The sequence below is a fragment of the Ranitomeya variabilis genome, chromosome 6 (genome assembly GCF_051348905.1).
Source record: "Ranitomeya variabilis isolate aRanVar5 chromosome 6, aRanVar5.hap1, whole genome shotgun sequence".
NCBI classification, from domain to species: Eukaryota; Metazoa; Chordata; class Amphibia; order Anura; family Dendrobatidae; genus Ranitomeya; species Ranitomeya variabilis.
The window spans coordinates 556,268,279-557,421,711 of record NC_135237.1 but is presented as its reverse complement, the minus strand read 5'-3'; the positions used below and the strand labels follow the sequence as shown (position 1 = coordinate 557,421,711).

Below are 1,153,433 nucleotides of genomic sequence, written 5' to 3'. Positions count from 1 at the left end.
GCCTGAAGAGAACATGCAAATTTCCACAGTCATTGATGACATGGGGCTGCATGTCAGGTAAAGGCACTGGGGAGATGGCTGGCATTACATCTTCAATAAATGCACACTTTTCTTATCCCATCAATTGAAAGGATGTTTGGGGATGATGAAATCCTTTTCCAAGATGATAATGCATCCTGCCATAGAGCAAAAACTGTGCAAACATTCCTTGAAAAAAGGCACATAAGGTCAATGTCATGGCCTGAAAATAGTCCGGATCTCAATCCAATTGAAAATCTTTAGTGGAAGTTGAAGAAAATGGTCCATGACAAGGCTCCAACCTGCAAAGCTGATCTGGCAACAGCAATCAGAGAAAGCTGGAGGCAGATTGATGAAGAGTCCTGTGTGACACTCATTAAGTCCCGGCCTCAGAGACTGCAAGCTGTTATAAAAGCCAGAGGTGGTGCAACAACATACTAGTGATGTGTTGGAGGGTTTTTATGTTTGTTTGTTTTTCATGATTCCATAATTTTTCCCCTATGCTTGGTTAAAAAAAGTAACCATTACTGACTACCAATTTTTTTGTTCTTGATTTCTTTTAGTGTTTCTTAAAGCCAGAAAGTTGCCATTGGAATGACTTCAGTTTTGTGCCATGTCTGTGATCTGCTTTTTTCTACAAAATTAAACAACTGAATGAACATCCTCCAAGGCCGGTGATTCCATAATTTTTGCCAGGGGTTGTATAATATGTACTGGTGTTTTACATAATGTGTGACATTTTTACATGGCCAATAAAGGGTTATTCTCAAGTTTGGAGTTATTCCCTTTCTGTAAATAGGGGATAATTTCCTGATCACTGGGGGTTCGACCGCTGGGGTCCCCACTAATCCCAAAAACCAGGATTAGCAGTCGACATTGTGCAAATCCACTCCAATCATTCTTAAGGGGACTACAGGAAATACCTGATCACTGCGCTGGGCTGTTTTTCGGCACTCTTGTAAGAATGAATGGAGCGGCAGTGTGCATGATCGACCAAAAGCCAGCCCTGAGATCATTGGGGGCTCCAGCGTTTGGGCTCCCAGTAATCAGGAAGTTATCTCCTATCCCATAAATAAGGGATTACCGGTATTTCCAAACTTGAGAATACACGTTTAATATGTTTCTATCATGCTGCACAACTCGACCCAAAAACTTTCCCGAGATACCAATTTTGAAAAAAAAGGTAAAACAAAATCATAATCAGGATCTGCTGCTTTGCTGACTGGCAAAAGAAGCTACAAAGAATGATACAAGAAAGAGGTGCTGCATGTAAAATTTAGCTAAAGAGGACAAATAGAGAAAAAAAATAGTTTTGTAAGACTTTAAAAAGAAAAGTTGATTTGCCTGCATGGATATGCAGATTGCAGTCCTCAGGGGTGGATTAAGGGTAGCCAGGGCCCCGGGCTGTTCAGACACTGTGGGCCCCCCCGGTCATGTGACGGGGGTCATGTGACGGGGGTCATGTGACACCCGAACCAGATTATTCCGGAAAAATGGCCCTACTCTACTGTAACCTATTAAATATTTGTTGAAATCTGCAATACAATTTAGGTATATTTTGACCAATAATATCACATACAAGGAACAAATACCACCGCACCATGTCCAGACCACATATTACAACCAGTGCCCGAATAATATCACATACAAGGAACAAATACCACCGCGCCATGACCAGATCACAAATTACAACCACAGTGATCGAATAATATCACATACAAGGAACAAATACCACTGCACCATGTCAAGACCACATATTACCACCACTTGGTGACCAAATAGCACATACAAGGGACAAATACCGCAACACCATTTCCAGACCACATATTACCACCACATAGTGACTGAATACTACAATACTGATTAGTAGTGTTGAGCGATACTTTCCGATATCGGAAAGTATCGGAATCGGAAAGTATCGGCCGATACCGTCACAGTATCGGAATCCAATCCGATACCGATACCCGATCCCAATGCAAGTCAATGGGACGAAAATATCGGAATTAAAATAAACCCTTTATACACTTGTAGGTTCATTCTACATGAAGGAAAACAACTAAGAATAATGTAGGATGTATTGGGGGACGTGGCGGAGACATTAAAGGCACAGAGGTTTAGCCCAATCTAATAGAATAGCAGGATTTTTTTTTTTTTTTTATGACGTTCGGCGTTAGAAAGAATTTGACTATGTTATTTTTTTTTTTTATGTCAGATATTGATGTTTCACTACTTCCACGCCCTTCACCTTCTTTTTTACTTCTCCCACGCTTTCTTCTTCATTATCCTCATCATCAGCTTCTTTGACATCAACTTCTTCACCTTCTTCATCTTCTTCTTCATCTTCTACCTATTATTTTTTGGGTTACATTGTTCATATTCTTTTTATTTTACTATTATCTTCATCATATTCTACTTCTTCATCATATTCTTATTTGTGACAGGCATTCCCGTAGTTGTTATCTATAAAAGTTTGAAGATTACACCTTCCGTTCTGCCTGTCACAAAACAGTTACATTTGTCCGCGTTCAGTTTGGCCTGCAGCATCAGGCTTTATCCAGGGGCACCACGAGGAGGAACGGACTCACCCCCATACACTGCTTAGTCTTCTTCTGCTTATAATTTACATAATATTTTTTGCTCTGATATTTTGTGTTATGCTTAATGTCCTTCTGCTCTTTGTTCTGCAGCCTCTTGTTCTTCTGCTTCTCGGTCTTCCAGGTCGTCGTCGTCTCCAGGGTCGTCGTCTCCGGGGTCGTCGTCATCGGGGTCGTCTCCGGGGTCGTCGTCATCGGGGTGGTCTTCAGGGTCATCGTCTCCAGGGTCGTCGTCATCACGGTGGTTGTCGTCTCTGGTGTCGTCGTCATCTTAGGGGTGGTCTTCCGGGTCATCGTGTTTAGTCTCTTGAACTTGGAAATGCAGCAGAAGGTACAAGAAGGCTGAGAGAATGCCGAGAACCAGCTGATGGAACTGGAGCTCAGATGGCTACCCGAAGGTCCAAGAGCCAATGGAACGACCGAGGACCAGCTGACGTTACTGGAACCCGGTTACTAAGCAGGAGGTACCCGTGCTGAAAGCACTACCAAGGACCACCTGACGTTGGTGGAACTCAGATACCCAGAGGGAGGCACCTAAGCCAAAGGCTCTGCCCGGAACCAGCTGACGGTACTGGAACCAGGATGGGGAGCAGAAGGTACAAGAGCAAAAGACACTGCCGAGAACCAGCTGACGGTGCTGGAACCCGGATGGGTAGCCGAAGGTCCAAGAGCCAATGGAACTACCGAGGACCAGCTGACGTTACTGGAACCCGGTTACTAAGCAGGAGGTACCCGTGCCTGAAAGCACTACCAAGGACCACCTGACGTTGGTGGAACTCGGATACCAAAGGGAGGCACCTAAGCCAAAGGCTCTGCCCGGAACCAGCTGACGGTACTGGAACCAGGATGGGGAGCAGAAGGTACAAGAGCAAGTGTCTGCGTGGCTTTTGCAGGACACGATGCCGGCTGCACAGCAGGGGAACAGCTGGCGGTGCTGAACCCCACTGACACATTGGCTGGTGTTTTTCTCTGTGCAGCTAGCACATCTGGGCCCCAACTGGCGGTGTGTTAGAGCCCAGGGACAGCAGGAGAAGGAGGAGGAGCAGGAGCAGGGGGAGGGGAGTGTAGGCCGAAGCCTGCACTGGCGGCAGCTTTGGGTGTGTTGTGTCTGCGTGGCGGTCGCAGGACACGTTGCCGGCTACACAGCAGGGGAACAGCTGGCGGTGCTGGACCCCACTGACACATTGGCGAGGTGTTTGGCTCTGTGCAGCCAGCACTTCCGGACAGCAACGAGCGGTGTTGTAGCCCGGGCTCTGCAGGGGGAGCAGAGTGTAGGCCGAAGCCTACTTGAACCAATTTCAAAGGTAACCTTTAACCCCCCCTCAGGGGTTACAAAGTAGAAGAGCCACAGCTTATGCAGCAGTAGTGCTGCGCAAGTCAAAGGTTGCTCTTGTAATTTTTCTCCTTGCACACGCTGAATGGAACACGTATAACATTTAGCCCTTTATACAGTCAAACTGTGTAATGGAGGCGAGAGTTCCCTTTGTAATGAGACGCAGCACAGATGTCAAGAATCCCACCTTGGTGCTGGGTGCAGCCTCCTGAGCGTTGTTATTTGCTGTACAGGAGTCTGCGCTGTCGTGTTATCCCCTGGCCTAGCGCCGTTAGCGCTGCCCATCTTCTGACATCATTTAATGTCGGCCGTTGCGGTTCGCGATGACCATGAATCCCAGCCCCGCAGTGTCTTAACATTGTTAAAACACTGCGGGGCTGGGATTCAGGGCCTGGCGCAGCACATATGTTCGCCTCTCACACGCGGGTCCTTACACCCGCTTCAGACTGTGCGGCGTCATCTGATCCCTTATCGCATGCCACGGCCATGAAGCCGCACAGTCTGAAGAAGGCGGAAGGAGAGGAGGGACAGGCGAACTGATGCACTGATCCTGCCCATCAATCACACCCTCGCAGTCCCAATAAATAAGACACCGAGGGGCGTTGTGTGGGTCAGGGCGGCCGCAGAGGCGCAGCCAGCCAAACAATGATGCCAGAAGACGGGCAGCGCTACCAAGGGGGTTGCAGCGTGTCATTACAAAGGAAAGTCACACCCCCGGGACGGTTAAATGGTCACACAGAGGACACATTTCAGACGTGTTTTCAGTTCCACATGTGCGAGGAGAATACGTTTATGAGCCACCTTGCACACATGCAGCATTACCGCTGTACAAGGTGGCTGGATAACGTAAAAACGCCTGGGGGAGGGGGGACAGGTTCCCTTCAATTTCAGTTCTTGTGTCTGCGTGGCTTTTGCAGGACACGTTGCCGGCTGCACAGCAGGGGAACAGCTGGCGGTGCTGGACCCCACTGACACATTGGCTGGTGTTTTTCTCTGTGCAGCTAGCACATCTGGGCAAAAACTGGCGGTGTGTTAGAGCCCAGGGACAGCAGGAGGAGGAGCAGGAGGAGGAGGAGCAGGGGGAGGGGAGTGTAGGCCGAAGCCTGCACAGGCGGCAGCTTTGGGTGTGTTGTGTCTGCGTGGCTTTTGCAGGACACGTTGCCGGCTACACAGCAGGGGAACAGCTGGCGGTGCTGGACCCCACTGACACATTGGCGAGGTGTTTGGCTCTGTGCAGCCAGCACTTCCGGACAGCAACTAGCGTTGTTGGAGCCCGGGCTCTGCAGGGGGAGCAGAGTGTAGGCCGAAGCCTAATTGAACCGATTTCAAAAGTCACCTTTAACCCCCCCTCAGGGGTTACAAAGTAGAAGAGCCACAGCTTATGCAGCAGTAGTGCTGCGCAAGTCAAAGGTTGCTCTTGTAATTTTTCTCCTTGCACACGCTGAATGGAACACGTATAACATTTAGCCCTTTATACAGTCAAACTGTGTAATGGAGGCGAGAGTTCCCTTTGTAATGAGACGCAGCACAGATGTCAAGAATCCCACCTTGGTGCTGGGTGCAGCCTCCTGAGCGTTGTTATTTGCTGTACAGGAGTCTGCGCTGTCGTGTTATCCCCTGGCCTAGCGCCGTTAGCGCTGCCCATCTTCTGACATCATTTAATGTCGGCCGTTGCGGTTCGCGATGACCATGAATCCCAGCCCCGCAGTGTCTTAACATTGTTAAAACACTGCGGGGCTGGGATTCAGGGCCTGGCGCAGCACATATGTTCGCCTCTCACACGCGGGTCCTTACACCCGCTTCAGACTGTGCGGCGTCATCTGATCCCTTATCGCATGCCACGGCCATGAAGCCGCACAGTCTGAAGAAGGCGGAAGGAGAGGAGGGACAGGCGAACTGATGCACTGATCCTGCCCATCAATCACACCCTCGCAGTCCCAATAAATAAGACACCGAGGGGCGTTGTGTGGGTCAGGGCGGCCGCAGAGGCGCAGCCAGCCAAACAATGATGCCAGAAGACGGGCAGCGCTACCAAGGGGGTTGCAGCGTGTCATTACAAAGGAAAGTCACACCCCCGGGACGGTTAAATGGTCACACAGAGGACACATTTCAGACGTGTTTTCAGTTCCACATGTGCGAGGAGAATACGTTTATGAGCCACCTTGCACACATGCAGCATTACCGCTGTACAAGGTGGCTGGATAACGTAAAAACGCCTGGGGGAGGGGGGACAGGTTCCCTTCAATTTCAGTTCTTGTGTCTGCGTGGCTTTTGCAGGACACGTTGCCGGCTGCACAGCAGGGGAACAGCTGGCGGTGCTGGACCCCACTGACACATTGGCTGGTGTTTTTCTCTGTGCAGCTAGCACATCTGGGCAAAAACTGGCGGTGTGTTAGAGCCCAGGGACAGCAGGAGGAGGAGCAGGAGGAGGAGGAGCAGGGGGAGGGGAGTGTAGGCCGAAGCCTGCACAGGCGGCAGCTTTGGGTGTGTTGTGTCTGCGTGGCTTTTGCAGGACACGTTGCCGGCTACACAGCAGGGGAACAGCTGGCGGTGCTGGACCCCACTGACACATTGGCGAGGTGTTTGGCTCTGTGCAGCCAGCACTTCCGGACAGCAACTAGCGTTGTTGGAGCCCGGGCTCTGCAGGGGGAGCAGAGTGTAGGCCGAAGCCTAATTGAACCGATTTCAAAAGTCACCTTTAACCCCCCCTCAGGGGTTACAAAGTAGAAGAGCCACAGCTTATGCAGCAGTAGTGCTGCGCAAGTCAAAGGTTGCTCTTGTAATTTTTCTCCTTGCACACGCTGAATGGAACACGTATAACATTTAGCCCTTTATACAGTCAAACTGTGTAATGGAGGCGAGAGTTCCCTTTGTAATGAGACGCAGCACAGATGTCAAGAATCCCACCTTGGTGCTGGGTGCAGCCTCCTGAGCGTTGTTATTTGCTGTACAGGAGTCTGCGCTGTCGTGTTATCCCCTGGCCTAGCGCCGTTAGCGCTGCCCATCTTCTGACATCATTTAATGTCGGCCGTTGCGGTTCGCGATGACCATGAATCCCAGCCCCGCAGTGTCTTAACATTGTTAAAACACTGCGGGGCTGGGATTCAGGGCCTGGCGCAGCACATATGTTCGCCTCTCACACGCGGGTCCTTACACCCGCTTCAGACTGTGCGGCGTCATCTGATCCCTTATCGCATGCCACGGCCATGAAGCCGCACAGTCTGAAGAAGGCGGAAGGAGAGGAGGGACAGGCGAACTGATGCACTGATCCTGCCCATCAATCACACCCTCGCAGTCCCAATAAATAAGACACCGAGGGGCGTTGTGTGGGTCAGGGCGGCCGCAGAGGCGCAGCCAGCCAAACAATGATGCCAGAAGACGGGCAGCGCTACCAAGGGGGTTGCAGCGTGTCATTACAAAGGAAAGTCACACCCCCGGGACGGTTAAATGGTCACACAGAGGACACATTTCAGACGTGTTTTCAGTTCCACATGTGCGAGGAGAATACGTTTATGAGCCACCTTGCACACATGCAGCATTACCGCTGTACAAGGTGGCTGGATAACGTAAAAACGCCTGGGGGAGGGGGGACAGGTTCCCTTCAATTTCAGTTCTTGTGTCTGCGTGGCTTTTGCAGGACACGTTGCCGGCTGCACAGCAGGGGAACAGCTGGCGGTGCTGGACCCCACTGACACATTGGCTGGTGTTTTTCTCTGTGCAGCTAGCACATCTGGGCAAAAACTGGCGGTGTGTTAGAGCCCAGGGACAGCAGGAGGAGGAGCAGGAGGAGGAGGAGCAGGGGGAGGGGAGTGTAGGCCGAAGCCTGCACAGGCGGCAGCTTTGGGTGTGTTGTGTCTGCGTGGCTTTTGCAGGACACGTTGCCGGCTACACAGCAGGGGAACAGCTGGCGGTGCTGGACCCCACTGACACATTGGCGAGGTGTTTGGCTCTGTGCAGCCAGCACTTCCGGACAGCAACTAGCGTTGTTGGAGCCCGGGCTCTGCAGGGGGAGCAGAGTGTAGGCCGAAGCCTAATTGAACCGATTTCAAAAGTCACCTTTAACCCCCCCTCAGGGGTTACAAAGTAGAAGAGCCACAGCTTATGCAGCAGTAGTGCTGCGCAAGTCAAAGGTTGCTCTTGTAATTTTTCTCCTTGCACACGCTGAATGGAACACGTATAACATTTAGCCCTTTATACAGTCAAACTGTGTAATGGAGGCGAGAGTTCCCTTTGTAATGAGACGCAGCACAGATGTCAAGAATCCCACCTTGGTGCTGGGTGCAGCCTCCTGAGCGTTGTTATTTGCTGTACAGGAGTCTGCGCTGTCGTGTTATCCCCTGGCCTAGCGCCGTTAGCGCTGCCCATCTTCTGACATCATTTAATGTCGGCCGTTGCGGTTCGCGATGACCATGAATCCCAGCCCCGCAGTGTCTTAACATTGTTAAAACACTGCGGGGCTGGGATTCAGGGCCTGGCGCAGCACATATGTTCGCCTCTCACACGCGGGTCCTTACACCCGCTTCAGACTGTGCGGCGTCATCTGATCCCTTATCGCATGCCACGGCCATGAAGCCGCACAGTCTGAAGAAGGCGGAAGGAGAGGAGGGACAGGCGAACTGATGCACTGATCCTGCCCATCAATCACACCCTCGCAGTCCCAATAAATAAGACACCGAGGGGCGTTGTGTGGGTCAGGGCGGCCGCAGAGGCGCAGCCAGCCAAACAATGATGCCAGAAGACGGGCAGCGCTACCAAGGAGCTTGTTGCGTGTGTCAATACAAAGTCAAATCACACCTGAGGGACGTTTTAATGGTCACAGAGGACACATTTTAGACGTGTTCACTTCAACATGGGCAAGGAGAATAAGTTTCTGAGCCACCTTGAACACATGCAGCATTACTGCTGTTCAAGGTAGCTGTAAAACATAGAAACACCTGGGGGAGGGGGGACAGGTTCCCTTCAATTTCAGTTCTTGTGTCTGCGTGGCGGTCGCAGGACACGTTGCCGGCTACACAGCAGGGGAACAGCTGGCGGTGCTGAACCCCACTGACACATTGGCTGGTGTTTTTCTCTGTGCAGCTAGCACATCTGGGCAAAAACTGGCGGTGTTAGAGCCCAGGGTCAGCAGGAGGAGCAGGGGGAGCGGAGTGTAGGCCGAAGCCTGCACTCGAGCAAGTTGAAAGGAAACCTTTAACACCCCCCCCCCCAGGCGTTTGTAGCTGAAAGAGCCATTGTGTACAGCACTAATGCTGGAAAAGGTAAACTTAGCTCTTTTAATTATGGTCCTTGTACATGCGGAACCAAACATTTATGAAATGTGTCTCCTCACAGCGTTAAACCGTCCGGTAGGTGGAACTTTCCTTTGTCGTGTGACGCAGCACAGCCATCATTTTTACCCCCTTGGTGCCGTGCGCCCACTCCTCAGCGTTGTTTGAATCTGTCCCGGAGCCTGCGCTGTTAGGTTAGCCCTTGGCCATGCACACATGTTGCGCTGCCCGTCTTCTGACCTCATTTGGTGTCAGGCTGGCTGCGCCTGTGCGGGTGCGCTGGCCGAGATCCCGCCTCGCAGTGTCGTCTAATGTAATCCCACCGCGGGCCTGTGATCCGTGCCCGTGCGCAGTGCATATCCTGTCCTCTCACTCCCCTCCCTACGGCTTTTTCAGACTGTGCGTTGTCACGGCCGTGGCATGCTATTAGGGACCAGCTGACATCGCACAGTCTGAAGAAGCCGTAGGGAGGGGAGTGAGAGGAGAGGATATGCACTGCGCACGGGCACGGATCACAGGCCCGCGGTGGGATTACATTAGACGACATTGCGAGGCGGGATCTCGACCAGCGCACCCGCACAGGCGCAGCCAGCCTGACACCAAATGAGGTCAGAAGACGGGCAGCGCAACATGTGTGCATGGCCAAGGGCTAACCTAACAGCGCAGGCTCCGGGACAGATTCAAACAACGCTGAGGAGTGGGCGCACGGCGCCAAGGGGGTAAAAATGATGGCTGTGCTGCGTCACACGACAAAGGAAAGTTCCACCTACCGGACGGTTTAACGCTGTGTGGGGACACATTTCATAAGTGTTAGGTTCAGCATGTGCAAGGAGCATCACGAAAAGAGGCACTTTTTCCCTTTGCATTATTACTGCTGCACAAGGTGGCTCCTTCAGTAACAAACGCCTGGGGGGGGGGGGGGTCAGGTTCCCTTACATTTAACTTGTTGTGTCTGCGTGGCGGTCGCAGTACACGTTGCCGTATACACAGCAGGGGAACAGCTGGCGGTGCTGAACCCCACTAACACATTGGCGAGGTGTTTGGCTCTGTGCGTACAGCACTTCTGGACGGCAACTAGCGGTGTTGGAGCCCAGGGACAGGTGGAGGAGGAGGAGGTTGGAGGAGGTTGGAGGAGGTAGGAGGGATTGCCACACACACAGCAGGGGAACAGCTGACGTTACTGAACCCCAATAACAGAGGAGGGACTGTTGACTGTGCGTACAGCACTTCTGGACGGCAACTGGCGGTGTTGGAGCCCAGGGACAGGTGGAGGAGGTAGGAGGAGGTAGGAGGGATTGCCACACACACAGCAGGGGAACAGCTGACGTTACTGAACCCCAATAACAGAGGAGGGACTGTTGACTGTGCGTACAGCACTTCTGGACGGCAACTGGCGGTGTTGGAGCCCAGGGACAGGTGGAGGAGGAGGAGGTAGGAGGAGGTTGGAGGAGGTAGGAGGGATTGCCACACACACAGCAGGGGAACAGCTGACGTTACTGAACCCCAATAACAGAGGAGCGACTGTTGACTGTGCGTACAGCACTTCTGGACGGCAACTAGCGGTGTTGGAGCCCAGGGACAGGTGGAGGAGTAGGAGGAGGTTGGAGGAGGTTGGAGGAGGTAGGAGGGATTGCCACACACACAGCAGGGGAACAGCTGACGTTACTGAACCCCAATAACAGAGGAGGGACTGTTGACTGTGCGTACAGCACTTCTGGACGGCAACTGGCGGTGTTGGAGCCCAGGGACAGGTGGAGGAGGAAGGAGGAGGTAGGAGGGATTGCCACACACACAGCAGGGGAACAGCTGACGTTACTGAACCCCAATAACAGAGGAGGGACTGTTGACTGTGCGTACAGCACTTCTGGACGGCAACTGGCGGTGTTGGAGCCCAGGGACAGGTGGAGGAGGAGGAGGTAGGAGGAGGTTGGAGGAGGTTGGAGGGATTGCCACACACACAGCAGGGGAACAGCTGACGTTACTGAACCCCAATAACAGAGGAGGGACTGTTGACTGTGCGTACAGCACTTCTGGACGGCAACTGGCGGTGTTGGAGCCCAGGGACAGGTGGAGGAGGAGGTAGGAGGAGGTTGGAGGAGGTAGGAGGGATTGCCACACACACAGCAGGGGAACAGCTGACGTTACTGAACCCCAATAACAGAGGAGGGACTGTTGACTGTGCGTACAGCACTTCTGGACGGCAACTGGCGGTGTTGGAGCCCAGGGACAGGTGGAGGAGGAGGAGGAGGTTGGAGGAGGTTGGAGGAGGTAGGAGGGATTGCCACACACACAGCAGGGGAACAGCTGACGTTACTGAACCCCAATAACAGAGGAGGGACTGTTGACTGTGCGTACAGCACTTCTGGACGGCAACTGGCGGTGTTGGAGCCCAGGGACAGGTGGAGGAGGAAGGAGGAGGTAGGAGGGATTGCCACACACACAGCAGGGGAACAGCTGACGTTACTGAACCCCAATAACAGAGGAGGGACTGTTGACTGTGCGTACAGCACTTCTGGACGGCAACTGGCGGTGTTGGAGCCCAGGGACAGGTGGAGGAGGAAGGAGGAGGTAGGAGGGATTGCCACACACACAGCAGGGGAACAGCTGACGTTACTGAACCCCAATAACAGAGGAGGGACTGTTGACTGTGCGTACAGCACTTCTGGACGGCAACTAGCGGTGTTGGAGCCCAGGGACAGGTGGAGGAGGAGGAGGTTGGAGGAGGTTGGAGGAGGTAGGAGGGATTGCCACACACACAGCAGGGGAACAGCTGACGTTACTGAACCCCAATAACAGAGGAGGGACTGTTGACTGTGCGTACAGCACTTCTGGACGGCAACTGGCGGTGTTGGAGCCCAGGGACAGGTGGAGGAGGAGGAGGTAGGAGGAGGTTGGAGGAGGTAGGAGGGATTGCCACACACACAGCAGGGGAACAGCTGACGTTACTGAACCCCAATAACAGAGGAGCGACTGTTGACTGTGCGTACAGCACTTCTGGACGGCAACTGGCGGTGTTGGAGCCCAGGGACAGGTGGAGGAGGAAGGAGGAGGTAGGAGGGATTGCCACACACACAGCAGGGGAACAGCTGACGTTACTGAACCCCAATAACAGAGGAGGGACTGTTGACTGTGCGTACAGCACTTCTGGACGGCAACTGGCGGTGTTGGAGCCCAGGGACAGGTGGAGGAGGAGGAGGTAGGAGGAGGTAGGAGGGATTGCCACACACACAGCAGGGGAACAGCTGACGTTACTGAACCCCAATAACAGAGGAGGGACTGTTGACTGTGCGTACAGCACTTCTGGACGGCAACTGGCGGTGTTGGAGCCCAGGGACAGGTGGAGGAGGAGGTAGGAGGAGGTTGGAGGAGGTAGGAGGGATTGCCACACACACAGCAGGGGAACAGCTGACGTTACTGAACCCCAATAACAGAGGAGGGACTGTTGACTGTGCGTACAGCACTTCTGGACGGCAACTGGCGGTGTTGGAGCCCAGGGACAGGTGGAGGAGGAGGAGGTAGGAGGAGGTTGGAGGAGGTAGGAGGGATTGCCACACACACAGCAGGGGAACAGCTGACGTTACTGAACCCCAATAACAGAGGAGCGACTGTTGACTGTGCGTACAGCACTTCTGGACGGCAACTAGCGGTGTTGGAGCCCAGGGACAGGTGGAGGAGGAGGAGTTTGGATGAGGTTGGAGGAGGTTGGAGGGATTGCCACACACACAGCAGGGGAACAGCTGACGTTACTGAACCCCAATAACAGAGGAGGGACTGTTGACTGTGCGTACAGCACTTCTGGACGGCAACTGGCGGTGTTGGAGCCCAGGGACAGGTGGAGGAGGAGGTAGGAGGAGGTTGGAGGAGGTAGGAGGGATTGCCACACACACAGCAGGGGAACAGCTGACGTTACTGAACCCCAATAACAGAGGAGGGACTGTTGACTGTGCGTACAGCACTTCTGGACGGCAACTGGCGGTGTTGGAGCCCAGGGACAGGTGGAGGAGGAGGAGGTAGGAGGAGGTTGGAGGAGGTAGGAGGGATTGCCACACACACAGCAGGGGAACAGCTGACGTTACTGAACCCCAATAACAGAGGAGCGACTGTTGACTGTGCGTACAGCACTTCTGGACGGCAACTAGCGGTGTTGGAGCCCAGGGACAGGTGGAGGAGGAGGAGTTTGGATGAGGTTGGAGGAGGTTGGAGGGATTGCCACACACACAGCAGGGGAACAGCTGACGTTACTGAACCCCAATAACAGAGGAGCGACTGTTGACTGTGCGTACAGCACTACCAGGCAACAACTAGCGGTGTTGGAGCCCAGGGACAGCAGTAGAAGCAGAGGAACACAATGTAGGCCGAAGCCTGATTGGAGAAAGGGAACCTTTAACCCCCCCCCCCAAGGCATTTGTAGCTGAAAGAGCCAGCTTGTGCAGCTCAAAAGATGCAAAAGGAAAAGGTGGCTCTTTTAATTATGCTCCTTGCAAGCACAGAACTAAACACTTATAAAATGTGTCCCCTGAAACCGTGAAACTGTCCCGGAGGTGGGACTTTCCTTCGTAATATGACGCAGCACAGCTGTCATTCCTACCCCCTCGGCGCCGTGCCCCGGCTCCTCATCGTTGTTTGATTCCGTCCCGGAGCCTGCGCTGTTAGGTTATCCCTTGGCCAGGCACACTTAGCGCTGCCCATCTTCTGACATCATTTGGTGTCAGGCTGGCTGCGCTTGTGCGGCCGCGCTGTCCGAGAGCCCGCCTCGCAGTGTGGTCTAATGTAATCCCACCGCGGGCCTGGGATCAGTGGCCATGCGCAGTGCATATCCTCGCCTCTCGCTCCCCTCCCTACGGCTTTTTCAGACTGTGCGCTGCCACGGCCGTGGCATGCTATTACGGATCAGCTGGCACCGCACAGTCTGAAGAAGCCGTAGGGAGTGGAGCGAGAGGCGAGGATATGCACTGCGCATGGCCACTGATCCCAGGCCCGCGGTGGGATTACATTAGACCACACTGCGAGGCGGGCTCTCGGACAGCGCGGCCGCACAGGCGCAGCCAGCCTGACACCAAATGATGTCAGAAGATGGGCAGCGCTAAGTGTGCCTGGCCAAGGGATAACATAACAGCGCAGGCTCCGGGACGGAATCAAACAACGATGAGGAGCCGGGGCACGGCGCCGAGGGGGTAGGAATGACAGCTGTGCTGCGTCATATTACGAAGGAAAGTCCCACCTCCGGGACGGTTTTACGGTATCAGTGGACACATTTTATAAGTGTTAAGTTCTGCGTGTGCAAGGAGCATAATGAAAATAGCTACCTTTTCCTTGTGCAGCATTACTGCTGCACAAGGTGGCTCTTTCAGTAACAAACGCCTTGGGGGGGGGGGGGGACAGGTTCCCTTACATTTCAGTTGTGTCAGCGTGGCGGTCGCAGGACACATTGCCGGCTACACAGCTGGGGATCAGCTGACGTTACTGAAACCCAATAACACTGGGTCGTATGTTTTGACTGTGCAGATGGCACTTCTGAGCCTCAACTGGCGTTGTTGGAGCCCAGGAATGTAAGTTCAGGTGGTTGAAAGATGAACACAACAGGAGACCTGGATAACGTATACAGTGACCTAATTATTTAATCAGGAGGAGGAGTGGCAAATTCCTGCGAGATCCAGGCCTTGTTCATTTTCAGGAAAGTAAGCCGGTCAACGTTATCGGAGGATAGTCGCATGCGACGGTCAGTTAGTACACCACCTGCAGCACTAAAGACACGTTCCGATAATACACTGGCCGCAGGGCAAGACAGCACCTCCAATGCATACTGGCTTAGCTCTGGCCATGTATCCAGCTTTGAGACCCAAAACTTGAAAGGGGAAGAGCCGTCTGGGAGTACAGCAAGAGGGCAAGACATGTAGTCTGTCACCATCTGACGGAACCGTTGCCTCCTGCTGACTGGAGCCGTCTGTGATGGTGTAGACTTTTGTGGGGGGCACACAAAACTGTGCCACAGTTGGGCCATACTGGTCTTGCCTTGGGCAGAGGCACTGCTTCTGCTCCCTCTTTGTGCAGAGCCTCCACCACTGCCTGGACGCACTGAGCTGCTTTGGAATGCACTAGCAGCACTTCTCTCAGTTGGAATGGAGAAGATGATGGAACTGACCAGTGTGTCTTGGTACTCCCGCATTTTTCGCTCCCGGTTCAACGGTGTGATGAGGCTTTCTACGTTGTCCCGGTAGCGAGGATCGAGGAGGGTGAACACCCAGTAATCAGACATGTTGAGAATGTGGTCGATGCGGCGGTCGTTTCTCAGGCACTGCAGCATGTAATCCACCATGTGCTGCAGACTGCCAACTGCCCAAGAAACGCTGTCCCCAGCTGGAGGCGTGATCTCTGCCCGCTCGTCATCACCCCACCCTCGCTGTACACACTGAGTACTGGACAATTGTGTAACTCCCTCCTCTGGACGGATGTCTTCCTCCTCCATTGACTCCTCCTCATCCTCCTCACAAACTGTCCCCTGCCTACGCGTTTGTGAGGAACCACGTGGCGCTGACTGTCCAGAAGATGATGGAAGTGGTGAATCCTCATCCTCCACCTCTTCCACAACATCATCCCTTAGCGCTTGCAGTGATTTTTCAAGCAGGCAGATAAGGGGGACAGTCATGCTGACTAGTGCATCATCTGCACTCGCCATCCGCGTGGAATAATCGAAGGGACGCAAAACCTGGCAGACATCCTTCATAGTGGCCCACTCTGTGGTTGTGAAGTCTGTACGGCGCTGACTGCGACTTTTGTGCGCCTGATACAGCTGGTACTCCATTACAGCTTGCTGCTGCTCACACAACCGCTCCAACATATGTAACGTGGAATTCCACCTGGTAGGTAGGTCACATATGATGCGATGTTCCGGCAGGCGGTGTCGGCGCTGCAGAGCCGCAATGCGCGCTTTTGCCGTGCTGGAACGCCGCAAGTGAGCACACTCTAGGCGGACCTTGTGCAGCAGTGCATCAAGATCCGGATAGTCCCTCAAAAAACTCTGCACGACCAAATTGAGCACATGTGCCAGACATGGGATGTGAGTGAGGTTGCCGAGGCCCAGGGCTGCCACCAGATTTCGGCCATTATCACACACTACCATGCCTGGCTGGAGATTCGCTGGCTCAAACCACACATCGCTCTCCTGCTTGATGGCATTCCAGAGCTCCTGCGCTGTGTGGCTACGATTCCCCAAAAAAATTAATTTCAAGACGGCCTGTTGACGTTTGGCCACGGCTGTGCTCATGTCGGTCGTAACAGGTACACGTTCATCACGGGTCCATGTGGAGGTGGACTGTGACGGCTCCTGCAGCGATGATTCTGAGGAACTGGTGTAAGAGGAGGAGTCAATGCGTACAGAATGGATTCCTGCAATCCTTGGAGTGGGCAGGACACGTCCTGCGCCACTCGCACGGTCTGTACCCGGCTCAACTACATTAACCCAATGGGCAGTGAGGGAAAGGTATCGCCCCTGTCCATGTTGACTGGTCCACGCATCGGTGGTGAGGTGGACCTTGCTACTGACGGCGTTCAGTAGCGCGTGTTTTATGTGTCCCTCCACATGCTTGTGCAGGGCAGGGACGGCTTGCCTGCTGAAGTAAAAGCGGCTGGGCACACTGTACTGTGGGACTGCCAATGACATCAAGTCACGGAAGCTGTCAGTCTCCACCAGCCTGAATGACAGCATTTCCAGTGACAGAAGTTTGGCAATGCCTGCAGTCAGAGCCTGTGCTCGTGGGTGGTTTGACGAGAAAGGCCGCCTTTTCTCCCATGCCTGTACTACCGATGGCTGTAGACTGGGCTGGGAGTGTGTGGTTGACTGGGAAAGTGGTGCTGCGGGTGGAATTACAGCGGGTCTCTGGACAACAGGGCCAGAGGTTCTTCCACGGCGATCCTGGGAGGAAGCCGAACCAGCTGCGTGTGAGCTAGAGGAAGAGGCAACACGAGCTGAAGAGGTGGTAGCTGCCGCTGTTGGTTGGCCTAGCTCTTCAGTGTGTTTGTCTAACTCCGCCGGGTGCCTGTTGCGCACATGTTTCCACATGTTGGAGGTATTGAGGTTGGCGACTTTTTGACCTCTTTTGATTTTTTGATGACACACCTTGCATCTGACATAGCAAATGTCATCTGCAACTGTGTCAAAAAAGGACCAGGCACTGCAAGTCTTGGGAGCCCCCCTTTTGACTTTTGGAAGAGACATGCTCCTTACGGGTGCCAAAGCGGAGGCTGCAGGATCCGCAGTCTTCCCCCTCCCTCTCCCTCTTTGGACCGTACGGGGAATCTCTTCCTCAGAGCTGCTCCCACCACCTTCCTGTCCCTGACGCCAAGATGGGTCAAGGACCTCGTCATCCACACTACCCTCTGCCCCCAACTGCTCCTCCCGGGTAGTCTCAGCAGCAGAGCACGCACCAGTAAGTGGCACCTGAGTGTCATCATCAGCTGATGCGGCCTGCGATGTGGTGAACGGAGCCACTGGCCCACCCGCCTCTTCAGAGGAAGACAGAAAAAGCTGTTGGGCATCACTGCACCCTGCCTCTTCTTCCATTTCTCCAATGCTGCTTGGCTGGCCCCCTGTTTCCAAGCCAAGAGATTCAGAGAACAGAAGTAGAGACGGCTCCTGTCCTGGGCTCTCTGTCTGCCTGGGCAATTTGGCAGGTGGTGAAGAGACAGATGGCTGCTCTCCAGTGCTCTGTGTCTGAGAGGATGTGGCACTAATGGAAGTTGATGCATTAGCTGCCATCCATCCCACAACGGCTTCAATTTGGTCTTCACGCAGCAGCGGTGTACGGCGCTCGGCGACAAAGCTGCGCATGAACGACTGTTCCCTCGTGAAAGTGGGTGCTGATGAGTCACCGGTGCCCGCAGCGGGCACAGAATCCCCACGTCCCCTCCCTGCTCCGCGCCCACGCCCACGTGCCTTACTCACTGCCTTCTTCATCGTGGTTGACTGATAAAGAAAAGCAGAAAAGTACTAACGGCTTTGTGTGCTTATTCCTGAAAAACTCCTCCTAACAGGTATAAGAAACACTAATTAGCTAAAGTGTGGACTAGACTTTAATATGAGTTAATGTGGCCTACACAAATGTAAAGTGGTGTAACTGGTGTGTTTGGTGAACTTTATTATTTATTTCTTTTTTGGGGGCTGAACTGACAACGGATAGAGCTGCAGTCACACGGAGACCGTGCAGACAGACGTTAACGGCGCTGTAAGGCCCAAAAACCCTCCTCTACTTTATCCTATGTAGTGTTTTTCCACAAATTAGCTGGAGACGGGTGGAAAGACACTAATAGGATTTTTTTAAATTAATTAGCAGCAGACTACAGTACTTGAAAAAAAATTAAAATTGATTTGGCGGTATGACGCAGTTAACAACCCTGAGCTGGAGACAACCAAGCTACGGCTGCTCACAGACTACAGGGCGAGCTGCAGTCACACGGAGACCGTGCAGACAGCCGTAAACGGCGCTGCAAGGCCCAAAAACCCTCCTCTACTTTATCCTATGTAGTGTTTTTCCACAAATTAGCTGGAGACGGGTGGAAAGACACTAATAGGATTTTTTTAAATTAATTAGCAGCAGACTACAGTACTTGAAAAAAAATTAAAATTGATTTGGCGGTATGACGCAGTGAACAACCCTGAGCTGGAGACAACCAGGCTATAGCTGCTCACAGACTACAGGGCGAGCTGCAGTCACACGGAGACCGTGCAGACAGCCGTAAACGGCGCTGCAAGGCCCAAAAACCCTCCTCTACTTTATCCTATGTAGTGTTTTTCCACAAATTAGCTGGAGACGGGTGGAAAGACACTAATAGGATTTTTTTAAATTAATTAACAGCAGACTACAGTACTTGAAAAAAAATTAAAATTGATTTGGCGGTATGACGCAGTGAACAACCCTGAGCTGGAGACAACCAAGCTACGGCTGCTCACAGACTACAGGGCGAGCTGCAGTCACACGGAGACCGTGCAGACAGCCGTAAACGGCGCTGCAAGGCCCAAAAACCCTCCTCTACTTTATCCTATGTAGTGTTTTTCCACAAATTAGATGGAGACGGGTGGAAAGACACTAATAGGAATTATTTGAAAAAATGTGCAGCAGCCTGCACTACTTCAAAAAAAAAAAAAAAAAAGGACAGTATGAGGCAATGAACCACCCTCCCTGAACTGAATACAACCAGCTATGGATGGCCTATGTGGCTGCACTCAGACTAGAGAGTGGGCTGCACTCACACACACACACACAGAGAGACCTTGCAGATCGCTGTGAAAACAGCGCTACAAGGCAAAAGCAAGGTGAATAGTAGGTGAACACAGCGGTTGCTAAATTAGCCTTTGGAAAGCACAAAGAAGCAAATCGCTATCTCTAAACTGTCCCTCAGTCAGCAAACAGCGTCCTGTCACTAACTGAATTCACAGCAGAGTGATCGCAAAATGGCGCCAGCGACTTTTAAACTGCATCATGACATCATTTCAGCAGCCAATCACAGCCTTGCCAGTACTTTCATGCCCTCCATGCTAAACAGGATGTGCCCACACTTGGAATCTTTCTCATTGGCTGAATTTCTGAATTTTGAATCATGGAACTTCCGATTCCGGTATCCGATACGCGCCAAGTATCGGAATCCCGGTATCGGAATTCCGATACCGCTAGTATCGGCCGATACCCGATACTTGCGGTATCGGAATGCTCAACACTACTGATTAGTAATTAAAAAAAAAAAAAACCACAATACTATCACAAGTGCCAGTATTCACAGGAGATCTGTACTTAGTATGCAGTGTCTGTGTACAGGTAATACAGTGATCACTGGTGACATTGTACACAGGAGCTCTGTATATAGTATACAGTGTATAGTGTCAGTGTATAGGTAACACTGACTCACCAGTGACGTCTCTGGGTGAAGCCCTCCATCTTTCATCCAGCACAGACCGCCATCATTTCTTCCAGCTAGGACTCATTTCTGCAGGAAATAACATAGTTATCTAGAGCTCTGCTCGCAGAACACATTACTTAATTTTTCACAACTTCTACATTACACCACATGGAGAAAAAAAGGCGATATAGTGTCACTCTGCACAGTAACAGGACCGCCCCCCCTCCCATTTAAAACAGTATACTCAATAAATAAAATAAAAACATCACTGCAGTAATAATATCCCTTAATTAGCCCCTATGGTAATAATATTCCCCACCCTGGCCCCGTGTGTCTCATTCCTGGCTCCAGCCATATGTTCTCCCATCCTGCCCTCATGAGTGTCCATTCTACACCATATGATCTCCCCATCCTGCCCCATCTGTCTCCATCGTATCCATCCTGCCCCATGATCCAATCCTGCCCCATGTCTTTCATTCTGCCCCGTGTCTCCAATCATGCCGCGTGTCTACATTCTGCCCATGCCTCCAGTCCTGCCCCCAGTGTGTCCAGCAATCTGCCCCAGTGTGTCCAGCATATTACCCCCAGTGTGTCCAGCAATCTGCCCCAGTGTGTCCAGCATTGCCCCCAGTGTGTCCAGCAATCTGCCCCAGTGTGTCCAGCATATTACCACCAGTGTGTCCAGCAATCTGCCCCAGTGTGTCCAGCATTGCCCCAGTGTCTCCACACATTGCCCCAGTGTCTCCAGCATTGCCCCAGTGTCTCCAGCAATCTGCCCCAGTGTCTCCAGCAATCTGCCCCAGTGTCTCCAGCAATCTGCCCCAGTGTCTTCAGCATTGCCCCCAGTGTCCAGCAATCTGCCCCAGTGTCTCCAGCATTGCCCCAGAGTCTCCAGCATTGCCCCCAGTGTCCAGCAATCTGCCCCAGTGTCTCCAGCAATCTGCCCCAGTGTCTCCAGCAATCTGCCCCAGTGTCTCCAGCATTGCCCCAGTGTCTCCAGCAATCTGCCCCAGTGTCTCCAGCAATCTGCCCCAGTGTCTCCAGCAATCTGCCCCAGTGTCTCCAGCATTGCCCCAGTGTCTCCAGCAATCTGCCCCAGTGTCTCCAGCATTGCCCCCAGTGTCCAGCAATCTGCCCCAGCATCTCCAGCATTGCCCCAGTGTCTCCAGGATTGCCCCAGTGTCCAGCAATCTGCCCCAGTGTCTCCAGCAATCTGCCCCAGTGTCTCCAGCAATCTGCCCCAGTGTCTCCAGCAATCTGCCCCAGTGTCTCCAGGATTGCCCCAGTGTGTCCAGCAATCTGCCCCAGTGTCTCCAGCATTGCCCCAGTGTCTCCAGCAATCTGCCCCAGTGTCTCCAGCAATCTGCCCCAGTGTCTCCAGCAATCTGCCCCAGTGTCTCCAGCAATCTGCCCCAGTGTCTCCAGCATTGCCCCCAGTGTGCAGCAATCTGCCCCAGCATCTCCAGCATTGCCCCAGTGTCTCCAGGATTGCCCCAGTGTCCAGCAATCTGCCCCAGTGTCTCCAGCATTGCCCCAGTGTCTCCAGCAATCTGCCCCAGTGTCTCCAGCATTGCCCCCAGTGTCCAGCAATCTGCCCCAGTGTCTCCAGCATTGCCCCAGTGTCTCCAGCATTGCCCCAGTGTCTCCAGCATTGCCCCCAGTGTCTCCAGCATTGCCCCCAGTGTCCAGCAATCTGCCCCAGTGTCTCCAGCATTGCCCCCAGTGTCTCCAGCAATCTGCCCCAGTGTCTCCAGCATTGCCCCCAGTGTCTCCAGCAATCTGCCCCAGTGTCTCCAGCATTGCCCCCAGTGTCTCCAGCATTGCCCCCAGTGTCTCCAGCATTGCCCCCAGTGTCTCCAGCATTGCCCCCAGTGTCCAGCAATCTGCCCCAGTGTCTCCAGCATTACCCCCAGTATCCAGCAATCTGCCCCAGTGTCTCCAGCATTGCCCCAGTGCCTCCAGCATTGCCCCCAGTGCCTCCAGCATTGCCCCCAGTGCCTCCAGCATTGCCCCCAGTGTCTTCAGCATTGCCGTTCGCAAAAAAAAAAAAAAAAAAAAAGAGTTCTCCTCACCTGACCAGCGCTCCAGCTGCGAGCAGCTCCCTCCAGCAGCGCACACTCGCCGGCGACTGACAATGACGTCAGACGCCGGCGACGTGTGCGCTGCGGCCGACTTCAGCTGCCAGCCTCCAATTGGCTGGCGGCTGTTGTTAACCGCCGCAGCGCCGGAAGGGGCCTGGTGAGCAGATGAGAAGGGGCCTGATGCCGGCCCCCTCTCTCTGCCCACCGGGTCTGGGGGCACATAAATGCCGGCGGCGGCGGGCATTCACAGTACTCGGGCGGTCAATCTGTGCGGTAGCCCAGGGCCCCCCCACACCACTGGGCCCTGGGCTACCGCCCATATTGACCCTCTTATAATCCGCCCCTGGCAGTCCTTTTCCAGCCAGGAGTCTGTAGGTGAGAGTGCCGAGAACGATGATCTTTTATCCTGCACAACTGATCACTCCACTCCACGGAAGAGCATTTTCCTTGTTCGTCGGGTGATCAGAAGCCTGTTTAAGCAACAAGATAATCATGAAATGGGCGTTTTTAACAACACTCGTTCACAGTGTAAGTGCCCCCTTACTCACGACATGTTGCAGGCCACATCACAACCGCTGTCTGGCAACACATAGCCTAGGAACTACAAAAGAAGTGCTCACAAGACGGTCCATACCACCATGTGGGTCTTCATTTGTGAGCACCAGTCCTAACATGGTGAATGGATGAACGGTTCTGAAGAGATTTCCGAGAATCCTAAAATGTTAGAGTTGGATGTGATCTCCTGGGTTATCCTGTCCAACCCCCTGCTGAATGCAGGATTCACTAAACCATCCCAGACAGATGTCTCTCCAGCCTCTGTTTGAAGACTTACATCAAAGTAAAACTTGCCACCTCTGGTGGCCGCCTGTTTCACTCTTTGATCACCCTCAACTCCAAATTCCACTGGATTAAGCTGAAAAATTAAATTCTCAGTTCATTTATTGAATGCCCCTTGTTATGCTCTGAGGTCTGGACAGACCTCCAACAAAAAACAACCAATACTCATCTCACCGCTCACCTCTGCTGCTCACTGTCCTCCTTAGGTCCTCAGCATCTCTTCTTAATGGGCATGGAAACGTCAGGCATCTTAACGCTAAGCTGAGACTTCTGTCTGTGACTATGTCCAAGACATCTCTGCGGATGTGTAGGGACATTTCGGGCCTGCTCATAGCATGCGCAGGAACAATACAGGCCTATCGGTGGCCAGAAGTCCAGGGTCTAGGCAAACTTCTTGATCTCATGATGTCCCTCAGATCGTACAATACTCAAATCCTGACCTAGCGTGATGAGGTCTGGAATTTCAGCTCTAGGCGTTTAAAAAAAGAGGCGTCAAGGACAAGGTGCATCAAGTTAGGTCGTCAGGAGGTGAACAGTGAGACGGATATTAGTTTACTTAATTTTTCAAAATTGTGGCCAACCAGGTGCCTTCTTGCTGAATTAGCGCCAAGAAAATTACAAAAAAATCTACATTCCGGAGAAAACAGGTTTTTGGAAAATTTGAATAGAATTTATGTACACTTGACCAAATTACAATCTTACCATATTGACCTATGTGGACTTAGGACCCTGTAATCCCTGCAGGAAGAATACAATTCAGCACATTGCCCATAACCTCGGAACCCCGAGACTTAATGCAACCTTCCTGCAGGAAACAATGTAGCTTTCATCTTTCAAAATGATCGACTCCTACTGGAAAACCGAGCTTCTCCGCCTCAAACTCTACTTGTTTCTATGGAAACAGACAGAAATAGATACAAAAAAATAATATTTACTATATTTGGATCCTTAACTTGAGGTATTTATTGAAGATCTTAGAGATTCCTACTAAATTGCTTTTCTTTTTTCGAAAAGGCTGAGGAGATATGTATGAGATGGCAAGATTGAGCCGTGCCGTCGCCATGTATGGTTGACTGCTTATTAAGACACATAATGATACGGCGGGATTGCAACGTAGTAAGACCGGGTTAGAGAAGCATTAGGAATTACTCTTTAAAGGGATTTTTCAGGAGTGAGATGTTAATGATCTAACCTAAGGACAGCAATACAATAATAAGAGAGAAGAAATTGCAGATTGATTAAGGCCAGGTCATAAATATCAGATCAACAACCGGCCAACAACCGGCAACCCCGACGATCAGCTGATCTGAGGACAGGAAATATACAGTGCACTGAGACGGAATACAACAGCTCCGTACACAGTGTAGTGGTCATTCTGAGGTACTGCAGCATAGATTCACTTCACTTCAATAGGGGCAGCACTGCAGTACCTAGGAACGGCCACTACATAGTGGATGAAGCTGTGATATTCTGGTGATGTGAACTGTGTGCTTGCCATGGTCACAGCTGATAGGTCATCAAGGTGAGATCAGTCAGAATTTAATATCCTCCACGATCAGTAAGTATACAATGTATGTAGCTTCTCCAGCTCAGCTCCCATTGACTTCAATAGGAGCTTAGCTGCAGTACCCGAGAACCACCACTACACTGTGCACTTCCGATGCCTTCTGCTGCACCAATCAATATCTCAGTCCTCTTTAATATACACCTATAAGTTTGTTGGTCAAAATAGCAAAAACTTTCAAAAAAAGTTGAATAGTTTTCTTTGCTTTTTTTCTTTACACCCACAACATTTGGGAGCAGAGCGCAAGATTTATGATCATGTATCATCTGGAACAATTAATTAACCACCAGAAATCATTTGATTGAGTGGAATATTCATCTTCATAAAAAGCCATTTGTGACCTGACAACCGGATTAATTTTCCGCGTGCTCCACCCACGCTGAGTGCATTAACCCCTGATGGCGCTCTTTCTACTCTACCAGAAATGTTTTCTGCTTCATTTTTGTAAATGTATGTTTTAAAAGGCGTACCTTGAAGTTCTCAGACCTTATAAAGCCGGAGTTCAGAATGGTCTTCCACAGTCATTCCTATGAGGTTATCTTCTGCTCGACCTTATGGACTCTGTTGTGGTTGGACTTTTCTATTACTGCATGAGAACATGGACCCATAGTTGGATCCTTTAGAGTTCAGTGTGAATGAGGACCTTTCGCCAAATTTTTCAGTTTGAAGCCGATAGCTTTTTTTCTCTTTCTCCTCTGTGTTGCAGAGATATTAGCAATCAAATTATTGGCACAAAATGAGTTAACTTTAATTAAGTCTAAGTGGGTGTTACCAGATAGATTTCACTGGGGCGTGTCCTTCTCTCCTGTATGAGTTGCTCTCACTGGGGCGTGTCCTTCTTCTCCCCTGTATGAGTTGTTATCTCTGGGGGCATGTCCTTCTCCCCTGTATGAGTTGCTATCACTGGGGGCGTGTCCTTCTTCTCCCCTGTATGAGTTGTTATCTCTGGGGGCATGTCTTTCTCCCCTGTATGAGTTGCTATCACTGGGGCGTGTCCTTCTTCTCCCCTGTATGAGTTGCTATCACTGGGGCGTGTCCTTCTCCCCTGTATGAGTTGCTATCACTGGGGCGTGTCCTTCTTCTCTCCTGTATGAGTTGCTATCACTGGGGCGTGTCTTTTATCTCCCCTGTATAAGTTGCTATCAATGGGGCATGTCCTTCTTCTCCCCTGTATGAGTTGCTATTAATGGGGCATGTCCTTCTTCTCCCCTGTATGAGTTGCTATCACTGGGGTGTGTCCTTATTCTCCCCTGTATGAGTTGTTATCTCTGGGGGTATGTCTTTCTCCCCTGTATGAGTTGCTATCACTGGGGGCGTGTCCTTCGTCTCCCCTGTATGAGTTGTTATCTCTGGGGGCATGTTCTTCTCCCCTGTATGAGATGTTATCTCTGGGGGCATGTCTTTCTCCCCGGTATGAGTTGCTATCACTGGGGCGTGTCCTTCTCCCCTGTCTGGGGCGTGTCCTTCTTCTCCCCGGTATGAGTTGCTATCACTCGGGGCATGTCCTTCTTCTCCCCTGTATGAGTTGCTATCACTGGGGCGTGTCCTTCTTCTCTCCTGTATGAGTTGTTATCACTGGGGTGTGTCCTTCTTCTCTCCTGTATGAGTTGCTATCACTGGGGCATGTCCTTCTTCTCCCCCGTATGAGTTGCTATCACTGGGGCGTGTCCTTCTTCTCCCCTGTATGAGTTGCTATCTCTGAGGTGTGTCCTTCTTCTCCCCTGTATGAGTTGCTATCACTGGGGCGTGTCCTTCTCTCCAGTATGAGTTGCTATCAATGGGGCGTGTCCTTCTTCTCCCCTGTATGAGTTGCTATCACTGGGGCGTGTCCTTCTTCTCCCCTGTATGAGTTGCTATCACTGAGGTGTGTCCTTCTCCCCTGTATGAGTTGCTATCACTGGGGCGTGTCCTTCTTCTCCCCTGTATGAGTTGCTATCACTGAGGTGTGTCCGTCTCCCCTGTATGAGTTGCTATCACTGGGGCATGTCCTTCTTCTCCCCTGTATGAGTTGCTATCACTGGGACGTGTCCTTCTTCTCTCCTGTATGAGTTGCTATCACTGGGGCGTGTCCTTCTTCTCCCCGGTATGAGTTGCTATCACTGAGGTGTGTCCTTCTCCCCTGTATGAGTTGCTATCACTGGGGCGTGTCCTTCTTCTCCCCTGTATGAGTTGCTATCACTGAGGTGTGTCCGTCTCCCCTGTATGAGTTGCTATCACTGGGGCATGTCCTTCTTCTCCCCTGTATGAGTTGCTATCACTGGGACGTGTCCTTCTTCTCTCCTGTATGAGTTGCTATCACTGGGGCGTGTCCTTCTTCTCCCCGGTATGAGTTGCTATCACTGGGGGCATGTCCTTCTCCCCTGTATGAGTTGCTATCACTGGGAGCATGTCCTTCTGTTCCCCGGTATGAGTTGCTATCACTGGGGCATGTCCTTCTTCTCCCCGGTATGAGTTGCCATCACTGGGGCGTGTCCTCCTTCTCCCCTGTATGAGTTGCTATCACTGGGGCATGTCCTTCTTCTCCCCTGTATGAGTTGTTATCACTGGGGCGTGTCCTTCTTCTCCCCGGTATGAGTTGCTATCACTGAGGTGTGTCCTTCTCCCCTGTATGAGTTGCTATCACTGGGGCGTGTCCTTCTTCTCCCCTGTATGAGTTGCTATCACTGGGGCGTGTCCTTGTTCTCTCCTGTATGAGTTGCTATCAATGGGGCATGTCCTTCTTCTCCCCTGTATGAGTTGCTATCAATGGGGCGTGTCCTTCTTCTCCCCTGTATGAGTTGCTATCACTGGGGCGTGTCCTTCTTCTCCCCTGTATGAGTTGCTATCACTGGGGCGTGTCCTTCTTCTCCCCGGTATGAGTTGCTATCACTGGGGGCATGTCCTTCTTCTCCCCTGTATGAGTTGCTGTCACTGGGGCATGTTCTTCTTCTCCCCTGTATGAGTTGCTCTCACTGGGGCATGTCCTTCTTCTCCCCTGTATGAGTTGCTGTCACTGGGGCATGTCCTTCTTCTCCCCTGTATGAGTTGCTGTCACTGGGGCGTGTCCTTCTTCTCCCCTGTATGAGTTGCTGTCACTGGGGCATGTCCTTCTTCTCCCCTGTATGAGTTGCTGTCACTGGGGCGTGTCCTTCTTCTCCCCTGTATGAGTTGCTGTCACTGGGGCGTGTCCTTCTTCTCCCCTGTATGAGTTGCTCTCACTGGGGCATGTCCTTCTTCTCCCCTGTATGAGTTGCTATCACTGGGGCATGTCCTTCTTCTCCCCTGTATGAGTTGCTGTCACTGGGGCATGTCCTTCTTCTCCCCTGTATGAGTTGCTATCTGATAAAAACCACTTGGACTTTACAAAAATTATCTCATCAGGTGCCAATACTTTGCTAATATCTTTGCAATGGAAAGGCAAAATTAAAAGAAAAAAAACACTCATGTGTTCAGTTCAAGTTTCATCCAATATTTGGATCGCACTTATCCCTGCCAGTTAATGACTCCTTGGAAAACATCAGACTGCAGTTGGATGACATTAAAGTGCAGTCCGATTTTCATGGACTGACAGAATACAGAAGATAGAGAATTTTTTTTTCCATCCTTTCCTCATCTGAAAAAATTGGTTCGCCCTATGTTCACACTCAGTTCTGTCAGTCTGTGAACATTGGATTGCAATCAGATGTCATCCGAGTGCAGTACAATGTTTCCCATGACTCATTGAGTGAGTGCAATCTGATATACATGTGTGGGGTCGCACACATTCAGCAAAGCATCGCATTAGCTAAGCATCAAGCAAAAGGCAGTTACTCCATGGCAAGGAATTAACATCCATCTTCTCTTTTCACACAGGTAATCATTCCATTCAACCTCTGAACTGAACTACCTTGCGTGTCTTTTCACTCCATTCAATGTCACCAAGAAGCCTGAATGGTAATCATGTCATTCAACTCCTTTTCTAGAATTCATCAGTTACAATGGTTCCCAGTACTGACTGTTGTAGATCCGGGGGGGGGGGGCAGTACTTACTGTTGTAGATCCGGGGGGGGGGGCACGCATGTGTGGGGTTGCACGCATGCAGCAAAGCATCGCATTAGGCTACTTTCACATTAGCGTTTAAATCCGCAGCGTTTAATCCGCATTCCCAAGTGGTGGAAAAAACGCATATAAACGCGTACAAACGCAGCGTTTTTTAGACGCATGCGGTATCGCATGCGGTTAAAAAAACGCCGCGTTTGTACGCTTTTATATGCGTTTTTTCATGCGTTTGCGGTTTTGGTGCGCATGATGAGAAATTTCACAAGAGAAAAATCAAGATAACCAGCCACCGCCAATGGGACTACAGAGGCCGTGTATTATAGGATCTCTATATATAGACCCCTGAACAGCTGAAATCTTCAGATTTTGCTCCTGTATCCTGTGTCATGATGGATCTTCGCATGGAGAGCTTTTATTTCATCCTGGATTTAAGCATCAAGCTGTTTCTTGCCTGTGGTTTAGCTTGGGAGCAAGACAGAAATCGCCAAAGATGGAGAAGGAGACAACGTAGGCGTTTTTGGAGACACCCCATTATCGAACTACGTGAGAGCCGTGGAGCCTATCACACGCTCTATGCCGAGCTTAATGCCAACCCGGAGAAATTCCAGGAATACACAAGGATGTCACAAGACTCGTTCCGGGATTTGCTTTCTCGTGTCCAAGGAGCCATACGGAGACAGGACACCCAGCTCCGTAGAGCGATTCCACCAGAGGAACGTCTGCTGGTTACATTAAGGTACGTTCCAAATATAAACCAATGACAGTCCAAATTTTGTGTTTTATGACATGTATGTTTTGGGTATTTTCCTTTGTTTCTTTAGCGTAACCACTAGTGTTGAGCGATACCGTCCGATACTTGAAAGTATCGGTATCGGAAAGTATCGGCCGATACCGGCAAAGTATCGGATCCAATCCGATACCGATACCCGATACCAATACAAGTCAATGGGACTCAAGTATCGGACGGTATCCCTGATGGTTCCCAGGGTCTGAAGGAGAGGAAACTCTCCTTCAGGCCCTGGGAACCATATAAATGTGTAAAAGAAAGAATTAAAATAAAAAATATCGCTATACTCACCTGTCCGACGCAGCCGGGACCTCAGCGAGGGAACCGGCAGCGTTGTTTGTTTAAAATTCGCGCTTTTACTTGGTTACGTGAATTCCCGGCTTGTGATTGGTCAGGGCGGCCATGTTGCCGGGACGCGGACCAATCACAGCAAGCCGTGACGAAATTACGTCACGGCTTGCTGTGATTGGTCCGCGTCCCGGCAACATGGCCACCATTAACCAATCACAAGCCGTGACGTCACGGGAGGCTGGACTTGCGCACTTTTTAAAAAACGCGCGTGTCCAGCCTCCCGTGACGTCACGGCTTGTGATTGGTTAATGGCGGCCATGTTGCCGGGACGCGGACCAATCACAGCAAGCCGTGACGTAATTTCGTCACGGCTTGCTGTGATTGGTCCGCGTCCCGGCAACATGGCCGCCCTGACCAATCACAAGCCGGGAATTCACGTAACCAAGTAAAAGCGCGAATTTTAAACAAACAACGCTGCCGGTTCCTTCGCTGAGGTCCAGGCTGCGTCGGACAGGTGAGTATAGCGATATTTTTTATTTTAATTCTTTCTTTTACACATTTTTACATTAATGTTGTTTCGATACCGATACCCGATATCACAAAAATATCGGATCTCGGTATCGGAAATTCCGATACAGCAAGTATCGGCCGATACCCGATACTTGCAGCATCGGAATGCTCAACACTAGTAACCACACCATAAATAGAATAGTTTGTAATTTTTTGGGGGTTTCTTTTTCTTACAGATTTCTGGCAACCGGAGAGAGTTTATCATCCCTCCACTTCCAATACCGGCGTGGAATATCCACAGGTTATATCTATATCCAAGGTTATATCTATAACCTTGAGTCCGCTGCTCCTGCCCAGTTTGTGCCGCAGTTGAAGAAGAGCTCTAAAAAAATGAAAAATTCAAATTGTCACATGTGTCGATGTGACAGTGAATACTTTCCAATCTGACGAGGCAAGTACTCACCTCACTGATGTGCTCCACTTCCGACTGCCCAGGACGAAACTCCTCATCAGAAGAAGAAGCAGAAGATATTCTGATGCATGCAGAAAGAAAGAAATGCAAGAAATTAGGACATGTAGAGACAGAAAATAGAAAATAAAGGCATTGGCTAGGATATACTCACATTGTTCAGGGTCTTGTTTTCCTCCAAGGATGTAGCCTGTGTCTCGTCTGCTTCAGTGTCTGCTGAGTAGTGACCTGCAAATGTCCAATCCCTCCCTTTATCACCTTGTATGTGGGGGGTGGCTTATCAGTGTCTAGACATGTTTTTCTCTATTGAAACGCATGCGTTCACGAACGCAACCAAACGCATGTGCTTGTAAACGCATGCGTTCATATAGACAGCAATGCGTTTTTTTGACGCAATCCTTGTTCAATCAACCGCATGCGTTTCCAGGCGGCAAATTGACGCCTCTAAAAATTACTACATATTGCATTTCCGCGCCAAGTCGCAAACGACGAAACGACACATGCGTCGTCAAACGCGGCAAAACGCGAAAATTTAAAAACCCATGCGTCCCTAATGTTAAATATAGGAATACACAACGCATGCGGATATATGCGGTAGAAACGCTGCGGACACAACCGCAAATGTGAAACCAGCCTAACCCACACTCTGCTCTCCCTTCTATCCATGTGCTTTATTCCTATCCTCTTATGTTCCCTTGCCATCCACATTCACAGCACCATCCCCCCTCCATCACAACTCATACACATCAGCCCCTCTATACTTCCCTCTCCCATGTACAGCCCCCATGCACTTCTCACCTTCCTGAAAAACCTCAGTCCGTCTTGCCCAAATACACTGCACAAAAAAAACTTTGTTCAATTTCAGAATGCTGTAGATAAGCCCCTGATGGCGGTGGCCGCAGTTTATAGGGCCAAAATGAGGTGACAGATTCCCTTTAATCTCTCCCTCTCCTCAGGCATTTTCCTCTCCTCCTTCAAACACTCTATCATTACTCAATTATTAAAGAAACCTTCTCTCGATCCATCTGGCACAAATAACTACAGACCAGTCTCCAATCTCCCCTTCATCTCTAAACTCTTGGAGCGCCTGGTCTACTCCCGCCTTACCCGTTACCTCTCCACTCATTCCCTCCTAGACCCTTCACAGTCCGGGTTCCGCCCCCTTCATTCGACAGAAACTGCAAAAGTGACCGCTGACCTTCTGACAGCAAAATGTAACGGTGACCACTCTCTGCTCATTCTTCTCGACCTTTCTGCAGCTTTTGACACTGTTGACCACCATCTCCTACTCTCTAGGCTCCAGTCACTAGGCATTAAGGACACTGCTCTCTCCTGGTTCTCCTCCTATCTTTCTGACTGCTTCTTCAGTGTTCTGTTCTCTGGCTCCACTTCATCTCCTCTTCCTCTCGCTGTCGGGGTACCTCAGGGCTCAGTCCTTGGCCCCCTTCTCTTCTCCCTCTACACGGCCCCAATTGGACAGACTATCAGCAGATTTGGCTTTCAGTACCATCTTTATGCCAATGACACACAACTATACACGTCATCCCCTGACCTTACCCCCGCTGTACTACAGAACGCCACTGACTGTCTGTCCGCAGTCTCTGACATCATGTCCGCTCTCTATCTGAAACTCAACCTCTCCAAAACAACTTCTTCTGCTCCCACCATCTACTAACCTCCCTAAATCTGACATTTCCCTCTCCGTGGGTGGCACCATAATAACACCCCGGCAGCAGGCGCGCTGTCTGGGTGTTATGTTTGACTCTGATCTCTCCTTCACATCCCATATACAATCTCTTGCCCGCTTGTGCTGCTTACACCTAAAGAACATCTCTAGAATCCACTCTTTTCTCACCATGGAAACAACAAAAACCCTCACTGTTGCCCTGATGCACTCCCGCCTGGACTACTGCAATGCTCTATTAATTGGCCTCCCCCTCACTCGACTTTCCCCTCTCCAGTCTATCCAATTCAAAGTACTTGTTCTCACCCACACAGCTCTCCACAGTGCGGCACCCCCTTACATCTCCTCCCTCATTTCTGTCTATCGGCCTAGCCGACCGCTGCGCTCTGCACATGACTTCCGACTAACCTCTGCACTAATCCGCACCTCCCACTCCCGACTCCAAGACTTCTCCCTTGCTGCGCCAATCCTCTGGAATGCTCTACCCCAAGATATTAGAACCATCCACAACTTGCATAGTTTTAGGCGCTCGCTCAAAACACACTTGTTCAGAGCGGCCTATCACGTTCCCTAATCAAACTCATTTTATGTTTGTGTGTGTGTGTGTAGCCCTTTCACTATCTCCATCTACCCCCCACCCCCTGAAGATGGCTGGACCATCATTGTAAATACATCATTGTAAATACACACCTGTACTTTGTATCTCCCCACCTCATTGTAGATTTTAAGCTCTCACGAGCAGGGGCGGCTTATTTTGCTTTAATAATTGTATTGTTAACGTTGGTACTTATGACTTGCGCTTGAAACTGTTAAACTGTAAAGCGCTGCGGAATATGTTAGCGCTATATAAATAAAGATTATTATTATTATTAGGATATACGGATGTAAATCATGCATGTTGCAATTTTTTCCACACTCTGTCCAAGGAAAAATTAGACATGTGCATGGCCCGTATCTGTGCCTCCTCCTACCCCGGATTTCTTCCATGCAAATATTTTCTTTTTGATGTCACGTGACCTGCGAGCCCCTCCCTGAGCTCCGCCCCTGCTTAATTGTCTCCACGCCAGCTGACCCTCGTTGCTTGCCCCTCATCTGAGTCATTGCTGTGTCTGACACTCCACATTGGCCAAATGTCACCATTTCAATTATCGAGAAGAGGAAACTTTATGGACAGAGCTCAAAAATAAACTAACGGCATCAGAACAATTGAGTTTTCCGCTCGAACGGTTGGAGGGGCGCTCTCTGGTTTCACCACGTTGCAGCCCGCATTACTTTCGCCCGTGTTTTATGTCTGCGCTTTGTCTTTTTCACACTTACTGTCAGAAGAGCTATTAGAGAAAAGCAAAAAGTCTCGGAGAATATGAAAGCTATCAATAATCCAAATCTATCTTTTCTTCTAGGTTGACATTTATGGAAAACACAAAGCAAAACATAGAGTCAAAGTCGAGAAAATAGATTCCAAATTCGGAATAATTAACAGCAACATTGATAATAAAATGTCTTTTACTATGAACTCAGATTTTTGTTGGACACAATATTGCATGTAATATCTACATAACATAACAGTTACCACTTTCTTCAGCTGTCCAAGATTGTTTATCGGAGTTTCATACAGTCTGAAATCTTCTTACTTCTGCTACTTTTTTCCCCTAAATGCTTTACACTGCATCTCTGCTCCCTGAGGACACAGTTATAGTCAGTCAGTAATTCCAGATTTCCTGCAGTTTCTATTAGGATCTGAGGTAGTCTAAAAAACATCTATTGCATTGTACGTAGATTAGACTTTTCATCTGTTCTTCCTTCATCATTTACACTGTAGCTTTTCCCTGTTACGTTATGGATATAATAAGTGGCTTCTACTTATCTACATTGCCTTTAAGAGCCTGAATTAGTTGCATCTGGTTTCAACACAGTCTCTCATTGCTGCTGTGTTCTTCCTGCTTTACACTGCAGCTCCACTTCAAATAGTCATCGCTATGATCAATGGCTCTAGCTAAGGCCTCTTTCACACATCCGTGTCTCCGGGACACATACACACATAGACCCATTCAAATTAACGGGTCTGTGCACCCGACAGTGTGTTTCCACGGACCGTGTGTCCATGTGCCCCACACGTAGACATGTTCCTTTTTAACCATCAGCATGGACGGCAAAACATCCCGCACACGTGCACATGAAGAGCACACACTGATGTCCTCAGTGTGACATGCTTCAGCACCGGGGAAGAAGCGCTACAGTAAGCGCTGTTCCCCGGTGGCAAGTGCTGAAGACGGCTATCATCATTCTCCCCTGCTCTGCCGGCGATCGTTGTGAGCAGAGGAGAATGATGAGAGTCATATCCAAGTCAGAACAATGACAGCAGGTGGGGGCTTTTGGGCTATGACTCCCATAATCCGACACCTGCTCCCGCTATTAACAGTGACAGCAGGAGCAGATGATCGGGGTCTTCCTCACCCACCACCTGCTATTTAATGAAATAAATGGATGAAAACCCGACTTGGGTTCTCCCCTATTTTCTTGAACCAACCAATCAAAACTCACAGTTGGGGGCTGCAACCCTCAGCTGTCAGCTTCAGCAAGGTTGATTATCAAGAATAAAGGGGGCCCCACGCTGTTTTTTTAATTATTTAAATAAATACCGTATATACTCTAGTATAAGCTTAGATTTTCAGCCCAATTTTTTAGGCTGAAAGTGCCCCTCATGGCTTATACTCGAGTCATTGTCCCAGGGGGTCGGCAGGGGAGGGGGAGCGGTGGCTGTCACATACTCACCTGCTCCTGGTGCGGTTCCTGCATCTCGACGGTCTCCGGGCGCCTGCAGCTCTTCCTGTGTTCAGCGGTCACGTGGAACCGCTCATTAAAGTAATAAATATGGACTCCACTCCCATAGGGATGGAGCCACATATTCATTACTTTAATGAGCAGTACGATGTGACCGCTCACTACAGGAAGAAGCTGCCGGTGCCCGGAGACAATTTGTCAGTGAGAAGCAGGCACTGCTCCGGGAGCAGGTGAGTATAACTGGGGATGGCGAGCATTGCACGATATTCACCTGTCCCCGTTCCACCGCTGCGCGCCGCTCCGTCTTCCGCGTCCTCCACCTGTGACGTTCAGGTCAGAGGGCACCATGACATGTTTAGTGTGCGTGCCGCCCTCTGCCTGAACAGTCACTACCAGAGGACGCAGAAGACGGAGCGGCGCACAGCAGTGGAACGGTGACAGGTGAATATCGCAAGTGCCGGGGGCCTGAGCGACAATAGGTGAGTATGTGATTTTTTTTAATCACAGCAACAGCATACGGGGCATAAGCTATGGAGCATCTTATGAGGCCATCAACCTTTATACAGCATTGCATGGGGCATAATCTATGGAGCATCTTATGGGACCATCAACCTTTATGCCACATTGTATGGGGTATAATCTATGGAGCATCTTATGGGGCCATCAACCTTTACGCCACATTGTATGGGGCATAATCTATGGAGTATCTTATGGGGCCATCAACCTTTATACAGCATTGTATGGGGCATAATATATGGAGCATCTTATGGGGCCATCAACCTTTATACAGCATTGTATGGGGCATAATCTATGGAGCATCTTATGTGGCCATAATCAACCTTTATACAGCATTGTATGGGGCAAATGTTTCTATGGAGCATCTTATGGGGCCATTATTAACCTTTGTGCAGCATTATATGGGGCATATTTTAATATGGAGCATCTTATGGGGCCCATGATAAACTGTATGGAGCATTATATGGGGCTCCTGATACAATATAGTTATTCAAACACTTAACCTATTGATGTCTCAATTCATTTTACTTTTATTGGTATCTATTTTTATTTTTTAAATTTACCAGTAGATACTGCATTTCCCACCCTAGGCTTATAGTCGAGTCATTAAGTTTTCCCAGTTTTTTGTGGCAAAATTAGGGGTCTTGGCTTATACTTGGGTTGGCTTATACTCGAGTATATACTGTAATTAAAAAAACTACGTGGGTCCCCCCCATTTTTGACAAACAGCCTTGCTAAAGCTCACAGCTGAGGACTGGTATTCTCAGGCTGGTAAGGGGCCATGGATATTGCCCCCCTCAGCCTAAAAACAGCAGCCCACAGCTGCCCAGAAAAGGCGCATCTATTAGATGCGCCAATTCTAGCGCTTTGCCAGGCTCTTCCCACTTGCCCTGTAGCGGTGGCATGTGGGGTTCATATTTGTGGGGTTGATGTCACCTTTGTATTGTCAGGTGACATCAAGCCCACAGCTTAGTAATGGAGAGGCGTCTATAAGACACCTATCCATTACTAATCCTATAGTTATATATTAAATACACAGCCAGAATAAAATCCTTTATTTGAAAAATTAACACAGACTCCTTTAATATTCAAAATTAAACCATACTTACGACCTCGCCTAATTCCCCGATGTCCTCGATCTCCTGTAATAAAAATAAAATAAGAAAAACAACAATATACCCATACCTGTCCGTCGTTCTGTCCCACACCGTAATCCGTGTCTGGGGGCTAAATAGTTTTCAGCCTGGACGGTGCCAAGATGTGACCATCCCAGCTGAAAACCACTGGTAAATGAGCTGCTGAGAGCGCAGCATCATTCACCAGCAGTCCTAAGGTCACCGCAGTTCAGCCCAGCCTCGATGATGTCACCGCTGGTGAATGATGCTATGCTCTCAGCAGCTCATTCACCAATGGTTTTCAGCCGGAACGGTTTCATCTTCACCAACTCCAGATGATGACGCGTAAGTCTGTAATGTGGTAAGACCAGCCATGCAAAACATGACCCTGGGTGATGATGTGGAAACTTTTCTGACTGTTTTCAAGAGGGTGGCTGAATGGGAGAAGCTTCTGTCAGAGCAGTGGACAGAGGTGCTGGTGCCATATTTGATGAGCGAACCCCAAAAGGCATATTATGACTTAGTACTACAGGATGCCAACGAATACGATAAGTTAAAGACCAAAATTTTGGTAAGCCTGGCAGTAACTATGTCGGTTAGAGCCCAACGAGTTTACCGCTGGGGGTATGCTGGTGACAAACCCCCTCACTTGCAGATGTTTGACTTGTTGCATCTAGTCCAAAAGTGGTTGCAGCTAGAATCATCCACACTGGCCCAGATGGACGAGCACGTTGTGAAGGACAGATTCATCCACTCCCTTCACAGGCCAAGACAGACCTGGAATGCCCAAGGCGACCCTCTGAATGTGGCCTAGTGGAGAGATACCAGGTTGTCGAGAAATCCCTCAGGAAGCCATATATTGGCACTTCCCCACACTGAGAGACCCAAAGGGGGGCGGACTCACCACAGAGAGTGTCTAGACCCACAAATGGAGGGTGTCCCAATTCTGCTGAGGTGTCCCCTAAGGCAGTTGTTAAGGATGTGGTTTGTTGCCTATGTCACAATCCTGAACATGTAGCTGCCGGGTGTCATATGTCCCATGAACCAATGTACTGCAGCCTAGGCCAGCGTTGTTCATATTACGACTATCCGGCCTGCAGTGTAGACTGTTAACCCAACGTTTGCCATTTCAGTCAATGGAGTACTGGTTCTTGGACTTTTGGTTTCTGAAAGTCTAATGACCCTAATCAGAGCTACACTGCCCCATCAGTTGACCCCTGATAAGTTTGTGGGTGTCCACTGCATACACGAATATGCCAAGGACTACCCGGTGGCCAGAGTAACCATGGTAACAGACTGTGATACTAAGTTCCATGAGGTTGGGGTAGTAAAAGACTTGACACATCCTGTCATACTGGGACAGGATTTTTTCTTATTTTGGGACTTGTGGCAAAAGCTGTACAGAGTGTCTCGGACAAAAGCCCCATCCCTCGGGTAAAGACTCCATCAAAATCAAAGATGGGGGCACACATCTCCTGTACACACAGCCAATGTACTGCCAAGAACAATGATTTTTGTTACAGCATCCAATTAATAAATTAGCATTGTGATAGGATTGTCAATATGATTACAACTACGAACGTGTGTGTGAAATGTCGACATTCTTAAATGTGCATGTTACACATATACTCCATAGTACAAACACACACACTGTGCTGGATACACACTGTTCATGTTACGGTCACTGTATGCTGAACAAACTCTTCATGCTACACACACGTCCTGTATGTTACACACACACCATGCTACACACACATTGTATGTCATGCACACAATCCATGCTATACACTCAAACTCCATGTTACACACACTGTCATACACACATTGCATGTTATGTAAAGCAGGTAAATAGACGCAGTAACACAGACGTGCAGAGCAAGGGTTAACAGGGTTGTTATTTAATTAACCCTTACCCCTTGCAGGGAGTAAACAAGGGAAATATAGTTAAAGGGATGAGGGTTAAACAGAATAGCTACTTCAAAATTAACAGTCTATCACTTTCACTTCTTGTGACTCGATTGTCCGTTCCTCTCAGAGTCCAATAGCTGTCTGGCTGCCGGCTGTGGCCAATGCTGAGTCTTCCAGCCTCCCAGCCTGTGACAAATGGTCCTTCTTCTGGCGGCAGCAGGCGGTCACAGGTTTTGCCCGCTAAGCCCCTAGTCTATACAGCTACTCTGCAGCCGAGGGTCTTTTACCACAATCTCCCACTCGACGTGCTTTTCAATTGGGAGCTCTGTACAACACTCTTCCACTCGACGTGCTCAGCAATCGGGAGCTCTGTGCAACACTCTTCCACTCGACGTGCTTTGCAATCGGGAGCTCTGCACAACACTCTTCCACTCGACATGCTCAGCAATCGGGAGCTTTGCACAACACTCTTCCACTCGACATGCTCAGCAATTGGGAGCTCTGTACAACACTTCCACTCGACGTGCTCAGCAATCGGGAGCTCTGCACAACACTCTTCCACTCGACGTGCTCAGCAATCGGGACCTCTGCACTACACTCTTCCACTCGACGTGCTCAGCAATCGGGAGCTCTGTACAACACTCTTCCACTCGACGTGCTCAGCACTCGGGAGGTCTGTACAACACTCTTCCACTCGACGTGCTCAGCAATCGGGAGCTCTGCACAACACTCTTCCTCTCGACGTGCTCAGCAATCGGGAGCTCTGCACAACACTCTTCCACTCGACGTGCTCAGCAATCAGGAGCTCTGTACAACACTCTTCCACTCGACGTGCTCAGCAATCGGGAGCTCTGCACAACACTCTTCCACTTGACATGCTCAGCAATCGGGAGCTCTGTACAACACTCTTCCACTCGATGTGCTTTGCAATCGGGAGCTCTGCTCAACACTCTCCCGCGTGACTTGCGCTGCCTTCGTTCCCTCTCACTAGTGCGCAGACTAACTTTCCCTGCGGTGCGCTCCAGTTCCTTCCTCTCTTTCCTCTAGTGGGAACTCACTACCTGCTCCTGAGCAAAATAAGCCGTGTTCCTCTCGCTTACCACGCCCCCCCTCCCAGCAGGTCATCAGTTCTCTCTGTCTCTACTTTCCTTTTTCCCCAGTGCTCTGCCAGTACCCACAGCCCAGTCTTCTCCCTTACAGTTACACACACACACACACACGGTAGAGGACATACAAGACTCTCTCCACCTCGTTAGTTCCCTCATACTACTGCAGGGTGAGGTACCATAGCTCATGCATGACCATGTCATCAATGGTTAATTACTCTTCTAACCTTGGAAAGTGCACTGAAGATGCAGTACTGGCATTATCAGAATAGATGCAGGACTGGCATTATCAGCTGTAGTGGATTGGTAGCACGCTATGCAGTGATGAGGCAGTGACCCAGCAAAGTTCCAAACAAAAGTCTCTTTAATGTGATTACTTCACAGCATTAATGTCCTACTCACAACATTACACAGTACACAATATCTTCCAGATCGCAGCTGGAAATCATATCCTCCAGTTTGCAGCCGATAAACATGCCAGTCAACCTCTGAGACCAGTTGTCGTGGGCGACTACACTGCCGTGTACACTGTGAGTGCTATCATGGCTGTGTTGCCTCACTCAGGTGGAGCTCTGCAGAGCCGCTTGCTGTGCACTCCTGCAAACACCAGACTGACACTGAACTTGACACATCCAAACCCTTTACTGCAAGGCTTTTAACCAAACAACCTGTGGCCTCCGGACACATGAGAAACCAGGCCAGGAAGGAAACGGACTGCCACACTACCATCCTATAGTCCATTTCAAAACAAAAGCCCAGCAGGTTTTCTCAAATTCACCTTGGACAAATAGGTTGCCCAAGAATAACACTTACTTTTATTCTGCATTGCAATCACAGCTACGCCTGTGACTGCAGTGCACTCCCACTGCTTCAATAAGCCTCCGTGCACATCCTGGTGGACCATACAGTGACCCTCACATGCAACACTGGTCACTGCCTCACACAGCACAGAGGCAGGACTGGCATTATCAGCACAGATGCAGGACTGGCATGATCAGTACAGATGCAGGACTGGCATTATCAGTACAGATGCAGGACTGGCATTATCAGCACAGATCAGGACTGGCATTATCAGCACAGATTAGGACTGGCATTATCAGCACAGATCAGGACTGGCATGATCAGCACAGATGCAGGACTGACATGATCAGCACAGTTGCAGGACTGACATTATCAGCACAGATCAGGACTGACATTATCAGCACAGCTGCAGGACTGGCATTATCAGCACAGATCAGGACTGGCATTATCAGCATAGATGCAGGACTGGCATTATCAGCACAGATCAGGACTGGCATTATCAGCACATATCAGGACTGGCATTACCAGTACAGATCAGGACTGGCATTATCAGTACAGATTAGGACTGGCATTATCAGTACAGATCAGGACTGGCATTATCAGTACAGATCAGGACTGGCATTATCAGTAGAGATTAGGACTGGCATTATCAGTACAGATCAGGACTGGCATTATCAGCACAGATCAGGACTGACATTATCAGTACAGATTAGGACTGGCATTATCAGCACAGATCAGGACTGGCATTATCTGCACAGATCAGGACTGGCATTATCAGCACAGATCAGGACTGGCATTATCAGCACAGATGCAGGACTGGTATTATCAGCACAGATCAGGACTTGCATTATCAGTACAGATCAGGACTGGCATTATCAGTACAGATCAGGACTGGCATTATCAGCACAGATCAGGACTGGCATTATCAGTACAGATCAGGACTGGCATTATCAGCACAGACCAGGACTGGCATTATCAGCACAGATCAGGACTGGCATTATCAGCACAGATCAGGACTGGCATTATCAGCACAGATGCAGGACTGGTATTATCAGCACAGATCAGGACTGGCATTATCAGTACAGATCAGGACTGGCATTATCAGCACAGACCAGGACTGGCATTATCAGTACAGATCAGGACTGGCATTATCTGCACAGATCAGGACTGGCATTATCAGCACAGATCAGGACTGGCATTATCAGCACAGATGCAGGACTGGCATTATCAGCACAGATCAGGACTGGCATTATCAGCATAGATGCAGGACTGGCATTATCAGTACAGATCAGGACTGGCATTATCAGCACAGATCAGGACTGGCATTATCAGCACTGACGCAGGACTGGCATTATCTGCACAGATCAGGACTGGCATTATCAGCATAGATGCAGGACTGGCATTATCAGCATAGATGCAGGACTGGCATTATCAGTACAGATCAGGACTGGCATTATCAGCACAGATCAGGACTGGCATTATCAGCACTGACGCAGGACTGGCATTATCGGCACAGATCAGGACTGGCATTATCAGCACAGATGCAGGACTGGCATTATCAGCATAGATGCAGGACTGGCATTATCAGTACAGATCAGGACTGGCATTATCAGCACAGATCAGGACTGACATTATCAGCACAGATCAGGACTGACATTATCAGCACAGCTGCAGGACTGGCATTATCAGCACAGATCAGGACTGGCATTATCAGCATAGATGCAGGACTGGCATTATCAGCACAGATCAGGACTGGCATTATCAGCACATATCAGGACTGGCATTACCAGTACAGATCAGGACTGGCATTATCAGTACAGATTAGGACTGGCATTATCAGTACAGATCAGGACTGGCATTATCAGTACAGATCAGGACTGGCATTATCAGTAGAGATTAGGACTGGCATTATCAGTACAGATCAGGACTGGCATTATCAGCACAGATCAGGACTGACATTATCAGTACAGATTAGGACTGGCATTATCAGCACAGATCAGGACTGGCATTATCTGCACAGATCAGGACTGGCATTATCAGCACAGATCAGGACTGGCATTATCAGCACAGATGCAGGACTGGTATTATCAGCACAGATCAGGACTTGCATTATCAGTACAGATCAGGACTGGCATTATCAGTACAGATCAGGACTGGCATTATCAGCACAGATCAGGACTGGCATTATCAGTACAGATCAGGACTGGCATTATCAGCACAGACCAGGACTGGCATTATCAGCACAGATCAGGACTGGCATTATCAGCACAGATCAGGACTGGCATTATCAGCACAGATGCAGGACTGGTATTATCAGCACAGATCAGGACTGGCATTATCAGTACAGATCAGGACTGGCATTATCAGCACAGACCAGGACTGGCATTATCAGTACAGATCAGGACTGGCATTATCTGCACAGATCAGGACTGGCATTATCAGCACAGATCAGGACTGGCATTATCAGCACAGATGCAGGACTGGCATTATCAGCACAGATCAGGACTGGCATTATCAGCATAGATGCAGGACTGGCATTATCAGTACAGATCAGGACTGGCATTATCAGCACAGATCAGGACTGGCATTATCAGCACTGACGCAGGACTGGCATTATCTGCACAGATCAGGACTGGCATTATCAGCATAGATGCAGGACTGGCATTATCAGCATAGATGCAGGACTGGCATTATCAGTACAGATCAGGACTGGCATTATCAGCACAGATCAGGACTGGCATTATCAGCACTGACGCAGGACTGGCATTATCGGCACAGATCAGGACTGGCATTATCAGCACAGATGCAGGACTGGCATTATCAGCATAGATGCAGGACTGGCATTATCAGTACAGATCAGGACTGGCATTATCAGCACAGATCAGGACTGACATTATCAGCACAGATCAGGACTGACATTATCAGCACAGCTGCAGGACTGGCATTATCAGCACAGATCAGGACTGGCATTATCAGCACATATCAGGACTGGCATTACCAGTACAGATCAGGACTGGCATTATCAGTACAGATTAGGACTGGCATTATCAGTACAGATCAGGACTGGCATTATCAGTACAGATCAGGACTGGCATTATCAGTAGAGATTAGGACTGGCATTATCAGTACAGATCAGGACTGGCATTATCAGCACAGATCAGGACTGACATTATCAGTACAGATTAGGACTGGCATTATCAGCACAGATCAGGACTGGCATTATCTGCACAGATCAGGACTGGCATTATCAGCACAGATCAGGACTGGCATTATCAGCACAGATGCAGGACTGGTATTATCAGCACAGATCAGGACTTGCATTATCAGTACAGATCAGGACTGGCATTATCAGTACAGATCAGGACTGGCATTATCAGCACAGATCAGGACTGGCATTATCAGTACAGATCAGGACTGGCATTATCAGCACAGATCAGGACTGGCATTATCAGTACAGATCAGGACTGGCATTATCAGCACAGACCAGGACTGGCATTATCAGCACAGATCAGGACTGGCATTATCAGCACAGATCAGGACTGGCATTATCAGCACAGATGCAGGACTGGTATTATCAGCACAGATCAGGACTGGCATTATCAGTACAGATCAGGACTGGCATTATCAGCACAGACCAGGACTGGCATTATCAGTACAGATCAGGACTGGCATTATCTGCACAGATCAGGACTGGCATTATCAGCACAGATCAGGACTGGCATTATCAGCACAGATGCAGGACTGGCATTATCAGCACAGATCAGGACTGGCATTATCAGCATAGATGCAGGACTGGCATTATCAGTACAGATCAGGACTGGCATTATCAGCACAGATCAGGACTGGCATTATCAGCACTGACGCAGGACTGGCATTATCTGCACAGATCAGGACTGGCATTATCAGCATAGATGCAGGACTGGCATTATCAGCATAGATGCAGGACTGGCATTATCAGTACAGATCAGGACTGGCATTATCAGCACAGATCAGGACTGGCATTATCAGCACTGACGCAGGACTGGCATTATCGGCACAGATCAGGACTGGCATTATCAGCACAGATGCAGGACTGGCATTATCAGCATAGATGCAGGACTGGCATTATCAGTACAGATCAGGACTGGCATTATCAGCACAGATCAGGACTGGCATTATCAGCACTGACGCAGGACTGGCATTATCGGCACAGATCAGGACTGGCATTATCAGTACAGATCAGGACTGGCATTATCTGCACAGATCAGGACTGGCATTATCAGCACAGATCAGGACTGGCATTATCAGCACAGTTTCTAGTTTGTAAAGGTTGGGATTCCATCAAACCTACAGCTGTATGAGGTCTCGCTCTTGGCTGTTTTTGGGACTGGAGACCATTTTGCTTTCTTGCCCTAATGCCAATGCAACATGGGAGAGTTGACAAATTTTGGTTTAAGGGAATGAAGTCGGGAGTTGTTCGTTTGTGGTTTGGTCTGTTTTTATTTAGAGGGTCTGTCTGCATTTCAAACCCAAAGCAGGTCAGTGTGTGATCACAGTGAAACATATCCTGAATATGACCTTGTGGATGAGGCTTAAAACTGGCTGTTGGTGGAGTCACCATGTATCTGCAGGGACGGGCTGGGTCATGGCACATAGGCGCAATCACAGCTCGACCAGAATCATTAGAAGACTTGGCTGGCCAATAAACAAGGAGCTTCTCTCCTCCTATCTATTGGCCAGAAGAATCTGCTGACATATCTTGACACGGATTACAGGAGTAGGTGAACAGTGGGCAGGGGACATGGCTTCATGGCATTAGGCCATTTACAGTTGCTCTCAAAAGTTTACATACCCCGGCAGAATTTTTGCTTTCTAGGCCTTTTTTCAGAAAATATGAATGATAACACCAAAACTTTTTCTCCACTCATAGTTAGTGGTTGGATGAAGTCATTTATTGCCAATCTACTGTGTTTTTTCTTTATAAATCATTACAACCCAAAACATCCAAATGACCCTGATCAAAAGTTCACATACCCTGGTGATTTTGGCCTGATAACATGCACAGAAGTTCACACAAATGGGTGTGAATGACTACTAAAGGTAACATCCTCACCTGTGACTTGTTTGCTTATAATCAGTGTGTGCACAAAAACTGAGTGAGTTTCTGGGATCCAGACAGACTCTTGCATCTTTCATCCAGCCACTGACGTTTCTGGATTGTGAATCATGAGAAAAGCAAAAGAATTGTCAACAAATCTACGGGAAAAGGTAGTTAGACTGTATAAAACAGGAAAGGGATACAAAAAGATATCCAAGGAATAATACCAGTCCAAGGATAATGCCAGTCAGCAGCGTTCACACTGTGATTAACAAATTTAAAATCAGCGGCTCTGTAAAAACAAAACCACGGTCAGGTAGACCAACAAAAATGTCATTCACAACTGCCAGGAAAATTGTTTGGGATGCAAAGAAAAACCCACAAATAACATCAGATGAAATACAGGACTCTCTGAAAGCTAGCGGTGTGGCTGTTTCAAGATGCACAATAAGGAGGCACTTGAAGAAAAATGGGCTGCATGGTTGAGTCGCCAGAAGAAAGCCATTATTGCACAAATGTCACAAAGAGTCTCGCCTACAATACGCAAACCAGCACAGAGACAAGCCTCAAAACTTCTGGAACAAGGTAATTTGGAGTGATGAGACCAAAATTGAACTTTTTGGCCACAACCACAAATGTTACGTTTGGAGAGAGATCAAAAGGCCTATGATGAAAGGAACACCATTCCTACTGTAAAGCATGAAGGTGGATCCCTGATGTTTTGGGGATGTGTGAGCTACAAAGGCACAGGAAACTTGGTCAAAGTTGAAGGAAAGATGAATGCAACACGTTATCAGCAAATAATAGTAGCAAATTTGCAATCATCAACCCGGAAGCTGCGCATGGGATGTACTTGTACGTTCCAACATAACAAGGATCAAAAACACAAGGCCATGTCGACCTGTCATTGGATACAGCAGAACAAAGTGAAGGTTCTGGAGTGGCCATCTCAGTCTCCTGACCACAATATCATTGTGCCACTCTGGTGAGATCTCAGGCGCGGAGTTCATGCTAGACAACCCAGGAACTTACAGGAACTGGAGTTTTTTTGTCAAGAATGGAGGGCAGCTTTACTATCTGAGAAAACAGAGAACCTCATCCACAACTGCCACAAAAGACTTCAAGCTGTCATTGATGTTAGAGGGGGCAATACACGGTATTAACAAATGGGGTATGTGAACTTTTGATCAGGGTCATTTGGATGTTTTGGGTTGTCATTATGATTTAAAAAGAGAAAACACAGTAGTCTGACAATAAGTGGCTTCACCCAACCACTAACCATGAGTGGAGGAAAAGTTTTGATGTTACTGTATTATTCATCTTCTCAGAAAAAAGGCCAAGAAAGCTAAATTCTGCTGGGGTATGTAAACTTTTGAGCACAACTGTAACTCATGGGCCCCTTATCAGCTGTGTGGCCTTCCTCCATTGGAGCTATGGCAGTGGTTATTACGTACATTATGTTTTCAGCTGTGGGGGTGTTTGGTGCTCACTGGCAATGAAAAATGCAGAGCCCCCTCTGATAGGTGTAAACTGACTCATCAGTCAGCTGCCTTCTCCTCTTCACATCGTTGTTTGTCTTTCTTTCTGCACAGATCACAAGTGTTCAGGTTAACGGGAGAAGGTTTGTTATGTAAATTCATGTAGCATCTCGAGGATTTCCTTACAGTACGGATTCTACAGTAATAAATGCAAAGCAATGACAGTAGCTGCCCTTCGTTACAATATACTACTTAACGGCGGAACGTTCTATGACTGCTTGACTCTTTGACTAGTTAGTGTTATACGGAGCTAATTCTCACCATCGTGTAAATATCAATAATTGATCTCTAAAAAAAACTAAAGCACTGCTGATGATCGTAAAAGTTAGAAAGAGTCATCAATGGAACATAACTTCCAAATTTGGTAGTACGTTGCGACTGATCTAGCACCTTCATCAGAAGAGTTCCAATCAACCCGATGAAGGCACTAAATTTGTGCCAAAATGGGACCATCTCCATCTTCTTCGGCAATCTTTAACAAAAAGAAAGATTTTTGGCATCCTATATATTTTTATTTTATTTCTTGGTTTTGATGTTGTTCTTCATGCTAGTTGGAAGACTTGGTGGTGCAGATTTGTAGGCATCACCAGCACAAACAATTACAGATGATTATGGCTTGCACCATGCTGGATCTTAGTTCTTTTTTTGCGTGTTTTTGGGGTGCACGGTCAACAGAATGGTTGGATTTTGATTTAGGTTTCCATTATACATTTGTGGATCTCAGATACTTTGCATCTCTTGTTTTCTATTTCTTCATAGCCTTGATGATTTCTTGGGAAGAATATTAATACCACCCAGAAAAACATCAATCGTTCAGATTTCCTGTAGAGGTTTGAGCTGCTGCTGCCATAGATCTGTCTCTGCTCAGCGATGACCTGGATATGCATCGGATGGAAAATTGATGTAATTAATTACAAGTGTGAGTCAGGATGAGATTGCGGATGAGATTGTGACTAATAGAATTTCACAGATACGATGTTAGGACAGAATTGTCAATCTCTTTATTATATTTGTACAAGCGTTCATCAAATCGTAAATTAGAAGCAGTTGCTTCCGTCTCTTGCTCCGCAGATTCCAGATTGCACAATGTTACTGAGTTTCTTTGCAATTTTTTTGTCAGTGTTTTTTGTCAATCTGGTGTCGAATTGGTGGGATCTGATATAATGATCACCTTGATCATGGGCTGTAGAGTCTGGAACACTGGGAGAACGCAGAGCCCCTGAAGGATTCAGTACACTCTTTTCACCCTTTGATTACATGGGACCGGATGTAACAATCACCAAAAATAATCGAGACCCGGCAGACAGCGATGAAATATCTTGATAGTTTTTTTTCTGCCGTAGACAAAGTAGTCCACATGTACAAGGCAGTTAATGCCAGTTATCTATGAAAACAGCCCACAAAAGTCTCCTATAATGACATTTCAGCTGCAAAGTTGGAGACTTTTCTTGTTGCCAAATTAGATTCAAACAAATGGGAGATATCTCCAAATTTTTTAAAGGAAATGTGTTATCAGAAAACAACCTATTGTTTAAAAAACGGGTTTTATATATTTTTTTTATTATTTGTTGTGTATTATTTTTTATTTTCATTATCACTATATAGGCAAAGAAAAAATAATTATGGATTTTTAGTCTAATACTAGATTCATACTTCCTGGTCTCTGGCCCTAAGCAGCAATAGGAGGAGGAGGAGGTGAGCTGTGACATCATCTACTGTGAATTGTGGATCATGTGTTATCTACTGTATATAGAGGTGTTATCAGTCATTGTACAGGAGGAGGAGGTGAGCTGTGACATCACCTATTGTGAATGGTGGATCCTGTGTTATCTACTGTATATAGAGGTGTTATCAGTCATTGTACAGGTGGAGGAGGTGAGCTGTGACATCACCTATTGTGAATGGTGGATCCTGTGTTATCTACTGTATATAGAGGTGTTATCAGTCATTGTACAGGAGGAGGAGGTGAGCTGTGACATCACCTATTGTGAATGGTGGATCCTGTGTTATCTACTGTATTTAGAGGCGTTATCGGTCATTGTGTCATTGTACAGGAGGAGGAGGTGAGCTGTGATATCACCTATTGTGAATGGTGGATCCTGTGTTATCTACTGTATATAGAGGTGTTATCAGTCATTGTACAGGAGGAGGAGGAGGTGAGCTGTGACATCATCTATTGTGAATGGTGGATCCTGTGTTATCTACTGTATATAGAGGTGTTATCAGTCATTGTACAGGAGGACGTACGCTGTGACATCACCTATTGTGAATGGTGAATACTGTGATATCTACTGTACATAGAGGTGTTATCAGTCATTGTACAGGAGGAGGAGGTGGGCTGTGACATCATCTATTGTGAATGGTGAATCCTGTGTTATGTACTGTATATAGAGGTGGTATCAGTCATTGTACAGGAGGAGGAGGTGAGCTGTGACATCATCTATTGTGAATGGTGGATCCTGTGTTATCTACTGTATATAGAGGTGTTATCAGTCATTGTACAGGAGGAGGTGAGCTGTGACATCAACTATTGTGAATGGTGGATCCTGTGTTATCTACTGTATATAGAGGTGTTATCAGTCATTGTACAGGAGGAGGTGAGCTGTGACATCACCTATAGTGAATGGTGGATCCTGTGTTATCTACTGTATATAGAGGTGTTTTGAGTCATTGTACAGGAGGAGGAGGTGAGCTGTGACATCATCTATTGTGAATGGTGGATCCTGTGTTATCTACTGTATATAGAGGTGTTATCAGTCATTGTACAGGAGGAGGTGAGCTGTGACATCACCTATTGTGAATGGTGGATCCTGTGTTATCTACTGTATATAGAGGTGTTATCAGTCATTGTACAGGAGGAGGAGGTGAGCTGTGATATCACCTATTGTGAATGGTGGATCCTGTGTTATATACTGTATATAGAGGTGTTATCACTCATTGTACAGGAGGAGGAGGTGGTGAGTTGTGACATAATTTATTGTTAATTGTGGATCCTGTGTAATCTACTGTATATAGAGGTGTTATCAGTCATTGTACAGGAGGAGGAGGTGAGCTGTGACATCACCTATTGTAAATGGTGAATTCTTTGTTATCTACTGTATATAGAGGTGTTATCAGTCAGGAGAGGAGGTGTTACTGTAACACCTCAGGTAAACTGTTGTTACAGTGGCATTGCTTTCCTCATGGGGAGAGTGATGTCATGCTTGGAAGCAAAGAAGTATCCCTTTAACAGGTATTCAGCACATACAACACCATTCTGACTCCAGGCCAGAAGGGGGAACTTTACACCCGACTTCAGGGGAGCTGCTCTCTCTGGTCAGGAGGAGGAGTCAGATGCTAGGCAGTTGATAGGCAGTTGGAGTTAGAAAATCGGTGAGAGGAGAGCGAGGAGTGAGGAAGGAAAGCTGGGGCCATGCAGACGAGTGATTCTGCAGCTCCTGGGAAGGAAAAAGAGAGCAGAGCAACTTGTAAAAGACTGAAAGGAGAAAGGAGCAAAGGCGAAGTGAAGAGCTGGAGGGAGAAGTTGCGACTGAACTTCCTCCATGCTGAATGCAAATACAGGTAGCCGGAAGACCGAGGCTGTGGGGGTAACTTCATGCCCCACGGCAGAATCCGGCGGACAGCTAGATTTCAAGTTACCTGTCCACCATTAACACCCGAGGACACAGCAACAGATAGAGCCCGGGTCGTGATAGAGATCATGTAAAAAGGCTCAAGTTACCTTTCGTACAGGGTAGTGTCCTACCAACAAGGGAGATAGAGAGAATGTGAGGGCCTTGTGTGAGGCTTAAGGCAACAAGGGACTACACCACAGCGCTAGAGGGAAGGCTTCCAACCAGAGGCATAGCTAGGGTTTTGCTTCAGGGGGGCGAAGCTTCTGAGTGGGCCCCTAACCAGATAACCTTGATTACTACTGGATGACGCACCTTAATAGTGGAGGAGAACCTCAGCAGATGACAGCCATGCTGCTGAAAATAATCTCTATATAAAGACCAATATTTACATTTCCGCCATACGGTCAGTGGTAGATACCAGCCCTGCAAAACATATAAGAGATCACAGCACAGTTACAGATAATGACTTACCGCTGATGTTCTTTCTGATGGAATCGTTCACTTTTCCCATAATTTCCATCTGGCCCAGACCGACATGACAACTTCTTCCAGCCAGGACTCACCTGCAGAGAATACAACAAAGACACATTTCACTTCTCATATTCCAGCCCTATCACTATCTATTCCCAACCTGCACAACCTCCTCATCCTGCTGATACCCAATACTGAGCCGGTGCTGCCGAATGTGTCCCTATTACTGCCCCTGATACCCCAATACTGAGCCGCTGCTGCCGTATGTGTCCCTATTACTGCCCCTGATACCCCAATACTGAGCCGCTACTGCTATATGTGTCCCTATTACTGCCCCTGATACCCCAATACTGAGCCGCTGCTGCTATATGTGTCCCTATTACTGCCCCTGATACCCCAATACTGAGCCGCTGCTGCTATATGTGTCCCTATTACTGCCCCTGATACCCCAATACTGAGCCGCTGCTGCCGTATGTGTCCTTATTACTGCACCTGATACCCCAATACTGAGCCGCTGCTGCCATATGTGTCCCTATTACTGCACCTGATACCCCAATACTGAGCCGCTGCTGCTGTATGTGACCCTATTACTGCACCTGATACCCCAATACTGAGCCGCTGCTGCCGTATGTGTCCCTATTACTGCACCTGATACCCCAATACTGAGCCGCTGCTGCCATATGTGTCCCTATTACTGCCCCTGATACCCCAATACTGAGCCGCTGCTGCTGTATGTGACCCTATTACTGCACCTGATACCCCAATACTGAGCCCTTGCTGCCGTATGTGTCCCTATTACTGCATCTGATACCCCAATACTGAGCCGCTGCTGCCGTATGTGTCCCTATTACTGCACCTGATACCCCAATACTGAGCCGCTGCTGCCCTATGTGTCCCTATTACTGCCCCTGATACCCCAATACTGAGCCGCTGCTGCCATATGTGTCCCTATTACTGCCCCTGATACCCCAATACTGAGCCGCTACTACCGTATGTGTCCCTATTACTGCTCCTGCTGTGTGGTTCTCTGTGCCCTCTAAATTCTAAAGCACCCCTCTATAATATAGTAATGCCAGGTGCAAGTGCCCTAGAAAACAGTGCCCATATTTTGTCCTCTAGCAAGTAATAATGTCCTGTGTGTGCCCCTTTGATAGTAACAGTAAGCCGAGTTCCTTTATAACAATAAGTGCCCACTTTACATTTAATAATGTCCTGTCTCCCCCCTGTACAGTTCCCCTATACACAGTATGATGCTCTCTTATACACAGTATACTGACCCCTTAGTAGCCTCCAAACTGTTTGATGGCTCCAACACTGTATGATGGCTCTTCACTGTAATCCCCACACTGTACGATGGCCCCCTCACTGTAATCTCCATACTGTGTGATGGCCCACTAGTTAGCCTCCATATAGTATAATGCACCAGATAGTTCTAAATGTAGTATAATGCACTCCCCATAAGCCTCCATATAGTATAATACAATCTCCATAGGCCTACTATATACTGTATAATGCATCCCCCATAGGCAGACTCTATTGCACAAGGCAGCACCCATAGGCAGACTCTGTAGTATCAGACAGCACCCCATAGGCAGACCCTGTAGTATAAAGCAGCACCCCAATAGGCAGACCCTGTAGAATAAGACAGCACCCCCAAAGGAAGACCCTATAATATAAGGTAGCACCCCATATGCAGATCCTGTACTATAAGGCAGCACCCCTATAGGCAGACCCTGCAGTATAAGACAGCTCCCCCATAGGCAGATCCTGTAATCTAAGGCAGTACCCCCATAGGCAGACCCTGTAGTGTAAGGCAGCACCCCTATAGGCAGACCCTGTAGTATAAGGCAACCCCCATAGGCAGACCCTGTAGTATAAGGCAGCACCCCATAGGCAGACCCTTTAGTATAAGGCAGCACTCCTATAGGCAGACCCTGTAACATAAGACAGCCCCCATAGGCAGATCCTATAGTGTAAGACAGGGGCGCAATTGAGGGTCACTGTGTGGATGATGTAGGACACGTCATCTACGAGAAGCAGGGAAGGAGGACGCCGATTGAAAGCAGGGAGGAATCAAGACGAGAAATGCCAACCGGACTACGCCATCTGTGTGCATAACAAAAGGTATTTTTTTGGATCTGTAGAGCGGATTGGGGACTTTTTACAACATTCTAGAAATGTTGATGGTTGTACTTTTTTGTTAGAAGAACCTGGTGATAAATTCACTTTAAAATTAGTTTAAAAAACATACAAGTTCATTTTTAGACACGATTTGGCTCAGTAAATCCCTATGTAGTCATTAATTTGTTTTATTTTATTTTCTTTTTCAATGAACGCTAAGTATCCCGCTGCTACTAATAGAGAAAATGATGATTTAGACTCTGGCAGCTGGAGAACCCAGAAATGATTTTGCATTCATCAGTCGTTCATTTTTCTTTTCGAAATCTTCCATCTTAAATCCCATTAAGTGAGCAGAGTTATGATTTAATAAGAAAAGCTTTCTCTCTTTGGAAAATGATCGTCGCGGTTTGTGTCGCTATTTGTTACAGAAATTAACGGAAATAATAAAAATGTTCTTGGAAAATATAGATTCATCCAGACTAATTATCCTGAAGGTACACGAGCGAGCCCGGGGTGTAACTTTATACCAATGAATCTTTGCAGCTTAGTAATCGTTTATACAGGAAAACATCACTACGAATGGGCCATTAGGTAGGAAAAATGGCACCCACCTCTGCATGTTGCGGAGATAAAGAAGTCGTGTTTTTTCTCTGCACTTTATCTGACCCACGGAAAAGGATCAGCTATCATCAATCACTGTGTAACAGTGGATCTATTTTCTTCATACAAACGCCAAAGGTTATCAAAGGATTGGTGGAAACTTGTTGATCCTTGGGGGTTGGACTCCTCTCTAGGACCGGCCCAATTGGCAAAAAACTGGCCCACCACTCCATTTATTCCATATGGAGGTGCTGAGTGATGAACCCAGCTTATTTCCGCAGCTAATAAAATGGGAATGAATGGAGAGGTGGACGAGCGTCCAACCTGTCCCTCCGTTTTGCAACGGGAATAAAAGATCCTCGACAGGTAAGTTCTGCCGATTAGTGCGGATCCCGCAGATTGGCAGATTATCATCTATCCTGTGAATAGCTGATAACTTGTTTTATCTGAGCAACCACTTTAACTTATTTATTCTGCACATTGAAGTATAAAAATGCCCAAATTGCTGGTTTTTTTTGGTGCTTCATCGACAACAAAACCCAAAACAAATATAAAGTGATGAAAAAGTCATATATGCCCTGAAATTTTTTTTTTTTCATTTATTAAAAGTATTGACCCACAAAATTGATACAAATTTGATATGTCCACGATCATACTGACCTGCAGGACATCCTTTTTTATCGAGTGGTGAAAGTTATAAAAATAAATCCCAAAAATCAGTGGGCGACTTTTTCTTTTTTCCATTTCACCCCACAAACAATCTTATTCACTCTTTCATATACCGTACATTATATTGGAAATTAAAAGTTGCCAGTAAAAGAAAAAAAAATTTTGTTTGTTGGAAAATGGGAATAAAAACACCATAAATTAAAGCAAAATAATGAATAAAAGCTGTTGGGTAACAGTGATTATAGATTATTTTACATTAATTTTTAGCTTTTTTTATTCCCATTTTCCAACACTGTTTTGTGTAGGAATTCCCAAGTAACCTCAATGACACCCACTTTTTGGGCACATTTGCATATGTCTTGTCACTGTGGGAGGTAAGTTTAGCTCCAGTATCCCACAAAAAATGAGACATGTTGGATGTCAGCTATAACTCAGTCCTGCTCTAACAAGAATATAGTACATGATCCAATAAATCTGTAGGAGTTAATCTCTTGCTGCTCTAATCCCCCACAACAACTTAATGCTGCTTTTGATGGGCAAACCTAATATGCCCATGAACTGTCTTCATTCTCATCCTCTGTAACTGATTCTTTTGCATCAGAGTTCTGCCAGCACTATAGGTGCTGAAGCTTTCTTTTGCCACTTACCAGCATGCATTGTTCCTTTTATTGTTCAATGGCTTACATGCCCTTGAAATGAAAAGCGTTCTCTCTGTTATGCCTGCATACAGCTTATTAGACAGTAGAGGGAAAGCAGTTAAATAAAAACACACCCCCACTCTCTTTACTAGATACAGACCAGCCCTATTGTCTGTAAATAGACAAAAACCCACCTCCACTTTCTATAGATAGACAAAAGACCTGCCCCCATTGTCTGTAAATAGACAGAGACCCATCCCTATTAATCCTTATATAGACAAAGTTCAGTCCCTACCATCCTTATATAGAAATAGACCTGCCCCCATTGTCTGTAGATAGGTAAAAACTCACCACTACCATCCTTGTAGAGACAAAGATCCACCCCCATTGTCAATAGACACACAAAGACCCGTCCCCATTTTCAGTGAATAGAATAAGACCCACCCCTACTTTCTGTAGATAGACAAAGACCACCCACCATCCTTATGTAAGCAAAGACTCGCCTCTATTGTCTGCAGAAAAAGACTCAACCCCACTGTCATGATATAGACAAAGACTTGCCCCGCCATCATTATATAGACAAAAATTCATCCTATTCTCTGTAGATAGACAAAGACCCAGAGCCATCATCCTTATATAGACAAAGATCTGTAGATAGAAAAAGACCTGCCCCCACTGTCTTTATATAGACAGAGACCAGCCCCAATTGTCTGTAGAGAGACAAAGACCACCCATCACAGTCCATATATATACACAAAGACCCACCCATATTGTCCGTAGATAAAGACCCACCTGCACTTTCTGTAGAGACAAAGATCTGTCACCACCGTCCTTATGTAAAGAGGTGTAAGGTCCAATAAACGAGAATAAGAACCAATAGGTGAGTAAAGTACAAACATTTATTCAAGACAAAAAAGAGGGAAGCACAAGATGATAACAAGATAATAGCACCACAAGGTGTATATCTGTCCGTTACAAAGATGACCAAAAAAAAAGACCATACAATGCTGACATCAATAAACACATGGCATGGACAAACCACTGGATGTACTGATTATTAAAAAAAGACTAGATGTACACATGATTGAAAATAGACTAAATGAATATATTTATGTTTGTATATATGTATGTATCTGCACCAGTGTGTTTAGAGGTTGCCAAAGTATGCGTGCATAGATCAATGTATAATGTCACTGTGGATCTGCAACTTGCAAAAGATAAAATCAAGGGACCCCAGATAGGAATTATAAAGATTCATGTATGTCTATTTCGAGGTACATGTAGTAGGATGTCAGTGTGGCAAATACCACAAGTATTTTAGACAGGTAAAGGAGCCTTGCAACTCACATATATGCAGTAACTCCAGGTGCAAAAAAATGGTAATAAAGTGCATGTGCCAAAAAAATGGTAGAACCACAGTGAGTCACCAGGTTAGGAGAGATAGAATAATAGTCCCCATGATTCCAATAGGAGACCTAAGCACTGTTCGGGTAATAAATGTGGAGGAGTGCAAGGCAAAGACCAGATCACAAGTGTCTAGTAAACCTAGTCATTGCCATAAGCAATAATTACCTGTGTGGTCATAGCAGTATAGGCAGACACGTGCCCCGACACGCGTTGCGGATCAAGTCCTTCGTCATCTTGTGCTCCCCTCTTTTTTGTCTTGAATACATTTTTGTACTTTTCTCACCTATTGGTTCATCTTATTCTCATTTATTGGACCTTACAGTTAATTTTTTCTCCTTGTTTATAATTGAACCTTCCCAAATGGTCTGCCATTCACTCCATAATAAGCATCACATTATTATATACTAGACTGTGGCCCGATTCTAACGCATCGGGTATTCTAGAATATGCATGTCCCCGTAGTATATGGACAATGATGATTCCAGAATTCGCGGCAGACTGTGCCCGTCGCTGATTGGTCGAGGCAACCTTTATGACATCATCATCGCCATGGCAACCATTATGACATCTACGTCGATACTGTGCCCGTCGCTGATTGGTCGAGGCGAATTCGCGGCAGACTGTGCCCGTCGCTGATTGGTCGAGGCAACCTTTATGACATCATCGTCGCCATGCTGTGCCCGTAAGCCCCCGATGTAACTTGAAAGATGAGAAAAAGAGGTTATATTATACTCACCCAGGGGCGGTCCATGTGGTCTGGTCCGATGGGTGTCAAGGTCCGGTCCGGCACCTCCTATCTTCTTACGATGACGTCCTCTTCTTGTATTCACGCTGCGGCTCTGGCGCAGGCATACTTTGTCTGCCCTGTTGAGGTGCCGAGCTCCTCTGACCTTTACCGGCTCCTGCGCTTTGCAGTACTTTGCTCTGCCCTTAACAGGACCGACAAAGTACGCCTGCGCCGGAGCCGCAGCGTGAAGACTAGTGTTGAGCGATACTTTCCGATATCGGAAAGTATCGGTATCGGAAAGTATCGGCCGATACCGTCAAAATATCGGATCCAATCCGATACCGATACCCGATCCCAATGCAAGTCAATGGGACGAAAATATCGGAATTAAAATAAACCCTTTATACACTTGTAGGTTCATTCTACATGAAGGAAAACAACTAAGAATAATGTAGGATGTATTGGGGGACGTGGCGGAGACATTAAAGGCACAGAGGTTTAGCCCAATGTAATAGAATAGCAGGATTTTTTTTTTTTTTTATGACGTTCGGCGTTAGAAAGAATTTGACTATGTTTTTTTTTTTTTTTTTTATGTCAGATATTGATGTTTCACTATCACTACTTCAACGCCCTTCACCTTCTTTTTTACTTCTCCCACGCTTTCTTCTTCATTATCCTCATCATCAGCTTCTTTGACATCAACTTCTTCACCTTATTCATCTTCTTCTTCATCTTCTACCTATTATTTTTTGGGTTACATTGTTCATATTCTTTTTATTTTACTATTATCTTCATCATATTCAACTTCTTCATCATATTCTTATTTGTGACAGGCATTCCCGTAGTTGTTATCTATAAAAGTTTGAAGATTACACCTTCCGTTCTGCCTGTCACAAAAGAGTTACATTTGTCCGCGTTCAGTTTGGCCTGCAGCATCAGGCTTTATCCAGGGGCACCACGAGGAGGAACGGACTCACCCCCATACACTGCTTAGTCTTCTTCTGCTTATAATTTAGATAATATTTTTTGCTCTGATATTTAGTGTTATGCTTAATGTTCTTCTGCTCTTTGTTCTGCAGCCTCTTGTTCTTCTGCTTCTCGGTCTTCCAGGTCGTCGTCGTCTCCAGGGTTGTCGTCTCCGGGGTCGTCGTCATCGGGGTGGTCTTCAGGGTCATCGTCTCCGGGGTCGTCGTCATCACGGTGGTCTTCAGGGTCATCGTCTCCAGGGTCGTCGTCATCACGGTGGTTGTCGTCTCTGGTGTCGTCGTCATCTTAGGGGTGTTCTTCCGGGTCATCGTGTTTAGTCTCTTGAACTTGGAAATGTAGCAGAAGGTACAAGAAGGCTGAGAAAATGCCGAGAACCAGCTGATGGAACTGGAACTCGGATGGCTACCCGAAGGTCCAAGAGCCAATGGAACTACCGAGGACCAGCTGACGTTACTGGAACCCGGTTACTAAGCAGGAGGTACCCGTGCCTGAAAGCACTACCAAGGACCACCTGACGTTGGTGGAACTCGGATACCCAGAGGGAGGCACCTAAGCCAAAGGCTCTGCCCGGAACCAGCTGACGGTACTGGAACCAGGATGGGGAGCAGAAGGTACAAGAGCAAAAGACACTGCCGAGAACCAGCTGACGGTGCTGGAACCCGGATGGGTAGCCGAAGGTCCAAGAGCCAATGGAACTACCGAGGACCAGCTGACGTTACTGGAACCCGGTTACTAAGCAGGAGGTACCCGTGCCTGAAAGCACTACCAAGGACCACCTGACGTTGGTGGAACTCGGATACCCAGAGGGAGGCACCTAAGCCAAAGGCTCTGCCCGGAACCAGCTGACGGTACTGGAACCAGGATGGGGAGCAGAAGGTACAAGAGCAAGTGTCTGCATGGCTTTTGCAGGACACGATGCCGGCTGCACAGCAGGGGAACAGCTGGCGGTGCTGAACCCCACTGACACATTGGCTGGTGTTTTTCTCTGTGCAGCTAGCAGTACCGGGCCCCAACTGGCGGTGTTGGAGCCCGGGGTCAGCAGGAGGAGGAGATGGAGCAGAGTGTAGGCCGAAGCCTGCACTGGCGGCAGCTTTTGGGTCTGTTGTGCCTGCGTGGCAGTTGCAGGACACGTTGCCGGCTGCACAGCAGGGGAACAGCTGGCGGTGCTGAACCCCACTGACACATTGGCTGGTGTTTTTCTCTGTGCAGCTAGCAGTACCGGGCCCCAACTGGCGGTGTTGGAGCCCAGGGCTCTGCAGGGGGAGCAGAGTGTAGGCCGAAGCCTAATTGAACCAATTTCAAAGGTAACCTTTAACCCCCCCTCAGGGGTTACAAAGTAGAAGAGCCACAGCTTATGCAGCAGTAGTGCTGCACAAGTCAAAGGTTGCTCTTTTAATTTCGCTCCTTGCACACGCTGAAAGGAACACGTATAACATTTAGCCCTTTATACAGTCAAACTGTGTTGGAGGCGCGAGTTCCCTTTGTAATGAGACGCAGCACAGATGTCAAGAATCCCACCTTGGTGCTGGGTGCAGCCTCCTGAGCGTTGTTTTTTGCTGTACAGGAGTCTGCGCTGTCGTGTTATCCCCTGGCCTAGCGCTGTTAGCGCTGCCCATGTTCTGGCATCATTTAATGTCGGCCGGTGCGTTTCGCGATGACCATGAATCCCAGCCCCGCAGTGTCTTAACATTGTTAAAACACTGCGGGGCTGGGATTCAGGGCCTGGCGCAGCACATATGTTCGCCTCTCACACTCGGGTCCTTACACCCGCTTCAGACTGTGCGGCGTCATCTGATCCCTTATCGCATGCCACGGCCATGAAGCCGCACAGTCCGCAGAAGGCGGAAGGAGATGAGGGACAGGCGAAGATATGCACCGCTCCTGCCCATCAATCACACCCTCGCAGTCCCAAGAAATCAGACACCGAGGGGCGTTGTGTGGGTCAGGGCGGCCGCAGAGGCGCAGGCAGCCAAACAATGATGCCAGAAGACGGGCAGCGCTACCAAGGGGGTTGCAGCGTGTCATTACAAAGGAAAGTCACACCACCGGGACGGTTAAATGGTCACACAGAGGACACATTTTAGACGTGTTTTCAGTTCCACATGTGCGAGGAGAATACGTTTATGAGCCACCTTGCACACATGCAGCATTACCGCTGTACAAGGTGGCCTTTAAAACGTACAAACGCCTGGGGGAGGGGGGACAGGTTCCCTTCAATTTCAGTTCTTGTGTCTGCGTGGCTTTTGCAGGACACGATGCCGGCTGCACAGCAGGGGAACAGCTGGCGGTGCTGAACCCCACTGACACATTGGCTGGTGTTTTTCTCTGTGCAGCTAGCAGTACCGGGCCCCAACTGGCGGTGTTGGAGCCCGGGGTCAGCAGGAGGAGGAGAGGGAGCAGAGTGTAGGCCGAAGCCTGCACTGGCGGCAGCTTTTGGGTCTGTTGTGCCTGCGTGGCAGTTGCAGGACACGTTGCCGGCTGCACAGCAGGGGAACAGCTGGCGGTGCTGAACCCCACTGACACATTGGCTGGTGTTTTTCTCTGTGCAGCTAGCAGTACCGGGCCCCAACTGGCAGTGTTGGAGCCCAGGGCTCTGCAGGGGGAGCAGAGTGTAGGCCGAAGCCTAATTGAACCAATTTCAAAGGTAACCTTTAACCCCCCCTCAGGGGTTACAAAGTAGAAGAGCCACAGCTTATGCAGCAGTAGTGCTGCACAAGTCAAAGGTTGCTCTTTTAATTTCGCTCCTTGCACACGCTGAAAGGAACACGTATAACATTTAGCCCTTTATACAGTCAAACTGTGTTGGAGGCGCGAGTTCCCTTTGTAATGAGACGCAGCACAGATGTCAAGAATCCCACCTTGGTGCTGGGTGCAGCCTCCTGAGCGTTGTTATTTGCTGTACAGGAGTCTGCGCTGTCATGTTATCCCCTGGCCTAGCGCTGTTAGCGCTGCCCATGTTCTGGCATCATTTAATGTCGGCCGGTGCGTTTCGCGATGACCATGAATCCCAGCCCCGCAGTGTCTTAACATTGTTAAAACACTGCGGGGCTGGGATTCAGGGCCTGGCGCAGCACATATGTTCGCCTCTCACACTCGGGTCCTTACACCCGCTTCAGACTGTGCGGCGTCATCTGATCCCTTATCGCATGCCACGGCCATGAAGCCGCACAGTCCGCAGAAGGCGGAAGGAGATGAGGGACAGGCGAAGATATGCACCGCTCCTGCCCATCAATCACACCCTCGCAGTCCCAAGAAATCAGACACCGAGGGGCGTTGTGTGGGTCAGGGCGGCCGCAGAGGCGCAGGCAGCCAAACAATGATGCCAGAAGACGGGCAGCGCTACCAAGGGGGTTGCAGCGTGTCATTACAAAGGAAAGTCACACCACCGGGACGGTTAAATGGTCACACAGAGGACACATTTTAGACGTGTTTTCAGTTCCACATGTGCGAGGAGAATACGTTTATGAGCCACCTTGCACACATGCAGCATTACCGCTGTACAAGGTGGCCTTTAAAACGTACAAATGCCTGGGGGAGGGGGGACAGGTTCCCTTCAATTTCAGTTCTTGTGTCTGCGTGGCTTTTGCAGGACACGATGCCGGCTGCACAGCAGGGGAACAGCTGGCGGTGCTGAACCCCACTGACACATTGGCTGGTGTTTTTCTCTGTGCAGCTAGCAGTACCGGGCCCCAACTGGCGGTGTTGGAGCCCGGGGTCAGCAGGAGGAGGAGATGGAGCAGAGTGTAGGCCGAAGCCTGCACTGGCGGCAGCTTTTGGGTCTGTTGTGCCTGCGTGGCAGTTGCAGGACACGTTGCCGGCTGCACAGCAGGGGAACAGCTGGCGGTGCTGAACCCCACTGACACATTGGCTGGTGTTTTTCTCTGTGCAGCTAGCAGTACTGGGCCCCAACTGGCGGTGTTGGAGCCCAGGGCTCTGCAGGGGGAGCAGAGTGTAGGCCGAAGCCTAATTGAACCAATTTCAAAGGTAACCTTTAACCCCCCCCTCAGGGGTTACAAAGTAGAAGAGCCACAGCTTATGCAGCAGTAGTGCTGCACAAGTCAAAGGTTGCTCTTTTAATTTCGCTCCTTGCACACGCTGAAAGGAACACGTATAACATTTAGCCCTTTATACAGTCAAACTGTGTTGGAGGCGCGAGTTCCCTTCGTAAAGAGACGCAGTACAGCTGGCAAAAATGCCACCTTGGTGCTTGGCGCGGCCTCCTGAGCATCGTTATTTGTTGCACAGGAGTCTGCGCTGTCGTGTTATCCCTTGGCCTTGCGCTGTTAGCGCTGCCCATCCTCTGACATCATGTAATGTCGGCCGGTGCGGTTTGCGATGACCATGAATCCCAGCCCCGCAGTGTCTTAACATTGTTAAAACACTGCGGGGCTGGGATTCAGGGCCTGGTGCAGTACATATGTTCGCCTCTCGCTTGGTTTCTTACACCCGCTTCAGACTATGCGGCGTCAGCTGATCCCTTATCGCATGCCACGGCCATGAAGCCGCACAGTCCGAAGAAGGCGGAAGGAGATGAGGGACAGGCGAAGAAATGCACCGTTCATGCCCATCAATCACACCCTCGCAGTACAAATAAATAAGACACTGAGGGGCGTTGTGTGGGGCAAGGCGGCCGCAGAGGCGCAGGCAGCCAAACAATGATGCCAGAAGACGGGCAGCGCTACCAAGGAGCTTGTTGCGTGTCAATACAAAGGAAAATCACACCTGAGGGACGTTTTAATGGTCGCAGAGGACTCATTTTAGACGTGTTCAGTTCCCCATGGGCAAGGAGACTAAGTTTCTGAGCCACCTTGCACACATGCAGCATTACTGTCGTACAAGGTGGCTGTAAAACGTAGAAACACCTGGGGGAGGGGGGACAGGTTTCCTTCAATTTCAGTTCTTGTGTCTGCGTGGCTTTTGCAGGACACGATGCCGGCTACACAGCAGGGGAACAGCTGGCGGTGCTGAACCCCACTGACACATTGGCTGGTGTTTTTCTCTGTGCAGCTAGCAGTACCGGGCCCTAACTGGCGGTGTTGGAGCCCAGGGTCAGCAGGAGGAGGAGAGGGAGCAGAGTGTAGGCCGAAGCCTGCACTGGAGCAAGTTGAAAGGGAAACTTTAACCCCCCCCCAGGCGTTTGTAGCTGAAAGAGCCATCGTGTACAGCACTAATGCTGGAAAAGGTAAACTTAGCTCTTTTAATTATGGTCCTTGCACATGCTGAACCTAACACTTATGAAAAGTGTCCCCTCCTACCGTGATACCGTTCGGTAGGTGGAACTTTCCTTTGTGATGTGACGCAGCACAGCCGTCATTCTTACCCCCTTGGCGCCGTGCGCCGCCTCCTCAGCGTTGTTTGAATCAGTCCCGGAGCCTGCGCTGTTAGGTTAGCCCTTGGCCATGCACACATTTTGCGCTGCCCGTCTTCTGACATCATTTGGTGTCAGGCTGGCTGCGCCTGTGCGGCCGCGCTGGCCGAGATCCCGCCTCGTACAGTCTTCTGATTTCATCCCACTGGGGGCCTGAGATACGTGGCCATGCGCAGTGCATATCCTCGCCTCTCACTCCCCTCCCTACGGCTTCTTCAGACTGTGCGGTGTCACGGCCGTGGCATGCTATTAGGGACCAGCTGACACCGAACAGTCTGAAGAAGCCATAGGGAGATGAGTGAGAGGTGGAGGTTCAGATATGCACTGCGCATGTCCATGGATCTCAGGCCCCCAGTGGGATGAAATCAGAAGACAGTACGAGGCGGGATCTCGGCCAGCGCGGCCGCACAGGCGCAGCCAGCCTGACACCAAATGATGTCAGAAGACGGGCAGCGCAAAATGTGTGCATGGCCAAGGGCTAACCTAACAGCGCAGGCTCCGGGACTGATTCAAACAACGCTGAGGAGGCGGCGCACGGCGCCAAGGGGGTAAGAATGACGGCTGTGCTGCGTCACATCACAAAGGAAAGTTCCACCAACCGTACGGTATCACGGTAGGAGGGGGCACTTTTCATAAGTGTTAGGATCAGCATGTGCAAGGAGCACCACGAAAAGAGGCACTTTTTCCCTTTGCATCATTACTGCTGCACAAGGTGGCTCCTTCAGTAACAAACGCCTGGGGGGGGGGGGGCAGGTTCCCTTAAATTTAACTTGTTGTGCCTGCGTGGCGGTCGCAGTACACGCTGCCGGCTGCACAGCAGGGGAACAGCTGACGTTACTGAACCCCAATAACAGAGGAGGGACTGTCGGGACTGTGCGTACAGCACTTCTGGACGGCAACTGGCGGTGTTGGAGCCCAGGGACAGGTGGAGGAGGAGGAGGTTGGAGGAGGTTGGAGGAGGTAGGAGGGATTGCCACACACACAGCAGGGGAACAGCTGACGTTACTGAACCCCAATAACAGAGGAGGGACTGTCGGGACTGTGCGTACAGCACTTCTGGACGGCAACTGGCGGTGTTGGAGCCCAGGGACAGGTGGAGGAGGAGGAGGTTGGAGGAGGTAGGAGGGATTGCCACACACACAGCAGGGGAACAGCTGACGTTACTGAACCCCAATAACAGAGGAGGGACTGTCGGGACTGTGCGTACAGCACTTCTGGACGGCAACTGGCGGTGTTGGAGCCCAGGGACAGGTGGAGGAGGAGGAGGTTGGAGGAGGTTGGAGGAGGTAGGAGGGATTGCCACACACACAGCAGGGGAACAGCTGACGTTACTGAACCCCAATAACAGAGGAGGGACTGTCGGGACTGTGCGGACAGCACTTCTGGACGGCAACTGGCGGTGTTGGAGCCCAGGGACAGGTGGAGGAGGAGGAGGTTGGAGGAGGTAGGAGGAGGTAGGAGGGATTGCCACACACACAGCAGGGGAACAGCTGACGTTACTGAACCCCAATAACAGAGGAGGGACTGTCGGGACTGTGCGGACAGCACTTCTGGACGGCAACTGGCGGTTTTGGAGCCCAGGGACAGGTGGAGGAGGAGGAGGTTGGAGGAGGTAGGAGGAGGTAGGAGGGATTGCCACACACACAGCAGGGGAACAGCTGACGTTACTGAACCCCAATAACAGAGGAGGGACTGTCGGGACTGTGCGGACAGCACTTCTGGACGGCAACTGGCGGTGTTGGAGCCCAGGGACAGGTGGAGGAGGAGGAGGTTGGAGGAGGTAGGAGGAGGTAGGAGGGATTGCCACACACACAGCAGGGGAACAGCTGACGTTACTGAACCCCAATAACAGAGGAGGGACTGTCGGGACTGTGCGGACAGCACTTCTGGACGGCAACTGGCGGTGTTGGAGCCCAGGGACAGGTGGAGGAGGAGGAGGTTGGAGGAGGTTGGAGGAGGTAGGAGGGATTGCCACACACACAGCAGGGGAACAGCTGACGTTACTGAACCCCAATAACAGAGGAGGGACTGTCGGGACTGTGCGGACAGCACTTCTGGACGGCAACTGGCGGTGTTGGAGCCCAGGGACAGGTGGAGGAGGAGGAGGTTGGAGGAGGTTGGAGGAGGTAGGAGGGATTGCCACACACACAGCAGGGGAACAGCTGACGTTACTGAACCCCAATAACAGAGGAGGGACTGTCGGGACTGTGCGGACAGCACTTCTGGACGGCAACTGGCGGTGTTGGAGCCCAGGGACAGGTGGAGGAGGAGGAGGTTGGAGGAGGTAGGAGGAGGTAGGAGGGATTGCCACACACACAGCAGGGGAACAGCTGACGTTACTGAACCCCAATAACAGAGGAGGGACTGTCGGGACTGTGCGGACAGCACTTCTGGACGGCAACTGGCAGTGTTGGAGCCCAGGGACAGGTGGAGGAGGAGGAGGTTGGAGGAGGTTGGAGGAGGTAGGAGGGATTGCCACACACACAGCAGGGGAACAGCTGACGTTACTGAACCCCAATAACAGAGGAGGGACTGTCGGGACTGTGCGGACAGCACTTCTGGACGGCAACTGGCGGTGTTGGAGCCCAGGGACAGGTGGAGGAGGAGGAGGTTGGAGGAGGTAGGAGGAGGTAGGAGGGATTGCCACACACACAGCAGGGGAACAGCTGACGTTACTGAACCCCAATAACAGAGGAGGGACTGTCGGGACTGTGCGGACAGCACTTCTGGACGGCAACTGGCGGTGTTGGAGCCCAGGGACAGGTGGAGGAGGAGGAGGTTGGAGGAGGTTGGAGGAGGTAGGAGGGATTGCCACACACACAGCAGGGGAACAGCTGACGTTACTGAACCCCAATAACAGAGGAGGGACTGTCGGGACTGTGCGTACAGCACTTCTGGACGGCAACTGGCGGTGTTGGAGCCCAGGGACAGGTGGAGGAGGAGGAGGTTGGAGGAGGTTGGAGGAGGTAGGAGGGATTGCCACACACACAGCAGGGGAACAGCTGACGTTACTGAACCCCAATAACAGAGGAGGGACTGTCGGGACTGTGCGTACAGCACTTCTGGACGGCAACTGGCGGTGTTGGAGCCCAGGGACAGGTGGAGGAGGAGGAGGTTGGAGGAGGTTGGAGGAGGTAGGAGGGATTGCCACACACACAGCAGGGGAACAGCTGACGTTACTGAACCCCAATAACAGAGGAGGGACTGTCGGGACTGTGCGGACAGCACTTCTGGACGGCAACTGGCGGTGTTGGAGCCCAGGGACAGGTGGAGGAGGAGGAGGTTGGAGGAGGTTGGAGGAGGTAGGAGGGATTGCCACACACACAGCAGGGGAACAGCTGACGTTACTGAACCCCAATAACAGAGGAGGGACTGTCGGGACTGTGCGGACAGCACTTCTGGACGGCAACTGGCGGTGTTGGAGCCCAGGGACAGGTGGAGGAGGAGGAGGTTGGAGGAGGTAGGAGGAGGTAGGAGGGATTGCCACACACACAGCAGGGGAACAGCTGACGTTACTGAACCCCAATAACAGAGGAGGGACTGTCGGGACTGTGCGGACAGCACTTCTGGACGGCAACTGGCGGTGTTGGAGCCCAGGGACAGGTGGAGGAGGAGGAGGTTGGAGGAGGTAGGAGGAGGTAGGAGGGATTGCCACACACACAGCAGGGGAACAGCTGACGTTACTGAACCCCAATAACAGAGGAGGGACTGTCGGGACTGTGCGGACAGCACTTCTGTACGGCAACTGGCGGTGTTGGAGCCCAGGGACAGGTGGAGGAGGAGGAGGTTGGAGGAGGTTGGAGGAGGTAGGAGGGATTGCCACACACACAGCAGGGGAACAGCTGACGTTACTGAACCCCAATAACAGAGGAGGGACTGTCGGGACTGTGCGGACAGCACTTCTGGACGGCAACTGGCGGTGTTGGAGCCCAGGGACAGGTGGAGGAGGAGGAGGTTGGAGGAGGTTGGAGGAGGTAGGAGGGATTGCCACACACACAGCAGGGGAACAGCTGACGTTACTGAACCCCAATAACAGAGGAGGGACTGTCGGGACTGTGCGGACAGCACTTCTGGACGGCAACTGGCGGTGTTGGAGCCCAGGGACAGGTGGAGGAGGAGGAGGTTGGAGGAGGTAGGAGGGATTGCCACACACACAGCAGGGGAACAGCTGACGTTACTGAACCCCAATAACAGAGGAGGGACTGTCGGGACTGTGCGGACAGCACTTCTGGACGGCAACTGGCGGTGTTGGAGCCCAGGGACAGGTGGAAAAGCAGAGGAACACAATGTAGGCCGAAGCCTGAGAAAGTCGAAAGGGAACCTTTAACCCCCCCCCCCCAAGGTGTTTGTAGCTGAAAGAGCCAGCTTGTGCAGCACAAAAGATGCAAAAGGAAAAGGTGGCTCTTTTCATCATGCTCCTTGCAAACACAGAACTAAACACTTATAAAATGTGTCCCCTGCAACCGTAAAACCGTCCTGGAGGTGGGACTTTCCTTCGTAATGTGACGCAGCACAGCCGTCATTCCTACCCCCCCGGCGCCGCGCACCGGCTCCTCAGCGTTGTTTGATTCCGTCCCGGAGCCTGCGCTGTCATGTTATCCCGTGGCCAGGCACACTTAGCGCTGCCCGTCTTCTGGCATCATTTGGTGTCAGGATGGCTGCGCCTGTGCGGCCGCGCTGGCCGAGAGCCCGCCTCGCAGTGTCTTCTGATTTAATCCCACTGGGGGCCTGGGATCCATGGACATGCGCAGTGCATATCCTCGCCTCTCACTCCCCTCCCTACGGCTTCTTAAGACTGTGCGGTGTCACGGCCGTGGCATGCTATTAGGGACCAGCTGACACCGAACAGTCTGAAGAAGCCATAGGGAGATGAGTGAGAGGTGGAGGTTCAGATATGCACTGCGCATGTCCATGGATCCCAGGCCCCCAGTGGGATTAAATCAGAAGACACTGCGAGGCGGGCTCGCTGCCAGCGCGGCCGCACAGGCGCAGCCATCCTGACACCAAATGATGCCAGAAGACGGGCAGCGCTAAGTGTGCCTGGCCACGGGATAACATAACAGCGCAGGCTCCGGGACGGAATCAAACAACGCTGAGGAGCCGGTGCGCGGCGCCGGGGGGGTAGGAATGACGGCTGTGCTGCATCACATTACGAAGGAAAGTCCCACCTCCGGGACGGTGGTACGGTATCAGTGGACACATTTTATAAGTGTTAAGTTCTGCGTGTGCAAGGTGCTAAACAAAAATAGCTACCTTTTCCTTGTGCAGCATTACTGCTGCAAAAGGAGGCTCTTTCAGTAACAAACGCCTTGGGGGGGGGGGACAGATTCCCTTACATTTCAGTTGTTGTGTCAGCGTGGCGGTCGCATGACACATTGCCGGCTACACAGCTGGGGATCAGCTGACGTTACTGAAACCCAATAACACTGGGTCGTATGTTTTGACTGTGCAGACGGCACTTCTGAGCCTCAACTGGCGGTGTTGGAGCCCAGGAATTTAAATTCAGGTGGTAGAAAGATGAACACAACAGGAGACCTGGATAACGTATACAGTGACCTAATTATTTAATCAGGAGGAGGAGTGGCAAATTCCTGCGAGATCCAGGCCTTGTTCATTTTCAGGAAAGTAAGCCGGTCAACGTTATCGGAGGATAGTCGCATGCGACGGTCAGTTAGTACACCACCTGCAGCACTAAAGACACGTTCCGATAATACACTGGCCGCAGGGCAAGACAGCACCTCCAATGCATACTGGCTTAGCTCTGGCCATGTATCCAGCTTTGAGACCCAAAACTTGAAAGGGGAAGAGCCGTCTGGGAGTACAGCAAGAGGGCAAGACATGTAGTCTGTCACCATCTGACGGAACCGTTGCCTCCTGCTTAGGGTTGAGCGACTTTCATTTTTTTAAGATCGAGTAGGGTTTTGGGAAACCCGATTTTGTCCAGAGTCGAGTCGAGTGCAGTCGGCCGATTATCGCTAAAAATCGGGGATCGACCGAAACACGAAACCCAATGCAAGTCAATGGGGAAGCATAGTCGGCAGTGAGTGGAGGCCAGGAAAACACCTACAGTGCCCATTTTAATGCCAAAAACATCCATTCTTGTTTCTGAAGCTTGCCAATCTTAATTAACTGTATAATAATAGTTGGGCATAGGGAATTGGGGGAAAGTTGTGGGGGGAGTAGGGCTGGCTCAAGTTTTTCGTGGGCCCAGGAAATGCGGACTACGTCACGGCGGTGTTGCAGGGAAAGGTAAGTATTTAAAAGTTGCAAGTGCTGTGATCCTGAGCAAGCAGGGGGGGCCCACTCGTTCGCATTGCCACTGGCACAGGGCCCCTCAAAGTACGGCGGTGTGTTTGCATGGCGGGGGCGCCTCCCACCAGCAGCGACACTTTTGCGTACTCTGAGGGGCCCTGTGCCAGTGACGTCGCCAACGAGTATGCCCCCCCACCTGATGAAGGAACCTGCACTTTCATCTGCACCTTCCTCTTTGTCCCTGTGTAAGGTGGTATAACATGCGGGAAGGGGAACCTTACTTTCAGCAGGGACAGATTCTGGCTGTGTAGAGTACAAGGGGAATGTAGTGGTCTAGGTCAATGTACCAGCAGACTCATTTAGCAGTGGCTGGGCAATGGGCAGGATGAGGAGGAAACAGATATAGGGCCAAAGAATAAAGTAGGCTACATGCAGTTCAAAATTGGTAACAGGACTAAACAGGCGGCATTGCTTTGTTCAGTGGAGTAGCAAACCCAAGAGCAGCAGACACTGTTTCAAGGGCCTAACCACACTAGTAGGCCAAATGCAGTTTAATATCTGATAGTATAGGGCGAAAGCCAGAATGTGGAAGCTCAGCTTTGTTCAGTTGAGGACAACACCAGGGAGGGGCAGACACCTTTAGTAGGCCGGAAAAGCCTATTGCATTTTTTAAAATGGTAATTTGGAGCAGAAGGTTGAAGCTCAGCTTTATTTAGTTGAGGGCAACACCAGGGAGGGGCAGAAGCCGTTAGTAGGCCCTAACCACCATTTTTTTTTTTTTTAAAACCACTTAATGAGAGCCGGAAGGTTGAAGCTCAGCTTTATTTAGTTGAGGACAACACCAGGGAGGGGCAGAAGCCGTTAGTAGGCCCTAACCACCATTTTTTTTTTAAAACCACTTAATGAGAGCCGGAAGGTTGAAGCTCAGCTTTATTTAGTTGAGGACAACACCAGGGAGGGGCAGAAGCCGTTAGTAGGCCCTAACCACCATTTTTTTTTTTTAAACCACATAATGAGAGCCGGAAGGTTGAAGCTCAGCTTTATTTAGTTGAGGACAACACCAGGGAGGGGCAGAAGCCGTTAGTAGGCCCTAACCACCATTTTTTTTTTTTTTAAAACCACTTAATGAGAGCCGGAAGGTTGAAGCTCAGCTTTATTTAGTTGAGGACAACACCAGGGAGGGGCAGAAGCCGTTAGTAGGCCCTAACCACCATTTTTTTTTTTTTTAAAACCACTTAATGAGAGCCGGAAGGTTGAAGCTCAGCTTTATTTAGTTGAGGACAACACCAGGGAGGGGCAGAAGCCGTTAGTAGGCCCTAACCACCATTTTTTTTTTAAAACCACTTAATGAGAGCCGGAAGGTTGAAGCTCAGCTTTATTTAGTTGAGGACAACACCAGGGAGGGGCAGAAGCCGTTAGTAGGCCCTAACCACCATTTTTTTTTTTTAAACCACATAATGAGAGCCGGAAGGTTGAAGCTCAGCTTTATTTAGTTGAGGACAACACCAGGGAGGGGCAGAAGCCGTTAGTAGGCCCTAACCACCATTTTTTTTTTTTTTAAAACCACTTAATGAGAGCCGGAAGGTTGAAGCTCAGCTTTATTTAGTTGAGGACAACACCAGGGAGGGGCAGAAGCCGTTAGTAGGCCCTAACCACCATTTTTTTTTAAAAACCACTTAATGAGAGCCGGAAGGTTGAAGCTCAGCTTTATTTAGTTGAGGACAACACCAGGGAGGGGCAGAAGCCGTTAGTAGGCCCTAACCAAAGTTGAAGGCCAAATGCAGTTTAATTTCTGATACTATAGGCCGAAAGCCAGAAGGTGGAAGTTCCGATTTAGACAGTGGAGGACAATTTGAATTAGGGACTGCAGACAGACTTAGTAGGCTGTCCCCTGTGGACCATGCATCCACCACATTAACCCATTGCGCCGTAATGGACACGTAATCTTCCGTGGCCATGCCTACAGGTCCATGCGTCTGTTGTCAGGTGCACCTTTGTACTCACAGATTGCCAGAGTGCATGGACAATGCGGTCTTCTACATGCTGGTGGAGGGTTGGGATGGCTTTTCTCGCAAAAGAAGTGTCGACTGGTTAGCTTGTAGCGTGGTACAGCGTAGTCCATCATGGCCTTATTAATAGTAAATAAAATATATAACTAGGCTCTATGAACTTTTAAATAGGTTCCAGGGGTACACGGGCAGCATTGGTGTGGTCAGTGGAGGAGTATTGCAAGTAGGGGCTGCAGACAGGCTATCAAAGGCCTAAAATAACAAACAGTAGGCAGTCATGGCAGTTTTACATCGGTTACATGGATACACAGGCAGGCACTCCAGGCAGCATTGTGCTCAGTGGAGGAGTATTGCAAGTAGGGGCCGCAGACAGGCTATCAAAGGCCTAAAATAACAAACAGTAGGCAGTCATGGCAGTTTTACATCGGTTACATGGATACACAGGCAGGCACTCCAGGCAGCATTGTGGTCAGTGGAGGAGTATTGCAAGTAGGGGCCGCAGACAGGCTATCAAAGGCCTAAAATAACAAACAGTAGGCAGTCATGGCAGTTTTACATCGGTTACATGGATACACAGGCAGCTAGGTGGTGAGTGGAGGAGTATTTAAAGTAAGGACCGCAGACAGGCTATCAAAGGCCTAACATAACAAACAATAGGCTCATGGCAGTTTTACAGCGGTTACATGGATACACGGGCAGGCAGCTTGGTGGTGGTGAGTGGAGGAGTATTTAAAGTAGGGACCGCAGACAGGCTATCAAAGGCCTAACATAACAAACAATAGGCTCATGGCAGTTTTACAGCGGTTACATGGATACACGGGCAGGCAGCTTGGTGGTGAGTGGAGGAGTATTTAAAGTATGGACCGCAGACAGGCTTCGAAGGCCTAACACAATAAAATGGGCTGGCTGTAGGCACTTTAAAATTGGTTCCAGGGGTACACGGGCAGCAGTGGTCTGGTCAGTGGAGGCCTAGTGGAAGGAGGGACCGCAGACAGGCTTCGAAGGCCTAACACAATAAAATGGGCTGGCTGTAGGCACTTTAAAATTGGTTCCAGGGGTACACGGGCAGCAGTGGTCTGGTCAGTGGAGGCCTAGTGGAAGTATGGACCGCAGACAGGCTTCGAAGGCCTAACACAATAAAATGGGCTGGCTGTAGGCACTTTAAAATTGGTTCCAGGGGTACACGGGCAGCAGTGGTCTGGTCAGTGGAGGCCTAGTGGAAGTATGGACCGCAGACAGGCTTCGAAGGCCTAACACAATAAAATGGGCTGGCTGTAGGCACTTTAAAATTGGTTCCAGGGGTACACGGGCAGCAGTGGTCTGGTCAGTGGAGGACTAGTGGAAGGAGGGAGCGCAGAAAGGCTTCAAAGGCCTAAAATAACAAACAATAGGCTCATGGCAGTTTTACAGCGGTTACATGGATACACGGGCAGGCAGCTGGTGATGAGTGGAGGAGTATTTAAAGTAGGGACCGCAGACAGGCTATCAAAGGCCTAAAATAACAAACAATAGGCTCATGGCAGTTTTACAGCGGTTACATGGATACACAGGCAGCTTGGTGGTGAGTGGAGGAGTATTTAAAGTAGGGACCGCAGACAGGCTATCAAAGGCCTAAAATAACAAACAATAGGCTCATGGCAGTTTTACAGCGGTTACATGGATACACAGGCAGCTTGGTGGTGAGTGGAGGAGTATTTAAAGTAGGGACCGCAGACAGGCTATCAAAGGCCTAAAATAACAAACAATAGGCTCATGGCAGTTTTACAGCGGTTACATGGATACACAGGCAGCTTGGTGGTGAGTGGAGGAGTATTTAAAGTAGGGACCACAGACAGGCTATCAAAGGCCTAAAATAACAAACAATAGGCTCATGGCAGTTTTACAGCGGTTACATGGATACACGGGCAGGCAGCTGGTGATGAGTGGAGGAGTATTTAAAGTAGGGACCGCAGACAGGCTATCAAAGGCCTAAAATAACAAACAGTAGGCTCATGGCAGTTTTACAGCGGTTACATGGATACACAGGCAGCTTGGTGGTGAGTGGAGGAGTATTTAAAGTAGGGACCGCAGACAGGCTATCAAAGGCCTAAAATAACAAACAATAGGCTCATGGCAGTTTTACAGCGGTTACATGGATACACGGGCAGGCAGCTTGGTGGTGGTGAGTGGAGGAGTATTTAAAGTAGGGACCGCAGACAGGCTATCAAAGGCCTAACATAAAAAAACAATAGGCTCATGGCAGTTTCACAGCGGTTACATGGATACACGGGCAGGCAGCTTGGTGGTGGTGAGTGGAGGAGTATTTAAAGTAGGGACCGCAGACAGGCTATCAAAGGCCTAACATAACAAACAATAGGCTCATGGCAGTTTTACAGCGGTTACATGGATACACGGGCAGGCAGCTGGTGATGAGTGGAGGAGTATTTAAAGTAGGGACCGCAGACAGGCTATCAAAGGCCTAAAATAACAAACAATAGGCTCATGGCAGTTTTACAGCGGTTACATGGATACACAGGCAGCTTGGTGGTGAGTGGAGGAGTATTTAAAGTAGGGACCGCAGACAGGCTATCAAAGGCCTAAAATAACAAACAATAGGCTCATGGCAGTTTTACAGCGGTTACATGGATACACAGGCAGCTTGGTGGTGAGTGGAGGAGTATTTAAAGTAGGGACCGCAGACAGGCTATCAAAGGCCTAAAATAACAAACAATAGGCTCATGGCAGTTTTACAGCGGTTACATGGATACACAGGCAGCTTGGTGGTGAGTGGAGGAGTATTTAAAGTAGGGACCACAGACAGGCTATCAAAGGCCTAAAATAACAAACAATAGGCTCATGGCAGTTTTACAGCGGTTACATGGATACACGGGCAGGCAGCTGGTGATGAGTGGAGGAGTATTTAAAGTAGGGACCGCAGACAGGCTATCAAAGGCCTAAAATAACAAACAGTAGGCTCATGGCAGTTTTACAGCGGTTACATGGATACACAGGCAGCTTGGTGGTGAGTGGAGGAGTATTTAAAGTAGGGACCGCAGACAGGCTATCAAAGGCCTAAAATAACAAACAATAGGCTCATGGCAGTTTTACAGCGGTTACATGGATACACGGGCAGGCAGCTTGGTGGTGGTGAGTGGAGGAGTATTTAAAGTAGGGACCGCAGACAGGCTATCAAAGGCCTAACATAAAAAAACAATAGGCTCATGGCAGTTTCACAGCGGTTACATGGATACACGGGCAGGCAGCTTGGTGGTGGTGAGTGGAGGAGTATTTAAAGTAGGGACCGCAGACAGGCTATCAAAGGCCTAACATAACAAACAATAGGCTCATGGCAGTTTTACAGCGGTTACATGGATACACGGGCAGGCAGCTTGGTGGTGAGTGGAGGAGTATTTAAAGTATGGACCGCAGACAGGCTTCGAAGGCCTAACACAATAAAATGGGCTGGCTGTAGGCACTTTAAAATTGGTTCCAGGGGTACACGGGCAGCAGTGGTCTGGTCAGTGGAGGACTAGTGGAAGTATGGACCGCAGACAGGCTTCGAAGGCCTAACACAATAAAATGGGCTGGCTGTAGGCACTTTAAAATTGGTTCCAGGGGTACACGGGCAGCAGTGGTCTGGTCAGTGGAGGACTAGTGGAAGGAGGGAGCGCAGAAAGGCTTCAAAGGCCTAAAATAACAAACAATAGGCTCATGGCAGTTTTACAGCGGTTACATGGATACACGGGCAGGCAGCTTGGTGGTCAGTGGAGGAGTAGGGACCGCAGACAGGCTATCAAAGGCCTAAAATAACAAACAATAGGCTCATGGCAGTTTTACAGCGGTTACATGGATACACGGGCAGGCAGCTTGGTGCTGAGTGGAGGAGTAGTGCAAGGAGTGTCTGTCCCAGTACTCCCAAAATATAAATAGATGTTAATGTCTCGCAAAACAACCAAAACAAAAAAAAAGATGGCATACTTAGGTACAGGGGTGGGCTCATCTGCTGTGTTTCTGACATAGTAATTTGGCAGTAACTATTTAATGGTGCCAATATAGGACACAGACACAGACTACTTTAAGTTGCATCATAGATGTCTACAAATTTGTATTGTCAGTGCCAGACATTGAATGATGTCAGCGAATAGACTAAAGATTGGTGGAGCTGTGCGACATAATTTTGCACGTAGTAGAGCCCAGTTTGAGCTGGGGTAGGGGGGAACTCTCTTGAGGCCGGCGGGACCGCCCCAGGGCCACTCATGTTACAACGGTGTGTCTGACGTTGGGTGCGCACCACCACCGCCAGAGACACTACATTGTACTATGAGGGACCCAGTAGCAATGCCGTCAACCAAAAGCGAGCACACCCACCTCTTCAGACAAACAGCAGTCTCACGGGTGCTTGCGCCAAGTCGCGATACCACGGCCCCGTGTGGGGAGTTTGGCCATTTAGGGAGGTGTAAACATGTCGTATGCTGTACAATCTGCAGCAGCAAATTAGACATTAGAAAAGTAATTCACAGGCAAGAGCTTTTCATAGGAAAGCTAGGTGTCGGCCGGGCAAGGTGGGGCAAAAGATTTTGAAATCCAGTTGTGGTTCATTTTAATGAATGTTAGATCGTCAACATTTTGGGTAGCCAGACGAGTCCTTTTTTCGGTTAATATTGACCCTGCAGCACTGAATACTCTTTCTGATAGGACACTTGCTGCCGGGCAAGCAAGCTCCTGCAATGCATATTCTGCCAATTCTGGCCAGGTGTCTAATTTGGAGGCCCAGTAATCAAATGGGAATGACGGTTGAGGGAGAACATCGATAAGGGATGAAAAATAGTTAGTAACCATACTGGACAAATGTTGTCTCCTGTCACTTTCAATTGATGCAGCAGTACCTGTCCTGTCTGCGGTCATAGCAAAATCACTCCACAACCTGGTCAGAAAACCCCTCTGTCCAACGCCACTTCTGATGTGTGCACCCCTAACACTCCTAGTCTGCTGCCCCCTGGAGCTCGTGTGAGAACGATCACGTGCGCTGTGTGCTGGGAATGCCTGAAGCAAACGGTCAACAAGAGTTGATTGTTTGGTTGCTAATATTAGTTCCAAGTTCTCATGTGGCATAATATTTTGCAATTTGCCTTTATAGCGTGGATCAAGGAGGCAGGCCAACCAGTAATCGTCATCGTTCATCATTTTCGTAATGCGTGTGTCCCTTTTTAGGATACGTAAGGCATAATCCGCCATGTGGGCCAAAGTTCCAGTTGTCAAATCTCCGGTTGTGATTGGTTGAGGGGCAGTTGCAGGCAAATCTACGTCACTTGTGTCCCTCAAAAAACCAGAACCCGGCCGTGACACGCAACCAATTTCCTGTGCCCCCGTGAAAGTTTCCGCATTAAAAATATACTCATCCCCATCATCCTCCTCGTCCTCCACCTCCTCTTCGCCCGCTACCTCGTCCTGTACACTGCCCTGACCAGACAATGGCTGACTGTCATCAAGGCTTCCCTCTTCCTCTGGTGCAGACGCCTGCTCCTTTATGTGCGTCAAACTTTGCATCAGCAGACGCATTAGGGGGATGCTCATGCTTATTACGGCGTTGTCTGCACTAACCAGCCGTGTGCATTCCTCAAAACACTGAAGGACTTGACACATGTCTTGTATCTTCGACCACTGCACACCTGACAACTCCATGTCTGCCATCCTACTGCCTGCCCGTGTATCCTCCCACAAATAAATAACAGCACGCCTCTGTTCGCACAGTCTCTGAAGCATGTGCAGTGTTGAGTTCCACCTTGTTGCAACGTCTATGATTAGGCGATGCTGGGGAAGGTTCAAAGACCGCTGATAGGTTTGCATACGGCTGGCGTGTACAGGCGAACGTCGGATATGTGAGCAAAGTGCACGCACTTTGAGGAGCAGGTCGGAGAACCCAGGATAAGTTTTCAATAAGCACTGCACCACCAGGTTTAAGGTGTGAGCCAGGCAAGGAATGTGTTTCAGTTGGGAAAGGGAGATGGCAGCCATGAAATTCCTTCCGTTATCACTCACTACCTTGCCTGCCTCAAGATCTACTGTGCCCAGCCACGACTGCGTTTCTTGTTGCAAGAACTCGGACAGAACTTCCGCGGTGTGTCTGTTGTCGCCCAAACACTTCATAGCCAATACAGCCTGCTGACGCTTGGCAGTAGCTGGCCCATAATGGGACAACTGGTGTGCAACAGTGTCATCTGCCGATGGAGTGGTTGGCCGACTGCGTTCTGTGGAAGAGCTGTAGCTTCTGCAGGAGGACGAGGAGGAGGAGGAGGGGGTGCGAACGCCTACAGCCAACTGTTTCCTAGACCGTGGGCTAGGCACAACTGTCCCTAAATTGATGTCGCCTGTGGACCCTGCATCCACCACATTCACCCAGTGTGCCGTGATGGACACATAACGTCCCTGGCCATGCCTACTGGTCCATGCATCTGTAGTCAGGTGCACCTTTGTACTCACAGATTGCCTGAGTGCATGGACGATGCGCTGTTTAACATGCTGGTGCAGGGCTGGGATGGCTTTTCTGGAAAAAAAGTGTCGACTGGGTAGCTCGTATCGTGGTTCAGCGTACTCCATCAGGGCTTTGAAAGCTTCGCTTTCAACTAACCGGTAGGGCATCATCTCTAACGAGATTAGTCTAGCTATGTGGGCGTTAAAACCCTGTGTACGCGGATGCGAGGATAAGTACTTCCTTTTTCTAACCAGAGTCTCATGTAGGGTGAGCTGGACTGGAGAGCTGTAGATCGTGGAACTTTCGGGTGTGCCGGTGGACATGGCAGACTGAGAGACGGTTGGAGACGGTATTGTTTCCGCCGGTGCCCTACATGCAATATTTCCTCCTACAAAACTGGTGATTCCCTGACCCTGACTGCTTTTGGCTGGCAAAGAAACCTGCACAGATACTGCCGGTGGTGCGGAAAATGGTGGCCTTACAGTGACGGAAGGGATGTTGCGTTGCTGACTAGCTTCATTGGCCGAGGGTGCTACAACCTTGAGGGACGTTTGGTAGTTAGTCCAGGCTTGAGAATGCATGGTGGTTAAGTGTCTATGCATGCAACTAGTATTTAGACTTTTCAGATTCTGACCTCTGCTTAAGCTAGTTGAACATTTTTGACAGATGACTTTGCGCTGATCAGTTGGATGTTGTTTAAAAAAATGCCAGACTGCACTCTTCCTAGACTCTGATCCCTTTTCAGGGATTGCAGACTGAGCTTTAACCGGATGGCAACGCTGTGCTCCAACAGGTTTTGGCTTTGACACGCGTTTTGGTCCAGATACGGGCCCGGCAGATGGAACCTGTTGCGATGTTGATGCCTGCTGCGGCCCCTCCTCCACCTCCGCTTCTGAACTACTGCCGCCTGCACCCTGTTCCCCCAATGGCTGCCAATCGGGGTCAATAACTGGGTCATCTATTACCTCCTCTTCGAGCTCGTGTGCAACTTCGTCTGTGTCACTGTGTCGGTCGGTGGTATAGCGTTCGTGGCGGGGCAACATAGTCTCATCAGGGTCTGATTGTGGATCTGTACCCTGAGAGGGCAATGTGGTGGTCTGAGTCAAAGGAGCAGCATAGTACTCTGGCTGTGGCTGTGCATCAGTGCACTCCATGTCAGAATATACTTGTAATGGGCATGGCCTGTTAAATGTTTCACTTTCTAAGCCAGGGACGGTATGTGTAAAGAGCTCCATGGAGTGACCCGTTGTGTCGCCTGCTGCATCCTTCTCTCTTGTTGTAGTTTTTGCTGAGGAGGACAAGGAAGCGACTTGTCCCTGACCGTGAACATCCACAAGCGACGCGCTGCTTTTACATTTACCAGTTTCGGAAGAGGAGGCAAAAGAGCTAGAGGCTGAGTCTGCAATGTAAGCCAAAACTTGCTGTTGCTGCTCCGCCTTTAAAAGCGGTTTTCCTACTCCCAGAAAAGAGAGCGTTCGAGGCCTTGTGTAGCCTGACGACGAAACTGGCTCCACAGCTCCAGACTTAGGTGGAATATTTTTATCCCCACGACCACCTGATGCTCCACTACCACTACCATCATTACCAGCTGACAATGAACGCCCACGACGACCTCTTGCACCAGACTTCCTCATTGTTTTAAAATCTTAACCAAAGTAACTTTATTTGTTGCTATCAAACAACTTACACGGTGAGCTATAACTTCAGTATGATTTCAATATCCCTTAACAGGTTGGTGAGACCACAAGGAAAATCAGGCACAATGTTACACACTCTGTTTTCTGTGGCACAAAATCACAGAGATGACACACACGCAGGACTGTCACTCAAGCACTAATGTCAATATTAATCTCCCACCTAATTTATTTATTTTTTTTTCTCAGGGAGACTTTAGAAACCAAATAATATTAAAAAAAAAAAAAAAAAAAGGCTTTCTATGGCCCACAATTAGAGAGAGAGAGGTGGCACAACCAGGAGTCAAGACTGGCGCACAAGCTGAAAGGGCAATATTACTCTCCCACTGTTTTTTATGTTTTTTTTGTTTTTTTCAGGGAGACTTTAGAAACCAAATAATATTAAAAAAACCAAAAAAAAAAAAGGCTTTCTATGGCCCACTGAATGAGAGGGAGAGAGGTGGCACACCCAGGAGTCAAGACTGGCACACAAGCTGAAAGGGCAATATTACTCTCCCACTGTTTTTTTAGGTTTTTTTTTTTTTTTCAGGGAGAATTAGAAACCAAATAATATTAAAAAAAAAAAAAATAGGCTTTCTATGGCCCACTGAATGAAAGGGAGAGAGGTGGCACACCCAGGAGTCAAGACTGGCACACAAGCTGAAAGGGCAATATTACTCTCCCACTGTTTTTTTATGTTTTTTTTGTTTTTTTCAGGGAGACTTTAGAAACCAAATAATATTAAAAAAACCAAAAAAAAAAAAGGCTTTCTATGGCCCACTGAATGAGAGGGAGAGAGGTGGCACACCCAGGAGTCAAGACTGGCACACAAGCTGAAAGGGCAATATTACTCTCCCACTGTTTTTTTAGGTTTTTTTTTTTTTTTCAGGGAGAATTAGAAACCAAATAATATTAAAAAAAAAAAAAATAGGCTTTCTATGGCCCACTGAATGAAAGGGAGAGAGGTGGCACACCCAGGAGTCAAGACTGGCACACAAGCTGAAAGGGCAATATTACTCTCCCACTGTTTTTTTATGTATTTTTTGTTTTTTCAGGGAGACTTTAGAAACCCAATAATATTTAAAAAAAAAAATAAATAGGCTTTCTATGGCCCACTGAATGAGAGGGAGAGAGGTGGCACACCCAGGAGTCAAGACTGGCACACAAGCTGAAAGGGCAATATTACTCTCCCACTGTTTTTTTAGGTTTTTTTTTTTTTTTCAGGGAGAATTAGAAACCAAATAATATTAAAAAAAAAAAAAATAGGCTTTCTATGGCCCACTGAATGAAAGGGAGAGAGGTGGCACACCCAGGAGTCAAGACTGGCACACAAGCTGAAAGGGCAATATTACTCTCCCACTGTTTTTTTAGGTTTTTTTTTTTTTTTCAGGGAGAATTAGAAACCAAATAATATTAAAAAAAAAAAAAATAGGCTTTCTATGGCCCACTGAATGAAAGGGAGAGAGGTGGCACACCCAGGAGTCAAGACTGGCACACAAGCTGAAAGGGCAATATTACTCTCCCACTGTTTTTTTATGTATTTTTTGTTTTTTCAGGGAGACTTTAGAAACCCAATAATATTTAAAAAAAAAAATAAATAGGCTTTCTATGGCCCACTGAATGAGAGGGAGAGAGGTGGCACACCCAGGAGTCAAGACTGGCACACAAGCTGAAAGGGCAATATTACTCTCCCACTGTTTTTTTAGGTTTTTTTTTTTTTTTCAGGGAGAATTAGAAACCAAATAATATTAAAAAAAAAAAAAATAGGCTTTCTATGGCCCACTGAATGAAAGGGAGAGAGGTGGCACACCCAGGAGTCAAGACTGGCACACAAGCTGAAAGGGCAATATTACTCTCCCACTGTTTTTTTATGTATTTTTTGTTTTTTCAGGGAGACTTTAGAAACCCAATAATATTTAAAAAAAAAAATAAATAGGCTTTCTATGGCCCACTGAATGAGAGGGAGAGAGGTGGCACACCCAGGAGTCAAGACTGGCACACAAGCTGAAAGGGCAATATTACTCTCCCACTGTTTTTTTAGGTTTTTTTTTTTTTTCAGGGAGACTTTAGAAACCAAATAATATTAAAAAAAAAAAAAAAAAAAAAAAAATAGGCTTGCTATAGCCCACTGAATGAGAGATAGCACACACAGCAGTGGCACACAAGCCCTGACTGAGGCCAATATTTTTCTCCCACTGATTGATGTAGTGTTTTTGTGTTGAGGTAGAATTTAGAACACAAATCACGGAAAAAATAAATAGGCTTTCTATGGCCCACTGAATGAAAGGGAGAGAGGTGGCACACCCAGGAGTCAAGACTGGCACACAAGCTGAAAGGGCAATATTACTCTCCCACTGTTTTTTTATGTATTTTTTGTTTTTTTCAGGGAGACTTTAGAAACCCAATAATATTTAAAAAAAAAAATAAATAGGCTTTCTATGGCCCACTGAATGAGAGGGAGAGAGGTGGCACACCCAGGAGTCAAGACTGGCACACAAGCTGAAAGGGCAATATTACTCTCCCACTGTTTTTTTAGGTTTTTTTTTTTTTTCAGGGAGACTTTAGAAACCAAATAATATTAAAAAAAAAAAAAAAAAAAAAAAAATAGGCTTGCTATAGCCCACTGAATGAGAGATAGCACACACAGCAGTGGCACACAAGCCCTGACTGAGGCCAATATTTTTCTCCCACTGATTGATGTAGTGTTTTTGTGTTGAGGTAGAATTTAGAACACAAATCACGGAAAAAATAAATAGGCTTTCTATGGCCCACTGAATGAAAGGGAGAGAGGTGGCACACCCAGGAGTCAAGACTGGCACACAAGCTGAAAGGGCAATATTACTCTCCCACTGTTTTTTTATGTATTTTTTGTTTTTTTCAGGGAGACTTTAGAAACCCAATAATATTTAAAAAAAAAAATAAATAGGCTTTCTATGGCCCACTGAATGAGAGGGAGAGAGGTGGCACACCCAGGAGTCAAGACTGGCACACAAGCTGAAAGGGCAATATTACTCTCCCACTGTTTTTTTAGGTTTTTTTTTTTTTTCAGGGAGACTTTTGAAACCAAATAATATTAAAAAAAAAAAAAAAAAAAAAATATAGGCTTGCTATAGCCCACTGAATGAGAGATGGCGCACACACAGCAGTGGCACACAAGCCCTGACTGAGGCCAATATTTTTCTCCCACTGATTGATGTAGTGTTTCTGTGTTGAGGTAGATTTTAGAACACAAATCACGGAAAAAATAAATAGGCTTTCTATGGCCCACTCAGTGAGAGATGGCACACACAGGGATGGCACTGTAGCAGAAATGCCAATCTTAATCTCCCACAAAAAAAAAAAAAAAAACTGTCCTACAATTACTATCTCCCTGCAGTAATGTAAGCCAGGTATGGCAGGCAGCAATAGGAGTGGACTGATGCACAAATTAAATAAAAAGTGTGGACAAACAAAAAAGATAGCTGTGCAGAAAGGAAGGAACAAGAGGATATGTGCTTTGAAAAAAGCAGTTGGTTTCCACAGTGGCGTACACACAGCAATACAGCTATCACGGAGCCTTCTAGGGCAGCCCAATGAGCTACAGCGCTGAGGGGAAAAAAAAAAAAAAATAGCTTCCACTGTTCCTGCACACCGAAGGTGGTGTTGGACAGTGGAAATCGCTGCAGCACAAGCGGTTTGGTGGTTAGTGGACCCTGCCTAACGCTCTCCCTGCTTCTGATGAAGCGGCAGCAACCTGTCCCTAAGCTCAGATCAGCAGCAGTAAGATGGCGGTCGGCGGGAACGCCCCTTTATAGCCCCTGTGACGCCGCAGACAGCAAGCCAATCACTGCAATGCCCTTCTCTAAGATGGTGGGGACCAGGATCTATGTCATCACGCTGCCCACACTCTGCGTTCACCTTCATTGGCTGAGAAATGGCGCTTTTCGCGTCATTGAAACGCGACTTTGGCGCGAAAGTCGCGTACCGCATGGCCGACAAGCACAGGGGTCGGATCGGGTTTCATGAGACGCCGACTTAGCCAAAAGTCGGCGACTTTTGAAAATGATCGACCCGTTTCGCTCAACCCTACTCCTGCTGACTGGAGCCGTCTGTGATGGTGTAGACTTTTGTGGGGGGCACAGAAAACTGTGCCACAGTTGGGCCATACTGGTCTTGCCTTGGGCAGAGGCACTGCTTCTGCTCCCTCTTTGTGCAGAGCCTCCACCACTGCCTGGACGCACTGAGCTGCTTTGGAATGCACTAGCAGCACTTCTCTCAGTTGGAATGGAGAAGATGATGGAATTGACCAGTGTGTCTTGGTACTCCCGCATTTTTCGCTCCCGGTTCAACGGTGTGATGAGGCTTTCTACGTTGTCCCGGTAGCGAGGATCGAGGAGGGTGAACACCCAATAATCAGACATGTTGAGAATGTGGGCGATGCGGCGGTCGTTTCTCAGGCACTGCAGCATGTAATCCACCATGTGCTGCAGACTGCCAACTGCCCAAGAAACGCTGTCCCCTGCTGGAGGCGTGATCTCTGCCCGCTCGTCATCACCCCACCCTCGCTGTACACACTGAGTACTGGACAATTGTGTAACTCCCTCCTCTGGACGGATGTCTTCCTCCTCCATTGACTCCTCCTCATCCTCCTCACAAACTGTCCCCTGCCTACGCGTTTGTGAGGAACCACGTGGCGCTGACTGTCCAGAAGATGATGGAAATGCTGAATCCTCATCCTCCACCTCTTCCACAACATCATCCCTTAGCGCTTGCAGTGATTTTTCAAGCAGGCAGATAAGGGGGACAGTCATGCTGACTAGTGCATCATCTGCACTCGCCATCCGCGTGGAATAATCAAAGGGACGCAAAACCTGGCAGACGTCATTCATAGTGGCCCACTCTGTGGTTGTGAAGTCTGTACGGCGCTGACTGCGACTTTTTTGCGCCTGAAGCAGCTGGTACTCCATTACAGCTTGCTGCTGCTCACACAACTGCTCCAACATATGTAACGTGGAATTCCACCTGGTAGGTAGGTCACATATGATGCGATGTTCCGGCAGGCGGTGTCGGCGCTGCAGAGCCGCAATGCGCGCTTTTGCCGTGCTGGAACGCCGCAAGTGAGCACACTCTAGGCGGACCTTGTGCAGCAGTGCATCAAGATCCGGATAGTCCCTCAAAAAGCTCTGCACGACCAAATTGAGCACATGTGCCAGACATGGGATGTGAGTGAGGTTGCCGAGGCCCAGAGCTGCCACCAGATTTCGGCCATTATCACACACTACCATGCCTGGCTGGAGATTCGCTGGCACAAACCACACATCGCTCTCCTGCTTGATGGCATTCCAGAGCTCCTGCGCTGTGTGGCTACGATTCCCCAAAAAAATTAATTTCAACACGGCCTGTTGACGTTTGGCCACGGCTGTGCTCATGTCGGTCGTAACAGGTACACGTTCATCACGGGTCCATGTGGAGGTGGACTGTGACGGCTCCTGCAGCGATGATTCTGAGGAACTGGTGTAAGAGGAGGAGTCAATGCGTACAGAATGGATTCCTGCAATCCTTGGAGTGGGCAGGACACGTCCTGCGCCACTCGCACGGTCTGTACCCGGCTCAACGACATTAACCCAATGGGCAGTGAGGGAAAGGTATCGCCCCTGTCCATGTTGACTGGTCCACGCATCGGTGGTGAGGTGGACCTTGCTACTGACGGCGTTCAGTAGCGCGTGTTTTATGTGTCCCTCCACATGCTTGTGCAGGGCAGGGACGGCTTGCCTGCTGAAGTAAAAGCGGCTAGGCACATTGTACTGTGGGACTGCCAATGACATCAAGTCACGGAAGCTGTCAGTCTCCACCAGCCTGAATGACAGCATTTCCAGTGACAGAAGTTTGGCAATGCCTGCAGTCAGAGCCTGTGCTCGTGGGTGGTTTGACGAGAAAGGCCGCCTTTTCTCCCATGCCTGTACTACCGATGGCTGTAGACTGGGCTGGGAGTGTGTGGATGACTGGGAAAGTGGCGCTGCGGGTGGAATTACAGCGGGTCTCTGGACAACAGGGCCAGAGGTTCTTCCACGGCGATCCTGGGAGGAAGCCGAACCAGCTGCGTGTGAGCTAGAGGAAGAGGCAACACGAGCTGAAGAGGTGGTAGCTGCCGCTGTTGGTTGGCCTACCTCTTCAGTGTGTTTTTCTAACTCCGCCGGGTGCCTGTTGCGCACATGTTTCCACATGTTGGAGGTATTGAGGTTGCTGACATTTCGACCTCTTTTGACTTTTTGATGACACACGTTGCATCTGACATAGCAAATGTCATCTGCAACTGTGTCAAAAAAGGACCAGGCACTGCAAGTCTTGGGAGCGCCCTTTTTGGCTTTTGGAAGAGACATGCTCCTAACGGGTGCCAAAGCGGAGGCTGCAGGATCCGCAGTCTTCCCCCTCCCTCTCCCTCTTTGGGCCGTACGGGGAATCTCTTCCTCAGAGCTGCTCCCACCACCTTCCTGTCCCTCACGCCAAGATGGGTCGAGGACCTCATCATCTACACTACCCTCTGCCCCCAACTGCTCCTCCTGGGTAGTCTCAGCAGCAGAGCACGCACCAGTAAGTGGCACCTGAGTGTCATCATCAGCTGATGCGGCCTGCGATGTGGTGACCGGAGCCACTGGCCCACCCGCCTCTTCAGAGGAAGACAGAAAAAGCTGTTGGGCATCACTGCACCCTGCCTCTTCTTCCATTTCTCCAATGCTGCTTGGCTGGCCCCCTGTTTCCAAGCCAAGAGATTCAGAGAACAGAAGTAGAGACGGCTCCTGTCCTGGGCTCTCTGTCTGCCTGGGCAATTTGGCAGGTGGTGAAGAGACAGATGGCTGCTCTCCAGTGCTCTGTGTCTGAGAGGATGTGGCACTAATGGAAGTTGATGCATTAGCTGCCATCCATCCGACAACAGCTTCAATTTGGTCTTGACGCAGCAGCGGTGTACGGCGCTCTGACACAAAGCTGCGCATGAACGACTGTTGCCTGGTGAAAGTGGGTGCTGATGAGTCACCGGTGCCCGCAGCAGGCACAGAATCCCCACGTCCCCTCCCTGCTCCGCGCCCACGCCCACGCCCACGTGCCTTACTCACTGCCTTCTTCATCTTGGTTGACTGATAAAGATAAGCAGAAAAGTACTAACGGATTTGTGTGCTTATTCCTGAGCAACTCCTCCTAACAGGTATAAGAAACACTAATTTTCTAAAGTGTGGACTAGACTTTAATATGAGCTAATGTGGCCTACACAAATGTAAAGTGGTGTAACTGGTGTGTTTGGTGAACTTTATTATTTATTTCTTTTTGGGGGGCTGAACTGACAACAGATAGAGCTGCAGTCACACGGAGACCGTGCAGACAGACGTAAACGGCGCTGCAAGGCCCAAAAACCCTCCTCTACGTTATCCTATGTAGTGTTTTTCCACAAGTTAGCTGGAGACGGGTGGAAAGACACTAATAGGATTTTTTTAAATAAATTAGCAGCAACCTACACTACTTGAAAAAAAAGGAAAATTGATTTGGCGGTATGACGCAGTGAACAACCCTGAGCTGGAGACAACCAGGCTATGGCTGCTCACAGACTACAGGGCGAGCTGCAGTCACACGGAGACCGTGCAGACAGCCGTAAACGGCGCTGCAAGGCCCAAAAACCCTCCTCTACTTTATCCTATGTAGTGTTTTTCCACAAATTAGCTGGAGACGGGTGGAAAGACACTAATAGGATTTTTTTAAATAAATTAGCAGCAGACTACACTACTTGAAAAAAAATTAAAATTGATTTGGCGGTATTACGCAGTGAACAACCCTGAGCTGGAGACAACCAGGCTACGGCTGCTCACAGACTACAGGGCGAGCTGCAGTCACACGGAGACCGTGCAGACAGCCGTAAACGGCGCTGCAAGGCCCAAAAACCCTCCTCTACCTTATCCTATGTAGTGTTTTTCCACAAATTAGCTGGAGACGGGTGGAAAGACACTAATAGGATTTTTTTAAATAAATTAGCAGCAGACTACACTACTTGAAAAAAAATTAAAATTGATTTGGCGGTATGACGCAGTGAACAACCCTGAGCTGGAGACAACCAGGCTACAGCTGCTCACAGATTACAGGGCGAGCTGCAGTCACACGGAGACCGTGCAGACAGCCGTAAACGGCGCTGCAAGGCCCAAAAACCCTCCTCTACTTTATCCTATGTAGTGTTTTTCCACAAATTAGCTGGAGACGGGTGGAAAGACACTAATAGGATTTTTTAAAATAAATTAGCAGCAGACTACACTACTTGAAAAAAAATTAAAATTGATTTGGCGGTATGACGCAGTGAACAACCCTGAGCTGGAGACAACCAGGCTACGGCTGCTCACAGACTACAGGGCGAGCTGCAGTCACACGGAGACCGTGCAGACAGCCGTAAACGGCGCTGCAAGGCCCAAAAACCCTCCTCTACTTTATCCTATGTAGTGTTTTTCCACAAATTAGCTGGAGACGGGTGGAAAGACACTAATAGGATTTTTTTGAATAAATTAGCAGCAGACTACACTACTTGGAAAAAAAAAAAAAAAAAAAAGAACAGTATGAGGCAATGAACCACCCTCCCTGAACTGAATACAACCAGCTATGGATGGCCTATGTGGCTGCACTCAGACTAGAGAGTGGGCTGCACTCACACACACACACACACACAGACCTTGCAGATCGCTGTGAAAACAGCGCTACAAGGCAAAAGCAAGGTGAATAGTAGGTGAACACAGCGGTTGCTAAATTAGCCTTTGGAAAGCACAAAGAAGCAAATCGCTATCTCTAAACTGTCCCTCAGTCAGCAAACAGCGTCCTGTCACTAACTGAATTCACAGCAGAGTGATCGCAAAATGGCGCCAGCGACTTTTAAACTGCATCATGACATCATTTCAGCAGCCAATCACAGCCTTGCCAGTAGTTTCATGCCCTCCATGCTAAACAGGATGTGCCCACACTTGGAATCATTCTCATTGGCTGAATTTCTGCATTTTGAATCTTGGAACTTCCGATTCCGGTATCCGATACGCGGCAAGTATCGGAATCCCGGTATCGGAATTCCGATACCGCAAGTATCGGCCGATACCCGATACTTGCGGTATCGGAATGCTCAACACTAGTGAAGACTGTTATAGCAGGAAACATTTTATCTTGCTTGCCTCCATTTTGTGTAAGTGTTACTAAAGTTGAGAAAAACAAGTTGTTATTCACTATTCTTTATGCAGCTGTTATCGCTGATTGCTAAGAACTGATTGTAGCAGGGCATGGGGGATGAAATGTCCTTGGTAAATAACGAATAATGTTCTGTGTAAAAATATGATTGCGAAACCACAGGGAGACAAATGGTAAACTCTCCGACGCTTAGCCCATGTATGGTGAATCCGCTTCCGACATAAGTATGAATAAAAAGTCTGTGTAAGCCACACATTATTATATATATTTTTTTGGGGTCATCACTTGATGGGTACATCTATTCTCATTTAATTTTTGCTTTGCTCAGTGTGTAATTTTTTCAATTTGTTTTATGTAAGGAGGTGGCAGAGAACCTCATTGCTTCCCCTCTCTCCTAGGTGCTGATCCTGTGCACTTTATGTGGTACCCGGTTGGTGAACCCGCGTCTTAATGTTTTACTGTGAAATGTGTTGTACATTCTATGTATTACTGTTGTATCGCATTGCGCTGTGTTTGTTATGCACATGTTAGAGGCAGGGACAGAAGGGGTTAACCCAGGAGGTTGGGCTAATAGCTCCAAAAGGAGCAGGAAGTTCCTGCTCTTAGTTCAGTGCCCCAGGCAGGCTTGCCCGGGCAGGTGCTCAGCAGTGATTGGGAGCTTGCCAAACCCCAGGAGGAGGACAGAAACTGCTGCCCTGGACCCAAGGGCACTGAGGACTATAAGCGTCCAGAAATCGGCTTGAGGACTGTGACTATAGCTGTTGCTGCCACTGATACGGCAGTGAAGAATACCAAGGAAAGAGCAGGAAGTTTTTGTTCCATTTACTGCATCCACTTTTTCTACTTCTTTTATTTTACAATAAATTGGTTCCTTGTTGGATTACAACTGTGTTACTGGATCCCGATTGTCTGTGCTGCAGAGACTGTGGAGAAGAGGTAAATTGCCTGGGGTTGCATCCGTCCTGTCTGTTTATGTGTAAATGGCCGGGGTGCTTATGGACTGTTGCTTTAAGAGAACTCGGTCAGGACTACCACCCCGTGCCACCTTGTTACACTTATATAGACATAGACCCGTCCCCCTTATCTGTAGGTAGATGAAGACTCACCCCCAGTTTCTGCAGTCTGGCTCAGCATCTCTGGTGCCAGAGACAGATGACACTTTATAACAGGCAGTGGACAGTAAGTTAGATGGAAAAAAGAACTAGTGGTTAACACTTTATTGATATTTTTAAGGATAAGTCAACATTTTTTTTTAACAAAGTGATTTGCAGTTTGTCTATTTATCAAATCATCTATTTGTCCAACGAGTTTAAGTTGTCGGAGAGACCAGGAACCATTTAACTTGACATTTTCAATAATATACTGCATATTGCAGTAATGTCAAGTTGAAGTTGGCTATAGTTGTACATGCTCATTTCATTATATAAAGCAGCAACCCTTCTTTTCACAGATCTAATAAAGGGCAGTCCCATCAATGAATTTTCCTTTATAAAGTCTACATGGTGTCTAATACAGAATGTTGACAAGATGTTACAGTAACTTTTCCAACCAGAAGACTATTGCCTATATGGGTGATAGGTATATTGTTTTGGGTCCAGCAGACTTGGTGTATCCACCAGACTTCTGCACAACACAACTGATGGTCCCAACCCCATCTATAAGGCAAGAAATCCAACTTATTAAACCTGACAGGTCACACCTGTGACGTGAAAACCATTCCCGGTGACTACCTCTTGAAGCTCATCAAGAGAATGCCAAGAGTGTGCACAGCAGTCATCAAAGCAAAAGGTGGCTACTTTGAAGAACCTAGAATATAAGACATATTTTCAGTTGTTTCACACTTTTTTGTTAAGTATATAATTCCACATGTGTTAATTCATAGTTTTGATGCCTTCAGTGTGAATGTACAATTTTCATAGTTCTGAAAATACAGAAAAATCTTTAAATGAGAAGGTGTGTCCAAACTTTTGCTCTGTACTGTATATATAGCGGGTGAAATACGTAATGAACACATCCCCAATTTTCTAAGTAAATATATTTCTAAAGGTGCTATTGACATGAAATTCTCACCAGATGTCAGTAACAACCCATCCAATTCATACAGGCAAACAAATCAAACCATAAATGTCCATACATTAAGTTATGTCTATGGCCGGGATCACACATACGCGGAATACGGCCGAGTCTCGCAGGTGAAAACCCAGCTCTGGCACCGGCACTCCAGAGCAGAGCGTGCGGCTCCATGCATTGCTGTGCGGCTGCACTCTCCGCTCCGGAGTACCGGCGCCAGAGCTGGGTTTTCACCTGCTAGACTCGGCCGTATCTCGCGTATGTGTGATCCTGGCCTAATAATGAGAAATGATACGGAAAAAGTATTCTTGCTGAAATGTTCACCCTCATTTCATCTTCGTCATCCTGTTAGACGGCAGCAGATTTTTATTAACCCCTTCACCCCCAAGGGTTGTTTGCACGTTAATGACCGGGCCAATTTTTACAATTCTGACCACTGTCCATTTATGAGGTTATAACTCTGGAACACTTCAATGGATCCTGATGATTCTGACACTGTTTTCTCGTGACATATTGTACTTCATGATAGTGGTAAAATGTATTTGATATTACCTGTTTCCTTGTGAAAAAAATGGAAATTTGGCAAAAATTTTGAAAATTTCGCAATTTTCCAAATTTGAATTTTTATGCCCTTAAATTACAGAGATATATCACACAAAATACTTAATAAGTAACATTTCCCACATATCTACTTTACATCAGCACAATTTTGGAACCAACATTTTTTTTTGTTAGGGAGTTATAAGGGTTAAAATTTGACCATCAATTTCTCATTTTTACAACACCATTTTTTTTAGGGACCACATCACATTTGAAGTCACTTTGAGGGGTCTATATGATGGAAAATACCAAAGTGTGACACCATTCTAAAAACTGCACCCCTCAAGCTGCTCAAAACCACATTCAGGAAGTTTATTTACCCTTCAGGTGTTTCACAGGTATTTTTGGAATGTTTAAAAAAAAAATGAACATTTAACTTTTTTTCACAAAAAATTTAATTCAGCTCCAATTTGTTTTATTTTACCAAGGGTAACAGGAGAAAATGGACCCCAAAAGATGTTGTGGAATTTTTCCTGAGTACACTGATACCCCATATGTGGGGGTAAACCACTGTTTGGGCGCATGGCAGAGCTCAGAAGGGAAGGAGTGCCGTTTGACTTTTCAATACAATATTGGCTGGAATTGAGATGGGACGCCATGTCACGTTTGGAGAGCCCCTGACGTGCGTAAACAGTGGAAACCCCCAATTCTAACTGAAACCCTAACCCAAACACACCCCTAACCCTAACCCCAACCCTAACTTTAGCCCCTAACCCTAACTTTAGCCCTAACCACAACCCTAATGTGAAAATGGAAATAAATACATTTTTTTAATTTTATTATTTTTCCCTAACTAAGGGGGTGATAAAGGGGGTTTGATTTACTATTTATAGAATTTTTTTTAGCGGATTTTTATGATTGGCAGCCGTCACACACTAAAAGACTCTTTTTATTGCAAAAAATTGTTTTTGCGTCTCCACATTTTGAGAGCTATAATTTTTCCATTTTTTGGTCCGCAGAGTCATGTGAGGTCTTGTTTTTTGCGGGACGAGTTGACATTTTTATTGGTATCATTTTCGGGCATGTGACATTTTTTGATCGCTTTTTATTCTGATTTTTGTGTGGCAGAATGACCAAAAACCAGCTATTCATGAATTTCTTTTGGGGTGGGCGCTTATATTGTTCCATGTTTGGTAAAATTGATAAAGCAGTTTTATTCGTCGGGTCAGTACGATTACAGCGATATCTCATTTATATTTTTTTATGTTTTGGCGCTTTTATACGATAAAAACCATTTATATAAAAAATAATTAGTTTTGCATCGCTTTATTCTGAGGACTATAACTTTTTTATTTTTTCGCTGATGATGCTGTATCATGGCTCGTTTTTTGCGGGACAAGATGATGTTTTCAGCGGTACTATGTTTTTTATATCCCTCTTTTTGATCGCGTGTTATTCCACTTTTTATTCAGCGGTATGATAATAAAGCGTTGTTTTTTGCAACTTTTTTTACGGTGTTCACTGAAGGGGTTAACTAGTGGGACAGTTTTATAGGTCGGGTCGTTACGGACGCGGCAATACTAAATATATGTAATTTTATTGTTTTGTTTATTTATTTAGATGAAGAAATGTATTTATTGGAACAATATATTTTTTTTTCTTTATTTAGGATTTTTTTTTTTTACACATGTAAATATACATATTTTTACTTGTTTACTTTGTCTCAGGAGGGGACATGACTATATAGTGTCAGATCGCTGATCTGACACTTTGCAGTGCACTGTGTCAGATCAGCAATCTGAAAGGCACTGCAGGAGGCTTGCTGGGGCCTGCACTGAGCAGGCACTTGCAAGCTACCTCCCTGCAGGACCCGGAACGAGTCCCGCGGCCATTTTGGATCCGGGGCCTGCAGGGAGGAGGAGGTAGGAGACCCTCAGAGCAACGCAATCATATCGCGTTGCTCCGAGGGTCTCAGAGAAGTACGCAGGGAGCCTCCCTGTGCGATGCTTCCCTATGCCGCCGGAACGCTGTGGTCATGTTTGATCGCAGTGTTCCGGGGGTTAATGTGGCAGGAGCGGTCCGTGACCGCTCCTGGCACATAGTGCCAGATGTCAGCTGCGATAGTCAGCTGACATCCGGCCTCGATCAGCCGCATTCCCCCCGTGAGAGTGGCTGATCAGTGATGACGTACTATCCCATCAGTGGTCGTACGGGCCCCTACCACCTCGACGGGATAGTATGTCATATGTCAGAAAGGGGTTAAAAATGTCTCGGTACATTTCTCCTTTCATCCTTCTTTCAATTATATGAAGTTTGCCAGTGCCGTATGCTGAAAAACAGTGGTACACCATAATCTTCCCACCTCAAATCTTCACTGTTAGTATGGTGTTTTTGGGTGACATATAGTGCCTGTTGGCCTTCAAACATGGTGTTTATTATGGCATCCAAAGAGTTCAATTTTGGTCTCCTCTGACCAGACTATATTCTCCCAGTATTTCACAGGCTTGTCTAAATGTTGTTGAGCAAACTTTAGACACGCTTGAACATCCTTTTTTTGTTCAGAAATGGAGTCTTGCATGGTGAGCGTACATACAGGCCATGGAGGTTGCGTTGTGAGTGTGCATACAGGCCATGGAGGTTGAGTTGATTATTTATAATTTTCTTTGAAACAATTATACCTGCTGATTCCAGGTCTTTCTGTAGCTCTTCACTGGTGGTCCTTGGCTCTTGTACAACTTCTTCTTACAATTATTTTTACTCTTGTTTGAAATCTTACAGGGAACAACTGGTCATGGCTGGTTTGTGGTGAAATAATGTTCTTCCAGATTATGGTCCCAACACTGCTCACTTTAACCTTCAGTAGTTTAGAAATTCTTCTGTAATCAATGCCATCAGAATGTTTTGCAGCAATAAGGTTATGAAGGTCTTGAGAAAGCTCATTGCTTTTACCCATCATGAGATGTTTCTTGTGTGGGAACTAGGCGATGATACATCTTTTTATAGGCCATCAAGTGGCAGGATTGCTTTCCAATTACCAATAGATTTCAGCTGGAGTCATGTTTTTCTATGGCATTTTGCACCTCTCTTACTTCTTTTGTTCAATACCTTTTCCTGGTGCATTTTTCTCATTATTACACATACCTTAATTTATGGACATCTAAGGTTTGATTTCTTTGCCTGTGTGGATTGGATGGGTCGTTACTGACATCTGGTGAGAATTTCATGTCAATAGCACCTTTAGGACCAGATTTACTTGTGGAATTGGTGACGTGTTCAGTACTTACTGCACCTGCTGTATTTACAATATATGCCATATATTGTAGCATCTGGTGCCATATAATCAAAATTAGGCTTCTAGGAGAGAATATATCCTTACATGTGGCATCCTATGGACAGAAAACAGAAAACATCTACTGTTTGTGCCTCTATATGAAATCAGATACCTATAGAGGGTTCAAGGTTCTCAATGGCTCCAATATCTTGATGCCTAATTGAAGTTCATGGACATTGCTATCATAAATGACACATGGTAGGTAGGGATCCTATTACAAATATGAGACAAGGAATTGCCATATTATGCCCAGATTATTTTTCTAGGTCACGACATATAAAATGTAGCATATAAAATATATAAACTGGATTGTTATTCATAACACACAAAAGAAAAAGCATTCATGCCAACTGCTCATTGCTTGTTCTCGGCAGTAAACCCCAAAGAGGCGCTGTTTATATGAATGCATGAATAATCATTGCTCAGGTGACTGGAAGGTGCCTCTCCGTCTACTACGCAGAAATATTCAAGAGGCTTCTCCCGCTGCTCCTATCTGCGAAATGCAAACAGCGGCAGAATTCTAATGGAGATATGATATTACCGGGGATCTGAGGAGCAGCCGGTGATTCTTTATGCTGCTCACGTTTCTCGAAGAACATAATACTTCATTGAAAAGTTAATATTACTTACGTAAAGAAATGGCCATTCCTTGAAGACTATGTGACTGTATGCTGCATACAAAACAATCGGACAGCCACTGGCTGAAGGAAAATACTCCAAAAAGGCCAAGAAAAGATAATAGTCAGTTTGTCTTCTATAATTTACAGAGCCAAGCATACAAAGTCTGCAATATTTATATTTTTTTTCTAGGGACACTTCAGCTTTGACAAGGTGTAGTTTATTAGGTCATGGTCATGTGGTCCAGAAGGCAATGACTCTTCATGGGTGGGATTCAGAAGGGAATGACTCTTTATGGGTGGAGTTCACCAAGGAATGACTCCTCATGGGTGGGGTTCAGAAGTCAATGGCTCCTCATGGGTGGGGTTTAGCAGGGAATGGCTCTTCGTGTGTGGGTTATTAGGTCGTGGTTTGTCAGTGGGTTGATCTCTTTATAATAAATATTTTTTTCTAAGATATTCCCTGTATACTGTCCTTACTAGAAGAAATTTACAATGTAAATACAATAGACGGAGTGGATTCCCAGTAACAGCGATTCAGAAGCCATTAGCATTTTGTGCCTTTAAAAGTACATTTTATAAATTGTTATAATCCCTTTAATCGACTCTTGAACCCAATATTCAGACCCCTAGACACTTTTCTAAACTTAACACGCTTCAGGAAACATCAGTTTTTTTCCTGTACGCTTTTTTAGTATTCAGTCGCCCTCTTTTTAGGATTTTCGAGGCGCCTTTTTTTACTTCTTTTTCCCATGAGATTTTTTACACCTCAGTCAATAAAGAAAGAAACCCTTGTATTGTTTCAGGAGAAAAAAAGATTTCAGAAATCTCATGCACACATATTGGGTTTTTTCCTGACTGATTTGAAAAACTGCAGCATTTTTGAATACTGCAGCAAGTTGCTTTTTGCAGCATTTTTTCATCCATAGTAAGCAAAGAATAAGTGCAAAAACACAGCAAAAAAGCAGGTATTGCTGAATTTTGGTGCAAAAACATTAAGGGAGTTGCATCCTGATTTTTTGGGGGCCACTAAAAATCGCAATGCACACGAGATCACAAAAACTGAGAAAAAAAATGCAGCAAAAATGCAGCAAAAATGTAGTAAATATGCAGCAAAGCCTGCTGTTTGCAAGCAGCATCTTTACTGCCAAGAGAGCAGGTTTTGCCTGCAAAAAAACAAACAAAACGCAGCAAAAATGCAACATGTGAACATAGCCTAGTTATGCAAAATGTCATCAGTCATTATCTAGACACTAAGGCCGGCGTCACACTAGCGAGTTTTACGGACGTATGAGCGCAGAAAATATGTCCAGAAAATACGCATTGCACACGGCAATGATTCTCTATGGGGCAGCTCCTATCTGTGGTATATTACGCATCCGTAATATACGGTATGTTACGGCCGTAGAAAATCGCAGCATGCTGGGTTGGTCAGCGTATTGCGCAAAAATCCGCCAATGAAAGTCTATGGGGGCGAGAAAATTACGGATTACACACAGACCATGCGTGTGACTTGCGAGAAATATGCACCGATGTTATAGAGAAAAGCCGGCAATTCACTGCGGTGTACAGTAAAATCACACTGACAGAATAGAATACAATAGGTAGAATAAATGTCTACACATAGAATAGGTATATATATGTCAGTGAGACATATATATATATATATATATATATATATATATATATATATATATATATATATATAAATATATTTATATTTAATTCAGCGCTAGCATAAAAGCCAGTAATTCAATTGCCGGCTTTTCCTATCTCCTTTACAAACTCGACAGGATATGAGACATGGTTACATATGGTAAACCATCTCTTATCCCTTTTTTATTACATATTCCTGACTGCTAATGTTAGAAGTGCCTGTGTGCAAAATTTGGGGGCTCTAGCTGTTAAAATAAAGGGTTAAATCATGGAAAAAACTGGCGTGGGCTCCCGCGCAATTTTCTCCGCCAGAGTGGTAAAGCCAGTGACTGAGGGCAGATATTAATAGCCTAGAGAGGGGACATGGTTATTGGGCCCCCCCGGCTAAAAACATCTGAAGGGGTTAAATCATTTTACACCCAGGAGCTCTGCTAATGCAGCTGTGCTCCTGTCTGTAAAACTTGGTGAATGAATTGTATGCAGGGGAATGTACTGTAGTTACCTCGAGTCGCGGTGATGCGCCCTCTGCTGGATGAACTCATATAAACTCGAGCATGGGAAAATATTCTGAACAGTTCCCACGCTCAACATTAGGGGCGCAAAAGAAATCAGTGTGCAAAAAAAGTCACTGTGTAAAAAGAAGAAAAAAAACAAAAAAACGTATTAATGGTGGTAACTCCCTTAGTGGGGACTGCTAATATAGCAGTTTCAGCCTACCTGAAAACTTTTTGTTTGTTTTTTTCTGCTAGTTTGGGACTTTTTGGTAGAGCATTGAACAGCAAGGTGGATTGTTGCTGAAGGGAAAAAAAAATAAAATCTTTAAATCTTCAGCTTAGCGAGTGTGAACGAGCTGAGTGTGACCTGAGCGTAAGTGTGAACGGCGGTAAGTGTGACTTGTGATTCAGTGATTTTGGAATCAGGGAGTTTCCAAGGGAGGAATTGCTGTCTGTATTTTATTAATACTTTGTATTTATTTTTATTTAACGTTTCTGTCTGGTGCAATCCCCATTAGGAAATGTGCTCCACTATTGTTAATGCCATCCAGTGCACATCTTGCCACATGTATGCAATCCTTGATCAGCCGGTCGAGGGTGCATACTGCTGTGCGAGATGTGAGCACGTTGTGCATTTGGAAACCCAGATTCTGGATCTAAATGTGCAGCTGGCAACACTGAGATCCATAGACAACATGGAGAGGAGTCTTCTGCTCACTGAGCAGATGCTCAATGGGATAGATGAGGAGGGGGATGGTAGGATGGAGCTGCAGGACAGTGAAGTAGGTAGCTGGGTGACATTCAGAAAGCGGGGTAGAGGGAAGAGTGCCAGGGAGGCTAGTCCTGATCTGACACACCCCAATAAGTTTGCTAAGTTGGCGGATAAGGGGTGTGCCAGTACAGGGGTAGCACTGCTGCAGCCAGGCATGCCCTCTGAAAGCCGGAGGAGTGACTGCTCCAGTAAGGAGGGAAATAGGAGAGCAGGGCAGGCCAGACAGGTGCTGGTAGTGGGGGACTCAATTATTAGGGGAACAGATAGGGCAATCTGTCACAAAGACAGGGATCGTCGGACGGTGTGCTGCCTACATGGTGCTCGACCAAATATAAAAGAGGGACAGCACCACAGCAGTTGTGAAAAAAGAACCACGTATTTATTCCACCTCGCAGGAGGTGGAATAAATACGTGGTTCTTTTTTCACAACTGCTGTGGTGCTGTCCCTCTTTTATATTTGGACTTGGACTTAGAAACCGGGATGGATCCCCTGGTAAGGACGTGCACCCTATTATCCATAGAGATGCTACATATTTAGGGTGCGGCTTGACTACTTTTTTCTGTGAGTCTACATGGTACTCGAGTCCGACACATCGCTGATCGGGATGGCAGATTACTGGGAGGGGCTGGTGAGGACCCAGCGGTCATAGTGCACATTGGCACAAATGACAAAGTTAGAGGTAGGTGGAAGGTCCTTAAAGATGATTTCAGGGAATTAGGCTGCAAGCTGAAAGCAAGGACCTCCAAAGTGGTATTTTCCGAAATACTGCCTGTACCACGTGCCACGCCAGAGAGGCAACTGGAGATTAGGGAGGTTAATAAGTGGCTCAAGAATTGGTGTAGGAAGGAGGGGTTTGGGTTCCTGCAGAACTGGGCCGACTTCTCAGTGGGCTACAAGCTCTACGATAGGGATGGGCTGCACCTCAATGGGGAAGGTGCAGCTGTGCTGGGGGAGAAAATGGCTAGAAGGTTGGAGGAGTGTTTAAACTAGGGATGGGGGGAGGGTATTCAATTTATAGGAGGGGAAGATAGTGCAGATAGAGACCTGGGCACAAATAAGGAAGTTGGGGGTGGCGGTGGCATGGGGGGTGGGGTTAGAACAGTTAATAATTTAAGAAAGAATAGAGGTACAGAGAGGAACATCAAGTGCATGTATACTAATGCCAGAAGCCTCGCCAACAAAATGGACGAATTAGAATTAATGTTGTTGGAGCATAATTATGACATGGTGGGGATATCTGAGACGTGGCTGGATGAGAGCCATGACTGGGCTGTTAACTTGCAGGGCTATAGCCTTTTCAGAAATGACTGTACAGATAAACGAGGGGGTGGGGTGTGTCTGTATGTAAAATCGTCCTTAAAACCCAGCCGGCGTGATAATATAGGTGAATTTAATGAAAATGTAGAGTCCCTGTGGGTGGAGATAAGGGGAGGGGGAAAAAATAATAAATTACTGATAGGGGTTTGTTATAAATCTCCAAAAATAATGGAAGCAATGGAGAATATCCTCGTAAAGCAAATAGATGAAGCAGCGACTCAAGGAGAAGTCATTATTATGGGGGACTTCAACTACCCTGAAATAGATTGGGGAACAGAAACCTGCAGTTCCAGCAAAGGTAATCGGTTTTTGACAACCATGAGAGACAATTACCTTTCACAACTGGTTCAGGGCCCAACAAGAAGGGGGGCACTGCTAGACCTAATATTAACCAACAGGCCAGACCGCATAGCAAATATAAGGGTTGGGGGTCACTTGGGGAATAGTGATCACAAAATAATAAGTTTTCATGTGTCCTTTAATAAGAGGTGTAGTAGAGGGGTGACAAGGACACTAAACTTCAGGAGGGCAAATTTCCAACGGATGAGAGATGATCTTGGTGCAATTAACTGGGACGATATCCTGAGACATAAAAATACACAAAGAAAATGGGAGACGTTTATTAGCATCCTGGATAGGACCTGTGCACAGTATATACCGTATGGGAATAAACATACTAGAAATAGGAGGAAACCAATATGGCTAAATAGAGCTGTAATGGGCGCAATAAGTGACAAAAAGAAAGCATTTAGAGAATTAAAGGAAGTAGGTTGTGATGAGGCACTAAATAAATACAGAAAATTAAATAAATTCTGTAAAAAGCAAATCAAGGCAGCAAAAATTGAGACAGAGAGACTCATTGCCAGAGAGAGTAAAAATAATCCCAAAATATTCTTTAACTACATAAATAGTAAGAAACTAAAAAATGATAGTGTTGGCCCCCTTAAAATAGTCTGGGTGAAATGGTGGATGAGGATGAGGAAAAAGCCAATATGCTAAATGACTTTTTTTCATCAGTATTTACACAAGAAAATCCCATGGCGACAATATGATCAGTGATAACAAAAATTCCCCATTAAGTGTCACCTGCTTAACCCAGCAGGAAGTACGGCGGCGTCTAAAAATCACTAAAATTGACAAATTTCCGGGCCCGGATGGGATACACCCCCGAGTACTGCAGGAACTAAGTACAGTAATTGATAGACCATTATTTTTAATCTTTAAAGAGTCCATAGTAACAGGGTCTGTACCACAGGACTGGCGTATAGCAAATGTGGTGCCAATATTCAAAAAGGGGACAAAAACTGAACTCGGTAATTATAGGCCAGTAAGCTTAACCTCTACTGTGGGTAAAATCCTGGAGGGCATTCTAAGGGATGTTATACTGGAGTATCTGAAGAGGAATAACCTCATGACCCAGAATCAACACGGGTTTACTAGGGACCGATCATGTCAGACTAATTTGATCAGCTTCTATGAAGAGGTAAGTTCCGGACTGGACCAAGGGAACCCAGTAGATGTAGTGTATATGGACTTTTCAAAAGCTTTTGATATGGTGCCACACAAAAGGTTGATACATAAAATGAGAATAATGGGGATAGGGGAAAATATGTGCAAGTGGGTTGAGAGCTGGCTCAGGGATAGGAAACAAAGTGTGGTTATTAATGGAGCACACTCGGACTGGGTCGCGGTTAGCAGTGGGGCACCACAGGGGTCAGTATTGGGCCCTCTTCTTTTTAACATATTTATTAACCCCTTTCTGACATCAGACGTACTATCCCGTCGAGGTGGGGTGGGCCCGTATGACCACCGACGGGATAGTACGTCCAGCGCGATCGGCGGCGCTCACGGGGGGAGCGCGGCCGATCGCGGCCGGGTGTCAGCTGCCTATCGCAGCTGACATCCGGCACTATGTGCCAGGAGCGGTCACGGACCGCTCCCGGCACATTAACCCCCGGCACACCGCGATCAAACATGATCGCGATGTGCCGGCGGTGCAGGGAAGCATCGCGCAGGGAGGGGGCTCCCTGCAGGCTTCCCTGAGCCCCCCGCAGCAACGCGATGTGATCGCGTTGCTGCGAGGGTCTTACCTCCCTCCCTGCCTGCTCCAGACCTGGATCCAAGATGGCCGCAGATCCGGGTCCTGCAGGGAGGGAGGTGGCTTCACAGAAGCCTGCTCAGAGCAGGCACTGTGAAGCAGCCTGCACTTCTCTCAGATCGGTGATCTGTCAGAGTGCTATGCAAACTGGCAGATCACCGATCTGTATTGTCCCCCCCTGGGGCAAAGTAAAAAAGTAAAAAAAAATTTTTCCAAATGTGTAAAAAAAAATAAAAAAAAATATTCCAAAATAATGAAAAAAAATATATATATTATTCCCATAAATACATTTCTTTATCTAAATAAAAAAACCAAAACAATAAAAGTACACATATTTAGTATCGCCGCGTCCGTAACGACCCGACCTATAAAACTGGCCCACTAGTTAACCCCTTCAGTAAACACCGTAAGAAAAAAAAAAAAAAAAACGAGGCAAAAAACAACGCTTTATTATCATACCGCCGAACAAAAAGTGGAATAACACGCGATCAAAAAGACAGATATAAATAACCATGGTACCGCTGAAAGCGTCATCTTGTCCCGCAAATAACGAGCCGCCATACAGCATGATAAGCAAAAAGTAAAAAAGTTATAGTCCTGAGAATAAAGCGATGCAAAAATAATTATTTTTTCCATAAAATAGTTTTTATCGTATAAAAGCACCAAAACATAAAAAAATAATATAAATGAGGTATCGCTGTAATCGTACTGACCCGAAGAATAAAACTGCTTTATCAATTTTACCAAACGCGGAACAGTATAAATGCCTCTCCCAAAAGAAATTCATGAATAGCTGGTTTTTGGTCATTCTGCCTCACAAAAATCGGAATAAAAAGCGATCAAAAAATGTGACGTGCCCAAAAAGTTACCAATAAAAACGTCAACTCGTCCCGCAAAAAACAAGACCTCACATGACTCTGTGGACCAAAATATGGAAAATTTATAGCTCTCAAAATGTGGTAACGCAAAAAATATTTTTTGCAATAAAAAGCGTCTTTCAGTGTGTGACGGCTGCCAATCATAAAAATCCGCTAAAAAACTCGCTATAAAAGTAAATCAAACCCCCCTTCATCACCCCCTTAGTTAGGGAAAAAATGTATTTATTTACATTTTCCCATTAGGGTTAGGGTTAGGGCTAGGGTTGGGGCTAGGGTTAAGGCAACAGTTAGGGTTGGGGCTAAAGTTAGGGTTAGGGTTGGGGCTAAAGTTACGGTTAGAGTTTAGATTACATTTACGGTTGGGAATAGGGTTGGGATTAGGGTTAGGGGTGTGTCAGGGTTAGAGGTGTGGTTAGGGTTACTGTTGGGATTAGGGTTAGGGGTGTGTTTGGATTAGGGTTTCAGTTATAATTGGGGGGTTTCCACTGTTTCGGCACATCAGGGGCTCTCCAAACGTGACATGGCGTCCGATCTCAATTCCAGCCAATTCTGCGTTGAAAAAGTAAAACAGTGCTACTTCCCTTCCGAGCTCTCCCGTGTGCCCAAACAGGGGTTTACCCCAACATATGGGGTATCAGCGTACTCAGGACAAATAGGACAATAACCTTTGGGGTCCAATTTCTCCTGTTACCCCTGGGAAAATACAAAACTGGGGGCTAAAAAATAATTTTTGTGGGAAAAAAAAGGATTTTTTATTTTCACGGCTCTGCGTTATAAACTGTAGTGAAACACTTGGGGGTTCAAAGTTCTTACAACACATCTAGATAAGTTCCTTGGGGGGTCTAGTTTCCAAAATGGGGTCACTTGTGCGGGGCTTCTACTGTTTAGGTACATTAGGGGCTCTGCAAACGCAATGTGACGCCTGCAGACCATTCCATCTAAGTCTGCATTCCAAATGGCGCTCCTTCACTTCCGAGCCCTCCCATGCATCCAAACGGTGGTTCCCCCCACATATGGGGTATCAGCGCACTCAGGACAAATTGGACAACAACTTTTGGGGTCCAATTTCTCCTGTTACCCTCGGGAAAATACAAAACTGGGGGCTGAAAAATAATTTTTGTGGGAAAAAATTTTTGTTTTATTTTTACGGCTCTGCATTATAAACTTCTGTGAAGCCCTTGGTGGGTCAAAGCACTCACCACACATCTAGATAAGTTCCTTAGGGGGTCTACTTTCCAACATGGTGTCACTTGTGGGGGGGTTCCTACTGTTTAGGTACATTAGGGGCTCTGCAAACGCAATGTGACGCCTGCAGACCATTCCATCTAAGTCTGCATTCCAAATGGCACTCCTTCACTTCCGAGCCCTTCCATGCGTCCAAACGGTAGTTCCCCCCCACATATGGGGTATCAGCGCACTCAGGACAAATTGGACAACAAATTTTGGGGTCCAATTTCTCCTGCTACCCTCGGGAAAATACAAAACTGGGGGCTAAAAAAATAATTTTTGTGGGAAAAAATTTTTGTTTTATTTTTACGGCTCTGCATTATTGACTTCTGTGAAGCCCTTGGTGGGTCAAAGCGCTCAAAACACATCTAGATAAGTTCCTTAGGGGGTCTACTTTCCAAAATGGTGTCACTTGTGGGGGGTTTCAATGTTTAGGCACATCAGTGGCTCTCCAAACGCAACATGGCGTCCCATCTCAATTCCTGTCAATTTTGCATTGAAAAGTTAAACGGTGCTACTTCCCTTCCGAGCTCTCCCATGCGCCCAAACAGTGGTTTACCCCCACATATGGGGTATCAGCGTACTCAGGACAAATTGTACAACAACTTTTGGGGTCCAATTTCTTCTCTTACCCTTGGGAAAATATAAAATTGGGGGTGAAAAGATAATTTTTGTGAAAAAATATGATTTTTTATTTTTACGGTTCTGCATTATAAACTTCTGTGAAGCACTTGGTGGGTCAAAGTGCTCACCACACCTCTAGATAAGTTCCTTAGGGGGTCTACTTTCCAAAATGGTGTCACTTGTGGGGGGTTTCAATGCTTACGCACATCAGGGGCTCTCCAAACGCAACATGACGTCCCATCTCAATTCCTGTCAATTTTGCATTGAAGAGTCAAACGGCGCTCCTTCCCTTCCGAGGTCTCCCATGCGCCCAAACAGTGGTTTATCCCCACATATGGGGTATCAGCGTACTCAGGACAAATTGTACAACAACTTTTGGGGTCCAATTTCTTCTCTTACCCTTGGGAAAATAAAAAATTGGGGGCGAAAAATAATTTTTGTGAAAAAATATGATTTTTTATTTTTACGGTTCTGCATTATAAACTTCTGTGAAGCACTTGGTGGGTCAAAGTGCTCACCACACCTCTAGATAAGTTCCTTAGGGGTCTACTTTCCAAAATGGTGTCACTTGTGGGGGGTTTCAATGATTAGGCACATCAGGGGCTCCCCAAACGCAACATGGCGTCCCATCTCAATTCCAGTCAATTTTGCATTGAAAAGTCAAATGGCGCTCCTTCGCTTCCAAACTCTGTCATGTGCCCAAACAGTGGTTTACCCCCACATATGGGGTATCGGCGTACTCAGGACAAATTGTACAACAACTTTTGGGGTCCATTTTCTCCTGTTACCCTTGGTAAAATAAAACAAATTGGAGCTGAAGTAAATTTTTTGTGAAAAAAAGTTAAATGTTCATTTTTATTTAAACATTCCAAAAATTCCTGTGAAGCACCAGAAGGGTTAATAAACTTCTTGAATATGGTTTTGAGCACCTTGAGAGGTGCAGTTTTTAGAATGGTGTCACACTTGGGTATTTTCTATCATATAGACCCCTCAAAATGACTTCAAATGAGATGTGGTCCCTAAAAAAAAATGGTGTTGTAAAAATGAGAAATTGCTGGTCAACTTTTAACCCTTATAACTCCCTAACAAAAAAAAATTTTGGTTCCAAAATTGTGCTGATGTAAAGTAGACATGTGGGAAATGTTACTTATTAAGTATTTTGTGTGACATATCTCTGTGATTTAAGGGCATAAAAATTCAAAGTTGGAAAATTGCAAAATTTTCAAAATTTTTGCCAAATTTCCATTTTTTTTGCAAATAAACGCAGGTAATATCAAAGAAATTTTACCACTATCATGAAGTACAATATGTCACGAGAAAACAATGTCAGAATCGCCAAGATCCGTTGAAGCGTTCCAGAGTTATAACCTCATAAGGGGACAGTGGTCAGAATTGTAAGAATTGGCCCGGTCATTAACGTGCAAACCACCCTTGGGGCTGAAGGGGTTAAAGACCTTGTAGGGGGCATTCAGAGTAGAATTTCAATCTTTGCAGATGACACTAAACTCTGCAGGGTAATCAATACAGGGGAGGACAATTTTATATTACAGGATGATTTATGTAAACTAGAAGCTTTGGCTGATAAATGGCAAATGAGCTTTAATGGGGGTAAGTGTAAGGTCATGCACTTGGGTAGATGTTGTGCATTCTGTTGTGGGTTCTGCTCTTGGGCTCCCTCCGGTGGTTATAAGTGGTAGTGCTGCTGTTTGTCCTTCACAGCAGCCATCAGGTGCTTCCACTTTGGACGGGGCTATTTATTCTGGCTTCACCCTTTAGTGAGTGCCAGTTGTCCATTGTTTTTCTGGAGGATTCACATCTCTGCTTGGTTTCTCCTGCTGGATTGTCCAAATCATCAAAGATAAGTCCTGGCTTTGTTTTTGCAGTCCACATGCGGTGGACTTTATAGTTCAGTGAATTGCTATGTTTTTTCTTGTCCAGCTTTGTCTGTGTAAGGATTTATTCAGCCAAGTTGGAAGCTCTGGAGTCGCAGAGTTACCCTCCATGCCTTTAGTTAGGTGTGGAGATTTTTGTATTCTCTGTGGTGGATTTTTGTAGTAATTTAATACTGACCGCACAGTACTCTGTCCTGTCTTTTCTTTCTAGGTAGCATGGCCTCCTTTGCTAAATTCTGTTTTCAGTCTGCGTTTGTAATTTCCCTCTCCTCTCACAGTCAATATTTGTGGGGGGCTGTCTTTCCTTTGGGGATTTTCTCTGAGGCAAGATAGTTTTCCTGTTTCTTTCTTTAGGGGTAATTAGTCCTCTGGCTGTGACGAGGTGTCGAGGGAGTGACAGGAACATCCCACGGCTACTTATAGTTGCGGTGTTAAGTTCAGGGTCTGCGGTCAGTATAGAGGCCACCTACTCCAGAGCTCGTCCATGCTGCTCCTAGGCCACCAGATCATAGCAGTACAACTGGCCAACAATGAGTTAACTGCATCTCAAAAGAAGGGAAAGAAAGTGCTGAGCCATTTTTTTTTCTGTACTCTGTTGTGTTTTTTTTTCCCTCTTCACCTCTGGGTGGCTCAAGAGTTAGGCGCTGACATGGATGTTCAGGGACTTGCTTCTCGGGTGGATCAACTTGCTGCTAGAGTACAGGGTATTTCTGATTATATCGTGCAGACTCCTGTTTTAGAGCCTAGAATTCCTACCCCTGATCTGTTTTTTAGGGACAGGTCAAAATTTTTGAGCTTTAAAAATAACTGTAAACTGTTTTTTGCTCTGAAGCCCCGTTCCTCTGGTGATCCCATCCAGCAGGTAAAAATTGTCATTTCTCTGTTGCGTGGCGACCCGCAGGATTGGGCATTTTCCCTGGAATCTGGGAATCCGGCCTTGCTTAATGTAGACACCTTTTTTCAGGCGCTTGGGTTATTGTATGATGAACCTAATTCTGTGGATCATGCTGAGAAAACCTTGTTGGCCCTGTGTCAGGGTCAAGAAGCGGCAGAATCATATTGCCAGAAATTTAGAAAATGGTCTGTGCTTACTAAGTGGAATGAGGATGCTTTGGCGGCAATTTTCAGAAAGGGTCTTTCTGAATCTGTTAAAGATGTTATGGTGGGCTTCCCCACGCCTGCAGGTCTGAGTGATTCTATGTCTCTGGCCATTCAAATTGATCGGCGCTTGCGTGAGCGCAGGTTGTGCACACTATGACATTGTCTTCGGAGCGGAGTCCTGAGCCAATGCAGTGTGATAGGATTGTTTCTAGAGGTGAATGCCAAGGATTCAGACGTCAGAATAGGTTGTGCTTTTACTGCGGCGATTCTGCTCATGTTATTTCTGATTGCCCTAAGCGTGCCAAGAGAATCGCTAATTCTGTTACCATCAGTACTGTGCAACCTAAATTTCTGTTATCTGTGACCCTGATCTGCTCATTATTGTCATTCTCTGTCATGGCACTTGTGGATTCAGGCGCCGCTTTAAATTTGATGGACTTAGAATTTGCCAGACGTTGTGGTTTTCCCTTACAGCCTTCGCGGAGTCCTATCCCTTTGAGGGGTATTGATGCTACACCATTGGCTAAAAATAAACCTCAGTTTTGGACACAGTTAACCATGTGCATGGCGCCAGCCCATCAGGAAGATTGTCATTTCCTGGTGTTGCATAATTTGCATGATGCTATTGTGCTGGGGTTTCCATGGTTACAGGTACATAATCCGGTGTTGGATTGGAAATCTATGTCTGTGACTAGTTGGGGTTGTCAGGGGGTTCATGATGATGTTCCTCTGATGTCAATTTCCTCCCCCCCCTCTTCTGAAATTCCTGAGTTTCTGTCAGATTTCCAGGATGTTTTCGATGAGCCCAAGTCCAGTTCCCTTCCACCGCATAGGGACTGTGATTGTGCTATTGACTTGATTCCAGGCTGTAAGTTTCCTAAGGGCCGACTTTTCAACCTGTCTGTGCCTGAACATGCCGCCATGCGGAGCTATGTAAAGGAGTCTTTGGAGAAGGGGCATATTCGGCCATCTTCTTCTTCATTGGGAGCAGGTTTTTTTTTGTTGCCAAGAAGGATGGCTTCTTAAGAACCTGTATTGATTATCGCCTCTTGAATAAGATCACGGTCAAATTCCAATACCCTTTGCCTTTGCTTTCTGATTTGTTTGCCAGGATTAAGGGGGCTAGTTGGTTTACTAAGATTGACCTTCGAGGGGCATATAATCTTGTTTGTATTAAGCAGGGTGACGAATGGAAAACTGCGTTTAATACGCCCGAGGGCCATTTTGAATATCTTGTGATGCCATTCGGACTCTCTAATGCCCCATCTGTGTTTCAGTCCTTCATGCATGATATTTTTCGGAATTATCTTGATAAATTCATGATTGTATATTTGGATGATATTTTGATTTTTTCAGATGATTGGGAGTCTCATGTGAAACAAGTCAGGATGGTATTTCAGGTCCTTCGTGATAATGCCTTGTTTGTGAAGGGGTCTAAGTGCCTCTTTGGAGTACAGAAGATTTCTTTTTTGGGCTTCATTTTTTCTCCATCATCTATAGAAATGGATCCGGTTAAGGTTCAGGCCATTCATGATTGGATCCAGCCCACATCCGTGAAGAGCCTTCAGAAATTTTTGGGCTTTGCTAATTTTTATCGCCGTTTCATTGCCAACTTCTCCAGTGTGGTTAAACCCCTGACAGATTTGACGAGGAAGGGCGCTGATGTAGCTAATTGGTCCTCTGAGGCTGTTTCTGCCTTTCAGGAGCTTAAGCGCCGATTTACTTCTGCCCCTGTGTTGCGTCAGCCGGATGTTTCTCTTCCTTTTCAGGTTGAGGTTGACGCTTCTGAGATTAGGGCAGGGGCCATTTTGTCTCAGAGGAATTCTGATGGTTCCTTGATGAAACCGTGTGCCTTCTTTTCTCGAAAGTTTTCGCCTGCAGAACACAATTATGATGTTGGCAATCGTGAGTTGTTGGCTATGAAGTGGGCATTTGAGGAGTGGCGACATTGGCTTGAGGGGGCCAAGCACCATATTGTGGTCTTGACCGATCATAAGAATCTGATTTACCTCGAGTCTGCCAAACGGCTGAATCCTAGACAGGCCCGATGGTCCCTGTTTTTCTCCCGTTTTGATTTTGTTGTCTCGAATCTTCCGGGTTCTAAGAATGTTAAGGCTGATGCCCTCTCTAGGAGTTTTTTGCCTGATTCCCCTGGGATTCTTGAGCCGGTTGGTATTCTGAAGGAGGGGGTGATTCTTTCTGCCATCTCCCCTGATTTGCGATGGGTTCTTCAGGAGTTTCAGGCTGATAAACCTGATCGCTGTCCAGCGGGGAAACTGTTTGTTCCTGACAGATGGACTAGTAAAGTGATTTCTGAGGTTCACTGTTCTGTGTTGGCTGGCCATCCTGGGATTTTTGGTACCAGAGAGTTGGTTAGTAGGTCCTTTTGGTGGCCTTCTTTGTTACGGGATGTGCGTTCTTTTGTGCAGTCCTGTGGGACTTGTGCGCGGGCCAAACCTTGCTGCTCCCGCGCCAGTGGGTTGCTTTTGCCTTTGCCGGTCCCTGAGAGGCCTTGGACACATATTTCTATGGATTTTATTTCGGATCTTCCTGTTTCCCAGAGGATGTCTGTTATCTGGGTGGTCTGTGACCAGTTTTCTAAGATGGTTCATTTGGTACCTTTGCCTAAATTGCCTTCCTCTTCTGAGTTGGTTCCGTTGTTTTTTCAGCATGTGGTTCGTTTGCATGGCATTCCGGAGAATATTGTGTCCGATAGAGGTTCCCAGTTTGTTTCTAGGTTTTGGCGGTCCTTTTGTGCTAAGCTGCGCATTGATTTGTCTTTTTCTTCCGCATTTCATCCTCAGACAAACGGCCAAACCGAGCGAACTAACCAGACTTTGGAAACTTATTTGAGATGCTTTGTGTCTGCTGATCAGGATGATTGGGTGGCTTTCTTGCCATTGGCCGAGTTTGCCCTTAATAATTGGGCTAGTTCTGCTACCTTGGTTTCACCATTCTTTTGTAATTCTGGGTTTCATCCTCGTTTTTCTTCAGGGCAGGTTGAGTCTTCTGATTGTCCTGGGGTGGACTCTGTGGTTGACAGGTTGCAGCAGATTTGGGCTCATGTTGTGGACAATTTGGTGTTGTCTCAGGAGGAGGCTCAGCGTTTTGCCAACCGTCGTCGGCGTGTGGGTTCCCAGCTTCGGGTTGGGGATTTGGTCTAGTTGTCTTCTCGTCATGTTCCTATGAAGGTTTCTTCCCCGAAGTTCAAGCCTCGGTTTATTGGTCCTTATAGGATTTCTGAGATTATCAATCCAGTGTCTTTTCGTTTGGCCCTTCCAGCCTCTTTTTCCATCCATAATGTTTTTCATAGATCTTTGTTGCTGAAATATGTGGTGCCCGTGGTTCCCTCTGTTGATCCTCCTGCCCCGGTGTTGATTGATGGGTAGTTGGAGTATGTTGTGGAGAAGATCTTGGATTCTCGTTTTTCAAGACGGAGGCTTCAGTATCTTGTCAAGTGGAAGGGTTATGGCCAGGAGGATAATTCTTGGGTTGTTGCCTCCGATGTTCATGCTGATGATTTGGTTCATGCCTTCCATTTGGCTCGTCCGGATCGGCCTGGGGGCTCTGGTGAGGGTTCGGTGACCCCTCCTCAAGGGGGGGTACTGTTGTGAATTCTGTTGTGGGTTCTGCTCTTGGGCTCCCTCTGGTGGTTATAAGTAGGGTTGAGCGAAACGGGTCGACCATTTTCAGAAGTCGCCAACTTTTGGCAAAGTCGGGTTTCATGAAACCCGACCCCTGTGTGGGGTCGGCCATGAGGTCGGCGATCTTCTGAATCTGGTATCGGGATTCCGATACCGAGTTCCGATATGTTTGCGATATCGGAAATCGGTATCAGAATCCACATTTAAGTGTAAAATAAAGAATTAAAATAAAAAATATTGATATGCTCACCTCTCCGACGCAGCCTGGACATCGCCGCTGGTAACCGGCATCTTCCGTTCCTAAAAATGGCGCTTGAAAGACCTTTCGAATGCTTCACGGCTTGTGATTGGTCGCGGCGGCCCACGTGACCGCTGAGCGACCAATCACAAGCCGGTGACGTAATTCTCAGGTCCTGTTCTGGTCCTCAGGTACATGAGAATTACGTCACGGCTTGTGATTGGTCGCTGAGCGGTCATGTGGGCCGCCACGACCAATCACAAAGCCGTGACGTCATCGGAAGGTCCTTCACGCGTTCATTCTTAAGAAGGAAGGCTGCCGGAAAGAAGCCGAGGGTGAGTATATTCCTATTAGGTATATACTCACCCTCGTACGCGCCCTGCTTCTTTCCGGCAGCCTTCCTTCTTAAGAATGAACGCGTGAAGGACCTTCCGATGACGTCACGGCTTTGTGATTGGTCGCGGCGGCCCACGTGACCGCTCAGCGACCAATCACAAGCCGTGACGTAATTCTCATGTACCTGAGAACCAGAACAGGACCTGAGAATTACGTCACCGGCTTGTGATTGGTCGCTCAGCGGTCACGTGGGCCGCCGCGACCAATCACAAGCCGTGAAGCATTCGAAAGGTCTTTCAAGCGCCATTTTTAGGAATGGAAGATGCCGGTTACCAGCGGCGATGTCCAGGCTGCGTCGGAGAGGTGAGCATATCAATTTTTTTTATTTTAATTCTTTATTTTACACGTAAATATGGATCCCAGGGCCTGAAGGAGAGTTTCCTCTCCTTCAGACCCTGGGAACCATAGTATCCCATTGCACTGCATTGGGTTTCGCGTTTCGGCCGACCCCGACCCCGACTTTTTTATAGGATCGGCCGATTTCACTCGACCCGACTTTTCAGAAAGTCGGGTTTCGTGAAACCGGACCCGATCCTATAAAAATAAAAGTTGCTCAACCCTAGTTATAAGTGGTAGTGCTGCTGTTTGTCCTTCACAGCAGTCATCAGGTGCTTCCACTTTGGATGGGGCTATTTAGTCTGGCTTCACCCTTTAGTGAGTGCCAGTTGTCCATTGTTTTTCTGGAGGATTCACATCTCTGCTTGGTTTCTCCTGCTGGATTGTCCAAATCATCAAAGATAAGTCCTGGCTTTGTTTTTGCAGTCCACATGCGGTGGACTTTATAGTTCAGTGAATTGCTATGTTTTTTCTTGTCCAGCTTTGTCTGTGTAAGGATTTATTCAGCCAAGTTGGAAGCTCTGGAGTCGCAGAGTTACCCTCCATGCCTTTAGTTAGGTGTGGAGATTTTTGTATTCTCTGTGGTGGATTTTTGTAGTAATTTAATACTGACCGCACAGTACTCTGTCCTGTCTTTTCTTTCTAGGTAGCGTGGCCTCCTTTGCTAAATTCTGTTTTCAGTCTGCATTTGTAATTTCCCTCTCCTCTCACAGTCAATATTTGTGGGGGGCTGTCTTTCCTTTGGGGATTTTCTCTGAGGCAAGATAGTTTTCCTGTTTCTTTCTTTAGGGGTAATTAGTCCTCCGGCTGTGACGAGGTGTCGAGGGAGTGACAGGAACATCCCACGGCTACTTATAGTTGCGGTGTTAAGTTCAGGGTCTGCGGTCAGTATAGAGGCCACCTACTCCAGAGCTCATCCATGCTGCTCCTAGGCCACCAGATCATAACAGGTAGAAGTAATAAGATGTATAACTATGTGCTTAATTCTAAAACTCTGGGCAAAACCGTCAATGAAAAAGACCTGGGTGTATGGGTGGATGACAAACTCATATTCAGTGGCCAGTGTCAGGCATCTGTTACAAAGGCAAATAAAATAATGGGATGTATTAAAAGAGGCATAGATGCTCATGAGGAGAACATAATTTTACCTCTATACAAGTCACTAGTTCGACCACACTTAGAATACTGTGCACAGTTCTGGTCTCCGATGTATAAGAAAGACATAGCTGAACTAGAGCGGGTGCAGAGAAGAGCGACCAAGGTTATTAGAGGACTGGGGGGTCTGCAATACCAAGATAGGTTATCACACTTGGGGCTGTTTAGTTTGGAAAAAAGAAGACTAAGGGGTGATCTTATTTTAATGTATAAATATATGAGGGGACAGTACAAAGACCTTTCTGATGATCTTTTTAATCATAGACCTGAGACAGGGACAAGGGGGCATCCTCTACGTCTGGAGGAAAGAAGGTTTAAGCATAATAACAGACGCGGATTCTTTACTGTAAGAGCAGTGAGACTATGGAACTCTCTGCCGTATGATGTTGTAATGAGTGATTCGTTACTTAAATTTAAGAGGGGACTGGATGCCTTTCTAGTAAAGTATAATGTTACAGGGTATATATATTAGATTCCTTGATAAGGTGTTGATCCAGGGAACTAGTCTGATTGCCGTAGGTGGAGTCGGGAAGGAATTTTTTTCCCCAATGTGGAGCTTACTCTTTGCCACATGTTTTTTTTTTGCCTTCCTCTGGATCAACATGTTAGGGCATGTTAGGTTAGGCTATGGGTTGAACTAGATGGACTTAAAGTCTTCCTTCAACCTTAATAACTATGTAACTATGTAACTATGTGCCTTTCATGTGAATTCAATTCTTCTGCTGCAGGATTGCCCCCTTCAACTATTGGAGGCTTATACCCTGTCCTTTTAAATGGTTTTATATGTAAAATGTTATTAATAAAGATCATTTTTTATTGTATTCTTTTTTTGAATTGGCACTTCTTTTTCTGCATGGTGAATATCATGTGAAATATGTGGAATCAAAAATTTCTGAAGTGATTAATCGCCTATACAATTAAGGACTATGAATTAAATCCTTTAAATTGTTTCAGAAAATTAAGTATTTCTCCCAGAACATTATTGCATTTACACGTGTTTTGTTATACACATGTTTATTTCCTTTATGTGTATTGGGACAACACAAAAAAACAAAGAAAAAAGGACAAATTGGAAATAATTTTACACAAAACCCCAAAAATGGGACTGACAAAATTATTGGTGCATGCAACTTAATATTTGGTTGCACACCGTTTGGAATAAATAACTGAAAGCAATCGTTACCTGCAACCATCAACGAGCTTCTTACAACTCTCAACTGGAATTTTGGAGCACTCTTCTTTTGCAATCTGCTCCAGGTCTTTCATATCTGAAGGCACCTTCTCGAAACACCAATTTTAAGATCTCTCCATATGTGTTGAATGGGATTTAGATCTGGACTCATTGCTAGCCAGTTCAGAACTCTCCAGCGTTTTGTTTCCATTCATTTCTGGGGGCTTCTTGAAAAATGTTTGAGGTCATTGTCCTGCTGGAAGACCCAAGGATGAAAACTCAGCTTTCTGACACTGGGCACTGCAAAATCTTCAGATTACAGAGGCAGCAAAACAACTCCAAAACATCTTTGAACTTCCACCATATTTGACTGTAGGTACAGTGTTCTTTTTTGTAAGCCTCATTCTCTTTCTGTAAAAAGTGGAATGCTGTGCTTTACCAAAAAGCTCTCTCTTGGTCTCATCTGTCCATCTGTCCACAAGACGCTTTCCCAGAAGGATTTTGGCTACTGACGTATATTTTGGAATACTGTAGCCAGCTTTTTTTATGTCTCTGTGTCAGCAGTGAGGTCCTCCTAGTTCTCCTGCTATAGCGTTTCATTTCATTCAAATGTTGACGGATAGTTTGCGCTGACACTGACACCGCAGGACAGCCTGAATTTCTTTGGAACTTGATTGGAGCTGCTTATCCACCTTCTGCACTATCCTAATGTGCAACCTTTTGTCAATTTTTCTCTGCCCACCACGTCCAGGGAGATTAGCTACAGTGCCATGGGTTGTAAACTCTGGAGATGGATTTCTAACCTTGAGATTGTTGATTTTTTTCAACAACTTTTGGTTCTCGAGCTTTCAGAGTTCTCATCTCCTATTTCTGTTCTCCATGCCTGGTGTGACACACACAAACACACAATGCAAAGATTGAGTCAACTTCTTCCCGTTTTATCTGGTTTCAGGTGCGATTACATCTTTCCCACACCTGTTACTTGCCACATATGAGTTTGAATGAGCATTACTTGCTGGAAGCAAAGCTGTTTACCCACAATTTTGGAAAGGTGCCAACAATTTTGTCCAGCCAATTTTTGAGTTTTCGACATTTCCAGGGTTAGAAGTATATAACTGCGATGCACATTGTGTGCCTCACTGTGGTCTTGGGGAAAAGCCCTCTTAAGATTGTCTACAAGCATATTTCAATACTCCAGAATGAGTGCATCCCTATCCAGGGGAGAAAGCATTTACTTTTGTATCATGGCTCTAACAATGTGGCAACCCAGTAGTCAGAACTATTTTTAATCCTAACACAATACGGGCATCATGTTACAGATAGTCAGATAGTTACAGATAGGTCCAAGTCCATGGTGTCTTGGTGGTGGGGTAACACTCAAGCTTGCTTCCTTCATCACTTCCTGCCAAACAAGGACAACAGAAAAAGGTTACAGCGACAGTGTGGAGCCAGAAGAAGGCAGCTTATGATTGCTCCTATTACGGCGCTGATAAGGAGTACTTCTCCTTCATTTTAAATGTGTTTATTCCTTCTGGCAGATTAATGAGAGAAAAAGCATCACTCCAAATATGCACACCACATACACAAAAATAAGAGACATGATAATAAATCATATATGAAAAAACAAGATTTTTATTGACACACAACACACAATATAAAACATAATTAAAAACAGCAAAGAGCCTTGTCCATACACAATCATATAAATCTGAGTATAAGAGTGAATACCCAACAAAATAGTTTGATAAGGACTACCTGAATACAGGCCTGTGCAGCTATAGGCAAAAGGGGTTAATAGAAGCAAGCCAGAAAACAGTCCTTCAGGCTAGCAATATAAAGCCCCCTAGCAACCATGATAGTAACACACTGGGCAATATAACGAGCCAATACCTAGATGGCAAAAAACTGCACCTACGTGGCTCATGGGATAAAAATACACCAAACTATCTAGCAAATAACAGTGGCCAAATGGACTCCAACATAAGTCCCAAGGTCACCATGAATATGGTGAGGAGAAGCAGCAATACATAATGAAAGACCCTAGAAAATGCTGAGGCCAAGTTACCCAGTGTGAGGTAGCAACCCAAAAGCAGATCCACAGGAAAGCAGGTGGAGAGGACAAGGCCCAGTGCAGCCCCACGCGTATCGCCCTCACTGATAGGGCTTCATCAGGGGAGATGATAGTGTGTGCCCGGACTCTTGTTTAAATATACAACCATTAGTAACATGTTTGATGGCCCACCTGTGAAGCCGCAGTGGAGACACCTGGTGGATGACGACAGAGATGGGATCTTGACCAGACGGATCAACAGGTCATGCAGGATCTTTTACGGCTGCTCCAGGAGAACAAATCTGGTGGAGGTAGGATTCGTTTTCCACATCAAAATAGATCTTCTGTGCCCCTCCTTTTTCTTTAGTGCCATCTATCAGGGTCTTTTTTGAACTTACCAAAAAGGACATCATGTCCATGCCCGTACGACCACTGCTCCCTGCAAATTTGAGTAGGGAGAAAAAACGGGCCTTGTCTGGTCTTAGGAATAATGATACATTCCTGATTAAGGAGGAGGATAAAGGGGGCAATGTGGTCTTGTGGCCACATGCCCTCTACTTGGAGGAGGCACACCGACAATTGGGAAATCAGAAGTTCTACAGAAGGCTGCCCTCGGATCCTTCTGCTGTTTTTGGTGCCCGTTTCAGGGCCCTCTTGGAAAGAGCTAGGGACTTAGGCATCATAAATCATCAAGAATTTAGGTTCTTGTGGGTTGAATGCCCCATCACAGCCATGTTCTACATGTTGCCTAAGGTTCACAAGAGCCTCCACAGGCTGCCGGGCCGGCCGATTGTGGCCTGTATCGGCAGTCTGTGTGAGAAGGCCTGCATATATGTGGACCACTTTCTACAGCCCTTAGTGAGGAATCTACCGTCCTTAGTTAAGGACTCATCACACTTTATCAGCATTTGTCGTTCTTTGCATGTACCATCTGGTGCTTTGCTAGTCACGTGTGACATTGAGTCGCTATATTCCAACATTAGCCATGAGGACGGTATAACGGCGGTTCTGTATTTCTTGGATCTGGTGGAACATTCGGACCGCATGCACGACTCTCTGGTGGTGGACCTTCTTGACTTCATCCTAAGGCATAATTGCTTTCTGTTTGATAGAACATACTACTTACAGACATCGGGAGTGGCCATGGGTGCCAGATGTGCCCCTGCCCCAGCAAATCTCTTTTTAGGATGGTGGGAGGCCACTGTGGTCTATCCTTCATCGGCTTTCAAGAGCAAGATTGTCCATTGGTCACGATATATCGATGACCTGTTCTTCATCTGGGTGGGCACTATGGAGGAATGTGTTAGTTTTATTGAGTCTTTGAATGAGAATACACATAATATTCTACTCACCCACTCTATGACATCCTCCATAGCTACTTACCTTGATTTACAAGTGATGATTGAAGAGGGCGGTTGTTATGATCCGGTGACCCTGGAGCCGCATGTGACTATCTCTGGAGTAGGTGGTGCCTGTACTGACCGCAATCCTAATACTGACACCGCAACTAGAAGTAGCCGTGGGATGTACCTAACATGGCCTAGACACCTCGACACAGCCGGAGGACTAAATACCCTTAAAGATGGAAATGGGAAATCCTATCTTCCCTCAGAGCAGAGCCCCAAAGGATAGGCAGCCCCCCACAAATATTGACTGTGAGTTTAAGAGGAAATATGTACACAGGCAGAAAAGACAGAGTTTAGCAAAAGAGGCACTTCTAGCTAAAATAGAAAAGGATAGGACAGAGTACTAAGCGGTCAGTATTAAAACTCTAGAAAAATCCACAGCAGAATATACTATCTACTACATCTAACTAAAGACATAGGATGTATATCTGCATCTCCAAAGAATCCAGCATGACAGAAAAATCCAAACAAAGTCTAAGCTGGACAAAAACACAATAGATTGCACTGCACATAAAAGCACACTGCATGCGTGCTACAGAGAACAAAAACCAGACACTTATCTTAGCTGAAATGACAGCAGGGCAAGTGGAGCCAGACAGAGATGCAATCCCTCCAAGATACAATGGACAACTGGCAGGGATTGATGGATCCTACACACCTAAGTACCTAATAGAGCTGCAATGAGCAGAAACACCTGCCCTAGCTTACAATCCAGAGACCACTGCACTACCACTAACAACCACCGGAGGGAGCCCAAGAGCAGAATTCACAACAGTACCCCCCCTTGAAGAGGGGTCACCGAACCCTCACCAGAGCCCCCAGGCCGATCAGGACGAGCCAGATGAAAGGCCCGAACCAAATCAGCAGCATGGACATCAGAGGCAAAAACCCAAGAATTATCCTCCTGGCCGTAACCCTTCCATTTGACAAGGTACTGAAGCTTCCGTCTCGAAATACGAGAATCCAAAATCTTCTCAACCACATACTCCAACTCCCCATCAACCAACACAGGAGCCGGAGGATCAACAGAGGGAAGAACGGGCGTCACATATTTCCGCAATAAAGATCTATGGAAAACATTATGGATGGCAAAAGATGCCGGAAGGGCCAAACGAAAAGAAACCGGATTGATAATCTCAGAAATCCTATAAAGACCAATAAACCGAGGCTTAAACTTAGGGGAATGTTGTGAATTCCGTTCTTGGGCTCCCTCCTGTGGTAATGAATGGTACTTTTGTGAGTTCTGCCCTTGGGCTCCCTCTGGTGGTTTTGAGTGGAACTGCTGCTCCTTGAGGTTCTGCAGCAGCTGCTTTCACTAATCGGCTCCACTGGCCTTGCTATTTAACTTGGCTCTGGTCTGTAGTCCATGCCAGCTGTCAATGTTCTCTGGGTTGGATTCAGATCTCTACTTGGATTTCTCTGATGGCCTGTCCATTTCAGCATAAGATAAGTTCTTGCTAGTTCTTTGGTTGTCCATTTGCTTTGGACCTTACTGCTCAGTTAAGTTATGTTTCTTTTGTCCAGCTTGTCATTATGAAATATTCAGGCTAGCTGGAAGCTCTGGGAAAGCAGATTTGCCCCTCCACACCGTGAGTCGGTGTGGAGATCATTTTTGTAAACTCTGCGTGGGTTTTTAGTTCTTAATACTGACCGCACAGTATCCTTTTCTATTTTCTGTCTATCTAGATTAGAATTGGCCTCCTTTGCTAAAATCTGATTTCATTTCTGTGTATGTCATTTCCCTCTCTACTCACAGTTAATATTTGTGGGGGGCTGTCTTTCCTTTTGGGAATTTCTCTGAGGCGAGATAGTTTTCTGTTTCCTGTTGTGGTTCTGGTGGTTAGGAACACATAAACTGACCTGATAAGTAAACCAGAAATAAGGACAAGCTCTGGGAATGTGGGAACTCTACTGACCGCAATCCTGATCCTATCAAAACACACTATAGGCAGCCGTGGAGCGTTCCCGACTCAGCCTAGACGCCTCTTCACAGCCTGAGAAACTAGCTACCCCTAGAGAGAAACAAAGCCTCACTTGCCTCAGAGAAATTTTCCCCAAAGTGTAGGCAGCCCCCCACAAATAATAACGGTGAGTTAAGGGGAAAACACAAACATAGAAATGAAAACAGGTTTTAGCAAATGAGGCCCGCTAATAACTAAACAGTCAGAAGATAGCAAGGAATCTGTGCAGTCAGTATAAAATACTACAAAAATTATCCACGCAGAGAATACAAAAAGACCCCCACACCGACTCACGATGTGAGGGGCGCAACTCCGCACCCCAGAGCTTCCAGCTAGCAATCAAATAGCATATAAGCAAGCTGGACTGAACTCATCATATACTGAGAAACATTTTCAAAAAGCAATGAGCAAAAATGGACTAGCATGAACTTAGCTTCTCCACGAGGAGACAGGTCACAAGGGAAGTCCCAGAGAGATCTGAACCAGTACTGAATACAACGACAGCAGGCAACAAGTAAAGGTCCAGATGGAGTTAAAAAGGCAGCAAGCCTAGCAGGAAACGAGGCAGCTGGAGTCCAGCTACAGACCAGCCGTAACACTCAAAGCCACCAGAGGGAGCCCATGAACAGAACTCACAAAGTACCACTCATGACCACAGGAGGGAGCCTGAGAATGGAATTCACAACAGTATCCCCCCCTTGAGGAGGGGTCACCGAACACTCACCAGAGCCCCCATGCCGATCAGGACGAGCCAAATGAAAGGCACGAACCAAATCGGCAGCATGGACATCAGAGGCAACAAGCCAGGAATTATCCTCCTGACCATAGCCCTTCCATTTAACCAAGTACTGAAGCTTCCATCTCGAAATATGAGAATCCAAGATCTTCTCCACCACATACTCCAATTCTCCCTCGACCAACACCGGAGCAGGAGGATCAACAGAAGGAACCACAGGCACCACATACCTCCGCAACAATGACCTATGGAACACATTATGAATGGTAAAAGACGCTGGGAGGTCCAAACGAAATGACACAGGATTGAGGATTTCTGACATCTTATAAGGACCGATGAAACGAGGTTTGAACTTAGGAGAGGAAACCTTCATAGGAACATAAAGAGATGACAACTGTTATGACCCCAATGGCGAGGGTCTCAGAGGAACGTGGAAGTCTGCAGAATACAAAAATCCAGCTCATAGGGCAGTGGTAGCTGGGTTGACCATATATCTACTCCTAACGCCAACACTAGAAGTAGCCGGGGATCATTCCTACGTTGATTCTAGATGACACGCTCCAGCCGGAGAATCTAGCTACCCCTAGTAGAGGAAAACAAAAGACCTTTCTTGCCTCCAGAGAAGGGGACCCCAAAGCTGGATAGAAGCCCCCCACAAATAATAACGGTGAGGTAAGAGGAAATGACAAACACAGAAATGAACCAGGTTTAGCACAGAGAGGCCCGCTTACTGATAGCAGAATAAAGAAAGGTAACTTATATGGTCAACAAAAACCCTATCAAAATCCACACTGGAAATTCAAGAACCCCCGAACCGTCTAACGGTCCGGGGGGAGAACACCAGCCCCCTAGAGCTTCCAGCAAAGGTCAGGATATATATTTGGAACAAGCTGGACAAAAATACAAAACCAAAACAAAATAGCAAAAAGCAAAAAGCGGACTTAGCTGATATAACTGGAACCAGGATCAGTAGACAAGAGCACAGCAGACTAGCTCTGATAACTACGTTGCCAGGCATTGAACTGAAGGTCCAGGGAGCTTAAATAGCAACACCCTTAACTAACGACCCAGGTGCGGATAAAAGGAATGACAGAAAAACCAGAGTCAAAAAACTAGTAACCACTAGAGGGAGCAAAAAGTAAATTCACAACAGTACCCCCCCCTTAGTGAGGGGTCACCGAACCCTCACCACGACCACCAGGGCGATCAGGATGAGCGGCATGAAAGGCACGAACTAAATCGGCCGCATGAACATCAGAGGCGACCACCCAGGAATTATCCTCCTGACCATAGCCCTTCCACTTGACCAGGTACTGAAGCCTCCGCCTGGAGAGGCGAGAATCCAAGATCTTCTCCACCACGTACTCCAACTCGCCCTCAACCAACACCGGAGCAGGAGGCTCAGCAGAAGGAACTATAGGCACAATGTACCGCCGCAACAAGGACCTATGAAATACATTGTGAATAGCAAACGACACAGGAAGATCCAGACGAAAAGATACAGGATTATTTACAAAATTCCTAAACTTAAACCTGTCTCCGGAAAACAGTTCAGGAATCGGTATTTTAGGTTCTGACCTAGGATTACTGATAACATAGTCTTGTATGCCCTGCACACGAGTAGCCAGCTGGTCCACACTTGTAATCAAGGTCTGGACATTCATGTCTGCAGCAAGCATAGCCACTCTGAGGTAAAGGGGAAGAAGAAAAAAAAAAAAAAAAAACTCAGAATCTTCTTTCTTATAATCCCTCTTCTGCAATGCATTAAACATTTAATACTGGCCTGGCAAACTGTTATGACCCCAATGGCGAGGGTCTCAGAGGAACGTGGAAGTCTGCAGAATACAAAAATCCAGCTCATCGGGCAGTGGTAGCTGGGTTGACCATATATCTACTCCTAACGCCAACACTAGAAGTAGCCGGGGATCATTCCTACGTTGATTCTAGATGACACGCTCCAGCCGGAGAATCTAGCTACCCCTAGTAGAGGAAAACAAAAGACCTTTCTTGCCTCCAGAGAAGGGGACCCCAAAGCTGGATAGAAGCCCCCCACAAATAATAACGGTGAGGTAAGAGGAAATGACAAACACAGAAATGAACCAGGTTTAGCACAGAGAGGCCCGCTTACTGATAGCAGAATAAAGAAAGGTAACTTATATGGTCAACAAAAACCCTATCAAAATCCACACTGGAAATTCAAGAACCCCCGAACCGTCTAACGGTCCGGGGGGAGAACACCAGCCCCCTAGAGCTTCCAGCAAAGGTCAGGATATATATTTGGAACAAGCTGGACAAAAATACAAAACCAAAACAAAATAGCAAAAAGCAAAAAGCGGACTTAGCTGATATAACTGGAACCAGGATCAGTAGACAAGAGCACAGCAGACTAGCTCTGATAACTACGTTGCCAGGCATTGAACTGAAGGTCCAGGGAGCTTAAATAGCAACACCCTTAACTAACGACCCAGGTGCGGATAAAAGGAATGACAGAAAAACCAGAGTCAAAAAACTAGTAACCACTAGAGGGAGCAAAAAGTAAATTCACAACAGACAACCATACCAAATCCCCCACACGAAGTCGGGGACCCACACAGTGACGGCGATTAGCAAAGCGCTGAGCCTTCTCCTGTGACAACGTCAAATTGTCCACTACGTGGTTCCAAATCTGCTGCAACCTATCCACCACAGAATCCACCCCAGGACAGTCAGAAGGCTCAACCTGACCTGAGGAAAAACGAGGATGAAAACCAGAATTACAAAAAAAAGGCGAAACCAAAGTAGCGGAACTAGCCCGATTATTGAGGGCGAACTCAGCCAATGGCAAAAAAGTCACCCAATCATCCTGATCAGCAGAAACAAAACATCTCAGATAAGTTTTCAAGGTCTGATTAGTTCGTTCGGTTTGGCCATTCGTCTGAGGATGGAAGGCTGAAGAAAAAGACAAATCAATGCCCATCTTAGCACAAAAGGACCGCCAAAATCTGGACACAAACTGGGATCCTCTGTCAGACACAATGTTCTCCGGAATACCATGCAAAGGAACCACATTCTGAAAAAACAGCGGAACCAAATCAGAGGAGGAGGGCAACTTAGGCAAGGGCACCAAATGGAACATTTTAGAAAAACGATCACAAACCACCCAGATGACAGACATCCTCTGAGAGACTGGAAGATCCGAAATAAAATCCATGGAAATATGCGTCCAAGGCCTCTTCGGGACAGGCTAAGGCAAAAGCAATCCACTGGCACGAGAACAGCAAGGCTTGGCCCGAGCACAAATCCCACAGAACTGCACAAAGGAACGCACATCCCGCGACAAAGAAGGCCACCAAAAGGATCTAGCCACCAAATCCCTGGTACCAAAAATCCCAGGATGACCCGCTAACACCGAAGAATGAAGCTCGGAAATAACTCTACTGGTCCATCTATCCGGGACAAACAGTCTCTCCGGTGGACAATGGTCAGGTCTATCGGCCTGAAATTCCTGCAACACAAATCAGGGGAGATGGCAGACAGGATCACCCCCTCTCTGAGGATACCAGCCGGTTCAGAAACTCCCGGAGAGTCAGGCACAAAACTCCTAGAAAGGGCATCAGCCTTCACGTTCTTTGAGCCTGGAAGGTACGAAACCACGAAATCAAAACGGGAGAAAAACAGCGACCATCGAGCCTGTCTAGGATTTAACCGCTTGGCAGACTCGAGATAAATCAAATTCTTGTGATCCGTCAAGACCACCACGCGATGCTTGGTGTTGTGAACTATACTTCTTGGCTCCCTCTTGTGGTCACTAGTGGTACGGCACTGGGATTGTCTTTCCCCAGCTTGGTACCCACCTGGTTCGTTAGGCCAGGGGTGTTGCTATTTAAACTTCCTGGATTCTCAGTCTGGTGCCTGGCATCGTTGTAATCAGTTCATTTCTGTTTGCTCCTGTCTGCTGGTCCTGGTTCTTTGCAAGATAAGCTAAGTCCTGCTTCCTTATTTTTGGTTATTTGCATTGTCCTAATTTTTGTCCAGCTTGTACAAAATGTTATTCCTGATATTGCTGGAAGCTCTAGGGGGGCTGATATTCTCCCCCCACGCCGTTAGTCGGTTCGGGGGTTCTTGAATATTCAGCGTGGATATTTTGATAGGGTTTTTTGCTGACCGTATAAGTCATCTTCCTATATTTTGCTATTAGTCAGTGGGCCTCTCTTTGCTAAAACCTAGTTCATTCTTACGTTTGTCTTTTTTTCTTACCTCACCGTTATTATTTGTTGGGGGCTTGTATTTAACTTTAAGGTCTTTTCTCTGGAGGCAAGAAAGGTCTTATTTTCCCTTATAGGGTTAGTTAGTTCTCCGGCTGGCGCGAGACGTCTAGAATCAACGTAGGTACGTTCCCCGGCTGCTGCTAGTTGTTGTGCTAGGATCAGGTATACGGTCAGCCTAGTTACCACTTCCCTATGAGCTGGTATTTTGTGTTTGCAGACTTTGTTGTAACCTCTGAGATCCTCTGCCATTGGGGTCATAACAGTATGCCAGGCCAAAGTGAATAGTTAATGCATTGCAGAAGTGGGATTTAAAGAAAAGAAATTCTGAGTTGTTTTTTTTTGTTTTTTCTTCCTTCCCTTTTTCTCTGAGTGGCTTAAAGCTTTGCTGCAGACATGAATGTCCAGACTCTGATTACTAGTGTGGATCAGCTTGCTGCACGTGTGCAGGGCATTCAGGATTTTGTTACTAGTAGTCCTATGTCAGAACCTAAAATACCTATTCCTGAGCTGTTCTCTGGAGATCGATTTAAATTTAGGAATTTTAGGAATAATTGTAAATTGTTTCCATCTTTGAGACCTCGTTCGTCTGGAGACTCAGCTCAGCAAGTTAAAATTGTTATCTCCTTTTTGCGTGGCGACCCTCAGGATTGGGCTTTCTCGTTGGCGCCAGGAGATCCGGCATTGGCAAATATTGATGCGTTTTTTCTGGCGCTCGGATTGCTTTATGAGGAGCCCAATCTTGAAATTCAGGCAGAAAAAGCTTTGCTGGCTATCTCTCAGGGCCAGGATGAAGCTGAAGTGTATTGCCAAAAATTTCGGAAATGGTCCGTGCTTACTCAGTGGAATGAGTGTGCTCTGGCCGCAAATTTCAGAAATGGCCTTTCTGAAGCCATTAAGAATGTGATGGTGGGTTTCTCCATTCCTACAAGTCTGAATGATTCTATGGCGCTGGCCATTCAGATTGACCGGCGTTTGCGGGAGCGCAAAGCCGCTAATCCTCTGGTGGTGTTGTCTGAACAGACACCTGATTTAATGCAATGTGATAGAATTCAGACTAGAATCGAACGGAAAAATCATAGACGTCAGAATGGGTTGTGTTTTTACTGTGGTGATTCTACACATGTCATATCAGCATGCTCTAAACGCCTAACAAAGGTTGTTAGTCCTGTCGCCATTGGTAATTTGCAACCTAAATTTATTTTGTCTGTGACTTTAATTTGCTCATTGTCTTCCTACCCTGTTATGGCGTTTGTGGACTCAGGTGCTGCCCTGAGTCTTATGGACTTGTCATTTGCCAAGCGCTGTGGTTTTGTTTTGGAGCCTTTAGTAAATCCTATCCCTCTTAGAGGAATTGATGCTACGCCATTGGCGGAAAATAAGCCGCAGTTTTGGACACAAGTGACCATGTGCACGACTCCTGAACATCGGGAGGTGATTCGTTTTCTTGTTCTGCATAAAATGCATGATTTGGTCGTTTTAGGTCTGCCATGGTTACAGACCCATAATCCAGTTTTGGATTGGAGGGCTATGTCTGTGTCAAGTTGGGGCTGTCAGGGAATTCATTGCGATTCCCCGCCGGTGTCTATTGCTTCCTCTACTCCTTCAGAAGTTCCTGAGTATTTGTTTGACTATCAGGATGTATTCAGTGAGTCCAGGTCCAGTGTTCTTCCTCCTCATAGGGACTGTGACTGCGCTATAGATTTGATTCCGGGTAGTAAATTTCCTAAGGGAAGATTATTTAATCTGTCTGTACCCGAGCATGCCGCAATGCGTTCTTATATCAAGGAGTCTTTGGAGAAGGGGCATATTCGTCCATCCTCTTCCCCTCTTGGTGCGGGATTCTTTTTTGTGGCCAAGAAGGACGGATCTTTGAGACCTTGTATAGACTATCGGCTTCTGAATAAAATCACTGTTAAATTTCAGTATCCTTTGCCTCTATTGTCGGACTTGTTTGCCCGGATTAAGGGTGCCAGGTGGTTCACCAAGATAGATCTTCGTGGTGCGTACAACCTTGTGCGCATTAAGCAGGGAGATGAATGGAAAACTGCATTTAATACGCCCGAAGGTCATTTTGAGTACTTGGTGATGCCTTTTGGGCTCTCTAATGCTCCTTCAGTGTTTCAGTCCTTTATGCATGACATCTTCCGGAAGTATCTGGATAAATTTATGATTGTTTATCTGGATGATATTCTGGTTTTTTCTGATGATTGGGACTCTCATGTAAAGCAGGTCAGGATGGTGTTTCAGGTTTTGCGTGAGAATGCTTTGTTTGTGAAGGGCTCAAAGTGTCTCTTTGGAGTGCAGAAGGTTCCCTTTTTGGGTTTTATTTTCTCCCCTTCTGCTGTGGAGATGGACCCAGTCAAGGTCCGAGCTATTCATGATTGGACTCAACCCACGTCTGTTAAGAGTCTTCAGAAGTTCTTGGGTTTTGCTAACTTCTACCTTCGTTTTATCGCTAACTTTTCTAGCGTTGTTAAACCTTTGACGGATATGACCAAGAAAGGTTCTGATGTTGCTAACTGGGCTCCTGCAGCCGTGGAGGCCTTCCAAGAGCTGAAGAGCCGGTTTACTTCGGCGCCTGTTTTGTGTCAGCCTGATGTCTCACTTCCCTTTCAGGTTGAAGTGGATGCTTCTGAGATCGGTGCAGGGGCCGTTTTGTCGCAGAGAGGCTCTGGTTGCTCTGTAATGAGACCATGTGCTTCTTTTTCAAGGAAGTTTTCGCCTGCTGAGCGGAACTATGATGTTGGGAATCGGGAGTTGTTGGCCATGAAGTGGGCATTTGAGGAGTGGCGTCATTGGCTCGAGGGTGCTAAGCATCGTTCGGTGGTCTTGACTGATCACAAAAATCTGATGTATCTCGAGTATGCTAAGCGCCTGAATCCTAGACAGGCTCGTTGGTCATTGTTTTTCTCCTGTTTTGACTTTGTGGTCTCGTACCTGCCTGGTTCGAAGAACGTGAAGGCTGATGCTCTTTCTAGGAGCTTTGTGCCTGACTCTCCTGGAGTCTCAGAGCCAGCTGGTATTCTTAAAGAGGGAGTTATCTTGTCGGCCATTTCTCCTGATTTGCGACGTGTGTTGCAGAGATTTCAGGCTGGTAGACCTGACTCTTGTCCACCTGACAGACTGTTTGTTCCTGATAAATGGACCAGCAGAGTCATTTCCGAGGTTCATTCCTCGGTGTTGGCAGGGCATCCGGGGATTTTTGGCACCAGAGATTTGGTGGCTAGGTCCTTTTGGTGGCCTTCCTTGTCACGGGATGTGCGGTCATTTGTGCAGTCCTGTGGGACTTGTGCTCGGGCTAACCCTTGCTGTTCTCGTGCCAGCGGGTTGCTTTTGCCCTTGCCTGTCCCAAAGAGGCCTTGGACACACATTTCCATGGATTTCATTTCAGATCTTCCGGTGTCTCAAGGAATGTCTGTCATCTGGGTGGTGTGTGATCGTTTTTCCAAGATGGTCCATTTGGTGTCCTTGCCTAAGTTGCCTTCCTCTTCCGATCTGGTTCCTTTGTTCTTTCAGAATGTGGTTCGTTTGCACGGCATTCCTGAGAATATCGTGTCTGACAGAGGATCCCAGTTTGTGTCCAGGTTCTGGCGATCCTTTTGTGCTAAGATGGGCATTGATTTGTCGTTTTCGTCTGCCTTTCATCCTCAGACTAATGGCCAAACGGAGCGAACTAATCAGACACTGGAGGCTTATTTGAGGTGTTTTGTTTCTGCAGATCAGGATGATTGGGTGACCTTCTTGCCATTGGCTGAGTTTGCCCTTAATAATCGGGCTAGTTCCGCTACTTTGGTTTCGCCATTTTTCTGCAACTCTGGTTTTCATCCTCGTTTTTCCTCGGGACATGTGGAGCCTTCTGACTGTCCTGGGGTGGATTCCGTGGTGGATAAGTTGCAGCGGATTTGGAATCATGTGGTGGACAACTTAAAGTTGTCACAGGAGAAGGCTCAGCGTTTTGCCAACCGCCGCCGCGGTGTGAGTCCTCGACTTCGTGTTGGGGATTTGGTATGGCTGTCTTCTCGGTTTGTTCCTATGAAGGTCTCCTCTCCTAAATTCAAGCCTCGCTTCATCGGTCCTTATAAGATTTTGGAAATCCTTAATCCAGTGTCCTTTCGTTTGGATCTTCCGGTGTCATTTGCCATTCACAACGTGTTCCATAGGTCTTTGTTGCGGCGGTACGTTGTGCCTGTGGTTCCTTCTGTTGAGCCTCCTGCTCCGGTGTTGGTTGAGGGCGAGTTGGAGTACGTGGTGGAGAAGATCTTGGATTCTCGTCTCTCTAGACGGAGGCTTCAGTATCTGGTCAACTGGAAGGGCTATGGTCAGGAGGATAATTCCTGGGTGGTCGCCTCTGATGTTCATGCGGCCGATTTGGTTCGTGCCTTTCACGCTGCTCATCCTGATCGCCCTGGTGGTCTTGGTGAGGGTTCGGTGACCCCTCCTTAAAGGGGGGGTACTGTTGTGAACTATACTTCTTGGCTCCCTCTTGTGGTCACTAGTGGTACGGCACTGGGATTGTCTTTCCCCAGCTTGGTACCCACCTGGTTCGTTAGGCCAGGGGTGTTGCTATTTAAACTTCCTGGATTCTCAGTCTGGTGCCTGGCATCGTTGTAATCAGTTCATTTCTGTTTGCTCCTGTCTGCTGGTCCTGGTTCTTTGCAAGATAAGCTAAGTCCTGCTTCCTTATTTTTGGTTATTTGCATTGTCCTAATTTTTGTCCAGCTTGTACAAAATGTTATTCCTGATATTGCTGGAAGCTCTAGGGGGGCTGATATTCTCCCCCCATGCCGTTAGTCGGTTCGGGGGTTCTTGAATATTCAGCGTGGATATTTTGATAGGGTTTTTTGCTGACCGTATAAGTCATCTTCCTATATTCTGCTATTAGTCAGTGGGCCTCTCTTTGCTAAAACCTAGTTCATTCTTACGTTTGTCTTTTCTTCTTACCTCACCGTTATTATTTGTTGGGAGCTTGTATTTAACTTTGGGGTCTTTTCTCTGGAGGCAAGAAAGGTCTTATTTTCCCTTATAGGGTTAGGTAGTTCTCCGGCTGGCGCGAGACGTCTAGAATCAACAGAGGTACGTTCCCCGGCTGCTGCTAGTTGTTGTGCTAGGATCAGGTATACGGTCAGCCTAGTTACCACTTCCCTATGAGCTGGTATTTTGTGTTTGCAGACTTTGTTGTAACCTCTGAGATCCTCTGCCATTGGGGTCATAACAGCTTGGCTCCCTCAAGCCAATGTCGCCACTCCTCGAATGCCCACTTCATTGCCAACAACTCCCGATTACCAACATCATAATTCCGCTCGGCAGGTGAAAACTTTCTAGAAAAGAAAGCACATGGTCTCATCACCGAGCCATCAGAGCTTCTCTGTGACAAGACAGCCCCTGCTCCAATCTCAGAAGCATCAACCTCGACCTGAAAGGGAAGAGAGACATCAGGCTGACGTAAGACAGGAGCCGAAGAAAACCGACGTTTCAGCTCCTGAAAGGCCTCAACGGCCGCAGAAGACCAATTCGTCACATCAGCACCCTTTCTAATCAAATCCGTCAAAGGCTTAACCACACTAGAAAACTTAGTGAAGCGATGGTAAAAATTAGCAAAGCCCAAGAACTTCTGAAGACTCTTCACTGATGTAGGTTGAGTCCAGTCATAGATGGCCTGGACTTTAACTGGATCCATCTCGATAGTAGAAGGGGAAAAAATAAAGCCCAAAAAGGAAACCTTCTGGACTCCAAGGAGACATTTAGAGCCCTTCACAAACAAGGCATTGGCACGCAGGACCTGAAACACCATCCTGACCTGCTTCACATGAGACTCCCAATCATCAGAAAAGACCAAAATATCATCCAGGTACACAATCATAAATCTATCCAGATACTCTCGGAAGATGTCGTGCATGAAGGACTGAAACACGGAAGGGGCATTAGAAAGCCCAAAAGGCATCACCAAGTACTCAAAATGATCTTCGGGCGTATTAAATGCTGTTTTCCATTCATCGCACTGCTTTATACGCACAAGATTATAAGCTCCTCGAAGATCTATCTTGGTGAACCAACTAGCCCCCCTAATCTGAGCAAACAGATCGGACAGCAGAGGCAAAGGGTACTGAAATTTGACCGTGATTTTATTTAGAAGGCGATAATCTATACAGGGTCTCAGAGAACCATCCTTCTTGGCCACAAAAAAGAACCCTGCACCCAAAGGTGACGAGGACGGACAAATATGCCCTTTCTCCAAAGACTCCTTTATATAGCTCCGCATAGCGGTATGTTCTGTTACAGATAAATTAAAAAGTCGACCCTTAGGGAACTTACTACCAGGAATCAAATTTATAGCACAATCACAATCCCTATGAGGAGGTAGGGCACTGGATTTGGGCTCATCAAATACATCCTGGTAATCCGACAAAAATTCAGGGACTTCAGAAGGAGTAGAAGAAGCAATTGACACCAAAGGAACATCGCCATGTACCCCTTGACAACCCCAACTTGACACAGACATTGCTTTCCAATCCAGGACTGGATTATGAACCTGCAGCCATGGCAGACCCAACACGACAACATCATGCAAATTATGTAACACCAGAAAGCGAATAACCTCCTGATGTGCAGGAGTCATGCACATAGTCACTTGAGTCCAGTACTGAGGCTTATTCTTGGCCAATGGCGTAGCATCAATTCCCTTTAGTGGAATAGGGAATTGCAATGGCTCCAAGATAAAACCACAGTGCCTGGCAAATGACAAATCCATCAAATTCAGGGCAGCGCCTGAATCCACAAAAGCCATAACAGAGTAGGATGACAGAGAGCAAATCAAAGTAACAGACAAAATGAATTTAGGCTGTACTGTACCAATGGTGACAGACTTAGCGAACCTCTTTGTGCGCTTAGAACAATCAGAGATAACATGAGTGGAGTCACCACAGTAAAAGCACAACCCATTCTGACGTCTGTGATTTTGCCGTTCAATTCTGGTCAGAATCCTGTCACATTGCATAGACTCAGGCTTCTGTTCAGAAAACACCGCCAGATGGTGCACAGGTTTGCGCTCCCGCAAACGCCAATCAATCTGAATGGCCAAAGATATTGACTCATTCAGACCCGCAGGCGTGGGGAACCCCACCATAACATCCTTAAGGGCTTCAGAAAGACCCTTTCTGAAAATCGCTGCCAGGGCACACTCATTCCATTGAGTGAGCACAGACCACTTCCTAAACTTCTGACAATAAACCTCTGCTTCATCCTGACCCTGAGAGAGAGCCAGCAAAATCTTTTCTGCCTGGTCTACTAGATTAGGTTCCTCATAAAGCAATCCAAGCGCCAGAAAAAATGCATCCACATTTAGCAATGCAGGATCTCCTAGCGCCAGGGAGAATGCCCAATCTTGAGGGTCACCACGTAACAAAGAAATAATAATTTTAACTTGCTGAGCAGGGTCACCAGAGGAATGAGGTCTCAGAGAAAGAAACAATTTGCAATTATTTTTGAAATTCAAAAACCTAGATCTATCTCCAGAGAACAGCTCAGGAATTGGTATTTTAGGTTCTGACATAGGACTGTGAACTACATAATCCTGAATGCTTTGTATCCTTGTAGCGAGCTGATCCACACAAGAGGACAGACCTTGAATGTCCATATCTGCAGCTGAGTCCTGAACCACCCAGAGATTAAGGGGAGGAGAGAGGCTAAACACACTGCAAAGGAAAAAAAAAACCTCAAAGCTTCTCTTATCCCTCTTTTGCGATGCATTAACACTTTACTGGCCTGCTGTACTGTTATGGTTCTGGTAGTTAGGAACACATGAACTGACCTGATAAGTAAACCAAAAATAAGGACAAGCTCTGGGAATGTGGGAACTCTACTGACCGCAATCCTGATCCTATCAAAACACACTATAGGCAGCCGTGGAGCGTTCCCGACTCGGCCTAGACGCCTCTTCACAGCCTGAGAAACTAGCTACCCCTAGAGAGAAACAAAGCCTCAATTGCCTCAGAGAAATTTTCCCCAAAGTGTAGGCAGCCCCCCACAAATAATAACAGTGAGTTAAGGGGAAAACACAAACATAGAAATGAAAACAGGTTTTAGCAAATGAGGCCCGCTAATAACTAAACAGTCAGAAGATAGCAAGGAATCTGTGCGGTCAGTATAAAATACTACAAAAATTATCCATGCAGAGAATACAAAAAGACCCCCACACCGACTCACGATGTGAGGGGCGCAACTCCGCACCCCAGAGCTTCCAGATAGCAATCAAATAGCATATAAGCAAGCTGGACTGAACTCATCATATACTGAGAAACATTTTCAAAAAGCAATGAGCAAAAATGGACTAGCATGAACTTAGCTTCTCCACGAGGAGACAGGTCACAAGGGAAGTCCCAGAGAGATCTGAACCAGTACTGAATACAACGACAGCAGGCAACAAGTAAAGGTCCAGATGGAGTTAAATAGGCAGCAAGCCTAGCAGGAAACGAGGCGGCTGGAGTCCAGCTACAGACCAGCCGTAACACTCAAAGCCACCAGAGGGAGCCCATGAACAGAACTCACAAAGTACTACTCATGACCACAGGAGGGAGCCCGAGAACGGAATTCACAACAGTTTCCATCTTTAGGGGTAGCTAGTTCTTAGGCTGTGACGAGGCATCTAGGGAGTGACAGGAACGTCCCACGGCTATTTCTAGTGTTGGTGTTAGGATTAGGAACTGCGGTCAGTAAAGCTACCACCTCCCAGAGCTTGTCCCATGACTCATTTTACCCACCAGGTCATATCAGTGCTTCTCCGTAACCACCAGGTCATAACAGAGGAAGAAACCTTCATAGGAAAATGACGGGAAGACAACCAGACCAAGTCCCCAACCCGAAGCCGGGAACCAACACACCAACGACGATTAGCAAAACTTTGCGCCTCCTCCTGAGACAACACCAAATTGTCCACCACATGAGCCCAAATCTGCTGCAACCTGTCAACCACAGAATCCACACCAGGACAATCAGAAGGCTCAACCTGCCCTGAAGAAAAACGAGGATGAAACCAAAATTACAAAACCAAGGTAGCCGAACTAGCCCGATTATTAAGAGCAAACTCGGCCAATGGCAAGAAAGCCACCCAATCATCCTGATCAGCAGACACGAAGCATCTCAAATAAGTTTCCAAAGTCTGATTAGTTCGCTCAGTTTGGCCATTTGTCTGAGGATGAAATGCGGAAGAAAAAGACAAATCAATGCCCAGCCTAACACAAAAGGCTCGCCAAAACCTAGAAACAAACTGGGAACCTCTGTCGGACACAATATTCTCCGGAATACCATGCAAACGAACCACATGCTGAAAAAACAATGGAACCAAATCAGAAGAGGAAGGCAACTTAGGCAAAGGCACCAAATGAACCATCTTAGAAAACCGGTCACAAACCACCCAGATAACCGACATCCTCTGGGAAACCGGAAGGTCTGAAATAAAATCCATGGAAATATGCGTCCAAGGCCTCTCAGGGACCGGCAAAGGCAAAAGCAACCCACTAGCGCGGGAACAACAAGGCTTAGCCCGCGCACAAGTCCCACAGGACTGCACAAAAGAACGCACATCCCGCGACAAAGAAGGCCACCAAAAAGACCTACCAACCAAATCTCTGGTTCCAAAAATACCAGGATGACCAGCCAACACAGAACAATGAACCTCCGAAATCACTCTACTAGTCCATTTATCAGGAATGAACAGTTTCCCCACTGGACAGTGGTCAGGTTTGTCAGCCTGAAATTCCTGAAGAACCCGTCGCAAATGAGGGGAGATGGCAGAAAGGACCACCCCTTCCTTTAGAATGCCGACCGGTTCAAGGACCTCCGGAGAATCAGGCAAAAAGCTCCTAGAGAGGGCATCAGCCTTAATATTCTTAGAACCCGGAAGATACGAGACCACGAAATCAAAACGGGAGAAAAACAAAGACCATTGAGCCTGTCTAGGATTCAGCCGCTTGGCAGACTCGAAGTAAATCAGATTTTTATGATCGGTCAAGACCACAATACGGTGCTTGGCTCCCTCAAGCCAATGTCGCCATTCCTCGAACGCCCACTTCATAGCCAACAATTCCCGATTGCCGACATCATAATTACGTTCAGCAGGCGAAAACTTTCGGGAAAAGAAGGCACATGGCCTCATCAAGGAACCATCAGAATTCCTCTGAGACAAAACGGCCCCTGCCCCAATCTCAGAAGCGTCAACCTCAACCTGAAATGGAAGAGAAACATCTGGCTGACGCAACACCGGGGCAGAAGTAAATCGGCGTTTAAGCTCCTGAAAGGAAGAGACAGCCGCAGAGGACCAATTCATCACATCACCGCCCTTTTTCGTCAAATCGGTCAGGGGTTTAACCACACTGGAGAAGTTAGCAATGAAACGGCGATAGAAATTAGCAAAGCCCAAAAATTTCTGAAGACTCTTCACGGACATGGGCTGAATCCAATCATGAATGGCCTGAACCTTTACCGGATCCATCTCTATAGATGAGGGAGAAAAAATAAAGCCCAAAAAAGAAACCTTCTGCACTCCAAAGAGACACTTAGACCCCTTCACAAATAAAGCATTATCACGAAGGATTTGAAATACCATCCTGACCTGTTTCACATGATACTCCCAATCATCGGAAAAAATAAAAATGTCATCCAAATATACAATCATGAATTTATCAAGATAATTCCGGAAGATATCATGCATGAAGGACTGAAAGACAGGTGGAGCATTAGAGAGCCCGAAAGGCATTGCGAGGTATTCAAAATGGCCCTCGGGCGTATTAAACGAAGTTTTCCATTCGTCACCCTGCTTAATACGAACAAGATTATATGCTCCTCGAAAGTCAATCTTAGTAAACCAACTAGCCCCCTTAATCCTAGCAAACAAATCGGAAAGCAAAGGCAAAGGGTATTGAAATTTGACCGTAATCTTATTCAAGAGGCGATAATCAATACAGGGTCTCAAGGAGCCATCCTTCTTGGCAACAAAAAAAAATCCCGCTCCTAACGGTGAAGAAGATGGCCGAATATGCCCTTTCTCCAAAGATTCCTTAATATAACTCCGCATGGCAGTATGTTCAGGCACAGACAGGTTGAAAAGTCGGCCCTTAGGAAACTTGCAACCTGGAATCAAGTCAATAGCACAATCACAGTCCCTATGCGGTGGAAGGGAACTGGACTTGGGCTCATCGAACACATCCTGAAAATCAGACAAGAGCTCTGGAATTTCAGAAGAGGGGGAAGAGGAGATTGACATCAAAGGAACGTCACGATGAACTCCCTGACAACCCCAACTAGTCACAGACATAGATTTCCAATCCAACACCAGATTATGTACCTGCAACCATGGAAAACCCAGCACAATAGCATCATGCAAATTATGCAACACCAGAAAGCGACAATCCTCCTGATGGGCTGGCGCCATGCACATGGTCACCTGTGTCCAAAACTGGGGTTTATTTTTAGCCAAATGTGTAGCATCAATGCCCCTTAAAGGAATAGGGTTCTCCAAAGACTGCAAGGAGAAACAACAACGTCTAGCAAATTCAAAGTCCATTAAGTTTAAAGCGGCGCCAGAATCTACAAACGCCATGACAGAAAATGACGACAATGAGCAGATCAATGTCACAGATAACAGAAATTTAGGCTGTACGGTACCAATGGTAACTGAACTAGCGATCCTCTTAGTACGCTTAGGGCAGACCGAAATGACATGAGAAGCATCACCACAGTAAAAACACAACCTATTCTGACATCTGAATCCCCATTGTTCCGCTCCAGACAGAATCCTATCGCACTGCATAGGCTCAGGTGTCTGCTCTGAGGACAACGCCACAGCGCGCACAGCTCTGCGCTCGCACAGGCGCCGATCAATCTGAATGGCCAGAAACATAGAATCGCTCAGACCAATAGGCGTGGGGATCCCCACCATAACATCTTTAACAGATTCAGAAAGACCCTTTCTGAAAATTGCCGCCAAAGCATCCTCATTCCACTTAGTCAGCACAGACCATTTTCTAAATTTCTGACAATACAATTCTGCCGCTTCTTGACCCTGAAACAGGGTCAACAAGGTCTTCTCAGCATGATCCACAGAATTTGGTTCATCATACAATAACACTAGAGCCTGGAAAAAAGCTTCTACATTAAGCAAGGCAGGATTCCCAGATTCCAGGGAAAATGCCCAATCCTGAGGATCGCCACGCAGCAGGGAGATGACAATTTTTACCTGCTGAATGGGATCACCAGAAGAACGAGGTTTCAGAGCAAAAAACAGTATACAGTTATTTTTAAAACTCAAAAATTTAGACCTGTCCCCAAAAAATAAATCAGGAGTAGGAATCCTAGGCTCTAAAACTGGAGTCTGAACAATATAATCGGAAATACCCTGTACCCTAGCAGCCAGCTGGTCTACATGAGAAGCCAATCCCTGAACATCCATGCTAGCACACAGCTCTTCAGTCACCCAGAGGTAAAGAGGGAAGGAAAGACAAAACAGACTACAGAAAAAAAATGGCTCAGCACTTTTCTTCCCTTCTTCTGAGATGCCTTTAACTCATTGTTGGCCAGTTGTACTGTTATGATCCGGTGACCCTGGAGCCGCATGTGACTATCTCTGGAGTAGGTGGTACCTGTACTGACCGCAATCCTAATACTGACACCGCAACTAGAAGTAGCCGTGGGATGTACCTAACATGGCCTAGACACCTCGACACAGCCGGAGGACTAAATACCCCTAAAGATGGAAATGGGAAATCCTATCTTGCCTCAGAGCAGAGCCCCAAAGGATAGGCAGCCCCCCACAAATATTGACTGTGAGTTTAAGAGGAAATATGTACACAGGCAGAAAAGACAGAGTTTAGCAAAATAGGCACTTCTAGCTAAAATAGAAAAGGATAGGACAGAGTACTAAGCGGTCAGTATTAAAACTCTAGAAAAATCCACAGCAGAATATACTATACACTACATCTAACTAAAGACATAGGATGTATATCTGCATCTCCAAAGAATCCAGCATGACAGAAAAATCCAAACAAAGTCTAAGCTGGACAAAAACACAATAGATTGCACTGCACATAAAAGCACACTGCATGCGTGCTACAGAGAACAAAAACCAGACACTTATCTTAGCTGAAATGACAGCAGGGCAAGTGGAGCCAGACAGAGATGCAATCCCTCCAAGATACAATGGACAACTGGCAGGGATTGATGGATCTTACACACCTAAGTACCTAATAGAGCTGCAATAAGCAGAAACACCTGCCCTAGCTTACAATCCAGAGACCACTGCACTACCACTAACAACCACCGGAGGGAGCCCAAGAGCAGAATTCACAACAGGCGGTTCCATCTCCACAAAACTGTTCCGGAAGCCAACAGCTACTACTAGCTTGCTTGACTACAGGAGCTTCCACCCACAACATACCAGAGATGGTGTGCCCATCGGCCAATTCCTTAGGGTGAGGAGAAATTGCATGGCCGATGCGGATTTTTGAGTGGAGGCACAGAAACTAACGGACCGGTTCAGAGAGAGACATTATCCATGTAAAAGCATCTCCATGGCCTTCCAACAGGCTAGACTCCATACTCAGGATTCCCTACTGGAGACCCCCATTAAGGTATGTGATGACAAACCAAGGTTCATCACCAGTTTTAACAATGATTGGGGTAGTATTAAGGGTATTCTACGGAGGCACTGGGGTATCCTGACAATGGACCTTCACACTGCGGATGTAGTCGGTGAGCAACCCTTGTTGGTAGCCAGGAGAGCCCCCAATTTCAGGGATTTGTTGTCTAAGAGCCATTATAAGAGGCAGACCCTAAGTACTAACCGGGGTTTGAGACTCCGGGGCTCCTTTGCCTGTGGGGGCTGCAACATTTGCTCGCATATGGTGACCATGAGGGATGTTTTCGTTAACCCCCGGGATGGCAATAGGCACAGGCTCTCATCTTCCATCAATTGTAGAACCACGTGCGTCGTTTATGCCCTGATTTGTCCCTGCCAGCTTGTATATGTGGGTCAAACGTCACAGGAATTGCGACGGGGAGTGTAAAAACACTTTTCCACAATTAATCTGGCCTCTAGTGATCTCTCTAAAGGTAAAGTTCTTACCCCGGTGGCGGCGCATTTTTTAACGCACCACGCGGGTCGTGTGGCCAATACAAGGGTAGTGAGTTTGGAGTGTATCCAGGTTTCTAACAGGGGTGGTCCATTTAAACCCTCTTTACTATGCTCCGAATCCCGTTGGATCTTTAACCTTGGTCCTGTTGCCCCGGCAGGTCTCAACGAGGAGCTCCTGTTTACAGGCTTTTTGGGATAAGATTCAACTTGTCTCCTACTCTATCCTAAGGATGCTGTTGTGGAATGGACGAATTTTGGTATTGCTCGAACCATGACATCAAGGAAACTCTGGAAACCATGTTGGACCTCTTTTTGAACTGGACCCAGCGGACCTCGGGGAGAATGGCTTTCTACTGGACGATCTATTTGGAAGATGTGTGTGTTTATATTATTGGGAGTACACAGAGGTTATTTGGAACTATTGCTTTTCCTGGTCCAAATGGGATGGTTGTGGTCTTGTGGCCCAACAGGTGGTCACCTCTTTCATCTCTTTACTGCCCTATCTATGGATTTTTGCATGGCAAACTGAATGCACCTTATAATTGTCCATATTGGCTCATGGCAGGTTAGGACAGGGAGTAGGGGTTACTCTTTGTCCGGCACATTAATGACTACTCTGATATAATTTTTGGCTCATGGGATCTAGCCAGATTAGGATTTTTTTGTCCCTATTTCTAACCATCTATTCCCCCTCCCATTTGGACATGGTATCACCTTGGTTTCTACTCGTGGGGATCGTGGTCCCGCCTTTGGCGGTACAATCATTCCCTTTAACCTTTTGTGCTCCCCCATTTTAGCATCTCTTGGCATATTGGAGTCTTCCTTTTTACGAATGCATTTATAAACGGACCATCACGGTGCGAGGCACCTTGGCTTTACCTGGGGATTGTTTGTTAAGGATCTGCCTCAGTCTTCCCAGTCTTGGGCACGTGTATTTTACTCGTCCCCTTTTACATATAGATAATATACGCATGTGCATGTTTTTGATATGTTGTTTTTGAAATGCTGTATTTGATATTTAATAAAGATGGTTTTTTTCTACATCATACATTTATATTATATGATTATAATTTGCCTATTATGGCACTGCATGCATTTTGTGTATTTACTTATTTATTTATTCATTTAGCTGTAATTGCAGGGCTCCATAACTCCAATGACTGTGGTGACTGCTTGTACATGCGTGTTGGTTTGAGCCTGTGTGTACCCCCGGGGGTTTGAATGGGTTTGTATGTTCTTTGAGTGTCCATCATGTGTAATGGGAGAGGTTTTTTTTTTTCCCATCTCTGTCGTCATCCACCAGGTGTCTCCACTGCGGCTTCGCAGGTGGGCGATCAAACATGTTACTAATGGTTATATATTTAAACAAGAGTCCGGGCACACGCTATCATCTCCCTGATGAAGCCCTATCAGTGAGGGCGATACGCGTGGGGCTGCACTGGGCCTTGTCCTCTCCACCTGCTTTCCAGTGGATCTGCTTTTGGGTTGCTACCTCGCACTGGGTAACTTGGCCTCAGCATTTTCTGGGGTCTTTCATTATGTATTGCTGCTTCTCCTCACCATTTTCATGGTGACCTTGGGACTTATGTTGGAGTCCATTTGGCCACTGTTATTTGCTAGATAGTTTGGTGTATTTTTATCCCATGAGCCACGTAGGTGCAGTTTTTTTGCCATCTAGGTATTGGCTCGTTATTTTGCCCAGTGTGTTACTATCATGGTTGCTAGGGGGCTTTATATTGCTAGCCTGAAGGACTGTTTTCTGGCTTGCTTCTATTAACCCCTTTTGCCTATAGCTGCACAGGCCTGTATTCAGGTAGTCCTTATAACACTATTTTGTTGGGTATTCACTCTTATACTCAGATTTATATGATTGTGTATGGACAAGGCTCTTTGCTGTTTTTAATTATGTTTTATATTGTGTGTTGTGTGTCAATAAAAATCTTGTTTTTTCATGTATGATTTATTATCATGTCTCTTATTTTTGTGCATATTTAGAGTGATGCTTTTTCTCTCATTATTCATTTGATTTATCACTCACTTGCACCCCATACTATTTTGTGTACACCTTTGTAGTGCGCCTAGGGCTTTTTTGGTTATATTCCTTCTGGCAGAACAGGGGTTAATCGGCCATGTTGGAAATCCCTGTGCTCACAGCTGAGCTCAGTTAGCCACTCCTTTCCTCTTTATAATCTGGGCTCTGTTACAAATCCTTGTCAGAGCTAGCATTTGCTGCATAGCTAATGGAGGGAGATTAGTTCACATGGGAAGCAGAGTTGGAAGAGTTATCAGTGACTGTTGCTTGGTTTGTATGTGTGGTAATTCCTTATCCTTCTTTATTTTTGGTTTATTCCTCTACCACCAAGCTCCAGTGTATTTCTCTGTTATAGTGAGAACATAGCAACAGTGCTTTCTGCAGTAGTGCTTTCAGGCCGGGACAGTGGCGGAGAAATTATTGTACCACCAGGATGAGGACGTGCCATGCAAGGCACGTGTATGAGGTGTCCCCAGCGTAGTGCCGCCACCAGATTTGCACCATTATCGCACATGACCTTCCCTGGCTCCAGGTTCAGTGGAGACAGCCATTGCTCAAACTCAGCCTGGACAGTTGTGCGCACTCTTGAGCTGTGTAGCTGTGATCTCCACGATATATTAATTTAAAAACTGCCAGATTGCCGTGAGCCCTGTCTGCGCAGTATGGAGGTGGGGGGATTCTCTCTGCACTGTTGGAATGTGTGTCTCATAAAAGCTGAGGTTGAGGTTACAGATGGACGCCCTAGAGGAGGTGGAGAAGGCACAACAATATTAGCCCAAACAATTTGATTAGGAAATGGGGACTCTTGCCTACACCCCAATATTAACCCAAATGATTTTGAATAGGAAATGGGGTATAGTGCCAGCACAACAATATTAGGCCAAATGATTTTGATTAGGAAATGTGGATTCCTGCCTGCACAACACTATTAGGACTAACTAGTAAGATGCTGGAGGGTAGATTTCACACAGGATCCTATCAAACTATATGACAACTTGCAGTAGCAGGAGCAGCCTCTCTGAGCTGTTACACTGACAAAATGGCGCCAGAAAAGCAACATGTCCAGTTTTTATATGGAAAGGAACATGTGACTTCAGCAGCCAGTGACAGAAGCCCTTGTGTCTGGATATTACACTCTGCCGCTCCTCTGACCTTTACCTCTCCTCTCACAAAACACATCCCCCTGCTCAGCATACAGCTCCACAAAAGTATTAGTGGGCACGCGATTATTTACTGAACGGTGCCCCAATTTAGCCGACTTTGAGGAAAAATGCTGGGAAGCTAAACAAATATGAATCTGCTACGTACGTGCCGAATTTGAGATTGGCGAACGTTTTCCGAACAAGTTTACTCATCTCTTCTTTGCAGTTCATTATACACTAAAATGAATGGTGTCAAGTAAAATAACACATTGCCTATAAAAATACAAGCCCTCATGTAATGGAAAAATAAAAAGTTATAGCCCTTGCAGAAGAGGAAGGAAAAAATAAAAATGCAAAGATAAAAATAAACATGGTCAAGTAGAGGTTAAATATCAATTATTTTTAGACAACCATTTAATAAAGATGGGCTCAAAAGAAATGGCCTTTTTCCCAGGTGGACTCCTGTCAGGACTCCAAAACGTAAGCTGTAATTTTAAAGAAAGGACAAGCTAGTACCAGGGTGAACATTCCTTAATAACTTCCGATTTGAGATACTTGTAGTTATTACTGTGGATTATAACCAGGGGGTAATGGCAGACCTACTATTGGTTATGAACTTATGACACTTCCACAGGGTGTTGGCTGCCAATCACAGTTATCAGTTGCATTGGTGTAATGGCTCACCTGATAAGATGGATTTACTAAGCCATAGGTCGGGTTAAGCAGCACGGACAGGAGGCATTGATGCACAAGCACAATGGAACAGCAATGCTTGGATGGAAGATAAAGCCCTTGATGTAGTAAAGCTGAGTGTGCGGACAGCACCATGCAACAGTATAGCTGAGATGGAAGATGGGTATTTGGTTAAAGACAGCACTTGAGAACAGTAAAGCCGAGTTGGCAGAAGGTATCTTGAAGCAGCAGAGCCTAGTGATTACACGGGTGGGTTTGTTCTGTTCCTAGGTAAGGTGTAGGCAAATGGCATCAGGGTGTACTAACTAACTGAATACTCATGTGGTGACCAGCTGCCTGCAGAGGCCATAAGAGACTTAGGAAGATGATGTCAGAGGTGCGCGAAAGGTTAAAATAGTAACCTAACATACACGCGAGCAGAGAGGGATGGCCAGGGTGGAGGGGAGAAGCACAGATCGGCACTGGGGCCAGGAGAGGTGAATAACAGTTGTCCCAATCACAGTGTCATAACTCTGCGAGTTGTAATGTAAGAAAATGTTTTTCATTTCTTCATTTCAAAAAGTTTTATTGTTGGATGTCAAAAACTGGAAGTACCAGTCGAATAGAAAATATAAGTTTTGATTTTGTGATTTACTTCCATGGTTTCATATTGGGTGTTATTTTTTTATTGCACATTTTTTTTAAAATCACACTTTCTTAATTAAAAAACAAGCAAATAAAAATTAATCTAACTCACCAGGAGTGAAATTACGAATTGTGCAATTCGTGTCTTCTAGCCTGTTATCCCGTGTGACATAAAAGCCGCTCTCCACTTTGTCCGTAGCTCCTCCAGTATATACAAATGGACGGATTTCCATTACCAATTATCCATCAAGCGGAGACTGATGAAAGCGAGTTATGAGGAGCTCATCCATATGTAATAGAAGGCATGGCAATAACACTCACACAGCCAAATGTAATCAGGTCCTCGGCACAACCGGCAGGATATTTTCAAGGGTCTACTTCAGAGCTCGGTTCTTGGAATATATTACATTGATAATTGTAATAATTTCTATCCTAAGCATTGGACGGGTTATATTATGTTAATGATGACAATATCTCTTAGTTTCATAAGATTCATTGATGTGAATCCTATTAGGAAAGAAACTGGAGAAAAAGTTATTGGTACTTATTCCAAAAGCATTTTCACCGTGATCTCTAAAATCCTTTTGGGAATAGATTAAATGCATGCCTTTAAATTAACTTGTTGAGCCCAGATTACATTCTTGAATAGATGATGAAATACACAATTTCATAATTAAAGATTTCTGCACTTTTTGGCATACGAAACATATTTTGTCCATATTAGCGCAACATTTCTTTTTTATCTCAAGTTTTTGTGTTTTGGCAAAATAATGCACCGAGGGTCAATTTCTCCACCAATAGATTCTGTGAGAGATGTAAAGGTGCACAAGTCTAGGATTATTGCAGTGCTGGGTGTTACGCACCCATCACCGGTATCCCAGGCTCCACATAGTTCCCCTGGACCCACTGCCCTCTGTTGTGCTCCAAGGTAAAACTTTGAAAGTTATATAGAACCTTCATTCCAGCACTTTACCTGTGATTCCTCTGCCTCCCTTGACTGCTGCTCAAGATTTACCTGCGTCCTCTCTGTACCTGTCCTTCTGTGGTCTCCAACATGCAAAGCCCCTTTGCTGCCCTCTTGCCTTCCTGTCTGGTGCACCAATGCCCGTGGCCCCATGGGCCCACCTGAGGGTAAGTGGATCCACCTCATCAGGTGAGCCTAACATTGGGGGATAATTAACCAATTTTTTTTTTACCAAACTATCCCATTGGGTTTAGTCAAATAACCAAGTTGTTTTTCCTTTTTGAGAGACTATTTGCTATCATTGGTGAGATGAAAACGTACATTATTGCATGATTATAGATTAAGAAACTGAAAAGGAACAATTCTTAATAGCTAAATTAACCCGAACTTTGGAAGGTTATCTGAATATATGGGGAAAATTAACAAAAAAAATATTATTTCAAGAAAAATGATCTTTTCAACATTCCATTCGTTATCAATAGATGACTAGAGAGAGGTTAAGATACACCCTTGCACAAGTTAAAGAAGTCCTCCCTTCAAAATTTGTACCCTCTTAATATAGTGCAGTCATTATTTTACACTTACAAACAAAAGGGTAACAATGTTTTGAACTTTTGACTTTCAGGCTCCATATCTCACCATCCAATACTGCTTTAAATGCGAGACTACCATCATTTTATAGACTATCATCTTGGCTATCTCATACATAAATTTGACTTGTATCTAGTTAGTATATAATTAGTTATGCAGATTCTTGTCATGGCAGTGCATTGCATCTTTTTCTTCCTGTATACTACAAATTACAATTTCACATTCTGTAAAAACTCAGCGTGTTATTAGGTTGATTCCCAAGTGGAAGGTCAGTGGTTCGAATCGAGTAGCAGCCATGAAAAAGGTTTCCTAAGAAAAGAGAAATCGCATCATCCAGCTCATCGATAGCATTCTTTTGGCCAAGAAAACTGACAAACTCCATCATGTGAGCGCCATGACAGTTGGAAGAATATGAAATTAAGTCAGTCTATCCATTCAAAAGCCAAGAGGAGGACGACCAGGCAAAATAACGGAGTAAACAAGTTGGCTCATCACAAGGTCTATCAATTCTGGTGCAACAAATACGGCGCCCCAGGGTCCTGGTCGTCGCAGTGGAATTGCTTTCCTCCAGGGGAGAGTGATGTTATGTTTGGAGGCAAAGAAGGATAACTGCATCCAGGTATCACAAACATGCAACACATTCACACTCCAGGCCACCAGGGGGAGCTTCTGATCCTATTTATTAGGACACTCCCCATATATATATAACTGGTAGTCTGTAGGGAAAGTTAGAAACTTCCAGACAGGAGTTAGTTCCTGGCAGAGCTCCAGTCAGGAGTTCTGTTAGAAAGTTCCAGGCCAGAGTCTGAGGAGGATGGAAGGTTAAAGGAGCTGTGCATGCCCTCAGAGCTGTAGCTCCCAGAAAGAGACATTGAAAGGCAGAATTGTATTGCAGCGAGCGTGAAGGAAGTCGAAGAAAAGGAGAGGATACCAGAGGGGGACCAGCCCCGTACTGAGGGAGTAAGGACCTCTATGCCTTATTTCAGAGACCAGCAGGACAGCTAATTACAGGTTACCTGTTCGCACCTACACCAAGGAGGCATGGTGACACCTACAGAGCCGGGTTATCTAAGAGACCCTATAAACAGGCTCAAGTCACCAGTCATATGGGTTTTGTCCTATCCTATACGGGGGACAGAGAGAGCGAAACATCGCATCTGTGAGACCCTTATATAAAGCCATAGGTAGTAAGGGACTACACCACTGCAGCGCAAGGGAAGGCTACTGATTTCCACCTGGACAAGGGGACTCTGGACTTGCCTCCAAACCGGCCGGACTCTGCCTGCCCTGTGATCTGGTAGTTCGGACTGTGGATGCTGAAGTCTTCAGTAAAGGTAAAGAGACTGCAACCTTGTGTCATCGTTCTTCACTGCGCCATTCACTATAACACCATCTACACACTGGGAAGCCCTGGGGACACACTTCACCTGTGGGAATGTATACCATCTAGCTGACATAACATCACACCAGCGGACCCCTTAAAGCAGCGTCGGTCACCCTGACTGAATACCACATCACGAACATAAGCTTTATCCCTTTAAAGACCTTTCCCTTTTATACAGACGTCCCAGGGCCACGGACTGGGTCAGCCACCGTGACATCCCCCTGTGAACCGAAGGACCCGGTACCGAGTACATGGGGCTGTGGGGGCCCTTGGGGGGAAATCCACAAACATGGCAGTGGTGGTGGCTCATATGTTTCATAATAGTAAGATCACACACATCCATACAGGCACCGTGTGATGCATGTTACACAAGTCTGTAATGGTGGCCTGAAAAAAGCTGAAGAAGCCTCGACTTCAATATCGCCCAAAGAAGCGTTGGTTAGAGTTTGCAAAAAAGTACAGAAGGTGGACAGTAGAATATTGAAAATGGGTGATTTGGATCGATGAGGCAAAAGTAAATAGACTAGGCTCCAATGGATGGAAATGAGTCTAGAAGAAAAGAGCAAAAAAGGTGCTAACTGACCAAGAAATTTAAGGAACTGTCAAGTTTGGTGGAGCTGATTAATAGAAATTTACAGGGAGAACAATTCATAAAGTTCATTTCTATAGATATACAAGTCTTCCTTTTAATGGGCGAAACCTGTGATCAGCTAAGTCGTTCTCCTGATAATCCAACAAACAGCTGAATTTTCTGTTTCTTGCTACCTGGAAGATGACCAAATGAAATGCCAACCATGTAAAATAAGGACAGCTCGAGTTTGCCTGTACAGGAGCATATGGGGTGGCTTTCAATTCTAGCTCATAGTTTGGGACCAAAGCTGGGGACACCCTATATGATGCCTCTATACCCATCAGACAACCCCATGGACCCATGCATCGGGGCTTTCACAATGCAGACCAAGGTGACCTCCATCTTACCTGCCATTTGCTGTTCTCCTTGTGGGGTGCAGTACTACTAATTACCATTTTGCCATGCAGGACTTATTGGCACCAATTTTTTAACAAAACCTCGATCTGGAATAACGACATCAAAGATTCTACTAGCCTCAAAAAAAAATAATATTTCTGTAAACTAAATATTGTACAACAATTCTAAATTGAACTAAAAAATAAAATTGTTGCCTTCTTTTTTTTCTATTTTTTCAATTTATATAATTTTATTCGGCCCCAAATTATATTTTATTTGTATATATTTAAAATTCCATCTTGTAAGCATATGTTTCTATGGAAAGGCAAAGCACGATATTCTAGAACATAAGGAGTGTGGTGTAATATCTGCAACATATTGGATGAAATAGGAATTTACTTCTTAGCTGTTTTTGCATTTTAACCAGGCGACATTCAATTTCAATATTTTTTTTAATTTTTTTTGCTCTTGACTAATGGGAATCTCCATTCATTCTTTTTCAATATTTAGAGAACAATTTGCAGCGCTTCAGGCTTTCTTTCTTTTCCCTTTCATGAAAAATAATGTAAAAGTGAAATGATGAAAGATATTAAATTGGAAACAACAATAGTAAAGGTTGCCACAATGATTTTCTCATACATGAAAGCAAACTATCCTTATTTCCATGAATTTATGTAAATCGCAGTTACTTTGTACTCGGTGTAATTCCTGTGATCACTGGGCGCAAGGTAAATATTTTAGGCTATAGAATTTCTTTTTCTAAATGTGACATTTGGGTTTTCAGTTATAGGCTATGAAATTTTATTCATAAAGTGGATTTTTTTTTCAGTAGGAAGAAAATATTCACTAGATGATTTACAATTCTTGTACCATATAATTATTCTATGAATAAAATAAAAAAATAAATATAAATTAAAAAATATTCACAATTTAATTAGGAAATAAAATTGAAAGGCAATTAAAGTTTTGGTAAATTTAATAATGATTTTCCTTATGCATGGTGAAAGATGACCGAGAACTATCAATAAGATCTTAATGTCCTTGTTTCAAATCCCAGAGATGAAAAGATTCTCCCACTTCCTGTAGAGATATACAGATGTGTAGCACTTCCTGTAGACAGACAAAAGGCCTCTCCTACTTCCTGTAGAGATATACAGAGGTGCACTACTTACTGTAAACAGACAAAAAGCCACTCCTACTTCCAGTAGAGATAAACAGATGTGTGCCGCTTCCTGTAAAGAAACAAATAGCCGCTCGCACTTCCTTGTTATGTCCTGGTGGTTACGGAGCGGTACTGAGATGACCTGGTGGGTAAAACCAATCATGGACAAACTTAGAGGAGGTAGCAGCTCCACAGACAGTAATCACTGATATGACCTAGTGAATACAGAGCAGCACTGAAATGACCTGGTGGGTAAAACAAATAATGTACTAGCTCTGAGGAGGTGGTAACTCTACTGACCGCAATCCCTACTCCTAACACCAACACTAGAAATAGCCGTGGAGCGTACCTAACTCTGCCTAGATGCCTCTTCACAGCCTAAGAACTAGCTACCCCTGAAGATGGAAACGGAAAACTATCTCGCCTCAGAGAAACCCCCAAAGGAAGACAGCCCCCCACAAATATTGACGGTGAGTGGAGAGGGAAATGACAAACTCAGAAATGAAACTAGATTTTTTAGCAAAGGAGGCCAATACTATCTAAATAGACAGAGATAGGAAAGGCTACTGTGCGGTCAGTATAAAAACTAAAAAGTCCACGCAGAGTTTACAAAAAATAACCACCACACCGACTCACGGTGTGGAGGGGCAAATCTGCGACCCCAGAGCTTCCAACTAGCCGGAATATTTCATAATGACAAGCTGGACAAAAGAGACAAAATTAAACTGAACAGAAGGTCATAAGCAGGGAAACACCCAAAAACTAGCAGACTTATCTTAAGCTGAAAATGGACTGGCCAACAGAGAACTTCCAGGAAAGAACTGAATCCACAGGAAATACATTGACAGCTGGCACCACTACAGCCAAAAGCCCAGTTAAATAACAAAGGCCAGGGAACCGATTAGTGAACGCAGCTGCTAAGTTCCACTTGAAACCACCAGAGGGAGCCCAAGAGCAGAACTCCCAAAAATACCATTCGCAACCACAGGATGGAGCCCAAGAACGGAATTCACAACAGTACCCCCCCTTGAGGAGGGGTCACCGAACCCTCACCAGAGCCCCCAGGCCGATCGGGACGAGCCAAATGAAAAGCACGTACCAAATCAGCAGCATGGACATCGGAGGCAAAAACCCAAGAGTTATCCTCCTGGCCATAACCCTTCCACTTGACCAGATACTGAAGTTTCCGCCTTGAAAGACGAGAATCCAAAATCTTCTCCACCACATATTCCAGCTCCCCCTCAACCAACACCGGAGCAGGAGGGTCAACGGAGGGAACCATGGGCACCACATATCTCCGCAACAAAGATCTATGGAACACATTATGAATGGAAAACGAAGCTGGAAGGGCCAAACGAAAAGACACCGGATTGATAATTTCCGAAATCCTATAAGGACCAATAAAACGAGGTTTGAACTTAGGGGAAGAGACCTTCATAGGAACATGACGAGAAGACAACCAGACCAAATCCCCAACCCGAAGCCAGGGACCAACGCACCGACGGCGGTTAGCAAAACGTTGAGCCTTTTCCTGAGACAATGTTACATTATCCACCACATGAGTCCAAATCTGCTGCAACCTGTCCACCACAGAATCTACCCCAGGACAGTCCGAAGGCTCAACCTGCCCTGAAGAAAAACGAGGATGAAAACCGAAATTACAAAAAAAAGGCGAAACCAAAGTAGCCGAACTAGCCCGATTATTAAGGGCAAACTCGGCCAACGGCAAGAAGGTAACCCAATCATCCTGATCAGCAGACACAAAGCATCTCAAATAGGTTTCCAAGGTCTGATTGGTTCCCTCCGTCTGTCCATTTGTCTGAGGGTGAAACGCCGAAGAAAAAGACAAATTAATGCCCATTCTACCACAAAAGGACCGCCAAAACCTAGAAACAAACTGGGTACCTCTGTCAGACACAATATTCTCCGGAATACCATGCAAACGAACCACATGCTGGAAAAACAAAGGAACCAAATCAGAGGAGGAAGGCAACTTAGGCAAAGGTACCAAGTGGACCATTTTAGAAAACCGGTCACAAACCACCCAGATGACAGATATCTTCTGAGAAACAGGAAGATCAGAAATAAAATCCATGGAAATATGCGTCCAGGGCCTCTCAGGGATAGGCAAAGGCAAAAGCAACCCACTAGCACGAGAACAGCAGGGCTTAGCCCGGGCACAAATCCCACAGGACTGCATGAAGGAGCGCACATCCCGTGACAAAGAAGGCCACCAAAAGGACCTGGCAACCAAATCTCTGGTTCCAAAGATCCCAGGATGACCAGCCAACACCGAACAGTGAATCTCAGAAATCACCTTACTAGTCCATCTATCAGGAACAAACAATTTCCCCACAGGACAGCGGTCGGGTCTATCAGCCTGAAACTCCTGAAGCACCCGCCGCAAATCAAGGGAGATGGCAGAGAAAATCACCCCCTCCTTGAGAATACCAGCCGGCTCACGGACTCCAGGAGAATCAGGCAAAAAACTCATAGATAAGGCATCAGCCTTCACATTCTTAGATCCCGGAAGATACGAGACCACAAAATCAAAACGGGAGAAAAACAAAGACCACCGAGCCTGTCTAGGATTCAACCGCTTGGCCGACTCAAGGTAAATCAGATTCTTATGGTCGGTCAAGACCACAACACGATGCTTGGCTCCCTCAAGCCAATGTCGCCACTCCTCGAATGCCCACTTCATAGCCAACAACTCCCGATTGCCGACATCATAATTACACTCAGCAGGCGAAAACTTTCTGGAGAAGAAAGCACACGGCTTCAACACAGAGCCATCAGAACCTCTCTGAGACTGAACAGCTCCTGCCCCAATCTCAGAAGTGTCAACCTCAACCTGAAAAGGGAGAGAAACATCTGGCTGACGCAACACAGGGGCAGAAGTAAAAGGACGCTTAAGCTCCTGAAAGGCCTCTACAGCCGCAGAGGACCAATTCACCACATCTGCACCTTTCTTGGTCAAATCGGTCAAAGGTTTAACCACAGTAGAAAAATTAGCAATGAAGCGGCGATAAAAATTAGCAAAGCCCAAAAATTTCTGAAGGCTCTTCACAGATGTGGGCTGAGTCCAATCATAAATAGCCTGGACCTTAACAGGGTCCATTTCAATAGCCGAGGGAGAAAAAATGAACCCCAGAAAAGAAACCTTCTGAACTCCAAAAAGGCACTTAGACCCCTTCACAAACAGTGTATTAGCACGAAGAATCTGAAATACCATCCTGACCTGCTTCACATGAGACTCCCAATCATCGGAAAAAACCAAAATATCATCCAAATATACAATCATAAATTTATCCAAATACTCCCTTAAAATATCATGCATATAGGACTGAAACACAAATGGAGCATTAGAGAGCCCGAAAGGCATCACAAGATATTCAAAATGGCCTTCGGGCATATTAAATGCTGTTTTCCATTCATCACCCTGTTTGATGCGGACCAGATTATACGCCCCTCGAAGGTCAATCTTGGTAAACCAGCTAGCCCCTTTAATCCGAGCAAATAAATCAGAGAGCAAAGGCAAAGGGTACTGGAATTTGACCGTGATCTTATTGAGAAGGTGATAATCTATACAGGGCCACAAGGAGCCATCCTTCTTGGCAACAAAAAAGAACCCCGCTCCCAATGGTGACGAAGACGGGCGAATATGCCCCTTCTCCAAGGACTCCTTTACATAACTCCGCATAGCGGCATGCTCTGGCACAGACAAATTGAAAAGTCGACCCTTAGGGAACTTACAGCCAGGAATCAAATTAATAGCGCAATCACAGTCCCTATGAGGAGGCAGAGGACTGGATTTAGGCTCCTCAAATATATCCTGGAAATCCGACAAAAACTCAGGAACTTCAGAAGAAGGGGACGAGGAAATTGACATCAGAGGAATGTCACTATGTATCCCCTGACAACCCCAACTAGTCACGGACATAGATTTCCAATCCAGCACTGGATTATGTACCTGTAACCATGGAAACCCCAGCACAACCACATCATGCAAATTATGCAACACCAAAAAGCGAATATTTTCCTGATGTGCTGGAGCCATGTTCATGGCTAACTGTGTCCAGTACTGAGGTTTATTCTTGGCCAATGGTGTAGCGTCAATCCCCCTCAAGGGAATAGGACTCTGCAAAGGCTCCAAGGAAAAACCACAGCGCTTGGCAAATTCTAGGTCCATTAAGTTCAGGGCAGCGCCAGAATCCACAAATGCCATTACAGAAAAGGACGACAATGAGCAAATCAGGGTAATAGACAAGAGAAACTTAGGCTGTACAGTACTGATGGTAACTGACCTAGCAACCCTCTTAGTTCGCTTCGGGCAGTCAGAGATAGCATGAGTAGCGTCACCACAGTAAAAACACAGCCCATTCTGACGTCTGAACTCCTGCCGTTCTGCTCTCGTCAAAACTCTATCACATTGCATAGGCTCAGAACTCTGCCCAGAGGACACTGCCATATGGTGCATCACCTTACGTTCACGTAGGCGCCGATCAATCTGAATGGCCAAAGACATTGACTCATTCAGACCAGCAGGCGTGGGAAACCCCACCATAACATCTTTAAGAGCTTCAGAAAGACCCTTTCTGAAAATAGCCGCCAGGGCATCCTCATTCCATTTTGTAAGCACAGACCACTTTCTAAATTTCTGACAATATATCTCTGCCGCTTCCTGACCCTGACACAGAGCCAGCAAAATTTTTTCTGCCTGATCCACAGAATTGGGTTCGTCATAAAGCAGTCCAAGTGCTTGAAAAAATGAATCTACATTGAGCAATGCAGGATTCCCTGGCTCAAGGGAGAATGCCCAGTCCTGCAGGTCGCCACGCAGCAGAGAAATAACAATCTTCACCTGCTGAATGGGGTCACCAGAGGAACGGTGTCTCAGAGCAAAAAATAATCTGCAATTATTTTTGAAGTTCAAAAACCTAGATCTATCCCCAGAAAACAAATCAGGAATAGTTATTCTAGGCTCAGAAACAGGAGTTTGAACAACATAGTCTTGGATACTCTGTACCCTTGCAGCGAGATGATCAACACGCGCAGACAGACCCTGAACCTCCATATCAGTACCAAGCTCCTGCACCATCCAAAAATCAAGGGGAAAAGAAAGGACGAAACAAGCAACAAGAAAAAAAAAACAATGACTCAGAACTTTCTCTTCCCTCTTTTGAGATGCATTTAACACATTGTGGGCCAGCTGTACTGTTATGACCTGGTGGTTATGGAGCGGTACTGAGATGACCTGGTGGGTAAAACCAATCATGGACAAACTTAGAGGAGGTAGCAGCTCCACAGACAGTAATCACTGATATGACCTAGTGAATACGGAGCAGCACTGAAATGACCTGGTGGGTAAAACAAATAATGTACTAGCTCTGAGGAGGTGGTAACTCTACTAACCGCAATCCCTACTCCTAACACCAACACTAGAAATAGCCGTGGAGCGTACCTAACTCTGCCTAGACGCCTCTTCACAGCCTAAGAACTAGCTACCCCTGAAGATGGAAACGGAAAACTATCTTGCCTCAGAGAAACCCCCAAATGAAGACAGCCCCCCACAAATATTGACGGTGAGTGGAGAGGGAAATGACAAACTCAGAAATGAAACTAGATTTTTTAGCAAAGGAGGCCAATACTATCTAAATAGACAGAGATAGGAAAGGCTACTGTGCGGTCAGTATAAAAACTAAAAAGTCCATGCAGAGTTTACAAAAAATAACCACCACACCGACTCACGGTGTGGAGGGGCAAATCTGCGACCCCAGAGCTTCCAACTAGCCGGAATATTTCATAATGACAAGCTGGACAAAAGAGACAAAATTAAACTGAACAGAAGGTCATAAGCAGGGAAACACCCAAAAACTAGCAGACTTATCTTAAGCTGAAAATGGACTGGCCAACAGAGAACTTCCAGGAAAGAACTGAATCCACAGGAAATACATTGACAGCTGGCACCACTACAGCCAAAAGCCCATTTAAATAACAATGACCAGGGAACCGATTAGTGAACGCAGCTGCTAAGTTCCACTTGAAACCACCAGAGGGAGCCCAAGAGCAGAACTCCCAAAAATACCATTCGCAACCACAGGATGGAGCCCAAGAACGGAATTCACAACAGTACCCCCCCCTTGAGGAGGGGTCACCGAACCCTCACCAGAGCCCCCAGGCCGATCGGGACGAGCCAAATGAAAAGCACGTACCAAATCAGCAGCATGGACATCGGAGGCAAAAACCCAAGAGTTATCCTCCTGGCCATAACCCTTCCACTTGACCAGATACTGAAGTTTCCGCCTTGAAAGACGAGAATCCAAAATCTTCTCCACCACATATTCCAGCTCCCCCTCAACCAACACCGGAGCAGGAGGGTCAATGGAGGGAACCATGGGCACCACATATCTCCGCAACAAAGATCTATTGAACCTGCCCTGAAGAAAAGCGAGGATGAAAACCAAAATTACAAAAAAAAGCCCAAGAGCAGAACTCCCAAAAATACCATTCGCAACCACAGGATGGAGCCCAAGAACGGAATTCACAACACTTCCTGTAGAGATAAACAGATGTGTGCCACTTCCTGTAAAGAGACAAAGAGCCACTCCCGCTTCCTGTAGAGATATACAGATGTGTGCCACTTCCTGCAAAGAGTGAAAGAGCCACTCCCGCTTCCTGTAGAGATATACAGATGTGTGCCACTTCCTGCAGAGACAAAGAGCTACTCCCACTTTGTGTAGAAATCTACAGACATGCATGACTTCCCATAAAGAGACAAAGAGCTCCTCCCATTTCCTGTAGAGATAAACAGACATGCACCACTTCCTGTAGACAGACAAAAAGCCACTCCTACTTCCTGTAGAGATATACAGACGTGTACCACTTCCTGTAGCGAGACAAAGAGCCACTCCCACTTCCTCTAGAGAGACAAAGAGCTGACCCATGTCCACTAGAAAGAAAATGACCTACCTTCCTTATTGAAAGACTGTAGAAAGACTGTAAGTAGGTTCTTGCGATACAACAGCGCAGAAGATCAGGTCACAGCGGTAAGTTAACCAAGGATTATTTATTACTTTTAAACAATAATTTGAATGATTCAGAAACAATATTAAATGAGGTTAGCAGATTAGATGTAATTGCTTTAAATAAATACAATGGGGTAGTAATTTTATATGTATAATCATGTAATAACCTAAAATATAGATTTTATTAAATATGATTAAAATGCCAACAACCAATGGCACACCAAAAAAAAACAACACACCGTGAAAAAAACTAGAATGGGGATGAGGTCATACCCTAGTATATGTCTATGCTGTATACTGCCTATCTGCGGGGGTTGGCACCCTAGGGGAAACGTTTTGGCGCCCCCGCTCCGCGATGGCTGGCCCTGGGGTCCCTAGATTGACCCTGATTGGCCCAAACTAACCCACTGCCCACACAAAATAGGGCTAAAGGTACCCCTATTGGCTAGACATAGATAATACCTGTATCTAGGGAGACCTAGACCCCACACCGTGCAATATAAAAACAATAAGAGAACATGTTACTTAGGCGTTATGGTAGCAGAATAAGCAATCGTAGCCTTGATTATAAATGGTCTTTGGCACAAATGCCTAATGTGGATTATCACAATATGATTGGCCACAAATTCTATGCAATTATAGATATCACACCCGGATGGGTGGAATTATAAACCCATATGATAGTTAGTAGTAAACATTCCTGAGTATTTATATCAAACTCTGCTGTTGGGCCATGTGGATTACCTCAGTATCATAAGTCCCAACTACAGTGCGGCTGCCTAATGTTTCACCAGATAGGTGCAGTTATGAGCACATGCGATGAAAACAAAATACATTCCAGAGACATTGGATAAGACTCTGCTAGAAGGCCACTGCCTATTTTAAGTACACAGCATATTCCAAGAACTGGAACAAATAAATACGTATATGTTTGATACTCATCATTCAGGTGCTATGCCGCCCGCCTAGTCTATGTTTAGCCTCAACGCGTTTCGCCTCTCTGGCTCATCAGGAGGCCCGATTTCTTGTCATGTTTCTCGATAGGTTATGATAGGGTTGAAACGTGATGCTATTACCTCAGTTTTATAGCGCCAGGGCTCCGAGACTCCATGCTGGTGCTTCCTGTTTTCCAACAGGAAGTGCACCCAGGGTATGCTCCCTACCATCGGGGGAGAGAAAAAAGGTTCCGCCTTGTGCGCCCGATAGACTATCTGGCGTTTCCTCATATTGCGTACGTCCGGAAAATTAAACAGCGTGCCCGCTGTTTCCGGGAGTGTCTGATGTCTGTCAGCGCTACGCTCCGCCTATACCCGTTGCGCGTGCGCTGCGTGGAACGCTTGCAGATTACCTGCGTTCCATCGGCTAGCTAGCGTAGGATCTCAAGTGCGCCTGCGCGGGGTGTACCTCTTGCAGATTGCCTGCCTTCTGCACGATTCCTCATAGGGTCTCCAATGTCGATCGGTATCAGTGCGCAGGCGTATGGTGGAATGCTGTGTGCCTTGTTGCATGCCACAGCCTAGTCTAGAGCTGCAGTGACAGGATCCTTGTCCTTAACTGATATATCACCTGCAACTATGAACTCTGCTTTCACGGGATATGAGCCGTGCAGACGTATTGCATACAGTTTAGATAGACACAAACATTTATACCCTGGAAGAGAGGTGCCCCTTGAACTGAGGATTTTTATTGAATCTATTGTACACACGGATCTGTGTCCGAACCCTCCTCAAACAGGGGAGGGGGCAGTAACATAATAAAGTATGAACAAACTTCCTAAATATTACCAGATACAGGCCGTCCAAATAGACTTAAGATCCACAGCATTAGAAATTTTTAAGAGATTTGCACGGAAACTTGTTACAGAAAGCACGTAAATAGCATTTGTTCATTTAGTCCCCTCGGGGCGACAGTGTCCAACCTAAAGGTCCACTCACACTCTCTCTGTAGTATGGTCCTATCTAGGTCTCCGCCCCTCATGCCTGATTTTACCACTTCTATGACCATAAATTTGATGTTCAACATATCCGTGGAATGTTTAAGTCTCATGTGTCTAGCAAGGGTGGTATCTCTATTATTCTTTATGTCTCCTATATGTTCTCCTACCCTCCTACGACACTCTCTTTTAGTCTTCCCAATATAGTTTTTGGGGCAGGGGCATGTAGCCATGTAGACAACCCCTGTTGATTTGCAATTCGAGTAGTCTCGTTGGTAGAAAACCCTCCCCGTGGATGCACTCATAAAGGACTTCCCAGGTGTCATGAAACTGCAAAATTTACAGCCGCCACATCGATAGAAGCCACAGGGTCTCCTTTCCAGCCAGGTACCCTCTCCTTTTGGCTTCATGTAGTGGCTGTGTACCAGATGGTCTTTGAGGGACTTTCCTCTTCTAAATGTAATGTCAGGGTATTCCCCTAGTACGTCTCTAAGGTCCGGGTCCATCCTTAGGATGTCCAAGTGCTTTTTAAAGATATCCCTGACCTTCTGATGTTGCTGATCAAAAGTCCCTATCACTCTAACCACCCCCTCGTCTTGTAGAGTTTCTTTTTTCTGCAGTAGTTGTCTATTTGAATTCGCCGCATGTTTATATGCTGTATTCAACACAAATGGAGGGTAGTTTTTTTCTCTGAATCTGTTAAGCATGTCTCCTGCTTGGCTATGAAACATCCCAATATCTGAGCAGTTTCGCCTAAGTCTTAAAAATTGTCCCTTGGGGATTCCCTTTTTGAGGGGGGTAGGATGGTGACTATTCCAGTCTAAAAGGCTGTTTGTACTAGTTGGTTTACGATAAATGCTCGTTGTTAAATTGCCCCTTTCTGTCTTTTTAATTACCACATCCAAAAACGCCAGTTGCTCTCTCTGTATCTACCATGTGAAGTTTAGATTGATTTTATTGACATTAAGCTCTGCAATGAATGTAGTAAATTGTTCCTTTGTGCCCGTCCATATGACCAACACGTCATCTATGAATCTGAGCCTCAAAGTCCCTCAAAGACCATCTGGTACACAGCCACTACATGAAGCCAAAAGGAGAGGGTACCTGGCTGGAAAGGAGACCCTGTGGCTTCTATCGGTGTGGCGGCTGTAAATTTTGCAGTTTCATGACACCTGGGAAGTCCTTTATGAGTGCATCCACGGGGAGGGTTTGCTACCAACGAGACTACTCGAATTGCAAATCAACAGTGGTTGTCTACATGGCTACATGCCCCTGCCCCAAAAACTATATTGGGAAGACTAAAAGAGAGTGTCGTAGGAGGGTAGGAGAACATATAGGAGACATAAAGAATAATAGAGATACCACCCTTGCTAGACACATGAGACTTAAACATTCCACGGATATGTTGAACATCAAATTTATGGTCATAGAAGTGGTAAAATCAGGCATGAGGGGCGGAGACCTAGATAGGACCATACTACAGAGAGAGTGTGAGTGGACCTTTAGGCTGGACACTGTCGCCCCGAGGGGACTAAATGAACAAATGCTATTTACGTGCTTTCTGTAACAAGTTTCCGTGCAAATCTCTTAAAAATTTCTAATGCTGTGGATCTTAAGTCTATTTGGACGGCCTGTATCTGGTAATATTTAGGAAGTTTGTTCATACTTTATTATGTTACTGCCCCCTCCCCTGTTTGAGGAGGGTTCGGACACAGATCCGTGTGTACAATAGATTCAATAAAAATCCTCAGTTCAAGGGGCACCTCTCTTCCAGGGTATAAATGTTTGTGTCTATCTAAACTGTATGCAATACGTCTGCACGGCTCATATCCCGTGAAAGCAGAGTTTATAGTTGCAGGTGATATATCAGTTAAGGACAAGGATCCTGTCACTGCAGCTCTAGTCTAGGCTGTGGCATGCAACAAGGCGCACAGCGTTCCACCATACGCCTGCGCACTGATACCGATCGACATTGGAGACCCTATGAGGAATCGTGCAGAAGGCAGGCAATCTGCAAGAGGTATATCCCGCGCAGGCGCACTTGAGATCCTACGCTAGCTAGCCGATGGAACGCAGGTAATCTGCAAGCGTTCCATGCAGCGCACGCGCAACGGGTATAGGCGGAGCGTAGCGCTGACAGACATCAGACACTCCCGGAAACAGCGGGCACGCTGTTTAATTTTCCGGACGTACGCAATATGAGGAAACGCCAGATAGTCTATCGGGCGCACAAGGCGGAACCTTTTTTCTCTCCCCCGATGGTAGGGAGCATACCCTGGGTGCACTTCCTGTTGGAAAACAGGAAGCACCTGCATGGAGTCTCGGAGCCCTGGCGCTATAAAACTGAGGTAATAGCATTACGTTTCAACCCTATCATAACCTATCGAGAAACATGACAAGAAATCGGGCCTCCTGATGAGCCAGAGAGGCAAAACGCGTTGAGGCTAAACATAGACTAGGCGGGCGGCATAGCACCTGAATGATGAGTATCAAACATATACGTATTTATTTGTTCCAGTTCTTGGAATATGCTGTGTACTTAAAATAGGCAGTGGCCTTCTAGCAGAGTCTTATCCAATGTCTCTGGAATGTATTTTGTTTTCATCGCATGTGCTCATAACTGCACCTATCTGGTGAAACATTAGGCAGCCGCACTGTAGTTGGGACTTATGATACTGAGGTAATCCACATGGCCCAACAGCAGAGTTTGATATAAATACTCAGGAATGTTTACTACTAACTATCATATGGGTTTATAATTCCACCCATCCGGGTGTGATATCTATAATTGCATAGAATTTGTGGCCAATCATATTGTGATAATCCACATTAGGCATTTGTGCCAAAGACCATTTATAATCAAGGCTACGATTGCTAATTCTGCTACCATAACGCCTAAGTAACATGTTCTCTTATTGTTTTTATATTGCACGGTGTGGGGTCTAGGTCTCCCTAGATACAGGTATTATCTATGTCTAGCCAATAGGGGTACCTTTAGTCCTATTTTGTGTGGGCAGTGGGTTAGTTTGGGCCAATCAGGGTCAATCTAGGGATCCCAGGGCCAGCCATCGTGGAGCGGGGGCGCCAAAACGTTTCCCCTAGGGTGCCAACCCCCGCAGATAGGCAGTATACAGCATAGACATATACTAGGGTATGACCTCATCCCCATTCTAGTTTTTTTCACGGTGTGTTGTTTTTTTTTGGTGTGCCATTGGTTGTTGGCATTTTAATCATATTTAATAAAATCTATATTTTAGGGTATTACATGATTATACAGATTAGATGTAATAAAATATTTTACAATTTAAAAGTCAGTCTTTTCTTCAGATTGAAGCGGCAGTAACAGATATAACAATTAAATCTTATCATTTAAGGCACCAAATATTTACAATAGATACAAGCATCTTCATTCTCTTATTTTGTCCTATGGTGTGTCAGTCAGTCGTTTACCCATCACCATTGTTACTCTGTTACTCGGTAATGATGCATGACTCCTAATGAGGGTCTATGCTACTACACCGTTAGGCCGCCAGTCTCTTATTGGTGAGTCGCTTCTACCACACTTTGCTCTGGCCGCATCCATTCCCTGAGGCATGGCCCCAGTCTCCTGTGTACCGCACTTCTACATCTCATGAATATCCTTCTAACATGGTCCGTTGGCTTCTCGTGGCTCTGTTTAGTTATCTCTGTTCTCAGTCTCTCAGTTCTTTTCTCAGCTCTGGTTACTTGATCCTTCACTCAGGGCTAGTCACTTGATTCTTCACTCGGGTCTGATAACTCATAATGGCTGCTATAATCCAACCTACACCACAAGTCCGGACTGCTACAGGTTCAGGCGCTGACTTCTCCCATTCACTGCCCTCCTGGACATTTTAAAATTACTAACTGTGCCACAGATATCACCTATTCTAGTGTCTCCCCAATCTCATTCCTCAGGGAATATGCACTTCACTCTTCAGTTCCTGCTAAGGCCTCTTTCACACTAGCGTCATACGACGCACGTCGCAATGCGTCGTTTTGGAGAAAAAACGCATCCTGCAAAATTGCTTGCAGGATGCGTTTTTTCTCCATAGACTAACATTAGTGACGCATTGCCACACGACACAACCATCGTGCGACAGTTGCGTCGTGTTGCGTCGGACCGTCGGCACAAAAAAACGTTACATGTAACATTTTTTGGTACGTCGTGTCCAGCATTTCTGACCGCGCATGCGCGGCCAAAACTCCGCCCCCTCCTCCCCGGAGCTCACAATGGGGCAGCGGATGCGTTGAAAAACTGCATCCGCTGCCCCCGTTGTGCGGCGCCTTCACAGTATGCATCGGTATGTCGCCACGTCGCATTGCGACGTGCGTCATACGACGCTAGTGTGAAAGTAGCCTAATGCAATTCTCTGTGCTTTCCCTTTTTTCTATCATCTTTGACCAGCAGATGGCGGTCTTTTCTTGCAGACAGTTTGTTAGGCATTAACTGTGTGCGTCTTCTCATTTGCCTATCCCATACAAGACGAAGATCCAACCCGACTTTCTGTAGACAAATACATGCTCCACTTCCTGTACATTCAAAGATCTGCCCCTCCGATGTACTGTAAGGCTGTGTGCACATGTTCAGGATTTTTAGCGTTTTTTAGCATTTTTTCGGCCGTTTTCCACCGAAAAAACACTAAAAAAATGCTTACATAAGCATCCCATCATTTTTAACGCATTCTGCATTTTTTGTGCACATACTGCATTTTTTCCCGTGGCGGAATCGCGTTCCAGAAAAAAACGCAGCATGTTCATTCTTTGAGCGGAATCGCGGGGATTCCGCACACATAGGAATACATTGATTGATTGAGACTCTCCCCAGACCCTGGGAACTATATAATTGTTAAAAAACGAATTAAAATAAAAAATTGTGATATTCTCACCTTGCGGCGTCCCCACAGCCTTCCCGCTCCTCGCGATGCTCCCGTTCCCAGTAATGTCTCGCAGTAATGACCTGTGATGACGTAGCGGTCCCTCGAGACCACTACGTCATCTGGGTTCATTGCCGCGAGGCATTACTGGGAACAGAAGCTGCCGGGAGCATTGCAAGGAGTGGGAAGGCTGCGGGGGATGCAGGAAGGTGAGAATATCACGATTTTTCATTTTTTTAATTATTTTTAACATTATATCTTTTTACTATTGATGCTGCTGTCATGTCGGACGCTGTTCAGACCAGGTCATCCGACAGACAGCGGTAGTTCCGCTTTTGACCATTATTTGCTCATTGGCGTCGGCTAGATTTTGTCTAGCTGTTCCGGGGTTAATTTACCTGATCCTCGGATTGGAGGCTGGGCCATGCCCATTGCCTTTTTATAGTTCTCCTGATCATTGGGTGTCGCCGATTATAGCTTCTGTCTTGCGCATTTGTTATCTCGGTCTGGAGTGGAGAGCTGGTCGTTGGAGTATCGTTGCTGGTGGTGTATTTTCTCTTGTCTTATTTACTCCTTCCTATATTTGTGTTTATTTTGCCCTGCACATTTATAGTGTATTCCTGAGTGACTGCAGCGTGATGTATATTTTCCTTTATCCTTGTCTGTGCTAACTGTGGGAATTGGTGTATTGCATTCACTGGGTGGAGTGCGGAGGTTTCCAGCTCAGGGTTGTATCAGGAGGCAGGGTGAGGTTCGAGGCCTGAACATGCACACCATCAGTGTAAACTTCAGGTAGAGGGCCAGTCAGTATTTCCCTAGTCTTAGGGAAATTGCAGGGGCCCGGGTTATAAGCTCTCGCCCACCTAGTCTCTCCGTGACATTATAATCGGCCAACATTATTTCCATGGATCCCATGATTTCCATAAACCGCCAGTTGAGGGCGCTGTTCCTACAGGTCACTGAGTTGAGGGGGGCAGTGCAGCAACAGGGAATAGCAGTATCTAATGTGCAAGCCGTTGTTACAGATAAAGTTGCTGAACCTAAGTATCCATTGCCTGAAAAATTTGCTGGGGAACGCAGTAAATTTGTTACTTTTCGTGAGGCTTGCAAACTATATTTTCGGATGCGTCCGACTTCCTCCGGTAATGAGGCTCAGCGTGTGGACCTGGTGTTGTCATTATTAAGCGGGGATCCCCAAGCATGGGCGTTTTCTTTGCCATCTGATTCTGTTGCATTTGACTCTGTGGAGAGTTTTTTTTCTGCACTTGGAAACATCTACGACGAGCCTGACAGAATGGCTCTAGCAGAATCTAAGATACGCACTATTTGCCAGGGGGAGCGAGTAGCAGAGGATTACTGTTCTGAATTCCGCCGCTGGGCGGTCGACACTCAGTGGAATGATTCCCCGCTGCGGAGTCATTTTATTCATGGAGTTTCTGACAGGGTTAAAAAAGCCCTCCTGATGTACGAGACTCCTACTTCACTAGATTCCGCTATGAGTCTTGTTATCCGTATTGATCGCTGTTTGCGTCTGGGAGAGCATGTGACGTCATCTGTGGGAGGAGGTTTGGGTTTACGTGAGGTTGCTGCAGGTGAGCCCACGGAACCTATGCAAATCGCAGGGGTATCACATGTTAAGCATCAGGCTTCTGTACATGGGAGGCAGGGAGCCTGCTTTTTCTGCGGTAAATCTGGTCATTTTATTAATATCTGTCCTCTGCTGTCAAAGAAAAATGCAACGGCGGAAAGACTTCTAAACTCAGAGGGTGTGGAGGAGTCCAATCTGAGCTTGTGTATGTACTCCATGATGGTATCTCAGTGCATGCTCCCTGCCAAGGTTGTTGTTGCTGGCAGAGAGCTGCCAATCACTGTTTTTGTGGATAGTGGTTCTGCCACAAATCTCATTGATGAGGAGTTTGCGTGCAATGCTGGTTTTAGGATCGAAAAACTGCCTCATCCTATCCGCGTGGTCGCTATCAATTCTGCTCCTCTCCCACAGGGGGAGATTACTGAGTTTGTGTCTGAGATTAAACTCCACATTGGGGTTCTTCATTCTGAGCAGGTTACATGTAAGGTGCTCAAGAGTCTTCCGGCACCATTGGTTCTGGGTTTTCCATGGTTGTCTACACACAACCCGGTGATAGACTGGAAAACTCAGGACATAATTCAGTGGAGTGATTTCTGCCAGGAGAATTGCTTGGCCACATGTGTTGCTGCTGTGACTTCAAGTGTCCCTGAGTCACTTCTGGATTTTGTGGATGTGTTCTCTGAGAAGGGTTGTTCAGAGTTGCCACCACATCGCTCCTATGACTGTACTATCAGGTTTAAACCAGGGGCTAAATTGCCCAAAGCAAGGATGTTTAACATCTCCGGTCCGGAGAGACAAGCATTAAAGGATTACATTGCTGAAAGTTTGAGCAAAGGGCACATCAGGCCGTCATCCTCTCCGGTGGCAGCAGGGTTCTTCTTCGTTAAGAAGAAAGATGGTGGACTACGGCCGTGTCTGGATTTCCAGGAGTTAAACCAGATTACGGTTCATGATCCATACCCTATGCCATTGATACCGGATTTGTTCAACCAGGTGGCAGGTGCTAAGTGGTTTACCAAGCTTGACCTCAGGGGGGCGTACAACCTCATAAGAGTCCGTCAAGGTGATGAGTGGAAGACGGCTTTTAATACCCCTGAGGGTCATTTTGAAAATCTGGTGATGCCATTTGGGTTGACAAACGCACCTGCAGTGTTTCAGCATTTCATAAATGATGTGTTCTCGCATGTTTTAGGGAAATTCGTTATTGTGTACCTTGATGACATCCTCATATATTCTTGCGACCGTGACACTCATTTAGATCATGTCAGGCAGGTGTTACAGCTTCTCAGAGAGAATAAGCTGTATGCAAAACTGGAGAAATGTGTGTTTTCGGTACAGGAGTTGCCTTTCTTGGGCTATATCGTGTCTGCCTCTGATTTTAAAATGGACGCCGCTAAGGTGCAAGCGGTGTTGCATTGGGAATGGCCTAATAACCTGAAAGCACTTCAGCGGTTCCTTGGGTTTTCTAACTACTATAGGAAATTTATCAAGGATTTTTCCACCATTGCTAAACCGCTAACTGACATGACTAAAAAGGGTACCAATTTCTCCGTTTGGCCTGAGGCTGCTGTGTGCGCATTTGAATCTCTTAAAAACAGGTTTGTTTCGGCCCCCATTCTGGTGCAGCCAGATGTATCGAAACCTTTTGTGGTGGAAGTCGATGCATCTGAGGTCGGTGTGGGGGCGGTGCTGTCACAAGGCTCATCCTTGAGCGGTTTGCGTCCGTGCGCCTATTTTTCCAAGAAATTGTCGCCCACCGAACGTAACTACGATATCGGCAACAGAGAGTTGTTGGCAATCAAACTGGCCTTTGAGGAATGGCGACACTTCTTGGAGGGGTCGATTCATCAGGTCACTGTTGTTACCGACCATAAGAATTTGCTTTATTTGGAGTCTGCCAAGCGTCTGTCTTCCAGGCAGGCTCGCTGGGCATTGTTTTTCACGCAGTTCAATTTTGTTGTCACCTACAGACCGGGGTCTAAAAACACTAAGGCAGATGCTCTGTCCAGGTGTTTTTCGGGGGGAGAACCTCAGGTGGATCCAGTACCCATCCTCCAAAAGGGTGTTGTGGTTTCGGCTCTCACTACCGAGGTGGAGGCTGAGATTGCCGAGGCTCAGGAGGAGGTACCATCTGAGCTTCCTATCAACAAATCTTTTGTACCGCTTCATCTCCGCTTAAAGGTTTTGGCGGAGCATCATGATGCTGTCCTGGCTGGCCACCCAGGGGTTAGAGGTACCTTGGAGTTGGTGTCACGTCGGATTTGGTGGCCCAAGATTCGACAGGACGTGGTCTCATACGTGTCAGCTTGTACCACGTGTGCTAGGGCTAAGACGCCTCGCTCCCGTCCTGTTGGCACACTACTTCCTCTTGAGGTACCTAGTAAGCCATGGATGGAAATCTCCATGGATTTCATCACTGATTTGCCCTCATCAGCTGGGAACACGGTCATCTTGGTGATTGTTGATCGGTTCTCAAAAATGTCGCACTTTGTGTCTTTGCCTTCGTTGCCTAACGCTAAGACTCTGGCGCAGGTATTTGTGCAGGAGGTGGTCAGACTTCATGGGGTTCCGTCTGACATCATGTCTGATAGGGGGTCTCAGTTTGTGGCAAAATTTTGGAAAGCATTTTGCTCACGGCTGGGGATCAAGTTGTCTCATTCTTCGGCGTTTCATCCTCAGTCAAATGGTCAGACTGAGCGTATGAACCAAAATTTGGAACAGTACTTACGCTGCTTTGTCTCTGATAATCAGGAGGAGTGGTCTACCTTTCTTCCTTTGGCTGAGTTTGCCATCAATAATCATCGCCAGGAGTCATCTGGGGAGTCTCCTTTTTTTTGTGTTTACGGGCTACATCCTCAATTTTGTACTTTGAGTCAAAGGGGTTCTTCCGGCGTTCCAGAGGAGGACCGCTTAGGAGCACAATTGTCGTCAGTCTGGAGGAGAGTTAAACAGCGCCTGTTGAGTGTGGGTGCTAGGTACAAATGTGTGGCTGACAGTAGGCGTGTGCCAGGTCCGGACCTGAGTGCGGATGACTGGGTGTGGTTATCCACAAAAAACATAAGGCTCAAAATTCCATCCCTTAAATTGGGTCCACGGTTTATTGGTCCATTTAGGGTCACCGCCGTCATTAACCCAGTAGCGTACCGACTGGAGCTCCCTACGGTGTATAAGATACACAACGTGTTCCACAGGTCTCTTCTGAAGAGGGTGGTGGGTTCTGTGGACGCGGCGCCTATGCCATCTCCAGTCTTGGTGGATGGTAACCTGGAATTTGAAGTCTCCAAGGTGGTTGACTCTCATGTAGTGCGCCGCACTTTACAGTACTTGGTACACTGGCATGGTTATGGGCCTGAGGAGAGGTCCTGGGTACCAGCCTCGGACATTCATGTGGATCGGCTGATCAGGTTTTTTCATCGTCGTCATCCGGACAAGCCGGGTCCTATAAGCCGTGAGGGCCCTGGGGTCCCTCGTAGAAGGCGGGGTACTGTCATGTCGGACGCTGTTCAGACCAGGTCATCCGACAGACAGCGGTAGTTCCGCTTTTGACCACTATTTGCTCATTGGCGTCGGCTAGATTTTGTCTAGCTGTTCCGGGGTTAATTTACCTGATCCTCGGATTGGAGGCTGGGCCATGCCCAATGCCTTTTTATAGTTCTCCTGATCATTGGGTGTCATCAATTATAGCTTCTGTCTTGCGCATTTGTTATCTCGGTCTGGAGTGGAGAGTTGGTCGTTGGAGTATCGTTGCTGGTGGTGTATTTTCTCTTGTCTTATTTACTCCTTCCTATATTTGTGTTTATTTTGCCCTGCACATTTATAGTGTATTCCTGAGTGACTGCAGCGTGATGTATATTTTCCTTTATCCTTGTCTGTGCTAACTGTGGGTACTGGTGTATTGCATTCACTGGGTGGAGGGCGGAGGTTTCCAGCTCAGGGTTGTATCAGGAGGCAGGGTGAGGTTCGAGGCCTGAACATGCACACCATCAGTGTAAACTTCAGGTAGAGGGCCAGTCAGTATTTCCCTAGTCTTAGGAAAATTGCAGGGGCCCGGGTTATAAGCTCTCGCCCACCTAGTCTCTCCGTGACAGCTGCATAGGCAGCATCAATAGTAAAAAGTTGGTCACACTTGTCAAACACTATGTCTTGTCAAACACTATGTTTGACCAACCTGTCAATCAGTTTTTCAAGCAATGCTACAGATCGCTTGGAAAACACTAACATTCTGAAAGCTAATTACGCTTGCAAAACGCTAGTGTTTAGCAGAAATATGCATGCCAATTCTGCATGCATATTTCCTGTGGCAGGGAATTGCAGAATTGCCGCGGAAATTTCCACGGCAATTCTGCAACGTGTGCGCATAACCTTAAGAGACAAAGACCCACCGCTATTTACTGTAGAGAGATTCAGATCTGCCTCATGTCTTTTAGAAAGATAATGACCTGCCCAACTTCTTGTAACGAGAGAGAAAGAACCACCCAGGCTCAGACTGGCCCACCGGAGAACCGGAGGATTCTCCGGTGGGCCCAGGCACTGACACCTGCTGGCATACTTGCCAGCAGCTGCCTAGGGCCCCCACTGCTTCAAGGGCCCCCACTGCTCCAGGGGCCCCAAGCCAGTGGCTATGGGGCCCCTGAGTCAAGGGGGCCCGCCCTGTGCCAGCCTAGCAGCAGCTGGAGACAGGATCCTGTCCCCGCTGCTAAACCAAAATGAATATTCACGCTTCTCCACGCCCCTATGGGCGTGGAGAAGCGTGAATACCATTTTTTTTAATAGCGGGCAGCGTTAGCCGCAGGGTGAGGCTAACGCTGCCCCCATGTAAAGGCCCACCACCGCACCACACACATGCACCGTCCGCACCACATACACAGGCACACAGAGTCAGACACACAGCGCAGTTCACCTCCTTGCAGCAGCAGCAGCACATCCCGGCGTCCTGCTTCCTGTCTGAGACAGCCCAGCTGGATGACGTCATTATCCAGCACGCTGTCTCACACAGAAAGCTGCCGGCAAAGAAGAGGCTGCAGGGAGGGAGGTGAGCTGTGCTGTGTGAGTGTGCCTGTGTGAGTGTGCAGCAGCCTGTGTCTGTGTGTGAGTGTGCCTGTGTGTGAGTGTGTCTGTGTGAGTGTGCAGCAGCCTGTGTCTGTGTGTCTGTGTGAGTGTGCAGCAGCCTGTGTCTGTGTGTGAGTGTGCCTGCGTGTCTGTGTGTGAGTGTGTCTGTGTGTGAGTGTGCCTGTGTGTGTGTGCCTGTGTGTGAGTGTGTCTGTGTGTGAGTGTGCCTGTGTCTGTGTGTGAGTGTGCAGCAGCCTGTGTAGCAGCCTGTGTCTGTGTGTGAGTGTGCCTGCGTGTCTGTGTGTGAGTGTGTCTGTGTGTGAGTGTGCCTGTGTGTGTGTGCCTGTGTGTGAGTGTGTCTGTGTGCCTGTGTCTGTGTGTGAGTGTGCAGCAGCCTGTGTCTGTGTGTGAGTGTGCCTGCGTGTCTGTGTGTGAGTGTGCCTGTGTGAGTGTATGTGAGTGTGCAGCAGCCTGTGTCTGTGTGTGAGTGTGCCTGCGTGTCTGTGTGTGAGTGTGCCTGCGTGTGTGTGCATGCGTGAGTGTGCCTGTGTCTGTGTGTTGGTGGGGAAGCACAATGATATTGGTGGGGGACGCAATAGTGCAGGCGATGGGCAATGATGGAGGTGGGGGGAGACAGTGATGGAGGTGATGGGCAATGATGGTGGGGGGGCAATGATGGTGAGGGGAGGCAACAATGGAAGTGATGGGCATTGTTGGAGGTGATGGGCAATGAAGGTGAGAGGAGGCAATGATGGAGGCGATTGGGCAATGATGGTGGGGGAGGCAATGATGGAGGTGATGGGCAATGATGGTGGTGGGGGAGACAATGATGGAGGTGATGAGCAATTATGGAGGTGATTAGGCAATGATGGAGGTGATGGGCAATGATGGAGGTGATGGGCAATGATGGTGGTGGGGAGGCAATGATGGTGGGGGGAGGCAATGATGGTGGCGATAAGCAATGATGGTGGGGAGGCAATGATGGAGGTGATGGGCAATGATGGCGGTGGGGGCAGGCAACAATGGAGGTGATGGGCAATGATGGTGGTGGGGGAGGCAATGATGGAGGCAATAGGCAATGATGGTGGTGGTAAGCAATGATGGTGGGGGAGGCAATGATGGAGGTGATGGGCAATGATGGCGGTGGGGCAGGCAATGATGGAGGTGATGGGCAATGATAGTGGTGGGGGGAGGCAATGATGGAGGTGATGAAATGGGCAATTATGTGGGGGAGGAGGCAGTGATGGAGATAGTGGAATTGGCAGTGATGGGGTGGTGGGGGAGAAGAAGGCAATGATGGAGGTGGTGATGAGGACAATGATGGCGGTGGAGAGGGGCTGCATTATGCTTTGTGAGGGGGGCCTACATTATATTCTGTGGGGGGACTGCATTATTCTCAGGGGACTACATTATATTCTGAGGGCCTACATCATACTATATGAGGGGGCTACAGTATACTTTATGGGGGCTGCATTATATTCTGTGGTGGGGCTGCAGTATTCTCTCAGGAGACTACATTATATTCTGGGGGGGCTCCTGTTATGATCCTTAGTGGTTGAGGATCACAAATTACTGCAGCTAAGTAACATACATAGGACAAGCTCTAGGGAGGTGGCCAACTGGACTGACCTCAAATCTGAACCTATCCAAACACACTAGAAGTAGCCGGTGAACGTGCCTGAAAATCCTAGACGTCTCGAGCCAGCCTGAGGAACTAACTACCCCTAGAGAGAAAGAAAGACCTCTCTTGCCTCCAGAGAAATAATCCCCAAAGATATAGAAGCCCCCAACATATAATAACGGTGAGGTAAGAGGAAGGCACATACACAGGGTGAAAACAGATTCAGCAAATGAGGCCCACTAATACTAGATAGCAGAAAATAGTAAAGGGGTCTGTGCGGTCAGCAAAAAACCCTTACAAAATATCCACACTGAGGATTCAAGAACCCCCGCACCAACTAACGGTGTGGGGGGAGAAACTCAGTCCCCTAGAGCAACCAGCAAGCGAGAAAATCACATTTTAGCGAGCTGGACTAAAAACATAATGAATGCTGATAATCAAAAATGATCAAACAAAAACTTAGCTTGTCTTGGAGAGACTGGGAGCAAGGTAGTCACACGGAATCTGAAGAGCACTGAATACATTGAGAGCAGGCAAGGAACTGAGTATCCAGGTGAGCTAAATAGGAAACCAACCAAGGATAACGAACCAGCTGATGCTGCCAACCTGCAGAAAGACAACACTACACAGTACCGCTTGTGACCACTAGAGGGAGCCCAAAAACAGAGTTCACAACAGTACCCCCCCCTTGAGGAGGGGTCACCAAACCCTCATCAAGACCCCCAGGGCGATCAGGACGAGCCGCGTGGAAGGCATGAACCAAATCGGCCGCATGAACATCAGAGGCGACAACCCAGGAATTATCCTCCTGACCATAGCCCTTCCACTTCACCAAATACTGAAGCCTCCGTCTAGAGATACGAGAATCCAAAATCTTCTCCACCACAGAATCCACCCCAGGACAGTCAGAAGGCTCAACCTGACCCGAGGAAAAACGAGGATGGAAACCGGAATTGCAGAAAAAAGGCGAAACCAAAGTAGCAGAACTAGCCCGATTATTAAGGGCAAACTCGGCCAATGGCAAAAAAGTCACCCTATCATCCTGATCAGCAGAAACAAAACATCTCAAATAAGTTTCCAACGTCTGATTAGTTCGCTCGGTTTGGCCATTAGTCTGAGGATGGAAGGCAGACGAAAAAGACAAATCAATGCCTATCTTAGCACAAAAAGTCCGCCAAAACCTGGACACAAACTGGGATCCTCTATCAGACACAATATTTTCAGGGATGCCGTGCAAGCGAACCACATTCTGAAAAAATAGAGGAACCAAATCGGAGGAAGAAGGCAACTTAGGCAAGGGCACCAAATGGACCATCTTGGAAAAACGATCACACACCACCCAGATGACAGACATTTTCTGAGATACCGAAAGATCCGAAATAAAATCCATGGAAATGTGCGTCCAAGGCCTTTTGGGAATAGGCAAAGGCAAAAGCAAACCGCTGGCATGAGAACAGCAAGGCTTAGCCCGAGCACAAATCCCACAAGACTGCACAAAGGAACGCACATCCCGCGACAAGGAAGGCCACCAGAAGGACCTAGCCACCAAATCTCTGGTACCAAAAATCCCAGGATGACCCGCCAACACCGAAGAATGAACCTCGGAAATAACTCTGCTGGTCCATCTATCCGGGACAAACAGTGTCTCTAGTGGACAACGGTCAGGTCTATCCGCCTGAAATTTCTGCAGCACTCGTCGCAAATCTGAGGAAATGGCAGACAAAATCACTCCCTCTCTGAGAATACCAGCCGGCTCAGAAACTCCCGGAGAGTCAGGCACAAAACTCCTAGAAAGTGCATCAGCTTTCACGTTCTTAGAACCAGGCAGATATGAGACCACGAAGTTGAAACGGGAGAAAAACAACGACCAATGAGCCTGTCTAGGATTCAGGCGCTTGGCAGATTCAAGGTAAATCAGATTTTTGTGATCAGTCAAGACCACCACACGATGTTTAGCTCCCTCGAGCCAATGTCGCCACTCCTCAAATGCCCACTTCATAGCCAACAACTCCCGATTACCAACATCATAATTCCGCTCGGCAGGTGAAAACTTTCTTGAAAAGAAAGCACATGGCTTCATCACAGAGCCATCAGAGCCTCTCTGCGACAAAACAGCCCCTGCTCCAATCTCAGAAGCATCAACCTCGACCTGGAAGGGGAGAGAGACATCTGGCTGACATAAGACTGGAGCTGAAGAAAACCGATGCTTCAGCTCCCGAAAGGCCTCCACGGCCGCAGGAGACCAATTAGTCACATCAGAACCCTTCTTGGTCAAATCCGTCAAAGGTTTAACCACGCTAGAAAAATTAGCGATGAAACGACGGTAAAAATTAGCAAAACCCAAGAACTTCTGAAGACTCTTAACAGACGTGGGCTGAGTCCAGTCATGAATAGCCTGGACCTTGACTGGGTCCATCTCCACAGTAGAAGGAGAAAAAATAAAACCCAAAAAGGAGACCTTCTGTACTCCAAAGAGGCATTTTGAGCCCTTCACAAATAAAGCATTAGCACGCAGGACCTGAAACACCATCCTGACCTGCTTCACATGGGACTCCCAATCATCAGAAAAGACCAAAATGTCATCCAGATAAACAATCATAAATTTATCCAGATATTCTCGGAAGATGTCATGCATGAAGGACTGAAACACAGAAGGAGCATTAGAGAGTCCAAAAGGCATCACCAAGTACTCAAAATGGCCTTCAGGCGTATTAAATGCTGTTTTCCATTCATCTCCCTGCTTAATGCGCACAAGGTTATACGCACCACGGAGATCTATCTTGGTGAACCAACTGGCACCCTTAATCCGAGCAAACAAATCAGACAATAGTGGTAAAGGATACTGAAATTTGACTGTGATTTTATTCAGAAGACGATAATCTATACAAGGTCTCAAAGAACCGTCCTTCTTGGCCACAAAAAAAAATCCTGCACCAAGAGGGGAAGAGGATGGGCGAATATGTCCCTTCTCCAAAAACTCCTTTATATAACTCCGCATCGCGGCATGCTCTGGTACAGACAGATTAAAAAGTCGTCCCTTAGGAAATTTACTACCAGGAATTAAATTTATAGCACAGTCACAATCCCTATGAGGGGGCAGGGCACTGGACCTGGGTTCATCAAATACATCCTGGTAGTCAGACAAAAACTCAGGGACCTCAGAAGGAGTGGAAGAAGCAATAGACACCAACGGAGCATCGCCATGAATTCCCTGACAACCCCAACTTGACACAGACATAGCTTTCCAATCTAAAACTGGATTATGAGCCTGCAGCCATGGCAGACCCAAAACGACAACATCATGCAATTTATGCAGAACAAGAAAGCGAATCACCTCCTGATGTACGGGAGTCATGCACATGGTCATTTGCGTCCAATACTGAGGCTTATTCTCAGCCAATAGCGTAGCATCAATTCCCCTCAGAGGAATAGGAAATTCCAAAGGCTCCAGGACAAAACCACAGCGCCTGGCAAACGACAAATCCATCAGATTCAGGGCAGCACCCGAATCCACAAAAGCCATAACCGGGTAGGATGACAAAGAACAAATCAAAGTAACAGACAAAATAAATTTAGGCTGCATAGTACCAATGGTGACAGGTTTAGCGATTTTTTTTAAGCGTTTAGAGCATGCTGAGATAACATGAGTAGAATCACCACAGTAAAAGCACAACCCATTTTGACGTCTATGACTTTGTCGCTCAATTCTGGTCAGAGTTCGGTCACATTGCATAGACTCAGGTCTCTGTTCAGAAAATACCGCCAAAGGATGAGCAGATTTGCGCTCCCGCAAACGCCGATCCACCTGAATGGCTAAAGCCATAGAATCACTCAGACTTGTAGGGGTGGGAAACCCCACCATATCATTCTTAACGGCCTCAGAAAGACCTTCTCTGAAATTTGCAGCCAGGGCACACTCATTCCATTGAGTAAGCACCGACCATTTCCGAAATTTTTGACAATACACCTCTGCTTCATCCTGACCTTGAGAGATAGCCAGCAATGCTTTTTCTGCCTGATTCTCAAGATTAGGCTCCTCATAAAGCAGTCCAAGAGCCAGAAAAAATGCATCTACATTAAGCAATGCAGGATCTCCTGGCGCCAGAGAGAAAGCCCAATCTTGAGGGTCGCCACGCAACAAGGAGATAACAATTTTAACTTGCTGAGCGGAATCACCAGAGGAACGAGGTCTCAGAGATAGAAATAACTTACAATTATTCTTAAAGTTTAGAAACCTAAATCTATCACCAGAAAACAACTCAGGAATGGGTATCTTTGGTTCTGACATAGGGCTATGAATAACAAAATCCTGAATATTTTGCACCCGTGCAGTCAGATGATCCACACTAGAAGTCAGAGTCTGAACATTCATGTCTGCAGCTGAGCTCAAAACCACCCAGAGTTCAAGGGGATGAAAGAAGCTAAACAGACTGCAGCAAAGGAAAAGCGGGAGGAGGAAAAAAAAAAATGTACTCAGGTCTTCTTTTTATCCCACTTCTGCGATGCATTAAACACTTTTTGGCCTGCTCTACTGTTATGATCCTTAGTGGTTGAGGATCACAAATTACTCCAGCTAAGTAACATACATAGGACAAGCTCTAGGGAGGTGGCCAACTGTACTGACCGCAAATCTGAACCTATCCAAACACACTAGAAGTAGCCGGTGAACGTGCCTGAAAATCCTAGACTTCTCGAGCCAGCCTGAGGAACTAACTACCCCTAGAGAGAAAGAAAGACCTCTCTTGCCTCCAGAGAAATAATCCCCAAAGATATAGAAGCCCCCAACATATAATAACGGTGAGGTAAGAGGAAGGCACATACACAGGGTGAAAACAGATTCAGCAAATGAGGCCCACTAATACTAGATAGCAGAAAATAGTAAAGGGGTCTGTGCGGTCAGCAAAAAACCCTTACAAAATATCCACACTGAGATTTCAAGAACCCCCGCACCAACTAACGGTGTGGGGGGAGAAACTCAGTCCCCTAGAGCAACCAGCAAGCGAGAAAATCACATTTTAGCGAGCTGGACTAAAAACATAATGAATGCTGATAATCAAAAAATGATCAAACAAAAACTTAGCTTGTCTTGGAGAGACTGGGAGCAAGGTAGTCACACGGAATCTGAAGAGCACTGAATACATTGAGAGCAGGCAAGGAACTGAGTATCCAGGTGAACTAAATAGGAAACCAACCAAGGATAACGAACCAGCTGATGCTGCCAACCTGCAGAAAGACAACACTACACAGTACCGCTTGTGACCACTAGAGGGAGCCCAAAAACAGAGTTCACAACAGGCTCCATATTACTATATGAGGGGTCTACAGTGTACGCTATGGGGGGACTGCATTATATTCTGTGGTGGGGCTGCATTATTCTCTCAGGGGGTGACATTATATTCTATGAGGGGGCTACCCCTCTATGATTCTACCCCAACACCTGCTACATAATTAAGATGTGTACTACCTTATATTATACCCTGATATTAGCGTGTTTTACCACACAATTGGTGGTCTTGTATTTCTAGGGAGCTGCATAGTGGGCCCTGAGAATGATTTTCTCTGGTGGGCCCAAGGTGCTCCAGTCCGACGCTGGAACCACCCCTGCTTTCTGTAGAGAGAGAAAGATCCACCCCCACAGAGAAAAACACCTGCCCACACTTCCTGTAATCCATATCAGTGTCTTTGTTGCAAGAGACAGATTGCACTTTCCAACAAGCAGTGAAAAGCTAGTTACACAGAAGAGAGACACCTGCTGATTGTCTCATTGGAATAATTTTTGGGGTTTAAGACTATATAATTTTTAGTGATTTGCAGATTTTCTATTCCTCACATTATCTATCAAAGGAGATCAAGTTGTACGAAAGTGCAGTGGCCAATGAAACATTGCTCAGATATGTGAGTGGGGGCAGGTTCAAATCCCCTAAGGGTACTTAAAAATGTAGTAAAAAAATCAGAAACACCTCTGATTTCCCCATTAAAAATATAGAAATAAAATCATTTAAAAAAGCATATTTGGTATCATCGCATCCTTAAAAGTCCAATCTATAAAAGTATAAAATTAATTAACTGTATGGTAAACACCGTAAAGATAAAAACTCAAAATGCTATAATTGTAGTTCAACTGCCACTTCTCCCTAAAGAAAAGCTATAAAAATCAATCAATAACATATATAGGCTAAAATGGTGTCAATGGTGTCAGCACAGACACCACACCAAAAAACAAGCCTTCACACAACTCTGGAAAATGTAGGGCGTCTGCATTTGGGATACAAAGTACAGGAACAAGATATAGATTCTGAATGTAGGTTACATATTCAGTGCAGGACTCAGAATAAAGGCTCAGGTTTCAGGATAAAGCACAGTCTGTGACTCAGTATACAATCTCAGGTTTCGGGTTACAGGCAAAGTTCAGGTCCCCGAGTACATTCTTAGTTTTCTGATCATAAGACAAAGACACACTCCAGGACTCAGCATGTAGGCTCAGGTTTCACATCGGAGGATACAGGCACAGTCCATGACTCAGTGTGCAGGCTCAGGTTTCAGATCACAGGACACAGGCACAGTCCAGGACTCAACATGTAGGCTCAGGTTTCAGATCACAATACAAAGACACACTCCAGGACTCAGCATGCATGCTCAGGTTTCAGATCACAGGATGCAGGCACACTCCAGGACTCAGCATGCAGGCTCAGGTTTCAGATCACAGAATGCAGGCACACTCCAGGACTCAGCATGTAGGCTCAGATTTCAGATCACAGAATGCAGGCACACTCCAGGACTCAGAATGTAGGCTCAGATTTCAGATCACAGAATGCAGGCACACTCCAGGACTCAGCATGTAGGCTCAGATTTCAGATCACAGGATGCAGGCACACTCCAGGACTCAGCATGTAGGCTCAGGTTTCAGATCACAGGATACAGGCACACTCCAGGACTCAGCATGCAGGCTCAGATTTCAGATCACAGGATGCAGGCACACTCCAGGATTCAGCATGTAGGCTCAGGTTTCAGATCACAGGATACAGGCACACTCCAGGACTCAGCATGTAGGCTCAGGTTTCAGATCACAGAATGCAGGCACACTCCAGGACTCAGCATGTAGGCTCAGATTTCAGATCACAGAATGCAGGCACACTCCAGGACTCAGCATGCAGGCTCAGATTTCAGATCACAGGATGCAGGCACACTCCAGGACTGAGCATGCAGGCTCAGGTTTCAGATCACAGGATGCAGGCACACTCCAGGACTCAGCATGTAGGCTCAGGTTTCAGATCACAGGATACAGGCACACTCCAGGACTCAGCATGTAGGCTCAGGTTTCAGATCACAGGATACAGGCACACTCCAGGACTCAGTGTGCAGGCTCAGGTTTCAGATGACAGGACACAGGCACAGTCCAGGACTCAACATGTTGGCTCAGGTTTCAGATCACAGGATACAGGCACAGTCCAGGACTCAGTGTGCAGGCTCAGGTTTCAGATGACAGGACACAGGCACAGTCCAGGACTCAACATGTTGGCTCAGGTTTCAGATCACAATACAAAGACACACTCCAGGACTCAGCATGTAGGCTCAGATTTCAGATCACAGGATGCAGGCACACTCCAGGACTCAGCATGTAGGCTCAGGTTTCAGATCACAGGATGCAGGCACACTCCAGGACTCAGCATGTAGGCTCAGGTTTCAGATCACAGGATACAGGCACTGTCCAGGACTCAGCATGTAGGCTCAGGTTTCAGATCACAGGATACAGGCACTGTCCAGGACTCAGCATGTAGGCTCAGGTTTCAGATCACAGGATACAGGCAAAGTCCAGGACTCAGCCTGCAGGCTCAGGTTTCAGATCACAGGATACATGAACACTCCAGGACTCAGCATGTAGGCTCAGGTTTCAGATCACAGGATACAGACACAGTCCAGGACTCAGCCTGCAGGCTCAGGTTTCAGATCACAGGATACATGAACACTCCAGGACTCAGCAGGTAGGCTCAGGTTTCAGATCACAGGATACAGGCACAGTCCAGGACTCAGCCTGCAGGCTCAGGTTTCAGATCACAGGATACATGAACACTCCAGGACTCAGCATGTAGGCTCAGGTTTCAGATCACAATACAAAGACACACTCCAGGACTCAGCATGTAGGCTCAGGTTTCAGATCACAAGATAAGGCACAGTCCATCACTCAGTGTGCAGGCTCAGATTTCAGATCACAGGATACATGAACACTCCAGGACTCAGCATGCAGGCTCAGATTTCAGATCACAGGATACAGGCACACTCCAGGACTCAGCATGTAGGTTCAAATTTCAGATCAGAAGATAAGGCACAGTCCATGACTCAGTGTGTAGGCTCAGATTTCAGATCACAGGATACAGAAAAGTCCAGGACTCAGTGTACATCTCTCCTTTCAATAGAAATTGCCTTACTAGATGCTGAAGTTGAATTCTTATTCAATATATTATCTCTTTTTTTTTTTTACAGGATTAATACCAAAAAGAAAAAAATCACAATAATAAAATACAATGCAGTGTGGTACCTGGACATGAATACACCAAAAAGCAGCTATAAAAGTTGCACAAAATTGGGTATTAAAGTGGTCACTGAAGTGCATGATTGGAAGGATTAAATGACTTCGGGACACTAATCTCATATGACCAATAGACATACATCGATGCCCCACAACTAAGAAAGGTCTCTCCAGGCTGGCCCAAATAGGTTCTTAACTCCGGAGCTGACATCAAAGTGGGCAATTAGACAATTTTCACAGATTTGAAAAAGTATCTAGTGTTTTCAATGGGTTTAATGACTTTCAGCCACTGATCTCACACCATCGTTAGATAGGGATACCCTTCGTCAACCACAGGTCATTCCAGCCTGGCCCAAATGGGGTTATGACCCTACAAAAGATATACGGTCTAAATCATTGTTGCATTTGTTTCTTTTTTCACTTGTTTTTGGTATTTTTTGCCTCTTTTCATTTGTGCCATAGTCTTCTTTAATTTGCACTTTACTCAAAGTCTATTTTTTTTTTTATATCTGTCATTTTGGATTTCAATTTTGGGGTTTACAGATGTTTTCGACTGATTACTCAATTGTAACTCTTTAAAAAAAATGCACAATTTTTTCCTTCAGTTGTAATCCAGGTTCTTTCTTGAGTGATTTTATTCACGACTGTAAATTTTGCAATATTTTTTAGGTAATTTTCACTTTTTAGCCCCAATTTTTTTAATTTGATCAAAATTCATGAATCAAGTACACCAATGTGAAGAATTTGGCACAAAAAACATCAAAATATGTTGACCCAAAACATGAAAAGTTATGAATTAGGACCCTATGTGTTAAATGGTGAACATGGACATTGGGCCCTTGGGCAGGGCTGTCGCAGAGCTGCGTTCCTTCCATTGGCTGGTTTATAGCCCTTCTTTACTTTTCTTGCAGACTAATCTGAATTAGTCATCAAGTTGTTTCTGTTGAGCAGAAGACGGCACCACGCTGCTAGCGTTCATTAAGATAAATGTTATTATTCATCTTGTAAGGAGTCTTTTCTCTTTCCACGAGGGATCTAATGAGAAGAGCCATTCTCCTTGTACGGGGTAATTACATCTATAGAACACTATAGGTAATGAATGTTATATTTTGTATCACTCATCCAGCATATTAAATAGTCAGAGCGTTAATTATGCATGCGTGATATTTATCTGTCTTTTGTAACTATTAATAATACATAGAAACCGGCAGATGTGGATTCATACAAGAACAGAAGAAAAAAAAATAATAAAAAGGAGAAATTCATGAAATTAAATCTGATCATGATTAGTGTTGAGCGATACTTTCCGATATCGGAAAGTATCGGTATCGGAAAGTATCGGCCGATACCGTCACAGTATCGGAATCCAATCCGATACCGATACCCGATCCCAATGCAAGTCAATGGGACGAAAATATCGGAATTAAAATAAACCCTTTCTTTCCTTGTAGGTTAATTCTACATGAAGGAAAACAACTAAGAATAATGTAGGATGTATTGGGGGAGGTGGCGGAGACATTAAAGGCACAGGGGTTTATCCCAATCAAATAGAATAGCAGTATTTTTAATTTTTTTATGACGTTCGGCGTTAGAAAGAATTTGACTATGTTAATTTTTTATTTATTTTGTCAGATATTGATGTTTCACTACTTCCACGCCCTTCACCCTATTTTTTACTTCTCCCACACTTTCTTCTTCATTATCCTCATCATCAGCTTCTGTGACATCAACTTCTTCACCTTATTCATCTTCTTCTTTTCTACGTACATATATATATTTTTTTTTAAATTGTTCATATTCTTTTTATTTAACTATTATCTTTTTTATATTCAACTTCTTCATCATATTCTTATTTGTGACAGGCATTCCCGTAGTTGTTATCTATAAAAGTTTGAAGATTACATCTTCCGTTCTGCCTGTCACAAAACAGTTACATTTGTCCGCGTTCAGTTTGGCCTGCAGCATCAGGCTTTATCCAGGGGCACCACGAGGAGGAACGGACTCACCCCCATACACTGCTTAGTCTTCTTCTGCTTATAATTTAGATAATATCTTTTGCTCTGATATTTAGTCTTATGCTTAATGTTCTTCTGCTCTTTGTTCTGCAGCCTCTTGTTCTTCTGCTTCTCGGTCTTCCAGGTTGTCGTCGTCATCTCCAGGGTCGTCATCTCCAGGGTCGTCGTCATCGGGGTCGTCGTCATCGGGGTCGTCGTCATCGGGGTCGTCGTCATCGGGGTCGTCTTCAGGGTCATCGTCTCCAGGGTCGTCGTCATCTCGGTGGTTGTCGTCTCTGGTGTCGTCATCATCTTAGGGGTGGTCTTCCGGGTCATCGTCTTTCGGGTCTTGAACTTGGAAATGTAGCAGAAGGTACAAGAAGGCTGAGAAAATGCCGAGAAACAGCTGATGGAACTGGAACTCGGATGGCTACCCGAAGGTCCAAGAGCCAATGGAACTACCGAGGACCAGCTGACGTTACTGGAACCCGGTTACTAAGCAGGAGGTACCCGTGCCTGAAAGCACTACCAAGGACCACCTGACGTTGGTGGAACTCGGATACCCAGAGGGAGGCACCTAAGCCAAAGGCTCTGCCCGGAACCAGCTGACGGTACTGGAACCAGGATGGGGAGCAGAAGGTACAAGAGCAAAAGACACTGCCGAGAACCAGCTGACGGTACTGGAACCCGGATGGGTAGCCGAAGGTCCAAGAGCCAATGGAACTACCGAGGACCAGCTGACGTTACTGGAACCCGGTTACTAAGCAGGAGGTACCCGTGCCTGAAAGCACTACCAAGGACCACCTGACGTTGGTGGAACTCGGATACCCAGAGGGAGGCACCTAAGCCAAAGGCTCTGCCTGGAACCAGCTGACGGTACTGGAACCAGGATGGGGAGCAGAAGGTACAAGAGCAAAAGACACTGCCGAGAACCAGCTGACGGTACTGGAACCCGGATGGGGACCTATTCAAGCTTGTCTTCCTAGGGCCCCAACTGGCGGTGTGTTAGAGCCCAGGGACAGCAGGAGGAGGAGCAGGGGGAGGGGAGTGTAGGCCGAAGCCTGCACAGGCGGCAGCTTTGGGTGTGTTGTGTCTGCGTGGCTTTTGCAGGACACGTTGCCGGCTACACAGCAGGGGAACAGCTGGCGGTGCTGGACCCCACTGACACATTGGCGAGGTGTTTGGCTCTGTGCAGCCAGCACTTCCGGACAGCAACTAGCGTTGTTGGAGCCCGGGCTCTGCAGGTGGAGCAGAGTGTAGGCCGAAGCCTAATTGAACCGATTTCAAAAGTCACCTTTAACCCCCCCTCAGGGGTTACAAAGTAGAAGAGCCACAGCTTATGCAGCAGCAGTGCTGCGCAAGTCAAAGGTTGCTCTTGTAATTTTTCTCCTTGCACACGCTGAATGGAACACGTATAACATTTAGCCCTTTATACAGTCAAACTGTGTAATGGAGGCGAGAGTTCCCTTTGTAATGAGACGCAGCACAGGTGTCAAGAATCCCACCTTGGTGCTGGGTGCAGCCTCCCGAGCATTGTTATTTGCTGTACAGGAGTCTGCGCTGTCGTGTTATCCCCTGGCCTAGCGCCGTTAGCGCTGCCCATCTTCTGGCATCATGTAATGTCGGCCGGTGCGGTTCGCGATGCCCCTGAATCCCAGCCCCGCAGTGTCTTAACATTGGTAAAACACTGCGGGGCTGGGATTCAGGGCCTGGCGCAGCACATATGTTCGCCTCTCACACTCGGGTCCTTACACCCGCTTCAGACTGTGCGGCGTCATCTGATCCCTTATCGCATGCCACGGCCATGAAGCCGCACAGTCCGAAGAAGGCGGAAGGAGAGGAGGGACAGGCGAACTGATGCACTGATCCTGCCCATGAATCGCACCCTCGCAGTCCCAATAAATAAGACACCGAGGGGCGTTGTGTGGGTCAGGGCGGCCGCAGAGGCGCAGCCAGCCAAACAATGATGCCAGAAGACGGGCAGCGCTACCAAGGGGGTTGCAGCGTGTCATTACAAAGGAAAGTCACACCACCGGGACGGTTAAATGGTCACACAGAGGACACATTTCAGACGTGTTTTCAGTTCCACATGTGCGAGGAGAATACGTTTCTGAGCCACCTTGCACACATGCAGCATTACCGCTGTACAAGGTGGCTGGATAACGTAAAAACGCCTGGGGGAGGGGGGACAGGTTCCCTTCAATTTCAGTTCTTGTGTCTGCGTGGCTTTTGCAGGACACGTTGCCGGCTGCACAGCAGGTGAACAGCTGGCGGTGCTGGACCCCACTGACACATTGGCTGGTGTTTTTCTCTGTGCAGCTAGCACATCTGGGCCCCAACTGGCGGTGTGTTAGAGCCCAGGGACAGCAGGAGGAGGAGCAGGAGGAGGAGGAGCAGGGGGAGGGGAGTGTAGGCCGAAGCCTGCACAGGCGGCAGCTTTGGGTGTGTTGTGTCTGCGTGGCTTTTGCAGGACACGTTGCCGGCTACACAGCAGGGGAACAGCTGGCAGTGCTGGACCCCACTGACACATTGGCGAGGTGTTTGGCTCTGTGCAGCCAGCACTTCCGGACAGCAACTAGCGTTGTTGGAGCCCGGGCTCTGCAGGTGGAGCAGAGTGTAGGCCGAAGCCTAATTGAACCGATTTCAAAAGTCACCTTTAACCCCCCCTCAGGGGTTACAAAGTAGAAGAGCCACAGCTTATGCAGCAGCAGTGCTGCGCAAGTCAAAGGTTGCTCTTGTAATTTTTCTCCTTGCACACGCTGAATGGAACACGTATAACATTTAGCCCTTTATACAGTCAAACTGTGTAATGGAGGCGAGAGTTCCCTTTGTAATGAGACGCAGCACAGGTGTCAAGAATCCCACCTTGGTGCTGGGTGCAGCCTCCCGAGCGTTGTTATTTGCTGTACAGGAGTCTGCGCTGTCGTGTTATCCCCTGGCCTAGCGCCGTTAGCGCTGCCCATCTTCTGGCATCATGTAATGTCGGCCGGTGCGGTTCGCGATGCCCCTGAATCCCAGCCCCGCAGTGTCTTAACATTGGTAAAACACTGCGGGGCTGGGATTCAGGGCCTGGCGCAGCACATATGTTCGCCTCACACACTCGGGTCCTTACACCCGCTTCAGACTGTGCGGCGTCATCTGATCCCTTATCGCATGCCACGGCCATGAAGCCGCACAGTCCGAAGAAGGCGGAAGGAGAGGAGGGACAGGCGAACTGATGCACTGATCCTGCCCATGAATCGCACCCTCGCAGTCCCAATAAATAAGACACCGAGGGGCGTTGTGTGGGTCAGGGCGGCCGCAGAGGCGCAGCCAGCCAAACAATGATGCCAGAAGACGGGCAGCGCTACCAAGGGGGTTGCAGCGTGTCATTACAAAGGAAAGTCACACCACCGGGACGGTTAAATGGTCACACAGAGGACACATTTCAGACGTGTTTTCAGTTCCACATGTGCGAGGAGAATACGTTTCTGAGCCACCTTGCACACATGCAGCATTACCGCTGTACAAGGTGGCTGGATAACGTAAAAACGCCTGGGGGAGGGGGGACAGGTTCCCTTCAATTTCAGTTCTTGTGTCTGCGTGGCTTTTGCAGGACACGTTGCCGGCTGCACAGCAGGGGAACAGCTGGCGGTGCTGGACCCCACTGACACATTGGCTGGTGTTTTTCTCTGTGCAGCTAGCACATCTGGGCCCCAACTGGCGGTGTGTTAGAGCCCAGGGACAGCAGGAGGAGGAGCAGGAGGAGGAGGAGCAGGGGGAGGGGAGTGTAGGCCGAAGCCTGCACAGGCGGCAGCTTTGGGTGTGTTGTGTCTGCGTGGCTTTTGCAGGACACGTTGCCGGCTACACAGCAGGGGAACAGCTGGCGGTGCTGGACCCCACTGACACATTGGCGAGGTGTTTGGCTCTGTGCAGCCAGCACTTCCGGACAGCAACTAGCGTTGTTGGAGCCCGGGCTCTGCAGGTGGAGCAGAGTGTAGGCCGAAGCCTAATTGAACCGATTTCAAAAGTCACCTTTAACCCCCCCTCAGGGGTTACAAAGTAGAAGAGCCACAGCTTATGCAGCAGCAGTGCTGCGCAAGTCAAAGGTTGCTCTTGTAATTTTTCTCCTTGCACACGCTGAATGGAACACGTATAACATTTAGCCCTTTACACAGTCAAACTGTGTAATGGAGGCGAGAGTTCCCTTTGTAATGAGACGCAGCACAGGTGTCAAGAATCCCACCTTGGTGCTGGGTGCAGCCTCCCGAGCGTTGTTATTTGCTGTACAGGAGTCTGCGCTGTCGTGTTATCCCCTGGCCTAGCGCCGTTAGCGCTGCCCATCTTCTGGCATCATGTAATGTCGGCCGGTGCGGTTCGCGATGCTCCTGAATCCCAGCCCCGCAGTGTCTTAACATTGTTAAAACACTGCGGGGCTGGGATTCAGGGCCTGGCGCAGCACATATGTTCGCCTCTCACACTCGGGTCCTTACACCCGCTTCAGACTGTGCGGCGTCATCTGATCCCTTATCGCATGCCACGGCCATGAAGCCGCACAGTCCGAAGAAGGCGGAAGGAGAGGAGGGACAGGCGAACTGATGCACTGATCCTGCCCATGAATCGCACCCTCGCAGTCCCAATAAATAAGACACCGAGGGGCGTTGTGTGGGTCAGGGCGGCCGCAGAGGCGCAGCCAGCCAAACAATGATGCCAGAAGACGGGCAGCGCTACCAAGGGGGTTGCAGCGTGTCATTACAAAGGAAAGTCACACCACCGGGACGGTTAAATGGTCACACAGAGGACACATTTCAGACGTGTTTTCAGTTCCACATGTGCGAGGAGAATACGTTTCTGAGCCACCTTGCACACATGCAGCATTACCGCTGTACAAGGTGGCTGGATAACGTAAAAACGCCTGGGGGAGGGGGGACAGGTTCCCTTCAATTTCAGTTCTTGTGTCTGCGTGGCTTTTGCAGGACACGTTGCCGGCTGCACAGCAGGGGAACAGCTGGCGGTGCTGGACCCCACTGACACATTGGCTGGTGTTTTTCTCTGTGCAGCTAGCACATCTGGGCCCCAACTGGCGGTGTGTTAGAGCCCAGGGACAGCAGGAGGAGGAGCAGGAGGAGGAGGAGCAGGGGGAGGGGAGTGTAGGCCGAAGCCTGCACAGGCGGCAGCTTTGGGTGTGTTGTGTCTGCGTGGCTTTTGCAGGACACGTTGCCGGCTACACAGCAGGGGAACAGCTGGCGGTGCTGGACCCCACTGACACATTGGCGAGGTGTTTGGCTCTGTGCAGCCAGCACTTCCGGACAGCAACTAGCGTTGTTGGAGCCCGGGCTCTGCAGGTGGAGCAGAGTGTAGGCCGAAGCCTAATTGAACCGATTTCAAAAGTCACCTTTAACCCCCCCTCAGGGGTTACAAAGTAGAAGAGCCACAGCTTATGCAGCAGCAGTGCTGCGCAAGTCAAAGGTTGCTCTTGTAATTTTTCTCCTTGCACACGCTGAATGGAACACATATAACATTTAGCCCTTTATACAGTCAAACTGTGTAATGGAGGCGAGAGTTCCCTTTGTAATGAGACGCAGCACAGGTGTCAAGAATCCCACCTTGGTGCTGGGTGCAGCCTCCCGAGCGTTGATATTTGCTGTACAGGAGTCTGCGCTGTCGTGTTATCCCCTGGCCTAGCGCCGTTAGCGCTGCCCATCTTCTGGCATCATGTAATGTCGGCCGGTGCGGTTCGCGATGCCCCTGAATCCCAGCCCCGCAGTGTCTTAACATTGGTAAAACACTGCGGGGCTGGGATTCAGGGCCTGGCGCAGCACATATGTTCGCCTCTCACACTCGGGTCCTTACACCCGCTTCAGACTGTGCGGCGTCATCTGATCCCTTATCGCATGCCACGGCCATGAAGCCGCACAGTCCGAAGAAGGCGGAAGGAGAGGAGGGACAGGCGAACTGATGCACTGATCCTGCCCATGAATCGCACCCTCGCAGTCCCAATAAATAAGACACCGAGGGGCGTTGTGTGGGTCAGGGCGGCCGCAGAGGCGCAGCCAGCCAAACAATGATGCCAGAAGACGGGCAGCGCTACCAAGGGGGTTGCAGCGTGTCATTACAAAGGAAAGTCACACCACCGGGACGGTTAAATGGTCACACAGAGGACACATTTCAGACGTGTTTTCAGTTCCACATGTGCGAGGAGAATACGTTTCTGAGCCACCTTGAACACATGCAGCATTACTGCTGTTCAAGGTAGCTGTAAAACATAGAAACACCTGGGGGAGGGGGGACAGGTTCCCTTCAATTTCAGTTCTTGTGTCTGCGTGGCGGTCGCAGGACACGTTGCCGGCTACACAGCAGGGGAACAGCTGGCGGTGCTGAACCCCACTGACACATTGGCTGGTGTTTTTCTCTGTGCAGCTAGCACATCTGGGCAAAAACTGGCGGTGTTAGAGCCCAGGGTCAGCAGGAGGAGCAGGGGGAGCGGAGTGTAGGCCGAAGCCTGCACTCGAGCAAGTTGAAAGGAAACCTTTAACCCCCCCCCCCCCCAGGCGTTTGTAGCTGAAAGAGCCATTGTGTACAGCACTAATGCTGGAAAAGGTAAACTTAGCTCTTTTAATTATGGTCCTTGTACATGCGGAACCTAACATTTATGAAATGTGTCTCCTCACAGCGTTAAACCGTCCGGTAGGTGGAACTTTCCTTTGTCGTGTGACGCAGCACAGCCATCATTTTTACCCCCTTGGCGCCGTGCGCCGCCTCCTCAGCGTTGTTTGAATCTGTCCCGGAGCCTGCGCTGTTAGGTTAGCCCTTGGCCATGCACACATGTTGCGCTGCCCGTCTTCTGACCTCATTTGGTGTCAGGCTGGCTGCGCCTGTGCGGGTGCGCTGGCCGAGATCCCGCCTCGCAGTGTCGTCTAATGTAATCCCACCGCGGGCCTGTGATCCGTGCCCGTGCGCAGTGCATATCCTCTCCTCTCACTCCCCTCCCTACGGCTTTTTCAGACTGTGCGGTGTCACGGCCGTGGCATGCTATTAGGGACCAGCTGACATCGCACATGATGGCTGTGCTGCGTCACACGACAAAGGAAAGTTCCACCTACCGGACGGTTTAACGCTGTGTGGGGACACATTTCATAAGTGTTTGGTTCAGCATGTGCAAGGAGCATCACGAAAAGAGGCACTTTTTCCCTTTGCATCATTACTGCTGCACAAGGTGGCTCCTTCAGTAACAAACGCCTGGGGGGGGGGGGGGGGCAGGTTCCCTTACATTTAACTTGTTGTGTCTGCGTGGCGGTCGCAGTACACGTTGCCGTATACACAGCAGGGGAACAGCTGGCGGTGCTGAACCCCACTAACACATTGGCGAGGTGTTTGGCTCTGTGCGTACAGCACTTCTGGACGGCAACTAGCGGTGTTGGAGCCCAGGGACAGGTGGAGGAGGAGGAGGTTGGAGGAGGTTGGAGGAGGTAGGAGGGATTGCCACACACACAGCAGGGGAACAGCTGACGTTACTGAACCCCAATAACAGAGGAGGGACTGTTGACTGTGCGTACAGCACTTCTGGACGGCAACTGGCGGTGTTGGAGCCCAGGGACAGGTGGAGGAGGAGGAGGTTGGAGGAGGTAGGAGGAGGTAGGAGGGATTGCCACACACACAGCAGGGGAACAGCTGACGTTACTGAACCCCAATAACAGAGGAGGGACTGTTGACTGTGCGTACAGCACTTCTGGACGGCAACTGGCGGTGTTGGAGCCCAGGGACAGGTGGAGGAGGAGGAGGTTGGAGGAGGTAGGAGGGATTGCCACACACACAGCAGGGGAACAGCTGACGTTACTGAACCCCAATAACAGAGGAGGGACTGTTGACTGTGCGTACAGCACTTCTGGACGGCAACTGGCGGTGTTGGAGCCCAGGGACAGGTGGAGGAGGAGGAGGTTGGAGGAGGTTGGAGGAGGTAGGAGGGATTGCCACACACACAGCAGGGGAACAGCTGACGTTACTGAACCCCAATAACAGAGGAGGGACTGTTGACTGTGCGTACAGCACTTCTGGACGGCAACTGGCGGTGTTGGAGCCCAGGGACAGGTGGAGGAGGAGGAGGTTGGAGGAGGTAGGAGGAGGTAGGAGGGATTGCCACACACACAGCAGGGGAACAGCTGACGTTACTGAACCCCAATAACAGAGGAGGGACTGTTGACTGTGCGTACAGCACTTCTGGACGGCAACTGGCGGTGTTGGAGCCCAGGGACAGGTGGAGGAGGAGGAGGTTGGAGGAGGTTGGAGGAGGTAGGAGGGATTGCCACACACACAGCAGGGGAACAGCTGACGTTACTGAACCCCAATAACAGAGGAGGGACTGTTGACTGTGCGTACAGCACTTCTGGACGGCAACTGGCGGTGTTGGAGCCCAGGGACAGGTGGAGGAGGAGGAGGTTGGAGGAGGTTGGAGGAGGTAGGAGGGATTGCCACACACACAGCAGGGGAACAGCTGACGTTACTGAACCCCAATAACAGAGGAGGGACTGTTGACTGTGCGTACAGCACTTCTGGACGGCAACTGGCGGTGTTGGAGCCCAGGGACAGGTGGAGGAGGAGGAGGTTGGAGGAGGTAGGAGGAGGTAGGAGGGATTGCCACACACACAGCAGGGGAACAGCTGACGTTACTGAACCCCAATAACAGAGGAGGGACTGTTGACTGTGCGTACAGCACTTCTGGACGGCAACTGGCGGTGTTGTAGCCCAGGGACAGGTGGAGGAGGAGGAGGTTGGAGGAGGTAGGAGGAGGTAGGAGGGATTGCCACACACACAGCAGGGGAACAGCTGACGTTACTGAACCCCAATAACAGAGGAGGGACTGTTGACTGTGCGTACAGCACTTCTGGACGGCAACTGGCGGTGTTGGAGCCCAGGGACAGGTGGAGGAGGAGGAGGTTGGAGGAGGTTGGAGGAGGTAGGAGGGATTGCCACACACACAGCAGGGGAACAGCTGACGTTACTGAACCCCAATAACAGAGGAGGGACTGTTGACTGTGCGTACAGCACTTCTGGACGGCAACTGGCGGTGTTGGAGCCCAGGGACAGGTGGAGGAGGAGGAGGTTGGAGGAGGTTGGAGGAGGTAGGAGGGATTGCCACACACACAGCAGGGGAACAGCTGACGTTACTGAACCCCAATAACAGAGGAGGGACTGTTGACTGTGCGTACAGCACTTCTGGACGGCAACTGGCGGTGTTGGAGCCCAGGGACAGGTGGAGGAGGAGGAGGTTGGAGGAGGTAGGAGGAGGTAGGAGGGATTGCCACACACACAGCAGGGGAACAGCTGACGTTACTGAACCCCAATAACAGAGGAGGGACTGTTGACTGTGCGTACAGCACTTCTGGACGGCAACTGGCGGTGTTGGAGCCCAGGGACAGGTGGAGGAGGAGGAGGTTGGAGGAGGTAGGAGGGATTGCCACACACACAGCAGGGGAACAGCTGACGTTACTGAACCCCAATAACAGAGGAGGGACTGTTGACTGTGCGTACAGCACTTCTGGACGGCAACTGGCGGTGTTGGAGCCCAGGGACAGGTGGAGGAGGAGGAGGTTGGAGGAGGTAGGAGGAGGTAGGAGGGATTGCCACACACACAGCAGGGGAACAGCTGATGTTACTGAACCCCAATAACAGAGGAGCGACTGTTGACTGTGCGTACAGCACTTCTGGACGGCAACTAGCGGTGTTGGAGCCCAGGGGCAGGTGGAAAAGCAGAGGAACACAATGTAGGCCGAAGCCTGAGAAAGTCGAAAGGGAACCTTTAACCCCCCCCCCCAAGGCGTTTGTAGCTGAAAGAGCCAGCTTGTGCAGCACAAAAGATGCAAAAGGAAAAGGTGGCTCTTTTCATCATGCTCCTTGCAAACACAGAACTAAACACTTTTAAAATGTGTCCCCTGAAGCCGTGAAACCGTCCCGGAGGTGGGACTTTCCTTCATAATATGACGCAGCACAGCCATCATTACTACCCCCCCGCCGCCGTGCCCCGGCTCCTCAGCGTTGTTTGATTCCGTCCCGGAGCCTGCGCTGTTATGTTATCCCGTGGCCAGGCACACTTAGCGCTGCCCATCTTCTGACATCATTTGGTGTCAGGCTGGCTGCGCCTGTGCGGCCGCGCTGGCCGAGAGCCCGACTCGCAGTGTCTTCTGATGTAGTCCCACTGGGGGCCTGGGATCCATGGCCATGCGCAGTGCATATCCTCGCCTCTCACTCCCCTCCCTACGCCTTCTTTTTCAGACTGTGCGGTGTCACGGCCGTGGCATGCTATTAGGGACCAGCTGACACCGAACAGTCTGAAGAAGCCATAGGGAGATGAGTGAGAGGTGGAGGTTCAGATATGCACTGCGCATGTCCATAGATCCCAGGCCCCCAGTGGGATTAAATCAGAAGACACTGCGAGGCGGGCTCTCGGCCAGCGTGGCCGCACAGGCGCAGCCAGCCTGACACCAAATGATGCCAGAAGACGGGCAGCGCTAAGTGTGCCTGGCCACGGGATAACATAACAGCGCAGGCTCCGGGACGGAATCAAACAACGCTGAGGAGCCGGGGCGCGGCGCCGGGGGGGTAGGAATGACGGCTGTGCTGCGTCATATTACGAAGGAAAGTCCCACCTCCGGGACGGTTTTACGGTATCAGTGGACACATTTTATAAGTGTTAAGTTTTGCGTGTGCAAGGAGCAAAATCAAAATAGCTACCTTTTTCCTTCTGCAGCATTACTGCTGCACAAGGTGGCTCTTTCAGTAACAAACGCCTTGGGGGGGGGGGGACAGATTCCCTTACATTTCAGTTGTTGTGTCAGCGTGGCGGTCGCATGACACATTGCCGGCTACACAGCTGGGGATCAGCTGACGTTACTGAAACCCAATAACACTGGGTCGTATGTTTTGACTGTGCAGACGGCACATCTGAGCCTCAACTGGCGGTGTTGGAGCCCAGGAATTTAAGTTCAGGTGGTAGAAAGATGAACACAACAGGAGACCTGGATAACGTATACAGTGACCTAATTATTTAATCAGGAGGAGGAGTGGCAAATTCCTGCGAGATCCAGGCCTTGTTCATTTTCAGGAAAGTAAGCCGGTCAACGTTATCGGAGGATAGTCGCATGCGACGGTCAGTTAGTACACCACCTGCAGCACTAAAGACACGTTCCGATAATACACTGGCCGCAGGGCAAGACAGCACCTCCAATGCATACTGGCTTAGCTCTGGCCATGTATCCAGCTTTGAGACCCAAAACTTGAAAGGGGAAGAGCCGTCTGGGAGTACAGCAAGAGGGCAAGACATGTAGTCTGTCACCATCTGACGGAACCGTTGCCTCCTGCTGACTGGAGCCGTCTGTGATGGTGTAGACTTTTGTGGCGGGCACAGAAAACTGTGCCACAGTTCGGCCATACTGGTCTTGCCTTGGGCAGAGGCACTGCTTCTGCTCCCTCTTTGTGCAGAGCCTCCACCACTGCCTGGACGCACTGAGCTGCTTTGGAATGCACTAGCAGCACTTCTCTCAGTTGGAATGGAGAAGATGATGGAACTGACCAGTGTGTCTTGGTACTCCCGCATTTTTCGCTCCCGGTTCAACGGTGTGATGAGGCTTTCTACGTTGTCCCGGTAGCGAGGATCGAGGAGGGTGAACACCCAATAATCAGACATGTTGAGAATGTGGTCGATGCGGCGGTCGTTTCTCAGGCACTGCAGCATGTAATCCACCATGTGCTGCAGACTGCCAACTGCCCAAGAAACGCTGTCCCCAGCTGGAGGCGTGATCTCTGCCCGCTCGTCATCACCCCACCCTCGCTGTACACACTGAGTACTGGACAATTCGGGAACTCCCTCCTCTGGACGGATGTCTTCCTCCTCCATTGACTCCTCCTCATCCTCCTCACAAACTGTCCCCTGCCTACGCGTTTGTGAGGAACCACGTGGCGCTGACTGTCCAGAAGATGATGGAAGTGGTGAATCCTCATCCTCCACCTCTTCCACAACATCATCCCTTAGCGCTTGCAGTGATTTTTCAAGCAGGCAGATAAGGGGGACAGTCATGCTGACTAGTGCATCATCTGCACTCGCCATCCGCGTGGAATAATCAAAGGGACGCAAAACCTGGCAGACATCCTTCATAGTGGCCCACTCTGTGGTTGTGAAGTCTGTACGGCGCTGACTGCGACTTTTTTGCGCCTGATACAGCTGGTACTCCATTACAGCTTGCTGCTGCTCACACAACCGCTCCAACATATGTAACGTGGAATTCCACCTGGTAGGTAGGTCACATATGATGCGATGTTCCGGCAGGCGGTGTCGGCGCTGCAGAGCCGCAATGCGCGCTTTTGCCGTGCTGGAACGCCGCAAGTGAGCACACTCTAGGCGGACCTTGTGCAGCAGTGCATCAAGATCCGGATAGTCCCTCAAAAAACTCTGCACGACCAAATTGAGCACATGTGCCAGACATGGGATGTGAGTGAGGTTGCCGAGGCCCAGGGCTGCCACCAGATTTCGGCCATTATCACACACTACCATGCCTGGCTGGAGATTCGCTGGCTCAAACCACACATCGCTCTCCTGCTTGATGGCATTCCAGAGCTCCTGCGCTGTGTGGCTACGATTCCCCAAAAAAATTAATTTCAAGACGGCCTGTTGACGTTTGGCCACGGCTGTGCTCATGTCAGTCGTAACAGGTACACGTTCATCACGGGTCCATGTGGAGGTGGACTGTGACGGCTCCTGCAGCGATGATTCTGAGGAACTGGTGTAAGAGGAGGAGTCAATGCGTACAGAATGGATTCCTGCAATCCTTGGAGTGGGCAGGACACGTCCTGCGCCACTCGCACGGTCTGTACCCGGCTCAACGACATTAACCCAATGGGCAGTGAGGGAAAGGTATCGCCCCTGTCCATGTTGACTGGTCCACGCATCGGTGGTGAGGTGGACCTTGCTACTGACGGCGTTCAGTAGCGCGTGTTTTATGTGTCCCTCCACATGCTTGTGCAGGGCAGGGACGGCTTGCCTGCTGAAGTAAAAGCGGCTGGGCACACTGTACTGTGGGACTGCCAATGACATCAAGTCACGGAAGCTGTCAGTCTCCACCAGCCTGAATGACAGCATTTCCAGTGACAGAAGTTTGGCAATGCCTGCAGTCAGAGCCTGTGCTCGTGGGTGGTTTGACGAGAAAGGCCGCCTTTTCTCCCATGCCTGTACTACCGATGGCTGTAGACTGGGCTGGGAGTGTGTGGTTGACTGGGAAAGTGGTGCTGCGGGTGGAATGACAGCGGGTCTCTGGACAACAGGGCCAGAGGTTCTTCCACGGCGATCCTGGGAGGAAGCCGAACCAGCTGCGTGTGAGCTAGAGGAAGAGGCAACACGAGCTGAAGAGGTGGTAGCTGCCGCTGTTGGTTGGCCTAGCTCTTCAGTGTGTTTGTCTAACTCCGCCGGGTGCCTGTTGCGCACATGTTTCCACATGTTGGAGGTATTGAGGTTGGCGACTTTTTGACCTCTTTTGATTTTTTGATGACACACCTTGCATCTGACATAGCAAATGTCATCTGCAACTGTGTCAAAAAAGGACCAGGCACTGCAAGTCTTGGGAGCCCCCCTTTTGACTTTTGGAAGAGACATGCTCCTTACGGGTGCCAAAGCGGAGGCTGCAGGATCCGCAGTCTTCCCCCTCCCTCTCCCTCTTTGGGCCGTACGGGGAATCTCTTCCTCAGAGCTGCTCCCACCACCTTCCTGTCCCTGACGCCAAGATGGGTCAAGGACCTCATCATCTACACTACCCTCTGCCCCCAACTGCTCCTCCTGGGTAGTCTCAGCAGCAGAGCACGCACCAGTAAGTGGCACCTGAGTGTCATCATCAGCTGATGCGGCCTGCGAGGTAGTGACCGGAGCCACTGGCCCACCCGCCTCTTCAGAGGAAGACAGAAAAAGCTGTTGGGCATCACTGCACCCTGCCTCTTCTTCCATTTCTCCAATGCTGCTTGGCTGGCCCCCTGTTTCCAAGCCAAGAGATGATTCAGAGAACAGAAGTAGAGACTGCTCCTGTCCTGGGATCTCTGTCTGCCTGGGCAATTTTGCAGGTGGTGAAGAGACAGATGGCTGCTCTCCAGTGCTCTGTGTCTGAGAGGATGTGGCACTAATGGAAGTTGATGCATTAGCTGCCATCCATCCCACAACGGCTTCAATTTGGTCTTCACGCAGCAGCGGTGTACGGCGCTCGGCGACAAAGCTGCGCATGAACGACTGTTCCCTTGTGAAAGTGGGTGCTGATGACTCACCGGTGCCCGCAGCAGGCACAGAATCCCCACGTCCCCTCCCTGCTCCGCGCCCACGCCCACGTGCCTTACTCACTGCCTTCTTCATCTTGGTTGACTGATAAAGATAAGCAGAAAAGTACTAACGGCTTTGTGTGCTTATTCCTGAGCAACTCCTCCTAACAGGTATAAGACACACTAATTTTCTAAAGTGTGGACTAGACTTGAATATGAGCTAATGTGGCCTACACAAATGTAAAGTGGTGTGTAACTGGTGTGTTTGGTGAACTTTATTATTTATTTATTTTTTGGGGGCTGAACTGACAACGGATAGAGCTGCAATCACACGGAGACCGTGCAGACAGCCGTAAACGGCGCTGCAAGGCCCAAAAACCCTCCTCTACTTTATCCTATGTAGTGTTTTTCCACAAATTAGCTGGAGACGGGTGGAAAGACACTAATAGGATTTTTTAAAATAAATTAGCAGCAGACTACACTACTTTGAAAAAAAAGAAAATTGATTTGGCGGTATGACGCAGTGAAAAACCCTGAGCTGCAGACAACCAGGCTACGGCTGCTCACAGACTACAGGGCGAGCTGCAGTCACACGGAGACCGTGCAGACAGCCGTAAACGGCGCTGCAAGGCCCAAAAACCCTCCTCTACTTTATCCTATGTAGTGTTTTTCCACAAATTAGCTGGAGACGGGTGGAAAGACACTAATAGGATTTTTTAAAATAAATTAGCAGCAGACTACACTACTTTGAAAAAAAAGAAAATTGATTTGGCGGTATGACGCAGTGAAAAACCCTGAGCTGCAGACAACCAGGCTACGGCTGCTCACAGACTACAGGGCGAGCTGCAGTCACACGGAGACCGTGCAGACAGCCGTAAACGGCGCTGCAAGGCCCAAAAACCCTCCTCTACTTTATCCTATGTAGTGTTTTTCCACAAATTAGCTGGAGACGGGTGGAAAGACACTAATAGGAATTTTTGGAAAAAATGTGCAGCAGCCTGCACTACTTCAAAAAAAAAAAAAAAAAGGACAGTATGAGGCAATGAACCACCCTCCCTGAACTGAATACAACCAGCTATGGATGGTCTATGTGGCTGCACTCAGACTAGAGAGTGGGCTGCACTCACACACACACACACAGAGAGACCTTGCAGATCGCTGTGAAAACAGCGCTACAAGGCAAAAGGAAGGTGAATAGTAGGTGAACACAGCGGTTGCTAAATTAGCCTTTGGAAAGCACAAAGAAGCAAATCGCTATCTCTAAACTGTCCCTCAGTCAGCAAACAGCGTCCTGTCACTAACTGAATTCACAGCAGAGTGATCGCAAAATGGCGCCAGCGACTTTTAAACTGCATCATGACATCATTTCAGCAGCCAATCACAGCCTTGCCAGTAGTTTCATGCCCTCCATGCTAAACAGGATGTGCCCACACTTGGAATCTTTCTCATTGGCTGAATTTCTGAATTTTGAATCATTGAACTTCCGATTCCGGTATCCGATACGCGCCAAGTATCGGAATCCCGGTATCGGAATTCCGATACCGCTAGTATCGGCCGATACCCGATACTTGCGGTATCGGAATGCTCAACACTAATCATGATATTATTAAAGGACATCTGTCAGTAGGATCAATCCTCCTAATCCGTCTATATGGACATGTATGCTGCCCCTGAGGGTCCAGTCGCCACAGAGTATTGCACCTCGCTCAGAAGTGTGATATTTCGCTCTCAGGTAAGGAGGGGCATGGCACAGAACTCTACAGCTACACCCACCACAGGCAATTCAGTCAGGGCCTAGCTGGATAGGAAAGGGTGTTAGAGGAGTGGGTGGGGTAGGTAGAGTAGGGGAGGAGATAATTAGGAGGGAAAGTTAGTCAGATTGTGAGAGGACCAGGAAGCAGTAAGATGTGCTAAGAAGGAGTTCCCTGTCAGAGGGGGCTAGAGAGAGATTGTGAGAGGAGCTTGTCGAGGAACATTAGCTTAGGCGGAGTTGGTAAGAGGAGTGAAGCTGAGCAGACATGGGGGTCTGCAGCTCCAGTGAAGCGGGCAGAAAGAAGTTCCCAGAGAGAGGGAAGTGAAGGAAAGTGACGCAACAGAAAGAAATGAAAGAAAGGGTTTCAGGGGCACGGATAGTGAGAGATCCTTCTGTTTGGCCCGTATCCTTCGGCGTGGTCGGTGGAGGAACCAGGTCGCAGTGAGGGACCGGCCCTCAAGCTAGTGGAGAAACTAAGGACTCAGCTAGCTAACCAGAGGCTGTGGTATCTGTATGTGCTGCAGCCACATCCACACTCATTTGCTGAAAAGGCAGCCATATAGGAGCAAAAGGACTCAGAGGACGTCGCTCAACAAGGTCCGAGGCTGCTGGATTGGGACCCTGTGTGCGAAGTTGCCGGGCAGAGGGGTGGAAGCCAGCGTAGTGAGAACCAGAGAAAGGAACATAAGAAAGAGGGTGTTCTGGAAAGGGCTCCCAATTTGCTTGAGAGCTGGCTGGACCACAGACCTGAAGGACACAGCACCCCAGCTGGGGCAACTAAGAACTGTGAGTACAGCATTGGAAACTGCTCCACACTGTGTCCTCACATTTATTTACTGCGCCATCCACCATGCACCACGGCTACTACAACTACCACAAGCACCATCATCACCTTTAACACTACAGCTGCCCTGGGGTCTAGCTCTACCTGTGGAGAGCTGTACCAACACTGCTGCATCACCATCAGCCCCAGCAGACTCTGAAGCAGCATTGGCTAACACCTTTATTGCCAAGTACCACTGGGTGGCATGACGAACAAACTTTATAAACTTTATTCCCATTTACTTCAACCCCTTTTATTGGATGCCCAGTGCCATGGACCGGGCCACTGCTGCCGTGACAAATCTCCTTTAAGAACCAGCCCGGGATCCAAGTACCCTAAGGCCCTAGTGGGGTGCTCCACATGTAGGTCATTGAGGGTTGAATAAAATGATACCTTGATTTTTTTTTTTCGACCCAATGTCTTATTCCAGAGAAAACCACATTTTTATTAATATGTAAATGAGCTGTTAAGAACTATAGGCCGGACATAGATCTCCCCGAGAATCTGCCTCGAGAGCTTATTGTAAATAAAAGTGAGCATTACTAGTGTAGATCAGGAGAGAAGACTGTCAGTCATTAGATGTCTCAAACTGGTAATGCCCCTTTGTGAGATTCTCAGGGAGATCTATGTCCCACTCATAGATCTTAAGAGCTCATTTACATATTAAGAAAAATGTGGATTTCTCTGGAATAAGACATCAGATCTAAGAAATCAAGGTATCACTTTATTCCACTTTCCATGACATACACGCCACTACAGATGGCTTAAGGGGTTGATCCTGCTGTGATTCCTTTTAAAGGGGTCATCCATGAAAAACATCCTAGTTTGGGCTGATTTCTTGTACATCTGTCTACAGGTTGGGTTTAGGTATTGTAGTTCAGCTCCGTTCTGTTTACTAACGTAAAGCTGCAATATCAGACACTGCCATTGAACAAGTGAGGCACTGTTTCATGTAGGGGAAACAAAATCCCAACCGGAACTATTGGGAAGGTGCACACAAGGAAAACCTGAAAAACTTCTGATACTGAGGTGCAGTAGGAACTATATTTGACTTATAAATTTAATTACTTTATTCCTGGTACAAATTTGGGCATTTTTTTCTTCTGCTGCCACATTCAGAGGGATATAACTTTTTTCTGCCAACATATATTTCCAGGACGTGCCTCCTGACAGAAAAGCAGGGGGTAGTCTTTCTCATCCACCATTGGGACAGGAAACACATGAGTTATATAGTCCCTCCCACCCTTACCCACCAGTGTTTTTCCTTTCCCTAGGAGGACCGATGCTTGAGAGTTGTGCGGATGCACGAAGATCTTGCCATTGAAGACAGGCTCAGAAGGATCAGGGGGTTCATCCTTACCTTCATCTTGTCAATTGGTCCATAGCTGACACCTCTCTGGGCAGAGGTCCCTCTGCCTGACTAGTCAAGCTTGGATGAGGCTTGACTAGCAGCTTCCCTCCATGGAGGACTCTTGGCTCCCTGCATCTATCTCCTGGAGCGCACAGTACTCAGCTTCCGGTGACAAGCACATGTGGTTAAAGTGGCAGTGTTCACCTCTTAGGCTCCAGTAAGCTGTAATGCTCCACTAGATGGCAGTAGAGTGGAGGGAAGACTGCAACACTTGCCAGAGCAGACTTGCAGCGCTGCAGCAAGGCCACCATCAGGTGACAACAGGGTAGTCAAACAAGCCAGGTCAAAACCAGGAGAGTGACATAGTACAAAGGGGAAAATCAACTCAGAGTCAGAGACGCACCAGAGGGTCAATACCAGGCGGAAGCAGAAGTACCAGGAGCAAAAAACAGAATCAGGTCAGAGACAAAGCCAAGTCAAGTACCAGAGAGTCCAAACACAAAGGGAAAACACTGAGTCGGAATGGGGGAAGGGGAATGAACAGACACGGGAACAGTCAGGGATCGTAGCAGGACTAATCAGGATATAACCAAATTCAGCTACTCACGCCGTAGGCAGAAGCTATAACTGACACCACCTGCAGTATGCAGCTGAGATAAATAGCAAACCTGAGACCAGACTGAGGCTGAGAAAAGTTAACCGCTGACATGATCAGACCAGGAAAGGGAAGACAGGACTCAAAACCCGTTCTGAATCATGACACCTATCTTGTTTGTTGCAGGACAAAGGCCCCCTACAGGGCCCGTTTAATTGCCAAAAGAAGGCCAAAAGATGAACTACATGTAATATTGTAGCAAAGTAGCAGAATCATATAAGGAAATTATGTGCAGACTACAGTATATTGCAAAAATTGTCAGGTGTGAGCAATCCTCTTTCATTGCCGACATGACGTCAAAGTTAAGGAAAGAGGTGCAGAGAATGGTTTCCAATTGGGTTTTCTCTCAGCCAGCACACATTATGCCCTTTCAAAAAAGATCCAGATGGGAGATGGAATTGAGCTCTGATGAGAGTGAAGAGTCATACTATACTGACCAGGTCTTGGAATAGGGAGCAAAGGTAACTCCAATTCTTCCAGAGGAGAACAAAAAATGCTATTTCTTGTTGGAAACCATGGATGTGCTGCTGCAGGAGGTTAGAAGCACCATAAAAATTGAGGACAAATAAATGGTCCAGTATCTATTGGATGAAATGTTTGGGCCCCTAAGGACCCAAAGAAATTGGGTATTTCCTGTTAATAGATATGTTAGGGCTATGATACTAGAGGAGTGGGAGGAAGGAGAGAAAAGGCTGGTTATACAAAGAGACTTTAAAATCAATCTACCCTTCAAGCCTGAGGACGTTAGTGTTTGAGATGAAACAAAAAACTCGGCACTCAGACTTAACTTAATCAGATAAGTGATTTAATGGTGTCCACGTTTAGTGACAGAAGAAACGTTTCGGACCTTCATCAGTCACAATAGTAGATCATGAACGGGAGCTGGTGGACCCAAAAGATTGTGGGTTTTCATTGAAATCATAGGTATAGGTGGACACAGCCAGTGTCTCAGAGGAATGGCCGGATCCGGCGGTTTGCCTTCTGTGATCTAGAGCCTGCGTGTCCGGTCAGTGGAGGACACGGCATCCACGTATAACGTGGACACCATTATATCACTTATTTGATTAAGTTAAGTCTGAGTGCCGAGTTTTTTGCTACAACTTATGGTATTGGAACCTACTCTGGCACCTCTTAAACGGCTGTGCACGCGTTTATTCTTATACAGTGTTTGAGATGAAATCTCGAAAATTTATGTTCCAGTAGCTAGAATGGCGACAAAGACATGTATCCCATTTTAAAATTTCTCAAGCGTTAGAGACCCTAAGATGAGTTGTTAAAAAGAGCCTGGGAAGCCTCCGCTGCCATAATTAGGACAGCTTTAGCTGCCACCTCTGTGGCTAGGTCTATGCACATATGGATTGATGAGTTAGAGAATCACATAGCATCAAAAGATCAGGAAAGTCTATATTAGAATCTCTTACATTGCTAAAATTGGTGACAGGTTTCATGGCGGATGTGTCAGCAGAGTCATCCGAAAAAGTGCACTTTCAAATTTGGCTCAAGGACCTTGCTTAAAACCATTCTAAAAACAAGTTATAGTCAATTCCCTTCTTAGGTCTTAAGGTGTTTGGCCTGATCCTAGGTGAGATCTTTGGCACAGCCTCAGTCAACAAAAAAGGTTTTCTGGAAGAAAGACAAAAAAGATTTCTATCCTTTCATAGGTATCGTCCATTCCAAAGACTGGAATATAAAGGACAGAGGAAGACCAGCAGATAGAGCTACCCAAAAGGGGGTAGTGGTAGGGTGTCCCTATTCAATTCGGGCCCGAGCACAGGGAGACCATAATGCCAGAGGAGTAGGCGGGATGCTTTGCTATTTTGCAAATGGGTGGAAGAAAAGTACTCTATATTAGTGGGTACTTCAGACTGTATTGTGGGGCTGCAAAATAGAATTTACCCATTTTCCATCATAGAGGTTTCAGCTAACAACTTCTCAGTCCCCAAAAAACCTTCAACGACTCATTGAACACATAGGAAAACTATTAAAATCCCAAGCAGTTATTCCTGTTCCTCAAAAAAAAAAATGGATCCAGGGCCATTACTCGGGCCTCTTCTTCATAAATAAACCTTCAGGTGACTTTCCTGCTATAATAAAACTAAAACCTGTCAATCACTGGGTCACATACAAAAGATTTAGGATGGAATTAATAAGATTGATTGTGGCCTTGATAGGGAAAGATGCAGTAGTGTGTACTCTGGACTTAAAGGATGCCTACTGTCATGTAGCCATTTATCTCTCACAACAGAAGTTCCAGAAATTTGGGATAGAAAATCGAGGCATGGTTCAGCACTTCCAGTTCCACTGCCTCCCGTTTGTGTCTGTCCTCCACCCCACGTGTCTTCACAAAATTAATCATGGAGATCGTAGCCTTTCAACAGGAGAGGAGAATCATCATTATCCCATATCTAGAAGACTTCCTCTTAGTAGCAAGCCAAACTAAAAAGCCATCTCCACATTAAAGATTTAGGATGGTTAATCAACTGGAAGAAATTGTATTTAAGTCCAGGAAAGCAAAAGGTTTTTCCAGGGGTCTTCTTGGATTCTCACCACAGTTCATCTTTCCTTCCACAAATAAAGCAGGTAGAAATAGGAAACATAATTTGGTCCTTTTAATGGAGAAGACAAGAGTTCAGTCAGGTCTGCAATGAGTATTCTGGGCTTCATTACATCCTGTATATCCAGTGTGTGGTGGTGCCAGTTCCATTCAAGAGAACTTCAGAGGGCAATTCTATTCGATTGATACAGATGGCTGTTAGGCCTAGACAGGAAGATAAGTTTATCTGTAACAGTAAAAAATTACTTGAATTGGTGGATTTCCCTGATCCATAGGCTGAAGGCTACAATAAGGAAATCCATTCCCCCTTGGGATTTAAACTTAGTGTTGAACGCCCTTTATAAAGTCCCTTTTGAGCCTGGGGAGAAAGTAAGCCTTATGCACAGTGGATTGTGCACACTAATGTACAGACAGTGTCAGGTCGGTGCCGTTATACTGATTACAATGATACCTGGTGATGAAATCCATCTTGTGGTTGTTGTTTAACCTTTATTTTCAATTGAACGTGGAGCAAGGCTCTTGGTGATTTGTTACGCCAGCTTCTTCTTTCTCTATGCTCAGTTTTACGTTTCACCGAACATGTATATTCTTGCTACTTTGGCACTTTCCCCTTTTCCACTTTTTAGTGCCATTTCTCATATATTGTCTACAGCACCTCCTCAAAACAACATCACAGTGCAACACCGATGTGGCCACACGCTTAGTTGTCACACAGGATTTACCCAAAAGTGTCTCTGTTAGCAAGAACACTCTAGTGGACAATGGTTTTGTGAGAGCTACCCAAGGCTTCTCAGCCCACATGTTGGAAATCTTCTAACCACCACTCTCCAAAATGGCAGATATTCTTCATTAGCATCGTTATTAACGAAGGTCAAAATATCCTATTCCTAACTCATGTGGCAAGGCTCGTTAGAGGGTTTCTACCTATCTAGTAGCTCCCTCAAGTTGGAATTACTTTCTTCCTTCTGAATTAGAGAAAATACCATTGCCTGACCTATGAGTTTGATAAAGGTCTGCACAAAGAGAAACAGTACCACCAAGACCAACGCCAAAAGCCATATAGGATTAATATCTTAAGTCACATCCCACGGCTTGGTAAAGGGTAATACATTGACTAAGGATACCTACCACCAATAGTTGGTCCTAGAGTGCCCATTTTCTTCCTTGTGGAGGGGAGCTAATTTGTATGAAAGTCTGAAAATCCTTTGTGAATATTTCGATTATGAATTTTTTTGCATTTTTTAGGAAATGTAGTATGATATTTCAATAATGTAAAGAGTGGATGCTAGTTACAAAACAACTGAGTAGTCAACGTAAAACTTCAGACTTTCTGTTACTTTTGTCCAGATTTGGAAGAGCGAGAATCAAAATATATCAAACATTTGTGCCCTGCCTAATCTTCATGGGGCGGCTATCATGCTATATGTAGTTTCGGGTGAAGGTGTTATCATGTAGTCCACATGATCAAATATTCCCGACCCAGGATGAGGAGGTGGACCATGATATCTATTCAGATGAGTGATTCATTCTGCAAAGGTTATAAAAGCAGATTTTTGCTGAAATTGGAAACTTCACACCCCTTCTATCGTTCCTTGTCATTATTATGCATAGCAGGCGCCGAGATCTGCATCCCACACAGAAGAAACATTTCAATTTCTAGAGGCTGTAACTAGATTAAATATTCCAAAAATCTCAAAATAACCCATTGTGTTCATTCGGAGTATTTATAGCTGGATGCATAGGTGGCTTTCTATGTTAGTGTATGTGCGATGCTGTGTTTGGTGTGGAAGCCAATGTTTCTCGGAGCTCTTGTGTAAATAGAAGATGGAAAATATGAAATTAAATTAAAGGGATTGAACGGGATTTGAACAAAACATGGCTGCTTGCTTCATTGCAATCCTACATACAACCTGTAGACCGCTGAGTAGTGTTGAGCATTCCGATACCGCAAGTACCGGGTATCGGCCGATACTAGCGGTATCGGAATTCCGATACCGGGATTCCGATACTTGCCGCGTATCGGATACCGGAATCGGAAGTTCCAAGATTCAAAATGCAGAAATTCAGCCAATGAGAATGATTCCAAGTGTGGGCACATCCTGTTTAGCATGGAGGGCATGAAACTACTGGCAAGGCTGTGATTGGCTGCTGAAATGATGTCATGCTGCAGTTTAAAAGTCGCTGGCGCCATTTTGCGATCACTCTGCTGTGAATTCAGTTAGTGACAGGACGCTGTTTGCTGACTGAGGGACAGTTTAGAGATAGCAATTTGCTTCTTTGTGCTTTCCAAAGGCTAATTTAGCAACCGCTGTGTTCACCTACTATTCACCTTGCTTTTGCCTTGTAGCGCTGTTTTCACAGCGATCTGCAAGGTCTGTGTGTGTGTGTGTGTGTGAGTGCAGCCCACTCTCTAGTCTGAGTGCAGCCACATAGGCCATCCATAGTTGGTTGTATTCAGTTCAGGGAGGGTGGTTCATTGCCTCATACTGTTCTTTTTTTTTTTTTTTTTTTTCAAGTAGTGTAGTCTGCTGCTAATTTATTCAAAAAAATCCTATTAGTGTCTTTCCACCCGTCTCCAGCTAATTTGTGGAAAAACACTACATAGGATAAAGTAGAGGAGGGTTTTTGGGCCTTGCAGCGCCGTTTACGGCTGTCTGCACGGTCTCCGTGTGACTGCAGCTCGCCCTGTAGTCTGTGAGCAGCCATAGCCTGGTTGTCTCCAGCTCAGGGTTGTTCACTGCGTCATACCGCCAAATCAATTTTCTTTTTTTTTCAAGTAGTGTAGGTTGCTGCTAATTTATTTTAAAAAATCCTATTAGTGTCTTTCCACCCGTCTCCAGCTAACTTGTGGAAAAACACTACATAGGATAACGTAGAGGAGGGTTTTTGGGCCTTGCAGCGCCGTTTACGTCTGTCTGCACGGTCTCCGTGTGACTGCAGCTCTATCTGTTGTCAGTTCAGCCCCCAAAAAATAAATAAATAATAAAGTTCACCAAACACACCAGTTACACCACTTTACATTTGTGTAGGCCACATTAGCTCATATTAAAGTCTAGTCCACACTTTAGAAAATTAGTGTTTCTTATACCTGTTAGGAGGAGTTGCTCAGGAATAAGCACACAAATCCGTTAGTACTTTTCTGCTTATCTTTATCAGTCAACCAAGATGAAGAAGGCAGTGAGTAAGGCACGTGGGCGTGGGCGTGGGCGCGGAGCAGGGAGGGGACGTGGGGATTCTGTGCCTGCTGCGGGCACCGGTGACTCATCAGCACCCACTTTCACCAGGCAACAGTCGTTCATGCGCAGCTTTGTGTCAGAGCGCCGTACACCGCTGCTGCGTCAAGAACAAATTGAAGCTGTTGTCGGATGGATGGCAGCTAATGCATCAACTTCCATTAGTGCCACATCCTCTCAGACACAGAGCACTGGAGAGCAGCCATCTGTCTCTTCACCACCTGCCAAATTGCCCAGGCAGACAGAGAGCCCAGGACAGGAGCCGTCTCTACTTCTGTTCTCTGAATCTCTTGGCTTGGAAACAGGGGGCCAGCCAAGCAGCATTGGAGAAATGGAAGAAGAGGCAGGGTGCAGTGATGCCCAACAGCTTTTTCTGTCTTCCTCTGAAGAGGCGGGTGGGCCAGTGGCTCCGGTCACCACATCGCAGGCCGCATCAGCTGATGATGACACTCAGGTGCCACTTACTGGTGCGTGCTCTGCTGCTGAGACTACCCAGGAGGAGCAGTTGGGGGCAGAGGGTAGTGTAGATGATGAGGTCCTCGACCCATCTTGGCGTGAGGGACAGGAAGGTGGTGGGAGCAGCTCTGAGGAAGAGATTCCCCGTACGGCCCAAAGAGGGAGAGGGAGGGGGAAGACTGCGGATCCTGCAGCCTCCGCTTTGGCACCCGTTAGGAGCATGTCTCTTCCAAAAGCAAAAAAGGGCGCTCCCAAGACTTGCAGTGCCTGGTCCTTTTTTGACACAGTTGCAGATGACATTTGCTATGTCAGATGCAAGGTGTGTCATCAAAAAGTCAAAAGAGGGAAAAATGTCAGCAACCTCAATACCTCCAACATGTGGAAACATGTGCGCAACAGGCACCCGGCGGAGTTAGAAAAACACACTGAAGAGGTAGGCCAACCAACAGCGGCAGCTACCACCTCTTCAGCTCGTGTTGCCTCTTCCTCTAGCTCACACGCAGCTGGTTCGGCTTCCTCCCAGGATCGCCGTGGAAGAACCTCTGGCCCTGTTGTCCAGAGACCCGCTGTAATTCCACCCGCAGCACCACTTTCCCAGTCATCCACACACTCCCAGCCCAGTCTACAGCCATCGGTAGTACAGGCATGGGAGAAAAGGCGGCCTTTCTCGTCAAACCACCCACGAGCACAGGCTCTGACTGCAGGCATTGCCAAACTTCTGTCACTGGAAATGCTGTCATTCAGGCTGGTGGAGACTGACAGCTTCCGTGACTTGATGTCATTGGCAGTCCCACAGTACAATGTGCCCAGCCACTTTTACTTCAGCAGGCAAGCCGTCCCTGCCCTGCACAAGCATGTGGAGGGACACATAAAACACGCGCTACTGAACGCCGTCAGTAGCAAGGTCCACCTCACCACCGATGCGTGGACCAGTCAACATGGACAGGGGCGATACCTTTCCCTCACTGCCCATTGGGTTAATGTCGTTGAGCCGGGTACAGACCGTGCGAGTGGCGCAGGACGTGTCCTGCCCACTCCAAGGATTGCAGGAATGCATTCTGTACGCATTGACTCCTCCTCTTACACCAGTTCCTCAGAATCATCGCTGCAGGAGCCGTCACAGTCCACCTCCACATGGACCCGTGATGAACGTGTACCTGTTACGACCGACATGAGCACAGCCGTGGCCAAACGTCAACAGGCCATCTTGAAATTAATTTTTTTGGGGAATCGTAGCCACACAGCGCAGGAGCTCTGGAATGCCATCAAGCAGGAGAGCGATGTGTGGTTTGTGCCAGCGAATCTCCAGCCAGGCATGGTAGTGTGTGATAATGGCCGAAATCTGGTGGCAGCTCTGGGCCTCGGCAACCTCACTCACATCCCATGTCTGGCACATGTGCTCAATTTGGTCGTGCAGAGCTTTTTGAGGGACTATCCGGATCTTGATGCACTGCTGCACAAGGTCCGCCTAGAGTGTGCTCACTTGCGGCGTTCCAGCACGGCAAAAGCGCGCATTGCGGCTCTGCAGCGCCGACACCGCCTGCCGGAACATCGCATCATATGTGACCTACCTACCAGGTGGAATTCCACGTTACATATGTTGGAGCGGTTGTGTGAGCAGCAGCAAGCTGTAATGGAGTACCAGCTGCTTCAGGCGCAAAAAAGTCGCAGTCAGCGCCGTACAGACTTCACAACCACAGAGTGGGCCACTATGAATGACTAGTGTTGAGCATTCCGATGCTGCAAGTATCGGGTATCGGCCGATACTTGCTGTATCGGAATTTCCGATACCGAGATCCGATATTTTTGTGATATCGGGTATCGGTATCGAAACAACATTAATGTAAAAATGTGTAAAAGAAAGAATTAAAATAAAAAATATCGCTATACTCACCTGTCCGACGCAGCCTGGACCTCAGCGAAGGAACCGGCAGCGTTGTTTGTTTAAAATTCGCGCTTTTACTTGGTTACGTGAATTCCCGGCTTGTGATTGGTCAGGGCGGCCATGTTGCCGGGACGCGGACCAATCACAGCAAGCCGTGACGAAATTACGTCACGGCTTGCTGTGATTGGTCCGCGTCCCGGCAACATGGCCGCCATTAACCAATCACAAGCCGTGACGTCACGGGAGGCTGGACTTGCGCGTTTTTTTAAAAAGCGCGCGTGTCCAGCCTCCAGTGACGTCCCGGCTTATGATTGGTCACGGCGCCATGTTGCCGGGACGCGGACCAATCACAGCAAGCCGTGACGAAATTACGTCACGGCTTGCTGTGATTGGTCCGCGTCCCGGCAACATGGCCGCCATTAACCAATCACAAGCCGTGACGTCACGGGAGGCTGGACTTGCGCGTTTTTTTAAAAAGCGCGCGTGTCCAGCCTCCAGTGACGTCCCGGCTTATGATTGGTCACGGCGCCATGTTGCCGGGACGCGGACCAATCACAGCAAGCCGTGACGAAATTACGTCACGGCTTGCTGTGATTGGTCCGCGTCCCGGCAACATGGCCGCCATTAACCAATCACAAGCCGTGACGTCACGGGAGGCTGGACTTGCGCACTTTTTAAAAAACGCGCGTGTCCAGCCTCCAGTGACGTCCCGGCTTGTGATTGGTCAGGGCGGCCATGTTGCCGGGACGCGGACCAATCACAGCAAGCCGTGACGTAATTTCGTCACGGCTTGCTGTGATTGGTCCGCGTCCCGGCAACATGGCCGCCCTGACCAATCACAAGCCGGGAATTCACGTAACCAAGTAAAAGCGCGAATTTTAAACAAACAACGCTGCCGGTTCCCTCGCTGAGGTCCCGGCTGCGTCGGACAGGTGAGTATAGCGATATTTTTTATTTTAATTCTTTCTTTTACACATTTATATGGTTCCCAGGGCCTGAAGGAGAGTTTCCTCTCCTTCAGACCCTGGGAACCATCAGGAATACCGTCCGATACTTGAGTCCCATTGACTTGTATTGGTATCGGGTATCGGTATCGGATTGGATCCGATACTTTGCCGGTATCGGCCGATACTTTCCGATACCGATACTTTCAAGTATCGGACGGTATCGCTCAACACTATGAATGACGTCTGCCAGGTTTTGCGTCCCTTTGATTATTCCACGCGGATGGCGAGTGCAGATGATGCACTAGTCAGCATGACTGTCCCCCTTATCTGCCTGCTTGAAAAATCACTGCAAGCGCTAAGGGATGATGTTGTGGAAGAGGTGGAGGATGAGGATTCACCATTTCCATCATCTTCTGGACAGTCAGCGCCACGTGGTTCCTCACAAACGCGTAGGCAGGGGACAGTTTGTGAGGAGGATGAGGAGGAGTCAATGGAGGAGGAAGACGTCTGTCCAGAGGAGGGAGTTACCGAATTGTCCAGTACTCAGTGTGTACAGCGAGGGTGGGGTGATGACGAGCAGGCAGAGATCACGCCTCCAGCAGGGGACAGCGTTTCTTGGGCAGTTGGCAGTCTGCAGCACATGGTGGATTACATGCTGCAGTGCCTGAGAAACGACCGCCGCATCGCCCACATTCTCAACATGTCTGATTATTGGGTGTTCACCCTCCTCGATCCTCGCTACCGGGACAACGTAGAAAGCCTCATCACACCGTTGAACCGGGAGCGAAAAATGCGGGAGTACCAAGACACACTGGTCAATTCCATCATCTTCTCCATTCCAACTGAGAGAAGTTCTGCTAGTGCATTCCAAAGCAGCTCAGTGCGTCCAGGCAGTGGTGGAGGCTCTGCACAAAGAGGGAGCAGAAGCAGTGCCTCTGCCCAAGGCAAGACCAGTATGGCCCAACTGTGGCACAGTTTTCTGTGCCCCCCACAAAAGTCTACACCATCACAGACGGCTCCAGTCAGCAGGAGGCAACGGTTCCGTCAGATGGTGACAGACTACATGTCTTGCCCTCTTGCTGTACTCCCAGACGGCTCTTCCCCTTTCAAGTTTTGGGTCTCAAAGCTGGATACATGGCCAGAGCTAAGCCAGTATGCATTGGAGGTGCTGTCTTGCCCTGCGGCCAGTGTATTATCGGAACGTGTCTTTAGTGCTGCAGGTGGTGTACTAACTGACCGTCGCATGCGACTATCCTCCGATAACGTTGACCGGCTTACTTTCCTGAAAATGAACAAGGCCTGGATCTCGCAGGAATTTGCCACTCCTCCTCCTGATTAAATAATTAGGTCACTGTATACGTTATCCAGGTCTCCTGTTGTGTTCATCTTTCTACCACCTGAACTTAAATTCCTGGGCTCCAACACCGCCAGTTGAGGCTCAGAAGTGCCGTCTGCACAGTCAAAACATACGACCCAGTGTTATTGGGTTTCAGTGACGTCAGCTGATCCCCAGCTGTGTAGCCGGCAATGTGTCATGCGACCGCCACGCTGACACAACAACTGAAATGTAAGGGAATCTGTCCCCCCCCCCAAGGCGTTTGTTACTGAAAGAGCCACCTTGTGCAGCAGTAATGCTGCACAAGGAAAAGGTAGCTATATTTGTTTAGCACCTTGCACACGCAGAACTTAACACTTATAAAATGTGTCCACTGATACCGTAACACCGTCCCGGAGGTGGGACTTTCCTTCGTAATGTGACGCAGCACAGCCGTCATTCCTACCCCCCCCGACGCCGCGCACCCGCTCCTCAGCGTTGTTTGATTCCGTCCCGGAGCCTGCGCTGTTATGTTATCCCGTGGCCAGGCACACTTAGCGCTGCCCGTCTTCTGGCATCATTTGGTGTCAGGATGGCTGCGCCTGTGCGGCCGCGCTGGCAGAGAGCCCGCCTCGCAGTGTCTTCTGATTTAATCCCACTGGGGGCCTGGGATCCATGGACATGCGCAGAGCATATCTGAACCTCCACCTCTCACTCATCTCCCTATGGCTTCTTCAGACTGTTCGGTGTCAGCTGGTCCCTAATAGCATGCCACGGCCGTGACACCGCACAGTCTTAAGAAGCCGTAGGGAGGGGAGTGAGAGGCGAGGATATGCACTGCGCATGTCCATGGATCCCAGGCCCCCAGTGGGATTAAATCAGAAGACACTGCGAGGCGGGCTCTCGGCCAGCGCAGCCGCACAGGCGCAGCCATCCTGACACCAAATGATGCCAGAAGACGGGCAGCGCTAAGTGTGCCTGGCCACGGGATAACATAACAGCGCAGGCTCCGGGACGGAATCAAACAACGCTGAGGAGCCGGTGCGCGGCGCCGGGGGGGTAGGAATGACGGCTGTGCTGCGTCACATTACGAAGGAAAGTCCCACCTCCAGGACGGTTTTACGGTTGCAGGGGACACATTTTATAAGTGTTTAGTTCTGTGTTTGCAAGGAGCATGATGAAAAGAGCCACCTTTTCCTTTTGCATCTTTTGTGCTGCACAAGCTGGCTCTTTCAGCTACAAACGCCTTGGGGGGGGGGTTAAAGGTTCCCTTTCGACTTTCTCAGGCTTCGGCCTACATTGTGTTCCTCTGCTTTTCCACCTGTCCCTGGGCTCCAACACCGCCAGTTGCCGTCCAGAAGTGCTGTACGCACAGTCAACAGTCGCTCCTCTGTTATTGGGGTTCAGTAACGTCAGCTGTTCCCCTGCTGTGTGTGTGGCAATCCCTCCTACCTCCTCCAACCTCCTCCTCCTCCACCTGTCCCTGGGCTCCAACACCGCCAGTTGCCGTCCAGAAGTGCTGTACGCACAGTCAACAGTCGCTCCTCTGTTATTGGGGTTCAGTAACGTCAGCTGTTCCCCTGCTGTGTGTGTGGCAATCCCTCCTACCTCCTCCAACCTCCTCCTCCTCCACCTGTCCCTGGGCTCCAACACCGCCAGTTGCCGTCCAGAAGTGCTGTACGCACAGTCAACAGTCCCTCCTCTGTTATTGGGGTTCAGTAACGTCAGCTGTTCCCCTGCTGTGTGTGTGGCAATCCCTCCTACCTCCTCCAACCTCCTCCTCCTCCACCTGTCCCTGGGCTCCAACACCGTCAGTTGCCGTCCAGAAGTGCTGTACGCACAGTCAACAGTCGCTCCTCTGTTATTGGGGTTCAGTAACGTCAGCTGTTCCCCTGCTGTGTGTGTGGCAATCCCTCCTACCTCCTCCAACCTCCTCCTCCTCCACCTGTCCCTGGGCTCCAACACCGCCAGTTGCCGTCCAGAAGTGCTGTACGCACAGTCAACAGTCCCTCCTCTGTTATTGGGGTTCAGTAACGTCAGCTGTTCCCCTGCTGTGTGTGTGGCAATCCCTCCTACCTCCTCCAACCTCCTCCTCCTCCACCTGTCCCTGGGCTACAACACCGCCAGTTGCCGTCCAGAAGTGCTGTACGCACAGTCAACAGTCGCTCCTCTGTTATTGGGGTTCAGTAACGTCAGCTGTTCCCCTGCTGTGTGTGTGGCAATCCCTCCTACCTCCTCCAACCTCCTCCTCCTCCACCTGTCCCTGGGCTACAACACCGCCAGTTGCCGTCCAGAAGTGCTGTACGCACAGTCAACAGTCCCTCCTCTGTTATTGGGGTTCAGTAATGTCAGCTGTTCCCCTGCTGTGTGTGTGGCAATCCCTCCTACCTCCTCCAACCTCCTCCTCCTCCACCTGTCCCTGGGCTCCAACACCGCCAGTTGCCGTCCAGAAGTGCTGTACGCACAGTCAACAGTCGCTCCTCTGTTATTGGGGTTCAGTAACGTCAGCTGTTCCCCTGCTGTGTGTGTGGCAATCCCTCCTACCTCCTCCAACCTCCTCCTCCTCCACCTGTCCCTGGGCTCCAACACCGCCAGTTGCCGTCCAGAAGTGCTGTACGCACAGTCAACAGTCGCTCCTCTGTTATTGGGGTTCAGTAACGTCAGCTGTTCCCCTGCTGTGTGTGTGGCAATCCCTCCTACCTCCTCCAACCTCCTCCTCCACCTGTCCCTCGGCTCCAACACCGCCAGTTGCCGTCCAGAAGTGCTGTACGCACAGTCAACAGTCCCTCCTCTGTTATTGGGGTTCAGTAACGTCAGCTGTTCCCCTGCTGTGTGTGTGGCAATCCCTCCTACCTCCTCCAACCTCCTCCTCCTCCACCTGTCCCTGGGTTCCAACACCGCCAGTTGCCGTCCAGAAGTGCTGTACGCACAGTCAACAGTCCCTCCTCTGTTATTGGGGTTCAGTAACGTCAGCTGTTCCCCTGCTGTGTGTGTGGCAATCCCTCCTACCTCCTCCAACCTCCTCCTCCTCCACCTGTCCCTGGGCTACAACACCGCCAGTTGCCGTCCAGAAGTGCTGTACGCACAGTCAACAGTCGCTCCTCTGTTATTGGGGTTCAGTATCGTCAGCTGTTCCCCTGCTGTGTGTGTGGCAATCCCTCCTACCTCCTCCAACCTCCTCCTCCTCCACCTGTCCCTGGGCTACAACACCGCCAGTTGCCGTCCAGAAGTGCTGTACGCACAGTCAACAGTCCCTCCTCTGTTATTGGGGTTCAGTAACGTCAGCTGTTCCCCTGCTGTGTGTGTGGCAATCCCTCCTACCTCCTCCAACCTCCTCCTCCTCCACCTGTCCCTGGGCTCCAACACCGCCAGTTGCCGTCCAGAAGTGCTGTACGCACAGTCAACAGTCGCTCCTCTGTTATTGGGGTTCAGTAACGTCAGCTGTTCCCCTGCTGTGTGTGTGGCAATCCCTCCTACCTCCTCCAACCTCCTCCTCCTCCACCTGTCCCTGGGCTCCAACACCGCCAGTTGCCGTCCAGAAGTGCTGTACGCACAGTCAACAGTCCCTCCTCTGTTATTGGGGTTCAGTAACGTCAGCTGTTCCCCTGCTGTGTGTGTGGCAATCCCTCCTACCTCCTCCAACCTCCTCCTCCTCCACCTGTCCCTGGGCTCCAACACCGCCAGTTGCCATCCAGAAGTGCTGTACGCACAGTCAACAGTCGCTCCTCTGTTATTGGGGTTCAGTAACGTCAGCTGTTCCCCTGCTGTGTGTGTGGCAATCCCTCCTACCTCCTCCTCCTCCTCCTCCACCTGTCCCTGGGCTCCAACACCGCCAGTTGCCGTCCAGAAGTGCTGTACGCACAGTCAACAGTCCCTCCTCTGTTATTGGGGTTCAGTAACATCAGCTGTTCCCCTGCTGTGTGTGTGGCAATCCCTCCTACCTCCTCCAACCTCCTCCTCCTCCACCTGTCCCTGGGCTCCAACACCGCCAGTTGCCGTCCAGAAGTGCTGTACGCACAGTCAACAGTCGCTCCTCTGTTATTGGGGTTCAGTAACGTCAGCTGTTCCCCTGCTGTGTGTGTGGCAATCCCTCCTACCTCCTCCAACCTCCTCTTCCTCCACCTGTCCCTGGGCTCCAACACCGCCAGTTGCCGTCCAGAAGTGCTGTACGCACAGTCAACAGTCCCTCCTCTGTTATTGGGGTTCAGTAACGTCAGCTGTTCCCCTGCTGTGTGTGTGGCAATCCCTCCTACCTCCTCCAACCTCCTCCAACCTCCTCCTCCTCCACCTGTCCCTGGGCTCCAACACCGCCAGTTGCCGTCCAGAAGTGCTGTACGCACAGAGCCAAACACCTCGCAAATGTGTTAGTGGGGTTCAGCACCGCCAGCTGTTCCCCTGCTGTGTATACGGCAACGTGTACTGCGACCGCCACGCAGGCACAACAAGTTAAATTTAAGGGAACCTGTCCCCCCCTCCCAGGCGTTTGTTACTGAAGGAGCCACCTTGTGCAGCAGTAATGATGCAAAGGGAAAAAGTGCCTCTTTTCGTGGTGCTCCTTGCAGATGCTGAACCTAACACTTATGAAATGTGTCCCCTCACAGCGTTCAACCGTCCGGTAGGTGGAACTTTCCTTTGTCATGTGACGCAGCACAGCCGTCATTTTTACCCCCTTGGCGCCATGCGCCGCCTCCTCAGCGTTGTTTGAATCTGTCCCGGAGCCTGCGCTGTTAGGTTACCCCTTGGCCATGCACACATTTCGCGCTGCCCGTCTTCTGACATCATTTGCTGTCAGGCTGGCTGCGCCTGCGTGGGTGCACTGTCCGAGATTCAGCCTCGCAGTGTCGTGTAATGTAATCCCACCGCGGGCCTGGGATCCGTGGCCATGCGCAGTGCATATCCTCGCCTCTCACTCCCCTCCCTACGGCTTCTAAAGACTGTTCGGTGTCAGCTGATCCCTAATAGCATGCCACGGCCGTGACACCGCACAGTCTGAAGAAGCCGTAGGGAGGGGAGTGAGAGGTGAGGATATGCACTGCGCATGGCCACGGATCCCAGGCCCGCGGTGGGATTACATTACACGACACCGCGAGGCTGAATCTCGGACAGCGCACCCACACAGGCGCAGCCAGCCTGACAGCAAATGATGTCAGAAGACGGGCAGCGCGAAATGTGTGCATGGCCAAGGGGTAACCTAACAGCGCAGGCTCCGGGACAGATTCAAACAACGCTGAGGAGGCGGCGCACGGCGCCAAGGGGGTAAAAATGACGGCTGTGCTGCGTCACATGACAAAGGAAAGTTCCACCTACCGGACGGTTGAACGCTGTGAGGGGACACATTTCATAAGTGTTAGGTTCAGCATCTGCAAGGACCATAATTAAAAGAGCTAAGTTTACCTTTTCCAGCATTAGTGGTGTACACGATGGCTCTTCCAGCTACAAACGCCTGGGGGGGGGGGGGGGGTTAAAGGTTTCCTTTCAACTTGCTCCAGTGCAGGCTTCGGCCTACACTCCGCTCCCCCTGCTCCTCCTGCTGACCCTGGGCTCTAACACCGCCAGTTGGGGCCCAGATGTGCTAGCTGCACAGAGAAAAACACCAGCCAATGTGTCAGTGGGGTTCAGCACCGCCAGCTGTTCCCCTGCTGTGCAGCCGGCAACGTGTCCTGCAACTGCCACGCAGGCACAACAGACCCAAAAGCTGCCGCCAGTGCAGGCTTCGGCCTACACTCTGCTCCATCTCCTCCTCCTGCTGACCCCGGGCTCCAACACCACCAGTTGGGGCCCGGTACTGCTAGCTGCACAGAGAAAAACACCAGCCAATGTGTCAGTGGGGTTCAGCACCGCCAGCTGTTCCCCTGCTGTGCAGCCGGCATCGTGTCCTGCAAAAGCCACGCAGACACAAGAACTGAAATTGAAGGGAACCTGTCCCCCCTCCCCCAGGCGTTTGTACGTTTTAAAGGCCACCTTGTACAGCGGTAATGCTGCATGTGTGCAAGGTGGCTCATAAACGTATTCTCCTCGCACATGTGGAACTGAAAACACGTCTAAAATGTGTCCTCTGTGTGACCATTTAACCGTCCCGGTGGTGTGACTTTCCTTTGTAATGACACGCTGCAACCCCCTTGGTAGCGCTGCCCGTCTTCTGGCATCATTGTTTGGCTGCCTGCGCCTCTGCGGCCGCCCTGACCCACACAACGCCCCTCGTTGTCTTATTTATTGGGACTGCGAGGGTGTGATTGACGGGCATGATCAGTGCATCAGTTCGCCTGTCCCTCATCTCCTTCCGCCTTCTGCGGACTGTGCGGCTTCATGGCCGTGGCATGCGATAAGGGATCAGATGACGCCGCACAGTCTGAAGCGGGTGTAAGGACCCGAGTGTGAGAGGCGAACATATGTGCTGCGCCAGGCCCTGAATCCCAGCCCCGCAGTGTTTTAACAATGTTAAGACACTGCAGGGCTGGGATTCATGGTCATCGCGAACCGCACCGGCCGACATTAAATGATGCCAGAACATGGGCAGCGCTAACAGCGCTAGGCCAGGGGATCACACGACAGCGCAGACTCCTGTACAGCAAATAACAACGCTCAGGAGGCTGCACCCAGCACCAAGGTGGGATTCTTGACATCTGTGCTGCGTCTCATTACAAAGGGAACTCGCGCCTCCAACACAGTTTGACTGTTTAAAGGGCTAAATGTTATACGTGTTTCATTCAGCGTGTGCAAGGAGCGAAATTAAAAGAGCAACCTTTGACTTGTGCAGCACTACTGCTGCATAAGCTGTGGCTCTTCTACTTTGTAACCCCTGAGGGGGGGTTAAAGGTTACCTTTGAAATTGGTTCAATTAGGCTTCGGCCTACACTCTGCTCCCCCTGCAGAGCCCTGGGCTCCAACACCGCCAGTTGGGGCCCGGTACTGCTAGCTGCACAGAGAAAAACACCAGCCAATGTGTCAGTGGGGTTCAGCACCGCCAGCTGTTCCCCTGCTGTGCAGCCGGCAACGTGTCCTGCAACTGCCACGCAGGCACAACAGACCCAAAAGCTGCCGCCAGTGCAGGCTTCGGCCTACACTCTGCTCCATCTCCTCCTCCTGCTGACCCCGGGCTCCAACACCGCCAGTTGGGGCCCGGTACTGCTAGCTGCACAGAGAAAAACACCAGCCAATGTGTCAGTGGGGTTCAGCACCGCCAGCTGTTCCCCTGCTGTGCAGCCGGCAACGTGTCCTGCAAAAGCCACGCAGACACAAGAACTGAAATTGAAGGGAACCTGTCCCCCCTCCCCCAGGCGTTTGTACGTTTTAAAGGCCACCTTGTACAGCGGTAATGCTGCATGTGTGCAAGGTGGCTCATAAACGTATTCTCCTCGCACATGTGGAACTGAAAAGACGTCTAAAATGTGTCCTCTGTGTGACCATTTAACCGTCCCGGTGGTGTGACTTTCCTTTGTAATGATACGCTGCAACCCCGTTGGTAGCGCTGCCCGTCTTCTGGCATCATTGTTTGGCTGCCTGCGCCTCTGCGGCCGCCCTGACCCACACAACGCCCCTCGTTGTCTTATTTATTGGGACTGCGAGGGTGTGATTGACGGGCATGATCAGTGCATCAGTTCGCCTGTCCCTCATCTCCTTCCGCCTTCTGCGGACTGTGCGGCTTCATGGCCGTGGCATGCGATAAGGGATCAGATGACGCCGCACAGTCTGAAGCGGGTGTAAGGACCCGAGTGTGAGAGGCGAACATATGTGCTGCGCCAGGCCCTGAATCCCAGCCCCGCAGTGTTTTAACAATGTTAAGACACTGCGGGGCTGGGATTCATGGTCATCGCGAACCGCACCGGCCGACATTAAATGATGCCAGAACATGGGCAGCGCTAACAGCGCTAGGCCAGGGGATCACACGACAGCGCAGACTCCTGTACAGCAAATAACAACGCTCAGGAGGCTGCACCCAGCACCAAGGTGGGATTCTTGACATCTGTGCTGCGTCTCATTACAAAGGGAACTCGCGCCTCCAACACAGTTTGACTGTTTAAAGGGCTAAATGTTATACGTGTTTCATTCAGCGTGTGCAAGGAGCGAAATTAAAAGAGCAACCTTTGACTTGTGCAGCACTACTGCTGCATAAGCTGTGGCTCTTCTACTTTGTAACCCCTGAGGGGGGGTTAAAGGTTACCTTTGAAATTGGTTCAATTAGGCTTCGGCCTACACTCTGCTCCCCCTGCAGAGCCCTGGGCTCCAACACCGCCAGTTGGGGCCCGGTACTGCTAGCTGCACAGAGAAAAACACCAGCCAATGTGTCAGTGGGGTTCAGCACCGCCAGCTGTTCCCCTGCTGTGCAGCCGGCAACGTGTCCTGCAACTGCCACGCAGGCACAACAGACCCAAAAGCTGCCGCCAGTGCAGGCTTCGGCCTACACTCTGCTCCATCTCCTCCTCCTGCTGACCCCGGGCTCCAACACCGCCAGTTGGGGCCCGGTACTGCTAGCTGCACAGAGAAAAACACCAGCCAATGTGTCAGTGGGGTTCAGCACCGCCAGCTGTTCCCCTGCTGTGCAGCCGGCATCGTGTCCTGCAAAAGCCACGCAGACACTTGCTCTTGTACCTTCTGCTCCCCATCCTGGTTCCAGTACCGTCAGCTGGTTCCGGGCAGAGCCTTTGGCTTAGGTGCCTCCCTCTGGGTATCCGAGTTCCACCAACGTCAGGTGGTCCTTGGTAGTGCTTTCAGGCACGGGTACCTCCTGCTTAGTAACCGGGTTCCAGTAACGTCAGCTGGTCCTCGGTAGTTCCATTGGCTCTTGGACCTTCGGCTACCCATCCGGGTTCCAGCACCGTCAGCTGGTTCTCGGCAGTGTCTTTTGCTCTTGTACCTTCTGCTCCCCATCCTGGTTCCAGTACCGTCAGCTGGTTCCGGGCAGAGCCTTTGGCTTAGGTGCCTCCCTCTGGGTATCCGAGTTCCACCAACGTCAGGTGGTCCTTGGTAGTGCTTTCAGGCACGGGTACCTCCTGCTTAGTAACCGGGTTCCAGTAACGTCAGCTGGTCCTCGGTAGTTCCATTGGCTCTTGGACCTTCGGGTAGCCATCCGAGTTCCAGTTCCATCAGCTGGTTCTCGGCATTTTCTCAGCCTTCTTGTACCTTCTGCTACATTTCCAAGTTCAAGAGACTAAACATGATGACCCGGAAGACCACCCCTAAGATGACGACGACACCAGAGACGACAACCACCGTGATGACGACGACCCTGGAGACGATGACCCCGAAGACCACCCCGATGACGACGACCCCGGAGACGACGACCCTGAAGACCACCCCGATGACGACGACCCCGGAGACGACGACCCTGGAGACGACGACGACCTGGAAGACCGAGAAGCAGAAGAACAAGAGGCTGCAGAACAAAGAGCAGAAGAACATTAAGCATAACACTAAATATCAGAGCAAAAAATATTATCTAAATTATAAGCAGAAGAAGACTAAGCAGTGTATGGGGGTGAGTCCGTTCCTCCTCGTGGTGCCCCTGGATAAAGCCTGATGCTGCAGGCCAAACTGAACGCGGACAAATGTAACTGTTTTGTGACAGGCAGAACGGAAGGTGTAATCTTCAAACTTTTATAGATAACAACTACGGGAATGCCTGTCACAAATAAGAATATGATGAAGAAGTAGAATATGATGAAGATAATAGTAAAATAAAAAGAATATGAACAATGTAACCAAAAAAATAATAGGTAGAAGATGAAGAAGAAGATGAATAAGGTGAAGAAGTTGATGTCAAAGAAGCTGATGATGAGGATAATGAAGAAGAAAGTGTGGGAGAAGTAAAAAAGAAGGTGAAGGGCGTGGAAGTAGTGAAACATCAATATCTGACAAAATAAAATAAAAAATTAACATAGTCAAAATCTTTCTACCGCCGAACGTCATAAAAAAAACCCAAAATCCTGCTATTCTATTACATTGGGCTAAACCTCTGTGCCTTTAATGTCTCCGCCACGTCCCCCAATACATCCTACATTATTCTTAGTTGTTTTCCTTCATGTAGAATTAACCTACAAGTTTATAAAGGGTTTATTTTAATTCCGATATTTTCGTCCCATTGACTTGCATTGGGATCGGGTATCGGTATCGGATTGGATCCGATATTTTGACGGTATCGGCCGATACTTTCCGATACCGATACTTTCCGATATCGGAAAGTATCGCTCAACACTACCGCTGAGGCATTATTTTTAGAAGAATTGTTTCTCTATGGACAACTCTAATAATAGTAAATAGTCTTCAGATGTAGGCAGGGCCCATATCATTTGCTGTACTCAGTTTCCTTGACCAACCTCTGCATCTACGGTCCTCAACGTTGCCCATTTCTTGGTGTCCCTAATATTGAGGAATACAGGCAGATACTTATCAATCATGTAATACCATCAGGGAGGCGTCTGATTTGCTCCAAAGCAGCCAGACAAATGGAGCGCCCCCAGACGCAGGGCCACGGGGTACTCGGTACCGGGTCTCTCTGTCTCGGTCTTGGGGTGGTCACGGTGGCTCTACCCGGTCCGTGACCCTGCTAAAGGGGCGTCCAATGAAAGATGAGATGACGGTGCGTGGTGTAGGTCACGATGAATAACGAGGACACAGGGTTGCAGTCTCTTTACCTCTTTACTGAAGGTTTCAGGATCCTCAATCCAGAGTACTGCTAACAGGGCTGGCTGAGACTGGCCGGTCCGAAGGCACCTCCAGAGTTCCCTTTGCACGTGGAAATCTGTGCCTACCTTCTAGCACCTGTGTGTTGTAGTACTTCCCTGCTGAGCACCACAGGATAGTCCTCACAACTGTTGTGTCTGTTTCTGATGTTCTTTCCCACAAATTGTATCTGTTCTGATGTTCTTCTCCGTCCCCCAGATGATATGGCTAGGACGCACCCGTATGACGGGTAGGCCTGGAGTTCTTCCGGGACCCTAGTGTCGCCCCTCTCCCTATGTCTGCTTAGGTGATTTAGGTGAGACAGCCAACCTATAATTAACTGTCCTGCCATTGGTTTGAAGTAATGCTTGGAGCCCAATACTTCCTCGGCGTTCCGGCCACCGGCTACGCGCCTCAGTAGGATGTTGCCTCGATCTTACGGCACGACTCCTAATGGTGTTATCTTTTTGCTGTGATCTTGTTTCTCACTCTCCACAATAAACCTCGCTTCTTGTCCTTTCTTGAGATACCGCCGCGATGTAGTGCAGGCGCGGTTCCTTAACGCTCTGTCTTGTTCGCTAGGCCTCTGTCAGGATCCCACCCCTGACAGGGACCCCCCTGAATCTTTCCCCGCAACACCCTCTGCCACAGGATGTTGCCTGGTTCCAACCCAGTCAGCTTCTAACTAACTTCCTATCCAACCCCCAGTTTTACCAGATTGTGAGGAGTGGCCTAATACATAGTACCCTTTGCTCCCCCTGGAGGCCAGACTGTGAAGTGTATTGGTGTCTGTGATACCTGGTCAGGTGAACTCCTTAAGTGCCATCAGACGTACCATTACTCCCCTTAGCGGCGAAGCGTCAGTACTGCAACGACCAGGACTCTGGGGCGCTGCACAAAGACCCCCAACATTTAGTCAATGTCACTAAGAACTAAGTTCAGTGTAAAGAAAAACAAGGAGTCCTGGGGGTGATAACCCGACCCAACAGAACCCTGTTGTTACATCATCTAGTCTGTCTAGGATCAAATGAAGAGACAGAAGGATTTGTGGAAGCCAAAATTCATTGAAGATGTGTGACTGGTTCTCCAAGATGTTTGTCTGAGGAGTGTTCTACCACGCTGAATGCACTTTGGTAAATAATCAAGATCCGCTGCCGGCTGCTCCTTTTGCAATTGCTGACCAATGATGTCCCAGGTCTGCTTGATGGAAGACTAGGTTGGAGATTCTGCAGGTCAAAGTAACATATTTAGGCCACACAGGATGTTCTCAGTAGCACAAGCATCATGCAGATTGGTATTGTCGACACCTTGGAGAAATGGCTGGTTCCACCACCAAATCAATGTTAGCACACCCGGAATAAAGACTAGAGGAGTCCAGCTAAAGAGCATTATACCACCTTTTGCCATACTCCTCAGAGTAGGACTGGTGTGAAATTCCCTTGTGAAGGCATCTTCATGGCACTGCCTATGTGGTCTCGCCAGGTTCTAAAAATTGCATGTTGTGATTTGTTTTATACGGGAGCTAAAATTGGCCATCACATGCCAAGTCTAAGATCGAATAGTGTTTACACAAAACATCAGAAGAAGTTTCCAAGACATTGGGCTATGAGTCAGATGTGCAGTTCTTTTGACCTTCCGACACAAAGGCTATCATAGTGTAGACCAAGACGGCCACAGGATTGGGGACATTATTACAGGACAGGGGACATTATTACAGGCTTGGAACATTATTACAGGATTGGGGACATTATTACAGGATTGGGGACATTATTACAGGATTGGGGACATTATTACAGGATTGGAGACATTATTGTATGATGTGGGCCAGAATTACAATATGAAGCTAATTTTAAAAGTATATTACTGTATGGGTCTGATTTATAGTGAAAAAAAGAAAACATTTTAAATGTAATGTAAAATAAAGAATGAAAAAATTATGGAATAATATTTGGCCACTAAAAACACTGTTTTATGTAAAAATTGAAGTAAAAGAGAAGATCTGTATCAGAACTCATATGATAAAAACCATTAAAAAGAATAAAAAATACGCACAAAAAAAGATAATGATCAAAAAGTCAAATAAAAAAAATAATGGCATCGCTGAACATGTAATCTTCTCCCATAAAGAACGCGGCCCTTCATAATCAAATTTTTTCTATGTGCGGCCGATTTACTTGACTGGTCTTGAGACCCCTGCTTTAGAAGGTCAAATCTACTGAAAGTGCAGGTGAATATTTTCCTTTTTTTAAGTTGACAGTTCAAGCAAAATTGTAGCCCTGACATTAAACAGGTGCTGAAAATCATAAATGGGATGAGTTTGCCTTCTATCTACTGGATATTCTTATTTTCAATCTAAAATAAAAACCTTTGGCTTGAAAATCAGAATTTATTCATTTCATGTTCTGCTCAGAGATTGTACATTTCTAACATTTTTAAAGTTATAAAACAAACTTTATTTTTTATTTTATGTATTTTATTTTTGATACAAGTCTTAATAAAGAGTAACTTTTGGTATGACATGAGAAATCTGTAATTATTTTTAATAAGATTGGTGTTAGGTGATGATTAAAAATCAGTTGCTGAGCCCAATTAATCAAATTTGCATAACATAATAATAAAAAAAACAATCTGTAATGTTGCATGAGTCATTCTACTCCGGTAGCTTTCATAGAAGAAACAGGACTATATACTGCAGCTTTAATTGTTTTCTTGTGTTTTCTAAGCTCTAAATTCCTTACATTGATGGACAGTGCTGCTTAAGCCGGCTTGACACTAAACATATGGAAAATCAGTCCGAGTCTCCCTGCCGAGAGTCGCACAAGCGTTCTCCGTATGGTCATCCGTGTGCAATGCGTTTGCAATGCGATGATGTGATTTTCTCGCACCTATACATCCGTTTGACATCCGTATGACGTGCCTATGGCTATACATTTCCCACTGCTTTTCCCCATTGAATTTAATGGCTCAATGGGCTGAAATGAGGAAAATGTGTGCGTATCTGTTGCAAATCACATGGATGGTCCGTGTGGTGTCTGATTTTTTCACGCACCCATAGGCGTGCATTGGCGAGTCTCGGACGATACACGCATAAAATCGCAGCATGCTGCGATTTTACACGCACATCGAATACGCTTGAGAAAAAATACAGTGATCTGAGCTGCCCCATAGATTAACACTGGTCTGAGTGCTATGCAATGTTTTCTCACATAGCACTCTGCAACACTGAGGTCCTCTTACATCCTTTTGGCGGTTACGTCACATTAGAAGCCAAGGGAAATTCACCATTCACATTGCTAGAAAATGTTATTGGAGCATACTGGACCACCCATTCAAGCCAACATTGGCTCCCGATTTACTCCTAAGTCATTTTGTCTCTCTTTTATGACTACTTATGGTTATTCTCTCTCGTACCTCCTGATTCAGACCCTAGTCTGTCTTTGAACTCTGTTCCTATGTATTATCTCCTTCTTCCAGTTCCTGACCTTTTCTCCATGTTCCTGGTTCAAGCCTCTTGAATCTCCTGTGACAACATTGTTTGGTCCTATTTCTTGCTCTACATTCCTATATTGGTCAAATGGTCCTTTAATACTCTATACATGAGGTCTTGTTTTTGTCCTGTCATCACTGCTTCATGCTGATACCAAATGGTAAATCTTCTGAGACCGTAACCCTTAGACTCTATACTTCAGTGCAACCACTGTAAAATTGGTTGCAACAAAACATAGACAACCTCTTCAATTTCTTCGAGATTCAGCTATTTTGGCCAAAAGGTTTACATTCTTTTTTGTCACTATTGCCATATGGGTGCTTGTTTTTTCCACTTTCATTTTATGCTATTCTTTTTTTCAATGTTAACTGAATGGTATAAGTGATGTGTTACTCGATTTTGTGGTTTAGTGAGATTCCAGCAATACTAAAATTAGATTGTCGGAGGTGGTTAGATGAGTGACAGGAGACGCCTCCTCCCTTTGTCAAACCACTTAGATGCCACAGTCGTTCTTGACTGTAGCATCTAAGTAGTGAAACTATAAAGATCTGAGTTATCATCCATCCTTTTTTAATTAAGTATACATAAATATATATTTTTGTTAAATTTTATTTTTGCACCATTAGAACAATCTACCAGAGATGAGCGAATCTGCCGACATTAGACTTCGTCAGTTTGCTAAACTTTGGCAGAGAACTTCGATTTGCATTGAGTAACTTTGAAGCAAATCTCCAGACCAGAGAGTATAATATACAAAGGGTGAAAGAAAAAATACTGACCTTGAAGCTTACCAGTCGCGACCAACACAGCTCACATGTCAGCAGTCTTCACCTCCTCTCTTCTTCCACAATATTCACTTGGTGCCAAGCTTTTGGTGCTAAGTTGAAGTCCGATGTCACGATGGCAAGTCACTCGTCACATGAGACCTGGTCAGTAACTTCATAATTCACCTTGTAAAATGCTTATTACCATAAGCGCTGACTTGCATCAAGACTTATGATGTCTACTCCATGCCAGAAGCTCAGTGCTGAGTAAAGAAGAAGATTTCGGAAGAAGAAGAGGAGGTTTAAAACTCCAGATGGCGGGCTGTGGTGGCAAGAAAGGTAAGCAGTGAGCTGAATAGATATATCATTTTTACTATTTTGCACCCTACAATTTGGTTGCCATATTACTAAATTGGTGGAACGGAACTACGAATTTTTGGTGAATTAGAATTTTTGCAAAATTAGAGGCAAATTCAATTTGCTGCCAACAGAATCGATCATCTCTACAATCTATGTCTCATTGCATCAAATGACTCCAGAATTTTTCACAATACTAAAACTCTAAAGACAAAAGGCAGCTGAAATGTTAACCTTGAAGCCTCATCTTAAATCCAGGAATATTGAAGTCCATTGCATTGAATACATCAACCAGGACCAGAATATATGTATAATCTTTAATCAGACATAATAAATCATCTTCGCCACAAGGAAAATGACGATGAATTATAAAGGCAGCTATTCAAATAAGAGACAGAGTAACACACAGAGTTATATTATCACCTGGAAAATATCGCTGACTGCACTCCATTTCCTATGTAAATTTTTCATTTTTAAAGGTCATAAAAGAGTGTATTCTTCAGAATTTCTATAACTAGGAATAACTCAGCTATTTGAGGACCCTGCAAATCATCAAAGAGTTTGGTGGCCAGTGACACGTTTCTGGAGGAACATGACTTCCATTTGAAGATCAAATTAATAATGCAGGGGTTAAATGCTCTATGTGGCAAAAAGTATTTTACTCCCCATCTTAAAAATTCTTGGCTCCAGGTTTATTGGGTGAGAACACCAGAGGGCTCTTCCTTGCTTTCAAATTTTCTTCTTTGTTTTTCAAGAGTTTTTCCTCATTTAATTTTTCGGTCAATAGAGTTCAGTCAGGGCTTGTATCAGAGAGGATCCTGCTGATCACAAGAGTTTACACTCTACAGGAAAGAGAGAGCACCCTGCTGACATAAGAGCTTACACTCTACAGGAGAGAGAGAGGACCCCACTGACCATAAGAGATTACATTCTACAGGAGAGAGAGAGGACCCCACTGACCATAAGAGCTTACACTCTACAGGAGAGAGAGAGGACCCCACTGACCATAAGAGATTACACTCTACAGGAGAGAGAGAGGACCCCACCGACCATAAGAGCTTACACTCTACAGGGGAGAGAGAGAGGACACCACTGACCATAAGAGCTTACACTCTACAGGAGAGAGAGAGGACCCCACCGACCATAAGAGCTTACACTCTACAGGGGAGAGAGAGAGGACACCACTGACCATAAGAGCTTACACTCTACAGGAGAGAGAGGACCCCACTGACCATAAGAGCTTACACTCTACAGGAGCGAGAGAGGACCCCATTGACCATAAGAGCTTACACTCTACAGGGGAGAGAGAGAGGACACCACTGACCATAAGAGCTTACACTCTACAGGAGAGAGAGAGGACCCTGCTGACATAAGAGCTTACACTCTACAGGAGAGGACCCCACTGACCATAAGATCTTACATTCTACAGGAGAGAGAGAGGACCCTGCTGACATAAGAGCTTACACTCTACAGGAGAGAGAGAGGACCCCAACTGACCATAAGAGCTTACACTCTACAGGAGAGAGAGGACCCCGCTGACCATAAGAGCTTACACTCTACAGGAGAGAGAGGACCCCGCTGACCATAAGAGCTTACACTCTACAGGAGAGAGAGGACTCCGCTGACCATAAGAGCTTACACTCTACAGGAAAGAGAGGACCCCGCTGACCATAAGAGCTTACACTCTACAGGAGAGAGAGAGGACTCTGCTGACTATATGAGCACATACTTTATAGGAGAGAGAGGACTCCGCTGACCATAAGCGCATATACTCTACAGGAGAAAGGAGCCTGCAAACTATAAGATCTTAAACTCTACAGGAGAGATTTTACCAAAAGGTCCAACACATATCTAAGATAAAGGAACTTCATGAATCATAATTTTAACTTTTTCGATCCAATAAGGTTCGAAATACAGAAGAGATCCTATTAAAAAATTAAAATTTTATTTAAATAAGGTTTAAAATAGTACAAACAAAGCAGAGTATGTCACAGTAAGGGATATCTCCAGGAATCAGAATAATTACAGAGGATATAACCAAAAAGTGAATATAAATAGGCACTAAATATGTCTAAAAATACAACCAGTATAGCTACATTAGAGAAAATTCCAAAAATTATCAATTTATCAATTTGTTATAACAAGTGTTATCTCATAATGCTCTACATATTCAGTAGCTGGTCTAACACGTGCTAAGCAGAAAAAAATGGTTATTTATACAGATTTAGCACCCAATGTAACTGGATATTGTCTTTTTTATATAATTTCTATTGCACTTGATGTCCACAACGTAATAAACCATAACTAAATATGGTGATGCAAACAAAGGGGGGGCTATTGCAGTAGTTAATACACTGTGGTGATCTATATTCAACCTTATAACCAAATCTACCTCTTAATCGGGCTATGCATAAAGCTGGAAAATCAAGGGAGGAAAACAAGGAAGAGCTACTGCTCTATACGTTTATCTGTCCCGTATCGGCATATTGCCATGTTGATACCCCTGAAAACAATAACTAGATCACAGTACCCTCAGTTACAATTTAAAGTGCCGTGCAGAAATAAGGTGCTATACATAAACGCCAATACCTGTGGGCTCTGTATATCCTTACTGTCCCTGGTCCTGTTATGGCGATATCCCATCAGGGGTGAACTTAAAAATGTTAAGTGAACTTGAGGTGCGGGAAGGAAGGGAGTCCAGGCTCTGAGGGAAATGTGTGAAAATGTCCTGACAGATATGATTGATTTTTTTGTAGGAAATAATTGTCCAGATCATCAGCGCTAAGGTTGATGATGGGGGTCTGTACTGTAGGGCTCAGGAGCAAGTGGAAGTTTACAAAGAGTTGTTTTGGATTGTTTGCTTGAGATGTGATGAGTAGTGTTGAGCATTCCGATACCGCAAGTATCGGGTATCGGCCGATACTTGCGGTATCGGAATTCCGATACCGGGATTCCGATACTTGCCGCGTATCGGATACCGGAATCGGAAGTTCCAAGATTCAAAATGCAGAAATTCAGCCAATGAGAATGATTCCAAATGTGGGCACATCCTGTTTAGCATGGAGGGCATGAAACTACTGGAAAGGCTGTGATTGGCTGCTGAAATGATGTCATGATGCAGTTTAAAAGTCGCTGGCGCCATTTTGCGATCACTCTGCTGTGAATTCAGTTAGTGACAGGACGCTGTTTGCTGACTGAGGGACAGTTTAGAGATAGCGATTTGCTTCTTTGTGCTTTCCAAAGGCTAATTTAGCAACCGCTGTGTTCACCTACTATTCACCTTGCTTTTGCCTTGTAGCGCTGTTTTCACAGCGATCTGCAAGGTCTGTGTGTGTGTGTGTGTGAGTGCAGCCCACTCTCTAGTCTGAGTGCAGCCACATAGGCCATCCATAGCTGGTTGTATTCAGTTCAGGGAGGGTGGTTCATTGCCTCATACTGTTCTTTTTTTTTTTTTTTTCAAGTAGTGTAGTTTGCTGCTAATTTATTCAAAAAAATCCTATTAGTGTCTTTCCACCCGTCTCCAGCTAATTTGTGGAAAAACACTACATAGGATAACGTAGAAGAGGGTTTTTGGGCCTTGCAGCGCCGTTTACGGCTGTCTGCACGGTCTCCGTGTGATTGCAGCTCGCCCTGTAGTCTGTGAGCAGCCATAGCCTGGTTGTCTCCAGCTCAGGGTTGTTCACTGCGTCATACCGCCAAATCAATTTTCATTTTGTTTTAAGTAGTGCAGGCTGCTGCACATTTTTTCAAAAAATTCCTATTAGTGTCTTTCCACCCGTCTCCAGCTAATTTGTGGAAAAACACTACATAGGATAACGTAGAGGAGGGTTTTTGGGCCTTGCAGCGCCGTTTACGGCTGTCTGCACGGTCTCCGTGTGACTGCAGCTCGCCCTGTAGTCTGTGAGCAGCCATAGCCTGGTTGTCTCCAGCTCAGGGTTGTTCACTGCGTCATACCGCCAAATCAATTTTCATTTTGTTTTAAGTAGTGCAGGCTGCTGCACATTTTTTCAAAAAATTCCTATTAGTGTCTTTCCACCCGTCTCCAGCTAATTTGTGGAAAAACACTACATAGGATAACGTAGAGGAGGGTTTTTGGGCCTTGCAGCGCCGTTTACGTCTGTCTGCACGGTCTCCGTGTGACTGCAGCTCTATCCGTTGTCAGTTCAGCCCCCAAAAAATAAATAAATAATAAAGTTCACCAAACACACCAGTTACACCACTTTACATTTGTGTAGGCCACATTAGCTCATATTAAAGTCTAGTCCACACTTTAGAAAATTAGTGTTTCTTATACCTGTTAGGAGGAGTTGCTCAGGAATAAGCACACAAAGCCGTTAGTACTTTTCTGCTTATCTTTATCAGTCAACCAAGATGAAGAAGGCAGTGAGTAAGGCACGTGGGCGTGGGCGCGGAGCAGGGAGGGGACGTGGGGATTCTGTGCCTGCTGCGGGCACCGGTGACTCATCAGCACCCACTTTCACCAGGCAACAGTCATTCATGCGCAGCTTTGTGTCAGAGCGCCGTACACCGCTGCTGCGTGAAGACCAAATTGAAGCCGTTGTCGGATGGATGGCAGCTAATGCATCAACTTCAATTAGTGCCACATCCTCTCAGACACAGAGCACTGGAGAGCAGCCATCTGTCTCTTCACCACCTGCCAAATTGCCCAGGCAGACAGAGAGCCCAGGACAGGAGCCGTCTCTACTTCTGTTCTCTGAATCTCTTGGCTTGGAAACAGGGGGCCAGCCAAGCAGCATTGGAGAAATGGAAGAAGAGGCAGGGTGCAGTGATGCCCAACAGCTTTTTCTCTCTTCCTCTGAAGAGGCGGGTGGGCCAGTGGCTCCGGTCACCACATCGCAGGCCGCATCAGCTGATGATGACACTCAGGTGCCACTTACTGGTGCGTGCTCTGCTGCTGAGACTACCCAGGAGGAGCAGTTGGGGGCAGAGGGTAGTGTAGATGATGAGGTCCTTGACCCATCTTGGCGTGAGGGACAGGAAGGTGGTGGGAGCAGCTCTGAGGAAGAGATTCCCCGTACGGCCCAAAGAGGGAGAGGGAGGGGGAAGACTGCGGATCCTGCAGCCTCCGCTTTGGCACCCGTTAGGAGCATGTCTCTTCCAAAAGCCAAAAAGGGCGCTCCCAAGACTTGCAGTGCCTGGGCCTTTTTTGACACAGTTGCAGATGACATTTGCTATGTCAAATGCAAGGTGTGTCATCACAAAGTAAAAAGAGGTCGAAATGTCAGCAGCCTCAATACCTCCAACATGTGGAAACATGTGCGCACCAGGCACCCGGCGTTGTTAGAAAAACACACTGAAGAGCTAGGCCAACCAACAGCGGCAGCTACCACCTCTTCAGCTCGTGTTGCCTCTTCCTCCAGCTCACACGCAGCTGGTTCGGCTTCCTCCCAGGATCGCCGTGGAAGAACCTCTGGCCCTGTTGTCCAGAGACCCGCTGTAATTCCACCCGCAGCACCACTTTCCCAGTCATCCACACACTCCCAGCCCAGTCTACAGCCATCGGTAGTACAGGCATGGGAGAAAAGGCGGCCTTTCTCGTCAAACCACCCACGAGCACAGGCTCTGACTGCAGGCATTGCCAAACTTCTGTCACTGGAAATGCTGTCATTCAGGCTGGTGGAGACTGACAGCTTCCGTGACTTGATGTCATTGGCAGTCCCACAGTACAATGTGCCCAGCCGCTTTTACTTCAGCAGGCAAGCCGTCCCTGCCCTGCACAAGTGCAGCACCCCAGAGTCCTGGTTGTTGCAGTGCTGTGGCTCCGCCACTACGGGGAGCTATGGTGCGTCTGATTGCACTAGGGAGTTTCTCTGATCAGGTACACTCACACCACACTTCACACTCCGGCCACCAGGGGGGATGGTCCTATCTAGTAGGCCACTCCTCACAACTCTGGTAAAACTGGGGGTTGGACAGGAAGACAGGGAGAAGTAGCTGGGAAGAGCTAGTGAGAGGACCTGTCAGGGATGGGATCCTGGCAGACTCCTCAGAGCGGAACTAACCAGTAAACAACGGGAATACAGAAAAGGAGAAATACCAGAAGGGGTCTTGCTGTTAGACCAAGGCAACATCCTTCTGAGGCGCAAACAGTCGGTGGCCGGAACGCCGAGCAAGTAAGAGACTTTAAGTACATTGCAAACCACGGCAGGGCAGCTAACTACAGGTTGGCTGTCTCACTTAACACCTAAGCAGACAACGGAGGCAGCTGTGGGAGAGGGGCGACTCTAGGGTCCCGGAAGAACTCCAGGCCTACCCCGTCATACGGGTGCGTCCTACCATATCAACTGGAGGACGGAGAAGGAACAGTAGAGACAGAAAGAAACAGTTGTGAGGACTATCCCGGGAGCTCAGCAGGGAAGAACTACAACACACAGCGCTAGAAGGTAGATACTGATTCCCACCTGTAAAGAGAGCTCCTGATGTGTCGTTGGACCGGCCGGTCTCTAAAAACCCAGTTAACAGCGCTCTGGACTGAGGTCTCCCACATCTTCAGTAAAGAGGTAAAGAGACTGCAACCTGGTGTCCTCGTTATTTACCGCGACCTGCACCCCACAACTGCACCGCTATACCACCGTTAACAGCACCTATTTGCAACGGACGTCCCCCACTGACAGACAGGGCCACGGACCGGGTCTAGCCACCGTGACAACCCCAGGACTGAGATCCCCAGAGGCCCGGCTCCGGGTACCCCTCGGCCCTGCGGCGGTGTGGGGGCGCTCCAAATCTTGGCGTCACGAACAGGATCTACTTAAGCCTGAAGAATCAGGTCATGTGTGCCTAGAGACTGTGATTTGTCGTGCTTGAACTGTACTTTATTGAGAGAACTGTGTGCTACTGCTTGCCGCGGAAAGTTACCGCCAAAATTCGCCATTGCCGCGCGCGGAGGGAGGAGCCTTAGCTACGTGGGCGGGATCGGCCAAAAGAAGCGCGGAACGGAAAGCGCGGTGAGACGCCAATCCCGGAAGAGGAACTCCGACCTCCAGCAGGTTAGTGGGAGGAAGGGACGGCCATGTCCGAGTCGGGAGGAGAGGGGGTGGCGGTCGCAGCCGCGGACGCAGGGGCAGCTCCGGTCCCCGCAGCGGGCGAAGCCGCGGCCCTAATACCACCACTGGCTGCCGCAGAACCCGCTGCCCCCATCAGCCAGTCGGACACTGCCGCTAATGCGAAAGCCATAATGCCCTTCTCCATGCCCTACCTGCCCGGAGCGGCCTGGCTCCCACGATACTCTGGGGAGGCGCATACGTTCACTGACTTTAAAGAAGGGCTCTGCAGCCTGCTCGAGTTCTATCCCCTAACCGAGCCTCAGAAGGTCCATATGATAACCGGTCAACTCTTTGGGGCGGCTCTGAGAGAAGTGAAATCCTGGCCCGCTGAGGATAAAGGAACTGCACAACAGATTTTTGCCAAGCTTAAAGCCACCTTTGATACTCGCACTGCCACAGAGATTAAACTGACTTTCTATGGATGCAAACAGAGGTCGCAGGATAGCTTACGGGACTATGCCCTTAATCTCCAGGAAGCGATGCGGGCCATTAAGCAGAGTGACCCCGGCAGCATGTAGGATGAGGATAAAATCCTGAAGGAGCGGTTCATCGAGGGGCTCCTGTGCAGTCACCAGCGGGGCCAATTGCACTTCCTGGCCATGCAAAATCCAGACTTGACTTTTGCGCAGTTTAAAGATAAAGCTATCCAGGCATTGCAGGAGCGACAGCCCAGCCGCGCAGTACCACCCAGGCGCCCCGCTCTCACCTACCACCAGGAGGTGGCATCGGATACCCCAGTTGCCGCGGAGGCCGACGCCCAGAGCTTCGAGGACGACTCCCCTGCAGGACTCCGTCTCCAGATGCAAGAGCTAACCAAGAGCGTTGCTGCCCTGGCCCGGACGGTGCAGTCCCTACAGGAGGCCCCCAAAGAGAAGATCCAGTTGGCTTCCAGCCCGGAGGATGTCCCTTGGATGCGACGGAGGAGGACTCCGCCGACCAGGAGCCGGCCCGACGATCGCTTCCACCAGGATGGACGACCCATCTGCCGCCGCTGTCGTCAGGTGGGCTATCTTGCAAGGTACTGTCCTTTAAACGAGTAACCCCTGGGGCAAAGGGCCAACCCCCAGGAGTAGGACGGTCAGGCCCGCAGCATTGGAGAACCAAGTATATTGGAGGACGACCAGTTCTCCCTGTAGTGATTGATGGAATCCCCTTGAATGCTTTGCTGGACACCGGTTCTCAGGTGACGACTATACCTTACGTGCTCTACAAACGGTATTGGGAGGACGCTGATATTACTCGTGGCCCTGACGATGATTTCACCATAATCGCCAGTAATGGTCAGCCGTTGCCACAAGTGGGGTATAAGGAGGTCACCATCAAAGTGGGGCGGGTGGAATTGAAAGCCCAAGGGATTGTGATTGTAGATATTGATCGTCGAGAATGTAATCCCATGATGACTCTTGGTACTAATGTTATAGAAAATTGTCTTGCAGAAGTGATTGTTTTGTTGCAACAGGTGGCAGAAAACGCTGGCCACAGTGAGCAACGTGCCCTGCAGAAGGAAATCAGAGCTCTGATGCAGAGACAGCAGGTAGAGCTGACTGGTGGTGAGATTGGTCGTGTCACTGTAAGTGATTCAAACCCCATCGCGATACCTCCCAAGAGTGAAATGTTAATATGGTGTCGAGCAGCCATAGGCCTCAGGGGTAAGGACTACCAGGCCTTGGTGGAACCTGTATATTCAGACAATAGGCCTACTGTTCTGACAGCCCGGGGGGTGGTTGACGTCCGACAGGGGAGAGTGCCCGTACGTGTCCTCAATTGTGGGGAGGAAGAGGTCCACCTAACCAAGTATACCACGCTCGCCAAATTGTTCACTGTCAATAATAGTGTAATACAGACACCTGAACCCTTGGTCCCGTCAAACGTGGCGGAGAACAAAGGTTCTGCAGAGCACTCGAAAGACTGGTGTCGGGAACTGCATGTGGGCACTGACTCCACCCCGTCTCATCAAATACAGGGGGCTTACAGGGTGGTACACGAGTACGAGCAGGTATTCAGCAAACACCCCTCAGATTTTGGGCAGGTGAAAGGGATCCAACATCACATCCCCACGGGAGATCATCGACCCATAAAAGAGAGATATCGCCCTGTACCCCCAGCTCATTACCAGTGTGCCAAGGACATGTTGCGGGAAATGAAGGAGGCTGGGGTGGTGAGAGACAGCTGTAGCCCCTGGGCAGCTCCGTTAGTCCTCGTTAAAAAGAAAGATGGTACAATGAGGATGTGTGTTGATTACAGGCAGTTGAATCGCATTACACATAAGGACGCATACCCACTGCCCAGGATAGAGGAATCTCTGGCTGCTTTAAAATCTGCTAACTACTTCTCTACCTTAGATCTCACCAGTGGGTACTGGCAGGTTCCTGTAGCGGAGGCGGACAAGGAGAAGACGGCCTTCACGACACCAATGGGTCTCTGCGAGTTCAACTACATGCCCTTCGGACTGTGCAATGCTCCAGGAACGTTCCAGAGGATGATGGAGTGCTGCCTAGGACACATGAACTTTGAAACTGTGCTGCTGTATTTGGATGATGTCATTGTCTTCTCTAAGACCTACGAAGACCATCTGAAGCACCTGGCCGAGGTGTTCGAAGCCCTGTCCAAATTCGGCTTAAAGGTGAAACCGTCCAAGTGTCATCTGCTGAAACCTAAAGTGCAGTACCTGGGCCATGTGGTGAGCGCTGAAGGAGTGGCCCCAGACCCCGACAAGGTCACAGTGATCAAGGACTGGCCAAAGCCTAGTGACCTCCACGAAGTCCGGCAGTTCCTCGGGTTGGTAGGTTACTATCGGAGATTCATTAAGGATTTCACCAAGAAGGCCGCACCCTTGCAAAATCTGCTGGTGGGCCAACCAAAGAAGACCAAGGGGAGGAAAACCCCCTTTGATTGGAACGAAGAGCTGGAGGAATCCTTCACCTGTTTGAAGTCGGCACTGACGGGAGAAGAGATACTGGCTTACCCCGAATACGATCAACCGTTTGTGCTGTACACAGATGCCAGTAATGTGGGATTAGGAGCCATGCTGTCCCAGGTTCAGAACGGCAAAGAAAGGGTGATCGCTTACGCCAGCAGGAAACTCCGTCCCACGGAAAGGAACCCTGACAACTATAGTTCCTTTAAGCTGGAATTCCTGGCCCTCGTCTGGGCAGTGACAGAGAGGTTTAAGCACTACCTGGCCTCCGCGAAATTCACCGTCTTCACGGACAACAATCCGCTAACGCATCTGGGTACTGCCAAACTCGGGGCTTTGGAACAGCGGTGGATGGCCCGGCTGTCCAACTATGATTTCACCATCAAATATCGGGCAGGACACCAGAATTCCAATGCCGATGCTCTGTCCCGAATGCCCAATCTACCAGAAGTGGGAGAAGACCCGGAGGCACTTGAAGAGGTGGAGCTGCCTGCCTTCCATCGCCCCAAAGCCACTCAGAACTCTCACCATGTGAAGAACAGGCACAAGAACCAACCGGATGCCACGCTGAATCCCCTGCCCCACCACGGATGGGCAGAAACCCAGGATAGTGACCCCGCGGTCCGTCAGGTGAAGGAACTCTTGACGCAGGCTGGGTTGCACCCTGGCCCAGATGATCCACAAGAAACTCAACAGCTGTGGAAGGGGAGAAGCAAACTGTTTATCCATGATGGCAAGTTGTGCAGGAGGAGCATCGACCCACGTACTCATGAATTGGTGTGGCAGATAGTGGTGCCAAGGCGAGATGCGCCCATGGTTCTGGGAGCCTACCATGATGGAGCCGGACACTTCGGATGGAGGAAGCTGGAGAAGCTGCTCCGAGGGAGGTTCTATTGGATTGGCATGAAGAGAACCATTGAGAAGTGGTGTCGAGAGTGTGGTCCGTGTAGTCTGCGAAGGAAGGACCGTGACAGTCAACGGGCTCCCCTGCGGCCTATCATCACCAAACGGCCGCTCGAACTGGTCGCGCTGGATCATGTGAAGCTGACGCCTAGCCGGTCGGGCTATATCTACGCCCTTACCATCGTGGACCACTACTCCAGGTTTTTGGTGGTTGTGCCTGTCAAGGATCTAACAGCTAGGACTGCCGCCAGGGCCTTCCAGCAGCACTTTTGTAGACCCCATGGCTACCCAGAGAAAGTACTGACCGATCAGGGGCCTGCATTCGAAGCGGAAGTGTTCCAAGAATTCTGCCAGTTGTACGGGTGTAAGAAGATCAGAACTACACCGTACCACCCCCAAACCAACGGGATGTGCGAGAAGATGAACCAGGTAGTAATCGATTTATTGAAGACCTTGCCTGTGGAGGAACGGAACCTGTGGCCGACAAAGTTGCCTGACTTGGTGGATATGTACAACCACATCCCAGTAAGTTCCACCAACTGTACTCCAGCGTACCTGATGCGAGGAAGGTCTAGTCGGTTACCCGTTGATCTGGACATGGGGGTCCTAGTACCCGAAGATACCTCGCCGGAGGCAGATTGGGATACAGAAAGGCAGCGAAGATACCGCGAAGTACAGGAGTGTGTGGAGAGAAGTCTCGCCCAGGCTAGGCAGAAACAAGAAAAGGACTACAATCAACACGCTCCTGCGATTCCCCTGTCACCTGGTGAGCAAGTGCTTAAACGAAAGAGGAGGTTACACAAGCTTGATGACCAATGGGAAGCGGAACCGTATACCATCTTGCCATCCGACTTCGACAACACTAAGGTCTGTCTCATCAGCAAGGACAGAGGGGAGACCTCGACAGCGGTATCCAGGGATCACCTTAAGGTCTGCCCCGATAAGTTGAAAGAGAGGGGCCCGGCCCCAGAAATCTCCCCGCCGGTGGAAAAGGAGAAGATGTTCCATACTGTCCTTGGTGACTTTCCTCAGTCCTGGACTCAGATAAATCAGGCCATCGCGGTACCTGTTCTAACGTTTCCACAGCCGGACCCACCAGAAACAATGGTGGTACCAGATCATCCGGTCCCGCAACCTCAACAAGCCTTGCCTGAAGAAGCCATGCCAACCGTTGAACCGGCAAATCCTCCCTCTGTTATCAGTGAGCCTGCCGTACCCACTGTTGATAGCAGCAGCTCTGAGAGCCCCAACCTGCCAGTGCTACCCAGACTCACTAGAAGTGTAGTTAGAAAACAGCGCACTACACCAGCGGTAGCAAGCATAGCGGGCCCTGTTAGACCAATAGCAACCCCTGCGCTGCGAAGGTCCACACGCAGCACTCAAAATCAAACTCCCCTCCGCTACAAAACTTGGAGGTATTGATAGGGCTGCTATGTAATTGAAAATGTTTGTATGCATATCCTTTTGTTACAGGTTTTTAAATGGACACTAGAGTAATGGACGGTGAATTGCTCAAAAACTTCCACAAGGGGGGCCCCTTTGTTTACCCGGGGTCCCCGCTGTTTCAACCACTGAACTGAGAGTCATAAACTGTGCATGACCAAACTTTCGCAACATTCAAGAATCCTCACCTCCCGTAAAGGGAAGCTCTGTTATGTTCAATTGTTATGCTATTTCAAAAATTTGTGTGTTTTCTGTTAACATGTATTATTGTTCTTGTTTTCCCAGTCCCGGAGTACTGGATTTAACCGGGGGGGAGTGCAGCACCCCAGAGTCCTGGTTGTTGCAGTGCTGTGGCTCCGCCACTACGGGGAGCTATGGTGCGTCTGATTGCACTAGGGAGTTTCTCTGATCAGGTACACTCACACCACACTTCACACTCCGGCCACCAGGGGGGGTGGTCCTATCTAGTAGGCCACTCCTCACAACTCTGGTAAAACTGGGGGTTGGACAGGAAGACAGGGAGAAGTAGCTGGGAAGAGCTAGTGAGAGGACCTGTCAGGGATGGGATCCTGGCAGACTTCTCAGAGCGGAACTAACCAGTAAACAACGGGAATACAGAAAAGGAGAAATACCAGAAGGGGTCTTGCTGTTAGACCGAGGCAACATCCTTCTGAGGCGCAAACAGTCGGTGGCCGGAACGCCGAGCAAGTAAGAGACTTTAAGTACATTGCAAACCACGGCAGGGCAGCTAACTACAGGTTGGCTGTCTCACTTAACACCTAAGCAGACAACGGAGGCAGCTGTGGGAGAGGGGCGACTCTAGGGTCCCGGAAGAACTCCAGGCCTACCCCGTCATACGGGTGCGTCCTACCATATCAACTGGAGGACGGAGAAGGAACAGTAGAGACAGAAAGAAACAGTTGTGAGGACTATCCCGGGAGCTCAGCAGGGAAGAACTACAACACACAGCGCTAGAAGGTAGATACTGATTCCCACCTGTAAAGAGAGCTCCTGATGTGTCGTTGGACCGGCCGGTCTCTAAAAACCCAGTTAACAGCGCTCTGGACTGAGGTCTCCCACATCTTCAGTAAAGAGGTAAAGAGACTGCAACCTGGTGTCCTCGTTATTTACCGCGACCTGCACCCCACAACTGCACCGCTATACCACCGTTAACAGCACCTATTTGCAACGGACGTCCCCCACTGACAGACAGGGCCACGGACCGGGTCTAGCCACCGTGACAACCCCAGGACTGAGATCCCCAGAGGCCCGGCTCCGGGTACCCCTCGGCCCTGCGGCGGTGTGGGGGCGCTCCACAAGCATGTGGAGGGACACATAAAACACGCGCTACTGAACGCCGTCAGTAGCAAGGTCCACCTCACCACCGATGCGTGGACCAGTCAACATGGACAGGGGCGATACCTTTCCCTCACTGCCCATTGGGTTAATGTCGTTGAGCCGGGTACAGACCGTGCGAGTGGCGCAGGACGTGTCCTGCCCACTCCAAGGATTGCAGGAATCCATTCTGTACGCATTGACTCCTCCTCTTACACCAGTTCCTCAGAATCATCGCTGCAGGAGCCGTCACAGTCCACCTCCACATGGACCCGTGATGAACGTGTACCTGTTACGACCGACATGAGCACAGCCGTGGCCAAACGTCAACAGGCCGTGTTGAAATTAATTTTTTGGGGGAATCGTAGCCACACAGCGCAGGAGCTCTGGAATGCCATCAAGCAGGAGAGCGATGTGTGGTTTGTGCCAGCGAATCTCCAGCCAGGCATGGTAGTGTGTGATAATGGCCGAAATCTGGTGGCAGCTCTGGGCCTCGGCAACCTCACTCACATCCCATGTCTGGCACATGTGCTCAATTTGGTCGTGCAGAGCTTTTTGAGGGACTATCCGGATCTTGATGCACTGCTGCACAAGGTCCGCCTAGAGTGTGCTCACTTGCGGCGTTCCAGCACGGCAAAAGCGCGCATTGCGGCTCTGCAGCGCCGACACCGCCTGCCGGAACATCGCATCATATGTGACCTACCTACCAGGTGGAATTCCACGTTACATATGTTGGAGCGGTTGTGTGAGCAGCAGCAAGCTGTAATGGAGTACCAGCTGCTTCAGGCGCAAAGAAGTCGCACTCAGCGCCGTACAGACTTCACAACCACAGAGTGGGCCACTATGAATGACGTCTGCCAGGTTTTGCGTCCCTTTGATTATTCCACGCGGATGGCGAGTGCAGATGATGCACTAGTCAGCATGACTGTCCCCCTTATCTGCCTGCTTGAAAAATCACTGCAAGCGCTAAGGGATGATGTTGTGGAAGAGGTGGAGGATGAGGATTCACCATTTCCATCATCTTCTGGACAGTCAGCGCCACGTGGTTCCTCACAAACGCGTAGGCAGGGGACAGTTTGTGAGGAGGATGAGGAGGAGTCAATGGAGGAGGAAGACATCCGTCCAGAGGAGGGAGTTACCGAATTGTCCAGTACTCAGTGTGTACAGCGAGGGTGGGGTGATGACGAGCGGGCAGAGATCACGCCTCCAGCAGGGGACAGCGTTTCTTGGGCAGTTGGCAGTCTGCAGCACATGGTGGATTACATGCTGCAGTGCCTGAGAAACGACCGCCGCATCGCCCACATTCTCAACATGTCTGATTATTGGGTGTTCACCCTCCTCGATCCTCGCTACCGGGACAACGTAGAAAGCCTCATCACACCGTTGAACCGGGAGCGAAAAATGCGGGAGTACCAAGACACACTGGTCAATTCCATCATCTTCTCCATTCCAACTGAGAGAAGTGCTGCTAGTGCATTCCAAAGCAGCTCAGTGCGTCCAGGCAGTGGTGGAGGCTCTGCACAAAGAGGGAGCAGAAGCAGTGCCTCTGCCCAAGGCAAGACCAGTATGGCCCAACTGTGGCACAGTTTTCTGTGCCCCCCACAAAAGTCTACACCATCACAGACGGCTCCAGTCAGCAGGAGGCAACGGTTCCGTCAGATGGTGACAGACTACATGTCTTGCCCTCTTGCTGTACTCCCAGACGGCTCTTCCCCTTTCAAGTTTTGGGTCTCAAAGCTGGATACATGGCCAGAGCTAAGCCAGTATGCATTGGAGGTGCTGTCTTGCCCTGCGGCCAGTGTATTATCGGAACGTGTCTTTAGTGCTGCAGGTGGTGTACTAACTGACCGTCGCATGCGACTATCCTCCGATAACGTTGACCGGCTTACTTTCCTGAAAATGAACAAGGCCTGGATCTCGCAGGAATTTGCCACTCCTCCTCCTGATTAAATAATTAGGTCACTGTATACGTTATCCAGGTCTCCTGTTGTGTTCATCTTTCTACCACCTGAACTTAAATTCCTGGGCTCCAACACCGCCAGTTGAGGCTCAGAAGTGCCGTCTGCACAGTCAAAACATACGACCCAGTGTTCTTGGGTTTCAGTAACGTCAGCTGATCCCCAGCTGTGTAGCTGGCAATGTGTCATGCGACCGCCACGCTGACACAACAACTGAAATGTAAGGGAATCTGTCCCCCCCCCCAAGGCGTTTGTTACTGAAAGAGCCTCCTTGTGCAGCAGTAATGCTGCACAAGGAAAAGGTAGCTATTTTGGTTTAGCTCCTTGCACACGCAGAACTTTACACTTATAAAATGTGTCCACTGATACCGTAAAACCGTCCCGGAGGTGGGACTTTCCTTCGTAATATGACGCAGCACAGCCGTCATTCCTCCCCCTCCGGCGCCGCGCCCCGGCTCCTCAGCGTTGTTTGATTCCGTCCCGGAGCCTGCGCTGTTATGTTATCCCGTGGCCAGGCACACTTAGCGCTGCCCGTCTTCTGGCATCATTTGGTGTCAGGATGGCTGCGCCTGTGCGGCCGCGCTGGCCGAGGGCCCGCCTCGCAGTGTCTTCTGATTTAATCCCACTGGGGGCCTGGGATCCATGGACATGCGCAGTGCATATCTGAACCTCCACCTCTCACTCATCTCCCTACGGCTTCTTCAGACTGTTCGGTGTCAGCTGGTCCCTAATAGCATGCCACGGCCGTGACACCGCACAGTCTTAAGAAGCCGTAGGGAGGGGAGTGAGAGGCGAGGATATGCACTGCGCATGGCCATGGATCCCAGGCTCCCAGTGGGATAAAATCAGAAGACACTGCGAGGTGGGCTCTCGGCCAGCGCGGCCGCACAGGCGCAGCCAGCCTGACACCAAATGATGTCAGAAGATGGGCAGCGCTAAGTGTGCCTGGCCAAGGGATAACATAACAGCGCAGGCTCCGGGACGGAATCAAACTACGCTGAGGAGCCGGGGCGCGGCGCCCGGGGGGGAGGAATGACGGCTGTGCTGCGTCATATTACGAAGGAAAGTCCCACCTCCGGGACGGTTTCACGGTTTCAGGGGACACATTTTATAAGTGTTTAGTTCTGTGTTTGCAAGGAGCATGATGAAAAGAGCCACCTTTTCCTTTTGCATCTTTTGTGCTGCACAAGCTGGCTCTTTCAGCTACAAACGCCTTGGGGGGGGGTTAAAGGTTCCCTTTCGACTTTCTCAGGCTTCGGCCTACATTGTGTTCCTCTGCTTTTCCACCTGTCCCTGGGCTCCAACACCGCTAGTTGTTGCCTGGTAGTGCTGTACGCACAGTCAACAGTCCCTCCTCTGTTATTGGGGTTCAGTAACGTCAGCTGTTCCCCTGCTGTGTGTGTGGCAATCCCTCCTACCTCCTCCACCTCCTCCTCCTCCAACTGTCCCTGGGCTCCAACACCGCTAGTTGTTGCCTGGTAGTGCTGTACGCACAGTCAACAGTCCCTCCTCTGTTATTGGGGTTCAGTAACATCAGCTGTTCCCCTGCTGTGTGTGTGGCAATCCCTCCTACCTCCTCCACCTCCTCCTCCTCCACCTGTCCCTGGGCTCCAACACCGCTAGTTGTTGCCTGGTAGTGCTGTACGCACAGTCAACAGTCCCTCCTCTGTTATTGGGGTTCAGTAACGTCAGCTGTTCCCCTGCTGTGTGTGTGGCAATCCCTCCTACCTCCTCCACCTCCTCCTCCTCCACCTGTCCCTGGGCTCCAACACCGCTAGTTGTTGCCTGGTAGTGCTGTACGCACAGTCAACAGTCCCTCCTCTGTTATTGGGGTTCAGTAATGTCAGCTGTTCCCCTGCTGTGTGTGTGGCAATCCCTCCTACCTTCTCCACCTCCTCCTCCTCCACCTGTCCCTGGGCTCCAACACCGCTAGTTGTTGCCTGGTAGTGCTGTACGCACAGTCCCAACAGTCCCTCCTCTGTTATTGGGGTTCAGTAACGTCAGCTGTTCCCCTGCTGTGTGTGTGGCAATCCCTCCTACCTCCTCCACCTCCTCCTCCTCCACCTGTCCCTGGGCTCCAACACCGCTAGTTGTTGCCTGGTAGTGCTGTACGCACAGTCCCAACAGTCCCTCCTCTGTTATTGGGGTTCAGTAACGTCAGCTGTTCCCCTGCTGTGTGTGTGGCAATCCCTCCTATCTCCTCCACCTCCTCCTCCTCCACCTGTCCCTGGGCTCCAACACCGCTAGTTGTTGCCTGGTAGTGCTGTATGCACAGTCAACAGTCCCTCCTCTGTTATTGGGGTTCAGTAACGTCAGCTGTTCCCCTGCTGTGTGTGTGGCAATCCCTCCTACCTCCTCCACCTCCTCCTCCTCCACCTGTCCCTGGGCTCCAACACCGCTAGTTGTTGCCTGGTAGTGCTGTACGCACAGTCACAACAGTCCCTCCTCTGTTATTGGGGTTCAGTAACGTCAGCTGTTACCCTGCTGTGTGTGTGGCAATCCCTCCTACCTCCTCCACCTCCTCCTCCTCCACCTGTCCCTGGGCTCCAACACCGCTAGTTGTTGCCTGGTAGTGCTGTACGCACAGTCCCAACAGTCCCTCCTCTGTTATTGGGGTTCAGTAAAGTCAGCTGTTCCCCTGCTGTGTGTGTGGCAATCCCTCCTACCTCCTCCACCTCCTCCTCCTCCACCTGTCCCTGGGCTCCAACACCGCTAGTTGTTGCCTGGTAGTGCTGTATGCACAGTCCCAACAGTCCCTCCTCTGTTATTGGGGTTCAGTAACGTCAGCTGTTCCCCTGCTGTGTGTGTGGCAATCCCTCCTACCTCCTCCACCTCCTCCTCCTCCACCTGTCCCTGGGCTCCAACACCGCTAGTTGTTGCCTGGTAGTGCTGTACGCACAGTCAACAGTCCCTCCTCTGTTATTGGGGTTCAGTAACGTCAGCTGTTCCCCTGCTGTGTGTGTGGCAATCCCTCCTACCTCCTCCACCTCCTCCTCCTCCACCTGTCCCTGGGCTCCAACACCGCTAGTTGTTGCCTGGTAGTGCTGTACGCACAGTCCCAACAGTCCCTCCTCTGTTATTGGGGTTCAGTAACGTCAGCTGTTCCCCTGCTGTGTGTGTGGCAATCCCTCCTATCTCCTCCACCTCCTCCTCCTCCATCTGTCCCTGGGCTCCAACACCGCTAGTTGTTGCCTGGTAGTGCTGTACGCACAGTCAACAGTCCCTCCTCTGTTATTGGGGTTCAGTAACGTCAGCTGTTCCCCTGCTGTGTGTGTGGCAATCCCTCCTACCTCCTCCACCTCCTCCTCCTCCACCTGTCCCTGGGCTCCAACACCGCTAGTTGTTGCCTGGTAGTGCTGTACGCACAGTCCCAACAGTCCCTCCTCTGTTATTGGGGTTCAGTAACGTCAGCTGTTCCCCTGCTGTGTGTGTGGCAATCCCTCCTACCTCCTCCACCTCCTCCTCCTCCACCTGTCCCTGGGCTCCAACACCGCTAGTTGTTGCCTGGTAGTGCTGTACGCACAGTCCCAACAGTCCCTCCTCTGTTATTGGGGTTCAGTAACGTCAGCTGTTCCCCTGCTGTGTGTGTGGCAATCCCTCCTATCTCCTCCACCTCCTCCTCCTCCACCTGTCCCTGGGCTCCAACACCGCTAGTTGTTGCCTGGTAGTGCTGTACGCACAGTCAACAGTCCCTCCTCTGTTATTGGGGTTCAGTAACGTCAGCTGTTCCCCTGCTGTGTGTGTGGCAATCCCTCCTACCTCCTCCACCTCCTCCTCCTCCACCTGTCCCTGGGCTCCAACACCGCTAGTTGTTGCCTGGTAGTGCTGTACGCACAGTCCCAACAGTCCCTCCTCTGTTATTGGGGTTCAGTAACGTCAGCTGTTCCCCTGCTGTGTGTGTGGCAATCCCTCCTACCTCCTCCACCTCCTCCTCCTCCACCTGTCCCTGGGCTCCAACACCGCTAGTTGTTGCCTGGTAGTGCTGTACGCACAGTCCCAACAGTCCCTCCTCTGTTATTGGGGTTCAGTAACGTCAGCTGTTCCCCTGCTGTGTGTGTGGCAATCCCTCCTACCTCCTCCACCTCCTCCTCCTCCACCTGTCCCTGGGCTCCAACACCGCTAGTTGTTGCCTGGTAGTGCTGTACGCACAGTCCCAACAGTCCCTCCTCTGTTATTGGGGTTCAGTAACGTCAGCTGTTCCCCTGCTGTGTGTGTGGCAATCCCTCCTACCTCCTCCACCTCCTCCTCCTCCACCTGTCCCTGGGCTCCAACACCGCTAGTTCTTGCCTGGTAGTGCTGTACGCACAGTCCCAACAGTCCCTCCTCTGTTATTGGGGTTCAGTAATGTCAGCTGTTCCCCTGCTGTGTGTGTGGCAATCCCTCCTACCTCCTCCACCTCCTCCTCCTCCACCTGTCCCTGGGCTCCAACACCGCTAGTTGTTGCCTGGTAGTGCTGTACGCACAGTCCCAACAGTCCCTCCTCTGTTATTGGGGTTCAGTAACGTCAGCTGTTCCCCTGCTGTGTGTGTGGCAATCCCTCCTACCTCCTCCAACTCCTCCTCCTCCACCTGTCCCTGGGCTCCACCGCTAGTTGTTGCCTGGTAGTGCTGTACGCACAGTCCCAACAGTCCCTCCTCTGTTATTGGGGTTCAGTAACGTCAGCTGTTCCCCTGCTGTGTGTGTGGCAATCCCTCCTACCTCCTCCACCTCCTCCTCCTCCACCTGTCCCTGGGCTCCAACACCGCTAGTTGTTGCCTGGTAGTGCTGTACGCACAGTCCCAACAGTCCCTCCTCTGTTATTGGGGTTCAGTAACGTCAGCTGTTCCCCTGCTGTGTGTGTGGCAATCCCTCCTACCTCCTCCACCTCCTCCTCCTCCACCTGTCCCTGGGCTCCAACACCGCTAGTTGTTGCCTGGTAGTGCTGTACGCACAGTCCCAACAGTCCCTCCTCTGTTATTGGGGTTCAGTAACGTCAGCTGCTCCCCTGCTGTGTGTGTGGCAATCCCTCCTATCTCCTCCACCTCCTCCTCCTCCACCTGTCCCTGGGCTCCAACACTGCTAGTTGTTGCCTGGTAGTGCTGTACGCACAGTCAACAGTCCCTCCTCTGTTATTGGGGTTCAGTAACGTCAGCTGTTCCCCTGCTGTGTATACGGCAACGTGTACTGCGACCGCAACGCAGGCACAACAAGTTAAATTTAAGGGAACCTGTCCCCCCCCCCAGGCATTTGTTACTGAAGGAGCCACCTTGTGCAGCAGTAATGATGCAAAGGGAAAAAGTGCCTCTTTTCGTGGTGCTCCTTGCACATGCTGAACCTAACACTTATGAAAAGTGTCCCCTCCTACCGTGATACCGTCCGGTAGGTGGAACTTTCCTTTGTGATGTGACGCAGCACAGCCGTCATTCTTACCCCCTTGGTGCCGTGCGCCGCCTCCTCAGCGTTGTTTGAATCAGTCCCGGAGCCTGCGCTGTTAGGTTAGCCCTTGGCCATGCACACATTTTGCGCCGCCCGTCTTCTGACATCATTTGGTGTCAGGCTGGCTGCGCCTGTGCGGCCGCGCTGGCCGAGATCCCGCCTCGTACTGTCTTCTGATTTCATCCCACTGGGGGCCTGAGATCCATGGACATGCGCAGTGCATATCTGAACCTCCACCTCTCACTCATCTCCCTACGGCTTCTTCAAACTGTGCGGTGTCAGCTGGTCCCTAATAGCATGCCACGGCCGTGACACCGCACAGTCTGAAGAAGCCGTAGGGAGGGGAGTGAGAGGCGAGGATATGCACTGCGCATGGCCACGGATCTCAGGCCCCCAGTGGGATGAAATCAGAAGACAGTACGAGGCGGGATCTCGGCCAGCGCGGCCGCACAGGCGCAGCCAGCCTGACACCAAATGATGTCAGAAGACGGGCAGCGCAAAATTTGTGCATGGCCAAGGGCTAACCTAACAGCGCAGGCTCCGGGACTGATTCAAACAACGCTGAGGAGGCGGCGCACGGCGCCAAGGGGGTAAGAATGACGGCTGTGCTGCGTCACATCACAAAGGAAAGTTCCACCTACCGGACGGTATCACGGTAGGAGGGGACACTTTTCATAAGTGTTAGGTTCAGCATGTGCAAGGACCATAATTAAAAGAGCTAAGTTTACCTTTTCCAGCATTAGTGCTGTACACGATGGCTCTTTCAGCTACAAACGCCTGGGGGGGGGTTAAAGTTTCCCTTTCAACTTGCTCCAGTGCAGGCTTCGGCCTACACTCTGCTCCCTCTCCTCCTCCTGCTGACCCTGGGCTCCAACACAGCCAGTTAGGGCCCGGTACTGCTAGCTGCACAGAGAAAAACACCAGCCAATGTGTCAGTGGGGTTCAGCACCGCCAGCTGTTCCCCTGCTGTGTAGCCGGCATCGTGTCCTGCAAAAGCCACGCAGACACAAGAACTGAAATTGAAGGAAACCTGTCCCCCCTCCCCCAGGTGTTTCTACGTTTTACAGCCACCTTGTACGACAGTAATGCTGCATGTGTGCAAGGTGGCTCAGAAACTTAGTCTCCTTGCCCATGGGGAACTGAACACGTCTAAAATGAGTCCTCTGCGACCATTAAAACGTCCCTCAGGTGTGATTTTCCTTTGTATTGACACGCAACAAGCTCCTTGGTAGCGCTGCCCGTCTTCTGGCATCATTGTTTGGCTGCCTGCGCCTCTGCGGCCGCCTTGCCCCACACAACGCCCCTCGGAGTCTTATTAATTTGGACTGCGAGGGTGTGATTGATGGGCATGAACGGTGCATTTCTTCGCCTGTCCCTCATCTCCTTCCGCCTTCTTCGGACTGTGCGGCTTCATGGCCGTGGCATGCGATAAGGGATCAGCTGACGCCGCATAGTCTGAAGCGGGTGTAAGAAACCAAGCGAGAGGCGAACATATGTACTGCACCAGGCCATGAATCCCAGCCCCGCAGTGTTTTAACAATGTTAAGACACTGCGGGGCTGGGATTCATGGTCATCGCAAACCGCACCGGCCGACATTACATGATGTCAGAGGATGGGCAGCGCTAACAGCGCAAGGCCAAGGGATAACACGACAGCGCAGACTCCTGTGCAACAAATAACAATGCTCAGGAGGCCGCGCCAAGCACCAAGGTGGCATTTTTGCCAGCTGTACTGCGTCTCTTTACGAAGGGAACTCACGCCTCAAAATCAGTTTGACTGTGTAAGGGCCTAAATGTTATACGTGTTCCTTTCAGTGTGTGCAAGGAGCAAAATTAAAAGAGCAACCTTTGACTTGTGCAGCATTACTGCTGCATAAGCTGTGGCTCTTCTACTTTATAACACCTGAGTGGGGGTTAAAGGTTTACTTTAAAATTGGTTCAATTAGGCTTCGGCCTACACTCTGCTCCCCCTGCAGAGCCCTGGCTCCAACACCGCCAGTTGGGGCCCGGTACTGCTAGCTGCACAGAGAAAAACACCAGCCAATGTGTCAGTGGGGTTCAGCACCGCCAGCTGTTCCCCTGCTGTGTAGCCGGCAACGTGTCCTGCGACCGCCACGCAGGCACAACAGACCCAAAGCTGCCGCCACTGCAGGCTTCGGCCTACACTCCCCTCCCCCTTGCTCCTCCTCCTGCTCCTCCTCCTGCTGACCCCGGGCTCTAACACCGCCAGTTGGGGCCCGGTACTGCTAGCTGCACAGAGAAAAACACCAGCCAATGTGTCAGTGGGGTCCAGCACCGCCAGCTGTTCCCCTGCTGTGCAGCCGGCATCGTGTCCTGCAAAAGCCACGCAGACACAAGAACTGAAATTGAAGGGAACCTGTCCCCCCTCCCCCAGGCGTTTGTACGTTTTACAGCCACCTCGTACAGCGGTAATGCTGCATGTGTGCAAGGTGGCTCATAAACGTATTCTCCTCGCACATGTGGAACTGAAAACACGTCTAAAATGTGTCCTCTGTGTGACCATTTAACCGTCCCGGTGGTGTGACTTTCCTTTGTAATGACACGCTGCAACCCCCTTGGTAGCGCTGCCCGTCTTCTGGCATCATTCTTTGGCTGCCTGCGCCTCTGCGGCTGCCCTGACCCACACAACGCCCCTCGGTGTCTTATTTTATTGGGACTGCGAGGGTGTGATTGATGGGCATGAGCAGTGCATATCTTCGCCTGTTGTCACTCATCTCCTTCCGCCTTCTTCAGACTGTGTGGCTTCATGGCCGTGGCATGCGATAAGGGATCAGCTGACGCCGCACAGTCTGAAGCGGGTGTAAGGACCCGAGTGCGAGAGGCGAACATATGTGCTGCGCCAGGCCATGAATCCCAGCCCCGCAGTGTTTTAACAATGTTAAGACACTGCGGGGCTGGGATTCATGGTCATCGCGAACCGCACCGGCCGACATTAAATGAGGTCAGAAGATGGGCAGCGCTAACAGCGCTAGGCCGGGGGATAACACGACAGCGCAGACTCCTGTACAGCAAATAACAACGCTCAGGAGGCTGCACCCAGCACCAAGGTGGGATTCTTGACATCTGTGCTGCGTCTCATTACAAAGGGAACTCGCGCCTCCAACACAGTTTGACTGTATAAAGGGCTAAATGTTATACGTGTTTCATTCGGCGTGTGCAAGGAGCAAAATTAAAAGAGCAACCTTTGACTTGTGCGGCACTACTGCTGCATAAGCTGTGGCTCTTCTAGTTTGTAACCCCTGAGGGGGGGTTAAAGGTTACCTTTGAAATCGGTTCAATTAGGCTTCGGCCTACACTCTGCTCCACCGGCAGAGCCCGGGCTCCAACAACGCTAGTTGCTGTCCGGAAGTGCTGGCTGCACAGAGCCAAACACCTCGCCAATGTGTCAGTGGGGTTCAGCAACGCCAGCTGTTCCCCTGCTGTGTAGCCGGCAACGTGTCCTGCGACCGCCACGCAGGCACAACAGACCCAAAGCTGCCGCCACTGCAGGCTTCGGCCTACTCTCCCCTCCCCCTTGCTCCTCCTCCTGCTCCTCCTCCTGCTGACCCCGGGCTCTAACACCGCCAGTTGGGGCCCGGTACTGCTAGCTGCACAGAGAAAAACACCAGCCAATGTGTCAGTGGGGTTCAGCACCGCCAGCTGTTCCCCTGCTGTGCAGCCGGCATCGTGTCCTGCAAAAGCCACGCAGACACTTGCTCTTGTACCTTCTGCTCCCCATCCTGGTTCCAGTACTGTCAGCTGGTTCTGGGCAGAGCCTTTGGCTTAGGTGCCTCCCTCTGGGTATCCGAGTTCCACCAACGTCAGGTGGTCCTTGGTAGTGCTTTCAGGCACGGGTACCTCCTGCTTAGTAACCGGGTTCCAGTAACGTCAGCTGGTCCTCGGTAGTTCCATTGGCTCTTGGACCTTCGGCTACCCATCCGGGTTCCAGCACCGTCAGCTGGTTCTCGGCAGTGTCTTTTGCTCTTGTACCTTCTGCTCCCCATCCTGGTTCCAGTACCGTCAGCTGGTTCCGGGCAGAGCCTTTGGCTTAGGTGCCTCCCTCTGGGTATCCGAGTTCCACCAACGTCAGGTGGTCCTTGGTAGTGCTTTCAGGCACGGGTACCTCCTGCTTAGTAACCGGGTTCCAGTAATGTCAGCTGGTCCTCGGTAGTTCCATTGGCTCTTGGACCTTCGGGTAGCCATCCGAGTTCCAGTTCCATCAGCTGGTTCTCAGCATTTTCTCAGCCTTCTTGTACCTTCTGCTACATTTCCAAGTTCAAGAGACTAAACACGATGACCCGGAAGACCACCCCTAAGATGACGACGACACCAGAGACGACAACCACCGTGATGACGACGACCCTGGAGACGATGACCCTGAAGACCACCCCGATGACGACGACCCCGGAGACGACGACCCTGGAGACGACGACGACCTGGAAGACCGAGAAGCAGAAGAACAAGAGGCTGCAGAACAAAGAGCAGAAGAACATTAAGCATAACACTAAATATCAGAGCAAAAAATATTATCTAAATTATAAGCAGAAGAAGACTAAGCAGTGTATGGGGGTGAGTCCGTTCCTCCTCGTGGTGCCCCTGGATAAAGCCTGATGCTGCAGGCCAAACTGAACGCGGACAAATGTAACTGTTTTGTGACAGGCAGAACGGAAGGTGTAATCTTCAAACTTTTATAGATAACAACTACGGGAATGCCTGTCACAAATAAGAATATGATGAAGAAGTAGAATATGATGAAGATAATAGTAAAATAAAAAGAATATGAACAATGTAACCAAAAAAATAATAGGTAGAAGATGAAGAAGAAGATGAATAAGGTGAAGAAGTTGATGTCAAAGAAGCTGATGATGAGGATAATGAAGAAGAAAGTGTGGGAGAAGTAAAAAAGAAGGTGAAGGGCGTGGAAGTAGTGAAACATCAATATCTGACAAAATAAAAAAAAAATTAACATAGTCAAAATCTTTCTACCGCCGAACGTCATAAAAAAAAACAAAATCCTGCTATTCTATTACATTGGGCTAAACCTCTGTGCCTTTAATGTCTCCGCCACGTCCCCCAATACATCCTACATTATTCTTAGTTGTTTTCCTTTATGTAGAATGAACCTACAAGTTTATAAAGGGTTTATTTTAATTCCGATATTTTCGTCCCATTGACTTGCATTGGGATCGGGTATCGGTATCGGATTAGATCCGATATTTTGACGGTATCGGCCGATACTTTCCGATACCGATACTTTCCGATATCGGAAAGTATCGCTCAACACTAGTGATGAGGGTTGTAAAGAAGACTTGTTTAGCCAGATTGAGAGCAGAGTTATATGTTTTGAGCATGAACTTATAGTGGATGACATTTTCTCTTGAAAGTAATTTTCTCAACAGATGCTCCCCACACCTTGAGCAGTGCTTGAAGAAAACATGCTTGCAGTGTGTGCCAGGGCTGCCCTCTGTGCTGAGTTGTTCTGTGTGTAGAAGGTACTGCTTTATCCAGGACACTCTGCAATGTATTATTATACTGTGACAATACTAAGTCTGGACAGGACAGGGAGGAAAGATAACTGTAGATTGTTCAGAAGCTGCTGGGTATTGATGGCATGTAGATTTCTGTGTTTGTGGAAAGGGTGGGTGTTTTAAGTGTTGACGGTTCTTGACAGAGACGGAAAGAAGGAAGTGGTCAGAGAGTGTTGTTGTTAGCAGAGTCATGCAGTGAGCAGAGTCGTGAGAAGATCAGGTACAGAGTATTCCCATCTTCATGTGTAGGAGAGTTAGTAAGCTGTGAAAGGCCAAGGTAGGAAGTTAGAGAAAGAAGGTAAGAAGCAGATGGAGAGTGCGGCTCACCAATGGTTAACTTAAAATCCTCCATGATGAGAGTGGGAATATCACAGGATAGAAAGTGAGGAAGCCAGGTGGCAAAGTGATCAAAGAACTGAATGGTGGGAGCCCAGAGGGTGATACACAACCGCCGCTCGCTCCTAAGAAGAAGGGTTTGAAGAGGCTAATGGTGTGGACATCAAAGGAAGGAACAGATAAAGTCATGACAGGAAAAATGACCGTAATGTCTTTCGTCTGGGATCTTAAGGGGCAAGGATATCGTAAAAGCTGAGAATCTCATAATTTTTTAAGACTAATACACATCCAATAGTTCTCTGAAGTCCAGCCCTGTTATGAGTCAACAGAGGGGAGGAATGTCGGAGTAATCTGTGCTAATAAAAAGCCAATACTAATTATGATCTTCAATGCTAGGACGATACATTGCTGTGTAGGACTGACCCACGTTTTCACCAGAATTATTCCCTCCATAAATCTGAGACATAAGGTTTAGTGATTTTCTTTTGTTATTCCTTTTTATTTCATGTAAGTCTATATATTGTATTGTTTTGATCCTTTTCTAAAATGTTTTGTATATTTTTATAAACACGACCTATCTTTCTGGATTAAATATAAAGGTTAATAGCTGTGTTTCTCTTGCTCTGTAAACTTCACCACTTATACCATACGCTTCCAATACATACAGGTCCAATCTACCTGTAAGGCTACTTTCACATTTGCGTTAGAATCCGCAGCGTATCATCCGCAACCGCAAACGCATGCAAAAACGCATGCAAACGTCTGATAACGCAGCGTTTTTTATCTGCATCAGCTTACGCATGATGGTAAAAAAAAGGCAGCGTTTGCATGCGTTTTTACACGTGTTTGCTCTTTTTATGCGCATGCGTTTGATATTTCCAGGAGGGTGTGTCTTTAATGGGCATGCGCAGTCTGAAGTACGCAAGCGCATCAAACGCATGCGTACGCAAAGACATGTGTTAGCATGCGTTCCCATAGACAGTAATGCGTTTTTTTGCCGCATTCCTTGCGCTTACAACCGCATACGTTTCTAGGCGGCAAATTGACGCCTCTAAAATTACTACATGTTGCGTTTACCGCGCCAAACCGCAGACGACGAAACGGCGCATGCGTCGTCAAACGCGGCAAAATGCAACCGATCGCAGACACATGCGTCCCTAATGTTAAAGATAGGAAAACACAACGCATGCGGAAAATTGCGGAAGAAACGCTGCGGACACAACTGCAAATGTGAAACCGGCCTAAAACAATTGGTGTTGGCAGAGAGTAGTTTCCTTGATTATTGCAAGCTTGGTAATGACGGTACTGAGGTATGTATATATTCCATACATTGGAATCGGAGGTGTAAATACCTTATGTTCACTATGATCTCTTCAAGTAGAGGAAGCAAACACGGTCTCGTCGATCATTGCATAATTGTCGAGATGATTGGAGGCAGCGGAATGGCGTTCCCTAACAAAAAGATAACAACTGGTGAGATCTGCATTACCATCCAGGTGTGGATCTTTTGACATTTATCATCTACAAAAAAACGAGAGAGACGACCCTGAGGATCGTAAAAGCTTACATTCTACAGGAGACAGAGAAAGAGATAATGAGAGAACAAGAGAGAAAACACCGATGACAATACGAGTTTACACTCTACGGGAGAGAAGTAGGATTCCCCTGACCATAAAAGCTTAAGGCCCCGTCTCACATAGCGAGATCGCTAGCGAGATCGCTGCTGAGTCACAAGTTTTGTGACGCAACAGCGACCTCCATAGCGATCTCGCTATGTGTGACACGTACCAGCGATCAGGCCCCTGCTGCGAGATCGCTGGTCGTGTCAGAATGGCCTGGACCTTTTTTTGGTCGTTGAGGCCCCGCTGACATCGCTGAATCGATGTGTGTGACACCGATCCAGCGATGTCTTCACTGGTAACCAGGGTAAACATCGGGTTACTAAGCGCAGGGCCGCGCTTAGTAACCCGATGTTTACCCTGGTTACCAAAAAAAACAAACAGTACATACTCGCCTTTCAGTGTCCCTTGCCGTCTGCTTCCTGCTCTCACTGACTCCCGGCCGTACAGTGAGAAGTGAGAGCACAGCAGTGACGTCACCGCTGCGCTCTGCTCTCAGTGTACGGCGGCTCAGTCAGAGCAGGAAGCAGACGGCAAGGGACCTGGACACCGAAAGGCGAGTATGTACTGTTTGTTTTTTTTTGGTAACCAGGGTAAACATCGGGTTACTAAGCGCGGCCCTGCGCTTAGTAACCCGATGTTTACCCTGGTTACCCGGGTGCTGCAGGGGGACTTCGGCATCGTTGAAGACAGTTTCAACGATGCCGAAGTCGTTCCCCTGATCGTTGGTCGCTGGGGAGAGCGGTCTGTGTGACAGCTCCCCAGCGACCACACAGCGACTTACCAACGATCACGGCCAGGTCGTATCGCTGGTCGTGATCGTTGGTAAATCGCTTAGTGAGACGGGGCCTTTACACTCTGCAGCGATTCCACATTTCTGTGTGTCTGGATGCAGTGAGTTACTATCTGTCGTCCAATCTAGAGCTGGGGCATGCTGAGTTGTCAGTATCTGATGGACTTCTCAGCTGCCCAATAGGATGCTGGGGCGTGTTGACTCAGCTGTCAATTTCTTGATTGACAGTTTAGCTGTTTAATCAGTGTTTGGGTGTTGCTTGAGCTTCTTCCATGTGTCTCCTGTTCAGGTAATTATCTGGCTATTTAGCCAGCTCTCCGCTCTTGCCTCAATTTCCGTCAATTAAACAAGATTAAGGCTTAGAATACATACCCCCCCCCACTCATCCCCGATCTTTATAATTAGCTTACTGGGGCTAATTGTTTTTTTAAACTTGATCTTATAATTTGATACAGAAGGGTGATGAGTGGAAGATGGTGTATGAGGGTGTATTTGCGCATCTAGTCATTCCTTTTGGGTGAACCAATGCACCAGCTGTCTTTAAAAACATTATGAATGACATTTTTTTCTGATATAATTGGAAGGTTTATTGTGGTATACCTTGATGACATTCTTATTTTTTCACCTGATCTGGATTCGGACCATGGGTGTACAAAAACTCAGAGAAAATTCTTTGCTTACGAAATTCATAGTAACATAGTAACATAGTTAGTAAGGCCGAAAAAAGACATTTGTCCATCCAGTTCAGCCTATATTCCTATATTCCATCATAATAAATCCCCAGATCTACATCCTTCTACAGAACCTAATAATTGTATGATACAATATTGTTCTGCTCCAGGAAGACATCCAGGCCTCTCTTGAACCCCTCGACTGAGTTCGCCATCACCACCTCCTCAGGCAAGCAATTCCAGATTCTCACTGCCCTAACAGTAAAGAATCCTCTTCTATGTTGGTGGAAAAACCTTCTCTCCTCCAGACGCAAAGAATGCCCCCTTGTGCCCGTCACCTTCCTTGGTATAAACAGATCCTCAGCGAGATATTTGTATTGTCCCCTTATATACTTATACATGGTTATTAGATCGCCCCTCAGTCGTCTTTTTTCTAGACTAAATAATCCTAATTTTGCTAATCTATCTGGGTATTGTAGTTCTCCCATCCCCTTTATTAACTTTGTTGCCCTCCTTTGTACTCTCTCTAGTTCCATTATATCCTTCCTGAGCACCGGTGCCCAAAACTGGACACAGTACTCCATGTGCGGTCTAACTAGGGATTTGTACAGAGGCAGTATAATGCTCTCATCATGTGTATCCAGACCTCTTTTGATGCACCCCATGATCCTGTTTGCCTTGGCAGCTGCTGCCTGGCACTGGCTGCTCCAGGTAAGTTTATCATTAACTAGGATCCCCAAGTCCTTCTCCCTGTCAGATTTACCCAGTGGTTTCCCGTTCAGTGTGTAATGGTGATATTGATTCCTTCTTCCCATGTGTATAACCTTACATTTATCATTGTTAAACCTCATCTGCCACCTTTCAGCCCAAGTTTCCAACTTATCCAGATCCATCTGTAGCAGAATACTATCTTCTCTTGTATTAACTGCTTTACATAGTTTTGTATCATCTGCAAATATCAATATTTTACTGTGTAAACCTTCTACCAGATCATTAATGAATATGTTGAAGAGAACAGGTCCCAATACCGACCCCTGCGGTACCCCACTGGTCACAGTGACCCAGTTAGAGACTATACCATTTATAACCACCCTCTGCTTTCTATCACTAAGCCAGTTACTAACCCATTTACACACATTTTCCCCCAGACCAAGCATTCTCATTTTGTGTACCAACCTCTTGTGCGGCACGGTATCAAACGCTTTGGAAAAATCGAGATATACCACGTCCAATGACTCACCGTGGTCTAGCCTATAGCTTACCTCTTCATAAAAACTGATTAGATTGGTTTGACATGAGCGATTTCTCATAAACCCATGCTGATATGGAGTTAAACAGTTATTCTCATTGAGATAATCCAGAATAACATCCTTCAGAAACCCTTCAAATATTTTACCAACAATAGAGGTTAGACTTACTGGCCTATAATTTCCAGGTTCACTTTTAGAGCCCTTTTTGAATATTGGCACCACATTTGCTATGCGCCAGTCCTGCGGAACAGACCCCGTCGCTATAGAGTCCCTAAAAATAAGAAATAATGGCTTGTCTATTACATTACTTAGTTCTCTTAGTACTCGTGGGTGTATGCCATCCGGACCCGGAGTGCCATGATTCTCAATGGCGAGAGAACATAGCCCAGCATATATGAGAACTAGCTCTTGGAAGATGGAAACTATACTGACCATGAACTAAACCTGCCGCACAACTAGAAGTGGCCGGGTAGCATGCCTACGTTTTTTATCCCTAGATGCCCAGCGCCAGCCGGAGAACTACCTAATCCTAGCAGAGGAAAAGACAGTCCTGGCTCACCTCTAGAGAAATTTTCCCAAAAGGCAGACAGAGGCCCCCACATATATTGGCGGTGATTTTAGATGAAATGACAAACGTAGTATGAAAATAGGTTTAGCAAAAATCGAGGTCCGCTTACTAGATAGCAAGAAGACAGAAAGGGCACTTTCATGGTCAGCAGAAAACCCTATCAAAACACCATCCAGAAATTACTTTAAGACTCTAGCATTAACTCATAACACCAGAGTGGCAATTTCCGCTCACAAGAGCTTTCCAGACACAGTAACGAAACAGCAGCTGTGAACAGGAACAAAATGCAAAAACACACAAGGACAAAAGTCCAACTTAGCTGGGAGTTGTCTAGTAGCAGGAACATGCACAGAAAGGCTTCTGATTACATTGTTGACCGGCATGAAACTGACAGAGGAGCAAGGTTATATAGCGACTCCCACATCCTGATAGGAGCAGGTGAACAGAGGGGATGATGCACACAAGTACAATTCCACAAGTGGCCACCGGGGGAGCCCAGAATCCAATTTCACAACAGTACCCCCCCCTCAAGGAGGGGGCACCGAACCCTCACCAGAACCACCAGGGCGATCAGGATGAGCCCTATGAAAGGCACGGACAAGATCGGAGGCATGAACATCAGAGGCAGTGACCCAAGAATTATCCTCCTGACCGTATCCCTTCCATTTGACCAGATACTGGAGTTTCTGTCTGGAAACACGAGAGTCCAAGATCTTTTCCACAACGTACTCCAACTCACCCTCAACCAACACCGGAGCAGGAGGCTCAACGGAAGGCACAGCCGGTACCTCATACCTGCGCAACAATGACCGATGAAAAACATTATGAATCGAAAAGGATGCAGGGAGGTCCAAACGGAAGGACACAGGGTTAAGAATCTCCAATATCTTGTACGGGCCGATGAACCGAGGCTTAAACTTAGGAGAAGAAACCCTCATAGGGACAAAACGAGAAGACAACCACACCAAGTCCCCAACACAAAGCCGAGGACCAACACGACGACGGCGGTTGGCAAAAAGCTGAGTCTTCTCCTGGGACAACTTCAAATTGTCCACCACCTGCCCCCAAATCTGATGCAACCTCTCCACCACAGCATCCACTCCAGGACAATCCGAAGATTCCACTTGACCGGAGGAAAATCGAGGATGAAACCCCGAATTACAGAAAAACGGGGACACCAAGGTGGCAGAGCTGGCCCGATTATTGAGGGCGAACTCCGCCAAAGGCAAAAAAGCAACCCAATCATCCTGATCCGCAGACACAAAACACCTCAAATATGTCTCCAAGGTCTGATTAGTCCGCTCGGTCTGGCCATTAGTCTGAGGATGGAAAGCAGACGAAAAAGACAAATCTATGCCCATCCTAGCACAGAATGCCCGCCAAAATCTAGACACGAATTGGGTCCCTCTGTCAGAAACGATATTCTCCGGAATACCATGCAAACGAACAACATTTTGAAAAAACAGAGGAACCAACTCGGAAGAAGAAGGCAACTTAGGCAAGGGAACCAGATGGACCATCTTAGAGAAACGGTCACACACCACCCAGATGACAGACATCTTATGAGAAACAGGCAGATCCGAAATAAAATCCATCGAGATGTGCGTCCAAGGCCTCTTCGGGATAGGCAAGGGTAACAACAATCCACTAGCCCGAGAACAACAAGGCTTGGCCCGAGCACAAACGTCACAAGACTGCACAAAGCCTCGCACATCTCGTGACAGGGAAGGCCACCAGAAGGACCTTGCCACCAAATCCCTGGTACCAAAGATTCCAGGATGACCTGCCAACGCAGAAGAATGAACCTCAGAGATGACTCTACTGGTCCAATCATCAGGAACAAACAGTCTACCAGGTGGGCAACGATCAGGTCTATCCGCCTGAAACTCCTGCAAGGCCCGCCGCAGGTCTGGAGAAACGGCAGACAATATCACTCCATCTTTAAGGATACCTGTGGGCTCAGAATTACCAGGGGAGTCAGGCTCAAAACTCCTAGAAAGGGCATCCGCCTTAACATTCTTAGAACCCGGTAGGTAAGACACCACAAAATTAAACCGAGAGAAAAACAACGACCAGCGCGCCTGTCTAGGATTCAGGCGCCTGGCAGACTCAAGGTAAATTAAATTTTTGTGGTCAGTCAATACCACCACCTGATGTCTGGCCCCCTCAAGCCAGTGACGCCACTCCTCAAAAGCCCACTTCATGGCCAAAAGCTCCCGATTCCCAATATCATAATTCCGCTCGGCGGGCGAAAATTTACGGGAAAAAAAAGCACAAGGTCTCATCACGGAGCAGTCGGAACTTCTCTGCGACAACACCGCCCCAGCTCCGATTTCAGAAGCGTCGACCTCAACCTGAAAAGGAAGAGCAACATCAGGCTGACGCAACACTGGGGCGGAAGAAAAGCGGCGCTTGAGCTCCCGAAAGGCCTCCACAGCATCAGGGGACCAATCAGCAACATCAGCACCCTTCTTAGTCAAATCAGTCAATGGTTTTACAACATCAGAAAAACCAGCAATAAATCGACGATAAAAGTTAGCAAAGCCCAAAAATTTCTGAAGACTCTTAAGAGAAGAGGGTTGCGTCCAATCACCAATAGCCTGAACCTTGACAGGATCCATCTCGATGGAAGAGGGGGAAAAAATGTATCCCAAGAAGGAAATCTTTTGAACCCCAAAAACACACTTAGAACCCTTCACACACAAGGAATTAGACCGCAAAACCTGAAAAACCCTCCTGACCTGCTGGACATGAGAGTCCCAGTCATCCGAAAAAATCAGAATATCATCCAGATACACAATCATAAATTTGTCCAAATAATCGCGGAAAATGTCATGCATAAAGGACTGGAAGACTGAAGGGGCATTTGAAAGACCAAAAGGCATCACCAAATACTCAAAATGGCCCTCGGGCGTATTAAATGCGGTTTTCCACTCATCCCCCTGCTTGATTCGCACCAAATTATACGCCCCACGGAGATCAATCTTAGAGAACCACTTGGCCCCCTTTATACGAGCAAACAAATCAGTAAGCAGTGGTAACGGATATTGATATTTAACCGTGATTTTATTCAAAAGTCGATAATCAATACACGGCCTCAAAGAGCCGTCTTTCTTAGACACAAAGAAAAAACCGGCTCCTAAGGGAGATGACGAAGGACGAATATGTCCCTTTTCCAAGGACTCCTTTATATATTCTCGCATAGCCGCGTGTTCAGGCACAGACAGATTAAATAAACGACCCTTAGGGTATTTACTACCCGGGATCAAGTCTATGGCACAATCGCACTCCCGGTGCGGAGGTAGTGAACCAACCTTGGATTCTTCAAAAACGTCACGAAAGTCAGACAAGAATTCAGGAATCTCAGAGGGAATAGATGATGAAATGGAAACCAAAGGTACGTCCCCATGAGTTCCTTTACATCCCCAGCTTAACACAGACATAGCTCTCCAGTCGAGGACTGGGTTATGAGATTGCAGCCATGGCAATCCCAGCACCAAAACATCATGTAGATTATACAGCACCAGAAAGCGAATAACCTCCTGGTGATCCGGATTAACACGCATAGTCACTTGTGTCCAGTATTGTGGTTTATTACTAGCCAATGGGGTGGAGTCAATCCCTTTCAGAGGTATCGGAGCCTCCAATGGCTCCAAATCATACCCACAGCGTTTGGCAAAGGACCAATCCATAAGACTCAAAGCAGCGCCAGAGTCGACATAGGCGTCCGCGGTAATAGATGACAAAGAACAAATCAGGGTCACAGATAGAATAAACTTAGACTGTAAAGTGCTAATTGAAACAGACTTGTCAGGCTTCTTAGTACGCTTAAAGCATGCTGATATAACATGAGTTGAATCACCACAATAGAAGCACAACCCATTTTTTCGTCTAAAATTCTGCCGCTCGCTTCTGGACAGAATTCTATCACATTGCATATTTTCTGGCGTTTTCTCAGTAGACACCGCCAAATGGTGCACAGGTTTGCGCTCCCGCAGACGCCTATCGATCTGAATAGCCATCGTCATGGACTCATTCAGACTCGCAGGCACAGGGAACCCCACCATAACATCCTTAATGGCATCAGAGAGACCTTCTCTGAAAATCGCCGCCAGGGCGCACTCATTCCACTGAGTAAGCACAGACCATTTGCGGAATTTTTGGCAGTATATTTCAGCTTCATCTTGCCCCTGAGACAAGGACATCAAGGCCTTTTCCGCCTGAAGCTCTAAATGAGGTTCCTCATAAAGCAACCCCAAGGCCAGAAAAAACGCATCCACATTGAGCAACGCAGGATCCCCTGGTGCCAATGCAAAAGCCCAGTCTTGAGGGTCGCCCCGGAGCAAGGAAATTACAATCCTGACCTGCTGTGCAGGGTCTCCGGCAGAGCGAGACTTCAGGGACAAAAACAATTTGCAATTATTTTTAAAATTTTGAAAGTGAGATCTATTCCCCGAGAAGAATTCAGGCAAAGGAATTCTAGGCTCAGACATAGGTGCATGAACAACAAAATCTTGCAAATTTTGTACCTTTGTGGCGAGATTATTCAAACCTGTAGCTACACTCTGAAGATCCATTTGAAACAGGTGAACACAGAGCCATTCAAGGATAAGAAGGAGAGAAAGAGAGGAAGGCTGCAGTATAGGCAGACTAGCAAGTGATTCAATTAAGAGCACACTCAGAACTAGAGGGAAAAAAAAAAAAAAAAAAAAAATTGTAGCAGACTTCTTTTTTCTCTCCTTTCTCAGCCAGTAATTTAACCCTTTTTTTTGTGCCGGTCAAACTGTCATGATTCTCAATGGCGAGAGAACATAGCCCAGCATATATGAGAACTAGCTCTTGGAAGATGGAAACTATACTGACCATGAACTAAACCTGCCGCACAACTAGAAGTGGCCGGGTAGCATGCCTACGTTTTTTATCCCTAGATGCCCAGCGCCAGCCGGAGAACTACCTAATCCTAGCAGAGGAAAAGACAGTCCTGGCTCACCTCTAGAGAAATTTTCCCAAAAGGCAGACAGAGGCCCCCACATATATTGGCGGTGATTTTAGATGAAATGACAAACGTAGTATGAAAATAGGTTTAGCAAAAATCGAGGTCCGCTTACTAGATAGCAAGAAGACAGAAAGGGCACTTTCATGGTCAGCAGAAAACCCTATCAAAACACCATCCAGAAATTACTTTAAAGGGCCACTGTCACCCCCCCCCAGGCGTTATAAACTAAAAGAGCCACCTTGTGCAGCAGTAATGCTGCAGTCTAACAAGGTGGCTCTTTTAGTTTTTGATTAAGTTATTACCGCAATAAAACGTTTTAAAAATTGGCCAAACGTACCAGCGATTGTACCGGGAGGCGGTCCGAAGCGTCCTCTATGAATCTTCAAACTGCCGTCACTCTTCTCTTCAGGGCCGATGGTACCCGCCCCCTTCGCGTTGTTGCTTCAAATCCGGCGCCTGCGCTGTGCGTGCCTGCCTGGGGCCTGCGCAGTCTTCTTTGGCCGTCATCACTCACACGCAGGGTGCCTGACTGCGTCTGTGCAGGCAGTGCGGCCGCCCTGTTACTGAATCCCCGCCCCGCACTGTGTTATTCATTATGCACACTGCGGGGCTGGCATTCCTGGGCATGCGCACTGCACTGCGCTGTTCAGGCCCTCCCCCAGCTCGGACGTTCTCCCTTGTCTGATGTTGCCCCTGCTCCCCCGCCTTCCGGCATTATTTTCGGCTGCCAGATTCCAAAATCTGGTGAGGATTAGTGTATATGGCGGCAAGCTGCTGTGTGCTTTGTCTCTCTCTATGTGTTTGTATGTTTTAATGCAAATGCATATTTACACCAGCAGCAATGAAAATTTGGTACTTGTGTGGGTGGCCATAAATTACAAAGCACTGATGATCAATACTGTTTTTTGGGGAGCATTATAGGTTTACATTGCGTTCGGGCAATACGTTTTGCGAATATAGCTAGCGTATTGCACCAGCGCAATGTCTTTAGCGGGATTGCTTTTGCCGATCCCGCTATCGCAGATCCACAATCTGCGCTAGCGAGGAACGAAGCTGGGACGCTGAAAGCAGCATCTGAGGTCCGACTGAAAATAACGGCACATCGCAAGGGCGTGCCTAAAAAATGGCATGCGCTAGCGATGCGATCCAGATCCTAAACACATTGCCGTCAATGGGTGCGCTAACGGACCCGTTGCATGGCGTAACTTGCGACAATCACGCCATGCAGCGTACTCCTTTAGCGTTAACCCATTAACGCTTAGTGAACCTATTCGTAACGCATTGAACATCAGTAAAGGAGGAGGGGTCTGCATTATACCACATCAAAGAACAATAAACGTTGAGGGGTGACCATTATTACACCGTACTGCAGATCAATGCACGGTCAGGGGTCTGCATTATTATACCGCACTGATCATCAATAAACGGTGAGGGGGGATCATTATTATTCCGCACTATAGATCTATAAACGGTCATGGTGGAGCATTGAGTGGAGCACTTAAATACGTGGCACTGAAATATGTGACACGTGGCACTGAAATACGTGGCACTGAAATACGTGGCACTGAAATACGTGGTACGTGGCACTGAAATACGTGGCACTGAAATACGTGGCACGTGGCACTGAAATACGTGGCACTGAAATACGTGACACGTGGCACTGAAATACGTGGTACGTGGCACTGAAATACGTGGCACGTGGCACTGAAATACGTGGCACGTGGCACTGAAATACGTGGCACGTGGCACTGAAATACGTGGCACTGAAATACGTGACACGTGGCACTGAAATACGTGGCACTGAAATACGTGACACGTGGCACTGAAATACGTGGCACGTGGCACTGAAATACGTGGTACGTGGCACTGAAATACGTGGCACTGAAATACGTGGCACGTGGCACTGAAATACGTGGCACTGAAATACGTGACACGTGGCACTGAAATACGTGGTACGTGGCACTGAAATACGTGGCACGTGGCACTGAAATACGTGGCACGTGGCACTGAAATACGTGGCACGTGGCACTGAAATACGTGGCACTGACATACGTGACACGTGGCACTGAAATACGTGGCACTGAAATACGTGACACGTGGCACTGAAATACGTGGCACGTGGCACTGAAATACGTGGTACGTGGCACTGAAATACGTGGCACTGAAATACGTGGCACGTGGCACTGAAATACGTGGCACTGAAATACGTGACACGTGGCACTGAAATACGTGGTACGTGGCACTGAAATACGTGGCACGTGGCACTGAAATACGTGGCACGTGGCACTGAAATACGTGGCACTGAAATACGTGACACGTGGCACTGAAATACGTGGCACTGAAATACGTGACACGTGGCACTGAAATACGTGGCACGTGGCACTGAAATACGTGGTACGTGGCACTGAAATACGTGGCACGTGGCACTGAAATACGTGGCACGTGGCACTGAAATACGTGGCACTGAAATACGTGACACTGAAATACGTGGCACTGAGTGCCACGTGCCACGTCAGTGCCACGTGCCACGTATTTCAGTGCCACGTATTTCAGTGCCACGTGCCACGTATTTCAGTGCCACGTGCCACGTATTTCAGTGCCACGTATTTCAGTGCCACGTGCCACGTATTTCAGTGCCACGTATTTCAGTGCCACGTACCACGTATTTCAGTGCCACGTGCCACGTATTTCAGTGCCACGTGTCACGTATTTCAGTGCCACGTGCCACGTATTTCAGTGCCACGTGTCACGTATTTCAGTGCCACGTATTTCAGTGCCACGTGCCACGTATTTCAGTGCCACGTGCCACGTATTTCAGTGCCACGTGTCACGTATTTCAATGCCACGTATTTCAGTGCCACGTGCCACGTATTTCAGTGCCACGTGCCACGTATTTCAGTGCCACGTGCCACGTATTTCAGTGCCACGTATTTCAGTGCCACGTGCCACGTATTTCAGTGCCACGTATTTCAGTGCCACGTATTTCAGTGCCACGTGCCACGTATTTCAGTGCCACGTATTTCAGTGCCACGTATTTCAGTGCCACGTGCCACGTATTTCAGTGCCACGTGTCACGTATTTCAGTGCCACGTATTTCAGTGCCACGTATTTCAGTGCCACGTGTCACGTATTTCAGTGCCACGTATTTAAGTGCTCCACTCAATGCTCCACCATGACCGTTTATAGATCTATAGTGCGGAATAATAATGATCCCCCCTCACCGTTTATTGATGATCAGTGCAGTATAATAATGCAGACCCCTGACCGTGCATTGATCTGCAGTACGGTGTAATAATGGTCACCCCTCAATGTTTATTGTTCTTTGATGTGGTATAATGCAGACCCCTCCTCCTTTACTGATGTTCAATGCGTTACGAATAGGTTCACTAATCGTTAATGGGTTAACGCTAAAGGAGTACGCTGCATGGCGTGATTGTCGCAAGTTACGCCATGCAACGGGTCCGTTAGCGCACCCATTGACGGCAATGTGTTTAGGATCTGGATCGCATCGCTAGCGCATGCCATTTTTTAGGCACGCCCTTGCGATGTGCCGTTATTTTCAGTCGGACCTCAGATGCTGCTTTCAGCGTCCCAGCTCCGTTCCTCGCTAGCGCAGATTGTGGATCTGCGATAGCGGGATCGGCAAAAGCAATCCCGCTAAAGACATTGCGCTGGTGCAATACGCTAGCTATATTCGCAAAACGTATTGCCCGAACGCAATGTAAACCTATAATGCTCCCCAAAAAAACAGTATTGATCATCAGTGCTTTGTAATTTATGGCCACCCACACAAGTACCAAATTTTCATTGCTGCTGGTGTAAATATGCATTTGCATTAAAACATACAAACACATAGAGAGAGACAAAGCACACAGCAGCTTGCCGCCATATACACTAATCCTCACCAGATTTTGGAATCTGGCAGCCGAAAATAATGCCGGAAGGCGGGGGAGCAGGGGCAACATCAGACAAGGGAGAACGTCCGAGCTGGGGGAGGGCCTGAACAGCGCAGTGCAGTGCGCATGCCCAGGAATGCCAGCCCCGCAGTGTGCATAATGAATAACACAGTGCGGGGCGGGGATTCAGTAACAGGGCGGCCGCACTGCCCGCACAGACGCAGTCAGGCACCCTGCGTGTGAGTGATGACGGCCAAAGAAGACTGCGCAGGCCCCAGGCAGGCACGCACAGCGCAGGCGCCGGATTTGAAGCAACAACGCGAAGGGGGCGGGTACCATCGGCCCTGAAGAGAAGAGTGACGGCAGTTTGAAGATTCATAGAGGACGCTTCGGACCGCCTCCCGGTACAATCGCTGGTACGTTTGGCCAATTTTTAAAACGTTTTATTGCGGTAATAACTTAATCAAAAACTAAAAGAGCCACCTTGTTAGACTGCAGCATTACTGCTGCACAAGGTGGCTCTTTTAGTTTATAACGCCTGGGGGGGGGTGACAGTGGCCCTTTAAGACTCTAGCATTAACTCATAACACCAGAGTGGCAATTTCCGCTCACAAGAGCTTTCCAGACACAGTAACGAAACAGCAGCTGTGAACAGGAACAAAATGCAAAAACACACAAGGACAAAAGTCCAACTTAGCTGGGAGTTGTCTAGTAGCAGGAACATGCACAGAAAGGCTTCTGATTACATTGTTGACCGGCATGAAACTGACAGAGGAGCAAGGTTATATAGCGACTCCCACATCCTGATAGGAGCAGGTGAACAGAGGGGATGATGCACACAAGTACAATTCCACAAGTGGCCACCGGGGGAGCCCAGAATCCAATTTCACAACACCGGAGATTTATCTATTTTAATCTTATTTAGCCGGTTTCGCACCTCTTCTTGGGTTAGATTGGTGACCCTTAATATAGGGTTTTCATTGTTTCTTGGGATTTCACCTAGCATTTCATTTTCCACCGTGAATACCGTGGAGAAGAAGGTGTTTAATATGTTAGCCTTTTCCTCGTCATCTACAACCATTCTTTCCTCACTATTTTTTAAGGGGCCTACATTTTCAGTTTTTATTCTTTTACTATTGATATAGTTGAAGAACAGTTTGGGATTAGTTTTACTCTCCTTAGCAATGTGCTTCTCTGTTTCCTTTTTGGCAGCTTTAATTAGTTTTTTGTTGTGGATTCTGTTTGTGGGCTCCCTCTGGTGGTTACTGCTGGTACTGGGTGACTTTGGTGGGTTGCGGCCTTTGGTTTTCACCTGTCCATCAGAGGCTGGGTGTTTCCTATTTTACCTGGCCTTTCTGTCATTCCCTTGCCGGCTATCAATGTATTCAGATGTGCTCTGTTTGGTTCCTGCCTACCTGCTCCCAGATCTTTCAGGATAAGCTAAGTGCTGATTTTCAGTTGTTTGGTTTTTTTTGTCCAGCTTGCTTATTATGTCTCTATGCTAGCTGGTAGCTCTAGTGGACTGAGGTTCTCCCCATGTGCCATGAGTTGGCACATGGGTTCTTGTAATCTCAGGATGGTTTTTTTGATTAGGGTTTTTTGTTGACCGCTCAGTCCCCTTTTGTATCGTTCTGCTTTCTAGTTTACAGCGGGCCTCAATTTGCTAAAGCTATATATATCATCTCTATGTGTGTGCCTTCCTCTCATTTCACCGTCAATACATGTGGGGGGCAACTATATCTTTTGGGGTTCATTCCTCTGGAGGCAAGTGAGGTCTTTATTTTCTCTGCAGTGCTAGTTAGCTCTTAGGCTGGTGCGTGGCATCTAGAACCAACGTAGGCACGCTCCCTGGCTATCTCTAGTTGCGTTTGTCAGGCGTAGGGCAGCGGTCAGCCCAGGTTCCATCACCCTAGAGCTCGTCCGTTATTTATTTGTACTTTGCTTGTCCTGTGCTATCCCTAGCCATTGGGATTCATGACAGTATAGCCGGCCCACAAAGTGTTAATTGTTTGGGCTGAAGCAGGAGAAAAAGAAGTGTGTAAGGGACATTTTTTTTTTTTTTTTTTCCCTTCAGAGTTTTGCTGCCTAGCCCTTAATTGCTGTCTAGCTGCTTCTTACCTCCTCTTAACCCTTGAATGGCTCTGATCTTAGCTGTTTAACATGGATGTCCAGAGTTTGGCTTCCAGCCTGAGTAATCTCGCGGCAAAAGTTCAAAACATACAGGATTTTGTTGTTCACACTCCCATGTCTGAACCTAGAATTTCTGTTCCAGAGTTCTTTTCTGGAGATAGATCTACCTTCCTGAATTTCAGGAACAATTGTAAATTGTTTCTTTCTTTAAAATCTCGCTCCTCTGGAGACCCTGCTCAACAGGTCAAGATTGTAATATCTTTCCTGCGGGGCGACCCTCAGAATTGGGCATTTGCATTGGCACCAGGGGATCCTGCATTGCTCAGTGTGGATGCGTTTTTTCTGGCATTGGGATTGCTCTATGAGGAACCTAACCTGGAGATTCAGGCTGAAAAGGCTTTATTAGCCCTTTCTCAGGGGCATGATGAAGCGGAAATATATTGTCAAAAATTTCGGAAATGGTCGGTGCTTACTCAGTGGAATGAGTGCGCCCTGGCTGCAAACTTCAGAAATGGTCTTTCTGAGGCCATTAAGGATATTATGGTGGGGTTCCCTACGCCTACAGGTCTGAATGAAATCTATGGCTATGGCCATTCAGATTGATCGGCGTTTACGGGAGCGCAAACCCGTGCACCAGTTGGCGGTGTTGTCTGAACAGGCACCTGAGACTATGCAATGTGATAGAATTCAGTCCAGAAGTGAACGGCAAAATTATAGGCGGAAAAATGGATTGTGTTTTTATTGTGGTGATTCAGCTCATGTTATATCAGCATGCTCTAAACGCACAAAAAGGGTTGATAAATCTTTTGCCATTGGTACTCTGCAGCCCAAGTTCATTTTGTCTGTGACTCTGATTTTTTCACTGTCTTCCATTTCCGTTGATGCCTATGTGGATTCGGGCGCTGCCCTGAGTCTTATGGATTGGTCATTTGCTAAAAGCTGCGGTTTTAGTCTGGAGCCTCTGGAAGTTCCTATTCCTCTGAAGGGAATTGACTCTACACCATAGGCTATGAATAAACCGCAGTATTGGACACAAGTGACCATGCGCATGACTCCCGTTCATCAGGAGGTGATTCGCTTCCTTGTACTGTATAATTTACATGATGTACTAGTGCTTGGTCTGCCATGGTTACAAACTCATAATCCTGTCCTGGACTGGAAAACAATGTCTGTGTTAAGCTGGGGATGTCAGGGGGTTCATGATGATGCACCTCCGATTTCAATCGCTTCATCTACTCCTTCTGAGATCCCTGCGTTTTTGTCTGACTATAGGGATGATTTTGAGGAGCCTAAGCTCAATTCGCTCCCTCCTCATAGAGAGTGTGACTGTGCTATAGAATTGATTCCTGGCAGTAAGTTCCCTAAGGGTCGTTTATTTAATCTGTCACTGCCAGAGCATACTGCTATGCGGAATTATATTAAGGAGTCCTTGGAAAAGGGACATATTCGTCCATCTTCGTCCCCTCTGGGAGCAGGTTTTTTTTTCGTGGCAAAAAAAGATGGTTCCCTGAGGCCTTGTATAGATTATCGCCTTCTGAATAAGATTACAGTCAAATATCAGTATCCATTGCCATTATTGACTGATTTGTTTGCTCGCATTAAGGGGGCTAGGTGGTTCACTAAGATAGATCTTCGCGGTGCGTATAATCTGGTGCGGATAAAACAGGGTGATGAGTGGAAAACCGCATTTAATACGCCTGAGGGCCATTTTGAGTATTTGGTAATGCCTTTTGGACTCTCCAATGCTCCGTCATCAGTCTTTCAGTCTTTTATGCACAATATTTTCCGTGAATATCTGGATAAGTTTATGATTGTGTATTTGGATGATATTTTGGTGTTTTCTGATGACTGGGAGTCTCATGTTCTACAGGTCAGGAAGGTGTTTCAGGTTCTGCGGGCCAATTCTCTGTTTGTGAAGGGCTCAAAGTGTCTCTTCGGAGTCCAGAAGATTTCTTTTTTGGGGTACATTTTTTCTCCTTCTACTATTGAGATGGATCCCGTCAAGGTTCAGGCTATTTGTGACTGGACACAACCTACATCTGTTAAGAGCCTTCAGAAGTTCTTGGGGTTTGCTAATTTTTATCGTCGGTTCATTGCTAATTTTTCCAGTATTGTTAAACCTTTGACTGATTTGACTAAAAAGGGTGCTGATGTTGCTGATTGGTCTCCTGCGGCCGTGGAGGCCTTTCAGGAACTTAAGCGCCGGTTTTCTTCTGCTCCTGTGTTGTGTCAACCAGATGTTTCACTTCCTTTTCAGGTTGAGGTTGATGCTTCCGAGATTGGAGCGGGGGCGGTTTTGTCACAGAGAAGTTCTAATGGCTCGGTGATGAAGCCATGTGCATTCTTCTCTAGAAAATTCTCGCCCGCCGAGCGCAATTATGATGTGGGTAATCGGGAGCTTTTGGCCATGAAGTGGGCATTTGAGGAGTGGCGTCATTGGCTTGAGGGTGCTAAACATCGTGTGGTGGTCTTGACTGATCACAAGAATCTCATTTACCTTGAGTCTGCCAGGCGTTTGAATCCTAGACAGGCTCGTTGGTCGTTGTTTTTTTCTTGTTTCAATTTCGTGGTTTCATACCTGCCAGGTTCAAAGAATGTGAAGGCAGATGCTCTTTCCAGGAGTTTTGTGCCTGACTCTCCTGGAGACTCTGGGCCTACTGGTATCCTTAGGGATGGGGTAATAGTGTCCGCCGTATCCCCAGACTTGCGACGTGCATTGCAGGAGTTTCAGGTGGATAAACCGGATCGTTGTCCACCAGAAAGACTGTTTGTTCCGGATGATTGGACCAGTAGAGTCATCTCCGAGGTCCATTCTTCTGTGTTGGCTGGTCATCCTGGAATATTTGGTACTAGAGACTTGGTGGCCAGGTCTTTTTGGTGGCCTTCCTTGTCTAGGGATGTGCGTACCTTTGTGCAGTCTTGTGAAGTGTGTGCTCGAGCTAAGTCTTGCTGTTCTCGGGCCAGTGGGTTGTTGTTATCCTTGCCCATCCCGAAGAGGCCTTGGACGCACATTTCCATGGATTTTATTTCTGATCTCCCGGTTTCACAGAAAATGTCCGTTATCTGGGTTGTGTGTGACCGCTTTTCTAAGATGGTTCATTTGGTGCCCTTGCCTAAGTTGCCGTCCTCCTCTGAGTTGGTCCCTTTATTTTTTCAGAACGTGGTTCGTTTGCATGGGATTCCGGAGAATATCGTTTCTGACAGGGGATCCCAGTTTGTGTCTAGATTTTGGCGGACGTTTTGTGCCAGGATGGGCATTGATTTGTCTTTCTCGTCTGCATTCCATCCTCAGACGAATGGCCAGATGGAGCGAACTAATCAGACCTTGGAAACTTATTTGAGGTGTTTTGTTTCTGCTGATCAAGATGACTGGGTTGCTTTTTTGCCACTGGCCGAATTTGCTCTTAATAATCGGGCTAGTTCTGCCACGTTGGTCTCTCCTTTTTTTTGTAATTCGGGGTTTCATCCTCGGTTTTCCTCTGGTCAGGTGGAGTCTTCGGATTGTCCTGGAGTGGACGTGGTGGTGGACAGGCTACATCAGATTTGGAATCAGGTGGTGGACAATTTGAAGTTGTCTCAGGAGAAGACTCAACAGTTTGCTAATCGCCGTCGCCGCGTGGGTCCCCGACTTCTTGTTGGGGATTTGGTGTGGTTGTCTTCTCGTTTTGTCCCTATGAAGGTCTCTTCTCCTAAGTTCAAGCCTCGGTTCATCGGTCCTTATAGGATCTCGGAGATTCTTAACCCTGTATCTTTTCGTTTGGATCTCCCAGCATCGTTTGCTATTCATAATGTGTTCCATCGGTCGTTGTTGCGGAGGTATGAGGTGCCCGTTGTTCCTTCGGTTGAGCCTCCTGCTCCGGTGCTGGTGGAGGGAGAATTGGAGTACGTTGTTGAGAAGATCTTGGATTCTCGTGTTTCCAGACGCAAACTCCAGTATTTGGTTAAGTGGAAGGGTTATGGTCAGGAGGATAATTCCTGGGTGGTCGCCTCCGATGTTCATGCGACTGATTTGGTCCGCGCCTTCCATAGAGCTCACCCTGATCGCCCTGGGGGTTCTCGTGAGGGTTCGGTGACCCCTCCTCAAGGGGGGGGTACTGTTGTGGATTCTGTTTGTGGGCTCCCTCTGGTGGTTACTGCTGGTACTGGGTGACTTTGGTGGGTTGCGGCCTTTGGTTTCCACCTGTCCATCAGAGGCTGGGTGTTTCCTATTTTACCTGGCCTTTCTGTCATTGCCTTGCCGGCTATCAATGTATTCAGATGTGCTCTGTTTGGTTCCTGCCTACCTGCTCCCAGATCTTTCAGGATAAGCTCAGTGCTGATTTTCAGTTGTTTGGTTTTTTTTGTCCAGCTTGCTTATTATGTCTCTATGCTAGCTGGTAGCTCTAGTGGACTGAGGTTCTCCCCATGTGCCATGAGTTGGCACATGGGTTCTTGTAATCTCAGGATGGTTTTTTTGATTAGGGTTTTTTGCTGACCGCTCAGTCCCCTTTTGTATCGTTCTGCTTTCTAGTTTACAGCGGGCCTCAATTTGCTAAAGCTATATATATCATCTCTATGTGTGTGCCTTCCTCTCATTTCACCGTCAATACATGTGGGGGGCAACTATATCTTTTGGGGTTCATTCCTCTGGAGGCAAGTGAGGTCTTTATTTTCTCTGCAGTGCTAGTTAGCTCTTAGGCTGGTGCGTGGCGTCTAGAACCAACGTAGGCACGCTCCCTGGCTATCTCTAGTTGCGTTTGTCAGGCGTAGGGCAGCGGTCAGCCCAGGTTCCATCACCCTAGAGCTCGTCCGTTATTTATTTGTACTTTGCTTGTCCTGTGCTATCCCTAGCCATTGGGATTCATGACAGTTTTTTAGATAAAGTATTTTTCTCCCTATAGTTTTTTAGAGCTTCAATGGTGCCATCCTGCTTTAGTAGTGCAAATGCTTTCTTTTTCTGTCCAAGAAATATCATTCCTGGGGTTCATTGTATCTACTGATGGGTTTATGATGGATTTTCTGAATATTCAGGCTATAATTGATTGGGTTGAACCTCGTGACTGTAAAGCTTTGCAACGTTTTCTTGGATTCGCCAATTACTATAGAAAATGTATTAGGGGCTTTTCTCAGATTGTTAAACCCCTTACTGTCCACACGCGTAAAGGGGGCAGATGCTAGTGTTTGGTCGCCAGATGCTATTGGGGCCTTTAATAAATTAAAATAGTGCTTCATGTCTGCTCCAGTTTTGATCCAACCCAATCTCCAGAAACCATTCATCATAGATTTGTAGGCTTCAGAAATTTGGGTGGGGACAGTTGTCTCAAGGTCCCAAAACTCTGACCAACTTACGGCAATGTGCACTTTTTTTTCTAGAAAGTTTTCATTTTCTTATGGAAATTATGATGGGAGTTGGCTTTTGAAGCATGGAGGCAATTTTGGAGGGAGCTGTTCATCAGGTCACTGTTGTAACGGATCAAAAAAATGTACCTTATATTGAACCTACTAAACGTTTAACCCAAGGACAAGTCAGATGGTTGTTATATTTTTCTAGGTTCAATTTTTCCATCAGGTTCAGGGGTACAAGAATGTGAGGGCTGACGCTTTATCATGCAGCCTCAATTCAGTTTCTCCTCCAGACCCTCCATCCTCCATTCTTCCTCAGGATTTTGTGATTTCTGTTGTTTCTTTGAGAAATCTGTGAGGTTCAATCATTAGCTCCTTTTGCTACTCCAGGATCAAAATCAGTGTTTCTCAACTCCAGTCCTCAAGACCCCACAACAGGTCACGTTTTCAGGATATCCTTAGTATTGCACAGGTGATAATTTCATCACCTGCTCAAGCATTAATTTAATCGCCTATGCAATACTAAGGAAATCCTGAAAACATGACCTGTTGTGGGGTCTTGAGGACTGGAGTTGAGAAACACTGATCTAAATTATTTATGCCTGTATATCTAAGATTATGTCTGTTGCAGGAGTTTCATGATTTCGCCTTGAGTAGTCACCCTGGGTCACTGCTACGCAAAACGCTATTGCTAGACTCTTTTTGTGGCCATCCATGCCTAATGATATTAAAGATTTTTCATCCACTTGTGTGGTTTGCGCACGTGCTAAAGTCTGTCATAACTGTCGGTGAATTGGCACCAGAGCTTAAACTCTACAGGAGAGAGAGAGAGACCCCACTGACCATAAGAGCTTACACTCCACAGGAGAGAGAGGACCCCACTGACCGTAAGAGCTCACACTCTACATGAGAGAGAGGAACCCACTGACCATAAGCGCTTACACTCTACAGGAGAGAGAGAGGACCCTGCTGACCATAAGAGCTTACACTCTACAGGAGAGAGAGAGGACCCCACTGACCATAAGAGCTTACACGCTACAGGAGAGAGAGAGGATCCCACTGACCATAAGAGCTTACACTCTACATGAGAGAGAGGAACCCACTGACCATAAGTGCTTACACTCTACAGGAGAGAGTGAGGACCCTGCTGACCATAAGAGCTTACACTCTACAGGAGAGAGAGAGGACCCCACTGATCATAAGAGCTTACACTCTACAGGAGAGAGAGAGGACCCCACTGACCATAAGAGCTTACACTCTACAGGAGAGAGAGGACCCCACTGACCATAGGAGCTCACACTCTACAGGAGAGAGAGGACACCGCTGACCATAAGAGCTTACACTCTACAGAAGAGAGAGCAAATCAAGACATTACCCACTCTCTGATGCTTCAGCAGTTTGGGAAATGATGCTGGTGAAGTTTTTTTTTTGCGAGTTGCGATTGAAATCTCAAATTGTTAAAATTTTCGTGAAACTCCAAGTTTCAGGAAATTGGACTCAAACTCTATCGATTCACACATTTCTTGTTTCCTCCTCTCTGTATACTTCCAAATCCCTTTGAAGCAATCAGTTCTCTGATACAACTGTCTGCAGACAGGTATATTTTCCATTTAGAGAAGTCTCCTGTTTGTCTGGTGTGAGGAGGCTCATTAAAGGTTCAAATATTGACTAGAGACCCAGCTTTCTTCTACCTGGAGGAAATCTAATTTGTATACATTTTTCCCATGGGACATTGATTGACCTATAAGTCTTCCTAAACCAGCTGGCGACACAATATCCCCGAGATTATGTTTGCATTGGGAAGCACAGTATTGGTTTTTGGTATTTTTTTTGCACAAAATTTTTGAACCAGCTGTGTTTTGGTCCTCAGTTTGCCTTATGGCGCCCATCTGATATAATGCATCACAAAGGTCTTGCTTTCTGTAAAATGACTCTAATTACTCAAATTTATGTGTAAGTATAAAAAGCGGAACGTTTCTAAGGCCAATAAAAATAATAAGTGAAATAAAAGCAATGTTGGTAAAGAAATGGAAAGGTATAGGGCCTGACGGGGAGGAAGAAGGAGGAATTATCACCGCTGATTTGTTTCACTATGGCATTTTTGCAGCTGCATTTGCAAGCAAGTGTTTAGTGAGTGGGAGTATCAGAGCAAGCGCCTTTATCCATCACATTACCCTAATAATTAAACTGTCAGCTTTGGATGTCAGGGCTTCACTACTGGAAACGGAGTGTTGGGGGAGAAACTGCAAAGCAAACTATGTTAAAAGAACGATGACTATTCTAAGCCGTAAGCCTGTAATTTCTTCTTCGTGTGATCATTGTGTTTTCACATATCTCAATGCAAAGAACTTTTCATGTGCTTAAATAGGCTATAGTATTAGTATTATTATTTTTTACAGAGTAGGTTATTTAACCAGCCGGCAATGCAAATCATCCAGTGTGGATTTATGCCGTATTATCAACAATTTGACAAAAATGTTTTGGCAGGACCTGATAATCCTTATTAATTGTATCATCAGTGATGGGATGGGGGGTCAACTTTAACCCATTACTTGCCAAATTAGCAGTTTTCATTTTTTTTTTAAATGACAGATAATAAAATGATTTGGGTCCTAATGAATCAGAAACATAATTTGAAAAAAATTTTCAAGTACAAGTTTTTCAGAAAAGGGCATCCCAATATTCAATTAAAGAAAACAATGACATGATTTCCTATTTTGTAAACTTTCATTTTACAAACACAACGCAAAAAAATTGGACCTAATTATAAAAATTATAAAATCTTAGTTGCTAGAAGCTAAAGATTAGGCGTCCCAAAAAAAGGACATTGGTAGATAATGGGTTAAAAGGGATATTCCCCTCCTGGATATACATGGAATATCCACAGCATATAAATGTCTGATACATGCAGGTCTCAATACTAGAATTAAAAAAATGGGGTGCTATCATGCAACACCGGAAACGTAGAGGTGGCTGCGCATGCTCCGAACTCCTCATTCACTTCAATAGAGTTTGGCAATTTTGGTAACCTCTTAAATGTCAACAGAGAGATCTGTGCATGGACATTTACTGGCAACACAAGACAGGGTCTTGTTCTTGAGACAGGTGCAGTTTCCGAAGGTAGAACTCACATCCAGTAGATATTTATGACCCTTGGAAAACAAAAACATTCCAAAATATTTGCCCACCTCCATTTTGAGAATTTGGGTTCTCCAAACTCCAAATGGTTTCAGTAGTGGATAGCTCCATGATCATCTATTATTGAGGAGTGATGGGAGTCTACATTATAACTATTTATTTACTTGTAGAAATGAGGACCTTGGTTCAGTTACATAGAGTGGAAAAGGCAAGCATTTTCTCCCTTTCAACAGTCCAGCATTGAACCCCTTATTCACAAGTACATGTATTGTAATTCAACAAATGTGCAAGTTAAATATTAATTTACACTTTGATTTTCTATTTTTTTTCTGATTTTTGTTGAAATCAGACATAAAATTAAAAAAATAAAAAGTTATATATTGCTATATATTTTTTTAAACATTTTTTCTGTTTATCAATTTTATTTCCCTAGCCCTTTACCTAACCTTAGCCTAAATTCCTAGCAAAATTGTGATTCTGCTTAGACTTTGGCAACCACCCCTGCATGCTATTCCACTTCCTCCGTTCGCATTCGGTCAAGGATTTTCAAGTTCTCCTCATGTTTCATTGGTTTTCTTGGGTACTTTGTTTTTTTCCCGCTTCCCCAAAAAATATGCTAATAGATAAGGTCTACAGGTTGTGTAGCTCGGCCAACTCGCCTTCAAACAGAGCTACAATACCAGACACAACCAAACTCATGAGCTTTTTTTGCACTAATGCAGTCATGTTTGTTCTTTATAAATCCTTGACAAGCTCTTTAAAAGTGTTTCCTAAATGAATGAGATATCAAATGGATATGACAAATAGTTTTAGCATTGGGGTCTGGCTACTTGGACTCCACTAATCCGAAGAAGATCCATTCTTGGTGAAGTGGTGGTCATTCTTGCTTCATTCTTTCCATGTCTCTCATTCTTCTTAACGTAGTGGGAACTCGCATGGCCACCACTCCAGTGGTGTTGCACCTGGTAATGACCGTGGTATGAGATCCAGCTTTTGGACCTTTCCTGGAGAAGCCTATGAATTGAGTCCACCTTTAAGATCAAATATAGAGTCGAACTTAGGCAAACACTAAAATTAAGACTATGTTATCAGCTCTAGGACTTTTTTACATCCTTTACATAGAGCCAGAACTAGCATTTATGCCCTTAAGCTTAAAATTAAGAAGACAAATCTTTTTTCTAGTTCAGTTCTGTGTTTCTGTCCGGCACCTAATGAGTCATTTGAGCCCCCGCCTGACCCAGAATAGTTATGGAGGTCTTCAGCATGTCACTTATTTGGGAAATGGGACAACCCTGATGACATCACATTTTTTCTTTGCACTCATTGTGACCTTTTGTAATTGTTATAAATTACTAGTCAGCATTTCCAAATCGTGATCAGCAAATGCATTTCTTGGCTGCTGATGCCAAGGAGATAATGAAATGTTTGCTTTGTCTACAAAGTAGATTTTTTTTTACCCATTTATCCCAGCAATCTGCATTCTATTGTCACTGCAGCTTATAAATAAGTGTCTTTGTCTATGGTCGTCATCAATTAAGCACTGAATTATAGAGAAGACTGCAGGAGTCTTCAGAGGAATCTCCTAGACTTATTTGACTTTCTTGTTCTCCAAGACTCCATAATGTCAAACCTGAATATATTAGGTCTCCAGTAAAATCTCCAGCTGAATATTATCATAAATGTTTGAGATAACAACGATATTAATTTTGTTGGACATGGCACTTCTGGGAATCTTCAAAAGTGGTTCCACCTTTTCTTTTGATGGTAAAATCCATTGCTAGAAGTAAAGCAATCCCAGTGTTAGAAATATGAATAACACAATTGGTACCACTAATAATTGATCATTAATATAGCACAAAGTGGAAATATAAAACGTAACTTTTAATTGATCAAAAGTACTAAAAAAGACAATCACCCAAAAAAAACAAAAACAAAATAAAGGTCTCGTCTCTGCCATATAATAGGTATCAGAGACCAACAACCTATAGGATAAAAGATTCCGATGGCGTCTCTATTCACGGAATCCAAAAAACTATGGTGTAATATTAAATATTTAAACAAACGCTGTAAACAGTGACACATATAGATAGAACAGCGTCAGTTTTATACACTCATAGCCGCATGTAAAAAACAACAGTTAGGTTGGTTACTTTCAACCTTAGCAACAAATATGAGGCTGTTTATAATAAGACAAGTAAAAAAGATATGGAACAGTCTCACCAGATCTTGTGGGCAGAGGAGCACCGGATCTTTCCTGGTCAGGTAATGGTCCGGAGGGAAGAAGGGACAACAAACCCTATGTCCATCCCTATAGGGCTACCGTTAGGCTATCCCCAAAAGACTCCTGCCCTTACAAGGGCAGTCCACAGCTACCCCTGCATATATATGCCCTGCACTCTCCCTTGAGATATCGTCCCGACGCGTTTCCTCCAAGTTATTTCATCAGGGGACTTTGCTTGTATTCAGGAGAAGGTACTAAAGTGCTAAGTGCTAAATGAAAGAGGGACAAAAAGTCCTGCCACCCTCTATGCTGTCCTGCAGAGAGTGGTGGGGGCATAAGGATCATTTAAATAGAAATGCAGAGTGTAATAAGATACACCCACAAATCTTCATTAATTGATAGTCACATGACCAATATAACACCGCACACCGCATAATACAATGAGAAAGCCTAATCCTATAATAAATGACAGCAGAATGCAACTCACGTGTCAGAATGTTAGACGCCGAATACCATGCGGCGAGGATACTTCCGGACATGCGCATTCAAAACCGGAAAGCACCGCTGCTAGGCAACTGGACGTCAGGCTGTAAGCCTGGAATATATGAATTAAAACACAGATCCGTGCCGATGATAGGAGCGGTTGGCCTCATAAAGGAACAACAAGGCCATCTCTCCACTAAAAAGGGGATTATTTAATGTTTAGCCTATGTGTTACCCAGACGCAAACCGGAAATGAGCGTCTCTAGGATACCCGACGCTAACCAAAGAAGAAGATCCAGGATAACAACCTAACCCGGAAATAAGCGTATCCAGGGTACCTAGACGCTAATAGAGCGAGCAAGCCGACCCAAAGTCGCTGCTAGCCAACCACATAAAGGGGCGATGTTAACATAGAAAGTGACAGAAGTAAGTGTCTGTGATATCCAGACCACAGACTCAACTGTCACTATAGTAGTCATGTGAAAATAAATTAAACAACATTAGCATATATTAGATACTATTGTTTATGCGTATCCTATAATGCATGGGCGATATAAATGGAATTTTAGGCATAGATGACAGCTGTGTATTAACAGAGGATGGCTATATACTTAAGGTAAAGAGGATTGCTCAAATGAAACAGCTATAGTTTATTTGGTCATTGAGTCCATGTGGACTCACGGTATTAAGATAAAAGATCCATTTGGCCTCCCGTTGGAGGAGCAATTGATCCCAATTGCCTCCACGTATAGGTTTTATCACTTTCTCAATGGCCATAAATTTGATATGTTTCACTTGGCCATTATGTATGTTATTAATATGACGCGAAATAGAGGTGTCTCTGCCATGTTCAACATCGCCAACATGTTCTCCAACCCTACGTTTGAATTCACGTATGGTCTTTCCAATGTATTCAACGCCGCAAGAACATGACGCCTTATAAATGACTCCCTTGGTGCTGCAATTCATAAATTGCTTGATGTCATAGTTTCTTCCTGTGACGTTACTTACAAAACTACCGCCTGTCTCGATATATTGGCAGGCCGTACAATGACCACATTTGAAACAACCAGTTACATTACTTTTAAGCCACGTCTCCTTCATAGGATTCTTAAAGTGGCTGTGTACCAGTCTGTCATTCAATGAACGAGCCTTTCTGTAGGTAATTGCAGGACTATCACTCAGATGATCCGAGATGTCTGAGTCCATCCGTAAAACGGCCCAGTGTTTCTCAATTATTCGCCTTACCGAAGTGGCTCCATTATCAAATGTGGTTATAAAACGAACCACATCATTACCTTGTGTTTTGGTAGAAGGATTCAGTAAGGTGGTCCTGTCCCTACTTTTGGCTTCTTTATACGCCCTTGTCAACACCCTAGGGGGATATCCTCTGGCCAGGAAATTATTCCTCAATTCTTTTGCATGGAATTCAAAGGATACGTCATCAGAGCAGTTCCTCCGAATTCTGAAATATTGGCCCTTGGGTATCCCCCTTTTTAGATGTTCAGGGTGATGACTGCTCCAATGTAAAAGTGCATTGGTAGCTGTGGGCTTTTTGTAGTTAGACGTGACTAGGCCACCATTACTTCCCTTAGAGATCAGTATATCCAGAAAAGGTAATGAGGAGAACTCAATAACGGATGTAAAAAAAAGGCCAATATGGTTGTGATTAAGTTCATCCACAAACTTAGTAAAGTCACCAACCGCACCATTCCAAATCAAAAAGACGTCATCTATGTACCGTGTCCAAAATTCTGAGACACGGTACATAGAAAAACCTCCATATTCAGAGTCATCCCTCCAGACCACAGTCTCCTCCCACCAGCCGAGGAAGAGGTTGGCGTAGGCCGGGGCACACGGACTCCCCATGGCCGTCCCCCTCAGCTGGTGGTAGAGTCTGCGGTCGAAGGTAAAAACATTGTGGGTAAGGCAAAAACGGAGGAGCCTCAATATAAAGGAATTGTGTTCCTGGAATTGTCGCCCTCTTGTCTGAAGAAAAAAGTGAACGGCCTCCAAACCCTTGTCATGGGGGATGGATGAATAAAGGGCCTCTACATCAATGCTAGCAAGATATGCATCCTGATTAACAGTGAGGCCCTCAAGGCGACGTAAAAGATCTGGTGTGTCCTTGACAAATGATTGTAATGAAGACACAAAAGGATTCAATACTTTGTCAAGATATATTCCTGCATTCTGGCACAAACTGCCTACCCCAGAGACAATCGGCCTACCTTTTAGAGGGGTGAGGCCCTTGTGCACTTTGGGGAGGCAGTAAAATGTGGCTGTTATAGGATGACCAGGAAAAATAAACTCAAACTCGGTTTTGTTAATGACACCACTATCTAGACCATCCTGTAGTAAGGAACGAAGTTCATCACAGTAGTCTTTATGCGGGTCATGCGTCAGGATTTCGTATGTATCCCTATCAGCGAGTATCAATTCACATAGGTCCTTATAATGTGATACATCAAGAATGACAATATTGCCCCCCTTGTCGGAGGGCTTAATGACAATAGAGTCATCACGTTCAAGTCGGATAATCGCATTCATTTCCCTTTTAGAGCAGTTAAATTTGCAAGGTATATGTGATTTGGAAAGGCTCATGAGATCAGATGTTACAAGATTGGAGAAAACATCGATAGCTGAAAGATCACCAGTAGGTGGCGGCATCCTATGACTCTTGTGTTTTAGCTGAGTAAAGGGACCCAACCCAGATAAACTAGGGTCTGTCTCTCCAATGCTATTCAACAGTCTAACATCATCTAGCATGTCAATCGGGATACCCAATTCAGCACAAGTACGAGAGTCTTGTTTGTAAAAGTGTTTCTTCCATCTAATTTTACGTAAAAAAAGATTAAGGTCCTTAACTGTTCTGAACAAATCGAAATCACTGTTAGGGACAAAAGAAAGTCCTTTCTTTAAGACAAGCATTTCATCGGCATCAATGTCTCTAGCCGAGAGATTGATAACCTGAATGTCCTGCTTTATGATAACTCCAGAGGTATTAGACATACCCTCCCTGTGGGGGTCCATAGCTGATATTGTTGTGGACTGCTCTTTTTCCGCTACTTCCTTGCTTGAGGAGGTCTGTTTCTTAGAGCATAAACCTGGTCCAAAAAACCCCCCCCAGTGGTGTTATCTGGTCTATCAGAGGGGCCACGACCACCCCGACCTCTTCCCCTACCCCGATTTCTTCCTCTATTAGTTTTATTCCTACTTTCGGATTCCGAAAAATCCGTATCTGTGGAGGACAATTCAGTATCACGATCGGGGGCAATTGGTCGAGGGGTGAGAACAAGATAAGCCTTGTTGTCTTTAAAATCTTGTATATCCCGCATATACTGGCGGTGTTTCCTCTCTTTGAGGTGATATTGAAACCGCTCAATATGAGTCTGTAACTTTGTTTCCTTCAATCCAAAGTCAGACTCTGTGGAGAATTTTTTGGTGATTTCAATTTGTTCTTTCAATTTGTCATTCAATAAATTTAAAGAAGTTCGTTCCTCTTCAAGTAATAACTGCATGAAGCGGAGGGAACTCTCAGTGGCCTCCCTTTCCCACTTTTGTATGAAGGAAGAACTCTTGTGACGATTACCCGCTGAAAGGTTTATACGTAATCCCCGTGGAACAATTTTGGCCTTTAGGTAGCTCTCTAAACTTTGGACCTCCCACCACGAGGTGATTTGGTCACGATAAACTTGTTGAAGCTCCTTAAAGGCCACACTGTACGTGGGAAGGTACTTTTTTTGTACAAATAACTGTTCTGAGAACACCTCTTTAGCCTCTGATAGCCAACCCTCTGTATTCAGGCCCACAGACAAAAAACCGGCCATATCCCTTTGAATAAATTAGAAGTAAAGCAATCCCAGTGTTAGAAATATGAATAACACAATTGGTACCACTAATAATTGATCATTAATATAGCACAAAGTGGAAATATAAAACGTAACTTTTAATTGATCAAAAGTACTAAAAAAGACAATCACCCAAAAAAAACAAAAACAAAATAAAGGTCTCGTCTCTGCCATATAATAGGTATCAGAGACCAACAACCTATAGGATAAAAGATTCCGATGGCGTCTCTATTCACGGAATCCAAAAAACTATGGTGTAATATTAAATATTTAAACAAACGCTGTAAACAGTGACACATATAGATAGAACAGCGTCAGTTTTATACACTCATAGCCGCATGTAAAAAACAACAGTTAGGTTGGTTACTTTCAACCTTAGCAACAAATATGAGGCTGTTTATAATAAGACAAGTAAAAAAGATATGGAACAGTCTCACCAGATCTTGTGGGCAGAGGAGCACCGGATCTTTCCTGGTCAGGTAATGGTCCGGAGGGAAGAAGGGACAACAAACCCTATGTCCATCCCTATAGGGCTACCGTTAGGCTATCCCCAAAAGACTCCTGCCCTTACAAGGGCAGTCCACAGCTACCCCTGCATATATATGCCCTGCACTCTCCCTTGAGATATCGTCCCGACGCGTTTCCTCCAAGTTATTTCATCAGGGGACTTTGCTTGTATTCAGGAGAAGGTACTAAAGTGCTAAGTGCTAAATGAAAGAGGGACAAAAAGTCCTGCCACCCTCTATGCTGTCCTGCAGAGAGTGGTGGGGGCATAAGGATCATTTAAATAGAAATGCAGAGTGTAATAAGATACACCCACAAATCTTCATTAATTGATAGTCACATGACCAATATAACACCGCACACCGCATAATACAATGAGAAAGCCTAATCCTATAATAAATGACAGCAGAATGCAACTCACGTGTCAGAATGTTAGACGCCGAATACCATGCGGCGAGGATACTTCCGGACATGCGCATTCAAAACCGGAAAGCACCGCTGCTAGGCAACTGGACGTCAGGCTGTAAGCCTGGAATATATGAATTAAAACACAGATCCGTGCCGATGATAGGAGCGGTTGGCCTCATAAAGGAACAACAAGGCCATCTCTCCACTAAAAAGGGGATTATTTAATGTTTAGCCTATGTGTTACCCAGACGCAAACCGGAAATGAGCGTCTCTAGGATACCCGACGCTAACCAAAGAAGAAGATCCAGGATAACAACCTAACCCGGAAATAAGCGTATCCAGGGTACCTAGACGCTAATAGAGCGAGCAAGCCGACCCAAAGTCGCTGCTAGCCAACCACATAAAGGGGCGATGTTAACATAGAAAGTGACAGAAGTAAGTGTCTGTGATATCCAGACCACAGACTCAACTGTCACTATAGTAGTCATGTGAAAATAAATTAAACAACATTAGCATATATTAGATACTATTGTTTATGCGTATCCTATAATGCATGGGCGATATAAATGGAATTTTAGGCATAGATGACAGCTGTGTATTAACAGAGGATGGCTATATACTTAAGGTAAAGAGGATTGCTCAAATGAAACAGCTATAGTTTATTTGGTCATTGAGTCCATGTGGACTCACGGTATTAAGATAAAAGATCCATTTGGCCTCCCGTTGGAGGAGCAATTGATCCCAATTGCCTCCACGTATAGGTTTTATCACTTTCTCAATGGCCATAAATTTGATATGTTTCACTTGGCCATTATGTATGTTATTAATATGACGCGAAATAGAGGTGTCTCTGCCATGTTCAACATCGCCAACATGTTCTCCAACCCTACGTTTGAATTCACGTATGGTCTTTCCAATGTATTCAACGCCGCAAGAACATGACGCCTTATAAATGACTCCCTTGGTGCTGCAATTCATAAATTGCTTGATGTCATAGTTTCTTCCTGTGACGTTACTTACAAAACTACCGCCTGTCTCGATATATTGGCAGGCCGTACAATGACCACATTTGAAACAACCAGTTACATTACTTTTAAGCCACGTCTCCTTCATAGGATTCTTAAAGTGGCTGTGTACCAGTCTGTCATTCAATGAACGAGCCTTTCTGTAGGTAATTGCAGGACTATCACTCAGATGATCCGAGATGTCTGAGTCCATCCGTAAAACGGCCCAGTGTTTCTCAATTATTCGCCTTACCGAAGTGGCTCCATTATCAAATGTGGTTATAAAACGAACCACATCATTACCTTGTGTTTTGGTAGAAGGATTCAGTAAGGTGGTCCTGTCCCTACTTTTGGCTTCTTTATACGCCCTTGTCAACACCCTAGGGGGATATCCTCTGGCCAGGAAATTATTCCTCAATTCTTTTGCATGGAATTCAAAGGATACGTCATCAGAGCAGTTCCTCCGAATTCTGAAATATTGGCCCTTGGGTATCCCCCTTTTTAGATGTTCAGGGTGATGACTGCTCCAATGTAAAAGTGCATTGGTAGCTGTGGGCTTTTTGTAGTTAGACGTGACTAGGCCACCATTACTTCCCTTAGAGATCAGTATATCCAGAAAAGGTAATGAGGAGAACTCAATAACGGATGTAAAAAAAAGGCCAATATGGTTGTGATTAAGTTCATCCACAAACTTAGTAAAGTCACCAACCGCACCATTCCAAATCAAAAAGACGTCATCTATGTACCGTGTCCAAAATTCTGAGACACGGTACATAGAAAAACCTCCATATTCAGAGTCATCCCTCCAGACCACAGTCTCCTCCCACCAGCCGAGGAAGAGGTTGGCGTAGGCCGGGGCACACGGACTCCCCATGGCCGTCCCCCTCAGCTGGTGGTAGAGTCTGCGGTCGAAGGTAAAAACATTGTGGGTAAGGCAAAAACGGAGGAGCCTCAATATAAAGGAATTGTGTTCCTGGAATTGTCGCCCTCTTGTCTGAAGAAAAAAGTGAACGGCCTCCAAACCCTTGTCATGGGGGATGGATGAATAAAGGGCCTCTACATCAATGCTAGCAAGATATGCATCCTGATTAACAGTGAGGCCCTCAAGGCGACGTAAAAGATCTGGTGTGTCCTTGACAAATGATTGTAATGAAGACACAAAAGGATTCAATACTTTGTCAAGATATATTCCTGCATTCTGGCACAAACTGCCTACCCCAGAGACAATCGGCCTACCTTTTAGAGGGGTGAGGCCCTTGTGCACTTTGGGGAGGCAGTAAAATGTGGCTGTTATAGGATGACCAGGAAAAATAAACTCAAACTCGGTTTTGTTAATGACACCACTATCTAGACCATCACTATCTAGACCATCCTGTAGTAAGGAACGAAGTTCATCCTATAACAGCCACATTTTACTGCCTCCCCAAAGTGCACAAGGGCCTCACCCCTCTAAAAGGTAGGCCGATTGTCTCTGGGGTAGGCAGTTTGTGCCAGAATGCAGGAATATATCTTGACAAAGTATTGAATCCTTTTGTGTCTTCATTACAATCATTTGTCAAGGACACACCAGATCTTTTACGTCGCCTTGAGGGCCTCACTGTTAATCAGGATGCATATCTTGCTAGCATTGATGTAGAGGCCCTTTATTCATCCATCCCCCATGACAAGGGTTTGGAGGCCGTTCACTTTTTTCTTCAGACAAGAGGGCGACAATTCCAGGAACACAATTCCTTTATATTGAGGCTCCTCCGTTTTTGCCTTACCCACAATGTTTTTACCTTCGACCGCAGACTCTACCACCAGCTGAGGGGGACGGCCATGGGGAGTCCGTGTGCCCCGGCCTACGCCAACCTCTTCCTCGGCTGGTGGGAGGAGACTGTGGTCTGGAGGGATGACTCTGAATATGGAGGTTTTTCTATGTACCGTGTCTCAGAATTTTGGACACGGTACATAGATGACGTCTTTTTGATTTGGAATGGTGCGGTTGGTGACTTTACTAAGTTTGTGGATGAACTTAATCACAACCATATTGGCCTTTTTTTTACATCCGTTATTGAGTTCTCCTCATTACCTTTTCTGGATATACTGATCTCTAAGGGAAGTAATGGTGGCCTAGTCACGTCTAACTACAAAAAGCCCACAGCTACCAATGCACTTTTACATTGGAGCAGTCATCACCCTGAACATCTAAAAAGGGGGATACCCAAGGGCCAATATTTCAGAATTCGGAGGAACTGCTCTGATGACGTATCCTTTGAATTCCATGCAAAAGAATTGAGGAATAATTTCCTGGCCAGAGGATATCCCCCTAGGGTGTTGACAAGGGCGTATAAAGAAGCCAAAAGTAGGGACAGGACCACCTTACTGAATCCTTCTACCAAAACACAAGGTAATGATGTGGTTCGTTTTATAACCACATTTGATAATGGAGCCACTTCGGTAAGGCGAATAATTGAGAAACACTGGGCCGTTTTACGGATGGACTCAGACATCTCGGATCATCTGAGTGATAGTCCTGCAATTACCTACAGAAAGGCTCGTTCATTGAATGACAGACTGGTACACAGCCACTTTAAGAATCCTATGAAGGAGACGTGGCTTAAAAGTAATGTAACTGGTTGTTTCAAATGTGGTCATTGTACGGCCTGCCAATATATCGAGACAGGCGGTAGTTTTGTAAGTAACGTCACAGGAAGAAACTATGACATCAAGCAATTTATGAATTGCAGCACCAAGGGAGTCATTTATAAGGCGTCATGTTCTTGCGGCGTTGAATACATTGGAAAGACCATACGTGAATTCAAACGTAGGGTTGGAGAACATGTTGGCGATGTTGAACATGGCAGAGACACCTCTATTTCGCGTCATATTAATAACATACATAATGGCCAAGTGAAACATATCAAATTTATGGCCATTGAGAAAGTGATAAAACCTATACGTGGAGGCAATTGGGATCAATTGCTCCTCCAACGGGAGGCCAAATGGATCTTTTATCTTAATACCGTGAGTCCACATGGACTCAATGACCAAATAAACTATAGCTGTTTCATTTGAGCAATCCTCTTTACCTTAAGTATATAGCCATCCTCTGTTAATACACAGCTGTCATCTATGCCTAAAATTCCATTTATATCGCCCATGCATTATAGGATACGCATAAACAATAGTATCTAATATATGCTAATGTTGTTTAATTTATTTTCACATGACTACTATAGTGACAGTTGAGTCTGTGGTCTGGATATCACAGACACTTACTTCTGTCACTTTCTATGTTAACATCGCCCCTTTATGTGGTTGGCTAGCAGCGACTTTGGGTCGGCTTGCTCGCTCTATTAGCGTCTAGGTACCCTGGATACGCTTATTTCCGGGTTAGGTTGTTATCCTGGATCTTCTTCTTTGGTTAGCGTCGGGTATCCTAGAGACGCTCATTTCCGGTTTGCGTCTGGGTAACACATAGGCTAAACATTAAATAATCCCCTTTTTAGTGGAGAGATGGCCTTGTTGTTCCTTTATGAGGCCAACCGCTCCTATCATCGGCACGGATCTGTGTTTTAATTCATATATTCCAGGCTTACAGCCTGACGTCCAGTTGCCTAGCAGCGGTGCTTTCCGGTTTTGAATGCGCATGTCCGGAAGTATCCTCGCCGCATGGTATTCGGCGTCTAACATTCTGACACGTGAGTTGCATTCTGCTGTCATTTATTATAGGATTAGGCTTTCTCATTGTATTATGCGGTGTGCGGTGTTATATTGGTCATGTGACTATCAATTAATGAAGATTTGTGGGTGTATCTTATTACACTCTGCATTTCTATTTAAATGATCCTTATGCCCCCACCACTCTCTGCAGGACAGCATAGAGGGTGGCAGGACTTTTTGTCCCTCTTTCATTTAGCACTTAGCACTTTAGTACCTTCTCCTGAATACAAGCAAAGTCCCCTGATGAAATAACTTGGAGGAAACGCGTCGGGACGATATCTCAAGGGAGAGTGCAGGGCATATATATGCAGGGGTAGCTGTGGACTGCCCTTGTAAGGGCAGGAGTCTTTTGGGGATAGCCTAACGGTAGCCCTATAGGGATGGACATAGGGTTTGTTGTCCCTTCTTCCCTCCGGACCATTACCTGACCAGGAAAGATCCGGTGCTCCTCTGCCCACAAGATCTGGTGAGACTGTTCCATATCTTTTTTACTTGTCTTATTATAAACAGCCTCATATTTGTTGCTAAGGTTGAAAGTAACCAACCTAACTGTTGTTTTTTACATGCGGCTATGAGTGTATAAAACTGACGCTGTTCTATCTATATGTGTCACTGTTTACAGCGTTTGTTTAAATATTTAATATTACACCATAGTTTTTTGGATTCCGTGAATAGAGACGCCATCGGAATCTTTTATCCTATAGGTTGTTGGTCTCTGATACCTATTATATGGCAGAGACGAGACCTTTATTTTGTTTTTGTTTTTTTTGGGTGATTGTCTTTTTTAGTACTTTTGATCAATTAAAAGTTACGTTTTATATTTCCACTTTGTGCTATATTAATGATCAATTATTAGTGGTACCAATTGTGTTATTCATATTTCTAACACTGGGATTGCTTTACTTCTAATTTATTCAAAGGGATATGGCCGGTTTTTTGTCTGTGGGCCTGAATACAGAGGGTTGGCTATCAGAGGCTAAAGAGGTGTTCTCAGAACAGTTATTTGTACAAAAAAAGTACCTTCCCACGTACAGTGTGGCCTTTAAGGAGCTTCAACAAGTTTATCGTGACCAAATCACCTCGTGGTGGGAGGTCCAAAGTTTAGAGAGCTACCTAAAGGCCAAAATTGTTCCACGGGGATTACGTATAAACCTTTCAGCGGGTAATCGTCACAAGAGTTCTTCCTTCATACAAAAGTGGGAAAGGGAGGCCACTGAGAGTTCCCTCCGCTTCATGCAGTTATTACTTGAAGAGGAACGAACTTCTTTAAATTTATTGAATGACAAATTGAAAGAACAAATTGAAATCACCAAAAAATTCTCCACAGAGTCTGACTTTGGATTGAAGGAAACAAAGTTACAGACTCATATTGAGCGGTTTCAATATCACCTCAAAGAGAGGAAACACCGCCAGTATATGCGGGATATACAAGATTTTAAAGACAACAAGGCTTATCTTGTTCTCACCCCTCGACCAATTGCCCCCGATCGTGATACTGAATTGTCCTCCACAGATACGGATTTTTCGGAATCCGAAAGTAGGAATAAAACTAATAGAGGAAGAAATCGGGGTAGGGGAAGAGGTCGGGGTGGTCGTGGCCCCTCTGATAGACCAGATAACACCACTGGGGGGGGGTTTTTGGACCAGGTTTATGCTCTAAGAAACAGACCTCCTCAAGCAAGGAAGTAGCGGAAAAAGAGCAGTCCACAACAATATCAGCTATGGACCCCCACAGGGAGGGTATGTCTAATACCTCTGGAGTTATCATAAAGCAGGACATTCAGGTTATCAATCTCTCGGCTAGAGACATTGATGCCGATGAAATGCTTGTCTTAAAGAAAGGACTTTCTTTTGTCCCTAACAGTGATTTCGATTTGTTCAGAACAGTTAAGGACCTTAATCTTTTTTTACGTAAAATTAGATGGAAGAAACACTTTTACAAACAAGACTCTCGTACTTGTGCTGAATTGGGTATCCCGATTGACATGCTAGATGATGTTAGACTGTTGAATAGCATTGGAGAGACAGACCCTAGTTTATCTGGGTTGGGTCCCTTTACTCAGCTAAAACACAAGAGTCATAGGATGCCGCCACCTACTGGTGATCTTTCAGCTATCGATGTTTTCTCCAATCTTGTAACATCTGATCTCATGAGCCTTTCCAAATCACATATACCTTGCAAATTTAACTGCTCTAAAAGGGAAATGAATGCGATTATCCGACTTGAACGTGATGACTCTATTGTCATTAAGCCCTCCGACAAGGGGGGCAATATTGTCATTCTTGATGTATCACATTATAAGGACCTATGTGAATTGATACTCGCTGATAGGGATACATACGAAATCCTGACGCATGACCCGCATAAAGACTACTGTGATGAACTTCGTTCCTTACTACAGGATGGTCTAGATAGTGGTGTCATTAACAAAACCGAGTTTGAGTTTATTTTTCCTGGTCATCCTATAACAGCCACATTTTACTGCCTCCCCAAAGTGCACAAGGGCCTCACCCCTCTAAAAGGTAGGCCGATTGTCTCTGGGGTAGGCAGTTTGTGCCAGAATGCAGGAATATATCTTGACAAAGTATTGAATCCTTTTGTGTCTTCATTACAATCATTTGTCAAGGACACACCAGATCTTTTACGTCGCCTTGAGGGCCTCACTGTTAATCAGGATGCATATCTTGCTAGCATTGATGTAGAGGCCCTTTATTCATCCATCCCCCATGACAAGGGTTTGGAGGCCGTTCACTTTTTTCTTCAGACAAGAGGGCGACAATTCCAGGAACACAATTCCTTTATATTGAGGCTCCTCCGTTTTTGCCTTACCCACAATGTTTTTACCTTCGACCGCAGACTCTACCACCAGCTGAGGGGGACGGCCATGGGGAGTCCGTGTGCCCCGGCCTACGCCAACCTCTTCCTCGGCTGGTGGGAGGAGACTGTGGTCTGGAGGGATGACTCTGAATATGGAGGTTTTTCTATGTACCGTGTCTCAGAATTTTGGACACGGTACATAGATGACGTCTTTTTGATTTGGAATGGTGCGGTTGGTGACTTTACTAAGTTTGTGGATGAACTTAATCACAACCATATTGGCCTTTTTTTTACATCCGTTATTGAGTTCTCCTCATTACCTTTTCTGGATATACTGATCTCTAAGGGAAGTAATGGTGGCCTAGTCACGTCTAACTACAAAAAGCCCACAGCTACCAATGCACTTTTACATTGGAGCAGTCATCACCCTGAACATCTAAAAAGGGGGATACCCAAGGGCCAATATTTCAGAATTCGGAGGAACTGCTCTGATGACGTATCCTTTGAATTCCATGCAAAAGAATTGAGGAATAATTTCCTGGCCAGAGGATATCCCCCTAGGGTGTTGACAAGGGCGTATAAAGAAGCCAAAAGTAGGGACAGGACCACCTTACTGAATCCTTCTACCAAAACACAAGGTAATGATGTGGTTCGTTTTATAACCACATTTGATAATGGAGCCACTTCGGTAAGGCGAATAATTGAGAAACACTGGGCCGTTTTACGGATGGACTCAGACATCTCGGATCATCTGAGTGATAGTCCTGCAATTACCTACAGAAAGGCTCGTTCATTGAATGACAGACTGGTACACAGCCACTTTAAGAATCCTATGAAGGAGACGTGGCTTAAAAGTAATGTAACTGGTTGTTTCAAATGTGGTCATTGTACGGCCTGCCAATATATCGAGACAGGCGGTAGTTTTGTAAGTAACGTCACAGGAAGAAACTATGACATCAAGCAATTTATGAATTGCAGCACCAAGGGAGTCATTTATAAGGCGTCATGTTCTTGCGGCGTTGAATACATTGGAAAGACCATACGTGAATTCAAACGTAGGGTTGGAGAACATGTTGGCGATGTTGAACATGGCAGAGACACCTCTATTTCGCGTCATATTAATAACATACATAATGGCCAAGTGAAACATATCAAATTTATGGCCATTGAGAAAGTGATAAAACCTATACGTGGAGGCAATTGGGATCAATTGCTCCTCCAACGGGAGGCCAAATGGATCTTTTATCTTAATACCGTGAGTCCACATGGACTCAATGACCAAATAAACTATAGCTGTTTCATTTGAGCAATCCTCTTTACCTTAAGTATATAGCCATCCTCTGTTAATACACAGCTGTCATCTATGCCTAAAATTCCATTTATATCGCCCATGCATTATAGGATACGCATAAACAATAGTATCTAATATATGCTAATGTTGTTTAATTTATTTTCACATGACTACTATAGTGACAGTTGAGTCTGTGGTCTGGATATCACAGACACTTACTTCTGTCACTTTCTATGTTAACATCGCCCCTTTATGTGGTTGGCTAGCAGCGACTTTGGGTCGGCTTGCTCGCTCTATTAGCGTCTAGGTACCCTGGATACGCTTATTTCCGGGTTAGGTTGTTATCCTGGATCTTCTTCTTTGGTTAGCGTCGGGTATCCTAGAGACGCTCATTTCCGGTTTGCGTCTGGGTAACACATAGGCTAAACATTAAATAATCCCCTTTTTAGTGGAGAGATGGCCTTGTTGTTCCTTTATGAGGCCAACCGCTCCTATCATCGGCACGGATCTGTGTTTTAATTCATATATTCCAGGCTTACAGCCTGACGTCCAGTTGCCTAGCAGCGGTGCTTTCCGGTTTTGAATGCGCATGTCCGGAAGTATCCTCGCCGCATGGTATTCGGCGTCTAACATTCTGACACGTGAGTTGCATTCTGCTGTCATTTATTATAGGATTAGGCTTTCTCATTGTATTATGCGGTGTGCGGTGTTATATTGGTCATGTGACTATCAATTAATGAAGATTTGTGGGTGTATCTTATTACACTCTGCATTTCTATTTAAATGATCCTTATGCCCCCACCACTCTCTGCAGGACAGCATAGAGGGTGGCAGGACTTTTTGTCCCTCTTTCATTTAGCACTTAGCACTTTAGTACCTTCTCCTGAATACAAGCAAAGTCCCCTGATGAAATAACTTGGAGGAAACGCGTCGGGACGATATCTCAAGGGAGAGTGCAGGGCATATATATGCAGGGGTAGCTGTGGACTGCCCTTGTAAGGGCAGGAGTCTTTTGGGGATAGCCTAACGGTAGCCCTATAGGGATGGACATAGGGTTTGTTGTCCCTTCTTCCCTCCGGACCATTACCTGACCAGGAAAGATCCGGTGCTCCTCTGCCCACAAGATCTGGTGAGACTGTTCCATATCTTTTTTACTTGTCTTATTATAAACAGCCTCATATTTGTTGCTAAGGTTGAAAGTAACCAACCTAACTGTTGTTTTTTACATGCGGCTATGAGTGTATAAAACTGACGCTGTTCTATCTATATGTGTCACTGTTTACAGCGTTTGTTTAAATATTTAATATTACACCATAGTTTTTTGGATTCCGTGAATAGAGACGCCATCGGAATCTTTTATCCTATAGGTTGTTGGTCTCTGATACCTATTATATGGCAGAGACGAGACCTTTATTTTGTTTTTGTTTTTTTTGGGTGATTGTCTTTTTTAGTACTTTTGATCAATTAAAAGTTACGTTTTATATTTCCACTTTGTGCTATATTAATAAAATCCATTGCTCCCAAAAATTGGATTCTCGAAAATGTCTAAAAGCTTCTAGTAGATGGATGGTGAACGCAACACACCAGTGTAAGTCACACATGGAAGAATCTGCTTGGTTAATGCCATATCATCAAATGACAGAGTACACCCAGGGTCACTCCATTGTACTGACTGCTCATTTTATTCTCCTGCCCACCAGACCAGTCTCCAGTGCACTGGAAAAATATCAACCATTGAATCTTTTCATAAATGGTGGAAATTCTCACAAAATCTTTTAGTTTTAAAATCATTCCTGGCCAATGATGGAATTGGACCAAAGGCATATACTGTATACCATCTCTTTTGATTGATGAGAGCTATGCCAAGAACCCCCTCTTCCAATGAAATTCCATATTTTAGGTGGTAAAACCAAAAACAATGTTAGTGGTCCCATCTTAATCCACTTCTATTACTTGTGCACTGAATTTGCATATCCGCACAATGGCCCTTTTCTGTGGTACTTGGATGATGCTTTATTTTGAAGACATTTTCTGAGATTTGGCCAATCATTTGAAGGTTCATAAGATCATAAAGTTTGTATCATGGGCTCTGCTTCCTTGCCTTGAGGCTGCTGCCCTCTGTATTGCTCCTCATTTGGTTTTGTAAGTTGTCTGGCGTGATTCAATGAGCTCATCTTCAGTGGCGTAATGACCACGGTTGCAGCAGTTGCAGCAGCAACCGGGCCCTCTGGGTCAGGGCCAGCCGACACCAGCAGAAACTTCAACTGAATGTGCGTCCTCCAACTGAAATGTATTAAAACCAAGCACCCCATTGTTTTTCTTGTGAAATTCTCAATAAGTTTGATGTGTCACATAACCCTCTTCCCATTGGAAAAGATAAAGTTGGATCCAAAATGGCCGACTTCAAAATGGCCACCATGGACACCACCCATCTTGTAAAGTTTTCCCCCTCCCATATACTAATGTGCCACAAACAGGAAGTTGATATCACCAACCATTCCCACTTTATTTAGGTGTATCTATATACATGGCCCACCCTGTAGATATATATATACTAGATGGTAGCCCGACTCTAACAAATTGGGTATTCTAGAATATGTATGTAGTTTATTTATGAAGATTTTAGAATAATACATTGAATACACAGGATTCGGCCGGCCGCGACCAATTAGCGAAGCGTGGTTCAAATCCCACGCCAATTTGCGGCCGGACTGCGCCTGTCGCTGATTGTTTGCGGCCGGCCATGTAGTATATAATATCCCACGTAGTAAATAGCACAGCCACGTATTATATTGCACAGCCACATAGTATATTGCACAGCCACATAGTATATAGCACAGCCATGTAGTATATAGCACAGCCCGCGGAGTATATAGCACAGCCACGTAGTATATAGCACAGCCCACGGAGTGTATAACAGCCCACATAGCATATAACACAGCCACGTAGTTTATAACAGACCACGTAGCATATAACACAGCTCACGTAGTATATAACAGCCCACGCACGCAGTATATAACACAGCCCACGTAGTGTATAACACAGCCCACATAGTATATTGCACAGCCCACTAAGTACATTGCACAGCCCACGTAGTACCTTGCACAGCTCACGTAGTATATTGCACAGCCCATGTAGTATATTGCACAGCCCACGCAGCATATTGCACAGCCCATGTAGTAATTGCACAGCCACGTAGTATATTGCACAGCCCATGTAGTTTATTGCACAGCCCACGTATTATATAGCACAGCCAAGTAGTATATTGCACAGCCCACGTAGTACATTGCACAGCCCACGTAGTATATTGCACAGCCCACGTAGTATATTGCACAGCCCACGCAGTACATTGCACAGCCCATGTAGTACATTGCACAGCCCACATAGTATATTGCACAGCCCACGTAGTATATTGCACAGCCCACGCAGAACATTGCACAGCCCACATAGTACATTGCACAGCCCACGTAGTATATTGCACAGCCCACGCAGTATATAGCAATGTGGGCATCATATCCCTGTTAAAAAAAAGAATTAAAATAAAAAATAGTTATATACTCACCTTCCGTTGGCCTCCGCTTCGCACCGATGCTCCTCGTGCGCACCGGTCTCAAGAGTGCATTGCGGTCTCGCGAGATGATGACGTAGCAGTCTCACGAGACCGCTACGTCATCATCTCGCGAGACTGCAATACATGGAGTGGTCACCGGAGCGTCGCAAGGAGCGGGAAAGGCCGGTTCTGGATCCGAGGGCCCGACGGACGGTGAGTATATAACTATTTTTTATTTCTTTTTTATTATTTTTAACATTAGATCTTTTTACTATTGATGCCGCATAGGCAGCATCAATAGTAAAAAGTTGGTCACACAGGGTTAATAGCAGCGGTAACGGAGTGCATTACCCATGGCATAACGCGATCCGTTACCGCTGCCATTAACCCTGTGTGAGTGCTGAGTGGAGGGGAGTATGGAGCGGGCACTGACTGCGGGGAGTAAGAAGCGGCCATTTTGCGGCCGGACTGAGCCCGTCGCTGATTGGTCGTGGCCGTTTTGCCGCGACCAATCAGCGACTTGGATTTCCATGACAGACAGAGGCCGTGACCAATGAATATCCGTGACAGACAGACAGACAGAAGGTCAGACAGACAGATGGAAGTGACCCTTAGACAATTATATAGTAGATATATACACAATTTATTCAGGATGGGGGGCCCTGGTCCAACTCCTGCACCAGGGCCAATCAGACACTAGTTACACCACTGCTCATCTCCCTAGGCCTCTTAAGGTCCACTAAGATACACACCCGTGTGTTAGGATTAAGACTTTAGAGTCTTGTGCTTGGTGTGCTTTGCCATCTGTGCTTATTATGCTTTTACTTGTAAAACCCTCAGAAGTCTTGCATATCTCCAGTCTGGCCAGTTAACCCTCATATTTTCTTTCTCCTGAAATAAACCACTGGTTGCAGTAAACAAGAATACTAATACTGGGTTCTCTTCATACTCCATTCGTCTTTTCTGGGTTCCAGTTTATGGTTGCTTCCTGTGATTCCTGATTGTCCAAGTCCTCGCAGTTTCACATGCTCTCCAACCATCTGCATCAGCTCATGGGGTCCATGTACCCACCCGGACCTGAGGCTTCGGGGATCCAGGTTGTATTCATAGATTACATTCATCTGACGGTGAACAATAGAGTGCCCACTTGGCTTCTGTTGGGGCAGTATACATTGGCTAACCTCTTTGCAACAGTATAATAGAAACATGCAACAAACTGTTCTTTCCTACACAGAGGACCACCACAAATACCATATACCGTGCCATTTTCCTTTTTTTTTTTTTACTAAGGGGACATTATGGTTGACATATACCACTGAATAGCTATACTGGGGCATATTTCAGTACATTCAATCAACGGGATATGTTAAGAAATCTTGTTGTATACCACCAAACAAAAGCTCATTTGCAATGTCCAGAGTCTTCCACAGTTACCACAGTTCTACCTCTCCTCTCCACAGCCACCATTGATCCAACCTCTGCAGTATGGATATATGGTACATGATGACATATCATTTATCGTAACATCATATTGTGACATCTCATTTCATAGCAGCTAATGGTCACCATGATCCCTCAAAGATTATGTCATCCAGTCCCGAAGAACATTATTGGACTTGTTGAGAAAAATGGACACCAGTGGTGGACTATTGGACTGCAATTTCTATTTTTTTTAAGTGAAGAGCCTTCAAGGGGTTTATCATTCTCAGAAAACCACTTTAAATCCAGTCAGACATATAGGATAGCTGTCAACCAAATAATCATATTTCCTACCTCACCCATAAACATGGCCCTATCTGTCACAGATTATACAGCAAAGGAAATATATCTAAAAAGTGCAAGTCTTGCATATAGTACATGACATTTTACTACACTGTAAGAAGATGGATTCGCGCTCTTCACGTTGTTTCACTTGAACTCCCCCATTCATTGGTTGTCAGCTCAGATGAACTTTCTCACTAATTACTAGGAACCCCTGCTCATGAAACCATTCATCTCCTTAGTTTCACAAGCCATCTGATATAGTTTATTTTTTTTACTAAAATGTACTTCGATGAAAAATATGAATCATTTGCCAATAAATAATGACATATTTAACTTAGCAGAATTAATTGGCTTAAGTTAATTAACTAATGGATAGAAGGGAGCTGCAACAGAATGCATAAATAAAAGCGAGCTGCCAAAACATCAACATTGATATAATGCATAGCGAACAATGGTGTTAAGACGTCACGGGATTATACAGAGAATGCCCGCATTATCCACCATCTGAAGGAATAGTTGCAATTTTCTATTATTAATTGTCATGCACCTAGATTCGAAAGCTTGAGATTGTGTTCTGTGGTCGGCTTCTCTTTCTGCCGAACCACAGGACACAGTCTGTCTAGCTTATCGCAGGTGTTGTCATTTTACTGCCTATCACCTGTTGGGTGCAGCTTTATATTCTGTCCTCCTGCTGGCGTTTCCTGCTAATGAAAGATTCAATAGGATCATCTGACTTTCTACGGATGTTTAGATCCAGTCTGTCAGTTTCAGCAAATGGTTTTTGCTTTGCTATACTTTGCACCTATTTTCTGTTTATCATTAGGAAGTAGGCAGTATACTGTAGTTGTTAACACTACTTGCTTTATTATTTGTTTTGTGTTATGTTATTTACTTTATTCACTCTGGGAACTGTCCTTAGTTCAGCACACTTCTCCTGTTGTAGGTAATTCACACTCTTCTCTGCCCTCCAGTTCTTTAGAAGGAATGTGAAGCAACTCGCTGGCCTTTTACGCAGTGAGGTCCGAGTTGCCATCTTCTAGTCTGTGGATAGGGTTATCTCTGCATCCACAGGCACCATTAGGTACTGCTGATTCTGGATATCTAGTCTGCACAGGAATCAGCAGGGTTTTTAGTGTATAAGCTATTTTCCTGAGAGAGTTGCTACACAGTCATAGCATTAATAAAAGGATTGATATAATCACATAAGAACATTAACAGTAGCAATGTGTAATGAGTTTACATTATATTTTGCATCCAATTTTATCTATTTATGAAGCCAGAAACTGAGCTCAGCATCTCTGCGATATTGATAATTCAGACAGAGCTGCTGAGCTAAGTTATTGAGTGCATCGCTGTCAAAGTGACGTCAGTGCTGCAGACAATAAAAGACCAGAAGAACTGGTGGAAACTGAGAGCTGGACCAGGGGAGGGTGAGTAAAAGACAGTTGTTTTACTCTAAAGCATACTACAGCCGGGGAGCAGGAGATTTCTGAAACAGCAAAAGCCCTATAAGAGTTTGAGTAATGTGGTACTTGGATGTAAAGAAACAAGAAGTCCTGGAAGTATATTGAGGTCTGGTCTGAAGTCTGAGTTTTTTTTTTATCTGAGGGGTGATTTGGTCAGAAGCGTACATAGGAATCATGGGTTACCATAGCAAAAGTCCTATTTGGCCCCCTCCCACATTCCCCATAACATATTCTGTTTATTAGGTGGGGTCACAGTGCATAGGTACAGTCACAGAAGGGTGTATCCCTCAATGTTTAAGAGTGACAAGTATTGGGGACATACAAAATAATTTTTCCCCAGTTGATAATCTTTAGTGCTTTCACCCTATACGATAACCCTTTCATGGCCCCCATAAAGTATGATGCCAACAAAAATGCTCCGCAAGCACAGAGTGAATTCCTCCACATTGACATACACATGCACAGTACGATAAGCCCACGGTTTCCTCAACCTCAGTGTTGTTACCACAATTCCCCCACACACATTCAGGCCTCCACAGTACAGTATGATAGCTCCCATAGTACTAGAACATAGTACGATGGCCCCCACAGACCCCCTACAGAGTATAATGTTCATCCCACAGCCCTTCACATAGTATAATAGCTTCAGTATAGTAAAATGACTCCCCATATCCCTCCACACAAAATAATGCCCCTCACACAGTAAAATGGCCCTGCATATTGCCCTCTACACAGTTTAATTACCCCCTAAATAGCCCTTCACACAATATAATGTTCTCCACATACCGTTCACATAGTATAATAGCTTCTGTATGGTATAATGGCCCCCACAGTCCTCCACACAGTATAGTATTTGCACAGTCCTCCACACAGTATAATGACCCCCGAGAGTATAATGACCTCCACACAGACCTCCACACAGCATAATCACCTCCACACAGCTGTTAACAAAGAATAACCTGAAGTGTCTTTTTTAGCATTTTTTTCAACTTTTTATTCTGCCGGCCTTTTTTTTTTCAAAAATAATTTTTGGGGTGTCTTTGTTACCAGTGTTTTTTTTTAACAAACCATTAGATGTTGTAGAAAAAAAACATTTGTTTTTCAAGCAAAAATGCTGGAAAAACACTCAAAAAGATGTGGTGGCTCTCTTAGAAATTAATAGAAAGAGTTGCGAATGCCTAAAACCTTTCTTTTCTGTGTTACAAAATCAACTTTCATGATATGCAGCTCTCTTCATTTTTATGGGAGTTCCAAAAATTTCGGTGCCTCTCATCTGACAGTGGTGTGAAGGATAGCACCAGAGAGATCATGCACAATCCCACTGCCGCCACCAAATGTGAAGACCCCGCACCTCGCTACCCCTAGTGTTATTAGTATTACGTCTGAGGGATCACATGGTACGCTCTCCTCACTTGCACCAGCATGATGTTCCGCACCCCCTGGGGACACTTAAGGACAGCTTGGAACAGTTTTACAACAACACCACCTGTCCACACTGGCCCAGGGATGCATGAGGAGATATTAAGGAGGGTGGCCCATGCAGCTACTTACTTATGGCACCACACTTGCTCATAATCCTGACAGGCTGAGAGGCCCCTTTTCCTAGCCTCAGTGAAACAGAGCACAGCCAGCCCGGTAGGACTGCCACCAGTTTCTCGATAGAAATAAACCCGATTTGTTACCGGGAATGTATTGGGCCAAAAATTAGACTTGGTAGAATGGAAAGATATGTCAAGATCATGGACATGTGGATTCATGGATCAAGGTAAAAGAGCAGCCTAAGGTGAAATTATATATTTAATTACCTTAAGGGCACACTAGACAAAACACTGTATACACAATGGTTATAGATATACAATGGTCAGATATGCAAATACAATAGTGGTAGGACAAAGTATGCAGAATATAAGAGTCAGTTACCAGTCAGATAAAAGGCCTGGCTTGTGGGGGAGGAGCTGCCACTTAGGAGGCTGAAGGTCTCCTCTGTTCCTTGACTTCTCCCTACATGATATGTCCTGTCCTCACTAGCTCCCCTGAGAAAAAAACAATAGACTATGCTTTACACAAGCATTTAACCTCTTTGAGTCATTCCACTTCTGCTCCTGGGCTGGATATAAATCCCCTCTCCTTGCCTCTAGCAGCTAAAAGCTTAGTGGATGGTCATAGGGAAGTGGTTTTGGATATCGCCTGGCCCCTGCTGCACATTGAGACCAAACACAGCTTTGCTGCCTGGCTCCTACTAGCCAGTCTATGTATCTCCCCACCCTGGGGTGCTAGAATGGATTAAGACCCTAGAAGGTGCTTGGCCCATTCCAGAGATCTCGAAAATGTAACTGGTGTGTAACTAGGACATTCTGTATCATAAGTCTGACTGGCTGAACAAAGCAGTTACAGGGAATGGGGTCCGTATAGCAAACAGTCACTTTGTCCTGAGCTTAGCTGGCTAAAGGTGTAAGATCTGTCACTCACAGCCTTTTGAGGCATGACCACCTGCTAAGCTAGGTGCCAGCTTTCACCTTGCACAAAGAAAGGGGCTTTTATAATCATATTACAATTAAGATACAATGACTAACATGAAATTATATCTCCAAATATCCTTCACATCAGGGACCGGCAAATATCCTGTAAATTTGCAATGAACTTAAAATGTGGGAATAATCTCCCGGGTCACATGAAATCTTACAAGGCATCATTTATGATCATGGTGACTTCTTATGTTTCGAAAGTGTTTTCGGGGCATGATGGCATCTGCTTCTTTAGCTATGCCCCTGGAGTAATGATTGATTACATACTAAAACACTCACAATTTTCCTATCTTTTCTTTTTCAGATGGTCAATGCCCACCGTGAAATTGCGCCGATTCTCCTGAATATTGCAGTGTTTAAACTTGTTTGAATTTTAACAAATCCTCCCTGTTGTATTTGTGCTTCAATATCTCTTGGCACATTTAAAGTAACATCTGGAAGGTATTGGCCTTACAATCAGCGCAGGAGATTGGGCTTATGCTGCTACCTCTGCCAACCACAGTTATTTTAAGGTAAATTATAGCAGCTGAAATTCATCTACAAATAATCCCCGAGACGATTGAGGAGCATCTCCATAAGCCGAACTTTCGCTTAACTTCATTCTGAGGCCATCGCTGCTTAAGAGAAATAAGAATTTTGAGAATTGAAAATTGCGAAACTGGATCTCTTACCATGATGCCATTCTTTGCAAAACTTTGAGTACGTTTGGAAAGGAATTAAAGTTTTCATACCATTTTTTAATTGGCAATCACAAATTGTAGATGTGAAGTATGCCTGCGACTGGATTATTTTGGCCTTATTACCATGTGTTAAAAAATGCATGAGTGAACTTGATCAGAACTTGACGTAGCCAGGTAGGAGGAGGTTCGCAGGGCTCCTGTCCGTCGTCCATGGACTACTGACCTGAACACTGGAACAAGGTCCCTTAAAACGATTATTCATCTCTACTATATAGAGTAAAATATATATCTATTATCTATCTATTTGTATAAATAATATAAAAGAAAAAAGGAGGCAGCACTCCAATAAATGATGAAAAAGTGGACTTTATTAGACCATATGGCCAATTTTTTCATCATTTATTGGAGTGCTGCCTCCTTTTTTCTTTTTTGTTATTTATACAAATGACATGGCTACCAAAACCATCGTTGACTGTGGATACTTCACACCTGACCTTGGAAATCAAGGTCCCAGAGTCTAGAGGACAAGTGGAGAGACCACAATCCAAGCTGCTGGAGGTCTAGTGTGAAGTTTCCATGACCAGTGATGGTTTGGGGAGCTATGTCATCTGCTGGTGTAGGTCCACTGTGTTTTTTCAAGGCCAAAGTCAGCGCAGCTGTCTACCAGGAAATTTTAGAGCTCTTCATGCTTCTCTCTGCCAACAAGTGCATGGGGCTGATACCGGCGGGACCCCCTTCTCCCCTCTTCCCCCATGCACGGGTAAGCTTTTTTTGTCAATTGTTGCATTGTCGTATATGGGTTTACTTATGATAGTTAACGGCATGTACTTACTCCAGACCGCCTGTTATATATGCACAGAGTAATGATTGATTTTTTTTGGCTTCCCATGCTGTCACTAGCCCCTGTATTATGGGGGCTGTGGTGCCTATATATCAAGGATATTCTCTTCTGTTATATTTGCCAAAGGGCATGTACTAACTCTAATTAGCCATATTTGCACCGCTTCTATTACTGGGGGTTCTGGGGTCCAGGGGCTTTCTTTTTTCCCCCCATCCGTGTGGTGTTGTGGAACACCTGTTACGATTACGTATGTTCTGTTTTTAATATTGTTGAACTAATAAAGATTTTTATATGGTTATTTACTTCCGGCTCCTGGTTCTCCTGTTTCTAATATTTAGTAGTTGGAGCAATGGTTTAACAAATCCGGGTCACCATTACATGTACACTGGTACTTTTCCCTGGATTATTTAGAATGCATTCGGATCTCTGGTTATTATTAAGTGTCACGATGTGACTGACCCAGTATGAAACGACCCAACCGTAGGTCTGTCACAAACAGCACAACAAACAAGGGAACACCGAGGACACAATTACAATGGTGGGCCCTGTTGGTAGGGACTGAGGGAATGAGCACCTCCCGCACTGGCCTGCAGATGTGCCCTGATCTTGCTACCGTCCCTATACGGGTTCTTTCAACCCGTCGCTGACCAGGATACCTAGTCCCTCACTTGCCCTGCACCTATCCCTACGTAGGGAACTAGCAGGTGAGAGCACTGGTCCCACCGCTGCACTAATACCACAAGGTGTAAGGAAAGACAGACAAGGTATAGGAAAACAACACTTAGCTTAATGCTGCAAAGCACAGCACAGCGGGAAGAAACACCAGATTCACCAGACTCAGCAGTAAAACAACTGATCCCAGCAAGCTCCTTCTGCCAGCTAGGTCGCTGCAGAATGAACTAACACCGACAGTCAGCTGATGCATCAGGTGACCTCTTAAAGGATGGTGGGAGTGGTCACCACCAACGTCAGCTGACCCAGCAGCAATGCAATGCAATAACATCAGCGGCCACCGGGGGGGGGGGGGGAAACTGCATTAACCCCCGATGACCAGAAAGGAAAAGAGGTCTTAAACTGAGGGAAACCAGATCTGCCACAAATCCAAAATGGATCGTGACAACAAGCTTTTTGGAGGTGGAAATGTCATTCTCCAGCAGGACTTGGCACCTGTCCACACTGCCAAAAGTACCAATACCTGGTTTAAAAACAACACTATGGCTGTGCTTGATTGGCAGCAAACTCGCCTGACCTTAACCTCATAGAGAATCTATGGGATATTGCCAAGAAGAAGATGAGAGGCACCAGACCCAACAATGCAGACAAGCTGAAGGCTGCTATCAAAGCAACCTGGGCTTCCATAACCCCTCAGCAGTGCCACAGGCTGATCGCCTCAATGCCACGCCGCATTGATGCAGTAATTGATGCAAAAGGAGCCGCGACCAAGTATTGAGTGCATTTACAGAGCATACATTTCAGTAGGACAACATTTTGGATGTTCAAATAATTTTTTTCAAGCTGGCATTATAAAGTATTCTCATTTACTGAGATAATGAGTTTTGCGGTTTCATTGACTGTAAGCCATAATCATCAACATTAACAGAAATAAACACTTGAAATACATCACTCTGTGTGTAATTGCAGCGCCCCAGAGTCCTGGTCGTTGCAGTATTGTCGCTCTTCCACCAGGGGGAGTGATGGTACGTCTGATGGTACTAAAGGAGTTCACCTGACCAGGTATTACAGTCACACACTACACTTCACACTCCAGCCACCAGGGGGAGCAAAAGGTTATATCTATTAGGCCACTCCTCACATTCGGGTAAAACTGGGGGTTGGATAGGAAGTTAGAGGAGAACGCTACTAGGTGAGACCCAGGAAAGACCTGTCAGGCAGACAGGGAGAAAAGGAGGAACATCTGAGCTGCAGACAGAGGTCCCTGTCAGGGGTGGGATCCTGACAGAGACATAGCAAGGATAGAACGTTACGGAGCTGCGCCTGCACCTCATTGCGGCAGCATCCTAAGAAAGGACAAGAAGTGAAGTATATTGTGGAGAAGTGAGAAACGAGATCACAGCACAAGGAGATAATACCGGGAGGAGTTCTGCCTTAAGATCGGCAACATCCTTCTGAGGCGTGTAGCCGGTGGCCGGAACACAGAGGGAGTAATAGGCTCTACGCATTACCTCAAACAACGGCAGGACAGTTAATTCCAAGTTGGCTGCCCAACCTTTAACCTAATGAGGACAACGGAGGCAAATTGTGGGAGAGGGGCGTCTCTAGGGTCCCTATAAAATAGCTCCAGGCCTACCCCATCATACGGGTCGTCCTATCCATACCATCTGGGGGACGGAGAGAGAGAAATAGAAACATACACGACAGTTGAGAGGACTATCCCATGGTGCTCAGCAGGGAAGTACTACAACACACAGGCACTAGTAGGAAGGCTACTGATTTCCACCTGCAAAGGGAACTCTGGATGTGCCTTCGGACCGGCCGGATTCAGCCAGCCCTGTTAGCAGTGCTCTGGATTGTGGACGCTGAAGTCTACAGTAAAAGGTAAAGAGACTGCAACCCTGTGTCCTCGTTATTTACTGCAACCTACACCATCATCATTTACCTTACTGGGAAGCCCTGGGGATACACTTCACCTGTGGGAAGGTATACCATCTAGCTGCCATAACATCACCCCAGCGGACCCCAAGCAGCGTCGGTCACCCTGACCGAACACCACAGGTGGCGTCACGAACACTTGACAAACTACATCCTTTAATTGGGCGCCCCTTAGCAGGGCCACGGGCCAGGTCGGGCCACCGTGACATCCCCAGAACCGAGACAGAGGGACCCGGTACCGAGTACCCCACTGCCCTGCACCTGGGGGCGATCCATAATGACTCTATACATTATATGAGTTTCACTTTTTGTATTGAAGAACTGAAATAAATTAACTTTTTGATGATATTCTAGTTTTGTGAAATGCACCTGTACATGTCTACATATTGCACAAATAAGCAATACTGCCAAAAATATGTTTCTACTAAAAAACACCAAAACAACGCATGAGTCAACTCAAATGATGAGAAAGAAAGCTGATTGAAATGTAATCCTTTACTGATGGAAACTTTGGCGATGTACTTGTTCATACGGCCGGAAGGATGTTTCTGTTTTCAGTTTCCCATGATTGACAGCGATCCTATTTTGACATAAACTTTGCTTTGTGAATGGCTTGTTGTTTTGTGAAGGGAGCTGCATTTTTTGCCCATGCAACAAAATCTACGTGGGTCGCACCAAAAGATGTTTGAGGGTCCGCATTAAAGAACATTTAGACAATATCAGGAAAGGATTTAAAGGTCATTCTCTGTCGCGACATTTCCATGAAAACCATAACAACTCATGTTCAGGGATCATCTTTTATGGCATCCAACTAGTCCCTCAAAACTGCAGGGGGGGCGATTACATTAAACTAATGTCTAGGGCAGAATCCAAATGGATTTTCACGCTAGACACTCTGGCACCTAAAGAGTTAAATCAGGAAATAGAGCTCTACGCATTTTAAATAAAACTAATGCTAACGCAGCATCAGCGGATTAACTACCAACCTATCTACACCAATTCTTTATGGGGTCACACTGCCTCACGGCACTCCAGTAAGTACGATTACAGACATACCACCACTATTTACTGCATATTAAAAGTTTTATTGTTAATATCAAAAACTCCCATTGCTTATAGGGCACGCTAGACCCTACTCCACCAAATGCTGGGACCATCACCTTCTTAAACCCAGTACCTTTTCATCAGAACCGTTATTTTGACATAATCGCAGTAAGTTTCTTTTCCTTTACAAATTTTTCACCTTCACCATTACCCCCTTACTACCATTGTCCTGCACACATGTATGGAGTAGCGCGGTGATATATTGTCGATTTTCTTTTTTAGGCTTTGCTTTCCAGCAGGCACACACAGAACCTGCTCTACTCACCAGCAGCTCTCTATACTACTCTCACCCTTGGGCCAGTCCTTTGCAGAGCGAGAGTGTTTACATTTATACAGCTGTATTTTTTAGTCGCCATTTTGCCATCCCATATCTTGACGTTACATTTAGATTTTTAGGCAGAGAAAATTCTCTTGTACATATCAGTGTACTCTGTTCTTGCCGCATGAATCTGGTCACTGATTAACTCTTCTTTAACTACTTTAACATTCCTTTAACTCTTTTTTAATGCTCCACTTCGCTTTGTAACTTTGTATTATGTTTGTAGTGTTCCCTTGTGTTAGACATTCAGCAGGAGCAGCAGATCTCTGTGAGACAATTGATAATTTGTGGCCGGGAAGCAGCGTTCCTTCATCCAGCAGATGTATGACGCTCCGGCTAAGGACTACAAATGCCTCCTCGTCTGTGAAATTGTACATTTTTTATGACGCCACAGTGAAACATGTTCTGTCTGCATTTGGAAATAACTATGGAACAGATGGATAAGGTTTATCATAAACTAATGGTGTTCATTAAAACATAACTCTCTATTTACAAGTAAAGTAATTATCTGCTATAACAACAAAACATCCATTATACAAAGTGACGCACAGCTAAACGGGGTGAAGAATGAGTGAAAGATAGAAAAAGACCAGAAAGACAAGAAACATGACCCTGTACCTAATTCAATCTATCTATCTATCTATCTATCTATCTATCTATCTATCTATCTATCTATCTATCTATCTATCTATCTATCTCATATCAAATTCAAAGAAGTTTTATTGGCAGGACGAAATACACCTTTGTTTTGCCAAAGCAAGTGTACAGTAGGAAATAGGGATAGGGTCTGTGGGAAACATGCTGGTCTCATCTTGTCTTTCTCCTTTGGAACACCATGATGTTCATTTTATTTGGGTTGATGCATAATACCCAAGTAGAGCTGAATGTCTCCATAATTTGCAGGTCGCCTTGGAGGCCTTTCTCGCTTGGTGAAAGCAGCAGTAGGTCATCTGCATACAGCAGGAATTTCATTTCGGTGACATGCAGGGTAAGACTTTGTGGAGAATTTTGGGGCAGTGGTCAGCTCTTTGATGTAAATGTAGAAAAGCGTTGGACTTAGGCTGCAGCCCTGTCTGACTCCAGTTCTCCAGTTCACCCTCCCTTTGCAGCGATTCTTGGTGTAGGAGATTTTGATGACCTCATTAGGTCTTTCCTCCTATTCCACTCTCCAGCATTTTCAGGATTAGGCCCGGGTGCCACACTGAGTCAAAGACCTTTTTAAAGTCTACAAAACCGGTGCATAACTTCCAGTGCTTGGTGTTGTGAATGTGGCTTTTAATAAAGCTGTGTAGGGTGTAGATTTGATCGGTAATATGGTGGTTTGGCATGAAGCCTGCTTGGCTTTTGCTGAGGATGTTATGCTCGGTGAGGAAATTAAGGATCCTTTTGTTCAGGATGCTGTTGAACAGTTTTGCCAGATTGCTGCTGACACATATGCCTCTGTAGTTGGCAGGGTCATACTTGTCCCCATTCTTGTGGATGGGTGAGATGAGGCCTTGGTTCCAGGTATGAAGGAAGTAGCCAGCACTTAGCACAACATTGAACAGTTTAGCCATTGCTGAATGTATTTCTGCTGTGCTGTATTTCGGCATTTCTGGTGGGATTCTATCCAGGTCACTGGCTTTTCTACACCTTATGGAAGAGATTCTCTCTGTAACTTCCTGTAGTATAATTGGTGTATCCACAGGGTTTAGATTTTTTTTACTTTTTTCTCCATTGTTTTTAGTTTTGCCATTATGTTTTTCTGCTGTTGGCTTAGTTTTTACTTCAGTTGTCTTTGTTGAGGTCTCTCAAAGTACTGGAGTCAGATGTTGGGATTTTGGATATGGATGTTGCTTTTATGTCTTTTGTGCCCATCTGGTTCCATAGTTCCCAAAAGGAGTTGTCTTGGAGGGCTTCCTGGAGTTGATTAAGTATGGTGGAGATGTAACTTGCTTCTTCCTCCTGAGGATGGTGTTGTATTGCTTTTGTAATTTGTCGTAGGCATCCCTCAGACCCAGGTGGTTGAGGTCTCTTTTATTTTGTTTAGGTTTTTCTCAGGGTCATCCGTATGGCTTTACATACTCTGTCAAACCTATCGTTGATCTGTTTTTCTTTTGGCCTCTTGTAGTTGACTTTTTTATGGTTGGACAAGTCAGCAATGAGGCAGAATATATCATCGATTTTTTTGCAGCTTGACTCATTCCTTCTGGGTTTGATCTATACTCGTAGTTGTAGTTGTAGAAGAGGTGGAGCATTTCATGTATATCTGATCTTCTGGGAACCTCTTTATATTTTATTACCGACATCTTGGGCCATAAATAGGATGGAGGTGTGACATCTGCCTGAGGCCAGAGGTTCAAAAGGCTGAATCAGACAGACTTTGATACAAGCCACTCCTTATGGCAGATTCAAGAGAAGCCCACATACACCTTAACTCCTATAGAGGCATCTGGTTTTACTTCAGGACCCAGTGGATTGCTACCACAGAAGGGCATCTCTTCAGAGGTAGGAGGTAGGTCACCACACAAGGTCAAAGAACAGAAAAATAAGTGCTGAGAGAAGCCAGAAACTAAACTAACAAAATTACCCCCACAGCTTCTGAACTGGCCAGAGGCTCAAGTCCCAGGAATAAAACTGAATTGATGTTATCAAGCATCACCCGTAACAATGGTGCTACGCTGCCTAGCGGCCAAAACAGAAATCGGCACAGATGGCAGGTTAAAGAGTCCGCTCTGCTGAGTAAGTTCTGTGGATGATTTATTTCTAGTTTTCATGTACAGTAGAAGCTGGTTGAGATCTGACAGGTCTGTTTGTGGGGTGACTATGAAGACGACGATATTTGCCAAATCCATATCTGTAATGGTATAGCCTACCACACTCCTTCCTACATGGGAGTATGTATACCTTCCTAGAGAGTCTACCTTGGTGCAGCCATTAAGTATATGAAGTCCTATACTTCCAGATAAGTCCAGAAGCTTTGTGCCACTTTTGGAGCTGCTGATTCTGATCCAAATGTGGCTGTCTCCTCTCTTGATTTTCCGATGGAACTCCTCTTTATTCCAGACCAATATTTCTCATGAGCAGCAGCCCTATTTGATGTTTTTATTTTTCAGGGTGTTTATCTTTTCCGTATCTCTGTTCTGCAAGTCTTTGTTTTGCATGTCTCTGTGTGAGGCCGGTAGTATCCTCCATGGTGGTCTTCTCCTATACTATGATGGTCCAATTTTGTGTGAAAGGCTTTGTTTCCAGCTCTCTGTGATAAGATTGGCAATTTATGATAATATTGGTGATGGTGATTTATTGAGAAGTGTTGTGCCTGGGTCACGTCTGGCACAGACTTGCTTTTTTCACTCAGATCCATGTTGATGCTCTGGATGGTGTAGTTGGGCATACCCTTTCTTGGGAGCATAGATGACAGAATGATATTGCTGTCCGGGAATTTTAGTTTTTCAGCCCTTGTTAGTTGAGTCAGTACTCAACTGCTGCTGGTGTAATAGGTTGTTTGTACCTGTGTGTTTTGTTATGACTGCACAAGCACATGCGCACGGGTAATGTACAAACCAGGGGGAAAAATACTTGAACCTGACAGATTCCTGTTCAGACTAGTAAAACCCCTACTTTGACACTGGTCTGTCTCTACCTGACCGTGGAGTTTGGCACCCTATGATAACACAATAGCGCCCCCACTAGATGGTGGCTCACCATGATTGCTCCTAACAGGTCTTAGTATTGCTATGCATGTAGCAACTCATGGTAAATAGGTCATATGCTAAAAACTGGAACTGACCTTGCCAGTTCCTGTACAGACTAGATATTCTAACTCCACAGTCCCTAGTGTTACCTGTGGGTGCAGAGATAGACCTAACCACAGATTAGGAGATGGTGACTCTGGACTAAACTGCCTAAAAGGCTGGCGAGTTGCTTCACGTTCTGCCTAAAAAAACGGAGGGCAGAGCAGAGTGTGAATTACCTACAAGAGGAGAAGTGTGCTGAACAAAGGAAAGATTTCAAAGTGAGTAAAGAATGAAATACCAAACAAAGGATAAAGCAAGTGCTGTTAACAAATATACTGGTAACTTGCTATTTATAAGCAGAATATACAGTAGGTGCAAAACATAGCATAGAAACGGCAAAGCGAAAAACCCTTAGGTGGAATCTCACAGACTGACTGCAAACATCAATAGAATGGCAGAACATCCACGTTAATGTATCACAAACACCAGCAGGGGGACAGAATATAAAGCTGCACCCAAAAAGTGATAGGCAGACAAATGAAAACACCTGTGTTACTCAAGAAAAATTGCAGCCAGAAAAACAAAAACAAAACACCCTTGGCAGAAAGAGAACCCGACCACAAAACATAAGATCAAGGGAGCATGACAGGTTTAATAATATGATTTTGGCTTGCAAAACGTAGATTATTGATGACTACTCTCACCTGTTCAATAGTTACATTGTGGATTTTATTGACCCCTTTTCCTGGGAATAGCCACCAAGTATTCAGGCACTTCTCATTTGAGTTTATTCTTAGCACGATATTAGGACTTGGTAATGTCACAGGTGGGTTGTGAGTGCGGCGCCCCAGGGTCTCGGTCGTCGCAGTAGTGTCGCTTTCCTCTCGGGGAGAGTGATGCTATGTTTGGAGGCAAGGAGGGATAACTGCATCCAGGTATCACAAACATGCAACACATTTCACACTCCAGGCCACCAGGGGGAGATTCTGCTCCTATTTATTATTTATATTATATATATATAACTGGTAGTCTGTAGGGAAAGTTAGTCAGTTCCAGACAGGAGTCAGTTCCTGACAGAGCTCCAGTCAGGAGTTCTGTTAGGAGTTCCAGACAGTAGTCTGAGGAGGACAGAAGGTTAAAGGAGCTGTGCATGCCCTCAGAGCTGCAGCTCCCAGAAAGAGACATTGAAAGGGAGAATTGAATTGCAGCGAGCATGAAGGAAGTCGAAGCAAAGGAGAGGATACCAGAAGGGGACCAACCCCGCTCAGGCTGCCTCCTTCTGAGGCGCAAAATCCCGGTAGCCGGAACACCGAGGGAGTAAGGACCTCTATGCCTTATTTCAGAGACCGGCAGGACAGCTAATTGCAGGTTACCTGTCTGCACCTACACCCAGGAGGCACGGTGACACCTACAGAGCCGGGTTATCTAAGAGACCATATAAAGAGGCTCAAGACACCAGTCATACAGGTTTTGTCCTATCTTATAAGGGGGATAGAGAGAACGGAACATCACATCTGTGAGACCCTTATGTGAAGCCATAGGCAGTAAGGGACTACACCACCGCAGAGCAAGGGAAGGCTACTGATTTCCACCTGGACAAGGGAACTCTGGACTTGCCTCCAAACCGGCCGGACTCTGCCTTCCCTGTGATCTGGTGCCCTGGACTGTGGATGCTGAAGTCTTCAGTAAAGGTAAAGAGACTGCAATCTTGTGTCCTCGTTCTTCACCGCGCCATTCACCATAGCACCATCTACATACTGGGAAGCCCTGGGGACATACTTCACCTGTGGGAAGTTATACCATCTAGCTGCCATAACATCACCCCAGCGGACCCCTTAAAGCAGCGTCGGTCGCCCTGACCGAATACCAAAGTGGCGTCACGAACATAAACTTTATCCCTTTAAAGACCTTTCCCTTTTATACGGACGTCCCAGGGCCACGGACCGGGTCAGCTACCATGACATCCCCATGTGAACCGAAGGACCCGGTACCGAGTACCCCACGGCCCTTGGGGGGCGATCCATGTGGATAATGCTGGGGGTCTGTGATGGAGACTTTTCTGGTGGCAGGTTCTGTTTTCTGTCCTATCGATCTGATTTCTGGTTTCAGGTTCACTCATATTGTTGGGGTTATTTGGCATCTCAGCCTGCTGGCCAGTGGAGAGTCTTTAGCTCTCGTGCTTCAACCTGGCATTTTCTTGCTGCAGTTCACACACTCCTGCTCGTATTTCTTGCAGAGCTAACCTATATTCACATTTTAGTTTGTTTATCTAATTAATTACTTGTTCATTTGCATTTTTGTCTCCAAGGTTTCTTTGAAGCTGTTCTAAATTGTACAAAGTCTCTTTCTAACTGAAATAGACAGTCTCTGGAGGTTTCCGGTGAGGGGTGTGAAGCATTGGGGGCAGCAGTGCTGTCTCTGGAGGCCTCTGTAGAGGTGTGGACATCGGAGGTGGCTGGGGTTTGTTGTTCTTTGTGAGATTGGGCCTGGTCTCTGATATGAGAAAAACTATCTTCAAATTGCTATAGATTGTCCTCAGTCCCTTGTACCATGACGGTGCCATTGCTGTACAGGCTACTGGGTTTTTAATTCTGATCTGCCGCCGGTATTGATGTCACTCTTGGATATACACTCACTGGCCACTTTATTAGGTACACCTGTCCAACTTCTTCTTAACACTTAATTTCTAATCAGCCAATCACATGGCGGCAACTCAGTGCATTTAGGCATGTAGACATGGTCAAGACAATCTCCTGCAGTTCAAACCGAGCATCAGTATGGGGAAGAAAGGTGATTTGAGTGCCTTTGAACGTGGCATGGTTGTTGGTGCCAGAAGGGCTGGTCTGAGTATTTCAGAAACTGCTGATCTACTGGGATTTTCACGCACAACCATCTCTAGGGTTTACAGAGAATGGTCCGAAAAAGAAAAAAAATCCAGTGAGCGGCAGTTCTGTGGGCGGAAATGCCTTGTTGATGCCAGAGGTCAGAGGAGAATGGGCAGACTGGTTCGAGCTGATAGAAAGGCAACAGTGACTCAAATCGCCACCCGTTACAACCAAGGTAGGCCTAAGAGCATCTCTGAACGCACAGTGCGTCGAACTTTGAGGCAGATGGGCTACAGCAGCAGAAGACCACACCGGGTACCACTCCTTTCAGCTAAGAACAGGAAACTGAGGCTACAATTTGCACAAGCTCATCGAAATTGGACAGTAGAAGATTGGAAAAACGTTGCTTGGTCTGATGAGTCTCGATTTCTGCTGCGACATTCGGATGGTAGGGTCAGAATTTGGCGTAAACAACATGAAATCTTTGGGATGTGGTGGAATGGGAGATTCGCATCAGGGATGTGCAGCCGACAAATCTGCGGCAACTGTGTGATGCCATCATGTCAATATGGACCAAAATCTCTGAGGAATGCTTCCAGCACCTTGTTGAATCTATGCCACGAAGAATTGAGGCAGTTCTGAAGGCAAAAGGGGTCCAACCCGTTACTAGCATGGTGTACCTAATAAAGTGGCCAGTGAGTGTATATTTATATTACTTGCACAGGGCGTTGTGTCAGGCCAAGAGTTGGCCTGTGAAGAATAACACATTGGTTTTTCTTTTGTCTTCCTCTTTAGACGTAAAGTGAGACAAGGGGGTCTCTGGGTTATTTTTAATTCTGTCATGTTTTATGGCTTTCTTTGGGTAAATGGCTTACTTTGCTTCGGAGTATTTGATCTCCAAGGTGTCTGACCCCCTTGCTGTCCTGTGTCCTCAGCTTTGTGCTCCTCTCATTTACTTTGTTCTGTTTTTTTCCTAAATTTAGATTTTCTATTTTTGTAATAATCCTAATCTTTATTTCTGTGAGGTTTATATTCTAGGTAAACTATAGATGGTGGTGAGGCTGCAGAATGGTCCTACCTCTAGCTGCTCAGTTCTCCGGATGTCAGACTTGATGCTGCCTATTGTTAGCAGTCTGTCCCCCAAAAGATTCTTGTTTTCTTCTTTAAATCTTCTTAAAAAAAAACCCGCAAAACTTTAGTCCAGCTCAGTCTAGCTCACGTTTCATTTTTGCAGGGTTCAATTTTTACAGGTTACTGTATTTTTTGGACTATAAGACACACATTTTCCTCCAAACATTTGGAGGTCAATGGGGGTGTGTTGTATAGTCCGGATGTACCTGCTGTGGGTGGAGAGGTGGGAGAGTGGCAGCGGAGGACAACAACCATGCAATGTTTCCTATCTATGACAGGATAAAATCCTCACAAAAAATATGACGCCAATATTGAATGCCTGTCGTCAGGAGTGAAGATATTGTGAATGTTAGGAATCTCATAATTTTATGGAACTGAAGCCACATTCCATGACCAGCCCTGTTATCAGTCATCAAGGGGAGCAGTGTGGGGGTAATTTACGTGCTGATAAAATTATGCTGAATTATGATGTGTTCCATGCAGAGAGATATATATCAGTGTATGCATGATCCATGTTCTCTGGTCATTTCCAATCAAAGTGCTTTCCTTCACTAATCTTTGAGCCGTCTCTATGACCAGCATTTAGTAAGTTTCATTTGTCAATCCTGTTTATTTTATGTGACTGTATATGCTATATTGTTTGTCCCCTGTGTAAAATCTTTTGTATATTTTTTAAAAAAACACTGCCTATCATTCTGGATTAGATATCAAATTTAATAGTTCTTTTCCTTTTGTTCTGTAAACCACACTCTTGAAAGCCATACATGACAAGAAACCAGGAATCCAATTATTGGCATTATTGGCATGTATAAATGATTGGTGGTAGCAGCAAGTAGTTCTTTGGTTATTGTGGAGTTAGCAGTGACAGTATTGGGGTATATACATATTCAACGCATTGGAATCTGAGGTGTTTAAACCATATGCTCACCGGCCTATTAGTGGTAACAGCTACAACCTCATCCATTAATAGTTGGTCAATGTGTAATTATCCTGATAATAAGGAGCAGCAGATGGATATTTGTGACAACAAAATAACAGTGTGGTGGTTTCAGCCAGGGGGGCTGTGATCTTTGACAAACTGGAGAAGAGCTGACACTCCCACCTCCTTTGATGTAAGACTACACATTGAACATGTGTAACTAATTGAAAGTGAGAAACTAATTAAAATAGGGGAAATAGACAGATGACTCCTCAACCTTCTTTGAAACAGAACCCTCCTGCCGTGGACAGGTAACTACAACAGGAGTTTTTCCTTGGGGAAAGACAGTAAGCTTGAGATATGTTAAAGCAGAAGCGAAGAAGTGCAGAGGCTTCCTTTGTTCCAAGGAAGGAACATCCTCGGTTCAAATGATTTTTCTGAGAGTGTTCTAGACTTTTTGTCTCCATTATCCAGATGTGAATTTTGGGGTTTTACATTGATCTGATATTTATGGCAGATAGATTTTGGGCGTCATAGTAAATGGATGAACAGAACGCATTAACTCACATCACTGTAAGGCCAATAGAGCCCCTTCAACTTAATAACATTCTAGTAGATGATGCTATACAGGTCATGTTTGATCTGTATGTAAAGGTAAAATTATGATAAGAAATATGACGACAATATCTACTATCTGAAACCTCCAGAGATGCTGATATCCTGTAAATTGGGGATCTCATAAAAGTATAACAGGCCTAGCACATCCCATAATCAGCCACCACATGAGCTCATCAAGGGGAGGTATGTCGACGTAACCTTGAGCTAATAAAAAGCAATATTTTGGTTTGGGTCATCGTTTATTCTAGAAGACATACTTCACTGTTAGGGTGTCCCATTTTCCTTATCCGAATGCTTCCCTCTGCTAAGCTCTAAGCCATTTCCGTGACATTATTATTTATCAATTTTCTATTGTTATTCCTTTTCATGTCATGTAATTGTATATATCGTATTGTTTTGTTTCCATTTTGTATCATCTTTGTCTATTTTTAATAAACACTGCCTACCTTTCATGATTGCATATATAAAATGTAATAGCGTTGTTCCTCTTGCTCTGTAAACCGCACCCCTGAAGCCATACGCTACCTGTAACTGGTGTCCAATCGGCTTGTATCAACTATTGGTGGTGGCAGCTTGTAGTTCTTTTTTGTAATTTTCGAGCTGGTAGTGATCCACCCAGAGTATATACATATTTTCTATGCATTGAAATTGGAGGTGTATAGTTCCCCAATTACCGGCCTAGTAGTGGAAGCAGCCACGGCATTATCCATCGTAATTGTTCTGACGATTGAAGGCAGCAGAATTGCGTTTCCTTGACAATTGGAGGCAGCGGTGGTATCTGTGACAAAGGGGTAGGTTCTGCATGACTCCCCGTCCCCCGCTTTTATCAGTGACTAGAAACTTTGTAATTTATTTATTTGTCTATCCATGAAAACACTGATGACAAAAATGGACGCACGGATGACGCTGGTACAATTATTTTAAGTATGTATTAAATCAAGAAGTGTGAATGAGGCTTTAGCACTATTTCCCTGTACTGGGCTGTGGAAATTAAGCGGCTGGGAAGAAAAGGATTAGTAGCCGTCCAGCCCAGATGGTGGGATAATTTTCAAGGGAACAGGGGGAGGTAAGTTCCAGGTTTTTAGTTAGCAAGAGTTCAGCAGTGAAACGAGGTATCAACCACTGAGGACTCTCAATTCTACATAAACCTCTGGTTTTGGCATTCAAACACCGATGCAAAATGCTGACCAAATTCTGATGTTTGATTGAGGCTGTAAGGGCTCGCTCACACTGCCATATATTCCTTTGTGCGATTATGCTAATGACACCCGGCTCAAACTCTGTCAGAATTTGAGCCGAGTGTCATCTGATTGTGATCCCATTCTCTCATATCGCAGGTGCGGAGAAGACGGAGAACTTAATTTTTCCATCTGCTCATCTTCTCCATTGTCTCCGTGTGTGTACATGACATCCGAGTGCAGTCCATTGTTTCACACGCAGCCATAGACTTGTATGGGTATGCGTGATCCAATCATCGGAGGCACCAGCATCATGCCACGATTGTTGTTTCATGCTGAATCAGCATGAGAAAATAATTGCAGATCTGCACTGCCCAATAGTATAACAATGGGCCGAGTACTAATCAATGAACCATCAGAAATACACCAGAGAGCTTAGCTGCTAGGTACAGAGTCAGAGGTCTAGGAGGAAGCTGTGGGTTGTGGGGAGTCCTGAGACAGCAGTAGGCAAAGTGGGACTTAGGCTGACATGTAGGCTTGACTTCGAAGCATTGGTGATAGATACTGGGCTTGTCAGGCTGGGGCACTTGCACTATGAGGGAGCGAGCTAAGGAAGAGGAGAGTTGAAGATTGAAGCCTCCTTGAAGATGCTGCATTCCCATAACATTATTCACAATTTATGTGCCGCCACCTGTAACCATAAGGCATGAACCTCTGTATTGTACAGACAATGTAAATAATAAGTTTGATTCCTTCTACATGCTGTATATATGTTCCAATCATCCATTCAGTCAAAAAACATTCATTTTTGCTTCCCCGAGTGTTTTCTCCCTTAACTGGTTATTAAAAATAGGGGGTACTCAACAACATTTTTTTGGAAGTCCCCCAATTTTTAATAACCAATAAAAGCAAAGCAGACACCTGGGGGCTGATTTTAATAGGCTGGGAAGGTCCATGGATATTGGGTCCTTCCCAGCATAATAAGACTAGCTCACAGCTATCTGCTTTCTATTGGCCGGTTATTAATAATACGGGGGAACATCAGGCTCCTGGTCGATTGTTATTTTTTATTTTATGTTAAGTCATTTCTTTATCCACATTTGTTTACAGGGCAATTGTCCGGCTCTTACCCCCATTTTTCCTCCTTTTTCAGCTCCCTAGCCCTTACTGTGGCCATTTTACAGGCATGTTACGGCACCAAAATTAGGGTCCCCTTTGACTCATATGGGATTTGGGTGCGGGGTCAAGTTCTGGTACCCAAAATTAAATTTGGTCTAAAGTTCAGCCAAACCTGATGAACCTGAACTTCCACGGGTCCGTTCATCCCTACAAGTTGTCAGGTTCTTGATCTGTATGCCGGCCTTTATAAATGTGGGCTATGGATTTCAGGCCTGTCAATCTCAATATGGAGCCTTTGTGCCACCTTTACTGGCATTTGAACCTATGTTAAAAAAAAAAAAGTGGCGAATTTAAAACAAAACAAAACCTGGCGTCGTTGGGTGAGAATCTGGCGCGCGTTTTTATGCCAAGATTGATGAATTCCCATCTCATATTGTATTACAAGATTTTCCTTTGGAGTGAGTCCCTGGATAATGAGAAGTGTCTCTGTACAAATGAAAACCAAGAAGGGGAGGGGGGGGCACATAATTTCCTGTAATACGGTCATAGATTTGCGCTAATGGTGGCAATAACACCGACAACGTCTGTTATTCGATGTGTGATTTCTCACAGAACACAATGAGATCTCCCCATCCATTAGGCCCCGTTACACCTCTGGCGATATCGACACCGCAGACAGCTAAATGCATAACACTAAAGCTGCAAACGTTTAAACACTCAGAGCAGCGAGCACAAATCGCCGGTAACCGTGGAAACCAAACAAATTGAAAACATTCGTAAAGGAGCAAACTTAAATGTTAGGCTAAATGTACGATCAAGGTTTTGTAATAAACACATCTTGAGCTCTGCTTGGAGGATTCTACAGGAGGAAGAGTAAGAGTAATATTTTTATTATTAATATTATAGGGGACCTTTCGCTGGATTTCTTTAATTTCAACTGAGTGCCTCCTCTAATTGCCACTGATCTGCTGATTCTGGAACAGTTGTTTTTTTTAGTCTGTGCCCCTCCGTTCCCAATTTTCTCTACCCAGTAATAATGGTGCAATATATTCCCATCAACCAACTGGGCGTATATCACAGATCCTCTCTTTGGGTATTTGTTTTTCTTCTATGATTCTGACCAATGAAAAGACCACCACACCCACAGTGAAGTACTGTGGTAGATGCCCAGTTGGTTGATGGGAAAATTGACATCTCAGTTTCACAGGGGCATAACTTTGGAACAGAGGAGCATAGAAGAAAACGAAAAAGTGTTCCAGAATCAGTGGCGCCGGGCAATAAGATGAGGTATTCAATTTAAATTTTTCAAAAATCCTGTGAAAAGTCCTTTTAAATGGGGTTTTCCCAAAAAGTTGTCTGTTATCTATAAGATAGAGGATATAGCTTTGTAGAGGCCTTTCTTGAATAAAGCAGTGTTGCATGTGAAGACATGGATGGTTGACGGGCGCCTGAGTCCCCTAGCCGGAACCGCATGGACCATTGATTGTTCCGCTCTTCCTTTAACGTGGGCATAATGCTACTCAGACAACCCAGGGTGAGGGTAAAAGAGTGTGGCAATGCATTATTGAACCACAAAACAGGCAGATAACACATAGAAATGTCCCAGCAAATTCCCCAAGATGGTGCACATTACAGAGTCTCACCCTTCCGCTGACCCGCCAGTATAATGGCAGATGTTACGTCAGAACTCCCAGGGTCAACTACTCCACCTATGGTACACACACAGAGAGGAGGTAACTACAAGCGTAGGAAGATGACAGTCCATTGAGTCCATACAAGGGGCAAGGCCAGTTGACACGGCTTATCCGAACATCTCCATGGACCCAGGAGACCAGCGGGTACCAATCCTGGATTTCTCCAGATGTATCCATGGTCCAGCAATGATCCATGGAGCAGATCTGAATTCTTCCAACCGGAGCCGAAAACCCCTAGGTTGTTTCCAGTAGAATGATAGATCCAAGTATCTTGTGATGGTGCCATGATATTGGCTGCTGTCTTGTCTCTGGTTCTTTGGATGTATATGTCTTGGGAGAATCTCTGGCTGTCTCTCTCATCGTCTCTCTGTCTCTGAGTCTCTTTATACAGAGGCATGTAGGCTATTTTTAGACTTACTCAGTGTCCTTCAGTCCAGCATCAAGATAAAGGGATCAATGGGGATGAGATCAAGTAGTATTACTTGATTATTTATTTTTCCCTCTCTGCTTTCAAAGTCAACAAACTGGCTCCATAATACAATGCATAATTAGCATATCAGCAAACATCACTAGTCATCAAAGATAAGCGCACACTGTGTTATATGAAATATCAGCTTACAAGTAACTATTACAGGCTTACACAAGCAAAAGTACAGATAACAGCATATTCTTCTTGGTTTGCTAAAAATTGTCATCTCGGTAATTAATATATAATCCGGTTTTGCTCAACCTTTACTCTATTCATTCTGTATGGGACACTCAGAGAAAGTACCGTACTCCGCTATTTCTGGCAGTCCCATATACAATGAATAGAGCAGAGGCCCAGCGTGAGCACCTTCACTCCGTTCAAGATGTAGCTTTGCGAAGATTTGTTCTTGTGGTGTAAGACCCTCATTTTCAGGATTGCTGGACCCCCAGTGATTAGCAAGTTATCTTCTATGCTATGTATAGGGGATAATTTGAGATTCTGGGGAAACCCATCTCAGTAGATGATTCACTGAGGCCTTCAAAAAGCATCTTCTACTACACTGTTTGGATACAGGGATGGAAGCACGACAACCCCAATTAATAAAATGTTCTTACTTCATGGTTTCAATTGAAGGAATAGGATGAGCATGGTCTGTCCATCTCATTAGACTTCAAAGGGAAAAGAGGGGGAGCAAAAATAGCCAATTTTTTTAGATAACCACTGAAGTCTATGGGGAAGGACAGAGTATGTTCATCTTGATCTCTAGCCAGGAACATAAGCTAAAGGTCACCATACACATTAGATTAATGTTCACTGAACCTACCAATTTGAGTGGGACTGACAGGCCATATAATATATTTCAGATGCTTCCTGACTCTCCCCGATGATGTTGGGAGAGAGCAATCGGTCTATTTGAATGCACTGGCCTCATCCTTATGCTCTATAACTAGAGAAGCCATTTCCAAAAGTGTCTGCAAAGGACAGAAATATCTGCCAGTTGCTTACTTTACTCTCTCTTTAAAAAATGCTTGGACAACTCAAGTCTTCATGTTTGAGGGGAGTTAGAGTGATAGATGCTGCCAAACGAGCTTTAAGTTGACAGATATCTAAGATGGGACTGCCTTTTCTTCAGCAAATGTTGGTGAACCAATAGAATAAGGAATATCATGGGACAGTTTGTGTTGGGTTTTGGTTTAATGGCATTGTTGTAGTCCACTTTTGTAAATGTAATGTCCTCATTGGTTGCTATCATTCCAAAATTCTCTCCAGCTAGATGTCCATGGCGCTTACACTTGGATTGCCTTCCTTTTGATTTTCTCCATGTTCTTAACTATAGACTTGTCTTCTTCTAATTTCTTCATTTGCCTACTTTCTAAATTTGTTGTTCTGTTTTTTTTTATTTGTCATCTTTCTACTTTCACTATTTTTTCACTTTCACCTTTTTATGTCCCTTTATGTTTTGTACAACATGTATGTTTTGTACATTGCACTGCTGCAGATCCTACCTCCATGACCTTCACAGAAGTACATCCTTCCATAACTTGTCTTTAAACCTGACATAGAAGTATTATGCAGGGTGTTAAGTCATTATGAAAAAAAATGTATTCGCCCGACAAACACATTGATGGCTGCAAAGCATCACCATCCATCACCCATATGCTCCTAAGTTGAGAAATATATAAGTATGTTAACCTTTACATTTTTTGACTGATGTCAGCCATAGACATAGGCCGTCAACCTGCCTGGCATGTTGTTAGATGTCTCCTCCAGTCAGTTGCTCATCTCACTTTTTTTCAGTGGCTGGAGTCGGATCCTTGAGATGTTTCTACTCCTTTATTGGAATCCTGGCCATCAAGCCAGACTGAGCAATCATGGGAGAAGAACCTTGGTGAGAGAGGTAAAGAAGAACCCCAAGTTCACTGTGGCTGAGCTCCAGAGATGCAGTAGGGAGATGGGAGAAGTTCCACAAAGTCAACTATCACTGCAGCCCTCCACCGGTCGGGCCTTTACGGCAGAGTGGCCCAATGGAAGCCTCTCCTCAGTGCAAGTCATATGAAAGCCCGCATAGAGTTTGCTAAAAAAACACATGGAGGACTCCCAGACTATGAGAAATGAGATTCTCTGGTCTGATGAGACGAAGATCGAACTGTTTGGTGATAATTCTAAGTGGTATGTGTGGAGAAAACCAGGCACTGCTCATCACCTGCCCAATACAATCCCAACAATGAAACATGGTGGTGGCAGCATCATGCTATGGTAGTGTTTTTCAGATGCAGGCACAGGACGACTGGTTGCCATTGAAGGAAACACGAATGCGGCCAAGTACAGAGATATCCCGGATGAAAACATCTTCCAGAGTGCTCTGGACCTCAGACTTGGCCGAAGGTTCACCTTCCAACAAGACAATGACCCAAAGCACACAGCTAAAATAACAAAGGAGTGGCTTCAGAACAACTCTGGGACCATTCTTGACTGGCCCAGCCGGAACCCTGACCTAAACCCAATTGAGCATCTCTGGAGAGACCTGAAAATGGCGTCCACCAACGTTCACCATCCAACCTGACGGAACGGGAGAGGATCTGCTAGGAAGAATGGCAGAGGATCCCCAAATCCAGGTGCTTCTACTCAATACTGAGCAAAGGGTCTCAATGCTAATGACCATGTGATATTTCAGGTTTCCCTTTTTGATAAATTAGCAAAAATTACTACATTTCTGTTTTCTTTAGTCAATATGGGGTGCAGCGTGTACATCAATGAGAGAAAAATTAGCTTTTTTGAATTTACCAAATGACTGCAATGAAACAAAGAGTGAAAAATGTAAAGGGGTATGAATACTTTCCGTACCCACTGTATGTCTCAAATGGCTGTATATCCATTAATTAGGAAACCTATACACATGACATACAACCCAAAAATGTCCAATATAATAATTTTATTTATAGACCAGAAAACGTAATAAGAACAGTTTAGGGGAGAAGACCTAACACAAGTTAAAATTCAAATTGCGGGGTGTACCAAGAATGATTACAAATGATATCATGCTAGAATTACATTGACACCACATTTACATAAAAATATTCAATATAAAATCCTTTGGTAATCTTTAGATTTCATGATGCCTTGATGTAGTCAAGGCAGCCAGTGTCAGAGACAGCAAAACAGCCCCAAAACATCTTTAACCCTCCACCATATTTGACTGTAGGTGCTGTGTTCTTTTTTTTGTATGCCTCATTCCATTTTCGGTAAACAGTATAATTATGTACTTTACCGAAAAGCTCTATCTTAGTCACGTCTGTCCACAAGATGCTTTTCCAAAAGGATTTTGACTTAATAACATACATTTTAGCAAGTTGCAGTTTAGCTTTTTTATGTCTCTGGGATGCTCCTGGGTCTCCTGACATAGCTTTTCATTTCATTAGCGTTTCATTTCATTCAAATGTCAATGGATAGTTCCCGCTGACATTAATACACTCTGAGCCTGCAGGACAGTTTGAATTTCTTTGGAACTTGATTGGAGCTGCTTATCCATTATCCAGACTATCCTGCGTTGCAACATTTTATAAATTTTTATTTGCCATCCATGTCCATGGTAATTAGCTACAGTGCCAAGGGTTGTAAACTTCTTGATTATGTTGCGCACCGTGGACAAAGAAACATCGCAAGGTTTCTGGAGATGGACTTGTAACCTTGAGATTGTTGATATTTTTCAACAATTTTGGTTCTCAAGTCCTCAGACAGTTCTCTTCTCCTCTTTCCGTTCTCCTTGCTTAGTGTGGCACACACAGACACACAATGCAAAGATTGAGTCAACTTCTCCCCTTTTTATCTGGTTTTCATATTGCCCACACCGGTTACTTGCCACAGGTTAGTTTGAATGAGCATCGCATGCTTGAAACAAAGTTGTTTACCCACATTTTTGGGAAGGTGCAAACAATTGTGACCATCCAATTTGTATGGTTTTCCATGAAATTGTGTCCAATTTGCCTTTTTTCTATCTTTTTTTTGTGTTGTTCCAATACACACAAAATAAATAAATATGTGTATAACAAAACATGTGTATGTGCAGTAATCTTCTGGGAGAAATACTTCATTTTTCTGGAACAATTTCAAGGATGCCAACACTTTCAGTCATTACTGTATATATAAGTGTGCTAGGAACCAATTAAAAAGGTAGTCTCATTAAAACCCAGGCAAATCTTGTGTTGGGGCGTTCCTATCTCAGGGTCTGTACCTGCTATCATGCACTGATTCTATTTAAGATTCATTTACTTTTGATGCAACTATATATAACTTATTTGAATGTAAATAGTGATTTGCATCTATCAGTGTCATATGAATTCGCATCACTTTCAGCTTCTTAATTGATTCCTAGCACACTAAAATGGGGATTACTGGGAAGTTTTGCTTGTGTCACTGGAGAGATCAGGGCTGGGCATAATGATATGAAGTTGGCCTATTGAGGGACAATTTTAAGGGGTTTTGTATATTATTTTTGCTCCTGTTGGAGTTCCCCTTAAAATAAAAGTCTATATGTAGATCATCTCTCCCAAAGGTATCTAACGGTATCTCCAGGGAAAATGTGAAAGCAATTACAGTGTTTGAAGGATATGGACACTTTCTATATATAAAAAGAGTCTAAGGATAAAATATGACTAACGCTTTGTAATTAGATGGTAACATTTTCGGAAAGCAGCAGGCAATGACTTTATCCCATACTCTCATTTAGAGCGATGAGTAAATCGATTTGATGCAAATTGAATTCATGTTGAGTTTTTGTCCTGAAAACGTAAACAATTTGCGAATCGATTTGTGCGAATTGCTAAAAAAAAGTACTCTGCCATTTTACACTTTGCAGAACATTGCATCGGCCACAGAAGACTCACACATCCTCCTGAATGCCTGTTCTTGTTTCCCTATAATCCATTGAAGCTATAAAATCACATAGCATAGCGCAGGAAACCATAGCATAGCTTATCGAGAATTAGACGAACTGAGACATCATAGCCCCGCCGCGCCCCCGTCCCACCCCGGCTCTACCCACTTTGGCAGAGATGGAAGAAACTGGCATGAAATTGCCAAAAGGTGCAAAATGTTTGCACAGCTGCTAGATATGGTACTTTTCTAAGCAGTTTATGCCAAAATTCTGACAAACATGTATTGTGAATTGGTGCCATTGTGTTGTACAGTTGTATCAGTTTAGAAGATGAGCGTAATAATCTGCCAGCAGAGATTAATTTGATAAGGAGAGAGATATATGAGAGGTGCCACTGTGATTGATCAGAGATATATGGTGAATGTCATGCTGCTGCAATGCAGGTAGGTGCAGGCTTCACTAGATGGCAGTAGAGAGGAAGCAGGTCAGCACCTAAACAGAGCTGACCTGCAGTGCAGTAGTGAGGCTACCACAGGTGGCAGCAGAATAGTCAAACAAGCCGGGTCAAATCCTAGACTATAGCGCAGTACCAAAGGAATAAGCAAACTCGCGGTCAGAGACAAGCGAGGGGGTCAGTAACGATCAGGAGCGGATAAGCCAAAAGACAAAGGACAGAAACAGGTCAGGATAAGCCAAGTCAAAACCAGGGCATCTGCATACTAAAGGCAAACACTGAGTTAAGACAGGAATAGGGGCCCATCATATGCTGTATTGAACATTATGTGGGGCTCATTATTCTTTATGGAGCATTATATAGGGCTCATTATACTATATGGAGCAATATATGTGGCTTATTATACTGTATGGAGCATTATATGGGGCTCATTATTCTGTATTGAGCAATATATGGTGTCCATAATATTCTATGGAACAATATATGGGGCTCATTATTCTGTATGGAGCAATACAGTATATAGGGCTCATTATTTATGGAGCAATATATGTGACTCATTATTCTGAATGGAGCACTATGTGGTGCCCATAAAACTGTTTCGAGGATGATACCGTCTGGTTTTTGAGCTACTGGAAAATTTACAATAGATATCACTCATGTAATGTAACAAGTAAGTTAAATCTTTGGCATTGTGCTATACCAATATTTCTCTATCGCATCTGTGTATCGCGAACTGTGGTATGTGTTAAAGGGGTCCACTGAGACTCTTTGGCCCGGGGTCCACGAAAACCTGGAGCCGACCCTGTCCAGGGTCATTGTGTCTAACCCCCTGTTCAATGCAGGATTCACTAAACCATCTCAGACAGATATCTGTCCAGCCTCTGTGTGAAGACTTCCACTGAAGGAGAACTCACCACCTCTCTTGGCTGCCTGTTCCACTCATTGATCATCCTCACTATCAAAAAGTTTTTTCTAATAGCTAATCGGCATCTTCTCCCTTTCAGTTTCATTCCATTGCTTCTCGTGTTTCCTTGTACAAATGAGAATGACAATGATCCCTCTACACTGTGACATCCCTTCAGATATTTGTAGACAGCTATTACGTCTTCTCTCGGCCTTCTTTTTTGGAATCTAAACATTCCCAGATAATTTAACCGTTCCTCATAGGACACAGTTTGCTGTCTGCTCACCATCCTGGTAGCTCTTCTCTGAACTTGCTCTAATTTTTCATTGTGTTTTTTAAAATGTGGTGCCCAGAACTGAACACAGTATTCCAGATGAGGCCTGACCAAGGAGGAGTAGAGGGGGATAATTACTTTACGTGATCTAGACTCTCTGCGTCCCTTAATACATCCTTGAACTGTATTTGCCTTTTCTGCTGCTGCATCACACTGTTGACTCATGTGCAGTCTGTGATCTATTAGTATACCCAAGTCTTTTTCAAACGTGCTGTTGCTTAGTTCTATTGCACCCATTCTGTAGATATAATTTTTCATTTTGTCTGGCTATAAGAACATCAGAGTATGACATGTTTTCACAGAAGCGAGGCTTATTGAGTGAATCTTGTACTAAGAAACTCCACTCCCTTCTGCACATTTTGCCAACAGCCATACCCATCCCATCACTACTAGGCACACAGCAAGGGTCGAACAATGCCAGGTTGTGCTAAGAAAAAACACCACTGGGTGGAGATCAGTACTTGGAAGAGGACGTCAGAAACCACTACCATGCAACTAACAAAAATAGGTTACAGAAGTACATGGGGTGTCCATATTATACAGCCTCATCCGACATGAAAAATAGCCAACCAAACAGAACCTCCAGACAGCAGCGAAGATAAATCCTGCTGCTGCAAAGAGGTCCACCAGCACTGTGCAGGTGAAGCTACATTACTGAAAATTCACCCCCGGGTTTTATGTCTTACAGATTAATTCATACATTAATATTATGCTTGGAGATACATGGTTTATTTCAGTTTTTTTTTTACATTTTTTTGCTTTGCGTATCACTACTTTAAGTGAATCCATAAATTAGAAATGTTTACTAATGGATTGCATTACAAGTAGCACTTTCCATGGTGTCACTGTCATGAAGTGTGATTGATCCAAATGACAAGAATCACTACGCACATAAAATCTGTGCAGCAGCTGAATTTCCAGGACCATAAGACCTAGCGACTTGGTCATTACAAGTAGATTTCCAAACCTCCCTCTTACTGAGCTCATTCCCCCCAGTGCATACACTATATGGAGAAATGTATGTGCCCACTGCTTACTACACCTCTGGGAGCTTTTCTGACCTCCCATCCTACATCCATAGACATTGTAATGTAGAATAGTTGCCCCGCAGTTCTGAGAAGCTTTTCTACAAAATTTTCAGGGTGTCAATGAGAATTTTTGCCCCTTCATCCAATAGAACATTTATGAGGTCAGACCCTAATACTGAGGAGAAGTCGGGCTTACAGTCTCTGGTTTAGTTGTTGGATACGTTTGAGGTCCGGTCATGTTCTTCCACCAAACTCTCCCAAACCATGTCTGCATGGACCTTACGCACTGGGAGTAGTCATGCAGAAAAGGGTCTTCCCTAAACTGTTCCCACAGAGCTCGAAGCTACAATTTTCCACAATGTCTTGTGCTGAAGCTTTAAGATTTCCCTTTTCTGGAGCTGAGGGGCTGAGGCTGTGCCCTGATAACGGTGGACACAATGCAGTCAGGGGGAAATGTCCTCCTGGAATCACCAAACCAAGACTTGTGCTTCAGAGGTTAAGGAGAGAAGTGCGATCCGTCACTACACAGAACACGTCTCCTCCAGAGTCCAGTGGTGGTGGCTTTACACTACTCCATTCGACACTTGGAATTGTGTTTGGTGATGTACAGCTGCTGCTCAGCCATGAAGCTCCCGACAGGAGCGCTGATGTTATTACCAGAGGAGGTCTGGACTCTGCAGTTATGGGGTCAGCAGAGCGGTGGTGACTTTTCTGCCCTCTGCTCCTCACACTTGGCCCCCCACTCTGTAACACTACAGTGACTCCACTTCAAGGCTGATTTGTTGCGGCTCCTTCCACTTCTCAATAATATCAATCACAGATGATGGGGGAAGATCCAGGAGGAAGAAATGTCATGAAAGAACTTGTTACCCCGGTGGCTCCTATTACAGGATGGCGCTGGAATCAGTGAGCTCTGCACCACCGGCCGTTCTGTCACGTTAGTAAAGGCAGGTGAGGGTCATAGGTTATACACAGGGGGCGGGCAGCAGGAGCTCATACATCAGGAGCGAAGGGCCTGAGGTTATACACTGAGGGGGGGGGGCGAGGATCCTGAGGTTATACACTGAGGGTTGGAGATTATACACCGGGGGTGATGGGCCAGAGGTTATAAACAGGGGGCGTGGGGCCCAAGATCAAACACTGGGGCCAGAGGTTATACACTGGGGGTGAGTGGCTGGAGGTAATACACCGGGGGCTGGAGGTTATACACATGGGTTGGAGGTTATAGACGAGGGGCTGGAGGTTATGCATCGGAAGGGAGGGGCCAGAGTTTATACACCAGGGGCGAAGGGCTGCATGTTATATATTGTGGGCAGGGCGCCATATGTTATAAACCAAGGGCGAGAAGCTGCAGATTATACACTGAGGGCGGGGAACCGGATGTTATACACTGAGGGGGTGAGGGGACACATATTATTTACCTGGGACAAGGGGCCAGATGTTACACACTGAGGGTGAGGGCCTGGAGATTATACACTGAGGGTGAGGGAATAGATGTTATACACTGGGGGGGCAATGAGGACAGATGTTATAAACCAGGACCGGGAGGTCAGATGTTGCAATTTTATATACTGGGGGCAATGGGGCTAATAGAAAAAGCTGAATTCAGTGAGTCCGACATCCCAAGACGTGTCCCAATAACTGTCTCTATATACTGTATGTGTCAGCTATCAGATAACTTTGCAGTAATGGAAATTGTCACTCCTTGCACTGACTTTCTCCTGAGCTTTTAGTGGACTGAGGCTTATACACAGCAGCCAATCATTACAAGTAAAGGAAAGACCAACTGAAGTTCAGACTACCATAGACCCCAATATACAATGCAGCTGAGCTGGACTCTCTGATTATATCTGTGCCCAAAGGAAGAAGAACTAAAACCCTAAAATATGCAATAAATGCAGTAAAATACAAGATGGTTTCCATAATTCTATTCACCTAAAGTCCCACTTTAGGGAATAATCCTACTTTCTGTAGGCAATAGTTGGCGGTTTGCCCCGAGACCTCTTTTGTCTTGATAACTACACGTTTACTCTGTAGAACACCTGCTGCACTTTATATTCCAGTACTTCCACAATAACAGCTTATCCCTGACATCTACTCCTGTGTTTCGGAAGCCGCTCCCTACTTCAAATATATTCCTAGAACTCAACATTCATGGAACTTTGCAGCTCGAGCGAAGAAACAGCAGATGAAATAAATGTTGCTATATTGTAAACTATGAACAAAGGTAGAAATAAAAGAATCGCTGTTTGTTCATTACATGTAATCACACTGGAGATAAGACATCAGGGGAAGGATTTGGGTGCTGTGGTCACCGGTAAGCTGAGCAGCAGTACTCAATGCCAAGCAGCAGCCGCAAAAGCAAATACGATTTTAGGCTGTGTGACAAGAGAGATAAAATCCAGTAATCCAAATAAATCCCGTACCTCTCACTTTCAAGATTATAAAACGATCTAGAGAGTGACGCTGCACTTATAAAGGCTCGCTGGCATTTCAATAAAGTTAGGCTTACTTTGTGGTCAGTACAAAGTATTTTGTTTACTTAAAATTATATCTTCAACTTGAAAAATCCACCAAATTGTGACCAACTAATTGTCTCCCGACTGCTTTACTGCAATCTGTTGCTAGCAGCAGAGACACAAGAAGAGCAAGTATGGTGTGTTTGTCTATCTGTAGGAAGGGTGTGGGTCTATGTCTAGGGGCTAATTTGTCTCTTTATTATCAGGAATTGTACAGGAGGAGGAGGTGAGCTGTTATATCACCTACTGTGAATGGTGGATCCTGTGCTATCTACTGTATATAGAGGTGTTATCAGTCATTGTACAGGAGGAGGAGGTGAGCTGTGACATCACCTATTGTGAATGGTGGATCCTGTGTTATCTACTGTATATAGAGGTGTTATCAGTCATTGTACAGGAGGAGGAGGTGAGCTGTGACATCACCTATTGAGAATGGTGGATCCTGTGTTATCTACTGTATATAGAGGTGTTATCAGTCATTGTACAGGAGGAGGAGGAGGTGAGCTGTGACATCACCTATTGTGAATGGTGGATCCTGTGTTATTTCCTGTATATAGAGGTGCTATCAGTCATTGTACAGGAGGAGGAGGAGGTGAGCTGTGAGATCACCTATTGTGAATGGTGCATCCTGTGTTATCTACTGTATATAGAGATGTTATCAGTCATTTTACAGGAGGAGGAGGTGAGCTGTGACATCACCTATTGTGAATGGTGGATCCTGTATTATCTACTGTATATATAGAGGTGTTATCAGTCATTGTACAGGAGGAGGAGGAGAGCTGTGACATCACCTATTGTGAATGTTGGATCCTGTGTTATCTGCTGTATATAGAGGTGTTATCAGTCATTGTACAGGAGGAGGAGGAGGTGAGCTGTGACATCGCCTATTGTGAATGGTGGATCCTGTGTTATTTCCTGTATATAAAGGTGTTATCAGTAATTGTACAGGAGGAGAAGGTGAGCTGTGACATCACCTATTTTGAATGGTGGATCCTGTTATCTACTGTATATAGAGGTGTTATCAGTCATTGTACAGGAGGAGGAGGTGAGCTGTGACATCACCTATTGTGAATGGTGGATCCTGTGTTATCTACTGTATATAGAGGTGTTATCAGTCATTGTACAGGAGGAGGAGGTGAGCTGTGACATCACCTATTGTGAATGGTGGATCCTGTGTTATCTTCCGTATATAGAGGTGCTATCAGTCATTGTACAGGAGGAGGTAAGCGGAAAAAAACGCAACTTCTGAACAAAAATTGCGGAATGCATTCTAAATGATGGGATGCATATGTATGCGTATTTTAAGTGTTTTTATCGCGTTTTTATAGCAAAAAACGCAAAAAAATGTGAAAAATCCACAACGTGTGCACCCAGCCTTAAGGGAATTACAGCCTACCGGAATAATGCTGCTTCTCACGTGTAATATTGACATATGCAAAAATAATAATGTTCGGTGCACATTAAAGTTTGAAAATACAAAATCTATCAAGAGAAAAGATTACTGATCAAAGAGAAAAGAAGATATAAAAGATGTGGAGCTTTGAGACAAAAATCATGGAAAATTAAGCAATTCTCGATGCAGATATCCTTGAGAGTCGGTTTATTCCATTTCTAGCCAGATTTCGCAATTTATTTCTGAACCTCAAGTGCCATCAATGATCTCAAAAACAAAAAAAATCTTGCATTTACCCAACATAAAGGAAATTTTAATTGGGTGCCTTGTGGTGCAGACATTGACAGGTTTCTAGTTGATTGGTGATGTTAAGGACAGGCTGCTAATGACATCTCTAGCTGAAAAGTTCTCAAAACTCGAGAAATATAATTTAATGGTCCGAGGTAACAGAAGAGAAGATTTTCATGAGGAATGATTAGTTCCTCATTGTACAGGAGTCCGCAGAAGGCAGGAAAGTTAGAGGAGAAATATGTGATGTCTTGAGAAGAACCCGTCAGGCTGGTGGCAGGAGCTAAAGTAACGGCTCCCTCAGATGTTCCCGTAGTTATCGCTCTTTATCACATTTTTGTTTTTTACGTAACATTGATGTATTGTTGTCATGTTGCCTTGCACAGTAGAGATCAGAACATTTTCTTTTCCAAGATATTTTTCCGTAAATTATGAATCTTCTAGTCAACCATTTGAGATATCAAACTAAATAACTCACCCTATGATGTCTAATGATAGGACTATTGATTTTTTTTTAATGACGATACCAAGAAAGGTGCACCATATTTAGAGATTGGTTCATGAACATTTATATTACTTGGAATTTTAGGAAAACTCTAAGTATTACTGGGAATCCCATCTACCCCAAGACTTGGAATGCCAAGAAGCACACTTGGTTTGTCACTCTCCATCAAATGGGTTCTTCGTTTTGGATGATCCCTACTTAGAAGGATGCTTTAGCAATAAGATTATTACAGGGATCAGCTGTAAGCTCTAAAGAAACCAGAAGGTGTTAAACTTTACTGCAGCACCTCAACAGGAGACATGAAGCGTTAGACAATGTCCTTTCACATCGGTGGGATGTTGGTGTATGGCAGAAGAGCGCAGGTCCTCCAGAGGTGTAGCGAGACAGCAATGAATGTCTATTGCTTTGTGATAATCCCTCCATCATGGAGGCTGCTTTCTGTTTGTGGCCGCAGCTCTTCTGGTCTTGGCTGCCAGACGTGTCAGGCATAAATGAGGGAATCTCCCGAAAGTTGTTTCAGGTAGATTTTATTTGTGTTGGATAAATTTGGTTTTAATCATTTTTATAATTTGAGGTCTCCAGATCTAAAAATAATAAATGGAGGGGAAGGAAGAGGTAAAAAATTAAACTCATCTGTCCTAGATAGTCACTTTTCATATACTACTTCAACTACTGCAGCTTCCCAGTGGAGGGCGCAGGTCTTTGGTTCTTCTGCTTCCTCTCTGGAGCTAAGGTCAGTCATGGTCCTCAAACTACTGCAGCTTGCCAGTTGTGGGCACAGATCTTTGGTTCTTCTGCTTCCTCTCTGGAGCTAAGGTCAGTCATGGTCCTCAAACTACTGCAGCTTGCCAGTTGTGGGCACAGGTCTTTGGTTCTTCTGCTTCCTCTCTGGAGCTAAGGTCAGTCATGGTCCTCAAGCTACTGCAGCTTGCCAGTTGTGGGCACAGGTCTTTGGTTCTTCTGCTTCCTCTCTGGAGCTAAGGTCAGTCATGGTCCTCAAACTACTGCAGCTTGCCAGTTGTGGGCACAGGTCTTTGGTTCTTCTGCTTCCTCTCTGGAGCTAAGGTCAGTCATGGTCCTCAAACTACTGCAGCTTGCCAGTTGTGGGCACAGGTCTTTGGTTCTTCTGCTTTCTCTCTGGAGCTAAGGTAAGTCATGGTCCTCCAACTACTGCAGCTTCCCAGTGGTGGGTGCAGGTTTTTGGTTCTTCTGCTTCCGCTCTGGAGCTAAGGTCAGTCATGTTCCTCCAACTACTGCAGCTTCCCAGTTGTGGGCACGGGTCTTTGGTTCTTCTGCTTCTTCTCTGGAGCTAAGGTCAGTCATGGACCTCAAACTACTGCAGCTAACCAGTTGTGGGCACAGGTCTTTGGTTCTTCTGCTTCCTCTCTGGAGCTAAGGTCAGCCATTGTCCTCCAACTACTGCAGCTTCCCAGTCGTGGGCGCAGGTCTTTTTGGATCTTCTGCTTCCTCTCTAGAGCTACGGTCAGTCATGGTCCTCAGTTGGTCACTTGGGAGGTTGACGCACAATCTGACATATCTCATTCCCCCATTCCTACCACATTACTATGTGAGGTCAATCACTCACCCCTAAGGGCCAGAAGAACCGAAGATTGGCACAGAGGAGCAGGGAACTGCAATGGCGGAAATGGCATAGGACAGGTCAGTATAACGAATTTTAATATTTTAACCATTTTTCAGCTCACAATAGAAATAAGCAAAATGTTGGCATGACCAGCTGTCCACCATTATGCTGGGCTTGTTATCATTGTATCTAAAAAATGTTTAGACAAATTTTAAAAAATTCGTTTAAGGATTGATTCACTCATTTCTAGATTTAAGTAAAGTTGTCATGACACTCAGTTTCTCCTAAACAATATCCATCTGGCAACCTATTAAAAGGTGATTCCTTCCTCATTACCTTGATTCTGACCCTTGGTGCTCTCTATGACTTTTATATCCTGATTGCTTTCCGGATCATGTCCTTATACTTCAGTTTTCAGTTTTAACTTCATGCGAATAGGTAAGAAAAATGCCCACCACTATTTTACACAAAGCTGGAAATTACACGAGTCAGAGAAGGATCACATGACCTCATGTAACTTCCCCACAATGCCTTGCAGCTATCACATCACATGGTGTAGTGCAGTCTAGCAAAAGGGACTATTGTAGCCTCTATAAAAGCAGAGGCAGGGAATTCAGCAGCCATTTTGTAGTGAATTTGGAAAGCGAGAAAACGTGACAGCTCACAAATTAGTCATAGAGATAGGAAGAATTACCCATAAAACACTGAATAAACATTATGGATAGCATGTGACAGAACAAGAGTGATAACGCAGCTATCATCCGTTTACCCATAGCCATGTTTTTTAGGTCACTTAGACTGTGTCTGCGTTAAAAAACTTGAAAAGTATTCAATACAGTCCTAGGAGTCCTCAGAGTGTTACCCACATGTTTTGGGGTCAGTTCTAATTGATTTGCTGCAAATCAAATTTGGAGGAAAAAATTGACATAGCTGGCAAATTCGAATATAATTATAATGGATGAAATTTTAAGGAAAAATGTTATGTCTTTTTGATACTTTAAAAAGTTTCACGAGGGATCCTGTAAGCAGCAACTATTTCCAGTACATTGTCAATATGGCAAAGTCAATTGGTGCCTTCACGTTGCTAGGTTGCATTGCGTCTATTGGCAGCAAAACCAACAGTTGACATCCTCCCCTTACTAAAGATGCTTAAAATCAGTGGAAATTTCCATCCATATGAGAGACTGAAGAAGCCGAGACGGTATTTATGTCGTTTTCAAAGGATCTACATGGTAATTAAGTATAATGGTGCAGCTGGTCAGGAAGTCACTTAACATTGTGAAGTCACTGGACCATTATTACAGTCTTTAACACTTACGAAGCCAACGCAGGGTTGACGCTTCCTCCAGGATTACTGATCTGGGGCGCATCGGTCATGCAAATAGTTAATGGATACTGTACGTGTTAATAGTGCGAATCACGCTGCGCCAAGACAGATTTAATCCTGACCCATTGCCAGAGCTAAAAAAAGACAACAGGGCGTTAAATATAGAGACGACTGAGTTTGGTTCCTGTAAGATGTTGGGTTTGTAAAATATGGAAGTTAATGTAGAGAAGCAGCTTTATTTCTGATCTATAGCTCAAGGGTTCTTGCATGGAGCCCATTCATAGTTTGATGATACCCAATCGGCTCCACCATATAGCGCCTGCACTTATCCACCAAAAAAAACTTTTATATGTCTCCATAGAAATTGGGGGTGCACATGGAGGTACAACTGGGTCCAGTAGACTTATACAGGTAAAATGGCACAACTTGGAGCTTGTATGGTGCCGTAACAGTGTGTGGACATGTGTATGAGAAGCCTAAACGACTCCATACTATGACTGTCATATAGTTGTAGTCCACTCAACTCTACGCTACAGATCTGAAGCCTCCAGGAACCCCAGAAGACCCTGATTGTCTCTCCATAGGAAACATGACTCATATAAGGTACAGACACAATATGGCCCAGTAGGCTTCTTTAGGTATCGTACAACTTGGCCCTTTGAACACATCCATGAGAAGCCCATACGACTTCGTACTACTGAACTGTAGATGTGCCTCAAGGAACTCGAAAAAGCTGAAAGCATGTAAGCCCTCTTATACTTCCTTGGGCACAGACTGATGATGTTGTAAGTCTCAATTCTTGAACTTGTGGAGCTTGTATGGCACGTTGAGTTTCTTTGGCTGGTGGTGCTGTCTGGTGCATCCATGAATATGGCCAAAAAATATCCCTTTGATTTAGTCCCATGATGTGCTGCAAGATCTCAATGGTCTTCACAAAATAATGGTGCAATGTAGAGAAAAGCACATAACATGTACAAGTAGCCAGATGTGCAAAATGTATGCATGAGCTTAGACAAATATTTTTAATATTTCTAAATATAATATATTTCTAAAATGTAGAAATCTCAATGAGCTACAACCTAAGGTCTCTTCTAGTGTTCCGAATTTAGCAAATACTAATCATTTATAAGTAGTGTTGAGCATTCTGATACAGCAAGTATCGGGTATCGGCCGATACTTGCGGTATCGGAATTCCGATACCGGGATTCCGATACTTGCCGCGTATCGGATACCGGAATCGGAAGTTCCCAGATTCAAAATGCACAAATTCAGCCAATGAGAATGATTCCAAGTGTGGGCACATCCTGTTTAGCATGGAGGGCATGAAACTACTGGCAAGGCTGTGATTGGCTGCTGAAATGATGTCATGATGCAGTTTAAAAGTCGCTGGCGCCATTTTGCGATCACTCTGCTGTGAATTCAGTTAGTGACAGGACGCTGTTTGCTGACTGAGGGCCAGTTTAGAGATAGCGATTTGCTTCTTTGTGCTTTCCAAAGGCTAATTTAGCAACCGCTGTGTTCACCTACTATTCACCTTGCTTTTGCCTTGTAGCGCTGTTTTCACAGCAATCTGCAAGGTCTATGTGTGTGTGTGTGTGAGTGCAGCCCACTCTCTAGTCTGAGTGCAGCCACATAGGCCATCCATAGCTGGTTGTATTCAGTTCAGGGAGGGTGGTTCATTGCCTCATACTGTTCTTTTTTTTTTTTTTTTCCAAGTAGTGTAGTCTGCTGCTAATTTATTCAAAAAAATCCTATTAGTGTCTTTCCACCCGTCTCCAGCTAATTTGTGGAAAAACACTACATAGGATAACGTAGAGGAGGGTTTTTGGGCCTTGCAGCGCCGTTTACGGCTGTCTGCACGGTCTCCGTGTGACTGCAGCTCGCCCTGTAGTCTGTGAGCAGCCATAGCCTGGTTGTCTCCAGCTCAGGGTTGTTCACTGCGTCATACCGCCAAATCAATTTTCATTTTGTTTTAAGTAGTGCAGGCTGCTGCACATTTTTTTAAAAAATTCCTATTAGTGTCTTTCCACCCGTCTCCAGCTAACTTGTGGAAAAACACTACATAGGATAACGTAGAGGAGGGTTTTTGGGCCTTGCAGCGCCGTTTACGGCTGTCTGCACGGTCTCCGTGTGACTGCAGCTCTATCTGTTGTCAGTTCAGCCCCCCAAAAATAAATAAATAATAAAGTTCACCAAACACACCAGTTACACCACTTTACATTTGTGTAGGCCACATTAGCTCATATTAAAGTCTAGTCCACACTTTAGAAAATTAGTGTTTCTTATACCTGTTAGGAGGAGTTGTTCAGGAATAAGCACACAAAGCCGTTAGTACTTTTCTGCTTATCTTTATCAGTCAACCAAGATGAAGAAGGCAGTGAGTAAGGCACGTGGGCGTGGGCGTGGGCGCGGAGCATGGAGGGGACGTGGGGATTCTGTGCCTGCTGCGGGCACCGGTGAATCATCAGCACCCACTTTCACCAGGCAACAGTCATTCATGCGCAGCTTTGTGTCAGAGCGCCGTACACCGCTGCTGCGTGAAGAACAAATTGAAGCCGTTGTCGGATGCATGGCAGCTAATGCATCAACTTCAATTAGTGCCACATCCTCTCAGACACAGAGCACTGGAGAGCAGCCATCTGTCTCTTCACCACCTGCCAAATTGCCCAGGCAGACAGAGAGCCCAGGACAGGAGCCGTCTCTACTTCTGTTCTCTGAATCTCTTGGCTTGGAAACAGGGGGCCAGCCAAGCAGCATTGGAGAAATGGAAGAAGAGGCAGGGTGCAGTGATGCCCAACAGCTTTTTCTCTCTTCCTCTGAAGAGGCGGGTGGGCCAGTGGCTCCGGTCACCACATCGCAGGCCGCATCAGCTGATGATGACACTCAGGTGCCACTTACTGGTGCGTGCTCTGCTGCTGAGACTACCCAGGAGGAGCAGTTGGGGGCAGAGGGTAGTGTAGATGATGAGGTCCTTGACCCATCTTGGCGTGAGGGACAGGAAGGTGGTGGGAGCAGCTCTGAGGAAGAGATTCCCCGTACGGCCCAAAGAGGGAGAGGGAGGGGGAAGACTGCGGATCCTGCAGCCTCCGCTTTGGCACCCGTTAGGAGCATGTCTCTTCCAAAAGCCAAAAAGGGCGCTCCCAAGACTTGCAGTGCCTGGTCCTTTTTTGACACAGTTGCAGATGACATTTGCTATGTCAGATGCAAGGTGTGTCATCAAAAAGTCAAAAGAGGGAAAAATGTCAGCAACCTCAATACCTCCAACATGTGGAAACATGTGCGCACCAGGCACCCGGCGGAGTTAGAAAAACACACTGAAGAGCTAGGCCAACCAACAGCGGCAGCTACCACCTCTTCAGCTCGTGTTGCCTCTTCCTCCAGCTCACACGCAGCTGGTTCGGCTTCCTCCCAGGATCGCCGTGGAAGAACCTCTGGCCCTGTTGTCCAGAGACCCGCTGTAATTCCACCCGCAGCACCACTTTCCCAGTCATCCACACACTCCCAGCCCATTCTACAGCCATCGGTAGTACAGGCATGGGAGAAAAGGCGGCCTTTCTCGTCAAACCACCCACGAGCACAGGCTCTGACTGCAGGCATTGCCAAACTTCTGTCACTGGAAATGCTGTCATTCAGGCTGGTGGAGACTGACAGCTTCCGTGACTTGATGTCATTGGCAGTCCCACAGTACAATGTGCCCAGCCGCTTTTACTTCAGCAGGCAAGCCGTCCCTGCCCTGCACAAGCATGTGGAGGGACACATAAAACACGCGCTACTGAACGCCGTCAGTAGCAAGGTCCACCTCACCACCGATGCGTGGACCAGTCAACATGGACAGGGGCGATACCTTTCCCTCACTGCCCATTGGGTTAATGTCGTTGAGCCGGGTACAGACCGTGCGAGTGGCGCAGGACGTGTCCTGCCCACTCCAAGGATTGCAGGAATCCATTCTGTACGCATTGACTCCTCCTCTTACACCAGTTCCTCAGAATCATCGCTGCAGGAGCCGTCACAGTCCACCTCCACATGGACCCGTGATGAACGTGTACCTGTTACGACCGACATGAGCACAGCCGTGGCCAAACGTCAACAGGCCGTCTTGAAATTAATTTTTTGGGGGAATCGTAGCCACACAGCGCAGGAGCTCTGGAATGCCATCAAGCAGGAGAGCGATGTGTGGTTTGTGCCAGCGAATCTCCAGCCAGGCATGGTAGTGTGTGATAATGGCCGAAATCTGGTGGCAGCTCTGGGCCTCGGCAACCTCACTCACATCCCATGTCTGGCACATGTGCTCAATTTGGTCGTGCAGAGCTTTTTGAGGGACTATCCGGATCTTGATGCACTGCTGCACAAGGTCCGCCTAGAGTGTGCTCACTTGCGGCGTTCCAGCACGGCAAAAGCGCGCATTGCGGCTCTGCAGCGCCGACACCGCCTGCCGGAACATCGCATCATATGTGACCTACCTACCAGGTGGAATTCCACGTTACATATGTTGGAGCGGTTGTGTGAGCAGCAGCAAGCTGTAATGGAGTACCAGCTGCTTCAGGCGCAAAGAAGTCGCAGTCAGCGCCGTACAGACTTCACAACCACAGAGTGGGCCACTATGAATGACGTCTGCCAGGTTTTGCGTCCCTTTGATTATTTTACGCGGATGGCGAGTGCAGATGATGCACTAGTCAGCATGACTGTCCCCCTTATCTGCCTGCTTGAAAAATCACTGCAAGCGCTAAGGGATGATGTTGTGGAAGAGGTGGAGGATGAGGATTCACCATTTCCATCATCTTCTGGACAGTCAGCGCCACGTGGTTCCTCACAAACGCGTAGGCAGGGGACAGTTTGTGAGGAGGATGAGGAGGAGTCAATGGAGGAGGAAGACATCCGTCCAGAGGAGGGAGTTACACAATTGTCCAGTACTCAGTGTGTACAGCGAGGGTGGGGTGATGACGAGCGGGCAGAGATCACGCCTCCAGCAGGGGACAGCGTTTCTTGGGCAGTTGGCAGTCTGCAGCACATGGTGGATTACATGCTGCAGTGCCTGAGAAACGACCGCCGCATCGCCCACATTCTCAACATGTCTGATTATTGGGTGTTCACCCTCCTCGATCCTCGCTACCGGGACAACGTAGAAAGCCTCATCACACCGTTGAACCGGGAGCGAAAAATGCGGGAGTACCAAGACACACTGGTCAATTGCATCATCTTCTCCATTCCAACTGAGAGAAGTGCTGCTAGTGCATTCCAAAGCAGCTCAGTGCGTCCAGGCAGTGGTGGAGGCTCTGCACAAAGAGGGAGCAGAAGCAGTGCCTCTGCCCAAGGCAAGACCAGTATGGCCCAACTGTGGCACAGTTTTCTGTGCCCCCCACAAAAGTCTACACCATCACAGACGGCTCCAGTCAGCAGGAGGCAACGGTTCCGTCAGATGGTGACAGACTACATGTCTTGCCCTCTTGCTGTACTCCCAGACGGCTCTTCCCCTTTCAAGTTTTGGGTCTCAAAGCTGGATACATGGCCAGAGCTAAGCCAGTATGCATTGGAGGTGCTGTCTTGCCCTGCGGCCAGTGTATTATCGGAACGCGTCTTTAGTGCTGCAGGTGGTGTACTAACTGACCGTCGCATGCGACTATCCTCCGATAATGTTGACCGGCTTACTTTCCTGAAAATGAACAAGGCCTGGATCTCGCAGGAATTTGCCACTCCTCTTCCTGATTAAATAATTAGGTCACTGTATACGTTATCCAGGTCTCCTGTTGTGTTCATCTTTCTACCACCTGAACTTAAATTCCTGGGCTCCAACACCGCCAGTTGAGGCTCAGAAGTGCCGTCTGCACAGTCAAAACATACGACCCAGTGTTATTGGGTTTCAGTAACATCAGCTGATCCCCAGCTGTGTAGCCGGCAATGTGTCCTGCGACCGCCACGCTGACACAACAACTGAAATGTAAGGGAATCTGTCCCCCCCCCCCCAAGGCGTTTGTTACTGAAAGAGCTACCTTGTGCAGCAGTAATGCTGCACAAGGAAAAGGTAGCTATTTTTGTTTAGCTCCTTGCAGACGCAGAACTTAACACTTATAAAATGTGTCCACTGATACCGTAAAACCGTTCCGGAGGTGGTACTTTCCTTCGTAATATGATGCAGCACAGCCGTCATTCCTACCCCCCCGGCGCCGTGCCCCGGCTCCTCAGCGTTGTTTGATTCCGTCCCGGAGCCTGCGCTGTTATGTTATTCCGTGGCCAGGCACACTTAGCGCTGCCCGTCTTCTAGCATCATTTGGTGTCAGGCTGGCTGCACCTGTGCGGCCGCGCTGGCCGAGAGCCCGCCTCGCAGTGTCTTCTGATTTAATCCCACTGGGGGCCTGGGATCCATGGACATGCGCAGTGCATATCTGAACCTCCACCTCTCACTCATCTCCCTATGGCTTCTTCAGACTGTTCGGTGTCAGCTGGTCCCTAATAGCATGCCACGGCCGTGACACCGCACAGTCTTAAGAAGCCGTAGGGAGGGGAGTGAGAGGCGAGGATATGCACTGCGCATGGCCATGGATCCCAGGCCCCCAGTGGGATAAAATCAGAAGACACTGCGAGGCGGGCTCTCGGCCAGCGCGGCCGCACAGGCGCAGCCAGCCTGACACCAAATGATGTCAGAAGATGGGCAGCGCTAAGTGTGCCTGGCCACGGGATAACATAACAGCGCAGGCTCCGGGACGGAATCAAACAACGCTGAGGAGCCGGGGCACGGCGCCGGGGGGGTAGGAATGACGGCTGTGCTGCGTCATATTACGAAGGAAAGTCCCACCTCCGGGACGGTTTCACGGTTTCAGGGGACACATTTTATAAGTGTTTAGTTCTGTGTTTGCAAGGAGCATGATGAAAAGAGCCACCTTTTCCTTTTGCATCTTTTGTGCTGCACAAGCTGGCTCTTTCAGCTACAAACGCCTTGGGGGGGTTAAAGGTTCCCTTTCGACTTTCTCAGGCTTCGGCCTACATTGTGTTCCTCTGCTTTTCCACCTGTCCCTGGGCTCCAACACCGCTAGTTGCCATCCAGAAGTGCTGTCCGCACAGTCCCAACAGTCGCTCCTCTGTTATTGGGGTTCAGTAACGTCAGCTGTTCCCCAGCTGTGTGTGTGGCAATCCCTCCTACCTCCTCCACCTCCTCCTCCTCCACCTGTCCCTGGGCTCCAACACCGCTAGTTGCCGTCCAGAAGTGCTGTACGCACAGTCAACAGTCCCTCCTCTGTTATTGGGGTTCAGTAACGTCAGCTGTTCCCCTGCTGTGTGTGTGGCAATCCCTCCTACCTCCTCCACCTCCTCCTCCTCCACCTGTCCCTGGGCTCCAACACCGCTAGTTGCCGTTCAGTAGTGCTGTACGCACAGTCAACAGTCCCTCCTCTGTTATTGGGGTTCAGTAACGTCAGCTGTTCCCCTGCTGTGTGTGTGGCAATCCCTCCTACCTCCTCCACCTCCTCCTCCTCCACCAGTCCCTGGGCTCCAACACCGCTAGTTGCCATCCAGTAGTGCTGTACGCACAGTCAACAGTCCCTCCTCTGTTATTGGGGTTCAGTAACGTCAGCTGTTCCCCTGCTGTGTGTGTGGCAATCCCTCCTACCTCCTCCACCTCCTCCTCCTCCACCTGTCCCTGGGCTCCAACACCGCTAGTTGCCGTCCAGTAGTGCTGTACGCACAGTCAACAGTCCCTCCTCTGTTATTGGGGTTCAGTAACGTCAGCTGTTCCCCAGCTGTGTGTGTGGCAATCCCTCCTACCTCCTCCACCTCCTACTCCTCCACCTGTCCCTGGGCTCCAACACCGCTAGTTGCCGTCCAGAAGTGCTGTACGCACAGTCAACAGTCCCTCCTCTGTTATTGGGGTTCAGTAACGTCAGCTGTTCCCCTGCTGTGTGTGTGGCAATCCCTCCTACCTCCTCCACCTCCTCCTCCTCCACCTGTCCCTGGGCTCCAACACCGCTAGTTGCCGTCCAGTAGTGCTGTACGCACAGTCAACAGTCCCTCCTCTGTTATTGGGGTTCAGTAACGTCAGCTGTTCCCCAGCTGTGTGTGTGGCAATCCCTCCTACCTCCTCCACCTCCTCCTCCTCCACCTGTCCCTGGGCTCCAACACCGCTAGTTGCCGTCCAGAAGTGCTGTACGCACAGTCAACAGTCCCTCCTCTGTTATTGGGGTTCAGTAACGTCAGCTGTTCCCCTGCTGTGTGTGTGGCAATCCCTCCTACCTCCTCCACCTCCTCCTCCTCCACCTGTCCCTGGGCTCCAACACCGCTAGTTGCCGTCCAGTAGTGCTGTACGCACAGTCAACAGTCCCTCCTCTGTTATTGGGGTTCAGTAACGTCAGCTGTTCCCCTGCTGTGTGTGTGGCAATCCCTCCTACCTCCTCCACCTCCTCCTCCTCCACCTGTCCCTGGGCTCCAACACCGCTAGTTGCCGTCCAGTAGTGCTGTACGCACAGTCAACAGTCCCTCCTCTGTTATTGGGGTTCAGTAACGTCAGCTGTTCCCCAGCTGTGTGTGTGGCAATCCCTCCTACCTCCTCCACCTCCTCCTCCTCCACCTGTCCCTGGGCTCCAACACCGCTAGTTGCCGTCCAGAAGTGCTGTACGCACAGTCAACAGTCCCTCCTCTGTTATTGGGGTTCAGTAACGTCAGCTGTTCCCCTGCTGTGTGTGTGGCAATCCCTCCTACCTCCTCCACCTCCTCCTCCTCCACCTGTCCCTGGGCTCCAACACTGCTAGTTGCCGTCCAGTAGTGCTGTACGCACAGTCAACAGTCCCTCCTCTGTTATTGGGGTTCAGTAACGTCAGCTGTTCCCCTGCTGTGTGTGTGGCAATCCCTCCTACCTCCTCCACCTCCTCCTCCTCCACCTGTCCCTGGGCTCCAACACCGCTAGTTGCTGTCCAGAAGTGCTGTACGCACAGAGCCAAACACCTCGCCAATGTGTTAGTGTGGTTCAGCACCGCCAGCTTTTCCCCTGCTGTGTATACGGCAACGTGTACTGCGACCGCCACGCAGGCACAACAAGTTAAATTTAAGGGAACCTGTCCCCCCCCCCTCAGGCGTTTGTTACTGAAGGAGCCACCTTGTGCAGCAGTAATGATGCAAAGGGAAAAAGTGCCTCTTTTCGTGGTGCTCCTTGCACATGCTGAACCTAACACTTATGAAATGTGTCCCCACACACCGTTAAACCGTCCGGTAGGTGGAACTTTCCTTTGTCGTGTGACGCAGCACAGCCATCATTTTTACCCCCTTGGCGCCGTGCGCCGCCTCCTCAGCGTTGTTTGAATCTGTCCCGGAGCCTGCGCTGTTAGGTTAGCCCTTGGCCATGCACACATGTTGCGCTGTCCGTCTTCTGACATCATTTGGTGTCAGGCTGGCTGCGCCTGTGCGGGTGCGCTGGACGAGATCCCGCCTCGTAGTGTCTTCTGATTTAATCCCACTGGGGGTCTGAGATCCATGGACAAGCGCAGTGCATATCTGAACCTCCACCTCTCACTCATCTCCCTACGGCTTCTTCAGACTGTGCGGTGTCAGCTGATCCCTAATAGCATGCCACGGCCGTGACACCGCACAGTCTGAAGAAGCCGTAGGGAGGGGAGTGAGAGGCGAGGATATGCACTGCGCATGGCCACGGATCCCAGGCCCGCGGTGGGATTACATTAGACGACACTGAGAGGCGGGATCTCGGCCAGCGCACCCGCACAGGCGCAGCCAGCCTGACACCAAATGATGTCAGAAGACGGGCAGCGCAACATGTGTGCATGGCCAAGGGCTAACCTAACAGCGCAGGCTCCGGGACAGATTCAAACAACGCTGAGGAGGCGGCACACGGCGCCAAGGGGGTAAAAATGATGGCTGTGCTGAGTCACACGACAAAGGAAAGTTCCACCTACCGTACGGTTTAACGGTGTGTGGGGACACATTTCATAAGTGTTAGGTTCAGCATGTGCAAGGACCATAATTAAAAGAGCTAAGTTTACCTTTTCCAGCATTAGTGCTGTACACAATGGCTCTTTCAGCTACAAACGCCTGGGGGGGGGGGGGTTAAAGGTTTCCTTTCAACTTGCTCCAGTGCAGGCTTCGGCCTACACTCCGCTCCCCCTGCTCCTCCTGCTGACCCTGGGCTCTAACACCGCCAGTTTTGGCCCAGATGTGCTAGCTGCACAGAGAAAAACACCAGGCAATGTGTCAGTGGGGTTCAGCACCGCCAGCTGTTCCCCTGCTGTGTAGCCGGCAACGTGTCCTGCGACCGCCACGCAGACACAAGAACTGAAATTGAAGGGAACCTGTCCCCCCTCCCCCAGGTGTTTCTATGTTTTACAGCCACCTTATACAGCAGTAATGCTGCATGTGTGCAAGGTGGCTCAGAAACTTATTCTCCTTGCACTCGTGGAACTGAACACGTCTAAAATGTGTCCTCTGTGACCATTAAAACGTCCCTCAGGTGTGATTTTCCTTTGTATTGACACGCAACAAGCTCCTTGGTAATGCTGCCCGTCTTCTGGCATCATTGTTTGGCTGGGTGCGCCTCTGCGGCCGCCTTGCCCCACACAACGCCCCTCGGTGTCTTATTTATTTTGACTGCGAGGGTGTGATTGACGGGCATGAACGGTGCATTTCTTCGCCTGTCCCTCATCTCCTTCCGCCTTCTTCGGACTGTGCGGCTTCATGGCCGTGGCATGCGATAAGGGATCAGCTGACGCCGCATAGTCTGAAGCAGGTGTAAGGACCCGAGTGTGAGAGGCGAACATATGTGCTGCGCCAGGCCATGAATCCCAGCCCCGCAGTGTTTTAACTATGTCAAGACACTGCGGGGCTGGGATTCATGGGCATCGCGAACCGCACCGGCCGACATCAAATGATGTCAGAGGACGGGCAGCACTAACAGCGCAAGGCCAAGGGATAACACGACAGCGCAGACTCCTGTGCAACAAATAACGATGCTCAGGAGGCCGCGCCAAGCACCAAGGTGGCATTTTTGCAAGCTGTGCTGCGTCTCCTTACGAGGGGAACTCACGCCTCCAAAACAGTTTGACTGTGTAAGGGTCTAAATGTTGTACGTGTTCCTTTCAGCGTGTGCAAGGAGCAAAATTAAAAGAGCAACCTTTCACTTGTGCAGCATTACTGCTGCCCAAGCTGTGGCTCTTGTAGTTTTTCACCCCTGAGGGGGGGTTAAAGGTTACTTTTAAAATCGGTTCAATTAGGCTTCGGCCTACACTCTGCTCCGCCTGCAGAGCCCGGGCTCCAACACCGCCAGTTGCTGTCCGGAAGTGCTGGCTGCACAGAGCCAAACACCTCGCCAATGTGTCAGTGGGGTTCAGCACCGCCAGCTGTTCCCCTGCTGTGTAGCCGGCAACGTGTCCTGCAACTGCCACGCAGGCACAACAGACCCAAAGCTGCCGCCAGTGCAGGCTTCGGCCTACACTCTGCTCCCTCTCCTCCTCCTGCTGACCCCGGGCTCTAACACCGCCAGTTGGGGCCCGGTACTGCTAGCTGCACAGAGAAAAACACCAGCCAATGTGTCAGTGGGGTTCAGCACCGCCAGCTGTTCCCCTGCTGTGCAGCCGGCATCGTGTCCTGCAAAAGCCACGCAGACACCAGAACTGAAATTGAAGGGAACCTGTCCCCCCTCCCCCAGGCGTTTGTACGTTTTACAGCCACCTTGTACAGCGGTAATGCTGCATGTGTGCAAGGTGGCTCATAAACGTATTCTCCTCGCACATGTGGAACTGAAAACACGTCTAAAATGTGTCCTCTGTGTGACCATTTAACCGTCCCGGTGGTGTGACTTTCCTTTGTAATGACACGCTGCAACCCCCTTGGTAGCGCTGCCCATCTTCTGGCATCATTGTCTGGCTGCCTGCGCCTCTGCGGCCGCCCTGACCCACACAACGCCCCTCGGTGTCTTATTTATTGGGACTGCGAGGGTGTGATTGATGGGCATGATCAGTGCATCAGTTCGCCTGTCCCTCATCTCCTTCCGCCTTCTTCAGACTGTGCGGCTTCATGGCCGTGGCATGCGATAAGGGATCAGCTGACGCCGCACAGTCTGAAGCGGGTGTAAGGACCCGAGTGTGAGAGGCGAACATATGTACTGCGCCAGGCCATGAATCCCAGCCCCGCAGTGTTTTAACAATGTTAAGACACTGCGGGGCTGGGATTCATGGTCATCGCGAACCGCACCGGCCGACATTAAATGATGTCAGAAGATGGGCAGCGCTAACAGCGCTAGGCCAGGGGATAACACGACAGCGCAGACTCCTGTACAGCAAATAACAACGCTCAGGAGGCTGCGCCCAGCACCAAGGTGGGATTCTTGACATCTGTGCTGCGTCTCATTACAAAGGGAACTCGCGCCTCCAACACAGTTTGACTTTATAAAGGGCTAAATGTTATACGTGTTTCATTCAGCGTGTGCAAGGAGCAAAATTAAAAGAGCAACCTTTGACTTGTGCAGCACTACTGCTGCATAAGCTGTGGCTCTTCTACTTTGTAACCCCTGAGGGGGGGTTAAAGGTTACCTTTGAAATTGGTTCAATTAGGCTTCGGCCTACACTCTGCTCCCCCTGCAGAGCCCGGGCTCCAACACCGCCAGTTGGGGCCCGGTACTGCTAGCTGCACAGAGAAAAACACCAGCCAATGTGTCAGTGGGGTTCAGCACCGCCAGCTGTTCCCCTGCTGTGCAGCCGGCAACGTGTCCTGCAACTGCCACGCAGGCACAACAGACCCAAAGCTGCCGCCAGTGCAGGCTTCGGCCTACACTCTGCTCCCTCTCCTCCTCCTGCTGACCCCGGGCTCTAACACCGCCAGTTGGGGCCCGGTACTGCTAGCTGCACAGAGAAAAACACCAGCCAATGTGTCAGTGGGGTTCAGCACCGCCAGCTGTTCCCCTGCTGTGCAGCCGGCATCGTGTCCTGCAAAAGCCACGCAGACACCAGAACTGAAATTGAAGGGAACCTGTCCCCCCTCCCCCAGGCGTTTGTACGTTTTACAGCCACCTTGTACAGCGGTAATGCTGCATGTGTGCAAGGTGGCTCATAAACGTATTCTCCTCGCACATGTGGAACTGAAAACACGTCTAAAATGTGTCCTCTGTGTGACCATTTAACCGTCCAGGTGGTGTGACTTTCCTTTGTAATGACACGCTGCAACCCCCTTGGTAGCGCTGCCCGTCTTTTGGCATCATTGTCTGGCTGCCTGCGCCTCTGCGGCCGCCCTGACCCACACAACGCCCCTCGGTGTCTTATTTATTGGGACTGCGAGGGTGTGATTGATGGGCATGATCAGTGCATCAGTTCGCCTGTCCCTCATCTCCTTCCGCCTTCTTCAGACTGTGCGGCTTCATGGCCGTGGCATGCGATAAGGGATCAGCTGACGCCGCACAGTCTGAAGCGGGTGTAAGGACCCGAGTGTGAGAGGCGAACATATGTGCTGCGCCAGGCCATGAATCCCAGCCCCGCAGTGTTTTAACAATGTTAAGACACTGCGGGGCTGGGATTCATGGTCATCGCGAACCGCACCGGCCGACATTAAATGATGTCAGAAGATGGGCAGCGCTAACAGCGCTAGGCCAGGGGATAACACGACAGCGCAGACTCCTGTACAGCAAATAACAACGCTCAGGAGGTTGCACCCAGCACCAAGGTGGGATTCTTGACATCTGTGCTGCGTCTCATTACAAAGGGAACTCGCGCCTCCAACACAGTTTGACTGTATAAAGGGCTAAATGTTATACGTGTTTCATTCAGCGTGTGCAAGGAGCAAAATTAAAAGAGCAACCTTTGACTTGTGCAGCACTACTGCTGCATAAGCTGTGGCTCTTCTACTTTGTAACCCCTGAGGGGGGGTTAAAGGTTACCTTTGAAATTGGTTCAATTAGGCTTCGGCCTACACTCTGCTCCCCCTGCAGAGCCCGGGCTCCAACACCGCCAGTTGGGGTCCGGTACTGCTAGATGCACAGAGAAAAACACCAGCCAATGTGTCAGTGGGGTTCAGCACCGCCAGCTGTTCCCCTGCTGTGCAGCCGGCAATGTGTCCTGCAACTGCCACGCAGGCACAACAGACCCAAAGCTGCCGCAAGTGCAGGCTTCGGCCTACACTCTGCTCCCTCTCCTCCTCCTGCTGACCCCGGGCTCTAACACCGCCAGTTGGGGCCTGGTACTGCTAGCTGCACAGAGAAAAACACCAGCCAATGTGTCAGTGGGGTTCAGCACCGCCAGTTGTTCCCCTGCTGTGCAGCCGGCATCGTGTCCTGCAAAAGCCACGCAGACACTTGCTCTTGTACCTTCTGCTCCCCATCCTGGTTCCAGTACCGTCAGCTGGTTCCGGGCAGAGCCTTTGGCTTAGGTGCCTCCCTCTGGGTATCCGAGTTCCACCAACGTCAGGTGGTCCTTGGTAGTGCTTTCAGGCACGGGTACCTCCTGCTTAGTAACCGGGTTCCAGTAACGTCAGCTGGTCCTCGGTAGTTCCATTGGCTCTTGGACCTTCGGGTAGCCATCCGAGTTCCAGTTCCATCAGCTGGTTCTCGGCATTTTCTCAGCCTTCTTGTACCTTCTGCTACATTTCCAAGTTCAAGAGACTAAACACGATGACCCGGAAGACCACCCCTAAGATGACGACGACACCAGAGACGACAACCACCGTGATGACGACGACCCTGGAGACGATGACCCTGAAGACCACCCCGATGACGACGACCCCGGAGACGACGACCCTGAAGACCACCCCGATGACGACGACCACGGAGACGACGACCCTGGAGACGACGACGACCTGGAAGACCGAGAAGCAGAAGAACAAGAGGCTGCAGAACAAAGAGCAGAAGAACATTAAGCATAACACTAAATATCAGAGCAAAAAATATTATCTAAATTATAAGCAGAAGAAGACTAAGCATTGTATGGGGGTGAGTCCGTTCCTCCTCGTGGTGCCCCTGGATAAAGCCTGATGCTGCAGGCCAAACTGAACGCGGACAAATGTAACTGTTTTGTGACAGGCAGAACGGAAGGTGTAATCTTCAAACTTTTATAGATAACAACTATGGGAATGCCTGTCACAAATAAGAATATGATGAAGAAGTAGAATATGATGAAGATAATAGTAAAATAAAAAGAATATGAACAATGTAACCAAAAAAATAATAGGTAGAAGATGAAGAAGAAGATGAATAAGGTGAAGAAGTTGATGTCAAAGAAGCTGATGATGAGGATAATGAAGAAGAAAGTGTGGGAGAAGTAAAAAAGAAGGTGAAGGGCGTGAAAGTAGTGAAACATCAATATCTGACAAAATAAAAAAAAAATTAACATAGTCAAAATCTTTCTAACGCCGAACGTCATAAAAAAAACCCCAAAATCCTGCTATTCTATTACATTGGGCTAAACCTCTGTGCCTTTAATGTCTCCGCCACGTCCCCCAATACATCCTACATTATTCTTAGTTGTTTTCCTTCATGTAGAATTAACCTACAAGGAAAGAAAGGGTTTATTTTAATTCCGATATTTTCGTCCCATTGACTTGCATTGGGATCGGGTATCGGTATCGGATTAGATCCGATATTTTGACGGTATCGGCCGATACTTTCCGATACCGATACTTTCCGATATCGGAAGGTATCGCTCAACACTATTTATAAGGCTATGTTCACACGTTGTGGCTTTTACCCTAGTGTGCCGTTTGGTGTGTACGCTGTTTCCTTGCACAATCACTTAATCTTGCAGGGAAACGGCTGAGTTTTGCTTCTGCGGTATTCATTCTGTGGTAAATAAGATCTGCTACCACGATTCCTCACATCAACACGATTCCAGAGATACCAAACTTGTGTAGGTTTTATATATTTTGATGATTAAAAAAAATGTTCAACTTTGTGAAAAAGATTGATTTGCGGCTCCATTTTCTGAGATTTCTGAGACTCGTAAATGTTTTATGTTTTGCTTTATCGACCTGCATGAGGCTTTGTTTCTGTGAACTATGTTGTTGCTTTTGTTGATATGATTTTGAGGCATGTACAGCATTTGGACCGCTTTTGATTGCATTTTTTAGGGCGTTGCGGTGATCAAAAAAATGTAATTCTGACATTTTGATCTTTATTGTTTATTATGGTGTTTATGTTTATTTTAGATTTTATAGATCAGACTTTTTATTTCTTTAATATTACACTGGAAGATTCAAACTTTTATTTTTATTTTTTTACTTTTTTTTTACTTTAGATTTTTTAGCCCTCTTAAGAGACTTACGGTACGTAAACCTTCCTGTTCTATATACTTGAATCTTGTAATGCTGCAATACCTACTGAAAATCATAGACTCATATGAAGCTCAGCCCGTGGATGGGCTTCACAGAGTACTGAGATTGCAGCCATGGGGGGATACAGCAGGCCCCCATTACCATTGCAAACTCTCAGCGCCCTGTGAAACCATTGCGGGGGATGAGGGGGTCACATGGGCACCTGAGATGGTGCGCGACCCAATTAATGCGACTTAGAATCCACTGTCAGATATTCATAGCAGCATCTAAAGCGTTAACAGCAGCAATCGGAGCAAGCTGTTATTAGAGGCCCCCTGCCGTGCGTGAATCTCTATACACCTGCGCCTGGCTTGTGGTGGACATGATAAGGGGTTAAAAGGATTAGAAACCATGGCTGATTTCATGCAGAAATAGCGCCACACACCAGTTTATAGGTTGCATCTGGTATTACAGTTCTAGTTGAATGGTAATGATCTGTAATACGACACATAACCTGTGGACAGGGGGAGCCCTCTTTTGGAATTCAGGTCAACCTCTTAAAGTCTTTCACTTAAAGGGATGGTAGATACAAGCAGGGAATCGAATATATGGGAACCCATAGAAAGTCTAACTAATGAAATTCCATAAAGTAAGCCATTCGAGTGATTTAAATCAGGCCATTAAACTCCGGTACTTGAGTTATGGCAGTAATAACCATAATTTGTTCTTTAATAGTACCTTACATCCTATCATCTCTGTGCACTTCCAAGGCAAGCGGAATGCTATTATTACCTAATTGGTGCTCATTTAGCTCTCGTTTTATGCTAGTTCAGAAGTCGGAGGAGTGATTGATCGGGACAGAACACTACCCCTTGTGTCAGGTCTGTATGAACCGGGGCGACAGTGCTAAATATTCGCTTTAATCTATAGGTCCTAACGTTATGAAATAATGAAATGATCCATAGACGATGGCGGCTTCTGCGTTGTGTCAAAGCTCATTTAATTATCATGCTCAGAAATTACACTTTCAGGACTGAGGTGCATGCTGTTCCCTACTCCTTCCATATACTAATTAGAAACGTGTGGATATTAATTGTAGAATTTCTTTTTCTGCAGATATTGCATTAACCATTTCCTGGTGTTTATGCTCAGGTTGGGCTTTGTTCTTTTGGAAAACAGCTTGAGAAAAAACATAATAATAATAATTTTTTATTTATATAGCGCCAACATATTCCGCAGCACTTTACTAAGCGGGGACATGTACAGACAATAAATTCAGTAGAAGTTAAGACAATTTAAACAGTGACATTAGGGGTGAGGTCCCTGCTCGCAAGCTTACAATCTACAAGGAAATGGGGGGACACAATAGGTGAAAAGTGCTTGTTATTTCAGGACTGGCAATTATAATACATAGGGATTTTCATATAAAGCTGCATGATCCGGTCATCAGCCCGTGTGTTTAAGTGCAATAGTCAAGTATCAAGTGCAGTTATCATGTGCATGGAGGGTGTGGAGACAGATGAATAGTAGGGGGCAGATTCAGAGTAATATTTGGAAGGAGGGAACAGGGCAAAGTTAGTTTACTGAGTAGTTGAAGTGGTAGGCTTGTTTGAAGAGATGGGTTTTTAAAGCTCGCTTGAATAGGTCGGGGCTAGGTATCAGTCTGATTGTCTGGGGAAGTGCATTCCAGAGAGCTGGCGCAGCACGAGAGAAGTCTTGTAGACGGAGGTGCGAGGTTCGGATTACGGGGGATGTTAGCTTTAGGTCATTTGTAGAGCGGAGGGCACGTGTAGGGCGATAGACAGAAATGAGAGAGGAGACATAAGGCGGTGCAGAACTGTGGAGAGCTTTGTGGGTGAGAGAGATGAGTTTATACTGGACCCTGTAGCGAATGGGTAGCCAGTGTAATGACTGGCACAAGATGGAGGCATCGGTGAAGCGGCTGGACAGAAATATGACCCTGGCTGCCGCATTCAAGATGGATTGGAGAGGAGAAAGTTTGGTAAGAGGGAGACCGATCAGAAGAGAGTTGCAGTAGTCCAGGCGAGAATGAATAAGAGCGACAGTAAGAGTCTTAGCAGTTTCAAAGGTGAGAAAAGGTCGGATTCTGGAGATGTTTTTAAGATGCAGGTGACAAGAGCGAGTGAGTGATCAGATATAGAGAGTAAAGGAAAGTTCGGTGTCGAATATGACCCCAAGACAGCGGGCATGCTGCTTGGGAGTTATGGTTGAACCCTCCAGGGTAATTTCGATGTTGGGTAGAGTGAGGTTAGTAGAAGGGAGAAACACAAGAAGTTCCGTTTTGGAGAGATTTAGTTTCAGATAGAGGGAGGACATCATGTTAGAGACAGCAGACAGACAATCCTTGGTATTTTGAATTAGGGTAGGGGTGATGTCAGGGGAACAAGTGTATAATTGGGTGTCATCAGCATAGAGATGATACTGGAACCCAAATCTGCTGATTGTTTGTCCAATAGGGGCAGTATATAGAGAGAAGAGGAGGGGGCCTAGGACTGAGCCCTGCGGAACCCGATAGTAAGGGGACGAGGAGAGGAAGAGGAGCCGGCAAAAGATACAGTGAAGGAGTGGTCAGAGAGGTAGGAGGAGAACCAGGAGAGGGCTGTGTCCTTGAGGCCTATGGAGCAGAGCATAATGAGAAGGAGCTGGTGATCCATGACTGCCTTTGGGCTCTAGTTTGGGAATTGTTCCATTTTGTCCCCATAAAAGGGTCAACGACAAAGCTTTGACCCATTGTGTCAGCCCCAGTTGCCCCCAGTCATCAAAAGAATCAATGAATGAATCTTCTGAAATTTGAATTTGTTAGCTTTGCCAAACTTTTCCACAAAATTAGATTTGCAGCAATCCACAGGTGCTCCAAATACCCCCAAAACACATTTGTAGTGCTCCGAAATGTCCTAGGACAGAATCCAACACGGTCTTAGTAATGACCAAGTCTCCTCTACATATCTGTCTATGGGTTAATGCAGGGGTGGACATTTCATTTTCCTGAGGGGTCACATGAGAGATGTGACTGTTGTGGAGGCCGAACCAATAGGCTGAACTTAATTCTTCTCAATATTAAAGGAAACCCTGTCAGCAGGATTGTGCACAGTAGCTACAAACAGTTTGTAAGGATTCTGGGTTTTCCTTTGAGCCTGTTTGCCCTTGTCCAAGATGGAGTCTTGTGCTTCGCCCTGTCCTGGAACTTCCTGTCTGTCCTGCTATTTAAGTCCGGCTCAGAAGTTCCTCCTTGCCTGAGTATTTTGTTGCTGCTGGCTTGTAAGCTTCCTCCTGGTCTGCTTCTGGGGTTGCTGCTGCTGCTTCTGCTGCTCGTTTCTCTGTGCTCTGCCCCTCCACTGCCTTCAGCCTCCTGTGCAACTTTCTGATCTTGACCGGTTCTACTTATTGTGTGAACTTCTAGTGTGGAGCTACTCATCTCTAGAACTGCTGTGGTCAGTAAGAGATTCTGACATCGTTATCACCTCTTGGACTGTGTTCTGTGTGGGCTGCTGTGCTGGACTTGAGCGGGACTTTTCAGCCCTAAAGGTACACATAGTATCCTCCTGTATATGCTCCACCTGTGAATTGCTGGACTTATACGTTAAGTGCTTTGTGCACTCTTGCTCATATTATTGCTGGACTTCTACATTAAGTGCTGTGTCCACTCTTGCTCATATTATTGCTGGACTTCTACATTAAGTGCTGTGTGTGCACTCTTGCTCATATTATTGCTGGACTTCTACATTAAGTGCTGTGTGTGCACTCTTGCTCATATTATTGCTGGACTTCTACATTAAGTGCCGTACTTACTCTCGCTTCACTTTACTGCTGGACTTGTGCGTATTAGCGGTCACTTTGCTGTTCATTTCTATATTGTGCTGTGCACTTCGTTACTGTTGCAGGAAGTTCTCTGTTAGTTTTGGTTCCATTTCTTATTTTGTTAAATACACTTGTTTGCCTTCAGCTTTGGTCTCAGTTCCGTTTTATCCCACACAATTAGATTCCTTTGTACATAATTGTTACACAGTGTCTGGTCGGCGCCGTTATACTGATTACAATGATACCCAGTGATGAAATCTGTCTTGTGGTTGTTGTGTAATCTTTATTTTCAGTTTTGAGTTAATGATATGCTCGTGTCCTGGGGCGGCCTGTGGGGGGGTCTTCATATGGTGATCTGCTTAGATATTGCTTCTGACAGGTCACGGATCCATCAGTGACCTGCCCCCAAGTTTTACATAATGAATATTATAACAACAGTGAAGAACAGTTACTATCCATTAATCCAGACCTGGGGAAAGTGCCTCCCGCGGGCCACATCCGACCCTCTGGCTATTCCAGTTAGTATATGTATACAGTTTTTTTGTCTTTTCCTCCCTAACTGTAGGGCTAAGTTGTGAATTGTGATGTCATCTCACTATCTATGACGAAAGAAAAAGAAAAAAGAGAGACGGCACTACCTTCCACTTGGAGACCTTGAGTGCCCTCCTTCCTTTCTTATGCAATGCACTCATCTCACTATCTAGTTTCCGAAGGAAAAAGCTGCTGCATTCCCTGCTTCTGCTTTTACACAGGCTATGATAGTGTCTTCTGATTCACTGTGCTGTATTATGTAATGTGATAGCTACAAAGCATAATGGGGAAGCCCGGCCAGTCGCACTTCTCTGGCTGATGAAATCCTCTACATCATGTAAAATAGTGTTGGACATTCAATAACAAATTTTTCAAATTCACGGAGTCCACGGAATTTCCAAAAATTCAACTAATTAGATTTGCAATGTATTGATTTGCTTCTATCTAAAGATTTCCTGTGCTGAGATGCACCTCAAAATATCTTCCCAGATGAAGCAACCTACGATGGCAGATGTACTCTTATAGGACAGAGTTATATAATGTGACTATTCTACCAAACCAGGGGCAGAGGGGATGATTGTTGCACCTCAAGAATCATGGAAAATCACACCAGTGGGACCTACCGTTGAGATTGTTGTAATCAAGATTAGAGTTGCCCACAAACGTGCAGGAGGATTCTGGATAGTTAAGGGGGCATCGGGTGCTCGGTGACGGTGGATCTCAAGAAGCCATTTTGCCTTGGCTAGAGTATAGAGGTCAGACACAAATCTGAACCTTTGCTCTGGGTGAAGGAAAGCCCAGTCGCAAGACCCAGTAACACACTACCACTTGGACTTAACCTTGAATAAAAGGGTCAGAAATGTTTGGGAATAAAATCAAAACTTGAGAGCAGCCATCTACAATTGTCCTCTTCCATTGGAACAACAACTTGTAATGGAATTTCGGGCCAGTAAGAGCTCTTGGTCCTACAATATAGGCAATGAATAAGAGCTGTTCATACTTTGAAACGCTTCCGTTTCCTTTTGTTATGGATGATCGTGGTGTTGGAAGCTTCTAAGAATCCAAAAGAGTAAATACAATGATATACATATGTACTCAAGATCTGTAAAACTGGAGAGGAGCCCTCATTGATCATATCTGTTTGTACACGTATGGTGACCGTTGTTTTTGTTTTTTTAAACTTTGCATAAATCAATTGTAATGTACATACAGTCCTTCTTTTAACACTTATGAGCCACTTCTTAATTTCTCTCTTCATTCTCACTCTGAAAAACTGATGAACTGTCACCTCACTGAGGTGTCAGGTTATATCCGCCTATTGAAGTCTTGGGCAACTGTAATCTGACAACTCAGTGAGGTGACAGTTCATCAATTTTTAAGAGCAAAAATGAAGAGGGAAACTAAGAAGTGGCTCATATATGGAGAAAGAAGTATGTACATATGTATTGCACAAATAATTTATGTTTATTTAATTTTTTTTAACACAACTTTTACCATATCAGTACAAATATATAAGATTACAGCTGCAGATTGAAGTCTTGATAAGACAGAAGAAGGATCAACACCTTCGAAATGTGGTGCTGGAGAAGGATGTTTTCAATTCCATAGTTGCCAAGAAGAACAAACAAATCAATATTGGAACAAATCAAGCCAGACATGTCACTTGATGCAAGGATCACCAAGCTACGACTTGCCTACTTTGGACACATCATACGAAGAGAGCAATCATAGCAGAAGGACATCATGGTCGGAAACATAGAAAGAACAAGGAGAAGAGGAAGATCAGCAATCCGATGGCTTGATACAATCAGGATAAATAATAAAGAGCTATTTATATTTTTAGAGAAATTTGGGAAAAAAAGGAATGTCATATTTAGTATTTTTTATTATCTCCCTATGATACACTACTCTGGTGGACCTATCTAGACTTGCACAAAATCGATTTTCCTACAGAGCATTCATCCAACAAGTCACCATGGCTCGAGATTGGGCCGAAGGCAGTTTAATAATAGTAATTGAAGTCTTGAATGAGACAGATGAGTGCACACTCACAGACCTGTGTTACCACTTTCTAGTAAGTGCTGGATTCACAGTTACACAGCTCACTACTGCTCATACTTTTGAACATGTGCTATAAAAAGACAGGAGGGCAGGTATCCTTCATGTCCTCATGTCTGTGTGTCCCGTGAATGAGAGATATGTTATCAGCAAGTTTCCACATGTTAGCTCTGAGACAACTGATTAGAAATAGGCTCTTTAGAGTGGCAAACTGCTGAAAAAGAAAGGCTACGATCATATCACGGCCAGAACTAGTGTACACACACATAAAAGCTTAGTCCGAAAATCACTTCAATCAATAATAAAGTTATCCTGTAGTCCCTGAATACGCAGAAACTATTTGAAATGCACCCACCACATGACATCATCGCAAGTTTTCTTTGCAAAAATTTGCCTGGTCTGGTATATCAGCTCGGAAACTTAGAAGCGATGGAGTGGGGCATATTCATTAGTCATGATGAAGGCTTCTTCACAGATGGTAGCTGCACATTAACAGATGTTACAATTCGAACGAGACCTCTAAGTCTATAAACAATCCTTTATTTTGCTTTGTGGCCTCCGATACCACTGTGTTATTTTTTGGCCGCTCCAGAAAGACATATCATCAACCCAATATTAACGTAACATGTGCTAAGTAGAAGATTTAAGGGTTAAACATGCCATCTCCAAGGTCTAATTATCCTTGCATGGCTTGGACGTCAGCTAATAAAATTGGCAGATTTGCTTCCAATTTGCATGGCTCGAGGCTACCGAGAAGTTCCCTAGTTGGTTTCAAGTAAAATATTCAGCAGCGAACCAGATGGAAGATGAGGTGTTCGGATTTTATTTTTATCTCGATGCTGTTTAATCTATGAACAAGCTCATACATGTTCAGACTCAATGGGAAATGTCAGAGCTCGTGTCAAGCCATCAACCGCATGACAGGGAGTCTGATATATCCTCCAATGTTGGGAAATTTTTTGATTTGATACTTGCAAAAAATAGAAAAGCAAGAAACCTGGACAGTAATCAATCAAGCAGATTGTGGTGGTGAAATTTCAGGCCATCTGTTAAATGCTCTGTGCCAACATAACAGCGATTATGAATAAAAGCAAAAAGGTTCCACTTGTGGCTTTTATGTTTTTTTTTTTACAACATTCTGCTTTCATCCCGTAATGGATTGTTTCTCCAACAATGAGAAGGTGCCAACGGGAAATGAGGCTATGAAATGGAATACATGATATTCACTCAGGATCTAATGCCCATGACATGATGATCTAGGCGCACCTCCCATCATCGTTGACCCTTATGAAGAGGGAACTCTTCTAGCGCTTGATCTTGGTGATCCAGATAGTCAATGCATCATGTGGTCCAGAGGCAAAGCTGGAGGCATCTTCAGGGTATAAGCTGCCTGGGGTTGAAACTGATAAGCCAAAAACTATAAACTAAGGACAAGGGCAGCAAAATGAATATGATGTTAAGTATAGCTACACTAATATTGAATGGCCATCATTTAATTCAACATTTCGAATGGCAAAAAATTTTGGGCATCATCAATATCATCCTACCAGTAGGGTTTCCAGTTCCATAGGGAATCGGCTTCAATAACAAATTGGTTTACTAGAGACAGCTAGATCAACATGCATTTTTGGTGCTAACTTCCAAAGACTGTTATCGAGTTGACCCTCGCTATCCTCAGGTGTGGAGTCAAAGAATGCTAGTAAGTGATGTGGTCAAACAGATCTGGTTTAGTAACGTCTGGTTGGTATCAAGTCCAAGAATTTGTAACAAGAGGCATGGTTGGGGGCAAGACCAAAAAATAGCATTCAAATCAAACCATACGAAATCCACAAGAATAATTTGGAAAACTTTTGAAAATACTCTGGGCTGATAATTTCATCCAGAGACCTTGGTTGGTTATCAGACACATGTATGCAAAGGTGTATCTAGGGTTTTTGGTATGCAGGGCAAGAATTCAGTTTGGTGCTCCCCCACCCCCTCGCCCAAGCACATATGCGATTTGCACACTTAGTTACGTGTCGACGAGCTGCTTTCCCTAATTCAATGTTCAGAGAAAAACTGAGAGAAGCAGGATGCAGGAAGCTTCTGCAGTCACAAACTAAGACAACCCCTTAAATGCTCTTAACATAAATAAAAATATGAGAATTAGTCAGTATCACAAATAACATGTACATCCAGGTACCTTATAAATGATGTCATCTCTGGAGTAATTTGCTTTCTTTTCATCTTGTAAGTACGCCATGTGTTGTGAACTCTGTTTTCAGGCTCCCTCTTGTGGTCACTGGTAGTATGGTGTGACTTTTGCTTTGGGCTCCCCCTGGTGGCTTTGTTTGTTATCCTGCTGGTCTCTGGCTATCAGCTGGTTCATTATCCTCTGGGAGGTTCCTATATAGTTCTGTTTCACTTCCACTTGTTGCCGGCTGTCGATGTAATCAGTGCTACTCATATTCCTTCTGACTACCTCGCTCCCAGTCCATCCAGGACAAGCTAAGTTTTGTTTGCTCATTTTTTGATCAGCAGTGTTTATCATGTTTTCTTGTCCAGCTTGCTAAAATGTGATTCCCTCGCTTGCTGGATGCTCTAGTGGACTGAGTTTCTCCCCACACACCATTAGTTGGTGCGTGGGTTCTTGAAATCTCAGGATGGATATTTTGTAAGGGTTTTTTATTGATCGCATAGACCCCTGCTCTATTTTCTGCTTTCTAGTACTAGTGGGCCTCTTTTGCTGAATCTGATTTCATCCCTACGTATGTGCCTTCTTCTTACTTCACCGTTAATATTTGTTGGGGGCTTCTATATCTTTGGGGATTATTTCTCTGGAGGCAAGCGAGGTCTTTCTTTCTCTTTAGGGGTAGCTAGTTCCTCAGGCTGGCTCGAGACGTCTAGGAATTTTTTAGGCACGTTCACCGGCTACCTCTAGTTGTGTTGGATAGGTTCAGATTTGCGATCAGTCCAGTTACCATCTCCCTAGAGCTTGTCCTTAGTTTATTCACTTGCTGGTCTATTTGTGATCCTCAGCCACTAAGGATCATAACAGTACAGCCGGCCTCTAAAGTGTTAATTGCATGGCAGAAGCAGGAGAAAAGAAGCCTTGAGAATTTTTTTTTTGTTGTTGTTGTTGCCGTGTGTCTAGCTGCTGTGGCTAGCTTCTCTCCTCCTCCTAATCTTGGTGTGGCTCTGAGTTCAGCTGCTGACATGGATGTCCAGAGCTTGGCTTCCAGTCTGGATCATCTTGCTGCTAGGGTTCAAAGTATTCAGGATTTTGTTGTTCACAGTCCTATGTCAGAGCCTAGAATACCTATTCCGGAGTTGTTTTCTGGAGATAGATCTAGGTTCCTGAATTTTAGGAACAATTGTAAGTTGTTTCTTTGAAACCTCGTTCCTCTGGTGATGCCGCTCAGCAAGTTAAGATTATCATTTCCTTTTTGCGTGGTGACCCTCAAGATTGGGCCTTCGCATTGGCGCCAGGGGATCCTGCATTGCTTAGTGTAGATGCGTTTTTTCTAGCCCTTGGATTGCTCTATGAGGAACCTAATCTTGAGAACCAGGCTCAAAAAACGTTATTGGCCCTCTTGCAGGGGCAAGATGAAGCAGAGGTGTACTGCCAGAAATTTCGGAAATGGTCGGTGCTTACTCAGTGGAATGAGTGTGCCCTGGCTGCAAATTTCAGAGAAGGTCTTTCTGAAGCCATTAAGAATGTCATGGTGGGGTTCCCTACACCTGCAGGTCTGAATGAGTCAATGACTCTGGCCATTCAGATTGATCGGCGTTTGCGGGAGCGCAAACCTGTGCACCATTTGGCGGTGTCTTCTGAACAGACACCTGAATCTATGCAATGTGACAGAATTCTGACCAGAAGTGAACGGCAAAATTATAGACGGCAAAATGGGTTGTGCTTTTACTGTGGTGACTCAGCTCATGTTATCTCAGCATGCTCTAAGCGCAAAAAAAAGGTTGATAAATTTGTCACCATTGGTACTTTACAGCCTAAGTTCATTTTGTCTGTTACCCTGATTTGTTCCCTGTCATCTTACCCGGTTAATGCTTTTGTAGATTCAGGTGCTGCCCTGAGTCTGATCGATTGGTCATTTGCCAGGCGCTGTGGTTTTGATTTGGAGCCTTTAAAATTCCCTATTCCACTAAGGGGAATTGATTCTACACCATTGGCTACGAATAGACCTCAGTACTGGACACAAGTGACCATGTGCATGACTCCTGTTCATCAGGAGGTGATTCGCTTTCTTGTACTGCATAATTTGCATGATGTCGTCGTGTTGGGTCTACCATGGTTGCAGACTCATAATCCAGTCCTGGATTGGAAAGCTATGTCGGTGTCAAGTTGGGGTTGTCAGGGAATTCATGGTGACGCTCCTGTGGTGTCAATTGCTTCGTCCACTCCTTCTGAAGTCCCTACGTTTTTGTCAGACTACCAGGATGTATTTGAGGAGCCCAAACTCAATTCTCTACCTCCTCATAGGGACTGTGATTGTGCTATAAATTTGATTCCTGGTAGTAAGTTTCCTAAGGGACGACTTTTCAATTTATCTGTACCGGAGCATGCTGCCATGCGGAGTTATATAAAGGGGTCTTTAGAGAAGGGACATATTCTTCCGTCCTCATCCCCTCTTGGTGCAGGATTCTTTTTTGTGGCTAAAAAGGATGATTCCCTGAGACCCTGTATTGATTATCGCCTTTTGAATAAAATCACGGTCAAATTTCAGTATCCTTTGCCATTGTTAACTGATTTGTTTGCTTGCATTAGGGGGTCTAGTTGGTTCACCAAGATAGATCTTCGTGGTGCGTATAACCTTGTGCGTATAAAACAGGGTGATGAATGGAAAACTGCATTTAATACACCTGAAGGCCATTTTGAGTACTTGGTGATGCCTTTTGGACTTTCTAATGCTCCTTCAGTCTTTCAGTCCTTTATGCATGACATCTTCCGTGAATATCTGGATAAGTTTATGATTGTGTATCTGGATGATATTCTGTTTTTTTCGGGTGATTGGGAGTCTCATGTTAAGCAGGTCAGGATGGTCTTTCAGGTCCTGCGTGACAATGCTTTATTTGTGAAGGGCTCAAAATGTCTTTTTGGAGTCCAGAAGATTTCTTTTTTGGGCTTCATTTTTTCTCCTTCTACTATTGAGATGGACCCAGTCAAGGTTCAGGCTATTCATGACTGGACACAGCCTACATCTGTTAAGAGTCTTCAGAAGTTCTTGGGTTTTGCTAATTTTTACCGTCGCTTCATAGCTAATTTTTCTGGCGTTGTTAAGCCTTTGACGGATTTGACCAAGAAGGGTTCTGATGTGACTAATTGGTCTTCTGCGGCTGTGGAGGCCTTTCGGGAGCTGAAGCGTCGGTTTTCTTCGGCTCCGGTCTTATGTCAGCCAGATGTCTCACTTCCCTTCCAGGTGGAGGTTGATGCTTCCGAGATTGGAGCGGGGGCTGTTTTGTCGCAGAGAAGCCCCGATGGCTCTGTGATGAAGCCATGTGCTTTCTTCTCAAGAAAGTTTTCGCCTGCCGAGCGGAATTATGATGTCGGTAATCGGGAGCTGTTGGCTATGAAGTGGGCATTTGAGGAGTGGCGACATTGGCTCGAGGGAGCTAAACATCGTGTGGTGGTCTTGACTGATCACAAGAATTTGATTTATCTAGAGTCGGCCAAGCGGCTGAATCCCAGACAGGCTCGTTGGTCGTTGTTTTTCTCTCGTTTTGATTTCATGGTCTCGTACCTGCCGGGTTCGAAGAATGTGAAAGCTGATGCTCTTTCTAGGAGTTTTGTGCCTGACTCTCCTGGAGATTCAGAGCCGGCTGGTATCCTTAGAGAAGGGGTGATTTTGTCTGCCATCTCCCCAGATTTGCGACGTGTGCTGCAAGAGTTTCAGGCGGATAGACCTGACCGCTGTCCACTGGAGAGACTGTTTGTCCCGGATAGATGGACCAACAGAGTCATCTCCGAGGTTCATTCTTCGGTGTTGGCGGGCCATCCTGGAATATTTGGTACCAGAGACTTGGTGGCCAGGTCTTTTTGGTGGCCTTCCTTGTCGCGGGATGTGCGTTCCTTTGTGCAGTCTTGTGGAATTTGTGCTCGGGCTAAGCCTTGCTGTTCTCGTGCCAGTGGTTTGCTGTTACCTTTGCCTGTCCCGAAGAGGCCTTGGATGCACATTTCCATGGATTTTATTTCAGATCTCCCTGTCTCTCAGAGAATGTCTGTCATCTGGGTGGTGTGTGATTGTTTTTCTAAGATGGTCCATTTGGTGCCCTTGCCTAAGTTGCCTTCCTCCTCCGAGTTGGTTCCACTGTTTTTTCAAAATGTGGTTCGTTTGCACGGGATTCCTGAGAACATTGTTTCTGACAGAGGATCCCAGTTTGTGTCTAGATTTTGGCGGACCTTTTGTGCTAAGTTGGGCATTGAATTGTCTTTTTCGTCGTCCTTCCATCCTCAGACGAATGGCCAAACCGAGCGAACTAATCAGACCTTGGAGACTTATTTAAGATGTTTTGTTTCTGCTGACCAGGACGACTGGGTTACTTTTTTGCCGTTGGCCGAGTTTGCCCTTAATAATCGGGCTAGTTCTGCTACTTTGGTTTCTCCTTTTTTTTGTAATTCGGGGTTTCATCCTCATTTTTCCTCGGGTCAGGTGGAGCCTTCTGACTGTCCTGGAGTGGATGTTGTGGTGGATAGGTTGCATCAGATTTGGAATCATGTGGTGGACAATTTGAAGCTGTCACAAGAGAAGGCTCAGCTCTTTGCCAACCGCCGTCGCTGTGTGGGTCCCCGACTTCGCGTTGGGGACTTGGTGTGGTTGTCTTCTCGCTTCGTTCCTATGAAGGTCTCCTCTCCTAAGTTCAAGCCTCGGTTTATCGGTCCTTATAAGATTCTGGAAGTCCTTGGCCCTGTGTCATTCCGTCTGGACCTCCCGGCATCATTTGCTATTCATAATGTGTTCCATCGCTCGTTGTTGTGGAGGTATGTGGTACCTGTTGTTCCTCCGGTTGAGCCTCCTGCCGCGGTGCTGGTTGAGGGAGAATTGGAATACGTGGTGGAGAAGATCTTGGATTCTCATATTTCTAGACGGAGGCTCCTGTATTTGGTCAAGTGGAAGGGTTATGGTCAGGAGGATAATTCTTGGGTTGTCGCCTCTGATGTTCATGCGGCCGATTTGGTTCGTGCCTTCCATGTGGCTCATCCTGATCGCCCTGGGGGTTTTCATGAGGGTTCGGTGACCCCTCCTTAAGGGGGGGGGTACTGTTGTGAACTTCGTTTTCAGGCTCCCTCTTGTGGTCACTGGCAGTATGGTGTGACTTTTGCTTTGGGCTCCCCCTGGTGGCTTTGTTTGTTATCCTGCTGGTCTCTGGCTATCAGCTGGTTCGTTATCCTCTGGGAGGTTCCTATATAGTTCTGTTTCACTTCCACTTGTTGCCGGCTGTCGATGTAATCAGTGCTACTCATATTCCTTCTGAGTACCTCGCTCCCAGTCCATCCAGGACAAGCTAAGTTTTGTTTGCTCATTTTTTGATCAGCAGTGTTTATCATGTTTTCTTGTCCAGCTTGCTAAAATGTGATTCCCTCACTTGCTGGATGCTCTAGTGGACTGAGTTTCTCCCCACACACCATTAGTTGGTGTGTGGGTTCTTGAAATCTCAGGATGGATATTTTGTAAGGGTTTTTTATTGATCGCATAGACCCCTGCTCTATTTTCTGCTTTCTAGTACTAGTGGGCCTCTTTTGCTGAATCTGATTTCATCCCTACGTATGTGCCTTCTTCTTACTTCACCGTTAATATTTGTTGTGGGCTTCTATATCTTTGGGGATTATTTCTCTGGAGGCAAGCGAGGTCTTTCTTTCTCTTTAGGGGTAGCTAGTTCCTCAGGCTGGCTCGAGACGTCTAGGAATTTTTTAGGCACATTCACCGGCTACCTCTAGTTGTGTTGGATAGGTTCAGATTTGCGATCAGTCCAGTTACCATCTCCCTAGAGCTTGTCCTTAGTTTATTCACTTGCTGGTCTATTCGTGATCCTCAGCCACTAAGGATCATAACAGCCATGATGAGTTTTTTCATCCACAGCTCATCTCTATAGACTTCCATCTTCTCAGGTCTCCTGTAGCACATCACCACACAACGCCCTTAAAGATAGCAGTGTCATTATAATGCTCCCGAATAAAAATGTCTGCCCTGCGCTGTGCCCCTGAATAAATAATTGCCCCTCACTATATTTCTCACACAAAATATGACCCACATATGGCCCCTTGCTTTCCATACTGGGCCCCCTCTTCACGCTGGATCCCCCCTATAGGGCCCAGTTTCTATACTATGCCCCTCACAACACTCCTCTTCCTTGGTATACTGTCCCATTTTGGCTCTATCCTTACACTGTTCCCCCATGCCACCCCTTAAACTACTGAGTCTTTACTGTGTACCCACTCACACTTTTCTTCCCTCATACTGTCTCTTCACACGATTCCCCTCAATAGTCTCCTCACACGTTTCCCCCTTTCTCTTCAAACATTTACCAACTCACTTCCCCATACTGTGTCCCACCCATCCCATCACCCTCGCTCCCCATACTGTGTCCGCATACATTTTCCCCTCGTTCCTCATACTGTGTCCGCACCCATACTGCCACTCATCATACTATGTCTGTACCTATCCCCCATACATACTCCCCTTCTCATCCCTTCCTCATATTGTGTCTTCAAATTACTCCTGCTCCCCATATTGTGTCTGCACCTGTCCCTTCGTTTGCTCCCCAAACTTGTGTCCTCAAATTTTCGCTCTCTTACACTAACTACTCCCATGACACTAAATCTCCACCAGCTCGGTTACAGTAAATCTCTTCCCACACACAGTAAATAGCCCCCACATACAGTAATTATACCCCACACAGTAAATACCACCCCACCAACACAGTAAATACCCCAACACACAGCAAATACCCCCCACACAGTAAATACCTCCCACGCACACACAGTAAATACCCCCACACACATTAAATACCTCCCACACACAGTAAATCGACAATGCACATAGTAAATACCGAAACATACACACAGTACATGCCCCCACATAGTAAATACCCCCCACACAAAGTAAATACCCCCCACATACAGTAAATACACACCCCCATACACACAGTAAATACACCCCCACACAGTAAATACACTCCTCACACACACAGTAAATACCCCCATACACACTGTAAATACACCCCACACATACATAGTAAATCCCCCCACACAGCAAATACACCCCCACACAAGGTAACTAGCCCACACACAGTAAATACATCCCCACACATACTATATATACCCTCCACACTCAGTAATACCCACAGCACACAGTAAATACCACCCTGGGCTCTAACCCCCAAGCAGTAAATACCCCGGCCCTGTTACACTAAATTTCCCCACCATCTTCCGTGTCTTCAGCTCCATTAACCTGGAACACTTACCACCAATGCTCTTCGCGCTGGTGAATGACGTCAGCAGTGTGATCACATGAACTGATCACGCTGCTGACGTGTCTCTGACCCGGTGGTCAGAGCTTCAGTTGTACTCGCGTCTGAAAGACGAGAATACAATTGATCACTGGGTGCATGCGCGCTGCAGTTTCTCGAAGTTGGCTGTCAGCTTGACAGCCTGCTCGGAGAGCTGCCGACTCCCAATCTGGGGGACTGCAGAATCCAGCTGTCGGGGCAGACACTTCGGATCATCGCCTTAGGTGGCCCTACTGTGCCAACCTGCCTGGTGTGCCTGGGGAACATGCCCCGACTGCCCCCCTGATACACCTCTGCATGTCTGGGTTTCTGTGTTTCAGATGGAGCGAGGGTTCTCAAACTAAAAGATCCTTTAGTAGTTTCCGATATCTTGTAATTAAATGTTGCACATATTCTATTGAAGAAACTAGAGATAAGTTAATGAATTATTCAGAATCCAAATGTTTTCTTAAGTTTTCCTGAAAACCATAAAATTCAGGGTTTGCATTTGCAAATTTAGAATATTCTTTGCAGGACCAAGATGGCTTTTAAAAAAATAATAAGGGATAGTATTCTAAGACTTAACCCCCCCCCCCACCTGTCCTGTTACTGCAGCACCCTGCCAAGTTTTCTGCTCTTTTTGAGTTTTTGTTTTACTTCTCTTATCTCTTGTACTCTTTTGTTTTTTAGTACGACATGTGTCGTACCTTATGAGGAACCATCGTGAGGTCCCAAAGATCAAAGATGAGAAATGAGAAGACAGAAAGCCCAAAGTCAAATAGAGTAAAAGACTGAAGTTGAGTGGAACACTGAGGATGAGAATATCAAAGACCCAAAGAAAACAGAAGACCAGGCCTGATGAACATGCCCCTGCTGCCCCCCTGATGCACCTCTGCATGTCTGGGTTTCTGTGTTTCGGAAGGAGCAAGGGTTCTCAAACTAAAAGATCCCTTAGTATTTTCTGATATCATGTAATTAAATGTTGCACATATTCTATTGTAGAAACTAGAGATAAGTTAATGAATTATTCAGAATCCAAAAGTTTTCTTAAGTTCTCCTGAAAACCATAAAATTCAGGGTTTGCATTTGCAAATTTAGAATATTCTTTGCAGGACCAAGACGGCTTTTAAAAAAATAATAAAGGATAGTATTCTAGGACTCAACCCCCACCTGTCCTGTTACTGCAGCACCCTGCCCAGTCTTCTGCTCTTTTTGAGTTTTTGTTTTTCTTCTCTTATCTCTTGTACTCTTTTGATTTTTAGTACGACATGTGTTGTACCCTATGAGGAACCATCGTGAGGTCCCAAAGATCAAAGATGAGAAATGAGAAGACAGAAAGCCCAAAGTCGAATAGAGCAAAAGACTGAAGTTGAGTGGAACACTGAGGATGAGAATATCGAAGACCCAAAGAAAACAGAAGACCAGGCAAAGAGTATAATCGTTTAATATTTTATGCCCTACCACTATCTATATTTGCATATCTGACTATTGTATATGTTTAACCATCATGTGTATAGTGTATTGTGTAGAGTTCCCATTAAATACAGTATATAATTTAACCTTTGGCTTCTCTCTTATCTCGATCCATGAATCCACATTTCCATTTCTCGATTTAACTTCCTATGCTACCAGGGCTGGTTTCTGGCCTGATATAATCCCATTAACAAACTGGGCTTATATCTAACAAGGAACTGGTGGCAGTCCTATCGGGCTGACCAGGCGCTGTTTCACTAGTGCTAGTGAAAGGGGCCTGTCAGTGTTGTGAGCATGTGTGGTGCCACATCAGTGACTACGTGGACTACATCCTTTCACTCCCTGTGCATCCCTGGACCAGTGTGGACAAGGCGTGTAGGTAAAACTACGCCAAGCGGACCTTACTTGTCCCCGGGGGGTGCGGAATGTCACGTTGGTGTAAGATGAGAAGAGAGAAAACCCAAAGTTGAATAGAGTAAAAGACTGAAGTTGAGTTGAACACTGACGATGAGAATATCGAAGACCCAAAGAAATCAGAAGACCAGGCAGGGAGTATAACTGTTTAATATTTTATAACCATTTCCCGGCCCTCCATTTATGCTTTGGAGTCTGGAGAGTATAATAAGCAGCAATCTTTGCACTTCTGAGTCATTATGAATTTATGATGATTTCTGCCCAAAATGTAAATCAGTACATTTGCTTATCTCTAGTTGTACTATACAGTGCTATGAAAAAAAATACTGCAAAGTAAGAAGGTTTCAAAAGTAGAATTATTAATAGTTTAATTTATTCAATTAACAACATGCAAAGTGAATAAACAAAAGAGAAATCAATATCCCATCATTATTTAGTGACCGCACTACACCCATGGTTAATGTCCTTCAGAAGATGAGGAGAAAGGAGTGGGGAGAAGAAGTTCTTCTTCAAACACAGGATTTAGAACAAACATCATCCAAGTTCTCATATGCCGAACAACAGATAACCTTATAACTAATTAAAAAAGAAGAAAAATTAGGAACACACATAAAGCATGAATTAAAAAGCAGGTATTCACAAAAAAGGTACGAAGCTGACTTTTTCGCTCAATCCCTCAGGGGACATGGTCCCTAACTCTACTATCCACCTCGATTCAAGTTGTGCTAGGGTCTGTTTGGTATTCCCTCCCCTAATGCCACAATGGACCCTGTCAATTCCTCTGACTTTAAATCCTTTTGGGTCAGAATTATGATAAATCTTAAAGTGTTTGGGTATCGTTTTCAACAATGAGCAATGATATCTCTCACGTGTTCTCTGGTCCTGATGCGAAATTCCCTTGATGTTGGTCCTACATAGACTTTAGAGCAGGGACATACCGCATAATATATGATATAAGATGTACTACAAGATATGTAGTTGGTGACCGCAAATGAACGAGCCCCATTGGCCGATGAGAAAGAACTGGCTCTTATTATATTGCCCCTATTGCACGCAAGACAATCTCCACAGGGAAAACATCCCCACCTTTGTTTTCCAGCGCCAAAAGGATTCTTAATTTTTGCCGTGTAATGACTTCGGACCAAATGATCTTTCAGATTCTTACTTCGTCAAGCCGTCATCAAAGGGGCAGGAGAGATCTCTTTTTGAAGTACAGGGTCTGTCATCAATACTGGCCAATGTTCCATAAGAATTTGTCGAATTGAGTGCCATCGGCAATTAAAAGTTAAAATAAATCTAGTTTTTGAATCCTTCCCTTTAGTTTTTTGGACTGGAACTAAAAGTTTCTCTCTAGGGGTACCTTTTGCTCTACAATAGCCATGTTTAATCATTCTATGACAGTACCCCCTATCCAAAAATCTATTTTTCAAATCTAGGGCTTGTTCAAATTTACTTTCAGTGGAACATGTACGTTTTGCCCTTAAGTATTGACCGATAGGGATAGCTCTCTTTGTTGCATGTGTATGTGATGATGACGCACGTAATACTGAATTGACAGATGTCTCCTTGCGGAAAATATCTGCTTGTATGGTTCCATCTGGACTCACAGATATTGCAATATCTAAAAAGTCTATCGCACTCTTTTCAATCCTTTGTGTCAATTTGATGTTATATGGATTCTCATTGAGTCCAAACACAAAGTTTTCAAAGTCAATCTTGGATCCATTCCAAAAAATCAAGAGATCGTCAATATAGCGGAGCCAGCACTGCACATGGTCGGCGGCACATGCACCATCGCAATGGATAACCTCCCTCTCCCAGTACCCGAGAAAAAGGTTAGCATACGATTGCGCGCATGCCGCACCCATGGCAGTGCCACGCTCTTGCAAATAGAAACGATCCTTAAAAGTAAAAAAATTATGTTTCAAAACAAAATCCAACAACTCCAAAATCAAATCAATCAATAAATGATCAAGATTACTAATTTCAAGAAAAAAGCGAACAGCTCTTATCCCATCCTCATGGCTGATAGAGGTATATAGGGACTCAATGTCTGCAGTCACCAACCACACATCAGTCTCCAGAACAATACCAACAATCCTCACCAGGACATCCGAGGAGTCCCTGACATAGGAGGGCAGGGTCTCTACAAGTGGTTTTAGGTAATAATCAATAAATTTACAAACCGGGTCACATAGCCCTCCCATGCCAGAGACTATCGGACGTCCCAGTGGATCCACAGGATCCTTGTGAATTTTAGGGAGCAAGTATAATGTTGGAATTTTGGGATATTTTACAACTAATCCCTCAAAAACTTTTTGGGTGATTATACCCATTTCAAAGGCCTGTTGTAAGATACATTGCAAGGTACAGGAAAATTCCTGCAATGGATTGTTAGGGAGAATTGAATAACTGTCTCGATTTCTCAATTGTCTATATACCTCCCATTCATATTGATCAACAGGCCAGATCACGACATTCCCCCCCTTGTCGGCTGCTTTAATTACAACATCATCCATGGCCTTCAGCTCCTTAAGAGCTCGCCTTTGTAGAAAGTTCAAATTGTCATTTTGCGGTATCTCTTTTAAATCTTTCATCATGACTAATTTACAGAAAATCTCTACCTGTGGGCAAGTTGACAAGGGGGGAAGGTCAGTGATCTGGGCAAAATAGAGGTGGGAAATTTACCCACCATAATTGGTCCCTGTTCCCTTAAAAGCTTCTCCAAAATAGTGAGGGTCTCTTGTTCCGTAACAATAGTAACATCACTAGTCTGTTCATGTCGATGGTGTAATTTTTTCAGAACCAGTTTGCGGCAGAAGAGGTGGAGGTCCTTCACAGCTGAAAATTTTTTATACGTAGGTTGAAACACAGTCATTAACTGAAACAGAAACAGCTGTATAGGCTTAAAACTTGGTGAGGAACAGCCAAACTCTGCTACAAAGGTCAAGTTGTGGGAGACAGATTTATTTCACAGGTAATTCACCATGGTGAGACTGAGCACAGCAAGAAGACAAAGGTACTGTAGTTATACTGCATCAGCGAGGTCTCTCCCAGAAAAAGATGTCAAGGTAGATGTCAAGAGGTGCTGTATAAACTCTTTTTGAAGAAACACCAAAAATGGGCAACGTTGAGGCAACCGTAGATACAGAGGTTGGCCAAAGAAACTTAGTGCAGAAGATGAAAGACACATCATTATAACTCCCCTTTAAAATGTTGAGCAGTGCCATCAGATCAGAACTGGCAATAACCAGTGTGACATAACTACACCAATCTTTGGAGAAGTCTGGCCAGAAGTTGTCTTCATGGAAGAATTGCCGCCATAAAGCCATGTTATTGATATGGAAAAAGGGCTGTGTGACTATGAACACAAACATTGGAACTGTATGCAGAAAAATGACAGCAGCCGCTCTGGACTATGAATGACTATGTGAAATATATGGCTGTAACAAAAGACAGTTTGTTAATTGTGCTGCACAGCTGTGCCACATCCAATTCTCCACTTCTGCTGCACAGCCCTGCTTCATCCACATTCTCCATTTCTACAGTTCTGTTGCAAATCTCTGCCACACCCAATTGTCCACTTTTCCAGTTGTTTTGCACAGATCTGCTACAGTCAAGTCTACACTTCTCCAGTTCTGCTGCACATCTCTGCCACATCCAATTTTCCATTTCTCTAGTTCTGCTGCACAGCTCTGCCACATACAATTCTCCAGTTCTGCTGCATAGCTCTGCCACATCCAAGTCTACACTTCTTCAATTCTGATGCCAGCACTGCTACATCCATGTTTTCACTTCTCAAGTTCTGCTGCAGAGCCTTACTACATCCAAGTATCCAGTGCCAATGCACAGATCTGCTACATCCATGTTTCCATTTCTACAGTTCTGCTACTCTGCTCTGCTACTTTCAAGTCTCCACTTCTTCAGTTCTGTTGTTCAGCTCTGCTACTTCCGAGTCTCTACTTCTTCAGTTCTGCTGCTCAGCTCTGCCACATTCGATTCTACACTACTTTAGCTCTGCTTCACATCTCTGCTACATCCAAATTTCCAATTCTGCTGCACATCTCTGCAACATTCAAATCTCCACTTCTTAAGTTCTGCTGCACAACTCTCCTACATCCAAGTCTCCATCTCCACTTCTTCAGTTCTGATGCACAGCTCTACTACTTCCAAGTCTCCACATCTCCAGTTCTGCTGCACAGCTCTCCAGTATCCAAGTCTCCACATATCCAGTTCTATGTCGTCGGTGAGTGTAAGTTCCCAATATGCTTCCATGACCAGAATCAAGAGTGAATCTACCCATCATAGTCACGACCCCACTCAAATGGCGCATATTCGGGAAAAAATGGAAAAATCAGTGATTAACAGTTTCAGTGCCAAGACTAATGTTGACTAAGATCGCTACATTATTACACTGCAGCACAGTGCATATGAATGGGGTCACAATTTGACCCACAACTGTCCCCGAGAAGCAAATTGCAAAAAAGGCAGAGACCATTGGAATTTTTGCAAGTTGCTTGTCGTTGTCAAGATACCTTGAGGATCACAATGTGACCCCATTCAATTGCACTATACTGTGATGAAACGGAAGCATACAGTGCGCTTTGGCCGCAAAACCTGCGTTGTGGCCAAAGTCACCTTGTAGCCCATGCAAAGGGAATGAAGGATAAGGTGCACCTTTCTAAAAGTAATGGATACTCCCAGGGTCCATTCAAGGACTTTAGAACTTTTTAATTATTTTTGCTGGTTGCAAGAGAACATAGATGCCACAGCAGCTGCCTGTGTTTTAGAGGAGAACCTTTTCTAATATATTTATTTATTTATTTATTTAGAATAAAAAGAAACAAAGAAACACAATAACTGATAAAAACAAATGTTTTTGTTCTTATATTTCCTGTGAAAAATACTTAAAAAGTCTAAAAAAATGAACTAAAAAGCATCCATTGACATGATGTCGAAATATTTAGCATCCCCATTGCCAGAACGATCTATGCAGAAAAAAAATCATAACTGATAATTGCTAAATATCTTACAAAATAGAACGTATGGTAAGTAATTTTTTTTTCTTGAATTTTTCACATATTTTAAAGATGATAAAAATGATAATGTGCTATGACAAGAACTTTCCCAGGAATGTCACACGGTAAAAAATAAAACATTTTTACAGTAGAAAAAAAAATATTTTAAGAATTTCTTCTTCGCTTCATTTATCAAAGAGAAGAGTAAAGGTTAACTCCCATTATTATTGCAGATTGGTCTTTTTCATCATCTCCTGCTCTTTAATAAATCAGCCGCTGTCCAGAAAAATATGCTCCATTATTGATTGCGAATTATCTGCATTCCTGAGCATCACTTGTAAGAGACAAGAATCTCATGTAGATGCCCGCAGCTGGAGCGCAAGACGTGCGGATCAGGGGATAAGAGCCATCCAAGAGGCTGGAGGACGTCAGGAGGAGAATGCTGATTTATGGCAGACGCTGCGCCAACTTGTCCTCATCAGCTAAAGGGTTTCACAAATCGGAGCACGTCTGGAAAAAAGTCCACGGCGGACTTCTAGAGACACGACCTCACGTGTCAAAGTCAAACGCCAAGTCTTCGTGGACTTCTCATCGATAAGTAGTTTTGGCTTTTTAAAGTCACTTTTTGGAGTTTGGAAAGTTTTTTTTTTACTAGGCTGACGAACTTTTGGTCAAGTATGTAAATTTATGGTGAATTTGGTGAACTTACGTAACGTCAAACATAACTCGGTTGACAGTCAGACCTTCAGACAAAAAAAAGATTGTGGCCAAAGTGAAAGAAAGCCAACATTTAGTAATGTCAGAAAATAGAAGATTTTTATTTCCACACAAACTAATAAAATATCACTTTTTCTTTGCAATGCAAATAGTAAATTAAAGTAAAAAAGTAAAAAAAATAAAAACTAGAATTGTGGTTTGTATGTCACATCACTTTTTTTAAAAAATCTATAATGAGGGGATATACCAAGCTAAATGTGCCGTATTTACTAGGAGCTTTAAACACTTTAAGCTCCATTTATCATTTGCAGTATTTTTTTTAGTTATTTTTCATTTTTTGTCTTACTGACGTTGTTTTGTATTAAGTTCTTCAACATGACTAGTGCATGCATTTTTTCAAAAATCTAAAATTCTTTCTTATTTTTGTCTTTTGCCTTTTCTTGCACCTTTTTAGAGCAAAAAGTTGCACGATCCAATAGAATGTTGCAAAAGATTTGTGAAAAATTAAACGTGTGCAAGTTAAATCTCTCTAGGGGGAGGTGAAGTGATTTTTTTTGTCTTTAATAATATTTTTGCACTTTTTTTTTTTAGAGAAAAAAGTTGTAAGATCCCCTAAAATAAAGCAAAATTTGCTTTGAAAATCCATAAAAGATCACTGAAAGGGTGGGGAACTGGAAAGCATTTGTGCAGAAAATCAAAATAAATAAGCGAACACATAAAGTATCAGTAAAGATGCAAACTAAATGAAGAATTTGGCGTTCATCAACAACAGGCGAAAAACAGTAAAAAATAGTTTAAAAGAAGAGCACAAATTAAATAATAATTTGGTACCAAAATGTTGCATGTTACCCCTAAAAAATCTGATGAAATGTCTTTAATATTAAATGTCAAAATAGTAAAAAAATAAAATATAGATTTTCAAACCTAAGACAATTGTTACTACAGGAATCTTCAGCATCAAGGCAGTGGAGTAGAATTGCACAAAAATGTTGCTCCTTTTTATAAAGTCTTTAGTCGTAAACTTTCCTAAGAATGTCTGGATCACCCATTTATTAAAAAAAAAAACAACTGTGCAAAAAATGTATAAGTAACTCCATATAATTTGTGTAAGAAGTATAATCACTGGACCCCAATATCCTTTTGTGAGTGACATTTTTCAAACAAGTGGCAACAATAAGGCGGATTTACTAACCTCGTCCCATATTTAGACAGTGTAAACTTAGATTAGAGAGTGTTAAACTGCTGACGCTGATCATAAACTTGGCGCATCTTTTGACGCTTTTCTCGAAGTTTACACCACCTTTTTATTGACTTACTTTGGGGAACCTTTTGTGTTGAAATTTGATGCGTTTTTTCACATTTTAAGCCACACTGCTTCATCTATGCTACACCCCATTTTATATGGTGTCACCTAATGGGGAACTCGCGTGTCTTCGTACCAGGGCCAGGCTCTGCTCCCCCATCTCCCTCTCCTCTTTTGCATATCTGTTTACCATGGTAATGTCACTCTTCTATGCCTGCTCAGGTGGCTGCACTTCGCCTGAGTATTCAGGCAGTTCATCACATGCTGGCTACCGTATGTGTAGATTAAGTGCACCTCCTGACAAACTCTTCTGTGCTGTTTGCACAATCAGCTTTGCTGTATCAATGTGCCTGTTCACAAAAAACGTCTCTCCTATTCCAAGGTGCTGTCCAACATTTACAGCTCTACTCTTCCATGTGCACTCTAGCTTATTCAGCTCCACTGAATCTTACTTGTTGTATCTCAGTTTTCAGTTGCACAGTTTAGTAAATTTTTGGTGTTTTATCACATTTCTTTTCTTGAACCTCTTTTTGGAAAAGTGCCATGGCCGGTACAAAAGGGGACATAAATGTAAGGGGTTACAATGGACAGTATCGGCATCTAACTCCTTTTTAAAGCACGTCCCGGTACAATGTAAATATGGTTTGTTAGGATTTTATAATTCTCTTTGTCTAGTGCTGTATACATATTTATAATATTTTAGCTTCTGTAGCACAATGTTTAATGTGTGATTGTAGGGAAAGCACAGTTCTACGTTTAGCCACTAGATGGGGACACAGAGATCATAGAACTGTATACATTATAGTAGATAATTAACATAGGAGAGATCACGGTGGATAAGGCAGGAAGGACTTCCTGATAGAGTCAGTCGGGGCCAGGGTGCCCGTTCAGCTCGGGTGGGCTTTGGCTGATGCCCACAGGACTTGGCTGAGGGAGCACTCAAACAGAGTAAGCCTGCACAGGGAGGACGCTGAAGAACAGAAAGGTACGGTCCATCCCGGAAGCGAGCTTAGTGACAGAGAGAGGAGGACAGGGACAGAAGAAGAGTTGCATGATGTGAAAACTGATGCTGATGCTGGAATGAATATAGATGTGCTGTGTACGAAGATCAGTAAAGTTGTTTGTTTGAAAGTTAATTTGGACTGTGGCTCATTTTGTGAAAAGCTGGACCGAGGAAGCTTCCAGGAACGTGCAGAGGGTCCTGACGGTGCAGGTGAAGAAGCCTCAGGTATGCAGAGCTATGGACAGTGTGTTCATGTGATGGGAAGGCAGGGCACGCTAACGCAAATGCTTTCATTTGGTACAGGACTATTGTCCTGTACCTCCCTCACATAAAACTCAAGTTCCTACCAGTCCTTATGTTACGCATCTGCCTCACCTCGGCGAGGCTTCATATACTTCTCCTATGGCGGCTGCTTTCTGCTGTGCTCCATGTCAGATTTGGCAAGTGGCCCTTGTGCTCCCATGTGATAATCTGCCTAGGCCTTTATAAGGCTCACCAAGATACACAACTGTGCCTTGCTGTTAAAACTCTTGTTCTGTTTGTATAACTGTGCATCACTACCTGCTTCCCTGTGTCCTGTCTGCCTGAGGTCTCCAGTGCTCCATAACTGATTCCCTGCATCCTGTCTGTCACCAGACTAACTAACTCCTCCTCCAGACCAGAATGTATATCAAGGGAAGCTCCCTTAAAACCGGGTTCAGAGCTCCCCCTTCTGGCCTGGAGTCAGAATGTGTTGAATGTACAGCTTACCTGCCAAAGGGATTCTCCTCGTTTCCAGGCATGGCATCACCCTCCCCGAGAGGAAGGCAATATCACTGTGGTACCTGAACTCCTGGGGTGCCACACCTGTCTCCCTACACGACTCTACTGTTCCAAGTTGCTGTCTGCACAGTTGGCTATGCTACATTAAGGTAAATCTTTGGAAACACGGTGTCTCCAATTCTTAATTGCCTCCGCACCTGTTTTTTTCTAACTTTGTGAGCTTTGTGCCTTTTTTTATTTTATTTTCCCCTTTTTTTGTAGTTTATTTTTTATTTGCTTGTCTGTTTTTTGTTTTTTTCTTCCACTTTTCAGGATGGATTGTAATGATTCCAGATGTTTTCAGCTGATTCATTTTTTTTTATCAGATTTTGACTAGAGTTTGGTCAGAGTGCGGTCTGAGTATCATCAGATTCTGTCTTCCTCATAGAAAAAAAAAAGTTTCTCCACCGTTTCCTTCCTGACAGTCTATGCCTTCAAGATTTTATCAAGACCACTCTGTCCGCGAAAAATCACAGCCATGTGAATGGCACCATAGGCTATCACAGGTGCGCTCGTTATCTGTCAAAATCACGGATGTAACTCACACAAGAAAATTGGATGTCTGAATGAGCTCTTAGTGTGATACAAAAGAAAATCTTCTTTCTATCCTTTAATAATGTAATTTTTAATAACTGACTGGATTATGGATTTGGATAGCTGTGATTGTAAAATTTATTTGACATAATTTCTATTTTATTTTTTTTTCATTCATTTCTACATACAGTGGGAACTTTTGTCTTCCTAAACATCAGATAAGTCTTTCGGCGTACAATATCTACATATCATATCCCCAATGTAACTGAAATAGCCCCAGTTGTCCCATAGGATTTTGTTGGCAGCCATTATTAACCCCTTCATGACCCGAGCTTTTTTTCAGTTTTGCGTTTTCGTTTTTCGCTCCCCTTCTTTCCACAGCCCTAACTTTTTTATTTTTCCATCAATACGGCCATGTGAGGGCTTAGTTTTTTGCGGGACGAGTTGTACTTTTGAACGACATCATTGGATATATCATGTCGTGTACTCGAAAGCAGGAAAAAAATTCCAAGTGCGGTGAAATTGCAAAAAAAGTGCAATCCCACATTGGTTTTATGTTTGGCTTTTTTGCTAGGTTCACTAAATGCTAAGGGCTGTCCCACACGTCCAGATAATTCCGGTACCGGAATAAATCGGTACCGGAGTTATCCGTGTCCGTGTGCCTGGGAACTCACGGAGGCCATACGTGCGGCACACGTGTGCCGCCCGTATGGCGAGTGGGTACCACACGGAGCGTGTGGTACCCACTCTGCATGGTGCTGAAGCTGCGATTCATATCTTCCCTGCAGCAACGTTTGCTGTCGAGAAAATATGAAGAATAGTGTTTAAAATAAAGATCCATGTGTCCGGCGCCCCCCCACCCCCTGTGCGCCCCCCCCACTGGTCAGAAAATACTTACCCGCTCCCTCGCTGCTTCCTGGTCTGGCCGCGGCTTCTCCTGCATGCGGTCACGTGGGCCCGATCATTTACAGTCATGAATATGTGGCTCCACCCCCCATAGGGGCGGAGCCGACTATTCATGATTGTAAATGATCGGCCCCACGTGACCGCATACAGTAGGAGGCGCGGCCAGACCAGGAAGGAGCGAGGGAGCGGGTGAGTATTTTCTGACCAGCGGGGGGGGGCGCACAGGGGGTGGGAGGGCGGCGGACACATGGATCTTTATTTTTAACACTATTCTTCATATTTTCTCTATAGCAAACGCTGCTACAGGGAAGATATGAATACCGGCTTCAGCACCATGTGGGGGGGACAGCGCTTACTGTAGCGCTGTCTCCTGCACGCACACGGACCCCAGACGGAGAATGTCCGTGTGAGGTGCGTGTTTTACGCGGACCCATTGACTCTATTGGGTCCGTGTAAAACGTGCGCTCCCACAAACACTGACATGTCTCCGTGTTTGGCACACGGAGACACGGTCCGCAAAAAATCAATGACATCTGTACAGATGCATTGATTTTTATGGGTCTACGTGTGTCAGTGTCTCCGGTACGTGAGGAAACTGTCACCTCACGTACCAGAATCACTGACGTGTGAAACCGGCCTAAAACTTGAGATTATGATTCTCCAGGTCAGTACGAGTTCATAGACACTAAACATGTCTAGGTTTTTGTTTTTTTACCTAAGTCCCCTTTCACACATCAGTTTTTTGCCATCAGTCACAATCCGTTGACTCGACGGATAGACGGATCCATCACAGATTGTGAAAAACTGATGCGACGGATTCATTTTTTTAACGGATCTGATTAGTGGATCTGGCTAATTGGATCCTAAATAAATCAGAGCAAGCTCAGTTAAAAAACTGGAATCCGTCGCCGGATTCCGCCATTTGACAGATCCGGCGCCCATAGGTTTCCATTCGAGCAAATGACAGATCCGTTGCTGTCCGATTTTTCGATGTACACAAAAAATTTACTTTGTCTCCGGCTGCCGGACAAACAATTTTCGAACAATGGATGAAACGTGAGGCCATCCGTCGCAATCCGTCGCTAATTCAAATCTATGTGAAAAAAACGGATCCAGCGGCATCAGTGGCCGGATTTGTATTTTTCAAAATTCGACCCATTGTGACTGATGGCAAAAAAAACTGATGTGTGAAAGGGGCCTAAGTGGTGAAAAAAATTCCAAAGTTTGCTAGAGAATGCAATGTCGCGGCGACCAAAAAGACATAATTCTGTCGTTTTGATTTTTTTCTCACTACACCGTTTAGCGATCAGGTTAATCCTTTTTCTATTGATCGGGCGATTCTGAACACGGCGATACCAAATATGTGTAGGTTTCATTTTATTTTTATTGCTTTATTTTGAATGAGGCGAAAGGGGGTGATTTGAACTTTTTTCTGTTTTTTTTTCATATTTTAAACACTTTTTTTTAACTTTTGCCATGCTTCAATAGTCTCCATGGGAGGCTAGAAGCTGGCACAACTTGATCGCCTCTGCTACATAGGGGCAATGCTCAGATCGCCCCTATGTAGTAGAATGAGGGTATGTTTCCACGTTCAGGAAACGCTGTGTGTTTGACGCTGCATAGAGCCGCAGCGTCAAACACGCAGCGTCCAGATGTTACAGCATAGTGGAGGGGATTTCATGAAATCCCGTCTCCACTATGCATTAAAAGACGCATGCGGAAGACCCGCGGAAACGGACATGCGGTGCGTCTTTTAAAAACGCAGCATGTACTTACATTGCAGAAACAACACAAGGACAGCGCAGGTGATCTGCCGGTGACCTCAGGTGCAGATTTGGTCAGGATTTTACACATACCCTTACAGCATTGCTATGAGCGCCGACCACAGCCATAGCAATCTGGCATCAACAACCATAGAGGTCTCAAGGAGACCTCTGGTTGTCATGCCGATGCACCGCTGACCCCCAATCACGTGACGTGACGTGGTTAATAGGTGCGGGCGGATCGCGATTCCGCACGCGCCTATTGTGGGCATATGTCAGCTGTTGAAAACAGTTGACATATTGCAGCTTTGAGGTGGGCTCACTGCCGGAGCCCACCTCAAAGAGGGGCTTCTGATGTCGGACGTACTATCCCATCCGACGTCAGAAAGGGGTTGATATAATCTCTGTGCATTAACCCCTTCAAGACCTTGCCCTTTTCCGTTTTTGCGTTCTTGTTTTTTGCTCCTCTCCTTCCCAGAGCCATAACTTTTTTATTTTTCCTTCAATATGGCCATGTGAGGGCTTGTTTTTTGCTCTTTTGAACAACATCATTGGTTTTAGCATGTCGTATACTAGAAAACGGGAAAAAAATTCCAAGTGTGGTGAAATTGCAAAAAAAGTGCAATCCCACACTTGTTTTTTGTTTGGCTTTTTTGCTAGGTTCACTAAATGCTAAAACTGAGCTGCCATTATGATTCTCCAGGTCATTACGAGTTCATAGACACCAAACATGTCTAGGTTACGTTTTATCTAAGTGGTAAAAAAAAATTCCAAACTTTGCTAAAAAAAAAAATAAAATTGCGCGATTTTCCGATACCCGTAGCGTCTCCATTTTTCACGATCTGGGGTCGGTTGAGGGCTTATTTTTTGTGAGCTGAACTGACGTTTTTAATGATATGATTTTGGTGCAGATACGTTCTTTTGATCGCCCGTTATTGCATTTTAATGCAATGTCGCGGTGACCAAAAAAACTTAATTCTGGCGTTTCAAATTTTTTTTCTCGCTACACTGTTTAGCGATCAGGTTAATGCTTTTTTTATTGATAGATCGGGCGATTCTGAATACAGCGATACCAAATATGTGTAGGTATGATTTGTCTATTGTTTAATTTTGAATAGGGCGAAAGGGGGGTGATTTAAACTTTTATATTTTTTTTATTTTTTTCATATTTTTGTAAACTTTTTTTTTTACTTTTGCCATGCTTCAATAGCCTCCATGGGAGGCTAGAAGCTGGCATAGCTTTATCGGCTCTGCTACATAGCAGCGATCATCAGATCGCTCCTATGTAGCTGAATTACAGGCTTGCTATGAGCGCCGACCACAGGGTGGCGCTCTCAGCAAGCCGGCATCAGCAACCATAGAGGTCTCAAGGAGACCTCTGGTTGCTATGCCGACGCATCGCTGACCCCCGATCATGTGACGGGGTCGGCGATACGCTCATTTCCGGCCCGATGGCTGGAAGCACCGGTTAAATGCCGCTGTCAGCATTTGACAGTGGCATTTAACTAGTTAATGGCGGCAGGTGAATTGCCATTTCACCCGCCGCTATTGCGGGCACATGTCAGCTGTTCAAAACAGCTGACATGTCCCGGCTTTGATGCGGGCTCACCGTACTAGTATGGCGGAGGTTGGTAAGGGGTTAATAAGAATTATTATAGGTTTCGTCCATTGCTTAAAAGGGTTGTCCGGTCAGAATACATTGATGACCTTTCCTTAGGATATAGCTTGAAACCTTCAATATTAACTAGTCAACTCTAAGACTCATTTATTCTTATGAAAAATTCTAATGTTTCCATTATTTCGTATCGCACAATTAAAATTGTTCCCAATTTTTTTGTCTCAATCACCTAGTTTCCCAGTTGTTTGTATCCTTTTGTAGTCTTCTGACCGTCCACTGATTATGATGGACTGAGATAAACCTTGATTTATATCGGGACACCTCTGAGATCTAAGTTGCCCTTGGACAATAACATTCCGAGTATCGTTGATCTTTGACGAGATGGTCTTAGGTTTGGAATCACTGACACGTCTCCTCTCATCTTTGCTCAGGGTTAAGTTTAAGCCGCCCAATCTTCGAGGAAGCGAATGTGTCCTAACCGATGACTCTTTAACCAATACGTTGTCTTGTGTTGAATTAATATCTTCATGAAGTTTTGGAAGTTTGTTCTCCCTTATTTCGAACTTCTTTAATGGATCGCTCTTGGCGGAACATTGATATGGGGATATCAGATTGTGATGTGAGGGCTTGTGCTCATTTAGGTAAACACTTTCCGCCATTGTAGTGATTTTTTTCATCTGTGCCTCTTTAACTTTGGCTGGAAGGTCTAGTGGAGCCAATTTTATTGGTCGCTTTGGTTGGAAATTGTCAACGTTTTGGGAATCAATTGATGAATATTTTAAAGAATTGAGATTGTTAGAAAAACTCCCAACAGTTGTCACCTCATTTTTGATCGCAGCAGATTCTTGACTTGAGTTCACTATATTGCTCTTTGCAAACCTTCTCTCTTTTTTAATAGTAGATTTTAGCAAGCTGATTCTTGTATTTTTGGTCAAGGTTGGGTCATAACTGTCGATGACCGGAATTTTTTCATTGTTTACATCACTGGGCTCTAGGTCTTCCTTATTCAGTGATGGCTTCAAGAAAAGAAAAAAATTATTAAGATACCAACTAAATACAATAAAAATATAGAGAGATAGATACATAATAGATAAATAATAGCTAGAAAATAGATAGATAGATAGATAGATAGATAGATAGATAGATAGATTATAGATATATAGATAATATATAATAAATAGATGATAGATAGATAATAGATAGATAATAAATAGATAATAGATAGATAATAGATAGATGATAGATATATAGATAATATATAATAAATAGAAAATAGATAAATAATAGATAGATAATATATAGATAATAAATAGATAATAGACAGATAGGTTGATTGAAGATAATAGATAGATGATGATAGATAGATAATATATAATAGACAATAGATAGATAATATATAGATAGATAATAGATATAAGATAGATAGATAGATAACTAATAGATAGATAATAGATAGATAATATATAGATAGATAATAGATATAAGATAGATAGATTAGGGATAAAGCAGAGATACACTAGGGATACTTCAGGACTACATTAGGGATACACTAGGATACTTCAGGGATAAACCAGTGGTACACTAGGATACATCAGAGATGCAGCAGAGAGACACTAGGGATATATATTGTCACAAGTTCTAAGGGCTCACTGAGTGAGGTGGATTTTCTAAACCCAAGATGCATGTGAGCAAATAGGCCACAGGTGTCAATGCAGCAGGTTTGTGAGTAGAGGGACTGGAAACCATACGTAGACAGGTGAAATGCTGGAAACTGCAGAGAGACAGAGGGCATCAGAAAACCGCAGGCAAGCAAGTGGAGTGCAGGAAACTGCAGGCAGACTGAGGATGTCGGGAAACCGCAGGCAAGCAGAAGACGTGAGGAAACCACAGGCAGGTAGCAGATAACACTTCGGAGTAATGGGAAAGTCAGCAATCAAGAGAGTGGCGCACAGCCAGAAAAAGGTCCTGAAAATGCAAAGGCAGACACCGAGAAGTGGGCTGCCTGCTTCTTCCCTAAATAGTTCTTGCATAATTTGGAGGTGTGCTCTGGGTCATTGTCCTGTTGTAGGATGAAATTGGCTCCAATCAAGCGCTGTCCACAGTGTATGGCATGGCGTTGTAAAATGGAGTGATAGCCTTCCTTATTCAAAATCCCTTTTACCTTGTACAAATCTCCCACTTTACCAGCACCAAAGCAACCCCAGACCATCACATTACCTCCACCATGCTTGACAGATGGTGTCTTCCAGCATCTTTTCAGTTGTTCTGCGTCTCACAAATGTTCTTCTGTGTGATCCAAACACCTCAAACTTGGATTTGACTGTCCATAACACATTTTTCCAATCTTCCTCTGTCCAATGTCTGTGTTCTTTTGCCCATATTAATCTTTTCCTTTTATTAGCCAATCTCACATATGGCTTTTTCTTTGCCACTCTGCCCTGAAGGTCAGCATCCCGGAGTGGCCTCTTCACTGTAGACGATGACACTGGCGTTTTGCATGTACTATTTAATGAAGCTGCCAGTTGAGGACCTATGAGGCATTGATTTCTCAAACTACAGACTCTAATGTACTTGTCTTGTTGCTCAATTGTGCAGCGGGGCCTCCCACTTCTCTTTCTACTCTGGTTAGAGCCTGTTTGTGCTCTCCTCTGAAGGGAGTAGTACACACCATTGTAGGGAATCTTCAGTTTCTTGGCAATTTCTTGCATAGAATAGCCTTCATTTCTAAGAACAAGAATAGACTGTCGAGTTTCACATGAAAGTTCTTTTTTTCTGGCCATTTTGAGAGTTTAATGGAACCAACAAATCTAGAGCTCCAGATTCTCAACTAGCTCAAAGGAAGGTCGGGTTTATAGGTTCTCTAATCAGCCAAACTGTTTTCATCTGTGCTAACATATTTGCACAAGGGTTTTCAAGGGTATTCTAACCATCCATTAGCCTTCTTACACAGTTAGCAAACACAAAGTACCATAAGAACACTGGAGTGATGGTTGTTGGAAATGGGCCTCTATACACCTATGAAGATATTGCATTACAAACCAGACGTCTGCAACTAGAATAGTCATTTACCACATTAACAATGTATAGAGTGTATTTGTGAATCATTTAATGTTAGCTTCTTTGGAAAAAACTGTTTTTTCTTTAAAAAATAAGGAAATTTCTAAGCGACCGTAAACTTTTGAACGGTAGTGTACTAGAGACAGGGCTAGCTTCAGCAATTGGGCAAGTGCCTGGGTCCTGAGCAGGTGGGGGGCCCACTTACCATTGGGGACACCGGCGCCCTATGGGGGCCCAGTGCCAGCGCTCGTGAGTGCCCCCCCACTCGCTCAGGGACCCGGTACATGCAATACTTACTTCTCCCCGTTCCTCCGCTGCACGTCTCTTTACTCTGTGACATTTCAGGTCAGAGGGCGCGATGACATCACTAGTATGCTCCCTTTGTCCAAACAATCACAGTGCAGAGTGCCAGAAACCGGCGATGCTGAGGTTTTTGGAGCAGAGCAGCAGCCAGCAAGGAGAGGAGAGTATGTCATTTTTTTCTTTTAATGTTTGGAGCATTATATGGGGCCCATCATATACTGTAGCATTATCTGGGGCCCATCATATATGGAGCAATATATGGGGCCCTCCATATACTGTATGGAGCATTAAATAGGGCCCAATATATATGGAGCAATAAATGGAGCCCATCATATACTGTATGGAGAATTATTTGGGGCCCATCATATACTGTTTGGACCATTATAGGGGGCCCATTATGTATGGAGCAACATTTAGCGCTCATTATTCTGTATGAGCATTATACTGAATGGAGCAATATATGGGGTTCATTAAACTGTATGAAGCAATATATGGTGTCCATTATACTAAATGGAGCAATATATGGGGCTCACTATTCTGTATGGAACAATATTTGGGTCCATTTTTCTGTGGAGTAATATATAGTTTCCATTATACTGAATGGAACAATATATGATGCTCATTTTACCATATGGAGCAATATATGGGACTCATTATATTGTATGGATCATTATATGGGGCTCATTATTCTGTATAGAGCATTATGTGGTGCACATAATACTGTATGGAACATTATATGGGGCTCATTAATCTGTATGGAGCATTATATGGGGTCCATTATTCTGTATGAAGCAATATATTGTGTCCATTACACTGAATGGGGCAATATATGGGGCTCATTATTCTGTATGGAACAATGTATGGGTCCATTATTCTGTATAGAGTAATATATGGTGTCCATTATACTGAATGGATAAATATATGATGCTCATTATACTGTATCGAACAATATATGTGGCTCATTATATTGTATGGAGCATTATATGGGGCTCATTATTCTGTATGGAGATCAATGTGGTGTCCATAATACTGCATGGGGCATTATATGGGCCTCTCATTATTCAGCATTATGTGGTGCACTGTTGTGAACTCTGTTTTGGGGCTCCCTCTTGTGGTCACAAGTGGTACTGTGTGAGTGCTGTCTTTGGGCTCCCTCTGGTGGCTTTCTGTGTCATTCTGCAGGTCTGAGGCTGGATCAGCTGTCTCGTTATCTGTTAGCTGGTTTCCTATTTAGCTCACCTGGACTTTCAGTGTTTGCCTGCTGTCGATGTATTCAGTGCTATTTTGATCTCTCCTGAATTCCTTCGCTATCAGTCTCTCCAAGAGAAGCTAAGTTTTCTGTTTGGTTATTTTTTACTCATCAGTGTTCAATATGTTTTTTGGTTATTTACTTGTCCTTGTCCAGCTTGCTAATATGTGATTTCCTTGCTTGCTGGTAGCTCTAGGGGGCTGAGTTTCTCCCCTCACGCCGTTAGTTGGTGTGGGGGTTCTTGAATTCTCAGCGTGGATATTTTGTATAGGGTTTTTTACTGACCGCACAGTTCCCTGCCTGCTATCTAGTATTAGTGGGCCTCATTTGCTGAATCTGTTTTCATTTCTACATTTTGTATTTTCCCCTTACCTCACTGTTATTATTTGTTGGGGGCTTCCTATATCTTTGGGGTCATTTCTCTGAGGCAAGTGAGGTCTTATTTTCTCTATAGGGGTAGCAAGTTTCTCAGGCTGCGTCGAGACGTCCAGGAATTTAGGCACGTTCACCGGCTACCTTTAGTGTGTTTGTTAGGATCAGGTTGCGGTCAGTCCAGTTACCACCTCCCTAGAGCTCGTTCTATGTTCAGTAACTTAGCTAGTCCATTCTGTGATCCTCAGCCACTAAGGATCATAACAGTACAGCAGGCCAAAAAGTGTTTAATGCATCGCAGAAGTGGGATAAGAGAAGTCCTGAGTACAATTTTTTTTTTCCTCTCCCTTTGCTGCAGTCTGTCCAGCTTCTCTCATCCCCTTAATCTCTGGGTGGCTTTGAGTTCAGCTGCAGACATGGATATTCAGAGTCTGACTTCTAGTGTGGATCATCTTGCTGCAAGGGTGCAAAGCATTCAGGATTTTGTTGTTCACAGTCCTATGTCTGAGCCAAAAGTACCTATTCCTGAGTTGTTTTCTGGAGATAGATCTAGGTTTCTGAATTTTAAGAATAATTGTAAATTATTTCTTTCTTTGAGACCTCGTTCCTCTGGTGATTCCGCTCAGCAAGTTAGAATTGTTATCTCCCTGTTACGTGGCGACCCTCAAGATTGGGCTTTCTCCCTGGCACCAGGAGATCCTGCATTGCTGAATGTGGATGCGTTTTTTCTGGCGCTTGGATTGCTTTATGAGGAACCTAATCTTGAGAACCAGGCAGAAAAGGCCTTGCTGGCTCTCTCTCAGGGCCAGGATGAAGCTGAGGTGTATTGTCAAAAATTTCGGAAATGGTCGGTGCTTACTCAATGGAATGAGTGTGCCCTGGCTGCAAATTTCAGAGAAGGTCTTTCTGAAGCCATTAAGAATGTTATGGTGGGGTTCCCCACGCCTGCAAGTCTGAATGACTCAATGGCTTTGGCCATTCAGATTGATCGGCGTTTGCGGGAGCGCAAATCTGCGCACCATCTGGCGGTGTTTTCTGAACAGAGACCTGAGTCTATGCAATGTGACCAAATTCTTACCAGAATTGAGCGGCAAAATCATAGACGTCAAAATGGGTTGTGCTTTTACTGTGGTGATTCAACTCATGTTATCTCAGCATGCTCTAAGCGCGTAAAAAAAATCGCTAAATCTGTCACCGTTGGTACTATACAGCCTAAATTCATTTTGTCTGTTACTTTAATTTGTTCTTTGTCATCCTACTCGGTTATGGCTTTTGTGGATTCAGGTGCTGCCCTGAACCTGATGGATTTGTCATTTGCCAGGCGCTGTGGTTTTGTTCTGGAGCCTTTGGAATTCCCCATTCCACTGAGGGGAATTGATACTACACCATTGGCTGAGAATAAGCCTCAGTATTGGACTCAAGTGACCATGTGCATGACTCCTGTACATCAGGAGGTGATTCGCTTTCTTGTGCTGCATAATTTGCATGATGTTGTTGTTTTGGGTCTGCCATGGCTGCAGGCCCATAATCCAGTTCTGGATTGGAAAGCTATGTCTGTTTCAAGTTGGGGTTGCCAGGGGATTCATGGCGATGCTCCTTTGGTGTCAATTGCTTCTTCCACTCCTTCTGAGGTCCCTGAGTTTTTGTCGGACTACCAGGATGTATTTGATGAGCCCAGATCCGGTGCCCTGCCTCCTCACAGGGATTGTGATTGTGCTATAAATTTGATTCCTGGTAGTAAGTTCCCTAAGGGACGACTTTTTAATTTGTCTGTACCAGAACATGCCGCGATGCGGAGTTATATAAAGGAGTCTTTAGAGAAGGGACATATTCGCCCGTCCTCCTCCCCTCTTGGTGCAGGATTCTTTTTTGTGGCCAAAAAGGATGGTTCTCTGAGACCTTGTATAGATTATCGTCTTCTAAATAAAATCACGGTCAAATTTCAGTATCCTTTGCCATTATTATCTGATCTGTTTGCTCGGATTAAGGGGTCCAGTTGGTTCACCAAGATAGATCTTCGTGGTGGGTATAACCTTGTGCGTATTAAGCAGGGGGATGAATGGAAAACAGCATTTAATACGCCCGAAGGCCATTTTGAGTACTTGGTGATGCCTTTTGGACTCTCCAATGCTCCTTCTGTGTTCCAGTCCTTCATGCATGACATCTTCCGAGAATATCTGGATAAATTTATGATTGTGTATCTGGATGACATTTTGGTCTTTTCTGAGGACTGGGAGTCCCATGTGAAGCAGGTCAGGATGGTATTTCAGGTCCTGCGTGCTAATGCCTTATTTGTGAAGGGCTCAAAATGTCTCTTCGGAGTACAGAAGGTTTCCTTTTTGGGTTTTATTTTTTCTCCTTCTACTATTGAGATGGACCCAGTCAAGGTCCAGGCTATTCATGACTGGACTCAGCCTACATCTGTTAAGAGTCTTCAGAAGTTCTTGGGTTTTGCTAATTTATACCGTCGCTTCATTGCTAATTTTTCTGGCGTGGTTAAACCCTTGACGGATTTGACCAAGAAGGGTTCTGATGTGACTAATTGATCTCCTGCGGCCGCGGAAGCCTTTCGGGAGCTGAAGCGCCGGTTTTCTTCGGCTCCAGTTTTGTGTCAGCCTGATGTCTCTCTTCCTTTTCAGGTCGAGGTTGATGCTTCTGAGATTGGAGCAGGGGCTGTTTTGTCGCAGAGAAGCTCTGATTGCTCTGTGATGAAACCTTGTGCTTACTTTTCAAGAAAGTTCTCGTCTGCCGAGCGGAATTATGATGTTGGTAATCGGGAGTTGTTGGCTATGAAGTGGGCATTTGAGGAGTGGCGACATTGGCTCGAGGGAGCTAAGCATCGTGTGGTGGTCTTGACTGATCACAAAAATCTGATTTATCTCGAGTCTGCCAAGCGGCTGAATCCTAGACAGGCTCGTTGGTCGTTGTTTTTCTCCCGTTTCGATTTCGTGGTCTCGTACCTGCTTGGTTCGAAGAACGTGAAGGCTGATGCTCTTTCTAGGAGTTTTGTGCCTGACTCTCCGGGAGTTTCAGAGCCGGCTGGTATCCTCAGAGAGGGAGTGATTTTGTCTGCCATTTCCCCAGATTTGCGACGAGTGCTGCAGAAATTTCAGGCGGATAGACCTGACCGTTGCCCACCAGAGAGACTGTTTGTCCCAGATAGATGGACCAGCAGAGTTATTTCCGAGGTTCATTCTTCATTTCCATGGATTTTATTTTGGATCTTCCAGTCTCTCAGAGAATGTCTGTCATCTGGGTGGTGTGTGATCGTTTTTCCAAAATGGTCCATTTGGTGCCCTTGCCTAAGTTGCCTTCCTCCTCCGATTTGGTTCCTCTATTTTTTCAGAATGTGGTTCGCTTGCACGGCATCCCTGAAAATATTGTGTCTGACAGAGGATCCCAGTTTGTGTCCAGATTTTGGCGGATCTTTTGTGCTAAGATAGGCATTGATTTGTCTTTTTCGTCGGCCTTCCATCCTCAGACGAATGGCCAAACCGAGCGAACTAATCAGACCTTGGAAACTTATTTAAGATGTTTTGTTTCTGCTGATCAGGATGATTGGGTGACTTTTTTGCCATTGGCCGAGTTTGCCCTTAATAATCGGGCTAGTTCTGCTACTTTGGTTTCGCCGTTTGTCATGCAGCGCTCGCCCCCGGCTTCTGCAGCTCGCCGGGTGCGCGCGCACGGCGCATTCAGCTCTGCGCGTGCGCACATCTGATTCCTCTGTTGGCACTCCTTCCTGTCCTCTCCGTCATCCTGGAGGACTGTAACCCGGAAGTAGCTCTCATGCTGGTATATAAGCTGCTTCCTGCTGCTCCTCTGTGCCTGATGATCATTTGTGTTTACAAGTGCTTCTGGTCACCTGTGGTCTCTGTGCATTCCTAGCTTTCTGACCTTGGGACTCCTCCTTCCTCTGCAGTACCTGCCTGATTTTCCTGTGTTCCTGCTTTGTTCCTTCAGTTCCTGTTTCTGTGCGGTACCTGCCCGGCTCCTTTACCATTTCCTTGCTCCCGTCAGCCTCTGTGTCTCCATATTGTCTCGTCAGCCTCCGTGTCTCTGTAGTATTCCCATCTTCTCCCTCGTCTCAGTAGTTCCTTGCCATTCCCTCTGTTTCCTCCGCTCTTTCCTTCGGTCCCTGTGTTCCTGCAGTGTACCCTTCTTATCTCAGTCGACCCTCCAGCTTCCGTGGCGATAGTCCCTCACGGGCCTGCCCCTAACGCTCCCTGTATAGGGGGCGGTCCACCTGGTCAGCTCGTCCGAGAGGGGTTCGTCGTCACGGTCCAGTGGGTCCACTCTCCGTTGTCCCTGTTTGAATCCACTCTCTCAAATGGGACTGCACTCGGATGACATCTGAGTGCAGCCTGATTCTTACAGCATCACAGTATCATCAGGCCATGGACCCCGCTGGAGCTTCCGCTACTCAAAAAGACTTACTCTTTTTGCGTGAAAACCAAACTAGGATCATGTCGTTTTTAAAAAATATGGAGTCTCGCCTAGCGGCTTTACAGCCTTCTGATCCTGGTATTGCTCCGCAGTTGGTTGCCCTTCAGCTGGAGCTAGGTCTACAATGGGACACTCAGTCCCATATTTCGAATTTTTTGGCCTCTATTAATGATCGGCTTCTCGCCCTCCAGAATGTGGCCTCTGTCTCCACTCCTGTCTCAGCGCCACAACCCTCGCCCCGACTTGCTAGACCTCCTCGGTATGGTGGGGATCCTAAAGCATGCCGCGGCTTTCTTATTCAATGCCAGTTGCATTTTGAATTGTCTCCGCTACTTTATCCCACCGATCGAGCTAAGGTTGTTTTTATAGTATCCCATTTGGAGGGTGAGGCTTTGGCATGGGTTAATCCCCTCTGGGAGCGTAATGATCCTTTGGTCTCCCAACTCAATCCGTTCCTGGATACCTTCCGCAAGGTTTTTGATGAACCTGGACGTCTGGTCTCTACCACAGAGTCCCTCTTTAACCTTAGCCAGGCCACTCTCTCTGTAGCTCAGTACGCCATCCGTTTCCGGACTCTGTCTTCAGACCTTGGGTGGAATAATGAGGCTTTGGTTGGAGCGTTTTGGCGTGGTTTGTCTTCACGGATTAAGGATGAGCTGGCAGGACGGGACACTCCCACCTCTTTGGATGATCTTATCTCCTTGGCCATACGCATTGATCTGCGCTTTCAGGAGCGCACTCGCGAGCTTGCCAGAGAAAAGAGACCTCTTCGCCAGACCACTATTGCTCGAGGGACTTCTTTTTCTCAAACAGCCCCAGTGGTTTCTTCATCTTCTCCTGAACCCATGCAGGTCGATCGCTTTGAGTCTTCCGAGCAGCGCCGCAAGGAGAGACTCGCACAAGGTCTCTGTTTTTACTGCGGTAGTGCCTCTCATCTCTTACACGCCTGTCCTCAGAGGTCGGGAAACGCCTCCGCCTAGGACAGGTAAGAGAGGCCTTCCTAGGTGGTTATGACTCCTCTCCACCTCTGGTTTTGTCTGTTATTCTACATTTAGGTTCCCGTCACTTTTCTCTGGAGGCTTATGTTGATTCAGGAGCGGCTGGGAACTTTGTTCAGCTTGAGGTTGTAAACAGGCTTGGGATACCTGTTAGACCCTTGGAGACTCCTAGACAAATAGCTTCCGTCGATGGTCAGCCTTTGCGGGAGACCGTCAACTTAGTTACGGAGGAAGTTGAACTTCAGATTGGAGCTCTTCATCGTGAGAAACTGGCCTTTTATGTTTTACCTTCATTGTCTCATTCTTTCCTTTTGGGTCTTCCTTGGCTGAGAGATCACGAACCCACTCTGGACTGGCGCACTGGAGATGTTCTACGGTGGGGACAGTCTTGTCTGAACAGGTGCCTGCTTCCTGTCAAGCCTGCGTCCTCCTTTCGGTCTGCTTCGGAATCCACGGGAATTCCTCCAGCCTATTGCGCCTTCTCGGATGTCTTTAACAAGAAGGAGGCGGAGATCTTGCCGCCGCACCGCTCTTATGACTGCCCGATAGACCTTGTTCCTGGTTCTACTCCACCTCGAGGACGTATTTACCCATTGTCTCCTACCGAAACTCAAGCCATGTCCGAATATATCCAAGAGAATCTGGCCAGAGGCTTCATTCGAAAGTCCTCCTCACCTGCAGGAGCTGGGTTCTTCTTCGTCAAGAAGAAGGACGGTTCTCTTCGCCCATGTATAGACTATCGGGGTCTCAACACTATCACGATCAAGAACAAGTACCCATTTCCTCTCATACCTGAACTCTTTGATCGTCTACGTGGAGCACGAATCTTTACCAAATTGGATCTCAGAGGAGCTTATAATTTGGTCCGTATCCGTTCCGGTGACGAGTGGAAGACTGCGTTTAATACCAGAGATGGTCATTATGAATATTTGGTTATGCCATTCGGTTTATGCAACGCACCCGCAGTCTTCCAGGAGTTTGTAAATGATGTTTTTCGGGATCTACTTTACACCTGTGTTGTAGTGTACTTGGACGATATCCTTGTGTTCTCTCCAGATCTGTCTACTCACAGAAGAGATGTACGGCAAGTACTTCAGCGTTTGAGAGAGAATCGGCTGTACGCAAAACTGGAAAAATGTGTCTTCGAACAGTCATCTCTTCCCTTCTTGGGTTTCATCATTTCCGACGCTGGTTTGTGTATGGATCCAGGAAAAGTTTCTGCCGTGCTCAACTGGCCACGTCCTCTTGGAGTGAAAGCAATTCAGCGATTTCTTGGATTTGCTAACTACTATCGGCAGTTTATCCCTCACTTTTCCTCCCTTTCTGCTCCAATCTCCTCCATGATTCGGAAGGGTGCCAATCCTCATCTATGGTCGTCTGAGGCCGAAGAGGCTTTCCGGTCCATCAAGCAGGCCTTCGCCTCCGCTCCTATTCTTCATCGTCCTGTGGCCAATAAACCCTTCATCCTTGAAGTAGATGCTTCTGCAATTGGAGCTGGAGCTGTGCTCTCGCAGAAATCCTCTTCTGGTCGTCTTGTGCCCTGTGGTTTTTTCTCTAAGATCTTCTCCTCCTCTGAAAAGAATTATTCTATCGGTGATAAAGAACTTTTGGCAATCAGGTTGGCATTGGAGGAGTGGCGGTACCTCTTGGAGGGGGCTTTACATCGTTTTGTAATTTACACAGATCACAAGAATCTGGCATATATCCGCTCTGCGCAAAGACTAAATCCTCGGCAGGCCAGGTGGGCCTTGTTTTTCGCCAGGTTTGACTTTGAACTTCGTTTCCTGCCAGGAGATAAAAACTCCAGAGCCGATGCTCTGTCTAGGTCATTCCAGGCGGTGGATATGGAGGAAGAACCTGCGCACATCATCGATCCTGCAAGAGTCATCACAGTTGCTCCTCTCTCTCTTTCCTCGTTGCCTCCGGGTAAGACCTTAGTTGCTGAAGAGAACAGAGAACGCGTCTTACTTTGGGGTCATTGTTGTGAATTTGGATTTTGGGCTCCCCCGGTGGCTACTGGTGGAATTGAACTGGTGTCTTCATCTTCTCTGTTCACCTGTTCCCATCAAGATGTGGGAGTCGCTATATAACCTTGCTGCTCTGTTAGTTGCTTGCCGGTCAACAATGTTATCAGAAGCCTCTCTGTGCTTGTTCCTGCTCCTAGACAACTACTAGATAAGTTGGACTCTTGTCCATGTTTGTTTTTGCATTTTGTTCCAGTTCACAGCTGTAGTTTCGTTACTGTGTCTGGAAAGCTCTTGTGAACGGGAATTGCCACTCTGGTGTTATGAGTTAATGCCAGAGTTTTAAAGTAATTTCTGGATGGTGTTTTTGATAGGGTTTTCAGCTGACCATGAAAGTGTCCTTTCTGTCTTCTGCTATGTAGTAAGTGGACCTCAAATTTGCTAAACCTATTTTCATACTACGTTTGTTATTTCATCTCAACTCACCGCCAATACATGTGGGGGGCCTCTGTCTCCTTTCGGGGTATTTCTCTAGAGGTGAGCTAGGACTAATATTTTCCTCTGCTAGCTTTATTTAGTCCTCCGGCTGGGCTGGGCATCTAGAATCAACGTAGGCATGCTACCCGGCCACTGCTAGTTGTGCGTTAGGTTTAGTTCATGGTCAGCTCAGTTCCCATCTTCCAAGAGCTAGTTCCTATATATGCTTATGCTATGTTCTCTTGCCATTGAGATCATGACAGTTTGACCGGCCAGCAAAGTGTTAATTGTTTGGGCTGAAGCAGGAGAAAAAGAAGTGTTGAAGGGAAATTTTTTTTTTTTTTTTTTTCCCCCTCAGAGTTTTGCTGCCTAGCCCTTAATTGCTGTCTAGCTGCTTCTTACCTCCTCTTAACCCTTGAATGGCTCTGTGTCCACCTGTTTGTAATGGATCTTCAGAGTGTAACTGCAGGTTTGAATAATCTCGCCACGAAGGTACAAAATTTGCAAGATTTTGTTTGTCATGCACCTGTATCTGAGCCGAGAATTCCTTTGCCGGAATTTTTCTCGGGGAATAGATCCGGGTTTCAGAATTTTCGAAATAATTGCAAATTATTTTTGTCTCTGAAATCTCGCTCTGCCGGAGACCCTGCACAGCAGGTTAGGATTGTGATTTCCTTGCTCCGGGGCGACCCTCAAGACTGGGCTTTTTCATTGACACCAGGGGATCCTGCGTTGCTCAATGTGGATGCGTTTTTTCTGGCCTTGGGGTTGCTTTATGACGAACCTCATTTGGAGCTTCAGGCAGAAAAAACTTTGATGTCCCTATCTCAGGGGCAAGATGAAGCGGAAATTTACTGCCAAAGATTCCGTAAATGGTCTGTGCTTACTCAGTGGAATGAGTGCGCCCTGGCGGCGACTTTCAGAGAGGGTCTCTCTGATGCCATTAAGGATGTTATGGTGGGGTTCCCTGTGCCTGCGGGTCTGAATGAGTCCATGACAATGGCTATTCAGATCGATAGGCGTTTGCGGGAGCGCAAACCAGTGCACCATATGGCGGTGTCCACTGAGAAGTCGCCAGAGAGTATGCAGTGTGATAGAATTCTGTCCCGAAGCGAGCGGCAGAATTTTAGACGGAAAAATGGGTTGTGTTTCTATTGTGGTGATTCTACTCATGTTATATCAGCATGCTCTAAGCGCACTAAAAAGCTTGGTAAATCTGTTTCCATTTGCACCTTACCGTCTAAATTTATTCTATCTGTGACCCTGATTTGCTCTTTGTCATCTATTACCACGGACGCCTATGTCGACTCTGGCGCCGCTTTGAGTCTTATGGATTGGTCCTTTGCCAAACGCTGTGGGTATGATTTAGAGCCTTTGGAGACTCCTATTCCTCTGAAGGGGATTGACTCCACCCCATTGGCTAATAATAAACCACAATACTGGACACAAGTAACTATGCGTATTAATCCGGATCACCAGGAGATTATTCGCTTTCTGGTGCTGTATAATCTACATGATGATTTGGTGCTAGGATTGCCTTGGCTGCAATCTCACAACCCAGTCCTCGACTGGAGAGCTATGTCTGTGTTGAGCTGGGGATGTAAGGGGGCTCATGGGGATGTACCTGTGGTTTCCATTTCATCATCCATTCCCTCTGAAATTCCTGAGTTCCTGTCTGACTATCGTGACGTCTTTGAAGAATCCAAGCTTGGTTCGTTACCTCCGCACCGAGAGTGCGATTGTGCCATAGATTTAATCCCGGGTAGTAAATACCCAAAGGGTCGTTTATTTAATCTGTCTGTGCCTGAACATGCTGCTATGCGAGAATATATAAAGGAGTCCTTGGAAAAGGGACATATTCGTCCATCGTCATCTCCCTTAGGAGCCGGTTTTTTCTTTGTGTCAAAAAAAGACGGCTCTTTGAGACCATGTATTGATTATCGGCTTTTGAATAAAATCACTGTTAAATATCAATACCCATTGCCGTTGCTGACTGATTTGTTTGCTCGCATAAAGGGGGCCAAGTGGTTCTCTAAGATTGACCTTCGTGGGGCGTATAATTTGGTGCGAATCAGGCAGGGGGATGAGTGGAAAACCGCATTTAATACGCCCGAGGGCCACTTTGAGTATTTAGTGATGCCTTTTGGTCTTTCTAATGCTCCGTCAGTTTTCCAGTCCTTTATGCATGATATTTTTCGCGATTATTTGGATAAATTTATGATTGTGTATCTGGATGATATTCTGATTTTTTCGGATGACTGGGACTCTCATGTCCAGCAAGTCAGGAGGGTTTTTCAGGTTTTGCGGTCTAATTCTTTGTGTGTGAAGGGTTCTAAGTGTGTTTTTGGGGTACAGAGGATTTCCTTTTTGGGATATATTTTTTCCCCCTCTTCCATTGAAATGGATCCTGTCAAGGTTCAAGCTATTTGTGATTGGACGCAGCCCTCTTCTCTTAAGAGTCTTCAGAAATTTTTGGGCTTTGCTAACTTTTATCGTCGATTTATTGCTGGTTTTTCGGATATTGCTAAGCCTTTGACCGATTTGACTAAGAAGGGTGCTGATGTTGCTGATTGGTCCCCTGATGCTGTGGAGGCCTTTCGGGAGCTTAAGCGCCGTTTTTCCTCTGCCCCTGTGTTGCGTCAGCCTGATGTTGCTCTACCTTTTCAGGTTGAGGTCGACGCTTCTGAGATCGGAGCTGGGGCAGTGTTGTCGCAGAAAAGTTCTGACTGCTCCGTGATGAGGCCTTGTGCCTTCTTTTCCCGTAAATTTTCACCCGCTGAGCGGAATTATGATGTTGGGAATCGGGAGCTTTTGGCCATGAAGTGGGCTTTTGAGGAGTGGCGCCATTGGCTTGAGGGGGTCAGACATCAGGTGGTGGTATTGACTGACCACAAAAATTTGATTTATCTTGAGACCGCCAGGCGCCTGAATCCTAGACAGGCGCGCTGGTCATTATTTTTCTCTCGGTTTAATTTTGTGGTGTCATACCTACCGGGTTCTAAGAATGTTAAGGCGGATGCCCTTTCTAGGAGTTTTGAGCCTGACTCGCCTGGTAACTCTGAGCCCACAGGTATCCTTAAGGATGGAGTGGTATTGTCAGCCGTTTCTCCAGACCTGCGGCGGGCCTTGCAGGAGTTGCAGGCGGAGAGACCTGATCGTTGCCCACCTGATAAACTGTTTGTTCCTGATGATTGGACCAGTAGAGTCATCTCTGAGGTTCATTCTTCTGCGTTGGCAGGTCATCCTGGCATTTTTGGTACCAGGGATTTGGTGGCAAGGTCCTTCTGGTGGCCTTCCCTGTCACGAGATGTGCGAGGCTTTGTGCAGTCTTGTGACGTTTGTGCTCGGGCCAAGCCTTGTTGTTCTCGGGCTAGTGGATTATTGTTGCCCTTGCCTATTCCTAAGAGGCCTTGGATGCACATCTCGATGGATTTTATTTCAGATCTGCCTGTTTCTCAGAAGATGTCTGTCATCTGGGTGGTGTGTGACCGTTTTTCTAAGATGGTCCATTTGGTTCCTCTGCCCAAGTTGCCTTCTTCTTCCGAGTTGGTTCCTCTGTTTTTTCAAAATGTTGTTCGTTTGCATGGTATTCCTGAGAATATCGTTTCTGACAGAGGGACCCAATTCGTGTCTAGATTTTGGCGGGCATTCTGTGCTAGGATGGGCATAGATTTATCTTTTTCGTCCGCTTTCCATCCTCAGACGAATGGCCAGACCGAGCGGATTAATCAGACCCTGGAGACATATCTGAGGTGTTTTGTGTCTGCTGACCAGGATGATTGGGTTGCTTTTTTGCCATTGGCGGAGTTCGCTCTCAATAATCGGGCCAGCTCTGCCACTTTGGTGTCCCCGTTTTTCTGTAATTCGGGGTTTCATCCTCGATTTTCCTCTGGTCAGGTGGAATCTTCGGATTGTCCTGGAGTGGATGCTGTGGTGGAGAGATTGCATCGGATCTGGGGGCAGGTGGTGGACAATTTGAGGTTGTCCCAGGAGAAGACTCAGCTTTTTGCCAACCGCCACCGTCGTGTTGGTCCTCGGCTTTCTGTTGGGGATTTGGTGTGGTTGTCTTCTCGTTTTGTCCCTATGAGGGTCTCTTCTCCTAAGTTTAAGCCTCGGTTTATCGGCCCGTATAAGATATTGGAGATTCTTAACCCTGTTTCCTTCCGTTTGGACCTCCCTGCATCCTTTTCTATTCATAACGTTTTTCATCGGTCATTATTGCGCAGGTATGAGGTACCGGTTGTGCCTTCCGTTGAGCCTCCTGCTCCGGTGTTGGTTGAGGGTGAGTTGGAGTACGTTGTGGAGAAAATCTTGGACTCTCGTGTTTCCAGACGGAGACTCCAGTATCTGGTCAAGTGGAAGGGATACGGCCAGGAGGATAATTCTTGGGTGAATGCATCTGATGTTCATGCCTCCAATCTGGTTCGTGCCTTTCATAGGGCCCATCCTGATCGCCCTGGTGGTTCTGGTGAGGGTTCGGTGCCCCCTCCTTGAGGGGGGGGTACTGTTGTGAATTTGGATTTTGGGCTCCCCCGGTGGCTACTGGTGGAATTGAACTGGTGTCTTCATCTTCTCTGTTCACCTGTTCCCATCAAGATGTGGGAGTCGCTATATAACCTTGCTGCTCTGTTAGTTGCTTGCCGGTCAACAATGTTATCAGAAGCCTCTCTGTGCTTGTTCCTGCTCCTAGACAACTACTAGATAAGTTGGACTCTTGTCCATGTTTGTTTTTGCATTTTGTTCCAGTTCACAGCTGTAGTTTCGTTACTGTGTCTGGAAAGCTCTTGTGAACGGGAATTGCCACTCTGGTGTTATGAGTTAATGCCAGAGTTTTAAAGTAATTTCTGGATGGTGTTTTTGATAGGGTTTTCAGCTGACCATGAAAGTGTCCTTTCTGTCTTCTGCTATGTAGTAAGTGGACCTCAAATTTGCTAAACCTATTTTCATACTACGTTTGTTATTTCATCTCAACTCACCGCCAATACATGTGGGGGGCCTCTGTCTCCTTTCGGGGTATTTCTCTAGAGGTGAGCTAGGACTAATATTTTCCTCTGCTAGCTTTATTTAGTCCTCCGGCTGGGCTGGGCATCTAGAATCAACGTAGGCATGCTACCCGGCCACTGCTAGTTGTGCGTTAGGTTTAGTTCATGGTCAGCTCAGTTCCCATCTTCCAAGAGCTAGTTCCTATATATGCTTATGCTATGTTCTCTTGCCATTGAGATCATGACAGGTCATGCCTCCAAATTAGCTGGACATGTTGGTCTCAAAAAAACCCTCCGTCTGATCTCTCGCTATTACTGGTGGCCTACGTTGTCCAAGGACGTCCAAAGTTTTGTCGCCTCTTGTCCCTCCTGTGCCAAGAATAAAATTCCCAGGCAACTACCTTCCGGGCTTTTGCATCCTTTACCGGTACCCTCCACTCCGTGGCAACATTTATCGATGGACTTCATCACTGACCTGCCTTCTTCATCTGGTTGTACCGTCATCTTCGTGGTCATGGATCGTTTCTCCAAGATGGCTCATTTCATTGCACTACCTGGTTTGCCTTCTGCTCCCGAATTGGCAAAGATTTTTGTTCACCATATTTTTCGTCTTCATGGTCTTCCTTTACATATTGTTTCTGACCGAGGTGTTCAATTCACCGCCCGCTTCTGGAAATCCCTCTGCAAATCTATGAACATTTTGCTTGACTTTTCTTCAGCCTACCATCCGCAGTCCAATGGCCAGGTGGAACGTACTAATCAGACCTTGGTAACTTATCTCCGTCATTTTTCCAATTCCCATCAGAATGATTGGTCTGACTTGCTGCCATGGGCTGAGTTTTCTTACAATAACCATTCCAGCGAAGCTACTAACAAATCTCCATTTTTTATCGTCTACGGTCAACATCCTGGTCTTCCTCTTCCGGTTCCTCCTGTCTCTACTGTACCAGCGGCTGATCTTCTGTCTAGAGAGTTCTCCAGGGTCTGGCAGGAGACCAAGTCTGCCCTTGAGTTGGCTCAAGTCAGGATGAAGAGACATGCGGACAAAAGACGCCTCGATTCTCCTATATTCCATCCTGGGGACAAGGTTTGGGTTTCTTCTAAATTTATCCGTCTCAAAATTCCTCCACATAAGCTGGGTCCTCGCTATATCGGTCCATTCGAAGTTTTGTCTCGTATTAATGACGTTTCTTACAAACTTAAGTTGCCTGCCTCTCTGCGTATTTCTAATTCTTTTCATGTGTCTCTCCTTAAACCCGTAGTTTTTAATCAGTTTCATTCTTCTAACCTTTGTTCTCCTTCGCCTGTTTCCGAGGATGATGTCTTTGAAGTTAGGGACATTTTAGCCATGAAAAAACTTAGAGGGAGAACTTTGTTTTTGGTTGACTGGAAAGGTTTTGGTCCTGAGGAGAGGTCCTGGGAGCCTCGTGAGAACATTCAGGCCCCTCGCATTTTGTCCCGGTTTCTTTCAAGTCTTAAAAAGGAGGGGCGTAAAGACGGGGGTACTGTCATGCAGCGCTCGCCCCCGGCTTCTGCAGCTCGCCGGGTGCGCGCGCACGGCGCATTCAGCTCTGCGCGTGCGCACATCTGATTCCTCTGTTGGCACTCCTTCCTGTCCTCTCCGTCATCCTGGAGGACTGTAACCCGGAAGTAGCTCTCATGCTGGTATATAAGCTGCTTCCTGCTGCTCCTCTGTGCCTGATGATCATTTGTGTTTACAAGTGCTTCTGGTCACCTGTGGTCTCTGTGCATTCCTAGCTTTCTGACCTTGGGACTCCTCCTTCCTCTGCAGTACCTGCCTGATTTTCCTGTGTTCCTGCTTTGTTCCTTCAGTTCCTGTTTCTGTGCGGTACCTGCCCGGCTCCTTTACCATTTCCTTGCTCCCGTCAGCCTCTGTGTCTCCATATTGTCTCGTCAGCCTCCGTGTCTCTGTAGTATTCCCATCTTCTCCCTCGTCTCAGTAGTTCCTTGCCATTCCCTCTGTTTCCTCCGCTCTTTCCTTCGGTCCCTGTGTTCCTGCAGTGTACCCTTCTTATCTCAGTCGACCCTCCAGCTTCCGTGGCGATAGTCCCTCACGGGCCTGCCCCTAACGCTCCCTGTATAGGGGGCGGTCCACCTGGTCAGCTCGTCCGAGAGGGGTTCGTCGTCACGGTCCAGTGGGTCCACTCTCCGTTGTCCCTGTTTGAATCCACTCTCTCAAATGGGACTGCACTCGGATGACATCTGAGTGCAGCCTGATTCTTACAGCATCACACCGTTTTTCTGCAATTCTGGTTTTCATCCTCGTTTTTCCTCAGGTCAGGTTGAGCCTTCTGACTGTCCTGGGGTGGATTCTGTGGTGGATAGGTTGCAGCAGATTTGGAACCATGTGGTGGACAATTTGAAGTTGTCACAGGAGAAGGCTCAGCGCTTTGCCAACCGCCGTCGTGGTGTGGGTCCCCGACTTCGTGTTGGGGATTTGGTATGGCTGTCTTCTCGGTATGTTCCTATGAAGGTCTCCTCTCCTAAATTCAAGCCTCGCTTCATCGGTCCTTATAAGATTTTGGAAATCCTTAACCCGGTGTCATTTCGTTTGGACCTCCCAGCGTCGTTTGCCATTCATAACGTGTTCCATAGGTCTTTGTTGAGGAGGTATGTGGTGCCTGTGGTTCCTTCTGTTGAGCCCCCTGCCCCGGTGCTGGTTGAGGACAAATTGGAGTACGTGGTGGAGAAGATCTTGGATTCTCGTATTTCTAGATGGAGGCTTCAGTATTTGGTTAAGTGGAAGGGCTATGGTCAGGAGGATAATTCCTGGGTTGTCGCCTCTGATATTCATGCGGCCGATTTGGTTCATGCCTTCCATGTGGCTCATCCTGATCGCCCTGGGGGTTTTGATGAGGGTTCGGTGACCCCTCCTCAAGGGGGGGGTACTGTTGTGAACTCTGTTTTTGGGCTCTTCTGTTTGGTTATTTTTTATTCATCAGTGTTCAATATGTTTTTTGGTTATTTACTTGTCCTTGTCCAGCTTGCTAATATGTGATTTCCTTGCTTGCTGGTAGCTCTAGGGGGCTGAGTTTCTCCCCTCACGCCGTTAGTTGGTGTGGGGGTTCTTGAATTCTCAGCGTGGATATTTTGTATAGGGTTTGTTACTGACCGCACAGTTCCCTGCCTGTCTTCTGCTATCTAGTATTAGTGGGCCTCATTTGCTGAATCTGTTTTCATTTCTACGTTTTGTATTTTCCCCTTACCTCACCGTTATTATTTGTTGGGGGCTTCCTATATCTTTGGGGTCATTTCTCTGAGGCAAGTGAGGTCTTATTTTCTTTCTAGGGGTAGCAAGTTTCTCAGGCTGCATCGAGACATCCAGGAATTTAGGCACGTTCACCGGCTACCTTTAGTGTGTTTGTTAGGATCAGGTTGCGGTCAGTCCAGTTACCACCTCCCTAGAGCTTGTTCTATGTTCAGTAACTTAGCTAGTCCATTCTGTGATCCTCAGCCACTAAGGATCATAACAGTGCACATAATACTGTATGGAGCACTATATGGGGCTCATTAATCTGTATGGAGCATTATATGGGGTCCATTATTCTGTATGGAGCATTATATGGGACACATTTTTCTATATGGAGCAATATATAGGGCTCACTATTCTGCATGGAGCATTATGTGGTGCTCATAATACTGTATGGAGGACTATACTGTCCGTTTTCTCACCTTTTTGTAGAATAAGAAGTGAAATCTTTGGCATTGTACTAAACCTAAATTTCTCTGCAGTATCTGTGAATCATGAATTGTGGTATGTATTTCAGGGGCCCACAGAGACTCTTTCGCCCAGGGCCCATGAAAACCTGGAGCCGGTCCTGACTAAACATACATCAGGGATACAGCAGAGATACAATAGGAATACTGTCATGATCCAGGCCGGGTTTTGTATCCTGTCTCTCTTTCCCAGCTTGATCATGTCAAGAGTTAACTTTTCTCTGCCTCATTCTGGGTTCAGGTTTACTATTTAGCTCCACTGCATCCTGCAGGCGGTGTCAGTTATAGTTTCTGCCTACGGTGTATATAGCCGACACTGCATACCCTGATTCATCCTGCTGCTTTTGCTGACTGTACCCGTGTCTGTTTATTCCCCTCTTCCCGTCCCCACTCGGTGGTCCCCTTTCATGTTTGGATTCCCTGGTAGAAAAGGGATACATCCGGGATACAGCAGAGATGCACTTGGGATACACTAGGGATACATCAGGGATACAACAGAGATACAACAGGGATACAGCAGAGATACATTATGAATACAGCAGAGATACACTGGGGATACACTTGGGATACATCAGGGATACACTAGGGATACACTGAGGATTGATCAGGGATACAGCAAAGAAGCACTAGGGATACACTTGGGATACATCAGGGATACAGTAGAGTTGCGCTGGGGATACCCGAGCGATACATGAGGAATACAGCAGAGACTCATCAGGGATACACTAGGGATACCCGTGGGATACATTAGGGATACTGCAGAGATACATCAGGGACACAGCAGAGATATATTATGGATACAGCAGAGATATACTGGGGATACACTAGGGATACATTAGGAATATAGCAGAGATAAACTAGGTTTACACTGGGATACAGTAGAGATACAATAGGGATACATCAGAGATACAATAGAGATGCACTAGGGATACACTAGGGATACATCAGGGCTACAGCAGAGATGCACTATGGATACACAAGCGATACATCAGGAATACAGCAGAGATACATGAGGGATACAGCAGAGATACATCAGAGATACATTATGGATACAGCAGAGATACACTGGGGATACACAAGGAATGCATCAGGGATACAGCAGAGATAGAAAAGGGATACATCCGGGATACAGCAGAGATGCACTTGGGATACACTAGGGATACATCAGGGATACAACAGAGATACAACAGGGATACAGCAGAGATACATTATGAATACAGCAGAGATACACTGGGGATACACTTGGGATACATCAGGGATACACTAGGGATACACTGAGGATTGATCAGGGATACAGCAAAGAAGCACTAGGGATACACTTGGGATACATCAGGGATACAGTAGAGTTGCGCTGGGGATACCCGAGCGATACATGAGGAATACAGCAGAGACTCATCAGGGATACACTAGGGATACCCGTGGGATACATTAGGGATACTGCAGAGATACATCAGGGACACAGCAGAGATATATTATGGATACAGCAGAGATATACTGGGGATACACTAGGGATACATTAGGAATATAGCAGAGATAAACTAGGTTTACACTGGGATACAGTAGAGATACAATAGGGATACATTAGGGATACAGCGGAGAAACACTAGGGATACATTAGGGATATATCACGGATACAGCAGAGATACAGCTGAGATACCCTACGGATACACTAGGGAATTATCACGTATACAGCTGGGATACATTGGGGATACAACAGTGATACAGCAGGGATATACTAGGGATGCACTAAGGATACAGCAGAGATACACTGGGGATACACTAGTGATACAGCAGAGATACACTGGGGATACACTAGTGATAGAGCAGATATAGCCTGGAGATACTGTAGACATATATGGAGGATATAATGACAGACACCAGAGGTACATTGGTGATACATTAGAAGTATACCGGGGATACACCATGGATGCACTGGGAACACAGAGATATCTTGGTGTTGCACCAAATGTGAGAAGGAGGAGCAGCGGAGACGCCATGGGCACTTACAGAATGAGCTGCGGTGTCTCTGCTCGTCCTCCTGGATGTCAGAATTGCCGGGTCCATTGTTACCGGTGATTTGGGCTCATCTTCGTGCTAAATGTAAGACTCTTGCCTTGTTCCTTGTGAGCATGGAGGACGGCAGAGTCTCCTGTCTCAGGCAGATTAGCCACAGATTAAGGGCAGAAGTATTTATGGATCGGCTTAGTGAAAGGGAAGAAGACACAAAATCAAAGTGACAACTCAGTGACATGAGAACTAGAGATGAGCGGTGTTCGAGTCGAAATGTTCGCCAATTTCAAATTCGAGCTGTTTTGGGCGGTGTTCGAGTCGTTCGACGAACCCGAACAATTTGCTTAAAATTCGGCTGATCGAGTTTCTGTTCGATAACTGTTCGTTCACCAAAAGCCTAACTTGATTTTCACATTAAAACTGTTTATCATTGTTAATGGACTGTTTCAGTGAAAGTATAGTGGGGGGGCGGCGGGGGATAGATCTGTGCTGAAATAACGCAGATCTCCATTTTTTTCTTTCTTTCCCGCATTTACAGAGGGGCGGTGCAGTCTCTCAGCCTATCAGCAGTGCACACACACACAGCAATGTGCATGTGATGCACACAAGCAAGGGCATGTGTCATTGGCTGTGTATGTCACATGTCCTTGCCCTATAAGAACCAGCCATTTGCCCCGTCGCCACCATTTCCTCACTGCTGCAGCTTAGTGTTAGACGGCACCGCTGCTGCTGTGGGCGCTATACAGCCTAAGAGTGTTTTTTTGGAGCGAATTGTCAGAGAGATAGGTTTAGGGAGTCGGGAGGAGTCGGGACTAGTTGTAATATCAGCCCTTTTGAGGGTAGGTTACAGCAGTTCATAGCACTGTTTGCCAGGCAGGTCTGAGCCAGTGCTGTGCAAGTGTTAGGGTACTGTCACACAGTACAATTTTGATCGCTACGACGGTACGATTCGTGACGTTCTAGCGATATCGTTACGATATCGCAGTGTCTGACACGCAGCAGCGATCAGGGATCCTGCTGAGAATCGTACGTCGTAGCAGATCGTTTGGAACTTTCTTTCGTCGCTTGATCACCCGCTGACATCGCTGGATCGTTGTTTGTGACAGCGATCCAGCGATGCGTTCGCTTGTAACCAGGGTAAACATCGGGTAATTAAGCGCAGGGCCGCGCTTAGTAACCCGATGTTTACCCTGGTTACCAGCGTAAACGTAAAAAAAACAAACAGTACATACTTACATTCCGGTGTCTGTCCTCCGGCGTCTCAGCTTCTCTGCACTGTGAGCGCCGGCCAGCCAGAAAGCGAGCACAGCGGTGACGTCTGACGTCACCGCTCTGCTTTCCGGCTATGGCGCTTACACAGTGGAGAGAAGCAGAACGCCGGGGGACAGACACCGGAATGTGAGTATGTAGTGTTTGTTTTTTTTACGTTTACGCTGGTAACCAGGGTAAACATCGGGTTACTAAGCGCGGCCCTGCGCTTAGTAACCCGATGTTTACCCTGGTTACCCGGGGACTTCGGCATCGCTCCTGCACCGTGATTGCAACGTGTGACAGATCGTGCCGTCGTAGCGATCAAAATTGCTCTGTGTGACAGTACTGTTGTGAATTTGGTTTTTGGGCTCCCCCGGTGGTCACTGGTGGTACTGGACTTGTGTGCTTCACTTTCTCTGTTCACCTGTTTCCATCAGGATATGGGAGTATCCTATTTAGCCTTGCTGCTCAGTTATTCTAGTGCCGGCCATCAATGTAACCAGAGCCTTTCTGTTGCATGTTCCTGCTTCTAGACTACTATCAGCTAAGTTGGACTCTTAGTCCTAAGTTTGTTTTGCATTTTTGTTCCAGTTCACAGTTATGTTATTTTTCTGTAGCTGGAAGCTCTTGTGGGCCGAAATTGCCACTCCGGTGTCATGAGTTGACACATGAGTCTTAAAGTAATTTCGGGATGGTATTTTAATAGGGTTTTCAGTTGACCGTGAAGTTCCCTATTGTATCTTCTTGCTATCTAGTAAGCGGACCTCGCTTTGCTGAACCTACCTTCATACTGCGTATGTCTTTTCCTCTGAACTCACCGTCAATATATGTGGGGGGCTTCTATCTCCTTTTTGGGGGAATTTCCCTAGAGGTAAGCCAGGTCTGTCTTTTCCTCTATTAGGGTTAGTTAGTCCTCCGGCTGGCGCTAGGCGTCTAGGGATAAAACGTAGGTACGCCACCCGGCCACTGTTAGTTGTGTGGTAGGTTTAGCTCACGGTCAGCTCGAGATTCCATCACCCAAGAGCTAGTCTGTTGTTTAAGTTCTCTGACGTTCCCTTGCCATTGGGAACCATGACACAGTACCCTTAGTCACAGCATTTGGTGTAATCTAGCTCAGCCAATCCTTTTGGGTTAGTAGCATTGTCTGATAGTCATCTGAGTAGCCCGCCTGTGAAGCTAGCTACACCGCCTGTGTATCTCAATTTTTACTGCATCTAACCCAGTAAATTGTTTTGGGCCTAGGAGCAGTGTCTGAAAGCCTGTGTATCTAAATTGTTACTTGTTACTGCATCTAACACAGTAAATCTTTTTGGGCTTAGTAGCAGTGTCTGCACGTCAGCGGAGTAGCCTGCCTGTGAAGCTAACTACACCGCCTGTGTATCTAAATTTTTACTGCATCTAACCCAGTAAATCCTTTTGGGCCTAGTACCACAGTTTGGCCACTCGGTTCTGCTCGGTTTTCATCCATCGGTTTAATTTAATTTAATTAATTTTTAACAGCATCTAGCCCGGGAAATCCTTTTGGGCCTAGTAGAATTTTGTGCTACTCAGCAGCGTACCCCATACCTCCCAACTTTTGAAGATGGGAAAGAGGGACAAAGTTTGCGGCGCGCAACGCGCTCCATGGCAAATTTTAGGCCACACCCATTCATAATTAGCCACACCCATATCCACATCCCAACCACACCCATTCAGCACTGCTGATCACACTGTTTCATATACAATAATTATAAACAAAAAAACTATGGCCACACAGTGCTCCATACTGTATAATGGCCACATATGATGCTCCATACTGTATAATGGCCACATATGATGCTCCATACTGTATAATGACCACACATGACGCTCCATACTGTATACTGGCTGCACATGATGCTCCATACTGTACGATGACCACACATGATGCTCCATACTGTATACTGGCTGCACATGATGCTCCATACTGTATAATGACCGCACATGATGCTCCATACTGTATAATGACCGCACATGATGCTCCATACTGTATAATGGCCGCACATGATGCTCCATACTGTATATTGGCTGCACATGATGCTCCATACTGTATATTGGCTGCACATACTTCGTACCATATAATGGCCACACATAGCTACTCCTACACACGCGGCTGCGCTCCTTACACTTTGCACACATGGCTCCTCTCCATACACCTCGCACAGACACGGCTCCACTCCATACACCTCGCACACACACGGCTCCGCTAAATACACCTCACACACACACGGCTCCGCTCCATACACCTCACACACACACGGCTCCGCTCCATACACCTCGTACACACACGGCTCCGCTCCGTACACCTCATACACACACGGCTCTGCTCCGTACACCTCGTACACACATGGCTCCGCTCCGTACACCTCATACACACACGGCTCCGCTCCGTACACCTCATACACACACGGCTCCGCTCCGTACACCTCGCACACACACGGCTCCACTCCGTACACCTCGCACACACACGGCTCCTCTCCGTACACCTCACACAGACGGCTCGGCTCCGTACACCTCGCACACACATGGCTCCGCTTCGTACACCTCGTACACACACGGCTCCGCTCCGTACACCTCGTACACACACGGCTCCGCTCCGTACACCTCATACACACACGGCTCCGCTCCGTACACCTCGTACACACACGGCTCCGCTCCGTACACCTCGTACACATATGGCTCCTCTCCGTACACCTCGTACACACACGGCTCCGCTCCGTACACCTCGTACACACACGGCTCCGCTCCGTACACCTCGTACACACACGGCTCCGTTCCGTACACCTCGTACACACACGGCTCCGCTCCGTACACCTCGTACACACACGGCTCCGCTCCGTACACCTCATACACACACGGCTCCGCTTCGTACACCTCATACACACACGGCTCCGCTCCGTACACCTCGTACACACACGGCTCCGCTCCGTACACCTCGTACACACGGCTCCACTCCGTACACCTCGTACACACACGGCTCCGCTCCATACACCTCATACACATACGGCTCCGCTCCGTACACCTCGTACACACACGGCTCCGCTCCGTACACCTCGCACACACACGGCTCCTCTCCGTACACCTCACACACACACGGCTCTGCTCCGTACACCTCGCACACACACGGCTCTGCTCCGTACACCTCGTACACACATGGCTCCGCTCTGTACACCTCATACACACACGGCTCCACTCCGTACACCTCGTACACACACGGCTCCATTCTGTACACCTCACACGGCTCCGCTAAATACACCTCGCACACACACCTTAATTGTGCCATGATTTGCTGTCTCATTATAGCACATGATGATAGTGTCAGACTGTCACAGGGGCTTTGGCTTTGCCCTTTTTTGCGTGGGGAAAAAAAGCAGCCACAATAGCGTCGTCACCCTCTCCTCCTCTGAAATGCACTGACTGGAGTGTCAGTGAGTCATCGATCTGTGAGCACTGAGCAGCCGAGGCAAACAGGGAGGCTGTGAGTGTCCATCCCTCCCTGCTCAGCCCCAGACTCATTCCACGCACGATTTATACTAGCAGGCATTGTCAGCAGTCCACACTGGTCTGCTGGCAGCTGCTTACATTGCAGCCGGCACCCAGGCTCTGCTGTTACATACCTCAAACTAGAAGTGTCCCCTCTCTAACAGTGACGCTGGGAGACTCAGGAAGTTAGGAACATACAGGGGAAGGGGCGTGGCCTAACAAAAGGGGGCGTGGCGGAGTTTCTCCTGCTCTGTGTCCGGGACCACAGCGTCCTGCGCTGGACAGCGGGGCACAGCATGAAATCCGGGACAATCCCGCACAATGAGGGACGGTTGGGAGCTATGGCGTACCCCACCCATGAAGCAAGCTACACCGCCTGTTTATCTGAGTACTAATTTTTAACTGCATCTAGCCCAGGCAATACTTTGGGCCTAGTAGCAGTTTCTGCTACTCAGCAGAGTACCCCACCCATGAAGCAAGCTACACCGCCTGTTTATCTAAGTACTAATTTTTAACAGCATCTAGCCCGGGAAATCCTTTTGGGCCTAGTAGAATTTTGTGCTACTCAGCAGCGTACCCCACCCATGAAGCAAGCTACACTGCCTGTTTACCTAACTACTATTTTTTAACTGCATCTAGCCCAGGAAATCCTTTTGGGCCTAGTAGCATTTTGTGCTACTCAGCAGAGTACCCCACCCATGAAGCAAGCTACACCGCCTGTTTATCTAAGTACTATTTTTTAACGGCATCTAGCCCAGGAAATCCTTATGGGCCTAGTAGAATTTGGTGCTACTCAGCAGCATACCCCACCCATGAAGCAAGCTACACTGCCTGTTTATCTGAGTACTAATTTTTAACTGCATCTAGCCAAGGCAATACTTTGGACCTAGTAGCAATTTCTGCTACTCAGCAGAGTACCCCACCCATGAAGCAAGCTACACCGCCTTCTTCCTATCTCAATCTAACCCCTCAGCTCTGGGGTGTCCACTCTCCCTCCAGCTCTCTCCTTCTCACACATGGACTACCGCGTGTTTTCACACTGTGGTGAATCTTTTGGGCCCAGGCATAAGAAGTCGGCGAGGTAATGGATAATATGTGCCGCCTTAGAAACGTCTATGATGACCCATTCGAGGAAGCAACTAAACGCCTCAAATAGTGAGCAGGATGTGGAGCACCCCATGGGCAAACAGCGATCTATGTAGTATGCTCCTTCACAGAAGCAGCCCAATTGGAGGACACTATTCGGAGGAACAGGTAGTAACCGGAACGCCCCCTCAATGTCTGTTTTGGCCATTAGGGTGCCCCTTCCCAACTTCTTGACCCGCCTGATTGCCTCGTCAAAGGAGGTACAGTACATAGTACTGTACTTGGTTCCACGTCGATGTTGTTGTTTACTGACCTGCCCCTTGGATATGACAAATGGTGGATTAGTCTGAATGTATTGGGTTCATTTTTTGGCACAACTCCCAACGGGGATACCACTACGTCTTCTAAGGAAAGTGTTCTGAATGGACCCGCCGCCATTCTACCTAAAGATATTTCTTTTTTAATTTTTTTTGTCACGACGTCTGGGTGTTGGTAGAGTGAGTTTAGATTTTTACTCCAGCCTTTCTTGATTTTAGAAGGGCATGACATGCCTATGTAAGGAGGTTGCTTTCCCTGCTCCTTACCTGGAACCACTTAGTCAGACAGCTGGGTTGTCGGGGGGAAGACTTTCTGCCCTGGACAGAAGGGACCATGTGACTGCAGGGGGAGAGAGGAAGAGAGGGGGGCGTGGTAAGAAAAGTGCGGGAGAGCAGGGCGCGCCAGACAGAGGGGACAGCGTGCCAGGGAGAAAGCAGGCTGCAGCGCCGCGCTCCCCATGATAGAGTGCTCCCCGTGAGGGCACTAAGGCTGGAGTGAGAGTGGGGACTTGGAAGGCTCCATAATCAGAGACGACGTATCCCCTTACAGTGACCTGAGCGCGCAGCCCCGGTGACCGCACTGACAAGCCAGGACCCCTGAGTGTGACTAAGGAAACTGCTCAGTGTGTGTGTATTCTTGCTGCAGAAAGAGCGAGACTGTCAGCCTGGTGCACAGAGACTCGCAGCAAAGTGGCTGTGTGATTTCCTGCTTGCAGCTTCACTGGGAGAAAAGTCTTAACCCCGGAGTTTCCAGTTTCCAGGAAACAGAGAAGAGACTTCGATCCCCTGGTCCCCGCAGTATCAGTACAGAGACTGTGATTCTTGGTGAGAGACTTAACAGTGCGGAGCCCCTGATTCCTGGCTGTGCTGTAAAAGCTAAAGACTTCATCTTGTGAGTACATGAAAGCGGACTCTGCTGGTGACTAGGATTGAGCTTTCTCAAAAGTCGGGTCGAGTGAAATCGGCCGATCCTATAAAAAAGTCGGGGTCGGGGTCGGCCGAAACACGAAACCCAATGCGGTGCAATGGGATACTATGGTTCCCAGGGTCTGAAGGAGAGGAAACTCTCCTTCAGGCCCTGGGATCCATATTAATGTGTAAAATAAAGAATCAAAATAAAAAATATTGATATACTCACCCTCGGACGCGCCCTGGTACTAACCGGCAGCCTTCCTTCCTAAGAATGAGCGCGTGAATGACCTGCGGTGACGTCGCGGCTTGTGATTGGTCGCGTGAGCGGTCACATGGGCGGTCACGCGACCAATCACAAGCCGCGACTGTTGTGAATTTGGATTCTGGGCTCCCCCGGTGGCCGCTTGTGGAATTGGACTTGTCATCCTCTTTCCTGTTTCACCTGGTTCCATCAGTAGTGGGTGTCGCTATTTAAGCTCATTTCTCTGGTGGTTTCTTGCCGGTCAACAATGTTATCTGATGCCTCTCAGTGCTTGTTCCTGCTTCTAGACTACTACTAGATAAGTTGGACTTTTGTCCATGTTTTGTTTTGCCTATTTGTTCCAGTTCACAGCTGAGGTTTTGTTACTGTGTCTGGAAAGCTCTCGTTGATCAGGGATTGCTACTCTGGCGTTATGAGTTAATGCCAGAGTTTAAGGTAATCTCTGGATGGTGTTTTGTTAGTGTTTTTCTGCTGACCATGAAAGTATACTATCTGTCTTCTGCTATCTAGTAAGCGGACCTCAAATTTGCTAAGACTATTTTCCTGCTGCGTTTGTTGTTTCATCTGAACTCACCGTCATTATATGTGGGGGGCTACTGTCTTCTTTGGAATATTTCTCTAGAGGTGAGCCAGGTCTTATATTTCCCTCTGCTAGCTATTTAGGTCTTAGGCCAGAGCTGGGCATCTAGCGATAAATAGGAAATGCTACCTGGCTATTTCTAGTTGCGCGGCAGGCTTAGTTCATGGTCAGTATAGTTCCATCTTCCGAGAGCTTGTCCCTCTATAGGCTTGCTATGATCTCTGCCTGCAGAGATCATGACAGTTTGACCGGCCAATAAAGTGTTAAAAACCCAGGTTGAGAAAGGAGAGTTATAAGAAGTCTGCTGGAATTTTTTTTTTTTTTTTTTTTCCTCCAGTCTGCCTTGCTGCAGTCTTTTTTCTCTCTCTCCTCCTAATCTCTGTATGGCTCTGTGTGCACCTGACAATAATGGATCTCCAGAGTGTAACTGCGGGTTTGAATAATCTCATCACGAAAGTACAAAATTTACAAGATTTTGTGGTACATGCTCCGGTATCTGAGCCGAGAATTCCTTTGCCGGAGTTCTTCACAGGGAATAGAGCTAGCTTCCAGAATTTCCGAAATAATTGTAAGCTTTATTTGTCCCTGAAGTCTCGTTCAGCTGGAGACCCTGCTCAGCAGGTTAGGATTGTGATTTCCTTGCTCAGGGGTGACCCTCAAGATTGGGCCTTCTCATTGCCAGCAGGGGATCCTGCGTTACGCGATGTGGATGCGTTTTTTCTGGCCTTGGGCTTGCTTTATGAGGAACCTCATTTGGAACTTCAGGCAGAAAAAACTTTGATGGCACTATCTCAGGGGCAAGACGAAGCTGAAGTTTTCTGCCAAAAATTCCGTAAATGGTCTGTGCTTACTCAGTGGAATGAGTGCGCCTTGGCGGCAACTTTCAGAGAAGGTCTCTCTGATGCCGTTAAGGATGTTATGGTGGGGTTCCCTGTGCCTGCAGGTCTGAATGAGTCCATGACAATGGCTATTCAGATTGATAGGCGTCTGCGGGAGCGCAAACCGGTGCACCATCTGGCGGTGTCTATGGAAAAGACGCCAGAAAGTATGCAGTGTGATAGAATTCTGTCCAGGAGCGAGCGACAGAATTTTAGACGGAAGAATGGATTGTGTTTCTATTGTGGGGATTCTACTCATGTTATATCAGCATGCTCTAGGCGTACAAAGAAGCTTGATAAGTCTGTTTCCATTGGCACCATTCAGTCTAAGTTTATTTTGTCTGTAACCCTGATTTGCTCTTTGTCATCCATTGCCACGGACGCCTATGTTGACTCTGGCGCTGCTCTGAGTCTTATGGATTGGTCCTTTGCCACTCGTTGTGGTTTTGATTTAGAGCCTTTGGAGACTCTTATTCCTCTGAAGGGGATTGACTCCACCCCATTGGCTAATAATAAACCACAATACTGGACACAAGTAACCATGCGTATCAATCCGGATCACCAGGAGATTATTCGTTTCCTGGTGCTGTATAATTTACATGACGATTTGGTACTGGGATTGCCATGGTTGCAGTCTCACAACCCAGTCTTGGACTGGAGAGCAATGTCTGTGTTGAGCTGGGGATGTAAGGGTATTCATGGGGACTTACCTTTGGTTTCTATTTCGTCGTCCATTCCCTCTGAAGTCCCTGAGTTCCTCTCTGATTATCAAGATGTCTTTGACGAACCCAAGCTTGGGTCGTTACCTCCGCACCGTGAGTGCGATTGTGCCATAGATTTGATACCGGGTTGTAAATATCCCAAGGGTCGTTTGTTTAATCTGTCTGTGCCGGAACATGCTGCTATGCGGGAATATATAAAGGAGTCTTTGGAAAAGGGACATATTCGTCCATCTTCTTCTCCCTTGGGAGCTGGGTTTTTCTTTGTCTCAAAAAAAGACGGCTCTTTGAGACCATGTATTGATTATCGGCTTCTGAATAAGATCACTGTTAAGTATCAATACCCATTGCCATTGCTTACTGATTTGTTTGCTCGTATAGAGGGTGCTAAGTGGTTCTCTAAAATTGATCTTCGTGGGGCGTATAATTTGGTGCGGATCAGGCAGGGGGATGAGTGGAAGACCGCATTTAATACGCCCGAGGGCCACTTTGAGTATTTGGTCATGCCTTTCGGTCTTTCTAATGCCCCTTCAGTTTTCCAGTCTTTTATGCATGATATTTTCCGCGATTTTCTGGATAAATTTATGATAATATATCTGGATGATATTCTGATTTTTTCTGATGACTGGGACTCTCATGTCCAGCAGGTCAGGAGAGTTTTTCAGGTTCTGCGGTCTAATTCTTTATGTGTGAAGGGGTCTAAGTGCGTTTTTGGGGTCCAGAAAATTTCCTTTTTGGGGTATATTTTTTCTCCCTCTTCCATTGAGATGGATCCCGTCAAGGTGCAAGCTATTTGTGACTGGACTCAGCCCTCCTCTCTTAAGGGTCTTCAGAGATTTTTGGGCTTTGCCAACTTTTACCGCCGATTTATTGCTGGTTTTTCGGATGTCGTTAAACCACTGACTGATTTGACCAGACAAGGCGCTGATGTTGCTAATTGGTCCCCTCATGCTGTAGAGGCCTTTCAGGAGCTTAAGCGCCGTTTTGCCTCTGCCCCTGTGTTGCGTCAGCCTGATGTGAATCTGCCTTTTCAGGTTGAGGTTGACGCTTCGGAGATCGGAGCTGGGGCAGTGTTGTCGCAGAAAGGTTCCGACTGCTCCGTCATTAGGCCTTGTGCCTTCTTTTCTCGCAAATTTTCGCCCGCAGAGCGGAATTATGATGTTGGGAATCGGGAGCTTTTGGCCATGAAGTGGGCGTTTGAGGAGTGGCGCCATTGGCTCGAGGGGGCTAGGCATCAGGTGGTGGTATTGACTGACCACAAAAATTTGATTTATCTTGAGACTGCCAGACGCCTGAATCCTAGACAGGCGCGCTGGTCTTTATTTTTTTCTCGCTTTAATTTTGTGGTGTCATACCTACCGGGTTCTAAGAATGTTAAGGCAGATGCCCTTTCTAGGAGTTTTGACCCGGACTCTCCTGGTAATTCTGAACCCACAGGTATCCTTAGGGAGGGAGTAATTTTGTCGGCCGTTTCTCCTGATCTGCGGCGGTCCTTGCAAGAGTTTCAGGCGGATAGACCGGATTGTTGTCCGCCTGATAGACTGTTTGTTCCGGATGATTGGACCAGCAGAGTCATCTCTGAGGTACATTCTTCTGCATTGGCAGGTCATCCCGGAATTTTTGGTACCAGGGATTTGGTGGCAAGATCCTTCTGGTGGCCTTCCCTGTCACGAGATGTGCGAGTCTTTGTGCAGTCATGTGACGTTTGTGCTCGGGCCAAGTCTTGTAGTTCTCGGGCTAGCGGTCTGCTGTTGCCCTTGCCTATTCCTAAGAGGCCTTGGACACACATCTCGATGGATTTTATTTCAGATCTGCCTGTTTCCCAGAAGATGTCTGTCATCTGGGTGGTCTGTGACCGTTTCTCTAAAATGGTCCATTTGGTTCCTCTGCCCAAGTTGCCTTCTTCTTCTGAGTTGGTTCCTCTGTTTTTTCAGAATGTTGTCCGATTGCACGGTATTCCTGAGAATATTGTTTCTGACAGAGGTACCCAATTTGTGTCTAGATTTTGGCGGGCATTCTGTGCTAGGATGGGCATAGATTTGTCTTTTTCATCTGCTTTTCACCCTCAGACTAATGGCCAGACCGAGCGGACTAATCAGACCCTGGAGACATATCTGAGGTGTTTTGTCTCTGCTGACCAGGATGATTGGGTTGCTTTTTTGCCATTGGCAGAGTTCGCCCTCAATAATCGGGCCAGCTCTTCCACCTTGGTGTCCCCGTTTTTCTGTAATTCGGGGTTTCACCCTCGATTTTCCTCCGGTCAGGTGGAATCCTCGGATTGTCCTGGAGTGGATGCGGTGGTGGAGAGATTGCATCACATCTGGGGGCAGGTTATGGACAATTTGAAGTTGTCCCAGGAGAAGACTCAGCGTTTTGCCAACCGTCATCGTCGTGTTGGTTCTCGGCCTTGTGTTGGAGATTTGGTGTGGTTGTCTTCTCGTTTTGTCCCTATGAGGGTCTCTTCTCCTAAGTTTAAACCTCGGTTCATCGGCCCTTATAGAATATTGGAGATTCTTAATCCTGTTTCTTTCCGTTTGGACCTCCCTGCGTCCTTTTCCATTCATAACGTTTTTCATCGGTCGTTATTGCGCAGGTATGAGGTACCTGTGGTACCTTCAGTTGAGCCTCCTGCTCCGGTGTTGGTTGAGGGTGAGTTGGAGTACGTTGTGGAGAAAATTTTGGACTCTCGTGTTTCCAGACGGAGACTCCAGTATCTGGTCAACTGGAAGGGTTACGGCCAGGAGGATAATTCTTGGGTCAATGCATCTGATGTTCATGCTTCTGATCTTGTTCGTGCCTTCCATAGGGCTCATCCTGGTCGCCCTGGTGGATCTGGTGAGGGTTCGGTGCCCCCTCCTTGAGGGGGGGGTACTGTTGTGAATTTGGATTCTGGGCTCCCCCGGTGGCCGCTTGTGGAATTGGACTTGTCATCCTCTTTCCTGTTTCACCTGGTTCCATCAGTAGTGGGTGTCGCTATTTAAGCTCATTTCTCTGGTGGTTTCTTGCCGGTCAACAATGTTATCTGATGCCTCTCAGTGCTTGTTCCTGCTTCTAGACTACTACTAGATAAGTTGGACTTTTGTCCATGTTTTGTTTTGCCTATTTGTTCCAGTTCACAGCTGAGGTTTTGTTACTGTGTCTGGAAAGCTCTCGTTGATCAGGGATTGCTACTCTGGCGTTATGAGTTAATGCCAGAGTTTAAGGTAATCTCTGGATGGTGTTTTGTTAGTGTTTTTCTGCTGACCATGAAAGTATACTATCTGTCTTCTGCTATCTAGTAAGCGGACCTCAAATTTGCTAAGACTATTTTCCTGCTGCGTTTGTTGTTTCATCTGAACTCACCGTCATTATATGTGGGGGGCTACTGTCTTCTTTGGAATATTTCTCTAGAGGTGAGCCAGGTCTTATATTTCCCTCTGCTAGCTATTTAGGTCTTAGGCCAGAGCTGGGCATCTAGCGATAAATAGGAAATGCTACCTGGCTATTTCTAGTTGCGCGGCAGGCTTAGTTCATGGTCAGTATAGTTCCATCTTCCGAGAGCTTGTCCCTCTATAGGCTTGCTATGATCTCTGCCTGCAGAGATCATGACACGCGACGTCATCTAAGGTCCTTCACGCGCTCATTCTTAGGAAGGAAGGCTGCCGGAAAGAAGCAGGGCGCGTCCGAGGGTGAGTACATTCCTATTAGGTATATATATTCCTATTAGGTATATACTCACCCTCGGACGCGCCCTGCTTCTTTCCGGCAGCCTTCCTTCCTAAGAATGAGCGCGTGAAGGACCTTAGATGACGTCGCGGCTTGTGATTGGTCATGTGACCGCCCATGTGACCGCTCACGCGACCAATCACAAGCCGCGACATCACCGCAGGTCATTCACGCGCTCATTCTTAGGAAGAAAGGCTGCCGGTTAGTACCAGGGCGCGTCCGAGGGTGAGTATATCAATATTTTTTATTTTGATTCTTTATTTTACACTTAAATATGGATTCCGATACCGATTCCCGATATCGCAAACATATCGGAACTCGGTATCGGAATTCCGATACCAGATTCAGAAGATCGCCGACCTCATGGCCGACCCCACACAGGGATCGGGTCGGGTTTCATGAAGCCCGACTTTGCCAAAAGTCGGCGACTTCTGAAAATGGCCGACCCGTTTCACTCAACCCTACTGGTGACTGTACCCATGCTGGAATTAGGACCCTCCAGTCAGGGCCTCCCTGGTCTGATAAGTTACAAGAACACTTGTTAACCCTTTTGTTTTTGCTTAACTGTTTACTGTTTGATTTACCTTTATTAACCCCCTGTTTACTCCCTGCGAGGAGAATCTTACTCCTGTTAACCCCTTTCTGACCTCGGATGGGAAAGTACGTCCAAGGTCAGAAGCCCCGCTTTGATGCGGGCTCCGGCGGTGAGCCCGCATCAAAGCCGGGACATGTCAGCTGTTTTGAACAGCTGACATGTGCCCGTAATAGGCACGGGCAGAATCGCGATCTGCCCGCGCCTATTAACTAGTTAAATGCCGCTGTCAAACGCAGACAGCGGCATTTAACTACCGCATCCGGCCGGGCGGCCGGAAATGATCGCATCGCTGACCCCCGTCACATGATCGGAGGTCGGCGATGCTTCAGAATAGTAACCATAGAGGTCCTTGAGACCTCCATGGTTACTGATTCCCGGCAGCTGTGAGCGCCACTCTGTGGTCGGCGCTCACAGCACACCTGCAATTCTGCTACATAGCAGCGAACATCAGATCGCTGCTATGTAGCAGAGGCGATTGTGTTGTGCCAGCTTCTAGCCTCCTATGGAGGCTACAGAAGCATGGCAAAAGTAAAAAAAAAAAAGTAAAAAAAATGTGAAAAAAAAAAAAAAATATAAAAGTTTAAATCACCCCCTTTTCGCCCCAATCAAAATAAATCAATAAAAAAAAAATCAAATCTACACATATTTGGTATCGCCACGTTCAGAATCGCCCGATCTATCAATAAAAAAAGCATTAACCTGATCGCTAAACGGCGTAGGGAGAAAAAAATTCGAAACGCCAGAATTACGTTTTTTTGGTCACCGCGACATTGCATTAAAATGCAATAACGGGTGATCAAAAGAACGTATCTGCACCGAAATAGTATCACTAAAAATGCCAGCTCGGAACGCAAAAAATAAGCCCTCAACCGACCCCAGATCATGAAAAATGGAGACGCTATGAGTATCGGAAAATGGCGCAATTTTTTTTTTTTTTTTTTTTTTTTTCTAGCAAAGTTTGGATTTTTTTTTCACCACTTAGCTAAAAATAATGGAGCGCCCCCAGACGCAGGGCAATGGGGTACTCGGTACCGGGTCCCTCTGTCTCGGTTCTGGGGATGTCACGGTGGCCCGACCCGGTCCGTGGCCCTGCTAAGGGGAGTCCAATTAAAGGTGTTGGTGGTGGTGGTTTAGGTCGCAGTAAATAACGAGGACACAGGGTTGCAGTCTCTTTACCTTATACTGTAGACTTCGGCATCCACAATCCAGAGCACTGCTAACAGGGCTGGCTGAGACCGGCCGGTCCGAAGGCACATCCAGAGTTCCCTTCGCAGGTGGAAATCAGTAGCCTTCCTACTTGCGCCTGTGTGTTGTAGTACCTCCCTGCTGAGCACCACGGGATAGTCCTCACATCTCTTGTATCTGTTTCTGATGTTCTCTCTCTCCGTCCCCCAGTTTAGATAGGACGCACCCGTTTGACGGGGTAGGCCTGGAGCTATTTTATAGGGACCCTAGAGATGCCCCTCTCCCACAATTTGCCTCCGTTGTCTGCTTAGGTGAAAAGGTGAGACAGCCAACCTAAAGTCAACTGCCCTGCCGTGATTGAAGTAAAGCGTAGAGCCAGTACTCCCTCGGTGTTCCGGCCACCGGCTACGCGCCTCAGAAGGATGTTGCCACGATCTTAGGGCACGACTCCTCCCGGTATTATCTCCTTTGTTGCTGTGATCTCGTTTCTCACTTCTCCACAATATACTTCGCTTCTTGTCCTTTCTTAAGATACCGCCGCAATGAAGTGCAGGCGCGGCTCTGTAACGATCTGTCTCTTGCTAGGCCTCTGTCAGGATCCCACCCCTGACAGGGACCCCCCTGAATCTTTCCCCGCAACACCCTCTCTCACTGGATGTTGCCTGGGCAAAACCCAGTCAGCTTTCTCTCTAACTTCCTATCCAACCCCCAGTTGTACCAGAGTGTGAGGAGTGGCCTAATACATAGAACCTTTTGCTCCCCCTGGTGGCTGGAGTGTGAAGTGTAATGTGTGACTGTGATACCTGGTCAGGTGAACTCCTTTAGTACAATCAGACGTACCATCACTCCCCTTAGTGGCAGAGCAACAATACTGCACGACCAGGACTCTGGGGCGCTGCAATAACCTAGTCATGTTAGGTGTCTATGAACTCGCACTGACCTGGAGAATCATAATGGCAGGTCAGTTTTAGCATTTAGTGAACCTAGCAAAAAATCCAAACAAAAAACAAATGTGGGATTGCACTTTTTTTGCAATTTCACCGCACTTGGAATTTTTTTCCCGTTTTCTAGTACACGACATGGTAAAACAAATGATGTCGATCAAAAGTACAACTCGTCCCACAAAAAATAAGCCCTCACATGGCCAAATTGACAGAAAAGTAAAAAAGTTATAGCTCTGTGAAGGAGGGGAGCAAAAAACGAACACGGAAAAACGGAAAATCCCAAGGTCATGAAGGGGTTAATAAATTCCCCTCAACAGTTGGTCTGTCTGTTTCGTGGTGACATACTCAACCCTGCACTCTATAAAAGTTGGCGTAGTCGGCAGGATGTCACACGGTAGCGCGGAAGGGGCAGACCAAGCAGTTGAGGGAGGCCCCAGGTCTAGCATCTCCCTGGGAGCCATGTTAGTTAACCTGCCAAAATTCTCGGGGAGCGATGTCATGTTGTGGAGTTGGACGGAGCGCATCCGAGGGATGATGAGGATGCATCCTATGACATCGGCCCTGCAGGCGGAAATAGCGGTGATGGCCCTAGAGGGGGATGCAAGGGACTCTGGTATGCTCAGACCCCCCCAGGCGAGAGATACCCTGGACAAAGTATTAAGCAAACTTGAGGAGACGCATGGGGACCCCACTGACGTAGGGGAGCTGCGCATGCGACTGTTCCGCCGGGTACAAAGAGAGGGGGAGACTGTGACGCAATATATGAACGCACTGCAGGAGCTTCATACTGCCATTATACAGAAGGACGGCGTAGGTGTGGGGTCAATTGACGTTGTGCTGCGGGACCAACTGGGGACAGGCTTGCGAGATGTGTTGGTGAAACAGGCCCTGCGAGAGCGCATGCGCGTAAAGCTAGATATGACTTTCTCTGAGGTCGGGAGTGAGGCACGCACGCGCGAGCAAGAGCAAGGAGTGGTAGTGCCAGTGGGAAAGGTATGGAGCGGGGAGGTAACAGCCCCTCAGTGGGTAGAAGACTTGAAGAAGGAGGTTAAGCGAGTCCGTGAGGAGGTGGCAGAATATAAGAAGATCCCTGCTGCAGAGTACAGCCCTCCGGTGCGAGAAAGAGAGACCGCCCCCCAAAGTGAGACTAGTGCTGCTCGGCGAAGAAGACTGCCTACATGCTACAACTGCGGAGCACCTAGTCAGAATGAAGAGGAGATGACATGGACTCAGGATTCCCATTTGAAGATAAGAAGAATCTGGGAAGAGATTGAGAGTCTGGGGAATGCCCTGACTGCCGTTTTGGGGACCAACGGCATACCCCGAGGTAACGTGCGGAAGCCACCAGAAAGTGATAGAGGAGAGGTGCGCAGCATGAAGAAGGCTTTGGTGGTGGCCCCAGAGTGTAACTCCGTATCCTGGGGTGAAGAGCAACCGCAGATGAGAGATGTCCCCCGCCGAGGTCGACGATCCAGACTGAAGCGCCCTCCAGACAGACGCAGACGTGAGTGCTGGTCATGCAGAAAGGTGGGACACTGTTGTGAATTCTGTTTTCGAACTCCCTCTGGTGGTTATGAATGGTACTTCGGCGAGTTCTGTCCATGGACTCCCTCTGGTGGCTGTGAGTGGAGCTGCTGGTTCTGAGGTTCTTTCCTCAGCTGACCTCGTTTAGTCCTAGGCTGGCTGCTCTATTTAACTCCACTTAGATCGTTACTTGATGCCAGCTGTCAATGTCCTAGTACTGGTTCAGTTTGCTCTTGGATCTTTCAGATGACCTGTCTTCTCCAGCAAAAGCTAAGTCCCTGCTAGCTTATTTGTTTACCACTGTTTTTTTTTGTCCAGCTTGCTATCATGATTCTGCCTGGCTAGCTGGAAGCTCTGGGATGCAGAGTGGCACCTCCACACCGTGAGTCGGTGTGGGGTCTCTTTTGCACACTCTGCATGGTTTTTTAGTAGTTTTTTATGCTGACCGCAAAGATACCTTTTCTATCCTCAAGTCTGTTTAGGTAAGTCTGGCCTCCTTTGCTGAAACCTATTTCATTCCTGTGTTTGTGACTTCCATCTTAACTCACAGTCAATACGTGTGGGGGGCTGCCTATTTCTTTGGGGAATTTCTCTGAGGCAAGTTAGGCCTTATTTTCTATCTTTAGGGGTAGTTAGCTCTTAGGCTGTGAAGAGGCGTCTAGGCAGAGTCAGGTACGCTCCACGGCTATTTCTAGTTGTGATAGGTTTAGGGGTTGCGGTCAGCAGAGCTCCCACTTCCCAGAGCTTGTCCTGTATTACTAGTTTGCTCATCAGGTCATTCCTAGTGCTCCTAACCACCAGGTCATCATAACAGTACAGCTGGCCAGTAAAGTGTTAATGCATCTCAATAGAGGGATAAAGGAAGTTCTGAGACCATTTTTTTTTTTCCTCTGCAGCGTGTTTTGTTTTTCTTTTCCCCTAAATCTCTGGGTGGTTCAGGACACAGGTGTAGATATGGACATTCAAGGTCTGTCCTCTTGTGTGGATCAACTCACTGCAAGGGTACAAGGCATTCAAGATTATGTAGTTCAGAACCCGATGTTGGAACCCAGAATTCCAATTCCTGATTTGTTTTCTGGGGATAGATCTAAGTTCCTGAATTTCAAAAATAATTGTAGACTGTTTTTTGCTTTGAAACCCCGCTCCTCTGGTGACCCCATTCAGCAAGTAAAAATCATTATTTCTTTGCTACGTGGCGACCCTCAAGACTGGGCATTTTCCCTTGCGCCAGGAGATCCTGCATTGCGTAATGTAGATGCGTTTTTTCTGGCGCTTGGGTTGCTTTATGATGAACCAGATTCAGTGGATCAGGCAGAGAAAATCTTGCTGGCTTTGTGTCAGGGTCAGGATGAAGCGGAGGTATATTGTCAGAAGTTTAGAAAGTGGTCTGTGCTTACTCAGTGGAATGAGTGTGCCCTGGTGGCAATTTTCAGAAAGGGTCTTTCTGAAGCCCTTAAGGATGTTATGGTGGGATTCCCCACGCCTGCTGGTCTGAATGAGTCTATGTCCTTGGCCATTCAGATCGATCGACGCTTACGTGAGCGCAAAACTGTGCACCATTTGGCGGTATCTTCTGAGCAGAGGCCTGAGCCTATGCAACGTGATAGGACCTTGACCAGAGCTGAACGGCAAGAATACAGACGTCAGAATGGGCTGTGTTTTTACTGTGGTGACTCCACTCATGCTATCTCTGATTGTCCTAAACGCACTAAGCGGTTCGCTAGGTCTGCCACCATTGGTACGGTACAGCCAAAATTTCTTTTGTCCGTTACTCTGATTTGCTCTTTGTCATCCTATTCTGTTATGGCATTTGTGGATTCAGGCGCTGCCCTGAATTTGATGGACTTGGAGTTTGCCAGGCGCTGTGGTTTTTTCATGGAGCCTTTACAGTATCCTATTCCATTGAGAGGAATTGATGCTACGCCTTTGGCCAAGAATAAGCCTCACTACTGGACTCAATTGACCATGTGCATGGCTCCTGCACATCAGGAGGATGTTCGCTTTTTGGTGTTGCATAATCTGCATGATGTGGTCGTTTTGGGTTTGCCATGGCTACAGGTCCATAATCCAGTATTGGATTGGAAATCAATGTCTGTGTCCAGTTGGGGTTGTCAAGGGGTACATGGGGATGTCCCATTGTTGTCAATTTCGTCTTCCCATCCTTCTGAAGTCCCTGAGTTCTTGTCAGATTACCGGGATGTATTTGATGAGCCCAAATCCAGTGCCCTACCTCCTCATAGGGATTGTGATTGTGCTATTAATTTGATTCCTGGTAGTAAGTTTCCGAAGGGGCGACTGTTCAATTTGTCTGTGCCAGAACACGCCGCTATACGGAGTTATGTAAAAGAGTCCTTGGAGAAAGGGCATATTCGCCCGTTGTCATCACCGTTGGGAGCAGGGTTCTTTTTTGTGGCCAAGAAGGATGGTTCTCTGAGACCTTGTATAGATTACCGCCTTCTCAATAAAATTACCGTCAAATTTCAGTACCCTTTGCCGCTACTGTCTGATTTGTTTGCTCGGATTAAGGGGGCTAGTTGGTTCACCAAGATAGATCTTCGAGGGGCGTATAACCTTGTGCGTATTAAACAGGGCGATTAATGGAAAACAGCATTTAATACGCCCGAGGGCCATTTTGAGTACCTGGTGATGCCATTCGGGCTTTCTAATGCTCCATCTGTGTTTCAGTCCTTTATGCATGACATCTTCCGAAAGTACCTGGATCGATTCATGATTGTATATTTGGATGATATTTTGGTCTTTTCGGACGATTGAGAGTCTCATGTGAAGCAGGTCAGAATGGTGTTCCAGGTCCTTCGTGCTAATTCCTTGTTTGTGAAGGGGTCTAAATGTCTCTTTGGAGTTCAGAAGGTTTCATTTTTGGGCTTCATTTTTTCCCCTTCTACTATCGAGATGGATCCTGTTAAAGTTCAGGCCATTTATGAGTGGACTCAGCCTACTTCTGTGAAGAGCCTTCAGAAATTCCTGGGCTTTGCTAATTTTTACCGTCGCTTCATCGCTAATTTTTCTAGTGTTGTTAAACCATTGACTGATTTGACCAAGAAAGGTGCGGATGTGGTCAATTGGTCCTCTGCGGCCGTTGAGGCTTTTCAGGAGTTGAAGCGTCGTTTTTCTTCTGCCCCTGTGTTGTGTCAGCCAGATGTTTCGCTCCCATTTCAGGTCGAGGTGGATGCTTCTGAGATTGGAGCAGGGGCTGTTCTATCTCAAAGAAGTTCTGATGGCTCGGTGATGAAGCCATGTGCTTTCTTTTCTAGAAAGTTTTCGCCTGCTGAGTGCAATTATGATGTGGGCAATCGAGAGTTGTTGGCTAAAGTGGGCGTTTGAGGAGTGGCGACATTGGCTTGAAGGAGCCAAGCATCGCGTGGTGGTCTTGACGGATCACAAGAATTTGACTTATCTCGAGTCTGCCAAGCGGTTGAATCCTAGACAGGCTCGATGGTCGCTGTTTTTCTCCCGCTTCGATTTTGTGGTTTCGTACCTTCCGGGTTCTAAGAATGTGAAGGCTGATGCCCTTTCAAGGAGTTTTGTGCCTGATTCTCCGGGAGTTCCTGAGCCGGCTGGTATTCTCAAAGAGGGGGTAATTTTGTCTGCCATCTCCCCTGATTTGCGGCGGGTGCTGCAGGAGTTTCAGGCTGATAAACCTGACCGTTGCCCAGCGGAGAAACTGTTTGTCCCTGATAGATGGACTAGTAGAGTTATCTCTGAGGTTCATTGTTCGGTGTTGGCTGGTCATCCTGGAATCTTTGGTACCAGGGATTTGGTGGCTAGATCCTTTTGGTGGCCTTCCTTGTCATGGGATGTGCGTTCTTTTGTGCAGTCCTGTGGGACTTGTGCTCGGGCTAAGCCCTGCTGTTCTCGTGCCAGTGGGTTGCTTTTGCCCTTGCCGGTCCCGAAAAGGCCCTGGACGCATATTTCCATGGATTTTATTTCAGATCTCCCTGTCTCTCAAAGGATGTCGGTTATCTGGGTGGTTTGTGATCGCTTCTCTAAGATGGTCCATTTGGTACCTTTGCCTAAATTGCCTTCCTTGTTGTGAATTTGGTTTTTGGGCTCCCCCGGTGGTCACTGGTGGTACTGGACTTGTGTGCTTCACTTTCTCTGTTCACCTGTTTCCATCAGGATATGGGTGTATCCTATTTAGCCTTGCTGCTCAGTTATTCTAGTGCCGGCCATCAATGTAACCAGAGCCTTTCTGTTGCATGTTCCTGCTTCTAGACTACTATCAGCTAAGTTGGACTCTTAGTCCTAAGTTTGTTTTGCATTTTTGTTCCAGTTCACAGTTATGTTATTTTTCTGTAGCTGGAAGCTCTTGTGGGCCGAAATTGCCACTTCGGTGTCATGAGTTGACACATGAGTCTTAAAGTAATTTCGGGATGGTATTTTAATAGGGTTTTCAGCTGACCGTGAAGTTCCCTATTGTATCTTCTTGCTATCTAGTAAGCGGACCTCGCTTTGCTGAACCTACCTTCATACTGCGTATGTCTTTTCCTCTGAACTCACCGTCAATATATGTGGGGGGCTTCTGTCTCCTTTTTGGGGGAATTTCCCTAGAGGTAAGCCAGGTCTGTCTTTTCCTCTATTAGGGTTAGTCAGTCCTCCGGCTGGCGCTAGGCGTCTAGGGATAAAACGTAGGTACGCCACCCGGCCACTGTTAGTTGTGTGGTAGGTTTAGCTCACGGTCAGTTCGAGATTCCATCACCCAAGAGCTGTTCTGTTATTTATGTTCTCTGACGTTCCCTTGCCATTGGGAACCATGACAGTATGGCCGGACAAGGGTTAAAACCGTTGGCAGAAGAAAGGAGAGAAAAAGAAGTCTGCAGATTTTTTTTTTTTTCTTCTGAGCTTGCTTTTTAGTTGACTCAGTTGCATTTCTGCTCTAATTGCAGCCTTTGTCTCTCTCTCTCTCTCTCTCTCCTTCTAATCCTTGAATGGCTCTGATCTCACCTGATTAAAATGGATCCTCAGAGTTTGGCTACAGGTTTGAATAATCTTGCTACGAAGGTTCAAAATTTACAGGATTTTGTTATTCATGCTCCTATATCTGAACCTAGAATTCCTATACCAGAATTTTTCTCCGGGGATAGATCTCGTTTCCTGAATTTCAAAAATAATTGTAAATTATTTCTTTCCCTGAGATCTCGCTCCGCTGGAGATCCCGCACAGCAGGTTAAGATAGTAATTTCCTTGCTGCGGGGTGACTCTCAAAACTGGGCATTTGCATTGGCACCCGGGGATCCTGCGTTGCTCAATGTGGATGCGTTTTTTCTGGCTTTGGGGTTGCTTTATGAGGAACCTAACTTAGAGATTCAGGCTGAAAAAGCCTTGATGGCCCTATCTCAAGGGCAAGATGAAGCTGAAATATACTGCCAAAAATTTCGTAAATGGTCTGTGCTTACTCAGTGGAATGAGTGCGCCCTGGCGGCGAATTTCAGAGAGGGTCTCTCTGATGCCATTAAAGATGTTATGGTGGGGTTCCCTGCACCTACAGGTCTGAATGAGTCCATGACAATGGCTATTCAGATTGATCGGCGTTTGCGGGAGCGCAAACCTGTGCACCATTTGGCGGTGTCTTCTGAGAAGGCTCCAGAAAATATGCAATGTGATAGAATTCTGTCCAGAAGCGAACGGCAGAATTTTAGGCGAAAAAATGGGTTGTGCTTCTATTGTGGTGATTCAACTCATGTTATATCAGCATGCTCTAAACGTACAAAAAAGGTTGATAAGTCTATTTCAATTGGCACTTTACAGTCTAAGTTTATTCTGTCTGTGACCTTGATTTGTTCATTATCGTCAATTACCGCGGATGCCTATGTCGACTCTGGCGCCGCTTTGAGTCTAATGGATTGGTCCTTTGCCAGGCGCTGTGGGTTTGATCTAGAGCCTCTGGAAGTTCCTATACCTCTGAAGGGTATTGACTCTACACCATTGGCTAGTAATAAACCACAATACTGGACACAAGTGACTATGCGTATGAATCCAGACCATCAGGAGATGATTCGCTTCCTTGTGTTGTACAATCTACATGACGTTTTGGTGCTCGGATTACCATGGTTACAATCTCATAACCCAGTCCTTGACTGGAAAGCAATGTCTGTGTTAAGCTGGGGATGTCAGGGGGCTCATGGGGACGTACCTTTGGTTTCCATTTGGTCATCTATTCCCTCTGAGATTCCGGAATTTTTGTCTGATTATCGTGATGTTTTTGAGGAGCCTAAGCTTGGTTCACTACCTCCTCACAGAGATTGCGATTGTACCATAGATCTGATTCCGGGCAGTAAATTTCCAAAGGGTCGTTTATTTAATCTATCTGTACCTGAACATGCTGCTATGCGAGAATATATTAAGGAGTCCCTGGAAAAGGGACATATTCGTCCTTCTTCATCTCCCTTAGGAGCCGGTTTTTTCTTTGTATCTAAAAAAGATGGCTCTTTGAGGCCGTGTATTGATTATCGACTCTTGAATAAAATTACAGTCAAATATCAGTATCCTCTGCCACTGCTGACTGATTTGTTTGCTCGAATATAAGGGGCTAAGTGGTTCTCTAAGATTGATCTCCGTGGGGCGTATAATTTGGTGCGAATTAAGCAGGGGGATGAGTGGAAAACCGCATTTAATACGCCCGAGGGCCATTTTGAGTATTTAGTAATGCCTTTTGGTCTTTCAAATGCCCCTTCAGTCTTTCAGTCCTTTATGCATGACATTTTCCGTGAATATTTGGATAAATTTATGATCGTGTATCTGGATGATATTTTGATTTTTTCGGATGACTGGGATTCTCATGTCCAACAGGTCAGGAGGGTTTTTCAGGTTTTGCGGGCTAATTCCTTGTGTGTGAAGGGTTCTAAGTGTATTTTTGGGGTTCAAAAGATTTCTTTTTTGGGGTACATTTTTTCCCCCTCTTCCATTGAGATGGATCCTGTCAAGGTTCGGGCTATTTGTGATTGGACGCAACCTTCTTCTCTTAAGAGCCTTCAAAAATTTTTGGGATTTGCTAATTTTTATCGTCGATTTATAACTGGTTTTTCTGATGTTGCTAAACCTTTGACTGATTTGACCAAAAAGGGTGCTGATGTTGCTGATTGGTCCCCTGCTGCTGTGGAGGCCTTTCGGGAGCTTAAGCGCCGCTTTTCTTCCGCCCCTGTGTTGCGTCAGCCTGATGTTACTCTTCCTTTTCAGGTTGAGGTCGATGCTTCCGAGATCGGAGCTGGGGCGGTCTTGTCGCAGAAAAGTTCCGACTGCTCCGTGATGAGACCTTGTGCGTTCTTTTCTCGAAAATTTTCGCCCGCCGAGCGAAATTATGATATTGGTAATCGGGAGCTTTTGGCTATGAAGTGGGCTTTTGAGGAGTGGCGTCATTGGCTTGAGGGGGCTAGACATCAGGTGGTGGTATTGACCGATCACAAGAATTTGATTTATCTTGAGTCTGCCAGGCGCCTGAATCCTAGACAGGCGCGCTGGTCGTTGTTTTTCTCTCGGTTTAATTTTGTGGTCTCATACTTACCAGGTTCTAAAAATGTGAAGGCGGATGCCCTTTCTAGGAGTTTTGAGCCTGATTCCCCTGGTGATTCTGAACCTACAGGTATCCTTAAGGATGGGGTGATATTATCTGCTGTTTCCCCAGACCTGCGACGGGCTTTGCAGGAGTTTCAGGCGGATAGACCTGATCGTTGCCCGCCTGGTAGACTGTTTGTTCCTGATGATTGGACCAGTAGAGTCATCTCGGAGGTTCATTCTTCTGTGTTGGCAGGTCATCCCGGGATCTTTGGTACCAGGGATTTGGTGGCTAGGTCCTTCTGGTGGCCTTCCCTGTCTCGAGATGTACGAGTTTTTGTGCAGTCTTGTGATGTTTGTGCTCGGGCCAAACCTTGTTGTTCTCGGGCCAGCGGATTGTTGTTATCTTTGCCTATTCCGAAGAGGCCTTGGACTCACATCTCTATGGATTTTATTTCTGATCTTCCTGTTTCTCGGAAAATGTCTGTCATCTGGGTGGTGTGTGACCGTTTTTCAAAGATGGTTCATTTGGTGCCCTTGCCTAAGTTGCCTTCCTCATCCGAGTTGGTTCCTCTGTTTTTTCAAAATGTGGTTCGCTTGCATGGTATTTCGGAGAATATCGTTTCTGACAGGGGGACCCAGTTCGTGTCTAGATTTTGGCGGACGTTCTGTGCTAGGATGGGCATTGATTTGTCTTTTTCGTCTGCGTTCCATCCTCAGACTAATGGCCAGACTGAGCGAGCTAATCAGACCTTGGAGACTTATTTGAGGTCTTTTGTGTCTGCGGATCAGGATGACTGGGTTGCCTTTTTGCCGTTGGCGGAGTTTGCCCTCAATAATCGGGCTAGTTCTGCCAGTTTGGTTTCTCCTTTCTTTTGCAATTCGGGGTTTCATCCTCGTTTTTCTTCCGGTCAGGTGGAGTCTTCGGATTGTCCTGGAGTGGATACTGTGGTGGATAGGTTGCATCGGATTTGGGGACAGGTGGTGGACAATTTGGAGTTGTCCCAGGAGAAGACTCGGCATTTTGCTAACCGCCGTCGTCGTGTTGGTCCTCGTCTTCGTGTTGGGGACTTGGTGTGGTTGTCTTCTCGTTTTGTCCCTATGAGGGTTTCTTCTCCTAAGTTTAAGAAGCCTCGGTTCATCGGCCCGTATAAGATTTTGGAGATTCTTAACCCCGTGTCCTTTCGATTGGACCTCCCGGCATCTTTTTCTATCCATAATGTCTTCCATCGGTCATTATTGCGCAGGTATGAGGTACCGGTTGTGCCTTCCGTTGAGCCTCCCGCTCCGGTGTTGGTTGAGGGTGAATTGGAGTACGTTGTGGAGAAGATCTTGGACTCCCGTGTTTCCAGACGGAAACTTCAGTATCTGGTCAAGTGGAAGGGCTACGGTCAAGAGGATAATTCTTGGGTGACAGCCTCTGATGTTCATGCCTCTGATTTGGTCCGTGCCTTTCATAGGGCTCATCCTGATCGCCCTGGTGGTTCTTGTGAGGGTTCGGTGCCCCCTCCTTGAGGGGGGGGGTACTGTTGTGAATTTGGTTTTTGGGCTCCCCCGGTGGTCACTGGTGGTACTGGACTTGTGTGCTTCACTTTCTCTGTTCACCTGTTTCCATCAGGATATGGGTGTATCCTATTTAGCCTTGCTGCTCAGTTATTCTAGTGCCGGCCATCAATGTAACCAGAGCCTTTCTGTTGCATGTTCCTGCTTCTAGACTACTATCAGCTAAGTTGGACTCTTAGTCCTAAGTTTGTTTTGCATTTTTGTTCCAGTTCACAGTTATGTTATTTTTCTGTAGCTGGAAGCTCTTGTGGGCCGAAATTGCCACTCCGGTGTCATGAGTTGACACATGAGTCTTAAAGTAATTTCGGGATGGTATTTTAATAGGGTTTTCAGCTGACCGTGAAGTTCCCTATTGTATCTTCTTGCTATCTAGTAAGCGGACCTCGCTTTGCTGAACCTACCTTCATACTGCGTATGTCTTTTCCTCTGAACTCACCGTCAATATATGTGGGGGGCTTCTGTCTCCTTTTTGGGGGAATTTCCCTAGAGGTAAGCCAGGTCTGTCTTTTCCTCTATTAGGGTTAGTTAGTCCTCCGGCTGGCGCTAGGCGTCTAGGGATAAAACGTAGGTACGCCACCCGGCCACTGTTAGTTGTGTGGTAGGTTTAGCTCACGGTCAGTTCGAGATTCCATCACCCAAGAGCTGTTCTGTTATTTATGTTCTCTGACGTTCCCTTGCCATTGGGAACCATGACACTTCCTCCTCTGATTTGGTTCCATTGTTTTTCCAGCACATGGTTCGTTTGCATGGCATTCCGGAGAACATCGTGTCGGACAGAGGTTCCCAGTTTGTTTCGAGGTTTTGGCGGTCCTTTTGTGCTAAGATGGGCATTGATTTGTCTTTTTCTTCAGCTTTCCATCCTCAGACAAATGGCCAAACCGAACGAACCAATCAGACTTTGGAGACATATCTGAGATGCTTTGTTTCTGCTGATCAGGATGATTGGGTGTCCTTCTTGCCTTTGGCTGAGTTCGCCCTTAATAATCGGGCCAGCTCGGCCACTTTGGTTTCACCTTTTTTCTGTAATTCTGGTTTCCACCCTCGTTTTTCTTCCGGACAGGTTGAGCCTTCGGACTGTCCTGGTGTGGATTCTGTGGTGGACAGGTTGCAGCAGATTTGGACTCACGTGGTGGACAATTTGACATTGTCCCAGGAGAAGGCTCAACGTTTCGCTAACCGCCGTCGCTGTGTTGGTCCCCGACTTCGTGTTGGGGATTTGGTTTGGTTATCGTCTCGTTATGTTCCTATGAAGGTTTCGTCTCCTAAGTTTAAGCCTCGTTTCATTGGTCCTTATAAGATTTCTGAAATTCTTAATCCTGTGTCGTTTCGTTTGGACCTTTCAGCTTCTTTCGCCATCCATAATGTGTTCCATAGGTCGTTACTGCGGAGATATGTGGCTCCTATGGTTCCCTCCGTCGACCCTCCTGCCCCGGTGTTGGTTGAGGGGGAGTTGGAGTGTGTGGTGGAGAAGATTTTAGATTCTCGTATTTCGAGATGGAGACTTCAGTACCTAGTCAAGTGGAAAGGTTATGGTCAGGAGGATAATTCCTGGGTGGTTGCCTCTGATGTTCATGCTGCCGATCTTGTTCGTGCCTTTCATTTGGCTCGTCCTGATCGGCCTGGGGGCTCTGGTGAGGGTTCGGTGACCCCTCCTCAAGGGGGGGGTACTGTTGTGAATTCTGTTTTCGAACTCCCTCCGGTGGTTATGAATGGTACTTCGGCGAGTTCTGTCCATGGACTCCCTCTGGTGGCTGTGAGTGGAGCTGCTGGTTCTGAGGTTCTTTCCTCAGCTGACCTCGTTTAGTCCTAGGCTGGCTGCTCTATTTAACTCCACTTAGATCGTTACTTGATGCCAGCTGTCAATGTCCTAGTACTGGTTCAGTTTGCTCTTGGATCTTTCAGATGACCTGTCTTCTCCAGCAAAAGCTAAGTCCCTGCTAGCTTATTTGTTTACCACTGTTTTTTTTTGTCCAGCTTGCTATCATGATTCTGCCTGGCTAGCTGGAAGCTCTGGAATGCAGAGTGGCACCTCCACACCGTGAGTCGGTGTGGGGTCTCTTTTGCACACTCTGCGTGGTTTTTTAGTAGTTTTTTATGCTGACCGTAAAGATACCTTTTCTATCCTCAAGTCTGTTTAGTTAAGTCTGGCCTCCTTTGCTGAAACCTATTTCATTCCTGTGTTTGTGACTTCCATCTTAACTCACAGTCAATACGTGTGGGGGGCTGCCTATTTCTTTGGGGAATTTCTCTGAGGCAAGTTAGGCTTTATTTTCTATCTTTAGGGGTAGTTAGCTCTTAGGCTGTGAAGAGGCGTCTAGGCAGAGTCAGGTACGCTCCACGGCTATTTCTAGTTGTTGTGATAGGTTTAGGGGTTGCGGTCAGCAGAGCTCCCACTTCCCAGAGCTTGTCCTGTATTACTAGTTTGCTCATCAGGTCATTCCTAGTGCTCCTAACCACCAGGCCATCATAACAGAACACATGTCCAGAAATTGCCCTACCCGAGAAGAGCGGTGGCAGAGATCCGCTCACCCCTCTGAGGGTCCTGCTAACTGGAGGGAACGTCGCCCTTGGAGAGAATGGTACGGCAGGAAGAGAAGAGTTCCACCTAAGGCAAGACAGTACCACAACGTCGGATGCCAAGGAGAGGTGGAGAAGGTGTCAAGCATCTCTGGTGGAATGACTGCGCTGTCCCAATGCGTAAAAGCGAGCCTGGTGGATCTACAGCCTGGGTCTGAAGGTTTTGTTGGTGAGACTCAGCCCGGAGGAAAGAAAGTGACGTTCACTTGAGAAGACTACCGAAGTGCTTTACTACCTTGCCCAACACGAGTTCCCGAAGAAGGAGAGAAAGTGCAAAGTGTTCCTGCAACACTCGTTTTCAAGGTTCTAGCCGATGAGGAGGAACCACTGATGTTGTCCCCTGAGGTGAAGAATGTGCTGGCCGTCAGCTCACCAGTTCCTGATTGGACAGGGGAAATGGAACAGCTGTGTGAGACAGGGCGTGTGGCTGAGAAGCCCTGGGAAGTGATGCCCGCAGAGCCCGGCGCAGATGACAAAGAGTCCGGCCTGCATGGTCTTGATTCATCTGACTCAAGCTTCGACGAGAATGCTCCTGTCAAAGAGAGGGGGAGCTATGGAGAAGAATTGCTTGTACTAAGCCCCCAAACTGAGGAGCGCAAGCAAGAAATCCTTAAAGTTTCTGATAGCGACAAGGAAGAGGATGAATCATCTACGCAGATATCTGCTAGCGGCAAAGCTAAGAAGAAGAAGAAAAAGAAGAAGAGGCCAGCAGTTGTCGATGAATCGGAGAAGGCATATCTCAACCTGACCGATGAACAACTCCTGGACCATTTAGTTTGGCAGTATGTGAAAGAAGAAAGGCAGAAGGAGATGTGAGAATTGCAGTTATCTGACTCCCCTCAAAAGAACAAAGAGAAGCATGAAGAGTCCTCGCCCGTGGAATGGCGAGATTCAAGAGAAGGGGAATGTAAGGAGGTTGCTTTCCCTGCTCCTTACCTGGAACCACTTAGTCAGACAGCTGGGTTGTCAGGGGAAGACTTTCTGCCCTGGACAGAAGGGACCATGTGACTGCAGGGGAAGAGAGGAAGAGAGGGGGGCGTGGTAAGAAAAGTGCGGGAGAGCAGGGCGCGCCAGACAGAGGGGACAGCGTGCCAGGGAGAAAGCAGGCTGCAGCGCCGCGCTCCCCATGATAGAGTGCTCCCCGTGAGGGCACTAAGGCTGGAGTGAGAGTGGGGACTTGGAAGGCTCCATAATCAGAGACGACGTATCCACTTACAGTGACCTGAGCACGCAGCCCCGGTGACCGCACTGACCAGCCAGGACCCCTGAGTGTGACTAAGGAAACTGCTCAGTGTGTGTGTATTCTTGCTGCAGAAAGAGAGAGACTGTCAGCCTGGTGTACAGAGACTCGCAGCAAAGTGGCTGTGTGATTTCCTGCTTGCAGCTTCACTGGGAGAAAAGTCTTAACCCTGGAGTTTCCAGGAAACAGAGAAGAGACTTCGATCCCCTGGTCCCCGCAGTATCAGTACAGAGACTGTGATTCTTGGTGAGAGACTTAACAGTGCGGAGCCCCTGATTCCTGGCTGTGCTGTAAAAGCTAAAGACTTCATCTTGTGAGTACATGAAAGTGGACTCTGCTGGTGACTGTACCCATGCTGGAATTAGGACCCTCCAGTCAGGACCTCCCTGGACTGATAAGTTACAAGAATGTTAACCCTTTTGCTTTCGCTTAACTGTTTACTGTTTGATTTACCTTCATTAACCCCCTGTTTACTTCCTGCGAGGAGAATCTTACTCCTGTTAATAAATTCCCCTCAACAGTTGGTCTGTCTGTTCCGTGGTGACATACTCAACCCTGCACTCTATTACACTTATATCTGTGTCTCCTCCTCCTTTTACTCCTCCATCTCTTTTCTTTTCGCATGACTATATGTAGTTTTGACTTTTCCATGTGTTTGCTGTGTCTACTGAGCAGTTTGTCAGCTTTTGGACACCTTTTAAGGTGTTTTCTATGTGTTTTCTATGTGTCTGTATGTGTTTGTCTTTTCAAAAAATTTCAAAATGTATTTTGAAATGTATTCTTTAGCCTTCTGACCGAGCACTCCGCCTCCTAGCCACAGGTGTTTTAATCGCAACAGGTCCATTACCCCTCCACAGAGAGAGAGAATGTTAGTCTAAGAAGAGGTTTTCACAGGTACCCATTCAGATGGAGACGTTTATTCTCAGCGAGGAAAGGAAAGCGTAGGACCTGGCATACGAGAGATGCCCTAAAGTGGCTACCAGGTACACATAAAATTGGCCATTTTTATGCGCTAAACGCTCTCATTTTTTATATTTCTAGTGCAGTAATGCAGTTCAGTTTTCATGTTTCATGTTTGCATGTTTCAGCGCTGCAGTGTGCTGCCTTATTTACTTGACTGTATATGAGTTGGTGACTCTAGGTCCAGCACCTGTTCACACTTAGTCTATGTTTTAATGTGACGATCAGTTTTTTTAAATGTATTCTTTAGCCTTCTGACCGAGCACTCCGCCTCCTAGCCACAGATGTTTTAATCGCAACAGGTCCATTACCCCTCCACAGAGAGAGAGAATGTTAGTCTAAGAAAAGGTATTCACAGGTACCCATTCAGATGGAGACATTCATTCTCAGCGAGGAAACGAAAGCGTAGGACCTGGTATACGAGGGATGCCCTAAAGTGGCTACCAGGTACACATAAAATTGGCCATTTGTATGCGCTAAACGCTCTCATTTTTCATATTTCTAGTGCAGTAATGCAGTTTAGTTTTCATGTTTCATGTTTGCATGTTTCAGCGCTGCAGTGTGCTGCCTTATTTACTTGACTGTATATGAGTTGGTGACTCTAGGTTCAGCACCTGTTCACACTTAGTCTATGTTTGGATGTGACGGTCAGTTTTTTGAAATGTATTCTTTAGCCTTCTGACCGAGCACTCCGCCTCCTAGCCACAGATGTTTTAATCGCAACAGGTCCATTACCCCTCCACAGAGAGAGAGAATGTTAGTCTAAGAAGAGGTTTTCATAGGTACCCATTCAGATGGAGACGTTTATTCTCAGTGAGGAAAGGAAAGCGTAGTACCTGGTATACGAGAGATGCCCTAAAGTGGCTACCAGGTACACATAAAATTGGCCATTTTTATGCGCTAAACGCTCTCATTTTTCATACTTCTAATGCAGTAATGCAGTTCAGTTTTCATGTTTCATGTTTGCATGTTTCAGCGCTGCAGTGTGCTGCCTTATTTACTTGACTGTATGTGTTTGTCTGACATTGGTTTCAATGGGGTTCAACGGTGTTTGTCGAATGTTCGAAGAACATTCGTCGAACACGCCCCAGTTCGATGAACCGAACCGAACTCGAACACTAGGGGGTGGCTCAACACTAATGAGGACATCTGTGTCCGATCACCGTGGATGGGTCTGTGTGACCGTGTAATTACCTTACCATGGATTGTAGAAGGATTCCTGATCATACAGATGTGACCTCTCATCGTACAGATGTGGCCTCTGGTCGTACAGATGTGTCCTCCGATCGTACAGATGTGTCCTCCAATCGTACAGATGTGTCCTCTGATCGTACAGATCTGTCCTCCGATCGTACAGATGTGACCTCTCATCGTACAGATGTGGCCTCTGGTCGTACAGATGTGTCCCCTGATCGTACAGATGTGTCCACAGATCATACAGATGTGGCCTGTAATCGTACAGATGTGGCCTCTGGTCGTACAGATGTGTCCCCTGATCGTACAGATGTGGCCTCTAATCGTACAGATGTGGCCTCTAATCGTACAGATGTGGCCTCTGATCGTACAGATGTGGCCTCTGAACGTACAGATGTGGCCTCTGATCGTACAGATGTGGCCTCTGATCGTACAGATGTGGCCTCCGATCGTACAGATGTGGCCTCTGATCGTACAGATGTGGCCTCTGATCATACAGATGTCGCCTCTGATCGTACAGATGTCGCCTCTGATCGTACAGATGTGTCCTCCGATCGTACAGATGTGTCCTCCGATCGTACAGATGTGGCCTCCGATCGTACAGATGTGGCCTCCGATCGTACAGATGTGTTCCCTGATCATACAGATGAGTCTTCTGAACGTACAGGTGTGTCCCCTGATCGTACAGATGTGTCCTCTGATCGTACAGATGTAGCCTCTTATCGTACAGATGTGGCCTCTGATCGTACAGATGTGTCCTCTGATCGTACAGATGTGTCCTCCGATCGTACAGATGTGGCCTCCGATCGTACAGATGTGGCCTCCGATCGTACAGATGTGGCCTCTGATCGTACAGATGTGGCCTCTGATCGTACAGATGTGGCCTCTGATCGTACAGATGTGTTCCCTGATCATACAGATGAGTCCTCTGAACGTACAGGTGTGTCCCCTGATCGTACAGATGTAGCCTCTTATCGTACAGATGTGGCCTCCGATAGCACAGGTGTGGCCTCCGATCGTACAGATGTGTCCCCTGATCGTACAGATGTGTCCTCTGATCGTACAGATGAGTCCTCTGATCGTACAGATGTGGCCTCTGATCGTACAGATGTGGCCTCCGATCTTACAGATGTGGCCTCCGATCTTACAGATGTAGCCTCCGATCGTACAGATGTGGCCTCTGATCGTACAGATGTGTTCCCTGATCATACAGATGAGTCCTCTGAACGTACAGATGTGTCCCCTGATCATACAGATGTGTCCTCTGATCGTACAGATGTAGCCTCTTATCGTACAGATGTGGCCTCTAATCGTACAGATGTGTCCTTTGATCGTACAGATGTGGCCTCTGATCGTACAGATGTGTCCTCCGATCGTACAGATGTGGCCTCCGATCGTACAGATGTGTCCTCCGATCGTACAGATGTGGCCTCTGATTGTACAGATGTGGCCTCTGATCGTACAGATGTGGCCTCCGATCTTACAGATGTGGCCTCTAATCGTACAGATGTGTCCTCCGATCGTACAGATGTGACCTCTGATCGTACCGATGTGTCCTCCGATCTTACAGATGTGGCCTCCGATTGTACAGATGTGTCCTCTGACCGTACAGATGTAGCCTCTTATCGTACAGATTTGGCCTCTGATTGTACAGATGTGTCCTCCGATCGTACAGATGTGTCCTCTGATCGTACAGATGTGGCCTCCGATCGTACAGATGTGACCTCTGATCGTACCGATGTGTCCTCCGATCTTACAGATGTGGCCTCTGATCGTACAGATGTGGCCTCTTATTGTACATATGTGGCCTCTGATCGTACAGATGTGTCCTCCGATCGTACAGATGTGGCCTCTGATTGTACAGATGTGGCCTCCGATCGTACAGATGTGGCCTCTCATCGTACAGATGTGGCCTCTCATCGTTCAGATGTGACCTCCGATCGTACAGATGTGGCCTCTGATCGTACAGATGTGACCTTCGATCGTACAGATGTGGCCTCCGATAGCACAGATGTGGCCTCCGATCGTACAGATGTGTCCCCTGATCGTACAGATGTGTCCTCTGATCGTACAGATGTGGCCTCTGATCGTACAGATGTGACCTCTGATCGTACAGATGTGGCCTCCGATCTTACAGATGTAGCCTCCGATCGTACAGATGTGGCCTCTGATCGTACAGATGTGTTCCCTGATCATACAGATGAGTCCTCTGAACATACAGATGTGTCCCCTGATCGTACAGATGTGTCCTCTGATCGTACAGATGTAGCCTCTTATCGTACAGATGTGGCCTCTAATCGTACAGATGTGTCCTTTGATCGTACAGATGTGGCCTCTGATCGTACAGATGTGTCCTCCGATCGTACAGATGTGGCCTCCGATCGTACAGATGTGTCCTCCGATCGTACAGATGTGGCCTCCGATTGTACAGATGTGGCCTCTGATCGTACAGATGTGGCCTCCGATCTTACAGATGTGGCCTCTAATCGTACAGATGTGTCCTCCGATCGTACAGATGTGACCTCTGATCGTACCAATGTGTCCTCCGATCTTACAGATGTGGCCTCCGATTGTACAGATGTGTCCTCTGACCGTACAGATGTAGCCTCTTATCGTACAGATTTGGCCTCTGATCGTACAGATGTGTCCTCCGATCGTACAGATGTGGCCGCTGATCGTACAGATGTGGCCTCCGATCTTACAGATGTGGCCTCTAATCGTACAGATGTGTCCTCTGATCGTACAGATGTGGCCTCCGATCGTACAGATGTGTCCTCTGATCGTACAGATGTGGCCTCCGATCGTACAGATGTGACCTCTGATCGTACCGATGTGTCCTCCGATCTTACAGATGTGGCCTCTGATCGTACAGATGTGGCCTCTTATCGTACATATGTGGCCTCTGATCGTACAGATGTGTCCTCCGATCGTACAGATGTGGCCTCTGATTGTACAGATGTGGCCTCCGATCGTACAGATGTGGCCTCTCATCGTACAGATGTGGCCTCTCATCGTACAGATGTGACCTCTGATCGTACCGATGTGTCCTCCGATCTTACAGATGTGGCCTCCGATTGTACAGATGTGTCCTCTGACCGTACAGATGTAGCCTCTTATCGTACAGATTTGGCCTCTGATCGTACAGATGTGTCCTCCGATCGTACAGATGTGGCCGCTGATCGTACAGATGTGGCCTCCGATCTTACAGATGTGGCCTCTAATCGTACAGATGTGTCCTCTGATCGTACAGATGTGGCCTCCGATCGTACAGATGTGTCCTCTGATCGTACAGATGTGGCCTCCGATCGTACAGATGTGACCTCTGATCGTACCGATGTGTCCTCCGATCTTACAGATGTGGCCTCTGATCGTACAGATGTGGCCTCTTATCGTACATATGTGGCCTCTGATCGTACAGATGTGTCCTCCGATCGTACAGATGTGGCCTCTGATTGTACAGATGTGGCCTCCGATCGTACAGATGTGGCCTCTCATCGTACAGATGTGGCCTCTCATCGTTCAGATGTGACCTCCGATCGTACAGATGTGGCCTCTGATCGTACAGATGTGACCTTCGATCGTACAGATGTGGCCTCCGATAGCACAGATGTGGCCTCCGATCGTACAGATGTGTCCCCTGATCATACAGATGTGTCCTCTGATCGTACAGATGAGTCCTCTGATCGTACAGATGTGGCCTCTGATCGTACAGATGTGACCTCTGATCGTACAGATGTGGCCTCCGATCTTACAGATGTAGCCTCCGATCGTACAGATGTGGCCTCTGATCGTACAGATGTGTTCCCTGATCATACAGATGAGTCCTCTGAACGTACAGATGTGTCCCCTGATCGTACAGATGTGTCCTCTGATCGTACAGATGTAGCCTCTTATCGTACAGATGTGGCCTCTAATCCTACAGATGTGTCCTTTGATCGTACAGATGTGGCCTCTGATCGTACAGATGTGTCCTCCGATCGTACAGATGTGGCCTCCGATCGTACAGATGTGTCCTCCGATCGTACAGATGTGGCCTCTGATTGTACAGATGTGGCCTCTGATCGTACAGATGTGGCCTCTGATCTTACAGATGTGGCCTCTAATCGTACAGATGTGTCCTCCGATCGTACAGATGTGACCTCTGATCGTACAGATGTGACCTCTGATCGTACCGATGTGTCCTCCGATCTTACAGATGTGGCCTCCGATTGTACAGATGTGTCCTCTGACCGTACAGATGTAGCCTCTTATCGTACAGATTTGGCCTCTGATCGTACAGATGTGTCCTCCGATCGTACAGATGTGGCCGCTGATCGTACCGATGTGGCCTCCGATCTTACAGATGTGGCCTCTAATCGTACAGATGTGTCCTCTGATCGTACAGATGTGGCCTCCGATCGTACAGATGTGTCCTCTGATCGTACAGATGTGGCCTCCGATCGTACAGATGTGACCTCTGATCGTACCGATGTGTCCTCCGATCTTACAGATGTGGCCTCTGATCATACAGATGTGGCCTCTTATCGTACATATGTGGCCTCTGATCGTACAGATGTGTCCTCCGATCGTACAGATGTGGCCTCTGATTGTACAGATGTGGCCTCCGATCGTACAGATGTGGCCTCTCATCGTACAGATGTGGCCTCTCATCGTTCAGATGTGACCTCCGATCGTACAGATGTGTCCTCTGATCATACAGATGAGTCCTCTGATCGTACAGATGTGGCCTCTGATCGTACAGATGTGACCTCTGATCGTACAGATGTGGCCTCCGATCTTACAGATGTAGCCTCCGATCGTACAGATGTGGCCTCTGATCGTACAGATGTGTTCCCTGATCATACAGATGAGTCCTCTGAACGTACAGATGTGTCCCCTGATCGTACAGATGTGTCCTCTGATCGTACAGATGTAGCCTCTAATCGTACAGATGTGGCCTCTAATCGTACAGATGTGTCCTTTGATCGTACAGATGTGGCCTCTGATCGTACAGATGTGTCCTCCGATCGTACAGATGTGGCCTCCGATCGTACAGATGTGTCCTCCGATCGTACAGATGTGGCCTCTGATTGTACAGATGTGGCCTCTGATCGTACAGATGTGGCCTCCGATCTTACAGATGTGGCCTCTAATCGTACAGATGTGTCCTCCGATCGTACAGATGTGACCTCTGATCGTACCGATGTGTCCTCCGATCTTACAGATGTGGCCTCCGATTGTACAGATGTGTCCTCTGACCGTACAGATGTAGCCTCTTATCGTACAGATTTGGCCTCTGATCGTACAGATGTGTCCTCCGATCGTACAGATGTGGCCGCTGATCGTACAGATGTGGCCTCCGATCTTACAGATGTGGCCTCTAATCGTACAGATGTGTCCTCTGATCGTACAGATGTGGCCTCCGATCGTACAGATGTGTCCTCTGATCATACAGATGTGGCCTCCGATCGTACAGATGTGACCTCTGATCGTACCGATGTGTCCTCCGATCTTACAGATGTGGCCTCTGATCGTACAGATGTGGCCTCTTATCGTACATATGTGGCCTCTGATCGTACAGATGTGTCCTCCGATCGTACAGATGTGGCCTCTGATTGTACAGATGTGGCCTCCGATCGTACAGATGTGGCCTCTGATTGTACAGATGTGGCCTCCGATCGTACAGATGTGGCCTCTCATCGTACAGATGTGGCCTCTCATCGTTCAGATGTGGCCTCCGATCGTACAGATGTGGCCTCTGATCGTACAGATGTGTCCTCCGATCGTACAGATGTGTCCTCTGATCGTACAGATGTAGCCTCTTATCGTACAGATGTGGCCTCTGATTGTACAGATGTGTCCTCTGATCGTACAGATGTAGCCTCTTATCGTACAGATGTGGCCTCTGATTGTACAGATGTGGTCTCTGATCGTACAGATGTGGCCTCCGATCGTACAGATGTGGCCTCCGATTGTACAGATGTGTCCTCTGATCGTACATAGACTCTGCTGGGAGACGTTCATTCTTTGTGTGCTCATGTGGCCACCTAGTGGTGGTTGTGTGAATTGCAGCATAATCTGTTGGATTGATATAGTGAGAGATTTTGAGTTTGTAGTGAAATAATAATAATAATAATAATTTTTTATATATATAGCGCCAACATATTCCGCAGAACTTTACAATTAATGAAATCTGCCATCAGGGAGACTGGGTGACCGGACCCTCACTGAGATCAAGGACAGGTGGGTGGAAATGTTAATTAATAAGAGTTTTCCAATTTACTGACAACAATCAGAGATATTAAAAGGGTGAAGAATGAAAGCAGAAAATAGAATAGTGGTAACACTTTACAGTGATGGGAGCAGTTTTCATATGGAGCGAAGGGGATACAGGTAACACCCAAGTCTTGAAGATTGAGGGTCCGGGCAGGGGAGCGTGCATCCATCCCTGTGCGTGTCGCCGACACCCCTGAATTGTACTTAAACAGTTTTTTGCCAACCAGGATATTAGTTTCCCTTTAATTCAACTCCTTTAATTTTTAATTATATTTTGCAGCAAAATTCGATGTCAACTGCTAAACTATGTCTATGTAGCAGAGCTGAGAGTGCGGCACATACAGTGAGCGCTGTCATTACTGCCAGTGTCCACTAGATGTCTCACTCCTGTCATGTATGAAGACACTGGTGGAGTAATGATGTCCCTGTGCCCAGGCCTTGGGCCACTAAGAAACTATTCACACCACTATTTTTTGTGTATTTTTTCTTCTTTCTTTGCCATTTTGGTAAATTGATTTTGTATTTTGATTGTATGAAGTTTAGCAGTCACAGCGATATTTAATATATAGATTCTATTCACTGCCCGTTCAGTGCCCCCTCGGTTATCAGGAGTCATTGTGTGGTCCTCACAGTATCAGGTGCAGGATCGCAGTCTTGTTGTTTCTTGCAGTTTGGAGGGAGAAGAATTTTTGGAATTTTTTTTCTTTTTTCAGAGGGTTATCTCAAATAAAAATGATGGAATCTCAGGTATGAAAGGTCTGGAGGTAAAATCCATCCGGCAATGCTGTGATCAAAGGCGCAGAAAGGATGTATGGAAGGGATCAAAATCCCCATCGTGCTGTGTGGCTTCTTTCCATCTTTCTTTTCTCAATTTCTTTCTTCCCTTCTTTCTTTTTTGTCTTTCTGTCTTTCGTTCTCTTTTCCATCTTTATTTCTTTTTTCGAATTTTTCGTTCCACCTTTTTCCTTTCTTTTTCCTTCTTGTTCTTTCTTTATTTGTTTCTTTCAGTCTTTACTTCTTTTTATCTGTCTTTCCTTCTTTCTTTGTCTTTCCTTCTTTTTTTCTTTCTTTCATCCTTTTTCTTTCTGTTTTTCCTTCCTTCCTTTCTTCTTTCTTTCATTCTCTTTCTTTCTTTCGTTCTTTCCTTCTTTCCTTCTTTCTTTCCTTCTTTCCTTCTTTCCTTCTTTCTTTCTTTCTTTCTTTCCTTCTTTCTTTCTTTCTTTCTTTCCTTCTTTCTTTCTCCTTCCTTCCTTTTTTATTTCTTTCTTTATTTCTTTCTTTCGTTCTTTCCTTCTTTCCTTCTTTCTTTCCTTCTTTCTTTCCTTTCTTTCTTTCTTTCTTTCTTTCTCCTTCCTTCTTTATTTCTTTCTCTTTCTTTCTTTCCTTCTTTCTCTTTCTTTCTTTCTTTCTTTCTCTTTCTTTCTATCCTTCTTTCCTTCTTTCTTTCTATCCTTCTTTCTTTCCTTTTTCTTTCCTTCTTTCTTTCCTTCTTTCTTTCCTTCTTTCTCTTTCTTTCCTTCTCTTTCCTTTCCTTCTTTCTTTCCTTCTTTCTTTCTTTCTTTCTTTCTTTTGTTCTTTCCTTCTTTCTTTCTTTCTTTCTTTCTTTCTTTCTTTCCTTCTTTCGTTCTTTCTTTCCTTCCTTCTTTCTTTCTTTCCTTCCTTCTTTTTTTCTTTCTTTCTTTCCTTCTTTCTTTCTTTTTTTCTTTCTTTCTTTCCTTCTTTCTTTCTTTCTTTCTTTCCTTCTTTCGTTCTTTCTTTCCTTCCTTCCTTCTTTTTTTCTTTCTTTCCTTCCTTCTTTTTTCTTTCTTTCTTTCCTTCTTTCTTTCTTTCCTTCTTTCTTTCCTTCTTTCTTTCTTTACTTCTTTCCTTCTTTCTTTCTTTCTTTCTTTCTTTCTTTCTTTCTTTCTTTCTTTCTTTCTTTCTTTCTTTCTTTCCTTCTTTCTTTCCTTCGTTCTTTCTTTCTTTCTTTCTTTCTTTCTTTCTTTCTTTCTTTCTTTCTTTCTTTCTTTCTTTCTTTCTTCCCACAGATTGTATCCTGAAGAAGACATTGGATAACCTTGAAACGTGTAGATTTTGCACCACACAATAAAATTGTTGTTCTCCTACTGATCTCTCTAATCCATTCCTAGGATATTGCCAGCAGCGCAGGAAACTAAGATAATGTAAGAAAAGACACCAGGAAGAAGGGTCAGTCCGTGTGAGCAGTGCTGCAGTGTAAAGGATGGAGGGAGAGACAGCGGAAAAGTGTGAACCTCTCACAACAGGAAAAACATTTCAGGCAGAAGCGTAGCTACCGGGGAACAGATGGGGCAGTTACCAAAGGTCCCACGCTCTAAGGGCCCAGCGGAGCTACGCTGCTGTAGGGCTAAGTTCAAAATGGTGTCACTTATGGGGGTTTCCACTGTTTAAGCACATCAGGCTCTCTCCAAATGCGACATGGCGTTTGCTAATTATTTCAGCAAATGTATTCAAAAAGTCAAATGGCGCTCTTCCCCTTACAAGCCCTGCCATGCGCCTAAACAGTAGTTTTTCCCCACATATGGGGTATCGGCGTACTCTGGAAAAATTGCACAACAAATTGTATGGAGCAATTTCTCCAGTTACCCTTATGAAAATACAAAGTTTGGAGCTGAAAATCATTTTTTGTGGGTTAGATGTGATTTTTTTTATTTTTGCAACTCAACACTATAAACTTCTGTGAAGCACCTGTTGGCTTCAAGGTGTTCAATACACATCTAGATAAGTTCCTTGAGAGGGTCTAGTTTCCAAAATGGTGTCACTTGTGAGGGATTTCCACTTACTGTTTCGGCACATCAGGGGCTCTCCAAACGCGACATGGCGTCCGCTAATTATTCCAGCAAATTTTATATTTAAAAAAGCAATTGGTGCTCCTTCCCTTCCGAGCTCTGCTGTGCGCTCAAACCGTGGTTTTCATAAATGGGGTTGCAGAGGAGCCAGGGGCTGACACCACAAGGTTTCCCTATTTTATGATGAATGGGGAGTTGTTGTACAGGGTCACGAAAGTGAGGGAGGAGCTGGTGGAACAGTTAATAGTGGCGAGCTCCTATAGACGGAAGGTGTTGGACATGGCCCATTCACACATCTTGGGGGGACATCTGGGAGTGCAAAAAAACGCAGGAACGGATCATGCAGAGGTTCAATTGGCCCAGATGTCACCAGGAAATATTATACTATTGCCAGTTCTGCCCTTCGTGTCAGTTAACCACCCCCACATCTCACTTTTGAAGTCCCCTTGTGCCATTGCCATTATTGCAATTATTGAAGTGCCATTTAAAATAATTTTTATGGACTTGGTCGGGCCCCTGGTTAAATCTGATCATGGGCTTCAGTACATATTAGCCATCCTGGACTATGCCACATGCTATCCCGAAGCAATTTCCCTGAGAAACTCCTCCGCAAAGAGCATAGCCCGCAAATTGGTTCATGTTTTTTCCTGGACAGGTTTGCTGGAGGAGATCCTGACCAAGCAGTGGACACCTTTTATAAGTAAGTTGATGAGGGAGTCATGCAAGGTCCTGCAAATCTCCCAGTTGAGAACTTCAGTGTACCATTCTCAGACAGATGGCCTTGTCAAAAGGTTTAATAAAACTCTGAAGAGCATGCTGAGGAAATCCATAGAAAAAGATGGTAGAGACTGGAACTGTCTACAGTATCTGTTGTTCTCCATCCGGGAGGTTCCTCAGGCCTCTACGGGGTTCTCACCATTTGAATTGCTGTATGGCCGACATCCGTGAGGTCTCCTATATTTAGCCAAGGAGACCGGAGAAGGCAAAGTCACACCCCAAAGAAGCGTCATTGAGCACGTGGCACTGATGCAGCAGAGGATTGCGAAGGTGATGCCCATCGTAAAAGGACATTTCCTCCAGGCACAAAAAGCTCAGGTCAGGGTCTACAACCGGTCAGCCAGAGTGAGGCAGTTCAATCTGGGAGACCGAGTCCTTGAGATAATTCTACTGTGGAGAGCAAGTTCTTAGCCAAATGGCAAGGGCCGTTTGAGGTGGTAGAGAAGCTAGGTGATGTAAACTATAAGATTCATCAACCCGGAGGACGGAAACCAAATCAGATCTACCATGTCAACCTCATCATGCCATAGCAAGACAGAGAGCCGGTTTAAACTCTGTGCTTGCTGGGTAAGACAGAAGGCGAGGTTGGAGGTGTCGCCATAGCGGAGATGCTGTGGAACGCCCAAAAAACAGCAGTGCTGGGAGTTGCTCCAGAAGAACAGGAGCCTGTTCTCGGAATTGCCAGGGTGCACAAAGGTCATAGAACACGAAGTTCTGACAGAGCCCCATGTGCACATAAACGTGAAGCCCTATCGAATTCTGGAGGAACGTTGAGACATGATTGAGTCGCCCACCAGGGCAATGGGGATACTAGGTACCGGGTCCAGTCGCTCTTAAAGGGGATGTCACGGTGGCTGCGACGCAGTCCGTGGCCCTGGGCACTCAATAAAAGGGGAAAAGTCTTTAAAGGGAATTTGGTAATAAAGTCTATTCGTGATGCCACCTGTGGTGTTCGGTCAGTAGGGACCGACACTGCTTAAAGGGGTCCTCTGGAGTGGTGTTGCAGCAAGATGGTGACGCTTCCCAAGGTGTATGGCAAGGATGGTGGGTTGCCGGTAAAAAATGGATGACAGAGTTGCAGTCTTTACATGGTTTACTGATGGTAACACGCCTCAGTCCAGGGTACCGGCAACAGGTGCAGAAGGAGTCCAGGCAGCCTGAAAACAAGTAGCAATCTCCCTTGGCAGGTCAGGTTGGGAGCCTTCCTCTGTGCGCTGGTTTTCTCTTTTCTCTTCCCTTGCTAGCTGTAGTTCGCTGGCAAGGAACCCCTTTCTCTCTCCTGTCCTGGGACAGTACCTGCAAGGCAGGCAGCTTGAGCTGTTCTCTTGGGGGTCTCTGACAGGGTGACTCCAGGCTCTATCTGGTGCTGTACCTCAGGTATGGTATGGGCAATTAATATACAGTCCTATGCCCTCCGGTTCTACTGTGGACCTTGCAGTAATCCACAATCTCGGGCTCCCGGTGCCCGGTTTCTGCGCTCTGGCTCGCAGGAGGCCCAATTGCAGCCTCCCTGAGCTCCTAATCACTCCTCTCCTTTCACTGTCTGCTCCAGACTGAACTCCTCCTCCTCTAGACCAGGATGGAAATCAGGGAAGTTCCCCTAAAACACGTTTTTGAGCTCCCCCTTCTGGCCTGGAGTTAGAATATCTAAGATTTACCTGCCAAAGAGATTCCACTTGTCTCCAGGCATGGCACTACCCTCCCCGAGAGGAAGGCAGCATCACTGTGGTACCTGAACTTCTGGGTTGCCACATGATCTCCAAGGAGGTGGAGCGTATGTTGAAACTTGATGTCATTGATGAATCCAACAGTGTTTGGTCAAGCCTGATTGTTCTGGTCCCAAAGCCCAATGATGAATAGAAGTTCTGCAACGACTATCGGAAGTTGAATGAGGTCTCCAAGTTTGACACATATCCCATGCCATGCGTCGATGAGCTGATTGAGAGACTTGTCCCTGCAAGTTACATAACCACCTTGGATTTGACGAAGGGATATTGGCAGATCTCCATTGCACCGGGAGCCAAGGGGAAGACTGCGTTTTCTACACCGGACGGATGCTTCCAGTATGTTCGGATGCCTTTTAGACTGCAGGGAGGCCCCTGCGACCTTTCAGAGAGCTATGGATCAAACCCTTGCACCCCATAAGCAATACACCATGGCATACCTGGACGATATTGTTATCTTCAGCCCGGACTGAGAGAGTAATCTGGAAAAATTTTCTATTAACCCAAAGAAATGTGCTATGGGGAAAAAAGAGGCCAAATACCTGGGATATGCAGTGGGTACAGGTGAGATAAAACCCCAAATCAGTAAAGTGGAGGCAATTCAAACATGGCCGAGACTGCTGTCAAAAAACAAGTGAGAGCCTTCATGTGGATTGTGGGATACTACAGGAGGTAATGGTCAAATGGTCCGGAGAGGCAGAGACGGCCTTTAAAAAAAATGAAAGGGGCTCTGTGTAAACAGCCATTTCTGGTGGTCCCCGACTTTAAGAAAGAGATTATACTCCTAACAGATGTCAGTTTAGAAGCAGTCCTTTCCCAGGAAAAACATGGAGAAGAGCACCCTATTCTCTACCTGTGTATGAAGCTATCCTCGTGTGAGAGGAATGATTTGGTCATAGCGAAGGATTGCTTGGCCATAAAGTGGGCGGTGAACACAATACAGTACCATCTGGTAGGACGTAAGTTTAGATTGGTATCCGGCCATGCCCCACTCAGATGGATGAGGGAAACAAAGGGTAAAAATGCTAGGGTCACCCACTGGTTCTTAGCCCTGCAAGATTTCAACTTCCATGTAGAACACAGAGCAGGGAAGCTGCATGGTAATGCCGATCACCTCTCAAGGATCACTTGTCTGGTAGTAGAAAGGGCCAAGCCCCATGGCTTTAGGCAGAGGGAGAGGTAAGGTATGTAAGGAGGCTAATGATCGCGTAGTCGATGGGAGGTATGTGTCACAGAGATGGCTGGTCTCTATGATGTAAACCGCAGTATTTTCTCTAGTGCATGTAAACACTAAGAGGTTGGTTTGTTGCACCTGGGACCAGGTTATGGGCAGCTGTGAGAGATGGACGGCTCTAGCTACCCATATGCCTCACCTCTGGGTGTGGTTAACAGCCTATGTAATGGAGGCTGTTTTGCACATGGTCTGTATGTTGGGAGGGAGAAAGTCTCCTGTGTGTATTTGTCTCCAGACACAGCCTGAATCCTGGACACTACCCCAACCTGTTGCCACACAGGTCTGGCGGAGCAGAGACCTGCTAAAGACCTCTTTACTTTGTTTGCCTAATCTAAAGAGTGTTTGTTTTTCTGTTTGGCTCTATCTATTATCAATCTATCTATAATCTATTTATTATCTATTATCTATCTATTATCTATCTATCATCTATTTATTATCTATCTATTATCTATTATCTATCTAGAATATATCTATCTATCTATCTATCATCTATCTATTATCTATTATCTATCTATTATCTATCTATTATCTAGGAGAGAAAAAAAGAAGGAAGAAAGGAAAGAAGTAAGGAAGGAAGGAAAGAAAGGAAGGAAGGAATAAATCAGTGAAGGAAGGAAGGGAAAGTATTGGAAAAGAAGGATGGAAGGAAGAGAGACAAGGAAAGGAAAAGAAAGATGGAAGGTAGGTAGGAAGGAAGGAAGGAAGGAAGGAAGGGAAAGGAAGGATGGAAAAAAGTAAGAAAGAAGGAATGAAAGGAAGGATGAAAAGGAAAGATGAAAGGAAGAAAGGAAAGAATGAACAAAAAGAATGAAAGAAAAAAGGAAAGAAAGGATTCAAAGAAGGAAAATAAAGTAGAAAAGGAAGGAAGAAAGAGAAGAAACGGAGAATAAAAGAATGAAAATCTAGAGATAGCCAATGGAGATACAGGCAGATAGGAGATACTGTATTTCCTGTGTGGCTGATCCTTCTCATTGATCAGTAGCACACGGCTGTCCTTCCTTGGTGTGGTCGCAGTGGGCAGAGCCTTGAAGCTCCTGGGCCCTTTATCGTGCTGTTGCCTTCTTTTCTGCCAGAGGTCTTTGGCTACCTATGACCCCAGGGCCTATGTGCTTGGTAGCATTGCCCCTCCTGTGGTCGGCATAACCCCATAGGATATTGCTTGTAGTCATTAGATTTTAACAAGGGAAGTGAAGATGTGGAAGAATCTTGGAGTAAGACGCAGTAAGTATAGTCTGAACAGGTGCTCGGACAATAACCCGTCACTGAGCTTGTGGTCTCTATGGATGGAGAGGGTCTTGGTCTATAATTAGATGAAGGGGACGCCGACCTCCTTGGTACAAACACTTATAGTACTTGTCTGGGGAATTCACCACCACCATAAACATGATGTTCCCGGCTTATGTTCTCCTGCTCATACATGGTGCCTAGCCTCACGGACAGCATTTAATGCTTGTATAACCACAAACTCCTGACCACGGACTGGCATTTCTCATTTACTCAGAAAATAATATATAATTAAAGAAACCACAAGCCCAAAAAAGATTCGCTGCTAGATGGGGAATGTATATTAAAGGCTTATTTACCATTTGTTTGACCATTTTTTGAGAAAGTTAAAAAGAATTAAGTAAATAAGTTATAATTAAAATGGTTTGTATTTTTTTTTTCATTTTTATATTATATTTTCTGCCTATTTTTGGTTGTTTGTTACTGTGGATCAAAACATGGCTGTAAGCATGGCTTAATAGCAAAAGTTAAGAACCTCTTTAAAAAAAATGTAAAAAAAAAAATATTCGGCTGGGTGACAGCGCGTAGGTGCAGTCTCAGAAGAGCATACCTCCCAACTTGTAAAGATAGGGAGAGGTACATGTATTGCAGCACATACTCAGAATTACTTCCCTTACTGAAGCCTCTTAGTGTTCTCAGTAACTACATTTCTCCTTTCATGGCACACAGTGCCTCCCACCACAGTATAATGGCCTCACAGTGCCCCAACACAGTATGATGCCCCCACAGTGCCCCACTGTACAGTACATTGCATCTACAGCGCATCCCATCACAGTATAATGCCCTCACTGTGCCTCTTACACAGTATGATGCATCTACAGCCCCCCAACACAGTATGATGGCCCCACAGTGCCCCAACACAGTATGATGGCCCCACAGTGCCCCAACACAGTATGATGCATCTACAGCGCCCCAACACAGTATAATGGCCTCACGGTGCCCCAACACAGTATGATGCATCTACAGTGCCCCAACACAGTATGATGGCCCCACAGTGCCCCAACACAGTATGATGGCCCCACAGTGCCCCAACACAGTATGATGCATCTACAGTGCCCCAACACAGTATAATGGCCTCACGGTGCCCCAACACAGTATGATGCATCTACAGTGCCCCAACACAGTATAATGGCCTCACGGTGCCCCAACACAGTATGATGCATCTACAGTGCCCCAACACAGTATGATGGCCCCACAGTGCCCCAAAATAGTATGATGGCCCCACAGCGCCCCAACACAGTATAATGGCCTCACGGTGCCCCAACACAGTACGATGGCCCCACAGTGCCCCAACACAGTATGATGCATCTACAGTGCCCCAACACAGTATAATGGCCTCACAGTGCCCCAACATAGTATGATGCATCTACAGTGCCCCAAAACAGTATGATGGCCCCACAGCGCCCCAACACAGTATAATGGCCTCACAGTGCCCCAACACAGTATGATGCACCTACAGTGCCCCAACACAGTATAATGCAGCCATAATTCCTCCCACCACAGTATGATGCTATCACATTGAAATCAACACTGTATGATGTCTACACAGTATCCCCAACACCGTATGATGCCCCCACATCCTCAACGCAGTAGGATTCCACCTATACAGTATGATGCACCCACAGTGCCCTAGAACATTATCATGTCCCCACAGTGTCCCCAACACAGTATGATGCCCTTACTGTGCCCGAACACAGTATGTTATCTATACAGTCGCCCAGCACAGTATCATTCCATCAACACCTTATGATGTCCCAACAAGGGCCACAGCATAGTATTATGGCCCCACAGTGCCACCAACACAGTATGATGCATCCACAGTTCCTCCCACCACTTTGATGCCTCACAGTGACACCAACACAAGATGTCTCCACAGTGTCTCCAATACCATATGATGCTCCCACAGCGCTCCCCATACAGTAGGATTTCTCTAATACAGTATGATGGCCCTGTTGTGCCCCAAATCAGTACTATGCCCGTACCGCAGTATGATGCTTCACATTGCACCCCAAATACAATATGATGCCCCACATTTGCCCCAACATGCACAAAAACAAAGCATGCAAAAAAGAAAAGGATCACCTATAAATCATTTTATTGAAAACTTAAGCAAGCCAAAATATTAGAAATAACTAAAAAAGCCCAAAAGCTATCAATATGCTGGTCCATGGGTTTCTCTCCCCATCTTTCCCATTACCTTGTATATAGTTTTTTTTTCTAATTATGCCTATGCCTATGTAACTTCTATATAGGATTAGCGGCTGGATTGTGCCTGCAATGTATCATGTTTGGTAAGGATTTATATATGGTTATACATCGTTTTCATGCTGGGTTATTCCTTGTTATCATAGACCATGTTATCTATTGTTATATTTAGGTACTGTATGTCATTGCATATTGTCTTATGTGTGCAATATTTATTATTTGCTTTTATGTAATTGCAAACACACTATAGTGACTACTTTTTATGCTGTTTGTATAGATGGGGTAGGATACAGCCTTATTGTGGGCTGGAGGGCCAGCATATTGATAGCCTTTTGGCTTTTTAATTATTTGTAATATTTTTGTTTGCTTAAGTTTTCAATAAAATAAGTTATAGGTGATACATATCTCTTTTGTGTATACTTCTTTGTTTTTGTGCTACGGTTATTATTTTTGGTATGCTAGAGGCTGATCCCGGACATTAGGTTAGTGCCCACTTGGATCCTATTTACATTGCCCCCAACACATGATGTCTCCACAGTGTTCTCCACATCGTATCATGCCTTCACAGCGCTTCCAACACAGCATGATGCCCTTACAGTGGCCCCAAAACAGTATGAAGCCTCATAGTGCCCTGTTATGATCCTAGTGGCTTAGGATCACAAATCTAACCAGCTAAGTAGAAAATAATAGGACAAGCTCTGGGGATGTGGTAACTGGACTAACCGCAAACCTGATCCTAACCGCACACACTATAGGCAGCCGTGGAACGTTTCCTGAAATCCTAGACGTCTCTTCACGGCCTGAGAAACTGACTACCCCTAAAGAGAAAGTAAAGACCTCACTTGCCTCAGAGAAATCCCCCAGAGATATAGATGCCCCCCACAAATAATAACGGTGAGTTAAGAGGAAAAGACAAACGCAGAGATGAAACAGGTTAAGCAAATGAGGCCCGCTAACGCTAGATAGCAGAAAATAGCAAGGGATCTGTGCGGTCAGTAAAAAACCCTATGCAAAAATATCCACGCAGAGAATGCGAGAACCCCCACACCAACTAACGATGTGGGGGGAGCAACTCAGCACCCCAGAGCACCAGCAAGCAGGGAAATCACATATTAGCAAGCTGGACAAAAACTCATCATATACTAGGAAACATCTTGAACACAGATGAGCAAAAATAAGCAAACAGAACTTAGCTTCTCTTGGAGAGACTGATAACGGATGTAGACAGGAGCAATCAGAATAGCACTGAATACAACGGCAACAGGCAAGGAATGAAGGACCAGGTGGATTAAATAGGAAACCTAACTAGCAGATGACGAGACAGCTGATCCTGCCAGAAACCTGCAAAATAACAAAAAGAGCCACCAGGAGGAGCCCAAAGAGAACTCACACAGTACCACTCATGACCACAGGAGGGAGCCCGGAAACAGAGTTCACAACAGTGCCCCAGCCCAGTACGATGTCTCCACAGTGCCAGCACACAGTATGATATCCCCAACACAGAATGGGGCCCCCACATTAACCCAACACAGTAAGATGCCCCCACATTGTTTGCAACACATTATGAAGTATCCACAGTGCTTCCACCACAGTATGATGTCCCACAGTGCCCTCAACACAGTATGTTGTCCCACAATTCTCACAACAAAGTATGATGTCACACAGTGCTTCCACCACAATATGATGCATCCACAGTGCTTTCAACACAATATGCCCCACAGTGCCCCCAACACAGTATGATGCATCCACAGTGCCCCCAACACAGTATGATGCATCCACAGTGCCCCCAACACAGTATGATGTCCCACAATGCTTCCAACACAATATGCCCCACAGTGCCCCAACACAATATGATGCCCCACAGTGCTTCCAACACAATATGATGCCCAACAGTGACGTCAACAAAGTATGATACAATCACAGTTCCTCCCACCTTAATATGATGCCCACACAGTGTCCCCAACACAGTATGATCCCTCACAGTACCCAAACATAATATGATACATCCACAGCGCCTCCTAACACAGTATGATTCCCTCACAGTGGCTCCAAAACAATATGATGCCCCCAACACAGTATTATGCCTCCACAGGACTTCTAACATAGTATAATGTCCCCACATTGCCCCCAGAAAAGTGCTATGCATCCACTGTGCCTCCCACCACCAACCTTCCGACAAGCCTACAACCTGCAGTGACCACCAATCGACCAAACCACTGCATGACCAGCTCTATCCTCACCTACTGTATTCTCACCCATCCCTTATAGATTGTGAGCCTTCGCGGGCAGGGTCCTCTCTCCTCCTGTACCAGTCATGACTTGTATTGTTTAAGATTATTGTACTTGTTTTTATTATGTATACCGCTCCTCACATGTAAAGCGCCATGGAATAAATGGCGCTATAACAATAAATAATAATAATAATGCTCTTACTGAGCTCTCACAATAGTATAATGCCCCCACATTGCCTCCCTACACAGTACTGGCTGACAAAATAAAAAACAAACACCCAGCCTTGCTTCCGACATGGGCTGCTTGGGTCTGTGCGGTTTGTGGCTCCACAAAGCAGGCACAATCTAGTGACGCTATCGTTGTGTCAAGACTCAGATGCACAATCTGAATGATGGAGAAGGGATCTGACGGATCTTGCTCCACTATTGTACTCAACGGTGTCTTCATCCTGACTATGCTTTCATTGAGATGCTAGTGAATGGGATAGGGAGCTGTGCCATTTGGCACCGGGTACGTCCAATTTGCAAACCTTATGGCAATCTGCATGGTCTGCCACTGTCAGTGGTACGCAACTGGTTAAAAATGAGATTGGGGGTTGTCGGTGTGTTGTATGGATGCACAAATGTGATCACAAAGCCAGATGATGTAACCACGTAAAGCAAAAGTCAGAGAACCAGAGAATCACTGGTCTTTTCCAGTGCCGGAATGGTGGTGACCTCATTTAGCAATTTACTGACCATTTCACATTATTAAAAGCCTTTTCAGAGACAGAATCTGCAAGATTGGAGAACCATCAGTCAGAGACAGAAGGCAGAGATGGTTTATTACCACGTCTGCCATTCTAATTGCTGTAAATACTGATAATGAAGCAGAAGAATCACATTTTTCTCTTGTCCCTGTGATCATGAGACGAGATCACCAGGTTCCAGAAGGGAGAAGGGGTGCTTTCAAAAGACCTAGAACATCTGTGTAGTGCAATGAGGAGGGGAAGGAGAAGGGAAGATTAGGAAAGGACAAATCCCTGTTCCTTGCCCCGCACCAGTGACATAAAAAAAACATATGTTTGACAAATAAAAATAATTGTAACAGAAAGGACAACACCATGTAAAATGTCAGTCGTCCTCATGACAAACAGACATCTTTTTTACATTTACATTTCTCAACTCCACCCCCCACCCCCGATATCAGTAAAAAAAAAAGAAATCTAATATATAAAGCTGAATGTGTGTATGTATGTAAGTCCGGGATTGGCATCTGCACCGTCGCAGCTACAGCCACAACATTTTGCACAGTGACACGTCTCGACCCCGAGAGCGTCATAGGCTATGTTGTGAGGCGAAATTTTAACCCCGCGCTTTTCAATTCACCAACAATTTTGCCCCTATCTACGTAATGGGGAAAAAGTGAAAGTAAAAGTGTTGGGGGCTAATTGACAGCTGCCAGATGTGAACAAGGGGGACTTAAAGAGTGAGAGCGATGGCGCCAAAGAGTATATACCGTACAGTTGCTAAGGTGGGGCCCCGACATGGGATAATCACCACACACGGGAATATGAACACATATTCTGGCGTCATCCAGGATGTACTTCCTGCACGTGGCCTTTTTAAACCCCTTCTGTTCACTGTTCTATGTGCCCCCTGACGAAAGTTTCCCGAAACGCGCGTTGGGGCGGGCGCTGGGACCCCCTACCTGCCTGCACTTGCCTGTTTTCTCTGGGTGATGTATTACTGAATTTTTTTACCTGCATGATTTATGCTTACTCTGTCTTTGATGTGTTTGGGCTCCTTATTGGAGCTGGGACAGTATTCGTTCACATGTAACCTAAAACGATTTGTATATGGATGACATTTTTTCATGTGGTGTAATGCATTTTTGTACCCGGTAATGTGTACATTGTTTACACTGTATATATTTTTAAGGCACGTATGGGCTCTCAGTGCTCTTTCTTTTTCATGTCTGGTGACTATCCGTTGCTGTCACCATTTCCATGCCTTGCACAATAAAGTTTTCTGTTGGATTTATTCCTTCCCCCCTTTGTTCAGGTATATACTATATACAGGAGATGACATACAGGTATATACTATATACAGGAGATGACATACAGGTGTATACTATATATAGGGAAGATGACAAACATGTATATACTGAGGGGAAAATGAGAGGTATGAGATGAAAATGAGGGGTGTGAGGTGAAAATGAAAAGGTGTGAGTGCAAAATGAGAGGAGTGAGGGAAAATAGTGGAGTGATCGGAAAATGACAGATGTGAGGTCGAAATGACAAGTGTTAGGGGGGAATGAGAGGAGTGAGGGGGGAATGAGAGGAGTGAGGAGGAAAATAAGATGAGTGAGGGGGAAAATAAGATGAGTGAGGGGGAAAATGAGAGGTGTAAGGGAGAAAATGAGAGATGTGAGGGGGAAAATGAGAGGCGTGATGGGAAAATAAGAGAAGTGAGGTGCTATAACTAACCACAGATATTTACTATGCCCAGGCAACGCATGACAGCACATTTGACATTCAAACTACCACTTAACCTGTCTCATAGTGACAGCCCCATGTGTAATATTGCCAAGGGATCAGGACCGGCCAAATTGCTTAAAAAATGCAGTGCCATCATTTGGGATGAATGCACCATGTCACACAAAAGGGCTCTGGAAGCAGTGGACAGACTGCTGCAAGACCTGGGTAGCAACAAATATATCATGGGAGGAGTAGTTGTTGTTTTGGCAGGTGACTTCTGCCAAACACTACCTGTTATTCCAAGATCAACCCCTGCAGACAAACTCAATGCCTGTCTCAAAGCATCATACCTTTGGAGAAAAGTAAAGAAAATGTCACTGAACACAAACATGAGGGTCTACATGACAGGCGATGTTTCTGCTGGACTGTTTTTGAGCCAGCTGTTGACTATTAGAGATGGCAAGGTACCAGTAAACTCAACCACTGGACAGATCACCTTCCCAAGCAACTTTTGTTGCATTGTGACTTCCATTGAGGAGTTGAAAGCAAAGGTTTTTCCAAACATTCAACTACACTTTAAAAATTCTGGCTGGCTGTGTGAAAGGGCTATTCTAGCTCCCAAAAATGACAGCGTCAACAAGATCAATCTTCAAATTCTAAATCTCCTTCCAGGTGTGTGCACAACGTACAAGTCAGAAGATACAGTAATAGACCCTGCTCAAGCATTATTTTATCCAACTGAGTTCCTCAATTCCTTGGAGCCGCAAGGACTTCCTCCTCACAACCTCTTTCTAAAACCTGGAGCACCTATTCTGCTATTAAGAAATTTGGATCCACCAAAGCTGTGTAATGGAACAAGACTCTTGATTAAGAACCTGTTTCCACATGTAATTGAGGCAACCATTTTGACAGGATGTGCCACAGGAGAAGATGTTTTCATTCCAACAATTCCTCTCATTCCATCTGATTTGCCTTTTGATTTTAAACGCCTCCAGTTTCCTGTTCGACTGGCACTTGCTATGTCCATCAACAAGGCTCAGGGACAGTCCTTGAAAGTAGTTGGAATCAATTTACAATCTCCATGCTTTTCTCATGGTCAACTTTATGTGGCCTGTTCAAGAGTTGGAACAGCCAAAAATCTGTTTGTCTTTGCACCTGAAGGAAAAACTAAGAATGTCGTTTAACAAAAGGCTCTCGAATAAGTAGTAGAAGATTATTTCACATTACTTGGCCAATTTAGTTAAATCTGTGTGGAATATCTCTGGTGTTGAAATATATGTTGTAAAATGCTTCTATTAGCTTAGTTTTTGCCTTTTAATAATTACATTTCTATCTATTTGTTTTGTGGTTTTTGTGTGCAGAATAAATTGTTGTTAACACATTCTATTTTGCTAACAGCAGTTATTAACCCAGGTGAAGCCGGGTAGTACAGCTAGTGTGGATATAAAAATATGACATAAAAGTTAGATCCCACATAAAATGTAAAATAAGCAAAAATTATTTGAAAATCAGATCAAGAAAAAACATTCCAGCTCTTAAAACTGCATGTGGGACACTAAAAGAAAATGTGCCCAGACTAGAATTGGTTAAGGAAACTAAACAAAATACAAAAAATTTTGACATCTCGCAGTTTACAAACAGTAATGTAGTGATCTGAGTTTTTGGCGTGATGAATGTCTGCACACTGCTCCATTAATATACAGAGGCGCGCTGCATTTTGTTAAAAAATAATTTTCCCCTGAAGCCATTAGCCTCGTTTCAAGGATCTTATTACATGATTCATTTAAAAGATCGATTCTACTTTTTCATTTCATCTAAAGTTTTAGCCTCCATGTTTTTTGCAGAATTGCTTTATTTTGCATGAGGAATTTGGGTGTTTGCAAAGTGCAGTAAGTAAAATGTCTACGCATATACATACATCTTCGATGGTCCAAGTGGAAGGTCAAAGCCCATCAACCCCTTCCCGCATTTGGATGTAATACGACAGACAAAATGGTACGTCCAGATGATCAGGTGGAAAGATGATGGCTGGAATTAAGTCACTTGGATCATGCTTGTCAACCGTAATGCTGCTGCAGTGCAGTATAGCACAACCTTCACCAGGGGATGCTGGTGAGGGAAGAGAAGTTGCACACACAGTGCAGTATTACTGGGCAGCAGCACACGGTGCCACCAGGTGGCAAAAGAGTAGTCAGACGAGCCGAGTAAGCAACAGTGGGGAACAGAAGTACCAAAGGTCACAGCAATACACGTGGTCAAATACAAGCCAGAAGTCAGAGCCAAACGAGAGCAGAGATAACCGAGATGTGAGACAGTAAAACAGGTCAGAAGACAAGCCGGGTCACATACCAAGAGGTCCAAGCACAGGGAGTGAACACTAAGACAAGCAGGGTGGCAGGAAAGGGAAGTCACGGGAATAGGTCAAACGAGCAGAGGACAAAACATGGTATCAAGGGGTCAGCTGCTCTAGCCTGGGAGCATGAACTGACATTGGTCTGCAGGCCACAGCAGACAGAAATAGCCACATCAAACCCAGAACGAGGCAGAGAAGGTTAACACCTGCATGCCCAGACCGGGGAGAGAATAGCAAGAGACAAACTCCGGCCTGGATCATGACATGACTCTCCTGAAAAGTTCTGGGTGCACACTGTAGCCTTCTGAAATCATCCCGTATTTTTAGATAAGGTAACCTTGTTCAATATATAATGTAATAAATAGGAAATATCATGTGGTTCTCTGCCTGTTGTCAGGTCCAATCCATTTCCATTTGCTAATCATACACTAAACCCTCATTTTTAATTTGTTAATTTCTGAGTATAACAAGAATTGTACTAGAAGGCACCAAGGCACTATGTAAGCATGAATAGTTACAAAAGACTTTAAAATCATGTTCCTCATTAGACAGCCTGCCCAAATAATGGGTAGTGGCCAGTAAAGGTGAAACAGTAAACAGTGAAGCTATAGGATTAATCGAGTCATGAAGACAAGATAGATGGATAAAATGGTTCATCATTCATTGGAAGACAGTCATGGTTATGAGATAAGCTGGGCATGTATGTAAAAGTTGTGGACATACATGGTTTTGAGACAAGTTGGGTTATATAGAACAGGTGGAAAGATATGGTCACGAGACAAGCTTGATTATGTAGAACTGGTGTGTAGACATGGTGGTTATGTAGAATTGGTGAATAAAAGAGGTTCTTGGACAAGCTGGTGGTTAATAGTGGTCATAAGACCAGCTGGGTTATGTAAAAGTGGTGGACAGACAAGGTTGTGGGACAAACTAAAATATGTAGAATTGTTGGACTGATAGGGTTGTGAGACAAACTGGATTATGTACAAATGAAGGTCATAATCATGATCATGAGATAAGCTGAGATATTTAGAACTGTTCGAATGATGTAGTTATTATGAGACTAGCTGGGTACATAGAAACTTTGGACAGTTGTGATTGCGCGACAAGTTCGGTAATGTAAAGCTGAAGGTTAGATAGGGTCAGGAGACAACAGGGGTTATGTAGAACAATGGACACATGTGAACTTGAGACAAGCTGGGTTATGTAGAACTGGTGTGTAGGCATGTTGATTATGCAGAACTGGTGGATAAAAGTGGCCATGAAACAAGCTGGCGATTAGCAGAGGTCATAAGACATGCTGGGTTATGTTGAATTGGTGGACAAGTTGGAATATATAGCATTGTTGGAGAGATAGGACTGTGAGACAAACTAGATTATGTAGAACTGGAAGCCAGACATGGTCAAGAAGAAAATGGGCCATGTAGAACTGGTAGACAGAAGTCAAGAGACAAATTGGGTTATGTAGAAATGGTGGATAGACATGGTTGGGAGGCAAGATGGGTTATGTAGAACTGGTAGACAGATAGGGTTGTGAAAGAAAATTGAGTTATGTAGAACTGGTGGACAGACATGGTCATGGAGAACATTGGTTATGTAGGACTGGTGGACAGAAGTCAAGAGACATACTGGGCTATGTAGAGAGGGTGGCTAGACATGATCGAGGACAAGCTGCAATATGTATAATTGGAGGACAGATAAGGTTTTGGATTATGTAGAACTGATGGTCAGACATGGTCTGGAAGAAGATGAGTTATGTTGACCTGGTGGATAGAATTCCAGATACAAACTTGGTTATGTAGAACTGTTGGACAGACATGGTCAGGGAGAAGACTGGTGATGTAGGACTGGTGGCAGAAGTCAAGAGACAAACTGGGGTATATAGAAAGGGTGGCTAGACATTCGTGGGACAAGCTGCAATTAGAAAAATTGGTGGACAGATAAGGTTTTGGATTAAATAGAATTGACGGTCAGACATGGTCTGGAAGAAAAAGAGTTATGCTGTCCTGGTGGATAGAATTCCAGATACAAATTGGGTTATGTAGAATTGGTGGATAGACATGGTTAGTGGACAACTTGGGTTATTTAGAACTGGTGGACAGAATTGTTTGTGAGACAAACTGGAGTATGCTGCATTCTTGGAAAGATAGGGTTCTGAGACAAACTGGATAATGTAGAACTGAAGATCAGAATCAAGATCATGAGGTAAAATGGATTATGTAGAACTAGAGGTCAGAATCATGATCATGCGATAAACTGGGTTATGTAGAACTGCTGGACAGTTACGAGGCAAGCTGGTTCTATAAAACTGGTGTACGGTTGTGATTGTGAGGAAAGTTGGGCTATGTAGAACTAAAGGTCAGACGGGGTCATGAGACAACCTAGGTTATGTAGAACAATGGACACACATGATATTGAGACATGCTTGGTTATGAGAGACTTTACAACAAATGTTTAATGCATGAAATCTTCTCTCTGCAGTTTTAGATGTTTGTAATGGGTCACGCAGAAGAGGTCCAATTGCTGTGAGAAGGGTTCATTAATATTTTCTCGCTAACAACCAACAATGACGTCTATCAAGTTATCATATCCTTGGAGAACTTGTTTTAAATTTCTATGACTAGTGCATACACGGCTTTGCAAACCTCAGAAACACTGATTTAAAGGGTGGAATTTAATTAAGGTAACTGATGGAGCATGAAGTTGGGAATTTTAATATCACTTTGGAATTCATTTAGAAAACCGTTCCACATTGGGGTTTCTAGATCTATAAAGGTTGGCAGAAGCTTTTTAGCTTATGTATTATTGCATTGTATATACTAGTGCAGGGTCAGGGCAGGAGATGAAAGGATCTCTTATAACTTTTTATACCAGTAGCTAAGTTCACTATAAGTTCTTGTTCTCCATCCAATACTGTGCATCCACTTGCATTTGACCTGAAGTCATGACATTTTTCTTCCCATTATATTTAATGGGGAATTTGTCATCAGAAAGACAGATATGATATACATAAGGTCTTTGTTATAGGGTTTTTTCCCAAAATATTTTTATTTTTAATGTAAACTGACCAGTAGTGTTGAGCATTCCGATACCGCAAGTATCGGGTATCGGCCGATACTTGCGGTATCGGAATTCCGATACCGAGTTCCGATATTTTTGTGATATCGGAAATCGGAATCGGAAGTTCCCAGTGTATGGTTCCCAGGGTCTGGAGGAGAGGAGACTCTCCTTCAGGCCCTGGGATCCATATTCATGTAAAAAATAAAGAATTAAAATAAAAAATATGCGATGACGTCGCGGCTTGTGATTGGTCGCGTGAGCGGTCACATGAGCGGTCACGCGACCAATCACAAGCCGCGACGTCAGCCGCGACGTCATCTAAGGTCCTAAACTCCTCATTCTTAGGAATGGAGGCTGCCGGTTAACAGCGGTAAGGTCCACGGGCCGCCGGACGGGTGAGTATATCCATATTTTTTATTTCAATTCTTTATTTTTTACATGAATATGGATCCTAGGGCCTGAAGGAGAGTTTCCTCTCCTTCAGACCCTGGGAACCATCCAGGATACCTTCCGATACTTGAGTCCCATTGACTTGTATTGGTATCGGGTATCGGTATCGGCGATATCCGATATTTTTCGGGTATCGGCCGATACTATCCGATACCGATACTTTCAAGTATCGGAAGGTATCTCTCAACACTACTGACCAGCAAAAGGGTAACAAAGTTTTGAACTTTTGACTCTCAGGCTCCACATCTAACCATCCACTACTGCTTCGAACGTGAGACTACCATCATTTTATAGACTATCTCATACATAAATTTGACTTGCAGCTACTTAGCATATGATTAGTTTTGCAGATTCTTGTCATGTCACTGCATTGTTACTGTTTTGTTCCTAAAATTTTTTAATTTTAACCCTAGAACGCATACCCATAGAAATCTACACATTCACGCACCTGGGGCCTTTTAGGCCTGTTTACAATTATCATGGAATAACTCAAATAAAAATACTTTTCAAAGTTTATTGCAAAGTAAGAATGCATTCCAACTAGCGCTGGGGTCCGCCAGGAGGGGATCCGTAATGGTGACCCCAGCTAAGGCTGGCGGAATCCTGAAGTTACCAGGAGGTCAGATCCATTATGGATCTCCTTCTGGTGAACCCCAGCGCTACTGGGAACACAGCCTAAGATGTGTATATTTCAAAACATAATTATGTGCATAAAACAACAAAAAAGTAAGTAAACGGGCACGCCAAATATAGGCATTCTATATGCAATTTTTTTATGAAAACATTTTTTGGTTGTAGCAAACTTGGTGCAGGAATATTTATTTGTAACTTTACATATTCCCCCGACAATTCTCGCATATTATTTTTTCGGCTGAATGTTCCTTGCATACATTTTGTCCGCAAGTAGAACAGAAACGCTCCGATTTTCTTTCCTTCTTTGCTGGACAAATATAGCAGCGCTTTCTTTTTTTCTCTCTTTGCTCTGGATGTTCCAGAAAGCGTATTCCACGTCGGATCATTGCCTCCGTAATTTGCCTTGATAAGCACATCATGCTGCTTCTCTCCATCATAGTAGGCATCAAAAGTTCATAACAAAGTTCTGTCAAAAATAGACGTCTCTTGTCTTTCCTGTTGGCATGGAATTCTTGATTAGTTTGACAATAAACAATGTAGCTATTGAGGGCTGACACATCAAGGATATTGGAAAAAAGGGAATGCAGAATCCACACTCTTCCCAGCAATAGCAGAGTCATAAAAGTTCTTCCCCAGCAACAATACAGACAAAAAGACTGAGTATCACATGTAAACCTAGTACAGGCCTAAAAGGCCCCAGGTGCGTGAATATGGGGTAGTCCCAAAAAAAGGTTGTTATACCGAAATGTCTGTAACATAAAAATATATGAATAACTGGAAATTACTAACAACTATATACCTGAGGATTACCTAGATTTTCAAAATTCTAACTAAAGTACTTTTACAGAAAATAGAAAACAAGTAACCGGGCAGGCCTGCGAGGCCCCAGGTATGCGTTCTAGAGTTAATTGTATTATTTTGTTAGTATTTTGTAAACCCACCTTTGGCTTTCAACACTGCCTGACTCATAATGGGCTGCTCTCGATCAGATTCAAGCAGGTCTGGACCGAAATCTGATCCCAGGTTTCTTCTACATGTTCCTAAAGTCGGTGCATACTGGTCGCCTCACTTGGGTATGTATACAGTTTTTACTCAACTCTACGGGTTGAGGTCTCGAGAGTGTGGGGCCAGTCCAGGATCTCTACTTCATTGTCATTGAACAATTTCATCAACAATCTCGTATCCTTTGGGTTGTTGTTCTGCTGGAACACTATGTCATCCTTTTCACACCCATAGTACTCAAGTGTACAAAGTAACTCGTCTTGGAGGATACTCACATATAGCTCAGATTTGAGACCACCATTGATCCTGGTCAAGTATCCAATGCTTTTCTCTGTGAAACATCCCCGTATCATGAGGCTTCCTTCACCGAACTTGACAATTCCATGAATTTCTCGATCCTGTAGACCCTTTTTCACTTGTTTCTTCCAGACTCATTTGAACCCCTCAGAGCCTAGTCTATTGTCTTTCATCTCATTGACCAAATCATCATTGTCCAATCTTCTACTGTTCATTTTTTTTACTTTTTTGCAAACTCGAGCCAACTAGTTTTGATTGAGCACTAAAATGCTCGCGTGCTGGGTACTCAAATTGAGCAGGTCAGACACTTGGACGGGCTCGATTTGAGTAATGAGTATAATGACCCTAAAGACCCTAACAGGAGAGTTGGGGGAGGGCAGGAAAATTGCTGAAATAGATAAAAACAGGACTCAAATGGAATGGGAGCAGCATGGGAAAGATGCCTGGATGCATCTCTGACTCTCTGGTCCTTGCTGGGTACTGAATAAATAAATAATAAAAAAAATGATGTGGATGCCCCACATTTTTTAATAACCAGCCAAGGTAAAGCAGACAGTTAATGGCTTATATTCTCAATCTGGGAAGGTCCATGGTTATTGGGCCCTTCTCAGACTAAAAATACCAGCCCGCAGCTTCTCTGACGTAGTCCACATTCCCCTATGTCTTCGGTGTCTGTGAATAGCAGTAAAGTAGTGCCAGGTAGTGATGATAAATCTCATCAAACATATAAAAGTATTTTTATGTACCGCACATGCAATCTGAAGTCAAATGGCTTGTCTTATGGGAGGGATGTCATCACTGCATGATGGTGATGTCATGGCAGCGGGGTATGTGTGGAGTATATAAAGGGTAAGCACTTGGTTTATTTTGTACCATTCCTTATTTTATGGCCAATATTGTAAAAAATCTAAGAAAAGCCCTGTAAGTTTCATTATGTAGAAAAAAATTCTACACGCACAGTACGGCAGGGGATACAGCTCAGGATTAACTGCGTATCAAGGGGCATCTGAAGAGAGCACATTACAAGGAGTGCCAAAGAAAAAACCCAGACGAGGTGAGAGCTGCGTCCCTCTGTACTCAGTGACACCCATCCTCTCTCATTCCACAGCTCTACAAGTAAAAACTCGTTCCTGCTCAATGCATAATCTAACGCCATCCAGGAGGAATCCCTATCATCAGTACAGTCACACGACCATGTCCATAGGACGAGTCAATGAGCTGAGGGCTCCTCTCTGGCATCTGTAATCTCTGCTGTAAGCATGATCGATGAGAAAATATTTGGGTGTGCACCACATTGCTGAATACATTTGGAGCAACATTAAACATTGTGACAAGAAAAGAACAACTCCCTTGGAATGTAATAAAGACATAATAGACTCGGGAGTGGATCCAGACCCACCTGTAATGGAGCAGCTCAGTATCCTGGGGTCATGTTCTTGTGGTTGAACAATTGCCACCAAGGTGGTGGTAGAAAAACATTGTGTTCTCGTATTTGTGTAAAGTGTAGCTTGAATTTATATTTATTTGTATTTATACCTACTGTTATACTGTGTCAGGGCATAAAAGAGTCATCCAGACATTGATCCCTCATCAAGGTGATGGGAAGAGGGATTTTCCAGCTGTCAAATGTCGACTTAGATTTACCAAGGTTTTGTTGATCACTGCTGGAACCCTCATCAATCCCAAGAACCGGGATTTTAAATACTCATTGGGATGAAGCAAGGGCCACCTCATCTTCATTCATTGTCAGTTCCACTTGGAGCTTTCTCTATGCTTCCAAACTGCTATTGACTAATCAGCTTAGATACTTTCATGGTGGAAAATAGATTGGGAGAGGAACTTCTGTACACTGATGTCCCGGGAGGAACATGCAGATGTCACTTCACGTCCTTATGGATGACATTGATTCCTAGTAGGGCTCTAGTAGCACTCAATCAATGTTTCCTCAAGAACCCCACAAATGGTGATTGTTGACTCTTGTATTCTAATGCATAATTTGTACTAGAACCCCCAAATCAAGCGTCAATAATTGTTGTGATGTTGTTGCCTCTTTTTCTTTTTCCATCCCTCTCTTCTTTGTCCTGTACATTTGGGCAACTGTAAATCTTGTCTTAGATTCTAGATCTGTGAGGTCGCACATGAATGACAATGGATACCTAATGGCCGAAATGATGCACGTCATTCACACCACCTTGCCAACTTTGCCAAATTGAAAAAGAGACATCTGATTAGTTGCCACCTGGGATTCAGGTCCTAGCTGTGGTTCCTTAACCTGTGTTTTCACCCTGACCTTAGCCTTGCCTCTGGGTATTGCCTTTATCTTTATTCTTATATCTTACTTGGTACTTGTAATTTGACTCCTGGTTCTGACCCCTGACCTGCCTTCTGGTTACGTCTCTGTCTCTTTGTTTAGTTTGCCTCATCTCGACCACTATTCCAGTTTAGATTCCAGAACACTCCACTGATCCAGACAATCCAAAAAGTCATTCACTGCCAACTGTTGACCATTCCGAGGACCACAACCTAGGAACCCCACCAGCAAAGTCCATGACCCCTCAGGTGAAGAATGAGGGGCTTCCATAGACTTTGCACCCAAGTGTGGCCAGCATTGAACCAAGCGCAGATGTAGAACTTTCTCCTGTGAGAATAGTATCAGATCAGCACATGCTCAGAGAGATACTACTGGTGTGTCCGCGGAAAGGGTCCAAAGACGCAGACAGACCGCTTGGCCATGAATTCGTGGGACTGAAAATAACACATGTGACCCGGAACTGTTTAGTTTGTAAAAGTGATAAAATCTAGGAGTCCTCTAAAAATAGAGATTACTACAAAAACATTTAGGCAGTGGCAAACATAGACAACATGGGCACCTTGTGCGGGGACACCACATGCCGCATGCTACCAAAAATGATTTTTTTATGATTTTTTTATTGTATAATTAGCCACTTTTCCCAATTTCCAATTTTTCCAAGATTCCTATTTGGAAGACAATTGTGTTCATATTGCATTAGGACGCTGGTGTATATTTTATATGAAGTTGGATGATGTGTAATCCCGGACATGCGAATAAAAGAATGAAATTCTGCATAGAGGAAAATGCGGTAATGATCCGGTCCATTCTTCACCGGGTCTGTGCTTAGCACGAAACTCAGATCTACTCATCTGCTGACGACATTAGTCCTTCCCATGTAGAATGCTTGTACGTATCACTTGTACATGGGCTTCTGGTCGCCTGAGGTGAGACAAAGATAAATTATCAGATTTATTGGCAATGAAAAAGCTGCAAAAGCAGAAAGTGAAGCAGAAGTCTTGCATCTTTCCAGTAAAAATGTTCTGGAGGAAGAAAAGCCAGTAAAGCTTCTCGTTATCACAGAGCTGGAGGGGCCGTACAGTGACATCAATATGACTTACTATTTTTTGGGCCATATTAGGCATTTTGTATTGTATCAAAACCTTTTTTTTTAACCTAAGATATATTTTTACATTTTTTAATTGTTTTTTATAACACCTTAATTCATTTTGAGAAGCACTCACACCACTTAATGAATTCATCATTACACTAGTAAGAGACTGGAGTTACATTTCTGGAGTAACAAATGCCACCACTTTTTTTTTAATTTATTTGCTCCATTTTTGTTTGGAAAACAAGTGTGAAAATGCGAAAACACACAAAAATTTGGCGCAACTCCGCCTGGTGCAAAAGTTTTGTGACTATTAATTCTTGTACAACGGTTTTCTGGAGTAAACGCTTTGATGTATCGGCCCCCTAAGTCCATTCGAAAAGTTGTAAAAGTTTTTCGTTTATACAATTATTAAGTCTAAAAGGAAAACAAAATGCAAGTTTCCAATGACAATTTTCCAGTCTTTTAAGATCTCTGCTTGCAATCATTGGATGGTAACTTTTATCATTTAGTTCCCTTGGAATGATACACGGGGGCACGGGTCGTTACACGACACTTTAACCATCCATTCACCGATATGACCATCACACCGGTTCCTTTAGCATGACACAAAGCAGAGATCTTGAAAACCTATGAGAAATAAATAGATAAAGCATGGTGGAAAATTGCATGAATTCCCTAGAAGTCATAATTACTAGGATAGCACAAACGCTGCCATATATTACTCCCTACATGTGGAAAGTGAAGGTGACAGCTTGTAAAGTACAGCAGCTGGTTCTCTCTACGGACGCGCGCCGGGGATTTACAGAGGACGTTACCCCCAAGGCTCCATAGGATGAAATATGGATATAATGTATCTACGAGACAAGTGTCTGGCCCAGGCTGTCCAGTGTGTAACTATAAGTCAGCATCGGACCTTACGTTTAGGCTCCATTACTCTACAGTTGTTGGAGGTGAAGTTTGCATTATTGAGACTTGTGCAGGGATAGCGTCACGCACACGCCAGGCCGGGAGCACAAAACATGAGTGTAAGATGTCAGTGCTTGTCAGGACTCAACAAGCTTATAGTGTCTTCTAGTAATTATTGTTGCAGAACTGATCTCAAAAATTCCTTTTGCAATCTACTGTATATAATTGGATCTTCATCATAACAAAAACTATTTTGCAAGCGTTGCGCATGCGCCAGGCCGGGAGCACAGAACAGCAGCTGGAAATTTCAGTGCCAGTCAGGACTCTATACTTTTGACATAGTGGTGCCTAGTAATTGGTATGAAGCCACCAACATGAAGCATTGCAGCGAGGATCGCAATGCATCGTTTTCCAATCTATAGAATGAGGTCTTCATTGTAGCTAAACTCTTTTGTAAGCATGGAGCATGCGCAATGAGAACTGTTTCTTGACGGCAAGGATCTGCTTTGTAGTGTGCGTGCGAAAGGCAGGGGTTTTGGGGAGTGCGTACAAGAACATTCAGGATGGGAGCACAGCATTGAACAATTGGCAATGCGCATGCGCTGGATGGTGGATTTGGATAGAAAGTGACGGGAGCCGAACAGTTCTAAACAGTAGAAGATCGTCAAGACTGTTGATACATTTTTAGAATCAATTAAATCAATTAATATTACAGTGTATTTGTTATTTCAAAATAATCTACTGTGCGAATACTTGAGGAATAACATTATTTCCCTTTTTCTCTGATTTTCAGTTGCCCCTGAGCTAGTGTGGGGAGACTACCTGCTTTGATGTCTCTCATACACAGTACACACAGACATGAGGGATCCCTGCTCTCCTGTTTCTAAGTAGCACAAGCTCAGAAGCAGCAGCAGAAACATTATACAGAAGTACTGAGCAGTGTAGCTGTTAATCCAGTTCTGGGGGTAAGACAAAGCACCTTTGTTCTCTCATTCTACCTCTTCCTTCTTAATATGTAGCTGTAATCTGATCTCTCAGTGAGCTGACAGTCCATCAAGTTTGGACTAAGATGAATTGTAGTAGTTTTTCTGAGTGAATGATAAGTTCGGGAGGTGGGGGAGGAGAAAAAGTGGCTCATACGTGAAGAAAGAATATGATATGATGTTTCTTCTATTCACTTATGCCACTGATTTACGCAGTTTGTTGAAATGATAGCAACTACTTTAATACAACTAATGATTCCTCATTATGACCGGCCTGATTATTAGCTGATAATCCAAAATCCTTCCTAGACATCCAAGAAAATTAGAGACATACCCATAATCACTGTGGACCACATGAACATTTTTTATCCTTTCTCAGATCACGGCTTTGCGTACATTTAATTTATGTAATTTTCTATAAAAATAGCATCTGTAAGTTACTAAATATATAGACGATGCAACATTAAGGAATGTACTAATGCAGTGAACGTGACCACAAGCGTCTCATTGTGATGACAGAAAGCTTTAATTCAGATGAGAAATGTGGTGGAGCGAAGGGAGATAAACAGCGAGAAGAGAAAAGCCGAAAAATCACTTTTATCCTGTTGCCTTGATCATAGAATCCTAGAATGTTAGAGTTGGAAGGGACCTCCAAGGTCATCATGTCCAACCCCCTGCTCAATGCAGGATTCACTAAACCATCCCAGACAGATGTCTGCCCAGCCTCTGTGTGAAGACTTCCATTGAAGGAGAACTCACCACAGAATCATAGAATGTTAGAGTTGGAAGGGACCTCCAGGATCATCATGTCCAACCCCCTGCTCAATGCAGGATTCACTAAACCATCCCAGACAGATGTCAGTCCAGCCTCTGTGTGAAGACTTCCATTGAAGGAGAACTCACCACAGAATCATAGAATGTTAGAGTTGGAAGCAACCTCCAGGATCATCATGTCCAACCCTCTACTCAGTGCAGGAGTCACTAAACCAGCTCAGGCAGATGTCTGTCCAGCTTCTGTTTAAAGACTTCCATTGTAGGAGAACTCACCACCTCTCGTGGCAGCCTATTCCACTCATTGATCACCCTCACTGTCAAAAAGTTTGGAATCTTCAAAATCCTAAATAATTTAACTTATCACAACTTTAAACGGTTATTCCCCACTTAAAAAGACAAGTTAACACATATCCACAAGGGATTGCTGGTGGTCAGAACGCGACCGCAGGAGAACGAAGCTCTGACACTCAAGCTTGCATGGGCCTGAGGAGCGCCTGCTCGACCTCCACTCCATCCAAGCTCAGAAGAACTGCTGGAAATAGGGGACTACAGTATGGTGTCGAACCCTCTGCAGATATAACGGCTCTTCTCTTCTGCGAAGGATTTCTACAAGACTTTGGAGGCATCCGTGGGGAATTTTGGTCCTTCATCCAGAAGATCATATGTGGGGTCAGACCTTGATGTTGGGGGTGCGCTGGGCTCACAATCTCCAGTATAGGTATTGGATGAGGTCCGGACTCCCTCCATGCCTGTATTGATCTTGTGCACTGGGCACCGTCATGGGGATCAGAGAAGGGTCTTCCCCAAACCATTCACAAAGCTAAAGCTACAATTGTCCACAATGTCTTGTGATTAAGATAGCATCCCCTATAGCATTATCCTCCTCCATCATCTGTACAGGGGGCACAATGCAGTCAGGGGGTAACGTCCTCCTGGAATCACCAAACCCAGACTCCTCCATCAGACACAGATAGAGAAGTGCGATCCGTCACTGCACAGAACACGTCTCCTCCAGAGTCCAGTGGTGGCGGCTTTACACCACTCCGTCTGACGCTCAGCATTGTGCTTGGTGATGTAAAGCTGTAGGCAGCCGCTCGGCCATGAAGCTCCCAGCCGGGGCGCAGTATTCCTGGAGATACCAGAGGAGGTCTGAACTCTGCAGTTATGGGGTCATCAGAGCGGTGGTGACTTTTCTGCCCACTCGGTGACTCCACTCTAGTTGTTTCAGATAAGAAAAAAGCATTGGAACATTAAAGTCTGAAAGACCTAAACTTAGATAATCTCTTTAAGGATACATAAATGGAAACTTGTATTATCCATTATTCAGAGCATCTCTCTCTATCAGACTTGTACCTACCTGTCTCCAGTCTCCGTTCATCCATCCTACTCTCTAAATCATCTCTATTTTATATCTATATTTCTCACCTGTTGTTTTATACTTTACGTTCATAGGAAAATATTTAGCTCATAGTAATTTCTGTAATCCATCCTAACCCCCCAGACAAAACCAGCGGATCCCTTTAGAAAGATGGAATGATGTCAGCCGCCCCGACAGCAGATTAAGTTCTAGAAATTCTATTTAGAATGTTATTATTTTAAAACATCCAGATGAAAATAGTTACATTGAAATCCATGATACATCCTGTCTGCTCAGAAGTATTCACACCCCCTCCAAACGAGGATTATGGGCTGATCACATAAAGGGAGCAGTAACCAGGCATAGGATAAATTAGGGGTTGACTATATGACATTTATGTAGGGTGACGGATTAGTATAAAGCTGATATAAAAAACTAGAAATTCTGCAGAAAATAATAAATCTTCTATGTCGTCTTAAGAAGTAAATCATTAGTGTCGGTCACAATCCTGAGCTGAACTTGTGTAGTTCTATAGCCGAAGGCAAATTGTAGTGATACAAAGACTGCAAGAACCGGCATCAGATTACAAAGATTACAAGATGGATCACTGGGATGAAGAACAACATTTCTCAAGTATTTCTTAGGTAATCAAGCAAACACGTGAGATAGAGAGAACAGTAAACTTACAGAACGGCGAAAGATGTTGGTTATCATGATAGATATTCTTGTATATAGGGCAGTATTATAGTAGTTATATTCTTGTACATAGGGGCAGTATTATAGTAGTTATTTTCTTGTACATAGGAGCAGTATTATAGTAGTTATATTCTTGTACATAGGAGCAGTATTATAGTAGTTATATTCTTGTACATAGGGGACAGTATTATAGTAGTTATTTTCTTGTACATAGGAGCAGTATTATAGTAGTTATATTCTTGTACACAGGGGCAGTATTATAGTAGTTATATTCTTGTACATAGGAGCAGTATTATAGTAGTTATATTCTTGTACATAGGGGACAGTATTATAGTAGTTATTTTCTTGTACATAGGAGCAGTATTATAGTAGTTATATTCTTGTACATAGGGGACAGTATTATAGTAGTTATATTCTTGTACATAGGAGCAGTATTATAGTAGTTATAGTCTTGTACATAGGGACAGTATTATAGTAGTTACATTCTTGTACATAGGAGCAGTATTATAGTAGTTATATTCTTGTACATAGGAGCAGTATTATAGTAGTTATATTCTTGTACATAGGGACAGTATTATAGTAGTTATATTCTTGTACATAGGAGCTGTATTATAGTAGTTATATTCTTGTACATAGGGACAGTATTATAGTAGTTACATTCTTGTACATAGGAGCAGTATTATAGTAGTTATATTCTTGTACATAGGAGCAGTATTATAGTAGTTATATTCTTGTACATAGGAGCAGTATTATAGTAGTTATATTCTTGTACATAGGGGCAGTATTATAGTAGTTATATTCTTGTATATAGGAGCAGTATTATAGTAGTTATATTCTTGTACATAGGAGCAGTATTATAGTAGTTATATTCTTGTACATAGGAGCAGTATTATAGTAGTTATATTCTTGTACATAGGGGACAGTATTATAGTAGTTATATTCTTGTACATAGGAGCAGTATTATAGTAGTTATATTCTTGTACATAGGAGCAGTATTATAGTAGTTATATTCTTGTACATAGGGGCAGTATTATAGTAGTTATATTCTTGTATATAGGAGCAGTATTATAGTAGTTATATTCTTGTACATAGGAGCAGTATTATAGTAGTTATATTCTTGTACATAGGGGACAGTATTATAGTAGTTATATTCTTGTACATAGGAGCAGTATTATAGTAGTTATATTCTTGTACATAGGAGCAGTATTATAGTAGTTATATTCTTGTACATAGGAGCAGTATTATAGTAGTTATATTCTTGTACATAGGGGCAGTATTATAGTAGTTATATTCTTGTATATAGGAGCAGTATTATAGTAGTTATATTCTTGTACATAGGAGCAGTATTATAGTAGTTATATTCTTGTGCATAGGAGCAGTATTATAGTAGTTATATTCTTGTACATAGGGGGCAGTATTATAGTAGTTATATTCTTGTATATAGGAGCAGTATTATAGTAGTTATATTCTTGTACATAGGAGCAGTATTATAGTAGTTATATTCTTGTACATAGGAGCAGTATTATAGTAGTTATATTCTTGTACATAGGAGCAGTATTATAGTAGTTATATTCTTGTACATAGGAGCAGTATTATAGTAGTTATATTCTTGTACATAGGGGCAGTATTATAGTAGTTATATTCTTGTACATAGGAGCAGTATTATAGTATTTATATTCTTGTACATAGGAGCAGTATTATAGTAGTTATATTCTTGTACATAGGAGCAGTATTATAGTAGTTATATTCTTGTACATAGGAGCAGTATTATAGTAGTTATATTCTTGTACATAGGGGCAGTATTATAGTAGTTATATTCTTGTATATAGGAGCAGTATTATAGTAGTTATATTCTTGTACATAGGAGCAGTATTATAGTAGTTATATTCTTGTACATAGGGGCAGTATTATAGTAGTTATATTCTTGCACATAGGAGCAGTATTATAGTAGTTATATTTTTGTACATAGGGGCAGTATTATAGTAGTTATATTCTTGTACATAGGAGCAGTATTATAGTAGTTATATTCTTGTACATAGGGGCAGTATTATAGTAGTTATATTCTTGTATATAGGAGCAGTATTATAGTAATTATATTCCTGTACATAGGGGGCAGTATTATAGTAGTTATATTCTTGTACATAGGGGCAGTATTATAGTAGTTATATTCTTGTATATAGGAGCAGTATTATAGTAATTATATTCCTGTACATAGGGGGCAGTATTATAGTAGTTATATTCTTGTACATAGGGGCAGTATTATAGTAGTTATATTTTTGTACATAGGGAGCAGTATTATAGTAGTTATATTCTTGTACATAGGGAGCAGTATTATAGTAGTTATATTCTTGTACATAGGAGCAGTATTATAGTAGTTATATTCTTGTGCATAGGGAGCAGTATTATAGTAGTTATATTCTTGTACATAGGAGCAGTATTATAGTAGTTATATTCTTGTACATAGGGGCAGTATTATAGTAGTTATATTCTTGTACAATGGGGCAGTGTTATAGTAGTTATATTCTTGTACATACGGGGCAGTATTATAGTAGTTATATTCTTGTACATAGGAGCAGTATTATAGTAGTTACATTCTTGTACATAGGAGCAGTATTATAGTAGTTATATTCTTGTACATAGGAGCAGTATTATAGTAGTTATATTCTTGTACATAGGGGGCAGTATTATAGTAGTTACATTCTTGTACATAGGAGCAGTATTATAGTAGTTATATTCTTGTACATAGGGGGCAGTATAGTAGTTTATCTACCTATCTATCTATAGCATATACACTTCTATCTCTTTTCTATATATCAATCTACCTATGTTGCAATCCACCTGTATTGGCTTGAGAAAGCTGAATTGTCATATGGTCTGATTACAACCCGTTTTCTCACCATCTGACTTTGGAGTGCTGCTCTTAGTTTTTGGAATTGTATGCAATAGGTATTGTTGTTAACTTAGGTGGTCTTTGCACTTTTTTTGTTGAAAAAATGCTGCTTTTATTTATCTAATATCTGTCTTATCTATTATCTATCTATTACCTTTCTATTATCTATCTATCAATTATTTATCTTTTATATTTATCTCTCTATTATCTATCTATCTATCTATCTATCTATCTATCTATCTATCTATCTATCATCTATCAATTATTTATCTATCTATTTTCTATCTATTATCTATCTGTCATCTCTCTATTATCTATCTATTATCTATCTATTACCTTTCTATTATCTGTCTGTCTATCTCTCCATCTTTCTGTGTGTGAGCTTCCTACAAGAAGAAGGCTCACACACAGAGCTGAAACGTCGCACAATGGGCCATTAAAGCAGCTTTTTTGCACTAAAGAGATGGTGTTCTGCTTCCATTTTGTATATATGTATAAGGACTGGTATGTACCTGAGGAGTTTTGCACCCAAATATTTTACTAGGTTTTGTTCTTTTTCTCTTTTTTCTCTTTCCATCTTTCTGAAGGTTTTTCTTGTACCTTCCTATTAACAATCATCACTTTGCAGGCTTCGTGTTGCCTTGGCTCATGTATCTGCCTGTAATGACTGTACCCAAATTTACCCTCTGAGAATGCCCCTCGCCCCTTCCCCTGCGGCCTGGCCCTGTCACACTGTTAGGTTATTTCCGAGGCTGCAGTAAGGGACAGAAATACCCAGAAAAGTGGAGTTGCTCTATAATTGGAGAGCCTTGTCCCTGTGTCTTCCATGGTGGCTCCTGTAACTCTATATCCTCCCTCCGGCCGCCCCTCCTCTGTGCAGTCCCAGACAGCTCAGCCTCCCTGGTCTACCCCACACTTGTGCTCTCACATCCCCTCCCTGCACTCAGCTTCTGTCCCCTCTGCACCAGCTTTCCGATCATTGTCTTGGCAGCAACCACCAACCAACTCTGGAATTTCATTTATGTTTTGCGGATTCTCTGCCCACCTCGTCTTCTCGCCTCTTCTGGGATTTTGGGATGTAGTTTGGACAACTTTACTAACTTGTTGCTGAGACTGATCTCATCTGGGCGAGAGTTGGCATCACTACCGGGGACATTCCTACCCAGTGTCTGCCTCACACTGCTCCCCTTGGCTGCCTGGGATCTTGTACTAGGTAGGTAATGTTATTTATTACTTATACTGCAGAGGTGTACATAGAATGTCTTCACTCTCGAGCTTGTAATTTAATGTCCTGCTCAACTCCAGTTGGAACTGCACCTGGCCTAAACTTAATCTACGTGGTGGGCTAACAAAAGTGGGCATCTTAGATAATGAGCAGAAATGGCAAACCTGAATTTAGTAACAAGAAACAATAACACTTACACTTACCCAACCGTCACCTGTCCTGCTGCGCAATACCACTTCCATCGTCTTTTTTGGCTCCGTCTCTAATGGGTCTTGACTGGACCATATTAAACATCTTGAAACTTTGGCATTTTGCAGTGCCCGACATCTTGGGTGGCTAATGGCTTTAAGCATCTTTGGATTATTCTGGAGCCCAGCATTTGGTATGTGGTAAATTCACCGTCCTCTATTGCCTGGCCATTTTTGGTATCTTCTGGTGCCCACCATATTTTTCAGTGCTTGGTATCTTTGGCAACTTCCAATGCCGGAGATCTTTGCATCTCCACAGCGAGTCATCTTTTGCATCTTCCATCGCTCAGTATTTTAGGCATCTTCCAGTGCCTGGCATCTTCCATCACTCAGGATCGTGAATATCTTCCAGTGACTGGCATCTTCAATCACACAGGATCTTGAATATCTTCCAGTGCCTGGCATCATCCATCACTCAGGATCTTGAATATCTTCCAGTGCCCAGCATATTTCAGCACTCAGCATCTTGGACATCTTCCAGCACCTGGCATCTTCCATCACTCAGGATCTCAGACATATTCTGGTGCCCAGCATCTTCCATCACTTAGTGTCATGGACATCTTCCGGTGCCAGTCATCTTAGGCATCTTCTAATGCCCGGCATCTTCCAGCATTCAGCAACTTGGACATCTTCCAGTGCCCAACATCTTAGGTGTCTTCCAGTGCCCGGAATCTTACAGCAATTAGCATCTTGGACATCTTCCAGTGCTTGATATCTTCCATCACTCAGCATCGTGGATATTTTCCAGTGCTAGTCATCTTAGGCATCTTCTAGTGCCCAGCATCTTCCATCACTCAGCATCTTGGACATCTTCTGGTACCAGGCATCTTCCAGCATTCAGCATCTTGGACATCTTCTGGTGCCTGGCATCTTAGGCATCTTCCAGTGCCCGTCATCTTTCAGCACTCAGCATCTTGGACATCTTCCAGTACCCAACATCTTAGGTGTCTTCCCGAGCTTGACATTTGCCATCACTCAGCATCTTGGACATTTTCCAGTGCCTGTCATCTTCCTGTCACCAGCATCTTCCAGCACCTGACATTCAGGTTCCCAGCTTCTTCTGCATCTTTTAGTGCTCGGCACTAAATATGATGTTGAATAACACGTCATGATGTTGCATGCCGCCATGACATTGCAGTGCTGTCAGCGGAGAAGACACCAAAGTTGCCGGGCACTGGAAGTCAGTGAAGATGCCCAATGAGTACTCCACTGGTGACCAGACCAATGTAGACAGCATGTCTTCCCGGCCCTATTAAATCCTGTAAAATTCCAGCAGTTGACTGTCAACCATTTTGCTTGATTCCCACAATTTGAATATCACAAAATTTGAATTCCACAAAATCGTAGTATTTTTTGTTTGTAAAATTCAAGGCTAATTGGATTCGCTTTCCAAATGACATCTCGAGAATTTACCTTTCACCTCAAAAAGTGTTTTTTACACCAGACTGAAGATATTTTTGTGCATTTTTTAGACTGCTATGAGGAGCCACAAGCCAAGTTCACACGTTCAGTATTTTACATCAGTATTTAGAAACCAAAATCAGGAGTGGAACAATCAGAGGAAAAGAATCATAGAAACACGTCACCACTTCTGTATTGATCACCCGCTCCTGGTTTTGGCTTACAAATTGTAAAATACTGACCAAATACTGAACGTGTGAACATGGCCTTAGAAATAGTTCAGCTCTGTTACACAATAGCGATGATGGCGCTACTTGCAGCACTGCTATTAGAGTTTAGTAATCTTCCTCTATTCCCGCATTTATGTGTTTAACAATAATAGCAGAAAAGTTTAAAAAACTTTTATAAAAGTTTTTAAAAGTTTAAAAAAGTTTGAGGAGGAGGCTGGTTGACCAATTTATTTCCTCTCGTGTAATGGTAACTTTACCATTCTTTGTTAGGAGCAAGTGCTGAAATATTAGGCCACGTCCACACGATGCAATTGTCCTGCGATTTTTTTTTTCCCATGATTTTCCAAAATTTAGATAAAATTGTGGCAAAAAAAAGCAGCACAATCCCATTGTGTGAGCCTGGTGTCAGCTTTAGAAATAAAGTTCTCTCCTGTATAGGTTTACACCAGTACAACTAACACCCGCACACGTCACTATCTCCCCACCACAGATATAGCAGAGCTGAGTCAGTAACCGCTTCAGGCTACATAGTCTCTGCTTCTGATGACTCATGACACCTGCAGTCCTGTGTAATCGTATATATATATTAAATCATATCATCCCGGCGCCCTGTCACTGCTACATTTACTTCTTTATTACGTCTAGTTCTGGTATTAATAGGACAGAACTTCAGGACTAGTGACGATTGCAGGACTGAAGAATGAAAAAACTAATAGTTATTATCAGATAATGGCAGAAATGAGGCTTCTGCTGCCAGTGGCGTAACTACAAAGTTATGGGCCCCGGTGCGAACTTCCAAATGGGGCCCCCCCCGCCATAAAATTCAATGTAAGCCCCATAGAATACAATGCAGCCCCCCTCATAGTATAATGCAGCCCCTCCATACAGGGGCAGTGACAAAGACACGAGCAAATGGTGACGAGGGGGCAGAGGAGAGGGAACAAGGGGGCAAGGAAGACAGGCACTAGGGGACACATGGGGGCTAGGAGGCAGGGGAGAAGGATACAAGGGGTCTAGTGGGCAAGGGAGACTGACACAAGTGGGCAAGGGAGACTGACACAAAGGGCACACGGGGACTAGTGGACAAGAGAGACTGGCACACGGGGACACGGACTAGTGGGCAAGGGAGACTGACACACGGGGAATAGTGGGCAAGGGAGACTGATACAAGGGGACTAGTGGGCAATGGAGACTGACACACGGGGACAAGGGACAAGCACAAGGGGACAAGGGAGACAGGCACAAGGGGACACATAGGGACTAGTGAGCAAGAGACTGACACAAGGGGACAAGGGATACAAGCACAAGGGGACACACAGGGACAAGTGGGAAAGGGAGACTGACACACAGGGACTAGTGGGCAAAGGAGACTGACACAAGCACAAGGGGACAAAGGAGACTGACACAAGCACAAGGGGACATAGGAGACAGGCACATGGGGACACACAGGGACTAATGGGCAAGGGAGACTGGCACACGGGGACACAAGCATAAGGGAGACAGGCTCAAGGGGACACACAGGGACTAATGGGCAAGGGAGACTGGCACACGGGGACAAGGGACACAAGCATAAGGGGACAAGGGAGACAGGCACATGGGGACACACAGGGACTAATGGGCAAGGGAGACTGGCACATGGGGACACAAGCATAAGGGAGACAGGCTCAAGGGGACTCACGGCCCCCTGACCTGCCAGAGCCGCTTGCAGCTGCGACCGTAGTAGTTACGCCGCTGCCTCACACACACATACTACAGATATCACACACACACACTACAGATATCACACACACACATCATACTACAGATATCACACACACACACACACACACACACACACACATCAGTTATTACACACACTACAGATATCTCACACACATCATATTACAGATATCACACACATACTAGTTATCACACACACACACTACAGATATCACACACACACACACATCATACTACAGATATCACACACACACACATCATACTACAGATATCACACACACACACACTACAGATAACACACACACACACTACAGATATCACACACATACACACACTACAGATATCACACACACACACATACACACACTACAGATATCACACACACACACATCATACTACAGATATCACACACACACACACACACTACAGATATCACACACACACACACATCATACTACAGATATCACACACATACTACAGTTATCACACACACACTACAGATACCACACACACACACCAGAGATACCAGCTCATATACACAACTCACAATCTCCTCTCTGGTACAGGGGTGGCTGATGTAAACCGGCTGCAGCTCCTCAGCTTCTCCTGACTAAGGCTAGTTTCACACTAGTGACTAAGGCTAGTTTCACACTAGCGTCGGGAACAACCCGTCGCTGTGCGTCGGGCCGACGTTCCCGACGCTAGTGTGGTCTCCGCCGCACAACGGGGGCAGCGGATGCATTTTTCCCACGCATCCGCTGCCCCATTGTGAGGTGCGGGGAAGTGCGGGGAGGTGGGGGCGGAGTTCCGGCCGCGCATGCGCGGTCGGAAAAAGTGGACCGTCGGGAGCAAAAAACGTTACATGTAAGGTTTTTTTCTCCCGACGGTCCGCTACCACACGCCCAAGCGTCGCAAAACGGACGCGACGTTTGGCAATGCGTCGCAAATGCGTCGCTAATGTTAGTCTATGACGAAAAAACGTATCCAGCAAGAACTTTTGCTGGATGCGTATTTTCGGCAAAACGACGCATTTGCGACGTATTGCAGTTAACGCTAGTGTGAAACTAGCCTAAAGCGGCTCTGTCCCGCACCTCCCCCCTGCTCTCGCCTTCTGTCCCGGGGTTATTTTGGCTTTCTCTTAAAGGGAACCTGTCACCCCGTTTTTTCCGTATGAGATAAAAATACTGTTAAATAGGGCCTGAGCTGTGCATTGCAATAGTGTATTTTGTGGACCCCGATTCCCCACCTATGCTGCCGAAATACGTTACCAAAGTAGTCGTTTTCGCCTGTCAATCAGGCTGGTCTGGTCAGATGGGCGTGGTGTCTTCCCCCAGATCTTGCTTAGTTTTCCGTTGGTGGCGTAGTGGTGTGCGCATGCCCAAGGTCCCGAATCCACTGCACAGGGGAGTGAAAATAGCGTGATGTGCGACATTTCATTGGTGATCGGTGGGGCGGCCATCTTCCTTTGGCCGCGCGTGCGCAGAAGCGGCGCTCTGCTGGCCGCGGCTTCAGGAAAATGGCCGCAGGATGCCGCGCGTGCCCAGATGGAGATCGCGGCGGCCATTTTCCTGAAGCAGAGATGCGACACCTCGTACACACCTGACTCCGCTCCGTACACCCCCGACTCCGCTCCGTACACCTCGTACACACACGGCTCCGCTCCGTACACCTCGTACACACACGGCTCCGCTCCGTACACCTCGTACACACACGGCTCCGCTCCGTACACCTCGTACACACACGGCTCCGCTCCGTACACCTCGTACACACACGGCTCCGCTCCGTACACCTCGTACACACCCGGCTCTGCTCCGTACACCTCATACACACCCGGCTCCGCTCCGTACACCTCATACACACACGGCTCCGCTCTGTACACCTCATACACACACTGCTCTGCTACATCCACCCAAACCCCTCCTGACCTCACACAAAAGCTTACCCTCCTCCAGCAAGATGACAAACAGCACTGCACTACTGTCCTGCACTACACGGAAGCCCTTGATCATGTGACTCCAACTCCTCCCCTCCTGTGACCTCATCACAGGTCCTGTGCGCACAGAGCAGTGGCAGCTATTGTAGTGGTGTGCGGCTCTCTGCGGTGGAGGGGCTCTGCTGCGGGTCAAGTGCAGTCCCACCCGTGATCGCGAGTGCACGCGCAGCAGGGCCTGTAAGGAAGAATTATTTAAAGGGCCGGCGGCCCATTTTGTAGCTTAGAGTTCTTAGGAGCCCGCCCAGTCTGCTGGACTGGGTGGGCCCCTAAGCACTGCGGGCCCCGTCGCAATTGCGACCCCTGCGACCGCGGTAGTTACGCCCCTGTCTGCTGCTATCCAGAAGTAACGATTATACCCTCACTACAGATACTACTAATACTGATATTAAACTCCCTAATGACCCGGCCGGACAGAGAAGCTGTACGAAGAGAATGACCCATGCATTATATGCATTTTCTTAAAATTGTTGGTGATGTTTTGTTTTCATATAACAATATTTATTGATTAAAATGACTCCTTATCATCAGAGGCAGGAAAACAATGACAGATAACACCTCTATATCCTGCTGATGATACAGCAGTCACCAATCACAATAGGTGATGTCACAGCTCACCTCCTCCTCCTGTACAATGACTGATATCACCTCTATATACAGTAGACAACGCAGGATCCACCATTCACAATAGGTGATGTCACAGCTCACCTCCTCCTCCTCCTGTACAATGACTGATAACACCTCTATATACAGTAGATAACACAGGATCCACCATTCACAATAGATGATGTCACAGCTCACCTCCTCCTCCTGTACAATGACTGATAACACCTCTATATACAGTAGATAACACAGGATTCACCATTCACAATATGTGATGTCTCAGCTCACCTCCTCCTCCTCCTGTACAACGACTGATAACACCTCTATATACAGTAGATAACACAGGATCCACCATTCACAATAGGTGATGTCACAGCTCACCTCCTCCTCCTGTACAATGACTGATAACACCTCTATATACAGTAAATAACACAGGACCCATCATTTACAATAGGTGATGTCACAGCTCACCTCCTCCTCCTGTACAATGACTGATAACACCTCTATATACAGTAGATAACACAGGATCCACCATTCACAATAAGTGATATCACAGCTCACCTCCTCCTCCTGTACAATGACTGATAACACCTCTATATACAGTAGATAACACAGGATCCACCATTCACAATAGATGATGTCACAGCTCACCTCCTCCTCCTGTACAATGACTGATAACACCTCTATATACAGTAAATAACACAGGACCCATTATTTACAATAGGTGATGTCACAGCTCACCTCCTCCTCCTGTACAATGAATGATAACACCTCTTTTTTCACTGACTGGGCGGTGCGACGCTTTCTTTATGCAGGAAAAATTATATTATTCTTTTTAGCGCTTTCATAGAATTTTTATGCAATGGAAAATTGGATAGAAAGAGACAGTACTTTTATCCTGTTGTTTCTATTTTTGTGCTGTTTTTTTTACATGGAATAACTCTGCAGGTAAATGCAGTCTTACTGGAAGGAAAAAGTTACATTTCTCCCAGCAGCTGCCAGCTTTCAGTCATACAGGAGTGCATGACCCGACTGCAGTCACCGCTCGCTATACTGTAAGCACATTTCTTTTTGATTGTCAACCAGCTTACCAGGGTATCTGTGGACAGCAAGCTGTCAAACGTCATTGGGCAGAGCGTGCTGCTTTGTGCATGTCTGTATGACTGAAAGCCGGCGGCTCGTGGGAGGAAAATAGCTAATTTTCCCCCAGCAGCCACACTTTCTGCAAGACAGACTGGCAGCATTGGCAAGCTATTACTACTTTTACTTTTAATATAATTCTCATGAATGGCACTAGTTACAGCTATACCTATCACAGCACCAGTTGTCCGCTGCCGTATTCCCTGGTGGACAGGTGGATGGAGGATTTACGCTGTGCCTCCAGCTTTACCACCCTGCAGTAAGTGACGGCACTGGCAGTAATGTTCTCACCACCCAATAAGCTGCGGCAGCCCTGACTTTCTTGGCACAATGAGAGGTCTTTCCTGTAGACACTTGCAGACGAGCACTACGCCAGGAATTCGGCTTTGCATGTCTGCGCCCTGTCCGCACCTGCTGCACTTTCATGTGCGTCGCTCGGGGGCGCACTGATGTTAATTATGTTATTTTTCGATGTATTTTATGACTTCTGGCATTGTGTGTCCTCTGCTTGTAAGGTGCTAAATAAGTGTCATAGGACTGTGACTATAATCAGTGGTGATTAGGTCTATTTGCACCGACTTTATGAAACAGCAAAGCTGCAGTGAAAAGCATGGTAAATAGAGCAGTATTCCTAAACTCTGACAATTTAGGAGATTAATTTCAAAGAACTTCATAGTCCAATAGACAATGCAGCAGAGCTGTAGTCACTAACATACAGGCAATTTTTAAATAAGACTTGCTGCCACACCTACCGAAGGGACATTGCCCAACAGTGCTGTTCTGGCTATGATATTATTATATTATATTATATAGTGGCTACCTGCAGTCACCACTAGGGGGAGCTCATTTCATACAGCATTATACAGCCACCAATAGGAGGAGTTCATTACCTACAGATTTATACAGCCACCACTAGAGGGAGCTCACTACATAAAGATTTATACAGCCACCACTAGGGGGAGCTCACTACATACAGATTTATACAGCCACCACAAGGGGGAGCTCACTACATACAGATTTATACAGCCACCACTAGGGGGAGCTCACTACATACAGATTTATACAGACACCACTGGGGGAGCTCACTACATACAGATTTATACAGCCACCACTAGGGGGAGCTCACTACATACAGATTTATACAGCCACCACTAGGGGGAGCTCACTACATACAGATTTATACAGTCACCACTAGGAGGAGCTCACTACATACAGATTTATACAGCCACCACTAGGGGGAGCTCACTACATACAGATTTATACAGTCACCACTAGGGGGAGCTCACTACATACAGATTTATACAGCCACCACTAGGGGGAGCTCACTACATACAGACTATACAGCCACCACTAGGGGGAGCTCACTACATACAGATTATACAGCCACCACTAGGGGGAGCTCACTACATACAGATTTATACAGCCACCACTAGGGGGAGCTCACTACATACAGATTATACAGCCACCACTTGGGGGAGCTCTCTACATACAGATTTATACAGATGCCATGTGTTTAGGATTTTCTATATCCATGTATATAAAGTTCCCCCCTTACTTGATGCTGGCAAAATCTGTGCAGATATTTAAACCATAAGGGAACTCTAGGAGATTTCAGCTCTGAAGCCTGAGGACTTCATTTCTTTATCCAATTGCTCATTATTGTTTGTACCCATCACCCATTCCAGAGCTAATGTGCTCCAATGTGATTAGTGCTGAGTTATCATGATGAGCAAACTATGGAGAGTTCAATGACAAGTTGAGCTCTGCTACTCGGGTCCATATCTCGGTCTCTACACATTCCATAGGAAATCAATGACGTTCTACGCTGCTGCTTGTTTACATACAGACAGATATTTTCTGATGGAGTGGAGCACTGCAGGCGAGTTATGCTCTGATAGGGGAATAAATGTTTTTCTGCATGTAAATACCGTGTACATTCCAAGGCGCGGCTGTAAATATAGAGATTCATGTAATGATAGCGCCATCTACATGAGCACAAACGTGCCGAACTGGTACCATCCACCAGGGATGTCGGTAGGGGAAGCAAGAGCGATCCTGAGCGCTGGGTATAGTCAGTCCTGCAGGAGTCATCACTACTCAAGCATTGCTTATCTCTCTATATAGAGAAAAAACCTGACCAGCACCTCCCAAGTGTGAACAGGTGCATTATATAGAAAAAGAAAACGCAGCAGCATCTATAGGAGCCAAGATATATGCAAACACTGAAAACATTGAATCTAAACTGTTTTATTACTCAGTAAGATGAACTTACAAAAATGAAGGTTCTTAGCGCATAAATTTTCCAATTCATGTGTGCCCATCAACCACGGCAAGGTGACCTCCCTCTGATGGGTCCTATCCTACTGTACATGCCTCTCTTGAGCTGTTAACCTACAGGTAAATTGACAAACATGTCTCTATGTCTATCTATTATCTATCTATTATCTATGTCTCTATCTATCTATTCTCTATCTATCAATCTATCATCTATCGATTATCTATCATCTATCTATTATCTATCTATCTATCATCTATCTATTATCTATCTATTATCTATCATCTATCTATTATCTATCTATTATCTATCATCTATCTATTATCTATCATCTATTATCTATCTATTATCTATCATCTATCTTTCATATATCTATTATCTATCTATTATCTATTATCTATCATTTATCTATTATCTATCATCTATCTATCAGTTATCTATTATCTATCATCTATCTATTATCTATCATTTATTATCTATCATCTATCTATCATTTATCTATTATCTATCATTTATCTATTATCTATCTATCTATCTATCTATCTATCTATCTATCTATCTATTTTCTATCATATATCTATTATCTAGCCATCTATCTATCTGTCATCTATTGTTGTAACACTCTGAGGTCTACTAAGACTGTTTCCAACTAATTTCAAGTTATTTAATACTATCACAGTCCAAGTGACTCTTACATGTATGTCTGTAGGTAAAAGGATGGTAACTGTCCTTCACTGCTGAGCTGTCACACACTATCTGTAATGTGTATTCAGTGTTTTATGTTTTCTATCTCTGTGACTGAGCTGTGAGCTCTGACTTCTTCTCACTATTCAGATTCACCAAAAATGATCTGCTGCATTCCCTGCCTGGCTTTTATATAGGCTTCAATAGTTCCTCCTGATTGGATCTGCTACACCTTATGATGTGGTACCTGCAGGGCATTATAGGGGAGCCTGACCTGGCTTGTGAGCTTTCTCTGCAATCTCTGTAACTAGTAATTATGATATAACTAAGCCGTCTGTGGCTCTGCTTCCTCTTCCTTCAGTACCAGGAGGTCCGGGATGGAGCTGATTTAGCGTCTGACTCTGATCCATTGCCCCGTAGGGCGTCTCAGCAGTGTGGGGCCACACCATCTATCTCCGTGTTGACCCGCCATTGATTGTGTAACCACTACAATTAGTTACATTGTGGCAGAGCAGAACACACTGAGCATATCCCTATCACTACAGTGTGTAAATGCCGACACTCCATTGGCAGGAACCATTCACAATGTGGAGTTGCACAAAGCGGCTTTGATGTGGGGCTTATGTGCGGATTACGATGGGGGCAAAGTCCAATACTCAATGCACAACGTCGCACCGCGCATTCCAGCCGGTGAGATTATGCAGGGTCTGAAAGGAGATTACTAAGTATCCCTTTAAAAAAGCGTCAACAAGAACGAGTTCTCCCTGGAATAGGGATGAAACATGGACAGCGATTTTTGAGAATTCACTAATAAGTCTACATTTCTCAGTAACTCCCCTATAAATTGCGTCAGCTATTCCCAACTTCATAGATGGATACTGTCAGATAAAGCTTGTAAAGAAAAGTATATTTGCAATTTACTGCTTATGAAAATTTGCATCCGTTCTTGAGTTTTCACACTTTTCTTTTGTTTGCATCATGTTGCCTAGGAGACCGACCACTGATACTGTCTAGCTTGTAAACACTGCGCTAGAGCTGGTCGGGATTAGGAAGTAACAAGTTGTAAACCAAAGAGTTAATATCTCAAGAATGACTGCCAATTTTAACAAGCAGTAAACGAAAAAAAAAATGCTTGCATAGTTGGATAATGCTTGTAAATACAATCAATATTATAATTTGTTGCTTATTCAAATTTTCAGCCATTCTTGAGATATTAACACTTTTGTTTACAGCTCGTTGCCTTGGAGACCAACCAATGTTGCTAGACAGCGAGACATACGTAGTGATTAGAGCCTCTTTTCTATTGGGCTTGTAAGCACTAATTTGAAGCTGGCCGGGATCGCTCCTTAGTTGCAGTGAAGATTATTTTATTAAAATGTCTGCGTCTCATGTTCATGAATTCCACACTTTAAAAGATGGCCAACTGTGTTGAACCCGCACCTCACCCCCGTGCCCGACGTCACTATTACGTTAGATGGATTACACTCTCCCCACTTGCATCATCGTGAGGTTCTGCACACCCTGGGACACATAAGGTTATCTTGGCACAGTTTTCCACATGGGCCCAGGGAGGCATAGGGAGTGAAAGGCTGTAGACCACGCAGTCGCTGAGGTGGCACCACACTTGCTCACAACCCGGACAGGCTGAGAGGCCCCATTCACTAGCACCAGTGAAACAGCGCCTTGTTGCTTGATCAAGTGACAAGCGTACCCGAGCACCACGATGCTCGATCGAGTAACAAACTTATTTAAGCACCCAGATGCTCGATTGAGTAACAAGCATACCTGAGCACCCCGATGCGTGATCGAGTAACAAGAATACCTGAGCACTCTGATGCTTGATCGAGTAACAAGCGTACCTGAGCACCCCAATACTCAATCGAGTAACAAGCGTACTTGAGCACCCCGATGCTTGAACGAGTAACAAGCATACCTGAGCACCCCGATGCTCGATCAAGTAACAAGCGTACCTGAGCACCCCAATGCTCGATCGAGTAACAAGCGTACTTGAGCACCCCGATACTGGATTGAGTAACAAGCGTACCTGAGCACTCTGATGCTCGATCGAGTAACAAGCGTACCTGAGCACTCCGATGCTTGATCGAGTAACAAGCGTACCTGAGCACCCTGATGATCGAGTATCGAGCAGTGACGACGAGCACGCTTCCTCATCAATAGTCGCCACCAGGCGGAATTTTCTGTGGGACCCCAGAGGTGTAAGTTTAATTGCTCTTTACAGAACTCTTCTGATTATTAATGATAATTCAATTATGATCATTCCTCCATTGTCACTTGTGAGACATTTGTTACTCCGGATTATAACATTTATATCCGCTCTCGCTGCTAATGAGATGACGGATGTTTCTATTCCTTCTGTTGGGAGGATTTCTACGATGCAAATAATGAATGATGGTATTTTTTAATTAAAATTGCTGGAGAAGAAGAATTAAGCCTCTCGTATGTTCATCTTCATTACCGCTAGAACAATGGCGCGGTGCGGTATCAATTAGCAGGACTCAGGATCACCCCCATCATTCTACTCTCCATAATTGTATCAATAATTTAGGAGGATCAGCTAGAAAATAGCATGAGGCCTCTTTGTAAGGATGAAACATAGTTCCTACAGGGAAAGTTCTGCCCAGATATTGAAGTTAACCATTAATTGGGGTCACCAACTTTCATCCTTGCATATTATTTGCTATATAGTCATGGTTGAAAGGGTTGAATTGTTCCAGAAAATGAAGTATTTCTCCAAGAAAATTATTGCCATTACACACGTTTTGTTATAAACGTGCTTATTTCCTTTGTGTGTATTGGGACAACACAAAAAACACTGAGAAAAAAAATGGCAAATTGGACATAATTTCACACAAACTTCAAAAAAATGGGCAGGATAAAATTGATGGAACCTTCCCAAATTGTGGGTAAACAACTTGGTTTCAATTATGTGATGCTCGTTCACACTCACCTGTGGCAAGTAACAGGTGTGGGAAATCTGAAAATTATACCTGAAACCAGATAAAAAGGGGGGAAAATTGACTCAGTCTTTGCATTGGTTTCTGTACCAATTATTAAGTTCTGTTTTTCTGTTGTGTCGAACATTTATTTTATGCAATAAAATGCAAATTAATTATGCAAAAATCATGCAATGTGAATTTCTGGATTTTTTTTAAGATTCTGTATTTCACAGATGAAGTGTACCTACGATAAAAATTACAGACCTCTCCATTCTTTGTAGGTGGGAAATCTTGCAAAATCGGCAGCGTATCAAATACTTATTTTCCCCACTGAAGCAAAAACCTGCTGACAGATTCCCTTCATGAAAGGTTGGTAAGTTTACCAGCATTAGTAGGGTTAATACATTTAGGATCAGACAATGATCACAAGGACCCCTTAACAGTGATATCCATCAGGTGCAGGCTACACCTCGCCTAAAAGGTTGGAATTCCACCATGTGTCTGATGGATGTCTGAGCCGATGGATCATGTCTGTAAATGACGGCTGGAAGGAGATAAACTAAAGAAACACTGTAAAGGGAATAAAGTCTGGAAACTGAAATAATAATGCTGCGGATGGGTGGAGAGAATGGGAAAGACTGCAGCATGGTCGGGATCACATGAGATATTTGAATGGGATCTTATCTGGATGGTAAAGCCTACAGAAGATTTAACCACTTTACTGAGTAACCCCTTAGATGTTGAGGTCGCTGTTCACCAAAGCATCTAATGGGTGATTAGCTCCAATCACAGCGCTGTGACTCCATTCTATACAAATCCTCCCAACTTCTGCCGTAAGGATATGGCGTATGTCAGGAGAAGTAGGAGTCCTCCAAATCATGGGCGCTATAGTACCTGCGAGGTCCTAATGTACCAATAACTACTTTTCTGCCTAGCATCTAAGGAGCTAAACTGGTGCAATCAAAACCACGGTAGCCCCGATCTCGGCTCTTAAGCCTCCTCCATACCACTTCTTCTAACTCCATAACTCCATAGATATATGGATGATATCAGGAGAAGTGGGAGCCCCCGATCTCACAAGCTCCATAGTCGATAACTACTTTACTGTCTAACCACTTAGGTGCCGTGGTCACTGCTCACCAAAGCATCTAAGGGGGTAAAACTGCTGTAATCAGAGCTAATTCCAATAGCAGCACGTGAGTCCACTCCATATACAATGCGGGAAATAAGTATTTGATCCCCTGCTGATTTTGTACATTTGCCCACTGACAAAGGCATGAACAGTTTATAATTTTAAGGGTAGGATAATTTTAACATTGAGAGATAGGATATCAAAAATAAAATCCAGAAAATCACATTGTATAAATTATATAAATTTATTTGCATTTTGCAGTGAGAAATAAGTATTTGATCCCCTACCAACCAGTAAAATTTCTAGCTCCTACAGACCAGTTAGGCGCTCCTAATCAACTCATTACCTGCATTAAAGACAGCTGTCTTACATAGTCACCTTTATAAAAGACTGCTGTCCACATAATCATTCAGTCAGATTCTAACCTCTACAACATGGGCAAGACCAAAGAGCTTTCTATGGATGTCAGGGACAAGATCATAGACCTGCACAAAGCTGGAATGCGCTACAAACCCATAAGTAAGACGCTGGGTGAGAAAGAGGCAACTGTTGGTGCAATAGTAAGAAAATGGAAGAAATACAAAATGACTGTCAATCAACATCGATCTGGAGCACCATACAAAATCTCACCTTGTGGGGTATCCTTGATCATGAGGAAGATGAGAGATCAGCCTAAAACTACACGGGGGGAACTTGTTAATGATCTCAAGGCAGCTGGGACCACAGTCACCAAGAAAACCTTTGGTAGCACATTACGCCGTAAAGGTTTAAAATCCTGCAGTGCCCGCAAGGTCCCCCTGCTCAAGAAGGCACATGTGCGGCCCATCTGATGTTTGCCAATGAACACCTGGATGATTCTGTGAGTGATCGGGAGAAGGTGCTGTGGTCAGATGAGACAAAAATTTGGGTCTTTGGCATTAACTCAACTCGCCGTGTTTGGAGGAAGAGTAATGCTGCCTATGACCCAAAGAACACCATTCCCACTGTCAAGCATGGAGGTGGAAACATTATGTTTTGGGGGTGTTTCTCTGCTAAGGACACAGGACTACTTCACCGCATCAATGGGAGAAGGGATGGAGCCATGTACCGTAAAATCCTGAGTGAAAACCTCCTTCCCGCCTCCAGGACATTAAAAATGGGTTGTGGGTGAATTTTAGAGCTAAACAATGACCCAAAATATACAGCCAAGGCAACAAAGGAGTGGCTCAAGACGAAGCACAGTAAGATCATGGAGTGGTCTAGCCAGTCTCCAAACCTTGACCCCATAGAAAACTTATGGATGGAGTTGAAGCTCTGAGTTGCCAAGCGACAGCCTGAAAATCTTAATGATTTAGAGATGATCTGCAAAGAGGAGTGGACCAAAATTCCTCCTGACATGTGCGCAAACCTCATCATCAACTACAAAAAACATCTGACTGCTGTGCTTGCCAATAAGGGTTTTGCCACCAAGTATTAAGCCCACAGGAAAAAGCCCACAGGAAAAATGGCCACAGAAAAAAAGCCCACAGCCATGAATTCAAACATGAAAATTGCCCACAAGGAAAGTTGCATATGCAGAAAATTGCCAAAAATTGCAAAAGAACAACAGTTATCACCTCCCTCCTTGTAATATGTTTATTACTCTGAAGCCCATGTACAGTGTGACCCCAGATGTGCCCAATTGGCTGTATGTCAATACAGCTGTAACTCTCTTTAATAAAGCGTTTTAATAAACTGTTGTTATTTTGTCCTTGGGGCAATTTTCTGTGTGAGCAATTGTCCTTGTGTGCAATTTTCCTGGGCGGATTCATGGCTGTGGGTTTTTTTCTATGGCCATTTTTCCTATGGGCTTTTTCCTGTGGGCATTTTTTCTGTGGGCTTTTTCCTGTGGTTATTTTTCCTGTGGGCTTTTTCCTGTGGGCATTTTTCCTGTGGGCTTTTTCCTGCGGGCATTTTTCCTGTAGGCTTTTTCCTGTGGGTGTTTTTCCTGTGGGCATTTTTCCTGTGGGCTTTTTCCTGTGGGCATTTTTCCTGTGGGCTTTTTCCTGTGGGTGTTTTTCCTGTGGTTGTTTTTCCTGTGGGCATTTTTCCTGTGGGCTTTTTCCTGTGGGCATTTTTCCTGTGGCCTTTTTCCTGTGGGCATTTTTCCTGTAGGGTTTTTCCTGTGGGTGTTTTTCCTGTGGGTGTTTTTCCTGTGGGCATTTTTCCTGTGGGCTTTTTCCTGTGGGTGTTTTTTCTGTGGGCTTTTTCCTGTGGGCATTTTTACTGTGGGCTTTTCCTGCCAGCTCACTGACAGATCTGATTACAGCTAGCAATTGAGATCTATAGAAAGGGGTAGGGAAGTAGAGTAAATGATAGCAAGATACACACACAGACCCATGCTAATGTTTCTAGCAAGCGTTCTGTCTCACCGCAGAGATGGATTCCCAGGTGCATTGCTCAATACTATCGCATAATGTACTTCAAGCTGCTGCTTTAAGTAATTGTTTATTTCACCCTAGTGTTTGATTCACACATGTACTGCTGTATATATTGCTTCTTTCTATTAAGTGTTTTGTCTCATCCAAGAGCTGGATTCACAGCTACACAGCTAAGTACTACTGTATAATGGCCTTCATGCTGATGCTTTGTAGTTAGTGTTTTATCTCATCCAAGAGCTGGATTCACAGCTAAACAGCTAAGTAATGCTGTATATTGTCCTTCATGCTGATGCCTTGTAGTGAGTGTTTTATCTCATCCCAGACCTGGATTCGCAGCAACACTTCTCTGTACTGCTGTATAATGTTGTCCATGCTGCTGCTTTTTTGAATGTGCTTCCATTTTAATCTTTTTAGAAGGTGTTCTCAGTCCAACAAACCTTTGAAAAGGTTGTATGAAATCAGAAAAAAATTATGTTTTTACCCCAAAATAGCACCACTTTTATGTAAAGCCAGTGTCCGGTATTATAGTTTTTCCCTGTACAATTGGGAAGACTTAAGCAACAGTAGCACAAACACCCCAGAAACAAAATATCAGTGGATAATCAAATACAGATCTGCAATTTAATATGTTTCCAAATCACTGTCACCCTGCTGGATCAGTCAGATGTTTATCTGACGGTGAAGGCTGAAAAAATGAAGGGTTTTTTTCAGTTTATAAAAAAAAAAATGAAAAATTCATAAAAATTCCTTTAAGACCCTAAATGCTTACCCTTCTTAGGCTGAGTTCATACTAGGTGTTTTTTCGGCATTTTTTTCTGCTAATTTTCAGCTGCATTTTACAGTACCAGATTCAGAAACCTCATGCATACACATTGTTTCTTTTGTCATGAGTATTTTGTGCTTTGCATGGCTTTTCGTACATAGGGCATATCGCCTAATTCAGCGTTTTTTAAGCGTTATTCACCCATTGATTGAATGGGTGGTGAAAAAATGCTGAAAAAACGCAGGTATCATTTTTTGCAGTTTTTTTTTTTTTTTTTTGTGCCAAAACCTCATTCTTTGGAATAGGACTTTTTTTTTCCAATTCTAAACTTTATCAGCATGCACATGAGACAAATGTAGCATGCAAAAACCGCAGCAAAAAATACACAAAAAACGCATCAAAAACTCAAGAAAACATACCTTTTTTCTGCAGCTTCTCTCCTGCCATGAGATCTGATTTTACCGCAGAAAAAAAAATACGTTCCAAAAAACGCCTAGTGTGAACTGGCATAACTTTAATATAACGTTGCCCGCGTGCTTCTCTACTGGAAGATGGCGGGTAATATTGACATTATGAGCTGCCTGCTACAATTTAGGGGTCTGAGTTGCAGTACAGCTGCTGGTTATTGGAGCGAAAAAAAACCCCCTCACTGTGCAATGAAACATTTTAAAAACTTTCTCAGATCTCTGCTTTTATTTAGTGTTACTTACAACTGAAGACTGAAGATGAAATCTTCTAATCGGACCATATTCTATGCTTCACTGAGAGGAATCCCCTCCCCCACACCAGAAACCTATTTATTCATATTTTTATTCCCCTATGACCTTTTTTTATGTGTTTTGTTTTTGTTATTATTATTTTGGAAGACTCTAAGGGGCGAGAACAAAGGAAAAAAAACAAGTTTCCATTCCCTGCCTTGTATCGAGCCTTTGTTGTTAGAGGGTTCTTTATTTCGGCTCGGAGCGTTCTTAATAACAATCTATAGATGAGAGTCCTGCTGAGCTTCAGGGTCTCGTATTCTGTATTGATCCAGCGAGTCTTTTGCTCTGGAGTTTTATTCATCGCCTTGTTATGGAGCTGGAGGGAGGGAGTCGCTTTTATGCTCACTTTTGTATTGTGCTTTTTCGGTGATTGTTGGCGGGTTGGGGGAGGCACTTTACGGAGCAGCAGGCGCGGAGTCAGGGGGCACCGAGATTGTGCTCTTACATTTCTTCTTTCTTATTTCTTACACCTTTCTTGTGTATGTTGTTACATAAATATTAACCCCTTTTAAACCTTTAAAACGGAGGTTACACACTTCTCTTCAAAGGGAACCTATCAGGATGATGTTACTTTACTAATCAAATGGCTCAATAGGTCGTAGAGCGACAATAATCTTGATACCAGTGGCGTAAAAACCCGAGGTTCTCTGCTGCAGGGTCGGGGTCTTTTCTTCAACCTCACCCATTTTGGGCAGGCATCAGCCCTCCATCTTCGCACTCTCTTCCATTGGAAACGCCCACGATGGGCAATACTGCTCACAGTTTTCGCGCCATTGGCCACCTTGGTAGTGTTTGGCAAAGTCACTCTCAGCCTCCATCTTGATTTTCCTCACTTCTGTCTCTTTTAAGGCTCCTCTGCTTGCAATATTCAAGGCATCTGGATCCTGCCAACTACGCCAATCTGTAAGGGGACCAGGGACGTAGCTGTGGCAACAGGGGTTAGCATTTCCTCACCCCGGCGCCTTACAGGTGAAATATATAGTTCCTTTAGGTGCAAGCTTTGAAGATGCATACAAATTACTTGGAAGTGCATTAGGGGCGTGTCCTTGCACTTCCAACCTTCCATCTACGTATCCACAATGCACTTCGAGACTACTTTGCATAAAAAATGAAATCTGAGATCTGATTGGTTGCTTGACAACTTGACTTTTTAGACGGTTCTGATAAATAAGGCTCCGTGTGCCGGAATTCGGTCTCGTTTTTCAATATGTTTTATAAGTGGAGGATGGCTTATAATGTGCCAAATTGTGCCAAAATTGTGATACTTTCTAAGTTTAGGACAATAATGATACAACTTCAGGTTTTCTTTTTATCTGTTGTAACTCTTTTTTTTACAATTGTTTGCTAAACTTTCCCATGTTTGAGATTCACATTTTATTCCTGTAATGTCTGTAAAGACAGGAAAGCATGGTATATCGGGGTGTACATATCATTGGTGCAACCTGTGCAAACGTACAGGGGCCCAAGGGGTAAAAGGCCCATTTTGACCTCCAAAACAGGTGAAATTGAGCATTATGATGAGCTATAGGACTGCAAAGGGCGCATATATTGTTCTTGTTTTATCACTGCTATAATTATAAGGAGTCAAATGCTAGAAAAGCAAAAGAAAATGACAGACTCTTTGTATATAAGTATAGTCTCTCCTCCATGAGCCATTGGGGTGAGGGGAGCAGCAGGAAAATAGAGCAGTCATTAACTTTACCACCCGATAGTGATAATGAGAAAACTTTGCTCATTCTGTTCCAGTCTGTACAGCAAAGCTACTCAAGATGCCAATGGAGAATATTTCACAGAGTCACTTCTCACAGGCAAGTCGTGAGGTGGAGAAGTCAAGAGGTTCAATGTCAAAGCCAGGAGGGTACCTCAAAGACAAAAGAGATAAGGCAAACGGATAGTCAGAGGCAAAGTCCGGGGTCAGGTAGCTAAGGTATCAGGGGCTCATATTTGGAGAGCCCCTGATGTGCCTAATAAGTGGAAATCCCCAACAAGTGACCTTATTTTCAAAACTACACCCCTCACGGAATGCATCTAGAGGTGTGTTAACATTTTTCACCTACAGGTGCTTCACAGAAGATTATAACGTTGAACTGTGAAAGTGAAAAAAAAAAATTTCACGCAAGAATGTTGGTTTTGCCCCAAATTTTTCATTTTTGTGCACTTTTTCCAGGCATCTGCTAATTATTCCATCAAATTTTGAGTTCAAAAATTCAAATTGTGCACCTTTCCTTCTGAGCTCTGCCATACTCTCAGACAGTAGTTTTCCCTCACATATGGGGTATCAACGTATTCAGGAGAAATTGCACAAAAAATTGACTGGTCCAATTTATCCTGTTACTCTTGTGAAAATGCTAAATTTGGGGCTAAAATAACATTTTTTTGTGGGAAAAATGTATTTTTTTATTTTCAGGGCTCCACATTATAAACTTCTGTGAAGCACCTGGGTGTTCAAGGTGCTCACTACACATTTACATACATTCCTTGAGGGGTCTAATTTTAAAAATTGGATCAATTGGATCACTTGTTTGGGCTTTCCACTGTTTGCACTGTCCAGCTATTTTTGCATTCAAAAGTCAAAAGGTGTTCTTTCCCTTCTGAGCTCTGCCATGCGCCCAAACAGAGGTTTCCTCCCACATATGAGGTATCAGCATACTCAGGAGAAATTGCACAACGCATTTTGTGAAAATTTGTACCCTCGTGTAATTAAAAAATTTGGGGCTAAAACAACATTTGTGTTGGAAAAATGTGATTTTTTTTCATTATCACTGCTCAACGTTATAAACTTCTGTGAAGCACCTGTTGGTTATATGTGTTAACCCCACATTTAGATACATATCTTTAGGGGTCTAGTTTGCAAAATGGGTCACTTGTACGGGGTTCCCACTGTTTATGCACAACAGGGGCTCTCCAATAATGTGTCGGCTCTAAATAACAAGGAATATTAATGTGTTCAAAAGTCAGACAGTACTGCTTCCATTCCGAACCCTGCCGTGTGCCCAAATAGTAGTTTTCCCCCAGATATGGGGTATTGGTATACTCATTAGAAATTGCACACCAAATTTTGGGGGTCATTTTCTCCTCTTAATCTCGTGAAAATAAAAAAAATTGGGGCTAAAGTAAAAGTTTTCTGAAAAAAAAGAAAAATGTTCATTTTTTTCATTCCACATTCCATTGATTCCTGTGAACTGTTAAGCACCTGAAGGGTTAATAAACTTCTTGAATGTGGTTTTGAGGACTTTGAGGGGTGCAGTTTTTAGAATGATGTCACTTTTGGATATTTTCTATCATATAGGCCCCTCAAAGTCACTTCAAATGTGATGTGGTCCTTAAAAAGATGATTTTATAAATTTTGTTGGAAAAATCAGAATTCGCTGGTCAACTTTGAACTAGGGTTGAGCGAAACGGGTCGGCAATTTTCAGAAGTCGACGACTTTTGGCAAAGTCGGGTTTCATGAAACCCGACCCGACCCCTGTGTGGGGTCGGCCATGAAGTCGGCGATCTTCTGAATCTGGAATCGGAATTCCGATACCGATTCCCGATATGTTTAAGATATCGGGAATTGGTATCGGAATTCAGATTTAAGTGTAAAATAAAAAATTAAAATAAAAAATATCGCTATACTTACCATCTGATGCGCCCTGGTACTAAGCGGGAACCTTCCTTCCTTAGAATCAGCATTCCAGGACCTTGCGGTGACGTCGCGGTGACGTCGCGGATTGTGATTGGTCGCGCGGCCGCCCATGTGACCGCTCACGCGACCAATCACAAGCCGCGACGTCACCGTGACGTCACCGAAGGTCCTGGAAGGGCTGATTCTTAGGAAGGAAGGCTGCCGGAACGAAGCCGAGGGTGAGTATATTCCTATTAGGTATATACTCACCCTCGGACACGCCCTGCTTCTTTCCGGCAGCCTTCCTTCCTAAGAATCAGCCCTTCCAGGACCTTCGGTGACGTCACGGTGACGTCGCGGCTTGTGATTGGTCGCGCGAGCGGTCACATGGGCAGCCGCGCGACCAATCACAAGCCGTGACATCACCGCGACGTCACCGCAAGGTCCTGGAAGGCTGATTCTAAGGAAGGAAGGTTCCCGGTTAGTACCAGGGCCCGTCAGAGGGTAAGTATAGCGATATTTTTTATTTTAATTCTTTATTTTACACTTAAATATGGATCCCAGGGCCTGAAGGAGAGTTTCCGCTCCTTCAGACCCTGGGAACCATTGGAAACCCAATGCACTGCATTGGGTTTCGAGTTTCGGCCGACCCCGACCCCGACTTTTTTATAGGATCGGCCGATTTCACTCGACCCGACTTTTGAAAAAGTCGAGTTTCGTGAAACCCGACCCGATCCTATAAAAGTAAAGGTCGCTCAACCCTACTTTGAACCCTTCTAATTTTCGAACAAAAAAACCTGTATTTAAAAAAGTGACACAGATGTAAAGTAGGCACGTAAGAAATATTATTTTTGTATTATTTTATGTGATCTAACTATCTGATTTAAGAGCTTAAAATGTATAGTTTGAAAATTGGTACATTTTCACATTTTTTGATATTTTTATAAATATACACAAATAATATTGACCAAATTTTACGACTACCATGAAGTACACAAAGTGACACTGATTAGATTTTAAAAATTTGGCGTGGTCATTAAGGTCAAAATGTACACACCAGAAAGCTGTCGACCAAACCACTGTTTGACCGGCAGCGATCTTGTCTGTCCCATATATAGCATTGCTCGATCTGCCAAGTGCTGCTGTGTTCTTTATGCCGGACATCTTTAGTTATGACTTATCTCTAGAGAAAAGAAAAATCAGAAGTCTGAAATCAGACATGCAAGACATGCAATAAGACGCATCAGATGGACCTCTCGATTTGAGCGGCCTAGGCCCATGTCTATCATAATATCTGAGGATACTTTGAGTTTAGAGATAAACAAGTCAAATACAAAAACTAAACGGATAAAAGGAAACAGAAATTAAATTGTATTTATTTTGTACTTATACCTTCTTTATAAAATTAATCAAATTAAAACATGAGTTTATACACATCCAAAAATAAAAAAAATAGAAAATATTACTTATCCCACAAGAAAAGCTGTGGCACAAATATAAAACTATTTTATGATCCCGAATGACAGGATATAAAATATATTTAAATATTGCAGTTCTGTCCCATTTATCTCATCATCTACTATATAATTGTCTAAGGGTCACTTCCATCTGTCTGTCTTTCTGTCTGTCACGGATGTTCATTGGTCACGGCCTCTGACTGTCATGGAATCCAAGTCGCCGATTGGTCGTGGCAAAATGCCCACGACCATTGCCACGACCAATCAGCGACGTGCAAAATCCGGAAGAAAATGGCCGCTCCTTACTCCCCGCAATCAGTGCCCGGCGCCTGCATACTCCCCTCCGGTCACCGCTCACACAGGGTTAATGCCGGCGGTAATGGACCGCGTTATGCCGCGGGTAACTCACTCCGTTACCGCCGCTATTAACCCTGTGTGACCAAGTTTTTACTATTGACGCAGCCTATGCAGCATCAATAGTAAAAACATCTAATGTTAAAAATAATAAAAAAAATAAAAAATCATTAGATACTCACCTTCCGCCACCTTTCCCGCTCCTCGCGATGCTTCGGCCGGTCCATGCAAGCGGCACGTTCCGGTGGCAAGAATGGTCTGGGAAAAGGACCTGCCACGACGTCACGGTCATGTGACCGCGACGTCATCACAAGGCCTGCGCGAGAAGGACCTGCCGTGACGTCACGGTCATGTGACCGCGACACGGTCATGTGACCGCAACGTCATCACAGGTCCTGCGCGAAAAGGACCTGCCATAATGTCACGGTCACGTGACCGCAACGTCATCACACCCTGGGACCGGAAGCTGCCGCCTGCACCCCACACAGGCGACAGAACTACAACGCGCCTGCGGAAGGTGAGTATATGTTTATTTTTTATTTTTTTAACCTGTGACATACGTTGCTTGGCAATATACTATGTAGCTGGGCAATGTACTACGTGGCTGGGCAATATACTACGTGGCTCTGTGCTGTATACTACATGTCTGTGCAATATACTACGTCACTGGGCAATATACTATGTGGCTCTGTGCTGTATACTACGTCACTGAGCAATATACTACGTCACTGGGCAATATACTACGTCGCTGGGCAATATACTAAGTCACTGGGCAATATACTATGTCGCTGGGCAATATACTACATGGCTGGGCAATATACTACGTCGCTGGGCAATATACTACGTCACTGGGCAATATACTACGTCACTGGGCAATATACTACGTCACTGGGCAATATACTACGCCACTGGGCAATATACTACGTTACTGGGCAATATACTACGTCGCTGGGCAATATACTACGTCGCTGGGCAATATACTACGTGGCTGTGTGCTGTATACTACGTCACTGGGCAATATACTACGTCGCTGGGCAATAAACTACGTCGCTGGGCAATATACTATGTCGCTGGGCAATATACTACATGGCTGGGCAATATACTACGTCGCTGGGCAATATACTACGTGGCTGGGCAATATACTACATCGCTGGGCAATATACTATGACGCTGGGCAATATACTATGTCGCTGGGCAATATACTACATGGCTGGGCAATATACTACGTGACTGGGCAATATACTACGTGGCTGGGCAATATACTACGTCACTGGGCAATATACTACGCCACAGGGCAATATACTACGTGACTGGGCAATATACTACGTGGCTGGGCAATATACTACGTCACTGGGCAATATACTACGCCACAGGGCAATATACTACGTCACTGGGCAATATACTACGTCGCTGGGCAATATACTATGTCGCTGGGCAATATACTACATGGCTGGGCAATATACTACGTGGCTGGGCAATATACTACGTCGCTGGCAATATACTATGTCGCTGGGCAATATACTACGTGGACATACATATTCTAGAATACCCGATGCGTTATAATCGGGCCACCATCTAGTTATACTTATAATTGTTATTGTATTTGTGATTTTTATTACGCAAGGGTGTAAGGTGGCCCCTTTTTTTCCTATAATTGGTTTGGTTCCTGGGATCTCACATTCTTAACGTCTCCTGCCTGTCCCTTACTCCCTTCTCAAAGCAATAGTTTTTCATTATTGATTTCCAAGGTAACGACCATTGAGTTAGCCACCAATTGGTGGACAGAGAGCAAGACGTCATTGTGACCACAGACATCTAATTTCTTTGTACGAGATGTATCCATGAGATCACCATTGTACATTTTGCTTCACCCCTGTTATTGTGCTGTACAACAGATGTTCTTGGCTCATAAAAGCCCAGTCCTATATCATTATCTTGATTTCTAGTGGTCAACTTGCCTTGAATACTGAGCTTCTGCTGTTTGATCATTGTGGTTTGGTCCTGATGAAGACGTGTGAAAACCTTGAAATGTGTTGACAATAAACCACATTCCTGCTTCACCTTTGTGTGTCGTATCTTTGAACCTTGGGCAGCGCGGTCTCTGAACCATCATATTCCTCAATCATCGAACTAGGTTTACGACACAGTCTTCCACAATGTAATCATTGACCCTTGTCCTCAGACTTTTTGTTGACCATTGGTTTCTATATCAGGCATCGATAATCTGGGATAATCTTGTAATACAATCTACAGGCTTCCTGTTGATGACCACAACAGCACCAATTCTTCTTATCCAAACTTTCATAACTTGAGGTTGATTAGTTTGAAGACCACAAATTCATAATTCTTAGTAAAGGAGACCCTTATATATTAACAAGATGGGAGTATCTTCTACACTGGAGGACCCTGCATATCATTAAGTTAAATGAACAACCCTTTGAGTTCAATAATTAAATTGTAATGCAACATTTTTCCTGGGAAGGAACTGCAGGAAGATTGAACACTTTCTATCAGGCTTTCTTTCTTGAATTGAAAGTCCAAAACATGTTATTCGAAGGCCAGCATGCTAAAGTTGCCCCAGGATCTGTACCTTTTATGAGCATTAAGGTTTCCTAACCAAAATGAGCGCTCACTCTGGTGACTTATTAGTGGTCAGACTAAATTACTGTAGAAAAGATTCCTGATAATCTGACCTTGGATTGTGACCTGACTAGGATTTTTTTTTCTTGTGTCTATGTCACCGGACCTCTTGACTATGCTGCCTCCCGGCAAGTCCATGAGTAGGGACTAGCATCACATTGAGTAGTGAGTTGCTTCACAGCATCAAATCTAGTTGCCACAAATTGAAAGTATTTCAAAGCCTCTAATTGAACAGAAAAGACGTGTCACACTATAAGGTCTCCTAGCAGTGTATCCAACCTGTTTCAAGCTCTTTAATGCAAACTTAGATTTAGCAAAGTCAAAGCAATCTCAAAATATATGCTGTGTATAACTCAGTTCCTTAATCATTAAACTTATTCACTGCTGTACCTGCCTCAGCTTTTATACTGGCTATGATTGTCTTTTCTGGTTGAGTGTGCTGTACCATGTGATGTGATAGCAGCAAGCCATTTAGAGAAAGCCACCACCTGGTGCCCACATAGTCTTTTGAGCCTTCTCTGCCTCAGGGTCCCGGATGACAGCTCTGTCACCCTATAGGATGCAGGGGCATGATGGGCTGTCAGTATTGTTATTGGATTGCTCAGCATCTCAAAGAAGCTGGAGCCTGCTAGGTTTCCTACAGGTGCAACCCTTTCAAGGTGATTGCCTGGCTAGATAACTGTCTGAAAATGGTCAGAGCATTGCCAGTTCTAAATTTTGCTAGGTGGTGTGCGTGCCTTGTCCTCTATTGCTTTATTATTCTGAACTTTTGTTGACCTACGTTGGACCATTCCTTTTAACTATCTGTTGGCCTAGATCCTTTGTCTCGATCCACTACCCAACCAGAATTCTGACCTTGGACTGTGACCTGTTTATTCCTTTGTCTTGCCCCTATTTTTATGATGAACTCTCTTGGTATTTGACTCCGGACCTCTTGACTTTACTGCCTCATGCCTTGTCCATGAGAAGTGAGGTTTGCAAGCACCACAGCTAATTTGATTATATTAATATCGAGCCGCTCATCTCTAGCTTTTACTATTCCATACTGGCCTTTGATTTATCTTTAAATGTGTAGTTTCCTGAAGGCAACCTCTGTCTATACTATAATAGAGGGGATCTCTAGCTCTGAATGTTCCTTCAATGAGCCAGAATAGGAAACCACTAAGAAAGAGTAGTAAACAGTCTTACAGACTTTCCAAGTAACCTTCATAATTTTTCATTTTCTGCTGAAAAATTAAATGGCGGCCAAAACTTTTTCAGATGATAATGACCGACCACTGGGAGGGGGTACCAATAGCTAGATCCACAACAATCAGTGGCAAGAACTGCTGCAGCCTTTGAAAACAGAGTTGTTTTCATCAACCCTTTAGGAACTTAACTGTAGAGACTTGGGGTTGAAGCGGATGCTCTGGTCCGCTAGCCGAAACAGCATGGACCAGGGATCATTGCACTGAATGCGTGCTCTTCTTTTAACGTGGGCGCAACGCTATTCAGACAACAGAGGAAGAGTGTAAAACAATGTGGAAATGCTTGAGTCACCAAACAGGCAGATAACACATAGAACAGTCCCAGAAAAATTTTCAGGATCGTGCACATTGCAGAGTCTCACCCTTCCCCTGGCTTGTCGGGATAAGAGCAGCTGTTACTTCAGAGCTTCTAGGGCCGACTACCCCACCTGTGGCAGGCACAGAGAGGAGGTAATGACAAGCATAGGAAGATGACATTCCATTCAGGTACAAGGCCAGTTGAGCGGAGGATCACAATCTGGCTTCAGCTTCCAGAGCCGACTACCCCAGAAGTGGCACACATTGAGGGAAGAGAATGACAAGCTTAGAAAGATGACAGTCCATTCAGGTACAAGGCCAGTTGATCAGATGGTCACAACCTGACATCTCCATGGAGCCAGGCGACCAGTGGGTCTCATTCCTGCTTTCACAAACATATCTATAGGTCAGTGATGGTCAGTGGAGCAGATCTGCATTCTTTCAGCCAGGGTCATGGTCCTCTAACCTTGTATCCAGTGGAATGGCAAATCTTTGTTCCTTGTGATGAAGCCATGATGTTTTGGCTGCTGTCCTGTAGAAAGTCTCTGGTTCTTTCAATTTATGGATCTCTTGGATATCTGGAGGTCTCTCTATAATCTGTATATCTGGATGTATCTCTCCTTTTTATGCAGTGGGTATGGAAAGTTTCATTGCAGCCATTTGGTAAATTCCAAAAAGTTCATTTTTTTTCTCATTAATGTACACTCTGCACCACATCTTGACTGAAAAAAAAACTGAAATGTAGAAATTTGGGCAAATTTAGTAAAAAAGAAAAACTGAAATATTATATGGTCTAAATGGCGAATCCTAGAAAATATTTGCAACGCATTAAGGTCACGAGGTTGGACCCAATTAATTATGACCTGCACCTTTCCTAGGATCTATCTCAAATTCTTCAGCTGATAAAATAAACCTCAGAATTGATATTTCTTGAAAAGAAAAAGTACATTTCTCCAATTTGGCAACCAATTAATTTTCCATAAGATTTTAGAAGACAAAACGGACACGTTCGTATTGCAAATCCAGATCAGGCAAAAAACTAGAATATCACCAAGTTATACCACAATAAACCTTCCATCACAATCAGTCAATATATAATTCATAAAGTTTTGAAATACTGCTTGTGCATTATTTAACCCACAAGGTATGACAAGATTTTCAAATAGACCCTCACACGTAAAAAAACTCTATTTTCCACTCATCACCATTCCAGATGCGTATTAAATTATAAGCCCCTCCAAGATCAAGTTTAGAATACAATATGGCTCCAGTAAGCTGATTATATATACGGTAGTAGTAATTCAAAGAAATCGAGACAAGAAAGGAGACCCCTTCTTTTTCTCACAAATAAACCCCATCAGCTACAGGCGAGGAAGGAGGACAGTTATGACCCCTTCGTAAACATTTGTTTACATATTCTTTCATGGAGGTACAATCAAGTCCTGACAAATTGTAGAGGCGAGCTTTAGGCAATTTGGCATTAGGGATAAGATTAATAGCACGGTAATAAGGACGATGGGGAGGTAGTATCTCTGTCTCTTTTTCCGAGAACATCTTGGAAGTCTCTCTGGTGCCCTGGTTGACGCTTCAAACTAACAGAGCAAATTTGTACACAACCAAGACATTTCTTATGCCAATCTGCACTCCAATTGACAATATTCTTCTGACACCAACCAATAACAGGATTGTGAATATTTTCATATAATACCCTGAGGATACGGAATACAACAGCACACAGAGTCTAAATAAATATTAAAAATATCACAAAAAAGTGCAAAGCTAATGCACTCACTAGACTTAGGTTAAAACCCCTTCAAGACCTTGCCCTTTTCCATTTTTCCGTTCTCATTTTTCGCTCCCCTCCTTCTCAGAGCCATAACTTTTTTACTTTTCCGTCAATATGGCCATGTGAGGGCTTGTTTTTGTGGGACAAGTTGCACTTTTGAAAGTCATCATTTTTAGTATGTCATGTACTAGAAAACGGGAAAAAAATTCCAAGTGCGGTGAAATTGCTAAAAAGTGCAATCCCACACTTGTTTTTTGCTTGGTTTTTTTGCTAGGTTCACTAAATGCTTAAACTAACCTGCCATTTTGATTCTCCAGGTCATTACGAGTTCATAGACACCAAACATGTCTAGGTTACTTTTTATCTAAGTGGTAAAAAAAATTCCAAACTTTGCTAAAAAAAAAAAAAAATTGCGCAATTTTCCAATACCTGTAGCATCTCCATTTTTCATGATCTGGGGTCAGATGAGGGCTTATTTTTTGTGTGCCAAGCTGTCGGTTCCAATGATACCACTTTGGCGCAGATACGTTCCTTTGATCGCCCGTTATTGCATTTTAATTCAATGTCACGGAGACCAAAAAACCGTAATTCTGGCGTTTCAAATTTTTTTCTCGCTACGCTGTTTAGCGATCAGGTTAATGCTTTTTTTTATTGATAGATCGGGCGATTCTGAACCCGGCGATACCAAATATGTGTTGGGTTTTTTTATTATTGTTTTATTTTGAATGGGGCGAAAGGGGGGTGATTTAAACTTTTATATTTTTTTATTTTTTCATATTTTTTAACTATTTTTTTTACTTTTGCTATGCTTCAATAGCCTCCATGGGAGGCTAGAAGTTGGCATAGCCTGATTGGCTCTGCTGTATAGCAGCAATCATGAGATCGCTCCTATGTAGCTGAATTACAGGCTTGCTATGAGCGCCGACCACAGGGTGGCGCTCACAGCAAGCCGGCATCAGCAACCATAGAGGTCTCAAGGAGACCTCTGGTTGCTATGCCGATGCATCGCTGACCCCCGATCATGTGACGGGGGTCGGCGATGCGCTCATTTCCAGCTCGATGGCCGGTACGCCGGTTAAATGCCGCTGTCAGCGTTTGACAGCGGCATTTAACTAGTTAATAGCGGCGGGTGAATCGTGATTCCACCCATCACTATTGCGGGCACATGTCGGCTGTTCAAAACAGCTGACATATCCTGGTTTTGATGCGGGCTCACCACCACAGCCCGCATCAAAGCGGGGGTACCGACCTCCGCTGTAATAGTACGGCGGAGGTCGGTAAGGTGATAAATTCAACTGACTAGTCTTGGTCATGGCCACATCCAAGGAACAAGGTGCAGTATGAAGAACTAGAATGTCCTTGTGAGTATTTGAGATGCCTCTGCGGAATGGCATCTGAGTGCTGAATCATTCCACAGCACTTCCGTGGACCATTACAGTAACTCGAAACTTTGAAAAAGTTCAACAATGCAGAGATGATGCTATAAGAATTAAAGAGGTTGTCCACTACTTTAGCATTGATGACCTATCATTAGGTTACTACACATCCGGCTCCTATTGATTTAAATAGGAAGCAGATGTGTAGTACCCCGCGGTGGCCACAACCAGAAGATGGCCAGCTCTGTAAGTGAATATTTCCAACCGCAGCTGCCGCCCATGCCGATAAAAGCCAATAGATGGGGGTGTTGGGTGTCGGAACCCGACCAATCAGACATTGATGACTTCTCCAAAGGAGAGGTCATCAATACTAGAGTAGGGGCAACCTCTTTAATGTTTATTCCATCATGTTTTAAAATAGGGCATCAAAAAATACCGGAGGCAACAAACTGGTCCAAATGTTTCTTCAAGTTATGTCTTATTCATGGCCTACAGCCATGATTTCTCTGGTTGAGGAAGAGCTTGACAACAGGGCCATAACAAAGCAACTGAATTGTTTGTAGATGTTACTCATGTTGTCCACCATGATTTACAAGGTACTTGCCATTGACGTGGGTGATTAGGACACTGTGAAATGTGGCTACTATTTCTGGAGGTTACATGACACCAGTTACAGATATCTGTGTTGGTTCTACTTTCAATGGTAAAATAAAAGTAAGATCTTTTGAGGACATCCTTGGCTTTGAAGCTGAGCTCATACTCTTTATTTTGCCATTACCTAAATATACCGAGGGTGAGAAAACATGGGAATGTATGGACTGTGGCTTGGATATACCACTCGCCTTTTTTATCACAGTGACATTTAAGCCACTTGTGTGTTATCATATTTAGTATAGAACTTATGTGTTCTATACACAGATACCGATGTATCCATCTCAGCAAAGATTGGCTTAATCTTGCAATGGCATGACCACTGCCAACAATTTTTTATTGGCCTCTTTCATCAACCACCGTGATGACTAACCAAACCTCACCTCTGTGTTCTGTTTTTCAGGACAGTATGACCAACTGCAGATGACTAATTTAAATATCTGCCCATTCCCTGAGGCACCACCCATGAGGATCCCAGCCCAACCTGAATACCATAAATATAGTGAATTTCCTTCTTCTCACCAATTACTACAACAGCTGTAAGGTCTGGTAACTCATCAACATGTTGTTACGGCTAGCGGAACAATGCACCGAGTATAGATAGGTAGCTACAAGGTGCGTTTGCAGCCCGGGGTCCACCGTGCAGAGATATCTGCTGCAAAGTAATAACCTCTGAGTTCACACGTGGGTTAAGCTTCACCCCGTGGGAACTGGAAGTGATCTCTGTTGACTCCCAGAGTCGCGCTGTACACAAAGCTATGATCCTAACTAAGGGTTGTGCTTTCTCTGGAACTCTTCTGTGCTAACCGCACACATGAAGGAACCAGATGCTAAGCCAAGGCTAATGCCCCCACTGACGCTAGCTGCCTGCCTGAGTGTACAGTCCCAAAGCTACAGCCTCACACCACATATATATAGAGTGGTATAGTATCCACTGGCATAAGCCAATCACATTTGATACTAGCGCATGGCCGTGCGGCCATGCAAACCTTCTATAGGTGCAGCTCTACAGGACCTTCCTGGTGGACCTACAGGACCTTCCTGGTGGACCAACAGGAGCTGCAACAGGGCCTGAGCGTGTGACCCCCGACATCCAATGAGAGGTCCTCCCGTGGGCATGCTGAATGCGTGAAAAGCAGGACTTAGTCTCAGAAAAGCCTGCTCGCTGCTGATCAGTGCCGGCTACAAGGGCAGAGCCTGGAAAGCTAACAGTAACCATTCGCACAGTATCAGGCTGAGCCAGATGCTGGGACCGACATCTCTGCTGAGCAGGTTCCACTGCGGCTGGAGGAGAATGGGAGACCCCAGCGGAGATGGTTTGAGATTCCCCCTGTGCAGCGGTGGGAACTCGACATCTAACACAAGACAATTTCCCACAAGGACACACAGTTCAAAGACTGAGTCAACTTCTCCCCTTTTTACCTGGATTCAGGTGTGATTTTCATATTGCCCACACCAGTTACTTGCCACAGGTGAATTTTAACGAGCATCACATGCTTGAAACATAGCTGTTTACCAAGATGTCAACAATTTTGTCCATCCCATTTTATGGTTTTGTGTGAAATGATGTCCAATTTGTGTTGTTTCAATAAAACAAAGGAAATAAACATAAGCATTAGTAGTAGTAGTAGTACTTGCAATTCATTGCAAATCACTTTTTTTCTTAAAATTCTATGAAGCTAGGGAATCAAAAATATGCAAATTTCTAAAACATGACTTAAAAAGTAGAGAGACAGTTCTATGTCGTAAAGTATGAAATACATTTTTTAAGCTTCTCTTTGTTATCACTTGTGTAAGCTTTACATTTGTATAAAATTTTACTATATGTTAAATACATGGAAAACGTGTCTGCCATTTTTAATTTCACTATTAAATAATGGAGCTCCCGAAATATTGTGCCACTGTATTGTAGAGGTTGCCAAAACTGCAAGGAATCCAAAAAATGCTCAGAGTCGTGACATTTACTCCTTTGTTACTCTTACTTAAAAATATACTGTATATTACTAATATTCCAGTAGTGTAATTGTTTTTGCCTGTTTTAAAAACTTAATGAAAAAATCTCCGACTTTTACTTTACTGGCATTTAGAGAAATATTTGCATATACCAATGATTAGAAAGTCTTAGGAAGATTTAGTTTTTAGGCAGAGAAAATTCTCTTGTATACAACAGTTTATCCTATGGTTTGCTGTTAGGACTCATGACGATCCGTAGATTCGGTCCTAGTGTGATCTGTCAATAAATCAGATGGACCTCATACCAATGTTATTCAATAAGGCCATGCACATGTCCAAATGTTTTCCTCGGATCTTCATCACCCAACTGTTATATATTGGATTGATAACTTTCAAAAAGCGTAGCCTTCACGTGAGCCTTATAACAGACTAATTCCTAATGAGCTATAATTATTAAAGATAAGGGGAGAACTGATCATTAGGCTATGTGGACATGGCCAAGTGTGGAAGGATGAAGATGCAGAATTCACTAAACTAAGCATTCCAAAATAGCCAGGGGTCAATGCAACAATTAGTTCATCTCATCTTTTATTCTATGCCTCCTTTACTATCAGCGTAAAAATATTGAATAACAATTCTGGTTATTCCTGACATACTGTTTTCTTCTTCAATAGGTGACTATTTTAAATGAACCGATGCCACTATAAGGATTCTCTGCAAAAATGCGGATCAACATGGGGTGTCGAATATCTCCCTTACTGCTGCTAATCTTGGTCTTGATTTTTGGAGGAGGACACTCACAGGCACAGAGAGCTGGTAAGGCATTCTGCGGCATATGATAGGCAAGACTTTTGCACTGAGCTATGCCCGGTACATGGGTAAAAGCATGTCAGGAATAAAACACCAGAAAGAGACACCTTGTTTCAATACTGCCACTATGTATAATAATATAAATACTATAATAACTGTGTGCAAAATTACAGCTTTTTTAATACTGCCACTATGTACAAGAATATAACTACTATAATACTGCCCCATGAACAAGAATATAACTACTAGAATACTGCCCCTATGTACAAGAATATACCTACTATAATACTGCCGCTATGTACAAGAATATAACTACTATAATACTGCCTCTATGTACAAGAATATAACTACTATAATACTGCTCCTATGTACAAGAATATAACTACTGTAATACTGCCCCTATGTACAAGAATATAACTACTATAATACTGCACCTATGTACAAGAATATAACTACTATAATACTGCTCCTATGTACAAGAATATAACTACTATAATACTGCCCCTATGTACAAGAATATATACTCACCTTCCGGAGCCCCCGGATCCAAGCGAAGTGGTTCCTTACGCTGCTCGTGCGCTGCGGTCCAAAGACTGCATTGCGGTCTCGCGAGATGATGACGTAGCGGTCTAGCGAGACCGCTACGTCATCATCTAGCGAGATCGCAGCATGGACCGGTTAATGTAGCGTCGCAAGCGGGAAAGGCCTGTTGTCGATCCAGGGGCCGACGGACGGTGAGTATATAACGATTTTTAATTTTTTTAATTATTTTTAACATTAGATAGTTTTACTACTCATGCTGCATAGGCAGCATGAATAGTAAAAAGTTGGTCACACAGGGTTAATAGCGGCGATCACGAAGTGCATTACACCGTGGCATAACGCGGTCCATTACCGCTACCATTAACCCTGTGTGAGGGCAGACTGGAGGGGAGTACGGAATGGGCACTGACTGCGGGAGAAAGGAGCGGCCATTTTTCCGCCGGACTGTGCCCATCGCTGATTGGTCGTGGCTGTTTTGCCACGACCAATCAGCGCCTTGGGTTCCATGACAGACAGAGGCCGCGACCAATGATTATCCGTGACAGAAAGAAAGACAGACAGACAGAAAGACGGAAGTGACCCTTAGACAATTATATAGTAGATAATACTGCTCATATGTACAAGAATATAACTACTATAATACAGCTCCTATGTACAAGAATATAACTACTATAATACTGCTCCTATGTACAAGAATATAACTACTATAATACTGCTCCTATGTGCAAGAATATAACTACTATAATACTGCTCCTATGTATAAGAACATAACTGCGGTAATACTGCTCCTATATTCAAGAATATAACTACTATAATACTGCCCCTATGTACAAGAATATAACTACTATAATACTGCCTCCTATGTACAAGAATACAACTACTATAATACTGCTCCTATGTACAAGAATATAACTACTAAAATACTGCCCCTATGTACAAGAATATAACTACTATAATACTGCCCCTATGTACAAGAGTATAACTACTATAATACTGCTCCCTATGTACGAGAATATAACTACTATAATACTGCTCCTATGTACAAGAATATAACTACTGTAATACTGCCCCTATGTACAAGAATATAACTACTGTAATACTGTACCTATGTACAAGAATATAACGACTATAATACTGCTCCTATATAAAAGAATATATCAACTATAATATAATACTGCTCCTATGTACAAGAACATAACTGCTATAATACTGCTCCTATGTACCAGAATATAACTACTATAATACTGCCCCTATGTACAAGAATATAACTACTATAATACTGCTATGTACAAGAATATAACTACTATAATACTGCTCCTATATGCAAGAATATAACTACTATAATAGTGCTCCTATGTTTAAGAATATAACTACTATAATACTGCTCCTATGTTCAAGAATATAACTACTATAATACTGCTCCTCTATACAATAATATAACTACTATAATAGTGCTCCTATGTTCAGGAATATAACTACTATAATACTGCTCCTATGTACAAGAATATAACTACTATAATACTGCTCCTATGTACAAGAATATAACTACTATAATACTGCCCCTATGTACAAGAATATAACTACTATAATACTGTACCTATGTACAAGAATATAACGACTATAATACTTCTCCTATATAAAAGAATATATCAACTATAATATAATACTGCTCCTATGTACAAGAACATAACTGCTATAATACTGCTCCTATGTACCAGAATATAACTACTATAATACTGCCCCTATGTACAAGAATATAACTACTATAATACTGCTATGTACAAGAATATAACTACTATAATACTGCTCCTATATACAAGAATATAACTACTATAATACTGCTCCTATATGCAAGCATATAACTACTATAATAGTGCTCCTATGTTTAAGAATATAACTACTATAATACTGCCCCTATGTTCAAGAATATAACTACTATAATACTGCTCCTCTATACAATAATATAACTACTATAATAGTGCTCCTATGTTCAAGAATATAACTACTATAATACTGCTCCTATATGCAAGAATATTACTACTATAATAGTGCTCCTATGTTTAAGAATATAACTACTATAATACTGCTCCTATATGCAAGAATATAACTACTATATTAGTGCTCCTATGTACAAGACTATAACTACTATAATACTGCTCCTATTTACAGGAATATATCTACTATAATATAATACTGCTCCTATGTACAAGAATATAACTACTATAATACTGCCCCTATGTTTAAGAATATAACTACTATAATACTGCTCCTATATGCAAGAATATAACTACTATATTAGTGCTCCTATGTACAAGACTATAACTACTATAATACTGCTCCTATTTACAGGAATATATCTACTATAATATAATACTGCTCCTATATACAAGAATATAACTACTATAATACTGTCCCTATGTACAAGAATATAACCACTATAATACTGCTCCTATGTACAAGAATATAACTACTATAATACTGCTCCTATGTACAAGAATATAACTACTAAATTACTGCTCCTATGTACAAGAATATAACTACTATAATACTGTCCCTATGTACAAGAATATAACCACTATAATACTGCTCCTATGTACAAGAATATAACTACTATTATACTGCTCCTATGTACAAGAATATAACTGCTATATTACTGCTCCTATGTACAAGAATATAACTACTATAATACTGCTCCTATGTACAAGAATATAACTACTATAATACTGCTCCGATGTACAAGAATATAACTACTATAATACTCCCCCTATGTACAAGAATGTATCTACTATAATACTGCTCCTATGTACAAGAATATAACTACTATAATACTGTCCCTATGTACAAGAATATAACCACTATAATACTGCTCCAATGTACAAGAATGTAGCTACTATAATACTGCTCCTATGTACAAGAATATAACTACTATAATACTGCCCCTATGTACAAGAATATAACTACTATAATACTGCTCCTATGTACAAGAATATAACTACTATAATACTGCCCCTATGTACAAGAATATAACTACTATAATAATGCTCCGATGTACAAGAATATAACTACTATAATACTCCCCCTATGTACAAGAATATAACTACTATAATACTGCCCCTATGTACAAGAATATAACTAGTATAATAATGCTCCGATGTACAAGAATATAACTACTATAATACTCCCCCTATGTACAAGAATATAACTACTATATTACTGCTCCTATATACAAGAATATAACTACTTTAATACTGCCCCTATGTACAAGAATATAACTACTATAATAATGCTCCGATGTACAAGAATATAACTACTATAATACTCCCCCTATGTACAAGAATATATCTACTATAATACTGCTCCTATGTACAAGAATATAACTACTATAATACTGCTCCTATGTACAAGAATATAACTACTATAATACTGTCCCTATGTACAAGAATATAACCACTATAATACTGCTCCTATGTACAAGAATATAACTACTATAATACTACTCCTATGTACAAGAATATAACTACTATATTACTGCTCCTATGTACAAGAATATAACTACTATAATACTGCTCCTATGTACAAGAATATAACTACTATAATACTGCTCCTATGTACAAGAATATAACTACTATAATACTGCTCCTATGTACAAGAATATTACTACTATAATACTGCCCCTATGTACAAGAATATAACTACTATAATAATGCTCCGATGTACAAGAATATAACTACTATAATACTCCCCCTATGTACAAGAATATAACTACTATATTACTGCTCCTATATACAAGAATATAACTACTATAATACTGCCCCTATGTACAAGAATATAACTACTATAATAATGCTCCGATGTACAAGAATATAACTACTATAATACTCCCCCTATGTACAAGAATATATCTACTATAATACTGCTCCTATGTACAAGAATATAACTACTATAATACTGTCCCTATGTACAAGAATATAACCACTATAATACTGCTCCTATGTACAAGAATATAACTACTATAATACTGCTCCTATGTACAAGAATATAACTACTATATTACTGCTCCTATGTACAAGAATATAACTACTATAATACTGCTCCTATGTACAAGAATATATCTACTATAATACTGCTCCTATGTACAAGAATATAACTACTATAATACTGTCCCTATGTACAAGAATATAACCACTATAATACTGCTCCTATGTACAAGAATATAACTACTATAATACTGCTCCTATGTACAAGAATATAACTACTATAATACTGATCCTATGTACAAGAATATTACTACTATAATACTGCTCCTATGTACAAGAATGCATTTCATTACCTTTCAGGTTTTTATGGATTTGTGGATTTTTCAATAAATTTAAAGTTTTTATGGATCTCTACCTTTTTCTGAATTTTTTCTTCCTTTGCTGATTATTCCTTGGCGCCCTGCAAAGTTCCGTGCATGGAGGATCCTGCCCTGGGTGAGCTGAAGTTGCCTCTGTGTCTACTATAATACTGCTTCTATGTTCAATTATATAACTACTATAATACTGCCCCCTATGTACAAGAATATAACTACTATAATACTGCCCCTATGTACAAGAATATAACTACTATAATACTGCCTCCTATGTAGAAGAATATAACTACTATAATACTGCCCCCTATGTATAATATGTTCAATTATATAACTACTATAATACTGCCCCCTATGTACAAGAATATAACTACTATAATACTGCCCCTATGTACAAGAATATAACTACTATAATACTGCCTCCTATGTAGAAGAATATAACTACTATAATACTGCTCCTATGTACAAGAATATAACTACTATAATACTGCTCCTATTTACAAGATTATAACTACTATATTACTGCTCCTATGTACAAGATTATAACTACTATAATACTGCCCCTATGTACAAGAATATAACTACTATAATACTGCCCATATGTACATGAATATAACTACTATAATACTGCCTCCTATGTACAAGAATATAACTATTATAATACTGCCCCCTATGTACAAGAATTTAACTATTATAATACTGCCTCCTATGTACAAGAATATAACTACTATAATACTCCTCCTACGTACAAGCAAATGTGGCGCCCCTAGGGGTATTTGCCACAAAAATAGTTATTAACACCAAATACAAATACTAAAATAGCAAGACTGCACTACCATCTCCGGCCAGAAGGGGGAGCTCCAGAGACTCCCCTTGATCCATTCTGGTCTGAGAAAAGGACTGGCAGTTGGGTTGAGGAGCTGAAAGTGAGAGGTCGTATAACTGAACTCCTAACAGCCCTATGACGGATTATAGGCCCGTAATACCCATAGTAGGAAAAGAGGAATAGAGAAAAAGGACATTGTGAGAACCGGGTAGCAATAACCTCTACCCAGAATAGGCGCAGAGACGGATACCGGATCCGTGGCTATATTCATTATATATAATACAGCAACCGGAAGGAAGTGAGGTGATATCACCTTCACCAGGGTAAGACGCAGCAACAGACACAGAGTTCAGCGGTACTCCCAGAGGGGGTAAGCCGACAAAAAAGGACTCGGGTTGTCGTTCGAACCAGAGCACAGAAGAGACAGATTGGGTCGGCAGCCAGTTCACATACAGCAGCAGGGCCATACAGAAACTGCGCATAATAAGAGGTGGAAATCCTGACAGGGTCAAAGTAATTCAGAGTGCTCATACAGACTCCGGTGACAGTATTGGTTGCAAACCCCTCTTTGTAGAAGTAAACTGGTTAAACGTTTCAACGCCTCAGTCTTTCATTTGGACAATAGCCATCGATCCAGTATCGGGGTCATCGCAGCTGAGAGGACCTGCTGCTGATCAAGTAAGTGTCTGTTCCTTCATGATATCCCTTACATTGTGCATCGCCTGAGGCCACAGCACCGGGTCAAGCCACTAGTGACATCCCCCTCAAGAGACGGACCTCATTGATCTGGCGCTGGGTACCTCGGTCTCCCGGGCATCACACATATAACTACTATAATACTGCTCCTATGTACAAGAATATAACTACTATAATACTGCTCCTATGTACAAGAATATAACTACTATAATACTGCCCCCTATGTACAAGAATATAACTACTATAATACTGCTCCTATGTACAAGAATATAACTACTATAATACTGCCCCTATGTACAAGAATACAACTACTATAATACTGCCCCTATGTACAAGAATATAACTACTATAATACTGCTCCTATGTACAAGAATACAACTACTATAATACTGCCCCTATGTACAAGAATATAACTACTATAATACTGCTCCTATGTACAAGAATATAACTACTATAATACTGCCCCTATGTACAAGAATATAACTACTATAATACTGCTCCTATGTACAAGAATATAACTACTATAATACTGCCCCTATGTACAAGAATACAACTACTATAATACTACCCCTATGTACAAGAATATAACTACTATAATACTGCCCCTATGTACAAGAATATAACTACTATAATACTGCTGCTATGTACAAGAATATAACTACTATAATACTGCCCCTATGTACAAGAATATAACTACTATAATACTGCCTCTATGTACAATAATATAACTACTATAATACTGCCCCTATGTACAAGATTATAACTACTATAATACTGCCCCTATGTACAAGAATATAACTGCTATAATACTGCCACTATGTACAAGAATATAACTACTATAATACTGCTCCTATGTACAAGAATATAACTGCTATAATACTGCCACTGTGTGTAATAATTTACCTATTTTCCTAACTTCAATATACTTTTGATATGCTTCACTTCTTGTGCATAAACTGTAGGAAACTGACTCACTGAATTGATCTAGTCTACAAATATGTACATATATATTGTATTCAGCAGAACACTTCAGCTCCTGACCACTGTGAAAAGTATGAGAATAGAATAATGTAATTCCGGCCTTAAATGTCAGGGTCAACTTATAAATAATTAAAATATGTGTCCCAAAGAAGAAAAGTTTAAAATAGCGGACACCATCATGCACGTGACGCCATCGTTGCTGTAGCTTTTATACACACTGTACATATTAAGTAAAGCACTTCTTGCTTAAAAGCTGATCTGTATCTGATGAGGAATGAGATAAATAGTATACAACATATATATACTGTATATATACACACGTGGTCAAAATTGTTGGTAGCCCTCGTTTAATGACAGAAAAACCCACAATTGTCACAGAAATCTTGAATCTGACAAAAGTAATAATAAAAGATCCATGAAAATGAACAAATGAAAGTCAGACATTGCTTTTCATCCATGCATCCACAGAATTTTAAAATAAATAAAACTCATGAAATCGGCCTGGACAGAAATGATGGTTCTCTTAACTTAATATTTTGTAGCACAACCTTTGGAGGCAATCACTGCAATCAAAGGATTCCTGTAACTGTCAATGAGAATGCTGCACCTCTCAACAGGTATTTTGGCCCAGTCCTCAAGAGCAAACTGCTCCAGTTGTCTCGTGTGTGAAGGTTGCCTTTTCCAGACGGCATGTTTCAGCTCTTTCCAAAGATGCTCAATAGGATTTAGGTCACGGCTCATAGAAGGCCACTTCAGAATAGTCCAATGTTTTCCCCTTATCCATTCTTGGGTGTTTTTAGCTGTGTGTTTTGGGTCACTATCCTGTAGCAAGATCCATGACCTGCGACTGAGACCAAGCTTTCTGAATCTGGGCAGCACATTTCTCTAGAATCCCTTGATAGTCTTGAGATTTCATTGAACCCTGCAGAGATTCTGAACCCCCTGTGCCAGATGCAGCAAAGCAGCCCCAGAACATAACAGAGCCTCCTCCATGTTTCACAGTAGGGACTGTGTTCTTTTTTTTATATGCTTCATTTTTCCGTCTGTAAACTTAGAGCTGATGTGTCTTGCCAAAAAGTTCCATTTTTGTCTCATCTGTCCATAGGACATTCTCCCAGAAGCTTTGTGGCTTGTCAACATGTAGTTTGGCAAACTCCAGTCTGGCTTTTTTATGATTTTTTTCAATAATGGTGTCCTCCTTGGTCATCTCCCATGAAGTCCACTTTGGCTCATACAGGGATGGATGGTGCGATCTGACACTGATGTTCCTTGAGGTTGAAGTTCACCTTTAATCTGTTTAGACGTTTTTCTGGGCTCTTTTGTTACCATTCGTATTATCCGTCTCTCTGCTTTGTCATCAATGTTCCTCCTGCGGCGACGTCCAGGGAGGTCGGCTACAGTCCCATGGATCTTACATTTCTGAATAATATGTGCAGCTGTAGTCACAGGAACATCATGCTGCTTGGAGATGGTCTTATAACTTTTCCCTTTAACATGTTTGTCTATAATTTTCTTTCTAATCTGAGGCAACTCTTCCCTTCGCTTCCTCCGGTCCATATGTTGAGTGTGATACACACCATGTCACCACACAGCACAGTGAGGATTAGAGTTGAGCGACTTTCATTTTTTTAAGATCGAGTCGGGTTTTGTGAAACCCGATTTTGTCCAGAGTCGAGTCGAGTGCAGTCGGCCGATTATCGCTAAAAGTCGGGGATCGACCGAAACACGAAACCCAATGCAAGTCAATGGGGAAGCATAGTCGGCAGTGAGTGGAGGCCAGGAAAACACCTACAGTGCCCATTTTAATGCCAAAAACATCCATTCTTGTTTCTGAAGCTTGTCAATCTTAATTAACTTTATAATAATAGTTGGGCATAGGGAATTGGGGGTCATTTGGCAAAAGTTGTGGGGGGAGTAGGGCCGGCTCAAGTTTTTCATGGGCCCAGGAAATGCGGACTACGTCACGGCGGTGTTGCAGGGAAAGGTAAGTATTTCAACGTTGCAAGTGCTGTGATCCTGAGCAAGCAGGGGGGGCCCACTCGTTCGCATTGGCACTGGCACAGGGCCCCTCAAAGTACAGCGATGTGTGTTTGCATGGCGGGGGCGCCTCCCACCAGCAGCGACACTTTTGCGTACTCTGAGGGGCCCTGTGCCAGTGACGTCGCCAACGAGTATGCCCCCCACCTGATGAAGGAACCTGCACTTTCATCTGCACCTTCCTCTCTGTCCCTGTGTAAGGTGGTATAACATGCGGGAAGGGGAACCTTACTTTCAGCAGGGTCAGATTCTGGCTGTGTAGAGTATAAGGGGAATGTAGTGGTCTAGGTCAATGTACCAGCAGACTCATCTAGCAGTGGCTGGGCAATGGGCAGGATGAAGAGGAAACAGATATAGGGCCAAAGAATAAAGTAGGCTAAATGCAGTTCAAAATTGGTAACAGGACTAAACAGGCGGCATTGCTTTGTTCAGTGGAGTAGCAAACCCAAGAGCAGCAGACACTGTTTCAAGGGCCTAACCACACTAGTAGGCCAAATGCAGTTTAATATCTGATAGTATAGGGCGAAAGCCAGAATGTGGAAGCTCAGCTTTGTTCAGTTGAGGACAACACCAGGCAGGGGCAGACAGACACCTTTAGTAGGCCGGAACAGCCAATTGCATTTTTAAAAATGGTAATTTGGAACTGAAGGTTGAAGCTCAGCTTTATTCAGTTGAGGACAACACCAGGCAGGGGCAGACAGACACCTTTAGTAGGCCGGAACAGCCAATGGCATTTTTAAAAATGGTAATTTGGAACAGAAGGTAGAAGCTCAGCTTTATTCAGTTGAGGACAACACCAGGCAGGGGCAGACATTCACCTTTAGTAGGCCGGAACAGCCAATTGCATTTTTAAAAATGGTAATTTGGAACAGAAGGTAGAAGCTCAGCTTTATTCAGTTGAGGACAACACCAGGCAGGGGCAGACATTCACCTTTAGAAGGCCGGAACAGCCAATTGCATTTTTAAAAATGGTAATTTGGAACTGAAGGTTGAAGCTCAGCTTTATTCAGTTGAGGACAACACCAGGCAGGGGCAGACATTCACCTTTAGTAGGCCGGAACAGCCAATTTTTTAAAAAAACAGCAGTTAGTAAGAGGCAGAAGGTAGAAGCTCAGCTTTATTCAGTTGAGGACAACACCAGGCAGGGGCAGACAGACACCTTTAGTAGGCCGGAACAGCCAATTTTTTTAAAAAACAGCAGTTAGTAAGAGGCAGAAGGTAGAAGCTCAGCTTTATTCAGTTGAGGACAACACCAGGCAGGGGCAGACAGACACCTTTAGTAGGCCGGAACAGCCAATTGCATTTTTAAAAATGGTAATTTGGAACTGAAGGTTGAAGCTCAGCTTTATTCAGTTGAGGACAACACCAGGCAGGGGCAGACAGACATCTTTAGTAGGCCGGAACAGCCAATTTTTTAAAAAAACAGCAGTTAGTAAGAGGCAGAAGGTAGAAGCTCAGCTTTATTCAGTTGAGGACAACACCAGGCAGGGGCAGACATTCACCTTTAGTAGGCCGGAACAGCCAATTTTTAAAAAAAAACAGCAGTTAGTAAGAGGCAGAAGGTAGAAGCTCAGCTTTATTCAGTTGAGGACAACACCAGGCAGGGGCAGACAGACACCTTTAGTAGGCCGGAACAGCCAATTGCATTTTTAAAAATGGTAATTTGGAACTGAAGGTTGAAGCTCAGCTTTATTCAGTTGAGGACAACACCAGGCAGGGGCAGACATTCACCTTTAGTAGGCCGGAACAGCCAATTTTTTAAAAAAACAGCAGTTAGTAAGAGGCAGAAGGTAGAAGCTCAGCTTTATTCAGTTGAGGACAACACCAGGCAGGGGCAGACAGACACCTTTAGTAGGCCGGAACAGCCAATTGCATTTTTAAAAATGGTAATTTGGAACTGAAGGTTGAAGCTCAGCTTTATTCAGTTGAGGACAACACCAGGCAGGGGCAGACAGACACCTTTAGTAGGCCGGAACAGCCAATTTTTTAAAAAAACAGCAGTTAGTAAGAGGCAGAAGGTAGAAGCTCAGCTTTATTCAGTTGAGGACAACACCAGGCAGGGGCAGACATTCACCTTTAGTAGGCCGGAACAGCCAATTGCATTTTTAAAAATGGTAATTTGGAACAGAAGGTAGAAGCTCAGCTTTATTCAGTTGAGGACAACACCAGGCAGGGGCAGACATTCACCTTTAGTAGGCCGGAACAGCCAATTTTTTAAAAAAACAGCAGTTAGTAAGAGGCAGAAGGTAGAAGCTCAGCTTTATTCAGTTGAGGACAACACCAGGCAGGGGCAGACAGACACCTTTAGTAGGCCGGAACAGCCAATTGCATTTTTAAAAATGGTAATTTGGAACTGAAGGTTGAAGCTGAGCTTTATTCAGTTGAGGACAACACCAGGCAGGGGCAGACAGACACCTTTAGTAGGCCGGAACAGCCAATTTTTTAAAAAAACAGCAGTTAGTAAGAGGCAGAAGGTAGAAGCTCAGCTTTATTCAGTTGAGGACAACACCAGGCAGGGGCAGACATTCACCTTTAGTAGGCCGGAACAGCCAATTGCATTTTTAAAAATGGTAATTTGGAACAGAAGGTAGAAGCTCAGCTTTATTCAGTTGAGGACAACACCAGGCAGGGGCAGACATTCACCTTTAGTAGGCCGGAACAGCCAATTGCATTTTTAAAAATGGTAATTTGGAACTGAAGGTTGAAGCTCAGCTTTATTCAGTTGAGGACAACACCAGGCAGGGGCAGACATTCACCTTTAGTAGGCCGGAACAGCCAATTTTTTAAAAAAACAGCAGTTAGTAAGAGGCAGAAGGTAGAAGCTCAGCTTTATTCAGTTGAGGACAACACCAGGCAGGGGCAGACAGACACCTTTAGTAGGCCGGAACAGCCAATTGCATTTTTAAAAATGGTAATTTGGAACTGAAGGTTGAAGCTCAGCTTTATTCAGTTGAGGACAACACCAGGCAGGGGCAGACAGACACCTTTAGTAGGCCGGAACAGCCAATTTTTAAAAAAAACAGCAGTTAGTAAGAGGCAGAAGGTAGAAGCTCAGCTTTATTCAGTTGAGGACAACACCAGGCAGGGGCAGACATTCACCTTTAGTAGGCCGGAACAGCCAATTGCATTTTTAAAAATGGTAATTTGGAACAGAAGGTAGAAGCTCAGCTTTATTCAGTTGAGGACAACACCAGGCAGGGGCAGACATTCACCTTTAGTAGGCCGGAACAGCCAATTTTTTTAAAAAACAGCAGTTAGTAAGAGGCAGAAGGTAGAAGCTCAGCTTTATTCAGTTGAGGACAACACCAGGCTGGGGCAGACAGACACCTTTAGTAGGCCGGAACAGCCAATTGCATTTTTAAAAATGGTAATTTGGAACTGAAGGTAGAAGCTCAGCTTTATTCAGTTGAGGACAACACCAGGCAGGGGCAGACATTCACCTTTAGTAGGCCGGAACAGCCAATTGCATTTTTAAAAATGGTAATTTGGAACTGAAGGTTGAAGCTCAGCTTTATTCAGTTGAGGACAACACCAGGCAGGGGCAGACATTCACCTTTAGTAGGCCGGAACAGCCAATTTTTTAAAAAAACAGCAGTTAGTAAGAGGCAGAAGGTAGAAGCTCAGCTTTATTCAGTTGAGGACAACACCAGGCAGGGGCAGACATTCACCTTTAGTAGGCCGGAACAGCCAATTGCATTTTTAAAAATGGTAATTTGGAACAGAAGGTAGAAGCTCAGCTTTATTCAGTTGAGGACAACACCAGGCAGGGGCAGACATTCACCTTTAGTAGGCCGGAACAGCCAATTTTTTAAAAAAACAGCAGTTAGTAAGAGGCAGAAGGTAGAAGCTCAGCTTTATTCAGTTGAGGACAACACCAGGCAGGGGCAGACAGACACCTTTAGTAGGCCGGAACAGCCAATTGCATTTTTAAAAATGGTAATTTGGAACAGAAGGTAGAAGCTCAGCTTTATTCAGTTGAGGACAACACCAGGCAGGGGCAGACATTCACCTTTAGTAGGCCGGAACAGCCAATTGCATTTTTAAAAATGGTAATTTGGAACAGAAGGTAGAAGCTCAGCTTTATTCAGTTGAGGACAACACCAGGCAGGGGCAGACATTCACCTTTAGTAGGCCGGAACAGCCAATTTTTTAAAAAAACAGCAGTTAGTAAGAGGCAGAAGGTAGAAGCTCAGCTTTATTCAGTTGAGGACAACACCAGGCAGGGGCAGACAGACACCTTTAGTAGGCCGGAACAGCCAATTGCATTTTTAAAAATGGTAATTTGGAACTGAAGGTTGAAGCTCAGCTTTATTCAGTTGAGGACAACACCAGGCAGGGGCAGACAGACACCTTTAGTAGGCCGGAACAGCCAATTTTTTAAAAAAACAGCAGTTAATAAGAGGCAGAAGGTAGAAGCTCAGCTTTATTCAGTTGCAGCTTCTTGGCAATAATATAAAGAAGACGCGACAGGACAACACTCGGTGGATGCCATATCTGTGTTTTCAATGGAAAAAAACCTTTCAGTTAACTACTTGCAGGAGCAAGTTTTTGTAGCTGGTGGACAATTTTTTTTAAAAAAAGCAGTTAATAAGAGGCAGAAGGTAGAAGCTCAGCTTTATTCAGTTGCAGCTTCTTGGCAATAATATAAAGAAGACGTGACAGGACAACACTCGGTGGATGCCATATCTGTGTTTTCAATGGAAAAAAACCTTTCAGTTAACTACTTGCAGGAGCAAGTTTTTGTAGCTGGTGGACAATTTTTGTACTGTACCAGTTTTTTGTTGTATGTGTTTTTGTTTTTAATGTTAAAATGTCTGCATTTGATATCTCTCCAGTATTTTCTTTTTTATAAGCAAAATACTGCAGTTTTACATCGGTTACATGGATACACAGGCAGCTTGGTGGTGAGTGGAGGAGTATTTAAAGTAGGGACCGCAGACAGGCTATCAAAGGCCTAAAATAACAAACAATAGGCTCATGGCAGCTTTACAGCGGTTACATGGATACACGGGCAGGCAGCTTGGTGGTGAGTGGAGGAGTATTTAAAGTAGGGACCGCAGACAGGCTATCAAAGGCCTAAAATAACAAACAATAGGCTCATGGCAGCTTTACAGCGGTTACATGGATACACAGGCAGCTTGGTGGTGAGTGGAGGAGTATTTAAAGTAGGGACCGCAGACAGGCTATCAAAGGCCTAAAATAAACAATAGGCTCATGGCAGTTTTACAGCGGTTACATGGATACACGAGCAGGCAGCTGGTGATGAGTGGAGGAGTATTTAAAGTAGGGACCGCAGACAGGCTATCAAAGGCCTAAAATAACAAACAATAGGCTCATGGCAGCTTTACAGCGGTTACATGGATACACAGGCAGCTTGGTGGTGAGTGGAGGAGTAGTGCAAGGAGTGTCTGTCCCAGTACTCCCAAAATATAAATAGATGTTAATGTCTCGCAAAACAACCAAAACAAAAAAAAAGGTGGCATACTTAGGTACAGGGGTGGGCTCATCTACTGAGTTTCTGACATAGTAATTTGGCAGTAACTATTTAATGGTGCCAATATAGGACACAGACACAGACTACTTTAAGTTGCATCATAGATGTCTACAAATTTGTATTGTCAGTGCCAGACATTGAATGATGTAAGCGAATAGACTAAAGATTGGTGGAGCTGTGCGACATAATTTTGCACGTGGTAGAGCACATTTTGAGCTGGGGTAGGGGGGAACTCTCTTGAGGCCGGCGGGACCGCCCCAGGGCCCCTCATGTTACAACGGTGTGTCTGACGTTGGGTGCGCACCACCACCGCCAGAGACACTACATTGTACTATGAGGGACCCAGTAGCAATGCCGTCAACCAAAAGCGAGCACACCCACCTCTTCAGACAAACAGCAGTCTCACGGGTGCTTGCGCCAAGTCGCGATACCACGGCCCCGTGTGGGGAGTTTTGCCATTTAGGGAGGTGTAAACATGTCGTATGCTGTACAATCAGCTGCAGCAAATTAGACATTAGAAAAGTAATTCACAGGCAAGAGCTTTTCATAGGAAAGCTAGGTGTCGGCCGGGCAAGGTGGGGCAAAAGATTTCGAAATCCAGTTGTGGTTCATTTTAATGAATGTTAGATCGTCAACATTTTGGGTAGCCAGACGAGTCCTTTTTTCGGTTAATATTGAACCTGCAGCACTGAATACTCTTTCTGATAGGACACTTGCTGCCGGGCAAGCAAGCTCCTGCAATGCATATTCTGCCAATTCTGGCCAGGTGTCTAATTTGGAGGCCCAGTAATCAAATGGGAATGACGGTTGAGGGAGAACATCGATAAGGGATGAAAAATAGTTAGTAACCATACTGGACAAATGTTGTCTCCTGTCACTTTCAATTGATGCAGCAGTACCTGTCCTGTCTGCGGTCATAGCAAAATCACTCCACAACCTGGTCAGAAAACCCCTCTGTCCAACGCCACTTCTGATGTGTGCACCCCTAACACTCCTAGTCTGCTGCCCCCTGGAGCTCGTGTGAGAACGATCACGTGCGCTGTGTGCTGGGAATGCCTGAAGCAAACGGTCAACAAGAGTTGATTGTTTGGTTGCTAATATTAGTTCCAAGTTCTCATGTGGCATAATATTTTGCAATTTGCCTTTATAGCATGGATCAAGGAGGCAGGCCAACCAGTAATCGTCATCGTTCATCATTTTCGTAATGCGTGTGTCCCTTTTTAGGATACGTAAGGCATAATCCGCCATGTGGGCCAAAGTTCCAGTTGTCAAATCTCCGGTTGTGATTGGTTGAGGGGCAGTTGCAGGCAAATCTACGTCACTTGTGTCCCTCAAAAAACCAGAACCCGGCCGTGACACGCAACCAATTTCCTGTGCCCCCGGGAAAGGTTCGGCATTAAAAATATACTCATCCCCATCATCCTCCTCGTCCTCCACCTCCTCTTCGCCCGCTACCTCGTCCTGTACACTGCCCTGACCAGACAATGGCTGACTGTCATCAAGGCTTTCCTCTTCCTCTGGTGCAGACGCCTGCTCCTTTATGTGCGTCAAACTTTGCATCAGCAGACGCATTAGGGGGATGCTCATGCTTATTACGGCGTTGTCTGCACTAACCAGCCGTGTGCATTCCTCAAAACACTGAAGGACTTGACACATGTCTTGTATCTTAGACCACTGCACACCTGACAACTCCATGTCTGCCATCCTACTGCCTGCCCGTGTATCCTCCCACAAATAAATAACAGCACGCCTCTGTTCGCACAGTCTCTGAAGCATGTGCAGTGTTGAGTTCCACCTTGTTGCAACGTCTATGATTAGGCGATGCTGGGGAAGGTTCAAAGACCGCTGATAGGTCTGCATACGGCTGGCGTGTACAGGCGAACGTCGGATATGTGAGCAAAGTGCACGCACTTTGAGGAGCAGGTCGGAGAACCCAGGATAAGTTTTCAATAAGCACTGCACCACCAGGTTTAAGGTGTGAGCCAGGCAAGGAATGTGTTTCAGTTGGGAAAGGGAGATGGCAGCCATGAAATTCCTTCCGTTATCACTCACTACCTTGCCTGCCTCAAGATCTACTGTGCCCAGCCACGACTGCGTTTCTTGTTGCAAGAACTCGGATAGAACTTCCGCGGTGTGTCTGTTGTCGCCCAAACACTTCATAGCCAATACAGCCTGCTGACGCTTGGCAGTAGCTGGCCCATAATGGGACAACTGGTGTGCAACAGTGTCATCTGCCGATGGAGTGGTTGGCAGACTGCGTTCTGTGGAAGAGCTGTAGCTTCTGCAGGAGGACGAGGAGGAGGAGGAGGGGGTGCGAACGCCTACAGCCAACTGTTTCCTAGACCGTGGGCTAGGCACAACTGTCCCTAAATTGATGTCGCCTGTGGACCCTGCATCCACCACATTCACCCAGTGTGCCGTGATGGACACATAACGTCCCTGGCCATGCCTACTGGTCCATGCATCTGTAGTCAGGTGCACCTTTGTACTCACAGATTGCCTAAGTGCATGGACGATGCGCTGTTTAACATGCTGGTGCAGGGCTGGGATGGCTTTTCTGGAAAAAAAGTGTCGACTGGGTAGCTCGTATCGTGGTTCAGCGTACTCCATCAGGGCTTTGAAAGCTTCGCTTTCAACTAACCGGTAGGGCATCATCTCTAACGAGATTAGTCTAGCTATGTGGGCGTTAAAACCCTGTGTACGCGGATGCGAGGATAAGTACTTCCTTTTTCTAACCAGAGTCTCATGTAGGGTGAGCTGGACTGGAGAGCTGGAGATCGTGGAACTTTCGGGTGTGCCGGTGTACATGGCAGACTGAGAGACGGTTGGAGACGGTATTGTTTCCGCCGGTGCCCTAGATGCAATATTTCCTCCTACAAAACTGGTGGTTCCCTGACCCTGACTGCTTTTGGCTGGCAAAGAAACCTGCACAGATACTGCCGGTGGTGCGGAAAATGGTGGCCTTACAGTGACGGAAGGGATGTTGCGTTGCTGACTAGCTTCATTGGCCGAGGGTGCTACAACCTTAAGGGACGTTTGGTAGTTAGTCCAGGCTTGAAAATGCATGGTGGTTAAGTGTCTATGCATGCAACTAGTATTTAGACTTTTCAGATTCTGACCTCTGCTTAAGCTAGTTGAACATTTTTGACAGATGACTTTGCGCTGATCAGTTGGATGTTGTTTAAAAAAATGCCAGACTGCACTCTTCCTAGACTCGGATCCCTTTTCAGGGATTGCAGACTGAGCTTTAACCGGATGGCCACGCTGTCCTCCAACAGGTTTTGGCTTTGACACGCGTTTTGGGCCAGATACGGGCCCGGCAGATGGAACCTGTTGCGATGTTGATGCCTGCTGCGGCCCCTCCTCCACCTCCGCTTCTGAACTACTGCCGCCTGCACCCTGTTCCCCCAATGGCTGCCAATCGGGGTCAATAACTGGGTCATCTATTACCTCCTCTTCGAGCTCGTGTGCAACTTCGTCTGTGTCACTGTGTCGGTCGGTGGTATAGCGTTCGTGGCGGGGCAACATAGTCTCATCAGGGTCTGATTGTGGATCTGTACCCTGAGAGGGCAATGTGGTGGTCTGAGTCAAAGGAGCAGCATAGTACTCTGGCTGTGGCTGTGCATCAGTGCACTCCATGTCAGAATCTACTTGTAATGGGCATGGCCTGTTAAATGTTTCACTTTCTAAGCCAGGGACGGTATGTGTAAAGAGCTCCATGGAGTGACCCGTTGTGTCGCCTGCTGCATCCTTCTCTCTTGTTGTAGTTTTTGCTGAGGAGGACAAGGAAGCGACTTGTCCCTGACCGTGAACATCCACAAGCGACGCGCTGCTTTTACATTTACCAGTTTCGGAAGAGGAGGCAAAAGAGCTAGAGGCTGAGTCTGCAATGTAAGCCAAAACTTGCTGTTGCTGCTCCGCCTTTAAAAGCGGTTTTCCTACTCCCAGAAAAGAGAGCGTTCGAGGCCTTGTGTAGCCTGACGACGAAACTGGCTCCACAGCTCCAGACTTAGGTGGAATATTTTTATCCCCACGACCACCTGATGCTCCACTACCACTACCATCATTACCAGCTGACAATGAACGCCCACGACGACCTCTTGCACCAGACTTCCTCATTGTTTTAAAATCTTAACCAAAGTAACTTTATTTGTTGCTGTCAAACAACTTACACGGTGAGCTATAACTTCAGTATGATTTCAATATCCCTTAACAGGTTGGTGAGACCACAAGGAAAATCAGGCACAATGTTACACACTCTGTTTTCTGTGGCACAAAATCACAGAGATGACACACACGCAGGACTGTCACTCAAGCACTAATGTCAATATTAATCTCCCACCTAATTTATTTATTTTTTTTTCTCAGGGAGACTTTAGAAACCAAATAATATTAAAAAAACCAAAAAAATAAATAGGCTTTCTATGGCCCACTGAATGAGAGAGAGAGGTGGCACACCCAGGAGTCAAGACTGGCACACAAGCTGAAAGGGCAATATTACTCTCCCACTGTTTTTTTATTTATTTATTTTTTTTTCAGGGAGACTTTAGAAACCAAATAATAAGAAAAAAAAATAAATAAATAAATAGGCTTTCTATAGCCCACTGAATGAGAGATAGCACACACAGCAGTGGCACACAAGCCCTGACTGAGGCCAATATTTTTCTACCACTGATTGATGTAGTGTTTTTGTGTTGAGGTAGAATTTAGAACACAAATCACGGAAAAAATAAATAGGCTTTCTATGGCCCACTCAGTGAGAGATGGCACACACAGGGATGGCACTGTAGCAGAAATGCCAATCTTAATCTCCCACAAAAAAAAAAAAAAAAAAAAAAAAACAGGGACTGTCCTACAATTACTATCTCCCTGCAGTAATCTAAGCCAGGTATGGCAGGCAGCAATAGGAGTGGACTGATGCACAAATTAAATAAAAAGTGTGGACAAACAAAAAAGATGGCTGTGCAGAAAGGAACAAGAGGATATGTGCTTTGAAAAAAGCAGTTGGTTTCCACAGTGGCGTACACACAGCAATACAGCTATCACGGAGCCTTCTAGGGCAGCCCAATGAGCTACAGCGCTGAGGAAAAAAAAAAAAAAAATAGCTTCCACTGTTCCTGCACACCGAAGGTGGTGTTGGACAGTGGAAATCGCTACAGCACAAGCGGTTTGGTGGTTAGTGGACCCTGCCTAACGCTCTCCCTGCTTCTGACGAAGCGGCAGCAACCTCTCCCTAAGCTCAGATCAGCAGCAGTAAGATGGCGGTCGGCGGGAACGCCCCTTTATAGCCCCTGTGACGCCGCAGACAGCAAGCCAATCACTGCCATGCCCTTCTCTAAGATGGTGGGGACCAGGATCTATGTCATCACGCTGCCCACACTCTGCGTTCACCTTCATTGGCTGAGAAATGGCGCTTTTCGCGTCATTGAAACGCGACTTTGGCGCGAAAGTCGCGTACCGCATGGCCGACAAGCACAGGGGTCGGATCGGGTTTCATGAGACGCCGACTTAGCCAAAAGTCGGCGACTTTTGAAAATGATCGACCCGTTTCGCTCAACCCTAGTGAGGATCTCTAGCCCTATATACCGGCCACTCACTGATTCCAGGATTGTAGACACCTGTGATGCTAGCTAGTGAACACACCTTCAATTAAAATGTCCCTTTTGTCACATTATTTTCAGGGGTGCCATCATTTCTGTCCATGCTGATTTCATGAGTTTCATTTATTTATTTTTTTTAAATTCTGTGGAAGCATAGCTGAAAAGCAATGTCTGACTTTTATTTGTTCATTTTCATAGATCTTTATTTATTATTACTTTTGTCAGATTTAAATTATTTATGTGACCATTGTGGGTTTTTTCTGTCATTAAACGAGGGGTACCAACAATTTTGACCACTTGTGTATATATTTATGTCTTTACACATCGCTTCTTGATGTGAATCTCAAATATTCTCAATTGGATTCAGGTCTGGGGAACATGAGGGTAAGACAATGGCACTAACGTAAGCTCTGATATCAACTCTGATGATTTCATCCTGGCCAGTCAGTGACCATTGATATCAAATGGAGTGTTATACCTAATCCAAGGAAGCCTCGCTCTTCAGATCATCGCTGTCCCACCACCAAACTGTCCATGCTTGGATGATGGTGAAGGTAGCAAAAGGTTCAACATGGTGTCTCCAGACTTTGTCATATCCCGAGTCATTGCTTTTGTCTTTAAAGAGAATATGATACCAATGGTGGACCTGATCCAGCAGAGTGCACCATTGGTCTGCAAGATGTTAGGCTGTGAGATCAAGTCCTTCTCCATTGGACCTTCATGGAGTCTAGTTCTAACAGTTCAGTAAGAATCATGCACAGAAGTAGCCGTTTGAGGGCTGACATTGCTCCTTTCTTCCCACCTTGCACAAAGGAGCAGATCATGGTCCTGCTGTGGGGTTGATGCCCTTCTGCGGCCCTGTCCTGCTCTCCTTGTATAATGGCCTACGTCCTGGTATCTGCTCCATGCTCTGGAGACTGTCCGGGGAGGCATAATAAACCCTCCTATGGTGGCACCATGGACATGCCATCTAGAGGAACCGGATGGACTGCCTGCCCTACCTTAATGGCTGCAGGTACAGCCCTATCCTGCCAGTAGTTACAAGGACACTAGCTTAACTAGAGAAGATTCAATCAGGAAGGAGTAGAGAGGAATTGTCTGTGGCCACCATTCCCTTTTCGTTGATCTTCTTGCTGTTTCTCCTCAGTTGTCACTTTCACCAAACCCGGTGACGATTCACAATCTCTTCCTTATTACACAGACTGACATTACTGAAGAATTAGTAACTTGTGGTTATACTGAAACGTGCAAATGTTCAAAGAAGTTTCATTCAGACCTTGAGCTTTAGTCCCCAATCGGGAAGTAGGGGAGAAGGAACACCCAAGGAACTTTCCTATGTACACAAACGTCGTACTCCCCCATCCACTGCTAATCTAATAACGTGGGAGTCTTATAGGACGTTACCTCGTTTTCTCAGAGGTCAGTGGAGATCTGACATCCACCAGTCGCCTTTTCAATCATTTTTCTTTAAAGAGAAGGAAACAAAAGAGGCAGAAGAACAAAAACGTACTGAGATGGGGGGGACATGGGAGAGAGATTCCCTAAAGAGATGCAAAGTGGATGCATTGTATTGACTGCATAGCAAGGGGTTTGCTAGGGTAAAAATGTTATATAAATCATATCTTCTGTGATTTGGACAAATATTTACAATAGTACAACTGATAATAAATCCGGAATGGAAAAATAAAATTATAATTTTATATAATATAATAGTAATAATAATAATAATAATATTTGTTTCCCATTGCCCCTTTATTACTCTCATTTTTTAGTTCGATGCTATAATATACCATATTTTTAAACGTGCATAAATTAACAATAAGAAATTAAGAATAAAATAAAATCATTAATGATGATCAGAACATCTCAGGTGGAATCGCAATTTTTTTTTTTATTTCTTATATATAATTTATGCATTTTTTCAGTTTTTTTAGTGCTGAATGCTGTATATATTTTTCCTGAGACAGTTCCTTTCAAAGCTTTTCTATCTCACCCGGCTTTGATGAAGAAAAATAAAAAAAAATGCAGGAGGCCAAAAATGTTCTTGGTCAAAATTTTCTACATAATTGAGTTTTATTAAGTAGAGCTAGGTATCAACTTTATTTACTCAAGATATCAATTAATAAAGAAAAATAACATTTTCATAACTTTTTTTTTTTTCATTTATTTTTTATCTAACTGTTGGAGAGTTTAACAGCCCTTTCTTTTTTTTCTTATAATATCCAAATATTATTTTAAATTAGATCATAAAAAATATTTTTTTTATTCACTTTTCACTTTTTAAAAAAATAATTTTACAAATTCACATTGAAATAAAGTGTTTAGCTTTTTTTTCTTTCATAAAAAAGTTTCCCTTACAAAAAACAAAAAAAACATGGTACATCTTCTCCAATCCCCACCGATCCTGTTCCAGTGCTGCCCGAGCCCTCCGAGGTCTCTATTTCCTGCTGAGACAGGTCAGTTCTCCGGCCACTGATTGTCTTTGTGGGCATTTCCTAAGAAGATACAGGAATCAGCAAATAGTTGGTTTTTGAGGGTAAGCATTACTTTTTTTGTTTGTTTTTCGTTCCACTCAAATATTTTTTTTTAAAAAGCAATTGACTGGACATTCCCTTTAAGAATGGTTTTCCAAAGTCTTTCAATCTTTTTAGTATGTAATGTTCAGTGGTTCAGAGGTTTGGGGTTTTACATTCAGAATTTGTTAAAAACAAAATTTTATTTAGCATTCGGGTATATTTTATAATTATTTTTTCCCATTGATTTCATAGGTTGTAAGAATGTCCATTACGATTTGGTCTTCATCTTGGACACATCCTCCAGTGTAGGCAAGGAAGACTTTGAAAAAGTCCGTCAATGGGTCTCAAACTTGGTGGATACTTTTGAGATTGAACCAGATAAGACAAGAGTGGGGGTTGTAAGGTACAGTGGAAAAACATACACGGAATTCGACCTGGGGAGATTTCAGACTCGTGATGACGTAAAAGAAGCTGCCAGGAACATTAAGTACTACGGAGGAAACACCAATACGGGAGATGCTATTAGATTCATCACAACATACAGTTTTTCTGAGGAGGCTGGCGGAAGACCCAGAGAACGAGCCATTAAAAAAGTTGCCATCTTGTTGACCGATGGAAGAAGTCAAGACCTGGTATTGGAGCCAGCGACGGCCGCTCATAAAGCTGGAATTAGGATTTTTGCTGTAGGTGTTGGGGAAGCTCTCAGAGAAGAGCTAGAAGAGATTGCATCGGAACCCAAGTCAGCTCATGTCTTCCATGTCTCTGACTACAACGCCATCGACAAAATCCGAGGGATATTGAGAAGAAGACTTTGTGAAAGTAGGTGACTCATTTTTCATCCTTTCGTTTCCAACAGATGAAATGTTGTTTTATTGCAGTGTTATCTGATGCAACAATCGTGACATTTTTTGTTTTACATTTATTGTTTTTTTTTTATATGACCATTGATACAGCTCATTAATGAAAGGATTAAGCTTCTTTTAATAGGTGCACATGGGAGATTTATTGACTATAATTATCAGTGATCACATCTAATTATCCCCGAACAAATATTAACCAAGTCCAATTTGTCTTTGGCCACAAACACGTACATTATAAGGCTAATGGGACCATTAATGATCCCTCCAATCCTGAATTAAAGGCAACTATGATGTTCTCCTGATTTAACTCAAACAGATGATGACAAGGGAAAGAAGAATAAGGCATGTTGAATTCCAATATTTGAACTAAGTAGGAACATCAGCTCCTGAAGTGCTGCCTGGCAGTATCCTACTCCCTTTCCATTGCTAATACTTGTACATGCATGCTCGACTAGGCCAGGGGTGCATGCCTGTAGGGGTTTCAAAACAGATAACTGTCATCCAAATGAGCATTAGGCCGATTGTTATCTGAGCTGTTTAGGCACCTTTAGACAAGTAAAGGATTAAGTTATCAGTGACCACTAATGAGTCGCACCAAGTAAGTGATGCAATAGAGACTCATTGACAACCTCATCTTCTAAACCCTGCTCTATTGTGCCCCTAGATGCGAAGTTGTGATAGATGTAGATCATTATATGTTGATTCAGATTTTTTTTTAACGGCCTTCAACTCAATCTCGAGCCACGGTGCCTTGATGGATGAACAATGTACAGGAAGATCGATCTTGTGCAAGCCAACATAGGTCCACCAGGGTCTTCTCTGCATATGTCTAGATAGTATTGAGCCATGAGGTTGCAGGTGTTCCTCATCACCTTGTTCCTCCTTTTCTTCTAACCATGATGTTCTTCCCCAGTGATTGCTCTCTACACATGATGTGTCCAAAGTAGGCAAGGCTTAGTTTGGTGATCCTTGCTTCGAGTGACATGTCTGGCTTGACTTGTTCCAAAATTGATTTGCATGTTCTTCTTGCCATCCATGGTATTGATAACATCCTCCTCCAGATCCACATTTCAAAGGCGTCCATTCTGTTTATGTCTTGTCTCTTTATTGTCCAGATTTTGCATTTCTATGATTCATGACTGCAGTCTCCGATAAGTATTAGGAGAAAGTAATTGAAGCCTGCAGACCATCTTCTAATCAAGTTGGCCCCTCTGCCCTTCCAAGACAGATGACGTAGGGAGAGAAGAATAAAAATTTGTTGAATTTCAATGCCAATCTTTTTCTTGCAATGGACGAGCCACACTAGCACCAATCCGGTAGTTATCTGGGGACCTTATAAAGGGCTGACAGGACAACTGGTTGTCATCTCATGTTGGGTTCATTGTTGGTATCAGTATGGGGTAACAATGTCTATAGTTTGTCAAAGATTTTTGGAAATTTTTTAGATTTTAGCATTTCATTTTTCGCATTTCAAATCATTTAGGCAAATGTGGTTCTGTTAAATCAGTTTTGCTCGTGCTATGTATTGTACATTTATCAAGAACTCATAGGAACATGTGTGGTCATCTCAGCTGTTGAAAATGCATTTATCCTTAAAGGGTGTCAGATTGTTTGTTCCAACTTGACCCGACTAATCCTACTGGGATGGTCGGAGGTCAGAGCCTCATGGTCAGAGGTCGGAGGGTCATTGTGCATCAATATGACCTTCATTTATTGGAAATTCAAAAAGAAGGTCATAGAACATGACCTCTGCATGTAAAAGTAGATTCACTGACAATAAGAAAAAACAAAATGTATTATATTAGGTCAAATCAGTATTTTTTTATACTAATTACACAAATGATGTACTTATGAATATATCTACTGTATATGAATCAGATTAACCCTCTGAACATGAATATGGATCTCAGAACTTTTCTGTATGAGCCGAGTGGCTTTTTTAACACTACTCTATAAAATATAATAATGTATGCATGTGAAATAAAAATATATGTATATATTCTACAAACAATATTTCATTGCATCAATAATTAAGGAGACAAAATCTGATCTGAGCTTCTGAAGTTGGTGAAGCACCGAAGTGATTCTATTCCTCCAGCTTAGGACAATGAAGGAGCTTTTCAAGTATATAATTCAGAGAGGCCATCATGAGCGATCAAGGAAAACATCCACAGACTCGGCTGCGTCCTGGCATGTTTAGAAAAAATACAACCAGACAAATTATCGCGTTAGTGAGACACTTAGTAAAATCCCTCTGGTAACATTTACAATGTACAGTGACTGAACAACTTCTTTTTATTCAAAACTAATCATGTGGTTGGAGCTTTGAAAATTAAATACACTATATCAAATAAAACATCAAAGCTGCAAATTATTTATGAAAATATTATTTCTATAAAACTGCCTGCGATATAAAGTAATAGAATTACTATAATACTGCCCCAATATACAGGGATATAACTACTATAATATAATACAGTTAATATAACTACTATGATTCTGCCCCTATGTACAATAATATAACTACTATAATACTGCTCCTATGTACAAGAATATAACTACTATAATACTGTCCCTATGTACAAGAATATAACTACTATAATACTGCCCCCTATGTACAGGAATATAACTACTATAATACTGCTCCTATGTACAAGAATATAACTACTATAATACTGCCCCTATGTACAAGAATATAACTACTATAATACTGCTCCTATGTACAAGAATATAACTACTATAATACTGCTCCTATGTACAAGAATATAACTACTATAATACTGCTCCTATGTACAAGAATATAACTACTATAATACTGCCCCCTATGTACAAGAATATAACTACTATAATACTGCCCCATGTACAAGAATATAACTACTATAATACTGCCCCTATGTACAAGAATATAACTACTATAATACTGCCCCTATGTACAGGAATATAACTACTATAATACTGCTCCTATGTACAAGAATATAACTACTATAATACTGCTCCTATGTACAAGAATATAACTACTATAATACTGCTCCTATGTACAAGAATATAACTACTATAATACTGTCCCTATGTACAAGAATATAACTACTATAATACTGCCCCCTATGTACAGGAATATAACTACTATAATACTGCTCCTATGTACAAGAATATAACTACTATAATACTGTCCCTATGTACAAGAATATAACTACTATAATACTGCCCCCTATGTACAAGAATATAACTACTATAATACTGCCCCCTATATACAAGAATATAACTACTATAATACTGCCTCTATGTACAAGAATATAACTTCTATAATACTGCTCCTATGTACAAGAATATAACTACTATAATACTGCCCCTATGTACAAGAATATAACTACTATAATACTGCCCCTATGTACAATAATATAACTACTATAATACTGACCCGATGTACATGAATATAACTACTTTAATACTGCCCCTATGTGCAAGAATATAACTATTATAATACTGCTCCTATGTACAAGAATATAACTACTATAATACTGCCCCTATGTACAAGAATATAACTACTATAATACTGCCCCCTATGTACAAGAATATAACTACTATAATACTGTCCCCTATGTAGAAGAATATAACTACTATAATACTGCCCCCTATGTACAAGAATATAACTACTATAATACTGCCCCCTATGTAGAAGAATATAACTACTATAATACTGCCCCCTATGTACAAGAATATAACTACTATAATACTGCCCCTATGTACAAGAATATAACTACTATAATACTGCTCATATATACAAGAATATAACTACTATAATACTGCCCCTATGTACAAGAATATAACTACTATAATACTGCCCCTATGTACAAGAATATAACTACTATAATACTGCCCCTATATACAGAAAATAACTACTATAATACTGCCACTATGTACAAGAGTATAACTACTATAACACTATCAATTATTTCTAGTACAATACAAAGTTCACTTAGTTTTGATATATCGTCTCCTCATTATAAATAAATCTCTCTGTAGGATGTAATCTTTACTATTTCACTGCTCCTTGTATTAAATATCACTTAGTAATATTTCACACTTGCCTTCATGGCAGTTCAGTCATAAATCCTGTCAGGATTTGAGATAGGTAATGGTAATGGGTGCAAGCAGGTGAAGAACTCATTGGATTTTACACCCCCTCGACCTTTAGAAAATCCAACATTTTAGTAAGAGAAAATTGTTATGTATATTTGTTTTTAATCTCTTCTAGACTTTGCCATTGCAATGTCTGATGTATTGCTAACTGCTGTCTATTTCCCTTACAATAATTTGAGACACATTATATCTCCGAACTTTTTGGATAGTGAACGCCACATATAATAATTGCACATCTAGGCAGTGACACACTAAGAAATGTAGCTAGGTCTGGGTTATAATATGGATGATACGTCACGATAATGAGGATCTATATCAGTAAAGATGTTTGAACAACAAAACATGCTATACTAATCACTGACTGGGTGGATCAGGGAAATACAGTAAATATAGTATATCTCGACTTCACCAAAGCATTTTCTAAAGTATCTCATACTATATTGAAAAAATGACCAACTGTGGGTTTGACAAGGATTCGGTTAGGTGGATTCATAATGACTGGCTCAATGATATTACGCAAAGACTGGTAATAAATAGGTGCACATCCATTTGGAAGAGTGTTTCAAGTGTTGTACCACAAGGCTCTGTCCTGGCCCAATTGATCTTCGACATTTTTATAAATGACCTAGATAAGACGATGCAAAGCTAGGAGGGATAGCTAACACTAGAGAAGACAGAGAAAGGATTCAGAAGGATCTAGATAAGCTTTCTTTCTTTCTTTATTTTTTTTTTATATATAGCGCTAACATATTCCGCAGCGCTTTACAGTTTTTGCCCACATTATCATCTCTGTCCCCGATGGGGCTCACAACCTAAATTCCCTTTCGGTATAAATTCCCATTCAGTATGTCTTTGGAATGTGGGAGGAAACCGGAGAACCCGGAGGAAACCCACGCAAACACGGTGAGAACATACAAACTCCTTGGTGGGATTTGAACCCAGGACTCCAGTGCTGCAAGGCTGCAGTGCTAACCACTGAGCCACCGTGCTGCCTGATGAACAATGGGCAGCGACTAATAGAATTGTATTTAACAGGGAGAAATGCAAGATTCTACATCTAGGCAAGAAAAATGAAAATTACATCTATAGAATGGGAGGAATAGAACTAAGCAACAGCACATGTGAAAAAGACTTGGGTATACTAATAGATCACAGACTGAACATGAGTCAACAGTGTGATGCAGCAGCAAAAAAAGACAAACACAGTTCTAGAATGTATTAAGAGAAGCATAGAGTATAGATCACATGAAGTCATTATTCCCCTCTACTCCTCTTTGCTCACACCTCATCTGGAATACTGTGTCCAATTCTGGGCACCACATTTTAAAAAAGACATTGAAAAATTGGAGCAAGTTCAGAGAAAAGCTACCTACTAGGATAGTGAGTGGACTGCAAAGTATGTCCTACGAGGAACAATTAAAGGATCTGGGAATGTTTAGCTTGCAAAAGCGAAGGCTAAGAGGAGACTTAATAGTGGTCTACAAATATCTGAAGGGATGTCACATTGTAGAAGGATCATCATTTTTATCAATTGCACATGGAAACATGAGAAGCAATGGAATGAAACTGAAAGGGACAAGAAGATGCAGATTAGATATTAGAAAAAACTTTTTGGAAGTGATGGTGATCAATGAATGTAACAGGCTGCCACGAGAGATGGTGAGTTCTCCTTCAATGGAAGTCTTCAAACAGAGGCTGGACAGACATCTGTCTGAAATGGTTTAGTGAATCCTGCATTGAGCAGGGGGTTGGACACGATGACCCTGGAGGTCTCTTTCATTTCTAACATTCTATGATTCAGTGATTCTATCTGTTAGTTTTTGTGACGTGTCATTAGCATAAATTACCTGCCACTAGGCTTCTGGTCTGCCAGAGACCTCAAATGCCACCATCTCTCCTGTGCTAATTGTTGTCATTCTGGCTGTCCCCCCAGGAGCTTAATCACAAATCATTCATACTCCTCTTGGGGAAGGAGAGGGCTGGGGGATGAAGAAAGTTGATGTATTGGCAGTGTGGAAGGATAGAGGGAGAGGGCAAGAGAGGGAGACACTATATTTTACAGTTCTATGTAGAATATAAGTCTGGGGTAAATGGAATGTGGTGGGTGTGGGGAAAGCAGTGAATCTTACACAACATGACGTTGCATAGGTTTTGTGGAGGGGAAGGTTAGCAAGAGTGTAGTTAGGGTCTCCAAGAAGAATGCAAAGTCAGTAGGTGGTCACAGATGATGCTCTCAAAGAATATCGGAAGTTGATTGGACCTACCCACTCTGGTTTTCTTTTGGGGAACATCTCGTGCCCTCCAGTGACCTTCCTACATCTGATGTTATATTTATAACCCAAAATGCTTCTTTTGGTCACATCATGTGAAGCAAATATTTTACTCTTGATGTGGTATTCATTTTGGACCCAAGAAAGAATCTCTAAAATACTGAAGTGTATTTTGTGCCTATTGGTGTGCAGTTCCTCTAACTTTCTATAAATTCCAGATGGTTATATGAGCAATGTGCTATATATATAGATATATATATATACAGGGTGGGCCATTTATATGGATACACGGGGGTTGGCCATATATAAAGTTGGTTCCAAAATGGCCGACTACAAAATGGCCACCATGGTCACCACCCATCTTGAAAAGTTTTCCCCCTCCCACAAAACTATACTTAAGTGCCACAAACAGGAAGTTGATATGACCAACCATTCCCATTTTATTTAGGTGCATCCATCTACATGGCCCACCCAGGTTAATCCCCATATATGGCCCACCCTGTACATATAGCTCCACTGGAATGGGCAACCTGCCCATGGTCAGTGACTCTCTGGAGGGCAATGGGGAGAAAGCAGTAATTTGTCATGCAATGCTCCATTGGAAATTAAATCTGCAAATTGGGGCAGCCCGGTGGCTCGGTGGTTAGCACTGCAGCCTTGCAGCGCTAGAGTCCTGGGTTCAAACCCCACCAAGGACAACATCTGCAAAGAGTTTGTATGTTTTCTCCGTGTTTGCGTGGGTTTCCTCCGGGTTGTCCGGTTTCCTCCCACATTTCAAAGACATACTGATAGGGAATTTAGATTGTGAACCCCAATGGGGACAGCGACGATAATGTGTGCAACCTGTAAAGCGCTGCGGAATATGGTAGCGCTATATAAAAATAAAGATTATTTATTTATAAATTGTCTCTTCAGAGAGAAAAAGGGCTAGAACTCTACAGCGCCGCCTGTTGGAAGCAGCAATTCTACAAATCACTACAGACCCTTTGACGAGCCTTGACGAGGGGCAATACCCCAAAACACTGTGTTTGCACTTTGCACTGAAGAGGGGTAAATAACCAAAAACACCGCATCTGCAAATTGAGATTCTGATGTGGCTTGTATCCTAAGTCATAATACAAGACTTGTTAAAGGGCTGATAGTGACTTGTAGAATCGCGGCTTCCAACAGGCGGCTTTGTAAAGTTCTAGTCCTCTTCCTTTCTGACCAGGTAATTTGCATGGCGACTAAACCTCCTAACATTGGCATGCCAGGGCCGGTATGTCACACTCCAGAAAGAATCAATAAATGCTGCTGGAGAAAAGAGCGCAATAGGGTCTTATCCGAGATACAGTTGATTAGGAAGATCAGATTCTACTCACCAATTTGAGCCGAAAGACAGGCTCATAGATATATCCTGCTGCATCAGATCCACCGGTCTACTCGTGACCAACCAGAGATAAAAAACGGGGGTAAAACGTGGATTTAAACTGCGCTGCTGAATGATTCAAGGTCCAACTATGTAGCCATTAAATCGTGGATTTATTCAACGCATTTCAAAGTACAATACTTCTTCATCAAGTCTTGTGCTTTGGCCGGTGGCGCCATCTTGTTAGAAAAAAATTTCCACCTCCAAGATGGCGCTGCCGGCGCCTCCACAGTAGCATCTATTGGATCTACTATGAAAGTGTGGCTGGCGCCATTTTCAAACGGATTTTTTTTTTTAAATATTAGGAGAATGTCAAAGAAATTAATTCTACACACAGTACATATGCGATCATTCTGCAGTGCAGGAGCCATGGCTGCCATCTGCCTGCAGAAGGGGATTTTTTTCAAGGCCGCCCTGGAACGCGAGCATATCATTATCTCAAAAATGAAAATAAAGATTACACAACAACCACAAGACAGATTTCATCACCAGGTATCATTGTAATCAGTATAACGGCACCGACCTGACACTGTCTGTAGGTTACTGTGCACAATCCTGCTGACAGGCTCCCTTTAAATGATAACTCTGCGTTCATCACCTTTTCCTCTTTGCTATTAAATGATTTCAGTTTGCGGAGTCTTCCCCATACAGTATGGTCTCATCATGGAGCTTTGTTATCTACAACATACCATTAATATCCATAGCTATTAATGGTTTTACAAGTCGTCAGATCCAGACTGTAGATCTGTTCACTTTATTTTGGAAGGCACCGCCGTGTCCCGGCTCTTGGCTTCTATTCCTGCACACTCTATCGGGTTACCGGCGGCTCATTGGGGCGAGATGCCTGTTATTTCTGGCTGCAGAATACCAGCGATGTCTATCGAAGTATTATAGGGAACATTGCTGAGATGCAAACAGCTCTGTTTTACCTAGGAAATGCAAAGTCAAAAATAACTAAAGAGATTAAAATGGACATAAATTTGGGGGGCATCTAAGGGTACATATGGCTGTGTGATCAAAACTATTGGTGCTAGATTATAATAAATCTACAAGAGGTTTAGTTTTTCTTTTTAACGGCCTTTTAAGGGATCCTCTATTTTGGACAATCCATTTATTTTAAGTCACCATTGCTCCATTCACTTCCATGAAACAACTAGAGATAGCTACCCCAATGTGTAAAAATATTCCTGCAATAATATGAATTGGATCTAAAAGTTCATCTATAATGTCAAGACAATGTCATCATGTATCAGCATACATTACAGTCTTTTTCATACTTTACAGACTTTCAACATGTTACAAGTGCCGTTATAGCAACAAGCAATGCACGAGAAGTTTAGGGGGCCATTCCGCCTTTCTCACACTTAGAAGTGAAGGAATTCTTTCTTTAATTCTTTAATTTTCATCATGACCTGATTGATTTGTTCTTGATCCTTTTAGTATTTGTGTTGACACACACTTATTTTATTTTAAAAGTCTAGTGCTTTTTGCAACAAAGGGGTACCGCAATGGGGGCACCTTGCGCGCCCTCATATGCAAATTTCTTTCTATGTGTCCAATATATGCATTGGAATAAGTGTCCTGGGTGCTCCAGTTGCTTACATAGTGACAACATTACACAAACCCCTGTTCAGAATGTGGTTCAAAAGTTACAGATCTAGCAAAGGTTACCTTGACTGAGTTAATGCAACGCTTGTATTTTTCAGTATAAAAAGTGTAATTTCCCACCTAATTTAACATCAGTCAAGTTTAATTCATTTTGAGAGATTATGAATTCCTGGGCAATCCCTTATTAATGGTCCTTACTTCATGGACCACTCTGATTTCAGTGCCGTATAATTCGCTGATTACCTGAACAGTGTTGTGAGATTGGCTGCAGCCTTCACATTTCCATACACACTGTTTCTTTAGTCGATCACGTGACATTGCTCATGGGGAGACACAGGACTGGGATCAGAGGAGCAGAGAGAAGTAAGTACACATTTTCTTATGGGAGGTAAGTATACTTTTTTATATATTTTTGCTGCACCAGGGGGTTCATTAACACTTGAACAACACTTTTTAATCCTCTTTTGTGAAATAAGTGTCCGTGACAAATTATCAAGATGGTGCATTATGATGAGTCATTGTAACCTTTGAAACATCTGTAACTCACCTATTTCTCATTATGTTACATTGCTATTATGGTTTTGAAGTGTGAAACTAAACTATAGTATCTAGAGGAAGAAGGGAAAAAATACAAACTGCTTTCAGATGTGGCCCTATATAGGACTAATGGTCACTTTTGAAGGGTGAACAAATCGGAAGACCATGGCCACCGCACCACAACTCTACAAACCTCCTCCTACATGTTAACATCCATGGCTCCTTTTCTGAATAGTGGGCATATGCCAGAAGTCAATGATGTTGTTGTGCTGTGCCTACTAATCAGAATAGGCAGCTGAGATACCAGCATGTAAGAGAAGGTTCACAGAACTCTGGTCCATTGACCACAGACTACCAACATGGTCAGTTGACCAGCATCCTGCCCATCTTTTTGTTGATTTGGACCTCTATTGGTACTGGGCAACACTACCACAACCCTAACCATTTGCAGAAGAAGGAGTCTTGTGGGGTATGTACCCTATCTGCTGGGGTAAGCAAACCAAACACTCTTTCTGTATCAGGGAAAAAGGCAAATGTTTGCTTTGGGTGAAGAAAAGTCTAGGTAAGAGAAAACCTCTGAAGTCCTTACTTTCCAAAAACTGAAGAAGTGAGGTGTTTAACTCTACTAGCCACCTAATATAATTATACAGTATATAACATTTCCACCATGGCTTCAGCTTCTAGCTCCTGCCAACCCACAGCAAACCATTGTCCCGCACCTCCATTATCTCTACAACTGTTGTCAAATTCCCAAAACCCAGCGATTAAGAGTTTGACCCTCGAAAATCTCCTTCGCATCAGAGTCAGGCAGCTCCCGGCCCCACGCCAACTGTCCAATTACCAACACTTCATACTCCATTGATATTCAGTCTATAGTGCAGATTGGATAATCCGTAGATAAGTGTGTAAGTGCTCAGGCAGGTTATCAGTCCAGACACAGATTACACAGGGGGACAAGGCCAATATCAAAAAAATCCAAATAATAAGTGTCCAGATAATGGCTGAGAAATATGACGGTGTTTCCAGCCATCAGAGTTGAGTGGGTTTCAGAGACACTTAAGCTGGAGGGTTGGTGGAACCAGTGTTAAAACATTGAACTATATTAATGGTTTTGGAGCTTTGATTAATTAAAGGAAACTTGTCAAGCAATTAATGCTGCCCAATCTGTGGACAGCACAAATCAGATCCTGGATGCCCGATCGTAGCCAGATACATTATTCTCCGAAATGAGAACTTGGAGCCAGGTTAAAAGTGTCCAGTTTTACTCTTATTTTATTCCTGTTGCCTCCCTGAGTATTTTTCTTTTTTCTTTTTTACAATCCGTCATACGGTTCCAGAGAAGTGGGCCTTTGTTTTTAGCGAGAATTTTTAATGGTTTTTACTGGATACAGGATCCTCAGGGGCATGTCTTTAAGCTGCTCTGTATTATTACCCTGTAAGCCACACTCCCTTGTAAACACCATAAAAACTAGCCCTAAATAAAATGGCCCCTATCTCGGGAACTGTATGGAGGATTTTGTAAAAACAGCAGAATAATCAGAGGTGTAGTGGGAAAATAATAATAATTAAAAAGGGAATCTGTCACCAGGTTTTGCTATGTAATTTGACATTAACATGGTGCAGGGATAGAGACTCAGATTCCGGCAATGTGTCACTCAGTTTACGGGGTGCAGCAGTTGTGATAGAATCACAGTTTTCTCCGCTGTAGAACTAGCGGAGCTCGGAATGCTGAGCTGTGTATAACCACGCCCACACCAATGATTGGCAGGTTTCTGTGTATAACCCCGCCCACATCACTAATTGCCCGTTTCCTGTGTATAACCCCGCCCACATCACTAATTGACAGTTTCCTGTGTATAACCCCTCCCACATCACTAATTGTCAGTTTCCTGTGTACACTGTACATTGACAGAAAGCTGCCAATGAGTTTTGTTGGGGAGTGTTGGACCAGATGAGGCGGATTTCAATTAGATCAAATGAAGATTTACATGCACAGATTTTGGACAGATTGGACTGAAATTGGTCAAATATATGTATGTGTTAACGCACCATAACTGTGGCTAAAGACATAAAATGAAAGAGAAAGAAAGAAGGAAATAAAATAAAAAAAGAAAGAAAGAGCAAGAGACAGAAAAAAAGAAAAAGACAAAATAATTTATGAAATAGAGATGGAAAGAAAGAATGAAAATAGATGGATCATGCAGATAGATAGATAGATAGATAGATAGATAGATAGATAGATACTAGACAGATGCTAGATAGATAATAGATAGATAATAGATAGATAAATGATAGATAATAGATAATAGATAGATAGATAATAAATAGATAGATGATAGATAGATAGATAGATAGATAGATAGATAGATAGATAGATAGATAGATAATAGATATATAATAGATATATAATAAATATATAATATATAGATAATATATAGAAAGATAGATAATAGATATATAATAGATAGATAATAGATAGATAATAGATGATAGATAGATACTAGACAGATGATAGATAGATAGATAATAGATAGATAGATAAATAAATAAATAGAAATATAATAGATAGATATCGTTTTGTTCCTGTGTTGATTTGTCTGTGTTTTTCTATGGTACTGAATGTAAAAAAGAGAGCTGGATGACACGTCCGTCCCTGCTGGGCACATTACCTTTCCCTTATCCCTCAGTCCATGCCCTGCAGACCTGCTCTCGCCTTTCATTAACTCTTCATATAATCAGGACCTATCACATTTCATTCCCATTGAGCAACTAAAAATATTGTTTGTGGGAGTGAGCAGGAGACGGTGCGGTTTTCCATAGTTATTTTTATGTGAAATTACAGTTCTAGTGTTACACGGAGTCCTGCAGCGAGAGCATAGAGGAATCCTCTGGGCAGGGAAACCACAGATTTTGAATACCGAGAAGTAGAAAGAAATTGAAAAAAACTGCTGTTTCACTTCCAACAGCGAGACGTTACCTCCTGACCTCAGGGAGGGGTCCTTGAGGCTTCTGCATTAAAAGTTGAGGCTCTAATACAAGATTCTTCCTGCCATCCCTTTAGGACATATGAAGGCTAGTTCCTTTAATATAGTACCTGATAGTCCACTATTGACTTTTTATTAGACTCATCGGACAGTTCAGAATATTTCAAAATTAAAGAATTTACTGGACTGCACATGTATTGCGGAAACCTCCTACTTCTATCTGCCTTATCATCAGTCAGAACTTCACGACAGGTCAGTAAAGTGAGTTTTAGAACAATGTGATTGATTGGGTTAAGCCACAAAAGTTTAAACTGTGGGGCTTTGTGAGAGGATTGCCGTGGACCAAGGACCACTAATATTTCTGGACCTCAGAACCACCGGTATTACACCAGGCCTGCCAAGAATGAAAGCTCAATATATCCCAAGAGCTTATGAAGTAGAGATCTTGAAATATATTAAATACTCATTAATTTTGAGAACCGTCGATCCCTCAACAATTCTAAGAACCAATGAATCCCCACCAATCCTGAGAACCATTGAACACCAATGATTTTCAGAAACATCGAACCCCCAATGATCTTTAGAGCCATTAAATCCCCACCAATCCTGAGAACCATTGAACACCAATGATTTTCAGAAACATCGAACCCCCAATGATCTTTAGAGCTATTAAATCACCACCAATCCTGAGAACCATTGAACTGCAAATGATTTTTAGAATCATTGAATCCCCACAAATCCTGACATTCATTGAACCCCTAATGATCTTCAGAACCATTGAACCCCCAATAATCATTAAAACTCTTTTATTACGAGAACCAAAATAACCCCACCAGCACAATCAAATATCTATCAATCCTGAGGTTAGCTGCATCCTCACTAATCCTGGAGACCATTGAAGTCCCCACCATTTCTTAAAACATGAGAACATTTGACCTCCATCGATCCTGAGAATCATTTGACTTCCAGTAATCCTGAGAACCATTGGACCTCGAATGATCCTAAAAAGCACAGGATCTTGAACAATCATGAGAAGTTGTGGACACCATTCATCCTGAGAACCATCGGACCTCGAATGATCCTAAGAACCACTGGATTTTGAGCAATCCAGAGAAGCTGTTGACCTCCCCTAATCTTGAGAACCGTTGGACCTTGAATGAACCTAAGAACCACTGGATCTTGAACAATCATGAGAAGTTTTGGACACCACTCATCCTGAGAACCATCGGACCTCGATTGATCCTAAGAACCACTGGATTTTGAACAATCCAGAGAAGTTGTTGACCTTCACTAATCCTGAGAACCATTGGACCTCGAATGAACCTAAGAACCACTGGATCTTGAACAATCATGAGAAGTTTTGGACACCACTCATCCTGAAAACCATTGGACCTTAAACGATCCTAGGAACCACTGGATCTTGAACAATCTTGAAAAGTTTTGGACCTCTATAAATTCAGAGAACCATTGGATCTTCAACAATCTTGACAATCACTGGATCTCAAACAATCTGAAGAAGTTTTACAGAACATCAGGCACACAACGATCAGACTTTTAGTGTATTTTGGTCGAGGATCATTAAAGCCAAGATATTGATTGTGTCATTATCTCCCTGTGTAGAAGTTGTGAGCAGCAGGAATGTGCGGCATACACAGGATAGCGCCAGCCCTCTCATGTGTCAACTTATCTGTGTCTCCTTGCAGTAGTCCGCGCTGATCACTTGTTACAACCTGTTCAGGTCCTTATCACTTCTCATCCTTGTATTGTAAGGAGCTACGGGCGGCTGAGCAGAAGCAATTATATACATGAGTAACGAGTGATCCATTCAATGAGGTGGTAGAAACAACTAATACCACAAATTATAGTGCAAGGTGAACATATGTAAAGGATTGTTCATGCTTAGAATAACATGGCTGCTTTTTACCAGAAACAGCGCCACACTTAAGTGGTTACTTATATTGCACCCATGCTCCATTGGAGTTAATGAGAATAAATTGCAATACCACGCACGACCATTAAACATCTGTGGCGCTGGTTTTTTTTGTGCTTTTTTTTAAGAAAGCAGTTATCTTGTTCTAATCCTACACAATGCCTTTAAAGTGATTTTTTTTTCTATCTTCTATAAAGGAATATCACAAGAAAGAATAAGATATTTGCCCTATTAAAGAACATGGTTTGTGTGAAAAACAACATCGAGTGCCATAGAAAGAAACTGTAAAAAAGATGTCCTAAGGATGTATAAAAATGAAGAAAATGCTATATTTCTCCATGCATTTTCCCAGAAATCTGGTAACTTAAAGGGAAAATGTAATCGGGAAATAACCTCCTGTTTATATCACATGTTTATATTATTTTTCATTTTTGCAATTTTTCTATTTTTTGTATCATAGTTATAAACATATGGTAATTTACTTACTGATCAGAAGGGGTCTGATTGTCAGGACCTTGCAAAAGAACAGGGGCTGCAGCATTTTTTTCCCCTCCACAGCAGCACTGCCATCTATCTGCAGTGTAGGGAAGTGCAACACAGCCCTATGTATGTGAACGGAGCAGCTCCCTGTACAGCAGGGCCACTTTGAAAGTGAAAATGATGGAGAATTGACCCCATAACTGAGTGTATTTACACCATTGTATAATAATTGTGAATATCCCTTTAAAAAAAAAAGTAATATCTGCAGATTATTTTACCTTTTTTTTCCCCTACGATTGGATTTTTTTTTTCAATATTTGCAAGGTTGTTTCCACCAAACTCTCCCATCAGGAAACAATGTACAGTCTGAGTTATGTGAACGCTGCAGTTTTTTACTTGGAACCAGAGGTGACTCCAGGTCACCAATAAGCGGCATCCCTAGAAGGAAGATAGATTTTTCAATAAATGTCCAATAATACGGAAAATCTGATGGTTCAGAACCTGTCCGATCCTTTTTACGCTGCATTCATTTATATCTTCAGTTTTAAAACTGGAGTCTTAAACAGGTAAAGTTTTACTTTTATTCTACTTCCACATATGTAGCAAATATTTTATATGTACCTGCCTGAAATCGGCTGGGCAAGGAGTTCGGCAATCTGGAACGCCCCCAAGGCAAATGTTAGGATTTGTTTCAGCTTAGTGGTATTGTGCTTTGGGGTAGTGTGGTGCCACCTGCAGGTCATTTTTCCTCACTGCAGTTTTATGAAAATTAATGTTTAAAATGTATTTTGTGATCACATCGTGAATGTGTGGTTTGTTTGGCTATTTTCTTGCTGAAGGGGGGCACGTTTACCTTTCAAATGGTGTATCATTTGTGCATGGGTGTAGTATGAACGGAGATACAAAGGAATCACCGAAAAAGAGTGTTTTGAAATAATATAGAAGGATATTTGCAGCAAAACACTGAGACAGACACTGTTTGTTTGTAAAGAAGTTTAAACTGGGCATGCTCTAATTAGTGCAAAGGTCATTGTCAAATGTGGATCCTGTGCTATCTACAGTAAATAGAGGTGTTATCAGTCATTGTACAGGAGGAGGAGGTGAGGTGTGACATCATCTATTGTGAATGGTGGATCCTGTGTTATCAACTGTATATAGAAGTGTTATCAGTCATAGTACAGGAGGAGGAGGTGAGCTGTGACATCACCTATTGTGAATGGTGGATCCTGTGTTATCTACTGTATATACAGGTGTTATCAGTCATTGTACAGGAGGAGGTGAGCTGTGACATCACCTATTGTGAATGGTGGATCCTGTGTTATCTACTGTATATAGAGGTGTTATCAGTCATTGTACAGGAGGAGGAGGTGAGCTGTGACATCACCTATTGTGAATGGTGGATCCTGTGTTATTTACTGTATATAGAGGTGTTATCAGTCATTGTACAGGAGGAGGAGGTGAGCTGTGACATCACCTATTGTGAATGGTGGATCCTGTGTTATTTACTGTATATAGAGGTGTTATCAGTCATTGTACAGGAGGAGGAGGTGAGCTGTGACATCACCTATTGTGAATGGTGGATCCTGTGTTATCTACTGCATATAGAGGTGTTATCAGTCATTGTACAGGAGGAGGTGAGCTGTGACATCACCTATTGTGAATGGTGGATCCTGTGTTATCTACTGCATATAGAGGTGTTATCAGTCATTGTACAGGAGGAGGTGAGCTGTGACATCACCTATTGTGAATGGTGGATCCTGTGTTATCTACTGTACATAGAGGTGTTATCAGTCATTGTACAGGAGGAGGAGGTGAGCTGTGACATCACCTATTGTGAATGGTGGATCCTGTGTTATCTACTGTATATAAAGGTGTTATCAGTCATTGTACAGGAGGAGGTGAGCTGTGACATCACCTATTGTGAATGGTGGATCCTGTGTTATCTACTGCATATAGAGGTGTTATCAGTCATTGTACAGGAGGAGGTGAGCTGTGACATCACCTATTGTGAATGGTGGATCCTGTGTTATCTACTGTACATAGAGGTGTTATCAGTCATTGTACAGGAGGAGGAGGTGAGCTGTGACATCACCTATTGTGAATGGTGGATCCTGTGTTATCTACTGTATATAAAGGTGTTATCAGTCATTGTACAGGAGGAGGTGAGCTGTGACATCACCTATTGTGAATGGTGGATCCTGTGTTATCTACTGTATATAGAGGTGTTATCAGTCATTGTACAGGAGGAGGTGAGCTGTGACATCACCTATTGTGAATGGTGGATCCTGTGTTATCTACTGTATATAGAGGTGTTATCAGTCATTGTACAGGAGGAGGAGGTGAGCTGTGACATCACCTATTGTGAATGGTGGATCCTGTGTTATCTACTGTATATAAAGGTGTTTTCAGAGGTGAGCTGTGACATCACCTATTTTACCTTTCACTTTGTCAGTTTTGATGACTCCATTCCTTTATGTGCTATACATTCGTATATATACACTACAGGGAACATCTATCCATACTGTCACATCAGTCTTCATTTTTAGATATGTTACAAATGCCACCAAACCAAAATTATTAAAATATGACACATGGCATAATTAATTTCAGCACCGCATTGTCGATGTCCGGTGTTCTTATCCTATGAAGTGGATATGTGATGGCTTGTTGATGTTTGGGGATATCGATGCTGTGAATCCAACCGATCCCAAGGACAGGGCTGTGCAACGCCATCCTGCAGTGCTCACTTATAAGGATGCAGGAGAATTTCTGGAATAAACCACAAAATTGTAAGGAGTAGTAATTACTGTGTGCGATGAGCGGTTTGTGATGTTGGAGACACAATTACAGGTTTATGCTCCTTCTCGCCCTCCTCAAATGTTTTCTCTTTCTGACTACAAAGGCAGGAAATGTCTGAGGGAGCAATAACTACTGATTGTGTCAGCTGCGATTACTCCACGATGGTTTATGGGGCACAAGGAGGTGTCCGTAAATATGAATGCTTGCCTTCCTTGCAATGCTATTGTAAATAACACAGGTCTGCAAAAAACATTTTTCAAGAGCTGTTTTGGTTATTCCACGTAATCTTTATGTTTTTAAGTGCGCTGAATCCGAAAATGACCTCCGTTTTGTCATAGGACAACATCACGTTTTCTGACAATTTAAGTAACTATGTTAAATAAGACAATACCTCAAAATAAATGAAAATAGACTCATAAAATTATTTTTTTATTACAAATGTTTCATGAAAATCATTTTTTAACTGCAATGAGCTCACTAACACACACCAAAATCGATTCTTCTTCCCATGTAAACCACCCTTCTTTTTGAGGATATTCACCACAAATGCAACAGAAACTGTCAGGCGAATTAATACACTTCCGCAGAGCCATAATGCTAATTTTGGGAAACACGGTTGAATATGACGAGCTAACACGAACTGAGATGAAAAAGTGTGAACAGGCGAGAACCAAGATAAAACAATTGAATCAAGCCCGGGCATGTCAGAGCCTGCTCGTTCAGCTTGCAACATGTTGATGCTGGTTTCATTAGCTCACTCTGAAAGTTCTTTTCTTTGAAAGTTATATTTTTTGGCATTGTATATCTTCAATGCATTGATGTGAATTAATTAATAGTAATTTTGACTTTCAAAACCCTAAGATAAAAATACCAAAATTTTAGAAAAATATACTAAATTTGAAGAGAATTTTGCATTTTGTGGCAAATCCTGACGTCTAGGATTTTTTTCAATAATTTTTTTGCTTTCAGCACACCAAAATACATGGAAATTAGATGAAAATAATCAAACAGCTTTTTAGTCGCAGACCTGTGTCATGTTGTGCATATATATATGGTACCCGTTGTGTAAATGCTATGTATGATTACTGTTATAGTTGTAGGGAAAGCGTAGTACCTTAGTTTGGCCACTAGTTGGGGGTAGAGAGTATGCTTAACCTGTATTTAGTTAAAGTGGGAGGAGCTAATGGCCTTTAACCTGGGGAGCATCCGGGATTTGAATCAGCTGGGCAGGAGCGCCCTGACAGGGCTGTTAGCTCCGTACTGTTAAAGATAAGAGCCCAGTCATACAGTATTCGGGGTCAGAGTCTCCTCGGGGAGAAACACCAGGAGAAGTGCTGACGGTGCAGAATAGTGGGACTGCAGTTGCCAGAAGAAGACTAAGCAGTATGGGCAGGTCACTCAGAATGTGGTGGCTTCTTACGTGGGTGGATGTTCTTGAGACCAAGGCGAAACGGTTTAGAGGTGCCACTACTGGAGCATGACTGAGCAGAGATGATGCTGAGAGACTGGAGAGCATGGTCCATCCTGGAAGCGAGCTTAGCGACAGAGAAGGAAAGACAGGGACAGAGGAGAAATTGTCCAATGTTAACCCTCATGCTGATGCTGGAGCGAATACTGTACAGGTCCTTCTCAAAAAATTAGCTTATAGTGTTAAATTTCATTATTTACCATAATGTAATGATTACAATTAAACTTTCATATATTATAGATTCATTATCCACCAACTGAAATTTGTCAGGTCTTTTATTGTTTTAATACTGATGATTTTGGCATACAACTCCTGATAACCCAAAAAACCTGTCTCAATAAATTAGCATATCAAGAAAAGGTTCTCTAAACGACCTATTACCCTAATCTTCTGAATCAACTAATTAACGCTAAACACATGCAAAAGATACCTGAGGCTTTTAAAAACTCCCTGCCTGGTTCATTACTCAAAACCCCCATCATGGGTAAGACTAGCGACCTGACAGATGTCAAGAAGGCCATCATTGACACCCTCAAGCAAGAGGGTAAGACCCAGAAAGAAATTTCTCAACAAATAGGCTGTTCCCAGAGGGCTGTATCAAGGCACCTCAATGGTAAGTCTGTTGGAAGGCAAAAATGTGGCAGAAAACGCTGTACAACGAGAAGAGGTGACCGGACCCTGAGGAAGATTGTGGAGAAGGACCGATTCCAGACCTTGGGGAACCTGAGGAAGCAGTGGACTGAGTCTGGTGTGGAAACATCCAGAGCCACCGTGCACAGGTGTGTGCAGGAAATGGGCTACAGGTGCCGCATTCCCCAGGTAAAGCCACTTTTGAACCATAAACAGCAGCAGAAGCGCCTGACCTGGGCTACAGAGAAGCAGCACTGGACTGTTGCTAAGTGGTCCCAAGTAGGGTTGAGCGAAACGGGTCGATCATTTTCAAAAGTCGCCGACTTTTGGCTAAGTCGGCGTCTCATGAAACCCGATCCGACCCCTGTGCTTGTCGGCCATGCGGTACGCGACTTTCGCGCCAAAGTCGCGTTTCAATGACGCGAAAAGCGCCATTTCTCAGCCAATGAAGGTGAACGCAGAGTGTGGGCAGCGTGATGACATAGGTCCTGGTCCCCACCATCTTAGAGAAGGGCATTGCAGTGATTGGCTTGCTGTCTGCGGCGTCACAGGGGCTATAAAGGGGCGTTCCCGCCGACCGCCATCTCACTGCTGCTGATCTGAGCTTAGGGAGAGGTTGCTGCCGCTTCGTCAGAAGCAGGGAGAGCGTTAGGCAGGGTCCACTAACCACCAAACCGCTTGTGCTGTAGCGATTTCCACTGTCCAACACCACCTTCGGTGTGCAGGAACAGTGGAAGCTATTTTTTTTTTTTTTTCCTCAGCGCTGTAGCTCATTGGGCTGCCCTAGAAGGCTCCATGATAGCTGTATTGCTGTGTGTACGCCACTGTGGAAACCAACTGCTTTTTTCAAAGCACATATCCTCTTGTTCCTTTCTGCACAGCTATCTTTTTTGTTTGTCCACACTTTTTATTTAATTTGTGCATCAGTCCACTCCTATTGCTGCCTGCCATACCTGGCTTAGATTACTGCAGGGAGATAGTAATTGTAGGACAGTCCCTGTTTTTTTTTTTTTTTTTTTTTTTTGTGGGAGATTAAGATTGGCATTTCTGCTACAGTGCCATCCCTGTGTGTGCCATCTCTCACTGAGTGGGCCATAGAAAGCCTATTTATTTTTTCCGTGATTTGTGTTCTAAATTCTACCTCAACACAAAAACACTACATCAATCAGTGGTAGAAAAATATTGGCCTCAGTCAGGGCTTGTGTGCCACTGCTGTGTGTGCTATCTCTCATTCAGTGGGCTATAGAAAGCCTATTTATTTATTTATTTTTTTTTCTTATTATTTGGTTTCTAAAGTCTCCCTGAAAAAAAAAAAAAAAAAAAAAAACAGTGGGAGAGTAATATTGCCCTTTCAGCTTGTGCGCCAGTCTTGACTCCTGGGTGTGCCACCTCTCTCTCTCTAATTGTGGGCCATAGAAAGCCTTTTTTTTTTTGTTTTTTTTTTAATATTATTTGGTTTCTAAAGTCTCCCTTAAAAAACAAAAAATACATAAAAAAACAGTGGGAGAGTAATATTGCCCTTTCAGCTTGTGTGCCAGTCTTGACTCCTGGGTGTGCCACCTCTCTCTCTCATTCAGTGGGCCATAGAAAGCCTATTTATTTTTTTGGTTTTTTTAATATTATTTGGTTTCTAAAGTCTCCCTTAAAAAACAAAAAATACATAAAAAAACAGTGGGAGAGTAATATTGCCCTTTCAGCTTGTGTGCCAGTCTTGACTCCTGGGTGTGCCACCTCTCTCTCTCTCATTCAGTGGGCCATAGAAAGCCTATTTATTTATTTTTTTAAATATTATTGGGTTTCTAAAGTCTCCCTTAAAAAACAAAAAATACATAAAAAAACAGTGGGAGAGTAATATTGCCCTTTCAGCTTGTGTGCCAGTCTTGACTCCTGGGTGTGCCACCTCTCTCTCTCATTCAGTGGGCCATAGAAAGCCTATTTATTTTTTTTTTTAAATATTATTGGGTTTCTAAAGTCTCCCTTAAAAAACAAAAAATACATAAAAAAACAGTGGGAGAGTAATATTGCCCTTTCAGCTTGTGTGCCAGTCTTGACTCCTGGGTGTGCCACCTCTCTCTCTCATTCAGTGGGCCATAGAAAGGCTATTTATTTTTTTGGTTTTTTTAATATTATTTGGTTTCTAAAGTCTCCCTGAAAAAAAAAAAAACATAAAAAAACAGTGGGAGAGTAATATTGCCCTTTCAGCTTGTGTGCCAGTCTTGACTCCTGGGTGTGCCACCTCTCTCTCTCATTCAGTGGGCCATAGAAAGGCTATTTATTTTTTTGGTTTTTTTAATATTATTTGGTTTCTAAAGTCTCCCTTAAAAAACAAAAAATACATAAAAAAACAGTGGGAGAGTAATATTGCCCTTTCAGCTTGTGTGCCAGTCTTGACTCCTGGGTGTGCCACCTCTCTCTCTCTCATTCAGTGGGCCATAGAAAGCCTATTTATTTTTTTTTTTAAATATTATTGGGTTTCTAAAGTCTCCCTTAAAAAACAAAAAATACATAAAAAAACAGTGGGAGAGTAATATTGCCCTTTCAGCTTGTGTGCCAGTCTTGACTCCTGGGTGTGCCACCTCTCTCTCTCATTCAGTGGGCCATAGAAAGGCTATTTATTTTTTTGGTTTTTTTAATATTATTTGGTTTCTAAAGTCTCCCTTAAAAAACAAAAAATACATAAAAAAACAGTGGGAGAGTAATATTGCCCTTTCAGCTTGTGTGCCAGTCTTGACTCCTGGGTGTGCCACCTCTCTCTCTCTCATTCAGTGGGCCATAGAAAGCCTATTTATTTTTTTTTTTAAATATTATTGGGTTTCTAAAGTCTCCCTTAAAAAACAAAAAATACATAAAAAAACAGTGGGAGAGTAATATTGCCCTTTCAGCTTGTGTGCCAGTCTTGACTCCTGGGTGTGCCACCTCTCTCTCTCATTCAGTGGGCCATAGAAAGGCTATTTATTTTTTTGGTTTTTTTAATATTATTTGGTTTCTAAAGTCTCCCTGAAAAAAAAAAAAAACATAAAAAAACAGTGGGAGAGTAATATTGCCCTTTCAGCTTGTGTGCCAGTCTTGACTCCTGGGTGTGCCACCTCTCTCTCTCATTCAGTGGGCCATAGAAAGGCTATTTATTTTTTTGGTTTTTTTAATATTATTTGGTTTCTAAAGTCTCCCTTAAAAAACAAAAAATACATAAAAAAACAGTGGGAGAGTAATATTGCCCTTTCAGCTTGTGTGCCAGTCTTGACTCCTGGGTGTGCCACCTCTCTCTCTCTCATTCAGTGGGCCATAGAAAGCCTATTTATTTTTTTTTTTAAATATTATTGGGTTTCTAAAGTCTCCCTTAAAAAACAAAAAATACATAAAAAAACAGTGGGAGAGTAATATTGCCCTTTCAGCTTGTGTGCCAGTCTTGACTCCTGGGTGTGCCACCTCTCTCTCTCATTCAGTGGGCCATAGAAAGGCTATTTATTTTTTTGGTTTTTTTAATATTATTTGGTTTCTAAAGTCTCCCTTAAAAAACAAAAAATACATAAAAAAACAGTGGGAGAGTAATATTGCCCTTTCAGCTTGTGTGCCAGTCTTGACTCCTGGGTGTGCCACCTCTCTCATTCAGTGGGCCATAGAAAGCATTTTTTTTTTTTTCCTTGATTTGTGTTCTAAAATCTACCTCAACACAAAAACACTACATCAATCAGTGGGAGAAAAATATTGGCCTCAGTCAGGGCTTGTGTGCCACTGCTGTGTGTGCTATCTCTCATTCAGTGGGCTATAGAAAGCCTATTTATTTATTTATTTTTTTTCTTATTATTTGGTTTCTAAAGTCTCCCTGAAAAAAAATAAAAAAAATAAAAAAACAGTGGGAGAGTAATATTGCCCTTTCAGCTTGTGTGCCAGTCTTGACTCCTGGGTGTGCCACCTCTCTCTCTCATTCAGTGGGCCATAGAAAGCCTATTTATTTTTTTGGTTTTTTTAATATTATTTGGTTTCTAAAGTCTCCCTTAAAAAACAAAAAAAACATAAAAAAACAGTGGGAGAGTAATATTGCCCTTTCAGCTTGTGTGCCAGTCTTGACTCCTGGGTGTGCCACCTCTCTCATTCAGTGGGCCATAGAAAGCCTATTTATTTTTTTTAAAAAATATTATTGGGTTTCTAAAGTCTCCCTTAAAAAACAAAAAATACATAAAAAAACAGTGGGAGAGTAATATTGCCCTTTCAGCTTGTGTGCTAGTCTTGACTCCTGGGTGTGCCACCTCTCTCTCTCATTCAGTGGGCCATAGAAAGCCTATTTATTTTTTTGGTTTTTTTAATATTATTTGGTTTCTAAAGTCTCCCTTAAAAAACAAAAAATACATAAAAAAACAGTGGGAGAGTAATATTGCCCTTTCAGCTTGTGTGCCAGTCTTGACTCCTGGGTGTGCCACCTCTCTCTCTCATTCAGTGGGCCATAGAAAGCCTATTTATTTTTTTGGTTTTTTTAATATTATTTGGTTTCTAAAGTCTCCCTGAGAAAAAAAAATAAATAAATTAGGTGGGAGATTTATATTGACATTAGTGCTTGAGTGACAGTCCTGCGTGTGTGTCATCTCTGTGATTTTGTGCCACAGAAAACAGAGTGTGTAACATTGTGCCTGATTTTCCTTGTGGTCTCACCAACCTGTTAAGGGATATTGAAATCATACTGAAGTTATAGCTCACCGTGTAAGTTGTTTGACAGCAACAAATAAAGTTACTTTGGTTAAGATTTTAAAACAATGAGGAAGTCTGGTGCAAGAGGTCGTCGTGGGCGTTCATTGTCAGCTGGTAATGATGGTAGTGGTAGTGGAGCATCAGGTGGTCGTGGGGATAAAAATATTCCACCTAAGTCTGGAGCTGTGGAGCCAGTTTCGTCGTCAGGCTACACAAGGCCTCGAACGCTCTCTTTTCTGGGAGTAGGAAAACCGCTTTTAAAGCCGGAGCAGCAACAGCAAGTTTTGGCTTACATTGCAGACTCAGCCTCTAGCTCTTTTGCCTCCTCTTCCGAAACTGGTAAATGTAAAAGCAGCGCGTCGCTTGTGGATGTTCACGGTCAGGGACAAGTCGCTTCCTTGTCCTCCTCAGCAAAAACTACAACAAGAGAGAAGGATGCAGCAGGCGACACAACGGGTCACTCCATGGAGCTCTTTACACATACCGTCCCTGGCTTAGAAAGTGAAACATTTAACAGGCCATGCCCATTACAAGTAGATTCTGACATGGAGTGCACTGATGCACAGCCACAGCCAGAGTACTATGCTGCTCCTTTGACTCAGACCACCACATTGCCCTCTCAGGGTACAGATCCACAATCAGACCCTGATGAGACTATGTTGCCCCGCCACGAACGCTATACCACCGACCGACACAGTGACACAGACGAAGTTGCACACGAGCTCGAAGAGGAGGTAATAGATGACCCAGTTATTGACCCCGATTGGCAGCCATTGGGGGAACAGAGTGCAGGCGGCAGTAGTTCAGAAGCGGAGGTGGAGGAGGGGCCACAGCAGGCATCAACATCGCAACAGGTTCCATCTGCCGGGCCCGTATCTGGCCCAAAACGCGTGTCAAAGCCAAAACCTGTTGGAGGACAGCGTGGCCATCCGGTTAAAGCTCAGTCTGCAATCCCTGAAAAGGGATCCGAGTCTAGGAAGAGTGCAGTCTGGCATTTTTTTAAACAACATCCAACTGATCAGCGCAAAGTCATCTGTCAAAAATGTTCAACTAGCTTAAGCAGAGGTCAGAATCTGAAAAGTCTAAATACTAGTTGCATGCATAGACACTTAACCACCATGCATTTTCAAGCCTGGACTAACTACCAAACGTCCCTTAAGGTTGTAGCACCCTCGGCCAATGAAGCTAGTCAGCAACGCAACATCCCTTCCGTCACTGTAAGGCCACCATTTTCCGCACCACCGGCAGTATCTGTGCAGGTTTCTTTGCCAGCCAAAAGCAGTCAGGGTCAGGGAACCACCAGTTTTGTAGGAGGAAATATTGCATCTAGGGCACCGGCGGAAACAATACCGTCTCCAACCGTCTCTCAGTCTGCCATGTACACCGGCACACCCGAAAGTTCCACGATCTCCAGCTCTCCAGTCCAGCTCACCCTACATGAGACTCTGGTTAGAAAAAGGAAGTACTTATCCTCGCATCCGCGTACACAGGGTTTTAACGCCCACATAGCTAGACTAATCTCGTTAGAGATGATGCCCTACCGGTTAGTTGAAAGCGAAGCTTTCAAAGCCCTGATGGAGTACGCTGAACCACGATACGAGCTACCCAGTCGACACTTTTTTTCCAGAAAAGCCATCCCAGCCCTGCACCAGCATGTTAAACAGCGCATCGTCCATGCACTCAGGCAATCTGTGAGTACAAAGGTGCACCTGACTACAGATGCATGGACCAGTAGGCATGGCCAGGGACGTTATGTGTCCATCACGGCACACTGGGTGAATGTGGTGGATGCAGGGTCCACAGGCGACATCAATTTAGGGACAGTTGTGCCTAGCCCACGGTCTAGGAAACAGTTGGCTGTAGGCGTTCGCACCCCCTCCTCCTCCTCCTCCTCGTCCTCCTGCAGAAGCTACAGCTCTTCCACAGAACGCAGTCTGCCAACCACTCCATCGGCAGATGACACTGTTGCACACCAGTTGTCCCATTATGGGCCAGCTACTGCCAAGCGTCAGCAGGCTGTATTGGCTATGAAGTGTTTGGGCGACAACAGACACACCGCGGAAGTTCTATCCGAGTTCTTGCAACAAGAAACGCAGTCGTGGCTGGGCACAGTAGATCTTGAGGCAGGCAAGGTAGTGAGTGATAACGGAAGGAATTTCATGGCTGCCATCTCCCTTTCCCAACTGAAACACATTCCTTGCCTGGCTCACACCTTAAACCTGGTGGTGCAGTGCTTATTGAAAACTTATCCTGGGTTCTCCGACCTGCTCCTCAAAGTGCGTGGACTTTGCTCACATATCCGACGTTCGCCTGTACACGCCAGCCGTATGCAGACCTATCAGCGGTCTTTGAACCTTCCCCAGCATCGCCTAATCATAGACGTTGCAACAAGGTGGAACTCAACACTGCACATGCTTCAGAGACTGTGCGAACAGAGGCGTGCTGTTATTTATTTGTGGGAGGATACACGGGCAGGCAGTAGGATGGCAGACATGGAGTTGTCAGGTGTGCAGTGGTCTAAGATACAAGACATGTGTCAAGTCCTTCAGTGTTTTGAGGAATGCACACGGCTGGTTAGTGCAGACAACGCCGTAATAAGCATGAGCATCCCCCTAATGCGTCTGCTGATGCAAAGTTTGACGCACATAAAGGAGCAGGCGTCTGCACCAGAGGAAGAGGAAAGCCTTGATGACAGTCAGCCATTGTCTGGTCAGGGCAGTGTACAGGACGAGGTAGCGGGCGAAGAGGAGGTGGAGGACGAGGAGGATGATGGGGATGAGTATATTTTTAATGCCGAACCTTTCCCGGGGGCACAGGAAATTGGTTGCGTGTCACGGCCGGGTTCTGGTTTTTTGAGGGACACAAGTGACGTAGATTTGCCTGCAACTGCCCCTCAACCAATCACAACCGGAGATTTGACAACTGGAACTTTGGCCCACATGGCGGATTATGCCTTACGTATCCTAAAAAGGGACACACGCATTACGAAAATGATGAACGATGACGATTACTGGTTGGCCTGCCTCCTTGATCCACGCTATAAAGGCAAATTGCAAAATATTATGCCACATGAGAACTTGGAACTAATATTAGCAACCAAACAATCAACTCTTGTTGACCGTTTGCTTCAGGCATTCCCAGCACACAGCGCACGTGATCGTTCTCACACGAGCTCCAGGGGGCAGCAGACTAGGAGTGTTAGGGGTGCACACATCAGAAGTGGCGTTGGACAGAGGGGTTTTCTGACCAGGTTGTGGAGTGATTTCGCAATGACCGCAGACAGGACAGGTACTGCAGCATCTATTCAAAGTGACAGGAGACAACATTTGTCCAGTATGGTTACTAACTATTTTTCATCCCTTATCGATGTTCTCCCTCAACCGTCATTCCCATTTGATTACTGGGCCTCCAAATTAGACACCTGGCCAGAATTGGCAGAATATGCATTGCAGGAGCTTGCTTGCCCGGCAGCAAGTGTCCTATCAGAAAGAGTATTCAGTGCTGCAGGTTCAATATTAACCGAAAAAAGGACTCGTCTGGCTACCCAAAATGTTGACGATCTAACATTCATTAAAATGAACCACAACTGGATTTCGAAATCTTTTGCCCCACCTTGCCCGGCCGACACCTAGCTTTCCTATGAAAAGCTCTTGCCTGTGAATTACTTTTCTAATGTCTAATTTGCTGCAGCTGATTGTACAGCATACGACATGTTTACACCTCCCTAAATGGCAAAACTCCCCACACGGGGCCGTGGTATCGCGACTTGGCGCAAGCACCCGTGAGACTGCTGTTTGTCTGAAGAGGTGGGTGTGCTCGCTTTTGGTTGACGGCATTGCTACTGGGTCCCTCATAGTACAATGTAGTGTCTCTGGCGGTGGTGGTGCGCACCCAACGTCAGACACACCGTTGTAACATGAGGGGCCCTGGGGCGGTCCCGCCGGCCTCAAGAGAGTTCCCCCCTACCCCAGCTCAAAATGTGCTCTACCACGTGCAAAATTATGTCGCACAGCTCCACCAATCTTTAGTCTATTCGCTGACATCATTCAATGTCTGGCACTGACAATACAAATTTGTAGACATCTATGATGCAACTTAAAGTAGTCTGTGTCTGTGTCCTATATTGGCACCATTAAATAGTTACTGCCAAATTACTATGTCAGAAACTCAGTAGATGAGCCCACCCCTGTACCTAAGTATGCCACCTTTTTTTTTGTTTTGGTTGTTTTGCGAGACATTAACATCTATTTATATTTTGGGAGTACTGGGACAGACACTCCTTGCACTACTCCTCCACTCACCACCAAGCTGCCTGTGTATCCATGTAACCGCTGTAAAGCTGCCATGAGCCTATTGTTTGTTATTTTAGGCCTTTGATAGCCTGTCTGCGGTCCCTACTTTAAATACTCCTCCACTGACCACCAAGCTGCCTGTGTATCCATGTAACCGATGTAAAACTGCCATGAGCCTATTGTTTGTTATTTTAGGCCTTTGATAGCCTGTCTGCGGTCCCTACTTTAAATACTCCTCCACTCACCACCAAGCTGCCTGTGTATCCATATAACCGATGTAAAACAGCCATGAGCCTATTGTTTGTTATTTTAGGCCTTTGATAGCCTGTCTGCGGTCCCTACTTTAAATACTCCTCCACTCATCACCAGCTGCCTGCCCGTGTATCCATGTAACCGCTGTAAAACTGCCATGAGCCTATTGTTTGTTATTTTAGGCCTTTGATAGCCTGTCTGCGGTCCCTACTTTAAATACTCCTCCACTCACCACCAAGCTGCCTGCCCGTGTATCCATGTAACCGCTGTAAAGCTGCCATGAGCCTATTGTTTGTTATTTTAGGCCTTTGATAGCCTGTCTGCGGTCCCTACTTTAAATACTCCTCCACTCACCACCAAGCTGCCTGTGTATCCATGTAACCGATGTAAAACTGCAGTATTTTGCTTATAAAAAAGAAAATACTGGAGAGATATCAAATGCAGACATTTTAACATTAAAAACAAAAACACATACAACAAAAAACTGGTACAGTACAAAAATTGGCCACCAGCTACAAAAACTTGCTCCTGCAAGTAGTTAACTGAAAGGTTTTTTTCCATTGAAAACACAGATATGGCATCCACCGAGTGTTGTCCTGTCGCGTCTTCTTTATATTATTGCCAAGAAGCTGCAACTGAATAAAGCTGAGCTTCTACCTTCTGCCTCTTATTAACTGCTTTTTTTAAAAAAAATTGTCCACCAGCTACAAAAACTTGCTCCTGCAAGTAGTTAACTGAAAGGTTTTTTTCCATTGAAAACACAGATATGGCATCCACCGAGTGTTGTCCTGTCGCGTCTTCTTTATATTATTGCCAAGAAGCTGCAACTGAATAAAGCTGAGCTTCTACCTTCTGCCTCTTATTAACTGCTTTTTTTTAAAAAAATTGTCCACCAGCTACAAAAACTTGCTCCTGCAAGTAGTTAACTGAAAGGTTTTTTTCCATTGAAAACACAGATATGGCATCCACCGAGTGTTGTCCTGTCGTGTCTTCTTTATATTATTGCCAAGAAGCTGCAACTGAATAAAGCTGAGCTTCTACCTTCTGCCTCTTATTAACTGCTTTTTTTAAAAAAAATTGTCCACCAGCTACAAAAACTTGCTCCTGCAAGTAGTTAACTGAAAGGTTTTTTTCCATTGAAAACACAGATATGGCATCCACCGAGTGTTGTCCTGTCGCGTCTTCTTTATATTATTGCCAAGAAGCTGCAACTGAATAAAGCTGAGCTTCTACCTTCTGCCTCTTACTAACTGCTGTTTTTTTAAAAAATTGGCTGTTCCGGCCTACTAAAGGTGTCTGTCTGCCCCTGCCTGGTGTTGTCCTCAACTGAATAAAGCTGAGCTTCAACCTTCAGTTCCAAATTACCATTTTTAAAAATGCAATTGGCTGTTCCGGCCTACTAAAGGTGTCTGTCTGCCCCTGCCTGGTGTTGTCCTCAACTGAATAAAGCTGAGCTTCAACCTTCAGTTCCAAATTACCATTTTTAAAAATGCAATTGGCTGTTCCGGCCTACTAAAGGTGAATGTCTGCCCCTGCCTGGTGTTGTCCTCAACTGAATAAAGCTGAGCTTCTACCTTCTGTTCCAAATTACCATTTTTAAAAATGCAATTGGCTGTTCCGGCCTACTAAAGGTGAATGTCTGCCCCTGCCTGGTGTTGTCCTCAACTGAATAAAGCTGAGCTTCTACCTTCTGTTCCAAATTACCATTTTTAAAAATGCCATTGGCTGTTCCGGCCTACTAAAGGTGTCTGTCTGCCCCTGCCTGGTGTTGTCCTCAACTGAATAAAGCTGAGCTTCAACCTTCAGTTCCAAATTACCATTTTTAAAAATGCAATTGGCTGTTCCGGCCTACTAAAGGTGTCTGTCTGCCCCTGCCTGGTGTTGTCCTCAACTGAATAAAGCTGAGCTTCTACCTTCTGCCTCTTACTAACTGCTGTTTTTTTAAAAAATTGGCTGTTCCGGCCTACTAAAGGTGAATGTCTGCCCCTGCCTGGTGTTGTCCTCAACTGAATAAAGCTGAGCTTCTACCTTCTGCCTCTTACTAACTGCTGTTTTTTTTAAAAATTGGCTGTTCCGGCCTACTAAAGGTGTCTGTCTGCCCCTGCCTGGTGTTGTCCTCAACTGAATAAAGCTGAGCTTCTACCTTCTGCCTCTTACTAACTGCTGTTTTTTTTAAAAATTGGCTGTTCCGGCCTACTAAAGGTGAATGTCTGCCCCTGCCTGGTGTTGTCCTCAACTGAATAAAGCTGAGCTTCTACCTTCTGCCTCTTACTAACTGCTGTTTTTTAAAAAAATTGGCTGTTCCGGCCTACTAAAGGTGTCTGTCTGCCCCTGCCTGGTGTTGTCCTCAACTGAATAAAGCTGAGCTTCAACCTTCAGTTCCAAATTACCATTTTTAAAAATGCAATTGGCTGTTCCGGCCTACTAAAGGTGTCTGTCTGCCCCTGCCTGGTGTTGTCCTCAACTGAATAAAGCTGAGCTTCTACCTTCTGCCTCTTACTAACTGCTGTTTTTTTAAAAAATTGGCTGTTCCGGCCTACTAAAGGTGAATGTCTGCCCCTGCCTGGTGTTGTCCTCAACTGAATAAAGCTGAGCTTCAACCTTCAGTTCCAAATTACCATTTTTAAAAATGCAATTGGCTGTTCCGGCCTACTAAAGGTGTCTGTCTGCCCCTGCCTGGTGTTGTCCTCAACTGAATAAAGCTGAGCTTCAACCTTCAGTTCCAAATTACCATTTTTAAAAATGCAATTGGCTGTTCCGGCCTACTAAAGGTGTCTGTCTGCCCCTGCCTGGTGTTGTCCTCAACTGAATAAAGCTGAGCTTCTACCTTCTGCCTCTTACTAACTGCTGTTTTTTTAAAAAATTGGCTGTTCCGGCCTACTAAAGGTGAATGTCTGCCCCTGCCTGGTGTTGTCCTCAACTGAATAAAGCTGAGCTTCTACCTTCTGCCTCTTACTAACTGCTGTTGATTTAAAAAATTGGCTGTTCCGGCCTACTAAAGGTGAATGTCTGCCCCTGCCTGGTGTTGTCCTCAACTGAATAAAGCTGAGCTTCTACCTTCTGCCTCTTACTAACTGCTGTTTTTTTAAAAAATTGGCTGTTCCGGCCTACTAAAGGTGAATGTCTGCCCCTGCCTGGTGTTGTCCTCAACTGAATAAAGCTGAGCTTCTACCTTCTGCCTCTTACTAACTGCTGTTTTTTTAAAAAATTGGCTGTTCCGGCCTACTAAAGGTGTCTGTCTGCCCCTGCCTGGTGTTGTCCTCAACTGAATAAAGCTGAGCTTCTACCTTCTGCCTCTTACTAACTGCTGTTTTTTTAAAAAATTGGCTGTTCCGGCCTACTAAAGGTGTCTGTCTGCCCCTGCCTGGTGTTGTCCTCAACTGAATAAAGCTGAGCTTCAACCTTCAGTTCCAAATTACCATTTTTAAAAATGCAATTGGCTGTTCCGGCCTACTAAAGGTGTCTGTCTGCCCCTGCCTGGTGTTGTCCTCAACTGAATAAAGCTGAGCTTCTACCTTCTGCCTCTTACTAACTGCTGTTTTTTTTAAAAATTGGCTGTTCCGGCCTACTAAAGGTGAATGTCTGCCCCTGCCTGGTGTTGTCCTCAACTGAATAAAGCTGAGCTTCTACCTTCTGCCTCTTACTAACTGCTGTTTTTTTAAAAAATTGGCTGTTCCGGCCTACTAAAGGTGAATGTCTGCCCCTGCCTGGTGTTGTCCTCAACTGAATAAAGCTGAGCTTCAACCTTCAGTTCCAAATTACCATTTTTAAAAATGCAATTGGCTGTTCCGGCCTACTAAAGGTGTCTGTCTGCCCCTGCCTGGTGTTGTCCTCAACTGAATAAAGCTGAGCTTCTACCTTCTGCCTCTTACTAACTGCTGTTTTTTTTAAAAATTGGCTGTTCCGGCCTACTAAAGGTGTCTGTCTGCCCCTGCCTGGTGTTGTCCTCAACTGAATAAAGCTGAGCTTCAACCTTCAGTTCCAAATTACCATTTTTAAAAATGCAATTGGCTGTTCCGGCCTACTAAAGGTGTCTGTCTGCCCCTGCCTGGTGTTGTCCTCAACTGAATAAAGCTGAGCTTCAACCTTCAGTTCCAAATTACCATTTTTAAAAATGCAATTGGCTGTTCCGGCCTACTAAAGGTGAATGTCTGCCCCTGCCTGGTGTTGTCCTCAACTGAATAAAGCTGAGCTTCTACCTTCTGTTCCAAATTACCATTTTTAAAAATGCAATTGGCTGTTCCGGCCTACTAAAGGTGAATGTCTGCCCCTGCCTGGTGTTGTCCTCAACTGAATAAAGCTGAGCTTCTACCTTCTGTTCCAAATTACCATTTTTAAAAATGCCATTGGCTGTTCCGGCCTACTAAAGGTGTCTGTCTGCCCCTGCCTGGTGTTGTCCTCAACTGAATAAAGCTGAGCTTCAACCTTCAGTTCCAAATTACCATTTTTAAAAATGCAATTGGCTGTTCCGGCCTACTAAAGGTGTCTGTCTGCCCCTGCCTGGTGTTGTCCTCAACTGAATAAAGCTGAGCTTCTACCTTCTGCCTCTTACTAACTGCTGTTTTTTTAAAAAATTGGCTGTTCCGGCCTACTAAAGGTGAATGTCTGCCCCTGCCTGGTGTTGTCCTCAACTGAATAAAGCTGAGCTTCTACCTTCTTCCTCTTGCTAACTGCTGTTTTTAAAAAAAATTGGCTGTTCCGGCCTACTAAAGGTGTCTGTCTGCCCCTGCCTGGTGTTGTCCTCAACTGAATAAAGCTGAGCTTCTACCTTCTGCCTCTTACTAACTGCTGTTTTTTTAAAAAATTGGCTGTTCCGGCCTACTAAAGGTGAATGTCTGCCCCTGCCTGGTGTTGTCCTCAACTGAATAAAGCTGAGCTTCAACCTTCAGTTCCAAATTACCATTTTTAAAAATGCAATTGGCTGTTCCGGCCTACTAAAGGTGTCTGTCTGCCCCTGCCTGGTGTTGTCCTCAACTGAATAAAGCTGAGCTTCTACCTTCTGCCTCTTACTAACTGCTGTTTTTTTAAAAAATTGGCTGTTCCGGCCTACTAAAGGTGAATGTCTGCCCCTGCCTGGTGTTGTCCTCAACTGAATAAAGCTGAGCTTCAACCTTCAGTTCCAAATTACCATTTTTAAAAATGCAATTGGCTGTTCCGGCCTACTAAAGGTGTCTGTCTGCCCCTGCCTGGTGTTGTCCTCAACTGAATAAAGCTGAGCTTCTACCTTCTGCCTCTTACTAACTGCTGTTTTTTTTAAAAATTGGCTGTTCCGGCCTACTAAAGGTGAATGTCTGCCCCTGCCTGGTGTTGTCCTCAACTGAATAAAGCTGAGCTTCTACCTTCTGCCTCTTACTAACTGCTGTTTTTTTAAAAAATTGGCTGTTCCGGCCTACTAAAGGTGTCTGTCTGCCCCTGCCTGGTGTTGTCCTCAACTGAATAAAGCTGAGCTTCTACCTTCTGCCTCTTACTAACTGCTGTTTTTTTAAAAAATTGGCTGATCCGGCCTACTAAAGGTGAATGTCTGCCCCTGCCTGGTGTTGTCCTCAACTGAATAAAGCTGAGCTTCAACCTTCAGTTCCAAATTACCATTTTTAAAAATGCAATTGGCTGTTCCGGCCTACTAAAGGTGTCTGTCTGCCCCTGCCTGGTGTTGTCCTCAACTGAATAAAGCTGAGCTTCAACCTTCAGTTCCAAATTACCATTTTTAAAAATGCAATTGGCTGTTCCGGCCTACTAAAGGTGTCTGTCTGCCCCTGCCTGGTGTTGTCCTCAACTGAATAAAGCTGAGCTTCTACCTTCTGCCTCTTACTAACTGCTGTTTTTTTTAAAAAATTGGCTGTTCCGGCCTACTAAAGGTGAATGTCTGCCCCTGCCTGGTGTTGTCCTCAACTGAATAAAGCTGAGCTTCTACCTTCTGCCTCTTACTAACTGCTGTTTTTTTAAAAAATTGGCTGTTCCGGCCTACTAAAGGTGAATGTCTGCCCCTGCCTGGTGTTGTCCTCAACTGAATAAAGCTGAGCTTCTACCTTCTGCCTCTTACTAACTGCTGTTTTTTTAAAAAATTGGCTGTTCCGGCCTACTAAAGGTGAATGTCTGCCCCTGCCTGGTGTTGTCCTCAACTGAATAAAGCTGAGCTTCTACCTTCTGCCTCTTACTAACTGCTGTTTTTTTAAAAAATTGGCTGTTCCGGCCTACTAAAGGTGTCTGTCTGCCCCTGCCTGGTGTTGTCCTCAACTGAATAAAGCTGAGCTTCTACCTTCTGCCTCTTACTAACTGCTGTTTTTTTAAAAAATTGGCTGTTCCGGCCTACTAAAGGTGTCTGTCTGCCCCTGCCTGGTGTTGTCCTCAACTGAATAAAGCTGAGCTTCAACCTTCAGTTCCAAATTACCATTTTTAAAAATGCAATTGGCTGTTCCGGCCTACTAAAGGTGTCTGTCTGCCCCTGCCTGGTGTTGTCCTCAACTGAATAAAGCTGAGCTTCTACCTTCTGCCTCTTACTAACTGCTGTTTTTTTAAAAAATTGGCTGTTCCGGCCTACTAAAGGTGAATGTCTGCCCCTGCCTGGTGTTGTCCTCAACTGAATAAAGCTGAGCTTCTACCTTCTGCCTCTTACTAACTGCTGTTTTTTTAAAAAATTGGCTGTTCCGGCCTACTAAAGGTGAATGTCTGCCCCTGCCTGGTGTTGTCCTCAACTGAATAAAGCTGAGCTTCAACCTTCAGTTCCAAATTACCATTTTTAAAAATGCAATTGGCTGTTCCGGCCTACTAAAGGTGTCTGTCTGCCCCTGCCTGGTGTTGTCCTCAACTGAATAAAGCTGAGCTTCTACCTTCTGCCTCTTACTAACTGCTGTTTTTTTTAAAAATTGGCTGTTCCGGCCTACTAAAGGGGAATGTCTGCCCCTGCCTGGTGTTGTCCTCAACTGAATAAAGCTGAGCTTCAACCTTCAGTTCCAAATTACCATTTTTAAAAATGCAATTGGCTGTTCCGGCCTACTAAAGGTGTCTGTCTGCCCCTGCCTGGTGTTGTCCTCAACTGAATAAAGCTGAGCTTCAACCTTCAGTTCCAAATTACCATTTTTAAAAATGCAATTGGCTGTTCCGGCCTACTAAAGGTGTCTGTCTTCCCCTGCCTGGTGTTGTCCTCAACTGAATAAAGCTGAGCTTCTACCTTCTGCCTCTTACTAACTGCTGTTTTTTTAAAAAATTGGCTGTTCCGGCCTACTAAAGGTGAATGTCTGCCCCTGCCTGGTGTTGTCCTCAACTGAATAAAGCTGAGCTTCTACCTTCTGCCTCTTACTAACTGCTGTTTTTTTAAAAAATTGGCTGTTCCGGCCTACTAAAGGTGAATGTCTGCCCCTGCCTGGTGTTGTCCTCAACTGAATAAAGCTGAGCTTCTACCTTCTGCCTCTTACTAACTGCTGTTTTTTTAAAAAATTGGCTGTTCCGGCCTACTAAAGGTGAATGTCTGCCCCTGCCTGGTGTTGTCCTCAACTGAATAAAGCTGAGCTTCTACCTTCTGCCTCTTACTAACTGCTGTTTTTTTAAAAAATTGGCTGTTCCGGCCTACTAAAGGTGTCTGTCTGCCCCTGCCTGGTGTTGTCCTCAACTGAATAAAGCTGAGCTTCTACCTTCTGCCTCTTACTAACTGCTGTTTTTTTTAAAAATTGGCTGTTCCGGCCTACTAAAGGTGTCTGTCTGCCCCTGCCTGGTGTTGTCCTCAACTGAATAAAGCTGAGCTTCAACCTTCAGTTCCAAATTACCATTTTTAAAAATGCAATTGGCTGTTCCGGCCTACTAAAGGTGTCTGTCTGCCCCTGCCTGGTGTTGTCCTCAACTGAATAAAGCTGAGCTTCTACCTTCTGCCTCTTACTAACTGCTGTTTTTTTAAAAAATTGGCTGTTCCGGCCTACTAAAGGTGAATGTCTGCCCCTGCCTGGTGTTGTCCTCAACTGAATAAAGCTGAGCTTCTACCTTCTGCCTCTTACTAACTGCTGTTTTTTTAAAAAATTGGCTGTTCCGGCCTACTAAAGGTGAATGTCTGCCCCTGCCTGGTGTTGTCCTCAACTGAATAAAGCTGAGCTTCAACCTTCAGTTCCAAATTACCATTTTTAAAAATGCAATGGGCTGTTCCGGCCTACTAAAGGTGTCTGTCTGCCCCTGCCTGGTGTTGTCCTCAACTGAATAAAGCTGAGCTTCTACCTTCTGCCTCTTACTAACTGCTGTTTTTTTTAAAAATTAGCTGTTCCGGCCTACTAAAGGTGTCTGTCTGCCCCTGCCTGGTGTTGTCCTCAACTGAATAAAGCTGAGCTTCAACCTTCAGTTCCAAATTACCATTTTTAAAAATGCAATTGGCTGTTCCGGCCTACTAAAGGTGTCTGTCTGCCCCTGCCTGGTGTTGTCCTCAACTGAATAAAGCTGAGCTTCAACCTTCAGTTCCAAATTACCATTTTTAAAAATGCAATTGGCTGTTCCGGCCTACTAAAGGTGAATGTCTGCCCCTGCCTGGTGTTGTCCTCAACTGAATAAAGCTGAGCTTCTACCTTCTGTTCCAAATTACCATTTTTAAAAATGCAATTGGCTGTTCCGGCCTACTAAAGGTGAATGTCTGCCCCTGCCTGGTGTTGTCCTCAACTGAATAAAGCTGAGCTTCTACCTTCTGTTCCAAATTACCATTTTTAAAAATGCCATTGGCTGTTCCGGCCTACTAAAGGTGTCTGTCTGCCCCTGCCTGGTGTTGTCCTCAACTGAATAAAGCTGAGCTTCAACCTTCAGTTCCAAATTACCATTTTTAAAAATGCAATTGGCTGTTCCGGCCTACTAAAGGTGTCTGTCTGCCCCTGCCTGGTGTTGTCCTCAACTGAATAAAGCTGAGCTTCTACCTTCTGCCTCTTACTAACTGCTGTTTTTTTAAAAAATTGGCTGTTCCGGCCTACTAAAGGTGAATGTCTGCCCCTGCCTGGTGTTGTCCTCAACTGAATAAAGCTGAGCTTCTACCTTCTGCCTCTTACTAACTGCTGTTTTTTTAAAAAATTGGCTGTTCCGGCCTACTAAAGGTGAATGTCTGCCCCTGCCTGGTGTTGTCCTCAACTGAATAAAGCTGAGCTTCAACCTTCAGTTCCAAATTACCATTTTTAAAAATGCAATTGGCTGTTCCGGCCTACTAAAGGTGTCTGTCTGCCCCTGCCTGGTGTTGTCCTCAACTGAATAAAGCTGAGCTTCTACCTTCTGCCTCTTACTAACTGCTGTTTTTTTTAAAAATTGGCTGTTCCGGCCTACTAAAGGTGTCTGTCTGCCCCTGCCTGGTGTTGTCCTCAACTGAATAAAGCTGAGCTTCAACCTTCAGTTCCAAATTACCATTTTTAAAAATGCAATTGGCTGTTCCGGCCTACTAAAGGTGTCTGTCTGCCCCTGCCTGGTGTTGTCCTCAACTGAATAAAGCTGAGCTTCAACCTTCAGTTCCAAATTACCATTTTTAAAAATGCAATTGGCTGTTCCGGCCTACTAAAGGTGAATGTCTGCCCCTGCCTGGTGTTGTCCTCAACTGAATAAAGCTGAGCTTCTACCTTCTGTTCCAAATTACCATTTTTAAAAATGCAATTGGCTGTTCCGGCCTACTAAAGGTGAATGTCTGCCCCTGCCTGGTGTTGTCCTCAACTGAATAAAGCTGAGCTTCTACCTTCTGTTCCAAATTACCATTTTTAAAAATGCCATTGGCTGTTCCGGCCTACTAAAGGTGTCTGTCTGCCCCTGCCTGGTGTTGTCCTCAACTGAATAAAGCTGAGCTTCAACCTTCAGTTCCAAATTACCATTTTTAAAAATGCAATTGGCTGTTCCGGCCTACTAAAGGTGTCTGTCTGCCCCTGCCTGGTGTTGTCCTCAACTGAATAAAGCTGAGCTTCTACCTTCTGCCTCTTACTAACTGCTGTTTTTTTAAAAAATTGGCTGTTCCGGCCTACTAAAGGTGAATGTCTGCCCCTGCCTGGTGTTGTCCTCAACTGAATAAAGCTGAGCTTCTACCTTCTGCCTCTTACTAACTGCTGTTTTTTTAAAAAATTGGCTGTTCCGGCCTACTAAAGGTGAATGTCTGCCCCTGCCTGGTGTTGTCCTCAACTGAATAAAGCTGAGCTTCAACCTTCAGTTCCAAATTACCATTTTTAAAAATGCAATTGGCTGTTCCGGCCTACTAAAGGTGTCTGTCTGCCCCTGCCTGGTGTTGTCCTCAACTGAATAAAGCTGAGCTTCTACCTTCTGCCTCTTACTAACTGCTGTTTTTTTTAAAAATTGGCTGTTCCGGCCTACTAAAGGTGTCTGTCTGCCCCTGCCTGGTGTTGTCCTCAACTGAATAAAGCTGAGCTTCAACCTTCAGTTCCAAATTACCATTTTTAAAAATGCAATTGGCTGTTCCGGCCTACTAAAGGTGAATGTCTGCCCCTGCCTGGTGTTGTCCTCAACTGAATAAAGCTGAGCTTCTACCTTCTGTTCCAAATTACCATTTTTAAAAATGCAATTGGCTGTTCCGGCCTACTAAAGGTGAATGTCTGCCCCTGCCTGGTGTTGTCCTCAACTGAATAAAGCTGAGCTTCTACCTTCTGTTCCAAATTACCATTTTTAAAAATGCCATTGGCTGTTCCGGCCTACTAAAGGTGTCTGTCTGCCCCTGCCTGGTGTTGTCCTCAACTGAATAAAGCTGAGCTTCAACCTTCAGTTCCAAATTACCATTTTTAAAAATGCAATTGGCTGTTCCGGCCTACTAAAGGTGTCTGTCTGCCCCTGCCTGGTGTTGTCCTCAACTGAATAAAGCTGAGCTTCTACCTTCTGCCTCTTACTAACTGCTGTTTTTTTAAAAAATTGGCTGTTCCGGCCTACTAAAGGTGAATGTCTGCCCCTGCCTGGTGTTGTCCTCAACTGAATAAAGCTGAGCTTCTACCTTCTTCCTCTTACTAACTGCTGTTTTTAAAAAAAATTGGCTGTTCCGGCCTACTAAAGGTGTCTGTCTGCCCCTGCCTGGTGTTGTCCTCAACTGAATAAAGCTGAGCTTCTACCTTCTGCCTCTTACTAACTGCTGTTTTTTTAAAAAATTGGCTGTTCCGGCCTACTAAAGGTGAATGTCTGCCCCTGCCTGGTGTTGTCCTCAACTGAATAAAGCTGAGCTTCAACCTTCAGTTCCAAATTACCATTTTTAAAAATGCAATTGGCTGTTCCGGCCTACTAAAGGTGTCTGTCTGCCCCTGCCTGGTGTTGTCCTCAACTGAATAAAGCTGAGCTTCAACCTTCAGTTCCAAATTACCATTTTTAAAAATGCAATTGGCTGTTCCGGCCTACTAAAGGTGTCTGTCTGCCCCTGCCTGGTGTTGTCCTCAACTGAATAAAGCTGAGCTTCAACCTTCAGTTCCAAATTACCATTTTTAAAAATGCAATTGGCTGTTCCGGCCTACTAAAGGTGAATGTCTGCCCCTGCCTGGTGTTGTCCTCAACTGAATAAAGCTGAGCTTCTACCTTCTGTTCCAAATTACCATTTTTAAAAATGCAATTGGCTGTTCCGGCCTACTAAAGGTGAATGTCTGCCCCTGCCTGGTGTTGTCCTCAACTGAATAAAGCTGAGCTTCTACCTTCTGTTCCAAATTACCATTTTTAAAAATGCCATTGGCTGTTCCGGCCTACTAAAGGTGTCTGTCTGCCCCTGCCTGGTGTTGTCCTCAACTGAATAAAGCTGAGCTTCAACCTTCAGTTCCAAATTACCATTTTTAAAAATGCAATTGGCTGTTCCGGCCTACTAAAGGTGTCTGTCTGCCCCTGCCTGGTGTTGTCCTCAACTGAATAAAGCTGAGCTTCTACCTTCTGCCTCTTACTAACTGCTGTTTTTTTAAAAAATTGGCTGTTCCGGCCTACTAAAGGTGAATGTCTGCCCCTGCCTGGTGTTGTCCTCAACTGAATAAAGCTGAGCTTCTACCTTCTGCCTCTTACTAACTGCTGTTTTTTTTAAAAATTGGCTGTTCCGGCCTACTAAAGGTGAATGTCTGCCCCTGCCTGGTGTTGTCCTCAACTGAATAAAGCTGAGCTTCAACCTTCAGTTCCAAATTACCATTTTTAAAAATGCAATTGGCTGTTCCGGCCTACTAAAGGTGTCTGTCTGCCCCTGCCTGGTGTTGTCCTCAACTGAATAAAGCTGAGCTTCTACCTTCTGCCTCTTACTAACTGCTGTTTTTTTTAAAAATTGGCTGTTCCGGCCTACTAAAGGTGTCTGTCTGCCCCTGCCTGGTGTTGTCCTCAACTGAATAAAGCTGAGCTTCAACCTTCAGTTCCAAATTACCATTTTTAAAAATGCAATTGGCTGTTCCGGCCTACTAAAGGTGTCTGTCTGCCCCTGCCTGGTGTTGTCCTCAACTGAATAAAGCTGAGCTTCAACCTTCAGTTCCAAATTACCATTTTTAAAAATGCAATTGGCTGTTCCGGCCTACTAAAGGTGAATGTCTGCCCCTGCCTGGTGTTGTCCTCAACTGAATAAAGCTGAGCTTCTACCTTCTGTTCCAAATTACCATTTTTAAAAATGCAATTGGCTGTTCCGGCCTACTAAAGGTGAATGTCTGCCCCTGCCTGGTGTTGTCCTCAACTGAATAAAGCTGAGCTTCTACCTTCTGTTCCAAATTACCATTTTTAAAAATGCCATTGGCTGTTCCGGCCTACTAAAGGTGTCTGTCTGCCCCTGCCTGGTGTTGTCCTCAACTGAATAAAGCTGAGCTTCAACCTTCAGTTCCAAATTACCATTTTTAAAAATGCAATTGGCTGTTCCGGCCTACTAAAGGTGTCTGTCTGCCCCTGCCTGGTGTTGTCCTCAACTGAATAAAGCTGAGCTTCTACCTTCTGCCTCTTACTAACTGCTGTTTTTTTAAAAAATTGGCTGTTCCGGCCTACTAAAGGTGAATGTCTGCCCCTGCCTGGTGTTGTCCTCAACTGAATAAAGCTGAGCTTCTACCTTCTGCCTCTTACTAACTGCTGTTTTTTTTAAAAATTGGCTGTTCCGGCCTACTAAAGGTGAATGTCTGCCCCTGCCTGGTGTTGTCCTCAACTGAATAAAGCTGAGCTTCAACCTTCAGTTCCAAATTACCATTTTTAAAAATGCAATTGGCTGTTCCGGCCTACTAAAGGTGTCTGTCTGCCCCTGCCTGGTGTTGTCCTCAACTGAATAAAGCTGAGCTTCTACCTTCTGCCTCTTACTAACTGCTGGTTTTTTTAAAAATTGGCTGTTCCGGCCTACTAAAGGTGTCTGTCTGCCCCTGCCTGGTGTTGTCCTCAACTGAATAAAGCTGAGCTTCAACCTTCAGTTCCAAATTACCATTTTTAAAAATGCAATTGGCTGTTCCGGCCTACTAAAGGTGTCTGTCTGCCCCTGCCTGGTGTTGTCCTCAACTGAATAAAGCTGAGCTTCAACCTTCAGTTCCAAATTACCATTTTTAAAAATGCAATTGGCTGTTCCGGCCTACTAAAGGTGAATGTCTGCCCCTGCCTGGTGTTGTCCTCAACTGAATAAAGCTGAGCTTCTACCTTCTGTTCCAAATTACCATTTTTAAAAATGCAATTGGCTGTTCCGGCCTACTAAAGGTGAATGTCTGCCCCTGCCTGGTGTTGTCCTCAACTGAATAAAGCTGAGCTTCTACCTTCTGTTCCAAATTACCATTTTTAAAAATGCCATTGGCTGTTCCGGCCTACTAAAGGTGTCTGTCTGCCCCTGCCTGGTGTTGTCCTCAACTGAATAAAGCTGAGCTTCAACCTTCAGTTCCAAATTACCATTTTTAAAAATGCAATTGGCTGTTCCGGCCTACTAAAGGTGTCTGTCTGCCCCTGCCTGGTGTTGTCCTCAACTGAATAAAGCTGAGCTTCTACCTTCTGCCTCTTACTAACTGCTGTTTTTTTAAAAAATTGGCTGTTCCGGCCTACTAAAGGTGAATGTCTGCCCCTGCCTGGTGTTGTCCTCAACTGAATAAAGCTGAGCTTCTACCTTCTTCCTCTTACTAACTGCTGTTTTTAAAAAAAATTGGCTGTTCCGGCCTACTAAAGGTGTCTGTCTGCCCCTGCCTGGTGTTGTCCTCAACTGAATAAAGCTGAGCTTCTACCTTCTGCCTCTTACTAACTGCTGTTTTTTTAAAAAATTGGCTGTTCCGGCCTACTAAAGGTGAATGTCTGCCCCTGCCTGGTGTTGTCCTCAACTGAATAAAGCTGAGCTTCAACCTTCAGTTCCAAATTACCATTTTTAAAAATGCAATTGGCTGTTCCGGCCTACTAAAGGTGTCTGTCTGCCCCTGCCTGGTGTTGTCCTCAACTGAATAAAGCTGAGCTTCTACCTTCTGCCTCTTACTAACTGCTGTTTTTTTAAAAAATTGGCTGTTCCGGCCTACTAAAGGTGAATGTCTGCCCCTGCCTGGTGTTGTCCTCAACTGAATAAAGCTGAGCTTCAACCTTCAGTTCCAAATTACCATTTTTAAAAATGCAATTGGCTGTTCCGGCCTACTAAAGGTGTCTGTCTGCCCCTGCCTGGTGTTGTCCTCAACTGAATAAAGCTGAGCTTCTACCTTCTGCCTCTTACTAACTGCTGTTTTTTTTAAAAATTGGCTGTTCCGGCCTACTAAAGGTGAATGTCTGCCCCTGCCTGGTGTTGTCCTCAACTGAATAAAGCTGAGCTTCAACCTTCAGTTCCAAATTACCATTTTTAAAAATGCAATTGGCTGTTCCGGCCTACTAAAGGTGTCTGTCTGCCCCTGCCTGGTGTTGTCCTCAACTGAATAAAGCTGAGCTTCAACCTTCAGTTCCAAATTACCATTTTTAAAAATGCAATTGGCTGTTCCGGCCTACTAAAGGTGTCTGTCTGCCCCTGCCTGGTGTTGTCCTCAACTGAATAAAGCTGAGCTTCTACCTTCTGCCTCTTACTAACTGCTGTTTTTTTAAAAAATTGGCTGTTCCGGCCTACTAAAGGTGAATGTCTGCCCCTGCCTGGTGTTGTCCTCAACTGAATAAAGCTGAGCTTCTACCTTCTGCCTCTTACTAACTGCTGTTTTTTTAAAAAATTGGCTGTTCCGGCCTACTAAAGGTGAATGTCTGCCCCTGCCTGGTGTTGTCCTCAACTGAATAAAGCTGAGCTTCTACCTTCTGTCATGATTCTCAATGGCGAGAGAACATAGCCCAGCATATATGAGAACTAGCTCTTGGAAGATGGAAACTATACTGACCATGAACTAAACCTGCCGCACAACTAGAAGTGGCCGGGTAGCATGCCTACGTTTTTTTATCCCTAGATGCCCAGCGCCAGCCGGAGAACTACCTAATCCTAGCAGAGGAAAAGACAGTCCTGGCTCACCTCTAGAGAAATTTTCCCAAAAGGCAGACAGAGGCCCCCACATATATTGGCGGTGATTTTAGATGAAATGACAAACGTAGTATGAAAATAGGTTTAGCAAAAATCGAGGTTCGCTTACTAGATAGCAAGAAGACAGAAAGGGCACTTTCATGGTCAGCAGAAAACCCTATCAAAACACCATCCAGAAATTACTTTAAGACTCTAGCATTAACTCATAACACCAGAGTGGCAATTTCCGCTCACAAGAGCTTTCCAGACACAGTAACGAAACAGCAGCTGTGAACAGGAACAAAATGCAAAAACACACAAGGACAAAAGTCCAACTTAGCTGGGAGTTGTCTAGTAGCAGGAACATGCACAGAAAGGCTTCTGATTACATTGTTGACCGGCATGAAACTGACAGAGGAGCAAGGTTATATAGCGACTTCCACATCCTGATAGGAGCAGGTGAACAGAGGGGATGATGCACACAAGTACAATTCCACAAGTGGCCACCGGGGGAGCCCAGAATCCAATTTCACAACAGTACCCCCCCCTCAAGGAGGGGGCACCGAACCCTCACCAGAACCACCAGGGCGATCAGGATGAGCCCTATGAAAGGCACGGACAAGATCGGAGGCATGAACATCAGAGGCAGTGACCCAAGAATTATCCTCCTGACCGTATCCCTTCCATTTGACCAGATACTGGAGTTTCCGTCTGGAAACACGAGAGTCCAAGATCTTTTCCACAACGTACTCCAACTCACCCTCAACCAACACCGGAGCAGGAGGCTCAACGGAAGGCACAGCCGGTACCTCATACCTGCGCAACAATGACCGATGAAAAACATTATGAATCGAAAAGGATGCAGGGAGGTCCAAACGGAAGGACACAGGGTTAAGAATCTCCAATATCTTGTACGGGCCGATGAACCGAGGCTTAAACTTAGGAGAAGAAACCCTCATAGGGACAAAACGAGAAGACAACCACACCAAGTCCCCAACACAAAGCCGAGGACCAACACGACGACGGCGGTTGGCAAAAAGCTGAGTCTTCTTCTGGGACAACTTCAAATTGTCCACCACCTGCCCCCAAATCTGATGCAACCTCTCCACCACAGCATCCACTCCAGGACAATCCGAAGATTCCACTTGACCGGAGGAAAATCGAGGATGAAACCCCGAATTACAGAAAAACGGGGACACCAAGGTGGCAGAGCTGGCCCGATTATTGAGGGCGAACTCCGCCAAAGGCAAAAAAGCAACCCAATCATCCTGATCCGCAGACACAAAACACCTCAAATATGTCTCCAAGGTCTGATTAGTCCGCTCGGTCTGGCCATTAGTCTGAGGATGGAAAGCAGACGAAAAAGACAAATCTATGCCCATCCTAGCACAGAATGCCCGCCAAAATCTAGACACGAATTGGGTCCCTCTGTGAGAAACGATATTCTCCGGAATACCATGCAAACGAACAACATTTTGAAAAAACAGAGGAACCAACTCGGAAGAAGAAGGCAACTTAGGCAAGGGAACCAGATGGACCATCTTAGAGAAATGGTCACACACCACCCAGATGACAGACATCTTATGAGAAACAGGCAGATCCGAAATAAAATCCATCGAGATGTGCGTCCAAGGCCTCTTCGGGATAGGCAAGGGTAACAACAATCCACTAGCCCGAGAACAACAAGGCTTGGCCCGAGCACAAACGTCACAAGACTGCACAAAGCCTCGCACATCTCGTGACAGGGAAGGCCACCAAAAGGACCTTGCCACCAAACCCCTGGTACCAAAGATTCCAGGATGACCTGCCAACGCAGAAGAATGAACCTCAGAGATGACTCTACTGGTCCAATCATCAGGAACAAACAGTCTACCAGGTGGGCAACGATCAGGTCTATCCGCCTGAAACTCCTGCAAGGCCCGCCGCAGGTCTGGAGAAACGGCAGACAATATCACTCCATCTTTAAGGATACCTGTGGGCTCAGAATTACCAGGGGAGTCAGGCTCAAAACTCCTAGAAAGGGCATCCGCCTTAACATTCTTAGAACCCGGTAGGTAAGACACCACAAAATTAAACCGAGAGAAAAACAACGACCAGCGCGCCTGTCTAGGATTCAGGCGCCTGGCAGACTCAAGGTAAATTAAATTTTTGTGGTCAGTCAATACCACCACCTGATGTCTGGCCCCCTCAAGCCAGTGACGCCACTCCTCAAAAGCCCACTTCATGGCCAAAAGCTCCCGATTCCCAATATCATAATTCCGCTCGGCGGGCGAAAATTTACGGGAAAAAAAAGCACAAGGTCTCATCACGGAGCAGTCGGAACTTCTCTGCGACAACACCGCCCCAGCTCCGATTTCAGAAGCGTCGACCTCAACCTGAAAAGGAAGAGCAACATCAGGCTGACGCAACACTGGGGCGGAAGAAAAGCGGCGCTTGAGCTCCCGAAAGGCCTCCACAGCATCAGGGGACCAATCAGCAACATCAGCACCCTTCTTAGTCAAATCAGTCAATGGTTTTACAACATCAGAAAAAACAGCAATAAATCGACGATAAAAGTTAGCAAAGCCCAAAAATTTCTGAAGACTCTTAAGAGAAGAGGGTTGCGTCCAATCACCAATAGCCTGAACCTTGACAGGATCCATCTCGATGGAAGAGGGGGAAAAAATGTATCCCAAGAAGGAAATCTTTTGAACCCCAAAAACACACTTAGAACCCTTCACACACAAGGAATTAGACCGCAAAACCTGAAAAACCCTCCTGACCTGCTGGACATGAGAGTCCCAGTCATCCGAAAAAATCAGAATATCATCCAGATACACAATCATAAATTTGTCCAAATAATCGCGGAAAATGTCATGCATAAAGGACTGGAAGACTGAAGGGGCATTTGAAAGACCAAAAGGCATCACCAAATACTCAAAATGGCCCTCGGGCGTATTAAATGCGGTTTTCCACTCATCCCCCTGCTTGATTCGCACCAAATTATACGCCCCACGGAGATCAATCTTAGAGAACCACTTGGCCCCCTTTATACGAGCAAACAAATCAGTAAGCAGTGGTAACGGATATTGATATTTAACCGTGATTTTATTCAAAAGTCGATAATCAATACACGGCCTCAAAGAGCCGTCTTTCTTAGACACAAAGAAAAAACCGGCTCCTAAGGGAGATGACGAAGGACGAATATGTCCCTTTTCCAAGGACTCCTTTATATATTCTCGCATAGCCGCGTGTTCAGGCACAGACAGATTAAATAAACGACCCTTAGGGTATTTACTACCCGGGATCAAGTCTATGGCACAATCGCACTCCCGGTGCGGAGGTAGTGAACCAACCTTGGGTTCTTCAAAAACGTCACGAAAGTCAGACAAGAATTCAGGAATCTCAGAGGGAATAGATGATGAAATGGAAACCAAAGGTACGTCCCCATGAGTTCCTTTACATCCCCAGCTTAACACAGACATAGCTCTCCAGTCGAGGACTGGGTTATGAGATTGCAGCCATGGCAATCCCAGCACCAAAACATCATGTAGATTATACAGCACCAGAAAGCGAATAACCTCCTGGTGATCCGGATTAACACGCATAGTCACTTGTGTCCAGTATTGTGGTTTATTACTAGCCAATGGGGTGGAGTCAATCCCTTTCAGAGGTATCGGAGCCTCCAATGGCTCCAAATCATACCCACAGCGTTTGGCAAAGGACCAATCCATAAGACTCAAAGCAGCGCCAGAGTCGACATAGGCATCCGCGGTAATAGATGACAAAGAACAAATCAGGGTCACAGATAGAATAAACTTAGACTGTAAAGTGCTAATTGAAACAGACTTGTCAGGCTTCTTAGTACGCTTAAAGCATGCTGATATAACATGAGTTGAATCACCACAATAGAAGCACAACCCATTTTTTCGTCTAAAATTCTGCCGCTCGCTTCTGGACAGAATTCTATCACATTGCATATTTTCTGGCGTTTTCTCAGTAGACACCGCCAAATGGTGCACAGGTTTGCGCTCCCGCAGACGCCTATCGATCTGAATAGCCATCGTCATGGACTCATTCAGACTCGCAGGCACAGGGAACCCCACCATAACATCCTTAATGGCATCAGAGAGACCTTCTCTGAAAATCGCCGCCAGGGCGCACTCATTCCACTGAGTAAGCACAGACCATTTGCGGAATTTTTGGCAGTATATTTCAGCTTCATCTTGCCCCTGAGACAAGGACATCAAGGCCTTTTCCGCCTGAAGCTCTAAATGAGGTTCCTCATAAAGCAACCCCAAGGCCAGAAAAAACGCATCCACATTGAGCAACGCAGGATCCCCTGGTGCCAATGCAAAAGCCCAGTCTTGAGGGTCGCCCCGGAGCAAGGAAATTACAATCCTGACCTGCTGTGCAGGGTCTCCGGCAGAGCGAGACTTCAGGGACAAAAACAATTTGCAATTATTTTTAAAATTTTGAAAGTGAGATCTATTCCCCGAGAAGAATTCAGGCAAAGGAATTCTAGGCTCAGACATAGGTGCATGAACAACAAAATCTTGCAAATTTTGTACCTTTGTGGCGAGATTATTCAAACCTGTAGCTACACTCTGAAGATCCATTTGAAACAGGTGAACACAGAGCCATTCAAGGATAAGAAGGAGAGAAAGAGAGGAAGGCTGCAGTATAGGCAGACTAGCAAGTGATTCAATTAAGAGCACACTCAGAACTAGAGGAAAAAAAAAAAAAAAAATTGTAGCAGACTTCTTTTTTCTCTCCTTTCTCAGCCAGTAATTTAACCCTTTTTTTTGGGCCGGTCAAACTGTCATGATTCTCAATGGCGAGAGAACATAGCCCAGCATATATGAGAACTAGCTCTTGGAAGATGGAAACTATACTGACCATGAACTAAACCTGCCGCACAACTAGAAGTGGCCGGGTAGCATGCCTACGTTTTTTTATCCCTAGATGCCCAGCGCCAGCCGGAGAACTACCTAATCCTAGCAGAGGAAAAGACAGTCCTGGCTCACCTCTAGAGAAATTTTCCCAAAAGGCAGACAGAGGCCCCCACATATATTGGCGGTGATTTTAGATGAAATGACAAACGTAGTATGAAAATAGGTTTAGCAAAAATCGAGGTCCGCTTACTAGATAGCAAGAAGACAGAAAGGGCACTTTCATGGTCAGCAGAAAACCCTATCAAAACACCATCCAGAAATTACTTTAAGACTCTAGCATTAACTCATAACACCAGAGTGGCAATTTCCGCTCACAAGAGCTTTCCAGACACAGTAACGAAACAGCAGCTGTGAACAGGAACAAAATGCAAAAACACACAAGGACAAAAGTCCAACTTAGCTGGGAGTTGTCTAGTAGCAGGAACATGCACAGAAAGGCTTCTGATTACATTGTTGACCGGCATGAAACTGACAGAGGAGCAAGGTTATATAGCGACTCCCACATCCTGATAGGAGCAGGTGAACAGAGGGGATGATGCACACAAGTACAATTCCACAAGTGGCCACCGGGGGAGCCCAGAATCCAATTTCACAACAACCTTCTGCCTCTTACTAACTGCTGTTTTTTTAACAAAATTGGCTGTTCCGGCCTACTAAAGGTGAATGTCTGCCCCTGCCTGGTGTTGTCCTCAACTGAATAAAGCTGAGCTTCTACCTTCTGCCTCTTACTAACTGCTGTTTTTAAAAAAAATTGGCTGTTCCGGCCTACTAAAGGTGAATGTCTGCCCCTGCCTGGTGTTGTCCTCAACTGAATAAAGCTGAGCTTCAACCTTCAGTTCCAAATTACCATTTTTAAAAATGCCATTGGCTGTTCCGGCCTACTAAAGGTGTCTGTCTGCCCCTGCCTGGTGTTGTCCTCAACTGAATAAAGCTGAGCTTCAACCTTCAGTTCCAAATTACCATTTTTAAAAATGCAATTGGCTGTTCCGGCCTACTAAAGGTGTCTGTCTGCCCCTGCCTGGTGTTGTCCTCAACTGAATAAAGCTGAGCTTCTACCTTCTGCCTCTTACTAACTGCTGTTTTTTTAAAAAATTGGCTGTTCCGGCCTACTAAAGGTGTCTGTCTGCCCCTGCCTGGTGTTGTCCTCAACTGAACAAAGCTGAGCTTCCACATTCTGGCTTTCGCCTTATTCTATCAGATATTAAACTGCATTTGGCCTACTAGTGTGGTTAGGCCCTTGAAACAGTGTCTGCTGCTCTTGGGTTTGCTACTCCACTGAACAAAGCAATGCCGCCTGTTTAGTCCTGTTACCAATTTTGAACTGCATTTAGCCTACTTTATTCTTTGGCCCTATATCTGTTTCCTCCTCATCCTGCCCATTGCCCAGCCACTGCTAGATGAGTCTGCTGGTACATTGACCTAGACCACTACATTCCCCTTATACTCTACACAGCCAGAATCTGACCCTGCTGAAAGTAAGGTTCCCCTTCCCGCATGTTATACCACCTTACACAGGGACAGAGAGGAAGGTGCAGATGAAAGTGCAGGTTCCTTCATCAGGTGGGGGGGCATACTCGTTGGCGACGTCACTGGCACAGGGCCCCTCAGAGTACGCAAAAGTGTCGCTGCTGGTGGGAGGCGCCCCCGCCATGCAAACACACATCGCTGTACTTTGAGGGGCCCTGTGCCAGTGCCAATGCGAACGAGTGGGCCCCCCCTGCTTGCTCAGGATCACAGCACTTGCAACGTTGAAATACTTACCTTTCCCTGCAACACCGCCGTGACGTAGTCCGCATTTCCTGGGCCCACGAAAAACTTGAGCCGGCCCTACTCCCCCCACAACTTTTGCCAAATGACCCCCAATTCCCTATGCCCAACTATTATTATAAAGTTAATTAAGATTGACAAGCTTCAGAAACAAGAATGGATGTTTTTGGCATTAAAATGGGCACTGTAGGTGTTTTCCTGGCCTCCACTCACTGCCGACTATGCTTCCCCATTGACTTGCATTGGGTTTCGTGTTTCGGTCGATCCCCGACTTTTAGCGATAATCGGCCGACTGCACTCGACTCGACTCTGGACAAAATCGGGTTTCACAAAACCCGACTCGATCTTAAAAAAATGAAAGTCGCTCAACTCTAGTCCCAAGTACTTTTTTCTGATGAAAGCAAATTTTGCATGTCATTCGGAAATCAAGGTGCCAGAGTCTGGAGGAAGACTGGGGAGAAGGAAATGCCAAAATGCCTGAAGTCCAGTGTCAAGTACCCACAGTCAGTGATGGTGTGGGGTGCCATGTCAGCTGCTGGTGTTGGTCCACTGTGTTTCATCAAGGGCAGGGTCAATGCAGCTAGCTATCAGGAGATTTTGGAGCACTTCATGCTTCCATCGGCTGAAATGCTTTATGGAGATGAAGATTTCATTTTTCAGCACGACCTGGCACCTGCTCACAGTGCCAAAACCACTGGTAAATGGTTTACTGACCATGGTATTACTGTGCTCAATTGGCCTGCCAACTCTCCTGACCTGAACCCCATAGAGAATCTGTGGGATATTGTGAAGAGAAAGTTGAGAGACGCAAGACCCAACACTCTGGATGAGCTTAAGGCCGCTATTGAAGCATCCTGGGCCTCCATAACATCTCAGCAGTGTCACAGGCTGATTGCCTCCATGCCACGCCGCATTGAAGCAGTCATTTCTGCCAAAGGATTCCCGACCAAGTATTGAGTGCATAACTGAACATTATTATTTGATGGTTTTTTTGTTTGTTATTAAAAAACACTTTTATTTGATTGGACGGGTGAAATATGCTAATTTATTGAGACAGGTTTTTTTAGGTTATCAGGAGTTGTAGGCCAAAATCATCAGTATTAAAACAATAAAAGACCTGACAAATTTCAGTTGGTGGATAATGAATCTATAATATATGAAAGTTTAATTGTAATCATTACATTATGGTAAATAATGAAATTTAACACTATATGCTAATTTTTTGAGAAGGACCTGTATGTATGTGCTTTATACCAGAAGCAGTAAAGTTAATAGTTCAAGCGTTTAACTGGATTGTGACTCTGTTTATTCTTCATCCTCTGAGGAGTATGTGCAGCGCAGGGCAGGAAGTCTTGAGGGAAAGCTGGAGAACGTGACAGGTAACGGAATGGAGACCTGTGATTTGTATGTGAGAGGCGAGGATGTGCTAGAGACTTTTACCTCAGCCATGACTGCCGCCCTGGCCCTCCCTCACAATGGTGCAGAGTGCAGCGACTGGTGCGCTGCAGTCGGTGATACATACGGTATCCTGTTATCATACGGTCTATGTAGCAGGTTAGTCTGTGATTGGATGATGTCACAGCGAGTGCAGTGAGGTCACAGTCTATGTAGCCGGTCAGTCTGTAATTGGATGATATCACAGTGAAAGCAGTGAGGTCACGGTGTATGTAGCAGGTCAGTATGTGATTGGATGATATCACAGTGAGAGCAGTGAGGTCACGGTGTATGTAGCAGGTCAGTATGTGATTGGATTATGTCACAGTGAGAGCAGTGAGGTCACAATCTATGTAGCAGGTCAGTCTGTGATTGGATGATCTTTCTTTTCCCGTATTGCCTCAGACCAAATGTACCACCACTTTAAACTGCTAGCACGATGGCTAGCTGTGTCGGAACGGAGCAGATATTGCTTCTCGCTCCAAGACTGACTGGCACAGGAGAAACAGAGAGGTCTTTATCAGTGGCGTAAGGAACCTGCAGCGATGTGAGCAGTCAGCGATGAGGCGTGGCTGGATGACATCATTCAGCGCCGCGGGAGCGGAATCGTATGGCTGCTGTGAGGGAGCATGGTGCACGGTGAGAGGTGTGTGTGTGTAGGTGTGTGTGTGGTGAAGGAGAAGGCAATGATGGGGGTGAGGGAGAAGGCAATGATGGGGGTGTGAGGGCAAAGATAGGGGTGAGGTAACTATGTGTGGTCATTATACTGTATGCAGAATCATGTGGGGCCATTATACTGGACGAAGCATCATGTGGGGCTATTATGCTGTACACAGCATCATATGTGGCCATTATATAGTATGGAGCACTGTGTGGCCATTATACAGTATGCATCATCATGTCGGGCCATTATAGTGTATGCAGCATCATGTGGGGCCATTATACAGTATGGAGCACTGTGTGGCCATTATACAGTATGGAGCATCATGTGTGGCCATTATACAGTATGCAGAATCATGTGTGGCCATTATACTGTATGCATCATCATGTGGGGCCATTATACAGTATGGAGCACTGTGTGGCCATTATACAGTATGGAGCATCATGCGTGGCCATTATACAGTATGGAGCATCATGTGTGTACAGCAACATGTGGGGCCATTATACAGTATGGAGCATCATGTGAGGTCATTATACTGTATGGAGCATCATGTGAGGCCATTATACAGTATGGGGCACTGTGAGGCCATTATACAGTATAGAGCACTGTGTGGCCATATTTTTTTCTGTTTATAATTATTGTTTATGAAGCAGTGTGATCAGCAGTGCTAAATGGGTGTAGTTGGGGAGTGGATATGGGTGTAACTAGTTGTGAAATGGGTGTGGTCAGGGTGTGGTCTAAAATTCATCGCTGCGCACACCTTTGTCCCTCTTTGCCCTCTTCAAAAGTTGGGAGGTATGCAGTCTATGAAGCCGGTCAGTCTGTGATTGGATGATATCAGATTGAGTGAGGTGATATATTTGGTGTAGAAAGATGGCCTGTAATTGACCGATGTCATCATTACAGTGGTTTGGTGACAGTCAGATGAAGCAGTTAGGTCTGTGCAGATAAGTCATAGTGTGTAACAGACGGCGGTGCGTACAATGCTCTTGTGCAGACGGCAGCGATTGCCTACTGTTCTACAGAAGTGCTGACAACATGCAGGTCTCCACATGTCAATTTATACATTTTCAGAAAAAAGTAACAGAGAAATGTTACAACATAAAAATATGATGATATTATTTCCTTCAGTTCACAATGGTTTTCTAAGACAAGTAAGGAGGGTGACAGCGCCCCTTAAGGTTGGTATCCATAGGGTTTCTTTTAACTGTTTAGACACTGACTTGTCACGTCAGTCCATGCACTGGGTCTAATACTCATTTGAGTGGATAAACTGCCGTTCCCACTGTCCTTGAAAAGGCGTCTTTCTGTATTTTGGGGGAAAAAAAAACAAACAAAACAGATTAGTGCATCCAATCTCACAGTTGGTCGTTTTCCAGATGGAGAGTTTCCTGCCAGAGTAATATGCGATACTCTAGGACCTTGTCCTGAAGAACTTGTCCTATCAGTTTACATACAAAGTAATTAACTTTTCAATAGCTCTAAAGCCCGTTCAATGGCACTAAAGCCTGTTCTGTTCTATTGTCAATGCAGTGGGGTAAATATAAATATATACACTACTCAAAAAAATAAAAGAAACACTAAAATCCCACATCCTAGATATCACTGAATTAAATATTCCAGTTGTAAATCTTTATTCATTACATAGTGGAATGTGTTGAGAACAATAAAACCTAAAAATGATCAACGTAAATCACAACTAATATCTCAAGGAGGTCTGGAGTTGGAATGATGCTCAAAATCAAAGTGGAAAATGAAGTTACAGGCTGATCCAACTTCAGTGGAAATGCCTCAAGACAAGGAAATGATTCTCAATAGTGTGTGTGGCCTCCCCGTGCCTATAGGACCTCTGTTCAATGCCTGGGCATGCTCCTGATGAGGCGGCGGATGGTCTATTGAGGGATCTCCTCCCTGACCTGGACTATAGCATCCGCCAACTCCTGGACAGTCTGTGGTGCAATGTGATGTTGGTGGATGGTGCGAGAGATGATGTCCCAGATGTGTTCAATCGGATTCAAGTCTGGGAATTGGGCGGGCCAGTCCATTGCTTCAATGCCTTCATCTTGCAGAAACTGCTGACACACTCCTACCACATGAGGTCTGGCATTGTCCTGCATTAGGAAGAACCCAGGGCCAACCGCACCAGCATATGGTCTCACAAGGGGTCTGAGGATCTCATCTCGGTACCTAATAGCAGTCAGGCTACCTCTGGCGAGCACATGGAGGGGTTTGCGGCCCTCCAAAGAAATGCCACCCCACACCACTACTGACCCACTGCCAAACCGGTCATGCTGAAGGATGTTGCAGGCAGCAGATTGTTCTCCACAGCGTCTCCAGACTCTGTCACGTCTGTCACATGTGCTCAGTGTGAACCTGCTTTCATCTATGTAGAGCACAGTGCGCCAGTGGCAAATTTGCCAATCCTGGTGTTCTGTGGCAAATGCCAAGCTTCCTGCACGGTTTTGGGCTGTGAGCACAACCCCCATCTTTGGACATCGGGCACTCAGTCCATCCTCATAGTCGGTTTCTAACCGTTTGTGCAGACACATGCACATTTGTGGCCTGCTGGAGGTCATTTTGCAGGGTTCTAGCAGTGCTCCTCCTTTTTCTCCTTGCACAAAGGCTGAGGTAGTGGTCCTGCTGCTGGGTTGTTGCCCTCCTACTGCCGCCTCCACGTCTCCTGGTGTTCTGGCCTGTCTCCTGGTAGTGTCTCCAGCCTCTGGACACCACGCTGACAGACACAGCAAAGCTTCTTGCCACAGCTCACATTGATGTGCCATCCTGGATGAGCTGCACTAGCTGTGCCACTTGTGTGGGTTGTAGATTCCATCTCATGCTACCACGAGTGTGAAAGCGCAACCAACAGTCAAAAGTGACCAAAACATCAGCCAGAAAGCATTGGTACTGAGATGTGGTCTGTAGGGTTGAGCGAAACGGGTCGATCATTTTCAAAAGTCGCCGACTTTTGGCTAAGTCGGCGTCTCATGAAACCCGATCCAACCCCTGTGCTTGTCGGCCATGCGGTACGCGACTTTCGCGCCAAAGTCGCGTTTCAATGACGCGAAAAGCGCCATTTCTCAGCCAATGAAGGTGAACGCAGAGTGTGGGCAGCGTGATGACATAGATCCTGGTCCCCACCATCTTAGAGAAGGGCATTGCAGTGATTGGCTTGCTGTCTGCGGCGTCACAGGGGCTATAAAGGGGCGTTCCCGCCGACCGCCATCTTACTGCTGCTGATCTGAGCTTAGGGACAGGTTGCTGCCGCTTCGTCAGAAGCAGGGAGAGCGTTAGGCAGGGTCCACTAACCACCAAACCGCTTGTGCTGCAGCGATTTCCACTGTCCAACACCACCTTCGGTGTGCAGGGACTGTGGAAGCTATTTTTTTTTTTTTTTCCCCTCAGCGCTGTAGCTCATTGGGCTGCCCTAGAAGGCTCCGTGATAGCTGTATTGCTGTGTGTACGCCACTGTGGAAACCAACTGCTTTTTTCAAAGCACATATCCTCTTGTTCCTTCCTTTCTGCACAGCTATCTTTTTTGTTTGTCCACACTTTTTATTTAATTTGTGCATCAGTCCACTCCTATTGCTGCCTGCCATACCTGGCTTACATTACTGCAGGGAGATAGTAATTGTAGGACAGTCCCTGTTTTTTTTTTGTTTTTTTTGTGGGAGATTAAGATTGGCATTTCTGCTACAGTGCCATCCCTGTGTGTGCCATCTCTCACTGAGTGGGCCATAGAAAGCCTATTTATTTTTTCCGTGATTTGTGTTCTAAATTCTACCTCAACACAAAAACACTACATCAATCAGTGGGAGAAAAATATTGGCCTCAGTCAGGGCTTGTGTGCCACTGCTGTGTGTGCTATCTCTCATTCAGTGGGCTATAGCAAGCCTATTTTTTTTTTTTTTTTTTTTAATATTATTTGGTTTCTAAAGTCTCCCTGAAAAAAAAAAAAAAACCTAAAAAAACAGTGGGAGAGTAATATTGCCCTTTCAGCTTGTGTGCCAGTCTTGACTCCTGGGTGTGCCACCTCTCTCCCTCTCATTCAGTGGGCCATAGAAAGCCTATTTATTTTTTTTTTTAAATATTATTGGGTTTCTAAAGTCTCCCTGAAAAAAAAAAAATACATAAAAAAACAGTGGGAGAGTAATATTGCCCTTTCAGCTTGTGTGCCAGTCTTGACTCCTGGGTGTGCCACCTCTCTCCCTCTCATTCAGTGGGCCATAGAAAGCCTATTTATTTTTTTTTTTAAATATTATTGGGTTTCTAAAGTCTCCCTTAAAAAACAAAAAATACATAAAAAAACAGTGGGAGAGTAATATTGCCCTTTCAGCTTGTGTGCCAGTCTTGACTCCTGGGTGTGCCACCTCTCTCCCTCTCATTCAGTGGGCCATAGAAAGCCTATTTATTTTTTTTTTTAAATATTATTGGGTTTCTAAAGTCTCCCTTAAAAAACAAAAAATACATAAAAAAACAGTGGGAGAGTAATATTGCCCTTTCAGCTTGTGTGCCAGTCTTGACTCCTGGGTGTGCCACCTCTCTCCCTCTCATTCAGTGGGCCATAGAAAGCCTATTTATTTATTTTTTTAAATATTATTGGGTTTCTAAAGTCTCCCTTAAAAAACAAAAAATACATAAAAAAACAGTGGGAGAGTAATATTGCCCTTTCAGCTTGTGTGCCAGGCTTGACTCCTGGGTGTGCCACCTCTCTCCCTCTCATTCAGTGGGCTATAGAAAGCCTATTTATTTATTTTTTTTAATATTATTGGGTTTCTAAAGTCTCCCTTAAAAAACAAAAAATACATAAAAAAACAGTGGGAGAGTAATATTGCCCTTTCAGCTTGTGTGCCAGGCTTGACTCCTGGGTGTGCCACCTCTCTCCCTCTCATTCAGTGGGCCATAGAAAGCCTATTTATTATTTTTTTTAAATATTATTGGGTTTCTAAAGTCTCCCTTAAAAAACAAAAAATACATAAAAAAACAGTGGGAGAGTAATATTGCCCTTTCAGCTTGTGTGCCAGGCTTGACTCCTGGGTGTGCCACCTCTCTCCCTCTCATTCAGTGGGCCATAGAAAGCCTATTTATTTTATTTTTTTAATATTATTGGGTTTCTAAAGTCTCCCTGAAAAAAAAAAAAAAACATAAAAAAACAGTGGGAGAGTAATATTGCCCTTTCAGCTTGTGTGCCAGTCTTGACTCCTGGGTGTGCCACCTCTCTCCCTCTCATTCAGTGGGCCATAGAAAGCCTATTTATTTTTTTTTTAAAATATTATTGGGTTTCTAAAGTCTCCCTTAAAAAACAAAAAATACATAAAAAAACAGTGGGAGAGTAATATTGCCCTTTCAGCTTGTGTGCCAGTCTTGACTCCTGGGTGTGCCACCTCTCTCTCATTCAGTGGGCCATAGAAAGCATTTTTTTTTTTTCCTTGATTTGTGTTCTAAAATCTACCTCAACACAAAAACACTACATCAATCAGTGGGAGAAAAATATTGGCCTCAGTCAGGGCTTGTGTGCCACTGCTGTGTGTGCTATCTCTCATTCAGTGGGCTATAGAAAGCCTATTTATTTATTTATTTTTTTTCTTATTATTTGGTTTCTAAAGTCTCCCTGAAAAAAAAAAAAAAAAAAAAAAAAACAGTGGGAGAGTAATATTGCCCTTTCAGCTTGTGTGCCAGTCTTGACTCCTGGGTGTGCCACCTCTCTCCCTCTCATTCAGTGGGCCATAGAAAGCCTATTTATTTTTTTTTTTAAATATTATTGGGTTTCTAAAGTCTCCCTTAAAAAACAAAAAATACATAAAAAAACAGTGGGAGAGTAATATTGCCCTTTCAGCTTGTGTGCCAGTCTTGACTCCTGGGTGTGCCACCTCTGTCTCTCATTCAGTGGGCCATAGAAAGGCTATTTTTTTTTTTGGTTTTTTTAATATTATTTGGTTTCTAAAGTCTCCCTGAAATAAAAAAAAAACTTAAAAAAACAGTGGGAGAGTAATATTGCCCTTTCAGCTTGTGCGCCAGTCTTGACTCCTGGGTGTGCCACCTCTCTCCCTCTAATTGTGGGCCATAGAAAGCCTTTTTTTTTTTTTTTTTTTTTTAATATTATTTGGTTTCTAAAGTCTCCCTGAGAAAAAAAAATAAATAAATTAGGTGGGAGATTAATATTGACATTAGTGCTTGAGTGACAGTCCTGCGTGTGTGTCATCTCTGTGATTTTGTGCCACAGAAAACAGAGTGTGTAACATTGTGCCTGATTTTCCTTGTGGTCTCACCAACCTGTTAAGGGATATAGAAATCATACTGAAGTTATAGCTCACCGTGTAAGTTGTTTGACAGCAACAAATAAAGTTACTTTGGTTAAGATTTTAAAACAATGAGGAAGTCTGGTGCAAGAGGTCGTCGTGGGCGTTCATTGTCAGCTGGTAATGATGGTAGTGGTAGTGGAGCATCAGGTGGTCGTGGGGATAAAAATATTCCACCTAAGTCTGGAGCTGTGGAGCCAGTTTCGTCGTCAGGCTACACAAGGCCTCGAACGCTCTCTTTTCTGGGAGTAGGAAAACCGCTTTTAAAGGCGGAGCAGCAACAGCAAGTTTTGGTTTACATTGCAGACTCAGCCTCTAGCTCTTTTGCCTCCTCTTCCGAAACTGGTAAATGTAAAAGCAGCGCGTCGCTTGTGGATGTTCACGGTCAGGGACAAGTCGCTTCCTTGTCCTCCTCAGCAAAAACTACAACAAGAGAGAAGGATGCAGCAGGCGACACAACGGGTCACTCCATGGAGCTCTTTACACATACCGTCCCTGGCTTAGAAAGTGAAACATTTAACAGGCCATGCCCATTACAAGTATATTCTGACATGGAGTGCACTGATGCACAGCCACAGCCAGAGTACTATGCTGCTCCTTTGACTCAGACCACCACATTGCCCTCTCAGGGTACAGATCCACAATCAGACCCTGATGAGACTATGTTGCCCCGCCACGAACGCTATACCACCGACCGACACAGTGACACAGACGAAGTTGCAAACGAGCTCGAAGAGGAGGTAATAGATGACCCAGTTATTGACCCCGATTGGCAGCCATTGGGGGAACAGGGTGCAGGCGGCAGTAGTTCAGAAGCGGAGGTGGAGGAGGGGCCGCAGCAGGCATCAACATCGCAACAGGTTCCATCTGCCGGGCCCGTATCTGGCCCAAAACGCGTGTCAAAGCCAAAACCTGTTGGAGCACAGCGTTGCCATCCGGTTAAAGCTCAGTCTGCAATCCCTGAAAAGGGATCCGAGTCTAGGAAGAGTGCAGTCTGGCATTTTTTTAAACAACATCCAACTGATCAGCGCAAAGTCATCTGTCAAAAATGTTCAACTAGCTTAAGCAGAGGTCAGAATCTGAAAAGTCTAAATACTAGTTGCATGCATAGACACTTAACCACCATGCATTTTCAAGCCTGGACTAACTACCAAACGTCCCTCAAGGTTGTAGCACCCTCGGCCAATGAAGCTAGTCAGCAACGCAACATCCCTTCCGTCACTGTAAGGCCACCATTTTCCGCACCACCGGCAGTATCTGTGCAGGTTTCTTTGCCAGCCAAAAGCAGTCAGGGTCAGGGAATCACCAGTTTTGTAGGAGGAAATATTGCATCTAGGGCACCGGCGGAAACAATACCGTCTCCAACCGTCTCTCAGTCTGCCATGTACACCGGCACACCCGAAAGTTCCACGATCTCCAGCTCTCCAGTCCAGCTCACCCTACATGAGACTCTGGTTAGAAAAAGGAAGTACTTATCCTCGCATCCGCGTACACAGTGTTTTAACGCCCACATAGCTAGACTAATCTCGTTAGAGATGATGCCCTACCGGTTAGTTGAAAGCGAAGCTTTCAAAGCCCTGATGGAGTACGCTGAACCACGATACGAGCTACCCAGTCGACACTTTTTTTCCAGAAAAGCCATCCCAGCCCTGCACCAGCATGTTAAACAGCGCATCGTCCATGCACTCAGGCAATCTGTGAGTACAAAGGTGCACCTGACTACAGATGCATGGACCAGTAGGCATGGCCAGGGACGTTATGTGTCCATCACGGCACACTGGGTGAATGTGGTGGATGCAGGGTCCACAGGCGACATCAATTTAGGGACAGTTGTGCCTAGCCCACGGTCTAGGAAACAGTTGGCTGTAGGCGTTCGCACCCCCTCCTCCTCCTCCTCCTCGTCCTCCTGCAGAAGCTACAGCTCTTCCACAGAACGCAGTCTGCCAACCACTCCATCGGCAGATGACACTGTTGCACACCAGTTGTCCCATTATGGGCCAGCTACTGCCAAGCGTCAGCAGGCTGTATTGGCTATGAAGTGCTTGGGCGACAACAGACACACCGCGGAAGTTCTGTCCGAGTTCTTGCAACAAGAAACACAGTCGTGGCTGGGCACAGTAGATCTTGAGGCAGGCAAGGTAGTGAGTGATAACGGAAGGAATTTCATGGCTGCCATCTCCCTTTCCCAACTGAAACACATTCCTTGCCTGGCTCACACCTTAAACCTGGTGGTGCAGTGCTTATTGAAAACTTATCCTGGGTTCTCCGACCTGCTCCTCAAAGTGCGTGCACTTTGCTCACATATCCGACGTTCGCCTGTACACGCCAGCCGTATGCAGACCTATCAGCGGTCTTTGAACCTTCCCCAGCATCGCCTAATCATAGACGTTGCAACAAGGTGGAACTCAACACTGCACATGCTTCAGAGACTGTGCGAACAGAGGCGTGCTGTTATTTATTTGTGGGAGGATACACGGGCAGGCAGTAGGATGGCAGACATGGAGTTGTCAGGTGTGCAGTGGTCTAAGATACAAGACATGTGTCAAGTCCTTCAGTGTTTTGAGGAATGCACACGGCTGGTTAGTGCAGACAACGCCGTAATAAGCATGAGCATCCCCCTAATGCGTCTGCTAATGCAAAGTTTGACGCACATAAAGGAGCAGGCGTCTGCACCAGAGGAAGAGGAAAGCCTTGATGACAGTCAGCCATTGTCTGGTCAGGGCAGTGTACAGGACGAGGTAGCGGGCGAAGAGGAGGTGGAGGACGAGGAGGATGATGGGGATGAGTATATTTTTAATGCCGAACCTTTCCCGGGGGCACAGGAAATTGGTTGCGTGTCACGGCCGGGTTCTGGTTTTTTGAGGGACACAAGTGACGTAGATTTGCCTGCAACTGCCCCTCAACCAATCACAACCGGAGATTTGACAACTGGAACTTTGGCCCACATGGCGGATTATGCCTTACGTATCCTAAAAAGGGACACACGCATTACGAAAATGATGAACGATGACGATTACTGGTTGGCCTGCCTCCTTGATCCACGCTATAAAGGCAAATTGCAAAATATTATGCCACATGAGAACTTGGAACTAATATTAGCAACCAAACAATCAACTCTTGTTGACCGTTTGCTTCAGGCATTCCCAGCACACAGCGCACGTGATCGTTCTCACACGAGCTCCAGGGGGCAGCAGACTAGGAGTGTTAGGGGTGCACACATCAGAAGTGGCGTTGGACAGAGGGGTTTTCTGACCAGGTTGTGGAGTGATTTTGCTATGACCGCAGACAGGACAGGTACTGCTGCATCAATTGAAAGTGACAGGAGACAACATTTGTCCAGTATGGTTACTAACTATTTTTCATCCCTTATCGATGTTCTCCCTCAACCGTCATTCCCATTTGATTACTGGGCCTCCAAATTAGACACCTGGCCAGAATTGGCAGAATATGCATTGCAGGAGCTTGCTTGCCCGGCAGCAAGTGTCCTATCAGAAAGAGTATTCAGTGCTGCAGGTTCAATATTAACCGAAAAAAGGACTCGTCTGGCTACCCAAAATGTTGACGATCTAACATTCATTAAAATGAACCACAACTGGATTTCGAAATCTTTTGCCCCACCTTGCCCGGCCGACACCTAGCTTTCCTATGAAAGGCTCTTGCCTGTGAATTACTTTTCTAATGTCTAATTTGCTGCAGCTGATTGTACAGCATACGACATGTTTACACCTCCCTAAATGGCCAAACTCCCCACACGGGGCCGTGGTATCGCGACTTGGCGCAAGCACCCGTGAGACTGCTGTTTGTCTGAAGAGGTGGGTGTGCTCGCTTTTGGTTGACGGCATTGCTACTGGGTCCCTCATAGTACAATGTAGTGTCTCTGGCGGTGGTGGTGCACACCCAACGTCAGACACACCGTTGTAACATGAGGGGCCCTGGGGCGGTCCCGCCGGCCTCTAGAGAGTTCCCCCCTACCCCAGCTCAAAATGTGCTCTACCACATGCAAAATTATGTCGCACAGCTCCACCAATCTTTAGTCTATTCGCTGACATCATTCAATGTCTGGCACTGACAATACAAATTTGTAGACATCTACGATGCAACTTAAAGTAGTCTGTGTCTGTGTCCTATATTGGCACCATTAAATAGTTACTGCCAAATTACTATGTCAGAAACTCAGCAGATGAGCCCACCCCTGTACCTAAGTATGCCACCTTTTTTTTTGTTTTGGTTGTTTTGCGAGACATTAACATCTATTTATATTTTGGGAGTACTGGGACAGACACTCCTTGCACTACTCCTCCACTCACCACCAAGCTGCCCGTGTATCCATGTAACCGCTGTAAAACTGCCATGAGCCTATTGTTTGTTATTTTAGGCCTTTGAAGCCTGTCTGCGGTCCCTCCTTCCACTAGTCCTCCACTGACCAGACCACTGCTGCCCGTGTACCCCTGGAACCAATTATAAAGTGCCTACAGCCAGCCCATTTTTTTATGTTAGGCCTTTGAAGCCTGTCTGCGGTCCCTCCTTCCACTAGTCCTCCACTGGCCAGACCACTGCTGCCCGTGTACCCCTGGAACCAATTATAAAGTGCCTACAGCCAGCCCATTTTTTTATGTTAGGCCTTTGAAGCCTGTCTGCGGTCCCTCCTTCCACTAGTCCTCCACTGACCAGACCACTGCTGCCCGTGTACCCCTGGAACCAATTATAAAGTGCCTACAGCCAGCCCATTTTCTTATGTTAGGCCTTTGAAGCCTGTCTGCGGTCCCTACTTTAAATACTCCTCCACTGACCACCAAGCTGCCTGCCCGTGTATCCATGTAACCGCTGTAAAACTGCCATGAGCCTATTGTTTGTTATTTTAGGCCTTTGAAGCCTGTCTGCGGTCCCTCCTTCCACTAGTCCTCCACTGACCAGACCACTGCTGCCCGTGTACCCCTGGAACCAATTATAAAGTGCCTACAGCCAGCCCATTTTCTTATGTTAGGCCTTTGAAGCCTGTCTGCGGTCCCTACTTTAAATACTCCTCCACTGACCACCAAGCTGCCTGCCCGTGTATCCATGTAACCGCTGTAAAACTGCCATGAGCCTATTGTTTGTTATTTTAGGCCTTTGAAGCCTGTCTGCGGTCCCTCCTTCCACTATTCCTCCACTGACCAGACCACTGCTGCCCGTGTACCCCTGGAACCAATTATAAAGTGCCTACAGCCAGCCCATTTTTTTATGTTAGGCCTTTGAAGCCTGTCTGCGGTCCCTCCTTCCACTAGTCCTCCACTGGCCAGACCACTGCTGCCCGTGTACCCCTGGAACCAATTATAAAGTGCCTACAGCCAGCCCATTTTCTTATGTTAGGCCTTTGAAGCCTGTCTGCGGTCCCTACTTTAAATACTCCTCCACTGACCACCAAGCTGCCTGCCCGTGTATCCATGTAACCGCTGTAAAACTGCCATGAGCCTATTGTTTCTTATGTTAGGCCTTTGAAGCCTGTCTGCGGTCCCTACTTTAAATACTCCTCCACTGACCACCAAGCTGCCTGCCCGTGTATCCATGTAACCGCTGTAAAACTGCCATGAGCCTATTGTTTGTTATTTTAGGCCTTTGAAGCCTGTCTGCGGTCCCTCCTTCCACTAGTCCTCCACTGACCAGACCACTGCTGCCCGTGTACCCCTGGAACCAATTATAAAGTGCCTATAGCCAGCCCATTTTTTTATGTTAGGCCTTTGAAGCCTGTCTGCGGTCCCTCCTTCCACTAGTCCTCCACTGACCAGACCACTGCTGCCCGTGTACCCCTGGAACCAATTATAAAGTGCCTACAGCCAGCCCATTTTCTTATGTTAGGCCTTTGAAGCCTGTCTGCGGTCCCTACTTTAAATACTCCTCCACTGACCACCAAGCTGCCTGCCCGTGTATCCATGTAACCGCTGTAAAACTGCCATGAGCCTATTGTTTGTTATTTTAGGCCTTTGAAGCCTGTCTGCGGTCCCTCCTTCCACTAGTCCTCCACTGACCAGACCACTGCTGCCCGTGTACCCCTGGAACCAATTATAAAGTGCCTACAGCCAGCCCATTTTTTTATGTTAGGCCTTTGAAGCCTGTCTGCGGTCCCTCCTTCCACTAGTCCTCCACTGACCAGACCACTGCTGCCCGTGTACCCCTGGAACCAATTATAAAGTGCCTACAGCCAGCCCATTTTCTTATGTTAGGCCTTTGAAGCCTGTCTGCGGTCCCTACTTTAAATACTCCTCCACTGACCACCAAGCTGCCTGCCCGTGTATCCATGTAACCGCTGTAAAACTGCCATGAGCCTATTGTTTGTTATTTTAGGCCTTTGAAGCCTGTCTGCGGTCCCTCCTTCCACTAGTCCTCCACTGGCCAGACCACTGCTGCCCGTGTACCCCTGGAACCAATTATAAAGTGCCTACAGCCAGCCCATTTTCTTATGTTAGGCCTTTGAAGCCTGTCTGCGGTCCCTACTTTAAATACTCCTCCACTGACCACCAAGCTGCCTGCCCGTGTATCCATGTAACCGCTGTAAAACTGCCATGAGCCTATTGTTTGTTATGTTAGGCCTTTGATAGCCTGTCTGCGGTCCCTACTTTAAATACTCCTCCACTCACCACCAAGCTGCCTGCCCGTCTATCCATGTAACCGCTGTAAAACTGCAATGAGCCTATTGTTTGTTATTTTAGGCCTTTGATAGCCTGTCTGCGGCCCCTACTTGCAATACTCCTCCACTGACCACAATGCTGCCTGGAGTGCCTGCCTGTGTATCCATGTAACCGATGTAAAACTGCCATGACTGCCTACTGTTTGTTATTTTAGGCCTTTGATAGCCTGTCTGCAGCCCCTACTTGCAATACTCCTCCACTGACCACACCAATGCTGCCCGTGTACCCCTGGAACCTATTTAAAAGTTCATAGAGCCTAGTTATATATTTTATTTACTATTAATAAGGCCATGATGGACTACGCTGTACCACGCTACAAGCTAACCAGTCGACACTTCTTTTGCGAGAAAAGCCATCCCAACCCTCCACCAGCATGTAGAAGACCGCATTGTCCATGCACTCTGGCAATCTGTGAGTACAAAGGTGCACCTGACAACAGACGCATGGACCTGTAGGCATGGCCACGGAAGATTACGTGTCCATTACGGCGCAATGGGTTAATGTGGTGGATGCATGGTCCACAGGGGACAGCCTACTAAGTCTGTCTGCAGTCCCTAATTCAAATTGTCCTCCACTGTCTAAATCGGAGCTTCCACCTTCTGGCTTTCGGCCTATAGTATCAGAAATTAAACTGCATTTGGCCTTCAACTTTGGTTAGGGCCTACTAACGGCTTCTGCCCCTCCCTGGTGTTGCCCTCAACTAAATAAAGCTGAGCTTCAACCTTCCGGCTCTCATTAAGTGGTTTTAAAAAAAAAAAATGGTGGTTAGGGCCTACTAACGGCTTCTGCCCCTCCCTGGTGTTGCCCTCAACTAAATAAAGCTGAGCTTCAACCTTCTGCTCCAAATTACCATTTTAAAAAATGCAATAGGCTTTTCCGGCCTACTAAAGGTGTCTGTCTGTGTGCCCCTGCCTGGTGTTGTCCTCAACTAAATAAAGCTGAGCTTCAACCTTCCGGCTCTCATTAAGTGGTTTTAAAAAAAAAAAATGGTGGTTAGGGCCTACTAACGGCTTCTGCCCCTCCCTGGTGTTGCCCTCAACTAAATAAAGCTGAGCTTCAACCTTCTGCTCCAAATTACCATTTTAAAAAATGCAATAGGCTTTTCCGGCCTACTAAAGGTGTCTGTCTGTGTGCCCCTGCCTGGTGTTGTCCTCAACTAAATAAAGCTGAGCTTCAACCTTCCGGCTCTCATTAAGTGGTTTTAAAAAAAAAAAATGGTGGTTAGGGCCTACTAACGGCTTCTGCCCCTCCCTGGTGTTGCCCTCAACTAAATAAAGCTGAGTTTCAACCTTCTGCTCCAAATTACCATTTTAAAAAATGCAATAGGCTTTTCCGGCCTACTAAAGGTGTCTGTCTGTGTGCCCCTGCCTGGTGTTGTCCTCAACTAAATAAAGCTGAGCTTCAACCTTCCGGCTCTCATTAAGTGGTTTAAAAAAAAAAAAATGGTGGTTAGGGCCTACTAACGGCTTCTGCCCCTCCCTGGTGTTGCCCTCAACTAAATAAAGCTGAGCTTCAACCTTCTGCTCCAAATTACCATTTTAAAAAATGCAATAGGCTTTTCCGGCCTACTAAAGGTGTCTGTCTGTGTGCCCCTGCCTGGTGTTGTCCTCAACTAAATAAAGCTGAGCTTCAACCTTCCGGCTCTCATTAAGTGGTTTTAAAAAAAAAAAATGGTGGTTAGGGCCTACTAACGGCTTCTGCCCCTCCCTGGTGTTGCCCTCAACTAAATAAAGCTGAGCTTCAACCTTCTGCTCCAAATTACCATTTTAAAAAATGCAATAGGCTTTTCCGGCCTACTAAAGGTGTCTGTCTGTGTGCCCCTGCCTGGTGTTGTCCTCAACTAAATAAAGCTGAGCTTCAACCTTCCGGCTCTCATTAAGTGGTTTTAAAAAAAAAAAAGGGTGGTTAGGGCCTACTAACGGCTTCTGCCCCTCCCTGGTGTTGCCCTCAACTAAATAAAGCTGAGCTTCAACCTTCTGCTCCAAATTACCATTTTAAAAAATGCAATAGGCTTTTCCGGCCTACTAAAGGTGTCTGTCTGTGTGCCCCTGCCTGGTGTTGTCCTCAACTAAATAAAGCTGAGCTTCAACCTTCTGCTCCAAATTACCATTTTAAAAAATGCAATAGGCTTTTCCGGCCTACTAAAGGTGTCTGTCTGTGTGCCCCTGCCTGGTGTTGTCCTCAACTAAATAAAGCTGAGCTTCAACCTTCTGCTCCAAATTACCATTTTAAAAAATGCAATAGGCTTTTCCGGCCTACTAAAGGTGTCTGTCTGTGTGCCCCTGCCTGGTGTTGTCCTCAACTAAATAAAGCTGAGCTTCAACCTTCTGCTCCAAATTACCATTTTAAAAAATGCAATAGGCTTTTCCGGCCTACTAAAGGTGTCTGTCTGTGTGCCCCTGCCTGGTGTTGTCCTCAACTAAATAAAGCTGAGCTTCAACCTTCTGCTCCAAATTACCATTTTAAAAAATGCAATAGGCTTTTCCGGCCTACTAAAGGTGTCTGTCTGTGTGCCCCTGCCTGGTGTTGTCCTCAACTAAATAAAGCTGAGCTTCAACCTTCCGGCTCTCATTAAGTGGTTTTAAAAAAAAAAAATGGTGGTTAGGGCCTACTAACGGCTTCTGCCCCTCCCTGGTGTTGCCCTCAACTAAATAAAGCTGAGCTTCAACCTTCTGCTCCAAATTACTATTTTAAAAAATGCAATAGGCTTTTCCGGCCTACTAAAGGTGTCTGTCTGTGTGCCCCTGCCTGGTGTTGTCCTCAACTAAATAAAGCTGAGCTTCAACCTTCTGCTCCAAATTACCATTTTAAAAAATGCAATAGGCTTTTCCGGCCTACTAAAGGTGTCTGTCTGTGTGCCCCTGCCTGGTGTTGTCCTCAACTAAATAAAGCTGAGCTTCAACCTTCTGCTCCAAATTACCATTTTAAAAAATGCAATAGGCTTTTCCGGCCTACTAAAGGTGTCTGTCTGTGTGCCCCTGCCTGGTGTTGTCCTCAACTAAATAAAGCTGAGCTTCAACCTTCTGCTCCAAATTACCATTTTAAAAAATGCAATAGGCTTTTCCGGCCTACTAAAGGTGTCTGTCTGTGTGCCCCTGCCTGGTGTTGTCCTCAACTAAATAAAGCTGAGCTTCAACCTTCTGCTCCAAATTACCATTTTAAAAAATGCAATAGGCTTTTCCGGCCTACTAAAGGTGTCTGTCTGTGTGCCCCTGCCTGGTGTTGTCCTCAACTAAATAAAGCTGAGCTTCAACCTTCCGGCTCTCATTAAGTGGTTTTTAAAAAAAAAAAGGGTGGTTAGGGCCTACTAACGGCTTCTGCCCCTCCCTGGTGTTGCCCTAAACTAAATAAAGCTGAGCTTCAACCTTCTGCTCCAAATTACCATTTTAAAAAATGCAATAGGCTTTTCCGGCCTACTAAAGGTGTCTGTCTGTGTGCCCCTGCCTGGTGTTGTCCTCAACTAAATAAAGCTGAGCTTCAACCTTCCGGCTCTCATTAAGTGGTTTAAAAAAAAAAAAATGGTGGTTAGGGCCTACTAACGGCTTCTGCCCCTCCCTGGTGTTGCCCTCAACTAAATAAAGCTGAGCTTCAACCTTCTGCTCCAAATTACCATTTTAAAAAATGCAATAGGCTTTTCCGGCCTACTAAAGGTGTCTGTCTGTGTGCCCCTGCCTGGTGTTGTCCTCAACTAAATAAAGCTGAGCTTCAACCTTCTGCTCCAAATTACCATTTTAAAAAATGCAATAGGCTTTTCCGGCCTACTAAAGGTGTCTGTCTGTGTGCCCCTGCCTGGTGTTGTCCTCAACTAAATAAAGCTGAGCTTCAACCTTCTGCTCCAAATTACCATTTTAAAAAATGCAATAGGCTTTTCCGGCCTACTAAAGGTGTCTGTCTGTGTGCCCCTGCCTGGTGTTGTCCTCAACTAAATAAAGCTGAGCTTCAACCTTCCGGCTCTCATTAAGTGGTTTTTAAAAAAAAAAAGGGTGGTTAGGGCCTACTAACGGCTTCTGCCCCTCCCTGGTGTTGCCCTAAACTAAATAAAGCTGAGCTTCAACCTTCTGCTCCAAATTACCATTTTAAAAAATGCAATAGGCTTTTCCGGCCTACTAAAGGTGTCTGTCTGTGTGCCCCTGCCTGGTGTTGTCCTCAACTAAATAAAGCTGAGCTTCAACCTTCCGGCTCTCATTAAGTGGTTTTAAAAAAAAAAAAAGGTGGTTAGGGCCTACTAACGGCTTCTGCCCCTCCCTGGTGTTGCCCTCAACTAAATAAAGCTGAGCTTCAACCTTCTGCTCCAAATTACCATTTTAAAAAATGCAATAGGCTTTTCCGGCCTACTAAAGGTGTCTGTCTGTGTGCCCCTGCCTGGTGTTGTCCTCAACTAAATAAAGCTGAGCTTCAACCTTCCGGCTCTCATTAAGTGGTTTTAAAAAAAAAAAAGGGTGGTTAGGGCCTACTAACGGCTTCTGCCCCTCCCTGGTGTTGCCCTAAACTAAATAAAGCTGAGCTTCAACCTTCTGCTCCAAATTACCATTTTAAAAAATGCAATAGGCTTTTCCGGCCTACTAAAGGTGTCTGTCTGTGTGCCCCTGCCTGGTGTTGTCCTCAACTAAATAAAGCTGAGCTTCAACCTTCCGGCTCTCATTAAGTGGTTTTAAAAAAAAAAAATGGTGGTTAGGGCCTACTAACGGCTTCTGCCCCTCCCTGGTGTTGCCCTCAACTAAATAAAGCTGAGCTTCAACCTTCTGCTCCAAATTACCATTTTAAAAAATGCAATAGGCTTTTCCGGCCTACTAAAGGTGTCTGCCCCTCCCTGGTGTTGTCCTCAACTGAACAAAGCTGAGCTTCCACATTCTGGCTTTCGCCCTATACTATCAGATATTAAACTGCATTTGGCCTACTAGTGTGGTTAGGCCCTTGAAACAGTGTCTGCTGCTCTTGGGTTTGCTACTCCACTGAACAAAGCAATGCCGTCTGTTTAGTCCTGTTACCAATTTTGAACTGCATGTAGCCTACTTTATTCTTTGGCCCTATATCTGTTTCCTCCTCATCCTGCCCATTGCCCAGCCACTGCTAAATGAGTCTGCTGGTACATTGACCTAGACCACTACATTCCCCTTGTACTCTACACAGCCAGAATCTGACCCTGCTGAAAGTAAGGTTCCCCTTCCCGCATGTTATACCACCTTACACAGGGACAAAGAGGAAGGTGCAGATGAAAGTGCAGGTTCCTTCATCAGGTGGGGGGGCATACTCGTTGGCGACGTCACTGGCACAGGGCCCCTCAGAGTACGCAAAAGTGTCGCTGCTGGTGGGAGGCGCCCCCGCCATGCAAACACACCGCCGTACTTTGAGGGGCCCTGTGCCAGTGGCAATGCGAACGAGTGGGCCCCCCCCCTGCTTGCTCAGGATCACAGCACTTGCAACTTTTAAATACTTACCTTTCCCTGCAACACCGCCGTGACGTAGTCCGCATTTCCTGGGCCCACGAAAAACTTGAGCCAGCCCTACTCCCCCCACAACTTTCCCCCAATTCCCTATGCCCAACTATTATTATACAGTTAATTAAGATTGACAAGCTTCAGAAACAAGAATGGATGTTTTTGGCATTAAAATGGGCACTGTAGGTGTTTTCCTGGCCTCCACTCACTGCCGACTATGCTTCCCCATTGACTTGCATTGGGTTTCGTGTTTCGGTCGATCCCCGACTTTTAGCGATAATCGGCCGACTGCACTCGACTCGACTCTGGACAAAATCGGGTTTCCCAAAACCCTACTCGATCTTAAAAAAATGAAAGTCGCTCAACCCTAGTGGTCTGTGGTCCCCACCTGCAGAACCACTCCTTTATTGAGTGTGTCTTGATAATCGCCAATAATTTCCATCTGTTGTCTATTCCATTTGCACAACAGCATGTGAAATTGATTGTCAAATAGTGTTGCTTCCTAAGTGGACAGTCTGATTTACTTGTAGTTATATGCTGTTGTTTAAGTGTTCCCTTTATTTTTTTGAGCAGTGTATATACATATACAGTATATATATATTGAAGCCTATGAAACCTCTGACATGGAAAAATCGACTTTTATGCAAGGTAGTGATTACATTTTAGTTAATAAAATTGCACTGTTTCTACCTGCAATCTTCATTCGTTCCTCCACTTTCAGACCCCCTGATATACAGCTCTTGCAAAAATTAAGGGACCACTGAAAAATGTTGTTTGTCTGATTTTTCTCTTTATAGGTATATTTTTGAGCAAAATGTAAATTGTTCTTTTATTCTATAAACTACTGACAACATGTCTCCGAATTTCCAAGCAATACATTTTGCATTTATTTTCTGAAAATGAGAAATGGTCAAAATAACAAAAAAAAGCATTGCTTGCAGACCTCAAATAATGCAAAGAAAACAAGTTCATAATCATTTAGAAACAACAATACTAATGTTTTAATTCAGGAAGAGTTCAGAGATCAATATTTTGTGGAATAACCATGATTTTTAATCACAGCTTTCATGCGTCTTGGCATGCTTTCCACCAGTCTTTCACACTGCTCCTGGTACAATAATGTAAGCAGTTCTTCTTTGTTTGATGGCTTGTGGCTATCCATCTTCCACTTGATTACATTCCAGAGGTTTTCAATGGGGTTCAGGTCTGGAAATTGGGCGGCCATAACAAGAATTTGATGTAGTGGTCCTTCATCCACATCTTGATTGACCTAGCTGTGTGCCATGGCGCATTGTCCTGCTGGAAAAACCAGTCCTCAGAGTTGGGGAACATTGCCTGAGCAGAAGGAATCAACTGCTTTACCAGGATAACCCTGTATGCTGCTTGATTCATACGTCCTTCGCAAAGAACAACCTGCCCAATTCCAGCCTTGATGAAGCATCCCCAAATCATCACCGATCCTCCACCAAATTTCAAAGTGGGTGCAAGACACTGTGGCTTGTACGCCTCTCAGGTCTCCGTCTAACCATTAGACGACCAGGTGTTGGGCAAAGCTGAAAATTAGACTCATCAGAGAAGATTACCTTACTCCAGTCCTCTGTGGTCCAATCCTTATGGTCTTGGGCAAACTTCAGCCTGGCTCTCCTTTGCTTCTCACTGATGAAAGGCTTTTTTCTAGCTTTACAAGACTTGAGTCCTGCCTCTAGGAGCCTGTTACGAACTGTTCTTGCCATGCACTTCACCCCAGCTGCCATTTGCCATTCCTTTTGTAGGTCACTTGATGTCATCCTGCGGTTGCTGAGTGATATTTGAATAAGGTGACAGTCATTCCGGCCAGTGGAGAGTCGTTTTCACCCTCTAGCGGTCCTTAGCTTCGTTGTCCCCAATGTCTGCTGCTTGACCTTGTTGTAATGGACTGCAGTCTTAGAAATTTTAAGGATGGAGGCAACATGACACTCACTGTGTCCCTCTGCTAGTAAAGCCAGAATTGATTCCTTCTTTTCCTCACTCAAGACTTTTTTTTTCAACTCCTCTGGCATGGTTAAAAGTTATTTTTTCTTTCCTATTACTTTTGGGATATTCCTAGCACTTGTTTTGCCCTCCAGCTTGTCCTATTGCAAGAGGATTGTGAACACCACGGCAGGGTTTTTTTTTATACTTTCCTTCATTAAATAAGATTTGGTTCAGGTGATCACTTAATCAGAAGCACATTAAGTAGAATGAGGTGTCCTCTGGTTAGAATTCAACTGACACTGGAATGGAATGGCTGTCAGACATGTAGAGAAGCTGATTGTTATAAAACTGTGCAGTGGTCTTTTAATTTTTGCCAGAGCTGCATATAATTTGCAGTTGATCCTGCTTTCAGACTTTTTTCTTGTGGGATTGACTCTTCCAGTAATAAAGTCCAGATGGCAGCACATCTTCTATCCTGCACTTATTTCCTTATAATGTGCTTTCCTACTTATCTACTGTATATCTTGTTTCATCTGCCCTCCCTGAGACTTTAGATACTTTCTTCTCTTTTCACAATTCAGATCTCTATAAACTCTGCTCCCCATCCAAGCTACTATCTCTAAAGCCATGTTCACACATTCAGTATTTGGTCAGTATTTTACATCAGTATGTGTAAGCAAAAAGTGGTGATGTGTTTCTATAATATTTTCCTCTCGTTGTTCCGCTCCTGTTTTAGCTTACAAATACTGATGTAAAATACTGACCAAATACTGAATGTGTGAACGTGGCTTAATACTGAGAAAAGAGAGGAAGCAGGAATAGGAGCTCTGATATATTCACAACATTTCTGAAGATCACCCAGCTAGATTGATTTATTGCGTCGGGACACAGCTCTGACCTTCTAGGACAGCAGGACAGCTCCACCCCATCAGGACAGTCCCACTGGATCTGGGCCAGTTAGGAGCTATGTCATGGCATACATATTAAGGATTATATTGCTGAATTTAAGATTGCATGTTTATGTAGTGACTTTACTTATATAGCGGTTCTGCTCCATACCCACCAGTGGATAGAGTTGCGTATATTTGTTTCATGTGGGGAAATATCCCTTTGCCATTATTTTCTCCTGTGGACACCTCTGTACTTTTTTTTTTAATCACCTGGTTAGTCCGTTATAGACAAATGGCGGTCTACATGCCAGTCAGAACAACACCGCGACCACAGCCAATCCAAGACGCTGGGATAGGGATATTTCCCAGTTCCACTAACATTTTCTTCTAGAAATTGTCACCCTCTACAATGGTTGTGATACCAGTAGAGATGAATGAAATGAACCAAATCAATGTGAATCAAATTTGAGCCAAAGTTCATGAAATTCACAGATCCCAGCTAATTCAAAAATTGTGTTACTCAATTTGCATGAATTGCCAAAAGATGCTCACTGCCCTTTTATGCATCAGCAAAAATAGGCTCATATCATCTCATGTGTAACTGTGACTTCCACATAATACCATGCAGCTATCCCATCACATGATACAATACAGTCAATCAGGAGGAACTTTTATGACAGCGACACCACTCAATGTTCTGCACAGAAAGGTGTATCTGATCACAGATGTCTAAAAGTGATAATTTTTGGACTGTTTGGTCTGTCTAATCACAGATGACTAAGAGCGATATTCTTTGGACTGTTTGGTCTGTCTGATCACAGATGACTAAGAGCGATAATTTTTGGACTGTTTGGTCTGTCTGATCACAGATGACAAAGAGCGATAATTTTTGGACTGTTTGGTCTGTCTGATCACAGATGACTAAGAGCGATAATTTTTGGACTGTTTTTCTTTTTGTAATTTTTAAAAACATGCTATGATGGTCAATTTGTTATTACTAAGGCTGTGTTTGAGTTCAAGAGATTGAAAGGGGGTTGCATACAATCCTTGGATACCATGGAGTGTTACACATGTCTTTTTAGGGCAATTTGCCACAAATTTGCCTCAAATTGACCTTTTGGGACAAATTTTCTGAACCAAAAAATTTGATTTGATCATCTTTGAACTACCAACAATCAAACATTGGTAGCTTACTCTGTTTATATAGCCCCAGAAAACAAATTTCATTACCTTGTCTGTTGTGAACTATACTTCTTGGCTCCCTCTTGTGGTCACTAGTGATTTGGCACTTGGATTGTCTTTTACCAGGTTGGTACTCACCTGCTTCGTTAGGCCTGGGGTGTTGCTATTTAAACTTCCTGGATTCTCAGTCCAGTGCCTGGCATCGTTGTAATCAGATCATTTCTGTTTGCTCCTGTCTTCAGGTCCTGGTTCCTTGCAAGATAAGCTAAGTCCTGCTTTCTTATTTTTGTTATTTTGCTTTGTTCATATTTTTGTCCAGCTTGTATAAAATGTGATTCCTGATATTGCTGGAAGCTCTAGGGGGCTGATATTCTCCTCCCTCACCGTTAGTCGGTTTGGGGGTTCTTGGATATTCAGTGTGGATATTTTGCAGGGTTTTTTGCTGACCATATAAGTCATCTTACTATTTTCTGCTATTAGTCAGTGGGCCTCTCTTTGCTAAAATCTAGTTCATTCTTACGTTTGTCTTTTCTTCTTACCTCACCGTTATTATTTGTTGGGGGCTTGTATTACTTTGGGGTCTTTTCTCTGGAGGCAAGAGAGGTCTTATTTTCCCTGATAGGGTTAGTTAGTTCTCCGGCTGGCGCGAGACGTCTAGGATCAACGTAGGCACGTTCCCCGGCTACTGTTAGTGTTTGTGCTAGGATCAGGTATATGGTCAGCCTAGTTACCACGTCCCTATGAGCTGGTATTTATGTTTGCAGACTTTGCTGTAATCTCTGAGATCCTCTGCCATTGGGATCATAACAGTATGCCAGGCCAATGAATAGTTAATGCATTGCAGAAGTGGGATTAAAAGAAAAGGAGTTCTGAGTTGTTTTTTTTGTTTGTTTTTTTTTCCTCTCCTCTTTCTTCCTTCCCCTTTTTCTCAGAGTGGCTGTAAGCTTTGCTGCAGACATGAATGTTCAGACCTTGATTACTAGTGTGGATCAGCTTGCTGCACGAGTGCAGAGCATTCAGGATTTTGTTGTTAGCAGTCCTATGTCTGAGCCTAAGATACCTATTCCTGAGCTGTTCTCTGGAGATGGATTTAAATTTAGGAATTTTAGGAATAATTGTAGATTGTTTCTATCTTTGAAACCTCGTTCGTCTGGAGATTCAGCTCAGCAAGTTAAAATTGTTATCTCCTTTTTGCGTGGCGACCCTCAGGATTGGGCTTTCTCGTTAGCGCCAGGAGATCCGGCATTGGCGGATGTTGATGCGTTTTTTCTGGCGCTCGGATTGCTTTATGAGGAGCCTAATCTTGAAATTCAGGCAGAAAAAGCTCTACTGGCTATCTCTCAGGGCCAGGATGAAGCCGAAGTGTATTGCCAAAAATTTCGGAAATGGTCCGTGCTTACTCAATGGAATAAATGTGCTCTGGCCGCAAATTTCAGAAATGGCCTTTCTGAAGCCATTAAGAATGTGATGGTGGGTTTCACAATTCCTACAAGTCTGAATGATTCTATGGCGCTGGCTATTCAGATTGATCGGCGTTTGCGCGAGCGCAAATCCGCTAATCCTCTGGTGGTGTTGTCTGAACAGACACCTGTCTCAATGCAATGTGATAGAATCCTGACTAGAACTGAACGACAAAATCATAGATGACAGAATGGGCTGTGTTTTTACTGTGGTGATTCTACACATGTTATATCAGCATGCTCTAAACGCCTAACCAAGGTTGTCAGTCCTGTCACTATTGGTAATTTGCAGCCTAAATTTATTTTGTCTGTGACTCTAATTTGTTCATTGTCTTCCTACCCTGTTATGGCGTTTGTGGATTCAGGTGCTGCCCTGAGTCTTATGGACTTGTCGTTTGCCAAGCGCTGTGGTTTTGTCCTGGAGCCTTTAAAAGTTCCTATTCCTCTCAGAGGAATTGATGCTACGCCACTGGCGGAAAATAAACCGCAGTATTGGACACAAGTGACCATGTGCATGACTCCTGAACATCGGGAGGTGATTCGTTTTCTTGTTCTGCATAAAATGAATGATTTGGTCGTGTTAGGTCTGCCATGGTTACAGACCCATAATCCTGTTTTGGATTGGAAGGCTATGTCTGTGTCGAGTTGGGGTTGTCAGGGAATTCATTGCGATTCTCCGCCGGTGTCTATTGCTACTTCTACTCCTTCAGAGGTTCCTGAGTATTTGTGTGACTATCAGGATGTATTCAGTGAGTCCAGGTCCAGTGCTCTTCCTCCTCATAGGGACTGTGACTGCGCTATAGATTTGATTCCTGGCAGTAAATTTCCTAAGGGACGATTATTTAATTTGTCTGTACCCGAGCATGCCGCGATGCGTTCTTATGTCAAGGAGTCTTTGGAGAAGGGTCATATTCGTCCATCCTCTTCCCCTCTTGGTGCGGGATTCTTTTTTGTGGCCAAGAAGGATGGGTCTTTGAGACCTTGTATAGACTATCGGCTTCTGAATAAAATCACTGTTAAGTTTCAGTATCCTTTGCCACTATTGTCAGACTTGTTTGCTCGGATTAAGGGTGCCAAGTGGTTCACCAAGATAGATCTTCGTGGTGCGTACAACCTTGTGCGTATTAGGCAGGTAGATGAATGGAAAACTGCATTCAATACGCCCGAAGGTCATTTTGAATACTTGGTGATGCCCTTTGGGCTCTCTAATGCTCCTTCAGTGTTTCAGTCCTTTATGCATGATATCTTCTGGAAGTATCTGGATAAATTTATGATTGTTTATCTGGATGATATTCTGGTTTTCTCGGATGATTGGGATTCTCATGTAAAGCAGGTCAGGATGGTGTTTCAGGTTTTGCGTGATAATGCTTTGTTTGTGAAGGGCTCAAAGTGTCTCTTTGGAGTGCAGAAGGTTTCCTTTTTGGGTTTTATTTTCTCCCCTTCTGCTGTGGAGATGGACCCAGTCAAGGTCCGAGCTATTCATGATTGGACTCAGCCCACGTCTGTTAAGAGTCTTCAGAAGTTCTTGGGGTTTGCTAATTTCTACCGTCGCTTTATCGCTAACTTTTCTAGCGTTGTTAAACCTTTGACGGATATGACCAAGAAAGGTTCTGATGTGGCTAATTGGGCCCCTGCAGCCGTGGAGGCCTTCCAGGAGCTGAAGCGCCGGTTTACTTCGGCGCCTGTTTTGTGCCAGCCTGATGTCTCACTTCCCTTTCAGGTTGAAGTGGATGCTTCTGAGATCGGTGCTGGGGCTGTTTTGTCGCAGAGAGGCTCTGGTTGCTCTGTGATGAGACCATGTGCTTTTTTCTCTAGGAAGTTTTCGCCTGCTGAGCGGAACTATGATGTTGGTAATCGGGAGTTGTTGGCCATGAAGTGGGCATTTGAGGAGTGGCGTCATTGGCTCGAGGGTGCTAAGCATCGTGTGGTGGTCTTGACTGATCACAAGAATCTGATGTATCTCGAGTCTGCTAAGCGCCTGAATCCTAGACAGGCTCGTTGGTCATTGTTTTTCTCTCGTTTTGACTTTGTGGTCTCGTACCTGCCTGGTTCGAAGAATGTTAAGGCTGATGCTCTTTCTAGGAGCTTTGTGCCTGACTCTCCTGGAGTCTCGGAGCCAGCTGGTATTCTTAAAGAGGGAGTTATCGTGTCGGCTATATCTCCTGATTTGCGACGTGTGTTGCAGAGATTTCAGGCTGGTAGACCTGACTCTTGTCCACCCGACAGACTGTTTGTTCCTGATAAATGGACCAGCAAAGTCATTTCCGAGGTTCATTCCTCGGTGTTGGCAGGGCATCCGGGAATTCTTGGTACCCGAGATTTGGTGGCTAGGTCCTTTTGGTGGCCTTCCTTGTCACGGGATGTGCGGTCATTTGTGCAGTCCTGTGGGACTTGTGCTCGGGCTAAGCCTTGTTGTTCTCGTGCTAGCGGGTTGCTTCTGCCCTTGCCCGTCCCGAAGAGGCCTTGGACACACATTTCCATGGATTTCATTTCTGATCTTCCGGTGTCTCAAGGAATGTCTGTCATCTGGGTGGTGTGTGATCGTTTTTCCAAGATGGTCCATTTGGTACCCTTGCCTAAGTTGCCTTCCTCTTCCGATCTGGTTCCTTTGTTTTTTCAGAATGTGGTTCGTTTACACGGCATTCCGGAGAATATCGTGTCCGACAGAGGATCCCAGTTTGTGTCCAGATTCTGGCGATCTTTTTGTGCTAAAATGGGCATTGATTTGTCGTTTTCATCTGCCTTCCATCCTCAAACTAATGGTCAAACGGAGCGAACTAATCAGACACTGGAGGCTTATTTGAGATGTTTTGTTTCTGCAGACCAGGATGATTGGGTGACCTTCTTGCCATTGGCGGAGTTTGCCCTTAATAATCGGGCTAGTTCCGCTACTTTGGTTTTGCCATTCTTCTGCAACTCTGGTTTTCATCCTCGTTTCTCCTCGGGTCATGTTGAGTCTTCTGACTGTCCTGGGGTGGATTCCGTAGTGGATAGGTTGCAGCGGATTTGGAATCATGTGGTGGACAACTTGAAGTTGTCACAGGAGAAGGCTCAGCGTTTTGCCAACCGCCGCCGCGGTGTGGGCCCCCGACTTCGTGTTGGGGATTTGGTTTGGTTGTCTTCTCGGTATGTCCCTCTGAAGGTTTCCTCTCCTAAGTTTAAGCCTCGCTTTATTGGTCCTTATAAAATTTTGGAAGTTCTTAACCCGGTTTCTTTTCGTTTGGATCTTCTGGTGTCATTTGCCATTCACAACGTGTTCCATAGGTCTTTGTTGCGGCGGTACGTTGTGCCTGTGGTTCCTGCTGTTGAGCCTCCTGCTCCGGTGTTGGTTGAGGGCGAGTTGGAGTAAGTGGTGGAGAAGATCTTGGATTCTCGTCTCTCTAGACGGAGGCTTCAGTATTTGGTCAAATGGAAGGGCTATGGTCAGGAGGATAATTCCTGGGTGGCCGCCTCTGATGTTCATGCGGCCGATTTGGTTCGTGCCTTCCACGCTGTTCATCCTGGTCGCCCTGGTGGTCTTGGTGAGGGTTCGGTGACCCCTCCTTAATGGGGGGGGTACTGTTGTGAACTATACTTCTTGGCTCCCTCTTGTGGTTACTAGTGATTTGGCACTTGGATTGTCTTTTACCAGGTTGGTACTCACCTGCTTCGTTAGGCCTGGGGTGTTGCTATTTAAACTTCCTGGATTCTCAGTCCAGTGCCTGGCATCGTTGTAATCAGATCATTTCTGTTTGCTCCTGTCTTCAGGTCCTGGTTCCTTGCAAGATAAGCTAAGTCCTGCTTTCTTATTTTTGTTATTTTGCTTTGTTCATATTTTTGTCCAGCTTGTATAAAATGTGATTCCTGATATTGCTGGAAGCTCTAGGGGGCTGATATTCTCCTCCCTCACCGTTAGTCGGTTTGGGGGTTCTTGGATATTCAGTGTGGATATTTTGCAGGGTTTTTTGCTGACCATATAAGTCATCTTACTATTTTCTGCTATTAGTCAGTGGGCCTCTCTTTGCTAAAATCTAGTTCATTCTTACATTTGTCTTTTCTTCTTACCTCACCGTTATTATTTGTTGGGGGCTTGTATTACTTTGGGGTCTTTTCTCTGGAGGCAAGAGAGGTCTTATTTTCCCTGATAGGGTTAGTTAGTTCTCCGGCTGGCGCGAGACGTCTAGGATCAACGTAGGAACGTTCCCCGGCTACTGTTAGTGTTTGTGCTAGGATCAGGTATATGGTCAGCCTAGTTACCATGTCCCTATGAGCTGGTATTTATGTTTGCAGACTTTGCTGTAATCTCTGAGATCCTCTGCCATTGGGATCATAACACTTGTCCCTTTCAGGATTTATGTTAACTACTGAGAGTTGCGAATATTTCTCGCAGTCCTCTATCTAATACAGATATTCTATAAATCCCAGACCTTCACTTTCAGTTCCACCAACACAATCAGCAAAGTAAACTTTCCCTATGCTCTATACGATATCTGAAAACTTCCTGAAAAGAAATAATTACAAGTAAATGTGAGTCAGTCAAGCTGTTCAATGGAATTAGAAAACAGATGTCCAAATCCCCGGCCCGCGTGCAAGTGGTAGATACATGGCTTTCTGCGGCGCTCTTAGGAGAGAGCACAAATTAAAGATGAGGTTTAACACAGTGCAATGCAATGGAGATTTCCTGGCGGTTGCCTGTCGAGTTGTTGGCGTCATATCTGCCGTCATCCGGGGCTTGGCATCACTGATGCATCCCTAATGTTAACACAGGAGCTGAACATCCCCTGAAGAACATCTCCCGGGGGGTTAGTCTGAAACTTACGTTTTGCTCTATTAGACATCTAATAAAGACCCAGGAGTCGGGCAGATTATTTCTGCTAACTATTTGCTAAAGGTCACGCTTTTGTTGCGTACATCTTCCTCTGATGATAATCAATAAAGCTCTTGGCAGCCAGCAGTCAGTTGTGTACAGACGCGGGTCCCACGCCTCATTACTTATGCTGGACTGGGAGTAAAGTTCTGCTCTATCAGCCTGCAATGAGAAATTCATTAAGTGAACTTGAAGAAGAAGCTGGAAATAAGAAGAGAGGAAATTAAATACTTCCCTTGCTCCAAATTTAGATGACCTCGGGTATGGAGAAGATTTCAGCAGAACCGCGTTCAGTGTTACGGAACTTGGATGAAATTTCCAGGGCCAAGTAGATACAAGCATTTTTCTTTTCATTTTTTAATCATAATTTTTTATTTTTCATTATGTTTTTCTTTTCATTCAGTTTTTTTTTCAAATTTCCTCATCCTTTAGGTTTATTTCTCCTCTATCCTCTCACTCTTCGCTGTTTGCCTGACAACCTCCTCTTCCTAAATCTTCTTTTTCCTCTCTTCTCCTTTCTTCCCTTACAACTTTGTTCTTCACTGCTTTCACCTTTTTTTCATCACCACATCCTCCATCTCCCCCTTCTTCTTTACCTCCTTCTTCACCTACAACTTTGCTTCCTTCTTCACTACCCTTCTTCTTTGTTTCCCATCCTCTTACTCCATCTCATCTTCTTTCTTGTCTCTTCTTTCCTCCCACTTTACTCTTCTACTTCTCTTCTTTCCGCCTAACCACTGATTTCATGCTCAACGTGACTTTTTAGTATTCATTGTTTCCTTATGTTCTCCTTCTTCTTATCATTTTCTCCCTTTTCTCCTACTCCTTTACTACCTATTTATCCATCTTACACCCCCTTTTTCATCTATCATCTTTTTCTCGTTACCTTGTACTTACTCTCCATCTCTCTCCCTCCTTTTCTTCTGTCTCCTTCTCCCTCTCTGAGTTGTCCATCTACTTCACTCCTCTAATTCTTCTCTACTTTTTCTGTTTCTATACCTTGCCCTTCTCTTGCCCCTCTTTTTCATTTGTTCATCCTTCATCAACCTGTACTTATCCTCCAATCCCCCATTCTCCTTATCTTCTCTCTTTTTCCTTCTAGGTGTCCATCTTCTACGTGTCCATCTTCTACTTTCCTTCACCAATTCTCTTTTATTCTTTTTTCTCTACCTTGTTCTTCTCTTGTTCCCCTTTTACCCTCTTTCTTTCTTTCTTTCTTTCTTTCTTTCTTTCTTTCTTTCTTTCTTTCTTTCGTACTTATTTTCTATCTCTTTAACTTCTCCTTATCTTTTGTCTTCTCTCCTCTTTCCTCACTGTGTCGCTATACTTCACTGCTCCTTCAATTCTTCTAATCCTTTTATTTCTTAACCTTGCCTTTATTTTGCTCCTTTTTCTATCCTTTTCTCCTCCTACTGCTTGTAATTTACTCCATCATCATCCTTATCTTCTGTAAACATCTTTCCTCTTCCTTCTCTGTAACAAACAGGCAATCCCTGCATGTGTTCATGCTGTCTAGCAGCCGCAAATCATGCAGCTGCGGTGACAAAAACTAAATCTCCGAGCACATCCAAATACTCGGAGACCACCGGAGCCTGCTCGGAAATCTCCAGTAACGAGTACACCCGCTCATCACTACTCCTTTTCCTATTTTTCTTACTTTTTTCTCCTTTGTCACCTTGATCTTCTACTCCATTCTTTTCATTCATCTTTCCTCCACCTCATCCATTATCGTCTTCTGTTCTTTTTCTTCTTGTCTTCTATTCCTTCTTCATCTTCTCTTCCTTCTCCTACAACCCCTGGCAAAAAATTATGAAATCACCGGCCTTGGAGGATGTTCATTCAGTTGTTTAATTTTGTAGAAGAAAAGAAGATCACAGACATGGCACAAAACTAAAGTCTAAAGCAACTTTCTGGCTTTAAGAAACACTAAAAGAAATCAAGAGCAAAAAATGTGGTAGTCAGTAACGGTTACTTTTTTTAACCAAGCATGGGGGAAAACTATGGAATCACTCAATTCTGAGGAAAAAATTATGGAATAATGAAAAACAAACAAAAAAACCTCCAACACATCGCTAGTTTTTTGTTGCACCACCTTTGGCTTTTATAACAGCTTGCAGTCTCTGAGGCCTGGACCTAATGAGTGTCACACAGGACTCTTCATCAATCTGGCTCCATCTTTCTCTGATTGCTGTTGCCTGATCAGCTTTGCAGGTTGGAGCCTTGTCATGGACCATTTTCTTCAACTTCCACCAAAGATTTCCAATTGGATTGAGATCCGGACTACTTGCAGGCCATGACATTGACCTTATGTGTCTTTTTTCAAGGAATGTTTGCACAGTTTTTGCTCTATGGCAGGATGCATTATCATCGTGAAAAATGATTTCATCATCCCCAAACATCCTTTCAATTGATGGGATAAGAAAAGTGTCCAAAATATCAATATAAACTTGTGCATTTATTGAAGATGTAATGACAGCCATCGCCCCAGTGCCTTTACCTGACATGCAGCCCCATATCATCAATGATTGTGGAAATTTGCATGTTCTCTTCAGGCAGTCATCTTTATAAATCTCATTGGAATGGCCCCAAACAAAAGTTCCAGCATCATCAACTTGCCCAATGCAGATTCACTATTCATCACTGAATATGACTTTCATCCAGTCATCCACAGTCCACGATTGCTTTTCCTTAGCCCATTGTAACCTTGTTTTTTTCTGTTAGGTGTTAATGATGGCTTTCGTTTAGCTTTTCTGTATGTAAATCCCATTTCCTTTAGGTGGTTTCTTACAGCTCGGTCACAGATGTTGACTCCAGTTTCCACCCATTCATTCCTCATTTGTTTTGTTGTACATTTCCTGATTTGGAGACATATTGCTTTAAGTTTCCGGTCTTGGCGCTTTGATGTCCTCATTGGTCTACCAGTATGTTTGCCTTTAACAACCTTCCCATGTTGTTTGTATTTGGTCCAGATTTTAGACACAGCTCACTGTGAACGACCAACATCTTTTGCAACATTGCATTATGATTTACCCTCTTTTAAGAGTTTGATAATCCTCTCCTTTGTTTCAATTGACATCTCTTGTGTTGGGCCATGATTCATATGGAGAAAACACCGTGTGCACTGCTATAATAGGTGCAGAGACTAGGTACCCAAATCCTTTTATAGATAGAAAAAGAAGTCTTGCACTCAACTTAAGTATATTTGTAGATTTTATTAGGTGCTGATGTAGCACTGGATCCCCAGTGCTACATCAGCACCTAATAAAATCTGCAAATGGGCCATGATTCATGTCAGTCCACTTGGTGCAACAGCTCTCCAAGGTGTGATCACTCCTTTTTAGATGCAGACTAACGAGCAGATCAAATTTGATGCAGGTGTTATTTTTGGGTATGAAAATTTACAAGGTGATTCCATAATTTTTTCCTCACAATTGAGTGATTCCATAATTTTTCCCCTATGCTTGGTTACAAAAAGTAACCATTACTGACTACCACATTTTTTGTTCTTGATTTCTTTTAGTGTTTCTTAAAGCCAGAAAGTTGCCATTTGAAATGACTGTAGTTTTGTGCCATGTCTGTGATCTGCTTTTTTTCTACAAAATTAAGCAACTGAATGAACATCCTCCTAGGCCGGTGATTCCATAATTTTTTCATTAAAACCCTAATTTTTCACAATTTAATTATCTTAAACTACTTTGTTTAAGAAAACCAATATATTAACCTCGCCCCTCACATGTCCTGGATCCGCAGCTCCATGGCTGGTCTTCTGGCTCGTTTTCTCCCTCTGCATTCTTTCTTCTTCCTTGCTTGCCTTCACTCTTCTGCTGACAACCATGACATTGTGTGAGGCCTCGAAAGTGGAAGGGGCATTGAAAAATGAGAAAAGCTAAAGAGAGAAGACAAGATGGGTGCTGGTGGGAGGACCCGAACCTGAGGAGGACCGGGCAAGGAGATGCGGCTCCAGGACAGGTGAAAACATTTTTTAATCCCTTCATTTATACTTTGGGGTATAATAATCGGTTTTTACCATCAATTTAATCTGAGCCAAAAAATATTTGATCATATCAGATTTTCCATCCAAATTCGAGGAGATGTGGCCAATAGAATTTTGACGTTTTTGCTGATCTCTAATCATTTACTTTTCACATTTGACCACATGTGGAAGCAAAACATAGACATGATAAGGAGATGTAATAGGTAAAAAGAGAAGGTGCCAAGTCTTCTCTTGGACTTTTAAAATAAACAGAATTTTTCTTCTTCTCTTCTTGATGAGATAATTATTTCCCTTTCATGATTTTATCTGAAAAAAACAAAATATTGTTCACTAAAACTTAGTAAAAGTTATGTAAAACTTTCACATGATGGCTGCATAAACACACATTCCTGCGACAGACTGGCTCTTATCTTTCCGTGTCCGTGACGGGTGCAGGATTTGTTACCAGAAAATATCAAATCCAGAAAAAATTGCTCTGAAAAGGTTGTTACAGGAAAGACGTTACATCATACACTGCAGGACTTTCCGTCACATCAATGGAGCCTATCCGAGATAATTCCATAATCCGAGAGAGAAAGAAATGAAGAACAATCTGCCATACAGAAACCACACAGGTCATCCATAATAATCCATAATATCAGTGACAACACCCAATGTTGTGCTCATAAAATAGCTCGTCCTTTGGTAGGATTCTGATTTTATGCACAAAACATTTCTGCAGCTTCTCTAATGTACAGGTGCTTCTCACCAAATTAGAATATCATCAAAAAGTTAATTAATTTCAGTTCCTCTACACAAAAAGTGAAACTCATATATTACTGTATATAGAGTCATTACACACAGAATGATCTATTTCACGTGTTTATTTCTCTCCATGTTGACGATTATGGCTTACAGCCAATGAAAACCCAAAAGTCATTATCTCAGTAAGTTAGAATAATTAACAAAAACACCTGCAAAGGCTTCCTAAACATTTATTAAGGTCCCTTAGTCTGTTTCAGTAGGCTCCACAATCATGGAGAAGACTGCAGACTGCAGATGTCCAGAAGGCGTCACTGACACACTCCACAAGGAGGGGAAGCCACAAAAGGTCATTGCTAAAGAAGCCGGCTGTTCACAGAGTGCTGTATCCAAGCATATTAATGGAAAGATTAGTGGAAGGAAAAAGTGTGGTAGAAAAAGGTGCACAAGTAACCGGGATAACCGCGGCCTGGAAAGGATTGTTAAACAAAGGCCACTCAAAAATTTGGGGGAGATTTACAAGGAGCGGACTGCTGCTGGAGTCATTGCTCCAAGAGCCACCACACACAGACGTCTCCAGGACATGGACTACAAGTGTCACATTTCTTGTGTCAGGCCACTCATGACCAATAGACAACGCCAGAAGCATCTTACCTGGGCCAAGGAGAATAAGAACTGGACTGTTGTCAGTGGTCCAAGGTGTCGTGTTCAGATGAAAGTAAATTTTACATTTCATTAGGAAATCAAGGTCCCGGAGTCTGGAGGAAGAGTGGAGAGGCCACAATCCAAGCTGCTGGAGGTCTAGTGTGAAATCTCCACATTCAGTGATGGTTTGCGGAGCCATCTCATCTGCTAGTGTAGGTCCACTGTGTTTTAACAAGACTAGTGATGAGCGAGTATGCTCGTTCCTAGAGATTTCCGAGTATGATTGGATATTCTCCGAGTAATTTGGGCATGCTCAGAGATTTAGTTTGTGTTGCCGAAGCTGCATAATTTGCGGCTGCTAGACATCCTGAATAATGTGGGGATTCCCTAACAAACAGGCAATCCCTGTATGTGTTCAGGTTGTCTAGTATACTTTATCAAGGACTATGTGATGCAATATACTGTATAAAGGACAATGGAGAGTGAAGTATACTGTATGGAGGACTATGGGGTGCATTATACTATATGAAGGACTATGGGGAGTGCATTTTACGATATGGATGACTATTGGGAGGGCATTATATTGTATTATGGAGGACTATTGGAAGCGTAATGTACTATATGGAGGACTATGTGGTGCATTATACTATACGGAGGACTACTACGTGCATTATACTATATGGATGATTATGTGGTGCATTATACCATATGGAAGACTGCGGGGTGCATTATACTATATGGAGGACTTTGAAATGCATAATACTATATGGAAGGCAATGTGGGGCCCAGTATACTATATGGAGGGGTATATGAGGCCCATTATACTGTATGGAAGGGTATGTAAGTCCTATTATACTATATGGAAGGCTATGTGGGGGCCATTATAATATTTAGAGGGCTATGAGAGGGGCCATTAAAATATTTGAAGGGTTATGTGGGGTCATTATAATGTTTGGAGGGCTACATAGAAGGTTTTAGACTTGATGGAGGGCTATGTGGGCACCATTATACTGTGTGGAGCACTAGTGGGGGCCATTATACTGTGTGGAGAGCTCAAGGGCACCATTATACTCTATGTAGGCCTGTGTCTGTGGACTTTTCCAGGGGAGTTGAGGGGTGGAGTGCAGTGAGGTTATCATACCATGTGTGCGGAGGGTACTGTGGAGGAATTCATTGCGTGGGTATCATACTTTGTTTGGGGGGCACTTCTGTCATAATACTTTATGGGCGCAATGAAAGAGGAATCTAGAGGTCCAGTGTGAGGAAAATTGCTTTGTAAAGGCTGCAAAGTTGTGAGATATGCTCTTCTGTGACCCCATAGAATATAAATTATTTGTTTTTTTGGGAGGTGGGGGTAGTTAGAATTTCTGCTATGGTTCTCCATGATTTCTAAGTACACTGCTGGTCTGGAGAATAATACAGGATGTAACTTATGATCAGCATAATAAGTAATGTAAAGTATTTGCAGTAACAAAGCTTTTTATTGAAGGGTAAAACTCCCGGATATTGCTCCTGGAAGGATTCAGGTTCTTATATTTTCAGTGCCATTTTCTATGAATACAGCTGGAAGTACAGTGAAGGTTTTGACCCTTGTTCAGGTAGCAATCACATTTTGGCAGCTGCTTTTATAAATATCCCTGAAAGGCAAATTCTCAGTTTAGGACCCAGCAGTATAAATATCCCCCTCTGTGGGTGAAGGCCAACTCTATGCCTCCAGCTGTTCACACTTTAGATATTTGCTGGGAAAGGTGGGAACTCCTTGATCTTCCTTCACAAGCAACAATCATCCAGAGAGCCCTGAGGTCCTGCATCCATTCTGGTGTTAGGAGGTGACACAAGTCCTACTGGGAGTTTGCCTGCCACCATTTGTAATGGACAGATACTAGTGATGAGTGAATCTGCTAAAATTCAACCTTGGAAGTTCTCTCAAATTTCTCCAGATGTCGCGTACAGTGAAGAAGTAGAGTCTGGAGGTAGCTATGCCAAGGAACTGATGGCTGCAGCGACAGTAAAGAAGGACAGGACAGATATAATACAAGAATTCTAATAATCTGAGTACGATTTGCTCATTTCTAATAAATACATATATACTGTACACGATGTGCAGAAGCCTCATGACTCCTCTAGGTGGGCCGGGCCAAGGGGCTCATGGGTTGAAAGTCCAGGTGCCTGGAAAAAAAATCACTGGGTGTGGAAACCCCACTAATTTTGACATATATTAAGGCTATCAGGTTCATCTGTGTCCTGTACTCTTCTTGCTCACCTCCTTTGGAGGATGGACAGGCTTTGACTTTGGCAATCCAAGTGGAAGTCAGGAGAAAAAACTGATTCCTCCTCCAGCTGTGGCAAGGGAAGCCCACCCATCGCTAATTCTTCTGGTCCAGCGGGATAAATAAAGCTTTGGGCCATTTTTGTTTAGTAGGGAGTTTGCTAGAGAAGACATCTTGTTGGTGTGGTTCCAAGTTGACGAAAGTGACGGCCTTAGGAGGTATGCTCATGTTGGTGGTGTACTTGCTGTACATGCGTAGTGGAGGTGATCAGCAAATCGGTGGAGGTCAGTTCTGAGAAAGACAGTGACCTAACCATGGCCAGGTCCATCATACAAATGAATCGTGCATCTCGTCCAATAACTCCTAGGTAGGACATGCGGGCTTAAGTGGTGGCCTATGATGCACAGTGGTGGCACATTTATGATGGGGCGCACACTCTTCCAGGCCCAAACAAAGAGACAATGGCAACTGATCAAGGACAAGTTTTCTAGGACAGTATTCCACAATATTACACAGTATACACTTAGGCTATGCAAATGTAAGAAATCCTACAATACAATGACATGCCATGTGCTACATGTTGAAGGTGTTGTCGTGGACTTTACCATTGATGGCCTACACTTCTGATAGATTATCAATGTCTTATCGAAGAGGGTGCAACACCCAACATCCCGTCAATCAGCTGTTCCCAGTGTCTTCAGCGGCTGAAACTACACAGCACAGTTACATCAACTATATAGTGTCCGCTGCCAGGTACTGTATATCTGCCCCCTATTCAAATCAACAGTCAGTGGAGGTGCAGTACCCGGCCGCGGCCACTATTCCATCAATGGAGCTGTGCTGCTCCACAACTGAGCAGTGTCAGTCATCTCTGGGAGTAGCTGATCGTGAGGGGTACCGCACCCCAACTGAATAGACATTGATAACCTATACTAAGAATAGGCCATCAATGTTAAAGTCCTGGAAAACCCCTTTAAGTTAAAGATTGCTACTAGTGATGAGGAAGCGTGCTCGGATAAGCTGTTATCTGTATAAATTAGAGAAGGTATGGAGTTAAATAAAAAAAAAGTAAAATGTGCTCTTTAAACAAAAATAAAATAGCATGAGGCATTAACAGGTCGGATGAACACCGCACTTGGCACATGTTTCGCAGGATGCTTTGTCAAGGGAGTCAATTGAAAGGCACAAGTTACCGATTTTAATAGGTTTCAGCTAATAAATGTCATCAATGCTTCGGAGTAAATAACCAGATGATTAAATAAATGTAATAATCTCAATATCATTCTTTAGGTGACTACATGTCTATAGGACATGAAGGGAGAAGGAAGTGAAAATACACACCAATAATCACAGATAGAAGAACTAGGTAGTCGGAGATCCATACGAGATCCACAAAGGGCCACATTATGAAAGAGACATTTTGTAGCGAATCTTAAAGTTGGAGCTGCCCCCAAATGCAGGGCAGCGGGGTACTCGGTACCGGGTCTCTTGGTTCTGGGGATGTCACGGTGGCCTGACCCGGTCCGTGGCCCTGCTAAGGGGCGCCCAATTAAAGATGTAGGTGACGGTGTAGGTCGCAGTAAATAACGAGGACACAGGGTTGCAGTCTCTTTACCTCTTTACTGAAGGCTTCGGCATCCACAATCCAGAGCACTGCTAACAGGGCTGGCTGAGACCGGCCGGTCCGAAGGCACATCCAGAGTTCCCTTTGCAGGTGGAAATCAGTAGCCTTCCTACTAGCGCCTGGGTGTTGTAGTACCTCCCTGCTGAGCACCACGGGATAGTCCTCACAACTGTCGTGTATGTTTCTGTTCTTTCTCTCTCTGTCCCCCAGATGATATGGATAGGACGCACCCGTATGACGGGGTAGGCCTGGAGTTATTTTATAGGGACCCTAGAGATGCCCCTCTCCCACAATTGCCTCCGTTGTCTTCATTAGGTGTATAGGTGAGACAGCCAACCTAAAGTTAACTGCCCTGCCGTAGTTCAAAGTAATGCGTAGAGTCTATTACTTCCTCGGCGTTCCGGCCGCCGGCTACGCGCCTCAGTAGGATGTTGCTGATCTCGGGGCACGACTCCTAATGGTTCTATCGCCTTTGTGCTGTGATCTCGTTTCTCACTTCTCCACAATATACTTCGCTTCGTGTCCTTTCTTAAGATGCCGCCGCAATGAGGTGCAGGCACGGCTCAATAACGATCTGTCTCATGCTAGGCCACTGCCAGGATCCCACCCCTGACAGGGACCCCCCTGAATTTTCCCAAGTAACGCTCTCCTCTCACTAGATGTTACCTGGGCAAAACCCAGTCAGCTTCTCCCTAACTTCCTATCCGACCCCCAGTTTTACCAGAGTGTGAGGAGTGGCCTAATACATAGAACCCTTTGCTCCCCCTAGTGGCTGGAGTGTGAAGTGTAATGTGTGACTGTGATACCTGGTCAGGTGAACTCTTTTAGTGCAATCAGATGTACCATCACTCCCCTTAGTGGCGGAGCGACGTTACTGCAACGACCAGGTCTCTGGGGCGCTGCACAGGCACCAATTATGTAGAATCAGGACTGACGGCAGTTACAAGTGAGGACAAAAAACCCAAACAAACACCATGGAGCTTATGCCTTACATGGAATGGAATATATAGACTTGTAAATGAATAAAAGAAATAATATTCTGTAAATTAGATGAGGGTAATAATAATGTGAGGGGGAGTAATATAGGAGATCAGTATAATAAAATCATTAATATAAAAGGATTGGGGAATAATTAGATAAAATCATAAAAATTCAATAAATAAGAGTGATGAAGAATAATTAAGCAAAACAACATCAATTCATATTTGGAGTGAAACATTAGAGCGGAGGATTAATCTAATTAATGAAGATAAACATTGATTGCCTGAAATGTGAAATCAAGTGGAGGAAAAATAAAACTAACGCTCTTACAATATCTTACACTGTATTTTCGTACTTTTAGAGACGAGTGAATTACATTTTTGGTGTTTCCTGAAAATTCTGAATTATGGCGAATCTGAACATTTTTGAGGTCCAAGAATGGATACAAATTCAAATAAAAAAAATTGCACATTATTAGGCTGGAGTCACACTACCGTATAACACAGACGAGTGCTATGTGATAAAAAAATCGCATAGCACTCGGACCAATATTAATCAATGGGGCAGCTCCTATCATCCGTTGTTTTCTCGGCCGTATTATACATGCGAGTGAAATCCCAGCATGCTGAGACTGTACGTGTATAACGGCCCAGACTTGCCAATGAAAGTCTATGGGTGCGGGAAAAACTCGCACACCACACAGACCATCAGTGTGACCTGCGAGAAATACTCACCGGTGTCCTATAGAAAGGCCGGCAATTCAGTGTGGTGTACAGTAACATCACACTGACAGGTTAGAATAGAATAGTTTAGAAATATACACATAATATAGGTAGATATATATACATATATATATATATGTATATATATATATATATATATATATATATATATATATATATATATATATATGTCATTGACACACATATATGTATATATATTTATACAGAGCTAGATAGCCGAATAGGCGATAAATCAATTGTCGGGTTCTATACAATCATTGCAGAACAGTTATATTTTTATATATCCCTCGTTAATAATGTTTGGAGGGTGTGTGTAAAATTTGGGAGCTCTAGGTGTTAAATTAAAGGGTTAATTCACGGAAAAAAAATGGCTTGGGCTCCCGCGCAATTTTCTCCGCCAGAGTGGTAAAGCCAGTGACTGAGGGCAGATATTAATAGCCTAGAGAGGGTCCATGGTTATTGCCCCCCCCCCCCCCCGGTAAAGACATCTGCCCCCAGCCACCCCAGAAAAGGTACGACTGGAATATGCGCCTATTCTGGCACTTAGCCTCTCTCTTCCCACTGTCCTGTAGCATTGGCATATGGGGTAATAAGGGGTTAATGTCACCTTGCTATTGTAAGGTGACATTAAGCCTGGTTAATAATGGAGAGATGTCAATAAAACAGCTATCCATTATTAGGCCACTAGTCTGAAAGGGTTAAATATGCACACACACATTAAGAATAAAGTATTTTAATGAAAGAATGAAACACACAGGTTAATATCTCTATTGCACGCTCAATTCAAGCGAAGCCCTCGTTCTTCTGTAAAAAAAATGCAAAATAAAAAAGCAACAATATCCCATACCTGTCCACCGTGCAGTCATGTCCCACGCTGTAAATCCATCTCAAGGGGTTAAATACTTTACAATCGGGATCGCTGCTAATGCGGCCTCTCCCGGCTGTAAAAGACTGGGGAATGAATGAAATGCAGGGAGCGGAGCTTCGGTGACTAGCGATGCCATCACCGAAGCTGCACCCCCTGGCGGCATGAACTTATATGAACTCTGTAGCGTGGGAAAGATTCTGAATATTTTCCCACGCTACAGAGTTCATATGAGTTCATGCCGCCAGGGGGCGCAGCTTCGGTGACCCCTTTTCTGGGGTGGCTGGGGGCAGATGTTTTTAGCCAGGGGGGGCCAATAACCATGGACCCTCTCTAGGTTATTATTAACCCCTTTCTGACCTCGGACGGGATAGTACGTCCAAGGTCAGAAGCCCCGCTTTGATGCGGGCTCCGGCGGTGAGCCCGCATCAAAGCCGGGACATGTCAGCTGTTTTGAACCCGTAATAGGCACGGGCAGAATCGCGATCTGCCCGCATCTATTAACTAATTAAATGCCGCTGTCAAACGCAGACAGCGGCATTTAACCGGCGCTTCCAGCCGGGCAGCCGGAAATGATGGCATCGCCGACCCCCGTCACATGAGCAGAGGTCGGCGATGCTTCAGCATTGTAACCATAGAGGTCCTTGAGACCTCTATGGTTACTGATCCCCGGCAGCTGTGAGCGCCACCCTGTGGTCGGCGCTCACAGCACACCTGCATTTCTGCTACATAGCAGCGAACATCAGATCGCTGCTATGTAGCAGAGGCGATCGTGCTGTGCCTGCTTCTAGCCTCCCATGGAGGCTATTGAAGTATGGCAAAAGTAAAAAAAAAAGTGAAAAAAATAAAAAAAATAAAAGTTTAAATCACCCCCCTTTCGCCTCAATCAAAATAAAGCAATAAAAAAAAATCAAACCTACACATATTTGGTATCGCCGCATTCAGAATCGCCCGATCTATCAATAAAAAAAAATGATTAACTTGATCGCTAAACGGCGTAGCGAGAAAAAAATTTGAAACGCCAGAATTACGGTTTTTTTGGTCGCTGCAACATTGCATTAAAATGCAATAACGGGCGATCAAAAGAACGTATCTGCACCGAAATGGTATCATAAAAAACGCCAGCTCGGCACGCAAAAAATAAGCCCTCACCTGACCTCAGGTCACGAAAAATGGAGACGCTACGAGTGTCGGAATATGGCGCAATTTATTTTTATTTTTTTTTTTTCTTAGCAAAGTTTGGAATTTTTTTCACCACTTAGATAAAAAATAACCTAGTCATGTTAGGTGTCTATGAACTCGTACTGACCTGGAGAATCATAATGGCAGGTCAGTTTTAGCATTTAGTGAACCTAGCAAAAAAGCCAAACAAAAAACAAGTGTGGGACTGCACTTTTTTTTGCAATTTCACCGCACTTGGAATTTTTTTCCCGTTTTCTAGTACACGACATGGCAAAACCAATGATGTCGTTCAAAAGTACAACTCGTCCCGCAAAAAATAAGCCCTCACGTGGCCATATTGATGGAAAAATAAAAAAGTTATGGCTCTGGGAAGGAGGGGAGCGAAAAACGAACACGGAAAAACTGAAAATCCCAAGGTCATGAAGGGGTTAATATCTGCCCTCAGTCACTGGCTTTCCCTCTCTGGTGGAGAAAATTTCGCCGGAGCCCACGCCAGTTTTTTCCATGGATTAACCCTTTAATTTAACCCCTACAGTTCTCAAATTTTGCACACAGACTCTACTAACATTATTAGTGAGGAATTTGTAAAAATATAACGGATATGCAATGGTTTACTGTATGTAACCCATGTCTCATATCCTGTCGGGTTCTGCGATGATTTTACAGAACCCGACAATTGAATTGCCGGCTTTTCTGCTATCTAGCTCTGTATGAAATATATATATATATACTGTATATATATAAATATATATGGAGCGCCCCCACTGCCGCAGGGCCGAGGGGTACCCGGTACCGGGGTCTCTTTGTCTCGGTTCTGGGATTGTCACGGTGGCTAGACCCGGTCCGTGACCCTGCGGGCGTCCAATGAAAGTGGAGAGTGAGGATGGTGTGGTGCAGGTCGCGATGAATAACGAGGACACCAGGTTGCAGTCTCTTTACCTCTTTACTGAAGGCTTCAGGATCCTCAATCCGAAGTACGGTTAACAGGGCTGGCTGAGACCGGCCTGTCCGATGGCACCTCCAGAGTTCCCTTTGCAGGTGGAAATCTGTGCCTACCTTCTAGCGCTTGTGTGTTGTAGTCCTTCCCTGCTTAGCACCACGGGATAGTCCTCACAACTGTTGTGTCTGTTTCTGAAGTTCCCTCACAACTGATTCTGATGTTCTTCTCCGTCCCCCAGATGATATGGCTAGGACGCACCCGTATGACGGGTAGGCCTGGATGTCTTCCTGGACCCTAGAGTCACCCCTCTCCAACTGTTGCCCCCTATGTCTGCTTAGGTGATTTGGGTGAGACAGCCCACCTATAACTGACTGTCCTGCCGTAGGTTTGAAGTAAGGCCTGGAGCTCAATACTTCCTCGGCGTTTCCGGCCACCGGCTACGCGCCTCAGTAGGATGTTGCCTCGATCTTACAGCACGACTCCTACTGGTGTTTTCTCCTTGTTGCGTTGATCTCGTTTCTCACTCTTCACAATAAACCTCGCTTCTTGTCCTTTCTTGGGGTACCGCCGCAATGAAGTGCAGGCACGGTCCCGTAACGTTCTTTCTGTTCGCTAGGCCTCTGTCAGGATCCCACCCCTGACAGGGACCCCGCTGAATCTTCCCCTGCAACACCCTCTGCCACAGGATGTTGCCTGGTTCCAACCCAGTAAGCTTCTGTCTAACTTCCTATCTAACCCCCAGTTTTACCATATTGTGAGGAGTGGCCTAAGACATAGCACCCTTAGCTCCCCCTGGAGGCCAGACTGTGAAGTGTATTGGTGTCTGTGATACCTGGTCAGGTGAACTCCTTCAGTGCCACCAGACGTACCAACACCCCCCTTAGCGGCGGAGCATCAGTACTGCAACGACCAGGACTCTGGGGCGTTGCACTCCCCCCCGGTTAAATCCAGTACTCCTGGACTGGGAAGAAAACAACAATACATGTCAGCAAAAAGACATACAATTTTTGAAACACAATAACAAGTAAATTTTGAACAGAGCTTCCCTTCATGGGAGGTGAGGACACTTGAACGTTACAAACATGGTTAAATATTTTAAATAACATACTATAAATAACTTCTGTTACCCAACCGGGTATTCTACTTAGTGCAATCACTGAACAATAATTTAACTTTGCCTCTAAGGACGTATAAGCTGAATCCACTAAAGGCTTACTATAAAACACTATAAGGCTAATCAACTTTTCTTCATTTTCCAACATTACATCTGCAGGACCGCCTGTCTATCTGCCCCAGGCCTACTGCCTCTCGCTCCGTTGCAGGACCGCCCCATTCCTCATCCGGGCATACTGCCTTTCTGCTACTATACACAGTATAGAACTTATCTTCCTTCTCTCAGTTCAAGATCACCGAGCCATCTCTGTATGGCTCCCAGGAGGACTCGCCGACTAACCCCATACGGGTTCACTTCCTGTCCTCATTCTCTAACACATTACTAAACATTTATTACAATCAACTGACTGACTACATATAACTTGTACATGTAAGCATTACTACTACTTCTTTTTAAGGCATTATTATACTTTAAGTGCTATTGGTGAACGTTCCCTTTAAGAGAGAACCAAGTCTCTTGGAGGTAGTGCAACTTCTCAAGCTGCAAGTTCGTGCAAAGCAGGGACTCCTGTAATGTTTCCAGGAACAGTTTCTTCACAAAGAGTCCTTTTCCTTGTAAAACCAGTAGGGAGCACCTTTAAGAAGGTGCAAACTATTTACAATAAGTTTGTAATCATGCAGTGTTCATGATCCAGCAGTTCTTTTCAACAGTGATGAACAGGAAACAAAACCAAAAAGGAAAAATAGGGATCCCGGGTAAACTAAGGGATCCCTTTAAGAATTAACCCAGTCGGGTTGTAGCAGCAGAATAACAGCAGAAAAGTAAACAATTAACTATTTACATTTTCGTGGCATCGAGGTTTATCCCTCTAAGTCTGGGGGCGGCTTCCGTGGGTACTGCCCATCCCCTATTACCACATAGAGCGCGTCCGCACCCCGGATAGGGGTCTGCGTACTCACAGTTCTCCTCGGGGTGATGGTCTGCAGGCATTTGGCACACAGGGAGATCGGAGCAATGTCCGCTGGTCCCGGAGAATCGCCGGATGGTGGCACAGTCACTTCTGGCTTGTATTTGCGCACGTGCAAAGTATACCACCCCTTGTTTCCCCAGTGGCGGGTGTACCGAATGCGGTCCCCCGGTTAAAGATCCCGGCCTGGGTGTCCCTCGATGAGGTGCGCCTCCACATCCGGCCGGTTCACGAATACCTCCAAGGCGAGACCGGGCTCTTTGATGAAGCCCCAACCTCTCTGCATCCGGAAGGTGCTGATGACTCCATGGCGCTGCGAGCCCCAGTCCTCCTCAGCCGTCTGTCTAACCTGCATCTTGGCCTGGAGTTCTTTTTCCCGTTCGGCCCGCCGGCGGAGTTCCTTCTTACGGGCCCACTCCTCCTCCCGTCGGCGCAGCTGTTGGCGATACTCCCGCTGGCGGATGACCTCGATGCTTTCCCCCTCCGGTTGAGCCTCTCCGGGGAACCCGATCAGGTTGGTGGTAGCGCGGGTCCACTTAAAGGTCATCCACTCACCCTGGAGGTTCAGGGCTGCGCAATGGGCCGCAAGGGGACATCAGCGGTTTCTAGCGTCTCCCATGGCCTCTCGCATTCAATGCGGCTACACACCCGTCCGGGTGGTCGTGGTGGAGGGGAGTCTATGTCGGCAAGCAGGAGTTCCTCGGCCGCCCAGGTCGGGTCAATGGCGCCGTCCGCCTCCACGGTATCTCCGGCGTTAGCCTCCTTCTCCACAGATCGCGGTACCAGCGCCTGGGGATGACGTGGCCCCTCACTGGCAGCGGCTTTACGCCGACACAGACTCCGAAGTTGGCGGCATAGCTCTTCCACTTCCGCCCAGAGGATTTCTTGGTCCTCGCAACCTCGTGAGAGTTGGCTCGGCTCCCATTGGCTGGGACTGGTGCGGGTCTTCTCCCCCTCTTCTGGGCGACCTCCGCTCGCCATGTCGTCCAGAGCTTCTCGCTTCCTCCCGTCCGGAGGGCGGTTCCTTTTCCCGCCACCGTCCCAGACTAGGAGGCGGGCCTTCCTCGTTGATGGGCATATCTCCCGAACATAGTAGTACCTGTGAGAGGCGGGCTCAACCGTCGCGCCATTCTTCCAAGCTACTCCCACGACGACACGCCCCGCTCTTCCTGCACGCCACATAGTGCCACAATGGCGGCGGTTTTGGCGGGAACTGTTGGGGGCAAGTGGCAATACACAGTCTTTGCAATAAGTCACAGTCCAAGCACAATAAATCACAGTTCCAAGGCACACATGACCTGATTCTTCAGGCTTAAGTAGATCCTGTTCGTGACTAGTGTTGAGCGATACCGTCCGATACTTGAAAGTATCGGTATCGGAAAGTATCGGCCGATACCGGCAAAGTATCGGATCCAATCCGATACCGATACCCGATACCAATACAAGTCAATGGGACTCAAGTATCGGACGGTATCCCTGATGGTTCCCAGGGTCTGAAGGAGAGGAAACTCTCCTTCAGGCCCTGGGAACCATATTAATGTGTAAAATAAAGAATTAAAATAAAAAATATTGCTATACTCACCTCTCCGACGCAGCCTGCACCTTACCGAGGGAACCGGCAGCGTTGTTTGCTTAAAATGCGCGCTTTTCCTTCCTTCCGTGACGTCACGGCTTCTGATTGGTCGCGTGCCGCCCATGTGGCCGCGACGCGACCAATCACAGCAAGCCGTGACGTAATTTTCAGGTCCTTCTAGGCATTCAGTATTTTAAAATTACGTTCCGGCTTTGTGATTGGTCGCGTCGCGGTCATATGGGCGACGCGACCAATCACAAGCCGTGACGTCACGGGAGGCAGGAGACGCGCGCATTTTAAAATGCGCGCGTGTCCAGCCTCCCGTGACGTCACGGCTTGTGATTGGTCGCGTCGCCCATGTGGCCGCGACGCAACCAATCACAGCAAGCCGTGACGTAATTTCAGGTCCTTCAGGATTTTAAAATTACGTTCTGGCTTGTGATTGGTCGCGTCGCGGCCACATGGGCGACGCGACCAATCACAAGCCGTGACGTCACGGGAGGCTGGACACGCGCGCATTTTAAAATGCGTGCGTCTCCTGCCTCCCGTGACGTCACGGCTTGTGATTGGTCGCGTCGCCCATGTGACCGCGACGCGACCAATCACAAAGCCGGAACGTAATTTTAAAATACAGAATGCCTAGAAGGACCTGAAATTACGTCACGGCTTGCTGTGATTGGTCGCGTCGCGGCCACATGGGCGGCACGCGACCAATCAGAAGCCGTGACGTCACGGAAGGAAGGAAAAGCGCGCATTTTAAGCAAAGAAGGCTCCCGGTTCCCTCGGTGAGGTCCAGGCTGCGTCGGAGAGGTGAGTATAGCAATATTTTTTATTTTAATTCTTTATTTTACACATTAATGTTGTATTTTATACATTAATGTTGTTTCGATACCGATACCCGATACCACAAAAGTATCGGATCTCGGTATCGGAATTCCGATACCCGCAAGTATCGGCCGATACCCGATACTTGCGGTATCGGAATGCTCAACACTATTCGTAACACCAAATTGGAGTGCCCCCACTGCCGCAGGGCCGAGGGGTACCCGGTACCGGGGCCTCTCTGTCTCGGTTCTGGGATTGTCACGGTGGCTAGACCCGGTCCGTGACCCTGCGGAGGGGCGTCCAATGAAAGTGGAGAGTGAGGATGGTGTGGTGCAGGTCGCGATGAATAACGAGGACACCAGGTTGCAGTCTCTTTACCTCTTTACTGAAGGCTTCAGGATCCTCAATCCGAAGTACGGTTAACAGGGCTGGCTGAGACCGGCCGGTCCGATGGCACCTCCAGAGTTCCCTTTGCAGGTGGAAATCTGTGCCTACCTTCTAGCGCTTGTGTGTTGTAGTCCTTCCCCGCTTAGCACCACGGGATAGTCCTCACAACTGTTGTTTCTGTTTCTGAAGTTCCCTCACAACTGATTCTGATGTTCTTCTCCGTCCCCCAGATGATATGGCTAGGATGCACCCGTATGACGGGTAGGCCTGGAGGTCTTCCGGGACCCTAGAGTCGCCCCTCTCCAACTGTTGCCCCCTATGTCTGCTTAGGTGATTTGGGTGAGACAGCTCACCTATAACTGACTGTCCTGCCGTAGGTTTGAAGTAAGGCCTGGAGCTCAATACTTCCTCGGCGTTTCCGGCCACCGGCTACGCACCTCAGTAGGATGTTGCCTCGATCTTACAGCACGACTCCTACTGGTGTTTTCTCCTTGTTGCGTTGATCTCGTTTCTCACTCTTCACAATAAACCTCGCTTCTTGTCCTATCTTGGGGTACCGCCGCAATGAAGTGCAGGCGCGGTCCCGTAATGTTCTTTCTGTTCGCTAGGCCTCTGTCAGGATCCCACCCCTGACAGGGACCCCCCTGAATCTTCCCCTGCAACACCCTCTGCCACAGGATGTTGCCTGGTTCCAACCCAGTCAGCTTCTGTCTAACTTCCTATCTAACCCCCAGTTTTACCATATTGTGAGGAGTGGCCTAATACATAGCACCCTTAGCTCCCCCTGGAGGCCAGACTGTGAAGTGTATTGGTGTCTGTGAAACCTGGTCAGGTGAACTCCTTCAGTGCCATCAGACGTACCATAGCCCCCCTTAGTGGCGGAGCAACAGTACTGCAACGACCAGGACTCTGGGGCGCTGCATATATATATATATATATATATATATACTAGCTGTACTACCCGGCTTCACCCGGGTTAATGACTGCTGTTAGCAAAATAGAATGTGTTAACAAAAATTTATTCTGCACACAAAAACCACAAAACAAATAGATAGAAATGTAATTATTAAAAGGCAAAAACTAAGCAAATAGAAGCATTTCACAACATATATTAGCTTTGTTATACTGAGAATGTCTTTGTTGCCTATATTAACCAATCAGAGCTCAGGTTAATTAACTGTAGCAAAATAGAAGCTGAGCTGTGATTGGTTGCTATTGGCAGCCTGATAAATCCCCAGCCAACAGGAAGCCCTCCCCCCTGGCAGTATATATTAGCTCACACATACACATAATAGACAGGTCATGTGACTGACAGCTGCCGTATTTCCTATATGGTACATTTGTTGCTCTTGTAGTTTGCTTATTAATCAGATTTTTATTTTTGAAGGACAATACCAGACTTGTGTGTGTTTTAGGGCGAGTTTTATGTGTCAAGTTGTGTGTGTTGAGTTGCGTGTGGCGACATGCATGTAGCGACTTTTGTGAGATGAGTTTTGTGTGGCGACATGCGTGTAGCAACATTTTGTGTGTTGAGTTGCATGTGACAGGTTAGTGTAGCAAGTTGTGTGCAGCAAGATTTGTGCATGGCGAGTTTTGCGCGTGGCGAGTTTTATGTGTGGTGCATTTTGAGTATGTGCAAGTTTTGTGTGAGGCAACTTTTGCATGTGGTGCAACTTTTGTACATGTGGCAATTTTTCTGTGTGTGCAAGTTTTGCATGAGGTGAGTTTTCCATGAGGTGAGTTTTGCACGTGTGGCGAGTTTTGCGTGAGCCTAGTTTTGCATATGGCGAGTTTTGCATGTAGCGAGTTTTGAGTGGTGACTTTTGTGTTTCGACTTTTATGTGGCGAGGTTGGTGTGTGTGTGTGGTGAAATGTGTGCTGAGGGTGGTATATGTGTTCAAGCACGTGGTAGTGTGTGGCGCATTTTGTGTTTGTGTTCATATCCCCGTGTGTGGTGAGTATCCCATGTCGGGGCCCCACCTTAGCAACTGTACGGTATATACTCTTTGTCGCCATCGCTCTCATTCTTTAAGTCCTCATTGTTCACATCTGGCAGCTGTCAATTTTCCTCCAACACTTTTCCCTTCACTTTTTCCCCATTATGTAGATAGGAGCAAAATTGTTTGGTGAATTGGAACGCGCGGGGTTAAAATTTCACCTCACAACATAGCCTATGACGCTCTCGGGGTCCAGACGTGTGACTGTGCAAAATTTTGTGGCTGTAGCTGCGACGGTACAGATGCCAATCCCGGACATACACACATACATACATACACACATTCAGCTTTATATATTAGATATACCTGTATGTAATCTCCTGTATATAGTATATACCTGTGTGTCATCTCACCTATATATAGTATATATCTGTGTGTCATCTCCTGTATATAGTATATACCTGTATGTCATCTCCTCCTATACATAGCATATACCTGTGTCATCTCCTCCTGTATATACTATATACCTGTAGGTAATCTGCTCCTGTATATAGTATATACCTGTGTGTCATCTCCTCCTGTATATAGTATATACCTGTATGTCATCTCCTCCTGTATGTAGTATGTACCTGTATGTCATCTCCTCCTCTATATAGTATATACCTGTGTGTCATCTCTCCTGTATATAGTATATATCTGTGTGTCATCTCCTCCTGTATATAGTATATACCTGTGTGTCATCTCCCCTGTAAATAGTATATACCTGTGTGTCATCTCCTGTATATAGTATATAGCTGTATGCCATCTCCTCCTGTATTAGCCCTCGTTCACACGTTATTTGGTCAGTATTTTTACCTCAGTATTTGTAAGCTAAAATGGCAGCCTGATAAATCCCCAGCCAACAGTAAGCCCACCCCCTGGCAGTATATATTAGCTCACACATACACATAATAGACTGGTCATGTGACTGACAGCTGCCGGATTCCTATATGGTACATTTGTTGCTCTTGTAGTTTGTCTGCTTATTAATCAGATTTTTATTTTTGAAGGATACCAGACTTGTGTGTGTTTTAGGGCGAGTTTCGTGTGTCAAGTTGTGTGTGTTGAGTTGCGTGTGGCGACATGCATGTAGGGACTTTTGTGAGATGAGTTTTGTGTGGCGACATGCGTGTAGCAACTTTTTGTGTGTCGAGTTGCATGTGACAGGTTAGTGTAGCAAGTTGTGTGCAGCAAGTTTTGCGCATGGCGAGTTTTGCGCGTGGCGAGTTTTATGTGTGGTGCCTTTTGAGTATGTGCAAGTTTTGTGTGAGGCAACTTTTGCATGTGTTGCAACTTTTGTGCATGTGGCAATTTTTCTGCGTGTGGCAATTTTTCTGCGTGTGCAAGTTTTGCGTGTGGCGAGTTTTGCACGTGTGGCGAGTTTTGCATGTGGAGAGTTTTGCGCGTGGCGAGTTTTGAGCGGCGACTTTTGTGTTTCTACTTTTATGTGGCGAGGTTGGTGTATGTGTGGTGAAATGTGCACTGAGGGTGGTATATGTGTTCGAGCACGTGGTAGTGTGTGGCGCATTTTGTGTGTGTGTTCATATCCCCGTGGTGGTGTGATTATCCCATGTTGGGGCCCCACCTTAGCAACTGTACAGTATATACTCTTTGGTGCCATCGCTGTCATTCTTTAAGTCCCCCTTGTTCACATCTGGCAGCTGTTAATTTGCCTCCAACACTTTTCCTTTCATTTTTTCCCCATTATGTAGATAGGGGCAAAATTGTTTGGTGACTTGGAAAGCGCGGGGTTAAAATTTCACCTCACAATATAGCTTTGACGCTCTCAGGGTCCAGACGTGTGACTGTGCAAAATTTTGTGCCTGTAGCTGCGACGCCTCCAACACTTTTCCTTTCACTTTTTCCCCATTATGTAGATAGGGGCAAAATTGTTTGGTGAATTGGAAAGCGCGGGGTTAAAATTTCACCTCACAACATAGCCTATGACGCTCTCGGGGTCCAGACGTGTGACTGTGCAAAATTTTGTGGCTGTAGCTGCTACGGTTCAGATGCCAATCCCGGACATACATACATACATACATACATACACACACACACACATTCAGCTTTATATATTAGATATATATATATATATATATATATATATATATACAGTATATATATATATATATATATATATATATATGTAGCGCCCCCACTGCCGTGGATAGTGGTGGTGAGGCTGTAGTAGTGCGGTGCAGTAAATAACGAGGACACCAGGTTGCAGTCTCTTTACCTCTTTACTGAAGATCTCTGGGTCCTCAGTCCGGAATCCGGATAACCAGGCTGCGCAAGTCCGGCCGGTCCAATGGCACCTCCAGAGTTCTCTTTACAAATCTGTGCCTTCCCCCTAGCGCTAGGTGTTGCGGTCCTTCCCTGCTGTGCTTACGGAAAGTTCCCACAACTGTTGTGTCCGTTTCTTAAGATCCCTCACAACTCGATTAGATGATGTTCTGCTAATTCTCCGTCCCTCCCTGATGTTACGGTTGGAACGGCACCCGTATGACGGGTAGGCTCGGAGCTCTTCCGGGACCCTAGAGTCGCCCCTCTCCACAAGTTGCCCCCCAAGACTGCATAGGTGATTTAGGTGAGACAGCCCGCCTTAGACTGACTGTCCTGCCGCTGTTTAGAGTATTGCTTGAAGCTGAATATTGTAATACTCCCTCGGCGTTCCGGCCACCGGTAGTGCGCCTCAGTAAGATGTTGCCTCGGTCTTACAGCACGACTCCTACTGGTATTCTCCTTGTTGCTTTGATCTCGTTTCTCACTCAGCACAATCTATCTCATTTCCAATCCCTCCTTGGGCACCGCCACTATACTGAGCAGGCACGGTCCCGTTACGTTCGCTCAAGTTGCCAAGTCTCTGTCAGGATCCCACCCCTGACAGAGACCCTACCGAATCTTCGCCCGCAACACCCTCTGCCACAAGGTGTTGCCTGGCTCCAACCCAGTCAGCTTTCTGACCTAACTTCCTACCTGACCCCCAGTTTTACCAGTGTGTGAGGAGTGGCCAATGAATAGAACCCTTAGCTCCCCCTGGAGGCCCGGCGGTGAAATGTATTGGTGTCTGTGATACCTGATCAGATGAACCCCTTCAGTGCCATCAGACGTACCATAGCTCCCCTTAGTGGCGGAGCCACAGTACTGCAACGACCAGGACTCTGGGGCGCTGCACTTATATATAGTACATATGTATAATATATATATATAGACTGTATATATGTTTTCACTAATATTTGAGCCCATGAATCCATTTTATGTCCATTTTGCGGATAAGGGATAACGTACTTAACCGAGGGGGTCCATCTGCTGGGAAAAACGGAATTTGCATCCCAGACAGAGCAGATTTATCCTCATAAAAGACAATGGCTCGACCGATGCCTCCATTCATTCTCTATGGGGCTGACAGTAAATGTGGCGTTCGCACCACTCAGCACTACCATAGAGAATAAATGGAGCATGCGCTCGGCCGCTACATTCTAGAAGTGTCCTGTTCTGCCGCGCAGGTCCCAGCGGGTGGTAGATGATAACTAGAGGACCCCTTTAAGAAGATTCACTCATTTCCAGTTAATGAGTGTATTCTACATATGTACTGTGCATTATAGAATAAGACCACCCAGGGATCGTCCAATCCAATAATGGACGGAGACCACGGCGGCTCCTGGGTGAAAATGACCAGATAAAAGGCAGGAAGACTTCCAGGAACTGAAATCGAAAGGACCATAAAAACATTATTAAAAATAATATTAAAAAACAAATGTGTTCATATTTTTATTATTTTTATTTATTTTTTCCTTTTGATATTTCAATACTAATTAATAAATCTTGTTTTTATATTCCTTTCCATTGCGGTTGCTGGATGTCTTCCTGATACATTATATCGGACTCTTTAGTGTTAGATCAGATACTATACAGTCAGTTACATGATTGAGTTATCATTCATACATTATTATAATCTATCACATTACTGCTTTATTTTAAAGTGAGAAATCCTTCCAGACTGATACTATGGAACACAAAGTGACACATCTGTGACAGTGCGAGAGTTCAGGACCTGAGTGTAAAGCGTATGAGGGAAAGTTTCTCCAAACTTTGTAGCAATATAACTTTTATTACCTGCAGTACCACTAATCACCACTTCCACTGGTCATATTCTTCATAGGCACGCATGCAACAGCGCCCCCATTTAATATTTCTTTGCCAAAACAATGCTATGTGAAATAATAGAATTTTTTTTCCAAAAAGCGACTTATAAGGAAGCAGACTTATGAGCTGTATTTTTTTTAAGCGTTTTTGCCATTGGAAACAGCAAAATTCTTAAATTAAAGGGCAGTAATTAGGTTTTACCCCTTTTCTGTGCTGAATGGTGCAAACTACTTCTGTGTGACTTGTGTCCATAGTGTGATCTCATCCTTTGCCATTGTTGCAGTGACACCTGCTGGTCAGATGAAGTAATGCAATCTAAAAGATGAGTAAAACTTTGAAAGTTCCCTTCATCAGTATCTCAGGAAATTCTTGTGTTTGCTTATGCTTCTGAAAAAAAAAAATTAAAACACATTATTTATGGTTTAGCGATGGCGCCACTTACAGGTTGTGTCTAGAATTGCAGAATAATGCTTAGGTGTAATACCGGAAATGGCCACTGGGCAAAGGTGGCGCTGTTTCTGGATATCAGTTGATTTTAATGCAGTTTTTTACCATTGCGATCAAAGAATTTCGGGGTAAGTTTAAAGAATGTTGGATTTTTTTTCTCAAAATTTTCCGAAACATGCCATAATAATCCAGCGATTGTTCAGTGATTTTGCAAAATTGCTGCAAAGAAAAACATTGAGATTGCTTTGTGTGAACACGCCCTAAACCGCATAAAACTACTAAAATAATTTACATATTGCACTTAAAAAAAATGCACCGCAAGTTATAAAAAAACACAAGAAAAAACAACTCGGCGTCAATTAAATGTTAAAAAATGGCGTTGCTTTTGCTGTTATACCCTGGTGGTATATTCTCCACATACTGCAGTACAGAAGTGTGGCAGCAGATAATACGAGTGTTCAAACAATTGCAGGTTCAAGTCCCCTAAGAGGATTAAAAAGTAATAAAAAAAAAGTTTTAAAAAATATTAAAGATCAAAAAATAAAAATTTGAATCGCCATTCTTGTAATAGCTGCAACTGCAAAAGACCAAACTATCAAAATTAAAGTTAGTTTAACCCATGAGATAAAAAACATCAACAGGCCAAAATTGCCATTTACGAAAAAAAATCAATAAAAAGAAGTCAAAACATAATAAGTATTTGAAGGCGGTATAAATAAAATCTATGGTTTGATGCTTTTGCGTATGTGGATAATGGATGGGTTGTTATCGGTGAGAATTTCATGTCAATAGCACCTTTAGAAATAGATTTTCTTAGGAAATTGGTGACGTGTTCAATACTTATTTCGCCCACTGTATATATATATATATATTGATATTTTTGCTATTTTTTGATATGTTGATAATAAAATATTCTATTTTGACCTAATTACTCCGTTTCTTCTCCTATTTTATATATATATATATATATATATATATATATATATATATATATATATATATATATATATATATATATATATATATATATATATAATATATAATTGCCTAGAATACTACTTCCTGCAATTTGTGCCAACTTCCGTGGCTTTGTCCGGAGCTAATGTCCGGAGCTAATGTCCGGAGCTAATGTCCGGAAATAAGTGACGTCACCAGTGTCCTACACCCACGCAGAGCACAGGGGCCCCAGGCAGCATATGGGGCCCCAGGCAGAGCACAGTGGCCCCAGGCAGAGCACAGGGGCCCCAGGCAGCATATGGGGCCCCAGGCAGAGCACAGTGGTCCCAGGCAGAGCACAGGGGCCCCAGGCAGCCTATGGGGCCCCAGGCAGAGCACAGTGGCCCCAGGCAGAGCACAGGGGCCCCAGGCAGAGCACAGGGGCCCCAGGCAGAACATGGGGCCCCAGGCAGAGCACAGGGGCCCCAGGCAGAGCACAGAGGCCCCAGGCAGCATATGGGGCCCCAGGCAGAGCACAGGGGCCCCAGGCAGAGCACAGGGGCCCCAGGCAGCATATGGGGCCCCAGGCAGAGCACAGGGGCCCCAGGCAGCATATGGGGCCCCAGGCAGAGCACAGTGGCCCCAGGCAGAGCACAGGGGCCCCAGGCAGCATATGGGGCCCCAGGCAGAGCACAGTGGTCCCAGGCAGAGCACAGGGGCCCCAGGCAGCTTATGGGGCCCCAGGCAGAGCACAGTGGCCCCAGGCAGAACATGGGGCCCCAGGCAGAGCACAGTGGCCCCAGGCAGAGCACAGGGGCCCCAGGCAGAACATGGGGCCCCAGGAAGAGCACAGGGGACCCAGGCAGAGCACAGGGGCCCCAGGCAGCATATGGGGCCCCAGGCAGAGCACAGGGGCCCCAGGCAGCATATGGGGCCCCAGGCAGAGCACAGGGGCCCCAGGCAGCATATGGGGCCCCAGGCAGAGCACAGTGGCCCCAGGCAGAGCACACACCAAATCGGAGGCCGAGGGGCCCCGCCAACCAAATCGGAGGCCGAGGGGCCCCGCCAACCAAATCGGAGGCCGAGGAGCCCCGCCCACCAAATCGAAGGCCGAGCGGTCCCACCCACCAAAGCGGAGGCCGAGGGGCCTGGCCCCGCCCACCAAAGCGGAGGCCGAGGGGCCCCGCCCACCAAATCGGAGGCCGAGGGGCCCCGCCCACCAAATCGGAGTCCGAGGGGCCCCGCCAACCAAATCGGAGGCCGAGGAGCCCCGCCCACCAAATCGAAGGCCGAGCGGTCCCGCCCACCAAAGCGGAGGCCGAGGGGCCTGGCCCCGCCCACCAAAGCGGAGGCCGAGGGGCCCCGCCCACCAAATCGGAGGCCGAGGGGCCCCGCCCACCAAATCGGAGTCCGAGGGTCCCCGCCCACCAAATCGGAGGCCGAGGATCCCCGCCCACCAAATCGGAGGCCGAGGGTCCCCGCCCACCAAATTGGAGGCCGAGGGTCGCCGCCCACCAAATCGGAGGCCGAGGGGCCCCGCCTACCAAATCGGAGGCCGTGGTCCCCGCCCACCAAATCGGAGGCCGAGGGTCCCCGCCCACCAAATCGGAGGCCGAGGGTCCCCGCCCACCAAATCGGAGGCCGAGGGTCCCCGCCCACCAAATCGGAGGCCGGGGGTCCCCGCCCACCAAATCGGAGGCCGAGGGTCCCCGCCCACCAAATCGGAGGCCGAGAGTCCTCGCCCACCAAATTGGAGGCCGAGGGGACCCACCATCCAAATCGGAGGCCGAGGGGCTTCGCCCAACAAATCGAAGGCCGAGCGGCCCCGCCCACCAAAGCGGAGGCCGAGGGGCCCGGCCCCGCCCACCAAAGCGGAGGCCGAGGGGCCCCGCCAACCAAATCGGAGGCCGAGGAGCCCCGCCCACCAAATCGAAGGCCGAGCGGTCCCGCCCACCAAAGCGGAGGCCGAGGGGCCTGGCCCCGCCCACCAAAGCGGAGGCCGAGGGGCCCCGCCCACCAAATCGGAGGCCGAGGGGCCCCGCCCACCAAATCGGAGTCCGAGGGTCCCCGCCCACCAAATCGGAGGCCGAGGATCCCCGCCCACCAAATCGGAGGCCGAGGGTCCCCGCCCACCAAATTGGAGGCCGAGGGTCGCCGCCCACCAAATCGGAGGCCGAGGGACCCGCCTACCAAATCGGAGGCCGTGGTCCCTGCCCACCAAATCGGAGGCCGAGGGTCCCCGCCCACCAAATCGGAGGCCGAGGGTCCCCGCCCACCAAATCGGAGGCCGAGGGTCCCCGCCCACCAAATCGGAGGCCGGGGGTCCCCGCCCTCCAAATCGGAGGCCGAGGGGCCCCGCCCACCACATCGGAGGCCGAGGGGCCCCGCCCACCAAATCGGAGGCCGAGGGTCCCCGCCCACCAAATCGGAGGCCGAGGGTCCCCGCCCACCAAATCGGAGGCCGAGGGTCCACACCATCCAAATCGGAGGCCGACAGGCCCCACCCACCAAAGCGGAGGCCGAGGGTCCCCGCCCACCAAATCGGAGGCCGAGGGTCCCCGCCCACCAAATCGGAGGCCGAGAGTCCTCGCCCACCAAATTGGAGGCCGAGGGGACCCACCATCCAAATCGGAGGCCGAGGGGCTTCGCCCAACAAATCGAAGGCCGAGCGGCCCCGCCCACCAAAGCGGAGGCCGAGGGGCCCGGCCCCGCCCACCAAAGCGGAGGCCGAGGGGCCCCGACCACCACATCGGAGGCCGAGGGGCCCCGCCCACCAAATCGGAGGCCGAGGGTCCCCGCCCACCAAATCGGAGGCCGAGGGTCCCCGCCCACCAAATTGGAGGCCGAGGGTCCCCGCCCACCAAATCGGAGGCCGAGGGGCCCCGCCTACCAAATCGGAGGCCGAGGGTCCCCGCCCACCAAATCGAAGGCCGAGCGGTCCCGCCCACCAAAGCGGAGGCCGAGGGGCCTGGCCCCGCCCACCAAATCGGAGGCCGATGGGCCCCGCCCACCAAATCGGAGGCCGAGGGGCCCCGCCCACCAAATCGGAGTCCGAGGGTCCCCGCCCACCAAATCGGAGGCCGAGGATCCCCGCCCACCAAATCGGAGGCCGAGGGTCCCCACCCACCAAATTGGAGGCCGAGGGTCGCCGCCCACCAAATCGGAGGCCGAGGGGCCCCGCCTACCAAATCGGAGGCCGTGGTCCCCGCCCACCAAATCGGAGGCCGAGGGTCCCCGCCCACCAAATCGGAGGCCGAGGGTCCCCGCCCACCAAATCGGAGGCCGAGGGTCCCCGCCCACCAAATCGGAGGCCGGGGGTCCCCGCCCTCCAAATCGGAGGCCGAGGGGCCCCGCCCACCACATCGGAGGCCGAGGGGCCCCGCCCACCAAATCGGAGGCCGAGGGTCCCCGCCCACCAAATCGGAGGCCGAGGGTCCCCGCCCACCAAATCGGAGGCCGAGGGTCCACACCATCCAAATCGGAGGCCGACAGGCCCCACCCACCAAAGCGGAGGCCGAGGGTCCCCGCCCACCAAATCGGAGGCCGAGGGTCCCCGCCCACCAAATCGGAGGCCGAGAGTCCTCGCCCACCAAATTGGAGGCCGAGGGGACCCACCAACCAAATCGGAGGCCGAGGGGCTTCGCCCAACAAATCGAAGGCCGAGCGGCCCCGCCCACCAAAGCGGAGGCCGAGGGGCCCGGCCCCGCCCACCAAAGCGGAGGCCGAGGGGCCCCGACCACCACATCGGAGGCCGAGGGGCCCCGCCCACCAAATCGGAGGCCGAGGGGCCCCGCCCACCAAATCGGAGGCCGAGGGTCCCCGCCCACCAAATCGGAGGCCGAGGGTCCCCGCCCACCAAATTGGAGGCCGAGGGTCCCCGCCCACCAAATCGGAGGCCGAGGGGCCCCGCCTACCAAATCAGAGGCCGAGGGTCCCCGCCCACCAAATCGGAGGCCGAGGGTCCCCGCCCACCAAATCTTAGGCCGAGGGGCCCCGCCCACCAAATCGGAGGCCGGGGGTCCCCGCCCACCAAATCGGAGGCCGAGGGTCCACACCAACCAAATCGGAGGCCGAGGGGCCCCGCCCACCAAATCGAAGGCCGAGGGGCCCCGCCCACCAAAGCGGAGGCCGAGGGTCCCCGCACACCAAATCGGAGGCAGAGGGACCCCGCCCACCAAATCGAAGGCCGAGGGGCCCTGCCCACCAAAGTGGAGGCCGAGGGTCCCCGACCACCAAATCGGAGGCCGAGGGTCCCCGCCCACCAAATCGGAGGCCGAGGGTCCCCGCCCACCAAATCGGAGGCCGAGGGTCCCCGCCCACCAAATCGGAGGCCGAGGGGCCCCGCCAACCAAATCGGAGGCCGAGGGGCCCCGCCAACCAAATCGGAGGCCGAGGAGCCCCGCCCACCAAATCGAAGGCCGAGCGGCCCCGCCCACCAAAGCGGAGGCCGAGGGGCCTGGCCCCGCCCACCAAAGCGGAGGCCGAGGGGCCCCGCCCACCACATCGGAGGCCGAGGGGCCCCGCCCACCAAATCGGAGGCCGAGGGTCCCCACCCACCAAATCGGAGGCCGAGGGTCCCCGCCCACCAAATCAGAGGCCGAGGGTCCCCGCCCACCGAATTGGAGGCCGAGGGTCCCCGCCCACCAAATCGGAGGCCGAGGGTCCCCGCCCACCAAATCGGAGGCCGAGGGGCCCCACCAACCAAATCGGAGGCCGAGGGTCCCCGCCCACCAAATCGGAGGCCGAGGGTCCCCGCCCACCAAATTGGAGGCCGAGGGTCCCCGCCCACCAAATCGGAGGCCGAGGGGCCCCGCCTACCAAATCGGAGGCCGAGGGTCCCCGCCCACCAAATCGGAGGCCGAGGGTCCCCGCCCACCAAATCTTAGGCCGAGGGGCCCCGCCCACCAAATCGGAGGCCGGGGGTCCCCGCCCACCAAATCGGAGGCCGAGGGTCCACACCAACCAAATCGGAGGCCGAGGGGCCCCGCCCACCAAATCGAAGGCCGAGGGGCCCCGCCCACCAAAGCGGAGGCCGAGGGTCCCCGCACACCAAATCGGAGGCAGAGGGACCCCGCCCACCAAATCGAAGGCCGAGGGGCCCTGCCCACCAAAGCGGAGGCCGAGGGTCCCCGACCACCAAATCGGAGGCCGAGGGTCCCCGCCCACCAAATCGGAGGCCGAGGGTCCCCGCCCACCAAATCGGAGGCCGAGGGTCCCCGCCCACCAAATCGGAGGCCGAGGGGCCCCGCCAACCAAATCGGAGGCCGAGGGGCCCCGCCAACCAAATCGGAGGCCGAGGAGCCCCGCCCACCAAATCGAAGGCCGAGCGGCCCCGCCCACCAAAGCGGAGGCCGAGGGGCCTGGCCCCGCCCACCAAAGCGGAGGCCGAGGGGCCCCGCCCACCACATCGGAGGCCGAGGGGCCCCGCCCACCAAATCGGAGGCCGAGGGTCCCCACCCACCAAATCGGAGGCCGAGGGTCCCCGCCCACCAAATCAGAGGCCGAGGGTCCCCGCCCACCAAATTGGAGGCCGAGGGTCCCCGCCCACCAAATCGGAGGCCGAGGGTCCCCGCCCACCAAATCGGAGGCCGAGGGGCCCCACCAACCAAATCGGAGGCCGAGGGGCCCCTCCCACCAAATCGGAGGCCGAGGGTCCCCGCCCACCAAATCGGAGGCTGAGGGGCCCTGCCCACCAAATCGGAGGCCGAGGGGCCCCGCCCACCAAATCGGAGGCCGAGGGGCCCCGCCCACCAAATCGAAGGCCGAGGGGCCCCGCCCACCAAATCGGAGGCCGAGGGTCCCTGCCCACCAAATTGGAGGCCGATGGGCCCCGCCAACCAAATCGGAGGCCGAGGGGCCCCGCCAACCAAATCGGAGGTCGAGGAGCCCCGCCCACCAAATCGAAGGCCGAGCGGCCCCGCCCACCAAAGCGGAGGCCGAGGGGCCTGGCCCCGCCCACCAAAGCGGAGGCCGAGAGGCCCCGCCCACCACATCGGAGGCCGAGGGGCCCCGCCCACCAAATCGGAGGCCGAGGGTCCCCGCCCACCAAATCGGAGGCCGAGGGTCCCCGCCAACCAAATCGGAGGCCGAGGGTCCCCGCCCACCAAATAGGAGGCCGAGGGTCCCCGCCCACCAAATCGGAGGCCGAGGGTCCCCGCCCACCAAATCGGAGGCCGAGGGGCCCCACCAACCAAATCGGAGGCCGAGGGGCCCCGCCCACCAAATCGGAGGCCGAGGGTCCCTGCCCACCAAATCGGAGGCCGAGGGGCCCCGCCAACCAAATCGGAGGCCGAGGGGCCCCGCCCACCAAATCGGAGGCCGAGGGGCCCCGCCAACCAAATCGGAGGCCGAGGGGCCCCACCCACCAAATCGGAGGCCGAGGGTCCCCGCCCACCAAATCGGAGGCCGAGGGTCCCCGCCCACCAAATCGGAGGCCGAGGGTCCCCGCCCACCAAATCGGAGGCCGAGGGGCCCCACCAACCAAATCGGAGGCCGAGGGGCCCCGCCCACCAAATCGGAGGCCGAGGGTCCCCGCCCACCAAATCGGAGACCGAGGGGCCCCGCCCACCAAATCGGAGGCCGAGGGTCCTCGCCCACTAAATCGGAGGCCGAGGGGCCCCACCAACCAAATCGGAGGCCGAGGGGCCCCGCCCACCAAATCGGAGGCCGAGGGTCCCTGCCCACCAAATCGGAGGCCGAGGGGCCCAGCCAACCAAATCGGAGGCCGAGGGGCCCCACCAACCAAATCGGAGGCCGAGGGGCCCCGCCCACCAAATCGGAGGCCGAGGGTCCCTGCCCACCAAATCAGAGGCCGAGGGGCCCCGCCCACCAAATCGGAGGCCGAGGGGCCCCGCCCACCAAATCGGAGGCCGAGGGGCCCCGCCCACCAAATCGGAGGCCGAGGGTCCCCGCCCACCAAATCGGAGGCCGAGGGGCCCCACCAACCAAATCGGAGGCCGAGGGGCCCCGCCCACCAAATCGGAGGCCGAGGGTCCCCGCCCACCAAATCGGAGGCCGAGGGGCCCCGCCCACCAAATCGGAGGCCGAGGGGCCCCGCCCACCAAATCGGAGGCCGAGGGTCCCCGTCCACCAAATCGGAGGCCGACGGTCCCCGCCCACCAAATCGGAGGATTAGGGGCCCCGCCAACCAAATCGGAGGCCAAGGGGCCCCGCCAACCAAATCGGAGGCCGAGGAGCCCCGCCCAACAAATCGAAGGCCGAGCGGCCCCGCCCACCAAAGCGGAGGCCGAGGGGCCTGGCCCCGCCCACCAAATCGGAGGCCGAGGGTCCCCGCCCACCAAATCGGAGGCCGAGGGTCCCCGCCCACCAAATTGGAGGCCGAGGGTCCCCACCCACCAAATCGGAGGCCGAGGGGCCCCGCCTACCAAATCGGAGGCCGATGGCCCCCGCCCACCAAATCGGAGGCCGAGGGTCCCCGCCCACCAAATTGGAGGCCGAGGGGCCCCGCCCACCAAATCGGAGGCCGGGGGTCCCCGCCCACCAAATCGGAGGCCGAGGGGCCCGGCCCCGCCCACCAAAGCGGAGGCCGAGGGGCCCCGACCACCAAATCGGAGGCCGAGGGGCCCCGCCCACCAAATCGGAGACCGAGGGTCCCCGCCCACCAAATCGGAGGCCGAGGATCCCCGCCCACCAAATCGGAGGCCGAGGGTCCCCGCCCACCAAATCGGAGACCGAGGGTCCCCGCCCACCAAATCGGAGGCCGAGGGGCCCCGCCTACCAAATCGGAGGCCGTGGTCCCCGCCCACCAAATCGGAGGCCGAGGGTCGCCGCCCACCAAATCGGAGGCCGAGGGGCCCCGCCTACCAAATCGGAGGCCGTGGTCCCCGCCCACCAAATCGGAGGCCGAGGGTCCCCGCCCACCAAATCGGATGCCGAGGGTCCCCGCCCACCAAATCGGAGGCCGGGGGTCCCCGCCCTCCAAATCGGAGGCCGAGGGGCCCCGCCCACCACATCGGAGGCCGAGGGGCCCCGCCCACCAAATCGGAGGCCGAGGGTCCCGCCCACCAAATCGGAGGCCGAGGGTCCCCGCCCACCAAATCGGAGGCCGAGGGTCCACACCATCCAAATCGGAGGCCGAGGGGCCCCGCCCACCAAATCGGAGGCCGACGGGCCCCACCCACCAAATCGGAGGCCGAGGGTCCCTGCCCACCAAATCGGAGGCCGAGGGTCCCTGCCCACCAAATCGGAGGCCGAGGGGCCCCGCCAACCAAATCGGAGGCCGAGGGGCCCCGCCCACCAAATCGGAGGCCGAGGGGCCCCGCCCACCAAATCGGAGGCCGAGGGTCTCCGCCCACCAAATCGGAGGATAAGGGGCCCCGCCCACCAAATCGGAGGCCGAGGGGCTTTGCCAACCAAATCGGAGGCCGAGGAGCGCCGCCCACCAAATCGAAGGCCGAGCGGCCCCGCCCACCAAAGCGGAGGCCGAGGGGCCTGGCCCCGCCCACCAAAGCGGAGGCCGAGGGGCCTGGCTCCGCCCACCAAAGCGGAGGCCGAGGGGCCCCGCCCAACACATCGGAGGCCGAGGGGCCCCGCCCACCAAATCGGAGGCCAAGGGTCCCCGCCCACCAAATCGGAGGCCGAGGGTCCCCGCCCACCAAATCGGAGGCCGAGGGTCCCCGCCCACCAAATTGGAGGCTGAGTCCCCGCCCACCAAATTGGAGGCCGAGGGTCCCCGCCCACCAAATCGGAGGCCGAGGGTCCCCGCCCACCAAATCGGAGGCCGAGGGGCCCCACCAACCAAATCGGAGGCCGAGGGGCCCCGCCCACCAAATCGGAGGCCGAGGGTCCCCGCCCACCAAATCGGAGGCCGAGGGGCCCCGCCCACCAAATCGGAGGCCGAGGGGCCCCGCCCACCAAATCGGAGGCCGAGGGTCCCCGCCCACCAAATTGGAGGCCGAGAGTCCCCGCCCACCAAATCGGAGGATAAGGGGCCCCGCCAACCAAATCGGAGGCCGAGGGGCCCCGCCAACCAAATCGGAGGCCGAGGAGCCCAGCCCAACAAATCGAAGGCCGAGCGGCCCCGCCCACCAAAGCGGAGGCCGAGGGGTCCGGCCCCGCCCACCAAAGCGGAGGCCGAGGGGCCCCGACCATCACATCGGAGGCCGAGGGGCCCCGCCCACCAAATCGGAGGCCGAGGGGCCCCACCCACCAAATCGGAGGCCGAGGGTCCCCGCCCACCAAATCGGAGGCCGAGGGTCCCCGCCCACCAAATTGGAGGCCGAGGGTCCCCGCCCACCAAATCGGAGGCCGAGGGGCCCCGCCTACCAAATCGGAGGCCGAGGGTCCCCGCCCACCAAATCAGAGGCCGAGGGTCCCCGCCCACCAAATTGGAGGCTGAGGGTCGCCGCCCACCAAATCGGAGGCCGGGGGTCCCCGCCCACCAAATCGGAGGCCGAGGGGCCCCGCCCACCACATCGGAGGCCGATGGGCCCCGCCCACCAAATCGGAGGCCGAGGGTCCCCGCCCACCAAATCGGAGGCCGAGGGTCCCCGCCCACCAAATCGGAGGCCGAGGGTCCCCGCCAACCAAATCGGAGGCCGAGGGGCCCCGCCAACCAAATCGGAGGTCGAGGAGCCCCGCCCACCAAATCGAAGGCCGAGCGGCCCCGCCCACCAAAGCGGAGGCCGAGGGGCCTGGCCCCGCCCACCAAAGCGGAGGCCGAGGGGCCCCGCCCACCACATCGGAGGCCGAGGGGCCCCGCCCACCAAATCGGAGGCCGAGGGTCCCCGCCCACCAAATCGGAGGCCGAGGGTCCCCGCCCACCAAATTGGAGGCCGAGGGTCCCCGCCCACCAAATCGGAGGCCGAGGGTCCCCGCCCACCAAATCGGAGGCCGAGGGTCCCCGCCCACCAAATCGGAGGCCGAGGGGCCCCACCAACCAAATCGGAGGCCGAGGGGCCCCGCCCACCAAATCGGAGGCCGAGGGTCCCTAACCACCAAATCGGAGGCCGAGGGGCCCCGCCAACCAAATCGGAGGCCGAGGGGCCCCACCCACCAAATCGGAGGCCGAGGGTCCCCGCCCACCAAATCGGAGGCCGAGGGTCCCCGCCCACCAAATTGGAGGCCGAGGGTCCAGGCCACCAAATCGGAGGCCGAGGGGCCCCGCCTACCAAATCGGAGGCCGATGGTCCCCGCCCACCAAATCGGAGGCCGAGGGTCCCCGCCCACCAAATTGGAGGCCAAGGGGCCCCGCCCACCAAATCGGAGGCCGGGGTTCCCCGCCCACCAAATCGGAGGCCGAGGGGCCCGGCCCCGCCCACCAAAGCTGAGGCCGAGGGGCCCCGACCACCAAATCGGAGGCCGAGGGGCCCCGCCCACCAAATCGGAGACCGAGGGTCCCCGCTTACTAAATCGGAGGCCGAGGATCCCCGCCCACCAAATCGGAGGCCGAGGGTCCCCGCCCACCAAATTGGAGGCCGAGGGTCGCCGCCCACCAAATCGGAGGCCGAGGGGCCCCGCCTACCAAATCGGAGGCCGTGGTCCCCGCCCACCAAATCGGAGGCCGAGGGTCCCCGCCCACCAAATCGGAGGCCGAGGGTCCCCGCCCACCAAATCGGAGGCCGGGGGTCCCCGCCCTCCAAATCGGAGGCCGAGGGGCCCCGCCCACCACATTGGAGGCCGAGGGGCCCCGCCCACCAAATCGGAGGCCGAGGGTCCCCGCCCACCAAATCGGAGGCCGAGGGTCCCCGCCCACCAAATCGGAGGCCGAGGGTCCACACCATCCAAATCGGAGGCCGAGGGGCCCCGCCCACCAAATCGGAGGCCGAGGGTCCCCGCCCACCAAATCGGAGGCCGACGGTCCCCGCCCACCAAATCGGAGGATAAGGGGCCCCGCCAACCAAATCGGAGGCCGAGGGGCCCCGCCAACCAAATCGGAGGCCGAGGAGCCCCGCCCAACAAATCGAAGGCCGAGCGGCCCCGCCCACCAAAGCGGAGGCCGAGGGGCCCGGCCCCGCCCACCAAAGCGGAGGCCGAGGGGCCCCGACCACCACATCGGAGGCCGAGGGGCCCCGCCCACCAAATCGGAGGCCGAGGGGCCCCACCCACCAAATCGGAGGCCGAGGGTCCCCGCCCACCAAATCGGAGGCCGAGGGTCCCCGCCCACCAAATTGGAGGCCGAGGGTCCCCGCCCACCAAATCGGAGGCCGAGGGGCCCCGCCTACCAAATCGGAGGCCGATGGTCCCCGCCCACCAAATCGGAGGCCGAGGGTCCCCGCCCACCAAATTGGAGGATGAGGGGCCCCGCCCACCAAATCGGAGGCCGGGGGTTCCCGCCCACCAAATCGGAGGCCGAGGGGCCCGGCCCCGCCCACCAAAGCGGAGGCCGAGGGGCCTCGACCACCAAATCGGAGGCCGAGGGGCCCCGCCCACCAAATCGGAGACCGAGGGTCCCCGCCCACCAAATCGGAGGCTGAGGATCCCCGCCCACCAAATCGGAGGCCGAGGGTCCCCGCCCACCAAATTGGAGGCCGAGGGTCGCCGCCCACCAAATCGGAGGCCGAGGGGCCCCGCCTACCAAATCGGAGGCCGTGGTCCCCGCCCACCAAATCGGAGGCCGAGGGTCCCCGCCCACCAAATCGGAGGCCGAGGGTCCCCGCCCACCAAATCGGAGGCCGGGGGTCCCCGCCCTCCAAATCGGAGGCCGAGGGGCCCCGCCCACCACATCGGAGGCCGAGGGGCCCCGCCCACCAAATCGGAGGCCGAGGGTCCCCGCCCACCAAATCGGAGGCTGAGGGTCCCCGCCCACCAAATCGGAGGCCGAGGGTCCACACCATCCAAATCGGAGGCCGAGGGGCCCCGCCCACCAAATCGGAGGCCGACGGGCCCCACCCACCAAATCGGAGGCCGAGGGTCCCTGCCCACCAAATCGGAGGCCGAGGGGCCCCGCCAACCAAATCGGAGGCCGAGGGGCCGCGCCCACCAAATCGGAGGCCGAGGGGCCCCGCCCACCAAATCGGAGGCCGAGGGGCCCCGCCAACCAAATCGGAGGCCGAGGGGCCCCGCCAACCAAATCGGAGGTCGAGGAGCCCCGCCCACCAAATCGAAGGCCGAGCGGCCCCGCCCACCAAAGCGGAGGCCGAGGGGCCTGGCCCCGCCCACCAAAGCGGAGGCCGAGGGGCCCCGCCCACCACATCGGAGGCCGAGGGGCCCCCGCCCACCAAATCGGAGGCCGAGGGTCCCCGCCCACCAAATCGGAGGCCGAGGGTCACCGCCCACCAAATTGGAGGCCGAGGGTCCCCGCCCACCAAATTGGAGGCCGAGGGTCCCCGCCCACCAAATCGGAGGCCGAGGGTCCACGCCCACCAAATCGGAGGCCGAGGGGCCCCACCAACCAAATCGGAGGCCGAGGGGCCCCGCCCACCAAATCGGAGGCCGAGGGTCCCCGCCCACCAAATCGGAGGCCGAGGGGCCCCGCCCACCAAATCGGAGGCCGAGGGGCCCCGCCCACCAAATCGGAGGCCGAGGGTCCCTGCCCACCAAATCGGAGGCCGACGGTCCCCGCCCACCAAATCGGAGGATAAGGGGCCCCGCCAACCAAATCGGAGGCCGAGGGGCCCCGCCAACCAAATCGGAGGCCGAGGAGCCCCGCCCAACAAATCGAAGGCCGAGCGGCCCCGCCCACCAAAGCGGAGGCCGAGGGGCCCGGCCCACCAAATCGGAGGCCGAGGGTCCCCGCCCACCAAATCGGAGGCCGAGAGTCCCCGCCCACCAAATTGGAGGCCGAGGGGCCCCACCAACCAAATCGGAGGCCGAGGGTCCCCGCCCACCAAATCGGAGGCCGAGGGGCCCGGCCCCACCCACCAAAGCGGAGGCCGAGGGGCCCCGACCACCACATCGGAGGCCGAGGGTCCCCGCCCACCAATCGGAGGCCGAGGGTCCCCGCCCACCAAATCGGAGGCCGAGGGTCCCCGCCCACCAAATTGGAGGCCGAGGGTCCCCGCCCACCAAATCGGAGGCCGAGGGGCTCCGCCTACCAAATCGGAGGCCGAGGGTCCCCGCCCACCAAATCGGAGGCCGAGGGTCCCCGCCCACCAAATCTTAGGCCGAGGGGCCCCGCCCACCAAATCGGAGGATAAGGGGCCCCGCCAACCAAATCGGAGGCCGAGGGGCCCCGCCAACCAAATCGGAGGCCGAGGAGCCCCGCCCAACAAATCGAAGGCCGAGCGGCCCCGCCCAACAAATCGAAGGCCGAGTGGCCCCGCCCACCAAAGCGGAGGCCGAGGGGCCCGGCCCCGCCCACCAAAGCGGAGGGCGAGAGGCCCCGACCACCACATCGGAGGCCGAGGGGCCCCGCCCACCAAATCGGAGGCCGAGGGGCCCCACCCACCAAATCGGAGGCCGAGGGTCCCCGCCCACCAAATCGGAGGCCGAGGGTCCCCGCCCACCAAATTGGAGGCCGAGGGTCCCCGCCCACCAAATCGGAGGCCGAGGGGCCCCGCCTACCAAATCGGAGGCCGATGGTCCCCGCCCACCAAATCGGAGGCCGAGGGTCCCCGCCCACCAAATTGGAGGCCGAGGGGCCCCACCCACCAAATCGGAGGCCGGGGGTCCCCGCCCACCAAATCGGAGGCCGAGGGGCCCGGCCCCGCCCACCAAAGCGGAGGCCGAGGGGCCCCGACCACCAAATCGGAGGCCGAGGGGCCCCGCCCACCAAATCGGAGACCGAGGGTCCCCGCCCACCAAATCGGAGGCCGAGGATCCCCGCCCACCAAATCGGAGGCCGAGGGTCCCCGCCCACCAAATTGGAGGCCGAGATTCCCCGCCCACCAAATCGGAGGCCGAGGGGCCCCGCCAACCAAATCGGAGGCCGAGGGGCCCCGCCAACCAAATCGGAGGCCGAGGAGCCCCGCCCACCAAATCGAAGGCCGAGCGGCCCCTCCCACCAAAGCGGAGGCCGAGGGGCCTGGCCCCGCCCACCAAAGCGGAGGCCGAGGGGCCCCGCCCACCACATCGGAGGCCGAGGGGCCCCGCCCACCAAATCGGAGGCCGAGGGTCCCCACCCACCAAATCGGAGGCCGAGGGTCCCCGCCCACCAAATCGGAGGCCGAGGGTCCCCGCCCACCAAATCGGAGGCCGAGGGGCCCCACCAACCAAATCGGAGGCCGAGGGGCCCCGCCCACCAAATCGGAGGCCGAGGGTCCCTGCCCACCAAATCGGAGGCCGAGGGGCCCCGCCAACCAAATCGGAGGCCGAGGGGCCCCGCCCACCAAATCGGAGGCCGAGGGGCCCCGCCCACCAAATCGGAGGCCGAGGGGCCCCGCCCACCAAATCGGAGGCCGAGGGTCCCCGCCCACCAAATCGGAGGATAAGGGGCCCCGCCCACCAAATCGGAGGCCGAGGGGCTTCGCCAACCAAATCGGAGGCCGAGGAGCCCCGCCCACCAAATCGAAGGCCGAGCGGCCCCGCCTACCAAAGCGGAGGCCGAGGGGCCTGGCCCCGCCCACCAAAGCTGAGGCCGAGGGGCCTGGCTCCGCCCACCAAAGCGGAGGCCGAGGGGCCCCGCCCAACACATCGGAGGCCGAGGGGCCCCGCCCACCAAATCGGAGGCCAAGGGTCCCCGCCCACCAAATCGGAGGCTGAGGGTCCCCGCCCACCAAATCGGAGGCCGAGGGTCCCCGCCCAACAAATTGGAGGCTGAGGGTCCCCGCCCACCAAATTGGAGGCCGAGGGTCCCTGCCCACCAAATCGGAGGCCGAGTGTCCCCGCCCACCAAATCGGAGGCCGAGGGGCCCCACCAACCAAATCGGAGGCCGAGGGGCCCCGCCCACCAAATCGGAGGCCGAGGGTCCCCGCCCACCAAATCGGAGGCCGAGGGGCCCCGCCCACCAAATCGGAGGCCGAGGGGCCCCGCCCACCAAATCGGAGGCCGAGGGTCCCCGCCCACCAAATCGGAGGCCGCGAGTCCCCGCCCACCAAATCGGAGGATAAGGGGCCCCGCCAACCAAATCGGAGGCCGAGGGGCCCCGCCAACCAAATCGGAGGCCGAGGAGCCCCGCCCACCAAATCGAAGGCCGAGCGGCCCCGCCCACCAAAGCGGAGGCCGAGGGTCCTGGCCCCGCCCACCAAAGCGGAGGCCGAGGGGCCTGGCCCCGCCCACCAAAGCGGAGGCCGAGGGGCCCCGCCCAACACATCGGAGGCCGAGGGGCCCCGCCCACCAAATCGGAGGCCGAGGGTCCCCGCCCACCAAATCGGAGGCCGAGGGTCCCCGCCCACCAAATCGGAGGCCGAGGGTCCCCGCCCACCAAATTGGAGGCCGAGGGTCCCCGCCCACCAAATTGGAGGCCGAGGGTCCCCGCCCACCAAATCGGAGGCCGAGGGTCCCCGCCCACCAAATCGGAGGCCGAGGGTCCCCGCCAACCAAATCGGAGGCCGAGGGGCCCCGCCAACCAAATCGGAGGCCGAAGGGCCCCGCCCACCAAATCGGAGGTCGAGGGTCCCCGCCCACCAAATCGGAGGCCGAGGGTCCCCGCCCACCAAATCAGAGGCTGAGGGTCCCCGCCCACCAAATCGGAGGCCGAGGGTCCACACCAACCAAATCGGAGGCCGAGGGGCCCCGCCCACCAAATCGAAGGCAGAGGGGCCCCGCCCACCAAAGCGGAGGCCGAGGGTCCCCGCACACCAAATCGGAGGCAGAGGGACCCCGCCCACCAAATCGGAGGCCGAGGGGCCCCGCCCACCAAAGCGGAGGCCGAGGGTCCCCGACCACCAAATCGGAGGCCGAGGGTCCCTGCCCAATGAATGAATGAAGTAGTTAAAAGCTACAATTTGTCGTGAAAGAAAAACAAAAACCTTCCTACGGGAGGGGAAGAAACCCACGATGGCTCTTGAAGGACAGAAAAGCAAGAGAAAAACCAGGAAAAACTGTCTAAATGAAAAAGTTTGAAAACAGTTGAAAAGTTCGTAAATAACAAAAGAAAATAAATAAGAAAAAAATGCAGAAAATAGACAAATAAATAATAAAATAATGAAGAAAATAAACAAATTAATAATAAAATAATGAAGAAAATAAACAAATAAATAATAAAAAATTCAGAAAATAGACAAATAAATAAAAAAATAAATAATAAAATACTGATGAAAATAAACAAATAAGAAAAAATGCAGAAAATAGACAAATAAATAATAAAATAATGAAGAAAATAAACAAATAATAAAATAATGAAGAAAATAAACACATAAATAAGAAAATAACGAAGAAAATAAAGAAGAAAATAAACAAATAAATAAATAAGAAAATCATCAAGAAAATAAACAAATAAATAAGAAAAAATGCAGAAAATAGACAAATAAATAAATAAGAAAATAAACAAACAAATAAGAAAACAAATAAGAAAATAATCAAATAAATAAGAAAATAATTAAGAAAATAAACAAATAAATATGAAAATAATGAAGAAAATAAACAAACAAATAAATAAGAAAATAATGATGAAAATAAACAAATAAATAAACAAGAAAATAATGAAGAAAATTAACAAATGATGAAATTTTTTGGTGTTATTGAGAGGAGGGCAGAGCACGCTCGGGCTGCTTACAGACGGGGACAGCTGCGCTGCTGCCGCTCCTTTCATATGACCCTTGGAAATAGCTCCTGGGCCTGGTGTGTGCCAGCTGACAATATCGGCTCGGCTGCCAACCGGCTATTTAGTCCCTGGAACAGAAGTCGTCGGCTCATTATCTGAACTGATGTTAAACTTTCAATCAGAGTAATTTTCTCCCGTCTCTCGCAACTTGCAGCGAAGGGAGTCATTAAAGGCGTAAGTGGCGGTTATTTGAAGCGCTCGCTAATTGAGCCTTTGCGGAAAGTTTCCTTCGTGCGTCAGGTTGTCGTACTGTACGAATAATCCCCGAGCGGGAGAGGTTTAATGGAAAACTCTAAAAATACCCAATAATGAAGAGCGTCTCACTGGAAATATCTAAAGCGGTGAAGAGACGGAAAATTAAAGGGATTGTCCATCTCCGCCTTGTGACTTTTCTATCTAAAATATGTCGCTATTTTTCAAGGTTTCTGATTGCTTTCAGTGAATGGAAACATTGTGGGATCTAAAAAGACTCATCTCCATGTTCTTTCAGTGGGAAACATGATGGGGACACCATACAGTCCTACAAAGTTTAGTTAAGTTTTTATTTATTTTTATACACCTCTGGGCGTAAGAAATTCCAATCTGCCATGTCTTATGTGGCACGTGCCTGAATAGAAGACGTGCGGCGCGCGCTCTCCAGAGCAGGATGTCGCTCACTCCGCACCAGCGATTGTGTAAGTGAGAACTAATCGGGCTCAAGTAGCTGCCAGGAAGTGAGGAATTCCAGATACGCGTTATGTCAAACATTAGGTTTTGTAAAACAACCTAACATTGTGTATAAATGACCTTTATTTTATCTCATTTTTTTTTTACAGACGTCCTTTGTCCAAATGTGAAGGTCGAAGGCGATCGTTTCAGACACAAGAACGGAGAAAAAGATGAAATTCCAGGTAAACTTTTTTTATAGCATTTTCAAATTGGATGCGCGACTTTAGGCATCAATTGTTGAATTACTTTTTACCTCTCTAAAGGATTTTGACATTGTTTTTTTGTGACATATTGCACTTTATGTTAAATTTCAAAATGTTTTCAGTTCATTTATATATATATATATATATATATATATATATATATATATATATATATATATATATATATATATATATAAAGGAAATTTAAAAAAAATTTGGAAATTAAGAAAGCGGACTTGCCACCAGGTTTGAAGTGCCCAGTTTTTTTGTTTTATTTTATTCCAGCTATTTTTCAATTCCAGTTTGTTTCTTTGTGGCTTTTTTCAATCCGGTGATATAAGCCTTTTATTTAGAGCTCATTTTTATGGTCCTTATAAGGGGACGTACTTTACAGGATCCTCGGGGGCGTGTCTTTAGTTGTTCTGCAGTGTTACCAAGAGAGCAACGCCCCCAGTAAAAATTCAGCACTAAATAAAAGGGAACATATCTCTGAAACTGTATAGCAAATTTAAAAAAAAGTTCTGCAGTGGCAATAAAATCAAAGCAAAATGTGGCCATTTTTTTCATCTGCTGAAGGTTCTATTTAAAACAGAACCCGAGTAAAAAATAGGAATTAAGAATTCACAGATTTGCTCTAAGTTGGAATAGTTTTTTTAATTCCTTTTCGTTTGATTTTTTAAAAGTTAGAAAATTGATACACTTAGTTGAATTTTTTAAAAGGTTTCAAATTTTCAAAAATACACTTTTCCCCTTCACGACCTTTGACGTACTGGTACGTCATATGCCGCCTCCCTGACTTTGATGCAGGCTAAGAATGCATTTTTCCTCACACATGACAGCTGATTTAATCAGATAACTGCCTTTAACAGTTGTGGGTGAAGCGAAGCTCAGTCCGCATCAATTAGACAGGGGTCACACTAGAGAGAAATACGGACGCATGAGAGGCGCAAAAACTACGCATTGCACACGGACCAATGATTCTCTATGGGGCAGCTCCTATCTGTTGTATATTTCGCAGCCGTATTTTACAGGCTAAGAAAATCACAGCATGCTGCGTTTGTCAGCGTATTGCGCAAAAAATCCGCCAATGAAAGTCTATGGAGGAGAAAAATACGGATCACACACGGACCATGCGTGTGACTTGCGAGAAATACGCAGCGGTGTTATAGAGAAAAGCCGGTAATTCAGTGCGGTGTACAGTAAAATCACACTGACAGAATAGAATAGGTAGAATAAATGTCTACACATAGAATAGGTATATATATATATATATATATATATATATATATATGTGTCAGTGAGACACACACATATATATATACATATATTTATATTTCATACAGAGCTAGATAGCTTAAAAGCCGGTAATTCAATTGCCAGCTTTTGCTATCTCCTTACCAAACCCGACAGGATAAGAGACATGATTTACATATAGTAAACCATTTCATATGCGTTTTATTTTTACATATTCCTCAATAATAATGTTAGTAGTTTGTGTGTGCAAAATTTGGGAGCTCTAGGTGTTAAAATAAAGGGTTAAATCACGGAAAAATTGATGACCCACGTTCTCCTGTAAAGGAAAGGAAAATAATAAAGCAACAATATCCCATACCTGTCCACTGTACAGTCATATCCCACGCTGTAAATCCATCTCAAAGGGTTAAATACAGTTACAACCAGGAGCCTGCTAATGCGTGCGCTCCCCACTGTAAAACACTGGGGAATGAATGAAATGATGGTAACGTAGCTTCGGGGACTTGCGGTGCCATCACTGAAGCTGCGCCCCCTGGTGGCATAAACTCATATGAACTGTAGCATGGGAATTTTTCTGAATATTTTCTCATGTTACAGTTCATATGAGTTTATGACACCAGGGGGCACAGCTTCAGTGATGGCACCACTAGTTACCGAAGCTACGTTACCATCATTTCATTCATTCCCCAGTTTTTACAGCCAGGAGCAGTCGCATTAGCAGCGCTCCTGATTGTAAATGTATTTAACCCCTTGAGATGGATTTGCATCGTGGGACATGACTGTACGGCGGACAGGTATGGGATATTGTTGCTTTTTTATTTTTCTTTTTTTTTTTAGAAGAACGAGGGTCTTCAGGTGGATTGAGCGTACAATAAAGATATTAAAACACCATGTGTTTATTTATTTCATTAAAATACATTATTCATAATGTGTGTGTGTATTTTTAACCCTTTATTGCTATTGGATTAATAATGGATAGGTGTCTTATTGACATCTCTCCATTATTAACCAGGCTTAATGTCACCTTACAATAGCAAGGTGACATTAACCCCTTATTACCCCATATCCAACCGCTACTTGGGAGTGGGAAGAGAGAGGCTAAGTGCCAGAATAGGCGCATCTTACAGATGTGCCTTTTCTGGGGTGGCTGGGGGCAGATGTTTTTAGCCGGGGGGGGGGCAATAACCATGGTACCTCTCTAGGCTATTAATATCTGCCCTCAGTCACTGACTTTCCCACTCTGGAGATAAAATTGCGCGGGAGCCCACGCCAGTTTTTTCCGTGAATTAATCCTTTAGTTTAACCCCTACAGCTCCAAAATTTTGCACACACACACACTACTAACATTATTAGTGAGGGATATATAAAAATATAAGGGATATGAAATGGTTTACTGTATGTAAACCGTGTCTCATATCCTGTCGGGTTCGGTAATGATTTAGCAAAACCCGGCAATTGAATTACCGGCTTTTATGCTATCTAACTCTGTATGAAATATAAATATATGTATATGTGCCTCACTGACATATAAATATATATATATATATATATATATATATATATATATATATGTTTTCACGAATATTTGAGTATCCATTCTGTGTCCATTTTGCAAGCCGGCGAGAAAATCTCGCCATACGGAGGTTTACATGTGCAAAATACGCAGCCACACCCTGCCAACAAATGACATACGGATCACTGTTCAGGAACTTTTCTGCGTATCTCAGCCCTAAAAAACGGACCGTATTTTGATATGTTAGGTGTGACGCCGGCCTTACTCTGTTAAATCCCGCTGTCAATCTCTGACAGCTGCATTTTATTTTCTGTTGCAGGGACACTTCTTTCCACGCTCCCCATGTGATCGCAGGGCGCTGACAGGTTGTCATGACAGCCGGGCGTCCCTTGATGACCCTCTTGCCTGTCATTGTGATCCTCCTGTGAAAGGCGGCACATGGCCGGCAGTCATAGGGGATTGGGATTCTCACTATACATCACCGTGCTGATGACTGCCATGTACAGTACAAGCGACTGGACGATCTCACCTTCAAGTCCCCTAAGGGGACTATTAAATAAAGTAAAAAGTGAAAAAAAAAGTTTTAAAAATATTAATAAAATAAAAATAAACCGCAAAAGTTAAAATCTCCCCCATTTCATCCATTGAAGATAAAATAATTTTAAAAAAATACACATATTTGGTATCGCTGTGTTTGTAAAAGTCCAATTGATCACAATAGAAAGCAAAATTAATCCAATCAGATAACGGCGTAGTGAGAAAAAATATTGAAAAGCCAGAATTACATTTCTTTGACCGCAGCAACATTGCAAGGTGAAAGAAGCAGCCCCTTCCCACTCCCAGCAACTTAGATGCTGCAATCGCTATTAACTGTAGCATTTAAGGGATTACGTTTGACACTGATTGGGTGAAAGTGAGAGCGTCCTGCTTTTCTCGATCCCTTAAAAGCTTTTGAAAGAGACATCTAAGGGATTACTTTTGAGGCTGATGAGGTGAAAGAAGAAGTGTCTTCCCTCTCTCAACCACTTAGATGCTTCAATCGCTATTGACTATAGCATCTATAAGATTACTTTTGAGGCTGTTGAAATAAAAGAAGGAGGCTCCTTCCCTCTCTCAACCATTTAGATGCTGCAATTGCTATTAACTATAGAAACTAACGGATTAGTCCTGAGACTGATGAGGTGAAAGAAGCACTTTCCCTCTCTCAACCATTTAGATACTGCAATTGCTATTAATATTACATCTAAGGGATTAGTCCTGAGACTGATGAGGTGAAAAAAGCCCCTTCCTTTTCTCAACTACTTAGATGCTGCAATCGCTATTGACTACAGCATCTAAGGGATTACTACTGAGGCTGATGAGGTCAAAGAAGAAGCTGCTTCCCTCTCTCAACCATTTAGATGCTGCAATCGCTATTAACTATAAAATCTAAGGGATTAGCCCTGAGGCTGATGAGGTCAAAGAAGAAACTCCTTCCCTCTTTCAACGTTTTAGATGCTGCAATCGCTATTGACTAAAGCATTTTAGGGACTACTTTTGTGGCTGTTGGAAAAAAAGGAGACCTCTTCCCCCTCTCAACCCCTTAGATGCTGCAATCGCTGGTAACTATAGCATCTAAGAGATTACTTTTGAGGCCGCTGGAATAAAAGGAGGAGATCTCTTCATCTCTCAACCACTAAGATGCCATGACCGCTGTTGACCACAGTATCTCAGGAATTAATTTTGAGATGGATTGTGATACAGGGAGCCTCCTAATTCTGTCAATTTAGATGCCGAGATTGCTATTGACAGTGAACCATGTATGAATGAAGGAACCTTTCATCATGAGAGTTCCCTTTTAAGAATGGTAATGTGTTGTAAGTAATTAATCACTGGATTACAAATTACACTAATGATAGTGGTGTAACGTAGGTGATATATTACGTATTACCTCTAATCTGTCCGCAGATACACCACTGACGTGAGTCACGGCCATCTCACTCCTTCATTCCAGTCAATATTACAAAGCGGAGAATATAATAGGACTCCGGGGCCCCTGATCGTGACTTCTTACAAATCTGTCTAAATGTTTCTCAGCTGTGGTTGTGATGTGAAATGTGCGATGTGGATTATTTCCAGAATCATCAAACAGCAGGAACAAAAATCATCTTTTTTTCTCCTATTCAGAGACTATAAATAGTAAATAAACCATCTGGACCGTAGTAAATCGCTGTCTGCTGTGTGATAGGGTGAATGTAACAGCGAAAATGTGGAGTCTGGTCCAGAATTCCTGCAGAGAGGAGGCAGTCATACGGATACACCGTACATCTCTGCAGATAGGAGATGATGAGATGTTCTTCACATGTCCTGATATCTGTACCCCAGCGCCCATGACATGATTTGTGGGGGCTGGGGGAAAAAACATGGAATCTGCCTAATTTGTATGGAAAGTGCAAAATGGACAGGGATACTATTATGAAATCGCTTAACTAAAAGCAGCACTTTCACCATATCACCATACAGTGCTAATACTGACATACAGTGAGCTTCCATAATTATGCCATACAGTGAACTTGCTTAATACTGCCATATAGTGAGCTTACATAATGCCATATAGTGAACTTACATATTACGGCCATATATTGAACTTACATAATGCTGCCATATAGTGAACTTACATAATGCCATATAGTGAACTTACATAATGCCATATAGTGAACTTACATATTACGGCGATATAGTGAACTTACATAATGCTGCCATATAGTGAACTTACATAATGCTGCCATATAGTGAGCTTACATAATGCCATATAGTGAACTTACATATTACGGCCATACAGTGAACTTACATAATGCTGCCATATAGTGAACTTACATAATGCTGCCATATAGTGAACTTACATAATGCTGACATATAGTGAATTTACATATTACTGCCATATAGTGAGCTTACATAATGCTGCCATATAGTGAATTTACATATTACTGCCATATAGGGAACTTGCATAATACTGCCATATAGTGAACTTACATAATACTGACAAATAGTGAGCTTACATAATACTGACATATCGTGAACTTACATAATACTGCCATATAGTGAACTTACACAATACTGCCATATAGTGAACTTACATAATAAACATAGTGAACTTACATAATACTGCCATATAGTGAATTTACATATTACGGCCATATAGTGAACTTACATAATGCTGCCATATAGTGAACTTACATAATGCTGCCATATAGTGAATTTACATATTACTGCCATATAGTGAACTTGCATAATACTGCCATATAGTGAACTTACATAATACTGCCATATAGTGAACTTACACAATACTGCCATATAGTGAACTTACATAATAAATATAGTGAACTTACATAATACTGCCATATAGTGAACTTACATAATACTGCCATATAGTGAACTCACATAATACTGCCATATAGTGAACTTACATAATAAATATAGTGAACTTACATAATACTGACATATAGTGAACTTACGTAATACTGACACATAGTAAATACATATTAGGAAAGTACAGCGCTCATATAATAATGTAATGCTGCCATATAGCACTCACATATAATGCTGCCTTATAATACATATTTATACAATGTAATAAAAGCACCATACAGAGCTAATAAAATACTGCCATATAAGTGCTTCAATGACATTTCATATAGAGAGGATAGTGAAGTATCACAGAACACCTGCATATAATAAAGGTATAAAAGCACTATATAGTGGCCACATAATACTTCCATGTAGTTCTTATAGAATGATGCCATTTAATGAAGAAACAATATTACCTTAAGATATCCATTTAATGCTGCCCCATAGTACAAACTTAAACTGTCATGTAGTGAGGACATTAAAGTATTTTAAAGCATTTATATAATACTGCCATAAAGTGAAGATATAGCAGTAAAATATAGTGCCTATATAATGCTGCCTTATAGCAATCATATATAAATTCCATGTAATAAAGACGTAATAGTATAATACAGAGCACATACAGCACCATACAGTGCTAACCACTGAGCCACCATACAGTGCTAACCACTGAGCCACCATACAGTGCTAACCACTGAGCCACCATACAGTGCTAACCACTGAGCCACCATACAGTGCTAACCACTGAGCCACCGTACAGTGCTAACCACTGAGCCACCGTACAGTGCTAACCACTGAGCCACCATACAGTGCTAACCACTGAGCCACTGTGCTGCGCAAGCCATCTAGCCTTATAATGACGATGTAGCAATACCATAATATGCCCATTTCATTCTGCCATATAGTGCTCATGTAAAATGGTGAGGAAGTATTACACAGTACTTACATAATAAAGCCATATAGTGAAAACATAATAGTATTATATAGTACTCATTTAATACTGCCATATAGTACATACATAATATTACTGCCACATAATAAAGGCGTAACAATAACACATAGAGCTCATATCATACTCATGTAGTAAGGCTACGTAATAAAAAGCCGCCAGATGTAAACACTGTACGAAGCGTAGCAGCACAGTTAGTTAGTTGCAGCTGCCGGGTACTGCAGATCTGCTTTTATTCATGGCCATAAAATTTGTATGCAACTCCTAAAATGTATAATTTTTTTTTTTACAGATACTCAAAAATATCCTTGGCACTAGTAAATACAGACCTTTTGCAAAATTCACAAAAACTAACATTTTTTTTTTCCCTAAAATTAAGTTCTGCTTGTAATACCCTGTCTGACCATGTGGTGTGCTGTTAAGCATCTTTTATGGGTGCAAAGACATACAGAACACAAAACATGACAGCACCACCTAGTGGTAGGAATAATTAGTACAAACTTCTCTACTATTTGTACCATGCAGTACTGTGAATTATTTAGTATGAACCAGATAAATGTTCCCGTCCATTATTCCAGCCATTCTATGAGCACTGAGGAATGGAAATGGATAAATGGCATTTAGGAAGCTTTGCTTTAAAGATATATTTTAATTATCCAGACATTTAATTCAGTTTTGCATAAGCCACAAAATATAAATGAAAAAGATCCTCTGCCTTCAATGCTGGAACCGGAGAGTCCCATGAGTTATGGTGGAACCCATTCCTTGCATATTACATCCGCTAATAGGACATAATTTTGGGAAATGAGTAATATCCATATACATTGTGGTAAGTGACCTTCTCAGGAGTGCAGAGGTCGTGACCTCTAATTCATTAGTAAGAGAAAGAAATGTTGCCCTGGAGCGAATCCCCGAGGATCAGACAATAGATAATTGTTGTGTTCTGGATAGATTGGAAAACGTGGTTATATGCTAAGTATAATGGAGGAAGGATAGATAGATAATAGATAGATAGATAGATAGATAGATAGATAGATAGATAGATAGATAGATAGATAATATATGATAGATAGATAGATAGATAGATAGATAATATATGATAGATAGATAGATAGATAGATAGATAGATAGATAGATAGATAGATAGATAGATAGATAGATAGATAGATAGATAGATAACACAGGTCAACAAAAAAAATTTTTTTTTCTGGTGTCCAAAATATTTTAATGAATTTGGGGTATTTTTGGGGTGCTGATTCTGAATATGCTATCAGTTTTGCCAGATTGGCTCAAGTTTTTGACATTTTTGGTATCTTATTTATAGCACTTGTTGGTAAATGCGACGCATCATCTCATTAATTTCTTTGGATTAGTACTTGAACTGAGCAGTTCTCAATATAGTTTTGTGTTAATTAGTGTTCTAAAAGTTTGTTCATAGCTTGATTTTTGCACTAACTTTATGTTGTTGTCTGTTTTCCAGTGAAAAGCATGAACTCATCAAGAAGAAGTTGTCTTAACGATCCAGACTCATTCTGTTACATTTGTGGTGAATACACACTGCCAAAACATAGAAGAAACATAACAGACTTCGTAAAAAAAGTGTATTTTGCCTATTTTGGGGTTATGCTTGGGGACCAAGACAAGTTTTGGGCACCACACATAGTGTGCAAAGCATGTATCGAATTATTACGAAAATGGAGCAAAGGACAAAGAAAAAGCTTCAAATTTGGTGTTCCAATGGTGTGGAGAGAGCCAAAAAATCATCATGATGACTGTTGTTTCTGTGCAGTGCAAGTGCAAGGATTCAATAAGCATAAGAAACGAAAATGGGAGTAACATGGAATCTGCAAGAAGGCCTGTCCCTCATTGTGAAGATGTGCCTGTACCTGTGTTTACCAGAAATAACAGTCATCATGATGATTTTTTGGCTCTCTCCACACCATTGGAACACCAAATTTGAAGCTTTTTCTTTGTCCTTTGCTCCATTTTCGTAATAATTCGATACATGCTTTGCACACTATGTGTGGTGCCCAAAACTTGTCTTGGTCCCCAAGCATAACCCCAAAATAGGCAAAATACACTTTTTTTACGAAGTCTGTTATGTTTCTTCTATGTTTTGGCAGTGAGTATTCACCACAAATGTAACAGAATGAGTCTGGATCGTTAAGACAACTTCTTCTTGATGAGTTCATGCTTTTCACTGGAAAACAGACAACAACATAAAGTTAGTGCAAAAATCAAGCTATGAACAAACTTTTAGAAACACTAATTAACACAAAACTATATTGAGAACTGCTCAGTTCAAGTACTAATCCAAAGAAATTAATGAGATGATGCGTCGCATTTACCAACAAGTGCTATAAATAAGATACCAAAAATCTCAAAAACTTGAGCCAATCTGGCAAAACTGATGACATGAGAATCAGCACCCCAAAAATACCCTAAATTCGATGAAATATCTTTGGCACCAAAAATGCTGTTGACCAGTGTAATAGATAGATAGATAGATAGATAGATAATAGATAGATAAATAGATAGATAATAGATAGATAGATAATAGATAGATAGATGATAGATAGATAATAGATGGATAGAGAATATATGGATAGATAGATAGATAGATAGATAGATAGATAGATAGATAGATAGATAGATAATAGGTAGATGATAGATAGATAATAAATAGATAATATATGATAGATAATAAATAGATAATATATGATATATAGATGATAGATAAATAGATAATAGATAGATAGATAGATAGATAGATAGATAGATAGATAGATAGATGATAGATAGATAATAGATAGATAGATAGATAATAAATAGATAATAGATAGATAGATAGATAGATAATAGATAGATAGATAGATAGATAGATAGATAGATAGATAGATAGATAGATAGATAGATAGATAGATTTAATGCAGACACATTGACAGGTGAAACATTGAAAATGCAAACAAAGAAGAAGTCATGGAATGATGGAAATCACAGGATGGATAGACGTCTTACTGATCTGCAATCAATCAAAAAAGGAAACACATTTTTCAAAACAACTTGATCTATTCAGTCTGGAGTATGAGCCACTTGCAGAAATCCCGGCACTTCCAGCCTCGGCTGCTATCAGTGAGGTCATTAATGGTCGTCTGATGAAGGTTCTGTGCTCATTGCACTTGGACAAATCATCAATATCCACTGCTATGTAAACACCGACCAATGATGTCCAGATGTGCTCAATGGGAGACTAGTCTGGAGAAGCTGCAGGCTATGGTGGCACGTTTAGGCCATGCAGGTTGCTCACAGCAGCACAAACAACATGTGGCATGGTCTTATCTCTAAAAAGGCTCCTGGGACACTTTCACATTCCAAAGAGAAGGCCTCTTTATGGCATTGCCCCTGTGATCTACAGAACAATCTCTGGCTATCTTGGAATTTAAGACAGAAGTGGAATTGACCTCCATTTCAGCCTTCATTGCCTCCAGTCTTTCTCTGCACAATGATAGTCTTTGAGAATGGAGGTGTGAGGTCCAGGCAACAGTTGTAGCCGGACTTCTGGCTCTTGGTCAATGTCGTGCAAATGCTTTCTGGTGACTTGGGTGGCATAATATATGGTAGCCGGACCCCTCTGTCCTTCATTCCATGTGCACTAGCAGCTCAGTGTTACATTGATTTAGTAGTCGAACCAGTGGTGCGGCCATTTTTCCAATGTCCTAGGAGATGTCTTTCAACACTATAAAGCCAGGCTACATTCAGTGGCAGAGCATTCCTCAGAGGACCATTAATAACCTCAATGATTGCAACCGAGGCAGTACGTGCAGAGAATTGTTGGTGTGGCCCTCAAATTTGATAGTGAATAAATTGAGATAATTTGAAATTTCTATTTTTCCATCATTTACATATCATTTCTCCTTATGGAGAGTGATAAGCCAGCGTAAGGAGACCTATAGGCCATGCAGTGATCCTCTGGGAAATTGAATTTGCAAATATCCTCTTAAAATTGGAAAAAGAGGACAATAATCTGGTGTAAGGAGACTTGTAGGCAATGTATTGCTCCTCTGGGAAATGAAATTTACAAATATCATCTTCAGATTGGAAACAGGGAACTTTTCTCTAGTGCCACCTACTAATGCATAGAGTAGTCTGAAAAATCTATGTTGACCTTTTAACTAGATTTGCCATGACACTTAGCATAAGAACCCAAACCAGAGACTTAATTTACAAACACGTGTTTTGAGGTACTTGCCCCTCATCAGTTCTAAGCATTGCTCAGTGCACCATTGCTTTGCCTGTAAGTCCTCAAATGCAAGTTTGGCATTCTCCAGAAAGAGAACCTCTTAGACCCTCATCAAAGAATTTTCATCCAGCTGAATCAGACCTTTTGCTTTGCACTGATGTGGAGCAAACGCCCTGAAACATGAATCTGCAAAAGGAATGTCTGGTTTGGCTTCTTATCGTGAGTTATGTGAACAAATGATGACAAACATGGCTTGTCTCTTCCTTCAACAACTCCGTTACGTTTATGTAAGTTAGTCTGATTCGCTTTTACAGACCACAAACAGGAATAGAGCCAGTTCTAGAAGGAAGAAACCATATTGGGCAACATCACCCTCCTTGTTATATTGAGCCATGAATGGTCTCCGGCAGGCACTGATCCACCTCGCAGAGATCCAGCACCACCACTGTGGCAGTACACAGACAGTCATCTTCTTCTTGTTGGAGTGTTGGAGTGTGAAATAATCTATTTTCCTCTATCTTGTGACAGGTTTTGACCTCATGGAGTTATTCAACATAAAAGACGTCATCGGGGGGAGAGAGCCTGGGGTTCAGAGCTCCTACGTGCGCCTAGGGACGTTCCCCATCGTCCAGAGAACAGAGTGAGTCCGCCATCCAGAAACTTATGGCTATTAGAGATTTATATGGCAGCTGAGGATCACATCTGGTTACTCAGGTGTTCAACTCAATGTCAGTTAGGCGCCATAGCAACCAGCTCACATCTGGTTACTCAGATCCTCAGCACAATGTCAGTTGGTTAGGCGCCATAGCAACCAGCTCACATCTGGTTACTCAGATCTTCAGCTCAATGTCAGTTGGTTAGGCGCCATAGCAACCAGTTCAAATCTGGTTACTCAGATCTTCAGCTCAATGTCAGTTGGTTAGGCGCCATAGCAACCAGTTCAAATCTGGTTACTCAGCTCAATGTCAGTTGGTTAGGCGCCATAGCAACTAGTTTTTATCAGGTTACTGAAGTCTTCAGCTCAATATCAGTTAGGTGCCATAGCAACCAGCTCACATCTTGCTACTCAGATCTTCAAGCTCATTGTTAGTCCAGCTATTGTCAGTTGTGAGCCTATCTGGTTACTCGATCTTTCAGCTCATAGTCATTAGGCACCATAGTGACGACTAGCTCGTATCTGACTGCACAAGGTTTTCAGAAACATGTAAGTTAGGAATCATACTAAAGGCAGAAAGGAGCAAAAAGGGATAGAACTAAGGTCAGTTATCTCTGAACACCCCCATCGCTGCCACCTTGGTGCCGCTGTGAAGCCCATAGGAGACCATGGCGTTTACTGCATTATGCATCAAAATATCATATGTACTCCAACATTTGCTTGTCCTGCAAAAAAAACAAGCCCTCACACAGCTCCATCGATGGGAAAATTAAAAATTAAAAAAAGCCACAGTTTAATTTTTATCTTCTTTAAGGCACTAACATGATAATTTGGTATCGTCATATTTGTAAAAACCTGGAGAATCATGCTGCCAAGTTATAAAAGCAAAATAAAAAAAAACTACGGAATAGTGTTTTTTGCCCCTTTTCGAATTTTTCTCCCCGATTTTCTGTACTTTATCTGTTAAAATGAATGGTTTTATTGAAAGCTACAAATTGTAGTTGATACATCTTAATAATCCTATGAAGCTCAGCTACATGCGATTTTTACTATGTTATTGCAGTATATAGTAAAAGCGATCAGGTGCCTAAGGGGACAAATAGTAAAAAAAAAAAAAGTTTTTAATGATATAAAAACAATTAAAAACTATAAACATTCTAATTGCACCTCTTTAGAACTAAAAATGGAACATATTTGGTATCGCCTCTTCCGTGAAGTCCAATTTAAAAAAAATATAAAATTAATTAACCTGATCGGTAAACACCATGTCGAGAAAAAAAAAATCTAAATTCCACATTGCAGATTTTCAATACCTTGCCAAAAAAAAATATATTAAAAAACAATCAAAATGATATCAAAGAAGACGTCGGTCCTCAGCCGCCTCTGTTGAAAGAAAAATAAAATCATTATGGGTCTAGGATAAAAAATAGCGAAGCTAATCCATATTTATTTTTTTTTTTTACAAATTTCCAATTTATTTTTAACTATTAATATAAAAATAAACATGGACGTTTGGGATCCCTGTAATTGTAATGACCTGGATGATTAGCATTTTTTTTGGTTCATTTTTTAAAATACAATAAATACTGTCAAAACCCCAAATAACCGTAATAAAATTACATATTTTTCACCACTTAGAATTTTTTTTTTTTTATATATGATAAAATAAACAGTGTCATTCAAAATCTTGCTCCACAAAAAAAAAAAAAAAAATCCTCGAATGGGCTATGGTGATGGGAAAATTAAAAAAAAAAATGTTATGGCTTTTGGAAGAAGGGGAGAAAAGAAAAATGAAAGCGGAAAAAAAAAATAAAAATTGGCCAGCAGTGAAGGAGTTAAACTTGACCCATGCTCTCCTTCCCCCACTAACACAGTATCTCCATTCAGAAAACTTCCCAAAAGAGTTATTGGGAAAGTTTTCTACTTTTTGACTTTTAGATCCCGGAGCGACGATCCCCAATTCATATCACAAATAATAGAGAAGCCAAAAATGAGATTCCTTCACTCCCACCGAATTCCCCTTCACGAAATACTGATCTATTGTGTCCCCGACGGAAGGAAGGAACTCAGAAGACGAGAGTCAAATGTTAATATATTCATAGACTGAGAGGAGAAGAAAGTCAACAGCAAACAAAAAATTCTATAGGAGCCCATCATTCTCAAGATTTTTGTTTTCCCGAAGAAAAAGTCTTGTATTTTCTTGACCTTGACCTTTCTGTTTGTAATATGGATTCAATAAAAACGGATGGGAAATGTAAAGCAAAGTAAAAAAAAAACGTGAAGGAACAACATAGTGATCAAAATAAATAGAAAATAACTAATAAACATGTAAATATGCATTCAATAGATAAAGTATATGTGTGCGGGAATTGTAATGTGAATGTAAAAGATGAATACGTAAAATGAAACACAAATGAAAAAATATATGTATAAGTGAACAAGTAAATAAAAAAATAAAGTAATTATGAATGAAGAATAGAAAAAAATCTAAAATAGATATATAGATAATAATAAAAATACATTTCTGTAAACAATGATCACATGTACGCACAAATTATATATACATATACTGTATATTGTTTAATATGACATTTTATATACATTATTATTTCTATTATTATTTATTTAAAATGTAGATAGGGTTATTATTTACTCTTTTTTCTCATTTTAGTTTCTTTATTTTCTTTATTTTATTGTTCATTCATGATGATTTGGAATTTTCTTTTATGTTTGTGTTTCATTTTATTTTGCTTGATTTTTTTTATACCGATGCTGATCAGGGTGATCCGCACCTTTGGCATGGCCTAGAGCAGGGGTGGGGAACCTCAGGCCTCAGGGCCATTTATGGCCCTCGATGATCTTTTATCAGGCCCCCGAGCACATTCTCAGGGACCACATTCTTGTGCAGGGAGGTATATTTTGATTACCACCAGCTCATTGATTTCTTCTTGCTCTGTTAGCACACACGCAGTGTTCACTACTGAACACTGAAGGGCATGCAATGAAAGATTACGTCCTGACACCAGTGCCAGAGTCAGGATGTAATTTGTGGGTGGAGCTTGTACGGCCCCCGAAGGATGGAATAAATATCCAAATGGCCCTTGGTAGAAAAAAAAATTCCCCACCCCTGGTCTAGAGGCTCAGTGCACCACCCCGCCCACTTGTCATTTATACCCCACCTCACACAGTGTTGATTGACAGCATTGACTTGCTTGAGCTTTCTCTACAGTTAGTGCTGTCTCCATAGACGGAGCTGTCAATCATCAGTGTGGAAGGTGGAGACATGTAAAACCAGCAGGGGGCAACAGTGCACTGAGCTGTTTAGCCACACCCAGGGTGCACCGAGGAAGCGATTAGATCACTAGAGGTGTGATTTTTTTTTTAGGGTCTATATTCCCTACCAGGATATGTGCTGAGCTCATACTGTCCGTTTCCCTTTAATTGATGATATGTCACATGCCGTAAATATAGAATTTATTACAGGGGTAAATGCTGTTGTTCTCCTGGATCTGGCCTCATTTTTCTTTTCTTCTCCTATTTACTTATTTCCTTTTGCTTGTATAGATGAATCATGTGACAAACCGCAGCTTCAAAACGAAAAAAAAGATCTTGAGTTACTATACTATTTATGCTATACGTTCTTATATACCTGTTACACCATAATAATCCAAAATCAAACACTTTATATAAGCAAATATATTATTAAGGTACATGCCAATACAATAAAAATAAAAATGAAAAGTAAATAATTAAAATTAAGAAGCAATGAAATCAAGGGGAGGCTGATGAGAGACACAAAATAATGAAGGGAAGACAATACAGAGGGTAGCCACTAGATGGCAGATTAATAAAAGAATGATAATCACATGTATGTATATGCATATAGAAGTTAATTAAAATGTAATTCTAAAGTTAGATCTATAGGAATTTGGTGCAATGTAATGCGCTCGAATAGTCCAATGTAATACACAAAATTAAATTAGTAGTAAAGAGATAAAGATGCATTACAGTCAGACATACCCAAAAATAAAAAATGAATGTGTCATCACATTGGCCACCACCTCAGACCCCGACGCGCGTTCTGACTCTGCTTCATCTGGAGTTCCTTCTCTCTTTTTGCTATATGTGTCTGCAAGAGACTGTATCAAATGTGTATCATAAGAAATAACTTTTTTTTTGTATTCTCCCTCTTCCCCCAGGGATATATTTCCACAAGGTTTGCCAGATGAATATGCTTTTGTTACCACATTCAGATTCAGAAAAGCCTCTAGGAGGGAAGATTGGTATATTTGGCAAATTATTGACAAGTATGGCATTCCACAGGTATTTAATAATATTGTGACTAACTAAATAAATCATTTTTTTTTTTTATCTCTGAAGCCCTAAATGCTATAGGAAGAGAAGAAAATATGTGATAAAATATCTTAAAACCATCGATTAAAAACAGAAAAAAACATGAAAATGATAAAATTGTGCCAGCTTACAGCTGCCACTAGAGGGAGCTCTTAGCACAGGGAGGTCCCATTGGTCTCAATAATAGATGAGTAAGTACTGAGCTCCCCCTAGTGGAGACAAAATTATCCTGACCTTCTCACAGGACGGAGGCTCTGGGGACAACGAATCCCCCAAGTTTATCCATGGGGTCAAGCATTGATACTGGCTAGAGACTGTTGAACAAAACCATTCAGGTGTGAGGTCCGGTTCAGGTCAAGGGTTGATGTATAAATTGAAGGGGCAAAATTGACTTTTTTGGCCACGCACAGCAACTTTGGCCACATGACTAAAACTTTTCTTCTGGTAAATGTCAATAAAAAGTTTTGCCCTTATGGGAAAAACTAAGCATAAGGAAGTCTCAAGTCAACAGATCTTTGATAAAGGTGCAGAACTCAAGGGTTTTCCAGGTTTATGATTCTGATGACCGATGCAGCAGAGAACAGTTGGGTAGGGATCTAACGTTTCCAGAAAGGTTCAGCTATTGGAGCTGTGACTAGCAGCAGCGGTCATTGCCCCTCGGTCCTCACCGTCCTTCTGTCTCCCGCTCACAGGTGTCGCTGAGATTAGACGGAGAGAACAAGGCCTTGGAGTACAGCTCGGTGGGAGTCACTAAGGACGCCGTCAGGGCCAGCTTCCGGAGCGCTAAAGTCATTGATCTGTTTGATCGTAACTGGCACAAGATTGCTCTGAGCGTGCAGGCGAAGACCGTGACCTTGTACATCGACTGCAAGCTGGTCATGACCGTGCCCATCGAGGAGCGAGAGAACATCGACATCCAGGGGAAGACCGTGATTGGCAAACGGCTGTACGACAGCGTCCCCGTCGATGTGAGTGAGGAGGAAACGCAAAAATATCACCGCACATTCATTTACTCATCTTAGTCATGTGAGAGGGAATATACAGATTTTCCTCCATATGATGTGACTTTATTCTGCTTGTTTTTCAGTTTGATCTTCAGCGCATCGTTATATACTGCGACTCGCGGCACGCTGATCTCGAGACCTGTTGTGATATCCCCAGCGGCCCTGTGAGACATTTTGATTTTGCTTCCTCAGATATTGATACTCCAAGAATAAAATAGCGACACCACAAAACGCTGCCACTAATCACGACCTCTATGGTGGCTCTTAATGTGACACTCTTAGTCTGTAGAGATGATTTAGCAGTCAGTCAGTTGTGTCCTTCTTTACTTTTCCTTCTGGTAGGACATATCCCAAGATGAATGGGGCTACATAACATCATTTTCCAGGTCAGGGTGATTACAGCAAGACTTTTATATTTCTTTTTTTATTACAATAGTAGAAACATTTTTTTTTGAACTTTGCAAAAACGATATCTGGGTTGTGTCCCATTTTCTGAGATCCACATTTTTTTAGATGTTTTTGTTATTTTTGGCAGCAGAAAAACTGCAATTTTGTCGTTTTAGTATTTTTTTTTCTTTTCAGGCTATTAGTGTATGGGTTAATTAACTTATATATTTCGTTAGATTGGACTTTTTTACGTGGTGATATCAATGATGCATCTTTTTAAAATTTCTTTATTTTTAAATTTTTTAAAATCCGTTTTTTAAACTTTGATATTGTTAAATATATTTTTTTAGATTTTTAAAACTTTCTTTTTATTTTTTATTTTGTCTTTATTTTAGTTCTATGATTACTTGTTCTACAGATTGCAATGCCACATTATTGCAGCATATAATGAAATTGAAGATTTTTTTATGAAGTCCTGCCATGGGCACCCTATTGGCCCCAAGAAAGGGTTTAGGGAGAAGGGCAATGGGAGCTTGTTCAGGCAAGCACCAGCAACCAGGCTATTTAATTTCCACTGTCAGTAGTTGGCAGCAGCATTTACATGTTTAAACAGCTGAGACTGGAGCCAGCTCTGGTCACTGCTGTTCCTGACCCTGCACACAATACTGTATATATATAACCAAATCAGAAATCAGGAAGGGATTAACTGATTTCAAGAAATGGTAACAATGGACATGACTTAAAGACAAAGATCTCTGCTGACCGTTTACACCATTAAGGGGCCATTCTGTAGATGTCCATATACAGCTGCTGCTCCCCTGTATTAGGGACTGTCAGTCAGCTATAATCTAAGGAACTTTCTTACCTCTACCATTAACCCATGAGGGTTTGTTTCATATCTCCCCAAACTACAGACATGTAATCAGAAGGCAAATCCAAAACTAATAGAGGAATGTTAATGTGAGTTTTAGGGGGCACTGAAACTGGTAGTGGACTACTGGAACATCAATAAACCAAAAAAAGTTAATTTTCCCATGATGAGAACAGGATAAGTAGCCGTCTCTAAGCCACTTATTTGTTCTGAAACACAATTGGATGGGTTAAAATCTATTGGGTTCACACTTGGAGGGGGGACCTATCCAGTTCTCATAAATGGCTGTTGTTGTTGAATGCCAACCCTTTCTCATTCTCCATTTCTGTTCTTTCCAGTGTGTGGTCACTGTAGTCACCGAGCCTCCACCTATAATAACGACCCCCACTGTGGCGGAGCAGAGGGGCACTGAAAAAACCCTTAACTGCTCTCACTGTCCGTTTGGAGAGAAGGTAAGTACAAGAAGTATATCCGACGTGTATCGTGCTCAGCGGAATCTGGACTGATACATTGTAGCACATGTAGCAGAGAGTATATGCACCCATTCAGTGGCCCCGACTGGGTTTATACATCCAAACCTCGCACAAAACAGGATCTGTCATTGTGCCGGCAGAGCGTACATGTGTTCCGACGTGCATCATTTTCGGGAGTGTACCCCTGTGAGGGTGATCTCTTAAAGTGAGATCAATACGATTGCTTATACCTGACTAAATATAAGCTGAGTGCTAGCTTAGAGGCCAAGAATGCATCAGATTCACACAGCCTCTCTCAGCGAAAGTTGTTGCCCAACTGAACTTTATTCTGAACAAAGGATGATACTAGAAACAGGAAATGGGGGAGGTCGCACAACTTCTGAATAGTTAGTGTCACTCTGATTGGTTCATTCCAACTTCATTTCCAACTTCACTTCCATATATGGTATTCAGTTGATTGTCCAATACCCAGCGACGTCTTCACATTCCAAAAGTTCCTTCCAGTGTGCTGCTGATCAGGAAATGGACTCCATCTTGCTACACCATATCTGAACTGACTTATATAAGGTTTAATAATTGATTTCATTAGCCATTTTCTCCTTCACACCCCTACTGGACACTCAGATACAGTTTAATAGGGGACCAAATTTGATTGGCATCCATTAAATCTGATGTAAATTGTACCGGCCACAAAAAATCTCATTCCTCCTATCCACAGCCATTTCTACAGCGGTCCCACTGTTCCTCCAGTTGTCTCCTCCATCTTCTGTCCTCCATCATAGAATCATAGAATGTTAGAGTTGGAAGGGACCTCCAGGGTTATCATGTCCAACCCCCTGCTCAATGCAGGATTCACTAAACCATCTAAGACAGATGTCTGTCCAGCCTTTGAAAACTTCCATTGAAGCAGAACTCACCACCTCTCGTGGCAGCCTGTTCCACTCATTGATCAACCTCACTGTCAAAAAGTTTTTTTTCTAATATCTAATCTGTATCTTCTCCCTTTCCTGTATCTTCTTTCTTCTATCTGCCGCCCGGTCGAGTCTTCTATTCTCTGGGCCTCACGCAATAACGTGATGGGGGCAATGAATATCATTGACATTTATTGCACCACACGTGGTCACGACGAGGGGGTTCAATGAGCCGCCCCATGTGATGGCAGGGACCTAGTCAATGGAAGACCCGACCAGAAGGAAGAAAAGGTAGAAGGACCGAAGGGAGGACCATTGGCGGTGGGACAGGTACGGGGAGAAGAGACAAAAGGGGATTATTTTTAACCCCTTCACGGTCCTTTATAATTTAGAAAAATGGTGTCCGGCTGCTGTTTTGCTGGATTTGTCCAAATCGAATAGGTAAAAAATGGATTCTGATTAATCCATTTTTTTATTAATTTGCCTTGAATCGATTCTCTTATCTCTAGTAGCTGATGATGTTCTGCTCACATAGATGTGAGCGGACAGATATTATTCAGCCATGTTTATGTTTGCCCTAAGAGATTATTAGGGTTATGAATGACTAGGGTATTAATATCATAGCATTGATTACCTCTACTAATTACTGTGCTCTTGTACTTAGGGGGATATCGGCCTTCCAGGACCTGCAGGTCCAATGGGTCCCAAGGTGAGTGCCACCGTTTGATGTGGAGAATTCCTTTATTCAAGTTGCCATTGGTCTAAAAAAGATTTGTGTCAAGTTTGAAAGGAGAAGTGATAACTTGCTGATCCCTCTGGGGTCTGACTTGGAAAGCCACCGCTCCTGAGAATATGGTTCCGCAAAGCCCCTCATGAATAGAGCAGTGGTTGACCGTGCGCACACCACACCTCCATTCATTGTCTATGGGACCACCATCATGGTTTGTGCAGGACTTGAAAAACATTTCTTTTTTTCCTCAAAACAGCACCACACCTGTCTACAGTTTATGCTCGGTATTACAGCTTAGCTCTATTCACTTTCATGACCCTGAGCAGCATTACCGGACCCAACAGTAGACAGACGTGGCGCTGTTTCTTATAGGAAGCAGCCATATTCTTCTATTCCGTTTTTTGACCAGTGGAACTTTGTAAAAAAAAAACAGCAGGTCAACTCTTTCAGCTTTTTGCTGCTCCCCTTCCTCCATTGTGATCAACATGGCCTAGATCACTATATATTCAGTATCTATACATGCGCATATAACTTTTTTTTAGATATATATTATACTTTTATATATATTTTAATATTTTATATACAGATTTTATATTTGTATATATATATATATATATATATATATATATATACTATACTTAAAGTTAATTATACAGTACCACTACTACTAATATATATATATATATATTCAATTTATTTATTTATACATATATATTATTGTAAAAAATATGTTATATATATACAGTATATATATTGTATATATACGGTATATATTCATTAGATTATTGTTATTATTATATTTTATGCCACAATATTGTCATTTTACTTGAGTTAGTCTAAACATATATTAATTTCAGAGCGACTTCACTGAAAATAAAATAATAAACGAGTAGATGAAGAAATATAAATAGTTAATTAATTGAAAACAAAAATAAATTATTTAAAAAAGCTATTAAAATAGTACAAAAATCCTTTCAGAAATACATTAAGAAATTACTATTTTTATTTTTTCTATATTTTAAAAGGGTGAAACTGGCAATCCCGGGCCAATTGGCCCTTCAGGGACAAAAGGAGAGAAAGGGGAACCTGTAAGTAACTTTTACGTCTACATGTTACACGGTGAGCCAAATCAATTGGACTGGAGAGCTCATTGTATTACTTTAACTGTTACCGTACAAAAACAGTAAATGATAAGAAAATCTCGGTCACTTTATTTTCTAGGGCAGAGTCCTGGCAGCTAAAGGGGAGAAAGGTGATCAGGTAAGAAAACTGTTCCAAACAAAATCTAATAATGCTGAATGTTGTGATTTTTTTATCTGAAGATTTGATTCTCGCCTACTCTATTCAATACACACGGAATGTGCTTTATTTTTAACATACTCACATTGCCGCTCACCTGTCCTGCCGTAACTCCCCGCCTAGTCCTCTGTTGGCTCCCGTCACTTCTGGTATCCATGGCAGCTCTCAAAGACCAAAAGTGACCGATGTTGTGGAAAGCCAGTGGAGGACAAGGCGAAAATGTGTAATGGCGAAACAGGTGAGCGGCAAGGTTGGTCAAACTTTTTTATTTTTAGCACCTCCTGTGCCGCTACAAGACAGCAAAATGACAGCTACCTTGCCGACAATTTTAATAGATTTTCATGAAGTGAATTACAAAAAATAATTGGATTTGGGCAAATTTAATTGGCTAGGAACCCATTTGCTTATACATATATAGACTGTATTTAGAAGTTTTTTGGCACAGACAATTCCCTTGTCCTTCCCGATTGATTCTTCCCTAGTTTTCTTCGAGTCTTTGTCACTTCTGGCACCATTGGACCATTCCATCAGCCCTTTCAGGATATGTAAGGTTCCCTTTCCCCAAGTGTTGTCTGAAACCTCTCCGACACCAGCTCCTACCTTCACCCTATCTCCGCTGCTCCTGTGGGCCAAGAAAGCAGGAGAGGCCATTATGGTTAAAAACAGGACTCCATAACGATGAAGAAAGTTATCGGACAGCAGGCACAAGGCTTGATATTCCTCACATCTGAGGTTTCAGTATAGTGGCTATATGTGACGGCACATTACATCGTTTCTTCAGGACAATTTCACAGAGATACACATCTCCCATCTATGTTTCTTACTACTCCCAGAAATTTGGGGCTTATACAAATTGTATAAGTGGCATTAGTAGAGAGAGGCTTCTCAAAAAACTAATAAACTGGCTGAAGTACAAGTGGCAAAAGGAGGTCCAAAGACCCTAATACACAAATGACCTGTCAACCAAAGGACAGGAAAATAAAAGTTAACAGGTCAAACCTATCACTCACCATGATCTTGGCCTGTGGACAGCCATGCCTTGCTGCAGAGGTTGGCACCCTAGCTTGAAACGCAAATTGGCGCCCCCGCTCAACGAAGGCTCGCACTGTGTGACCCTTGTGCTAGGGAGCTTACAAAAGGAATTGATCACAGTTAAAGGGGAGAGAACAAAACAGGAGGGCTACATACCCCCAGCACATATAAAACTGATTATCCAACTAGGCCACAACATGGAACTTAATCCAAAAAGTGTTAGGGGTAAGATCAGCGGGGCCCTTGGTCCTGTAAAAACAGGTTACTCAAGCTAATTCATAAGGATAGGAGTGTAATGTAGGAGACATCCTAATAAATAATCAAATACACCAGTATTCACTGCTATGTGGAAGACAGAACAACTTTTTAAGGAGGTGCCAAAGCGATAATATCCCAAAAATAAACCCGGACAATAAAAATTATTATTACTGTCACATTAAGATTGAAGTGTGTAAAAGGATAGGGGTCCTTACAAAAAAAAAGGCCCCAAAGGGGGCATCTTCCCTCTTATAGGAAAATGCCTGAAACATCACATATGTTTTTTCAGATATGGTAAGAGGTATTCTAGAATATTCTGACTGACTGAATGTGACTGAACTACGTGACGTTGTTACTGACAGAACTTAATCAGTAAAAGTGAGTGAACTACATCACACTGTGACTGACAGAACTTAGTCACAGTGCGACATAGTTCAGTCACGTTTACTGAATAAGTTCTGTCAGTCACAGTGCGACATAGTACAGTCACGTTTACTGAATGACAGAACTTATTCAGTAAACGTGACTGAACTATATTGCACTGTGACTGACAGAACTTGTTCAGTAAATGTAACTGAACTACGTGGCACTGTGACTGACAGAACTTGTTCAGTAAGCGTGACTGAACTACGTGGCACTGGGACTGACAGAACTTGTTCAGTAAATGTGACTGAACTATGTGGCACTGTGACTGACAGAACTTATTCCGTAAACGTGACTGAACTATGTCGCACTGTGACTGACAGAACTTGTTCAGTAAACGTGACTGAACTACGTCACACTGTGACTGACAGAACTTATTCAGTAAACGTGACTGAAATATGGCTGGACTGCGCTTTTCACTGACTGGTCGCAGGCGGCTGGCGCGACCAATAAGCGAAGCAGGATTTTCGTTACAGACAGACAGAATTAGATGATTATATATATATATATATATATATATATATATATATATATATACACTCACTGGCCACTTTATTAGGTACACCTGTCCAACTTCTTGTTAACACTTAATTTCTAATCAGCCAATCACATGGCGGCAACTCAGTGCATTTAGGCATGTAGACATGGTCAAGACAATCTCCTTCAGTTCAAACCGAGCATCAGTATGGGGAAGAAAGGTGATTTGAGTGCCTTTGAACGTGGCATGGTTGTTGGTGCCAGAAGGGCTGGTCTGAGTATTTCAGAAACTGCTGATCTACTGGGATTTTCACGCACAACCATCTCTAGGGTTTACAGAGAATGGTCCGAAAAAGAAAAAAAATCCAGTGAGCGGCAGTTCTGTGGGCGGAAATGCCTTGTTGATGCCAGAGGTCAGAGGAGAATGGGCAGACTGGTTCGAGCTGATAGAAAGGCAACAGTGACTCAAATCGCCACCCGTTACAACCAAGGTAGGCCTAAGAGCATCTCTGAACGCACAGTGCGTCGAACTTTGAGGCAGATGGGCTACAGCAGCAGAAGACCACACCGGGTACCACTCCTTTCAGCTAAGAACAGGAAACTGAGGCTACAATTTGTACAAGCTCATCGAAATTGGACAGTAGAAGATTGGAAAAACGTTGCTTGGTCTGATGAGTCTCTATTAGGGTTGAGCGACTTTCATTTTTTTAAGATCGAGTAGGGTTTTGGGAAACCCGATTTTGTCCAGAGTCGAGTCGAGTGCAGTCGGCCGATTATCGCTAAAAGTCGGGGATCGACCGAAACACGAAACCCAATGCAAGTCAATGGGGAAGCATAGTCGGCAGTGAGTGGAGGCCAGGAAAACACCTACAGTGCCCATTTTAATGCCAAAAACATCCATTCTTGTTTCTGAAGCTTGCCAATCTTAATTAACTGTATAATAATAGTTGGGCATAGGGAATTGGGGGAAAGTTGTGGGGGGAGTAGGGCTGGCTCAAGTTTTTCGTGGGCCCAGGAAATGCGGACTACGTCACGGCGGTGTTGCAGGGAAAGGTAAGTATTTAAACGTTGCAAGTGCTGTGATCCTGAGCAAGCAGGGGGGGGCCCACTCGTTCGCATTGGCACTGGCACAGGGCCCCTCAAAGTACGGCGGTGTGTTTGCATGGCGGGGGCGCCTCCCACCAGCAGCGACACTTTTGCGTACTCTGAGGGGCCCTGTGCCAGTGACGTCGCCAACGAGTATGCCCCCCCACCTGATGAAGGAACCTGCACTTTCATCTGCACCTTCCTCTTTGTCCCTGTGTAAGGTGGTATAACATGCGGGAAGGGGAACCTTACTTTCAGCAGGGTCAGATTCTGGCTGTGTAGAGTACAAGGGGAATGTAGTGGTCTAGGTCAATGTACCAGCAGACTCATTTAGCAGTGGCTGGGCAATGGGCAGGATGAGGAGGAAACAGATATAGGGCCAAAGAATAAAGTAGGCTAAATGCAGTTCAAAATTGGTAACAGGACTAAACAGGCGGCATTGCTTTGTTCAGTGGAGTAGCAAACCCAAGAGCAGCAGACACTGTTTCAAGGGCCTAACCACACTAGTAGGCCAAATGCAGTTTAATATCTGATAGTATAGGGCGAAAGCCAGAATGTGGAAGCTCAGCTTTGTTCAGTTGAGGACAACACCAGGGAGGGGCAGACACCTTTAGTAGGCCGGAAAAGCCTATTGCATTTTTTAAAATGGTAATTTGGAGCAGAAGGTTGAAGCTCAGCTTTATTTAGTTGAGGACAACACCAGGCAGGGGCACACAGACAGACACCTTTAGTAGGCCGGAAAAGCCTATTGCATTTTTTAAAATGGTAATTTGGAGCAGAAGGTTGAAGCTCAGCTTTATTTAGTTGAGGGCAACACCAGGGAGGGGCAGAAGCCGTTAGTAGGCCCTAACCACCATTTTGTTTTTTAAAAACCACTTAATGAGAGCCGGAAGGTTGAAGCTCAGCTTTATTCAGTTGAGGACAACACCAGGCAGGGGCACACAGACAGACACCTTTAGTAGGCCGGAAAAGCCTATTGCATTTTTTAAAATGGTAATTTGGAGCAGAAGGTTGAAGCTCAGCTTTATTTAGTTGAGGGCAACACCAGGGAGGGGCAGAAGCCGTTAGTAGGCCCTAACCACCATTTTGTTTTTTAAAAACCACTTAATGAGAGCCGGAAGGTTGAAGCTCAGCTTTATTCAGTTGAGGACAACACCAGGCAGGGGCACACAGACAGACACCTTTAGTAGGCCGGAAAAGCCTATTGCATTTTTTAAAATGGTAATTTGGAGCAGAAGGTTGAAGCTCAGCTTTATTTAGTTGAGGGCAACACCAGGGAGGGGCAGAAGCCGTTAGTAGGCCCTAACCACCATTTTGTTTTTTAAAAACCACTTAATGAGAGCCGGAAGGTTGAAGCTCAGATTTATTCAGTTGAGGACAACACCAGGCAGGGGCACACAGACAGACACCTTTAGTAGGCCGGAAAAGCCTATTGCATTTTTTAAAATGGTAATTTGGAGCAGAAGGTTGAAGCTCAGCTTTATTTAGTTGAGGACAACACCAGGCAGGGGCACACAGACAGACACCTTTAGTAGGCCGGAAAAGCCTATTGCATTTTTTAAAATGGTAATTTGGAGCAGAAGGTTGAAGCTCAGCTTTATTTAGTTGAGGGCAACACCAGGGAGGGGCAGAAGCCGTTAGTAGGCCCTAATCACCATTTTGTTTTTTAAAAACCACTTAATGAGAGCCGGAAGGTTGAAGCTCAGCTTTATTCAGTTGAGGACAACACCAGGCAGGGGCACACAGACAGACACCTTTAGTAGGCCGGAAAAGCCTATTGCATTTTTTAAAATGGTAATTTGGAGCAGAAGGTTGAAGCTCAGCTTTATTTAGTTGAGGGCAACACCAGGGAGGGGCAGAAGCCGTTAGTAGGCCCTAACCACCATTTTGTTTTTTAAAAACCACTTAATGAGAGCCGGAAGGTTGAAGCTCAGCTTTATTCAGTTGAGGACAACACCAGGCAGGGGCACACAGACAGACACCTTTAGTAGGCCGGAAAAGCCTATTGCATTTTTTAAAATGGTAATTTGGAGCAGAAGGTTGAAGCTCAGCTTTATTTAGTTGAGGGCAACACCAGGGAGGGGCAGAAGCCGTTAGTAGGCCCTAACCACCATTTTGTTTTTTAAAAACCACTTAATGAGAGCCGGAAGGTTGAAGCTCAGCTTTATTCAGTTGAGGACAACACCAGGCAGGGGCACACAGACAGACACCTTTAGTAGGCCGGAAAAGCCTATTGCATTTTTTAAAATGGTAATTTGGAGCAGAAGGTTGAAGCTCAGCTTTATTTAGTTGAGGACAACACCAGGCAGGGGCACACAGACAGACACCTTTAGTAGGCCGGAAAAGCCTATTGCATTTTTTAAAATGGTAATTTGGAGCAGAAGGTTGAAGCTCAGCTTTATTTAGTTGAGGGCAACACCAGGGAGGGGCAGAAGCCGTTAGTAGGCCCTAACCACCATTTTGTTTTTTAAAAACCACTTAATGAGAGCCGGAAGGTTGAAGCTCAGCTTTATTCAGTTGAGGACAACACCAGGCAGGGGCACACAGACAGACACCTTTAGTAGGCCGGAAAAGCCTATTGCATTTTTTAAAATGGTAATTTGGAGCAGAAGGTTGAAGCTCAGCTTTATTTAGTTGAGGGCAACACCAGGGAGGGGCAGAAGCCGTTAGTAGGCCCTAACCACCATTTTGTTTTTTAAAAACCACTTAATGAGAGCCGGAAGGTTGAAGCTCAGCTTTATTCAGTTGAGGACAACACCAGGCAGGGGCACACAGACAGACACCTTTAGTAGGCCGGAAAAGCCTATTGCATTTTTTAAAATGGTAATTTGGAGCAGAAGGTTGAAGCTCAGCTTTATTTAGTTGAGGGCAACACCAGGGAGGGGCAGAAGCCGTTAGTAGGCCCTAACCACCATTTTGTTTTTTAAAAACCACTTAATGAGAGCCGGAAGGTTGAAGCTCAGCTTTATTCAGTTGAGGACAACACCAGGCAGGGGCACACAGACAGACACCTTTAGTAGGCCGGAAAAGCCTATTGCATTTTTTAAAATGGTAATTTGGAGCAGAAGGTTGAAGCTCAGCTTTATTTAGTTGAGGGCAACACCAGGGAGGGGCAGAAGCCGTTAGTAGGCCCTAACCACCATTTTGTTTTTTAAAAACCACTTAATGAGAGCCGGAAGGTTGAAGCTCAGCTTTATTCAGTTGAGGACAACACCAGGCAGGGGCACACAGACAGACACCTTTAGTAGGCCGGAAAAGCCTATTGCATTTTTTAAAATGGTAATTTGGAGCAGAAGGTTGAAGCTCAGCTTTATTTAGTTGAGGACAACACCAGGCAGGGGCACACAGACAGACACCTTTAGTAGGCCGGAAAAGCCTATTGCATTTTTTAAAATGGTAATTTGGAGCAGAAGGTTGAAGCTCAGCTTTATTTAGTTGAGGACAACACCAGGCAGGGGCACACAGACAGACACCTTTAGTAGGCCGGAAAAGCCTATTGCATTTTTTAAAATGGTAATTTGGAGCAGAAGGTTGAAGCTCAGCTTTATTTAGTTGAGGGCAACACCAGGGAGGGGCAGAAGCCGTTAGTAGGCCCTAACCAAAGTTGAAGGCCAAATGCAGTTTAATTTCTGATACTATAGGCCGAAAGCCAGAAGGTGGAAGCTCCAATTTAGACAGTGGAGGACAATTTGAATTAGGGACTGCAGACAGACTTAGTAGGCTGTCCCCTGTGGACCATGCATCCAACACATTAACCCATTGCGCCGTAATGGACACGTAATCTTCCGTGGCCATGCCTACAGGTCCATGCGTCTGTTGTCAGGTGCACCTTTGTACTCACAGATTGCCAGAGTGCATGGACAATGCGGTCTTCTACATGCTGGTGGAGGGTTGGGATGGCTTTTCTCGCAAAAGAAGTGTCGACTGGTTAGCTTGTAGCGTGGTACAGCGTAGTCCATCATGGCCTTATTAATAGTAAATAAAATATATAACTAGGCTCTATGAACTTTTAAATAGGTTCCAGGGGTACACGGGCAGCATTGGTGTGGTCAGTGGAGGAGTATTGCAAGTAGGGGCTGCAGACAGGCTATCAAAGGCCTAAAATACCAAACAGTAGGCACTCATGGCAGTTTTACATCGGTTACATGGATACACAGGCAGGCACTCCAGGCAGCATTGTGGTCAGTGGAGGAGTATTGCAAGTAGGGGCCGCAGACAGGCTATCAAAGGCCTAAAATAACAAACAGTAGGCAGTCATGGCAGTTTTACATCGGTTACATGGATACACAGGCAGGCAATCCAGGCAGCATTGTGGTCAGTGGAGGAGTATTGCAAGTAGGGGCCGCAGACAGGCTATCAAAGGCCTAAAATAACAAACAGTAGGCAGTCATGGCAGTTTTACATCGGTTACATGGATACACAGGCAGGCACTCCAGGCAGCATTGTGGTCAGTGGAGGAGTATTGCAAGTAGGGGCCGCAGACAGGCTATCAAAGGCCTAAAATAACAAACAATAGGCTCATTGCAGTTTTACAGCGGTTACATGGATAGACGGGCAGGCAGCTTGGTGGTGAGTGGAGGAGTATTTAAAGTAGGGACCGCAGACAGGCTTCAAAGGCCTAACATAAGAAAATGGGCTGGCTGTAGGCACTTTATAATTGGTTCCAGGGGTACACGGGCAGCAGTGGTCTGGCCAGTGGAGGACTAGTGGAAGGAGGGACCGCAGACAGGCTTCAAAGGCCTAACATAAAAAAATGGGCTGGCTGTAGGCACTTTATAATTGGTTCCAGGGGTACACGGGCAGCAGTGGTCTGGTCAGTGGAGGACTAGTGGAAGGAGGGACCGCAGACAGGCTTCAAAGGCCTAACATAAAAAAATGGGCTGGCTGTAGGCACTTTATAATTGGTTCCAGGGGTACACGGGCAGCAGTGGTCTTGCCAGTGGAGGACTAGTGGAAGGAGGGACCGCAGACAGGCTTCAAAGGCCTAACATAAAAAAATGGGCTGGCTGTAGGCACTTTATAATTGGTTCCAGGGGTACACGGGCAGCAGTGGTCTGGCCAGTGGAGGACTAGTGGAAGGAGGGACCGCAGACAGGCTTCAAAGGCCTAACATAAAAAAATGGGCTGGCTGTAGGCACTTTATAATTGGTTCCAGGGGTACACGGGCAGCAGTGGTCTGGCCAGTGGAGGACTAGTGGAAGGAGGGACCGCAGACAGGCTTCAAAGGCCTAACATAAAAAAATGGGCTGGCTGTAGGCACTTTATAATTGGTTCCAGGGGTACACGGGCAGCAGTGGTCTGGTCAGTGGAGGACTAGTGGAAGGAGGGACCGCAGACAGGCTTCAAAGGCCTAACATAAAAAAATGGGCTGGCTGTAGGCACTTTATAATTGGTTCCAGGGGTACACGGGCAGCAGTGGTCTGGCCAGTGGAGGACTAGTGGAAGGAGGGACCGCAGACAGGCTTCAAAGGCCTAACATAAAAAAATGGGCTGGCTGTAGGCACTTTATAATTGGTTCCAGGGGTACACGGGCAGCAGTGGTCTGGTCAGTGGAGGACTAGTGGAAGGAGGGACCGCAGACAGGCTTCAAAGGCCTAACATAAAAAAATGGGCTGGCTGTAGGCACTTTATAATTGGTTCCAGGGGTACACGGGCAGCAGTGGTCTGGTCAGTGGAGGACTAGTGGAAGGAGGGACCGCAGACAGGCTTCAAAGGCCTAACATAAAAAAATGGGCTGGCTGTAGGCACTTTATAATTGGTTCCAGGGGTACACGGGCAGCAGTGGTCTGGTCAGTGGAGGACTAGTGGAAGGAGGGACCGCAGACAGGCTTCAAAGGCCTAACATAAAAAAATGGGCTGGCTGTAGGCACTTTATAATTGGTTCCAGGGGTACACGGGCAGCAGTGGTCTGGTCAGTGGAGGACTAGTGGAAGGAGGGACCGCAGACAGGCTTCAAAGGCCTAACATAAAAAAATGGGCTGGCTGTAGGCACTTTATAATTGGTTCCAGGGGTACACGGGCAGCAGTGGTCTGGTCAGTGGAGGACTAGTGGAAGGAGGGACCGCAGACAGGCTTCAAAGGCCTAACATAAAAAAATGGGCTGGCTGTAGGCACTTTATAATTGGTTCCAGGGGTACACGGGCAGCAGTGGTCTGGTCAGTGGAGGACTAGTGGAAGGAGGGACCGCAGACAGGCTTCAAAGGCCTAAAATAACAAACAATAGGCTCATGGCAGTTTTACAGCGGTTACATGGATACACGGGCAGCTTGGTGGTGAGTGGAGGAGTAGTGCAAGGAGTGTCTGTCCCAGTACTCCCAAAATATAAATAGATGTTAATGTCTCGCAAAACAACCAAAACAAAAAAAAAGGTGGCATACTTAGGTACAGGGGTGGGCTCATCTGCTGAGTTTCTGACATAGTAATTTGGCAGTAACTATTTAATGGTGCCAATATAGGACACAGACACAGACTACTTTAAGTTGCATCATAGATGTCTACAAATTTGTATTGTCAGTGCCAGACATTGAATGATGTCAGCGAATAGACTAAAGATTGGTGGAGCTGTGCGACATAATTTTGCATGTGGTAGAGCACATTTTGAGCTGGGGTAGGGGGGAACTCTCTAGAGGCCGGCGGGACCGCCCCAGGGCCCCTCATGTTACAACGGTGTGTCTGACGTTGGGTGCGCACCACCACCGCCAGAGACACTACATTGTACTATGAGGGACCCAGTAGCAATGCCGTCAACCAAAAGCGAGCACACCCACCTCTTCAGACAAACAGCAGTCTCACGGGTGCTTGCGCCAAGTCGCGATACCACGGCCCCGTGTGGGGAGTTTGGCCATTTAGGGAGGTGTAAACATGTCGTATGCTGTACAATCAGCTGCAGCAAATTAGACATTAGAAAAGTAATTCACAGGCAAGAGCCTTTCATAGGAAAGCTAGGTGTCGGCCGGGCAAGGTGGGGCAAAAGATTTCGAAATCCAGTTGTGGTTCATTTTAATGAATGTTAGATCGTCAACATTTTGGGTAGCCAGACGAGTCCTTTTTTCGGTTAATATTGAACCTGCAGCACTGAATACTCTTTCTGATAGGACACTTGCTGCCGGGCAAGCAAGCTCCTGCAATGCATATTCTGCCAATTCTGGCCAGGTGTCTAATTTGGAGGCCCAGTAATCAAATGGGAATGACGGTTGAGGGAGAACATCGATAAGGGATGAAAAATAGTTAGTAACCATACTGGACAAATGTTGTCTCCTGTCACTTTCAATTGATGCAGCAGTACCTGTCCTGTCTGTGGTCATAGCAAAATCACTCCACAACCTGGTCAGAAAACCCCTCTGTCCAACGCCACTTCTGATGTGTGCACCCCTAACACTCCTAGTCTGCTGCCCCCTGGAGCTCGTGTGAGAACGATCACGTGCGCTGTGTGCTGGGAATGCCTGAAGCAAACGGTCAACAAGAGTTGATTGTTTGGTTGCTAATATTAGTTCCAAGTTCTCATGTGGCATAATATTTTGCAATTTGCCTTTATAGCGTGGATCAAGGAGGCAGGCCAACCAGTAATCGTCATCGTTCATCATTTTCGTAATGCGTGTGTCCCTTTTTAGGATACGTAAGGCATAATCCGCCATGTGGGCCAAAGTTCCAGTTGTCAAATCTCCGGTTGTGATTGGTTGAGGGGCAGTTGCAGGCAAATCTACGTCACTTGTGTCCCTCAAAAAACCAGAACCCGGCCGTGACACGCAACCAATTTCCTGTGCCCCCGGGAAAGGTTCGGCATTAAAAATATACTCATCCCCATCATCCTCCTCGTCCTCCACCTCCTCTTCGCCCGCTACCTCGTCCTGTACACTGCCCTGACCAGACAATGGCTGACTGTCATCAAGGCTTTCCTCTTCCTCTGGTGCAGACGCCTGCTCCTTTATGTGCGTCAAACTTTGCATCAGCAGACGCATTAGGGGGATGCTCATGCTTATTACGGCGTTGTCTGCACTAACCAGCCGTGTGCATTCCTCAAAACACTGAAGGACTTGACACATGTCTTGTATCTTAGACCACTGCACACCTGACAACTCCATGTCTGCCATCCTACTGCCTGCCCGTGTATCCTCCCACAAATAAATAACAGCACGCCTCTGTTCGCACAGTCTCTGAAGCATGTGCAGTGTTGAGTTCCACCTTGTTGCAACGTCTATGATTAGGCGATGCTGGGGAAGGTTCAAAGACCGCTGATAGGTCTGCATACGGCTGGCGTGTACAGGCGAACGTCGGATATGTGAGCAAAGTGCACGCACTTTGAGGAGCAGGTCGGAGAACCCAGGATAAGTTTTCAATAAGCACTGCACCACCAGGTTTAAGGTGTGAGCCAGGCAAGGAATGTGTTTCAGTTGGGAAAGGGAGATGGCAGCCATGAAATTCCTTCCGTTATCACTCACTACCTTGCCTGCCTCAAGATCTACTGTGCCCAGCCACGACTGCGTTTCTTGTTGCAAGAACTCGGACAGAACTTCCGCGGTGTGTCTGTTGTCGCCCAAGCACTTCATAGCCAATACAGCCTGCTGACGCTTGGCAGTAGCTGGCCCATAATGGGACAACTGGTGTGCAACAGTGTCATCTGCCGATGGAGTGGTTGGCAGACTGCGTTCTGTGGAAGAGCTGTAGCTTCTGCAGGAGGACGAGGAGGAGGAGGAGGAGGGGGTGCGAACGCCTACAGCCAACTGTTTCCTAGACCGTGGGCTAGGCACAACTGTCCCTAAATTGATGTCGCCTGTGGACCCTGCATCCACCACATTCACCCAGTGTGCCGTGATGGACACATAACGTCCCTGGCCATGCCTACTGGTCCATGCATCTGTAGTCAGGTGCACCTTTGTACTCACAGATTGCCTGAGTGCATGGACGATGCGCTGTTTAACATGCTGGTGCAGGGCTGGGATGGCTTTTCTGGAAAAAAAGTGTCGACTGGGTAGCTCGTATCGTGGTTCAGCGTACTCCATCAGGGCTTTGAAAGCTTCGCTTTCAACTAACCGGTAGGGCATCATCTCTAACGAGATTAGTCTAGCTATGTGGGCGTTAAAACCCTGTGTACGCGGATGCGAGGATAAGTACTTCCTTTTTCTAACCAGAGTCTCATGTAGGGTGAGCTGGACTGGAGAGCTGGAGATCGTGGAACTTTCGGGTGTGCCGGTGTACATGGCAGACTGAGAGACGGTTGGAGACGGTATTGTTTCCGCCGGTGCCCTAGATGCAATATTTCCTCCTACAAAACTGGTGGTTCCCTGACCCTGACTGCTTTTGGCTGGCAAAGAAACCTGCACAGATACTGCCGGTGGTGCAGAAAATGGTGGCCTTACAGTGACGGAAGGGATGTTGCGTTGCTGACTAGCTTCATTGGCCGAGGGTGCTACAACCTTGAGGGACGTTTGGTAGTTAGTCCAGGCTTGAAAATGCATGGTGGTTAAGTGTCTATGCATGCAACTAGTATTTAGACTTTTCAGATTCTGACCTCTGCTTAAGCTAGTTGAACATTTTGACAGATGACTTTGCGCTGATCAGTTGGATGTTGTTTAAAAAAATGCCAGACTGCACTCTTCCTAGACTCGGATCCCTTTTCAGGGATTGCAGACTGAGCTTTAACCGGATGGCAACGCTGTGCTCCAACAGGTTTTGGCTTTGACATGCGTTTTGGGCCAGATACGGGCCCGGCAGATGGAACCTGTTGCGATGTTGATGCCTGCTGCGGCCCCTCCTCCACCTCCGCTTCTGAACTACTGCCGCCTGCACCCTGTTCCCCCAATGGCTGCCAATCGGGGTCAATAACTGGGTCATCTATTACCTCCTCTTCGAGCTCGTGTGCAACTTCGTCTGTGTCACTGTGTCGGTCGGTGGTATAGCGTTCGTGGCGGGGCAACATAGTCTCATCAGGGTCTGATTGTGGATCTGTACCCTGAGAGGGCAATGTGGTGGTCTGAGTCAAAGGAGCAGCATAGTACTCTGGCTGTGGCTGTGCATCAGTGCACTCCATGTCAGAATATACTTGTAATGGGCATGGCCTGTTAAATGTTTCACTTTCTAAGCCAGGGACGGTATGTGTAAAGAGCTCCATGGAGTGACCCGTTGTGTCGCCTGCTGCATCCTTCTCTCTTGTTGTAGTTTTTGCTGAGGAGGACAAGGAAGCGACTTGTCCCTGACCGTGAACATCCACAAGCGACGCGCTGCTTTTACATTTACCAGTTTCGGAAGAGGAGGCAAAAGAGCTAGAGGCTGAGTCTGCAATGTAAGCCAAAACTTGCTGTTGCTGCTCCGCCTTTAAAAGCGGTTTTCCTACTCCCAGAAAAGAGAGCGTTCGAGGCCTTGTGTAGCCTGACGACGAAACTGGCTCCACAGCTCCAGACTTAGGTGGAATATTTTTATCCCCACGACCACCTGATGCTCCACTACCACTACCATCATTACCAGCTGACAATGAACGCCCACGACGACCTCTTGCACCAGACTTCCTCATTGTTTTAAAATCTTAACCAAAGTAACTTTATTTGTTGCTGTCAAACAACTTACACGGTGAGCTATAACTTCAGTATGATTTCAATATCCCTTAACAGGTTGGTGAGACCACAAGGAAAATCAGGCACAATGTTACACACTCTGTTTTCTGTGGCACAAAATCACAGAGATGACACACACGCAGGACTGTCACTCAAGCACTAATGTCAATATTAATCTCCCACCTAATTTATTTATTTTTTTTTCTCAGGGAGACTTTAGAAACCAAATAATATTAAAAAAAAAAAAAAAAAAAAGGCTTTCTATGGCCCACAATTAGAGAGAGAGAGGTGGCACACCCAGGAGTCAAGACTGGCGCACAAGCTGAAAGGGCAATATTACTCTCCCACTGTTTTTTTATGTTTTTTTTTTTTTTTTCAGGGAGACTTTAGAAACCAAATAATATTAAAAAAACCAAAAAAAAAATAGCCTTTCTATGGCCCACTGAATGAGAGAGAGAGGTGGCACACCCAGGAGTCAAGACTGGCACACAAGCTGAAAGGGCAATATTACTCTCCCACTGTTTTTTTATGTTTTTTTTTTTTTTTTCAGGGAGACTTTAGAAACCAAATAATATTAAAAAAACCAAAAAAAAAAATAGCCTTTCTATGGCCCACTGAATGAGAGAGAGAGGTGGCACACCCAGGAGTCAAGACTGGCACACAAGCTGAAAGGGCAATATTACTCTCCCACTGTTTTTTTATGTATTTTTTGTTTTTTAAGGGAGACTTTAGAAACCCAATAATATTTAAAAAAAAAAAAAAAAAAAAAAAGGCTTTCTATGGCCCACTGAATGAGAGAGAGAGGTGGCACACCCAGGAGTCAAGACTGGCACACAAGCTGAAAGGGCAATATTACTCTCCCACTGTTTTTTTATGTATTTTTTGTTTTTTAAGGGAGACTTTAGAAACCCAATAATATTTTTAAAAAAAAATAAATAGGCTTTCTATGGCCCACTGAATGAGAGGGAGAGAGGTGGCACACCCAGGAGTCAAGACTGGCACACAAGCTGAAAGGGCAATATTACTCTCCCACTGTTTTTTTATTTATTTATTTTTTTTTTTCAGGGAGACTTTAGAAACCAAATAATAAGAAAAAAAATAAATAAATAAATAGGCTTTCTATAGCCCACTGAATGAGAGATAGCACACACAGCAGTGGCACACAAGCCCTGACTGAGGCCAATATTTTTCTCCCACTGATTGATGTAGTGTTTTTGTGTTGAGGTAGATTTTAGAACACAAATCAAGGAAAAAAAAAAAATAATGCTTTCTATGGCCCACTGAATGAGAGAGAGGTGGCACACCCAGGAGTCAAGACTGGCACACAAGCTGAAAGGGCAATATTACTCTCCCACTGTTTTTTTATGTATTTTTTGTTTTTTAAGGGAGACTTTAGAAACCCAATAATATTAAAAAAAATAAATAAATAGGCTTTCTATGGCCCACTGAATGAGAGGGAGAGAGGTGGCACACCCAGGAGTCAAGACTGGCACACAAGCTGAAAGGGCAATATTACTCTCCCACTGTTTTTTTATGTATTTTTTGTTTTTTAAGGGAGACTTTAGAAACCCAATAATATTTAAAAAATAAATAAATAGGCTTTCTATGGCCCACTGAATGAGAGGGAGAGAGGTGGCACACCCAGGAGTCAAGACTGGCACACAAGCTGAAAGGGCAATATTACTCTCCCACTGTTTTTTTATGTATTTTTTGTTTTTTAAGGGAGACTTTAGAAACCCAATAATATTTAAAAAAAAAAATAAATAGGCTTTCTATGGCCCACTGAATGAGAGGGAGAGAGGTGGCACACCCAGGAGTCAAGACTGGCACACAAGCTGAAAGGGCAATATTACTCTCCCACTGTTTTTTATGTATTTTTTGTTTTTTAAGGGAGACTTTAGAAACCCAATAATATTTAAAAAAATAAATAAATAGGCTTTCTATGGCCCACTGAATGAGAGGGAGAGAGGTGGCACACCCAGGAGTCAAGACTGGCACACAAGCTGAAAGGGCAATATTACTCTCCCACTGTTTTTTTATGTTTTTTTTTTTTTTTTTCAGGGAGACTTTAGAAACCAAATAATATTAAAAAAACCAAAAAAAAAAATAGCCTTTCTATGGCCCACTGAATGAGAGAGAGAGGTGGCACACCCAGGAGTCAAGACTGGCACACAAGCTGAAAGGGCAATATTACTCTCCCACTGTTTTTTTATGTATTTTTTGTTTTTTAAGGGAGACTTTAGAAACCCAATAATATTTAAAAAAAAAAAAAAAAAAAAAAAAAAGGCTTTCTATGGCCCACTGAATGAGAGAGAGAGGTGGCACACCCAGGAGTCAAGACTGGCACACAAGCTGAAAGGGCAATATTACTCTCCCACTGTTTTTTTATGTATTTTTTGTTTTTTAAGGGAGACTTTAGAAACCCAATAATATTTTAAAAAAAAAATAAATAGGCTTTCTATGGCCCACTGAATGAGAGGGAGAGAGGTGGCACACCCAGGAGTCAAGACTGGCACACAAGCTGAAAGGGCAATATTACTCTCCCACTGTTTTTTTAGGTTTTTTTTTTTTTTTCAGGGAGACTTTAGAAACCAAATAATATTAAAAAAATAAAAAAAATAAATAGGCTTTCTATAGCCCACTGAATGAGAGATAGCACACACAGCAGTGGCACACAAGCCCTGACTGAGGCCAATATTTTTCTCCCACTGATTGATGTAGTGTTTTTGTGTTGAGGTAGAATTTAGAACACAAATCATGGAAAAAATAAATAGGCTTTCTATGGCCCACTGAATGAGAGATGGCACACACAGGGATGGCACTGTAGCAGAAATGCCAATCTTAATCTCCCACAAAAAAAACAAAAAAAAAACAGGGACTGTCCTACAATTACTATCTCCCTGCAGTAATCTCAGCCAGGTATGGCAGGCAGCAATAGGAGTGGACTGATGCACAAATTAAATAAAAAGTGTGGACAAACAAAAAAGATAGCTGTGCAGAAAGGAAGGAACAAGAGGATATGTGCTTTGAAAAAAGCAGTTGGTTTCCACAGTGGCGTACACACAGCAATACAGCTATCACGGAGCCTTCTAGGGCAGCCCAATGAGCTACAGCGCTGAGGGGAAAAAAAAAAAAAAAATAGCTTCCACAGTCCCTGCACACCGAAGGTGGTGTTGGACAGTGGAAATCGCTGCAGCACAAGCGGTTTGGTGGTTAGTGGACCCTGCCTAACGCTCTCCCTGCTTCTGACGAAGCGGCAGCAACCTGTCCCTAAGCTCAGATCAGCAGCAGTAAGATGGCGGTCGGCGGGAACGCCCCTTTATAGCCCCTGTGACGCCGCAGACAGCAAGCCAATCACTGCAATGCCCTTCTCTAAGATGGTGGGGACCAGGATCTATGTCATCACGCTGCCCACACTCTGCGTTCACCTTCATTGGCTGAGAAATGGCGCTTTTCGCGTCATTGAAACGCGACTTTGGCGCGAAAGTCGCGTACCGCATGGCCGACAAGCACAGGGGTCGGATCGGGTTTCATGAGACGCCGACTTAGCCAAAAGTCGGCGACTTTTGAAAATGATCGACCCGTTTCGCTCAACCCTAGTCTCTATTTCTGCTGCGACATTCGGATGGTAGGGTCAGAATTTGGCGTAAACAACATGAAAGCATGGATCCATCCTGCCTTGTATGGAGCATCTTTGGGATGTGCAGCCGACAAATCTGCGGCAACTGTGTGATGCCATCATGTCAATATGGACCAAAATCTCTGAGGAATGCTTCCAGCACCTTGTTGAATCTATGCCACGAAGAATTGAGGCAGTTCTGAAGGCAAAAGGGGGTCCAACCCGTTACTAGCATGGTGTACCTAATAAAGTGGCCGGTGAGTGTATATATATATATATATATATATATATATATATATATATATATATATATATATATATATATATATATCGGGTGCGTTCAAGCAACCATGCACGCACTGATTAAATTTTTGCAGGGTGCAATCCGCTAAGAAAATGAGCAACCTCCACATCTGATTGTGGAGGAACAGACCTTCCTATCAAGTCAAGTCCCCTCTGGTTTTGACTTCATATAGTGACTATGTACAAGCAGATCTTTCAGAGATCATCCCTTCCAGAAGGTAACTTTTAGATCCCTTGGGATAATCTCCACAAGGTCCCCGTCTGCTTGTAAAATACCCCAGCATTTTTAAAGAATCTTAAATATCTGGTTGGCCTGGCTATCATGCACCCTAATGATTCTAAGTGTGTAGTTGCTCTCCTGCTCCTTTTGGGGTTGTTAAAGGGATTGTATATCCCTGCCAAGTGCATTTCTGTATGCAATGTCTCATTGGGGTAACCCCGCTCTCTAAAACTTTCCCTGAGATCAAAAGTTTGAGCGCTGAAGGTCTCCACCTCCGAGCAGTTCCTTCTAATTCTGAATTATTGGCCCTTGGGAATGCCCCTCTTCAATGGGACTGGATGGTGACTATACCATCGAAGGAAGTCATTGGTAGCTGATGGCTTGCTGAAGACTTTGGTACTAAGAAGGCCCTGGATATTTTTCATGATTTTTACATAGAGGAAAGCGAGTTTGTGCCGATTACACTCTGAGGTGAATCTCAAGCCTATGTTGTTTTAGTTAAGTTCCTGTAGGAACTTAGTAAACTCATCTTCTGACCTGATCCATATAACAAAAACATCCTCTATATACCGGTACCATGCCAAAACCTTCCTTGTCCACCACCTATCTTCCCCGGGAAAGACAACAGTTTCTTCCTAGTCCCAGCAATTCGGCCACAGCAGCTACCTCCTCAGCTGCTCTAATGAGGCAAGACTAGATTTCTCCAGATCTTCCACACTAGGTTGGCATCTTAACAGGTCACCACTATTACCAGGCAATACTCTCAACTCTCAGCAGTATCAGGACATCGAACAGCTCTGCTCCACCAATGCTCGCTCAGATATTTCTTTTGGGACCTCTCCCTACTTCCCAGCCGCTCTGTATCAGATCTTCTCCCACTATGCTTAACCTCCATAACTTGTGATGAAAGGGATTCCAATAAACCTACAATTACAGTACTCCGCATCAATATGAAGGTGATACATCCGAGTCATATAAGCTTATAAGAACATTGTATTAGATCAACAACAGGAGTGTCAGCCATCTTTGCCTCCTTTACAATTAGACAGTTATTCTAGCTCCTCTAGGGTGGCACAAATCAGTACCTGGCAGCAAGATGGCTCAGTGGTTAGCACTGCAGACTTGCAGCACTGGAGTCCTGGGTTCAAATCCCACCAAGGACAACATTTGCAAGGAGTTTGTATGTTCTCCTCATGTTTGCGTGGGTTTCCTCCCACATTCCTAAGACATGATGATAGAGAATTTATATTGTGAGCCCCATCGGGGACAGCGATGATAATGTGTGCAAACTGTAAAGCGCTGCGAATATGTTAGTGTTATATAAAGATTATTATTATTATTACCTGCCCCCCCTGTTTCTGTGTTTTTCACCAAGTAGCATCACACCTACAGTATATTTCAAGCAATGCAGGGTTACATGCTAGGTCTGCTTTATTCCCTGAAACTTGAGGTGCAACCCAATTATGGAGCTTGAATGGTTGATTCCTAGATGGTTTAGTATTGTCTACTTGTCCACGCCTGTGTGCACAGTATAACGAATCTGAGTCCTGTAGTGTTGATACTGGTGCTGAAGCTGAACAATCATACTAACAGTCGCTGTAAGGGCTAATTTTGTGCATTGCTGTTTGTATAAGACACACACATCCTACATTTATTCTTGGAGAGAGAGTTTCAGGAGCAGGAAGAGTGGCTGAATACAGTCTCTAGGCAGTGATTAGGGCTCTGCAATCCATTGCTAAATATATAGCTGAGGCAATTGACAACATTTTTTTTCAGTGAAAAAATTAATTATATTGTCATTCATAGAGTATTACGTGCTTTGTGGTACTTTTCTGTGTTATATAAGACTCAAAAAAAAGTGTTGAAACATTTTTCTGGATTCAGTTACTCACCCATAGAGTGTTATATGCTTTGCAAAACATTTTGGTGTTATTTAACACTCCCATAAAGCATTGAAACATTTTCTGGAATCGATTACTCATCCATATACTATTACGTGCTCTGTTGTACATTTCGACGGCGTATAACACTGCGAAAAAACATTGAAACATTTTTTCTGGATTCAATTACTCACCCATAAAGTATTACGTGCTTTGCAGTACATTTTGGTGTTATATATCACTTCCAAAAAGCATTGAAACATTTTTTGGGATTCAATTACTCATTCATAGATTATTGTGTGCCATGTGGTACATTTCAGTGTTATTATTATTATTTATTTATATAGCACCATTGATTCAATGGTGCTGCACATGAAAAGGGGTTACATACAAATTACAGGTATAACAGAGGGGCGAAGACCCTGCCCTTGCGGGCTTACATTCTACAGGATGGTGAGGAAGGAGACAGTAGGTTGAGGGTTGCAGGAGCTCCGGTGTTGGTGAGGCAGTAGCTTCGGTAGTGGTGAGGAGGCAGCGGGGCCAGTGCAGGTTGTAGGCTTTCCTGAAGAGGTGAGTTTTCAGGTTCCATCTGAAGGCTCCGAATGTGGTTGATAGTCAGACATGTTGGGGCAAAGAATTCCAGAAGATGGGGGATATTTGGGAGAAGTCAGTGTTATGTAATACTCCCAACAGGGCCAGCATCACCAGCAGGCGCACCCTGGCAAGTGCCCGGACCCTGGACAAATGGGTGGGCCTTCTCGCCATTGGGGACACTAGGACACTATGGAGCCCATGAGTTGGGGAAGCCTGGCACCGGACCTCCTCAAATGCTCATCTCTCCTAGTTCCCCTCAGCTCCAGTATCTTCAGTGTCTTCTGAGTCTCTGCGTTGTCTCAGGGCAGAGGGGCCATGGCGTCACTACTGCGCGCCCCCTGCCGAGCAGTACAGAGTGCCAGAAAACAGTGAGAACAGAGCTGTGGGAAACGAGGAGAAGTTAGTATTTGATTTTTTTTTTTTATGTATGTAGTACCATATGGAGCCCATTATACTGTATGGAGCACTATATGGGGCCATTATTATGTATGGCACATTATATGGGGCATTATACTATATAGAGCAATATATCGGGCCTTTATATACTATATGGAGCATTATATGGGGTCAACTCATTACACTGTATGTAGCATTATAAATATATTTGAATGAGGCCTGCCAGTTTTTGTTTTTCAGGGGACTATGGATGACTGGCTGACCATTCTTATAATTTTTGGCTGGCTTTGCACTTTCTGAAATCCTTTATGAGTATAGAAGTACATCAAGTACACTTCAAAATATTTACATTCCAAATTTTTTTCTGGATTCAATTAGTCATTCATACAGTTCAACACCGTTATTGTGACATTACGGTGGTATGTAAAACTCTAAAAAAGCATTGAAAAATATTTCTGGATTTAATTAATCATCCTTAAAATATTAGACCTAGAGTATTACGTGCTTTCTGTTACATTTCGGTGTTATATAACACTTCAATAGAGCATTGAAAACTATTTCTGGATTGTTTTTCATGCATACACTTTTATGTGCTTTGTGTTACATTACGGTCGTATTAAACTCCAAAAAAATGCTTTGACTGCTGCAGGTGACCAATTTATTTTTTTTTTAATTAAAAATAAACTTGGTTTCAAGAGGCCTAGCAATTAGAAAATGTGTTAAGGCATGCAGTAATGGACGGCGAAGTGGAAGTGCTGATGATAGTTCACACAGACACCGAGGACGTTGGGCAGGTGTGACTACACCTGATGCTGGAAAACAGGAAGCATGCCCATCCACAACACGTAGGTTCCAGACCCACTGTGCAGAGAGGCACAGTACACCACTTCTGAAACCAGAGAAGTACAAACAGGTGGTCGGTTGGATAGCAGATAATGCTTTCAACATGTTTGGCAGCGCCACCCAGTCTTCTGCACAGTCTAATCTCACCAGCCAAGAGACTGGACCACTTAATCCTTACCCTGGTCCTCCATCCTCTTGCCATGTTGAGTCCCAGGAGACTAGTGATCCCACACTAGGACACTCCGAGGAACTCTTTGCAACATCATTTCTTGATTGTGGCCTATTAACCTTCATGCTCCAAGAGGGACTGGGTGACATGATGTTTAGTGATGCACAAAACTTACAGCAGCCGCGGCCACATAAAGTTGTCAGTGGGGAATGGCAAATTTTGTTTAAGGAGGAAGATAATGATGAGACACAGTCTCACTGTCAAGAGAAAGTGCTCACTCTGACAACAATGAACAAAGCATGGATTAGACCCGACTTTTCCATACCAACAGTGAACCGCAGCACTAAAGTGTTTCTAACCTTCAATATTTGAATGAGGCCAGCAAGTTGTTGCCTTCTAGGGTCTATGGATGACCAAATGACCCTACATATAATTTTTTCATTGATTTGCACTTTATGCCTTTATGAGTATAGGAGTACCTCAACTACACTTTAATTTTTCATGAGGCACTCTAACTGATGCCTTCACGGGTGTATGGATGACCCTACTTGTAATTATCGGTAGGCTTTGCACTGTATGCAGAGCTTTTATGAATGTAGGAGTAACACAACTACACTTTGTTCATACTATTTGAATGAGGTATTACAGTTTGTGCCTTCAAGAGTGTATGGATGACCCTGCTTGTAATTTTTGGCAGGATTTGCACTTAATGCATAGCCTTTATGAGTCTAGGCATACCAATACATGACAATTTGAGCATAATGTGTATGAGGCCCTCTTTTGTGTCTATTTTGTGTAATAGAGGGTGTATCTGAGTCCCTCTGCATCCCTAATTTTTTCCACTTTTGCTTCCTTCATAAATTACACTGAAATTTCCAATTTTTTAATACAAAAATACATTTTGGTTAACTTAACCCATTCCTGACAGGCGCCATACGTATACTCCTTTGCGGGAGCTGCGTTCCTGCAAACCACAATATCGATACTGCGCATCGATCACACGGCCTTATGCTGAATGCCACAGCGATCGATTGTGGGTGTCAGCTCTGTGTGAGAGCTGACACCCCATAGCAATGCCCACGATCGCTGCTAGCACTGAATGCAGGCATTTAATCCCTCTGATGCCGTTGTCAGTAGTGACAGCAACTTAGAGGAGAATCAGGCAGTGAATGGGTTCCCTGCACTTTTCCATCAGGACAATGCGATGTGATCGCGTTGTCCTGATGGTCTCCTTGGAGACTCCCAAATGCAAGATGGCCATGGTGTCCTTCAGGGAAGGTGGCGTGTTAGTGCCTGCTCAGAGCAGGATCTGAGACGCCTCCTTCCCTGCTTGTCAGACGCTGCTCCGATGCTCTGCAGTGCAGATGCATTGCAGAACATCAGATCAGTGATCTACTCCTATACAGCAGTGTTCCCCAACTCCGGTCCTCGAGAGCCACCAACAGGTCATGGTTTCAGGATCTCCTTTGTATTGCACAGGTGATAATTGCATCACCTGGCCAGGCAAGCATTCAATCAACTGTGCAATACTAAGGAAATCCTGAAAACATGACCTTTTGGTGGCTCTCGAGGACCGGAGTTGGGGAACACTGCTATACAGTAATGTCCCATTTTGGGACAACGTAAAAAATGTTTTAAAAAAAATATTAAAATAGTGTAAAAAACTGTGTAAAAATATTTTTTTTTAAATCCCCAAATAAACAGCAAGAAAAACGAAACAAATATTTTTCCGATAAATATATCTATTTATACATATACAGTACAGACCAAAAGTTTGGACACACCTTCTCATTTAAATTTTTTTCTGTATTTTCATGACTATGAAAATTGTACATTCACACTGAAGGCATCAAAACTATGAATTAACACATGTGGAATTATATACTTAACAAAAAAGTGTGAAACAACTGAAATTATGTCTTATATTCTAGGTTCTTCAAAGTAGCCACCTTTTGCTTTGATGACTGCTTTGCACACTCTTGGCATTCTCTTGATGAGCTTCAAGAGGTAGTCACAGGGAATGGTCTTCCAACAATCTTGAAGGAGTTCCCAGAGATGCTTAGCACTTGTTGGCCCTTTTGCCTTCACTCTGCGGTCCAGCCCACCCCAAACCATCTCGATTGGGTTCAGGTCTGGTGACTGTGGAGGCCAGGTGATCTGGCGTAGCACCCCATCACTTTACTTCTTGGTCATATAGCCCTTACACAGCTTGGAGGTGTGTTTGGGGTCATTATCCTGTTGAAAAATAAATGATGGTCCATCTAAACGCAAACCGGATGGAATAGCATGCAGCTGCAAGATGCTGTGGAAGCCATGCTGGTTCAGTATGCCTTCAATTTTGAATAAATCCCCAACAGTGTCATGAGCAAAGCACCCCCACACCATCACACCACCTCCATGCTTCACGGTGGGAACCAGGCATGTAGAGTCCATCCGTTCACCTTTTCTGCGTCGCACAAAGACACGGTATTTGGAACTAAAGATCTCAAATTTGGACTCATCAGACCAAAGCACATATTTCCACTGGTCTAATGTCCATTCCTTGTGTTATTTAGCCCAAACAAGTCTCTTCTGCTTGTTGCCTGTCCTTAGCAGTGGTTTCCTAGCAGCTATTTTACCATGAAGGCCTGCTGCACAAAGTCTCCTCTTAACAGTTGTTGTAGAGATGTGTCTGCTGCTAGAACTCTGTGTGGCATTGACCTGATCTCTAATCTGAGCTGCTGTTAACCTGCAATTTCTGAGGCTGGTGACTCGGATAAACTTATCCTCAGAAGCAGAGGTGACTCTTGGTCTTCCTTTCCTGGGGCGGTCCTCATGTGAGCCAGTTTCTTTGTGGCACTTGATGTTTTTTGCCACTGCACTTGGGGACACTTTCAAAGTTTTCCCAATTTTTCGGACTGACTGACCTTCATTTCTTAAAGTAATGATGGCCACTCATTTTTCTTTACTTAGCTGCTTTTTTTCTTGCCATAATACAAATTCTAACAGTCTATTCAGTAGGACTATCAGCTGTGTATCCACCAGACGTCTGCACAACACAACTGATCGTCCCAACACCATTTATAAGGGAAGAAATCCCACTTATTAAACCTGACAGGGCACACCTGTGAAGTGAAAACCATTCCCGGTGACTACCTCTTGAAGCTCATCAAGAGAATGCCAAGAGTATGCAAAGCAGTCATCAAAGCAAAAGGTGGCTACTTTGAAGAACCCAGAATATAAGACATAATTTCAGTTGTTTCACACTTTTTTATTAAGTGTATAATTCCACATGTGTTAATTCATAGTTTTGATTCCTTCAGTGTGAATGTACAATTTTCATAGTCATGAAAATACAGAAAAATCTTTAAATGAGAAGGTGTGTCCAAACCTTTGGCCTGTACTGTATATATATATAAAAAAAATAATAAAAGTACACATATTTGGTATCCCCGCATTCGTAACGACCCGGGCTGTAAAACTGTCCCACTAGTTAACCCCTTAGGCTGGGGTCACACTTAACGTATGAAAAATCGGTCCGAGTCTCCCTGCCGAGAGTTTCACAAGTGTTCTCCGTATGGTCATCCATGTGTAATGCGTTTGCAATGCGATGATGCGATTTTCTCGCACCTATGTATCTATATGACATGCATATGGCTTTACATTTCTCACTGATTTTCCACATTGAATTAAATTGCTCAATGGGCTGAAATGAGGAAAATGTCTGCGCATTTTTCGCAAGCTACATAGATGGTCCGTGTGGTGTCCGAGTTTTTCTCGCACCCATAGGCTTGCATTGGCGAATCTCGGACGATATGCGCATGCAATCGCAGCATGCTGAATACACCTAAGAAAAAATATGGCGATGTGAGCTTCCCCATAGATTAACACTGGTACGAGTGCTATGCGATGTTTACTTGCATAGCACTCGTCCGTATTCTACGCTAGTGTGACCTCGGCCTTAAGTTCATACCGCTGAACAAAAAGTGCAAGAAAATGCAATCAAAAAGATGACTGTAAATAAAGATGGTACTGCTGGAAACATCATCTTGTCCTTTAAAAAACAAGCCACCATACAGCTCTACCAGCAGAAAAATAAAAAAAGTTGGAGCTCTCAGAATAAAGCGATGCAAAAATATTTTTTTCTATAAAATAGTTATTATTGTGTAAAAGCGCCAAAATATTAAAAAAATAAATGGGGTATCGCTGTACTCGTACTGTCCCAAAGAATAAAACTGCCTTTTCAATTATACCATACGTGAAACAACATAAAAAAACAAAATTCCTGAATTGCTGGTTTTTGTTCATTTTGCCTCCCAAAAATCACAATAGAAAGCGATCAAAAAATGTCATGTGCCCAAAAATGGTACCAATAAAAACATTAACTCGTCCCGGAAAAACAAGCCATAACATGACTCTGTCGGCCGAAATATTGAAAATTTATAGCTCTCAAAATATGGGGATGCGAAAACTAGTCTAAGGGTCTTTTAGTGTTTGACAGTAGCCAAACATAAAAACTCAATAAAAATCTGGTATCGCTGTAATCGCACCGACCCAAAGAATAAAGTCGCCTAATCACTTATACCGCATGAGGAACAGCGTAAAAAATAAATAAAAACAATTCTTCGCATGCTGTTGATTTTTTCATTCTGCCTCCCAAAGATCGCAGTAAGGCCGGCGTCACACTAGCGAGTTTTACGGATGTATGAGAGGTGCAGAAAATATGGATTGCATACGGTACAATGATTCTCTATGTCCTATCTGCCGTATTTTACTGATCCGTATTATACGGTCTTGTACGGCCATAGAAAATCGCAGCATGCTGCATTTGTCATATTATCATTATCATACGTATTGCGCAAAAAATCGCCAATGAAAGTCTATGGGGGCAAGAAAAATACGGATTACACATGGACCATGCGAGTGACTTGCAAGAAGTACGCAGCGGTGTCCTCATATGAACTCGAGCCTGGGAAAAATTGAAACATCCAGCAGGGGGAGCATCACCGCGACTCAAGGTAACTACAGGAGATTCCCCTGCATTACAATCATTCACAACATTTTACAGACAGGAGCGACTGCATTAGCAGAGCTCCTGGCTGTAAAATGATTTAACCCCTTCAGATGGATTTATATCGTGGGACTGACAGAACGACGGAAGGTATGGAATATCGTTGATTTTTTATTTTACCTTTTTTACAGGATGAGGGTCTTCAGCTGGATTACCAGTATAATAAAATATTACAACACCCTGTGTCTTTAATTCATTAAAATACTTTTAAATAATGTGTGTGTGTTTTATTAACCCTTTCCAACAATTGGATTAATAATGGATAGGTGACATAATTGACGCCTCTCCATTATTAATCTGGCTTAATGTCACCTTACAATAGCAAGGTGACATTAACCCTTCATTACCCCATATCCCACCGCTACACAGGAGTGGGAAGAGAGTGGCCAAGTGCCAGGATAGGCGCATCTTCCAGATGTGCCTTTTCTGGGGTGGCTGGGGGCAGATGTTTGTAGCTGGGGAGGCCAATAACCATGGACCCTCTCTAGGCTATTAATATCTGCCCTCAGTCACTGGCTTTACCACTCTGGCGGAGAAAATTGCGCGGGAGCCCACGCCAGTTTTTTCCGCGATTTAACCCTTAAATTTAATAGCTACAGCACCAAAATTTTGCACATACACACTACTATTAGTAGTGTGGAATATGCAAAAAAAGGGGGATATGAGATGGTTTACTATATGTAAACCATGTCTCATATCATGTCGGGTTTAGGCAGGAGAAATGAAAATACATATATACAGTATATATATATAAAAAACGAAACCCGACTTTGGAGCGAAGATCGCCGACCGCCGACCCGATCCCACAATGAGATTGGGTCGGGTTTCACACCGACTTTTGAAATTGGCCGATCTGTTTCGCTCAACCCTAGTTAGGATCCCTAGGGTTAGGGGTAGGGTTAGGGGTAGGGTTAGGGTTAGGGTTTGGATCCCTTTATCACCTTGATGGTGGGGGTGGCTTATGGGTTAGGGTTTGGATCCCTTTATCACCTTGATGGTGGGGGGTGGCTTATGGGTTAGGGTTAGCGTTTGGATACCTTAATCACCTTCATGGTGGGGGGTGGCTTATGGGTTAGGGTTTGGATCCCTTTATCACCTTGATGGTGGGGGGTGGCTTATGGGTTAGGGTTTGGATCCCTTTATCACCTGGATGGTGGGAGGTGGCTTATCAGTGTGTATTCTTGTTTTTTTCTATTAAAACGCAAGTAAACGCATGTGCTTAAAAACGCATGCGTTTACATAGACAGCAATACGTTTTTTTGCCGCAAAAAAACGCCTCTAGAAATTACTACATGTTGCATTTCTGCAACCAAACGCAAGCATAGAAACGACGCATGCATCATCAATCGCGGCAAAACGCATACAAAAAAAAACACATGCATTTTTAATGTTAAATATAGGAAAAAAAAACGCATACTTTTTTTGCGCTAAAACGCAGCGGCAAAAAACGCAAATGTGAAACCAGCCTTAACTCCAATTTCTCATTGATTTTGAATGTTTTATTTTCAGTCCTTAAAGTGTAGGTTTTCCCATTAATTTCCATTATACTCGTTGCTTGAAATGAGCATTCAAGCATTTCAGTGCTTGCTCGTCTCTAGTTGATCATTTTGATTTCCAGCATTGATCTATAATTTTGTTCTAAATGAATTACACAGTTTATATCAGTAAAGATTTTCCATTTTAATCATTTGTTCTTCAAGATCCGATGTGTGTTAGGTGTGCCCTTCATTTATTTTGAGCAGTGTCCATTGAAATATTCAGGTACCTGTGATATCTAGAGAAAGAATCGACTTGACACAACAGAAAAAAATTCATGTATTTCTTTTTTTTTTTCTAAAAGTAAAATAAAAAAAAAATTCAAACAAGCCAAAAAAAAGCAATGTTTTTAAAAAAATATATAAAAACACTATTGTATTAATGCAAAAAATATCTAATAAAAAGGTTACATGAAAGATGTGTGCATATTGCGGATTACTATTATTTGTTCCCCTTGAGATTTCAATTTTTGTTTCTGGATTCTTCTCCTTTTTATAGACCTGATTAGTCTCACAGAACAAATGTAAAATTTACACCTGTCAGATTAATTAGAAGGATATTTTTACTGAGATTCTACTTGCACCTGTGACCAATTAACAACGATTTAGAATGTTATTTTCATGATACATTTTACAAGTTGTTTTTTTTCCTAACACATTTGAATACATTACAATTTATTTATAAGGTAAAATTATAACAAATTGTTCTCAAAACTTTTTTTGGTAAACCGTTCTCCCTGTTATGTCCAACAACAAAAATAGCATAATAATTAAGTTAAAGAAATGGAAAAATACATTTTCTCTCCATTGAGTTAAAGAGACCTGAAAAAAGCATTGCAAAGTGGCTCACTATTCGATCTATTCGATCACTAACAAATTTGACTCAGGAGGAATCGATCAATGGGATTGTATGTTCCTCATGCTTAACTTCTGCCAGGGTATGTAAAATTTCTCACATGGAATCCCCAGTTTGAAATGCCCAATGCAGTCTTTATTAGCAACAGTTGTCACGTAGATAGTGAGTATGAAGCGATGGCCGGGGGACCACCATGGTGCAGGAAGACTACCGTACACAGGATGAGGTGCAAGCAACAAAGGGTAGATTTATTGGAAGGCAAGGAATGAAGTGGATGAGGAAGATGCAAACAGGGGTATGCAATGGCAAAACATAATTTACAAGAGTTATATTCTTTAGCTTGTCCGTAAAATAGCACGGTGCTCCAACTGTTACAGAATCAACATACGTCACACAAGTAAATGCAAACAATAAACAAATAATGAAGCTACTCTACATATAACCTCCTTGGTCTTTACTAAGCAGGCCTCACGGCTGCCGTATTCTGACTATTGAAGCCTACACTAGGCCCTGACGTGCACAAAACAGGAACAAACTCACGGTGATGTTGGGGACTCAGATCTAGTCCCCGGGGGCCCCCAACAGTTCAGTATGGTGGTGTGCACGGCTTCCTGCCAGCTCCATGAAACGTGGTCTTCTCCTTGCTTCTGGGTCCTGGAGGTGCTCCTGGAAACTGTAAATCCCTTTCTCGGTAACTTCGTGGCTTCTCAAACTCACACAAGGACAGCTACCCTCGCTGCACCCGTAAAAGTCTGTCAAATCTCATAAGTCCACTCCATCACAGGCTGGGGGTCCTCTCTTGCAGAAAACAGCACAAAGTTCTCTCTGCAGCAGCTTCAGCTCACACATGCCATTCAGGCTCCACCCCCACCCTCTGCACAGTCCAGCTCTTTCACACAGCCTCTTGAAGGGGAGAAGCAGAACATCCCATCACACCAGACAAGGGGGTGCAGTCTCTTAAAGCGACAGCGTGTTCCTTACTGTCCATAACAGCACCACCCTCTTACAAGTAGACACAAGGATCCGGTACCAAAGCGGCAGGAAATAATCAGATTGACAGAGAAAGATTCAAGACAGGTGAATGTCAGTCACAAGGGCTTGAGAGGCATAGATCAGGGCAGGTGACAGACAAATATACAAAGTTGATAAATTTATGACATGTTGGAATATCATTAGACAAATGCCACAGAACAACCTAATGGACCTTATTGCTCAGGCCAGTTGTGATAGTAAGGGTTTAAAGGGGATATCCAGGACTTTCTTTTTTTTTTAAAAAAAGGCATGTAGTTGCTAACAGATGCAACTACCTTTCAGTTGTACCTAGCGCCGATTATTGACCACTCCTGCCAGAGATTCAGCTGCTCCCTTTCAACAGACCAGAAGTTTCTCTTCCTATTGACAGAGCGGGACTACTGGTGTCATGCTGACTGACAGCCAGCTTCTTCCAATTAGGCAGTGGAGATGCAGCTGTCAATCAGCATGATACCAGTATTCCCACCCTGTCAACAGGAAGAGAAACTGCTGCTCTATTGACAGCGAGTTGCTGAATCTCTGGCAGGAGCGGTCAATGACTGGCTCCGAGTACCACAGACAGGTAATTGCCTCTGTTAGCAACTTCATCCCTTTTTTTAAAAAAATCCCGGATATCCCCTTTAAAATTAAACCCAGAGTATTAGGGCATTGCTGGTAGTGATGGCAGTGGTAATTGGTGCTCCTTAGGAGGCTAGGCACACTTGTACACAGCAGAACAGCATAACTCAAGAGGACTGCGATTGGCAAAGAGAGAAGACCAAGCATTGAGTAAAATAGATGTCACATCTCCACTAGGACCTGCTCCTGCAACATCTGCTTTTGTCACCAGGCCCCGCCGTATTCATTCTGCAGGCAGTGCCGATAATAGAAAAGACATTTGAACCAGGAGCTTTGGATGGTGCAAACTCTGTCCTGCCACTTAGATTTGTGTGTCTGGGACCTGTAGTGCCGTTTAGTCTGGCAATATGGGTGTGTGTACTGCCCAGCTGGAGTTATCAGCTCCCTGCTCCAGTCAATTGGAGAGCATCACATCCTACTTTAGCTTCCAGCTTGCTGCTGGAAACTGCCAGATATAGCCTTGTGCTTCTGTGGTTCAGTCCTGTCCTGTGTTAGTTGATGCTTCTTGTTTGGACCTTTGAGCATTCCTGGACACCACCAAATGGCAGCCCTGTCGTACATAGCAATGCACTGGACCCCATTGTAAGTCCAAATCCCTGTTTAGGGACAAAAAGATGTTAAGTTTCTCTGGAATCTGCCATTAGGATGGTTGTGCCAATTCTGTCCAAGGTAGCCTTTTTGAGCCTGTGGCCTTAGACTGACATTACAATAGGATGGTCCAGCATGACAGGCTCCTACTGTGACAAACGCAGACACAGAAAACCAGACAACTAGAAAAGTTAAGTTAAAAATCCTACTTCGGAGACCCATTGAATCCAAAGCTAAAATCATGACACCATGTGACAAATTTCTCTGTAATTATTCTTATGTAAATACCATTACGAAAGCTGTAAAGCCAAGTATATACATTAGATAGCTGTCGACTAGTGATGAGCAAGCATGCTTGCAACTGCTTGATTGAGCATCGGGGTGTTTGGGTACTCTCGCTACTCGATGGAGTATCACGGGTGCTTGATTGCAATGCTTGAAGCACCACCCTGCATACACGGTAATGCCATAGCCATTTTGGCTACTGGCAATACTGTGATTGGCAGGCCGCATTGAGTCTTATATGAGACCCGGTGACCCTATGCTTGGCACACTCTCCTCTGGAAGCAGTTCAGGAAGAGTTGATCTAAGAGGAAGAGCTAATATATAACCTAATAAATAGTACAAATAATTTTGATAACAAGCAAAGGTAAAGCAGACTGCTGTTGGCTTATGTTATCAGGCTGAGAAGTTCCCTGGTTATTGAGCCCTTCTCAACCTACGAATATCAGCTGGCAGACACCCCAGAAATGGTTCATCACATTAGATGTGCTAATTCTGGCACTTTGCCTTGTGTCTTCCAGATTTCTCTGGTGAGTTGGCAGTATGGATAATGGTTTATGGGGTTAATGTCAACTGTGTAATGTTAGCTGACATTAAACCCTGGTGTTAGAAATGTAGGGGTGTCTGTTGTGAACTCTATTTCTGGGCTCCCTCTTGTGGTCACAAGTGGTACTGTGTGAGTGCTGTCTTTCTGCAGGTTTGTGACTGGCATCAGCTGTCTCGTTATCTGTGGGTTGGTTTTCTATTTAAGCTCACTTGGACTCTCAGTCTATGCCTGCTGTCAATGTATTCAGTGCTATTCTGATTCCTTCTGACTACCTTGCTACCAGTCTCTTCAAGAGACGCTAAGTTTCCGTTTGTTCATTTTTTGATCATCAGTATTCTATGTTTCTTGTCCAGCTTGCTAATATGTGATTTCCTTGCTTGCTGGTAGCTCTAGGGGGATGAGTTTCTCCCCCCACACCGTTAGTTGGTGTGGGGGTTCTTGAATTCTCAGCGTGGATATTTTGTAGGGTTTTCTGCTGACCGCACAGTTCACTATCTGTCTTCTGCTATCTAGTATTAGCGGGCCTCATTTGCTAAATCTGTTTTCATTCTACGTATGTGTGTTCCCCTTACCTCACCGTTATTATTTGTTTGGGGCTTCCTATATCTTTGGGGTTATTTATCTTGAGGCAAGTGAGGTCTTGCTTTCTCTCTAGGGGTAGTTAGTTTCTCAGGCTGCGTCGAGACGTCCAGGATTTTAGGCACGTTCACCGGCTACCTTTAGTGTGTTTGGATAGGATCAGGATTGCGGTCAGTCCAGTTACCACCTCCCTAGAGCTTGTTCTATGTTCAGTAACTTAGCTAGTATTTCTAGTGATCCTCAGCCACTGGGATCATAACAGTACAGCAGGCCTAAAAAGTGTTTAATGCATCGCATGAAGTGGGATAAAAGAAGTCCTGAGTACAATTTTTTTTTTCTCTACCTTTGCTGCAGTCTGTTCAGCTTCTCTCATCCCCTTAATCTCTGGGTGGTTTTGAGCTCAGCTGCAGACATGGATATTCAGAGTCTGACTTCTAGTGTGGATCATCTTGCTGCAAGGGTGCAAAATATTCAGGATTTTGTTGTTCATAGCCCTATGTCTGAGCCAAAGATAACTATTCCTGAGTTGTTTTCTGGAGATAGATCTAGGTTTCTGAATTTTAGGAATAATTGTAAATTATTTCTATCTTTGAGACCTCGTTCCTCTGGTGATTCCGCTCAGCAAGTTAAAATTGTTATCTCCTTGTTACGCGGCGACCCTCAAGATTGGGCTTTCTCTCTGGCGCCAGGAGATCCTGCATTGCTGAATGTGGATGCGTTTTTTCTGGCGCTTGGACTGCTTTATGAGGAACCTAATCTTGAGAACCAGGCAGAAAAGGCTTTGCTGGCTATCTCTCAAGGTCAGGATGAAGCTGAGGTGTACTGTCAAAAATTTCGGAAATGGTCAGTGCTTACTCAATGGAATGAGTGTGCCCTGGCTGCAAATTTCAAAGAGGGTCTTTCTGAAGCCATTAAGAATGTTACGGTGGGGTTCCCCACGCCTGCAAGTCTGAGTGATTCAATGGCTTTGGCCATTCAGATTGATCGGCGTTTGCGGGAGCGCAAATCTGCGCATCCTCTGGCAGGGTTCTCTGAACAGAGACCTGAGTCAATGCAATGTGACAGAATTCTGACTAGAATTGAGCGGCAAAGTCATAGACGTCAAAATGGGTTGTGCTTTTACTGTGGTGATTCTACTCATGTTATCTCAGCATGCTCTAAGCGCTTAAAAAAAATCGCTAAACCTGTCACCATTGGTACTATACAGCCTAAGTTCATTTTGTCTGTTACTTTAATCTGTTCTTTGTCATCCTACTCGGTTATGGCTTTTGTGGATTCAGGTGCTGCCCTGAATCTTATGGATTTGTCGTTTGCCAAGCGCTGTGGTTTTGTTCTGGAGCCTTTGGCATTTCCTATTCCACTGAGGGGAATAGATGCTACGCCATTGGCTGAGAATAAGCCACAGTATTGGACTCAGGTGACCATGTTCATGACTCCTGTACATCAGGAGGTGATTCGCTTTCTTGTGCTGCATAATTTGCATGATGTTGTAGTTTTGGGTCTGCCATGGCTGCAGGCCCATAATCCAGTTTTGGATTGGAAAGCTATGTCTGTGTCAAGTTGGGGTTGTCAGGGGATTCATGGCGATGTCCCTTTGGTGTCAATTGCTTCGTCCACTCCTTCTGAGGTCCCTGAGTTTTTGTCGGACTACCAGGATGTATTTGATGAGCCCAGATCCGGTGCCCTGCCTCCTCATAGGGATTGTGATTGTGCTATAAATTTGATTCCTGGCACTTTTTAATTTGTCTATACCAGAACATGCTGCGATGCGGAGTTATATAAAGGAGTCTTTGGCGAAGGGACATATTCACCCATCCTCCTCCCCTCTTGGTGCAGGATTTTTTTTTGTGGCCAAGAAGGATGGTTCTCTGAGACCTTGTATAGATTATCGTCTTCTAAATAAAATCACGGTCAAATTTCAGTATCCTTTGCCATTATTGTCTGATCTGTTTGCTTGGATTAAGGGATCCAGTTGGTTCACCAAGATAGATCTTCGTGGTGCCTATAACCTTGTGCGTATCAAGCAGGGGGACGAATGGAAAACAGCATTTAATACGCCCGAAGGCCATTTTGAGTACTTGGTGATGCCTTTTGGACTCTCTAATGCTCCTTCTGTGTTTCAGTCCTTTATGCATGACATTTTCCGAGAATATCTGGATAAATTTATGATTGTGTATCTGGATGACATTTTGGTCTTTTCTAATGATTGGGAGTCCCATGTGAAGCAGGTCAGGATGGTGTTTCAGGTCCTGCGTGCTAATGCTTTATTTGTGAAGGGCTCAAAATGTCTCTTCGGAGTACAGAAGGTTTCCTTTTTGGGTTTTATTTTTTCTCCTTCTACTATTGAGATGGACCCAGTCAAGGTCCAGGCTATTCATGACTGGACTCAGCCTACATCTGTTAAGAGTCTTCAGAAGTTCTTGGGTTTTGCTAATTTTTACCGTTGCTTCATCGCTAATTTTTCTGGCGTGGTTAAGCCCTTGACGCATTTGACCAAGAAAGGTTCTGATGTGACTAATTGGTCTCCTGCGGCAGTGGAAGCCTTTCGGGAGCTGAAGCGCCGGTTTTCTTCAGCTCTAGTCTTATGTCAGCCTGATATCTCCCTTCCTTTCCAGGTCGAGGTGGATGCTTCTGAGATTGGAGCAGGGGCTGTTTTGTCGCAGAGAAGCTCTGATGGCTCTGTGATGAAGCCTTGCGCCTTCTTTTCAAGAAAGTTTTCGCCTGCCGAGCGGAATTATGATGTTGGTAATCGGGAGTTGTTGGCTATGAAGTGGGCATTTGAGGAGTGGCGACATTGGCTCGAGGGAGCTAGGCATCGTGTGGTGGTCTTGACTAGTGTTGAGCATTCCGATGCTGCAAGTATCGGGTATCGGCCGATACTTGCTGTATCGGAATTTCCGATACCGAGATCCGATATTTTTGTAATATCGGATATCGGTATCGAAACAACATTAATGTAAAAAGGTGTAAAAGAAAGAATTAAAATAAAAAAAATCGCTATACTCACCTGTCCGACGCAGCCGGGACCTCGGCGATTGTAAGCGGCAGCGTTGTTTCTTTAAAATTCGCGCTTTTACTTGCTTACGTGAATTCCCGGCTTCTGATTGGTCAGGGCGGCCATGTTGCCGGGACTCGGACCAATCACAGCAAGCCGTGACGAAATTACGTCACGGCTTGCTGTGATTGGTCCGCGTCCCGGCAACATGGCCGCCATTAACCAATCACAAGCCGTGACGTCACGGGAGGCTGGACACGCGCTTATTTTGAAAAGCGCGCGTGTCCAGCCTCCCGTGACGTCACGGCTTGTGATTGGTCACGGCGCCATATTGCCGGGATGCGGACCAATCACAGCAAGCCGTGACGAAATTACGTCACGGCTTGCTGTGATTGGTCCGCGTCCCAGGAACATGGCCGCCATTAACCAATCACAAGCCGTGACGTCACGGGAGGCTGGACACGCGCTTATTTTGAAAAGCGCGCGTGTCCAGCCTCCCGTGACGTCACGGCTTGTGATTGGTCACGGCGCCATATTGCCGGGACGCGGACCAATCACAGCAAGCCGTGACGTAATTTCGTCACGGCTTGCTGTGATTGGTCCGAGTCCCGGCAACATGGCCGCCCTGACCAATCAGAAGCCGGGAATTCACGTAAGCAAGTAAAAGCGCGAATTTTAAAGAAACAACGCTGCCGCTTACAATCGCCGAGGTCCCGGCTGCGTCGGACAGGTGAGTATAGCGATATTTTTTATTTTAATTCTTTATTTTACACATTTATATGGTTCCCAGGGCCTGAAGGAGAGTTTCCTCTCCTTCAGACCCTGGGAACCATCAGGAATACCGTCCGATACCTGAGTCCCATTGACTTGTATTGGTATCGGGTATCGGTATCGGATTGGATCCGATATTTTGCCGGTATCGGCCGATACTTTCCGATACCGATACTTTCAAGTATCGGACGGTATCGCTCAACACTAGTCTTGACTGATCACAAAAATCTGATTTATCTCGAGTCTGCCAAGCGCCTGAATCCTAGAGAGGCTTGTTGGTCGTTGTTTTTCTCCCGTTTCGATTTCGTGGTCTCGAACCTGCCTGGTTCGAAGAACGTGAAGGCTGATGCCCTTTCTAGGAGTTTTGTGCCTGACTCTCCGGGACTTTCAGAGCCGGCTGGTATCCTCAAAGAGGGAGTGATTTTGTCTGCCATTTCCCCAGATTTGCGACGAGTGCTGCAGAAATTTCAGGTTGATAGACCTGACCGTTGCCCACCAGAGAGACTGTTTGTCCTAGATAGATGGACCAGCAGAGTTATTTCCGAGGTTCATTCTTCGGTGTTGGCAGGTCATCCTGGGATTTTTGGTACCAGAGATTTGGTGGCTAGGTCCTTCTGGTGGCCTTCCTTGTCGCGGGATGTGCGTTCCTTTGTGCAGTCATGTGAGATTTGTGCTCGGGCTAAGCCTTGCTGTTCTCGTGCCAGCGGTTTGCTTTTGCCTTTGCCTGTCCCAAAGAGGCCTTGGATGCACATTTCCATGGATTTTATTTCAGATCTTCCAGTATCTCAGAGAATGTCTGTCATCTGGGTGGTGTATGTTCGTTTTTCCAAAATGGTTCATTTGGTGCCCTTGCCTAAGTTGCCTTCCATCTCCGATTTGGTTCCTTTATTTTTTCAGAATGTGGTTCGCTTGCACGGCATCCCTGAAAATATTGTGTCTGACAGAGGATCCCAGTTTGTGTCCAGATTTTGGCGGATTTTTTGTGCAAAGATGGGCATTGATTTGTCTTTTTCGTCGGACTTCCATCCTCAGACGAATGGCCAAGCCGAGCGAACTAATCAGACGTTGGAAACTTATTTAAGATGTTTTGTTTCTGCTGATCAGGATGATTGGGTGACTTTTTTGCCATTGGCCGAGTTTGCCCTTAATAATCGCCTTTTTTCTGCAATTCTGGTTTTCATCCTCATTTTTCCTCGGGTCAGGTTGAGCCTTCTGACTGTCCAGGGGGTGGATTCTGTGGTGGATAGGTTGCAGCAGATTTGGAACCATGTGGTGGACAATTTGAAGTTGTCACAGGAGAAGGCTCAGTGCTTTGCCAACCGCCGTCGTGGTGTTGGTCCCCGACTTCGTGTTGGGGATTTGGTATTTTGGAAATCCTTAACCCGGTGTCTTTTCGTTTGGACCTCCCAGCATCGTTTGCCATTCATAATGTGTTCCATAGGTCTTTGTTGCGGAGGTATGTGGTGCCTGTGGTTCCTTCTGTTGAGCCTCCTGCTCCGGTGCTGGTTGAGGGCGAATTGGAGTACGTGGTGGAGAAGATCTTGGATTCTCGTATTTCCAGACAGAGGCTTCAGTATTTAGTTAAGTGGAAGGGCTATGGTCAGGAGGATAATTCCTGGGTTGTCACCTCTTATGTTCATGCGGCCGATTTGGTTTGTGCCTTCCATGCGGCTCATCCTGATCGCCCTGGGGGTCTTGATGAGGGTTCGGTGACCCCTCCTCAAGGGGGGGTACTGTTGTGAACTCTATTTCTGGGCTCCCTCTTGTGGTCACAAGTGGTACTGTGTGAGTGCTGTCTTTCTGCAGGTTTGTGACTGGCATCAGCTTTCTCGTTATCTGTGGGCTGGTTTTCTATTTAAGCTCACTTGGACTCTCAGTCTATGCCTGCTGTCAATGTATTCAGTGCTATTCTGATTCCTTCTGACTACCTTGCTACCAGTCTCTTCAAGAGAAGCTAAGTTTCCGTTTGTTCATTTTTTGATTATCAGTATTCTATGTTTCTTGTCCAGCTTGCTAATATGTGATTTCCTTGCTTGCTGGTAGCTCTAGGGGGGCTGAGTTTCTCCCCCCACACCGTTAGTTGGTGTGGGGGTTCTTGAATTCTCAGCGTGGATATTTTGTAGGGTTTTCTGCTGACCGCACAGTTCACTATCTGTCTTCTGCTATCTAGTATTAGCGGGCCTCATTTGCTAAATCTGTTTTCATTCTACGTATGTGTTTTCCCCTTACCTCACCGTTATTATTTGTTGGGGGCTTCCTATATCTTTGGGGTTATTTCTCTTGAGGCAAGTGAGGTCTTGCTTTCTCTCTAGGGGTAGTTAGTTTCTCAGGCTGCGTCGAGATGTCCAGGATTTTAGGCACGTTCACCGGCTACCTTTAGTGTGTTTGGATAGGATCAGGATTGCGGTCAGTCCAGTTACCACCTCCCTAGAGCTTGTTCTATGTTCAGTAACTTAGCTAGTATTTCTAGTGATCCTCAGCCACTGGGATCATAACAGGTGTCTATCACCCATATTACTAACCCAGTAATAAAAAGAGAAAAAAACACCACAAAATATATTATTTTTAAAAAATACCTCCCATACTCTAGCCCTGGTTCACTAATTTATGCAAAGAAGGCATGCAGATCCACAGTAATGGAAGTCCTCCATAATCCTTGGAATGCACTGTAATCCACAAATTGATACATGAAAGACATAAAAAGATTAAATAAAGACAAGAATCTATCCCTCGTTCACCAATTTATCTAAAGAAATAAATCACATAGGACGTAAACCATGGCGTTCCCATAATGTTTACCAATTCTGAAGTGCAACCTACGGAGCCTCGTTCTGAGAACAATGATTCATCGGTCACTGTGGGTTGGACAGTGCTCTTCGATATCTGGCAACTGACAAGCAGTGATGATATCACGTTACTGACTTCACTGCTCTTGCCTGGTCACACAGAGGGCATCGTGAGATTTGGAATGTCAGCAACAAGTTAATAAAAAAATATGAAACTATTTTTGATAACTAGCCAAGGTAAAGCAGACAGTTGGGGGCTGATATTAGCAGACTGTGGAGGTCCATGGATATTGGCCCTTTCTCAGCCTAAATATACCAGTTCTCAGCTGCCCCAAAGTAGGCGCATTCATTAGATGCATCAATTCTTACAGCAAAAGGGAAAGGAAAAAGTTCCAGCATGAGTCGTCTCTTCATAAAATCTTCAGTACTTTATTCCCATGTCAAGAACAAAACATCATGTGGGGACAATTCTTCCACTTTGTGTGGCTCTTTCTGACTGCCCTCGAGTGGTGGCAAATGGGGTAATATTTTTTTGGGGGGAATGATGTCGGCTGTGTAATGTCAGCTGACATCAAGCCCATTGGTTAGTACTGGAGAGGGATCCATCAGACACCCCCGTTACTAACCCAGTAATAAAACAAACACAGAAAAAAACCTTTACTTGAATAAAGACTCGCCAACACTATTCCTCGTTCACCAACTTATTATTAAAAATGTTTCCACAAAGCTCCTCCAATATAGTCCACATTTCCCAAGTGTAGCTCTGGTGTAGTAAAGTACAGCAATTTATAGGCGCCGGGTGTTGACGACAACTCTCATCAGTTGTCGTCACTATCTGTCGCCTGTGAATAGCTGTACTTTACTGCTCCAGAGCTGCATTCAGGGAACGTGGACAACAACGGAACTTTGTGGGAAAATTTATGATAATAAATATTTGAACAAGAGATAGTGCGGAGGAGACTTTATTCAAATAAACTATTTTTTTCTGTGTGTGTTTTTTTGGGGGGGTTACTGGGTTAGCAATTGGGTGTCAGATAGACACATCTCCATTACTAACCCCTGGACTTGATGCCTGCTGACATTACACAGCTGACATCAACTCAAAAAAATACTACTTTGATTGCCAATGCTCCAGGACAATGTGATGTGCCAATTTTGGGGCGCCTATGGGCTGGTATTTTTAGGCTGGGATTTGTCAAATAATGATGGACTTTCCCAGCCTAATAATATAAGCCCTCAGCAGTCTGCTTTACCTTGGCTGGTTATGAAAAAGGAAAGGACCCCGTTTAATTTTTAAAAATTATTTATTTATGGTATTTAGTTCCAGCAGCGACCTTGGAGTCAGAGATGCATCTAGTCATCTTCCCTATGCTGCTTCCATTCCATTTGAGCACTGTGTCCATCCATTTTAGTGATTTTTCCTGCCCCCAAGCGCCCAAGTCATCTCAGCCTTCTCTGCAATTAACCGGAGGAGCGCTCTTGTGTTCTTTATGAGAAAGCAGCCCTCAGACATCTCTGCTGGCAGTTTATCTCTTGGAGAACAAAGGGATTACCAGTCTGCTATCGGACTTGAGCTTTCCACATCTCCCCAAAGATCACTTGGCTGCCGCCTCAATGCACATTAGAGTGTCGGCTGAACCCATCGATATCAACGGGTGCAACTGCTTTTAGTCTGTGTACACAAGACTTTAGTCATAACTTTATATCCTATGTTCTTGTCCATCTCTTTTTACTACATTTATACTTAACAATTCTGATACATACCATCCACTCATTTGTCAATTAAGCTGAAATTTTGGATCTATTCCCCCCAGCTCCGATGTTCTGGGTCCATTTATTAGATAATAGGCAAAATCGGTGTTTATGTGGTGCATTACATGATGTCTAAAGTTACAAAGCCATTTCTTTTCTAGGAGAAAAATGATGATTGATGTCTAGACAGCAGCGGCAGAAATAACCGCTAAATAATGTTGGCTCAGATTCTAAACAACATGAGTCATGTTTCAAAATTTCATTTACAAATAGGGCCCGGGGGAAATCTGGAAACCACCACACAATGAAGTGTACAATGAGATGACAACGAAGATTGTAAATATTCCATTTCAGAGGAAAATGTTATCACCTAAAAATGTTTCGAGCTTCAGTTCGGGTTTATTTAGATATTGACATTAATGGTTTAACTGGGCACAAAAAGTGAACCCCTGAACTAATCAGTGATCAGCTGTAGTCTATGGTGACATGTGGCAGTATGTTTTCAGTTTTCCTACAGCGCCTCCACAGGGAAAATGAAGCAGTACATATTAATGAGATGTCTGTGTAAGACAGGACAGGTCCACCAGAGGAAAGGTTTGTTTCTAACCGCACTCAATTCTGGCCAAGCGATGAAAATCCCGAACTAAGAAACACTAATCAATAAGTAAAGCGTTCTATACACAATAAGCAGCAGTTGACCATTCGTTCATTTGACACCTATCTCCCGTGACTCCTGCTGCGAGTGCTTGGCTTTCCTGTGTTCTCAATGAGAGAGCCACTGCCCGACAAAAGAATCGGCATTCCGATACTGGATTCTTATATTTCCCCCAACACCATCTTGCGAGTTGGGTGGTCACTAATCAACTTTGGATTGTGAGCTGATCCTGCCGTTATTAGCAAGTTAGGCCAATGTTATTGTAATGTGTATAGGGCGCTTAAGAAGTCCTATGTCTCCTATGTACTCAAGAACACAACTACTATAATACTGCCCCTAAGTACAAGAATATAACTCCTATAATACTGCGCCTAAGTACAAGAATATAACTACTATAATACTGCTCCTATGTACAAGAATGTAACTGCTATAATACTGCTCCTATGTACAAGAATATATCTACTATAATAATGCCCCTATGTACAAGAATATAACTACTGTAATACTGCTCCTATGTACAAGAATATAACTACTATAATACTGCTCCTATGTACAAGAATATAACTACTATAATACTGCCCCTATGTACAAGAATATAACTACTATAATACTGCCCCTATGTACAAGAATATAACTACTGTAATACTGCTCCTATGTACAAGAATATAACTCCTATAATACTGCTCCTATGTACAAGAATATAACTGCTATAATACTGCTCCTATGTACAAGAATATAACTGCTATAATACTGCCCCTATGTACAGGGATATAACTACTATAATACTGCTCCTATATACAAGAATATAACTACTATAATACTGCTCCTATATACAAGAATATAACTACTATAATACTGCCCCTATGTACAAGAATATAACTACTATAACACTGCTCCTATGTACAAGAATATAACTACTATAATACTGCTCCTATGTACAAGAATATAACTACTATAATGCTGCTCCTATGTACAAGAATATAACTACTATAATACTGCCCCCTATGTACAAGAATATAACTACAATAATGCTGCCCCTATGTACAAGAATATAACTACTATAATACTGCTCCTATGTACAAGAATATAACTACTATAATACTGCGTCCTATGTACAAGAATATAACTACTATAATACTGCGCCTAAGTACAAGAATATAACTACTATAATACTGCGCCTAAGTACAAGAATATAACTACTATAATACTGCATCCTATGTACAAGAATATAACTACTATAATACTGGTCCTATGTACAAGAATATAAGTACTATAATACTGCGCCTAAGTACAAGAATATAACTACTATAATACTGCGTCCTATGTACAAGAATATAACTACTATAAACTGCCCCTTTGTACAAGAATATAACTACTATAATACTGCTCCTATGTACAAGAATATAACTACTATAATACTGCTCCTATGTACAAGAATATAACTACTATAATACTGCCCCATGTACAAGAATATAACTACTATAATACTGCTCCTATGTACAAGAATATAACTACTATAATACTGCCTCATATGTACAAGAATATAACTACTATAATACTGCTCCTATGTACAAGAATGTAACTGCTATAATACTGCTCCTATGTACAAGAATATATCTACTATAATACTGCCCCTATGTACAAGAATATAACTACTATAATACTGCCCCTATGTACAAGAATATAACTACTATAATACTGCCCCTATGTACAAGAATATAACTACTGTAATACTGCTCCTATGTACAAGAATATAACTACTATAATACTGCTCCTATGTACAAGAATATAACTACTATAATACTGCCCCATGTACAAGAATATAACTACTATAATACTGCTCCTATGTACAAGAATATAACTACTATAATACTGCCTCATATGTACAAGAATATAACTACTATAATACTGCTCCTATGTACAAGAATGTAACTGCTATAATACTGCTCCTATGTACAAGAATATATCTACTATAATACTGCCCCTATGTACAAGAATATAACTACTATAATACTGCCCCTATGTACAAGAATATAACTACTATAATACTGCCCCTATGTACAAGAATATAACTGCTGTAATACTGCTCCTATGTACAAGAATATAACTACTATAACACTGCTCCTATGTACAAGAATATAACTGCTATAATACTGCCCCTATGTACAGGGATATAACTACTATAATACTGCTCCTATATACAAGAATATAACTACTATAATACTGCTCCTATATACAAGAATATAACTACTATAATACTGCCCCTATGTACAAGAATATAACTACTATAACACTGCTCCTATGTACAAGAATATAACTACTATAATACTGCTCCTATGTACAAGAATATAACTACTATAATGCTGCTCCTATGTACAAGAATATAACTACTATAATACTGCCCCCTATGTACAAGAATATAACTACTATAATACTGCTCCTATGTACAAGAATATAACTACTATAATACTGCCCCATGTACAAGAATATAACTACTATAATACTGCTCCTATGTACAAGAATATAACTACTATAATACTGCCTCATATGTACAAGAATATAACTACTATAATACTGCTCCTATGTACAAGAATATAACTACTATAATACTGCCCCCTATGTATAGGAATATAACTACTATAATACTGCCCCATGTACAAGAATATAACTACTATAATACTGCCCCTATGTACAAGAATATAACTACTATAATACTGCCCCTATGTACAAGAATATAACTACTTTAATACTGCCCCTATGTACAAGAATATAACTACTGTAATATAGCTCCTATGTACAAGAATATAACTACTATAATACTGCCCCTATGTACAAGAATATAACTACTATAATACTGCCCCTATGTACAAGAATATAAGTACTATAATACTGCCCCTATGTACAAAAATATAACTACTATAATACTGCTCCTATGTACAAGAATATATCTAATATAATACTGCTCCTATGTGCAAGGATATAAGTACTATAATACTGCTCCTATGTACAAGAATATATCTAATATAATACTGCCCCTATGTACAAGAATATAACTACTATAATACTGCCCCTATGTAGAAGAACATAACTACTATAATACTGCCCTTATGTACAAGAATATATCTAATATAATACTGCTCCTATGTACAAGAATATAAGTACTATAATACTGCCCCTATGTACAAGAATATAACTACTATAATACTGCCCCTATGTACAAGAATATAACTACTATAATGTAATACTGCTCCTATGTACAAGAAGATAACTACTATAATACTGCTCCTATATACAGGAATATAACTACTATAATGCTGCCCCCTATGTACAAGAATATTAGTACTATAATACTGCCCCTATGTACAAGAATATAACTACTATAATACTGCTCCTATGTACAAGAATATAACTACTATAATACTGCCCCTATGTACAAGAATATAAGTACTATAATACTGCCCCTATGTACAAAAATATAACTACTATAATACTGCTCCTATGTACAAGAATATATCTAATATAATACTGCTCCTATGTGCAAGAATATAAGTACTATAATACTGCTCCTATGTACAAGAATATATCTAATATAATACTGCCCCTATGTACAAGAATATAACTACTATAATACTGCCCCTATGTAGAAGAACATAACTACTATAATACTGCCCTTATGTACAAGAATATATCTAATATAATACTGCTCCTATGTACAAGAATATAAGTACTATAATACTGCCCCTATGTACAAGAATATAACTACTATAATACTGCCCCTATGTACAAGAATATAACTACTGTAATACTGCTCCTATGTACAAGAATATAACTACTATAATACTGCTCCTATGTACAAGAATATAACTACTATAATACTGCCCCATGTACAAGAATATAACTACTATAATACTGCTCCTATGTACAAGAATATAACTACTATAATACTGCCTCATATGTACAAGAATATAACTACTATAATACTGCTCCTATGTACAAGAATGTAACTGCTATAATACTGCTCCTATGTACAAGAATATATCTACTATAATACTGCCCCTATGTACAAGAATATAACTACTATAATACTGCCCCTATGTACAAGAATATAACTACTATAATACTGCCCCTATGTACAAGAATATAACTACTGTAATACTGCTCCTATGTACAAGAATATAACTACTATAATACTGCTCCTATGTACAAGAATATAACTGCTATAATACTGCCCCTATGTACAGGGATATAACTACTATAATACTGCTCCTATATACAAGAATATAACTACTATAATACTGCTTCTATATACAAGAATATAACTACTATAATACTGCCCCTATGTACAAGAATATAACTACTATAACACTGCTCCTATGTACAAGAATATAACTACTATAATACTGCTCCTATGTACAAGAATATAACTACTATAATGCTGCTCCTATGTACAAGAATATAACTACTATAATACTGCCCCCTATGTACAAGAATATAACTACTATAATACTGCTCCTATGTACAAGAATATAACTACTATAATACTGCCCCATGTACAAGAATATAACTACTATAATACTGCTCCTATGTACAAGAATATAACTACTATAATACTGCCTCATATGTACAAGAATATAACTACTATAATACTGCTCCTATGTACAAGAATATAACTACTATAATACTGCCCCCTATGTATAGGAATATAGCTACTATAATACTGCCCCCTATGTACAAGAATATAACTACTATAATACTGCCCCTATGTACAAGAATATAACTACTATAATACTGCCCCTATGTACAAGAATATAACTACTATAATGTAATACTGCTCCTATGTGCAAGAAGATAACTACTATAATACTGCCCCTATGTACAGGAATATTACTACTATAATGCTGCCCCCTATGTACAAGAATATTAGTACTATAATACTGCCCCTATGTACAAGAATATAACTACTATAATACTACTCCTATGTACAAGAATATAACTACTATAATACTGCCCCTATGTACAAGAATATAACTACTATAATACTGCCCCTATGTACAAGAATTTAACTACTATAATACTGCCCCCATGTACAAGAATATAAGTACGATAATACTGCCCCTATGTACAAGAATATATCTACTATAATAATGCGTCCTATGTACAAGAATATAACTACTATAATACTGCGCCTAAGTACAAGAATATAACTACTATAATACTGCGCCTAAGTACAAGAATATAACTACTATAATACTGCGTCCTATGTACAAGAATATAACTACTATAATACTGGTCCTATGTACAAGAATATAACTACTATAATACTGCGCCTAAGTACAAGAATATAACTACTATAATACTGCGTCCTATGTACAAGAATATAACTACTATAAACTGCCCCTTTGTACAAGAATATAACTACTATAATACTGCTCCTATGTACAAGAATATAACTACTATAATACTGCCCCATGTACAAGAATATAACTACTATAATACTGCTCCTATGTACAAGAATATAACTACTATAATACTGCCTCATATGTACAAGAATATAACTACTATAATACTGCTCCTATGTACAAGAATATAACTACTATAATACTGCCCCCTATGTATAGGAATATAACTACTATAATACTGCCCCATGTACAAGAATATAACTACTATAATACTGCCCCTATGTACAAGAATATAACTACTATAATACTGCCCCTATGTACAAGAATATAACTACTATAATACTGCCCCTATGTACAAGAATATAACTACTGTAATATTGCTCCTATGTACAAGAATATAACTACTATAATACTGCCCCTATGTACAAGAATATAACTACTATAATACTGCCCCTATGTACAAGAATATAAGTACTATAATACTGCCCCTATGTACAAAAATATAACTACTATAATACTGCTCCTATGTACAAGAATATATCTAATATAATACTGCTCCTATGTGCAAGAATATAAGTACTATAATACTACTCCTATGTACAAGAATATATCTAATATAATACTGCCCCTATGTACAAGAATATAACTACTATAATACTGCCCCTATGTAGAAGAACATAACTACTATAATACTGCCCTTATGTACAAGAATATATCTAATATAATACTGCTCCTATGTACAAGAATATAACTACTATAATACTGCCCCTATGTACAAGAATATAACTACTTTAATACTGCCCCTATGTACAAGAATTTAACTACTATAATACTGCCCCCATGTACAAGAATATTAGTACGATAATACTGCCCCTATGTACAAGAATATATCTACTATAATACTGCGTCCTATGTACAAGAATATAACTACTATAATACTGCGCCTAAGTACAAGAATATAACTACTATAATACTGCGCCTAAGTACAAGAATATAACTACTATAATACTGCGTCCTATGTACAAGAATATAACTATTATAATACTGGTCCTATGTACAAGAATATAACTACTATAATACTGCGCCTAAGTACAAGAATATAACTACTATAATACTGCGTCCTATGTACAAGAATATAACTACTATAAACTGCCCCTTTGTACAAGAATATAACTACTATAATACTGCTCCTATGTACAAGAATATAACTACTATAATACTGCTCCTATGTACAAGAATATAACTACTATAATACTGCCTCATATGTACAAGAATATAACTACTATAATACTGCTCCTATGTACAAGAATATAACTACTATAATACTGCCCCCTATGTATAGGAATATAACTACTATAATACTGCCCCATGTACAAGAATATAACTACTATAATACTGCCCCTATGTACAAGAATATAACTACTATAATACTGCCCCTATGTACAAGAATATAACTACTATAATACTGCCCCTATGTACAAGAATATAACTACTGTAATATTGCTCCTATGTACAAGAATATAACTACTATAATACTGCCCCTATGTACAAGAATATAACTACTATAATACTGCCCCTATGTACAAGAATATAAGTACTATAATACTGCCCCTATGTACAAAAATATAACTACTATAATACTGCTCCTATGTACAAGAATATATCTAATATAATACTGCTCCTATGTGCAAGAATATAAGTACTATAATACTACTCCTATGTACAAGAATATATCTAATATAATTCTGCCCCTATGTACAAGAATATAACTACTATAATACTGCCCCTATGTAGAAGAACATAACTACTATAATACTGCCCTTATGTACAAGAATATATCTAATATAATACTGCTCCTATGTACAAGAATATAAGTACTATAATTCTGCCCCTATGTACAAGAATATAACTACTGTAATACTGCCCCTATGTACAAGAATATAACTACTATAATGTAATACTGCTCCTATGTACAAGAAGATAACTACTATAATACTGCCCCTATGTACAGGAATATAACTACTATAATGCTGCCCCCTATGTACAAGAATATTAGTACTATAATACTGCCCCTATGTACAAGAATATATCTAATATAATACTGCTCCTATGTACAAGAATATAAGTACTATAATTCTGCCCCTATGTACAAGAATATAACTACTATAATACTGCTCCTGTGTACAAGAATATAACTACTATAATGTAATACTGCTCCTATGTACAAGAAGATAACTACTATAATACTGCCCCTATGTACAGGAATATAACTACTATAATACTGCCCCTATGTACAAGAATATAACTACTATAATGTAATACTGCTCCTATGTACAAGAAGATAACTACTATAATACTGCCCCTATGTACAGGAATATAACTACTATAATACTGCTCCTATGTACAAGAATATAACTACTATAATACTGCTCCTATGTACAAGAATATAATTACTATAATACTGCCCCCATGTACAAGAATATAAAGAATATAACTACTATAATACTGCTCCTATGTACAAGAATATAACTACTATAATACTGCTCCTATGTACAAGAATATAACTACTATAATACTGCTCCTATGTACAAGAATATAATTACTATAATACTGCCCCCATGTACAAGAATATAAAGAATATAACTACTATAATACTGCTCCTATGTATAAGAATATAACTACTATAATACTGCCCCTATGTACAAGAATATAACTACTATAATACTGCCCCGTATGTACAAGAATTTAACTACTATAATACTGCCCCTATGTACAAGAATATAAGTACTATAATACTGTACCTGGTGGACAGGCTTACTTATTGTGATTGAAATATTTTTAATACTGAATCCGTGTAAATATCTTGCCCGTTCTGGGTTATCACTGGCCATCTTATTCTCGTTTCTGGTTAGGACAATCTCATTTTGAGATGCATTTTGGTGTGAAATATATTATACTGTGTATAAGGAATATGTTGTACATTATCTACACGTTTTTTGCAATAATTGTATATTTTATATTTCAGGGTGAGGCTGGCATAGAAGGACTTCAGGGAAATAAAGGCGAAAGAGGAGACAAGGTAATGGCCACAATATCCTCGGTCTGTTTTTGTGTCTTTCTGTGACATTTTACTCTTTTCAGATATATTTGCTTTGATAGCTTTTTTCATTAGATTATAACATAATTATTTTGCTGTCTGTTATCAATGAGTGATGATTTCGAATTTTCATTTCTAAAGTCTAAAAAAAAAAATGGATACATTTAATTTTTTCACATTATTTATATGATTCTTGTTTATTGCCTGTTCACAGTGCTGCATTATGAGCTACAGTTGGCTTTTCCCTTTGTCTATAAGAAATTTTATACAGTTTAATTTTTTTTTACTTGAGTAACATTTTACCAGTTTATCTGCTTCTCTGAGCATATAACAGGATATTTAAAGGTTTTTAATCTGTGGGGAAAACACTAGTTTTCTTGTTCACTGACAGCAAACTATATTTTGAAAATGGCAAGAATTTGTAGCATACAATCTATTAAAACATTTTAATTCGCATTTTAAAAATTGCATTATTTATGTAGGACCTTTCTTATATTTCACTTTTAGGGCTTTTCCCCCACAATTAAAATCTATTTTGAAGTCATATCATAGGTGGTCATTCGCTGATCAATGGTTGTCCGACCCCTGAGACTCCATGAATCTTGGGAACCCAGCTTTGGAACCCAAGAATGGGACTCTGCAATGCAACAGAGATGCATATTCTCAACGTTTCTTCTAATCAATGTTTACCTGACTGTCAAAAATTCTGTGGCAGCCCGATAGAATATGCACCTCAACGCAAAGCCCTATTTCCGGATCACTGGGGGTCCCATCGGTCAGACCTCCAGAGATCTGTAAGTTGTCCTCTATCATGCGGTGGGATTACCTCTTTGAATAAATTGTGACCTAATATATGGCTATACTATATGCTAGCTTCCCTAAGAGTCTTACAGCATGTACTTTTTTATTTCTCAGGGATCTTTTGGGCCTCCTGGCCCATTCGGCAGGGATGGAGCTAAAGGAGAGAGGGTAATGTAATTATATTTGTCAAAAGTCAACCATTGCATGTTATCCATTGTTAGCGTAATGCCAAGTATGGAATCTGGTCCAAGAGTGAGACTTAATGCCAGTTCCTTTCTGGCAGCAGGTGAGATGGTTTTCCAGCTAGAGATACCAAAATGCATAGCCAAAAGCAAGATCTATCAGATTGGAATTAAGGGCAAAAAGCTTTTTCGAGTTGGAAGAAAACTCATCAAGAGAGAACATTTCCAGGAGACTGTTTATTGGTTGGTAAAGGCAAGTCTGAAGTGATGAGTAGAAGATATCTTCACCCCCAGCCCAAGTAAAGAAATGTAGACTTTACCAATTGGATTCCCAAGACAGTGCCCAATATATAATAGAAAAAGTTTAGTGGGCTAGGCGGAATCCAAGTCAGCTATAGGCAGGACCTAAATTTTCATCATAAGATAGGGTCAGAATGTGATGCCGGGGTCAGTATGTGAAATGTCCAAGAACAAGCAAACTGAAGCAAGATGAGTCACCAAAAAAAAAAAATGTCAAAAATGCAAATAGGAAAACTCAAAGACCTGAAATGCTCTGGAAAAGTGGAGCTCTTACTCTTGAATGTCCTAAGAGTGTGATATCTCAGATTGTTGATCCCACGAAGCAATCCTGTCATCATGGTGACACCATTGCTCTACAAAAGATGACACCTGATTTGGTCCACAATCACAGTCTGACCATAGTTGACCAACAAGAGAAAGACTTTAAAAATCAAGTTCTTGTCCACTTTTAATTATTGTCAAGTTGCACTCATCATGTACCGCTAACTGATCATTTCGGAAGTAATTTCAAAATGTAAGAAACCCTAAAGGCACGTAATCTGGACTTGTCTCCTTAAGAACATCATGGGTCCTGTTTGGGATGTCCATTACCTTTGGAACTAAATGTAAATTGGGAAAAATATGAGGTCTGAATAATATTAAGATGGCATGACTATCAGTGCATTTCTCGTAAGTCAAAATTCAAGGATTTTAGCCTCAAAACTACCGTCAATAGTTTGCTTCAAGGGGTATTAATGTCAAGTTTAGTAGAATGTCTTTTCCGATTCTGATTCAATCACATTCAATCAATCCTGATCTGGTTTGTCACCTTTTTGGCTGAATTATGCAGAGCTGCTCACATACTCAAACAAATGGACGATGGACAATCTCAAATTCTTCTCAAGTAATGGATCCAGGCACATGAATATTTCCTTCAACAGCCTGTCTTACTCCGAGATCTCACCTATGGAAAGTGTGGAATGGGTTTGGTGCCCCAGTGCCATTTGCCTTAGTTACTCATTATCCTTACTTTACTACGCTTTTTTGACCTTTTGTTGGGATAATGACTTTGGATTTTTGTGAACGTTTAGCCTTTTGGACCTCTACAAGGTTGGTTTACTAATACAACTGTTCTTCAAAGCTTCAGACAGAAAATGGTCACCTTCAATAGTTTGGCTTATACAAAAAAAAGTCACCGTTCCACCCCATGTTGAGCTCCATATTGAGCATTTCCCAATTACAAGATGATCTGGACAAAACGATTGTGGATTAACAATTACATGATCACATCATAAAGTGAAAGAAGCTACAAATGAATCTAACTCATGTTCACATTTCACTTTTCAGGGTGACCGAGGACAGCGGGGTGAAGCTGGGGTTGCGGGCCCTCCGGGACCTCAGGTAAATGTCTGATTATTTCTTTCTTTCTTGCTAATTCTTTCTTTATTACTTACTTTCTTACTACGTATAACATGAGGGTTGTGGATTATGACTCTAATTGTGAAGGAGACTGATCAGTAGAGCACAATCTTATCCTTTTCGATTGCCTTCATTTTGTTTCAAATTGGCAAAATTTCATAAACTCATCGTAACGTGTAGGAAGTCTATACTTTAGGTCTCGTATGTTGTACATTTTTGCACTACATGACTGGTGTTCTCAGTTACTATATGTTCTATATATGGCCAAGTTCATCTTCTCCTTCCAGATGTTCTTTGCCCTAAAGTTGCATGGTTTTTTGTACAACCTTCTGCCCTTGGACTTGAAGGCCATTGAAACCAGTCTATTATTTAATCCTACGATGTGCATATTGGTGTTTTTCTTCATGAGGACCACCACTCTAGAATAACATTTAAAGGCAATCGTTGCCATTTTAGGCCTATTTCACCTCTCGTTGCCTATCCCCTACCGAGATGAATGAAAAACCCTACTGGAATAGCTAGTTTTTGGAAGGTTCAAGACTGGTTTGGCAGGGTCCTGGAGATTTGCTGACTATTCTGAGAGTATGGGTGGTGTATCCTTATTCGAGGAGGTCCCAGGAGAGTTGACATATATGGGTTACTTATAGATCATGCACACAGTCATGAACTTGTGTCTTACCATACACTACTGTATGTATTATGTGGCACGACTACATGGGCAAATCTTTAAGATCAGTATATAATACTATACCACAACTTTTTTTTTACTATTAATTTCTCTGTAGAAACATTACTATCATTTTTGATTTCTTGCCATAAATATGTAATTTTTTTACCCTATCAAAAAGCCGTTATTCCCCCGAATTTGACGATATTTTTCTTTTGTCTCTGCGCCTCTCCGTTCCTGAAATATGGCCTCCTTTTCCTTGTATATAAATCCAGGTTTCTTAGCCAAGGAGGTGTGGTCATCAACTCCTCTCAGTGGATGCCTACTGGAGGACAGCGCCCACTTGGCTAAGAACACTAGATTTATACACAGAGTAGATAGGGCCATATCTCAGGAACCGAGAGGCGCAGGAAGAAAATAAAAACATCTCCGGAATCAGGAGAACAGTGGCATTTATACCAGGTAATACATATTACATAATTATGGGAAGTGTCAGGTCCATTTTAAAGTAGGTAAACAGAACACAATGGAGCATTAGACAAATAAAATGTAACAGAGTTTATAAGAACATAAAAGTAGAACCCACGGGACTTAATTTAGGAAGTTTTACACCAAACGTTAACCCCGCTGCTTTATATCTTTTCGTTTTTTTCTTTCTCTTTATGCTTCTGCTAATGAATGTACAATTGATTCAGACAATGGGAGCAGGAGAAAATGTGTTTAACTCTTGTGAATTGTCTGTATTCCTGCCTTAATTAGACTCCGGATTTGATTTTCCCTTCATCTGAGTCCAATCAATAACATAAAAAGAATCTGATTTACCAAACAGAAGGCGCAAGATTGGACTTATTCATTATTGAGTCGGTTGAGCAGTCGCTGCGTCTCTGTTGGAAAAACGACATAAAACTTTTGAGTAAATTATTAATCTGTGTGTTCGGAACAAGACAGTAATGGGAGTTTGATGGATGTAAGACACGGCGGTAGATTTGCTTCCACGGGCAGACTTAGGGCCCGATTCATTAAGCGGTTTAGAACAGTTTTCTGCTATAAAGCCGCTTTGAAATATATCCACATTTTTTTCATGACTCAAAAGTTTTGCAACTTTTTGATACTTTCACGGCAACTTTTTGAAAAGTGAGTTAAGTTTAGGAAAAAAGGGGGACGTATCAAAAAGTACTGCAAAAAAGGTAGTGTATGTTCCTACAGACATGTCCTCCAGACCATAGAGTACAGTTCCTATACTGAAACATGCGCCAAACTCTAAGAGGTGTCCGCCTTTGGCACTTCCTACGCCAGAGACATCCCATAAAAAAAAACACAAGTCTTGATGAAACCATGCCTAAGAGTTTGGAAAGTCGACGTAGTCCTCATATTACTAAAAGGGGTGAAAAGATGGATAAACAACAACAACAAACATACTGCCATGCGCAGTTCTGAAATAATAAATCTATAAAGTGCTCAAATATAATACCGCTAAACAGTGCCGATTCGTTTCATCAAATCAGCCCAAGAACTAGCGCTTTAAAGACTACAAATAATAATGCCATGTAATGGCCAAAGCTCAGGACACCGATGTAGCTGGGACTTGCAGTTAACTCTTTTCCTGAACTGTCGTGAGCGTTTGGTGGAGAATACACAGTGTTTGGTATTTTTTGCCATTTTTCTTACAATTTACTGTATAATTTTATAAAATCGCTCCTCTTTTTAATTTATAGGGGCTGGAAGGACCCAGAGGGCCTCCCGGAGGTCTTGGACAAGTAGGATCTCCTGTAAGTTGAAGTTATTGCTCAATATCAATACGTAGACTTTTCTTAGTGACCAGTGATATTTTAATATCTGTACCTTCAGGCGTATCCTGAATGCACCCAGTATCATTTTGCTTTTTTATTTCATTTTTTTTACATTTTTTAAAATTTATTTTAGGGTTTACAAGGGGAACGTGGTGAGAGAGGAACCCGCGGAGAAAAGGTAACAGTAGAGTTAACGTGTAGCAAAGTTTATTGATCCACTAATAAATTATTTAAAAGACATTCTAAAAATTCTTGGAACTTCAAAATTTACACAGAAATTTTAAAAATCTTGAACAAATCTTCCAAAATTCGATTTGGGCAGATTTGGCAGATCGGGAGGAGATTTGATTCATATAGAATAAATTTGGTGCAAATCAAATCTGCTGGGAAAAGTTTAATGAAATGATAATCTCTTATACTCCTCCCCATCCTGTCTCGCTAATACCTGGTCAACTTCTCATCGGCTTTTCTTCTCCACCCGATCACTTCTGGGTCTTCTGGCACTACTATTGACTAGACTTCATGGCACAATGCATGTCATTGACGTTGATGACGTATGCCATCTCCCATTTGACCGCTTAGGACCTTCTGAATGTTTGCACTAGAAAGCCCAGAAGGAAAAGAAGGCCAGTCGATAACGAGAGAGGTATGGAAAGGCCCAAGGAAAAGTTGGTATAAGAGTTTGTTTTTCAACCGCGCCGCGACCCTCTGATTCAAATCTTTGCTCAAATCAATTCTCCAAAAATACGAATTGTGGCAAATCGTAATTTTTCTTGAAATTTGTAATGAATTTGACTAGTTACGAAGCGTTTCGCTCATTTCTAGTCATGAAGCTACTGGAAATAACATGTTGATTACTGGACTACTGAAATGACAGCACCATAAAAAGAGATGAGGAAGCCTACAAAGAAAATAACAAAGTTCCTGTTACCTTGTGTAGATCCATGTATAGTATAGGCCGGCATGAGTTCCTGTTGACGGGTTTAATCAGCAGATAAGAGAAGAGTAGACTTTGGTCCATTTCCTTGCTCGGTAAATTGGAGACAGATCTGAAGATCTTTGAAGCTCACCCTACTATTATGGCATTTTCTTAAGAATTGGACTTGTATGCTATAGGCATCGAGGAACCGAAAGAGTCCACACCCTTATCCTTCGTTTTTGAGAATAAATCAGTTAAAGGGGTTGTCCACTCTCAAGATATTGTTGACTTTCTTCAGAAAGATCCACAGTATGAAATCTGTAAGGGTTCAACACTTGACACCCCCAAGTTGAAACCACCACTGGTGGTTGAAGGTGGCCAGTAAGCTGAGATGAAGCATCACAACTTGAAACACTGTTTAGTCTCCAACCCCAGGTACAGCATCTCAACTTCTATTTAAGTAAGCAGGACTCGAAAAATCTGATTTTGATTAATTATTGTAAGAATAGGTCATCAGTATCAAAGGAGGGAAAAACTTCTTTGAAGGGTTTCTCCCATAAAAAAACATATATGACCTGTTTAATAAATGAGTGATTGTTGGAGGTCAAAAAGTTGATAACACCCTCATTCCGGAGAGTAGGGAGCCCAAAGTTTCCTGTGCGAGTGGAGTGGTAGTGATCACCTGCGGCCATCAATACAATAAACAGTGAAGGGAGCAGTGGTTGCACATGCTCACTGCTGTTCCATTTACGCAGAGGACTTTTCCTCAAGATCAGTGATGGAAACAGTGTTCAGATCACCAGCGTTAATACATTTATCACCTCTGCTGTGGTTAGGTGGTAAATGTTGTTTATAGGATGTTGTTCCATGTTTGAATAAGGCCTTTAAAGGTGTTGTCCCACAAATAATATTTATCACCTATTAGCTAATAAATGTGTAAATGGCAGAAGTCTAGCTACTGAGACTACCACTGATCCTGAGATCAGGGAGTTCAAAGTTCCCTGTGGTAGACAGTGAAGGGAGCAGTACTGAGCATGTGCGACCACCACTCTTATAGGCAGTAAAGGGTGCAGTACAGATCATGAATGAAAATCACTCTTTTAGACAGTGAAGGGAGCGTTAGTGAGCATGTGCGACCACCACTGTTATAGGCAGTAAAGGGAGCGGCACTGACCAGTGGTGACCACCAGTAGTGAGGATGTGTGACCACAACTCTTATAGACAGTGAAGGGATTGGTACTGATCATGTGCCACCACCACTCTTATAGACAGTCAATGTAATGGAACTGAGGATGTGCGACCACTAGTGATGAGCGAGTGTGCTCGTTACTCAAGATTTCCGAGCATGCTCGGGTCATCTCCAAGTATCTTGGGCGTGCTCGTAGATTATGTTGTGTTTGTGCTGCATGATTTGCGGCTGCTAGACAGCCTGAACACATGCAGGGGTTGCCTGTTTGTTAGGGAATCTGTTATGGACCTGGTGGTTAGGAACACTTGAAATGACCTGATAGTTAAACCAAAAATATAGGACAAGTTCTGGGGATGTGGGAACTTTACTGACCGCAACCCTGATCCTATCACACACACTAGAAGCAGCCGCGGAGCGTTCCTATCTCTCCCTTGACGCCTCTTCACAGCCGGAGAGCTAGCTACCCCTAGAGAGAAACAAAGCCTCCCTTGCCTCAGAGAAATTTTCCCAAAGTAAGTAAGCCCCCCACAAATAATAACGGTGAGTTAAGAAGAAAAATACAAACATAGGAATGAAAACAGGTTTTAGCAAATGAGGCCCGCTAATCCTAAATAGTAAGAAGATAGCAAGGGAACTGTGCGGTCAGCATAAAATACTACAAAATATCCACGCAGAGAATACAAAAAGACCCTCACACCGACTCACGATGTGAGGGCGCAACTCTGCGCCCCAGAACTTCCAGCAAGCAAGAAAATAGCATATAAGCAAGCTGGACTGAACTAATCATGTACTGAGAAACATTTTCCAAAGCAATGAGCAAAAATGAACTCGCATGAACTTAGCTTCTCCTGAAGGAGACAGATCACCAGAGAAGTCCCAGAGAGATCAGAACCAGTACTGAAAACAACGACAGCTGGCAACAAGTAAAGATCTAGGTGGAGTTAAATAGGAAGCTAGCAAAGCAGAAAACGAGGCAGCTGGGAACCAGCTAAAGAGCAGCAGTATCACTCAAAGCCACCAGAGGGAGCCCACGAACAGAACTCAACAAAGTACCATTCATGACCACAGGAGGGAGCCTGAAAACGGAATTCACAACAGTACCCCCCCCCTTGAGGAGGGGTCACCGAACCCTCACCAGAGCCCCCAGGCCGATCAGGATGAGCCAAATGAAAGGCACGAACCAAATCGGCAGCATGGACATCAGAGGCAACAACCCAGGAATTATCCCCTTCCATTTAACCAAGTACTGAAGCTTCCGTCTCGAAACATGAGAATCCAAGATCTTCTCCACCACATACTCCAATTCTCCCTCGACCAACACCGAAGCAGGAGGATCAACAGAAGTAACCACAGGCACCACATACCTCCGCAACAATGACCGATGGAACACATTATAGATGGCAAAAGATGCTGGGAGGTCCAAACGAAATGACACAGGATTGAGGATTTCCGAAATCTTATAAGGACCGATGAAACGAGGCTTAAACTTAGGAGAGGAAACCTTCATAGGGACATAACGAGAAGACAACCAAACCAAATCCCCCACACGAAGTCGGGGACCAACACGGCGACGGCAGTTAGCAAAGCGTTGAGCCTTCTCCTGTGACAACGCCAAATTGTCCACTACATGGCTCCAAATCTGCTGCAACCTATCCACCACAGAATCCACCCCAGGACAGTCAGAAGACTCAACCTGCCCTGAGGAAAAACGAGGATGAAATCCAGAATTACAAAAAAAAGGCGAAACCAAAGTAGCCGAACTAGCCCGATTATTGAGGGCGAACTCAGCCAATGGCAAAAAAGTCACCCAATCATCCTGATCAGCAAAAACAAAACATCTCAGATAGGTTTCCAAGGTCTGATTAGTTCGTTCGGTTTGACCATTCGTCTGAGGGTGGAAAGCCGAAGAAAAAGACAAATCAATGCCCATCTTAACACAAAAGGACCGCCAAAATCTGGACACAAACTGGGACCCTCTGTCAGACACAATGTTCTCCGGAATACCATGCAAATGAACCACATTCTGAAAAAACAGCGGAACCAAATCAGAGGAGGAAGGCAATTTAGGCAAGGGCACCAAATGGACCATCTTAGAAAAACGATCACAAATCCCCCAGATGACAGACATCCTCTGAGAGACAGGAAGATCCGAAATAAAATCCATGGAGATATGCATCCACGGCCTCTTTGGGACAGGCAAAGGCAAAAGCAACCCACTGGCACGAGAACAGCAGGGCTTAGCCCGAGCACAAATCCCACAGGACTGCACAATGGAGCGCACATCCCGTGACAAGGAAGGCCACCAAAAGGACCTAGCCACCAAATCTCTGGTACCAAAAATCCCAGGATGACCTGCCAACACTGAACAATGAACCTCGGAAATAACTCTACTGGTCCATCTATCAGGGACAAACAGTCTCTCAGGTGGACAACAATCAGGTCTATCGGCCTGAAATTCCTGCAGCACCCGCCGCAAATCAGGGGAGATGGCGGACAGAATCACCCCCTCTCTGAGGATACCAGCCGGTTCAGGAACTCCCGGAGAGTCAGGCACAAAACTCCTAGAAAGGGCATCAGCCTTCACATTCTTAGAGCCCGGAAGGTACGAAACCACAAAATCGAAACGGGAGAAAAACAGCGACCATCGAGCCTGTCTAGGATTCAGCCGCTTGGCAGACTCGAGATAAATCAAATTCTTGTGATCCGTCAAGACCACCACACGATGTTTGGCTCCCTGAAGCCAATGTCGCCACTCCTCAAATGCCCACTCCATTGCCAATAACTCCCGATTCCCAACATCATAATTCCGCTCGGCAGGCGAAAACTTTCTAGAAAAGAAAGCACATGGCTTCATCACTGAGCCATCAGAGCTTCTCTGAGACAAGACAGTCCCTGCTCCAATCTCAGAAGCATCAACCTCGACCTGAAAAGGGAGAGAAACATCTGGCTGACGCAAAACAGGAGCCGAAGAAAACCGACGTTTCAGCTCCTGAAAGGCCTCCACGGCCGCAGAAGACCAATTCGTCACATCAGCACCCTTTTTGGTCAGATCAGTCAAAGGCTTAACCACACTAGAAAAATTAGTGATGAAGCGACGGTAAAAATTAGCAAAGCCCAGGAACTTCTGAAGACTCTTCACAGATGTAGGTTGAGTCCAATCATAAATGGCCTGGACCTTAACTGGGTCCATCTCGATAGTAGAAGGGAAAAAAATAAAGCCCAAAAAGGGAACCTTCTGGACTCCGAAGAGACATTTAGAGCCTTTCACAAACAAGGCATTGGCACGCAGGACCTGAAATACCATCCTGACCTGCTTCACATGAGATTCCCAATCATCAGAAAAGACCAAAATATCATCCAGGTATACAATCATGAATCTATCCAGATACTCCCGGAAGATGTCGTGCATAAAGGACTGAAATACAGAAGGAGCATTAGAAAGTCCAAATGGCATCACCAAGTACTCAAAATGGCCTTCGGGCATATTAAATGCTGTTTTCCATTCATCGCCCTGTTTTATACGCACAAGAGTATACGCTCCTCGAAGATCTATCTTGGTGAACCAACTAGCCCCCTTAATCCGAGCAAACAGATCAGACAGCAGAGGCAAAGGGTACTGAAATTTGACCGTGATTTTATTAAGAAGGCGATAATCTATACAGGGTCTCAGAGAACCATCCTTCTTGAACACAAAAAAGAACCCTGCTCCCAAGGGTGACAAGGACGGGCGAATATGCCCTTTCTCCAAAGACTCCTTTATATAACTCCGCATAGCGGCATGTTCCGGCACAGATAAATTGAAAAGTCGACCCTTAGGGAACATACTACCAGGAATCAAATTTATAGCACAATCACAATCCCTGTGAGGAGGTAGGGCACTGGATTTGGGCTCATCAAATACATCCTGGTAATCCGACAAAAATTCAGGAACTTCAGAAGGAGTAGAAGAAGCAATTGACACCAAAGGAACATCGCCATGTACCCTTGACAACCCCAACTACACACAGACATTGATTTCCAATCCAGGACTGGATTATGAACCTGCAGCCATGGCAAACCCAACACGACAACATCATGCAAATTATGTAACACCAGAAAGCGAATATCCTCCTGATGCGCAGGAGCCAAGCACATGGTCACTTGAGTCAAGTACTGAGGTTTATTCTTGGCCAATGGCGTAGCATCAATTCCCTTTAGTGGAATAGGGAATTGCAAAGGCTCCAAGATAAAACCACAGCGCCTGGCAAATGCCAAATCCATCAAATTCAGGGCAGAGCCTGAATCCACAAAAGCCATAACTGAGTAGGATGACAGAGAGCAAATCAAAGTAAGATACAAAATAAATTTAGGCTGTACAGTACCAATGGTGACAGAACTAGCGAATCTTTTAGTGCGCTTAGAATAATCAGAGATAACATGAGTGGAGTCACCACAGTAAAAACACAACCCATTCTGACGTCTGTGATTTTGCCGTTCAATTCTGGTCAGAATTCTATCACATTGCATAGACTCAGGCTTCTGCTCAGAGAACACCGCCAGATGGTGCACAGGTTTGCGCTCCAGCAAACGCCGATAAATCTGAATGGCCAAAGACATTGACTCATTCAGACCCGCAGGCGTGGGGAACCCCACCATAACATCCTTAAGGGCTTCAGAAAGACCTTTTCTGAAAATCGCTGCCAGGGCACACTCATTCCATTGAGTGAGCACAGACCACTTCCGAAACCTCTGGCAGTAAACCTCCGCTTCATCCTGACCCTGAGACAGAGTCAGCAAGATCTTTTCTGCCTGGTCTACTAGATTAGGTTCCTCATAAAGCAATCCAAGCGCCAGAAAAAACGCATCCACATTTAGCAATGCAGGATCTCCTGGCGCCAGGGAGAATGCCCAATCTTGAGGGTCACCACGTAACAAAGAAATAATAATTTTAACTTGCTGAGTAGGGTCATTGGAGGAGCAGGGTCTCAGAGCAAGAAACAATTTGCAATTATTTTTGAAATTCAAAAACTTAGATCTATCTCCAGAAAACAAATCAGGAATTGGTATTCTAGGATCTAACATAGGATTCCGAATCACATAATCCTGAATGCCTTGTACCCTTGCAGTGAGATGATCCACACTAGAGGACAGACTTTGAATGTCCATATCTGCAGCTGAGTCCTGAACCACCCAGAGATTAAGGGGAGGAGAGAGGCAAAACACACAGCAAAGAAAAAAAAAAGAGCTCAGAACTTCTCTTATCCCTCTTTTGCGATGCATTAACACTTTTGGGCCAGCTGTACTGTTATGGACCTGGTGGTTAGGAACACTTGAAATGACCTGATAGTTAAACCAAAAATATAGGACAAGTTCTGGGGATGTGGGAACTTTACTGACCGCAACCCTGATCCTATCACACACACTAGAAGCAGCCGTGGAGCGTTCCTATCTCTCCCTTGATGCCTCTTCACAGCCGGAGAGCTAGCTACCCCTAGAGAGAAACAAAGCCTCCCTTGCCTCAGAGAAATTTTCCCAAAGTAAGTAAGCCCCCCACAAATAATAACGGTGAGTTAAGAGGAAAAATACAAACATAGGAATGAAAACAGGTTTTAGCAAAAGAGGCCCGCTAATCCTAAATAGTAAGAAGATAGCAAGGGAACTGTGCGGTCAGCATAAAATACTACAAAATATCCACGCAGAGAATACAAAAAGACCCTCACACCGACTCACGATGTGAGGGCGCAACTCTGCGCCCCAGAACTTCCAGCAAGCAAGAAAATAGCATATAAGCAAGCTGGACTGAACTAATCATGTACTGAGAAACATTTTCCAAAGCAATGAGCAAAAATGAACTCGCATGAACTTAGCTTCTCCTGAAGGAGACAGATCACCAGAGAAGTCCCAGAGAGATCAGAACCAGTACTGAAAACAACGACAGCTGGCAACAAGTAAAGATCTAGGTGGAGTTAAATAGGAAGCCAGCAAAGCAGAAAACAAGGCAGCTGGGAACCAGCTAAAGAGCAGCAGTATCACTCACAGCCACCAGAGGGAGCCCACGAACAGAACTCAACAAAGTACCATTCATGACCACAGGAGGGAGCCCGAAAACGGAATTCACAACAGGAATCCCCACATATATTCAGGCTGTCTAGCAGTCGCAAATCATGCAGCTGCACCGACACAAACATAATCTACAAGTACACCCAAAATACTCGGAGAACACCAGTGCATGCTCGGAAAACTCGAGTAATGAGCACACTCGCTCATCACTAGTGACCACCACTCTTATAGACAGTGACGGGAATGGTAGTGAGGATGTGCGACCCCCCACTCTTATAAACAGTGAAGGGAGCGATACTGAGCATGAGCGACCCTCACTTTTATAAGCAATGTAGTGAGCAGTACTGAGCATGTGTACCGAGCATGTGTGACCACCATTCTTATAGACAGTGGAGGGAGCAGCACTGAGCATGTGCGACCACCACTACCATGGCGAACAGAGCAGTGGTCGCACATGCTCTCATTTGTTTTATTCACACAGAAAACTTTGATGTCACCTTTCTCCAGTTCAGTGGTCAGACCATACAGCGATCACACATGTATCACCTGTCCTGTGGATATGTTGTTTATGGGATGACCCCTTTATTAGACTGGTTCGTTAAAAAAAACAAACAAACAAGTATTTATTATGACTGGTCCATCTGAGGATCTCAATTCCTAGAGAATCCTGTCCGTTTCCCCTCTGTCTTATGTAACACATCACCAGGCTAATTACTTTTGATCACGACCACTTATCACCCGCGCTCTATTTTTAGAGCGTTCTATATACATATTTTTTTCGAAACCTTCGTTTCTCCAGACCTAATTACGCCGCAACACCGGCTTCACTCCCCAATAAACGATTGTGAATCTGCAGGGAGACCGTTAGGCGACACTGAAATATGTAATAAAGCAGTCAATCTGATTAGTCTTTATATGCATTACGCCGTCCCCGCCGCCGCAGCCGCCGCTTCGAATTTCGCTGATACATTTTCATTTCTCATTAAACAATATGAGCGGAAAACGGCCTAAAGTATGTGAACACCTCCATCCGTTATAATGGGACTACGGAAAGACCATTATCATCGGGAAGAATAGAAATGGAGATCTGGACGCGCCGGGGCCCCTGCAGGGTTATAGACACCTGGGAAATAACTCTCTGCAAATAGAATTATCCGCGGTCGGTGCATTAATACAATTTAATGCAGTATTATTGTCTTATACGTATTCATTAGGGAGGGCGATGGATTGACGGAGAAAGAGGAAACCTTAAATCCTGGATGGAAATTTTTATGTAAATGATCGCTGATTTATAGACATAATTTTATCCAATTTTACAAATTAGCTTGTGACCTTACGAGGTAAAAAGGGTGAATTATGTGCACAGATATAATTGGCCCCAATGGAAAGAACACAGTGCACCACACATGTTACATTCATAAGTCACATCCATTAGTATCATTTCTTTTTTTTTTCTGCACTAAGCAAAGCAGAAAAATGTCAAATGTTGCAATAAATATTTTTACAGTAACAATATAAGTGTTATGTTACATAACGATGTATAATCATTCATTGTTTTCCATTGTTCCTAACAGCGCACCAAGTGGTCTGGAGTGGTATTGCAACAATAATGTATTAACGCCTTCCTATTTTGAGCTTTAATTTTATTTCCTCCCCTTTCTTCCAAGAGGCATAACTTTTTTTTCATTTTTTAAGGTAGAAATCAGCTGAGAGAAGGTCCGAAAAAGACAGATAAAAAAAAGTTACAAGCTCTCCATCAGAACATCATTGCGTTCTGAATGATAAATTAACAGTTAACTCATTTTGCAGCCACCAATAGACAGTGCAACACTGGTGCAGGGTATAGAAGGGAAATGATGCAACATTTTTAATAAAACTCAAATGCAAAAATATTTTTTAGCCCCAATTACATGCATTGACGTTAAAAAAAATTGATCGTTCCGAAAATTGGACATCCCCTTTAAGTCGAATTTTGGGGGGAGACTTTTTTTAAGCTCCAACTAAGGTTTCTAACAAAGAACCTGACTGTCATGATCCAGGCCGGGTTTTGGTTTTGTCTTTCCTTTCCCGGTCTGATCATGTCAGGGGTTAACTTTCCCTGCCTCGTTCCTGTGTTCGGGCTGCTATATCTTGGTGCTGCAACCTGTTTGCAACCTTCCACCTACCCATTCCTGCTCCTTTTCCCTGGTGTGTTTGGATTCCCCGTTATTGACTTTAGCTTGGCTCTGACTTGATTCTGTCTCTCCCTTTTGGCATCTCTGCTACTGACCGGTACTGATCTTTTGCTCTCGTCTGACTCTGCTCCTAGGTTTTCCCTTTGATACTGCGTTAGCTCTTGGTATTGACTCGCTCTCTGACTACTCTGCTGCCACCTAGTGGTAGCTTCGCTGTATTACTGTGGGTCTGCTTCATAGCAGGATATTCAGCTCACTCTCCACTCTGTTGCCATCTAGTGGAGTCTGTGTTACTGTGCATTAACCCTCAGTACTACAGCGTGACAATGACAAAAGTCAAAAGGGGACATATTTCCCGCAGTATGTCTCAGTAGTGCAGCTCTGCCCCGTAGTTTTAATTTATGGTATCTCAGCAATTAGAATGAAGATACTGCAAAATGATTTTCAGATTTTCTCTCCGGCCATTTTTACTTTTTTTGTATATGTTGGCTTCTCTTTATATTTCCTGGTTACATTTGTAGCAGAGAGTAATGGTCCTCCAGTGTCAGCATAAATGATGGCTGCCTAGCGGATCATTAGCTATTGTGGTACAGGCCGTATTCCGGCGTCTCCTCCACTTTGCAGAACTCATTTAATCATATGATCTCATTGTCAGCGGCCTGCGGCAATGTTCCGCGTCTGAACTTGTACCGCCTCGGGCCGTGGATACATCACGACTACAAATGGATGAAGCTCCCTGCAGTTCTCCTTGCATACAGCATGGCTAATGAACCTCGGACACAACTGCATCGCATGGCTATGGAGTCCAAACTTTTCAGAATCTCCTTTCGGAAATGGATTTTTATGACGCTTTTCAGTATAACGACATGACTTTAAAGAGTTAACGGTGGAAGAACACAACTCCATGGTATTGCCCAAATGTTGGAGTTCATTAGTACATATAGTCTTATAATAGAGCGCCAGTAAGAAACGATCAATGGATTTCATAGATCACTACTGCCCTCTAGTGGACACAAGGGAAACTTGTAATTACAGCAAATAATCAAATATAAAAAGCTGCAAAGTGAATTAACCCAACTGTTATTATTATATTTTAGATTATTATAATTATCTCAATTATTACTTCGTTGATCACTTTCTTCTCTGAGTAATAGCTCCATTATGAAGCCCATTCACCCTAAATAAGGCATATAAGCAGGGGTCGTCTTCATGAGAAAATACTTTTAAAGTGGTGTTAATGTTATAATAGTTGATGACATACCTTCGATAGGTGGGATCTCACAATCCTAATTACTTTAACCAGTGGGAAAAAGCTTTTTCACTGCTATACAGTGGCACCGAGTTCTTGAGGGTGCCACAGCTCCCACATCCATGGGAAAGGTGATAATTGTTAGTTTAGTGTTAGTCCCAGAGGTTTTCAGAATCAAGAACTTGGCTCCCCTTTTTTTCCCCCTTCAGAGGCCTACCTAGGGGCTCAGCAAAACATCTGAGTGTAAAATACCCTCCAGATGGTAAAACTGCCCCCTAGAAATATTAATGCCCTGTGCAAGTGTCCACATTTATCCCCTAGAATATAATAATGCCCCATGTGCACCTGTTTGATGGTCACGGGACTCGGAGTGCCCCTATCGCAATGAGGCTTGAGTCCCCACTTAATATTTAAAGAGGTTTTACACTAATAATTTAACCCTCTTTCATTTGTCCTGACTCTTTCTAGCTAACACTTTCCCAATACACTTTTATTACCTGCTCTGCTCCGGTAAGTCTGATCGGAGCATGCTGCTGAGACCGCTATCACTCACCGAGGCGTAGCCCCCACCAGTGACGTGCCCTGCTCTGTTCGGCTGATTCCGGTCCACATATTGGAAGAGGCAGAGCTGGAATCAAAACAGAAGGATATGTGACCCACAGAGAGATGAGCTCACAGGAGCGGGGCAGGTACTAAAAGTGCAATAGAAAAGGGTTAGGAAGAGTCTAACGAAAGGGGCTGAAACAAGTAGTGGAAAATCTCTTTAGTAATGTCACCCACAATAGTCCCCACCCTTTACGACGGCCTTCACAGTAGTCCCCACATTGTATGACGGCCCTCACAGTAGTCCCCACACTTTATGATGGCTCTCACAGTAATCTCCACACTTTATGACGGCCCTCACAGTAGTCCCCACACTTTATGATGGCTCACACAGTAGTCCTCACTTTATGACGGCCCTCATAGTACCCCTCACACTTTATGATGGCTCTCACAGTAGTCCTCACTGTATGACAGCCCTCACAGTAGTCTCCACACTTTATGATGGCTCTCACAGTAATCTCCACACTTTATGATGGCTATCACAGTAGTTCCCACTCTTTGATGGCCCACACAGTAGTCCCCACACTTTATGACGATCTTCACAGTACTCCCACACTTTATGACAGCCCTCACAGAAGTCTCCACACTTTATGACAACCCTCACAGAAGTCTCCACACTTTATGAAGGCCCACACAGTAGTCTCCACACTTTGATAGCCCTCACAGTAGACCCCACACTTTATGATGGCTCTCACAGTAGTATCAACACTTTATGACGACCTTCACAGTACTCCCTACACTTTATGATGGCCCTCATAATAGTCCCCACATTGTATGACAGCCCTCACAGAAGTCTCCACACTTTATGACAACCCTCACAGAAGTCTCCACACTTTATGAAGGCCCACACAGTAGTCTCCACACTTTGATAGCCCTCACAGTAGACCCCACACTTTATGATGGCTCTCACAGTAGTATCAACACTTTATGAAATCATTTCCCAATCTCTTCATACCAAGCACTGTCCTCCCTCCCCCACTGCATCTAGTTCACTCTCTGACTTTGAACCAGTTACAGAAGAAGAAGTAAGCAGGCTCCTTGCATCTTCTCGCCCGACCACTTGCACCAGCGACCCCATTCCGTCGCATCTCCTCCAGTCCCTTTCCCCGGCTGTCACCTCTCACCTAACAAAAATATTCAACCTTTCCCTCACTTCCGGTATTTTTCCCTCCTCATTTAAGCATGCCATCATACATCCACTACTTAAAAAGCCCTCCCTCGATCAAAATTGTGCCGCTAATTATAGACCTGTCTCTAATCTTCCCTTCATCTCTAAACTCCTGGAACGCCTGGTCCACTCCCGTCTTACCCGCTATCTCTCAGATAATTCTCTTCTCGACCCTCTTCAATCTGGTTTCCGCTCTTTACACTCTACTGAAACTGCCCTCACTAAAGTCTCTAATGACCTACTAACAGCTAAATCTAATGGTCACTATTCCATGCTAATTCTCTTGGATCTCTCCGCAGCATTCGACACTGTGGATCATCAGCTCCTCCTCACTATGCTCCGCTCCATCGGCCTCAAGGACACCGTTCTCTCTTGGTTCTCCTCCTATCTCTCTGGCCGATCCTTCACTATTTGTTTTGCTGGTTCCTCCTCCTCTCACCTTCCCCTTACTGTTGGGGTTCCTCAAGGATCAGTCCTAGGCCCCCTCCTCTTCTCTTTGTATAACTGCCCCTATTGGACAAACAATCAGTAGATTTGGGTTCCAGTACCATCTCTATGCTGACGACACCCAATTATATACCTCTTCTCCTGTTATCACGCCGACCTTTTTAGAAAACACCAGTGATTGTCTTACCGCTGTCTCTAACATCATGTCCTCCCTCTATCTGAAACTGAACCTGTCAAAAACTGAACTCCTCGTGTTCTCTCCCTCTACAAACCTACCTTTGCCCGACATTGCCATCTCTGTGTGCGGTTCCATCATTACTCCAAAGCAACATGCCCGCTGCCTTGGGGTTATCCTTGATTCCGAGCTTTCATTCACCCCCCACATCCGATCACTGGCTCGCTCTTCTTATCTGCATCTCAAAAACATTTCCAGAATTCGCCCTTTTCTTACTTTCGACTCTGCAAAAACTCTTACTGTCTCACTTATTCATTCTCGTCTGGACTATTGTAACTCTCTACTAATTGGCCTACCTTTTACCAGACTCTCCCCGCTCCAATCTGTCCTGAATGCTGCTGCCAGGATCATATTCCTCGCCAACCGTTACACCGATGCCTCTACCTTGTGCCAGTCATTACACTGGCTACCCATCCAATCCAGAATCCAGTACAAAACTACTACCCTCATCCACAAAGCACTCCATGGCTCAGCACCACCCTACATCTCCTCTCTGGTCTCAGTCTACCACGCTACCCGTGCCCTCCGCTCTGCTAATGACCTCAGGTTAGCATCCTCAATAATCAGAACCTCCCACTCCCGTCTCCAAGACTTTACACGTGCTGCGCCGATTCTTTGGAATGCATTACCTAGGTTAATACAATTAATCCCCAATCCCCACAGTTTTAAGCGTGCACTAAAAACTCATTTGTTCAGATTGGCCTACCGCCTCAACGCATTAACCTAATTATCCCTGTGTGGCCTATTAATAAAAAACAACAACATAATCACGTTCCTCCATCATGTTCTCATACACTTTATGCAGTTAATAGCCTCTGTGTCTGTACTGTTACATACTTAGGCAGTTAACTGGTTCATGCAGCTTTACATGAACACCCGAGCCTTACACTATGGCTGGTCCAAATAACTAAAGCAATTGTTACCATCCACCTCTCGTGTCTCCCCTTTTCCTCATAGATTGTAGCTTGCGAGCAGCAGGGCCCTCATTCCTCCTGGTATCTGTTTTGAACTGTGATTTCTGTTATGCTGTAATGTCTGTTGTCTGTATAAGTCCCCTCTATAAGTTGTAAAGCGCTGCGGAATATGTTGGCGCTATATAAATAAAATTATTATTATTATTATTATTATTATTATTCACAGTACTCCCTACACTTTATGATGGCCCTCATAATAGTCCCCACATTGTATGACAGCCTTCACAGTAGTCCTCACACTTTATGACATCCCTCACAGCAGGGCCGGTTTTAGACAAAGTGGGGCCCTAGGCAAAAATTTAAAGTGGGGCCCCAAATGTTGACATTGTAAAATCACACAAACATTTAGGTTACAATACATGAGCAGGATGCGGATACAGTTGGTGGAGGGGCCTGGAGCCAGTGCTCACACTGTGGCCCCCATATTTAGGGGCCTTATATCGGTCAACAGGTCTGCCGCAATTAGCTGTATGCAGGGGCGTTGCTAGGGTCAGAAAAGATTGGGGGCCCAAGCCCCAAGACAAAGAGTTGCCCCCAACCCCCTCTTAATTTTTTGTTAACACCACAGATAACACAGTGATAACTCTCTGAGTACAGATAATTTAGTATATATCACATGCAGTCCTATGTAACACCACAGACATAGCGTTTCAGACTAAGACTATATTCACATGCAGCATTTTTTTCAGTAGCCAAAACCTTTTCTATTAGCAGTAAAAACGTTGCGTTCAAAACCCCTGTTTTTCAGCTTGTTTTGTGGTGTCCTTCACACTTTTTTCAGCTTTTTTTTGGAGTGAGGATGTTTGCTTTGTCTACAGTATGTTTAAGACCACATTCATACGATCAGTATTTGGTCAGTATTTCACATCAGTATGTGTAAGCCAAAACCAGGAGGGTGGTAAATACAGAAGTGGTGACGTGTTTCTCAGGGCATGTGCACACGCTGCGGATTTTGCTGTGAATTCACAGCAGTTTTCCATGCGTTGTACAGCACCATGTAAACGTATGGAAAACAAAATCCGCCGTACACATGCTGCGGAAAATACCACGTGGAAACGCTGCGTTGTATTTTCTGCAGCTCGTGAATTCTTTGTGCGGATTCCGCAGCGTTTTACACCTGCTCCATAATAGGAATCCGCAGGGGTAAAAACGTTGTTGAAAACCGCACAAAAAACGCGGTAATTCCGCCGTAAATCCGCTCTGTGTTTTACCTGCAGATTTTTAGGAATCTGCGTGGAAAAATCCACGGCAGATTCCGCAACATGTGCACATAGCCTCATTGCTCCACTGCTGTTTCTGCATTACAAATACTGACCTAATAGTTTAATTCACCAAAACCACTTAAAAAATTGCAGTGAAAAATGCTGTTGCAATATCTGCAGCTTTTTTATTCTTTCATTGCTTTCTATATGTGAAAACACTGAAAGAAGTGACCCGCTACAGATTTAAAAAGCGCTACAGTTCTGAAATCCAGTCAGAAAACAAACAAGCGCCTGCAGGAGATTTCGGAAATCTCATGTTTTGCCGGCACTTTGAAAAGCAACTTTTCACTATGTTCATATGCAGAATTTTTGCAGCTTTTTCTTCTGCAAATAAGAAGTTTACAGCATTTTAGAGCACAAGCAAAAACTGAGATTTCCAGAAATCTCCTGCAAACCCTTTCATTTTCCCCTGACCGAATTTCACAACTGCAGCGTTTTTTAAATCTGCAGCGTGTCGCTTTCAGCAATTTTTTTCACCCGTAGAAAGCAATGAAACAGTTAAAAAAATGCTACAAATGTTGCAACGTTGTTTTTCGCTGCGTTTTTTGTGAATAACACTAACTTTATTAAACATGTACTGTAACAAATGCATACTGTAAAAAACAAACAGCAAAAGCTCTAAGGGTGTGTGCCCACAATCAGTAAACGCTGCAGGTCGGCTGCTGTGTACTTGTGCAGCGTCCAACCCGCAGCGGCCAGATGTTACAGTGTAGTGGATGGGATTTCAAGAAATTCCATCTCTACTATGTGCGCACCGACACCCGCACCTCACCCGCAGAGACGGACATGGGGCGCGTCTGTCCAGGCTGCAGCATGTCAATTTATCTGGCGCAGACGCGAGTCTCCGGAAGAGAAATCTAACCCCTGCAATGTATAGGACGCGATGATTCTGCACAGATCAATGAACACACACGGAATCACCTGTGTTCAAAACATGGCAGCACATTGGACACCGCACATGTCCGCTGCATGTAAAGGGCTGCCATTTCCGGATCCTCTGCACATACCCTAAAAAATGGGTGCTTTGAAAGCAGTGTTATTATTGCCAAGAGAGCATGTTTTGGCTGCAAAAAAATGCACCAAAAACGCTGATTCCTATGCACACCTGTACTATATATGTGTATAGTTTACCCTTATTGTTTCATGTGGGAATTCATTTATTTCTATATAATAAATGCCCTGATTCAGCAGACAATATTCCTGCCTTGTGTCATCCAGACAGTATTGACAGCAGGTCGCCCTGTCAGGTTACAAGCAGTGATTTAGTGACTGGTCAGAGCCTATGCTGATCCCTGCTGTATGTGACTGTGAAACCTGATCCTACAGCAAACAGCACAGAGCTCCGAACCACATGAGTAAATCACTGCACTGAGGGGGTCTCCAGGGGGGTTTGGGAGACACGTTCTGTGACTACAGAGCAATGCACAGCATTATTCACTGCTGAAAACCCTCTGGGCACTTCATACAGGGGTTGGACATGCAGGGGGCCCCCTTGTAGGTGGGGGCCCCAGGCGTCTGCCTAGTCTGCCTGTGCCAAACGCCGACCCTGCCTCACAGTAGTCTCCACACCTTATTAAGGCCCTCACAGTAATCCCCACATTTTATGATGGCCCTCACAGTAGTCTCCACACTTTATGATGGCCCTCATAATAGTCCCTACATTGTATGACAGCCTTCACAGTAGTCTCCACACTTTATGAAGCCCTCACAGAAGTCTCCACACTTTATGAAGCCCTCACAGAAGTCTCCACACTTTATGATGGCCCTCACAGTACTCCTCACACTTTATGATGGCACTCACAGTAGGCCCAACGCTTTATGAAGGCCCTCACAGTAGTCTCCACATTTTATGACGTCCCTCACAGTAGACCCCACACTTTATGACAGCTCTCACAGTTGTCTCCACACTTTATGACAGCCCTCACACTAGTCCCCACTTTCAGGGCCCCCACATTAGCTCCCATACTGTGTGAAGTCCCCCATAGTAGCCTCCACATTATATAATGGCCCCCACATTAATCACAAAGTTGTATATTGGCCTCCACATTAGCAACCATACTGTTTCAGACCCCCAAAAATAGTCCCTACACTATATGATGGCTCCCACATTAGCTCCTACTCTGTATAATATCCCTCACACTTTGAGAGCCCCCCACAGTAGCCCCTAAAATGTTCAAGGGTCTAAGTCAATGTATGATGCACCCACAGTCAGAAAAAAAAAGTTTTAAGATACAAAAAAGGTCATATACTCACCTTTTCCTGGATCCTGACGAGTCCAGCGGGGAGGCAAATTAGTTGATCTGTCTGCACTACTGCTCTCAGCCACAGTAGGATAATGCAATAACTGAGGCACTGGTGCACATAGAGGACATCAGAGTCCCGACACAGTGCAATGACATCACCAAACCAGGACAGAGGAAAATGGAAATGTATCAAATTGTAGCAGTGTATCAAATACTAATATTCCCCATTGTATATAGTTAATGATCAGAGCAATGTGTGTTTGTCCTTTACAAAGCTCCAAATTCTCAGCGTATTTGCTATAGATAGAAATCTGACAACCTGCAGCCACCACTAGAGGAGCTCACTTCACACAGAATACAGCTTATAAGTCCTGAATATGCTCCCTCTAGTGGTGGCTGCAAAAAGACAGAATTGTATTATTTCCCTGAAATATCAACTTAGAACTAGATTTTTTTTTCTTAGCATTTAAACTCTTGTGATTAAACAATTATCACCCTGATATATACATAACAAGAATTTTTATTTTAATTGTCAATATATTGATTTAATTTATTTTTATTTCTTTTTAATTCTAATTGCAAAAGTTGTACAAATGGAGGGAATCTTAGGAAAAGGCAACAGTTATTGCTTTCATTTTCCAGAGCTAAAAATGGAATGTTCTGAGAATAGATAATTTGTGGTGAAGAAAAAGTCAGAATTACCAGCTCCCCTGCTTCTCTCCTGGGTAGGCGTGAATACGTTCCTCGTCAGCATACAGCTGTGCCCTGTCCATTATCGATGCCTCCTCCGGTGCAGAATCCACCGTCAGCGAGGTCTGAGTCATAGGATGAACCGTCCTTTATCTGCTGTATCGCTGCAGAATTACAGAAATGTATGCTTGAAGGGAAAGAGTCATCTGAACATGAACTATTGTTTCATTCAGGGTGTTATGCTTAGATTATCCCATAAAAACTTTTGATCTCCATCTATGATCGCGTCTTGCAATGTCCACACTGGTCCTAGGTCTAATAATATTGGACTCCTATATCCAGCTCTTCACATAGATGTTAGCAGCAATAGACTGATACAGACCATATTTGTTGGTAAAAATGCATCATCTAAGCATGCTCTAATCTGGGAAAGGTCAAGGCGAAGGGAGGAGGAGGTGAGCTGTGACATCATCTATTGTGAATGGTGGATCCTGTGTTATCTACTGTATATAGAGGTGTTATCGGTCATTGAACAGGAGGAGGAGGTGAGCTGTGACATCACCTATTGTGAATGGTGGATCCTGTGTTATCTGGAGTACATAGAGGTGTTATCAGTCACTGTACAGGAGGAGGTGAGCTGTGACATCACCTATTGTGAATGGTGGATCCTGTGTTATCTACTGTATAACAAACAAGCGCCTGCAGGAGATTTCGGAAATCTCATGTTTTGCCGGCACTTTGAAAAGCAGCTTTTCACCATGTTCATATGCAGAATTTTTGCAACTTTTTCTTCTGCAAATAAGAAGTTTACAGCATTTTACAGCACAAGCAAAAACTGAGATTTCCAGAAATCTCCTGCAAACCCTTTCATTTTCCCCGTTTTAGGCTTTTTCAGGTAAGTTTTGGCAAACTCCAGCCTTGCTTTTTTGCGTCTCGGGGTAAGAAGTGGGGTCTTCCTGGGTCTCCTACCACACAGTCCCTTTTCATTCAGACGCCGACGGATAGTAAGGGTTGACACTGTTGTACCCTCGGACTGCAGGGCAGCTTGAACTTGTTTGGATGTTAGTCGAGGTTCTTTATCCAACATCCGCACAATCTTGCGTTGAAATCTCTTGTCAATTTTTCTTTTCCTTCCACATCTAGGGAGGTTAGCCACAGTGCCATGGGCTTTAAACTTCTTGATGACACTGCGCACGGTGGACACAGGAACATTCAGGTCTTTGGAGATGGACTTGTAGCCTTGAGATTGCTCATGCTTCCTCACAATTTGGTTTCTCAAGTCCTCAGACAGTTCTTTGGTCTTCTTTCTTTTCTCCATGCTCAATGTGGTACACACAAGGACACAGGACAGAGGTCGAGTCAACTTTAATCCATGTCAACCGGCTGCAAGTGTGATTTAGTTATTGCCAACACCTGTTAGGTGCCACAGGTAATTTACAGGTGCTGTTAATTACACTAATTAGAGAAGCATCACATGATTTTTCCAACAGTGCCAATACTTTTGTCCACCCCCTTTTTTATGTTTGGTGTGGAATTATATCCAATTTGGCTTTAGGACAATTCTTTTGTGTTTTTTCATTTAAGACAAATTAAATGAAGATAATAATACCAGAGAATTTGTGTTTGCAATCATTTTCAGGAAGAAACTGAGTATTAACTGAGTATTATCTGACAGAATTGCAGGGGTGTCAATACTTTTGGCCACAACTGTAGAGGTGTTACCAGTCATTGTACAGGAGGAGGAGGAGGTGAGCTGTGACATCACCTATGGTGAATGATGGATCCTGTGTTATCTACTGTATATAGAGGTGTTATCAGTCATTGTACAGGAGGAGGAGGTGAGCTGTGACATCACCTATTGTGAATGGTGGATCCTGTGTTATCTACTGTATATAGAGGTGTTATCTGTCATTGTACAGGAGGAGGAAGTGAGCTGTGACATCACCTATTGTGAATGGTGGATCCTGTGTTATCTACTGTATAAAGAGGTGTGATCAGTCATTGTACAGGAGGAGGAGGTGAGCTGTTGCAGCGCCCCCACTGCCGCAGGGCCGAGGGGTACCCGGTACCGGGCCACTGAGTCTCTGTTCTGGGGTTGTCACGGTGGCTAGACCCGGTCCGTGACCCTGCTGAGGGGCGCACAATGAAAGGTGAGGATAAGGTGATGATCTTATGGTGCGGTGAAGTGCCGGTCGCAGTAAATAACGAGGACACCAGGTTGCAGTCTCTTTACCTCTTTACTGAAGGCTTCAGGGTCCTCAATCCGGAATACGGTTAACCGGGCTGCGCAAGCCTGGCCGGTCCGATGGCACCTCCAGAGTTCCCTTTGCAGGTGGAAATCTGTGCCTACCGTCTAGCGCTTGTGTGTTGTGGTCCTTCCCTGCTAAGCACCACGGGATAGTCCCCACAACTGTTGTGTCTGTTTCTCGTGTTCCCTCACAACTCAATTCTGATGTTCTTCCACGTCCCCCAGATCTTATGGTTAGGACGCACCCGTATGACGGGGAGGCTCGGAGCTCTTCCGGGACTCTAGCGTAGCCCCACTCCTGTTGTTACCCCCCTGTGTCTTCCTAGGTCAATTGGGTGAGACAGCCCACCTCTAACTGACTGTCCTGCCGTAGGTTTGAAGTTTGGCTTGGAGCTCTATACTTCCTCGGCGTTCCGGCCACCGGTTATGCGCCTCAGTAGGATGTTGCCTCGTCTTACAGCACGACTCCTACTGGTATTTCTCCTTGTTGCGTTGATCTCGTTTCTCACTCAGCACAATAAACCTCGCTTCTTGTCCTTTCTTGGGGTACCGCCGCTATATCGTGCAGGCGCGGTCCCGTAACGTTCTCTCTGGTTGCTAGGCCTCTGTCAGGATCCCACCCCTGACAGGGACCCCTCCGAATCTTCCCCTACAACACCCTCTGCCACAAGGTGTTGCCTGGTTCCAACCCAGTCAGCTTTCTGATCTAACTTCCTATCTAACCCCCAGTTTTACCAGTATGTGAGGAGTGGCCTAATGTATAGTACCCTTAGCTCCCCCTGGAGGCCAGACTGTGAAATGTATTGGTGACTGTGATACCTGGTCAGAAGAACTCCTTCAGTGCCATCAGACGTACCATTGCCCCCCTTAGCGGCGGAGCTCCAGTACTGCAACGACCAGGACTCTGGGGCGCTGCACTGTGACATCACCTATTGTGAATGGTGGATCCTGTGTTATATACTGTATATACAGGTGTTATCAGTCATTGTACAGGAGGAGGTGAGCTGTGTCATCATCTATTGTGAATGGTGGATCCTGTGTAATCTGCTGTATATAGAGGTGTTACCAGTCATTTTACAGGAGGAGGAGGTGAGCTGTGACATCACCTATTGTGAATGGTGGATCCTGTATTATCTACTATATATAGAGGTGTTATCAGTCATTGTACAGGAGGAGGAGGTGAGCTGTGATATCACCTATTGTGAATGCTGGATCCTGTGTTATCTACTGTATATAGAGGTGTTATCGGTCATTGTACAGGAGGAGGAGGTGAGCTGTGACATAACCTATTGTGAATGGTGGATCCTGTGTTATCTACTGTATATAGAGGTGTTTTCAGTCATTATACAGGAGGTGGAGGTGAGCTGTGACATCACCTATTGTGATTCGCGGATCTGATTTACACAATAGGTCATTACTCCATTACACCCAATAACTAGCATCTGAAATCTGCTTTGTGGCATGCATCCTATTATCTGGCCTTCATCTCGGGGTTGGGTCCACGGAGTAGCTGCTGACCAGCAAGTGACTTCATGGGATCCAGTCCTTGGGGTCTCATTGAAGATGGAGGGACCTGGGCAATTGCCAAGTTTTTTACCCCTCACCAGCCTTGTATAGGGACACAGATCACCATATTGCAATATCTGAACTAAGAGTTAAAAAAACAACACATGAGAATTTCATCCCCGCTCCATCTGTACGGTATAATTACGCTCACGAACGTCGATGAACTCGGAGCTTCCAATGAATTAACATAATCGCATCGCTGAGTTCATTTCACTTCGCCGATTTATCTTTTCCATTATTAAAAATACAATAATAGAATTAAAGGCTCCTTATGAAATATCAATAAGTCATTAACTCCTCGCGCCTTGGTCTTAGAACGCCGCTCAGTCCGCTGCTACAAACTCATTCGAAAAGTAACGTAAGAAATGGCGGAGATAGTCTTCCTGAAATCTGTGCTAATTCAGATGTCTGGAAGTCTCTGAGCTTCAATCACTGCTCCAGTGATCGGCGGACACCTCCGAGGACGAGTGTAGGAAGCGTCGTGCGGCTGGACGGCTCCGGCTACGAGGACTAGACAGTTCCTTTAATTGTGCGATCACACATCACTGAGGTTGGGAATTAGTTTTTGCCTTCGATATTCTGAGAATGGAGCCCTGACCTTCATGCATTTTACATTTGTCACTTTCTGACACTTTACCTGGCAGAGAGAATTCAGTTGTCAGTTAACTCCTTCCTGTGACTGACACTGAAAGTAGAGGTTGTACTGTGACTGGCACTGTATATAGAGGCTATACTGTGACTGGCAAAGTATATAGAGGCTATCTTGTGACTGGCACTATATCTAGAGGTTATACTGTGACTGGCACTGAATATAGAGGTGTGAAAGCCATCACACCAGCGTCAAGGTGAACCCAAATTCAGGATGGTCCTAACCTCTAGTATTAGAACCTGAGAGTAGGACGTGATGTGCTCTGCTGTATTTCCTGGACTACATGAGACACTATGCCAGCGATTCTCATTTATCACAACCACTGGTGGGTTATATGAAGAAAAGGACCACAGCTGGTGTCAGCTCCAGAACTCCACCTGCCTCTCAGCAGATTAAAACCATCAACAAACACTTCTTTGCAGTTACCCCAGGGCAATCCTGAACTCGCAGGCTGCTCCAGGTGCACACCGGACGTCTGATGTTTGTAGTCTCTCTTTCATTGACCCAGTTGTTCAGATTCTCGGTGAGACTCACTCTCGCTCCAGTTCACTGTGGCTCCTCGCTCTCATTGTCCTCCAGGCTCTTGTTCTCCTCCTAGGACAGTCACAGAGGTGATCTCCTTGCTCATTCCTGTTCGCTTTACATGCTCTCTGCAACTGACACAAAGTGGCTGGAAATCAGCTCATCCATAATCTTGGTTCTCTCCCCACCCAGACACACACAGTTAATATTACTGACATACTTACCCCTATCTATCGGGCGCTTCGCTGTCAATATGGGCCACTTCATCATTGGCAGGACTCAACAGTCTCAACACACAAAACAGCAATGAAATGAACACACAATAAAACCTCTCACCACATTTACCTAAAGATTCCTTGCATATCCCCTAAAACATCGTACACCATGTTGGTGCAATGGAAGAATAAAACAATATATTATATAGTATTGTTCATAGACAATGAGACCAACAAAAGAATAGCAAATAAATAAAATTTCCGAAGAGTGGAGAAGGTGATCTAGCCCAACATTATGGCAACATATTGGTAAGAGGGTGACTAGAGTCCACTTTCTCCCTCTTACCAGCACATTTCAGGAAGCCCGTGCCATCTTACCATACAGTAGATCCATGCTTGTTTATTGAGTTACACTTTCTTATAGTTCCTCTGCCTTTTTCATAAACCTTCTTCTCCAACTTGTCTTTGGCTATAAGACATCTGACTGCTCTCCCGCCATTTCTCTACTTCCAAAAGAGAACAAGCACAACACTCTCTTTACCCTCTTATTAAAGCCCCATCTCCTTGGTCACCTCTCTATCCAAATTGGAAGGAATATAGGAGAAAATAACCTTTGTTCTCTCTGTAAGATTTTTGCCGGATGGTTTATTCCGGAGCAGAAAATTCTACAGTCAAACTTTGTATCCCTAAGTAGTGGAATACGAATCTTTAGGCTTGTTTTTGTTGTCCAAAGTTGGTCCACAGTCATGTTTTAACTAGTACTATTGTCCCATCATAGCCACAAAATGTCCTTGTCCGTTGTTTTATAGGGTCATAAGAATAGTTTCCAATTTACGGGATGCAGCCATGTCTGTTTTTGGCTCTTCTATTGGAAAGATGTCCACTTGGAATAGCACAATGCTATTTCAGCATCCGGGAGGCTTAATTAATAATGAAGCTGATTGAATATATTTACAGGCTGCCCAGAAGTCATTCATTATAAATTCTGATTACAAACAACGCGCAAATGCAATTTCATGAGACCTAATTCAATTTCACGTAACTGGAAATGCTCAACCCTGGTGATCTGGCATCATGCTATGGTTACTATTTATCATTGGTGAGGCTTCCTTCAGATTAGGGATGGGACTAGTTTCTTGACAAAACTCAAAGAATAAGTCCCATTAGGGGACATGAAGAGGTGAACAGTGCTCCCTAGTTTCTTATAAGGAGGGATCAATGAGGCTTGGTTGCAAGGAAATGTCTCAATGATCACTTTCAGCTTCCTTAGGGAGGAAGGTCCCATGTTGGGGACACTTAGTGGTCACTCTCTACTTCAAATTAGAAGGTGCTCTTAAAATGAAGGGTTCATATTTCAGGTTCCCTTAAAATTTCACAATTGTATTCATGGGTACAAAGCATTTGTGTCTGGGTTAGGGGTGCCTGATGGGGTTGAAAAGAACCCACTCTCAAATTAAAAGGTCCCCACTTGTATAAATCGCACTGGGAGAGGTGGGTGGGCGTTGTTACAAATTTTACATTGGGCAAATTTGAAGAGGAAATTCATTTTATTAATATTTTTGATTGAGATCCTCACCAGTTACAAGAAATGGAGACATTTGTGTTTCATTATACCCTTGTTCTGAGCTGACCCTAAAGGTACCGTCACACTAAACGATATCGCTAGCGATCCGTGACGTTGCAGCGTCCTGGCTAGCGATATCGTTTCGTTTGACACGCAGCAGCGATCAGGATCCTGCTGTGATGTCGCTGGTCGCTGAATAAAGTCCAGAACTTTATTTGGTCGTCCGATCGCCGTGTATCGTTGTGTTTGACACCAAAAGCAACGATACCAGCGATGTTTTACACTGGTAACCAGGGTAAACATCGGGTTACCAAGCGCAGGGCCGCGCTTAGTAACCCAATGTTTACCCTGGTTACCAGCGTAAAAGTAAAAAAAACAAACAGTACATACTCACCCAGCGTCATACCTCCCCCAGCGTCTGCTTCCTGACACTGACTTGAGCGCCGGCCCTAAAGTGAAAGTGAAAGCCGCTGTGCTGTTAGGGCCGGAGCTCAGTCAGTGTCAGGAAGCAGAAGCTGGGGGACGCGCAGGTGAGCATGTACTGTTTGTTTTTTTAACTTTTACGCTGGTAACCAGGGTAAACATCGGGTTACTAAGCGCGGCCCTGCGCTTAGCAACCCGATGTTTACCCTGGTTACCCGGGGACCTCGGCATCGTTGGTCGCTGGAGAGCGGTCTGTGTGACAGCTCTCCAGCGATCAAACAGCGACGCTGCAGCGATCGGCATCGTTGTCGCTATCGCTGCAGCGTCGCTTAATGTGACGGTACCTTAAGAACACGAGCCAACTTCACAGCAGCCGGATGATTGCGCACCCTTCCATTCCTTTCATAATCTGATGAAGGAGGCAAAGCACAAGACAACAAGCTGTTCTTCACTACCTTCTAGGGAGAACGGGTGATATAACAGCCCTTTTCTGGTGATTTATAGGTGTCTCAATGTTTGGATTGGATCCACATCGATTTAATAATTACAACCTATTTTTGTTTTCTTATTTTCTATTTAACCTTTACATAATTTATGTTTTTTATTTTTCAGGGTGACAGAGGTATTGACGGGTTTCCTGGAAAGCCAGGTCCAGAAGGAAAGGAGGTGAGTGGTGATGTTATCCATTCTTATCAAATTAATGTGTTCACAAAATAATTATGCATTTTTTAATTTCAGATAAATACTCATAATCATGATTTTCTTGTATTTATGAAATATACGGACCAATGTTGATCACTAACTTATGATCATCTTGTATATTTCAGGGTATAAAAGGCACCATCGGATTACCAGGGCTAAAGGGGCTGAAAGGAGACAGGGTGAGTGTGAACCCCATGGCAGTGCCACTTTCATCTACGCATAAACATTTACTATATGGATAATGATATATACTGCACATATATGACTCAGTCCCTCCCTGCTGACGTCAGACGCCGGCGCCGCTCGGCGCCCCGCGTTGCCTGGGTGATGTACGCGTCATCAGGGGTGGACGCATCCTGGCGTTGGCAGTTGCAGCACATTGAGTGGTAAGGTCGGCGTTGTCCTACCTATGCAGACACGCTGTGTACTGTGGGCATTGCCGTTTTTTACCATGACAACACAGCGCATGCATGTAGTCATGATGTCACTCCTTTGGTTGATGGATTTGATTCAGCTGCGACATTTGGCAGTGATTGGTGGATGGTTCCTATTTTAAGAGCGTCATGTCCCTTCACTTGTTACCCCTTGAAAAAGGCGTATCTCGCCGAAACGTGCGTTGGGGTGGGTACACGCTGTGGACCTGGAGTGTTTCTCTGCCTGTGCAGGTAATTATGGTTTTCATTTACAGCATTAACCCTCTGGCTGAGGTTTTGGCTATAACTATATAATTGGGTAATGCTTCCTGCTATGGTGTCGATATAGTAGTCCCTAGGGTCCATAGATTTTTATAATTTCATTCCTTGGGTCCACATGCTTGTACCCCTGACCGTTTCCTAGTGCACATTATGTTCTGTGTTTGTTTTTTCATACTTCCCTCCCTGACCTGTAATACCATGTTTTATATGTGATTATAATAAAGTATTTATATTATCTTTCATTATACTTAGTTGGGAATTTTTGATCGCATTTTTTCTATGGTAGTGTAATATATGACGTACAGCAGGATTGAAATCACAGTTTATCATATGAATTGTTACTTGAAAAAAAAAATGGAAATAATTTATCATCAGATAGAAAGCAGGCAGCCTATGTAACGCTAAAGTTTTGGGATATATGAAAAAGTGCTGAAATCACTATGTATTATAGCAAATAAGGATAGAGTTGTTATAATGAGGGTGAGGGTAAAGGTGATGGGAATGTGTCAGGACTTCTCTTTAGGGGTAAAGTATACAGTAGGTGGGCTATGACATTTATCAGTGTTATAATCAAGTTAGCCAGGTTTGCATGTTTTGGATGCAGGACAGGGGCAGTCATTTGGCACACATCCCGAGGTAGGCAGCCATTAATCCCCAAAGGAGAAAAGTGTCCTATCTGTCCCTTATTACGGCACAACCATGTATAGGAGGGCACGGAGAGAGAGATGAATCCCTTTGGGACTGAATATTTGTCAGAACCAGGACAACATCTTGCTCTAATAACATCAAAGAAATCTCAAAGAAAATCCTCATTTTCCAGTTTTTAACACATAGGAGTCTTTCTATATGCCTCCATCAATCCCTCCGTGTCTTCTTCGAAGATTGAGAAGAACTAGCGTCAATGGCACATGTCTGGTGGTCCTTAGTGGTCATTGCATTCACATATCTCATATACTGTATGTTTTAAGTTACTGTCCAAGGGATCTGATTGGTTCCCTGAGTCGTAAAGTGACTGTAAGAGAGGCATGACCATTCTTTTGTTGGCTTTAATTTGGAAGTTGCTCGTTAGTCTGTAAAAACAATTTAAAAAAAGAGGCAAAGAGGCCACAACAATGAGCAAAAACTAAAAAAGAAGCCAAAAAAGGACTAAAAAGATGCCAACGTTTTCCTGAAATATTTTTTGCTTCAAAGACTTAGGAGATATGCCGGCGTATAAAACACACTTGCACTGGTAGACCACCATACCCCACCTAACCGTAATTGTTTCCATTGCATCTTCCATTGGGTTAGGCTGCCAGGATCTCTGAATGGCGGATCTATATTTATTAGTCTAGTATGGCGGCTGGTATCTCCGGGAAATCTCTCCTAAGAGTTTAAATAAGTAAATTCATAAATTATTAATTTTTCCATTTTTTTTTTAGTTGTGTGTATTATTTATTTCATTTTATAGATGAATAACGTTACCCTTTATGTAAGGATATACACCATCGATCTACCCTGTCATAACAGTAACATTTCTCTTTTTTTTTCTTTGTAGGGAGAAAAGGGTGAAGTCGGGTCCCCTGGATTGCCTGGAAGTGTTGTAAGGACATAAGAAATTTACATTTTCTGCCTTGTATAGAATATATAATATGTATTTTTTTAAGTTTAGAAATAAAAATTGCAATAAATAAAGGTAAAAAAAAAAAGTCTGGTCTAAAAATGGCCACATATTGTTCTTTCTAGGTCCAGATGGAAGGACTCAAAGGAGAACAGGTGAGAAAGCTGCTGGGTGTTTCATTATTCTATTTAATTACTTATTGTTATTACACTATTTATACCACTTGACACAAAGTTTGTATTAGATTTTTTTCTTTCTTTTTTTATGTTTTATTTCTTATTTATTTGTAAAAAATATATATATATATTGTATTTATTGGCAAAAAACAAAAACATCAGTCTTTGAACTGAGATCTTTAACCCATTACTTACCATATTAGCAATTTTAATTTTTTTTTTTTTTTAATGACAGATTTTTAATGATTTGGTTCCTAATGAATCAGAAACATAATTTTCAAAAATTTTTCAAGTATCAATTTTTCAGAAAAGGGCGTCCCAATATTCAATTAAAAATGACAATGACATGATTTCCTATTTTGAAAACATTCATTTTACAAACACAACACAAAAAATTGGACCTAATTATAAAAATTATAAAAGCTTAGTTGCTAGAAGCTAAAGATTAGGCGTCCCACAAAAGGACACTGGTAGATAATGGGTTAAAAGGGTTAGTCCCATCTTATAAAGTGGTGGTATATTGGTGGAGTACGCCATCACTTTGTATTTGGAGGGTCTTTGATCTTGCGGATCCTCAGACCCGAGTCTGGTTTTGAGTTGTGTTTGTGTTTTTCTGCACCTTTGCACCCCTGGAGACTCACTGTGACGGAAAACTCTATCACTGTGCCATTTTACAGTTCCCTTTAGAGAGTCTCTTATTTCTGGAGGACTTTCCCTGCCCATATTTTACAAGGGTTGTGCAATGCTTCATTTCTCCTGTGGAGGCACTGCAGGGAAATTGTACACTTGCTGCGAAGTTTGCTGGCAGATTGCAGCTGCTTGATGAAGGACTCAAAAGTAGGACATTCTGCTATCAGTCTATTGTGGGGTCAATGGTGTAGTAGAATGGGGGGTACAGCAGCGTCAATTACGGTACCTCTGATGCCACCTCTGATGCCAAATTCTTAGGGAGCACCAACTTTTGGGCTTCCCCAAGTGAATATGATCCAGAATTGCAGGATCAGCCCTCAGGGGATCTCCACTGAGCGTCCAGCTTCTCCCGGGAGCATAGAATATCCAGCACCCAGAAAGCACTAGCTGCCAACTCCAGTACCTATGCAGAGCACTGCAATAGAGATGACATTATAATCAGCTGCTGCACTGTTTATAGGCAGCAACCAAGATGCATAATGATTACACTGTGCTCTTTGTGATCTTGGTTGCTGCCTATGCAGAGGTCAGTAGCAAGGCAATGTCATCTCTACTGATGCGCTCTGCATAGGTAGAAAAAGAGATCCCGTATGAAAGTCTGTGCAGCTCTCAGCGAATAAAGACTAACACTTATGACTAGACAATATTGAATGGGGCAGATGGCACTATTATCAAGGGCAATTGTGGTTGGCGTAGATGCTGTCAGAGGGATGAGCTCAGGGGAACACTGGGGTAGGAATGCTACACTCAGTTGGTGGGGAATAAATTCAGGTAGCCCTAGTATTTATAGACAGAGCAGTCACTGATTTCTGTACTTTGTGCATCAATCTATGCAGGAGGCTGCTGGTCAGTAAATGACTACAAAGGTGGAGGTGGCAGGCCGAAGAAGGGGCCAATATCCTGACTAGTGGAACAGACAAATAGAATTTATGTGCCAATAGGATCTGTTGCATTAATGTTGCAAACAGAAGCTGAGGAGCTCCATTGATTATTTTGAGGTCTGTTCTGCGTGCAGAACATTATCTCTTTTCTAAAAACTGGCATAAAACAGACCCCAAAATAATCACTGGACCTCTCTGCTTCCAAATGCATTTGTTATGCACATGGATACTTTAGCACATGTGTAGGGACCGCAGGTAAAGAAGGATGCAGGGACAAATAGGAGCCAGAAAGCAAATAGCGTTTTTAACTTTCTTTTTAACTTCCAACCAAAAAGATGACAAACGTTTTTCCACGCAGGGAACTTATATACAAGAACACAATCTCGCAGTAAATCCTAATTACTATATGACCGCCCTGAACTATACCCGTAGAATGCGGCAGCGCCTCACTAGTGACTCCCTACTAAGATAAAGTCAACAACGGTCACTTATCAGTGCTGGTTCAGCGATGTAGTCCTGACGGTGAGGCTCCGACAACGCCGTAGTCCTGATGGCGGAGGAAGGAGGTGTCTTCTGGCGACGGGCCCAGGCGTAGAGTCGAGTCCAGAATGTCTTTTGCGGTGCTGCGTTCCCTCCTGCAGGCAGACGTTGATCCGAGGTAACAGCCTCCCAGTCCAGAGAAGAGTCTTTTTGAGGAGGATTAGGAGAATAATCAGTATCAGTCACAGCTGAGACGAAACCATGCGAGTCTGTAGCACTCTCTGGCAAGGTGCTCTCAGGGAGCGCGGTAATACTGTCCCTGAGCTGGTCAGCACTACCCCTCTGCCTGGGGGGTCGCTGACGACGAATGCGCCTCTTTTTGGGGGCTCTGGTAGTTGCCCGCAGTGTCTGTTGCACGTTTTCCCCCTGCTTCCAGCAAGTCTCACTGCGGCCTGCACACTCACAACAACTGCGCTGCAGTTTCCTCTCCTCAGAGATTTCCCGCGCTTCTCTGCCCCTGCTTTCGCGCGTTTTGCTTTTTATCCTCTCTTCTCCCTGCGTCACTCTTCCTCCTGTCACATGAGCCTGGCTTCCCATGCACCCCTCAAATCCGTCCCCCGGAACCCCGACTCCCGGCAACAATGGTTCCACCCGTCTGCACAGCTCACCAGGTCCCTGTCCCCTACATTCCCCCACCCTGTATGCTCGCCAGTCCCTGGGCGAGGCCTTCGCACTGACAGGTCGCCTACCTGACGGATTGTTCCACACTTGGGTCTGTCTGGTGTGTAAGTCAGGACTGTAGCGAGTTGGGGGTCGACCGGCAGTAGAACGTTCAGAACGTCGTGGCTCGGGTCCTTGTATAGGGGGTGTTGGGGAAATGTCGTCAGCGGAAGAGTGACTGGTCAGGGGTAGTGTAGTAGTCGAGATAGGGGGAGTATTTTGACGCCGTTCTTCTTCTTCATCATCTTCTTCATCCCACCAATGGTTGTTGGGGGATTCAGTCGTAGGTGGCTCTTCCCTGATTGCGGATTCCGGGGTGTCCGAGTCAACAGAGCGACACAACCGGAGCATGTTGCGATGAAGAATGCGAGTACCTGTACTTCCGAGGGCCTCAGACTGCACTTCATATACAGGTCCATGCGAGTCTATACGGCGAAGCACCCGATAGGGTGTTTTTTCCCAACGATGGTCTAACTTGTTTTGCGGTCTTTGCTCTCGAACGAGTACTCGATCACCTGGCCGGAACTCTGGGGGTTTTGCTGTAGGGGTGCTCCGATGCTCCACTTCCCGAATTCGAGTGTGTACCAGTCGGTGTAAGGTCTGCAGCCGATGCCGATGATCACGCACCCACGAAGCCATCCCTGTTCGGGGGCCTTCTTCCTCCGAAGACAGTTCCAGATCTGTCATGCCTTTTCCTGGGCGCCCAAAGACCACTTCATACGGGGTGCGTCCTGTGACTTGATGAACTCTATTGTTGTAGACCCACACTAGGTCCGACACATACTCCGGCCAGCGGGCCTTCTGATCTTGTTCTAGCGCACGCAGCATTTGAAGCAAAGTCCGGTTAAACCGCTCACAAGCCCCATTTCCCTGGGGATGATACGGTGTGGTGCGTGACTTATCAATGCCGTAGAGGCGATGCAGCTCTTCCATGACTTTGCCCAAGAAACAGGCACCTTGATCCGAATGTATTCGCCTCGGACAGCCGTAAACTTGAATAAAGTTCTTACAGATAGCGCTCGCCGCCGACTCAGCTGTCTGATCACGGGTAGGGGTGACTACCGCGAATTTTGAAAAATGATCTACCATAACGAGGCAGTGTTCGTAGCCTTGATGCGCTGCTCCAATGGTAATGTAGTCTATCATTAATACTTCAAAAGGGGCAGACGTCGTGATGCTCTGCACAGGCGCCCTTTCCTCCGGTGACTTGGTTAGCTCACATTGTCGACATTGTCTACAGGCAGTTTGTACTTCCGCAAGCAGCCGAGGATGATAGAACCGAGTTTGCAGCCACTTAAACGTCCTCTTCACTCCGAAGTGTGCCCCGGACTCATGAGCTTCTTTAGCAACTGCGGCCACCACGGGCCCTGGTAAGACCATCTGCCAGGTCGGCTCGGAATCTGCCTGAGCCATGGTTAAGTGGCATAAGAGCCCGTCCTGAAGAGTTAGGCGCTCCCACTGCCGCAGAAGAAGGTTCAGGTCTGACGGGAGAGTTTGTCCAGGGCTTCTCACGGGCAATAGACCATTCGTTATCCACTGTCGCAATGGAGCTAGTTCCTGGTCTTCCTGTTGCAGCCGTATCCATTCGTCCCGACTCTGAACCAACAGTCCTGTGGCCGTTCCGTTCCCGGTCTGTTCCCGGCTCACAGCCGTCCGAGTAGCGCCCCCGATGGCGTAGGGGATTTCTTCTCCCTCCAGCTCCTCATCTCGGTTAGTCCTTGGGGGATTCTTCCGCAGACGAGATAATGCGTCAGCATGAACATTCTCCGCTCCTCGCTTGTAAAGGATACGGTATCTGTACTTGGCCATCCGGGCTACCCAGCGCTGTTCTAGGGCACCCAATTTTGCATTTTCCAGATGTGCCAATGGGTTGTTATCCGTGCGTATCAGCACCTCGGAACCGGCCAGGTACTCAGCGAACCGCTCCGTCATAGCCCACACCACGGCCAGCAGCTCCACCTTGAAAGAACTGTAATTGTCTGGGTTCAACTCAGAGTCATGAAGAGACCGACTCGCATAGGCGATCACTCTCTCCCGCCCATCCTGAACCTGAGACAACACAGCCCCCAATCCCTGAGAGCTGCCGTCGGTGTGTAGGATGAACGGTTGCGAAAAGTCCGCATAAGCCAACACCGGCGGCTCCATGAGAGCTGTCTTCAAGTCCCGGAACGCTGCTTCTTGTGACTCCTGCCATTGTATCTTCTTTCCCCGTTCCTTGGGGGAGCTTCCTTTCAGCAGGACTTGTAGATTGTGAGAACGGCGAGCAAAATTCTTCACGAAGCGCCGGTAGTACCCAGCGAGGCCCAAGAACGCCCGTACATCCTTAGCGGTCTCCGGTGTGGGCCACTCCTGGATTGCAGCAATCTTCTCCTGCGATGGCCGGACTCCTTCGGCGGACACCACATGCCCCAGGTACTCGATCTGTTCCCGGAACAAGTGACACTTCTGGGGCTTCACCTTAAGCCCGTATTTCAGCAACCGGTCTAGTACCTGTTCCAGTCGGCACAGATGTTCCTCGAATGTTGGGGCGTAGATGATGATGTCATCCAGATAAATGAGAGTGGCCTCGAAGTTCAAATCCCCCAGACACCGCTCCATTAATCGTTGGAAGGTGCCTGGAGCGTTGGCCAGCCCAAACGGCATTCGATTGAACTCAAATAGTCCCATGGGAAGGATGAACGCTGTCTTAGGACGATCTGCTTCTGTCATCGGGACCTGCCAGTATCCGCTGGCTAGGTCTAAGGTGGAAAAATATTTGGCCCGACCCAGCACGGAGAGAGACTCCTCGATACGGGGAAGTGGATAAGAGTCTCGGACGGTGCATGCATTTAGCTTACGATAGTCCACACAGAACCGGAGCGTGCCGTCCTTTTTCCGCACCAGCACGATCGGGGCAGCCCACGGGCTCTGACTCTCGCGGATCACTCCCTTTTGTAGCATCTGGCCTAACAACGTCTTTACTTCCTGGTACATCTGCGGGGGAATCTGTCTGTACCGCTCCCTGATGGGCACTGTATCTCCGGTCGGAATTCCATGTTCGATGGCCGTGGTACAGCCAAAATCATCTTCATGTTGCGCAAACACTTCAGCATAGTGTCCAAGGAGCTGCTGCACTCGCGAGACTTGTGATGGATCCAGACCCGGTAATTCTGCTCGCATATGTTCCAGAATAGTTTGACCTTTTCGGAACGCTATCAGCTCAGGATCCTGTGTAGACCGGACACTGACCATCCAGGGATCAGGGGAATCCACCTTTAACTGTAAAGTATCTGGAGGAGGCATCACTTCTAACGGTCGTAACACTTTGGCCATCTCACTTCGGACCCGTAGCACGACATCGTGTTCGTCCACATTCACACATCGCACTGGTACGGCCCCATTTTTAACAGTAGCCAGAGATCGGGCCACCAGCAGTCCTGTGGGCAAAGGGGACGTAAAGGTGGGCTCAACCTGCACTTGCACTCCTTCCAGAGGGATGCGAGCTCGGATGGGCAGGGATATAACAGTCTGTCCTGGGGGAAACGTCACTTCTGCTGTCGGGGAGGTGATTACTTTCCCTAGTATGTCTCCCTCCTGAAAGGTCTCTTGCACACGGACTTCCCTCACTAACTGTCTGAACACGGAGCCTTGAGGTGTACTGGTCCCCCACTGATTGAGTGTCTCTTGTGTGGTCTCCCCTAACAGCAAACTGCCAAAGTCCTTCAATACATTCATCCCCAAAGTCACGATATGTTGTGGGCTGGGATCCCCCCGCGTCAACACAACCCCCCGGCGGCCCAGGTCTTTCCCACAAAAAGATATTTGCATCCAGGTGACCCCTTCCACTGGGATGGGCAGCTGATTGGCGGCCTGCAACCGGATTACGGGGCCCCATTGGGGTCTGACTGACACAGGGAAGTGTTTTCTAAAATAGGCCTCGGGCATCGTCGTGACTTGAGATCCGGTGTCCACCAGACAACGTACAGCCCGCCCTTCAAACTCTGCCCAAACCAGGGGGCAGCTGGCAACCAAATTTTCGGGACTTTCACCACCCATCCGCGGGGATTCTGACTCCGAGCGTCGCCCCCTTAGCTCGGAGTCCTCTAGTTTAACGGCCGCCGTGACGAGGCCCTCCCTCTCCGGGGGCACTCCCGTGCGAAATGTCCTGCCTCCCCGCAACCATAGCAAGCACCGGGGACCGGATAATATCCTGAACGAGCGCCACGAGCTGGACTCCCAGACCCTTGCCCCCGGGGTAGCTCCCTTGGGCTTCGCGCATTTTTTTTTTTAACTTCGGCCAGTTCCTCTCGGATTTGTTTGAGCTCCTGCCGCATCTCCTGAACCCACGACGGCTCACCCCCTCCTGGTGCAGCGGTCTGGATAACCCGAGCCTCTCCTGTCAGGACCGTCACCCCCCTCTCTTGCTCCCGGGTGCGGGCCTCATTGCCTATGTCGGAGAAAGTCAGGCGCGGGTCGACCCGCACTCGTTCACGTAGAGCCTGTTTGGTCAACTCATCCCGCAGTCCCGTCACCAGTTGGTCGCGCAGGGTCACGTCAACATGTCCCATCCCCATAACATCTTTCCGCACGATTGCAATGTTTAGCTCTTGCAGAGCATTCATGTACTGAGTGACAGTCTCGCCCTCTTTTTGTCGCCGTCCAAACAACCGGGCCCGCAGCTCTCCCACGTCGGTGGGATCCCCGTGCGTCCCCTCTAACACATGTAACACCCCGGTAAAAGTATTCCGCTCTGTGGGGGGTCTCAACATCACTGAATCCCGAGCCTCTCCATCTAAGGCCATAATGGCCACCTCTGCTTCCAGGGCTGGGGTCATAGGATGCATTCTCAACAGCCCCCTCATCCTTTCAGTCCAGCTCCACAACAACATGTTGCTCCCATTAAACTTGGGCAAATTGTTTAACATGGCCCCCAATGAGAGAGAAGCTCTAGGCCCAGCCCCATCCTCCGTATCTTCTGGCTCCTTCTTTGGATCCTGCATCCTGCCGACTACGCCAAATGTAGGGACCGCAGGTAAAGAAGGATGCAGGGACAAATAGGAGCCAGAAAGCAAATAGCGTTTTTAACTTTCTTTTTAACTTCCAACCAAAAAGATGACAAACGTTTTTCCACGCAGGGAACTTATATACAAGAACACAATCTCGCAGTAAATCCTAATTACTATATGACCGCCCTGAACTATACCCGTAGAATGCGGCAGCGCCTCACTAGTGACTCCCTACTAAGATAAAGTCAACAACGGTCACTTATCAGTGCTGGTTCAGCGATGTAGTCCTGACGGTGAGGCTCCGACAACGCCGTAGTCCTGATGGCGGAGGAAGGAGGTGTCTTCTGGCGACGGGCCCAGGCGTAGAGTCGAGTCCAGAATGTCTTTTGCGGTGCTGCGTTCCCTCCTGCAGGCAGACGTTGATCCGAGGTAACAGCCTCCCAGTCCAGAGAAGAGTCTTTTTGAGGAGGATTAGGAGAATAATCAGTATCAGTCACAGCTGAGACGAAACCATGCGAGTCTGTAGCACTCTCTGGCAAGGTGCTCTCAGGGAGCGCGGTAATACTGTCCCTGAGCTGGTCAGCACTACCCCTCTGCCTGGGGGGTCGCTGACGACGAATGCGCCTCTTTTTGGGGGCTCTGGTAGTTGCCCGCAGTGTCTGTTGCACGTTTTCCCCCTGCTTCCAGCAAGTCTCACTGCGGCCTGCACACTCACAACAACTGCGCTGCAGTTTCCTCTCCTCAGAGATTTCCCGCGCTTCTCTGCCCCTGCTTTCGCGCGTTTTGCTTTTTATCCTCTCTTCTCCCTGCGTCACTCTTCCTCCTGTCACATGAGCCTGGCTTCCCATGCACCCCTCAAATCCGTCCCCCGGAACCCCGACTCCCGGCAACAATGGTTCCACCCGTCTGCACAGCTCACCAGGTCCCTGTCCCCTACACATGATTCGGTTTGTTCCTCTAAAAGGAACAGACAATTGGAATTAACCGAAAGGCGAACTAAGCCTTACGGATGTTATTATATCAGCATTTTCTTAATGGGAATCTGTCCGTAGGATCCGCCCTCCGATACCTTCTACATGGGCATGTAGGTAGTAAAAAGATGGATAAAATGATACCTTGATATCTGTGATCCAATGTCTTATTCCAGAGAAATTCATGTTTTTCTTAATATGTAAATGAGCTGTTAAGATCTATGGGCCGGATGTAGATCTCCTTGAGACTCCGCCTCCAAAACTTATTGAAAAGGAGGCTTTACCAGTGTGAGACAGTTAGATCAGGAGAGCGGACTGTCAGTCAATACATGTCTCACACTGGTAACTTCCCCTTTCATTTAAAATAAGCTGTGGAGGCGGAGTCTCAGGGAAAGCTAGGCCCAGCCCATAGATCTTAACAGCTCATTTACATAAAATGTGGATTTCTCTGGATTAAAACATTTGATTTCTGATATCAATGTATCATTTTATTCAGCTGTCTACAGTCTACGTGCCAAAAAAATGCTTAGGAGGTTTGATCCTACTGACAGGATCCCTTTAAAATACAATACAGGGGCTTGAGGAATAATGGGATTGATACTAGACTGGTGGAAGGGACTTCGGGAGTATTATTGGTTCATGGATTTGGGGCGCAAAATATTTGACTTGCTCCAGGTGCTGACGACCCACTTTTTGCTCCTGTGTGGGGCGACCCTTCCCCTGATGTGAGATTCTGGAACCTCTCCATAACTTTGTGGCACTGTTAGACCGGATCTATTCAGTTTGTATCGACACTCATTTTTCGTCTGCAGGTTTTCAGCTTATTATGACGCCATTTTCATCTTTTGGTCTTTAACTATCTGGTCAGTGTAACGTTTATCACACCCGAGATGTTTCTTCTTGCAGGGATTACCTGGACCTCGCGGTCCCCAAGGCCTTGTGGGACAGTCGGGACCATCAGTGAGTAAGCCATAAAATAATATTACTACTACAGCTACTCATACTTTTATTGATGCTACAGCTGCCTCGACCACTAGAAGTACCGGTAAGGCTAGGTTCACACACATGCACTGCTCTCCGATGAGCCCTATGTTGGGGTAGTCGAAATTTTGGAAAAACAGGTCTACGACCAGAGGCCCCATGTCTTGTACATGTCTAAAAAAGACTACTATTGCCAAAACACCATCCAGTGTCGAAAGTGACTCCATTGGCCTCAACGAAATGAAGGGGTTCCCATTGGAATACTGTTTTTCAGGGACATAAACCCCTACATGGTGCTCAATAGGGGGCGCTGTATGTGTTTGACCCTAGACTAAAGCTTTAACGACTTTTACCACCATTGTACATTCTTACCCACAGCCCACAATTTAGAGGAACTTTCCATATTTGCAGTCTAAACTCTGCAAATACAGGGATGGCCCTAAATCCAAAATGGGGAGGAGTTTACACAAACCACATCCATAAATGGCTGTTTTGGGTGGGATCGGGCGTAAATATGGGCAGGGCTTAAACGTCACTTAATTGGCAACACTAATTTTGAGAATTATGCCACTACAACTCCTATTTTATTTAACACTGTTGCTAAAACAAATACTGTGCCGCTACTATATAACAGCTACTAATATAACTACCACGACTAGGAGCACTACAAATACTAAGACACCTACAGCTATTATTACAGAGACCACTAAAGTGACTTTTAAAGGGAATCTGTCAACAGGTCAAAAGTATCCAGTTTTTACTCCTATTTTATTCCCACTGCTCCTCCAAGTTTTCCATTTTTATTTTAAATCCATCATACTGTACCAAGTATAGAAGCCTTTTTATTTAGTGCTACTTTTTAATGACCTTTACTAAGGGGGTAAAGCAGAAGAAAATGGAGTAAAGCAGTCCAAAACAACATAATTAAGAAACAGGTACAAAGTTTATTAATCAATAACAACTAAATCACAAATACATATGTATATCTGCTATATGCAATATATACCGAACAGGAAAGTGAAATAAGGAGAACATGACGGTACGTCAGGTGGCATGTGGTTTAACAGGAAATCATCCCTAAAAGATGCACACAGTATAGATCTCTATCGATAGGTCAAGGGAATAGCAAACAGCTCAGTAGAGCGTCAATGACACATCAGACTATTCCCAAGATAGTGACCATACAGCGCAACTATGCAATTGTGCACACTTACCCATAAATCAAAGGGAAACCTGACCACACTTCACCTGATTGCCCCGGACGCGCGTTTCGCGTTTGAGCTTTTTCAAGAGGGGTTAGTATAGTGCCCGTCTATTGTGCTTATATATCAATGATACCGGAAGTATGGCCGGTAAACGGCACATGCGCAATTGCAGCCCGTGCGCACCCTCTCCGTGGCCGTCACAACAGAGCGTCCATGTGGGCGGAAACCCGCCTAGTGATGTCATCTTACATAGGCGCACTGTTCACATTAGATAGCCACTAGAGGGGGCGGGCGTCAGAGCCAACAAGCGCGCATACACTCCACCAGGCGCCATTTTGAAGAAGACCAAGGGCGCAGCCATATCTGAAAGGACAATATGTATGGCCGAAAATATTATGGTGATCAATGTGCCTAAAAGAGGGAGTAACCCACTAAGGCTGCTTTCACACTAGCGTCGTACGACGCACGTTGCAATTCGTCATTTTAGAGAAAAAACGCATCCTGAAAAATTGCCCGCAGGATGCGTTTTTTCTCCATAGACTTACATTAGCGACGCATTGCAACACGTCACATCCATCGTGCAATGGATGCGTCGTGTTGTGGCGGACCGTCGGCACAAAAAAGCGTTACATATAACGTTTTTTGTGCGTCGTGTCCGCCATTTCCGACCGCGCATGCGAGGCCGGAACTCCGCCCCCGCCTCCCCGGACATCACAAACTGCATCTGCTGCCCCCGTTGTGTTTTATTATCACAGAATGGGTCGGTACGTCGGCACGTCGCATTGCAACGTGCGTCCTACGACGCTACTGTGAAAGTAGCCTTAATTGACAAGAAATAACTAAAGAGCAGTGAGTATAAAACACTAAAAGAGCATATTCGCTCATAAATTATTGCAGAAAGATATCTAAACGATATGAATAATAAATATCCCACATAAACCTATTAAAGTGCTAAAAGTGCATAATGTCTACAGTACGACGAAAGGAAGAAATCTTCTTATTTTCTATGGTCCGTGTAGGTGAAGAAAGATCCGCCATATTTCATACGACCTCTGAGCTCATGGTCAATAAGCAAAATTAAGAACTAAAAAGACACAAAAAGACAAGAAGTAAACAAATACAATTAAAAATGAGTGGAAATTAGGGGATGTCCACAGAGAGAGGAAAACCACCCCATATACTCCTTACAAATTTGATAAGTCACACAGACAAGACGAAAAGGTGGAACATGTCAAAAATATTGTGACGGGGCAGGTCACAAAAAGGGGGCAAAGCTCAACTTTTCATTGAGTCCTTTGGGGGCCATGGTATCAAGGGTGACGATCCATCTGCACTCACATTGTGCCAGGATCTTGACCATATTGCCACCCCTGATACCTCCATGAACCCTGTCTATGCCCCTCACCTTTAAGCCACTGGGGTCGGACCCGTGATATGCCCAAAAATGTCTCAGCAAAGTTTTAAGACAAGATAAGTCTGTCGCTTCCTTGGCAGCTACAATATCGCGCACATGTTCTCTCGATGTGAGACCAATATAGATAAGGGAGCAGGGACATGTCGCGTAGTATACCACAAAAGTGGAATTACATGAAATAAAATCTCGGATCTTGAATTCCCTGCTCCCATCCGATGTTTTAAAGGTCCCACACCTCAAGATGTTAGGACACGCGAGGCATGCCCCACAATGGTAACAACCTTGTCTTGGGTTGTTTGTACCAAAAAAGTTTTTTGTTTTAGCCACATAGTGGCTTCTTACCAAACTATCCCTCAGATTCCTTCCTCTCCGTTGTGTCATCAAAGGGGATTTAGGAAGTTGTGATGCCAAAACACTATCGGTCAACAAAACGGACCAGTGCCTATTCAGACTCTCAAGGATCCGGCCCCAGTGGCAGTTAGAGGTGGAAATAAATCTAACCTCAAACTCACTGGGTGACTCAGTTCTTTTGGACTGTAGCAGTAAATCACCCCTGCGTGTGGACCTGGCCCGTCTATATCCTTTTACTAAGGGGGTGTGGCTCAAATGATCCTCTGGGGTGTGCCTTTAAGTTTAATTACTCTCAGAGCCACGCCCCTTTTTAAAGATTATAAAAATTAGCCACAAATTTAAAAAAAGCCAATAACTCTGGAACCGTAAGGCAGATTTAAAATAAAAAAAATACTGAAATACTCAGAGGATCAGCAAGAATGAAATAAGAGCAAAAACTGGAGATTAATGACCTGGTGACTTGTACCCTTTAAGACTGATACTATTACTTCTACCACTTCAAATATAAATGGCAAGACTACTTCTGCAAATACTTACAGCTAGGACTAAGATGGAAGCCACATTGGCCTTCAGTAGGTCACAGACTGCCAGAGGAACCAATTGACTGTCAGTGATCGCTGCAATCACAAAACAGAAGGGCCAATGGGAGCCAAATGCACCAGGGTTTACTAAATTGAAAAGCCTCTGCTGTTAGACAGACACCAGCTGGCATTTCCACATATGAAATAAACTCCTTACAGTCCTCATCGACCAGTAATGAAAATGTACGTCACATGTCGTTAAGGGTGTTAAAAGTATTCTTATAAAATACATTTGATCAAATATTTTATTTTCAAATTTCCATAAAATTAAATACAAAAATAAATTTTTCACACTGGACCCTAAGCCGAATGTAACACCTTTATATACAGTAGATCACACAGGATCCACCATTCACAATAGGTGATATCACAGCTCACCTCTTCCTCCTGTACAATGACTGATAACACCTCTATATACAGGAGATAACATAGGATCCACCATTCACAATAGGTGATGTCACAGCTCACCTCCTCCTCCTGTACAATGACAGATAACACCTCTATATACAGTAGGTAACACAGAACCCTCCATTCACAATAGGTGATGTCACAGCTCACCTCCTCCTCCTGTACAATGACTGATAACACCTCTATATACAGTAGATAACACAGGGTCCACCATTCACAATAGGTGATGTCACAGATCACCTTCTCCTCCAGTACAATGACTGATAACATCTCTATATAGAGTAGATAACACAGGATCCACCATTCACAATAGGTGATGTCACAGCTCACCTCCCCCTCCTGTACAATGACTGATAACACCTCTATATACAGTAGATAACACAGGATCCACCATTCACAATAGGTGATGTCACAGATCACCTTCTCCTCCAGTACAATGACTGATAACACCTCTATATACAGTAGATAACACAGGATTCACCATTCACAATAGGTGAAATTACAGCTCACCTCCTCCTCCTGTACAATGACTGATAACACCTCTATATACAGTAGATAACACAGGATCCACCATTCACAATAGGTGATATCACAGCTCACCTCCTCCTCCTGTACAATGACTGATAATACCTCTATGTACAGTAGGTAACACAGGATACACCATTCACAATAGGTGAAGTCACAGCTCACGTCCTCCTCCTGTACATTGACTGATAACACCTCTATATACAGTAGATCACACAGGATCCACCATTCACAATAGGTGAAGTCACAGCTCACCTCCTCCTCCTGTACAATGACTGATAACACCTCTATATACAGTAGAAAACACATGATCCACCATTCACAATAGGTGATGTCACAGCTCACCTCCTCCTCCTCCTGTACAATGACTGATAACACCTCTATATACAGTAGATCACACAGGATCCACCATTCACAATAGGTGATGTCACAGCTCACCTCCTCCTCCTGTACAATGACTGCCCTTCCTGATTCTACAACTTGTGCTTCTACTGTTATTACTACCATCGTAACTAAAACAATTATTTCTAGAAGGATAAAGTAAGAAATACAAAAAAACATGTTGCAGAACCCTAACTATTGAACACAATTCTTTTTTTTAGGGGCAAGAGGGACCCAAAGGCAGTCCTGGGCTTCCCGGACTTGAAGGACAGCGGGTAAGTACAGCTGATGGAGTTGTAGAAGGAAATAGAGAGTATTGTCCACAAGGGCTTACATTTTACCCCAGAAGGACTGATACAACTACTTTTTGTTCAGATCAAGTTGTATATATATAGTTATTAAATTTTTGCATTTTTGTCTATTTTTTCTTTACTATCTTACATGGGAAACCTTCTTATGTGAAGCCGCCTCAGGGCATCTCATTCTTCTTGTACTCCTTGGAACAAACTCAAAGAACAAATGCCGTCCCCACTTTTATCTTCTTTTCTGTGGTTTCATTTGCCCGGACAGCACGAGGAAGCTAGCCAGGCTGATTAGCTTGCTATCTGGATCAGTTAGCATCTAGAAAGCCTGATCATCGCCTAAGGCTCTGAGCGCCTCCGGGCAAGCAGAGAAGGCAGGCAAGAAGGCAAATTGTTTTGGGATATGTTGCTTGCATTGAACAAAAAGATGCAGTGACTGAACAGCTGCGGACTTTACTTGCTTATCATATAGGACAATGTCGTGGGTCAAAAAGATCCTAAATAAATATTTTCAAGAAGAAAATTGGCAAATTGGAAGAAAAAGGAAATAAAGAACTGAATGGACTGGGTTAATGAAAAGTTAGGATATGCCACAACATTCTGATCTATGGTGGTCTAACCACCAAGACCTCCATAATCCCTAAAACAAAAAAGGAAGTCCCTGAAGCTTCTACAGGAAGTAGGGGTGGGTCTTTATCTTTGTACAGGAAGTGAGAGCGCGTCTGTGTCTCTCTACAGGAAGTGAGGATGGATCTTTATTGCGCTACATGAAGCCTTTCTACACGAAGTGGGAGGTGGGTCTTTATCGCTCTACAAGAATTGAAGGCAGGAATTTATCTACAGAATAAATAAAAGATCTATGAAGATGAGCAAATGAAAGTCAGACATTGCTTTTCCACCATGCTTCCACAGAATTAAAAAAAAAATAAAACTCATGAAATCGGCCTGGACAGAAATGATGGCATCCATGAAAATAATGTGACAAAAGGGACATGTTAAATCGCGGTGTGTCCACTAACTAGCATTACAGGTGTCTACAATCTCGGAATCAGTGACTGGCCGGTATATAGGGCTACAGATACTCACTGTGGTGTGTATCACACTCAACATGGACCAGAGGAAGCGAAGGAAAGAGTCATCTCAGGAGATTAGAAAGAAAATTATAGACAAACATGTTAAAGGTAAAAGTTATAAGACCATCTCCAAGCAGCGTGATGTTCCTGTGACTACAGTTACACATATTATTCAGAAATGTAAGATCCATGGGACTGTAGCCGACCTCCCTGGACGTGGCCGCAGGAGGAAAATTTTCAAATCAAAGAGACGGATAATATGAATGGTAACAAAAGAGCCCAGAAAAACAGATTAAAGGTGAACTTCAAGCTCAAGGAACATCAGTGTCAGATCGCACCATCCATCGCTGTATGAGCCAAAGTGGACTTCATGGGAGACGACCAAGGAGGATACCATTGTTGAAAAAAAAATCATAAAGCCAGACTGGAATTTGCTAAACTACATGTTGACAAGTCACAAAACTTCTGGGAGAATGTCCTATGGACAGATGAGACAAAAATGGAACTTTTTGGCAAGGCACATTAGCTCTATGTTCACAGATGGAAAAATGAAGCATACCAAGAAAAGAACACTGTCCCTACTGTAAAACATGGTGGAGGCTCTGTTATGTTCTGGGGCTGCTTTGCTGCATCTGGCACAAGGTGTCTAGAATCTGTGCTGGGTACAATGAAATTTCAAGGCTATCAAGGGATTCTAGAGAGAAATGTGCTGCCCAGTGTCAGAAAGCTTGGTCTCAGTCACAGGTCATGGGTCTTACAACAGGATAATGACTCAAAACACACAGCTAAAAACACCAAGAATGGCTAAGAGGAAAACATTGGACTATTCTGAAGTGGCCTTCTATGAGCCCTGACCTAAATCCTATTTAGCATCTTTGGAAAGAGCTGAAACATGCCATCTGGAAAAGGCGACCTTCAAACAGGAGACAACTGGAGCAGTTTGCTCTTGAGGAGCGGCCAAAATACCTGTCGAGGGGAGGAGAAGTGTCATTGACAATTACAGGAATCGTGTGATTGCCTCAAAAAGTTGTGCAACAAAATATTAAGTTAAGGAACCATCATTCTGTCCAGGCCTATTTCATGAGTTTTATTTTTATTTTTTAATTCTGTGGAAGCATGGTTGACTAGCAATGTCTGACTTTCATTTATTCATTTTCATAGATATTTTATTTATTATTACTTTTGTCAGATTCAGGTTATTTCTGTGACCATTGTGGGTTTTTCTGTCATTAAACGAGTGGTGCCAATAATTTTGACCACGTGTGTCTGTAGACTATGGCTGTTACTACCGTATGCACGCTACTGTTGGCACTCTTAGTAGACACTCCTATATACTGTACACACTCTGGCGGCACTATAGTATTCACACCCCACTGTGTGCCCATGTGTGTATCCATCATCATCTAGCAGTGCCACGCAAGGATTCTATTTTTTCCATGTAATTCCCAGACAGTTACATTTTACACGTTCATTAACGTCTTGTATCACCTGAGCCGCAGTTAAAATATCTTTACTAATTAAGACTCGCGGTTCTTGTGTCAAGTCTTCTTCACGGCTCGTCCTGCGCGCAACAGATAAGACAAATGAATTTCAATACAGCTACTGAAGTGGAAAGTGGCTTCAGCCTCTCGTCTCGGAAATTGTCGTAGTCATTACTTTTCGCACAAGTTTCCTGCACATTGAATGATATTTCGCGGCGGCAGAGACAGGCGGATCTGACGGCTGGTAATGGGGCATACCACTTCATTCAGCCCTCAGCTGCTTTTTGGCACTGCAGTAATGAATGCCATTACGGGATGTATTACCGACCTGCTAACGAGTATTCTTAGCCCATAATTGCGCCCCATCTGTACGTTACAAGGAGATGGCGACGGTTTAAGAACCGCTGTTTGTATATAGGTTCTAATTGAGTTTTCATTACAGTAGAAACCGACAGATTAGAAGAATAAACCTAATGCTGAAATCCCGTTATCATTATCCCGGGCCCTCCAGACCATCCGTCATTTCTATTTTGTGAAAAATATGTTTATAGAAAGGTTTTCATGTATCTGAGGGTTTTAAATAAGAAACTGATAAACTGGATGAGGAGGACTCTCGGCAATCCTTCCAGACAAACCAGGACTGATCCAGGGACTGACATGACATTGGGACTCCCAGCTGTAAATGCCAGAAAAGAGGGACATGTAATGTGGCACCCACGCCGAAAGAGTGCCCCTAAAAAAAACCCATTAATATTTCCACACAGTATGATACCCCTCTCATAGCCTCCACATGGTATGGCACTCTCACAATTCCCCTCAACATAGTATAATGCCCATATAGTGCCCACAGCATAATCACCTCGAAATGCATCCCCCATACAGTACGTTATCCTCACAGTACATTCCCCCCCAAACACAGTATGATGTCCCCACAGTACATTCCCCCACACGCAGTATGATGTCCCCACAGTACATTACCCCACACACAGTATGATGTCCCCACAGTACATTCCCCTACACACAGCATGATGTCCCCAGAGTACATTCCCCCACACACAGTATGATGTCCCCACAGTACATTCCCCCACACACAGCATGATGTCCCCACAGTACATTACCCCACACACAGTATGTTGTCCCCACAGTACATTCCCCCCACACACAGTATGATGTCATCACAGTACATTCCCCCACACACAGCCTGATGTCCCCAGAGTACATTCCCCCACACACAGTATGATGTCCCCACAGTACATTACCCCACACGCAGTATGATGTCCCCACAGTACATTCCCCCACACGCAGTATGATGTCCCCACAGTACATTCCCCCACACACAGTATGATGTCCCCACAGTACATTACCCCACACACAGTATGTTGTCCCCACAGTACATTCCCCCCACACACAGTATGATGTCATCACAGTACATTCCCCCACACACAGCCTGATGTCCCCAGAGTACATTCCCCCACACACAGTATGATGTCCCGACAGTACATTCCCCCACACGCAGAATGATATCCCCACAGTAACATAGTAACATAGTAACATAGTAACATAGTTAGTAAGGCCGAAAAAAGACATTTGTCCATCCAGTTCAGCCTATATTCCATCATAATAAATCCCCAGATCTACGTCCTTCTACAGAACCTAATAATTGTATGATACAATATTGTTCTGCTCCAGGAAGACATCCAGGCCTCTCTTGAACCCCTCGACTGAGTTCGCCATCACCACCTCCTCAGGCAAGCAATTCCAGATTCTCACTGCCCTAACAGTAAAGAATCCTCTTCTATGTTGGTGGAAAAACCTTCTCTCCTCCAGACGCAAAGAATGCCCCCTTGTGCCCGTCACCTTCCTTGGTATAAACAGATCCTCAGCGAGATATTTGTATTGTCCCCTTATATACTTATACATGGTTATTAGATCGCCCCTCAGTCGTCTTTTTTCTAGACTAAATAATCCTAATTTCGCTAATCTATCTGGGTATTGTAGTTCTCCCATCCCCTTTATTAATTTTGTTGCCCTCCTTTGTACTCTCTCTAGTTCTATTATATCGTTCCTGAGCACCGGTGCCCAAAACTGGACACAGTACTCCATGTGCGGTCTAACTAGGGATTTGTACAGAGGCAGTATAATGCTCTCATCATGTGTATCCAGACCTCTTTTAATGCACCCCATGATCCTGTTTGCCTTGGCAGCTGCTGCCTGGCACTGGCTGCTCCAGGTAAGTTTATCATTAACTAGGATCCCCAAGTCCTTCTCCATGTGAGATTTACCCAGTGGTTTCCCGTTCAGTGTGTAATGGTGATATTTATTCCTTCTTCCCATGTGTATAACCTTACATTTATCATTGTTAAACCTCATCTGCCACCTTTCAGCCCAAGTTTCCAACTTATCCAGATCCATCTGTAGCAGAATACTATCTTCTCTTGTATTAACTGCTTTACATAGTTTTGTATCATCTGCAAATATCAATATTTTACTGTGTAAACCTTCTACCAGATCATTAATGAATATGTTGAAGAGAACAGGTCCCAATACCGACCCCTGCGGTACCCCACTGGTCACAGCGACCCAGTTAGAGACTATACCATTTATAACCACCCTCTGCTTTCTATCACTAAGCCAGTTACTAACCCATTTACACACATTTTCCCCACACACAGTATGTACATTACCCCACACACAGTATGTTGTCCCCACAGTACATTCCCCCCACACACAGTATGATGTCATCACAGTACACTCCCCCACACACAGCCTGATGTCCCCAGAGTACATTCCCCCACACACAGTATGATGTCCCCACAGTACATTCCCCCACACGCAGTATGATGTCCCCACAGTACATTACCCCACACACAGTATGATGTCCCCAGAGTACATTCCCCCACACACAGTATGATGTCCCCACAGTACATTCCCCCACACGCAGAATGATGTCCCCACAGTACATTACCCCACACACATTGTGTTGTCCCCGCAATACATTCCCCCCACACACAGTATGATGTCATCACAGTACCTTCCCCCACACACAGCCTGATGTTCCCAGAGTACATTCCCCCACACGCAGAATGATGTCCCCACAGTACATTCCCCCCACACACAGTATGATGTCCCCATAGTACATTCCCCCACACACAGTATGATGTCCCCACAGTACATTCCCCCACACACAGTATGATGTCCCCAGAGTACATTCCCCCACACACAGTATGATGTCCCCACAGTACATCAACCCACACGCAGTATGTTGACACCACAGTACATTCCCCCCACACACAGTATGATGCCCCCACAGTACATTCCCCCCACACACAGTATGATGTCCCCACATTACATTCCCCCACACACAGTATGATGACCTCACAGTACATTCCCCCACACACAGCATGATGTCCCCAGAGTACATTCCTCACACAGTATGATGTCCCCACAGTACATTCCCCCCACACACAGTATGATGTCCCCACAGTACATTCCTCCACACACAGTATCATGTCCCCACAGTACATTCCCCCACACACAATATGATGTCCTCACAGTACATTCCTCCACACACAGTATGATGTCTCCACAGTACATTCCCCCGCACACAGTATGATGTCCCCACAGTACATACCCCCACACACAGTATGATGTCCCCACAATATATTCCCCCACGCACAGTATGATGTCCCCACAGTACATTCCCCCACACACAGCATGATGTCCCCACAGTACATTACCCCACACACAGTATGTTGTCCCCACAGTACATTCCCCCCACACACAGTATGATGTCATCACAGTACATTCCCCAACACACAGCCTGATGTCCCCAGAGTACATTCCCCCACACACTGTATGATGTCCCGACAGTACATTCCCCACACGCAGAATGATGTCCCCACAGTATATTACCCCACACACAGTATGTTGTCCCCACAGTACATTCCCCCCACACACAGCCTGATGTCCCCAGAGTACATTCCCCCACACGCAGAATTATGTCCCCACAGTACATTCCCCCACACACAGTATGATGTCCCCATAGTACATTCCCCCACACACAGTATGATGTCCCCACAGTACATTCCCCCACACACAGTATGATGTCCCCAGAGTACATTCCCCCACGCACAATATGATGTCCTCACAGTACATTCCTCCACACACAGTATGATGTCCCCACAGTACATTCCCCCACACAGTATGATGTCCCCAGAGTACATTCCCCCACGCACAATATGATGTCCTCACAGTACATTCCCCCACACACAGCCTGATGTCCCCAGAGTACATTCCCCCACACGCAGAATTATGTCCCCACAGTACATTCCCCCACACACAGTATGATGTCCCCATAGTACATTCCGCCACACACAGTATGATGTCCCCACAGTACATTCCCCCACACACAGTATGATGTCCCCAGAGTACATTCCCCCACGCACAGTATGATGTCCCCACAGTACATCAACCCACACGCAGTATGTTGACCCCACAGTACATTCCCTCCACACACAGTATGATGCCCCCACAGTACATTCCCCCCACACACAGTATGATGTCCCCACATTACATTCCCCCACACACAGTATGATGACCTCACAGTACATTCCCCCACACACAGCATGATGTCCCCAGAGTACATTCCCCCACACACAGTATGATGTCCCCACAGTACATTCCCCCCACACACAGTATGATGTCCCCATAGTACATTCCCCCACACACAGTATGATGTCCCCACAGTACATTCCCCCTCACACAGTATGATGTCCCCACAGTACATTCCCCCACACACAGTATGATTTCCCCATAGTACATTCCCTCACACAGTATGATGTCCCCATAGTAAATTTCTACACACACAGTATGATGTCCCCACAGTACATTCCCCCACACACAGTATGATGTCCCCATAGTACACTCCCCCACATAGTATTATATCTCTACTGTATATTTCCCCACACACAGTATGATGTCCCCACAGTACATTCCCCCACACACAGTATGATGTCCCCACAGTACATTCCCCCACACACAGTATGATGTCTCCACAGTACATTCCCCCACAAACAGTATGATGTCCCCACAGTACATTCCCCCACACACAGTATGTTGTCCCCACAGAACATTCCCCCCACACACACAGTATGTTGTCCCCACAGTACATTCCCCCCACACACAGTATGATGTCATCACAGTACATTCCCCCACACACAGCCTGATGTCCCCAGAGTACATTCCCCCACACGCAGAATGATGTCCCCACAGTACATTACCCCACACACAGTATGATGTCCCCACAGTACATTCCCCCACACACAGTATGATGTCCCCACAGTACATTCCCCCACACACAGTATAATGTCTCCACAGTACATTCCCTTACACACAGTATGATGTCCCCACAGTACATTCCCCCACACACAGTATGATGTCTCCACAGTACATTCCCCCACACACAGTATGATGTCTCCACAGTACATTCCCCCAAACACAGTATAATGTCCCCACAGTACATTCCCCCACACACAGTATGATGTCACCACAGTACATTCCCTCACACACAGTATGATATCCCCATAGTACATTTCTACACACACAGTATGATGTCCCCACAGTACATTCCAACAACACACAGTATGATGTCCCCATAGTACATTCCCCCACACACAGTATCATGTCCCCACAGTTCATTCCCCCACACACAGCATGATGTCCCCATAGTACACTCCCCCACATAGTATTATATCTCTACTGTATATTTCCCCACACACAGTATGATGTCCCCACAGTACATTCCCCCACACACAGTATGATGTCCCCACAGTACATTCCCCACACACAGTATGATGTCTCCACAGTACATTCCCCCACACACAGTATGATGTCTCCACAGTACATTCCCCCACACACAGTATGATGTCCCCACAGTACATTCCCCCACACACAGTATGATGTCTCCACAGTACATTCCCCCACACACAGTATGATGTCCCCATAGTACATTCTCCCACACGCAGTATGATGTCCCCACAGTACATTCCCCCACACACCGTATGATGTCCCCACAGTACATTCCCCCACACACAGTATGACGTCCCCACAGTATATTCCCCCACATAGTATTATATCTCTACTGTATATTTCCCCACACACAGTATGATGTCCCCACAGTACATTCCCCCACACACAATATGATGTCCTCACAGTACATTCCTCCACACACAGCATGATGTCCCCACAGTACATTCCTCCACACACAGTATGATGTCTCCACAGTACATTCCCCCACACACAGTATAATGTCCCCACAGTACATTCCCCCACACAGTATGATGTCACCACAGTACATTCCCCCACACACAGTATGATATCCCCATAGTACATTTCTACACACACAGTATGATGTCCCCACAGTACATTCCAACAACACACAGTATGATGTCCCCACAGTACATTCCAACAACACAAAGTATGATGTCCCCATAGTACATTCCCCCACACACAGTATGATGTCCCCACAGTATATTCCCCCACATAGTATTATATCTCTACTGTATATTTCACCACACACCGTATGATGTCCCCACAGTACATTCCCCCCACACACAGTATGATGTCCCCACAGTACATTCCCCCACACACAGTATGATGTCTCCACAGTACATTCCCCCACACACAGTATGATGTCTCCACAGTACATTCACCCACACACAGTATGATGTCTCCACAGTACATTCCCCCACACACAGTATGATGTCTCCACAGTACATTCCCACACACACAGTATGATGTCCCCATAGTACACTCCCCCAGATAGTATTATATGTCTACTGTATATTTCCCCACACACAGTATGATGTCCCCACAGTACATTCCCCCACACACAGTATGATGTCCCCACAGTACATTCCCCCACACACAGTATGATGTCCCCACAGTGCATTCCAACCACACACAGTATGATGTCCCCATAGTACATTCCCCCACACGCAGTATGATGTCCCCACAGTACATTATCCCACACACAGTATGATGTCCCCACAGTACACTACCCCACACACAGTATGATATCCCCACAGTACATTCCCCCACACACAGGCTGATGTCCCCAGAGTACATTCCCCCACACACAGTATGATGTCCCCACAGTACATTCTCCCACACACAGTATGATGTCCCCACAGTACATTCTCCCACACACAGTATGATGTCCCCACAGTACCTTACCCCACACGCAGTATGATGTCCCCACAATACATTCCCCCCACACACAGTATGATGCCCCCACAGTACATTCCCCGCACACACAGTATGATGTCCCCAGAGTACATTCCCCCACACACAGTATGATGTCCCCACAGTACATTCCCCCACACACAGTATGATGTCCCCACAGTACATTCCTCCACACACAGTATGATGTCCCCACAGTACATTCCCCCACACACCGTATGATGTCCCCACAGTACATTCCCCCACACACAGTATGATGTCCCCATAGTACATTCCCCCACACACAGTATGATGTCCCCACAGTACATTCCCCCACACACAATATGACGTCCTCACCGTACATTCCTCCACACACAGTATGATGTCCCCACAGTACATTCCTCCACACACAGTATGATGTCCCCACAGTACATTCCCCCACACACAATATGATGTCCTCACAGTACATTCCTCCACACACAGTATGATGTCCCCACAGTATATTCCCCAACACACAGTATGATGTCCCCACAGTACATTCCCCCCACACACAGTATGATGTCCCCACAGTACATTCCCCCACACACAGTATGATGTCCCCACAGTATATTCCCCAACACACAGTATGATGTCCCCACAGTACATTCCTCCACACACAGTATGATGTCCCCACAGTACATTCCCCCACACACAGTATGATGTCCCCACAATATATTCCCCCACACACAGTATGATGTCCCCACAGTACATTCCCCCACACACAGTATGATGTCCCCACAGTACATTCCCCCACACACAGTATGATGTCCCCACAGTACATTCCCCCACACACAGTATGATGTCCATACAGTACATTCCTCCACACACAGTATGATGTCCCCACAGTACATTCCCCCACACACAGTATGATGTCCCCACAGTACATTCCCCCACACACAGTATGATGTCCCCACAGTACATTCCCCCACACACAGTATGATGTCCCCACAGTACATTCCCCCACACACAGTATGATGTCCCCACATTCTTAAATGTCCCATTATTTTCCGAATGATTGAAAGGTATATTTACTGTACATGAAACTGTAAACAGCAAAAGCACAAAAAGAGGATTCAAAGATCCTCCAAAAATAGAAAATACAGCAAAACAAGGCAGAGATGCTTACCTGCCTAGGCCACCAAACAAATGCACTCTCAGGATGCAGTGGACCCATGTGGTAGAAAAAACACAGGTGCAGCATAACCAATGAAGCAGCCAGTCACAACCTACCAAATTAATGGAGGGGGTGGCTGCTTGGCACATTGCTGCACATAAGACTTGTATGCGGCGCTGTTCACACAATGGAGATGCACAGCATCCAGGCAAGCCTAGTAGTGACACCCTTCTATTAGATCAGGCGGGCCTGCCCAGCGCTATCCAAATGCACCCCATGTGAACAGACACCACAGTTTACAAGACAAAAATGGGCCCAACTGCACCCTGGAAAAAAAGTGCAAAAAACACACATAAAAAAAAAAAAATTTCTATGTGAGGTATTGGTTAATATTTTGGCCAAAATACGGAAGCTCATGACCCGCGTCAAGGGTCCCCACGCTCATGAGTCCTAGCTCTAAACAGCAAAAGCACAAAAAGAGGATTCAAAGATCCTCCAAAAATAGAAATACCTCGCATAGAAATTTTTTTTTTTTTTTATGTGTTTTTTGTACTTTTTTCCAGGGTGCAGTTGGGCCCATTTTTCTCTTGTAAACTGCGGTGTCTGTTCACATGGGGTGCATTTGGATAGCGCTGGGCAGGCCCGCCTGATCTAATAGAAGGGTGTCACTACTAGGCTTGCCTGGATGCTGTGCATCTCCATTGTGTGAACAGCGCCACATACAAGTCTTATGTGCAGCAATGTGCCAAGCAGCCACCCCCTCCATTAATTTGGTAGGTTGTGACTGGCTGCTTCATCGGTTATGCTGCACCTGTGTTTTTTCTACCACATGGGTCCACTGCATCCTGAGACTGCATTTGTTTGGTGGCCTAGGCAGGTAAGCATCTCTGCCTTGTTTTGCTGTACATGAAACTGACAATAGAGAGGTCACTTATTTTTGTGCCAAATAATTTTTTTTTAGAGTTACAAATGTGTCTTCTCTTCCGTTTTATTACATTTTTTAAGGGTAAACACATTCTCACAACCTCCGCAAGTCTGCAGTTCACATTGTGACCACTGGGTGGACACAGACACATTTTATAACCATAAAATCTAATGTCCTCTAATGGCCAAGAGGCAGAGTAAGTGCAGATGTTCCCACCATCATCTCCTCTATTTAGGGTAACCTACCGACTTCTGCACCTAAATAAGGGTATTGTGACATGCATACTGGATCACCTTGAGAATTAGCGGCTCTGTCGGCCGTCACCTCCTGCCATGGACTCTTCTCAGAACCTATTTAGTAGGATTTCGTTGCTTACACGACAGTTTCACAGGTCATGCTCTATTTGTTTTTTACAGGGTGAAAAAGGAGAGGGCGGATTACCAGGTGTGGATGGCGATCAGGGGCCGGAGGTGAGTAAAAAGCCATGAGGATTATACACAGAAATATGCACATACAGTGGGGAAAATAAATATGTGATCCACGGCCAATTTTGCAAGTTTTCCCACCTACAGTGAATGGAGAGGTCTGTAATTTTTATCATAGGTACACTTTACCTGTGAGAGACAGAATCTAAAAATAAAAAAAAGAAAATCACATTGTAGGATTTTTACACAATTAATTAGCATTTTCTTGCATGAATTAAGTATTTGATCACCGACCAAACAGAAAAAAATTCTGTCTCTCAAAGAAATGTTAGTTTTTCTTTAAGAAGCCACCTACTCTGCACTAATTACCCGTATGAATCTGATACTGTATAAAAGACACCTGTCCACACACTCAATCAACCTCTCCACCATGGCCAAGACCAAAGAGCTGCCTAAGGACACCGAGGACAAAATTGTAGACCTGTACAAGGCTGGGATGGGCTATAGGACAATAGGCAAGCAGCTTGGGGAGAAGGAAATAACTGTTGGCACAATTATTAGAAAACAGAAGAAACAAGATGGCTGTCAATGCTTCTCGGTCTGGGATCCTATGCAAGATCTCGCCTCGTGGGGTAAGGATGATTGAGAAAGGTCAGGAATCAGCCCAGAACTACACGGGAGGACCTGGTCAATGACCTGAAGAGAGCTGGAACCACAGTCTAAAACGTTACCATTAGTAACACACTACGCCGTCATGGATTACAATCCTGCAGGGCACACAAGGTTCCCCTGCTCTCGCCAGCACATGTCCAGGCCTGTCTGAAGTCTGCCAATGGCCATCTGGATGATCCAGAGGAGAAATATGAGAAGGTCATGTGGTCAGATGAGACCAAAATAGAAGTTTTTGGTATCAACTTCACTCACCGTGTTTGGAAGAAGAAGGATGAGTACAACCCTAATAACACCACCCCTACCGTGAAGCATGGTGGGGGAAACATCACACTTTGTTGGGGTTTTTTTTGAAAGGGGGCAGGACAACTGTACCATATTGAAGGGAGGATGGATGGGGTCATGTATCGTGAGATTTTGGCCAACAACCTCCTTCCCTCAGTAAGAGCATTGAAGATGGGTCATGGCTGCATCTTCCAGAATAATAATTACCCTAAACACATTGCCCGGACAACAAAGGAGCGGCTCTGTAAGAAGCATTTCAAGGTCCTGAAGTGGCCTAGCCAGTCTCCAGACCTGAACCCAATAGAAAATCTTTGGTGGGAGACGACATTGTTGTTCAGCGACAGCCCCGAAACCTGAAAGATCTGGAGAAGATCTGTATGGAGGAGGGGGCCAATATCCCTGCTGCAGTGTGTGCAAACCTGGTCAATAACTATGGAAACGTCTGACTTCTGTAATTGCAAATAAAGGTTTCTGTACTAAATATTAAGTTCTGTTTTTCTATTGTATCAAATACTTATTTCATACAAATTAATTATGTAAAAATCATACAATGTGATTTCCTGTTTTTTTATTTTTGGATTCCGTCTCTCACAGTTGAAGTGTACCTACGATAAAAATTACAGACCTCTCCATTCTTTGTAGGTGGGAAAAACTTTCAAAATTGGCAGTGTATGAAATACTTATTTTCCCCACTGTAGATAGAAATCTTTGTATCTGTTGTAAAGTTTGCTGAAGAGAAGATGGGGAGAAGGAGAGGAGGGGTATGCAGCTGCAGTTTTGCTTTCCAACGAGTCTATAAGACTGCATGCCCAGAGAGGGAATGGAGCAAATCTGGATAGACGTCAGAAAGCTGAGCACAACATTATCATCTGACCAGTACGAGCCCATCCATTATTCAGACAGTATTGGAGAAAAAAAAGCATTTTCATAGGCAGCGAAGAGGGAGGGGAAAAGACTGGGAAAGTTTCAATGCTTTCTCGCAGAGCAACTCTTGTACTTGAGCTCCCTCTAGTGTTAGAACATGGCAATTACATTTTTTTACAATTTATCCAGAGAGACTGAAGAATAAAATAAAAAGTTCTAAATAAAAAGGTTTAATAAAAATGTTAAAAATATTTAACAAATGGAAAAAATTGTATGCCTCAATTTTACTCCATCCCATAATGAATAAATAAAAAATAAGCTCCGTATTATTCTGTAAAACCCCGAAGTGTGAAAACATGAAAATATTTAACCCATAATGTAAACACATTAAGAAAAAAAATAAATTCATATCAATTGCTGGTTTATTTTGTCTCCGCACCTTACCCCAAAAAGTGCACACGAAAAAAAACTGCACTCAGCTCTATTAATGGAAAAATAACAGGTTAACAGTTACAGGTCTCAGAAAATGGCAAAACAAGGTTTTTTTTTGCAAAGTCGAGAATTCATGAAGTCTCCTGGAGAGTAATGTTCACAGGACAGTATTGCTGCACAATAGATGTTGTAGAAAGTAAATCTACAGATGAGCTCGATTGAAGAAAACAGTACTAAGCTGCAATACCACAAAAGCCCTGTGGACAGGGGCGGTGCTGATTTTGTAAGGAAGTAGCCATATTTTTCTAACACTGTGCAGCACCTCAAATCCATTGCTAGTTGTGCAAACTTATATGCAGTGATGCTCCCCCATGTGGTGGGCTGCATGAAATTGATAATAAGCAAGTGTTTGCAGTTATGCTCCCTCTAATGGTGGGCTGCATCAAATTGATTATAAGCAAGTGTTTGCAGTTATGCTCCCTCTAATGGTGGGCTGCATTTAATTAATAATAAGCAAGTGTCTGCAGGGATGCTCCTCCATGTGGTGGGCTGCATGAAATTGATAATAAGCAAGTGTTTGCAGTTATGCTCCCTCTAATGGTGGGCTGCATCAAATTGATTATAAGCAAGTGTTTGCAGTTATGCTCCCTCTAATGGTGGGCTGCATTTAATTAATAATAAGCAAGTGTCTGCAGGGATGCTCCTCCATGTGGTGGGCTGCATGAAATTGATAATAAGCAAGTGTTTGCAGTTATGCTCCCTCTAATGGTGGGCTGCATCAAATTGATTATAAGCAAGTGTTTGCAGTTATGCTCCCTCTAATGGTGGGCTGCATTTAATTAATAATAAGCAAGTGTCTGCAGGGATGCTCCTCCATGTGGTGGGCTGCATAGAATTGATAATAAATTAGTGTTTGCAGTTATGCTCCCTCTAATGCTTGGCTGCACAGAATTGATAATAAGCAAGTTTCTGCAGTGATGTTCTGCCTTGTGGTGAGCTGCATAGAATTGATAATAAATAAGTGTCTGCAATGATGTTCTCTCTGGTGGTGGGCTGCATAGAATTGATAATAAGCAAGTGTCTGCAATGATGTTCTCTCTGGTGGTGGGCTGCACAGAATTGATAATAAGCAAGTGTCTGCAATGATGTTCTCTCTGGTGGTGGGCTGCATAGAATTGATAATAAGCAAGTTTCTGCAGTGATGCATCCTCATGTGGTGAGCTGCATAGAACTGATAATAAGCTATTGTCTGCAATGATGTTCTCCCTGGTGGTGGGCTGCATAGAAAGATAATAAGCAAGTTTCTGCAGTGATGTTCTCCCTGGTGGTGGGCAGCATAGAAAGAGAATAAGCAAGTTTCTGCAATGATGTTCTCCCTGGTGGTAGGCAGCATATAATTGATAATAAGCAAGTTTCTGCAATGATGTTCTCCCTGGTGGTAGGCAGCATATAATTGATAATAAGCAAGTTTCTGCAGTGATGCTCCCCCATGCGGTGGGCTGCATAGAATTGATAATAAGCAAGTTTCTGCCCTTAATATAACATAGGTTTAGTTTGTAATAGTATGACCTAACATCCAAGTTTTATTTTAGGGACCCCCTGGACCACCAGGACCTGCTGGACCTCTGGGACCTCCAGGCCTCCAGGTAAGTAGCTACTGAGCTTACATCTCACTGTAATGGAAGAAATCAGCAAATGGACCTCTCCATCGTGCATTAAGGGTCAACAATAAAAGTCATGTAAAGTAGACGTCCTACCATAGCCCCCCTCCGTTTGTCCCCAGTACTCAAGTTACATTTAATGATCATTTCATTGTAACTTCCTAAAATAAAACCACTATTAATATTAATATCTGCAGGAAGCAGAGATCTGGGGAGATGTTTGTTCGGGTTGTTACACTGCTAAGTTTTTTTAGGAGATTTTTGGAGAAGATCCACTTCAAAAAAACTTCTCAAAAACAGTTTTTGGATATAATCATACTGAGTTTTTTAAAGAGCAAACCTTCTCCAAAATCATCTTCGAAAACTGCTTGAGAAACTCTTGGAAAACTCCTACAATTCATATCTACAGGAAATCCACTTTGCTTCTCATATGAGGATTTTTTTTTTTCCTTTTTAGTTTTAAAAAAACTCCAGGTGGGAAAAGAAAGTGCACGTTACAACTTTGTAGCAGATACTGAAGGAAATCCCTCCGACTAGACGTTGTCCAATCAATGCCAAGATGGAGTGGAAAGGAAACGAAAAACTTAAGGAAATGAAAAACTTCCTCAAAGTAGGGATTTTCTGCTTGAAAAAGCTTAATGAACTCTTAAAAAAAAACAAAAAAAAACTGAGTGTGAACACAGGCATAAGAATGTAAGGAACGTGCTTTATATTTTTTTTAAGGGGAATTCCAATTCGCTTCTTGTGTCACAAGTTTTCTGAAAGTTTTGTTTTCCCTTCCGGAAGTAATTTAAAGAAGCCTGGTGTAAAAAAGTAAAAATGCAGGTCACTTTTTTGTAAGCAGATCTTAATAGAATCTACTTTAAATGGGATCTTGTCCAATGAAAAGGCGGCAAAAAAAACACTTCAGGAAAGAAAAAAAAAAGCTTTCCAAAATGTTTACAACTTCTTTAGGAAAAACTTTATAACAGCAACTCCTCTATAAACTCTCCAAAAAAAAAGGGGTGGGGGGTACAGGAGCATTTTCTGGTTAAAAAAAAAGATTAAAAAAAAATTAAAAATGAGCCAAATTTGGGGTATGTGCAAACAGAAGGGTTTTTTAAAATTTTTTGTAACAGAAACTGACCGAAAATTGGACAAAAACTCCCTAAATCCTACTGCAAATCTCAAAACTTTCATTTCCAAAAACTTCAGAAACTCTGCAAAAGTCTCTACGAGTCTTATTCAGCCATGCGCAGACTGTAATGTAAACTCCTCTGCTTGCTGAATACTTCCCTATAGATACCAGAAACTTTCCCGCTATCCTCTAGCACAATATAAGTGGAGAGACTAATGAAAAAGATAAAAAGAAGTGACATGGTGACATCATGATAACCTATGACATCACCACTGATGACATCACGGCAGATGAAATGCAGAATATACATTACACCACTGAAGATGTCTGCCACAGAAAGCGACGAGGAGGAAAACTCACTTTTCTTTTTTTAATTATCTTTCCAGCGTTTAAATGATAATGAGAATTACCTCTCTGATTGGTTAATTTGGCAAAAAAGCACATAACGGCCTGGACGAGATCCACCGAGCGATCGGCTGCAATTCAAAGTATTTACATTCATTTAGAAATCAATAACGCAATTATCTGAGCTCAAGTAAAAAGGCCGAAATCACCGAGCACCAAAAAAAGTCATCTGTGTTACATCTAACAATGGAAATAATACACGTTACATAAGATACAGAGTACATCATACTTTAAGGGACTTAATGCAGACTAATGTGCTCCTATCTATATAAAACCTATAATATATATTATATAACTACTATAATACTGCTCCTATGTACAAGAATATAACTACTATAATACTGCCCCTATGTACAAGAATATAACTACTATAATACTGCTCCTATGTACAAGAATATAACTACTATAATACTGCCCCTATGTACAAGAATATAGCTACTATAATACTGCTCCTATGTACAAGAATATAACTACTATAATACTGCCCCTATGTACATGAATATAACTACTATAATACTGCCCCTATGTACAAGAATATAGCTACTATAATACTGCTCCTATGTACAAGAATATAACTACTATAATACTGCTCCTATGTACAAGAGTATAACTACTATAATACTGCTCCTATGTACAAGAATATAACTACTATAATACTGCCCCTATGTACAAGAATATAACTACTATAATACTGCTCCTATGTACAAGAATATATCTACTATAATACTGCTCCTATGTACAAGAATATAACTACTATAATACTGCTCCTATGTACAAGAATATAACTACTATAATACTGCCCCCTATGTACAAGAATATAACTACTATAATACTGCCCCCTATGTACAAGAATATATCTACTATAATACTGCTCCTATGTACAAGAATATAACTACTATAATACTGCTCCTATGTACAAGAATATAACTACTATAATACTGCCCCTATGTACAAGAATATAACTACTATAATACTGCTCCTATGTACAAGAATATAACTACTATAATACTGCTCCTATGTACTAGAATATAACTACTATAATACTGCTCCTATGTACAAGAATATAACTACTATAATACTGCCCCTATATACAGGAATATAACTACTATAATAGTGCCCCAAGTACAAGAATATAACTACTATAATACTGCCCCTATATACAAGAATATAACTACTATAATACTGCCCCTATATACAAGAATATAACTACTATAATACTGCCCCTATGTACAAGAATATAACTACTATAATAGTGCCCCATGTACAAGAATATAACTACTATAATACTGCCCCTATATACAAGAATATAACTACTATAATACTGCTCCTATGTAGAAGAATATAACTACTATAATACTGCCCCTATATACAAGAATATAACTACTATAATACTGCTCCTATGTAGAAGAATATAACTACTATAATACTGCCCCTATGTACAAGAATATAACTACTATAATACTGCCTCTATGTACAAGAATATAACTACTATAATACTGCCCCTATGTACAAGAATATAACTACTATAATACTGCCCCTATATACAAGAATATAACTACTATAATACTGCTCCTATGTACAAGAATATAACTACTATAATACTGCCCTTATGTACAAGAATATAACTACTATAATACTGCCCCTATATACAAGAATATAACTACTATAATACTGCTCCTATGTAGAAGAATATAACTACTATAATACTGCCCTTATGTACAAGAATATAACTACTATAATACTGCCCCTATATACAAGAATATAACTACTATAATACTGCTCCTATGTAGAAGAATATAACTACTATAATACTGCCCCTATGTACAAGAATATAACTACTATAATACTGCCCCTATGTACAAGAATATAACTACTATAATACTGCCCCTATGTACAAGAATATAACTACTATAATACTGCTCCTATGTACAAGAATATAACTACTATAATACTGCCCCTATGTACAAGAATATAACTACTATAATACTGCCCCTATGTACAAGAATATAACTACTATAATACTGCTCCTTTGTACAAGAATATATCTACTATAATACTGCTCCTATGTACAAGAATATAACTACTATAATACTGCCCCTATGTACAAGAATATAACTACTATAATACTGCTCCTATGTACAAGAATATAACTACTATAATACTGCTCCTATGTACAAGAATATAACTACTATAATACAGCTCCAATGTATAAGAATATATTTACTAAAATACCGCTAATACAGCATGTGCAAGAATATATCTAACATAATACTGCCTCCTCTATACAATTATTTAACTGCTATAATACTGTACATGTTATGAACATGGGTGAAACTATGGTAACTCAATGTGAATTATCACTATTTCTCTTCTTGAACAATGTGTATGATATTTATAAGGGCTCATGCTCCTCTGCGTTTATATTGGACGAGTTCAATACAATACAAAATTGGATTGCACTCTGACTCATGTTATTCTATGATTCCCTGCTCTTCTGTGATTTTTTTCTCAGTTCAGATCGGACTGAGGAAAATATCGCAGCATGCTGCTAGTGGCTGCATGTAATGGACAAGACACGCCAATGCAAGTCAGTAGGTGCAAAAAAACAAATTGCACGGCACATGGACTATGAGCACCCATCTCATAGGAAACCTGCCATTTCATCATCCAAGTACAGTAGATTCACAACGAGAACCGTCAGAATAGAATAGATAAAATAGATTGAACATAAATAGATAGAAAGATGTAATTGTGATATATTATTAGAGTAGAGCATGTGTAGCTTACTGTACATGTATTTAGCTAATCTTTAGATATATAATAGAAAAAATGGCGTGGTGTCTTCCTTATTTTTATTAACATGCTGAGGGAAAGCAGACAGCTGAGTGCTGGTCTTAATCGTCTGGAAAGTTGGCCATAAACATGGAGTTTCACAGGCCAATGATATCAGCTCACAGCTGTCTACTTTACCTTTACTGGTTATTAAAAAGGAGAAACCCCCCAAACTTATATGGGTTCACCCCTATTTTTGTAGCCAGCAGAGACCTAGCAGACAGCTGCGGGTTGATAATAGCCTGGGAAGGGACCATGAATCTGGTCCCCTTCCAGATGAATAACACTAGCCTTCAGTTGCCCCACAAATGGCACATCTATTAGATATACCGATTCTGGCGCTCTAGCCTTAGCCTTCCCTTTTGCCCATGTTAATTGGTAAGCAGGGTAATGGTTTTGGAGTTGATGTCCGCTTTGAAATTTCTCATGCTGCGAGTGGTGGCATCAGTAATGTTACGGCAGTCCATCGGCTATAACTGCAATAAATTTAGGAATGTCACTGCTCGTCACTGCAGCCGGTCTCACACGCTTACTGTCGGTGTTTTGCAGCTGGCGTGCTGAGCGGTTGTGTGAACTCATGTCACTGCTCAACACACTATCTGGATGTAGCAGAGTTGGAGATAGTCTTTGGACATGGGATAGATTTAAGGCCAAACTCTGTGGAATATTTGATTTGTTAAAGGTAATAAATGGGTAAAAGAGGGTCGGGGAGTTCTTTGTACAAATAAAGGACTTTTCTCTGTGTATTTTTTACTTTAAACTTACAAGGTTAGCTATGGGGGTGTCTTATAGATGTCTCTCCATGACTAACCCCTGGGCTTGAAGTCAGCTGACATTAAAAGGCTGACGTCAACCCCAAAACCATTACTCCACTTGCCAACGTGCCTTGGAAAGTGGGAAAAGCCAAGGCTATATCCCAGATTTGGTGCATCCAATGGCTGCGCCATTTATGGGGCTGCTGCTATTAGTCTGAGAGTGGGCCAATATCAGTGGCCCCTTCCTAGCCCATTAATATCAGCTTGCAGCTGTCTGCTTAGCCTTTGCTGGTTATTAAAAATAGGGGGGACTCAGGTCATTTTTTGAGGGTCCCTGTTAAATAACCAGTAAAGGCTAAGTGTACATTTGTGAGTTGACATTAATAGACGGGAGGCTCCACATTTATTGCTCCCTTCTCACACTATTAAGACAAGCTCTCAGTTATATGCTTTCCTTCAGTGGGTTAATAAAAATAAGGGGGACCCCACACCATAACCAGCAAAGTCAAAGCAGACAGCTACTTGCTGATAATGGATATTGGCTCCCTCCCAGACTAATAACACCAGTCCTCCAGCCATGCAGAGGCATCTATAAGACACCCCTATTACTAACCCCATAAGTTTAAAGCAAAAAAATACACGCAAAGAAAAGTCCTTTATTTGTACAAAGCACTCCCCGACCCACTTTTACTCATTTACTACTTTTAACAAATCAAATATTCCAAAGCGGTCTGCCTTCAATCGATCCTACGACCCACGATGATCTCCAACTCTCCAACTACTCATCCAGCTACATTCGGATGGTATGTTGAGTGGTGACAAGAGTAAACGCAACCACTCAGCATGTCATCCGAAACACATTGATAGCTGATGAACAGCGGTAACATTACCGACATCACTGCTCGCAGTGTGAGACATTTTAAAGTTGACATCAGCCTCAAAACCATTATCCCACTTGTCAATGCTCCTGGGCAATCAGGAAGAGCGAAGGCTAAGCACTAGAATTGGCGCATCTAATGGATGCGCTGTTTCTAGGGTGGCTGAGGGCTGGTGTTATTAGTCTGGGAGAGGGCCAATATCCATCCATGGCCCCTTCCCAGGCTATTAATATAAGCCCTCAGTTGTCTGCTTAACCTTTACCAATTATTAAAAATAGGGGGGACCCTACAACATTGATTTGAGAGGTCCCCCTTTTTTAATAACCAGTAAAGGCTAAGTAGACAGCTATGAGCTGATATTAATCGCCTGCAAAGCTCAATGTTTCTTGCCCCCTTCCCAGACTATTCAGACTCTCAGCTGTCTGTATTCTCTTAGCTGGTTAATAAAAGTAATGGGGATCCCACAACATGTTTTTTTCTTTTATTTATTAGCTAAATACAAGTACAGAAAACTAGAAACGTAAAGCACTGATTATATATCTCACTGACATATTTCTAGCTCTCATTTGTTTATAAGATTGTTTTATTAGTTAGTAAACTGGCTTGAAATGACAGAGAATTGTAGTATATAAAATCTGATGTTAAAAACGCATTGCAAATGGATTGTGCTCGTCCTAGGAGTGATTTTATTTAGGCAGATGAGTGCGGCCCTAAGACTGATCATTGCGTTTGCTTATAATTCTCAGCAGGTAGCAATGTATATGATATAACAGATGATGATGTGGAGCAGGGGGGGTCCCTGTCCTGATATGCTGGATAGTCACCTGTGATCTCTCTGATCTGTAGGGGGGATGAATCCATTGCGCTGTCAGGACCCCTCCGCCCACACCAGTGACTCACACATCAGATTATACATTACAGCCGTTACCTGTGCAGACGTGGCCCCCGGAGTGTGTGGGATTTAATGAATCCCCTATTAATTTAGAACCGCTGCCTGCTTGCCCTTGACCTTTGAAATCATTGAAATAATATAAATGTTTTTTTCCTGGTCATTCTCGTTATCTGCGGTGATGTCTGTGCCACAGCAATATTTATTATTATATTTATTCCGCATCCCATTATATATATATTTTTTAGGGATTACCGGGTGAAATAGGATTTCCTGGAAAACCTGGGAAGATCGGCCCCCCAGTAAGTATATGACAAATGGATGGACAATGCATGGCTCTGGGATATTTTATTGTTCGGATATTTAACTAACTTTTTTGTCATGACTTTGTTTATAACTTTTTCAAAATCTATTTAAATAAAAAAGAAAATACAGAAAAAGCCACTAATATATATATATATATATGTACACTCACCGGCCACTTTATTAGGTACACCATGCTAGTAACGGGTTGGACCCCCTTTTGCCTTCAGAACTGCCTCAATTCTTCGTGGCATAGATTCAACAAGGTGCTGGAAGCATTCCTCAGAGATTTTGGTCCATATTGACATGATGGCATCACACAGTTGCCGCAGATTTGTCGGCTGCACATCCCAAAGATGCTCCATACAAGGCAGGATGGATCCATGCTTTCATGTTGTTTACGCCAAATTCTGACCCTACCATCCGAATGTCGCAGCAGAAATCGAGACTCATCAGACCAAGCAACGTTTTTCCAATCTTCTACTGTCCAATTTCGATGAGCTTGTGCAAATTGTAGCCTCAGTTTCCTGTTCTTAGCTGAAAGGAGTGGTACCCGGTGTGGTCTTCTGCTGCTGTAGCCCATCTGCCTCAAAGTTCGACGCACTGTGCGTTCAGAGATGCTCTTAGGCCTACCTTGGTTGTAACGGGTGGCGATTTGAGTCACTGTTGCCTTTCTATCAGCTCGAACCAGTCTGCCCATTCTCCTCTGACCTCTGGCATCAACAAGGCATTTCCGCCCACAGAACTGCCGCTCACTGGATTTTTTTTCTTTTTCGGACCATTCTCTGTAAACCCTAGAGATGGTTGTGCGTGAAAATCCCAGTAGATCAGCAGTTTCTGAAATACTCAGACCAGCCCTTCTGGCACCAACAACCATGCCACGTTCAAAGGCACTCAAATCACCTTTCTTCCCCATACTGATGCTCGGTTTGAACTGCAGGAGATTGTCTTGACCATGTCTACATGCCTAAATGCACTGAGTTGCCGCCATGTGATTGGCTGATTAGAAATTAAGTGTTAACAAGAAGATCGACAGGTGTACCTAATAAAGTGGCCAGTGAGTGTATATATATATATATATATATATATATATATATATATATATATATATATATGTGTCTAATATTTTATTTTGTATTATTATTTAATTCACATATTGTGCCCCAGAAAATGTAATTAAAGACATTTAGGAGTCATTTCACCATTTAAATACATATTTTTATTTTTAACTTTTCCTGTAACTGGGGCTGTATTATCCAAAGTTACAGGGTAAATTCAGTCTCCTGCCTGCACTGCAGAGCTAATCTGGATTTCTTATCACTCAGCAGCTCTTGTTCCATCCCAGCACCCACAATATTATTAGTGCTTCCTATTCTATATTCACAGCGCTACTTCAGCATTGTGCATACAGCGAGCAGGATGGCAGAGATGGTAATAAACCATCTCTGCCTTCTCCATATAGAATCTGTATCTTCCTTTGTAGCTGCACTCAGCTGCTGGCCCTGCAGTGGGACAGGAGTACAGTGCACAGGTCATTGTCTGCAGTGCACTCAGCTGCTGGCCCTGCAGTGGGACAGGAGTACAGTGCACAGGTCATTGTCTGCAGTGATTGTCTACATTAATATACCCCCAAAAGATACTATTTTAGTATTTGAAGGCCCCATAATAAATAGTCTCATATGACTAATGTACACTAGATGGTGGACTGATCGAATGAAGGAAAACTAGCGGTCATCGGAACCATTTTATAAACCCATTACATACAGTATTTATCTGCCTACCTTATCAATCAGTCTCTACAATAACTATATGTATTTATCAGGGATCACCTGGAAAAGATGGAACAGGTGGAGTGGACGGAAAACCTGGACCAAAGGTAAAATAGATCTGATGCTCTAAACTTAAAAACTTGACACAAAAACAAGAAATATCCCACATCTGAACATTCCAAAAGATTCCAGAAAAAGAATAGACAACAAATCTCCTCAGACGCTAAAAAGAAAATCCTAAATTCTGAAAAGTTTGGTAAGCTTTCATGAACCACAACTTAAGGACGTGAAGATGGAGGGAAAGGGAACGGCTGGGCAATAGGCTTAGCACCACAATTCACTTGTACTGGACCCCAACCATGAAAACTGAAAGTATGCCAAGATGTCTGCAGGAAAGGTGATGACACTGTGAGAGCTACATATACTGCTCTATGGAGGGGATAGATGTGACTCCTCTATATATACTGCTCTATGGAGGGGGTAGATGTGACTCCTCTATATATACTGCTCTATGGAGGGGATAGATGTGACTCCTCTATATATACTGCTCTATGGAGGGGATAGATGTGACTCCTCTATATATACTGCTCTATGGAGGGGGTAGATGTGACTCCTCTATATATACTGCTCTATGGAGGGGGTAGATGTGACTCCTCTATATATACTGCTCTATGGAGGGGATAGATGTGACTCCTCTATATATACTGCTCTATGGAGGGGGTAGATGTGACTCCTCTATATATACTGCTCTATGGAGGGGATAGATGTGACTCCTCTATATATACTGCTCTATGGAGGGGATAGATGTGACTCCTCTATATATACTGCTCTATGGAGGGGATAGATGTGACTCCTCTATATATACTGCTCTATGGAGGGGATAGATGTGACTCCTCTATATATACTGCTCTATGGAGGGGGTAGATGTGACTCCTCTATATATACTGCTCTATGGAGGGGATAGATGTGACTCCTCTATATATACTGCTCTATGGAGGGGATAGATGTGACTCCTCTATATATACTGCTCTATGGAGGGGATAGATGTGACTCCTCTATATATACTGCTCTATGGAGGGGATAGATGTGACTCCTCTATATATACTGCTCTATGGAGGGGATAGATGTGACTCCTCTATATATACTGCTCTATGGAGGGGAGAGATGTGACTCCTCTATACAGTTAGGTCCATATATATTTGGACAGAGACAATATTTTTTTAATTTTGGTTATAGACATTACCACAGTGAATTTTAAACAAAACAATTCAGATGCAGTTGAAGTTCAGACTTTCAGCTTTCATTTGAGGGTATCCACATCAAAATTGGATGAAGGGTTTAGGAGTTTCAGCTCCTTAACATGTGCCACCCTGTTTTTAAAGGGACCAAAAGTAATTGGACAGATTCAATAATTTTAAATGAAATGTTCATTTTTAATACTTGGTTGAAAACCCTTTGTTGGCAATGACTGCCTGAAGTCTTGAACTCATGGACATCACCAGACGCTGTGTTTCCTCCTTTTTGATGCTCCCCAGGCCTTCACTGCGGTGGTTTTCAGTTGCTGTTTGTTTGTGGCCTTTCTGTCTGAAGTTTAGTCTTTAACAAGTGAAATGCTGCTCAATTGGGTTGAGATCAGGGGACTGACTTGGCCATTCCAGAATATTCCACTTCTTTGCTTTAATAATCTCCTGGGTTGCTTTGGCTTTATGTTTTGGGTCATTGTCCATCTGTAGGATGAAACGACGATCAATCAGTTTTGCTGCATTTGGCTGGATCTGAGCACACAGTATGGCGGCTCTGAAGACCTCAGAATTCATTCCTGTGTCACATCATCAATAAACACTAGTGATCCAGTGCCACTGGCAGCCATGCATGCCCAAGCCATCGCACTGCCTCCGCCGTGTTTTACAGATGATGTGGTATGCTTTGGATCATGAGCTGTACCGCGCCTTCACCATACTTTTCTCTTTCCATCATTCTGGTAGAGGTTGATCTCGGTTTCATCTGTCCAAAGAATGTTCTTCCAGAACTGTGCTGGCTTTTTTAGATGTTTTTAGCCTTTTTCTTCTTGATGCTTATGAGTGGCTGCACCGTGCAGTGAACCCTCTGTAGTTACTTTCATGCAGTCTTCTCTTTATGGTAGATTTGGATATTGATACGCCGACCTCCTGGAGAGTGTTGGTCACTTGGTTGGCTGTTGTGAAGGGGTTTCTCTTCACCATGGAGATTATTCTGCGATCATCCACCACTGTTGTCTTCCGTGGGCGCTCAGGTCTTTTTGCATTGATGAGTTCACCAGTGCTTTCTTTCCTTCTCAGGATGTACCAAACTGTAGATTTTGCCACTCCTAATATTGTAGCAATATCTCGGATGGGTTTTTTTCTGTTTTTGCAGCTTAAGGATGGCTTGTTTCACCTGCATGGAGAGCTCCTTTGACCGCATGTTTACTTCACAGCAAAACCTTCCAAATGCAAGCACCCCACCTCAAATCAACTCCAGGCTCTTTATCTGCTTAATTGAGAATGACATAACGAAGGGATTGCCCACACCTGTCCATGAAATAGCCTTGGAGTCAATTGTCCAATTACTTTTGGTCCCTTTAAAAACAGGGTGGCACATGTTAAGGAGCTGAAACTCCTAAACCCTTCATCCAATTTTAATGTGGATACCCTCAAATGAAAGCTGAAAGTCTGAACTTCAACTGCATCTGAATTGTTTTGTTTAACATTCATTGTGGTAATCTCTATAACCAAAATTAGAAAAATGTTGTCTCTGTCCAAATATATATGGACCTAACTGTATATACTGCTTTATGGAGGGGATAGATGTGACTCCTCTATATATACAGCTCTATGGAGGGGACAGATGTGACCCCTCTTTACACTACTTTTTATGGTTGGTATAGCTATAATAGATTATTGTGACTTTTCTGTCATCACTTTCTCCATAATGAATATTTCTCCTTGTAGGGTGAACATGGAGAACGCGGCTTAGATGGATCTATAGGCCCAACCGGTCCAAGGGTAAGTGAGGAGCACCTATAACCTTCCAGATGACAGCAGCGGCAGTGGATGATATATTTAGTCGTCTCCATCTTGTGGCTCTTACGCTATCTTTAGCTGTCGTTTCTCTTTTATTTTGCTATCCCCAAATAATTTGCTCCATAATTAAAAATTGGCGCCATATATTTTTTCAACCTTAATGAAGCACTCATCCTCCTCCTCCTCCTCTTCCCTCTGACTCCTTCTTCTATCAAAGTTTGTATCTTCTTTATTTATTGCAATCATCATATTATATAGCACTGTGTACTTACAATTGCTCATTTTGCCTTTCTATCCAGCTAATTATTCTCTTTTCCATTAGGTCTCTGGCATCACGTGAAAAATAACTGATTAGCTGAATCTTTCTAAGCGCCATGTAGAAACAGGAGGTCAATTTTCCCTGTATGGTTCTTCAATCACTTCAAAAGTCTATGGCAGGGAGAGGAGTGGGCAGCTGGATTAGGAGGTGAAGAGGGGAATGACTCAGCAGGGACAAGAGACTTCTTGTTTCTACATAGAGCAGAGAAAAGAGAAGCATTATCTGGGTAGAAAGGCAAAATGAGCAATTGTAAGTGCACAGTGCTGTATAATATGAAGACTGCAATCTATTAAGAGGATAAAAACTTTGATGAGAGGAGGAGGAGGAACAGGAGGAGCAGGAACAGGAGGAGGAGGAGGAGGAGGAGGAGGAGTGCTTCTTTAAAGCCATGCCTTTAGCTGTAAATATATTTATGACCACCAGGTGGCAGTAGATGCTCATTTGTAATAATTGCTCGCCCTATGTACATATTATTATTATCATTGTTGTTGCTTTTGTAATATTATTATTATTTTTTATTATTATTCTTTTATATTTTAGTTTGTATTGATGGTATATTGTGATGTCCTTTGTTTCTCAGGGGCAGCCTGGTGATCGCGGTCTGTCCGGCCGCCCCGGAGACAAGGTAAAAAATAGATTTCTTCAAGGAATTACATGTATCATCATTTCTTTCACTATGTTATAATTAGCCCAGCTGATTACATATAGGAGGCTGTGATGGCCGGCATATTGAATGACGCCATAGTAGAAGATCAGTGCTGAGAGCAGACCACGGACGTATATTACCATTATACCTGTGGCCAATAAACTCGCTTATTCCTTTCAAATCAATATATTCTTATTAAAAGTGTCAGCCCTCATCAAAAAACTCATCCATTGATTGAAGGGTTAATGATCCTCTCGGGTCAGGGAGCAAATGGCGATGTCAGCAGCGGCCGCAAAAATCAATCTGTTAATGGCCCTTTCCTGAAAGATGGAGGCAGCCGGTGATGGCGACGGTAAATTATGTGTTATCCCCCAAATAAAAACATATAAAACTGGGGTCGTCCTCTTCTATCAGCGTCCGTCCAGCTGCTCGCCAGTTACATCATTAGTCATGATGTATCAGGCAATCTCACTCAATTGCCATCGGTACTGTATATTTCTAACAATTGTAATAATTATTATTATTTATGACTACTATTATTATGGCTATTATTTTTAGTATTGCTATTCGTATTTATTATTATTATTATTGTTATTATTATTATTATTATTATTATTATCATTACTTGTACTATTAATATTATTATTACTACTATTACTATTGTTATAATAATAATAATAATAATAATTATTACTATTACTATTATTATGTCTATTATTATTATTATTATTACTACAACTATTATTGTTATTATTATTATTACTATTACTACACTTATTATTACTTATACTATTATTATAATTATTATTACTATTATTATTATTATTATTATTAGTAGTAGTAGTAGTAGTAGTAGTATTTATACTATTATTAATGTTATTATTATTATTATTATTATTATTCTACTTTTATTATTATTATTACTACAACTATTATTATTGCTGCTGCTATTATTATTCATATTATTATTAATACTATTATTATTATTAGTAGTAGTAGTAGTATTTATACTATTTTTAATGTTATTATTATTATTAATATTATTATTATTATTACTGCTATTACTATAATTATTATTACTCTCATTATTATTATCCTTTTACTTTTTAAATATATATTAGTCCATGAAGTTCAAGCTATACCTTAACATGTTGATTTGCAGGAATGTAAAGTCCCATAAGGCACTAATGGTCCGATATTACAGGGAAAATTCCCTCCCGACTCCACATACGGCAATCAGACGAGTTTCCTGGATCAACGTGACAATGCGCCATTTCCAAAATATATATGATCATTATTGTTTATGGCGTTTATTAATATAATTTCTTAGGGTGAAGCTGGTCCTCCAGGATTGTCAGGGGCGGATGGAAAGAAGGGAGACAAAGGTGACCAGGTAACGCTCAAGGGGAAGAAGCGTGGCTCATTGTAGGCTTGTTATTCTTACTATTATTATCAATAGTACTGTTTGTATTAGTAGTAGTACTGATATTTATTAGCGGAGAGTTGTAGTACTGTTATTATTATTGTTACTATTAGTAGTAGAGCTAGTCTTATACAGTGGGTGCGGAAAGTATTCAGACCCATTTACATTTTTCACTCTTTGTTTCGTTGCAGCCATTTGGTAAATTCAAAAAAGTTCATTTTTTCTCATTAATGTACACTCTGCACCTCATCTTGACTGAAAAAAACAGAAATGTAGAATTTTTTGCAAATTTATTAAAAAAGAAAAACTGAAATATCCCATGGTCATAAGTATTCAGCCCCTTTGCTCAGTATTGAGTAAAAGCACCTTTTGAGCTAGTACAGCCATGAGTCTTCTTGGGAATGATGCAACAAGTTTTTCCCACCTGGATTTGGGGATCCTCGGCCATTCTTCCTTGCAGATCCTCTCCAGTTCCATCAGGTTGGATGGTGAACGTTGGTGGACGCCATTTCCAGGTCTCTCCAGAGATGCTCAATTGGGTTTAGGTCAGGGCTGTGGCCGGGCCAGTCAGGAATGGTCACAGAGTTGTTCTGAAGTCATTCCTTTGTTATTTTAGCTGTGTGCTTAGGGTCATTGTCTGGTTGGAAGGTGAACCTTCGGCCAAGTTTGAGGTCCAGAGCACTCTGGAAGAGGTTTTCATCCAGGATATCTCTGTACTTGGCCGCATTCCTGTTTCCTTCAATGACAACCAGTCGTCCTGTCCCTGCAGCTGAAAAACACCCCCATAACATGATGCTGCCTCCACCATGTTTCACTGTTGGGATTGTATTGGGCAGGTGATGAGCAGTGCCTGGTTTTCTCCACCCATACCGCTTAGAATTATCACCAGAAAGGTCTATCTTCATCTCATCACACCAGAGAATCTTATTTCCCATAGTCTGGGAGTCCTTCATTTGTTTCTTAGCAAACTCTATGTGGCTTTCATATGTCTTGCACTGAGGAGAGTCTTCCATCGGGCCACTCAGCCATAAAGGCCGGACTCGTGTCGGGCTGCAGTGTTAGTTGACTTTGTAGAACTTTCTTCAATCACCCTACTGTATCTCTGGAGCTCAACCACAGTGATCTTGGGGTTCTTCTTTACCTCTCTCACCAAGGCTCTTCTCCCACGATTGCTCAGTTTGGCTGGACGGCCAGGTCTAAGAACACTTCTGGTGGTCCCAATCTTCGTCCATTTAAGGATTATGGAGGCCACTGTGCTCTTAGGAACCTTGAGTACTGCAGAAATTCTGTTGTAACCTTGGCCAGATCTGTGCCTTACCACAATTCTGTCTCTGAGCTCCTTGGCCAGTTCCTTTGGCCTCATGATCCTCATTTGGTCTGACATGCACTGTGAGCTGTGAGGTCTTATATATACAGGTGTGCGCCTTTCCTAATCAAGTCCTATCAGTTTAATAAAACACAGCTGGACTCCAACGAAGGAGTAGAACCATCTCAAGGAGGATCACAAGGAAATGGACAGCATGTGACTTATATATGAGTGTCTGAGCAAAGGGCCTAAATACTTGTGACCATGTGATATTTAAGTTTTTCTTTATTAATAAATTTGCAAAGATTTCTACATTTCTGTTTTTTTCAGTCAAAATGGGGTGCAGAGTGATCATTAATGAGAAAAAAATAAACTTTCTTGAATTTACCAAATGGCTGCAATGAAACAAAGAGTGAAAATTTTAAAGGGGTCTGAATACTTTCCGTACCCACTGTATATTATATTTTATAGTAGTAGTTTTATTATCATTAGTAGGACAAGCTGTTATAGTGCTACTATTTCTATTAGTAGCATAAAAGTAATAACTGTGTATTTATATTTTATGACTATAATGTGGTTTGACATTTTCTATTAATATATTTATTTTTACTTCTGAATCTAGCTCTAGGTGAGATAAACCCTTACTAGAAAGTGGCAGCAGGCTAAACATTATGCATGAGTATTTAGTAGTGTAACTGTGAATACAGCTCTGGGCGAGATAAACGCTTCCCGAAAAACAGCATGGAGGACCCCATACATCAGTACTGAGAACTTCCATCAGATTTTTCTGCACTAAAAAATGCTCGTTGTGAATATCATACATGTTTTTTGGCACATTACAGATATCTTACGGATAAGTACGGATCCTTTTTTTTTTTTGGACGACTACATTTTTGATGCAGCGAAATGACCGGATCCGGAGCTGGAATGTTTTATTTATTAATTTAAGATCCCAACAACTGAGATAACGTCTGGACGTGTGAACAGATCCTAACGTTTCATGCATTTCCATTTTACTTTTATAGGGTGAGAGCGGTATTGCCGGACCGTTAGGACCTAAGGGGGATAAAGGAGATAAGGTATTTACATAGGACTGCATAGGTCGGTGTCAGACGCATGTTCTCACCACGTCGCTTTTATATTAATCTGACCATTAATCGAGGACCATTGTGATTCCAGACTGTTACAAGTACATTATTTGTAAATAAAATTCTGAACTCTTTTCTCCTGGTGCCGCTGCTCCCCACAATCTCTGCCAACTGCTCCCCTCCTGTACACGGTGCTGTGCCGCCAACATGATGGCAAGTGCCGCATACAAGAGGCAGCAATCAGAGATGAGAAGTGGCAAAGAGCAGCGGCACAAACGTCAAAAAAAGTATCCATGCGGAGAATAATAGAAAGCTTCTTGTTTTCCCAGTAATTGATATCTAAGGCTCATCATTATTGTTACATTTTGATACATTTACTGACCTCTTGTACGTTGCCCCTTAGGGTTCAGTTGGTCCTCCTGGTGTACCGGGGACGGCCGGGGCAGTAAGTTATGAATAAACCTTCTGTATAATACATCATTATAATGTATTACACATTGTCATCAATTTCCTTTCTTTGCCTTTAAGAGAATCCATCAGTATGACAGATCGACAAAAAGTGACAGTGCGCTCCTCTGATAATATGCACTAGCATAACTCTATGACACCCACTAAACAGATACACAGCACACACAGACATGAGGAAATCTTGCTCACCTGACTCTCTGGAACACATGTCCAGAAATAAAAGCAACATGGGGTCATTATCGTGCAGTACTGAGCAGATTAGTTGGGAATACAGCTCTGGGGTGAAATAATCCCTTACTATAAAGCAGAAGCATTGAGAACCTTATACAGCAGTGTAACTGTGAATCCAGCTCTGGGATGAAATAATCCATTATTATAAAGCAGCTGCATTGAGGACCATATACAGCAGAGTTGCTGTGTATGCAGCTCTGGGGTAAGATAAATTTGTACTAAACAGAAGCAGCATCAATGTCATTATAGAGTAATACTGCACAGTGTAGCTCTGAATTCAGCTCTGGGTTATGATAAATGCTTACTAAAAAGGACCTGCAAGGAGGATATTATACAGCAGTGTAGCTGCAAATCATGCTCTAGGATAAGATAAATGCTTACTAGAAAGCAGCTGCAGGGAGGACATTATTCAGCAGTGTAGCTGCAAATCCAGCTCTAGGATGAGATAAATGCTTACTAGAAAACAGTTTCATGAAGGTCATTATACATCAGTACTGTGTAGTGTAGATGTGAATCCAGCTCTAGATGAGATAACAGTTACAACTAGAAAGCAACATCAACTTCATACAGCAGGACCAAGCAATGTAGCTGTGAATCCAGCTCTAGCATGAGATAAACAGAAAGCTCAGGAGCACCTTGTTTGTGGTTATGGCTATCCCTGCTCACCAGTTCCTTCTCCACAGATTTTAATAGAAAACTGTAACGCGGTCACTCATTTTTTGATCAACACAACGTTGAGCTATTTATTTAATATAGAGAATGATAAGCACAAGAGGTGGGGAGGAAACAAAGTGGCTCATAATTGGAGAAAGAAGCAGGTCTCTCAGATTATACATGTTACTAGGTTTCTTATATTCACTTGTACAATTTACTTAACTTTTTTTTAAAGTGACAGAGACCATCTAAGAGATAACACTCCCCTTCCATCAGCCACCACTAGGGGGAGCTTAGGAGCCTAATACATATTGATATATTACTGACTTCAGTGTATAAACAGCATGCTGTTAGTTCCTGAGCTCCCCCTAGTGGTGACTGCTGGAAGACATCATTGTATCATTTAACTATGTCTCAAAATTCGCAAAATAAAACACCAAGATCCATATATATTGTTCAGACATCGGAATATGCGCAAATCGGCGCTGAGCGTATTCTGCAAAACTGCCGACAGAGGAAATATCTCCGCTCCCATCCATTCACCACAATTTACCAGACAATATGACATAAGATCGACCAAATCTGCGACATACAGACCCTAAACCAGAGGAAATGTGTAGAAGATGTGACCCCATATTATTAACCCCATGCCTCCCAGATCTCCTGTAAATATTGCTAGAAGCTAATATATAATATCTCTGTTTCCTTCCAGACAGAGACTGTGGTCGGCGAGCCCGGACTGCCCGTAAGTATCAGCAACGCCAGCGCTGGACCGTGCGATGTAGCAGAGCTCAGACCCATCCATAATGTGGCAGGGCGAAGAGACGTCCTATCAATCCCCGGATAAAAAGAGCGATCACAAGGCAGAAAGGGCCAAGTGGCAACCTCAGCTCTGCTACGTCTGTCCACAGGAAATGAAAGGGTTACTACAGTATATGTACCTGTGGGGGGGATAACCTGGGCAGCCACCAGTGTGCCACCTATACAAAGCCACCGCCACCACCAATAACAGATAAATGATAGATAGATAGATAGATAGATAGATAGATAGATAGATAAAAGATAGATGATAGATAGATAATAGATAGATAGACTATCTATCTATCTATCTATCTATCTATGTATCTATGTATCTATCATCTATCTATCTATTATCTATCTACTATCTATCTATCTATCTATCATTTATCTATCTGTTATCTGTATATTATCTATCTATCTATCTATCTATCTATCTATGTATCTATGTATCTATCATCTATCTATCTATTATCTATCTACTATCTATCTATCTATCTATCTATCTATCTATCTGTTATCTGTATATTATCTATCTATCTATCTATCTATCTATCTATCTATCTATCTATTATCTATCTATCTATCTATCTATTATCTATCTATCTATGTATCTATCTATCTATCTATCTATCTATCTATTATCTATCTATCTATCTATCTATTATCTATCTATCTATGTATCTATCTATCTATCTATCTATCTATCTATCTATTATCTATCTATCTATCTATTATCTATCTATCTATGTATCTATCTATCTATCTATCTATCTATCTATCTATCTATCTATTATCTTTCTGTCTATGGCCATTGTGCCCCGATAAAAGTTAGTAATCATACTTCCTATAACAATAATTTTCGGGTGCCCCCATAACAGTGATGGCCAGATCTTTGTAAGTTATTCCGTTTCCTTCCCGACTGTTGGGGGTCCGACCTCTGGGACTTTTTGATTCCAAGATAATCAGTCTGAGCCCCCAGGATGGAGACCCTGCAGTCCTGTGTATAATGGGGACAAGCTGCAGATGATCGGCCCCAGTCACTTCCTTTGGACGCTGCACTTTTCTATTTCAGGGATTCTCCTTTTACACGATTGGAGCAGACATTAACCCCGCGCGCCTCCACTGCGGCTAAACCCCCTTATTATGGTTGGGGTCACCGTCCTCATGATCTCTGAAGGGTCCAACTTCTCTACACGAGATACTTTAATAGTGCCTGTAATTCTTACTTCCCACCACATGATGGCGAGAGATGCACTGTCCTTATAATTTACCATAAAGGCGATGTGCAAATCATAGGGAAAAAATATAAGAGAGTGAAAAGATGAAAAAAAAAATTGAAAATCGGTGTCTGTCTTTCAATTCTTCACTTAGAGGGTTTCTTTAATGTCAGAAAACTTTCAAGTAGTTCTAATGAAAGAAGCCGGGTATTACTCACCCTCCCCGGGTCCGGCGCAGAGTCTCCTCTGTTGTTGGCAGCGCTGGAGCTCAGCCGCTTGTGTCTTTTACATGGGCAGAGCCGATGAGCTCAGTTATTAACCGCAGCACTGAAGACAAACAGCAAGAAACGGGGGCAACTGGACCAGGTGAGGGTGAGAAAATAACCTTTTTCATTATTTTAAAACTGGCAGAAAGTTTTGCTGAAAAGTTTTTTTTAATTAGACCACCCCTTTAAGAACTTGCAATAATGGAAAATTGTCCTTGCTCCTAGGGAATTCCTGGAGAAAAGGGGGAAAAAGGAGAAGAAGGAAATCCCGGAGAAGCGGTGAGCCACCCGTCTATATAATACGGTCATATCTTTTCCCAAATTTTAAGGGGTTTCCTTATCACCTTTATTGTGTAAAGTTACAAAGTCCTTGATAAGAAAAAGTAACTTAGTAACTTATCTCTTATTAAATATCCTCTCCTCTCCGCGATTTTCACTTCTATTGGTCACTGCACTTTTTTTTTTGTCAATTATACTTAGAACTTACTGAGAATCCATCAGTGAGCTCCATCCGACCGGGAGTTTTGTAACTGTTCTGTTATTTTCTCAGCTGATGTATGACCACATCAGAGTTCAGCTCAGCTTTGTTGTGGTCCGTGGTCAAAAATCAGCTAAAAGGAGATCAGACATTATTGAGTTATCAAATCTGTCATCAGAGCTCACTTACCGATACTTAGTCAACTCATTCTGCATCTAGCAATGGACAGCGCAGAGACTGTAAAAGCAACAATTTTTGTAAAATTGATTTTTTAGATACCCCAAATACCTGCATTTTAAACATAAAAAAAATAAAAAATTCCCCTCGTAGGCTTCCTGTAGCCGCCCTGTAATAATACTATATACTACAACTCCTATCATTCGTTACATTACATCTTCTTTATATTTTTTTTTTACAGGGACCACATGGACTGACTGGAGACGTGGGCCCCATTGGACCTATAGGGCCACAGGTATGTAAATAAAAAAGGTCATGGGCATGTATTGGCTTTCTTTACAGTATATGATTGGTCTGCTGCTGTGAACTACAACCCTCATCACCTGCTGAGCCATAAGTATCTGATGAATTATCAACGTATTCTACTTAGTTAAGGAACGTCACGGTCATATTAATCTATCCCTATAATGAGCTGCTCCTCCCCAAAAATGTAAAATTAGGCTAATCCAACCAGCCACCGCCTGCCATAAGCTAGCGGAACAACGAGGGCAGGGTATAGGACCGTGTGCAGACTGGGCGCCAACCAGCCACTGCCTGCCATAAGCTAGCGGCACAATGCGGGCAGGGTATAAAACCGTGTGCAGACTGGACGCCAACCAGCCACTGCCTGCCATAAGCTAGCGGCACAACGAGGGCAGGGTATAAAACCGTGTGCAGACTGGACGCCAACCAGCCACTGCCTGCCATAAGCTAGCGGCACAACGAGGGCAGGGTATAGGACCGTGTGCAGACTGGACGCCAACCAGCCACTGCCTGCCATAAGCTAGCGGCACAACGAGGGCAGGGAATAGGACCGTGTGCAGACTGGATGCCAACCAGCCACTGCCTGCCATAAGCTAGTAGCACAATAAGGGCAGGGTATAGGACCGTGTACAGACTGGACGCCAACCAGCCACTGCCTGCCATAAGCTAGCGGCACAATGAGAGCAGGGTATAGGACCATGTGCAGACTGGACGCCAACCAGCCACTGCCTGCCATAAGCTAGCGGCACAATGAGGGCAGGGTATAAAACCGTGTGCAGACTGGACGCCATCCAGCCACTGCCTGCCATAAGCTAGCGGCACAACGAGGGCAGGGTATAGGACCGTGTGCAGACTGGATGCCAACCAGCCACTGCCTGCCATAAGCTAGCGGCACAATGAGGGCAGGGTATAGGACAGTGTGCAGACTGGACGGCAACCAGCCACCGCCTGCCATATGCTAGCGGCACAATGAGGGCAGGGTATAGGACCGTGTGCAGACTGGATGCTAACCAGACACCACCTGCCATATGCTAGCAGCACAATGAGGGCAGGGTATAGGACCGTGTGCAGACTGGACACAAACCAGCCTCCGCCTGCCATATGCTAGCGGCACAACGAGGGCAGAGTATAGGACCGTGTGCAGACTGGACGCCAACCAGACACCGCCTGCCATAAGCTAGCAGCACAATGAGGGCAGGGTATAAGACTGTGTGCAGACTGGATGCCAACCAGACACCGCCTGCCATAAGCTAGCGGCACAATGAGGGCAGGGTATAGGACCATGTGCAGACTAGATGCCAATCAGCCACCGCCTGCCATAAGCTAGCGGCACAATGAGGGCAGGGTATAGGACCATGTGCAGACTGGACGCCAACCAGCTACCGCCTGCCATAAGCTAGCGACACAATGAGGACAGGGTATATGACCGTGTGCAGACTGGACGCCAACCAGCCACCGCCTGCCATAAGCTAGTGGTACAACGAGGGCAGGATATAGGACCGTGTGCAGACTGAACACCAACAAGCCACCGCCTACTATAAGCTGGCGGCACAATGACGGCAGGGTATAGGACCGTGTGCAGACTGGACGCCAACCAGACAACGCCTGCCATAAGCTAGCGGCACAATGAGGGCAGGGTATAGGACCGTGTGCAGACTGGACGCCAACCAGACACCGCCTGCCATAAGCTAGCAGCACAATGAGGGCAAGGTATAGGACCGTGTGCAGACTGGACGCCAACCAGACACCGCCTGCCATAAGCTAGTGGCACAATGAGGGTAGGGTATAGGACCATGTGCAGACTGGACGCCAACCAGACACCGCCTGCCATAAGCTAGTGGCACAACGAGGGCAGGGTATAGGACCGTGTGCAGACTGGATGCCAACAAACTACTACCGCCTACTATAAGCTAGCGGCACAATGAGGGCAGGGTATAGGACCGTGTGCAGACTGGACGCCAACCAGTCACCGCCTGCAATATGCTACCGGCACAATGAGGGCAGGGTATAGGACAGTGTGCAGACTGGACGCCAACCAGACACCGCCTGCCATAAGCTAGCGGCACAATGAGGGCAGGGTATAGGACCGTGTGCAGACTGGACGCCAACCAGACACCGCCTGCCATAAGCTAGCGGCACAATGAGGGTAGGGTATAGAACCGTGTGCAGACTGGACGCCAACCAGACACCGCCTGCCATATGCTAGCGGCACAATGAGGGCAGGGTATAGGACCGTGTGCAGACTGGATGCTAACCAGCCACCGCCTGCCATAAGCTAGCGGCACAATGAGAGCAGGGTATAGGACCGTGTGCAGACTGGACGCCAACCAGCCACCGCCTGCCATATGCTAGCGGCACAATGAGGGCAGGGTATAGGACCGTGTGCAGACTGGACGCCAACCAGACACCGCCTGCCATATGCTAGCGGCACAATGAGGGCAGGGTATAGGACCATGTGCAGACTGGATGCTAACCAGCCACCGCCTGCCATAAGCTAGCGGCACAATGAGGGCAGGGTATAGGACCGTGTGCAGACTGGACGCCAACCAGCCACCGCCTGCCATAAGCTAGCGGCACAACGAGGGCAGGGTATAGGACCGTGTGCAGACTGAACGCCAACCAGCCACCGCCTGCCATAAGCTAGCACCACAATGAGGGCAGGGTATAGGACCGTGTGCAGACTGAACGCCAACCAGCCACCGCCTGCCATAAGCTAGCGGCACAATGAGGGCAGGGTATAGGACTGTGTGCAGACTGGACGCCAACCAGACACTGCCTGCCATAAGCTAGCGGCACAATGAGGGCAGTGTATAGGACCGTGTGCAGACTGAACGCCAACCAGCCACCGCCTGCCATAAGCTAGCGGCACAATGAGGGCAGGGTATAGGACCGTGTGCAGACTGGACGCCAACCAGACACCGCCTGCCATAAGCTAGCAGCACAATGAGGGCAAGGTATAGGACCGTGTGCAGACTGGACGCCAACCAGACACCGCCTGCCATAAGCTAGTGGCACAATGAGGGCAGGGTATAGGACCATGTGCAGACTGGATGCCAACAAACTACCACCGCCTACTATAAGCTAGCGGCACAATGAGGGCAGGGTATAGGACCGTGTGCAGACTGGACGCCAACCATACACCGCCTGCAATATGCTACCGGCACAATGAGGGCAGGGTATAGGACAGTGTGCAGACTGGACGCCAACCAGACACCGCCTGCCATAAGCTAGCGGCACAATGAGGGCAGGGTATAGGACCGTGTGCAGACTGGATGCTAACCAGCCACCGCCTGCCATAAGCTAGCGGCACAATGAGAGCAGGGTATAGGACCGTGTGCAGACTGGACGCCAACCAGCCACCGCCTGCCATATGCTAGCGGCACAATGAGGGCAGGGTATAGGACCGTGTGCAGACTGGACGCCAACCAGACACTGCCTGCCATATGTTAGCGACACAATGAGGACAGGGTATAGGACCGTGTGCAGACTGGATGCCAACCAGCCTCAGCCTGCCATAAGCTAGCGGCACAATGATGGCAGGGTATAGGACCGTGTGCAGACTGGACGCCAACCAGCCACCGCCTGCCATAAGCTAGCGGCACAATGAGGGCAGTGTATAGGTACGTGTGCAGACTGAACGCCAACCAGCCACCGCCTGCCATAAGCTAGCGGCACAATGAGGGCAGTGTATAGGACCGTGTGCAGACTGGACGCCAACCAGACACTGCCTGCCATATGTTAGCGACACAATGAGGACAGGGTATAGGACCATGTGCAGACTGGACGCCAACCAGACACTGCCTGCCATAAGCTAGCGGCACAATGAGTGCAGGGTATAGGACTGTGTGCAGACTGGACGCCAACCAGCCACCGCCTGCCATATGTTAGCAACACAATGAGGACAGGGTATAGGACCGTGTGCAGACTGGACGCCAACCAGACACTGCCTGCCATAAGCTAGCGGCACAATGAGGGCAGGGTATAGGACTGTGTGCAGACTGGACGCCAACCAGCCACCGCCTGCCATATGTTAGCGACACAATGAGGACAGGGTATAGGACCGTGTGCAGACTGGACGCCAACCAGCCACCGCCTGCCATAAGCTAGCGGCACAATGAGGGCAGTGTATAGGTACGTGTGCAGACTGAACGCCAACCAGCCACCGCCTGCCATAAGCTAGCGGCACAATGAGGGCAGTGTATAGGACCGTGTGCAGACTGGACGCCAACCAGACACTGCCTGCCATATGTTAGCGACACAATGAGGACAGGGTATAGGACCGTGTGCAGACTGGACGCCAACCAGACACTGCCTGCCATAAGCTAGCGGCACAATGAGGGCAGGGTATAGGACTGTGTGCAGACTGGACGCCAACCAGCCACCGCCTGCCATATGTTAGCGACACAATGAGGACAGGGTATAGGACTGTGTGCAGACTGGACGCCAACCAGCCACCGCCTGCCATAAGCTAGCGGCACAATGAGGGCAGGGTATAGGACCGAGTGCAGACTGAACGCCAACCAGCCACCGCCTGCCATATGTTAGCGACACAATGAAGTCAGGGTATAGGACCGTGTGCAGACTGGACGCCAACCAGCCACCGCCTGCCGTATACTAGTACCTGTTAGACACCAAGCCGGGAAAAGAGTTTTTATACTAAAGGGCCACAAACCCCCAAATATCAGCTTATTCGAGGAGCATCTGATACCTGCGAGGCCATCTCAGCTCAGCCGCTACTATGACTACACACCGCAGTATACAGCATCGGACAACCACGGCTCTCAAAAAAGTATTTGAAAAGTGAAAAAAAAAAGTTTTCAAAGAGTAACCTCTGTTCATAAATCAATAGAACACATGAAATAAGAAAGTTTGTAATATATCTTATCAGAGAAATCTGCTGCTTTCTCCTCCTGGACAGATTCATTCTCAATATGTGTTCAGAGAAGACAAATATTCACATCATTGAAATCAAATTTTAAAATCCCCATCTGCGAATTCCTAAGGCGTGAAAGAGGAGAAGCTAGAGGCAGACACAGACATTCTGCTGCAAGATCTCCTGAAACAACAGCTACACTTCTCCATAGAACTTTATAAGCACCAAGTGTCATCTCCTATGAAAGAGGGAAGTGCTAGAGGCAGACACAGACATTCTGCTGCAAGTTCTCCTGAAATGACAGTTATACTTTTCCATAGAACTTTATAAGCACCAAGTGTCATCTCCTATGAAAGAGGGAAGTGCTAGAGGCAGACACAGACATTCTGCTGCAAGTTCTTCTCAAATGTCAGTTATACTTCCCCATAGAACTTTATCAGCACCAATTGTCATATCCTAGGAAGAAGGGAGGAGCTAGAGGAAGACTCATACATTTTTCTGCAAGTGCTCCTGAAAAGAGTTACACTTCTCCATAGAAATTTATGAGCACCAACTGTCATTTTCAGTGAAGGAGGAAGGAGCTATAGGCCGGCACAAATATTCTGCTGCAAGTTCTCCAGAAATGACAGTTATACTTCTCCATAGAATTTTATAAGCACCAACTGTCATTTCCCACGAAGGAGGGAGGAGCTGGAGGCAGGCACAGACATTTTTCTGCAAGTTCTCCTGAAATGACAGTTACCCTTCTCCATAGAACTTTATAACCACCAACTGTCATCTCCTATGAAAGAGGGAAGTGCTAGCGGCAGACACAGACACTCTGCTGCAAGTTCTCCTGAAATGACAGTTTTACTTCTCTATAGAACTTTATAAGCCCCAACTGCCATCTCCGGTCTCAGTAACGGGAGAATCTGTTTTCATTGAGTGCAGATTTTTACCTGTGAGTTGAGAACTTTAAATGAAAGGTAGAGAAATAAGTGATATATTCTGATAAGATATAAAGATTTTTATTTTCACAGGCACTATTGATTTATGAAAAAAACAACAATAAATAAATAAAGCTTTGGTAACTTTTTAAATGTGTATGAAAACTGTTAAAGAACCGTAAAAATTCATATCCCGATCCTTCCCCCATCTAAAAAAAAATATATATTTAAAAATATAAAAATATTTGGTATCGACACATCTGTAAATCTATCAAACTATTAAGATGTTTAACGCATTTGTTGAAGGTCGTAAAGCAGGAAAAAAAAATGAGATGCCAGAATTACCTTATTTTTTTTGTGTCCGCTCTTACCCCTGAAAAAATGCAATTAAAAGCAAGAAAAAAAAAGTGTACCCCAGATAATACAGTGATTTCACATGGCTAAGTTATGGGTCTCAGAGGATAACGACACAAACCAAATTTTAATTTTTTTTTGCAAATTTCTGAAAATGCTCTTACCACTTAAATATACATGTATATATATAAATATATTAATATATATGTGGTAAATAAAATATAAATATAAATGTAGTAAATATATATATATATATATATATATATATATATGTGTGTATATATATATATATATATATATATATATATATATATATATATATATATATATATATATATATATAGTAGAGCTGTTATACAAATCTGAAATAAAACAAGCCTTCTAACAGCGAAGTCGAGAAAAAAACAAAAAAGTTATGGCACTTGGAAAAAGTGAGGGGACAAAGATGAAGGGCCAAAAATTAAAATTCACCAGGATGGGACTAAAGAACTCAGCTCAAATACTGGATATGGGCAAAAAGTGGATTTGTAGATATAAAGCGTCTGGTGCGCGGCGGCCTCATATCTGTACATTACTGAGGCTTGTGATTTGGGATATAGATCAGGACTTCACATGTAGCTATTCCTCACATAGGAGATCCTGTTCCTACCAGGATAGAATCGAGGACTGGGACTTGCAGGCTTGTGAATTGCCGTCATGTCCTGCTAAGGCTACTTTCACACTAGCGTCGGGCTCGGCCCGTCGCAGTGCGTCAGGCCGAGGTTCCCGACGCTAGAGTTGTCTCCGCCGCACAACGGGGGCAGCGGATGCATTTTTCCAGCGCATCCGCTGCCCCATTGTGAGGTGCGGGGAAGTGCGGGGAGGTGGGGGCGGAGTTCCGGCCGTGCATGCGCGGTCGGAAAAAGCGGACCGTCGGGAGCAAAAAACGTTACATGTAACGTTTTTTGCTCCCGGCGGACCGCCACAACACGGCGCAACCGTCTCACGACGGTTGCGACGTGTGGCAATCCGTCACAATGTGTCGCTAATGTTAGTCAATGGAGAAAAAACGCATCCTGCAAGCACTTTTGCAGGATGCGTTTTTTCTGCAAAACGATGCATTGTGACAGATTGCAGTTAACGCTAGTGTGAAAGTAGCCTTAGTCTCGCTCCTAGACATAAGTAAATATGGGATTATGTGTCTGATCAGCATCTTAATGCATCTTCATAACAGCGAGGTCACCGATCTGCAGCCAGGAGCCGAGCTCACGGGGGTCACCATTATTAAGTGAAGTCTACTGCCACAACGACTCTATTACAATGCACTGCGCTCCTCGGTCAGGATCGGTGCTCGCTGAACATTTGGGTCAGTGTGTACGGTGAATTTAACTAAAATCACTTGACAAGCTGACACAGCAGAATACTGAATGAACCTTCTATAAAAAGGAACTTGTGCCAACCCCTGATCATTCCAAGTCACTGCACCTCCGCTCGGGGTGGAAGCCAAAGGATGAACTCTTATTACTTACAACAACATAGAAGTCAAAGTGGAAGGACAGTGCCCCCTTCAAAATAACAAGGTAGTCAAAGTGGAAGGACAGTGCTCCCTTCAATATAACAAGGTAGTCCAAATGGAAGGACAGTACCCCCTTCAAAATAACATGGTAGTTAAAGTGGAAGGACAGTGCCCCCTTCAAAATAACATGGTAGTTAAAGTGGAAGGACAGTGCCCCTTCAAAATAACATGGTAGTCAAAGTGGAAGGACAGTGCCCCCTTCAAAATAACATGGTAGTCAAAGTGGAAGGACAGTGCCCCCTACAAAATAACATAGTAGTCAAAGTGGAAGGACAGTGCCCCCTTCAAAATAACATGGTAGTTAAAGTGGAATGACAGTGCCCCTTCAAAATAACATGGTAGTCAAAGTGGAAAAGACAGTGCCCCCTTCAAAATAACAAGGTAGTCAAAGTGGAAGGACAGTGCTCCCTTCAAAATAACAAGGTAGTCAAAGTGGAAGGACAGTACCCCCTTCAAAATAACATGGTAGTTAAAGTGGAAGGACAGTGACCTCTTCAAAATAACAAGGTAGTCAAAGTGGAAGGACAGTGCTCCCTTCAAAATAACAAGGTAGTCCAAATGGAAGGACAGTACCCCCTTCAAAATAACATGGTAGTTAAAGTGGAAGGACAGTGCCCCCTTCAAAATAACAAGGTAGTTAAAGCAGAAGGACAGTGCCCCTTCAAAATAACATGGTAGTCAAAGTGGAAGGACAGTGCCCCCTTCAAAATAACATGGTAGTTAAAGTGGAATGACAGTGCCCCTTCAAAATAACATGGTAGTCAAAGTGGAAAAGACAGTGCCCCCTTCAAAATAACAAGGTAGTCAAAGTGGAAGGACAGTGCTCCCTTCAAAATAACAAGGTAGTCCAAATGGAAGGACAGTACCCCCTTCAAAATAACATGGTAGTTAAAGTGGAATGACAGTGCCCCTTCAAAATAACATGGTAGTCAAAGTGGAAAAGACAGTGCCCCCTTCAAAATAACAAGGTAGTCAAAGTGGAAGGACAGTGCTCCCTTCAAAATAACATGGTAGTCAAAGTGGAAAAGACAGTGCCCCCTTCAAAATAACATGGTAGTCAAAGTGGAAGGACAGTGCCCCCTACAAAATAACATGGTAGTCAAAGTGGAAGGACAGTGCCCCCTTCAAAATAACATGGTAGTTAAAGTGGAATGACAGTGCCCCTTCAAAATAACATGGTAGTCAAAGTGGAAAAGACAGTGCCCCCTTCAAAATAACATGGTAGTCAAAGTGGAAGGACAGTGCCCCCTACAAAATAACATGGTAGTCAAAGTGGAAGGACAGTGCCCCCTTCAAAATAACATGGTAGTTAAAGTGGAATGACAGTGCCCCTTCAAAATAACATGGTAGTCAAAGTGGAAAAGACAGTGCCCCCTTCAAAATAACAAGGTAGTCAAAGTGGAAGGACAGTGCTCCCTTCAAAATAACAAGGTAGTCCAAATGGAAGGACAGTACCCCCTTCAAAATAACATGGTAGTTAAAGTGGAATGACAGTGCCCCTTCAAAATAACATGGTAGTCAAAGTGGAAAAGACAGTGCCCCCTTCAAAATAACAAGGTAGTCAAAGTGGAAGGACAGTGCTCCCTTCAAAATAACAAGGTAGTCAAAGTGGAAGGACAGTACCCCCTTCAAAATAACATGGTAGTTAAAGTGGAAGGACAGTGACCTCTTCAAAATAACAAGGTAGTCAAAGTGGAAGGACAGTGCTCCCTTCAAAATAACAAGGTAGTCCAAATGGAAGGACAGTACCCCCTTCAAAATAACATGGTAGTTAAAGTGGAAGGACAGTGCCCCCTTCAAAATAACATGGTAGTCAAAGTGGAAGGACAGTGCCCCCTTCAAAATAACATGGTAGTTAAAGCGGAAGGACAGTGCCCCTTCAAAATAACATGGTAGTCAAAGTGGAAGGACAGTGCCCCCTTCAAAATAACATGGTAGTCAAAGTGGAAGGACAGTGCCCCCTACAAAATAACATGGTAGTCAAAGTGGAAGGACAGTGCCCCCTTCAAAATAACATGGTAGATAAAGTGGAATGACAGTGCCCCTTCAAAATAACATGGTAGTCAAAGTGGAAGGACAGTGCTCCCTTCAAAATAACAAGGTAGTCCAAATGGAAGGACAGTACCCCCTTCAAAATAACATGGTAGTTAAAGTGGAAGGACAGTGCCCCTTCAAAATAACATGGTAGTCAAAGTGGAAGGACAGTGCCCCCTTCAAAATAACAAGGTAGTCAAAGTGGAAGGACAGTGCCCCCTTCAAAATAACAAGGTAGTCAAAGTGGAGAGCCAGAGCTTGGTTTCCATATGCGAAACACGGACGTGTGCCTCGCAAGTGGAAACAAGCCCTTCGCCGAAGCTCTTGGGTATTTTTGCAATTTCTCTGAGCATGGTCTGGGGGAAACTTGCTGGGATTTCTACTTGTGGGAAGACTGTCAATGGTCTTGAATGTTTCCCAATTGTAAATAATCCTTCTCACTGCAAAATGATGGACTCAAAATTCTTTGGGAATAGCTTTATGACCTTTCCTCGATTGATGAACAGCAACAATTGTTTCTCTAAGATCATTGTTGATGTCTTTGTTCCATAGCTTTGCCCTAATTATGTTCTAAGGACCAGACGTCCTGGTAAAAAATAAAAGTTCTCCCTGTTCCTGGCATTTGTACACACCACCTCCAGGCTACATTTGAGAAGACAGGTCCTAGGCCTAAATTACCTTTGAGAAAACCAAGTAGAGAAGGCACCATGCTCAGGTACCTACATAAAGCCAACATAGGAGCCATATTGCCTGGCTTTATTATACTTTGTGGGATATGAGATGAAGAGTTTGCTTCCTTGCTTTAGTTTTATGGCATATTGGATTACTTTCAGTGATCCAAGACACGTAAAACCCAATCCTGAGATGTTAGAAGTGCCTTCATATTTGGTCTGGATAGAAGACACCATGATTGAGTCTCAGGTTCAACATTTGCCCAATTGACCTACATCATAATCCACCATCCTAACCATCAAGGCTTTTGATGATAGATCTTTGCAAACCTGACCACAATTTCTTTATGTATTCACTGCAGGGTCCAAAAGGTCAAGATGGAGACAAAGGAGAACGTGGACCAAAGGGAGATATTGTAAGCATACATGACATATCTTTATTTATTATGGTGTTTTCTAGTTAGTTTGAGCTTTGATTGCTAGCTAAAGTCCAGTGGTGGTCCTAAACATTTATTAAAGAAGTTTTTCAAGAGTAGACAAATCTTCAAAAACAGTTCCACAAGAGGTTTTGTATGGTATTACAGCTTAGCCCCAACATGAAGTTTGGGAGCAGGACAGGCAAACAGAATCAGATGGGTTGGGCTACTTCATGTAAGAGGTGATATCTTTGGGTGCCCAAAATACCCTCCATATTGTAGAAGAATGTGTATGATATACTGTAGAGTAGATAGATAAGGTTTTCCCACCTAGAATGGCTAGTTTAGGAAGTCAAATATTACAAGGTATTTACTGTGAACTTGTGGACACATGACTTACACACACCTAGGGACACCTGTAATCAAGGCACATGTTCACGGTGACCATTTTTGATCACCCGTTCCACCTCGAATCAACTGGAAGGTTAAGTCTAATTTAATCTTTATGTATGGGCTCATCTCTTAACTTTTCTTATCAACAGGGTCCACCAGGCCTCGCAGGTCAACCTGGAACCAGAGGACTACCAGGGAATGTGGTAAGTGCTGAGAGATACCTCTAGACTTACAGAACTTCATATGTAAGTATGATACATAGTAAGACATAAAAGTATTTAGACAGATGTAGTCCAGCTCAACCTTTTCAAGGCTTCTAAGAAATGTTGGCACTGAATTGCCACTCCTGCCCGGTGTGGCCAAAACTGAATAGCAATAGAGTAAATTATTTGAACAAAATAACTCAAAACCTTTATTTCAGAAAATACTAGATTGACTGTCTACGATAATGGTCATTATTGTGCTGCGTAGACACCTAATCTGATACCAAACAGATACATAGAGAAGATCATCAATAAAAGCCATTGGTAAACACTTCTTATGGTAGGTGTTTGTCTGCAGCGTGTCTGTCGTTTTTGCTTGGATGACTTGGTTGAATACTATGTAGCCTTGTGCTCTTATCTGTGCGACACTTGTACATTCATATGTGTATGTGTGTCCATGCAAAAAAGACAAAAATAAACAAAAACATGCTGCAGAAACCAGTGCAGAGTTAGCACAAATAAACATGGCCTTTCCAGCCTAAGTAAAAACAAAACATAATAAAACAGCACAGTCCTTGTTGTTTCAGGGGTCCGCCCGCTCAGGAGAACAACCACACACTCTTTCATATTTTCTTCTCAGGACACAAAGTGCTGGAGTTTCCTTTCTCCAGCCCTTCTGAACACTGAATGCCTCTGTAGGCCAACTATTTAAACCCTAGACCAGACCCTGGGGTGGAGATAAGGTGGAGAACCTCCCACCCGCTCTATGGTTGTCCACAAAAAACAGCCCTTAAAATGGCCGATTAACCCCTCTCAACATATAGTGTGCCAGAGGAAACTTGTGGGTTTCAAATCACTGAAGTCATTAGCCTCAGTGAAACATATTTCCCTTCCAACACTTTGCCAGTGACTTTGTCACAGTATTTAGATAAAAACTGGAATGACAAAAAATGCAAATGGTGACTTATCTGGATTACAAAGGAAGGAGTAAAACGGGATTGCTCACCCTGGGGTGAAAGTCACAACCCCTCTAATAGCTTTAAAGCAAAAGACATCTGCTACAGATCCACAAAACAGATAGTAAGCCAACTTGGAGATGAACGTGGATATAAAATCCGCGCTGGCGAGGATCCAGTATACGACAGGGAAACAGATACTGTATGGATGCGGTTTTATTTCTCCACACTTTTCAAGGTAATCATACCTCTTCATCAGGACAACACAATGATCTATCTATATAATTGTCTTAGGTCCTCTTCCGTCTGTCTGTCTCGGAAATCCCGCCTTGCTGATTGGTCGAGACCAGCCGGCCTCCTAGTGTATCATCACCCATCCCCTGCAGACTGTGAGCCCTCGCGGGCAGGGTCCTCCCTCCTTATGTATCCGTGTGCCTTGTTTTTGCTCATGTTTAATGTATTTGTCTATATTTGCCCGTATTTCACATGTAAAGCACCATGGAATAAATGGCGCTATAAAAATGAATAATAATAATAATAATAATTGGCCCCTCCCTACTACCCTCCTGTCAGTGCCTCCTCTATACTCCCCTCACCCCGGGGAGACCCTCAGCCTCCGAACCCATGTCCAGATGCGCAGTGTGCTCCGTGTGTGCCGGGGTCGTGCCAGCTGCAGGGCTCCTCCAATGCCGTGACTAACAAAGAGCTCGATGGTATTGCTAGGGCAGACCGTGTCCAGTGTACACAGCTCTCACCATCCTCCTCCTGACGTCTCCATAGCCCTGACTCTTCTCACTCCCTGTCCCCCATCTCTGGGCGCCCCCACCCCGCCTCTCTCCTTTCCTCGGAGCCTATCTGGAGAGAGTCTGTTCTGTTACCGTCCAGTCAGTGATGACTCCTTCTCATCATAAGTCAAATCAAGGGAGATAAAAGCCCCTCAGCTCCTGCCGCACATTGGGGGTCAAATGTCGCACGTTTCTCAGCTACGCATTTAATACAGAGATGCACACACACGGTATAGTGTATATACTGTACATATAGTTTTCATTGTGCATATATACAGATACAGTGCATATATGGACACATGTATACATAGATAAATACACATACAGTACATATATACACCTAGACATACAAGAATGCATTGCGGAAATGACCGCTGATGACGTAGCATCACGCGAGACCGCTACATTATCCCGTGTTATTGCCGCAATGCATTCTTGGGACTGGAGCATCGCTAAATACCTGGCCTGAATCTGGGGGCCGCCGGAAGGTGAGTATATAACTTTTTTATTTTAATTATTCTTTTTAACAGGAATATGGTGCCCACATTGCTACTACGTGGGCTGTGTTATATGCTTCGTGCGCTGTGTTATATACTGCGTGCGCTGTGTTATATACTGCGTGGATGTGTTATATACTACGTGAGCTGTGTTATATGCTTCGTGAGCTGTGTTATATACTGCGTGGATGTGTTATATACCATGTGGGCTGTGTTATATACTATGTGGCCGTGCTATATACTACGTGGCCATGCTATATATTATGCGGCTGTGCAATATACTATGTGGCTGTGTTATATACTACGTGGCTGTGCTATATACTACGCGGCTGTGCAATATACTACGCGGCTGGGCAAAATATACTACGTGGCTGTGCAATATACTACGTGGGCTATGTTATATACTACGTGGCTGTGCAATATACTACGTGACTGTGCAATATACTACGTGGGCTGTGTTATATACTGCATGGGCTGTGCTATATACTATGTGGGCTGTGTTATACACTATGTGGGATGTTATATACTATGTAGCTGTGTTATATGTTAGGTGGGCTGTGTTATATGCTATGTGGGCTGTGCTATATACTACGTGGGCTGTGCTATATACTATGTGGGCTGTGCTATATACTACGTGGGCTGTGCTATATATTACGTGGCTGTACTATATGCTACGTGGCTGTGCTATATACTATGTGGGCTGTTATATGCTACGTGGCTGTGTTATGTACTACGTGGGCTGTGTTATATGCTACGTGGTCTGTTATGTACTACCTGGCTGTGCTATATACTACGTGGGCTGTGTTATATACTACGTGTTCTCTGTTATATGCTACGTGGCTGTGCTATATGCTACGTGGGCTGTGCTATATACTACGTGGCTGTGGTATATGCTACGTGGCTGTGCTATATACTACGTGGCTGTACTATATGCTACGTGGCTGTGCTATATACTAGGTGGGCTGTTATATGCTACGTGGCTGTGTTATGTACTATGTGGGCTGTGTTATATGCTACGTGGTCTGTTATGTACTACCTGGCTGTGCTATATACTACGTGGGCTGTGCAATATACTACGTGGGCTGTGTTATATACTACGTGTTCTCTGTTATATGCTACATGGCTGTGCTATATGCTACGTGGGCTGTGTTATATGCTACGTGGCTGTGCTATATGCTACGTGGCTGTGCTATATTTCTCTGCTGTATCTGTGTATCATGAATTGTGGTATGTGTTAAAGAAGGAGGCTCACTGAGACTCTTTCGCCCGGGGCCCTGGCTTCACTGATCTGGCCGGCCACGACCAATCAGCGACAGGCGCAGTCCGGGTGCGATTTGGCGTAGGATTTGAACCACGCTTCGCTGATTGGTCGTACCCGGCCGGCTGAATCCTGTGTATTCATTGCATTATTCTTAAATCTTCATAAATAAACTACATACATATTCTAGAATACCCGGTGCGTTAGAATCGGGCCACCATCTAGTAAGCTTATAATTGTGGTTTGTGCTGATGAAGAGGTATGAGCACTTCAAAACGCATTGACAAAAAAAAATTGCATCCAAACAGCATGTGTTTCCCTTGAATATAAAAAAATATTAAAAAATTCAAATACATAACTATACAAGAAATTAAATACATAGCTACCTTATATAATAAATTAAATAAATCAGTGTAATAAATTAAATACATAATTGTATATTACTAAATTAAATTGATAACTATTTATTAAAAAAATAACTGTCTAATAGAAATATAAAGTATTATTGTTATTAATAATAATAAAAGCTTAAAATAAATGTATAACAAAAATAACTAATCATATAATAAATAAAATATGTAACTAGAATCAATAACTATATAATAACTGAAATAGATATACACCTATCCTAAAATAAATAAGGAGACAATAACTATATAATAAATAAAATAACCAAAAACAACTACCGCATGTAATAAATGAAATGCATAGCTATAAAATAATTGAAATTAATATCTAAACTTTAACTATAGTGAAATAAATAAGCATACAATTACTGTAGAATAATACAATATATAACTGTATTATAAATACAATACATAAATAAAATATATAAACTTTATAAGGTAAATAATATAAACTATATGACTATATAAATAGCTGACTATATTATAAATAATATAATAATATAATAATATATATATATATATATAAAATATATATGTTATATAATAAATTATATAGCTATATAATACATAAAATATGGCATTTTGACTTTTTAAAACAATGCATTTTACAATTAATGTAAAGTTATCAAAATTTAAATTAAAAAATACTTTAAAACATCTCACAGTAAATACCTTGTAATATTTGATGGTCCTATATACCGTGAGCCGTGATCAGCGTAATATAGTTACATAGATTAGAGTCTCACCGTGGAGTGTGTTGTGTTACATGACAGATCTGGAATGGAGGTCATGCTATGAAGCTGGGGCAGGTGTTAGATAAAGAGAAGCAGTATATATAGAACATAACAAGTATATTCTTACAGATTCCAATTGCTTTAACTTGACCTGTTTTTTTCTCTAGTCACAACAAAAGTTGCAATCCAAAATGTCTCTGTTACCAGAGAGCAGTGCATTTTGGGAGCCGAAAAGAGTCATGCTGTTTGGTCATACGACTGTAGACAGTACCCAAGTACAATGATCAGACTTTCCTGGATTCAGCTTTGGTTGTAACTGTTAGTGATGAACCCTCGCCTCACATAATGTGGTCTTCCCACTTCCGCCAACATAACGTTCCTCACACCTCTGGGGACACGTAAGGTCAACTTGGCACGATTTTACACAGATGCCCCTTGTTCATACAGGCCCAGGAAAGAACAGATAGTGAGATGATGTGGCCCATGTAATCAATGACGTGGCACCACGCTTGCTCACAACCTTGACAGGCCCCTTTCACTATCACCAGTAAAATAGAGCGCTGCCAGACCGGTAGGACTGCCACCAGTTCCTCATTGTCAGGACTCATTTTTTAATTTTTTACCTTTTGTGCATTACTGCCCTTTTCCAAGATGGCGTCTTTGGTCTCATGTGCACTGTGTCTTCCTGCTATAAAACTCCACCCCAGCGTTCAGTCTGTGCTAGAGTATTCTGCCTTGCATCCAGCTCCTGACCTTTGATTATTCCCTGGCTATATACCTGCTCCTGTGAACCTGTGTGGTGATCCTGCTACTCTGCTCTGAGTTCCTGCTGCATACACCAGTTTCCAGTAATCCTCCTTCATCTGCTGCTCGTGTTTACTTCCAACTGCATTTGCTGGACATGTAAGCTGTTTCTGCTCTGCAAAAACCTGAGACTAGTAACCAGGCTTCCCTGGTTGAGCTAAGAAATGATTTGAACTGCCTTATAAGCTTATCTATCTGTGTTTGGACTAAGACAAGGATTTATTCGTGTCAAGTATCCTCAAGAATAACTATGCTTCATAGACTTTCTGTTTGATTGCATTTTCCTCTGAAGTTTCCTATAGACTGCTAAGCTGCGTTTAATATTTACATCAAGTGTTGTGGACTTGAGTTTCTCTCTGCACCTGTTTGAATCACTGTGTGATAATATAGACTTTACCACTTATAAAACTGTGTCCTGTAGTTGTCTTGTTCCACGCAAAGAGTCTCCTGAGTTATCCCCTATAAGTATTACACTCATAAGCCCAGTCCGTTAATGATATTATATCGGGCCAGAAACCAGCCCTGGTGGCCTGAAAAGTTAAACAGAGAAAAGGACTTGTAGATTTATGGATCGAGATGAGAGAGTAGTCCAAGGTTATATATTTAACCACCTTAAGGGCATGGTCAGATATGCAAAAATGGGTGAAGTACAAAAGATATAAGTAGATGGATCATGTCAATTACCGGATGGATTTTTGACCATGTGTATGCTGGGCCGCAGGGGACATGGGCTGCCTGGCTCCTAGGTCCTTCACAGCACGTTACTCAACATGGCCCCCACTTTCGAAGTAAACCACAAGCATAACAGAGACAGAGAGACCATATGGCCTTACACTAGCCTTTATCCCCTTTGGGTCACTCCCCTCCTGCCCTCTTGGCTAAACCTAAATCCCCTCCTCTTGCCTCTAGCAATTAAAAACTACAACATTTAAGATGGGTCATAACTCCCTAATTGATGGTCCTAGGGAGATGGTTTGAAGCTGTTGGATTTGGCTGGGCCCCTGCTATACATTGAGACTAAACACATCTTTGCTATCTGGTTCCTACTAGCCATTTTACATATCTACCCTCCTTGGGGTGCTCGAACTGATTGAGACCCTGGAAAGAGTTTGGTCCTTTCCAGAGATTTCGAAAATATAACCTGTGTGTGGCCAGGACATACGATAAGTCCATATCCTCCTTATAAAATCATAGCTGACTCAACAAAGCAGTCTACATGGTATCTATTTTGCAAGAAAGCCTTGTGTTCTGAGCTTAGATGGATCAACGTGTGAGATCTGTCACTCACTGCCTTTTGAGGCTTGACCCCCTTGCTGAGCTAGGTCTCCTGTTACAGCTGCACATGGGAAGGGGGTTTTATAATCCTTTGCCAAATAGGATACAAATAATTGCCATAAACTTATATCTCAATATTCTTCACATGAAGTACAAAATAAAATATATTTTATAATTTAAATGAGCTTAGAAAAAACATAAATGCAGCATATTTTTAAACAAATTTTTGCATTTTATCCCATGATTTAATAAGTGTAACCTAATTTTTTTTTTTTTTTTTTTAAGGGAAATCCAGGAGATGCCGGTTTGCCAGGAAAAGACGGACAGAAGGGTGAAAAGGTGAACAAATCTAATTTTTTTTCAAGGAATGAAGCCCATTTGGGAAGTTTTCCATCTGTGCTCCGTTTCCTCTGTCTCCTGATATTTCTACTAAAATTGAAACCAAAAATATCATCAGATCTGATGCTGCCTGTCGAATTGCCCCATCTGTTTATCAGATGGTACGAGGGAGACTGGGAATGTAGCCGAATGTCAAGTGTATGTGTCAATAACAAGCCTAAGGGATCAACCACTAAAATAGTCTAATTCATTGGTACATGCAGTCAGTTTAATAGCAGATTAAAAAAATCCATCCCATAATCAACCAAAATGGCTGCTATTTTGGTCAATCCCTTTGTATTTGAAAAAAAAAAATGGTGCCTTGCTGTTTTGACCAGTAGTGATCAGATGTGGTCTATTGGTAACGAGTTTTCAATTTCCCTACACTGCCTCCACAGGAGAAATGAAGAATTACAGATCTCCCATTGAAATTATTGAGCTGTCTGTATAATGTATCAAGGCATCGTCTTGTCTGATTAATGGTTGAAGGTCCTAAATGTAAGCCATCAAATAACTAATTAGGGCTCTTGCATTTTTAAGTTTTTAATCAGACAAATCCTTTAAAAAAGCATTAAATGTTACATCTCACTGGCAGGTTATAATGGACATAGGAAATAAAATCAGGAGTCACTTCCCTAATAATATATTTCTAACTGATGAATATTCAATGTGATTTTTTTTAAGGGTGAACCAGGCAGAGAAGGGAAACTTGGCCCGCCGGGCCCATCTGGAGAGGCTGGCTTAGCTGGTTTGCCTGGACTACCAGGCCGAGGAAAGGATGGTGAAAGGGTAAGTTTAAAAAGCATTAATACATACAACAATGCAGTATTTTCCCCTCAACTCTAGACAATAGCTATCACTCTAGAAAAATGCAGGGAAGACAAGTATCACGTCTTCTCTGTCTACCGTAGTATCTCAAAAATAAGAAAATAATAAAAAAAATTCAATATTTTAATGTTAATATTTTTTGTAGGGTGAACGCGGATTTCCTGGCCCCCAAGGACAACCTGGATCTAAGGTAAGTACATAGATTTACAATCATAAAACAGCAGCAATCTTGGTGGTATATATTGCCAATGTATAGTATGGCTGATAGTTAGGGTTGAGCGAAACGGGTCGATCATTTTCAAAAGTCGCCGACTTTTGGCTAAGTCGGCGTCTCATGAAACCCGATCCGACCCCTGTGCTTGTCGGCCATGCGGTACGCGACTTTCGCGCCAAAGTCGCGTTTCAATGACGCGAAAAGCGCCATTTCTCAGCCAATGAAGGTGAACGCAGAGTGTGGGCAGCGTGATGACATAGATCCTGGTCCCCACCATCTTAGAGAAGGGCATTGCAGTGATTGGCTTGCTGTCTGCGGCGTCACAGGGGCTATAAAGGGGCGTTCCCGCCGACCGCCATCTTACTGCTGCTGATCTGAGCTTAGGGAGAGGTTGCTGCCGCTTCGTCAGAAGCAGGGAGAGCGTTAGGCAGGGTCCACTAACCACCAAACCGCTTGTGCTGTAGCGATTTCCACTGTCCAACACCACCTTCGGTGTGCAGGAACAGTGGAAGCTATTTTTTTTTTTTTTTCCCCTCAGCGCTGTAGCTCATTGGGCTGCCCTAGAAGGCTCCGTGATAGCTGTATTGCTGTGTGTACGCCACTGTGGAAACCAACTGCTTTTTTCAAAGCACATATCCTCTTGTTCCTTCCTTTCTGCACAGCTATCTTTTTTGTTTGTCCACACTTTTTATTTAATTTGTGCATCAGTCCACTCCTATTGCTGCCTGCCATACCTGGCTTACATTACTGCAGGGAGATAGTAATTGTAGGACAGTCCCTGTTTTTTTTTTGTTTTTTTTGTGGGAGATTAAGATTGCCATTTCTGCTACAGTGCCATCCCTGTGTGTGCCATCTCTCACTGAGTGGGCCATAGAAAGCCTATTTATTTTTTCCGTGATTTGTGTTCTAAATTCTACCTCAACACAAAAACACTACATCAATCAGTGGGAGAAAAATATTGGCCTCAGTCAGGGCTTGTGTGCCACTGCTGTGTGTGCTATCTCTCATTCAGTGGGCTATAGCAAGCCTATTTTTTTTTTTTTTTTTTTTAATATTATTTGGTTTCTAAAGTCTCCCTGAAAAAAAAAAAAATACATAAAAAAACAGTGGGAGAGTAATATTGCCCTTTCAGCTTGTGTGCCAGGCTTGACTCCTGGGTGTGCCACCTCTCTCCCTCTCATTCAGTGGGCCATAGAAAGCCTATTTATTTTTTTTTTAAAATATTATTGGGTTTCTAAAGTCTCCCTTAAAAAAAAAAAAAAACATAAAAAAACAGTGGGAGAGTAATATTGCCCTTTCAGCTTGTGTGCCAGTCTTGACTCCTGGGTGTGCCACCTCTCTCCCTCTCATTCAGTGGGCGATAGAAAGCCTATTTATTTATTTTTTTAAATATTATTGGGTTTCTAAAGTCTCCCTTAAAAAACAAAAAATACATAAAAAAACAGTGGGAGAGTAATATTGCCCTTTCAGCTTGTGTGCCAGGCTTGACTCCTGGGTGTGCCACCTCTCTCCCTCTCATTCAGTGGGCCATAGAAAGCCTATTTATTTTTTTTTTTAAAATATTATTGGGTTTCTAAAGTCTCCCTTAAAAAACAAAAAATACATAAAAAAACAGTGGGAGAGTAATATTGCCCTTTCAGCTTGTGTGCCAGTCTTGACTCCTGGGTGTGCCACCTCTCTCCCTCTCATTCAGTGGGCCATAGAAAGCCTATTTATTTTTTTTTTTAAATATTATTGGGTTTCTAAAGTCTCCCTTAAAAAACAAAAAATACATAAAAAAACAGTGGGAGAGTAATATTGCCCTTTCAGCTTGTGTGCCAGGCTTGACTCCTGGGTGTGCCACCTCTCTCCCTCTCATTCAGTGGGCCATAGAAAGCCTATTTATTTTTTTTAAAAAAATATTATTGGGTTTCTAAAGTCTCCCTTAAAAAAAAAAAAAAACATAAAAAAACAGTGGGAGAGTAATATTGCCCTTTCAGCTTGTGTGCCAGGCTTGACTCCTGGGTGTGCCACCTCTCTCCCTCTCATTCAGTGGGCCATAGAAAGCCTATTTATTTTTTTTTTTAAATATTATTGGGTTTCTAAAGTCTCCCTTAAAAAACAAAAAATACATAAAAAAACAGTGGGAGAGTAATATTGCCCTTTCAGCTTGTGTGCCAGTCTTGACTCCTGGGTGTGCCACCTCTCTCCCTCTCATTCAGTGGGCCATAGAAAGCCTATTTATTTTTTAAAAAAAATATTATTGGGTTTCTAAAGTCTCCCTTAAAAAACAAAAAATACATAAAAAAACAGTGGGAGAGTAATATTGCCCTTTCAGCTTGTGTGCCAGGCTTGACTCCTGGGTGTGCCACCTCTCTCCCTCTCATTCAGTGGGCCATAGAAAGCCTATTTATTTTTTTTTAAAAAATATTATTGGGTTTCTAAAGTCTCCCTTAAAAAAAAAAAAAAACATAAAAAAACAGTGGGAGAGTAATATTGCCCTTTCAGCTTGTGTGCCAGTCTTGACTCCTGGGTGTGCCACCTCTCTCTCATTCAGTGGGCCATAGAAAGCATTTTTTTTTTTTTTCCTTGATTTGTGTTCTAAAATCTACCTCAACACAAAAACACTACATCAATCAGTGGGAGAAAAATATTGGCCTCAGTCAGGGCTTGTGTGCCACTGCTGTGTGTGCTATCTCTCATTCAGTGGGCTATAGAAAGCCTATTTATTTATTTATTTTTTTTCTTATTATTTGGTTTCTAAAGTCTCCCTGAAAAAAAAAAAAAAAAACATAAAAAAACAGTGGGAGAGTAATATTGCCCTTTCAGCTTGTGTGCCAGTCTTGACTCCTGGGTGTGCCACCTCTCTCCCTCTCATTCAGTGGGCCATAGAAAGCCTATTTATTTATTTTTTTAAATATTATTGGGTTTCTAAAGTCTCCCTTAAAAAACAAAAAATACATAAAAAAACAGTGGGAGAGTAATATTGCCCTTTCAGCTTGTGTGCCAGGCTTGACTCCTGGGTGTGCCACCTCTCTCCCTCTCATTCAGTGGGCCATAGAAAGCCTATTTATTTTTTTTTTTAAATATTATTGGGTTTCTAAAGTCTCCCTTAAAAAACAAAAAATACATAAAAAAACAGTGGGAGAGTAATATTGCCCTTTCAGCTTGTGTGCCAGTCTTGACTCCTGGGTGTGCCACCTCTCTCTCATTCAGTGGGCCATAGAAAGCATTTTTTTTTTTTTTTCCTTGATTTGTGTTCTAAAATCTACCTCAACACAAAAACACTACATCAATCTGTGGGAGAAAAATATTGGCCTCAGTCAGGGCTTGTGTGCCACTGCTGTGTGTGCTATCTCTCATTCAGTGGGCTATAGAAAGCCTATTTATTTATTTTTTTTTTTTCTTATTATTTGGTTTCTAAAGTCTCCCTGAAAAAAAAAAAAAAACATAAAAAAACAGTGGGAGAGTAATATTGCCCTTTCAGCTTGTGTGCCAGTCTTGACTCCTGGGTGTGCCACCTCTCTCTCTCATTCAGTGGGCTATAGAAAGCCTATTTTTTTTTTTTTTATATTATTTGGTTTCTAAAGTCTCCCTGAAATAAAAAAAAAACTTAAAAAAACAGTGGGAGAGTAATATTGCCCTTTCAGCTTGTGCGCCAGTCTTGACTCCTGGGTGTGCCACCTCTCTCTCTCTAATTGTGGGCCATAGAAAGCCTTTTTTTTTTTTTTTTTTTAATATTATTTGGTTTCTAAAGTCTCCCTGAGAAAAAAAAATAAATAAATTAGGTGGGAGATTAATATTGACATTAGTGCTTGAGTGACAGTCCTGCGTGTGTGTCATCTCTGTGATTTTGTGCCACAGAAAACAGAGTGTGTAACATTGTGCCTGATTTTCCTTGTGGTCTCACCAACCTGTTAAGGGATATTGAAATCATACTGAAGTTATAGCTCACCGTGTAAGTTGTTTGACAGCAACAAATAAAGTTACTTTGGTTAAGATTTTAAAACAATGAGGAAGTCTGGTGCAAGAGGTCGTCGTGGGCGTTCATTGTCAGCTGGTAATGATGGTAGTGGTAGTGGAGCATCAGGTGGTCGTGGGGATAAAAATATTCCACCTAAGTCTGGAGCTGTGGAGCCAGTTTCGTCGTCAGGCTACACAAGGCCTCGAACGCTCTCTTTTCTGGGAGTAGGAAAACCGCTTTTAAAGGCGGAGCAGCAACAGCAAGTTTTGGCTTACATTGCAGACTCAGCCTCTAGCTCTTTTGCCTCCTCTTCCGAAACTGGTAAATGTAAAAGCAGCGCGTCGCTTGTGGATGTTCACGGTCAGGGACAAGTCGCTTCCTTGTCCTCCTCAGCAAAAACTACAACAAGAGAGAAGGATGCAGCAGGCGACACAACAGGTCACTCCATGGAGCTCTTTACACATACCGTCCCTGGCTTAGAAAGTGAAACATTTAACAGGCCATGCCCATTACAAGTATATTCTGACATGGAGTGCACTGATGCACAGCCACAGCCAGAGTACTATGCTGCTCCTTTGACTCAGACCACCACATTGCCCTCTCAGGGTACAGATCCACAATCAGACCCTGATGAGACTATGTTGCCCCGCCACGAACGCTATACCACCGACCGACACAGTGACACAGACGAAGTTGCACACGAGCTCGAAGAGGAGGTAATAGATGACCCAGTTATTGACCCCGATTGGCAGCCATTGGGGGAACAGGGTGCAGGCGGCAGTAGTTCAGAAGCGGAGGTGGAGGAGGGGCCGCAGCAGGCATCAACATCGCAACAGGTTCCATCTGCCGGGCCCGTATCTGGCCCAAAACGCGTGTCAAAGCCAAAACCTGTTGGAGCACAGCGTTGCCATCCGGTTAAAGCTCAGTCTGCAATCCCTGAAAAGGGATCCGAGTCTAGGAAGAGTGCAGTCTGGCATTTTTTTAAACAACATCCAACTGATCAGCGCAAAGTCATCTGTCAAAAATGTTCAACTAGCTTAAGCAGAGGTCAGAATCTGAAAAGTCTAAATACTAGTTGCATGCATAGACACTTAACCACCATGCATTTTCAAGCCTGGACTAACTACCAAACGTCCCTCAAGGTTGTAGCACCCTCGGCCAATGAAGCTAGTCAGCAACGCAACATCCCTTCCGTCACTGTAAGGCCACCATTTTCCGCACCACCGGCAGTATCTGTGCAGGTTTCTTTGCCAGCCAAAAGCAGTCAGGGTCAGGGAATCACCAGTTTTGTAGGAGGAAATATTGCATCTAGGGCACCGGCGGAAACAATACCGTCTCCAACCGTCTCTCAGTCTGCCATGTACACCGGCACACCCGAAAGTTCCACGATCTCCAGCTCTCCAGTCCAGCTCACCCTACATGAGACTCTGGTTAGAAAAAGGAAGTACTTATCCTCGCATCCGCGTACACAGTGTTTTAACGCCCACATAGCTAGACTAATCTCGTTAGAGATGATGCCCTACCGGTTAGTTGAAAGCGAAGCTTTCAAAGCCCTGATGGAGTACGCTGAACCACGATACGAGCTACCCAGTCGACACTTTTTTTCCAGAAAAGCCATCCCAGCCCTGCACCAGCATGTTAAACAGCGCATCGTCCATGCACTCAGGCAATCTGTGAGTACAAAGGTGCACCTGACTACAGATGCATGGACCAGTAGGCATGGCCAGGGACGTTATGTGTCCATCACGGCACACTGGGTGAATGTGGTGGATGCAGGGTCCACAGGCGACATCAATTTAGGGACAGTTGTGCCTAGCCCACGGTCTAGGAAACAGTTGGCTGTAGGCGTTCGCACCCCCTCCTCCTCCTCCTCCTCGTCCTCCTGCAGAAGCTACAGCTCTTCCACAGAACGCAGTCTGCCAACCACTCCATCGGCAGATGACACTGTTGCACACCAGTTGTCCCATTATGGGCCAGCTACTGCCAAGCGTCAGCAGGCTGTATTGGCTATGAAGTGCTTGGGCGACAACAGACACACCGCGGAAGTTCTGTCCGAGTTCTTGCAACAAGAAACACAGTCGTGGCTGGGCACAGTAGATCTTGAGGCAGGCAAGGTAGTGAGTGATAACGGAAGGAATTTCATGGCTGCCATCTCCCTTTCCCAACTGAAACACATTCCTTGCCTGGCTCACACCTTAAACCTGGTGGTGCAGTGCTTATTGAAAACTTATCCTGGGTTCTCCGACCTGCTCCTCAAAGTGCGTGCACTTTGCTCACATATCCGACGTTCGCCTGTACACGCCAGCCGTATGCAGACCTATCAGCGGTCTTTGAACCTTCCCCAGCATCGCCTAATCATAGACGTTGCAACAAGGTGGAACTCAACACTGCACATGCTTCAGAGACTGTGCGAACAGAGGCGTGCTGTTATTTATTTGTGGGAGGATACACGGGCAGGCAGTAGGATGGCAGACATGGAGTTGTCAGGTGTGCAGTGGTCTAAGATACAAGACATGTGTCAAGTCCTTCAGTGTTTTGAGGAATGCACACGGCTGGTTAGTGCAGACAACGCCGTAATAAGCATGAGCATCCCCCTAATGCGTCTGCTGATGCAAAGTTTGACGCACATAAAGGAGCAGGCGTCTGCACCAGAGGAAGAGGAAAGCCTTGATGACAGTCAGCCATTGTCTGGTCAGGGCAGTGTACAGGACGAGGTAGCGGGCGAAGAGGAGGTGGAGGACGAGGAGGATGATGGGGATGAGTATATTTTTAATGCCGAACCTTTCCCGGGGGCACAGGAAATTGGTTGCGTGTCACGGCCGGGTTCTGGTTTTTTGAGGGACACAAGTGACGTAGATTTGCCTGCAACTGCCCCTCAACCAATCACAACCGGAGATTTTACAACTGGAACTTTGGCCCACATGGCGGATTATGCCTTACGTATCCTAAAAAGGGACACACGCATTACGAAAATGATGAACGATGACGATTACTGGTTGGCCTGCCTCCTTGATCCACGCTATAAAGGCAAATTGCAAAATATTATGCCACATGAGAACTTGGAACTAATATTAGCAACCAAACAATCAACTCTTGTTGACCGTTTGCTTCAGGCATTCCCAGCACACAGCGCACGTGATCGTTCTCACACGAGCTCCAGGGGGCAGCAGACTAGGAGTGTTAGGGGTGCACACATCAGAAGTGGCGTTGGACAGAGGGGTTTTCTGACCAGGTTGTGGAGTGATTTTGCTATGACCGCAGACAGGACAGGTACTGCTGCATCAATTGAAAGTGACAGGAGACAACATTTGTCCAGTATGGTTACTAACTATTTTTCATCCCTTATCGATGTTCTCCCTCAACCGTCATTCCCATTTGATTACTGGGCCTCCAAATTAGACACCTGGCCAGAATTGGCAGAATATGCATTGCAGGAGCTTGCTTGCCCGGCAGCAAGTGTCCTATCAGAAAGAGTATTCAGTGCTGCAGGTTCAATATTAACCGAAAAAAGGACTCGTCTGGCTACCCAAAATGTTGACGATCTAACATTCATTAAAATGAACCACAACTGGATTTCGAAATCTTTTGCCCCACCTTGCCCGGCCGACACCTAGCTTTCCTATGAAAGGCTCTTGCCTGTGAATTACTTTTCTAATGTCTCATTTGCTGCAGCTGATTGTACAGCATACGACATGTTTACACCTCCCTAAATGGCCAAACTCCCCACACGGGGCCGTGGTATCGCGACTTGGCGCAAGCACCCGTGAGACTGCTGTTTGTCTGAAGAGGTGGGTGTGCTCGCTTTTGGTTGACGGCATTGCTACTGGGTCCCTCATAGTACAATGTAGTGTCTCTGGCGGTGGTGGTGCACACCCAACGTCAGACACACCGTTGTAACATGAGGGGCCCTGGGGCGGTCCCGCCGGCCTCTAGAGAGTTCCCCCCTACCCCAGCTCAAAATGTGCTCTACCACATGCAAAATTATGTCGCACAGCTCCACCAATCTTTAGTCTATTCGCTGACATCATTCAATGTCTGGCACTGACAATACAAATTTGTAGACATCTACGATGCAACTTAAAGTAGTCTGTGTCTGTGTCCTATATTGGCACCATTAAATAGTTACTGCCAAATTACTATGTCAGAAACTCAGCAGATGAGCCCACCCCTGTACCTAAGTATGCCACCTTTTTTTTTGTTTTGGTTGTTTTGCGAGACATTAACATCTATTTATATTTTGGGAGTACTGGGACAGACACTCCTTGCACTACTCCTCCACTCACCACCAAGCTGCCCGTGTATCCATGTAACCGCTGTAAAACTGCCATGAGCCTATTGTTTGTTATTTTAGGCCTTTGAAGCCTGTCTGCGGTCCCTCCTTCCACTAGTCCTCCACTGACCAGACCACTGCTGCCCGTGTACCCCTGGAACCAATTATAAAGTGCCTACAGCCAGCCCATTTTCTTATGTTAGGCCTTTGAAGCCTGTCTGCGGTCCCTCCTTCCACTAGTCCTCCACTGGCCAGACCACTGCTGCCCGTGTACCCCTGGAACCAATTATAAAGTGCCTACAGCCAGCCCATTTTCTTATGTTAGGCCTTTGAAGCCTGTCTGCGGTCCCTACTTTAAATACTCCTCCACTGACCACCAAGCTGCCTGCCCGTGTATCCATGTAACCGCTGTAAAACTGCCATGAGCCTATTGTTTGTTATGTTAGGCCTTTGATAGCCTGTCTGCGGTCCCTACTTTAAATACTCCTCCACTCACCACCAAGCTGCCTGCCCGTGTATCCATGTAACCGCTGTAAAACTGCCATGAGCCTATTGTTTGTTATTTTAGGCCTTTGAAGCCTGTCTGCGGTCCCTCCTTCCACTAGTCCTCCACTGACCAGACCACTGCTGCCCGTGTACCCCTGGAACCAATTATAAAGTGCCTACAGCCAGCCCATTTTCTTATGTTAGGCCTTTGAAGCCTGTCTGCGGTCCCTACTTTAAATACTCCTCCACTGACCACCAAGCTGCCTGCCCGTGTATCCATGTAACCGCTGTAAAACTGCCATGAGCCTATTGTTTATTTTAGGCCTTTGAAGCCTGTCTGCGGTCCCTCCTTCCACTAGTCCTCCACTGACCAGACCACTGCTGCCCATGTACCCCTGGAACCAATTATAAAGTGCCTACAGCCAGCCCATTTTTTTATGTTAGGCCTTTGAAGCCTGTCTGCGGTCCCTCCTTCCACTAGTCCTCCACTGGCCAGACCACTGCTGCCCGTGTACCCCTGGAACCAATTATAAAGTGCCTACAGCCAGCCCATTTTCTTATGTTAGGCCTTTGAAGCCTGTCTGCGGTCCCTACTTTAAATACTCCTCCACTGACCACCAAGCTGCCTGCCCGTGTATCCATGTAACCGCTGTAAAACTGCCATGAGCCTATTGTTTGTTATGTTAGGCCTTTGATAGCCTGTCTGCGGTCCCTACTTTAAATACTCCTCCACTCACCACCAAGCTGCCTGCCCGTCTATCCATGTAACCGCTGTAAAACTGCAATGAGCCTATTGTTTGTTATTTTAGGCCTTTGATAGCCTGTCTGCGGCCCCTACTTGCAATACTCCTCCACTGACCACAATGCTGCCTGGAGTGCCTGCCTGTGTATCCATGTAACCGATGTAAAACTGCCATGACTGCCTACTGTTTGTTATTTTAGGCCTTTGATAGCCTGTCTGCAGCCCCTACTTGCAATACTCCTCCACTGACCACACCAATGCTGCCCGTGTACCCCTGGAACCTATTTAAAAGTTCATAGAGCCTAGTTATATATTTTATTTACTATTAATAAGGCCATGATGGACTACGCTGTACCACGCCACAAGCTAACCAGTCGACACTTCTTTTGCGAGAAAAGCCATCCCAACCCTCCACCAGCATGTAGAAGACCGCATTGTCCATGCACTCTGGCAATCTGTGAGTACAAAGGTGCACCTGACAACAGACGCATGGACCTGTAGGCATGGCCACGGAAGATTACGTGTCCATTACGGCGCAATGGGTTAATGTGGTGGATGCATGGTCCACAGGGGACAGCCTACTAAGTCTGTCTGCAGTCCCTAATTCAAATTGTCCTCCACTGTCTAAATCGGAGCTTCCACCTTCTGGCTTTCGGCCTATAGTATCAGAAATTAAACTGCATTTGGCCTTCAACTTTGGTTAGGGCCTACTAACGGCTTCTGCCCCTCCCTGGTGTTGCCCTCAACTAAATAAAGCTGAGCTTCAACCTTCTGCTCCAAATTACCATTTTAAAAAATGCAATAGGCTTTTCCGGCCTACTAAAGGTGTCTGTCTGTGTGCCCCTGCCTGGTGTTGTCCTCAACTAAATAAAGCTGAGCTTCAACCTTCCGGCTCTCATTAAGTGGTTTTAAAAAAAAAAAATGGTGGTTAGGGCCTACTAACGGCTTCTGCCCCTCCCTGGTGTTGCCCTCAACTAAATAAAGCTGAGCTTCAACCTTCTGCTCCAAATTACCATTTTAAAAAATGCAATAGGCTTTTCCGGCCTACTAAAGGTGTCTGTCTGTGTGCCCCTGCCTGGTGTTGTCCTCAACTAAATAAAGCTGAGCTTCAACCTTCCGGCTCTCATTAAGTGGTTTTAAAAAAAAAAAATGGTGGTTAGGGCCTACTAACGGCTTCTGCCCCTCCCTGGTGTTGCCCTCAACTAAATAAAGCTGAGCTTCAACCTTCTGCTCCAAATTACCATTTTAAAAAATGCAATAGGCTTTTCCGGCCTACTAAAGGTGTCTGTCTGTGTGCCCCTGCCTGGTGTTGTCCTCAACTAAATAAAGCTGAGCTTCAACCTTCCGGCTCTCATTAAGTGGTTTTAAAAAAAAAAAATGGTGGTTAGGGCCTACTAACGGCTTCTGCCCCTCCCTGGTGTTGCCCTCAACTAAATAAAGCTGAGCTTCAACCTTCTGCTCCAAATTACCATTTTAAAAAATGCAATAGGCTTTTCCGGCCTACTAAAGGTGTCTGTCTGTGTGCCCCTGCCTGGTGTTGTCCTCAACTAAATAAAGCTGAGCTTCAACCTTCTGCTCCAAATTACCATTTTAAAAAATGCAATAGGCTTTTCCGGCCTACTAAAGGTGTCTGTCTGTGTGCCCCTGCCTGGTGTTGTCCTCAACTAAATAAAGCTGAGCTTCAACCTTCTGCTCCAAATTACCATTTTAAAAAATGCAATAGGCTTTTCCGGCCTACTAAAGGTGTCTGTCTGTGTGCCCCTGCCTGGTGTTGCCCTCAACTAAATAAAGCTGAGCTTCAACCTTCTGCTCCAAATTACCATTTTAAAAAATGCAATAGGCTTTTCCGGCCTACTAAAGGTGTCTGTCTGTGTGCCCCTGCCTGGTGTTGTCCTCAACTAAATAAAGCTGAGCTTCAACCTTCCGGCTCTCATTAAGTGGTTTTAAAAAAAAAAAATGGTGGTTAGGGCCTACTAATGGCTTCTGCCCCTCCCTGGTGTTGCCCTCAACTAAATAAAGCTGAGCTTCAACCTTCTGCTCCAAATTACCATTTTAAAAAATGCAATAGGCTTTTCCGGCCTACTAAAGGTGTCTGTCTGTGTGCCCCTGCCTGGTGTTGCCCTCAACTAAATAAAGCTGAGCTTCAACCTTCTGCTCCAAATTACCATTTTAAAAAATGCAATAGGCTTTTCCGGCCTACTAAAGGTGTCTGTCTGTGTGCCCCTGCCTGGTGTTGTCCTCAACTAAATAAAGCTGAGCTTCAACCTTCCGGCTCTCATTAAGTGGTTTTAAAAAAAAAAAATGGTGGTTAGGGCCTACTAACGGCTTCTGCCCCTCCCTGGTGTTGCCCTCAACTAAATAAAGCTGAGCTTCAACCTTCTGCTCCAAATTACCATTTTAAAAAATGCAATAGGCTTTTCCGGCCTACTAAAGGTGTCTGTCTGTGTGCCCCTGCCTGGTGTTGTCCTCAACTAAATAAAGCTGAGCTTCAACCTTCTGCTCCAAATTACCATTTTAAAAAATGCAATAGGCTTTTCCGGCCTACTAAAGGTGTCTGTCTGTGTGCCCCTGCCTGGTGTTGTCCTCAACTAAATAAAGCTGAGCTTCAACCTTCCGGCTCTCATTAAGTGGTTTTAAAAAAAAAAAATGGTGGTTAGGGCCTACTAACGGCTTCTGCCCCTCCCTGGTTTTGCCCTCAACTAAATAAAGCTGAGCTTCAACCTTCTGCTCCAAATTACCATTTTAAAAAATGCAATAGGCTTTTCCGGCCTACTAAAGGTGTCTGTCTGTGTGCCCCTGCCTGGTGTTGTCCTCAACTAAATAAAGCTGAGCTTCAACCTTCCGGCTCTCATTAAGTGGTTTTAAAAAAAAAAAATGGTGGTTAGGGCCTACTAACGGCTTCTGCCCCTCCCTGGTGTTGCCCTCAACTAAATAAAGCTGAGCTTCAACCTTCTGCTCCAAATTACCATTTTAAAAAATGCAATAGGCTTTTCCGGCCTACTAAAGGTGTCTGTCTGTGTGCCCCTGCCTGGTGTTGCCCTCAACTAAATAAAGCTGAGCTTCAACCTTCTGCTCCAAATTACCATTTTAAAAAATGCAATAGGCTTTTCCGGCCTACTAAAGGTGTCTGTCTGTGTGCCCCTGCCTGGTGTTGTCCTCAACTAAATAAAGCTGAGCTTCAACCTTCCGGCTCTCATTAAGTGGTTTTAAAAAAAAAAAATGGTGGTTAGGGCCTACTAACGGCTTCTGCCCCTCCCTGGTGTTGCCCTCAACTAAATAAAGCTGAGCTTCAACCTTCTGCTCCAAATTACCATTTTAAAAAATGCAATAGGCTTTTCCGGCCTACTAAAGGTGTCTGTCTGTGTGCCCCTGCCTGGTGTTGTCCTCAACTAAATAAAGCTGAGCTTCAACCTTCCGGCTCTCATTAAGTGGTTTTAAAAAAAAAAAATGGTGGTTAGGGCCTACTAACGGCTTCTGCCCCTCCCTGGTGTTGCCCTCAACTAAATAAAGCTGAGCTTCAACCTTCTGCTCCAAATTACCATTTTAAAAAATGCAATAGGCTTTTCCGGCCTACTAAAGGTGTCTGTCTGTGTGCCCCTGCCTGGTGTTGCCCTCAACTAAATAAAGCTGAGCTTCAACCTTCTGCTCCAAATTACCATTTTAAAAAATGCAATAGGCTTTTCCGGCCTACTAAAGGTGTCTGTCTGTGTGCCCCTGCCTGGTGTTGTCCTCAACTAAATAAAGCTGAGCTTCAACCTTCCGGCTCTCATTAAGTGGTTTTAAAAAAAAAAAATGGTGGTTAGGGCCTACTAACGGCTTCTGCCCCTCCCTGGTGTTGCCCTCAACTAAATAAAGCTGAGCTTCAACCTTCTGCTCCAAATTACCATTTTAAAAAATGCAATAGGCTTTTCCGGCCTACTAAAGGTGTCTGTCTGTGTGCCCCTGCCTGGTGTTGTCCTCAACTAAATAAAGCTGAGCTTCAACCTTCCGGGTCTCATTAAGTGGTTTTAAAAAAAAAAAATGGTGGTTAGGGCCTACTAACGGCTTCTGCCCCTCCCTGGTGTTGCCCTCAACTAAATAAAGCTGAGCTTCAACCTTCTGCTCCAAATTACCATTTTAAAAAATGCAATAGGCTTTTCCGGCCTACTAAAGGTGTCTGTCTGTGTGCCCCTGCCTGGTGTTGCCCTCAACTAAATAAAGCTGAGCTTCAACCTTCTGCTCCAAATTACCATTTTAAAAAATGCAATAGGCTTTTCCGGCCTACTAAAGGTGTCTGTCTGTGTGCCCCTGCCTGGTGTTGTCCTCAACTAAATAAAGCTGAGCTTCAACCTTCCGGCTCTCATTAAGTGGTTTTAAAAAAAAAAAATGGTGGTTAGGGCCTACTAACGGCTTCTGCCCCTCCCTGGTGTTGCCCTCAACTAAATAAAGCTGAGCTTCAACCTTCTGCTCCAAATTACCATTTTAAAAAATGCAATAGGCTTTTCCGGCCTACTAAAGGTGTCTGTCTGTGTGCCCCTGCCTGGTGTTGTCCTCAACTAAATAAAGCTGAGCTTCAACCTTCTGCTCCAAATTACCATTTTAAAAAATGCAATAGGCTTTTCCGGCCTACTAAAGGTGTCTGTCTGTGTGCCCCTGCCTGGTGTTGTCCTCAACTAAATAAAGCTGAGCTTCAACCTTCTGCTCCAAATTACCATTTTAAAAAATGCAATAGGCTTTTCCGGCCTACTAAAGGTGTCTGCCCCTCCCTGGTGTTGTCCTCAACTGAACAAAGCTGAGCTTCCACATTCTGGCTTTCGCCCTATACTATCAGATATTAAACTGCATTTGGCCTACTAGTGTGGTTAGGCCCTTGAAACAGTGTCTGCTGCTCTTGGGTTTGCTACTCCACTGAACAAAGCAATGCCGCCTGTTTAGTCCTGTTACCAATTTTGAACTGCATGTAGCCTACTTTATTCTTTGGCCCTATATCTGTTTCCTCCTCATCCTGCCCATTGCCCAGCCACTGCTAAATGAGTCTGCTGGTACATTGACCTAGACCACTACATTCCCCTTGTACTCTACACAGCCAGAATCTGAAACTGCTGAAAGTAAGGTTCCCCTTCCCGCATGTTATACCACCTTACACCTGGACTAAGAGGAAGGGGCAGATGAAAGTGCAGGTTCCTTCATCAGGTGGGGGGGCATACTCGTTGGCGACGTCACTGGCACAGGGCCCCTCAGAGTACGCAAAAGTGTCGCTGCTGGTGGGAGGCGCCCCCGCCATGCAAACACACCGCCGTACTTTGAGGGGCCCTGTGCCAGTGGCAATGCGAACGAGTGGGCCCCCCCCTGCTTGCTCAGGATCACAGCACTTGCAACTTTTAAATACTTACCTTTCCCTGCAACACCGCCGTGACGTAGTCCGCATTTCCTGGGCCCACGAAAAACTTGAGCCAGCCCTACTCCCCCCACAACTTTCCCCCAATTCCCTATGCCCAACTATTATTATACAGTTAATTAAGATTGGCAAGCTTCAGAAACAAGAATGGATGTTTTTGGCATTAAAATGGGCACTGTAGGTGTTTTCCTGGCCTCCACTCACTGCCGACTATGCTTCCCCATTGACTTGCATTGGGTTTCGTGTTTCGGTCGATCCCCGACTTTTAGCGATAATCGGCCGACTGCACTCGACTCGACTCTGGACAAAATCGGGTTTCCCAAAACCCTACTCGATCTTAAAAAAATGAAAGTCGCTCAACCCTACTGATAGTGAGTGAATCTTAGAATTAAAACTCAAAATATGTCATAGTGCTGGAGGGGGAGGAGGTGAGCTGTGACATCTCTTACTGTGCATAGTGAATCCTGTGTATCTAGTCTATACAAAGGTGTTTTCAGTCATTGTACAGGAGGAGGAGGTGAGCTGTGACATCACCTATTGTAACTGGTGGATCCTGTGTTATCTACTGTATATAGAGGTGTTATCAGTCATTGTACAGGAGGAGTAGGTGAGCTGTGACATCACCTATTGTAACTGGTGGATCCTGTGTTATCTACTGGATGTAGAGCTGTTGTCATTTTACAGGAGTGTTATGGCACTCTACACGAGGCTATTATGGCACTCTACACCAGGCTATTATGGCACTCTACACCAGGCTATTATAGCACTCTACACGGGGCTGTTATGGCACTCTACACCAGGCAATTATGGCACTCTACACCAGGCTATTATGGCACTCTACACCAGGCTGTTATGGCACTCTACACCAGGCTGTTATGGCACTCTACACCAGGCTATTATGGCACTCTACACCAGGCTGTTATGGCACTCTACACCAGGCTGTTATGGCACTCTACACCAGGCTATTATGGCACTCTACACCAGGCTATTATGGCACTCTACACCAGGCTATTAAGGCACTCTACACCAGGTTGTTATGGCACTCTACACCAGGCTATTATGGCACTCTACACCAGGCTATTATGGCACTCTACACCAGGCTATTATAGCACTCTACACGGGGCTGTTATGGCACTCTACACCAGGCTATTATGGCACTCTACACCAGGCTATTATAGCACTCTACATGGGGCTGTTATGGCACTCTACACCAGGCTATTATGGCACTCTACACCAGGCTGTTATGGCACTCTACACCAGGCTGTTATGGCACTCTACACCAGGCTATTATGGCACTCTACACCAGGCTGTTATGGCACTCTACACCAGGCTATTATGGCACTTTACACCAGGCTATTAAGGCACTCTACACCAGGTTGTTATGGCACTCTACACCAGGCTATTATGGCACTCTACACCAGGCTTTTATGGCACTCTACACCAGGCTAATATGGCACTCTACCCCAGGCTGGTATGTCAGTGTGCACCAGGCTGTTAGGACAGTGTGCACCAGGCTGTTAGGACAGTGTGCACCAGTCTATTATAGCACTCTACACAGGACTGTTATGGCACTGTGCACAGGCTGTTATGGCACTCTACACCAGGCTATTATGGCACTCTGCACCAGGCTTTTATGGCACTCTACCCCAGGCTGGTATGTCAGTGTGCACCAGGCTGTTAGGTCAGTGTACACCAGGCTGTTAGGACAGTGTGCACCAGGCTGTTATAGCACTCTACACAGGACTGTTATGGCACTGTGCACAGGCTGTTATGGCACTCTACACCAGGCTATTATGGCACTCTGCACCAGGCTTTTATGGCACTCTACCCCAGGCTGGTATGTCAGTGTGCACCAGGCTGTTAGGTCAGTGTACACCAGGCTGTTAGGACAGTGTGCACCAGGCTGTTATAGCACTCTACACAGGACTGTTATGGCACTGTGCACAGGCTGTTATGGCACTCTACACCAGGCTATTATGGCACTCTGCACCAGGCTTTTATGGCACTCTACACCAGGCTATTATGGCACTCTGCACCAGGCTTTTATGGCACTCTACACGGGGCTGTTATGGCACTCTACACCAGGCTATTATGGCACTCTGCACCAGGCTTTTATGGCACTCTACACGGGGCTGTTATGGCACTCTACACCAGGCTATTATGGCACTCTGCACCAGGCTTTTATGGCACTCTACCCCAGGCTGGTATGTCAGTGTGCACCAGGCTGTTAGGTCAGTGTATACCAGGCTGTTAGGACAGTGTGCACCAGTCTATTATAGCAGTCTACACAAGACTGTTATGGCACCCTGCACCAGGCAGTCAGATTTCACTTCACCATGCTGTTATAGCATTCTACACCAGGCTCAGAGTAAAATGGCAGGACAGCTCATGATCCGGCGTTTATACAGGCTGAGTCAAGTGTTAAAGCGGCCCATCACAACAATGCCAATACTTCTTTTGTCCCCGGTAGTGCCCACAGCCTAAAATCTTGTTGATTCGCTGCGCTGCAGCCTTTAAACAAACTTTATTCGGCACCGAACCCGAACAGTAAAACTGACTTACTGAAAAAGTCCTTGTTCGGAGTTCAGCTCCTGACACTGGGTGCCCGGTAGGAACCCAGAACTCATCCCTATCTGTGATACCAATGATTAAAAAGAACAGAATAAAGCCAAAGCTGAATGATGTGGTTTTGAGGATGTTGTCTTGTTCTTCAATCCATGCTCTACTAAATCTTCTGATTTTCCCGAGAGTATTTTCTCTTCAGAAACTTCTCTTACGTACTGGGAATTTTCATGATAGATAATACAGCTCCTTATATTCCATGCGAGGACAGAGACACCAGGCAGCTGCAGGAAAGACACGTGCTAAGTGCCTCCTGGGTCAAAGACTCTCAGGAGGATTTTATCCACTGGCTGCATTACAAAATACACAGTTCCCATGAGATAGAAAAAAAATACAATTTCAAGGAGAACGATACAGGCTGGAGTATTAATAGGTGTGATATATGCCGAAAGTCACCGAATGATTTATTCTTCTGACACCAGTAAGGAAAAGAAGAAGACATGAAGACTTGGCTAATTAGCGTTCAGTACAATACATTCATTTTCCTCGTTAATTGCTCCCCAGGGCTTTCATTAAAATGGTATTTAGTTACTTGGCCGTCAGAGGCAGCATGGGACTTCTTCTGACCTGTGCGTATAATCTTCTCGACTCTCAAGGAAAACTGCTGAATTTCTCAATGAGATGGAAAAGTCCAAAAAAAATCAACACTTGGTTAAACCTTTAGGTATTTCACATTTTTTTAGATTTTTTTTGGATATTTTATGCTTGAGCCGGGGCATGATGGGGATCGGACGGCAGGAGTATTTTTGTGGTAATATCAGCGGACTGGTGAGTATATGGAAGGATTTTGAAGCGCGGTAATGTCAGACCATGGCGTATCTGAAATTAGTAAAGGAGTCTAGATAGAAATTGTGTGCTGGTGAGACATATAAGACATATAGCAGCACCAACCACAGAACATCGACACCAGTGGTAATGCCCAATGAAAAATACAAGAAAGTGGAACATGAAAATGCCCCAAATTCTCCCCACAATGGCCACCGGAACAATGTCAAATGCAAAGCTTCTATTGACCAAAAAGTCCCCACAAAAATGTCCAACCAAAAAGGCTACCAATGCTGCGTACATGGTTTTGGTTAGGAACCCTATTTGTTTGCATACAGTTCTGGCAAAAATTAAGAGACCACCACATCAAAACACTGTCATGGGCAGCCCAATCTCCAGACCTGGAGGAGGAGGAGGTGAGCTGTAACATCATCTATTGTGAATGGTGGATCCTGTGTTATCTACTGTATATAGAGGTGTTATCAGTCATTGTACAGGAGGAGGTGAGCTGTGACATCACCTATTGTGAATGGTGGATCCTGTGTTATATACTGTATATAGAGGTGTTATCAGTCATTGTACAGGAGGAGGAGGTGAGCTGTGACATCACCTATTGTGAATGGTGGATCATGTGTTATCTACTGTATATAGAGATGTTATCAGTCATGAAAATTCTGCCTGTGAAGATAATGGTACTGCCAAAAAGTCTTCTGTACAGAACAGGAAATGAGAACTTAATGTTAAGGCTGGCGTCAAGAGAGAAGATTTCCGATATTTCAGTCTTGTTTTCCCCATTTTATTATGTAGTGATATGAAAAATAAAAAAACATTTCACATAAAAATCTGAGTGAAACAATGGGTCATTGCTAGTGTTGAGCGATACCTTCCGATATCGGAAAGTATCGGTATCGGAAAGTATCGGCCGATACCGTCAAAATATCGGATCCAATCCGATACCGATACCCGATCCCAATGCAAGTCAATGGGACGAAAATATCGGAATTAAAATAAACCCTTTATAAACTTGTAGGTTCATTCTACATGAAGGAAAACAACTAAGAATAATGTAGGATGTATTGGGGGACGTGGCGGAGATATTAAAGGCACAGAGGTTTAGCCCAATGTAATAGAATAGCAGGATTTTTTTTTTTTTTTATGACGTTCGGCGTTAGAAAGAATTTGACTATGTTAATTTTTTTTTTTTTTATGTCAGATATTGATGTTTCACTACTTCCACGCCCTTCACCTTCTTTTTTACTTCTCCCACGCTTTCTTCTTCATTATCCTCATCATCAGCTTCTTTGACATCAACTTCTTCACCTTATTCATCTTCTTCTTCATCTTCTACCTATTATTTTTTGGGTTACATTGTTCATATTCTTTTTATTTTACTATTATCTTCATCATATTCTACTTCTTCATCATATTCTTATTTGTGACAGGCATTCCCGTAGTTGTTATTTATAAAAGTTTGAAGATTACACCTTCCGTTCTGCCTGTCACAAAACAGTTACATTTGTCCGTGTTCAGTTTGGCCTGCAGCATCAGGCTTTATCCAGGGGCACCACGAGGAGGAACGGACTCACCCCCATACACTGCTTAGTCTTCTTCTGCTTATAATTTAGATAATATTTTTTGCTCTGATATTTAGTGTTATGCTTAATGTTCTTCTGCTCTTTGTTCTGCAGCCTCTTGTTCTTCTGCTTCTCGGTCTTCCAGGTCGTCGTCTCCAGGGTCGTCGTCTCCGGGGTCGTCGTCATCGGGGTGGTCTTCAGGGTCATCGTCTCCAGGGTCGTCGTCATCACGGTGGTTGTCGTCTCTGGTGTCGTCGTCATCTTAGGGGTGGTCTTCCGGGTCATCGTGTTTAGTCTCTTGAACTTGGCAATGTAGCAGAAGGTACAAGAAGGCTGAGAAAATGCCGAGAACCAGCTGATGGAACTGGAACTCGGATGGCTACCCGAAGGTCCAAGAGCCAATGGAACTACCGAGGACCAGCTGACGTTACTGGAACCCGGTTACTAAGCAGGAGGTACCCGTGCCTGAAAGCACTACCAAGGACCACCTGACGTTGGTGGAACTCGGATACCCAGAGGGAGGCACCTAAGCCAAAGGCTCTGCCCGGAACCAGCTGACGGTACTGGAACCAGGATGGGGAGCAGAAGGTACAAGAGCAAGTGTCTGCGTGGCTTTTGCAGGACACGATGCCGGCTGCACAGCAGGGGAACAGCTGGCGGTGCTGAACCCCACTGACACATTGGCTGGTGTTTTTCTCTGTGCAGCTAGCAGTACCGGGCCCCAACTGGCGGTGTTAGAGCCCGGGGTCAGCAGGAGGAGGAGATGGAGCAGAGTGTAGGCCGAAGCCTGCACTGGCGGCAGCTTTTGGGTCTGTTGTGCCTGCGTGGCAGTTGCAGGACACGTTGCCGGCTGCACAGCAGGGGAACAGCTGGCGGTGCTGAACCCCACTGACACATTGGCGAGGTGTTTTTCTCTGTGCAGCTATAGCAGTACCGGGCCCTAACTGGCGGTGTTGGAGCCCAGGGTCAGCAGGAGGAGGAGATGGAGCAGAGTGTAGGTCGAAGCCTGCACTGGCGGCAGCTTTTGGGTCTGTTGTGCCTGCGTGGCAGTTGCAGGACACGTTGCCGGCTGCACAGCAGGGGAACAGCTGGCGGTGCTGAACCCCACTGACACATTGGCGAGGTGTTTTTCTCTGTGCAGCTAGCAGTACCGGGCCCCAACTGGCGGTGTTGGAGCCCGGGCTCTGCAGGGGGAGCAGAGTGTAGGCCGAAGCCTAATTGAACCAATTTCAAAGGTAACCTTTAACCCCCCCTCAGGGGTTGCAAAGTAGAAGAGCCACAGCTTATGCAGCAGTAGTGCTGCACAAGTCAAAGGTTGCTCTTTTAATTTCGCTCCTTGCACACGCTGAATGAAACACGTCTAACATTTAGCCCTTTATACAGTCAAACTGTGTTGGAGGCGCGAGTTCCCTTTGTAATGAGACGCAGCACAGATGTCAAGAATCCCACCTTGGTGCTGGGTGCAGCCTCCTGAGCGTTGTTATTTGCTGTACAGGAGTCTGCGCTGTCGTGTTATCCCCTGGCCTAGCGCTGTTAGCGCTGCCCATCTTCTGACCTCATTTAATGTCGGCCGGTGCGGTTCGCGATGACCATGAATCCCAGCCCCGCAGTGTCTTAACATTGTTAAAACACTGCGGGGCTGGGATTCAGGGCCTGGCGCAGCACATATGTTCGCCTCTCACACTCGGGTCCTTACACCCGCTTCAGACTGTGCGGCGTCATCTGATCCCTTATCGCATGCCACGGCCATGAAGCCGCACAGTCCGAAGAAGGCGGAAGGAGAGGAGGGACAGGCGAACTGATGCACTGATCATGCCCATCAATCACACCCTCGCAGTCCCAATAAATAAGACACCGAGGGGCGTTGTGTGGGTCAGGGCGGCCGCAGAGGCGCAGCCAGCCAAACAATGATGCCAGAAGACGGGCAGCGCTACCAAGGGGGTTGCAGCGTGTCATTACAAAGGAAAGTCACACCACCGGGACGGTTAAATGGTCACACAGAGGACACATTTCAGACGTGTTTTCAGTTCCACATGTGCGAGGAGAATACGTTTATGAGCCACCTTGCACACATGCAGCATTACCGCTGTACAAGGTGGCTGGATAACGTAAAAACGCCTGGGGGAGGGGGGACAGGTTCCCTTCAATTTCAGTTCTGGTGTCTGCGTGGCTTTTGCAGGACACGATGCCGGCTGCACAGCAGGGGAACAGCTGGCGGTGCTGGACCCCACTGACACATTGGCTGGTGTTTTCCTCTGTGCAGCTAGCAGTACCGGGCCCCAACTGGCGGTGTTAGAGCCCGGGGCCAGCAGGAGGAGGAGCAGGAGGAGGAGCAAGGGGGAGGGGAGTGTAGGCCGAAGCCTGCACTTGCGGCAGCTTTGGGTCTGTTGTGCCTGCGTGGCGGTCGCAGGACACGTTGCCGGCTACACAGCAGGGGAACAGCTGGCGGTGCTGGACCCCACTGACACATTGGCGAGGTGTTTGGCTCTGTGCAGCCAGCACTTCCGGACAGCAACTAGCGTTGTTGGAGCCCGGGCTCTGCCGGTGGAGCAGAGTGTAGGCCGAAGCCTAATTGAACCGATTTCAAAGGTAACCTTTAACCCCCCCTCAGGGGTTACAAAGTAGAAGAGCCACAGCTTATGCAGCAGTAGTGCCGCACAAGTCAAAGGTTGCTCTTTTAATTTTGCTCCTTGCACACGCTGAATGAAACACGTATAACATTTAGCCCTTTATACAGTCAAACTGTGTTGGAGGCGCGAGTTCCCTTTGTAATGAGACGCAGCACAGATGTCAAGAATCCCACCTTGGTGCTGGGTGCAGCCTCCTGAGCGTTGTTATTTGCTGTACAGGAGTCTGCACTGTCATGTTATCCCCCGGCCTAGCGCTGTTAGCGCTGCCCATCTTCTGACCTCATTTAATGTCGGCCGGTGCGGTTCGCGATGACCATGAATCCCAGCCCCGCAGTGTCTTAACATTGTTAAAACACTGCGGGGCTGGGATTCATGGCCTGGCGCAGCACATATGTTCGCCTCTCGCACTCGGGTCCTTACACCCGCTTCAGACTGTGCGGCGTCAGCTGATCCCTTATCGCATGCCGCGGCCATGAAGCCGCACAGTCTGAAGAAGGCGGAAGGAGATGAGGGACAGGCGAAGTGATGCACCGCTCATGCCCATCAATCACACCCTCGCAGTCCCAAGAAATAAGACACCGAGGGGCGTTGTGTGGGTCAGGGCGGCCGCAGAGGCGCAGGCAGCCAAACAATGATGCCAGAAGACGGGCAGCGCTACCAAGGGGGTTGCAGCGTGTCATTACAAAGGAAAGTCACACCACCGGGACGGTTAAATGGTCACACAGAGGACACATTTTAGACGTGTTTTCAGTTCCACATGTGCGAGGAGAATACGTTTATGAGCCACCTTGCACACATGCAGCATTACCGCTGTACGAGGTGGCTGTAAAACGTACAAACGCCTGGGGGAGGGGGGACAGGTTCCCTTCAATTTCAGTTCTTGTGTCTGCGTGGCTTTTGCAGGACACGTTGCCGGCTACACAGCAGGGGAACAGCTGGCGGTGCTGGACCCCACTGACACATTGGCTGGTGTTTTTCTCTGTGCAGCTAGCAGTACCGGGCCCCAACTGGCGGTGTTAGAGCCCGGGGTCAGCAGGAGGAGGAGCAGGAGGAGGAGCAAGGGGGAGGGGAGTGTAGGCCGAAGCCTGCAGTGGTGGCAGCTTTGGGTCTGTTGTGCCTGCGTGGCGGTCGCAGGACACGTTGCCGGCTACACAGCAGGGGAACAGCTGGCGGTGCTGAACCCCACTGACACTTTGGCTGGTGTTTTTCTCTGTGCAGCTAGCAGTACCGGGCCCCAACTGGCGGTGTTGGAGCCCGGGCTCTGCAGGGGGAGCAGAGTGTAGGCCGAAGCCTAATTGAACCAATTTTAAAGTAAACCTTTAACCCCCACTCAGGTGTTACAAAGTAGAAGAGCCACAGCTTATGCAGCAGTAATGCTGCACAAGTCAAAGGTTGCTCTTTTAATTTTGCTCCTTGCACACGCTGAAAGGAACACGTATAACATTTAGGCCCTTACACTGTCAAACTGATTTTGAGGCGTGAGTTCCCTTCGTAAAGAGACGCAGTACAGCTGGCAAAAATGCCACCTTGGTGCTTGGTGCGGCCTCCTGAGCATCGTTATTTGTTGCACAGGAGTCTGCGCTGTCGTGTTATCCCTTGGCCTTGCGCTGTTAGCGCTGCCCATCCTCTGACATCATGTAATGTCGGCCGGTGCGGTTTGCGATGACCATGAATCCCAGCCCCGCAGTGTCTTAACATTGTTAAAACACTGCGGGGCTGGGATTCATGGCCTGGTGCAGTACATATGTTCGCCTCTCGCTTGGTTTCTTACACCCGCTTCAGACTATGCGGCGTCAGCTGATCCCTTATCGCATGCCACGGCCATGAAGCCGCACAGTCCGAAGAAGGCGGAGGGAGATGAGGGACAGGCGAAGAAATGCACCGTTCATGCCCATCAATCACACCCTCGCAGTCCAAATAAATAAGACACCGAGGGGCGTTGTGTGGGGCAAGGCGGCCACAGAGGCGCAGGCAGCCAAACAATGATGCCAGAAGACGGGCAGCGCTACCAAGGAGCTTGTTGCGTGTCAATACAAAGGAAAATCACACCTGAGGGACGTTTTAATGGTCGCAGAGGACTCATTTTAGACGTGTTCAGTTCCCCATGGGCAAGGAGAATAAGTTTCTGAGCCACCTTGCACACATGCAGCATTACTGTCGTACAAGGTGGCTGTAAAACGTAGAAACACCTGGGGGAGGGGGGACAGGTTTCCTTCAATTTCAGTTCTTGTGTCTGCGTGGCTTTTGCAGGACACGATGCCGGCTACACAGCAGGGGAACAGCTGGCGGTGCTGAACCCCACTGACACATTGGCTGGTGTTTTTCTCTGTGCAGCTAGCAGTACCGGGCCCTAACTGGCGGTGTTGGAGCCCAGGGTCGGCAGGAGGAGGAGAGGGAGCAGAGTGTAGGCCGAAGCCTGCACTGGAGCAAGTTGAAAGGGAAACTTTAACCCCCCCCCAGGCGTTTGTAGCTGAAAAAGCCATCGTGTACAGCACTAATGCTGGAAAAGGTAAACTTAGCTCTTTTAATTATGGTCCTTGCACATGCTGAACCTAACACTTATGAAAAGTGTCCCCTCCTACCGTGATACCGTCCGGTAGGTGGAACTTTCCTTTGTGATGTGACGCAGCACAGCCGTCATTCTTACCCCCTTGGCGCCGTGCGCCGCCTCCTCAGCGTTGTTTGAATCAGTCCCGGAGCCTGCGCTGTTAGGTTAGCCCTTGGCCATGCACACATTTTGCGCTGCCCGTCTTCTGACATCATTTGGTGTCAGGCTGGCTGCCTCGTGTCCCGCCTCGTACTGTCTTCTGATTTCATCCCACTGGGGGCCTGAGATCCGTGGCCATGTGCAGTGCATATCTGAACCTCTCACTCCCCTCCCTACGGCTTCTTCAGACTGTGCGGTGTCACGGCCGTGGCATGCTATTAGGGACCAGCTGACACCGCACAGTTTGAAGAAGCCGTAGGGAGATGAGTGAGAGGTGGAGGTTCAGATATGCACTGCGCATGTCCACGGATCTCAGGCCCCCAGTGGGATGAAATCAGAAGACAGTACGAGGCGGGATCTCGGCCAGCGCGGCCGCACAGGCGCAGCCAGCCTGACACCAAATGATGTCAGAAGACGGGCAGCGCAAAATGTGTGCATGGCCAAGGGCTAACCTAACAGCGCAGGCTCCGGGACTGATTCAAACAACGCTGAGGAGGCGGCGCACGGCGCCAAGGGGGTAAGAATGACGGCTGTGCTGCGTCACATCACAAAGGAAAGTTCCACCTACCGGACGGTATCACGGTAGGAGGGGACACTTTTCATAAGTGTTAGGTTCAGCATGTGCAAGGAGCACCACGAAAAGAGGCACTTTTTCCCTTTGCATCATTACTGCTGCACAAAGGTGGCTCCTTCAGTAACAAACGCCTGGGGGGGGGGACAGGTACCCTTAAATTTAACTTGTTGTGCCTGCGTGGCGGTCGCAGTACACGTTGCCGGCTACACAGCAGGGGAACAGCTGGCGGTGCTGAACCCCACTAACACATTGGCGAGGTGTTTGGCTCTGTGCGGACAGCACTTCTGGACGGCAACTAGCGGTGATGGAGCCCAGGGACAGGTGGAGGAGGAGGAGGTGGAGGAGATAGGAGGGATTGCCACACACACAGCAGGGGAACAGCTGACGTTACTGAACCCCAATAACAGAGGAGGGACTGTTGACTGTGCGTACAGCACTTCTGGACGGCAACTGGCGGTGTTGGAGCCCAGGGACAGGTGGAGGAGGAGGAGGTTGGAGGAGGTAGGAGGGATTGCCACACACACAGCAGGGGAACAGCTGACGTTACTGAACCCCAATAACAGAGGAGCGACTGTTGACTGTGCGTACAGCACTTCTGGATGGCAACTGGCGGTGTTGGAGCCCAGGGACAGGTGGAGGAGGAGGAGGTTGGAGGAGGTAGGAGGGATTGCCACACACACAGCAGGGGAACAGCTGACGTTACTGAACCCCAATAACAGAGGAGCGACTGTTGACTGTGCGTACAGCACTTCTGGACGGCAACTGGCGGTGTTGGAGCCCAGGGACAGGTGGAGGAGGAGGAGGTTGGAGGAGGTAGGAGGGATTGCCACACACACAGCAGGGGAACAGCTGACGTTACTGAACCCCAATAACAGAGGAGCGACTGTTGACTGTGCGTACAGCACTTCTGGACGGCAACTGGCGGTGTTGGAGCCCAGGGACAGGTGGAGGAGGAGGAGGTTGGAGGAGGTAGGAGGGATTGCCACACACACAGCAGGGGAACAGCTGACGTTACTGAACCCCAATAACAGAGGAGCGACTGTTGACTGTGCGTACAGCACTTCTGGACGGCAACTGGCGGTGTTGGAGCCCAGGGACAGGTGGAGGAGGAGGAGGTTGGAGGAGGTAGGAGGGATTGCCACACACACAGCAGGGGAACAGCTGACGTTACTGAACCCCAATAACAGAGGAGGGACTGTTGACTGTGCGTACAGCACTTCTGGACGGCAACTGGCGGTGTTGGAGCCCAGGGACAGGTGGAGGAGGAGGAGGTTGGAGGAGGTAGGAGGGATTGCCACACACACAGCAGGGGAACAGCTGACGTTACTGAACCCCAATAACAGAGGAGCGACTGTTGACTGTGCGTACAGCACTTCTGGACGGCAACTGGCGGTGTTGGAGCCCAGGGACAGGTGGAGGAGGAGGAGGTTGGAGGAGGTAGGAGGGATTGCCACACACACAGCAGGGGAACAGCTGACGTTACTGAACCCCAATAACAGAGGAGCGACTGTTGACTGTGCGTACAGCACTTCTGGACGGCAACTGGCGGTGTTGGAGCCCAGGGACAGGTGGAGGAGGAGGAGGTTGGAGGAGGTAGGAGGGATTGCCACACACACAGCAGGGGAACAGCTGACGTTACTGAACCCCAATAACAGAGGAGCGACTGTTGACTGTGCGTACAGCACTTCTGGACGGCAACTGGCGGTGTTGGAGCCCAGGGACAGGTGGAGGAGGAGGAGGTTGGAGGAGGTAGGAGGGATTGCCACACACACAGCAGGGGAACAGCTGACGTTACTGAACCCCAATAACAGAGGAGGGACTGTTGACTGTGCGTACAGCACTTCTGGACGGCAACTGGCGGTGTTGGAGCCCAGGGACAGGTGGAGGAGGAGGAGGTTGGAGGAGGTAGGAGGGATTGCCACACACACAGCAGGGGAACAGCTGACGTTACTGAACCCCAATAACAGAGGAGGGACTGTTGACTGTGCGTACAGCACTTCTGGACGGCAACTGGCGGTGTTGGAGCCCAGGGACAGGTGGAGGAGGAGGAGGTTGGAGGAGGTAGGAGGGATTGCCACACACACAGCAGGGGAACAGCTGACGTTACTGAACCCCAATAACAGAGGAGCGACTGTTGACTGTGCGTACAGCACTTCTGGACGGCAACTGGCGGTGTTGGAGCCCAGGGACAGGTGGAGGAGGAGGAGGTTGGAGGAGGTAGGAGGGATTGCCACACACACAGCAGGGGAACAGCTGACATTACTGAACCCCAATAACAGAGGAGCGACTGTTGACTGTGCGTACAGCACTTCTGGACGGCAACTGGCGGTGTTGGAGCCCAGGGGCAGGTGGAAAAGCAGAGGAACACAATGTAGGCCGAAGCCTGAGAAAGTCGAAAGGGAACCTTTAACCCCCCCCAAGGCGTTTGTAGCTGAAAGAGCCAGCTTGTGCAGCACAAAAGATGCAAAAGGAAAAGGTGGCTCTTTTCATCATGCTCCTTGCAAACACAGAACTAAACACTTATAAAATGTGTCCCCTGAAACCGTGAAACCGTCCCGGAGGTGGGACTTTCCTTCGTAATATGACGCAGCACAGCCGTCATTCCTCCCCCCCGGGCGCCGCGCCCCGGCTCCTCAGCGTAGTTTGATTCCGTCCCGGAGCCTGCGCTGTTATGTTATCCCTTGGCCAGGCACACTTTGCGCTGCCCATCTTCTGACATCATTTGGTGTCAGGCTGGCTGCGCCTGTGCGGCCGCACTGGCCGAGAGCCCGCCTCGCAGTGTCTTCTGATTTTATCCAACTGGGGGCCTGGGATTCATGGCCATGCGCAGTGCATATCCTCGCCTCTCACTCCCCTCCCTACGGCTTCTTAAGACTGTGCGGTGTCACGGCCGTGGCATGCTATTAGGGACCAGCTGACACCGAACAGTCTGAAGAAGCCGTAGGGAGATGAGTGAGAGGTGGAGGTTCAGATATGCACTGCGCATGTCCATGGATCCCAGGCCCCCAGTGGGATTAAATCAGAAGACACTGCGAGGCGGGCCCTCGGCCAGCGCGGCCGCACAGGCGCAGCCATCCTGACACCAAATGATGCCAGAAGACGGGCAGCGCTAAGTGTGCCTGGCCACGGGATAACATAACAGCGCAGGCTCCGAGACGGAATCAAACAACGCTGAGGAGCCGGGGCGCGGCGCCGGGGGGGGAGGAATGATGGCTGTGCTGCGTCATATTACGAAGGAAAGTCCCACCTCCGGGACGGTTTTACGGTATCAGTGGACACATTTTATAAGTGTTAAGTTCTGCATGTGCAAGGAGCTAAACCAAAATAGCTACCTTTTCCTTGTGCAGCATTACTGCTGCACAAGGAGGCTCTTTCAGTAACAAACGCCTTGGGGGGGGGACAGATTCCCTTACATTTCAGTTGTTGTGTCAGCGTGGCGGTCGCATGACACATTGCCGGCTACACAGCTGGGGATCAACTGACGTTACTGAAACCCAATAACACTGGGTCGTATGTTTTGACTGTGCAGACGGCACTTCTGAGCCTCAACTGGCGGTGTTGGAGCCCAGGAATTTAAGTTCGGGTGGTAGAAAGATGAACACAACAGGAGACCTGGATAACGTATACAGTGACCTAATTATTTAATCAGGAGGAGGAGTGGCAAATTCCTGCGAGATCCAGGCCTTGTTCATTTTCAGGAAAGTAAGCCGGTCAACGTTATCGGAGGATAGTCGCATGCGACGGTCAGTTAGTACACCACCTGCAGCACTAAAGACACGTTCCGATAATACACTGGCCGCAGGGCAAGACAGCACCTCCAATGCATACTGGCTTAGCTCTGGCCATGTATCCAGCTTTGAGACCCAAAACTTGAAAGGGGAAGAGCCGTCTGGGAGTACAGCAAGAGGGCAAGACATGTAGTCTGTCACCATCTGACGGAACCGTTGCCTCCTGCTGACTGGAGCCGTCTGTGATGGTGTAGACTTTTGTGGGGGGCACAGAAAACTGTGCCACAGTTGGGCCATACTGGTCTTGCCTTGGGCAGAGGCACTGCTTCTGCTCCCTCTTTGTGCAGAGCCTCCACCACTGGCTGGACGCACTGAGCTGCTTTGGAATGCACTAGCAGCACTTCTCTCAGTTGGAATGGAGAAGATGATGGAATTGACCAGTGTGTCTTGGTACTCCCGCATTTTTCGCTCCCGGTTCAATGGTGTGATGAGGCTTTCTACGTTGTCCCGGTAGCGAGGATCGAGGAGGGTGAACACCCAATAATCAGACATGTTGAGAATGTGGGCGATGCGGCGGTCGTTTCTCAGGCACTGCAGCATGTAATCCACCATGTGCTGCAGACTGCCAACTGCCCAAGAAACGCTGTCCCCTGCTGGAGGCGTGATATCTGCCCGCTCGTCATCACCCCACCCTCGCTGTACACACTGAGTACTGGACAATTCGGTAACTCCCTCCTCTGGACGGATATCTTCCTCCTCCATTGACTCCTCCTCATCCTCCTCACAAACTGTCCCCTGCCTACGCGTTTGTGAGGAACCACGTGGCGCTGACTGTCCAGAAGATGATGGAAATGGTGAATCCTCATCCTCCACCTCTTCCACAACATCATCCCTTAGCGCTTGCAGTGATTTTTCAAGCAGGCAGATAAGGGGGACAGTCATGCTGACTAGTGCATCATCTGCACTCGCCATCCGCGTGGAATAATCAAAGGGACGCAAAACCTGGCAGACGTCATTCATAGTGGCCCACTCTGTGGTTGTGAAGTCTGTACGGCGCTGACTGCGACTTTTTTGCGCCTGAAGCAGCTGGTACTCCATTACAGCTTGCTGCTGCTCACACAACCGCTCCAACATATGTAACGTGGAATTCCACCTGGTAGGTAGGTCACATATGATGCGATGTTCCGGCAGGCGGTGTCGGCGCTGCAGAGCCGCAATGCGCGCTTTTGCCGTGCTGGAACGCCGCAAGTGAGCACACTCTAGGCGGACCTTGTGCAGCAGTGCATCAAGATCCGGATAGTCCCTCAAAAAGCTCTGCACGACCAAATTGAGCACATGTGCCAGACATGGGATGTGAGTGAGGTTGCCGAGGCCCAGAGCTGCCACCAGATTTCGGCCATTATCACACACTACCATGCCTGGCTGGAGATTCGCTGGCACAAACCACACATCGCTCTCCTGCTTGATGGCATTCCAGAGCTCCTGCGCTGTGTGGCTACGATTCCCCAAAAAAATTAATTTCAAGACGGCCTGTTGACGTTTGGCCACGGCTGTGCTCATGTCGGTCGTAACAGGTACACGTTCATCACGGGTCCATGTGGAGGTGGACTGTGACGGCTCCTGCAGCGATGATTCTGAGGAACTGGTGTAAGAGGAGGAGTCAATGCGTACAGAATGGATTCCTGCAATCCTTGGAGTGGGCAGGACACGTCCTGCGCCACTCGCATGGTCTGTACCTGGCTCAACAACATTAACCCAATGGGCAGTGAGGGAAAGGTATCGCCCCTGTCCATGTTGACTGGTCCACGCATCGGTGGTGAGGTGGACCTTGCTACTGACGGCGTTCAGTAGCGCGTGTTTTATGTGTCCCTCCACATGCTTGTGCAGGGCAGGGACGGCTTGCCTGCTGAAGTAAAAGCGGCTGGGCACATTGTACTGTGGGACTGCCAATGACATCAAGTCACGGAAGCTGTCAGTCTCCACCAGCCTGAATGACAGCATTTCCAGTGACAGAAGTTTGGCAATGCCTGCAGTCAGAGCCTGTGCTCGTGGGTGGTTTGACGAGAAAGGCCGCCTTTTCTCCCATGCCTGTACTACCGATGGCTGTAGACTGGGCTGGGAGTGTGTGGATGACTGGGAAAGTGGCGCTGCGGGTGGAATTACAGCGGGTCTCTGGACAACAGGGCCAGAGGTTCTTCCACGGCAATCCTGGGAGGAAGCCGAACCAGCTGCGTGTGAGCTAGAGGAAGAGGCAACACGAGCTGAAGAGGTGGTAGCTACCGCTGTTGGTTGGCCTACCTCTTCAGTGTGTTTTTCTAACTCCGCCGGGTGCCTGTTGCGCACATGTTTCCACATGTTGGAGGTATTGAGGTTGCTGACATTTCGACCTCTTTTGACTTTTTGATGACACACGTTGCATCTGACATAGCAAATGTCATCTGCAACTGTGTCAAAAAAGGACCAGGCACTGCAAGTCTTGGGAGCGCCCTTTTTGGCTTTTGGAAGAGACATGCTCCTAACGGGTGCCAAAGCGGAGGCTGCAGGATCCGCAGTCTTCCCCCTCCCTCTCCCTCTTTGGGCCATACGGGGAATCTCTTCCTCAGAGCTGCTCCCACCACCTTCCTGTCCCTCACGCCAAGATGGGTCGAGGACCTCATCATCTACACTACCCTCTGCCCCCAACTGCTCCTCCTGGGTAGTCTCAGCAGCAGAGCACGCACCAGTAAGTGGCACCTGAGTGTCATCATCAGCTGATGCGGCCTGCGATGTGGTGACCGGAGCCACTGGCCCACCCGCCTCTTCAGAGGAAGACAGAAAAAGCTGTTGGGCATCACTGCACCCTGCCTCTTCTTCCATTTCTCCAATGCTGCTTGGCTGGCCCCCTGTTTCCAAGCCAAGAGATTCAGAGAACAGAAGTAGAGACGGCTCCTGTCCTGGGCTCTCTGTCTGCCTGGGCAATTTGGCAGGTGGTGAAGAGACAGATGGCTGCTCTCCAGTGCTCTGTGTCTGAGAGGATGTGGCACTAATGGAAGTTGATGCATTAGCTGCCATCCATCCGACAACAGCTTCAATTTGTTCTTCACGCAGCAGCGGTGTACGGCGCTCTGACACAAAGCTACGCATGAATGACTGTTGCCTGGTGAAAGTGGGTGCTGATGAGTCACCGGTGCCCGCAGCAGGCACAGAATCCCCACGTCCCCTCCCTGCTCCACGACGGCTCCCACGCCCACGTGCCTTACTCACTGCCTTCTTCATCTTGGTTGACTGATAAAGATAAGCAGAAAAGTACTAACGGATTTGTGTGCTTATTCCTGAGCAACTCCTCCTAACAGGTATAAGAAACACTAATTTTCTAAAGTGTGGACTAGACTTTAATATGAGCTAATGTGGCCTACACAAATGTAAAGTGGTGTAACTGGTGTGTTTGGTGAACTTTATTATTTATTTATTTTTTGGGGGCTGAACTGACAACAGATAGAGCTGCAGTCACACGGAGACCGTGCAGACAGACGTAAATGGCGCTACAAGGCCCAAAAACCCTCCTCTACGTTATCCTATGTAGTGTTTTTCCACAAATTAGCTGGAGACGGGTGGAAAGACACTAATAGGATTTTTTTGAATAAATTAGCAGCAGACTACACTACTTGAAAAAAAATGAAAATTGATTTGGCGGTATGACGCAGTGAACAACCCTGAGCTGGAGACAACCAGGCTACGGCTGCTCACAGACTACAGGGCGAGCTGCAGTCACACGGAGACCGTGCAGACAGCCGTAAACGGCGCTGCAAGGCCAAAAAACCCTCCTCTACGTTATCCTATGTAGTGTTTTTCCACAAATTAGCTGGAGACGGGTGGAAAGACACTAATAGGAATTTTTTGAAAAAATGTGCAGCAGCCTGCACTACTTAAAACAAAATGAAAATTGATTTGGCGGTATGACGCAGTGAACAACCCTGAGCTGGAGACAACCAGGCTATAGCTGCTCACAGACTACAGGGCGAGCTGCAGTCACACGGAGACCGTGCAGACAGCCGTAAACGGCGCTGCAAGGCCCAAAAACCCTCCTCTACTTTATCCTATGTAGTGTTTTTCCACAAATTAGCTGGAGACGGGTGGAAAGACACTAATAGGATTTTTTTGAATAAATTAGCAGCAGACTACACTACTTGAAAAAAAAAAAAAAAAAAAAAAAAGAACAGTATGAGGCAATGAACCACCCTCCCTGAACTGAATACAACCAGCTATGGATGGCCTATGTGGCTGCACTCAGACTAGAGAGTGGGCTGCACTCACACACACACACACACACACACAGACCTTGCAGATCGCTGTGAAAACAGCGCTACAAGGCAAAAGCAAGGTGAATAGTAGGTGAACACAGCGGTTGCTAAATTAGCCTTTGGAAAGCACAAAGAAGCAAATCGCTATCTCTAAACTGGCCCTCAGTCAGCAAACAGCGTCCTGTCACTAACTGAATTCACAGCAGAGTGATCGCAAAATGGCGCCAGCGACTTTTAAACTGCATCATGACATCATTTCAGCAGCCAATCACAGCCTTGCCAGTACTTTCATGCCCTCCATGCTAAACAGGATGTGCCCACACTTGGAATCATTCTCATTGGCTGAATTTCTGAATTTTGAATCTTGGAACTTCCGATTCCGGTATCCGATACGCGGCAAGTATCGGAATCCCGGTATCGGAATTCCGATACCGCAAGTATCGGCCGATACCCGATACTTGCGGTATCGGAATGCTCAACACTAGTCATTGCCTTATAAGACATTCGTTCACCTTAGAATCACTGCTAAACATAATGAGGATCATGGTTTATTTTCAAAGTTAGTAACTTCTCTGAGCTGACGATAATTTCTGCATTTTGTCATCTTGATTAATTTAAAATAAGTGGAAAAACTGCTGCTAATTAGCTAATGACTACACAGATCAAACACTAGAGTAAAAATAAAGAAACTACTGTATATACAGGAACAGCTCCGACCAAAGCCCCGTCCCCTCGGTGTGATTCCGTTCATTGCAATAGTAACGTTTTATACTTACCGTATCTGCTACTTTTACTTTTACCGCTCCTGTAAGAATTATTGTAACGCCGCCGTTCCTTAATCTACAAGGCTGCCAGTAATCGATATCAAGAGAAACTAATATGATGGATTAGAATTTTACTAAATCCCCATAGGAAGTCTCAACACACAATTTCCTTAACAGTTTAAATTAAAATTATTATTAGTTTTTTATCTGATGGATGTGAAACAGCGAAAAATCTTTTCTTGTGAAGTGTTCTTCAAGGTTTACTGATTTTGAAAGATTACTCAAAGGGGAACATGTTGCAGAGATTTACATAAAGCGACTTTGTGTTCATTATCCAAGAATAAGATAGAGGAGCGAATGCGCCGTCATTTCAGAGATTCAATTAGTCCTCGCGATTTTCTGCAGTTTCTTTCTAATTGTGTTAGACTTTTCAAAGTTCAGAACTTCAGGACAGAATAAAGGGCATTTAGCCCTTTTTCTTATTCTTTCTTTTCACTTTTGAAATAAAATTCTTTGTTCCTGGTGTGCACTACTTTACCATCGAACAAAGAACTCTGTTGGACCAGAGACATTATCAATCTACGCGTTTCAGGCCTGGACCATTCATCATACTTAGTACCAGGTGCCCAGACCGATAAATGGACCAGTTTGAGACGAAAGTCATAGCTTGATATCACCTCAATAAACTTTTAGGACTCCACTGTTTCCTTTATCCGGTTTAGCGCCAGTTCCCAAGTCTTTGGACCTGAAACGCATTTCTGGATAATGCCGCATTAAATATCAAAAATTTAAGCAAGTTCCCTTCTTCATCATTTCTGAACAGCGCAAAGCATAATCCGCTTTTCTGGTGTCTCTTAATTGGAATCTCTCCTTTTACAAATCACATCATGGATCTACAATTAAAATTAGTAAAAAACGGTAGTAAAAATAATATGAAACCCTAAATTGCATATTTTCTTAAGTTTGTGGGTAAAGAAACAGTGAATACCTGGTCCGCATTTTCTCATTCCATCAGACTACCCAGTCGTAGACTTTGGAGAAAGTGCAGTTTTCAGAAGCCTCCCACCTCTATTGACTATTTTGATGCACTCCGCGTTCATACTGTAGATGCCACCTGTCACTGTACGGCCGCATCCCCACGATCGGTAATATTAGCCTATTTTCACTGCGTCCAAAACAAGCACAGTGAGTGGGATTAATAGAAATCTCATGCCCACTGGGCTTCTTTTTACACTGTGTAAAATCACCTACTGTGTGGAATTCCGAGCCGCAGCATGTCAATCTCTTTTGCGAGAAACGCTCAGACTTCTGTACAGAATTTCATTCATTCCATAAGATGCCATGTATATCCACAGTAGGTGTTTTTAGCATGCTTTAAATAAATAATTTAAAACAAATTAACTATTTTTGATAACCAGCCAAGGTAAAGCAGACAGCTCCGAGCTTACGTTATCAGGCCAGTAAGGTCCCTTGTTATTGGACCCTTCCTAGTCTTAAAATGAAAGTGTAAGAGGAAGAACAAGATCGTGTATACCTTTCTCACACTGGTTCCAGAACTACCGGGACTGTCACCAATGTTGCAGGGGGAAAGATTTTCAGACAAGGACCGACCCTTGCATGTGATTGCGGTAGGCGGGACCGTGTTAAAAAGCACTGCGCACGGGAAAAGGGGCAGAGTCCAGGCTGGAAAGCTAAGCAGACAGTTGGATGCAGTGTTGGCTGTGAAAGTAGAGCATCCCTTGAGTGCAGGCCGACTTGACAGATCCCCTGTGTACAAGTCCACTGTAGGTGGACGACAGACTGCCAGTTCCCCGCTATCCTCCATGCCAGGAGGTGACTCACAGTTGAAACTGGAGACTGTAACGTGAACACAGCGCAGTGAGAAGCCTGAGCCTCTTAGCCAAGTACCTGTATACACCTTGGAGCAAAGCCTTTTTCCGGCGGTTCTTCGTACTGGACTGAGCACAGTGTTTCACATTCATGAGTGTGGGAACTCCCCGTGCCCTTCAAAGACTTTTCACCCGCTCCGTGGATTGGAACCCCGTCCTCTACAGACACCTCCGAGACGTCACGTGCCGCTGTTGTCGGTGCCACCGTTGGAGAACCGAGATGCTGCACTCAAGAAAACTACAGACTGCCTTTGCCTTTGTTTCTTCCTATCAAACTATCTTTCATTCCTGCCCTACCCTGTCCTAGCTCCCAGTTCTGCCCTTCTCCCTAACATACCTCCCGTGTCCTGCCACTCCCTGCGCGGAGTATACGTGTTTTTAATAAACCTGTTAACTCTTGATCTGCCTCCTGTCCTTGACTAAATCTCGCGTTCTTGCAATTTCTACACAAGCCTGCAACCACCCCAAATTTCTCGCATCACATGAGATGCGTCAATTCTGGCACTTTGCCTGCTCTTTCCAACTGCCCATGTGTGGTGAAAATTGGGATAATGGTAGTTGGGGTTGATGACCTCTGTGATTTGTCTAAAAACACAGCTGCCATCAACCCCTTGGGTTAGTAATGGAGAAGTGTATATCAGACTCCCCAATTATTAACACAGTAAGCAAAAATAAAAACATAAAAAAACACTTTACTTGAATAATGTCTTCCCCACACTTTCCCTCATTCACCAATTTATTGAGCATAAAAAAATCCCATACAGGTTCGAAGCAATCCAACAAATCCGAAGAAGTCTAGAAAAAGATGTCTGAAAAACAGAAAAAGACAAGTAAAAAAAAGTAAAACAAGAGAAAATCCCTCGTTCACCAATTTATTACCCAAAATGTTCCCACAAAGCTCCGATGTAGCCTATGTTCTTCGAATCTGTCTCTGGCATCTGTGAATAGCAATAAACGGCTATTCACAGGCACGGGGTAGTGACTACAACGAAGGCAGGTCTCGCTGAGCACAGCGGGAGCCAGCACCGCCATTATCCATCCATTTATTTATCCATCTATCTAATTATTTACACATCTAATGTAACATACCAAAGAGAGACAAAAACGCATGAAAAACTCAAGGAAAAACTAAAGTGAGCTGAGGTGCGGGATTCATGCGCAATGAGAACTATTACAGTGTAAGCTAACAATATATAGTTACTGTATAGGCCTTTGAAGAGAATTAAAAATTTAGGTGACAACAACCCCTTTAAAAGTAAGATTTGAGGTGATTCCGGTTGTCATAAACCCAAATCGGCTTATTACAATTTTTAAATTATGCGCAAACTGTTGTACAACCCCAATTCCCCAAACTTTGGTATGTTGTATAAAATGTAAAAAAAAGAATAATGCAATAATCTGGGAATCTCTTATCGCCATATCTTATTGACAGCAGAGCATAGAAAAGACCAGAAGTTTAATTTTGGACATTTTTCATTTCATTTGAAAAAAATTGCTAATTTAGAATATAATGGCAGCGACACATGTAGAAAAAAAATATGACCGGATCGTGTCCACCATTGTACCCGGGCTTGTCCACCATTGTGTAGCATCCTTTCTTCTTTTTACAATTCTGTAAACATCGGGGAGTTGAGGAGCCAATTTCAGGAGTTTTGGGAGAGGAACATTGTCCCAGTCTTGTCTGATGTATAGTAGGGTTCTAGTTACCACGTAGTTCTTAGTGTATGTCAGACTTTTCGTTTCATAATGCGCCAACTGTTTTCTATTGGTGAAAGGTCCAGACTGCAACCGCCCATCAATCATTCAAACTGTTCTTCTGTGCAATGTGATGGACGCAGTATGAGGTCTTGATATAATATGCTTGATCATCCCTGATGTAGATGCCGTGTGGATGCTTATGATTGGTAGCGCCTTCCATGTGTAAGCTGCTCTTACCATAGGCACTAATAGAGCTCAGAGATACATAACTCTGCACGGATAACATGCTGGATGGTCCCTCTCCTTGATAACAAGTTGGATGGTCTCTCCCCTTGATAACAAGCTGGATGATCCCTCTCCTTGATAACAAGCTGGATGGTCCTCCTCAATAACAAGCTGCATGGTCCCTCTCCTTAATAACTAGCTGGATGGTCCCTCTCCTCGATAACAAACTGTATGGTCCCTCTCATTAGTAACAAGCTGGATGGTCCCTCTCCTTGATAACAAGCTGGATGGTCCCTCTCCTTGATAACAAGCTGGATGGTCCTTCTCAATAACTAGCTGGATGGTCCCTCTCCTCGTTAATAAGCTGGATGGTCCCTTTCCTTGATAACAAGCTGAATTGTCCCACTTCTCCTAATTCCGCAGTACACTGTGTCCCTAATTTCCATGAAGAATTTCATATTTTGATTCATCTGACCAAAGAACAGTTTTCCCTATTTTTGTCTCGGTCCATAATAAATGAACTTTGACCAAGAAAAGACGGCAGTGTTTTTGGATTGTGCTGATATATGGCTTCTTCTTTGCATGATATAGCATTAACTTACATTTGAATATTTCATGATGACCTCTGATCACAGATAATGGTCTCTGAAAGTTTTCCTGAGCATATGCAGTGAACTGCACGACTGAAGTTAGTTGGGCACAGTTTTTTTAAAGGAGTATTCCAGGATACTAAAATCAACACTTATCTACTGGATATAGTATAATAATTAGATCAGTGTGGGTCTCACATCTGAAGTCCAAGTTGTTCCCTGGTTCTCAAAAGTGCGCAGTTCTGTTGATCCCTGAGGGATCTTGTGGTGGGATCCAAGTCAATCTAAAAATAATCACTTATTCTGTTGACAGGTGAACATTTTTGAAGACTGAAATACCCTTTCACAGGCTCTTGTTGCGTGCCCTTATCATAGGGAAAGCTGTCCTAATGACTGGCTCTGTATAACAATATTTTGTCCCATGTACAGTACATGGCTGCTATTGTTTTTGCAGTCCAGAATTCTGCATTTCTTGTTAATATTCTGGCTACATGTACGCCCATTGACTGAATATTATTTTATGGACCAAATCCAAGGGTTTTTGGCTGGTGTCTAATCTGAAGCCTGCCAGGCTTTCTACAGCTGCGGGAAGCATTGCTTTTTCATTATGCTGAGTGAAACAAAATGATATTAAATGAGTCACAACAGAGAACCAGAAATCTAATTAAAGTTTTTACGCAGAGTTTTTAGGTGCCAAAATTTCAATTTAAAAAATAAAATCATTTTGTTATGAGATGATGGCAATGGTGTACAATAGAAATCTGCAATATCCTAATAATGTAAATAATCCCTTCATGTCCAATTAAAAGTGAAAAATCAGGCCACTTGGGGCAAAAAAAAACACTACTCAAAATGGGCAAAACGCCACATGTCGTAATTTAAGACTGTTTTAAAGGGAATCTGTCAGCTGGATTTTACCCTCAAACTATTTATATACACATGACGCTCATGCAGAAATAAGTCCAGCCATACCTTTAGCTAGCCAGTCTGTTCATCTGTTATCGAGAAATCGGTGTTTGAATCAATATACAAATGAGGCTGAAGTGCTTTGAACACACGGAAGCACTTCCAAGCCTCTATCTCGCTTGCTCTAGTCTCTTCCCAGTGCCACCTTCTCCTACTTGACTGACAGCTCCCTTGCTGTGTCTTCAACTTCAAGAACTGTCAGTCAAGCGGGAGGAGCTGGTGCAGGTGGAGAATACAGCTAAAGAGATCTATTCCATGTTCTCCTTTCATAAATTTTCCTTAGAATCTCATCTTTTTTATCATCTTTTCCCACATCTTTCAAACACTCAGTATCAATTTGTATCCTGACATCCTTGTTTATTATAAAGATTAGATATGGGCGAACAATAAAGTTTGTGGTCTGTAATGGACACCACATGTCCATGCAGGGACCCTGAGCAAAGGCTTCTCACGGAAGTCCGTGTTACAGTTTGGGTTTAGCAGCCGAACAAAGCTTGCCAATCAACAATGTAAACCATTGGCCAGTAAACCATGTAAAAACAAGACGTGGAGCTCCTTTATTTTTTATAACAAGTACAGGTAAAACAGACAGCTGTGGGCTGCAGCCCACAGCTGCCTGGATTATCTTGGTTGGTTATGAAAAATACAGAGACCCCACAACAATTTTTAAAATGATTTCAATAAATAATTTAAAAAAATGGCATGGGGTTCCCCCCTATTTTTGATAACCAGACAAGCTTTAGCATACAACTGGGGGATGTTATTCCCCGGAAGGAAAACCCAATGATATCTGGCCTTTCTCAATCTAAAAATAGTAGCCCGCAGCCACCCCAGAAAAGGTACATCCATTAGAAGCGCCAAATCTGGCACTTAACCTCTATGATTCCCTCTTGCTCTGGTGCATTGGCAAGCGGGGTAATATTTTGTTGTTGATGTCAGCTTTGTAATGCCAACTGACATTAAGCCTGTAGGTCAGTAATGAATCAGCATCTATAGGACACCCCCATATAAAGTAAAAAAATACACACACAGGAAAAATTATTTTATTTGAATAAAAAATACCCCCCACTTTCCCTGGTTTACCCACTTATTAATAAAAAAAAAATTCTTAGCAGATCTGATGATATCCAACTAGGTCCCATGTCGTTCACCAATTTTCTCACAGGCGATCACATCAGTAACGTCATGACCACGAGAATGAAACTGCAGAAGTTATTCAAGGTGATTTCTCATGGGCAATGATGTTACACCTGTGAGAAATGCCCACAAGTAACCTCTGTAGTCTCGTTCTCACGGTCACGTCATTGCTGTGAGCCAGAACCCCAAAACCATTAACCCTCTTGCCAAAGCACCAGAGCAGGAGGGTTAAAAGCAAAGTCTAAGTTTCAGAATTGGTGTATCTATTGGATGTGACATTTTTTGGCTGGCAGAGGGCTGGTGGTGTTAGTCTGGGAGGGAACCGATATGCATGGCCCCTTTCCAGCCTATTAATATCAGCCAGCAGCTGTCTACTTAACCTTTGCTGGTTATTAAAAATAGGGGGGCCCCTTTTTAATAAACAGTAAAAGCTACACAAACAACTGTGAGCTGATATTAAAAATCTGGGAAGCTTCATGTTTATTGCCCCTTTCCCAGAATAATACCATCCTACATCTGTCTGCTTTCCCTCAGCTGGTTATTAAAAATATTGCGGATAACCCACTATTGTTTTATTTCTTTTCTTTATTTATTGGCTAAAAATATGTTATGTAAGCTACACAGGCACTGCACTAATTTATATCTCACTGTCATTTCTTACTATGCACAGGTGCCGGCTGGTGAATACTCTCATAAGCACCGCCTGCTCTCATTGCTATCAGCAAAACCAGGTGCACGATGATGAGTGTAGTAGTCATCAGCCGATTCCTGACCTGCGGTAACCTTTTCACTGCCATTCACAGTTGCTGGCTCACACCCTGTCCACTGTGTGACAGAGTGGGAACCACAACACCCAGCGGCTATGACCGGCGATGACTTCAGTAAAGTTACCGCCGGTCAGAGCCAGTATTTCCCATTCTGACATAGAGATGACAGTGTGGGAACTGCCAGATGTTCGGGCCCATAAATTCACCTGAATGAGGTCAGCGTTCAGGATTAAGTTTGTGTACTGTTCTGGTGCACGAACAGAAAGTTCGGCCAAACCCGACGGACCCAAACATCCATGAGTCTGCCTATCTCTAATAAAGATACATATATGACAATCACTATACCATGGCTGGACCATACATGACAAGCACTTTTGACCTTTTGTATCTCTCCTACTTTCCTATAGATTGTAAGCGCTTGTGAAAAGATCCCTCAGTCAGTTTTGCTTAAACTGTAAAATTATGTGTTACTCTGTCATGTCTGATACTGTCTGTACGAGTCCCCACTGAATTGTAAGGTGTTGCAGAATATGTTGGTGCCATAGATCTTAAATTATTATAATTAGGGTTCTTCTTATTGTATCTGCTCATTATGAATGGAAACCACCACTGAACTCTCTCAAAGAATGATGGTGAAAAAAATCATCATGTTCTTCGCGAGATCAACTGGTTAAATATCAATGAACATCTATCAAAATGTCTGATTTCCTAATAGGCTCCGTATGGAGTGGTGGTCTAGCCTGCACCTGGTCACTTTATTCCACATTTATTTTTGGTTTGTAATGTCCATGGATGACCCCTTGATATGTTTTGCTTTTCATAGATTACTGTAGCTAAATTGCCAAGCAAAACTAATTTCATGTGGCATTAATCTCAGCCGATGGCACCACACTATACTCTTACTGCTCCCGGCGATTTTGTGTTGCCTTGCTGGAACATTGGTACTAATGAATGACCAAATGTGAAGTTTTCATGTTTGAGCATAATGAAAAATTTTAAGCCAGTTCATCACTTGGGTGTTCATAAAAGAAAGTGTGATGCTTCTTTCCTTCTTTGCCTTCTTACTTTTCCTGTACGAAAAGAATTTGACCTTGTAAACCCAACACTCCCTACCTATTCTTCTCCATCGAAGGGTTGTGTGACCCACTGGTTAGCTTCTTCTTCTCTTTTCTGCCAGTAGAGGGAATCTCTAACTATGTAGTATTCCTATCTAAGACATTTATGGCATATATCAGCTCCTAAGGAAGTGGGCCCTGTCCCAGGAATAATGAATCATAGAATGATAGAGTTGGAAGGGACTTCCTGGGTCATCTGGTCCAACCCCCTGCGCAAAGCAGGATTCACTAAACCATCCCAGACAGATGTCTGTCCAGCCTCTGTTTGAAAACTTCCATGGAAGGAGAACTCGCCACCTCTCGTGGCAGCTTGTTCCACTCATGGGATAATCCCACACGCCTCGTTCTTGAGATGGGTGCAGATACCGCCTCCCATGTATTTGCCATAAATGCCCACGTTTGGCATAACCTTAGCACCCTAACTCCTTCAGCCCCAAGACATATACATTATAGTATTATCAAACAAACAACTAATGGATGACTTGTTTGTTTGCTCTTTATAGGGAGACAGAGGCTCTCCAGGCCTGCCCGGGCAACCAGGATCCCGTGGACCACCAGGTATAGGAATTGATGGTACTCCGGTAAGTAAGGCTTTAAAGATGATTTTGATAAAAATGTATTGTTTTTTTTGGTGGTCATAATTTTCAGAAAGTTTTTTGATATATAACTCTTGGGCTACTGGTTCACATTGAGAAGATTCATCTGGTTTATGGTATTTTACAAGCTGTGCTCAACTGAACCAAAAAGGTATGCAAAGCAGCTCACTCCCAGAAGGAAAGACTATGTCTAGTGCCACCTATAAGTAGCTTCCCCTCAAATCAATGTTTGATCTATAAAAAAAGGATTATTTATTTGTCACATATTGCATTTTAGACTTTTTCCCTACAGTGTTTCCTCAAAAATAAGATTGGGTCATATATTATTGTTTTGCTCCAAAAGATGGGTTAGGGCTTATTTTCAGGGGTCATCTTATTTATTTTCTATGAACAACAATCCAGAGTATTTCTCTTGTTTTCAACCTTTTGTGATTTTTGATGCAAGTAATAAAGATATACTTATATAATTAATTCATGGCTATACATCATTTGTGAATAATTTGATTTATAGCCACATTTATGGTTTTGTAAAAAGTTTCCAGGGTGCCATTATTTATACCACCTAGTACATTACCTATTCTGTAGTTACATGATACTTATGTACCGTATAGAAAACTGTAACTAGGGCATATTTTTGGAGTAGGGCTAACATTTCATGCATACTCCAAAAATCCTCAAAAAATTATACTTCGGGCTTTTTTTCAGGGTAGGCCCTATTTTGGGGGAAACACAGTAATATCTGTGTATGTAAAATAATAGAACATTGTGTATAGTTTCTACCAAAATACCATTTTTTATTGAGTAGATTTATTATACAGTAAGTAACATGTTTCATGTTTATTTCCTGCAAAATGGAGGATTCATCGTCCATCTTATCCGGTTGTTAAACGTCTGTAGACATTGTAGAAATAATGTTTTGCAATCTCTTATGCTTCTACCATTCTATCAGTTCAAAATTACAGTGCCAGAGCTGATTTCCATTATTGAAAATTTTGGTAAAATTTTTTTCATGGAACATTCAAATTTTTTAACAATATGTTCTAAACAGATGGAACATTGATGCAAGAATTCTTATGGGAATTTGATGGAACAATTCTTTTTTATTTTTTTGAGTCATGAAGAACTTTTTCCCAAAAACTATTACTCACTTGGGAGGTAAATCATAGTGTGTTTTTTTTGTCTACTTTTTGATTAACATTGTAGCAGTGATTGTCTTTTTTTGATCAAACGTAGACGTGGTCAAAAACTTTTTGAACCTTCCTGTGTTACGATGTAATTATTTATTTGCAGGGTTCCACAGGACCTTCTGGGGACAAAGGAGAACAGGTATTTGGATTTTGAGAGGGTGGTGGCTCTAGTGGGTACAGAGTTGGCTGTTGCACCCAGACGCTCCAGCTTGATCAGGTTACCAGCCACCTCTGCAGTTTATCAGCGAAGACTGATTTTCTAGGCAAGGAGTTCAGCGCTTGCAAGATCTTTGACATTGAGCGTTTACTTGCTGCCCTGAAGTTGCGAAGCTCTGAATCCTTCAATTCCCTCGAGCTCCTCCAATGCTTCAGAGATGCCTCAGCTGGAGCACAATTTGTGGCAATAGGTCAGCCATGTCTCTGGTTTGAACCGTCAATCATCAGGAGCATACCGCCCACCTGGAACGTAAGAAGACTGGAGAGTGGTGCACTCCTGAAGACAGAACATTGGGACAGCAACTGTCATAAAAAATGAGCTATTGTTCATGAAGGACATTAGAAAATTATATTGTGGCACCATGTTAGCCAGAAAAATAGATGTAAATACTTTTTATGCTGAAAAATAATAAAGTATTCGAAGAGTGATGCCTTCATTGCCTAAGCAGAAAAATAATATTTGCAGCTTTCAGAGCACAGAGGCGCCTTCTTCAGGCATGTTCATTCATTTAGAATCCTGCCTGAAGAAGGATCCTCTGTGCTCTACAAGCTGCCAATATTATTTTTACAGTTAGCCAATAAAGGTATCACTCCTAGAATACTTTTGTCATTTTTTGCACATAAAAGTATTTACAAAAATATTAATTCAACACAAAAAAATGTAAAAAATATTTTTTAATTATAGCTCTCCATTAAATAAAAGCTACTGATCTAATATACCATAATCAACCTGTTTGCGATGTGACAGATCACAACCATGTTTTTCCAAATCAACATTTTCTAATTTCTAAATAGATCATGATTTTTTCCTTAAAACTTATGCAAAAGTATATATAAAAATATTAAATCTACATGTCTAACATTGTGTTAAGATCAAATTGTGAAATAGTTAAAAAAAAAAAAAAAATTAAATAGATGAAATCTTGAAAAAGATTCACAAGAAATAATGTCCTGCAATAAATGTAAAACATCACAGAGTAGTAATTATATTTATAATCCGAGTGAGACAAGATTCCTTTATGGCCGCCCTTGAACAATGAGAAAATTGTCATTTTTATGAGCCTGTCGGATTATATTGAACAGTTATAAAGAGAAGCGACTTTCAGTTTTATTGCAAATCCAACTTATTTATTTTTTTCTTTTGTCACAATCTGCATTTTTTGGGGAAGTAATTTAAATATTTACTTTCACAAATTTTGCCAACATAAAATCATTCTGTAAAAATCCTCTAAATTACCATTAAACATAAGAAATACTATATTAAATTATAAAAATGTCATAATCTTAAAATATAATTTTACAAATTCAGAGGCGGATCTAGGTTTTCCAGCACCCGGGGGAACAATTCAATTTGACTCCCCCTATGCTATGTGCTGTCCTCTCTTTATACTGTGTCTTCTCACACTTTTCTTCCCCAATTCTGTTTCCTAACACTATTCCCCTCAATACTGTCTCCTCACACATTTCCCTCCCCGTACGGTGTCTCCACACATTACCTCAGCTCCCTATACTGTTTCCCCTGAACTCTTCATCCGCCCAAACTTGCTCCGAGTTGCCAATCGACAGCATCAAAATCTTAATGATTTAGAGATGATCTGCAAAGAGGAGTGGAGCAAAATTCCTCCTGACATTTGCGCAAACTTCATCATCAACTACAAAAAACGTCTGACTGCTGAGCTTGCCAACAAGGGTTTTACCACCAAGTATTAAGTCTTGTTTGCCAGAGGGATCAAATACTTATTTCTCACTGCAAAATGCAAATAAATTTATATAATTTATACAAAGTGATTTTCTGGATTTTATTTTTGATATTGTATCAATCAATTTTAAAATTAACCTACCCTTAAAATTATAGACTGTTCATATCTTTGTCAGTGGGCAAACTTACAAAATCAGCAAGGGATCAAATACTTATTTCCCCCATTGTATGTTATGTCTCAGTTAATTAGACTCCGGCGGCCCCATTCCGGTTGAATGAAAAGTTAAATATACAGATATAGGTAGAAACGTTTCAGTCATAGGTACTGAGGTGGGGAGAAGCCACCGGAGACCGCATTGACTAGTCAGTCTAGACACATAGTCCCCATCTGGATAGGTTTTCTCTGAAATGCCGCAGTGTTTTGGAGTAAAACATATCCGGCTGCAGTTGTGTGTGGTTCGGGCAGCATGAAACGGATGATAGTTTCCCTTTCCTTTTGGAAATTAAATTTGGAAATCATATTGGGTATGAAATTCAATGTAATTAACAACAAATATTTTGGCTTTCACAGGGTGTTAGAGGTCTCTTTGGCCCAGCTGGTCCCCAAGGTCCCCCAGGACAAGACGTAAGTAATGTCTGAACTGTCTGATATGAAGCATATTACAGTTGATAGGTGATAATTATTAGATCTGTATGGGTTTCATAATGTCCTCCAGAACAGGAGACTTACTATATGTCCTCTGTTCAGCCCAAAAATCTCCCCTGAAGTCAAGACGGCAATCAGGAGTTGAATAGAGCATCTGGTCACAGAAGCCTCTACAGAAACTGTGAATGAACCGATGAAAAGAATTAATAAAAAGTAAAAATTGAATAGCCAACAATTGATAGCCGGCCAGCTCTCGGATTATGGCTCCAGTGGGGCCACCTTTTCTGAGCTATTTAAGTACATTTTTTGGTCGATGAAGGGACAAGCTGTTTTTATCATTACTAATTTGGTGTCCATGCAACTTTTTGATCTTTTTTTTAAATTGTTTAGCAGGTGAAGTTCTAAAAAAATAGAGATTTTGCCATCTAAATTTCTTTTGGTTTTTCAACCAATGAGCTAAATATTATAATTAGTATAATTATTATTATATATTTAATTAGTTTGGAAAGTTACACTCTCAGCTATGCCAAATAAATGTTCTTTATATTTTTTTGTTTTAGGTTTTATGTATATACTGGGAAAAGAGGGTTGACTTTTTTGTAGTTTTTTTTACTTGTAAAAAGTGTTCTCAATTGTGTTTTTTTTCACATCCTCCTAGGGGACTTGAGCCTGCGATCACTTGATCCCTTGTACATTACACTAACATTGCACTGTATTATAAAATTACTAACCTCCTATGAAGCCTAACTACAGGCTTACAAATATGGCACATTCGAAAGTCTGCTATAATTTGCAATCTGCATTGACAACGCCATGGACATCTTCCAATCATATTGCAAGATGTGGATGGTTGGTCAATAAGCATTAAAAAGAACACCTTGGTACCTTCCTATCCCTTTACAATTAAATGCTTCTTTCACCTAGGAGGTTAATCATCAGCAGTTGGACTCGGGAGTAACAGTGGGTAAAATTGGGAGCAGCAGCAGTTAGGATCAGGAGCAGCAGCAGTTAGGCTCAGGAGCAGCGGCAGTTAGGCTTAGTAGCAGCGGCAGTTAGGCTCAGGAGCAGCATCAGTTAGGCTCAGGAGCAGCAGCGGTTAGGCTCAGGAGCAGCGGCAGTTAGGCAATGAAACAGTAGCAGTTAGATTCAGGCGCAGCAGTAGTTAGACTATGGAAAAGAAGCAGTTAGACTCAGGTGCAGCAGCAGTTAGACTACGGAACAGAAGCAGTTAGACTCAGGTGCAGCAGCAGTTAGACTTAGGAGCAGCGGCAGTTAGGCTCAGGAGCAGCAGCAGTTAGACAATGAAACAGTAGCAGTTAGATTCAGGTGCAGCAGTAGTTAGACTACGGAACAGAAGCAGTTAGATTCAGGTGCAGCAGCAGTTAGACTACGGAACAGAAGCAGTTAGACTAGGGAACAGAAGCAGTTAGACTCAGGTGCAGCAGCATTTAGACTACGGAACAGAAGCAGTTAGACTCAGGTGCAGCAGCAGTTAGACTTAGGAGCAGCGGCAGTTAGGCTCAGGAGCAGCAGCAGTTAGACAATGAAACAGTAGCAGTTAGATTCAGGTGCAGCAGTAGTTAGACTACGGAACAGAAGCAGTTAGATTCAGGTGCAGCAGCAGTTAGACTACGGAACAGAAGCAGTTAGATTCAGGTGCAGCAGCAGTTAGACTACGGAACAGAAGCAGTTAGACTACGGAACAGAAGCAATTAGACTCAGGTGCAGCAGCAGATAGACTTAGGAACAGCGTCACTTAGACCCAGAAGTAGCTTCAGGTAGACTTGGGAGCAGTGGCAGTTAGACTCAGGAGAAGCAGCAGTTAGGCCCAGGAGTAGCAGCAGCAGTTAGATTTGGGTGCAGCGGCAGTTAGACTTGGGAACAGCGGAGGTATATTCAGGAGGAACAGCAGGTAGACTCAGGAGCAGCAACACTTAGACTGGAGAGTAGCAACGGATAGATTTGGGAACAGCAGCAGTTAGACTCTGAAGGGAGCAGCTTTGGGCAGTTAGATCGGGGACCTGTGGTAGATCACAGCTGGCGCCTGCTCTGTATGGAGTAGGCTCTGATCCTGAGCCTGTTCCATACGTGCAGTACGCACATCTGCCATACATGTACAGCAGATGTCACCATTGGAAATCTGGGCAGAATGGGCCCCTCAGGAGAAGTGGACCCGACATTTGCCAGAGTTCGCCAGGTGTTGACATTGCCCTTAATATATAGTTAATACATTAATGCTAATTGCGTCATAAAGTAAAATACATTTGGTGGAGCTTCCTTAAACCCTCAGCGATCAGCTGATCAGCGCGGCTCTTGGTTCCGAAATGCCAATGATTGTTGGATCCCTGTACGGTAACCTGGAAGCGACCACACATCACACCTACTCAGCAAAACTTATAGTAATGTGTTATCAGAAAAAAACACATCACTTGTAGTTTTTAGTAATGACCCCGTCTAATAGAATGAATCGCGTGGGTGGGGACATCTGCCCACTAGAGGAGCCATGCTAAATGGCTCCCATAGAGAGGATTTAATTACCACGCCCACTTGGTAAAAAAAAAAGACTAAATCTGCCTAGAAGGAAGAGAGGCCATATCTCATGAACGGAAAGGCGTAGAAACAAAAGAAAAACATCGCCTGATTCAGGAGAACAGCGGCATTTACATCGGGAGGAAAAATTCATATATACATATTTATGGCAAGTGACACGCCCTACTTTCCGAGATTTCCGAATACCACTTTTCTGAGTGCATAATGTATATAACTATGACTTCTCAAAAGCAATGAATTTCCTTCCAGATCACACGAAAAATATAATTTCACTAATGAGCTCAGAGAATAAGTTTTGAATGTTAAAACCAGTCGCCTGCGGACCTTCCTACTTGGGTATCGACTTTCATCTTTAAAGCTGTAGTTCAGAGCAACAAAAAAAGACTTAACTAATTGGGTGGAAAAACAGCAGAGACATCTCCAGTTAGATCCATATTGCAGCATAACAATTCTGCCCATCGTTTACATATGGAAGCGGTATTTTCATTTAGTCCCTGGTGGGCTGGGGGGAAGGAGGGGGTCTTTAAACTGATCAGCATATCTTATGTTTACATATGGAAGAATCCATAAATAATGAATTAGCTGGGATGTGAAGCTCGTGGGTAATTCAATTATTCTTTATGTATTTCCAGGGTTTTCCAGGAAATCCAGGAGAGAGAGGGTCACCGGGGGAACCGGTATGTCAGCGAAAAAATGAGCTTGGATATTTTAGTATGGAAATATTCTATTGGTTCTTGCCAATGTATAATAATTTTTTACTATTTTTTTTGTGACATGACATGGAGATAGCCAGTGTCGAACAGGGTTGGCATAAGCCCACCAGAGACATTGATTTTTGGGGCTCCCATGCGAAAATAACCTGGTCCTAGTGCACAAGCTTACTTTTGCTTCTATGTTATATTAATTTGGCTAGCTCTTTTACTTAATTATTGGAATATACTTATTCAGAAAATTGTGAATCAAGTGTAAAATCACTGTTTATTACATTATCACTCCTTGAAAGCGGCCTACCGGAGGATTCTCCTCTTCCCCGACCGGCCAGTCCGGGCCTGGAGATAACAGGCACAGCTTTGTATTATTGAATGTGGTTAATTATGTTCTGTGCTGATACAGACAACTCAATAAAGGAAGAAGATCACTAGCTGGACAAAGCAATCTTGTTGTCAGAAGGATTCTAGGCAAGCAATGAGTACTGGAAGATTTCAGCTCTGCAGTGTAAATGAATCTCTGACCTAAAATAGTGCGTTGTTGGCTGGAAAACTTTTTTTTCCACAACTCAGACCATAAGGGAAGATGTAAATAAATCCTTCCGCTACATTATGTCACCTTGGAAGATAAAACTAACAGCCTCACACACCTAGACTAAAAAATAGAAGGCTAAGATTAATCCATTAACTCCCCTAGACCACCAGGGAAGCTGAAAAAAAAAATCCCTCTACTTTCATAGAATAAATCGTTCCATACTTTTGATTGTCATAGGCTATAAAAATAATTTCCTCATTAGACAATAAAAAAGGGATATCTTAATCCATATACTACCCTAGACCACCAGGGAGGCTAAAAAAAACCCAATTATTTTCTTACACAACAAGAAATCTGAAAATAAATAATTTCAATACTCTGGATTACAATAAAACTAATCTCCTCGTTACCCTAGAAAGAAAAGAAGGCAAAAGTTAATCAGTAAACATTAATTAACCCTAACTATCCAAGATCATCACTCCACTACTCTAGACCACCAGGGAAACTAAAAAAAAATTACTCCACTACCATTGACCATTGAAGAAAGCTGAAAATGAATCCATCCACTGCCCTAGATCACCAGTAAACCTGAAATAAATCCCAGTTATCATCTTTTCATTTTCCAACTCTAGACCACCTGCAAAAGCAAAAATGAATTTCTGTACTAAATAGGAAAACAGAAATTAGGCTACTAATCTACTACCCTAGACCACCAGGGAATTGTAAAATGATTCCTATCTTTTTTTTTTTCACCTGTTTTTTTTTTAAATTTAGGTATGTTTTTTAATCTGAAGGTGTGGAACTGGTATTCTAACGAGCTGGTTGATATAACCTATATTATAAGGTGTCTTCCCATACTTACATGTTCTGTTTTGCATTTCCCCCCCCCTTTTTTTAGGGTCCGGCCTCATTGATCAAAACCCCAGATTTGGAAGTCTACGTTAAGGTAAATTTTTTGTGTATTTCTTGGCTGGAATGTAAATTAGTTGTACACTAATCCATGTTCGTTAATGGTCTACTGATCTAGGTAGAGGTTCACTATTTTGGGGCGCCTTATAAGGGTGGTAGGAACTCAAATTTTCCTTTTCGAAATGTCACTCCAAAAATTGAAAATGAGGCATAGACATAACTCTGACCTTCCATAGGCATTGATAACTATAAAAATTTGTGTTTACTTTTGCAGGATTTATGCAGGGATTGTCCACCCGGTCCACCAGGCTTGCCGGGAATCCCAGGAGTTAAGGGCGACAAGGGTCTCCGTGGTCCTCCAGGACGGGATGGTATAGATGGCAAAAAGGTAATCCCCAATAGAGGCTTGAGGAAAAATGTTTAAGACAGTTCAAAATGTCCTCATGATATGGCGACCATGAAAAGGTAATATTTAGAGATAAGCGAATCTTGAAATTCAGATTTGTCAGATTCGCCATAATTCTTGCAGCTGATCGACTTACCGTGAATTGCAAGTATTTGCAAAGAAACCAACTGCCATGAAACGATGCGTATAAAGCTCCGAGTTCTCCTAGGACTGTATTGAAAACTTTTCAAGCTTTTTCTAATGCAAACCCAGTCGTAGTGATGTCGAAGTGACCTCAACATACATGACTATTGGTAAATGGATGATAGCAGTTAATCACTGTTGTGCTGTCACACACTATCTGTAATGTTTATTCAGTGTTTAGCGCCTTTCTCTTCCTGTCTCTATTGCTAAACTGTTGGCTCTAAAAAGTCTAACTATCCAGATTCACCATAAAATGGCTGCTGCCTTCCCTGCCTCTGCTGTAATGACACACGGTGTGTGTCACCAGGGAAGCCTAGGGGGCACTAGCAGGGAGCCCGGAACCGAGCGCAGGGAGTGTGAGAGCTAAAGCACACACTGTGCACAGGACCTGACACTAAACAGTCATGTGATCATGGGGGTGCGGAGCTACCACGTGTGAGGACAGGGAAGCAGCAGAGAGCAAAGAATACGGGGCACAAAACATAAACGTAGTCAAATGGAGAGCCAAGGGTCAAAGCCAAGCGAGAGCAAGGTACCTAGGGATGAGACAGTGAGAGAGCCGAGCCAAGGGGTCAGAGGACCAGGAAGAACAGGGCAGTACAGAGCAGAACACAGAAGCAGAAGTCAGGGGACATACCGGGTCATAGAAAAAAAAGGAACAGATGATTGGCCTCGGGGAGACCAAAACATCCAACACCGCGGAGACACCATCACGTGTTTCTCAACGCAGTGATCCAGAACACTGCCCCCATCCCTTATGGGAAATATGCAAATGCATGTAGGATAGCTGCGGAGATACCATCACGTGTTTCTCGACGCAAGCAGTGAATAGCCAGACCTTTCCCCGGGAGGGAACAACCACGGGAAGGGCAGCATCCAATAAAGGAAAACATCCAATACAGGAAAACCACCTATGCCAAGCATGGTATCCATCCACAGACAGCTGTTTCGGGGTGTTTGCCCCTCATCAGTGTGGAGTAGGAATCTGGCTATTAGGAGCAGTGCCTAGTAAAAGGCTGTGAAGGAACAGATGATTGGCCTCGGGGAGACCAAAACATCCAACACCGCGGAGACTCCATCACGTGTTTCTCAATGCAGTGATCCAGAACACTGCCCCCATCCCTTATGGGAAATATGCAAATGCATGTAGGATAGCTGCGGAGACACCATCACGTGTTTCTCGACGCAAGCAGTAAATAGCCAGACCTTTCCCCGGGAGGGAACAACCACGGGAAGGGCAGCATCCAATAAAGGAAAACATCCAATACAGGAAAACCACCTATGCCAATCATGGTATCCATCCACAGACAGCTGTTTCGGGGTGTTTGCCCCTCATCAGTGTGGAGTAGGAATCTGGCTATTAGGAGCAGTGCCTAGTAAAAGGCTGTGAAGGAACAGATGATTGGCATCGGGGAGACCAAAACATCCAACACCGCGGAGACACCATCACGTGTTTCTCAACGCAGTGATCCAGAACACTGCCCCCATCCCTTATGGGAAATATGCAAATGCATGTAGGATAGCTGCGGAGACACCATCACGTGTTTCTCGACGCAAGCAGTGAATAGCCAGACCTTTCCCCGGGAGGGAACAACCACGGGAAGGGCAGCATCCAATAAAGGAAAACATCCAATACAGGAAAACCACCTATGCCAAGCATGGTATATATATATATATATAGACAAAAAAGCTCACATGCACAGAGGCACAACGATTACAGACGAGTAACCTGGGTCAGCAATCCCTAGCCGAGTAAACGGAAGTATCACCGACACCGGACCCAGGAACTACAAACATTAAATAGCCGCCCCAGAACCAAAGAGAGGCGAACTGTCTTAACCCTGGCCTGACCAGGATGGAGCCAGAACCACCCCGTCCAGAGTCATGACACCTGCTTTTATACAGGCTATAATATTCCCTCAGTATTTACTGTGTTATATCTATGCTATATGTGATGTGATTGCTGAAAGGCATTATGTAGAAGGCCGAGGGAGTACATTTGAGCCTTCTCTGGCCGTTTCAGCACTGGGCATTTTTTGGGCCATATGAGTGAATCAAATTGAAAATTGTACAAATTCGATGGGTCCAACAAATTTTTTGAAAATTTCGACATGTATTCAAATCGATTGAATCATCCCTAATTAAGTTCGTTTGTCAAGTTAATTATGTCCATTCTTGTACATAATTATCCTATGTATATGATGTGGCTGACTATTAATTTTTCTTGTTACAGGGAGAACAAGGAGTCACGGGTCCTCCCGGGCCAACGGGCTTGGACGGTATGAAGGTGAGTTGGATTATTAATGACACAAAGTAATTATTCCAAATGACTGATTAATATTCATCACATGAATGACAAATGTCCTTAATTGCAAGAACCTCTTGATGAGATGGATCACGGAGAGCGGAATAGCGCACGTTTTTAGTGTCCTCACCTCAAGGACATTACAGTAGACAGTCCTATTTGTTTGCTCGACATCCAAGGTCAATGCCCATAAATGCATTATGGCTTTGATAACTTGAGTTGTACGTAGCCGCAATGGCCTGCCCAGACGAGGTCCAATCCTAAAAATCATCAATATGTTTCTCAATATTGTTAAAAAAGGAGATGTTCTCCAATTTTGGTGCAATTTGCATCAAAATTGTGCATTGCTAAACCAGACTTGATGACTTTGACACACAAAGTTTCCTTAGGGTATTAATTGGGCAGCATTAATTGGGTAATACATGATTGAAGTCAGTTCTTAGGGTCAGTAATGTGGCCATGTTGTTTGGTCCATGGATAGGCAAAGCAGCTAATGCCTTAAAGGGGTTGTCAGGCCTTAGCCTACAAGTCTGCAGTCACTCTTTGTGACTGTAGACTTGTGAATTTTAACAGCGCGCTCACTACGGACACCAGGAGAATGGATCTGCATAAATGCAGTCACATGCCAACTAGACATGCTCGGTCTCTCCCAATACAAGTGAATTCTGCAAGGCCGGACACAGTCTAGTTGGAATGTGGCTGGAAAAATGCAATTTGATTACTTGCAGACACATGACAAATCTGAATTCGCATAGAATGGCTTCAGACTTGTAACCCATGGCTGGACAACCGCTTTAATACTTATGAAGTGCTGGGATAAAATTATTTAATATATTCCATTGTATTGGTCAAGATAACTCTAGGAAAATAAATCAAGGAGACAGTTTTTATAAAAGATATAGACACTTTTTGGGGGGCTTTTTGTTACTTTGATGCATGTAGTTTTGGCTAAAAATATATATTTTTTAATGATGATTTCATTAACATTTTTTTTCTTTTCACATTCTACAGCCTCTATGCATCACTGTACATAACAGACTACAGAATGTTCTGAAGGCCAGGTCTCTTGACACATGAGCAAAAGAAAGTCAGAACTTTATCTGGTCATATATCAGCTTAAAAGCTTTCAGGAGAGGAGAGATAAGGTTACTACATCAGCATGAGCTCACTGTCTGCTTCACTGGTCCTGCAGCTCCTTCTGTAGTCATCTATGTATTATGACACATAGGGGATGTAGAAGCCAAACGATAGAATTTTCATACAGAAACCTGATTGGAAATATTAACTTTAGCCAAAAATACATACATTGAGTTAAAAAAATTAATGCCCCTGTATCTTTTTTGTTAGTGACCCTTTGCCCAATAATGTTAGTTTGTGTGAACTATGTGCACCAATGACTTGAAATGTCTCCTCCAAATAGAGATCATCATTATCATGGTGCAGGATGGACACTTTATTTCCTTATGTGCAATCTTTTGTGTTTCAGGGTAGTAAGGGGGAACGCGGAGCGGAAGGAGAACCCGGACAGAAAGGGGAAAAGGTAAAATAATTGGATTATGTTAGTTTCTTGAGGCTCGTGAACCTTTCAAAGAAATGTGATCTAATGTAAAGGTATTAATGTATTGTACCATGTTATGCCCTTTTAATGGAACCTCAGCTTCTTCCCTTATTGGGACCTGGGCACTAATTACTTAAAAAAGGGGTAAAGAAATGCTCTATTTCCTCTTTGGCTGTGGCTTCATCTGCCGATAAAAGCAGGTGCAAGTCCATGACGTATCTGTTGGTATTAGGTGACCTCACCATGGACTGTGTTATGTCCAATTTCAGGGTATTCCAGGAATGCCAGGCTTCACTGGACCACCGGGTACCACAGGACCTCCCGTAAGTTTCTCTTTTTTTCTTGTAATTGTTGCAGTTTGATTCAATTTTCACATTTTTTTTTATTTTAGGGTGCAACATGAAAACATTTTGTGCAAATTTTCTCTTTTGTTTATTAAAGCATAGTTAAACATGATAATAAGCCAATTGCATTACTGTCACTTGCTAATTATCTCTGTTTTAATCTTCTTGAACTGCGAAAACAGAAAACTGTACCTCTCGGTTATACTTATTGGTAAAGCATTGCTAAGTGGCGTAAATAAGTGGGTTGAATCCAACGATGGTTGCACATGTCCAACCTGACCCCACTGATATTTCCCCTGCTTAATGCCATAAAAAAAACTATAATTTTTTGTATTTGTGAGATCTACGACGCCCATCTTCTGGAACTTTCAGTGGACCACACCAATATCTAACACTGTAAGCACAATAGTTTCCATTCCCGATACTAATTTATGTACCTTATCATTTATGTAGGGGCCAGAAGGCTTATCTGGGATCATGGGCCCTCCTGGCCCCACAGGAGAATCCGTAAGTTTATTGTTTATTTACAGTATATCTACTGTATGTATATATGTATGTGCTACTGTGTGCATGCTTGGTCACTGAAGATCAGAGACTGATGCTGCCTATGAAATGAATATTATTTTATGGCTTTTGGCTCAAAAAAATGGTGACTTGATAGATGAACGATCTGTAGGAAGATTGATCTTGTGCAAGCCTAGATAGGTCCACCAGGGTCTTCTCTGCCATTATCTTGATTGTATCATGCCATCAGGTTGATGGTTTTCCTCTTTGCCTTGCTCCTTCTATTCTTCCTACCATGATGTCCTTCTCCAATGATTGCTCTCTTCGTATGATGTGTCCAAAGTAATTGACTTGATGGACGAACGATCTGTAGGAAGATCGATTTTGTGCAGCCTAGATAGGTCCACCAGGGTCTTCTCCGCTGTTATCTTGATAGTATCAAGCCATCATGTTGCAGGTCTTCCTCTTCGCCTTATTCCTTCTATTCTTCCAACCATGATGTCCTTCTCCAGTGATTGCTCTCTTCATATAATGTATCTACAGTAAGCAAGTCGTAGATTGGAGATCTTTGTTTCGAGTGACAGGTTTGGATTGATTTGCTCCAAGATTGCTTTGTTCGTTCTTTTTGCCATCCATGGAATTGATACCATCATTGTCCAACACCATATTTCGAAGGCTTTGATTGTTAGACTGCTCCAATTTTACAATTCTTGTTACAAGGAAAATATTGTTCCCTTTCATCTTCATATTTGGCTTTTTTTGAGTGCAGCCAGCATTGGATACAGCCAGAAGCAAAGCAAACCCTATAAGAAGCTTGACATTAACTCATCCATTGTAGTTGTAGATGTAGTGCATGGTCTTTTGCTATAGTATGTACACCCGGGGATATCATGCTTCTATTCTGCACATTTATTAAGTCTGCCACTGACAGATCAAATATCTAAACCGACAGAGCGTGAAGCAAACTCGCCCTCCTCGGGCAGATTTTGCTTGTTTGCAGCAGTACCATGCTTACAAATCCCACCGGGGCCCAGCGCTCTATTCACCTCCACCTGGATTCTCATGTTAGAAACACGTCCGGTGCCGAATGTCCTGGAGCCAGCTGCTGTCCTACACTATTAGATATAATGCAGCCTCAATTAAGGGTTAACCACACATTTAGAAAAGCTTCTCCTTAATAATGCTCACATATGCGCGCCACTATAGTTATTGGCCTCGGAGAAATAATGTGTGAATCTGTAAGATTGGCAATAGCTTGCATCGTATATAGGTGTGCAGAGGAGTAGCTAGGGTTTTGGTCCAGGGGGGGCGAAGCTTCTGAGTGGACCCCTAACCAGGTAACCTTGATTATAACTGGGTGACGCACCCTAATAGTGGAGGAGAACCTCAGCAGATGATCACGCTATTACTGAAGATAATCTCTATATAAAGACCAATATTGATATTACCGCCATATAGTGGTAGATACCAGTCCTACAGAACATATAAGAGATCACAGCACAGTTACAGATAATCTCTTACCGCTGATGTTCTTTCTGATGGAATCGTTCATTTTTCGCGTCTTTTCCATCTGGCCCAGACCGACATGACAACTTCTTCCAGCCACGACTCGGCTGCAGAGAATACAACAAAGACACATTTCACTTCTCATATTCCAGCCCTATCACCATCTATTCCCAACCTGCACAAACTCCTCATCCTGCTGATACCCCAAAACTGAGCCGCTGCTGCCGTATGTGTCCCTATTACTGCCCATGATACCCCAATACTGAGCCGCTGCTGCTGTATGTGTCCCTATTACTGCCCATGATACCCCAATACTGAGCCGCTGCTGCTGTATGTGTCCCTATTACTGCCCCTGATACCCCAATACTGAGCCGCTGCTGCCGTATGTGTCCCTATTACTGCCCCTGATACCCCAATACTGAGCCGCTGCTGCCGTATGTGTCCCTATTACTGCCCCTGATACCCCAATACTGAGCCGCTGCTGCCGTATGTGTCCTTATTACTGCACCTGATACCCCAATACTGAGCCACTGCTGCCGTATGTGTCCCTATTACTGCTCCTGATACCTCAATACTGAGCCGCTGCTGCCGTATGTGTCCCTATTACTGCACCTGATACCCCAATACTGAGCCGCTGCTGCCGTATGTGTCCCTATTACTGCACCTGATACCCCAATACTGAGCCGCTGCTGCCATATGTGTCCCTATTACTGCTCCTGATACCCCAATACTGAGCCTCTGCTGCCGTATATGTTCCTATTACTGCCCCTGATACCCCAATACTGAGCCGCTGCTGCCGTATGTGTTCCTATTACTGCCCCTGATACCCCAATACTGAGCCACTGCTGCCGTATGTGTTCCTATTACTGCCCCTGATACCCCAATACTGAGCCGCTGCTGCCGTATGTGTCCCTATTACTGCACCTGATATTCCAATACTGAGCCGCTACTGCCGTATGTGTCCCTATTACTGCACCTGATACCCCAATACTGAGCCGCTGCTGCCATATGTGTCCCTATTACTGCACCTGATACCCCAATACTGAGCCGCTGCTGCCGTATGTGTCCCTATTACTGCCCCTGATACCCCAATACTGAGCCTCTGCTGCCGTATGTGTCCCTATTACTGCCCCTGATACCCCAATACTGAGCCTCTGCTGCCGTATGTGTCCCTATTACTGCCCCTGATACCCCAATACTGAGCCGCTGCTGCCGTATGTGTCCCTATTACCGCCCCTGATACCCCAATACTGAGCCGCTGCTGCCCTATGTGTCCCTATTACTGCCCCTGATACCCCAATACTGAGCCGCTGCTGCCGTATGTGTCCCTATTACTGCACCTGATAGCCCAATACTGAGCCTCTGCTGCCGTATGTGTCCCTATTACTGCCCCTGATACCCCAATACTGAGCCGCTGCTGCCGTATGTGTCCCTATTACTGCCCCTGATACCCCAATACTGAGCCGCTGCTGCCGTATGTGTCCCTATTACTGCACCTGATAGCCCAATACTGAGCCTCTGCTGCCGTATGTGTCCCTATTACTGCCCCTGATACCCCAATACTGAGCCGCTGCTGCCGTATGTGTCCCTATTACTGCCCCTGATACCCCAATACTGAGCCTCTGCTGCCGTATGTGTCCCTATTACTGCCCCTGATACCCCAATACTGAGCCGCTGCTGCCGTATGTGTCCCTATTACTGCCCCTGATACCCCAATACTGAGCCGCTGCTGCCGTATGTGTCCCTATTACTGCACCTGCTGTCTGGTTCTCTGTGCCCTCTGAATTCTAAAGCACCCCTCTACATTATAGTAATGTCACATGCAAGTGCCCTAGAAAACAGTGCCCATATTTTGCCCCCTAGAATGTAATAATGTCCTGTGTGTGCCCCTTTGATAGCCACAGTAACCTGAGTTCCCCTATAACAATAAGTGCCCACGTTACATTTAATAAAATCCCGAGTCTCCCCCCTGTACAGCTCCGCTATACACAGTATGATGCTCTTTTATACACAGTATAATGCACCCACACAGTATACTGACTCCTTAGTAGCCCCCAAACTTTGATGGCTCCAACAATGTACAATGACCCCCACACTGTAATCTGCATACTGTATGTATGTATGATCGCCTCCTAGATAGCCTTCATATACAGTAGCATAATGCACCAAATAGTCCACAATATAGTATAATGCACTCTCCATAGGCAGATTTTATAGCATACGGCAGCCCCCATAGGCAGACCCCGTAATAAGACAATACCCCCATAGGCAGACTCTGTAGTATAAGGCAGCACTCCTATAGGCAGACCTTGTAATAAGGTGGCACCCCCATAGTCAGACTCTGTAATAAGGCAGCTCCCATAGTCAGATCCTGTAATAAGGCAGCACCCCTATAAGCAGACCCTGTAATAAAGCGGCAGACCCTGTAATAAGGCAGCACCCCCATAGTCAGACCCTGTAATAAGGCAGCACCCCCATAGTCAGACCCTGTAATAAGGCAGCCCCCATAGTCAGACTCTGTAATAAGGCAGCTCCCATAGTCAGACCCTGTAATAAGGCAGCACCCCTATAAGCAGACCCTGTAATAAAGCGGCAGACCCTGTAATAAGGCAGCACCCCCATAGTCAGACCCTGTAATAAGGCAGCACCCCCATAGTCAGACCCTGTAATAAGGCAGCCCCCATAGTCAGACCCTGCAATGAGGCAGCCCCAGCTAACATAGAAAAACTCAAAAAAACACAACATGAAGAGTAGACTCACCAAAACCATGTCAAATGCAAGCTACTGATGTGCTGCTTTAGCATTTATTATCGGAGGCCTGCGGCACCCTGCGAGTGCTTTTGTCATCTGACAAGGTTTTGGTGAGTCTGCTCTTCATGTTGTGTTTTTTTGAGTTTTTCTATGTTAGCTGTTTTTGATATTAGAGTAGGACTTGCAAGTTGATGAGGACCCTTGACGTTGGGTTGCAAGCGTATCCATTTTGGCAAAAAATTGTAACTAATACCTCATCTAATGTATTATATACATTATTTAATTTTTCATCTTTTTTGCACTTTTTATCATCTTTTTGCAGGGTGCAACAGGGCCCCTTTATGTTGTTTCTTGTGTGTTGCATGTATATATATAGTGCTGGACTGCCCTCCTGCTAATACTATGGGCGTGATCAATAGGTTGTCCAGACACTGTGCATCATATTTATCTGTGTGAGTAGTGTCTTATGCAAGCCATACCTGTGTGCATTTTTGCTACTAGGCAGCCAACCCCTCTAATGTTTGGGCAAGTGGGTGGTTGCTCTCATCAGTAGCTTGCACCTGTGCTGCTTTAGCACTTATTATCGGGGGCCTGCTGCACCCTGCGAGTGCATTTGTCATCTGACAAGGTTTTAATAAGGCAGCACCCCCATAGTCAGACCCTGTAATGAGGCAGCACCCCTATAGTCAGACCCTGTAATGAGGCAGCACCCCCATAGTCAGACCTTGTAATGAGGCAGCACCCCCATAGGCAGCCCCTGTAATAAGGCATCACCCCCATAGTCAGACCCTGTAATGAGGCAGCACCCCTATTATCAGACCCTGCAATGAGGCAGCCCCTGTAATAAGGCAGCACCCCCATAGTCAGACCCTGTAGTAATAATAATAATAATAATATTTATATAGCGCTAGCATATTCCGCAGGGCTTTACAGTTTGCACACATTATCACCACTGTCCCCGTTGGGGCTCACAATCTAAATTCCCTATCAGTATGTCTTTGGAATGTGGGAGGAAACTTGAGTACCCGGAGGAAACCCACGCAAACATGGAGATAACATACAAACTCTTTGCAGATGTTGTCCTTGGTGGGGTTTGAACTCAGGACTCCAGTGCTGCAAGGCTGCTATGCTAACCACTGCGCCACCATGCTGCCCTGGAATAAGGCAGCATCCCTATAGTCAGACCCTGTACCCCATACAGGCCGCCGACACTGATAGGAGGGATGATGGGAGAAGGAGTGCAGTGCTCGTTCCCTCATCATTGCGGTCAGCTGTATCGGCTAAATTCCTGTACAGTTGATCTTCCGATGACGCCGGGGGGCCCACTGCTGGCACTCTGTTTTATGTATAGCTTTTTTATTTCAGGACCAGCAAGGTTAATATCAGTTTTCCCCCGCTGGCAATGAGCTGTAACTGCAGTGTGGCTAGGTCAGCTGATGTGGGTGGTGATCACTCCCACCATCCTTTAAATGGTCACCTGATACATCAGCTGACTGTCAGTGATAGAACAATCTACAGTGACCAAGCCTGGAGGAAGGAGCTCGCTGGCTGCTGTGGTGTATCAGCTGGTTTCGTGAACTCATGATCCTGGTGCCTTTACTCTGCTGTGCGGTGCGCTGCAGCAGAGGTAGTTGAAGCTAAGTTGTGTTTTTCCCCCCGCCCCTTTCATGTTTGTCACTGCCCCCTGTGTGGTATTATCTGCAATGGTGAGGCTAGTGCCCCTTGCCGGCCAGTGCACTAGCCAGGGCAGTATAAGGTAACAGCGAGGGACGAGGTTCCAGACGGCGGTGGGGGGAAGCACCCACTTAGGGCATTAGCGGAGTGCAGGGATAGGCTCAGGTTTGAGCTCAGGTGGTGACCATCCCCCATTTCCCTATCAGTAGGGCCTTCCTCACCCCATCTCCATCCCGTTGTTAGTGTGTTGCACCATCCGCTGACCGAACCCCAGTTGGGTCGTGTCACATCCATGACAATCACTAAGTAAGAAGGGATACATATTAACTTTTTTACTGGTCAACCCCAATAAATACTGCTTTCCCCAGAATAATCTCCTATTATAATAATTGACTAAAATCAAACCCTGCCTGGGATTCCTCCTCTCCAAAACTAGCAGAAACCGAATAGTAGTTCCCTCAAGAGCATCAAAGTTTCTCTAAGCCAATATTGAGGTGCGGTGTCTAAGAAAGTCCAAGTATTCACCCTTGACTCCTCTAATATAGGTATTCATCTTTGTGGAGGGAACCCTTGGTTGAGGCACCCGGAGTAGTTTCCTGCAGAAACAAGTGACTAAACTGTGACATCTTGAGATGATCCAGCTGACAGGTCAAGGCCGAGTAATGAATGGGGAGGAGAATAATGGAGACGAAAATGAAGTCAAGTGGAAACGAGAAGTTTGAAAAATTTGCTCCCGGACAATAAGGAACTCAAATAATTAGAAAACCTCCATCATAAAGTAGCAGGTAGTTAGTAACAATGATCATAAAAATACAAAAAAAAATACAAGAAAAGGTCATGCCCACAAGGACCCTGAAGATTTAGTGAATAGGAAGATGGGGGGATTTTCAACAATGATGAGATGAGTGAAACAACCGACGTGTTGTCCAGTGTCTAACATCTCAGTCTGAAAAATTAAAGGAAAGTTTCTCCAATCCACAAATGACTTCTGGTGCTGAAGATCAGATTCCTAAAGTCACACAATTGGCTCCTATTATAAAATAAATTGAAATGCCGCGTCACATTCAGAGCGGTTCTTTGTGCGATTTTACAGAGAATAATTGCATTGACCCAAAGGTGAAAATACAAAGGCAAATCTAATTAGAACTTTACTTAGAAATTAGAGTCAGAATTGCTCTTTTTGTAAAGTTTTAGAGAAAAGTCATCAGAAGGGAAAAAAAATCTGTGACTATAGATACAGACATCTTCATGAGAAGCTTCAGGGACTGTTTTAAAGTTTTGAGGGATTGTTTCATGGAGCTTTTGGGACAGTGAAGTCTCAAGATAGAACATTAGTGGCCAAAAGATTCGAAACACACATCTTGGTTTTCACATTTTGCTGCTTCGGTGTTTTTAGATCTTTTACTTAAATGCTTCTAGGGTTACTGAAGTATAATTATCAGCGTTCCATAAGTTTTTAAACTTGTATGGACAAATACATGAAGTTTCTGTAAAGCCTCAATATTTCCACCACTGCCCCTTATTTCTCCAGATGTCTGCTCTTCGCCCTGGCAGCTGGATATCGGCTTCTAGGCCAAATCCTGACCGATAACCACCTATTGTTGTCTCGGCAGTGTTTGTAATTTATCACAATTTCTGTGGGGTTTTTTGTCCTTTCGTTTTTTTTTTTTTGAGAATCGACCAACGGTTCTAAATAGGATTGAGCTATGGATCCAAAATGTCAATGTTTTGTTCACCGAGCCACTTGGTTATCACTTTTGCCTTGTGACATTGTCTCCATCATGCTGGAAAAGGCATCATCACCAAATTTCTTCTTGATAGTTTCGAGAAGTTTAGATCCCATTACTTATTCCTGACAATGTTCTTAGGCAAAATTGTTAGTGTTCCCCCTCTAAGGATGTGAAGCCTCCACACATGAATAGTCTCAGAAGGCTGTACTGTTGGCAGACACAGGACTCATGGCAGGGCTCACGGTTCCTCTCCAGAGAACCATTCTTCTACAAGTACCAAACAGTCTAAATATAATAACTTTGTCCCAGTCCTCTGCAGTCCAATCGATGTACTTTCAGAAATGTCAGTCTGTCCTTCATGATTTTTTCAGAGAAAAGTGGCTTAGTTGCTGCCTTCTTGACACCAGGTAGCGTCCAAAAGTATTTGCCACAGATGTACTAGTGACACCTGTCTGCTGCCATTCTTGAGCAAGCTCTACAGTACACTGGTGTTGAACTGATCCCATAGATAAACCTTCTTTAGTAGACAGTCATTGAAGTTTCTGGACTTTCTTGGGTGCCATGAAGCCTTCCTCACAGGATTTTGATCTCTGTCTTTGAAGATCTTGATGATTTGACTTATGTCTGTGCAATCTTACAAGCAATGTCCTTGCCTGTAAACCTCTTTTGATGCAAAGCAATGATGGCTTCACTTGTTTCTTTGGATGTAACTATGGTTAGCAGAAGAAGACAAAGATTTGAAGCACCAGCTCTTTTTGAAAGAAACCGTTCAGCACTTACAACTCAATCAGCATGACAGTTATATAACATGCCTTGTCCTTGTTAAAATGATATTCTCAAATGTAGACGTTATCTTCAATCTATGAGACAGGGGATAACTTGCTGATCAGTGGTGGTTTGACAACTAGAACGCTCACCAATCTGAAAAACGAGAACTGAGGAGCCCCGTGTGAGTGGAGTGGTCGTCCATCATGCGCATTGCCTCTTCATTCATTCATTCATTCATTCATCCATCCATTCATTCATTCATTTATTCTCATGGGACCACTTGCACAGTGCTCGACTATCTCCAGGGGTTCCATTAATTATGAATCAAGCAACAGTGTACAGTGGCATGTAAAAGTTTGGGCACCCCTGGTCAAAATTACTGTTATTTTGAACGATTAAGCAAGTTGAAGATTAAATAATCTCCAAAAGGCCTAAAGTTAAAGCTGACACATTTCTTTTGAATTTGAGGCACAAAAAAAATAAATTTTTTTATGACTTTTACATTTTAAAATTTTCAAAACGCAAAATTGGTATCAGCAAATGTTTGGGCACCCTTGGAGATTTGTGTGCTCAGATAACTTTGACCAAAGTTTCAGAATTTAATTAGCCTGTTAGGGTTATGGCTTGCTCACTTTCATCATTGAAAAAGGCCAGGTGATGCAAATTTCCCAGCTTTATAAAAACCCAGCCTCCTCTAACCCTGTGCCAAAAAACAGCAGTCATGGGTTCTTCTAAGCAGCTGCATAGCACTCTGAAAATGAAAATTGTGGAGGTCCACAAAGTAGGAGAAAGTTATAGGAAGATATCCAAGCGTTTTTAATATGCCCTTTCCTCAGTTTAAAATGTAATTATGAAATGGCAGTTACCAGGAACTGTGGATGTCAAGCTAAGGTCTGGAAAACCAAGCAAAATTTCAGTGAGAGCTGTTAGTAAGATTGCTAGAGAAGCAAAACAGAACCTCCTCTTAATTGCAAAAGACCGTCAGAAAGAATTAGCAGACTCTGTAGTTGCGGTACATTGTTCTCCTGTTCAGAGAAAACTGCCCAAACATGGCCATCATGGACTAGTCATCAGAAGAAAACCCCTCCTGCATCCTCATGATAAAATTCACTGTCAGAAGTATGCAAAAGAACATCTAAACAAACCTCATGCATTTTGGAAACAAGTCCTGTGGACCAAGTAGGATAAAATAGAACTCTTTGGACACATTGATCAAAGGTATGTGTGAAGAATAAAGGGTACTGGAGTTCAGGAAAAGAACATCTCGACAACCATTAAGCATGGGGGTGGATAAATCATGCTTTGGGGTTGTGTTGCAGCCAATAGCATGGGGAAGAATAGACTCAATAAAGAAGAGGGAAGAATAGATTCAATGACATTTCAACAAATTCGTAATGCAAACATAACACCATCTGTAAAAAAGCTTCTACAAATGGATAATGATCCTAAACAAAGGTCAAAGTCCACAATAGATGACCTCAAAAAGCACAAGCTAAAGGTTTTACAGTGGCCCTCACAGTCCCCTGATCTGAACATCTTTGAAGCGGTTTTGATGCTGCGGATTCGCATCTGTTTTCCATGAGTTTACAGTACCATGTAAACCTATGGAAAACAGAATCCGCAGTGCATATGCTGCGGAAAAAAACTCGCTGAAATGCTGCGTTGATTATTCTGCAGCATGTTCATTCTTTGTGCGGATTCAGCAGCGGTTTACACCTGCTCTGCTCCATAATAGGTATCCACAGTTGTAAAACCGTAGGTGGAATCTGCATAAAATCCGCAGTGAATCAAAACAGGTGCGGAAAAATCCACAGAGCTTCCAACTATGTGTGCACATACCCTGATACAGGATGTAACTCAGGATCAGTAATGTAATATATGTGCACAGTGACTGCACCAGCAGAATAGTGAGTGCAGCTCTGGGGTATAATACAGGGTGTAACTCAGGATCAGTAATGTAATGTATGTACACAGTGACTGCACCAGCAGAATAGTGAGTGCAGCTCTGGGGTATAATACAGGGTGTAACTCAGGATCAGTAATGTAATGTAATATATGTACACAGTGACTGCACCAGCAGAATAGTGAGTGCAGCTCTGGGGTATAATACAGGGTGTAACTCAGGATCAGTAATGTAATATATGTACACAGTGACTGCACCAGCAGAATAGTGAGTGCAGCTCTGGAGTATAATACAGGGTGTAACTCAGGATCAGTAATGTAATATATGTACACAGTGACTGCACCAGCAGAATAGTGAGTGCAGCTCTGGGGTATAATACAGGGTGTAACTCAGGATCAGTAATGTAATATATGTACACAGTGACTGCACCAGCAGAATAGTGAGTGCAGCTCTGGGGTATAAAACAGGAGGTAACTTAGGATCATTAATGTAATGTATGTACACAGTGACTGCGCCAGCAAAATAGCGAGTGCAGCTCTGGAGTATAATACTGTATGTAACTCAGGATCAGTAATGTAACGTATGTACACAGTGACTGCACCAGCAGAATAGTGAGTGCAGCTCTGGAGTATACTACAGGATGTAACTCAGGATCAGTAATGTATGTACACAGTGACTGCACCAGCAGAATAGCGAGTGCAGCTCTGAGGTATAATACAGGATGTAACTCAGGATCAGTAATGTAATGTATGTACACAGTGACTGCACCAGCAGAATAGTCAGTGCAGCTCTGCAGTATAATACAGGATGTAACCCAGGATCAGTAATATAATGTATGTACACAGTGACTGCACCAGCAGAATAGTGAGTGCAGCTCTGGAGTATAATACAGGATGTAACTCAGGATCAGTAATGTAATGTATGTACACAGTGACTGCACCAGCTGAATAGTGAGTGCAGCTCTGGAGTAATACAGGATGTAACTCAGGATCAGTAATATAATGTATGTACACAGTGACCACACCAGCAGAATAGTGAGTGCAGCTCTGGGGTATAATCCAGGATGTAACTCAGGATCTGTAACGTAAAGTATGTACACAGTGACTGCACCAGCAGAATAGTGAGTGCAGCTCTGGAGTATAATACAGGATGTAACTCAGGATCAGTAATGTAATGTAATGTATGTACACAGTGACTGCACCAGCAGAATAGTGAGTGCAGCTCTGGGGTATAATACAGGGTGTAACTCAGGATCAGTAATGTAATATATGTACACAGTGACTGCACCAGCAGAATAGTGAGTGCAGCTCTGGAGTATAATACAGGGTGTAACTCAGGATCAGTAATGTAATATATGTACACAGTGACTGCACCAGCAGAATAGTGAGTGCAGCTCTGGGGTATAATACAGGAGGTAACTCAGGATCAGTAATGTAATGTATGTACACAGTGACTGCGCCAGCAAAATAGCGAGTGCAGCTCTGGAGTATAATACTGTATGTAACTCAGGATCAGTAATGTAACGTATGAGTGCAGCGCCCCAGAGTCCTGGTCGTTGCAGTACTGTGGCTCCGCCACTATGGGGAGCTATGGTGCGTCCGATGGCACTGAAGGAGTTCATCTGATCAGGTATCACAGACACCAATACATTTCACAGCCGGGCCTCCGGGGGGAGCTAAGGGTGCTATTCATTAGGCCACTCCCCACCATAGTGGGTAAACTGGGGGTCAGGCAGGAAGTTACATCAGAAAGCTGACTGGGTTGGAACCAGGCAACACCTTGTGGCAGAGGGTGTTGTAGGGGAAGATACAGTAGGGTCTCTGTCAGGGGTGGGATCCTGACAGAGGCTTGGCAACGAGAACGAACGTAACGGGACCGTGCCTGCTCCGGGTAGCGGCGGTGCCCAAGAAAGGATTAGAAGAGAGATAGATTGTGCTGAGTGAGAAACGGGATCACGCAAAGGGGAAATACCAGTAGGAGTCGTGCTGTAAGATCGAAGCAACATCCTACTGAGGCGCACTACCGGTGGCCGGAACGCCGAGGGAGTAGAATAACATTCAGCTTCAAGCAATACTCCAAACAGCGGCAGGACAGTCAGTCTCAGGCGGGCTGTCTAACTCAAATCACCTATGAAGTCTTGGGAGGCAATTGTGGGAGAGGGGCGTCTCTAGGGTCCCGGAAGAACTCCAGGCCTACCCGTCAAACGGGTGCCGTTCCTACCCGAACCTCAGGGAGGGACGGAGGATTAGCAGAACATCATCTAGTCGAGTTGTGAGGGAACTTAAGAAACAGACACAACAGTTGTGGGGTACTTTCCGTAAGCGCAGCAGGGAAGGACTACAACACATAGCGCTAGGGGGAAGGCACAGATTTCCTCCTGTGAAGAGAACTCTGGAAGTGTCATTGGACCGGCCGGACTTGCGCAGCCTGGTGAGCCGTATTCTGGACTGAGGACTCAGAGATCTTCAGTAAAGAGGTAAAGAGACTGCAACCTGGTGTCCTCGTTATTTACCGCGACCTGCTCCCCACAACTGCACCGTTACAACACCACTTATTGTACTGGACGTCCCCCACTGGCAGACAGGGCCACGGACCGGGTCTAGCCACCGTGACAACCCCAGAACTGGACAGAGACTCTCAGAGGCCCGGCTCCGGGTGCCCCTCGGCCCTGCGGCGGTGTGGGGGCGCTCCAACTTGGCGTCACGAACAGGATCTACTTAAGCCTGAAGAATCAGGTCATGTGTGCCTTGGAACTGTGACTTATTGTGCTTGGACTGTACTTTATTGAAAGACTGTGCTGTGCCATTAACCGCCAAAACCGCCACCATTGCAGCACTGAGGAGAGGCGCAGGAGAGGAAGAGGGGCGTGGAGTAGGCGTAGACAAGCTAGAGAGCGCGAAGAACAATGGCCGCCCAGTCTAAACATTTCTTGGTCTTGAGGACGTGTCCGTCAACAGCCGAGGTCCGCCTCCTCATCCTGTTTGGAGGGTGGAGACCATGGAGACGGGGCCGCCCACGAAAGAGACCGCAGGAAGAAGACACTGAAGACGGAGCAAAGATGGTGACACCGAGAATCCCGCGGGGGACTGACCCGATCCAGCCTGAGGCTGCACCGCCTGACACAGCCCCAGATGCACCAGCGTTGCGGGGACTGACCCTCACGGAGCTACCGATGGGCCGACCCCCCTTGCCACCATCAGAGGAGTGTGTAGCTGCAGCCGAGGCTCGCCAGATAGCGCGACGCGTGGAGGCCGATGCTCGCGTGCTTGCTCGGCTAGGTCGGCCCACAGAAGTCCACCTATCTCCGGTGTCCCCTGTTCCTTCCCACCCGGCCGCGGCTGAAGGTACGCTGCAGGCCTTGGGCATGAAGATCCTGCCGGAGGCTGAGCACCTGCGGCGCTTGATGGCTGCATGGCGGAACCGACCGCAACCGGCAGCCCAGATTGACTTGACCACTGTTGCGGAGGTCTCATCGTCCCACTGGGGTGTGGTGGTCTCCTTCAACCCCCGATATGGAAGAGGGGTTATCCAGGAGATCGGGGAGCCGCTACAAGTCCATGTGGACCGGAACGAGGTCGAGCACTGCGGAGGAAGGTTTGCTCGCGACCTGGAGCCCGGTGATTCCGTGACTTATACCCGGTGGAGGAGAGCAACAGGCGAAGCTGGCTGGATGGCCCGGGGCGTCCAGCGATGTGTTGCGCTCCAGGCCACCGCTGAAACCTCCGACGAAGAACCTCCCGCCGAAAAGGCCAAAGAACCTGACCCGGCAGAACAGCAGAGAACCCGGACCCACCATGTGCCTTGGGGGCGTGCAGGATCCTCGGTGAGAAGAGCATCACGGCGAGGGATCTTGTCGTTGCTGGGACCAGAGCCACTCCCTGGTGAGGCAGCGCGGCCCGTTGGCCTGGTGAGGCCCGGGAGGAAACCACCTGCTGCGCCAAAAGAGGAAGCATGAATGCCTTGAGAATGTACATAGTTTTAACTGTTTGTTGTTTCCTGTTTTTTTGCTGCTGAACCCGTCTAGGGTTAACTTTTAAAGGGATCCCTTTGTTGACCCGGGATCCCAATTGTGTGGTTTGTTTTTCCACTTTTTGTTTCCTGTTATCAAGAACTGCCACAATCATGAACAGTGCATGATACGAACTTATTGTAAATAGTTGCACCTTCTTAAAGGCGCTCCCTACTGGTTTTACTTCAAAAAGGACTCTTTGTGAAGATACCACACTGGAACCTTTGCTGAGTAAGGACTGGTAGCTTGAGAAGAAATGCTACCTCATAGAGACTTGGTCCCTTCTTAAAGGGGATGTTCAATTGTTGCACTTAAATGGTGATATTGCTTTAAGATAGGTAGCAATAATGTTTGATGAAAGAAAGTGATGATAATGTGTATATGAGAAAGTTATATGTATCCAACCAGTTAATTGTGAAGAAATGATGATGTTTCTCGAAAGAAGGGGGAATGATTGATAATGTTGATAGAAAGTGGGGATAGAAGGTAAACCCTGAGTCCTCCATAGAAAGTTAGTTTATTGTAAAGAAAGAGTTAATAATGTGTTACAGAGGACAGAAAGTGAACCCGTAGGGGTTAGGAAGTGAGTCCTCCTAGGAGCCATACGTAGATGGCTCAGTGCTTCTAAAACTGAAAGTGATGTTATGATCTATACTGTGTATAGAAGTTGAAAAGGCGGTAGGCCCTGGCTGAACGGGGCGGTACTGTAACAGAAAGGAGAGGCAGTAGGTCTGGTGCCGATAGGACAGGCGGTCCTGCAGATTTAAAGAAGGAGAATGAAAAAGTTAAAATTACCTTATAATGTGATTATAGGAAGGTCTTTAGTGGATACAGAGTGTATGTCCTTAAAGGCAACGTTAAAGTATTGTTCAGCAGTTTTTGCACTTAGTAGAATACCCGGTTGGGTAAGAAGAGTTATTTATAGCATGTTGCTATGTTATCTAACCATGTTTGTAACGTTCAAGTGTCCTTACCTCCCATAAAGGGAAGCCTGTTCAAGTATACTTATTGTTATTGCACTCAACAAAATTGTATGTCTTTTTGCTAAACTTGTATTGTTGTTTTCTTCCCAGTCCCGGAGTACTGTGTTTAACCAGGGGGGAGTGCAGCGCCCCAGAGTCCTGGTCGTTGCAGTACTGTGGCTCCGCCACTATGGGGAGCTATGGTGCGTCCGATGGCACTGAAGGAGTTCATCTGATCAGGTATCACAGACACCAATACATTTCACAGCCGGGCCTCCGGGGGGAGCTAAGGGTGCTATTCATTAGGCCACTCCCCACCATAGTGGGTAAACTGGGGGTCAGGCAGGAAGTTACATCAGAAAGCTGACTGGGTTGGAACCAGGCAACACCTTGTGGCAGAGGGTGTTGTGGGGGAAGATACAGTAGGGTCTCTGTCAGGGGTGGGATCCTGACAGAGGCTTGGCAACGAGTACGAACGTAACGGGACCGTACCTGCTCCGGGTAGCGGCGGTGCCCAAGAAAGGATTAGAAGAGAGATAGATTGTGCTGAGTGAGAAACGGGATCACACAAAGGGGAAATACCAGTAGGAGTCGTGCTGTAAGATCGAAGCAACATCCTACTGAGGCGCACTACCGGTGGCCGGAACGCCGAGGGAGTAGAATAACATTCAGCTTCAAGCAATACTCCAAACAGCGGCAGGACAGTCAGTCTCAGGCGGGCTGTCTAACTCAAATCACCTATGAAGTCTTGGGAGGCAATTGTGGGAGAGGGGCGTCTCTAGGGTCCCGGAAGAACTCCAGGCCTACCCGTCAAACGGGTGCCGTTCCTACCCGAACCTCAGGGAGGGACGGAGGATTAGCAGAACATCATCTAGTCGAGTTGTGAGGGAACTTAAGAAACAGACACAACAGTTGTGGGGTACTTTCCGTAAGCGCAGCAGGGAAGGACTACAACACATAGCGCTAGGGGGAAGGCACAGATTTCCTCCTGTGAAGAGAACTCTGGAAGTGTCATTGGACCGGCCGGACTTGCGCAGCCTGGTGAGCCGTATTCTGGACTGAGGACTCAGAGATCTTCAGTAAAGAGGTAAAGAGACTGCAACCTGGTGTCCTCGTTATTTACCGCGACCTGCACCCCACAACTGCACCGTTACAACACCACTTATTGTACTGGACGTCCCCCACTGGCAGACAGGGCCACGGACCGGGTCTAGCCACCGTGACAACCCCAGAACTGGACAGAGACTCTCAGAGACCCGGCTCCGGGTGCCCCTCGGCCCTGCGGCGGTGTGGGGGCGCTCCATGTACACAGTGACTGCACCAGCAGAATAGTGAGTGCAGCTCTGGAGTATACTACAGGATGTAACTCAGGATCAGTAATGTATGTACACAGTGACTGCACCAGCAGAATAGCGAGTGCAGCTCTGGGGTATAATACAGGATGTAACTCAGGATCAGTAATGTAATGTATGTACACAGTGACTGCACCAGCAGAATAGTGAGTGCAGCTCTGCAGTATAATACAGGATGTAACCCAGGATCAGTAATATAATGTATGCACACAGTGACCGCACCAGCAGAATAGTGAGTGCAGCTCTGGGGTATAATCCAGGATGTAACTCAGGATCTGTAACGTAAAGTATGTACACAGTGACTGCACCAGCAGAATAGTGAGTGCAGCTCTGGAGTATAATACAGGATGGAACTCAGGATCAGTAATGTAATGTATGTACACAGTGACTGCACCAGCAGAATAGTGAGTGCAGCTCTAGGGTATAATACAGAATGGAACTCAGGATCAGTAATGTAATGTAATGTATGTACACAGTGACTGCACCAGCAGAATAGTGAGTGCAGCTCTGGGGTATAATACAGGGTGTAACTCAGGATCAGTAATGTAATATATGTACACAGTGACTGCACCAGCAGAATAGTGAGTGCAGCTCTGGGGTATAATACAGGAGGTAACTCAGGATCAGTAATGTAATGTATGTACACAGTGACTGCACCAGCAGAATAGTGAGTGCAGCTCTGGAGTATAATACAGGATGTAACTCAGGATCAGTAATGTAATGTAATGTATGTACACAGTGACTGCACCAGCAGAATAGTGAGTGCAGCTCTGGGGTATAATACAGGGTGTAACTCAGGATCAGTAATGTAATATATGTACACAGTGACTGCACCAGCAGAATAGTGAGTGCAGCTCTGGGGTATAATACAGGAGGTAACTCAGGATCAGTAATGTAATGTATGTACACAGTGACTGCGCCAGCAAAATAGCGAGTGCAGCTCTGGAGTATAATACTGTATGTAACTCAGGATCAGTAATGTAACGTATGTACACAGTGACTGCACCAGCAGAATAGTGAGTGCAGCTCTGGAGTATACTACAGGATGTAACTCAGGATCAGTAATGTAATGTATGTACACAGTGACTGCACCAGCAGAATAGTGAGTGCAGCTCTGCAGTATAATACAGGATGTAACCCAGGATCAGTAATGTAATGTATGTACACAGTGACTGCACCAGCAGAATAGTGAGTGCAGCTCTGGGGTATAATACAGGATGTAACTCAGGATCAGTAATGTAATGTATGTACACAGTGACTGCACCAGCAGAATAGTGAGTGCAGCTCTGCAGTATAATACAGGATGTAACCCAGGATCAGTAATGTAATGTATGTACACAGTGACTGCACCAGCAGAATAGTGAGTGCAGCTCTGGAGGATAATACAGGATGTAACTCAGGATTAGTAATGTAATGTATGTACATGGTGAGTTGATTGAGACTGGACTGTTGAATGCTAGTATTAGGCCGGCGTCACACTTAAAGTATGAAAAATCGGTCCGATTTTCTCTGCCAAGAGTCTCACAAGTGGTCCCAGTATGGTCATTCTTGTGTAATGCGATGATGTGATTTTCTCGCATCTATGTATCCGTTTGGCATCCGTATGATACGGGTATGGCTTTACATTTCTCACTGCTTTTGCCCATTGAATTTTATGACTCAGTGGGTGAAATTAGGAAAATGGTTGCTTATTTCTCGCAAGTCACACTGATGGTGTGTTGTCTGATTTTTTTCTCGCACCCATAGATTTGCATTGGCGAGACTTGGACAATACACGTATACAATCGCAGCATGCTGTGATTTCACCTGCACGTAGAATACGCCTGAGAACAATACCAGTGATGTGAGCTTCCCCATAGATTAACACTGAGCCGAGTGGTATATGATGCTTTCTCACATAGCACTCGTCCGTATTCTACACTAGTGAGACCCCGGCCTTAATGAGAGACCAGAGGTAATAAGATGTGCTGATTTCCAGTCACATGGCACTTAACCCCTTCCCGACATTTGACGTACTATCCCGTCGAGGTGGGGTGGGCCCGTATGACCACCGACGGGATAGTACGTCATATGCGATCGGCCGCGCTCACGGGGGGAGCGCGGCCGATCGCGGCCGGGTGTCGGCTGCATATCGCAGCTGACATCCGGCACTATGTGCCAGGAGCGGTCACGGACTGCCCCCGGCACATTAACCCCCGGCACACCGCGATCAAACATGATCGCGATGTGCCGGCGGTGCAGGGAAGCATCGCGCAGGGAGGGGGCTCCCTGCGGGCTTCCCTGAGACCCCCGGAGCAACGCGATGTGATCGCGTTGCTGCGAGGGTCTTACCTCCCTCCCTGCCTGGTCCAGACCCGGATCCAAGATGGCCGCGGATCCGGGTCCTGCAGGGAGGGAGGTGGCTTCACAGAAGCCTGCTCAGAGCAGGCACTGTGAAGCAGCCTGCACTTCTCTCAGATCGGTGATCTGTCAGAGTGCTATGCAAACTGGCAGATCACCGATCTGTATTGTCCCCCCCTGGGGCAAAGTAAAAAAGTAAAAAAAATTTTTTCCAAATGTGTAAAAAAAAAACAAAAAAAAAAACATTCCAAAATAATGAAAAAAAAATATATATATTATTCCCATAAATACATTTCTTTATCTAAATATATAAAAAAAAACAATAAAAGTGCACATATTTAGTATCGCCGCGTCCGTAACGACCCGACCTATAAAACTGGCCCACTAGTTAACCCCTTCAGTAAACACCGTAAGAAAAAAAAAAAAAAAACAAGGCAAAAAACAACGCTTTATTATCATACTGCAGAACAAAAAGTGGAATAACACGCGATCAAAAAGACAGATATAAATAACCATGGTACCGCTGAAAGCGTCATCTTGTCCCGCAAATAACGAGCCACCATACAGCATGATCAGCAAAAAAATAAAAAAGTTATAGTCCTGAGAATAAAGCGATGCAAAAATAATTATTTTTTCCATAAAATAGTTTTTATCGTATAAAAGCGCCAAAACATAAAAAATGAGATAAATGAGGTATCGCTGTAATCGTACTGACCCGAAGAATAAAACTGCTTTATCAATTTTACCAAACACGGAACGGTATAAACGCCTCCCTCAAAAGAAATTCATGAATAGCTGGTTTTTGGTCATTCTGCCTCACAAAAATCGGAATAAAAAGCGATCAAAAAATGTGACGTGCCCAAAAATGTTACCAATAAAAACATCAACTAGTCCCACAAAAAACAAGACCTCACATGACTCTGTGGACCAAAATATGGAAAATTTATAGCTCTCAAAATGTGGTAACGCAAAAAATATTTTTTGCAATAAAAAGCGTCTTTCAGTGTGTGACGGCTGCCAATCATAAAAATCCGCTAAAAAACCCGCTATAAAAGTAAATCAAACCCCCCTTCATCACCCCCTTAGTTAGGGAAAAATAAAAAAAAAGTATTTATTTCCATTTTCCCATTAGGGCTAGGGTTGGGACTAGGGTTAAGGCTACAGTTAGGGTTGGGGCTAAAGTTACGGTTAGGGTTTGGATTACATTTACGGTTGGGAATAGGGTTGGGATTAGGGTTAGGGGTGTGTCAGGGTTAGAGGTGTGGTTAGGGTTACTGTTAGGATTAGGGTTAGGGGTGTGTTTGGATTAGGGTTTCAGTTATAATTGGGGTGTTTCCACTGTTTCGGCACATCAGGGGCTCTCCAAACGCGACATGGCGTCCGATCTCAATTCCAGCCAATTCTGCGTTGAAAAAGTAAAACAGTGCTCCTTCCCTTCCGAGTTCTCCCGTGTGCCCAAACAGGGGTTTACCCCAACATATGGGCTATCAGCGTACTCAGGACAAATAGGACAACAACCTTTGGGCTCCAATTTCTCCTGTTACCCCTGGGAAAATACAAAACTGGGGGCTAAAAAATAATTTTTGTGGGAAAAACAAAGATTTTTTATTTTCACGGCTCTGCGTTATAAACTGTAGTGAAACACTTGGGGGTTCAAAGTTCTTACAACACATCTAGATAAGTTCCTTGGGGGGTCTAGTTTCCAAAATGGGGTCACTTGTGTGGGGCTTCTACTGTTTAGGTACATTAGGGGCTCTGCAAACGCAATGTGACGCCTGCAGACCATTCCATCTAAGTCTGCATTCCAAATGGCGCTCCTTCCCTTCCGAGCTCTCCCATGCATCCAAACGGTGGTTCCCCCCACATATGGGGTATCAGCGCACTCAGGACAAATTGGACAACAACTTTTGGGGTCCAATTTCTCCTGTTACCCTCGGGAAAATACAAAACCGGGGGCTGAAAAATATTTTATGTGGGAAAAATTTTTAGTTTTATTTTTACGGCTCTGCATTATAAACTTCTGTGAAGCCCTTGGTGGGTCAAAGCGCTCACCACACATCTAGATAAGTTCCTTAGGCGGTCTACTTTCCAACATGGTGTCACTTGTGGGGGGTTTCTACTGTTTAGGTACATTAGGGGCTCTGCAAACGCAATGTGACGCCTGCAGACCATTCCATCTAAGTCTGCATTCCAAATGGCGCTCCTTCACTTCCGAGCCCTTCCATGCGTCCAAACGGTGGTTCCCCCCCACATATGGGGTATCAGCGCACTCAGGACAAATTGGACAACAACTTTTGGGGTCCAATTTCTCCTGTTACCCTCGGGAAAATACAAAACTGGGGGCTAAAAAATAATTTTTGTGGGAAAAATTTTATTTTTTATTTTTATGGCTCTGCATTATAAACTTCTGTGAAGCCCTTGGTGGGTCAAAGTGCTCACCACACATCTAGATAAGTTCCTTAGGGGGTCTACTTTCCAACATGGTGTCACTTGTGGGGGGTTTCTACTGTTTAGGTACATTAGGGGCTCTGCAAACGCAATGTGACGCCTGCAGACCATTCCATCTAAGTCTGCATTCCAAATGGCGCTCCTTCCTTTCCGAGCCCTCCCATGCGCCCAAACAGTGGTTCTCCCCACATATGGTGTATCATCGCACTCAGGACAACTTGGACAACAAATTTTGGGGTCCAATTTCTCCTGCTACCCTCAGGAAAATACAAAACTGGGGGCTAAAAAAATAATTTTTGTGGGAAAAAATTTTTGTTTTATTTTTACGGCTCTGCATTATTAACTTCTGTGAAGCCCTTGGTGGGTCAAAGCGCTCAAAACACATCTAGATAAGTTCCTTAGGGGGTCTACTTTCCAAAATGGTGTCACTTGTGGGGGGTTTCAATGTTTAGGCACATCAGTGGCTCTCCAAACGCAACATGGCGTCCCATCTCAATTCCTGTCAATTTTGCATTGAAAAGTCAAACGGTGCTACTTCCTTTCCGAGCTCTCCCATGCGCCCAAACAGTGGTTTACCCCCACATATGGGGTATCAGCGTACTCAGGACAAATTGTACAACAACTTTTGGAGTCCAATTTCTTCTCTTACACTTGGGAAAATAAAAAATTGGGGGTGAAAAGATAATTTTTGTGAAAAAATATGATTTTTTATTTTTACGGTTCTGCATTATAAACTTCTGTGAAGCACTTGGTGGGTCAAAGTGCTCACCACACCTCTAGATAAGTTCCTTAGGGGGTTTACTTTCCAAAATGGTGTCACTTGTGGTGGGTTTCAATGTTTAGGCACATCAGTGGCTCTCCAAACGCAACATGGCGTCCCATCTCAATTCCTGTCAATTTTGCATTGAAAAGTCAAACGGTGCTACTTCCTTTCCGAGCTCTCCCATGCGCCCAAACAGTGGTTTACCCCCACATATGGGGTATCAGCGTACTCAGGAAAAATTGTACAACAACTTTTGGGGTCCAATTTCTTCTCTTACACTTAGGAAAATAAAAAATTGGGGGTGTAAATATAATTTTTGTGAAGAAATATGATTTTTTATTTTTACGGTTCTGCATTATAAACTTCTGTGAAGCACTTGGTGGGTCAAAGTGCTCACCACACCTCTAGATAAGTTCCTTAGGGGGTCTACTTTCTAAAATGGTGTCACTTGTGGGGGGTTTCAATGTTTAGGCACATCAGTGGCTCTCCAAACGCAACATGACGTCCCATCTCAATTCCTGTCAATTTTGCATTGAAAAGTCAAACGGCGCTCCTTCCTTTCCGAGGTCTCCCATGCGCCCAAACAGTGGTTTATCCCCACATATGGGGTATCAGCGTACTCAGGACAAATTGTACAACAACTTTTGGGGTCCAATTTCTTCTCTTACCCTTGGTAAAATAAAACAAATTGGAGCTGAAGTAAATTTTTTGTGAAAAAAAGTTAAATGTTCATTTTTATTTAAACATTCCAAAAATTCCTGTGAAGCACCAGAAGGGTTAATAAACTTCTTGAATATGGTTTTGAGCACCTTGAGGGGTGCAGTTTTTAGAATGGTGTCACACTTGGGTATTTTCTATCATATAGACCCCTCAAAATGACTTCAAATAAGATGTGGTCCCTAAAAAAAAAATGGTGTTGTAAAAATGAGAAATTGCTGGTCAACTTTTAACCCTTATAACTCCCTAACAAAAAAAAAATTTGGTTCCAAAATTGTGCTGATTTAAAGTAGACATGTGGGAAATGTTACTTATTAAGTATTTTGTGTGACATATCTCTGTGATTTAAGGGCATAAAAATTCAAAGTTGGAAAATTGCAAAATTTTCAAAATTTTCGCCAAATTTCCATTTTTTTTGCAAATAAACGCAGGTAATATCAAAGAAATTTTACCACTATCATGAAGTACAATATGTCACGAGAAAACAATGTCAGAATCGCCAAGATCCGTTGAAGCGTTCCAGAGTTATAACCTCCTAAAGGGACAGTGGTCAGAATTGTAAAAATTGGCCCGGTCATTAACGTGCAAACCACCCTTGGGGGTGAAGGGGTTAATCAATTTGCCGATTGTTGTCAGGGGGTTTCAGGAACTGGAGTAACATTTCTGCCCTAAAAACTGCTGCCACTTTTGAGAAGGCGAATAAGTGAGCGCCCCCCCATCCCTCTTGCTACGCCCCAGCCCGCTCATTTTGGCACAACGTTCTAAGTCAGGTGTGAAAACACCAAACGTCTCTACATATTTTTGCATCTCCCTATTACTTAAAACTTTTGCAACTTTTCAAAGTGTTTTACACCAGTTTCCTGATCTAACCACTTTGATGAATAGGGGCCATCGTTGCATCTGCTTTCATTATTTTTCATGCACAAATTAAGTAATATTTCCACTAAAGATTTATAAAGAAATGAGTTTTTCTTTAAGGGAAAATTCCTAAAATGAAACAAACAGCCAGATTCCGTGCAATTTTACGCAATTAATCCCTAGAAGATCAGTACAAATGGTGTTGCGAGAAGGTTAATGTAGAAATGTTCTGCAATACCTACTGGGTGGTCGTGTTCTCCACGTTTACATGAAAACACATTGGACCCCCTGCCCAGTGTTCTCACGTACCAGAAGGCAGGGTCCGACTCCCGCTATGAACACCGTCTGTAGAAAGGTGATTTACTGAGACAAAAGAGACAAGCTCATAACGGCTTCTCGTCACCACGGGAAACTGCTGAGCGCTGATTGAATTCCGAGATTGAAGAAACGGAGACGAGGAAAACCAAAATTGCTTCTAGGAATTGAGGGCAAACAGCAGAGCGACTTGGCTAATGAGCCGTGTTTACTGGAGAGCAATATCAAGAAACAATAAAACCCAGTGCTTACCGTATCCTCAACCCAAAATTGTTACCTGAAAACGTTTACGTGCCTTTTGTTTCTGAGTCATCTTCAGATGTTTGGAGGCAACCACAAAGTCAACATTAAGGCCCATAGGGGACTTCACCCAAGTTTCCAAAGATGTCCAGAGTTTTGGAATGGCGAATGCCATGCAAATGTGGAAGGCTTGATGATGGGTAAAGTTGGATTCAAGATATTATTCTGAGGTCCACCATTAGCTTGAAGGTCCTGGGTGCTAATATAAAACCTTTAATAGGGCCCTCGAAGCCTACCATAGACCATTTATAATACTATCGTCCATGGTGGTTTAACGATCTTTGAACCTAGATCCAACCACCACGTCGGGATCCCTTCTGTCCACCTTTAGAAAGTGATTGGCTTCAAATGGTTTGGTCTTCTGCTAGACCCTCGATCTCTCATGTGCCCTCCAGATGATTTACTAAAATTATGGTTGGCCAGTCCAACGTTGACAAAAAACCCAATGAGCTGCATGAAGATGGTTTTGAGAGATTGTCACTCTGCAATGGATGCCGTAGTAGGAGATATGTGTCAGACCCTAACTATAAGCTATGATCAGATTAGACCTTAGGGCAGGGGTGGGGAACCTCAGGCCCCAGGGCCATTTACAGCCCTCGATGATCTTTTATTAGGTCCCAGGGCAGATTCTAGTGGAATTTCTTAGAATATATGTCTCCAAAATAAAGGTCATGAGGGTCATTTTATGTCCAGAAATGCCCTTGAATGACAGTAGAGGACCTGTCCAACTACAGACCTGGCTATCTGATACTAATATTAAACTGAAGCTATCACTACAAAATGAACCATTGTTGTTTTTTTTACAAATCTAGCAATTTTCACATCAAGTCCACTAAGTCTAATACTACAGTAGACTCACCCTTCCTGGAGTTAACAGAAGCCACATAGACATAAGCATCAGTAGACTGACTCTGACTCCCACATCTATAGATTCATTTTTTGAGCAATGTCTAATCTGCAGAAAGGTCATTATGAAGGGAGATGTAGCAGGTGAGCTGTGAAATTGCCCATTGTTAATGGTGGATCCTGTGTTATCTACTGTATATAGAGGTGTTATCAGTCATTGTACAGCAGGAGGTGAGCTGTGACATCATCTATTGTGAATGGTGGATCCTGTGTTATTTACTGTATATAGAGGTGTTATCAGTCATTGTACAGGAGAAGGAGGAGGTGAGCTGTGACATCATCTATTGTGAATGGTGGATCTTGTGTTATCTACTGTATATAGAGGTGTTATCAGTCATTGTACAGGAGGAGGAGGTGAGCTGCGACATCACCTATTGTGAATGGTGGATCCTGTGTTATCTACTGTATATAGAGGTGTTATCAGTCATTGTACAGGAGGAGGAGGTGAGCTGTGACATCACCTATTGTGAATGGTGGATGCTGTGTTATCTACTGTATATAGAGGTGTTATCAGTCATTGTACAGGAGGAGGTGAGCTGTGACATTACCTATTGTGAATGGTGTATCCTGTGTTATCTACTGTATATAGAGGTGTTATCAGTCATTGTACAGGAGGAGGAGGTGAGCTGTGACATCACCTATTGTGAATGGTGGATCCTGTGTTATCTACTGTATATAGAGGTGTTATATCAGTCATTGTACAGGAGGAGGAGGTGAGCTGTGACATCACCTATTGTGAATGGTGGATCCTGTGTTATCTACTGTATATAGAGGTGTTATATCAGTCATTGTACAGGAGGAGGAGGTGAGCTGCGACATCACCTATTGTGAATGGTGGATCCTGTGTTATCTACTGTATATAGAGATGTTATCAGTCATTGTACAGGAGGAGGTGAGCTGTGACATTACCTATTGTGAATGGTGTATCCTGTGTTATCTACTGTATATAGAGGTGTTATCAGTCATTGTACAGGAGGAGGAGGTGAGCTGTGACATCACCTATTGTGAATGGTGGATCCTGTGTTATCTACTGTATATAGAGGTGTTATATCAGTCATTGTACAGGAGGAGGAGGTGAGCTGTGACATCACCTATTGTGAATGGTGGATCCTGTGTTATCTACTGTATATAGAGGTGTTATCAGTCATTGTACAGGAGGAGGTGAGCTGTGACATTACCTATTGTGAATGGTGTATCCTGTGTTATCTACTGTATATAGAGGTGTTATCAGTCATTGTACAGGAGGAGGTGAGCTGTGACATTACCTATTGTGAATGGTGTATCCTGTGTTATCTACTGTATATAGAGGTGCTATCAGTCATTGTACAGGAGGAGGTGAGCTGTGACATTACCTATTGTGAATGGTGGATCCTGTGTTATCTACTGTATATAGAGGTGTTATCAGTCATTGTACAGGAGGAGGAGGTGAGCTGTGACATCACCTATTGTGAATGGTGGATCCTGTGTTATCTGCTCTATATAGAGGAGTTATCAGTCATTGTCACTCTGTCTGTGCTGATAGTTATGTTGCTACAAGTCTTATGTACAGAACAGGTAGTATCAGTAGAGTATTAGTATTGGAGGACAGCGTGAGGATTGCCCAATGTTGCAATGCATAATGATATGGAAGGGGTAGTCTGCAGTTGTCTCCTGAGCAGCTCATAGCTCTTACAATCACTTCACTTACTGGTTCTCCTACTTGAGTGACATTTCTGGTGAGAAGCTTCATTCTGTTACCTCCATTAATGGTCTGTCAGTGTTTGTTCCGAGTCTACACTGATATCACTACATTTCCTTATAAGATCACAGTATATGGACAAGTTAAGAGCTCAGGAACGTGATTTAGAGAACTGCTCTGGAACTGCCAATGCTGCATGTCTGAGAGAAGGCGGAAGGTAGATATTCTCATTGCAGGAAAACGACAGCAAATAGGAAAAGCAAGTCAAATTCAAACTTGCTTTTTTCATGCTTTTTAACTAATACAAAATGAAATAACTTAAGTACGCTTTGAATTATAGTTGACTTTTTATTTAATAATAAATGTTCTGTGCAATTTTAATTTTCAAAAATGTTCTGTTTATTTCAGGGGAAGGAAGGACCACCTGGACCCAAAGGCCCACCTGGAATATCAGGACTACCGGTCAGTACAACTTGTTATTAGAGATCGCTTTAGAAAATTTCATATACTGTACCTTACTAGGGTGCTTTCACATTGCGTTCTTTGGTCCCATTGAGGCTTACATCGGATATTTAGGCGCAGTCTGCTATATCTGGATGTCCGCCTCCAGTAGGCAAACGCTCCTTAAAATGATGCATGTCAGAATGCACGCGCAATATGTCGGCACCATTATTGTCTATATGTCATGAATCGGTTAGAAAAATATTTAGAATTGAGAGTCCTCAGTGGTTGATACCTTTTACTGGCTAACACGGTACCAAGATATATATCTTTCTTGTATCATGAATCGGTTGGGGATTCCTGGCATCTTTGGGTCTGCTGGAATTTAAATGTAGTTTATTTTCCTTTGGACTAGCAAGAGTTAATATCAGTCTCTTCCTGGTAGCTTCTTTTAGGCTGGTCAGGTGATGTTGGTTGGTAGCCACTCCCACGTCCGCTCAATAGTTACATGACCCATCAGCTGATCGTCGGTTATAGAGTCTCTTCTATGCAGACCAGCTAGGTGTGTGGAGCTCTCCTGTGACTGTGCTATTGTCAATGTTGGAGTCCTGTTATCCTGGTGCCGTTTACTCTGCTGCTGTGGAGCTCAGCTCTTTCCCTGTGTAATATCCCCAGCATTGGTGAGGCTAGCATCCTTACCGGCCAATGCACTATCCAGGGTTAGTAGAAGTGACAGCCAGGGACTAGGCACGTGAAGGCAACGGAGGGAAGGACCCACATAGGGCTTTAGCAAAGTGCACTATCCAGGGTTAGTAGAGGTGACAGCCAGGGACTAGGCATGTGAAGGTGACGGAGGGGAGAACCCACATAGGGCTTTAGGGCAGAGCACTATCCAGGGTTAGTAGAGGTGACAGCCAGGTACTAGGCACGTGAAGGCGACGGAGAGGACCCACATAGGGCTTTAAGGGATCTTAGGGACAGGCATAGGTTGGTGTCAGCAGGTGTTCCATCCCTTGTTCCCAACCGTTAGGACCTTCCTTTCTTCCCGTTATGATCCCATTGTGCCCATATGTTGGGTCATCCGCCGGACATACCCGTATCCATTCGTGACACTATGGCCCCATTGGCACATACGCCCGAATCCCAATGTACGAGGACGTAAGCACCCAATGTGAAAGCACCCTTGAGAAATGTTACCAATAGTTAACAGAGGAGGCTGGTGTCCTTCTTTAGGATCATTATTTATTGACGTTTTCTTTTGGATAACCTGTCCAGTCCTGCATTACATGCATCAACTTGTTGTCCAGGGACGCTTCTTAAAAGTAGGGACTGTCCCGTGCAACTCCTTTAAGTATAAGGCAGTGCTTATTATTTTATAGTGGTGATGTCTGTGGGACATCTGGAAGTGAGGATTTTTTTTTTTCCATACTGATAATAATAAATGTTTTCTTTTTTTTAAGGGCATCACAGGCAAAGACGGAAAAGACGGAAAACCGGGAGCACCTGGGGAAGCAGTATGTCATTTATATTCAATAACGTGGCAGTGGCAAGTTAATAAATGCTTGGACTGATTTTGTGGAAACAGTCAGCAGATCATCCTTTCATCAGATAGTTTTAGACAAATGACTAAAAATACAAAATGTATGATTAAAAATTAAACAAATAAATTATTATTATACACAGCACCATGTTCAAACACCCGGTCAGACGAATGTAGACAATCTAGCAACTGCATCAGTGTGAGCAATTGGAGGCTTTGAGGTCAGAAGTCAGTGTAGCTGATCATGTACTTGTACACGAAGTACAGCAAACCATGAATTTTATATTGTGTACTATACTATAATACTGCCCCTATGTACAAGAATTCAACTACTATAATACTGCTCCTATGTACAAGAATACAACTACTATAATACTGCCCCTATGTACAAGAATATAACTACTATAATACTGCTCCTATGTACAAGAATATAACTACTATAATACTGCTCCTATGAACAAGAATATAACTACTATAATACTGCTCCTATGTACAAGAATATAACTACTATAATACTGCCCTCTATGTACAAGAATATAACTACTATAATACTGCTCCTATGTACAAGAATATAACTACTATAATACTGCTCCTATGTACAAGAATATAACTACCATAATACTGCTCCTATGTACAAGAATATAACTACTATAATACTGCCCCTATGTACAAGAATATAACTACTATAATACTGCCCTCTATGTACAAGAATATAACTACTATAATACTGCTCCTATGTACAAGAATATAACTACTATAATACTGCCCCTATGTACAAGAATATAACTACTATAATACTGCCCTCTATGTACAAGAATATAACTACTATAATACTGCTCCTATGTACAAGAATATAACTACTATAATACTGCTCCTATGTACAAGAATATAACTACCATAATACTGCTCCTATGTACAAGAATATAACTACTATAATACTGCCCCTATGTACAAGAATATAACTACTATAATACTGCCCTCTATGTACAAGAATATAACTACTATAATACTGCTCCTATGTACAAGAATATAACTACTATAATACTGCCCCTATGTACAAGAATATAACTACTATAATACTGCCCCTATGTACAAGATTATAACTACTATAATACTGCCCCCTATATACAAGAATATAACTACTATAATACTGCTCCTATGTACAACAATATAACTACTATAATACTGCTCCTATGTACAAGAATATAACTACTATAATACTGCCCCTATGTACAAGAATATAACTACTATAATACTGCCCTCTATGTACAAGAATATAACTACTATAATACTGCTCCTATGTACAAGAATATAACTACTATAATACTGCTCCTATGTACAAGAATATAACTACCATAATACTGCTCCTATGTACAAGAATATAACTACTATAATACTGCCCCTATGTACAAGAATATAACTACTATAATACTGCCCTCTATGTACAAGAATATAACTACTATAATACTGCTCCTATGTACAAGAATATAACTACTATAATACTGCCCCTATGTACAAGAATATAACTACTATAATACTGCCCCTATGTACAAGATTATAACTACTATAATACTGCCCCCTATATACAAGAATATAACTACTATAATACTGCTCCTATGTACAACAATATAACTACTATAATACTGCTCCTATGTACAAGAATATAACTACTATAATACTGCCCCTATATACAAGAATATAACTACTATAATACTGCTGCTATGTACAAGAATATAACTACTACTAGATGGTGGCCCGATTCTAACGCATCGGGTATTCTAGAATATGTATGCATAGTGTATAGCACAGCCCACGTAGTATATTGCACAGCCCACGTAATACATTGCGCAGCCTATGTAGTATATTGCACAGCCAAGCAGTACATTGCGCAGCCCACGTAGTACATTGCGCAGCCCACGTAATACATTGCGCAGCCTACGTAGTATATTGCGCAGCCCACGTTGTACATTGCGCAGCCCACGTTGTACATTGCGCAGCCCACGTAGTATATTGCGCAGTCCACGTAGTATATTGCGCAGCCCAAGTAGTATATTGCACAGTACACGTAGTATATTGCGCAGCCCACATAGTATATTGCGCAGTCCACGTAGTATATTGCGCAGCCCACGTAGTATATTGCGCAGCCCACGTTTATTGCGCAGCCCATGTAGTATATTGTGCAGCCCTCGTAGTGTATTGCGCAGCCCACGTAGTATATTGCGCAGCCCACGTAGTATATTGTGCAGCCCACGTAGTATATTGCGCAGCCCACATAGTATATTGCGCAGCCCACGTAGTATATTGTGCAGCCCATGTAGTATATTGCGTAGCCCACATAGTATATTGCGCAGTCCACGTTGTATATTGCGCAGCCCACGTAGTATATTGCGCAGCCCATGTTGTATATTGCGCAGCCCACATAGTATTGTGCAGCCCACGTAGTATATTGCACAGCCCACGTTGTATATTGCACAGCCCACGTTGTATATTGTGCAGCTCACGTAGTATATTGCGCAGCCCATGTAATATATTGCGCAGCCCACGTTGTATATTGCGCAGCCCACGTAGTATATTCGCAGCCCACGTTGTATATTGCGCAGCCCGCGTAGTATATTGCGCAGTCCATGTTGTATATTGCGCAGCCCACGTTGTATATTGCGCAGCCCACGTTGTATATTGCGCAGGCTACATACATAACAATGTGGGCATGATATCCCTCTTAAAAAAAAAGAATTAAAATAAAAAATAGTTATATACTCGCCTTCCGTTGGCGCTTGGATCCAGAAAGCGGTTACCGACGCTTGGGATCCACCGAAGCTCCGCCGAGCCGCTCGCGCCGGCCGCCATCTTCCGTTCCCAGGATGCATTGCGAAATTACCCAGATGACTTAGCGGTCTCGCGAGACTACTAAGTCTTCTGGGTAATTTCGCAATGCATCGCCGGGAACGGAAGATGGCGGCCGGCGCGAGCGGCTCAGCGGACTACGGAGGGTGAGTATAGCAGGTTTTTTGGTTTTTTTTTAGTATTTTTAACATTAAATTTTTTTACTATTGATGCCGCATAGGCTGCATCAATAGTAAAAAATTGGGAACACACAGGGTTAATAGCAGCGGTTACGGAGTACAGTACCTGTGGCATAACGCAGTCCATTACCGCCGGCATTAACCCTGTGTGAGCGCTGACCGGAGGGGAGTATGCGGGCGCCGGGCACTGAGTGCTGGCACTGCGGGGAGTAAGGAGCGGCCATTTTCTTCCGGACTGTGCGCGTCGCTGATTGGTCGTGGCACGACCAATCAGCGACTTGGATTCCATGACAGACAGAGGCCGCGACCAATGAATATCCATGACAGACAGAAAGACAGAAGGACAGAAAGATGGAACTACTATAATACTGCCCCTATGTACAAGAATATAACTACTATAATACTGCCCCTATGTACAAGAATATAACTACTATAATACTGCCCCTATGTACAAGAATATATCTACTATAATACTGCTCCTATGTACAAGAATATAACTACTATAATACTGCCCCATGTACAAGAATATATCTACTATAATACTGCCCCTATGTACAAGAATATAACTACCATAATACTGCTCCTACGTACAAGAATATAACTACTATAATACTGCCCCTATGTGCAAGAACATAACCACTATAATACTGCTCCTGAATCCCAATGGCAGGGGATCTCAGAGATTAAAGCAAGTCTGCAAACATAAATACCAGCTCATAGGGAAGTGGTAACTAGGCCGACCATATACCTGATCCTAGCGCAAACACTAACAGTAGCTGGGGAACGTGCCTACGTTGATCCTAGACGTCTCGCGCCAGCCGGAGAACTAACTAACCCTATCAGGGAAAATAAGACCTCTCTTGCCTCCAGAGAAAAGACCCCAAAGTAATACAAGCCCCCAACAAATAATAACGGTGAGGTAAGAAGAAAAGACAAACGTAAGAATGAACTAGATTTTAGCAAAGAGAGCCCCACTGACTAATAGCAGAATATAGTAAGATGACTTATATGGTCAGCAAAAAACCCTGCAAAATATCCACGCTGAATATCCAAGAACCCCCAAACCGAATAACGGTGTGGGGGGAGAATATCAGCCCCCTAGAGCTTCCAGCGATATCAGGAATCACATTTTGTACAAGCTGGACAAAAATATAAACAATGCAAATGATCAAAAATAAGAAAGCAGGACTTAGCTTATCTTGCAAGGAACCAGGACCTGAAGACAGGAGCAAACAGAAATGAACTGATTACAACGATGCCAGGCACTGGACTGAGAATCCAGGGAGTTTAAATAGCAACACCCCAGGCCTAACGAAGCGGGTGAGTGCCAACCTGGGAAAGGACAATCCAAGTGCCAAAACCACTAGTGACCACAAGAGGGAGCCAAGAAGTATAGTTCACAACAGTACCCCCCCTTTAAGGAGGGGTCACCGAACCCTCACCAAGACCACCAGGACGATCAGGATGAGCAGCGTGGAAGGCACGAACCAAATCGGCCGCATGAACATCCGAGGCGACCACCCAGGAATTATCCTCCTGACCATAGCCCTTCCATTTGACCAAATACTGAAGCCTCCGTCTAGAGAGATGAGAATCCAAGATCTTCTCCACCACGTACTCCAACTCACCCTCAACCAACACCGGAGCAGGAGGCTCAACAGCAGGAACCACAGGCACAACGTACCGCCGCAACAAAGACCTATGGAACACGTTGTGAATGGCAAACGACACAGGAAGATCCAAACGAAAAGACACCGGGTTAAGAACTTCCAAAATTTTATAAGGACCAATAAAGCGAGGCTTAAACTTAGGAGAGGAAACCTTCAGAGGAACATACCGAGAAGACAACCAAACCAATTCCCCAACACGAAGTCGGGGGCCCACACCGCGGCGGCGGTTGGCAAAACGCTGAGCCTTCTCCTGTGACAACTTCAAGTTGTCCACCACATGATTCCAAATCCACTGCAACCTATCCACCACAGAATCCACCCCAGGACAGTCAGAAGACTCAACATGACCTGAGGAGAAACGAGGATGAAAACCAGAGTTGCAGAAGAATGGCGAAACCAAGGTAGCGGAACTTGCCCGATTATTAAGGGCAAACTCAGCCAATGGCAAGAAGGTCACCCAATCATCCTGGTCCGCAGAAACAAAACATCTCAAATAAGCCTCCAGTGTCTGATTAGTTCGCTCCAGTTGACCATTAGTCTGAGGATGGAAGGCAGATGAAAACGACAAATCAATGCCCATTTTAGCACAAAAAGATCGCCAGAATCTGGACACAAACTGGGATCCTCTGTCGGACACGATATTCTCCGGAATGCCGTGTAAACGAACCACATTCTGAAAAAACAAAGGAACCAGATCGGAAGAGGAAGGCAACTTAGGCAAGGGTACCAAATGGACCATCTTGGAAAAACGATCACACACCACCCAGATGACAGACATTCCTTGAGACACCGGAAGATCAGAAATGAAATCCATGGAAATGTGTGTCCAAGGCCTCTTCGGGACGGGCAAGGGCAAAAGCAACCCGCTAGCACGAGAACAACAAGGCTTAGCCCGAGCACAAGTCCCACAGGACTGCACAAATGACCGCACATCCCGTGACAAGGATGGCCACCAAAAGGACCTAGCCACCAAATCTCGGGTACCAAAAATTCCCGGATGCCCTGCCAACACCGAGGAATGAACCTCGGAAATGACTCTGGTCCATTTATCAGGAACAAACAGTCTGTCGGGTGGACACGAGTCAGGTCTACCAGCCTGAAATCTCTGCAACACACGTCGCAAATCAGGAGATATGGCCGACACGATTACTCCCTCTTTAAGAATACCAGCTGGCTCCGAGACTCCAGGAGAGTCAGGCACAAAGCTCCTAGAAAGAGCATCAGCCTTAACATTCTTCGAACCAGGCAGGTATGAGACCACAAAGTCAAAACGAGAGAAAAACAATGACCAACGAGCCTGTCTAGGATTCAGGCGCTTAGCAGACTCGAGATACATCAGATTTTTGTGATCAGTCAAGACCACCACACGATGCTTAGCACCCTCGAGCCAATGACGCCACTCCTCAAATGCCTACTTCATGGCCAACAACTCCCGATTACCAACATCATAGTTCCGCTCAGCAGGCGAAAACTTCCTAGAGAAAAAGGCACATGGTCTCATCACAGAACAACCAGAGCCTCTCTGCGACAAAACAGCCCCAGCACCGATCTCAGAAGCATCCACTTCAACCTGAAAGGGAAGTGAGACATCAGGCTGGCACAAAACAGGCGCCGAAGTAAACCGGCGCTTCAGCTCCTGGAAGGCCTCCACGGCTGCAGGAGCCCAATTAGCCACATCAGAACCTTTCTTGGTCATATCCGTCAAAGGTTTAACAACGCTAGAAAAATTAGCGATAAAGCGACGGTAGAAATTAGCAAACCCCAAGAACTTCTGAAGACTCTTAACAGACGTGGTCTGAGTCCAATCATGAATAGCTCGGACCTTGACTGGGTCCATCTCCACAGCAGAAGGGTAGAAAATAAAACCCAAAAAGGAAACCTTCTGCACTCCAAAGAGACACTTTGAGCCCTTCAGAAACAAAGCATTATCACGCAAAACCTGAAACACCATCCTGACCTGGTTTACATGAGAATCCCAATCATCCGAGAAAACTATAATATCATCCAGATACACAATCAAAAATTTATCCAGATACTTCCGGAAGATATCATGCATAAAGGACTGAAACACTGAAGGGGCATTAGAAAGCCCAAAGGGCATCACCAAGTATTCAAAATGACCTTCGGGCGTATTGAATGCAGTTTTCCATTCATCTCCCTGCCTAATGCGCACAAGGTTGTACGCACCACGAAGATCTATCTTGGTGAACCACTTGGCACCCTTAATCCGAGCAAACAAGTCTGACAATAGTGGCAAAGGATACTGAAACTTAACAGTGATTTTATTCAGAAGCCGATAGTCTATACAAGGTCTCAAAGACCCGTCTTTCTTGGCCACAAAAAAGAATCCCGCACCAAGAGGGGAAGAGGATGGACGAATATGCCCCTTCTCCAAAGACTCCTTGACATAAGAACGCATCGCGGCATGCTCGGGTACAGACGAATTAAATAATCGTCCCTTAGGAAATTTATTGCCAGGAATCAAATCTATAGCGCAGTCACAGTCCCTATGAGGAGGAAGAGCACTGGACCTGGACTCACTGAATACATCCTGATAGTCACACATATACTCAGGAACTTCTGAAGGAGTAGAAGTAGCAATAGACACCGGCGGAGAATCGCAATGAATTCCCTGACAACCCCAACTTGACACAGACATAGCCTTCCAATCCAAAACAGGATTATGAGTCTGTAACCATGGCAGACCTAAAACGACCAAATCATTCATTTTATGCAGAACAAGAAAACGAATCACCTCCCGATGTTCAGGAGTCATGCACATGGTCACTTGTGTCCAATACTGCAGTTTATTTTCTGCCAGTGGCGTAGCATCAATTCCTCTGAGAGGAATCGGAACTTTTAAAGGCTCCAGGACAAAACCGCAGCGCTTGGCAAACGACAAGTCCATAAGACTCAGGGCAGCACCTGAATCCACAAATGCCATAACAGGGTAGGAAGACAATGAACAAATTAAAGTCACAGACAAAATAAATTTAGGCTGTAAATTACCAATGGTGACAGGACTGACAACCTTGGTTAGGTGTTTAGAGCATGCTGATATAACATGTGTAGAATCACCACAGTAAAAACACAGCCCATTCTGACGTCTATGATTTTGTCGTTCGGTTCTAGTCAGGATTCTATCACATTGCATTGAGACAGGTGTCTGTTCAGACAACACCACCAGAGGATTAGCGGATTTGCGCTCCCGCAAACGCCGATCAATCTGAATAGCCAGCGCCATAGAATCATTCAGACTTGTAGGAATTGTAAAACCCACCATCACATTCTTAATGGCCTCAGAAAGGCCATTTCTGAAATTTGCGGCCAGAGCACATTCATTCCATCGAGTAAGCACGGACCATTTCCGAAATTTTTGGCAGTACACCTCAGCTTCATCCTGGCCCTGAGAGATGGCCAGTAGAGCTTTTTCTGCCTGAATTTCAAGATTAGGCTCCTCATAAAGCAATCCGAGCACCAGAAAAAACGCATCAACATCCGCCAATGCCGGATCTCCTGGCGCTAACGAGAAAGCCCAATCTTGAGGGTCGCCACGCAAGAAGGAGATAACAATTTTAACTTGCTGAGCTGAATCTCCAGACGAACGAGGTTTCAAAGATAGAAACAATTTACAATTATTCCTAAAATTCCTAAATTTAAATCGATCTCCAGAGAACAGCTCAGGAATAGGTATCTTAGGCTCTGACATAGGACTGCTAACAACAAAATCCTGAATGCCCTGCACTCGTGCAGCAAGCTGATCCACACTAGTAATCAAGGTCTGAACATTCATGTCTGCAGCAAAGCTTCAAGCCACTCAGAGATAATGGGGAGGAAGAAAAAAAAAACAAAAACTCAGAACTTCTTTTCTTTTAATCCCACTTCAGCAATGCATTAACTATTTATTGGCCTGGCATACTGTTATGAATCCCAATGGCAGGGGATCTCAGAGATTAAAGCAAGTCTGCAAACATAAATACCAGCTCATAGGGAAGTGGTAACTAGGCCGACCATATACCTGATCCTAGCGCAAACACTAACAGTAGCCGCGGAACGTGCCTACGTTGATCCTAGACGTCTCGCGCCAGCCGGAGAACTAACTAACCCTATCAGGGAAAATAAGACCTCTCTTGCCTCCAGAGAAAAGACCCCAAAGTAATACAAGCCCCCAACAAATAATAACGGTGAGGTAAGAAGAAAAGACAAACGTAAGAATGAACTAGATTTTAGCAAAAAGAGGCCCACTGACTAATAGCAGAATATAGTAAGATGACTTATATGGTCAGCAAAAAACCCTGCAAAATATCCACACTGAATATCCAAGAACCCCCAAACCGACTAACGGTGTGGGGGGAGAATATCAGCCCCCTAGAGCTTCCAGCGATATCAGGAATCACATTTTGTACAAGCTGGACAAAAATATAAACAATGCAAATGATCAAAAATAAGAAAGCAGGACTTAGCTTATCTTGCAAGGAACCAGGACCTGAAGACAGGAGCAAACAGAAATGAACTGATTACAACGATGCCAGGCACTGGACTGAGAATCCAGGGAGTTTAAATAGCAACACCCCAGGCCTAAGGAAGCAGGTGAGTGCCAACCTGGGAAAGGACAATCCAAGTGCCAAAACCACTAGTGACCACAAGAGGGAGCCAAGAAGTATAGTTCACAACATGCTCCTATGTACAAGAATATAACTACTATAATACTGCCCCTATGTACAAGAATATAGCTACTATAATACTGCCCCTATGTGCAAGAATATAACTACTATAATACTGCCCCCTATGTACAAGAATATAACTACTATAATACTGCCCCTATGTACAAGAATATAACTACTATAATACTGCCCCTAAGTACAAGAATATAACTACTATAATACTGCTCCTATGTACAAGAATATAACTACTATAATACTGCCCCTATGTACAAGAATATAACTACTATAATACTGCTCCTATGTACAAGAATATAACTACTATAATACTGCTTCTATGTACAAGAATATAACTACTATAATACTGCTCCTATGTACAACAACATAACTACTATAATACTGCCCCTATGTACAAGAATATAACTACTATAATACTGCTCCTATGTACAATAATATAACTACTATAATACTGCTCCTATGTACAAGAATATAACTACTATAATACTGCTCCTATGTACAAGAATATAACTACTATAATACTGCCCCTATGTACAAGAATATAACTACTATAATACTGCTCGTATGTACAAGAATATAACTACTATAATACTGCCCCTATGTACAAGAATATAACTACTATGATACTGCTCATATGTACAAGAATATAACTACTATAATACTGCCCCTGTGTACAGGAATATAACTACTATAATACTACCCCTATGTACAAGAATATAACTACTGTAATACTGCCCCTATGTACAAGAATATAACTACTATAATACTGCTCCTATGTACAAGAATATAACTACTATAATACTGCCCCTATGTACAAGAATATAACTACTATAATACTGCTCCTATGTACAAGAATATAACTACTATAATACTGCTCCTATGTACAAGAATATAACTACTATAATACTGCTCCTATGTACAAGAACATAACTATTATAATACTGCCCCTATGTACAAGAATAAAACTACTATAATACTGCTCCTATGTACAATAATATAACTACTATAATACTGCTCCTATGTACAAGAATATAACTACTATAATACTGCTCCTATGTACAAGAATATAACTACTATAATACTGCCCCTATGTACAAGAATATAACTACTATAATACTGCTCGTATGTACAAGAATATAACTACTATAATACTGCTCGTATGTACAAGAATATAACTACTATAATACTGCCCCTATGTACAAGAATATAACTACTATAATACTGCTCATATGTACAAGAATATAACTACTATAATACTGCCCCTATGTACAAGAATGTAACTACTATAATACTGCTCCTATGTACAAGAATATAACTACTATAATACTGCTCCTATGTACAAGAATATAACTACTATAATACTGCTCCTATGTACAAGAATATAACTACTATAATACTGCCCCTATGTACAAGAATATAACTACTATAATACTGCTCCCTATGTACAAGAATATAACTACTATAATACTGCCCCTATGTACAAGAATATAACTACTATGATACTGCTCATATGTACAAGAATATAACTACTATAATACTGCCCCTGTGTACAAGAATATAACTACTATAATACTACCCCTATGTACAAGAATATAACTACTGTAATACTGCTCCTATGTACAAGAATATATCTACTATAATACTGCCCCTATGTACAAGAATATAACTACTATAATACTGCTCCTATGTACAAGAATATAACTACTATAATACTGCCACTATGTACAAGAATATAACTACTATAATACTGCTCCTATGTACAAGAATATAACTACTATAATACTGCTCCTATGTACAAGAATATAACTACTATAATACTGCTCCTATGTACAAGAACATAACTATTATAATACTGCCCCTATGTACAAGAATAAAACTACTATAATACTGCTCCTATGTACAATAATATAACTACTATAATACTGCTCCTATGTACAAGAATATAACTACTATAATACTGCTCCTATGTACAAGAATATAACTACTATAATACTGCCCCTATGTACAAGAATATAACTACTATAATACTGCTCGTATGTACAAGAATATAACTACTATAATACTGCTCGTATGTACAAGAATATAACTACTATAATACTGCCCCTATGTACAAGAATATAACTACTATAATACTGCTCATATGTACAAGAATATAACTACTATAATACTGCCCCTATGTACAAGAATGTAACTACTATAATACTGCTCCTATGTACAAGAATATAACTACTATAATACTGCTCCTATGTACAAGAATATAACTACTATAATACTGCTCCTATGTACAAGAATATAACTACTATAATACTGCCCCTATGTACAAGAATATAACTACTATAATACTGCTCCCTATGTACAAGAATATAACTACTATAATACTGCCCCTATGTACAAGAATATAACTACTATAATACTGCTCCTAAACAACAAAAATATAAGTAATGTTCTTCTGAATTCATCTTTTGGTATGAGTGATAAGACGATAATCCTTACATACGTGTTATTGAGGTCTGACGTGTAATACTGCAGAGTACGGTATGAGCACATACACTGGTGCACTGGTTTGCGGTGTATCTACAGTGCTGGGTTGTATTTATTTTGGTGCAGGGCTGTTGCTGGTGTGTACATCTCCTGAATGTTTCATCCTCCTGCTTTCCCCATGTTGTCTGGCATATTAATGCAGGCAGCGCACGCTGAGCTTATCAGAGTCAACACAACAAGCAGCGAGTACAAACACGGCGGTGCAGTCATTGATCACCGGCCCTCCTTGGTTCTTGGTGCCGCTGACATTTCCTTTGCTGGAGATAGAAAACCTTGATGAATAATTCTCATATTATTTATTTTATATGTTTTGGGTGCAGTGTGCGCGGGGCGGCATCGCATTAGCGCTGTTTAGCATAACTCGCCATCTTACCCAGCGGGAGCCGCTCCAAAGATACAATGACCGGTCGCTCTACAGTTATTGTGTCCAGGGTTAAAATCTGTGTTTTTCGCTGTCCCTAGGACACCAGGGACAATAACATTTCCCTTTCCTTACATCATGAAAGACATAATCATTACCTTCATCACTTTACTAGACTTCCAGGTCCATTATTATTAATGACTGCACTACACCAACAGGGACGTAGCCTTTACCATCATCACTCCTCAGACCACCAGGGTCGTTAAGATTCACTTTTTAGCTGCCCAGCTCTACCAGGGACATCATCATTACTTCACACTTCTAGGACATTACCTTCTCCGTCAGACAGATTTCCATTGAATACCATTGTCCTGGACCGCTATGGAGTTCATCGTTATCTTCTTACCTGCCCCAGTTCACTGGCGATATTACCATTATGCTCTTCACTTTCTTAGCCCACCAGGGACATTACGATTGCCTTCTTTAATGCTGTAATATCCACCATGGCTATTTTCATAAACTTATGTACTTCCCTAGTCCACCAGGAACATCTTCATTACCCTATAGACCACCAGGGAATTTACCATTACCTCCTTCACTTCTCTAGAACACTTTACATTACCTTTAACCTCTTTACTTACCTAAACCACCAGAGTCATTACAATTACCTTCTATAATGCACAATACCACCAGGGACATTCTTATTAGCTTCCTCACTGCCTTAAACCACCATGGACGTTATTATTTCCTTATAGACCACAAGGGACATTACCATTGCCTTTTTCATTGCACTAAACCACCAAATACATTTTCATTACTCTTTTATACTTCTCTGGAGCATCGGGAACATCGCCATTACCTTTTTTACTTCCCTGGGCCACCCAAAACATTATTATTACCTATTTTATTATTATTATTATTATTATTATTATTATTATTTATTTATATAGCACCATTAATTCCATGGTGCTGTACATGAGAAAGGGGTTACATACAAAGTTATAGATATCATTTACAGTAAACTGGTTTACAATGACAGACTGGTACAGAGGGGAGAGGGCCCTGTCCTTGTGGGCTTACATTCTACGCCATAATGGGGAAGATCCACATGGAAAGAAATAGAACCGGAGGATAGAAGCCGCGCAGACCACAATAAAGGTAACAGAGTTACACACACACTCTGTTTATTAGCCTACGCGTTTCGTGGCAAACAGGCCACTTCATCAGGGATGCCCTGATGAAGTGGCCTGTTTGCCACGAAACGCGTAGGCTAATAAACAGAGTGTGTGTGTAACTCTGTTACCTTTATTGTGGTCTGCGCGGCTTCTATCCTCCGGTTCTATTTCTTTCCATGTGGATCCATACTGTTTGCCGGGAGCCTGCTGCGACCATACGTGCTTATCCAAGGGAGTTGTGACTTATCACAACCAGACCAGGTGAGTCTGTTTTGTGGGGGTCCAGGTGATTGCGATACCTGAAGGTATTACTCTATGTGCGCTTCTTTTTCTTGTTTAATAATGGGGAAGAGACAGAAGGTCGGCGGTGCAGCAGCTCTGGTGGTGATGAGGCGGCAGCTCTGGTGGTGGTGAGGCGGCAGCTCTGGTGGTGGTGAGGCGGTCAGCTCTGGTGGTGGTGAGGCGGTCAGCTCTGGTGGTGGTGAGGCGGTCAGCTCTGGTGGTGGTGAGGTGGCAGCTCTGGTGGTGGGGAGGCGGTCAGCTCTGGTGGTGGTGCGGCGGCAGCCCTGGTGGTTGGTGAGGTGACAGCTCCGGTGGTGGTGAGGCGGCAGCTCTGATAGTGGTGAGGCGGCAGCTCTGGTGGTGGTGAGGCAGCAGCTCTGATGGTGGTGAGGTGGCAGCTCTGGTGGTTGGTGAGGTAGCATCTCTGGTGGTGGTGAGGCAGCAGCTCTGGTGGTAGTGAGGAGACAGCTCCGGTGGTGGTGAGGCGGCAGCTCTGGTGGTTGGTGAGGCGGCAGTTCTGATGGTGGTGAGGTGGCAGCTCGGGTGGTGGTGAGGCGGCAGCTCTGGTGGTGGTGAGGCGACAGCTCCGGTGGTGGTGAGGCGGCAGAATGGTTATTGCAGGCTGTAGGCTTTCCTGAAGAGATGGGTTTTCAGGTTCCATCTGAAGGATCTGAGGGTGGTTGATAGTCGGACGTGTTGAGGCGTGGAATTCCAGAGGATGGGGGATATTCGGGAGAAATCTTGGAGGCGGTTGTGTGAGGAACAAATAAGTGTGGAGGAGAGTAGGAGGATCTAAGATTACATGAGGGACCTCTTAGGCCACAAAGGATTTTACCATTACTTTCTTAACTTCCCTAGACGACAAGGGTCATTAATGCACAAGATATATTACCATTACCTTCTTTACTGCCCTAAACCACTATTGACACAGTCATTACTTTTTCACTTCTCTAGAGCACCAGGGAGATCACCATTATCTTTTTTTCTTCCCTGTACCACCAGGAACATTATTATTACCTTATAAACCACCAGCTACTTTACCATTACCATTTCTTCACTTTTTGCAGACCACTAGGGACCTTACCATTAAACGTTTCACTTCCCTAGGCCACCAGGGTCATTACCTTTACCTTTTTTCTTGCATAAGACCAACAGGAACTTTACCATTACCTTCTTCACTGCCCTAAACCACTAATGACATTTTCATTCGTTTTTTCATTTCTTTGAAGCATTGGGGACATTTCCATTACCTTTAGCATTCATTAGCATTATCTTATTTACTTCTTTAGATCACCAGGGACATTACCGCTCCTTACCTATTTACTAGACCACCAACATTACCTTTACCTCATAGACCACCAGGAACATTACAATCATCTTCTTCACTTTTCTAACCTTTCAGGAACATAAATATTACCTACTGTGTAACGAGGCATATTTCACTTTGCTTCTTTACTTCCCTGGGACATCAGGGACAAAGCAATTACATTTTATATTTCCCTAGCCCACCAGGAACATAGCCATTAACTTCTTTACTGTCTTAGACCACCTCTATGGACACAAGCTTTAGCCCCTCTACTGTCCAAGAGTAGCAAAGTCTTTTGTGGGCATGCAGAACGGGATCTAATCGTCCATCTCACAAGTCGATGGGTACATCTTTCAAGACCCTTTTTACAAAGGCCTTTATTATAGTTAAAATGATCATTTAGTCCTAATATAGTTTTCGTATTGTCGGTAGCAGATCACATTCCAGAGTAGAGATGTGCTGCTGAGAGATGTGCTGCTGACTTTTAGCTAAAATCCGAAAATGTCGCAATACCAAAAGCAAAAAAAAAAAATCATAAAAAATTTGTGCAAACGCATTTCAGACATACGTCTTTAGTCCTAGCAATTCTCAATGACGAAATGCATCTGAAACCCGTTTGCACAGATTCTTAATAGATTTTTTTGGTGTTGCTATTGCGCTTTTTTCTGATTTTAATCTCTGATAAAATCATGGCTTTCAATGGAAGATCATGATGCTGGAAACCATTATTGTCTAACTCAAATAGATGATTGCAACAGTGTTTTATCATTATATTCTGTCATTTTGCAACTTTTGTTTTATGTTTATCATTAGGGAAAAGTAAATCTTGCTTTCAGGAGCATCTGTTTAAAAATCCAAAATAATTTTAGTAAAACAAAATGTCTAAAAAAAAAATTGCAACTACATCACAATTATAAAATCAGACGGGTTTCAGACGCAACTGTCTTTAGTGACAATGGCTAAAGAAGGCTACGTCTGAAATGCGTCTGCTTTTATGATTGTGATGTCATTGCGATATCTTTTTAGAAATCTTTTTCTAATAGAATTATTTTGACTTTTTAAATGGATGCTCCTGGAAGCTGGATTTAACTTTCCTAATCTTTAACACCAGTTGCAGCACCAATTGTTCCGTGCGTGCTCCTGTGGGCGAACTGACTCTCCTCGTCAGCTTTTATTCTATGTATTTGCCATCTGATAATTATGTTCTATTTTCCGTAGGGGAAACCAGGAGAGCTGGGACCTCCAGGCAGAGAGGGGGCTCGAGGACTGCCTGTAAGTACATGAAGATATACCATATTGTCTACTGAAAAGGGGGGGGAAATTAGGTGAAGTGAAATGGTGAAAAAAAAATAGAGTTTTGCTATTTTTTTTTTTTTTTTACAATTTAGTATGGTTATGGCAATATTAAATTTATATAGTTTTTATATATATATATATATATATATATATATATATATATATATATATATATATATATTTTATTTTACTGCTTTTAAAATTATTTTCCTTTTTTTTACCCTAAACTTTATTTATTGAAGTGAGTTAGACAACAACCATAAAAAAAAAAAAGAAAGGTAAAACGAAGTACAAAAGTAATCATAACTGCAAAAATAGTGAGATCCTACAACATCTCGTATAAAATGACATCATAACAGAGTAGTACTATAATATTATATAAGGAGAATTGTTTTTTTATTTTTTTATTTATTTAATTATTTTTATTTATTTATTTTTATATTAAAGTTGGTTTGTTTTGTAAACAAACTAAAAGGGAGTTACAACTTTTTTTTAATTTTATCCACGGACGGAGCTATGTGACATTTTTTTTGTCTAGCAGATCAAGCTTTCTTATTTAATATTTTAAAACAGTTTTTTGCATTTGTTTGGGAGGAGTTGAAGTGACCCCAAAAAGCAATTCTGGTGTTGTTTATTTCTGTGCTGTTTTATCATATGGGTTGAAAAAATAATATATTGTGATAAAAATAGCTTTAAAAAAAAAAAATAATAATATTTGTACCTTTTCGATGATTGTTAAAAAAATAAATAAAATATTTTCAACTTATTTCGCTGCATAAGTCGAAAATAAGTAAAAAAAAAATAATAATAATAAATAATTATTTTTTGTACACATCATAAATATATCCTCCTATATCTATGTGTTACATAGTAGACCCTCAAGTCGGGGCAGCAGGGGCTTAGTTCTGCACATGGCAGTGGATGTACAGGTAGTCCGAGATCTGGAAAATTCGAAAAACAAATGTTCTCTTGTCTCACGACATTGAAAAATACAAGGACAGCTGACATAATGATGGAGGTCGCCCCATGAAGCCCCATGAAGCTCAACACCTTCTGCTGCAAAGTGGAAGATTACTTCCGTCCAATTATTGGAAATCAATATTTTTTACCGAGCGAAAGTCGGAATCAGCGGCTGAATGTTGGACACATGTACAATTATGGTGTTTAGTGAGGCACGTATAAGATATGGAACATGGACTAAATGTCTCTCACATCAGGCCCGGTGACATATTAAGACATTTCCTCTACATAATAGACCATCTTAATTAGGAAAATTGGAATAATCACTTAAAGGGACACTTAAAGGGATTCTCAGTCCGCCATGTCCTCATTGTTTTTACATTCTGTTATTCCATTTTATATAGATTTTGAGTTATACGGTCTTTGTTTTTCTCTGAACCTCTTTTTCTGGGATCTATGCAAAGTCTTATATAGTCCTGTGACTTCCCATAATGCAGTGCGCTCTCCTAACAGGAAGCAGAAATGAAACAGGAAGTAGCAATGAAACAGGAAGCAGAAAGTTCTGGCTCTCGGAATACGGCAAAAACAATGTTAATAGTTAAAAAAAAATAAACCGCTAAATATAAAATGATGACATAGATTGCGTACCATCGTAATCATGCTAAATAAAGTTAAATTACTTGGTATTGAGAAAAGGTTTTGCTGTTTAAATCACGTTTTCATGTTAAATGTTTTTTGCTAAAAGAATTTTGGTATTTTTTACTTTGTTTTATCGGTATTTTAAAAAAATAGAAATCTTTCTATTTTCACACTGGATATTGGGAATATTCTAGACTCTTGTACTTTCAGGGAATTCACACGCACATTAGCAGCAACAGACTGACTGTCTCTATCTTTTGGATAGAGGCATCTAATGAGCGTGCGCAGAGGTAATTTTGAAGGGAGAAGGAGAAGGTGAGCTGTGATATTGGCTTTTGCGAGTGATGGATCCTGCTTTATCAGCTGTATGTAGAGGTGTTATTTAATCCTGTCTTTAATGAAAAGACAGCTGAAAACTTTTCTTCAACAAACAGGAAGTATGTGTCTAAAATAATCCCGGTGGTCAGTGTGAGAACTGCAAGATTTTTATTTTTTAATACCATTCAAGAAATAAAAAAAAAAAAATCCAAATATTTAAAAAAAAACCATGATTCAAATATTTGGTTATTTTTTGATCATACATCCCATTTAAAGGGGCTTTTCATTGGAAAAAATATACATACTGTATATAATTATATAAATATAATATATAATTCCAGTTCTCTGTTTGCATGCGACTGGGACCTGGTAAGAGAGAAGCAATGGGAAAAATAAGGCAAAAAAAACTTTATTAGTAAGTTATATATTCTGCTATTTTTGTAGCTATTTTTTTTCACATAGAAAATACCTTTCATATGTCAAATCCACAAAAACACACAAAAAAATAAATAAACACTTTATATATAATCCATAGTTGATGTACCCCAAAATGGTGCAGTACGAGTCATCCATCCAACTAATAATTAATTATTGTCCGGTTACATGGATTTATGATTGCCAAATGTTATGGACAGAAACTACTCATGAAGACTTAGACCCTTCAAAGGGAATTTATCATCAGGTGTTTTCTATGTAATCTGAGAGCAGCACGATGTTGGAACAGAGACCTTGATTCCAGCGATGTGACACTTCCAGAGCTAGGCTTAGCCATTTCAGTACAATCAGTGTTTTATCAGCAGGAGATTATTACTACAGGACTAGGTGTCTTGTGCCTCTTGGTCAAACCACATGCTCACTGATTGGCAGCTTTCTATCATTGTACAGTGTACACATCGAGTTGCCAATTAGTGGTGTAGGCGGGGTTATACATACAAAGTAGCCAATCAGTGGTGTGGGCGGGGTTACACAGGGCAGAGCATTCAGAGCACTGCCAGATCTGCAGGAGAGAAAACCAATTGTATCACAACTACTGCACTCAGGAAACAAAGTGACACATCACTGGAATTAGGGTCTCAGCCCCTACGTTATGCTACTGTCAGATTACATAGCACAAACCTGCTGACGGATTTATTTTAAGGCAAAAAAAACCCTTAACATTGGTGACAGAAGCCACATCATCCATTCCCAGTCGTACGTGATGTACACAGTCAGTCATCATCCAGAATCTCCTCCCGGAGTCCTCAGCGGACAGATTCATCTCCGTGAAAGTCTCATTTCTAAGACGTCATATTAGAAACGAGCGAGAAAACGCACAATGAGATTTGTCAGCGTATTGTACTTGGGCTTAGAAAACCTCGACAGTTTGATAAATTCTCCGTTACTTTATTACCTCCTTCCTCCCGTAAGGGATCGATGATGAATAGTGACGTGTGCGGCCACAAAAAGCAAAAGTATGGCAGAAGAAGATGAAAACCTCAGCCGCGCTCATGCAGACGTCGTCCTCGTTAGCGCGTTCAGCACAAATTAACGCCGCGAGGAAATGATCAATGAATCCATCAACTACCAATAAGAGAGGATTCTGATCAAAGGGACAATTTGTGACTCCAACCTTCATTAAAAATCTCCTCCCGTGTTTGGCCATGCAGCTCTTATGAAGAGCTATGTGTCTCCATGGTTACGGACTACAAACAAACACCTATGTAGTCTGACCCTGCAGTCAAGTGTTAACCCCTTCCATCTGACTCTTACTTCCCCTCTTTATACATCGGGTACGTTAACAAGTGGATGGGAAAAATAAATATTAGTAACACAAGATGAAGATCAGACTACGCAGAAACGTTTGTAGTCTGTAACCATGGATACGTATAGGTTTGTATAGGAACTGTCAACAAAGTGGTCAGTTTACAATTTTTTTTTTCTAAGATGCAGTTCCAAATTTTAATTGCTTGCAAAAGTGTGCAGACGCTTCAACATTTCTGAGAACAAGGGAAATTCTCAGTTTTGTTTTTTTGGTCATTTATTCTTCTTCTTATTATTATTATTCTTTTTTTTTTTCAGGGCTTCAAGGGGCACAGAGGAGACGTGGGATTACCCGGCAGCAGAGTAAGTTGCGAAGTCTAAATAATTTTGGAGGTTTTTTTCGATCAGAGAAAATAATGACACAACATCACTTTCTGATGACGGGGGTCCGCACGCTGACATACCCACCGATCCTCAGCATGAACCATTGATCTTCCATGTAGTGCTAAACAAAGCGCCAAACTCATTATTGGATTTGTGTCTTTTTTTAGCGTATAGTTGTTTTTTGTGTGCATAGTTTTGTAGCACAGAACTCTTGGAACTAAGAATACAACTTGTGTGCATGAACCCCTTAGAGCCCCGGGGGTCAACGAAACATATAGTAGAACTCTGACGACTTTCTTAAAATTTTCTATCACTTTAATTATTTAGTTCTAGTAACTATGTGCTCGTTACATATATTAAACCACTTACCGATCACTGCTTTGTTCCATTCCCACCTTCAGCCCAATTCTGTTTAACACCGGGCGACCACAGTTCTCACGACCCGGCTCACGCGTCGTCTTCTGGATGGCTCGGAAGTCGTTTTCTTAATACAGGTCTATGAGAACCTTATAGACTTTAATCGAGAAAACAACTTCTGGTCAACACTGAAGGAGATGTCTAAGCCCGGAAAGGAGTCATTTATGCAATGTGTATAATTATGGTTTAAAGGGTAGATAATATAATATTGCCGACTGGAGAAGGATGTTATCAATTCCATGGATGGCAAGAAGAACAAATTTTGGAACAAATCAAGCCAGACTTGTCACTCGAAGAAAGGATCACCAAGCTACGACTTGCCTACTTTGGAGACATCATACGAAGAGACAAGTCACTGGAGAAGGACATCATGGTCGGAAGACTAGGAAGAACAAGACGAAGATGAAGACCAGCCATCCGATGGCTTGATAAAATCAAGATAATGGCAGAGAAGACCCTGGTGGACCTATCTAGGCTTCCAGAAGATTGATGTTCCTACAGAACGTTCATCCATCAAGAAGCCATGGCTCGAAATCGAGCTGAAGGTCATTATATAAATAATAAACTGCCTGCTTCTTTAACAATGATCCCTCACTACCCAAGGCATGTGCATTTTTAAAAAATTTCATAAATTTCCAATTTTGGTACTTTTTTTTAGAACTATGGCTCCCAATTCGTTAAGAAGTGATTTTGTGCGCCAATCTTAACAAGTGCTGGAGTAAGAGGAGTAAGGAATTAATTTTAATAAACTTGATCCATTTTATTAATTGCCACGGGCCACTGCTAGAAAAGTACGCCAGTGAAAAATGCACAGCTGTGTCCAAATTTTTGCTGCCTTTGGGATGCAAATTTTTATGAATGCGTCCATTGTGTCCTCCCATAGCCTTCTCCTGTCCGAGTTCTGCCCACTTTTCTAAACGTTAGCGCTGCTGATGTAAAATAATGGCAAAAGTCCCAAAATTTTTTGCACAGTTCAAGCAGTTTTTCACTAGAATTTCGATAAAACTGCTTGATGAATCAGGTCCTATATTCCCCTGTTGCTGGCAGGTCTCCTGTCGATAACTGTGTCTTCCTACACCGTCTGGCACTGGTAAGACTGGCTGGATAGTCTACATTCAAGCGGCAAAACCCAGTTATAATTTACTCATACATTTCTAGCAGGAATATCAGAGGAATTGCATAAATATAGGGCCAATTCATCAAATAATTCTCTACAGAACTCGGGCGTAAAAGCTTTAAAAATTCACAAACTTTTGGCACAACTCAGAGTTGCCCCAAAATGTGACTTTTGGCATTTTTACACCAATTTCTCCCACCTCTGACGAAATGGACGTAGCTGGGGCATGACAAGGGTGTGGCTGGATGACACCACATATTATTTTGGTTTTGACAAGCTGTGCCGAAAATCTCACTCCAGTGCCTGACTGGAGGAAGACTTCTGGCATGGCATATGGAGGCACATAATACTCGGCAGACGCTCTAAATATAGGAAGAAGCAGGCACCTCTTCGTGAAATAGTAGCGTCTGACTCCACTATGGTTCCTCATCAAGATCGGTGAGAAAATTGCTGATGTTAATGGATCGGGCCAATAGAGTTCTGAAAAACAACTGCTCCAGAATACAACGATTTGCTAAAATAGAGTCAACATTAACTTTACTCAAAGTTTGACTTTCATTTTTTTTAAACATCTCAAAAACGTTGGAGAATCGGTCATCGATATTTTCACAACACGAATGCAAATATCAGTAGAAAAATTGGGGAAAAGAATAGTTGAAAAATTAATTTTTTTATTCTAATGTTGTTATTTTTGTTATTCTCTTAGGGAGAACCGGGCGTAACAGGACCTCCAGGGCGAGAAGGGTCACCAGGAAAAGATGTAAGTCCTGAAGGAATAGGCTAAAGTCTTACTTTGGGGAAAAAAAATAACTGTAAAAGACATCTGCCATCAAGAACCAGGATTTTGCTATGGAATCTAGGAGCAGTATGACATAAGGGCTGAGATCCTGATTCCAGTGATACATTATGTCACTTGCTGGGCTGCTTGCTGTATTTTTTATATTCTTGTAGCACTCTGAATACTAAGCTGTATATAACCACACCCACACTAGTGATTGGCAGCTTTATGTGTACACTGTGCATTTTTGGGGGCGGGACAGTGTTGGGGCGGGGCTACACAGAGCAGTTGACTAGGAGGCACGAGACACCTTGTCCTATAGTGATAATCTCCTGTTGATAAATCATTGATTTTATTGAAAAAGCAGCGCACAGACTAGTAAGTGACACATCTCTGGAATCAGGATCTTAGCTCCGACATCATGCTGCTCTCAGATTACATTAAAAAAATCCTGCTGACAGATTCCTTTTAAGCAACACCCGTGAACTGCAACATTTTCCAAACTACTATCTGAATACCATCAGTTCAGAGATTATCCACTTCTTTTTTTCTTTATTAAGTTTTACTTTATAGAAAAACATGAAGGATTGAGAATGAACAGATAAGCAATTCATATGTGGGCGTTACATCGACGACATTCATATTAGTTATAGAGTATTTAGCATTTCTGCTTATTAGAACAACTGGAATGAGAGATTTACTATTTTATTTATTTTCCTGTATTTTTTGATTAGGGAGATCCTGGACCACCAGGACACCAGGGACCAAGGGGAATCCGAGGACCGACTGTAAGTTTTCCTTGAAATCTACCAATGGGTAAAACACCAATTATTCTGTTGCATTGGCAGAATAAAATATATCACAATAAATATGTAATTAAAGTGGCTTACCAGGACTTAGATATTGATGATCTACTACCATGAATATCAGATTGTTGAGGCACCGACCACCCCAATGATTGGCAATAGCTGGCAGTGTATAGAGCCGCAACTACACAGCGCCGTATTGTGTGTAGTGGTCATTTTAGGGTACTGCAGCTGAGCTTCCATTCACTTCCATGGCCAGACAGGATTATACAGGGACTTGAAATCCGGGTGACAGAAGGGGAATATTTATCAAGCGAAATGAGGCAGAATTCTGGTGTAATTTGCTCCAAAAACTTTCATGACTTGCACCATATTTATGATGTATTTTATACACTATATACATCAATAGTGACAATTGGGCGTGGTCTTGCTGAAAATTGGCACAGCTTATTAGCAAAAGGGGCGTAGTGTATTGGTAACAGGGTACGGCATAACATGCAATACTATGCTGCAAAAAATAGAGTAAAATTGTTGTGAATGTTTCTGGCACAAATCAAGCCCACTAATAGATTAGACAACCTTAAAATCAGATTTATCAAACAGCGTGAACCCCGTTGATAAATAAGGCGCATTTTAAGACTGTCTAGGCTAAATTTGCATTAAATAAGAATTAGACAGTTTTGATAAATATGCCCCAATATTTTGATGGGAACTTTGGCAGCACAGGCTGTAGAAATACAGATCAATAAAGGAATCTATTACTATTGACATGTATACCATTACATAAAACAAAAAGAAATAAAGAAAGAAAAGTACTAAACCTGATGTTGCAGGAATGGTTCTTATTTTATAGAAGGAAGCGCTCTGATTAGGAAAATGGAACACTCTTCCAGAATGAACGATGACAGACACCCAAACTCCCATTTTTATTTGATCAAGGTTACGCCCACTTACCTCCTCTTGTTGCGCTCATATGGGGCTATTCGTGGGATGTGCTAGGTCTTTTAGAATTTTATAAGATCCCTAACCTTCAGGATATCTTAGCCCCTGGAGGCCCCCAGGTGGTCGACATTGTTGTCATGTTTCTTATCGTGATTTTACCTGTCTATGTAAAGGAAACATGGCATGGATAGCATCATCCATTGGACCGTTATTAGGTCAGAGGGGTTAGAATGGCCTTACGGTGATATGAGTGAATGTGTTATGCTTGTACCTTCGCATTGACGCCGAAAATATATCTCCCATAAATACCTGATCGATTAAAACCTAAGGTTCATCACTGTCCATTAGCTCCAAAAAGGTTAATGGTATTTCCAATGAACAGAAGCTCTTTCCTTGGCAAAAAAGGAACCCCTGTGTTTTTTCGCCTCGGTGTCTGGTTATCAGATATATGCTGTAATTACCTGGTCACTGCAGGACTTCAATGGAGATTAAAGTGTTAGTTCTTTCTCTCTTCTCCAGTTATGAGTTTCTCTCTTCCACAATCCCATATGGTCAATGTGAGGGTGATATGTCCCCCTCTCCAGAGGTCTTATGGATTTTAATTTTTCTCTATGACAGTGTTTGAGTAGGAGTTCTTGCTAGAGCAGCAGTTCAAAGCAGCTACAAAAGGGAGCATGAACTAGGCAGTTTAAAAATCACTTTTAGCACTGCGTTTCGGAGTGAAGTCACAAAATGAGATGATGGAATATGTGACAATTTCACAACTTTGCCAAACCTGATCAATAATTTAATGAAAAAAAAACTGTTTAGTGACTTTTTCAAGGAAAATATCCATATGATTGGCATAATTTAATTTGCTGCTGTATTCCACAAGCAATATACAAAAAAGAGCTCTATCCTAACTTAAAAGGACGTTCCCTATCAGGTATAGTTTTTTTTTTTCTGCGTTATTATAATAATCTGACTTTGGATGATACAGTAAATGTAAAATAAATAAATTTTAGTGGTTTTTCTTTGTTTCAATTATTGGACATAAACATTTTGGAAATTTTTGACCTGCTCAAATTAATGTCCAACTCACTCTGTTTTCAATGTGTGCAATACATTCATCTGTTAACTGTTTAATTCCTAGGGCAAAAATGGTCTGGCTGGACCTCCGGGGACTCCTGGGGCTCCGGGTATAATGGTAAATATGAAAAAATAAAGTAATACATTTTACAATATGTATAGTATTATAATGCTATCTCTTATATAGAGTAACACGTACAGTAGAAAGCCAAAACCCAGAATGGTGGCTGAAATAGATAATTCAACCACTTGAAGGCAGGATTCTTGTAACAGGACGATAATTGCAATCTATATATACAAATGTCCGTGCTCATGAAAATTAATTGGCCAAACTTATATTGTAATAAATCACTTAGTGGCAGTATTTTTGTTAACAGACAATGGACACGTTAAGGTATATATAAATATATACATACTAGAATATAAGTACCATAATACTGTATACTGTGTACAAGAATATAACTACTATAATACTGCCTCTATATACAAGAATACAACTACTATAATACTGCCCCTATGTACAAGAATACAACTACTATAATACTGCTCCTATGTACAAGAATATAACTACTATAATACTGCCAATATGTGCAAGAATATAACTACTATAATACCGCTCCTATGTACAAGAATATAACTACTATAATACTGCCCCTATGTACAAGAGTATAACTACTATAATACTGCTCCTATGTACAGGAATATAACTACTATAATACTGCTCCTATGTACAAGAATAGAACTACTATAATACTGCTCCCTATGTACAAGAATATAACTATTATAATACTGCCCCTATGTACAAGAATATAACTACTATAATACTGCCCCTATGTACAAGAATATAACTATTATAATACTGCCCCTATGTACAAGAACATAACTACTATAATACTGCCCCATATACAAGAATATAACTACTATAATACTCCTCCTATGTACAAGACTATAACTACTATAATACTGCTCCTATGTACAAGAATATAACTTCTATAATACTGCCCCTATGTACAAGAATATAACTACTATAATACTGCCCCTATATACAAGAATATAACTACTATAATACTGCTCCTATGTACAAGAATATAACTACTATAATACTGCCCCTATGTACAAGAATATAACTACTATAATACTGCCCCTATGTACAAGAATATAACTACTATAATACTGCCCCTATATACAAGAATATAACTACTATAATACTGCTCCTATGTACAAGAGTATAACTACTAGAATACTGCTCCCGAGCTATATATTAGACTGTAATTACTATAATATGGCTCCTACCTACAAGAATATAACATTTATTTACAATTCAGGGCCCTAAAGGAACCAAAGGGGAAACAGGAGCTGCTGGAATTCCAGGATTTCAAGGACCGAAAGGACCACAAGTATGTGTTCCTATTTTTCTGTAATTTATAGGATCAACGGAATCTATCTATCTATCTATCTATCTATCTATCTATCTATCTATCTATCTATCTATCTATCTATCTATCTATCTATCTATACATCTATCTATCTATCTATCTATCTATCTATCTATCTATCTATCTATCTATCTATCTATCTATCTATCTATTATCTATATATATACACTCACCGGCCACTTTATTAGGTACACCATGCTAGTAACGGGTTGGACCCCTTTTGCCTTCAGAACTGCCTCAATTCTTCGTGGCATAGATTCAACAAGGTGCTCGAAGCATTCCTCAGAGATTTTGGTCCATATTGACATGATGGCATCACACAGTTGCCGCAGATTTGTCGGCTGCACATCCCAAAGATGCTCCATACAAGGCAGGATGGATCCATGCTTTCATGTTGTTTACGCCAAATTCTGACCCTACCATCCGAATGTCGCAGCAGAAATCGAGACTCATCAGACCAAGCAACGTTTTTCCAATCTTCTACTGTAAAATTTCGATGAGCTTGTGCAAATTGTAGCCTCAGTTTCCTGTTCTTAGCTGAAAGGAGTGGTACCCGGTGTGGTCTTCTGCTGCTGTAGCCCATCTGCCTCAAAGTTCGACGCACTGTGCGTTCAGAGATGCTCTACCTTGGTTGTAACGGGTGGCGATTTGAGTCACTGTTGCCTTTCTATCAGCTCGAACCAGTCTGCCCATTCTCCTCTGGCATCAACAAGGCATTTCCGCCCACAGAACTGCCGCTGACTGGATTTTTTTTCTTTTTCGGACCATTCTCTGTAAACCCTAGAGATGGTTGTGCGTGAAAATCCCAGTAGATCAGCAGTTTCTGAAATACTCAGACAAGCCCTTCTGGCACCAACAACCATGCCACGTTCAAAGGCACTCAAATCACCTTTCTTCCCCATACTGATGCTCGGTTTGAACTGCAGGAGATTGTCTTGACCATGTCTACATGCCTAAATGCACTGAGTTGCCGCCATGTGATTGGCTGATTAGAAATTAAGTGTTAACAAGAAGTTGGACAGGTGTACCTAATAAAGTGGCCAGTGAGTGTATATCTATCAATCATATATCATCTATATGTTTTCATTCAATCTTTTTGCTTAAAATTGTCTTATATGTTTTTAGGGAGCATCTGGTGAGAGTGGTCCACCTGGAAAAGAGGTAAGACTTTCTTTCTTTCTTTCTTTCTTTCTTTCTTTACTTAAAGGGAACCTGTCAGCAGGATTGTGCACAGTAACTACAGGCAGTGTCAGGGCGGCACCGTTATACTGATTACAATGATACCTGGTCATGAAATCTGTCTTGTGGTTGTTGTTTAATCTTTATTTTCAGTTTTGAGTTAAAGATATACCCGTGCTGCGGGGCTGCCTGTGGGGGGGTCTTCATGTGGTTCTCTGCTTAGCTATTCATCTGTATGGCTCCGGACAGGACACTGATCCCTCACTGACTTGACCCCTATTTTACATAGTGAACATAATATGTATTGAAAAAAAGAAAAAATCACATTCATCATGCAGGCGCTGTTGGTTAAGCATGATTTCATCTATAATATTCTTTAAATTGTTTTATTTAGTCATATACATTTATTCTGAAAAAAAAAAACCTTGTCGATATTAAGCCGACAGCTCCTGTGTTGTCTCCACCAAAATGGCACCGCCGGCATCTGCGCAGGTGCAGTCTGCATTATGAATTGCAAAGCAGAGCAGCACATGAAGACCCCCCCCAAAGTCTGCCCCGAAGCACGAGCATATCATTAACTGAAACAACAAGAACCACAAGATGGATTTCATCAAACAAGATATCATTGTAATAAATATAACGGCACCCGCCGACCTGACACTGTCTGTAGGTTACTGTGCACAATCCTGCTGACAGATTCCCTTGAAAAAGGACCTGTCATCACTCCTGACATGTCTTATGTATCTACTTCATTGACTTACTGCTTTTGCTATTCCTGATATAATGATGATGAATATGGATGAGCGAATACGCACTGGAAAGTTTGGGGTTCACAGAGGACACCTAGGACACAGACTTTTTACTGTATGTCTGGATTCCTGTTTGGGTTTGCCAGTCTAATAAAGCTTGTTGAAAGGCTGCAGTGCAGCCAATCACAAGCTTTTAGACTGTGGGCACTTCAGCAGCCATCACAGCCATGACATGTATTGGCATGCCTGTGATTGGTCAACGCAGTATGTGACCCGAGCAGTATAAATGCTGGATCACGAGTGCCGCTGCCATTAAGCTCGATTTAGTTTAGGGACAGGATTCAGCTGGAGTGAGGGACAAATAATGACTCTCCAAACACAACACTGTGTGTACTCTGCAACCCATATCTGTGCTAATACTGTACTAAAAGCCGCTGTGTGTACTCTGCACCCCCCGCCTGTGGGAATTCTGTCCTTTAAGCCGCTAAGTAAAGTATACTTTGCACCCTCCACCTGTGGAGTACTATCCTTGAAGCCACTGTGTAATCTGCACCCTCCGCCTGTGGAGCACTGTTCTTTAACCCCTTCCCGACATGTGACGTAATAGTACGTCACATGTCGGGACCCCCGCTTTGATGTGCGCTCCGGCGGTGAGCGCACATCAAAGTCGCGACATGTCAGCTGTTTTTTACAGCTGACATGTGCGCGCAATAGCGGCGGGTGAAATCGCGATCACCCGCCGCTATTAACTAGTTAAATGCCGCTGTCAAACTCAGACAGCGGCATTTAACTACTGCATCCGGCCGTGCGGCCGGATATGAGCGCATCGCCGACCCCTGTCACATGATCGGGGGTCGGCGATGCTTGTGCATTGTAACCATAGAGGTCCTGGAGACCTCTATGGTTACTGATTGCCGGTGGCTGTGAGCGCCCCCCTGTGGTCGGCGCTCACAGCACACCTGCATTTTAGCTACATAACAGCGATCTGATGATCGCTGTTATGTAGCAGAGCCGATCGGGCTGTGCCTGCTTCTAGCCTCCCATGGAGGCTATAGAAGCATGGTAAAAGTTAAAAAAAAAAGTAAAAAAAAATGTGAAAAAAATAAAAAAAATATAAAAGTTTAAATCACCCCCCTTTCGCCCCAATCAAAATAAATCAATAAAAAAAAAGCCCAACCTACACATATTTGGTATCGCCGTGTTCAGAATCGCCCGATCTATCAATAAAAAAAAAGCATTAACCTGATCGCTAAACGGCGTAATGAAAAAAAAAATCGAAACGCCAGATTTACGTTTTTTTGGTCGCCACGACATTGCATTAAAATGCAATAACGGGCGATCAAAAGAACGTATCTGCACCGAAATGCTATCATTAAAAATGCCAGCTCGGCACGCAAAAAATAAGCCCTCACCCGACCCCAGATCACGAAAAATGGAGACGCTACGGGTATCGGAAAATGGCGCAATTTTATTTATTTATTTTTTTGCAAAGTTTGGAATTTTTTTTCACCACTTAGGTAAAAAAGAACCTAGTCATGTTTGGTGTCTATGAACTCGTACTGACCTGGAAAATCATAATGGCAGGTCAGTTTTAGCATTTATTGAACCTAGCAAAATAGGCAAGCAAAAAACAAGTGTGGGATTGCACTTTTTTTGCAATTTCACTGCACTTGGAATTTTTTTCCCGTTTTCTAGTACACGACATGGTAAAACCAATGATGTCGTTCAAAAGTACAACTCGTCCCGCAAAAAATGAGCCCTCACATGGCCAAATTGACAGAAAAATAAAAAAGTTATGGCTCTGGGAAGGAGGGGAGCGAAAAACGAAAACGGAAAAACGGAAAAAGCTCCGGGGGTGAAGGGGTTAAGCTGCTGTGTGTACTCTTCACCCTCCATCTGTGGAGTACTGTCCTTTATGCTGCTGTGTGTACTTTGCACCCCCTGCCTGTGGAGTACTATCCTTGAAGCCGCTGTGTGTACTCCGCAACCTCTGTCTGTGGGAGTGCTGTCCTTGAAGTAACTGTGGGTACTCTGCCCCCTCTGCCTGTGGAGTACTGTCCTTGAAGCCACTGTGTGGACTCTGCCCCCTCTGCCCATGGGAATACAGTCCTTTAAGCTGCTGTATGTACTCTGCACCCCTGCCTGTGGGAGTACTGTCCCTTAAGCCGCTGTGTGTACTCTGCAGCCCTTGTCTGTGGGAGTACTGTCCTTTAACGCGCTGTGTGTACTCTACACCCCCCACCTCTGGCAGTACTGTCCTTTAAGCCGCTGTGTGTTCTCTGCATCCCCCACCTGTAGGTGTACTGTCCTTTAAGCCGCCGTGTGTACTCTGCATCCTCTGCCTGTGGGCGTACTATCTTTTAAGCTGCTGTGTGTACACTGCACCCCCCCACCTGTAGGAGTACTGTCCTTTACGCTGCTGCGTATACTCTGCACCCCTCCATCTGTGGAAGTACTCTCCTTTAAGCCACTGTGTGTACTCTGCACCCCCCACCTGTGGGAATACTGTCCTTTAAGCCACTGTGTGTATTCTGTACCCCCCCGTCTGTGGGAGTACTGTCCTTTAAGCTTTTGCATGCACTCTGCACCCCCACCTGTGGGAGTACTGTAGTTTAAGCCACTGTGTTGACTTTGAATCCCTCCACCTGTGTGAGTACTGTCCTTTAAGCTGCTGTGTTACTCTGCACCCCCACCTATGGGAGTACTGTCCTTTAAGGTTGCTGTGTGTACTCTGCACCCTCCACCTGTGAGAGTACTGTCCTTTAGCTACAGTGTGTATTTTGCATCCCCCACCTGTGTGAGTACTGTTCTTTAAGCTGCTGTGTGTACTCTGCACCCCCTGTCTGTGGGAGTGCTATCCTTTAAACTGCTGTGTGTACTCTGCATCCCCAGCCTGTGGGAGTACTATCCTTTAAGCTGCTGTGTGTACTCTGCACCCCCCGCCTGTGGGAGAACTTTCCTTTAAGCCGCTGTGTGTACTCTGCACTTCCTGCTAGTGGAGTACTGTCCTTTAAGCCGCTGTGTATACTAAGCACCCCCCGCCTGTGGGAGAACTTTCCTTTAGGCCACTGTGTGTACTCTGCAACCCCTGCCTGTGGGAGAACTGTCCTTTAAGCTGCTGTGTGTACTCTGCACCCTCCGCCTGTGGGAATACTGTCCTTTAAGCAGCTGCGTATACTCTGCACACCTCCATCTGTTGAAGAACTGTCCTTTAAGCCACTGTGTGTATTCTGTACCCCCGTCTGTGGGAGTACTGTCCTTTAAGCTGTTGCATGTACTCTGAACCCCCACCTCTGGGAGTACTGTAGTATAAGCCACTGTGTTTACCTTGAATCCCTCCACCTGTGTGAGTACTGTCCTTTAAGCTGCTGTATTACTCTGCACCCCCACCTATGGGAGTACTGTCCTTTAAGGTTGCTGTGTGTACTCTGCATCCCCCACCTGTGAGAGTACTGTTCTTTAAGCTGCTGTGTGTACTCTTCACCCTCCATCTGTGGAGTACTGTCCTTTATGCTGCTGTGTGTACTTTGCGCCCCCTGCCTGTGGAGTACTATCCTTGAAGCCGCTGTGTGTACTCCGCAACCTCTGTCTGTGGGAGAGCTGTCCTTGAAGTAACTGTGGGTACTCTGCCCCCTCTGCCTGTGGAGTACTGTCCTTGAAACCACTGTGTGTACTCTGCCCCCTCTGCCCATGGGAATACAGTCCTATAAGCTGCTGTATGTACTCTGCACCCCTGCCTGTGGGAGTACTGTCCCTTAAGCCGCTGTGTGTACTCTGCAGCCCCTGTCTGTGGGAGTACTGTCCTTTTACCCGCTGTGCGTACTCTGCACCCCCCACCTCTGGCAGTATGGTCCTTTAAGCCGCTGTGTGTTCTCTGCATCCCCCACCTGTAGGTGTACTGTCCTTTAAGCCGCTGTGTGTACTCTGCATCCTCTGCCTGTGGGCGTACTATCTTTTAAGCTGCTGTGTGTACACTGCACCCCCCCACCTGTAGGAGTACTGTCCTTTAAGCTGCTGCGTATACTCTGCACCCCTCCATCTGTGGAAGTACTCTCCTTTAAGCCACTGTGTGTACTCTGCACCCCCACCTGTGGGAGTACTGTAGTTTAAGCCACTGTGTTTACCTTGAATCCCTCCACCTGTGTGACTACTGTCCTTTAAGCTGCTGTGTTACTCTGCACCCACACCTATGGGAGTACTGTCTTTTAAGGTTGCTGTGTGTACTCTGCACCCTCCACCTGTGAGAGTACTGTCCTTTAGCTACAGTGTGTATTCTGCATCCCCCACCTGTGTGAGTACTGTTCTTTAAGCTGCTGTGTGTACTCTGCACCCCCTGTCTGTGGGAGTGCTATCCTTTAAGCTGCTGTGTGTACTCTGCACCCCCAGCCTGTGGGAGTACTGTCCTTTAAGCCACTGTGTATACTAAGCCCCCCCCCGCCTGTGGGAGAACTTTCCTTTAAGCCACTGTGTGTACTCTGCAACCACTGCCTGTGGCAGAACTGTACTTTAAGCTGCTTTGTGTACTCTGCACCCTCCGCCTGTGGGAATACTCTCCTTTAAGCTGCTGTGTGCACTCTGCATCCCCCTGCCTGTGGGAGAACAGTCCTTTAAGCTGCTGTATGTACTCTGCACACCCCCACCTGTGGGAGAACTGTCATTTATGCTTCTGTGTGTACTCTGCATCCCCCACCTGTAGCAGTACTGTCCTTTAAGCCGCTGCATATACTCGGCACCCCTCACCTGTGGGAGAACTGTCCTTTAAGCTGCTGCATGCACTCTGCATCCCCCTGCCTGTGGGAGAACTGTCCTTTAAGCCGCTGTCTGTACTCTGCACCCCCTGCCTGTGGGAGAACTGTCCTTTAAGCTGCTATGTGTACTCTGCACCCTCCGCCTGTGGGAATACTGTCCTTTAAGCTGCTGTGTGTACTCTTCACCTCCGCCTGTGGGAGTACTTTCCTTTAAGCCGCTGGGTGTACTCTGCACCCCCATCTGTGATACTACTGTCCTTTAAGCTGCTGCGTATACTCTGCACCCCTCCATCTGTGGAAGTACTGTCCTTTAAGCCACTGTGTGCACTCTGCACCCCCCACTTGTGGGAGTACTGTCCTTTGAGCCACTGTGTGTATTCTGTACCCCCCTGTCTGTGGGAGTACTGTCCTTTAAGCTGCTGTGTTACTCTGCATCCCCCATCTATGGGAGTACTATCCTTTGAGCTGCTGTATGTACTTTGCACCCTCCACCTGTGGGAGTACTGTCCTTTAGCTTCAGTGTGTATTCTGCATCCCCCACCTGTGTGAGTACTGTTCTTTAAGCTGCTGTGTGTACTCTGCACCCCCTGTCTGTGAGAGTGCTATCCTTTAAGCTGCTGTGTGTACTCTGAACCCCCCTCCTGTGGGAGAACTGTCCTTTAAGCTGCTGTGTGTACTCTGCACCCTCCGCCTGTGGAAATACTGTCCTTTAAGCCTCTGTGTGCACTCTGCATCCCCCTGCCTGTGGGAGAACTGTCCTTTAAGCTCCTGTGTGTACTCTGCATCCTCCGCCTGTGGGCGTACTATCTTTTAAGCTGCTGTGTGTACTCTGCACCCCCCCACCTGTGGGAGTACTGTCCTTTATGCTTCTGTGTGTACTCTGCATCCCCCACCTGTAGGAGTACTGTCCTTTAAACTGCTGCGTATACTCTGCACCCCTCCATCTGTGGAAGTACTGTCCTTTAAGCCACTGTGTGTACTCTGCACCCCCCACCTGTGAGAGTGCTGTCCTTTAAGCCACTGTGTCTATTCTGTACCCCCCATCTGTGGGAGTACTGTCCTTTAAGCTGTTGCATGTACTCTGCACCATCATCTGTGGGAGTACTATAGTTTAAGCCTCTGTGTTTACCTTGAGTCCCTACGCCTGTGGGAGTACTGTCCTTTAAGCTGCTATGTTACTCTGCACCCCCTGTCTGTGGGAGTGCTATCCTTTAAGCTTCTGTGTGTACTCTGCACCCTCAGCCCATGGGACTACTATCCTTTAAGCTGCTGTGTGTACTCTGCACCCCCGCCTGTTGGAGAACTTTCCTTTAAGCCGCTGTATGTACTCTGCACTTTCTGCTTATGGAGTACTGTCCTTTAAGCCGCTGTGTATACTAAGTACCCCCCGCCTGTGGGAGAACTTTCCTTTAAGGCGCTGTGTGTACTTTACAACCCCTGCCTGTGGGAGAACTGTAGATTTAAGCTGCTGTGTGTACTCTGCACCCTCCGCCAGTGGGAATGCTGTCCTTTAAGCTGCTGTGTGCACTCTGCACCCTATGCCTGTGGAAATACTGTCCTTTAAGTCACTGTGTGTACTCTGCATCCCCCTGCCTGTGGGGGAAATGTCCTTTAAGCTGCTGTGTGTACTTTGCACCCTCCGCCTGTGGGAGAACTGTCCTTTAAGCTGCTGTGTGTACTCTGCACCCTCCGCCTGTGGGAATACTGTCCTTTAAGCTGCTGTGTGCACTCTGCACCCTATGCCTGTGGAAATACTGTCCTTTAAGTCCTGTGTGTACTCTGCATCCCCCTGCCTGTGGGAGAACTGTCCTTTAAGCTGCTGTGTGTACTCTGCACCCTCCACCTGTGGAAATACTGTCCTTTAAATTGCTGTGTGTACTCTTCACCTCCGCCTGTGGGAGAACTTTCGTTTAAGCCGCTGTATGTACTCTGCACTTCCTGCTTGTGGAGTACTGTCCTTTAAGCCGCTGTGTATACTCAGCACCCCCCGCCTGTGGGAGAACTTTCCTTTAAGGCGCTGAGTGTACTCTGCAACCCCTGCCTGTGGGAGAACTGTAGATTTAAGCTGCTGTGTGCACTCTGCATCCCCCTGCCTGTGGGAGAACTGTCCTTTAAGCTGCTGTGTGTACTCTGCACCCTCCGCCTGTGGAAATACTGTCCTTTAAGCCGCTGTGTGAACTCTGCACCTCCCTGCCTGTGGGAGAGCTGTCCTTTAAGCTGCTGTGTGTACTCTACACCCTTCGCCTGTGGGAATACTGTCCTTTAAGCTGCTGTGTGTGTACTCTTCACCTCTGCCTGTGGGAGTACTGTGCTTTAAGCCGCTGGGTGTCTCTGCGCCCCATCTGTGGTAGTACTGTCCTTTAAGCTGCTGCATATACTCTGCACCCCTCCATCTGTGGAAGTACTGTCCTTTAAGCCACTGTGTGTACTCTTTACCCCCGTCTGTGGGAGTACTGTCCGTTAAGTCACTGTGTGTATTCTGTACCACACGCCTGTGGGAGTACTGTCCTTTAAGCTGTTGCATGTACTCTGCACCCCCACCTGTGGGAGTACTGTAGTTTAAGCTGCTGTGTTTACCCTGCATCCTCCCGCATGTGGGAGTACTGTCCTTTAACCTGCTGTGTTACTCTGCGCCTCCCATCTATGGGAGTACTGTCCTTTAAGATGCTGTGTGTACTCTGCACCCTCCATCTGTGGGAGTACTGTCTTTTAGCTGCAGTGTGTATTCTGCATCCCCCACCTGTGTGAGTACTGTTCTTTAAGCTGCTGTGTGTACTCTGCACCCCCTGTCTGTGGGAGTACTATCCTTTAAGCTGCTGTGTGTACTCTGCACCCCCCTCCTGTGGGAGAACTTTCCTTTAAGCTGCTGTGTGTACTCTGCACTCTCTGCCTGTGGGAATACTGTCCTTTAAGCCCCTGTGTGCACTCTGCATCCCCCTGCCTGTGGGAGAACTGTTATTTAAGCTGCTGTGTGTACTCTGCACCCTCTGCCTGTGGGAATACTGTCCTTTAAGCCACTGTGTGTGCTCTGCACCCCCCTGCCATTGAGAGAACTGTTTTTTAAGCTGCTGTGTGTACTCTGCACCCTCTGCCTGTGGGAGTACTGTCCTTTAAGCTGCTGTGTGTACTCTTCAACTCCGCCTGTGGGAGAACCCTTCTTTTAGCTGCTGTGTGTACTCTGCACCCCCTGTCTGTGGGAGTACTGTCCTTTAAACTGCTGTGTGTACTCTGCACCCGCCATCTGTGGGAGTACTGTCTGTTAAGCTGCTGTGTGTACTTTGCACCCCCTGCCTGTGGGAAAACTATCCTTTAAGCTGCTGTGTGTACTCTTCACCCCCGTCTGTAGGAGTACTGTTCTTTAAGCTCCTGTGTGTACTCTGCTCCCTCCTGTCTGTGGGAGTCCTGTCCTTTAAGCTGCTGTGTGTACTGTGCACCCCCGCTTGTGGAAGAACTGTCCATTAAGCTGTTGTGCGTATTCTGCACCTCCCATCTGTGGGAGTACTGTCCTTTAAGTCACTGTGTGCACTCTGCACCCCCGTCTGTAGAGTACTGTCATTGAAGCCGCCGTGTATACTTTGCACTCTCCGCCTGTAAAGTACTGTCCCTTAAGCCACTGTATGTACTCTGCACTCAGTACTGTAAGATTTAAGCCGTTGTTTTTTTCTAGTCGTCTGAAACATAAATTATTGGCATCAGTCGTCTCATAGCCATTAGTGGGCCAAAGAAAAAAAAAATCAGGATTGCTGTGTTTTCTAATAGTTTTTCAAATTAATATATCATCAGCCATCTCATTATCATTTCTAGGCCCAAGAAATAATTTCTTTTTACTGGTGTGTGCTTATTATTACTTTGGGAAATAAATAATTGACATCAGCCATCTTGTTGCCATTGGTAGGCCAAAGAAATAATTTTTCAGGATCTGTGTTTTTTTTTCTAGTACTGTTGCAAATAAATAAGTCTACTATTCTGCCATCTCTTTGTGAGTAGTGTTTAGAAGCCTCGAAAAATGAAGAGAGCATCAAGTAAGGGACGTGGATATGGCTGTGGTGGTGTAGCTGATGCAGGGAGAGAACATGGTCATTCTGTACCTGCTCTGTGCCCAAATACAACACGTTCCTCTGGTGCACATAAGGCAACCGAGCGTTATGTGTCTGTTGTGAAATTGGATTCTGGGCTCCCCCGGTGGCCACTTGTGGAATTGTACTTGTGTGCATCATCCCCTCTGTTCACCTGCTCCTATCAGGATGTGGGAGTCGCTATATAACCTTGCTCCTCTGTCAGTTTCATGCCGGTCAACAATGTAATCAGAAGCCTTTCTGTGCATGTTCCTGCTACTAGACAACTCCCAGCTAAGTTGGACTTTTGTCCTTGTGTGTTTTTGCATTTTGTTCCTGTTCACAGCTGCTGTTTCGTTACTGTGTCTGGAAAGCTCTTGTGAGCGGAAATTGCCACTCTGGTGTTATGAGTTAATGCTAGAGTCTTAAAGTAATTTCTGGATGGTGTTTTGATAGGGTTTTCTGCTGACCATGAAAGTGCCCTTTCTGTCTTCTTTCTATCTAGTAAGCGGACCTCGATTTTTGCTAAACCTATTTTCATACTACGTTTGTCATTTCATCTAAAATCACCGCCAATATATGTGGGGGCCTCTGTCTGCCTTTTGGGAAAATTTCTCTAGAGGTGAGCCAGGACTGTCTTTTCCTCTGCTAGGATTAGGTAGTTCTCCGGCTGGCGCTGGGCATCTAGGGATAAAAAAACGTAGGCATGCTACCCGGCCACTTCTAGTTGTGCGGCAGGTTTAGTTCATGGTCAGTATAGTTTCCATCTTCCAAGAGCTAGTTCTCATATATGCTGGGCTATGTTCTCTCGCCATTGAGAATCATGACAGTTTGACCGGCCCAAAAAAAAGGGTTAAATTACTGGCTGAGAAAGGAGAGAAAAAAGAAGTCTGCTACAATTTTTTTTTTTTTTTTTTTCCTCTAGTTCTGAGTGTGCTCTTAATTGAATCACTTGCTAGTCTGCCTATACTGCAGCCTTCCTCTCTTTCTCTCCTTCTTATCCTTGAATGGCTCTGTGTTCACCTGTTTCAAATGGATCTTCAGAGTGTAGCTACAGGTTTGAATAATCTCGCCACAAAGGTACAAAATTTGCAAGATTTCGTTGTTCATGCACCTATGTCTGAGCCTAGAATTCCTTTGCCTGAATTCTTCTCGGGGAATAGATCTCACTTTCAAAATTTTAAAAATAATTGCAAATTGTTTTTGTCCCTGAAGTCTCGCTCTGCCGGAGACCCTGCACAGCAGGTCAGGATTGTAATTTCCTTGCTCCGGGGCGACCCTCAAGACTGGGCTTTTGCATTGGCACCAGGGGATCCTGCGTTGCTCAATGTGGATGCGTTTTTTCTGGCCTTGGGGTTGCTTTATGAGGAACCTCATTTAGAGCTTCAGGCGGAAAAGGCCTTGATGTCCTTGTCTCAGGGGCAAGATGAAGCTGAAATATACTGCCAAAAATTCCGCAAATGGTCTGTGCTTACTCAGTGGAATGAGTGCGCCCTGGCGGCGATTTTCAGAGAAGGTCTCTCTGATGCCATTAAGGATGTTATGGTGGGGTTCCCTGTGCCTGCGAGTCTGAATGAGTCCATGACGATGGCTATTCAGATCGATAGGCGTCTGCGGGAGCGCAAACCTGTGCACCATTTGGCGGTGTCTACTGAGAAAACGCCAGAAAATATGCAATGTGATAGAATTCTGTCCAGAAGCGAGCGGCAGAATTTTAGACGAAAAAATGGGTTGTGCTTCTATTGTGGTGATTCAACTCATGTTATATCAGCATGCTCTAAGCGTACTAAGAAGCCTGACAAGTCTGTTTCAATTAGCACTTTACAGTCTAAGTTTATTCTATCTGTGACCCTGATTTGTTCTTTGTCATCTATTACCGCGGACGCCTATGTCGACTCTGGCGCTGCTTTGAGTCTTATGGATTGGTCCTTTGCCAAACGCTGTGGGTATGATTTGGAGCCATTGGAGGCTCCGATACCTCTGAAAGGGATTGACTCCACCCCATTGGCTAGTAATAAACCACAATACTGGACACAAGTGACTATGCGTGTTAATCCGGATCACCAGGAGGTTATTCGCTTTCTGGTGCTGTATAATCTACATGATGTTTTGGTGCTGGGATTGCCATGGCTGCAATCTCATAACCCAGTCCTCGACTGGAGAGCTATGTCTGTGTTAAGCTGGGGATGTAAAGGAACTCATGGGGACGTACCTTTGGTTTCCATTTCATCATCTATTCCCTCTGAGATTCCTGAATTCTTGTCTGACTTTCGTGACGTTTTTGAAGAACCCAAGGTTGGTTCACTACCTCCGCACCGGGAGTGCGATTGTGCCATAGACTTGATCCCGGGTAGTAAATACCCTAAGGGTCGTTTATTTAATCTGTCTGTGCCTGAACACGCGGCTATGCGAGAATATATAAAGGAGTCCTTGGAAAAAGGAACTTATTCGTCCTTCAACATCTCCCTTAGGAGCCGGTTTTTTCTTTGTGTCTAAGAAAGACGGCTCTTTGAGGCCGTGTATTGATTATCGACTTTTGAATAAAATCACGGTTAAATATCAATATCCGTTACCACTGCTTACTGATTTGTTTGCTCGTATAAAGGGGGCCAAGTGGTTCTCTAAGATTGATCTCCGTGGGGCGTATAATTTGGTGCGAATCAAGCAGGGGGATGAGTGGAAAACCGCATTTAATACGCCCGAGGGCCATTTTGAGTATTTGGTGATGCCTTTTGGTCTTTCAAATGCCCCTTCAGTCTTCCAGTCCTTTATGCATGACATTTTCCGCGATTATTTGGACAAATTTATGATTGTGTATCTGGATGATATTCTGATTTTTTCGGATGACTGGGACTCTCATGTCCAGCAGGTCAGGAGGGTTTTTCAGGTTTTGCGGTCTAATTCCTTGTGTGTGAAGGGTTCTAAGTGTGTTTTTGGGGTTCAAAAGATTTCCTTCTTGGGATACATTTTTTCCCCCTCTTCCATCGAGATGGATCCTGTCAAGGTTCAGGCTATTGGTGATTGGACGCAACCCTCTTCTCTTAAGAGTCTTCAGAAATTTTTGGGCTTTGCTAACTTTTATCGTCGATTTATTGCTGGTTTTTCTGATGTTGTAAAACCATTGACTGATTTGACTAAGAAGGGTGCTGATGTTGCTGATTGGTCCCCTGATGCTGTGGAGGCCTTTCGGGAGCTCAAGCGCCGCTTTTCTTCCGCCCCAGTGTTGCGTCAGCCTGATGTTGCTCTTCCTTTTCAGGTTGAGGTCGACGCTTCTGAAATCGGAGCTGGGGCGGTGTTGTCGCAGAGAAGTTCCGACTGCTCCGTGATGAGACCTTGTGCTTTTTTTTCCCGTAAATTTTCGCCCGCCGAGCGGAATTATGATATTGGGAATCGGGAGCTTTTGGCCATGAAGTGGGCTTTTGAGGAGTGGCGTCACTGGCTTGAGGGGGCCAGACATCAGGTGGTGGTATTGACTGACCACAAAAATTTAATTTACCTTGAGTCTGCCAGGCGCCTGAATCCTAGACAGGCGCGCTGGTCGTTGTTTTTCTCTCGGTTTAATTTTGTGGTGTCTTACCTACCGGGTTCTAAGAATGTTAAGGCGGATGCCCTTTCTAGGAGTTTTGAGCCTGACTCCCCTGGTAATTCTGAGCCCACAGGTATCCTTAAAGATGGAGTGATATTGTCTGCCGTTTCTCCAGACCTGCGGCGGGCCTTGCAGGAGTTTCAGGCGGATAGACCTGATCGTTGCCCACCTGGTAGACTGTTTGTTCCTGATGATTGGACCAGTAGAGTCATCTCTGAGGTTCATTCTTCTGCGTTGGCAGGTCATCCTGGAATCTTTGGTACCAGGGATTTGGTGGCAAGGTCCTTCTGGTGGCCTTCCCTGTCACGAGATGTGCGAGGCTTTGTGCAGTCTTGTGACGTTTGTGCTCGGGCCAAGCCTTGTTGTTCTCGGGCTAGTGGATTGTTGTTACCCTTGCCTATCCCGAAGAGGCCTTGGACGCACATCTCGATGGATTTTATTTCAGATCTGCCTGTTTCTCATAAGATGTCTGTCATCTGGGTGGTGTGTGACCGTTTCTCTAAGATGGTCCATCTGGTTCCCTTGCCTAAGTTGCCTTCTTCTTCCGAGTTGGTTCCTCTGTTTTTTCAAAATGTTGTTCGTTTGCATGGTATTCCGGAGAATATCGTTTCTGACAGAGGGACCCAATTCGTGTCTAGATTTTGGCGGGCATTCTGTGCTAGGATGGGCATAGATTTGTCTTTTTCGTCTGCTTTCCATCCTCAGACTAATGGCCAGACCGAGCGGACTAATCAGACCTTGGAGACATATTTGAGGTGTTTTGTGTCTGCGGATCAGGATGATTGGGTTGCTTTTTTGCCTTTGGCGGAGTTCGCCCTCAATAATCGGGCCAGCTCTGCCACCTTGGTGTCCCCGTTTTTCTGTAATTCGGGGTTTCATCCTCGATTTTCCTCCGGTCAAGTGGAATCTTCGGATTGTCCTGGAGTGGATGCTGTGGTGGAGAGGTTGCATCAGATTTGGGGGCAGGTGGTGGACAATTTGAAGTTGTCCCAGGAGAAGACTCAGCTTTTTGCCAACCGCCGTCGTCGTGTTGGTCCTCGGCTTTGTGTTGGGGACTTGGTGTGGTTGTCTTCTCGTTTTGTCCCTATGAGGGTTTCTTCTCCTAAGTTTAAGCCTCGGTTCATCGGCCCGTACAAGATATTGGAGATTCTTAACCCTGTGTCTTTCCGTTTGGACCTCCCTGCATCCTTTTCGATTCATAATGTTTTTCATCGGTCATTGTTGCGCAGGTATGAGGTACCGGCTGTGCCTTCCGTTGAGCCTCCTGCTCCGGTGTTGGTTGAGGGTGAGTTGGAGTACGTTGTGGAAAAGATCTTGGACTCTCGTGTTTCCAGACGGAAACTCCAGTATCTGGTCAAATGGAAGGGATACGGTCAGGAGGATAATTCTTGGGTCACTGCCTCTGATGTTCATGCCTCCGATCTTGTCCGTGCCTTTCATAGGGCTCATCCTGATCGCCCTGGTGGTTCTGGTGAGGGTTCGGTGCCCCCTCCTTGAGGGGGGGGTACTGTTGTGAAATTGGATTCTGGGCTCCCCCGGTGGCCACTTGTGGAATTGTACTTGTGTGCATCATCCCCTCTGTTCACCTGCTCCTATCAGGATGTGGGAGTCGCTATATAACCTTGCTCCTCTGTCAGTTTCATGCCGGTCAACAATGTAATCAGAAGCCTTTCTGTGCATGTTCCTGCTACTAGACAACTCCCAGCTAAGTTGGACTTTTGTCCTTGTGTGTTTTTGCATTTTGTTCCTGTTCACAGCTGCTGTTTCGTTACTGTGTCTGGAAAGCTCTTGTGAGCGGAAATTGCCACTCTGGTGTTATGAGTTAATGCTAGAGTCTTAAAGTAATTTCTGGATGGTGTTTTGATAGGGTTTTCTGCTGACCATGAAAGTGCCCTTTCTGTCTTCTTTCTATCTAGTAAGCGGACCTCGATTTTTGCTAAACCTATTTTCATACTACGTTTGTCATTTCATCTAAAATCACCGCCAATATATGTGGGGGCCTCTGTCTGCCTTTTGGGAAAATTTCTCTAGAGGTGAGCCAGGACTGTCTTTTCCTCTGCTAGGATTAGGTAGTTCTCCGGCTGGCGCTGGGCATCTAGGGATAAAAAAACGTAGGCATGCTACCCGGCCACTTCTAGTTGTGCGGCAGGTTTAGTTCATGGTCAGTATAGTTTCCATCTTCCAAGAGCTAGTTCTCATATATGCTGGGCTATGTTCTCTCGCCATTGAGAATCATGACATGTGTCTTTTTGTGGGCCCAAATACAACTGCATGAATGGTGAAGCCACAAGATTTTGAGCAGGTGTTAGATTAGATGGCTGAGAGTGGCTCCAGTTCGTTCGCAGCATCTTCCACCTGGTCGATTGCAGAAAGTGCCCAGTGGGCATCTGAGGACCATGGTTAACCAATTTCCACCTCATCCCCTTGCAAATCAGCCAAGCAGTCTGAGGCTCAAGTCATGCAGCCGTCTCTTCTGCTTTTTGATGACTCCACTCGCTGAAGTTCTATGGCACACTCACTTGCCCCTGCTCCTGAAGTGAAAAAGACTGAGTGCAATGATGCCCAATCGCTTGTTAGGTTAGATGATGAGTACATGTCAGATGATGATGAAACTCCATTCCCAACTGCAGTGGCTTTCTGCAGTTTGCAGACTGGCAAGGAGGATAGGGTTGAGGCGTCTGTGGAAGGTGATTCGGTGGATGATGGGATCATAGACCCCACATGGAGCGGAGGCCATCCTAGTGACATGCGCAGTTCAGAGGAAGATGAGGTTTGACATCAGCATAACAAAACTGGGAGCAGGGTACAAATGCACAGCAGGCAACCCCTAGCCAGTAAATCAGCTGCCATTTCCCACCATGCAGCTGACATAAGCACACCAAAGGCAGCTCAAAGGAGCTCTCTCGCATGGCATTTCAACAGGGAATGTGCTACCAACAAGCGACAGGTGGTTTGCACTCTGTGCCTCCAAAACCCCAAAGTGTGGCCCGACATGAGGCATAAATGTTCTGAACCTTAGCACCACCTACCGTTAGGTCCATATATATTTGGACAGAGACAACATTTTTCTAATTTTGGTTATGGACATTACCACAATGAATTTTAAACAAAACAATTCAGATGCAGTTGAAGTTCAGACTTTCAGCTTTCATTTGAGGGTATCCACATTAAAAGTAGATGAAGGGTTTAGGAGTTTCAGCTCCTTAACATGTGCCACCCTGTTTTTAAAGGGAACAAAAGTAATTGGACAATTGATTCCAAGGCTATTTCATGGACAGGTGTGGGAAATCCCTTCGTAATGTAATTCTCAATTAAGCAGATAAAAGGCCTGGAGTTGATCTGAGGTGTGGTGCTTGCATTTGGAAGGTTTTGCTGTGAAGTAAACATGCGGTCAAAGGAGCTCTCCATGCAGGTGAAACAAGCCATTCTTAAGCTGCGAAAACAGAAAAAAACCATACGAGAAATTGCTACAATATTAGGAGTGGCAAAATCTACAGTTTGGTACATCCTGTGAAAGAAAGAAAGCATTGGTGAACTCATCAATGCAAAAAGACCTGGGCGCCCACGGGAGACAACAGTTGTGGATGTTCGCAGAATAATCTCCATGGTGAAGAGAAACCCCTTCACAACAGCCAACCAAGTGACCAACACTCTCCAGGAGGTCGGCATATCAATATCCAAATCTACCATAAAGAGAAGACTGTGTAGCGCCCCCACTGCCGCGGGGCCGAGGGGTACCCGGTACCGGGCCTCTGAGTCTCTGTTCTGGGGTTGTCACGGTGGCTAGACCCGGTCCGTGACCCTGCTGAGGGGCGCACAATGAAAGGTGTGGATATGGTGATGATATTATGGTGCGGTGAAGTGCCGGTCGCAGTAAATAACGAGGACACCAGGTTGCAGTCTCTTTACCTCTTTACTGAAGGCTTCAGGGTCCTCAATCCGGAATACGGTTAACCGGGCTGCGCAAGCCTGGCCGGTCCGATGGAACCTCCAGAGTTCCCTTTGCAGGTGGTAGGTCTAGCGCTTGTGTGTTGTGGTCCTTCCCTGCTGTGCTTACAGTATAGTACCCCACAACTGTTGTGTCTGTTTCTCGTGTTCCCTCACAACTCGATTCTGATGTTCTTCCACGTCCCCCAGATCTTATGGTAAGGACGCACCCATATGACGGGGAGGCTCGGAGCTCTTCCGGGACTCTAGCGTTGCCCCACTCCTGTTGTTACCCCCCTGTGTCTTCCTAGGTCAATTGGGTGAGACAGCCCGCCTCTAACTGACTGTCCTGCCGTAGGTTTGAAGTTTGGCTTGGAGCTCTATACTTCCTCGGCGTTCCGGCCACCGGTTATGCGCCTCAGTAGGATGTTGCCTCGTCTTACAGCACGACTCCTACTGGTATTCTCCTTGTTGCGTTGATCTCGTTTCTCACTCAGCACAATAAACCTTGCTTCTTGTCCTTTCTTGGGGTACCGCCGCTATATCGTGCAGGCGCGGTCCCGTAACGTTCTCTCTGGTTGCTAGGCCTCTGTCAGGATCCCACCCCTGACAGGGACCCCTCTGAATCTTCCCCTACAACACCCTCTGCCACAAGGTGTTGCCTGGTTCCAACCCAGTCAGCTTTCTCATCTAACTTCCTATCTAACCCCCAGTTTTACCAGACTGTGAGGAGTGGCCTAATGTATAGTACCCTTAGCTCCCCCTGGAGGCCAGACTGTGAAATGTATTGGTGACTGTGATACCTGGTCAGAAGAACTCCTTCAGTGCCATCAGACGTACCATTGCCCCCCTTAGCGGCGGAGCTCCAGTACTGCAACGACCAGGACTCTGGGGCGCTGCACTCCCCCCCGGTTAAATCCAGTACTCCTGGACTGGGAAGAAAACAACAATACATGTCAGCAAAAAGACATACAATTTTGAAAATGCAAGTACAAGTAAACTTTTTAACAGAACTTCCCTTTATGGGAGGTGAGGACGCTTGAACATTACAAACATGGTTAAATATTTTAAATAACATACTATAAATAACTTTTCTTACCCAACCGGGTATTCTACTAAGTGCAAATTCCTTGAACAATAACTTAACTCTGCCTTTAAGGACGTACTCGCTAAATCCACTAAAGACCTTCTTATAAAACATTATAAGGCTAATCAACTTTTATGCATTCTCCTTCTTTACGTCTGCAGGACCGCCTGTCCTAACTGCTCCAGGCCTACTGCCTCTCCTTTCTGTTACAGGACCGCCCCTTTCCGCCCGGGCCTACTGTCTTTCTACTACTATACACAGTATAGAACATATCATTTATCTTTCAGTTCAGGATTACTGAGCCATCTCTGTATGGCTCCTAGGAGGACTCACTGACTAACCCCGTACGGGTTCACTTTCTGTCCTCATTCTTCTATCAACATTATTAAACATTTCTTACAATGTAACTAGCTTTCTACATATAACTTTTACATATCAGCATTATCAGTACTTTCTCTCAAAATATCATCATTCTTTAAGTGCTTTTGATGAACATCCCCTTTAAGAGGGGATTAAGTCTCTATGAGGTAGTGCAACTTCTCAAGCTGCGAGTCTGTTCGCAATTAGGACTCCGGTGCTGGTTCCAAGACCAGTGTCTTCGCAAAGAGTCCTTTCTTTTATAAAACCAGTAGAGAGCACCTTTAAGAAGGTGCAAACTATTTACAACACCAGTTTTTGAATCATTCACCGTCCATGATTCGGCAGTCTCTTGATAACTGAAGCAAAAAGTAGAAAACAAACAAAAGGCAATAGGAATCCCGGGTCAACAAAGGGATCCCTTTAAGAGTTAACCCTGGACAGGTTTTAGCAGCATAACAGCAGAAAAACAATGAACTATTTACAATTGCAGAGTGTTAGGATAGTTACTTGAACCAGTCAGGAGGCAGCACCGGCGGAGGCAACCCCTGTGGATATTGCCCGCCGCCTGGTACCGCGTAAGGAGGGGTGTTATCCCACCTGGGGGTCTGCATACCCACTGTCTTCAGTTCTGGAGCAGCAGGAGCACCCCCCCCCCGAAGAGGCACCTCCTTGGCCACGAGGGTGGTGGAGGTGATGATGCTGCATGTCGTGGTCTTAACCATAGTGCACGTTGGAGTGACCTCGGTGGTCCTGGTGATGATCATGGGCTGACCACAAGGGGGCACCTTTGCCACAGGGGTCAGCTTCACTGGCACCTTAATCGGGGGGTGTCACAGGGTTCTGCCTCTTGTGGACATTCAGGGCAAACCACCCCTTTTCCCCAAAGTGCCTGGTGTAACTGACTTCGTCCCCCGGGTAGAGATCCCGGTCTGGGTGGCCCTCTCTGAGATGAGACTCAACATCCCTTCGGTTGACAAACACCTCCGCATACAGGCCCGGCTCTTTAATGAAGCCCCAGCCTCCGCGGAGCTTGAAGGTGGTGATGGTGCCCTGCCTGCACGGGGCCTGGTGAGCGACGGGGTCCTTGCGGGCCCGGTCTTTGACCGCCAGGTCTTTTTGATGGTGGGCCTCCAGCCCGGCCTGGCAAGCCTTTTCCTTCTCCTCCCACTGCTGTTCCAGCTGGGTCTGGTATTCCTCCCAGCTCAGGGCCTGCACCATCTCCCCTTCCCGTGTCTTCACCCCGGGGAACCCCATGAGGTCAGATCCTGGGTTCACCCAGCGGCATACCGTGCGCTCCGCATGGACCTCACACAGCAGGGTAGTTGGCGGGATCGGGGCTTTCAGGAAGCGTTCCATACCCGTTGTCTCCTCCCATGGTAACAGGCGCTGGAGTCTATGGGTCCCAGGGAGAGGGGGTGCCGCAACGGGGCCTACTAACAAGCCCTCTGCCAGCGGGACGGGGTCGGCGGACTCACCAGCCGATGCAGGCTCCTCCTCCTCGGCGGGTTCCGCTGGCTGTGTCAGCGAGGGTCTCAGCAACAACTCCGGTGGTGGTACAGGATCCGATGCCAGAGAACATCCTTCTGGCACTACCTGGTGCGGAGCCTGGACCTTCACGTTCAGCTGAAGGAGCTGGTGGATCAAGTCCTCCATCTCAGCCTGCAAGAGATCAGCGCTGTCCGTGGAGCATTGGCTGCGGTGCTCATCCGGGTAGTTGGGGGAGACTTCAACTTCAACCCCACATTCGGGTCCCGAGCTGCTGGCCATGCCGTCCTCCACGTGGGTTACTTCCTGATCCTTTTCCCGCTCTCTCCTTCGTGGGCGGTTTCGTTTTCTCTGTCTCCGCCCACCATTGAGAATCAGGAGGCGGATCTCGGCTGCTGACGGACACGTCCTCACGGTGCAGAAATATTTAGACTGGGCGACCATTGTCCTTCGCGCTCTCCAGCTTGTCTACGCCCAGTCCACGCCCCTCTTCTTCTCCTGCACTCTCCTCAGGGTGCTGTAATGGCGGATTTTGGCGGTAAATGGCAATACACAGTCCTTGCAATAAAGTACAGTCCAAGCACAGTAAATCACAGTTCCAAGGCACACATGACCTGATTCTTCAGGCTTAAGTAGATCTTGTTCGTGACGCCAAGTTTGTAGCGCCCCCACTGCCGCAGGGCCGAGGGGTACCCGATACTGGGCCTCTGAGTCTCTGTTCTGGGGTTGTCACGGTGGCTAGACCCGGTCCGTGACCCTGCTGAGGGGCGCACAATGAAAGGTGTGGATATGGTGATGATGTTATGGTGCGGTGAAGTGCCGGTCGCAGTAAATAACGAGGACACCAGGTTGCAGTCTCTTTACCTCTTTACTGAAGGCTTCAGGGTCCTCAATCCGGAATACGGTTAACCGGGCTGCGCAAGCCTGGCCAGTCCGATGGCACCTCCAGAGTTCCCTTTGCAGGTGGAAATCTGTGCCTACCGTCTAGCGCTTGTGTGTTGTGGTCCTTCCCTGCTGTGCTTACGGGATAGTACCCCACAACTGTTGTGTCTGTTTCTCGTGTTCCCTTACAACTCGATTCTGATGTTCTTCCACGTCCCCCAGATCTTATGGTAAGGACGCACCCGTATGACCGGGAGGCTCGGAGCTCTTCCGGGACTCTAGCGTCGCCCCACTCCTGTTGTTACCCCCCTGTGTCTTCCTAGGTCAATTGGGTGAGACAGCCCGCCTCTAACTGACTGTCCTGCCGTAGGTTTGAAGTTTGGCTTGGAGCTCTATACTTCCTCGGCGTTCCGGCCACCGGTTATGCGCCTCAGTAGGATGTTGCCTCGTCTTACAGCACGACTCCTACTGGTATTCTCCTTGTTGCGTTGATCTCGTTTCTCACTCAGCACAATAAACCTCGCTTCTTGTCCTTTCTTGGGGTACCACCGCTATATCGTGCAGGCGCGGTCCCGTAACGTTCTCTCTGGTTGCTAGGCCTCTGTCAGGATCCCACCCCTGACAGGGACCCCTCTGAATCTTCCCCTACAACACCCTCTGCCACAAGGTGTTGCCTGGTTCCAACCCAGTCAGTTTTCTCATCTAACTTCCTATCTAACCCTCAGTTTTACCAGACTGTGAGGAGTGGCCTAATGTATAGTACCCTTAGCTCCCCCTGGAGGCCAGACTGTGAAATGTATTGGTGACTGTGATACCTGGTCAGAAGAACTCCTTCAGTGCCATCAGACGTACCATTGCCCCCCTTAGCGGCGGAGCTCCAGTACTGCAACGACCAGGACTCTGGGGCGCTGCAACTGTATGAAAGTAAATACAGAGGATTCGCTGCACGGTGCAAGCTGCTCATAAGCATCAAGAAGAAAAAGGCTAGACTGGACTTTGCTAAAAAACATCTAAAAAAGCCCGCACAGTTCTGGAAGAACATTCTTTGGACAGATGAAACCAAGATCAACCTCTACCAGAATGATGGAAAGAGAAAAGTATGGTGAAGGCGTGGTCCAGCTCATGATCCAAAGCATACCACATCATCTGTAAACCACGGCGGAGGCAGTGTGATGGCTTGGGCATGCATGGCTGCCAGTGGCACTTGGTCACTAGTGTTTATTGATGATGTGACACAGGACAGAAGCAGCCGAATGAATTCTGAGGTATTCAGAGCCATACTGTGTGCTCAGATCCAGCCAAATGCAGCCAAACTGATTGATCGTCGTTTCATACTACAGATGGACAATGACCCAAAACATAAAGCCAAAGCAATGCAGGAGTTTATTAAAGCAAAGAAGTGAAATATTCTTGAATGGCCAAGTCAGTCACCTGATCTCAACCCAATTGAGCATGCATTTCACTTGTTAAAGACTAAACTTCAGACAGAAAGGCCCACAAACAAACAGCAACTAAAAACCATCACAGTGAAGGCCTGGCAGAGCATCAAAAAGGAGGAAACACAGCGTCTGGTGATGTCCATGAGTTCAAGACTTCAGGCAGTCATTGCCAACAAAGGGTTTTCAACCAAGTACTAAAAATGAACATTTTATTTGAAATTATTTAATCTGTACAATTACTTTTGGACCCTTTAAAAACAGGGTGGCACATGTTAAGGAGCTGAAACTCCTAAACTCTTCATCCAATTTTAATGTGGATACCCTCAAATGAAAGCTGAAAGTCTGAACTTCAACTGCATCTGAATTGTTTTGTTTAAAATTCGTTGTGCTAATGTCTATAACCAAAATTAGAAAAATGTTGTCTCTGTCCAAATATATATGGATCTAACTGTATATGACGAGGCATCTGAATTCCAACTATGAGATGTAGTGGAGTACACACCTTAAAAAGCATGACAGATATTAGCCTCCTCCTGCTCCCTCTTCTGCTGTGGTATCAGCCTCTTCCTCCTGCTTGCGATCAACAGGGCAATCTGCCTCCCAGAAAGAGAGGATGTGACACCATCACCACCCCCACTACCAGTGTCACCGAGCATCTCCACCAAATCTCGCCCAAATCAAGTGAGCAATGCGCAAAACCATCAATGGTAAGGCCCAAATAACCACTGATATGTGGAACAGTAAGCACGGCCAGAGATATTACATCTCCCTATCTGCCCAATGGGTAACTGTAGTGGCGGCTGGGACAGAGGCGGAAGGCATTCTACCTCATTTCGTACCACCACCGAGCATTGCTGGACATTTATCTGTCCAAGTTCCCTCCTATTCCTACCCTTCCTGGGGTCAAACAGCAAAAAGATGAGTGGTTGGTGCTGGTGAACCTCTTGCATGGCCTGGTGGTGTGGGAAAACGGGGGAAATCTCATAGCAGCTCAGCCTAGCAGGTTTGACTCACATCCCTTGCCTGGCACATGTGCTAAACTTGGTGGTGTAGATCTTCCTGAAAAACTTCCCACACATGTCGAAGGTGGTGCTGAACATGCAGGCAGTATGTGAGCACTTTCGGCATTCTCATCCTGCTGCTTGCGTGGCTGCGCTGCAGCATCACATCTGCCTTCCCGGTCATCGGCTGATATGTGACATACTAACAAGGTGGAACTCCACCCTGAATATGCTGGAGAGACTGTGTTGTCAGCAACAGGCAATAGTGCAGTTTCAGCTGCAGAACATCACTTCACCACCAATGAGTGAGACTCCATGCAGGACATTTGCCGTGTTGAGCTGCTTTGAATTATCCACCAATATGGACAACACTGAGGAAGCCATCATCAGCGTTGCTATACTACATATGTGCATGCTGGAAAAAAACATTTCAGGCCACGATGGATAAGATAGCGACACAGGAGGAAGAGGAGCAGAGCCAATTGACACCGTTATCAGGCCTGTCAGCCATACAAGGCTCAGAGTATGGGTTACTGTCCGAACATCGACCATGCACCCAACTGTACACCCAGGGGACAGTTTGGGAGGATGATGCTGATGACGAGGAGGAACAACCATGTTCACAGCAGGGTAGCACTAGGATCAGCGAACGGCATCACTGGAGCGTGGCTGGGGGGATAGTGAGGACCCAGACGATATTTCTCCCACTGAGGACAGCTTTTCATTGTCTCTGGGCAGAATGGCGCACGTGAGCCAATACATTCTGCAGTGCCTGCACAACGACCGTCAAGTTGCCCATACTGTTACCAGTGCAGATTACTGGGTGATCACCCTGATGTATCCCTTCTACAAGGACAATGAACCATCATTACTTCCGTCACTGGAGAGGGATTGCAAAATGTGTGATTGCAAGCACAAGCTGGCAGAAAAACTACTAATGGCTTTCCCACCTGACAGTGGGGCTCAGTGTAACAACAAGGCAGAGGTGGAAAAAGAAGTCACCAACACAGCTGACCCGCCGCCAGCACCTCGAAAGGCTGAGTTATCATGGCCGAAATGTGGCAAAACTTTATGAGCACACCGCAATATCTGGCATCACCATCTGATATGGTCCGTATTAGCAGGAGGCAGCGTTACAACAACATGGTGGAAGACTACCTGTCCATACTTCACGTATTAACAGATGGGTCTATCTCATTTAACTTCTGGGTCCAAATTGGGCACATGGCCTGAGCTTGCCATTTATGCTTTGGAGGTGCTGGCCTGCCCTGCAGCAAGTGTACTGTCCGAACCTGTGTTTAGCATGGCGGAAGGTGTGATCACAGACAGATGTATCCGCTAGGGTTGAGCGACTTTTCCTTTTTTGAGGTCGAGTCGGGTTTCGCGAAACCCGACTTTCTTAAAAGTCGAGTCGAGTGAAATCGGCCGATCTTCTTGAAAAGTCGGGGTCGGGGGATCGGCCGAAACACGAAACCCAATGCAAGTCATTGGGAAATCTATATATTTTTATATTTACTTCAGCGCGATATATGTGAAAAGCCGGTAATTCAATTGCGGGCTTTTCATTTCTCCTGCCTAAACCCGACATGATATGAGACATGGTTTACATATAGTAAACCATCTCATATCCCCCTTTTTTTTGCATATTCCACACTTCTAATGTTAGTAGTGTGTATGTGCAAAATTTCGGCGCTGTAGCTATTAAATTTAAGGGTTAAATCGCGGAAAAAATTGGCGTGGGCTCCCGCGCAATTTTCTCCGCCAGAGTGGTAAAGCCAGTGACTGACGGCAGATATTAATAGCCGGCTTTTCACATATATCGCGCTGAAGTAAATATAAATATATATATATATATATATACAGTGTATGTATATATATATATATATATATATATGTGTCTCAATGACATATATATATATATATATATATATATATATATATATATATATATATATATATATATATAAAACGAAACCCGACTTTGGAGCGAAGATCGCCGACCGCCGACCCGATCCCACAGTGAGATCGGGTCGGGTTTCACGAAACCCGACTTTGCCAAAAGTCGGCGACTTTTGAAATTGGCCGATCTGTTTCGCTCAACCCTAGTATCCGCCTGTCCACATCCAACTTGGGGAAGCTAACATTCCTTAAAATGAACCAGGCATGATTTCCCAGGACTTATCTATACAGTTGGATGACTAGACAACTATAACAGCCACACCCAGCCAGTCTTCAACTCTGTTTGTCATTTGTTTCATTTGGGGGCCTCCTCCCCAAATAAAAAAAAACAAAACTGTGTTGGCTACCTCCATCTCCACCTCTTCCACCTATACCACCATGGCCACATTCTCCTCAAATTGGACCTATTCCTCCTGGTTCAAGATTCTTATTTTTATTTCTACCCTATTTAGAGTAGGGACAGGACACAGCTGTAGTCAGGGACAGTTTTAGGTTTTGTGTGTGCGCAGTTTACAAAAACACTCTGTGTGCTCTGCACCCATCTCTGTAATATTACCACTCATATCCAAAAGTTTTTACAATCTTCAACTGTGTCGAAGTGAGTGATGTGCATCTAAACATATTTTTCTATGCTTACACAGCCATGTCTGTGATAGTACTGTGTCAAAAGCTGCTGTGTGTATTCTCTAACCCATATCTGTGTGAGTAATGTGCCTTTAAGCCTCTGTATTTACTCTGCAGCCCTGCCTGTGGGAGTATTGTTCTTTAAGCCGCTGTATGTACTCTGCAGCCCTGCCTGTGGGAGTATTGTTCTTTAAGCCTCTGTGTGTACTCTGCAGCCCTGCCTGTGGGAGTATTGTTCTTTAAGCCACTGTGTGCACTCTTCAGCTCTGCCTGTGGTGTACTCTGGGCCATTGTCTTGGTGTGAAATGTGTCATCAGCTTCTGTGGGATAAATGTGGAAACATGCTCTGAAATTTTTAACTAGACTGCTGGTTACAAGCCTCGCCGCGGACCGCCAGCTCGATTCAGGGTCATACTTCAAGCTTTTCATCGGCGGCATTTGGAATGTACGCTGCTGGCTGTGGGAGTACTGTGCCCCATTCTCCCACTCTCCATGGGTGAAATTTGTTATCAACTTCTGTGGTATAAATGTGGAAACATGTTCTGTGGGTGAAATTTATTATAAGCTTCTGTGGGGGTGCTATGTCCAAAAGTCTCTGTGTACTCTACAGCCGTGTCTGTATGATTAGCGTGCCTAAAAAATCATTTTACTCCACCCTTGTGACAGGGCCTAAAGTCATTAAAGGATTTAACTACTCATTCCAATTACAGAGTAATTCCAATTGCTCTAAATTGTCATGGATGGCTATTCTATCTTGCAATATCAGCTGCTGACAAAGTAGAGAAGTGGTTAATTTTCTTGACTGCTGCCTTCCCTGGATGTGGTACACATTTATCAGGCTGCATCTCCGGAACAGAAACCTGATTCTCCGTAACATGTGTGTACTCCGCCACCCTGCCTGTGTGCGGTTTGAGATTAGATAGCTGACAGTGCTCCAGTTCCTTCACTTTGTGTTCCACCAGGTCCCTTCTTAACCAAGGCCCCAGTTCGAATAAACAAAAAAAAAAAAATAGAAATGGAGTGCTATTTCCATTATCTCTAGTTGAAGTATTCAGGCATATTCGCCTGCATTGAACAATATTTTTTTTCAAAGGAAAGAGCAAGAGCATTGGAGAGGCACCCCAAGGCAAAGCGGCTGGGACTAGCGGTAGCAAGCCTCATGGTGGACCGCTATCTGTATACAGAATCACAGTACGCGCTTTTTATCTGCGGCTGCTGTACTGTACTCTGCTTATTTCTTCCAAAGACTGTCCTGAGGACTAGGGGGCATTCATTGCGGGTGGATGAAAGGCGATTCCGGCAGCTAAACAGGAAAGGGGTTTTTACAGTTGGAGCAGTCAGACCGTGGAATGCCGACCACAAGAGGTAGTAATGGCCGACACTAGAACAGCTTTTATACAAGGGCTGGATGATTTCCTTGATATACATAACATTGCAGGTTATAGCTAGATTAGATGACGAAATGTACAATTGGTGGAGAAAGATGGAAGTTGATGGACTGAGGTATTTTTTCAACCTACCTACCATTTATCTTCATTTTACAGCCCCCTTGCCCTGACTATGACCATTTTACAGCCATTTTAGAGCACTGAAGTTCAGGTCCCCAATGATTTCTATTGGGTTCAGGTCCAGGGTCAATTTCGGACCCAAACCAAACTTTTGGGTTCGCTCTTCTCTAATAATGACACCAATTCTAGAGCATCTTTTCTTTTAACTCAATATTGCTGACTTCCTCTTTTATTCCTCCTCAACACTCATATTCTGTACTGTGAAATCCATATGAAAAGTCTCACAAATGTACAAATTGTCATTTTTTTCAAAAATTATATTTTTTTTGTTTGTTTTTCTTTACCTTCAGGGATCTCCTGGAAATCCAGGGGAACGTGGACCTAAAGGAGAGAGAGTAAGTCATATATTGTACTTTTTGGTATTTTATTCCCTGTTGCTATTTGGCATGGCTCCCATTATTTTATGGTCACTTATTTATTGGAGGCAGTGGGACCAGTAAAGATATTTGGGGGCTGCCCACGGTGGGATGATGGAGGGTATGGTGATCAGGAGAAGGCTGATACCATTTGTAAAAGACTGTCATCCTCTGGACCTGTCTAATTACATACCTGTCTGTACATTCCGTTTATATGTTTAATATATGAAGTAGCTGATGACTCTCATGGATTCCTATAATTTACTGGATAATGCAGGTTCTACAAAGTAGACGAAGTGTAACGTGACTTTCTGAAAACTCTTGAGACGAGATGTTCAACAGAAATAGGTCTTGATCCCAAGTGATGTCTAAGCTTCTTATAATTCTTAACACTATGGATCCTCTCTTGTACTTTTCAGCTTAATTAGGACAGTTTTTTTTACCAATATGAACTATGGTATTATAACTTAATTTCAGGGTGATGCAGGTAACAAAGGTGACAAAGGCATGCAAGGAGAAAAAGGTCAACCTGGACAACCTGGTACCCCGGGACATAAAGGCCACACTGGATTAATGGGTCCATCGGGACCACCAGGAGAACGAGGAGGATTGGGACCTCCAGGTCCACCTGGATCTCCAGGACTGACCGGTCCAAGGGTAAATCCCAACTTTTAATATTCAGTTTTATTTAATACTAGATGGTGGCCCGATTCTAATGTATCGGGTATTCTAGAATATGTAGGTAGTATATAGCACAGGCTATGTACTATATTGCACAGTGACGTAGTATATAACACAACCGACGTAGTATATAACAGAGCTACGTAGTATGTAACACAGCATACGTAGTATATAGCAGAGCTACGTAGTATATAACACAGCCACATAGTATATAACATAGCCACGTAGTGTATTGCACAGCTAAAAAGTGTATTGGACAGGCACGTAGTATATTGGTCAGCCAAGTAGTATATAGCAGAGCCACGTAGTATATAACATAGCCACGTAGTATATTGCACAGGCACGTAGTATATTGCACAGCCACGTAGTATATAACAGACACGTAGTGTATTGCACAGCTACGTAGTGTATTGCACAGCTATGTAGTATATTGGTCAGCAACATAGTATATAGCAGAGTCACGTAGTATATAACATAGCCACGTAGCATATTGTAGAGGCACGTAGTATATTGCATAGCTACGCAGTATATTGCACAGCTACGTAGTATATAACACAGAGCACGTAGTATATTGCACAGCCACGTAGTATATTGCACAGTCACGTTGTATATTGCCCAGCTACATAGTATATAGCACAGAGATGTAGTATATAGCACAGCCCACGCAGTATGTAACACAGCCCACGTAGTATATAGCAATGTGGGCACTATATGCGTGGTTAAAAAAGACTTAAAATAAAAAATAAACATATACTCACCTTCCGAAGGCCCCTTGAAGTCCTGGCGCCTGTGTACGGTGCAATGCGGCAGCTTCCGGTCCCAGGGTTGGTATGAACGCAGGACCTGTGATGACGTCGCGGTCACATGACCGGGACGTCATGGCAGGTCCTTCTCGCATAGAATCCTTGGCACCGGAACCTGCCCCTTGCACTACCGAGGACAGCGTCCGTTGGAAGGTGAGAATAACTTTTTTTTATTATTATTATTATTATTTGTAACATTAGATCTTTTTACTATTGATGCTACATATGCAGCATCAATAGTAAAAAGTTGGTCACACAGGGTTAATAGCATCGTTAACGGAGTGCGTTACACCGTGGCATAACGCGGTCCGTTAATGCTGCCATTAACCCTGTGTGAGCGCTGACTGCAGGGGAGTATGGAGTGGGCACTGACTGCGGGGAGGAAGGAGCGGCCATTTTGACGCCGGACTGTGCCTGTCGCTGATTGGTCGCGGCAAAACAGCCACGACCAATCAGTGACTTGGGATTTCCGTATGCACAGTATATTGCACAGCCACGCAGTACATTGTGCAGCCCACGTAGTACATTGCGCAGCCACGCAGTACATTGCGCAGCCCACGCAGTACATTAAGCAGCCACGCAGTACATTGCGCAGCCCACGTAGTACATTGCATGTCCACGTAGTATTTTGCCCATTCACGTAGTATAATGCTCCATGCAGTTATGGCCCCATAGATGCCCCATATAATGCTCCATGCAGTTATGGCTCCATAGATGCCATAGATGCCCAATAGAAGGCATTTCAGTACCATTTTGTATAGCCCTCTGTTCCTCCTCAGCTTGAACGTCTTTTAGCATGCGATATGCGGCAGCAAATGGGCTTATTTTTTGTAAATGTACAGCAATTTTGTTCATCAGTTCAGCATCACACTTTTCGTTTTCTTTTAGGTTCATCCTTTGTTCTGTAGCCTCATTTGTATCAATGATGTATAATTGTGCAAATTTTGGTGGTTGTCCTATTTCTGGGTGAAGTGTTCCAGTGCGGTGGTAGATCTGGCCGTGAATTTTAAAACAATAGGGTCCGAATCCAGGCGGCGGTGCAATGTTGGCACCGAATGAAGCAAACGCATGAGAACTGTTGATGCTTCTGATATTTTCCATGAAATTTCTACTGTGTTGATGCATTTCTTTCATTAACTGCTCAAACAGATCTGAGTAGCGAGGTCTCGGTAGCATAACTTTTCCTTTTTGGCAGCATTGAGTAAACTGATTGTCAGATGGTTTTTCATCAATGAAATTCAGAGAGTTGCATTTAGAGCAAACTGCATTCATATTCCCACAGTAGTGTTCATGAATTGTACTTTCAATGTCTGTTACGTAATGTGCAAGTTGTTGAATATTGTCCTGGTCGTGCCTTAGTTGGTAGAGCATTCGTTTTTTATGAATTTGGTGATCATGTTGTTCCTGTCGTACAACAGTTTGTTGTGGTGTCTCCTGTTGTGAATTTGGATTCTGGGCTCCCCCGGTGGCTACTGGTGGAATTGAACTGGTGTCTTCATCTTCTCTGTTCACCTGTTCCCATCAAGATGTGGGAGTCGCTATATAACCTTGCTGCTCTGTTAGTTGCTTGCCGGTCAACAATGTTATCAGAAGCCTCTCTGTGCTTGTTCCTGCTCCTAGACAACTACTAGATAAGTTGGACTCTTGTCCATGTTTGTTTTTGCATTTTTTGTTCCAGTTCACAGCTGTAGTTTCGTTACTGTGTCTGGAAAGCTCTTGTGAACAGGAATTGCCACTCTGGTGTTATGAGTTAATGCCAGAGTTTTAAAGTAATTTCTGGATGGTGTTTTGATAGGGTTTTCAGCTGACCATGAAAGTGTCCTTTCTGTCTTCTGCTATGTAGTAAGTGGACCTCAAATTTGCTAAACCTATTTTCATACTACGTTTGTTATTTCATCTTAATTCACCGCCAATACATGTGGGGGGCCTCTGTCTCCTTTCGGGGTATTTCTCTAGAGGTGAGCTAGGACTAATATTTTCCTCTGCTAGCATTATTTAGTCCTCCGGCTGGTGCTGGGCATCTAGAATCAACGTAGGCATGCTACCCGGCCACTGCTAGTTGTGCGTTAGGTTTAGTTCATGGTCAGCTCAGTTCCCATCTTCCAAGAGCTAGTTCCTATATATGCTGATGCTATGTTCTCTTGCCATTGAGAACATGACAGTTTGACCGGCCCACTAAAGGGTTAAAATCCTTGGCTGAGAAAGGAGAGAAATAAGAAGTCTGCTGAGATTTTTTTTTTTTTTTTTTTTTCTCCTTCTAATCTTTGAATGGCTCTGTGTCCACCTGTTTGTAATGGATCTTCAGAGTGTAACTGCAGGTTTGAATAATCTCGCCACGAAGGTACAAAATTTGCAAGACTTTGTTTGTCATGCACCTGTATCTGAGCCGAGAATTCCTTTGCCGGAATTTTTCTCGGGGAATAGATCTGGGTTTCAGAATTTTCGAAATAATTGCAAATTATTTTTGTCCCTGAAATTTCGCTCTGCCGGAGACCCTGCACAGCAGGTCAGGATTGTGATTTCCTTGCTCCGGGGCAACCCTCAAGACTGGGCTTTTTCATTGACACCAGGGGATCCTGCGTTGCTCAATGTGGATGCGTTTTTTCTGGCCTTGGGGTTGCTTTATGACGAACCTCATTTGGAGCTTCAGGCAGAAAAAACTTTGATGTCCCTATCTCAGGGGCAAGATGAAGCGGAAATTTACTGCCAAAGATTCCGTAAATGGTCTGTGCTTACTCAGTGGAATGAGTGCGCCCTGGCGGCGACTTTCAGAGAGGGTCTCTCTGATGCCATTAAGGATGTTATGGTGGGGTTCCCTGTGCCTGCGGGTCTGAATGAGTCCATGACAATGGCTATTCAGATCGATAGGCGTTTGCGGGAGCGCAAACCAGTGCACCATCTGGCGGTGTCCACTGAGAAGTCGCCAGAGAGTATGCAGTGTGATAGAATTCTGTCCCGAAGCGAGCGGCAGAATTTTAGACGGAAAAATGGGTTGTGTTTCTATTGTGGTGATTCTACTCATGTTATATCAGCATGCTCTAAGCGCACTAAAAAGCTTGATAAATCTGTTTCCATTTGCACCTTACCGTCTAAGTTTATTTTATCTGTGACCCTGATTTGCTCTTTGTCATCTATTACCACGGACGCCTATGTCGACTCTGGCGCCGCTTTGAGTCTTATGGATTGGTCCTTTGCCAAACGCTGTGGGTATGATTTAGAGCCTTTGGAGACTCCTATTCCTCTGAAGGGGATTGACTCCACCCCATTGGCTAATAATAAACCACAATACTGGACACAAGTAACTATGCGTATTAATCCGGATCACCAGGAGATTATTCGCTTTCTGGTGCTGTATAATCTACATGATGATTTGGTGCTAGGATTGCCTTGGCTGCAATCTCACAACCCAGTCCTCGACTGGAGAGCTATGTCTGTGTTGAGCTGGGGATGTAAGGGGGCTCATGGGGATGTACCTGTGGTTTCCATTTCATCATCTATTCCCTCTGAAATTCCTGAGTTCCTGTCTGACTATCGTGACGTCTTTGAAGAATCCAAGCTTGGTTCGTTACCTCCGCACCGAGAGTGCGATTGTGCCATAGATTTAATCCCGGGTAGTAAATACCCAAAGGGTCGTTTGTTTAATCTGTCTGTGCTTGAACATGCTGCTATGCGAGAATATATAAAGGAGTCCTTGGAAAAGGGACATATTCGTCCATCGTCATCTCCCTTAGGAGCCGGTTTTTTCTTTGTGTCAAAAAAAGACGGCTCTTTGAGACCATGTATCGATTATCGGCTTTTGAACAAAATCACTGTTAAATATCAATACCCATTGCCGTTGCTGACTGATTTGTTTGCTCGCATAAAGGGGGCCAAGTGGTTCTCTAAGATTGACCTTCGTGGGGCGTATAATTTGGTGCGAATCAGGCAGGGGGATGAGTGGAAAACCGCATTTAATACGCCCGAGGGCCACTTTGAGTATTTAGTGATGCCTTTTGGTCTTTCAAATGCTCCGTCAGTTTTCCAGTCCTTTATGCATGATATTTTTCGCGATTATTTGGATAAATTTATGATTGTGTATCTGGATGATATTCTGATTTTTTCGGATGACTGGGACTCTCATGTCCAGCAAGTCAGGAGGGTTTTCCAGGTTTTGCGGTCTAATTCTTTGTGTGTGAAGGGTTCTAAGTGTGTTTTTGGGGTACAGAGGATTTCCTTTTTGGGATATATTTTTTCTCCCTCTTCCATTGAAATGGATCCTGTCAAGGTTCAAGCTATTTGTGATTGGACGCAGCCCTCTTCTCTTAAGAGTCTTCAGAAATTTTTGGGCTTTGCTAACTTTTATCGTCGATTTATTGCTGGTTTTTCGGATATTGCTAAGCCATTGACCGATTTGACTAAGAAGGGTGCTGATGTTGCTGATTGGTCCCCTGACGCTGTGGAGGCCTTTCGGGAGCTTAAGCGCCGTTTTTCCTCTGCCCCTGTGTTGCGTCAGCCTGATGTTGCTCTACCTTTTCAGGTTGAGGTCGACGCTTCTGAGATCGGAGCTGGGGCAGTGTTGTCGCAGAAAAGTTCTGACTGCTCCGTGATGAGGCCTTGTGCCTTCTTTTCCCGTAAATTTTCGCCCGCTGAGCGGAATTATGATGTTGGGAATCGGGAGCTTTTGGCCATGAAGTGGGCTTTTGAGGAGTGGCGCCATTGGCTTGAGGGGGCCAGACATCAGGTGGTGGTATTGACTGACCACAAAAATTTGATTTATCTTGAGACCGCCAGGCGCCTGAATCCTAGACAGGCGCGCTGGTCATTATTTTTCTCTCGGTTTAATTTTGTGGTGTCATACCTACCGGGTTCTAAGAATGTTAAGGCGGATGCCCTTTCTAGGAGTTTTGAGCCTGACTCGCCTGGTAACTCTGAGCCCACAGGTATCCTTAAGGATGGAGTGGTATTGTCAGCCGTTTCTCCAGACCTGCGGCGGGACTTGCAGGAGTTTCAGGCGGATAGACCGGATCGTTGCCCACCTGATAAACTGTTTGTTCCTGATGATTGGACCAGTAGAGTCATCTCTGAGGTTCATTCTTCTGCGTTGGCAGGTCATCCTGGCATTTTTGGTACCAGGGATTTGGTGGCAAGGTCCTTCTGGTGGCCTTCCCTGTCACGAGATGTGCGAGGCTTTGTGCAGTCTTGTGACGTTTGTGCTCGGGCCAAGCCTTGTTGTTCTCGGGCTAGTGGATTATTGTTGCCCTTGCCTATTCCTAAGAGGCCTTGGACGCACATCTCGATGGATTTTATTTCAGATCTGCCTGTTTCTCAGAAGATGTCTGTCATCTGGGTGGTGTGTGACCGTTTCTCTAAGATGGTCCATTTGGTTCCTCTGCCCAAGTTGCCTTCTTCTTCCGAGTTGGTTCCTCTGTTTTTTCAAAATGTTGTTCGTTTGCATGGTATTCCTGAGAATATCATTTCTGACAGAGGGACCCAATTCGTGTCTAGATTTTGGCGGGCATTCTGTGCTAGGATGGGCATAGATTTATCTTTTTCGTCCGCTTTCCATCCTCAGACGAATGGCCAGACCGAGCGGACTAATCAGACCCTGGAGACATATCTGAGGTGTTTTGTGTCTGCTGACCAGGATGATTGGGTTGCTTTTTTGCCATTGGCAGAGTTCGCTCTCAATAATCGGGCCAGCTCTGCCACTTTGGTGTCCCCGTTTTTCTGTAATTCGGGGTTTCATCCTCGATTTTCCTCTGGTCAGGTGGAATCTTCGGATTGTCCTGGAGTGGATGCTGTGGTGGAGAGATTGCATCAGATCTGGGGTCAGGTGGTGGACAATTTGAGGTTGTCCCAGGAGAAGACTCAGCTTTTTGCCAACCGCCACCGTCGTGTTGGTCCTCGGCTTTGTGTTGGGGATTTGGTGTGGTTGTCTTCTCGTTTTGTCCCTATGAGGGTCTCTTCTCCTAAGTTTAAGCCTCGGTTCATCGGCCCGTATAAGATATTGGAGATTCTTAACCCTGTTTCCTTCCGTTTGGACCTCCCTGCATCCTTTTCTATTCATAACGTTTTTCATCGGTCATTATTGCGCAGGTATGAGGTACCGGTTGTGCCTTCCGTTGAGCCTCCTGCTCCGGTGTTGGTTGAGGGTGAGTTGGAGTACGTTGTGGAGAAAATCTTAGACTCTCGTGTTTCCAGACGGAGACTCCAGTATCTGGTCAAGTGGAAGGGATACGGCCAGGAGGATAATTCTTGGGTGAATGCATCTGATGTTCATGCCTCTGATTTGGTTCGTGCCTTTCATAGGGCCCATCCTGATCGCCCTGGTGTTTCTGGTGAGGGTTCGGTGCCCCCTCCTTGAGGGGGGGGGTACTGTTGTGAATTTGGATTCTGGGCTCCCCCGGTGGCTACTGGTGGAATTGAACTGGTGCCTTCATCTTCTCTGTTCACCTGTTCCCATCAAGATGTGGGAGTCGCTATATAACCTTGCTGCTCTGTTAGTTGCTTGCCGGTCAACAATGTTATCAGAAGCCTCTCTGTGCTTGTTCCTGCTCCTAGACAACTACTAGATAAGTTGGACTCTTGTCCATGTTTGTTTTTGCATTTTTTGTTCCAGTTCACAGCTGTAGTTTCGTTACTGTGTCTGGAAAGCTCTTGTGAACAGGAATTGCCACTCTGGTGTTATGAGTTAATGCCAGAGTTTTAAAGTAATTTCTGGATGGTGTTTTGATAGGGTTTTCAGCTGACCATGAAAGTGTCCTTTCTGTCTTCTGCTATGTAGTAAGTGGACCTCAAATTTGCTAAACCTATTTTCATACTACGTTTGTTATTTCATCTTAATTCACCGCCAATACATGTGGGGGGCCTCTGTCTCCTTTCGGGGTATTTCTCTAGAGGTGAGCTAGGACTAATATTTTCCTCTGCTAGCATTATTTAGTCCTCCGGCTGGTGCTGGGCATCTAGAATCAACGTAGGCATGCTACCCGGCCACTGCTAGTTGTGCGTTAGGTTTAGTTCATGGTCAGCTCAGTTCCCATCTTCCAAGAGCTAGTTCCTATATATGCTGATGCTATGTTCTCTTGCCATTGAGAACATGACAGTCTCCGGTTGGCGACGGTGTCTGTGAGATTCCGCATCCTGGGCTTGTCTGGCAGCAGTTTGTTGTGTCTCCTGTTGGCGATGTTTTCTGTGAGATTCCACATCCTGGGCTTGTCTGGAGGCAGTTTGTTGTGGTGTCTCCTGTTCCCGATGTTGTCGTTTCCTTGCTGCTCCTTTTCGGTCATCCTCATTGGCGTATTTTCATTTACGACCCATTCTAAGATAGAAACACAGGGAGATGCCGCCCATACAGGGAGACGCAGGCACACACCCTACACAATGGCGGCACTTGACAACAGTGGAGGACAATGATGATTCCAGAATTCGCGGCAGACTGTGCCCGTCGCTGATTGGTCGAGGCCGGCTGCCTCGACCAATCAGCAAGGCGGGATTTCCAAGACAGACAATTAGACCCTTTGACAACACAATGGCGGCACTTGACAGCAGTGGAGGACAATGATGATTCCAGAATTCGCGGCAGACTGTGCCCGTCGCTGATTGGTCGAGGCCGGCTGGCCTCGACCAATCAAAGACTGTGCCCGTCGCTGATTGGTCGAGGCCTGGCGGCCTCAACCAATCAGCGACGCGGGATTTCCAGGACAGACAGACAATTGAACCCTTAGACAATTATATAGATACTAGATTGTGGCCCGATTCTAACGCATCGGGTATTCTAGAATATGCATGTCTCTGTAGTATATGGACAATGATGATTCCAGAATTCACGGCAGACTGTGCCCGTCGCTGATTGGTCGAGGCAACCTTTATGACATCATCATCGCCATGGCAACCATTATGACATCTACGTCGATACTGTGCCCGTCGCTGATTGGTCGAGGCGAATTCGCGGCAGACTGTGCCCGTCGCTGATTGGTCGAGGCAACCTTTATGACATCATCATCGCCATGGCAACCATTATGACATCTACGTTGATACTGTGCCCGTCGCTGATTGGTCGAGGCCTGGCAGCCTCGACCAATCAGAGACGCGGGATTTCTACGTCGATACTGTGCCCGTCGCTGATTGGTCGAGGCCCAGGCGGCCTCGACCAATCAGAGACGCGGGATTTCCAGGACAGACAGACAGAAAAACCCTTAGACAATTATAACACCTTTATAACATCCAGGTGTTGATGTACTACAAGTTGTATACCCCTGTTTACCTTTGTATTCAGTTTCCAAAAGAAAGCGCCAACATTTACCTGTGGCAAATCTATAGATCTATGTCCAAGGATTTATAGATACTTAAGACATGACATATGTTTTCGGGCAAACCAGAGGCCATCTATTGATCAGTCAAATGAAAATTAAACTACCAATATGTTGGCAACGCCTTGCTCATCCTAACCAGATAAACTTATTTGCAGAGGAATTTTTGAATAGCCAAACCAGAAATAACCATTTCTAGGAAAAACCATGACCAGTCAAGCTAAAAATATCAATCTGTAGATAGAGCATTGACCAATAAAACCAAATACATCCAGGTGTCTATCAATATCCATATGTTGGCAATGATGTGTCTAATTCAATGAGGAATACCTATTACTTAACAAAGCCCTTTTCAGTCAAAACAGGAAAACCCATTTGTTAGCAAAGTTTTAATTAGCAAATTCAAATATACATTTTTTTTTATAGTCAAGCAACAAATACCAATCTGTTTGCAATGTTTGACCCGAAAATGAGAAGTATCCATCTGTGGTCAAAGTCTTGATCAGTAGACCAATGAATATCCATCTGTAGGCAAAGCCTTGAACAGTCACACCAGAAATAACTATTTGCAGGAAAAAACATGACTAATTAAACCATAATTTCTTATCTGTAGACAGATCCTTGATCATCCAAACATGATACCCACATTTGCCCATCTGTAGTCCAAGGCTTAGCCAACCAAATAGGAATTATCCATATTTATTTCAAGATATAACTAACCCGACCAGAAATACCCTTTTGTTGACAGAGCCCTTATCAGTCGAACCAGAAACCCCCATTTGTTGGCAAAGACTTGATCGGCAAAGCCAAGTATACCCATTTGTAGGAAAAACCATGACCGAAGAAGGTACAAAGCACACTAGAAACATCCATCTGATAACAGAGCCTTGACCAGTCAAACTAAAGATACCAATCTGTCTGAAGAGCTAGACAAAAATTGAGAAGTACTCATCTGTAAACAAAGTCTTGATCAGTATAGAATCTGTATGTAGGCAAATCTTTCCACAGTCAAGCCAGAAAAAAACACCTATAGATAAAACCTTGACCGGTCTCACTAGGAACACCCATCTAAAGACAGCTATTTGACCAGCCAAACCAGAAATACCCATCTGTAGAGTCTTTACAAGCTCCACTAGGAACACTGAGCTAAAGCCAGATATCTATTGGTGGCACATTGACCAGCTAAGCCCAAAACATCCATCTGCTAGATGAGTTTCTTTGGTTTGGTTGCTCATCCAAATCATGTTTTAAGGCTCTTTAATTCAGGTTATAGAGAGACAATTTTCTACTTTTTGGTAGTGAGTTATCTTGCATCTTTTTGCCAGAAATCATTGTCCTAAAAACTCTCTTCTTGTAGCAGAAGTGCAGAAACTAAGCAACATGCACTACACCAAGGGCTGACATACCATTGGTACACCCTGTGCAGCCGCATGGGGACCCAAGAGGTAACGATGCCCATGTTCACTTTCATGCAGGAGGAATGATGCATTATGATGAGCTATTGGACTGCAAAGGGCCCATTTATTGTTCTTGCACAGGAGACTTCTTCTCCCTGCACCCGATGCTGCACTACGCCACAATAATAGGGAGACATTGTATATTTATTATTTATTATTATGTCATTGAGTTGCGCAATTCTGAGAGGTTTCATAAATAAATAATCCGCAAGTTAAAGGGAGTGTTCACTCCTTTATTTTTTACGCTAGGCATAGCATGTTCTAAAAATAAGAAATAACTATGCTCACCAACCAATTCCCCATCGTTCCGCTATAGCACTGCCCGGTCTCCCATTGTTCTCCTCGCTTCCTCAATGTGCTGTTGCAACCATTAAGTAGTCACAGCGGTGGGCAACTGGAAAAGAGGTCATGGTATTAGTTTCTCAAAATATCACTGCAAAGATACCTTCCCCATATTTGCTAATAATGCTGTTCCTCTGCCGAAGAAACTTCTGCACAGGTTCTCCCACCCAAGAGAATGTGATAAGCCAGGGATGGACCCTCACTCATTCTCTTGATGGACCCAGTTTCTCTCAAAAGATCCCATAGCAGCGGAATGAGCTGCCTCTATGTTATACTGTATTTGCCCTGGATTTCTATTATTGGCTGATATCTTCTCCAAATGTCAGGTTTCATTCTCCTGTACATTTTAATTTCTAGAAACTCTGGCCAAGAAACTGTGACCTTTGTGATTAACCAAATCTTTCATAATTGCTTAATCTTTTTTTAATGGTTCTCATGTAGCTCGGATCTTAAACTTTGTGAATGTAGAAAGAAAAGCATTTTCTCATTCCTTTTAGGGAGATACGCCTTCAATTGATACTTTAAGAAGATTAATTCAAGAAGAATTAGGAAAGCAACTTGAAGGTAGGTAAAAAAATATATAAAAAATCACTAAGTCTTTCTTGTGGGTAATGGATTTAGTCAGTTTTTCCCAGTGAAATCTCCTAAATTTTGCATCCAAAAGCGTAGGAACCTCCTTGGGTGAAGAGTTTGGCCACATCACTGCTAGATGTCATGGAACTCAACCAAAACTTCTTACTTCTCTAGTTCTTCTACAGCTGTATTAATGTCAGGACACAAGCGGAACCCATACATCTATTTTAGACCCTAGGCTTAAAAATACGTTTTAAACCTCAAAACAGAAACCTATGCTAAGGTCAGATACCAGACTAGACCCATAAACAAATCTGAGACCTCAAACCAGACCCTCTAAATCAGGTGCCTAGTGTGTCTGTGTGATGGGGAAGGTAGCACAGGGGAGGTCGTCCGTGGCAAAAAAAACAGTGGAGCAAAATTTTAGAAGAGAAAAAAAAGAAACTTGCATAGGCATCACAAGCACCGAAATCTTGAGGCAATGCACATACCGCAGACTTTTGGCTAGGTGTCCTGGGTCCTATGCTAGAGTAGGGATGTATAGGCTTCATAACTCAAAAGTCTTGATCTTGTAAGCCACCGGATGCTGAAGACGTGAGACCTGCAATACGTCAGCATCTCGGCATAGGTGGCGCAAATACATCACTGCATTGCACCACCTGTGGCGATCCTCTCTGTGTGCAGCGGAGGTGAAGACTCAGACTCAGAAAGAAATTATGCCACCTTTGTTCCAACTCCATGGACAAGTTTAAGTTTAGATTTAGCTAAAGGTGGCATAATTCCTTTAGTAGGGGTTCCTCAGGGGGCGTCATTACTTTTTAAGCAGACACTGAAGGGGCATTAATCATTTCTAATGGGAGCAGGCACACAGAGCATTATTACTGGGACTGGAGGTGCAATACTTGCCTTGTCTCAAACGCTGCACTTATCCAGAGCACCAACATTAAGATTTGACCCAGTAATATAATCAAACCTCACACCAGACTATAAATTGACCTACTTGCTCTCGGCTCTCTTTCGACTTTGAGTTCTGCATTGGGTCCTGTTGCCCTTCATCATCAGAATGTAGAGTGTCACACTCGATCTCTCGGCTCTGGATGTAATCAGGATCCAATAATACTCGGAGCTGAACAAGATCTGGCTGATATCTATTGAATATTTATCCAATGACGTCTACTGATTTTTTTTTAATTTTAGGACTGCCTCCAAGGGGCAGCCGGCAACAGTTGCAGTGACAAATGATTGGTTGTTATAGATTTTTAAAAATGGTCACACACAACTTTTTTGTGTTTTTTTTTCTCCCATTACTTTTCAGCTAAATTATCCTACCTCATGTCTCAGATGCAACCAGCTCACATTAAATCCTCTCAGGGTAGACCAGGACCACCAGGTACTCCTGGGAAAGATGGAAATGATGGAAGATCGGGTCCACCAGGAGAGCCGGGAATGCCTGGGCCAATGGGACCAGAGGGGCCTTCGGGACCCATAGGTCCAAAAGGTTAGAGGATAAACATGTTTATTGTTATTATCATCTTCATGTGTGTATAACATTTAATTTCCATGTTAATAAATGGGGGGTTCCCTATTTCAGACCCCTATTTGTTATCCATATTAAAGAGGGAACCATACGGAACAGCTTTACATGGACACTACTGATTTCAGTAACAAATGTATGATGCTTTCTTTTGCCTGTGGTGGGGATGCAGGGAAAGTTAAAGGGAACCTGTCACCCCCCCCAGGCGTTTTTAACTAAAAGAGCCACCTTGTGCAGCAGTAATGCTGCATTCTGACAAGATGGCTCTTTTAGTTCTGGGTGCTGTAACTAGAGAAATAATCAGTTCTGTAATTTGTCCTAAATACCTTGTCTTCAGTCCTGGAGGCAGGCCTTTCCCCCCTGCTACAGACGCCACACAGCCGTCACTCAAATCTTCTTGGCGCCGGGCGCAGCCTCCTCACCGCTGTTTTGAAATGAGCCGGCGCCTGCGCTCTTTTCTCCTGCCTTGGGCAGGCGCAGTGAGCGCTGCCCGTCTTTCCTCATATGCAGCCCAGCTGACTGCGCCTGTGCGGCCGCCCTGCCTGTTAATCCCAGCCCCGCAATGTGAACAAATCAGAAGACACTGCAGGGCTGGGATTCACAAGCAGGGAAAATAGTGGAGTGATCAGAAAATGACAGATGTGAGGTCGAAATGACAAGTGTTAGGGGGGAATAAGAGGAGTGAGGGGCAGAGGCGTAGCTAGAGCTTTTGCCGCCCGGGGCTGTTCCCGAGTTTGGCGCCCCCCCCCCCCCGGGCTCAATACACACAAAGGCTACCAAAAATAGTCAGGACAACACGCACAGAAACAAAACTCTATTTCTTCACTCAGCTGATGTTCAAAAGACAGACCAGACACCATATCACCACAGTGACCTATAATACTATCTACAAGGCACAAATACCGCCACACCATGACCAGATGACATTACCACCACAGTGATCGAATAATATCAAATACAAGGAACAAACACCACAACATCATGACCAGACCACATATTACCACCACATAGTGACTGAATACTACAATACTGATCAATAATAATAAAAAAACACAATACTATCACCATAAGTGCCATTATACACAGGAGATCTGTACTTAGTATGCAGTGTCTGTGTATAGGTAATACAGTGATCACCGGTGACATACACAGGACCTCAGTATATAGTATACAGTGTATAGTGTCAGTGTATAGGTAACACACTGACTCACCAGTGACGTCTCTAGGTGAAGTCCTTCATCTTTCATCCAGCACAGACCGCCATCACTTCATCCAGCCAAGACTCGTCTCTGCAGGAAATAACACAGTTATCTCGAGTTCCACTTGCAGAACACATTACTTAATTTTCCCAACTTCTACATTACACCACATGAAGAAGGCGACATAGTGTCACTCTGCACAGTAATAGGACCACCCCACCATTTAAAACAGTATACTCAAAAAATAAAATAAATACATCACTGCAGTAATAATATCCCTTAATTAGCCCCTATGGTAATAATATTCGCCATCCTGGCCCCCGTGTGTCTCATTCCTGGCTTCAGCCATATGTTCTCCCATTCTGCCCTAATGAGTATCCATCCTGCCCCATATGATCTTCCCATCCTGCCCCATCTGTCTCCATCCTGCCCCATGATCCTGCCCCATCTGTCTCCAATCCTGCCTCCAGTGTCTCCAGTCATGACGCCATGTCTGTCATCCTGCCCCCTGTGTCTCCAATCATGCCCCGTTTCTCCATTCTGCCCCTGTGTCAAGCATTCTGCACCAGTGTCAAGCATTCTGCACCAGTGTCCAGCATTCTGCACCAGTGTCCAGCATTCTGCACCAGTGTCCAGCGTTCTGCCCCAGTGTCCAGCGTTCTGCCCCAGTGTCCAGCATTCTGCCCCAGTGTCCAGCGTTCTGCCCCAGTGTCCAGCGTTCTGCCCCAGTGTCCAGCGTTCTGCCCCAGTGTCCAGCGTTCTGCCCCAGTGTCCAGCTTTTTGCCCCAGTGTCCAGCTTTCTGCCCCAGTGTCCAGCTTTCTGCCCCAGTGTCCAGCGTTCTGCCCCAGTGTCCAGCGTTCTGCCCCAGTGTCCAGCGTTCTGCCCCAGTGTCCAGCTTTCTGCCCCAGTGTCCAGCGTTCTGCCCCAGTGTCCAGCGTTCTGCCCCAGTGTCCAGCTTTCTGCCCCAGTGTCCAGCGTTCTGCCCCAGTGTCCAGCGTTCTGCCCCAGTGTCCAGCGTTCTGCCCCCCTGTGTCCAGCGTTCTGCCCCCCTGTGTCCAGCGTTCTGCCCCCCTGTGTCCAGCGTTCTGCCCCCCTGTGTCCAGCGTTCTGCCCCCCTGTGTCCAGCTTCCTGTCCCCCTGTGTCCAGCTTCCTGCCCCCCTGTGTCCAGCTTTCTGCCCCCCTGTGTCCAGCTTCCTGCCCCGGGCCCCCCGGATCGCCGCTCTCAATAAAAAAAAAAAAAAACAAGTTCTGCTTACCTGACTCTCTCTGGTTATCGGTGGGGGCGGCCATCTTCCTGAGGCCGCGCATGCGCAGATAGAGTGCTCTGCTGCCCGGGGCTTCAGGAAAATGGCCGCGGGATGCCGCGCGTGCGCAGATGGAGATCGCGGCGGCCATTTTTCTGAAGCCGAGATGCGAGCAGGTTCCCTTTAATAGAAATAAAAAATTCTGCGCCGCCAGCGACCCGCCCCCCGCATTGTGCCGCCCGGGGCGGACCGCCCTCCCCGCCCCTCCCTTCCTACGCCTCTGGTGAGGGGGAAAATAAAAGGAGTGAGGGGGAAAATGAGAGGTGTAGGGGAGAAAATGAGAGATGTGAGGGGGAAAATGAGACGCGTGATGGGAAAATAAGAGAAGTGAGGTGCTATAACTAACCACAGATATTTACTATGCCCAGGCAACGCCGGGCTCTTCAGCTAGTCTAATATATAAAGCTGAATGTGTGTGTATGTGTGTATGTCCGGGATTGGCTATGTTGTGATGCAAAATTTTAACCCCGCGCGTTCTAATTCACCAATCTACATAATGGGGAAAAAGTGAAAGGAAAAGTGTTGGAGGTAAATTGACAGCTGCCAGATGTGAACAAGGGGGACTTAAAGAATGAGAGTGATGGCGCCAAAGAGTATATACCGTACAGTTGCTAAGGTGGGGCCCCGACATGGGATACTCACCACACACGGGATATGAACACACACACAAAATGCACCACACACTACCATGTGCTTGAACACATATACCACCCTCAGCACACATTTCACCACACATACACCAACCTCGCCACATAAAAGTCAAAACACAAAAGTCGCCGCTCAAACGTCGCCACACGCAAAATTCGCCACATGCAAAACTCACCACATGCAAAACTAGGCTCACGGAAAACTCGCCACACGTGCAAAACTCGCCACACGCAAAACTTGCACATGCGGAAAAATTGCCACATGCACAAAAGTTGCAACACATGCAAAAGTTGCCTCACACAAAACTTGCACATACTCACAACGTACCACAAATGTACCATATAGGAAATCCGGCAGCTGTCAGTCACCTGACCAGTCTATTATGTGTATGTGTGAGCTAATATATACTGCCAGGGGGTGGGCTTCCTGTTGGCTGGGGATTTATCCGGCTGCCAATTTAGCTTACAAATACTGAGGTACAAATACTGACCAAATAACGTGTGAATGAGGTCTAATACAGGAGGACATGACATACAGGTATATACTATGTACAGGAGGAGATGACACACAGATATATACTATATACAGGGGAGATGACATACAGGTATATACTATATACAGGAGGAGATGACACACAGGTATATGCTATATACAGGAGGAGATAACATACAGGTACATACTATATACAGGAGGAGATGACTTACAGGTATATACTATATACAGGAGGAGATGACACACAGGTATATACTATATACAGGAGCAGATGACCCACAGGTATATACTATATACAGGAGGAGATGACTTACAGGTATATACTATATACAGGAGGAGATGACATACAGGTATATACTATATACAGGAGGAGCTCCGGTATGCTCCGGTATGCCTATATTGGATTGAGCCTTTATATTCAGAGCTTTCTTCTGTTTCACGTTTACTCTGCTCTGTAACCCAGTGATTCCCATCAGGGTTTGACCCTTGGATTGTCTGTTTACTCTTTGCCCAATGTACATGTCTGATTCCCTGATCTGGCACCCAGCAATCTCCTGACTATAGTTTTAGAGTAAGATTTTTCCATTGTCCCCACTTCTGTTTCTCGCTTGATATAGTGGAACTTCACCAACCAACAACTACTCCAAGGGTCTCTGCAGCAAAGTCCCAAAAAGGGTGATCCTTAGAACCTTTTTCAGAGTAAACTTTTGAGGTTTAGGTCCTATTATGTCATTTGTGCATCATTTTGTGTATTTTACAGGAGAAAGAGGAACTAAAGGTGAAAAGGGAGAACACGGAGTTGGTCAGAGAGGAGAAATGGGCCCACCTGGAATTCCAGGTATTTCAATAATTGTGTCTGTTGTAATTGCATTGGATTATTTTATCCTTGCATCTTACATGGTGATATTCCTAAACATTTCTGGCTGCTCATTAATAAATAATTAAGGGTTCTGCCCGTATCCAATGCTTAACGTGACTTAACAAGTCTACAAGCCCCATCCCTTTAACTGTACAAGTTTTCAGATGTTAAACCACCTTAATTGCAACTGGGGATAATATGCTAAACATGCCCAACTCCTACAAACCGAACACATGGACAAAAGAAAGTTAAAGAGTTTAGAACTTACTCAACACAAATCCAAGATGCTTTCTCAACATCAAGTGCAAGAGCATTGAGCAGATAAAGCTAAAGATGGAAATTAATGCTTTACTTCTTCATGCTCATTGAGCAGATGAAGCCTATGGCTGTACAAAGCACAGGCGTAACCCTGCGCAATGTGCATGCGCCTGATGTTTTTGAAGGATAGTCACGTATTCGTCTCGGTTAAGTTACAAACACATCTACTTCCTAATTCCACACCCAGTTTTGATATTGGCGTCTTGTTTAGAACAATAAACCCCAGCAGCACAACAGCATGCCAATGGTCTAGTTTCTTAAAGGCTAGTGACAAGTTTCCTTTTGAAGATTGGCAAGAACCTTAGACTCACTTGCATATATATGCATCACTATGGTTGTTTAACAATTAAAAATAAAACTTGTTTTGAAAATTTACCAAAGAGAAGGGCTCGTTATAAAAGAAAGAGGTAACAATAGTAGAATCATCCACTGCTCCAGTACTGCCACTTTGATGCTCTTTGTGGCGATTGGATGTGGTGATGTCCATTCCACTTAAGTAGGTGGCCTCCATGGTCAGGTGATTGGTGATTAGTAGGCCACCTTTTCTGATCCCAAGAGAGAATTTGAGCACTAGGTGATTCTAATGATAAGTACATAAGGGTTGAGGCAGTTTAGCTGAAGGACCATCTCCCCTTTATCCCTGCCAGTGGTTGAAATCTCATTGATCCTAAGAATAAACTGTTCTTGAGTTTGTCTAGCATAGCTGTATGTCAACTTATGTATCAACAGTAGAAATAAGTTCTAAAATATTTCTCTTCTTAGGTGTTCCTGGAGAACCTGGATATGCCAAAGATGGACTCCCTGGATCTTCGGGTCCTCAGGGTGAACCAGGATTGCCAGGATCAATTGGTCCTCAAGGACCACCTGGAATAAATGGACAGTGTGACCCATCACAATGTGCCTATTTTGCCAGCTTAGGGTCTAGACCAGGTAGTGTGAAAGGGACTTAATTCAAGGACATCCAAGAAGACACAAAAGGAGTGAATTAAACTTGAATTTATTGCTGGTTTAAACAACCTTCCAAAATGAAGGGTATTACTAATGCTCCATGCACGCCACAGAGTTTCTGACTTGGGGGGAAAAAATCCAGTTTCAATTTTGTTTGTTTTTTGATGGATGGAATCAATGATTACTGCCGGTCGGTCAAGGCTTTTGTTTCTAAGTGTTTCTACATTACGTGTGTCATTTATATATTCTTATTTAAAAGAAGGAGTTGTGCTTTGAAAGTACAAGATATTCTTTGGAGATATTTCGAAGGAGATGAAGTCCAAAGACAATTCAGATGCAACTTCTCAAGCAAATGATAGTTTCACCTGCTCCTGGTAACAGAAGTAGCCGAGAGCAATGTTCATTAAAGTGCAACAGCAAACGTTTATAGGGATTACCACTGCAAAGCCTACAAACTTTATTGGCCCTAATGTACTTTCTATAGACTATATGTTAATGACCTACAGCTCCCAGTTAGTTCCATCGTAACCACTTGCCTTCCATGTGAGTGACCACCTTTTTTAGTACGTGGTTACTACATTGTAATGAAAAGTTCTACCTACATAGAAAACATATGGTATTTTGAAGCAAAACAACAAAAGGTAAAAAAAACAAACGCAAAATAAAAAGCAAAAACACAAAAGAAAAAAGAAAAAAAAAAAAAAAAAAGTAAGCAAGAAGGATAGAAAGGAACAGAAAAGACTGGAAGCTATATGTGATGTGTCTGGAATAAAATTTTTGGAAGACAACAGGAGAGAAAAAGAAAGACATTGCCTGGTAAAAAAAACGTTATCGATAAGAAAAGTCGAAAAAGATATTCTTTGGGTAGAAAGGAGAAAAGGTTGAAGAACTGTGGCGATAACTCCCTTGAGTGTACGTACTTGCTCTTGACCTTCTTGGTGGCTTTACAGAAGAACTTGGCAACAGGTTTTGATCAGGTCTTGGCATGGGTCCTGTGTTACCCTTTACAATATTATTCATGTGATGAGGATTCCCAACTCACAGGACTAGCGGAGCCCAAAATAACGTTGGTTCCCCAAAGGCTATCCACCCCATTTATAGTAAAGTTCAACACCTGTAATTGCGAATGAGAGCAGTTGATGTTCTTCTATTCCAGTACAACTAAGTAGCCATGTCTAGTCTGCAATATTAGGGGGCATAGAGTTGCTATTTGCTATCGTATATCCCAGAGGGCTACCACACTTTTGTGAAGTGTTTGTTTCCATAATTATTGAATGATCACTATTTAGTTTTTGAAGACGGAAAAGTAGCCATTGTAACCAACCAAACATGACACCTCACTCCCTTCTCGGCATCCATTTGTAGAAAAGTCTCAGAACCTCTTGAATCCCAATACAAAATGTAAAACACACCCTCAACTTATCATGAGTCATTTAGAAGACTGATATCTATGTGATTGAGGGGTTTCTAAGCTTCTTTAGTCACCAGCATTCAAAGGGAAACTGCTACTTCCTGCTACAGTCCTTATAGCAACAACCCTTAACAGACCTCTTTGAGTTAGGAAATAAATAGGGTGACCCAAAAGACATGATGATATGATTAAATCTTCTCAGCCACCTCAACCCCTTGAAGTCAGAAGTGCCAAGATGTACCGCAATATTCTTCAAAGTGTTTCTTGTCTAAAACAAGTCAATAGGTCAAGAAGAATCTGGCATGTGAGTCTACCTGGTGCTTCTGATTGGCTGAGGAGGCTTACTCTGGGGTGGTACTTTATATTTGCATATGTTATGTGAAAAATTAGGAGGTCATTAGTGGAGGTTAATGCACCCTACTGGCTCTTTAAAGGTCCATCCAAGAAACAGTTGCCTTTTAAGCTGTCATTTCATCTAGTAGTGTCACATTAATCATTTATGGTAAAGCCCAACTGCTGATATAGAGGAACCAGAAATCATGTCAGCTCTTGTTGGGGCAGATACTTTTATGGTTTTATGTTGTTGCTTTTAAAAAAAATGTATTTTGCTGAAGATAAATTATTTGTTCATAAATGGAGAAGATATTACGGAGTTCAAAAAGTTGTGATTGATGGATTTATTTACCTTCCATTACTTTGGTGCTAGTTTTCAATTCTGTAGCTTTGAGGCGTAAACCTGGCGTATAAATTATGTGACCATCACACAAAGGCAACTTTTATGTATTTAAAAAATATATATATTGTATTGACATAAATACTTTTCTGTTAAATTTGGATTTTAATGTTGTTTTTATTGGGTGTCTTTGGTTCGGTTGATTTTTTTTTTGCTGTGAATTATTTTTTTATACAGCACTTTGCAAAAGATTAAACATTTGGAAAACATGCTGCACAGTAAGAATGCTCTCAAAAATAGAAGTGTTAATAAACTCTCCAAAATAGAAACGGATTCACCAAGGACGAAAAGTCGTGGAGTTATGGAAATCACAGGATGGAGACATGTTAATAATATGGAAATTATGAAAAAATGGAAATGCAATGCTCAAAATATCTCAATGTATTCAATATGGAGTATGAGCCACGTGCAGATATCCCGGCACCTACAGCATTGGCTCTTATCAATTAGATTAATTTTTGTTTGAAGAATATTCTGGCTACACTTATTAGAGGTGGATACACCAAGTCACAGGTCAGTGTGGACATACCGACTCAGGGTGTTGGTACAACAGGCTGGAAGGTATGTGGATCTGCAGGGACAAGGAAAACAGGCTATATTGGAACGCAAAAAAAAAAAAACAAGCAAGGCAAGACACACTGGAAACCACAAAATCAGGAAGATAATTGTGGAAGAAAGTGTTAGGTCTGAAGCAGCACATAGATGAAGATGTTAGGGTCTACAGCAAGTTGCAATTTTAGTGTGAAAAGACTCAAATAGCAGTTTTTTATGTTACAGGAAATGATGGGTTAACCAGCAGGTCTAAGGATTTGTAGAAATCACAGGAGTTTATGAAGACAAATGCCTACAATTAACAGTCATTAACTGTCAGATTAAGATGCTTATGGCCAACAATGGGTTTACCAGCTGGACTAGTCAAGCCAAATGTCTTAATAGCAGAAATCACAGAAGTCTGAGGAGGAAAATAGCAGATCTGAAGCAGCACACAGATGAAGGGGTTAAGATCTACAACAAGTTGCATTGTAATGTGAGCAGACTCAAATAGCAGTTTTTGATGTTACAGCAAATGATGGGTTAACCAGTAGGTCTGAGGGTTTGCAGAAATCACAGCAGTTTGCAAAGATGAATGCTGTGTGTTATGAACAGTCTTTAAGTATAGGTTTAATACACTTATGACAATTGATGGGTTAAGCAGCTGATCATATGGAGCTTTAGGTGCTAGCAGCAGAAATAACAGAAGTCTGAGGAGATGATAAAAGAAGAAGCTGAATGTTGACAGAGTCCAAGTACAAGGCAGCTGAACACAGTACGGAGTTAATTCTCAGACACAGGGGTGTGTCCAACAGGGCCTGTGGTCACTGAGACATGCCAGGCAATTTGTAGAAACAGATGGATAAATCAACAAAGGGCAGGGGAAACAGGAGAAGGGAGTGTAACAATGCTGAATGGACTTAGACTCAAATCATCAAGGTCTGCTGCTGACAGCTCCCCTTGCAATTGCTGACCAATGACACCTCAGATGTACTCGATGAGAGACAAGTCCAGAATCGCTGAATGCATTGGTAGCACATTTAGGCCACACAGACTGCTCAGAGCAACCTTTCCGTGTTGAAAAACAGCTCCTGGAACTTTCCAGAAATGGTTGGGCCACTGGTTTCACCACAAAATCAATTTAAAGTGGAGGTGTTTGTGTACCTGAAATGCAGACTTGAGAGGTCCAGCTACCTTACATTATGCCAATCCACACCATACAGTATATCCAGGAGTAGGATGTTCCTCCATGAAGCCCTCTTCATGGCATTGTCCACTTGATCTCCAGACAAATTTCTGGCTATCATTGCATCAAAAATGGGACTCGTTGCTGAATAAGGTAGATCTCCATTCCTGTCTCAATTATGCCATTACAGTCTCTGGTCTCCATCTGCTGACCCCATGGGTAATGAAATGAAGAGGACGGGGAATGGCACACTGGTCCTACTCCTGGGATTATAGTGTAGGGTGGAATAATATATGGTAGCTGGACCCCACTAGTCTTCATACCAAGTACAGTAATAACTCAGCGTTATATTAATAGTCATGGAACCAGTGGAACAACCATTTCTTCAAAGTATTCCAGAAGCCATTTTTCAATAACTGCCTCGGGCCACATGTTGCTTGTGCTACTGTAAGCAGACTGGGTTGCCTCAACATGCTGCCTTGGCGTTCAGTGGAGCGCCCCCACACCACCGCAGGGCCGAGGGGATACCCGGAGCCGGGCCTCTAATTCTCAGTCTCGGGGTTGTCACGGTGGCTAGACCCGGTCCGTGGCCCTGTCCGTCAGTGGGGGACGTCCGGTGTAATAGGTGGTAGTAACGGTAGCGATGGAGCGGTGCAGTTGTGGGGTGTAAGTCGCGGTAAATAACGAGGACACCAGGTTGCAGTCTCTTTACCTCTTTACTGGAGATCTCTGAGTCCTCAGTCCGGAACACGGTTCACCAGGCTACGCAAGTCCGGCCGGTCCAATGGCACCTCCAGAGTTCTCCTCTCAGGTGGAAATCTGTGCCTTCCTTCTAGCGCTATGTGTTGTAGTCCTTCCCTGCTGTGCTCACGGAAAGTAACCCCACAACGGTTGTGTCTGTTTCTTAAGTTCCCTCACAACTCGATTTGATGTTCCTCTATAATCCACCCCTTCCCTGTATTCAGGTTGGAATGGCACCCGTTTGTCAGGTAGGCCTGGAGTTCTTCCGGGACCCTAGAGTCGCCCCTCTCCCGCAATTGCCCCCCAAGACTTCATAGGTGATATGTGGTAGACAGCCCGCCTGAGACCGACTGTCCTGCCGCTGTTTGGAGTATGGCTTGAAGCTGTATTCTAATCCACTCCCTCGGCGTTCCGGCCACCGGTATTGCGCCTCAGCAGGGTGCTGCCTCTTTCAGCACAACCCCTGCTGGTATTCTCCTTCTGCTTGATCTCGTTTCTCACTCAGCACAATCTATCTCGCTTCTAGTCCTTTCTTGAGTCCCGCCGCTTCCAGGAGCCTGCGCGGACCCGTTACGTTCTTTCAATGCCAAGCCTCTGCCAGGATCCCACCCCTGGCAGAGACCCTACAGTCTCTCCCTTCACAACACCCCCTGCCACAGGGTGTTGCTCCGTTCAATCCCGTCAGCGTTCTCTCTAACTTCCTGCCTGACCCCCAGTTTACCCACTATGGTGGGGAGTGGCCTAATGAATAGCACCCTTAGCTCCCCCTGGAGGCCCTGCTGTGAAACATATTGGTGTCTGTGATACCTGATTGGAGGAACTCCTTCAGTGCCATCGAACGTACCATGGCTCCCCTTAGTGGCAGAGCCACAGTACTGCAACGACCAGAACTCTGGGGCGCTGCACTCCCCCCTGGTTAAACACAGTACTCCGGGACTGGGAAGAAAAACAACAATACAGATTAGCAAAAAGACATACAATTTTGTTGAGTGCAAAACAATAAGTATACTTGAACAGGCTTCCCTTTATGGGAGGTGAGGACACTTTTAACGTTACAAACATGGTCAACATTATAAATTACAGGCTATGCATAACTCCTGTTACCCAACCGGGTATTCTACTTAGTGCAAATTCTGGAACAATAAATTAACATTGCCTTTAAGAAACATACACTCTTAGTTTACCAAAGGCCTTCCTATAATCACATTACAGGGTAAGGTAACTTCACATTCTCCTACTTTGAACCTGCAGGACCGCCTGTCCCTATGGCACCAGACCTACTGCCTCTCCTTTCTTTTACAGGACCGCCCTGTTCATCCAGGGCCTACTGCCTTTCGCTACTATACATAGTATAGACATAACATTCCTTTCGTTTAAAGAACTCTGAGCCCGCTCTACTCGGCTCCTTTAAGGACTCACTCTCTAACCCCTACGGGTTCACTCTCTGTCCTTAGTAACAAAGTAACTTTCTATGGGGACGCAGGGTTTACCTTCTATCCTCACCTTCATTATTACTTCGCTTACTTTCAACTATGCAGACCTCTATCTCTACCCCTACGGGCTCTCTGCATCTTTTCTTTCTGCAAAACATTATTTAGATTTCACATTTCAACAAATTCAACACATATAACTTAGCATGTAAAACAGTTACATTTCTTTTCAAAGCATCATTATGGCATTACTGTTCTGCAACAGTATCTCTCTCAAGTTCAGTTTCTCACATCCCCTTTAAGAGGGGACCAAGTCTTTCTGAGGTAGCTCATTTTCTCAGCCTACCAGTCCATGCAAAGGTTCCGGTATGGTATCTTCGCAAAGTGTCTTTAACTAGAACCGGTAGGAAAGGTATCTTCACAAAGTGTCTTTGGCTCAAACCAATAGGGCAAATATCTTCGCAAAGTGTCTTTGGCTAAAACCAGTAGGGAGCACCTTTAAGAAGGTGCAAACTATTTACAAAAGAAAGTTTGAATCATGCACAGTCCATGATTTCTGCAGTTTGTGTAACTTTTGTGCAACAACTTCAAGGAAAAACAACAAAGGGGATCCCAGGTCAACAGAGGGATCCATTAACCCTGGACAGGTTTAGCAGCAACTTTAAAAGAACAAACAGTAACTATTTACATTTTCACAAAGCAAAATCTTACTCTTCTTTCAGAAGTTTCCATGAGGCGCCACCTGGCGGGCGGACCCCTGCAATTCAGGTTTCAGGTCCACTCCCACTGCCAGATACACCCCATGGGTTCGGGTCTGTTGCACGACCAGGTCGTGCGCGGCGATCAAGGTCTGTGTCCCCACTTCTCTCTGTGCTGGTACATCCGGAACATCGGTCACTCGAAGGGGCACCTCCTTAGGCACGACGGTGGTGGCGGCGATCGGGTGGCAGATCGCAAGTTCTGTGGTCAGGCAGGTGGGGCCGACCAGGGTGGTTACAGATCGGTCACACGGCGGCACTTTGGCCACAGGGGCTGGTTTCTCTTTCTTGTAGACGTTCAGAGCGAACCACCCCTTTTCCCCAAGATGCCGGGTGTAAGTAACACTGTCTCCCGGATAGAGGTCTCGATCGGGGTGACCCTCTCTAAGGTGTGACTCGACATCCCGTCGGTTGACAAAGACCTCCGCATATAGCCCCGGTTCTTTAATGAAGCCCCAGCCTCCTTGGAGTTTAAAGATGGTGACGATGCCCTGCCTGCGCGGGGCCTGGTGAGTGGTGGGGTCCTTATGGGCCCGGTCCTTGACCGCCAAATCTTTTTGATGGTAGGCCTCCCGTTTAGCCTGATGTGCTTCCTCTTCCTCTCGCCACCGCTGTTCTAGTTGGATCTGGTATTCTTCCCAGCTTAGGGCCTGTACCATTTCTCCCTTCTGGGTCTCCACCCCGGGGAACCCCATGAGATTGGATCCAGGGTTCACCCAGCGGCACACCGTGCGCTCCGCGCTGACCTCACACGGCAAGGGAGTAGGGGTGATTGGGGCTCGCATACGGTGTTCCATGCCCGTGGCTTCCTCCCATGGTAACAGGCGCTGAAGTCTATGGGTCCCCGGGAGAGGTGGTGCTGCTACGGGGCCCACTAACACACCCTCTGCTGGTGGGGCAGGATCGGCGGACTCACCCACTGGTACGATTCCACTTTCCGCAACAGGTCCCGCTGGTTCTTCCGATGTCCGGGAATCCACTGCCGGTCCCACCTGATGCGGGGCCTGGACTCTTACGTGCAGTTGGAGGAGCTGGTTATATAAATCCTCCATCTCGGCTCTCAGGAATTTGGTGTTATCCACGGAGGACAGGCTGCTGGGCTCATCCGGGTAGTCAGGGGAGACTTCCACTTCAACCCCGCTGTCGGGTTCGGAGCTGCTGGCCATAGCGTCCTCCACGTGGGTCGCTTCCTGGTCTTTTTCCCGCTCTCTCCTGCGTGAGCAGTTTCGTTTTCTCTGCCTCCGCCCCCCATTAAGGATTAGGAGGCGGATCTCTGCTGCTGACGGACACGTCCTCACTGCACAGAAATATTTAGACTGGGCGGCCATTATCCTTCGCGCTCTCCAGCTCGTCTACGCCCACTCCACGCCCCTCTTCTCTTCCTGCGCTCTCCTCAGCGCTGCAATGGCGGCGGATTTTGGCGGCAAATGGCACAGCACACAGTCTTGCAATAAAGTACAGTCCAATCACAGTAAATCACAGTCTCTAGGCACACATGACCTGATTCTTCAGGCTTAAGTAGATCCTGTTCGTGACGCCAAGTTGGAGCGCCCCCACCTCATCGCAGGGCCGAGGGGATACCCGGAGCCGGGCCTCTAATTCTCAGTCTCGGGGTTGTCACGGTGGCTAGACCCGGTCCGTGGCCCTGTCCGTCAGTGGGGGACGTCCGGTGTAATAGGTGGTAGTAACGGTAGCGATGGAGCGGTGCAGTTGTGGGGTGTAAGTCGCGGTAAATAACGAGGACACCAGGTTGCAGTCTCTTTACCTCTTTACTGGAGATCTCTGAGTCCTCAGTCCGGAACACGGTTCACCAGGCTACGCAAGTCCGGCCGGTCCAATGGCACCTCCAGAGTTCTCCTCTCAGGTGGAAATCTGTGCCTTCCTTCTAGCGCTATGTGTTGTAATCCTTCCCTGCTGTGCTCACGGAAAGTAACCCCACAACGGTTGTGTCTGTTTCTTAAGTTCCCTCACAACTCGATTTGATGTTCCTCTATAATCCACCCCTTCCCTGTATTCAGGTTGGAATGGCACCCGTTTGTCAGGTAGGCCTGGAGTTCTTCCGGGACCCTAGAGTCGCCCCTCTCCCGCAATTGCCCCCCAAGACTTCATAGGTGATATGTGGTAGACAGCCCGCCTGAGACCGACTGTCCTGCCGCTGTTTGGAGTATGGCTTGAAGCTGTATTCTAATCCACTCCCTCGGCGTTCCGGCCACCGGTATTGCGCCTCAGCAGGGTGCTGCCTCTTTCAGCACAACCCCTGCTGGTATTCTCCTTCTGCTTGATCTCGTTTCTCACTCAGCACAATCTATCTTGCTTCTAGTCCTTTCTTGAGTCCCGCCGCTTCCAGGAGCCTGCGCGGACCCGTTACGTTCTTTCAATGCCAAGCCTCTGCCAGGATCCCACCCCTGGCAGAGACCCTACAGTCTCTCCCTTCACAACACCCCCTGCCACAGGGTGTTGCTCCGTTCAATCCCGTCAGCGTTCTCTCTAACTTCCTGCCTGACCCCCAGTTTACCCACTATGGTGGGGAGTGGCCTAATGAATAGCACCCTTAGCTCCCCCCGGAGGCCCTGCTGTGAAACATATTGGTGTCTGTGATACCTGATTGGAGGAACTCCTTCAGTGCCATCGAACGTACCATGGCTCCCCTTAGTGGCAGAGCCACAGTACTGCAACGACCAGAACTCTGGGGCGCTGCATTCAGCATCTCCGGACTTGTCTCCATCGAGCACATGGGGGATGTCATTGGTTGACATCAAGAGCTCCCAGCAGCGGATCTTGATGATGCACATGCCCAAGTGTATTTAGAGCAACGGAACCTTCCTCAGACCACCATTAATAACCTCATTGATATCAGTCAAGGCTGTAAGTGCAAAGGTTTCTGCATGTGGCGCTCATACTTGATTATGAATAAATCTTGATGTTTTAAAATGTTTCAATTTTTTTCATAATTTGCTCATCATCCAGAAAAATATGCCCCCATAGTGACCCCCCACAGAATGCTTTCCCCACTACCTCTTTCACAATAAGGAGCCTCCAGAATTCGCCCCACACATAACATGATGCGTTCACTGCCTCCCACACAGTTTACTGTCCCTTACAGACTCCAAACACAATATGATGTCCCCATAGTGCCCCCACACACATTATTATGTCTCCACCGTCTCGCACATAGTATGATGTTCTCACAGTCTCTCTCTCTCCCACACTTGGTAAGTGCAGCGCCCCAGAGTCCTGGTCATTGCAGTAATGTCATTCTTCCCCCAGGGCGAGTGATGTTACGTCTGAAGGCAATAAAGGAGATCTTCTTGCCAGGTATCACAAACCACACAACACACTTCACACTCCAGCCCACCAGGAGCTTACTAGGGCACTCCTCACAATTAGGTAAAACTGGTGGTCTGGATAGGAAGTTAGGCAGAAGCTGACTGGGCTTCACCCAGGCAGCACCCTGTCAGACAGCGGGAAAGGAGAAACATCAAAGCTGCAGACAGAGTGGGTTCCTGACAGGGGTGGGATCCTGTCAGAGGCCTAGATGGAAGGCATCCTAAGAAAGAGACATTAGAAGAGAATTGTATTGCGGAGGGTGAGAAACAAAGTCATAGCATAAGGAGAGGAATCCAGAAGGAGTTCTTCCCTGCAAAAGGCTGCCTCCTTCTGAGGCACAGGACCCGGTAGCCGGAACACCGAGGGAGTCAACGTCTCCAAGCCTTGCTCCAGAGACCGGCAGGACAGCTAGTTCCATATTAGTTGCCCGACCCTATACCAAGGAGGCACGGTGGCAACTTGTGGGGGCCGGGGCGTGATAAACCACCGGTCATACGGGTTTGTCCTATCCATTCCATCTGGGGGGCAGAGAGAAAGAGAAATAACATCTAGAACACTAACATCAGTTGTGAGGACCTTACCGAGAAGCTTAGCAGGGAGGTACTACAACACCCAGGCGCTAGAGGAAGGCTACTGATTTCCATCTGGATAAGGGGACACTGGATTTGCCTTCAGACCGGCCGGACTCTACCTACCCTGTGGTCTGTACCCTGGACTGTGGATGTTGAAGTCTTCAGTAAAGGTAAAGAGACTGCAACCTTGTGTCCTCATTCTTCACTGTGCCTCACACCATCCATTATCTACACTCTGGGAAGCCCTGGTGACACACTTTACCTGTGGGAAGGTATACCATCTAGCTGCCATCACATCACCCCAGCGGACCCCTAAGCAGCGTTGGTCACCCTGACCTAATACCACAGGTGGCGTCACGAACATTATCCCTTTAAAGACCTTTCCCCCATTTACAACCGACGTCCCTAGGGCCACGGACCGGGTCAGCCACTGAGACATCCCCACCCAGAACCGAAGGACCCGGTACCGAGTACCCCATTGCCCTACACGGGGGCGCTCCATATGTCTCCACAACTCCCCAACCAGTATGTTGCCACCACAGTTTCCACCACACAGTATGATGTCCACACAGACTATCCCACACATAGTATGATGACCCCATGGTCTCCTTCACAAAGTATTATTTCCCCACAGGCTACCCCAAATACACCATGATGTCCTCACAGTTCCCCAACCAGTCCGATGTTCCCACAGTCTACCCTACACACAGTATGATGTCCTCACAGTTTCCCCCACAGACAACATGATGTCACTACAGTCACCCCTACTCAGTATGATGCTCCCACTGTCCCCCACCCAGTATGGTGTCCAGTAGTGCCCTCACTGTTGTATTTATTTATATATGCATTTTGAGGATGCAGATACTATTGAAATAAAAATTCTGGGCTTCCCATTGGGACCCCCACAGCTCATGGGCCACACTGTGGCTACATAATCCACCGCTATATGTGGTATGGTCCCTGGCAATAACCTTAGTCATCAGTAGCCATTGTTCACTTTTATGGGGTAACCGGTGCTTTCTTTCGGTTGCCTAGTTTTACTATATTTGTAAATGCTGCTAAAAAAGCTCATTTGCAATGTGAGGATGGGGGGGGGGTAATTATTTTGCTTGCGATTGTAGGTTCTCCTATGGGCAGTGGATCTCACGTGTGACTTTCCCATCCTTGCTTTGTGTTGGCCAAAACTTGATTTTGTTTTGACGTCTTCGGGATCACACCTAATAAATGGTCATTTTAGTAGGATGGGAACATAGGAAAGAAACCTAGCTGCAGCTGTCAACGGCGCGGAACTAACAAGGGAAATGAACTGGATGGGACTCCGTCAGCAATGCGGGGATAGAACTCACATGTGTAAAACCTTCATGGTTGTTAATAGCTCTGCAGCGTTTAGTTGTATCCAAGAACTCTCCGCACCGTAATAACGTGAGAGAAAACCTGAGACACCGGAATACCCTGTGGAGCCAAACCAGGCGAGAGATTCATAATAAATAGTAAAACATGCCAATAATTCAATTATAGTTTTCATTTTCAATTACAAAGATGCTCCAGGAAATCTTCAGGAAGAAAACAAATCTACGTTTTCTGATTATTATTTTTTCTTCCTAATAATACTGACATTTGCTGAACACACAGCGCAGCCCGGCGGAGCGCTCAGTACAAGCAAGCGTCCGGAGTGTTCATAATAGAGCGCACAATGATACCGAAGAAAGAAAACTCCGCAGGGAAAAGCAGGACGCACTGATGTGATAAGTGGTGATGGTTCTCACAGTGTAGCAGGTCTGCAGCGAGAAGTGTCTGTGGTTATCACCATGTCACCCATGGGACAGAGCGAGAATAGAGTATAGTTCTGCCTATCTATTATCTATCTATTATCTATCTATTATCTATCCATCTATTGTCTATCCATCTTTTCTTTCTTTCTATCTCATATCTATTTATCTATCCAATCATCCATTTATTATCATATTGATCTATTTCTATTGCAGACCATTTACATAAATGTTATAACGTACCATCACATATAATAATAAATATACATAAGCCGTTCTTCATCTTACTATGAGCTTTAGCTGTAAATCAGGTTTCTACTTCTGTCCTGAGTAAATATCTGTATCGCGGGGTTAGTGACGAGCATTTCACAGCCCATATAAATAATGGGATCGCTGCCGCTAGAACATTTACATCGGAGAAGTGACTGGCGGAGCTCATGTAAATACATGAGACTGGATTCTGCAGTATTCTCACATCCAAGATATGTTAAGTAAATTCAGTAAGAAACCTTCAGACCGAGATGATGCATTGCGGAATACAGAGAATATCCATAATGTTCCAGAAGATAGATATTAAATAGCGTATAGAGCAGGGGAGGATGGATGGACCCCCAGGCCATGGCTTTGACCACCACATTTTGGAGACTGTAAAGTCTTGTAGGTTCAGTACGTCTTACAGATGGTCATAGAGAATGAGCTTGTGGTGGACGAGTCTGGTTCCTTCTTGGGCCCTTTCTAACCTACTATAGTATATGCACAACTACATATCCTGGACTGATTGTGGGGGGTCCGGACCACTAGACCCTTTATATTATCCACATATATTAGAGGTGTCTGAGATTGCATATGGCTATCGTCTGGATTCAGTCAAACCCAGTGACTTCAGAGACTCAAACACATTTATCATAGCCCTTTTCATCTGACACCGTAGCTCCAGGAGATTGAAAATTGTAAAGACCCCGTAGAACATCGTGTTAGTGGAGCCTGTGGGTCGCAGGCAGTGTGCCATGGAGACCCAAAAAACACACCAAGAAGGATTGGAATTTTGTTCCATCATCTTCCTACCTCTTGCAACCTGAATCCACACCGGTAATACCCCATATGTCATGTTAACATTTTATGATACTGATGGCCAAGAATTGATGAAACATTTCCATTATCCTCCGACTGTTGGGCATTGTCTAGAGATGAGCAATTTTTTTAAGTTTGAATTTGCCTTCTTTGCTGAGTTTTTTACCAAAATCTGACTAGCGGCAAGTCAAATAGGAACTAATTGTAAGTAATGTAAAGCTTCCAATTCCCTTTAACAGTTAATGTGATATTCTAAGGTCTCCTAGGACTGTAGCCAACTCCTTTCAAGCTCTTTAATGCCAACACAGTCTTAGTGATGTCAAAGTGTCTTCAACACATATGGCAATGGGTATACGGATGGTAATTGGTGGTAAGCAATAATCAGTTCTTAGCACACAAAATTTCATCACTATGGTGCTAATACACTCTATTAAAGGAAAATTACTTGAAAAGGACATTATTAAGTAGGGACAGGTTTCAAGCAGCATGGAAAAGAAAAAGGATCTCTCTTCTGTCAAAAAGCGTCAAATAGTGCAATGCCTTGGGCAAGGTATAAAAATGTTAGATATTTCAAGAAAATTTGAGCGTGAGCATCGTATTGTGAAAAGATTTGGGGCTCATACAAAGCCCAGATGGGTGAGTGCAGATAAAAGCATAATGAGGAAGGTTTCTGACAGACAAATTCATGGCATTAAGTGAGTACCTATATTTGAAGCTGCTGTTGCCTCTGGATTCCCACAAACCTCAAGGTGTAGGATCCTCCGGAGGCTGCAGTTGACTTTTCGGTCATCCCTAAACAGTGCTCACAAGCAGAAACAGTTGCACTGGGCCCAGATATACATGATGACTAATTTTAAAACAGTCTTGTGTACTGATGAGTGCCATGCAACCCTGGATGGTCCAGATGGATGGAGTACTGGATGGTTGGTGAACGGTTAGCATGTCCCAACAAGGCAGAAACGAAGTGGCAAGTCATATTTTGGGCTGGAATCATGTTAAGAGAGCTAGTAGACCCCTTTAGGGTCCCTGAAGATATGAAAATACCTTGGCAAAGTATATAGAGTTTCTAAATGAACTTTTTCTTCCATGGTACGAAAAAAAGAATCGTGCCATCGATAGCAAAATCATCTCATGCTGCAAAGAAGACCTGAGTCATTGGCTGCTATGGGCATAAAAGAAGAGAAACTCATGGTGTGACCACCATTCTTTCCTGACCTCAACCCTATCGAGGAGCTTTGGAGTATCCACAAGCTAAAAATCTATGAGGGTTGGAAGCAGTTCACATCACAGTAGCAGCTCTAGGAGGCTATTCTGAAATCCTGCAAAGAAATACAAGCAGAAAATATCGAAAAACTCACAAGTTCAATGGATGCAAGAATCGTGAAGGTGATATCAAAGAAGGGTCCTATCTCCCATGTTACATGCAACTTGGCCTGTTAAGGTGTTTTTGATTGAAACTAATTAGCATCCAATCATGCTGTGCAAGAATAAGGACTTCACTGTCAGACGTACCCAGGGCATGCAAAGTAAACTTGGAATCCAGACAACAAAGGAAATTTGGTGTATAATTTCCTATTGGTTATGAGAAAAAGGTTTACATAATTTTATCAAAATTGAAGTGCCAAAACTAGCGAGGTATCAAATAGCAAGAACCAGATTCAGGATACGTATCACAGGAATTGGTTCTGCCACAGGTTCAGATACCAACATATAGGTTCAGGCTCATGCTAGACAATAAAGCAAAAATAACTCGCCTGCACAAAGCAGTTGATTGGTGGGGTCGCGAGATGTCGGACCCCCACTAACCTTACATTGATGACTAGTGATGAGCGAGCACTAAAATGCTCGGGTGCTCGTTGCCCGGGTCGAGGAAATTGGAATACTCGGGTACTCAACCTGAGCAACGAGCCCAATGTAAGTCTATGGGAAACACGAGTATTTTTACCGCGATCCCCCCGGGGGTCCTTTTAAGGTCTAAAAATGTCTGAAAATAGTGGAAACACTGCTCAAATGACACAGGGACATCATGAGGATCTCCCCTGGAAGCATTCCTGACTCCTAGGTCACAGCTGTAAGCAATGTTGTCAGAGTTTCACGCCATTTTTACAGGTGCACCAAAAAACATACAAAAGCGGAACCAAAACGGCTTTTGCTTTGAAATATGTTAAGGTACATCCTTTCCAGGGTAATGACTTGTATGTAAGGCAAAATTATTAACCCCAGACCAAAATGTTCCTCCCCCACTTGGGCTATGTTCACACGCAGAGTTTTTGATGCGTTTTTCAACTTCTACATTGTTTTCAACCAGTACAAATGCATTCACTGGGAAATGTCACTGTAACATTTAACAACCCTAGCTGGCCATGTGGTGTGTGACACATAAGGAGGCACATCTTGTTTGATTTATGAAAGAGGGACTCAGTCTTAAAGTCTCAAAGCCAATTTTTAGAGGGGGATCATGCGTCATTAATATTTTTAAAGGGCCATTATTAAACAGTGGGTCTCCTATTCTGTTACTGTCTATGAAGTGAGTGGCTGGGCTGCCAACAATTACAACGCACCACAATACCCCTTTCACGAGAGGTATAGGAAGGCTTCCTGAAAAAAATGTTGCACTGAATGCAAGGCCTGCCCTGCTATCAAGTTATATGCACCCCAATAAGCCTTTGAACCCAGGTACCGGATGGCTACAGGAAAACCCACTTCACATTTTTCAGTTGGTCCTGCCATACTGTTTCCTTATGCATTGAATGCAAGGGCCACCTTGACCCAAATTTGCACGCACCCCAATCCCCCCTTGGAAGAAACATGGAGGAGGGTCTCATAAAAAAACTGTCCCATTACAAAGGAGAGGGTCTCCTAGACTCGTAATGCCTATACACTAAGTGCATGGGCTGGCAAACATTTCCCCATGGGGGTTAAATTTTTTTAAAGTATACTATGGGCATCATAGACACCCTTGCCAAAAAATTGACTGTCTGTAGCAGCACGGAACATGTGAACCCTGGTGATCTAGTGGTGGAAAATGATGAGAGGTGGAGGAAGGCCTCATGAAAAACTAGGCCCAATGTAAAGGAGTGTGTATCCTAGACTTGTAATGCCCATACTCGCAGTGCATGGGCTGACAAACATTTCCCCAAGGGGGATACATTTTTTAAAAATATACTATGGGCATCATAGACACCTTTGCCAAAACTTGGACTGCCTGTAACGGCACAGAAGACGTTAAGCCTGGTGATCTAGTGGTGGAGAATGAGGAGACATAAAGATAAATCATAATGAAATCAAACAAATAAATAAAAAATGTGAATCCACCAATGAAAGTAAATAACAAAAGGGAGGGGTGAACACAGGTTCACAGATTTGAAGCCAGAATGTGTCCAACGAGATATGTTTGTCCCTAGCAACAGCTCAGAGACAAGGCTGTAAATAAAAATATAATATAAAAGTCTTTGAATAATTTTCTATTGTAAAGGTATACACTACCTTATTAAAGGACTGTCCAGACATAGGGAAAATGGAAAATATAAGAATAAATGGGAATAATAGATGTACATCTCTTTTTTATGACATTTCCCCCTGTGGGAGTAACATTTGTTTTGGTTTCCAATTAGTAACGGGCATCATAAAAACACCCTTGCACAAAAAATTTGTGACTTTGGCATCACGGAATCCGTTCACCCTGGTGTTCTACTGGTTTTGGATGATGAGGATGAGGATAAGGAGGAGGATAACAACAAACAGACCAAATCTGGAAGCGTATACCCATGTGTGGTTGTGAAAAGGTGCATGAGAATACACCTTCCCAAAAAAGAGAATGTATTAGAGGTTATGTTTCGCTGTTTTCACTTGGTGGTGTACAGAAGTCTTTCCCAATCCAGCCCTTGTTTTTTTTTTGTTTTTTTTTTTATATAAGAGCCTGCCTGTCATCATTTTTAGTTGACAGGCGGATGCGCTTATCTGTTATAATTCCACCAGCGGCACTAAAAACCCGCTCTGACAGAACACTAGCAGCAGGGCAGGCCAGGACCTCCATGGCGTAGAGAGCCAGTTCATGCCATGTGTCCAGCTTGGATACCCAAGAATTAAAAGGCACAGAGGAATCCCGGAGGACGTTTGTACGATCTGCAAGGTACTCCCTTAGCATCTTCCCAAACATTGCACTTCTTGTGACAGCACCCCTTGCCTCTGTGCCAACACGATGGGAGGGTCTGAGAAAACTGTCCCAGAACTTTGCCATTGTTTCCCTGTCAGAGCTGGATTGTACTTCTGTCTCTCTCTTTGGACTCCTTGGTTGTACAACAAACTCTGACGTCTACTGCCTGCGTTCTCACATGGGAATTTTTTCAGAGATGGAAGCTGAAGAGGAGGAGGAGGTGCAGGAGCTGTACATTGTGGGGGAAACCCTGAATAACATAGAGCCCGCAATCCTCGGCCTGGGGAGGATGTGTTCCATCCCAAGGTCTGACTGGGTCCCGACTTCCACTATGTTAGCCCAGTGTGCCGTCAGTGAGATGTACCGTCCCTGGCCACAAGCAAGTATCCACGTGTCCATGGTTAGGTGGACTTTCCCAGTAACAGCATTGTTGAGGGCACGGGTAATGTTGTGGGACTCATGCTGGTGTAATGCCTGTATGGCACATCGGGAGAAATAGTGGCGACTGGGGACCGGGTACCTTGTGACGGCCGCCATCATCAGGTTACAGAAAGCTTCCATCTCAACGAGCCTAAAAGGCAACATTTCGAGCGCAAGCAGAAGAGAAATGTTAGAATTTAGGACTGTGGCCTGTGGGTATTTCCGCTTGCGTTCCAATGACACGTGGATAAGTTCCAATGACTGGGGTATAGACAACTGAAGGCTGTGCTTTGACAAGGATGTGGATGGGCTTGATGATGGTGCTGCTTGACTGTGGGCAACAATAGGTGCAGGGATAGAGGCATCTTCACATGCACGGTGGACTGGGGATTGGCTTCTACGCAAAACAGTGGAAGAAGCAGTGGTGTCACCTGCAGACAGTGTTCCTGGAGCCTGGGGTTCGGCCCACAAAGTCTGGTGCTTTGCTGCCATGTGCCTGATCATGCTGGTGGTGGTCAGGTTGGTTGTTTTGCTTCCCCATCTTGTGCCAGTCATTACACTGGCTACCCATTCGCTACAGGGTCCAGTATAAACTCATCTCTCTCACCCACAAAGCTCTCCACAGTTCTGCACCGCCTTATATCTCCCCTCTCATCTCTGTCTATCGCCCTACACGTGCCCTCCGTTCTACAAACGACCTAAGACTAGCATCCCCCATAATCCAAACCTCACACCTCCGTCTCCAAGACTTCTCTCGTGCTGCGCCAGCTCTCTGGAATGCACTTCCCCAGACGATCAGACTGATACCTAGCCCCAACCTGTTCAAGTGCGCTCTAAAAACCCATCTCTTCAAACAAGCCTACTACATCAACTACTCAGTAAACTAACTTTGCCCTGTTCCCTCCTTCCAAATATCACTCTAAATCTGCACCCTACTATTCATCTGTCTCCACACCCTCCATGCACACGATAACTGCACTTGATACTTGACTATTGCACTTAAACACACGGGCTAATGACCGGATCATGCAGCTTTATACGAAAATCCCTATGTATTATAATTGCCAGACCTGAAATAACGAGCACTTTTCACCTATTGTGTCCCCCCATTGCCTTGTAGATTGTAAGCTTGCGAGCAGGGACCTCAACACTAATGTCACTGTTTACATTGTCTTAACCTGTATTGAATTTATTGTTTGTACATGTCCCCGCTTAATTGTAAAGTGCTGCGGAATATGTTGGCGCTATATAAATAAAAATTATTATTATTATATATTATTCCCCTGATGATGCGAGCATGGCAGGTGCTGCAAATGGCCTGTTTGGGGTTGACGGCAGAGTCGTTAAAAAATAACCAGACTTGGGAAGATCTAACAGTTGGAATGGCAACTTCCCTCATGTTGGTGTTACAGGGAACGGATGCACGCCTTCTGTCTGTGGCCACCACACTGCTTCTTCCTGCCTGTTGGGGTAATATGCCTCCTTCTCCACGTGTGCTGCTGTCCTCGCTCTGCATGTCCTCTGCCAGGTTGGGTCAGTCACTATGTTATCCACCACCTTGTCTTCCACATCCGCACCCTGCTCCTCCTCCTGACTTTCTGGCAATTGTGTCTCATCATCGTCCACCTCTTGTGACACTTTCCCACCATCGCCTTCGCGTGACCGTGGCAGGTCAAAGCTTTGGGCATCGCTACATGCGATCTCATCTGGCCCTACTTCAAGTTGACCGGCCAAGAGTCCAGAATCTTGAAAGGGAAAACTGAACAGCTCTTCTGAGTGCTGTGGTCCCCTAGAAACTGGGACAGGAAGGTCGAGCGAGAAGATGTGGGTCTTTATTTATTTAATCGTATGAACATATATTTTAACATCATATAAGAATGAATAACAAACAATAAAAGTGATTGAAAGGGGACAAAGGAACAGAAATCAGAGTCGAAATGATGTAAAATATATTGACCAAGAGATCTAGATGTAATTTGATTGTTTGGTCATCAAGATTGTTAGTCCTTTAGCGTTACCCAGGGTGCACCACGTGGAGGCAGACTAACATTGCACCCCGATGTGGGTCTTAGTTGTGGCCCACTTTCAGCTTGGCCACGTCCTCGTCCTCTGCATGCACCATCAGCATCACGTCCACTTCCCCATCCCTTGCCTTGCCCATTTTAAATGAACTACTGCACTATTTCAAAAGCCCAACACAAATGTATTTATTTGGAGCTAAATTATATCTGATCAGTATGCCTGCAAAGATACGATTTTTCAAAACAGATACACCAGGACTCAGCCTGACAGACTGTATACATTTTTGGGGGGTTTTGGTGAATTTTTGAAAAAGAAAAAAACAAACAAAACAAAACAATGAAAACTGCAGCTAAATATATAGTAAATAAGCAGCAGCAGACAGTTATGGAGCTTTTGAAGGGATGCAGTGGAAGCTATGTACGCACATACAGTGCCTGCGGGCCTTGCACTGATGTGGATATGTGCACATAGACTCACCTGCCTAACTAGCACTGAAATCTCAGGACCCCCGAATTAGCCCTAAAAAGGACTGTTGGTTTCTCAGGAGTTGTGGACTGAACAGTTGCAGACCTACACTAACTATTACAAGGACGATTCTGACCCTATCTCAGCAGCAGCTCTCCCTACACTCGCTAAGTCTGGAGCAAAATGCGCCGAGCATGGCGGCGCCAGGTTTCTTATAGACCTGATGACGCTGTGCAGCCAGCCAATCACTGTAATACCACAACAAAGATGGCTGCGGCATTACAGTCATGGCTGACAATTAGTGATGAGCGAATATACTCGTTACTCGAGATTTCGCAAGCACGCTCGGGTGTCCTCCGAATATTTTTTAGTGCTGGGAGTTTTAGTTTTTAGCGCTGCAGCTGAATGATTTACATCTGTTAGCCAGCATAAGTACATGTGGGGGTTGCCTGGTTGCTAGGGAATCCCCACATGTACTTATGCTGGTTAACAGATGTAAATCATTCAGCTGTGGCAAGAAAAACTAAATCTCCGAGCACTAAAAAATACTCAGGACACCCGAGTGTACTTGGGAAATCTCGAGTAACGAGTATATTCGCTCATCACTACTGACAATCCCTGCACATTCATTGACGCTCTAAAGAGCACCAGAATTACAGGGCGGAAACCCGAGCTCCCACCGAATAATCCCGGAAATACTCGGTGCTCGGGCATAGTGATACTCGGGTGAGTACCGAGTAGTGGCAAGCACGTTCGCTCATCACTATTGATGACCTATTCTGAGGATAGGTCAAAATATTATTTGCTTGGACAAACCCTTTAACTTGGCTTGTGGCAGTACACTAGAGATGATATCTCTGAAGAATCTGAATCTGCTCATCCTATCCCAGTTAATACAGCAAAGCTGAAAATCGAGCTATAGGAAGTATAAAAGCATGAAACTATTTGGACCATTCTAGTTGCCATTGTAAAAACTATGTTTCAAGATTTTGTTAATACTAAATAAAACTAGCACCAAAAAAGCCTGAGAAAAGTAATACATTGCATTATTCTCATAAAGAACCCCTATTATATACAGTACCATATCAAACCGTATGGACTTCTACCTTTATGGAACCCTCCTTTATGAGCCAGAATAGAGAGAGATACTCTTTAAATTTTTTAGTCGCAGAAAATCCTTACAATACAAGGATGATCAATCCATCCATTTGGAAGGTTGCCACATAATACTACATTAACCCTGCAGTGAATGTTGCACTCTGGATGGCTATAGTACAATCAGCCATTTGATAAAGCTGTCACAATTAGGGCAAGGAACAATCAGGCGATTGACCAATTGGCCACATTTTGAAAGGGATTGCCTCCAGTGAGACAACACCTTTTAATAGTCCCCTATTCCTACAAAACTTCCACATCAAAACACCAGCAGAATCAATATCAGTACAGAAATACATCCCCAGAACCACCAAATGTACAGACACACAGCACCAGAACCACCATCAGGACAGAAATAAATCAGCAGAACTTTAACTAGCACAGATATACTGCACCAAAACCAATGGTACAAAAATATATCACCACAACCATCATCAGTACAGAAATACATCAACAGAACCACCAACAGTACAGAAAGAAATCACCAGAACTGACAATAGTACAGGAATACATCACCAGAACCACAATCAGTAGAGGAATACATAACTAGAACAATTAGCAGTGCAGAAATATATCACCAGAAGCATCACCAGTACAGAAATACATCACCAGAACCACCAACAGTACAGGAATATATCACCAGAACCACCGACAGTACAAAACTGTATCATAATAGTTACCTCCATTGGGTCTCCTGTTCAGATCCTACTAATCATCAGCATTTAGTAAGTCAGAAATAGTTTGTCAGGTCCAGAAGGGATAAGACTATAAAAGGTCATTCATCCTTATGTTTATAGTCTTTTCACCAGGCACTGCTCCTAATAGCCAGTTTCCTACTCCACACTGATGAGGGGCAAATACCCCGAAACAGCTGTCTGTGGATGGATACCATGTTTTGGTATAGGTGGTTTTCCTTTATTGGATGCTGCCCTTCCCATGGTTGTTCCTTCCCGGTGAAAGACCTGGCTATTCATCGCTTGCGTTGAGAGACACGTGATGGTGTCTCCTCAGCTTTTCTACATGCAGAAGGGATAAGAAACATGCTACTTTTATGCTATTCTAAATTCCCATTTTCGAAGATTGTCACTTCATATTTCCCAAAAAATTGAGTGCATTTTAGTTAGTTTGACTTTTACAGTATTTATTCTCAATGTTTGAGTTTCGCGTAAATGGTGTTTGTATAAAGATCCCTTGTAATATGCAGCCAAGATGCTCTATAAGGCGGCTGTTACTGTTAATTAAAGAGGATTAATCAATTATTTATAACCCGCCCGTGGTGCTGCATGCTTAATGCTAGTGTTTTTGCTTTTGATCAAGTCGGCCATTGATAATAATGAAAATTGTTACAGCAGCTACTCCATGTATTATTGAGGCCGGGATGACACAATAGGTTTAGGCTGTGATCACAGCTGAACTCAGGATTAAATATTTATCTCCTCTGAAGGATTTTCACCGATTTAACAGCAGGAGATTATGCTTTGGCTTTTATTTTATTTTTCAAGAGGCTCACCGTAACCAGGAGCTTTTACATGCCACTTGAAGCTGAAATGGTGACCATTATCAGAAGTTTACTTGAAGGCTTATTCCCAAAACATCAAGTTAATTCCTAATTTGCTGAAATCCGAGTTCTGGAACCCCTGAGAATGAACTTTGCAGCTACTTCTTGAATGAATACATGCTCGTCCCTCGCTCCTTTCAGTGTCTACTGGGCAGTCGAGGACTGTGCTGGGATATTTCCTGGCGTGCCGTAGACAATGAGTGGAATGAAGACTGAGCATGTGCACCTCCTGTCTATTCAGGATGTGTCTGTAGAGCCTGCTTGTCAGTTTTCTGGATCTCTGGTCTCGGGATCGATGGGGTCCTACTGATCGGACTCACCGATATCAGCAAGTTTTCCTCTAGGCTGATTTATCAAAAAAAATCCCAGGGGACTTTTCATGACTTTTGCAATTATTTATTTATTTTTCTTACGCCTTTACACTATTTATTTCTTGGTATCGTCAACCAACTGTCTTCTCTAATGTATAATCGCAATGCGGTAAGAATGTGAACCCCATCAATTTTGTAACCCTAACACAATCATATTCTATAAGTTCCTTAAAGAACTACTCCATCCCTCCTCCAAAAATATAGTTTTCACTAACCTTAAAAGGTTCATCCAGGAGAAGTAAAATGTGGCTACCTTCTTCGAAAAACAGCGCCATCCCTGTCTACAGGCTGGTATTGCAGTTTTGCGCGATTCACTTAAATGGAGCTGAGCTGTAATACCAGCTACAAACTGTAAAAAGGGTAGGTACCATCTTGGTAAGAAGGGAGTTATGTTTTTCTAATCTTGGAAAACAACCTTAAAATCTAACCCATCCAAATATATAACCATGGGTGTCCATCAGGGAGAGCTTTGGGCTGTTTTTGTCGGGATCCTTGAAGAACTATTTTACAGAGTCTTTAATGTACAGCAAATGTAAAAAAGGAAACAATTAATTATAAGGATGGCTTACAGTGGTATCGAAGAGTGTGAATCCTTTGTATGTGACCACTACTATTAACCAAATCAATGAGACACTAGAGAATGATGACTCTTGGCTCCTTGGCAATTTTTCATGGGTATCGATTTGTTTGATGTGATGTTGCAAAATTCAATATTTTTCCTGCATAATGATTTAATTTAATTTCCAGTTTTGGGGCATTTTGGTGATTTTATATTATTCCGTTCCTAACTGTAGATACAATAAACTGAGGTAGGACTAGCCCACCAGAACTCCTACTAATTTACTGAGCTGCAATACCAAATACAACTAGAGATGAGCGAAGCTACTGAAATTTCAATTTGATAGATTTGCTCAAATTTGATTTGCATCAGATGTATCCAGTGTGAATAAAATTTGCCTATTATGCTCCAGACCCCAAATTATAATAATTGCCTCAGCCCTTACTTTCCCTCCGCACGTCTCCCCACTCGGCCTGGGTCACCATGCAGCATTATCTCTCCAGTCCATCAACCATCTTCACATCTGTAAGGTTTAGTGCATGGCAGAGGTACCATAAAGCATTCCGAAGATAGACGACCAGATCGGAGTGAGCTACTTGCTCAACAGACCGAATGGGGGCCCTGTACCCAGGGATAGGTGAGGGTCAATATAACTTTTTTGACTGCTCCCTAGTTTGAAAACAACTCCATTACAAAGGCGCCTGGATCAATTTTGAATTGAACTGCAAAAATATTCTGATTCTCACAAATTCAAATAAAAAAAAATAAATTCTAAGTTAATTAAATTCACCTTGAACCAGTTCACTCATCTCTAATACCAAGTCATAGCCAGGTGTGGCACTGTTTCTGAACAAACGCAAATATGTTTTCCTAGTCTTGCACAAATTTTGAGAGGTTTGACTCATGAAAGCAATCCATATCAATTAAAGATGAGCAAATAGGTTTGAGTGGAATTAAATTCTATTCAAATATTACAAAAATATGCAAAAGCCAAGATGCAGAATTTTTGTAATTCACATGCCCATGGATTCGGTAAAATGCCTTCTGCCAGATGCCATTTTCTGAATGGTAAGGGGCCTTCAAAAGGTTAGAAGATAAAATAAGCAAGGATATATACACCTTACAACTCACTTGTCCAGCGCCTCCACTTTGCAATGTCCCCCGACCAGTACTTGTTTTATCTTCTGATCACCTCCGCGCCTCTTCCGTCTAGGCTAAGACTTCCAGCTCTGATGAGAACTAGGATGTTTCAGCACCAAGGCATGGAGTATGTTGTGACTTCATGACATTAAGACCTTAGGCATGCTTGTGAAGAAACATCGCGGCCTCTTCAGAGTAGTATGAGGAGGCAGGGAAATCAGGGCTGGTGGTGATGAAAAGAACATGCCATGAGGACCTTATGTTTATATGATCTTTTGTTTATTAAGCTCTGGGGTCTAGAGAGGCCTTCCCTACAAACCAAATTTCCAGGAGAAATTCACACGAAAGTGAGACTTGACTTTTTCCTGATCTGCTCATCACTACTATCAATATTAGGACTTATGGATATCAAAGGAGAGAACCTTTGCTTGGGACATCTCTTATTGATCGTATGAACTAAAAGTAACAGTCACTCTTTACGATAAGTGTATCTTGTATTACATGGATTCATCACGTTTGGCCACCATGTACCCCTGAGTTAATTGGAGCAAGTCTAGGAGTGATCAGTCGATTGTCCCAGGAGCAGAACTCAGTGTGATCAGATTATCGCAATGGTGTGGTATTTTGGACTTTTTCCTCTCTGAGTTACTTGTAAAACCCCAGACACTCCCAGTATCATTAACAGGATTAAACACTGAGACATGTTTATAAAGGCTTTTGTGATTACTCATTCAGCCTTCTGACAATACCTTTCGCATATTACATAACACATAAACTTATGAGTAAACACAAAGTAGAATCAAGAAAACAAACAACCATTCTCTCCATTCAGTAGAGCAACATCTACACTTGATATATCTAAACGTAAAAATGGGAAGGTCAACTTATTAAGACAAAGAAATAATGGGTATCTCAGCAACCCTCACCAATCAAAGGACTAATATTCGAAGTGGACCATTAAACTATCCCTTGCAAACTATTTACAATACAGCAAAAAATATTTCACTTCCAATGACTCATTAAGGAAGATCGTCATTACTTCTAGCTGAGGAGAAGGTGTCTTCTTATTTTTGGTGCATGATGCATGCATCATTGTCTACGTGTATTCCAACATTCTTGACTTCCAAGCAAGGTTGGAAGACATTGGTTGAGCACAGCTCAAGTGGAAGAGTCTGCAAGAAAATCATGGTGGAAGGCAAGGAGCTATCATGTCCACCATTGGATGTCTTTACCCTTGAAGATATGCATATATTAAAGATGAGCCCGGAGAGGGAAAGTTGTCTTTCGCATCAGATGAACTTTCTTCCAAGGCAGATTGGATGCTTAAAAAATTTGACAGCTCTCTACTTAGACACCAATAACCTTGAAGGAGTTCCACCAGAAATAGGCACATTGAGAAATCTCCGAAGACTCACTCTTAGTAATAACTTCCTGAAATTTCTTCCTCCAGAACTTGCCAAGCTTCAAAACCTACAGAGTATTCATCTTGCAAACAACCATTTCAGGATCTTTCCCACCGTTCTTTGTCAACTTCTTAATTTGACTTTTCTTGACCTAAGTGACAATGAAATTGAAACGATTCCCCAAAGCATTAAACAATTGAGAAGACTCAACACCTTACTTTTGATGCTAAATTTCCTAATGCATCTCCCAGAAGAATTCTGCTTCTTGACAAAACTGTCTTGTCTCTGGCTGGGAAGCAATAAGTTGCGAGAACTTCCGAAGTCATTTGGAAACCTGATCATGTTGGACTGGGGATACAACTATTGTTCCTATAACGTAGAAGGCAACCCTCTCCATCATCCTCCGGTGGAAGTGTGCAACAGAGGACCCAAGGAAATCAAGGAGTATTTTGATTCATGTAACTAATGAAATGATTTAGAAATAACACAAAAAAACAGAAATCTCTCAGGTTCAATTTTGCCAGTTGGTTGGAAAATTGGTAGAGCGTGAATCCTAGTTATCTTATTGCAGCATGAATTGGAGTATTTTGTTTTAAGACTTAATGTTTGATAGAAATACAACAGATTCTGTATTTTTTTATTTTGTGTTTTTGAAAATTCTTTCATCGTTAGAAATCCTTTTGTAAAAATCTATGATCAGTGATGAGCTCTGGATTTTGTTGTGTTTCATGGAAAATGTATTGTTTACTAAAGTCTGCATTGTAGTCTACTTAGTACAAATATTGTTGCTGTTGCTCCTACTAATCTAATATTGCATTGTATTGCATTATTGTATATGTCCCGATTTAATGTAGTCACATGAGTCTGGCTCCATGTGGGTTGTCCAGAGAATCCACTAAAATCTACAGTGGTTAATTTACATCAAGTCATGTTGCGTTTCTAGATAATTTGCTGCTACAGATTCTAAAAGCAAACAACCCCCCCCGTACCAATCTTCTGTCACTCTTGTGCCCATCATTACCTAGTCCCCGCCAGTCTCTGTTATTCTGGCTTCAGCACAGGTGCTTTTTATGATTTTCAGCCACCTTAGCCTTTTTAATGCAGATACAATGCTACCATAAGTATTTGGCACGATGCTCCAGTGAATGGCAGACATACCATGAAATCCCAACTCCCCATCAGTATCATATCACAGAACCCACAATTTATGCAGCCACAGTGCCTCAGAAGTAATACATAAAGTACCCTCCAACTCCAAGAGCATTAGTTACATTGCTCCTTATGACAGGCGCTCAACTGCTCCCGACTTCCCCAATGCAAAGTTCTTGTACACAAATAGTTGCATATTGTCGTAGTAGCAAACAGCCACTAGGAGCGCTGATGAGTTGCTCTCATTTTTAGCTCTATGATAAGTTCCAGATGAAAAATAGTTCAGTTTCTAAGAATTATATGCAAATTTATGGTCACCTGCTAGGCTATGTTCCCGGCCATGGCATGCTAGGACTCCATCTAACATTGGACCATTATGCATAGACAAACTTTTGGAAGGGTTGTTTTTGGTGAGTTTTTTGGGGGGCTATTCTGTGCAGCTGGGAGATGTGGCAGCACTGCCCGAAGTGTGAGAGTTGGGGAGATAGTTGGGAGAGTGTTGGGAAGAGAGATGGGAAAAGAGTTGTGAGAGAGTTGGGAGAAGAGTTGGGAGACTGTTGGGAAGAGAGTTGGGAGAGTGTTGGGAAGAGAGTTGTGAGAGTGTTGGGAAGAGAGTTGTGAGAGTGTTGGGAAGAGAGTTGTGAGAGTGTTGGGAAGAGAGTTGGGAGAGTGTTGGGAAGAGAGTTGGGAAGAGAGTTGGGAGAGTGTGGGGAAGAGATTTGAGATTTGGGAAGAGAATTGGGAAGAGTTTGGAAGAGAGTTGGGAGAGAGTTGGGAAAAAAGTTGCTAGAGAGTTGGGAAGAGAGTCGGGAAGAGAGTTGGGAGAGAGATGAGATGTATCAGCAGTGTAACTTGGTGAGCTTTCAGCCGGTAAGGACTGCTTTGCCCTCATCTGCTGCCTCTCTTGGCTTCTTTGTACTGGCCCTACTGTGCATATTCACTTTAGCATTTACATGCAAGAACGTTCAATCTTAACATATTTCTTTTTTTACCGTGTGACTTTGAACAGCTTGCTCCGCTTCTATTCTCCCATAAATTAACGAGTGGTGGAAATGTCACCAGCATATTGTAAAGAAACCTGTTAATGGGATTTATTCCTCTCCAGACCGAAAATTGTGCCTGGATCCATCTGCGTCAGAAGATTAAACTTTCAAAATGTTAATTAGTTGCTGAGTTTTTCCACCTTTTTTCATAGCTTCTTCTGTGGTTCTTTAACATTTACATAATCCTCGCGAAAAGAAGCTTTTGGAATTGTGAAGAGCGGATACAATGTCGGAAAAATAAATGGAAGATTTGATATTTTTGTAAAGTTAAATTGGTTTCATTGTACAAGGTTCTACGCCAAATCTAAAAAGAGGTTTCAATATGGTATATAAAAAAGTGGTGGTCATTTATGCTATATGTGTGTTTCTTTATCTCTCTTCTTGGCTCCACAGATGTGTAGTTAGAGATGACCAGCTTTGAAAAAAACTAATTTTGTGATACTCTGTGAAGAGATGTTTATGCTATGTGTCTATGTTGTGACTAACATTGCAACCTGTCAAAGGTTTTCCTAGAAAAATGTATTCAATGTATTGTGAAAAATGTGGAGGGTGGAGTGGTCCAAATATTGTACCGGGGCCCATCAGACTCTAGTTACGCCGATGTTACCCACTGAAGTAATCAGGTTGTCCTTAAAATGCATGAATGCACAGAGCCCTGCAGAGACAGACGCTTTTTAGAGCAGCAAAATCCAATTTCTCTTTTGCTGCATATTTTTACCTCATCCAGTAGAAAAGAGCTAAATGAATTGGTGGTATTTTTTTCAATGGAAAAACATCTAGATCGACCCTAAAGGTATGTGAACATTATGTTTTTCCCCACCTGAAAAAGTGCTGCAAAACCAATGCAAAAAAAGAACAACATTGTGCACATGTTCAGTCATTTATTACTTCTTCCCCTTCACGCCGCAGCCCCTTTTTGTTTTTGTGTTTCTGTTTTTCGCTCCCCTTCTTCCCAGAGCCATCACCAAAAAAATTATAATTCTGGCGTTTTGACTTTTTCCCGCAACGCCGTTTACAGATCGATTTAATTCTTTTTATAGCTTGATAGATCGGGTGATTGCCTGTGTGTAGCAGAAATGCTCACTTTCTATGAGCACCGACCACCGGGCAGTGCTCATAGCAATCTGGCTACGACAACCATAGAGGTCTGCTGAGATTGACTGCGGCATTTAATGGGTTAACAGCTGCGGGTGGAACGCAATTCCACCCGCGGCTGTTGGAGGCACATGTCAGCTGATCAAAACTGCTGACATGGGCCAGGATAGATGTGGGCTCAGCGCTGGAGCCCACATCAAAGGGAGGGGGTTAAACACTTCAGAATTAGGAAACCCTGGATTGGTTCATTATTCAGCTCCTCCCGTTAGTTATGGCTTAAAGTTCTAGAAAAAAAGATGGTGCAAAAATTATGGCAAATCCACCAGTGAAGCCTCTTCAGGGGAAGAACCGCCTGATTTTTCCTGAAGTGGTTTCAACTAAGAGAACCATGAGTCCTCCCGTGTCTTTTTTAGATGGATTTCTTATGGACTTGACCTGAAATTGTCAATGTGTGCACATACTCTTTTTGTCACATTTTGGAAGAGATTTTTTCTAAAACCTTGGATTGGATGGTTCCTTTTTTGGATCATTTTTCATCGGAAGCCGCTCCACGGACGTGACATTCCCCTTCTTTTTTTCCCCATCAAGCATTTTTTTTAAACCTGAAGCACAATAAAAACATTAAAAGTACCAAAACCGATAAGCCAAATTGTGTTTTTTCAATACAAATGAAAAAAGAAAAATTTAACATTTTTTTTAGGTGCAGGAACCTTAAAAAATCCTCCTGATTAGAATTTGTTATGGGGCGCTGCTTTTTCATGTTCTGTCCCTGTATTCAAATGTAAACAGAACCTAAACTAGACTTATGAAAATGAAGCATGTAAAGCATGGTAAAGCATGGTTGACAAATCAACAGCTCGATGGAACCCATTTTTTATTTTACTTCAGCTTTGATTTATCAGACTGGGGTCACTTTATCACAGGAATACAAACAGGAGAAATGTTACCAGTAAAGACCAACACATTATGCAACAGTCTTTTCTTGTTCCCACAGTCAGAGACTACGGATTTAAACATAATAACTCTTCCGCCAGTAAATCTGTGTTTGTTTGCTCAGTGCTTGATACATGACGAGGCTTGTGCAGGACTCACACCCTCAGGTGCACAATGCCGGTAGCTGGAGCAGGTGCGTGCGCTCTCTCTATCCAGCAGGCTCTCTGCCCAAAATTGCAGTCTGCCCATCACATTTATCATCTTGGACAGTGAAGAGAATGCTGGGACCGGGGTGATATTTTTACAGCCAGTTGTATACTTTTTTCTGATCCTCCGCGAGGCTTTGTGAGGACTCGAGAGTGATCGAATGTCATGGAGATGTTTGGGAGTTTTGTGCTTTCTTCACTTTATACAGCATTGGTTTAGTGCTGGGAGTGCAGCCGCCCGACGGTCTCATTTATCTTACTCTGCCTCAGATATTGGATTAACCCAGACAAATTCAGAAGGTGCCAATATATGCAACTACGGTAATCGCAGTATCCGCTGCCACAGTTGTATGCACTGCGTTGTAGGATTATGTTGTGCATGTAAGTAGTTTAGGCTTATGCTCCAAAATCTGGAAAAAAATAAGCCATGCTGGTAAATCACTGCCCCATACAGTATACCTGGCAATATTTACTAGTGCTCATCTGCGAGGTCAAGAATTAAAGGGGTCGTCCAGGGCTAAATCATTTTTTTACTATCTGCTAAAAAACTAATAGTCAGGTACTTGCTAAGTGACTGATCTTTATCACGTCAGCTCAGAGCAGTCACCGTCGATAAAGCTGCTCCTCGCCAACAGCGAGCTCTTCCTCTTTTGGGCTGCTTCTGTCAATTTGGTGTGACTGCCGTCGTCATGCTGATTGACAGCCAGCTCCCCGCAGTTAAGGTGTGGGGAGCCAGCTGTCAGTCAGCATGACGTTGGCAGTTACACCTCATTAATAGAGCAAAGTGAAAGGTAAGTCTCTGTTCTGTTCACGTGATATTACTGGATGTTGCAGAATCGACGGCAAGAGCTGTCTGCGATAGGCAGGTAGTTAGCAACCACCTGCCTGTTAGTTCCTAGACCTACACTAATCTCCCAATATCTTCCCTCACGTAATCTACGATCCTCCCAATACCTCCTACATTCCTCCACACTTATTCGTTCCTCACACAACCACCTCCAAGATTTCTCCCGAATATCCCCCATCCTCTGGAATTCCATGCCTCAACACATCTGATTATCCACCACTCTCGGATCCTTCAGACAGAACCTGAAAACCCATTTCTTCAGGAAAGCCTACAGCCTGCAATAACCATTCTGCCGGCTCACAACTACCGGAGCTACCGCCTCACCACCACCCGAGCAGCCGCCATGTCACCAACCACCCGAGCTGCTGCCTCACCACCACCAGAGCTGCCGCCTCACCACCACCAGAGCTGCCGAACCCCTGACCTTCTGTCTCTTCCCCATTATCCCGAAGAGTGTAAGTCCGTAAGAACAGGGTTCTCTCCCCTCTGTACCAGTCTATCATTGTAAATTTGTTTACTGTAAAGATATCTATAACCCTGTATGTAACCCCTTTCTCATGTACAGCACCATGGAATTAATAGTGCTATATAAATAATAATAATAATACAGTAAAAAATATATATTGTCCTATATAACCCCTTCAAGTACAATTTTTCATCATAGTTATGTCCCCTTTTCTGGCCAAGCCATATCCACAAATAGCCCCCAACCTCTTTGCTCTTCTTCATCCTCACCTTCCTGTGCCCTTGGACGTCTGATGATAGAGCACTCCAGCTTTACACTTAAGAAATCTTCCAGAAGAGCTGCTTTTCATGAGGTTTTGGGATGGCTTCGGAAGCACCTGGGATATTTGCCAGCTCTTATGAGAGTCCAGGAAGTCTACCCTTTTTCTTAGTCACCCACATGTACCAAAAGAGTTGGCAAGCATGCCAAACAGTACCAGATACGGTTTTCCAAAGATGACCCCACACAGTGCAACACACACTCCATTCTCGGAAGTTGGAATCTTGGAGACAGAGAAGTTTAGATGGTTTCAGGAATGTTTGGACTTGGTCACGTCCAGTTTTTGACCATACACCTTTAGAATCATACTCTCTCTGTTCCACATTCATTACCTGCCCCACTCAATGCCTTCAATAGGTTAGAAGGGGTTTGTGGATAGTCTCCGCACTGCCCACAGGATTTAAAACATATATCCCAGTGTAGTAAAATAATTAGTTTATTTCGACGCATTTCGAAGTACAAGTCTACTTCTTCTTCAGGAAACCCACAGGAAATAAACACGTGAAATAAATCGCTCTGTTTGTAATGACTCTATATTATATATGAGATTCACTTTTTGTATTGAAGAACTGAAATAAATTAACTTTTTGAGGATATTCTAATTTTGTGGCTGCCGTCATATGGCCAGAATCTGATTTATCTTGCCTGTGGTTTGGGCATCATGTATCAGGTGACAGGTTCTCTTTAAACTGTAAGCTCTTCAGCTCACTGTAATGATGATGACAGTCAGAATTTCATCCTATGACTATTGCTATTCAGAGGTTTTGGAGTTTTATGTTCTAAAATGGGAAAGTAGTCTTCTGGAAAAATATACTGACATGTTATTCAGCAAGGAATGTTGGACCTAAAATGACCTGATGGTGGAGAAATAATAAATGCAGCACATTGTGATATTACAGATTTCAGGCAGGGAAAATATCTCAGTTTCTGGGTTTTAAATCCTCACACTTCAATAAATGACATGGATGCACAAGTGACGAGAGAGGCGGATGAGACCGCAGAGGAAGAGGAGTCATTGACTTTATGGATTTTCTGTTTGCAGTTAGTACGTTGTAAATAAAATGACTGCGGGAAGCAGAGTCAGGATACAGCGTGCCTTGTCATGAAACCGAGTCACGAGAAAATGCAGATGGGTCCAGTAATAACCCCTTAAGGACCGAGCCACTTTGTAGGTTAATGACCTACATTTTTAAAATCTGACCACTGTCACTTTAGGTGGTAATAAGTTTCGAATGCTTCATTGGAACCCACTGATTCTGAGACCTATTGTACTTCATGAAAGTGGTCAAATGTGTTTGATATGTCTTGCGTTTTTTTGTGAAAATTTGGCAAAATTTTACAATTTTCTAATTTTGTATTCTTATGTCCCTAAAACAAAAGATTTATGTCACACAAAATTTAACACATAAACAACATTTCCCACATGTCTACTTTGCATCAGCACAATTTTTAAAACATAATTTTTTTTTTTTTTTTGGGGGGGGAGTTAGAATGGTTAAGGCTATGTGTACACAGTACGTTTTTGATGCTTTTGACAGCTTTTTTTTCCATGCGGAAATGGGTCAAAAATGCTATGGAATCCTTATGCAAGCTAATTCAATGACAATCCCGGAGTGTTGTGCACATGATCAGTAAATTTCCCGAGTGTTTGCCAGGTGTTTTTTCTGCAGCTTGTCAATTCTTTGAGCGTTTCGGCAGCGTTTTTCACCCATTTACTTCTATTGAGTCAGTCAAATCTGCAGCAAAACGCAAGAATGAAAATGTTTGTGGATTTGCTGCAGATTTGCAGAATTTTTGTTTGCGTTTTTATCAGCTTCCTAGTATCTGTGTGACAGCGTGGGAAACACCGGCACAGAGGTTCTTATCAGGGGTAATGCAACCACCAGTAAGATCGTTGGTCAGAGTGCTGCGGGGTCGTGCTGTCAGATGTCAGTGTAATCCCGCAGCTGTGACTGTGACCCGCAGCGGTGACCTGCTGTAAAAACCTTACTGCAGGTCAGCAGGTGTGGGCTGATTAGACTACTGCTCCCATCAGGCTATGTCTGCTGTCACTATTAACAGTGATGGCAGGAGCCGCAGATGGGAGATGTAGTCTCACCAAATGGTGCCTGTACTCACAGTTAAAAAAAAGAAAAAAAAGTAAAATAATTACATATATATTCAAATAAAAATAAAAAAAAACATTATACTCACCGTAATGCCCAATCCCCCCATGTCCTAGAAAACATGTTAAATAGTAAACCAACATATACTTACCTGTCCGCCATAGTCCACGTAATCCCAAGTGTCCCACGGCAATCTCACGTGTAGAATTGTCACATCAGGAGATGTGACTGCTCTACCTGGCCGTCAGCAATACACTGACAGGAGGTAATTGCTTCTGCAGTGTATCACTGAGCTGCCGTGAGAGTTCCCCGGAGTTCATCAGGTGATCAGCTCTGGTGCTCTTACTTACCGCACCGCTGCTTGAGAACTTTCTCACAGAAGCTCAGTGCTATACACTGCCGGAGCGATTACCTCCTGTGTCAGTGTATCGCTGGCTGTCTTTGAGAAAAGTCACATCAGGATCTTCGTGGGACATTGTGGATTATCTTCTCTGCAGACAGGTGAGGAATATTGTGGTTTATTATTTTGCAGGAGACGTTGGCTTCGGTGGATTACGCGTTCTGTGAGTTTGGTTTAATTAAGATTCAATAAAGGAGTCTGTGTCATTATTTCAAAGGACTTTATTCTGGATGTCTGTGTTTTTTTATACAATATCACTATGGGGTTACTAATGGATAGGTGTCTTAAAGACACCTCTCCATTACTAACCTGTGGGCTTGATGTCACTTGACGATACAAAGGTGACATCAACCCCACAAATATGAACCCCACTTGCCACTGCTACAGGGCAAGTGGGAAGAGTGAGGCTAAGCACCAGTTTTGGCGCATCTTATAGATGTACCTTTTCTGGTGCAGCTGAGAGCTGATGTTTTTAGTCTGAGAGCATGCCAATATCTATGGCCCCTTCCTAGGCTATTAATATCAGCCCACAGCTGTCTGTCTATCTAGCCTTTGCTGGTTAAAGTTTAGAGGAGGACCTTATGTCAATTTTTTTCTGGGGTCCCCCTCTAAACTAGCCAGTAAAAGCTAGGCAAACAGCTCTGAGCTGATATCAATAGCCTGGGAACCTTTATGGCTATTGGCTCCTTGCTAGAATATTAACATCAGCCCTCAGCCATCGGCTTTCCCTCTGCTGGTTATTAAAATTATGCGGGAGCCCAATTTTTTTTTCTTTAAAATTAACAGTTGCTGTTTGGTTACAGCTTATGTAAGTTAGTTCTGTTAATGCTCCTACATAGGCTGATGACAATGTGTGTGTAGGCTGACACCTTTTCATTACTAAGCCTAGGGCTAGGTGTCAATAAGATCTGCTGACTCCAAGCCCTAATCCTATTACTCTGATGCTACTGCATCAGCATAAAAAAGGTCGTGACGCAAGAAATTACATCACAAAACTTTTATTTTAAATATCTTTATTTAGCTCAAAAAAGGCTTAATTGCTGTACAAAACACATGCAAAAATGCATGAAAAAAACGCATAAAAAAGCACCAAAAACTCGTCAAATACATGCGCTTTTGCCGCAGCGTTTTTGCTGCCAAGAGATGCAGAAATTTCTGCAAGCAAATGGAGCGCCCCCAGACGCAGGGCCGCGGGGTACTCGGTACCGGGCCTCTCAGTCTCGGTCCTGGGGTTGTCACGGTGGCTAGACCCGGTCCGTGACCCTGCTAAGGGGCGACCAATAAAAGGGGTGATGATGGTGCGCGGTGTAAGGTGCGATGAATAACGAGGACACAGGGTTGCAGTCTCTTTACCTCTTTACTGAAGGCTGCAGGATCCGCAATCCAGAGCACTGCTAACAGGGCTGGCTGAGACCGGCCGGTCCGAAGGCACATCCAGAGTTTCCTTTGCAGGTGGAAATCAGTGCCTACCTTCTAGCGCCTGTGTGTTGTAGTACCTCCCTGCTGAGCACCACGGGATAGTCCTCACAACTGTTCTGTCTGTTTCTGAAGTTCTTTCTCACAACTCTCGTTTCTGTTCTGATGTTCTTCTCCGTCCCCCAGATGATATGACTAGGACGCACCCAAATGACGGGTAGGCCTGGAGTTATTCTGGGACCCTCTCCCACAATTGCCTCCTATGTCTGCTTAGGTAATTTAGGTGAGACAGCCAACCTATAATTAACTGTCCTACCGCTGTTTGAAGTAATGCTTGGAGCCTAATACTTCCTCGGCGTTCCGGCCACCGGCTACGCGCCTCAGTAGGATGTTGCCACGATCTTAAGGCACGACTCCTACTGGTTCTATTCTCCTTTGTGCTGTGATCTCGTTTCTCACTGCTCCACAATAAACCTCGCTTCTTGTCCTTTCTTAAGATGCCACCGCAATGGGTGCAGGCGCGGCTCCGTAACATTCTGTCCTTTTCGCTAGGCCACTGTCAGGATCCCACCCCTGACAGAGACCCCCCTGAATCTTCCCCCGCAACACCCTCTGCCACAGGATGTTGCCTGGATCAAACCCAGTCAGCTTCTGTCTAACTTCCTATCCAGCCGCCAGTTTTACCGGATTGTGAGGAGTGGCCTAATACATAGAACCCTTTGCTCCCCCTGGTGGCCGGAGTGTGAAGTGTAATGTGTGACTGTGATACCTGGTCAGGTGAACTCCTTAAGTGCCATCAGACGTACCATCACTCCCCTTAGTGGCGGAGCGTCAGTACTGCAACGACCAGGACTCTGGGGCGCTGCACTATCACTCAACGTGAGCACACAGCCTAAAAGTTGAACAGTGATTTCTCATTTTTCCCAACAAAATTTACAAAACCATTTTTTTAGGGACCGCTAAACATTTTAAGTCACTTTGGGTAGAATATGTGACAGAAAATACCCAAAAGTGACACCATTCTAAAAATTGCACCCCTCAAAGTCCTCAAAACAACATTCAATACGTTTATTAACCCTTAACCCCTTAATGACCGAGCCAATTTTTACAATTCTGACCAGTGTCACTTTAAGAGGTTATAACTCTGGAACGCTTTATCGGATCCCACTGATTCTGAGATTGTTTTTTCGTGACATATTGTACTTCAAGTTAGTGGTAACATTTCTTCGATATTACTTGCGATTATTTATGAAAAAAATGGAAATACGGCGAAAATTTTTAAAATTTTGCAATTTTCAAACTTTGTATTTTTATGCCCTTAAATCAGAGAGATATGTCACAAAAAATAGTTAATAAATAACATTTCCCACATGTCTACTTTACATTAGCACAATTTTGGAAACAATTTTTTTTTTTGTTAGGGACTTATAAGGGTTAAAAGTTGACCAGCAATTTCTCATTTTTACAACACCATTTTTTTTTAGGGACCACATCTCATTTGAAGTCATTTTGAGGGGTCTATATGATAGAAAATAACCAAGTGTGACACCATTCTAAAAACTGCACCCCTCAAGCTGCTCAAAACCACATTCAAGAAGTTTATTAACCCTTTACGTACTTCACAGGAACTGAAACAATGTGGAAGAAAAAAATGAACATTTAACTTTTTTTTGCAAACATTTTACTTCAGAACCATTGTTTTTAATTTTCACAAGTGTAAAAACAGAAATTTAACCACAAATTTTGTTGTGCAATTTTTCCTGAGTACGCCGATACCCCATATGTGGAGGTAAACCACTGTTTGGGCGCACCGCAGAGCTTGGAAGTGAAGGAGCACCGTTTGACTGTTTCAATGCAGAATTGGCTGGAATTGAGATCAGACGCCATGTCGCGTTTCGGGAGCCCCTAATGTGCCTAAACAGTGGAAACCCCCCACAAGTGATACCATTTTGGAAACTAGACCCCTTAAGGAACTTATCTAGATGTGTGGTGAGCACTTTGAACCCCCAAGTGCTTCACAGAAGTTTATAACGTAGAGCCGTGAAAATAAAAAATCGCATTTGTTTTCACAAAAATGATTTTTTTGCCCACAAATTCTTATTTTCACAAGGGTAACAGGAGAAATTAGACCACAAAAGTTATTGTGCAATTTCTCCTGAGTACGTCAATACCCCATATGTGGGGGTAAACCACTGTTTGGGCGCACCGCAGAGCTTGGAAGTGAAGGAGCACCGTTTGACTTTTTCAATGCAGAATTGGCTGGAATTGAGATCGGATGCCATGTCGCGTTTGGAGAGCCCCTGATGTGCCTAAACAGTGGAAACCCCCCACAAGTCATACCATTTTGGAAACTAGACCCCTTACGGAACTTATCTAGATATTCGGTGAGCACTTTGAACCCCCAAGTGCTTCACAGAAGTTTATAACGTAAAGCCGTGAAAATAAAAAATCACATTTTTTCTACAAAAATGATATTTTTGCCCCCCAATTTTTATTTTCACAAGGGTAACAGGAGAAATTAGACCACAAAAGTTGTTGTGCAATTTCTCCTGAGTACGTCAATACCCCATATGTGGGGGTAAACCACTGTTGGAGCGCACCGCAGAGCTTGGAAGAGAAGGAGTGTCGTTTTACTTTTTCAATGTAGAATTGGCTGGAATTGAGATCGGACGCCATGTCACGTTTGGAGAGCCGCTGATGTGCCTAAACAGTGGAGACCCCCCACAAATGACACCATTTTGGAAACTAGACCCCTTAAGGAACTTATCTAGATGTGTGGTGAGCACTTTAAACCCCCAGGTGCTTCACAGAAGTTTATAACGTAGAGCCGTGAAAATAAAAAAATCACATTTTTTCTACAAAAATGATCTTTTTGCCTCCAAATTTTTATTTTACCAAGGGTAACAGGAGAAAATGGACAACAGAAGTTGTTGTACAATTTGTCTTGAGTACGCTGACACCCCGTATGTGGGGGTAAACCACTGTTTGGGTGCATGGCTGAGCTCGGAAGCAAAGGAGCGCCATTTGACTTTTCAATGCAAAATTGACTGGAATTGAGATCGGACGCCATGTCGCGTTTGGAGAGCCCCTGATGTGCCTAAACAGTAGAAACCCCCCAAAAGTGACCCCGTTTTGGAAACTAGACCCCCCATGGAACTTATCTAGATGTGTAGTGAGAACTTTGAATGCCCAAGTGCATCACAGAAGTTTATAATGCAGAGTCGTGAAAATAAAAAATATATTTTTTTTAACAATAAAGATTTTTTAGCCCCCAAGTTTTTATTTTCACAAGGGTAACAAGAGAAATTGGACCCCAAATGTTGTTGTCCAATTTGTCCTGAGTATGCTGGAACCCCATATGTGGGGGTAAACCACTGCTTGGGCGCACGGCAGAGCTCGGAAGGGAAGGAGCGCCATTTTGGAATGCAGACTTTGATAGAATTGTCTGCGGGCGTTATGTTGCATTTGCAGACCCCTAATGTACCTAAACAGTAGAAACTCCCAACAAGTGACCCCATTTTGGAAAATAGACCCCCCAAGGAACTTATCTAGATATGTGGTGAGAACTTTGAATGCCCAAGTGCTTCACAGAAGTTTATAATGCATAGTAGTGAAAATAAAAAATATTTTTTTTTCCCACAAAAAAGATTTTTTTAGCCCCCAAATTTTTATTTTCACAAGGGTAACAAGAGAAATTGGACCCCAAAAGTTGTTGTCCAATTTGTCCTGAGTATGCTGGTACCCAATATGTGGGGGTAAACCACTGTTTGGGCGCACGGCAGAGCTCGGAAGAGAAGGAGCGCCATTTTGGAATTCAGACTTTGATAGAATTGTCTGTGGGTGTTATGTTGCGTTTGCAGAGCCCCTGATGTACCTAAACAGTAGAAACCCCCCACAAGTGACCAAATTTTGGAAACTAGACCCCCTAAGGAACTTATCTAGATATGTGGTGAGAACTTTGAATGCTCAAGTGCTTCACAGAAGTTTATAATGCAGAGTAGTGAAAATAAAAAAAAAAAATTTTTTCCCACAAAAAAGATTTTTAGCCCCCAAGTTTTTATTTTCACAAGGGTAACAGGAGAAATTGGACCACAAAAGTTGTTGTCCAATTTATCTCGAGTACGCTGATGCCCCATATGTGGGGGTAAACCACTGTTTGGGCGCACGGCAGAGCTCAGAAGGGAGGGAGCACCATTTGACTTTTTTAGCGCAAAATTGGCTGTCGTGTTTGGAGACCCCCCTGATGTACCTAAACAGTGGAAACCCCCAAATTATAACTCCAACCCTAACTCCAACACACCCCTAACCCTAATCTTAACCCGATCCATAATCCTAATCACAACCCTAACGATAATCACAACCCTAACCCCAAAACAGCCCTAATCTCAACCCTAACCATAACCCTAATCAAAACCCTAAATCCAACACACCCCTAACCCTAATCCCAAACGTAACCCTAATCCCAACCCTAATCCAAACCCTAATCCCAACTCTAACCCTAACTTTAGCCCCAACCCTAACCCTAACTTTAGCCCCAACCCTAACCATAACTTTAGCCCCGTCGTCACAAAAAAAGTTCAATGTAACCTTTTTTTTGTACGTCGCGTCCGCCATTTCCGCGCATGCGTGGCCGTAACTCTGCCCCCTCCTCCTCAGGACATAGACTGGGCAGCGGATGCGTTGAAAAACTGCATCCGCTGCCCACGTTGTGCACAATTTTCACAACGTGCGTCGGTACGTCGGGCCGACGCATTGCGACCGCCCCGTACCAACGCAAGTGTGATAGAAGCCTAAGGCTACTTTCACACTAGCGTCGTACTCGGCCCATCGCAGTGTGCCGGGCCGACGTACCGACGCTAGCGTTGTAAGCGCCGCACAACGGGTGCAGCGGATGCTGTTTTTTCAACGCATCCGCTGCCCCATTGTGAGGGGAGGCGGGGGCGGAGTTCCGGCCGCGCATGCGCGGTTGGAAATGGCGGACACGTCGCACAAAAAAGTTACATGTAGCTTTTTTTGTGCCGACGGTCCGCCAAAGCACGACGCATCCGTCGCACGACGGATGCGACATGTGGCAATCCGTCGCAATGCGTCGCTAATGCAAGCCAATGGAGAAAAAACGCATCCTGCAAGCACTTTTGCAGGATGCGTTTTTTCTCCGACGCATTGCGACGGAAGCCAAAAAACGCTAGTGTGAAAGTAGCCTAGCCCTAACCCTAGCCCTAACCCTAACCCTAAATTTAGCCCCAACCCTAACCCTAGCCCTAACCCTAACCCTAACTCTAGCCCTAACCCTAGCCCTAACCCTAACCCTAACCCTAACTCTAACCCTAACCCTAACTCTAACCCTAACCCTAACCCTAACCCTAACCCTAATTTTAGCCCCAACTCGTCTTCTCCTGCCGGCCGGCAGATGGCAGCAGATGGCGGGCGCACTGCGCATGCGCCCGCCATAAGGAAAAAGCCGGCTGGCAGGAGAAGACAGAAGAGGACCCAGGGACACCGGGTGAGTATGTTAGGGTCCCCGAATCCCCCTATTTCTCTGTCCTCTGATGTGTGATCACATCAGAGGACAGAGAAATACAGATCGCTTTTTTTTTTTTTTGCGGTCGCCGGTAACTGTTAATTACCGGCGATCGCAAAACAGGGGTCGGTGCAAACTGACCCCGATCATGTTCTTTGGGGTCTCGGCTACCCCCGGCAGCCGAGACCCCAAAGATCTTCCGGGTGCCGGGCGGCGGGCGTACTGCGCGTGCGCCCGCCATTTTTTCCCGGAAAAAAGATGGCGGCGCCCATGGGGACCCACGAGGAGCACCGGGGGAGGTAGGTAAGTATCGGGGGGCTATTGGGGGCCATCGGGGACCCTATTTCTCTGTCCTCCGATGTGCGATCACATCGGAGGACAGAGAAATTAAACGGCACATCGTGTTTTTTTTTTTGTTGCGACCGCCGGTAAACGGTTAATTACCGGCGATCGCAACTCGGGGGTCGGTAAAAAACCCCCGAATCATGTTCTCTGGGGTCTCGGCTACCCTCGGCAACCGAGACCCCAGAGAAAATCCGACTCTGGGGGGCGCTATTCACTTTTTCCACAGCGCCGTTAATTAACGGCGCTGTGGTTTAAGTACCCTTAGCGGCCGCCGTTAAAAGGCGTATCGGCGGTCGTTAAGGGGTTAAAGTGCTTCGCAGGAAGTAATGCAATGTGGAGGGAAAAAATTTACATTTTACTTTTTTTGATAAAAATTTTACTTTAGTTCTAATTTTTTTTACTTCCACAAGAGTAACAGGAGAAATTGAACCTCTGCTTCACAGACGTTTAAAATGTAGAGCCGTGAAAATAAAAACAAAAACACATTTTTCCCACAATAATGTTTTTTTGGTCCCAATTTTTTTATTTTTGCAAGGGTAACAAGAATAAATGCACTGCAATATTTTTGTGCAATTTCTCCTGAGTATGCCGATACCCCGTATGTGGTAGACAACTACTTTTGAGGCATAACATCTGCAAGGAGTGTTTTTATGCTCTCCTCGTGTTTGCGTGGGTTTCCTCCACTTTCTTCCCACAGACATTCTGACAGGAAATTTAGATTGCAAGCCCCAATGGGTAGAGTAATAACGATGTCTGTAAAGCGCGGTGGAATATGATGGTGCCATATAAGTGAGTAAAATAAATAAATGACAGGTTCCCTTTAACAAGCCTGAATATAACAATTAAATGTTACTGTTGGATCTGCTTCATTTTTTTTGATCTGCAAAGTCTCTGACCTCGCCCTCGGCAAATATATCTAGTTGGCTTTGTTTTCAGCGTCTTGGGTAATTCTAAGCTCTTGGCTGTAGTCCTATAAATCTACCGTACATCCTTATTTTTACTGCCGGGGATAAACTGTAATAGCACATTATGAGCCATGAGGAAGTTTAGACACCTGGCCCAACAATAACATCAACATCACATGGACGCTGCCACGATATCCATATAATCCCTGACGAGCGCACGTGTGTAATACCCAACCACACTGCCATTGCACCGACAATGATCCCCGAGAACTTGGATTCTAAGAGTTTTCCTTTTTATTGATGATTGTAGTATTTTATAAACTGGTGTCCCCATGATCGCCAGCCACACTACCATGATTGCCTGGGATGACATCAGTAAGAAAACTGAGATTTATAGTAAACTGGCACTTACAAGGTGAACGTAGAATAAAAACAACTATTTACTTGTAAACCTTTTACATAGTTGGTGCCTCGAGAAACTTTTTAAAAGTTCGCCAACTTCCTACAAGATGCCTTAAGAAAGCACAGATAGGGCGAAACGGCAGTAGGCTACCTAGCTACCTGCTGATCGGTGTATCTGTAAACTTCTCGCAACTATGTGAGGAGCTACAAATAAATAGTTGTTTTTATTCTATGTCCACGTGGTGAGTTCACATTCTCTGCTATATTGGACTCTGCTTCTATTGAGCACCATACGTGTAGAAACTATCTTACCACTATGTACTGTCCCAGTTTAGGGTGGTAGTCCTGACCATACACTCCCATGGCTACTCACTCCCAGGGCTGCCTGTCAAACTTGGCTTGGTATATGACTATTGCTCTTCTCCCTTTGAATTGTGAATTATTGACACATTGCAGCTTCATCTCCCCCCTCCCATCCCCTATTTGTTGTAGCTTCAGCTTCTTAATTTTTATGTGTCTACAGACTGGTGGAGTAGTGTTTGCTAGAAGAAGAGGAAGATATTGCTTCCCACTAACACTTTACGGATTAATAATTATGGAAGTTGAAGACACAACTTTATGAAGAGGTCACAATTATGTAGGTGTTTTTCTCTCATTTCTATATTTTGAATTTACCTAGGCTGGGTTGAGGTTGATAGTTGCCACCATCCTACAATTGGCTCCTCCTGACGCCATTGTGCAGCCATTAGAGGGGTGACTATACATGTCCATTGTCCGCATGAACTACGTCCGCAGAACTACGTGCATTTATGGTGACCTCTCCTTCTTCCATGCCTGGGATAGGGTCATTAGGCAATGATCAGAGTTCGTGTGAGCTGGACGCTCGCCAACATACCCAAAGTGGTATAGGCCTTATGGCATGTGGCCTACATGCATACTTATCGATATCAGTATTCAAGCATAAGAATATTTCAGTTCCACCACCAATCTTACACTCTCGAAAAATACCAGGTTTGGGTGGAGTTTACGTAAACCCTACCATTTTCTGGCCCAAGAAGGGAACAAATTTGCTGGGACAGTATTTTTATATTTTGGGATTGCCAATAGCTATGGATATGCATTCCCTGTACTCCAGCCCAGGGAATACATGGCTACTTTTATAGTCTAATAGAGGACACATTGTGATCGCTGACCAAGTTAACCGTAAAGTGAGTTATTGATCGTCGGAGGAATATTCCCATTAGGCAGAGTTGTTTGCCTGATCAATATATAATAAAACTTCTCATTAGCTATGCAAACCTATTAACGTCTTATTTGTGGTCTACACCCCAGGGCTCAATTCACTTAAGTAAGCAAATTACCTGATACATAAAGAGACCTGACTTCTGGGTAACACAGTTTGACTGATAGCTTTCCATTACTGCATTACTTACTGGGTGCTTTCTGAGAAGATACGTTAGCTGATTAATAACCTGTGAAACTACTTACCGGGATCAGCTACATTGAAGTATTGTAACCGGTATAAAGACCATTCACATTTCCCAATAGTCTTGCCCGACCACAACATATGCACCTCGCTTACATGACTGCTGCCACTGGGTGTACTGGGAACCATGGGGGGAGCAGCAGAGATATGAAACTATGGAAAAATTGTGAATCTTGAATGAAAGATCTCAGATGGTTTGCAGTATACAGCTCTAATGCAGATCTATGTGGACCTAGTTGATGAAGCTGATACTCAATGATGATCCCACAGTACAAACACACTGTATGATGCCCCAACATTGCCTATGTAACACCTGCACTGGGAACTGTCAAGGCAGCTACTGGTATACTGGGACTTACAGACACTAAGAAGAGCTTTGCAGCTGCTGTTAAACAGGGACCTACAGACATTAGCAGATTTTCCCCTGAGCTGCAGTGGACTACAATTCCCAGGGACCCTTGTTTCAGTCAGATGACACAGCCTGGATTGGATGAGGAGGGACTTGGAGGGAGGAGCTGGGCAGAAAGTGAAAGCAAGAATTCAGAGAAAGAAAAGAGCGCGGCAACTTGTTGTGAGAGACTGAGCACGGTGGATTTGCATCCCTCTACGCTGCAGTGTTGTTGTCCCCTCGGATATACCCGCACTGCTGGAGAGAGCGCAGCTTTTTTTACCCTCTGGAGCAAGTTGCAGCGCCCCAGAGTCCTGGTCGTTGCAGTAATGTCGCTCTTCCACCAGGGGGAGTGATATTACGTCTGATGGTACTAAAGGAGTTCATCTTTCCAGGTATCACAAAACACACACTACACTTCACACTCCAGTCCACCAGGGGGAGCCTTGCTCCTATCTATTAGGGCACTCCTCACAGAAGGGTAAAACTGGTGGTTTGGATAGAAAGTTAGAGAGAAGCTGGCTGGGCTTTGCCCAGGCAACACCTGTCAGGCAGACAGGGGGAAAGGAGGAACATCTGAGCTGCAGACAGAGGGTCCCTTTCAGGGGTGGGATCCTGGCAGAGGCCTAGCACGAGACAGAAAGACATGGAGCTGCACCTGCCCCACGTGCGGCAGCATCCTAAGAAAGGACAGGAAAGGAATTGTATTGTGGAGAGTGAGAAACAAAGTCACAGCACAAGGAGAAAACACAAGGAGGAGTTCTGTGCTGTAAGAGGCTGCCTCCTTCTGAGGCGCGTAGCCGGTGGCCAGAACACCAAGGGAGTAATTGACTCCACGCTTTACTTCAGAGACCGGCAGGACAGTCAATTTCAAGTTGGCTACCCGACCTTAAAACCTAAGAAGACACAGTGGCAAATTTTGGGAGTCGGGGCATCTCTAGGGTCCCTATAAACAAGCCTCAGGCTATCAGTCTTACGGGTATGTCCTATCCATACCATCTGGGGGACAGAGAGGAAGAAATAACATCTAGAACATCTACAAAGGTTGTGAGGACTATCCCATGGTGCTCAGCAGGGAGGTACTACAACACACAGTTTCTAGTAGGAAGGCTACTGATTTCCACCTGGATAAGGGGACTCTGGATTTTGCCTTCGGACCGTCTGGACTCTGCCTGCCCTGTAATCTGTACTCTGGACTGTGGACGCTGAAGTCTTCAGTAAAAGGTAAAGAGACTGCAACCTTTGTGTCCTCGTTATTCACTGCGCTTTTCTTCGTCCACCATCACCATCTACACTTCTGGGAAGCCCTGGGGGTACACTTCACCTGTGGGAAGGTATACCATCTAGCTGCCATTCCATCACCCCAGCGGACCCCTAAGCAGCGTCGGTCGCCCTGACCGAGTACCACAGGTGGCGTCACGAACATTATACAGACTTCACCTTTAATTGGACGCCCCTCAAAGGGCCACGGACCGGGTCAGGCCACCGTGACATCCCCCGAACCGTAGGACCCGGTACCGAGTACCCCATTGCCCTTAACGTGGGGGCGATCCACAAGTTACATCAAGAACTTGGAGAGTTCTGCCGACACTCCCACCGTATAAAGGACTGAATCCGGCCGCCCCCAGCTGGCGTCCAGAGAACCATCCGACCATTGGAGATGCGCAGTGAGTGCCCTTCTGAGACTTGTGGTCCTAACAGCGCTATTTACAGTGAGTACATTACAGCCCAGACTATTGCCATTAATATTCGTCTAAGTGCACAAACTGTTCTAATTTGCGTGCCAAAATCCGCGGCAACTGGGCCCCAACGTTTGGACTGAGTTAAACCGGAAGAAACAAAAAAAAACCTGCTACGTTATACTTGCAGGGTTGAAGTAGAATTAGAGTGTGATGTGTATATGACTTTGACAGAGCACAGTTACTTGTATTGCATGTTATTCTTTTAAATCCATCTCATTTATGCTGCATAGCAATAAACCTGTTAAACTGTTTTACTCCTGATCCCTCTGAGTGTGTACTGAGTGTGGCAGGGGCTTCCCGAGTCAGCCCCTAGCAGAAGATAATAGTCCTTCTGCAGCCCCAGAGAGAGAGCTCCGATCAAGATTCGGGTGGAGGCACTGCGCCCTGGAGAGGCGAGACCCCCCATAACACCCAGTGTACCGTCGTAGCCCATAAAGGGGTGTTACAACTACTATGCACACTATGATACCCCATGGAGCCCACCACACAATATGTTGCCTTTATAGCTGCAACACAGATCAACAGATCTTTTACCAGATCTCACACTATTAAATCCTCCTGTTTGCATAAAATAATGATTATTTATTATTATTATTTATTATTATTATAGCGCCATTTTTTCCATGTTGCTTTACATGTGAGGAGGGGTCTACATAATAAAAAACAAATACAGTAATCTTAACAATACAAGTCACGACTGGTACAGGAGGAGAGAGGACCCTGCCCGCGATGGCTCACAATCTACAAGGGATGGGTGAGGATACAGTTGGTGAGGATAGAGCTGGTCCTGCAGTGGTTTGGTGGATCGGTTGTTACTGCAGGTTGTCGGTTTGTTGGAAGAGGTGGGTCTTCAGATTCCTTTTGAAGGTTTGGATATGTGGTTTGAAGGAGAGATCAGGGTCAAGTTTTTTCCCGAGGCAGTGAGCTTGTGGGACTGGGGAGAGAGAGCAGCCATTTACTTTAATGGATAGGTCTGTTGGGGGAGTCGAGTGAGATGGGGGAAAGATGATGAATTCTGTTTTATCCATATTAAGTTTTAGAAATCTAGCAGAGAAGAAGGATGAAATAGTGGACAGACATTGTGGGATTCTGGTTAGTAGGGTGGTGATATCTGGTCTAGATATGTAGATCTGTGTTTTATCAGCATAGGGGTGATACTGAAAGCCGTGAGATTCTATGAGCTGTCCAAGGCCGAAGGTGTAAGTGGAGAAGAGCAGAGGCCCTAGGACTGAACCTTGTGGGACTCCGACAGATAGGGGGCGAGGTGAGGAGGTGGTGTGTGAGTGGGAGACGCTGAATGTCCAGTCTGTTAGGAATGATGAGATCCAAGATAGGGCTAAGTCTGTGATGCCAAGGGATGAGAGGGTCTGTAGTAATAGGGAATGGTCCACTGTGTCAAAGGCAGAGGACAGTTCCAGGAGGAGGAGGACAGAGTAGTGTTGCTTGGCTTTGGCAGTTAATAGGTCATTGGTGACTTAGGTTAGGGCAGTTTCAGTAAAGTGATGCGGTCAGAAGTCTCCAAAAAAAGACTATCATGGTGTCATGGGGTCCTGCTCTAGTATCACACAATCAAGAGAGCGAGAGATGAGTGAACAGTCCTAAGAACCTTTATTACATGCAAATCAAAAGGTCCATGAAACAATCCACCACCCAGAGGATAAAATAATCCATGAACAGTAGTGGAATAAATGCCCCGGAAGATAAGAGTCACAATCCTCTGCTTAGATAACGATATGGCAGTGAAGCTCCAGATACTTCTCCATGTAGGCTCTTCCAGCAGTATTTTCCAGGGTGATCATGGTTCCTCCAAGCCTCTCTGATGTGCTGGCCTTAGCTTCAGCATCTGACAAAGGATTTATCTTACTGGTCTCTATGTCCTATGTCCTCCTTAGGCTCCCTCCTTATATCCTGGGGTAGGCAGACAGATTGGAGGATTTTCAGGCTTCCCAGATCTGGGAATGGTGCCTCAAAAATCAAGACACTACAGTAACAGGAGGTGATTTGAGACAATTGGAGAGCAGCATGTCATGGATGGACAGTCAGGAAAAGTCAGCAGGGGTTCATCAAGAGGCATGGGCATATTCAGGCTGCAGATGGTAACTGAACTAATTAAATTATCAGACCTTTAATAAGGTCATTAAGACTCTAGGCCAGAAGAGGAATACATAGAAGGATACAGAGCAACAAGAAAACACTCCTAATTCAGTAAAAATATGAACATAGACACACACCCCCCCACACACCATATCACACCATCACACATAGTAAAAACAACAGGCAAAAAAATATATAATAGACTTTTAAAAAGTCACAAAGTAAAAGAGGAATAAAAAACATCTGGTCAATAAGGTCTTTCATGTAACAAATGCTGCTAACTTGCAAATGTGGGGTTAATCTGCAGGTTAATAGCATTGTGAAGCTGACTGTTGCCTGTCCTGAAAGCCTCGCTGCCAGGAGAAAATTTTCTTCCTGGCAGCCTCTGGCTTTCAGGCTGCTGTCAGGAGGTCCGGTCCCAGGACGTGGCTCTTCTTCTTGCCTGTGGCTTTCATTAATAGTGGTGCGGCTGGCGCAGTTTCAGTCCCTGATCAGTACATAGTGAGCTATGCCCCGGCAGTGACTGTTGGCCAGGTCTGTATTAGAAATTAAAAAAAAAAAAAACTAATGCTGTCAACAAAAATGAAGGTATCTCTAGAAAAGATTGAAAATAATTTTACCCATGGGACATGTGAAGCTAAGATGTATCCTGTAATTAGTGTCACAGGTGTCTACAGACTTGAAGTCAGTTAGTCGCTTATTTATAGGGTGAAAAGTAGTCACAGTGCTGTTTGGTATCATGGTGTCAATCACTTTGAAAATGGAGCAAAGAAAGCAAATGAGTTAGTTGTCTCAGACTAGAAAGAAAGCTGTAGGCAAACACATTAAAGGTAGAGGCTATAAGACATCTCCAAACAGCTTGATGTTCCTTTTACTACAGTGAGGGTATGTGCACACGTCCGGATTTCTTGCAGAAATTTCCTGAAGAAAACCGGAAATTTTCTGCAAGAAATCTGCATTTTTTTTTTTTGCGTTTTTTTCCCGTTTTTTTCGTGTTTTTTTTAGCATTTTGCAAGCGTAATTAGCTTGCAGAATGCTAAAGTTTTCCAAGCGATCTGTAGCATCGCTTGGAAAACTGACTGACAGGTTGGTCACACTTGTCAAACATACTGTTTGACAAGTGTGACCAACTTTTTACTATAGATGCTGCTTATGCAGCATCTATAGTAAAAGATAGAATGTTTAAAAATAATAAAAAAAATAAAAAAAATGGTTATACTCACCCTCTGCAGACAGCCAATCTCCTCAGAGGCGTCCTTTCCTATAGATGCCGGTGTGGTTCAGGACCTTCGATGACATCGCGGCTTGTGATTGGTCGCGTGAGCGGTCACGTGACCAATCACAAGACAGTGACGTCGTCACAGGTCCTGAACCACACCATCTATAGGAACGGAAGAGAGAGCATGCACCGGAGAGGCGGGAACACTTCGGGGGCCATCAGAGGGTGAGTATAGGACTATTTTTTATTTTAATTCTTTTTTTTTTACCAATTATATGGTGCCCAGTCCGTGGAGGAGAGTCTCCTCTCCTCCACCCTGGGTACCAACCGCACATAATCTGCTTACTTCCCGCATGGTGGGCACAGCCCCGTGCAGGATGTAAGCAGATCAATGCACTCCTAGGTGTGCGGAATCCCCGCAATTCCGCATTTTTAATGAACATGTTTCTTTTTTTTCCGCGATGCGATTTTTTCGCGGAAAAAAAAGCAACATTTGCACAAAAAATGCGGAATATACTGTAAATAATAGGAGGCATATGTTAGCGTTTTTTTGCGTTTTTATCACGTTTTTATAGCGAAAAAACACGAAAAAAACGCGAAAAATACTGAACGTGTGCACATGGCCTTACACTTATTATTCAGAAGTTCAATGTCTATGGGGAAGTCGTTGACCTCCCTGGACGCGGCCTGCAAGAAGAAAATCGATAAGAAATTGAAGAGACGGATAATATGAAGTCAGAATTACTTCTAAAGAGAATAGAGGAGAACTAGAAGGGTCAAGGTCCATCAGTGTCAGACTCCACCATCCATTGCAGTCTTGACCATAGTGGACCTCATGGAAGACATCCGAGGAGGAATCCACTGTTGGAAGCAAATCCTAAAAAACCGAGACTGAAATCTGCTAAAATGCATATTGACAAGCCACAAAGCTTCTGGGAGAACGTCCTTTGGATGGATGAGACAGAACTTGAGCTTTTTGGCGTCATATCAGCTCTATGTTTATAAATGCAAAAATGGTACCAACAATTTTGTCCACATGTGCATGTTTGGCGCTGTATTTAATCCGATCCTGTAATATTTAAAAAAGTTCAAATCAACATTGCTACCACCATGTGACTCAAATTATACAAAAAATGCATCTTAATCTCATTGCATCCTAATGTTGTAATGGAACTATCATCCTGAATGCTAAAAATACAAAAAAAAAATCAAATACGTGTAAAATTATTCATCTGCAAGAGAAATTTGTGAGATGTAAATACAGAGAACTGAAGCATACGATATTATGGTAATTTTTTCTCTGTGTCACAATCTTTAATCTGCCTCAGATGACTCCAAATTTTTTGTTTTGATTTTGCAGAGCAAAATCCTCACTTCATTAAGTCTGAGGGCAAACAAACCCAGATTTGCATTAATCAAAACTGTTGAAATCAACATTCAGCCTTTGGATAATGCGATACTTCTAGTTGGGAGCAAATTCATTCTTATCTGATATTGGTGATGGTTGTGATAACTGTGATCAAGAATTAGAAATATTTAGATACTTTACCGTCCAAAAATTGTATTCTAAGAAATGTATTTAGATTGCTTTATGTCTCATCTCATTCACTGGCTGCCAGTTCTTTGGTGGGTTATACTATACATCCAGTCTAAAGAGACAAGAAGATACTGGCAGTAATTGCAAATTATTTGCAAGCCTCATCACTGTTGCATTAAGAAGAACTCCAAAAGTGACAAAAATGCCTTTGTGAGGCCATATTTTTTATAGCTTCTTTCCCTCTTTTGAACCTGTAAGGAGATGGACATATTGAACGGTTCCTCCTTAAAGACATCAGTGCTGTGTACAGTGTAAAGTGCAGTGTGTATAATGTCATGCGTTATTGTGATGTTGTGTATTTACATGTTTTACACTGTACTGTGAGGAAGCTGAATTCTGCCCAGCGACAGATAGTGAGTAGGATAAGACATAGTTAAGTTTTGTGACTAGCCCAGAGAGAGAGGGGCTATGCAGCAGGATCAGTAAGAACTCCAAGGTAGTAAGCAGAGGTTTGGTCTGAGTGCTCAGCAAGGTCTCATGCAGTGGTTGTTTTGAGGCAAAACAGAAAGGAGATCAGGACAGAGATAGCGTGATCCTGAGGAATTGACCGAGACAGAGACAGTTGCAGAGACGTAGACAGAAGGACAGTGCCAGCTCAGAGGACTGACCAGAGAGTGGAGTGTCCAAGTGAGAAGGGTCTGGAGAAGTCACACCTAGCCGCAAGGCCCCGAGTAGCTTACAAGCCGCAAGGCCCCCAGTAGCTTACAGCTCCTAAAGATAATGGACCAGGATGGAATAGAACTTGAAACAAAGTTAGTGTCCTGGTCGGGAGTTCCCTAGAGCTAGAAACTGAGTTTGGTCATATTGGCAAAACATTTCATCTTTGAGGATAATCAGAGATGCAGAACCATGGGAAGAGAAAATGATTTTCACGGACTATACTGTAGTGTTAAGCTGGATGGTGGTGATGTATATGAGGCCAGTGGAGGCAGGAATGTGTCTAGCCGAGGAAGGAATGAGACTGTGCATTGAGATGCTCTGTATTAATGAAGAAACGTGAAAAACGTTGCATACCCACTATCCTATGTAGCTGTCATACAAATGCTGTTAATTAAAGCTTCGCATGGTGGTCTCCTTTCATGAACTGGTTAACATCTGATCCTGGCAAACCAGCGTCATTGATTACATGTGGTCTGCATGGGTGTAGCACCCTTACAGCACAAATTCACACAACCATCCAGGACTCCCACCTTCCTTTAACGTGTCTGGGCGCAAGAGATGAGTACTTCATTATGGCCTGCCTGCCACCCCGTGCCACATTTCTGAACACTACATGGGACATACTCTTAATAACAGGACTGTTGGCAAGTAAACATCCATGATTAAAACATATCTTCCTACCACAATATGGTACTCTATGATCAGAAATGAAAACGAGTGCTTGATCCATGTCCCAATTTTGCCAGGTATGAACCAACCTTTGAATAAGCCTTATCCCTTTGTCTGATCTACCTTTCTTTGATGTCAGTGGAAACACAGAAACAGTAATAAGGAAATCTTTACAAGCTTCTCTTCCAGTCTGCCTGGAAACACTCCAAAATTGACCTAAAAAGCCTTTACTTAAAATGGGAACTCCACTCCTTTTCTATTCTAGTATGATTGGAAAGACACCGCAAAAATGGGACAATATGACATCTAGCTGATTATCACACCTTGTACAGTGATGTTCAGTACATGGGACATCACTGATCAGCGGTTCCCAGTGGAGCACAGTTTGTATGGCAGAGTCATTTTCCATCTCCAGAGTTACTGAATAAGTCTCACTCTCCTGTTAAGTGTAAGCTCTTGTGGTCAGGGAGATCCTCTCTATTCTGTAGAGTGTAAATGTTTATGGCCAGTGGGGTCCTCTCTCCTGTTGTGTGTAACTGTAAGTTCTTAAAGTCAGTGGGGTCCTATCTCTTATGTAGAGTGTACGTTCTTATTGTTAGCAGGGTTCTTTCTCTCTTTCTCTCTCCTGTAGAGAGTAAGCTCTTATGATCAGAGGAGTTCTTTCTCTTACTCCAGTAGAGTGTAAGATCTTATGGTCAGTGGGATTCTCTTTTTATCATGTAGACTGTTAGTGTCACGATTCCATCCCTCTGTGTGTCTGGGATGCATTTACTCAGCCATCCATCTGGTACAGAGGTGTGCTGAAGCTGTCAGTACTTTGACAGTTCAGTTGTCCAGTCTGGTTCAGGAGCCTGCTGTGTTGTTAGGGCTTTGTTTGACAGCTCGGTTATACAATCTGAGACTGGGAGGTGCTGGCTGTCTCCAGGTGTTGATTGTCCCAGGTGATTGTCAGGCTACATGTTACAGAACCCCCCAGCATCCAGAATATGTTATGCAGTTATTTATATATATAATAGGTTCCATGTGAGATATATGTCCCTAATGCATCAGCCCACAGGCTGGCCCTGGGCAGAGGGGACAAGATATCCCCCTTCTGACCTCCCCCACCTTTGTAATTCCCACAGTAAATATTGGCAGGCTCCGGCCCCCTGCGGCTATTCTAATGTATGTCTGGCCTGCGTTTCAATGGGCCCACCCTCTGTAACTGTGTGATATATTCTGTGTTCTGTGAATAAAGTGTTGTGAGACTGGAAATACGTGGAGAAGCAGTCAGCCTTTATATGCTCTCATGTAATCAAGGAATTCCAGCCAGCGTCCTTTATTCAGACTCCAGCCAGAGCAAAGTGGACCTCTTGAAACACGGGGTGGTACTGAAAGAGGTACCCCAGCTTGGTCGACTCCGTTACACTGGTGGCAGACAGCGGGATCTGATACCCCTTCTACAGGAGGAAAAGAATGAATGGAAAACAACTACCAGAAATTAAAGAGGACTACATTAAAAGATCTGGTGGAAGCCCGAGGGTTAATCGCCAGCAACAAAACAAAAGTGGATTTGATAGCAGCCATCATGGAACACGACGGTGCAGCATCCCCCAATGTGAACGTGGAGGAGACTGAATTCCAGAGGGAGGTAAAGAACAGACTGGCGTTCAATGGCCCAAACCCTGCAGTAGAGATCATACGAGAGGTGATGGCTGATGTGCGTACTGATCTGAAGGAAAAAATGGCCGAGGGGACCAGAATAGAGCTAACCAAGGTACAGATGGCAGAGCGGACCAAAGTGGAGCTGGCCAAGATGGAGATGGCAGAGCGGAGAGAGGAGAGTCAGCGAGCAGGGGGAGCTCTGGCCTCCGACCAGGTACCTTCAACAGTAAACCACAAAAAGATCCAGTATAATGCCTTACGGCAGTTGGGGGAGGCGGAGGAAGACATTGATGGCTTTCTGCAGGACTTTGAGCGGCAGTGTGCCCTTCATCAAGTGAAGCCGGATGAGTGGGTTCAGATTCTGGCCAGCAAGCTGACCGGCCGGGCAGCGGACGCCTATCGCACGGTACCTGATGAGGACTGTATGGACTATGAGCGGATCAAAGAAGTAATCTTGGCCCGGTATGCGCTGACACCAGAGGCATACCACCAAAAGTTCCGCGGACTTATAAAACGAGTAACCGATACCCACGCTGAATGGGCCTGTAAATTACGGCGGTCACTGCTACAGTGGGTACAAGGGAACCAAGCAACCACTAAGGAGGAAATCCTCCAGCTCTTCTTGTTAGAACAATTCTTTAATGGACTAACCCCTGAGACACAGGAATGGCTTCGGGACAGGCGGCCAATGACTCTTGAGGAAGCCGCTCGTCTGGCCGATGAACATCATGACGCCAGGAGGCCTCAGTTGTCTAGATCAAAGATGGTCACTAAGGGTCCGCCCATGGACCTGGAGGGCCCCAAACCACCGAAGATTGTAGGGGGACCAGTTAGAAACCTTGCCTACCACAGTTCCCCTGGGGCGCGATGCCACACCTGCCGTCAGCTGGGCCACCTGCAAAGACAATGTCCCAACCGGACTCAGCATACCCAGTGGCCAAAGGCAGGAACAGCTACCTTCAGCCGGGCCACTGTACACTGCTACCAAGGCAAAGCTGACCCGGCATTGGGGGCTACAACTAACCAAGGGGTGGAAGAAATGGAGGAAGTGCTGCATGAAGTAGACCCCGTGCAGGCAGCCCGGGCAGATAATCGACAACAGCATAGATGGGTCGTGTAGATTAATGGGAACCGCATGCAGGAACTAAGAGATTCCGGAGCAACTTTGACCCTTGTGAAGCCTCATCTCGTCCGGGACCAAGAGAAGATGGACCAAACAGTGGCAGTCCGTGTAGCAGAGGGAACCATACATTGACTGCCCACTGCCAGGATTCACCTGAACTGGGGAGTCGGGGATGGCCTTGTTGAGGTCGGCTTGATGGAGGATTTGCCTGCAGACGTCTTGCTGGGAAATGACTTGGGGCCCATATTGTCTGCCTTCTCGGTTGCCCCTCTGGCTGAGACATATCCTGTGACCACCCGGAAACAAGCTCGAGCTGCAGAGGCGGAATCACACACAGAGGAGGCCCAGGTAAGACATCCCAGCCCTACGCGTATTCCCATAGCCAGACACATTTCTTGGGCCACCCCAGATGAATTTAAGAGGGAGTTACTTGAGGATCCTTCATTGGAGGGATATCGTGGGAAGGCACAGGAGGGGAGAGGAATACTGGAAGGGGAACAGTTTATATGGAAGCAGGGACTCCTCTACCGGATCACAGAGCAGCACCACACAGGGACGAGCCCCACTATAAAACGGAAGCTGGTAGTTTCCAAGAAGTATAGGCAGGAGTTACTGCGAATCTCTCATGACATACCCTTGGCCGGGCACTTTGGCGTCAGTGGCACCCGGCATCGTCTGACACAAAACTTTTTTTGGCTGGGGGTAACCTATGATGTTCGTCAGTACTGCCAGACCTGTGACAGTCGCCAGCGCATTGGCAAGAGGGGAGATCAATGCAAGGCCAAATTACGCCCCCTCCCCATTGTGGAGGAACCATTTAGCTGAGTAGCGGTCGATCTGATAGGGCCGTTAGCCAAACCCAGTCCATCAGGGAAAAGGTATATATTGACAGTGGTAGATTATGCCACACAGTATCCAGAGGCGGTTGCGTTACCTAACATACTGGCAGAGACGGTGGCGGCTGCCCTGCTCCAGGTTTTCTCACGGGTTGGATTTCCCCGGGAGATTATCTCGGACCAGGGTACCCAGTTTACAGCAGAGGTGACCAACCAACTGTGGAAGCTGTGTGGTGTAAAGTCCATTAGAAGCGCCCCGTACCACCCGAAAACCAATGGGTTGTGTGAACGCTTTAATGGGACGTTAAAACAACTCATTGGGACTTTTACCAGGACCTACAGGGACTGGGAGAAATTCTTGCCTCACCTCCTGTTTGCCTATCGGGAGGTACCCCAAGAATCCATGGGGTTCTCCCCATTTGAACTGGTATACGGGAGACGGGTAAGGGGACCCCTAGACTTAGTGCTAGAACACTGGGAAGGGGAGGGCACCATAGAAGGGGTACCTATTGTACCCTATGTGCTGGAATTCCAGGACCGCCTACAGGAGCTGACCCAGGCTGTATGTGGGAACCTGCAGGTGCCCCAATGGCGCCAGCGCGTATGGTACGATCGGAGGGCCAGAGAGCGCACCTTTGAGATAGGACAGAAGGTCCTGGTGTTAGAACCCACTAGGCAGAACAAGTTCCAAGCTGCATGGCAGGGGCCCTACCAGGTAGTGGAGAAAATAGCCGACACCACCTATAATGTCGCCGATTGTGACGACCCCAGGGTTATCTTCATGTTCCACGTGAACATGCTGAAGCCCTACCGGGAGCGCCCTGAAGAGGTGTTGACCATCTGTGCACCTGAAGCAGAGGATTCAGCCAGACTCCCCTTGCCTGATGTCTTAGGGGAGAGGACTCAGTCTAAAACATGGGACCAGGTACACTGGGGTGAAGACCTAGGTCCCCGGGAGAGACAGCAGGCAGAAGCGTTGTTGAGGCAGCGACAGAGGATGTTTTCAGGGAGACCAGGGTACACCCACCTGGCACAACACAAGGTTGAGACCCAGGATCCGACCCCCCTGAGACAACTCCCCTTCCATGTCCCTGAGTCTGTACGAGAAGGGATGCGACAAGAGATACGAGAGATGTTGCGCTTAGGGGTCATTGAAGAATCAGATAGTCCCTGGGCATCCCCCGTAGTGTTAGTGCCCAAGAAGGATGGGACTACACGGTTTTGTGTAGACTATCGTAAGCTCAATGAGAAAACGGTGACGGATGCGTATCCCATGCCGCGCGTGGATGAGCTGTTAGACCGGCTGGCGGGGGCAAAGTATTTGACCACCATCGATCTATGCAAAGGCTACTGGCAGATTCCCCTTAGTCCAGACGCTATTCCCAAGTCTGCATTTGTCACCCTGTTCGGCCTTTTCCAGTTTCGAGTAATGCCATTCGGGATGCAGAATGCCCCTGCGACCTTCCAGAGGCTGGCTGACCGGCTTCTGGATGGTCTCCAGGACTATGCGTGTGCCTACCTGGATGACATCGCCATCTACAGCGCGACATGGGAAGAGCATCTAAATCACCGAGAGACAGTATTAGACAGGATCCAAAAGGCCAGAATCACCCTGAACCCAAACAAGTGTCACGTGGGCAAAGCGGAGGTTCAGTATTTAGGACATTGGGTGGGAAGTGGGAAACAGCGACCAGAACCAGCCAAGATTGAGGCCATAGCCAAATGGCCCACCCCACACACTAAAACCCAGGTCATAGCATTTCTAGGAACAGCGGGGTATTACAGGAAATTTGTTCCCAATTACAGCAGCGTAGCCAAGCCCCTCACTAATCTGACCCATAAGAACCAACCCCGCCAGGTAACCTGGACCCCAGAGTGTGAGGAAGCCTTCCGCCAGCTAAAGGACGCCCTCACCAATACCCCTGTATTGGCCGCACCGATCCAACTAAACGTTTCCTTGTTCACACAGACGCTTCTATGTTTGGATTGGGGGCAGTACTGAGCCAAGTCTGCCGGACGGCCAAGAACACCTGAGTCGGAAACTACTGCCCCGTGAAGTAAGCTATGCGGCCAGCTATGCGGCCATCAAGAAGGAGTGCCTGTCAGTAGTATGGGCACTCAAAAAGTTGCAATTATATTTGTATGGATGACAGTTTTCCCTCCTAAGGGACCATAATCCCCTAGTCTGGCTTAATTGGGTCTCCGGAGACAATGCCAGATTACTGCGGTGGAGTTTAGCCCTAAAACCTCTGGACTTCACCATCCACTACAGACCCGGCAAACAAAACGGTAACGCCGATGGACTAAGTCGACAAACGGAACTTGTACCAACCCCATAAACTTCGGTCATCCCCAAACCGATCCGTTAAGGATCAGACTGTGTATGCCGATCACGTCGCTGAAAGGGGAGCCGTGTTACAGAACCCCCCAGCACCCAGAATATGTTATGCAGTTATTTATATATATAATAGGTTCCATGTGAGATATATGTCCCTAATGCATCAGCCCACAGGCTGCGCCCCTGGGCAGAGGGGACAAGATATCCCCTTCTGACCTCCCCCACCTTTGTAATTCCCACAGTAAATATTGCCAGGCTCTGGCCCCCTGCGGCTATTGTAATGTATGTCTGGCCTGCGTTTCAATGGGCCCACCCTCTGTATCTGTGTGATATATTCTTTGTTCTGTGAATAAAGTGTTGTGAGACTGGAAATAGGTGGAGAAGCAGTCAGCTTTTATATGCTATCATGTAATCATGGAATTCCAGCCAGCGTCCTTCATTCAGACTCCAGCCAGAGCAAAGTGGACCTCTTGAAACACGGGGTGGTACTGAAAGAGGTACCCCAGCTTGGTAGACCCCGTTACACTACTTAACTGGGCTGTTAGTCCCAGACCTTTGCAAGACTTACATTCACCTACTGTGTGGCTTGTCTCTCTTTGCCTTGTGTTCTGTTTCTTGATCTTTTATTGCCTGACCTTGGATGACCTAATTCTGACCATCCATCTGTTAAATCCCTTCGCTCTTATCTGCTCCACTATTTTGACCTCATGCAATTACCTGACTTCTCCTTTGTCTCTTCCTTCTATTTATCATGTACCCTCCTGGCTTTTTACCTCGGACTCCTTGGCTATCCAGACTCAAGGCTTGTTTTGAGAAGTGACTAAGCATCACAGTAAGATTTTATGGTCAGCAGGTCCTCTCTTTCTTTTTTCTGTAGAGTGTAAGCTCTTATGGTCAGTGATATAGTGTCTCTCTCTCTTTCTCCTGTAGAGCGTAAGAAATTATGCTTATCAAGGTGTCTCCTGTAGTGTATAAGCTCTTATAGGCAGCTGGGTCTTTTCTGTCCTGCAGAGTGTGAGCTCTTATAATGAGCTAGGTCCTATCTCCTCTGGATTGTAAGCTATTATGATTAGTGGGGTCCTCTCTCTCTCCAGTCGAGTGTAAGCACTTATGGTCAGTGGTATTCTCTCCTGTAATGAGTAAGGTCTTATGGTCAGCGGATTTCTCTCTCTCCTGTAGAGTGTAAGCTCTTATCGTCAGTGGGGTCCTCTCTCTCTCTTGTAGTGTGTAAGCTCTTATGGTCAGAGGGGTCCTTTCTCTCTCCTGTAGAGTATAAGCTCTTATGGTCAGAGGGGTCCTTTCTCTCTCCTGTAGAGTGTATGCTCTTATGGTCAGCGGAGTCCTCTTTCTCTCCTGTAGAGTGTAAGCTCTTATGATCAGTGGAATCCTCTCTTCTGTAGCGTGTAAGCTCTTATGGTTAGCGGTATTCTCTCCTGTAGAGTGTAAGCTCTTATGGTCAGCGGGGTCCTCTCTCTCTCCTGTAGAGTGTAAGCTCTTTTGGTGAGAGGGGTCCTCTCTCTCTCCTGTAGAGTGTAAGCTCTTATGGTCAGAGGGGTCATCTCTTTCCAGTAGAGTGTAAGCTCATATGGTCAGTGATATTCTCTCCTGTAGTGTATAAGCTCTTATGGTCAGCGGGATCCTCTCTCCTGTAGCGTGTAAGCTCTTGTGGTCAGAGAAGTCCTCTCTCCAGTAGAGTGTAAGCTCTTATGGTCAGTGATATTCTTTCCTGTACAGTGTAAGCTCTTATGGTCAGTGGGGTCCTCTCTCTCTCCTATAGAGTGTAAGCATTTATGGTCAGCAGAAGCATCTCTCTCCTGTAGAGTGTAAGCTCTTATGGTCAGTGGGATCCTCTCTCTCTCTCCTGTAAAATGTATGTGGAGCGCCTGCTAGGGCCTAGGTGATACTCGGTACCAGGCCGATTCTTAAAGGGGTGGTCACAGTGGCAGTGACCCGGTCCGTGGCATTGGGTGTCCAATACAAGGGGAATAAAGTTTATGAAAGTGTTTGTGTTGCCACCTGTGATATCCGGTTAGGGATGACTGATGCTGCTTAAAGGGGTCCTCTGGGGAGTGATGGCGCTGCAGCAAGAATGGTATGGCTTCCCACAAGGGAAGCTGGGTCCCCAGGGCTCCTGGTGTACAGAAAAAGATGGTAGATGGTGTAGAAAGAATCAGAGAACACAAGCTTGCAGTCTCTTTACCTATTTACTGGTGTAAGTCAGCCACAGTCCAGGGTACGGATCACAGGTGCTGGTGTGGTCCAACCGGCTTGTAAGTGATTCAGGAATCTCCCTAGCCAGGTGGGGTTGGAAATCTTCCTCTCTGCGCTGTGTTGTAGTCTCTTGCTGCCTTAGGCCTCACACAAGGTTCTCACTCTCTGTCTCTCTGTCCCCCCCTTTAGGTAGGACACTATCCGCATGGCGGGTAACGCAAGCCTTTTTACAGGGTCTCTCAGATGACTCCGGAATCTATATGCTACTGTGCCTTTAGGTGTTAATAGTGGACAGGAGACCTGCAATCTGCTGTCTGCCGGTTTCTGCTGTGGGGCATAAACTTACCCCCACAACCTTGGTCTTCCGGCCATCGGTTTCATGCGCTTCAGCATGGAGGAAACTCAGTTGCAGCTTCTCTCCAGCTCTTCACTTCACCTTTGCTCCTTCCTCCTTCACGCTCTCTGCAAACTGTTCCGTTCCTTTCTTTCCTTTCCAGGAGCTGCAGATCCATTTGTCTTCACAGCCCCAGCTTTCCTCCTTCAGACTCTCTCTGTCTGCTTCCTCTCTCCTCTGTCCCTCAGACTGCTCTACTCTCCCTCCAGCCAGAATATATATAGGGGAGCCACCCACAAACTGGATCAGAGCACCCCCTTCTGGTCTGGAGTAAGAACATGTTGCATAATTGGGATACCTGTTAAAGGGATCCTTCCTTGCTTCCAAGCATGGCATCACCCTCCCCATGAGGAAGGCAGTATCAGTATAACAGCCAGTTATCTGGGGTGTTACATATGCTCTTATTGTCAGTGGGGTCTTCTCTCTCCTGTAGAGTGTAAGCTCTTATGGTCAGTGGGGTCCTCTCTCTCTCCTGTAGAGTGTAAGCTCTTATGGTCAGTGGGGTCCTCTCTCTCTCCTGTAGAGTGTAAGCTCTTATGGTCAGCGGAGTCCTCTCTCTCTCCTGTAGAGTGTAAGCTCTTATGATCAGCGGGGTCCTCTCTCTCTCCTGTAGAGTGTAAGCTCTTATGATCAGCGGGGTCCTCTCTCTCATCTGTAGAGTGTAAGCTCTTATGGTCAGCGGAGTCCTCTTTCTGTTTGTCCTGTTAAGTTAAAGCTCTTATGATCAGTCAGGTTCTCTCTTTTTTCTCTTCCTTCCCAAGTGTATTTTCCAAGCAATTACAAGCTTTCTGTATTGAGATTTGCACAAATGTATTCTCTGCAAATCCAAATTTTGAGGTATTTATAGTTTTAAGAATAAGCTGTCTTTTCAGTGTGCATGAGAAATAACACTATTTTTAGCCATTATAGCACACAGAGACATGTCTAATTCCTGCTCTTTATATGTTAGTTTGCACACAGAACGAAGCACTAGCAGCATGTAGGACATTTTACAGCAGTACTGAGCAGCACAGATGTGAATTCAGTTCTTGGGTGTTCAAAAGCTCAGCAAGATCTTCCTGTGTCTCCCTCTGCCTATTTTATCCATTTATTGTTTACTCCTCCTTTGCCCTTCCCTCTCCTTAGTGTATTAGAAAAGATGTAACCTGACACTCCAGTGACCTGTAGACTTTGTCTCAAGGAAGTCAAAGTTGAGCTGCTGTTTTCTTAGTGGATAGTGAGTTTATGAATTGCGGGGACAGGAAGAAGTGTCTCGTAAGTGGATAAAAAAGCAGAATTATCTGATAAGATATACTGCAAAGTTTCTTGTATTCACCTGTACTGTTGTTTTATGCAAATTAGTTGAAAACATAGTTCAATTTTAAGTAAAATGTTGCCACTGAAGCGCAAAATATGATACAGTCCCACTTTTAATACACATACACACCCCTTACTTCACCTTCTTGCACAAACCACTTGTCCTACGATCATAACCCTTTTCCCCAGACTTGTGATATTATATGGTTATAAGTTGTTATCAATTGACCCTCTGGGGTCCCCAGAAAACAGCAGCAATAGTAATAACCCACAATTGATAATAATGGACATAAAACAAAGTCCGTCATGGCAGAAGGCTAGGAAGAACTTCCTGCTTTGTCGCAGCTGATTTAATAATGTTCTATCACTGGTGTTTTGTGATTGCACATTCTCTTACAATGGATGATTTATGGACGACCATTTGCCCCAAATGTTCTCTCTGGCATAGCCTCAGATACCACTTTATGATCCAATTGAATAAAATTGAAGAAAATGTTTTCCGTTTCTCGAAATCGCTCGAAAATACAGTATCTGGCCGAGGCTGTACTCTGTAATGTCCGACATAACTTACATCGATGCTTCTCATGTCACCACTTATGTCTATTTCCAGGACTATATTAAAAACATTCCTCATGAAAGACAAGAGCAAATTCTCGAAATGAGTCGGGAAAGCAGAGAATGCTCCGGATATGGTCTTATTTATAAGGACTGCGCTTATTTATGGGAGGGAGGGGGAGTCCTATGGATGACAAATATTTAGGGCCATTAGATTGTGACGTTCATCAAAGCTTAAGCCGGGTTTATGTCATTATTGTCAAACTTTTTATGTCACTAAAAGCTGCTCTAGAAAGAAGATAAACAACGGAGTCTGAATATTGCTGCTTCCGGAAGATGAGTCATATGTGCAACTCAGATCAAACTGGTGGCATCACTACATCGAATTACACGATTCCTTTCAAAGGCAACTTCAGGATGATAGGATAATGGATTCCTGACTGGAACCAATATTCTCATATTAGAAGAACTAACACTACATAGCGTATCAAATTGGAATGATGAAACAATGAGAAAACAGTCACCTTCCAAGCTGAGCAGACAAAATGTGATAATAAGCAAGTGACAGTCTTAAATCACTTGTATTAAATCTCAGAGGACGTGGGTACTCTAAATCAGGAAAACTTTGTCAAAAACAGTTGTCAGCAAAGTCTATATTTCAAATTTTAGATGTTTGCTTCAACTTATATTGCGTAGGAACTTGCTGACAAAATCTAGTAATAAGCAAGTGTTCGTCTGAGTCACTTGTTTATTATCTCAGATTACAGTTGAGCTTTACTAGAAAGTTTTCACCATCCTTTATATTTTTATATTAATTAGAATGATCTGGAGTCTGCAAATAATCATTAATATCCCTTGTTTATTATCTCAGATATTGTGAAAGCTCCAGTAGGATCATGAGCTATAATTGAGAAGAGTATTTAAAAAATTCCATTCAGTTTAAGCTCAAATCAAATAATTAGCAAGTTATAGAGTATGTCACTTGCTTTTTATCTTATACTATAGGACCTGAGAGTCCCACTAAGATAATGAGTCCCTATTTCAGGAGAATATTAGCAAAAATATTTCACTTTTTTACCACTGATTTAGTTTGAGTTGGAATATTATGCTTAGGCTAATTCGCAGTCAGCAAAGGTCTATGTTACTTAACGAGTATATCAGAAGACTTGACATTTTCATGAAGATAATGGGCCCTTAATTAAAAAATAATGTTGTCAAAAATATATATTACCAATATTTTATCATTGGGATATCAGCATATACTCAAATTGACTTAGAATTTACCTAATGAAGGAGATAATAAGCAATAGATAATATATGTCACTAGCTTATTATCTCTGATCATCAGAAAGCGCCACTAAGATAATATTATAATAGATACCTAATTCAGAAAACTAACTATTGTGTATTTTAGTAGTAATATATATATATATATATATATATATATATATATATATATATATATATATATATATATATATATATGTATAATGTATAAAATATAAAGTCACACTTATTTGGGTTATGCAAACTAATTTATGCATTATAAAGAACTTAGAGACACAATATGTACTTTAGGCATTGGAGGAAATTTGAAGTTATTACCAATCTCAATATTTTAACTTAATGTTGTTAAATTTCATTTAATTTGACCTAGTAAACACAGGTTAAATGAAGTAATAAGAAAGTGACAGTCTGTGTCACTTGTTTATTATCTTAGACAGCACGACATTCCCCTTATAATAATAAATCTCTGATTAAATAAAATATTGTCAAAATTATTTCTCACCAATGTTATCATTGAGATATACACTTCTATTGGAGTTATCTGATCAAATTAATTGATAAGCAAGTTACAATGTCTGTCACTTACTAATAATCTTAGAGTATTTAGATTTTTAATTGCAGATTTCACCAGTCTCAGTATTTCAACAATAAAACATCGTCTGGCATCTGCTCAAGTTGACCTGAAATCTGTTGAGCTAAAATGAGATAATAAGCAAATGATAATTTCTGTCACTTGCTTTTTACTTGTGATGACATGAAAGCTCCATAAAAAATATACAGGACCAATTTTGTAAAATATATTTGTCACCAAGCCTTAGTATTTAAATAGTGAGATATGTCCTTCCACTCAGGCTGGCTAGACCTTACTGATTAAATGAGGTAATAAGCAAGTGACAGTTAACTTGTTTAATATCACAGAGGAATTAAGTGCTCTGCTATGATAAGGAATCCATAATTCAGAATCTTATTTAAAAAAAAAAACATGTAACCAATATTTAGTGATTGAGTTTACTAAATATTTTAGGTAATTAGCAAGACAAAGTCTGTGTCACTTGCTGATTATCTTGCAGGAGATGTGAGCATTTATTCGCATGTTTTTCACCAATTTAAATATTTCAAGGTTGAGATATGAGCTGTTATTCAGTTTAACTTGGAGACTTCTAATCAAATAAGGTAACTAGCAAGTCAAAGTCTATGTCACTGGCTAATTAACGCAGAGGTAATGTGAGCTTTACTGAGATATTTGTCATCAATCGTAATATTTCGAAAATTGGAATACCAGTTTGCACCCATGTTAAATCAGTCAATAAGTGAGGGATTGTCTTTGTCACTTGCTAATTATCTCTGGGTAATAGAATAAGATTATATATATATATATATATATATATATATATATATATATATATATATATATATATATATATATATATATTAGATTAGGTATATATATGTATTGTAACGCAGTAGGGGTTTTATAGGATGCATGGCTGTGACGTAGATGGAAATAGTCCGTGTAAGTGAAACATGGGGCTTTTATTTTCAGGAAAAAGGTAGCAAACAATAAAGCCACTGAAAGAAACAACAAAGAATTGCCTAGGGGATAACTAGTGCATCATATACCTGACTCACGTTACCAGGGATATTTGTGGGGCTTAGCACTCCATTACCTCGTATTTAGCTTTTTAAACACCTTGCAGATCCTTTTCAGACATATACCATATCACTCCAGAGACTATGTATTCTTAAGGCTTCTCTCAGCTGAGCTGGCTAAGCCTCCAGTACTACCTGTACTAAAGTGGGAGTAGGAGTGAGGAGTCCAAATCCTCCTCATCACTCCAATAAAACCCATGTAAGATAGCTGCGGAGACACCATCACGTGTTTCTCAATGCAAGCAGTGAATAGCCAGACCTTTCCCCGGGAAGGAACAACCACGGGAAGGGCAGCATCCAATAAAGGAAAACATCCAATACAGGAAAACCACCTATGCCAAGCATGGTATCCATCCACAGACAGCTGTTTCGGGGTGTTTGCCCCTCATCAGTGTGGAACACCCCGAAACAGCTGTCTGTGGATGGATACCATGCTTGGCATAGGTGGTTTTCCTGTATTGGATGTTTTCCTTTATTGGATGCTGCCCTTCCTGTGGTTGTTCCTTCCCGGGGAAAGGTCTGGCTATTCACTGCTTGCGTTGAGAAACACGTGATGGTGTCTCCGCAGCTATCTTACATGCATTTGCATATTTCCCATAAGGGATGGGGGCAGTGTTCTGGATCACTGCGTTGAGAAACACGTGATGGTGTCTCCGCGGTGTTGGATGTTTTGGTCTCCCCGAGGCCAATCATCTGTTCCTTCACAGCCTTTTACTAGGCACTGCTCCTAATAGCCAGATTCCTACTCCACACTGATGAGGGGCAAACACCCCGAAACAGCTGTCTGTGGATGGATACCATGCTTGGCATAGGTGGTTTTCCTGTATTGGATGTTTTCCTTTATTGGATGCTGCCCTTCCCGTGGTTGTTCCTTCCCGGGGAAAGGTCTGGCTATTCACTGCTTGCGTTGAGAAACACGTGATGGTGTCTCCGCAGCTATCTTACATGCATTTGCATATTTCCCATAAGGGATGGGGGCAGTGTTCTGGATCACTGCGTTGAGAAACACGTGATGGTGTCTCCACGGTGTTGGATGTTTTGGTCTCCCCGAGGCCAATCATCTGTTCCTTCACAGCCTTTTACTAGGCACTGCTCCTAATAGCCAGATTCCTACTCCACACTGATGAGGGGCAAACACCCCGAAACAGCTGTCTGTGGATGGATACCATGCTTGGCATAGGTGGTTTTCCTGTATTGGATGTTTTCCTTTATTGGATGCTGCCCTTCCCGTGGTTGTTCCTTCCCGGGGAAAGGTCTGGCTATTCACTGCTTGCGTTGAGAAACACGTGATGGTGTCTCCGCAGCTATCTTACATGCATTTGCATATTTCCCATAAGGGATGGGGGCAGTGTTCTGGATCACTGCGTTGAGAAACACGTGATGGTGTCTCCGCGATGTTGGATGTTTTGGTCTCCCCGAGGCCAATCATCTGTTCCTTCACAGCCTTTTACTAGGCACTGCTCCTAATAGCCAGATTCCTACTCCACACTGATGAGGGGCAAACACCCCGAAACAGCTGTCTGTGGATGGATACCATGCTTGGCATAGGTGGTTTTCCTGTATTGGATGTTTTCCTTTATTGGATGCTGCCCTTCCCGTGGTTGTTCCTTCCCGGGGAAAGGTCTGGCTATTCACTGCTTGCGTTGAGAAACACGTGATGGTGTCTCCGCAGCTATCTTACATGCATTTGCATATTTCCCATAAGGGATGGGGGCAGTGTTCTGGATCACTGCGTTGAGAAACACGTGATGGTGTCTCCGCGGTGTTGGATGTTTTGGTCTCCCCGAGGCCAATCATCCAATAAAACCCAGCCCGCAACTACCATAAATAAAGCGGCCCAGCACCTTTGCTACTGCACCAACTTGTACTAAGCAGCTTTTAATATCTGGGACGGATATACACTCCTTCCCGTATCCGCCCTGTCGAGCGCCTAGTGGATGTTAACAGTTAACAGTATAGCATTGATGAAGGTTCATGGTAAGTCCACATAGGACAGTTTAGAAGCTGATCTTTTGAAACTGAAAATCTATAAATGACACTGTAATACATAGCAAAATGTCATCTCTATTTCAGTCCTGTGTGCACATGACCTAACCGTAACACACATGTAATTAACAGGAATGGAGAAATAAGAGGGTTTTTCAGGGGAAGCAAAAGTAGGAAAAAGGCTGTTCATACCATTTAACCAAGGGCAGAATTAATTGGTGTTTAAATACAGATGTAGAAAAGGTGATTATGACCTACACGACACCATCCTGATAACTTGTCACATAATATTATCTCATTTTAAAAGATTAAGATCATATAACATTGCACAAGTCAAAGTCCATTTAGTTGTTGAATTACATTTTTTTGTAGGATGGGAGACATTGTTATAAGACAGAGGACATTATTAAAGGAAAAGGCACATGATGTTATTACATGAAGAGGTCAGGATGAGGACATTATTACAGGATGGGAGTCATTATTTTAGGACGGGGAACATCATTACAGGATAGGGCTCAGGACACAAGACATTATTTCAGGAAGGGGCAAGGATGAGGGACATTATTACCGGATGGAGTATTTATTTTAGGAAGGGGAATATCATTACAGGATAGGGCTCAGGACACAAGACATTATTACAGGAAGGGGCAAGGATGAGGGACATTATTACAGGATGGAGTAATTATTATAGGACGGGGACATCATTACAGGATAGGGCTTAGGACACAACATTATTACAGGAAAGGGCAAGGAAGGGGGACATTATTACAGGATGGAGTAATTATTTTAGGACGGGGAATATCATTAGAGGATAGGGCTCAGGACACAAGACATTATTACAGGAAGGGGCAAGGATGAGGGACATTATTACAGGATGGAGTAATTATTATAGGACGGGGACATCATTACAGGATAGGGCTTAGGACCCAGGACATTATTACAGGAAGGAGCAAGGATGAGGGACATTATTACAGGATGGAGTAGTTATTTTAGGACGGGGAATATCATTACAGGATACGGCTCAGGACACAGGACATTATTACAGGAAGGGGCCAGAATGAGGAACATTATTACTGGATGGGGCCAGGATGGGGGACTTTAATAGACTTTTGATCAGAGTCAAGGTAAACATAGCTACATCTAGAGCTGACAATTGTTGCATTCTCATTTCCACTGATAAAGTTGAAGAGCGTCTTCAGATTACAAACTATCAGGGTTGGCGGAACGCACCGAATATAGTTATTAGATGGGATTGGTGCTTTCGCAACCCGGGATCCACCGTGCAGGAAAGAACCTGCTGCTAAGTAATTGGCGGCACTATATGGCGGTATGAACCAGCTCTGTTAGTTTCATAAAGCGGCCAAGAAAGCAAAGCTCTGTGCCCTGTTAGACTTTCACAGAGGCACAGGCTAACTACCCAAATGAGAGCAGTCAGTGGTCATGCATGCACACAACACTCCTTGCCGGAGGTGCCAGCATTCTAGGGGCTTATTTCAGCCAGGTCCCTGAATACACATTCAAACACATGACCACACTGGCGCAAGGCACATAACTTAGGAAGATACTAGCGCATGGTCATGCGAGCCTTAAATAGTTGCAGCACGTACAGGACCTTCCTAAAAGGACCAATGAGAGGCTGCTACAGAGCCTGCACACCTACAGGACCTTCCTAGAAGGACCAATAGATTTGGCTGCAGTACCTGAGCATGTGACCCTCGATCTCCACTGAGAGATCTTGCCCTGGGCATGCTCAGTGTGTGCAAAGCAGGACTTCGTCCCAGAAAAGCCTGCTCGCCTCAGATCAGTGCAGGGTACAATAGCAGAGCCTGGAGAGGCAGCAGTAACACTTTGCACAGTATCAGTCATAGTGAGACGCTGGGACCGATGTCTCTGCTGAGCAGGCTCCACCGCGGCCGATGTGGAATGGGAGACCGCAGCAGACACGGATCGAGATTCCCCCTGTGCAGCAGAGGAAACTCGACTTTTAACACAAACTTCTACCTAACAAATTAAATAAGGATATAGGATTTTTTGTGGGAATATAGTAGTTCTGGGAGGTTGTGATGTTAATGTTCAGATGTGACAGACGCCAAGTCACAGAAAACAGTTGTGCTTCTCAAATAACATAACATGCAAAAGTGCGCAACGCTGCAATCGTCCTGTGGCAGCCATCATGTTATGTTGGTGGCTTCTACATCTGCATGTAATTGTGCTGTGAGCTCGTCGTGCTCTCGTCACTGACTTAGAAAGCGTCCTTGGAAATCCTATTAATGCAACCACAATAATAAGCCGAAACTGCAAATAAATCCAAGAGCATTGAAATCAAGAAAACATTAGTCAAGTTCAGCAGGAAGGGAAATGCGGAGTTCTTTATGCTCAAGAGGACATAAAATGTATACAGGTTTCACAGTATGAACCATCTACTCCTTTACCCTCCCCCTCACGCTCCTGCGCCGTCGTCTCCTCTCTCCAGCCGCTGCGATGAGTGCAGAGGGAAGGCACACTGGATTCCATATTTTGCAATGTGCTTTCTGCTCCTGAAAACAGGTAGCGGGATGCAGTGACGGAGAGGAAACAGAGCAAGGGTTAACAGATTTAATAATTTAATTTAACAGGGTATAAGCTCCTTGCAGGGAGATTAATGGCTAAAGGGTTAATGCAAGAAAACAAAAACAAGGGAACAAAATGCGGAATAACAACAGTCCAATTGTCAAACTTATCGTGTCCTTTAGATTCCTCCGTAGACGATCCCGCAGAGGTTGTAATGCCGTCAAAGACCGGGAAGATGTCCGCGGATGATGTCCTTTAAACAAGGGTCCATCTTCTGGCGGCAGCGGTTAGTCTCCGGTACCTTCCGCTGAGCCCCTAGTCCAATAGCACGTGCGGCCGAAGCAAACAGGGCCGCAGCACTCCCAGAATCAAATGTGGACTGGCGTACAGCAACTGGCAGGGAAGGCCGCAAGCATATGTCTGGTCCCCGGCTTTCTCCTTTCCACACATGTGCGGTACTCACAGTCACTGAGCGCACGGCACCTCTCTCTCTTACAGTCACTGGGCGCACAGCACCTCTTCCTGCAATGGTCATTCGGCAGATGGCAGGAGTCGACAAACTCAGCTCGCCACAGCGCCGGTTCTCGGGGGATGGAGCACACTGCTCACCCTGTATTTTATCTGGCACCTCCTACCCAGGTCATGAGGTTAGTCTGGTCTTTCATTTTTTCCCCCAGGCAACATGGGAGGCAACTGCAACAGTTTCGGACCGGCTCGGTACAGGTACCCGCAGCCCGGTCTTCCTCCTTACACTTCCCTGACTAGTCCTTTTCTGCACCACAAACCCAGACCTCCAAAATCAGTCACTGGCACCCTGCCTCACTCATCGCTGTCACCACTTGTAAGGAAAACACACGAGAGAGCTGGGGGATACTGATATCCCCCCCGCCATCAACAATCTGTGAAGGAGCTTACATAGTCACAGCTCTCTGTCACCCACCTTACCAGGGCCGGACTGGCCATAGGGCACTTCTGGCAAATGCCAGAAGGGCCGGTGCCAGTGGTGGGCCGCTCAATCCGCCGCCCCCGCCGTCGCATTCAACTATACCGGCGTATAGACGCCGGTACAGTTGAATGCAATGATGGAGGAGAGAGCGTCTACAGACGCTCCTCTCCCATCATTCCCCGCTCTGCCTCTGACACTGCGGGTGCGCGATGACGTCATATCATCGCGCACCTGCTGTGTCCCGGGCAGACTGCAGCTGCTGAGACAGGAGCAGGAACCAGGAAGCAACGCTGGGCACGAGGAGAGGTGAGGAGAGTTTTTTTTTTTCTGGACTGTGGGGCCATTCTCGGAGGAGGTGAGGGGAGGAAGCGAAGAGATGTGGGCTGTATATAGTTCTCTGTGGGCTGTGCTCTGTGCTGTATACTGCTGTGGGCTGTATATAGTTCTCTGTGGGCTGTGCTCTGTGCTGTATACTGCTGTGGGCTGTATATAGTTCTCTGTGGGCTGTGTTCTGTGCTGTATACTGCTGTGGGCTGTATATAGTTCTCTGTGGGCTGTGCTCTGTGCTGTATACTGCTGTGGGCTGTATATAGCTCTCTGTGGGCTGTGCTCTGTGCTGTATACTACTGTGTGCTCTGTGCTATATATAGTTCTCTGTGGGCTGTGCTCTGTGCTGTATAGTGCTGTGGGCTGTATATAGTTCTCTGTGGGCTGTGCTCTGTGCTGTATACTGCTGTGGGCTGTATATAGTTCTCTGTGGGCTATGCTCTGTGCTGTATACTGCTGTGGGCTGTATATAGTTCTCTGTGGGCTGTGCTCCGTGCTGTATACTACTGTGGGCTGTATATAGTTCTCTGTGGGCTGTGCTCTGTGCTGTATACTGCTGTGGGCTGTATATAGTTCTCTGTGGGCTGTGCTCTGTGCTGTATACTGCTGTGGGCTGCATATAGTTCTCTGTGGGCTGTGCTCTGTGCTGTATACTGCTGTGGGCTGTATATAGTTCTCTGTGGGCTGTGCTCTGTGCTGTATACTGCTGTGGGCTGTATATAGTTCTCTGTGGGCTGTGCTCTGTGCTGTATACTGCTGTGGGCTGTATATAGTTCTCTGTGGGCTGTGCTCTGTGCTGTATACTGCTGTGGGCTGTATATAGTTCTCTGTGGGCTGTGCTCTGTGCTGTATACTGCTGTGGGCTGTATATAGCTCTCTGTGGGCTGTGCTCTGTGCTGTATACTACTGTGTGCTCTGTGCTATATATAGTTCTCTGTGGGCTGTGCTCTGTGCTGTATAGTGCTGTGGGCAGTATATAGTTCTCTGTGGGCTGTGCTCTGTGCTGTATACTGCTGTGGGCTGCATATAGTTCTCTGTGGGCTGTGCTCTGTGCTGTATACTGCTGTGGGCTGTATATAGTTCTCTGTGGGCTGTGCTCTGTGCTGTATACTGCTGTGGGCTGCATATAGTTCTCTGTGGGCTGTGCTCTGTGCTGTATACTGCTGTGGGCTGTATATAGTTCTCTGTGGGCTGTGCTCTGTGCTGTATACTGCTGTGGGCTGTATATAGTTCTCTGTGGGCTGTGCTCTGTGCTGTATATAGTTCTCTGTGGGCTGTGCTCTGTGCTGTATACTGCTGTGGGCTGTATATAGTTCTCTGTGGGCTGTGCTCTGTGCTGTATACTGCTGTGGGCTGTATATAGCTCTCTGTGGGCTGTGCTCTGTGCTGTATACTACTGTGTGCTCTGTGCTATATATAGTTCTCTGTGGGCTGTGCTCTGTGCTGTATACTGTTGTGGGCTGTATATAGTTCTCTGTGGGCTGTGCTCTGTGCTGTATACTGCTGTGGGCTGTATATAGCTCTCTGTGGGCTGTGCTCTGTGCTGTATACTACTGTGTGCTCTGTGCTATATATAGTTCTCTGTGGGCTGTGCTCTGTGCTGTATAGTGCTGTGGGCTGTATATAGTTCTCTGTGGGCTGTGCTCTGTGCTGTATACTGCTGTGGGCTGCATATAGTTCTCTGTGGGCTGTGCTCTGTGCTGTATACTGCTGTGGGCTGTATATAGTTCTCTGTGGGCTGTGCTCTGTGCTGTATACTGCTGTGGGCTGCATATAGTTCTCTGTGGGCTGTGCTCTGTGCTGTATACTGCTGTGGGCTGTATATAGTTCTCTGTGGGCTGTGCTCTGTGCTGTATACTGCTGTGGGCTGTATATAGTTCTCTGTGGGCTGTGCTCTGTGCTGTATACTGCTGTGGGCTGTATATAGCTCTCTGTGGGCTGTGCTCTGTGCTGTATACTACTGTGTGCTCTGTGCTATATATAGTTCTCTGTGGGCTGTGCTCTGTGCTGTATAGTGCTGTGGGCTGTATATAGTTCTCTGTGGGCTGTGCTCTGTGCTGTATACTGCTGTGGGCTGTATATAGTTCTCTGTGGGCTGTGCTCTGTGCTGTATACTGCTGTGGGCTGTATATAGTTCTCTGTGGGCTGTGCTCTGTGCTGTATACTGCTGTGGGCTGTATATAGCTCTCTGTGGGCTGTGCTCTGTGCTGTATACTACTGTGTGCTCTGTGCTATATATAGTTCTCTGTGGGCTGTGCTCTGTGCTGTATAGTGCTGTGGGCTGTATATAGTTCTCTGTGGGCTGTGCTCTGTGCTGTATACTGCTGTGGGCTGTATATAGTTCTCTGTGGGCTGTGCTCTGTGCTGTATACTGCTGTGGGCTGTGCTCTGTGCTGTATACTACTGTGGGCTGTATATAGCTCTCTGTGGGCTGTGCTCTGTGCTGTATACTGCTGTGGGCTGTATATAGTTCTCTGTGGGCTGTGCTCTGTGCTGTATACTGCTGTGGGCTGTATATAGTTCTCTGTGGGCTGTGCTCTGTGCTGTATACTACTGTGGGCTGTATATAGTTCTCTGTGGGCTGTGCTCTGTGCTGTATACTACTGTGGGCTGTATATAGCTCTCTGTGGGCTGTGCTCTGTGCTGTATACTACTGTGTGCTCTGTGCTATATATAGTTCTCTGTGGGCTGTGCTCTGTGCTGTATACTGCTGTGGGCTGTATATAGTTCTCTGTGGGCTGTGCTCTGTGCTGTATACTGTTGTGGGCTGTATATAGCTCTCTGTGGGCTGTGCTCTGTGCTGTATACTGCTGTGGGCTGTATATAGCTCTCTGTGGGCTGTGCTCTGTGCTGTATACTACTGTGTGCTCTGTGCTATATATAGTTCTCTGTGGGCTGTGCTCTGTGCTGTATACTGCTGTGGGCTGTATTGTTGTGGATTCTGTTTGTGGGCTCCCTCTGGTGGTTACTGCTGGTACTGGGTGACTTTGGTGGGTTGCGGCCTTTGGTTTCCACCTGTCCATCAGAGGCTGGGTGTTTCCTATTTTACCTGGCCTTTCTGTCATTCCCTTGCCGGCTATCAATGTATTCAGATGTGCTCTGTTTGGTTCCTGCCTACCTGCTCCCAGATCTTTCAGGATAAGCTAAGTGCTGATTTTTCAGTTGTTTGGTTTTTTGTCCAGCTTGCTTATTATGTCTCTATGCTAGCTGGTAGCTCTAGTGGACTGAGGTTCTCCCCATGTGCCATGAGTTGGCACATGGGTTCTTGTAATCTCAGGATGGTTTTTTTGATTAGGGTTTTTTGCTGACCGCTCAGTCCCCTTTTGTATCGTTCTGCTTTCTAGTTTACAGCGGGCCTCAATTTGCTAAATCTATATATATCATCTCTATGTGTGTGCCTTCCTCTCATTTCACCGTCAATACATGTGAGGGGGCAACTATATCTTTTGGGGTTCATTCCTCTGGAGGCAAGTGAGGTCTTTATTTTCTCTGCAGTACTAGTTAGCTCTTAGGCTGGTGCGTGGCGTCTAGAACCAACGTAGGCACGCTCCCTGGCTATCTCTAGTTGCGTTTGTCAGGCGTAGGGCAGCGGTCAGCCCAGGTTCCATCACCCTAGAGCTCGTCCGTTATTATTTGTACTTTGCTTGTCCTGTGCTATCCCTAGCCATTGGGGATTCATGACAGTATAGCCGGCCCACAAAGTGTTAATTGTTTGGGCTGAAGCAGGAGAAAAAGAAGTGTTTAAGGGAAATTTTTTTTTTTTTTCCCTTCAGAGTTTTGCTGCCTAGCCCTTAATTGCTGTCTAGCTGCTTCTTACCTCCTCTTAACCCTTGAATGGCTCTGATCTTAGCTGTTTAACATGGATGTCCAGAGTTTGGCTTCCAGCCTGAGTAATCTCGCGGCAAAAGTTCAAAACATACAGGATTTTGTTGTTCACACTCCCATGTCTGAACCTAGAATTCCTATTCCAGAGTTCTTCTCTGGAGATAGATCTACCTTCCTGAATTTCAGGAACAATTGTAAATTGTTTCTTTCTTTAAAATCTCGCTCCTCTGGAGACCCTGCTCAACAGGTCAGGATTGTAATATCTTTCCTGCGGGGCGACCCTCAGAATTGGGCATTTGCATTGGCACCAGGGGATCCTGCATTGCTCAGTGTGGATGCGTTTTTTCTGGCATTGGGATTGCTCTATGAGGAACCCAACCTGGAGATTCAGGCTGAAAAGGCTTTATTAGCCCTCTCTCAGGGGCATGATGAAGCGGAAATATATTGTCAAAAATTTCGGAAATGGTCGGTGCTTACTCAGTGGAATGAGTGCGCCCTGGCTGCAAACTTCAGAAATGGTCTTTCTGAGGCCATTAAGGATATTATGGTGGGGTTCCCTACGCCTACAGGTCTGAATGAGTCTATGGCTATGGCCATTCAGATTGATCGGCATTTGCGGGAGCGCAAACCCGTGCACCAGTTGGCGGTGTCTTCTGAACAGGCACCTGAGACTATGCAATGTGATAGAATTCAGTCCAGAAGTGAACGGCAAAATTATAGGCGGAAAAATGGATTGTGTTTTTATTGTGGTGATTCAGCTCATGTTATATCAGCATGCTCTAAACGCACAAAAAAGCTTGATAAATCTTTTGCCATTGGTACTCTGCAGCCTAAGTTCATTTTGTCTGTGACTCTGATTTTTTCACTGTCTTCCATTTCCGTTGATGCCTATGTGGATTCGGGCGCTGCCCTGAGTCTTATGGATTGGTCATTTGCTAAACGCTGCGGTTTTAGTCTGGAGCCTCTGGAAGTCCCTATTCCTCTGAAGGGAATTGACTCTACACCATTGGCTACGAATAAACCGCAGTATTGGACACAAGTGACCATGCACATGACTCCCGTTCATCAGGAGGTGATTCGCTTCCTTGTACTGTATAATTTACATGATGTACTAGTGCTGGGTCTGCCATGGTTGCAAACTCATAATCCTGTCCTGGACTGGAAAACAATGTCTGTGTTAAGCTGGGGATGTCAGGGGGTTCATGATGATGCACCTCCGATTTCTATCGCTTCATCTACTCCTTCTGAGATCCCTGAGTTTTTGTCTGACTATAGGGATGTTTTTGAGGAGCCTAAGCTCAATTCGCTCCCTCCTCATAGAGATTGTGACTGTGCTATAGAATTGATTCCTGGCAGTAAGTTCCCTAAGGGTCGTTTATTTAATCTGTCACTGCCAGAGCATACTGCTATGCGGAATTATATTAAGGAGTCCTTGGAAAAGGGACATATTCGTCCATCTTCGTCCCCTCTGGGAGCAGGTTTTTTTTTCGTGGCAAAAAAAGATGGTTCCCTGAGGCCTTGTATAGATTATCGCCTTCTGAATAAGATTACAGTCAAATATCAGTATCCATTGCCATTATTGACTGACTTGTTTGCTCGCATTAAGGGGGCTAGGTGGTTCACTAAGATAGATCTTCGCGGTGCGTATAATCTGGTGCGGATAAAACAAGGTGATGAGTGGAAAACCGCATTTAATACGCCTGAGGGCCATTTTGAGTATTTGGTAATGCCTTTTGGACTCTCCAATGCTCCGTCAGTCTTTCAGTCCTTTATGCACAATATTTTCCGTGAATATCTGGATAAGTTTATGATTGTGTATTTGGATGATATTTTGGTGTTTTCTGATGACTGGGAGTCTCATGTTCTACAGGTCAGGAAGGTGTTTCAGGTTCTGCGGGCCAATTCTCTGTTTGTGAAGGGCTCAAAGTGTCTCTTCGGAGTCCAGAAGATTTCTTTTTTGGGGTACATTTTTTCTCCTTCTACTATTGAGATGGATCCCGTTAAGGTTCAGGCAATTTGTGACTGGACACAACCTACATCTGTTAAGAGCCTACAGAAGTTCTTGGGGTTTGCTAATTTTTATCGTCGGTTCATTGCAAATTTTTCCAGTATTGTTAAACCTTTGACTGATTTAACTAAAAAGGGTGCTGATGTTGCTAATTGGTCTCCTGCGGCTGTGGGGGCCTTTCAGGAACTTAAGCGCCGGTTTTCTTCTGCTCCTGTGTTGTGTCAACCAGATGTTTCACTTCCTTTTCAGGTTGAGGTTGATGCTTCCGAGATTGGAGCGGGGGCGGTTTTGTCACAGAGAAGTTCTGATGGCTCGGTGATGAAGCCATGTGCATTCTTCTCTAGAAAATTCTCGCCCGCCGAGCGCAATTATGATGTGGGTAATCGGGAGCTTTTGGCCATGAAGTGGGCATTTGAGGAGTGGCGTCATTGGCTTGAGGGTGCTAAACATCGTGTGGTGGTCTTGACTGATCACAAGAATCTCATTTACCTTGAGTCTGCCAGGCGTTTGAATCCTAGACAGGCTCGTTGGTCATTGTTTTTTTCTCGTTTCAATTTCGTGGTTTCATACCTGCCAGGTTCAAAGAATGTGAAGGCAGATGCTCTTTCCAGGAGTTTTGTGCCTGACTCTCCTGGAGACTCTGGGCCTACTGGTATCCTTAGGGATGGGGTAATATTGTCCGCCGTATCCCCAGACTTGCGACGTGCATTGCAGGAGTTTCAGGTGGATAAACCGGATCGTTGTCCGCCAGAAAGACTGTTTGTTCCGGATGATTGGACCAGTAGAGTCATCTCCGAGGTCCATTCTTCTGTGTTGGCTGGTCATCCTGGAATATTTGGTATTAGAGACTTGGTGGCCAGGTCTTTTTGGTGGCCTTCCTTGTCTAGGGATGTGCGTACCTTTGTGCAGAACTTGTGAAGTGTGTGCTCGAGCTAAGCCTTGCTGTTCTCGGGCCAGTGGGTTGTTGTTATCCTTGCCCATCCCGAAGAGGCCTTGGACGCACATTTCCATGGATTTTATTTCTGATCTCCCGGTTTCACAGAAAATGTCCGTTATCTGGGTTGTGTGTGACCGCTTTTCTAAGATGGTTCATTTGGTGCCCTTGCCTAAGTTGCCTTCCTCCTCTGAGTTGGTCCCTTTATTTTTTCAGAACGTGGTTCGTTTGCATGGGATTCCGGAGAATATCGTTTCTGACAGGGGATCCCAGTTTGTGTCTAGATTTTGGCGGACGTTTTGTGCCAAGATGGGCATTGATTTGTCTTTCTCGTCTGCATTCCATCCTCAGACGAATGGCCAGACGGAGCGAACTAATCAGACCTTGGAAACTTATTTGAGGTGTTTTGTTTCTGCTGACCAAGATGACTGGGTTGCTTTTTTGCCACTGGCCGAATTTGCTCTTAATAATCGGGCTAGTTCTGCCACGTTGGTCTCTCCTTTTTTTTGTAATTCGGGGTTTCATCCTCGTTTTTCCTCTGGTCAGGTGGAGTCTTCGGATTGTCCTGGAGTGGACATGGTGGTGGACAGGCTACATCAGATTTGGAATCAGGTGGTGGACAATTTGAAGTTATCTCAGGAGAAGACTCAGCAGTTTGCTAATCGCCGTCGCCGCGTGGGTCCCCGACTTCTTGTTGGGGATTTGGTGTGGTTGTCTTCTCGTTTTGTCCCTATGAAGGTCTCTTCTCCTAAGTTCAAGCCTCGGTTCATCGGTCCTTATAGGATCTCGGAGATTCTTAACCCTGTATCTTTTCGTTTGGATCTCCCTGCATCGTTTGCTATTCATAATGTGTTCCATCGGTCGTTGTTGTGGAGGTATGAGGTGCCCGTTGTTCCTTCGGTTGAGCCTCCTGCTCCGGTGCTGTTGGAGGGAGAATTGGAGTATGTTGTTGAGAAGATCTTGGATTCTCGTGTTTCCAGACGCAAACTCCAGTATTTGGTTAAGTGGAAGGGTTATGGTCAGGAGGATAATTCCTGGGTGGTCGCCTCCGATGTTCATGCGACTGATTTGGTCCGCGCCATCCATAGAGCTCACCCTGATCGCCCTGGGGGTTCTCGTGAGGGTTCGGTGACCCCTCCTCAAGGGGGGGGTACTGTTGTGGATTCTGTTTGTGGGCTCCCTCTGGTGGTTACTACTGGTACTGGGTGACTTTGGTGGGTTGCGGCCTTTGGTTTCCACCTGTCCATCAGAGGCTGGGTGTTTCCTATTTTACCTGGCCTTTCTGTCATTCCCTTGCCGGCTATCAATGTATTCAGATGTGCTCTGTTTGGTTCCTGCCTACCTGCTCCCAGATCTTTCAGGATAAGCTAAGTGCTGATTTTTCAGTTGTTTGGTTTTTTGTCCAGCTTGCTTATTATGTCTCTATGCTAGCTGGTAGCTCTAGTGGACTGAGGTTCTCCCCATGTGCCATGAGTTGGCACATGGGTTCTTGTAATCTCAGGATGGTTTTTTTGATTAGGGTTTTTTGCTGACCGCTCAGTCCCCTTTTGTATCGTTCTGCTTTCTAGTTTACAGCGGGCCTCAATTTGCTAAATCTATATATATCATCTCTATGTGTGTGCCTTCCTCTCATTTCACCGTCAATACATGTGAGGGGGCAACTATATCTTTTGGGGTTCATTCCTCTGGAGGCAAGTGAGGTCTTTATTTTCTCTGCAGTACTAGTTAGCTCTTAGGCTGGTGCGTGGCGTCTAGAACCAACGTAGGCACGCTCCCTGGCTATCTCTAGTTGCGTTTGTCAGGCGTAGGGCAGCGGTCAGCCCAGGTTCCATCACCCTAGAGCTCGTCCGTTATTATTTGTACTTTGCTTGTCCTGTGCTATCCCTAGCCATTGGGGATTCATGACACTGTATATAGTTCTCTGTGGGCTGTGCTCTGTGCTGTATACTGCTGTGGGCTGTATATAGTTCTCTGTGGGCTGTGCTCTGTGCTGTATACTACTGTGGGCTGTATATAGCTCTCTGTGCTCTGTGCTGTATACTACTGTGGGCTGTATATAGTTATCTGTGGGCTGTGCTCTGTGCTGTATGCTACTGTGGGCTGTATATAGTTCTCTGTGGGCTGTGCTCTGTGCTGTATATAGTTCTCTGTGGGCTGTGCTCTGTGCTGTATACTACTGTGGGCTGTATATAGTTATCTGTGGGCTGTGCTCTGTGCTGTATACTACTGTGTGCTGTATATAGTTCTCTGTGGGCTGTGCTGTATATAGTACTCTGTGGGCTGTGCTGTATATAGTACTCTGTGGGCTGTGCTGTATATAGTACTCTGTGGGCTGTGCTGTATATAGTACTCTGTGGGCTGTGCTGTATATAGTACTCTGTGGGCTGTGCTGTATATAGTACTCTGTGGGCTGTGCTGTATATAGTACTCTGTGGGCTGTGCTGTATATAGTACTCTCTGGGCTGTGCTGTATATAGTACTCTCTGGGCTGTGCTGTATATAGTACTCTCTGGGCTGTGCTTTATATAGTACTCTGGGCTGTGCTGTATATAGTACTCTGGGCTGTGCTTTATATAGTTCTCTGTGGGCTGTGCTGTATATAGTTCTCTGTGGGCTGTGCTGTATATAGTTCTCTGTGGGCTGTGCTGTATATATTACTTTGTGGGCTGTGCTGTATATATTACTTTGTGGTCTGTGCTGTATATATTACTCTGGGCTGTGCTGTATACTACTGTGTGGACTGTGCTGTATACTTCTACGTGGGCTGTGCTGTATACTACTGTGTGGTCTGTGCTGTATACTACTGTGTGGTCTGTGCTGAATACTGCTGTGTGGGCTGTGTTATCTACTACGCGAGCTGTGCTATAGTATGCAGGCTGTGCTGTATACTATGCGGTTTGTGCTATATAATATGCGGGCTTTGCTATATACTATGGGGAGTATATTATATTCTATGGGGGAGGCCATGTTATGTACTATGTGGCTGTGTTATATACTATTGTGGGGGTATATTATATTCTATGGGGGAGGCTGCGTTATATACTATGGGGGCCTGCATTATATTCTATGGGGGGCTACATTATATATTATGGGGAGGTGGGCTGTATTATATTCTATGGGGGTTACATACTCTGGGGTGGCTGCATTATACTCTGTGGGGTGGCTGCATTATACTCTGGGGTGGCTGCATTATACTCTGGGGTGGCTGCATTATACTCTGGGGTGGCTGCATTATACTCTGGGGTGGCTGCATTATACTATATGTGGGCTGCATTATACTGTATCGAGGACTATGGGGAATACGTTATACTATATTATACTATATGAAGAACTATGGGGTGCATTATACTATGGGAAGTGAATTGTACTACATGGATGACTGTGGCGGTGCATTATACTATATGGAGCACTATGAGGATTGTATTATGCTATATGGAGGACTATGAGGATTGTATTATGCTATATGGAGGACTATGAGGAGTGTATTATACTATGTGGAGGACTGAGCAGTGTATTTTAATATATGGAGGACTATAGGGAGTGTATTATACTATATGGAGGACTATGGAGCACATTATAATATATGGAGGACTATGGGGTGTATTTTACTAAACAAGAAAAATGCTGCATATTCGGATTGTTTTTGCTGGAACAAAAAGCCTTGTTGTCAGCAGCACATTGCCAGTGTAAACTGTAGATGTGCTGCTGAAAACATGATACTGTATGGTGATCGTTCTGTCTCATCATTATTCCTCAGCTGGTGGAAAGAGGCCGGGAAACAAGCGTTGAACAACTTCAGTATTGTCGATCAAACTCGTTTAGCGGCCTGAACTCAGCGCACGTAAATACAACAGAAAGGCTTCTGTGTGATGTGCAATATGTTAGCATTTGGGGACCCATTTTAAACTTTGCCTAGGGCCCCACTTTGCCTAAAACCGGCCCTGCCTACAAGTGTACAAAGATATTATACAGTCACCATGTGACAAGTGGGCCTGTGTAACTTCAAATGCCAGGGCTGAATTTTAGTCCCAGTCCGGCCCTGCACCTTACCCTCAAGTCAGTCAGGGAACTGCACATAGGGTAAGTAGTCGCCGGAGACGCTGCCCTGTTATGTACTGGTTATCGAGGCACTCTGCGGTGAGGGCGGTATATACACTGCTCAAAAAAATAAAGGGAACACTTAAACAACGGAATATAACTCTAAGTAAATCAAACTTCTGTGAAATCAAACTGTCCACTTAGGAAGCAACACTGATTGACAATCAATTTCACATGCTGTTGTGCAAATGGAATAGACAACAGATGGAAATTATCAGCAGTTATCAAGACACCCTCAATAAAGGAGTGGTTCTGCAGGTGGAGACCACAGACCACATCTCAGTACCAATGCTTTCTGGCTGATGTTTTGGTCACTTTTGAATGTTGGTTGTGCTTTCACACTTGTGGCAGTATGAGATGGACTCCACCACCCACAAAAGTGGCTCAGGTAGTGCAGCTCATCCAGGATGGCACATCAATGTGATCTGTGGCAAGAAGGTTTGCTGTGTCTGTCAGCGTAGTGTCCAGAGGCTGGAGGAGCTATCAGGAGACAGGCCAGTACATTAGGAGACATGGAGAGGGCTGTAGGAGGGCAACAACCCAGCAGCAGGACCGCTACCTCAGCCTTTGTGCAAGGAGGAACAGTAGGAGCACTGCCAGAGCCCTGCAAAATGACCTCCAGCAGGCCACAAATGTGCATGTGTCTGCACAAATGGTTAGAAACCGACTCCATAAGGATGGTCTGAGTGCCCCACGTCCACAGATGGGGGTTGTGCTCACAGCCCAACACCGTGCAGGATGCTTGGCATTTGCCACAGAACACCAGGATTGGCAAATTCGCCACTGGCACCCTGTGATCTTCACAGATGAAAGCAGGTTCACACTGAGTACATGTTACAGATGTGACAGAGTCTGGAGACACCGTAGAGAGCGATCTGCTGCCTGCAACATCCTTCAGCATGACCTGTTTGGCAGTGGGTCAGTAATGGTGTGGGGTGGCATTTCTTTGGAGGGCCACACAGCCCTCCATGTGCTCGCCAGAGGTACCAAGATGAGATCCTCAGACCCCTTGTGAGACTATATGCTGGTGCAGTTGGCCCTGGTTTTCTCCTAATGCAGGACAATGCCAGACCTCATGTGGCTCGAGTGTGTCAGCAGTTCCTGCAAGATGAAAGCATTGTAGCTATGAATTGACCCGCCTGTTCCCCAGACCTGAATCCGATTGAACACATCTGGGACAAAATGTCTCACACCATCTACCAACGTCTCGTTGCACCCCAGACTGTCCAGGAGTTGGCGGATGCTTTAGTCCCGTTCTGAGAGGCGGTCCTTTAGGAGACTATTCGCTGCCTCATCAGAAGCATGCCCAGGCGTTGTAGGGAGATCATACAGGCACGTGGAGGACACACATAATACTGAGCATCAATTCCTTGTCTTTAGGCATTTCCACTGAAGTTGGATCAGCCGGTAACTTCATTTTCCACTTTGATTTTGAGCATCATACTAACTCCAGACCTCCGTGGGATATTAGTTTTGATTTACGTTGATCATTTTTATATTTTATTGTTCTGAACACATTCCACTATGTAATGAATAAAGATTTACAACTGGAATATTTCATTCAGTGATATCTAGGATATGGGATTTTAGTGTCCCCTTTATTTTTTTGAGCAGTGTACTGTATATCACCAGTCCCAGGCCGGGAATATATATAAATATATAAACCTCCGATCCATCACTGCCAGGATCCCCCAATAACACCAGTACGGTATGCTGCCACCAGTTCCTATTTAGCTATAAGCCCAGTCCGTTAACAAGCTTATATCGGGTCAGAAACCAACCTCAGGTAGCTGAACTCATGGACGTGGGTAACTGGGATTCAAGATGAAAGAGCAGCCAAAAATTAAATGATAATTTAATTGCCGAAAGGCGCACTAGATACTTCAAATATATACAGAGTAATATACAGATATTACTGCCAGAAGTACAGATGAAAGTATGGTACAAGTTGGGGATAGCAGTTAGCTGTATGTGTTACGTTATGGTTTCTTAGCAAATGTGGATGGAGCGAAGCTCTTTTATCCACAGGCACCTTCTTGGTTTCTGGTCCATCTCCACACGCGACGGGACGTGGCTTCCATGGCAGAACAATGACGAATAGTTTTGAGCGATACCGTCCGATACTTGAAAGTATCGGTATCGGATAGTATCGGCCGATACACGAAAAGTATCGGATATCGCCGATACCGATACCTGATACCAATACAAGTCAATGGGACACCAAGTATCGGAAGGTATCCTGATGGTTCCCAGGGTCTGAAGGAGAGGAAACTCCCCTTCAGGCCCTGGGATCCATATTAATGTGTAAAATAAAGAATAAAAAAAAAAAATATTGATATACTCACCCTCTGACGCGCCCTGGTTGTAACCGCCAGCCTCCGTTCATAAGAATGAGCGCTTGAAAGTCCTTAGATGACGTCGCGGCCTGTGATTGGTCGCGTTGCGGTCACGTGACCGCTCCGCGACCAATCACAGGCCGCGACGTCATCTAAGGACTTTCAAGCGCTCATTCTTATGAACGGAGGCTGGCGGTTACAACCAGGGCGCGTCAGAGGGTGAGTATATCAATATTTTTTATTTTTATTCTTTATTTTACACATTAATATCGATCCCGATACTGATTCCCGATATCACAAAAGTATCGGATCTCGGTATCGGAATTCCGATACAGCAAATATCGGCCGATACCCGATACTTGCGGTATCGGAATGCTCAACACTAATGACGAAGAGTAAAGGTGGGTGGCTAGCTTTTAGCCCCTAGCTCGCCCCCTCCCATATTCGCCACCACCTCTCTGGGTTGGCTGAATTCTCCTTCCTTGACCTCCTAGCTGAAATAATTCCCAATAACTAGGATGGGTCATAAATTCCTAGATGGAAGTCCAAACGGGACTACTGACGTCTCAACGGGTTCGTTGGGGCTAGACTGATACAGCGAGTCCAAACTTGGGTCAGCTAAGAGGTTCTGGAGAGCCAGTCTTGATAGCTCGGTATTCGGGACAGCTAGAGAAATATGAGACACTGGGGTGTGTGCAGAGGTCTCCCAGGGTTCTGGTTGTATATTGGACTTACCCCTGAGATGCATGGTCCTCTCATAATTCATCTCTAGGTGTTGGTACCAAAGTGTCAACACTTTCGCCTTGATATGGGCCGCCTTGCACAAAAGATAGCAGGGGGTCCTAGCTCTGCTCTTCCTTGCGTTCATTAACATGTGACCTCTAATTCTCTGGCCATATGGTAAAGTTCTGTGCTTTTGGGAATTGTGTACTTATCCCAAGGGTTGGGGGCCACTTCAGGAGTGGGAAGGGAAATCTCAGGATAATCTATCAGGCCTGAATTAATAAATCCAAAATGGAGTCTCCATTGTCCCTCACAGCAGTCTAAGGGTATGTGCACACGTTGCGGATTCTGCTGCGGATTTTTCCGCTGCAGATTTGGAAAATCCGCAGTGCAAAACCGCTGCGGTTTTTACTGCGGATTTTCCTGCGGTTTCTTCTGTGGATTCCTCTGCGGGTTTTCAACAGCACTTTCCTATTGGTGCATGTTGAAAACCGCTGCAGAATCCGCAGAAAGAAGTGACATGCTCCTTCTTTTTTTCCGCAGCGAATCCGCGCGGATTTTTCCGCATTTTTCCGCATCGTGGGCACAATGGTTTTTGTTTTCCATAGGTTAACATTGTACTGTACCCCTCATGGAAAACTGCTGCGGATCCGCAGAGTCAAATCCGCTGCGGATCCGCAGCAAAAACCGCAACGTGTGCACGTAGCCTAAGTGTCTCCTATGTGATGCATACACAGCCTTCTTAGTGTCTCCTATCTAAAGTATATACAGCAGTATCAGGGAATCCTATGTGATTTATATACACTAGAGATGAGCGAGCACTAAAATACTCGGATGCTCGTTACTCAAAAGGAGCAATTCCTAATGCTCGGATGCTCGATTCGAGTAGCGAGTGTAATGGGAGTCAATGGGAAATCTGAGCATTTTTTTCCGGCAGACCCTACAAAGAGGTCTGGGCGGCAGTGAAAATGTTGAAATGGATGGAAAAAATGCTGAATGGAAGGAAAACAGCATGGGGAAGACCCCTTGAAGCATCTCTGACTCCCAGATCTCTGCTGGGAACAATGGTGTCACACTTTTGATCCACTTTAAGGAGTCACAATAAAACATTCAAAACCATAGATAACTCGGAGTTTACAGGAAAAAAAATGTTAAGAAACATTTTTTTCATGTATAAAGACTTGCATAAAAGGCAAAATTTTAACCCCTTCACCACGAAGCCTGTTTTCACCTAAGTGACAGGGCCAATTTTTACAATTCTGACCACTGTCAATTTATGAGGTCATAACTCTGAAACGCTTCAACGGATCCTGGTGATTCTGACATTGTTTTCTCGTGACATATTGTACTTTATGATAGTGGTAAAACTTCTTCAATATGACTTGCATTTATTTGTGAAAAAAAAATAAATTTGTCAAAAATTATGAAAATTTAGCAATTTTCAAATTTTTCATTTTTATGCCCTTAAATTAGAGAGTTATATCACACAATATAGTTAATAAACAACATTTCCCACATGTCTGATTTACATCAGCACAATTTTGGAAACATAATTTTTTTTTGTTAGGGAGTTATAAGGGTTAAAAGTTGACCAGCGATTTCTCATGTTGGCAACAAAATTTGCAAAACCATTTTTTTTACGGACCACCTCACACTTGAAGTGACTTTGAGGGGTCTATATGACAGAAAATACCCAAAAGTGACACCATTCTAAAAACTGCACCTCTCAAGGTACTCAAAACCACATTCAAAAAATTTATTAACCCTTCAGGTGCTTCACAGGAATTTTTGGAATGTTTAAAAAAAATTGAACATTTAACTTTTTTTTCACAAAATTTTTAATTCAGATCCAATTTGTTTTATCTTACCAAGGGTAACAAGAGAAATTGGACCACAAAAGTCGTTGTAAAATTTGTCCTGAGTACGCCGATACCCCACATGTTGGGGTAAACCAATGTTTGAGCGCATGGCAGAGCTCGGAAGGGAAGGAGCGCTGTTTGACTTTTCAATGCAAAATTGGCTGGAATTGAGATCGGAACCCATGTCGCGTTTGGAGAGCCCCTGATGTGCTTAAACAGTAGAAACCCCCCACAAGTGACCTCATTTTGGAAAGAAGACCCCCTAAGGAACTTATCTAGATGTGTGGTGAGCACTTTTAACCCCCAATTGTTTCACTAAAGTTTAGAATGTAGCGCCGTGAAAATTAAAAAATCATTTTTTCTTTCCACAAAATGATGTTTTAGCCCGCAATTTTTTTTTCCCAAGGGTAACAGGAGAAATTGTACCACAAAAGTTATTGTCCAATTCGTCCTGAGTACCCTGATACCCCATACATGGGGGGAAACCACTGTTTGAGCGCACGGCAGAGCTCGGAAGGGAAGGAACGCCATTTGAAATGCAGACTTAGATGGATTGGTCTGCAGGCGTCATGTTGCATTTGCAGAGTCCCTGATGTACCTAAACAGTAGAAACCCCCCACAAGTGACCCCATATTGGAAACTAGACCCCCCAAGGAACTTATCTAGATGTGTTGTGAGAACTTTGAACCAACAAGTGTTTCACTACAGTTTATAACGCAGAGTCATGAAAATAAAAAAAAAAATTTTTCCACGAAAATGATAATTTAGCCCCCACATTTTTATTTTCCCAAGGGAAACAGGAGAAATTGGACCACAAAAGTTGTTCTCCAATTTGTGCTGAGTACACTGATACCCCGTATATGGGGGGGAACCACTGTTTGGCGCACGGCAGAGCTCGGAAGGGAAGGAGCACTGTTTTACTTGTTCAAAGCAGAATTGGCTGGAATTGAGATCGGACGCCATGTCGCGTTTGGAGAGCCCCTGATGTGCCTAAACATTGGAAACCCCCCAATTCTAACTGAAACCCTAACCCCAACCCTAACCCCAGCCCTAACCCTAGCCCTAACCCCAACCCTAACCCTAATGGGAAAATGGAAATAAATACATTTTTGTAAATTTTATTATTTTTCCCTAACTAAGGGGGTGATGAAGGGGGGTTTGATTTACTTTTATAGCGTTTTTTTGGCGGATTTTTATGATTGGCAGCCGTCACACACTAAAAGATGCTTTTTATTGGAAAAAATAGTTTTTGCATCACCACATTTTGAGAGCTATAATTTATCCATATTTTTGCCCACAGAGTCATGTGAGATCTTGTTTTTTGCGGGACGAGTTGACGTTTTTATTGGTACCATTTTCGGGCACATGACATTTTTTGATCGCTTTTTATTCCAATTTTTGGGAGGCAGAATGAACAAAAACCAGCAATTCCTGAAATTCTTTTAGGGGGGGCGTTTATAGCGTTCCACGTGTGGTAAAATTGATAAAGCAGCTTTATTCTTCAGGTCAGTACGATTACACCGATACCTCATTTATATAATTTTTTTATGTTTTGGCGCTTTTACACAATAAAAACTATTTTATATAAAATAGCTTTATTCTGAGAGCTATAACTTTTTTAATTTTCTGCTGATGATGCTGTATGGCAGCTTTTTTTTTGCGGGACAAGATGACGTTTTCAGCGGTACCTTGGTTATTTGTATCCGTCTTTTTGATCGCGTGTTATTCCACTTTTTGTTTTCCTATATGATAATAAAGCGTTGTTTTTTGCCTTGTTTTTTTTTTTTTTTTTGCGGTGTTCACTGAAGGGGTTAACTAGTGGGATAGTTTTATAGAGCGGGTCGTTACAGATGCGGCGATACCAAATATGTGTACTTTTATTGTTTTTTTTAATTTACATAAATAAATGGATTTACTGGGAAATTTTTTTTTTTTTCCTTTATTTGGGATTTCTTTTTTTTTTTTTTTTTTATACATTCTATTTTTTTTTTTTTTACTTTCTACTATTGTCCCAGGGTGGGACATCACTGTATTAGATCAGATTGTTGATCTGACAGTGTGCATAGCACTCTGTCAGAACAACGATCTGACAGGCAAGTTTAGGTGGCTTTCCGGCCCCTGCTCTCAGCAGGCGCCAGCTAGCCGGGTCATTTCATGACCCGGAAGGAGTCCTGCGGCCATCTTGGATCCGGGGACTCCTTCCGGATCACCGAAGCAACGCGATCTCATCGCGTTGCTCCGGTGGGAGAGCGCAGGGAGCCCCCGTCCCTGCGCGATCCCCCTCTATGCCGCTGTCACTACTGACAGCGGCATCAGAGGGGTTAAATGCCTGCGATCGGCACTAGCACTGATCATGGGCATTGGTGCGGGGTGTCAGCTGCCATATACAGCTGACACCCGCACCCGATCACCGCGGCACTCAGCGTGAGACCGCGGTGATCGGTGCGCCGTACTAGTACTGCTGCTGGCACAAATGCAGTGCCGCCAGCGCAGTACTAGTATGGCGCATGTCGCGAAGGGGTTAAAAGGATTTAAACAAATAATAGTTTAAGTAAACCAAAATTTTTATTTTTATTTTTAAAAAAGTGAAAATTCAATGTAATTTAAAAAAGGAAGCAAATAGTGCCAAAAATTAGGGACTCTCGTAAACTCTGTATTAGACATAAAGACTGGCCAATCGCCTCAACATACTTATCTAACAATCCCTGTTTTGCCCATACAAATGTTTCTTGAAAACCAGGACCCTCTTATAATCTGTTCACACATCTTATATGCACTTAATAGCCCTCTGTATCTGTTCACATACTGGTTGCAGCGTCGGACTGGAGCACCTTGGGCCCACCAGAGAAAATCATTCTTGGGGCCCACTATGTAGCTACATAGAAATAGATACAAGACCACCAATTGTGCGGTAAAAAGCGCTAATATCAGGGTATAATATAAAGTAGTTCACATCTTAATTATGTAGCAAGGGTTGGGGTAGCCCACTCATAAAATATAATGCGGTCCCCTCTCATAGAATATAATGCAGCACCCCACAAAATATAATGCAACCCCCTCAGGTATGACGCAGTCCCCACCATAGAATATAATGTAGCACCCCCATAGGGTATAATGCAGCCCCCCTCATATAGTATAATGCAACCCACCACAGAATATAATGTAGTCCCCTGAGAGAATGCAGTTCCACCACAGAATATAATGCAGCCCCCCATAGAGTATACTGTAGCCTCCTCATATAGTATGATGTAGCCCCCCATAATATAATGTAGCACCCTGAGTATAATGCAGTCCCCCCACAGAATATAATATAGCCCCCCAGGGCCGTATTTAGAGTTTCTGCTGCCCTAGGCACTTTTAGTGCTGCCTCCCCTTTGGTGAGTATGACACTATCGGCAGTGACTTTGGCAAGAATCGCTGAAGTGAAAGTCGCCTTTTGCAGCAGATCCAGCAGTTTTTCTGCATCTGCTGCGTGACGGGTTACTTACAGCAACATTGCGTTCGGCCTCATTCATTCCCTATGGGATTTGTGGCACTTGCCGTGATCTGGCAAATGCGGTACCATACCTCCCAACTTTTGAAGAAGGGAAGGAGGTATAGAGATTGTGGCGCCCGTAGTGCGCAGTGGCAAATTTTAGGCCACACCTCTGACCACACCCATTTCACAACTAGTCACACCCATATCCACTTCCCAACCACAGCCATTTAGCCCTGCTGATCACACTGTTTTATATACAATAATTATAAGCAAACAAAAATATGGCCACACAGTGCTCCATACTGTATAATGGCCACACATGATGCTCAATACTGTATAATGGCCACACATGATGCTCCATAGTGTATAATGGCCACACATGATGCTCCATAGTGTATAATGGCCACACAGTGCTCCATACTGTATAATGGCCACACAGTGCTCCATACTGTATAATGGCCACACATAGTGCTCCATACTGTATAACGGCCACACACAGTTCTCCATACTGTATAATGATCCCACATGATGCTCAATACTGTATAATGGCCACAAATGATGCTCCATACTGTATAACGGCCACACATGATGCTCCATACTGTATAATGTCCATTGGCCACACATGATGCTCCATACTGTATAACGGCCACACATGATGCTCAATACTGTATAATGGCCACACACAGTTCTCCATACTGTATAATGATCCCACATGATGCTCAATACTGTATAATGACCCCCCCTCCTGTATGCATGGCTCATCTCCCTCCCATCCCATATGCATGGCTCATATCCCACCTCCTGTATGCATGGCTCATATCCCCCCGTATGCATGCTCATATTCCCCCCCCCCCCGTATGCATGGCTTATATTCCCCCCCTGTATGCATGGCTCATATTCCCCTCTGTATGCATGGCTCATATTCCCCCCTATATGCATGGCTCATATTCCCCCTCCTGTATGCATGGCTCATACCCCCCCCTGTATGCATGGATCATATTCCCCCTCCTGTATGCATGGCTCATATCCCCCCCTGTATGCATGGCTCATATTCCCCCTCCTGTATGCATGGCTCATATTCCCCCCCCTGTATGCATGGCTCATATTCCCCCTCCTGTATGCATGGCTCATATTCCCCCCCTGTATACATGGCTCATATCCCCCTCCCTGTATGCATGGCTCATATCCCCCTGTATGCATGGCTCATATTCCCCCCTGTATGTATGGCTCATATCCCCCCGTTTGCATGGCTCATATCCCCCCTTCTGTATGCATGGCTCATATTCCCCCCCTGTATGCATGGCTCATATCCCCCCTCCCTGTATGCATGGCTCATATCCCCCTCTGTATGCATGGCTCATATCCCCCCTGTATGCATGGCTCATATACCCCCTCCTGTATGCATGGCTCATATCCCCCCTTGTATGCATGGCTCATATCCCCCCTTGTATGCATGGCTCATATCCCCCCCCGTATGCATGGCTTATATTCCCCCCCTGTATGCATGGCTCATATTCCCCTCTGTATGCATGGCTCATATTCCCCCCTATATGCATGGCTCATATTCCCCCTCCTGTATGCATGGCTCATATCCCCCCCTGTATGCATGGCTCATATCCCCCCTGTATGCATGGCTCATATACCCCCTCCTGTATGTATGGCTCATATCCCCCCCTGTATGCATGGCTCATATCCCCCCTCCCTGTATGCATGGCTCATATCCCCCCCCGTATGCATGGCTCATATTCCCCCTCCTGTATGCATGGCTCATATTCCCCCCTTGTATGCATGGCTCATATCCCCCCTCCCTGTATGCATGGCTCATATCCCCCCTGTATGCATGGCTCATATACCCCCTCCTGTATGCATGGCTCATATCCCCCCTTGTATGCATGGCTCATATCCCCCCTTGTATGCATGGCTCATATCCCCCCTCCCTGTATGCATGGCTCATATTCCCCCCTATATGCATGGCTCATATTCCCCCTCCTGTATGCATGGCTCATATCCCTCCCTGTATGCATGGCTCATATTCCCCCTCCTGTATGCATGGCTCATATTCCCCCTCTGTATGCATGGCTCATATTCCCCCTCCTGTATGCATGGCTCATATTCCCCCCCTGTATGCATGGCTCATATCCCCCTCCCTGTATGCATGGCTCATATCCCCCTGTATGCATGGCTCATATTCCCCCCCTGTATGCATGGCTCATATCCCCCCGTTTGCATGGCTCATATCCCCCCTTCTGTATGCATGGCTCATATTCCCCCCCTGTATGCATGGCTCATATCCCCCCTCCCTGTATGCATGGCTCATATCCCCCCCTGTATGCATGGCTCATATCCCCCCTGTATGCATGGCTCATATACCTCCTCCTGTATGCATGGCTCATATCCCCCCTTGTATGCATGGCTCATATTCCCCCCTTGTATGCATGGCTCATATCCCCCCTCCCTGTATGCATGGCTCATATACCCCCTGTATGCATGGCTCATATACCCCCTCCTGTATGCATGGCTCATATCCCCCCTTGTATGCATGGCTCATATCCCCCCTTGAATGCATGGCTCATATCCCCCCTCCCTGTATGCATAGCTCATATTCCCCCTCCTGTATGCATGGCTCATATTCCCCCCTCCCTGTATGCATGGCTCATATCCCCCCTGTATGCATGGCTCATATCCCCCCTGCTGTATGCATGGCTCATATTACCCCTGTATGCATGGCTCATATCCCCCCGTATGCATGGCTTATCTCTCCACCCCCCACTCCCGCTCCTGCTCCCATCTTGCATGGCGCGCCGGCTTATGTCCTCCTTCATCCCCCGTCCCTCATACTCACCTGTCCCACACTGCACGGCCATGCCGACATCCCTCTGGCTCTGTCCTGACTCCCGGCGCAGCACCTTCTTCCTGCGTGAGCGGTCATGTGATACCACTCATTAAGAGAATGGTGACCACGGCACTCAGGGTTTCTTGGGGAGGTGCACAAGTTAGGAATCCAACCCGTGAAGTATAACTGAAAATTACTTGGCACTCAGGAGAAATTCGTTGCAAAATTCAGAAACAAATTTTATTCGGTGCATCCAGCTCAACATATAAACGTTTTCGGTCTATACAAATAAGACCTTCATCAGATACAGTTGTGAATGCTGCAATGTATATACAAAAAGAAGACAAGAAAATTGCTTTTAAACAAAGATAATACTGATGCACAATAACAAAGAAATAAAAATAGAAAGATGCGATCCATACTGTACTATTAAAACAGTCTGCGTACAGGTATGAGAAGTGACAAACAGCACGGGTGACGGACTAGGTAAATCCGGCCTGGAAATGCGTGATGCGTGAATCCTGTTCAGAAGGTGCTGGAAAGTGTACACGTGTTAGGGCTTGTAATTGATGGGAGTAAAATGGAGAAGAAACATGAGACCTTTCAGATATGTAACCACATGGTGGATCTATAGACTAAATGCATCATCATAGGTAAAGGATACAAGATGTGGAGTGACCTCCCCCAATGATTGCGGGGATATGCGACTAGAGTGCACAGTGAGCCGCCTGTAAAGGAGGAAAAAGGCATGAACACACAGACCAATGTGATACATAGTGATGGGGCACAGGTGCCCTACAAGTTATATGCCAAACGATCTACGGGGTGACCACCAGATAACCGGAAATCCCGGTATAACTTATATATACAGCTGCAAAAAAAATGGGCTGAAAAGGAAAATACCTGGAGACCATAGGTGGTGTGTGCAAGTCACACACTTGATAGAATGCTAGCCAGGAAACGGGAGCGCAAGGCGCCTGCAGGGTGGAATAGAGATATACATAAAGGCTATGGGGCTGCCAAAGGATGAACCAGTCTAATAGATGTCCTGGACCTAAACCTTGTACCTGGGAGCATGCGGAGAGGTATGAGGCGCTCTGGAAAAGCGAGGTACTCGCAGGGAGGGGAGGCGCTGTGAGAGAAATAGGCAGAGGGTTACCAGGAATGGAACAACACGGAGGCAGCACAGAGCTAGCGCTGGACTGGGACCGACCGCTGGTTTACCTGAGGATCGCCGCTGCCACGGTCGCTGTGGACGCTGCGCTGTGAAGCAGGAAGGCACTCCCGGGGCTGCTAGGAGGAACGCAGCACTTCCGGGTATAAAAGTGCGCTGAGATGTGTCACCTGATCTCTGACGTCATCGGATCACGTGACCGGGGGAATCGCGCATGCGCAGAGAGTACCGATACAAGTCGGGGATAAGTGCTACAAAAGCTGGCGCTTGCGCAGTGAGCCCAGGGGGCAGAACAGCTGGCTGTTTGGATGCATAGTCAGGCATATGAGTGTCCAGGCAGTAGGAGCTAGGGAGTCTGGCTAGTGCGGAGGTGGTGGAAGCACTTCATAGGTATCTAAACAGTGGTCACCCCAACTATATAGAGAAATGATTAACCCTCTATATAGGCATATGGTGCATACTATACCGTGTGCGGTGCTCAGTGCGATGAGTACATTTAACGGTTCTGTAAGGCAAGGCAGACATGAACACAAATTAGTGAAGAGCATATCATGTTATATTACAATGTGCACCCAAAAAGGTGCTAAAATATCATATAATAAAACCATATACATGTAAAATGTTATAAATAACCATACACATGTACAATGTTACAAATACGCCGAGACGTCGTAGTCTCTATTGAGTCCCTTTGGCTCTAAGGTTTGCAGTGTGTAGATCCAGTAAGCTTCCCTTTTGAGGAGTAAACTGACACGACTTTGACCCCTTCTAGGAGTATCTATCTGTTCTAAGACCTGAAAACGGAGCTGAGAAATGTTGTGATTTTGTTTGGAAAAATGGTAAGGGAGAGGTAGATGTGTTTTATTGCATCGGATCGTGGATTTGTGTTGGGCCACTCTGTCTTTTACTGTCTGTGTAGTCTCCCCCACGTATGCCAACCTGCACGGGCATTTGATGACATAAATGACATGTGTCGATTCACAGGTGAAAAAACCTTTTATGGGGATGGCTTTGCCCGTTTGGGGGTGGGAGATCGAAGGGCCCTTCTGGACATTACTGCACTGTAGGCAATTCAGGCAAGGGAATGTGCCTTGTCTCTGGGTCTGTAAAAAGGATTGTTTGGGGACCCTACTACTTGAGCCAATGTCTGCTTTGACTAATTTGTCCCTGAGGTTTCTGGTTCGTTTGAAACAGGACATAAAGGGCACTCTAAATTCTGGAATGTTGGGGTAGCTTTTTGTTAGAATACCCCAGTGTCTCCTAATGGTAGACTGAACCATATTAGAGAAGGGGTGAAATGTGGAAACAAAAGGGATTCTCTTACAGTCATCTTTGGGTCTGTTTACAGAAATATTGCGTTTGGCCTCCATGAGGATGCGCTGCGGGTATCCCCTGTTGGAGAATTTGTGTTCCATCTCACTTAATCTGGTCTTTTTGATCTTGTCATCTGAGACAATTCTATCAACCCTATGGAATTGGGATTTGGAAATCGAGTTTTTGATAGAAGGCGGATGACAGCTGGTGAAATGCAAGAGGCCATTGCGATCCGTTGGCTTGGTATATAGATCAATGGATAGGAGACCATCCCTCTCTTTGTAGATGAGGGTGTCTAGGAAGCTGATTTTGAACTTGTCGTGTTGTATTGAAAAACCAAGTTCGGGCCAGATGCTATTGATGTGTTGATCGAAGGCTATGAGTGACTCAAGGGGGCCGTCCCATACGCAAAGAATATCATCAATATATCTGCGCCAGACCCTGCAATGGGCGATGAACAGTGGGTGATCATACACGTAATCATTCTCAAAAGCCGCCATATATGCTATAGCGTAAGGAGGCGCTACGTTCGCGCCCATTGCAGTGCCTTGTAACTGGGCATAAAAGGCATCTTGGAACATGAAATAATTTTCTTTGAGAACCAAGTTCAACAGGTCAGCACAAAAATGACGGATCTTGGAGTCAACTTTATTGTCCAACAGGAGCCTATCAATAGCGGCTAAACCCTTGTCGTGAATGATAGATGTATAGAGGCTGTTAACATCCCATGTGATCAAGAGAGAGGAGGGGGATATGGGACCCAGAGCTTTTATGACCTGAATGAATTCACCAGTGTCCAGAAGGAAGGACCGGGTAGTTTTGACAAGTGGCGTGAGGATCTTTTCTAGTACAATAGATAATGGTGAGAGGACTGAGTCAGTCAGGGAGACAATGGGCCGACCGGGAGGTTTAACTAATCTTTTGTGTATCTTGGGTAGGACATAAAGGATGGGGGTTATAGGATCTTTTTTGATGAGAAAATCCCTCATCTTGCTGTCTATAGTGCCCGCTTGCATGTGATACTCAATAATCGGTGCAATTTTTTCCACCAATTGATTGAGGGGATTATGTGGTATTAATTTGTATACCGTGGTGTCCCCTAACTGTCTGTATACCTCCTCAAGATAGTCAGTTCTGTCCATCACTACCGTTGCTCCACCCTTGTCAGCCGGTTTAATAATCAGAGATTTATCAGATGCCAGTTGTTCCAACGAGAGTCTTTCTAAAGACGAAAGGTTGGTCTGGAACCGGAACTTCCCCTGCTCCATTTGCTGGGTCAGTGTGTGGATGTCCCTTTCAACAAGGGACACAAAAGTTTCCACTGGGGGATCGGACCGAGGTGGCATATAGGAGCTATGGTTCCGAAGTCCCAAGTTCTGGAGTTCCAGAAGGGTTTTATCCTGTCTAGCAGGATTCAACACCGGCGGTTGTGCTGCAAAATGGACCCGAAGTCTGAGGTTCTGGTAGAACCTTTGAAGGTCCATGCTGAGTTCAAATGGATAAATGGATTGAACTTGTACATCGGGCAGAAGGACAAGCCCTTCTGGAGTACAGCCAGTTGGTGTGTGTCCAAGTTCTTAGATGAAATATTAACTACCAGGGGGAGGTCCATACCTGTGAGCGTGTTGTCATCTGGTTTCTGGATTCCCCGACGGCATTGGCCCCCCCGCCTCGTTTTCCTCTTCTGCGGCCGCGGTTGTTCCCTAAAAAAGAAGCAGAATTTGAGGTACCGGGCCTGCTGTCGGTGGAGCCAGAAGAACTTATCGAGCTGTGCTGTCTGATGGAATGCCGAGTATCTCGCCACTGGTAGACCCGGTTCTGTAGATAATCCTCGGTGTCCCGTAGAAACTTTGATCTCTTTCTTTTTTTCTACTTCCAATCTGTGCTGCCGTAGTTGTTCTTGATTCTTCGTCTTGAGTTCCTGGAACTCCTCCTGGGGCAAAGTACTGGTCAGTTGGGTTTCGATGGCATTTATTTGGGTGTTGACTGTGTCCAAATTTTTTTGAAGGTAGGAGAGAGTGAGGGTCATCAGATCTGCTGAGCATTTGTTTAGGATTTGTTCAAATTTTTCACAATACTCTTTGTCTTCCCTGAAGAAGGTTGGTTGTAGGGGGACCCGCAGGCCACGTGGGATCCTCTGGACTCGGAGGTACTCGGCTATAGTAACAATGTGTAATTCTAGATTCACCGCTCTTCTAGATTTACGTTCCAAGTCGCGGTTTTTGAGTTCCTTGGTTGGAATTTGGAGAAAATCGCTAGGTGCGGTTACTTTGGAGAGAATTTTCGCCGCTTCTGCTGCATTGAAGGAGAAGGTTTCAGACATCATCCAAGGTGCTCGTGTATGGATACAACATATGGAGAATGGTGACCACGGCACTCAGGGTTTCTTGGGGAGGTGCACAAGTTAGGAATCCAACCCGTGAAGTATAACTGAAAATTACTTGGCACTCAGGAGAAATTCGTTGCAAAATTCAGAAACAAATTTTATTCGGTGCATCCAGCTCAACATATAAACGTTTTCGGTCTATACAAATAAGACCTTCATCAGATACAGTTGTGAATGCTGCAATGTATATACAAAAAGAAGACAAGAAAATTGCTTTTAAACAAAGATAATACTGATGCACAATAATAAAGAAATAAAAATAGAAAGATGCGATCCATACTGTACTATTAAAACAGTCTGCGTACAGGTATGAGAAGTGACAAACAGCACGGGTGACGGACTAGGTAAATCCGGCCTGGAAATGCGTGATGCGTGAATCCTGTTCAGAAGGTGCTGGAAAGTGTACACGTGTTAGGGCTTGTAATTGATGGGAGTAAAATGGAGAAGAAACATGAGACCTTTCAGATATGTAACCACATGGTGGATCTATAGACTAAATGCATCATCATAGGTAAAGGATACAAGATGTGGAGTGACCTCCCCCAACCAATATCTTTTTGTATATACATTGCAGCATTCACAACTGTATCTGATGAAGGTCTTATTTGTATAGACCGAAAACGTTTATATGTTGAGCTGGATGCACCGAATAAAATTTGTTTCTGAATTTTGCAACGAATTTCTCCTGAGTGCCAAGTAATTTTCAGTTATACTTCACGGGTTGGATTCCTAACTTGTGCACCTCCCCAAGAAACCCTGAGTGCCGTGGTCACCATTCTCCATATGTTGTATCCATACACGAGCACCTTGGACGATGTCTGAAACCTTCTCCTTCAATGCAGCAGAAGCGGCGGAAATTCTCTCCAAAGTAACCGCACCTAGCGATTTTCTCCAAATTCCAACCAAGGAACTAAAAAACCGCGACTTGGAACGTGAATCCAGAAGAGCGGTGAATCTAGAATTACACATTGTTACTATAGCCGAGTACCTCCGAGTCCAGAGGGTCCCCCTACAACCAACCTTCTTCAGGGAAGACAAAGAGTATTGTGAAAAATTTGAACAAATCCTAAACAAATGCTCAGCAGATCTGATGACCCTCACTCTCTCCTACCTTCAAAAAAATTTGGACACAGTCAACACCCAAATAAATGCCATCGAAACCCAACTGACCAGTACTTTGCCCCAGGAGGAGTTCCAGGAACTCAAGACGAAGAATCAAGAACAACTACGGCAGCACAGATTGGAAGTAAAAAAAAGAAAGAGATCAAAGTTTCTACGGGACACCGAGGATTATCTACAGAACCGGGTCTACCAGTGGCGAGATACTCGGCATTCCATCAGACGGCACACCTCGATAAGTTCTTCTGGCTCCACCGACAGCAGGCCCGGTACCTCAAATTCTGCTTCTTTTTTAGGGAACAACCGCGGCCGCAGAAGAGGAAAACGAGGCGGGGGGGCCAATGCCGTCGGGGAATCCAGAAACCAGATGACAACACGCTCACAGGTATGGACCTCCCCCTGGTAGTTAATATTTCATCTAAGAACTTGGACACACACCAACTGGCTGTACTCCAGAAGGGCTTGTCCTTCTGCCCGATGTACAAGTTCAATCCATTTGAACTCAGCATGGACCTTCAAAGGTTCTACCAGAACCTCAGACTTTGGGTCCATTTTGCAGCACAACCGCCGGTGTTGAATCCTGCTAGACAGGATAAAACCCTTCTGGAACTCTAGAACTTGGGACTTCAGAACCATAGCTCCTATATGCCACCTCGGTCCGATCCCCCAGTGGAAACTTTTGTGTCCCTTGTTGAAAGGGACATCCACACACTGACCCGGCAAATGGAGCAGGGGAAGTTCCGGTTCCAGACCAACCTTTCGTCTTTAGAAAGACTCTCGTTGGAACAACTGGCATCTGATAAATCTCTGATTATTAAACCGGCTGACAAGGGTGGAGCAACGGTAGTGATGGACAGAACTGACTATCTTGAGGAGGTATACAGACAGTTAGGGGACACCACGGTATACAAATTAATACCACATAATCCCCTCAATCAATTGGTGGAAAAAATTGCACCGATTATTGAGTATCACATGCAAGCGGGCACTATAGACAGCAAGATGAGGGATTTTCTCATCAAAAAAGATCCTATAACCCCCATCCTTTATGTCCTACCCAAGATACACAAAAGATTAGTTAAACCTCCCGGTCGGCCCATTGTCTCCCTGACTGACTCAGTCCTCTCACCATTATCTATTGTACTAGAAAAGATCCTCACGCCACTTGTCAAAACTACCCGGTCCTTCCTTCTGGACACTGGTGAATTCATTCAGGTCATAAAAGCTCTGGGTCCCATATCCCCCTCCTCTCTCTTGATCACATGGGATGTTAACAGCCTCTATACATCTATCATTCACGACAAGGGTTTAGCCGCTATTGATAGGCTCCTGTTGGACAATAAAGTTGACACCAAGATCCGTCATTTTTGTGCCGACCTGTTGAACTTGGTTCTCAAAGAAAATTATTTCATGTTCCAAGATGCCTTTTATGCCCAGTTACAAGGTACTGCAATGGGCGCGAACGTAGCGCCTCCTTACGCTATATCATATATAATAATAATAATAATAATAATAATAATTTTATTTATATAGCGCCAACATATTCCGCAGCGCTTTACAACTTATAGAGGGGACTTATACAGACAATAGACATTACAGCATAACAGAAATCACAGTTCAAAACAGATACCAGTAGGAATGAGGGCCCTGCTCGCAAGCTTACAATCTATGAGGAAAAGGGGAGACACGAGAGGTGGATGGTAACAATTGCTTTAGTTATTTGGACCAGCCATAGTGTAAGGCTCGGGTGTTCATGTAAAGCTGCATGAACCAGTTAACTGCCTAAGTATGTAACAGTACAGACACAGAGGCTATTAACTGCATAAAGTGTATGAGAACATGATGGAGGAACGTGATTATGTTGTTGTTTTTTTATTAATAAAAAAACAATGGCGGCTTTTGAGAATGATTACGTGTATGATCACCCACTGTTCATCGCCCATTGCAGGGTCTGGCGCAGATATATTGATGATATTTTTTGCGTATGGGACGGCCCCCTTGAGTCACTCATAGCCTTCGATCAACACATCAATAGCATCTGGCCCGAACTTGGTTTTTCAATACAACACGACAAGTTCAAAATCAGCTTCCTAGACACCCTCATCTACAAAGAGAGGGATGGTCTCCTATCCATTGATCTATATACCAAGCCAACGGATCGCAATGGCCTCTTGCATTTCACCAGCTGTCATCCGCCTTCTATCAAAAACTCGATTCCCAAATCCCAATTCCATAGGGTTGATAGAATTGTCTCGGATGACAAGATCAAAAAGACCAGATTAAGTGAGATGGAACACAAATTCTCCAACAGGGGATACCCGCAGCGCATCCTCACGGAGGCCAAACGCAATATTTCTGTAAACAGACCCAAAGATGACTGTAAGAGAATCCCTTTTGTTTCCACATTTCACCCCTTCTCTAATATGGTTCAGTCTACCATTAGGAGACACTGGGGTATTCTAACAAAAAGCTACCCCAACATTCCAGATTTTAGAGTGCCCTTTATGTCCTGTTTCAAACGAGCCAGAAACCTCAGGGACAAATTAGTCAAAGCAGACATTGGCTCAAGTAGTAGGGTCCCCAAACAATCCTTTTTACAGACCCAGAGACAAGGCACATTCCCTTGCCTGAATTGCCTACAGTGCAGTAATGTCCAGAAGGGCCCTTCGGTCTCCCACCCCCAAACGGGCAAAGCCATCCCCATAAAAGGTTTTTTCACCTGTGAATCGACACATGTCATTTATGTCATCAAATGCCCGTGCGGGTTGGCATACGTGGGGGAGACTACACAGACAGTAAAAGACAGAGTGGCCCAACACAAATCCACGATCCGATGCAATAAAACACATCTACCTCTCCCTTACCATTTTTCCAAACAAAATCACAACATTTCTCAGCTCCGTTTTCAGGTCTTAGAACAGATAGATACTCCTAGAAGGGGTCAAAGTCGTGTCAGTTTACTCCTCAAAAGGGAAGCTTACTGGATCTACACACTGCAAACCTTAGAGCCAAAGGGACTCAATAGAGACTACGACGTCTCGGCCTATTTGTAACATTGTACATGTGTATGGTTATTTATAACATTTTTCAGGTATATGGTTTTATTGTATGTTATTTTAGCACCTTTTTGGGTGCACATTGTAATATAACATGATATGCTCTTCACTAATTTGTGTTCATGTCTGCCTTGCCTTACAGAACCGTTAAATGTACTCATCGCACTGAGCACCGCACACGGTATAGTATGCACCATATGCCTATATAGAGGGTTAATCATTTCTCTATATAGTTGGGGTGACCACTGTTTAGATACCTATGAAGTGCTTCCACCACCTCCGCACTAGCCAGACTCCCTAGCTCCTACTGCCTGGACACTCATATGCCTGACTATGCATCCAAACAGCCAGCTGTTCTGCCCCCCGGGCTCACTGCGCAAGCGCCAGCTTTTGTAGCACTTATCCCCGACTTGTATCGGTACTCTCTGCGCATGCGCGATTCCCCCGGTCACGTGATCCGATGACGTCAGAGATCAGGTGACACACCTCAGCGCGCTTTTATACCCGGAAGTGCTGCGTTCCTCCTAGCAGCCCCGGGAGTGCCTTCCTGCTTCACATCGCAGCGTCCACAGCGACCGTGGCAGCGGCGATCCTCAGGTAAACCAGCGGTCGGTCCCAGTCCAGCGCTAGCTCTGTGCTGCCTCCGTGTTGTTCCATTCCTGGTAACCCTCTGCCTATTTCTCTCACAGCGCCTCCCCTCCCTGCGAGTACCTCGCTTTTCCAGAGCGCCTCATACCTCTCCGCATGCTCCCAGGTACAAGGTTTAGGTCCAGGACATCTATTAGACTGGTTCATCCTTTGGCAGCCCCATAGCCTTTATGTATATCTCTATTCCACCCTGCAGGCGCCTTGCGCTCCCGTTTCCTGGCTAGCATCCTATCAAGTGTGTGACTTGCACACACCACCTATGGTCTCCAGGTATTTTCCTTTTCAGCCCATTTTTTTGCAGCTGTATATATAAGTTATACCGGGATTTCCGGTTATCTGGTGGTCACCCCGTAGATCGTTTGGCATATAACTTGTAGGGCACCTGTGCCCCATCACTATGTATCACATTGGTCTGTGTGTTCATGCCTATTTCCTCCTTTACAGGCGGCTCACTGTGCACTCTAGTCGCATATCCCCGCAATCATTGGGGGAGGTCACTCCACATCTTGTATCCTTTACCTATGATGATGCATTTAGTCTATAGATCCACCATGTGGTTACATATCTGAAAGGTCTCATGTTTCTTCTCCATTTTACTCCCATCAATTACAAGCCCTAACACGTGTACACTTTCCAGCACCTTCTGAACAGGATTCACGCATCACGCATTTCCAGGCCGGATTTACCTAGTCCGTCACCCGTGCTGTTTGTCACTTCTCATACCTGTACGCAGACTGTTTTAATAGTACAGTATGGATCGCATCTTTCTATTTTTATTTCTTTGTTATTGTGCATCAGTATTATCTTTGTTTAAAAGCAATTTTCTTGTCTTCTTTTTATATATACATTGCAGCATTCACAACTGTATCTGATGAAGGTCTTATTTGTATAGACCGAAAACGTTTATATGTTGAGCTGGATGCACCGAATAAAATTTGTTTCTGAATTTTGCAACGAATTTCTCCTGAGTGCCAAGTAATTTTCAGTTATACCACTCATTAAGGTCATGAATATGCACATATTCCTGACCTTAATGAGCGGTACCACGTGACCGCTCATTCAGGACGAGCTGCAGACGCCGAGACCATCGCTGGAGCAGGGTGAGTATCGTCTTCAAGGAGGGTGGGTGGGAGGCGGGCGGGCAGCCGAGGGGGGGCCCTGGAGCAGTGGGGGCCCTAGGCAGCTGCTGTCCAGTATGCAAGCAGGTGTCAGTGCCTGGGCCCACCGGAGAATCCTCTGGTTCTCTGGTGGTCCAGTCCGAGCCTGACTGGTTGGTTACCGGTTCATGCAGCATTATGTGAACACCCTATTTATTATATTGATGGCTGGACCGTACTATACAAGCGATTGTTACCATCCCTCTTTCGTGTCTCCCATATTTCCTCATAGATTGTAAACTTTCAAACAGCACGGTCCTCCCTCCTCCTGGTATCTTTTGATTTGTGTGATAATTGTTATTCTGTAATGTCTTTCATTGTCTGTAAAAGTCCTGTCTAAAATGTAAAGTGCTGCAGAATATGTTGGCGCTATAGAAATAAAATTATTATTATTATAAAGTAGGGCCTCATACACATTCTAGTCAAGTTGTCATGTAGTGGTACTTTTACACTCATAAAAGCTCTGCACACAGTGCAAAGCCTGCCAAAAATTACAAGCAGGGTCATCCATACACCCTCCAAGGCACCAACTGGAGTGCTTCATAAAAAGTTAAGAAAGTGTAATTGTGGCACTTCTACACTCATAAAGGCTTTGCACAAAGTGCAAAACCAGAAAAAAATTATAACGAGGGTCATCCATAGACCCCTGAAAGGCAACAACTGGCAGGCTTCTTTCAAATATTTTTAAAGTGTAGTTGATGTAGTGAAGTTGATGTACTCTAGTCTCCTACACTCATAAAGGTTTTCCACAAAGTACAAAGCCAGAAAAACATTATTTGGAGAGTAATACAGTAATCCTCTTCGGGTGTCTGATTATTTTTCTCCTTCCTAGGTAGGCTGCGGGGACTGCCTCCACATTCTTCCTGGACCCTGATTTCCAGGTACCTAGTCTGTAAGTACCCCAGCTTTGTGTAGTGCTGGAGTCTCTGACATGTAGATATGGGTGATGCCCTCAGTGTCACCTCCACCATTGTCTGCTCCTGCATAGAAGGTGGGGAACACCAAGGACAGTCCGATCTCTTGGGGTGGTAGCCCCATCTCAAGCCACCTCGAGGAGAATCTTCTGGGCCTGTTAATTTCGCAATTTGTTCTTGGCTCATATCTATTGCATACCAGGGATGTTGCTCCTCAATTTTGAGGAATGTGATCCTGTTTCCAGCTTTAAGCTCGTGTAGCCTTTGAGGCAAGTGTTCAGTCTATATTGCCCGCTCATTGAACGAGATGTGATGACGGGGCTCAAGCTCTTCTATGGACCCCCATCTTTGCCTTCGGTCGTATGTAACGACCCTCTCCTTAGAATGCCAAGTCTTGGTACCTTGCGGTTAGCAGACACGCCAGCATGTCTTCAGCCCCGGTCCTGGGTCCCCTCCTTCTTTCTTCTGGCTAGCCTAGGCCTCGCAGTCCACTCACTAGTTGCTGGATCCAGGCTCTCCTGTCTGCAGTCTACAAGAACCCCATCAGTGAAGGCTTTGGCCTTGGTTCAGGGCTTGGGGGATCCAGGAAAGCGGACGGTTTTGGACCACAGGCGCCTGTCACCTCTGCTGTCGCGCTAGCTTGGTCTGGCTCCGATATGCTTCTGATTGCTACCTAGGGAGTCTTGCGGGATTCTGCCATCTTTGGCGCCTTTTCACCCAATAAACACGTTACAATGTATGGATTACTAATTCTATCCAGAAAAAATTGAACTCTGTTTTGGAGTATTATATACCACTGAAAGTGTAACACAAAGCACGTAAAACTCTGTGAATGAACCCCAAAAAATTTTTCAACGCTTTTTTGAAGCATTATATACCACTGTAATGTAAGACACAGCATGTAATACTCTACAGATGACAATATAATCAATTTTTTCACCTCCCCTAAAAATGAATGTTGTCACGTGCAGCAGTTACATACAGTTGTGCTCAAAAGTTTACATATCTGGGCAGAATTTTTGCTTTCTTGGCCTTTTTTCAGAGAATATAAATGATAACACCAAAACTTTTTCTCCACTCATGGTTAGTGGTTGGGTGACGCCATTTATTGTCAAGCTATTGTGTTTTCTCTTTTTAAATCATAATGACAACCCAAAACATTCAAATGACCCTGATCAAGAATTCACATACCCCATTTCTTAAAGGGCACCTGTCACCCCGTTTTTTCCGTATGAGATAAAAATACTGTTAAATAGGGCCTGAGCTGTGCATTACAACAGTGTATTTTGTGGACCCCGATTCCCCACCTATGCTGCCGAAATACGTTACCAAAGTAGTCGTTTTCGCCTGTCAATCAAGCTGGTCTGGTCAAAAGGGCGTGGTGTCTTCCCCCAGATCTTGCGTAGTTTTCCGTTGGTGGCGTAGTGGTGTGCGCATGCCCAAGGTCCCGAATCCACTGCACAGGTGAGGGAAAAGATCGCGATGTGCGGTATTTCATTGGTGATCGGTGGGCGCGGCCATCTTCCTTTGGCCGCGCGTGCGCAGAAGCGGCGCTCTGCTGGCCGCGGCTTCAGGAAAATGGCCGCGGGATGCCACGCGTGCGCAGATGAAGATCGCGGCTGCCATTTTCCTGAAGTCGAGATGCGAACTTTGCTTCAGGAAAATGGTCGTCTTCCCCTTGTATTTTGGATCGTTGTCATGTTGGAACGTCCAAGTACGCCCCTTGCGCAGCTTCCTGGCTGATTGTAAATTGCCTCCAGTATTTGCTGATAACTTGCTGCATTAATCTTTCCTTCAACTTTGATCAAGTTTCCCGTGCCTTTGTAGCTCACACATCCCGAAAACATCAGCGATCCACCGCCGTGCTTTACAGTAGGAATGGTGTTCCTTAAATTATAGGCCTTGTTGACCTCTCTCCAAAGGTAACTTTTATGGTTATGGCCAAAAAGTTTAATTTTGGTCTCATCACTCCAAATTACCTTGTTCCAGAAGTGTTGAGGTTTGTCTCTAGGCAAGCTACTTTGTGTTAGGTGTCGAGCTCCCGCCGCTGCACAGGGGGAATCTCGAACCACCTCCGCTGCGGTCTCCCATTCTTCTCCGGCTGCAGTGGAGTCTGCTCAGCGAAGACGTTGGTCCCAGCGTCTGGCTCAGGCAGATACTGTGCGTTGGGTTACTGCTGATCTTCCAGACTCAGCCATTGTAACCATCACTGTTCTGCGGCAAGCAGATGCTCCTGGGACTAAGTCCTGCTTTTCCTCTACTGGGCATGCCCAAGGGACGACCTCTCATTGGAGGTCGGGGGTCATAAGCTCAGGTCCTGAAGCAGTTCCTATTGGACCACTAGGAAGGTCCTGGAGAGCTTCCTCTATAAAAGGTTTGCATGGCCGCACGGCCATGCACTAGTATCAACTTAAGTTCATGTGTGTATGATCTTAGCTATTTTTGTGGTCGCTGTCAGCATGTGCTCAGGGTCGGCTGTATAGCCACTAGAATTCCGGCACCTCCGGAGAGGAGTTTGTGTGTGTGAATTCAGGGCTGGCGTACAGCCACTAGAATTCCGGCACCTCCGGAGAGGAGTTGTTTGAGTGCTGTTGCGGACTGTGTGACCACTATATGCTACCTGCTCCGTTAGAAAGCTGTGACCCTCTGTGAGGTTAGCAGGGCACAGCATTATCTTTTATCCCGGCGACTCTGTGAGGCAACAGAGTTCGCTCCTTTACAGACCAGGTGATGGAACCCGTGTCTGTTCAGGCATAATACCGCCATATAGTGCCACCATTTACTAGCAGCAGGCTCCACTCCTGCACGGTGGACCCCGGGCTGCGAACGCACCAGTATTATCTCCATATTTATTCGGTGCGTTTCGCCAGCCCTAACACTTTGTGGTAGTAATAGCTTTCTTCTGGCGACTCGACCATGCAGCCCATTTTTCTTCAAGTGCCTCCTTATTGTGCATCTTGAAACAGCCACACCACTAGTTTACAGAAAGTTCAGTATTTCAGCTGATGTTATTTGTGGGTTTTTCTTTGCATCCCGAACAATTTTCCTGGCAGTTGTGGACGACAATTTTGTTGGTCTACCTGACCGTGGTTTTGTTTTCACAGAGCCCCTGATTTTAAATTTGTTAATCACAGTGTGAACGCTGCTGACTGGCATTATCAATTCCTTGGATATCTTTATGTATCCCTTTCCTGTTTTATACAGTTCAACTACCTTTTCCCATAGATCCATTCACAATTCTTTTGCTTTCCCCATGCCTCACAATCCAGAAATATAAACATAAGGGTGAATGACCTCGGGGAGATCAAAACATCCAACACCGCGGAGACACCATCACGTTTCTCAACGCAGTGATCCAGAACACTGCCCCCATCCCTGATGGGAAATATGCAAATACATGTAGAAAAGCTGGAGACACCATCACGTGTTTCTCAACGCAAGCAATGAATAGCCAGGTCTTTCACCGGGAAGGAACAACCACGGGAAGGGCAGCATCCAATGAGGGGCAAATACCCCGAAACAGCTATCTGTGGATGGATACCATGTTTTGGCATAGGTGGCTTTCCATTACTGGATGCTGCCCTTCCCGTGGTTGTTCCTTCCCGGTGAAAGACCTGGCTATTCATTGCGTATGTTGAGTAACACGTGATGGTGTCTCCGCCACTTTTCTACATGCATCACAATCCAGAAATGTCAGTGGCTGGATGAAAGATGCAAAAGTCTGTCTGGATCCCAGAAACTCACTCTGCTTTTCTGCACACACACTGATTACAAGCAAACAGGTCACAGGCGAGGATGTTACCTTTAGTAGCCATTCAAACCCATTTGTGTCAACTTCTGTGCATGTTATCAGGCTGAAATCACCAGAGTAGGTGAACTTTTGATCAGGGTCATTTGGATGTTTTGGGTTGTCATTATGATTTAGAAAGAGAAAACACAGTAGTTTGACAATAAATGACTTCACCCAAACACTAACCATGAGTGTAGAAAAAGCTTTGGTGTTACCATTCATATTATCTGAAAAAAGGCCAAGAAAGCAAAAATTGTGCTGGGGTATATAAACATTTTAGCACAATTGTATTTACCAATGAATGGCAAAGCCCTAAGCCCTGCCTAGTCTCTGCATTCTGCCACTTGCTCCTGCAACTGTCTCTAGACTAAATGCAGAATGTATCTGATACAAACAGAAAATCACATAATTAGTTGTTAGGGCTGTTAGTTTGATGGTTCAACAACAGCACCAGTAACAACACTAGATGACACTAAATTGTGCACACACTGGCCTGGATAACTGCTATCCCTCCAATCAGAACTGTCCCTGAGCTGTGCAATGGTGTCAGTGAGCTGAGCATGGTGGCGCGTGTCCTTTTATAATCACTTATAAGGTAATGCAGCCAGCCAATCACAGTAATGCCACTACCAAGATCGCTATGGTATTACAATGACTGGCAGGCAATCTCCACATGCCTATTGGCTGTGTGATAGGCGCCTAACTGGGGGAAGAGGTATTCAAGCTTCAAATCCGAGCACCAGCCAATACTCGTTGAGTGCCAAGCACATCTGAGCACCCAGATACTCGAGTGATATTCGAGTATAACTGATCACATTTCATCAGATATTGAAGAACTAGATAAGCACATGCATGATAGAGTGGTTGGTGATGATTATGGCTCAATAATATGTCAAAAGGAATCTGTCAGCAAGATTTTTTTGGTAATCGGAGAGCAGTATGACATAGGGGCTGAATCAGCGATGTGTCACTTACTAGGTTGTTTGTTGATGTTTAAATAAAATCAGTGTTTTATTAGCAGGAGATTATCACTACAGGACTAGGTGTCTCTTGCCTCCTTGTCTGTCCATGCCCCTACCACTGATTGGCTGCTTTCTGTGAATAACTCCACCTCCACCACTGATTGGCAGCTTTCTGAGCTCTGCTAGATCTGCAGCAGAGAAAACTGCTGCATTCAGTAAACTAAGTGATACATCACAGGAATCAGGCACTCTGTCCCTACATCATGCTGCTATTAGATTACATAGTAAAAACTTGCTGATGGATTCCATTTAAACTTTGTTATAGGAGAAATGGAAGTAAATGGGACGAACTTCTGGAATAAATATTACTTTTTTTTAGAATTTCCTTTTCTGTTATTAACGACACAACGATCTTGTGGAGGTTGTAACTTACTGCAACACTGGATATTTTGTGATTAAGTGGCTGGTATGATTGTAAGTAGGACAAATGACTGCAGGTTACGTTGCGGGGAACATTGTATCCACTCCAAAACTGGAGCTGAAATCTCAATAAAGGCTGCGTTATTAAATCATGGCAATTAGCAGAGCCATACAGCAGTACATTTCAAGCCTGTCTGCTCCTATGCTGGGTGGGAGTTATAGATCAAAGTACTAAAATGCTGAACTATGAACATTCAGATAAATCATACACCCCCTCCCTGATGCCCAGAGAGGACAGGTCTTAAAGAGGTTGTCCACTACTTTACTGATGGCTTAGGATAGGTCATCAATGTCTGATCGGTGGAGGGTGTGATACCTGGCGTCCCCACTAGGGTTGAGCGAAACGGATTGTTCATTTTCATAAGTCGCCGACTTTTGGCAAAGTCGGCGTCTCATGAAACCGAACCGATCCCTGTGTGGGGTCGGCCATGCGGTACGCGACTTTCGCGCCAAAGTCGCGTTTCAATGACGCTAAAAGCGCCATTTCTCAGCCAATGAAGGTGAACGCAGAGTGTGGGCAGCGTGATGACATAGATCGCAGTCCCCACCATCTTAGAGAAGGGCATTGCAGTGATTGGCTTGCTTTCTGCCGCGTCACAGGGGCTATAAAGGGGCGTTCCCGCCGACCGCCATCTTACTGCTGCTGATGTGAGCGTACGGAGAGGTTGCTGCCGCTTCTTCAGAAGCAGGGATAGTGATAGGCAGGGTACATAAAGCCACAAACCGCTTGTGCTGTAGCGATTTCCACTGTCCAACACCACCTTTTGTTTGCAGGACAGTGGAGCTACATTTTTTTTTCCTCAGCGCTGTAACTCATTGGGCTGCCCTAGAAGGCTCCGTGATAGCTGTATTGCTGTGTGTACGCCGCTGTGTAAACCAACTGCTTTTTTCAAAGCACAAATCCTGTTTTTCCTTCCTTTCTGCACAGCTATCTTGTGTGTTTGTCCACACTTTTGTGTGCAGCAGTCCTTTTACAGCTGCCTGCCATACTTTTCTGAGATAACTGCAGGGAGATAAATATTGTCAAGTCTGCCTCCGTGCCATTGCTGTGTGTGGCATCTCTCTCTCATTGTGTGCCACTGAAAACACTGTGTAATACTGGGCCTTTTTTTTTTTTTTTTTAGGGTAAATTCTCCCAGAAAAAAAAAAAAATTGTGGGAGATTAAGATTGGCATTTCTGCTTGAGTGCTGGTCCTGTGTGTGCCATCTGTCTCAAATTATTGGGCCACAGAAAACCTAGTGTGTAACATTGGGCCTGATTTTCCTTTTAGTGTCAGGCACCTATAAAGGTATATATAAATCCTACAGAAGTTTGAGTTCACCTTATAAGTTGTTTTACAGTAACAAATAGTGTTACTTTGGTTACGTTTTGCAAGCAATGAGGAAGTCTAGTGGAAGAGGTCGTGGCCGTGGGCGGTCATTGTCAGCTGGTAATGATGGTAGTGGTGGTGGAGCATCAGGTGGTCGTGGTAAAAGCAGTACAGCACCTAAGTCTCGAGTTGTTGAGCCAGGTTCATTGTCTGGCTACACAAGGCCTCGAACGCTCTCTTTTCTGGGAGTAGGAAAACCACTTTTGAAGCCGGAGCAGCAGGAACAAGTATTGGCTTTCATTGCTGACTCTGCCTCTAGCTCTTTCGCCTCCTCCTCGCAAAGTGCCAAATGTCAGAGCAGTGCATCGTCAGTGGATGCTCCCGGTCAGGGACAAGTCGCTTCCTTGTCTTCTTCACCCAGAACAAGAGAGAGGGATGCGTCAGGAGACACAACAGGTTACTCCATGGAGCTCTTTACACATACCGTTCCTGGGTTAGACAGTGAAACAGTTAACAGGCCATGTCCATTAGAAGTTGAATCGGACATGGAGTGCACAGATGCACAGCCACAGCCAGATTACTATGCTGTTCCTTTGACTCAGACCAGAACATTGCCCTCGCAGTGTACTGAGGCAGAATCAAACCCAGCGGAGACTATGGTGCCCCGTCACGGATGCTATACCACCGGCTTACACGGTGACACAGACGAAATCGCACACGACATAGAAGAGGAGGTCATAGATGACCCAGTTGTGGACCCCGATTGGCAGCCATTGGGGGAACAGGGTGCAGGCGGCAGTAGTTCTGAAGCGGAGGAGGAGGAGCCGCAGCAGGCATCAACATCACAACAGGTTCCATCTACCGGGCCCGTATCTGGCCAAAAACGCGTGGCAAAACCAAAAGCAGTTGGAGGACAGCGTGGCCATCTGGTTAAAGAAGCTCAGTCTGCAATGGCTGAAAAGGTATCCGATAGTAGAAAGAGTGCAGTCTGGCATTTTTTTAAACAACATCCAAATGATCAGCGCAAAGTCATCTGTCAAAAATGTTCAACAACCTTAAGCAGAGGTCAGAATCTTAAAAGTCTAAATACAAGTTGCATGCATAGACATTTATCCACCATGCATTTGCAAGCCTGGACTAACTACCAAACGTCCCTAAAGGTTGCAGCACCCTCGGCCAATGAAGCTAGTCAACAACGCTACATCCCTTCCCTCCCTGTAAGCCGACCATTTCCCACACCACCTGCAGTATCTGTGCAGCTTTCGTCGCCAGGCCAAAGCAGTCAGGGAATCACCAGGTTAGTAGTAGGAAACACTGCATGTAGGGCACCGGCAAAAATACCATCTCCAACCCTCTCTCAGTCACCCATGTCCACCGGCACCACCGCTAGTTCCACGATCTCCAGCTCTCCAGTCCAGCTCACCCTACATGAGACTCTTGTTAGGAAAAGGAAGTACTTATCCTCGCATCCGCGTACACAGGGTTTGAACGCCCACATTGCTAGACTAATCTCATTAGAGATGATGCCCTACCGGTTAGTTGAAAGCGAAGCTTTCAAAGCGCTGATGGACTACGCTGTACCACGCTACGAACTACCCAGTCGGCACTTCTTTTCTAGAAAAGCCATCCCAGCCCTCCAACAGCATGTTAAAGACCGCATCGTCCATGCACTCAGGCAGTCTGTGACTACAAAGGTGCACCTGACAACAGATGCCTGGACCAGTAGGCATGGCCAGGGACGTTACGTGTCCATCACGGCACACTGGGTGAATGTGGTGGATGCAGGGTCCACAGGGAACAGCAATATTGGGACAGTTTTGCCTAGTCCACGGTCAAGGAAAGAGTTGGCTGTAGGCGTTCGCCCCCCCTCCTCCTCTTCCTCCTCCTCATGCAGAAGCGAGAGCTCGTCCACACACCGCAGTCGCACATCCACTCCATCCGCAGCTGCCACTGTTGCACACCAGGTGTGCCATTATGGGACAGCTAGTGGCAAGCGTCAGCAGGCTGTATTGGCAATGAAGTGTTTGGGCGACAACAGACACACCGCGGAAGTTCTGTCAGAGTTCTTGCAGAATGAAACTCAGTCATGGCTGGGCACTGTACATCTTGAGGCAGGCAAGGTTGTGAGTGATAACGGAAGGAATTTCATGGCTGCCATAGCCCTTTCCCAACTGAAACACATTCCTTGCCTGGCTCACACCTGAAACCTGGTGGTGCAGTGCTTCCTGAAAAGTTACCCGGGGTTACCCGACCTGCTCCTCAAAGTGCGCAGACTTTGCTCGCATATCCGCCGTTCGCCCGTACACTCCAGCCGTATGCAGAACTATCAGCGGTCTTTGAACCTTCCCCAGCATCGCCTAATCATCGACATTTCAACAAGGTGGAACTCCACACTGCACATGCTTCAGAGACTGTGCGAACAGAGGCGTGCTGTTATGTTTTTGTGGGAGGATACACATACACGGGCAGGCAGTTGGATGGCAGACATGGAGTTGTCAGGTGTGCAGTGGTCGAAGCTACAAGACCTGTGTCAAGTCCTTCAGTGTTTTGAGGAATGCACACGGCTGGTTAGTGCAGACAACGCCATAATAAGCATGAGCATCCCCCTAATGCGTCTGCTGATGCAAAGTTTGATGCACATAAAGGAGCAGGCGTCTGCAGCAGAGGAAGAGGAAAGCCTTGATGACAGTCAGCCATTGTCTGGTCAGGGCCGTGTAGAGGACGCGGTAGCGTGCGAAGAGGAGGAGGAGGACGAGGAGGATGATGGGGATGAGTACTTTTTTAATGAGGAAGCTTCTCCTGGGCCAACAGAAATTAGTGGCGTTGCAAGGCCGGGTTCTGTTTTTTTAAGGGAGACAAGTGACGTAGATTTGCCTGTAACTGCCCCTCAAACCAGCACAACCGCAGATTTGCCAACAGGAACTTTGGCCCACATGGCCGATTATGCCTTACGTATCCTCAAAAAGGACCCATGCATTACTAAAATGATGAGCGATGACGATTACTGGTTGGCCTGCATCCTTGACCCTCGCTATAAAGGCAAATTGCAAAATATTATGCCACATGAGAACCTCAAACAAATCTTAGCAACCAAACAAGCTACTCTTGTAGACCGTTTGATTCAGGCATTCCCAGCACACAGCGCCGGTGATGGTTCTCACACAAGCTGCAGGGGGCTACAGGGCAGAGGTGTTAGAGGTGCACAGATCAGAAGTGGCGTTGGACAGAGGGGTTTTCTGACCAGGTTGTGGAGTGATTTCGCAATGACCGCAGACAGGACAGGTACTGCAGCATCTATTTAAAGTGACAGGAGACAACATTTGTCCAGTATGGTTACTATCTATTTTTCTTCCCTTATCGATGTTCTCCCTCAACCGTCATTCCCATTTGATTACTGGGCATCAAAATTAGACACCTGGCCTGAATTGGCAGAATATGCGTTGCAGGAGCTTGCTTGCCCAGCAGCTAGTGTGCTATCAGAAAGAGTATTCAGTGCTGCTGGTTCAATATTAACAGAAAAAAGGACTCGTCTGGCTACCCAAAATGTTGATGATCTCACCTTCATTAAAATGAACCACTCCTGGATTTCAAATTATTTTGCCCCACCTTTCCCGGCTGACACCTAGCTTTCCTATAAAAAGGTCTTGCTTGTGGACTGGTCTTACTGAGTGTTCCAATCTGTTAATTTGCAGCAGCTGTTTGTCCAGCATACGACATGTTTACACCTCCCCCAATGGGAAAAATCCCCCCACGGGGCCGTTGTCTCGCCACTTGGCGCAAGCACCCGTTACAGTGCTGATTGTCTGAGGAGGCGGGTGTGCCCGCTTTTGGTTGACGGCATTGCCACTGGGTCCCTCATAGTACAATGTAGTGTCTCTGGCGGTGGTGGTGCGCACCCAACGTCAGACACACCGTTGTAACATGAGGGGCCCTGGCGCGGTACCGCCGTCCACAAGAGAGTTCCCCCCCCAGCTCAAACTGTGCTGTACCACGTGCAAAATTATCTCGCACAGCTCCACCAATGTTTAGTCTATGCGCTGACATCATTCAATGCCTGGCACTGACAAACAATACCAATTTGTTTGCATCTATGATGCTAGTTAAAGTAGTCTGGGTCAGTGTCCTATATTGACACCAGTAAATACTAATTTACTGCCAAATTACTTTGTCATAAACTCTGCAGATGAGCCCACCCCTGTACCTAAGCATGCCACCCTTTTTTTACTTATAGTTGTTTTGCGAGACATTAACATCTATTTATTTTTTTGGAGTACTAACTGTGTCAGACACTCCTTGCAATACTCCTCCACTGTCCACAATGCTGCCTGCCTGTGTATCCATGTAACCGATGTAAAACTGCCATGAGCCTATTGTTTGTTATTTTAGGCCTTTGATAGCCTGTGTGCCGTCCCTACTTGCATTACTCCTCCACTGACCACAATGCTGCCTGCCTGTGTATCCATGTAACCGATGTAAAAGTGCCATGACTGCCTACTGTTTGTTATTTTAGGCCTTTGTGAGCCTGTCTGCGGCCCCTACTTGCAATACTCCTCCACTGACCACAATGCTGCCTGGAGTGCCTGCCTGTGTATCCATGTAACCGATGTAAAAGTGCCATGACTGCCTACTGTTTGTTATTTTAGGCCTTTGTGAGCCTGTCTGCGGTCCCTACTTGCATTACTCCTCCACTGACCACAATGCTGCCTGCCTGTGCATCCATGTAACCGATATAAAACTGCCATGAGCCTATTGTTTGTTATTTTAGGCCTTTGATAGCCTGTCTGCGGCCCCTACTTGCAATACTCCTCCACTGACCACAATGCTGCCTGCCTGTGTATCCATGTAACCGATTTCAAACTGCCATGACTGCCTACTGTTTGTTATTTTAGGCCTTTGTGAGCCTGTCTGCGGCCCCTACTTGCAATACTCCTCCACTGACCACAATGCTGCCTGGAATGCCTGCCTGTGTATCCATGTAACTGATGTAAAACTGCCATGACTGCCTACTGTTTGTTATTTTAGGCCTTTGTGAGCCTGTCTGCGGCCCCTACTTGCAATACTCCTCCACTGACCACAATGCTGCCTGCCTGTGTATCCATGTAACCGATGTAAAACTGCCATGACTGCCTACTGTTTGTTATTTTAGGCCTTTGTGAGCCTGTCTGCGGCCCCTACTTGCAATACTCCTCCACTGACCACAATGCTGCCTGGAGTGCCTGCCTGTGTATCCATGTAACCGATGTAAAACTGCCATGACTGCCTACTGTTTGTTATTTTAGGCCTTTGTGAGCCTGTCTGCGGCCCCTACTTGCAATACTCCTCCACTGACCACACCAATGCTGTCCGTGTACCCCTGGAACCTATTTAAAAGTTCATAGAGCCTAGTTATATATTTTATTTACTATTAATAAGGCCATGATGGACTACGCTGTACCAAGCTACAAGCTAACCATTCGACACTTCTTTTGCGAGAAAAGCCATCCCAACCCTCCACCAGCATGTAAAAGACCGCATTGTCCATGCACTCTGGCAATCTGTGAGTACAAAGGTGCACCTGACAACAGACGCATGGACCTGTAGGCATGGCCACGGAAGATTACGTGTCCATTACGGCGCAATGGGTTAATGTGTTGGATGCATGGTCCACAGGGGACAGCCTACTAAGTCTGTGTGCAGTCCCTAATTCAAATTGTCCTCCACTGTCTAAATCGGAGCTTCCACCTTCTGGCTTTCGGCCTATAGTATCAGATATTAAACTGCATTTGGCCTTCAACTTTGGTTACGGCCTACTAACGGTGTCTGCCCCTGCCTGGTGTTTTCCTCAACTGAATAAAGCTGAGCTTCAACCTTCTGGCTCTCATTAAGTGCTGTTATTTTAAAAATTGGTGGTTAGGGCCTACTAACGGTGTCTGCCCCTCCCTGGTGTTTGCCCTCAACTGAATAAAGCTGAGCTTCAACCTTCTGGCTTTGGGCCTATAGTATCAGATATTAAACTGCATTTGGCCTTCAACTTTGGTTACGGCCTACTAACGGTGTCTGCCCCTGCCTGGTGTTTTTCCTCAACTGAATAAAGCTGAGCTTCAACCTTCTGGCTCTCATTAAGTGATGTTATTTTAAAAATTGGTGGTTAGGGCCTACTAACGGTGTCTGCCCCTGCCTGGTGTTTTTCCTCAACTGAATAAAGCTGAGCTTCAACCTTCTGGCTTTGGGCCTATAGTATCAGATATTAAACTGCATTTGGCCTTCAACTTTAGTTACGGCCTACTAAAGGTGTCTGCCCCTGCCTGGTGTTTTTCCTCAACTGAATAAAGCTGAGCTTCAACCTTCTGGCTCTCATTAAGTGCTGTTATTTTAAAAATTGGTGGTTAGGGCCTACTAACGGTGTCTGCCCCTCCCTGGTGTTTGCCCTCAACTGAATAAAGCTGAGCTTCAACCTTCTGGCTTTGGGCCTATAGTATCAGATATTAAACTGCATTTGGCCTTCAACTTTGGTTACGGCCTACTAACGGTGTCTGCCCCTGCCTGGTGTTTTTCCTCAACTGAATAAAGCTGAGCTTCAACCTTCTGGCTCTCATTAAGTGCTGTTATTTTAAAAATTGGTGGTTAGGGCCTACTAACGGTGTCTGCCCCTCCCTGGTGTTTGCCCTCAACTGAATAAAGCTGAGCTTCAACCTTCTGGCTTTGGGCCTATAGTATCAGATATTAAACTGCATTTGGCCTTCAACTTTGGTTACGGCCTACTAACGGTGTCTGCCCTTGCCTGGTGTTTTTCCTCAACTGAATAAAGCTGAGCTTCAAACTTCTGGCTCTCATTAAGTGCTGTTATTTTAAAAATTGGTGGTTAGGGCCTACTAACGGTGTCTGCCCCTCCCTGGTGTTTGCCCTCAACTGAATAAAGCTGAGCTTCAACCTTCTGGCTTTGGGCCTATAGTATCAGATATTAAACTGCATTTGGCCTTCAACTTTGGTTACGGCCTACTAACGGTGTCTGCCCCTGCCTGGTGTTTTTCCTCAACTGAATAAAGCTGAGCTTCAACCTTCTGGCTCTCATTAAGTGCTGTTATTTTAAAAATTGGTGGTTAGGGCCTACTAACGGTGTCTGCCCCTCCCTGGTGTTTGCCCTCAACTGAATAAAGCTGAGCTTCAACCTTCTGGCTTTGGGCCTATAGTATCAGATATTAAACTGCATTTGGCCTTCAACTTTGGTTACGGCCTACTAACGGTGTCTGCCCCTGCCTGGTGTTTTTCCTCAACTGAATAAAGCTGAGCTTCAACCTTCTGGCTCTCATTAAGTGCTGTTATTTAAAAAATTGGTGGTTAGGGCCTACTAACGGTGTCTGCCCCTCCCTGGTGTTTGCCCTCAACTGAATAAAGCTGAGCTTCAACCTTCTGGCTTTGGGCCTATAGTATCAGAAATTAAACTGCATTTGGCCTTCAACTTTGGTTACGGCCTACTAACGGTGTCTGCCCCTGCCTGGTGTTTTTCCTCAACTGAATAAAGCTGAGCTTCAACCTTCTGGCTCTCATTAAGTGCTGTGTTTTCAAAAATTGGTGGTTAGGGCCTAATAACGGTGTCTGCCCCTGCCTGGTGTTTGCCCTCAACTGAATAAAGCTGAGCTTCAACCTTCTGGCTTTGGGCCTATAGTATCAGATATTAAACTGCATTTGGCCTACTAGTGTGGTTGGGCCCTTAAAACAGTGTCTGCTGCTCCTGGGTTTGCTACTCCACTGAACAAATCAATGCCGCCTGTTTAGTCCTGTCCTGTTACCAATTTTGAACTGCATTTAGCCTACTTTATTCTTTGGCCCTATATCTGTTTCCTCCTCATCCTGCACATTGCCCAGCCACTGCTAGATGAGTCTGCTGGTGCATTGACCTAGACCACTACATTCCCCTTGCACTCTACACAGCCAGAATCTGACCCTGCTGAAAGTAAGGTTCCCCTTCCCGCATGTTATACCACCTTACACAGGGACAAAGAGGAAGGTGCAGATGAAAGTGCAGGTTCCTTCATCAGGTGGGGGGGGGCATACTCGTTGGCGATGTCACTGGCACAGGGCCCCTCAGAGTACGCAAAAGTGTCGCTGCTGGTGGGAGGCGCCCCCGCCGTGCAAACACACCGCTGTACTTTGAGGGGCCCTGTGCCAATGCGAACAAGTGTGCCCCCCTGCTTGCTCAGGATCACAGCACTTGCAACGTTGAAATACTTTCCTCTCCCTGCTCCACCGCCGTGACGTAGTCCACGATTCCTGGGCCCACTAAAACCTTGAACCAGCCCTACCCCCCACAAATTTGCCAAATGACCCCCAAGTTCCATTGAACAACTATTATTATAAAGTTAATTAAGATTGACAAGCTTCAGAAACAAGAATGGATGTTTTTGGCATTAAAATGGGCACTGTAGGTGTTTTCCTGGCCTCCACTCACTGCCGACTATGCTTCCCCATTGACTTGCATTGGGTTTCGTGTTTCGGTCGATCTCCGACTTTTAGCGATAATCGGCCGACTGCACTCGACTCGACTCTGGACAAAGTCGGGTTTCACAAAACCCGACTCGATCTTAAAAAAATGAAAGTCGCTCAACCCTAGTCCCCACCGATTAGCTGCTCCTGGTGTCAGCCGGATGTGTTCAGTTACGGACTGCAGAGTGCAGCTTTGTCAACTAAATACTGGCTGTGTATTGCATATCCATCACTTATTGATTCAAATAGGGGGAGGATGTGCAGTACCCAGCCACGGCCATTATAGAGCTGATGGAACTGTGCTGTGCAGTTCTATAACCAAACACATCTGGCCGACACTAGGAGCAGCTGATCGGTGGGGACACCAGGTGTCGTACCCTCCACCAATCAGACATGTCACGATGCGTATTGCGACCCAACGGGTGGTCGGTCAGCGGACGGCGCGACTCACTAAAACAATGGGATGGTATTGGGGAGAGGAAGGCCCTACAGATAGGAAAATGGGGGATGGCCACCACCTGAGCTCCAACATGAGCTTGTCCCTGCACTCCCCTAACGCCCTAAGCGGGTCCTTTCCCCCGCCACCGTCATGAACCTAAGTCTCTCGCTGTCACTTAATACTGCCCTGGCTAGTGCACTGGCCAGCAAAGGGCATCAGCCTCACCACTGCAGATAATACCACACAGGGGACAGTGACATGCACCAAAGGGACAAGGTGAAATTATAGCACTTAGCTTCCAGACACCGCTGCAAAGTTCCACACCACAGACAGCACAGCAACAGAACTCCAAACACCAGAAGTGGCTGTCACCAGAGAGCTACTCCTGCTAGGCTGGTCTCCAAAGATACACTCTATCACCTACAGTCAGCTGATGCATCAGGTGACCATTTAAAGGATGGTGAGAGTGGTCACCACCACATCAGCTGACCCAGCAACATTGCAGTTACACCAGATTGCCAGCGGGGTGGGAGGAACTGACATTAACCCCCGATGGACTGAAAGGAAAAAAGCTACATTTAAACAAAGTGGAAACAGAGATGCCACAAATTCAAAAATGGATCGTGACTAGACACTGATGACCTATCCTAAGGATAAGCCATTAATGTTAAAGTAGTGTACAACCTTTTTAAAAAAGGCCATACCGACAAGCTGAAAAAGGATCAGTGTTGTAGCTTGGGGAGGAAGGGGATCATAGGGGTGTTTGCAATAAGGGAACAAAATTTTACAAGAAAAAAAAGAAAGTAGGAATGGCGTCGATAGTGCCAAGGATGTGGGGCGGCGCACAAACCCAATACTTCTAGCAGAGTGCCCCAGATTTCAGAGCATACATTTGATGCCAAAACACCTGGACATGGTGTAGGTTAGCCTATCTTGAGTATGTAAATTGAGACTACTTCTTTAAGGAAGATTTTGAATTTGGCCACCACATCACAAATTCAATCCGTCCAGGCAATAGATGACCACGGTGGGTCTGCCTTCGGAAACCCTTGACAATCATCTATAATGGTGGAGAGGGATTGGGCTGACCATATCTATACCAACTGATCATTCATGGAACGGCTGATGATCATGTCACACCAGATCCACCAGACACATAGTTGACAACAGTCTCGAATTTACAGAACTGTCCTAAATTTTTAAGATACAATCTCTGCAAGTTCGGGGTTGTCGTTTGCCAATTTGGTGAGATAATAGATAAACCACTTTTGCACAAGTCTTCTATTATGGTTTGTGGCAGTCCTGAGCAGGGTCGGGAATAGTCTTGAACGGACTGGAGACAAGAACAACTTTTTAAATCAGTAAAAAAGCAAACATTAATCCTTCATACTAGATCTTTCTATGAAGATCAAGCACCAAAATGTGAACGAAACCAACTTGGTATTAGGAAGTCATGAAAAACTGAAGCTTCATTATTACAGATTTCCATTCTTGGTTAGAGAAAACCCTCTAAAGTATAGGAGAAATCCCTGCTGGGAGCTGTGTCTTCTCTGAATGTTCTACTTTTTCTTGAGCTTTCTAAGCTCTTCGAGCGTTGCACACCTGTTCCCTTTAGACTTTTATGTTAAAAATATTAGTGTTTTCATAGGGGAACTCATTTACTTCAATACTTTTCTTCAGCACGGTGGGTCTGAGCCTCATCCAGGAAAATGGCGCATGAAAGCATTTTGCTTTATTTAAGTAACTTCCAAGAAAATTGTTTGAATCTTAAAGGAATCCCGTTGGTCTTAGATTAAAGTGAGTGCACAATATTCAACTGCATCTCCTAAATCCGAAGTGTCAATCAAAAGATCAGAAGAAGTGATCCAGACTTGGGTACTTTTGGGTGTAGGAAAATGTAAGGGGTTTTCTAAAGTTAGAAAAAATATGTCTTATGTCTTACAAAAATAGCGGCACACTTGCCTTCTGTTGCTAAGTTTCGAGTTATATCTTTCTCTTGGAGGACTCAAAGTTTCCTAGTAGAGTTGATCAAGCCTTAGAAACACAAAATTCATCAGGTTCGGCAATTTTTTTCCCCCTGAAAAATTGATTTGTGGAGAATAAATTTGCGCAAATCGCAAGTATTCTATAATCCCTCTTGATTGGCTGCTGTGTTGTCATAGCTACACGGTATTATATGTTGCTCCTTAGACCATAGGAGCCCTCTTTGGCTGAAACAATCTTCTCCATTCTGTAAAAAGGCAGAAGACATTTTTTTAGCGTTTCGTGCCAATTATATCACAAATTGCTCAAATTTTAGCCGGACCTGAAAAATTCATAAAATTTGACTTGAATTCAGTAATCTTTTCTTCCCGTTATTGCATGGATAACTGATTGTTCTTAATGCAACCTGTGCAATGCTTAAAGAGGATCTGTCAGAAGGATATTCGACCCCTAACGAAAGGCATGAGTGTAATGCCTCTTTAAAATTTATTACATTCATACCTTTCTTGTATCATTAGTTTATGTAATTTTTGAGAAATCCATCTTTGAAGTTTTAATCACAAGTGCAATGGGTCGGGCACTGCACTTCCAGCTCTGCTTTGCTTTTTTTCACTTTTTCAAGTCTTTGGTTGACAGGTCAGTATTCAATCAGAGACCTGTCTCTTCTGCACATGCACCTTTATTGCATGAGTTTTAGTGATGAGCGAACCTGCTCGGATAAGGTGATATCTGAGTATGCTCGGGTACTTACCGAGCTACTTTGGCATGCTCGAAAAATATGTTCAAGTTCCCTCGGCTGCATGTCTCAAGACTCTTTGACAATCGCAACACATGCAGGGATTCCCTTTTTGTAAGGCAATCCCTGCATGTGTTGCGGCTGTCGATCAGTTGCGAGACATGCAACCGTGAGGACACGAACATATATTTCAAGAATAGTGAAGTAGCTCGGTAAGTATCTGAGCATGTTCAGATAACACCTTATCCCAGCACATTAGCTAATCACTCGGGGAATACTCAGTAAGCTCCTCTTACAGTTGCAATATCACTGGACCAGCTCCTGCAACGTCTTTTGGACTTTCTCCAATATTGCAAAGTAGTACATAATAAAAACTATCATGCTACATTACCTCAAGTCTGATGGTGCCACGTCCCCTAATCGCGTTTCAGCCGTGTGAGCCTTCTTCCGGGGGATCATCAGATCACTAGCTGGTTTAAATACTGCTCCCATCCAATCATACTTAATAAAAATGCTCCATGTCATGTAGCTGCCTCCTTGTTGCGGCGCATGCCCCGACCGCCGCCACAAGACCCGAGTCCTCCACGGCGTCATCAGGTATCCACGCCCACATGACCTCCCATCCAGGTAATCACGTGAGTGCAAGACCCGATAGAGACGCCAGTGGACAACGCATAGTCAAGCGGTGAGGGACGCGCATGCGCTCAGAAGCAGGCCACATACGGAGCGAAGCCAACCATGATAAAACAGATCGCATTAACATTTACATTTTAACCCAAACATCATATATTAGCAGCGGACATGAAAGAAATCCCCTAAACTACACCTATATATACATTCCTATACAGAGTGCTACAACAAGTGCAATATTACATAAATAATATAAATCATTAAACAATACAAACAAAAATTGCATTATAAGAGCAACAGTTATTATACATAAATAATATACAATACATATAAAAGTTACATTATAAAGGCAATACCCTTTACAATCTACATACTACAATAAAATAGCCAAATAAAGGCTACCAGTGTTACAATATTTAGTGATAATTTTACTGAAAAGTTCCTACACACAGGAAATGCAGGCTATATCCATAAGTGAACAAATAATGTACAAATTTACATGTGTGAAAGACATAGAGTCAACATATATATATATTATATAAAAATGTGCAAATAATTCATAAAGAGCATCCTATAGAGGATTCTTCCATTTTCATCCAACTGTATTCAAAACAGGTCAACAGACATGACGGAAACTAAAAAGACAAGAGAATTGTTAAAATCGACATAAAAACAATAAAATCCAATGAACCACACATTAAAACAGCAACAACATTAAAGAAAAGGTGCAAAACTGCGAGTTTCGTTCAAACCGTCAGGTGCGTAGTTCCCAAATCCAACGGGATTCTTTTTGGGCCAACACTCTGCTCACATTACCCCCTCGTGGATTTAAGGGGATACAATCTATCCCCTTTACCTTCAAGCAAGAAGGGTCATTATCGTGAAACTGTTTAAAGTGCCTCGGGACACTTTTTAGTAAATCCAAATTTCCTTCCTCCTTCCCAGCAATGATGTCCCTCACATGTTCCCTGACTCGTATCTTCAGGGCTCTTGTAGTCAATCCTACATAGATTTTAATGCATGTACAATACGCGTAATAAACTACTGCAGTAGTAGTACACGTTATTGTATGTGTAATTTTGAATTCCCGTCCATCAGAAGACACAAAATCAGTTGCTGTATCAACATTGGGGCATGCTATACATTTCCCACAGGGTTTACACCCCCATAGGGATTTTGGCTGCTGTCTCTGTAGCCCAAATAATGGCCGTTCTTTTGGAATATATAGACTCCTAACCAAAGTGTCCCTCAGATTTTTGGATCTTTGCGCAGTGAGGGAAGGTTTCTGCGACAAGTACTGTCTAAGCACCGGGTCCGCCAGTAAAACCGGCCAATGTTTTGCACTCACGTGATTACCTGGATGGGCGGTCATGTGGGCGTGGATACCTGATGATGCCGTTGAGGACTCGGGTCTCGTGGCGGCAGTCGGGGCATGCGCCGCAACAAGGAGGCGGCTACATGACGTGGAGCATTTTTATTAAGTATGATTGGATGGAAGCAGTATTTAAACCAGCTAGCGATCTGATGATGCCACTCCCCCGGAAGAAGGCTCACGCGGCCGAAACGCGCGTAGGGGACGTGGCACCATCAGACTTGAGGTAATGTAGCATGATAGTTTTTAGTATGTACTACTTTGCAATATTGGAGATTCTGCATTATGGAACAATGTTAACATGCCACTGGGCGTAACAAGTTGATCTTTTATGGGAAACTTATATATATATGGCAGCAGGGATAATTGGCTTTAATACGTGCCTCAGGTCTATGGTGTCATTTTCATTGGTATACGTCACCATCATTGTTGTCTTTTGTTACTTTGGATCTTAATAAAGTTTGGTATTTTTTGTACTTTGAGGTCTGACTTGTACATGTTATTTATAGGTTTATATGTTTTGTTGCACGGGACCGTTATGGCTTTGACATCTCCTAACGAGCACAGGGGTTAATTTTCCATTCATCCTGTGTTTTTGTTTGTCTGATTGGGGTAAGTCTTTTGGACTTCGCCCAACGTGCGCCGCCCCATTTTCTGAAAAAAACTTCTGCAATGATGACGCCTGTGTACATGAGACAGACCAGTGAGAGAAGACTGACCTGGAAAAAGAAAAAGGAGAGCTGAAAGAGCAGTGCCCACCATGCTGCACTTGCAAATAAAACGTCAAGGATGAATTTCTCAAATACGCCCCAAATGAAATATTACAATCAAGGTATGAAGATAATAAGCATTAAAGGGGATTTATAATTACTCCTTTAGTGAGGGGTCGCTATCCTGCTGATGGGTCTTCTGGGGGTGGTGCAGTAAGGAAACGAATCACTGTGAAACAGGGTTCTTACTCGATGGCAGCTGATCACTGGGAGTCCGTGTAAGAGAAGAAGACGTCCTATATGGGGAGAGCCTTGTGTATTAAAAAAATTAACATTCTAAAAAATGTAAATATTTAAAGAACAAATTCCTAAATTTTTACTCTCTGTCTCTGTTAGATTTCATGGTGCCGTAGATCTAATACATTGTATTTGGAGATTTAGTGCACCGTATATAAGACTTATGTGAACGCACCGGGAGGTTTAGTTTATGCTCGGATTTAATTTAGATTTTTACCTTAACCACTTTCACGAAGTTTAACAAATATCTTACAAGATCAGAATCAAATCCATTTGCATAGATGAACGAAGGACAAGTCAGATTTTATCCCTTCTTCATTTATTCTGTATGATCACCATTCATCACCGCTAGTTATGGGCACAATATAATAAAGTGATACTGATAGGAGCGGAGAGAGCTGGCAGCGCCAGTCCAGCAAAGTCTGTTTTTCGTTCTGCAGAATGGATGAAATATATCACGGCCGTTCCCAACTCGCAGCCTGCTGCTCCCTTCCCATTGCAGCAACCATCAATCATAAAGTCACAGCATCTGGGAGATTTGAGTTCTGTCTGAGCAGATGATTGCTATCATTTTTCATTATCTGTTCTGAGATGGGAGGGGTTATAATATTATGTAGCCAATCAGATGCTGGGAATGAAGACAGCGCCAGAAGAGTGTGTTGGCTGTTGGTGGAGGGCAGTGACCTGACGTGTTATGTGATTATGTTACAAAGTCAATAAGGAGGTTATATACTTCTTGTTACATAATGTAAGCACTGTCCCAAGCCAATCAAGTAAAAGGAATGATGATAGCAGCAGAAGAAGAGTGTGCAGCTCTCGATGGAGGGCAGTGACTTGTCCGGTTAAGTGATGGTGTCAGCGATCATAGATGTAGGAGATCACAGACTTCTAGTTATAAAATGTCAGTACTGTCCCCAGCTAATCAAAGAAAGTAATGATTACAGCCTCAGGAGAAGAGTGTATTGTTTTTGGCAGAGGGCAGTGACTTGTCATGTTATGTGATTATGTTGACAAGTCATCCAGGAGGTCAGAGACTTCTAGTTATATAATGGACATATTGTCCTCAACCAATCAAGTAAAAGGAATGATGACATCAGCAGAAGAAGAGTGTGTAGCTCTTCATGGAGGGCAGTGACTTGTCCTATAAAGTTATGGTGTTATCGACCATAGATAGGAGATAGGAGATCACAGACTTCTAGCTACATAATGTAAGTACTGTCCCCAACCAACCAAAGAAAGGAATGATGACAGCAGCAGGAGAAGAGTGTGTTGCTCTTGATGGAGGGCAGTGACTTGTCCTGTTATGTGATTATGTTGGCAAGTCATCCAGGAGGTCAGAGACTTCTAGTTATATAATGGACATATTGTTCTCAGCCAATCAAGTAAAAGGAATGATGACAGCAGCAGAAGAAGAGTGTGCAGCTCTTGGTGGAGTGAAGTGACTTGTCCTATAAAGTTATGATGTTAATGACCATAGATATAGGAGATCACAGACTTCTAGTTGCATGATGTAAGTATTGTTCTCAGCCAATCAAGTAAAAGGAATGATAACAGAAGAAGAAGAGTGTGTAGCTCTTGGTGGAGTGAAGTGACTTGTCCTATAAAGTTATGATGTTAACAACCATAGATATAGGAGAGCACAGACTTCTAGTTAAATGATGTAAGTATTGTCCTCAGTCAATTAAGTAAAATGGATAATAACAGCAGCAGCAGAAGAAGAGTGTGTAGCTCTTGGTGGAGTGAAGTGACTTGTCCTATAAAGTTATGATGTTAACAACCATAGATATAGGAGATCACAGACTTCTAGTTACATGATGTAAGTATTGTCCTCAGTCAATTAAGTAAAGTGGATGATAGCAGCAGCAGAAGAAGAGTGTGTAGCTCTTGATGGAGTGAAGTGACTTGTCCTATTAAGTGATGGCGTTAACAATCATAGATATAAGAGATCCTAGGCTTCTAGTTACATGATGTAAGCAATGTAAACAGCCAATCAAAGAAAGAAATGATAACAGCGGCAGGAGAACACTGTGTTACTCTTGGTGGAGGACAATGACTTTTTCTGTCACATGACCATGTCAGCGACCAAAGTTATAGGAAGTCACAGACTTACGGTAATTATTGTCGCAAGACAATGAAATGATAGGAATGATGACAGCAACAGAAGGAAAGTACGTTGTGCTTAGTGGGGAGTCAGTGACCTGTCCTGTCACGTGATTGTGTAAATGAGTAATGAAGGAGGTAACAGATTTAAAGATATATAATGAAAATATTGTTCTCAGCCAATCAAATGATAGAAATTATAACAACCGAAGGAGAAAATGTGTTGGTGGAGGGTAGTGACCTGTTATGTCATGTGATCATGAACATAAGTCATGTAGGAGATCACAGACGGACAATGAAATAATGGAATCACGCTTCATGCCAGAAATTATGCCAGTAGCAGCAAAAAATGTGTTGCTTTTGGTAAAGTGGCAGTGACCTGTAATGTTACGACAAAAAGACTCACTGGCACTTCCAAGCTAATGTGAACAGGTGCCAACTAGGAGCAGCCACCTCCATATACCACAAACAAAAAAAAGATGGCACTCTGTAGTGCTAAAGCACGTCAATGTGAAATATATCAAATACGAATAGCAATACTGCTTCTGGATACTAGGAAAAAATGAGACGCTTAGCACATAATTTGGACAATTCATGCCAACGACAAGGTGGTCTCAAAACTGAGGGGTCCTAACTTGTCTAATGTGAATTCCTCTCTTCTAAGTCGGATTTTATGGGTAGGCAGGACCCTACTGGAATTAAAATCCACCACATGCTGAAGGATGATGTTATGTTATGTGATAATGTGAATGAAATTGCTGAATACTGGAACCCAGAGGGATCCCGATATTGGGGCTCTAGAATCCTGAGATTTGGGCTCTGCCACCCCATCTTGGGTCCCAAAGGCCGCCTTTCCCCAGGGATCAGCAAATTATCCCCTGTCAGAAGGATGAAACAGAGAAGGAATAAACAAGAATCCATAAACATAAACTGGTCATGGTGTGAAGGAGTTAAACCAACATTGATATACAACATATCACAATCTTTCACAAGACAGAAAAAATTGCATCTGATCCACCAAATCTCACTAATACCGTAGACTCGACCGATGTGTAATATTTCAGTCCTCGCGCACTATGCAATAATAGTAATTTCATTCAGGAGGGGAGCGCGATTTCTGGGGTATTGATGTCTGCAGTCTTCTGGGAGCGAGGACACCACTGCTCTACTCCATCGTGATCCTGGAAGGATTCCCACTCAATATCTATTACTGGACTCTCGCGGCCTGGGACACGGGCCAGCATAATTGTAAATTACAAGGCTAGTAGCTGCAGGAACAGAGCTGAGCCAAATACTGGAGCATTAGAAAAATGACCTCTTCTGGTTTACGGAAGGACAGTGGTCTATAGACTTCAACCTTTTAACATTTTTGAACTTTTTTTTAGTACTAAACAGAATTTGTCCCATTGTGCTAAATGTTTTTCCTTATCTTCTTCCGGGAGCTATAACCTTCTTATTTTTACATCAATGTCGCCTTTGGGGGGCTAGTTTCTTGGAGTACAAGTTTTAGTTTTGAATCACTGTACCATATACTGTACTGAAAAAAAAATTCAATTGTGTTAAATCTTCCACCCCCCCCAGACTTAATTCTGGAAAATCACTGCTTCTGGTTTGGTGCCGAGCTGGAGATTGTCAACTGATTGATGGAGAGACACCTTGATGGAGAGGAATACTGTACATGAGCCTCCATCTGCTCATGCAACAAGTACTGTAGAATTGGATCAGCTTACTGGAAGTCAGAGGGAGCCCACCTACTTACAAGCAGCACCCACTGCAATGACACCAGTACCAGTAGAAGACAACGTTGAGTGTGAAGGCAACCACCCAACCATGGGAAATTGGGTCTGGAATCCAGCAGACATGACAACTTACCCTGGAGTGCCGGTCGCAGGCTCAGGACCCTAATCCCAGCTTCTGCTAACAGCCAGAAGATATTGCAGGCAGTTCCATTGATTTATGGAAACCTGGTTCTTTATTCTGTAGAGGAGAAAGCTAGAAAGGCACAATGGCACCAGCATGACACAGAGGTGCCTACCAAAAGACCAGAGGAAGGGAATGCAGAAGATCTTCCATCACTGAGTCTTCCCCATTATAACCACCCCAGTTGAAGGTCAATCTTCGGCAGGAAACCAGGGATATGCAACGGCCTCACCAGCTGACTAGCCACTATCTTTCTCGGCAACAATGGCAAACATGGGGAAAATACCACCAGCATCAGTATTGTTGCCCACCAGGTAGTGTCAACACCAGCCCTGGATGAGGCCACCTGAGACCAGGATGTAAAAGTCAAGTGTGATTCCTGCTACCTCTCGCTAGTGCATCACCATAAGGTACGAATTTGGACTGAGACTTTGGAATTCTTAACACAAATTGTGGACAGGTAAGGGGCAAATAAGATGAAAACAAGTGAAAATTCATGTTAACATGTGAACTGTTACTGTCATGTTGGGATATCCATTGCTGGCACTAGGAACGAGTCTTTGACCACCTGGAGTTGCAGACTGCTGTTATAGGTGACAATATCATAAGGGTGGGCTACATGACAAATAACTATGAGCATATGGTGGAATGTTACTCACTACTGACTTGTTTGCCCTGCTTAGGTTGGCAGTGTCATAGCCACCACTAGGGGGAGCTCACTGTATACAGATTAATGCAGCCATCACTAGGGGGAGCTCACTATATACAAATTGATGCAGCCACCACTAGGGGGAGCTCACTGTATACAGATTTATACAGCCACCACTAGGGGGAGCTCGTTATTTACAGATTGATACAGCCACCACTAAGGGGAGCTCACTGTATACAGATTTATACAGCCACCACTAGGGGGAGCTCACTGTATACAGATTGATGCAGCCACAACTAGGGGGAGCTTACTGTATACAGATTGATACAGCTCCTTTAAGATTTACAGTAGCTTTTCTCATGCACCCAGAGATTATAGATGGCAGGACAATGGCCTTTTTTGTCTTCCTGCCACCAAAGTAAGACACACAAAATGCAGGCAAGTTAGAGCTTTGCTCTGCCTTAAACACAGCACATAAGTAAACTGCAGGTGTCCCAATCTTTAGCTTCCCCCTCCTGTCCCATGTTTAGCAGCTCCACTTCCAACCCAGTGGTAGACACAGGAAAATGTTTCCTGTGTCGGCACACCGTCAGTTCTGTGTGTGAAGGGGGCTGGCTGACAGCTCATTTCAATATTTAGCTAAGCCAGAGTATTTTCAGTCATGGCTAATGCATAGATGCTTTCGAGTGCTCTGCTTAGCTCTCGAAAGAAGCCATCAGCCAACCCCCTTCACTTGTAGCATTGGTCAGGAAGAGCTTTCATTTGTTACTAAGAATCTGTCAGCAGGGTTTCAACCTCCAAACTGTTTGTAAGTGTAATGCGGCCAGGGTGGTAGTCATGGTAAAGGGATGTAGTGTTCCCACACCCTGGTGCCCCACTGATGAAATAAAATGTCCCTTCTTCTGCATGTGCAGCGTGTGTAGCAGTACACTCACATTTACTGCCGGAGTCCCCTCAGCTCCTGTCACTCCAACTCCGTATCCACGAGCTCCACAAACCATCTCAGAGACAATGTCCTTTTTCAACAGTTCAACTTTACTTAGCAGTAGGGTATCCATCACAATTACAGCTCAGTGTTCACAGAGTGGCATCTCTCAACCTCTATCTGCCTTCCCGGCAACCTTTGTTCCTTCTGGCAATACCTGCCTCGTCGGACAATCTCTGTCCTGTCCGTGCCTTTTGGCCCACTAGCTTTCTGCTATTCCCCTGGTCCGGCTTCAATTTATATGGTAACAGACTCGCCATCTCAGCTGCTTCTAGTCCCTGCCGTAAGCTTTGGATCCTTCCACGGAATGGTACTGTCTAAGCCGTTGACCGCCTGCATGACACTCAGCCAGGGGCCCCTTTTTGCCAAAGCAACTTTATCCCCACGGCTGTCAGACTGTCTCCACTCACAGCTGCATCTCCTTTCAACTCACCACTAACTAGGAAGTGCCTCCCTATATCCCACTGCTTTATGCTGCACTACTCTATAGCTCTTCCCAACTGGACAACCCCTAATGCTCACTATACTATTCTATCTTATTCCTTATCTCCATGGTGCCCCCACTATTCTAATTCCAGTATGGCCCTATACTACCTTCTATTCTATCCCTAAGCTTATAAACAGTACTTATCAAATACATACATAACAGTTTTGTTGAGGAGAGCCATAAGATCAAATACTTAATTAACCTCAACACATAAGGTAATTGAGGGAAGCAACCCATAACATGTATTGTTTAACCTTACATAAGTTTTCCTCAGACAAAGTAAGACACTTAAGATGGCTGCCATCTCCTCTACCAGAGCCATGTGCTCTGGTATCCAAGATGAACAATGAAGACACTGAAGATGGCCGCCATTTCCTGTTTCAGCAGACCGTGTGGTCTGGTATCCAAGATGACGCCCACCCTGATGACCTCATGGATCCACCCATAGCGACGCCCACCCTGATGACCTCACGGACCAACCCACCTTGATGACCTCATGGATCCGCCCATGGACTTGCTCATGCCCAACCCACTAACCAATGGAATACATCCGATCACTCCCATTTTAGAGCTAACCGAGCCCCCTTAGAGGAGATATATAACATTGTGTTTGACTAATAAATCCCTTCTTGGAGCTGAGCCACACATTGATCAAGGAGAGTTACAGCTGACTGTGTCTGGTGTATTTCTTTAGTGCACATGATCAATATCCATTAGGCCAGGAGTAGGCAACTAGAGAATTGAACATTATATTAATTGTTCAACCCTAATATTTGGCCGCCCAACCTGGGGCCAGCAGAGGAGAGCCCTGAACCCTGAAAACCGGCGGGTGGAACGGCTGGATGCACTGAGTACCCCGAATCTGGAGACTGATCACCTCCTTAACAGAGCACGGTAAGTCTGCTGATTTTTTATAATCTGTAGTCTTTACCTGTGTCCTTCGGGGTATCCTGTGCAGATTGCCTGACTGTGTCCGGTTTCCTTGGTATCTGTAAGACGGCAGAAGGGTCTCTCCGCTGCTGGTCATTTAATTGCAAGAACCGTCACATGTTTTAGTTGCCTACTGCCTGTTACATGTTGTGAAGAGGGGAGATGACTGGTAGTAAAGAAGAGAAGTATTGTGTAAGGACAGTCAAAGCAGGTTTCTAAGAAAAAAAAAAGCAAGTGTTTACAGAGGGCTAGAGGCAAGTGATAAAACAGGAAAAACAGGTTTTTACAGAAGGAGGTGACTGGTAGTTAGGAAAAGCATTGTGTTTGGAACAGGACAGGTTTCTAGGAAAGAATAAGCAAGTGTTTACAGAAAGAAAAGCATGTGGTAGGACGGGAAAAACAGGTTTGTTTTTAGAGAAGGAAAGCAAGCAAGTGTAGAAAAATAATTTTTGTCTGTGGTATACGGTTGTCGCCTGTGATAAGATTTTCAGTTCTGTACAAGAGAGACTAGGACCTGGAGTAATTGACTCGGCCTAGGGGGGCCCGGTAAATCTTGGAGCAATTGGCTCAGTTCGGGCATAATAAATTGTGTAGCGGCTCATTGAAACTTGGAGCAATTGGCTCAGTTTGGGCCAATTAAATTTATAGTTTTTCTTTTTTTGCCCCGTGACATCGAGTAATTGACTCTGCACGGGGACCGGTAAGTTAGGGAGCAATTTGACAAAGTAGGGAATAATTGGTTTGTAAAGTACGGAGCACGGAAGTCAGACAGGGACCACGTGACAAGAAGCAATAGGAACTGAGTACTGCAGACTCAGTTCCCTTTAGAATCTCAGGTTTGAGTCATCTCCCCCGTCTTATTGTTTGTTTGGTGTTTGTTATCTTGATAGATAGATATATATACTGTATATCTATAAGAAAGATGGAGAAATTAATGCAATTCTGCCGTATGGGCACTAAGCCAAATTCAGATGGCAAGTTAGACCCATGCACATTAGTGGAAATTGTGTGGAATGCCAGAAGGGGGGGATGGTTACAGCCCCTGGAGTGGAAGCTTGTCTTGAGATAAAAGAAAAGGTATCCTAGAAGATAATGGATTGTTGTCTACTGCTAGGGCAGGAGAAAGAGTCTCTGAAAGTATATATGTATAAAAAAAAAAAAAAAAATGGAAATTGGGTAGAAGAGAAAAGGAATAGAAAGAATAGAGTTTTGAGTTGTGCATTACAAAACCAGTTTGTTAATGGCGAATGTGTTAAATGTGATAGCAGCCAAAATGGTGGCCCAGAGCCATGTGCTAAATATAATTCTGATGGCGGCCATCTTGTTGGTGGTAAATATAATTCTGATGGCGGCCATCTTGTTGGTGGTAAATACAATTCTGACGGCAGCCATTTTGTTGGTGGTAAATACAATTCTGATGGCGGCCATCTTGTTGGTGGTAAATACAATTCTGACGGCAGCCATTTTGTTGGTGGTAAATATAATTCTGATGGCGGCCATCTTGTTGGTGGTAAATACAATTCTGACGGCAGCCATTTTGTTGGTGGTAAATATAATTCTGATGGCGGCCATCTTGTTGGTGGTAAATACAATTCTGACGGCAGCCATTTTGTTGGTGGTAAATATAATTCTGATGGCGGCCATCTTGTTGGTGGTAAATACAATTCTGACGGCAGCCATTTTGTTGGTGGTAAATATAATTCTGATGGCGGCCATCTTGTTGGTGGTAAATACAATTCTGACGGCAGCTGTCATGATCTCCATGGCCAGAGAACTAGCATAAGCCTCTATAGGAACAAGCTCTTGGAAGATGTAACTATACTGACCATGAACTAAACCTACCGCATCATCTAGAAGTAGCCAGGTAGCATGTCCTACTTTTTATCCCTATATGCCCAGCGCCGGCCGGAGAACTAAATAATGCTAGCAGAGGGAAATATAAGACCTGACTCACCTCTAGAGAAATGCCCAAAAAAAAGGAGACAGAAGCCCCCACATATATTGGCGGTGATATGAGATGAAACAACAAACGCAGCAGGAAAATAGTTTTAGCAAATTTGAGGTCCGCTTTCTAGATAGCAGAAGACAGAAAGCATACTTTCATGGTCAGTAGAAAACCCTAACAAAACACATCCAGAAATTACTTTAGGACTCTGGCATTAACTCATAATACCAGAGTGGCAATTCCTGATCAACAAGAGCTTTCCAGACACAGTAACGAAACTGCAGCTGTGAACTGGAACCAAAATACAAAAACAAAACATGGACGAATGTCCAACTTATCTAGTAGATGTCTGGGAGCAGGAACAAGCACAGAGAGGCTTCTGATAACATTGTTGACCGGCAAGCATCTAACAGAGAAGCCAGGTTATATAGCGACACCCAGATCTAATCAGAACAGGTGAACAGGGAAGATGATGTCACAAGTTCAATTCCACCAGTAGCCACCGGGGGAGCCCAGAATCCAAATTCACAACAGTACCCCCCCCTCAAGGAGGGGGCACCGAACCCTCACCAGAACCACCAGGGCGATCAGGATGGGCCCTATGAAAGGCACGAACCAGATCAGAGGCATGAACATCAGATGCAGTGACCCAAGAATTATCCTCCTGGCCATATCCCTTCCACTTGACCAGATACTGGAGTCTCCGTCTGGAAACACGGGAGTCTAGGATTTTTTCCACAACGTACTCCAACTCACCCTCAACCAACACCGGAGCAGGAGGCTCAACGGAAGGCACAACCGGTGCCTCATACCTGCGCAATAACGACCGATGAAAAACGTTATGAATAGAAAAGGATGCAGGGAGGTCCAAACGGAAGGAAACAGGGTTAAGAATCTCCAATATTTTATACGGACCGATGAACCGAGGCTTAAACTTAGGAGATGAGACCCTCATAGGGACAAAACGAGAAGACAACCACACCAAATCTCCAACACAAAGCCGAGGACCAACACGACGGTGACGGTTGGCAAAAAGCTGAGTCTTCTCCTGGGACAACTTTAAATTGTCCATCACCTGCCCCCAGATATGATGCAATCTCTCCACCACCGCATCCACTCCAGGACAATCCGAGGATTCCATCTGACCGGAGGAAAATCGAGGATGGAACCCCGAATTACAGAAAAACGGGGAAACCAAGGTGGCAGAGCTGGCCCGATTATTGAGGGCGAACTCCGCCAATGGCAAAAAAGCAACCCAATCATCCTGGTCAGCAGACACAAAACACCTCAGATATGTCTCCAGGGTCTGATTAGTCCGCTCGGTCTGGCCATTAGTCTGAGGGTGAAAAGCAGACGAAAAAGACAAATCTATGCCCATCCTAGCACAAAATGCCCGCCAAAATCTAGACACAAATTGGGTTCCTCTGTCAGAAACGATATTCTCAGGAATACCATGCAAACGAACAACATTTTGAAAAAACAGGGGCACCAACTCGGAAGAAGAAGGCAATTTGGGCAGGGGAACCAAATGAACCATCTTAGAAAAACGGTCACACACCACCCAGATGACAGACATCTTCTGAGAAACAGGCAGATCTGAAATAAAATCCATCGAGATGTGTGTCCAAGGCCTCTTAGGAATAGGCAAGGGCAACAATAATCCACTAGCCCGAGAACAACAAGGCTTGGCCCGAGCACAAACGTCACAAGACTGCACAAAGCCTCGCACATCTCGTGACAGGGAAGGCCACCAGAAGGATCTTGCCACCAAATCCCTGGTACCAAAAATTCCAGGATGACCTGCCAACGCAGAAGAATGCACCTCAGAGATGACTTTACTGGTCCAATCATCAGGAACAAACAGCCTATCAGGCGGACAACGATCCGGTCTATCCGCCTGAAACTCCTGCAAGGCCCGCCGCAGGTCTGGAGAAACGGCTGACAAGATAACTCCCTCCTTAAGAATACCTGTGGGGTCAGAGTTGCCAGGTGAATCAGGCTCAAAACTCCTAGAAAGGGCATCCGCCTTAACATTCTTAGAACCTGGTAGGTACGATACCACAAAATTAAACCGAGAAAAAAATAATGACCAGCGCGCCTGTCTAGGATTCAGGCGCCTGGCGGTCTCAAGATAAATCAAATTTTTGTGGTCAGTCAATACCACCACCTGATGTCTGGCCCCCTCGAGCCAATGGCGCCACTCCTCAAACGCCCACTTCATGGCCAAAAGCTCCCGATTCCCAACATCATAATTCCGCTCAGCGGGCGAAAATTTACGGGAAAAGAAGGCACAAGGCCTCATCACGGCGCAGTCAGAACTTTTCTGCGACAACACTGCCCCAGCTCCGATCTCAGAAGCGTCGACCTCAACCTGAAAAGGAAGAGTCACATCAGGCTGACGCAACACAGGGGCAGAAGAAAAACAGTGCTTAAGCTCCCGAAAGGCCTCCACAGCATCAGGGGACCAATTAGCAACATCAGCACCCTGTCTAGTCAAATCGGTCAATGGCTTAACGACATCCGAAAAACCAGAAATAAATCGACGATAAAAGTTGGCAAAGCCCAAAAATTTCTGAAGACTTTTAAGAGAAGAGGGCTGCGTCCAATCACAAATAGCTTGAACCTTGACAGGATCCATCTCAATGGAAGAGGGAGAAAAAATATATCCCAAAAAGGAAATTCTCTGAACCCCAAAAACGCACTTAGAACCCTTGACACACAGAGAATTAGACCGCAAAACCTGAAAAACCCTCTTAACTTGCCGGACATGAGAGTCCCAGTCATCCGAAAAAATCAGAATATCATCCAGATACACTATCATAAATTTATCCAAAAAATCGCGGAAAATATCATGCATAAAGGACTGGAAGACTGAAGGGGCATTAGAAAGACCAAAAGGCATCACCAAATACTCAAAGTGGCCCTCGGGCGTATTAAATGCGGTTTTCCACTCATCCCCCTGCCTGATCCGCACCAAATTATACGCCCCACGGAGATCAATCTTAGAGAACCACTTGGCCCCCTTTATGCGAGCAAACAAATCAGTCAGCAACGGCAATGGGTATTGATATTTAACCGTGATTTTATTCAAAAGCCGATAATCAATACATGGTCTCAAAGAGCCGTCTTTTTTTGACACAAAGAAAAAACCGGCTCCTAAGGGAGATGACGATGGACGAATATGTCCCTTTTCCAAGGACTCCTTTATATATTCTCGCATAGCAGTATGTTCAGGCACAGACAGATTAAATAAACGACCCTTTGGGTATTTACTACCCGGAATTAAATCTATAGCACAATCGCACTCACGGTGCGGAGGTAGTGAACCAAGCTTGGGTTCTTCAAAGACGTCACGATAGTCAGACAGGAACTCAGGGATTTCAGAGGGGATAGATGATGAAATGGACACCAAAGGTACGTCCCCATGAGTCCCCTTACATCCCCAGCTCAACACAGACATAGCTCTCCAGTCAAGGACTGGGTTGTGAGACTGCAGCCATGGCAATCCCAGCACCAAATCCTCATGTAGATTATACAGCACTAGAAAACGAATAGTCTCCTGGTGATCCGGATTAATACACATAGTCACTTGTGTCCAGTATTGTGGTTTATTATTAGCCAATGGGGTGGAGTCAATCCCCTTCAGAGGAATAAGAGTTTCCAAAGGCTCTAAATCATACCCACAACGATTGGCAAAGGACCAATCCATAAGACTCAAAGCGGCGCCAGAGTCGATATAGGCGTCAGTAGTAATAGATGACAAAGAGCAAATCAGGGTCACAGACAAAATAAATTTAGACTGTAAAGTGCCAATGGAAACAGATTTATCAAGCTTTTTAGTACGTTTAGAGCATGCTGATATAACATGAGTAGAATCCCCACAATAGAAACACAACCCATTTTTCCGTCTAAAATTCTGCCGCTCGCTTCTGGACAGAATTCTATCACACTGCATGCTTTCTGGCGTCTTCTCAGTGGACACCGCCAGATGGTGCACTGGTTTGCGCTCCCGCAGACGCCTATCGATCTGAATGGCCATTGTCATGGACTCATTCAGACCCGCAGGCACAGGGAACCCCACCATAACATCCTTAATGGCATCAGAGAGACCCTCTCTGAAAGTAGCCGCCAAGGCACACTCATTCCACTGAGTAAGCACAGACCATTTACGGAATCTTTGGCAGTAAATTTCAGCTTCATCTTGCCCCTGCGATAGGGACATCAAAGTTTTTTCTGCCTGAAGTTCCAAATGAGGTTCCTCATACAGCAAGCCCAAGGCCAAAAAAAACGCATCCACATTGCGCAACACAGGATCCCCTGGTGCCAATGCAAAAGCCCAGTCTTGAGGGTCGCCGCGGAGCAAGGAAATCACAATCCCAACCTGCTGTGCAGGGTCTCCAGCAGAACGAGATTTCAGGGACAAAAATAGCTTACAATTATTTCTAAAATTCTGAAAGCTAGATCTATTCCCTGAGAAGAATTCCGGCAAAGGAATTCTCGGCTCAGATACCGGAGCATGAATAATAAAATCTTGCAAATTTTGTACTTTCGTGGTGAGATTATTCAAACCTGCAGTTATACTCTGAAGATCCATTATTAACAGGTGAACACAAAGCCATTCAAAGATTATAAGGAGAGAGAAAAAAAAGAAAGACTGCAGCATAGACAGACTGGCAAGTGATCCAATTAAGAGCACAGAAAAAAAAAAAAAAAACTCTCAGCAGACTTCTTATTTCTCTCCTTTCTCAGCCAAGGATTTTAACCCTTTTGTCGGCCGGTCAAACTGTCATGATCTCCATGGCCAGAGAACTAGCATAAGCCTCTATAGGAACAAGCTCTTGGAAGATGTAACTATACTGACCATGAACTAAACCTACCGCATCATCTAGAAGTAGCCAGGTAGCATGTCCTACTTTTTATCCCTATATGCCCAGCGCCGGCCGGAGAACTAAATAATGCTAGCAGAGGGAAATATAAGACCTGACTCACCTCTAGAGAAATGCCCAAAAAAAAGGAGACAGAAGCCCCCCACATATATTGGCGGTGATATGAGATGAAACAACAAACGCAGCAGGAAAATAGTTTTAGCAAATTTGAGGTCCGCTTTCTAGATAGCAGAAGACAGAAAGCATACTTTCATGGTCAGTAGAAAACCCTAACAAAACACATCCAGAAATTACTTTAGGACTCTGGCATTAACTCATAATACCAGAGTGGCAATTCCTGATCAACAAGAGCTTTCCAGACACAGTAACGAAACTGCAGCTGTGAACTGGAACCAAAATACAAAAACAAAACATGGACGAATGTCCAACTTATCTAGTAGATGTCTGGGAGCAGGAACAAGCACAGAGAGGCTTCTGATAACATTGTTGACCGGCAAGCATCTAACAGAGAAGCCAGGTTATATAGCGACACCCAGATCTAATCAGAACAGGTGAACAGGGAAGATGATGTCACAAGTTCAATTCCACCAGTAGCCACCGGGGGAGCCCAGAATCCAAATTCACAACAGGCAGCCATCTTGTTGGTGGTAAATATAATTCTGATGGCGGCCATCTTGTTGGTGGTAAATATAATTCTGATGGCGGCCATCTTGTTGGTGGTAAATATAATTCTGACGGCGGCCATGTTGTGGAAGGCGAATGTGCTGGTTCTGGTGGTGAACATCTCAGACTAAGGCTACACACCACTTCGCTAAATCCTTGTTACCCAGTAATGACCACTAACGGCCAATACTATATTCCTTCGGGAAGTGAACAGGCTTTACCCATGTTTCCTATCTCAGTTGTTTCCAATGGGGCACCAACCCTTTCCTCTATCACTCCTGTTGTGAATCCAGCAGTCATCTCAGCTGGATCGTCCCCAGCACCTACCCTTTCTACTGTCACTTCCACTGCCAATTTAGCCGCACACCCACATGAGATGCTCCAAGCAGCGGCCTCTCCTCCCAATGCCTCCACAACAGCACTCTCACGCAGCCTACATAACCCTATGCCCAGTACCTCACAGGCTGTCTCGCAGCCAAGCGCACACCTGTATGGGACGGTGGCGACTGTATCAAGGGGGGGCTCAATGTGGGAGGGGGATACCAATAGCACAGGAAGCACAAAGGGGAGGGAATGTTGGCAACCTATTTTTGAAAAAGAACTTCCTGAGGGACCCTTGTTAGTGGTGGGAAAGGGTGACATAACAACAATGGAGACAGACGCTATTGTTAATGCTGCCAATTCTCGGTCAGAGCACAATGGAGGTGTAGCTAGAGCTATAGTGGAAGCGGGAGGGGCGACTATTCAAGCTGACAGTCAAATCATTGTTGAGTCACGTGGTCAGATAGCTGTTGGGGACTTAGCGGTGACTAAAGCTGGCAATCTTCCATGTAGAATGATCATACATACTGTGACCCCTACTTATGACCCTATTCATCCAGACGTTAGTGCTCAACAACTTCGTGCAGCAATAACTCGCATTAATGAGGACAGGACTGTTAAAGCTTTTAAGACTGCCTGCGTCACCTGGAGCCCATACCATGATACTGGAGCTGCCCAAATAGAGCCCCTCATTCCAGGACTGTTACCTCCTCCTGCTCCTCATAAACAAGGGACTACATCTGCACTCCCGGTGCCATCTCTACTCCCGCCTCAGGTGCCACCGCCAACAGTGCCAATGCTCATGTCTGAGGAGCCCACCATCTATGTCAAGTTTACACCCCAGCAAGCTGCTACTCTGTTGAACCAAGTTCTAGATCCAGAAAAACAGCCGATGCCTTTCTACAGGAGCATGACGAGACATGGGACTCTGGTGTTGAGTTCTGCCAAGAACCTAAGACAAGGGCCTCGGATGAGTTGGCTGACCTATCAATTATTATTGTTGCCAAAGGTTTCCAGATGCCTCAAAGCTGATGCAGCCATTGTACGATGACCTCAAGACGTCAGCGTTTCCACTATGTACTAAATCCGTGGAAGCTTTCTACGCTCTTAAACAGGCCATACAGTCTGCACCAGCTCTTGGAATCCCAAATTATCAACTACCTTTTTACTTGTTTGTCAGTGAAGTAGCAGGACATGCTTCCGGAGTCCTAGCACAAAAACATGGGGGAAGAACAAGACCAATCGGCTACTACTCTGCCCGCCTGGACTCTGTGTCTCAAGCTTCCCCGACTTGCCTCAGAGCTGTTCATGCTGCACATATGCTTCTGGACAAAACTTCTGATATCATCTGAGGACATCCAGTTCTCTTAATGGCTCCACACGACATAATTGCTATTGTTGGAACCTAAACATCTGTTGGTACAGCATCATATGAGACTCCTATGTTGGCTCTTGGTTCCGGATAATGTCACTCTTGTCCGCTGCAGCATCTTCAAACTGTCCACACTGCTTCCTCTTTCCAGGGGGGATGTGGATGATACTGATGCTCTCGGAGAAGATGCCTCTACACACTCAGAGGATCATGACTGTCTTGAACAAATGCATGAAGAAGTAGCCTCCCAGAAAAACGTGTCTGAAGACCCACTCCCACATGCTGACGTGACGTTCTTCACTGATGGTTCCAGATTTGCAGATGAAACAGGAAGGTTCCACATGGGATATGCCATGGTTACACATGACCAGGTCATCTCAGCCGGATCCCTACCACCGCACGTCTGCACAAGAAGCGGAACTTAAGGCTTTGACGTTGGCTTGTCAGGAAGCGACGGAGAAGGTGGTCAACATCTACACGGATTCAAGATACGCTTTTGGAGTGGCTCATGACTTCGGCAGCATCTGGGCAGCCAGAGGATACCTAACGTCCAGTGGAACTCCTGTAAAACATGCTGCTACGATGCAAGAACTTGTGGTCGCTCTGAATCTACCTTCAGAGGTTGCAGTGATCGAGATCAAAGCTCACGGGAGACTGGATTCTCCAGAAGCAAGGGGGAACTTCTTTGCTGACAAAACAGCAAAGACCTATGCTGCGGATCCATTTAGGAAAGAGAAAGCAGCGGTGTACGTGTCACAAGACACTTAAGAAGGGACTAAAGCCTCTCTTATGAGGATTATCCATCTACATCAAGACAAGACATCAGATGATGAAAAGAAGTCATGGCAAGAAGGAGGAGCTAAAAAGGATGAAGATGGAGTCTGGAGGATGAACAAAAAGGTCTGTCTACCCCGTAATCTGTACCCCTCAGTGACAGAATGGGCACACGGTATCACCCACAGAGGCAAGAATCAGATGAGTGACCTAATTTGGAAGACTTATATGGCACTTGGGATCTCTACTGTCACCCAAAATTATTTCAAGTCCTGCCTTGTGTGTGCAACATGCAATCCAGCACCACCTCAGAAAGTTACTCAGAAACATTTGGCTAAACCACTTTATCCCTTTCAGAAAATTCAGATTGACCACATTCAAATGCTAAAAGTAGGGAAGTACGAGTATGTACTGGAAGTGACTGACATGTTCTCAGGATGGCCCGAAGCCTATCCAGTAACCAACATGACTGCCAGAGTGACTGTTAAGAGACTGATGACTGAAGTAGTATGCAGATATGGGGTCCCAGAGGTAATTGAGAGTGACCAAGTACCTGTGTTCACTGCAGCACTGACTAAGAAACTATGGACATTGGTGGGAGCTGATTTGGGTTTACATACTCCATATCACCTACACAGCAGTGGGAAAGTAGAAACACTGAATGGCACCTTCAAAAATAAAATACTGAAAGCCAGTTACTAGGTCAGACTTGGACAGACATTTTGCACGTTGCCTTATACTCAGTCAGAAACACTCCAAGGGGTCCCACTAAACTCACACCATACGAGATTCTTTTTGGGGGGGCCTCCAAGATTGGGTCAATATTTTCCACAACAGCTAGCCTTAGGAAGTGATACTCTTGTAAATTATGCAATTGTTGTTACTAAAGAACTGTCAATAACACATGTACAAGTTTTATCATCCATTCCAGGTCCAGATTCCAGTGAAGGTACCCATGCTTTCTAACCTGGTGACTACGAGCTTGTAAAGAAGTTCATCAGAAAGACATCCTTGGA

At 45.3% G+C, this 1,153,433-nt stretch overlaps 2 protein-coding genes across 2 annotated transcripts; one reads left to right on the top strand and one right to left on the bottom strand.

The window, feature by feature from the left end:
* Positions 1 to 384,274: 384,274 nt before the first annotated feature.
* On the bottom strand, positions 384,275 to 408,782 carry LOC143781633 (uncharacterized). Its single transcript, XM_077268327.1, has 2 exons — positions 408,678 to 408,782; positions 384,275 to 386,103 (listed from the first exon to the last, which is right to left on the bottom strand). The coding sequence occupies exons 1-2, from the start codon at positions 408,732 to 408,734 to the stop codon at positions 385,309 to 385,311; spliced, it is 852 nt and encodes a 283-aa protein (XP_077124442.1). The 5' UTR covers positions 408,735 to 408,782; the 3' UTR covers positions 384,275 to 385,308.
* A 73,097-nt stretch (positions 408,783 to 481,879) lies between these two features.
* COL22A1 (collagen type XXII alpha 1 chain) lies at positions 481,880 to 1,010,156 on the top strand. The gene is made up of 66 exons (XM_077271275.1): positions 481,880 to 482,176; positions 495,717 to 495,808; positions 516,534 to 516,675; positions 539,963 to 540,529; positions 666,690 to 666,764; positions 678,657 to 678,768; positions 682,983 to 683,106; positions 683,829 to 684,104; positions 684,224 to 684,304; positions 685,737 to 685,850; positions 687,447 to 687,491; positions 688,538 to 688,600; positions 688,734 to 688,772; positions 739,129 to 739,182; positions 740,116 to 740,169; positions 741,810 to 741,863; positions 744,264 to 744,317; positions 744,472 to 744,516; positions 771,330 to 771,383; positions 771,545 to 771,598; positions 773,652 to 773,696; positions 773,840 to 773,869; positions 783,524 to 783,577; positions 788,685 to 788,738; positions 801,032 to 801,085; positions 804,883 to 804,936; positions 812,076 to 812,129; positions 813,953 to 814,006; positions 816,869 to 816,922; positions 817,840 to 817,884; positions 819,236 to 819,298; positions 821,660 to 821,713; positions 822,126 to 822,167; positions 823,788 to 823,820; positions 825,585 to 825,638; positions 826,256 to 826,309; positions 837,093 to 837,146; positions 837,689 to 837,742; positions 844,744 to 844,797; positions 845,521 to 845,625; positions 845,810 to 845,854; positions 889,231 to 889,308; positions 890,614 to 890,649; positions 892,997 to 893,050; positions 896,254 to 896,298; positions 897,762 to 897,809; positions 898,047 to 898,160; positions 900,595 to 900,648; positions 902,153 to 902,206; positions 902,494 to 902,547; positions 903,022 to 903,075; positions 930,461 to 930,514; positions 931,954 to 932,007; positions 948,289 to 948,342; positions 952,342 to 952,386; positions 954,648 to 954,701; positions 955,454 to 955,507; positions 957,600 to 957,653; positions 958,861 to 958,932; positions 960,097 to 960,132; positions 987,911 to 987,955; positions 988,454 to 988,633; positions 1,000,045 to 1,000,111; positions 1,001,436 to 1,001,618; positions 1,006,060 to 1,006,137; positions 1,007,239 to 1,010,156. The coding sequence occupies exons 3-66, from the start codon at positions 516,582 to 516,584 to the stop codon at positions 1,007,424 to 1,007,426; spliced, it is 4,878 nt and encodes a 1,625-aa protein (XP_077127390.1). The 5' UTR covers positions 481,880 to 482,176; positions 495,717 to 495,808; positions 516,534 to 516,581; the 3' UTR covers positions 1,007,427 to 1,010,156.
* Positions 1,010,157 to 1,153,433: the final 143,277 nt, after the last annotated feature.

Bases quoted from the DNA above. Each gene is read 5' to 3' on its own strand.
- COL22A1 (XM_077271275.1), top strand. From the start codon at position 516,582: ATGCGGATCAACATGGGGTGTCGAATATCTCCCTTACTGCTGCTAATC. The intron at 739,183-740,115 runs GTAATGGCCACA...TTTATTTCTCAG, and splicing joins AAGGCGAAAGAGGAGACAAG to GGATCTTTTGGGCCTCCTGG. The intron at 845,626-845,809 runs GTAAGTTTAAAA...TATTTTTTGTAG, and splicing joins GAGGAAAGGATGGTGAAAGG to GGTGAACGCGGATTTCCTGG.
- LOC143781633 (XM_077268327.1), bottom strand. From the start codon at position 408,734: ATGGACCCGGCAATTCTGACATCCAGGAGGACGAGCAGAGACACCGCA. The intron at 386,104-408,677 runs GTAAGTGCCCAT...CTTTTCTTGAAG, and splicing joins GAGACACCGCAGCTCATTCT to CCATCACTGAATAAGGAAGA.